Source organism: Schistocerca americana, chromosome 7 (assembly GCF_021461395.2).
Source record: "Schistocerca americana isolate TAMUIC-IGC-003095 chromosome 7, iqSchAmer2.1, whole genome shotgun sequence".
In the NCBI taxonomy this organism is placed as follows: Eukaryota; Metazoa; Arthropoda; class Insecta; order Orthoptera; family Acrididae; genus Schistocerca; species Schistocerca americana.
In genome coordinates this window covers 488,669,480-489,643,281 of record NC_060125.1, presented here as the reverse complement: position 1 = coordinate 489,643,281, position 973,802 = coordinate 488,669,480, and the positions used below count along the sequence as shown (strand labels likewise).

Sequence of the window (973,802 nt, the reverse complement as noted above, 5' to 3'; positions counted from 1 at the left end):
CATGCCCCTATTTTATCTGGTAGTAAGCGAGTCATTTGCCAAGTCCTCGGTGTGTGCAAAATGAGACAAGAAATCTGCTTCTAAGATCAGCTGTAAAATATCTGCCACTACAAAATTCCACTTGTAACTGGTAGTTAAACCAATATCTACCATGAGCTCTTTATAACTGTACATGTTTATTCTTGAATTGTTAACTGCTATCAATTTCAAAGGCTCCCACATGTCCTTCTTAAAAAAGCTTGGGGCTGGCAAGGTGCTCACTTCCAGTGGTGTCTATCAGGAAGTTGAGACCTGAGAGTCTATCTACCACTTGCAACCTGTGTGATGTTAGGTTATACACCCAGGGTGATGCAGAATGGCATAAAGGTGTAGCACACAGGAAGCCTTCAAGAGCCTTACCTTAACTGTGTGTGTTGCTGCCTATAACAATCACCTGGTTCATTGTTTGTATACGGTGCTGTTTGTGGGTGCCACAGCCCTTGATGCCTAGAGTGGGCTGTCCTTGCCATTTGGGTATTCACAAGGTTTTGTGCATCTCGTAGCTTGTGGCTCAAATCATCTGTGATACCAGCAAAAATTGTCAGTGTGAGCTTTATCCTGTTTGGAGTGTGACCTCTTCTTGCTACTGGTGGACCTGCTGGACATCTGCAGCTCCAAGTTATGTAGCCGAGTAGACATATTTTCCATCGTGTCTTGCAGTTTCCTGATCCCCACAGGGATGCCTCGTTTCTGCTGTAATCTGTGGCTGCACTGTTTAACTTTGATTCTTCGAACCATTCTGATGAGTCATCATTGGCTTCCATTGCAGAGGTGGCAGATGACGTTGCGACAGATGCTACAAGTGTCGACTGTAGAGTAGCGAAAATTTTGTCAGCTATTTGCAGTTGCTTGTCAAGACACTGTCCTTCATACACAATCAACGTCAGTTGAACTTGATGGGGAAGCTGCTGTTGCCAGACGTGCAGTAACAATTCATTGGATATCATGCTTGCGTCAACTATAGTGCGTAAATGCCTCCGAAATTCAGATGGGCTTCTGTCCCCGCATTTCTCCTATGTCACCTGGGAAAGTTGCTATTCAGGTAATTTCTTGCAGCGAGCAATCAATGCTGTTTTAAGTGTGGTATATGATTGATGGAGTGGTGGATGTATGATATCAGAGACAATCACTGTTGCCCTCTGATCCAGGTTGGTAATTGCGAGAGTGAATTTTTTATGGTCTTTGGTTATGAGTTGTTGCTTGAATATATCCTCTATTATCGCAAACCATACTTTTGGTTGCATAGATGTGAACAGAAGTGCTCTTAACTGCAACTGTGGCATGGTTGATAACAGTGCATTGATGCGTGAAAAATCTTCGGCATGAAAGTGTGCTTGTGGTGTGGCTGCTATTACTGGAGTTTGCAAATTCATGGATTCCGTTTTTCTATCATTTGGTGTTGCAAGCTCCAATAGCCCAATCTCTTGCTTTAGCCATCATATCTCATTATTTGTTGCTTGCAGAATTTTGTTAGCTTCTTCCACCTTTGACGAAACTGCTGCACAATATTATGTTGCGAAAGCTTTTCTTATTTTTCCCGGGGTCACCAATTATGTAGACAACAAATTAAACCCACATACAGCTTTGCGCAAAATACTTTATTTTTCCATCTCAGAAAAGAAAACTAACTCAACTAACAGTCAAAGAGTAAAAACTTACATCTAATGTCTGCTGCACTTGCATGGTGTTAACAAAGCATGCATCACTGGCTACTCCCATGTTCCCACAATTTATTATTACAAGAGTTTTCAAGAGTTTTGTCTATTTCTCCAAAGGTTCCTTTTATCTGTGTTAAAAATGCATTAAACACTTTCTTTACCATAAAAACCTCATTCCACGATGATTTACTCAGATTTTTATTACTTACTGCATCCACCTTCACCATAAAGTCATCATTCTGAACTAATTTGCCTGGTGACATATTTTCACTTTGTACGCTCAAAAATAATGAAAAGTATCAAGAAACACAGTGCTCACATGTTCAGGTTCTTGATGTCCAATCAAGGGGTTAATTATTGGTTGTCGTATTACCGTCCACCAATATTGATTGTTAAATGAGTATCACTCTGTCCATAATTTTTGCACTGATGTTGCTTTATGTCTAAATTTATATATATTTCTATAATAGAGGGAAACATTCCATGTGGGAAAAATATATCTAAAAAGAAAGATGATGAAACTTACCAAACAAAAGCGCTGGCAGGTCGATAGACACACAAACAAACACAAACATACACACAAAATTCTAGCTTTCGCAACCAATGGTTGCCTCGTCAGGAAAGAGGGAAGGAGAAGGAAAGACAAAAGGATCCTTTTGTCTTTCCTTCTCCTTCCCTCTTTCCTGACGAGGCAACCATTGGTTGCGAAAGCTAGAATTTTGTGTGTATGTTTGTGTTTGTTTGTGTGTCTATCGACCTGCCAGCGCTTTTGTTTGGTAAGTTTCATCATCTTTATATATATTTCATCTGTCTTGATCTGCAAAACATAAATTTACTGCTATTTTCAAATTTCTCTCTTTTAAATTTTCCCAGACAGGAGCACCCACAATATTACAAACTTCTCCTCCAGAACTTCAGAAAAAATCGTATTAATGTACACTTTTTTTGGGTATACTGATTCAACTGTAATGCAGCCATTTTAAGCAAGTGCGGAGATAAATAAAACAATTTACTCATGTGGTTCTTGTAGCTCCTTGTTGATAATCTGTCCCACTGAAAACAATAGTTTAATGTTTAGATGATAAGACCAAGTTTTACACTCTAAGAAAAAAATAAAAATAAAGAGTGATGCACCGTGAATCAGACAGAAATTGGTAGATGTGATGTACTTGTGCAGACAAACAAATGATTACAATTTCAGAAAAATTGAATGATTTAATCAAGAGAAAGAACTTCACAAATTGAGCTAGTCAGTAATGCGTTGCCCCCCCACTCCCCCCCCCCCCCCCCCACCCTCCCTCTCCTTGAGCCCCTTATTCAAGCAGTTATTAGTCTTGGCACTTAATGACAGAGTTGTTGCGTGTTCTCCTGAGAGATATAATGTCAAATTCAGTCAGATGGTGTATTAGGTCACCAAAATCCGAAGAGAGTTTCAGGGCCCTGTCCACAATGCTCCAAGCTTTCTTAGTTGGAGAGAGATACGGAAACCTCGCTATCTAAGGTGGGGTTTGTCAAGCACAAAGACAAGCTGTAGAAACTCTCATCAGGCGCAGGCAGGCATTATCTTGCTGAAACTTAAGCCCAGCATCGCTTACCATGAAGGGCAACAAAACAGGGCATAGAATATTGTCAACATACCCTGTGCTGTACGAGAGCCATGGTGATAACCAAAGGGTCCTGCTATGGATTGAGTTGGCACCACAGACCATCTGGTTGTCAAGTCTTATGTTGGGTGATAATCAGGTTTGCATCTCATTATTGTCTGGAGTGTCTCCAGACACGTCTTCGGCCGGGAATGTCATTGAATGGAGTAAAATTGTCTTCAGTGATGAGTACTGCTTCCAACCAAGCCCTGATGATTAGGAAAGACATGTATGGGGACATGCCAGACAGTGGTGGAATACCAAACTAACTGTCACCCATCATTTGCCCTGATGGCCTGATAACTGTGAGCGATGGTCTGGGGGTCCGTTTCATTTCATAGCAGGACCTCTGTGATTGTCATCTGCAGCATTCTTACAGCATAGTGGTACATCAACAACATTCTATGCCCTGATTTATTGTGCTTAATAGTAAGCCACCCTATACTTACATTTCAGTATTTTAATTGCCACTTGCACATCACAAGAGTTCTATCACTTGTCTTCGTGCTTGCCAAGCACTACCTTAGCCAGCGAGGTTGCTGGATGTCTACCCAATTTAGGATGTTTGGAGCATTATGGGCAGCCCCCCCCCCCCCAAGACATCTTGGGATTTTGGCAGTCTAATGCACCACTTGGGCAGAAGGCAGAATCTGTCATGATATCTGTCGGGAAAGGGGGGGGGGAACTGAAACACCCAGTGTATTTTTCACATCTAAATACTATGTGATTGAGTTTCTCCCATCAATTCATTCATTTTCTCCATCTCCTATTTCAACATAATATCACAAATCCGCCTCCGTGCCAGCTATCAATCCAATATGAGTCACTCAGTCCCATGTACAACTTACAGTTGGCTCCACTAGCCACTAGTCTATGGGCCACGCATAGGATTGATACTGCCAGGGTCTGAACAGATGCCATCTGGCTGGGGACTCCTGCAGGCTGACTGCAACTGATTCTGAGGAGTCTCTGGTTTACATTCCATATCTGGGTACCTCCAACACCTGATATACTGCCGGACCACTAACGTATCACTCTAAATTGATGTCTCATGTTCAGGGAACCATATGTCTTGACTCTATGCTGTTATAGGCCGTGTCTGCCAGTGCCTGTCACTAGCTGCCAGCATGTCCCATGAAGGATCAATTATGTCTCAGATTACAGCAAAAGACCACTGCACCACTGTGCTTTGTTGACTGGAGCAACTACCATTGCCATACACTGCTGGATGTTTATCAGGGTGTGCACTGCTGCCCAGGGTCAGTGACACTGCCATAACACCATCCACACCAGCTGTATGGCTTCTACTGAAAAAAATATGTTGTTGATACCGTTCTTCTTTCAATTCCATGAAAGCCCTGAGGCTGGTTCTTCTCACAACAGCCAAGCCAACTGTCCTTGCATGACTTCCCGACATTTTATGGTGTCAATAATGCTCACGCCACCCTGGCACTACAATGTCTGGTGTCAGAAGTGACCAGTGGATCTGCATTCATCATCATCCATGCAGCATGGTAATTACATTGTCTTTTTCAGCTGTGCTTCTTTCAAGCAGGGTTTTACTAAATGCAGGGTTTTACTAAATGGATTAAAGGATGACCATTTTAAAAATAAAACTGGGTTAAGACAAGGAGATGGTTTGTCCCTCCTTCTCTTCAATATAGCTTTAGAAACAATTGTGAGGAAACTCAAACTGGTACCTGCTGGGATCCTCCAAGAAAGCGAAATTAACGTGTTAGCATATGCAGATGACATAGTGCTCATTGGAAATAGTGAAGTAGACATTGGGCAATTATTTGTGGAGGTTGCAACAGAAGCATAAAGACCTGGCCTGAAAGAAAAAGATGAGAAAATGAAATACATGATGGTTCACAGATGTAGAGATCAATGGGATAACCAATCACATTAATAGTTGAACACAAATTCGAGCATGTTGAACAGTTCAAATTTCTGGGATCAGTGATAGATGAACAAAATCAGAGACAGATAGAAATAAAAGTGAGACTGCAAAATGCAATACAAGCCTATTATGCAATACAAAATCTCTTAGGGTCCAAACTACTGACTAGGAAAACTAAAATAAAGTTATATAATACAATCATCAGACCAATTCTAATCTATAAGCAGAAACTTGAAGCCTATTGAAAACAGAACACCACCATTTACAAGTATTTGATACTAAAGTTAATAGAAAAATCTTTGGTCCATACTATGACAATGAATCACAATGCTGGAAGAGAAGACACAACACAGAAATCCACGAGCTATCACAACAACCAATGATAGTAAACATAATAAATGCTATAAGACTGAAATGGGCTGGACATCTGATGAGAATGAAAGAAGATCAAATCATGTTAAGAATATTCAGGGAGAAGCCATAAGGCAAAAGACCAAGGGGGAGACCCAGGAGTACTTGGCACATTGAAATTGATTGCATATGTGAAATATTGGGAATAAATAACTGGCAAGAGGCAGCACAAGACAGGAGCATTAGGATGAATCATATGAGATTGGCACTGAAGCTTTGAGTCCCTAAGAAGCCTACTACTACTACTACTGCTACTACTACTACTTTCAAGTATTCATGATATCAGGTGAGTCAAATTGACAAACTGGGTTTAAAGTGAGACTCTCAAATTTTAGTTCAGCAGTAGATGAGTTGATGCATTGATGAATTCAAGGGTAATACAAAAGAGATATATGAGTATACTGGCGTGTTCCCTGTGAGCTGCATGCTGATATATAAGGAGTTTGTTCTAAATGTAGAGGCTATGGCCATTATACCAGGAAATGTTATGAGTGTGCACATGATTGGTCATCAGTTACAAAGAGTAAATGATACAGTTGTTATAGCATACAGAAGACGTTATGGCATTGTCCTATTGTGTTTTGTCCTGATGCGTTACATAGCTGATACTTTATACGGAATGAATCGGAGACACAAATAGTTACCACTCAGAAAGCAGGTCAGACATTATTAGATCAAGTAGCTCAAGCAATAGCAGATAATACAGCCAAACTGCTTGTTGACTTTGGCAATGCCATTCATTTGTGCTGACAAAACAGCAGAATAACATCTAACAAACATTGGTCATAAAACCTGAGACAGAAACCAACAGACAGTTTGTCAACAAGTGACCATCAAAGTTTCAATAATTTTGTAATTAACAGAGAGTTGCATAGGCTTAACTGCCCATTAACTATAGGAAGACAGATCCTCACTCAGTTGTTTGGCACCTATCCTAGGTGCTAGTACTGCTAGCCTAGTTGATCCTTTTTTGACCAAGGTAGGAGAGAATGATTTTGCATTTGTGGATAACATGTTGATAGCTGCAAAGCTGAGTTGTTGTGCACATGACCAGTTGTTGTAAATGGGCAAATTATGTTTAATGGGAGCTGCAAAGACATGTATAAGGTACCTTGAAAACCTGAGGAATGTGCAAACATTTAATGTACTGGAGGAAGGCTTAGTTTAATGGTATCGAAGACAGAATAGTTTAGGTACTATAAGTAGCAGTTAAACGGTGTGTCTTAGAAACAAGGCTAAACCATCAAAAGTTTTGTGGCTAGAATAAGAAAAGTAAATGTTAATACCTATGAGTTAATGGGCAATGAAGCAGGAATAAGGTTCTTCTGCAAGAAGCAGAGCAAAAGACATCTGATGCATTTTCATGAGGATTATTACCTACCATGTCTAGGAAAATATGAAGGGATTCCTGAAGAATTTAGCTAAAGCAATAGGCACAGCAATGGCTTTACAAAAAATAGATGCGGTAACTGAAGTTAATGCAGGAGAACTATTTTTTGCTACTGACATCAAGTCAAGTGTAACCATTGTGGATGTTCAGGCCACATATGGCAGGATTCTCATCAGTCATAAGGTAGGAAATGTGGGATAGCTGGAATCAAGGAGAGAGCTGTAGACAAAGTAAAGTGCATATTAAGAAGGTATGTAATGAGAATAACCAGCTATTAAATGGCAATGAAAGTCATAAGGCCACCAAACAGTGCTCACAGTGGATTTTAGCACAATGAAAACGCATTCAGAAGCAGAAACTTGCTTCAGTGGAAGGAACATAAGTTTTTACTAGACACAGGTGTGCTCATATCTGCAACATGTTTGGACCTCATGAGAAAGAGGTAGTTAAATCATCCACAGTATAAGTAATTTGGAGTTGGGGGTAATGATGTGCATTTAATATGTTCAGTGATATTAAGTTTTCAGGTGGAGGAAAGCAGTTCCAGGAATGTATGGAAGGTTTGCCTCATATAGGTGATGGTTACTGTGCAATCTAGGGCCTAGATTTCCTTTGTAATTACTCCATGATCTTGGGCTAAGATTTCCTTCATAAGCATCATGCTAAAACTGTCATTGACAATCTGTTTTAGGACTTGTTAGGGTATTGTTCCATCTGGGGAAAAGAGTTGTCAGTGATGTTTTGCCACAAGGCTTAACTCTCCTGAAAGCCAAACCAATTAAGCTGCATGCAAGAACACTAACAATCAATTAGTGTGATTACAGACAGTAGATCACATCATGGCAGAGTGGAAGAAAGCAAAGCAACTAATAAGGAGTGTAAACTATTTGCAACACAGCCACGGTTCATCATACATGATAGTGTATTATGTAAGATGATTACGTTTGGGTCATGTACTGTGCAGGATGAAGTTTTAAGACAGGCACATGATCATGTATTATATAAGTACATGGTAAAAGACCCCCAGGTTATTGTAAAATTAAGATTTATTAAAAAAAATTAAACACCAATTGATCATAAGCATTGGCAAGATGTTAATTATGAATGCGCGGTAAAAATTATATATATATAAACAAAGGTGATGTAACTTACCAAGCGAAAGCATTGGCATTTTGATAGACACACAAACAAACACAAACATACACACAAAATTCAAGCTTTCGCAACCAACGGTTGCTTCATCAGGAAAGAGGGAAGGAGAGGGAAAGACGAAAGAATGTGGGTTTTAAGGGAGAGGGTAAGGAGTCATTCCAATCCCGGTAGTGGAAAGACTTACCTTATGGGGAAAAAAGGACAGGTATACACTCGCACACACACACACACACACATATCCATCCACACATATACAGACACAAGCAGACATTTTTAAAGGCAAAGAGTTTGGGCAGAGGTGTCAGTCAAGGTGGAAGTACAGAACAAAGATGTTGCTGAATGACAGGTGAGGTATGAGCAGCGTCAACTTGAAATTAGCGGAGGTTGAGGCCTGGTGGGTAGCAGGAAGAGAGCATATACTGAAGGGCAAGTTCCCATCTCCGGAGTTCTGACAGGTTGGTGTTAGTGGGAAGTATCCAGATAACCCGGACGGTGTAACACTGTGCCAAGATGTGCTGGCTGTGCACCAAGGCATGTTGAGCCATAGGGTGATCCTCATTACCAACAAACACTGTCTGCCTGTGTCCATTCATGAGAATGGACAGTTTGTTGCTGGTCATTCCCACATAGCAAGCTTCACAGTGTAGGCAGGTCAGTTGGTAAATCACGTGGGTGCTTTCAAACATGGCGCTGCCTTTGATCGTGTACACCTTCCGGGTTACAGGACTGGATTAGGTGGTGGTGGGAGGGTGCATGGGACAGGTTTTACACCGGGGGCAGTTACAAGGGTAGGAGCCAGAGGGTAGGGATGGTGGTTTGGGGATTTCATAGGGATGAACCAAGAGGTTACGAAGGTTAGGTGGACGGCGGAAAGACACTCTTGGTGGAGTGGGGAGAATTTCATGAAGGATTGATCTCATTTCAGGGCAGGATTTGAGGAAGTTGTATCCCTGCTGGAGAGCCACATTCAGAGTCTGATCCAGTCCCGGAAAGTAGCCTGTCACAAGTGGGGCACTTTTGGGGTTCTTCTGTGGGAGGTTCTGGGTTTGAGGGGATGATGAAGTGGCTCTGGTAGTTTGCTTCTGTACCAGGTCGGGAGGGTAGTTGCGGGATGCGAAAGGTGTTTTCAGGTTGTTGGTGTAATGGTTCAGGGATTCCAGACTGGAGCAGATTCGTTTGCCACGAAGACCTAGGCTGTAGGGAAGGGACCGTTTGATGTGGAATGGGTGGCAGCTGTCATAATGGAGGTACTGTTGCTTGTTGGTGGGTTGGATGTGGACGGATGTGTGAAGCTGGCCATTGGACAGATGGAGATCAACGGCAAGGAAAGTGGCATGGGATTTGGAGTAGGACCAGGTGAATTTGATGGAACCAAAGGAGTTGAGGTTGGAGGGGAAATTCTGGAGTTCTTCTTCACTGTGAGACAGATCATGAAGATGTCATCAATAAATCTGTACCAAACTCTGGGTTGGCAGGCCTGGGTAACCAAGAAGGCTTCCTCTAAGCAACCCATAAATAGGTTGGCGTACGAGGGGGCCATCCTCGTACCCATGGCTGTTCCCTTCAATTGTTGGTATGTCTGGCCTTTGAAAGTGAAGAAGTTGTGAGTCAGGATGAAGCTGGCTAAGGTAATGAGGACAGAGGTTTTAGGTAGGGTGGCAGGTGATTGGCGTGAAAGGAAGTGCTCCATCGCAGCGAGGCCCTGGACATGCGGAATATTTGTGTATAAGGAAGTGGCATCAATGGTTACAAGGATGGTTTCCAGGGATAACAGATTGGGTAAGGATTCCAGGCATTCGTGAAAGTGGTTGGTGTCTTTGATGAAGGATGGGAGACTGCATGTAATGGGTTGAAGGTGTTCATCTACGTAGGCATACATTCTGTGGGGGCTTGGTAACCAGTTACAATGGGGCGGCCGGGATGATTGGGTTTGTGAATTTTAGGAAGTAGGTAGAAGGTAGTGGTGCGGGGTGTCAGTGGGGTCAGGAAGTTGATGGAGTCAGGTGAAAGGTTTTGTAGGGGTGGCAACACAACCACCTAACCTTTGTGCACATCGTTGTTTACCAACCCAAGTTCACCACAGGATCAACATAGCTCAGCTTTAACCAACACTTTTCGACTTTTTTCACACCAGATTTCCAGTTGCTTTCTAGTTCACCTTTATCTCTCCCCATATATTTTTATCTTTCATTTTCATTTCAGCCTCATGTTACACTTTCACCCTCACAACATCCCCACAACGACCCCAGTAAGTTTTATTTACATTCCCTCTGCAAACATGCCTTCACCCTAGCCAGATTACGCTCCCATATTTTATGTACTCAGGCTTGTCTGTCATTTGGCATTATCCCCAAAGGCCTCACACTTAAAGTTCCCATCTCTGGCTGTAACCCTTCTTTCCATCAGTCCCTATACCAGTTGCAAACTGAACAGTCCATTGCCCTCACCCACCTAATCCTTCACCTACACATCAACTCAGCCAATGAACACACCCGTCAACTCCTATCCTTAATAAAAGTCCTCCATCTTTCCTCTCCCACATCCACACCGGCTGTCCAGAGCATCCTCCTACAGGCCAACCGCAAATTAGAACAGCATGCCACACTCCATCTCAAAAATCTATCCAATCTCCTGGTTTCCCACCTCCAGAAAGGCAACTCACTCACCCTCCACAGCCTTTCCAGCAAACCTCAACCTCCTCTCATTGCACACAGACCCAGTCTCTCCCATCTACTCAATCTCCCACTTCCAGCTCCACTCCCCCCCAAACCTCAAAATTCTAATCAACACAATCTGGAACCACAACACCCTAATTCAGTAGTTAACCTTTCCTCCAAACCTCTCTCCCAATCCGAAACCTCTGTCCTATCCAAAGGCCTCACCTTCAGCCCTACTCCCAGATTCAACCAAACAGCCCTTGCCAAAGGGCACACTATCCAAATTGAACCCTGCCTGGAACAGTTCCGTCCTCCGTCACAGCGGGACCCACCCACTCTTCCTCAAAATCACCCTCTCCAAACCTTCCAGGAATTTCTGACTTCCAGCCTTGCTCTCAATCCTTCTTAAAAAACCTTAATCCTACTCCCAACATCACCACTGCTGAAGCCCAGGCTATCTATGATCTGAAGGCTGACCGATCCATCGTCATTCTTCCGGCGGACAAGGGTTCCACGACCGTGATACTTGATCGTCGGGAGTATGTGGCTGAGGGACTGAGTCAGCTTTCAGACAACAGCACATACAAAATTTGCCAAGGTAATCCCATTCCTGGTGTCCAGGCAGAGCTTCAAGGAATCCTCAGAACCTTAGGCCCCCTACAAAACCTTTCACCTGACTCCATCAACCTCCTGACCCCACTGACAACCCGCACCCCTACCTTCTACCTACTTCCTAAAATTCACAAACCCAATCATCACGGCCCCATTGTAGCTGGTTACCATGCCCCCACAGAACGTATCTCTGCCTATGGAGATCAACACCTTCAACCCATTACATGCAGTCTCCCATGCTTCAATGCTTCATCAAAGACACCAACCACTTTCACGAACGCCTGGAATCCTTACCCAATCTGTTACCCCCGGAAACCATCCTTGTAACCATTGATGCCACTTCCTTATACACAAATATTCCGCATGTCCAGGGCCTCGCTGCGATGGAGCACTTCCTTTCACACCGATCACCTGCCACCCTACCGAAAACCTCTGTCCTCATTACCTTAGCCAGCTTCATCCTGACTCACAACTTCTTCACTTTCAAAGGCCAGACATACCAACAATTGAAGGGAACAGCCATGGGTACGAGGATGGCCCCCTCGTATGCTAACCTATTTATGGGTTGCTTAGAGGAAGCCTTCTTGGTTACCCAGGCCTGCCAACCCAGAGTTTGGTACAGATTTATTGATGACATCTTCATGATCTGTCTCACAGTGAAGAAGAACTCCAGAATTTCCACTCCAACCTCAACTCCTTTGGTTCCATCAGATTCACCTGGTCCTACTCCAAATCCCATGCCACTTTTGTTGCCGTTGACCTCCATCTGTCCAACGGCCAGCTTCACACATCCGTCCACATCCAACCCACTAACAAGCAACAGTACCTCCATTATGACAGCTGCCACCCATTCCACATCAAACGGTCCCTTCCCTACAGCCTAGGTCTTCGTGGCAAACGAATCTGCTCCAGTCTGGAATCCCTGAACCATTACACCAACAACCTGAAAACACCTTTCGCATCCCGCAACTACCCTCCCGACCTGGTACAGAAGGAAATTACCAGAACCACTTCATCATCCCCTCAAACCCAGAACCTCCCACAGAAGAACCCCAAAAGTGCCCCACTTGTGACAGGATACTTTCCGGGACTGGATCAGACTCTGAGTGTGGTTCTCCAGCAGGGATACGACTTCCTCAAATCCTGCCCTGAAATGAGATCAATCCTTCATGAAACCTCCCCACTCCACCAAGAGTGTCTTTCCACCATCCATCTAACCTTCGTAACCTCTTGGTTCATCCCTATGAAATCCCCAAACCACCTTCCCTACCCTCTGGCTCCTACCCTTGTAACTGCCCCCAGTGTAAAACCTGTCCCATGCACCCTCCCACCACCACCTGCTCCAGTCCTGTAACCCGGAAGGTGTACACGATCAAAGGCAGAGCCATGTGGGAAAGCACCCACGTGATTTACCAACTGACCTGCCTACACTGTGAAGCTTTCTATGTGGGAATGACCAGCAACAAACTGTCCATTTGCATGAATGGACACAGGCAGACAGTGTTTGTTGGTAATGAGGATCACCCTGTGGCTAAACATGCCTTAGTGCACGGCCAGCACATCTTGGCGCAGTGTTACACCGTCCGGGTTATCTGGATACTTCCCACTAACACCAACCTATCCAAACTCTGGAGATGGGAACTTGCTCTTCAATATATCCTCTCTTCCCGTTATCCACCAGGCCTCAATCTCCGCTAATTTCAAGTTGCCGCTACTCATACCTCACCTGTCATTCAACAACATCTTTGCCTCTGCACTTCTGCCTCGACTGACATGTCTGCCCAAACTCTTTGTCTTTAAAAATGTCTGCTTGTGTCTGTATATGTGTGGATGGATATGTGTGTGTGTGCGCGAGTGTATACCTGTCCTTTTTTCCCCCTAAGGTAAGTCTTTCCGCTCCCGGGATTGGAATGACTCCTTACCCTCTCCCTTAAAACCCATATCCTTTCGTCTTTCCCCTCCTTCCCTCTTTCCTGATGAGGCAACAGTTTGTTGTGAAAGCTTGAATTTTGTGTGTATGTTTGTGTTTGTTTGTGTGTCTGTCGACCTGCCAGCACTTTCATTTGGTAAGTTACATCATCTTTGTTTTTTTTATATATATATATATATATATATATATATATATATATATATATATATATATATATATATGACGTTACAAAAAGGTATGGCCAAACTTTCAGGAAATATTCCTCATACACAAAGAAACAAAATATGTTATGTGGACATGTGTCCGGAAACGCTTACTTTCCATGTTAGAGCTCATTTTATTACTTCTCTTCAAATCACATTAATCATGGAATGGAAACACACAGCAACAGAATGTACCAGCGTGACTTCAAACACTTTGTTACAGGAAATGTTCAAAATGTCCTCCGTTAGCGAGGATACATGCATCCACCCTCCGTCGCATGGAATCCCTGATGCGCTGGTGCTGCCCTGGAAAATGGCGTATTGTATCACAGCTGTCCACAATATGAGCACAAAGAGTCTCTACATTTGGTACCGGGGTTGTGTAGACAAGAACTTTCAAATGCCCCCATAAATGAAAGTCAAGAGGGTTGAGGTCAGGAGAGCATGGAGGCCACAGAACTGGTCCGCGTCTACCAATCCATCGGTCACCGAATCTGTTGTTGAGAAGCGTATGAACACTTCGACTGAAATGTCCAGGAGCTCCATCGTGCATGAACCACATGTTGTGTCATAATTGTAAAGGCACATGTTCTAGCAGCACAGGTAGAGTATCCCGTATGAAATCATGACAACGTCCTCCATTGAGCGTAGGTGGAAGAACATGGGCCCAATCAAGACATCACCAACAATGACTGCCCAAACGTTCACAGAAAATCTGTGTTGATGACGTGATTGCACAATTGAGTGCGGATTCTTGTCAGCCCACACATGTTGATTGTGAAAATTTACAATTTGATCAAGTTGGAATGACGAAACTAAAATGAGCTCTAACAAGGAAATTAAGTGTTTCCGGACACATGTCCATGTAACATCTTTTCTTTATTTGTGTGTGAGGAATGTTTCCTGAAAGTTTGGCTGTACCTTTTAGTAACACCCTGTATATATAAAACCTTCATTCAATTTTTTGTACATGAATTTGTTTTCACACTCTATCTTGGATGTAGAAGTTCTGTTAAGTAGTGTCTGGTGGAGGATGATGGGCTACTAGTATTTTGTATCACACATGTTTGAAATAAGAAAGAAATTTGATACCAGTATTAAGTATTTCTTATTGAAGTGGAGTGAAACCAAGTAAGGAGAATTTTCTTAATTATGACGAGCACCGGTGTTCTTGGAATCTGCTGCCTCCAGCCACAATTGAAGAAGTAAGAAACTAAGTCCGGTAGCCTAAAAATTCATATAAGCACAGAATACTGTATTTCTAATAATGCAATTGCGTTATATCAATTTAAAAAGTGTTTTCCTGTGCATATTAATAATATTTAGTAATATTTATTTATTTTTTATCACAGCACAATTGTTGAGCTGTGTGCCAGGCTGTGAGTAGGGTTTGTTAATTATTGTTATAGTAAGAAATTTCTATGACATTCTTATTGGTCATAAAAACTAATTGTCTGTATTTTATGTTTGCATGAACCACGACGGGGAGCAAGTAATGCAAAAAGGCAAAACTGAGGAGAAAATTTTTGAAAGGAATATGAATTGGACCCAGGTCATGTAAAATTTTGCATAGTAAGCTGTTTTGTTTGACACAGCAAAGGTAAGATGGCTACGCAAGTTTGTTTGCATGGTTACACTTGGTAGTGCCTCTTTTGATGTATATAGAAACCTTTTCCTCATTATTCCCTTCCTTGAATTTTATTTGCAAGAAATTTACAGGAATTTTCGGTGTGATGCATATAGAGAGAAAAACATAAATAAAACAAACATAAATAAACAAACAATAGTTTGAATATCATAACATATGTAAAACAGGCTTAGACATTATGTAAATTACATTTATCAAGTGTAAAAACTAGCGTATGAAAATTTAACATTTTTGTGAAAATTTTATTTTTTGCATAGTCATATAACATGGATGAAAAATATATGCCCATTGTTGATAGTGATAGCAAAAACTCAATCAGTCAAGATGGCGTAGAATTGAGTGATCAAAAAATTGAAGTAAATGCACTATGCATGCCTACTGCAGAAAGTTTAAGCAGATCAGAGATGAGTGTCGCAGGTGTGTCAGATGATAGCGACGCTCCACAGCAGAATAGCCTTGATGACACAATGTTTACAATTGGTGAGACAATGTCACGAATCTCCCAGAGTGACATGCCGCTCATGAATGAAATATTGGAGAGTGATTCCAATATGATTTTTGACAACATGCTACAAACACCACTTGTTCACATCACAAATATTAAGTTAGAAAGTACAACTGATGGTAATCATAGTAGTACAAATGAAGCACTACTATGGCAGTTATTATCTAACACAAACATGAAATTCGATAATGTAAATACGAAATTTGATGATATGAAACACAATATGAACACCAATTTCTGTGATATGAAACAAGGTACGACTACCAAAATTGATAAGTTGATACAGAATCTGAACACTGTCACACAAGATATGAACACAGTAAAAAAGCAAAAAAACACTGTTACACAAGAGCTAAATACAATGAAGCAAGAACAGAAACAAGTATTCAAGGATTTACAAGACACAGTCTCACAGAAATTCGATGACTTAGCCAAATATCTTTGAATTGAAACTGACAAAAAATTGAATGATATGAAAAAACAGGTAAAGCATGAAGCACTTTCTGAAGTTAACAGTAACATTACAGAGCTAAAACAGAAGATAGATTCTTTTAACGACCATCATGATCAAGTAGAGCAACAGATAAAGAAAATCACAGATGCAAACACAAACATTGAAGCCACACAAAATCATTTGGTTTCAACAATAAAAAAAGTAATCACTGTTGTTAAGAAACTAAACAGAGACTATGAAGGGTTACCTCTAACTGTAGAAGAGCTTACTTTAAGGGTAGCAACATTAGAAGCTGATTCAGCATGTGCTAAGAAGGAGAGAGAGAAGATCAATGAAAATCTGAGTGATATTATTAGTCAAGCTGAAGCAGGTACATTAGATAATGGTAATACGATTGCAGAGAAATTTCTAATTGATTGCAAGTTATACACAGATGTAGTAGAAAAGGCTATTCAGAAAAAAGAAAATGAAATGGTGAACAAGGTAAACATCAATGAACAAGTTGCAGAAAATATGATCTGCAATCTTTTAGAAGAAAATATTACTGGATCTTGAAATATGTATGTAAATAACACATGGGCTAAAGTGAACAAACCACAACCTGTTGGTATTTATCCACAAATTGCCAAGAGTCCCACAGCAGGTACCAGTGACAGTTGTAGAATGCAAAATGTAAACGTACCCACAATTCCAATACCTGAGCAATTAACAAGCACAATTACAGGTAACTACAATAACCACATAAATATGACCAAAAATGGCATGTGTCTGTCAACTATTTTTGCAGATGAAGGTTTGCTGAGACATCGACAGTCTCCTACATTCACTACCAAGGGTAAAACAATGAATCCCATAGTGTTTGTGAGTTTTGTCATGTATTTCCACGCAACTGGATGGAAGCATGAAAAATCAGATTTGTCGTGGGATGTACGCAAGGTGCAGTTCTTTTATGGGCAACTGAAGTGGCCGAACATTGCAGCACTTATATCAAATTTGAACGAGCTTTCCTCGACAAATACTGGTCTGAGGTGGTGCAAGAAAGTCTCAGATGAGAGGTTTTCAACCCTGCGCTGTTCAGTGGCAAATATGGTAGCCTACATGGATACTTTGAAAAATACCTGAACAAGACTTGCTACTGGATGAACCAAATATCACAGGTAGACGTGTTAAAAATTTTGAAAAGTCATTTACCATCACACATTAGAGAAAAATTAGTCACAATGCCAGAGCATGACGCTGAATATTTTCTATCAGTGCTTGATTCTATTGACTTAATCTATGAAGAAAGACCCTTATCCAATATAGCAACAGAAAATCAGGCACAAAAACAACGTAGTTATGTAAATCAGTCAATAAAACATGATCTAAAAACAGAGCAAGGATGGTACACACAACAGCAAAGTTACATACCCAGAGGTAATGAGTACGGTAACAGGAACAGAAAAAACAAATGATTTAAAAGGAATTTTCAAAACAAAAGGGGTAATTTCATTGCACGAGTGAATTACAATTCACCATCACAAGGCCCTATGCCAAACATGAGACAGTCAGCTGCAGCAGTGGCTGACATGCGGCAACAATGCCATGTCTTACGCTGTACTGCAGCCGACCTTTGGGTAGCAAAATAGCTGCACAACAGCTAACGACACAAATTGGCGAGGTACACACAAAGTGCAACTAACTGAAATTACTCCAAGTAATGAATTAAGTTACACTGCACTGTCAGAAAACATCAACTGGTTGTAGTTAAGCACCAGGCTATTGACCTCTCAGGTAGTGGGGGCAAAGCAAAACTATGGTGTGACAAACAAGGTGACATCAAGGATGATTTGTATCAGCATGAGTTAAATACAATAGATAAAGTCCTGGAAGAATAAATACAAGCAATCATTAAGGTGAAAATATTTAATATTGACACACAGTTAATTTTAGATACAGGTTCAACTACCAACCTAATGTCAAATGCATTTTTTTGTGAATTGAAGAAGGGAGGCAAATTTCCAACATTTCTTATACAAAATTGCAAGGCACAAACTGCTGCTGACAGTAAGACTAAATTAGTTAAGCATCAGGCACTTATTGCATTAGAAATTGAACATTTTACAGTGAAGTGCAACTTTCTTATAATTGACAACTTATAGCTAATTGTCTTATTGACATGGGCATGTTTAGAACATACAAAACACAGACTGACATAGGTAATGGTAAATGCCACTTTTATGTAAAGGATCAGATTTTTTCTATTGATTTAGTCAAAACACCTGATGAAAGTAACAAAAAAAATAGAGTCAAAAGTAATAGTGCAATATTAATTTCCAGCTGTAGATTTCACAAACAAATCTGATACTGAACAAGAAACTAACACTGAGATTAGTTACAAAATGGTAGAGCAGGAACTAAGTGAATCACAGGTACTAAATGATATGCAATGACAAGAACTTTCTAACTTGTTATTTAAGTATTCAAATGTTTTCAGTAGGGAGCCAGGAGTAATCAAAGACTATGAATATAAATTTGAAGTCTATCCCATGAGACATTTTGTGCAATATCGTATCCTATTCCATGGGCAAAACGAGAGGCAGTAAGGGAAGATATCAATCATATGATTAAATGGGGAATTACACAACCTCCATTGTCACCCTATTGTAGACCAATATTACCAGTAAGTAAACCAAAGGGTTCTGTAAGATTAGTTCTCAATGCTAGAGGTATCTATAAGATTATAGTGCCAGTATGCATAAGACCAGACAACTTGGACAAACAGCTTCTGAAGTTTTGCAATACAAAATATTTCATTACACTCCATCTCAAGTGACCTACTGGAAAATAAAGCTCCAGGAAGAAAGTAAAAAATATACAGCATTTGTTTGTCGTGGCAGAAGTTACGATTTCCGTGTTCTACCTTTTGGACTGAACATTAGCGCAGGAGTGTTTAGATCTGCATTGGACAAGGTTTTGGGACCAGAATTGCTTAGCAAAGTCACTGTTTATGTAGACAACATGCTAATAGCCACATCCACTTGGTTAGAACATATTAGGCTCATTGAACAGGGGCTTCAATGATTTGCAGGTTACAGAGTAACAGCCAATTTTAAAAATGTCTAGTTTTGGAAAGGAGCAAGTCAAATTTTTTGGACATGATGCCGAGCAAGATGCACAAATCAAAACGTTATTAATGCAAGGTACAACACAATGGTCTGATTACCATAAGTTTTGTAAGCAAAGGAAAGTCATGCAAAACATTAAGCAGGATGAAGGTGGAAAGGTAAATAAATGGTATCTGGAGTACAAGGGCATTTTCTTTCATGGGAAACATGAAAATTCTGATCAGTGGTGTGTGTGCATTCCTGAAGATTATATTGACAAATTTATAAGACACACACATGAAGTATGGGGACATTATGGAGCAGGCAAATGTACTGAAAAAATTGCAACACTTTGTTATTTTCCAAATTTGAGAAGACGAGTCCTACAGGTATGAAGAAAGTGTGCAATATGTCAAAAGTCAAAACAGTCCATTGTGTCAAAGTATACTGAGCTATACCAAATACTCACAAAACACCCTCTGGATATAGTATCCCTGGACATAGCTGGTCCATATCCAAGAAGTAAAGGAGGAGTAAGATACGCATAGCACTATATGATATTTTCTCAAAAGATATCAAAATGTATGCCACTGAAAATGCAACAGCCACAAATATCAGAAAAAGAATTGAGGGAGACTATTTGAGAAGAGTAGGTAAACCAAAGGTACTAGTAACTGATAATGCTTCATATTTCATTGGGCCAAAGTGGAAACAATTTATGATCTCGCAGGGCATGAAGCATATATTAGTCAGCCTTTTTCACCCAGAAGCATGCCCAGTAGAATGAGTCTTTGCAGAATTTAACTGGTTTATTAGGACATACACCGCTCACAAACACACCCCATGGGTAGAGTATGTAACCCTCTTCATGCAAGTTGTCAATAGCATTCCACATTCTTCAACAGGTTTCACACCTAATGAATTGATGTTCTGGACAAAACAAACAAATTTGTGGGAGTTGCCCATACCAAGGGTACCCACTACAGAAATGACACTACAAGACAAAATCAAACAAGCCATGGTTACACTAGAAAACAGGGCCAAGTATATAAAGAAAATTTATAATAAGAAACTGAAATGTGTTACGCAATTTTTTGAAAGGCAACAAGTCCTCTCACAGATGCACCCTAAATTTACAAAAATTGACAAACTGAATAAGAAGTGGCAGTTACTCTATTCAGGACCATACATAATTTACAAAATACCATAGCCTGGGATCTACAGGTTAGTTTATGAGAAAACAGGAAGAGACAAGGGTCTCCACCCCCACAAAGACATAAAAGCTTTATAGAACGATGAAGCTAGGTAGCTTTTTTTTTTTTATACCACAAGATAATGTAGATAGTGTACATAACTCTAAGTCTAATTTTTCTTCTGGAGAGTATTTTAAGATAGAGTAGTGAGTATATGCGTAAGTAATTCTTCTGATTTGTACACGTACGCGTAAAATTAACAGCAAAGAGAAGTAACACACCACTTCATGCAAAGCGAAAGTATAAACAAAATTAGGTTATGGCTCAGCTGTCCACATCCAACAATAAGTGCTGACATCAGTAGTAGGAGATGAGACATTGACTGGCACGCATGCGCGACAGGCTGACAGAAGGTGCAACCAAATACGAATGCAGTATATACAAGTACTTAACTTAAATACAAAGTTAACGGAAATTCTACACAATTACATCTACTATCTAAGAACTAAGGATCCTATTGATATATGTACACAGAGTTTTAATTAAATGCTAAGCTATATTCAACCTATTCACTGGCAAAAGGAAGCATTATGAAAACCTATATGAGATGTGTAAGCTAAGGACTAATGACAAAATACTATGAGAAATGTCAAATAATTTTCTTTGCTGAGTAAATGATCATAATGGGTAACAGAATAAATGAATGTCTGTGAATTTAAACAAAGTATGGAAATATTGTGGACATGTGCAATGACCAAATGTATCAGTGGCCATCAAGCCTTGAAATGCAATTAATTTTAAGTTTTTTCTTTCAATGACCAGTGCACTGCCACGGCACAGAAGAAAGAGAATTACATCGAGAGTAGCAGGTATCAAATGAATAAACAGGCCACACCTCAAGTAAACAATTTAGTTATAAGGATAATTACACAAAGGTCATAAGGCAAATGAAAAATGAAATATGCATCATCACAGTGTATCTCTGTGACAATTATCAGTATCTATTCACTGCAGAGTACACATAAACATTTAAGCATGTGAGTTTACAAAAACCAATTAATTTTATCATGTCACACGAAGGCTTGAATAATGACATTTCCAGGTATTTGAGAAAAATAAGTCTACGATGGTTAAAACATCATGTTTCACACTGAGCTACACATGAATTGAGTAAACAGCACTAACACATGAAGAAACAACATGATACTACTTGAATGATTAGTCAGTAGACATTATTTCAATGAAACAAAAGTTCCTTGGCAACTAGTCCATCATTGTACGAGTAACATTTCCTCATAAATCCTTGAACCACTAGATAAGTATTTCCTTTCTTCCCTTCCAAACAAGGAGGGAATGCCAAGCATAGTTAGACCAGCAATGTGCAGTGTTTTAGTCCTATTTCCAATGTTTTTCTCTCTCCTGTACCTAAGTAAGGAATGTGCTCCAATAAATGATAAAAGCCCATCTATAAAATGAAGCATAAAAGTATCATATGCTTGTATTGTGTCATAATAATGTGATATGTAATTAATTTGAACATGCAATGTGAATGAAGAGAAGTTGAAACTAACAAACAAACTGTAGTAACAGAACCCAGTTAATGAACATTTTATGACTTTTAAAACTTAAGAAATTTATGTTCATAATATAAGCAATGGATAGAACGTCAGCCACAGGTATAAGCTATCATGTTATGTATATTGTTGTAACTCAATACTTGTATGAATTTTCATTGGAAACCAAACTCCATATGAAGAAATGAACTTTAAGTACAAGCAATTTATACTATGTTTTGGATGGCTATATGTGTCTTTCAACAAGTGGATGATGGTCAAGTGTGGTGATATGACCATGCATGTGCAACCAAATAATTTCTGAGTGTCATGGCTCTCAAAGCTTGACACCTTAACAAGTGAACTATAGTTGTTCAAGCAGGTACTTACCTCATCAACGGATGCTGTTGGTCGGGGTTATATCCTCTGAAAATGTGAATACGACAGGTAATAATGATGCCCAGGCCATAGAAATGGACTTCTCATGCAACAGCATCAGATTTTGAACAACAAGTGCACACCCACTGCGCCCAGAAAGAAGACAAGCGCCATGGAAATTCTTCGATATGTGACACTCAGGTAAAAGTGTGACACTCAATGTGAAATCAACACTAAGAAAGCAAGTGCATGTGTTAGCACCTAGCTCTTAGCTGCCAAATCAGCCAGCGTGAAACCCAGCAGCAAGAATGAAGCAAACTGAGCATTACTGTTAGCACACTAAATTCAGATATGTAATGGACTACCCTTTTATGTGTATAATCTTTTAATTTCTTGCAGAAATTTAACATAACATAGGATAAGCTGACATAGCCATTTGATTAAATAAAAGAGAGGCTGACAAATAAAGGGCATTGACCATTATCAGCAAATGTAAATATATACATAACAAAAAAAGCACTGTACATATCCATATCATGTCAATGTACAGTGTGGGGACAGTTGTATAACTACATGGTGAAAGACCCCCAGGATGTTGTAAAATTAAGATTTACTAAAAAACAAAAAATTGAAACACTTATCAGTCATAAGCATTGGCAAAGATGTTAATTATGAATGTGCAGTAAGGTGCAGAAAAAAAAAAAAAAAGTTCAGATTTTTTGTGCTAAGGTGCAGACAAATGAAAAAAAAATCATTCAGTTTTTTTGTACATGATTTTGTTTTCACACTCTCTCTTGGATGTAAATGTTCTGTTAAGTAGTGCCATGCAGAGGATGACAGGCTACGGGTATTTTGTATCACACATATTTGAAATAAGAAAGAAATTTGATACCAGTATTAAGTATTTCTTACTCAAGTGAAGAGAAACCCAGTAACGAGGATTTTCTTAATTATGACAAGCACCAGTGTACTTGGAGTCCGCTGCCTGCAGCTACAGTTGAAAAAGTAAGGAATGAAGTCCAATAGCCTAAAAATTCATATAAGCACAGAACATTTCTAATAATGCAATCATGTTATATCAATTTAAAAAGTATTTCATATACATATATAATAATATTAGTAATATTTATTTATTTATTTTATCACAACACAATATTATCTGGTCACGGGAGCTGTAGAGCCACTTAGGTTGAGTAGTCAAACATTTTTGGTGGCACGTGCATAAACAAGATGTGGAACAGTACGTTAAAATGTGCACAGCAGGCCGAGTTTGGCCATCAGTGTGCTTCACTAAACAGGTTAACAGAAGCTAGTAAATCTTTTGAAAATTTGGCATGGATTTTTTAGGTCCTTTTTTACCAACATCAGCAGGGAATTGCTATATTCTCATTAAAACAGATCATTTATTGTGATACATGGAGGTAGTAGCAAACCCGAGCTGACAAGTGGACAAGGCAGCACAGGAGATGGTGCATTATCGGTTACTGAATTTTGGTGTGCCAGAAAAACCAATTTGATGTCAGAATTAATCAACCATTTGTATCATCTATTGCATAATTGCAGGATAAAGCAAGTCTATTACATCCATAAGTGAACAACAGGAAAAATGCTAAGCCACTATGCAGATAGTCATCACAGTGAATGGGGTAATCTGCTGCCATATGTTGTCACAGATTATGATTCTAAGATCTATGAAAGCACAGGCCTATCTCTTATAAGATGGTATATGATTGGAAAATGCCCTCATCATCTGAAATGATCAAACCTAAAGTGGGGAGGAATCGAGGGAGGTGGGGGCAGTACGAAATTGTGCAAGGACATTACAAGAAGTGTGGAAGCAGGTACAGAAAGCCAATATGAAGACTCTCAAACATCAGGAATGAATGGGGCAGTGCAATGATAATCACTGGAATACTTTGTAGGCTATGGGTGATATTAACAAGTCCCTACATACCAAAAGTGAAAACAAAGAAATTTATTACTCGTTATCAAGGTCCATTTCAAGTGACTAAAATGACCTCGGCAGTGAATGTTAAGTTACAGTTGCTGATGCATACAATGGTTGTACGTGACAGACATATACCTCCTATAGCATGCACCAGATTCACTACTACTGTTTCCAGTGCCAGTCCTGAAAAAGGAGGAAGGTGATGATAAAAGGAAGGAAAGGCAAGTCGCACCCCACACACACTCCATTTGCGTTATTGTATGCATTAAAGTCACAGAAGTGATAGTGTACTAAGAATTGTGGTGTTTTGTCAGGTTTTTGTGTCCTGTAACCCAATAATGGTGATAAGTGGATTGAGTGTTGAACAAATGATGAAGGTGTTTGTTGTTTCCTTCTGCTCAAGACACTGAGCGGTGGATTACAATGTGTGGGTAAATTTTGTTTCCACAATATGTTGTTGACAATCTTAGGGTATATTTTATGTGTAGTTTACTTAAATTGATTTGTCAAGTTAGTAGTTATTTGTGGATTGTTGTGTTTTTCAAGGAATGACAGGAATAAAGTTCATTCATTTTTGTTGTGTGGAGACATTAGTAGGTAGCTGCATGTTCCATAGATCATTTGAATGATTCTTTTATCAAAATGACGTGGAACAAATCAGTTTGCTGGATGTGCATACATGATTATTATTAATATATGTTTTGAGCCCTTCTCATGCAGATAAAAAAATTGCTTTGCTGTCTGTCAGACATTTTATGTTACTACATCTAAGTCAGTACTCTGCAAACCACCATGATGTGCTTCACAGAGGGTATGCCCCACAGTACCAGTTATTAGGGTTTCTTCCCTTTCCATCCATGTGTGGAGTGCAGGAAGAATGATTGTTTGAATGCCTCTGTGATGCAGTAATTATTCTAATCTTACCCTCATGATCCCTGTGCGACCAATACTTTGGGGATTTTAGTATGTTTCTTGAGTCATCGCTTAAAACTGGGGCCTGAAACTTTGTTAGTAGACTTTCTTGGGATAATTTATGTCTATCTTCAAGAGACTACCAGTTCAGTTCCTTCAGTATCTCTATGACACACTCCCTCAGATTAAACAAACCTGTGACAAGTTGTTCTGCCCTTCTCTGTATGCATTCAATATCCTCTTTTAGTCCTGTCTGGAATGGGTCCCACACACTTGAGCAATATTCTACAACTGGTCATTTGAGTGATTTGCGAGCAATCTCCTTTGTAGACTGATAGTACTTCCAGAGCATTCTAATGACAAACAAAAGTCTACCACCTGTTTTACCAACAACTGAACCTACGTGATCATTCTGCTTCATATCCCTCCATATGTTACACCCAGGTATTTGTATGAGTTGGCTGATCCCAACAGTAACACACTGATATTGGAGTCATAGGATAATACATTTTTTTCATTTTGTGAAGTGCTCAGCTTTACATTTCTGAACATTTAAAGCAGGTTGCCAACCTTTGCACCACTTTGAAATCTTATTGAGATCTCACTGAATTTTTATGCAGGTTCAGATTTTTGTTGCTGTGTACTAAGCTCCTCTCTGAGCCACTAACAGCTTTAATGATGGGTAATGAAGGCAATTTTTGCCTCTAGTGTGCACAACACTGTGTGTGAACTTCACTGTTCTTCTTAAATTGTGATGGATTATTTATGACAAACTTCATTAGCAGATAGATGTACAGTATTGTGATGGTACAGTTAAAATTCTTAGCTCCTTGAAGAGGTGTCTACATGTCATCTGTGGGTGAACACCACATAGCATTCTTCCACTCAATTTTTTGCAATCAGTATTTTCTGTAAGTAGTGAGTAAACCCAGAAAATTTTTTCATGAGACATTATAGAGCAGAAATATGCAGAATATGTCAGGAGCTTAACTCATTTCTTTCTAAGATTAGCAATTATATGAAGCACAGCTTAACTGTTTGAACTTAATTGTTCGAGAAGCTCAGTAATGTGCTACTTAGAGTTCAAAATTTTATCAATATGTACATCCAAAAATTTGGAGCATTCTAGCCTGTTTACTGACTACTGCTCATGTGCTACACCAATTTTTGGTATGGCTCTATTTGTTCCACAGAACTGAATAAAGTTTGTTTCTTCAAAATTTAGGGAGAATACATTTTCTGAGAACCATTTAATAAATCTTTGGAAAACACAATTTATAATCTTTCTGTTGCTTTCTCTCTAACACAATTTGTTATAACACTACTGTCATCTCCTTGTCGTATGTTAAGGGGAAGATCATTCACATATAGAAGGTGAACCACCTAAAACTTGCACCTCAGATATTACGGAAATGGAAAATGCTGTTGATGTGCAGTTATCACAGAATAGATTGGTAGTCAGGGGCTTGTATTGTCAGCCAGTAAAAAGATCATAATAATATTTAGAAAGTGCATTTTTTGTGTAAACATACACTTTTTTAAATGGAACAATGCCGTTGATGAAAGAAGAGGGGGGAATTAATGTTCTTGCTGCTATTGCAGTTGATCTGCGTGTTAGCTCTCATGCAATCTCATGAGAAAGTGGCAGAGTTATGCAGTGCCCTATGAATTCTCCACTTACATAGGTTCCATCCATATCACATCTCTCTCCACCAAGAGCTGCATGGAAATTATTATGAGAATCATGTTAACTTCTGTACATGGGCATTAAGGTAGGATACTGCAGATGTATCATGTATCTTGTTTAGTGACAAAGCCACATTTACCAGCCATAGCCAAATAACTGCCAAAATATGCACTATTGGCCTGTTGACAACCCCCATTTGTTTAGTCAGTTGAAACATCATCATCAATGTATTGTAAACCTGAGGTGCAACTGTATGACTGTGTCAGATAATCTGCTTTTATTAATACCATAGCACACTTGAATTCATGTTGAACCAGAAAAAAAACAAAGCTCAGTGTTAAGGAAGATGTACAGTGTACATACAATTTCACAATACATTCACAATAAATGTTCAAAATATCTCCACCAAGTTCGATGCATTTAGCTGCAAGTGTATGAACACATTGTGTGGCTCATTTCAGCTTCACAGGGTTGTTCTTAATTTTTTCTGTTGCATTCATAATGCAAGCAAGTAATGCCTCATGTGTACTGACTTTGTCCTCATAAACTATGTCTTTCATCCATCCCCATATACAAAAATCCATTGGTGTTAAATTGGGTGATCCGGGTAGCCACAAACATGAAGCACCACAACCAATCAATTTCTGGGGAAAATGTTCATGTTCTGTAGCAGACCACCTCTAAGCATTCACATGTTCACCCAACAACATTGTCAGTTATGATTTTAGTGGGTATGGGACAATCAGGATTTGACTGTTGATCAATGGAAACATGTCAGCTCTTTGGGTGAATCACATGTTTAATAGACTATGTTGATAGTTGTTTTCACAAACGCCAATGTCGAGGCAAACTGTAGCTCAAAATATGTAGCGCACCACAGATGCAGGCTGTTGGAAGCAGTATTACACTATGGGAGACATCCTCTTGTGCTTGCATGGGACCTGTGGTAGCAATCAAAGACATGCCGACAGCTGCAAACCGTCTGCATCCCTTCTTGCTTGACATCTTCCCCAATGGTGGTGTCATCTTCCAGCAGTATAATTGTCCATGTCTCTGAGCCAGAACCATACTATAGTAGTTTGAGGAGCATTATAGTGAACTCAAATTGATGTCTCAGCAACCATATTCACCTGATGTAAATGTTACGGAAACCATCTGGCTTGCTATCATTCACCATCACCAGTTACACACATCAGCGGCCCATTATTTAAGCAATTTACAGAACTTGTGTGTAGACATCTAATGATACATACATCCACGAGCCTACCACAAACTGTTGGATCCCTGATACGTAGTATCTGCGACGTATTTCATTCCAGAGATGGACAAACAGGCTGTTAAAGAGGTGGTCATAATGTTTTGGCTCATCACTGTATAGCCAAGTTTGATTCTTGACACTCAATACTCCCTTTGATGGTCTTTTATTTGTTACAACTGGTACTGGTATTTCACGAAACACAAATTCTCTCAGCCTCTTCCAATGCTGGTGGATATGATTATGAGATTTTAATAAATTAGGTGCTGGACCCCAATGTCATTTAAATTGAAATCGTCATACCTGTTTATTAGGTTTCCTGACATCTTTATTTTCATAATCTCCTTAATCAAGCTGCCCCAGAAACTTGGTGTTTGCACTATATTACTCATCTCATCGCATTTTATTTCATGTTTATATTCGAGGTAGTGCTGATTTGGTTGGCTGTTTTACTTAGGTATGAAGCCATTGTTCTTTGCATCTCTACTCGCCTGTTCTGATAGTTTGACATGCCACATATGAGTGGAATGTGATATACACATGGATTTCAGAGACCTAGATTGCTTTAATTCTTTCAGACCCTCTGGCTAAAATTCTGTACATTAACTTATATTGTAGCTTAGTTGAACCAGAAGTATTTTTCCCCAAGAGAAACCTGAAGTACACATTTATAGATGTTCAGTCTTTTCATCAGTCACAAATGCTACCAACTGTTGGTCATCACTATGAAAATTTCTGCAAGTCAGGGTAGAAGTGCACAGAAGCTCGTGACCACCAGAATACATGAATATCGTTACTGCGCTATTCCACTGTATAACTGAATACTTTTATTAATAATATGAATATAATAGAGGGAAACATTCCATGTGGGAAAAATATATCTAAAAACAAAGATGATGTAACTTACCAAACGAAAGCGTTGGTGTGTTGATAGACACACAAACAAACACAAACACACACACAAAATTCAAGCTTTCGCAACCCATGGTTGCTTCATTAGGAAAGAGGGAAGGAGAGGGCAAGACGAAAGATGTGGGTTTTAAGGGAGAGGGTCTGATTGTGTCTGTATATGTGCGGATGGATATGTGTGTGTGTGTGTGTGTGTGTGCGAGTGTATACCTGTCCTTTTTTCCCCCTAAGGTAAGTCTTTCCGCTCCCGGGATGGGAATCACTCCTTACCCTCTCCCTTAAAACCCACATCCTTTCATCTTGCCCTCTCCTTCCCTCTTTCCTGATGAAGCAACCATGGGTTGCGAAAGCTTGAATTTTGTGTGTGTGTTTGTGTGTCTATCAACATACCAACACTTTCGTTTGGTAAGTTACATCATCTTTGTTTTTAGATATGAATACTTTTATTGTAATTTTGCATGGTAATTTTTGAATGATCATTTTACTATTCATTAGAATAGAGAATATTTTGTAATTAGTTATTTTAGTCAATAAAATGAAGCCAAGAGTACAAAGATTGTTTTGAAAATGGGTACAAATTTTTGTATAAGTCTTGCATCTAAAATCATTAAAAAAATCACCTAAGAACACTACCATATGAAGAAAAATTTTCTGTCCTCAGGTCTGAAAGGAATAATATTACAAAGAGTACTTTTATCTTAGGTGAAGGGAGTGAAATGCAATGGATGCCACCTTTTCATAAGAGTCTACCAATCTTTCCAGATATTGGGCCAGCATAAGATACAAACATGATTTTTGGCTTCTCTTCCTTAGTCTCAGTCTCAATCTCTTTCTCAGGCATTCTTGATTTTAAATGCATCTCCCATTCAGTTTGACGATCTGAGTAGCCATTTCTTTGAAACACTATCCATAGGTGCTGCAGTTCTTTGGTGAGGTTCTCTGAAAGTGTTTGAGCTCTACAGATCAGGGTCTTTAACAGTGAAGCACACCATTAATTATGAACTGAGAAAATCTGATAGCTCACAGTTTCATTTCCTTTTTTGAACTGACCAAAAGACTGTAAATTCATTTCAACTGCTGCTACATTGTTGGCTAACTACTTTCTCAACTTCATACATTAAGATGAAAAATATTCTGAAATTAATTAAAAAATCTTACCAAAATTAGTAATCCTTAAACATAGATAAGACAATTTTCACCAAATTCTGATGACTTAATATTTAAACACAATCTGATTCTTTCATCTAAAATACTAACAGTGTTTGCTGATATTAAAAAAGTCATTGAAATACTAGACTTTTACAAATATAGCGACTGAGCATGATAAAGGATGATTACATTTTCTTCTGCTGTAGGTTTAATAATGAATAAGAGAATAGGAATATTGTAAGCTTCTATTAACAGTGTTGTAAACACATTATTGTAGCCAAGATAGACACAAAGCAGATTCCCACCACAACAGTACAAGTTTATATGCTAACTAGTTCTTCAGATGATGAAGAAAATGTTCAAATGTGTGTGAAATCTTACGGGACTTCATTGCTAAGGTCATTAGTCCCTAAGCTTACACACTACTTAACCTAAATTATTCTTAAGACAAACACACACACACCCAAGCCCGAGGGAGGACTCAATGAAGAGATTGGAAGGATGTATGAAGAGACAAAAGAAATTATTCTGATAAATAAGGGAGAGGAAAATTTAACTGTGATGGGGGATGGAATTTGACATCAGAACAAGGAAGAGAAGGAAAAATAGTAGGAGAATATGGACTGAGGGAAATGAATGAAAAAGGAAGCCGTCTGGTAGAATTTTGCAGTGAGCGTAATAGAATCATCACTAGCACTTTGTTTAAGGACCATGTAAGAAACTTGTACTTATGGAAGACACCTGTAACATTGGAATGTTTCAGATTGATTACTTAATGGAAAGACAGTGATTCTTGACCCAGATTTTGAACTGGAAGACATTTCCAGGAGCAGATGTGGACTGTGGCCATAAATGATTGGTGCTGAACTGTAGATTAAAACCGAATAAATTGCAAAAATGTAGTCAATTAAGGAGCTGGGACTAGATAATTTGTAAGACCAGAGATTGTTGAAACTTCCTGAGGGAGCATTAGACAATGATTGACTGAAACAGGGCAAAGAAATACAGTAGAAGATGTATGGGTAGCTTTGAGTGATGAACTAATGAAGACATGATAGAATAAAATAGGTAAAAAAACAAGACATAGTTGGAATCCTTAGATATCACAGGAGATATTAGGCTTAATTGAGGAAAAGAGAAAATATAAAAATGCAGCAAATGAAGCTGACAAAACAGAACTCAGATATGTAAAAAATGGGAGTGAAAGACAATGCAAATGGCTAAGCAGAAATGGCTAGAGGACAAATGCAAATCTATAGAAGCACGTATAACTATGAGGCAGATACATATCATCTATTGGAAAATTAAATAGATACATGGAGAAAAGAAAAGTAACTGTATGAATATCAAAGACTCAGAAGAATAACCAGCGCCAAGCAAAACAGGGAAAGCTGAAAGATGGAAGGAGTGTATAGAGGGAAAATATACAAGGGAAATGAAGTTGACGGCAATATCGTAGAAAGAGAGAAGGAAGCAGATGAAGATGAGATGGGAGATGTGATACTGTGAGAAGAATTTGACAGAGCACTAAAAGACATAAATCGAAACAAGGCCCTTAGAGCAGACAACATTTCCTCAGAACTACTGATATCCTTGGGGGAGCCAGCCATGACAAAAGTATTCCATCTGGTGTGCAAGATATGGGAGATAAGGGAAATACCTTCAGACTAAAAGAAGAATGTAATAATTCCAATTCCAAAGAAATCAGGTGCTGACAGATGTGAACATTACAAAACTATCAATTTAATAGTGCCATGAATCATTCACAGAAAGATGTAAAAACTGGTAGAAGTCAACCTTGGGGTAGATCAGTTGGGGTTCTGGAGAAACTTGAAGAAACATGGAAGGCCATACTCAACTTATGACTTATCTTAGAAGATAGATTAGAAAAAAGTAAACATACATTTATAGCACGTTTATACTTAGAGAAAGCTTTTGACAGTGTTGACTGGAATACATTCTTTGACATTCTGAAGCTAGCATGTGTAAAATACAGGAAGCTAAAGGTTATTCACTTTTACAGAAACCATATGGCAGTTATACGAGCCAAGGGACATGAAAGGGAGGCAGTGGTTGAGAAGGGAGTGAGACAGGCTTGTAGCCAATACTCAGTGTTATTTAATCTATACATTCAGCAAGCAGTGAAAGAAACCATAGAGAAGTTTGTGGAGACAATTAGTTCAGAAAGAAGAAATAAAAACTTTGAGGTTTGCTGATGACATTGTAATTCTGTCAGAGACAGAAAGGACATGGCAGAGCAGTTGAACAGAATGAACAGAGTCTTGAAAGGAAGATATAAGATGAAAATCAACAAAAGCAAAACAAGAGTATTGAGTTTTGCTATTTGGGCAGTAATATAAATGATGATGGTAAAAGTAGGGAGGATATATAATGTGGACTGGCAATGGCACATGCATTCCTATAGAAGAGAAATTTGTCAAAAGTGATTATAAATTTAAGCATTAGAAAGTCTTCTCTGAGGGTAGTTGTCTGGAATGTAGCCTTATAATGAGTGAAATGTGGATGATAAACAGTTCCAACAAGAAGAGAATACAAGCCTTTGAAATGTGATGCTACAGAAGAATGCTAACAACTGGGTGAACAGATTGTGTAACTAATCAAGAAGTACTGATTGGAATTGAGAAGAAAATAAGTTTGCAGCATAACTTGACTAAAAAAGATATCAGTTGATATGACCCATTCCAAGATATCAAAAGGTCATCAGTTTAGTATTGGAGGGACATTTGTGTGTGCATAGTGGGGGAAGGGGGAGAGCAGATAAAATGATAGAGGTAGAGCAAGCTAGAGCACAGTGAACAGGTTCAAGTGGATGTAAGTTGCAGTACTTATATGGAGATGAAGAGGCTTGCACAGGAGAGTAGCATGGAGAGCTGCATCAAACCAGTCTTCAGACTGAAGACCACAATACCGTACCCTACAGAGAGGACATTTAGAGGAGAAGAGTGATCTGTGAAAGGAAGAACAGAATAACCACACTGGGGAGGAGTCACTCGCCATGTAACATATTAACTGAACACATTAACTACTCATGGGTTCACCATTACATTGACTCCCTGCCTTTGCATCTAGTTTTGCAAAATTTTGTGGAATTCCTCATCTACTTTTTAAAAAAATTTGCTGCTATGCCACAAAACACAACAAAATTTTGAACTTTGAGACACAATGAGCACAAATGCATTGAATATGATTTCTACTTTGAAAATTACCTTCTGCATATTTACAGCAAGAAATTCTTAAAAAAAAAAAAAAAATGGTTCAAATGGCTCTGAGCACTATGGGACTTAACTTCTGAGGTCATCAGACCCCTAGAACGTAGAACTACCTAAACCTAACTAACCTAAGGACATCCATGCCCGAGGCAGGATTCGAACCTGCGACCGTAGTGGTCGCGCAGTTCCAAACTGTACTGTCTAGAACCACTCGGCCACTCCGGCCGGCAAGAATTTCTTCCTTCAGATTGTTTACTTTACTGTCAACTTCTAATAATTTGTACATGACTATTGCTGGGAGCTTCACAGTAGGTTTCTTTACTTTGGTACCCTTTGCCTTTTCAATATTACCTCTTTTTCTCACAATATTACTTGCACAAATTTTACTGACTGCTTTCCACTTATCTTATTATTAATTACACAATACCTACTCTTATCTTCAGCATGATCATCAAGTTTGTTCACAGTTTCATTCATTACTTGCACACATTCAGGTTCAATACATTAATTACATCAATATTTACAGCAACATTCTCTGCAATTAGTCCACTTTCTCAATATCAGTGACTGCTTTTTGCTTTGCATCAGAAATTATATCATTAGAAGAATACTACTTCTCTTAATTCATCCTGACACGAATCAACAACATCAATTTCCATTTCCTCAAACTTTTTCAGTCTCCTCTCCACTATCCTGCAAATTCTGACTCCAAGAATCTAATGATGATCCTACATTTTCTGCAAAGACATCATATCTATTTTTTCTTCTATGCAGATTTGCACTGAATATATTTTCTTGTCCAAATTTTTGATACCTATACCCAAATTTAACTTTAAATCCCCTTTTAATGTCACTACTCTTTTGTCCAGTTTTAAGTTTTGTTGAGTTATTAATTTCAATAATAATTTAATATCTTCAGCTACCAAACATTCCTGTATACTTTGATTTTCTTCAAGCAATTCCTGTTTAAAATTAATTTGTTCCATCAATTTGGAACTATCTTCTGCCTCCTTCACATTATAGTAATCAATGGCTGAAGCCATTGACATTTTGTCTATTATTTGACTAGAAGTAGTTTCATCACAAAAGGTAGATTCTTCTAATTTTACCACAGCTAGGAGTGGTGGCTCAGGGAGCCATTTATTTTCATGGCAGGACCTCTTTGGTTGTCACCCTTAAAGCACAATGGTTTGTCAGCGATATTCTACATCCAGTTTTATTGCCCTTCATTTTAAGTCATCCTGGGCTTACATTTCAGCAAAATAATGCTTACCTGCACACGGCAACAGTTCCTATTGGTTGTCTTTGTGCTTGCCACACCCTACCTTCACCAGTGAGTTTACTCGATCGCCCTGCAACTGAGAATGTTTGGAGCAATAGGGGCTGGGCCCTCTAACCATCTCAGGATTTTGATGATATAACACACCAAAGGGACAGAATTTGCCACGCTATCCCCCTGGAGGAGATCCAGCAACTTTTGTCAATCAATTCCAAGCCAAATGACAGCTTCCATAAGTGCCAGAGGTGGACCAACATACCTGTGAAGTTCCTTATCTTGAACAAATCATTTCATTTTGTTGTAATTGTAATCATTTGTTTGTCTGTACACGTACATCACATGTACAGATTCCATCCCATCCATATATTCCATTTTCTTTTCCTTTTTTTGTATTTGTGGTGAATTTAAGATGAGCAAATTTAAGATGAACTGTGAAAGTCACGATCACAAATAATACTAGAAGTATAAATACTTTCCACAGTGCTCATAACATAGTTTTATATTATGATGCTAATGTCTGTAACAGACTGCCATCAAATATTGAGCAGAAAATCAGGAAACCTCAGTAATCTCAACATTAACAACTTACATTATTAATCACTTTCATAATTTATTGGAATATATGGACTCAGCGATGTAAATTTTTTAAACTTTTGACTATGATCACAAGTCAGTCTTCTGTATGAAATTACAGTGAATAGTGACTTATATTTCTCATAACATAGACTTATTAGTCATCAGAGACACAGATGTACAGGAGACACATCAAACATTAGTAATACAATTCACTTATATGTCAAATTATAGCTAATGAGAAGGAGCAGTATTCTAAAGTTAATGTTTTTTCTGAGAATAAAATCGTATTTACACTAGAGTGCTGAGGATCAATGACAACCTGCTTAAATTATCAACTTTCTCTTCATGAATTCATTCACCAATTAGAAACATGGTTGTATCAGAACATCATGAAACTCTATTTCCGTGGATCTAGTTTCATGTTCTAGCTTTAAGCTTACTGAAGATTTTCATTCCCATATATTGGGGAGCCTGAGGGCATAATTTTAATCAGTGAACTGGAAGCATAAAATTATCTTTACTCTTGTGTTGTATGATTGATTAAAATGATTTCCTATCAATAAGGGGAAGTTCCACATTTTCAACAACAGATGACCCGATTCATCTGTATATGCGGCAGATATAAGTCTGATGACTTTTTTCAGAAGCTTCAGTTTGAAATATAGCAGCTGACTACTTTAGGGGAACAACAGTGATGTTTCCAAGGCATTTGTTTTTCTGATGAACAATATAATTCAGAAGTAATTCCCATAATTATCAATGTGAACAGCAGTATCAGTTTAACAGGTTGTTAATGCACATTATAGAAATGGCTTGCAGTGACTGCATCTGGCAGTTAATACACAATTTTAATTTTTCAGGGTCCCTGAAGGTTGTCCTTCATGATGGATTTTCTGGAATTTACACAACACAATCTGTAGATGAATTAATTAATTTTTGAGGACAGCACTTGAGTTAAAATACTAGTTACTAGGAATCTGCCATTGCAAGACTTATGCATTCATTTTGTCTTTCCAGAAAACTACCCATAAAGAGGAGCTAAAAATATGGACTACAATGTACATAACCTCGTAAGAGTGGAGAGCGAGAATAGTTAATAATTCAATGAGACATTATTTGGCATATATCTTTATTACTGCCATTATGGCACAGTTAAACAATATGGTGAACAATACTGCACTGAAGAATACTGACAAAATTAATGATCTGCCAAATTACAAGCAATGTTCTTAATTTCTACATTTTAAATTGTACATATTTTACAAATATTTCAGTAATCACAAGTATACAAGAAATTAACAAAGTTTTACAACTTTATATAAATAAATTATTGTCATGAAATATATAATTACTATTGTAAAAGGGAAGTTTCAAGTTTTCCATCGTACAAAAATTATATACAAAAAAGGGGGTTCCAAATTCAGAAGTAGTGTTGAAAAGCGTGCCCCACTATCTATAAGATATTTGAAAATGAAATAAATGTGGTTCATGGAATCCATAACCTGTACAATACACTAAAATATTTCAGTCATGGGACTAGATGTTGTGTGGATGTTAAAAACATACACATTATAGGCAGTGTAATTTATCATTTGCCCAAAAGCTACAAAGCAAACATGAGGTATGTACATAAATATTTTAGGTGTCAGTACTACAGTTACAGCAGTACTTCTGATTGGAATAACTATGGTTATAATGAGCATATCCTCATTAGGAAAATATAATTTATTCATTCCACATAAAAATGAACATCCAATATTCAAACCATTTGCACTTATGCTTTAAAGCCTCTTAGCATTAATAGCACCAAGTTTTTCTGTTTTCCTTTTTTTTAAAAAAAGAATACCTTTTGTATCATGCAATAGCACGTAACTAAAATCTCATAGCCGATGATTCAGTATACAAAATATGAATATCAGACTCAGAGGAATCAAAAATTTGAAAATAAATAATAATAAGAATTGTCATTTAATAATTTTAAGAGCATCCACACTGAGTACTCAGATTCAGTTATATTCATGGTATACTTTTAATGTTCTGGTACCACAACATATTGTTTGCTGAGATACAACTGGTGTACAATTAAATAAATAAATAGCTGTACAAACTGGCAGTGATACATTATTTTTATTGGAATATAATTGTTGTTCTTTGAATACAGCAAAAATAAATTTGCTCCCTAGTAAAAAAAATACAACTGACAAAATACCTTACACTAGCCTTTAAAAGTATTTCCAAACAATGGCTCTGTTGTGAATGTACAAAAGATCTCTCATGATACATGGCGCTGAAGGAAGAAATATCTTGTATGAAGTACATGACTATATTTCTGTGTGCAAAATTAAATTCTCCACCACGAGCAGCAGAAATCAGTTAATTCATATTGCTTCCTATCTTTAATACATTCTGTCAGCAAAATTAGCACAAATGTTCATCCTTTTATAGTGTTGTTAATTAGACAATCCACAGCCATTTAGAAAACACAGACACGATTCCTAGAACAATTCATAGTTCCATGACAAATAATTATCTGCAAAGTATTAAAATCATATTAGTATGCAGTGAAGATGTGTAAAATTCATTCTCCACCTTATGCCTACGTATCAAAAGCCAGGAAACTTAACAGAAATAGCTATTTCCTACTTGATTTTCAGTTAAACAGTTCTTCAGTATCTTTTTTCTGATTGAGTAATGTTTTTCAGGAACATGTTGCCACTTAATTAGTCCTTTTATGAAGACCACCATCACGATCATATTTTCTTATTTGACAGATTTTGTGTGTGTGTCACTAATATGTCACTATTGTATAGTAACTTCACCCATGTAATGGTGGTGCTCCTGCATGGAAACTACTTAGTGTGGATGAGAAGCTGATTTGCAAGTTATGAACTGTTATAATAGATAATGGCGCATGTGTAACAAACCAATTTAATACTCCGTTCACTGTATACATCTTGTTGCTGTCTTAGGTTTCATCCCATCTAATATAAGACATCTCAAAAATACTATATGTAATACAGTTATACGAAAATATAGTTTCATTTGATGGCTGCGTGTCATATAAATTGAAACTGTAATTTGAACGGCTATGTTCCTTTATGGTGCAAGTATCGAAAAACATGAATATACTTCAGGGGATTAGATTCCTCCCCTGCAAAAATACTGAATATAATTTGAACAACACACATACACATGCAGTCCCCCTTCCAACATATTATATGTGATGGGAACAGGAAGAAGCTGTAGCAAATGCAGATTTTGTAATAGTGTTTGATAGCATTTTCCATCTCTTTTGACAAGTAAGTGGTAGAGACCTACTAGCCAAGAAAAACAGCACCCAAGCTGGAAATCTGTGTGCAAATAATTAGCTGTTATAAGGTGCATGCTAGGCTTACAAGACGATGGTATAAAAGACATTCACTTGGAAGGTATTAAGTTATTCAGAAGCATGTGGGAGATCTACTCATATGAATTTAGTAGTCAATTAACACTTGAACAGGATCCAATAGAAATACTATGTAATAATATTAGTGTTTCACTTCAGTGAAATGGCAACATGTAAGAATCTCACACATGAACACAGCCTGAGACAGTCAGTCTCCAGAGCTCAGGGGCTGTCACCACACAGTTGTATATTTTTGGAACCTTTTCACACTCATATATTATACAAGCATAAAAAAAGGAACTTAAGAGTCAGTATACTATATTGAAGTAGCTTTTAATGGCTGTTTTCTCCTTTTATACAAACTGGACTCTTTCCACGTATTTGAAAGCCCCCCTCCATGATGAGTTTTATAGAAATTGGTGTGTGAATGAATGAATTAATGAATGGATCCTGAGAAGTTAGCACACTGGCAAGTATTTGTTTGAACAACAGAATATGACAAAATTGAATAAGTTGTCAAGAATCCAAAGTGAGAGTGGATAGTTGCAAGATAATAGCACAATTACAAAGCCAAGTTCTAATTTCCAACAGAAAACAAAACATTTAAAAATGCTTTTGAGTCAAAGATCTGCATGATAGTAGACGTAATATATAGGCTTAAAAATAATAACTGTAAATATAAAGTTCTGTAATAATCAGAAAATAATGGTTGGAACATATGAAATAAAGTATACTAAGGGATGAACACTGAATGGTTTATGGCAAAGAAAAATGGCTATTGGTTTTTAATCAGAGTAGGGGAAGAACATGTATAGCAAACAATAATTTCAAGTGATGTCTGTCTGTGACAGTTTTTACAGAACAAGAATAAGATATGAGTTATTCTGTAACAGTTATTTTCATGAATATTTAACAGTCATGTTGGAATATTAACTAATTCACTACTATGTGGAATGGAATTGTCATAACAAAATCCAATATACATATGTAACAAAAAAAACATTGTAACAGTCATGGAATGAAAATAGATGACTTCTGCATGAAATCATAATACAAAACAGTAATAATAGGCAGCATACTGGGAGACACTGTTAAAAAACTTTTTTGAAATATTAGTGGCCAGGGAGATATATATGGCATTCGTCACACAGTCTGTACAGGAACATGGCTAGCATTTCACTGCTTTGAAGTATCATACATTCCAATATTCTGATGATTTCGTTTTATCACAATATTGTTAATGAAATAACAATTGTACACACACAGGAGGTGCTATCCAGTTTCAATATGAAATATTTATCATTTACATTTTTGATTTTAATCACTATGTACAATATTATGAGGTTTTTGGATGGCAGTTTCAATATAGATAACTTCACATTTTTTTGTGAAGTGGTCGTGAAAGAATATCTGACACAACACTGCATTGGCAAGTACTTATTTCTAAAGAATCACATCAGTTATCAGGGTACATTAGTTCTTTGTAACCTGTTTTCACTTGTCTTTCTCTCCATTCATAAATGCTCTTTTGAGTCTTGGAAATATCAGATCAAAATCTTTTTGGCAGCATAAAACACAAACACACGTACACATACACACACACACTTTCACAATAAATTAATGTCTGTGCTACCTGAGTGAACATGTGTAGCAACATTTTGTCTTAATTACCCAAAAACGATTACACTGCATCTTGTAGGCACTGCAGTGTTTTAAGGTGTCGACACAGGCATCACCTGAAACATTGTCATTGCAATTACATACTGATAATCACAAATAAATACTATTCAGTTATAAATATGGAGCAAATGCAATAATTTCAATTGATTTTACAGTGATACATTCTTTATTCAGTAATTAAACCCTTACAAGTGAATTTTGCTTAGGATTTTTGAGCTTAGTACACTTTTGTTAGTTTTCTTATATATGTGTTAACACTTAGTTCATTTACGACTCTCTAGTTAGTTTGACTCCTGCAGAATGATTAGTCAATAAGCAAGAATAATACGATACAGGATGCTGTATTTGTTTGTACAATACCTTAGAAACAAACTTAATTTATTGCAAGTGTTTGTGGAGAAACATTCACCACATTGTAATTGTTAGTAACAATGAAACATGGACTCATGTATATGATCAATTGGAAGGTTACTCAGCAAACAGCTATTGGAGGTAGCACCGCAATGATGGTGATGAGCCAATTTTGTTAGTGAACATACTGCAGTTTAAGAACTATCACTTCTTGAACACCACACCAAAGAAGCAACAAATGAAATGGTGGATGTTGCACTCCATAGCTATAAACAAACATAAAATACCACAATAACAAAAAGTCCAGGGTGGGGAAAAAAAAAATAATGAAGAAAGGCAATCCCTCACCTACAGATGTGTGTCATATAGACAAATATAACCAAACAAAGACTTTCAGCCATGAAGATGTTTTATATGAGGATGTAAACAAATATAATAGCTTAAAGAATTGACCGGGTTTTGAGGCACATTCTTTTGCCACTACATGTACACCACACAGGTATGTATGTTAGCTGAACATAATACATGAAAGAAAGGGAAGGTACTCACTCACCTATAATTGACAGATGTGAGGTGCATATAAACACTCAACAGAAAACCATATTTACTCTAGCTTTTGAGCTCTTACTCTTTCTCTACTAGAAGTTCCACATCACACACACACACACACACACACACACACACACACACACACACACGCAGCTGCAGCGAAACTGACTGTTGATTGTCAATAGCACCTGCCTGAGCAGATGTCTACTACTTAATAAATGCATATTGCACAAAAGCTTTGTGAGACATAGCAGTCATATTCAGCACTTGAAACAAACTCAATTTTGACTACAAGAATTTGTTCCATTTCTTTATTCCTAACAAGTTTCAGTATCAAGCCATATTTAAAGGTACTAAATGAAGAAGAAAAAGCTTACACTGGGAAACATGTGAGTAAGAGCAATTGAACAGAAAATGTACACAGCAAAACTTGCAATCAACAAAATCCTATTGATACAAAGTACAGCATCAGATTTAATTATATGAAGGATAAGTGCCAACTGGCTTACGTGTGGCCATGGAATCATAAGGAAAACAGCTCCGCCAGGTAGCACTAGTGTACAAACATCACATTGACTTACAGTGAATAGATAATTATTTTCTGCAGTTATAAAAATAATAAGAATATATTTAACAATCATATGAGAACACTAGAGTATAAGTGTGCACTCAAAGTCTACAGAAGAACAAAAGACATTGCATGAAGTAGACTTTTGTTATACAATTATTTTATGTGCAACTTACATAAAAAATATAAAGAACATGACAAATACAAAAACAGCTAGAGACGAGGCCTAAGCCAACATACATGAAATGTTACTTGAGAGGCACTAGCGGTAATTTTTATTGTATTATGTTGCAGTTCAGTATGTAGTGTCTTGTACCAACTGAACTCACATTGATTGTAATAACAGCATGAATGATCTGAATCAATGCCTAAAAATTAAGATGAGCAACAAAAAACAGAATCAGAGGCTAGCTGTTGCTATTTAAGGTCATGTTGTCATAGGATTACATTCTCAACAATCATATGGCTGCTGTCTCATCACCAATGTGAACCATTCAATGCATAAAATTATTTTTGTAAAGGCAGTTTGCTAAGCTGATGGCTGGTTCATCTCATCAGTGAGACAATGATAATGATTGCGAAAGTAATTCTATGACATCAAGAGCTTAAATAGTGACAGCTAGGCTTTGATTACATTTTTTAGGAGTTGCTTCAATCTGCTCAGGTAGTTATTAGGAACTATGTAGGTTCTGTTGGTGCAAGGCACTATGTATCAATATGCAACGTGATGTACTAAAAAATAACATTTCATACACATTTGCTTTGGCTTTGTTTACAGCTGTTTTTATATTTTTTCATGTTCTTTATATTTTTACAAAATTTGTACACAAGGTAGTTGTGTAACAAACTGACCACTTCGTGGCTGTGTTCTGTTCTTCTATACATATCAAGTGCACACATATAAGGTAGTGTGCCTATGTGATAGCAAAATGTACAATTATTATTTTTGTAAAGCAGAAAATGTGTATTCACTGTAATAAAATACCATCTTTGTATGTTAACACCATCTGGTGGAGATGTTTCCCTTGTCATTCCATGGTTATATGTGAGCCAGTTTACATTTATGCTTTGTACATTTAAATTTGATGTGGTACTTTGTATCAATACAATTTTGGTGGGTACAAGTTCTTCTGTATACATATTGGTATTGCTCATATGTTTCTCAATGTTTGACCTTTTTTTATTTAGATCCTTTGAAAATGGCATAATGCTGAAATGCTTAAGGATTAAAGAAACATAATAAATACTTGGGGTCAAGAGGTGAGTTTTATTATAAGTATGACTTAATACCTTCACCATACAGTGAATAATCTTCACGTACTTCACTGTTTAATTAATGTTTGAGAAGGAAAGTCGCTCCTCCCCATATAGTGGAGATGTTGAAATGTGATAGGCACAAGAAAAAGATTCATACAGTCATATCTTTTGGCCATTAAAGCCATTTTCTTGTGCCTAACGTGACTCAGCATCTCTGCTATATGGTGAGTAGCAACTTTCCTTCTCTAATATTGTTACATTTCATCCTGGATCTTCCATTGTTTGATTTAATTAATGTTTTTATGTATATAGTTTGCATATAACAACTGTCTACATAACAAGTTGAAATACAGTGTAAATAATTACTTTTGATTCAAGAAATTTGAAAAATATTTCAACATAACAGATGAAGCTGATCAGTTCAAAAATAAGACTGCTATATTATTTTCCATATGATTTAATTAATACCCTTTTCCCTTAACTTATAGCAAAGCGATATCAACCATTGTTAGAGTCCTGAAAAATTCACATTTGCAATAAATGCAAATTCTCCCTCAAAATGTGAAATTATCTAATAAATCCTAATTAATTGTGAATTTTATCTAAATAAACAGTTTTATCAGATATAGTTTGAAACATGTTTATTTTCTGCGTATTAATATCGAAAATGTAACCAAATTTTGGTACAGGTCTTACACATCACCTGGTAAATTCCAATTTGGAAAGATAATGTGCATAAGAATGTGTCTGCAAAATAAAAAATAAAAAAAATGCAGAAACACAACAATTTATCTGTGCACTAGATGCCGTACCAACTGCCAACAGTTGACTGGTTTGTACAAAATACACACCTCATAATGCAAAACAGAACTCAGCTGTGGGACCTAGCAAAAAATGGTTCAAATGGCTTTGAGCACTATGGGACTTAACAGCTGTGGTCATCAGTCCCCTAGAACTTAGAACTACTTAAATCTAACTAACCTAAGGACATCACACACATCCATGCCCGAGGCAGGATTCGAACCTGCGACTGTAGCAGTCATGTGGTTCCGGACTGTGCGCCTAGAACCGCGAGACCACCGCGGGACCTAGCATTTTTGAACAATAAATGTATATGTTTGCCTGCTAGTTAAACTTCAAAATTTGGTATAAAGTGGACACTTAAATGAGGTAGTTTTAAGTGGCAGGTGTTTTGAAATGTGATTGTGTCAAACACCAGTAGAGGTCAGAGACACACATACACTTTTGCTAATGAAGACTGCACTACCGCATTTTACGACATTGGCAACTCAGCAAGTAAATGTGTGGTAGCCATTACTGAATGTTTTGTGTTGTGTTTTGCTAATTGTTTCTTTTCTTATTTTCCAATGAGAAGCAATTAATTCTGGTCCATCACAGAGTTTGATTATGCCACTTGTAACCCTTGAAGGGATTGGCAATCCTTATCAGTGCCTGTCAAGTCTGCTTTCACAGAAAAACAGAACATGGTTACACGGAAGTTGGCTGGCTGCATCATGAGAGGAAGGCAGAACTTATTTACCTGCACTGCATCCCTTCTGTTGCTAATAATTCTGGTTGGTTTACACTTACATGCTGATTACCAGTTTATAGTGTTACACTCTGCACTATAGCGACCAAAAAACAAAACCTGTCAACTTGACCATGCTGAAAGCATTATTGTAACATGCAAACAGATTCTTACTTACCATAAAGAAGACACATCAAGTTGCAGACAGGCACAATTAAAAAAGACTTACATAAAGCTTTCGGCCACAGTCTTCATTAGCAAAAGTGTATGTGTGTCTCTTTTACTGATGAAGACTGTGGCCAAAAGCTTTATGCAATTGTCTTAATTATTCCTACACGAAGTTTCCATTGTTTGAACATGCAAACAGAGTTATGTTTGGTTCTATTTCTAATTCGGTTCTACTTCTACCCTAAGTACCTCCTCTTTTCTATATGTAGTATTGTCAAGTATGGTTTGCACAGCTGCGAATGCTCACTAATGATTAATATTTATATTCTGTAGATTTTGTAGTTAATGAATTTGGTGGGGAAAGAAAAATAATGTCAATAACCATATTAAATCAGAGAAGCACTTTGTTCACCAGCAAGAAAATGCTGCTGCTTCTCAGCAGAAACCAACATTTGGTGAAAGCTTAAATAGAGCCAAAAGAAAAAAGCAAAGACCATTTTGAAAAACAACACTGTCAAAGCTTTCGCAAGAGCAAACAGCTCCCCAATCACAACTTATTTTAAGTCAATTTCAAATCACAAAGAATTCATAATAGATGCAGATTTTGGCAAAAATAGATGCTACATTTTCAGGTCCCTAGCCCATTGCACAATGTTTAGACAGTATAACAGCCAGTGTCACTCCTGTACATGTGGGATAGCAGTGTGTTTCCTTTTGTGAAGAAGGCTCTGGCTGAAACTAGTGTGTAAGTATCTTTTTGTTGTGCCTGTCTGCGACTCAACGTTTCAACATAGCAGTCATGTTTGTAAGATCTGCATGCTTGTGTGAACATGTGTGTTTGTCTGTCTGTGTATGTGTGTGTGTGTGTGTGTGTGTGTGTGTGTGTGTGTGTGTTTTTCTGTATTTCCTTTTCTGAAAAATGCTTCAGCTGAAAGCTAATGTGCAAGTGTATTTTCACTGTGCCTGCCTGCAACTCAATGTGCCATCTTCACAGAGAACAGCAATCTATCTTTTCCTTACATTGCTATTCGAACCTGGAATTTCCATTGTTTAATTTTAATGTGATTAGCTTTATAAATGTGGTTGAATCAAATTTTTCTCTTAACTTCCAGTCAACTGCTTGTAAAGGTGAAGGTCAGTGGATATGTGTTCATACACAGCAGCTATGCAACATAACTGAGGTAGCACCAACTTGCTTCAGACTAGCATCATAATGGAATCTATGTACCACAATGAATGCTCATTTTTGCTAAATAGATTTGTTATTTACTTTGGCTGCTCTGCCCCCAAAGATAATGGGAGGTAGTTCCATTTTCTGGCTCTAGATGGGACAACCGGCCCGAGTAACTGCTGTGTCATCCTCTGCCAATGACATCATTGCCATGTGAGCAGCATACCACCCTCCTGGCCGTTTTTGGGTTCATTGAGCTTGGAAATGCTACAACTCGGTCAAGTAGCTCCTCAGTTGGCCTCACAAGGCTGAGTGCACATTATTTCAGTCCTCCAAACAAGGAAAAATTCCAGGCAGTACCAGGTCCCTCCCATGGCAATCAGCTGCACTGCCTACACAGGTACAGGCAGACAATGGGAGATAAGGTATTCAAAATAAATGGTATATTTGTTCTCAAGTCAATGCAATAGGACTTACTTTCAGGTTCAAAATATGGTGAACTGGGCCTCATGATTAATTTATTTACATGTTGATTCCAATCTAGGCTTTTGCCCAACTGTACTCAAAGAATTTTTACACATAGTACCATGTTTAATGTATGGCATGTGTAAATCTGTTTATTTTACCAAAATATTTTGTAAATGAGAATTACACACAGACACATTACTATTAGATAATGTCATATGATGCTTGTTATGCCTAGATAGTTTAATAAATGAAAACTAACTAGGAAAGATGACATTCATATTAATAGAAAGTGGTATTTGTTTGATATAAATATTTTGATTTATGTAGGTTACTGAGCAATAGGTAATGAGCATTGCTGCAAGAATGAGGTGTAGCTAATCATGACTGCTACACAAGTACATATCAGTCATAATAATCTGTCATATGAATCATATACAACCAACAATTTTGTGAACACTGAAATGACACAAATTAGCAATTATAGAAATATAATAATATGTTTTCAAACTAAAACTTAGCTTTTGGAGAATTCAGGAGTTGCAACAAAATGTTCCCACTAAATAAAATTTGTTTAAGTACAAGTAGGCTGATCTTTCTGTAGATGAAATACACTAAAATTTATACTTTTATAACTAAGAACTTACAAACAACAGGACAATATAGCAGTACTAATAATGAAATTATTTTTCAAGCACCTATAATTAAAAGCAGGAATTTTACTGTCCTGCAGGACTTTGATCAAAATGAAAATTATCAAATGAGGCACATAAATGAGTATGTTAATTATTAAGCAGAAAGCATCAGCTAGTATGTACAGCCAGAATAGTTACACTGAATCTCACTAACAGTGCTGTGATTGTAGTAAAATTAACATTGTTCTAACTTGTATCTCTGTGAGTACAAAGTGGATTATGCTGAATTATGATGTGTTTACTGTTCCAGCACAATGTGCAGTCTCCCAAGTTATTTAAATCTAACTGACTAGCTATTCCACACCTTTTTTACACTGGTTTCTGACTAGCGGCCTGCTGTATCTGCATATTGTATTTAGTTTATGTTAATATCCATGCACCTTCCATATAAAACGTTCTCTTATTTTACAAAAGTTACAGCATTAATATTGTCACTTTGCAAATGTATTAGGGACAGTTTTTTATTTCAGTTTTTGTTAATTACACAACAGCATCACATAAATACACATGCAAGCACAATTCAGTTTACTTCTTCACAAAATGTCGCATACAGCTTGTGTGAAATAATATTGAAGTTGGGATATTAATGAAAGCAATTTGTATTCCACAGGGAGGAACAAGGTAATAAAGAATCAGGCAGTTCAGCAATCAGCAAGCAATCATGCAGTGCAACCAAATTCTGAAATTTGTTAGTTGAGGTTATAAGAAACTTCCATAAAATTACTTTTAACATTCAGTTATAGGTATGAATAAATTTAGAAGTGACCATGATCAACTTGAACATATATTTAGATACCGTTTTAAAGAAGTAATGAAAATATACTGACACAGCTACTGAGTAGAAATACTGTCTTATTCGGAGCACATATCAGTAATGTGATTTACGTAATATGATCTATGGCATACGTAATTGTAGAATTTAATTCAGAAATTTTATATGGTTTGATACAGGCTTATTAAGTTGTTCACTACAGCAAAACATTGCAGGCAACTTGGAATCAAGTGAAGTGTAAGAATATTGTAAAAGAAACTCGCCTACAAACAGTGGCCATCAGGAGGCAACACAACCAAGTAGTTGGCATGAGTGGTGCCTCCAACAGAGCTGCATTAGCAGTACTGCTGTTGCTGTTGCTGCTGCTGTCTCTGCTTCACCGGCACATCACCACACTGTTGCCACATGGTGTCACAAGAGCCTCAAAGAGTCCTGCAGCGCCGCCGGCCCCGGTGCCGACTGCAGCGCCTCAACTTGCGATTTTTTTCTAGCACAACGCGATCACTTTTAGGTTTCATGCAGGGTAAGTTATAGTAGGCTTAATCATAGGGAATTAAGAAATGTAATAATGCAGCTCATAACTTTTATGTAAAGACTCAGACATGACATGTTCATTTTGAGATATTCAACTCATTGGTAAGATACAGTTTGTAGATATCTGAAGGAATATCAAATACACAGTTCAGTTAGTGAAAAATATGAGCATAGCCTTTCTGAAACAGAATTCTGGTCATACAAACAAATAATGAGCACAAAAAAAATTGAATACTGTTATGTCACTTTGCAGAGAATGTGGAGAATTGCACACAGTTCAATGACAGTCTGAAGTCAACAACACCCATAATTACATTCTTTGTGTTAAGGGTATTATTGATTCACACTATACAACACATAATATTCCAAAAAGGTACATTAACATCACACAGTACTTATTATGGAATAATTATAAAATGTCATAAAATGATATTAGCCACGGCAGAATATCACACAAAACATACTTATGTTAAAATTCTGTTAAAATGTTCTGTACAATTTGAGTTTGTACTTTTGGAATAATAAATTAAGGAACAGATGTCATGCCTTTCCTCAGGTGGTGTTATCGAACAAGAAAAGTTAATCATAAAATGGTAAGATGTTGCAACACAAAACTGTGATATCAGTATGGATATCAGGTTAATAGATGTACCTTATTTAAAAATTAATTCCACTTCTGTGTTGAAGTTGTACAAGTAATAGTTCCCAACACAATTCAACTTAACTAAATCCTGAACAGATAGAAATGAAAACAGCTATTAAATGTGCATGAAATGTTGATATAGAATTACAGATTTTGCATTAGCACCTAGTACAAGGGTGATTCAAATATAAATGGTAATTATGCCAGTGTACTGTGCAAGCAATTCCACGTGTGATGGATTAAGGGGCTGAAGGTCTGTGTATTAAGGAGGGGGAATCAGCTTGGTTTGTTGCTGCACCCTGTTCTGGCTTCACTACAGTCATTAGTATACAAGCAGTTCCTTCATCTGTTGCACAACATATTATGATAAAGTTTTTAAACCATGAAGGGGTCAAACCCTCAATAGATTTTAATTCGTATGAAGGCACAGTTGGGGTGCTGCACTGTTCCAGAGCTAATGTTTACTTGGGCCAGTCAATTTAAGGGTGACCAAGAAAGTATAGTAAATGAGGGTCATATTCAATGCCCAAGGCCATGTCTCACAGGTGGCAACAGCTGGCTGTTTATGAGCTTACTCAAGGTGATTGTCATGGGAATGTTGAAGATATCACAACAGAAGTGGGTATCAACACTGTAAGAGTTCATTAAGGTTATGACTTTTTAACTTTTTTCAAAATATTAACTTTCCTGATGTTCATTTGATGAATCATTGCCTATATGTTACTTTTTTAGTATTATTTTGGTCTGGTCATGTAAAAACCTCCCACACCCTATATAATTTCATTTATTTGGTATAGGAAAATTACACATTACATTTATTTGGAGCAGAGCTTCCACAGTTACCACTTCAATAGTGTTTATTTTATTGTATGGTTTAAACATGTTGTTCAAAACTAAATGTTGCAAATCAGTAGTAGAGTTGGCTGGAAAGATATAGACAAGAAATTTTACAACAACTAAAAAGTGCCATCTCAACATACTAGAAATGAAAAAGGACATGAATGAGATTCTGTGCAAAAGTTTTTGGACAGAGACATCATTGGTTGATTTTTGGGGTTGCATGAAAAACTCAGAGTGAGCTGACTGTATAAAGAAAATACCATAAGAAATAGTAAAACTCTGGAAAAAGATGAGCTTCCCTTTTCCTTCTACACAGCAAATGCATGCAAAGGCTGAGAAACTCATGAAAGTGTTCCAAAATCATAGAAAGTGGAGGAAAGAAGTGTTTGAAAATAATCTTACTCATATTTTTGGTATTATAAAATTGAGTGAAAACTGACTTTGCAGTGAAGGCAAAAAACTTTACAGAAGACAAATTGAAACAGGAGGCCAAGTGGGATATGTTGTTGTTGTTGTGGTCTTCAGTCCTGAGACTGGTTTGATGCAGCTCTCCATGCTACTCTATCCTGTGCAATCTTCTTCATCTCCCAGTACCTACTGCAGCCTATATCCTGGGATATACTACTGAGAAAGTGGCTTTTAGGACAATGATCCATCCTTTAAAACGTCAAAGGAACTCACAAGATCAGTCAACAAGTCAAGTGCAAGAGTTCAGTAATAGTAGCACTCTGGGTGACAAGGGTAGTGGAAGCAGCATTGATATTCGGAAAACAGTCCTACTATGAAACAAGAGTGTCAACCTACAAAATCAGCATCCCCATTCCTATCAAAAGTGTCTCCGTCAACAAGAAAAGCATCAAAAGTTTTTCAAAACTTGGCTGAAGATGAAACAGATGTACCTACACCATCACAATCAGGGATTTGGCACCAAGTGACACAAAATGTAGAAATCAAGAACTAGCTCAAAGAACTTATTGGTGAAAAGGAATTCTGCTTTCATTTTTATGGAAAGGAAACTAAAAACAGAGAATATCACATTGTCTGTCTGAGGAAATCTGTAAGAACTCTGCATCTAGAAATTTTGGCTTGTGAAAACAGGTCAACTGAGGATATCTTTACCAAACTGCAGGCCCTCTTAGATGAATACAATGTGTGGAAGAGAGTCAAAATGATTATTTTGGACATCACAGCAGTCAATACAGGGCAAATATGTGGTGTAGATGTTAGATTCCAGAGACAGTTCAGAAAAAAGGTCTACAAGAGTGTGAGTATATAGGTTGTAAACATCATATTCTTGTCCTGGCTCTACGGCACTTGATGGATTCCTTGGTCCCAACAAAATCACAGTCAACCAGCATCAACTACCAATTCACTGAAGATGTTTACACAGGATATGAAGACTTGCTACTGGCTCAGAAAACATACTGACACATTAAAATTCAGGATGGAGAGATGACTTCAGGTTTCTTTGTCAACTCTGTGAAGGATACAATTTCTATCAGGAGGAGAAAAAATGCCCTCCAATTAAACGGCAAAAGCACCATTCCCTTCAAGTGCCTGGTGGAGTTCATGGGCAACCTTTGCAATGATTGCATATTTTCTCCTTCCGAAATAGAGATCAGCTCAAAGATACTTGTAACTTCATCGCAAGTGCATGGGCAAAGATATGGTTTTTAAATCAGCATTATTTAGAGGACACATACAATGTGCTGCACACCACTGAATCCAAATTGAAGTGCAGTAAGGCTTTAAAATCTTTTTCCACTCACTGGGAAAAAGAACATGTGCTTGATTGTCTCAATCAAGTATGGTGGCCAAGTGACCTGGTAAAGCAGATGCAAGAGCTTCACAACATTTGTAAAAATGACAAATATCTTATCAGCAAGGTCATACACAGTAATTCACAAATTTAAAACCTTCTTGTAATTTACTATACACTATGTTTCATTCTTTTATTCTTGGATGAGTACCATGCATGGAGGAGTGTCAAAATGATTATTTTGGACAGCACAGCAGTCAATAAAGGGCACAAAAGTGGTATAGTTGCTAGACTCCAGAGACAGTTCACACAAAAAGGTCTAGAAGAGCCCACATTTATAAGGTGTCAACATCATATTCTTGACCTGGTTCCACAGCACTTGATGTGTTCCCTGTTCCCAACAAAATCACAGTCACCCAGCATCAACTACCAAGTCACTCAGAAAAACAGAAGGCTTCAGTTGTGTAAATGGTTATTCAGAAAATGCATAACACCAAATTACCATGTACATTTGAATCACCCTTATAAGTATATAACTTAAGAAGTGAAGATAACAATTCATCAAATAGTAGAGGTGCTCAGTCGTCAAAAGGTACCTACACAATTCTGAGACCTCTGTTAACTCTTTGTACAAATCACTTTTCTGAGTTAGAGAGTCCACATACTCTCTCTCTCTCTCTCTCTCTCTCTCTCTCTCTCTCTCTCTCTCTCTCTCTCGCTCTCACTCACACTCAACAGTTACACTGTTCCTGCTGACTACATTGTACCACAATGCTGCTCAACTGACGTGAGTGGTTGTGCCAGGTGGGAGAAAACAAGGGGCAAAAGAAGGCAGGGAGTGGACAGAATGGTTGAGAAAGGGTGGCTAATAGTCTGCAGAGAGAGACAGAAAATACACAAGGTAGGAACGTGCAACTGGTGAGCTTGTTATGGCCATAGGCAGGAGGTGTTTAGTGTTGTACATGATGAATTGGAGTGGGGGAGGGATAGAACAGAGGAATGGGAGACATTGAGGAAGAGAAAGTGGGTGCAAGATCAGTGAAGTTAGGATACAGGGACTCGAGTGGAGGTGGGTGTGGGGCAAGGACTAACAGACATTAAGGTCAGCCTTTGGCCCACACCTACTTTCACTGCTGCAGTCTCCCCTTCCTCTGTTGCATCCTTCCCTCCAAATCCATTCTTCCACATCACTGTGTGCTGCACACATCACCTCCTGTCTGTGGGCATAATGAGATCACCATTGCCATACTCTCATCCCATACTTCTGCTCCATCTCCTTGACAGTTATCTCCCTTTGATCACGCCACATGATGCAAACACCCCCCACCCCCTTTCTCAGTGGAGTTGCAGTGTTGGCAAAATGTAGTCAGATGAGACAACATAGCTGTAGAGCAAAGTGTGTGTGCGTATTCATGTTCATTTATGTGGATACTATAGCTCTGAAACAAAATTTATCTGAAAGCTAGCAAAGTTCTCAAGCTTGCTTATCTGTATCTTGATGACTCAGCACCTGCACTCCTTAAATTATTTACACTCACCATGACTTTCTATTTCCAGCTTAGCAAGTATTTTAATTTTGTTAGAAATAAAATAATAATAATAATAATAATAATAATAATAATAATAATGATATAACTAAAACTAATGTCAGCTCTAGTATCCCTTTAAACCAAAAGAGCTCAAGATCACTGAATACAGTTACAAATAGAATATGTTGCAATATTGTATCTCAGTTACAGAGAAATAATTGATGTCCAGTTGAAAATGGTGCAAATATAGAATCAGATCATTAGCTGAAGAGAATTACACACACACACACACACACACACACACACACACACACAGGGCTCAAAGGACGAATGGTACTGAATGACTGCTGTGTCAACCTCAGCCCTTAGGTATCACTGGAAGTAGATATGGAGGGGCATGTGGTCAGCACACTGCTCTCCTGGCAATTGTCAGTTTTCATGACAAGTGCCACAACTTCTCAATCAAGTAGCTCCTCAACTGCCCTTACAAGGTCTGAGTGCACCCTGTTTGCCAACAGCATTGGGAAGACTCTGAAGGTGACCCATCCAAATGCTAGCCGAGTCTGATAGCGCTTAACTTCGGTGATCTGACAGGAACTAGTGTTACCACTGCGGCAAGGCCACTGGCCCAAAGAGAATTACAGTGAAACTAAAACCACAGCCAGTAAAGGAACTACCAATCTACACAATAGCAAGATCTAACCATTATTCAAAGAAGTGGTGCCAAAAAAATGCAGGAAATTGGCAGTAACTAAAACTTACAAGAGCAGCATGGGAACTAATCTCATTGTGAAAACAGAGGGAATGCCCTCAGAGGATTGAGGAAAGTCAAGTGGCATTAAATCATGACACTAAACATGAGATCATTAGAATAGTAGAAACAAAATATGTTTGAAAATTTGGAAAGAGATTGTCACACTTATAAGACAGATTAAGGCTAAATATGAGAAGAAACAGTTACTAGACACTGTGGAAGATAAAAAATATCTCCAAGACCAAAAGTGTAGGATATTGACAAAGATGAAATAATCAATTAAAACAAAAGAATTAAAAAAATGATACCTGGGGAGATGTAGGCCTTAATTACTGCAGAAATTCTTAATTTATTGGGAGAAACTGAACTGCCGCACAAGTGCTTAATTCAGTTCGTCAAACATTGCAAAAGAAATCTTGGGAAAAAATGGCAACCATGACATATTCCACAAGACTTAAGAATACAATGAATGGACACCTTGATGGAAAAGGAGACAGAACTGCGATAACTAAAGAGAAATATTATTATTACTAGTAACATACAAACTTGTCTCACAATGTTTGTTTGACAGAGCTCAATGACAACTTCAGCCTATATTCACCAGGTACATTTTGTGGACAGCAATTATGAAATTGAAATTAATCTCAGGGCATAAAAAGATTTAAGGAAGAAATGGAGTGTGCACATTCATTGACCTCATAAGCACAGGATTAAGATGTTCATGACTCATTATTACAAATTTTGAATAAATGAGGTGTAGAAGATGTAGAACACGAAATTCTTGCAATCATAAAATAGATGTTCAGAATAAAATTCAGATTAAAATTCCTGACACTTTCACAATTAAAATAAGCCTTTCTTTGACTTCATAGTTGAGAAAAGTAATGAAAGAGTAAAAAAATCAAAAATTCTGGCTTTAAAACTAAACACTTAGTCACACTACAGAAAATAAGAGGAAAATCATAGACACACTGACTTGCAGATAATCCTATAGTCTTGACTCTTGACATTACAACAGTCCAAAAGCTGATTACACATTTCATTCCGGAAGAGAAAATAAATTATTTGCAAAAAGCAAGCATCAAATATATGGAAACAAAACAGAACAAAATTAAGTGGATTGAACAGTTTAAGTGCTTTAGTGCTATAATTCAGGAAAATGGAATGAGAAAGAAAACAAATGGAGTTAGATGAAAAAAGAAACAGTATATTGTCTCGCTTCTAAAACATTGTTGTGTCATAAAACCAGAATGGCTCTGGGCTTCAGAAACACTTGTTTTGAACAGGAAAGCAGCTATGACAAACACGGAGAAAAAAGAACAAAAATTACGGAATTCCTGAGACTAAAATGCATATGTGATCAGTTTCAGGTTAAGACATAATCAACATATCAAACGGTACACAAATGCCTGTAAGCTTCACAAAGAGTAATTGAAATAGGAAAACAGATGTCAGAAACCATGAGCAAGCATAAAGAAAATGCAGTATTTTTAAAATTTCTGGGACCGGGCTATGGCAGAATCAAGAGATCAAATGGCACACAGACATTAACAGTGACATTACAAAATACAGACTAAAATTTTACACCCAGGTAAACTCTTAAGACAATTAGATGAACTTTATGAAAACAGGAATAAAGCAACACCAGACACCATGAAAAGGATAGGATACACAAGCAAACATTTGGAAAAGGGAAATTTTTCAGTCAAAATTTCATCAAGTTGATCAGGAAGAAAACTAATCAAGAAGACTGGGGCAGCAGTGAACTGGTGATGAACTGTGCAACTCACAACCAGAATACTAGAAGTGAAATTAGTTTCCATATAAACTGTAATCTTACCTAGGGCTCAGAATGAAGTTTTGTATCCCAATACGAAATTCTATGACAGGTTGCTGGTAGACATTATGCAGGAAACTGACAATCCCCTAACATAAAATTAATCATAAATTGTTGTTAATATACTTACAAAAGTAGCCTACAGTGGCTGCTCTTCCTGATAATGTATAACTTGACTCATTACACATTCCTGAATGCTCTCCATCATCATGGGATTTACAGGATGTAGTGTGTGAATGAATGAATACAACTTGATCTGAACCAAGTAAACAAGCAGGCAGCAGAAGAATCAAAGCAATAGGGGCACAGAGAAAAGCCAGCTAATGTTTCTAAGTACTTCTCAAGGGGTTGTTTTCACAAAAAGTAAAGACCATCAAAAATAAGTAAAGTAGCTTAAAAACACCTTTTGTATGCTGCTTTTCAATTACTACAATTTATATAAAGCTGCTGTGAAAATGGTCACCACAAGAAACTTGTAATATCAAAAACTATTTTTAGATGAACAGTAGCATTATATATTTACTGATAACTGAAGTGGCAGCACATGGAACATAGGTTGTACACACACACATTTAAAAAAATGCTTACATCTTTAAATTTTGAAATCATTTAGAACTCTGTCTCCACAGAAAATTTAAATAAAATACTGAATAAGAAATAATGAGATAACGATAATGTGGAGTGTAAAACATATATATTAGAAAGAGGTACAGCTGTGGCTGCAAACAGAGGGATGCAGCAGAAAAAGCCTAATGCAAATAAAAAGTTGGGGAATGAATATGGAATGAACAAGTAGTTGTTTCGGGGTTAGTCACATCTTTCGCATTTGCAAGCACAGGTGTTGGGAAGGAGAATTCTGCTGAACGTGCAACACATACACTGATGAGCCAAAACATTATGACCTCCAGCTTAATAGCTTCTTTGTCCATCTTTGGAATAAAATACTTCACTAATTCTGTTTATAAGGGTCCGACAATTTGTTTCTAAGTTTGTAGAAGTATGTGGCATTAGATGTCTATGGACAGATCATGTAATTCACATAAATAATGGGCCGCCGATTTGCATATGTGGTGGTGATGACTGAGATGTATTCCAGAGAATTTACATCAAGCAAATTTGGTCACCAAGATATCAACATAAGTTCACTATAATGCTCCTCAAACCACTGTAGCACAGTTTCCACTCTGAGACATGGACATTCATACTGCTAAAAGATAATACCACCGTCGGAAAAGACATTAAGCTTGAAGCATTGCAGCTGGTTCACATCTGTCAGGTTCCATGCAAGCACAGAAGAATGTCTCCCATACCATAATCCTGCTCCCACCAGCTTGCACCCATGGTATGCTGCATGTTTTGAGTCACCATTCACCTCAATGACGGTGTTTGTGGAGACAACCACCAATCCAGCATAGCAAAAAAGTAATTCACCCACAGAGCTGACACATTTCCATTGAGTGACCGTTGAATCCCAATGATCCCATGCCCACTGCAATCATAACTGATGATGTCATTAGGTTAACATGTGAATACATGGGGGTTGTCTGCAGAAGAGCTCCATGTTCAACAATATAATATGGATGGTGTGCTCCAAATCACTTGTGCGTGCACCAGCATTGTGCTCTTTTGGTAGAGATGCCACAGATCACCATATATCCTACTTCATAGAGTCGATAACCTTCTGTGAAGAGTCATGCACTTCCAACCATTTGGCACCTAGTGGTAGTTGCACTGTCCTTGTACTTCTTTCTGTAGATGCTGAACATTTGATCAGCTTTTCTATTTTTGAGATATTTGATCACAGGCTCTGCAGAATAATAATCTGCTCTTTGTCAAAGTTGCATGTCTCTATGGATTTCATGATTTGCAGCCCATATCTTCACTGGGGTGATGCTCCGTCTGAGTCTGCTCTGCTTACATACTTTTGTTACCATGTCACATGCCCACAGCGCCACCAGGTGGCACAATATCAATCATTATATCAAAATGACCAATGACCCTACAGTTCCATGCTGTCCTAGGCATTTAGCCCCTGGCTATCTAGCTATCATAAAAGTAGAATATGACTCAATGCAAAGGGAAGGTATTATTTGTCCTCCTTGCAGTCTGTGATCATCACTTCTCCATCTAAAACTAAGAAATGTGGTGCATGGTGCCCAAGCAGTGATTATCATTTACTTAATGCAAGGACAATTCCAGATGGATACCCAGCGCTCCTGTTAAGAAGAGATTACTACTATGCTCTACATGGCATGACTGTATTTACTGTGCTGGACTATGCAACAGTCAACAGAAATTCCTCTGCCAGACAACCATATTTTGAAAACAATCATAATCATACCATTTGGCTTGTTTGAGAAACTCTTCATGACATTTATTTTATGCAATGGTGCTCAGTCTTGGTAAAGGTTCATTGACCCCATGTTGCACTGTCGTCATTCTGTTTTGCATGCCTAGATAGAACCTTGTTTTTTCCAGCCACTGCAAAAACAGCACCAGCGGCACTTGGCAGTAATTTGAAAATGGTTAGTATAGCACAGCATGGTGTTAAATACTGTCCAATGGGTTACTGGAAAAGCAGATTACCTTCTTAGGTCATCTAATTTCACCAGTAGGGTCATTGCCACTATGCAAGAAAGTAGATACCATCATGAAGATCCCATAGTCAGGAACCATTCAATAATTACACATTTCTTTGGAATGCTGAATTTTTTCTGGTGTCATCTGCCCCACTCAGCCAAGTTGGAAGAACCAAAGACTGCAGCACTTTCTAGACCTATAGCTATGTAAATTCACTGATCCAATGGACAGATGCAATGAGCTCTGCTTTTGAGGCAGTGAACAAAGCAAAGCATAGTAAACGCTGAGTGTCTGGCGCACCATACATTGGATGCAGCTCTTGAATTGGTGGTTGATGCTAGTCAGACTGCTGTCAGTGCAGCACTGTAACAGCAAGTCAATGGAGTTTGGCGACCACTCACCTTCTTCTCACATGGTCTCTCCCCTTAATTACAATAATGGAGCACTCATGATAGTGAGCTTCTGGCTGTCTATGAATCAATCAAGTACTTTCACTCCCCCTTGGAAACCAAAGGATTTGCAATATCTACAGATCACATGGTGCTTGTTAGTGCCTTATGACAGAATAGCAACAAATGTTCACCACAATAGTATGACCATCTGGAGTTCACTGCCCAGTTCAGTATTGACAACCGTCACATTTCAGTGGTCACCAACTATCTGTCTTGAGTTTGCACTTTAACAAATGTTACTGATTTTGTCCCAACTTGGAAAGGCAAAAGAATGTGACCAGGAACTGGAGAAATTACTGGCTGATGCATCAGCAACTCTTCCATTACAAATGGTCAACATTCCTGGTTCAGACATGAAACTATATTGCAACATTTCAAAAGGCCTCGCCCTTTTAGCCATCCACATTCTACAGATGTGCTTTTGACAGCCTTCATGGCCTATGCCACATTGGCATCAGATCATCAACTCGTCTGGTTTCAAAATGTTCTGTCTGGCCTGGTATGCAAAAGGATTATCACAAGTGAGTGGGTGTGTGCCTTCAGTATCATTGCAGTTCAATATTCCGTCATGTGCATGCACCAGCTGGAGATTTTCCAGGTACAACAACATGCTTCACACATGTGCACATGGAACAGTAGGGCCACTTTCCTGTCAAATAGTCCTGCTACTTATAAACTGCAATTGGTGTTTCACACATTGGCCAAGAGCTAAGCCAGCTGGCAATAGATCAGCAGAATCCTAGTCTTGCCTTTCTGTCAAACTGGGTTATGCACTTCAGCTAACTGCTGCACATCACCATGGGCCATGGCCAACAATTCCAGTAGGAGTTACTTACTCAAGTTAGTAAATTCTGTGGTGCTCTCCAACATTGGACAAGCAGCTACCACTCAGCAAGCAATGGGACGATCAAATGTTGGCACCAGTCTTTAAAGGCTGAACTGATGACACTAAAAGGACAACTGTGTTACCCATGAGCTTTCTTGGTCTTTGCACCACATACACCCTGGACTTCAGATTCATTGTCAGTAGAGCTTGTGTGTGGCAGAGCACTTCAACTGCCTGGTGAGTTCATCAACCATCTGGAGTTCACTGCCCAGTTCAGTATTGACAACCGTCACATTTCAGTGGTCACCAACTATCTGCCAGTAACAAATGTTACTGATTTTGTCCCAACTTGGAAAGGCAAAAGAATGTGATCAGGAACTGGAGAAATTACTGGCTGATGCATCAGCAAATCTTCCATTACAAATGGTCAACATTCCTGGTTCAGACATGAAACTATATTGCAAAATTTCAAAAGGTCTCGCCCTTTTAGCCATCCACATTCTACACATGTGTTTTTGACAGCCTTCATGGCCTATGCCACATTGGCATACAACTACCTGACCATGACCACACAGACTTCATTTATTGCTTGAGGAAACGTACTGCACTTTTTCACACCTGTCAAGTATCAAGACATGAAACAACACCTACATATGTGAATCATAACCTGCAAACACGTACGCATGTCAGACAGTATCAAATCATTGCTACAATCCCATACAAAGGCCTGTATTGGTTTATCAAAATATGAGCACAAACTATGGATATAATATTAAATGGTAAGGCTACTAAATTATCAACTGGCAAAGTGAAACCTGCATACACATTGCCAATGTTCGTGCTGCAAAACTACTCACAGCCTAAAGCACAAACGCAACCATCTGAAGCAGACTCACTGCCCGAACGAAGAACATGTTCTGGATGTTGAGTGCACTTTCATGTATGTAAGATTTTTGGATAAAGCTCTGCTTTAACCACGAAGGGGGCTGATGTAGCAGTCAAGATTGTTGACTGTTGTGTTTGTCGCAGTTGTGAGAGCCATGAGAGGCACTTTTCTTTGACACTGGCAGCTAATTTGCTCCCAGATCTTGACTACTGCTAATCTAAGCCAGAAAACTAGTCTCAATTTGCTTATAGAATATCTTCTGCTGTGTACTGTTTATGTTAATAAAAGTTTATAGTTTGTAATTCCTGGTACACGAGTGTTAATATTACCCCGAAATGTGAAATAATTATAACAGAGAATGGGCTGTAGTATGATATGGAAAACATACTGTAATTTTCTTATTCAAATACCTACAGAATTCACTGTGGAACCTGCAACAAGTTCCATGTAGCGTTGATAGGCAGAGCATTTAGGGAAATGTTTAGAGAACACATCCACAGCCAACAGTAATAACACATCTTTTGGCTCACATACCAAGCAAGAGAGCAAGGAGGCACTGATAATGGATAATGGTGTGCAAATCCTTTATAATAAAGGGAATTTATGGACATTTGGGCATTCAAAGCACATGGCTACTTCCATAAACATTCTTTGAGAACTCCCAGCAAACTCACTGAACTAAGACACAATAAGTTCCTTGACAAATTTAAAGTATAATCTGAATTAGTAAGCTGCTTCACAATGATATTGTATTTTTGCAATATTAACCTACCACTATGTGTCATGTTGCATACCTCAGACATCCATAGTCCTTTTGTTTTAACAGTTGTCCCTTGTCTTGCATCATATGTGAAATCACAATGTTTCAATACATTTATATATATTGATGCTCCCTCTCCTACAAATTTGAAGCAGTCAGTAAAAATGTACTATCTCCATTGTTACCTACTATTCGTTACGCAATACATGAGATGTCTGTTGCTCCCTGACAGGTCCCCGTGTTCTGTCTATCTTTGGCATTCTGGATCTAATAAAAGATTTTCCATTTTTTGTACAATTACAGTGGTTCCATTGCTTGAGTATCTAAGATGTACAAGTAATAGAAATGAATGGAATGTGAGCATATATGTTGGTTAAGTATGTACAAATAAGATGTCCAGGTCATTAAGGGCATAGCCTCCAGTTTTGTGTTTCTACATTTTTACATTTTTATAATTTCTAGGTTTTTATATCTTATACTTCTATCTTCATAGTTTTGATACTTTTATCCAGAGACTCTCTACTGACTGCTATATTAAAGAAATGTGATGAGCTTAAATGTAAACTTGACCTGTACTTATTCTTAGACACAATGTCCAACAAGACTGTCATGAAAATGGTGCCTCCTGTAATTGTACTGTTTACAGTTTTATTTTAATGTTGAAAATGCCTCTGTCTTTAAGAAAGAGCATGGTAATATGTACAGTATCTTATTTCATTTTAATGTTGCATTTTGCATATAATGATTGTTACATAAATGGTATTATTGGAACAACTTACATTTTGAGAGTATCAGTTACAAACCCGTATACACAATAAAGAGAAAATAATCCTCCTTTCCTTCTGTTCCTAACATTGACATTAACATATTGGATAAGAGAGACCACTCATAGTGTGCCTATCTACACAGTTTTATTTTTAAATTGTTTCTCATGATATGGCACTGCACACAGTTTGTTCCCTCAGTAGTACATTAAAAACTCGATTATCTGACCTTTGACTAACCGACTTTTCATATTATCCAGCCATGTGTCCAACCATTCATCTGTACTCCACACTGAAAGCATGTCATTGTTACTGCTCAATTTAACTCCTGTCACAACAGTTGCCCATCTGAGTCATGCTCCTCATGCATGCTCAGTTGTGATTAAGAAGTGTAAGGGATGCTGAAAGACTAAAACTGGTTACAAACTAGAAAGGAAACATGTTGTATACACAATTGAACAGAAACTAAGTGTTCTGCAAAGACTTGACAAAGATGAGCCAGTTACTAAATTAGCCTTTGAAATGGGTGCTGGAGTAACAACCATTAAAGACAGGAAAAGTACCAAAGTGATTTGAAGCTTTTTTGCTAACTGTAGATGGCGAAAATGCTTTAAAAACTAGAAAAGCACTGAAAAAATCATAATTTATGCTCTTGGGCGATCCTATATGGCTTTGGTTTTGTCAGGAAAGGTGTAACGAGACTCCACTATCAGGCTCTATAAAGAAAAAGCCATTCAGTTGCACCAAAAACTGGGTGGTGAAAAAGACATATCCCAAGCAAGTGAAGGTTAGATTCTCCGGAGGAAAAATCGCCACAGCATTAGGCAAGTTTCTATTTCAGGTGAAAAACTTTCGTGTGATGATCCAAGTAGGGAATTTGTTAAAAATTTTGAAAAAATAGTCTCAGAAAAGAAAATGGTAGCTGCTCAGCTATACAACATTAACAACACTGGGATAAACTATAAAATGCACCCTCAAAAACCCTTGCTGTGAAGAACAAAGCTGTTACAGGCATGAGACTAGTAAAGGACAGGCTGACCAGTGCAACATACAGCTATGTGAGTGGTGACCATAAATTTCCATTGTTTGTAATCGACAAATCTGAGAAAGCAAGAGCCTTCAGAAACCTGAACATGTTGGTACTCCTTGTCCATTACAAAGCTAAAAAAAGTGCTTGGATGAATCGTAATTTGTTTAAAGAATGATGTTATGATGTTTTGATGATTTTGTTTTGGCTGTTAAAAAATATTTGAAATCAAAAAACCTACCACCCCATGAATTTTTATTGCTAGACAGTGCCTCAAGTCACCCCTCAGAGTCTGAAGTTCAATAAAATGACAAGAAAGCTATGCTTTTGCTCCCCCACTGTTGTTGTTGTGGTCTTCAGTCCTGAGACTGGTTTGATGCAGCTCTCCATGCTACTCTATCCTGTGCAAGCTTCTTCATCTCCCAGTACCTACTGCAACCTACATCCTTCTGAATCTGCTTAGTGTATTCATCTCTTGGTCTCCCCCTATGATTTTTACCCTCCACGCTGCCCTCCAATACTAAATTGGTGATCCCTTGATGCCTCAGAACATGTCCTACCAACCGATCCCTTCTTCTGGTCAAGTTGTGCCACAAACTTCTCTTCTCCCCAATCCTATTCAATACTTCATCATTAGTTATGTGATCTACCCATCTAATCTTCAGCATTCTTCTGTAGCACCACATTTCAAAAGCTTCTATTCTCTTCTTGTCCAAACTATTTACCGTCCATGTTTCACTTCCATACATGGCTACACTCCATACAAATACCTTCAGAAATAACTTCCTGACACTTAAATCTATACTCGATGTTAACAAATTTCTCTTCTTCAGAAACGCTTTCCTTGCCATTGCCAGTCTACATTTTATATCCTCTCTACTTCGTCCATCATCAGTTATTTTGCTCCCCAAATAGCAAAACTCCTTTACTACTTTAAGTGTCTCATTTCCTGATCTAATACCCTCAGCATCACCCGACTTAACTCGACTACATTCCATTATCCTCATTTTGCTTTGGTTGATGTTCATCTTATATCCTCCCTTCAAGACACCATCCATTCCGTTCAACTGCTCTTCCAAGTCCTTTGCTGTCTCTGACAGAATTACAATGTCATCGGCGAACCTCAAAGTTTTTATTTCTTCTCCATGGATTTTAATACCTACTCCAAATTTTTCTTTTGTTTCCTTCACTGCTTGCTCAATATAGAGATTGAATAACATTGGGGAGAGGCTACAACCCTGTCTTACTCCCTTCCCAACCACGGCTTCCCTTTCATGTCCCTCAACTCTTATAACTGCCATCTGGTTTCTGTACAAATTGTAAATAGCCTTTCGCTCCCTGTATTTTACCCCTGCCACCTTTAGAATTTGAAAGAGAGTATTCCAGTCAACATTGTCAAAAGCTTTCTCTAAGTCTACAAATGCTAGAAACGTAGGTTTGCCTTTCCTTAAACTTTCTTCTAAGATAAGTCGTAAGGTCAGTATTGCCTCACGTGTTCCAGTATTTCTACGGAATCCAAACTGATCTTCCCCGAGGTCGGCTTCTACTAGTTTTTCCATTCGTCTGTAAATAATTCGTGTTAGTACTTTGCAGCTGTGGCTTATTAAACTGATGGTTCGGTAATTTTCACATCTGTCAACACCTGCTTTCTTTGGGATTGGAATTATTATATTCTTCTTGAAGTCTGAAGGTATTTCGCCTGTTTCGTACACCTTGCTCACCAGATGGTAGAGTTTTGTCAGGACTGGCTCTCCCAAGGCCGTCAGTAGTTCCAATGGAATTTTGTCTACTCCGGGGGCCTTGTTTCGACTCAGGTCCTTCAGTGCTCTGTCAAACTCTTCACGCAGTATCGTATCTCCCATTTCATCTGCATCTACATCCTCTTCCATTTCCATAATATTGTCCTCAAGTGCATCGCCCTTGTATAGACCCTCCCCCACATGACTTCAATAATCCAACCAATGGACCAGAGTGTTACAGGAGGAAATATGTCAGTGCTTTGTTAGAGAAAACATAAGAGTGTTGTGATCTTTTTGAAGCAATGAAAAGCCTCAACATAAAAGGCGTTATTTACACAGTCACTCAAGCTTGGGAAGAACTTAAGAAAACCAATCTACAAAAGTCATGGAACAAAGTTTTTCATAGACTAAACCAAGAGCAAGAACTTCCTGAATACAATGAGTCACATGCTGCAGCTTCAGCCACTGATGTTCAGACTCTTCAGAACAATACCCAGCATACTGATGTATTGGAATTGGTAGCAGGAAGTGATGTTGCCACTGTCACCAATGAAGAACTTGAAGATGATCAGATTTTGATATTGCTTCGCAACTGTATGGTGTTCAGCATGAGGAGCCAATGATGAAAAAACTGCAAGCAGATGAAAACATCAGCCACTCTGCAGCAAAGGACGCATTTGAGACTGTCCTCAAGTATTTGGAACAACAGTAAATCATGGCAGCTATGGACATATTGTGGCCAAAGAAGTGGCACGTGGAGCTGCAAAATCAAGGTTTAAGAAACTGAAAAACCTTTTTACACCTTTGAAAATAGATTTTCAGTTTCTAAAATTTTCTGTTTTTCTTTCTCTTTATTACAATCGTATTTATCAATATAATTTTGATTTATTATGTCATTTTGAGTTCTGTAAATTACTTGCTTCACTCTCCTACGATTATCCGACCTTTTTAACGTCCCAACCACTCCCTGGTCCCAAACATGATGGTTAATTGAGGTTCTTCCATAAATAGCTACTGCTTTCAAGCCCAGTAATGTGGTAAACCATTTCATCACATGAAGTTTTCAGCTACTACTTACTTACTATTTTTACCTCTAATTGCAAAGTGTTCAATTTTTGTTTTACTTTATGTCATATCAGGGCAGCTAGAGACTGCCCAGGAAAAAATTATCTGACTGTAACCCAAAACACATGTTGTTAGAGGGTTAAACATTGTAAGTGCTCTTTTTATTCTGTTTTTAGATTCAGTTTTAGTATGTTGATCATTGTATTTGCATGATAGTAATTTCTTCGTACACCAGGCTGTGCGGACAGCCCGCCCCCCCCCCCCCCCCAGCCCCTGGCAGAGTGTGCCTGTCGCAGCAAAGACAGCTGTTGAAAGGGTATTAGGGTACTATTTTGCTACATCAGGTAAATGCCCTTGCAGCATTAAGCGGATATCTCGGGCCAATCAAAGTGCTTGCCACATCCTTAGTTAATGTCAGACTGCCTTTTTCACAGTGTTTCAGTGAGCTTGCTCCTGAACAGAGACCAGACAGGGCATCCAGCTGGGGCCTCATTAAGTCAGGTTGTTTACAATGTTGTTGTCATACCAGGTGGTGCTCTGTGTCATGTTCTCAGAGTTTTAGGATAGCAGCACTGGCACTATCAGCTTGGCCCATGCCTGTCACACCACCAGATGCCACCTCCCTTGCCGTTGGCGTCAGTGCTGGCCCTGTTAGGGCTGGCCCTCCTCCTGGCGTAACTCTTGTCAGTGTCAGCCCTGTCACAGCCATCCCAAGTGTCATCACCAAGCCTGTCCACAACAATGTCAGTCCTGTTATCAGTCCAGACATTGCCAGCCCTCCTGTTGTCACCAAGTCTGTCTACAGCAATGAGGTCTTGTTGTCAATTCACCTGTCACCCGCCCTGTCCTGACCACCTCTCATGCTGTCTACCAGGATTGTAGACAGCTGTTGATGCCACTGCCAGCCATCTCACCTGTCCTGGCATTGACAGACCTGTCCTGGTGGGCCCTGCCACTGTCACCAAGTCTGTCTGTGATGACATTGGTCCTGTTGTTCAACAGTTCAGTGCAGGCCCATTAGTAGCCAAATCTTTGTTGTTGCTGGCCCTTTTTAGCCAGTCCCCAAGTCATCACCAGGGCTATCAGTGAAATCATGCCTCCAATCATCAGTCTTCTTACCATTACCTGTGTTTCGTTCAAACCTCCAGACATCACCAGCATTGTCGATGCTGATGCCAGTTGCCTTGTCAGTGTGTTAAATGCCAGCCCTGCCAAAGCTGCTCCTGTTGTTCTTATTGTCAGCCCAGCCACCAGTTTCACAGTTCGTGCTGGTGCCAGAGATCATGTTGTATGTTCTGTCAGACCCTTGGCTGCACTTTCTTGGAAGTTTCATTGCGAGCCCCTCTGATGCCCTTGCCTTCCCTGTTGCTGCTTGTGATGGAGGCCAGCTGCCTTTCCCCTACACGGACATGGCGTGCTTATTTTGCTGGGATCATTTTTTTGTGTTAGTTAATGGTTCACTTCTGTATTTTCATGTGCCTGGTACTGAGATTTTGTAAAGTTCCTGTACTATTCTTGTGTATCAAAAGACACTGGTCCTACACCCCACACCCAGCTGTTTTGTTACTTCTTCACTGGTTCTGTACTTTCCAATGTCTTATATGTGCATAGTGTTTTTGTTGAGTTCCATCTGCATGGAGTGCAAGGCTCTGGGTACTGTATTTTTCTGGTAAGCTCTTGGGTACATTTTCCTTTTGCTGACAGTGTTGTTTATCATTCCAGATCCCTGGACAGTCAGGGCTTGCACTGAGCTGCTTCCCCTGAGTTTGCAGGCTGTCTTTGAGATGGCAGTACCACCTTTTTTAAGGGGGGAGGGATGTTGTATCTGCCTGTTAGTCATTTCCCCCTGACACCAGGCAGGTCACACAGGCAGCTGCCCCACCAGAAGGACATCAAAACAGATAATTTCCTTGTATGGCCTGGGCTGTTTACCATAGTGTTACATGTCACCTCCACAGCATCTGGGGGTGCCAACCTCGCTGACAGGCACTGTGCCTGTTGCGGCAGAGTGCTGTCGGCACAGTACTATTTTGCTTCACCAGGTCATATGCCCTCACAATGTTATGTGGATGCCCATCTGCTCTGAGTAATTAGGCCACCACTGCAACAAGCAAAGTCAGTTACGCCCTGTGCCTCAAGTCGGCAGTATCAGCATTCCCATCCAGCTGCACCAGCTGTTCAGTTCCAGCACTACCAGTTGGCAGTGTCAGGAGTTTTGTCTCAGTGCTCTTCCCCAGTGGACCTGGCCCTGTTTGTGCTGGTCTGCACCAGCAGCATGTCAGCCATCACACAAGCAGCAATGGCACAGTAACATCCTAGGTCTTCAGGTCACTGCCTGTCATGAGTATAGGGTTTGTTGTGTAGGCCCATTGAAGAAGACATCATGGAAGAGACATTTCTATTCTATGCAGTTGTGTGAATATTCATCCAAGGATATTACACAAAGGTGTCAAAAGTCATGGGATAGCAGTATGCACATATACAGATGGCAGTGCACGAGGTATAAAAGGGCAGTGCATTGGCAGAGCTGTCATTTGTACTCCGGGGATTCACATGGAAAGATTTCTGATATGATTATGGGCACACAATGGGAATTAACAGACTCTGAATGCAAAATGGAAGTTGGAGCTAGATGAATGAGACATTCAATTTTGGAAATTGTTAGGGAATTCAGTGTTTTGAGTTCCACACTGTCAGGAGAGTGTTGAGAATACTAAATTTTAGGCATTACTTCTGCCAGGCAAAAGGAGGTCCAACTTGATTAGGAGGTGTCCAATGACTTTCGTCACCTCAGTGTACAACTGAGTTTTGGTTTCATTAATAAACTGTTATACTTTAAAGTGTCTTTGATCACTCCTCAGTATGAGGATATTTCAGTAGTTACAACCAGTGGTGGCTTTGTAATTTGTGTTCTAATTATGGATTTCCTTATAAGTATGTAGTAGCTTGAGTTTGGCTACACAGTTGAAATGTCATAGTACACAAAATAAAAATAAAGTGAAAATTAATAACAGCCAATGCAAGAAATTTACTTCTTCAAGAAACTCAGTGAGTTGGTAGACAATGGCACAACCCACAGTTGAGTATATATTTGTGAGTTTCACACTAATTCCACATAACTTTATCTTGGGGGAAAAGAAGAAAAAGAAGAAAAGAAGAAGAAGACAAAAAGAAAAACAAAGTACTCTATATACTGCAGCTGACCTTTTAGAAGATCTTACAGAGATTATTAAAGGAAGAAGCTAAGTTACCAAGTTACCATTGCTACAAACTTTTGCACCTGAGGACAAGTGAGCCACTTTGAGGGCTTTGTTGAAATACAACAGCATATGGAAGAGGATTTTTTTGTGATAAACTTGTCACTAGTGATAAAATAACTTTTTTTTTTCGTTCCTCTATGCCATAGGAACCCACTCAATTGTGCAGCACATTGTGAGTCACTAAAAGTTTGAAGTAGGCCTATATGGTTAAATTTCCACATGGTACTGATAATTATAGGACACACTTGACACACTTATTTGCACCTGATCAAGAATTTGCTCATGCCTCAATCAGAGACCCAAAGTGTGAACTTCATCACCCAACCTGATAATGCTCCAGCCTACTTCCATCTCAATGTTTCTAAATTCTTAAACATGTTTCCAGGATTGATTGACTGTGTGTGTGTGTGTGTGTGTGTGTGTGTGTGTGTGTGTGTGTGTGTGTGTGTGTGTGTGTTGGGGGGGGGGGGGGGGGTTATGATGTAAAGAAACTTCTATCCTATCCTCTACACTCACTATCTTAGCACCAAGTGAACTTTTAATATTTATTTTACATTGTTTATTTATTTGTGGATGACTCAAGTGTTTCTCCCACTTCTACTAGCAGACCTATGAGAAACTATGAGCTCGCATCAGTAGTGCTTTTATCCAGATTGATACGAATGTGAATGAAAGGACATGATTACAGAATCAGTATCTGGTGAATGAGCAATGGGGCACACTGAACACCCATACAAAAACTTTTGGAGTTTTAGAGTACGACCTGAAAACTCCACAACATTGAGACAAAAACACAGACATGATGTATTTTGAAACCATTTCCATTAATTGTAACAAATCTGTGGTTTGTTTCTTTCTTTTTGATCCATGAACCCTATTTTGCTGTCATCAGGATATGGAAAAGTTTGCAGATATGAAAAACAAGATCAGCATCAAAATTTGCATCTTTTTACAAGAAATTAAAATTTACAACATATATGACCCAACTTGCACACCACAAAATAGTATTAGATTTAAAGTACGCAGTACAAATAAAAAACATGCAGTTATTTCAAGTATGTACATTTCAAAACAGAAACACATTCACAAAAAAACTTGCAGTAATACAGAAAAGGAATGAAGAAGCTTAAAAAAACTAAAATAACATAAAGAGCCAAAGGAAGATTACCAAAGTGAACCTAACTATATGCAAATACAGTGGAGAAGAATGTTTAATGGGACATATTACGAAGATCAAGTTCCTGCAAGTGAAGTTCTAAAGTATTGGTAGGTACTAAGAGAGGAAATGTTTTGCACTGTGAAGACTACAACTGTAGTACAGCAGATCATGCATTATGGCTTGGTTTTGTGTGTCACCAATACAGACACTAGGTTTGTGTCCATTCATCCACTAGACAGTACAGAAGATACATCAGTAAAGAGGGCCTTAGGAACAGCTCAATGCCAATTTTCTGCTTTCAGCAGGATGCGCAGGGCACAGAATTTTTCTATGGGGTGGGAGATTTGTCAATGTGATAAGTAGTAGATGGAAAATCCTGTAAACATGTTAGATAAAGGTAAAAGAAAACTGTACATGGAAATAAAGAAAGGAGTACTGACTAGTAGAGAGTTTGATTAGAGCCATATACTAGCAGATTTAATTTTGTGCCCCTATGTACTTGTTATGAGGGTGTGTGTTAGAAAGAATGAAAGCATTTTAGCAAAAGAAATTAGTTATGGGACCCCCAATGAGAAGATCATAAAGGGCAGGTGAAATGTTTCTAATTTGATCCACCTGTTACGAAGTTTACAAAAAAGTAAATATGCTGGTCAAGGAATTAATCATTTTGTTTTTCTACACAGATGTCTAATTTCACAAAAACTGGCACATGAATTTTATTTAGTTTGTTGTTATAAAGTCTTGGTTTCTTTTTATTGAATATAGTCTCAGCAAGAATTACATACCACAATTTTATTATAGGAAGCTAAATTCTCTAGTATTTTTGTTACTACTATCACTGAGAGAAAATTACATAAAACTGCATAAGATGAAACATTTGTCCCTCACCCACAACCAATTTTAGAATATCATATGCACATTATCGCATTCAACACTATTTTTTTATATAAAATATGTAGGAAGTACAGTTATTTTTCCATCAAGTCACACAATTTATAATTATTATTGCTGCAGAAAATAATTTTTTTTAGCAAAATAGCTCAGTTACTATTTTCTTACATTTTATTATTCTCCTCACTCACTCTGCATATTTTCTTTTATGTATCATCAAATGCAACTGGATTCACATCTTCCTTGAGAATGCTTGTTAGTTTCCATCAGTTTCCCTCTTGTGATGTCTCACGCAATTTTTTATGTACACACTATTGATTTTTTAAATATTATATTCAACCATATTTCATAAGAAATGGTACTTCAGTAATTGTATGAAGTTATGGTCTGTTTGCCACCAGTAGTGAAACTCTGTGACACAAATTTGCAATCATGATGCACTGATAACCTGTAGTGAGTTCATCATCAACTGCAGATAGAATCTGAAGTTAGCTATAATTCCCTTGAGAGCATATGTGATGGGGAGTGCATGGAATGATTGTTTGGTATAAACAAAACTGTATTCATATGTATGTAATTTTCTATTTTATGTAAGAAATTGCAGCAGCATGTAATAACTGAGAAAGTTTAATTAGAAGCATCTTTTTGTACATATTGTATTAGATATCTTGGTCATTGGAAAACATTGTGACTGACTCAGGAATCCCTCCAACTACCCACACTAAAACAAACAGTACCATATCAACAAAGGTGCCATTATCCATACAAGTAGCACTCCAAATGAGCAACATGCTCATGTGACAGAGTACTGTAGCCTGAGCTGTGTGCTGCACTTTTGGCTGTTGATCAGTATGTAATGGAATACAGTGGCTGTCCCAGGCAGTTTATCATCTCTTGTCATGCCCACCACATGTCTCCTTGCCATGGCATAATGAACTGAAATTCTTTATTGTGTTTACCTCAACCTTTTAGGATTCTTTCGGGATGGACTGCTCACACGGATAATGACTTTAGGTGTGCTGTATGGAATTTCTACTAACATCTTTGGAATAGACCATATAGAATTGACAAAAACCTGGTGGGAAAAAAAGACCCCAACAGTGTCATTGTACTGTACTCACTGTTTGTTGAAATTGACTACCAAAAATTCACATTAATCAAGACACAATTTATGAATATATGGCTGGAGAAGATGCATGTCTACAATACTAAAGTGAGCTGTTGCTAAACTGTTTGACAGCACCTAGGGAAGAAGCAACTCTGTGGCAAGTGATCATGGCATCATCACTAATAACTCCACCATTTCACTCACCGACACCACCATTTCACTCATTCAATAATAATACAAAAGAATGGCCATAATATTGCTAATATCTCAACCATCACTTTGCAGCATTCAAGGTACCATCAGCAAACATTCTTTATCATGCAAGCCAAGCCTGAACTGATTTGTTTTCTTAATAAACAGTCTTCGGCACCTGATCCCCTAATCTTACTATTTACAGAATTACAAGGGTGTGCTAAAAAGTAAATGCCTCTGAATTTTTTATTCTGTTCTTAATTTCAGTTCAGGTATTACATGTCATGCATATTACTCAATCAACTTTTCTGCTTCACTGAAGCAAGTTGCAACCCTCTGACACTAGAGTGCTACGAACGGTACATTTAACAAGGCAGTATGTAGAATAACTATGTTGTTGCATGAGAAACAACTTGCTGCAATTGAGTTTCTCCTTTGCAAAAAATGAGCCCCAATTGAAATACACAGAAGAATGAAAGTTGTGTGTGGTGATGACTATATCAACATCATTAACGTGTGATGTTGGGTTGTTCATGCTTGTAATGAAGGAAATGGCCATGCTAAAATCAATGAGTGTGACAGAGCTCAGAGTGGATGACCACAAACAGCAAACAAAGTAACCCAGTTGATAACGTAGACACAGCTTGTGGTGTCACCGCCAGACACTACACTTGCTAGATGGTAGCCTTTAAATCGGCCGCGGTCCGTTAGTATATGTCAGACCCACATGTCGCCACTATCAGTGATTGCAGACCGAGCGCCGCCACACGGCAGGTCTAGTCTAGAGAGACTACCTAGCACTCATCCCAGTTGTACAGCCGACTTTGCTAGCGATGGTTCACTGTCTACATACGCTCTCATTTGCAGAGACGACAGTTTAACATAGCCTTTAGCTACATCATTTGCTACGACCTAGCAAGGTGCCGTACTCAGTTACTATTGATATTGATATTGTGAATCATGTACCGTCAAGAGCGACGTTCATCATTGATGGATTAAAATTAAATATCAAACTAATTACGTCCACTTTCTGAGTTCTAATTCCTTGTCATGTCCCAGACCTCACGTCAGTATAGTCCTTCCATCCTCACGCCAGCCTGCAAGAGCTAAAACGCATGCATTTCGGCCTCCTCTAGTAACACGGTGTTGGCTCTTCTGCCAACACAACACAGCTCTCAGGTGAGTGTGGCATATTTTAACAACATTTCAACAGAGGCACCACCATAAGCTCTGCAATGTACTGTGAGACCCTCGGAAAACAGAAAGCATAAATTTGAAGAGTTCGTCCACATATGGAACACCATCTCCTTCAGCATGACAATGCCACAACACATGAGTGCTGTGACATCTGCAACAATCGGACACTTCAGGTTCACTGTCACTGATTATCCTCCATACAGTTCCATTTGATTTTCATACGTCTGCAAAACCTAAGGAACACCTTCGAGGACCTCACTTTTATAGTGAAACAGTGCAAACAGAGGTGAAGTTGAGGCTCCATCAACAAAGACAAATGTTCTACAGTGACAGTATGAACAAACTGGTCTCTTGTTGTGAAAAATGTGTTCGTTACCAGGATGATTATCTTGAGATAAATAAAACAATAGAGTCCAGGTTGGAATATCAACAATTATGAAAAGGATAGACTTCTAATCACTGTAAAGAAGTCACGCTAAGTTGTAGAAAGGCACATTGAAAAGACTGTTACACACTAAACTTTTGGCCAAAGCCTTCTTCAAAAAGAAAGGAAAACCCACACTCATTCACATAAGCAGGGATACCTCATGCACACATGAACACTATCTCTAGCCGGACTAGCCAGACTACAGACTTTTCATTGTGCCTGTCTGCAACTCAACCCATCTCTTTACACTGAGTAGCAATCTATCCTTTTAATAATAGTTGAGAAATAAATATGTATATACAAAGAATAAAGATGTAAAATGTTAATAAAGTCTGTTTTATTATTAAAAATTTAAGAGTTTTCACATATGAAAGCCAGAGGCTTTACTTTTCAGCACACCCTTGTATAGTTATTCAGTGACCACTATGAGATGAAAATACCAGACTGTCTCTAAAAGACTCAAATACAAGCAGTGTCATACAAATCTCTGATGGCCTGATATGGTACAGACTGCAAATTTGAGAGGATTAATCAGAAAGTGCAAGCTTGTACGGTAAACTGGGTGCTGCAAAACTGTACGTAGACTCATCAATCAGGTGAAAAATTTGACCAAAAAGCATTGAAACTAGCAAAACCTTCACTAGGACAATTTGCTCAAGCTATCAAAATTTCATAGAGGTTAATCAGTGTATTGCAGCAACAATTTCAAATACCCCAAATGCAGTCCATAAGATTCAAACAATTAGCATCTTCTAGAATTTTTCATGCTTGCCGCACCCCACTTTCACTGGAGGAACAAGAACAAGAAAAATTGGGTTGTTTCTAAGAATAAGACACTCCAGAAATCTCAATAAACCACTCGGTTTTTTTTTCCAGTATCAACAATTATTATATGGCATTGTGCACATCTACCATCTGCCAATGCTCTCTATCAAATATCACATTGTCTATCCCACATTGCGGTTTCTGACAACATAATCTCAGGGAATAATAAGCAGCAACTTTTAGGCAACCCAAAAAAAGTTGTACTTTACACTGGGAAGAAGACCTGCAGAGAGAAGTGAAATATCTAGGCCAGGCACAGAACGTACAAGGAACAATACAAACATATCTAAAAACAAAGATTATGTGACTTACCAAATGAAAGCGCTGGCAGGTCGATAGACACACAAACAAACACAAACATACACACAAAATTCTAGCTTTCGCAACCAACGGCCGCATCGTCAGGAAAGAGGGAAGGAGAGGGAAAGACGAAAGGATGTGGGTTTTAAGGGAGAGGGTAAGGAGTCATTCCAATCCCGGGAAAGCGGAAAGACTTACCTTAGGGGGAAAAAGGACGGGTATACACTCGCACACACACACATATCCATCCACACTTATAGAGACACAAGCAGACATATCAGCAACAAAATTGTGGAAGCAACCAGGGTTGTTCAATAAACAATGCCCCACAATTTTTTTCTCAAATTTACTTATTATTAAGTTAGAATTTGGTGATAATATCAATCAACATGCTTGCCCTGTGCTTGTAGTCATATTTTCAGAGCATCCCATCATCATCAAAGTGTGTGGTACATAGAGATTCTTAAGTGTCCCAAAGGGATCTAGTTCTAGGGCACCACGTATGTGCTATGTAATGGATGAGGCTGTGACAGGACATCCCAATTGCGGCCAGTCATGGAGCTTAGTTTCTGCACTTCCAGATGCTCTCTCTCTCTCTCTCTCTCTCTCTCTCTCTCTCTCCCCTTTGACCAACAGTGCTCCTACAACTGCATCTTACCATACACTGCACACAAATGTTTATGAATGTTCACCATGGTTTCTTTTTCCGCAACCAACGATTCAATAACACCACTTTGCTTGTAATGAGTGTCTTGCATAGATACTATTTTGATGGTACACTGTGATACTGCTATAAGTCAGAATTGTTCGAAACTTCACACGAGCAGAAGAAACATCACATTTGAAATACCTAAGTTGGCATTTTTCTTATATATCTTAAAATGGCTGTGAGAAAAATTTGGAGCATTATTTATTGAAAGACCCTCATATTCAGAAATTCAAGAAACCAACAAAACAAATAAACTGTTTAGGTACTTTCAGCAAAGATTAACTGTTAGCAAAGTTTATTACATACACAGTTGCCAACATGCATCGAATGAATCAATTAAGGTGAGGAGGAGTGCTGGTGCCAATATGAAATAGGCACACTTTTGACAAGAGACTTGACTGAATCCCAGTAAAAGTGACAGAATAACAAGGATGCATGATGTACAATCTCGTACCAAATTGGGGCCTCTCATCAAACAGTAAAATCACTAAGCCTGTGACATCAAGAGTTGACAGCAAAAGAAGAATAACGATAGCTAATATGTGAATAAAAGCAGTGGTTCTTTTGATGCAAACTATGTCAGCAATAATTCTATTTACAGCAACAAGAACAATGAGTGTAATGACAACAGCAGCCATTGTGCCCATTCCTGGAAGAACAGGACATTGTATGCAGCCATGAGATTCACTCATCCACTACTTATAGTCTGTATGCAGAAGGCATATCCATGCCAATTGCTCCAAAACTGGGAACCTCCTTAACTGAGGAAGAAATTTCTTCCATTGCTAAAGAACCACAATTCCTGCTGCTCTAAGAAATTACACACAACTTTGAGATGGAGGAACCAACAGAGCACACTTTAACAGAAAATAGGATTCTTGATAAGTAAACTCTGATCCCCAGCACTTAATGCCTTTGGTCCCGACAAGGTCAATTTCATCTGTACTGTTCCTCTTTATCAGGGAATAATTTGGGATCTCTGTCACAGGATAACACTATAGCTGACTTGTGAATCCCTCCAGCTAGCAACATGGAAGTAGATAGCACAATATCAACACAGGTTGTACTCATGTTCATATTCATACCAGTACTTCTTCAAAGGAACAAGTACCTCATGTGATAGAGCATGGTAGCATCCTACCTCCTGTGCATGCTTTAGTCAAGAAATGGCTTGTAAGTTGATGTTATGGACTGCTCAGGCAGTTCATCATCTGGTGGGCTTGTCAATTTTCTCACTGCAGCACTATGATCAACTATAATGCTTCACTACATCTACAGGTACATGTTTTGATTCTCCCTAGATAGACTGCTAACATTGACTTTTGTAGTAAGCATTTTCTTTTACCTTCTTCAGCACTGCCAGTATCCTATTGATAACAAACTGACATGGACTTTGGTGTTCCCAGTTGTTATTGTGACTATGCTTGTGCAATATTTCCTGTTTATGGAAGAAAAGTGTTTATGGACATTCTCCATAGCAACTCCAGAGAAATAATGTGTTTTAAGACAACTCAATGAGTATTCTACTATGATGAAGCTCAAATGCAGTTAATCTTTCATAATCCGCAGAGGAGTAACATAATGTGGCACCCTTGAGTCAAGGTGGCTTTGGAAGTGGTTCTTGTAATTCACCTGAATGAATCAAAAATTTTAATGTAGGACGTAGCTACATTGTTTGGGGTGTATTTGATAAGGAGAAGTGCAATCAGTCCTACAGAGTGATGAAACAATGTAAATACAGAGTTCAGGAAGATCAGATAGTTCTGTATGTACTTTAATTTATTTAATTCTCTTAACATTTGTGAAAAATAATTGTTTTGGCTTTCCAACACAATGTCCCATTTGATGACACCTTATAATGTTGCATTTTTTTGCTAATTAACAAATGAGAAAAAAAAGAGTAGTCGCATATGTCATTATGAGGTAATCAATGGATCTCTGATGGCAATTTGACGAATTTTCCTTACTGTACAAAATTTGATAAAAAATTTTCAGGCAGTATTTATAAAGACCTAAAAGGCAGGAAATAGTGTTGCTTCAATTGCTCTAGTAACCATGTGCATAGGTTGATTGTAGGACCAACTTTAATGGATATACAGGGTGATTATAATTAAAGTTCCAGTTTCAAAATGTTGTAAAAAAAAACACTGCTTAAAATGACAAGAAATATAAAAGGGATATTATCAAATAAGGAGGAAATGTTATAGGGAAAAAAATAAAAAAAAAATAACAAAAATCCTACCACTAGATGACACTCTAAATGTCAGAATAAAAGACGTGGGGGCACACAGCTGTTCCTCAGTTTTCATATGACACACTCGTTGTGACTGTCTCAATGCAGGCTCACACACTGCTGGACAAGCTGTTTTACAAGAGTGGTGATGGTGTGCCAGTAGCTCTGCAGAAGTTCCAGACACTCAAGGGTATGAAAAAAGGCACTGGTCCGATGTCTGTAAAGGGTCTGGAGTAAATGATATGAAAATCAAAAAGACTACATATTTTGGAGTGCAGTGTGGTAGGAGGAGGAAGACAATTGATGCAACATCAGCAAGATATGGCCACTATATTACAGGAGGGGTTAAGCAGTGGTGTGCAAACATGCAGTGCATGGTGAACCGCCGTAACATGAGACATACCTCTGAGTATGGTGCATGCAATTCTACAATACATGCTGCATGGCCATCATACAAAATTAACCATGTTCAGGAGTTGCTACATGCTGACCAGCCAGTAACACAAATATTTGTTCTAGAACTTCTTGCTCACATGGACATGGACAATGAATGGTCATGGAACATTCTGAGGACAGTCAGAGCCCATTTCCACCTCCAAGAACATGTCAATCCTAAGAACTGCAGAATACTAGCAACTGAAAATCCACTCGCACATCAACTGGTACCACTTCATTCTGCAAAGGGAACTGTGTGTTTCAGGTTGATGGCATTGTTTATTGTATGGCCATATTTTTTAGGAGATGGGTCCTGCAAGTCCTGTTTCTTGCACTGTCACTGACAAATGCTATGAGAGCCTTTTGCACACCATCATCATTCCAACCATTCAACAGTGTGGATGTATGGGTAGAATCATTTTTATGTAAGGTGGGTCTCCTCCACACATTGTGCAGTCTGGGAAGCAGCTGCTGCAGAGGCATTTTAGAAATGCTAGAATTATCAGCCATAATTTCCCTAAGCCTAGTGGTCTAATCACCTCATCTTAATCTGTGTAATTTCTGGCTGTGTCCAGCATTCCTACTGCAAACATAGTTTAATTGAATACACACACTGTGCAACACATTCTGAACATGACTCCTGAAACACTCCGATTTATTGTTGCAAATGCTGTTTCTTGATTTCAACATGTGGCAGAAAACGGTGGTCAGTATACTGAACATGTCTTGCACCAGTCTCAAAAAATTGAAAAACTGATTTCACTATTTCTTTTTATATGGTTTTTGATCTCAGGTCAATTAAAAACCAATTTTTCTCTTCCGATGTGGCACTACCTAGACAGGGTTCTGTTCATATTTGACATCCTTTTGAGCAATTTTTTTTTTACAGAATTTTGAAACTGGACCTCTCATTATAATCACCCTGTACATCACCTGATATAAGTACTTCAGTTATGTACAGCAACAGAAACTGAGCAACTCCTAAGGTGCTTCAAGTGCTCTTCGCTGTGTTAGCTGCAGATGCTGTGTGCCTTTTCCAGCTCAATTATAGGTCTATGTGCATCCCTAGATAGTTCAGATTCTTATTAAACTTAAACTAAATACCACTCTTCTTTTCATCACATTCTTAAAATGTTCAGTGAATTGCAAAATTTTTTTGTGTCCTGAAAAATTGCTTCTTTCTTTTATAAAATTCCTTTGTTCTCAAGAAAAAGATTTATTCCATTATCTAGCATTATTCTTATTGTTTTAGCCACAATACTTGTCAATGAAATTTGATAGAGACTTTTCATGTCATGGGCAGATTATCTGGCTTTAAGTTTTAGAATAAAAAATATTATGGTAACGTCCAAGACTGATGGGATTTCTGTTTCTCGGAGTTGATAGAGAAATAATGAAATTATGAGAGCCAGAACTTTTCATCTTTACGCATTTTATTGTACTTAAGAGTTCAGATAACTAACCTTGTTCTTAAAGAGTTCTTGCAACATTCCCTTACCTATCTTGAGTAGAATGCTATAAACTAGGCTATCTGCATCTGTAACAGATATTGATGTTATCTCATTTGTAACTTCCTTCTTGTGACCTAAATCATCCAGGAACTGCAATAAACAATCTCTTTTAGTGTTTGTTACCTCTTTTTTCATGACAGAGTATTGTTCTCATGTCTATAACATCCATTATATCTTTTGTTCTCTCTGCTGGTCTTCTTGCATCATTTCTCTTGCGACCATACAGAATTTTTGTGTAGCTAAATTTGGGATTTTCAATCAATAGTCAGAGCTTGAAGTTTTCTGTATCCTTGTTGCTACAAATGAGTGAAGGGATTGTTTTTTAATGTTATGTTTGGGAATGTGCTTTAAATTATGTGTACAGCCACATTTTTGCATAAAATCTTGTGTGGTAGTACAAATAAATGTTTTGTGTTGGGCAGTGTGCAGTGTTTGGGGTTCACCAGCAGGCAACTTTATGTCATAGCAAGTTTGTCATGGAGCAACCAACATTGCAGGGCTGCTGAAGAAAAGTCTCAGGATAATTAATGTTAACTCTTCGATGAGGAATATTTTTCAACAACGCATATCACCAAAATGGTTTGTAAAATATCTGCAAAGCATTTTGTGTAATCTGATAGCCATACTGAAAGTTTGTATCATCACGTAATGAAAAGTCATGGTTATATAATACAGTGGATACAAGGAAAAAAATTTAAATAAGGAATATACTGAAAAAAGTAAATATTCTTCAACACTATTATACAATATTGCCAACCAGAACCCTCTCCCCTCAGCTTTACTGGTAAATAATGCCAAGAAGGAAAATAATCCCTGTACAAATATTTAGAAAAAGGTAACGTGGAGTACTGAACTTGTTTATATGTGAATAATACGTAGCTGGAAACACTTGCATGTGTATATTCAAAATCACATGACTCATCTAATTAGGAAACAATATTGTCATCAGATCATTACACTTTGTTTGGCAACTCTAACAATATACTCTTTAACCTTCCAAAACTACTACAAATTCTATTAATTAAAGACTGAAGTCTGTCATCGAACATTACAGCTCTCTAACCTTCATCTGTCTCAACTTTATGCGACTTCAATGCCACATTTACTTAGTGAGCCAATGTTCTTCTAAAAGTAACATGGGCTCAATACTGAGAGTCTTAAGCAGATGATCAGTACATTTATTTTACATAGTCAGTAGCAGTTTTATCATCCTTAAACGGGGGCATGTTTTCTGTCACTTCAAATATACTTAAACTATAAACGAGAAAAACTTGGAATAGGTATCAATTAAGTGTTTATCATGTGCCTGAAAGTTCTCTTACTGTTCCAATATAATGTTTTTCTAACTAGAAAATGAATATTAAAAGTAGCAGCTATTACTTACTTCTGTGCCTGCCAGGTGTTGTGTTTGGTGGATGAAGAGAGGTGGTTGGGCAAGGAGGCAATGGATGACAGACTTCCCTCCTAAGGGGCCTGTTGACTGGGAAACAACCTTCTGCTGGTCTGTTGGTGTTTTTATCCACACAGCGAACTTCTCTTCTCTTGTATGACGGTCCTCGTCCACATGTTTTGCTGCATTGACTCCAAGGGCCTTAAAAATAATAAAAATTGCTGGTGAGTCATATTTTAATATGAATAATTTAAATCTAGTTTCAAGTGGCTCATGTAACTGGAAGAATCTTAGCTATTACAGTTAATTACCTGTAATCCAGTGAAGGTGGCAGAAAGCATTCATATTGCACGACTTCGTTTCATAAGGTTTCTGTTTCGGGTCACATTTTCCCCTTGGATGGCCGCAGACAACTTTCCTTCGATGGATACCAATACCACAAGTTACAGAACACTCACTCCAGTCCCCGACAGCCCACCCTCTTCGTCGCATATCATTATTATTATTCCTTGGGCTGGGCACTGATGGCCGACGTCTGCCACCAACATAATACGGCCTCCGTCCCCTGGTACCATTTCGTTTTGGGCCGTTGTGCATACTGGAATTTTGTGATGATGTGATACTCTGCTGCACTTTTACGATGCAGGGTGGCATCTGTGGACAAGATTCCTGATTGTGTGGACGAGTCAGGTGTGCACAGTCAGAATCTGGCCTACGTTGATCTCGACTGTTTGCATCTCCTGGAATTTTCTCTTCTACACAGAAGACTAGCCGCTTACGAATTCCACCTTCACCACATGATACAGAGCAGACATGCCAAGGTCCAGTCCACCATCTGGTCAAGAAAATAATTGAAAGAAACTTTAAGTAGCACAAATAATGTTACACTTTTGTTTTATATACAGATATTTTACACATTTATCACTTTCACTTCATGTTTATTGTAGAACATGAAAATGAAAAACTTGTTTATCAAATTGTCATTATTATGAATATCTTATTTGTATGGAAGCCTAACTATATAGTAGAATTGAAAGAAGTAAAAACCTGGTACCATAAGGCAGTTAGGATATGCACCGCATGCTATGGGCCCTGCGCTGTTGGAGGACTCACAGTGTCACTGCCTAATTTTCTGGGCAGTTTTCAGCTGTTAATAATAATATTATTTAGGATTGTGTGAGTAGGATTATGTAGTATTTTTAAAGCTTTATCAAAGAAGATTTTAACAACAGCAAAAATGGAAATGTTTGTCTAATCAGAAATAAAGACAGTATGGTGCCCAAGAAAAACATGGTTGTATTGTCAATTCTGAATCAGAAGGGTGAGTGTATTGATTCTGAACTTTTCAAAGAGGTTAAAAGAGAAGAACAATACTGGTGAGAAGTACTACAGCATAAAGTAGAAGTTAAATTTTTGTCAGAATGCTGTCTTGCTTCACATGGAGGTGGTGAAGCTGTTGGTTTTCTGCAAAATTGTAATTATCTTTAACTTCTAGAATTATTTGTCAATTTTCGTCTTTTCTCCTCTGAACACAAGCATGTACTGTACATTCTTTGTATGAGGTGTGATAAAAAAGTAATGGGAATTTTTTAATTTCACAGGTCTCATACATCCAATTTTCAATTTTTTTTATCTTTTTGGTAAATATGTTCATGACGTATGTTTGCATTTTCCACTGTTTTCAATACTTAGTTTACTGTTGACAGTCAAAAATGTTACACGTTTTCAGTGCTCAGCAAATTTTTACTTTCTAAAAAGATGGATCAAAGAATTTGCATTAAATTTGCTTGAAAAATGGAATAAAGGGCAACACCACAGACATGTTAACTGTGGATTTTGGAAAATCTGTTGTGAGTAAGACAGGAGTTTACAAGTGGTATAACTGTTTAAAAGGGGGTCAAGAAGAAGGTAAACCAGGTGATGAAAAGTGAGTAGATAGGTATGACAATGAAAACAAAACCCAATTGTTACAAAGGAAGCTACCTGAGGAGCCGAGATAAAAAAAAAATTCGAAAAGTTTGATCACATGTGAAGGTTGTTCTCACTGTTTTCTGTGATTACAATGGGACAGTGCATCAAGAGTTCCTTCCTTCTGGTTGTATGGTCAACAAGGAATACTACATGGAAGTTATGCGCCACTTGAATGAAGCAATCCAAGGAAGATGACAAGAACTGTGGCAACCATGAAAGGACATGGTTTCGCCACCGTTCATGAGATAAACATAGAGTCGGTGAGGGAACTGAACATCATAATGTGAAGTGTGTTCCACAAGTGTTTCCAAGATTAGGAAAAAGTCCTGGGTAATACTCTGAAGGGGACAAAGTTGATGTTGATGAATAAATAAAGATTCTTTAAGAAAAAGAAAAATTCCTGTTTCTTTTTGATAATACCTTATATCTATCGAAAGATGTGAGTGAAGAATTATTGCTACTACTGGAGCCAATAAGTGTAATAAAATAAATGGTGGAATTAATCTCATTAAATTCATCGCTGGATTTAGCAAACCTTAATCAGCTGACTTTTAAAGTACAATTTTTTTTAGCTCCTGGACCTGTTGAAATATTTATCTCTTAGGCATCGAAGGACATAGTTTTTACCACTTAACCTCAGCAAGTCAGAATTTGTAAAAGAAAGTTGTCTCAACATAAAAGTCTTTAGAGGCCAAAGCTATGATAATGTCAGTAACATGAGTGGAAAATGTAACAAAATTCATTTACATACACAGTCTGCAAACCACTGTGATATGCATGGCATAGAGTACTTAGCATGTTACCACATTTTAGGGTTTATTCCCATTCCAATAATCTATGGATCATGGGAAGAATGACTGCTTAAATGCCTCTGTACATGTTATAATTACCAGTAGTCTAATTTTGTCTTCACTCTCCTTACAAAAGTCATACCTAGGGGGCTGCAGAACGTCTGTAGATTCTTCACTTAATAACCATTCTTGAAACTTTGTAAGAAGGTTTATGTGGAATAATTTGTGTCTATCTTCAAGAGTCTGCCAGTTCAGGTCCTTCAACATTTCAGTGACACTTTCCTCTGAAGGAAACAAACCTGTGACCATTTGTGCTGTTCTTCTTTGTATATGTTCAATATCATCTGTTAGTCCAGTTTCATATGCATCCCACACACTTTGGCAATATTCTAAGATGGGATACACAAGTGATTTATAAGTCACCTGTCTTCCCTAATACTGGGCATACTTGATTGTCCCATGTCATATCCCCACAAATGTTACACACAGGTATTTGCATGACTTTACTGATTCTAATTGTGAATCACTTATATTATAGTCGTAGGATGCTACCTGTTTTTGATTTTGAAGTGCATAATTTTACATTTATGTACATTTAAAGCAAGTTGCTAATCTTTAAACTACTTTGAAATCTTATCCAGACCATACTGATATTTGTGCAATTTCTTTTTGGACAGTATTTCATTACAGATAGCTTCATCATCTGCAAAATGTTTGAGGCCACTATTAATATGAGAAAAGTGCAAGCTGGTTTTTGCATGATAGATGTTTTCAGAATCTATGTTGATAGGTATGGAGAGGGTCATTCTGTCAAGCCACCTCATTATGTTTGAGCTCGGAATGCACTGATCAGCCAGAATACTATGACCCCCTACCTAATAGCCGGTATGTCTACCTTTGGCATGGAAAACAGTGGCAATATGTTATGCCATGGAAGCAATGATTCCTTGGTAGGTTGCTGGAGTGCTCACACAAGTCACCTAATTCCCATTAATTCCGGAGAACTCTGACATCATGTTCAATCACATCCCAAACATGTTCGGTCAGGTTCAGATCTGGTGAGTTGGGGGACCATCACATCAAATGGAACTTGCCATTGTGTTTCTCAAGGCACTCTATAGCACTTCTGGCCTTGCGATATGGCACATTCTCTTGCTGAAGAATGACAGTGCCGTCAGCAAACATGATTGTCATTAAGGGGTGTACATGGTCTGCAATCAGTGTACCATACTCCTTGGCCATCATGGTGCCTTGCATGAGCTTCACTGGACCCATGGATGCGCCCATGTGAATGTTCCACGGGGCATAATGGAGCCTCCACCAGCTTGTCTCCACCCCACAGGTGTCAAGGAGCTGTTCCCCTGGAAGATGACGGATCTGCATCCTCCCACTGGCATGAGGAAGAAAGCATTATTATTCATCAGACCATGCAATGCTCTGACACTGCACCGATGTCAAGTGCCAATGGCCATGTGCCCATTTCAGTCATAGTTGCTGATGTCATGTTAACACATGGGTCATCGGCTGCCCATTGTTAGGAGTGCTCGGTGCACTGTGTGTTGAGACACACTTGTACTCTGCTCAGCATTAAAGCTGATGTTAGTTCCACCATAGTGTGCCACCTGTCCTGTTTTAGCAGTCTGCCCAGCATACAACATTAGACATCTGTAATGAGTCATAGCCACCCAAATCTACAACGTATGGACTTGGTTTCACCTTGGCTTTGCCACATGTTCAAGACACTCACCACAGCACTCTTCAAACACCCAAAAAGTCCTACTGAGCCAACAGGCCATCACAATTTGCCCACGGTCAAACTCAGATAGATCTCACACCTTCTGAATTTGACACACAGACAGCACACACACTGATACTACAAGCAATGTGCATTTGTCTGACTAGCAGTCATTCCTCGGCAGGTGACGCTGCTATCGCTTGAACAGGTTTGTATCGACAGTGGGTCAGTAGTCATAATGTTCTGGTTGACCAGTGTTTGTTCTAGGGTCCTAAAATATATGAACATTAGTAAGATTGGATGGCAGTTTTGTGGATCACTTTTGTTACCCTATTACTTTTGTTAGAAGAGTGTCAGCCATGTTTTTTCCAATCAGTGGGCACTGATTTTGTTCAAAGGATATACGGTACATAATGTTTACAATGGGTGCTGCAAATTCTGCATAGAATCTGATAAGAATCTTATCAGGTCCTGGAGTCTTATTTAATTTTAATGATTTTAGCTGTTTCCCAATGCCACTGACACTAATATCTACATCTTTTGGTGTGAGAAGTAAACTGGAGCAGTACGTAAGTATCTTATTTAGTAAAGGAAAACTTCAAAAATGTGTTCACTATTTTTGTTATTGCCTTGATAACCCCCGTTTCAGTTCCTGTGTCATCCATGAGTGTCTAGAGACTAGCTCCAGTGCCACTGACAGCATTTACATACAACCAGAATTTCTTCGTGTTTTGCATGATATCTTTTGATAAGATTCTGCCACAGCAGTCATTGATGGCTTCACACATTTTCCTCTTGACAACCAAATGTTTTTCATTTGAAATCTGTCTATCTATGGGTGTATGCTTTGTTTTACACCTATTGCCATGTTCTTATCATGGAAAACATTCATCAGAATCAATTAATTCAGAGGTGGTGGATAAGCAGGTGTACTAAAGACATATTCTTATCCTCACCAGAAAATTTCATGTCAGGCCTGGCACAAAAGAAATGAGACTTGCACTACAAATCTGTGTTCTTATCAAATATATTCAGTAACTCATGATCACATTAAAAGTGGGACACAAATGAGTCCAGACATATCAACATTTGTTTTCACTTCTCCAAACATTTCTCTATGTTGAATTTTGTGAGGATGCATAAGAGCTCTTTTATTTTTGTTCCTGACAAACAGCAGAGCATAACTTTCAAAAAACTGTTCATTCACTGAAATTAAGCTGTTCAACTATGATGAAACTTCTAAATAGTAAGGAAGCAGTTCAAGGTTGATTGGTTGGTTGGTTGATATGGGGGAGATGACCAATCAGTGAGGTCATTGGTCCGATGGAAATGTCAAATGTCGTGTGGCTAGGGCCTCCCGCTGGGTAGATCGTTCGCCTGGTGCAGGTCTTTCGATTTGACGCCACTTCGGCGACCTGCGCATTGATGGGGATGAAATGATGATGATTAGGACAACACAACACCCAGTCCCTGAGCGGAGAAAATTTCCGACCCAGCCGGGAATCGAACCTGGGCCCTTAGGTTTTACAGTCTGCCACGCTGACCACTCAGCTACCGGGGCGGACATTGGTCCGATAAGATAATGGAAGGATGGGGAAGGTACTCAGCCATGCCATTTCAAGGGAACCATCCTGGCATTTTCCTGAAATGATTTAGGGAAATCAAAGAAAACCTAAAACAGGATGGTTGGACACAGGTTTGAACCATTGTCCTCCAGAATGCAAGTACAGTGTACTAACCACTATGCTGTCTTGCTCAGTAGCTCAAGGTAGAATAAACAGCCAGGCACAAAGATGTTATGACAGATGGATCCTTAATAATGTAAGCAGTCTCCTTTCCTTTGTGACACTGTAGAACTATCAAAATCATTGTTGCTTTTGTCACAGTCATAATCCATACTATTTCTTTCATTTTTACCGTACAGGGTAATAATAGTCTTACCAAATGATTAATGTGTGCGAGCTGTTGCCAGCCTCACACTCTTGTATAAATGCAGTGTAAAATTACTGGGCTTAAATCACCCTTAGAAATCAAACAATGAACAAACAGTTTTGCTGTTGGATTCTTCTAATCTTCAAATTAATTCATAATTAGATAGTTAAGTTCATTACATATCTACTCCCTGGTCTCTCACACACACCTCTCCCAAAAAAAATCTGTATCTTCTCCCTTCTTTTGTCTGAAATTCCCTAAGCTAAGGTACTGTCTTCCTTATCAATTAGTTAACTAACTGTATAATAACTTCTTACGAGTGGTTATGTGATCACTAGTTCAGTGCATGTGGCTGTATACTTACAGAACATCTAAATTCTGGAACACTTCTAGTATGTCAGAGATGTCAGCATGAATACCATCCTGACACTGTCAAAATTATACAACGAGTGGCAGCACAGATCACAATTTCCAGCTTCATCTCCTGATGCTTGAGGATAGATCTCAGATGCAAATTTCTTGACCTCCATGGAGAAATGTGCTGCACTGATAATAGGTCTGGCATGCACTACATTACTCAGGTATCAAAATACGTGAGGCAAGCACATGGAGGTTTCTGGGGTTAGAGGAACCCATTTGTAGACTGCAAGATGAATTATGTAAATCACTGGAGCAACAAAGCATTCCAAGTGTTTGTAACAACACACAGTTCTTTCTAATTTTCAAGAAGTGTCAATGGGCACATGCATATAACAAAATTCTAAGAGTCAAGCAACACATTTACTTCTTACCAAATATATGGCAACATATTACTTCCTACAAAATGTACCTCACAAAATGACCAGAACAGAAAAATCAGAGCAGTTTGAACTCACACAGAGGATTACCAACAGTAGTACTTCCCCAACAACATTTGTGAATGCAAAAGTAAGCAGGAGAAATGTTTCATAACATGAAATACCAAGAACCACAAGGTGGCAAGCAGATTATAGCTGAGAAGTAGAGTCCAGAAGCTAACCACAATGCCAATTTGTTCAGTTCACTGGATGGCTTTATGCAGCCCAGTATCATCATTAAGTGAGTAACCACTGAAAATATTCCTACTTAACTTAAGTCTTTAGGCTGCAAGCAATAAAGGAGCATAAAAAAATGATGTAAGTTGTGAATTTATGAAGTAATATACTTGACAGTTTTAACTACAGACGTGTGTTACCACATTTCAATCTTCCCTTTATGTTAAGCAATCATTTACCTCAAAATTAAATGTGGAATTAATTTACATTTACAAAAGGTAATTTTTAAATAGTGCACATGCAAGCATAATACCTACCTCGTTGGGCATAATTGGTCATTGCAAGATCTTGTTAAATTTGCTGGTTTATGCTCCTGAATGCACCTGGAGTCTTCAACTGGACCTTTAGATTTTTCACGACACTCTGGCACTGACGTTTGCGTTCCACCGCCACAACTTTTTGTACATTCTGACCATTCTGAGTATGCCCAGACATATTCCTTCACCATTGCTAACTTGTCCAATGGCACTGTGTATTCATATCGCAGCCCAAAGGTACTAGTTGAACGGGGCCGGTGTAATACCTGAAAATGTCGAAAGCTCTTTCAAAAAATGCATTATACTTGACAGAGTAATTTAACCCACAATACATTTTCTTGGCACCAGTTACACATATTAAGCAACTGGTATAGTCAGTAGCCAGTAACATCTACCGCAACATTCAGAATGCATTTTATCTAACAACGGAGATATGAATATACAATCAGTATTAAACTACACATGTTACGCTGTACATATATGAATATGCATCTTAAAATTCCATTCCTTTACAGTTCGGTAGTAATGAATGACATTGTTACTTATTCAGCAGGCCATAAATAAAAAATGGTGATTATTGCTAATCTGATGTTAAATTCTGTTCTTTTGTGGACTATACACTGAGTAGATCCTACGAGACAAGTTAAAGTTGTCAGCCAGACAGACCATTACTTGATGTTAGATACCTGCCATTTGTGGGCAGTGCACCAACAGTTGGATTACCCACATACACCTCACAGACTACCATAAAGAGTGCCGAGAAGTCTGTGACAGATTGAAGTTTTGAGTTTCTCTTTGAATGTGCTTGGGTAACACATTGCCCAAAAAGCGCATGTATTCACAATTGAGTCCTGGCTCACCAAACTGTCTAAACTTGTTTCATGCAGTCAGTACTGTTGCTCTGCTATTCTCAAAGCACATTTTCAGCTACCAGCAAGCTATGGCTGAATTGGTGTTAAAAAGACCCCAATTTTGTGTATTTCGAAGAGATTCTGTAAAGCCTTCACAGCTACCATAGTGGCTACAGACCCTGTTCAACCAAAAGAAAATTGTTTACAAAATATTACAGCTGTACCTCTCAAAGAAGTGTTTTGTACAACTTCTGTTTCATATAATTATGGGTCAAATAATACAATCTGTAAAGAAGACTGGCCACAAGTTAGACTGATTTTTTTTTTTATTCACAGAGGATAATAATGATATACTAGGAGAAAAAAAAGAAAGTAATCTTGATATTTGGCAAAATAGCTCAATAAACTTCACTTAAGTCTTAGGAAATAGAAAATGGCAGCATTTTTTTAAAGTTTGTGTCACAAGCATCAGAACACAAATTAAAAGAAAAACAAGGAATTATGAACAATGGGAATATTGTGCTTCTTCAATTAGGCTGCTTATACGTAAAACGCAAATTACAAAATAGCAAAAACTAGAGAAATTTTGCAAAAATTGGGCAACATGAACTGCACTGGGACTTGCTGACACAAGGTCCTTGAGCCTGCACTGGGTTGGTCAATCACCGCAGGAATACATGTGTTGTGTCATCTGGAGCTCATCATAATTTCACAGCTTAGACAATGCTTTGATCTGGTTTTCAGAACATTTACATTAGATCCTGAGTTCCTGTCTGTAATCTATAAGAGACTTCCAGACTTCCCAGTTTTGTGATAGTAGGGGGCTAGTTGTTCTGATAGTTCCCTCCAGATGTGATCTTCAGGCTGAGTTTAGTGTTCACAGTCATCAGTTGCTCTGAAGAAGCCATTTCTTAATTTCAACATCTGGATAGCCAGTAAAATGTCAAATAGTGGGCGTTGTTCATACAAGAAGAGCTTCATTTTCTCTCTGTAGACAGTTGTCTCCTGTTGAATTGTCAAAGGAACAGTTGCAGTTGGAGATTCTTTCTCATTGAGTGTTTGCAATTTGAGATTCTCCCTTCTTCCATGACTAGTTTTCTTAAGTTCAGTGAATTCAGACATGAATGAAAGTCTCTAGGGGATGAACCTCTACAGAAGAAAATGAAATTAATATTCAGCAAATGATTGAAGAAGATATCTGTTTCAGCACATTCGGTACATTCTGCCACTTACGTGTTATGGACAGTGTCATATTTCACAGATGAAAATGTCAAAATGTTGACTTATCTTCCCAATTTTCATTCATCAGTATCTTTAGTAATCATATTCTGGGTTAATCTGTCAGCGAACAAGAATGTGGTAAATCTGTCACCGTCTGCCTCACTTGAGATCAGTACGCTACACTTGTTGCATGAGCAACTTGTCGCACCAGCACGTGACAGACATTACTCCATGCAATGAGCTAAGGCTCACTAGCCACGGATGTGGTGACTGAAATCAGAGGCCCCACCAACAGCCTCCAATGTGAGTTTACAACAGCAGCTGCACACACCAACTCAAAACTAGCACTGCCAACACCAGTCATGTCCACACTTCTCTATGTCTAGGTTAAGATGAGTCTCTTTCTGAATCTACACCATGCTCTCAATGTTAACTATTGTGGAACCTTCAAGATTTGGACTTTTTTATGCTAACAATTTTGTATTGCCTCTGGGAAATTTCATGTTATTGTTTGAGGGCTATCCAGAAAGTAACAGATGTTTTGAAATAAAAAATTAACAAATTTCATTATATACATTTTAGTGATACCTTGGCTTTTTTTTACATAATCATCATTCAAACTGAGGTACTTATCACATGGAGGCACAAGTTTTTCAATGCAGTCTCTGTAGAAACCTGTCACCTGTGATTGAAACCACTGGTTTATACCAGTGTGAAGTTCGATGTCAGTACCAAAGTGTTGTGTAGTGAACCATGTACTCATTGTTGGGAAGAGGTGGTAGTAGCTTGGTGCCACACACCACACACATCCATGCCCAAGGCAAGATTCGAAGCTGTGAGTGTAGCAGCCGTGCGGTTCCGGGCTGAAGTGCCTAGAACCACTCAGCCACAGTGGCCAGCAATGTTTAGTTGTTGGTTGCATTAACCCCTTCTTTTTTGTTGTTGTTGACATGAGTTATTGACACGAGTTCTGCACCTCATGAATCACATGCTGATTTACTTCAGTATAGTGCAAAATGTGTTCACAGGAACAAGGCAGTTTTAACAATCCTAAGCTAGATCAAATTGTTAATCAGTGGATGGATGAAGATGACAGTGATATAGCTCAAGAAATAGACAAAAAAGATGATTTTACAATCGCCAGTAATCACAATCCTGCTAGCAAACAGGTAGGTAATTTAGAGGAAGAATTTTTATGTGCAAGTTTAAACACTGGAATTTAGTTTTATGTGAACATTTACTTGCTACAGAGACATTACCATGTTTCAGAATGTGAAATTCAGTTCTCTTACAATTTGTTTATGTGCATCTTCTAAAAAATGTGCAAAAGTATGTCATTTTATTTGATAAAATGTAAAATATTCAAGGCATTATTTATTGCAACAAAACAAGAAGTATTTAAACACCACTTAATTAATTTCACGGGTAAACTACACATTTCACTTTGGGCAGTTGGCTGGAAGACTTTCAGGGTGGCATGGGTTCTACCATAAGTCTCCTCAATTTTCAAACATATTTACAATTAGGGGTGCCCGCACTGACTCTACCAGTTATTGCAAGTAACCCAGTCCACAGTAAGGTCAATTTACCATGAAAACTATTACAAAATGTGACCAGGGACGTAACTTTCTTAATCATCAACAGTACTGATACTTAGAATGTCTTTGGCATGGACACATTTATGTGTTTTGGATTTTCCATCAATGAGTCAGTTTGGTCTCTGAGAATGTTCCTTATCAACTATTGGACATGCTCAGTACCGAATTCTCTGGTCATTATTTCTTCTAGCTGGGAAAAGCAAAAAATTTCAAGCCTCACATTTCATTGAAACCTATGGCATGGGCTCAATTTTTTTGTCCTAGAACAGTTCCACTGGAACTCCATAGCCAGTTCAAGGACAAATTAGGTAGGTTGCAGGAATTGAATGTGACACAACCTTTATCATAGATGTTCATTAGGAAACCATCCAGAAAACTCAGACTCTGCAAGGACTTTGTGGTCATGGTGAATGCTCATGCTGACTTGGACATGTACCCCATTCCAAAGCCTGAGGAATTATAGGCAAAGCTGGCAAATGGAGACTTCTCCAAAACTGACCTCACTGAAGTATACTTACAGCTCTCATTAGACCAATTTTCACATAAGATATTAACGATTAACATACAGCTGCACATTTTACACAAATATAAACAGTTGGCTTCTGGGGTTCCCTTGTCATGGCAATTTTCCAGAGGTTACTCGAACAGCTGCTTTGTATGTGTGCATTATCTATTTGGATGACATCACAATCACGAGACATTTAAAGAGCAGCAATTAATGAACCTGAAGCCACTCTTTTTTGTTCTGCAGGAGGCAGGATTAAAGTGGAATCTCAGCAAACATGAGTTTTCAGCCTTCAGTGGAGTATTTAGGCCATGTACTTTCTCATGAAGGTATCTTACCAATGCAGGAACATGTCAAAGCGATTGCATCCATGCCTCAGACAGTGAACCTCATGAAGTTCCAAGCATTTCTGATGAAAATTCCATACTATGGAAAATTCATTCCTGTGGCATCTCGGATAGCTCATCATTACACACTTGTGTAGGAAAGGAGTGGTTTTCACATTGTCATCTGTGTGTGAAAAGGCATTCACAGAGCTCAAACAAGGTCTACTCTCAACACCTCCTCTAACGCCTTTCCAACCTGGGAAGCAGGTAGTGATTACAACAGAAATGTCAGACTACAAGATGGGAGCTGTCCACGCTCAGCAAGAGACTGATGGTTCAGAGCACACCACTGCATACACTTCAAAAACCCTCGCCTCTGCTCAAATGAAAGACTCCCAAATTGAGGAAGAAGCACTGCAAATATGTTCACTTTGAAGAAATTTTATCTCTTTCTTTCTGGCATCAAGTTCCACCTGGTCAGAGACCATGAACCATTGATCTCACTGTTCAAACCAACAGTTCATGTCTCAGATTGTACTAGTCACTGGTTCCAGTGTTGGGCATTGTTCCTCTCAAAATATACCAATGAAACCCATTTCAGAAGCACTTCCCAGCATGCAAATGCAGATGTTCTTTCTCACCTACTGCTGAGGCTGGACCACAAGTTCAATCAAGAGGAAATTGTTTATTTCTTCCTGGATGATGATACTCAACTGGCTGTGGACAGCTTTCTAATTAGACGAACCCACATTGCCACTGCCAGAGGTGGATACCATTCTTACACAAGTTCACGCCTTCATCTTGAGGGGGTGACTGGAGCAATTGTCCAGGCAATGGTTTATTCCTCTTTGGCACTACTATGGCCTGTGACACCATTTACTTCTAGTCAACAGTGTTATCCTTTCACTCACAGATAACACTGCACTGTATCTAGTGATTCCACCAGTCTTACGACAACAGATCTTACAACTGTGCCTGAGGGCATTGGGACGTTTCCAGGACAAAGCTGTTCACTCAGTGTCCTGCTTACTGGCCAGGCATTGAGCAGGCCTAGTCCATTAGCAACAGATGTGTGGAACAGCAGGTGGGCACATGACAGGTTTTTTCACCTAGGCCAGCACCCACCAAGCCTTGGGAATAAGTGCATCTCAATCTTGCAGGCCCATTCCTGAATAACGCATGGCTCATCATCACTAATGCTTTTTTCAGGTTAACTTCAATATAACCATGGCAGAATACATGGTGATGGCACTGTTGAAGATTTTCACTACTGAAGGCCTGACATAGACATCAGTGACCGTAAAAGGTCCGTAATTTTGGCTGAAGGACTCTGAGAATTTCTGCACTAAAATGGAGTGTAGCACATCTACTAGCCTCCTTTCTAACCCAATTCAGATGGAGAGGTAGAGAGGTTCATTCAGATATTCAAATAACAGATAAAGAGGTATATCCAAGATGCTTCCACAGAAGATACCATGACATTTTATTTTAAGTTCACACAGGTTGACAAGAGCCCATCAGTGCTCTCACATTGCTGTCAACCCCATTCTCTCCCACATGTACTACTGCCAACACCCAACCCCCAGTTCCTCCCTCCTCTCTGAGATTCAGGCTGGCATGTGGGTTTGGGCCCAGGGGTTTGGTCGAAAAGATTGGTGGTTTCCAGTCACCATTCATCTGCAATGGGGCATTGAGTTTTGACACTTCATAGCAAAGACTGGACCATCACCCAGTACCAGAACCAGTTCCAACTGTTCAAATGTGCCTGCAGTCTTTTTCTCCTCAATCCTACCACCACATCTCATTCTCCTGCCTTCCAGCAGAAGAAGAACTCAACTTGAGCTCCCTGTCCCCCAACCTCCTCCACCCACCCTCCCCCAATCCCCAATTTCACTCTTAGTTGTTCCACGTCACCATAGCCAGAACGGGCGAATATTGCCTCACTGCTGGATTCCCCACTGAGGGACAGATCAATGCTCTGGATTGAGTTACAACAAGCAGGACGTCTCCTGAGGGTGCACCAGAGGAGTTGCTGCCATCCAGGATTGACATCATGCCACTGCCCCCGGTGCTCACAGCCTCATCTGCATTTCTCCCTTGCCCACCTGATGAAACCACAGCTGGTCGGGTCACTCTCAGCCTTACATTCAGGTGCCAGCACACTAGGAGCTCCTGTAACCAGAGCTATCAGGAACAATTGCAGAAGAGATGGAGGTCACCCACCTCACTCTCCATGTAGCACTGGACCGGTCTACCTTTCACTGTCTGCCTCGCTCCATAATAGTAGTCTCCACTGGTTGCACGAGCAACTTATTGTGCCAACACACCACAGATGTTACCCATGTACAGAGCTAATGCTTGCTAGCTAGGGATGTAGGGTTGACACCAGAGGCTAAACCATCAACATCCAAAGTGAGTCTACAACACCAGCTGTGTGTGCTGACTCAAAAATAACATTGCCAATGCCAGTGATGTCTATGCTTGTCTATTATCCAGGACAATGTGGGCCTCCCACTCAGTTTACACAGTGTTGACAACTATTAACTATTGTGAAGCCTTCAAGATTTGGATATTGTTATGCTGCTGACTTTGCATCACCTCTGGCCAGTTTCATTTTACTGTATGTTGTGCTGCTGTATGTTGTATCAAATAAAAAAGATTCAAAAATCAATGTTTGTTTGTGCTGTTTGTCACAACAAGGAAAGTGTTTGTTACAAAGAAGTAGGTAACAAGGATAATATGTGGTGTTCTTTCCAGAACCTCTTTAAATAACTGGGCATACTGACAACAATAGATTTAGACGTTTATGAAGTTTGTTGAGAACTGTTGATTACAAGTTCAGAAACATAAGTAATATCCATAACTGGAGGGATAAATGACTTACACTATCCTTCTCTCAGCCTTGATGTGGCACAGAAAGGAATGAGGCATTCAGCCATAAAAATCTTTGACCATCTACTCAGTAATGTAGAGAATTTAACAGATAACAAATTTATCTTTAAACAAAAACTGAAATCATATCTACACAATAACTGCTACTCCATGGTAGAGTTAATTTATTATGATTTGACTATAGAATTTAAATCTCAGTCACCAAGACTTGCAAACTTAACTTTAACAATGAAAAATCCAGGGGAATGTAATAATATTATGAGAAGGAAAATTGCTACTCACCATATAGCGGAGATGCTGAGTCGCAGGTAGGCACAACAAAAAGACTCACAATTAAAGCTTTGAAACTCACACACACGACTGTAGTCTCAAGCAACTGAAACCACACTGGTTTCAATTGCCTGAGACTGCAGTCGTGTGTGTGTGTGTGTGTGTGTGTGTGTGTGTGTGTGTGTGTGTGTGTGTGTGTACCTATTATTGATGAAGGCCCATGGCCAAAAGCTTTAATTGTGAGAGTCTTTTTGTTGTGCCTGTCTGCAACTCAGCATCTTCGCTATGTGGTGAGTAGCAACTTTCCTTCTCATAAACTTAACTTTAAAATTTGCAAATAAGACTTATATAATTATCAGTGCACACGCTTTCATCAACCAGATAAATAACAGCTTACAGGAGAGAGAAGAAACACAAAAATTATGGAAACTCCTGGAGCAAACCTGAATAAAAGCAAACATTAAAATTTTCCGTGGTGACTTCAGTGCACAACTGGGACAAGATAAAAGGTACTGTACTGAGTATCATTAGAAAATAACCTGGTCATAAGCAAACCAACCATCCACAAACTTATATCAAAATCAGTGCTTTAAAAGGAAACCTGATAACTGAAAAACTGGAAACATTTCAACTTCAGGATTTGGGAATGGCAGCTAGACCATGTCTGCATTCATAAATTTCGCCATCATGAAATCTACAACAACAAAGTCTGAAGTGCAATAAATACATGGTCTGCCACTATGTTGTGATGATAAAATTAAGTGGTTTAGGAAGAAACCTCCACAAAAAATTTGCGGAAGAGTCTATCAACATCAAATCACAAAAAGAATTGAGTGTCAAATTAAAATTTATAGCATAAGAATAACTCCAATAAATCCCGCGAAGAAACATGATTGGTGACATGAAGAATGCAACCAGGTAGTGGAGAAAAGACATCAAGCTTGGGTAAACCATCAAGCCCAAGAGTCAGAAGAATCAAATTTAAAACTAATAAAACAAAAGAAAACCACCCATGATATCATGAGACAAACAAAATCTAAACATCTTATGAACATCTTAGAAATCACAGAAGAAGATTTCAAGGCCAATCAAATAGAAGATCATTACAAAATTTCAAGAGATAGGTTAAAAAATAGGAACCTCAATATTAATGCTGAGAAATAAATCAGGAAAGTTTACACACAGTAACCAATAAGCTTTAGAGATCCTCACAGACACATTACACAAACTTCTAAACTGTGATGAGCCACTAGAAACATGTCAAGTAAATATGGAAACCATTCATTTTAACCACCCCTGATCTAACTGATCTACAGCCATCAATGAGGTAGGAAATCAGAGAACTAAAAAATTACAAAGCATCTACCAAAGATCTAATCCGTGCAGGAATCTGATGCACTCTGGAAGCACAACTTGGGAGGATACGAAGGAGGATTTCGCCCACAGAAGCTGCTCAGACCAAACTCTCTGTTTGAAACTAATAAGGGAATACAAGTACAGAAACAAACAACTCATTATTTGATTTATAGATTTCAAAAAGCATATGATAGTATCCATAGACCACATTTAAAAAAATCCTCAGATCAAATAGTCTCCATCCAAAGCTAATAAAAATTATCAGATTAACTTTAACCAACACAAATTCCAGGGCAAAGTTTGGGAAAGATATCTCAAAAGCTTTCATAATGAAAAATGGTCCCAGACAAGCTGATAAATGATCCCCACTGCTTTTAATGTAGCCCTCTATTGGCTCACAAAGATTTATTGGAAATCAAAATGGGATTAAACTCCCAATAAGAACAAACTGCTAGGGGTTTGTGGATGATTTATCTCTTTTAGCTCTTGATATGGAAGAAGGAGTTTATGACCATATCAACAGTCTCTGAAAAAATTGCTTCCTTCAAGAAAATTGAGCTCATACCTGCGAAACCCCTGTGCATACATAAAATCTTCACAAGCTATTACAAAATCAACATAGTTCTACAATTTAAGTATCTTGGAAAAAACCGCAAACATAACTTGTGATTGAAAGAAAAATGGACCAACAGAAACAACAAAATGAAAAAAAACCCTCAATTTCTAACCTAGTCAATAAATAACAGTTTCCAGCAGACACTAACATAAAACTGTGCCCAAACATTAGCCCAAATTTGAAAATGCAATGTCATCAATACTTTGCTGTTTTTAAATACTATTTTTACAGTTTTTGGGGTAACATAACTTTTGCAACACAAAGATGAAAACAACAGAGAAGTTACCACTTTTTATTAAAACAATAAAGACTAAAGGAGAAATTACTGTCAAAAAATTACACATGGTGAGTGGCAAGGAGTTCCATAATGAAGATGTATACAAGTTTCCTGACTCAGATGGACTGAAACACTCAGTTGCTGCACTATATACTCCTCAGCAGAATGTGGTTGGTGAAAGTGAAAATAGACTCCTATGGGAGATGGCACATCCTTGGATATGCTCTGCTCAATACCTATCAAAAGCATTAAGAGGCGAAGTAATTGTAGCTGCAACATACATTCTGAATTGAAATGACTCTACAAAAATTAAACGTAAAACTCCAATTGAGATATTTTTGAAGAAGGAACATTGTTTTGATAATTTTGTGATATTTGGAGTGGAATGCTGTGCCTTGATTCTCATGAAAAAATGGAAGAGTTTGATGCTAAATCTTCAAAAGGATGTGTGGTTGGTTATCATTAGTGTGGATTTCATGTTTATTTTCCTGGAAAAAGGTGTGTGTGTGTGTGTGTGCGCACGTGCGTGTGTGTGTGTGCCCAGACACGCCCGCTTGCGTGCACTTGCAGAGACGTAAAATTCAACTTCATACAATTATCACATACTCACAGGACTAAAAGGGTTGGTTGTTGATACATCAGATGTAGATTAAATTTGTTACTGAAACTGAATGCGAAAATGTTGACTTTGACAAGAGCAGATTATTACTCATTCAGGGGAGATGTTGAGTCACAGTCAGGCACAACAAAAAGGTTGCTGTACATGTGACCTTTCTGCCAAAAAGCCTTCCCTCTGTGGTCAGAGACAGTGATCATGTGTGTGTAAATTGTGCTAGTGTGAATGTGTGTTTTTTCTACTTGAGAGGAAGGCCTTTTGGCTGAAAGTTGAAATATATAGTAATTTTTTTACTGTGCCTGTCTATGACTCAACATCTCCTCTATGTGGCAAGTAGCAATGTATCCTTCTCACAATACTGTTATTATCCATCCTGAATTTTCCATTGTTTGATTTTGAAGAGTATAGTCAAGGGACTGTATGAACCAAGATGGATTTATGAGTGATGAAATGGTTAGTAACCGTTTGTATGGCACTGAGGGACAAGTTGAGAGCAACATGGAAGCAAGAAATGCAGACAGCACAATTCACATAAATCATGAAATTTGAAGAGACCATTATGTTACTGTGAAGATTCAGTCTATCAGATCAGAATTATGCTTCTTTGTGAGACACCAAGGAATTACAAAGAAGCAGTGCAGTCAATAAATTCTGAAGAATGGAAAAATGCAACAAAGGAAGAAGTGAATTCTCTGAATAAAAATAAAACATGGGAACTAGTTTACAGACCTAACAAATTAGATGATTGAAAATCGATGAGTGTTTTCTACAAAATTATATTCAAATAATTAAGTGTTTGATATAAGGTTTCACTGGTGGCAAAAGGATATATTCAGTTTTTAGAATAGATTATGATGAGACATTTAGCTCTGTAGCAAAATCTAAGATTATGAGAGCCCTGCTGAGTATTGCAAATCAACATGATTGGTGTAAAAAGCTATTTGATTTAAGGTCAGTATTTTGAAGGCGGGAATTTATACAAGGGCGGTTCAGAAAGTAACCTCCGATTGGTCACAGTGCGGGTTGTGGGGGGAGTAGCGACGCCATCTGTGCGTTCACGCACTCAACAGGTCAGTCGGCATCAAGCCGTGGTCGAGTGAACGTCGTACCTGCGCTAGTTTAGTTTTTGTGGCAGTTTGAAATGTGTGCTGCAATAGAAAACCCCGCCAAATGTGAAGTGCGTGCTGTCATAAGGTTTTTTACAGCCAAAGGATATTCTGCAGCAGCTATTCATCGTGAGCTTTGTGCCGTGTACGGACCAAGAGTTATGAGTGAAGGAGTTGTTGTCCGTGAATGGGTACGTTTATTTAAAAGTGGACGAGAAAACGTTCATGATGAAGAGAGGAGTGGTAGACCATCATTGGTGACTGACGAACTCGTTCAGAAAGTTGATGCAAAAGTTCGTGAAAATCGACGTTTCTCAATGTCGGAGTTGTCTACTGGTTTTCCACAGATTTCTAAGACTCTCTTGTACGAGATAGTGACAGCAAGATTGGGTTACCGTAAGTTCTGTGCACGATGGGTGCCCAAAATTCTTACCGACCACCACAAAACTCAAAGAATGGCCTCTGCATTAGACTTTCTGTCACGTTATGAGGACGAAGGAGAACCATTGTTAAACAGAATCGTGACCGGTGACGAAACCTGGATTAAGTACGTGAACCCTGAGACAAAAGAACAATCAAAGATGTGGGCACATTCAAATTCGCCTACCAAACCAAGAAAAGCCTCGCAAGATTTTTCTGCCAGAAAACTGATGGCAACGGTGTTTTGGGATGCCAAAGGGGTGTTGTTGGTTGAATTCATGGAACGTGGTACGACCATTAATCAAGACGTGTACTGTGAAACAATAAAAAAGTTACGACGGGCTATACAGAACAAACGCCGTGGTATGCTGACTTCCGGTATCGTTTTTTTGCACGATAACGCCCGTCCTCACTCAGCTCGCAGAACAACGGCCCTTCTTGAGTCCTTCAAGTGGGACGTTATCAACCATCCACCTTACAGCCCAGACCTGGCACCAAGTGATTATCACCTCTTCATGCATTTGAAGAAATGGCTCGGGTCACAGCGGTTTGATGACGACGAAGAGCTCAAAGATGCGGTCACAGGCTGGCTCCAGGCACAAGCGGGTGATTTTTATGCAGAAGGAATTTCAAAGCTTGTGAAGAGATACGGTAAGTGCCTCAATCGCTATGGAGACTATGTAGAAAAATAGTGCAAAGATGTAGTTGTAAGATGTATATATTAAAATATTTTTATTTAACTTGGTGTATTTTCTTAAATCAACCGGAGGTTACTTTCTGAACGGCCCTCGTATTTATCAACCAGAGGGCTTTGATGATGGCTCAGAAAGTGTACATAAATTGCTGGAGAGTCTGTACAATCTACAGCAGGCCTCAAAACCCTGATATGAGTGTCATGTTAAATTCCTTAGTATTTGTAATTTATGAGAGAGCTGTTCAGCAGCATGTATGTCCTGTAGTGAAAACCTGATGATGCGTTTTGTGTTAAGAACGGATCCACCATGGGCTCTACTGATGCAAGAAGTAAATTTATTGAACAGTTGGATAAACGATTCCAGATCACTGTAGTTGACTGGTTTCTAGGCTTAAGAACCAATAACTCTGACAATTGTATCCAAATAAATCAGTCTCCACACATGAAGAGAATTTTAGAGAAATACAATATGATGGGTGCAAAACCTTTACATTTACCAATTGAGCCAGGGTGGATACTATATAGAATTAAATTTGACAAGAATGAAGACTAATATGAAGCTTACAGTGATGCTTATCATGGTAAGCACACAGCCTAATAAAACTGGTAATGATGAGATAAATGTAATAACCAGTCTTGAATCATATGAAATGAACAATACCAGACTGCAAACATAAAAGCCAAAAATCCACTACTACATAGCTATGCAAAAATGTTTAAATACCAACTTTTATAAAGACCTAATGTAATTACAACAATAATTATGACTTTTCAAAAAAGTCAACAATTATTTGTATTTTATTTATAAAATGTATGTTCCAAGATTATTTTGCCTAAATAGATTGATACATGATAGTAATTTCTTTGCTGCACACTGTTAGAAGAAAATGTTTGTTTTCAGTGCAGTTGGTTGTACAAGTTTGGGGTGTGAGAATGGAGAGTGAGATAAGTGTGTTTTATTGATCTGTATTCTGAAGTGAGATGACTGAAAATATATGCGTAATTCTACAGAAAGTTCACCAGTTTTCGCATAATTCTTGAAGTAGTAACTCAATCATCATCTAGGCAATCATAAAAAGTTAAATTGTAGAAAGGAAATGGATATTGAGCCATCAACACACAATGAATAATAACAAAAAAGATGAGTATTATTATTAATAAAATTGGTTATTTAAATTCGACTGTTGCTGTCAGTCACTGCAGTGCATCAGTATCTCAGTGTGGCAAGTGCTGTGAAAACGAGACTAGCCACTGAAATTACTAACTTACTTCAAAAATTAATAAATCTGCTTTGGGCAAGAAGGGGGTGGGGACGGCCAGAATATGGTGGCATCGTCTGACTTTTTCTGAAAGTGAAGTGTGAATCCTGTGTTGGGCTATTTTTCTTGTGCAAATTAAAATATATTGTGAAAACTTTATGTGTACGATTGCCCGTATATGAACCACAGCTACAAAAGAACTATAATTGCAGCAGAAAGGAGTTCATAAAAAGAAGAAGGTGAAAAATAAAAAAAAGAACTATAATTGCAGCAGAAAGGAGTTCATAAAAAGAAGGTGAAAAATAAAAAGTGAGGTGAACAATTAACAACATTGACATCCCACAACAAAGCTAAGTACTCGAAATATTTTCTTTATTGTTTGTTTTTTCTTTTTGGTGAAGTGTTTTGTTATATAATTACTAACAATGAAAGCCACTGAAGAATCTGGAACAGTAGGGGTCAAAGAGACATGGGAGACTGAAGTAGCACTGTGAAACAAGAAGAAGAAAACAATAATGACAAACCTGTAAGACAGGAAAAACAAACTGATGAATTAAAACAAGATGATAATAATGACATAAGTACTGTGCTGTCATTGGTAATAAAAATGTATAATGATAATAAGGATCAGTTTGCAAAAATAAATGAGCAACTTGAAAATCATAAACAACAAAGTAAGGACCAGTGCACAAAACTCAGTCAGTCAATAGAAACATTATTTGATTGCTTCAGTAAAAATACACCTCAAATCTATAATATCAATCAAAAAATTTATAGATTAAATGTTTGAGTAGAGTCTGTGTAGTCTAAAATGAAAGAAACTGAACTTAAATTTAACACTGAAGTCAGAAGTCGAAAAGCCAAGCTGAGTCTGTGTTGTCTAAAATGAAAGAAACTGAACTTAAATTTAACACTGAAGTTGGAAAACCAAGCTGAGATCACTGAATACCAGGAGAAAAACAAAACTGCTTTTGAAAAAGTGCACGAGGAAATAATTATTGTGGACAAAAATGCAAATAATCAAATTTCAAAATTGAAAACTAATGTTGACACCAAACTGGCACTTGTTGAAAGCAGTTCTGTTGATCAGGTGAAAACAGTATACAGCAAATTTATAGAAAATGTAAAATTAAGCAACATCAAAACCAGCAGCCTAGAAAATAGTTCCTCTGTTTTGTATAACAAAGTTTAACAAATGTCTAATGAGGTAGTTAATAGAAAGCTTGTTAAGAATGTTTTTCAACATTCCAGTGAAATACTTTTCATGTGAAGGTAGGTTACACCCTGTAGATTTTCTGCAAAGATAATTTGTGCCTAATATGACTGCTGTTATAAAAATCAAGTCTGCTCAGAAGTTTCTGGAAGGTGAAGCATTAAGCTGGGCAAATCAGTATACTAACGATGACACAACCTATGCAGACTTTGAGAAAGGATTTTTAAGTAAACTTTGGTCAGAGTTGTAAAAAACTGTGAAATACAAGTGTAATAGACACACGCATTTTGAAAGAGGTAGTAATCAAAATTGGCACAGTAAGAATCACAACAGGAGGGAACACAGCAATCACAATGGTAACAATTATCATCAGAAGGAACATAATACAGTAAATGGTAACAATTTTCACTCTGGAAAGCAACATAGATGCAGCAAAAAGAGAAAGAAAAGAAAAAAAGTTATATGTAACTGTTACAAAAAAGTTGTAGAAACAAAATTTTTTCAACCGTACGTAAAGAACAAAGTGGTTACAGCATACGTTTTTTGTGCAAACAATTTAAATGTGGTAACTTATTATTTTTGTTTGTGCTGTGTTACTTTTCTACAGATGGTAAAGAAGTCATGATTGTATTTTATGAGTATTATGTTCTTTCATGAGAAGTAATTAGTTTTTATAGTGTTATTTGTCAATGTTTAGAGGAATGTTTCAAATAACTAACTATTTGAAAAGGTGGAGCTTTAAGTACAAGACTCAATCAATTCATGAGCATTTATTCTGTTCTCAGTATAACTTTTCCTTTTGCTGTCTGGAATTATTTGTATCCAATACAACTTTAACATTTCTTGTGTACTAGTTTTGGGGAGGGCGTTTGGATAGCACCACACTGTTTCTCACAAAATAACTGCAATGTCTTGTGCTGTATATAATTTACTTGTATTTACTATGGTAGATATTTTTTCTGAAGTTTAATATTATTTTGTATATCTCATCCTGTAACACAATACAGAAGACTTGAACAGTGATTTTTCATATGTTATTGTATAATCTATTAGGTGGCAAAAATGCAAAATATATGTAGCAATCAGAGACTAAAGGACAAAATGATTGATAAAATTGATACTTTTGCACACAGAATAGGTAGAGGGTCCACTAACTTTGGTAGGCACATAATGTGGCTAGTGGTGCCTTCCTTAGCAGTGTGTATCCATTCTTAATTTCTGGTGCATTCTATTCTAACTCTTTCCTATCCCACTACGCTCTCTATTCAGGATTTATCCCATTTATGACACCACAGCTTCTGTGGATGATCTTATCTGACAGTACTAACCTTCCAACATTTGTCATTTTGGGCATAAAAAATTCCTCCAAAGTAGGGCAAGAAATAATTTTTGTCATAGCGTATTTTTATATGCTGAGGGTAAGTTTGGAGGTAAGACATTCGAAAATGTTGTTACAAAAACATTTCATTGGTGTTATGAGAAAAAGGAATAAATTCCTAAATAGGTACACTAATTTTGTCCTGTGATCAAAAGTATTTTGCTATACATTCTTTAAAACACCTCAAATAACCGTATATGGACTAAGATGTTTACTTTGGTCATAGGGCATTACCAATCAATCACCTTTCTCCTATTAAAAACAGATTTATAAATGTTGGTATACAGATATTTTCATGAAATACAAGTTCTACTGTTGTGCTAATATGATAAAATCACTGTTCTGTGTGCCATCCTTTTGCTTATCCCATATACAACTGATATTTGGTACTAATTTGAGAGTTACAAAACAGGTAAAAGGTCAGACTTTGAAATTGTTTTGAAAATTTGTGAGAAAAGAACTTTGTAAAGTGAAATTTTGCTCCTGACCTCATTTGAATGAAGTAATAATACTAAGGTACCGGTAGTTAAAATGCTGTAAGTCATGTACTGAAGAATCGATGAATATTGATTTGTTACACTCCAAAATTTGTTGGCATAACCAGTTTTATTAATTTGTACAAAAACTTTTCTCAGATTTTAAACTTTCAAAATTTTTGGGGGGGCAGTTGAATAAAACTGGTTACGATGAGATAAATGTACTAAGCAATCTTGGATCATATGACATGAGTGATACCATACTGAAAACATAAAAGCCATAAAGCCACTTCTACGTAGCTAAGCAAAATTGTTTAAATACCAACTTTTATAAATACTTAATGTAATATTACTATGACGATTAAGGACTTTAAAAAAATAAAATAAAAAAAATAAAAAATAAAAAAATAAAAATGGAATTTTATTTATGACGTATATGTTCCAAAGATTATTTTGCATCAATAGATCAATATATGATAGTAATTTCTTTGCTGCATGTTGTTAGAAGTTGTTTTAGTGCAGTTGGTAGTATGAGTTTGAAGTGTGAGGATGGAGAGTGAGTTATGTGTGTTTTATTGATGTGTATTGTAATGTGAGATGATTGAAAATATATGTGTTATTCAGCAGAAAGCCCACTAGTTTTCACATAATTCTTGAAGTAGTAACTCAATCAACCTCTAGATGATCATAAAAAGTTAAATTATACAAAGGAAATGGATATCAAGCCATCAACACAAAACAAATAAGAACACCAAAAAAGATAAGTATTATTATTAATAAAACTGGTTATTTAAATTCGACCATTGCTGTCACTCGCTGCAGTGTGTCACTATCTCAGTGTAGCAAGTGCTGGGAAAATATGACCAGGCAGCCAAACTATTAACTTACTTCAAAAATTAATAAATTAACTTTGGGCAACTAGAAGGTGCGGATGGTCAGAATAGGCATAAGGTGATCAATAAGTGGCATTTTACATAAGTTTCACAGAGATCCAGTTATGTGGAAAAGTAGAGTGTAGCTCTTCTTCAATGGAGGCATAATACATAGCTGCAAATGAGATAAAATAGTGCAAGACGTCAGAGTAAAAGAATGCTGCACAATTTTTTCACTGCAAGATGTCACTATATCACACTTCAAGAAGATATGGAATCATGGACTGGTGTGTAGGAGGGTCTGCAGCTCGTGGTCTTGTGGTCACCTTCTCGCTTGCTGAGCAAGGGGTCCCGGGTTTGATTCCCGGTGGGGTCAGGGATTTTCACCTGCCTCGAGATGACTGGGTGTTTGTGTTGTCCTCATCATTCGTCATCATTCATGAAAGTGGCAATATTGGACTGAGCAAAGGTTGGGAAATTGTACGGGCACTGATAACCATGCAGTTGAGTGCCCCAAAAAACCAAACATCATCATCATCATGGTGTGTAGGGTGTACCTTCCTAAACAAGTGATGATAATTCAGAAGTGTGTGAAGGTGGTGTGAGTTCCTATACCCACAACAATGCTGCTTGTAAGAAAACCAAACCACAAGCATTATATGAAGATTATTGATTATAGACTCATCCACATTCATCCAGCAGTCCTTATATGATTCCTGCGAGGTTCTGCATTCTCTCAAAAGTGAAAGAAACCATCTGTGGGCAACACTGATGGATGCACGAAAGTGTGAACAGACGGCCAGGTATCTGTCTTAATGAACATGATTTAAGCTATTAAAAATTAAATGAATCAAACTGAAAAACTTGTATAAAGTAGGACTCTAAGTCTTTCTGAATGTTGTATACTTACATATATCTTTATGTCATCAGGTATTGGGCCTGGTATAGTGATATTTTCTCTTTCATTGTGGCGCTCGTAAAAACCAACAGTGCCATGGATTGAAAAAGATCCTGATCTCTCAATCTGACTGAAACAAATATATATTAGAATTAATAGGATAAAGGTGTTCCATAGTGGACAGAAAGATCATAATGAAATGAATCTCTGAGAACTTACTTATTTCCATTTAGGTAATATTTATATGTTGTAGCACTGGCAACAGCTACAAAATTTCTTGATGGCCCTTCCTCTACAGCACGAATGTTTCTGGAACCAGCAGGAATTATTACCACCTCCTTGTATCCTAAGGAGGTAAGAAATAATTAATAATTACTCAAAGTCTAATTTAAAGTGAAAGTAAAAAGGAACAATGACAGCATTAATTGCTGACAAAAGATTGGAACTGTTAATTGTAACAAGAAGTTGATTTCATGTGACAACCACAACCACAACCACATATTTCACAGCAGTTTGCTACCCAACACACCTCAACAACCATCCCAAAGTTTCAACTTGCCTTAGACTTCTGGCTGATCAGTGTTTATGCTGAAAAACAGTAGATGAATTCAATCTCAGCACTGAAAATCATTTTTGACAGAAATAATACTATGACTTTAACTTGTCTTGAAAAATGTATTTTCATATTTTCTCACAAGTGCACTTTAAGTACTGGTAGCTATTTAACGAATTCTTTTTACGCAGAATCTACGATCAAAAGAGACAGATAGTAAAAATGGTAAGTTTAAATGAAGGAATGGATTACGTTCTAAAATAAGCATTACTCAAGATTCTGACCTTCAATGAAGATGTAGAGTCTTACATTAAATATACCGAGCAAGGTGGCGCAGTGGTTAGGCCATTGGACTTGCATTCGGGAGGACAATGGTTCAATCCCGTTTCCGGCCATCTTGATTTAGGTTTTCCGTGATTTCCCTAAATTGGTTCAGGCAAATGCCGGGATGGTTGCTTTGAAAGGGCAAGGCCGACTTCCGTCCCCATCTTTCCCTAATCCGATGAGATCGAAGACCTCACTGTTTGGTCTCTTGCCCCAAACAACCCAACCCATTCTTATATTAAATAATTATGTCATAGTAAATTTTCATTTTGAAGATCAGAGATAGCATCACCTCAACGTCTCCTCCTACTCTGACCTATCAAAAAGAATAGTGGAATAATCTTTCATCATACTTTGGATGGCTTTATTCACTTCATCTGGAAATAAGAGTGACACAGCATGTGTAAGCACTGCTTTGGATATGTTTCATGGTTTCCTTTTATATGATCTGAAGAAGATGGCTTTAACAATCAAAACTTGTATCAAAAGTATAATCTGCTGTCAAGAGAGAAAAAATTTATATTCATTTACAATTTTATAATATGACCAGTCACAGCCACTGAAATTCATGGTAAATCGAACTGCACACATCTGTTAGTGATGAATAATTAACAATGAGTTTCATTGCATTCAAGCAGCATCTTTAGACTGTTGGTAGTGTCACACAGATAAGGACACAAAGAAGCCCCCAATGTTCATTGTCCCATACTCCAATTCCATGAAGAGGGGAAGTCATCAACAAGTAGTAAGTAGCACAGCATTGGGGTGAATAGTGCAGGGGATGACAAACCTGTAGTTGGTTACCGAAAGGGCAAAGCACTGGAGATTATCAGCTGTATACCCTATACAATTTACCTTTGTGATAACCAACTACAGGTGCCTCGTCCCCTGCACTAACTGTCCTAATGCTCTGCTGTTTATTATTTGTTGATGACTTCCCCTTTTAATTAGAATTCAAATTTATGATCAAGACACATAAAACTTGAATGTATTTACTTTATTCTTCGATAAAATATAATCATTTTCATTTTGATTCCCATTTGCTCCTTGTTAACTCATTTTTCTTGTTGAACAATGTGTTAAGGACAGCCACTCTGTCCTTGCAAATTCTACTAACATAACCTCTGTCACTTATGGCATGGCATGAGAAGTTTCCTGTTGAAGAGTATCTTTTTTTAGTTTTTGTCTTCATTTTGCCATAAAATTTTGCATTACCATCCTATAGTGGAATCTGCTGCATAGAGGTCTTCTGACTCTTCACCAGAGCATGAGATTGTTGGTGCTCAGACTTGAATACTTTGCATGGAATATATTTTCTTTCTTTTCAAAACAAATCTTGCCATACTTTCTCAGATTCCTTTAGTACGAGTAACATTTTTAATTCTGTTGTTTACAGTTAAGCCTATCTCTGAATTTCCTTCTTGCTCTGGTTCTCTGTAATAAAACATATGTTGTGATTTTAATTCTACATGGGCCAGTCACATTAATGTGACCACCTGCAATGTTCAACGTCAATGTGCAATAACTACTCACAGATGGCAAATTGCAGCACTAGCAGTGTCAGGGAGATGCGGAAAACAGTGCAGTTGTTGTTGTAATGCTGAAAAAGAGAGATTTATCTGACGTCCAAAAGGTCATGATCACTTGCTTTTGGGCCAAGGGTGGAAGCATTTCTGAAACATGTCAGTTTGTTAACTGTTCGTGTGCCGCCGTGGTTCAAGTACAAGTACAACGTGCACGGCAAATTGGTGCTATCCAAAACCGGCATTGAAAGGGAAGTGTGATGCATCATGGTCCACAGATGAGAAGGGTTAATTATAGCTGTGGAGATGTATATTGGCGAACTTATGTGCAACGGCTGAGCAGCAGACCACCCAGATGAACCAAGGGGCTATCAAATGTGCCTCCTCAGTGTCCATTCGGTGAACATTGCTGGGTTTGAGCCTCCTCAGCATGGTTCATGAACCCATGATGACTGATGTTCATCAGCAACAAAGACTTGAATTTGCATGTCAGCACCACAGCTGGATATCCATTGAGTGGTGACAGTGGCCTTTCCGGATGACTCCCATTTTATGCTCCATTGGACATGTGGCTGGCACCCTGCAGGCTGGAGGAGGGAGTGCCATGGTCTGGGAAATGTTTTTGTGGCATTACCTGGGTGATTGCATCATTCTGGAAGTCAGTATGGATCAATACAAGTATACATATCCATTCTTGGGGATCATGTCCATCCCTAAATGCAGCTTTTGCCTGGCAGGATGGCATCTACCAGCAGGGCAATGCAACAGGTCAGACAGCTCACAGTGTATGTGCATAGTTCAAAGAGCATCGAGCTGACTTTACTATAGTGCCCTGGTCACTAAACTCTCTGGATTTAAACAAAATCGAGAATCTGTCGGACCACCTTGATCAGGCTGTTCACATCATGAATCCTCAACCAAGTAACCTAGTGCAGCTGGACACAGCACTGCAGTTGGCATGGCTCCACATCCCTGCTGGTACCTTCCAGAACATCATTGACCCTCTTCCTGCACATCTTGCAGCGGTCTGTGCTGGAAAGGTGGATCTTCAGACTTTTGACAAGTGATCACATTAATGTGACTCGAGAGTCTATATGGCCTTTAGTTTTTTACTGTACTTCTGACAACCCTGCTGTATCATAATTGATCTTTATTTCATTTACATTCCAACAACAATAATCTATCTCACAAAACTTAAATGTTGCATAAGATAAATAAGTAAACAGAAACTGTTTGCATGTGACACTGAGAGCTCTAATTGAAGTAACTAAGCTAGAAGGCATGACGTGTCAACTAAAAAGGAATTTTAATCAGACAGTCTGCTAGAAACTATCAAGTTTGTAGAAACACATGATCACTGCCAAACTTCAGCAGAGCTATGCTTGCAAAAATCCAGACCAATATCTGAATGCTGCTGAATCTCAGAGTCTGAGATCGACACATGCAGGTCAAGAGCCACCAGAGCACTATTAGTCAGTCTCCTTGGTGTTTTACTGCATAATATCACTGCCAGGAATGTTCTTAGATACATCTAATTTCTATGCTACTCTTCTGATGACAAATAGCCTGAATTTGTGGATCTTTAAAATTGTGCCCATTCAGACTCACTCAGTTCACTCCACTGATATGAAACAAAAATATCTTTTGCTTGCTTGTGCATATGCACTTTCAGATGCATAGTGTGGTATTATCCAAACTGCATTTGGTGAAGTAACAGGATTTTGGCTACATAATGTATTTTAATCTGCTATAATTGCTGGAAATTACTTAGTGGCCTATCAGATCTTCTTTCTCAGCCAAATCTTACATCTCTTTGAAATAAAACTTATTAAAAGGTTTGGTGCTTATCAGATATAATTACAGTTCTCTACAAATCTGTTAACATCATATTACATTATTTGGCAAGAAATATATTTTTGCAGTTCTATTCAAAATAAATGGCTCTGAGCACTACGGGACTTAACTGCTGAGGTCATCAGTCTCAAAATAAATCTCATTATTATTTTAACAATGGAAAATTCAGAATGGAATAATGACAATACTATGAAAAGGATAGATTTATTTAACTGGATAGATAAAAAAATATACTCATCAAGCAGCGGCAGAACACACACATAAAAGACTGTTGTAATTGGCAAGGATAGATTGCTACTCACCATATAGTGCAGATGTTGAGTCTTGGATAGGCACAACAAAAAGACTGTCAATCAGACAAAACACACACACACACACACACACACACACACAAACTACTGTATCTAGCTGCCGAAGCCAGAGTCTGGCCTTTGCAGCCAGAGATAGTTGTCATGCATGTGTGTAAGTTGTGCCTATCTGAGACTCAACATCTCTGCATTATGGTGAGTAGCAATCTATCCTTTTCATAACACTGTCATTACTATTCTGTTACATAAACTTGTTGGCACTGTTCTTACCAAGTCATTACTCACCAGTGACATCCGCCCGTCTGTACATGCCATGAAAAGTCTTACATTGACTTCCATCACCAAGGCAAACACCACAGTGATCTTCTTTTGCATTTGAGTCAATGCCCCAGTCACAACCAACATGCTGCAATTAAAAGCAATATGATAAAGTTGCAATAAAGAGTTTGTATAGTTGGTTATGTTGAAAGACAGTTAGAGTAAATACAGTTAGGAAACATTAAGTCTGGGAAAACTAAGGCTTCTCTGAGGAACTAATTCTTTGTTTACAATCTGGCACTTTTTTAAGTTTTGAAGTTGCAACTAAGACACAAAAAATGGCTGCCATGTTCCAATTGAGCTGTATGGTAACCATTCTGTATAACAGTTTTATCACCAAATCAATTGTGCTTGCATTTTCTGTTGAGGTGACCACAGTAAAATGGATTTCCTATGTATTTTGTCTATTCAGTTTTGTAATGGCAGCAGTAGTCCCACATCTCTTACTGATCTAACCCTGTGCACTTTAGTTTCCTTGTCAGGAAAGGTGATCTAGCAAAACCAATATTTCCAGCTGTGTCTTTGGAACACAGCATGTGCACAAGTTGGTAGTGTAGTTGATGCATGTTACTTCATAAGAATAGCAAAAGCAGCAAGTCACAACTTTTGACATCGAAATTTCTACAGTTCCAGTACTACAACAGTGTTGATCTTTTATTGAGGAAATTTTTCCTCAGTTTAGTTTTCTCAAACCTAGATATAAATGTCAAAATAATTTGTACTGTACAACTACAGTAGTGATTTTTTTCCTTCTGCCATTTGTGAATGGAATAAGGGAATATCATCTCTCCTCAGAATACACTCTGATCTCTGTTGTCTTACTTTCATCATTTCTACATGCGATACATGAGGACATTGGTGTAAGTTTTGGGCAGTCTCCAATGAATGTGGGTCTTCTATATTGGCACAGCACACAGGTTTACTGAAACTTCACCTTTTCTCCAAAGATCATCATTTAAGTTCCCTGAGTATACTTACCTGAACTATACTTACCTAATATGATACTAGCAGTGCATTTCCGAATTTTTTCACTGTCATACCTACTTGATAAGAACTCAAAATGCTGGAACAGTATTCTAAAACTGGTCACACTTATGTCTTGCCTATGCTCTCTTTTGCAAATGCATCCTACTTCTTTAGAAGCCTCCCAACAAACTGGTATTCCATGTGCCTTTCCCAGTAATTATATTATTTACTGTGTTTGATTGCAATTTTTATTTTTTATTTTATTTATTTTGTAATTTAGCCTAAATATTTACACATTCTGACAGGCTCTATATGTTTGACATCTTAGCTTTCAATTGGATACTATTGGCTTCACACACATTCTACAAGTAATAATTTATGATGAACCAAAATTTTTTTGCAATGGCCAGTACCTTGATACCTCAGTGTAAAGAAAATCCACCTGCCCTGGCTGCATAAAACTAATTTTTCTTTTCAACATTTCACTATAAATCAAATTCACACTTATGTTGGCTGTAGTCATTAAACAGCACATCTCAACTCAGACAGCTGCCAGAGTGCAATAACAAAGAAAGGACTGGACATAGAACAAACCCATTGGTTGTGAAAGTGAGTGAGTACTGTGCTGAACTACTGTTTGAATGTTGTGCAAAAGTAGTGGAAACACAAATGGCAGTAGTACTGATAGTGTAAGGCCACCAGTGAGAAATATTTTCAGTTTCACTTCAAAATGGAAGTGGCTAGTAATGAGGTTATGCAGAGTTAACTGGGGAGTTTCATCTAGAAAGAGTACAGTTCATTTTATGTCACATAGCATTGATTGCAGACTTCTGTCTCACCTGGGACTATTTAATGCCATAGATTTGCATTGCAGGAAAAGAGGATAATACAACAGCCACTAATAAATTACACTAGGTACCATTACTGTGCAGTAAGTTATATATAAAAGACATACCAAATGACTGTGAAATGTTAAGAAGCAAACTACACCCCTTAGTGTTTGACAATAAAATAAAAACACTGTATATGAGGCATAAGTAATGAATTTGGCAGAATATTAAGGAGGAAAATAATATGAAAGATTTATGTAGCAGACATAGTAGGGGACTGAACAGCTGCTGTTTATTACTGCAGCATTTTGTGCCCACATAAGACAAATGGGAAGAAAATGTTACAGAAATAGGGAGAGAATTCAATCTATGCTGCAATAACATATGAATTAGATAATGGTGAAAGCAGCTGAACCTAGCCAAAATCACACTAAAGAATATTTTGTGACAAAGGAAAACTGGTGTCGGACTTTGAATTGTACCTTGATCCTCTTTACCAGCTGCAGCTGCCTTGTCCATTTGGCTACCATAGCATTTGGGTCAAACTCAAACTTTAAGTGTCACTGATGCTTTCTCCTGTTACTTTCTAACACTGAGTCAGTTCCATTCAATTCAATGAATCTAATTCAACTGATAAAATCATATTGATTAATAGTCTGCTTGTATAATTTCATTTATCTCGTTTATGTATGTGAAAGTCTAAAAAACATTATTCACATCATTTTATATTTAAATAATCTCAATCAAATCAAATCAAAGGGGGATAAATCGGATGTGAACAACTATAGAGGAATCTCCTTACTTGCCGTCACATACAAGATATTATCAGCTTGTCTTCTTGAAAGAACACAAAAACTGCTAGAACCCAAAATCTCAGATTTCCAAGCTGGTTTCAGACCAAACAGATCATGTCCAGAACAAATTTTAAACTTGAAATTGATTACAAGGATGAGACAAATGCGAAGGAAGCCTACAGTATATGTCTTTGTCGACTTTAAAAAGGCATATGATTCAATTCACAGACCCACACTATTTAAAATTCTTGAAGAACAAGGACTGGATAAGAAGACACGGACCATCATAGAGCAGACATTAACAAATACAAAATGCAAAGTGAAATTCATGGGAAAACTTTCAAAATCATTTGAGATAAAAACTGGGGTTAGACAAGGTGATGGATTATCACCTCTGTTATTTAACTTAGTTCTGGATAGAGTCATGGCAGAATGGGAAAAATAACTCAAAAAAGAAAAGTACTGGAAACCAATATCACTGGGAACCAAAAAAGATGACCTACAAATCCCCTACTTAGCCTACGCAGACGATCTTGCAATAATGGCAGATTCTAGTGAAATGGCAGTCAAACAGATAGAAACCTTAAAAGAGTGTGCAGGAAAAGTTGGCCTACAAATATCTTTTGAGAAAACGGTGTTTACAACAACAAATCTAGAAATTTCTAAGTTACAAACCAAATATGGAGAAATTAAGAGGGTACCATACTTTAAATATTTAGGAGAGATAATTTCTGAAAAATACTCACAACAAGAAAGAATATTAAAAGCTCGTAGGGGTCTAGGGCTGGTCCAAAACATTTACAATAAAAAATGTCTATCTATAAATACAAAAATTAAACATTATAAGTCGGTAATTAAACCAATAATGCTATATGCCAGCGAAACCTTGACACTTAAAAGGAAAACAGATATGGAAAACCTGAAGAAAGAGGAAAGGAAAATCATTAGGAAAATTCTGGGACCAAGATGGACCAAAGAGGGGTATAGATTACAGAAAAATTCTAAAATTGAAGAATATTCTAACATAGAGATAGACATGAGGAAGAGGCGTCTAAAATTCTATGGCCACATAATGAGACTTCCCGATCACAGACTTACAAAAAAAATAGTAAGATACGTAGCATCCCTTGTTAATGGAGGAGAATGGATCAAAAATGTAAAGAAAGATCTGGAATTAGCCAACATTACTACTGAAGACATGAACAAAAGAAACAATTTCAAACTTAAAGTTGACAAATGGGAGGTCAAACCAGAGACAAAAGCGCCGAGAACTGGAACAAAATGGAGCGAAGAAAGAAAAGCTGAATTCTCGCAAAGAATGAAGACCTGGTGGGCAAACAAGAAGAATAAGAAGCCCCAGAGGTGAACCATCTTTACTTAGCGTCTTCCATGTTGGGAGCTTTACGACTAATAATAATAATAATAATAATAATAATAATAATAATCTCAACTTATTTCAGGTTACTGGATTAGATTACGCATTATCAAAGTGTTTCTACATTGAAGCGCCAAAGAAACTGCTATAGGCATGCGTATTCAAATATAGAGATATGTAAACAGGCAGAATACGGTGCTGTGTTCGGCAATGCCTATATAAGACAACAAGTGTCTGGCACAGTTGTTAGAATGCTTACTACTGCTACAATGGTAGGTTATCAAGATGTAAGTGAGTTTGAATGTAGTGTTATAGTCAGCGCACGAACGATGGGACACAGCATCTCTGAAGTAGAGATGAAGTGGGGATTTTCCCGTGCGACCATTTCATGGGTGTACCATGAAAAGGAATCCAGTAAAACATCAAATCTCTGACATCGCCACAGCTGGAAAAAGATCCTGCAAGAACAGGACCAATGACAACTGAAGAGAATTGTTCAAAGTGACAGAAGTGCAACCCTTCCGCAAATTGCTGCAGATTTCAATGCTGGGCCATCAACAAGTGTCAGTGTGCAAAACATTCAACATAACATCATCTATAAGGGCTTTTGGAGCAAAGATCCACTCGTGTACCCTTGAAGGCTGCACAACATAAAGCTTTACACCTCGCCTGGGCCTGTCAACACTGACATTGGACTGTTGATGATTGCAAACATGTTGCCTGTTTGGACGAGTCTTGTTTCATATTGTATCAAGCGAATGGATGTGTATGGGCATGGAGACAACCTCATGAATCCGTGGACCCTGCATATCAGCAAGGGACTATTTAAGCTGGTGGGGGCTCCATAACGGTGCAGGATGTGTGCAGCTGGAGTGATATGGGACGTCTAGATACGTCTTGAGAATACGTAAGAATCCTGTCTGACCACCTGCATCCATTTGTGTCCATTGTGCATTCCAATAGATTTGGGCAATTCCAGCAGGACAATGTGACACAGCACACATCCAGAATTAATACAGTGGCTCCAGGGAAAACTCTTCCGAGTTTAAACACTTTTGAAGACCACCAAACTCCCCAGACATGAACATTATTGAGCATATCTGGGATGCCTTGCAATGTGCTGTTCAGAAGAGATCGCCACCCCTCATACTCTTATGGATTTATGGACAGCCCTGAAGGATTCATGATGTCAGTTCCCTAGAGAACTACTTCAGACATTAGTCCATGCCACGTTGTGTTGTGGTACTTCTGCATACTTCTGCGTGCTTGCGGCAGCCCTATTCTATATCAGGCAGGTGTACCAGTTTCTTTGGCTCTTTAGTGTTGTAATTTACACAAAATTAGTGCACAGACTGATTAAAATTAAAGCCTTAAAATAAGAAGGTTCAACTAAGGTACGTAAAACTTACCCGACAGGTTCCACTAATGCACACATCCCTTGATTCAGTGTCACAGTGTGTTCCATCTAGTACCCGTTCCCTCCAGAAAACAACATTTCTAGTGTCCCCTTCATCTGGTTTGCAGTACAGCACACAAGGTTCAGCTGGAGCAGATAATGTATTTATTTATTGATCTATTCTTACTCAGTAAATACTGTATGGGGTATCTTGTAAAACAAAAAGAAAACTTTATCTGTCAATCCGAAACATTTCCAATGTTGATGCTATAGCACATTATAAGAAATACTGCAAAATATTAAAGACTGTAATACGTATGTCAAAGCAAATATGTTAGAAGGAAAAGATAGTCATATCAGATAACAAAATAAAGACAATATGGGATATAGTGAAGGAGGAGACTGGTAGAACCAGACATGAAGAGGAACAAATAGCATTAAGAGTAAATGATACATTGGTGACAGATGTGTATAGTGTTGCAGAACTTTTTAACAAGCATTTTATAACTGTTACTGAAAAGATGGGGTTGTCAGGTTCGGTAGATGCTGCTATGGAATACCTCAGACCAGACATTTCAAGTAACTTCCATAATATGAATTTGACCCTCACTACCCCAACAGAAATAATGTCCATCATAAAATCTTTAAAATCAAAAACATCTAGTGGGTATGATGAAATATCAACAAAGTTAATTAAAGAATGTGATTCTAAGCTAAGTAACATATTAAGCTATCTGTGTAACCAGTCGTTTATCAGTGGAATATTTCCTGAATGGCTGAAATATGCTGAAGTTAAGCCACTGTTTAAGAAGGGAGATAAAGAAATAGCATCAAATTTCCATCCAATTTCACTGTTGCCAGCATTCTCAAAAATTTTCGAAAAAGTAATGTACAGTTGGCTTTATAACCATCTTATCTCAAATAACATACTGTCAAAGTCACAGTTTGGATTTCTAAAAGGTTCTGATATTGAGAAGGCTATCTACACTTACAATGAAAATGTGCTTAATTCATTAGGCAAAAAATTGCAGGCAACTGGTACAATTTGTGATCTGTCAAAGGCATTTGACTGTGTAAATCACAATATCCTTTTAAGTAAATTAGAATATTATAGTGTAACAGGAAATGCTGTAAAATGGTTCAAATCTTATACCTCTGGCAGGAAACAAAGGGTGTTATTAGGAAAGAGACATGTATCAAGCTATCAGGCATCATCTAACTGGGAACTAATTACATGTGGGGTCCCACAAGGTTCCATTTTGGGGCCTTACTTTTTCTTGTTTATATCAATGACCTTTCATCAGTAACATTACCAGATGCCAAGTTCGTTTTGTTTGCCGATGATACAAACATCGCAATAAATAGCAAATCAAGTGTAGTCTTAGAAAGATCAGCCAATAAAATATTTGTGGACATTAACCACTGGTTCCTAGCCAATTCTTTGTCATTAAACTTTGAAAAAAAAAAAAAACACTACATGCAGTTCAGAACTTGTAAGGGGTGTCCCACGAGTATATGTCTAACATACGATGACAAGAAGATAGAAGAAGTGGACAGTGTTAAATTCTTGGGATTACAGCTTGATAATAAATTCAACTGGGAGGAGCACACCACAGAACTGCTGAAGCGTCTTAATAAATCTCTGTTTGCAATGCGAATTTTATCAGACATAGGGGATATAAAAATGAAAAATCTGGCACACTATGCTTACTTTCATTCCATAATGTCATATGGGATTATTTTTTGGGGTATTCATCAAGCCAAGCTAAAGTTTTCCGGGCACAAAAACGTGCAGTAAGAGATATATGTGGTGTGAACTCAAGAACATCTTGCAGAAGCCTGTTTAGGGAACTAGGGATATTAACTACTGCTTCCCAATATATTTATTCCTTAATGAAATTTGTCATTAAAAATATATCACTTTTTCAAACCAACAGCTCAATTCATGGAATCAATACTAGAAATAAGAATAATCTTCACAAGGATTTAAAGTCACTTAGTCTTGTACAAAAAGGTGTGCATTAATCAGGAACACACATTTTCAATAACTTGCCAGCAGCCATAAAAAGCTTAACAACCAATGAAATTCAGTTTAAGAGAAGCCTAAAGGATTTATTGGTGGCCAACTCCTTCTACTCCATTGATGAATTTCTCAGTAAAAACCAACTGATTTGTATATAAGTACAATATAACTTCTGCACAATTTCAGTGCAGTAATGTGTTCATTGAATTTGTGTGTGTGTGTGTGTGTGTAAGTACAATCTAACTTCTGCACCATTTCAGTGCAGTAATGTGTTCATTGTAAATAAGTATTATAGTAGTTCTATTACATGTTTATTACCTTATAAATAAATAAAAAACTTTTTTATTTTAAATTCAGTGCATTAGTATTTGTAAAATGACTCTTTCATATAGTGTTCATTAAAAAATGACGATCATTCCACTTGGGACCTGTGGAATGGTACATTAGCTTATTTGTTTTAGTTCTAAATATTTGTCATGTATTGTTGTTTTTCTGACATGTTCCACATCCTGGAGGGCCTCCTCACTACAGAACAATTGGAATGAAAGTAAATCTAATCTAATATAATCTGGATGTTGTCCAAATGTATGCTGTATCCATAAAAGAATGTCCTGGTTATAAATTTTAGTAGTATCAATTGTACGCATTTTATTGTGTTTTTTATGGTCACAATTTAAAGAGTAACTCAAATAGAATCAGATAAGTGCACATGCAAATACTGTTTTGCTGTTTTTACACTTGCAGCACCACATTCCCAAATGGCGATTCCTGAGTGTAAAGTATTTTGTGTTCTGCAGTTTGCTAAGAGTGAATCTGTAACTTCAGAGCAACTTTTGTTTCATTTAAGGTTTAATTGTGATCCTCCATAAGTAGAAACATCCATGATGGTATAGTCAATTTGGTATCATTGGATGTATGCTTGAAATGGCTGAGGCATGAAGTGTCTGAAGAGGATGTTGTCAGAGCATCTTACCTTCAAAGTTCTACGAAGTTAGTTCAAAAAACAAGTCTTGAGCTTCAGTTGCCAAAGATGACAATATGGAAGGTTTTAACAAAATGTTTACACATGCATCCATACCAGTTACAGTTGGTATATATTTAAAATATAGATGAGTATGGTGTATCTTACAGTGCAAGTGAAGCATGAAGATGACCTTCTTGATCATGTGGTGTTCATTGATGAGGCAACTCACAAAGTTAAATGATTTCTGCACTTTGTCCTGATGTCAAGTGTATAGCAAGACTAGCTCTTTCCCCAGTTAGAGGTGTGAACCTGAAAACTTTGTTTGGCAACAAGATGCAACTCATCTGCTTCATATGAGAGTGGTTGAATGTCAAAGTCCCTGACTGATTGATTGGTTGTAATGGTCAATACAACAGCTCTTTTCTGCTGGTCTCCACATTCATCTAACCTCACACAATGCATTTTTATCCCATTGAGGCTTTATAAAAGATCATGGCTACATTCTGGTGCTAGCTAAACATGTCTACGTTCTGGTGCTAGCTAACAATCTGCCAGTATTGAGATACAGAACTGGAGAGGCTATTGCTTCCATTACTCCAAACTTGTTAGCAAAAGTGTGGAAAGAACTGGACTTAAGGTTGGATGTTTGCCATATAACTAAAGGTGCAAATTTTGAACATTTTTTAGAAAAACTAGGTTATAGGGTGTAGAAAAATATCCACTATCCACTATTGTGACTGGTAGCGGATATTTTTCTACACCCTATAAAGGAACAGTCACGGAGTTCGACAGCATCCACTATGGATAAAATTCATTTAAAACAATGTTAGTTTACCTTCAATTTGATGTATGATTTATTGAAACTAGTCTAATTTAGATTGTTATTTTATACAATCAAAACTGGGACATTCTGTTATGGATAAGTTGTACGTGTGAATGTTATGTGAAAACACTGCAAAAAGTGTAACATACAAATAAATACATAAAATAAAGCTGAGCTATGTTGATTCTGTGGTGAACTTAGGTTGGTAAACAACGATGTGCACAAAGGTTAGGTAGATGTGTTGCCTCCAAAACACATTAAAGGGTGGAGAAATTCCATTCTCGTTTTTCCCACATAACCGATCATTTTTTAGCAGTTTCCCACTAGTTTTAACGTTATTATTTCTTCGTCAGACAATTGTTAGCCTCATTTTCATAATCTGCAATCACATTACCAGTCCTTTTAATACATTTACACACAGTTTTTTTCGAAATTTTCCCGAATTTCTCCACCCTTTAACATGTTTTGGAGGCAACACAACTACCTAACCTTTGTGCACATCGTTGTTGTCCAATCTTAGTTCACCACAGAATACATAAAATAATACACACATAAGAATATAATGTGATACAACACACAGTAATACAGGGTGATTCAAAAAGAATACCACAACTTTAAAAATGTGTATTTAATGAAAGAAACATAATATAACCTTCTGTTATACATCATTACAAAGAGTATTTAAAAAGTTTTTTTTTCACTCAAAAACAAGTTCAGAGATGTTCAATATGGCCCCCTCCAGACACTCGAGCAATATCAACCCGATACTCCAACTCGTTCCACACTCTCTGTAGCATATCAGGCGTAACAGTTTGGATAGCTGCTGTTATTTCTCATTTCAAATCATCAATGGTGGCTGGGAGAGGTGGCCGAAACACCATATCCTTAACATACTCCCATAAGAAAAAATCGCAGGGGGTAAGATAAGGGCTTCTTGGAGGCCAGTGATGAAGTGCTCTGTCACGGGCTGCCTGGCGGCTGATCCATCGCCTTGGGTAGTTGACGTTCAGGTTTCATAACTAACCTTTTTCGTAGGACTCTCCATACAGTTGATTGTGGAATTTGCAGCTCTCTGCTAGCTCTGTGAGTCGATTTTCCTGGGCTGCGAACAAATGCTTGCTGGATGCGTGCTACATTTTCATCACTCGTTCTCGGCCGTCCAGAACTTTTCCCTTTGCACAAACACCCATTCTCTGTAAACTGTTTATACCAACGTTTAATACACCACCTATCAGGAGGTTTAACACCATACTTCGTTCGAAATGCATGCCGAACAACTGTCGTTGATTCACTTCTGCCGTACTCAATAACACGAAAAGCTTTCTGTTGAGCGGTCGCCATCTTAGCATCAACTGATGCTGACACCTAGTCAACAGCGCCTCAAGTGAACAAATGTACAACTAAATGAAACTTTATAGCTCCCTTAATTCGCTGACAGATAGTGCTTAGCTCTGCCTTTTGTCGTTGCAGAGTTTTAAATTCCTAAAGTTATGGTATTCTTTTTGAATCACCCTGTACAAATTTACACACATATATGCTTCTTTTATGAAAAAAAACAAATCCTTTTATACACAACAATGATTCAGCAGAGATTTTGCATCAGACAACAGCTGTCTTTTAAATACGTCAGTGTAAAAAATGTTATGGGGCAAAATGCAATCTTTAACAATAGAATGGCGGAACAGGTCAAAATGACCCCTGTTATTTTTTTACTTCATTCATGAAATCATATCACTTTTCCTAATGTTTTCTCATCTTCATGAAAACGTATTATCATTTAGAAAATATTTATATTTTCTAGGGTCATTTCATTTGATGTACCTAAAATGGTGGAAAGGGGCAATTTTACATTGTTGTAATATCTTTTCTGAATACATGTAAATAATACAATAATGAAGCAGTAACAACCAGGAATTGTGCAGAGTTGTTTCTGCTTATTGTTGAATCTTGGCATGTGCTCTTTCAATCTGCCAAAGTTGTATCGTGTCATTCAGGTAATATTCTTGGCCTATGAAAGAACGAAAAATTGGAAATTCACTTCACTGATGAAGATGACAATTCTGTGCTGGAGACAAGTGAAGATGAAGATGAAGACAAAGACATTTTGAAAGAGGAGGTATTAGTGAAGGAGGTTTCAAATGCTGATCTGCATCCATTCTCACATCAACCATTGTAGCAGGCCCAATTGAATGCCTCTACAAAGATGGTTGCCACGGATGAGAATGAGTGGGATATTGCGAATTTTTCATCTTCTGGAGAAAGGTCAGCTACAAATGTTCTAAGGGAGTGAGGAGCTCCAACTTCTTACACTTACCAATGCAAAGATGGTTGCCATGGATGGGAATGAGTGGGATATTGCGAATTTTTCATCTTCTGGAGAAAGGTCAGCTACAAATGTTCTAAGGGAGTGAGGAGCTCCAACTTCTTACACTTACCAATGAGTAGACGGTACTATCATCAGTGCTTTCTGTCTTATTTCTGATGAAATGATGCTAAAGAAACACACAGAATCAAATGCCTGAAAATACTAAAAAACAATTATTGGGTCATGTTACCTGAGGATCTGGAGAAATTGAAAGCTCAGGGTGTAATTTGTACAAAGTGCAGATGACCTTCGGTTGCATCCTTGAGGGCCTATTTTCATTAGATACCTTATGCCCAGGAACAGATTCAAAGAGGTTCTCAGATTTCTTCATCTTGATGAAAGATCAACCTGAGATGAATGTATGCCAGCCAACAAATTCGCTCTTGTATCCGAAATTTGGGGAAATTCAATGGAAAACAGTATCCATTCTTGTCACCCTGGAGAAGATATAACCACAGACGAACAACTATTATCATGCAAAACAATATACTGCTTCATTCAATTCAGGCTCAACAAACCCAACAAATATGTTCTCAATTTCTGGACTGCTGCTGATGTAGCGACAAAGTATATCTGTAATGCTTTCCCATACCTCGGAAAAGAGGATACGCATACAGAGAAACGACCACTCTGAGAGTATGTTGTTCTGTGTCTCACAGAGCAATTTCTAAATGAAGAAAGAAACATGATGACAGACAACTTCTTCCCATCCCCTCAACTTGCTAAGAAGCTCAAAGAAAAGAAAATTTCATTACAAACCAAATCTGAAATATACTCCACTACCATCCTGCAACAGACTGGCAAAAATACTGCACGATGACTGTATACCAAGGAAAAAAGAATAAAAATTACATTTTTCTCGGTACACTGCATACTGACATAGCAATAAGCAAAGAAGGAATAAAGAAACCAGGAATAACATACTACAATGCAACAAGACATGGGGTAGACATGTTTGATCAAATGACTATCCATATTACAAAGGTTGCATGTAGGAGATGGCAGATGCATGTCTTCTATGTCATCTTGGACAAGGCAGCAATAAATGCTTAGGCCATTTACAAAATAGTAATGAACAACAAAATGGAAAGGAAGAAGTTGACACTTCTGCTGGTGAATGAATTCACGGTATTGAAAGAGCAAGAAGAAGAATGGACAAAAGAACATGATACAGGACCAAAATCATCTAGAAAAAGGAAGAAGTGCCTAATCAACATTTGCATAGGCAACAAGACAAGCAACAACTATGCAGAGTGCTGCAAACCTGTCTGCAGAAAAATTGCCTACAGATCAGAAATCACCTGTGCAGAGCATGTCTAGCAGATTCCAATGACTTATGTAGAAATCACAACAAATCCATGTACAGGACACACATGAGTATGATATGGAGCACAAATACTAAATGTATCTGGAAGGTTCTAAAAATAGTTAGTTTATGAAATTACACTGTTTGGGAAATTTGTTAGGAGGAACAATAATGAACTGGTAAGACATTTCTTTGTTGAAATAAGTAAATGATGTACTAATTACATGTTAAAGAATTGTTGTTAGTACTCACAAAAATAGGGATTATAGTAGAATAATATAAAATACTTGTTTGGGTCAAGTGACTCTTTGTGCTGTTAAAGGAACGTCAGTAACTCTGCTGTTCTAGTGTTAAATTTATTTTTGTCATGCAATTTTCTGACGCCAATTGACAGCCTGTTGTAAAGTTGAACAACACTGACATGGCTCACATTCCTTTGTGTGTTAGTTCTTTTTGTTTGCTGTGTATGTATGAGGGTTATTCGGAAAGAAAGGAACGATCGGTCGCGAAATGGAAACCACAGTGAAAATCTGATGAAGTTTTGTACAGGTGTGTTGGGCAGCGTCTATAGTATGCCTGTTGATCACGTTTTGTCATTCTTTTTTAGTTCTGAGCACACAGGGAGCACATAAAGTTACCTAGTACAATAGTGTCTCTCACCAAGTTCGAGGGCCTGGTGAGAAATTTCGCCTGAAGTTATGCAGCCATCATTACATAACTGTCGTGCATTTTCTTCTTCAAGACAATTCTCAGCTGCATTCTGCAGGGGCAATGAAGATGCTCCTGCATTGTTTTCAACTGGAAATGTTTGATTACCCATTATACAGCCCATAATTGCCTCCCTCTGAGTTTCATCTCTGCTCACATGAACTGCTGGCTATGAAGACAACATTTTGGCACAGACAATGAGCTGTAGGCCAGAATAGAGAATTGATGGAAAGCACTGGCAGCTGCCTTCTATAACAAGGGTATTGGAAAGTTGGTACAATGCTATGACAAACATCTAAATTGGATTGGCGACTACAGAGATAAGTAGCTGGAAGTTGAAGCTAACTGTTGCAAATGAAATGTTTTGATTTTCACTGTGGTTTCCATTTCACAACCTATCATTCCTTACTTTCTGAATAGCCCTTGTAGGTCTATTTTATTCTTGATATTGTAACAATGAAGGTCAGAATTTGTTTAAAACTCTTCAAGGTGGGCCCTGATATATATAAGGCACATCTGTATGTATAAGGTGCAAATACTGTTAGTATTTTAAGCTTTCCAAATATGGATTTCAGCGTGTGTATGGTGGACTGTGGATATTTATTCAGATAGCCCTCTTCTGTAACAAAAAAATTGTTCTGGGCAGCAAGTGGTGGAACTGCACAATATTATTTTATATCTTGCAAGAGGCTGAAAATAGCCAAAGTATGCTATGTTGACATCTTCTAAGGTAAAAATATTTGAAGTAATTCTAAGAGCTAAACAGATGGAATTGAGTCTCTGTGCATAGATGTTACTCTGTCTATAACTTTGGCACCCTGCATCATATCTGGGTTTACGTTTTGACTATTTTCCCAGTTGCTTGTAATTTCTCTTATCTTATCTTCATGGTCTTAAGGCAAACTGTACATTGGTGGCAGTAGAGTAATTCTGCAGTCAGCCTCAAGTGTCAGTTCTCTAAATTTTCTCAATATGTCTCACAAAAAGAACATAGTCTTCCCTCCAGGGATTCCCATTTGAATTCACAAAGCATCTCCACAGTTCTCATGTGCCAACTGACTTCTCATTCTAAAGACAAGTTGAAGCCTTTTGACTTAAAAGTTAAATTCAGAAATTTACTAAGAGACAGTTGATTTCTTGTCAAGCCATTTATATAGGTAACAAATCTAGCTGTCTACCTTTTAAGTGCTTCAATGTCTTCCTCTTATCTGTCCCAGTGGGAATCTTGCACACATGAGCAGTATTCAAGAATGGGTGCACTAGTGTCCTGCACACTAGTTCCTTTATAGAAGAGCTGTATTTTCCTAAAATTTCTCCCAATGAACCAAAGTCAACTGCCCATCTTCTCTACTATCATCCTTATGTATTTGTGTCATTACACATCGATCTGCAATGTTAAGTGTAGACATTTAATCAAAGTGACAGTGTCAAGCAGCCCACTAGTAATGCTATAGGATTGTTTTTCCCACTCATCTGCATTAACTTACATTTTTCTACATTCAGTGCAAGCTGTCAGTCATCACACCAGCTAAAAATTTTGTCTAAGTCAACCTTAGTACTCTTACAGTCACTCAATGACAATACTTTCCTGTATATTACAGTGTCATCGGCAGACAGCTGCAGACTGCTGCCCAACTTGTCAGTCAGATATTTATGTATTCAGAGAATAAAGGTGGTCCTATCACACTTCTGAGTGGCACTCCTGATGATACCCTCGTCTCTGACAAATGATCACCATCGAGGATAACATACTTAAGAAGTCTTCAAACTGCCCACACATCTGGCAACTCTTTCTGTATGCTCGTACCTTTGTTAACAGTCTGTACCACTTTATGAAAATCTAGGAATGTCAAACCTACCTGTTGCCATTTACCCATGGTTTGCCAGATGTTATACCAGAAAAGAGGAAGCTGAGTTTTGTATGAGTGATGTTTTCTAAATCTGTGCTGATTCTTAGACAGAAGCTTTTCTGTCTCAAGGAAATTATTACATTCAAATGTAGAATATGTTCATGAATTTTGTAGCAAACCAGTGTTAATAATATTGGTCTGTAATTTTGCATGTCTGTTCTTTTACTCTTCTTACATACAGAACCTGGAAACTTCTTTCCTTTCAACTGTTTCAGTTGCTTGTCTATGCCAGGGATGTCTATTACTATGTCCTTCATACAGGAGTCTGTGTGATGGTCAAATGACAGTATGTTTGTACTATCCTTCTGCACAAATGATTGCTTAAATGCAAAATTTAAAACTTCAGCCTTCTTTTTGCTATCTTCTATTGCCACATCAGACTGGTCGACTTTACTGGATATATTTATTCAGTCCACTAAGCAATTTTACCTAGAATCAGAATTTTGTTGGGTTATTGCACTACAAATTACTTGATGGTTGTCACTTTGAGCTCCAGTGTTGCTACGTCGACTACCACTCAGTTAAAGGTGACACGCAAACATGGCAGATCATTTCACACGCTGAAATTGTGTCCATGTAATGCGGAGTGATGTAGGAATCTGCTGCCATCAGGTATGGTGTTAACATTAGATGATCTGTCCACAGCTGATTGTAAATGACCAATGACTGAACAATGGCAGGCAACACATTTTGAAGCCCTGAATTTACACTCATGTCCTAATCTAACCACAACCTCTTGATGTGGAATATATCCAAGAAAAAGGCGGTCAGCAGCCTACGACAGAACTATTAATTGCGCTGTCTCTGCTCACAGTGATTAAAGCTGACCTATACTAGTAAACTGAAGACAGAAAAAAATTCAAGTGTCAGTGCCAAAAGTGAGCTGTAACATCTTGCTTTTGCTATGTGAGCTGATGCGATACCAGCCGATGAGCAGTCCTGGGTGGAATTCATTTACATGTTATAGGCAACTCAGGCAGTTTCCAAATGAGAAAAGAATGATAGGGAGAAAGATAACAGAAAATAAAATGGTCAATATGATGATGAAAATGACACAACAAAAGATTACCACAATCTTTTGTGTCTCAATCTGTAACTTTACCACTGCACTACAGAAGACCTCTAGATTGTATTTTTATAATTATTTATCTACAGAACCAGTTGCAATGATTATTTGATGCCTTCAAAAAGTCTGGTTGCACACCATGTCATATGAAGTTTACCTACTGCAAGCCAATCTCTGTGATAATAATAATTGAATATGTGAAGCCAAATTGCATCTTGTGCAAAAGAATCTGGTAGTCTTTGGCTAGTGGTGTGCATGAAATCTGTCGTATTTTGTTGCCATTATTTTGTGTATGTTGTTTTGGATGTGTTTATCATATATGACTCATTATGTGATTGGAATAAGGTGCCACAGCCCTACATTGTGAGTTCAGTTTCACAGTTACCTGTCGTAAAGTCATGCTGATTACTGTTTAACAACTTACGGACACAGATATTTCTTAATTTGGTGTGTCATCAATTTTTCCAACATTTTGGAGTATGGCTGAAAGAATTATATTGGTCAATGGCTTTCTACCTAATATTTGTCACCATTTTTAAAAGTAATGGCTTCAGTATTGATATTTTCAACCTTTCAGGAAATGATAAGTTGGCAATGTATGCCAAGGGTCTTACAATTTGTGCAGCAGTCTCAATTTTTATTACAATTTTGATTTTGTGTGGGGCCACAGCCTCTGAAATTTTTTTAAGGAAAACTTGGTCCATAGTAGGCTGTAATATTCTTCATTAATTGTGCAATCAACCAATTTTGATGTTTTTGTCATTTTCAAGCACATGTGGGGTAAACATCACATGATGTATCTCACTAGACATAGTGCATAGTTCAAGTTACTGTTTAACACTTGGGGCCACACTTATCGGATATGGACTATGTAAAATGTGGCCTCAAGTGTGGAACAGTAATTTGAATTATGTGTAATATCTAATGTGATACATTATGTGATGTTTATTCACATGTGCATGAAAATGACATGAATGTTGAAATCGGCCGATTGCTCAACTGCCAAAGAATATTGCAGCCTATTGTGGACCATGTTTTCCTGTACAAAAAGTCTTGATTATGACAGATCAAAGCACCCTATCTTCTCCTCCCAACATTTAATGTTTCAGGCTCTCTATCATTTTGTGTTCATTTTTGGATCCACCCTCAAGCTACATTCCGGTTTTTCTAGGTTTTTGAATTTTGAGCTTAATGCAGTTGTTGCATAATGAAGCTAGCCATACATACACTCCTGGAAATTGAAATAAGAACACCGTGAATTCATTGTCCCAGGAAGGGGTAACTTTATTGACACATTCCTGGGGTCCGATACATCACATGATCACACTGACAGAACCACAGGCACATAGACACAGGCAACAGAGCATGCACAATGTCGGCACTAGTACAGTGTATATCCACCTTTCGCAGCAATGCAGGCTGCTATTCTCCCATGGAGACGATCGTAGAGATGCTGGATGTAGTCCTGTGGAACGGCTTGCCATGCCATTTCCACCTGGCGCCTCAGTTGGACCAGCGTTCGTGCTGGACGTGCAGACCGCGTGAGACGACGCTTCATCCAGTCCCAAACATGCTCAATGGGGGACAGATCCGGAGATCTTGCTGGCCAGGGTAGTTGACTAACACCTTCTAGAGCACGTTGGGTGACACGGGATACATGCGGACGTGCATTGTCCTGTTGGAACAGCAAGTTCCCTTGCCGGTCTAGGAATGGTAGAACGATGGGTTCGATGACGGTTTGGATGTACTGTGCACTATTCAGTGTCCCCTCGACGATCACCAGTGGTGTACGGCCAGTGTAGGAGATCGCTCCCCACACCATGATGCCGGGTGTTGGCCCTGTGTGCCTCGGTCGTATGCAGTCCTGATTGTGGCGCTCACCTGCACGGCGCCAAACATGCATACGACCATCATTGGCACCAAGGCAGAAGCGACTCTCATCGCTGAAGACGACACGTCTCCATTCGTCCCTCCATTCACGCCTGTCGCGACACCACTGGAGGCGGGCTGCACGATGTTGGGGCGTGAGCGGAAGACGGCCTAACGGTGTGCGGGACCGTAGCCCAGCTTCATGGAGACGGTTGCGAATAGTCCTCGCCGATACCCCAGGAGCAACAGTGTCCCTAATTTGCTGGGAAGTGGCGGTGCGGTCCCCTACGGCACTGCGTAGGATCCTACGGTCTTGGCGTGCATCCGTGCGTCGCTGCGGTCCGGTCCCAGGTCGACGGGCACATGCACCTTCTGCCGACCACTGGCAACAACATCGATGTACTACTGTGGAGACCTCACGCCCCACGTGTTGAGCAATTCGGCGGTACGTCCACCCGGCCTCCCGCATGCCCACTATACGCCCTCGCTCAAAGTCCGTCAACTGCACATACGGTTCACGTCCACGCTGTCGCGGCATGCTACCAGTGTTAAAGACTGCGATGGAGCTCCGTATGCCACGGCAAACTGGCTGACACTGACGGCGGCGGTGCACAAATGCTGCGCAGCTAGCGCCATTCGACGGCCAACACCGCGGTTCCTGGTGTGTCCGCTGTGCCGTGCGTGTGATCATTGCTTGTACAGCCCTCTCGCAGTGTCCGGAGCAAGTATGGTGGGTCTGACACACCGGTGTCAATGTGTTCTTTTTTCCATTTCCAGGAGTGTATTATAAAAATCTATTTGTGTATGTGTGTGTGTGTGTGTGTGTGTGTGTGTGTTTCACATCTCCTTTTAAAGCACCAGACCAATTTCAACCAATCTTGGCACATACATACCTTACTGTCAAGCAACAGTTGCTGTGGGGATAAGAACCACCTACCTATCACAGTTCAGGAGATACTTCATAAACAATAGGATGTCTGAAAAACTGCCGCACCTCTTCATATCTCTACAGATAGCTATTGTTTTCACTAACAACCATTTGAATTTCAGTTGAAAGATGTCAAAAGTGCTGCCAGATCACAGGGATTTCCTTAAGTTCATGATGTTTAAATGTATTGCTTCTGTGATATTACCTGTATTTGCAATAAATTTTGCAGGGAGTATCCGCATGTGCCGTTAAAAGCACCTACCACAGTATATCACGGTAGCATATATAGTGCGGGAGATACAACATCGTAAACACTGAGATGCACAACAACAGATGCATTCTGCATGATGTTTAAATTTATTACTTCTTTTCAACCAATTCTATTCACAACACATTGCAGGCAGTATCCACATATGCCACTGCACATACCGGAAAAATTATATCACCGTATGACACATAAATCAGGAGATATGTCATAAACATGTGAAAAACTGTCACACTGTGTATGTTGTTTAAATTTATTACTTCTTTACTACTAACTTTATTCACAGCATATTTTGCTAACAGAATGTATATGCTGTGGAATGTACCTACACAAATAGATCACTGTACAACACATTTCAAGAGATGTGAAGATGTGATCTCATAATCAATGAGATACATACAAAAATGCTGCTTCATGCATGAAGTTTTAATACATTTATTCTTTATTATTAAGACACTCCTACAGTCGAGTGAACTTAAGGAAATCCCTGTGATCTGGCAGCACTTTTGACATCTTTCAACTGAAATTCAAATGGTTGTAAGTGAAAACAATAGCTATCTGTAGAGATATGAAGAGGTGTTGCCATAGATTCATTTACAAAATTGCATTATACGCTTGTGAAGCAGTTGTACCCAGTTTACAGAAACTGTCTAGGATCATCTTTCTTAATTTGGATATTGTACATATGCATTTGTATGTTATGTACATTTCTTTCTATGATTTTTTCATAATTTCAGAGGTGTTTTCACAAAAACATGGAAATGAAATTTTTTTGATACTTCACTACAAATGTACTTCATTTTTTGTTTTCTTTTCTAATAGAAAATTGGCAACATGAATACCTGGGCAGTGCAGAGTTTGTCAGCTGGTTGTTTACATAATTTGACACATTTTTAAATGTTAACATTTTCTGCATTTTAAAAATTATATCCTGTTCTTCACATTTCTACCCTGTTTGAGTGTTCACAATTTCCAAAATAGCTTTCAATTGTTATTAGTCTGTCTTATTATGCTGTCACTAGTCACAAATTTTATCTCAGTGATTGCTTTTCAACATACTTTCTTGTAATTCTCAGTATGTTCTTTGAAATATGGCATTGGGGATGTTTTCATTTTAAAACTTAGTCTTTTTGGAGTACTACAAGAATTTTTATTGGCAGATGTAATTCAGAAAGTTGCATTTATTTTACCATTGTACCTGATTCTTGACAGCTTCTTTGGAAAGCACATTTCAATATACCCCATGAAATTTGAAGAGAAGGAATTATATACATCATTGGTATTTGTGTTGGGAATCACTTTCACACAGGACTCGTTGCTTAAGACATTTACAAAATTTATACAATTTCCTGTAGCAAATTTTTTTTTATATATATAAAGAATATTGTAAAAATGATAGATTACTACTCACCATATAGAGGAGATGTTGAGTGGCAGATAGGCACAACAAAAAGACTGCTATACATTTGAGATTTCGGCCAGAAGGCTTTCTTCTCAAGTAGAAAACATACACACATTCACACAAGCACAATTCACACACACATGACCGTTGTGTCGGTCTCTGCCTCTGCCTTCGAGGCTGGACTCCTGGTTACAATGGGAGTGTTTCCTTGTTCTAATGAAATCTCACATTTGGGTTGGAGTAGTGAAGCTTCAATGATGGCAGATTTTAGACTTGATTCTCTAGATAACATATACTTTCTTTCCATGAGAGGCATGCCTCTACAGCATCACTTTGCTCATTTGAGATTTTATTTATTTCTTCTAAAATCTTTGTAATTAAAGTTTTTTTTTCCTTAGTCTATTTATTTGAAAATACTGTGCAGTGTGGAATCTTTTCCCCAAATTCTTTATGTCCTCAAATGTTGCACTTTCAAACTGCCTGCAAATATTTCCTATCTTCATGTTTTTGCATATTCTGTTTTTTTTTTTTAATTTTATTTATTTTTTGACATAGGGTCATTACACCAAATTATAAGAAAGTGGCACTCATAAAAACAATGTATTTGTTATTCTCAGATCATACATTCCTCTTTTAAGCAAGATTAAAAAAGCTTTTCTTTCATTCCTTGCAGCATGATCTGATCCCATCGGAAAGGCACTAAACAAGGAAATCTTCTCCCAACGTATTCCTCTAGCTCCACTGAATATCATGGATGGCTCCATTATTAATTTAAAGTCTGACTGCTTTTACTCTGAAATTCAGTAACTATACTTTGTCCTTGGCTGTCTGCAGACAGTTCAATTTCCTTATTACTAGCTGTTCTAGATAATTGATTTTTGGTATACCTTTGCAGTGCGTGAAGTCTTGTTTTATGCTATCTGTCTTATCCTTTTTATTAACAAAAGTCGAAATAAGGCCTCAAGAGAACAGCTTAGCAGTTGCAAATTTTTAGAGACCATTTTCATGTCTGATTTCTTATTTAACTTTGGCGGTACTATTCCATCTTCTGCCTGAGTCACAAAGTTGTTTTGTTTTCCACATGGTTCAATTAATTAGTTTCATGTTCAATGGGTTTTTTGCACAATAAATAATGATGATATGGAATTAATAATTTTACATTCACATCACAGATTGATTTAGAAACATAGCTACATACTGATCATTTATAAGTTATTATTTTTATTGTTATTAAATATACAGATGTGAGTTAGTAGTTCCTACCCACTAACTTTTACACACTACAATAATAGATATTCTTCTGTAGAACAGAAGGAGTTGTCAAGGGGAAACTTTTTCAGTTTGTTTTCAAATTTTAAGACATTTTATATCACTCAGTATGTGATCAAAAATTTTAATTGCAGCACTGTGCACCCATTTTTGTGATAAAGACATCGTTAATGTGGACTAATGAAAGTCATTTTTTCCTGGTATTGTAATTATGTACATAATTGTTCCTTTTGAACTGCATTTGATTATTTACAACAAACTTATTGAGGGAATAAATATATTGGGAAGCAGTTGTCAGAATACACAACTCCTTAAACAGATGTCTACAACATGATTGTGGGTGAGCAGCAGATATTATTCTTACAGTCCTTTTTTAGAATTGAAGACTTTCTTTCTAAAAGATGAGATACACCAGAACATTATTCTATATAACATTAGAATGAATATGTGAACTTACTGATATGTCTCTCCCCAAGATTTGAATTATTCTAAGTGTGAAAGTGGCTGAACTAAGTTGTTCTTGTGGATATAAAATGTGTTTTTTTTTCCAGTTAAAATTCTCATTAATATTGAACTAAGAATTTTAAAGTTTCCATCTTATTTATTATTTCTTCACCTTATGTTATACTCATGATGGATGTAGTACCCCTGGGTTGGAGAACTGAACATTTTGTGTCTTTTTAAAACCGAGGGCAAGACCATTCTCAGAAAACGGGATAATATTCATATAATTAACACACTTTCAAATATTAAGTAAGCTAAAATCTGTGATTTATAAAACTGAATAAAATTTAATTTCAATGCTAGGTTATATTTCCCTGATGATTTATGAAACTCCCAAAATTCCCTGAGGTTTCCCTGACTTTTCCAGATAAAATGAATCCCCCGATAATTCCAGGTGTTCTAGAAGAATAGCCACCCTGTTTAAGAACCTTGTTTACCATCCTTCTGTTGCTGTGTGTATACTCAGATTGATTAAAATACTAGTGTCATGTGCAAAAAGATCTAATTCTGCTTGTTGTACAGTAGATGGAAGATATAAAAAAAACAAAGATGATGTGACTTACCAAACGAAAGCGCTGGCACGTCGATAGACACAGAAACAAACACAAACATACACACAAAATTCTAGCTTTCGCAACCAACGGTTGCTTAAAACCCAAATCCTTTCATCTTTCCCTCTCCTTCCCTCTTTCCTGACGAGGCAACCATTGGTTGCAAAAGCTAGAATTTTGTGTGTATGTTTGTGTTTGTTTGTGTGTCTATCGACGTGCCAGCGCTTTCGTTTGGTAAGTCACATCATCTTTGTTTTTAGATATATTTTTTCCCACGTGGAATGTTTCCTTCTATCTGCTTGTGTCTGTATATGTGTGGATGGATATGTGTGTGTGTGCGAGTGTATACCCTTCCTTTTTTCCCCCTAAGGTAAGTCTTTCCGCTCCCGGGATTGGAATGACTCCTTACCCTCTCCCTTAAAACCCACTTCCTTTCGTCTTCCCCTCTCCTTCCCTCTTTCCTGATGAGGCAACAGTTTGTTGCGAAAGCTTGAATTTTGTGTGTATGTTTGTGTTTGTTTGTGTGTCTATTGACCTGCCAGCGCTTTTGTTTGGTAAGTCACCTCATCTTTGTTTTTATATATGAGGAACAATAGCAGACCTAAGGTTGAGACTTGAGTGTATATATATATATATAGTCTGGGGACATTAATCTGACTGGGGTAGAAATAACATATCAGAGTCCTCAAGTCTCAACCTTAGGTCTGCTATTGTTCCTCATATATATATATATATATATATATATATATATATATATATATATATATATATATATATATATATATATATATATATATATAAGGAACAATAGCAGACCTAAGGTTGAGACTTGAGGACTCTGATATGTTATTTCTACCCCAGTCAGATTAATGTCCCCAGACTACATTGGTTGAATTACTAAGTACAACTTCCTTCATTCATTGGCTTCAACATCAATCACATGAATCTTGTAATCTAACAGAATATTGTGATTCATACAGTCAAATGCCTTAGATAAGTCATAGAAATGTAAATGGGTGCTACTTTGTTATTTAATACTTGTGAGATTTCGTGAGTGAGCAATTCTTCTGAAATACAAACTGTGATTTGCTGAACATATTACTGTTGATCAGGTGAGGTACTATTCTAGAATGCATCACCTTCTCAAAAATTTTGGAAAATGAAGTCTACTTCAAGTATACAAGTCATTATAGCATGAGTATAAGTTTCTAATAAATAAAAACAAAATAGTTTTATTTCATTAGCTTTGTTATTAATTAATTTACTTTTTCAAACACTTACATTTGTCATAATATGGCACCCACTTGTACACTTTGTTGTTGTATGTTCTGTTATTGAACTGGGAGCATTGTAAGTCTCTGGCATTTGGCTCTCCTTCAGGACAAGGCTGCAAAATATAACAGAACAGTATACAGAACTAAGAACTGATGAAATTTTGAGCAACTGATTTCATTCCAGTCAAACGTATTTTATAACTGATAGGTACTTATATTGTGATTTATGTATGGAATGTAAGCATTCACATAACTGTAAAGGTTTTTTTACACATGTAATAAAAGAGTTGGCTCTCCCTTTCCTAAACGATGCTACAAGACTGACCAGAAAGTTGTATACAATACATTAACATTTGTGTTATGGGCATTTTTAAGTAAATCTATGTATTCATGATATAATCATTGAATAGGTAGTAAATACAGTGAAAGGTTACAAACATTTGGATGTTCCAATTGATATTCAAGTCATTCATGGTTGAGGCTTACTTAAATATCCTCATTCTGATGTTCTTTAGAACATTTCATCAAGATAGAAAAGAAACAGTTGGGATAATAGAATTAATAAAGAAATGATGAAAATGTACAAATCGGAAAGTAAACAGCAACAACATTGGTCACATAGAAATTAAATTTTACAGAAATATAGAAAATTTAGAGAAGACTGGAAAGATCTTTATCTGGATATTGAACATGTTTTGCACTAGTCATAAGGAAATTAATAATCCACTTTGATTTGATTGATGTTTTTGTGGTTTTTGGCCTCAGGAAAATTAAAAACATATGTGATTGATGCTTTTTATGTGGTTTTTGGCCTCAGGACAATTAAAAACAAATGTGAATGATGCTTTTTATCCGGTATTTAGTGTCAGGACAGTTAAAAACCGATTTTTCCCATCCAATGTGATATGACCTTGCCGTGGTGGATAGGCTTACTTCACTAACAGTATCAGACCTGTACACCCTTGCACACTAAGCAGAACAGTTTGTTTAACATCAAATGTTCACCATAGGCATTGTTGTATGAGTCATTTGTCATTTGTAGATGACCACTATTAAATTATGATGCTTACAGTACCATCTATTGCGACATTTTGTAACTATTTATTTTTCTTCTCCCATATGCTTTCCCCCTTCTCCGATAATATTTCGTTGCAGTTTGACATCATTCTGAACAGTGGAGTTATTTCTACAGCAGTTTGGAAGTTTAATTATAATAACTCTCTATATAGGAGGACCAGCTGTAATAAGAGCTAGGATTTCCTTTCCTAGTGGAGCAATCTACACCCCAAGGAATTTAAGGTAAGTATTGCCTTTACCAGCAAAACATAAAACAACAGAGAACTGGCTTTATAAATACAGTTCTTTAAGCTTTGCCGGATTTTATGTTGGTGGAGGAGACAAATATTATGTGCCTATTTCTGTAAGTGTATAAATTACTGTTCAATGTAATCTTTAACATGTAATCCTCACATTGATAGTAACTGGAATGCTTTCCAAAGAAGTGGGAACATTTCACAGTGCCCCAGCAGTCTTTCAAAGGTTCCTCGAGCAACTGCTGCATGATTTTCAGGGCTGCATAAATTATTTAGAAGACACTGAGGTGGTGGGGACAACAATGGAAGAACACTTACAAAACCTGCGACAGCTGCTCCCCACCTACCAGTCCACAGACCTCAGAAGCAATCTTGAAAAATCTCTTTTTTCTTCAAACGTTCCACTATATCACATCACTCTCCAAAAGGTATTAAGCCCACATAGAAGATGGTCAAATAAGTCATCATACTTCCTGGACCCATAAATTTAAAGGAGCTCCAGTCCTTCCTGGGAAATTAATGTCCTAATGAAAATTTATCTCAGGTGTGGTGTCAGTTGTGCATCCGCTCATCATCTTAACATCCTGCAGTAGAAGGGCGTGCTTTGTGTATTGGTGGAGGCATATGCAAAGGTGTTCAAAACTAAAGCAGGCCTTCCTATCAGTACCACTTCTCACCACATTTCAACTGTGCAGACACCATGTCTTGGCACATTTCAACTGGGCCAACAGCTACTTGTTGTGGCAGGCAACTCTGAATAGGGTTGGTTCAAATGGCTCTGAGCACTATGGGACTTAACTCCTAAGGTCATCAGTCCCCTAGAACTTAGAACTAATTAAACCTAACTAACCTAAGGACATCACACACATCCATTCCCGAGGCAGGATTCGAACCTGTGACTGTAGCGGTCGCGCGGGTCCAGACTGTAGCGCCTAGAACCGCTCGGCCACTCCGGCCGGCTCTGAATACAGCCTGGAGGCTGTCCTGGGAGATAGACAAATAGATGGCTCTGAGCGTCTGATCATATTTGCATTGAAGATGCTCAGTGCCATGAACAAGAGGTATTCACAAATCATAGAAGGTCCTCACAATAATCTTTTTGCTGAAGAAATTTTATGTATTTCTCTATAGAACAAAGTTTCACCTCATTGTGGACCATAAGTCATTGATCTCCCTCTTCAGCCCTGTAGCAAAGCTACCCAAGAGGAAAGCCCACCAACCCAAGAGCTGGACACTCGTATGAAGTAGTTACAATTACAAAATTCACTTCCACTATACCACTCAACATGACAACGTGGATGCCCTGTCCCATCTCCCAATGGGCTTCAACATGGAATTCAACCAAGGCAAGACTTTTTGCTTTCAGCTGGATGAAGTGGCTCTATAGGCAGAGAATGCTTTTCCCATTGGGGGGGGGGGGGGGGGGAGGGGGGGGGAGGCTGTGTGTAACATGGTCAAGAAGTCCATCTTACAACAGGGCTGGTTGGACTACATTCTTGGTCAACTCCACTCCTGGCTAATCCTGGTGGACAGAGTTATGTTACTAACCGTGGATCAACTGCGTATCTGGGTGGTCCTGCCAGAACCTCCTCTGTACCCAGAAATCTTGTGGCTGCTGCACCAAGATCACTGGGGTGTCTTGTGAACTAAACAGTCCACCCAGCACCTTGTTCAATGACCATCAGGTCAAATGTCTTGTCTGCAACAGTTATCAGTGTGAACAACAGCAAGTCACTCCCTACCAAACATTCTCACTCTGGATGACACACTCTTGCCCATGGGAACAGTTTACGCTGAGTTTGTGGGCCCCTTCACAGGTACCATGTGGACGATTGTACTCAATATGTGCTCAAGCTTACCGTTCAAGGTCAACTGTCAGTCCACAATAGTGAGGAGGCTGGAGACGCGGTGCTCAACAAAATTTTCACTATAAAAGGACTTCCTCCCACAATGATCTCAGTGTGGAGGCTGGAGTCACAGTGCTCAACAAAATTTTCACTATAGAAAGACTTCCTCTCACAATGGTGTCCAACAGTAGACCACAATGAAACTTTCAACCTGCAGTGGAGTGTGTGTTGTTATGAAACTTCCTGACAGGTTAAAACTGTATGCCAGACTGAGACTCCAACTCAGGACCTTTGCCTTTTGCAGGCAAGTGTTCTACCAACTGAGGTACCCAAAAATGACTCACAACTTGTCCTCATAGCTTTATTCTACCATTGCCTCATCTCCCACCTTCCAAACTTCACAGTTCTCCTGCGTAACTTGTAGGGCTAGCACTCCAGGAAGAAAGGACTTTGCAGACACATGACTTAGCTGGGAAATTTTTCCAGAATGAGATTTTCACTCTGCAGCAGAGTGTGTGCTGATATGAAACTTCCTGGCAGATTAAAACTGTGTGCCGGAGTGAGATTCAAACGTGGAACCTTTGGCTTTCAGGGGTAAGTGCTCTACCAACTGAGCTACCCTGGTACAACTTATGACCTGTCCTCACAGCTTTACTTCTGCCAGTACCTCATCTCCTACATCACAAATGTCACTTTTTTCCTCCTGCAAAACTTGTACAGGACTAGCACTCCTAGAAGAAAGGATACTGTGGAGACATAGCTTATTCACATGCTGGGGGATGTTTCCAGAGTGATATTTTCACTCTACAGCAGTGTGTGCACTGATATGAAACTTTCTATCACATTAAATCTGTGTGCCAGACTGAGAATTGAATACAGGGAGTTTAGGAGGTGGGAAATGAGGGACTGGTGGAAGTAAAGCTGTGAAGACGGGCCTTGTGATGTGCTTGGGCAGCTCAGCTAGTAGACCACTTGCCCATGAAAGCCAAGGTCCCAAGTTTGAGTCTCGGTCTGATGCAAAGTTTTAATCTGCCAGGAAGTTTCATATCAGCACACATTCTACTGCAGAGCAAAAATCTCATTCTGTAAATATCCCCCAGGCTGTGGCTAATCCATGTGTCCACAATATCCTTTCTTCCACGAGTGCTAGCCCTGCAAGATTCGCAGAAGCACTTCTGTGAAGTTTGAAAGGTAGGAGATGAGGTACTGGTAGAAGTAAAGCTGTGAGGATGGGTTGTGAGTGGTGTTTGTGTAGCTCAGTTGGTAGAGCACTTTGCTCTGAAAGGGATGAGCCACTAACCCTTTTTCGAGTTCCTGTAGGTTGAAACTGACAGGGGAGAAGTGCCTAGGTAAACATTTCTTTGGCCATCAGCTCCAGACACTCCTAAATCTCATTTTGCCCATGCCTGTGAGACTGCCCACAGCACTGTCTCCACAATTCCGGCTAGGTACCTGTGTGTTGTGGCCTTCAGATGTCAGTACTAGTAGATTTCCATGATCGTTTGGCAGCAGCTGGGATGCCATGTGTTCACTCTGGCTATGGGTGACTAGGCAGTGACATGCCATCAAAATCAGCACCGCTTGCAGTGAGGGACCAACTTGCTGCCACCTCCAAGCCCTTTGGCAGACACACACCGTGGCAACACCAACTTTCATTCCTCTTCCGCTGGACCCTCTGCTATCTCCTCTCCTGCTCCTGAGCTCTTCCTGCCATATAGTTCTCAGTTCTGTTCACCAATTTCAGCCAATCCCTCATCTCCCTCTCTTTATAGGCTGCCTGAGAGGGACGAGATGTCAGAAGAAGATCAGACAAGGTATTGGCCTGCTGACGCTGAACTCACCACTGCAGCTCCTTTCTGTGCCAGATCCCAACTTGGACATGGAGTGACCTCAGCTACCAGCACTGAAGTCACTAAGACTCTGATTGTGCCACCAGGCAGTGATCTTCCAGCCATACACTCCTGTCTGTGCTGATTGGGAGCTGGTAAAACCAGAGGGGGCGTCCGAGGCTTCCACAGACATTGTCCTCATCCTGGTTCAGAGTGCTGCCTGGCTGCTTCGCCAGCTGGGGATCAACTAAACAAGATGTAGCTCACTGCTTCCCCATGGAAGAAGGAATGTAGTAACCCACTGGGCTTCCACCTAGATTTTGGGCACCAGCCAATATTTTCGACATTGGCCGTCATTGTACCTCTGGCACATACAACATACCAGTCACTCCACATCCATTATTGTGAACTTTGACCACCATGGAGAGACACCGCGGTTGAGGGACTGCCTGCTTTGCAGATACCGCTGAGTGCCACCTACGACATGCCATCTACATATGCTGTTGCCCTCAATCTACTCTTACTCATTGTGCTATTTACTACGATAGCTAGAACTGTACTGTATCTGTCTTGCAACATGACTATGTCATACACTGTATCTGTAGTCAACTATTGTCCTATGAGGTCATTAAGTATACTTGTTCTGGAGGGTTATTTGGTGTCTGGGCTTCTCTACTTATAAACTGGTTTATAAGAAGAGATTGTTTTTGCCTCAGGAGATTACAATTCCAAGTCTGACATCTTTCTAGGAAAGACCTAACCAGGAATTGGTAAGGAATGAAGTAGTGAAACGAAGAACGCATTTTGAAAGGAAATGTAAAGCATGAGTATGAAACAGAGTAACATGCAGTTGGTCAATAGCAAACTGCACTGTAGAATGTTTGGTATTTATACAATAATATAAGTTATGTTGCTTACCTGTGTGTTACAGAGTCTGTAGCGACGACGTTCTCCCAGGCAATACTTCCCGCCAAATTTAGGAATTGGGTTGTTGCACTCTCTTTCAATGGTGGAAATTCCAGCACCACATGTGCGTGTACATTCACTCCATGATCCCCATTCCCCCCACCCGCCATTTACTGGATCAGGTCGATCTCCAACTTCAACACACTTGCGATCTTGACACCACTATAGAACAAAAATTTATTTTAAATAACTTGGTTTGTAGCAGCTCTGAGATTGTTCTGTTACATAACAAAGTGAGTCACAATATTTTGGCAAACATGAAAACACTTATTTTAAAGTTACTTCTGATTGATTCGTTTGTTCAGTCCTTTTCTTGATGTAAAATAGTAAAAATAGATTAAAAATTTGGAAAGGAGAACTATTTCACAGAATATTCAACTCACAGATTAAGTATTACAATATTCACGCAACAAAAATAAATATGGAGGATCATATGAAACAAATACGGTAAGTTATTAATGCACTATTAGTTTATTAGTAATCATAATAACATTTATGATACCATGAACAACTGCAGTAGACCTAACTGTTAAACTGTACACGTGTCTAAGTGAGTGAAAAAACATATTTACGCTCTTGAGTTTACTTTCATACAAAATCTCAATAAAAATAAGCTACTCCACTAATTATTGCAGCTAACTGATACATCTATGTATGTTTCTACAACCACTGTCATCTAGGTAAAACTTATTACATAATTATAATATTTTTCACTCATCTTGGCAATATTTTGCTGTTGATCCGGGAGCTTCCTGTTCAGGCATTCTCACACACAATTGTGAAATTTTATTCTAGTATGTATTAGACTTGTTACTGGTACAATACTTTTTTAGGAATATGTAAAAAGAAAAAAGTTTTCTAGTGTCTTGTTAGAAAGTGTCAAAAGCTATTTTAGTGCTTATGTTATATAAGGAAATCTGTACCCACTTCTTAATGATACCAACAAATGAGTAGCCCCAAGATATCAGTGCAGCTCCTGACAGCAGTTCATGATCAACAGTCAATGAGTAACATTTCCACTATCATTTCTGGTTTAGCATTCAAAGCATGTAATATAAAGAATGGAATAGATGTTTATTGTCTCGTAACATACAATTTCAAGTCATTGGCTTTATGTACAAAATACTCATCAAATCACAAAAACTGGTTTAAAATTTTTCTTATGAGATTATTAATATCATAAACTGTATTGGATATGTAATTAATATGCAACTAATAATTTTTCTTAAAAAGTAACAAACTTTTAAAAATCAACAGTCCTAAGTACTTGCTCCCTCCTGCTCAAATTTTCAGGTTGTTCTTCATTTATTTACTTAGCATCCTTGTATCACATTATTATAAAAATGATATAGGATTTGTCATACATTGCCTTACATAGAAAACTGGACATGAAAAGATTTACAATTATATGTCCATCCTTGTATCTCATCATGAAAAAAATGATATAGGATTTGTCATACATTGCCTTACATAGAAAATAGGACATGAAGAGATTTACAATTATATGTCCATAAATAAAATATATAACATGAAACCATATGCGTAACAACATTCATAATATGCTAAATTAGAATAATAGGTGAATACAATTTAGTTTTCAATGAGCATTTTGGGTCATTATGACAAAGGAAATAAGCTACTGTATATTGAATGCTGGTGATTTAAGTATTCCTTGACACTATAAAAATTCTTGCTAATTAACACTTTTTTAAGTTCTTTTTTGAATATGTGGAATTTTGGTATACTTTTAATTTCCTTTGGCAGAGCACTAAATAAGATTTTTGGCTGAAAAAGAACACTTTTTTGACACATAGCTTTTGTGTGACTTTCTCTATGAAAGTCGTCTCTATTTCTCGTTTTGTAGTTATGAACTTGATTGTTTAACAAAGAATGTTCCTGGTGTGTCTTCATAAAACATGTTGTTGTTGTGGTATTCAGTCCAAAGACTGGTTTGATACAGCTCTCCATGCTACTCTGTCCCGTGCAAGCTTCTTCATCTCCCAGTACCTACTGCAACCTACATCCTTCTGAATCTGTTTAGTGTATTTATCTCTTGGTCTCCCTCTTCAATTTTTACCCTCTGCGCTGCCCTCCAATACTAAATTGGTGATCCCTTGATGCCTCAGAATATATCCTACCAACCAATCTTTTCTTCTAGTCAAGTTGTGCCACAAATTTATCTTCTCCCCAATTCTATTCAATACCTCCTCATTAGTTATGTGATCTACCCATTTAATCTTCAGCATTCTTCTGTAGCACCATATTTCGAAACCTTCCATTCTCTTTTTGTCTAAACTATTTATCGACCTCATTTCACTTCCATACTTTCAGAAAAGACTTCCTGACTCTTAAATCTATACTCGATGTTAACAAATTTCTCTTCTTCAGAAACGCTTTCCTTGCCATTGCCAGTCTACATTTTATATCCTCTCTACTTCTACCATCATCAGTTATTTTGCTCCCCAAATAGCAAAACTCATTTACTACTTTAAGCGCCTCATTTCCTAGTCTAATACCCGCAGCATCACCGGATTTAATTCAACTACATTCCATTATCCTCGTTTTGCTTTTGTTGATGTTCATCTTATATCCTTCTTTCAAGACACTGTCCATTCCATTCAGCTGCTCTTCCAAGTCCTTTGCTGTCTCTAACAGAATTACAATGTCATCGGTGAACCTCAAAGTTTTAATTTCTTCTCCATGGATTTTAATTCCTACTCAGAATTTTTCTTTTGTTTCCTTTACTGCTTGCTCAATATACAGATTGAATAACATCGAGGATAGACTACAACCCTGTCTCACTCCCTTCCCAACCAGTGCTTCCCTTTCATGCCCCTCTACTCCTATAATTGCCATCTGGTTTCTGTATAGATTGTAAATAGCCTTTTCCTCCTTGTATTTTACCCCTGCCACCTTCAGAATTTCAAAGAGAGTATTCCAGTCAACATTGTCAAAAGCTTTCTCTAAGTCTACAAATGCTATAAATGTAGGTTTGCCTTTCTTTAATCTATTTTCTAAGATAAGTCCTAGGGTCAATATTGCCTCATGTGTTCCAACATTTTTATGGAATCCAAACTGATCTTCCACGAGTTCAGCTTCTACCAGTTTTTCCATTCATCTGTAAAGAATTTGTGTTAGTATTTTGCAGCCGTGGCTTATTAAACTGATAGTTCAGCAATTTTCACGTCTGTCAACACCTGCTTTCTTTGGGATTACTTTCATAAATATAGATACATGGTGGTAGAGTCATGATTTGTAGTTCCTTGAAAACTTTTTTACATGATTCTCTGTGTGTCATACCTCTGATTATCCTTATTACCCTCTTTTGAAGCACAAATGAGTGTTTGGGCAAACTGGTATTCCCCCAAAAATGATACCATATCTTAGTGTGCTATGCATGAGTGCAAAGTATGAACATAACACTGCAACAACACTACAGGAATTTTTTAGTATTCTAAGAACATAACAATACTGACTTAATTTTTTGTTTAACATTTCTGTATGTTTCTCCCACATTAAATATTCATCTAGCCACAATCCTAAAAATTTGGTGTGGGGGGGGTTTGCTCTATCTTACACTGCCCAAGTTTTACAGTTAGGCCAGAATTTACTTTGTTTGTTATATGTCTGAAGTTCATCTAAACTGTTTTTTTTTTTTGTCATTAACAGTTAATTTGTTGTTTGTAAACCACATGTTTGCTTCTTCTGTGGCTACTGTGACTCTCTCCAGTAAGTCAGTTTCATTCGTAGCTTTGACAAATAGACTGGTGTCGTCAGCTAACAATACTGCATATGCTATTGATGGTTCAAATGGCTCTGAGCACTATGGGACTTAACATCTGAGGTCATCAGTCCCCTAGAACATAGAACTACTTATACCTAACTAACCTATGGACATCACAAACATCCATGCCCAAGGCAGGATTCGAACCTGCGACCGTAGAAGTAGCGCGGTTCCCGACTGAAGCGCCTAGAACCGCTCGGCCACCGTGGCCAGCTCTATTATTGATAAATGGCTTGGCAAATCATTTATAAATATTAAGATCAGCAATGGCCCCAGTACAGAGCCTTCCGGCACGCCACACCTGGTTCTTTGGTATGCCGATGAGTAGACTTTACCCACATGCTGTATCTCTGTCTTCAGATACCTATTAGAAAGATAGGATTTGAACCAATCATGTGCTACTCCACGAATTCCATAGCAATATAGTTTCGTGAGCAGTAAATTATGGTCAATGACGTCGAAAGCCTTAGACAGGTCCAAAAACAGGCCACAGTTTAATTCATTTTTGTCTACAGAATTTATGATCAGTTTTAAAAAGTTATAAATTGCTATGTCAGTTGACCTATTTTTCCTAAAACCGTTTTGCCCTTTAACTAGAATTTGATTTTTATTAAGAAAATGAGATAGTCTTTCATGCATTACCCTTTCAATTACTTTTGAAAATCCAGATAACAATGATATAGGCAGGTAATTGATTACATCAGACTAGTCACCCTTCTTGTAAATAGGCTTGACAATCGATTTCTTTAGTTTTTCTGGGAAGAGTCCTGTGGTAAATGACATGTTAATCATGTCAGCAAGGGGGGAATCTATGTATCTCGCACTGTTCTTTATTACTTTGTCTGGAATCCCATCACAGCCACATGTCATTTTATTTTTTAACTGATTTAAGGCATTTTGTCCCTCTAATGCAGTAACAGGGAGTAGAAACATGGTATCATCATTCATTGGTAGTTGCACCCTGGAGTTGAAATCACATATTTCTTGAATTAGTTTTGTTGCGATATTTTTGTAATGTGTGTTGAATATGTTGGCTATCTGTAGTGGGTCCTCAACTGCTTTCCCTTTACTTTTAATTACAAGAATGCTGTTTTTACTTTTTTGTTTACCTATGCTCCTATTTATTACCTCCCAGGTTGATTTTATTTTGTTAGTACCTTTCCTGATATATGAGTCATTATTTAGTTTCTTAGCTGCTATTATAACTTTTTTTTATGTACTTTCCTGTAAATTTTCACATATGGTTTTAATGCAACAGTATTTTTTGCAGATTTATTTAACTTTTATAGAGTGTCTGCAGATTTTTTCATTCCCTGTGTTACCCACGTCTTTGTTTTGATTTGAATTTTGATTCGTTTAATAGGAAATGTGATATCATAACAATACCAATAACTTGCTAGGAATGACTCAAATTTTTTATCTACATCACAGGTTGATTCTTTGTCCCAAGTTACATTTTTTAACATGTGATAAAAACCCTTACGCTGCCTTCATTTACAAATCATTTCTCTCTGTATTTTTCATATACCACTGGATCCTTAATAGATATATTTTATAATGTTAACGTGACTGCCTTATGATCCAAGAACCCTGTCTCTATTACTTCAGTGATATGTTCACATTTATTCTTATTGACAAATACTTGATCAATTATTGTTTCAGACACATTTAAACATCTAGTGTCTTCTGTTACTGTTGCTGTCATATTATAAGATAAGCACAGATTGGTCTGTTGTTGTTGTTGTTTACTGCAGTTAGTTTTAAAATTAACATTAAAATCTCCAAGGACAATTGTATTTGTTAATTGCTGTTTGAGTTGATTTACCAGCATTTCAAGGTCGTGGAGAAAACAAGTAAAATTCCCTGATGGTGATCTAAATATGCACACAATAAACATTTTCAGTTTTTTTAACTCACATACACAGTATTTAAAGTCTTTTTCTATGCATTTTACACTACTATATTTAACTTCTTTTGCATCAAGACCTGTCCTAACATATATGCACGTACCACCACCCATACTATTAACGCTACAAAACATACTTGTCATTTCAAATTCATGAATAACAGCAGTACATGACTGGGTCTCTTCCAGCCAATTCTCATTTGCACACAAGACTGCAGTTTCTTTTAAATAGTCATTTAGGAGGACTTCTATTTCACCTAGCTTGCTGCCTAAACCCTGTACATTCTGATAGAAAACTGTTAACTTATTTTAATTTTTTGATTTCAGTGCACCATTTACCTTATTATTTGTGTGATGCTGCCTGCCAATAAAAAATCCTGGAGATGTGTTGGTGGAGCTGTTTTTCTTCTGAGTCAAAGTTTAACGTTGCCTTCAGATATTTATTCAGCTGGTGGTGCTGTGGATGGTGTTTCATCTTCTAATGATGAATATTCTTGCAATGATTTTTGTCCAACTGTAGTAGATTCTGCTGCTGGTGTGGAAGAGGTACCCCCTTCTGCGAACTTCATTAGCATTGATAAAGGAGATGTAACTACATCTGTTAAATCTTCATTTTTATGTTGGAGAATTTCAGTTGCCATGATGGGTGGTGGTGGTGGTGGTAGTGGTATGGTAGGGCAATTCTTGTCTTCAACTGCTAACACTCAATTAAGTATTTCTCAACTAATGAATGCTCTTTCAAGTTTATTTCTGTGTAGCCCATGCCTGGTAAAATGACTTCTTTCTGAAGATGGTACATTCACATATGTGGCATTCAGGAAGCTTCAGCATATTTTTTCATATTTTATATTAGTAACAGTGATTTCTTTGTTGACACAAGATTTTTCCATGAGATCATGTCTTTGTGGTATACTTGCAACATAGAAGTTCACATTTGTAATTTTCTGTAGCGTGTTTCTTAACGATCTTGTGGCGAGTTTACCCTCATTCCTACAAACGTCATTAGCACCACTGATTATTAAACAGTTTCTTCCAGGCTCCAAATATTGTTCACAATTTTTTAGAATTTCACTCAAGGGAGTGCCTGGTTTCATTATTCCACTAACCTTAAACATAGTTTGCATGTTACACATGGTACCAGCTAAGCCCTTTCCATGACTGTCTGAGAGCATGGAGATATCTTCTTTGTTCTTATTGCTTGAGGTTGTCATGCTCTCAAGATATGTAGGTTCCCTGCTAATTATAGTACCGGTATATCCTTGCTTGTTATTACAAGACTTCGTACTTGACTGGTTTTTAATCTCTGTATTTGGTGAAAGTACTTCGTTTCTTTCGCTATTTTCACATCTTTTAGGCTCATCACAGGTTAAAATAATTCTTTTACTGAATGGTAACATTTCTGCATTAGTATTTTGTATAAGGTTTTTTTTCAGTGTTTCTAAATTTATACTGAGCAATTCTCTTCCTTTCACTTTGTTATAAATATTCATACTCACATATTGTGGAGTTTGAGCATAAAGTTTTAAATATTGGGTGGGCAGCATAAAATTATTTTGTTTTCTGCTGTTGTACTCATGTTGAAAATGATTTGCTAAAAATAAATCAGAGTCACTATGTGCAAAGATAATCAGCTCATAGATATGCAGTGAGGGAACACTTCACATACTCAGATTTTTTAAGAGTGGGCGACAAGATTCCGTACCTCGTCACTGATTCGAGGTAGCTGTGATATAGCATCTTTTTTACACTCATACTGGTAGCAATGTACAATATTCTCATTGTAAATGCTAGGCTACTTAATTTACTTGCAAGGTACTGTATATATGAGCCCCATGATAGAATTCTATCCCGTTGCATTCCTAGGAATTTCACACAATTTCCTGCAGATTCTGGGTCGTGTGATTGATTTGATCATCATTTAATTTTGCTTGTTTTGTTTTAAACTGCATTAACATAGCACATGTTTATCAAAGTTACTTCAAGTCAATCACCCAATAATTATGAACAGCTATTAGTTAAATTTTGTTAGACATCTTAAACTGTATGTCGTTTCCCAATCTGTCTTACTACAAGTATGAAGATTCATATACAAAGTTGATCATCATCAATAAATTAGACAGTGATGATAAATATGCATAAAATTGAATATCTGCTTCAATGATGGTATGTTAAGTTATCTGAAGTTCTCTCAAAACATCTAGCAGCCAACAACCAGAGAATGAAAGAAGAAGAAGACTTATGAACCACCTGACTGACAGGTCAATAAGCTCATATTTCACAGGAAAATATGATATGGAAGCACCAAACAAATATGTCATCTTGGAAATATACCAGATGCAGGTTACAGGAAATGTAGCAGATACAGTCAAAAGTGGTCAAGTGTAAGTATCGATAAAAGGAATATCGACTGAATGCAAGCAGTATAGTCTTTGAAGTTCCATAAGATCTGTGCAGTGCCTAACTAACTAGTCTGATATCTCCATTGACAGTGCCTGCAGGGCATTGCATAAGTGCTTTAGCTTTCTGTCAGTGGATCATTATATCAGTAATTCCAGATGAGGAAAAACTTGATGACTGGTTTTGGTATGACATAATGTGCTTCCATCTTGATCAATATGTGAATGCACAGAATTTGTGCATCTCGCAACAGAAAATCCACATCAGTTGCATGAATCCCCTCTGTATGCATGAAAATGTTGTTGTTTATGTGTAGTATCATGTATGCCAGTCTTCAACACATTCTTTCATGGCACGGTGAACGGTGAGCACTATGTATAGATAGTGCAACTATCTGTAAACACTGTGCTTGTACACTAGCTATGGAACTCGTAATTTCATGAGGCCAATGATACCACTTATACAGCCAAAAATGACATGACTTTCTTAGAGAAGTGTTTTCATGGAAAACTTTGATCAAAGGGGGTTGTGGCCCCTCAGTTTCCTGATTAATCTCCACCTTTTTTGCAGGGCTACTTTAAGGATGCTACTTACAAAACTCGCCCTCACACTATTACTGAAAGCTGAAATTGATCTACGTGTTGTTATAATACCAAAACCATTGTTACAACGTATGTTTAAGTGTATGCAACATCATATTCAGTTAAGTGAATCATATAATGGAGGCCACTTTCAACAACTTTTTGACCTAAATCATTTTCCTAAATCACTACATTACTTTTTGAACATAATATATTAATGAATTATTTATATAATTATTGACATACAGCTGTGGATGATTTTTCACAGTATTTTACTCCATGTTGTTCAGCAGAAAGGGTGATAAGAAATTTGATTAAGGTAGGTAACACACACTTTTCAGAGGCCCCTTCAATGATCTGGAATGCTTACACTCACTCTAGAGTACATTTATTCCTCAATGGTATTTGTTGCTAATGGGATAAAAAACTGCAATAGCTTATATTTACATCACTATCATACAAGACACAGTTGTCACTTTGTTTTAGTCTTAACCTACTTTTCTTGGATTCTGAGTGGGATTCTGTACTGTAACACAGATGTTTTCAATAAGTTACTGATCAAACATAAATCAAGATGTTGAGCACAAACTAGGAATTCAAAAGAAATTCAAAATATACCAAATTAGATACTCTTTCTATAAAGTATTTGATTACTTCTGGAAGATCTTGTTACCTGAGTGCCAAGTAACTATGGTCAACATTAACAGATTTCAACTCTTACAGCATATATGTAACTATTCTTCTGTGATAAATATTACAGTGGTCATTTGGTAATCAAAGAATCAGTATGAGATAAACAGTGGTTGTTCAATATAACAGAGGAGGCAGCAGAATTTCTCAAAATAACTGCTTTCCTAGCACATTTACTACATTAGGTTTAGCGTTTAAAACAGAGCTTTGTCTTCCTTTATCTTCAAAACAGATTGTTCCTTCTTAATGTGTGGTCTGCATGACCTGCTCCTCATTTCCAACCTTCTGTAAGCTATTCTTCTTTCCTCCTTGTGGTCGTTTCTTGTACTTTAATATGTTATTTATTGGTAGTACTGGAATTTCACTTCCTGTATGTAAGAACTTATACTGTAAACTGCATTACAGGATTAAAATGAAACTCATAACAGAGGAACATTGGCTTCAAACATATTCTTAACCTATATAGATGGAACTTTGAATAATACTGATGAACTGTTCAGAAACCATAGTGTTTGATGAACTTCTAATAATGAAGTCCAAACTCAACCAATAACAATGCACAGCTTGCACAGTCCCCTGCTGACATGCAGGTTCCATGGATTCATGAGGTTGTCTCCATACGCGTGCATATCCATCCACTCGATACAATTTGAAACAAGGCTTCTCTGACCAGGCAACATGTTTCCACTCATCAATAGTCCAATATCGGTGTTGACGGGCCCAGGCGAGGCATGATGCTTTGTGTTGTGCACTCATCAAAGGTAAACGAGCGGGCCTTCAGCTCCGAAAGCCCATCTCAATGATGTTTCATTGAATGGTTCACACGCTGACACTCGTTGATGGCCCAGCACTGAAATCTGCAGTAATTTGTGGAAGGGTTGCACTTCTGCAACACTGAATGATTCTCTTCAGTCGTCATTGGACCCATTCTTGCAGGATCTTTTTCTGGCTGCAGCAATGTAGGAGATTTGATGTTTTATCAGATTCCTGATATTCACGGTACACTAATGAAATGGTTGTATGAGAAAATCACTGATTCATCACTACCTCGGAGATGCTGAGTCCCATTGCTCATTTGTCGACTACAACACCACGTTCAAACCTACTTAAATCATGATAACATGCCATTGTAGCAGCAGCAACCAATCTAACAACTGCGCCAGACACTTGTTGTCTTATATAAGCTTTGCCGACTGCAGTGCTGTATTCTGTCTGTTTACATATCTCTGTATTTGTCTCTGTATTTGAATATGCAAGCCTATACCGGTTTCTTTGCCACTTCACTGTGTGTGTGTGATTTTTTTTATGCAGGCTTCTACCAGATACCATAAACGTTTTAAACTTTTCAGTTAAACTTAAACCAAAGTTTAAGTTTCATAGTAGATGCAACTTTTCACAATTAATGTTGTATTCAATATTTACAGATTCAGGATCATACTTACACATCAGTATCTCTTTAAATAGTATGTTGTGAGTAAAACTCAACAACTACTGAAATTTGTATTAAAAAAAGTGGTGGTCCTGAAGTAAGCACCCCCCACCCCTCAAAAAAAAATCCATGGTAGTATACATTTTTGAAAGTGTGTTGATAGTGCCAAAAATGTTCTAAAAGATATTTTCAGTTTCTGGACCCTACTTATACATCAGCACCTCTTTAATAATTATGTTGTAAATATAAGTCAATCACAATTAACTTTTATATAGCAGAAATGTGATGCAAGAATGATCTATAGAATTTCTAATCACACATGCTGGAAAGGTCTCTTCAAAGCAATTTAGATTCGAGGGCTGTCTATACAAAGTTCATATCTTTGGACAGAAAAAAAACTAGAAATCCTTGACCTTTGTGTGTTTATTAGTCTTTCTCTGTATAGGATTTTGTGAAATTTCATTTTCCGGTGATATTTTACCTCTCATATGCCATGACAGTGAAAGTGCTCAATTTGTCCTTGGAATATGTTTTCCACCACAATAATCACATCATCACCATCGACAAATTGGTTCTTTTAGCTTTAGATAGTGGGAAAAAAATTCTGGGTGGCACATCTGATAAATAAATATGGTAAGATTCTGTAGCCTCAGCATGAACAAAGAGGCACATGTCCTTGAGCAGTGTGAGTATGGGCACTGTTGTGCAAGAGTCACACTTCTTCTACAGTCATTCCTCTTCTTGTCTGCATAATCTCAGGTTCTTGGCTGGTCAGAAAATTTTGTTTACACTATGCAATATTGAGCAGCCTCCTTCTCATATAGTTGGTGAGGATGACTTCTTGACAAAAGACAGACTCTTCCTCGGAGAGGACAGTGTCTTTATCTTATTTGGTGGGAGGGAATCCATGTACTTCCATTATTCTCTTCTCCTCCTTCATTTTTATGGTGAAATGGTGAATCCATGGCAGGACAAATTGTCTTCCTTACTTCTTAATATTCTCATCATTTGCAATGTATGTCCCTTCCAATGGACATTAACAAACTACGGACTCTTCGGGCAACTATTTTGCCATGTGCAGTAGATCATGCAGGATCTTGAGCACTGATCCTACATTTCATACCAACCACTTGTATGGTAATGCATTTACCAGAAAAAACAAATCTTCCGCCTTCATGATGATCCTTAGTTTCTCCATCAGAGGCAGACAATTACTTTTTGGTGAATCTGAATGATTACAATGAAACACTCCTTTATCCTTTTTCATAGTCTTATATGTTGTTGCACTATTTTTGCTATACACAACCTCTATTTCCCCAAAGATTTCCTTTGCTGATTTCTCTTGTAAAAGAGTAAATGATAAATAACTGCACAAAGGACAATGTACCACTGCAACTACCTTGCTTCTTTTCTCTATAGCAATAACATAAAAAAAAAACACACTGCACTTCCACTGTATAAGTCCACCTAAATAGCTGAGAGGGTTAGCATGAAAGACTGCCCTGGATAGGACCCAGCTTCGATTCCCGGTACTGCCAGGGATTTTTCCTTGATGAGAGCACTGTAAGAGGATGCACTCAGCCTTGTGGTGCCAATTGAGAAGCTACTTAACTGAGTAGTAATGGCTCAAGGTCATGAAAACTGGCAATGGCTGTGATAGTGGTGTGTTGACCCCATGGCCCTCCATACTGCATCCAGTGATGCCATTGGTGGAGGATGACACAGCAGTCGGTCAGTACTGATGGGCCCACCATGGCCTGTGGATGGAGTTTACATTGATATTCCAGTACATAAGAGCACTAAATATGCACTGTATTTCCACTCAAGGGTTGAAACTTTATGATCCCTTCATATGCAACTCATAAAGGAAGTGTTGAAGTCACATCTGGGCACAATGGAAAGACTCCTAAACATTTAAGCTTTCGGCCAAGCATTTAAAGATCACTTTGGCAAAATCCCACCTTATCAAGAAACTCTGCTTGATTGGGAGAAACATTTTTCTTTTCAACAATTTCAAAGAGAGGATACATGAGAGGAAACATCCCACTGTCACTCAACTAGTCACAAATGAAATCCATTCACAAAAGGAAACTAAGCTTTAAGAACCATCGTCAACAATACTTGACCACCTTAAAAATTATTTGAAACTTGAACGATTTAGAATGATATTTGTGAATGAATAATTTGAAAATGAGATGGAGCAGTGAGCTGTCACATGCCAAGGTTTGTTGGCTGGCATCCACACTGTGGCAGTCTCATTAAGAAGGCATAGGACTTTCAAAAGTGGCCTCCATAACAAGACTGTCACATTGTGGACACAGAAGGTTGCTATTTGCTAGCAGTAACCAGCAGCCACCATCTGACGATGTCAAGCAACTGCCTCAAGCAAATATTGGAAATTTACAAAATGTAATCCATACAATGATCATGATATCTGTTTGGACCATATTATTTGGATGGGTATGCTAAAGAAAATTTTTATTTGGACACATACCAAATGTGGTTAGTACCTCCCATCAAAAACAAGGGAATTGTGGGTCATGCCCTGTTACAGCAGGACAAGAGTTCCAGAACATTTTTCATTCAGGTGCATGATTTCCTCCATGAACAATTTCGAGACCGCTAGATTAGGCATGGTTCAGCAATACCTTAAGCCCCACTGAAATGACGAGCAGGAATCACAGACCTTACCATGCGAGGCAATTAATTACTGGAAATAACAGAATTCCCTATGTCTCAACATCAGTACAAAACTTACCGGTACAAAGTATTGCACCGAAGTGTTAAGGAAGCCTTTGAAAGCATAACTCATGAGATCCTTTAAGAGTCTTGAAGGATGACCTGGAGACACATAAATATCTGTGTGCACAAACAGATCTGCTGTATTCATAGCTGTCATGAGGAAGTCATTTATTTTGATCTACGGGTACAGTAAATTCCAATACACATTGTACGATGATGTTATGCCTGTCACAATATAAGTATTTAACAAATTACTTTCAATAAGAAGCTGAAATTCAATAGTACTCAAAAAGAAATAAAAAATGCCTTCACTGAGTGTTTCTGTTATAGAGAACATGAATTTTTAAGAGTCATTAGCTAGAGCCTAACATTTACATCCTTTATGGTGCACTAAATGAACTCACCATGTTCCAGCCACAGGATGTGCCTGGAGCAGCTGGTCTCAAGATTGTAGAACACAAAGGACCCACTTGACACCACAGCCTCTCACATACCTGCAAGAATTAAATTACAGCTCTACCTTTCATTGCATTATACATAATTTATTTTCAAGGTTCATATTTTTAGTTAAATATAACCATTTGTTAGTTCGTATAACTAATATGACAACATTCTGAAAAGGATAGATTGCTACTCGCCACGTAGCGGATTGCTGAGTCACACGTAGTGGATTGCTGAGTCACAGAAAAAAAAAGGGAGAGAGAGAGAGAGAGAGACTGTCAAACAAGTAACCTTTCCGCCAAAAAGGCCTTCATCAGAATTAGACAATACACACACACACACACAAACATGCAAACGCAACTCACACACACATGACCACACTCTCTGGCTGCCGAGGCCAGACTACGAGCAGCAGTGGGTGAAAAGAGAAGGAGTCTGGGTGGTGGGCATAAGGAGGAGGATGGGTGGTGGGTGTAAGGAGGGAGGGACCACTTGGTAGAGATGGAGGATGGTAAAGTGTTGTTTGTGGGAGCATACAGAGACGAGATGGAGAGAGGGTAGGGCAGCTAGGTGCAGTCATGAGGTTAGATAGAGGAGGGAGCAGATCCTTCCTATCAACACCAGCTTTTCTGTATTATGCAGGTGGGAACTCTCCCTGCAATATGTCCTACGTTTGCGTAACCCTCCTGGCCTCAACCTTCTCTGGTCGTTGTCCTTTACACACCTATCCCATTCTCTGTTCCCATTCCACCACTACACAGAACTCTATTTCACCAATGCACCCACCGTCTTTTTACTCCTCTCTTTTTCCTTTCCCTCCTCCCCATCCTCGCTGTCTAACCTTCTGACTGCACCTAGATGCCCTACCCTCTCTCCACCTCATCCCTTTATGTCCCCTCAAGCAGCACTTCACTGTCCCCCATCCCCATCCTGCCACCCCTCCTCCTCCCAACCCCAGCCTCCTCCTTATCCCCACCACCCAGACTCTCCCATCGTGCACTGCTGCTCACAGTCTGGCCTTGGCAGCCACAGACTGTGGTCGTGTGTGTGTGTGTGTGTGTGTGTGTGTGTGTGTGTGTGTGTGTGTGTGTTTTAATTCTGATGAAGGCCTTTTTGTCCAAAAGGTTACTTGTTTGACAGTCTTTTTGTAGTGCCTCTCTGAAAATTAGCATCTCTGCTACATGATGAGTAGCAATCTACACTTTGCGTAATATTGCCATTGTTCCATCCTGGATATGTCATTGTTTAATATGACAATATTTTATCACAGTTTATATTAGTTTTAGATTTATATTATTTCTTCCCAAACTCTACAAACAATTTTGCAATTTGTTTGAGGCATACAATGATGTACTACTGTGAATGTAACGCTGTGTACTTTAAAACCTTATTCAGAGTCCTTAGATGATTTTGAACAATACAGTGTTGCTTCTGAATGAACAACAGAGAAAATGACTTGCTTCCACACACACACACACACACACACACACACACACACACACACACACACACACACACGAGGGGTGCACACCAGTGTGGGAGAAGTGACTTCCAGGTTGTCTCGAGTTTAACTGGTGTTTTTAGTTTTTGCACAATGGGAACCAAAGGAGGAAGCTGATTCTTATGGGTCAATGGTAAAGAATTTATCATCATATAGCAGTTAGCATTTACTTTTTGGCAGTGTGAGAGTGATTGGCAGTTGTATTACAGCAGTACTCATGTTTCAATCAATGCCAGCAGGGCAGCAAATCATATATTTTTTATTTACTTATTTTTAGTTTAATTCTCTTAAATTCCTTGTATGTTTTTGTATTTAAGAGGTGTAATCTTGCATTTTGGTTAACTAGAAAGTGTTGGTTTGTGCAGTCTGTACCGCAGTTCTCATTTGTTTGTTTTTAAGAGCCAGCAACTGAATTAGGCTAAAAAGTATAAAATCGTTTCTCCATGTCCCCTACAGATTCTCAGCCCAATATCGATAATATTTAATTTATGATACTGAATTTTTATTGGTTACGAAAATACTTGTAAGATTTCAAACGAAAAACATACGTAATCATCTCCCAGCTGCAACTTGTGGCTCACAAGCACAGCAGCAAGTTACATATTTAGCTCTTTCTGTGTTTTTGATGGTTTAATTCTTAAATTCCTTGTGTGTTTTTGTATTTGAGAGATGCAATATAATGTTTCAGTAACTGTAAAGTGTGGCTTTGAGCAGTCCATAGCACAGCTGTAACTTCTTTTTAATGGCCAGCTACACAACTAGATAAGGCATCAGCCTCCAACAGATCAGGAGGGTATCAAGTTATTTACAACAATGAAAACAATCAACTATTGATAAAATTATTTCACTGTATAGATAAAAAATTTACTCACCAAGGTGGCGGCAGAACACACACATAAAAGACTGTTGTGATTGGCAAGCTTTCAGAGCCAGTGGCTCCTTCTTCAGGCAGTAGGGTTGAAAAGGAGGGAAGAAGGGTGAAGGAAAAGGACTGGAGAGGTCCAGGAAAAAGGGTAATTTCAGGAAAGTCACCCAGAACCACAGGTTAAGGGGAGACTTACTGTATGGGATGAGAAGGAAACCTCAGGCTACTCATGAGGACTAACACCTCAATCCGTAGAACTTCCCACCCCACCCAAACCATGCACCCCCACCTTTTACCTTCTTCTTAAGATCCACAAACCCAATCATCCTGGCTGTCCTATAGTTGCTGGCTTCAAAGCACCCATAGAATGTATATCTGCCTTAGTGGATCAACACCTGCAACCCTTAGTACAAAGACTCCCCTCCTACATCAAAGATACCAACCATTTCCTCAATTGTCTGAAATCTGTGTCCGTCCACTCCAACCACACCCCTTGCTTGTCACCACTGATGTCACCTCCCTCTATACCAACATCCCCCATGTATATGGTCTGTCTCTTGCTGAACATTTCCTCAGTCAGCACCCACCTGATTCCAAACCTATGACATCCTTCCTACTCACCTTAAACAACTCTATACTTACCAACAACTACTTCACCTTTGAGGGGCAGACATACAAACAGATAAGGGGTATGGCCATGGGAAGCAGGATGGCTTCTTCCTATGACAACATTTTCATAGGTCGCTTGGAGGGGGCTTTCTTGAGATCCATAAGTCATCAGCCCCTGGTTTGGTTTCAATACATTGATGACATCTTTACAATATGGACTCATGGTGAGGCTGACCTGCTAAAATTCCTGGAATCTCTTAATACCTTCTCCCAATTAAATTTCACATGGTCCTATTCCAAATCCCATGCCACTTTCCTTGATGTTGATCTTGTCCTCACCAAAGGCCAGCAACACACTTCCATCCACATTAAACCTACCAACAAACAACAGTACTTACATTTTGACAACATGTCCATGTCAAACATTCCCTCCCATAGAGCCTTGGCATCCATGGCAAACGTATTTGTTAGGATGCAGACTCTTTACAGCAATACACCAGCACTTTCACTTCAGCCTTCACTGCACATAATTTCTCCACCAGCCTAGTTAACAAGTAGATTTCCCGGGCTATCACACCCAGACTTGGTACTGCTGATCCTTCCACAAAACAGCTTCGGAGCACACCATTGGTGACTCAGTATTATCCTGGTCTGGAATGTGTCAATCAGCTACTTTGACACGAGCATGACTTCCTATAATCATGCCCTTAAATGAGATCCATTCTGTCTGAAATTTTGCGCACTGCACCTAGAATAGCTTTCTGTTGCCCTCCCAATCTCCACAATATTCTTGTCAGACCCTACGCCCCTTCTGCATCCATCTCGCTATGCTATGGCTCCTACCCTTGTGACAATTCCTGCTGCAAGACTTGCCCTATGCATCCCCCTACCACCATCTATAATAGCCCTGTAACTGGCAAAACATACAGTATCAAAGGGAGAGCCACCTGTGAAACGACACGTCATGTACCAGTTATTATGTAAACACTGTTCAGCCTTCTGCATTGGCATGACTACCACCAAATTATCAATTAGGATGAACGGGCATGGGCAGAGGGTGTATACTGGCAAATCGCAGTACCCTGTTGCAGAGCATGCTCTACAACATGACATCCGTGACCTTGGTGCCTGTTTCAGCATAAGTGCCATCTGGATTCTTCCCCCAGGCACCAGTTTCTCAGAACTCTGCAGGTGGGAATCAGCACTACAATATGTCCTTGGTTCTTGCCACCTACCTGGCCTGTCTCAGCTTTTCTTCACTGTAACTACTCTTTACTTCACTCCATTTTAGTTTTCTATATCTTTCATAGTCTTTCCCGTCTATTTTTCACCATCTTCCTCCCACACCTGTAATGTACAATGCACTTAGCTTTTCACTCTTAACAACTCGTGCAGAATGTTTTAGTAGTACCTGGTCTTCGAAGAAAGGTCTTTCATTCTCATCCCGTACGGTAAGTCTCCCCTCACCTGGAGTTCTAGGTGACTTTCCAGAAATCTGCCCCTATTCCTAGACCTCTCCAGTCCTTTTCCTTCATCCTTCTTCCCGCCCCCTCAACTCTTGTGCCTGAAGAAGGAGCCACTGGCTCTGAAAGCTTGCAAATCACAACAGTCTTTTATGTGTGTGTTCTGCTGCTGCTTGGTGAGTAGATTTTTTATCTATATAATGAAGTTAATTATTTAGCCCTCTCTGTGAGCTTTTATAGCTAATTCTGGTTAGTACTAGTATGGGTAGGATGTGTGCATGCTCTGTTTGGACGCAGGAGGAGCTGGCCTAGGGGTGTAGAGGTGGCAGAGTATCTGATGGGTTACAAGGAACATCTCAGGTATTGATTGTTTTGCCTACCTTGCAGTGTACCCAATGTGGTAGATCCATCCTCACTGCAGGGTGAGTGGTAGGTCGTAACACATTCACGTTGCTCGAGGCAGTGTGTCTGGGCTCATCCATTCACCCTGTGAGTGGACAGGTGGCCACTCCTTCAGCAGGTTCTGAGCAGACACATAAAGGGATGGGTTTTCTAGTTATCAGGAGCTCCAATATGAGATGTATTATGGAGTCCCTTAGGGAAATAGTATTCAGGACCGGAAAGAAATTCAGTTTGCACTTGATATGTCTGCCAATTGGCCTCATCCAAGGTGTAGAAGAGGCTCTGACTGCAGCTATCGAGCATGCAGTGTGCAGTTCTCTGCAACGTGTGGCTCACTTTGGCACCAGTGATGTCTATCACTTGGATTCTGAGACCATCCTCATATTATGTGTGCAGCTGGCAGAAGTGTTAAAGACAGCTGGCTTCAAGTGCAGGATGTGAGCAGAGCTCACAATTTGCAGCATTATTCCCAGAATTGACTGGGCTCCTTTCGGTTTGAGTCAAGTGGAGGGGATCAACCAAAGGTTCCATCGATTCTGTGACGGCCTTGGCTGAGATTTGCAGACCAGTGTTATGGGATGGAGAATTGTAGGATTCCCATTGATAGGTCAGTGGTGCACTACACAAAGGAAGTACTTGTAGAGTGCTCATGGTTTTTCTTTTTAGGCTAGGTGGTAGTTTGAGGTCCTCTGATGAGTGCTCACCAGTTGATACACAGAGAGTGAAATCACATGAGGCACAAAGTAAAGACACACTGAATGTCAAAATTTTAACTGTAAATTGTTGAAGTATTTGTAACAAAATTCCAGATTTTACTACACACCCAAAGCAGAAAACAAGGCATCGAAAGGTATTGAAATACATGAAAAAGACAAATAAGTGATCATTGTTGGGTTGGGGGTCTTTACTGTAGTCAACAAAAATATTACTTCTGTCAAGATCGAAGTTAAACCTGTAAAGTCATCCAGATGTGTGTAACAGATCTAGGTGAACTCAAGTTAATTATTGGAGGTTTTTACTGGCCATGAAATCCACGGTGACAGTTTTAGTATCATTCAAAGAAAGTCTACATTCAGCAAATACCTAGATCACACAATGTTAGTTGGAGGTGGCTTTAATTACTGAGACTAGACTGGGATGTCAGGTGTCAGGTGATATGGACAGGTAATCTTGTCTAGTACTTATGAACACGTTTTTCAAATACTGTCTTGGGCAGCCAGTTCGACAGCACATGTAAAGTGGAAATATTTTAACCTTGTACCTAAAAACAGACTGACTTTAAGTTAATAAATCCATCACAAAGGCAAGGAGAGTATTTTTGCTAGAAACAGCAGATAAGCAGTTGTTAGCTTCTCTCACACACATACAATTACTATGACACAATATGATGGATATGGAGGAATTACAGGAAAAGTTTAAATGGATTGTGAATTGCACTGTGGAAACGTATGAACTGAGTAAGTGGATTAAGGAAGGGCAAGACCCACTGGGGTTTAACAATAAAACCTGTAAACACTTGGGAAGCACGGACAATCGCATTCTTGGTTCAAAAAAGATTGCACAAATGACGACAGGCAAAGTTAACAGAAATTCATGTGTCTGTAAAAAGCTCGATGAGCGATGCATACAGCAACTATCACTATCACATTTTACTAAAAGATATTGCCAAAAACCAAAGAAAATTCTGGTCCTACGTAAAATTGCTAATAGTGTCAAAGGCTTCTATATAGTTACTCATTGATCAGTCTGGTGTGGCAATAGAAGACAACAAAAGGAAAGCTGAAGTGTTACACTTCGTGTTTAAGAAATTATACATGAAGGAAGATCATACAAACATACCATCATTTAATCACTGCTCAGATTCCCATATGGAAGACATAGTAAGAGGCTACCCCTGGTGAAGCAACTGAAGGAGTTGAAAACAAATAAGCTGCCAGTCCAGATGGAATCTCAGTTCTGTTTTACAGACAGTACACTACTGCATCGGCCCCTCACTTAGCTTGCAATAGTCACAAATTTCTCACCCAGTGCAAAGTCCCAACCAAATAGAAAAATGTGCACATGACTCTTTTATATAAGAAGTGCAAAAGAATGGATATGCAAAATTATAGACTATATGCTCAACATCAGTTTGCTGCAGAATTCTCAAACATATTCTCAGTTCTCATACAACAAATTTCCTCAAAATGGAAAAGCTTCTGTCCATAAATCTTCATGGATTTAGAAAGTATGGGAAATTAGGGGTTTTTCTCTCTGTCTATTAGCGAGTGGAACTTGAAAGGAAATGACTGGTCGGGGTACAAGGTGCCCTCCTCTATGCTTGCAGAGTATGTATGTAGATGTAGATGCAGATATAGCAGATACAGTGAGTTTTCTGACAGCTAGGTTGTGAGTTCAGCAATTTGAAATGGAGTACAATTTTTTGTTAAAGTGCAGTTCTTCTTAAAAATACCATCCACAAACTGTAAGTTAGATAGTAGCAAACTCCAACAAGAACTCAGGATACTTGCATAAATCACAGGATACTTGCATCAATCAGATTTGGAGAACAATTCTCAACAAAACATATTACACACACTAAGCACAAATTATGAATGTGACATCACTTGTTCTAGAAACAACAACAACAACAATAATAATAATTGCAACATGCTTCATGCAGTACTTGAAGCATACATAACGCGTAAAAAATTGTAGTTTTGGATCTAATTAATTTCTATTCACTTCATGCTTAAGAACAAGGAATGTTACACTATACTGCTTAATATGATTTGTGCTTATGCTAGTGTAATTTAAACAAGGAAATTATGAAAAAAGCTGCTACCTTGAAACAGGCTGCTGCTTCCTCAGTTATATTAAACAGCTGCCATTTTATATTAAACAGCTGCTGTTTATTTGCTATTGGTAGCTTAATATTTACTTGACTGCAAAGCTATTTTTAATGAGAATAGTCAGCTACATTTGCAAATACAGAGCCCTGTATGTAACACATTACTAACTGTCACAGAGCTTTACAAGGTACACTGCTACTGTCCATACAACTAACAGTCATTGAATCTAAATAATCAGATAATTTGCAGGAGTGGATAATGAGTTATGCTTTTAATTTTCTTTTGAATTGGTTTGGGTTTCACATCTCTTCCTTTGTGTTAGAAAGGAGTGGACTGAACATTTTGTACCAGAGTAGATGACTCAAGTTTGAACCCTGGAAAAGGGGGCAAATGTACACGGAATTATTTTTGCATTTTATATAGCAGTTGTGAAGATAACAGTTCAGCTGAAACTGAGTTTTACCATCAGCAGAAAAATCCATTTAGGAGCAGAGAAAAATGCCAGGCTTCTAATTAGAGAATTGTGTGCCAGCTAAAGCAAAGTTGGATTATATGCATTTGCTGGAATAAAAAAAGTTAATTCACTGCAAAATGCCTTAAATTTAACAATTTGATCACTAAGGAAACTTATTTCCAGGAAACACACCAGCTCAGTAAAATAGTGCAACTGCAACGACACAAGTGGCCTCACCATGTTTTTAGTACAAGGTATTCATGACATTCATCCAGTCTAGTCCCTTCAGACAGCCATGTTTCATGTGTTTCAATGTTCTGTGAAATGCTTTGCATTCCAAGATTGTAGATATAAAAATATATGTTACCATTCTTTTAATCAATGACTGACAGATTATCAAACACTATAAAACACTGGCAGTCAGTGCACTGATGTGGTGAAGATGTTAGAGTCTTGGGCACATGAATGTTGTCTTGTTTTACTTGTTAACATTTTTTTTTTAATTGTAAATTCCTGGAAGAATGAATCAATTTTGCAGTAACAGATGTATCATAAATCATAAAAAATACATTTAGATTCTTAGAATTGTAAACAAAATGTAAGTGATACAGTAAGTATGGATATCTGTGATTATAGGTAATGACAACACCCAGTAAGTTGAACATACAGCATAGGCAACATTATGGTTAACAACCCTTTGAGAAAAATTGAACCTAGTATCTAAAACCATAAAAGACAGTAATATAAGAGCAAGGTGATACGTTCTTGGACTGCCAGTGAAAGAATTTAAGAATCTGCACTTAAGGCAAAAATAAAATAAAAAAAAATAAAAAATGTGCAACTACTGTTCAAGATAGTTTGTTTAAGTCAGTATATTTTGTTTCCAGTGAAAGATTCTGGTCCTGAAGTGCAATTGTGAATGGTATGTAAAATACCCATCTATTATTGTTGGCATAACCAAAGGGTTCAAAAAATTATTCACTCAGAAACCTGGTGAACAGGTCAAAAAGTTTTTTGATAGAGGGTCCAAGCACAACTACATCACACATAGCAAAGGAGAATAATGAAACAGGCTTACAACTGATTCACAGGCAACAGCTTCACCTTTAATCTTAAAAACAATAATATTATGCAACTGAAACACATACAGGTAACTTACAAGCAGCAAAAATAAAAAACAATGGACATGCACTAGAAGAGCTTCCATCTGTGATGTTCTTGGGCATCCAAATGGATAACAAACTGAGTTGGCACCAGCATGTTAATACTTTAACCAGAAAGCTCAGTTCTGTCTATTTTGTACTCAGAAATCTCATTCACTGTGTTGACCCACATACACAATTGCTAGCATGCTTTCATCAACTCTGACCTATGGTATAATCTTGGGGCAGTTAGACTATGGTCAACAGAGTATTTACTCTATAGAAGTAACACTGTGTGAAGTTGACAACTGTATGTCTTGTTCAACACTCTTCAGGGGCCCATGGACTATTGTACTTACATGTCAATACACACTCCCAAATTATATTTGTGTTTAACAATGAGAGTAAGTTTAAGATGAACGCAGTACTTCACAAACACTTTATTAGAAACAGATATAATTTCCATATAGACAACTCTCTCTAGGGCACAGAAGGGGGTTTTATTGAGTGAAACAACAAGTTCAGTGTTGCCAGTCACTGTTTATTTATTTCCAAAGTGTGTTTTGAATGTTTAAACCTCCATCATCAGGTAGATTTATGGGCATTAATATGGCATGTATAACATATATATCAAAACGCTGTTGTTCTTATTACAGAAGTTTATTCGCCCAGTTCTTACACAAAAATACACAATGATTACACAACTTACAGAGATGACATTCTATAGAAAACACAGCTTTACTTCTGCCAGTACCTCGTCTCCTACCTTCCAAACTTTACAGAAGCTCTCCTGCGAACATTGCAGAACTAGCACTCCTGAAAGAAAGGATATAGCGGAGACATGGCTTAGCCACAGCCTGGGGGATGTTTCCAGAATGAGATTTTCACTCTGCAGCGGAGTGTGACTACCGGACGTGAGTCGTGCTTCGGTAGCTCAGTTGGTAGAGCACTTGCCCACGAAAGGCAAAGGTCCCGAGTTCGAGTCTCGGTCGGGCACACAGTTTTAATCTGCCAGGAAGTTTCATATCAGCGCACACTCTGCTGCAGAGTGAAAATCTCATTCTGGAAACATCCCCCAGGCTGTGGCTAAGCCATGTCTCCGCTGTATCCTTTCTTTCAGGAGTGCCAGTTCTGCAAGGTTCGCAGGAGAGCTTCTGTAAAGTTTGGAAGGTAGGAGACGAGGTACTGGCAGAAGTAAAGCTGTGACTACCGGACGTGAGTCGTGCTTCGGTAGCTCAGTTGGTAGAGCACTTGCCCGCGAAAGGTAAAGGTCCCGAGTTCGAGTCTCGGTCGGGCACACAGTTTTAATCTGCCAGGAAGTTTCATATCAGCGCACACTCCGCTGCAGAGTGAAAATCTCATTCTGGAAACATCCCCCAGGCTGTGGCTAAGCCATGTCTCCGCTATATCCTTTCTTTCAGGAGTGCCAGTTCTGCAAGGTTCGCAGGAGAGCTTCTGTAAAGTTTGGAAGGTAGGAGACGAGGTACTGGCAGAAGTAAAGCTGTGACTACTGGACGTGAGTCGTGCTTCGGTAGCTCAGTTGGTAGAGCACTTGCCCGCGAAAGGCAAAGGTCCCGAGTTCGAGTCTCAGTCGGGCACACAGTTTTAATCTGCCAGGAAGTTTCACCTCTTATGTACTTTATTTGTCACCATTGTGCACTGTTCGCACAGCTATTCTCTTATTGTATGATGAGAGATGCTACTATGGAATGTTGTCTCTGTAAGTTGTGTCCAATTAATGTGAATAGTTGACAAAATGGTTTGGCCCTGCACAAATTTTTTTTCTATACAAATGATCTGATGATAGCGAATTAATTCCACTGAAAATGGTAATCATTAGATATTTTATGTGATCTGGGCAAATAAACTGCCGTCATAAGAAAAGCAACTTTGTTTGGTTTCTGAGAACACCTCCAATTTTCAGTAGATTAGTACTAGTCATAATTTGTTGTTAGTATGCTCGTGGTTCCTTATGTCTGTTAATGTGTAGCTTCATGTGTATCACACTTCTGAAGGCTCTCCTTAATGAATGGATATACAGAATATGATGTATGAATGAAATTTTTTACTTCATAGCATTCAATTTTCTTGTTGCCAAAGCATATTTGTGGACAGGCACATTGCCATGAAGACTTACAATTCTTTCCCTGATGAACACTTCTTGAGCTATTAACTGAATAATAGAATAATCTTCAAACAATGTCTTGACAAATTCCATTCTCATCATCTTTACTGGAAGCTGATACTGCCTCAAGATTATGATGCTACTCTACTATTTACTTCAGAAGAGTTCGTCAGTGAAATTTGACATAAAAGGCTGCATTCCCTTATGATTATTTTCTGTTGGAATCTAGGTCACATTTCAATAGTTAACCAGTCCACGAAATGTGTGGTATTAGACAGTAATTGGCTTATTATTTGCAAGGTAATCAATAGGAAATATCCGACTTAAAACCCAATATAATGTAAAATCATAAAAATTATATTCATTTTAGTTTTGATAGTAATATAATCTATCACATCCTCAATAACAGCGGAGATTACAGTTGAAAGTGTGACAGAAGATGAAAATACACATACTAATCGAAGTGTCACAGAGCTTTAAGTACTGTATTCACATTCAGAAAGAGCAGGTTTAATTCACCATATGGCTGTTCCAGATTTCGGTCTTTTCCCATCCATTCCTAGCTAAGATTTTAATTCATGTTTAATTTTGCTTCTTGAAGATAAGAACTGGCCATCCATTGTGCCTCAGTTTTATAGTTTTCTAAAATAAATTTTTCTTTTCACACAGTAAAATTAGTTCTAAATTCATTCGGAATAATGTTTTAAAACTGTATGTTGAACTGAGGCTCAACTTCAGAATTCAGGTTTTTAGTTTGTAATTTGTGTAACCAGGTCATTCACTAACAAATGCATAAAATGTAACGAATATATTTAAAATCAGCTTATAATAGAAACAGAAGCAACTTTAAAGAGTATATGACTCTAATAGTGAGAACATTTGCATTTTGTGATAAGTTTATTTCAAGAACGAGTCATAAGTTAGCACGTAGTCAGTCTGCTTTCTGCTCTTCCAGGAACAAATGATGCAAGCACTGTGAATAAACTTTTATTTGTCAGGAGAAGAGGTTACCAGCCGAACTTAGTGACATGGGCCTGTTGATGCTAAATGCCCATATGAGTGATGTCAAGATTATTTTAAGAAACTAAATATAATGACAGTGCCTGGCCTGTATATTTATAAGGTGTACAACTTTGCTTCTGCCATTTTTCCCCAACATTTGAGGCTTTAATCAAACAAATTGGTTACACCTATATCATTCAAAGTATTATCCATCACTGGCCACTACTTTCCCCCATCTTTTGGGCAGTGTACGAATCCTGCATCGGAAAACTTGTTCATCTTTTGAAGCGATCAATGAATCAATCCAATTTGTGACTTCTTCATGAGATCGGAAGTGTTGGTCAGCCAGGCCATGCACCATTGATCTAAACAGGTGATAGTCAGAGGGAACAACGTCTGGAGAATATGGCAGGTGGGGTAGGACTTCCCATTTTAACTTTTCCAAGTATGTTTTGACCTCTTTTGCAATGTGGGGTCGAGCGTTGTTGTGCTGCAAAATCACTTTATCGTGGCTCTCGCTGTATTGTGGCCATTTGTCTTTTAATGCTCTGCTCAAACGCATTAATTGATTTTGATAAGGAGCACCTGTGACTGTTTCACTTGATTTTAATGCCTCATAGCACATGATGCTGAGCTGTTCCCACCAAATGCACAGCATGATCTTGGAGCCGTGAATATTTGGTTTGGCCATCAACATGAAAGCATGGCCAGGATATCCCCATGATTTTTTGCATTTAGGGTTATCGTAATGAACCCATTTTTCGTCCCCAGTCACAATGCGATGCAGAAATCCCGTCCGTTTTTGCCTCTGAGGCACAAACTCCGTTCAACGTCTCATGGTTTCAGCTTACATGGGACCCAAGTTCCTTCTTTCTGAATCATGCCCGTAGCCTTGAGACGTTTTGAAATGGCTTCCTGTGTCACTCCCACTAATAGTGCCAATTCTTCTTGAGTTTGATGTGAGTCTTCGCTCAGAAATATCTCCAATCCTGCATCTTCAAAAACTTTCTCTCTTCCACCACTATGCCAGTCTACAACATTAAAATCACCATTCTTGAAGTGTTGAAACCACCCACGACACGTTCTTTCACTAACAGCATCCATACCATACGTACTTGAGAGCATTCGATCAGACTCAGTCGCTGCTTTCTTCATATTGAAACAAAACAGTAACACCTACTGCAAATAATGAGAATTAGGCTCATAAAATGACATTTGCAATCAAGAACAACTTTATGATGCAGGCACAAATCAACTAATGTTTGAATGAGGTTATGTTGACCAAGGTCCAGGCTAACTGCCTGATGTCTGTGATCTGTTTCTTTCAACCGCTACTTACCATTGTCGCCACCTATCAGCAATCTGTGGAAGCAAAGTTGTACACCTTGTATAACTGCACTGTCTCTGCTAAAGAGAATCTGAGCAAATTTGACTTAAAGAGGGCAGTGTATGACCATAACATAAGAAGTGGACATACAATTAATATGTCATATGCTAGGCTTGCAAAGACACATGACAGTTACAAATATCTTGGTCCTGTCACTTCAACAAATTACCTGAAAATGCCTACACAGTGCTACTAAATAAAGTTAAAACTAGTCCTTCAAGTTGGATGAAAAGTAAAGCAATTTACTCTGCTCAAGAGTTCCTTGAGTATCTGACAAGTGACCCACTTTCCTTATGAGAATGAACACTAAATTAACTGCAAACTATACATATGGCACAGTGTGAAACTATTTTATTATTGTTTCATGTACTTATTGTTAATTATCTGTCTGATTATTTATTTGTCATTCACTGAACTATGTAGTTAATTTACCTTGTAATTACGATCTGTTAGGAAACTTCTTGTTGTTATTGACATTTGCATAAATATGTATTGTACCCATCTTGGGTTATTATATTGTAGTTAATGACATCCGCCCTGTCGAAGTTTATATTATTATTATTAGTGTGTTAACACTGATGACACCAACTGCATGTAAATATGCTCAAAGGTAGAATAAAACATTTGTATTTGTATTTATGTAGCAAAAATACTTGCTACTCTGTTGTTATGTGAGCCAATGAAATGTTCAAACCTCTTGCATTTTCAGTGGATCTATGTTAATATTGCTTTTTCTGCAATATAAAATCATATTCAGCAATTTTGTGCATAAATATAATTTACCACTTATCTTGATTTTTATTTCACAGTCTGCCTACATTTGTAACATTTTCTGTGTTTCTAACTGTACCAAGAACACAACTATTCAGTCCCAAAATGCACGGCACCATCTTGTGTACTAATGTGTTTAAATGTGAAGTTATGTTTGTCAGAGATGAAATACAAACTCAGCTAGAGTGAAAGAAGTGTTTTCATCTCCTTGTCCTTTACATGCATAGTATAAATCTCCATCCTTGATCCTAGATGTCTGGTTCATTCTTAGTACAGAGTGGAGGAATTCTTCCTTCTCTCATTTGCATTCAGGCTTTCTGTAGCTTCTTCGTTAAATCTGCCTCACAGTTAGACATCACTATTGTTTACGATAAAGATAAAATATAAGTTGAAGTTAATTTGTTGTGAAGCTAAAATAAGAGTGGGAAAATAGAAACACAAAAAGTAGAGAAGTTGGCTTCAGTAGTTTATTTTTTGTTAATCTGCTTTTTTTAAAAAATTAACAAAAACTCCCCTAATATTACCTCCTCGAGAGTTGCTGAACACAGAGTAGCATTATGTGTGGAGAACATAAGATCGCACTGCTGCTCCACACTGTAGATAGCACCAGTTGGAACATCTGGATAGGTGTAATCCTGCTGTGTTGGTTCATCTTCAAGACAGCTGCCTAACCCTTTGCTGCACATATTAATGAACATTAAGCTGCACATATCTACTACAGAATGTGAACATTCATACAATTGTTTACTAATTAACTTTTTTAAGTTAGGAATACAATGAAATTAAAATCTCATGATATAAGTATAAACATGGAACTGTGTTAGGTACACATATATTATCAGGATTTAACATCTACTTTATGCTATCTAAAAAACAAAATGTTAAATCTCCCCGTTACTTCCAAGTACAAAAATATACTACATATAAACATAAATAAACTTAAAAGTTCTATGAATTTCATCCACATGTTTCAGTAACTGTCCTATATTAAAAATAACTAAACTACAGTAGAAACATTTTGAACAAGCTGGAAACAATGTAGAAATTGAAAAAAATATTAATAAATGAAAGTTAAAAATGTAAATTAATGGTGGTCACTCCAGACATTTCCAATTTTTATTTGATGTGTTTAACTTTTCCTACTGTAATGAGAAATTATAATATGGCCTGTTCTTCTCTTAGGTTCATATCTCCTGGAGGCTCCTGATCAATCTGTGCAGGCTTTGAACTATTCTGTTGGTTTTGATAAATTTCAGCTTCAGATACACTTGTCTAACAACCAAAGATTATGTGCAATGATTTTTGTTATAATGTACCCACTTGTGTTAAATAACTTTATGCAAGTCACTTGCCTTCAATTACTATCAAGCTACTGCTCTATATCAGTATTACTGGACACAAACTCACAATCTTTCTTTCTTTCTCTCTATTTTTCTTTTTCCCCCTCCTAGCCCAGAGAGCTTTGTGCGTGCACTATATCAGTTTTGAAACAAAGAAAGGTATGTACAGAAGGTAGCATATGTTGTTTCTTTCATTTGTGAGTTGTAAGTTTTGCACAAATACTATGATCAACCTTGAACATCTATAAAAATTGATTATGGACTTTTTACTGTTAATAACTTAATTTTATACATTCATGAGAAGAATTATAGTAATAGCTGGAATTTTATGTTACTCTGTAACGAGGATAATGGAATGTAGTCGAGTTAACTTGGGTGATGCTGAGGGAATTAGATTAGGGAATGAGACGCTTTAAGTAGTAAAGGAGTTTTTCTATTTGGGGAGCAAAATAATTGATGATGGTCAGAGTAGAGAGGATATAAAATGTAGACTGACAATGGCAAGGAAAGTGTTACTGAAGAAGAGAAATTTGTTAACATCGAGTATAGATTTAACTGTCAGGAAGTCGTTTCTGAGAGTATTTGTATGGAGTGTAGCCATGTATAGAAGTGAAACATGGACGATAAATAGTTCGGACAGGAAGAGAATAGAAGCTTTCGAAATGTGCTACAGAAGAATGCTGAATATTAGATGGGTAGATCATATAACTAATGAGGAGGTATTGAATAGAACTGGGTAGAAGAGGAGTTTGTGGCACAACTTGACTAGAAGAATGGATAGGTTGTTAAGACATGTTCTGATGCATCGAGGAATCACCAATTTAGTATTGGAGGGCAGCGTGGAGGGTAAAAATCGTAGAGGGAGACCAAGAGCTGAATACACTAAGCAGATTCAGAAGGATGTAGGTTGCAGTACATACTGGGAGATGAAGCAGCTTGCACAGGATAGAGCAGCATGGAGAGCTGGATCAAACCAGTATCATGACTGAAGACCACAACAACAACAACTGTAACCTCATAGGACAAATTACTTCTCTTACTAATTGTCTGGAAGTATGACTTGTTTGATTTTAGGAAGCATGGTGCTCATGGTAAACTTTTTCCCTATAGGCACTCACTTTTTCAAAAATCACAGTAGTTATTTCAATTTTTATGGAGCCTTTGATTATAATTTGTCTTAACCAGATAATTTTTCTTTTCTGTAACTTGGTAGATAACTGACAAACAGCTGTGGGTTATATTTCTCTTCACAGTTCCTTGCTGAGTAAATTAAAGATCATCTGGTGTGAGCCTAGTAGACTCAGAAGGGAGACTACAGTTATAGTTATTTAATTTGAAAGTTTTTCTTTATGAAACGTGAATGTTAAGTCTTGAGTGGACAAGTGTCTTATATGAGTTCAGAAGGCACTGGGAATAACTTGTACAACTATTAATGAGTTGTCAATATTTCATTTTCAGTGCTTCTCAAAGTTTTTGTGGAATGAACCACATTTGATGACACAGGGTTCTACATACCCCTTCTATTCCTGAACATAATCTAGATAAAAAATCAAATACGACACTGTAAATAATGAAACCTCATCACTGTTATTTACACAGTGCGATCACATGTCTGACATACCATGTGCATAGGTCAGAGAATGACAGTGTCAAGTCATCATAATGCTGTATTGTGTCCCACACTGTGGCTCAGTTTTCACTGAAGTCTTGATACTGCCATTTAAATTTATTAACAGTGTGGTTTCTGCAGAATATGCTTTGTGCTGCATTGCCAGAAACTTACTCAAGGAATGCAGTGATGTCTCTGCGGCTGCACTCCGACCACGAGACGTCGACGCTATCCGACTCGAAGCTGGGAGTCATCACGTGCATGGTGTGGCCATCGCCGCGTTCACAGCCCATGCTCTCGGAGTCGTGGTACATGCCAAAGCTGCGGACAGCAGGCACCTGATGTTACTGATCTGGAGAGGTCTTCCTGGGTGCGATAGTAGTTTACTGCTGGCCACAGGCCACAGTGGGCCAAGGCTTACTTGTGTCCGAGCTCATGTGCAATGGTGTGTGCGACAGTGAGACCGTTGTCCTCGTTGACACTGCAGCTGCGTTCAGGCTGGCACATGCCGGCGACGTGTGCCACTCCCAATGTACTGCATGCATTAACACGTGCACACAGGTCCTGCCTGCACAAGAAGTGTTAAAGGTATTTAAAATTGTAAAGCAACTATAACACGGTGGCCACACAAATGAAGAATTTACCAACAGTGCTTCATTAAAAATAGTGTCTGCTGCTGTTGCCTCCTGCACAATCATGAAGTTTGAGTGGCATGGCTGAAAAAAAAATTGCTGAGTAATCTTATTCTTGTTCTACGAAAGCCATATTCTATCTTCTATGGTCAGCTGCAGTCTTTTGGACGGAAGACACACTGTGAACTCACATTCCTATGGGCAAATAACCTAACTTTCCTCTATGAGGAAAACATAATGTGCAGGGTGCAGCTGTTAGAGGAATCAGGCAACTGCTATTCACAACTGCTGAGTTCTTTACCATTTTTAAAACCCTCTTGTCTTGAGACAAAGAGGTAATTCTTCACTTTGCTGTAGTTAAGTGCCTTAGTCAACCTTCTGCAGTGGATAAAATTTTAGGAAAGGCCAGTCACATCTTTGTGAGACATTAAATATGGCAAACAAAGAATGAACCTAATGCTAATGCTAACAGGCTGTTTTTGTCTTCATCCTTGTCATTGTCTGTATGAGAATGGGTAGACGCAGAAATGCCAGCCAAGTAGCATACCATTATGTGTAGGGTGACAGCTAAACTATGTAGCAATTTTGTATCTTAAACTCACAGTCAAGTAGTTTTGGAGATTGATAACGCTCACAGCATGGTGGAAAGTAAGGAATTGGATGATCGCTGTGGTTTTGTACTGATTAAAGGATTCAACTTCACTCCAACCGCATGACAGTGGTCAATATTAGATAGCATAAGTGTAATAGATGACGGGCTTCAGAAAGTAATGCAAGTGTCAATAAATTAATGTGGGTTTGTGAAGGGATGTGGCAGGATAGTTGCAAGCTTTGCTGTGTGCCAGCTGATGGAGAAATTCCACAAGAAATACGGTTACTACATATTGCCATTTTTAAGAATAAGAGGGCATTTGATCGAGTACATCAGATGACTTGGGATGCTCTTCACACTCTTCAAGTTCCTGACACTTATATACACTGGGCAAAACTGCAATACAAAAACACTACCAGACAGGTGTGATGCTCTGCACAGCTGACTGACACTGCTCTCTGTTACTGTTGTGGATACCCTAATGTGCAACTTACAGAAAATCTATTGCAGACAACGCTATATGCAAATAATGTGACACTTGCGGAAGACACCAGTGAAGATTTTGAAACACAAGTCAAAACATGGTATGATCATCTACAAAGATTTGGCGTCTGTTTAAAGATCCGAAAGACTAAGTACCTCAGAAAGGTTTCATCTCCTGGAACTATACAAATTAATGGAGCTCCTCTTGCCAAGGTGGATACATTCCAATAACTATGTTCTCAAATACAGAGTGATGGCTATGTGAATGAGGATGTGTGAGCAAGAATCAGAGTGACCTGGACATGATTCAGAGATGTCAAAGGTGTTCTTTGTTGATAAGAAGATGTCTATACACCTAAAAATCAAAGATATACCATACAATGGAGAGTCCAGGTGCATTCTATGGTGTCAAGTGTTGGCCCACACCTAGAAGAGCTGAGCACTCATGTGTCATAGAAATGTGGATATTGAGAAAATCGTTAGACGTTTCTCCAATTAACAAATCAACTGTAGAATGATTCGTCAACTAGCTACTGTGGCTGCAATCAATGATATGATGCAAGAATGGAGATTTTGTTGGTATGGACACAACACATTTCAGTTATCATCTCAGCCTATTGTCTCATTGTTGAAAGCCAGAGACAATGTGGAACACCTAAATTATGTTGGCTGCACACTACAAATGCAGCTTGAAGATAAAGAAGTGTAAATCCACAGGAAGCATTAGAAAAAAAAAAAAAAAAAAAAAAAAAAAAAAAAAAAAAAAAAAAAAAAATTAAGTGCACTGAACCAAAAACCGGAACCCGCTCCAGCAGGAAGGTGCTGGGAGAAGGAAGCAGAAGAAGAAAAAGAAGAAGAAGAAGAAGAGGAAGAAGAAGAAGACTAGAACAATTTCTAATGAATCTCTCCCAGGAAGAGAATGTATTATTATGCCTCATCCACATAAGAGAAAACCTAGACACCTACAGCAAGAGGCATAACATCCATAAACATAATACTCGTAGCAAAGAAGACATAAATCTACCAACCTGCTGAGTGTCCAAAACAAGAGGCAGTTTTCCGGTTACCACTGTGAGGATGTTCAACGAACTACCTGTTGAACTGCAGACCCTGAAGCTCGACAACTTCAAGAAACAAATTGCTGCAGACTTAAAACAATGCCCACTATACTCAGTCCAAGAATTCTTCGACTGTGAAGAAAGCGAATGGACACAATGAACATGACATAGTCTATATACATTTCCTGTATAAAGTTTAGATGTTATTCTGTAATTCATTATATTGTAAATCACTTGATTGTAACTTTCACGCAATCTGTCCAGCCATGGCTGGTGAATGACGAAGACCTGGTAATAAATGGTACACCTTTTGCTTGAGGAAGAATGTTTGGTTGGCTTCACAGTCAACAAGGAAGGGTAGGGCTTAATACTAAAGATAACTAACATGAATTGTCACTGCTGTTAGTAGATGAGATATACATCAAACTGCCAGACCATCCAGCCTATATGGTCTGCTCAAGATTCATAAGCAGGGTTCCTCTCAGACTCATTGTTAACCACCAGTGCGCACCATTGCTGTATTTCTTGATTTTCAAAAAGCATTTGACTCAGTAGCACACCTATGTTTATAGTCAAAAGTACAATCATATGGGGCATCAAGTGAAATTGTGACTGGACTGATGACTTTTCGTTACAGAGAATGCAACAGGTTATCTTGGATGGAGAGTCATCATCAGATGTAGAAGTAACTTTGGGTGTGCCGCAGGAAAGTGTAATGGGACCCCTGCTGTTCATGGTGTATATTAATGACCTTGCTGATAATGTTAATAGTAACCCCAGACTTCTTGCACATGATGCACTTATCTATAATGAAGTACTACCTGAAAGAACTGCATACATATTGCCAGATATTGATAAGATTTCAGGCTGGCGCTAAGATTGGCAACTTTCTTTAAATGTTCATAGATTTAGCACTTCAAAAAATGAAAAAAATACTATCCTATGACCATAACATCAATGAGTCACTGTTGGAATCAGCCAACTCATACAAATACCTAGGTGTAATGCTTTGTAGAGATATTAAATGGAATGATGACATAGGTTCACTCGTGGGTAAAGCAGGTGGTAGTTTCAGTTTTTTGGTAGAATACTGAGGAAGTGGCGTCAATCTACAAAGGAGACTGCTTATAGATCACTCATGCGACCAGGTCTGGAATATTACTCAAGTCTGTAAAAGTCATACCCAACCGGACCAACGGCAGGCATTGAACATATACAGAGAAGGGCAGTATGCATGGTCACAGGTTTGTTTAATCCATGGGAGAATGTCATAGATATACTGGAGGAACTGAATTGGAAGACTCTTGAAGATGGATATAAATTATCATGAGAAAGTCTATTAACAAAGTTTCAAGAACCACCTTTAAAAGATTGCTCCAGGAATATATTACAACACCCCTATGTACCGTTCACGTAGGGATTGTGAAGAGAAGATTAGAATAATTACTGCATGCACAGAGGCATTCAAAAACTCATTCTGCCCATGCTGCATATGTGAATGGAACAGGAAGAAACCCTAATAACTGTTACAATGGGACGTAACCTCTGCCATGCACCTCACGGTGGTTTGCAGAGTATAGATGTAGATTTAAATGTAGATCAGCTCATCTACTTTGTAAAATATCTGAAATGGTTTGTAGCTGAACTTCAAACAATGTAAGCATAGCTTCAAACACTGTAACCATCACATCAGGGTGTCTAAGCGGACAAAGAAAAAAAACTTCCGGATTTTTCCCATATCTCCCGATTAAAAATACACTTTCTCCCGGGTGAAAATAAAATTTTTCCGTTTTAAGTGAGATTATACTTTCCCTCGGAACTGTAAAACTTATCAATCCTTTGAATGGTTATGGTTTTATACAGTGGCCTAGAATTTCCCGACACTTTAGAAGACGAAACTCAGGGGGAAAAACCACGTTTTGGAAAGATCTTTGATGTGAAGCAACATGTACGCTGGATACTTTCGTATTACGAAAGTATAAATTCGAATTCCACCAAACAACGCATGCTTCTGAAACATTGAAATCGACATTGCGATGCGTTTTTGTAAACCTATCATAGCTTAAGTCACGTGATCTCGCCAGCGGATGACAGCGGATATTCAGAGCATAGGATCTTTGATGTGAAGCAACATGTACGCTGGATACTTTCGTATTACGAAAGTATAAATTCGAATTCCACCAAACTCCGCATGCTTCTGAAACATTGAAATCGACACTACGATGCGTTTTTGTCATGGTTTTTGTAAACCTATCATGACTTAAGTCACGTGATCTCGCCAACGGATGACAGCGGATATTCAGAGCATAGGACACGTGATGTAGTCAGCCGATAGCAACATCAAAGTTACGTAGCCCGAACACACAAGCAGGAAAAGTTAATGGTTTAAATTAATATACATAGTGTTGCTGCTAGAAAAGCAAAGCTTTCGCATATAATATTTGTATTGAAGATTAATAAGCTGCAAGAGAGCTAAGCTTTCACATATAAATATTGATAATTTTCGCGCGTTACATTGTAAGATACACCACACAAATATGCAAGTATAATTTTTAATACCGACATAAATCTCTGATCTTCTGGGCTCGAAATTCTTCATCAAAGAGTTAATTTTTAAACGAGAGTCAAACGTTCTGTGATTTAAGAATTCATCGTACATTCTCTCACATAATTCATCTTGCGTAAAAGGAAATTTACTTTGAAAATAACGCTTTTCAAACCACAATTCGCAACACTTTCCCGCGACCTGTTAAAAATAGATTCGGTTCAGCAGTTGCCAGATAAGAGGCGTCACCGCGCTTGCGCAGCTACGATGACGTAGGAAGCCCGTACGTTCGTAATTGTAAAATATTAAAAGATCTTGCATTATGTCATTAAAGAAACAAGACATCAGAGGATACTCCAAGAGCGTCCGAATTTCCAGAACATACTACAATTCATAATTCGCCTTAAAGTGCACATTCGTATGTCCAGATTCTCAATAATTAGGCCTCGACCTGATATTAAGCTTTTCATTGTGGTTTTCGGGATGTAAATTTTCTTGGAGTACCAGTACTTCAAAAATGGTTCAAATGGCTCTGAGCACTATGGGACTTAACATCTGAGGTCATCAGTCCCCTAGAACTTAGAACTACTTAAACCTAACTAACCTAAGAACATCACACACATCCATGCCCGAGGCAGGATTCGAACCTGCGACCGTAGCGGTCGTGCGGTTCCAGACTGAAGCGCCTAGAACCGCTCGGCCACACCTGCCGGCGGAGTACCAGTACTGTACTATCTTAATTTGGTTCTTTATTATGCCCTACGCGCTAGAAGATGAAAACGTGCACTTGAAATGGCGAACAGTTGAAGCTGTCCAATAGTGTGGAATTAAACACTTCACTTCAAATAAATTTACTGCCTAAGCGGAAAAGATTAATAAAAGCCAAATTTCTTTAGCAAACCGACAAAAACAGCTTCATTGTTCTTCATAATTAACAAGAAGCACTCGAAAACAGGAGACTGCTAATGTTTTGGGTTACTTAAAATGGTGCTCATTCTGGCTTCAAAACAACGTACAGCGTAAGTCTGTAATGCCACCTCCCGTCTTTTTTTACCTCAGTGGATAGTACCAATAAAAGTCACTAGATCACAGGCCGGTCAAAAGATCGAACAGAACCCGAGTTTTCCCGAACTGTGACGTATATTGTTCGAATAGATCGAGTCGTCTTCAAATACAGCCATAGTAATTACCATAGTCTATCACATACAGCCGCGACACTTACTGCTGTGAAAATTGTCACCGTCTGACAGTTGGTGCAACGGTAGGGCCCTAAAAGGTGAGAAAGCAGCCGTAAAATCATAATTTATTTATAATTATTTTTCTAATTAATTAGCGAAATAGTTATTACAATTTTTGCGTACTCTGCATTAGTAAGTTATAGAGAGACATGAATGATCATGAAATACATGTAAAAACAGCCGAATCTCCATGATTCAGCGAAATACGCTACTACTTAACCATGAAGAAATACTTTCGAATACTCAACGGAAAACAAGAAAATATAAACATATATTTTATGGGTGGGAAGAATATATTTCTTTTGTTGTCTGTTTTGATAATGACAAGCGTTTTCCTTGACGTGTAACTACTTTGTAGGGAGCCTAATGTTTTGCACAGTTTCACACTTCACCCGACTCCCTAACACATAAATATTTTGAAAATGTAACTAATTACTTTTGTTTCAAAAGCGAATGTGTTGAATATTCTTGCCGTTTGTGGCTCAAATGCAGTAACAGTTGTGGAATTGGTTTATTCTGTGTTTGGAAGCAGTTCTATTGCTTTTCAGTACTTTAAACATAGCTGCGCTACAGCAATGGTTCCACGTAAATCAGACCAAGAACAGCCGACCAGTTGCAAAGGATAAAGTAATCTTTACCTAGGTTTCAATAGATATAAATCTATCTTCTTCAGAAGACGGCAGTATTATAACAACATGAAGTGATATGTCCTTATCGTTTAGGCAAACATCTGCATAGTTACATTAATCATATAAAATATAGCCCTGACAACAGGGTTTGTCAAACAAATTTTATTTGTTTGCCTAAACGATAAGGACATATCACTTCATGTTGTTATAATACTGCCGTCTTCTGAAGAAGATAGATTTATATCTATTGAAACCTAGGTAAAGATTACTTTATCCTTTGCAACTGGTCGGCTGTTCTTAGTCTGATCTATTGCTTTTGTTCATTTATTATCACGTCTGCGTGGTTTTTCCTGCAGCTACAGTTGTGGTAGCTTATCTGCTACGATCAATAATGTAGGTATTGCATTCCTTACACGTTTCCCATGTTCCACGTTCACTGATTTGACTGGAAGTGTAGTGAAGAAATCGTAAATAAACTTTTGTAATGTAGCGGCTCACACCTCCTAGGATCATTAGTAAACCTAAAAAGTGACAAATTTGGTACCTTTTTCTTCTTGTTGCTGCAAATTATTGCACTGCAGATGCTCCCGTTTGTAAAAACGAGTCTATACTGTATATCAATATAAACGATTACAATTCGCTAACGCTCTCTTAAGGGCTCGCCAAACTTTCTGGCCACTTGGCGAGCTGCAGTTGCAGTGTGTAATAAAAATGAGGCGAGATTCGCGACTATTATGTCAGACTGCGATAATTAACACGATGATATATATTGAACGTGCAACTGTCAAGGTGGCAGATATCGATTTATGTACACATGCTAGCCGCTTAGCGGTTGCAACTTGTATTTCTCTTACATGGAGTAATTCCAAGACTAAACACTGTTCAAAATTATTTAAGTTCTGTTGGGAATACCATCTGCTGCCGGCTGATGACATTAAGAACTGCTTGGATTGTAGTGTGTGTCTAACTCGGTGCAAATACAAGCGACGTCGACTTCCCATTTCAGTGATATTATAAGAAATGTCGCGAAAGAGCTACACTAAGGAAAAACACGTGGCTCGACTCATGTAAATAACGATATAGTAAAGTATCATTCTGGTTTCTTGCTAGGTTAAAGAATATGAACAGGAAAACACTGCTTCAGAAACTAGATTATTCACTAACACTGTCTGCTAGCCGGCCGCGGTGACCAAGCGGTTCTAGGCGCTTCAGTTCGGAACCGCGCTGCTGCTACGGTCGCAGGTTCGAATCCTGCGTCGGCCATGGGTGTGTGTGTGATGTCCTTAGATTAGTTAGGTTTCAGTAGTTCTAGGGGACTGATGACCTCAGATGTTAAGTCCCATAGTGTTCAGAGCCATTTTTTTAGCTGTTTGCTATTGCTATTGTTTTTGTTGGCTCAAATGGCTCTGAGCACTATGGGACTTAACATCTGAGGTCATCAGTCCCCTAGAACTTAGAACTACTTAAACCTAAATAACCCAAGGACATCACACACATCCATGCCCGAGACAGGATTCGAACCTGCGACCGTAGCGGTCGTGCGGTTCCAGACTGAAGCGCCTAGAACCGCTCGGTCACACCGGCCGGCTCATGTTTTTGTCGTGGGATATGTTATATAATTGCGACTAATGGCTACTTATATAAACAAGGTCGCAGAAATAGATGAATCTCGAATCAGAACTAGAACATACTGTAAGGGTCGACTTATGAAGAACGAAACTGTGCAAATATCGTTTGGATGTATGGATGGTGAGTGTCGGAAGTGTTTCATAGTTTAAGTGGATTCGAGAGATAAACGAAATTTAATACTTATTATTAAGCACTTTATCTTGCCTGGAACCAAGGATATTACCGACGCCTGGGAGTCGTACAATAGTTTGAAGAAAGAAGGGTTTGAACACGAATTTTTGAACCATCCAGTGGAATACATGTCTTCTGAAGCTCTATCGGTTCACACACAGATCACGGAGTGTTCGTCGAAATCCTTGAATTCGTCTGTCAAAAGAGAAGGCCGACGAGATGATCGAGACGAACTATACATTTTTCAGTACCTGTACTTCCACAATTTGTGCATGCGTGGTAAAAATCTTCCTTGCGAGGCGACACTGCACGTGGAATTTTCTATGATGAAGATACCGATGTCGAGTGAGGTTAGTTAAATTACATTTAAAGCAGCACATTCATGTTTTGTTGTTGTTGTTGTCGCCAACACTGTAAAGAAAATCTATATCGTTCACCTTTTGTGGTTGTATTTATCGATGCCGTAAACAAAATCAACATCTGGTCTATATACATTGCTTGCTATAGAACTTAGAAACTAGCCAGTTTTTTACACGATACTCTAATAAACATTCTGGCTGACAAAGGCTATATATTTAAAAAATAATGTACAGGTTTTCTGTTAAAACCGACTGCAGAAAGAAAATGGTGTGCTGTGAAAATGTGCAGTTTAGTTGTCTGTTTCGAAGTCGGTTTTAACTACGATAGCAAGGTGTTTAAAGCATTAGCCAAATTGTTTCCCCCATATATATTAGTCCAGTCGATGACGAAAAGTTAGGGGAGAATAGTATAGTCGTAAATATTTGAACGGCAGTAGCTGGGAATGTCCTGAACAACATACTAAAAATTCCCCTCCGGTGTGTGTAAGCGTATAGGTGGGTGGGTGGGGGGTGGGGGGGCGTTTAAGGTGATTTTTTTATATTTTTCTTGAATAACACGAAAACTGTGGCGTCTATTGCAAATGTTCCTCACTAGATTTTCAAATGTCCTCGTACCAATGAGTGTCAGTCACGTGGAGAAAGTTGAAATAGTAAAAATTCAACAAAGGTCCACCACCCAATGGAACTCTAGCAGACTCCATAGGGAATTAGCCCTTGTTTCATTTATAATTCACCGTAGATTCGTCGAACAAAAGACCGTGCCCACTAGTTGCAAGGAAGCACAGGTCACACCCGTATACAAGAAGAGGAGCAAAAGTGATCCACAAAACTACAGATCAGTGCCCTTTGACATCCATTTGTTATAGAATCTTAGAACATATTCTGAGCTCAAACGTAATGAGGTATCTCGAAAAGAATGATCTCCTTCATGCCCGCCATCAAGGATTGCGAAAACATCGATCATATACTGATAGCTATGGATCAACGCAGTAAAGCATATAGTGTATCTCGATTTGCGAAAAGCCTTTGAATCGGTACCACTGCTATGCTTATTATAAAAAGCACAATCATATTGGGGGGGGGGGGGGGGTCATGCGAAATTTGGGTCTGGTTTGAGGATTTTTTTGTAAGGAGGACGCAGCAAGATATCTTGGAGAGTCATCGATAGATCTCACAGTAATTTCGGTAGTGCCCCAGGGAAGTGTATTGGGACACTTGCTGTTCGTGTTTATGTTAGTGAGTTTGCAGACAGTATCAATGAGAACCTCACACTCTTTTCAGATGATGCATTTATCTATAAAAAGGTATTGCCTGAAAGAAACTGCGCAAATGTTCAGTCTGATCTTTATAAGATTTTACTGATACGGAGGTTGGCAACTTGCTTTAAATTTTCAGAAATGTAAAATTCTGCACTTAAAAAACGAAAAAACGTAATATCCTATGACTATAACATCAACAAGTCACAGATGAAACCGGTCAATTCATACAAATACCAAGGTGTAAAAATTTGTCGGGATATGAAATAGAATGATCAGACAGGCTCAGTTGTAGGTAGAACAGGGGGCAGATTACGGTCCATTGGTAGAATACTAGGGAAAAACAATTCGTCTACAAAGAAGACTGCATACAAAATATTCGTGCGAGCCATTTTGGAACGCTCAATTATGTGGGTCCCGTATCAAATAGGTCTAACAGGGGATATTGAACGATAGAAAGGAAGGCAGCACGAATGGCGACGGGTTAGTTTGACTACTGGGAGAATGTCACAAATACGCGGAAAGAACTGAACTGACGGAAGCTTGAAGACCATCTCGTGAAAATCTATCTTGAAAGTTTATAGAACCAACGTAAACTGATGGATCTAGAAATACACACATCAAAAAAAGTTTTGCATCACCTCGGTTTCGAGAGTTCCGGAACCTGTACAGAAAACTGGAATAGAGATCAACATAAACATCATTTCCGCCCGTTTTACTGCTCATGAAAACCACACATGTTGTACCACCATACAGCGAGACCTTGAGAGATGCTGGTCCTGACTGCTGTATACACCGATACCTCTAATACCCAGTAGCAAGCCCTCTTGCACTGATGCATGCCTGTATTCGTCGTGGCATACTATCCACAAGTTCATCAAGGCACTGTTGGTCCAGATTGTCCCACTCCTCAACGGCGATTCGGCGTAGATCCCTCAGAGTGGTTGGTGGGTCAAATCGTCCATAAACTGCCCTTTTCAATCTATCCCACGCATGTTCGATAGGGTTCATGTCTGAAGAACATGCTGGCCACTCTAGTCGAGCTATGCAGTTATCCTGAAGGAAGTATTCACAAAGATGTGCACGACGGGGGCGCGGATTGTCGTCCATGAAGACGAATGCCTCTTCAATATGCTGCCGATATGGTTGCACTATCTATAGGAGGATGGCATTCACGTATCGTACAGCCGTTACGGAGCCTTCCATGACCACCAAGGCGTATGTCGGTCCATCTTAATGTCACCCCAAAACAGCAGAGAACTACCATTGCTGCACACACTGGACAGTGTGTCTAAGGCGTTCAGCCTGATCGGGTTGCCTCCAAACACGTCTCCGACGATGTCTGGTTGAAAGCATATGCGACACTCATCGGTGAAGAGAACCTGATGCCAATCCTGAGCGGTCCATTCGGCATGTCGTTGGGCCCATCTGTACCGCGCTGCGTGGTGCAGTGGTTGCGAAGATGGACGTCGGTAGTGAAGTTGCGCACCATACAGCCTATTGCGCTCGGTTTCAGTCGTAACACGACGTCCTGTGGCTGCACGAAAAGCATTATTCAACATGGTGGCGTTGTTGTCAGGGTTCCTCCGAGCCATAATCCGTAGGTAGCGGTCATCCACTGCAGTAGTAGCCCTCGGGCAGCCTGAGCGACGCATGTCGTCGACAGTTCCTCTGTATCTCCTCCATGTCCGAACAACATCGCTTTGGTTCACTCGGAGACGCCTGGACAGCTTCCCTTGTTGAGAGCACTTCCTGGCAGAAAGTAACAATGCGGACGCGATTGAACCGCGGTATTGACCGTCTAGGCATGGTTGAACTACAGACAAAACATGCCGTGTACCTCCTTCCTGGTGGAAGGAACTGATCGGCTGTCAGACCCCCTCCGTCTAATAGGTGCTGCTCATGCATGGTTGTTTACATCTTTGGACGGGTTTAGTGACATCTCTGAACAGTCAAAGGGACTGTGTCTGTATCCACAGTCAACGTCTATCTTCAGGAGTTCTGGGAACGGGTGATGCGAAACTTTTTTTGATGTGTGTAGATTATAACGCCCGACGTATCGCTCCCAAAGGGATCGCGAAAACCAAATGAAATTGATCACAGCGAGCACAGAGACACTTAAACATCCACCTTTCTAGCGCTGCGCATGTGAATGGAACGGGAGATTAACAACTACGTAGTACAATGGGACGTACCCTCTGTCACGCACTTCACATCGGTTTTCAGAGTATAGACACCGATATCAATGTAGATCTTCAGGTAAATGTGGGGACTGTATTCTTTTAAGTCGTTCGCAGACGATTTCCTGATTGTATGTTTACCTAGCACTTTCCCTAGAAGATATAGGTTTCCTGATCACTTGAATCCGACGGCAAGGGAGAATTATTCACGAATGAAAGTTTCGCTCTGAAGCGGAGTGTGCGCTGATATGAAACTTAAAACTATATGCCGTACCGAAACTCGAACTCGGGATCTTTGCCTTTCACCAGCAAGTGCTCTACCAACTGATCTACTCAAGCACGACTCACGACCCCTCCACAGTGCTTATTTCCGCCAGTGCCCGCGAGAGTCAAAGGTCGCGAGTTTGAGTCTCGTTTAGAGAATTATTCAGGTTTTCTTCTGAGATGATTCCCTTCACAGTTACATTTGCAATTAAAGCTGGCAGGCAATCTGGACCTACACAGCGTTAAGTGCTAGAAAACTTCATTGTACGCGAAGCTATATGGAGCACTACTTTTTTGTTCCAGCAGATGGGGCCAGACGTTTCTGTATCAGGTCCGCTGTTAATAGAGAAAGCAGAGGAGTTTCATGAAAACCATTAAGACTGAGGGAAAATTCAACGCTTTATCAAGATGGCTGATTCAATTTAAAAACATCGCTACAGAATTCGAGACACTGCAGTTAAGTGCGAGAAACTTAGTTTTAACAGAGACGCAACTGATGCTTTTCGCGATGGATTCTTCAGTTACCGGTACATCAGACAGAACAGTTTTCTTCCGCAGCGGATTTACAACGCTGGTTAAGTTGGGCTGGAAGGGACCCACATTAACTTTAGCCTCTCGAACTCAAGCTGCTGCTAATTTTGGATTATCCGTATTTTTCGTTATCCATGCTGTCTCAGGTCCGCATTAACCCGTATGATCGGAGCTTGCTATATAGGAAACGATTGCGATAGCAGAAATGTGTTCAAACGACTGTTCGCTAGGACCAACACTGTAAAACTATCTGTTCTACAGGAAGGGCTTTCAATTATTTTGACCGTCATCGGTATGTATGTCCGCAAGCGAAAGGGTGGGGGTGGGGGAGGGAGGGCACGGTGGGACATTCGCCCTCTGCTGGAATCTGGGTACAGGCAATTTACTCGATGCAGAATTCTCACTCATTTCTAGCAATAATTACACTATGCCACATTTTAAAACTTTTGGAGTGATATTTAATGCGTATAAGATGATATTTTAAGTATTTTTCTTTCTGATTTCGAATCAAATTTGTTTTTTTTTTTTTATCACGTCAGATTTTTGTACGAATCACCTCTGACGTTTTATTCGAAATCTCTTTTTTCTGACAGGGAATTTTTTAAATTGTATTAAAAATAAATAATTTTGTAACGTTCTAGAGAATCGCTACATATTGCATTGGGGTAGACTATAGTAAATGTTCACTTCAAATGCTACTAATTATTACAAAAACACAACACACGCATAACAATTTAGTTTCACTTTGCTGATTTCACTGTATTGAGTTCTTTCTGACACGGGGCGAGACAGGTAATGAGGGAAACAAATTTCCGTTATGTAAAAGTACACTTTTTAGGCTACATTTTGACGAGTCTATAAACAACCTTCACTGACTTGGAGCATAAGTGACTTTAAATAAATGCGATAAACCCTCAACATCGTGACGAAAAATGATACGGATTTCTTCCCTAAAAATTTTACCAAATCCTTTTTCCTTTCCTGTACCAAAAGAATGGTACTTTGTCTAGTAGAAGATGTTTTGCTTTCAATCTTGATCCAAGCTGTTGGGCAGCGTCTTTTGCCACATATCATTAATTTCGTTTTGACTTAATAATTCTGGTGCAGACTCTTCTTCCGGCTTGTAATCATCATCATCATCGCTTTTATTTTCTGAGCTGCTCTCCCGTTACAAATATTCAAGAATGATTGGTCAAATTGTAACAGCGAGAGATTCGTTAAGCGTATCTGGTCGCAAGGCCGAAGAAATGTTAGTATATTTTGTACTTTCTTACTTTTTGCGTTATGATCTTCAATATTAGCCATACAAAAATAGCACTAATATACATGATTTTGTGGCTCCCTGCAAATCATGGGAATTGCAATAGACATTGCATTCTTCTTCCTATTTTTTCCAATTTTTTTATAGTCTCAGTGCCTCAGAACATGCACGGCATACCTAGTGCGTGCTGAACTTTTGTCTTTGTCACCAAGCCTTATACCAAAGCTGCGGAGTAGACACTTTTTACGAAATTATTAATTTCTTAGCAATTATGTAGCTAGCAGAAACACAACAGAATACGTTTGGGCTATTCAGACAATTCTGGGAGCTCATTTCTAAGAAACTGCAAAAGTACGCGTCACAGCAAAAAATATATCCTCACAACGCTACAGCATGTCAACACCGCCAGATGGGCGTACTAAGTGTGGTCGTCTATTGCACCTCACTAAAATAGAATCAGCTTATTTGTAATAAAATTTCGCTCTGTGGAGCTTGGGTTCAAATGAAAATGACTTTACTTGATTTGTAAAGAAACTGTTCGTGATAGAAAAAAACCAATAACAGATCTAAAATCAGCACAAAAAGTATTTCAGGAACAGCAAAAATTTTACATACATCAAATATCATATTGCTCAGTGTTATCAAAAATGGCTCTGAGCACTATGGGACTCAACTGCTGTGGTCATAAGTCCCCTAGAACTTAGAACTACTTAAACCTAACTAACCTAAGGACAGCACACAACACCCAGCCATCAACTCAGTGTTATCAGCGACTCTACTGTTATGCAAGTTTAACAATGTTGAGCTCTAAGAGCAATACTATGACTTGAGCAGTCACTATGCACGTTGAATTTTTTTGGTTGTCACACTGCTCACCACAAATTATTTCCATTCGTAGGTGCGGTAGCAATATCGGCGCTGTCAAAACGGACTTGTAACTTTACAGAACCTTGCCGAAATAGTGTGTTTAATCTTTTCTCTCTCAATTCCTCATACAGCCTTTATCAAAAATGTTCAAATGTGTGTGAATTCCTAAGGGACCAAACTGCTTTGGTCATCGGTCCCTAGACTTACACACTACTTAAACTAACTTAAATTAGTTTATGCTAAGAACAACACACACACACACCCACGCCCGAGGGAGGACTTGAACCTCCGACGGGAGGGGCCGCTCAGCCCGTGACATGACGCTTCAAACCGCGCGGCCAGCCTTTGTCGAACTCGTAGATATTCTGGCACGCGGATTACAACGGCATCAATATACGCGCCCGTTATCTGTTCCCCAGTTGCCCTGAGAATACCTCCTCTCTTGGCTGCACAGTAGTACCAGAACAGTGGTTCAGCGTTTTCAGTGGACGAAGAAGACCCGTCGTGGTTTGACATGGCAGAGTTACTGTAATGTTCTCTGAAAAATACGGCCATGGTATACCGTAGGTGTGTACCCTGGAGGCTAAGTAAACGATCCGAAAAAAAGGTAATACCCTTTTCTGTGATACAAGAGAGGGAAAAAAGTGCAATATTTCAAGGTCTAAAAAAGGTTCTTTCCAGGGAGTGGGACCTTCTCAAACTGTATGAGGTGCAACATAGCTGTAAATGGCGTCATAGACCTACGAATACTGGCAGTCCATTTGCCCTGACTGCACAATAATGTGAGAAACTGAAGAGACGAGGACTGCATTGGAGCCAGTCATAGTCTGTTAAAAGGCAGTTCTGCTGGTCAATTTGAGGGTGGTTTGGGGAGTGTTCTTGCATTCATCCAGTCGAATGCTGGACCTGGGTTACCTTTTTCCAACCAACTCAAAAAATGTAGCTTTCGAAACACATTTTATTCGCCTAATCAACTTTAAAAATAGAAATCATCGAAATAATGTAATAATTCCATTAATGTGATCAAACACGAAGTTTCACAAGCAGAAGAACCGTAATAATGTCACGAAACTCGGGTAAGTATTTTTTGAACGTTTGTTCCCTGTAGCCCCACTTCGTGGAACATTAGACCGTAATTTTTTTATTAGTTATTTTCATTGATATCCAACAGGATTTTCTAAACCTTTCTGAATTCTTACATTTAAGATTTCTAATTTCAATTTCAGTCTAACATTATTGGAATATAACAAACTTTTCGTGACTAGTTTCCATCTATATTTCATAACTATTGGTTACTCTGGATGCGATCATAAGACTACATAACTTCAGATTTATTAAATTTAAAAAAAATATACAAAAAACTTTACTGGCTAGACCGCAATTTACATTAGACAATTAAAACATGATGTCTAATTTAAATCGTGTATAACAACCATCTTCAGATCTGTAAACACGCAGAAAAAGAAAGAGCCTGATAAAATTTTTTAACAACATAATATACAGTTTAAAAATATTAAAGCCGACACTACACATACCAGTATATACGGGGAGCCTGCTCCATTAATAAAATAAACATACATCACAATCGACTTCACAGCGTTGTATGGATAACATAATCTAAAAAAAAAAAAAAAAAGAAAAAGTACGCTCCTACAAGGAATTATGCGATTGTGACGTACATGTACGGACAAACAAATGCGTACAATTTCAAAAAAGTTGGTTGATTTATTCAAGAGGAAGAGCTTCACAAACTGAGCAAGTCAATAACGTTTTGGTCAATTTCTGGCCCTTATAGAGGCGGTTATCCTGCTTGGCATTTATGAGTCAACGAGCATTTCGCTCTCATTGAAGCATATGGCCAAAAGAGTCAGCCTTCAGGAATTGTGAAACGAACCCTGTCGTCCAGGACCGGGTGCCACAAAGGGCGCAGATTCACCACGAGATGGGGAAACTCATAGACGTCTATTGTCTATTGAGGTCTAAGAGCTGTAGTGTGCGAGTGAGACAGACGAGAACCTACGTCTTAGGGAAACCCAATAGAAGCCGTTTGTTGCGATCGACCATAAAGGGAAACATTTATGAAAACTATTTAATTCTGTAGTAATTCAGAGAACGAAGCCACGGTAATTTTAATCTACTATCCTTCATAAATTTTCATGCTAATCCCAATAAAACTTGAATATTGTTCATATCTGTAATAGTTTAGGATTTACTGTTAAAGTGTAATTAACAAGTTTTGTAACAAAGACTGAATGCTAAAATCTGATCGCTTAGGTCGATCATAACGATCGACATTTCATATAGAAGCGCATCCCTAAAAAAACAGAAGTTGTAAATATCAACTCTGTAACTTTATTTGTTTAAAAGATATAGTAAATTTAAATTATCGGTTTTTTCAGTTAAGCGTCAGATCATCATTTCCTCCACACAAAACATATTGAACGATGACAGCATGACACTTTATTGAATCGTTAGGTAATAGAATATTTGATGTAAAGTTTACCACATAATAGTTACTTTCGTTATTTATTTATATATTTATTTATTTATCAGAAAGCACATTGGTGCACGGCTACTGGCCGTGGCTTTCGAAGTTAAGAAAGTAATTGTAGTGGTTTTCTGTAAAAGAATTTAACAATGGATATTATTGTTACTTAATTTAGAACGCGAAAGTGGTCAAGCTTTGATTATTTAAATATGTTAAAATGTAAAATAATGTAGAATAAGCTGTAGCCAATCAGATGTACGGCTTCAGGATAGGGAACTGCACTGGTCAGTTCAGCGAAGATGTTCGGCGCGCGGGAAACGCGGCCGGAGACGGGCAGAAGGCAGTTCTGGTCGAGATAGCAAGACAGTTCGGATGGAGACGCGAAAAAGGGCAGTTCGGCTGGAGACACCATAGGGTACAGTGCTGGTGGAGACGCGAAAGCGTGCGGACGGTCTTTAGGTAGCCAGCAAATGAAAACGACTTAGAAAATTTCGCCTTATGTGGTATCGTGGGACTTAGTCTCTGAGCGGTGAGCAGCCGCGCACCTGGAGTGAACTCTTACCTCTTTGTGTATATATCGAGGTGGAGTATTGTGTTTCGCGATGAATTGTGAATGATCGAACTGTGTCAAATGGATATGCGCTAGAGTGTAATAGTAATTCTAAATACGACCACTTTCTCTATTGGTTTTCTATCTGAATAAACATTATTCTAACCAAATTGCAACTGTGTGGCCTACATCACTTATGGGTCGTTAATTTGGTTGCCGATGTTATATTACTGTTATTATATGTTATATAAACTTTGTATTTCGCAAACTTGCCACCAGCCAGACAATTTAACCAAAGGGTCACAAGTGTCTAATTTAGGGTGTGTAATGCGACACGTGCCGTTCAGCCCCTAGACGAGTTTGAGCCAAGACATTTCGATGAAGGGGAACCGCATGTGAGCCCGAACATCTTTGGGATGTTAGCTCGCACATTGATTGACAAAGTTGTTAGATGTCCTCCTGAAGATATCGTGCCAAATTCTGTCCAATTGGTGCGTTAGATTGTCAAAATCCCGAGCTGATTGTAGGTCGCTCTCCATAACGCTACACACGTCCTCAATTGGGGAGAGATCTGGCGAGCTTGCTGGTCAAGGCAGGATTTGGCAAACGCGAAGACAAGCAGCAGAAACTCTCGCCATATGTATGCGGGGATCAATTTGCTGAAATGTAAGCGCAGGATGGCTTGCCATGAAGGGCAACAAAACGGGGAGTAGAATATCGTCGATGTACCTCTATGCTCTAAGGATGTCGCGGATGACAAGCAAAGGGGCTCTGCTGTGAAATGAAAAAACAGTTAGTCTTGGGCCATATGGTGGGCGACTGTCAGGCTGGTATTCCACAACTTTCCAGGGCGTCTACTGACACGTCTTAGCTGGTCATCGGGAGCATTTCGAAGCGGGAGTCATTACTGAAGACAATTCCACTTCAGTCAATGAGAATGCACACAACAAAGTGCATCCATATTCATACTGATAATATGAAAAAAAAATTGCATGCACTGTTCAATCATGAATACAGTTTTGATGTCAAAGTATCTACATCTACAGCCATACTCCGCAAGCCACCTGACGGTGTGTGGCGGAGGGTACTTTGAGTACCTCTATCGGTTCTCCCTTCTATTCCAGTCTCGTATTATTCGTGAAAAGAAAGATTGTCGGTATGCCTCTGTGTGGGCTCTAATCTCTCTGATTTTATCCTCATGGTCTCTTCGCGAGATATAAGTAGGAGGGAGCAATATACTGCTTGACTCCTCGGTGAAGGTATGTTCTCGAAACTTCAACAAAAGCCCCTGCCGAGCTACTGAGCGTCTGTCTTGCGAAGTCTTCCACTGGAGTTTATCAATCATCTCCGTAACGCTTTTGCGATTACTAAATGATCCTGTAACGAACCGCGCTGCTCTCCGTTGGATCTTCTCTATCTCTTCTATCAACCCTTTCCGATACGGATCCCACACTGGTGAGCAGTATTCAAGCAATGGGCGAGCAAGCGTACTGTAACCTACTTCCTTTGTTTTCGGATTGCATTTCCTTAGGATTCTTCCAATGAATAATCTACTTTAAGAGTTATAAGTGGATAATTGTCAGTCGTTTGAGATATAATTATTTGTATACTCACAGCCAAATATTAGTGATTAGGGGACGACACGTTTTCAGTCTCACCGAATAAGGTAATTTTAGTATTTTCCCGCTATTGGATAAAATTCTGCGGAAGCTCAAGAACATCAGTACATTAGAAACAATTCAGTGACCCCTTTTAATGAGCGAAGTCTTCGCCAGAGAAGTGGAACTCATTCAGCATTCAGCCTGGAGAAAGCCGAGGAGTCAGAGCATCTGCCGGACCTCGCACAAACTTAGCGGCTACGCGACCCAGAAAGGCGTGGCGTGTTGCTGCTCGAGGAGTCAACGTTCCACGCCGCGGCCGAGGCTTCCGCATGCTGCTAAATATATGCGGCCCATGAGACTCCAGGCTTCTGCATTCGCCGTCGCAGGGGGCCGCAATCTCAGTGCTCCTTCACTGGCCTGCGCTCCCAGTCGCCACCGGTTGGCTACTAACGTAAGCAGTTGTTAAGCAGGGAAAGGTAGGTTAGGGCAGGCCCAGAGTCCCCCTCCCACCCCGCCCCCCTCTCCCCCCTTAAAAATAACTTGTCAGTAAAAGCATTTGTATTTTTACATCACTTTTAAAACTGCTCAGCTAACTTTCTGAGAGTAAAGTACGAGGGGCGTTTTAAAAGTCCGTGCAAAGTCCGAGAGTTGGTACAATCGGCGCGTATCAAGGTCATGTTTAGTTAGTAGCATCTTTGGAAAGAACGCACACCAAGTTTCAGCCATATTGGTCTATTTCTTTGTGTCTGGTATTGGTGTGAATCAAGAAAGTCGGGTGATTGTCAAAAAATGGACGAAAAAGAATTTCGTGTGGTGATTAAACATTACTTTATGAAAGACAAAACGCCTCAGGAGACTAAAGAGAAGTTTGATAAACATTAAGGTGACTCTGCACCTTCGATCAGGACAGTTTATAAGTGGTTTCAAAATTTTCGGAGTGGCCATATGGGCACAAGTCAGGCTGAACGTTCTGGACGCCCAGTGGAGGTTACGACTCCAGAAATCATTGATAAAATTCATAATATGGTGATGGATGGTAAAAGAGTTAAGGTGCGTGAGATTGCTAGTGCTGTGGGCATCTCGAATGAACGGGTACATAATATTTTTCGTAAACATTTGAACACGAGAAGGCTATCCGCAAGATGGGTTCCGCAATTGCTCACGCTTGACCAAAAACGGAATCGTGTGAAGTGTTGCAAGGATGGTTCGCAGCTGTTCAGGATGAATCCGCAGGACTTTAAGCGTCGTTTTGTCACTGTGGATGAAACATGGATACATTACTATACTCCTGAGACCAAACAACAATCTAAATAATGGGTTTTCTGCACCCAAAAAGGCGGGAAAGGTTATGGAGACTGTCTTTTGGGATTCGCAAGGGGTAATCCTCATCGACTGTCTGGAAACGGGTAAAACTATTACAGGTGCATATTATTCATCGTTATTGGACCGTGTGAAAACCGAGCTGCAAGAGAAACGCCGGCGATTGAACCGCAAAAAAGCCCTTTTCCTTCACAACAATGCACCAGCACACACCTCAGCAGTTGTGGTCGCAAAATTATTGGAAATAGGATTCCAACTCGTTTCACATCTCCCCTGTTATCCAGACTTGGCTCCCTCGGGCTACTATTTGTTCCCCAATTTGAAGAAATGGTTGCCGGGACAAAGATTTTATTCAGACGAGGAGGCGATTCAAGCAACTTATAGTTATTTTGCAGACTAGGACAATTCCTATTATTCGGAACGGATCAACAAATTAGAACAGCGTTGGACGAAGAGTTTAAGTCTATAGGGAGACTATGTCGAAAAATAAAAAAGGTTTACCCCAAACACGTAAGCAGTTTTTATTTTTGCACGGACTTTTCAAACGCCCCTTGTAGTACAAAACTCAGTCTCGAAGATGACAAAGAATTCAACAAATTACAAGCTATACGTAACAAACAATAGTTTTTACTACTAGTTCGATCTCAGGCTGTAGTATCCATCAATGTTTTGACATAAATTATTTAATTTTTGCTCGTTTAATTTATCTTTGCCATAATAACCATGAAAGTCATTTCAAAAGTACTGCACACTGCGCATTCGCGACCTACACGGCGGCATGATCAAGTTGAAATTCACGTCAGTTTGAGCGAGACTTCAGGCGCGACAGTCCTATATGTGTTTGCTGGTTCGCGTGGCTATATCGCGAGTAATTCAGTTTTGAAATGGTAACTGAAACCTAGTCAGGTGGGATTATTAAATACACGTAATGACCAACGTTCCTACATCAGAATCGAATTCCTACGTGGAAAGAGCCCAACGGAAGTTTACAGCACTTTGAGAGAGGTGTGTGGGAATAGTGTCGTGGATGGTAGCATAGTATCACGTGGTCTGCTCGTTTCCGGTCGGGTAAGCACTGAGGACAACCCAAGAAGTGGAAGGCCACCAACTGCATCGCACTACACCTCTTAGGTTATTGTTAATGACACTTTCAGAGAGGCTCGACGAAAAACATGTGAGAAATTTGCATATGAGCTCAGAATGTCTATCGCTTCAGTTTCCAGAATGATAACTGAAAAGTTCAAGACGAGAGAAGTGGCTGCTACATAGATTCCGCATGATCTGAATGAAGAACTGAAAGCAGGTCGCAAAAGAATAGCAGAAGAATTATTTCAACATTATCGAACAGGAGAACAGTTTCTGAAAAGCATTGTTGCACCTGATGAAATCTGGATACGAGATTTTGAGCCGGAGCTGAGGTCTCAGCCATGACAATCGAAAAGTTCCGATTCTCCAAGCCTGAAAAAAATTCTCCGCCAACGATCAAAGGCGGTGATGATGAAAAAAATGGTTCAGATGGCTCTGAGCACTATGGGACTTCTGAGGTCATCAGTCCCCTAGAACTTACAAGGGAACCTCCCTATCGCACCCCCCTCAGATTTACTTATAAGTTGGCACAGTGGATAGGACTTGAAAAATTGAACACAGATCAAAAAAATGGTTCAAATGGCTCTGAGCACTATGGGACTTAACATCTATGGTCATCAGTCCCCTAGAACTTAGAACTACTTAAACCTAACTAACATAAGGACATCACACACATCCATGCCCGAGGCAGGATTCGAACCTGCGACCGTAGCGGTCACGCGGTTCCAGACTGAAGCGCCTAGAACCGCACGGCCACACCGCCCGGCGAACACAGATCAATCGAGAAAACAGGAAGAAGTTGTGTGGAACTATGAAAAAAATAAGCAAAATATACAAACTAAGTAGTCCATGCGGAAGATAGGCAACATCAATGATTGTATGCGCTCAGGAGCGCCGTAGTCCCGTGGTTAGCGCGAGCAGCTGCGGAACGAGAGGTCCTTACTTCAAGTCTTCCCTCGAGTGAAAAGTTTACTTTCTTTATTTTCGCAAAGTTATGATCTGTCCGTTCGTTCATTGACGTCTCTGTTCACTATAATAAGTTTAGTGTCTGTGTTTTGCGACCGCACCGCAAAACCATGCGATTAGTAGACGAAAGGACGTGCCTCTCCAATGGGAACCGAAAACATTTGATCGCAAGGCCATAGGTCAACCGATTCCTCCACAGGAAAACACGTGTGATATATTCTGTACGACACTGGTAACAGCATGTACGTCACATGACAGGAATGTGTTGTCGACCCACCTAACTTGTACACTTGGGGAATAGGTAAAAAGATTCTTCTACCTGGCCCCATTTAAGTTTTCTTGTGGATGTGATAATCACTCCCAAAAAAGTGATGAAAACATAAGAGTTTGTCACATAAACTGCAACAAATGAATGCAACAGTTTCACAGTCGCAAAGTTTTCCTTGTGCTCTGTCAAAACATATGTTTTTTAAAGTTTTCAAATTTTTCCGTGTGTAGATCGTCAAATCCTGCATATGTCCAAGCAAATCTGAACATGTCCTGGAATTTTGGATAGCGAAGTTGATTATTGTGAGTGCCTGAACTTTGATAATTGTCTGTAAATAAAAAATTAAACTTTTCACTCGAGGGAAGACTTGAACCAGGAACCTCTCGGTCCGCAGCTGCTCACGCTAACCACGGGACAATTTTTTTTTTTTTTAATCTCATTTTGTTCGCTTTTGTTCGTTGCATCTGCTCGGGCGGAAGTCGTAAGACATCCGTTTATGTTCGTTGTTGATCGATTAACTCAGTTTTTTTGTTACAGAGGGTACGTAACCCTCTGACCGAACACGCTGAGCTACCGTGCCGGCAGGACCACGGCGCTCCTGAGCTCACACTCTCCTTGATGTTGCCTATGTTGCACATGGACTACTCAGTTTGTATGTTTTGTTTATTTTTTTCATAGTTCCACAGAACTTCTTCCTGTTTTCTCGATTGATCTGTGTTCAGTTTTTCAAGGCCTATCCACTGTGCCAACTTATAACTAAATCTGAGGGGGGTGCGATGGGGAGGTTCCCTTGTTAGAACTACTTAAACCTAACTACCCTAAGGACATCACACACATCTATGCCCGAGGCAGGATTCGAACCTGCTACCGTAGCGGTCGCGCGGTTCCAGACCCAGCGCCTAGAACCGCTCGGCCACAGCGGCCGTCAACTGATGATGACCTTCGCATGTGACACGAGTGGAATCATAACTACAAATAGAGTGCCCAAGGGGACGTCTGCAATAGCTGCGCGTTACAAGCTATTTCCGCAAAACGTTGTGCGCTCGAAAATTTGTCAAAAAAGGCGTGGAATGCTTGAAGCTGGTGTCCTCATTTTACACGATAATGCAAGACCGCATATTGCCCTACCAGTGAGAGAAACAAATGTGGATGGAAAATACCTCTCCACCCCCAAACAGTCCTGATATGAGTCCAACAGACTTTGATTTGTTTTCCAAGTCGAACGAACGACTCCGCGGAAAACGTTTTCATTCAACTAATGAACCTACCACTGGGATGACCCGAGTTATCAGACAGGTCAACATGAAGGTGCCCTATCAAGAATAGGTTGCCAAAACTTTGCGAAGCTGCCATAAGCAAGACTTGACATTATATTGAAGACCTGTAAAGGTATCTTGTGATATAAATTATTTTTCTTCAGCTGTATCTTACACAGTGTGCAGCACTTGTGAAATTACCCTCGTATAATCCTTGTCAAAGATGACGTTAAATAGTTGGTGTGACTCTGTCTTCCAGCGCTTATTTTATACGATTCGATTTTATCTCTCTTTCTTGTGGTCGCGCTCTTATCTGGATGTGTTAACGAACAGTCTGCAATTTTGGGTGCTCCCATAATCACACACATTAATACATGTAATTGGTTTGACTGCTGCTCAAGGATCAAATTTTACATCTATTGAACGACTATGAATGAATTTGAATAAATCTAACGTAATTCATAATCCGTTGCTTTTTTGTAGTGCACCATGGATCACCCATTGTTAATGAAATCCTTGTTAATCTTTTACAACAGTAAATATCTTATTGTGGCGTCCCACACTACTGAAGGCTTCTGTATTGTAGTGTTAGTTGTGTGGACTATCTGTTTAACATTAAGTTATCCGACCATGGCCTAAGAAGCCGAAAGCCGGTTCATAACGAACTAGTAAATAAATGTTATTATGGAACATTAATACGGTGTATTCAAGTTTTTAATAAGAATTGAATATTGTTATCCTAGTACGTCAGGACGATTAAGGTAAAAAGGTCGGACCTACAGTGGAGACTATTTAATCAAAATGAAATTTAGCTTAACTTAAATAATAATAATAATAATCTTTCTATAATATAACTTAATAATTGATAGACACATAATCTATACAGGGTGTTTCAGAAATACTTTTGCAAACTCTGGAGACATGTTCCTTACACCAAAACAAGAAAATGTATACTAAACATGGGCTCTAAAATGCGTAGGCCTGTCTTAACAGCTTTGGGCACTTGTTCGTCTTCCTTACTGTGAAACACATCTCTTCTACTGCGAGCTCTTCACGTTCCATATTTTGAGAGGAATCAGTATGAAACAAAACATGAAAAAATGTCCAGTAATCATGGTTTCTAAATCGCATGCCGTAAGAACTATGAGCACTTGCTCGTCATCGCTACCGTGAGACACATGCTCTTCTACTACACAAACGCTCATAGCTCTTAGCGAAAGCAGTTAAGAGCCCATGTTTACAGGACATTTGTTTTCCTTGTTTCGGTTTAAGGAACGGGTCCCCGAAGTTTGTAAAAGTATTTTTGAAACACCTAATATGTTTTATCGGACGTCACACTGCCCATTGATGGGCTTGCGACCTGGCTGCCTTGAGGAAGCACTCCAGGCAACAGCCCTATCCTTATCGTTCATACCGATCGGTGCAATAGGTTAGTCTCGGTAGTGACATCATTTTTTGTTCTTTATCCGAATTTCCTTCTGAGACCTGTTACCGAACGGTCCTACCGCTGATTTTTCGACAACAGTACCGAGAGGTTTTGGATTTCGGTATGGCCCTGTCGTTCAGCTAGCTGTGGTCTATTTACACCTATAATTTGTTATTTTAGACATATTGAGCGGCTTTAGCTTTGGATTTAGTGATTGTGTTACTAAAGAATCGCCACAGGACACATCTGGTTGGAAAGTTAGTTCATAATAGACAATTTTCCTTTGTTAGAAATATGGTTAAATTAGGTTGTTCAAAAAATGTTCAAATGTGTGTGAAATCTTATGGGACTTAACTGCTAAGGTCATCAGTCCCTAACCTTACATACTACTTAACCTAAATTATCCTAAGGACAAACACACATACCCATGCCCGAGGGAGGACTCGAACCTCTGCCGGGACCAGCCACACAGTCCATGACTGCAGCACCTTAGACCGCTTGGCTAATTAGTTTGTTACTGAGAATGATTACAACATAAAAAAGGGTTCTCGGTCAATATTCTCTCAAAGTACCTGTTATTTTTATGCAATTAAGAGTTTAAAGATCATTAAGTATCAAGACATTGGCTCTGCTTACGTATATTACATGAATGTTAGCTTAAATTACTAGTGACTTCAGATACCCTTTTTCGTAAATGGTTTACGTATTAATTATCGAAACGCGTTTAAAACTTTTGAGCAACAATTCAAAGGAATTTTATGAAGTCTGATAGAGGAAACCTTCCAAAATTTCATGCATTTACAGTTTCTTCATCGTGTTCGTAGTAATAGCGAAGTTGGTAAGGCGACAAATTGCCTTGGCAAAGAGAATAAAATGACATAATGTGACATTTACGTCAGTTTCCAGAACACAGACAATATTCTATCGTTGTCATGCATTCATGGAAGCCCTTGGTCAGCGAAATTTGAACAGTATTACGTGCTCTAACCATACTTTTCGGTACTGTGAAGAATGATATGCCTATGTTGGCTGCTAGCCGCTTCGAGTTCGTACCGCTGTGGCATTGCGCATGCACGGATCTAACGCAGATTGCTTTTCATTGGTCGGCGCGAGGAGAACTGTCAACAGCGTTTCAGTTCGCTAGGACCGTTCGGCATTGCTTTCGTAATGCTTTCTGAATAATGATAGGGCTCTATACCGAAAACAGGACCGTTCGGTGCGCTGGTGTACCGAACCGATCGGCAAAATGGAGGAAAGATACAGAATAGAGCCCCAGGAAAAGGCGCACATTCATGGACTGACTCGGTTGATGAGTGCACAGGTAGCATCTGTAAACCACAACAAGCCAAGTTAGGTACAAAAAAGGACATTTTTCCGAACGTAGGCAGAAACGGCTGGAGGAAATAGCGATGCTCTCGTTTACACGGTCACGTAGTAATAGTCTGCAAACCTGTGTATCCACTCGTGGTACAACGCGAAATGCCGATGCTGTTTAGTGATTACTTCGATTTTATATAGTGTAAATTATGACGTATTAAAAGTTGTAATAGTTCGTTTTGATGTAATTCTTAAATCAATTGCGTTATACATGTAATACTCAAATTTTTGGACAAATTTATCTCAACTGCTATTTCTCTGAACTATAATTTCTTGTAACTTACGGTAAAGCAATGTGCTAGGCACTGATACAAACGAAGTATTGTTATAATTGTATTCAAATTAACATACACTTTAGGCACCTTGTAATGGAATTGGTCAATCTTTCGCTACGTATGGTACTTGTCGATATATTAAAATGAATGGGTTACTCGATACATTCCACAAATTTACTATATGATACAGAAAGGTTCGAAATTGTTATTTCGCCTTGTATATAGTTCTGACGACGCTAAATAAATAGTTATTTACACTTATGCACAGAATATGTGTTCAAACATTGATCTAACATAAATAATATTAATTTTATTTTGTTTGAAAAAAATTAATTACAGTGAATTTATTTCGAAATTTGTTTAATTTCATTTCCATTTGAAGTCATCGACATTAACATTGTTAATCATGAACTTTTGAAATAACTTCAAAGAAAATATAATCGACAAGTAACTCATTTGTTATGCAAAAGAATTTCTTTGATACCTGTATGACCTTTGGCCACCTCAGTTAGTGGTTGTAAGTGGGAGTGAGATATAGGGTTGGCGCATAACGATAGATCAAGAAAGGCCAGGACTTGAACTCGGATCTCCTTGCTTACTAGGCAGGTGCGTTAGCCATTACACCACCCCAGCGATATAGCTAACACAGTTGCGCAGGCTATTTTGAAGAGAAAATATAGTTTTTTATTTGTGGAACCATTGTGTCTGGTTATAATGAAAAAGCTCTAAAATCTGAACACAAAGTGGAAAAATGAAAATTGCTGTATGTGAAGTGAAGGAAAAAAAAATTACAGATGAATGCTTTTTAACCACACGGTGTCCTTATCTGAATATCATAACGTGGTCATACAAACTAGACGTAAAACTTATTTCAGCGAACCACTTTTTCGCATTGCATTTAATTTAAACAACAATTAGACATTTATCAAGTTCATACATTTGATTATTTTATGTATTAATAGAGGGGAGGGTCATCACAACCTGCAACAATTTCATAAATCTTCATTTGTTTAGTATTCAATAACTGAAAATGCCTGATCGATAACATCACGTGGAAATACATCTCCGCCGAACACATGCAGCTGGTGTACTGGAATGGAACCTCTGTTTTATGTGCCAGGAGATCACCTCTGACTGCGTTCCTTCTTATCCATATTACTTTCCGACCCTAGGGCATGTATGTTTAGCGATGGCTTCTGGGCGCTGCAGAGCCAGACACCAGAACCGATATAGCACCAAGTAGAAAAAGAAGCCACGTTGCAGGCCTCTCCGAACGTTTAGGAGCACGGCGACTGCAGGTCGAGACGGAAAAAGCTGGTTCGAAAAGGCAACGGGTACATCAGCCGCCCTACTAAGACCGCAGACGTCAATATATCCACGCCCCGCTAGCGAAACAAGCTGATATTGTCAAACTAAATTAAGGCCGAAATGACGCGTGAAATGAAGTTCCTAAAAATTAATAGTCTAGCGTACATCACAGTGTTGAGGTCGTACACTATCAGCAAAGGATCTGGCAGCAGTTGCAGTCAACATATGGCGCCATATAGTCCAAAGATGTGATGCCAGAGTGACGAAGTACTCGTCAAAAACTTGTAATATCCTTTTTTGCATGTAACGAGAAAGAGCAGATTATTAATGTCTGCAGTGATGTGCCGGTTGACTTCATCTATTCCGCCGGTAGACAGCTGTTTTACAGTGCTTACAGAAGTATATGAGTGCCTTTAGGAGGATTTGTGGTATACATCCATAGACATCCATTGACTACAGATAAATGTGTTTGATTTATCAATAACGTCGGCTAAGTAAAAATATCGATTTGAGAAACAGTAAGGAGCAAACGCTTCAAAATAATCTTGTGAGGCAACTATCGACTGACAGAGCCTAAGTTCGTATTTTACTTCTAATGATACTTGTTCAGTTCAAAACATTAATGATTTACGACATAAACACGTACATTGCCCCAATTACGGTACAGAAAGATAAGACTGGCATGTTATTCCGGAGTACATCTTGACGGATTCACAAGACACTCCGTACAAGGTTATTGTTCAATTTAGGTACTACAGTTCTTGAACATTTATTTTAAAAACTACAAGAATAATAAATATTTGGCAGATATATGATTTTTTGACTCCGTCAACAGTAGCAAAAAGCAGGATTATGAAACAGAGTGGGGGACTGCTATTTTCTTGTTAATGTTTGGCGACCCATAAACAGCGACGGAAAACGAAGGCTACTTGAATCTGGATCTATGTCGTCAGTCACTATGAAGTATGCTAGGGGATACTTTTCATTACACTGTGGTAGTAAACATTTATCCACTTCCATTTGGGATTCGACCGCTCGAAGGTGGTTGCCTATGTGTTTCAGTGCGGTCTGTAACTAATCAAAACTTACTTTTATGATTTCCATGTAAAAAGCCTGCAACTGCTGCAGAATATTTCTAGTCGTGGCAGCATTTTCCGTTGTCGCTGGAAAAAGCCCAAGACCACACGTCTTTGCTTTCTCTGTACGAAGTCCTGTTGCTGTGGTCTTCAGCCCGAAGATTGGTTTGATGCAGCCCACCACCCAAGTCTATCCAGTGCAAGTCTCTTCTCCTCTGGATAACTATTGCAACTTACATCCATTTGAACCTGTTTTCTGTATTCAAGCCTCTGTCCCTCTCTACAGCTGTACCCCCCTTTGCTTCCCCCTCTGTTACCAAATTGACGATTCCTTGACGCCTCAAGTTGTGCTGTACCAATCGATCCCTTCTTTTAGGAAGGATGTGCCACAAATTTCTTTTTCGTCAATTCGTTTTAGTATCTCCTCGTTAGTAATGTGATATATCCATCTAATCTTCAGCATTCCTCTACAGCACTACACCTCAAAAACTTCTATTTATTCTTGTCTGAAATGTTTATTATTCACACAGGGCTACATTCCAGACGAATACATTCAGAAAATACTTCCTATCCCACTTATATTATATGTTAACAAATTTCTCTTCTTCAGAAACGCTTTTCTTGCCGTTGCCAACCTATATTTTAGATCCTCTCTATTTCGGCCACGAGCAGTTATTTTTCTACGCAGATACCAAAACTCATTGACTTCGTTGAGTTTCTCATTCATAATCTAATTCCCTCAGGAACCTGTGATTTAATGTGACCACATTCCGTTACCTTTGTTTTAATTTTGTTGATGTTCGTCTTATAATCGTTCTTCAGGACTGTCCATTCCGCTCATCTGCTCTTCCAAGTCTTTTGGCGTCTCCTTCAGAATTACAATGTCATCAGGATGACTAAAGTTTTTATTTCTTTCCGCTGAACTTTAATTCTTTTTCCACAGTTTTTCGCGATTGGTTTGAAGAATATTCTGGACAATTCGTGCGAATGATTAGGCTACCCAGATTGCCCGGCATGTATCCCATCGAACATTCATGGGACATAATCGAGAGGTCAGTTCGTGCATAAAATCCTGCACCGCAACACTTTCGCAGTTGTGGACGGCTGTAGAGGCAGCATGGCTCAGTGTTTCTACAACTGACTTCCAACGACTTGTTGAGTCCATGCCACGTCGAGTTGCTGCAAAAGCGGGTCCGACACGATATTAGGAGGTATCCCATAATTTTTGTCACCCCACTGTATACGAACAATACTCGGCTGAAATAACTTGCGAATTCAAAAGTATATGTGCCTGGTCTGGATGGCATCAAGAATGTAGCGTAATGACGACGTTAAACAAAAGGCGTATTTCAAAACAACATTTATAGAAACAAACACTATTCATAGGGCAATATATATCCCCTATTTGATTTATCCATTGCGTCTTTTTTTACTTGTATTTGCCAAACAAAGAAAAAAGGAGGTATTCTTCTCCGTCACCTGCGCTGACTGCTTCACTGTTAAAGCAGTTTTCGTTACAGTAACTCTTTTTTAGCCGTTCATGTGCTAATTCATACACAGCGTATTTTTTTAAAAGCCATGCATTGTGAAACCTAAATAATTTTTCGCTGTCCTCAAGAAGCCTTCGCAATATGCCACGAATAGCAGGCGATAAAATAAAAGTTAATAAGACACATAAGCAAAAATCCACTACTGTGACATAAGTGCGGCGAGAATATGTTAGCAGGCGACGTCCCCGTCTAATCATTTTTCCCCACAATCCTTGGCGGTGAAGTTTCATTTTGTTCCACAGAAGGTCTGTGTGAATAAGGCCATTTTAAATGCATTATGGAATGTTTTGGAGTTCCGTTCCACGAATTTCGGTATGAATCGACCTTTAATCAACAAAATCTGACTTCTCGTGCAAAGGCACTTCCTAACGCAATACGGAAAAGAACCAACCCCACCGCTTTTGATGCGCCAGTGGTGCAGCGATTTCAATAATGTACGTTTGCATGACTACTTAACTGTTCACACTTAAGAGTCTGGCAGAGAGTTCATAGAACCAATATCAGGCCATTTCTCGACCGCTGCACTTTCGAATAACACCTTGGGAAAAAGAACACCTAATTCGTTTTCTTATCTATTATGAAGATCATTTCTGCTTATGCAGGTGCAAGTGAACTAAACATTTTGGAATTTGGAGGAGACAGTTGGTGGTTTGTTTAAAGGATTACTACCTTAATTCGATTATCATATTCGTGACACTCTACCCCTCTCTCGCAGTACCACAGAACGAGCCGCCGTTCTTCGAACTTTTTAAATGTCCTCTGTCAGTCCTATCTGGCAAGGGTCCAACACCGCACAACAGTACTTCTTAGAGGAAGGACAAGCGTAATTTAGGCAGTCTTTATACTAAATCTTGCTTATTCTAAGTGTTCTGAGAATGAAACGCACTCATTTCGTCTACCCCAGAATGTAATCCCTAGGTATTTAGCTGAATCAACTGCTTTAAATTTTTATAGTCTCTCTTGTAAACGAAGTTTAAAAGAGTTGTTTAATACTAATGTGGAGGACCCTAAACGTTTTATTGTTTGGGGTCAAATGGCTCTTTTTCAGCGTGCATACATCTTGTCTAAATCATTTTGAAATGCGGCTGGATCTTCTGATGACTTTGGCAGTATCATCTGCAAACAATCGAGGAAGGCTGCTCAAATTGTCTCGTAAATCGTTTATATGAAGAACAACAAATGGCCTCTAAACCTCCTCGAGGAACCCAAATATCAGTTTTGTTTAGCTAGATGATTTGCCATTAATTACTACTAGGAATTATGACTAGGAAATGTCGAATTCAATCCCTCAACTGAGACGACACTCATTGGCCTCGTAATTTGACTTGAAGTCGCATGTGAGGATCGGTGCCAAGAGCCTTCTGGAAGTCTAGAAATTCAAAATCACCTTTGGGTCCCTATCGTAGCATTGATACTTCATGCAGAATAAAGAGAAGAGGTTTGTAGTTGAGAAGCATCAAGGTCAATAGAAGATAATACAAAACCTGTAGGAGCGATATTGCTGCGTCCATCACACTAGTCTCTTCCTGAGTATCAGAGGAGAACTAAACTCGCAGGGCAATAGTGCATCTAGTCTTTTGTAACGTTTGTAGTTGTGTTCATACGAATAGCAAATACATCAAAAATTGAAGATTGATATTACAAGAATTGAAACTCGATACAAGTCAAAACGAATGAAATCTGCTTCTGGAGTGCTGAAATGGATTAGACGGTTTCCAGAACAACGAGCTGACTTTCTCAGACAGCATGTTTCACATGTCCTGTACAGTTCGAAAAACAAATATGTTGCTCGTGTGTGGGGTATAAGCAACGCTCATACAGTACGAAGAGTATTAGGTGAGAGTCCTGAAGTGAATGTGTAGTTTTGTTTCATGGTTTTTTTTGTTGATGAACCGTTCTTTTTTTTTCGGAAGAAACGATTAATGCTATCAGATATCCTTAATTCTGCACCTGTCTGCCTTACGATAATTAGCGGACTGTGAAATTAGTACTCCGAGATCAGGCGTTGGACTGACAGGAGTGGTCAGGTTCCGAGGGTCTTCTAGATCACTCGACTTTTTATGCGCCGAAGGAAGTAAGTAAATTTACAGTTCAACATCTTTGGAGGTGGATTGTAAGCTCGGCTGGGAGAATGATAGGGAAGGAAATAGGTCGTGTCCTGTCAAAGGAACCACTCTTGTTATTCGGCTAAAGAGATTTAACGAAATCACCGTAATCTGAATTTCATTGTCTAGACGGGGATTTGAACGGCTGTCCTCCTCCTCCTCCCCCCCCCCCCCCCCCCCCCCGCAATACGAATGCCTTAAAACAGCGCCATCTCACCCTGTCTCTTTTTGTGTGGATTCAAGATAAACTTTTCCATTTTCCTGCTAACAATTTCGAAGATCTGAAGATCCGAATCAGTGATACCAGTACCTCATATTACAAGTGTGGACAGAACTAGAATACAGATTAGATGTTGTGTATGCTAGTAAAGGTGAACATATTTAAGGAGACTAGGAAACCTTTTTGAGCTTGTGAATCATTTGAACTAAAAACGTTAGTATTTGGTACTTAAATTTACTGAAGCTGCGAAGTATCTCTCGAGGCAACACGTATTGTTGAACGGCGTAGTTATATACTGTGAAACAAGTAAAGCTGTCCTTAACGCGGAGGTTGTTTTTATAACCGAAGTGCTTTACTAGGTATGGTCCCATTAGAGGTGACTTCTGTTGGATGCTTGTGACCCCCACCTGTTACAGGGGGGACCTACATTTTAGAGGGGACTCTGCATCACGGCATTTTTCACATTAACAAACACTGCCAGGGGTAATGACAAATAGTATTTATTAGAATTAAAATGAATTTTAATACCCTTTTTTAAATCGGACTAAAAAGCATAAAATAATTTCTCCTAAACTCACGCACATTACTAAACCCGTACAGATATTCCTGAAATTTTGTGATGTGAATTTTTAACAGCTATGAAAATACTTGTAAGATTTAACAAGAAAAACGTAGGGTGCATACAACAGTGAACAGATAATGAGGAGGTGAACTATTTATGCATCAGCTACGTATTGTATGCGCCCTCATTTTTCATTTTAAATCTTACAACTATTTGAATAGCTATCAAAAATTCCTAGTCACAAGCTTTCAGGACTATCTCTATAGGACTAGGAATCTATATGGGACTAAGAGAAGTTATTTTTAGTCCGATTTAAATACTTGGTATATTAAAAATTCATATTATCTAAATAATTATTTTCTGTTTTCTAGTATCGCGTGTGAAAAATTTTTCGGTCTACTTCAAACATTTTGATTATATTGCAACAGAGACATGTTGTAAATTTTGGGTTTCATACTTCACGTAGCCCAACCAATGTAGTGTTTCTTTCTATGCATATCTCGCAAAAAGACCATGAAGATAAAAATCAGAGAGATTCGAGCTCACATGAAGACTTACTAGCAGTGGTTCTTCCCGTGAACCATTCACGAGTGGAGAAGGAAAAGGGGGAAATGACAGTGGTACTGAAAGTACCCTCCGCCATGCGGCAGACAAGAAAGACAGAGAGAGAGAGAGAGAGAGAGAGTTAACATTGCATTGTCATCCAGTTCTCAGCTATGTTGAAAGTTTCAAGCGTCTAACTCATCGGGAACTGACAGTGATAAACAAGCATACCCTCCGCCACACGCCAGACAAGAAAGCGAGTTAACATTGCATTGGCACCCAATTCTGAACCATGTCTGAAATTTCAAGTATACAGCTTATCAGGAAGTTACTTTAAAATCAACTACAAAATTTGTACCGAACACACACACACACACACACACAGAGAGAGAGAGAGAGAGAAAGAGAGACACAAGAAAGTGATAAAGTGATATCCATTTCCATTTCCTCTCCGCCACCCCCCCCCCCCCCGCCCCCCCAACCCGTCGCCCCTTTCACTCTTAACGATGCCCGTCCGCTCCCAATTACCAAGACACTAAAATTGCCATTTTTGATATAAATGAGTTGGCCAGTTTCCAAACAAGAGCTAAATTTTATACGTAACAGAAAAAAAACATATTATAGCCCAGAGAATTGAGGTGTGCAAGAGAATTCTGCACAGAATAAAAACTGTGTATTCCAGATTCCAGGGTAGGTCGTTTTTCGACTCTCTTCGCGCTAATATGCACGACTTTTCCGGTATCTTCTTGCCGTTGTTTCACAAATGTAGATACGTTCAGAAACCCAGCGGTTGAAAACAGTGGGCCTTACTGATGAATGGGTGAAACCGCCCTGCACCTTCTATTATTTGTAGGCGTAGTTTGGCGAAGTCCTTTTCTATTCCACCCGAGGGCACGTGTACAGTCGTGCTGACAAAACGACTTTTAGCAGCGATAATGTAGACTCTTTATGCAGAAATCTACGCACTCGATTCCTATAAGATGATTAGCGAAGCAGACTAAATCAGGCACCCACATGCAAAATCTATATCTGTGATCTCGAAATCTGAAACACTCTGATACATCTCGCAAGAAAAATTGTTAACAAAACATGCTAAATGAGCTGTAAATCTGCACGTTATAGCTTTGTACTTTCCTAACTAAAATGAGCATAATGACAGGGATAGGATGGACTTCGGTTCGTGAACGGCATTGTGCGACATGAAAATTTCAGTTTACTGTGCGATTTCAAAGACAGCAAATGGTGCGAATATGAAATGGTAGACGCTTGTGGAATAAATCTGGAATTTTTTCCTTGTCAAGTTGTAGATTTACTGAGCCGGCAGAGGACAAAGAGCAACAAATGCCAAAACACTAATACATGCTTACGAAGTAGAATTGCAAGTCCACTGCTTTAAAACTGTCGAAGTGTTAGAGTGGCAACAAGTATTTGTGCGTCTATTTTCTACGTCATCGTTATCTGAACAGATGCTGTTTCTGCTCCAATAAAGATACTAAATTATTAGCTTCCTGTCACAATTACTGTCAGTTCCTCTTATCAGTTTTACACTTTATTTCCCTGTTCGCAACCTTTGCAAAAGTGATTTCTCTTATACTTAGTACCAGTATCAGCACAAATTTTGGTAAAGGATTTCTTTTGACTTAGTGAGTGCGATTTCATTTCGTGAGAATAACAGTAGACGGGAATTAAATTTTCTGCTGCCGGACAAGTTTGAGAAAACTCAATAACGACATTGATTAATCCCTTGAAATGGTGGTAATCTGAATATCATAGCAGTTATCTACCTGATCCATGTGTGCCCTAGGTGGGAATTTTTCCAACGTATTTATCCGCGTTTGTCTTGTCCCACGGATGAGAGAGAGATTGTTTACCAATCTTAAGGTTACTATCTGAGATAAAAAATGATCCTCATTGTCAGAAACAGACATTATTTCCACTTTTTACACGGTCCAGTCACATTAATGTAACCACCGCCTACGTTCGACATTACGTGCAACCACTCACACACGACAGTGGCAACACTAACAGTATACAGGGTGGTCCATTGATAGTGACTGGGTCAAATATCTCACGAAATAAGCATCAAACGAAAAAACTACAAAGCTTCAAGGGGGAAACCAGATCGCGCTATGGTTGGCCCGCTAAATGGCGCTGCCACAGGTCAAACGGATATCAGCTGCGTTTCTTTTGGATAGGAACCCCCATTTTTTATTACATATTCGTGTAGTACGTAAAGAAATATAGATGTTTTAGTTGGACCACTTTTTTCTGTGATAGATGGCGCTGTAATAGTTACAAACGTATAACTACGTGATATCAGGTAACATTCCGTCAGTGCGGACGGTATTTGCTTCGTGATACATTACCAGTGTTAAAATGGACCGTTTACCTATCGCGGAAAAGGTCGATATCGTGTTGATGTATAACTATGTGATCAAAATGCCCAACGGGCGTGTGTTATGTATGCTGCTCGGTATCCTGGACGACATCATCCAAGGGTCCGGACCGTTCGCCGGATAGTTAGGTTATTTACGGAAACAGGAAGTGTTCAGCCACATGTGAAACGTCAACCACGACCCGCAACAGGTGATGATGCCCAAGTAGGTGTTTTAGCTGCTGTCGCGGCTAATCCGCACACCAGTAGCAGACAAATTGCGCAAGAATCGGGAATCTCAAAAACTTCGGTGCTGAGAATGCTACATCAGCATCGATTGCACCCGTACCATATTTCTATGCACCACGAATTGCATGGTGACGACTTTGAACGTCGTGTACAGTTCTGCCACTAGGCACAAGAGAAATTACGGGACGATGACTGATTTTTTTGCACGCGCTCTATTTAGCGACGAAGCGTCATTCACCAATAGCGGTAACGTAAACCGGCATAATATGCACTATTGGGCAACGGGAAATCCACGATAGCTGCGACAAGTGGAACATCAGCGACCTTGGCGGGTTAACGTATGATGCGGCATTATGGGAGGAAGGATAATTGGCCCCCATTTTATCTATGGCAATCTAAATGGTGCAATGTATGCTGATTTCCTACGTAATGTTCTACCGATGTTACTACAAGATGTTTCACTGCATGACAGAATGGCGATGAACTTCCAACATAATGAATGTCCGGCACATAGCTTGCGTGCGGTTGAAGCGGTATTGAATAGCATATTCCATGACAGGTGGATTGGTCGTCGAAGCACCATACCATGGCCAGCACGTTCTCCGGATCTGACGTCCCCGGATTTCTTTCTGTGGGGAAAGTTGAAGGATATTTGCCATCGTGATCCACCGACAACGCCTGGCAAGATGTGTCAGCTCATTGTCAATGCATGTGCGAATATTACGGAAGGCGAACTACTCGCTGTTGAGAGGAATGTCATTACACGTGTTGCCAAATGCATTGAGGTGACGGACATCATTTTGAGCATTTATTGCATTAATGTGGTATTTATAGGTAATCATGCTGTAACAGTATGCGTTCTCAGAAATGATAAGTTCACAAAGGTACATATATCACATTGGAACAACCGAAATAAAATGTTCAAACGTACCTACGTTCTATATTTTAATTTAAAAAAAACCTACCTATTACCAAATGTTGGTCTAAAATTGTGAGCCATATGTTTGTGACTATTACAGCGCCATGTATCACAAATCGAAAAAAGTGGTCCAACTAAAACATTCATATTTCTTTACGCACTACACGAATATGTAATAAGAAATGGGGGTTCCTATTTAAAAAAACGCAGTTGATATCTGTTTGACCCATGGCAGCGCCATCTAGCGGGCCAACCATAGCGCCATCTGGTTTCCCCCTTCAAGCTAGACAAGTTTCGTCTTTGTAGTTTTTTCGTTTGACGCTTATTTCGTGAGATATTTGGCCCGGTCACGATCAATGGACCACCCTGTATGATGCGTGTTGGCGGTATGCGGGAACACTGCATTCGTTGTCGTAATGCGTAAACGGAACGATATATCTGACGTCCAGTGAGCAACTGACCGCCAAAATGAACCAAGGGGCTACCAATAGTGTCTGATCAAGGGTTGTTCGGCGATCGTTGCCGCGTATGGGCCTCCGCAGAAGGCGCCTGATTCATGCACCAATGCTGACTGCGGTTCATCGGCGGCAAAGGCTGGAATTTGGTCGCCAGTACCGCAGCTGGATATCCACTGAATGGTGACAGGTGGCCTTATCAGATGAATCATGTTTTGCGCTCAGTCGGACAAATGGCTGTTGGCGTGTACGGCGGGAAACGTCTGCAGGCAAACGCCCTGGAACCAGAAGACAACAATATCCTCTGGGAAATATTTCCGTGGCATTCCCTGTCTGATATTCTCATTATGGAAAGCACTATGGATCAAGACAAATATGGAAATATTATTGGGGACCATGCCCACCCCTACATGCAGTCTTTTTCTTCAGCACGGTGGAATACACCAGCAGGACAATGCAACGTGTCCCACAGCGCACAGGGTACATGTGTTGTAAGAAGAGCACCAGGCAGAGTTTACCGCGCTGCCCTGGTCACCAACCTCCCTTTACTTCATCTACCATGGAAAAAGAAATCAATACTATCAAAACTGTAGCTAAAAAAAGTGGCTATAAGCAGCAAACGATTGACCACCTGTATAACAAAATTAAAGATAGAAAATTACCTACAGTAAATATTTTTATGCATTCAATTCCTAGGCACAGTCTCTCACCAAATTGCAAATCTGTTCCTAAGGACAAGAGTTGAAATAAGTTCCCGCACCAGTAATACTTTGCAAGATAACATAGTCCACAGCACCAAAATCATCAGCCTAGGCCTTGAAAAATCAGTAATTTAGAAGTTTGTGACAGTTGCCCGAGCTTCTATCTTGGCCAGACTGGGAGAAGCTTTGTTATAAATACTGTAATAGCCACATACTTGGATCAACATGGACACTCTGTTTCCAGCATTAAAGATATTAGATACCACTAACAAAAACACGACAGTGGATCTCCTAGAAGAAGCAGAAGTATGCACTGATCAGCCAGAAGATTATGGCCACCGACCTACTATCGATAAAAACCCGTAAGGCCAGTGGTCCCCAACTTTTCTTAGACCATTAATCCAGGGTGCAGACAGACACCAGTTAATCCCCCGTCCTCCCCCCTTCCTATCTGCCGTCTGTTGCCCCCGCACCTCTGCCACCCTCCTCCACATTATCACCGACTTTAGCACCTAACTAAACTGTAAAATGAAAAGCCTTTCTTCGAACACGATTATTTTGAAAGTGATGAAAGATGAATGATATTTAGTTTGTATGTGTATGTGTAGGGCGGGGGGGAGGGGAAGGGTTAGAACGAATGACAAAGGTATTCGTGGTGCATCGCAAGTGCTACCCACAGCTCCGTCTCAGATAAGAAAGCTAGCTATCCAACCTCTCCTTTGCGGCACTTGCCTGGCCTCCACACTGCAGCCCCGTTTAAAATCAACCAAATTAAAATGTGTTCGCTACCCTTACTGTTCGTAAATCACTTTATTGCTGCACACCTTACTTCTGAACTGGCAGAGACAGGAAGACTTCAGGCTGTTAATGCTTTGTGTCTGACCACTAATAGTAAGAGTAATAATAATACTGTGTGCAGCAGTAAAGTAGCCCTTATATAGTTACTCATGTGTCATGCTGCCAATTGATCCATTTATCTATTTCGAAGCGAGTAATGAAGCAATTGATGGACTAGTGCAGGTACTATCTACAACTTGGAGAAGACATTTTCTTGAGGTCTTTTGCATTTGTGACGTATATGTCTCATTTTTATCATCAGAAATGTAAGGGACAAAGCATAACTGTGTGTGTAGTCTGTGAAATATGTGATCAACCCGTAACCTCCATCACATTTATGTTATTAACAGAGAAAAAGTATTTATTGATGCGTTATATGATCAGTATTAGAGTCTTACAAAATTGTGATAATACTAATGACCTTTTTAAAATAATTTAGTATCGTGACTGAAACAGAATCGAAGCGTTTGGTTTTTACCCGTCAAGGAGTAATTCCCCAAGGTTGGGAACCTTTGGTCCAGGCGATAGCAGCGCCACCTGGCGAGGAATGACTGCCAGTCAAGACACACGCACGGTGCACGTAGCATCAGCGAGCGTGCTGTCCTTATGTAGAACGGGGAAGTCGTGAGATCTATCTGAGTTTGACCGAAGGCAGATTGTGATGGCGGGAGGCTCGGCTCGAGCATTTCGGGAACTGTACGATTTGTCGGGCGTTCGAGAAGTGCTGTGGCGAGTGTCTTCAACGGGTGGCGAAATCAGGGTGAAATCACGTCCAGACGTCGTGGGGTTGGGCGGCCACCCCTCATTGCAGATGTCGGACGTCGTAGGCAGGGCAGACTGGTAAAACAGGACAGGCGGCGAACTGTGGCGGAACTAACATCAGACTTTAATGCTGTCCAGAGTACACGTGTGTCAGAACACACAGTGCGCCGAACACACCTAACGATGGGCCTCCGCAACCGACGATACATGCATGTGCCAATGAAATCACCATTTCATCGGCAAGTACACTGAAATGAGCACGTGACCATCAGCAGTGGATATTGGCGCAGTGACAGGGCGTTGCATATACTGATCAACCCCGATACCTTCTTCGTAATGGCAGTGAGAGGGTACATATCCGCCGCCTTCCAGGGGAATAGTTCCTCGAGACCTGTACTGCTGGACGGAGACAAGGTGGCGGCAGCTCCATTACGCTCTGTGGAACATTCATGTGGGCATCCAAGGACCAGCGGAGCTCGTACAAGGTACCATCACGCCCAAGGAGTATCGCACACTGGTTGCAGACCTCGCACGCTCCTTCGTGATGACCATGTTTCCCGAAGGCAGTGGCAGTTTTCAGCATAATAATGCGACATGTCACAAGGCCAGGAGTGCGCTGGAGTGGTTCGAGTAAAACAGTGGCGAGTTCCATCTAATGTACTGCTCCCCCAACTCGTCAGATCTGAACGCGTTCGAACACATCAGGGATGTGACTGAACTTGGCGTCAGAAGTCTTTGTCCCTCTTCCAGGAATTTACGGGAATTAGGTGACTTGTGTATCCAAATGCGGTGCCAACTCCCTCCGGCGACCGACCTTTCAGGAACTCATTGTCTCCAAGCCGCGACGTGTCGCTGCTGTTATGCAAGCCAAAGATGGACATACCAGCTATTAGGTAGGTGGTAATAATGTGCTAGCTGATAGGTATATACACACACTCTCAGTTCACCATAATATATTCCAAATGAGCAACTAGAGCTAGCTAATAAACAATTTTTATGTAAGCTCCTTGGACTCTTCACACAAATTAGACACAACTTGGACCTCCAACAGTCAGAAATTTGTACAAGAATATCCTCGCTTCAATAGAAAACATCTGCGCTACTATTATAGAAGACTAACAACTATTATAGAAGAAAAAAGAACAGACACCAAAATCAAAACAGAGTAGCCCTATCACAAATATTTTAAATTTTTAACACTTCCTAAAACGTGCTAGAATGTAAGGTGCTTATATTTATATTTTGAATAAACTGATGTCAGTACAAAGTTACTTAAATCTAAAATAGTTACGTAAATCTCTAATGTTGCGCAGATGTATTGCCCTCGTCGCACCCTTCACCTTTTTTAATCTTCTGTTGCCCTCAACTAATTTATAAACTGTAATGATCATCAGAAGTTCTGTATATATAAATGTATACATATACGTCTGATTTATAGTATGCAATCTGATGGCATGCAGTTACTGGAAGGAGAAACTAAGTGTAAAGTGCATGTGTGAAGCGACTTATTTACAGCATGTAAGCTGTTTGCAATGAAACAGTTTATAATCGTCCTGCTAAACCATAAGGACCACAACAAAGCATATCACCGTCCACTGCAACATACGTAAGTGTATATAGCAGTTTCACCTTATGTATAAATAAATCCAGGCACGTTAGCATGCTTTTATTAATGAAACAACATATTGTGTCTCTTAGCCATTAAAATGTTCTTGTGCAGTGTGGGAGCAGACTGCGTACTGCTGACCGAACATCAATGTAGCTGTAAATGTTAGTAGGACAAGGGATGGGCGCCAAAAACAGTTTGCCGATATTGTGTTGAGAAGTTAGGATTGTGCCGAGCGGTTCTAGGCGCTACAGTCTGGAACCGCGCGACCGCTACGGTCCTGCCTCGGGCATGGATGTGTGTGGTGTCCTTAGGTTAGTTAGGTTTAAGTAGTTCTAAGTTTTAGGGGACTGATGACCTCAGCAGTTAAGTCTCATAGTGCTCATAGCCATTTTTTGAAGTTAGAATTGTGTAAACAAGGAAAAAACATTCATGCCATTTGAGACTGCATTGGTATGGAGGGAACCCAAGAATCACCTTAATGACTGTGCCTTCTGTTTAATTGATGTTCAGGGGTGCAATTCGAAAAATAAGAAACAAATTATTTATTCAGACTCAGATTCAGCAATTAGACCTGATTGCTCCTCTTCCTCCAGCTGTTTTAGAGAACGTGCCAGAAGATGCAATTGCCGAAGATGATAGTGAGACTAAATGCGACTTCACGCCACAGCCGTTCTTTCAGAGTGAACTTAATGATCTCGTACGAGATTCGAATTTCCCTAAGGAGCCTGCGGAACTACTTTGCTCCCATTCAAAAAGGGAGAGTCTTCTTGAACCAGGATCACATTACTCTTGGATTCAGATATTGATAGGAAGAACTAGTTCCTTTATTCTCACGCACGAGTCCTTGGTTTACTGCAGTAACATACACGAGTTAATACATTTCTATGGCACTGAAAGTTACCTTCCTCAGTGATGAGTGTTTCTAGATTCATCAAAGAGGAGCCCGAAAGGCGTGCTTCTGAACAATTGGAAAATTTATGGGTCCACTTCTGTGGCACATTCCGTTAAAATGAAACAGACGTATGAAATCATGAAGATACTCCTAGCAAGTATTAACTATGAGAAACACAAATGGCTTATCTGCGCTGACTTCAAAATTATCGGAGCTAGATTTACAAAAATGCCTTGCCGTCTAAGCGACTGGGACAGTCGGCAAGAGAAAGATATTAGAGTGTGACAGGTTGTCCAGAGCGGAGAAATTTTGTGCGTGGAACTAAAAATATCCTGCGCGAACCGCTTGTACAACGAAAAAATTCTTACTTCCACCACTAGACACAAGACTGGGCTCGATGAAGCAGTTTTTAAAAGCTCTGCCAGGTACTTCAAGAGCCTTTCAAAGAAATTTCTCTTCACGACACGCGACAAACTGAAAGCTGGAATCGTTGTTGGTCCTCAAACAAAGAAATTGATGAAGGGTGGAGATGTTATAAGACAATGAAGAAAATAAAAAAAGTCACGTAGACCGCGTTCCGATCAGTTACTGAGAATTTTCTAGGGAGAAACAAAGACTGTAATTACAAGGCCATTGTTGAAAAAAAGGTACAAAAATTCAGGAATATGGGTTGTAACATGAGAGTGAAAGTGCACGTTCTACACTCACAAATCGACTGCTTTCCGGAATATTTGGGGCATTGTAGTGAAGAGCTCGGTGAACATTTTCACCAAGATACTAAGGAGATAGAGAGGAATATGGGAAATGGAATGTAACTGTGATGGCCGACTAATGTTGGATGTTAAAGAGGGACAACCGTCATATACTAGGATCTGCAAGGAAGTCAATTTTGGCCACTAATTATGAAAATCAAAAATGCCCATATCTGTATCATTTCAACAGTAAATCGGTTATTCTCATACAAAGATGCTATTAATTCTACGTATTCACTCAGTCGATAGATACGGGTGGTGTGCGAATCTTCCTCTTTATAACACCAAAATCGTCGTCACATGCCATGAAAAAACGCCGATGTATGGGAAAATAATTGTGTACGTGTGGTGTCACCGCCAGACACCACACTTGCTAGGTGGTAGCTTAAATCGGCCGCGGTCCATTTAGTACATGTCGGACCCGCGTGTCGCCACTGTGTGATCGCAGACCGAGCGCCACCACAAGGCAGGTCTCGAGATACGGAATAGAACTCGCCCCAGTTGTACGACGACTTTGCTAGCGACTACACTGACGAAGCCTTTCTCTCATTTGCCGAGAGACAGTTAGAATAGCCTTCAGCTAAGTCAATGGCTACGACCTAGCAAGGCGCCATTAACCATTTTAAGATAGAGTCTCACTTGTATCATCAAGGAATGCTGTATTCACATGAAGGATTAAAAGTTAAGTATTAAAGCAGCTACGTACTTTTCTTGCTACCATTCATTACGTATCCTGTTTCAGACCTCTATCTAGCCTACGTGAGATTACGCGTGCCTTTCGGCTACTTCAGTGTGGCGTAGCTGTCTTGTTACGCCACAACAGTACGTTTTGTAATATTCGAGTAGTAATGAGGGTTTAGAGAAATCTAACAAGAGTGCTATTTTTATTATGACTGGGACACCCATCAGAAACTATGTGTAGGTACTTGCTAGAATTTGGTAACTCACTGCTAATGTCGTCTAAGATAAAGGAGCCAACTGAATCCCTTAATCCGGAATTTTCTTGGCATTCCCTCACGATATACACTCCTGGAAATGGAAAAAAGAACACATTGACACCGGTGTGTCAGACCCACCATACTTGCTCCGGACACTGCGAGAGGGCTGTACAAGCAATGATCACACGCACGGCACAGCGGACACACCAGGAACCGCGGTGTTGGCCGTCGAATGGCGCTAGCTGCGCAGCATTTGTGCACCGCCGCCGACAGTGTCAGCCAGTTTGCCGTGGCATACGGAGCTCCATCGCAGTCTTTAACACTGGTAGCATGCCGCGACAGCGTGGACGTGAACCGTATGTGCAGTTGACGGACTTTGAGCGAGGGCGTATAGTGGGCGTGCGGGAGGCTGGGTGGACGTACCGCTGAACTGCTCAACACGTGGGGCGTGAGGTCGCCACAGTACATCAATGTTGTCGCCAGTGGTCGGCGGAAGGTGCACGTGCCCGTCGACCTGGGACCGGACCGCAGCGACGCACGGATGCACGCCAAGACAGTAGGATCCCACGCAGTGCCGTAGGGGACCGCACCGCCACTTCCCAGCAAATTAGGGACACTGTTGCTCCTGGGGTATCGGCAAGGACCATTCGCAACCGTCTCCATGAAGCTGGGCTACGGTCCCGCACACCGTTAGGCCGTCTTCCGCTCACGCCCCAACATCGTGCAGCCCGCCTCCAGTGGTGTCGCGACAGGCGTGAATGGAGGGACGAATGGAGACGTGTCGTCTTCAGCGATGAGAGTCGCTTCTGCCTTGGTGCCAATGATGGTCGTATGCGTGTTTGGCGCCGTGCAAGTGAGCGCCACAATCAGGACTGCATACGACCGAGGCACACAGGGCCAACACCCGGCATCATGGTGTGGGGAGCGATCTCCTACACTGGCCGTACACCACTGGTGATCGTCGAGGGGACACTGAATAGTGCACGGTACATCCAAACCGTCATCGAACCCATCGTTCTACCATTCCTAGATCGGCAAGGGAACTTGCTGTTCCAACAGGACAATGCACGTCCGCATGTATCCCGTGCCACCCAACGTGCTCTAGAAGGTGTAAGTCAACTACCCTGGCCAGCAAGATCTCTGGATCTGTCCCCCATTGAGCATGTTTGGGACTGGATGAAGCGTCGTCTCACGCGGTCTGCACGTCCAGCACGAACGCTGGTCCAACTGAGGCGCCAGGTGGAAATGGCATGGCAAGCCGTTCCACAGGACTACATCCAGCATCTCTACGATCGTCTCCATGGGAGAATAGCAGCCTGCATTGCTGCGAAAGGTGGATATACACTGTACTAGTGCCGACATTGTGCATGCTCTGTTGCCTGTGTCTATGTGCCTGTGGTTCTGTCAGTGTGATCATGTGATGTATCTGACCCCAGGAATGTGTCAATAAAGTTTCCCCTTCCTGGGACAATGAATTCACGGTGTTCTTATTTCAATTTCCAGGAGTGTATATGAAATTTTGTGGTACTGCACTCATGTTACGAATATTAACTGCATTAATGGTGAGCTCCCTGTAGTAGAACGCTTTCCGTACTGATATTCACGTACACATTTAGGCCAGAAACAACATGTCTCCAGCAGAAGTGTTGTTTCTGCACTAAACTGAACTTTTACGTGCTGTCTGTAGGCTAGGGATATATGGTAGATGTATTATTTCTACATAAAACTGTAGGTATTGTACCCATAATCACGAAAATTTGAATAACCTCCATAGCGTCAAAAGGTGGAGAAGTGTTGTTTCTGCAATAAACGATTGAATTGTAGTGTGCAGTTTTGTACACAATGGTAAGAGGAGGTAGGCTGCAGAGTAGTGGGAACTATCATTGTAGGAAAGCTGGACAGGATCAGAAACAATTAATGAAGAAGTAACAGCGAACAGAAGATTTACTTCACTTGTATCTCTCCAAATGTAAAAAGATTCATTACAAGTCATGCAACAAGAAATACACCACTGGCCATTAAAATTGCTACACCAAGAAGAAATGCAGATGATAAACGGGTATTCATTGGATAAATATATTATACTAGAACTGACATGTGATTACATTTTCACGCAGTTTGGGTGCATACATCCTGAGAAATCAGTACCCAGAACAACCACCTCTGGCCATAATAACGGCCTTGATACGCCTGGGCATTGAGTCAAACAGAGCTTCGATGGCGTGTACAGGTACAGCTACCCATGCAGCTTCAACACGATACTACAGTTCATCAAGAGTAGTGACTGGCGTATTGTGACGAGCCAGTTGCTCGGCCACCATTGACCAGACGTTTTCAGTTGGTGAGAGATCTGGAGAATGTGCTGGCCAGGGCAGCAGTCGAACATTTTCTGTATCCAGAAAGACCCGTACAGCATGAGGTCGTGCATTATCCTGCTGAGATGTAGGGTTTCGCTGGGATCGAATGAAGGTTAGAGCCACGGGTCGTACCACATCTGAAATGTAACGTCCACTGTTCAAAGTGCCGTCAATGCGAACGAGAGGTGACCAAGACATGTAACCAATGGCACCCCATACCATCACGCCGGTTGATACGCCAGTATGGCGATGACGAATTCACGCTTCCAATGTGAGTTCACCGCGATCTCACCAACCACGGATGCGACCACCATGATGCTGTAAACAGAACCTGGATTCATCCAAAAAAAATGACGTTTCGCGATTCGTGCACCCAGTTTCGTCGTTGAGTACACCATCGCAGGCGCTCCTGTCTGTGATGCAGCGTCAAGGGTAACCGCAGCCATGGTCTTCGAGCTGATAGTCCATGATGCTGCAAACGTCGTCGAACTGTTCGTGCAGATGGTTGTTGTCTTGCAAACGTCCCCAACTGTTGTCTCAGGGATCGAGACGTGGCTGCACGATCCGTTACAGCCATGTGGATAAGATGCCTGTCATCACGACTGCTAGTGATAAGAGTCCGTTGGGATCCAGCACGGCGTTCCGAATTACCCTCCTGAACCCACCGATTCCATATTCTGCTAACAGTCATTGGATGTCGACCAACGCGAGCAGCAATGTCGCGATACGATAAACCGCAATCGCGATAGGCTACAATCCGACCTTTATCAAAGTCGGAAAGGTGATGGTACGCATTTCTCCTCCTTACACGAGGCATCACAACAACGTTTCACCAGGCAACGCCGGTCAACTGGTGTTTGTGCATGAGAAATCGGTTGGAAACTTTCCTCACGTCAGCACGTTGTAGGTGTCGCCACTGGCGCCAACTTTGTGTGAATGCTCTGTAAAGGTAATCATTTGCATATCACAGCATGTTCTTCCTGTCTGTTAAATTTCACGTCTGTAGCACGTCATCTACGTGGTGTTCAAATGGCTCTGAGCACTATGGGACTCAACTGCTGAGGTCATTAGTCCCCTAGAACGTAGAACTAGTTAAACCTAACTAACCTAAGGACATCACAAACATCCATGCCCGAGGCAGGATTCGAACCTGCGACCGTAGCGGTCTTGCGGTTCCAGACTGCAGCGCCTTTAACCGCACGGCCACTTCGGCCGGCCTCTACGTGGTGTAGCGAATTTAATGGCCAGCAGTGTTATTTGTAGCAAAACAGATAATTGATTCGTAACACTCGCGGTAACAACTCTTAACCACTACACTCAGAGTAGAAAATGACAACGGGTGGTGGTCGGCTAGTCCCCTACTCTAGATCTCCGGGCGTAACGATAAGGAACGCAGTTGATAGTGACACAGCGTGCCGTCTGTGACAAAGTAAAGAACGGCCACTGGGGTAACTGCGGGTCAAATACAGAGAGACTTAGCGGCGCCGTGTGGGCAGAGCGGCCGCTAAGTGATTGTCCGCCCGTGCTGCGGCGCCAAGGCCGGCGGCGGCGGCGGAGGGTCAGTGGGCGCAACTGCGGCTGTCGGCGTAAGTCAGCGCGCTGGAGCGCCGCCAACCACGTGCAGCCGCGGCCGTGGCGCCAGCCATTCCCAGAAGCCCCGAACCGTCCCGCTGGACGCGACGCCCCGTGCACCGCTCGCACCAGACTTTCCCACGCACCTACCAACCAAGAACACCGTGCCAGTTCCAAAAAATACAAAAGCCTCACATTTTGCCCTACAAGCCGGACTACCTATTTTGAACAGAAATAAACTCATCTGGGTATTTTCAATCGTTTATTAATGTTGTATCACGTATCGGTGCTACCCCACCGGCGTGTCACAGATGGCAACGGAATTGCAAGTTTCTGTCCAATAGCGATTGAGGTCGTGCGCAATCCGGCGGATCCAATGGAGCACACCTGCTGTGCCACGCCTCCAGCAACGCCGGAACGTCCTCTGCCGACGCAATATAAAATGGCCGGCGGTAACTGCTCAGCCGTCTCGCGCACAGAGCCACTTCACCTCGTGTTGCTACATACACTGCTGGCCATTAAAATTGCTACACCACGAAGATGACGTGCTACAGACGTGAAATTTAACCGACAGGAAGAAGATGCTGTGATATGCAAATGATTAGCTTTTTAGATCATTCACACAAGTTTGGCGCTGGTGGCGCCACCTACAACGAGCTGACATGAGGAAAGTTTCCAACCGATTTCTCATACACAAACAGCAGTTGACCGGCTTTGCCTGGTGAAACGCTGTTGTGATGCCTCGTGTAACGAGGACAAATGCGTTCTATCAGGTTTCCGACTTTGATAAAGCTCGGATTGTAGCCTATCGCGATTGCGGTTCATCGTATCGCGACATTGCTGCTCGCGTTAGACGATGTCTAATGACTGTTAGCAGAATATGGAATCGGTGGGTTCAGAAGGGTAATACGGAATGCCGTGCTGGATCACAACGGCCTCGTATCACTAGCAGTCGAGCTGACAGGCATCTTATCCGCATGGCTGTAACGGATCGTGCAGCCACGTCTCGATCCCTGAGTCAACAGATGGGAAAGTTTGCAAGACAACAACCATCTGCACGGACTGTCAGCTCGGAGACCATGGCTGCGGTTACCCCTGACGCTGCATCACAGACAGGAGCGCCTGCGATGGTGTACTCAACGATGAACCTGGATGCACGAATCGCAAAACGTCATTGTTTCGGATGAATCCAGGTTCTGTTTACAGCATCATGGTGGTCGCATCCGTGTTTGGCGACATCGCGGTGAACTCACATTGGAAGCGTGAATTCGTCATCGCCATACTGGCGTATCAACCGGCGTGATGGTATGGGGTGCCATTGGTTACGCGTCTTGGTCACCTCTCGTTCGCATTGACGGCACTCTGAACAGTGGACGTAACATTTCAGATGTGGTACGACCCGTGGCTCTACCCTTAATTCGATCCCAGCGAAACCCTACATCTCAGCAGGATAATGCACGACCTCATGCTGCAGGTCCTGTACGGGTCTTTCTGGATGCAGAAAATGTCCGACTGCTGCCCCGGCCGGCACATTCTCCGGATCTCTCACCAACTGAAAACGTCTGGTCAATGGTGGCCGAGCAACTGGCTCGTCACAATACGCCAGTCACTACTCTTGATGAACTGTGGCATCGTGTTGAAGCTGCATGGGCAGCTGTACCTGCTCACGCCATCCAAGCTCTGTTTGAGTCAATGCCGAGGCGTATCAAGGCCGTTATTTCGGCCAGAGGTGGTTGTTCTGGGTACTGATTTCTCAGGATGTATGCATCCAAATTTCGTGAAAATGTAATCACATGTCAGTTCTAGTACAATATATTTGTCTAATGAATACCCGTTTATCATCTGCATTTCTTCTTGGTGTAGCAATTTTAATGGCCAGTAGTGTATCTTATGCGACAAATAAAGTTACATTTAATTTCTTAATTTAATGCATTGCTTTGCTCTTCGGCAGTAGTTTTTGTTCCGTGCATACGAAAACATAATCTACTGTAATAATCTAGTATTTAATTAGCATTTCTCAACCTTTCACTATTCGTGACCCAACTTTCAATCACAATTTTCATCGCTCCCCTCTAACCCTCCGACACGTTCGTCATGCGATAACAATACACTGAGGGGTCAAATGTCGTGAGATGCCTCCTAATATCATGTCGGACCTCCTTTCGCCTGGCATGGTACGGCAACTCCAATTGGAATGGACTCAACAAGTCGTTGGAAGTCCATTGCAGAAATATTGAGCTTTGCCGCCTCTACAGCTGACCATAATTACGAAACTGTTGCTTGTGCAGGATTACACGCACGAATTGACCTCTCGATTATGTCCCACCTCTCGATTATGTCCCATAAATATTCAACGGGATTTATGTCAGGCGATCTGGGTGGCGAAATCATTCTCTCGAACTGTCCAGAATGTTCTGACAATGAACATTGTCACTCGTAAAAATTCCATCGTTGTATAGGAACATGAAGTCCACAAATGGCTGCAAATGTTCTCCATGTAGCCGAACACAACCATTTCTAGTAAATAGTTGGTTCAATTGGACCAGAGTACACAGTCCATTCCGCGTAAACACAGCCCACACTATTATGGGGAAACCACCATTTTGCACAGTGCCTTGTTGACAACTTTGGGGCAAATGGCTCTGAGCACTATAGGACTTAACATCTGAGGTCATCAGTCCCCTAGAACTTAGAACTACTTAAACCTAACTAACCTAAGGACATCACACACATACATGCCCGAGGCCGGATTCGAACCTGCGACCGTAGCGGTCGCGCGGTTCCAGATTGAAGCGCCTAGAACCGCTCGGCCACAACCGGTCGTCGACAACTTTAGTCCACGGCTTCGTGGTATATGCGCCGCACTCGAACCCTAACATCAGTTCTTACCAAGTGAAATCGGGCTCCTCTGATCAGGCCATGGTTTTCCAGTCGTCAGCGGACCAAACGATATGATCACGATGTCGTGCTGATACCAAAGGCAATCGTGTCTGTCGTCTGCTACCATAGCCCATTGACGCCCAATTTCCCCGCACTGTCCTAATAGATACGTTTCTCGTACGTCCCACAATGATTTCTGCGATTATTTCACGCAGTGTCGCTTGTCTCTTAGCACTGACAACTCTACGCATACGCCGCCGCTCTGGGTCGTTAAGCGATGGCACTCGGCCACTGCGTAGTCCGTGGTGTGGGGTATGAGTGACGTTTGGTATTCTCGGCACATTCTTGACGCCGAGAATCTTAGAATATTGTATTCCCTAACGATTTCCGAAATGGAATGTCCCATGCGTCTAGCTCCAACTAAAATTCCGCGCTCCAATTCTGTTAATTCCCGTCCTACGGCCAGAATCAAGTCGGAATCCTTTTCACGTGTATCGCCTGAGCACCGCCCTTTTGTGCCTTGTGTCCGCGATGCTACCGCATCTGTCCTTGTGCTTATCGCTATCCCATGATTTTTTTCACATCGATGTATACAAAATGTATTTGTTAGTATTTTCACGCTAAGGCTACAAAGTCACAAGCCTTATAAACTGAAAAGAATAGGTAAATTTATTGGTATTTCGCAACACCGCTCCGCTACATTGACAAAACCAGAATATATGACCCTCTGTTGATGTCTGTTTTAAAGGTAGCGCGCGGAAAGCTGATAGATTATCACTTGCGAGTGCGGGGTGCAGAGGGAAAATAACGCGGACGTTGCGGAGTGCGAGGACGAGAGGGGGAAAGTTTTCTTGTTTGTCTTTCAGCGCTGATGACTCATTGGCGTGCGCGCCTCGTATTCATCAGCTGCAATGGAGAACTACTTTTGAATGCATTGTGGGAGAGAACAGTGATCAATGTGTTACAAATATTTACTGTCAAAAACAGTCTTTATCACAATTTATTTATAACGGTGATCGGTCTTCAGACCAAAGAGTAAGAACCTCCTTCTGGTGGTAAATCACCAGAAGGAGGTTCTTACTCATTGGTCTGAAGATGACCGCAGTAGTGGTCGAAACCGCTCACCGTAGTAAATAAATTGTGACCAAGACTGTTTTTGATAGTAAATATTTGCAATGGCGAAGATTAGACACTCAGGTACCATTAGTTCGTGAATGCACATTATACGTAGAGACAATTGTCTTCAAATGTGGCACTTATTTGTTGCTGTTTATACAACGCTGTTAGTAGACGCAACATGCAGGGGGGACAGAACTTCAACGTGATCCTAATGTCTCTCTGTCACTTCTGCTTTTGTGTAACCACAAATCTCGTGCATATGTTGGTCGCTTGCGCTGTGTACGATAGGTGGAACGTGTTCCCTCGAGGACGAACCAGTTCCCTCGAAACTGATTATGACCAAAAATTCGATTCTGCAACCTGTTGATAATCGAGGCTTTTTTCCGTTTAGGGGTTAGGAATTATCGTTAAAATATACAACTGTATTTGCATGCTGCCTGCTTTCAGAGTATTGCAATGCACATTCGTGTTTACTGTTTCAAACGAAATGTGACTGTTTCATTGAATGCAAGTCGTAACTAACCTCTTCTAGTCAGGAGCTTACTTAAATTAAATGCATTGTGCAGTACTGATACAGTGCTATTTATAATCGCATTATATCACTGCAAATGTGAATTTTCACTTTTTATTGTGTCAGAATGTAGTTGCTTACCATTCCTTGCAGTACACTAGTTTTCGAAGTAATATTTTTTTTTCTTTTCAATAAAGTCACTCCACGTCACCGTTCGGTGTTATCACGATCCCCTTGGGGAGGCATCCCCAGACTGAGAATTGATGCATTAGCTATTTAATAATTACAAACTAGACTCCTGGAAATGGAAAAAAGAACACATTGACACCGGTGTGTCAGACCCACCATACTTGCTCCGGACACTGCGAGAGGGTTGTACAAGCAATGATCACACGCACGGCACAGCGGACACACCAGGAACCGCGGTGTTGGCCGTCGAATGGCGCTAGCTGCGCAGCATTTGTGCACCGCCGTCATCAGTGTCAGCCAGTTTGCCGTGGCATACGGAGCTCCATCGCAGTCTTTAACACTGGTAGCATGCCGCGACAGCGTGGACGTGAACCGTATGTGCAGTTGACGGACTTCGAGCGAGGGCGTATAGTGGGCATGTGGGAGGCCGGGTGGACGTACCGCCGAATTGCTCAACACGTGGGGCGTGAGGTCTCCACAGTACATCGATGTCGTCGCCAGTGGTCGGCGGAAGGTGCACGTGCCCGTCGACCTGGGACCGGACCGCAGCGACGCACGGATGCACGCCAAGACCGTAGGATCCTACGCAGTGCCGCAGGGGACCGCACCGCCACTTCCCAGCAAATTAGGGACACAGTTGCTCCTGGGGTATCGGCGAGGACCATTCGCAACCGTCTCCATGAGGCTGGGCTACGGTCCCGCACACCGTTAGGCCGTCTTCCGCTCACGCCCCAACATCGTGCAGCCCGCCTCCAGTGGTGTCGCGACAGGCGTGAATGGAGGGACGAATGGAGACGTGTCGTCTTCAGCGATGAGAGTCGCTTCTGCCTTGGTGCCAATGATTGTCGTATGCGTGTTTGGCGCCGTGCAGGTGAGCGCCACAATCAGGACTGCATACGACCGAGGCACACAGGGCCAACACCCGGCATCATGGTGTGGGGAGCGATCTCCTACACTGGCCGTACACCACTGGTGATCGTCGAGGGGACACTGAATAGTGCACGGTACATCCAAACCGTCATCGAACCCATCGTTCTACCATTCATAGACCGGCAAGGGAACTTGCTGTTCCAACAGGACAATGCACGTCCGTCCGCATGTATCCCGTGCCATCCAACGTGCTCTAGAAGGTGTAAGTCAACTACCCTGGCCAGCAAGATCTCCGGATCTGTCCCCCATTGAGCCTGTTTGGGACTGGATGAAGCGTCGTCTCACGCGGTCTGCACGTCCAGCACGAACGCTGGTCCAACTGAGGCGCCAGGTGGAAATGGCATGGCAAGCCGTTCCACAGGACTACATCCAGCATCTCTACGATCGTCTCCATGGGAGAATAGCAGCCTGCATTGCTGCGAAAGGTGGATATACACTGTACTAGTGCCGACATTGTGCATGCTCTGTTGCCTGTGTCTATGTGCCTGTGGTTCTGTCAGTGTGATCATGTGATGTATCTGACCCCAGGAATGTGTCAATAAAGTTTCCCCTTCCTGGGACAATGAATTCACGGTGTTCTTATTTCAATTTCCAGGAGTGTACGTCCAGTATAATCTTGACGCAGTGGCGTCTTGTGAGGAAATGTGCGTGTGGGGAGGCGGAAGGGGGGGGGATGGAAGGGGGGGGGCGAGACTGGCATCCATTGTTTTTGTTGTTGTTGCCGATACTGTTGAGTTCCTGTTTGTTGATTGTGAAAATGGGACTTATGCCTTCCTCAACCGACGAGATACAGTTCAACATCAGAACAATAACAAAAATAGCGCATATTTCTTTCTCGCCCTCCTTCGCGGGCGCCCAGGGCTTATATTCTCACAAGAAGCGACTACCACACACAAACTTTTTCAGAAACCAATCGTCTTTAGTGATGGTTAAGTTTTTATTACGTAAGGGGAGGTAAAAAAGTTTCCGTTTGACGGCTTACTGCAGAATATATGCAAGGTAACACGACTCCGATGTCGGTATATTAGCACCGACACGTAGGAAAGCGATTAATGTGCCATTCGTGTTTTTCTGAGGTGCATTAGGTAAATGCGGACCGTGAACTATGGCGACATTATTACCAAACGTGCTGTTATTCTTTTCTTGGTAGCCGAAGAACAAGCACCGGTAGACATCCGCCGAAGAATGAAGAACTTGTATGATGCAGCATGTCTGTCGAGAACCACCGTTGTGGAATGGTGTGCCAGATTCCGTGTTGGTCGCGGTTCGACACAGGACGCAACCCGCCTTTTAGTCCTGATCTCTCCCCATGCGATTGTTACACCTTCGGTCCCTTAAAAAAGGCCTTGAAGAGTCGACTACTTCTGTTGGACGTGGATGTACAGCAGGCAGGTACGGAAAAAAACCAAACAAGTATGGACTGACTGAGGCGAGTTATCAGAAATTAATTACACCATGAAGTCGACTTGAAGGCGTTACTAGCATTATTACCACACATGAGTTTATTTATTACGCACATAGCACTCTGGAACATATATTTACTTCTGGCAGTTTTTTTAATTCCTGAGAACCATACAAACTTTGCCAGAGGCAGGTGTGACTAAAGTTACTGTTCACAGAATTTGCGTTGGAGCAGGGATTTTCTTCAGTCAATACCGGCATTTTCTAAAGTTGCACACTGATGACTGTAAATACATATACCCACTTAAATTACCTTCATTATTACGAAAGTATCCTGCATACATTATTGCAAAGTTAACATGAGCTATGAATCTAGAGTTCAGCACGACATTTTTTCTACTATTATCTTTTGGAAAAACTTCAGGTTCTATTTTTTTTTTTGAGTTCTTGATCGTTGATTTTACAGGGTAAACTATTTCTGATTCATGAGACGGATGTGTTGCTTCCTATTACAGGGTTTTCAGTGAGATTAAATTTCGACAAATATTTGTGAGAACTATTTTTATCGTAGCCATGTGCTCGCGCTGTACATCTCCGTGTTAAACGATTATTTTCCAAATTTTATCTATGTTGCATTTTCTTTGTTAGGAGTTAACAAAACATCAACAAAGGCTGTAGTGTATGGTGGACTTTTAAGTAGCGGCGGTTTATGTTGCTCGTAGTAAGTAGGATTCAAAATGGATGGATTGTAAAAGAAAGAAGGAAGTTATTGGTTTAACGTTTCGTCGACGGCGAGGTCATAGAGATGGATGATGAGCTCTAATTGGACAAAGATGTGGAAGGGAGTAGGCGAGATGGCCGCACGGGCATTCGAGCGCTGTCCCTCCCAGAGGCGAGCATTAATTACTGTGCCATTTCGCCCGCCGACAGAGCTGGAATCGAGAGTCGGTTTCTCTCATTAGGGGCGTAGCATCGTTGCTGGATTACGATATCATGACACTCATTGCGGATTTTTGCTCGATAATGTTGTTTCTCTTATCTGTGAGTGCTGCAATGTTTTGCAACGGCTTTTCTCGTCACTGTTGCCGCCAGATGTTTGATAGCTTTAGTAGTCGTATACTTCATAAATGATGTGACAAGTTCTAAGGTCTCCGGCTATTTACCACAAAGCATTACTTTGTTGCTGGCCGTTCTGCTGCGGCAAGTAAGTTTTTTCTTCTGTCTGATGCATGATGCCAGTAGCGAAATCATTCTCGTATACACTGACATCTTGCTTACTTTCTGCTTTTTTGTTCTGATTTATTTAAGTTGCTTGTAGTAATGTTACTAATAAACTGTGAAATACTTAAAAGCGTGACGCCGCACACATACGCAAGTAGATAAAACTTGGCGACGCGCAGTTAAATGACAGCTGTTTTGCAAACAGTCTTGAGAAACCGTAGAAGAAATCGAGGTTCTTTAAGTCCAGAGAATTCGGAAGTCGACAGTAGATAGCTAGCAAGCCGAAATTTTGCTGTGGAACAGAATACACATTTCACGTATTTTGTATTTTGGAATATACACTGACGGAAAAGAAATCGCATCACCAAAGAATAATTAATGCAGAATAACAAAATTTCGGGAATACGTTTGTCTAGGTAACGTATTTAAGTGATTAACATTGCAAGATCACAGCTTAACGCACACGTGAGATAAGCTATTGCAAATGTGCAATGCTGGTACCTGTGTAACCGCTAGAATGTTGAGTGCAAGCATGCATCGTGCATGAATTGTGTCGTACAGCTGCTGGATGTCAATTTGTGGGATAGAGTTCCATGCCCGTTGCACTTGGTCGGTCATTACAGGGACGTTTAATGCTGGTTGTAGGGGACGCTGGAGTTGTCGCCTGGTGATGTCCCGTATGTGCTCGACTGAAGACAAATCTGGTGATCGAGCATGTCAAGCCAACATGTCGACACTCTGTAGAGCACGTTGGATTACAACAGCGGTATTTGGGCGATCGTTATCGCGCTGGGAAGCACCTCCTGGAATGCTATTCTTGAATGGCAGCACAAAAGGTCGAATCGCCACATTGGCGTACAAATCTGCAGTCAAGAAGCGTGGAATAGCCACGAGGGTTCTCTTCATGTCACACGAAATCGCACCCTAGACCGTAACTCCAGGTGTAGGTCCAGTGTGTCTAACACGTTGACAGATTGGTTGTAGGCCCTCAACTGGCCTATTAACCAACACACGGACACCATTGCACTGAGGCAGAACCAGCTATGTTCGATATGCCTGCCACCCCCGATGTTGTGCCGCAGACGAATAGCGAAATTCTGCTTGACCTGATAAAGTATCGGAACGTCGATGCTGTAGATAGCCCCCTGAATGGCTGATTTCAGCTGAGCAATGGTTTTGGGGTTATTTCTGTACACCTAGTCTTTGATATACCCCAGAAAAAGGAGTCACATGTGTTCCGATCCGGAGAATTTGGCGGCCAATCGAGGCCCATGCCAGTGGTCTTTGGGTACCCCAGAGCCAGAAGGCGGTCCCCGAAGCGCTCCTCCAGGATATCGAACACTCTCTTGCCTCGATGCGATCGAGCTCCGTCTTGCATGAACCACATCTTGTCGAAATCAGGGTCACTTTGGATATTGGGGATGAAATCATATTCCAAAACCTCCATGTACCGTTCGGTAGTCACCATGCCATCAAGGAATAACGTACCGATTATTCCGTTGAGGGTGAAGAGAGTCCTAGATCGCATAATGCGGATTCTCAGTCCCCCAAACGCACTAATTTTGCATATTGGCGAACTAATCGAAATGAAAGTGGGCTTCGTCGTTAATCCAAACTATACTACGCATACCAATTCCCATCATGGCGCCGGCCGGTGTGGCCGAGCGGTTCTAGGTGCTTCGGTCTGGAACTGCGCGACCGTTACGGTCGCAGGTTCGAATTCTGCCTCTGGCATGGATGTGTGTGATGTCCTTAGGTTAGTTAGGTTTAATTAGTTCTAAGTTCTAGGGGACTGATGGCCTCACATGTTAAGTCTCATAGTGTTCAGAGCCATTTGAACCAATCATGACCCGCGATCAACCGTGCAGTTTGAACGTCCTAACGCAAACCGTTCAGAAGTTATGACGATTTTATTGCATGTATTTCAATAATTGTCGCCCTGTATGCGTGTATGGTATTTTCAGGGGTTGCAATCTTTCTAAATTTTGATATTCTTATATTTCATTCTTATATCGATTCTTATAATAATTCTGATATTTTATTCTTTTGTTTATTGTTCAGGAAGATTTGGTCCATTCTCTTGGATGATACAGATCGTAGAAACATTCGAAACATAGAAATTGAGAACACCACGAGCATCGAGCGAAGGTAGGTTTCTTCATATGTTCAAATGTGTGAGAATTCCTGAGGGACCAAACTGCTTAGGTCATCGTTGTTTAGTCTTACACACTACTTTAACTTAAACTAACTTATGTTAAGATGAACACACGCACCCATGCCCGAGGGAGGACTCGAACATCAGGTGGAAGGGGCCGCGCAGTCCGTGACATGGCGCCTCAAACCGCGCGGCCACTCCGCGCGGCAGGCAGGTTTGCCACAGTGACATTTGGTTCAAATGGCTCTGAGCACTATGGGACTTAACTTCAGAGCTTATCAGTGCCCTGGAACTTAGAACTACTTAAACCTAACTAAGGACATCACACACATCCATACATCCATGCCCGAGGCAGGATTCGAATCTGCGAGCGTAGCGTTTGCGTGGTTCCAGACTGAAGCGCCTAGAACCGCTCGGCCACATCGACCGGCACAGTGACATTTCTTCGTATGAATCTCACTTGGGAATGAAACATCGTTAACATTGCTGAACATTTGACATGTTGGCAATAATTTTGCGGTAAACCATGCATAACGGATCAATTTACTGAAAATTGGCGCTTGCAATAGATTATGAATCAAGGTGCACTGTAGGAATCTCACCGAAAACTATTTCAAATAATTTTCTCATTTTTTAATTCATTCACAAGACATGAAATTAGTAGATGAATAAGGACATCGTTATTTGAATGTAAACTGGAGAACATTTGTGTAGTAATCTTCTAAACACATGGATACATAAATTAAAAACAAAAATTAAAGTAACAATCGGGTTTCGAATACAGGATGCAACATTATGAAGTCGAACGCTAGTCGCTGCGCCACGGTTGCGGCTGAACGATTTACCTGCCAAAAGGCACATAAAAGAACTCGAACGGTCGAGTTATTACAGATAAGCTGAGATACGTATTCGCTTATTTTGACTCCTCTTCCACTGAGCCAAGTTTCTGCGAAATCGGGTTATGGCACTTGCCATGTGCTCCTCGTGAATACTGTAATAGTTCACGAAAGCCAGCATTCATAAAAAAAAATTAAAGATTTGGCTAAGTACATAGCTAACATATGTAGCACAATGCTTTAGGTTACTGCTAGATATTTCATCAAATCCGTGAGAATCCTTAGTACTCAGTGGTTTAATTAATAACTCAGTTTGCCGCACGGTCTCAGGCGGCTTGACAGGGTCCTGCGCGGCTTCCCCCCCCCCCCCCCCCCCCCCAGAGGTTCGAATCCTCCCTCGGGCATGGGTGTGTGTATTGTCCTTGGCCTAAGTTAGTTTAAAGACGGTCCGGTTGGCCGTGCGGTCTAACGCACGACTTACCGGGAGGGAAGGAGCGCTTGGTCACCGGCACGAATCCACCCGGCGGATTTGTGTCGAGGTCCGGTGAACCGGCCAGTCTGTGGATGGTTTTTAGGCGGTTTTCCATCTGCCTCGGCGAATGCGGGCTGGTTCCCCTTATTCCGCCTCAGTTACACTATGTCGGCGACTGCTGTGCAAACAAGTTCTCCACGTACGCGTACACCACCATGTGAGATGTTCCCTGGGGTGTCCACCGGGGGCCGAACCGCACAATAACCCTGGGTTCGGTGTCGGGCGGCGGAGGGGTGGACTGCGGTAGTCTTCGTGGGGTTGCGGACCACTGCGGCTACGGCGGGAACGGAGCCTCTCAGTCGTTTCTAGGTCCCCGGCTAACATACAATACAACACAATACAATACAAGTTAGTTTAAGTCGGATTAAGTAGTGTGTAAGCTTAGGGGCCGATGACCTCAGCAGTTTGGTCCCATAAGACCTTACCATAAATTTCCAATACTAACTCAGTTTCGGAAAGTGATTTTTTAAATAATGTACATATATCTGACGTATCAGTAACGAAAACATATTTACTACATACTGAATTTGTATCCTCGCCCTTATGCTGTTGGGCAGACAGTCCCTTCACGAATAAACAGAAAAAGAAGATAACTGATTTGAAGAACCCGATTCGCGATCGGAGACTGCAAATGGCATAGAGAAATAAGCACTTAGTGAGGTGAGACAGCGGTGTGGCGAGCTGAGTTTTGTCGCCTAGAACGCTTGCTATCGGCTACTTTAGACCGCAGTCCGAGCCGTGTGTCCAGCGGAGGCCCGCCGCTTCCGGCCACGTGGGTCCGCTAACCGCTCTATGCTGAGCAGACCCTCGGACGATAGACGAGAGACGGATGGGTACACACTGGCCGGAAGGAAAGCAAGCTTCAAAGCGGCGGCGCGTGCAGCTCCTACTCCGTAAACACGCCGGGTCATTAGTTCGTCCTTGCATTCTGCTTCGCGCGACGCGCGGCCGACGACCCGTGTGCGAGCAGCGGACGCGTTCCTCGCCTCATCGTAAAGTGCCGAGTGTTCCAAATGCTGATGGCGAAACGACAAAAGCCGACATAGTCACCCCGTATCTTCAGGAATTTTCTTCCCTACTAAGGATAAGTAGTTACTTTACCGCAGTCAATCTCTTCTCCATCCCCATAAAATCAAGTTTAAAACATACTACTTCCCCTCTCTCCTCTCTCACACTGAACACCTCCGGATTTTCTAATACTTCCCGCACAGTTACAACCAACCATCATGGTGTTTCATCCTTGACTATCAACTCTCGTACTCTGTCGCGGTTGTACCAACACATCCCCCAAATCTTACAGCTCCATTCTGTAATGCTTGCTACTGTACTCACCTATACGTTTGAAGTTCAGTTATAACTGCATATTACTCCAGATAATGAGTAATTTGGATTATTTGAGAACAGTAACTACACCATAATTTTATTGAAATTTCTCGTAATTAGAGAATGGATGGAGCAAACTGTATTTGCACTGAAGAAACTTTCAATAGCCAAGATTGCATTCAGTACTACTTATTCCTGATGATTAGTTCCAACAGTTAAGACTGCAATCTTCTGATCTTCAAAAACTTGTTGCTATACGTCCTGAGCAGTCGTAATGGAACAGGACGTCTAACCACAAGTTTTTGAAGATCAGAAGATTGCAGTCTTAACTGTTGGAACCGGTCTTCGAAACGTAATTTTACTTATATTTTGTACTGTTGGCCACCATCAAAGTTCAGTTTAGACAGGTGATTGATGTCTTCGTTGTACTCCCGGATTCATCTAGATTTTTGCATGACTCAAGCGGAACTGGTGACCTCTGAATTTCTCATAAATTAATTGCTTCTGTTTTTCTGTTATGTACCCTGATCAGTTTTTTCTACAGGTACATTGATTTACTTATTTTCAGTTACAAAATTTTACGTTCGGCCACAAAACTAAATTTAACAACCGACTCCGGCTTACTGCAACCTTGACCACTGCAGTTTATTGAGCCGTGTGTCGGCTTCTGTCGATACCTGATGAGATTCGTGCAAGACTTGCACCGTGGCCGTATGCTCTTTGCCGCAGCCCGATAGGACGAGCGCGAAGAGAAGTAGTACGGAATTAACATTGCACAGAGCGGAAAGAGAGAGAGAGAGAGAGAGAGAGAGAAAGAGAGAGAGAGAGAGCTTGCTCGCCAGGTCTTGCGCTAGAGCTGGAGTTCTAAAACTAGCGAAGGGTACTGTAGACTACCACAAGTTAGTGTAGACAACGCTTCGACCATAAATATAATAGACTGCCCTGACGTCATTTTCGTGGCTCCAACATCTCTGGGCTAAAGTCACGTGAATGTTGGCAAAACATGGTTGTTTCGTGTTGCGCTTATCGCTGTACTCAGCCTTTTGTCGGGGGAAATGGCATTACATTTCACGTGTAAGTGTTTCTATGATAGTGCAGTTGCATTTATTGAAATCTGCTGACGTGACTTTTATATGTTTTTTACACTTGAAATAGAGTATCACGTAAATTAAAGTGTTGAAAGTGATGCCTGTAAAGTCAGACCCATATTACATTTTGGAAAGTATCTGTGGAAATTCGGTTACAGAAGTAAGTATAACTGTTTCTCGTTCCTACTCATAGGTTCCCTATGGATGAAAACCGAAGGCAGCTTTGGATACAGGCCCTGAAACGGAAAAACTTTAAGCCATCTGCTCATACGCGCCTTTTTGCATATACAAGTGAAATTATAATAAGGCAAGAGCACCAATAGTCGACACATGAAGAGAATTTATTTATACCTTCTAATACTACGAATATTAAATAAAAGTAGGCTCCAAAGTTATTTTCTGAAACTTCAAATTCTCACCTTTCATCTAAAATATCATTTTCTTAACTGATAGTTTAATCTTTTGTAAAAGTAGTAGGAACTGAATCTTTGAAGTGCACCTAAAATTGATACTCCAAAATGGACCTGCTCCTAAAGTCGACAATTTTGGCACCTATAGTTGACATAATTCCCATATCCCATTTTCTTTTATAAGTGACTAGAGCTCAAAACGCGGCGAATCCAATGATTAAAGTTTTGACACGAGCCCACTCTTACTGTTTAAAAGAATTTTAACGACATTTTACTTTAATTGATAGTTTATAGTAATTTCGTCTCGCTGCCCACCAGAGGGGCGTTCGATGTATTTGTTAGGTTTTATAAATGGTACTGTGAACAAATCCAGGTCAAATGTAGTTCTGACATAATTTTTCGCAAATAAAAAAGTAATTTTTGTTGAAAGCGTTTGGTGGTCAACTGAGAAATGTGGGTAAAATACGATACAAACATAGGATGGCAGACCCCTGATTTGAAATCCCGCCACGTTTTGCCAACAGTCACGTGGTGTATGTTGGAGCCACACCAGCCCTATAGCTTCTGCACAGCAAGGCCAGTCTACTAGTATCTATGGTCGAAGAGACAACGGTAGTTTTGTAGTACCTTTGGTCATTTAAGATCATAACTGCGTTACCTGTACGTTAGCTGTGTTGCATATCTATCGGGCATTACCTCATTTCGATCGCTATGTTTACGTATGCGATCCGTGCAGTGAACTGTGTAGAAACTGAGTGAGGATATATAAAGGGCCGTGTAACCTACGGAACGTTTTTGTTCTGTGCACTTATTATCATGTCCGTTAGTTTAAAATAAACAGTATTTATAGCAAAATTGAAATTAAAGGTTTCAGGAATTACTAAAACCAATCGCCGTTTTTTCTTCAACTTTCATTTATTCGTGACCGGTTTCGAATCGCCTGGCGATTCATCATCAGATGATACTGTTTAGTTTGGAATGTTGTGGGGGTCGTGTATTGTTTTTATTCTTGTTGCAAGCACTGCTCTGGAAAACATAATGTATGAACTGCTGAGGTCATCAGTCCCCTAGAACTTAGAACTACTTAAACCTAACTAGCCTAAGGACATCACACACATCCATGCCCGAGACAGGACTCGAACCTGCGACCGTAGCGGTTTTCCAGTATCGTTAAAAATCAAGTGAAACAGGCACTTTTCCACCGATGGCGACTTCCACATACTTTACAAAATATTTTATAAAGTCTATCAGTTTTGCTACTAACCAAGTGTTTAAAGCTTAGCTCAGCTGTAACTTTAATGGTGAAGATCTTTAAAGTAATTTTTACTTATCTGCAGTTGATGGTTCGTTCAGATTGCTTCGTCTAATCTTTATTAAATTAATTGGAATATGCCATTTAAAAGATTTTGGAACATTTCCTTTGTGGACACCTCTGGAAAATAAAAGCAATTACTGTATTAAAAACCTTATTCTACTGGAGCCAATAACAAGCGCTCTCCTGCTCCTTGCAGTTGATACAATGGTAAATATCCTTTACCATGTACCTCCGACCTCCAAAGATGGTTTACTAATCAGCAACAGTTATACAGTTCAATGACAGACATCGCATGTTAAGATAAAATAATCTTTTTTAAGTAACTGATTTGCAGTCTGTATTTATTACGGCATGTGTATAGATATTTATAAGTAAAACAGAAATAACTTCTTGGAATATTATAATGTTACATTACTACCAGTAAAATAAAAATATTAACAGCTGGTTTGGTTGTGCCAGAAACAGATGCACGTAATTATTACTTCAAAAAGAAATCTGTAGTGGTAAAACTGAACCTTATAGTACGAAAATAACAGAATTAATTTATCGATATCGCATCCTGACAACTAATGAAGAGACGGATACTCAACGAAAAGAATTTTCGTACCCCTAAAAAGATAACACACCTCATATCCTTTTCCAACGAAAATGTATCCCTCTCTCTCCACCCTTGTTCGGTCCTGACTTCGAAATCGGACCGCTTTTAATACAATGCCGTTTTCCTCGCCATAACAGTCCTACTCATTTTCCTACTTACGTCCATCCCTTTCTAATGAGTTGGATCGTGATCCTCTTCCTCATCTTTTCCCTCTCACATCCGTTTAGGAATATTCTCCATAACAAACCTGTTCATCTAATGTTGTCTTCGTACAGATTAGTGTAGTGAAGTGAAGTCTTCCATTCTTAAATAAATACTATCGTATTTTAAAAGACACCAACCTTTTACTTAAAATCTTCAGTTTACATCCTTCTGTCCTAACAATTTTAACAATTTTTCAAATTTGTACATAACTGTAAATTAAAACTTCCTGTTTCTCATATCTTGTAAATGCTCTCGGCTGCAGTGTATTGTACCGCTGCCAGCCTTGACGGGCGAGGGAATGAAATAACTTTAAATGTTTTATTACTGTTGTTATTTTAGTTATCAACGTATAGCTCCGCTTTGCGTGGCAAGAATGTATGGTTATCCCACACAGTAGAACGACTGCCAAAGCATATAAATTTTCATTTCCAGTATGTTCCCGGAACAAAAATGGAATCAAAATTATATGTCAATCTGGAGCTGTGCGTGAGTCTGTGTGTGTGTGTGTGTGTGTGTGTGTGTGTGTGTGTGTGTGTAGCTGAGTAACGGATAGTATGCAGGAGACAAAAGAAAATGACAACTGGAAATTTTGAGCTTGCGGTACCACATTCCTACGGGGACCCAATGTTGTGTTATGTAGACCATAACGAAGCACTGCGTAAGTCAAATTGCTGAACATAGGCTGGATATAACGCCTCGCAGTTAAAGAACACATCCCAGAAAAAACACTAGAGTGCACCATATGTCGCTCAAGTCCCTTCTTGAATGATGCAAGGCGTCGAACACACTGAGGTGTTTAAGTGGCAATAAATGAAGGGTGTGACGTTTTAGGACTGTTTTTCTCACCATGGATTGACCCCTCTGATGCAGGTTATATGAAAAAGGATGTTTATTCCAACATTCTCTGTGACCAAGTGTTGTCCTTTCTTCTACATCTTTATGATGAGCGTGCTATACACACTCGCGTCTTCCAAGATGACAACAGTCGTGTTCACGCAACTGCACAGTTCATTCCTAGTTTGAAAACATTCAGGCACCCTATCTCACATCGAATGACCGACCAAATAGTCCGACCTCAATTACAAATAAAATAGTGGGACTACACTCCTGGAAATGGAAAAAAGAACACATTGACACCGGTGTGTCAGACCCACCATACTTGCTCCGGACACTGCGAGAGGGCTGTACAAGCAATGATCACACGCACGGCACAGCGGACACACCAGGAACCGCGGTGTTGGCCGTCGAATGGCGCTAGCTGCGCAGCATTTGTGCACCGCCGCCGTCAGTGTCAGCCAGTTTGCCGTGGCATACGGAGCTCCATCGCAGTCTTTAACACTGGTAGCATGCCGCGACAGCGTGGACGTGAACCGTATGTGCAGTTGACGGACTTTGAGCGAGGGCGTATAATGGGCATGCGGGAGGCCGGGTGGACGTACCGCCGAATTGCTCAACACGTGGGGCGTGAGGTCTCCACAGTACATCGATGTTGTCGCCAGTGGTCGGCGGAAGGTGCACGTGCCCGTCGACCTGGGACCGGACCGCAGCGACGCACGGATGCACGCCAAGACCGTAGGATCCTACGCAGTGCCGTAGGGGACCGCACCGCCACTTCCCAGCAAATTAGGGACACTGTTGCTCCTGGGGTATCGGCGAGGACCATTCGCAACCGTCTCCATGAAGCTGGGCTACGGTCCCGCACAACGTTAGGCCGTCTTCCGCTCACGCCCCAACACCGTGCAGCCCGCCTCCAGTGGTGTCGCGACAGGCGTGAATGGAGGGACGAATGGAGACGTGTCGTCTTCAGCGATGAGAGTCGCTTCTGCCTTGGTGCCAATGATGGTCGTATGCGTGTTTGGCGCCGTGCAGGTGAGCGCCACAATCAGGACTGCATACGACCGAGGCACACAGGGCCAACACCCGGCATCATGGTGTGGGGAGCGATCTCCTACACTGGCCGTACACCACTGGTGATCGTCGAGGGGACACTGAATAGTGCACGGTACATCCAAACCGTCATCGAACCCATCGTTCTACCATTCCTAGACCGGGAAGGGAACTTGCTGTTCCAACAGGACAATCCACGTCCGCATGTATCCCGTGCCACCCAACGTGCTCTAGAAGGTGTAACTCAACTACCCTGGCCAGCAAGATCTCCGGATCTGTCCCCCATTGAGCATGTTTGGGACTGGATGAAGCGTCGTCTCACGCGGTCTGCACGTCCAGCACGAACGCTGGTCCAACTGAGGCGCCAGGTGGAAATGGCATGGCAAGCCGTTCCACAGGACTACATCCAGCATCTCTACGATCGTCTCCATGGGAGAATAGCAGCCTGCATTGCTGCGAAAGGTGGATATACACTGTACTAGTGCCGACATTGTGCATGCTCTGTTGCCTGTGTCTATGTGCCTGTGGTTCTGTCAGTGTGATCATGTGATGTATCTGACCCCAGGAATGTGTCAATAAAGTTTCCCCTTCCTGGGACAATGAATTCACGGTGTTCTTATTTCAATTTCCAGGAGTGTATTTTGAGCAGCGTGTGAAACATATTGAACATCTCGTTCCCTATCACCCATGTGCGCTAGTCCTACGACATTGTAGTCTCCTGGGCCAGTATCCGACGGCAAGGGGAAGGAGATTTTGCTCGAGGCTGGAGGTGATTGGCTGCATTTTCCCTAATCCTCCTGAAAGGGTACTGGCCGCAGCCAGCAGTACTTGCTTACTGGGTGAGAACTTTCGCCATAATGGCCAATTTTTCCACCATCCGTTACAGAAAAGTGTTTTAAAGTCCTGCGATGAGACTGCACCTCGGAGAAGCGCTGTAAGTTGGACCAGATGGCCGCTAAGGAGATCTACATTTTACTCCTGTTTCTGATTGGCTGAAAGACCTATATGTTAAAAAATGTGTGTGTTTTGGGAGTTGGCGAAATCGATGAATCGCCCAGGCGTCCACCTGGGGAGGAGGTGGTGTTTCGGAGTGTATTTCAGAAGTAGGAAGTAGGTGATCGTCAGTGTCACTTTGTGCAGTGCGGAAGACAGAGAGAATCCGAAGTGCGTTAGCGGGTGCGGGGCGTGGGTTTGTGCTTAGTTATCTTCTTGTTTTTCTCCGCGGGTGCTGCGAGTTAGTGAGGGTGTACTTGCTCAGTATAAAGAAGACGGTGTCGAGCCATTAGCTGGCAAGAGTTAGTGTTGTATAAAAGTGACTGATTTGCTCAGGGTTAAATCGCGCCAATAAACGCATTTATTTCAGTGCAAATTTGAGAGTGATATTCGACTATGAATATTCTTGCTTTGTTGTTGTTGAAGTGAATATCGCCGACAGATGCTAGTAGCCACTTGGAGGTGGTGTATAGACATGATAGCGATGTACATATTCCAGTCCAGTGGTCGGATTTCGGAATCTTTCTTGAAACAACAAGGACGATCAAAGAGTTTTCGCTTGACGGCGTTGCAGCGTATATGGAAGTTAACAGGACTGCGTTGCGAGTATCCAAGCACCGACATGTAGGCAAGGGATAGTCCCTTGGCATTCGTCTCTCTCCGAGGTGCATGCGGTAAGTGCGGAATCGTCATATGCCCACGTTATTACCAAATACGGCCAACGTGCTGTCATTCTTTTCTTCGCTGCCGAAGGACAAACACCGACAGACATCCATCAGAGAATGATATAAGTGTATGGAACAGCATGTCTGACGAAAACCATCGTTGTGGAACCGTGCGCCAACGGGTGGTTGCTGCTGCTTCATGACAACGCACGTCGCCATATTGCAAATGTCGTAAAGCAGAATAATGTGTGTGTGAATTCATAAGGGACCAAACTGCTGAGGTCATTGGTTCCTAGACGTACACACTACTTAAACTAACTTTTGCTAAGAACGACACACACACACACACACACACACACACGCCCGAGGGAGGACTCGAACCTTCGACTACAGGTGCCGCGCAATCCGTGCATGACGCCTCTAACCGCGTGGCCACTCCATGCGCCGTAAAGCATAAGTTACACCAACTCGACTCGAGGGGGAGACACTCGTGCACCTGTCCTACAGCCTTGATCTCTCCTCATGCGATTATCACGCCTTCGGTCCCTTAAAAAAGTCCTCGAAGGGTAGGCGGTTTGCGTCGGACGAGGACGTGCAGCAGGAATTTACGGACTTCTTCAGGCAGCGGGACGGCCGGAGTGGCCGTGCGGTTCCAGGCGCTACAGTCTGGAGCCGGGCGACCGCTACGGTCGCAGGTTCGAATCCTGCCTCGGGCATGGATGTGTGTGATGTCCTTAGGTTAGTTAGGTTTAATTAGCTCTAAGTTGTAGGCGACTGATGACCTCAGAAGTTAAGTCGCATAGTGCTCAGAGCCATTTGAACCATTTTGAGACATAAGGCAGCGGAAATAGGTGTTTTACGAAACGGGTATCTTCAACCAGGTGCGCTTGCGGGATGGTTGCCTAAATTCTCAGGGGGATTTTGCCCGATTGGCCTAGCGGTTCTGGACTGTACGGCCCTAGAATGGAAACTTTTTGATTGCTCCTTAATAGAGAGCTACTGGGCTTCTAATTCTTGACTTTGGAGCTATAAAATTTTTCCTGTCTAACGGGTCAAACTGTGTCTAGCGACCCTCATTTATCCTGATTTTACATGTGTGGCAGCGCAGAGAATTACTGCGGATCCACCAATAAAAGTGTCCGTTTAAATCCGCGGAGCCATCAAGTCGTGTAATTTATATTAAGTGCCGTACCTCGCCAAATATGCGTGGTGTCTGGTCGCGGCTGCGAGTGACTTCGCGCAACGACGCGCGACGACATGGAAGCTTCGAGGCACAGACGAAAGGAACGTTTCAGCGGTACATCCCTGAAATTCGCTTCGTACATGGCGTCTAAACATCAATGCATGGGTTCAACTGGATATTGGATAACTGAAAAAATTTTAGACCCTCTACCTCACAGAATTGAGGCCATTATAAAGACTATAGGCAGTGTTATACAGTATTAGCGTGTGTTTTTCTGGAGATGACAATTTTTCTCCGGGTTAAGTATGAGACATGGCTAACCATTCATGCTAGCCACATCTATCCTGCGGGTGATAATTTTTTGCGTGGTGTAGAGTATGAGAGGTGGCTAACCATTTCGGCTAGCCACATCGCAACCATGCAAGTGCTGTGGAAAGGATTAGTATGGCCTTGTGACTTGGCATATTATCTTGTTAAAAAGTGTCACTGCATCGAGAAACATGATCATCACGGTCTGCGACCGTGCGCAATACTCCTTGCCCGTCATGGTGCCTTGCACGAGCTTTACTGAACACATGGATATCCACGTGAATGTTTTCCAGAGCATAATGGAGTCGCCGCCAGCTTGTTTTCGTCTCGCAGTACAGGCGTCAAGGAGCTGTTTCGCTGGAAGATGACAAATTCGCCCCGTCCAATCAGCGTGATTAAGAAGGTATCGGCATTCATCAGTCCACGCAACGCCCTGTCACTGCGGCAATGTCCATTGCTGATGGTCATGTGCCCATTCCAGTCGCATTTGCCAATGTCACGGTTCGTCGCCTGAGGAAGCCCATTGTTAGGAGTGTTCGGTGCTGTGTGTGTTCAGACACACTTGTACTCTGCCCAGCATTAATGTCTAATGTCAGGTCCGCCACGGTTCGCCGCCTGTCCTGTTCATCAGTCTGCCCAGGCTGCGATATCCGACATCTCTAATGAGTGGTGGCCGCCTCTCGACGCCTGGAGGTATTTTCACTTTGGTATTGTAAGTCGTGTATATTTCTATTGTCTATTGTCAAACCACAATTTATGAAGGATGTTTATATATTATTAATAGGATTAAGTAGGAATAATTAATATTTGTCATGTTGGAAATAATTGTGGTAGCAGTGAATGTCTGCACCAAAGTATTGTTGGCAGGAGAAAACGCACATTGATATAATTTTAAAAAGGGCGGGAGAGACCGCGTATGGATCAATTTTAAGAAAAGAGCGGAAAAGAGCGCGCATTGATACATTTTTTATTGGTAGCAGGGACTGTCTGCACCAGAAAGCATTGTTGGCGGGAGGGACAGCACTTTAGCGTTGGTAGGAAGTCAGTTGTAAGCGAGAAGTGAAGCGAGTCGGTAGCAGGTCTGAAGCGAGAGGTTGAGAGGAGCGGTGTGCCTGCCAGCCACCAGCTATGATTTACAAGAGATTATAAACGGATGTATAGATCAGCTATTATCATAAGAGGAACTAATATTATTGAATTATTTTTTTTGAGAAACTCAAGACTACTGAAGGTATGTTTGCGAAATGCTAGTTGTAAGATTATTGTAAAAAGTAAGTCCCATTTCAATGTTTGTAAAATCATTTCATTCAGAATATAATTAATTTTTGCCACCAATATTCCATTACTGATTATAATCCATCCCAAAAACCATCAACGTGAAACTTTGCAAAAATTTATTGTTGTCAAGAAAAAGTTTAACTATGAATTACGTAACTCCGGTCAAATTAATTAAAGAATAACGTCAGCCTTGCTATTAAAGAATAACGTCAGTTTTGGTAATAAATACAGCCACTTATTATGACAGTCCACCAGCAGCTAATAGAGTATAGCAAAACAGAGTGAGTATATTCATGTCGCAGTTCGATGTAGCAGTCAGATGGCGATCCAGTAACAGTAAAAAAGGTAAGGAACAGCTTTGGTTTATTGCAGGTAACGACTGAGGGCCACGACGACGACACATTCTATGTTTCGTCAAAATAATCAGAAAATCACTTTTAATAAGCAGCATTTAAATTTGTATGCGAAGATGGAGAAAGAGAATTAATTTCAAAGGGAAAATGTCATTTGTTATTATTAAGCAAGAGATAGAAATCGTAAGGGAAGGTTTCATAGGTTATTGTAGAAGGGAAGATTGCGTAACAAAAGAGATATAGAGGAGACGGAAAGGTTTCAGTATCACCACGTGGTGAAGATAATCATCACAGCACTTCTCGAACAGGCGATAAGTCGTGCATTTAAGAACTGCTCGACCGAGCCTGCGGTCCTTCCCCATTCTATTCGCGGACACCGTATTCAGCGATACCACATGTACCGTCCGTGTGTCTGTCTAGCTGTCATTCCTGGCCTGACGTTGCTGCTAGCGCGTAGACGGGTATATAACGATAGCAGGACGATGGTCATAATGTTGTGGCTGGTCAAGGTAAATTAAAATATTGGAGGATTTATACTCATTAAACTTTCTTTTGAAGAGACGGCTTTTGGATGTGTTGGCGGTCCACTACTGCATTTCGGCAAGACAATTAAATGCAATGCGACAGTCAAAGACAGCCAGGTCGCAAGTGAGAGAAGAGTCGGTCGAGGTGTGGCGCGTTGAGAGCCTGGCGTCGCCGTCGGCTGTCGTGCTGATAATGAAGACGTCGGCGCTGTGCGGTCCGGCTGCCTCCCACGTCAGAGCGGGCGGCGGGCGTCTGGCAGCTGGGGGCAGCAGACGGGCCGGAGGCGGCGGCTGCCGCCGTTATAATTAGCCGCGCACGAGTTACGGCGCCCGGCGTGCAGCGGCGCCGGCACGTGTCCCCTAACGGCGCACACGCGCGCCGCCCGCACTCGAACTCGTGACCCCGACGTCACGGACCCGTCTCGCCCGCTCGCCGACTCACAGCTTCCGCGGTGGAAGTTCGACGACACAATCCGGAACGGATGCCGTCTTTCTCACTCTTCCGTCAATGTGGCACGCTGCGGTAGGTCTTGTAAGCAAAAGTTGTACACAACTGGCCATGATCATTGCTACACCACGAAAATGATGTGCTACTGACGCGAAATTTAACCGACAGGAAGAAGATGCTGTGATATGCAAATGATTAGCTTTTCAGAGCATTCACACAAGGTTGACGCCGGTGGTGACACCTACAAAGTGCTGACATGAGGAAAGTTTCCAACCGATGTCTCATACACAAACAGCACTTGACCGGCGTTTCCTGGTGAAACGTTGTTGTGATGCCTCGTGTAACGAGGAGAAATGCGTACCATCACGTTTCCGACTTTGATAAAGGTCGGACTGTAGCCCATCGCGATTGCGGTTTATCGTATAGCGACATTGCTGCTCTCGTTGGTCGAGATCCAATGACTGTTAGCAGAATATGGAGTCGGTGGATTCAGGAGGGTAATACCGAACGCCTTGCTAGATCCCAACGGACTCGAATCGCTAGCAGTCGAGACAACAGGCATCTTATCCGCATGGCTCTAACGGATCGTGCAGCCACGTCTCGATCTATGACTCAACAGATGGGGACGTTTGCAAGACAACAACCATCTGCACGAACTGTTCGACGACGTTTGCAGCAACATGGACTATCAGCTCGGAGACCGTGGCTGCGGTTACCCTCGACGCTGCATCACAGACAGGAGCGCCGGCGATGGTGTAGTCAACGACGAAACTGGGTGCACGAATGGCAAAACGTCACTTTTTTTTGATGAATCCAGGATCTGTTTACAGCATCATGGTGGTCGCATCCGTGTTTGGTGACTTCGTGGTGAACGCACATTAGAAGCGTGTGTTCGTCATCGCCATACTGGCGGATCACGCGACGTCATGGTATGGGGTGCCATTGGTTACACGTCTCGGTCACCTCTTGTTCGCAATGACGGCACTTTGAACATTGGACGTTATATTTCAGATGTGTTACGACCCGTGGCTCTACCCTTAATTCGATTCCTGCGAAACCCTACATTTCAGCAGGATAATGCACGACCGCATGTTTCAGGTCCTGTACGGGCCTTTCTGGATACAGAAAATGTTCGACTGCTGTCCTGGACAGCACATTCTCCAGATCTCTCACCAATTGAAAACGTCCAGTCAATGGTGGCCGAGCAACTGGTTCAAAATGGTTCAAATGGCTCTGAGCACTATGGGACTTAACAGCTTAGGTCATCAGTCCCCTAGAACTTAGAACTACTTAAACCTAACTAACCTAAGGACATCACACAACACCCAGCCATCACGAGGCAGAGAAAATCCCTGAACTCGCCGGGAATCGAACCCGGGAACCCGGGCGTGGCAAGCGAGAACGCTACCGCACGACCACGAGATGCGGGCGCCGAGCAACTGGCTCGTCACAATACGCGAGTCACTACTCTTGATGAACTGTGGTATCGTGTTAAAGCTGCGTGGGCAGCTGTACCTGTACACGCCATCCAAGCTCTGTTTGACTCAATGCACTGGCTTATCAAGGCCGTTATTACGGCCAGAGGTGTTTGTTCTGGTTACTGATTTCTCAGGATCTATGCACCCAAACTGCGTGAAAATGTAATCATATGTCAGTTCTAGTATAATATATTTGTCCAATGAATACCCGTTTATCATCTGCATTTCTTCTTGGTGCAGCAATTTTAATGGCCAGTAGTCTATAATTTCCGGAGTACTCCAAGATGTGTGATAGAACCTTTATTGTTTACAAATATATAGATGATCTAATGGAAAGAGTAGGAAGCTTTTTAAGACTGTTCCTCTGATGACGCGTGTGTCTGTAAGAAAGTATTAACGCCAGAAATCAGTGTCGATTTGCAGAAGAACCTGCAGGGGAATCATGAAGAGTGATGCCTTTGGCTCTTGACCCTGAACGTAAATAACTGTAACATATTGCGCATGCATAGGAAAATAGTAAAGTGCTTAGAACATCTGTGGCACTCTGGATTTTTCATTAATTTAATGGCTCCATCATTATATTAAATAATACAGTTGTGGATATCTCAGGTGCAAAAGTCAGTTGCACTATCCACTACTGATGTGGAATTCATTGCTCCCAATGAAGGAGTCAAGGAAATGATATAACTTAATCGACTGTTGTATGAGATTAGTGGAAAAAGGGACACAACTGTTTTATTTAATATACTGATGGCGCCATTAAATTAATGAAAAATCCAGAGTGCCACAATCGTTCTAAGCACTTTATTATTTTGTTCTTGAACACTATCAAAATGGGAACATCAACGAGGAATGTGTGTGTTCTGAAAATTAAGTTGGGGAAATGTTTAAAAAGCCTTTAAACTCAAATTTAGTGTATTGTGTATTTAGAATACCCACCACTGGATATAGGGACACATATGAGATGTCATAGGTCTCTCTGCAAAGTAGGGCGGAAATCTATCACGGAAGGCGCATGCAGAGCGTAGTATGGGCAGACCTGCTGATCCAGGTGTTTACTTGCCAGACAAGTCAGTTCTTACGCTAAGACTGACTAAAACAAACCTGGCTACCACATCACGGCGTGCTTTTGGTTTTGCCTACTAACTGTTTCGGTCATTCATGGTAGTTGCATGTGTGGTTTCTGCGTACCAGTCTCTATGTAGTCTTCAGACTTGCTGCTCTCCATAAATCGACCCTGATATCGAGTTTTCCCTGCTCTGGGGTTCAGCTCCCTAGCTGCCTAGTAAAGCATCCACCACCGGCTAGAATTGTAACATTTCTGTCAACAGGCCGGTTTAGTGGTGCTGTCACATCTTTGCAGATACGCATGTGACGTTTTGATTTTTTCTCGTAGCTTTAATTTGTGGCCACCATAGACCAAACATTTATTCAATGCTGGCAAGAAAAACAGCTCAGCAGCAGCAGATGCAAGAGCTGCTCAAACAGAATATGGAATTGATCCGTCCTCATGCAGCACTAGTGGCACGGCAGGCACCTACAGAATAGACTTCTTTCAGAGTAACCTTCCCCCCCCCCCCCCCCCCCCCACACCATTCCTGATGCCATTTACCAGTTTTGAAGTGTTCCAAGAGAGATGGGAGAATTACGTGGCGGTTCTTGTTGCATTGCTAGGTGAGGCGCAAGTTGATTCAGCTGATAAGACCGCCTTGTTATTGTCCAGTAGTGCTGGTTGTACGAAATCATGCATAAGTTGAATCTCTCTACTAAGCCTGACAAAACTTAACTTGAGGAAATCTGACGATTGCTTGTTCAGTATTCTGGATATCAATCCCACGTGGAGGCGCTGCAGTTGCAGTCTAACCAGCGCCGCAAGTACTCCAAACAGTACACTATCGATGACGATTGAAACAGTATCTACAGTAAGATATCAAGGTGTAACTATTACAGAGCGACCTTAAGTGGAATGAGCACATAAAAATGGTAGGAAAAGCAGATGCCGGACTGTTATTGATGGGAAGAATCTTAAGGAAATACAGCTATCCACGAAGGAAGTTGCATACAAGTCGTTTGTGTGATCGATTCTTTAGTATTGTTCATCAACGTTGGATGCTTTAACACCTAGGACTGATAGAATACACAAAGAAGACCGAACGAAAAGTGATGAGTTTCGTTACGGGATCGTTTAGTCGGCGCGAGAGCGTTACAGACGTGCTCAACAAGCTCCAGTGCAGGTGTTACAAGAGAGGAAATGTGCGTCACGCAGAGGTCTACTGCTGAAATTTCAAGAGAAGACTTACCGGGAAGAGTCGGATAACATATTATTTTCTCCCACATACCTCGCAAACAGACCACGACGAGAAAAATCGAGAAATTAGAGCTAATACAGAGGCGTACGGAAAATCATTACACGCGCCACTCGCAAGTAGAACCGTGTACGGGAATCAGTTAGTAGTACCAGAAGTATCCTCCGCCACACGCCGTTAGGTGGGTTCCGGAGTATGATATAGCTGATGTAAATGAGCTTTGGTGGGATTAGAATCGTTCGCAGTCAGCCGCAAATGCTGATTCTTTAAATTTTCTCAAAGGTATTTTTGTACGCTCAACTTTTGGGATTTAATTCCCTTTACATTTATTTGTAGTTGCAATCCAGAGACGACTTCATCCTTGTCCATTTATGGCATGCACATGGGCATATTAGTAGCTATCTTTTATTTCTTTTTAATTCTTCCCTGTGAAAAACATGCCGCTTTCCCATGTCAAGCGTCCATACAATTTTTCTTTGTGTCTTTTCGGGTCAAGCACGTTTTATCATATCATATCATATCTACACTCCTGGAAATGGAAAAAAGAACACATTGACACCGGCGTGTCAGACCCACCATACTTGCTCCGGACACTGCGAGATGGCTGTACAAGCAATGATCACACGCACGGCACAGCGGACACACCAGAACCGCGGTGTTGGCCGTCGAATGGCGCTAGCTGCGCAGCATTTGTGCACCGCCGCCGTCAGTGTCAGCCAGTTTGCCGTGGCATACGGAGCTCCATCGCAGCCTTTAACACTGGTAGCATGCCGCGACAGCGTGGACGTGAACCGTATGTGCAGTTGACGGACTTTGAGCGAGGGCGTGTAGTGGGCATGCGGGAGGCCGGGTGGACGTACCGCCGAATTGCTCAACACGTGGGGCGTGAGGTCTCCACAGTACATCGATGTTGTCGCCAGTGGTCGGCGGAAGGTGCACGTGCCCGTCGACCTGGGACCGGACCGCAGCGACGCACGGATGCACGCCAAGACCGTAGGATCCTACGCAGTGCCGTAGGGGACCGCACCGCCACTTCCCAGCAAATTAGGGACACTGTTGCTCCTGGGGTATCGGCGAGGACCATTCGCAACCGTCTCCATGAAGCTGGGCTACGGTCCCGCACACCATTAGGCCGTCTTCCGCTCACGCCCCAACATCGTGCAGCCCGCCTCCAGTGGTGTCGCGACAGGCGTGAATGGAGGGACGAATGGAGACGTGTCGTCTTCAGCGATGAGAGTCGCTTCTGCCTTGGTGCCAATGATGGTCGTATGCGTGTTTGGCGCCGTGCAGGTGAGCGCCACAATCAGAACTGCATACGACCGAGGCACACAGGGCCAACACCCGGCATCATAGTGTGGGGAGCGATCTCCTACACTGGCCATACACCACTGGTGATCGTCGAGGGGACACTGAATAGTGCACGGTACATCCAAACCGTCATCGAACCCATCGTTCTACCATTCCTAGACCGGCAAGGGAACTTGCTGTTCCAACAGGACAATGCACGTCCGCATGTATCCCGTGCCACCCAACGTGCTCTAGAAGGTGTAAGTCAACTACCCTGGCCAGCAAGATCTCCGGATCTGTCCCCCATTGAGCATGTTTGGGACTGGATGAAGCGTCGTCTCATGCGGTCTGCACGTCCAGCACGAACGCTGGTCCAACTGAGGCGCCAGGTGGAAATGGCATGGCAAGCCGTTCCACAGGACTACATCCAGCATCTCTACGATCGTCTCCATGGGAGAATAGCAGCCTGCATTGCTGCGAAAGGTGGATATACACTGTACTAGTGCCGACATTGTGCATGCTCTGTTGCCTGTGTCTATGTGCCTGTGGTTCTGTCAGTGTGATCATGTGATGTATCTGACCCCAGGAATGTGTCAATAAAGTTTCCCCTTCCTGGGACAATTAATTCACGGTGTTCTTATTTCAATTTCCAGGAGTGTATTTAATTACAGCCTTTAATAACGGGTGTCGCACGTCCGTTCACGCATTTACCATATTTGTTACACGTAAAACATAATTTGACCTATGGTGGTCATTTGCTATAACATGGCGATGAAGTGACGTTGTTCGTTCACTCACGCGTTATTTCTAGTAATAAGATAAAAAATTAATCTTGATAATATTCTTCATTCAGTGAGTGTCACCAATAAGAAGTATATCTACATCAACTGATAAAAACACCTACACGACCATCTGTGAACAGTTTAACCGAGATTATTGCATTATGGCGTTTACATACTACAGTTTCGCTGTGTTATGTCCTATTTCATCTTTCATTAATAACGATGGGTGCGTTATGCAGTATTGGTTGTGAAAGGGCCGATATATTCTAATAGTGTAAGTCCGGGTAGTGTGTTCGAACTTATATAAATCCATGCATAGTTCGTCACATTTTAGTCATAACCTTGTGCAGAGGCTTTATGTTCAAGATTTTCAACCTTACTATAGTGCCGGCCGGAATGGCCGAGCGGTTAAAGGCGCTACAGTCTGGAACCGCACGACCGCTACGGTCGCAGGTTCGAATCCTGCCTCGGGCATGGATGGGTGTGATGTCCTTAGGTTAGTTAGGTTTAAGTAGTTCTAAGTTCTAGGGGACTTATGACCACAGCAGTTGAGTCCCATAGTGCTCAGAACCATTTGAACCTTTCTATAGTTATTTGTTTTAAGATATAACTGCGTTGGTCTTTTACCTTTGACAGTCATGGTCTCAGTTAGACACGCGCAATGTTCCCCGCCCTGTTGATATGCAGCGCGTTATCTAATCCTACTTAGTTTCACGTGAGCTCCCGAGGCCCACCGCACGGCGTCTATGGAGACGAGGCGCACCCCAGAGCTTAAGTATTGGTGTTGACTTAGTACTTATGTAACGTATTTTTAAAATGTGACTATGCCTTTTCAGGCTATTTTAGTTTCATTTTAGACCATGCTCTCTTAGACAAATTATAGATTCAGGTATATCTTCTGAAGAAGGCTCAATTATTTGGGCTGAAACTTAGGTAAAAGTTGGTTTCATTACCGCAATCGAGGCTGATAGTTTCTTATACATTTCTCAAAGGTGTTTCGCGAAAAGAATGTCGTCCTCCCTCCAGGAGGTTACCTGTCGGCAGCAAATCCAGCATTGAGAAGTGGTGTAATTGTCATCTCATTTATACACTTGTAAAACTTCCAGTTGTACGTGTTATGTTCCATAAATTACTTAGTTCCTCAGTATCTGTGAGGGGCGAAGTCGTAGTTGTGTGGTACCTGGCGTCGACACAGTGCGATCTCTGAGGTCTAAGTGAGGTCATAACGTGCCTGAGGTCTAGGTTATTTGGAACACCATGTGTAGATCATATGGTGCTTATGTTCTAGGTGACCAGTGTCCGAGGTCTGGGTTTGGCCTAGATTGTGTAGTGCGCATATATTTCGCGGTATTAGTGCAGTCCTCGTGTTTCTTGTGGAAGCCTTCAGGACGTCACTGAAGCAACAGCATACGGAGCAGAAGGCTACAGCGACAAAGCAGTATTTCCAGCACCGCGACCTCGCACGCCAATGTTGTTGAGCGGCGAGCAAGAGTCTGTGTACGGGGCTCGTAAAAGTCGGCCCTGGTTTACAGCTGCTAAGACAAGCGTCCTCGCTGGAGAAATGCTGAGTGGCCACGCAGTCTATCTTTCATCGACCCAAGTGCGTGAGAGATTAAAGGAGCCCACGCCGGGTCGACTTGTGCGCTAGTAGCCAATGAGTGCTTCCATTTCGGTGGCTCTGACTTTTACGATAGTCTAGTGAACGTCTTATTCATTGCCACAGAAAATAGTTAACAGCAGCAAATGCATTTTGAAAATTACTGTCGCACATTTATTTTGGGCTACCAGACAGTGGCCTTGTGCCCTTCTGCTATTTGCGAGAGCAACTGGCCAGCATTTTTTCTAGATCGACAAGTTTATGTCAGGATGTACAGGATGGATATAATTAAAGTTTCGCTACTTGGTGCGCCTCCGTGAGAAACGAGTAATTGTAGCGGATTGAAACTTTGCGGAAGCTTATGTAATCACATGTGGAGGAGAAATGACGAATAAACCAGTTAAGGGGGGTAGGACGTCAAACGGGCCGACTTGGAGCAGGAGAGGCATCTCAGGACATTTTAATTTCCAGTGTCTATACTTTTACAAATAAATTCATAAAACTTTGTCAGCATCACCAGGAAGAATTTAGGATTCACACCAATTGCAGTGGAATTTCGAAAACATAGCAAAATAAATTCTTTTACGTGCGAAATTTCATCATTTTTTCACTTACTAATGGCTGCATTTGTTGCTATAGGTACACTTTCCTTCATAAGTAAGAGAGATTCTTCGATGAATTTTGCACAGCATACATACCATACTCACAGGTGTATGAAACTCTAGAATTTAATTAATTTATGAAAAAACGAATGTCCTGTTATATTTTAAACATCATGTTTAAAAAAACACAAATTTTATAGTTAATTACCTCAATTTTTACCACAGTTTTTAATAGATTTGGAAAATCTAAGAGTACGAGGGGGTGGAGGTCTCGTCAGAATAGCATGTTGCAAGGCATATCAGACATGCTCAATAAGGTTCATGTGTGGGGAGTTTGGTGGCCAGCGGAATTGTTTAAACTCAGAAGTGTGTTCCTGGAGCCACTCTGCAGCAATTATGTACGTGTGGGGTGTCACAGTGTCCTGCTAAAATTGCCCAAATTCGTCGGAATGCACAATGGACAAGCATGGTTCAAATGGCTCTAAGCACTATAGGACATCACAGCTGAGGTCATCAGTCCCCTAGAACTTAGAACTACTTAAACCTAACTAACCTAAGAACATCAAATGCATCCATGCCCGAGGCAGGATTCGGACCTGCGACCGTAGCAGTAACGCGGTTCCGGACCAAAACGCCTAGAACCGCTCGGTCACAGCAGCCGGCAGGACAAAGGATGCAGGTGGTCAGACAGGATGCTTACGTACGTCGTATCTAAACATATCAACGGCCCCATATCAATCCAACTGCACACGCCCCACACCATTACAGAGCCTCAACCAGTTTGAACAGCCCCTTGCTGACGTGCAGGGTCATGGGTTCATGAGTTTTCTCCATACCCGTGCACGTCCATCCGCTCGATACAATTTGAAATGAGACTCGTCCGACCAGGCAACATGTTTGCAGTCACACCGAATGTCGCCCAGGCGAGGCGTAAAACTTTGTGTCGTGCAGTCATCAAGGGTACACGATTGGGTCTTCGACTCCGAAAGCCCATATAGATAATGTTTCGTTGAATGGTTCGCACGCTGACACTTGTTGATGGCCCAGTATTGAAACCTGCAACAATTTGTGGAAGGGTTGCACTTCTGTTACGTTGAGTGATTCTCTTAGTCGTCGTTGGTCCCGTTCTTGCAGGATCTTTTCCGGCCGCAGCGATGTCAGAGATTTGATGTTTTACTGGATTCCAGATATTCACGGTTCACTTGTGAGATGGTCGTACGGGAAAATCGCCATTTCAGCGCTACCTCGGAGATGCTGAGTCCCATCCTCATGCGCCGACTATAACGCGACGTTAAATCTCACTTAAATCTTGATAACCTGCCATCGTAGCAGCAGTAACCGATCTAACAACTGCGCCAGACACTGGTTGTCTTATATAGGCGTTGCCGACACAGCGCCGTATTATGCCTGATTACATATCTCTGTATTTGAATAAGCATGTCTTGGGTAATATATATGCTTGCAATGAAGTATGCTAAATACTTGACATACCCTTTTATTCCAAAAAAAAAAAAAAAAAAAAAAAAAAAAAAAAAAAAAAAACCATAAAGCAAGGCACATTACCTGGTCGAAAGTTTTCCCATGGGGCCTAGTTTACATAAGCAATATGTGTTACCATATTAAGCGCCCTCCTTTTCCTGTGCTTTGCCTTTTTCCGGTAATATTGTCTCTAGATCAACTGGCACGCACAAAAATCTAAAGCTCATGGACAGGAATAATAAATGCTTAAATACTAGAGGTAGAGTTGTAAAACTACTTTAGGCTACAGCAGAATATCATATATTACTATAGTTTTCTTAGTAGCTTTGGACAATTAAAGTCGTACCCACGTTACCGGTAAATTAGGTGTATCGGGAGTAACTTCATTTTGATCGCTTTGTCTGAGTAGGCGACCAGTGTTTATTAGATTACCCTAGAAACCGGAAGCGGTGGAGCGTCTAGAAACATAGTAAGGATGTATGAAAGGCCGTGCACTCTTACTTAAACATCAACACCATTTACCGTAAAACTGAAACTGTCACTGTTTAATTCAGGTTTTCTTCGAAAATTTTTGACTTGCAATGAGAAACAGAGGGATGTTTTAGTAATAATAAGAAAATAGTACAGATCTGTTATATAGCACTAGAAAACGCAATTTCCTTAACAAAAACTTGAAATAAAAAAATAAAAATAAAAAAAAAGCAATAGAAAGCTGTATCAAACATCGCTTCAATACTTCGTCGATCTTAAATAAAACATGTTTCTGTTATTTATAAAAAAAACTTTCGCACTTATTGATAACAACAAGAAACTCTTGCCTTTGACTATGATGAAGAGCATTCTATTGAGTGCAAAATAACAACAGTAATTGTATATATTCCTTTATTTTTGTCCGTGTACACTGTACTTGCATCAAAAGTAATTACTTTGGTTACATAAAAGCGCAGAAGTTATGTGATCAACTTATTTTATTAATTATAAAATGCAATTTATATTCTGTAATGATGTAAAATACACAACGGAATAACACTGAATGAAGTGCGGTTCTAATTATGTGAAAAAAAAGAGAAGTCGTCGGCTCCCAGTTTCTCTCTTACACATTCATTTGTGTTTCTTCCCTGCCAATTCTTCCAATACTACTGCTAATCCTACCATTTACTTCGTCACTTACGTTGTGTACTGTAATTTTGGCGGAGCGCAACTCTAACGAGAGATGATTACGTACGAAGCAAAGAAAGCTCCAATTTTGTAAGTGACATGTTTTTTGTTAGTAATTTTTTTAAAATTTATTCAAAACAAAGGGTTATTACTCTCTGGATGCCGTCACAGTTTCGAATACAGCCATTCAGAAGAGAGTGCGCGTTTTTCCTTTGAAGTTGCGATAACATCAATATTCACTTGTGCACGTCCCTTTTGGTCAGAAAAGAACTCCGTTTGATACAAAATGTCATGACTGGAATGTGCCTTCGTCCGCGCCTCAGAGCTTCCGTGGCACCGTGCGAAGTCGCAGTCGAAACTGCGTTCCGAATACACGCATTCTCGGCGATTCACTGCACTCGAGACAGCTTAAACGACGTATAGGTCCGCGGATTTAATTGGAAAAGTTATTGGCGGACCCGGATTAGTTCTCTGCTACACTAACAAATCAGTCTAAATAAGAGTTACTAGCGCCGCTCTGACGGGGTTAAATATCTCACTTCTCCAATGTCAGCGGTCGAAGCCTTGGCAATCAAACGACCTTCAGAAAGATTCCGAGATCTGACCTTTGGCTTGGAAAATGTACGTAGCTTATGGTTACGAAACTACTTCCACCTGGCTCCTAGCAGCTCCCGCCTATAATCTCCACATAACAAAACAGAAATGCAGTTCAATGTCAATAAAGGAAACAGTCTTACAAAAACATAGTGCTCAATTTTCACAGAAATGAATGGAGTTTATCTGCTTCAATTAAACCTCCCCAGGTCTGTTTCGTTCAGTGAAGCACCACTGTCCATCTAGCTACTGACTCCGAGATCCGATTAAAAAGCTGTGCTTACTAGAAAACCTGAAAGTGCCTACGCAGAATCCCACACTGGCTCAGGAACGCACTTTCAGTTCTTTTGACTTCAGAAACGCACTTCAGAGGGCTACCACCGCCCCATATGGCACACGATATTACCCAAACCCGCGAGAGCTGTCGGCTGTCCGGAAGTTGTCAGGACGACCGATCGCTTCGTAGACCGCAAGTGTGTGTGTAAATCGCAGCGATCGGTCGCGCGTCGCAGATCGCGTGGATATCCCAGGTAATCTGATGGATTACATGTGATTTGTGCTTGTAGCATGGCTGCCTGGCTAGTTAGTAGCGGTTTGTGGCAATATGGCTACGATCTCTGCTTATCAAGCTTGGTTGTGCAGTTTTGTTTCGCTGCACTCCCTCCACGTTGAGAAAGAACTTTACGTTAGAATTTATTGTTATTCACGGACCACGAACTACTCTGAGGAGCGAAGTTGAGGCTGAAGTCGCCATCTGTATTAAGTAGTAATACAGAATATACCCTCCAGTTTTGTAGTGGTTGGTACTTTGAGCCTTGTACTGTAGAAAACAGAACTGTCGGGAGGTTCATAATAATAGGCGCGATATATTTATGAAATAATTACAAGCATTATGAAAGTTTTAACTTCTAAGCGGAATGACGTACGTACTGAAGAGGACATTTTAATTTAAACGTTCTGGTCAAATGTATTATACCTAGACAGAAGTCCCTTGTTATTTCGTATACTGTAACTCGCCCTTATAAAATTAATTACCAGAGTTACGGTAGTCAGTAGTGCTGCTATTGACAATATCTCTATAGTCACATCTAGACTGAAAGCAAACTGTATAACTACTTGCAGTTAAACTATAAGAGTAATGAACAAAAAAGGAACCGAAGACTAGTAAAAGATACATGACTTGTATTAGCAGCCTGAAAATGCGTACACAACCCACTTGGCGTCAGTGAAAAATGTAATACACTACTGGCCATTAAAATTGCTACACCAAGAAGAAATGCAGATGATAAACGGGTATTCATTGGATAAATATATTATATTGGAACTGACGTGTGATTACATTTTCACCCAATTTGGGTGCATAGATCCTGAGATATCAGTACCCAGAACAACCACCATTGGCCGTAATAACGGCCTTGATACGCCTGGGCATTGACTCAGAGCTTGGATGGCGAGTACAGGTACAGCTGCCCATGCAGCTTCAACACGATACCACAGTTCATCAAGAGTAGTGACTGGCGTATTGTGACGAGCCAGTTGCTCGGCCACCATAGACTAGACGTTTTCAATTGGTGAGAGATCTGGAGAATGTGCTGTCCAGGGCAGCAGCCGAACATTTTCTGTATCCAGAAAGTCCTGTACAGGACCTGCAACATGCGGTCGTGCATTATCCTGCTGAAATGTAGGGTTTCGCAGGGATCGAATGAAGGGTAGAGCCACGGGTCGTAACACATCTGAAATGTAACGTCCACTGGTCAAAGTGCCGTCAATGCGAACAAAAGGTGTCAGAGACGTGTAACCAATGGCACCCCATACCATCGCGCCAGGTGATACGCCAGTATGGCGATGGCAACTACACGCTTCCAATGTGCGGTCACCGCGATGTCGCCAAACACGGATGCGACCATCATGATACTGTAAACAGAACCTGGATTCATCCGAAAAGATGACGTTTTCCCATTCGTGCACCCAGTTTCGTCGTTGAGTACACCATCGCAGGCGCTCCTGTCTGTGATGCAGCGTCAGGGGTAACCGCAGCCATGGTCTCCGAGCTGACAGTCCGTGCTGCTTCAAACGTCGACTAACTGTTCGTGCAGATGGTTGTTGTCTTGCAAACGTCCCCATCTGTTGACTCAGGGATCGAGACGTGGCTGCACGATCCGTTAGAGCCATGCGGATGCCTGTCATCGCGACTGCTAGTGATACGCGGCCGTTGGGATCCAGCACGGCATTCCGTATTACCCTCCTGAAGCCACCGATTCCATATTCTGCTAACAGTCATTGGATCTCGACCAATGCGAGCAGCAACGTCGCGATACGATAAACCGCAATCGCGATAGGCTACAATCCGATCTTTATGAAGTCGGAAACCTGATAAAACGCATTTCTCCTCCTTACACGAGGCGTCACAACAACGTTTCACCAGGCAACGCCGGTGAACTGCTATTTTTGTATGAGGAATCGTTTGTTCAAATGGTTCAAATGGCTCTGAGCACTATGGGACTCAACTGCTGTGGTCAGCCCGCATCTCGTGGTCGTGCGGTAGCGTTCTCGCTTCCCACGCCCGGGTTCCCGGGTTCGATTCCCGGCGGGGTCAGGGATTTTCTCTGCCTCGTGATGGCTGGGTGTTGTGTGATGTCCTTAGGTTAGTTAGGTTTAAGTAGTTCTAAGTTCTAGGGGACTGATGACCTTAGATGTTAAGTCCCATAGGCTCAGAGCCATTTGAACCATTTTGCTGTGGTCATCAGTCCCCTAGAACGTAGAACTACTTAAACCTAACTAACCTAAGGACATCACACACATCCATGCCCGAGGCAGGATTCGAACCTGCGACCGTAGCGGTCGTGCGGTTCCAGACTGTAGCGCCTTTAACCGCTCGGCCACTCCGGCCGGCCAGAAATCGTTTGGAAACTTTCCTCATGTCAGCACGTTATAGGTGTCGCCACCGGCGCCAACCTTGTGTGAATGCTCTGAAAAGCTAATCATTTGCATATCACAGCATCTTTTTCCTGTCGGTTAAATTTTGCGTCTGTAGCACGTCATCTTCGTGGTGTCGCAATTTTAATGGCCAGTAGTGTATATTCTGTAAAGTAATCTACAAGAAAAGCGTTTCAAAACAAGTGCAATAAATTAGAATTCAACTGCTGCTAAATACACCACTTCAGTTTCCATAGCAGAATTCTTGACACAGTCGCGTTCGTAATACTGGCTGAAACTGATTAGCAAATCGCCCGTGTGTGGGGTGTCGAGGCAAGTGACCAATTCCAGGCGATATCGCATGCGACGGATCCCTGCGATCCGTCGTCCGTGAGCTCGTGAGCCAGTCCACATTCGATGACCATTTCTTACCCCTGCTAATAGAGGTTCTGTAAGGTGCCGCTCCCTGGCAAGACTTTTGGAAGTGTCTCTGCGGCAGATGTCAGAAAACACTTGTCATCACGGGGCATTACAAACCTGTAGGTCATCCATGTAGACTCGGACCACACCCTATGTAGGATGATTGGAGAAATACCGGCCCATCATCTCCTGGCTGAAGACCATCACCTTCCCCCGGATACTGCCTCTGGCGGATACAGATGATATCTGACGAACACACAGGCGCGATCGGTAAATGATACGTTAAGTGACTTGTACCTGTTTGTAACAAGAAGAGTTGGTGCTGACATTTCTCCTCGTAGGTGATATTAAAAACAGAGCGCTATCTTTTCCTGAGGAGGATGGCGAATTGTCATAATTGTTTCAGAGTTACCGCCCCAGTATCCAGCAACTGCGTATAGCGGCTTGGGAAAACCACGTAACGGCGGGAGAGGCAAGTGAAGACGGGGCGAAGTAATTTACGTCGCGCGCTGCTGTGTGATCTGGCGGCGGCGGCGGCCACTTTTGCGAAGCGATTGGCCCTCGCGCTGGTAAATATCTGGACACGGCAGGCGGCTGCCGCTGGCAGCGTCCCAGGCAGCGAGGCAGCTGGGACAGTTCCAGACTCGCGACCACTTTGCGAGAGCGGAGCCTCTTGTAACGCTTAGGAGGGCGACGGTTTCCTATGAACAGCCAGCAGCCACTTAACTTAACGTCCATATATTGTATGCACGTGGTGCCCATACAGCTCGTAAGTATAGGGTGGAGCAAATAAAAACGGCCCGGGGAGCAGAGTTCCAGAGTGCAAAGAAACGCAGCAGAGGGAAGGAAATACAGTACTGACCTGAATATAGTAGCTATTGAAAGTGACCACCAGTCGTCTCTTAACACTTTTGGGCCTTGATCTGCATTGGTGAAGGCTGATCGAAACTGGAGAGCTGGAACTGATGCCGTCTCATACGAAATGTTCTGCTGCAATTCTTAACCCTTTCGTGAGCCGTGGGAAACATGCTCCCCACTACAATGAACTCGCTCCTAGTCCCGTGGGATTCACAGTTGCCACCTCTGTATGGTGCTACCACCTAGTGAACAGTATATGGTACTACTTCCAATCGGAAGTTCCCGCCGTTTTTGCTGTACCTTCGCGCAGAGGCACTGTATAGGTGAGTGTTGCTCTGTAGAAATGGGCTCTGAGCACTATGGGACTCAACATCTTAGGTCATAAGTCCCCTAGAACTTAGAACTACTTAAACCGAACTAACCTAAGGACATCACACACACCCATGCCTGAGGCAGGATTCGAACCTGCGACCGTAGCAGTCCCGCGTTTCCGGACTGCAGCGCCAGAAACGCTAGACCACCGCGGCCGGCGTTGCTCTGTAGAGGAGCCTCTCAGTGCTGTTTGCGTGACATTTTGTGATTTTTTCCTCAACGCAATAGCATAAGGTAAATACTTTTGATTTTTGCTATGGTGTCTTATTATTTGGTCTTCACTGTTTGTTGTAAAATGTGTTTTACTTACATTACTTGTGGACTTTACTTGTAGTATCTTTCCCACCTCCTCTTTGGTAGCCCATTGTTGTACGTCTCTAGAACGAATATTTCTATAGTTTACCACATTTATTTGATATTTTTGACGTAGTGGGTTTGAGAAATAATGCACAGATCATTATGTTACTAAAGAAGGTCAAGTTTATCATACCAAACCAAGTGCTTGCTTCCGTTGAATCTCTCATAGTATTTTTTACACTCTCCAGTTTTCTATTTCGTGGCATTGCTTTCCTTTCAGATGTCTCATTCCCTAGACCTCAGCAATTTCAAACATGTTGACGAAATTTACAATATATTATTTTCATCACCTGATGAATGTGATTCAGAAACTGAAGGAGATGAAGGTGCTGCAGATGAACTGAATGTTCTAGATAACACCGTCTCCAGTGCTTCAAGGCATGTTTCTGTGGAACAAGACATTTATGGTGATGAACATGACATTGAATCATTCGTGCTTCCGACTGTTGCCAGTTGTGATAAGTTGGACAGTGAAAGTGAAGAAGAATGGAACGGCGACTGTTCTTACTTCAACAATGTACAGAACAACTTTGAAACACGACTGGAAGGAAAACCAAAATTTCTCTGTAGTGCCAATGATCGGGAGATCACTTATTTTTCTAAGTTCTTTGATGATGATGTTTTCACTCTCATTGTAAGTGAAACAAACTTGTATGCAAAACAAAATCGTGGTAGTAGATATCCGTCAAAAACCTGGGTGGACACAACTACTCACGAAATGAGAGCTTATATAGGATGTCTTATTGTAATGAGAATACATAAACTTTCTGCTCTCTCTAACTTCTAGAGTTCAGATCCTATACTAAAAGTAGAGCCAATTGCTAATGTAATGACAAGTAAAAGATTTAAAAAGTTTGTAGAGAATGTTCACTGTAATAACAACGAAACTGCAAAGCCAAGAAATCATCCAGAATAAGATAAATGTAGAAATTATGGCCATTGATTGAAAAGCTTTTGCAGAGCTGTAAGAATAATTGTGAGCCCTCATCATTTATGTCAGTGGATGAATCGATGATTCCTTTCAAAGGACGATCATCTATGAAACAATATATGCCAATGAAGCCGATGAAACGAGGCTACAAAGCGTGGTGCTTGTCAGATTCACTCACTGGATACATAATGAACTTTGATGTTTACACAGGCAAGTATAGGCAGATAGTGACTTGACATTGGGCGAAAGGGTTGTAGTAGACCTAACAAAGGAAATAAAAATAATGTAGTTGCATTTGACAGATTCTTCACCACCATGAAATTGATGTCAACACTTTTGAAGCAGCCTGTGTATGGCTGTGCAACAGTGATGACCAACAGGAAAGATTTACCCAAATTTATGAAGGAAAACATAAAATTGCATAAAATTGGAACGAGGAGAATTCCAGTTTGAAACAAAAGGAGCCATTTCTGCAGTAAAATGGATGGATAACCGTCCAGTCACTTTCCTGTCCTCAATTCATGACCCAAGAGAAACAGCCACAGTGAAACGGAAAAACAAGGATGGTTCTAGTACAGAGATTTCTTGTCCTGAAGTTGTGGCAGAATACAACAAAATAATGGTTGGTGTCGATAAGCATGATCAATTAAGAGAAAGGTATGCTATTGGCAGACGTTCTGCAAAATGGTGGCACAGAATATATTATTTCCTGGTGGACGTTGCTGTAGTGAACAGTTTTATGCTGTGGAAAATAAGAAAAAGAGAAAGTGGACAGCATGATCAGCTCACATACAGGATCCATCTAGCCAGACAATTGATCGCTGGCTTCTTATCGCGAAAAAGGCATGGACAAAAACCTGTCTTTCTGGCGAAAAGGGGTAAAGTACCTGAAGATCAAATGGCTCTGAGCACTATGGGACTTAACATTTGTGGTCATCAGTCCCCTAGAACGTAGAACTAATTAAACCTAACTAACCTAAGGACATCACACACATCCATGCCCGAGGCAGGATTCGAACCTGCGACCGTAGCGGTCACGCAAAGTACCTGAAGATGTTCGTCATGTGGCTGTAGGGGAGCATCAACCCATTTTAGGAGAAACCTACTGGAGGTGCTGTCCTTGTAGTACCAAAGCTGCGGGAAAGTAATTGTGAACAATCATTGTAGCAAGAGAAGTAAATTTATCAAATAAATATGACATATATTGAAAAAGTTTTTTTGTCATTTAACTTCAAGGAAGGGCAGTGGGAAGAATACTTCCCAACTTGTTGTGTGACCTCACTTTCACAGTTGGAGCAAATTTGATATTGTGTATAATAAATATACCTATCTGTTAACTACTATCTGCTCTCCATTCATTAAAAAAAATTGCTCAATAATTTTGCCCGCGAAAGGGTTAAAGATTATGAGGGTTGTTTGCGATTCACATTAGACTGGGGGGCTCCCCTTACAAAGTAATCGCACATTGACCGATCAGGTGACCTGGGTGGCCAACTACGGCCTCGACCAGGCTGACCTCTACTAAAAACTCTGTCGGGCGTGAAGACTGAGTAAATGTAATTTAAGGTTCCGCCGGCTGTGTGGACATTTGCTCCATCCTGTTGGAAGTAGCTGTAGATCTTTTCCTCCTCCGTTAATGCTACTACAAACGATTTAAAATGTTGTCAATGTAAAGCGCCGAAGTCAGCGTCTAACGAAAGAAGATGGGACCAAAAATGGGCTTGCAAACACTACACACCAAACCCCAAGATTCTCATCATGCAACAGAGTTTCGTGGAAGTTATGCAGATTCTCCGCTGCCCAGAACCAGTGATTCTGTGAGTTGACATAACCACTCAGGTGAAACCATGCTTCATCAGATATAAAGAACAGATCCATGTCCAAGCCATTCACTGTTATCTCATTGAAGAGGCACTCACAAAACTGGAGGCTCTGTTGAGCATCTGCTGGTTTTAATGCAAGAACAACAGAAGGAACTACACATGCAGGTCCAAGTGGAGTACCCTTCAGCATGATCGACATGATATGCAGGTCTCTTGCGACAGGCATCGGGTTGATTTCGTAGGACTTTGAAGCATTTTATGGTAAACTTCAGCCACATTTTCTGGTGTGCAGGCACGTTTCGTAATGTTTTTCGACTTGCTCAAAACAGATCCTATTTGATACCGTTTTCAGACTAAGCATTGCATGGGGCTCGTTGTTGGCACTTCGACACCATTAAACTTCTCGCCAAACGACTGACCACACTGTTTCCACGACTTTGTTGTCGCGTAACTGTCCACAACGAACACCCTCCCTTCCACTGTGGGTATCTTCGTCTCCTTCGCACTGCTCCACTCACACTGACACAACCAACACTATGCTCTGAACCGGTGTGGATCAAGTGACCGGCGTGCACGTGGTTTGCGCGTCATTGGGTGTGGTTATATGCATTCACGTCCAGTCGTAGCCACTCGTTCGGGCCATTTTTATTTGTCTCACCCTGTATATTGGGCGATTAAAAAGTTTCCGCCTGAGGACGCTGCTGCAGCGTGCAAACAAATCCAGCGCGACTTCGATCTGGGTATGTACAAGCACCGACGTGTAGGCAAGGGGCTAGTGTAGCCTCCGAAAGGAAAATTTTTGATCACCCCGTATGTAGAAAAAACGTCACATTTCAATAGACAACAGCTGCTGATGAGAATTCACAATAGGTTTCGGTCTTCAGGTTATCGTGTTTTTTTTTCTTTTTAGTCCGAAGACTGTTTTAATGCAGCTCCCTACGCTAGCAAGACACAAAGGACATAAGACATTTCCTATTAGTGGGCATTGATTTATGTCAATGCAAATTGAAAATTGGTAATGGACTGAGATTCGAACCATTGTCTCCTGCCTGCTAGGTAGATACGCTGACCACTACGCCATCCGGACACAGTCACGACAACTGCACGCATTACCCTAGCACGCTTTCCGTCAAACCTCAACTCTCGAGCGGTTCTAGGCGCTTCAGTCTGGAACCACGCGGCTGCTACGGTCGCAGGTTGGAATCCTACCACGGGCATGGAAGTGTGTGATGTCCTTAGGTTAGTTAGGTTTAAATAGTTCTAAGTCTAGGGGACTGATGACCTCAGACGTTAAGTCGAATAGTGCTTAGAGTCATTTGAACCATTTTTGAAAAAATCTGAACCCAAATTCTCAACTTTTACCACATAGTACTGATGTAGTGCTCCTACTGTCGGGAGGCATGCTACAATAGCCCGTGCAGTTGTGGTGACCACTGTGTGTGCGTGGTGTAGTGGTCAGCCCATCCACCTAGTAAGCAGGACACCTAGGTTCGAATCTCAGTCCCGCACACATTTTCAATTTGCCTCATTGGTATAGATCGATGCTTATGTCTTTAAGTCTTTTACACGTCGATTCATAGGGGTTGAAGGATCAAAATGGTGTCTGTTCTTTCGACCATGTCCAAAAGAACAGACACCATTTACATTTGTCCTGAGAAAGCCTCTTAATCTTGGCGCGACTGCTGCAAATACACCGAAATGAACCTGCCGTCTAATCTTCAGCATTCTGTAGTACCACATTTCAAACGCTTAAATTCTCCTCTTGTCTGAACTGTTTATTTTTCACTCTTCACTTCTCTACAAGGCTTACTCCAGATGAATATCTTCAAAAATACTTCATAACACCAAAATTTGTATTTGCTGTTTACAGGTTTCTCATTTCCAGAAACTTTTTTCTTGCTATTGAAAGTCTGTATATAACAGCCTCTCTATTTCGGCCATCGTCAGTTATATTGCTGCGCCAATGGTAAAATTCACCTTCTGCTTACTGTGTCTCATTTCCTAATCTAATTCCCTCAGTGTCACCTAATTTAATTCGACTGCATTCCATTGCTCATTTTTTAAAATTGATGTTTATCTCATAACCTCGTTTCGAGACACAATCTACTCCACTCAACTACTCTTGCATATCCTTTGTCACCTCTGACACAATTACAATGTCATCGGCAAACCTCAAAGGTTTTATTTCTTCTCCATGGATTTTAATACCTACTCCTATCATATCATTTGATATGATAGGAGTGCGAGTGACTAGCAACTGCGTGGCGCGTTAGCAGTATTGTCTTTGAAGCCATTTCTTTGTGCAAAGAGAGCCAGTGATTACTGATAATGCGAGGGAGAGGACTACGTTTTGTCGGCCGGTTGTCACCGATCGATTGTTTTGCATCAGACATAGACATGAAATGTTAGAATTAATTATTAGGGTTGTTCTTGTCGTGATCTTCAGTCCTGAGACTGGTTTGATGCAGCTCTCCATGCTACTCTATCCTCTGCAAGCTTCTTCATCTCCCAGTACCTACTGCAACCTACATCCTTCTGAATTTGCTTAGTGTATTCATCTCTTAGTCTCCCTCTACGATTTTTACCCTCCACACTGCCCTCCAACACTAAATTGGTGATCCCTTGATGCCTCAGAATTTGCCCCACCAACCGATGCTTTCTTCTAGTCAAGTTGTGCCACAAACTCCTCTTCTCCCAAATCCTATTCAATACCTCCCCATTAGTTGTGTGCTCTACCTATCTAATCTTCAGCATTCTTCTGTAGCACCACATTTCGAAAGCTTCTATTCTCTTCTTGTCCAAACTATTTATTGTCCATGTTTCACTTCCGTACATGGCTACACTCCATACAAATACTTTCAGAAACGACTTCCTGACACTTAAATCTATACTCGATGTTAACAAATTTCTCTTGTTCAGAAACGCTTTCCTTGCCATTACCAGTCTACATTTTGTATCCCCTGTACTTCGACCATCATCAGTTATTTTGCTCCCCAAATAGCAAAACCCCTTTGCTACTTTAAGTGTCTCATTTCCTAATCTAATTCCCTCAGCATCACCCGACTTAATTCGACTACATTCCATTATCCTCGTTTTGCTTTTGTTGATGTTCATCTTATATCCTCCTTTCAAGACACTGTCCATTCCATTCAACTGCTCTTCCAAGTCCTTTGCTGTCTCTGCCAGAATTACAATGTCATCGGCGAACCTCAACGTTTTTATTTCTTCTCCATGGATTTTAATACCTACTCCGAATTTTTCTTTTGTTTCCGTCACTGCTTGCTCAATATACAGATTGAATAACATCGGGGACAGGCTACAACCCTGTCTCACTCCCTTCCCAACCACTGCTTCCCTTTCATGCCCCTCGACTCTTATAACTGCCATCTCGTTCCTGTACAAATTGTAAATAGCCTTTCGCTCCCTGTATTTTACCCCTGCCACCTTCAGAATTTGAAACAGCGTATTCCAGTCAACATTCTCAAAAGCTTTCTCTAAGTCTACAAATGCTAGAAACGTAGGTTTGCCTTTTCTTAATCTAGCTTCTAAGACAAGTCGTAGCGTCAGTATTGCCTCACGTGTTCCAACATTTCTACGGAATCCAAACTGATCTTCCCCGAGGTCGGCTTCTACTAGTTTTTCCATTCGTCTGTAAAGAATCCGCGTTAGTATTTTGCAGCCGTGACTTATTAAACTGATAGATGTATGCTAATTTCAGGAGTACTCGAAGGAAGAAGTGTGGTAGGACCGTTACTCTTTACAAACAATACAAATCATCTATTGGATAGCTTCGGAAGCTCCATGCGGCATTTCTCATGAGTCTGGAATCCTTACGAGGCTAGGTTAATAGAAGAGATGGACAAGATCCAACGAAGAGGGGCGCGTTTTGTCAAGGATCGTTTTGTTGGTGCGGGAGCATTACGGACTAGCTCAACAAGCACCGGTGACAGATGCATCACAGTCAAATTTACAGCTGAGATTCAGCGAGAGAACGTTTCGGGAAGAGTTGGGTAACATATTAACTTCATATATGGCTAAGAATGTTGGAGCACGTGAGGCAATACTGACCCTACGACTTATCTTAGAAAATAGATTAAGGAAAAGCAAACCTATGTTTCTAGCATTTGTAAACTTAGAGAAAGCTTTTGACAATGTGGACTGGAATACGCTCTTTCAAATTCTGAAGGTGGCAGGGGTAAAATACAGGGCGAGAAAGGCTATTTACAATTTCTACAGAAACCAGATGGCAGTTATAAGAGTCGAGGGGCATGAAAGGGAAGCAGTGGTTGGGAAGGGATTGAGACTGGGCTGTAGCCTATTCCCGATGTTATTCAATTTGTATGTTGAGCAAGCAGTAAAGGAAACGAAAGAAAAATTTGGATTAGGAATTAAAATCCATGGAAAAGAAATAAAAACTTTGAGGTTCGCCAATGACATTGAAATTCTGTCAGAGACAGCAAAGGACCTGGAAGAGCAACTGAACAGAATGGACAGTGTCTTGAAAGGAGGATATAAGATGAACATCAACAAAAGCAAAACGAGGATAATGGAATGTAGTCGAATTAAATCGGGTGATGCTGCGGGAATTATGTTAGTAATGAGTCGCTTAAAAAGTAAATGAGTTTTGCTATTTGGGGGGGGGGGCAAAATAACTGATGATTGTCGAAGTAGAGAGGATATAAAATTTAGACTGGCAATGGCAAGGAAAGCGTTTCTGAACAAGAGAAATTTGTTAACATCGAGTATAGATTTAAGTGTCAGGAAGTCGTTTCTGAAAGTATTTGTATGGAGTGTAGCCATGTATGGAAGTGAAACATGAACGATAAATAATTTGGACAAGAAGAGAATAGAAGCTTTCGAAATGTGGTGCTACAGAAGAATGCTGAAGATTATATGGATGGATCACATAACTTATAAGGAGATACTGAATAGAATTGGAGAGAAGAGAAATTTGTGGCACAACTTGACTAGAAGAAGGCATCGGTTGGTGGGGCAAATTCTGAGGCATCAAGGGATCACCAATTTAGTATTGTAGGGCAGTGTGGAGGGTAAAAATCGTAGAGGGAGACCAAGAGATGAATACAATAAACAGATTCAGGAGTATGTAGGTTGCAGTAGGTACTGGGAGATGAAGCAGCTTGCACAGGATAGAGTAGCATGGGGAGCTGCATGAAACTAGTCTCTGGACTGGCGACCACAACAACAACAACCACATATGGCTAAGAAGAGAAAATCACATAAATTGGAGGTGATAGGGAAGTTTAGCGATATTTAATCTTCCAACTCGCCATTCGCTTATGGAACAGGTAAGGGGGGATGAGACAGTGGTATCAGAAGCGCCATCTGCCGTAGACCGTAAGATGTTTCGTGGAGTATAGAGTAGATGTAGGTGGATACAGGATGGCTTTGATATTATTTGACGCCACAGTATTAATGTCGTTGAATCGGCTGTTTGAAATAGCTCTAAGTTACCTGAATACGTTCGAAAGATAGAATTCGCTTGTAAATAAAGAATTGCTAATCTGATGCTTTCGGTCACTTACGTTCATCTTTTCAGAAGCCACGATAAATTCTTGACTACAAAAATGGTTAAAATGGCTCTGAGCTCTATGGGACTTAACATCTGAGGTCATCAGTCCCCCAGAACTTAGAACTACTTAAACCTAACTAACTTAAGAGCGTCACACACTTCCATGCCCGAGGCAGAATTCGAACCTGCGACCGTAGCGGTCGCGCGGTTCCAGACTGAAGCGTCTAGAGCCGCTCGGCCACATCGGCCGACTCTTGACTACAGAACTATATGTTCCTTATACATACTATGCCTGTCAGTTCAACGATGTTTATAGCTCTCGGATAATAGTACAGTGGAGTAATGTGGACAGGTGAGCTTTGTTTATTGAGGGACGAGCAAAAGATATTGGAAGAAGAAAGAATAAACCCTGACGATACCGAATGCGAGACTAGCGTTTCATTCACTGCGCCAGCTCGTCTACGCTTTGTAGTTCAACTGCAATTTAAGGATCTTGTGAGGGAGTGTCTCCCTCTGTCTGAATATCAAACTAGTCTGTGAAGTTGAAGACAAAGCATGGTAGTAAAACACGGTAAACTGAAGCTTGCTTGCGTCTCTCAAGCGCATTAGCTTGGCTGTGTTTACAAACCAGTGTCAGCCTTAGATATTCGGTTAGGAGTCCTGCTCAGATACTTGATCGTAATCTGCCACAAAGAGTGTCGCTTGAAGAAGCAGTCAACAAGTTTTCTGATCAGGTTTGGAGTTTGAGATTCACAGAACGCGATAGTTGGTCATGCTCTACGAGGAAGCTGTAGCTACAATGACGCGAATGACTATAGTGCAAAGATACGATCTCGTCGCCGTACTTGGAAATGGATTAGTAGAAGGGCTGATCTGCTGACATATTTCATTAGGACCTTTCAAGCGTCAGTATGAGCCTCCACAGTGAACTTTCACTCTGTAGCGGAGTGTCTGTCGATCTGAAACTTCCTTGCAGGTTAATCGTTTTCTATATGAGGAACCCGACATTGGAACGACATCCTCAGAATATTAGAAACATTGAAATCCTTTCGAAGTTCAGACAGCTAAAGGCCCATCTTCTGCTATCTCTTCTTGCAATTCACTCTCTTCAACCCTCCCTTCCCAAGCACTTTTCGATCCCCTTGTCTTCAGAGTTCTCTACTGAAATACTCTTTTTTCTTAGCAGAAATTTTCGCTTTCATTTCAGGCTTCCCATACTTCACTATCCCTTCCACTTCTTCTAATAAACAACGCATCAAAAGTGCTAAACTAATCAATATCATTCTTAATGCATCCATTATTTTATTAATATTAGTATTGCTATTATTACTGTCGATTATTACTTTTTATTAATATATTATTATTGTCAATTATTTTTATTACTAAAGCAAATTATTGTTATTGTGATTGTTAAGATGTGAGAGAGAGCTTTAAGGCCCTAATCTGATCAGGCTAAATAAGCAAAAAACAAATAAATAATGCTGTGTACTGGACCGAGATTCGAACTTGTGACCTTTGCCCTTCGCGGGCAAGTGCTCTACCGACTGAACTATACAACCACGGCCAACGACCCCCCCCCCCCCCCCCCCCGACAGCTTCACTTCCGCCATTCCCTCCTGTCCAGTTGACAGAATTTCTTCTGTTTACCTTGGGAGACTAGCACTTCTGAAAGAAGGATATTGCGGAGACACTGCTTAATGACGAACTAGGGGGTTGTTTCCAGAATGATTTTTCACCTCGTAGTGCAGCCTTCGCTGGTTTGAATCCTCGTGGTAGTATGGAAGACAGAAGAGGTACTGACGGTGGTGAAACTGTGAGGGCGGGTCCGCGTCGCTAATCGTGCTTATAAAGTTCAGTCGGTACAGTACTTCCCCGCGAAAGGCAAAAGTTGCAGGCTCGAGTCTCGGGCTGACGCACAGTTTTAATCTGCCAGGAAGTTACAGATGAATGAGAGTTGGATATAGGCTGTGTATAACTAACTGTATCAGAAAAAATTCTAGTGTGGAGGCAGAAACCAGGATTAGATAAACTCATGTCCCATTTGTTCCTTCCTGAAACTAGATAATCCAGTCACACTACATCACTACAAGTGAAGGCTGGTTTAATAATCTTAACAATTCTAGTGCCAATCGTTTAATGTTTTGGCCTTTATTAACGTTTACAGTTCTCGTATATTAACTTTTATTTTCAAAAAAATGGTTCAAATGGCTCTAAGCACTATGGGACTTAACATATGAGGTCATCAATCCTCTAGACTTAGAACTACTTAAACCTAACTAACCTAAGGACATCACACACATCCATGCCCGATGCAGGTTTCGAACCTGCGACCGCAGCAGCAGCGCGGTTCCGGAGTAAAGCGCCTAGAACCGCTCGTCCACAGCAGCCGGCCCTTTTATTTTCATGTCTGTCCGTTACTGATTATGGACGAAGGCCACTATATTCAGTTATATACTTGCAGGATCATCACGGTCATCAAGATGTTCTGTTAGACGTGATAATAACCCTGGGCGGTTTGTGCCTGAGCGGTATACGGGTCCACTGAGAAACTAAAACCAAATGTGTGACGTAGGTGGGAGTTACTGTGACATTTCTAGTATGTTGCGCTATATCTGTGACTCCATAATGCAGTTATCATAAATATTCCTCGATATTTGATGCGAGGGACGGTATCTGAATGATACTAAATTGCTTTCAGGGCCATAACTTTACAGATTTGTTTCAAAACAGAAGCGCCGCCGCGCGTGTGGCGCTGGTCGTCTGATATGTAGGGGCCACCAGCGTAGCAGCCTCGACGGAATAAACTGAAGGCTATAAACGCTCACATTCAGGACGCAGACTAATCTTGGCTTGTGTCATTCTGATTCATACGTCCTGCTGGGGCATGGTTTCCTAAAGAAATCAACTATTCCTTCCCGCCTCCACTCTTTAATATCCAAACCAGTGCTGCAATTACAACGACGTTACTGTCGGTGAAATGTTACACTCCGACATACTCTGACAAACGAAGAAGGGAAAGCATTTACTCTGTACACGAAAGCGTTGTTCGTCTATCGAAATAAAATTATGCTGAGAAACTTCCGAGGGTACTTGTGAACAGACTAACATAATACGATTTTTTTTGTTTTTGTTTTTGTATAAGAGGCAATCAGAACATTTCCGTTCGAAGGCTACACTGACCCCTTGCCTACTTGTAGGTGCTTGTATACCTGCATCAGAGCCGAGCTGGCTTGCATAAACGCTGCAGCAACGCCCTCAAATGGTAACTTTTTGTTCTCCCCTTATACTTAAGACTGAGTTGCAATAGTATAGGTCTTGTAATCTTGTTCCTATATATGGTCTGTAGTTGCTATTTATGAATTTGTAATTTTCCTTTTTTTCAGATGTTGTGTAAGTACACATTTATTAACATTTAAATCATTTGTACGAATGTAATATAGAATTGTAATTTCGATTAAGATTTTGAATATTGCACTCTGTATAATGCTATGTGAGAGAAGTCGAGTTTTGAAAACGTATCGATAGGTGAAATGTTCACAGAGGTGTGTGGAAGCTAGTAAAAGACTGTTTGCTGTAGGGTGTACGAGCACCGAAGTGGTCTGTTTGTGGCAGCCGTTTAGACGCAATCGGTGTTGGGTGTGCCGTTTCGCTACATACTGGGGACGACGATGATGACGATGACAATAATTTGTTTGTAGGGGGCTCAACTGCGCGGTTATCAGCGCCCGTACAAATTTCCAACCATTGCTCAGTCCAAACACGCCACGTTCACGAATGATGACGAAATGATGAGGACAACACAAACACCCGGTCATCTCGAGGCAGGTGTAAATCCCTGACCCCTCCAGGAATCTAACCCGGGACCCCGTGCTCGGGAAGCGAGAAAACGAGCGGACGATGAAGCTACAAACTAAAACATATTTCAGTGCTTCAAATCGTGGACTTACATCTTGAAAAGTAAACTTGAATACGATGTAAACTCAGTGGAACCACGTGGTCATAGAGTGGGCGATCTTCGGTGTGCACAACAAAATGCGATGTGTATCGTGGACTGCAAATGTAAAATATAAACGTATCATGATATTCTCAGATCGTGGACGGTTGTCCCATGAAGTGAACTTGATAAGTACGATCTGTAGACAGTGCTATAGATAGATTGACGAGTGGACAGCCTTCGCTGAGCAGAGTGAAATTTGAACTTTTTGAACATGCAGATTGTAGTGTTTCCATTATAAGTTACTGTGTCGTAAAGTGGACTCTATAGATTGGAACAGTGAAGAGAAAGTTGTGCCTAATTGAATTCTTTTTATGAACAGTGTAAACTGTGACCTTGTGGCAACAGGTTGATTTCTTTTAATAAATGTCTTTCACAGCAGCTATTATATTTTCGAAAATATGTTTTGAGACTGCTTCTATTCTTGGAGCATTACGTGTGTTACGTGTTTATCTGCAATGATAAATTCTTTTTTAGGTTTCGTATCCTTCATCTTTAGCAATATTTTTAAGTGTTGCGCCTGCATTTTTCCAACGGCTTTGCCGCAGTAGTACCACCGATTCCCGTTAGATCACCGAAGCTAAGCGCTGTTGGGCTTGGCTAGCACTTGGATGTATCACCGTCTGGATCAAAAATGAAATGGCTCCAAGCACTATGGGACTTAACATCTGGGGTCATAAGTCCGCTAGACTTAGAACTACTTAAACCTAATTAACGTAAGGACATCACACACATCCATGCCCGAGGCAGGATTCGAACCGGCGACCGTAGAAGAGCGCGGTTCCGGATTGAAGCGTCTAGAACCGCTCGGCCGTCTGGATCTGCCGAGCGCTGTTGGCAAGTTGGATGCGCTCAGCCCTTGTGAGACCAATTCAGGAGCTACTTGACTGAGAAGTAGCGACTCCGATCACCAAAATTAACAACGGCAGTGTGCTGACGACATGACCCTCAGTAACCGCATCCACTGACGCCCATCGACAGAGGATGACACGGTGGTCGATCGGCACCGTTGGGTCTACCGAGGCCTGTTCGGACGGAGTTATTAGTTAGTTACTCCTCCATTTTGCATGTTTATCCAAACTGTAGATCAAGTACCGCGTTATTCAATGCAATGTCTTAGTGAAATACGCCCGTTATATAGCGTCCGCCATTAGGTCAGATGGCTACAGCTAATAGGAAAAGATTGTACTTGCACTGATGTAATAATTAGACCGTGAACTTTGAATCTTACGCCTTTTCATAAACTTATTAGCAGTCAGTAAAAAGCAAGTATCGGAACGGTAATAGCTGTGACGACAGACGATAATAGATTAACTTTTCATAACTGGGATTCACAATCATGTAAAATTTTTGGAAAGACATCATATTTACACCAGTGACTGTTAAACTTTTTATTTCCACTATAGCAATTTCGGCCTTAGGCCATTATCAAGTGCAGATGTTTTGGCTTTAAGCCATGTCTACTTTATACAAGCTGACACATTCACATGTCGTTGTCATTTGCTGTTATATACATTCGTAACGCTGCTAAGAAGTGCGAGCAGACATGTCCATATATCGTAAAACAGCACAGTCTGTACATACATATGTTCGTTCAACCATCACTAGTAACTTTTGCAATAAAAGTTACAGACTGTGCTGATTTACGATATATGGACATGTGTGCTCGCACTACTTACAAGGGAACCTCCCCATCGCACCCCCCTCAGATTTAGTTATAATTTGGCACAGCGGATAGGCCTAGAAAAACTGAACACAGATCAATCGAGAAAACAGGAAGAAGTTGTGTGGAACTATGAAAAAATAAGCAAAATATACAAACTGAGTAGTCCATCGGCAGCATAGGCAATATAAAGGAGGATGTGAGTGCACGGTCGCCGTGGTCCCGTGGTCAGCGTGAGCAGCTGCGGAGCGAGAAGTCCTTGGTTCAAGTCTTCACTCTAGCGAAAATTTTACTTTCTTTATTTTTGCAAACTTATGATCTGTCCGTTCGTTCATTGACGTCTCTGTTCACTGTAACAAGTTTAGTGTCTGTGTTTTGCGACCGCACCGCAAAACCGTGCGATTAGTAGACGAATGTACGTGCCTCTGCAGTGGGAACCGAAAACATTTGATCCAGTAAAACACGTCTTATATATTCCATACGACACTGGTGACGGCATGTGCGTCACATGACAGAAATACGTTGTGGACCCACCTAACTTGCACACTTGGCGAGTGGGTAAAAAGATTCTTCTACCTTGCCCGATTTAGGTTTTCTTGTGGATGTGATAATCACTCCCAAAAAAGTGATGAAAACATAAGAGTGTGTCACATAAACTGCAACAAATGAATGCAACAGTTTCACAGTCGCACAGTTTCCTCTGTGCTCTCTCAAAACATATGTTTTTAACGTTTTCAAATTTTTCCGTGTGTAGACCTGTATATGTCCAAGGAAATCTGAACATGTCCTGGAATTTTGGAGAGCGAAGTTGATTATGTTTGAGTGCCTGAACTCTGATAATTGCCTGAAAATAAAAATTTTCAGTTGATGAAAGACTTGAACCAAGGACCTCTCGATCTGCAGCTGCTCACGCTAACCACAGGACCACGGCGCTACTGAGCTCGCATCATTCAAAAAGTTGCCTATATCGCACATGGACTACTCAGTTTGTATATTTTGATTATTTTTTCATAGTTACACACAACTTCTTCCTGTTTTCTCGACTGATCTGTGTTCAGTTTTTCAAGGCCTATCCACTGTGCCAACTTATAACCAAATCTGAGGGGGGTGCGATGGGGAGGTTCCCTTGTTAGCAGCGTTACGAATGTATATAACAGGAAAGGACAACGACATATACATGTGTCAGCGAGTATAAAGCTGACATGGCTTAATAGCCAAAACATCTGCACTTGATAATGGCCTAAGGCCGAAATTGCAATAGTGGAAATAAAAAGTTTGACAGTCACTGGCGTAAACATGATGCTTTTCAAGAAAGATGATAACAGGGTGCAGTCAGCAATTATTATGATTTAACAATGGCAAAACGATAGGATGTGTCCACTGATAACTAAATGCGCAGGTCTTCATCGACTGTTTTCATTCGGTTGTTCCCACAGACTGGTTCCACTCAAAAGAGTGAATGAATAATTTAACTGGTACGTAAAACTACAATCGAATGAGGCGATTGTTATCCAACAAACAACTGAATCGATTGTCTTCATTGGTTTGTTCCAATCAACTGGTGTGAGACTCCAGTCAGTAGGAGCTGCGTCAAGTCGAGGACCACGAGAGAGAGAGAGAGAGAGAGAGAGAGGCAGGCTGTGGTGCCTACGTCACAGCACGTAACCCTTCAGGTCTTACAAGTGCCTACAGCCAGTCTGGCGGGCGACGAGTAATTATTTCAGGCGAGTCGAGTCAGTCAGTTCTTGACCGCGCGTTTAAATGCATGCAAGTTCTCGTTAGCACGCGACAAAGTTGAGCTCTTTAGTGGGTACCTTTTCAAATACATATTGATTTCGCTTGCGCCCTGCCCGAAGCCGAGAGTTCGGGAAGTGTGGTGGACAAGCCGACTCGGGACCAACGAAATATACGGGCCCTGCAACGAACTTGTAATGTGACACTAATCGATTTGTCCGCCACATTTCGTGAAAGCTCGGCTGCTTACAGCGCCCCACGGGAAATCGATATTAGTTCCCACTAAAGGTCTTAATTCAGTCGTGTGTTATCGAAAACTTGCAAGCATTTAAACACGCGGTCAAGAATTATTAAACTCGTCTGAAACAGTTACTCGCTCCCCGCCGTAGACGACTGCTGGCACTCGTAAGCCCTGCAGTGTCGCGTGTTGTGACGTACGCGACAGGGCCCGTCTTTTTGGTGGGCCTCGAGCCGACTCGAGGACCACGAGAAAGACAGGCAGCGGCGCATATGTCACGAAGGTAGACCTGAACTCGCTCGCTTGCTCAGCTCAGCAGAGAAAATGCGTTTCTAAAGCTATCACCTCGCAGCTGGGTGTGTACGTACTAACTAACCTGCCATTATGAAGTCTTACTGATTAATAGTACTACAACGAAGTTTAATTTAAGATCTATTCTCGATATACGAGGGTCACTCCAAAAGAAATGCACACTATATTTTTCAAGCTCCATCTTTTATTCTACATGTTTGAAAGTTTTACAGTGTGTAGATATGTCCTTTAGGAACAATATTTTCATTTCTCCACATAATTTCCATCCCTCTCAACTGCCTTACGCCATCTTGGAACCAGCGCCTGTATACCCGCACGGTAAAATTCTGGACCAATCTGTTGGAGCCACTGTTTGGCAGCGTGCACAAGCGAGTCATCATCTTCAAACCTTGCTCCACGAAGAGAGTCTTTCAGTTTCCCAAAGAGATGATAGTCACATGGAGCGAGGTCAGGAATGTAAGGCGGGTGTTTCAGTGTTGTCCATCCGAGTTTTGTGATCGCTTCCATGGTTTTTTGACTGACATGTGGCCGTGCATTGTCGTGCAACAGTAAAACATCCTGCTTTTGCCGATGTGGTTGAACACGACTCAGTCGAGCTTGAAGTTTCTTCAGTGTCGTCACATATGCATCAGAATTTATGGTGGTTCCACTTGGCATGATGTCCACAAGCAAGAGTCCTTCGGAATCGAAAATCACCGTAGCCATAACTTTTCCAACAGAAGGTGTGGTTTTGAATTTTTTCTTGGGTGAATTTGCATGATGCCACTCCATTGATTGCCTCTTTTGATTCGTCTCTGATGAAAAATTATGGAGCCGTGTTTCATCACCTGTCACAATTCTCCCAAGAAATTCATCTACACCATTCTCGTACTGTTCCAAAAGTTCGCTGCATAGCGTTTTTCTTGTTTCTTTGTGAGCCACTGTCAACATCCTCGGAACCCATCTGCCACAAACCTTTTTTAACGCCAACACTTTCAGTATTCTGCAAACACTTCCTTCCCCTATCCCAACGTAGCGTGACAATTCGTTCACTGTGATGCGTCTGTCAGCGGTCACCAATTCGTTAACTCCCTGCACATTGTCTGGACTGTGTGCAGTACGAGGCCTGCCGCTGCGAGGAAAATCCTCAATATTGCCGTGCCCGCTTTCATCACGTAACCTGCTTGCCCACCGACTAACTGTACTGCGATCGACAACAACATCTCCATACACCTTTTTCAACCTCTTGTGGATGTTTCCCACTGTCTCATTTACCTTCGTAAATGGTATAGCAGCTTGTTTATAGCATTTGGTCTCTTCTTGACAATCCTCACTTCATATAAGAAGTGGTGCCTTATGCAACTGATAATAATTTTGGCTCGATTTTAACTTCATTGTGCCACAGTGCAGCCGTATGAAATCAGGAGTATAAGTAGGCCCAAGGACTTCCAATCACTGTAGGGCTAATAACAGTAAGACTCCATAATAGCGAACTCCAATAGAAGATGCAGTTCTCGTTTGTACGTACACACCTAGTTACGCATTAACGGGTGTAGATACGTAGTTTATGTGCTGGGTAGAGCGAGCGGGCGAGCTCAGGCCTACCTTCGTGACGTACGCGCCGCTGCCTGCCTTTCTCGTAGGCCTCGAGCCGACTACTGTGACGTCACAAGTTCGTTGCTGGGCCCGTATCTCTCGTGGGCCCCGCGTTTTAAGTATGCCGAGGCTGCGCGTATGCGCTGCAGAGGCTGCGCGCCGAAAAGCTGCGGCCGCGCGACGCGAACTGAGCCGCTGTCCGCAGGGGCGGCGCTCACAAACAGCCGCGCTGACGGAGCCGCTCTCGGCCCTCGGCCGGCCTGTAAACAAACACCTCATCAATTAGCGGCCGTGATATGTGCTGCCCTGGAAAAGCACACACGCCCGCCGCCCGCCAATAAATATTGGCTTCACGTGTAGCTGGCGCGACGCGCCCTCTGTTTACAAGCTAGCTCCGAGGCACGCGTGTACTCTGCCCTTTTCGTTAGTGCATTTTTCTACACTCTGCTGCGGCTCGAATTCTTTTCCGCGCGCGCGCGCACACACACACACACACACACACACACACACACACACACACAAACGCGCGCCCGCGGATTGAGCTGTTCCAACAGCATGTCAAGGAACAAAAACATTCTCCGGAACACAGCAATCAGCGAAATAAAGCTACACTACTGATAATTTCCTCGGAGTATTTCGACATACACACTATCCAATCAAAAGTATCTGGACACTCATCAATGGACATTAATATCGGGTGCGACCAACATTCGCTTTTGTGACGACTACACCTCAACCAGGGACGCTTTCAATGAGGTGTTTGAGTGCCTGTGAAGTAATGGCTCTGCAGGCTAATGAATTTCTGGAATGTTATTGTCCGAATACTTTGTCATGGGTGCATAGTCATGCTGATAGAATCATCGTAGCCGAACTGTTCTTCTACTGTACGCAGTACACAAAGCTGTAACATATGTACTTGATCATTCTACATGCACTGTTTTCTAAAGCGCAATAACGGGACCACACCCTAACCACGGAAGACACCTTTATACCATAACATCGCCCCCTCCGTACTTCACTGGTGGCACCACACGTGGCGTCCGCCCCCGGAAGCTGAGTGGTCAGCGCGACGGATTGTCAATCCTACGGCCCGGGTTCGATTGCCGGCTGGGTCGGAGATTTTCTACGCTCCGAGACTGGGTGTTGTGTTGTCCTAATCATCATCATTTCATCCCCACCGACGCGCAAGTCGCCGAAGTGGCGTCACATCGAAAGACTTGCACCCGGCGAACGGTCTACCCGGCGGGAGGCCCTAGTCACACGACGTTATTATTACCACACGCGGCAGCCGGTAACGTTCTCTAGACATTCACCGTGCCCAAACCCTTCCATAGGATTGCCACAAGGTCTATCGTGACTCATCACGCCATGTAACTCGTTTCCGGTCATCCATTGTCCACTGGCTTCGCTCTTCACACGACCTCAAGCATTGCTTATCATTCACTACAGAAATGTGTAGGTTATGACGAACTGCTCGACCATCCTATCCCAGCCTTTTTAACTCCTTACGCACAGTCATCGTGCTACCTGGGCTGATTGTAGCACTTTTGACACTCACGAGTGATTCCTCCCGCCGATTTCATGATTTTTTTTTACAACCAACCTACGCAGCGTTCGATGGTCCCTGGCCGTCAGTACGTGAGTCTGACTGGTCTTGGTTTAGCTGTAATTATTCCTCCTCGTTTCTACTTATCAAGCTCATCATTAATAGTCAAATTCGGCAGCTTTAGAAGGGTTTAAATGTCCCTGATGGCTTTGTTATCAAGGTGACGTCTAATGACTAGTCCATGTTGGAAGTGACTGAGGCCCCCTGAGCCGCCCTTTCTCCTGTCACTGGTTTTCTATGGACAACACAATACTCCCCGACTCTTTGGGTCCTCCTCTCATGACGTCCAGTGATCAGTTTCGCATTAGACATGAGTGTCAAAATATTTATGATCAGGTAGATTACGCGGGCGAATCACATAAAACAGCCCTTTTCCTTCGTGATTGGTTGAAAATATCGAAAAGAGATTTTTGGTAAATAGCGTGTCAAACGAGATATTAAGCAAGTATGGTCTTTTTCCACTGAGCAACGCACTGTTGTTGACAGCATTCGAAAAACTTTGAAAAGAAGAATACAATGATATAAAGCTGGTTAATGTTGAAATTGTAATTTTTGGCATAATTGTTCGAGAAATGTGCTGAAGTTGAAAGGTAAGGCGCCCGAAATAGGTTATTACGGTCAAGTGGGGCTCTGACGCCAGGTTTCGTTGTAACACACACTGGTAAGATAGGCCTACGCTGCTTCTAAGGTAAAACGTATTTCCTCTTGGGCCTACTTCACGTGATGTAGATACAGGTTCAGCTACGACTGTTGTAACTGGACGACGACCAAATGCCAGTTTCCGATAAAACAAAATTCATGAAGGACGCGGAATACCGGTCCCCTTGGCCGTGTTCACTCCGCAATAGCCTACTCCGGTCACTTTGCCTTCCTAATTGAGGACATTTTTCGGATATTTCAACATCAGCATTAACGAGTGTTATAGTACTGCACTCACGATTTGAAGAGCTTTAGAGTGCCGTTACAAAAGTATTTCTTTAATATATCGGTTGATACAAGAGTTAAGAATATTAGCCATGCAACGAAATAGCTTGCTCCCGTGGCTGCTATCATTTACCGAAAACTTCTTTTCGGTATCTTGAACTGTTTGTGAAATAAAAGGGGGTGTAAAACAAAGGATATTGGTTTCGCTCCCCAGTGACAGTCCTAGTTTCTCTGCAGAACCCGCAGCTTCACTTCCAGCTTTACGCAACGTACAGAATATCAAGGTAATAAATATTTTGATTTAGAGGTATTACAGAATCTTGCTCCAAAATATGCAGACTCCAGCTCTTCTCAAGAAAAGTAATCCTTTAATAAGGCACACTATGAAAGCTACCGACGAAAACGAAAACCTCGGGAAAAAGATAAAATTTATGTGAATTAAGGGACAAGCAAACGTTAAATATGACGAAATAGCCAATGACTTAGCGAAGACCGCCGGTCAAAACGGAGCATCTAGAAACAATGAACAACAGTCATCAGACCTGAGGACTGCATTACATAGGGGCAGAAGACATCGATGCAAAGACGAACATCAATAATCAAAACGCAATAAAGGAAAATATTGTGAATAAATACAGCCGAACATTCTTTCTAAGTCCCACGACCTGCATATGATTGAATTATGGATCGTGCTCCAACCATCTTCACCGAATACACGAACGAAATAATCCTTACTGTGAACATGATGGAGTAACAGTTGGAAATATAAACAATATTTTCTTCGGATACAGGCTGCATATAAACCAACAAACGGATTTTTACAACAGTTAATGAGATATCATCAACTATCACGCACAAACAAAGCAGTTATCCTTCATCAAAATGATGTATTCTGAGGGGCGAATGGAAGAAAAGGTATGAAACAGTACTATGAGTATAATTGAAGTATGTATTCAAAAGTAATCACCATATGTCTGAGCACAACTATCTAATTGTTTCACGTGCCGAATGGTTCCTTGTTCTCAGTATTCCTGTGACTGTGAGAGGAGCCAGTCTTCCGCTGTGTCTTTCGGTTCGTCGTTCGAACTGAAGCGCTTCCTTTTGAGATGCTTTTTTAGTGGACAAATCACATGGAAGTCGCAGGACGTCATGCCCAGGTTGTAGGGCGGATTCTCAAACTGTTCCCACTACAACTTGGCCATTACACTATGTGTGACCTTGGATACATGTGGACGGGCGCTATCGTGAAACAGAATCACTCCCTTCGCAATCAACCCAGACCGTTTGCTCTTGATGGATTTGTTTAGGCTACGGAGTGTCTCACAGTTCACATCAACTTTAATGGTTTTCCGTGCTCGAGAAAATCGATGAGTATTGGACGTCGAAAATGGGGCATCATTTTGTCTGCTGAGGACAAGATGTGAATTTTTTATTGGGAGATGACGACGCTTGCCTTCATTGCATGCCGTCCCACTTTGCCTGTGGCTCGAAGTGATGTCTTAATACTTTACCCCAAAGCGACGTATACAAATCTCAACTGGTTTGGTTGTGAGGACGTTTCGCACATTTTAGTTTGAACACTATGTGAAGAGCTGTAAAATCCTAGAAAATTTCTAAATCACTGATAGATCGCTGCACTCGTATTTTGCCAAGTACCTTGGGAAGTATTATTCGATAAAAGCTGTAACATTGATTATTTCACAGACAGCATGCACAGTTCCATGACGAAAAAAATCGTGGAAGTTGCTTATACGAAAACTTGGCGACATTTTTTCTTCCCGCCGCACCATTTGCGTACCGAACAAGAAGGAGAGAGGGTCGGAGGAAGATGATAGCTGTACTCAAAGTTTCCTCCGTCACATTCTATATAGTGGCTTGTGGAATGTGGACGGATGTCTACAACTTTGGCGTCATACTCAAAGGAATAGATAGGCTGCTAAGAAAGCGCCCTGCCACTTCTCTTCTTTAAGCTTTCATTTTTCACCCCCACCAAGTCATGACGCACATTAAATAAGAGATACAACGTAGATTTAAAATATGTATTTTGTAGTACATAGGTCTTATAACTGAAATTTGCTGGTCTGTGGCACCTTCGCCTTAATATTCTTCACGTGCGATCAACCAAGCCAATGTTTCATCGTATTCGTTACACATCCAGCTAGATTAAAAATATGATCAGACCTGTTAGGATTAACACACAGGCAGAATTTTTCTCAGTTGTCTGCGGCGCAGAGCCTGCTTATTCGGCGGCAGAGCGTCGGCCCCCTACCTGGTGAGCAGGATGCCGACGTCGTGGTGGTTGGGGTGCTCGTCAGAGTCGTAGTTGAGTGAGTGCTGCCAGCGGCAGAACGTCTCCAGCATCTGGTCTGCGTTCACCGTGCCGTTAAGACCATTCTGAAACTGCACACGCCGCCTTTTAGGGACACAGATGCTACGGCTACATAGTTAGCAAACAATAGTTAGCTAATTCTCCATTGAACTGGCCACAGCTTTATGTGAGGAAAAGCGTTGGTAACATAAAAATATTAAATTGTATTAATCGCTCAAAAGCTTAGAAAGTAAAACAATTCGTTTGAAAACACTTCTCAGAACTCGGAAAACAAGAACTCATTTAATCATTTGAAATGGAAGGACGGACTGAATCCAGCAAATAGGTGGTATGAAAAAGAGCAGTGCATTGTCTCCTCTCCTCTTTATTGTGATTTTGGATTAGATAATGAGTAATGTGTCAGAAAAAACTGGAGAAGACAAGACGAAAGCAGCGGTGTTCGCGGATGACTTTATGAGCTGGGGAAACATGGGGACGAGTTTCGAGACAGGTGTATGTTGAAAGAGACTGTGAGACAGTATAGAACGATATTTAACGTAAAAGATGTGAAACACTGATTACAACAGGAAAGAAAAATAGACGAATTAGCGGAATAAGGATTGGAGGTGAACAACTGAAGAAGGTGAAAAGTGGTCAGGTACTTGGGAAGTATGATATAGGAAAATGGAATAAATGAGGATGAGATCAGTAAACATGACAGACAGGGTCAGAAGCATTCCTGTGAAGTGGTAAGGGCGTGGTTTGGAATAAAGACGTCACACAAAAAAGCAAAGAAGTGATATGTAGAAGTTACTACGTCCCAGTACTGGCCTACGCATCCTACACGCTGATGATGTACAAAGATGTGTAAGCAGATTACAGGCATGTGAAATGAAGTTCCTCAGAAGTAGCATAGGAGTAACGCGGAGAGGTAGGGTGATGAGTGAAAGGGTAACGGAAAAAGTGAAAGAGGAACCATCGCAGAACAGTCAGAAACATGAAGGCTAAAACTGTATGGGCACTTAAAGAGAATGGAAAATAAGAGGATTCCCAAGAAGAAGAAATGGAGATGCAAAGGAAAAGACCAAACGAAGACGATGGGATAGACAGCTGAATGGTATGGACGAGTGTGTTGAAAAAAGAGGCGAGGAATGGACCAGAGTGAACACAGAAAGATACTGGGAAAACAGGACTGGATGGCGAGGCTTATGTTTCAAACAGATCCGCCAGGGGATGGAAAATGTTCAAGATGATGGTGATGGTTTAATGATTTCCGTGAATAATATGCATAACTGTCTCAAAGGTGGAATTAGAATGGAGTAACAAGAGAAGAAAAAGCTGCAGTGCGCTTATAGAGACGGTGGCTCATTTGTATCGTTCTGCTGTTGTCAGTTCGTTATCACTTATCGTATCCAGTCGGATGGCAGTGTAGGCCTACAGTAGGCAATGAGAATCACTGAATCTAACGGAGGTGTAGGCTACACTGTGATGAACTGGGTGTGAGGTTCCGAACCCAACGAATGTGTACTCAAAAACACGATTGTGGTAATAGATTTATCTTTGGCAAAGCTCGAGGTCTAGGTTAGGTTGGAATGTGATAAACTGGTCGTGAACTGGTGAAAGCAACGAATATGAAACCCAAAGAATGACTGTGGTAACAGACTGATGTGTAGCACAGCCTGAGATCTACGGTCGTCATTGTAATCACCTCTTTGTATATTTTAGTTCCGAATTTGTCACAATTTTCGAGGATGTCGTTAATTCGGAATTCGAGGATGTGGTTAATTCGGGACCTAACAGTGCAGAATACTAGCTAACTTCATTTACTAAGCACAGAAAAACTGGCTGCCCACATCCGATCATTATACTTCCTCCATTCAACACGCTAACTGTTACAACAGCACGCGAAGGAAGAGCCGTGGCACCGTAAGTGCACTTCTACTGAGCTTTTGAAAATTCCGACTGAACGGCTTTCGAGATCAACATTAAATGCTTATTAACGAATTACAGAAAAGGTATATTTTCTATGATAAAAGACTTTCTTTATAAATAACTCTCCTGCAGCTAAGAGATAGTATGTGACTTATTTTTGACTTATTTCAAGAAATTTGATTTTTAATTGGTCGGAAACGTAATCAGAGATATAGTAGGGTGTATCATGAAGAACAAAAAAAGCTCTGTACAAAGTAGACTTATTGATTTGTAGATTCTTTTCCAGTTCAGTCTTAATTCCGAAAAAACCACTTACTCAGAATGCACGCCTTTTCTGAGAGGAAACATTGACCAATTAATAGGACATGTGTGAATCTTTTACGTTCTTTGATGCCTACTTTAGATTAGAATGTTATGAGCGGTTGCTGCCGTCGAACTTCATAAGGGAGTGCATGTTCAAACAGTTGTCTACAAGAGGCCTAAAGCTGAACATCACAGATTAATGTTATTTCAGTTTATGTGCAGCGAGTGTTTTGCGTCTCTCATATATTCCCAGGATATTATTTCGTATGGAAAAAATCAGTATTAACCTACAGAGTAAAAGCTGATGACCTTGAGCGTTTGAGGCAGATCATGCTGTATGATTTGTTTGCAAGTTTTTATTAACATAGGCAACGAAAAAAGTTAATCATTCTGCCTTTCGTGGTTTGCCCCTACACCCTCTGTTCATATGAAGAAAGTTACATCTAACATACCACTCCGTACAAAACTATATCACTTGTTTTCAGATGAAGCACTTACATTAGAAGCGATTCTACAGACTGTTCTGAAGAGGTGAAAATCATATAGGATCTCAATTGTTTTGTAGATCCAACTATTTGAAACTACCATAAATAGTAGATATACAAAATTAACAAAGTCTAGGAATATTTATGGTCTCTTGCAACTAATGTTGACAGGTCAGGTCCTGTATGGCTTAATTGGAAGTGAGTCATTAAATAGTTTTTAACGTGTCCATAAGCATTTGCGACGCAAACACGCTTTTCTCACCTTATTTGGCCTTTCTTCGTTCCAAATCCTTAGTAGAAGTACGTCGACAGACCTTCAGGGTCACTGAGAAACACGACACGACCAGTCAGGCGCCATGGACGGGATTACCGAAGCACTAGATATGAGGAATGTATAACAGCTTCAAGCTGTTGCAAGTACTTTCCAAGTCGTATTTGCATGGGATTATTCTTAAAGTTACCTGTGCATTCAAAAGGTCGCCGCGGAAAATGAAATTAGCTACAAACAGATTTATCTCGGTACGATTGAGACTGGAACATGTGAACTCAACATTCAAAGATCGATATCAAGCAGTCGAGTTATACCTGATCGACTGCTTGGATTAAAGGATCCTTGGTTTCCAGTGTAAACGTTCACATGTATAACATGTAACGTGCCATAATTTTTCGACTACAACTTAAGATTGCTTGAAAGTTTCTCTTGCCATACCAAACATTTTACAAGGAGGGTGTTTCAAAGTCTTTGAGTCAAACGTCTAACGATTGTAGATCACCTCATGCGGGACAACTTTTGTTAGAGACAAAAAACACGCTTATGCTTCCTTATAACGCTAGTCGTTCATCGATTATTATTCGCTGGCCCTGGGACGGCGAGATTTCAAAGAACCAGCAGGGTCTACTAACCAAGTGTGCAGCATACTACCTACTACAATTAACTGATAGAGTGCTTATAAACAGGAAAACCATTAGAATAAGTGCAGAAACTTTTAACTTGGCTGTGCCTACTCCCTTACACACGGAGCAGATGACTGGATTATAGGCAACACATAGGGCATGCGCATGCCGCAGCGTGCCTACGACGTGCCGTCTCTCAGGAGCATAACCAACACAAACGGACGCGTCGCGACGTCGAAAAGCGACAGTGAAAATTTTCTCTCTAACTAACGTTATTCCCCAAGACGTGATCTACCGCTCTAAACGTTTGATTTAAAGAGTTCAACTTGTAGACGTATGATTCAAGTATCCGCTTTCGGTTTGCTTTTCAAAAATTATGCCGAACTTTGCCAGAATTTATTGACAGCCTGAGCTACCTTTTATTCGCAGTGAGGTTACAGATATTATGGGAGATAAATTTCATCAGCTAATCCCACCATACTTGATGTGAAAGCACTGCACCTCTTGGTTTTAGACACTTTTTGAAAACAGATTTTAGAAATAACTTGGCTATCTCAGTCCAAGGAGGAGCTTAATATACCTCGATACTTTCATCAAATTCCCTACATAAGTCGATAATTTAATATGAATAAATAAAAACATCGACACAAACACAGATTACTTTTTACACACTTTGCTAAGGTAAAATACATTCTAGGACAAAAAACGACGCAACACGCACGACTCAGAATGGAACAGAGATCAGTAGATGTACACACAAACAAATGACTATAATTTCAGAAAAATTTGACGATTTATTGAAGAAAAACAGGTTCACAATTTGAGCAAGTTAATAACGCGTTGATCCACTTCTGACCCTTAAGCTAGCAGTTATTCGGCTTGGCACTGATTCAGAACGTTGTTAGACGTCCTCCTGAAGCATATCGTGCTAAATTCTGTCCAAACGACGCGTCAGATAGTCAGATTCCCGAATTGGGAGAGCCCGGCCCATAATGTTCTAAACGTTCTCCGATGGTGACCGTTCCGGCGACCTTGCTGGCAGATGTAGGTTTTGGCAAGTACGAAGACATCTACATCGACATCGACATCTACATGGTTACTCTGCAATTCACACTTAAGTGCCTGGCAGAGGGTTCATCGAACCATTTTCATACTACTTCTCTACCATTCCACTCTCAAATGGCGCGTGAGAAAAAGGACACCTAAATCTTTCCGTTCGAGTTCTGAATTCTCTTATTTTATTATGATCATTTCTCCCTACGTAGGTGGGTGTCAACAAAATATTTTAGCATTCGGAAGAGAAAGTTGGTGGTTGAAATTTCGTAAATAGATCTCGCGGCAAAGAAAGCCGCCTTGTGACTGCCACCCCAACTCGCGTACCATATCAGTGACACTTTCACCCCTACTGCGCGATAAGACGAAACGAGCTGCCCTTCTTTGCACTTTTTCGATGTCCACCGTCAATCCTACATGATAAGGATCCCGTACCGCGCAGCAATATTCCAGCCAAGGACAGGCAAGTGTAATGTAGGCTGTCTCTTAAGTGGGTTTGTCGCATCTTCTAATTGTTCTGCCAACTAAGCGCAGTCTTTGTTTTGCTTTCCCCACAATATTATCTACGTGGTCTTTCCAATTTAGGTTGCTCGTAATTGTAATTCCTCGGTATGTAGTCGAATTGATAGCCGTTAGATTAGTGCGATTTATCGTATACCAAAAATTTATCGGTTTTCTTTTAGTATCCGTGTGGATGACCTCCTACTTTTCTTTCTTTAGTGCCAACTGCCACTTTTCGCACCATACAGAAATTCTCTCTAGATCATTTTGTAATTTGAATCGATCGTCTGATGATTTTACTAGACGGTAAATTACAGCGTCGTCTTCAAATAATCTAAGGGGCCTGCTCAGATTATCACCTAGATCACTTATGTAATCAGAAACATCAGATGTCACTTCTACTCGATGATTTACCGTCTATCACTACGAACCGTGACTTCTCTGAGAGGAACCCACGAATCCAGTCAGACAACTCAAACGATACTCCACATGCTCGCAATTTGATTAATAGTCGCTTGTGAGGAACGGTATAAAAAGCCTTCTGGAAATCTAGGAATATGAAATCGATCTGAGATCCCTTGGCGACAGCACTCATTACTTCATTGCACAAGAACGATATTTTCTGAATCCGTGTTGGTTATGTATCAATATGTCATTTTCTTCAAGGTGATTCATAATGTTCGAGTACAGTATATGCTCCAAAATCCTACTGCAAATTGAGGTCAGTGATATGGGTCCGTAATTCAATGAGTTACTCCTATTTCCTTTCTTGAATATTGGTGTGACTTGTGCTACTTTCCAGTGTTTAGGAACAGACCTTTGGTCAAGTGAGCCGTTGTATATGATTGCTAAGAAAGGCGCTATTGTGTAGAAACTCTCGCCGGGCTTGCTGAAGTGTAAGCCGAAGGCGGCTTGCCACGAAGGTCAATAAAACAGGGCATAGAATAACGTCGACGTACCACTGTGTTGTAAGAGTGCAGCGGATGACAACGAAAGGGTTCCTGCTACGAAATGAAATGGCATCCCAGATCACTCCTGGTTGTGGGGCTGTATGCGGGCGGCAGTCAGTTTGGTATCCCGGGTCTACAGACACGTCTCTGCGCTGGAATCTCATTGATTGGAATAGAACTGTCCTCAGAGATGAGTCCAGCTTCGAATTGAGCCCCATTGACCAGCGAAGTCTGGAAGCGGCCGGGATAGCGGTGGGATACAAACGTGACTATCAACCGCCATACGGACCGACGAGCAGGAGTAATGGTCTGGGGTGCCATTTCATTTCGTAGCAGCACCCTATTCGTTGTCATCCACGGAACCGTTAGAGCACAGGGGTATCGATGATATTCTAGGCCCCGATGATGTTTCCAAATTCATATTTGTACGTCAAATCGTATAGACTGATACGCATGGCGCTAGCGTTCAGGTCAGCGATTATTTCTTATAATATTATGATAGATTTTGATTTTTAGAAGCATTATTTTCATGTATATAGAACACCTTTTAAGTTATGAATCACGGGAATGTGCAGTATAATATGTTCAAGTGTCATGTTGCCATTATGACGTACAGTTTGGTTGACGGTCTAAGAGTGGCGTAACGATACACAGGTTGAAAGAATATGTACGTGGTCAATGTGTGACAGTTAAAGATAGAAGATTTGTGTCACTGTTGTTGTTAGTATAGTTGTCAATGTTTTCGTATGATAACTATTTTTGTGTTTGCAACACTGGTTTCGACCATATTGAATCTTGTGATGGTGTCGGTTTTACCATCTACTATTGTTCAGAATTAGTAAATAAATAAATATATTGTCACAAAGTGAATTATTTAATTTTGAAGAGGATTGGATCTGCAGTCTTAATGTAATTACTGAATGTAGTTATTCGGTTTATGACTGTTAAAAATTTTATCATTTTCACGCATACTGGAAGGAAATAATATTATTATAAAATGAAATGCGATAGCATTAAACATGAAGGAACAAAACGTTAGAACTGAAAAGACACTTATGTGCATTTTTGAAGCCTATTCTACATCATTAAGAAGTGAAATGCTGGAACATAGTTTCAAACTGTCTGAGTGCAAATACGTGTGGTGATACATATATATATGATATACATCAGCAAGAGCCATACGGCGAGCATAAAAATAGCATTTCACTTTCGTAAAAATAAAACGTTCCATTCAGACTACTGAGAACTGTGTTCCAGCAATTCACGACTTGTTGTAGGGTGTAGAGAGCCCCACTAGGATTGAAAATGACAAATTGTTGAAACTGCAATCGCAATAAAGATTCTAATAATCATAAGGGAATTACAACATTAAATGATTATTTGATTGAATCCTTGGCCATAATAACACAAACAGTCGAAAAACAATCGTGGACCTATATCTCTATACGATTTGAACGAGTAAAAGGTAATTATGTTAACCACGAAAGTCTTGAGTATGTCAGATTGCAAATTAACATTCGTGAGGGCACGGAAAACTTGCTTTTAACCAGTTAACATTAGAGAGAGTGCATGCAAATATTTATATCACATTAGTCCAACAGAATGGCTCATATTATCACCTTATATACGTCAGTTTATGTTTGAAACATTCTTTGCGGGATATGGTTTGTCCAAGTATAGCCCATTTGCAGAGAGGAAGAGGAATACATAAAGGGCAGTCAAATGAAAACGAGACAGATGGATAAAAGTAAGAAACTGATTATTATTTCAAAAGTAATGATCATAACTGTTAACACATTTATCCTACTCCAAGAAAAGACGGTCAGTGCCTTCATGGCGGGCTTAAAAAAAATAGAAATCGCATGGGAAGAGATTGGGACTTTGTGCAAGATGTGTAAAGGTTTTCCAGCGATATTTCTGCAGCGTAGTCGAAGCAACCTCGGCTGCATGTGGGCGGACATTATCCTGCTACTCTGTTCTCGATCCTCTGTAGGCGGGCCTACAGGTTGCTAAGGATGTTTCGACTGCAGAAGTTCCGCTGGGAAGCCCTTACACACCTCCACCCAGACCCAATCTCTCCCATTGCAGTTTCCATGTTTTTGTAGCCCTGAGGAAAGACATCCGTGGCCGTCGCTTTACTTCGAAAAAGTGCACGCCTGGCCACAATCGTGGTTCAGCAGGTAACCACAAAAAATTTTCCAAGTGGGCGTTGACCGTCTTTTCTCACAATCGGATAAATGTATTACCAAATTTGGCCATTACTTTTGAAATATTTAAGAGTTTAATTGTTTTTCCGTTCTCTCATTTTCATGTGACTGTCTCTCATACAGTGTGTGGTTTTAACTTGAGGCAACGAAATACCTCGAAAAAAACGCATCGTACGTAGATAACGTTGTAGGTGAAAAAGTCACTATTAATAAAGGGGACATTCGGCAGAGCTACAACTGCCCACCTTCCTATCTATCCCATCCCCATGGGTGGTGTCAGCTTTGTATTTTCAAAATGAGAATTCCCCATTTTTATTGCGTATTTGCATTCTACCCCAAAAAATATGTACGGTTTACTCAAACTTCTGTTTTCCAATCGTAGCAGATGACACTGTAATCGACAAATATCAATAGTGGCAGTTTTTGCAATGAATAACCGACGCATTTGATTCTACATTTCATTATAATGTAAATGTAAGCCTTCGTGTTCTAACGATCGATAGTTATGTTAAAACGTTGCTTGAATGTTGCAGATGTTATTATATTGCACAAATAATATGGCTAGACATTGACATTTCTGGCAAATGAACTACTTTTACGGTAGTTTTCTGTTCCCTAAGTCGTTGATTGTAGTGAGTCCCCAAACCACCGGACTGTTTGATTACGGTGGCTGTCCCTCTCGAACTCCGTCATCAGGGTGACTGAATACGGTGTGCGTTACCATCCAACCACCGGCAACTCTCGCCATGGCCGCCAAACGGCTGCCAGCGGAATACAAACCACAAACATTGCAATAAGGTAAAGTGCCCGTGAGGTGCCAGTGACAGGCGGACAGGCCACGGATACTCACCGAAATCAAGCACCCCAGTGGTGAGAGGCAGAGGGACTCACCAAATTCAAGCACTCCAGTTATGAGAGGCAAGGAGACTCACCGATATCAAGCATCCCGATGGGAACATGAAACTATTACATCTACAGCATTTTTTTCTGGATCACCCTACATGTGGATTCTAAGCAGACATTTAAAGGGCTGACCGGTCAACTATACAGTCATATTTGCAACACTAAAGTTAATTTCGAACATCAACCGTTATAACACAAAGGTTTACATTTACATCATACAGGGTGTTTCAAAAATGACCGGTACATTTGAAACGGCAATAAAAACTAAACGAGCAGCGATAGAAATACACCGTTTGTTGCAATATGCTTGGGACAACAGTACATTTTCAGGCGGACAAACTTTCGAAATTACAGTAGTTACAATTTTCAACAACAGATGGCGCTGCAAGTGATGAGAAAGATATAGAAGACAACGCAGTCTGTGGGTGCGCCATTCTGTACGTCGTCTTTCTGCTGTAAGCGTGTGCTGTTCACAACGTGCAATTGTGCTGTAGACAACATGGTTTATTCCTTAGAACAGAGGATTTTTCTGGTGTTGGAATTCCACCGCCTAGAACACAGTGTTGTTGCAACAAGACGAAGTTTTCAACGGAGGTTTAATGTAACCAAAGGACCGAAAAGCGATACAATAAAGGATCTGTTTGAAAAATTTCAACGGACTGGGAACGTGACGGATGAACGTGCTGGAAAGGTAGGGCGACCGCGTATGGCAACCACAGAGGGCAACGCGCAGCTAGTGCAGCAGGTGATCCAACAGTGGCCTCGGGTTTCCGTTCGCCATGTTGCAGCTGCGGTCCAAATGACGCCAACGTCCACGTATCGTCTCATGCGCCAGAGTTTACACCTCTATCCATACAAAATTCAAACGCGGCAACCCCTCAGCGCCGCTACCATTGCTGCACGAGAGACATTCGCTAACGATATAGTGCACAGGATTGATGACGGCGATATGCATGTGGGCAGCATTTGGTTTACTGACGAAGCTTATTTTTACCTGGACGGCTTCGTCAATAAACAGAACTGGCGCATATGGGGAACCGAAAAGCCCCATGTTGCAGTCCCATCGTCCCTGCATCCTCAAAAAGTACTGGTCTGGGCCGCCATTTCTTCCAAAGGAATCATTGGCCCAATTTTCAGATCCGAAACGATTACTGCATCACGCTATCTGGACATTCTTCGTGAATTTGTGGCGGTACAAACCGCCTTAGACGACACTGCGAACACCTCGTGGTTTATGCAAGATGGTGCCCGGCCACATCGCACGGCCGACGTCTTTAATTTCCTGAATGAATATTTCGATGATCGTGTGATTGCTTTGGGCTATCCGAAACATACAGGAGGCACCGTGGATTGGCCTCCCTATTCGCCAGACATGAACCCCTGTGACTTCTTTCTGTGGGGACACTTGAAAGACCAGGTGTACCGCCAGAATCCAGAAACAATTGAACAGCTGAAGCAGTACATCTCATCTGCATGTGAAGCCATTCCGTCAGACACGTTGTCAAAGGTTTCGGGTAATTTCATTCAGAGACTACGCCATATTATTGCTACGCATGGTGGATATGTGGAAAATATCGTACTATAGAGTTTCCCAGACCGCAGCGCCATCTGTTGTTGAAAATTGTAACTACTGTAATTTCGAAAGTTTGTCTGCCTGAAAACGTACTGTTGTCCCAAGCATATTGCAACAAACGGTGTATTTCTATCGCTGCTCGTTTAGTTTTTATTGCCGTTTCAAATATACCGGTCATTTTTGAAACGCCCTGTAAATGAAACACACACTATGTGATCAAAAGTATACGGATACCCCAAAAAACGTACGCACTGCCACATACTGCCTGGTACTTCATACCAGCGACCTCAGTATTCATTAGTCATCGTGAGAGAGCTGAATGGAATGCTCCGCTGAACTCACGGACTTCGGTCGTGGTCAGGTGTTTGGGTGTCACTTGTCATTCGTCTGTACGTGAGATTTTCACACTCCTAAATATCCCTAGGTCCACTGTTTCCGATATGATAGTGAAGTGGAAACGTGAAGGGACACGTACAGCACAAAAGCGTACAGGCCGACCTCGTCTGTTGACTGACAGAGGCCGCCCATAGTTGAAGAGGGTCGTAATATGTAATAGGCAGACATCTATCCAGACCATCACACAGGAATTCCAAACTGCATCAGGATCCACTGCAAGTACTATGACAATTAAGCGGGGGTTGAGAAAACACGGATTTCATGGTCGAGCGGCTGCTCATAAGCTACGGGTCACGCCGGTAAATGCCAAACGACGCCTCGCTTGGTGTAAGGAGCGTGAACATCGGACGATTGAACAGTGAAAAAATGTTGTGTGGAGTGACGAGTCACGGTACACGATGTGGCTATCCGATGGCAGGGTGTGGGATTTGGCGAATGCCCGGTGAACATCATCTTCCAGCGTGTGTAGTGCCAACAGTAAAATTCGGGGGCGATGGTGTTATGGTGTGGTCGTCTTTTTCATCTAGGTGGCTTGCATCCCTTGTTGTTGCGCGTGGCACTGTCGCAGCACACGCCTACATTGATGTTTCAATAACCTGCTTGCTTCCCACTGTTGAAGAGCGATTCAGGGATGGTGATTGCATCTTTCAACATGATCGAGCACCTGTTCATAATGCACGGCCTGTGGCGGAGTGGTTACACGACAATAGCATTCCTGTCGTGGACTGGCCTGCACAGCGTGCTGACTTGAATCTTACAGAACACCTTTTGGATGTTTTGGAACGCCGACATCGTGCCAGGCTTCACCGACTGACATCGATACCTCTCCTCAGTGCAGCACTCCGTGAAGAATGGGCTGCCATTCCCCAAGAAACCTTCCAACACTTGATTGACCGTATGCTTACGAGAGTGGAAGCTGTCATCACGGCTAAGGGTGGGCCAGCACCATATTGAATTCCAGCATTACCGATGGAGGGGGCCACGAACCTGTAAGTCATTTTCAGCCAGGTGTCCGGATACGTTTGATCACATAGCGTAGAACCAAATGTGTCGGTTCTTAGTTGTAAAAACAGGCGCACTTGATATTTGTCGATTACAGCGCCAGATGCCACGAATGTGAAAAATGGTTTGCGGAAATCGTACGTATTTTTTTGCGTAGGATCAGAATATGCCATATAATGAACAATTCCCATCTTGAAAATACGAAGTTGACGCCTCCCATGCAAGAGAGGCGGTTCGAAGGTGGCCTGTTGTGGCACAGACAGATGTCTCCTTTACTAATATTAACATTTCACCTAGAACCTTTTTTCGTAAGATGTGTCGTTTCGAGATATTTAGATGTCACATGTTAAAATAAACACCCTGTGGTAAACAGACTGATGGCCAAAGAGAGATAAAGAAAAAATTTTGTACATTTGTTTGTCGGTAGGTTACAAGAAGAATTTTCGTGAGACAAAAGTGGGAGGCAGACAAACAGATAGGGGTGAGTTGCAGCAGCAGCAGTACCTCTCCGTCGCTGAGCAGCACGATGCGCACGACGACGATGTTGATGGGGTTGCCGATGGAGGGGTCGAGGTAGAGCGAGGCGACCATGTTCATGACGGTGAGGATGTAGGTCTCGACTGCGCTCGGCTCGCGGTGGTACTCGAGCATGGAGGCGTCGGCCACGAGCAGCGCCTCCACGTGGCTCTCGCGCGACGTGGAGCGGCGCCAGCGCGTCCTGCGTGGCCGAGCGCGACCGCCGCTCTCCGCCGCTAGCCGCGACACCGGCTCCGCGTCTGCAAGCACAGCCGGTCGGCCGCCGTCAGGGACAGTGCAGCGCGCTACTCCTAAATGAAACTACTGGCTATTAGAAAAAGAAAAATGTATTAAAATTGTTTTCATTTACAATCTGTACTTACAGGTTCAAATGACTTTGAGCACTACGGGACTTAACATCTGAAGTCGTCAGTCCTCTAGAACTTAGAACTATTTAAACCTAACTAACCTGAGGACACCACACACATCTATGCCCGAGGCAGGACTCGAACCTGTGACCGTAGCGGTCGCGCGGTTACGGACTGAAGCGCCTAGAACCGGTCTGCCTCAGCGGACGGCGTACTTACAGGTAAGGAGACTGGAAAGGAGTGTGGCAACTGAAGGTAAAGGAAGTCAAAGAATCAGAGGATGAGCCAAAAGCAGAAACAGAGGAATAGGGACGATTTAAAAGTGCTATGATAGAAGCTGCAGTAGCTGTATGCGGAAGGACAAATGGCAGAAAACAGTGGAAGGAGGCAACGAGGTGGAATGAAAGAGTCAAGGAGATAGTGGAAAGGAAGAAAGCACTGAATTAGCAAGAGAGGAGTATAAGAAAAAGAAGAAAGTGGCAAATAAGACAATGGCTGAGAAGAAAGTGGATAGAAAAAATAGGCAAAGATGACCGAGGAGGTTAATAGAGAAAGTGAGAAAGTTCAGTATAGAATGATATAATGCAAGAGGAGAGGTTTGAGATGGAATGCAACAATAATGGATAGAAATGAGAGAGAGTTTAATAACAAAGAGACAATGACGATAGTGTGGAAGGAATACTTTAAGTACTTGCTAAAACGGGATGGACTTGGAGATGAGGATTACAGACGAAAGGAGGTAGAAGTTAATACTGGAGGAGAGGAAAGGATCGGAGATCGAAGGAAATAGAAATGGCACTGGACAAGATGATAGGAGAAAAGGCACCAGGTATGGACGAAGTAAGTGGTGAAGGCAGCAGGGAAGGTGGGGAACAATGGCTGTATCGCGTGATGACGGTGGTGGGGAATGAGAAAAAGACTCCAGATGATTGAAAGAGGGCACTAATTGTCCCTACATTCAAGAAAGGAAGTAGAAAAGACTGTAGAAACTACAGGGGTCACACTGATACCACAATGTGCTAAGGTAATGAAAAGATCCTGGAGAGCAGAATCCGAACAAGAGTCGAGAACTGACTGAGAGAGGAACAAAATGGCTTCAATCTGGGAGGTCAACTACTGACCGCATCTTTGGAATAATGCAGCTCCGGGAGAACCAAAATGAATTTGAGGAGGAGGAGATTAGTGTTTAACGTCCCGTCGACAACGAGGTCATTAGAGACGGAGCACAAGCTCGGATTAGGGAAGGATGGGGAAGGAAATCGGCCGTGCCCTTTCGAAGGAACCATCCCGGCATTTGCCCGAAGTGATCTAGGGAAATCACGGAAAACCTAAATCAGGATGGCCGGACGCGGGATTGAACCGTCGTTCTCCCGAATGCGAGTCCAGTGTGCTAACCACTGCGCCACCTCGCTCGGTATGAATTTGAGGAAAACCGTTTGATGGCCCTTCTCGATAAAGAAAATGCGTTTGATAGCGTCAGTAGAAAAGAGGTCTTGGGGCTACTAGAAAGGAGTGGAAAAACAGATGTGGAGGAGATGTATTCTGGAAATCTGATTTGTGTTAAAGAAGAAAATGAAAAGCGGACTGGTTCCAGCAAATAAGTGGCGTGAAGCAGGGCAGTGCATTGTCACCTCTCCTCTTCATTGGGGTCTCGGATGGGATAATGACTAAAGTGGCAGAAATAACTACAGAAAACGAAATGAAAGCAGTGGTGTTCGCGGATGACTTGATCATCTGGGAAAACAGGGAGGGGGAGATTAAGGAACAACTGGATGCTTGGGGAGAAACTGTGGATGGGTATGCAATGAAATTTAATGTCAACAAGCGTGAGACTCTGGTTACAACTAGAAAGAAACGTAGACCAACTAGCGGAATAAGGATTGTATGTGAGCAACTGAAGTAGGTGGAAAGTGTGATAGACGAAAGTGATTAGTGAACGTTGCAGGCAGGGAGAAGCATTCCTGCGATGTATTGAGAGCCTCATTGGGAACAAAGATGTCCCACAAAAAAGCAAGGAAGTAATATACAAGGTGAACATTAATAAAAGCTACAAACTGTACGGACCTGAACATGTGTCCGTAAATGAACGGTGTGCATGCAATGACAACAAATCGTCCCGGAACACAGTACAGAGCTGCACCGCATCCGCGTCACAACAGATGTTCAAAGTGGCCTCACGCGATTGCAGCTGACAGAGAGAGTAGCGGCTGTCATTCAGGATATAAACAGTAGTACCTTGAATTACACTATGTTGGTGAGCCACTTGCCTGCAGCTTGTACTGTTTTCATCTCAGTAACCTGTAGAACCTGGTCTTCCAAATCTGGTGTACGCACAGTCCGTCGCTTTCCTGCATATTCGTCTGTCTGAAAGGACCCATGATCACACAGACGTCCAAAAATTGCTTGAAATGTTGTGTGATGCGGTTGGTGTCTGTGAGGGTACTTGTTTTGACTATAGCCGTACACAAACACCATCTGAGCCTGTTGCCGACACGAATACCGGACCATTCTGCTGCTTACAGTATGCTGCGTCAGGCACATAGCTTGCAATACATGAGGCGCGTGGTCATAGGAATTGTCATTCGTCAGCGCCATCTACCGTGGCAACGAAGCATTTCCGGACAGATGTTCATAGGACTGCTTTCCTCCATTTCCAGTCAGGGATCCGTCCCTGCAGTTTGTCGGTTTTATTACTGTTCATCCCACATAGAAGTTATTACATCCCATCTTGGCCTATGTCTCTGAAACACGGGTAGTAAAGAAAAGAGACATAATCAGATTGTAGGCATTTGAAATGAAATTCCTCAGAAGTAGGATACAAGTGACAAGGAGAGATACGATGAGAAATGAAAGGGTAAGGGAAATAGTGAAAGAGGAACTCTTGTAGACCAGGATAGAAACGTCAAGGTTAATATGGTACGGACACTTAAAGAGACTGGAAAACAAGACGATTCCCATGAAGGAAATGACCAAGAGGAAGACCAATGGATAGATGGCTGGAAGATGTAGAGGAGTGTGTTGAAAAATGAGGCGAGGACAGGACCAGAGTGAACACAGAAAGATGGCGCAAAAACAGGGCTAGATGGCCAGGCTTATGTTCCAGGTAGACCCAGCTTAAGGGCTGGAAACTGTAGAAAATCGACATTACTTCCCCACGTACTTGCCACCGGTATCTAAATATTTGTCATGCAGTGATAGCAGCTTATTTATTCCTTCATCAAAGAATGGTGCTGCCTGGTGCTTCAGCCAGTTGTTGACAGCATCTTTCGTAACGAATCATTTCCAGGCCCCGACAGTAGGCGAATGTCGGTCGCTTTCGTGGGCGACCACGTGTGTTTCCCAGCCTCCGGGGAACGGGAACTATTCTCACGTGAAGTACATCACATCAACCGATTTCCGTCCTATTCGGATAACTTCTTCGTTGTGCGTCATTTCTTAAGGTTCCGTGCCTCAGTTGGTAAAAACGGAACCCTTATAGGATAAAGTTTGATATCCGTCTGTCTGTCCGACTGATAGAAAACCATTTTTCTCAGGAACGGATGAACGTCTCAAGTTGAAATTTATGTCGCATACTAAGATCTACAGGGCCTTAGGGGTGTGATAAATGTAGGCTTCTAAGTCAATGCAATCAAAAGTAGGTCCTTTAGGTATTATATTTTGATACTACTCTCAAACTTAATCGTGAAAACCTTTAGAGTACTTCCCGTTGGCCTAGAATAATGAAATTTGGCAAGAACTAAGGTTTCACAGTGCAAATAAAGGAAAAAAAGCGAAAGCTGTTAAATTGTTAACATATCAAACGAAAAAATATTTCTTTTGTCATTTGTTATCCGGTGTGAAACTTGAAATTAAAACAATCAGTACTTTTGCATTCAGACTGACTGGATCGCAATGTTCTGAATCAAGCATCATGCGATTGTTTGTTTCACATACAACCTGAAATGCAGTATCCACGTGCATTAATGGCTCCTGGGTATATGATGGGTAAATTGTGAAACACGTCATATGAGCAATAAAGTCATTCCTTGACATAGTTGACTTTTACCATTGCGCCCAGTTAACTTCAAAGAAGACCTACTGACTGTTATAATAAGGGTCGCCCGCATCGTGCATGATACTACGTCGCGTTTATATTATTGAAATTAAAACATACTCGAAAATCTTGGAGTCCCTGGGACAAATATGTTGCCAGTATCACTGTAGATAACACGCAAGAATAGTCTAGTTTTTCGATTCCCACAATGTATGAAGCATCTGTATACAGATTTAGGTTTGTACGGGACCCTCAGTGCGCGAGTCCCACTAGCACTTGGACAGTTTTTTTATCTTACAGTGCACATCTACATCTACGCAGACCACTTCTGACGCTCCCGTTCCAGTCACTGACTGTGTAGTGGAAGCACCACTGCTGGTAAGCTTCTCTGATTTTACCGTCTTGGTCATTTAGCGAGAAGAATGTAAGAAGAAGTAAATCTTTTTCCGGTTCTTTGTGGCGTACCCTCTACTTGTTTAGGGACTATTTACTCGAAATTACTAAAACTGGTATATTAATTACATGGTAGAAAATGTTAATAGTACCGTCCGATTTTTCTAGATGATGTAGTTATTCTGCACTACTGGCCATTAAAATTGCTACATCACGAAGATGACGTGCTACAGACGCGAAATTTAACCGACAGGAAGAAGATGCTGTATTATGCAAATGATTAGCTTTTCTGAGCATTTACACAAGGTTGGCACCGGTGGCTACACCTACAACGTGCTGACGTGAGGAAAGTTTCCAACCGATTTCTCATACACAAACAGCAGTTGACCGGCGTTGCCTGGTGAAACGTTGTTGTGATGCCTCGTGTAAGGAGGAGAAATACGTACCATCACATTTACGACTGTGATAAAGGTCGGATTGTAGCCTATCGCGATTGCGGTTTATCGTATCGCGACATTGCTGCTCGTGTTGGTCGAGATCCAATGACTGTTAGCAGAATATGGAATCGGTGGTTCGCATTGACGGCACTTTGAACAGTGGACGTTACATTTCAGATGTGTTACGACCCGTGGCTCTACCCTTCATTCGATCCTTGCGAGCCGGCCAGTGTGGCCGAGCGGTTCTAGGCACTTCAGTCTGGGACTGAGCGACCGCTACGGTCGCAGGTTCGAATCCTGCCTCGGGCATGGATGTGTGTGATGTCGTTAGGTTAGTTAGGTTTAAGTAGTTCTAAGTTCTAGGGGACTGATGACCTCAGATGTTAAGTCTCATAGTGCTCAGAGCCATTTTTTGATCCCTGCGAAACCCTACGTTTCAGCAGGACAATGCACGACCGCATGTTGCAGGTCCTGTACGGGCCTTTCTGGATACAGAAAATGTTCGACTGCTGCCCTGGCCAGCACATTCTCCAGATCTCTCACCAATTGAAAACGTCTGGTTCAAATGGTTCAAATGGCTCTAAGCACTATGGGGCTTAACATCTGAGGTCATCAGTCCCCTAGACTTAGAACTACTTAAACCTAACTAACCTAAGGACATCACACACATCCATGCCCGAGGCAGGAACCTGCAGCCGTAGTGGTTGCGCGGTTCCAGTCTGTAGCGCCTAGAACCGCTCGGCCACTCCGGCCGGCGTGTAGCAATTTTAATCGCCAGTAGTGTAACTAAGTACTGCTTGAAAAAAAAGCTGCAAAATTATTGTGAGATCTTGCTAAGTGTTGCAAAGATTGAAAACCTTCTTTTAATATCCGGAACTGTAAACTTTTACACGTCACGAAACGATAAAATATTGTACCCTGTGTGTGCAGCATCAGTGAGTCACAAAATCAGTCAAGTCATACGAATACCTGGTTGCAGCTATTTATTGGGATATGAAGTGCAACGCTGAACTAGGATCAGTTGTAGGCACAGCAGGTGGCAGACTTCGGTTCATTGATAGGGTACTAGAGAAATTCAGTGAGTCTACAAAGGAGAGTGCTCAGAAAACACTTGTGGGAACCATCCTAGAATACCGCTCAAATTTGTGGGACACATACGAAATAGGACTAACAAGGGATACTGAACATATACAGAGAAGGGCAGCACGAATGATGACAGGTTTGTTTGACCCACAGGAGAGCGTCACGGAGATGCTGAAAGAACTGAACTCTCAGGCGCTTAGAAAGTCTGAAGGACCAGTATTAAGGATATACCTAGGATATACTATAGACCCGTTGGGACCGCGGACAGAGCGCACAGAAGCATCTAAACAATCTTTATCCCATGCCTCTTACGTGATGGAACGGGAAGAAACCTTAATCCGAGGTATGATAGGGATTATCCCCTGCCATATGCTTCACGGTGGTTTTGAGAGTATATATTTGTAGGTGCAGACAACGGGTGGGCAACTGGCGACACGCGAGTCGGTTCCGGCCGGCGATTGGTTCCAATCCGGCCCGCGGAAAAAATTCGTGCGAGAGAAGGAGGTGCTCGTATTGTACTCCACCAGTGCAACATTTTCTGATATTTCCGCCGACGCTTGGCTCGTCTCGAGTTTGCAGCTCATGATGGAGACAAGTGAAAGTTTTGCTGATTCCGCTCATGTCACCCTCATTCTGCCAACAGCCTTCTCAAAGAGGTTCGAGACACTCTCTTGCCCTGGGAGTGGGAAACTGCCCCTAAAGTCGGAAGAATCAACAGCGATCAACGGCATGAGGATGCAGAAGGCAATGGTAACCACTGCATTAAAGACATGTAATGTGTATCCATAGGACATGTGGCATGTAATTGAAAAAGTGTCGTGATAATCTCTCCATTGGCAAATAATTCCGGAATAGTCCCCCATTCGGATCTCTGAGAAGGGACTGTCAAAGGGGAGGTGACCATGAGAAAAGGATTGAACAGGCAACAAAAGGATAACGTTCTAAGAGTCGGGGCGTGAAATGTCAGAAGGTTGAACGTGGTAGGGAAGCTAGAAAAAATGAAAATGGAAATGCTAAAGCCCAATCTAGATACAGTTGGGGTCAGTGAACTGAAATGGAAAGAAGACAAGGATTTCTGGTCAGATGAGTATAGCGTAACATCAACAGCAGTAGCAAATAGTACAACGGGAGTAGGATTCGGTATGACTAGGAACGTAGGGCATAGATTTTGTTACTGTGAACAGATCAGTAAAAGGGTTGTTCTCATCAGAATCAACACCGAACTAACACCAACAGTGACAGTTCAGGTACACATGCTGACGTCGTAAGCTGAAGATGAAGAAATAGAGAAAGAATATGAGGATGCTGAACGGGTAACGCAGTACGTAAATGGAGATGAAAATCTAATAGTCATGGGGGACTGTAGGGGAAGGAATAGAAGAAATGGTTATGGGAGGATATGAGATTGATACTATGAATGACGGAGGAGAAAGACTACTTGAGTTCTGTAATAAATTTCAGCTAGTAATATCGAATACTCTGTTCAAGAATCACAAGAGGAGGAAGTATCCTTGGTAAAGGTCGGTAGATGTGGAAAGATTTCAGTTAGATTACATCATGGTCAGGTAGAGATTCCGAAATCGGATACTGGATTGTAAGGCGTACCCAGGAGCAGGTATGGGTTAAATGGCAATGTAGTAGTAATGAAGAAAAGGATAAAGTTTAAGAGATTAGTCAGAAAGAATCTTTAAGCAAAGAAGTGGGATAGGAAGTACTATGGAACGAAGAAATATTGTTGAAGTTCTCTAGGTCTGTAGAAACTGCGATAAGGAATAGCTCAGTAGGCAGTAGAAATGAAGAGGAATGTACGCCTATAAAAAGGGCCATCACAGAAGTTGGAAAGAAAAACACAGGTACAAATAAGGTAGCTGCAAAGAAACCATGGGTAACAGAGGAAATACTTCAGTTGATCGATGAAAGAGGGATGTGCAAAAATGTTCAGGGAAATGCAGGAATACACAAATACATGTCATTTAGGAATGAAATAAACAGGAAGTGCAGGGAAGCTAAGGCAAAGTGGCTGCATGAAAAATGTGCAGAAATTTAAAAAGAAGTGACTGTCGGAAGCACTGACTCAGCTTATAGCAAAATCGAAACAATCTTCCGTGAAATTAAGAGCAAGCTCGGTAACGTTAAGAGTGCAACTGGAATTCCACTGTTAAATGCAGAGGAAACAACGGATAGGTGGAAAAGTAATTTGAAGACTTCCATGAGGAGAAGACTTGTATGATAAAGTGATAGGAGAAATAACAGGCGCTGATATAGTAAAGATAAGCGATCCAGCATTAGAATTTAAAAGAGCTTTGGAAGACTTAAGACCAAATAAGGCAGAATGGATCGATAAAATTCCTTCAGAATTTCTGGTCATTGGGGTCAGTGGCAACAAAACGACTATTCACGTTTGTGATGTCTGGAGGTCCACCGTCTGACTTTAGCAAAAACATCATCCACACAGTTCCGAAGATAGCAAGAGCCAACAAATGCGAGAATTATCGAGAAATCAGTTTAACAACTCATGCAGCCACGTTACTGACAAGAATAATATACAGAAGAACGGAAAAGAAAACTGAGGATGTGTTAAATGACGATCAGTTTGGCTTTAGGAAAGGTACAGGCACCAGAGAGGCAATTCTGACGTTGGTATTGATAATGGGAGCAAGAATAAAGAAAAATAAAGATACATTCATAGGATTTGTCGACCTGGAAAAAGCACTTGACAACGTAGCAAGAGGCAAGATATTTTTAGAGTCAAGAGCGAACAATAAAAGCGGAAGACCAAGAACCAAGTGGTCTAATTAAAAAAGCTGTAAGACACGTATATAGTCTTATAGTCTTTCGATCCTGCTGTTCAATCTATGCATCGAAGAAGGAAAGACGGAAATAAAAGAAAGTTTCAAGAGTGGAATTAAAATTCAAGGTGAAAGGATAGCAATGATAAGATCCGCTGTTGACATTGCTATACTCACTGGAAGTGAAAAAGAATTACAGGATGCGTTGAATGGAATGAACAGTCTAATGAGTACAGAATATGGAGTAAGAGTAAATCGAAGAAAGACGGAAGTAATGCAAAGTAGTTGAGAACAGCGAGAAATTTAACATCACGATTAGTGCTCACGAAGCATTGAAGTTAAGGAGCTCTGCTACCTAGGAAGTAAAATGACGCGTGATGGACAGAGCAAGGAGGGCGTAAAAAGTGGACTCGCAATGCCAAAAAAGGCATTCCTTACGAAGGGAAGTTTACTAGTGTTGAACATAGGACTTAATTTGAGGAAGAAATTTCTGAGAATGTACGTTTAGAGCACAGCATTGTATGTAGTGAAACATGGACCGTGGGAAAACCATAAAAGATTCCAAACATTTGAGATGTGATGGTACAGAAGAATACTGAAAATTAGTTAACTAACGAGGTAAGGATAGAAGAGGTTCTCCGAAGAATCGGCGAGGACAGGAGTATATGGAAAACATTGACAATAAGAAGGGACAGAATCGCAGGACATTTGTTAAGACACCATGGAATAAGTTCCATGGTACTAAAGAGAGCTGCAGAGGGTAAAAACTGTACAGGAAGACAGAGATTGGAATACATCCTGCAAACAACTGAAGTCATAGTTTGCAAGTGCTACTCTGAGATGAAGAGCCTGGCGCAGGAGAGGAGTTCGTGGCGCGTTGTGTCAAAACAAACTGATGACTCAAAAAAAATCTGGCGAAAATATATTTGAAAAAAGTGAATAAGTCATCGAGACGTTCAATCGGCAGTGGAGCCAACTCGCAGGAACCTGTTCTGATGCAGTAGCTGCGATGATCGGAGCCATGCATGTCAGTGCATTATCCCATAGATATTAACGTCATCGACACCATAGCTTTGACCGTATGCGATAGGAGCAGTGCGGTAGTGTCAAGTGACGAGGCAGACCATGAAATTAAGTATGTAAATCAGGGTCACAGGTCACCGAAGGTTGCCCACGCCTGATGTAGATAATGGCATACTTACAAGAAAAAGCATGCCAAATTTAAAAGAACGCAAAATCCCCAAGATTGCAAAAGTTTTACAGATGTTCGAAATATGGTGCGTACTTCAATGCGAGATGCTTTTAATAATTTCCACAACGAAATTCTGTCTCGAAATCTGGCAGAAAACCCAAAGAGATTCTGGTTGTACATAAAGCACACCAGCGGCAAGACACAATCAATACCTTCACTGCGCCATAACAACGGTGAAGTCACTAATGACAGTGCCACTAAAGCAGAGTTATTAAACATGGTTTTCCGAAACTCATTCACCAAAGAAGACGAAGTAAATATTCCTGAATTCCAATCAAGAACAACTGCCAAGATGAGAAACATAAGAGTAGATATCCTCGGTGGAACAAAGCAGCTTAAATCACTTAATAAAGGCAAGACCTCTGGTCCAGATTGTATACCAGTCAGGTTCCTCTCAGAGTATGCTGATAAAATAGCTCCATATTTAGCAATTTTATACAACCACTCGCTCACAGAAAGATACGTACCTACAGACTGGAAAAGTGCTCAAGTCACACCAATACCCAAAAAGGGCAGTAGGAGTAATCCGCTGAATTACAGGCCGATATCACTAACGTCGATTTGCAGTAGGGTTTTAGAACATATACTGGATTCGAACATTATGAAGTACCTCGAAGAAAACGATTTATTGACATGTAGTCAGCACACATTCAGAAAATATCGTCCCTGTGAAACACAACTAGCTCTTTATACTCCTGAAGTAATAAGTGCTATCGACAGGGGATGTCAAATTGATTCCATATTTTTAGATTTCCAGAAGGCTTTCGACCCCGTTCCTCACAAGCGTCTTCTAATCAAACTGCGTGCCTACGGAGTATCGCCTCAGTTGTGCGACTGGATTCGTGATTTCCTGTCAGCAAGGTCCCTGTTCGTAGTAATAGACGGAAAGTCATCGAGTAAAACAGAGGTAATATCCGGCGTTCCCCAGGGAGGTGTTATAGGCCCTCTATTGTTCCTGATCTATATTAACGGCATAGGAGACAATCTGAGTAGCCGCCTTAGATTGTTTGCAGATGATGCTGTCATTTACCGTCTTGTAAAGACGTCAGATGATCCAAATGACTTGCAAAATGATTTAGATAAGATATCTGTATGGTGCGAAAAGTGGCAATTGACCCTGAATAAAGAAAAGTGCGAAGTTATTCACATGAGTACTAAAAGAAATCAGCTAAATTTCGATTACGCGATAAGTCACACAAATCTGAGGGTTGTAAATTCAACTAAATACTTAGGGATTACAATTACAAATAACCTAAACTGGAACGATCACATAGATAATATTGTGGGTAGAGCAAACCAAAGACTGCTATTCATTGGCAGAACACTTAGAAGGTGCAACAGGTCTACCAAAGAGACTGCTTACACTAGGCTTGTCCGCCCTATTCTGGAGTGCTGCTGTGCGGTGTGGGATCCGCATCAGGTGGGACTGATGGATGACATCGAAAATGTACAAAGAAGGGCAGCTCGTTTTGTATTATCACGAAATAGGGGAGATGGTGTCACAGACATGATACGTGAATTGGAGTGCAATCATTAAAACAAAGGCGTTTTCGTTGCGACGGGGTCTTGCCATGAAATTTCACTCACCAGTTTTCTCCTCCGATTGCGAAAACATTCTGTTGGCACCCACTTACATAGGGAGAAATGATCATAATTATAAAATAAGAGAAATCAGGGCTCGCACGGAAAAATTTAAGTGCTCGTTTTTCCCACTTGCCGTTCGAGAGTGGAACGGTAGAGAGGTGGTTCATTGAACCCTCTACCAGGCACTATTGTGAACAGCAGAGTAATCACGTAGATGTAGATGTAAATGTAGAGAATACAGTAATTCCGTAACGATTTTTAATATATAGGACAACAAACCTAAAGTTTCTGATAAATGGTTCAAGAAAGTAAGGAAGGACTGAGCACCACTGAAAGGAATCAGGACATCTCTAACGGATCAAAGTGCAGATCACTGATCAACTATTTTAGGGGCTTGCATGATGAGGAAAAGCAGAACAAACTGGACAGAAGGGAGAATGCAGGAGGTCTGAGAAAGAATGCAACGCTTCTAGGTTGCAGAAAAGGGCTTCCAGAAATGCCTTATATGACGGATGTTCAAAATAAAAGCTATGAAACAACACTGTGGGTATAATTGAAGTCTCTATTCAGAAGTAATCACCAGATGTCTGAACACAACTACCCCACTGTTTCACGAGCTGATGGGTTCCCTGTTCTCAGAATTCCTGTGGCTGTGACTGGAACCAGTTCTCCACTGCGTCCTCCAGATTGTAGGGGGGGATGCTCAAACTGCTCCCACGTGAACTTGCCATTAAACTTGTGCGACCTTGGAGATGTGTGGATGCGCATTATTGTGGAGCAGAATCACTCCATTCGTGAGCAGCCAAGGCCATTTGCTCTTGGTGGACTTGTTTAGGCTAGGGAGTGTCTCACAGTACATGTCACTGTTAATGGTTTATCCACACTCAAGGGATTCGATCAATTTCAGACCTCGGACGTCGAAAGAGACAGTGAGCGTCACCTTTCCTGCTGAGGACACACCTATGAATTTTTTAGAGGGGTACCGAACATTACATTCGTGTCCTTAGATGTCTCAGTAAATTATCCCAACCAGAATATGCAAATTACAATCGGTTTGCTCGTTACGACATTATGTACCATTTCATTTGGACACTCCTTGTAGTTATATGATGTGGTCTCCTACGGCCCTAAACGAGAGAAAAAGAAGTAAATCAGAAACTTATTGCTAGTATGGGAAATATTTGTTGTTGTATGAGCAGGTATTGCAACCTGCATACGGTCTTTGGGACGTCATCTAGATATGGTTTATTTTAATGAAGTATGTTGTGAAAAGCATATTTCACTAGGGGAAAGATAGATACCGCCTACAGGAAAATTAAAGAGGCCTTTGGACAAAAGAGAAGCAGCTGTATGAATAGCAAGAGCTGAGATGGAAAACCAGTCCTAAGCAAAGAAGGGAAAGTTGAAAGGTGGAAGGAGTATGTGGAGGGTCTATATAAGATAGATATACTTGAAGGCAATACTATCGAAAAGGAAATGGACGTAGATGAAGATGAGATGGGAGTTATGATTCTGCGAGAAAAATTTGACAGAGTTGTGAAACATCAAAGTCGAAACAAGGGCGCGGGAGTAGACGATATTCCGTCAGAACTACTGATAGAGCCAGCCATGACAAAACTCTACCATCTGTTGTTCAAGGTGTATGAGACAGCCGAAATACCCTCATACGTGAAGAAGAATGTAACTTTCCATTTCCAAAGAAAGCAATTGCTGACAGGTGTGAAAATTATCGAACCACTATTTTAATATGTCATGGTCGTAAAATACTAACACGAATTCTATACAGAAGAACGTAAAAACTAATAGATGCCGACCTCGGGGAAGACAGTTTGGATTCCGGAGAAATGTCGGACCACTAGGAACACGTGAGGCGGTTCTGACCCTACGACTTATCTTAGAAGACAGGTTACCGAAAGACAAACATACGTTTATCGTATTTGTAGACTTAGAGAAAACTTTTGACAGTGTCCACTGGAACACCCTCTTCGAAATTCTGGAGGTAGCAGGGATAAAATACAGGGAGCGAAAGGCTGTTTACTACTTGTAAAGAGACCAGACGGCAGTAATAAGAGTTGAGGGGCATGAAAGGGAAGCAGTTGTTGAGTATCGAGTGAGACAGGGTTGTAGCCTTTCCCCGACGTTATTCAGTCTGTGCACTGAACAAGCAGTAAAGGAAACTAAAGAAAAATTTGGAGTAGGAATTAAAGTTCAAAGAAAAGAAATAAAAACCTTGAGGTTCTCCAATGACATTGTAATTCTGTCAGAGGCAGCAAAGGAATTGGAAGAACAGTTGAACGGAATGGACAGTGTCTTCAGAGGAGGGTATAAGATGGACATCAACAAAAGCAAAACAAGGATAATGAAATGTAATCGAATTAAGTAAGGTGATGCTAAGGGAATTAGGTTAGGAAACGAGACACTTAAAGTAGTATAATAGTTTTGCTATTTGGGCAGCGAAATAACTTATGACGGCCGAAGTTGAGAGGATATAGAAGGTAGACTGGCAATGGCAAGATTAGGAAGTCTTTTTCTGAAAGTATTTGTCTGGAGTGTATCCATGGGTGGAAGTGAAAAAAATGGTTCAAATGGCTCTGAGCACTATGGGACTTAACATCTGAGGTCGTCAGTCACCTAGAACTTAGAACTACTTAAACCTAACTAACCTAAGGACATCACACACATCCCTGCTCGAGGCAGGATTCGAACCTGCGACCGTAGCGGTCGCGGTGGAAGTGAAACATGGGCGATAAACAGTTTAGGCAAGAAGAGAATAGACGGTATTAAAATGTAGTGCTGCAGAAGAATTTTGAAAATTAGATGGGTAGATCACGTAAATAATAGTGAGGTACTGAACAGAATTGGGAAGACAAGAAATTTGTGGTACAACTTGACCAAACTAAGGGGCCGGTTGACAGGACTTATTCTGAGACACCAAAGGGTCACCAATTTAGTATTGCATGGACGTGTAGGGAGTAAAAATCTTAGAGGGAGACCAAGAGATGAACACAGTAAGCAGATTCTTGTAGGATATAGGTTGTAGTAGTTATTCGGAGATGAAGGGTCTCACACAGGATAGAGTAGCATGGAGAGCTGCATCAGATCAGTCTTCGAATTGAAGACGACAACAACAACAACATTTTAGTTACGCCCTACAGCCAAGAGCACGTCCTGAGTATGTGCTTCGCTAGTAAGCAACAACACAAGATCTTGGCTTGACAGTGGGGGCCCCGAGCGGTTTTAGCTACTCACAAACACCACTAAATCACCAAATGTTTGTTAAACTAAGCATCCCTACTGAACAGATTCCGTTACCGAGCCTTCTGACACACTGGCATAAATCTGAAGACCGAAATGAAAGTTTAGTGCAGAGATGCCACAGTTTTGCAAACGGTTACCGCTCCAGAAAGCAGAAATACCGCGCAAGTTGAACGAGTACGCGCTTCCTTTGATCTGGACAGTAGAACTGTTTGTGGAGCATACTAAGCTCCCGGCAACAGCGTGGCTGGGATTCCTCCCCGGCGCCTCGCTGCAATTGATTGCTGACTCTGCAGCAGGGACACGTGGCGGCGGTAAACAAGAGAGCACGTCGTTTATGGAGAGCGGGCAGCGGCCGAGCAAATAAACACTCTCTGCAGTTGCTACATTGTACCAGTCGTCTAGAGCCTGCATGTTACATGCGCGCAAACAGAGGCGGGCGTTGACTGCATCTGCGGAACCTCGACTGGCTGGCGCGCTTGCGGTTTACCGTTTGCGCGTCCTCAATACTCGATGCGATTGAGCAGAACACTACTATCGTATTCAGTTATACAAAGAGTCACATACTCATAGGCAAAACTGTGATTCTGCTCTCTCTAATTTTTTTAAACGTTTAAGACAGGGCGGGGCTGTCGGAATTATGGGGTAGGATAGAAATAAGAAAATATTTTATTGCTCTTGAGACTTTATGGACAGAAATAAGAAAATATTTCATTGCTCAGCTTACGTCCGCAGCTCGGACGCCATTATATTACAGGACCGTTGCTAGACAAGTTAAGCACAGGCGGTAAATAGCTTTTCACAAACAAATTTAATACAGACACTAATCATCCAGAAGGACGTAGAAGAGTTAAGACGGTATAACAATCCATCACGCAATATTAAGTCTGTTTAAAATTTGGTCTATTTTGGAAATACGTGAGTGTTAATTATAAACCTCTACGCTACCAGTTGTATATCATCAACAAGGTCGGTCAACAGAACAGCTAACGACATCTGATTAAAAAATAATAAGGAAACGAGTGTATATGAATCCTTCGTGGTCATTTTGAATATGAATATAATATGTACTATTTTCTCTTTGTCAAAATACTTATGCAGCCTAATTATACACAACGACAGTCAGCCTTCATTATAAGATTTGTTTTTCGTAAAGTTTTCGATGTCGCCTGGAGACTTGGAACTAAGGTAGAAAATCTTTTGGAAGGGATTTGATTGCATTGGAATTTTGTCTTTCGATCCGAACAACATGCCATTACGCAAACTCCTTTCTTCGTCCAAATTCCAGAATGATGAGCTCCCCTCTGTTACCACAGAATCACAAGTAAATCCAGGCCCTGCAACTCCTCCTAATCCTCCTAGAAAAGTCAGAGCTCAGCACAATCAACATCACCATTCTCTTTTGCTTTGCCAACCTCAACGAAAAGCAACGGTACCACACGTGCGAGGAGGGAGAAAAATTCGGCTTGTCGTCTGACTTCACAAGATCATTTCAGGTTTATAGGAGTGAAGAGAAAATTGAATTTTGAGAACTCCCAAAGAAAGGTCAATGACTGAAGAAATGCGCTGGATGGTCAAGAGAAACCTTCAAGCTTAATAAATGATCCATCTTCTTCATCACGTGAACTGAGTCAGAGGTGTAAAACATACCTTGTGGTTTCTGCAGTATCAAATATTAAGACCCTAGATCTGTGAAGAAAGGGGAATGAAACATAGGTGATAAACGCAACGTGTGGTTTCACAAAATCTGTAATGGAGCTGCTGGTCGTAACCAATTCTGCTGTGGTAAATCCGTGTAACAACTACTGGCACGGTTAAAAAATGTAATATTCGATACTATTTATAACTGTATGACAGTTTTCAATTATTCGCGTAGCCCCGTTCAGGACTCAAATAGCCCCCATGTTTCAAGTTTTGTTATTTACATTGAAGAAGAATTGATCTTTTAGCAATGATCCTTTAGCATATAAAACTATTCACAATTACAATTTAATATGCGCATTAAAATATTCATTATCACTTTGGAGCCCAGGAAGTTGAAATGATTCATTCATCCCCACGTTACCACAAAGCCCATCGATGACGGACAATTGGCGAGTGTAAGTTCGCGGTGGAAGAAGATAGGGAATGGTGTCACCCGTCTTGTTATCAAACGAAGCATTTTGCCATTCGCTTTTAAAGGGGGAATTAACCTCGAAGTACTGTACAAAAATCGAATTTCACTTTTCTTCTGTAGTTTCTTAGTTACTACGTTTTGATGAAAACATTTCATGTCAAAGGTGTCTGGAGAATCCTTCCCAACGTATCTGTCTGTCGAGAGACTAATCCAGTCGCTAGCCAAGAAGAAGAAAAGAATCTCTTATTTTTTCCCATCTTGCGAGTACAAGAAGACGGCATTATACAAGTTGTGACGAGCAATCTTGCAATGAAAATAGGAGGGCAATGGATCCGAGAAATTTAGCAACATCTTAAAGCTGTTGGACCAGTGTAAAAAAATGGAGAGAACAAAGATAAAATTAAAGCTCTTGCTAAGAACCACAAAGTTTCAGCATTAATGACACATGGAAGGGCTGTAGCGAATTCAGACTAATTGAGAAAATTATGACTGAAAAAAATGAAGAACCTAACAGTAAAACCTTCAAAGAAAAACCGAACGTTGAACGACTCAGCTATTCTATTGTGGCCAGTAAAGTTAATAATAATTACGTTTTGAATTTTGACGTTCGAGTGGATATGATTAAAGAGATTCTATACATCCGTGTCTGGGTTCACAGAGTGAATAACGTTAAGTTTAGAAATCAGACACCTCCGATTCTCCTCGTATTTATCTGACTGCTAAGTGTGAGTTAAGTTCAGCTGTACTGGGTGATTCCGTGACGACCTTACGAACTTTCAGGGACGATGGAGGAGGGGCGACGCAGAGAACAGTGCAATCGTCTTTGTAACGCGGAAACGGAGCGTTTTATGTGACTTGGCTTTCGGGCCACGGGTGGAAGCATTTACGAAACCGCTAAGTTTGTAAACTGTTCACATGCCGCCGTGGTTATAGTGCACCGGGGCAACAATAGTGCCATAGATGACAGGGGTTGAAGGAAGGCTACGGAGAGGTGTGCGGGCGAATATAAGTGCAGCTGTTGGGCAACCGACCGCCTAGATGAACCAGGGCGGTGTCAACAGTGTCTCCTCAACGACCGTTCAGTGAACGTTACTGTTTACCAGCCTCCACAGTAGGCGCCTGGTTCATGCACCCATGCGGACTGCTGTCCATCGGCGACGAAGGCTGAGGTGGGAGTGTTATAGTCTGGTCGTGGCATTCTCTGGGTGATATAATGATACTAGAAGGTACAGTGCTTCAATACAGGTATGCATCTATCCTTGGGGACCATGCCCACCCGTATGTCCGATTTGTTTCCGTCTGCACAATGGCATCTACCAGCAGGACAATGCAACGTGTCACACAGCTCACAGTGTACGTGCGTGATTCGAAGAGCACCAAGATGAGTTTCCGTACTCACGTGGCCACTAAACTCACCAGATTGAAATGCAATCGAGTGAGCCGTGTGCGGCTCGCGTTCACGCCGTTTGTTCTTTGGCATTTTGTCACTTCGAGTGGCGTCTTGTTTCTTCGTTAGTTAGTGGCGTAACGAAGTTACTGGGTTGCCTCCTTGAGTGACAGCAGCAGCACTTATCAATACTAGTGCTGTCGTACTATCTTTGGTGTGACTGCTAGTATTTCCGGGTGGTGGAGGTGGTCAGTCGGCTGGGACGGAGCAGTGAGGAAGTCTCCGTGGCGAGGCCAGGCTGGGACCACTGGCGTCGTGCACGTGCTGTTGAATCGTGAGGCGCTAGCTGCGAGAGCGACAAAGTTCATTGCCCACCGAACCTGGACGCTGAAGTTGAGTGATCAGTTAACCTGTTATGAAACCTCAACTGCTGTGACATCTCTTCGTTCATTTGGGGGTTGTTTCTCCCAGGGCCGTTCGGGCTAGCAACAACGTATGATGTGTTGGAGTCGGCAAAATCTTGCAGCCGTCTTCCTTTACTGTGATTAATTATTAAATTGACTGTTACTTGCCAGTGAAGTGCACCATCGGTATTTTCTGCCCTGTGGCCATTAACGCCCCAGTTACCCGCCATGGTCGTTAGCGTAGTTTTCCAGCAGTGAGCCTTTCCTAGTCTGGCACGGCGTGTAGTTCGACCTCCTTTTAAGTTGTTTGGTTCACATTTTGCTTAGAATGGCTATTGTTCCCTTGGTTGTTTTTAGACGCCAATTTCTGAAGACGTAGTGCTGTTCCTGTCCTCGTCCTCGGCCGATATTTTCCATCGTTGTGCCGTTGGTCGGACGGAAGGGAATTGGTTAAATTGTTGGTCGGTCCTTGGGCCGTCCATAGTTTGGGTTGCCATCCGATTATTTAACTTCAACTCTTGGCTGCCTGTCTCACCTGACCTTACGTTTGAGCTACCATCTCAGGCCGACTCTTGGAGCACCACTTGTTCTGTTTGTTTTAGATTGTGATTTTTATTTTAGTTTGAAGTATTGTGAGAGGCCTTCGGCCATGTATTAATTCAGTTCTTTTTAAATTTTACATTAAGGTCACAGCCGCGTTAAATTAAAATTTTGAACATTGATTTTATTCGAAAAAAATATTTTTTCCTTAAAATTTGTTTTGTCTGAAAGCCGTTAGTTGTTCGATGTGTTATGGGGGGCCTTCAGCCGAGGATTTACGTGAACCCCTTTTAACAAGGCCTTCAGCCATGTGTATTCTTTAAAGAATTTTATTTTAAATTGTTTCTCAGACTTGTTGTTCAGGCCTTCAGCCGTTGTTTCAAATTTGTTTGTGGCCTTCAGCTTGCAATAAGTTAATATTTCTTTAATTAGGCTTTCGGCCATTCTATTGTAAGTTTAAAAAGAAATTTTTTGGTTGGAAAAATTTGTTTCTTAATGTGTTTTAATTATAGCTGTCCTTCAGACGTCTAGTGTAGGCCTTCAGCCGCTAATTGTTTTCAATTGCATGTTTTTTTAAAATTTTACCTTCTTTTTTTAATTGCTTTTGATTTCTAAGCAAGGCCGTCAGCCGTTTCTCTTTGGGGTGTGGTTTTGGGCCATTAGCCCAGAAAGCATCTCAAGTTTTCTTCAACTAGGCCTTCAGCCGTATTGTCTAATTGTGATCTTTTAAAGAAATGTGTAAATTAGTGGTTATTAGAAAAATAAAGTTGTGTTTTTGACTGTGCAACTCACAGTAACGGTTTACGGCCCCATCCACAATCGTAACCTTATCCTGTGCACTCTCTGAGTGCCTACCAACCAGTTTCATCGAGAATCTGTAGGACCACCTCGATCGGGCCGTACGCGCCATGGATCCTCAACCGAGAAACATAGAGCAACTGTCCACTGGAGCCGGCATGGCTCTACATCTCTGCTGGAGGCTGGAGGTCTACCTTACGACTCTCGCCAACTCCCTCCCTGAACACTTCGCAGCGTCTGCGCTACAGAAGGTGTATATTTGCGGGTCTGTCTCTTGTGACATGTGGTAGTCAGTTCTACTTTACTTAGGGGGTCCGGGGACTTTTAATCAGATACTGTATTTATTTTCGGTGTAGTGTTATCCACGCCAAGAAATACCCACGCCAAGAAAACCTGCAATGCAATAGGCGGCGCCCCCTTCATAGCTAGGCAGTAACGGCGTAGTGCGGAATACTGACGCTTGGTGCCGCAGTTGCGCTCCCGGTGGGCGCGCCGCTTGTTGCGCCTGCCGCGGCCGCCGCCCGCGTGGTCGTGATCGCTCCCCTGGTCGTGCTCGTGCTGGTGGTGGAGGAGGTGGTGAGAGGTCGACTCCCGGCGGGTGACCACGTGCGGCTGAGGCTGCGTCTCCGACGGCGTCGACCCCTGCGCTGGCTCCACCCAGAACTCACCGTGCTCCGTCCGCACCAGGCCCGCCTGCAACACATACACACCGTGTTGGTGAGTGGCGACGCGGTGTCTCGAACGGGAAGAGCGCAGTTTTGCTTGTAGCTAAGGCTATCTCATGGAAATATGTGAGCTGAACACCGAACAATTCAACGACTCTAAATACTGCAAAAGTTGACATACTGTCACCAGAGAAATTTAGCCATTACTTGTTATAAAACAGGTTTAGTTGGCTGTGTGGATTTTTTCTTGCTCCTTTTGCTAGCCTTTATCCTGTAACTTCACAAGGTAGTACAATGGTGCAACTAACTTCAAAACCTGGATAGCAAACAAACAGTAAAATGTGCGCATTCCGACTCATGTCCCACCAAAGTCGCGTAGATTGCACTGGTGCATGCTTTCCCAATGCTGCGGTGGCATCGCAGTCATAAGTCGATATGTGTTTAATATATGAGAGCAGTCCAGCCCAGTTGTTAGAATAAAATACGAGGGCTGTTCGGAGAGTAACGTTCGACAGATTGCAAAATCGAAACCACAGTGTAAAATCCAATGAACTTTTGCATAGATGTACATGAAATGTAGTCGCAGTTCTGAATACGGGCACCTGTAATCTGTATAATGCAATGACGACAGTGAAAATTATATATATAAGGCTCACCGGCCATTTGACCATCTTCTTGTGTGCGGATACACACACAGTGCCCGAACTCTTACGGGAATCGGCAGTAAAGCCGCGAGTAATGAGTATAATGGGCAGGGGCACTATGAATATAGTGCGGGAAAGTATGTTGCGAATGTGGGTCTCACGGGAGGCGTCCCCAGAGATAAATCCCTGCAGTCGTACTATCATTTGTATCCTCTGTGGCTCAGATGGATAGAGTGTCTGCCATGTAAGCAGGAGATCCCGGGTTCGAGTCCCGGTTGGAGCACACATTTTCAACTGTCCCCGTTGACTTATACCAACGCCTGAACGCAGCTAAGGGTATTCATTTCATTGTCATTTCACAGTGAAAATTTGTGCCAGACCGGGACTCGAACTCTGCTATCCTGCTTATCGCTAGCAATTGCCTGACAGTTAGGCTATCCCAGCACTACTCATGACAAGAACCAAACTTCTGTTTCTCGTCAACCGTGTGTCTACAACCTGTACTCGCTTATCCATTATGTATATTCACGTACAGGCGGACATATTACTTGAATGTCGCTTGCCCGGTGTCGGCGGATAAATACGATATTGCAATACATGGCTTATTCCGAATTACGATGCAGTGTTCCTTTGGACATGCATGCATGTTCAATAGCATCGTGATTGGGAATAACACTGGCACTGAAATATCATATTGCATAGACATGTTGGACAGAGTCTCCAGTATGTACTCCAATGGCGCCACGTTGCTCTTTCCAGTTCTGAGGGCGCAGTAAGCATGTAAAGATGCCTAGAAATTGTGTCCCCCGACAAATATGGGCACCTGTGAGAGATTTTGCCTTATTTGATGCAACCCACACAACGTAACTGTCACGCATCTCCTTCTTCTCGACAATTCTCGGCTGCACACTGCAGGGGCTCGGCACAGACAAGAAGCTGCAGATCAGCTTAGAGACATGGAGGAAAGCACAGGTGGATGCCTTGTATGACGAGGGTATTGGAAACTTGGTACAAGGCTACGACATGTGTATCAGTTGAAGTGGCGACGATGTAGACAAGTAGCTGGAAGGTGTAGCTAACTGTTGCGAATAAAACGTTTTTGATTGTCATTGTGTTTTCCATTTCGTGATCTAGGAGATCTCGATTTCTCAATAGCCCTCTTAAGATAGGCAGCACTCTAGAAGGTATGTTTATGGCATTTTTAACGTGTAAAACTAACATACAACCGAGATTATCCGAAATCATTGGTTATAAAATTTCCTCTGCTTGGCTCACATTTTGTAAATGGTTCACCTACTATCTTAATAATATAGATAATGAATTGCGTGAGCAATTTACTGGACGGTCATTTTTCCATGGTGCGGCAATGTCACCCGATAGAGAATTATTATGCATTAATGCGCTCTATTCTGCAATAACGTCCGATGCAGGCATCATTCCACATATTTTCGATGTACGGATGTACCATAATCGCAGCTGCTCCGTTGCCGATTGGTCGGCTAACTGAAGATGCGCAGAAAGCTCGGAACCAGAATATTCGTCATTATCAAGAAAATTTTACACGCAAATATTTCCGCTTGAAAACGATGTAAGACTTTTCCATCGGCTTTGGCATCTTCAGACTCACTTATCACGAGATTTTAGAAAATGACAGTCGAAGAAAGTAAACAGATGCCACCTAATGTAAAAGATCTGCTTTTCGGACCATCTCGCTATGGACAACCCGACAGCGACCCTTTTCATAGGGATAATGACGCAAGCGACGAATGTGACTACAATTTAGATTGACGAATATAAAATTCGAATAGAAAATTTCAATACGGCAATTTCGACTTCTCATTCGTTATCAGCGTCCTCAAAAAGCCTTGGACCCGAAGTTTTACTCGAATACGCTAAATTTATAATTTCAAATTGGTCCCACGATTTTGAATTTTGTAATTTCGACATCGGATTCGTAATCAGCGAACCCAAAAATATAGCAAATTTTGTTGCATTTTGTATCCTTTTTTCTATTACGTCCCAGTTTGAAGCGAGTTGGCCCACTGGGGTTGGGCATGATAATTTTCGGATTTGGCAATGTTAGTAGTTGAGGGTGGCCGTAGCCCTTCGTGTCCGCACCCCTTGCGCACCCCCCCCCCCCCTCCACTGCCCCCTTTTGGACACAAGTTCTCTAGTGTTACTCTACTTCAACGTGTACGAATGTTTTTCTAAATGTTTGCGAATCGTGCCACTGAGGCAGGTCGTGTCGTGGCTACCAGCCAGCAATTCACTTAGTCGGATGTGGGAAACCACCTAAAAACTACATCCAAGCTGGCTGGCACACCGACTGTCATCGTTACTCCAACGGGCGGATTCGATCTGGCGCTGGCGTCTCTCCTCAAATCCCGGAAGCGACGTACTATTATTGTTCGTGGTCTTCCGGGAAGGTCTGTCTATAAAGATTTGCTTTTTTTAAAAATGTTTTTACTAGGATAACCGGTTGCGTTTCATCTGAACCACGTCCACCACTGAGTGGTCACCGCGACAGAATGTCAATCCTAAGGGCCGGGGTTCGATTCCCGGGTGGGTCGGAGATTTTCTCCGCTCAAGGACTGTGTGTCGTGTTGTCCTAATTATCATCATTTTATCCCCATCGACGCGCAAGTCGCCGAAGTGGCGTAAAATCGAAAGACTTGCACCCGGCGAACGGTCTACCCGACGAGAGGCTCTAGTCACACGACCTACCACTACCTGAACCATTCTCAGATCTGTATAGATTACAGGAGTAACCCGTCCAATGTATCAGCTAAACTTTGTAAGGGTACAGATATCGACAAGGCCACAATGTATCTGGATACCACATCAGAGGTGGAATGGGGATGTCAACTTGCTTTGGGAGTTGAGTGACTTCTATGACTATTGTTTTGCAATATGAATTAGTACATTTTTAACAAGTTTGTATGCGTGGCCATCATCAATATTCGTTTTGTAAATAAAAACCACCCCTTTTTTGCTGCGATATATTTTATTTCTTCCACGCGCGTATCGCCTATTAATGTAATTCATCTTCAGTGTAATCTGGAACGATACAGTTCTGCTTCGATATGCGATATCTGCACATCATAAAACTGTTCACGTCTTGTTTCTTACTTATTTAAGTAAGTGATGAGTTACATTTCCTCACGTTTTTGGTTGGCATCTGGGTTTCCTCTCATCTAGTCACCTTCTAAAGCTCGCTGTCATTTCACTTACGAAATATAAGTACGTTTACACGTTAGGAACTTTCTTCTTCACGATTGTCGTATTGTCTGCCTTAATTACTATGGAACACTACTAGTCTTCTATCACTAGTTGTAGATATTTTACCGAAAACTGTAATTTAAAGACGTAACCATAGTGCGTTCACTTTATTTCTCATCCTGCTTGGTTTGTTTACGAACATTTGCCAATCTAACGAAGCACAATATATATGCTGAAAACTGACGTCCATTCATTTCTGTTCTGTTTGTATACGTATCTTTGTGTGTGTAAAAAAAATAAGAAAAAAATAAGCACCACAGTATCACGTGGCTAAAACATCAATGTCACAGATGGAATCGGTCAATTCATACAAACACCTGTGTGTAACAATATGTAAGGATACGAAACGGAACGATCACATACGCCCAGTCGCAAGTAAAGCAGGGGGCAGATTTTTGTTCATTGGTGGAATAGTAGGGTAATGTAGTCAGCCTGCAAAGGAGAAAGCGTAAAAAGGCCTCGTGCCACACACTCTAGTATATTACACAAGTATGTGGGACTCACAACACTTATGTTATTCTTTTCTTGGTTGGAAAACGACAAACACCGGTAAACATCCAACGAGGAATGAAGACCGTGTATGGAGCGACATACTTGTCGAAAACTAACGTTGCGGAAAGGAGCGCCAAGGTGTGCTGCTGCTTCATGACAACGCACAGCCCAACATCGCAAATTCAGTAACGCAGAAGTTACGGGAACTCAAGTGGGAGACATTGGAGCACCCGTTCTACAGCCGTGACATCTCCCCTTGCGATTATCGCGCCTTCGGTCACTTAAAAACGGCCTTGAAGGATCGACGATTCCTGTCTGATGAGAATAGGCAGCAGACAGTTACGGACTTCCTCACACAGCTGGACACGGTATTATACAAAATTGGTATTTTCAACCCGGTGCTTCGGCGGGACGATTGCCGCAATGCTCACGGCGATTTTGTCTGATTGGCATTTCGATTCTGCACCTTACGGCGTTCGAACGGAAATTTTTTGATCGCGCCTCGTAAAATAAAAATGGTTCAAATGGCTCTAAGCACTATGGGACTTACCAGCTGAGGTCGTCAGTCCCCTAAACTTAGAACTATTTAAGCCCAACTAACCTAAGGACATCACACACCTCCATGCCCGATGCAGGATTCGAACCTGCGACCGTAGCAGCCGCGTGGTTGCGGACTGCAGCGCCTAGAACCGCTCGGCCATCGCGGCCGCTTCGTAAAATAAGGCAGCACGAATGGCCACATGTTTGACTCATGGGAATGTGTCACAGAGATGCTGAAAAAACGTAATTGGCAGACGACTGAAGACAGGTGAAAACTGCATTTCTACGTTACGTAGCTGCTGCCAATATAACATTTTCTTGCAACACGATTTGATTTACGTGTCGACCTCTGAATAACTCTTTTGTTTGTGGATATTATCAACACTCGGCGACTGTCAAAACCTTTTCTTAGAACAGTTCTGGGTTCCCTTGCCAGCAGCCAGCGGATCCAGACATCCTTTCGTCGGGAGATTTCTCGCCGCTTGCCCGCAACGAATTCGCGGGCGCCGAGAGACAAGGCGTATTTCACTCCCCGGTTTGCGAGTGTGGAGGCATGCGTCATCGTGTTCCTACAGTGCAGGCCTGTGTTCCGCAGCAGCTTCCAGAATACTTCTCTACCACGTATTTTTAAAGAAAACTCCGTGAAAAATTTTGCAGCATTCCGAAACACGTAAATTTAGACCTCGTCAGGGACTGCCCATCAGTTTGAATTTCAGAGACGGGTAACGTCCCCTGAAATAATATCTGTCTTCTGTATTTACAATTAACGGAATACATGACGGTATCTAAGACGTAAACTGCCATGAAGAGAACATCTGCAAATTAATAAGAATATAACTTGTTACAACCCTCGCCCAATTAAGCGCAGGCTCCTATGGCTCGGTACATTTCTTGAAAAATATGCGTCACTTTCCCTACTCCTTTGGGTTGCAAGTATTAAATTAAATCTAATCTCGACAGACTAGCGAGTGACCCATTCCTGCATTGATATGTTTGTCTGCAATGCACCCCACGTTGTATCTTACAAGGCTCACCTGCCATTTGACCAGTTCTTCTGTGCGGATGCACAAACAGTGCCCAAACTCTCACGGGAATCGGCAAAAAGCCGCGAGTGATGAGTATAATGGGCAGGGGTACTATCAATATAGTGCGGGACAATAAGTTGGGAATGTTGGTCTCACAGGAGGCGTGCCAGAGATAAGTCCCTGCTGTCGCACTAACCACTGTGTCCTCGGTGGCTCAGATAGATAGAGCGTCTGCCGTGTAAGCAGCAGATCCCGAGTTCGAGGCCCAGTCGGGGCATACATCTTCAACTGTACCCGTTGACGTATATCAACGTTGGTATGCAGCTAGGGGTATTATTCACTTCATTGTAATTTCTAGAATCTAGATATATTCTGATACTGCATGTAGTTTTAAATAATATCTATAGGGACTTTGCTTGGAATGCAGCACCAACTGATTTTTGTATTCTTTTTATTCGCTTTGGGTTTATTGTACTACGCCGACAACGATTTGCAAGAAATGCAAAAACATCCACACTGGAATATGACGAGAAAGAGAATGTGCACAAGAATTTCATTTTGTTACAGTAATGGTTTTCAAACTTTTGGGGTCCTTTGCTCTCCTGACCTGAACATAAAACACCCACGTCTCCTTTCGCACATGACATTCGGCTCTAAATGTGGGCTAAATAAATTTAAGTTTTTAAAAAGTGAATGTGAGTAGTTACTTCTTATGAGCTAAATCCTTATCGTATGTCAAGAAATATTGTATGTACCTGCGTCTGGCTATATTTTTGGCCGTTGTGCTTATAAACCCAGCGGACTGTTGACGAACGTGTTGACAGGGGTGCGCAGTATTCCACGCAACACGTAACCGGGCCAGGCGAGCGCCAGTGTGTCTGAACCGGACGCGGCGAGGTGAGCCGGTGCGTTCCCGATTCTGTGCGGCCGTTGGCGTTAATTTGGTGGTCGCGCGCGCCGCGCCGTACAGCACCGCACCTGGTCTGACGTCACGCCGCACCTGAGCGAACGTTCCGTGGGAAACGCCAACAATGGAGACGGCCTATCTTAATTAAATCGAGCGGCCCGCGCGCCGCCTTTGTTACAGTGGAGCGTGAAAGCTGGCGTCTCGTCGGTCAGGGGAGCAGCCGGGGCAGTGCGTGTCTCCACGAGGAAGCCGCTCTATAACCCCTTCACTAAGGCACTTCGTCCGCAGTCAGCAGTAGTCCTTCCTCCTCACTCACCATCCACGCGGCTCCGTCCTACAAGGTAACCGCGCCTGCTCGTCGTTACAGACTTCGTCCAAATGTGTGGTATATGCATGAGGTTTCAGCCGGAAATTAAAGTGACAAAAGTGCAACTTTACGAAAAAAAAAGAAAAGAAATGTCTAGGTGCAAGTAGGCTCTCAGTGTTGCGTACAAACGTAGCTGTATATATGGACAGGTCATCCATCCTGGGACTCGGGATCTCGACGATTTTTGCCTGTTATCGATACTGACAAGATATCGGTTCCGGGAATGTTTTGCTTTTAAGTTTGAAGACAGATAACAATGACAATTTTTTCGTGTGATATAATTACAGATTAACATTTCCCGGATTTTTTACTTTACGTATACTCTTAATCCATCCTTCTTGCCCAATTTCATGATTCTATGTCAACGGGAAGTACCCTATAGGTTTTGATGAGTGAATTTGCGAGTATCAAAGTATGTGACATGCGTAAATGACCGTATCTTTTATCAACTTAGCTTCAGGTTTTTGCACCGCCACGGGAGCATAGACCTTAAAATGTGACGTAAATTTCATCTTGATACGTCTACCCGTTCCCGAGAAAAATGCGCCTTAACACACGGAGAGGCAGACAATCGGACAAAAAATGACAAAAGTTTTCATCTGATATAATTACAAATTTACACTTTTTATATTTTTTCCTTTACGTTTATTATTAAAACTTTATTCTTGCCAAATTTCGTGATTCTAGTTCAACGGGAAGTACCTTTTAGGTTTTGATAAGTGATTTTGTGAGTACCAAAATATGTGACATAAATCGTTGCGTCTTTCGATTTAATTGAGTTAGAAGCTTCACTTTTCTTACACCACCAGGGGACCGTATGTGACACAAATTTCAGCTTTATATGTCCATCCGTTCCTGAGTAAAAGGGTTTTTAAAAGACAGACAGATGGATAACAAAGTGATCCTTTAAGGGTTCCGTTTTTACCGATAGCATTCTTGGCGCAGGTTGCTCGTGGCATGAGCAATTTATGTTAACGTAGCTCCCATTCAATGGTTGCCGCAGCGGGAAAAGTAGAGGACGAAAACCCGAGGGTCATGTATTCGAGTCCCTAGGAGGAAATTTCAATTTTTTTGTTTCAGTTATTACGTCGCTTTCACTGCAAATAGAGGTAAATGTGCACAAAGTAATTCACTCGTATATAGCGCAACATGGTGCAACTCTTTCCTCAAAATTATTGCGAGGAGCCTACGTATGCCTACAAGAGCGAGGATTCCAAAAATGGTGGATGATTACACAGTAAAATATATAAATGTCGTCATTACTTCGTGAAAATCTGGGAACTTTCAACAGCCCTATAGCAAAAAATTACTGACTGTTGTCATGAAACCCTACGTGCAACAGTACAAATTTCTTCTCGTAAATGATTCGTCGTGAAGACAAAAAATGCATAACTATACGACTAGATTTTTCAAGATGATGGATTGTCGTCATGTAGTATTAAAGTGATTTCCCCCCAAACTTCACTCCGCTAATGCGACTCCGCGTTGTCTGTTTTTGTCGTTGCTTATAGAATTTGATCAAAAAGCTTCAAAACTGCTCTTATCTCGTCGAGAGACCAAAAGAATTCACATCAAAAGAAAACTGCATCAAAATACATACCACTGTACATCAGCAGCTATCCTTGTCAATATTTGACGAAATGGTGCGTTATACTTGATTTCTTGCCAAACTGGAAGCGAAACTTTTATGTATTTAATGCATGGACTGACTAGATTTCAAAGAGAAAAAATTGGGACATTTGTATTTACACCTAATTTCATTACTTAGGTTTACCTTTATTGTCAGTTATGGTGATATTTTGAAGTCGATAATAGGTCTATGACGATGCAGCAGCTGAAAAACCCATAGCAAAACTGTATCTTCATTTTGTGATTCGGAAAAGAACGAGTAGATACATTACACAAATAAAATTCTTTTCTTCAGAAGAAAAAGAAGCCGATGAACTTTTTTTATTGTAAAAGTCTGGATATATTTTATGCATAGTTTAGTTACTTACTAGGTGCTTAGGGACAATTTGTGAATCCTAAAAACTGTATGATATTACTAATCAGTAATCAGATACATTGCAAACAATATTCAATAACCCCTGCTAACAAACGCTGCACCGCTCACATCCTTCACAAAATTAACTTCCATATGGCTGCTGTCCTGTTAGAAGTAGTGGGCCGGCCGAAGCGGCCGTGCGGTTCTAGGCGCTGCAGTCTGGAACCGCGAGACCGCTACGGTCGCAGGTTCGAATCTTGCCTTGGGCATGGATGCGTGTGATGTCCTTAGGTTAGTTAGGTTTAACTAGTTCTAAGTTTTAGGGGACTAATGACCTCAGAAGTTGAGTCCCATAGTGCTCAGAGCCATTTGAACCATTTTACAAATAGTGGTTTAAGTTATGATCTTTTATACCTCCTTTGGTTTTGGTTTCACTTGTCTCGAGGGCCAATAAAGTGGAAGGACGACAAGTTAGAGGCGGGAGCAGGTAATACCTGCTTTTCTTTTCTACATATGTCTTACTCTTTCTTTAGGCGTAAGACGATTTAAACATAATGCCGTAGTACTTTAGGGGATGTTGTGAAAAAATATATATCTATAACGTTGTACTTGTATGAAATTTGTTTTTCACAAATATTTAATTAAATAAGAAATATTGTAATATTGTTACACGCATTTGGTTTCTCGATTAAAAACCGGGTCAATTAATTGTGAGTACCGAACGGTTTGCTCGGGGCCGCTGGACATTTATGTGAAAACCGGGACTGTCCCGACAAATCCGGATGTCTTGTCAGTCTAGTAATGCAAGTTTCTTTTCTATAGAAACTTTCAAGTATGCAATTGTAAAGATGCACCTTCATGACATGTGCAAGATGCTGAGAAAATTACTGGTTTCCCTGCATTTACGGTGAACATCACCGCCGGCCGCGGTGGTCTGGCGGTTCTAGGCGCTCAGTCCGGAACCGCGGGACTGCTACGGTCGCAGGTTCGAATCCTGCCTCGGGCATGGATGTGTGTGATGTCCTTAGGTTAGTTAGGTTTAAGTAGTTCTAAGTTCTAGGCGACTGATGACCTCAGAAGTTAAGTCGCATAGTGCTCAGAGCCATTTGAACCTAAATTTTCCTTTAGCTTTTCCTTTCACGATTTTTATGGAAATGTTAATAAATACAATAGACTTAACGGTATTTCGGTTTATTTGCAGTGTCTGTAACGTAAACATAGAAGAGCTAAAAAAACTTACAGCACAGGAAGTCGACCCCACAACTTTCGAATTTCCGTTCTGTACTCTTTTCGCTGCACCAACTACTGCATGGAACATACGCAAACAGAAATGGATGATGTCCACGCCCGACCCGTGAAAGAAATGCTGTTTTCTTCAGACGCTTAGCTCTCACTTCTGTCACTATTATTTATGGCCAATAATTGCATATATCATAAATTCGGATGAAATCCGAGGTGACTTCCAGGCGCGGTTCTGCAGTCAGACGCTTTCAAATGGGGCGAGCCTTCGACGATTACGACTCAACAGGTGCGTGGCTCCCTTCCACGCAGTTAAGGAAACATGGCTGTTAGCTACATTACAGCGCAGCATGAGGCGTAAAGGAAGAGCGTAGGTCTGCCCACACTGCATCTTCGGGACTTATACGCATACGCGTTAGTTCCGCGTGGCTGTGCAAGCCAAGCAGGCAGCTGTGTCATTAGGCGAGGCAGTGTCGGTCGTCTTCGGCAATGTCCCCCATGCTGTGCGAAGATCATTCCTCCTCGTCTTGCACACAACAGCCGAATGAACACTACGACGATTCGGCATGTGTCTGCAATAGAGAGACCAGGGCACATTTACGCGGAACTTTTGGTTAGATTTACCGTGTTAAAAATTATTTAGCGTTTTAACATGGTTATTAAAGTATAACTTGCTATATATACACCTCTTAATCAACATCACATTTAAGAGTGCAAAATACACTCTAAAGAAAAATAATAATAAAATTATACAACTTAAAAAACGACGCAGTCGTCTGAATAGGACAAAAATCGGTACATGTTATATACATGTACAGACAAACAAATGATTTAAATCCCAGAACAATTGGATGATTTAATCAAGTGTAAGGGCTTCACAAACTGAGCAAGTCAGTATCGAGTTTATTAACTTTTCGTATCTGGGAATCACAGTCATGTGAAATTTCTTGAAAGACATCATGTTTGCGCCTGTGACTGTTAAACTTTTTATTTCCGTTATTGCAGTTTCGGCCTTAGGCCACTATCAAGTGCACATGTTTTGGCTTTGAGCCATGTCTTATTTATACAAGCTGACACATTTATATGTCGTTGTCATTTGCTGTTATATACATTCGTAACGCTGCTAAGAAGTGCGAGCACACATGTCCATACATCGTAAAACAGCACAGTCTGTACATACATATGTTCGTTCAACCATCACTAGTAACTTTTGCAATAAAAGTTACAGACTGTGCTGATTTACGATATATGTGCATGTGTGCTCGCACTACCTAGCAGCGCTACGAATGTATATAACAGGAAATGACAACGACATATAAATGTGTCAGCGAGTATAAAGCTGACATGGCTTAATAGCCAAAACATCTGCACTTGATAATGGCCTGAGGCCGAAATTGCAATAGTGGAAATAAAAAGTTTAACAGTCACTGGCGTAAACATGATGTCTTTCAAGTATCGAGTTTGTTCACTTCTGGCCAATATGCAAGCAGTTATTCGGCTTGGCAATGATTGACTGAGTCAATGGATGTTCTCCTGAGGGATATTGTGCCAAATTCTGTCCAACGCCGCGTTAGATCATGAAAATCTCGAGCTATTGAGGGGCCATACCCATAATGCTCCAAATGTTCGCAGTTGGGGAAAGAAACGGCGACCTTCGTGACTAAACTATGGCTTGGCAAGCACGAAGACAAGCGGTAAAAACTCTCGCCGTGTGCGGGCCGGCAATATCTTGCTGAAATGCAAGCCTAGGATGAAACTTCCTGGCAGATTAAAACTGTGTGCCCGACCGAGACTCGAACTCGGGACCTTTGCCTTTCGCGGGCAAGTGCTATACCATCTGAGCTACCCACGTACGACTCACGCCCCGTCCTCACAACTTTACTTCTACCAGTATCTCGTCTCCTATCTTCCAAACTTTACAGAAGCTCTCCTGCGAACCTTGCAGAACTAGCCCTCCTGAAAGAAGGAATATGCGGAGACATGGCTTAGCCACAGCCTGGGGGATGTTTCCAGAATGATATTTTCACTCTGCAGCGGAGTGTGCGCTGATATGAAACTTCCTGGCAGATTAAAACTGTGTGCCGGACCGAGACTCGAACTCGGGACCTTTGCCTTTCGCGGGCAAGTGCTCTACCATCTGAGCTACCCAAGCACGACTCACGCCCCGTCCACACACCTTTACTTCTACCAGTATCTCGTCTCCTACCTTCCAAACTTTACAGAAGCTCTCCTGCGAACCTTGCAGAACTAGCCCTCCTGAAAGAAGGAATATGCGGAGACATGGCTTAGCCACAGCCTGGGGGATGTTTCCAGAATGATATTTTCACTCTGCAGCGGAGTGTGCGCTGATATGAAACTTCCTGGCAGATTAAAACTGTGTGCCGGACCGAGACTCGAACTCTGGACCTTGGTAGCTCAGTTGGTAGAGCACTTGCCCGCGAAAGGCAAAGTTCCCGAGTTCGAGTCTCGGTCCGACACACAGTTTTAATCTGCCAGGAAGTTTCATATCAGCGCACACTCCGCTGCAGAGTGAAAATCTCATTCTGGAAGCCTAGGATGGCTTGCCATGAAGGGCAACAAAACGGTCGTGGAATATCGTCGACGTACCTCTGTGCGGTAAGGCTGCCACAGGTGACAACCAAAGTGGTTCTGATGTAAGAAGAAAAGACTACCCAGACCATCACTCCTGCTTATCTGGCCGTATAATGGGCGTCAGCCAGGTTGGTATCCCACAGCTGTCCGGGGTGTCTCCAAACATGTCTTAGTTGGTCATCGGGGCTCAGTTCGAAGCGAGACTCATCACTGAAGACAATTCTACTCCAGTCAATGTCATTCCAAACCGAAGACGTGTCTGGTGACGCACCGGCCAGCGCTGGGACATCACCGTTACTGTCGCCTGCCATACCCTCAGACAACCATGAATGGTGGTCTGGAGTGCCGCTTCGTTTCATAACAGCACCATTCTGATTGTCATCCACGGCACCCTTACAGGACAGTGGTACGTTGAGGATACTTTTTGTCCCGTTTTGTTGCCCTTATGGTAAGCCATCCTCGGCTTACATTTCGGCAAGATAGTGCGCGCCCGCACAGGGCGAGAATTTCTACCTCTTGTCTTCGTGCTTGCCAAACCCTTCCTTGACCACAAAGGTCGCCGTTTCTTTCTCCAACACGTTAGTGACTTGCTCAATTTTCGAAGCTCTTTCTCCTGAATAAATCATCCAATGTTTCTGAAATTGTAATCATTTGTTTTTCTGTACTTGTACATCACATCTACCGATTTCCATCCAATTCGGACAATTTCTTCGTGATGAGTTTTCTTTGTCTTAGAGGACAATTTTATCTAGGCTCAAGTCGAGTGCGTAAATGTGCACCATATATGAGGCAAGTTTACGCATCTACGGGGGTTACGTTCATACATATCATAGAACACAATAACGAGTAAACACACTAGCAGAAGTGTCAGAATTTGTTTAACTAATAACTACAGGCTTACTTACACCATTTAATGTGATAATATACAAAACCTTTGCTAGCAGTAAACGCTTTTTCTAGCGATCTTCCACCTGATAACGTAATATGGCCTACATAGAAGTTGGAATCATAATTAAATACCTATTCATAACCATTGTCTCAGTAAGAATTTTCGATTCTGTACGCTTCAGTATGGAACCGCGCTGCTGCTACGGTCGCAGGCTCGAATCCTGTCTCGGCCACGGATGTATGTGATGTCCTTAGGTTAGTTAGGTTTAAGTAGTTCTAAGCCTAGGGGACCGATGGCCTCAGATGTTCAGTCCCATGGTGCTTAGAGCCATTTGAGCCATTTTTTTAGTAACAATTTTTGTAGACAAATAATGCGTCTCCTATGGCACAATCGTCATAACCCCACCGTTCATGTCTAAGGCATTGGACGAATTCTTGATGTCTTTTTGACTGGTTTTGTCGTTTCGAGTAGTACATCTAAAGACAATTTTCTACATCTTCGTCAGACTGCTGAAGGTTAAGAGAGAAAGGAGGAGCGACAGTGTGGGACATTCGTTGAGACAGGAGCGCTTGCTAACAGACGCTTTCGAACGACTAGCTTGTGATAGTAGATTGAGAGGAAGGAAGAGATACAAAACGATAGACGACATGAAGGGAAGCGGAAATTACGCAGATCCGAAGAGGATGCCGGAAAAACAGGAGAGGATGGTGAGTTCCATGTGAAAAAATGGTTCAAATTGCTCTGAGCACTATGGGACTTAGCTTCTCAGGTCATCAGTCCCCTAGAACTTAGAACAACTGAAACCTAACCAACCTAAGGACATCACGCACATCCATGCCCGAGGCAGGATTCGAACCTGCGACCGTAGCGGTCGCGCAGTTCCAGACTGTAGCGCCTAGAACCGCTCGGCCACCCTGGCCGGCTTCCATGTGAAAAACCTGCCTCTGGGCAGAACACTGGTGATGACATCAGAAGCAGGCTTATCCACATTTTATTTGTTTTTGCTTTCAGTAAATTGTTGCCCTTAATAGTCCTTGCTCTCATAGATTACAAAGTAGAATAATCTCCTGTAAGAGAACATGTATTTAGCTATTCTCATTTTGAATGTGCACTCCATCAGAGCTTCGATATATGACTAACAAAAGTTTCTCATCCTGCACAACAACATAGATATGTTCTTCGTGCTGAGATGTTCACTGAACTAGTGTCGTGAAGTTTATGAGAGCTGTCAGCAGATGGCAATACAAATCTTCCATTGTCGGTAGGGCTCTAGCAAGAATAGTTCCCGAGGAAAGTGCGCTGAGTAAACGTGCCCCATGCGTAAACTGCCTCTCTTATTCTGGCCTGCAGTCAGTGACCGCAGAGGAGCCAAGTTTTTCACTAAACTATACGTATCAGTGGTGATGCTTTCTGAAAGTTGACAAAGTAAATGTTGCATCATCGTCCCGAATTCTCCCCCTTTCCCGGCTCGCAGAGTGACAATAAATGCAGCAACTGGAATTAGAGAACCAGAGAAACGTAGTCAGAAGAACGTACGAAACGAGGAGCACTTCACTGAGTGAAAGTACCTTCCAGTATCGATCATAAAGAAGATGTACAACAATTAATAGCGAATACTGACAAGGAAGAAAGTACACGATAATAGAAGCAAAGGTGTTCGAGTTAACATGGGCCCGCAAATGAGCCGTTTGTGAAATAACTGTGAATGTGTGGTTGCGAGCTCTTTAACAAAGAAATACAACGACAAAGAATGCAAAGCTTTTTTTAAAAATTTCTTTTTGAGTCATCAGTCTTCTGACTGTTTAGATCCGGCCTGCCACAAATTCCTCTCCTGTGCCAATCTCTTCAATTATTTGTTGGATTTATTCAAATATCTGTCTTCCCCTGCAGTTTTTACCTTCTACAGCTCCGTCAAGCATCATCGAAGCTATACCCTGTTGTCTTAACACCTTTCCAATCATCCTGTCTCTTTTCTTGTCATCCTTTTCTCTGTGGTCGGCCGGAGTGGCCGAGCGGCTCTAGGCGCTACAGTCTGGAACCGCGCGACCGCTACGGTCGCAGGTTCGAATCCTGCCTCGGGCATGGATGTTTGTGATGTCCTTAGGTTAGTTAGGTTTAAGTAGTTCTAAGTTCTAGGGGACTGATGACCTCAGATGTTAAGTCCCATAGTGCTCAGAGCCATTTGAACCATTTTTTTTTCTCTGTGGTCCTTTCGTCGCATATTCTGCGCAGGATCTCCACATTCTTTACCTTATCAGTCCATCTAATTTTCAACAAACATCACATCTCAAATGCTTCGGTCCTGTCCTTTTCCGGTTTTCCCTCTGTGCATGTTTCACTGCCATACAATGCTATCTTACAAACGTTCATTGTCAGACATTTCTGCCTCAAATTCAGGCATGTGCCTGATACCAGTAGACTTCTCTTGGCTAGGAATGCGCTTTTTGCCACTGTTAGTATGTTTCTTTGTCCACATTCCTTATTTCATCATGGGCTACTTCGCTTCTTCCGTTGCAGAATCCATAATTAACAGTTTTGATGATAAGTTTCTCACTATTCGTATTTATGCTACGCCTCATAACTTTTTTTTTCAATGTATTCTTAAGCCTTATTCTGTACTCATTAGACTGTTCATTCCGTTGAAGAGAACCTGTAATTCCTCAAATTCACTGAGGATAGAAATGTCATCAGGGAATGGTATCATTGATATCCCTCCATTCTGAATTTTAATCACACTCTTGAACTTCTCTCTTAGTTCTATCAGTGCCTCTTCGATGTATAGATGGAAGACTAGGGACAAAAGACTACATCCCTGTCTTACACCGTTTTTAGTCCGAGCACTTCATTCTTAGTCTCCCAGTCTTATTGTTCCCTCTAGGTTCGAGGCGACTAAAAGGAGTCTCACATGTTTCGGCCTTATGTGATGGTCCCCTCTCGGGTTTGACCTCCATCTTTCTAAATTATTCCGAAGAGCGAGCCAATTGGGGAAGGGCGCCTTACATGGTGCACTGCATCCGTCGTGCATTGAGACCTTTAGCGGGCTTTTTCGTCGTTGCAATGGTGTCCCGCTCGTTTTCCATCTCTTGGGCGAGGATACGTCCCTGGGTGCGATTACCACGCTGCACTCTGCAGTGTTGCTTTTAACTGCGACGACGACCTTGGACTTTTTTGCACCTAAGATCCAGCACGGTAGCCAGTCCACTGTGGTGGGGCCGCCATGTACCTTGTTAGTTGTAGCCCCCTGGCAACACAGGGATCGCTCTACTGATGCCTGCGCCGTTAACTCCCCATGTATGCCAAGGAGTAGCTGCCTATCCTCCTGGGGTATCGGGACTCCCGGCAACGGCCATCCTGCCAGGTGGCCTTTGCTGTGGCTGGGTGGGGCCCGTGGGGAGGGCCCTTGGTCGGAGTAGGTGGCATCAGGGCGGATGACCCGCAATGAAGCGTGGTACATCGCCTCTCGCTGGTGGCCAGCCGCCAGCAGTCTCTAAGCGTTCTCGGGCTCACTTTAACGCTCAGAAGTACGATCCGAAAACGTTCCCCTCCCTGGCCTCACCGTGGGAGGAACGTAAATCTCATGATGGCGGTAGCAGTTATTCGCCACGATTCTTAGTTTGTACGAAAGCTGATGGGGAGTCTTTTCTCTCCACAAATCCTCAGTTCTTCGTCGAGCATTTAGAGGACAAGTTTGGGGAGGTGGAGGGCTTGTCCAAAATGCGCTCTGGATTGGTCCTGATACAAACGGCATCCTCTGCCCAGTCACGACGGTTACTTGCTTGTGACAAGTTGGGGGATGTTGCTGTTACGATCACACCGCGTAAGAGTTTAAATATGGTCCAGGGAGTTATTTACCATAAGGACCTTCTTTTGCAGTCTGATGACGAGCTGCGCGCCAACTTAGAGCGCAGAGGTGTACATTTCGTCCGGCGCGTTGATCGGGGTCCGAAGGAAAATCAGATAGCTACCGGTGCCTTCATCTTGGCCTTCGAGGGTGATACGTTACCGGAAAAGGTCAAGGTGATGGTCTACCGATGTGACGTCAGGCCCTATAATCCTCCCCCGATGCGGTGCTTCAAGTGCTCGAAGTTCGGCCATACGTCTTCCCGCTGCACTTCCAGCCTCACATGTCGCGATTGCGGACGCCCATCTCATCCCGATACTCCATGTGCCCCGCCTCCCATCTGTGTCAACTGCGGGGAGCACCGTTCACCTTGCTCGCCAGACTGCAGAATCTTCCAGAAAGAACGCAAAATCATGGAATATAAGACCCTGGACCGACTGACGTATACTGAGGCCAAAAGGAAATACGACCGATTACATCCCGTGAGAATGACATCTTCCTACGCCGCTGCTACAACACCTGTGCTCGCCCCATCAGTTTCGCGACTTCCAGCCGGATCGATGAGTGGTACAACTCCTCCTGCCCCCTTGCCAGTGGGGGGCTCTACCCACCGGGTTGCTCTTGCGCCACCTACCTCAGGAGCAACACCATCCCCCCCATCAGGGACGTCCGTCCCTGCTTGTAAGCCGGAGAAGTGTCCAACTTCTTCGGCTTTTCACGCTCGTAAGGGGTCCCTTGGGTCCCTCCCTTCCCAGGTTTCCACCAGTGGGAAGGCTGACGACCGACAGTGGCGTAAGTGCCCGCAATCAGCTGGTCGAAGGGCTTCACGATCCTCCTCAGTCCCGGAGACTGAATCGGTGAAGCCCTCCCAGCCAGTTAAACCCAAGGAGCAGCGTGAGAAATCCAAGAAGAAGAGCTCTAAGCCCAAGGAACTCGCGGTGGCAGCCACCCCACCGCAACCTTCCAGCTCTGCATCTGAGGACGAGGTGGAGATTCTGGCGTCCGCTGAGGACCTCGATCTCGCCGGTCCCTCAGACGCCATGGATAGCACCAGCACAGGTGCTCAATCGGAGGCAGTAGGTGACCCAGCGGCGTAATCTGCCTTCCCAGTCCCGTCATGCCTTTCACACACATGGAAAATACCATCCTCCAACGGAACTGCAGCGGTTTCTTCCACCATCTCGCTGAGCTCCGGCAGCTTATCAGCCTTCACCCTTTCTTCTGCATTGCTTTTCAGGAAACTTGGTTTCCAGCGATGTGAACCCCCGCCCTCCGAGGCTATCGGGGTTATTATAAGAACCGAGCAGCTTATGAAAGGGTGTCTGGTGGCGTCTGCATCTATGTCCTTAACTCTCTTCACAGCGAGTCTGTCTCTCTACAAACAGCTTTAGAGGCTGTCGCTGTTAGGGTGTGGACGCCACAGGCTATTACCGTTTGCAGTCTTTACCTTCCACCGGATGGTGATGTCGCGCAGCATGAGCTGGCTGCACTGCTAGCCCAATTGCCGTCACCTTCTTACTGGGCGACTCAAAGCCAATAACCCTCTGTGGGATGGGTCAGTGGCAACAGGTCGAGGCGCCACCTTTGAGCATTTATTGGCACAGCTCGATCTTTCACTGTTAAATGATGGTTCCTTCACACACTTCAGTGTGGCGCATGGCACGTACTCCGCCATTGACCTTTCGATCTGCAGCTCTAGCCTCTTACCGTCTGTCCAGTGGAGAGTGCATGACGACCTGTGTGGTAGTGACCACTTTGCGATCTTTCTGTCACTGCCACAGGCGTCAGTCTTCTGGGCGCCCTTGCAGGTGGGCAATGAATAAGGCTGACTGGGACTTATTCTTCTCCATTGCCGCTATTGGGCCTCTCTCTAATGATGACATTGATGCGGTGGTTCAATCGGTCTCCACCGGCATCGTTACTGCCGCCGAATCTGCCATTCTCCGTTCTTCTGGGTCCCCTCGGCGGCGGACTGTGCCTTGGTGGTCGCCTGAGATCGCTGAAGCGATTAAAGATCGCCGGCGGGCGCTACAGCGTCACAAGCGACATCCATCCAGCCGGCCGCGGTGGTCTCGCGGTTCTAGGCGCGCAGTCCGGAACCGTGCGACTGCTACGGTCGCAGGTTCGAATCCTGCCTCGGGCATGGATGTGTGTGATGTCCTTAGGTTAGTTAGGTTTAAGTAGTTCTAAGTTCTAGGGGACTGATGACCACAGCTGTTAAGTCCCATAGTGCTCAGAGCCTTTTGAACCATTTGACATCCATCCATAGACCACCTTATCGCCTTCAAACGGCTGCGTGCGCGAGCCCGCCTCCTTATCCGCCAAGGCAAGCAGGAGTGCTGGGAGCGGTATGTGTCCACCATTGGCCTCCATGTCACTCCATCGCAGGTCTGGGCCAAGATTCGACGCGTCTACGGCTATCGGACCCCTGTCAGCGTCCCTGCGCTCTCACTGAATGGAGCAGCTTGTACTGACTCCGGCGTCATTGCAAACTGCTTGGCAGAACATTTTGCTATGATTTCCGCTTCTGCGAATTACCCCCTGGCCTTCCGCTCCATTAAAGAACGGATGGAGCGTCGGAGCCTTTCATTTCGCACTCACCATCCAGAATCTTACAATGTTCCATTCAGTGAGTGGGAATTTCGCAGTGCCCTAGCCGCTTGCCCTGATACCGCTCCTGGGCCAGATGGCATCCACTGTCAGATGCTGAAACACCTTTCAGTGGACTGCCAGCGATGGCTCCTCGACCTTTACAACCGTATTTGGGTCGAGGGTGAGTTTCCGTCGCAATGGCGGGAAAGTATTGTTATCCCCATTCTGAAACCGGACAAGAACCCTTTGGAGGTGGACAGCTAGCGTCCCATTAGCCTCACCAACGTTCTTTGCAAGTTGCTTGAACGGATGGTGAGCCGGCGCTTGAATTGGGTACTGGAGTCACGGGGCCTTGTGGCTCCATCTCAAGGTGGGTTCCGTAAAGGCCGCTCCGCCACCGACAATCTGGTGAGCCTGGAGTCGGCCATCCGTACTGCTTTTGCCCGCCGTCAGCACCTGGTCGCTGTCTTTTTCGACATGCAGAAGGCGTACGATACGACATGGCGTCATCACATCCTTTCTACGCTTCATGGATGGGGTCTTCGGGGGCCTCTGCCGATCTTTATCCGCAATTTTCTGTCGTATCGCACCTTCCGCGTGCAAGTCGCAGCCTCATATAGTTCCTCCCACGTCCAGAGAACGGCGTGCCACAGGATTCTGTTTTAAGTATCTGCCTGTTTTTAATAGCCATTAACGGGCTTGCTGCGGCGGTGGGAAATTCTGTCTCCGCTTCCCTGTATGCTGACAACTTCTGCCTTTACTACAGCTCTACTGGCATTGCAGCTGTTGAACGTCAGCTCCAGGGCGCTATCGGCAAGGCGCAGTCTTGGGCTGTAGCGCACGGTTTTCAGTTTTCGGCTGCCAAGACCCGTGTTATGCATTTCTGCCGGCGCCGGACAGTCCATCCTGAGCCGCGGCTTTATCTTGCCGACGAACTCCTTGCTGTGGTGGAGACCCACAGGTTTTTGGGTGTAGTTTTTGATGCCCAGCTGACTTGGCTGCCTCATATTCGGCAGCTTAAACAGATGTGTTGGCGGCATTTGAATGCTCTGCGTTGCCTGAGCCACACCAGGTGGGGAGCCGACCGATCTACTCTCCTACGGCTCTACCAGGCGATAATCCAGTCTCGTTTGGATTATGGGAGCCTGGCTTATGGCTCAGCATCCCCATCTGCGTTGCGGGTGCTGGACCCAATACTACACAGCGGGATCCGACTTGCCACTGGTGCCTTCCGCACCAGCCCTGTGGACAGCATACTTGTGGAGGCAGGTGTCCCTCCACTGCGTCTACGACGCCAACAATTACTGGCTGCTTATGCTGCCCATGTTTTTAGCTTGCCCGGGCATCCAAATTACCGTGTCCTGTTCCCGCAGTCAGTCGTCCATCTGCCTGTTCGTCGGCCCCGACCGGGTTGTCCGATCGCCGTACGCGTCAAGGAGCTTCTCTACGGGCTTGGGTTTTTCCCTGTTCCACCTCCTTTCCGGGCACCTCTGCGTACACCCCCGTGGTGTGTGCCTCGCTCTTGCCTTCGGCTCGACTTGACACAGGGCCCGAAGGACTCAGTCCCTCCAGAGGCCTTCCGCCGCCGCTTTTCTTCCATCCTCGCAACGTATCAGGGCTCTGGCACTGTTTACACTGACGGCTCGATGGTTGCTGGTCGAGTCAGTTATGCGCTAACTCTAGGGGACCATTCCGAACAACGTCCCTTGCCGGCTGGCTGCAGCGTTTACACTGCTAAGCTGGTCGCCATCTTTCGAGCCTTAGAGTATATCCGCTCCTGCTCAGGTGAGTCCTTCATTATCTGTAGCGATTCCCTGAGCGGTTTACGAGCTCTCGACCAGTGTTTTCCTCGTTCTCGTCTGGTGCTGGCTATCCATGAGTCCCTGCATACCCTTGCACGTCGCGGCCGCTCTGTGGTCTTCGTGTGGACCCCAGGCCATGTTGGGATACCCGGCAATGAGAATGTTGACCGCCTGGCGAAAGAGGCCACCAGTCAACCACCTCTGGAGATTGGCCTCCCGGCGACTGATTTGCGGGCACTATTACGCCGCAAAGTTTTCGATTTCTGGGATACTGAATGGCGCAACCTGCCCGTGCCAAACAAACTCCGTCGTATCAAGGAGTCGACGACTGTTTGGCGGTCATCCATGCGAGCCACCCGCAGGGACTCAGTCGTCCTTTGTCGGCTCCGCATTGGCCACACCCGACACCCGACTGACGCACAGTTATTTACTGTGTCGTGAGGATCCACCTCTTTGTCGTTGTGGGGCGTCCTTGACGGTGGTCCATATTCTGTTGGAGTGCGCCCTTTTAACTGTGGTCAGGCAGATATTTGCGATGCCTGATACGCTCCCTGCCCTTTTATCTGATGACCTTGTTATGGCTGGCTTAGTTTTACGTTTTATTCGGGCAGGGGTTTTTTATCGTTTACTATGAGTGTTTGTTATGTTCTTTTGTGTTGATTCTGGCCATTGGCCTACGATTTTAATCTGAGTTTTTAATGTGTTTCTCGGTGGTTGGCTTTTCCTTTTTTGTTTCTATGGTCGGCCAACCACCGTCACACTCTGAGTGATTTTAGTTCGTCTTGTCTGGTCTTTGTCTCAGTCTCTCTTGTTCTGTGTTGTCTGTGATCTATTCTGTTACTCGTTTTTACTCTCCATGGGTGTTTTTAGTATTTGGAACAGGGGACCGATGACCATCGGAGTCTGGTCCCTTTAATCCCACAAACCAACCAACCAACCTCTAGGTTCTTGTACATACTGTATGTCACTCGTTTTTCCCTGTATCTTATCCCTGCTTCTCTCATAATTTTGAACTTCTTTCACCGTCGTACGTTGTAGAGCGCATTTTCTAGATCGACAAATCCTATGAGCGTGTCTTGATTTTCTTTCAGCGTTGGAACTGCCTCCCTGATGCATTTACATTTCCTAGACTCAAACTGATTATCTAACTGACCATCAACTTTCTTTTCTCTTCTTCTGTATATTATTCTTGTTAGCAGCTTGGATGCATGAGCTGTTAAGCTGATTGTACCATAGTTTTTGCACTCATGCCCTTGCTATCTTCAGAATTGTGTGAATGATGTTTTCCCGAAAGTCGTATGGCACGTCGCCAGTTTAATTGATTCTACACACTATCTTGAATAGTCGTTTTGTTGTCAGTTCCCTCAATGATTTTAGAAATTCCGATGGAATATTATCTATCACTTCTGCCTTTCAGAATCTCATGTATTCCAAATGGCTTTGAAATTCTGACTCTAATACCAGATCCCCTATGTCATCCATATCGACTACAATTTCTTCCTTTTTCAACATAGTTCTTGTTCCATAGCTTACAGGACGATAACATCATGTGCTAAATTACAAAGGCCATGAGTAGGCTTTTACTTACAAAATTAGGTAGAAACATTGACGTGCTGTGTCCTCCAGAACTTATGGGGCACATCCTACAAAGAAGAGCGCCGAGCGGCCTACAACTAAGGCGCAACATAAGTAACACACACTAAAACCGTCGGCACACGGGCCGTGCATCCGAACGCTGAGCTTTGAGCGTACCGAGTTTCTGATATTATAGCGTGGAAAAAACACGTTGGGGAATCTTTCCGAGCAATATCTAGCATATCAAATATTTCGAACTTGCGTTTGAACGTGACCAGTGCGATGAAAGAACGGTACCCACATCACATGCACACCATCTCTCTTCAGTACAGGGTCGCAAGACGCCATATTGTCTTTCAATTGAAGCCCGTATGTATATATACCTTTTCTAAGCGTCAGAAAATTGAGAATCTCTCGAAAACTCGTCGTTAATTGTATCATTTGCTGTAACAGAATGATGGGAAACGTTATATTGGTGGTTAAAGAATTATTGTATAGTATGAAAGTATGGCATTCCAAGGCGATGACACATAGGATCCATAAGAAATGCTATGTTCTTAGTACAATTTCTTATAATTAAATGTAAATTAATAACATATCTACGACTGAAGCTTTCAGATAATATAACTACAATTAAAGCTTTCAGGAGATAGTAAGATGCAAAGTATAGTCGCATAAAAGTCATGGCCGATGTAGTGCAATGAGTATAGTCGTAGAACTGTAAGGTATCAGCTAATGAGTTGCTGGTTCGTCTTCCTGCATTCAATTTTTTTTTAATAGGGTCTGAAACTTTCTTATTAGTTCAATGACAATAACGTCTACCTTTTGTTACTTTCTTATTAATTTAATGGAAATATAGTCTATAATATTGGATGTTATATAAATATAAGTGTGCTCTTTCTGAGGGGTGAGTTTGTACGATTGGCTTGATGTACAAGACAGCTTGAACTACTTCCAGTAAAATATTTTGCATCTTGTTTTAAATTCTGTATTTTACATGTTGTAAGCATTCTGCTGATGAATAGGAACATTGATCAAGTAAGAACGACCTTAGGATTTTACTAAAAAGTAAGAGTGATGAAACAATTTTTATCTTATTTGGAGAGCTATTGTTAATTTGTACAACACTATTTGTCATTGAACTTTTATAAGATGTCCTTATTGACTGGACATTATACTTTACTTTTTGCCTTATAACATGTCCATGGATATTGAAGCTTTTATTTATCTACACTACAGACAGAACAACATGACTAGCATATGGAAAATTAAAGAAATTTGCGTTTTAATAGAGGTAACGTAGGAATTTTACGTCCGAACATTTCGTAAACAGTGTGATTTGCAAGTGAGGTACAGCTGACACCTGCCTCTGGAGTGCCCTGCGATCGCGTGTACCACGTTAAGGCCTTCGACCATAAATATAATAGACTGGCCCTGACGTCATTTTCGTGGCTCCAACATCTCTGGGCTAAAGTCATGTGAAAGTTGGCAAAACATGGTTGTTTCGTGTTGCGCTTATGGCTGTACTCAGCGGTTTATCGGGGGAAATGGCATTACATTTCACGTGTGCTTCTATGATAGTGCAGATGCGTTTATTGAAATCTGCTGAAGTGACTTTTATATGTTTTTTACACTTGAAATAGAGTATCACATAAATTAAAGTGTTGAAAGTGATGCCTGTAAAGTCAGACTCAGATTACATTTTGGAAAATATCTGTGATAATTCGGTTGCAGACGTAAGTATAACTGTTTCTCGTTCCTACTCATAGGTTCCCTATGGATGAAAACCGAAGGCAGCTTTGGATACAGGCCCTGAAACGGAAAAACTTTAAGCCATCTGCACATACCCCCTTTTTGTATATACAAGTGAGATTATAATAAGGTAAGAGCACCTACAGTCGACACATGAAGAGAATTTTTTTCTACCTTCTAATACTATTAAATAAATGTAGGCTCCAAAATTATTTTCTGAAACTTCAAAGTCTCACCTTTTATCTAAAATATCTATTTTTTTTAAACTGATAGTTTAAACTTTTGTAAAAATAGCAGGAACCGAACCTTTGAAGTGCACCTAAAATTGATACTTTAAAATGGACCTGCTCCTAAAGTCAACAATTTTGGCACCTATACTTGACATAATTCCCATATCCCACTTCCTTTTATAAGTGAATAGAGCTCAAAACGCGGCGAATCCAATGTTTAAAGCTTTGACACGAGCCCACTCTTACTGTTTAAAAGAATTTTAACGAAATTTTGCTTTAATTGATAGAGTATAGTAATTTCATCCCGCTGTCCACCAGAGGGGCGTTCGATGTATTTGTTGGATTTTATAAATGGTACTGTGAACAAATCCAGGTCAAATGTAGTTCTGACATAATTTTTCGCAAATAAAAAAGTAATTTTTGTTGGAAGCGTTTGGCACTCAATTGAGAATTGTGGGTAAAATACGATACAAACCTAGGATGGCAGACCGCTGATTTGAAATCCCACCACGTTTTGCCAACAGTCACGTGGTTTATGTTGGAGCCACATCAGCCCTATAGCTTCTGCACAGCAAGGCCAGTCTACTAGTATCTATGGTCGAAGGTTAAGGCACACTACTGCAAGCACAAGTCGTATCGTTCCTGAGCGTTCACCAGCATGTCGAACTCTGCACGGTTAACTTTGAAATTCGACAGCACGGTCTTTGTGCCGACGGCTTAAGGAGTATGCTACGCTTCCGCCTTACGTGGTGTCAAACAAGTATTCCATATTTTTAAAGAATTTACTATGGACTAAAACAGGGAAAACAGTCCAGTAAAGATGTGCTTTAAATCCCTACCTTAAGAGTTATAAACACTTGTTCATCTTTGCTACAATGAGACACAGCTCTTCTACTGCAAGCTCTTTGGTATTTCTAATGACCTACAGAATGCAGTAAACAAATGAGGATTCATTGCTTCGTTCTTGTTTATGGATACAGTATGCAGTAAATACACTCCTGGAAATTGAAATAAGAACACCGTGAATTCATTGTCCCAGGAAGGGGAAACTTTATTGACACATTCCTGGGGTCAGATACATCACATGATCACACTGACAGAACCACAGGCACATAGACACAGGCAACAGAGCATGCACAATGTCGGCACTAGTACAGTGTATATCCACCTTTCGCAGCAATGCAGGCTGCTATTCTCCCATGGAGACGATCGTAGAGATGCTGGATGTAGTCCTGTGGAACGGCTTGCCATGCCATTTCCACCTGGCGCCTCAGTTGGACCAGCGTTCGTGCTGGACGTGCAGACCGCGTGAGACGACGCTTCATCCAGTCCCAAACATGCTCAATGGGGGACAGATCCGGAGATCTTGCTGGCCAGGGTAGTTGACTTACACCTTCTAGAGCACGTTGGGTGGCACGGGATACATGCGGACGTGCATTGTCCTGTTGGAACAGCAAGTTCCCTTGCTGGTCTAGGAATGGTAGAACGATGGGTTCGATGACGGTTTGGATGTACCGTGCACTATTCAGTGTCCCCTCGACGATCACCAGTGGTGTACGGCCAGTGTAGGAGATCGCTCCCCACACCATGATGCCAGGTGTTGGCCCTGTGTGCCTCGGTCGTATGCAGTCCTTATTGTGGCGCTCACCTGCATGGCGCCAAACACGCATACGACCATCATTGGCACCAAGGCAGAAGCGACTCTCATCGCTGAAGACGACACGTCTCCATGCGTCCCTCCATTCACGCCTGTCGCGACACCACTGGAGGCGGGCTGCACGATGTTGGGGCGTGAGTGGAAGACGGCCTAACGGTGTGCGGGACCGTAGCCCAGCTTCATGGAGACGGTTGCGAATGGTCCTCGCCGATACCCCAGGAGCAACAGTGTCCCTAATTTGCTGGGAAGTGGCGGTGCGGTCCCCTACGGCACTGCGTAGGATCCTACGGTCTTGGCGTGCATCCGTGCGTCGCTGCGGTCCGGTCCCAGGTCGACGGGCACGTGCACCTTCCGCCGACCACTGGCGACTACATCGATGTACTGTGGAGACCTCACGCCCCACGTGTTGAGCAATTCGGCGGTACGTCCACCCGGCCTCTCGCATGCCCACTATACGCCCTCGCTCAAAGTCCGTCAACTGCACATACGGTTCACGTCCACGCTGTCGCGGCATGCTACCAGTGTTAAAGACTGCGATGGAGCTCCGTATGCCACGGCAAACTGGCTGACACTGACGGCGGCGGTGCACAAATGCTGCGCAGCTGGCGCCATTCGACGGCCAACACCGCGGTTCCTGGTGTGTCCGCTGTGCCGTGCGTGTGATCATTGCTTGTACAGCCCTCTCGCAGTGTCCGGAGCAAGTATGGTGGGTCTGACACACCGGTGTCAATGTGTTCTTTTTTCCATTTCCAGGAGTGTATCTGTTGGTGTGGTTAGTGTAGGTGATAACTGCACTCTGGACCAGCAAAATTACAGACCAATATCCTTAACATTAGTTTGCTGCTGAATTCCAGAACATATTCTGAGTTCGAATATAACAAAATTCCCAGACACCAAAAAACTTCACGAATCAGCACGTTGCGGAACTCAGCTTTCCCTTTCCTCACATGGATGAAAGGCAAGAGGCAGATTCCATACTTCTAGATTTCCGGAAAGCATTTGACACGGTAACCAACTCAAGACTGTTAACGAATGTACGAGCACACGGAATAGGTTCCCAGGTATATGAGTGCCTGGAAGATTCCTTAAGTAATAGATCCCAGTATGTTGCCCTCGACGGCAAGTGTTCATCAGAGGCAAAGGTATCGTCAAGAGTGCCTCAGGGAAGTGACAGGATCGCTATTATTTTCAATGTACTGAACATAATTGATCTGGCAGACAGGGTGGGCAACAATCTGCAGTTGTTTTCTTATGATGCTGTGGTGTCCGGGAAGGTGTTGAAGATGAATGTCTGCAGGAGACACGAGATGGCGTAGACATAGTTTCTAGTTGGTGTGGTGAATGGCAGCCGGCTCTAACTGTAGAAAAATGCTGATGAGTAGGAAAACCAAACCCGTATTGTTCGGATACAGCACTGGCAGGGCTCTGCTTGACAAAATCATGTCATTTAAATATCTGGGCGTAACGTTGTATAGCGATATGAAACGGAATGAGCATTTTAGGATTGTCGTAGGAAAGGCTAATGGTCGAATTCAGTTTATGGGAGAATTTAAGAAAAGTGTGGTTCATCTTTAAAGGATGGCTCTGAGCACTATGGGACTTAACATCTATGGTCAACAGCCCCCTAGAACTTAGAACTACTTAAATCTAACTAACCTAAGGACATCACACAACACCCAGTCACCACGAGGCAGAGAAAATCCCTGACCCCGCCGGGAATCGAACCCGGGAACCCGGGCGTGGGAAGCGAGAACGCTTCCGCACGACCACGAGCTGCGGACATCATCTTTAAAGGAGTGTACACTAGTGTGACCCGTCTTGAGTACTGCTTGAGTGTTTGGGACCCACACCTGCTCGGATTACAGGAAGCATTGAAACTTAGAGGCGAACTGCTAGATTTGTTACCAATAGATTCGAAGAACACGCAAGGTAATATCCGGAGCACCACAGGGAAGTGTGATGAGACCGTTGCTGTTCACAATACATATATAAATGATGTAGCAGAAGGCGTCGGATGCTCTTTAAGGCTATTCGCAGATGAGGCAGTTGTTTATACCAAAGTGGCAACGTCAGAAGATAGTAAGAATTTTCAGAACGACTTGCAGAGAATTGATGAATGGTGCAGACTCTGGCAACTGACCTTGAACGTAAGTAAATGTAACATTGCGCATACATACGAAAAGAAATCCACTACTGTACAGCTACACTGTTTCTGAAAATCAGCTGGAGACAGCGTCTGCCGTAAAATATCTAGGCGTAACTATCCAGAGGGACTTTAAGTGGAATGACCGTATAAAATAGGTAGTGGGAAAAGCAGACACAATACTCACATTCATCGGAAGAATCTTAAGGAAATGTAAGTCATCCACGAAAGAAGTGCCTTATAAGGCGCTTGTTCGCCCGATTCTTGAGTATTGTTCATCTCTCTGGGATCCCTATCAGGTAGGACTGATAGAGGAGATAGAGAAGATCCAATGAAGAGCGGCGCGTATCGTCACAGGATCATTTAGCTGGCGAGAGAGCGTTACGGAGATGCAAAACAAACTGTACTGACAGACGTTACAAGAGAGGAGTTGTGCATCACGGAGAGATGTACTATTGAAATTTCGGGACAGCACTTTTCAGGAGGAGTCGGGCAGAATATTACTCCCCCCCCCCCCCCCGTCCCCCCCCTAAACACACATACATACCTCGGTATTGAGCACGAGGAGAAAATTCGAAAAATTAGAGCCAATACAGAGGCTAACCGACAATCATTCTTCCACGCACTATTCGCGAGTGGAACAGGGTTGGAGGGATCAGATAATGGTACCGAAAGTACCCTCTGCCACACACCAATAGGTGGCTTACGGATTATGATGTAGATGTAGATGTCATGGTGATGCTTCAAGAATTTTAATGGAACGACGTTCTTTTGGAGGAAAACAATCGTGAAAATTTAGAGAAGTGGCATTTGAAGCTGACTGCAGAACAATTATACTGCTGCTAATATATTTCGCAGGACCATGAATATTAGGTAAAGTAATGAGAACACGTACGCAGGCACATAGACAGTCGTTTTTCCCTCTTTTTCTGCGAATGGAACAGGAAACGACTAGTAGTTGTGCAGGGTTCCCTCCGCCACGCACCGTACGGTGGCTTTCGGACTATGTATATTGATGTAAATTTACAGGACACGGACTCTATAGTTGCTTGCATTTGTCACACCATAATAGAAGAACATGTCTGTCATTTTCCACGAGAAATAATGGCTTCCATTGTGCTGGTAAGTACAAAGATAAAACTACAATCTAAAAGAATTTCACAAACTTACCAACATACGAATCCGTGCCGTTAGGTCTAATGTTTGCGCTGCGCTAGCCAAGATTTGAGAGCAATGTGATTCATGGTGTTAGAGTATTGAGCTGCTGGACCTCAGTTCCAAGCACCAACACGTCGACAGCGTAACTAGTTCACGAAAAGCTTAACTTTATGGAAGTGATGGAAAGAACAGCAAACAGTTTTCAGTTCAGATTGGTTTTTCTCTTCGTCAGAAGCGAGACAATACTAAAAAGCGCGCTTTCTGATGGCCTTACACCTTTAGTGTTGGCAACCTCTAAAAATAGCTTTAGGACTAGCTGGTGCTAACGGTGGCCAGCGGCAGACATTTTACGAGGGCTCCAGGTAATATCCAGAATTCATTATGTTTTTCCTCTGCTTAAGGAGATCGCGGTCCACAGCTCCGAGCCTCCAAAGCCGCTCGTGGCTGATAGCTCGGCTTGATCCTGCCTTGACCGTTTGCTAGTTGGCAACAGGATAAGTGATTTTTAATTTAAAAAATAAATTTATAATGTAGTTGTTCGCGGCCATCAATTTAAGGTGTCTTTCATCAATGTTAGGGTGTTAGCGACTGTATAGTGATCAGAAACGATTCGTTACGTGTCAGATAGCGGCATATTATCGAAGAAGATGGGTGAATGTGATCTCCCTGGCATTTGCCTAACGGCTGCGTACAGTCACTGGAGAACCGTAATCGCTCCATTTCAACCGGCTTTCTGTGCAGTGAAAGCCGAGTATCCCTGTGGTCACTGCCGGCTACCGCAAGGAAAACGGATTCCCGATGGCTTCTGATTTGCATCTTCCCACATAACCACGGATGTCAGAAAGCTCGATCACCTGATTTTACATCTATTCCTCTGTCCTCAGATTCACTGTCCAAGCTGAAATCATTGTGAGAATGTCTGCAATAAGGTTGATACAGAATGACCGTTCACTTGAATCCCCTCGAGCTAATTTCTTGTAAAAGCAGGTTACACTCGAATAAGTGATTATTAGAAAAATAATGTGGGTAACTGTTCTATTATTTTGAACAAATCTAAAATTACTATTTTTCATAAAAAGTCATCTAGATTACTTAACATACAGGGCTACTACAAACGGGTCACTCGTTTCCTAAGATCTATATTTTTCTGTGTATTAGATATGTAAATACGACTGATGCATGAAGGGAACTGTAAACTCACCGAATTTGCATCGTGCCCTTCTGTTGGCTTTATGAGTGCAGTGCCTTGACAAAACGGCGAAAAAAAGAGTTTTTGTGTGTTGGAATATGGGTCACGTTTATCTGTTAGAACAGTGCAGCGTGTATTCAGAAGGAATTATGGAAAAGAACCGCCATGTAAACAGAGCATGGTGCATTGGTGTCGACAGTTTAGGGCACTGTTTGTCTCTGTGAACAGAAAAATACCTGTCGACGAAGTGTGCCAGAAGCAAGAGTGGAGAGTGTGACGGAAAGTTTCGTACGCAGTAGATAAAAAGAAAAAACAACGGTCCGCGCAAGCCACGAAGGCTGAATACAGCAGCAAAATGTGTGGAAGATCTTGAGACGGTGGTTGCATTTCAAACCGTACCGTCTGCAGCTCGTGCAACAATTAAAACCGGCAGATTATGGCCAGCGCCTGCAATTTTGGATAACGATGCAGGAAAGACTTGAAGATGAACATTTTGCCTCCAAGGTGATATTCACCTCCCGCTTATCTGCAAATGTTAATCGCTACAAAGTGAAGGTGTCGAGCACTGAACATCATCATTAAATTGAGGCGCGTTAACGAAATTTGCCGTAGGTTAATGTTCCATGCACAATGTCACAGACGAAGCATTACGACTGTTTTTGTCCTGTGCGTAGACTGTGATGGTTATCTCCTACCTTGACATGTTGCAGTTTGGATGTTTCCACAATTGATTGCTGATTCCGATAAATCCGTTTCCCAACAAGACGGGGCACCCCCTCGTTGGAGCACCGGTGCTCGTCGCTGCGTAAACGGCGAACTTCCGCATCCCTGAATGCCTGCCCCCCCCCGGTCGCCTGAGCTTGCGACGTTTGACGTTTTCCTTTAGGGGTTTCTTTAAGGACCTTGTTTACGTATGCCCACTACCAAGGACACAGGTAAAGCTGGGAGAACGTATCAATGCTGTTGTCATAAGCATCGGCAGAATGTTGCTATATAATTTGACTACGGCTTGTACGTGTGTCGTGTGACCAGAGTGGCTCTTACAAAACATTTGTAGAGCGCAAAATGCAAACTTGATGAGTTAACGGTACTATTCATGTATCAATCATATTTGTACATCTAATACTTCGGAAAGCTTAAAAATGAATTTGTTTTAGCGCTTTATACTGATTTTTTACGACGTTTCCGCCGCTGCAGGCGTCAGATCAAAAATGAGAACTTGTGAAACAAAGCTCACTGACAATAACGGTCGCGAAACATATGTCCAAACGGTGCGTAAATTGCCAACTCGGCTCCAGGGTTTGCAAATGAGAACATAAACAAAACATGTGGTAAGTTGTTGTCACAGTCACAACTTTCAGAACTGCACCTGCTTAAGCGTATGTTAAACCGCAGACATTCCGCAACGATGTTTCCGTACCGAGAAATCGATCTCTGAAAGCATCACTGCCATTGACGAACTCAATAGGGAAATATCAGGAGGAACACTTCGGTGTCCTGTCAGGAGAGGAAGCGCTGCGTATTCCTCTGGGAATTGGCAGTTTCAACAGGACCCCAAGGGAGTTCTATTCGGTCTGTCTTGAGGTCATGGCGTCTGCAAGGAAGGGTGGGGGGGAGCGGCAAAGAGTGGATTCATACGCTCCTGAAATAAAGTGGCATCAAGAAGTTCTCATTCATTTCCAGCAATAATTTTTTTTCCACTTTCACTATTAATGCGGCATTTTTCGGTGATTGTATTGGTTGCTATTAAAAAGAATTTTCTCAATCCTTCTGACCTTCCTCCTGTTTTAAATTTTCTTATTTATTTAAATTCGTAAGCTTCAACGGCTAGCGTCAATTTGAATAAAAACATTTTGGGCATTAGCCTGCTTAATTATGACAGAATAGAACCGACGTTTACCTGAAGAGAAAATTTCTCAGGAAATTTAAGGTAGTTAAATTTTGTACTGGGATACGTTCTCGCTAGAGGCCGTAGTCTTCGAATTATTCAAGAAAAAACGTATAAAAGAGATCTTCAAACGTGTTTTTCTTGAATAGCGCGAGTACTGTGGGCTCCAGCGAAAACGTATCCCGACACAAAAATTTAACTACATTAAATTTCCTACAAAAAGGCCCGTTTATTTTTTCTGTAGGATTAATAGTTTGAGTGTAGCGAGTGAGAATATATAAAAATCTCACACGAAGTTGCTGAAGGTGGTGCGGGTTGCGTAAAACAGATTGGTAGGGACAGCTGAATCACTTTGCAGAGTCCAATAGATGAATCAGAAACACAGACAGTTACTAATGAAAAATTGACGTGCCAATAATAATGCAAGCTAATTATACAAGGCGTCAGGCGATGTCTGTGTTTCAACAGTTACGAACAGAAAAATTTACAATCATTGTGCGTTGCCAGTTTTAACTGAGGGCTGTGAGACAGATTTTTAATGTGAAAACCGTTCAAAAACACAGAGTTTTCAACAAGCAATGGATAATGCATTTTTGTACTAGCAGAGTCGGGTATCAAATAAACGGATCAGGGAGCAGATTAACATGGAAGAGTTCACTACGACTGTGATGAATATGAAATTTGGATAGGTGGACCAAGAAAGTTTTTTTCTTGATCGCTTCAAGGAGGGAATGACTTACGTGACGACTTGTGGAAGGTGGGTTGTTGACATTAGAAATATCACAGCATGGATGCGTATACCTGAATATTCAGTATTGTTCCAGCAGTGGATGTCGAAAGGCTTATGATTATTGTCGTAGTGATTGTTGTGCCGGATAAAAATACACTCTTTGCTACAATGGCTCCAGATGGAGACTGAGTGGACGTATAACACATAAAATGTTAGTTCACTTTATTACAATATAGGTGTGAAGACTTACTTAGCTTCGTACAATCTGTTTCCACAGGAACGTTCTCAGTATTTACAACTTTTTTATGGATATTAACAGACAAATTTACAAGACTAATCACTTGAAGAATATTTGACATAATGTCCGCCTAATTGTCTGCTAAGACATAAAATACACTGGCGGCCTATCTAAGACAATGCTTCGACTTGATCAGTGATTGCGAACTGGCGTTACCGTTCCTCCGCTGAGCATTAACTAGACAATCGATTGCGGTGGCGTAGCGAAGCTCTAGGAGGCGTCGCTAAGTCGGCATTTCTCATTCATCGATGCGGCATGCAGCGACTATACTCTACTGTGGTTTTGTTGAGAGGTGCCAGTGCTGCTTTGGCACCTCCTTCTTCAGACAATATCACAATGATAATGAATGTTGTTGGTGATGGTACAAATTTATTTTAATGCAGTACTGAAAATTAATAAGTCACAGCTGCAAAATACTAACACGAATTCTTTACAGACGAATGGAAAAACTAGTAGAAGCCAACCTCGGGGAAGATCAGTTTGGATTCCGTAGAAACACTGGAACACGTGAGGCAATACTGACCTTACGACTTATCTTAGAAGAAAGATTAAGGAAAGGCAAACCTACGTTTCTAGCATTTGTAGACTTAGAGAAAGCTTTTGACAATGTTGACTGGAATACTCTCTTTCAAATTCTAAAGGTGGCAGGGGTAAAACACAGGGAGCGAAAGGCTATTTACAATTTGTACAGAAACCAGATGGCAGTTATAAGAGTCGAGGGACATGAAAGGGAAGCAGTGGTTGGGAAGGGAGTAAGACAGGGTTGTAGCCTGTCCCCGATGTTATTCAATCTGTATATTGAGCAAACAGTAAAGGAAACAAAAGAAAAATTCGGAGTAGGTATTAAAATCCATGGAGAAGAAATAGAAACGTTGAGGTTCGCCGATGACATTGTAATTCTGTCAGAGACAGCAAAGGACTTGGAAGAGCAGTTGAATGGAATGGACTGTGTCTTGAAAGGAGGATATAAGATGAACATCAACAAAAGCAAAACAAGGATAATGGAATGTAGTCTAATTAAGTCGGGTGATGCTGAGGAATTAGATTAGGAAATGAGGCACTTAAAGTAGTAAAGGAGTTTTGCTATTTGGGGAGCAAAATAACTGATGATGGTCGAAGTAGAGAGGATATAAAATGTAGGCTGGCAATGGCAAGGAAAGCGCTTCTGAAGAAGAGAAATTTGTTGTCATCCAGTATTGATTTAAGTGTCAGGAAGTCATTTCTGAAAGTATTCGTATGGAGTGTAGCCATGTATGGAAGTGAAACATGGATGATAAATAGTTTGGACAAGAAGAGAATAGAAGCTTTCGAAATGTGGTGTTACAGAAGAATGCTGAATATTAGATGGGTAGATCACATAACTAATGAGGAAGTATTGAATAGGATTGGGGAGAAGAGAAGTTTGTGGCACAACTTGACCAGAAGAAGGGATCGGTTGGTAGGACATGTTCTGAGGCATCAAGGGATCACCAATTTAGTATTGGAGGGCAGCGTGGAGGGTAAAAATCGTAGGGGGAGACCAAGAGATGAATACACTAAGCAGATTCAGAAGGATGTAGGTTGCAGTAGGTACTGGGAGATGAAAAAGCTTGCACAGGATAGAGTAGCATGGAGAGCTGCATCAAACCAGTCTCAGGACTGAAGACCACAACAACAACTGAAAATGTCAGATTAAAACTGTGTGCCCGACCGAGACTCGAACTCGGGACCTTTGCCTTTCGCGGGCAAGTGCTCAACCATCTGAGCTACCGCAGCACGACTCACGCCCGGTCCTCACAGCTTTACTTCTGCGAGAATCTCGTCTCCTACCTTCCAAACTTTACAGAAGCTCTCCTACGAACCTTGCAGAACTAGCACTCCTGAAAGAAAGGATACTGCGGAGACATGGCTTAGCCACAGCCTGGGGGACGTTTCCAGAATGAAATTTTCACTCTGCAGCGGAGTGTGCGTTTCATATCAGCGCACACTCCGCTGCAGAGTGAAAATCTCATACTGAAAATGTTACTTGCTGCTCCACTCGCCGTTTCAGGTAGTACATCTACAGCTATTGCAACTGTGTAGAATTTAAGGAATAAGTTTCCGAAAACTTAAGAAACTTTTTTGTTTTGTTTTGTTTCTGTTTCCACGCCACGCTTTGTATAGATCTCTGAATGTTTCAGCGAAATTCTTTTAGCGAATATTCATAAATTTTTCAAGAACCTCACTCGAAGCATTACTCATACCTCATTTACGACATATTAAGCCATTCAGCGATTTCAAATGCTGTGGTATCGATAGGCACTGAATTAGCACTTTATTGAATTAGCACTTTAACAGTGAAGCACTAAAGTGACATAATGCATCTGACAACAGTGTTGCATCGATATGTCTTTTTTGCAGAAAATGAAGAGTACAATGCCCACATTTTTCTTCTTTTTAATCTCAAATTCTGACGTATTCCAGAGATATCACGAATCTCAGTAAGTGATTTCTCACTCTAAAGTAATTCGGAATTTGAGCACCCAGGAAAAAAAATTGCGTATTTTTTTCTGGGGAATAATCAAAGCACAGATTTCATGCTTCCCTGAGCACAACAGTATGATGCAATTCAATCCCAGTACAGTGTACAAATGCTTCTGATCAGACTCTGCCTTAGGTATCAGTGGCTCGGTGAAGGGATTCTAACGGGGCTGTACTAGAAATTACTTTTGATGAGTTCGTCGTGCAGATCATATAAAGTTACTGATGCAGCGCTTTCTCAACTTCCAATATAGACAGAGCTGATACCATCTCTATCGGCTTGCCTCAGATGTGTTCCAGTCGCAAATTGAATGACGCATTGTTCCTGTCCCAATGTTCCGAACAACTCTGCTTAACTGTAGACAGCGGTGCCTTTTGCAAACACTTGTGCAAATTGGCAATCGGATTACCAGCGATCTTAATATGACAAGTTAGCCGAGTTATTTATTTATTTATTTATTTATGCATTTATTTTACCTGGCAAGATTAGGGCCTTCAGGCCCTCTCTTACACCTAACCAGGCATACTCAGATTCAACAAATTTCAGTGTCTACAGAAAATTAGGACATATAACATGTTATACAGTATTAATGTTAAAGAAAAAAAATAGAGATTATAAAAGCAGTACAATGATAATTATAACAATCAAAAAATAATTATAACAATCAAGAATAATAAAAATAATAATAATAATCATAATAATAATAATAATAATGACTATGTATATGAAAGTAAACATATTTTTCTTTTATGAGTGTCAGTCCTATTGCTAGTTGGGAATTTACTCGTTGTATTCTTGCAGCTTGTGAGTTATTCTCATCAAGCAGAGACATAAGACGATGGAATGGGGTGAAAGAGATATAGAAGAGGTAGATAGGTTAGAGGAAGAGAAATAGAATGGTAAAATTCGAAGCTATGATGGAGAGGAGAAAGAAAAAGATGAGGGGGGGCACAACAATGGTGGCTATACCGTCCCTAATATGTAAGTCTTAAGTTCCCTCTTGAATGTTGAGTGGTTTTGGATAAGACGCAGATCACAGGGGAGCGCGTTCCATAGTCGTATGGCTGAGATGGAGAATGACACGGAGAAAGATTTTGTGTTATGTAAAGGTACAGCCAAGATGCTAGACGTATCCGATCTGGTATTGCGGTTGTGGAATGATGATAGGTGTTTAATGTGAGGAGATAAGTATTGGGGGCACCAGTGGCTAAGAAATCGATGAAGTAAGCACATCGTGTGGAGATCGCGTGCCTTATGTGGGTGTATCCAACCTAGCTGGGAGTATGGAGGACTGATATGATCATACAACCGTATGTTGCATACGTATCTAACACAAGCATTCATCACTAGCTCGAGGCATCTCGAATTCTCTTTCTGTTTTTTAACTTATTCATTATTAGATACTGAATAGTCAGAAATTCGTTAAAAACAAGCGCAAACTAAGAAAAAAAATTTAGTGACATAAGCTACAGTAGTTCCCAGCAACGTTGTTTCATTATTTACAATTCTTCGTTAGATCTGTAAGATTTTAGATTAATGCAACTGTTTAGAAATACGTACTTGAAAGAAATAAAATTATACAGAATTAACATTATTTGTTCAGGCCAATTGATAAAATACTTGGTTTCATGCCTACACAAGTGAACGCTTATTATGTTTCATTATGTAGCAGTAGTCTCTGTGTTAGCAAAATAAATACTACACGGACGATTAACTTTTGGTTCTTGGTGTATGAATGTTATATGTTTTGCAATTTGAAACTTTTATTTCTTACATGGAGTCTATCTTCGACTACACTGTCATTTATAAATGTAAACGCCTTATGAACGGTAGATGCACGCACTTAACATAATTGTTGTTTTATTAAGGTTTCAGGTCTCAGTTTTACAGCTCAGCTTTTACTTCGTGAACGTTTAAATTCATTTTAGCCACATTAAACAAGTTGGTGGTACTTAACTGTATTTCACGCGTGGTTTCTGCAACATTCCTGTATTAATAAATGAACATGGATGCTATATCCTAACCTTACACTTACCTTCTGTACGTGTACCTCACCAACCCTCTACGAAGGCGAAATTATATACTAATACCTCTCTCATTTATTCCGCGAACGGTAAGCTTAGCAAAAAAAGAAGTAACACTTCCTTGATGCATTAATTGTTCTTTGTGCACTTGTCGCGTTAATTATCTTTGACAATTCACAGTATCCACCACTGTCTTCGCCGTGAAAGAAACTAACTGTCGAAAAAGTAACTTAATAATGTATATTGAACACACAGATTCCGAAAACATCGATCATGAGAATCTCAGCTTGCACTTTCCCCACATGAAATCCTGGAATCCATGGATCAAGACAGCTAGGCGGATGCAGTATTTCTCGACTTCCGAAAAGCTTTTGATTCGGAACCAAACCAACAAGTTTCCTGACCAAAAGTATTGTTATATGGGTTATAAGACTAAATTAGTGACCGTATTGAGGATTTCCTAGTAGAGACAACGCAGCGTGTTATGTTGGATAGAGAGTCATCGACAGATATAGGAGTAACTGCGGAGATGCCCCGGGCAACTGTGTTGTGGCTCTTGTTGTTCATGTTGCATATTAAAGATATGTCAGACATGGTTAAAACTAACTTCAGACTACGTAAAAGAAACTGCAGGAATATTCGTCACATCTTGATAAGACACCAAAGTAGTACAAGTATTGGCAATAGGGAAACACCACCGAGTCACAGATCCGTGTTTCATTGGGTATCACATTTCAGATACGGCAAGGTGCTGCATAACGCTGAAGCACTTGGGGTTCAGCGATTGCACACAAAACAAACAACGCCCATGGGGCAAAGGTGAATCACATTTGATGAACTGGAACAGACAATCGGTCACGCGGTATCCTCCACACCATCTGTGAGGTTTCAAGAAGAAGATGTGAACGCAATGGCTTTCCCATTTCCTCACCACAGCGCACATACAGAACCCTGTGGAGATAAGCCAAGAGTTGGTGCAACAGAACAGTGCAGACTTAGTGGGATTCTTTAACCGTCTGGTTACCGTGGACGAGTCACGGTTCTTCCAAGAGATTCCAGAGAAGATATGGCAATCTCCGTAGGAAGCAAAATGGGAATATTCGTGCTGGGAATATTCGTGCAGAAACTAATGGTGATTGTGTTCTAGGATGAGGATGGAGTACTGCTTGTGGATTGGCTCCCTCCTAATATGACCCTCAGCAGTGATCGGTACTGCAGTTAACTTCGCCAACAACGCCGCCACGGAAAATGGGACTGTGGTGCGGTCCCATGCCAATCCTCAGGCCATTGCCTCTATGCCTGAACTAGGATTTACTGTGCTACCACATCCTCCTTATTCGGCCGGCCGCTGTGGCCGAGCTGTTCTAGGCGTTTCAGTCTGGAACCGCGCGATCGCTACGATCGCAGGTTCGAATCCTGCCTCGGGCATGGATATGTGTGATGTCCTTAGGTTAGTTAGGTTTAAGTAGTTCTAAGTTCTAGGGGACTGATGACCTCAGATGTTAAGTCCCATAGTGTTCAGAGCCATTTGAACCATTTGATCCTCCATATTCGCCGGATCTGGCTCATAGCGCTTAAGCGCTATTTGACGCACTGAAAGAGGTCATGAGGGGCAAGAAGTTCACCATCGATGACGAACGTCGTGGAGTTGTCCAGTTTGCTGCCGGGAGACACGCAAAGAAATACAGGTATGGAAGCTACCAGGACAATGGCAAAAGTCTACAGTCATTGGCGGGGAATACCTGTTATATAATTTGTATTTGTTTATTCAGTAAATTGTTTCTGTGAACTCAAGAAAATTGTAGTCCCAATCATTCTTGAACGACCCAAGAATATTTCGAAGCAGTAGTATCCACTGCAGTCGGAAGTTACATTTGCGCCAATGATTAATTGATGCTTGCAGCACCTTTGGGGTTGGGTTTGGTCGTTTGGGGGAAGAGACCAAACAGCGAGGTCACCGGTCTCATCGGATTAGGGAAGGATGGGGAAGGAGGTCGGCCGTGCCCTTTTCAAAGGAACCATCCCGGCACTTGCCTGGAGTGATTTAGGGAAATCACGGGAAACCTAAATCAGGATGGCTGGACGCGGGATTGAACCGTCGTCCTCCCGAATGCGAGTCCAGTGTGCTAACCACTTGCAGCACCTTTGTTCCCATCACGATGTATAGTGCCGTACCTACTCCAATACAGACTGAATACACATCAGAGACTTCTCATGAGCTCTATATTAGACTTAGAAAAGGCGTTTGACGTAGTGTGGCAGCTAGGACATAAAAGTTGTACAAGAAGCAAAAAGCAAACACTATAATACGTAAAGTTACAGTTATTAGGACAAGAAGTGATATCAAAACTAAAGCTATATATCTATGGACATTATATTTTCTTGGAAAGCTCACGTGGGGCACATAATACAAAAAGCTAGACGAAGACACGGACTTTTAAAAAAGATTATCGGATGTACTAACAGCGCTTCAGCGAAACATTAATTCATAAGTAAAAAAACTCCTTTAAACTAATTATCGAATATGCAGGGCTTGTAAGCTTGGCTAACAACTCCCACCACCCCTCCCCCAAAAAAAAAAAAAAAAATCGTTCAGCACAATAAGGAAAATCCTAATAACAGGTATAAGATCCAGTACACAGAGGCGCCAAATATTAACTCATCGAGCTTACTAATGAAATAAGTCTGCGCAGGTTAACTACCTATACATGGACGGCGGTCCCATTTAAAGATAAAAATCATGATTTTCACTTTTCCAAATTGTCAATACAGTTACCTGTCTCATGCAATAGTCCATTGCGTAGAGAAAATAAACGAAGACTAAAACGAATTAGAACCGAAAATGGTCTGCCCAGCACCATCAACAACCCATACGTGTGTGTGTGTGTATGTATGTGTGTTTGTGTGTGTGTGTGTGTGTGTGTGTGTGTGTGTGTGTGTGTGTGTGTGTGTGTGTGTGTATTCCACATATCCTCCTAAACTACTGGACCGATTTCAACCAAACATAGTACACATATCCGCTACTGTCAGGCAACAATCACTGGGGGATCGGGGGGGGGGGGGGGGTACTAGCTCTATTCGCAACACATTTTTCAGAAAGTATCCACATTTGCCGCTGAATGTATCTACGTAATTATATCTCTGTATTACACAAAGATGTGGTGATATTACGTCATAAGCACTGAGATTCGTGAAAAACTTCTTTGCTACGAACTCTATTCGTAACATACTTCGCAGAGAGTACCCACGTATGCCGGTGAATGTACCTATTCAAATATAACAGTGTACGATACAGGGTCCAAGAGATATTACGTCATAGACATTGAAATGCGTGGAAAAATACCGCATCGTGTATGAAGTTTTAATGCATGTATTCTTTACTACTAACAGACTCCTCCAGTCGAGTCAACTAAAGGAAATCCTCGACACCTGGCAGCGCATTTAACAGCTGCGAAGCCCAAGCGGCTGTAGGCGAAAATAATAGCCGTCTGTACAGCTATCAGCTATAGGGAAGTTTACAAAATCGAGTTGCTGCACGCGAAGCAGTTTTACTTATTCATTTGTAAATTACGCAAATTTCTTTGCACAACTGATTCATAATTTCAAAGATGTTTTCACGAACGCTTGGAAATGAAATGTTTTCGTTACTACACTACAAACACAGTTTATTTTTTGTTTCCGTTTCTCATAAAGAATTGAAACAATGACTACCTGGCAATTCCGGGCTTGCCAGCTAGTATCTTATAAGAAAGGCGAGAAAGAAGAACTAGGAAAATAACTTAGTACGTAATACATAATCTCCGGTAAGGCTTTAGAGTGGTCCCCTGATCTGTAAGGCAAAAGTCATTGATAGAATTTACCTCTCAAAACCAAAAATAAATTCAATAAATTCAAACTCCTCATTTCTTCTCATCTATAAATAACTGGTCCAGAAGAAGAATGATCAAAGCTATGGCTGAAAGAAGCTCCCTCATCAGCCCAATCCCTTCCTTCAACAGTGAGGATGAAGGGCTGGAAAAAGCTTTTTCAATTGTCCGTGCCATCTACATTTACATTTATACTCCGCAAGCCACCCACCGGTGTGTGGTGGAGGGCCCTTTACGTGCCACTGTCATTGCCTCCCTTTTCTGTTCCAGTCGCGTATGGTTCGCGGGAAGAACGACTGCCGAAAAGACTCCGTGCGCGCTCGAATCTCTCTAATTTTACATTCGTGATCTCCTCGGGAGGTATAAGTAGGGGGTAGCAATATATTCGATATCTCATCCAAAAACTCACCCTCTCGAAACCTGGACAGCAAGCTACACCGCAATGCAGAGCGCCTCTCTTGCAGAATCTGCCACTTGAGTTTGCTAAACATCTCCGTAACGTTATCACGCTTACCAAATAACCCTGTGACGAAACGTGCCGCTCTTCTTTGGATTTTCTCTATCTCCTCTGTCAACCCGACCTGGTACGGATCCCACACTGATGAGAATACTCAAGTGTAGGTCGAACGAGTGTTTTGTGAGCCACCTCCTTTGTTGACAGACTACATTTTCTAAGGACTCTCCCAATGAATCTCAACCTGGCACCCGCCTTACCAACAATTAATTTTATATGATCATTCCACTTCAAATCGTTCCGTACGCATACTCCCAGATATTATACAGAAGTAACTGCTACCAGTGTTTGTTCCGCTGTCATATAATCATGCAATAAAGGATCCTTGTTTCGATGTATTCGCAATACATTACATTTGTCTATGTTAAGAACGAATCCTGTGTCTCAATTAAAGTGTATTGCGTTTTTTCTTTGTTGTTGTTACTGTCAAGTTCTTGTGGGCACCAAAGGAGAATTCAGTGTCGAAAAGCTTACCGATCATGGGTTTCCCTTCGGACTAAAACTGCTGCTTGGCAGCTGTGATGAGAAAGTGCTGACAAGTCCTTCGTGCGTTTGTTTCGGAGAACTCGGGTTCTCGCTCGACCTTACACCGGCAATTTTTCGTGTGCGCGAGGTAACGCAAGCGGGCGGGTATCGAGGCGTTATCGTCGACTGGAAGGCCGGCTCCGGAGCTCAATGTGCCGTTACGGGGCCTTGGCTCTCGCCCGCTCTGTCAAAGGAGGGAGGGGGGCCGTCTCATCTCATCTCACGGAGGAACTTGAGCGCCGACAAGCAAAGCGGGTCACGGTGAAGGCGGCCGGCGGCAGCCGCTTCGCGCGCGCGAAATATTGCCGTGAAAAAAGGCAGCGTGGCGCGCTATAAGTGTAGCGCGCTGGCAGCGAGCCGACGAGCGCCGGCTGGCCCCGCGCCAGCGCTGCAGACACTGACCTCCAGGCCGGGCGCGCCACGCCACCGGGGGATCCAGCGCTGCACTACGTCCTGCAGTTCCCTTATCGCTGTGTCCACCAAAACAAGTCTGGTGCGCAACATCCTGGGTGGTTACAATTACACTGACGGTGTTCCGAATGCTGCAGTGCGGGTTGTATACACTATAAGAACATCGTAAGTTCGCGGAGTGTGCTGAAAAAATACACTACTGGCCATTAAAAAGCTACCTCACGAAGATGACGTGCTACAGACGCGAAATTTAACCGACAGGAAGAACATGCTGCGATAAGCAAATGATTAGCTTTTCTGAGCATTCACACAAGGCTGGCGCCGGTGGCGACACCTACAACGTGCTGACACGAGGAACGTTTCCAATAAAATTTCTCATACACAAACAGCGGTTGACCGGCGTTGTCTGGTGAAACGTTGTTGTGATGCCACGTGTAAGGAGAAGAAATGCGTACCATCACGTTTCCGACTTTGATAAAGGTCGGATTGTAGCTTATCGCGATTGCGGTTTATCGTATCGCAACATTGCTGCTCGCGTTGGTCGAGATCCAATGACTGTTAGCAGAATATGGAATCGGTGGGTTCAGGAGGGTAATACGGAACGCCGTGCTGGATCCCAACGGCCTCGTATCACTAGCAGTCGAGATGACAGGCATCTAATCCGCACGGCTGTAACGGATCGTGCAGCCACGTCTCGATCCCTGAGTCAACAGTTGGGGACATTTGCAAGACAACAACCATCTGCACGAACAGTTCGACCACGCTTGCAGCAGCATGATGGACTATCAGCTCGGAGACCATGGCTGCGGTTACCCTTGACGCTGCATCAGAGACAGGAGTGCCTGCGATGGTGTACTCAACGACGAACCTGGCTGCACGAATGGCAAAACGTCATTTTTTCGGATGAATCCAGGTTCTGTTGACAGCATCATGATGGTCGCATCTGTTTGGGGACATCGCAGTGAATGCACATTGGAAGCGTGTATTCGCCATCGCCATACTGGCGTATCACCCGGCGTGATGGTATGGGGTGTCATTGATTACACGTCTCGGTCACCTCTTGTTCGCATTGATGGCACTCTGAACAGTGGACGTTACATTTCAGATGTGTTACGACCCGTGGCTCTACCCTTCATTCGATCCCTGCGAAACCCTACATTTCAGCAGGATAATGCACGACCGCATGTTGCAGGTCCTGTACGAGCCTTTCTGGATACAGAAAATGTACGACTGCTGCCCTCGGCAGTACGTTCTCCAGATCTCTCACCAATTGAAAGCGTCTGGTCAAAGGTGGCCGAGCAACTGGCTCGTCACAATACGCCAGTCACTACTCTTTATGAACTGTGGTATCGTGTTGAAGCTGCATGGGCAGCTGACTGGTACACGCCATCCAAGCTCTGTTTGACTCAATGCCCAGGAGTATGAAGGCCATTATTACGGCCAGAGGTGGTTGTTCTGAGTACTGATTTCTCAGGATCTATGCACCCAAATTGCGTGAAAATGTAATCACATGTCAGTTCTAGTATAATATATTTGTCCAATGAATACCCGTTTATCTTCTACATTTCTTCTTGGTGTAGCAATTTTAATGGCCAGTAGTGTAATACATCCACTTTTTGCCACCAGTTGAAAATATGGCGCTGTAAGCAGTCAGAATGTGATGCGTGCCAGGAAAAGGAGTGGAACGATTGAATACATGATAACGGCAGTTCTGGTACGTTTGTTAAGATACGGGTCAGAAAGTGCAGCATATGTTCACTATGGTCTACCGAATCAGCAACTGCTGCAACCGTAACACGGCATGGTTGTCAGTTGCTCGCAGCACATCCGATGTAATCGGAGAGATATATCTTTGTATACTATCCTTCAGATCAGGATGAGTCCCGATTCATCACTGATAGACACGACCTTTCAGGTATCCCCAAAACCAGAAGTCGCAAGGATTTAGGCAGGGAGATCTCCAAGGCCACACATATCGAAACTGGCTAGGGATGATGTGGTCTTTGCCGATGAGGACAACACAACACCTAGTCCCCACACGGAGAAAATCTCCGACCCGACTGGGAATCGTACCAGGGCCCGCTGCGTGACAGTCAAATGCACTGACCACTCGGATAAAGGGACGGACACTTCCCTGGAGTTCACAACCGATAAGTCGGAAGAAAATAAATGTAAATAATTTCATAAAATGATCTTTGTATCAAGACTTCATGGATCTGCTTCATCTAAGCGATGCACGTCTCGCAGAAAGTGCGAAAAGTCAGTAGTGAACCATATCGAGTCGGTCGTAACTTAAGAAACATCGCCGGCCTGATTGGCCGTGGCCGAGCGGTTCTAGGCGCGACAGTCTGGAACCGCGCGACCGCTACGGTCGCAGGTTCGAATCCTGCCTCGGGTATGGATGTGTGTGATGTCCGTAAGTTAGTTAGGTTTAAGTAGTTCTAAGTTCTAGGGGACTGATGACCTCAGAAGTTAAGTCCCATAGTGCTCAGAGCCATTTGAACCATTTAGAAACATCGTATGCCGAAAGCTATACTTTGCAAATGTCGTCCATCGAATGTGGCCCACATTTCCGTGTTCTTATCCGCCGTTTATTGTCAATACCACCCGAGAAGTTCCACGCGCGATTGTACTGCCAGACATCTGCACATCGCTACATTCTGCGAACACAGGAAGCTAACGAAGGTCGTTCCTATTATCAAAAAAACTTTGATCAAACAAAAACTAAAAGAGTAATTTCAGTACGCAAATTACTTGCACCTTCTGCCGCCGTCGTTTTGATACACACTGAAAAGTCACCCAGGCATAGTTCTTTCACATTAGAAATTCAAAGAAATCTGTTACGAAACCTTGATTCGTGCGTATTTTCGGTCATGAATGTAAGTCAAACGGTGGTGTCGTGGTGGCACTGTAACGGCGTTCATGATAACTACCTTCATCACCGCCGAGTTAGTTTAATGATTTTGGTTGGCAAATTTGAAGTGTATGATCCGGTTCTGGGCTTACATAGATTTTAATTAATTAATTTAACTGACGAGCAAAGAGGCATTCTATTTCATCTTACCAGAGGTGTGGTTCCAACTTGATGGTGCACCGGCCCGTTTTAAGTGGAATTTGTGAATTTAGCGGGACCATCCGACCGCCGTGTCATCCTCAGAGGAGGATGCGGATAGGAGAACGTTCTGAAGGAGAGAGAAATCTACATACACGTAATCAAAAATCAATTTTAAATGAACAAACAGAAAACCGAAATAAGAAGTATGTTGACAATTTTCATTAAATTCATCTCAGTGCATAAATGCTTTACAACAGGAGTGCCCAACCTTTTAGCTTAAGTAGGCCACATTGGAAACGGAGTATTTTTGACCCGCATACAATGTAATTAACACTAATATCTATAATCACACAGCGCAAAGAAAAAAGAAGGCAGGGCGGATCAAAGAGAGAATAGTATCGGTTGGCGAATGTTTCGGACTGAAAGTATTCGATTTATTGTAATGTTACGTAAACGTAATTTTATATAAAGATTACGCTTGAAAATGAGCAGTGAGCGAAACTAGTAACGAAAAAAATGAAATAACACAAAAAAGAATAATCTGAAACTCTGATGGATACACATATAAAAACGCATTTAATTCACTTTACGTATTGAAGCTGCAGAATAGCATGCACAGAAAACAACGAAATTAGTACTTAATTTAGCACTTCTGAGCTGTTCGAGATATATCTCATTTCACGTTCACAAATTGATGTGACTACATCATCCTAAGACAGTGGTTCCGACCTTTGAGTGATTAACTCCTGATGGGTAAAACGTAATTTTTTGAGGAGTAAAAACAGAAAGGTCCAGTTCTGTTTCGGTCACAAAACTAAATTATTATGCGAGACACAATGTGGTGGAGATTACAACTAGTGGAACAAAGGTATGAAGAACATTTTCTTACATAGTCAACTCATTACATACATCCTTTGTACCATGCTTCTGTGATAATAGAACTAAGAAATATTCACGGAATGTTCTCAAATATCTCATGAAAATGCTAGTTCTCGCAATAGACAAGAAATTACTTCATTATTCTGCTAGGACAGTGGTCAGACAAGGCATTGAAGACTTGAAGTCTTCAAATTGGTGCCTGTTCAGGAGTATGGAGTTCCGTAATCAAGAGATTTACAAACATTAGGTGGGAGGGTTGCACAGGAGGTATCTTTCGTCATTTTAAAAATGAAAGTGCTCAAAGAAAATTCTTTTTCATTCTAAAGTTTTGTTAGGAGCTAATGTAGTTGATGGTTGGTGTGTGAGAGGGGCGGGGGAGAGGGGGAAAGGAGACGGGGAGTACTATTTTATATTTGATAGCACTGAGAGGTAATGGTTTCAGAACGGTTGTGAACCACTGTCCTAGTATGTATATATAAAATGTCACCTTTACAAATGACATGGTTGCCAGCGGACGTAGCCTCCTGTCAAACAGCAAGAAACTAGTCCAGGTCCGACAGCGTAACCGAGTGTACTTCAAACAAGGACAGCGTAGCCGATTGTAGGTGAAACGATAAATGAATGCGTGCAGGTAAGTAGAAGTTATTGTGCAAAAAATACCCTCAGAACACCACAAAACACCAACCAAGAGCTACAGCCTCCTCCCGCCGCGAGTTCTACATCTCACTGGGCCGTCGGTTCACTTGGCACCTTTTGTCATTTGAAAGAGACAAAATCAGACCACTCTACACGTCTCCAGTCAGTTTCTCTATTTTTTGGCCTACTGAATACGGGCAGCTTTATGCTCCCGTGCAAGCAATCGTCTTTTGCAAGATACTAGTCTTCAAATGTCCACTGCATGCACTTTCCTTCGCAACGTTCGCTCGAAAACCGGTTGAGATGGACCTGCAGCCACTGACACCAGAAATATCTGCTGGGCTTGAAAGCGACTGTCAATGACAAGGCGTGACATTCGTCTCTGGGCACGGTTAGGATTTTTTACTATCACCGTACTTATGCACTATTACACTGAAGAGCCAAAGAAACTACTACACGTACCTAATATCGTGTAGGGCCCGCGCGAGCACCTAGAAGTGCCGCAACACGACGTGGCATGGACTCGACTAATGTCTGTGGTAGTGCTGGAGGGAAATGAAACCATGAATCCTGGAGGGCTGTTCATAAATCAGTAAGAGTACGACGAGGTGGAGATCTCTTCTGATTGCCAGACATGCTCAATAATGTTCATGTGTGGGGAGTTTGGTGCCCAGCGGAATTGTTTAAAGTCAGAAGAGTGTTCCTGGAGCCACTCTGCAGCAATTCTGGACGTGTGGGGTGTCGCATTGTCCTACTGGAATTGCCCAAGTCCGACGGAATGCACAATGGGCATGAATGGATGCGGGTGATCAGATAGGATGTGTCACCTGTGAGAGTCGTATCTAGACGTATCAGGGTGCCCATATCACTCCAACTGCACACACCCCACACCCTTACAGAGTCTCCACCAACTTGAATAGTCCCCTGCTGACATGCAGATACATGGATCCACGAGATTGTCTCCATATCCGTGCAAGTCCATCCCCTCGATGCAATTTGAAACGACACTCGTCCGACCAGGCAAAAAGTTTGCAGTCATCAACAGTCCAATGTCGGAGCTGACGGTCCCAGGCGAAGCGTATAGCTTTGTGTCGTGCAGTCATCAAGGGTATACGAGTGAACCTTCGACTCCGAAAGCGTATATCGATGATGTTTCGTTTAATGGTTCGCACGCTCACACTTGTTGATGGCCCAGCGCTGTAATTTGCAGCAGTTTGCGGAAGGGTGTCACTTCTGTCGTGTTGAACGATTCTCTTCAGTCGTCGTTGGTCCTGTTCTTGCAGGATCTTTATCCTGCTGCAGCGATGTTGGAGATTTGATGTTTCACCGGATTCCTGATATTCACGATACACTCGTGAAATGGTCGTACGGGAAAATCCCCACTTCATCGCTCCCTAGTAGATGCTGTGTTCCATACCTCGTGCGCCGACTACAACATCAAGTTTAAACTCACTTAAATCTTGATAACCTATAATTGTAGCAGCAGTAACCGATCTAACAACTGCGCCAGACACTTGTCTTATATAGGCGAAGCCGACCGCAACGCCGTATTCTGGTTTACATATTCTGTATTTGAATACGCATGTCTATACCAGTTTCTTTTGCGCTTCAGTGTATGTGCCTGCTTTTGGTACACCATTTCTTGTAGACATATTGGAGAGTCCCCAATGAATCGGGCAAACTCATCCACGGTGTTTTACTGGGCACGTGCCACACAACAACCATTGTGTCACGTTCCATGTCGACCAGTCTTCCTGCACTGACTTCATACAACCGACTGCATACAACCGAGTGCAAACAGCTAGAGTTGCCAGCTCCAAAAACAAAAAAGCCAGACGCGACGTTATGATTAGGCAGACATTTTGCCCTCAAATCCAGATTAAATATTTTAAATAGAAATAGAGTCAGCTAGATGTTTTCAATCGTTTATTAATAATGTCTGAGTCAGCTTTTTGCAAGACCAACCATAAATTTATTCATACTAAAATAAAAAAACCTGTAAACAGCATTGTAATTTGGCAGTTATGATAGCAACTAAATGTTCAGTCTTCTTAACTGCGTGTCTCAACACAGACAGGAGCGGCGAGCGATCGTGGCGGATTGGCATCGGCTGATCGCCACATTCTACTCCGCCTCGGTTGCTCTACCCATAGGGCGGTTGTGTCATTGTGTGTTAAGGTGCTATCGGCCTAAGAAGAAAAACATTGGACACAGGCATAAGGATAGCGCTGGTTGGTGTTTCTGTATATCCGTATGGCAAATCTCCTTATTCCTCCTAATATTCTTCGCGTTTGCGTTATTAACTTGTAATGGATCATATTAGTACGTTATCGCTAAAAAGCCTAACAAAATCCGGACAGGATGGACTTGTCTAGATTTGTAGGGCGGCAAAATTTTTTCACCACACGTTTAATATTCTGTTAGTTTATTTCGGGTTATATTTATATTTGATCACTGTTTAAGATGCCAATCGGATTATTAATCATTTCATTGGCTGATAATGGCTAGCACCAGGAACTAACAATTTCTGTAGTAATGCATGTCTGGAAGTTAATTAGAGCTGAACATTGACGGAAACGGCGACGTGATCAACACGTTCCTATCCCCAGTACCGGCTAAAGAGGAACTGGGAACATACCTGTCGTGTTTGCACAGGTGTACATCTACTGCCCTGAGACAGAGAGAGAGCAGAGCGAGAAGGCGGTGGTTTACAACACCGAACGGTTCACAACCCATGGAGCGTGGACAGTGTTAGTTGGAGGTTACACTCTGGTGAGCCTTTTAAGAGATGGGGGGGGGGGGGGGGTTGGAACAAGGTGAAAAGACATCTAGTGGAAAGGAGTGCGTGGGAACACTACCCTCTGAGCAACACTCACATAGCACACTGGACTCGCATTCGGGAGGACGACGGTTCAATCTCGCGTCCGGCCATCCAGATTTAGGTTTTCCGTGGTTTCCCTAAATCGCTCCAGGCAAATACTGGGATGGTTCCTTTGAAAGGGCACGGCCGCCTTCCTTCCCCATCCTTCCCTAATCCGATGAGACCGGTAACCTCGCTGTTTGGTCTCTTCCCCCAAACGACCAAACCCAACCCCAAAGGTGCTGCAAGCATCAATTAATCATTGGCGCAAATGTAATTTCCGACTGCAGTGGATACTACTGCTTCGAAATATTCTTGGGTCGTTCAAGAATGATTGGGACTACAATTTTCTTGAGTTCACAGAAACAATTTACTGAATAAACAAATACAAATTATATAACAGGTATTCCCGCCAATGACTGTAGACTTTTGCCATTGTCCTGGTAGCTTCCATACCTGTATTTCTTTGCGACCGATGACCTCGCTGTTTGGTCTCTTCCCCCCCCCCCCCCCCCCCCAAATAATCCAATCCAATACTCACACGGGATGCCCTGGGGCGTGCTTCCCACCAAAAAGCAGAATGCATATTTGATTAGCGGAGTGCTAAAATGAAGCAGGGGTAATAGAATGTTCCAGAAAATCTTCTGAAAGTAGTATGAGCTTCAGGGGATTGTCTGGCACATTCATGATCCATGTAGTGGGAGGTAATGTTTTTATAACGGCCGCTGAGACTCGCGACCCGAGCACAAACGAAGACGCTTCGTGTCCAAGAGGGGGTGAATATATGGCGTGGAGACACTGCTCTGTGGGAATCGATCGAAGACGCTTCCCTCCAGGGATCGACCTAGAGACTTTGCTGGCGAAAACCGCTGCAGGGATTCTGGTGGTTAGATTTCCGAAGTGTTGATTTCGCCGCAAGGAGCGTATGAAATCGTTTCTCTGTGAACAGAGTTGTTATTCTGTACACTTGAGCGACGATTCTTTACCTCTCTACGGAGTCTGCCACACATTTAAATGCTTCTTAACTAAATAAAATTTGCGTCGAGTTTCTATTCCGCTGGTGAGCAAACAGAAATCTTGATTCGTGTTCTGTCTAGTACCCTGTTCTATGGAAATCCATAAGTGAAGGTTGTCAATGGCACTGTCGTTTTAATTATTTGTAGGCGAGCAAATTCCACTGCAGGGACAACATTCGGCAACGGCTCATAAACACTCTATGTGCTACACACAACATGGTGGGTTGTAGACTTTCCCGAACACCTCGCAACCCATTGGTACAACCGACTGGCGCGCACACACATAGCACTTCACTGCCATGAGTTCCATCACTATTGCAGAGTACCAGTTCTGTACCATCTAGAGCGCTCCAAAGCGACAATATAGTCTTTTAAGTAATAAGCCAGTTTAATAAGTCACGGCTGCAAAATACTAACACGAATTCTTTACAGACGAATGGAAAAACTGGAAGAAGCCGATCTCGAGGAAGATCAGTTTGGATTCCGTAGAAATGTTGGAACACGTGAGGCAATACTCACCCTACGACTTATCTTAGAAAATAGATTAAGGAAAGCCAAACCTACGTTTCTACCACTTGTAGACTTAGAGAAAGCTTTTGACAATGTTTACTGGAATACTCTCTTTCAAATTCTGGAGGTGGCAGGGGTAAATTACAGGGAGCGAAAGGCTATTTACAGTTTGTACAGAAACCAGATGGCAGTTATAAGAGTCGAGGGGTATGAAAGGGAAACAGTGGTTGGGAAGGGAGTGAGACAGGGGTGTAGCCTCTCCCTGATGTTATTCAATTTGTATATTGAGCAAGCAGTAAAGGAAACAAAAGAAAAATTCGGAGTAGGCATTAAAATCCATGGACAAGAAATTAAAACTTTGAGGTTCGCCGATGACAATGTAATTCTGTCAGAGACTGCAAAAGACCTGGAAGAGCAGCTGAAAGGAATGGACAGTGTCTTGAAAGGAGGATATAAGATGAACATCAACAAAAGCAAAACGAGGATAATGGGATGTAGTCGAATTAAATCGGGTGATGCTGAGGGAATTAGATTAGGAAATGAGACGCTTAAAGTAGTAAATGAGTTCTGCTATTTGGGAGCAAAATAACTGATGATTGTCGAAGTAGAGAGGATATAAAATGTAGACTAGCAATGGCAAGGAAAGCGTTTCTGGAGAAGAGAAATTTGTTAACATCAAGTATAGATTTAAGTGTCAGGAAGTCGTTTCTGAAAGTATTTGTATGGAGTGTAGCCATGTATGGAAGTGAAACATGTACGATAAATAGTTTGGACAAGAAGGGAATAGAAGCTTTCGAAATGTGATGCTACAGAAGAATGCTGAAGATCAGATGGGTAGATCACACAACTAATGAGGAGGTAATAAATAGAATTGGGGAGAAGAGGAGTTTGTGGCATAACTTGACTAGAAGAAGGGATCGGTTGGTAGGACATTTTCTGAGGCATCAAGGGATCACCAATTTAGCATTGGAGGGCAGCGTGGAGGGTAAAAATCGTAGAGGGAGACCAAGCGATGAATACACTAAGCAGATTCAGAAGGATGTGGGTTGCAGTAGGTACTGTGAGATGAAGAAGCTTGCACAGGATAGAGTAGCATGGAGAGCTGCATCAAACCAGTCTCTGGACTGAAGACCACAACAACAACAACTCTTTTAAGGAGGTGACTAAAATTTTGTTCTGTGTGCCTAGATGCTTGGTAACGAGATTAGTTGTTTGTTTCTCGATGTGCTAAAGTTTTTTCTGCCATCGAGTCAGACGGCCGACAGCGGCCGCCGTGGCTGCTAGAAACCGCCTGTGGATGCGTCTTGTGGCGAGCCGGGCGTCGAACCTCATGGCTGTGGCTGTGGAGGGGGAAGGGGGGGGGGTGCAGACAGCAGCCAGCCGGCGGCGCAGACGCGGCGGCGCCCGCTTTTGCACCTGCAAGGTGGATGAGGCGGGGGGGGGGGGGGGGGGGGGAAGGAGAAGGAGAAGAGTGTAGAGGAGGAACAGAGAGGCCGCATTCCGTGGATGACTCACCGGCGTCCGCGCCGCGCCCAGATTCTGCCACGCCACCTGTCAGAGTTGGCGCCGCACCGTGGGAACACTGTCGAAAATGGTACACAAAGTACCCTCCACCACCCACCAAAAGACGGCTAGCAGGGTGCAAATTTAGACAGGTGCATATGTAGATGATTCCGTCACCTGTGCACAGAACTCAATAGCAAACTGAAGAGACTAAACGTGGACGATAGTGACTCACGGTTTGACAGGGAAAGAGGGCGATATCGCTGAAGCTACAGCTACGCAGTGCAGCACTGACTTCTTACGTTTTCCGTTGACTTGCAGAGCTGGATTCGAGTAGAATGACGAGAGAAGCCGCAGTTCCGAACGGCGTTAGACAGGGCTGTAGATTATCCCCGATGTTATTCAGTTTGAAATGATAATTAAATGGACACCCTATCTGCAAACAGGCGTTGATGTACTTCATTGGGGACATGTTGAAAATGTGTGCCCCGACCGGGACTCGAACCCGGGATCTCCTGCTTACATGGCAGACGGTCTGTCCATCTGAGCCAACGAGGGCAGAGAAGATAGTGCGCCTGTAGGGAACTTATCCTCTGCACGCTCCCCGTGAGACCCACATTCCCAACATGTCCGCACCACTACATTCGTAGTGCGCCTAACAGATGTTTGTCCTTCATACTCATTACTCAGGGCAGATTAATCTACCACGTCCCGTACGAGTTTGGGCATAGCATGTGCGTTCACACAAGAAGGTCAATGACCGGGAAGCCATATTTTAACTATACAGGGCTATTACAAATGATTGAAGCGATTTCATAAATTCACTGTAGCTCCATTCATTGACATATGGTCACGACACACTACAGATACGTAGAAAAACTCAAAAAGTTTTGTTCGGCTGTAGTCGCACTTCAGGTTTCTGCCGCCAGAGCGCTCGAGAGCGCAGTGAGACAAAATGGCGACACGAGCCGAGAAAGCTTATGTCGTGCTTGAAATGCACTCACACCAGTCAGTCATAACAGAGCAACGACACTTCAGGACGAAGTTCAACAAAGATCCACCAACTGCTAACTCCATTCGGCGATGGTATGCGCAGTTTAAAACTTCTGGATGCCTCTGTATGGGGAAATCAATGCGTCGGCCTGCAGTGAGCGAAGAAACGGTTGAACGCGTGCGGGCAAGTTTCACGCGTGGCCCGCGGAAGTCGACGAATAAAGCAAGCAGGGAGCTAAACGTACCATAGCCGACGGTTTGGAAAATCTTACGGAAAAGGCTAAAGCAGAAGCCTTACCGTTTACAATTGCTACAAGCCCTGACACCCGATGACAAAGTCAAACGCTTTGAATTTTCGGCGCGGTTGCAACAGCTCATGGAAGAGGATGCGTTCAGTGCGAAACTCGTTTTCAGTGATGAAGCAACATTTTTTCTTAATGGTGAAGTGAACAGACACAATGTGCGAATCTGGGCGGTAGAGAATCCTCACGCATTCGTGCAGCAAATTCGCAATTCACCAAAAGTTAACGTGTTTTGTGCAATCTCACAGTTTAAAGTTTACGGCCCCTTTTTCTTCTGTGAAAAAAACGTTACAGGACACGTGTATCTGGACATGCTGGAAAATTGGCTCATGCCACAACTGGAGACCGACAGCGCCGACTTCATCTTTCAACAGGATGGTGCTCCACCGCACTTCCATCATGATGTTCGGCATTTCTTAAACAGGAGATTGGAAAACCGATGGATCGGTCGTGGTGGAGATCATGATCAGCAATTCATGTCATGGCCTCCACGCTCTCCCGACTTAACCCCATGCGATTTCTTTCTGTGGGGTTATGTGAAAGATTCAGTGTTTAAACCTCCTCTACCAAGAAACGTGCCAGAACTGCGAGCTCGCATCGACGATGCTTTCGAACTCATTGGTGGGGACATGCTGCGCCGAGTGTGGGAGGAACTTGATTATCGGCTTGATGTCTGCCGAATCACTAAAAGGGCACATATCGAACATTTGTGAATGCCTAAAAAAACTTTTTGAGTTTTTGTATGTGTGTGCAAGGCATTGTGAAAATATCTCAAATAATAAAGTTATTGTAGAGCTGTGAAATCGCTTCAATCATTTGTAATAACCCTGTATATGACGGTAGTGTCTGTTCCCGAAAGAACAGTTACCGTAGATGACCATGCAGATTTGCTGGAAATGAAATAATTAAATGGACACCCTAGCTGCAAACAGGCATTGATGTACTTCATTGGGACATGAGGACATGTAAGCAGGCGATGCCGGGTTCGAGTCCCGGTCGGGTACACATTTTCAACATGTCCCCAATGAAGTACATCAACGCCTGTTTGCTGCTAGGGTGTCCATTTTATTATCATTTCATTTCCAGCAAACGTGGAAAAGGCAGTTTACCGGGTAAATCTATATTAGATGTAATGAAATAATAAGCCACCAGCTCCAAAAAAGGTACTTTCGGGCACTTAAGAGTCCTTCAGAAGGTTATGCCTATCGCATTATTTGCGAGTGTGCACTTGCAAATAATGCAATAGGGATAATCTTCTGAAGAAGGGCACTAAGTAGCCGAAACTGGTAAATAAATTAGATTTCTTTTATGCTTGTTATTTCATTATACAGGGTGTAAATTTTGAGTTGACGATCCACAATAACTCGAAAAATAAGCTTCAGGCGAAAAAATATGTGGAATCCAAAGTTGATTATTTTCAAGGAGGACATCTGCTGTGCTCTAATAAGCCCGCCACCCCAGCCCCCTGGGGGTGGGGCGGGAAGCAACTTTAAAATTTCAAATGGGAACCCCCATTTCTCATTGCAGAATCAGAGTCTACATAAAAAACTACGTACATGTTGTCTTAAACACTTGTTTTTATTCTTGGTAGTTGGCTCTGTAATTCAAAAGAAAATCCATGTTCTCATTTTTGCGTGCAAAATGGTTACGTATAAATAAAAACTGAGTTCACTCTTTAGTAAGTAGGATGTTTGGTTAGTTAGTTAGCTATTCAGATGATTTGTTTGATAATTAAAAGTTGTGTGGCCTCATGACCACGAAACAAACAAAACTAAAACTTATCCGAATCTGCAGAAAAAATTAATACACTATTTGGGTCAACATTTGTAAAACTCTAGTTCCTATCTCTCAAACCTCACCCAATGGGGAGAGAGGGAGAGTTTTAGTTTCAGCGAATCTAAGTTTACGAAGTAAATGAGTATTTTTTATTTATCCGTAACCATTTTACACGCAAAAATGAGAACATGGATTTTCTTATATTACAGCGCCAACTACCAAGAATCAAAACAAATGTTTAAGACAAAATGTGCGTAGTTTTTTTATGTAGACTCTGATTCTGCAATAAAAAATGGGGGTTCCCATTTGAAATTTTAAAGTTGCCTCCCGCCTCACCCTCAAGGGGCTGGGGTGGCGGGCTAATTTTAGCACCAGCAGATGTCCCCCTCGAAAATAGTCAACTTTAGATTCTACACATTTTATCGTGTGAAGCTCATTGTTAGAGTTATTCTGGTTTGTCAACTTAAAATTTACACCCTGTATACTACAGTTGCTAAAGATGGATAAAATACGGAGAAAAGTGATAGTAAATATAAGGCAATAGACAAATAATTTAGGTGGTATAAGGAAATGTTTTCATGTCTGTATTTCAATAAAACTTTTGATTGTGTTGAAAAATTATTTTTTTATTCCAGTTATATTTGTTTCCTAATTTTCTAGTTTATAACTTGACGTGCCAGCAGACAATCGAAGAAAAAAGATCAAGGCACTCTCAAAGGATTTATCGTGTTCTACATAGTAAAATTATACAAGATGTTCGAAATTATCACACAAATTAGCGTGAGGAACCGTCTGGCGTAAGCCGTAGGGAAAGACGGGTAATGTACTGCAGAGTTAACACAAGAACCAATAGGAAACTACGTATGGAAGACCAAGAATGAAGTTCTCGGATTAAAATCCTTGCGCAACAGAGGGTAAAAAAACTATTCTTTGGGCTGAAGAGAACAAAAAAAAAAAAAAAAACAAGAAACAAAACAAGAACAACAACAGAGAAGTCACATTCTGATAAAACTATACGTGAAAAGAAACAAACTGAGGAGACATATGGATTCAAAAAGGAAGGAGAAATTTTGTTGGTCTGTGTAACTGATTCGGGTTCGCTCATGAATGTTACCTTGCGTATCGGTGGTGCCATATGTCACACATGCTGGAGCGTAACTAGGCTGGGGCATTGCCCTGGGGCCCCTTGAGGGCATGTGACACCTGACACCCAAAGCAAAGAAAGAAAGATAGGAGAAAAGAAAAATGAAAGGGTAAGTGGAAAATAGACTGTAGGTGATGCGACGGTGTATGTTGAGATAATATATTCATAGTCAACAGCAGTGTTGAGCAACCTGGCCTTTCGAAATGGATTTAAGATCTTTCAGATTGTTCCAATGTCTCACAGACAATTGGCTGTGTTCCTGATGAGGTCAGTGGCATCCTGGGAAAGAACACTAAAACAGCGATACGTGGGCAGTAAGAACTAGTTTTACGTTGTAACACCCCACCCATCACTTATCTGGTTTTGGCGTGTGTTCACCCCAGCTAATTGACTAACAGATCAACAGAGAGTGCAAGACTGCCGCAATATCGGATAACGCAAAGAAAGTAATAAGGCCCTGTGACTCCTGATTGAACTGCGGTGACAGTGTTGACATTCATTGATTCAGAATTGATCACTCTTAATTAAAAAGGGGTGCAAATTGATGTTATATTCAGCTATTGAACACCAGATGCAAATGTTTAACATAAAATTAATTAAGAAAATGACTTGGGATTTCAACTACTTGATTGAAAACAGATGCAGTCGATTAGCACAAATTTATTTTAACTCCCGACCTTCCATCATCACATTACATGACTCTCCTATCAGGCAGTGGTAATAAATTGCGTTTACGTGGAGTAAAGCGCGATAAATCAAAAGTAATTCCTATCGACTGACCCAGGCGTAATGCGAAGTGCGAGAAGAATTCCCCAATACATGGCCCACGAAATCCTCGTGGAAACTTTGCCTACATGATCCAACAAATTAATGTGACCTAATTCAAGCCGGAGCGGGTGCAATATCACCGAATTCAGCATGGTGGAGAGGCGTCGTTATGAGGACGTCGGCCGGCCTCGTGGTGCTGCAAACCTGCACTCGTCTATTCACTCCTAGCTATCTTGCTCAGTACATAGCTGAACCAAAACTTCCTATCTCCAAGCTCAATCGTTCCATTTGCTAAGTCCTAAAGCGCAGAGATGCTCACTCTTTCTCAGGCAAGCTGAGTAAAGAACGCCACGTCCGCACTCTAGGCAAGCTGGGAACGGAAGACCTCTACGGGGACTTCTCCAGTCCACTCTTCGCCTCGGTTTCCCCTCCAGCAAAATCACTTACGTCAATTGCAGCGCAAGTCGCGTTAATTATGCGTTGCTTCCCAGCGCTGACCAATGCCTGCTCTGGGAAGTGAACAAATTCCCACAAAATTTCCCTTCCTCTCAACTTCTGCTATTTAGCTCCTCCCAGGCCACCCATCAAGGTTAGCGTCTGCACAGAACACTGATTTTTCCGGAATTCTGACTCCCTGGAGAGTACTTCAAATTCCTTGGTCCTGTGTACCCATCGGAGGCCGGCGTATTTCATGCTGTCGCTCTTTACTTGATTTACTTCAGACTCTGTGGACCGTGAATACAGCATGAAGTTGCTATAGTCATGAACATGCATATTTTGGTCTCTGTTGACCGCTCCACCATAGCTTTGCACGGCTTACTCGCATGTTTCACTGAAAACGGGATGATGGACATTTATCAACAGGCGTACAAGTTCTCCGTCTGCTTCCTGGTACACCAGCATAGGGTCAACCACCCACTCACTGTCACTCATCTTAAGGCAGCTGGAGGCCGCGCCCCGTTACCGCTTTCTCAGAGCTTGAGCCGCCCTAAGCTGCCCATTGCTGCTTCCCTTCGCTGCTACCCAGCCGGCCACGGTCAACTCTGTATACTTCCCTGGGATAAACTAGCCTCCAGTAAATCGATGCATTTCCACAAAGTTTTCATGTCGTGTAAATTACTTTAAAACCATCACCCAACATTAATTATTCCAATATGTCCATGCTATACCCTCTACAAGATGCATTGTGCCTTGTCAGTCATTTTTGTTCAGCCCTACTGTTCGCTCAACGTGAGTTAGGTGATCTTTAATGACTTCATGTAAGGGGCATAGTTCTTGCCATCTTACAACATCTAGCAGTTTAATCCAGTGGAGTGTGACGTACGTATTCTGTTCGTGAAAATTCCTCGTGTCAATTATGTTAGTTACAAGCATCAGTACAATTTTTATAATTTTAGTGTGTTACTTAAAGAATCAGTTGGTTATTTCCTCAATACTTTTGGTAGGAAACCCGTCGTTACATTCAGTTGTAATATTCGGACATTAACCAAATGCTGAAAAATCGAGTTATGTGCAATGAAGTGAGGAGACGAATTATTGTTTCATGTACTGATACATCACAAAAATGAAGTTAAGATTATATTACGCTTTACTGAAGTATTCAAAGAATTAACAAACGACAGTCAAATGTTTTGCGAAATGACCTTTCTAAAAGAAAGAAATAAAATACGTCAGAGAAACATTTGATATGTCATTGAATGATACACGAAATCATGCATAGTAAATGAGACTACACGGTCTGCACAAACCACCAGACAAATATCCTCTAGCAGACTGTTTAAAATTCGAAGATTACAAATAAAACATCGAACTTTAAATTCACAATCGGCACCTCATTTGCTGTATACGATTGCGAGCATGAAAGGCGCGTCGAATGTTTCTCTCATCTGTTTTATTTCTTACTTGTAGACAAACCATTTCACAAAATATTTGGTCGCCCCTTTTCAGTTTTTTTATTTCTGAATTTCTTTTAACTGACAGTTAAATGTAACATAAATGCAACTTGTTATGCCCAAAATAGCGAGGCCTTGTAGAGGTGGACTTTTTGACACTTCATTTACGCTAGCAGCAGCTGTTTGTGAAATAATTCAATGTTCCCTTAAATCACTAATTCAGCCTTTCCTTACTTGACCCTATTACTTTAAAGCAATTAAACCTTTTTTTGCAAAACTAGATACCGCATTTGTCCATTTCCCACTCTTCGTTATGAATATTCAGGAAATAATTCGTTGTGTAAATTCCCGTCAAAGCACTAATTAAGTTTTTACTAATTAACCTGATCACTTTAAGCTGTTAAATATTTTTGCGAAACTAGAACTCACGCTGGTCTATTCGACACTCCATCTGAGTATTTACCACGATTTGTTTAGCTATGAAATTTGAGAAAAGAATTTTCCCCCATTAGTATTTAAAATGTTTTAATTACCTGATGACTTGCAAGCAGTTAAAACGCGTTTTTGCAAAACTACACCTCACGGTGATCTATTTGACACCGCATTTGTCCATTTTCCACTGACTGTGAAAATTCTGGAGAAAAATCGATTGTGCCATTTCCACAGAGTCTCGTTTTCGCTCCGCTCAAAGATTTGACCAAAAAATAAAGTGGATTATTGTTTGAAAAATTGTTGCTTACTTGTTTTACTTGCTGCCTTAAATGGATTAGACTGGCAAGAGCAACCGTTGGTGGCCTACGGGCCTGATTCTCATACTTACTTAAGCTCGCGGGCCGCATTGTCATGTGACATGACAGTAGCGCTCCTAGCGCATAAAGTTGTTGCCTCAGAACTCAAGTGTTTGAGAGTACATTCAGTTTATGTTCAACCCATCTTCAGATGTTTATTTAGGCGTCGTGAACGTTATGTCTTTACTTACGACGTTTTACAGTAGCTGTCTCAAAAACACCCGTCGTAAAATTCTTAGTAAAGAAACCATGTTCCTGACAAACAAGTAAACGTAAACCTCTGAAGACGGGTTGCCAGCTTCTTGAAAAAACAAACGCCTTTAAAAGCAGCTGGTTGTAGCCGATCTATACCACCTTATAAAGACAGACTGTGGTTTAACGTTGTTACAAAAAATCTCGAAAAGTACTTGACCGATTACCTTCAAATTTTTCAACGATTCTCTAAGGAACATTTGGACGGACACAGACTATATATTGTGTAATACATGCTCTATATAAATATATAGGTGACATATGAAAGAGAAGCGTTGTTACCAAAAATCTCTAAGAGTTCTTGACCGAACTACTTCAAATTTTTACGCGATACAGTAATAAGCTTTTTTAAAGGACGTTGTACAAGTTTTCTGTTAAAACTGAGTTCGTGAGAGAAAATTCTGTTTCATAAACATACTAACTCCGTCCACAGGCCCTGGCGGGCCCATCGGTACCGACTGACCACCGTGTCTTTACATTTCATTAAATGTGAATTATAGGATTGTCACGTACAATAGTCACGTACAATCAGACATACTAACTCCGTCCACAGGTCCTGGCGGGTTCATCGGTACCGACCGACCACCATGTATTCCTTTGGTTGTTGCGTCTTTGTATGGAGGGCGTGGGCAGTTGTCAGTTTTCGTGACCTGGAGCCGCTACTATTCGGTCAAGTAGCTCCCCAGTTGGCCTGACAGAACTAAGTATTCCCCGGTCCTGTCAACCCACCAACGAAAAATCCTTGGCAGTACCGGGTATCGAACCCGGATCGTCCGCACGGCAGTCAGCCGCGCTGAAAAGTCAGCTACTGATGCGGATGAAGTAGCTATGATACGCTTGACATGAGTGCCAATAATAAAGAACAAGTTCAATTTGATGATCAACCAGAAATTATTACAGTGTAAACGCGTAACTAGTACAACACCGTAAGGCAAGTAGGCGACGTGCTACTTTCAACTGCAGCGGCGGTTTAGCAGCAGCTGGTTCGGTAAAAAGCGTGGCAGACCGAGTGCTGCAGCGGCGCCCCGCTTGGACAGAGTGCAGACGGCGGGCAGACGGCTGCGGCGGGTGACTGGCCTGGCGGCAGATTTGGGCGCGCCTCGCTGCCCCCCTCCGTACAGCTGGGGCCCGCTCTGGGGAAGATGCGAAGCCAGCGCCAGGCGCGCGGCGACTTGCCGAGGCGCCCCGCTGTCTGAGCGGACATCCTCACGGCGGCAGGCTGCCTCGTGACCACCACCTGCCCGCCTCCCGGACATCTGCACCGCTGCTCGTGTTTCGGCCGTCGCACCGTTCCGAGTACCAGCTGAGACGCTGCTACGTCTCTTTTGCGCAGGTGCCGAGGCGTTCCACCAAGTCTTGCTCGTGGCCGCGACCTGAATCCACGCGCTCTTACGAGGAGAACAAGACGAGTGCCATAACCCAATTTCCCAGAAATTTCTCTCGGTGGAAGAAGAGTCAAAATAAACGAGCACGTGTTTCGGCTTATCCGTAGATATTCGACCGTTTCTGACAAAACGACCGCAAGGGTTTTCGAGGTAATTTAGATGTCTTTTAGTAATCGATAAGCTCGACTTCTCACTTATGAAACGAAACGAGGCAGTGCAATGTAAGCACCCAGAACATAACAACTCTTTCGTTTCGCAAACTTTTCATTACCGGAAAATAAATTTCCATTATTTTCACCATCATCACCATAACATGGTCCAGGTAAAGTTCCTGTAGCACTTCCATCTGATGATGATCCTGCAGTGTCTCGTAAACTAATTACGCTATGGAAAATAAATCTTATAAAAATTCAGAAAAGCGACTACTTGAATATTATATCCAAATAAATAGGCAATCACATTTCACTACTTTGCAGAAAGCTCATAGACCCACTTTCAGACCATTTCTAGGCCGTTTTATTCTCGAATACGACGTCTGAAAAATAAACACCTACATCTTTCCGTGCTAGCTCTGATTTCTTTTATTTTATTACGATGGTCATTTCTGCCATTGGAGGTGGCTGCAGCAAAACGTTTTACCGCTCGGAGGAGAAAGCTGAGCACTGAAATTTCATGAAAAGATCTATCCCCAACGTACACCGTTTTTAATGTAATTGTTGCCATCCCAACTCACTTATCTTTGACACTCTCTCCCCAGTTTCGCGATGATACGTGACGAGCTACGCCTCTTTGAACCTATACCGGGCAGCAATACTCTTTAAGAGGACGGACGAGCGCTGTACAGGCGGTCTCTTCTACGTGTTCTGCCAATAAAATTCAGTTTTCGGTTCGCCTTCGCCACATTTTATGTGTGATGGTTCCAGTTCAAGTTGTCCTTAATTGTAATTCGAAAATATTTAGCTGAATTGACAGCCTTTCAATTTGTATCATTTATTTTCTAAGCGAAAAATAACGTATTTTTTTAGTACTGATGTGAATGACGTCAGACTTTTTATTGTTTATTATGCGCTTTGCGCTCCATATAGTTGTCGCTGTAGAGAGCTATGTTCGCAAATCCAAATGAGGAGCACGTTCCTTGTGGTTTACCATCTCGTTTCTGATGGAAACCGCGTTTGACGTACTATGACAAGCACGTCTCGCATGGGAACAACCTTACCTGACCACAAATTGGCAAGTTGCGGCGCTGCATAACACCTGGTGTCTCAAAGAGATACATGCTACATGCCATTTTACAAGAATGTATTGCCTGCATGAGTGAACATACAAACTTGGGCCGATAACTTAGCAAAGAAACATTTTTTTTAATGGTTTGCTTTTGGGTGTTTAGCGAGTTATTGGCTCCACTTTTAGGCAGAATATTTCGACTCCCGACGGAGTCTCATCTTCAGGTGCCCTAGTTCTGTTATTAGGCGTACTCGCTGCTAGGACTTCCCACTTAACTAACACTGGTGCCACTGGGTTACTTAAAGCAGAGTTAGACTACCGCCGTATGCTGCACCTCATATAAAACACTGAGTGCCGGATCCCAAACTTCTTTTGAATTGAAACCTCCGTCTCTGTTTATTAGATTTTCACGCAATCAGAACTTTAATTGCAAAACTAGACCTCAAGTTGACGAGTTTTATACCCCACTGGTCCATTTCTCACACTTAGTTTGTCCATGAAAATTCGGTCGAAAATCCATTGTGCAATTTCTACGGCGTATTGCTTTTTCCTCTGGTCAAACATTTGAGCAAAAATTAAGTGGGCTCAACAGGTAAAAATCGAGGAAGTTCTCCGCAGAACCGGCGAGGAGAGGAACATGTGGAAAACACTAAATAGTACAAGGGAAAGGCTGACAGGGCACATGTTAAGACTCCAGGGAATAACTTCCATGTTAGTAACCATGCTACTAGCTGAAGCCGCAGAGAGCGAAAAGTAGGATAAGACAGAGACTGCGGTATATCTAGCAAATAATCGGTGATGTCCGGTTTAAGAACTTCTCTTAGCTGAAGGAGTTTGTATTGGGGAACAAATCTTAGCTGCCTTCATAAGAGTGAAAGTGCGATGAAAGTAGCAAACTTATAGGGAACATTTGTATTGATAGGTATGGCGTTCCGTCTGCATGCAGCCGCCTCACTCACACACCGTCCTACAGTGGCTCACACCCAAACCTCCAGAGGTCAGACACTCAGATCGCACACCTATCTATACAAATGTACTCTATAGATTTGTTATTTTCAAATAACGAAGCGAACGCAGACTGCCAAAACAACATTGCTACAAACTCCAAAAAGTACTTTTACTTGTCAAGTGAATGTTCCCCCTTCTAATCATTTCGCACGTAAAGAATGAAAACAAAAAGCAACGTTGTCATCAAGGAGGTTTGAACACAGGATCTTCGGTACGACAACCTCCTGCTCTACCAATTCACCCAGGCGAGATCTTAGAAACAATAACTCACAGATACGCTTTTGCTATATTCCGTAGTTCTGGTTTCAGTTTTTATTACCATTTAGTATGTTCTACTGGGTGACAGCACATAGCACGAACTAAATTGGTGTTTTCGTCGATATTCTATCGACGTACAACGTTTGGTACCATGTGGTTGTCTGAAATCTGATGGTTTGGGTGTGACTGCCCCCCGTACCGATTCTCTCAACAGGGAAAAATCTCTGGCAGTAGCGGTAATCATACCCGAGTCCGTCGCACGGCATTCAGCCGCACTGCCACCCCAGCTACGAAGGCGGACGCATCAGAAGACATATGAAAAAAATACGCAGATGATATACAATAACTTGTGTTAACGCTCATTGCGTTCTAGTATACTCCTCAAGTGTCACGATGGGCCATGAGGGCATTGGCAAAAACATCGGGACATTGCCCACGTCTACCGAACGAAGTGGACAACAATTAAAAAAAGGAAGCTAGATCCATGGTCATAAGAAATGGGAAGCGTTGTGCGCTTTTCGGTTTCCGTAATTTTTCAAAATAGTTTACCAATTCCTGTTAGCTGCAACTAAATGTTCCCCGACAACGACACGAAAGGCCTATCGATTTCAGTCCAAGCACAACAAAGAACTTAAAAATTATAAAATTCACAGATAAAAAGAAATTCAAACTACCTCAATATTTTAGCAAGATCCTCCAGTAAAAATAGCTGTGCTATACATAACTATTGACGAGATTGTGGAGCGCAGTCAACAGATATTTTTAACCCTATATAATTTGCTGTTGCACGAAGAAAACAAATACCTGTATGACGAGTAAATGACTCTGAACAGATGCCAATTTTTTTGGGCAATCTATCTCGCAGTAAAGAGGCCTGTCAGGAAGACCATGTGTGATTAATGTTCTCTGAACTACTATCGTCATATCGTTTTCTAGAGCATGGAAATAATCAACAGTGTGATATTGCAAGTCTTTGAATCATATATATTAGAAGTTTTGCAGTGGAATGTCATCCATACACCTTATTACAGTTCCGTATTTGTATTTTTTTAAAGAATAAGTACTGTAACGCATCTTTCTGGCAAACAACAGAGATTGTTCTTCTGTTGGCAGTAATTATCTATTCGCAGCTTTGGAACTTTTACGAGTGCACAACATCGCTGAGATGGGCCTTGCGTTGAGGAGCACTGCAAAACCGGTTAGGTAGAGCTTGTTCCAGCTACTGTTCCCTGCGGAATAAAAATGAGTGGATATTAACCCATATAAGGAAACACGAGGGCAACCAGGTATTCCAGTTCGGTTGGATTATATTTACAAATACGTTTTGTGCTTACATTTTAACTACCACGCCGCTCGACGACAAAAGCCAACAATCGGTATAAGAATCAAGAATATAGACACGATTTCCATTCAATCGTACTCGGTATATTTTGTTTGCTTTCCTTTACTTCGAGACGCACCTCTGCCAGGCAACCAATGTGACACGTTTGTAAGGCGGGTTGCGTGCCCGCTGTACCCAGGCGCGTGTATCTAACAACGGTAAGGAGTAAGACGGCGCATCAGGGAATACGGTACATAAACTTTGGTTCAAAAAGTTGTTTGTGATGAATTGAAATAATCGACTCTTCACTAAATGCTAAATCTATCATCTATGGGGGTTAGTCAGAAAATTTTAATTATCACATCGACTAAGGAGAAAAACGAATTGCAATCATACACTTACTCCTTACCCACACATTCATCCTTCAAGGCGATACATTTTTCCCAACAACGAATGACTTAGCGAGGACCTTGGTGGTAGAAATCTGCACTTTGGACGTTCAAGGAGCGTTCCACCTCGATAATCATTTCGTCGTCATTCTAGAAATGCCTGTCATGCAGTGATCTCTTCATCCGAGGAAAGAGGAAGAAGTTACTGGGAGCCATTTCAGGGGAATACTGAGCGTGAGGCAAAATTTGACAGCTCAGAGTAGCAGCATGTGTGTCTGTGGAATGAGCTGGAGCGTTGCCGTGAAACAAAAGCAACCCCTCGGACACTATATCTACGAGATTACTCTGCAATTCACAATTAAATTTCTGGCGGATGGTAGATCGGACCACTTTCAACCTATTTCTCTACTCTTCCACTCTCGAACATCGGGCGGGAAAAAGGAAGACTTAAATCTTTCAGTGCGATCTCTAATTTCTCTTATTTTATTACGACAGTCATTTCTCCCTATGTAGACGGGCGCCAACAGTACATTTTCACAGTATGAGGAGAAACTTTGTGACTGGAATTTCATGAGAATATCCACCTGCAACGAAAAACGCCTTTGTTTTAATGATCTCTTATCGTATCTGTGACACTATCTACCCTATTTCGTCGTAATACCGAATATTTATAATTAAAGTACAACTGTTAGTGCAACTGTTTATGTGACCGGCAGGAATTACAGAGATGCATTGAGAGAGAGTATCGACGATTGAAAGTCTGAGGAGAGGCGCGATGTAATTAAATGGTTTAAAGAACACGATAATGAAATTCGAAAACAGGGCTACGCTTGGTGTGGCACCTAGAAGAGGAAGGAGTCCTATAGAGGTGGACGTTATTGACGAGGTTCTTGTTGCTGCAACTGACCATGTAGAACGTGCCCCGGAGTAGCGCTAGTGCTCGTCTAGTCTTATGAGAATTGTTCACACCATGGCCAACAATTTTGGAAAGTTTTGCGACCTATTTTATACTGGTATCCGTAAAAGACGCAGACGGTGAAACAACTGAAACCTCGTTTTGAATTTGCTCTTCGGTTTCTGGCGCTGATCGAAGAGTTTATGACATGTGGCCTGGGCAATCTTCTATGAAGGCACATTTTACACCATAGGGCGCAGTGAATACACAGAATTGCCGAATTTTGGGTGCTTTTAACGCTCGTGTTGTGCACGAAGTGTCACTGCACTCACCGTATGTGACTGTGTGGTGTGGATTCTCAAGCACGTTTATTCTCGGTCCGTTCTTCTTTGAAGAAAATGTACCCAGGTATACCATGACGTCTGCAGGTTATCGAGACCTAGAACACGTGATTCCTGCTATGGAATAGCGGCACTGTTTGGAAACCATTGTTTCCATGCAAGATGGGTAGCACCTCTTGTTGTTCGCCTGATGAAAGATCTGCTTAACGCGACATTCCACGTACGTGTATCTCCAGACATCTTCCAGAGGCATGGCCTCCATGAATCCCTGTGACGTTTAGCTCTGGGGATATCTAAAAGTACGCGTTTACCGGGGTCACTTACGGCCTATATCTGGCATTAAGGCCAGTATACAGGAACACGTTGCTCAGAGACCACCAGACTTGCTGCGAGCAACTGTTGATCACGTCACCTTACCAAAGCAGCATCTCGTCTACATCACTGATGTTAATATACAGTTAATAATAAAACAAACATTATGGCTTTCTCATTTATTTGAACTCTTCTGCCAGCGTCCCATTTCTAATCGATTACATACGGAAACATTTCTATGCGTTTTAGTTGGATTCACAGCGCCAAATTTGCACCTGATGGCAAAAATTTGAACTATTTTTTTTTCCAATGTGGATCGGTACAGCATTAACGCATTAGAATATTTGCCAAGTTTCGCTACCACACGATAATTACAGCCCACACTGTATCTCTGTAAGTAGCTGCACATTAATTATGACCACTCGGTACAGAACGAGCTGCCCTTCTTTGTCGATGTCCTCCATCAATCCTATTTAATGCAGATCCCAGACCCCATTGCAATAGCCCATAAAAGGGCGGACGTACTGTAAGCAGTCTCTTCAGCAGGCCTATTGCATTTTCTAAGTGTTCTGCCAATAAATCGGAGTCTTTGATTTGCTTTCGCCACAACATTATCTATATGATCCGTAAGCATTTAGCTGAATATACACCATTTAGACTTACAATCGAAGAGGCCTGCTCAGATTGTCTCCTAAATCCATTATATGGATTAGGAACGGCAGAGAGTCTATAATACTTCCCTGGGGAACGCCAGATATTACTTCCGTTTTACTCGCTGAATTTCCGTCAGTTACTACGAACTGTGACCTACTTGACAGGAAATCATGAAACTAGTCGCACAACTGAGATGATGGTCCATCGGCAAGCAATGTGATTAGAGGTCGCTTTTTGAACAATGGTGTCAAAAGCCCTCTGGAAATCTAAAAATGTGGAATCAATTTAACATCCTCTGTAGGCAGCATTCATTACTGCTTGAGAATAAAGGGCTGGTAGTGTTTCACAACTACGATATTTTCTGACTGCGTGTTAGGTTTCTATGTGACTTCCCGCGACCCTTTGTCTTGACAGATTTTCGTAACCTAGTCCGGTGATTTCGGAAGTATGTTCCCGTGACGATTCGCTCTTACGTGCATAATCTGTTGGCACCATACCACAGCAGTCGCTCCGCTCCTCCCAATAAATAAATAAGTAAAATAAAAAATACCTTTCCCGGCTATGGTTCCGTTTTCGCCCTTTACAGCGATAGTGAATACACATGTTTCCATTGCTACGTCTCGGAGTCACAGTGGTACATCCAGCAATGGCCTATGCCGAACTGACACATCTTGGTAATAGATCCGAAGTTTGTACCTGGCGGGCCCTGAGTAGACACGATGTAACTCGATGTCTTGTGCCAAATTCATTTCAACCAGGATATATTTGAGGCAATCCGTTTGTCTCTGCTTTTCGGCTTTAGATATCTGCCGCAAAGTGACTGTTCTTTAGCAACACCACCCGCTAAAGAAGTCATCTGGGTTGTTCTGCTTCAACTGTAATATTTCCGCTGCTACTTCGATTCGGCGGGCATTTTGAAAGGTTGTGAGCAGTCGCGGAACCCAGCGGGCGGTGGCCTTTGCCTTGATCAGAATTGTGCAAGACTTTGAAAACTGATCCATCAGTGATTTTCACTTTTTTCACTATCACCTCGATCATGATACTCCGGTCTTCGAGCACCAGCGTGTCCAATTCTCTTGTGATGCCTTGTTCTACAAAGCGAGATCTGCCACTTTGTGCTCCATCATGCAGACTTGTCTGACCCCATTGGAGGCGTCTTCGCCAGATACACACTCTATCATATGATTTGCATTCTTGCCGCGCACTGCCACCAAATCGACATGGAACGTGGTAACGTTGTTTCCCTGTAAACGCGGAAAACGAATTACTGCGCGGAGCTCCAATTTATCAACTGGTTGTATTATTTTGTTTTGGTTCTCTAGCAGCGTACTCCGGCGCTGTGGACGGGGCAGGGGGATTTCAATGTGTATTCGACAGACGTGCAACTGAAAAATAAAAATTACCTACCTTTTTTTTCGAGGTGATAATTAAAATATTATGATTGTTACATCGTTTTAATGAAGCAATTGATTCGTACGTTGAAAACGGGATACTAACCTTCTGTGTATTCACGGATCCTAATAAGAGCGAATTGGAGACAATCATATTGTGACGAAAACTGCGTATCGTATGATTTGTACGAATCAGCGAGTGCAGTGTTTCTGAAAATATAGCTTTCCTACGGAAATACTTTCTGCAACCACAACATCCTTTTCCTTTCTGATACCCCATTAGCCGTCACTGCTATACCTTTTCCAAATTTTTATCGCGATTTAACAGTTCATAAATAACAGAATGTCCTAATATGTCTCTCATATCGCGAATTCTAGGTTTTTCTAGAAATCATAGGGCGCTTTATTTCCGAAATTCGAGTTTCAAGTGCTAAAACTAAAGCCTTCTCTCTCTTTGAAAATAGGACACTTTCGCTTTCTCATGCCGGAATTGGCCAAGCTACTTGCACTACTACACGCTATTGGTACATTTCCAGTGCAGTGCTTAGTTACGTGAGAGTAAAACACTGTTTCGCTCATTCAGAGATAGGTATCCCACACTAGAACGATGCTTAGCTGAAAACGGCAAAATTTATCATAACTGAGTTAGTGAAAGACTATAGCTACCCATTTTTCCGAAACTCAGAGTGCGGGCACAAAATACCTGCGGCACTGTTGGATGTTACGATTCTTGTTCTCGTGGTGATGAGGGCTTTATTCTTTCGTTTGTTAAATGTAACATGTCGTTGTAGATCTCTAGAAGCTAAATTTAAGCTCTGCATTGAAGATATCGGTGGGGAAAAGCTTTCGATATAATTCAGAAGGTCAGTGAGATAAGTACAGCCATGAGAGTTCGGTCATGGCGATAAGGGAAGTCACTGCGATGTGTTTTTTTGTTTGTCATCAGTCTTCCGACTGGTTTGATGCGGTCCGCCAAGAAATTTCTCTCCTGTGCTAACATCTTCGAGTAGCACTTGCAACCTACGTCCTCAATTATTTGCTGGATGTATTCCAATCTCTGTCTTCCTCTACAGTTTTTGCCCTCTACAGCTCCCTCTAGTACCATGGAAGTCATTCCCTCGTGTCTTAACAGATGTCCTATCATCCTGTCCCTTCTCCTTATCAGTGTTTTCCACATATTCCTTTCCTCTCCGATTCTGCACAGAACCTCCTCGTTCCTTACCTTATCAGTCCATCTAATTTTCAACATTCGTCAGTAGCACCACATCTCAAATGCTTAGATTCTCTTCTGTTCTGGTTTTCCCACAGTCCATGTTTCACTACCACACAATGCTGTACTTCAGACGTACATTCTCAGAAATTTCTTCCTCAAATTAAGGCCGATATTTGGTATTAGTAAACTTCTCTTGGGCAGGAATGCCTTTTCTGTCATAGCTAGTCTGCTTTTGATGTCCTCCTTGCTCCGCCCGTCATTGTTATTTTACTGCCTAGGTAGCAGAATTCCTTCATCTACTTCGTGACCATCAGTCATGGTGTTAAGTTTCTCGCTGTTATCATTTCTACTACTTCTCATTACCTTCGTCTTTCTCCGATTTAAACCATACTGTGTACTCATTAGACTGTTCATTCCGTTCAGCAGATCATTTAATTCTTCTTCACTTTCACTCAGGATAGCAATGTCATCAGCGAATCGTATCGTGATATCCTTTACCTAGAATTTTAATTTCACTCCTGAACCCTTCTTTTAATTCCATCATTGCTTCATCGATGTACAGATTGAACAGTTGGGCCGAAAGTCTACATCCTTGTCTTACACCCTTTTTAATGCGAGCTCTTCGTTCTTGGTCGTCCACTTTTGTTATTCCCGCTTGGCTGCTGTACATATTGTATATTATCCGTCTCTCCCTATATCTTAACCCTACTTTTTCAGAATTTTGAACATCTTGCACCATTTTACATTGTCGAACGTATCTTCCAGGTCGACAAATCCTATGAACGTGTCTTGATTTTTCGTTAGTCGTGCTTCCATTATCAACCGCAACGTCAGAATTGCCTCTATCATGCCTTTACTTTTACTAAAGCAAACTGATCGTCATCTAGCGCATCCTCAGTTTTCTTTTCCATTTTTCTGTATATTATTCTAATGTTACGCGGAGTGGCCGCGCTGTTTGAGGCGGCATGTCACGGATTGAGCGGCCCCTCCCGCCGGAGGTTCGAGTCCTCCCTCCTTATCATAAGTTAGCTTAAGTTACTTTAAGTAGTGTGTAAGTCTAGGGACCGATGACCTCAGCAGTTTGGTCCCTTAGGAATTCACACACAGCTGAACAGTTTTAAAGTCACCGAACGTTGTTCCGACTTTCCTCCATGCTGAGTCTGTCCTTCCGACAATCATTTCTTTTTGATGTCTTCACATTTTTTCTGCAGCCATTTCGTATTAGCTTCCCTGCACTTCCTATTTATTTCGTTCCTCAGCGACATGTATTTCTGTATTCCTGAGTTTCCCGGAACATTTTTGTACTTCCTCCTTTCATCAATCAACTGAAGTATTTCTTCTGTTACCAATGGTTTCTTCGCAGTTACCTTCTTTGTACCTATGTTTTCCTTCCCACCTTCCATGGTGGCCCTTTTTAGAGATGCCCATTCGTCTTCAACTGTATTGTCTACTGAGCTATTCCTTATTTCTGTATCTACAGCCTTAGAGAACTTCAAGCGTATCTCGTCATTCGTTAGTATTTCCGTATCCTACTTCTTTGCGAATTGATTCTTCCTGACTAATGTCTTCAACTTCAGCCTACTCTTCATCACTACTATATTGTGATCGGAGCCTATATCTGCTCCTGCGTACGCCTTACCATCCAGTATCTGATTTCGGAATCTCTGTCTGACCATGATATAATCTAACTGAAATCTTCCCGTATCACCCGGTCTTTTCCAAGTATACCTCCTCCGCTTGTGGTTCTTGAACAGGGTATTCGCTATTATTACCTAAAACTTGTTACAGAACTCAATTAGTCTTTCTCCTCTCTCATTCCTTGTCCCAAGTCCATATTCTCCTGTAACCTTTTCTTCTACTCCCTCCCCTACAACTGCATTCCAGTCGCCCATGACTATTAGACTTTCACCTCCCTTTACATACTGTATTACCCTTTCAATATACTCAGACACTTTCTCTGTCGCTTCATCTTCAGGCTGCGACGTCGGAATGTATACCTGAACTATCGTTGTCGGTGTTGGCTTGCTGTCGAGTCTGATAAGAACAATCCTGTCTCTGAACTGTTCGCAGTAACACACTCTCTGCCCTACCTTCCTGTTCATTGCGAATCCTACTTCTATTATACCATTTTCTGCTGCTGTTGATATTACCCTATGCTCATCTAACTAGATATCCTTGCCTTCCTTCCACTTCACTTCACTGAGTCTTACTGTATCTAGATTGAGCCTCTGCATTTCCCTTTTCAGATTTTCTGGTTTCCCTACCACGTTCAAGCTTCTGACATTCCACGCCCCGACTCGTAGAACGTCATCCTCCCGTTGATTATTCAATCTTTTTCTCATGGTAACCTCCCCCTTGGCTGTCCCTCCCGGAGATGCGAATGGGGGACTATTCCGGAATCTTTTGCCACTGGAGAGATCATTATGACACTTCTCCAGTTACAGGCCTCATGTCCTGTGGATACACGTTACGTGTCTTTAATGCAGTGGTTTCCATTGCCTTCTGCATCCTCATGCCGTTGATCATTGCTGATTCTTCCGCCTTTAGGGGCAGTTTCCCACCCCTAGGACAAGATGGTGCCCAGAACCTCTGTCCGCTCCTCCGCCCTCTTTTACAAGGCCGTTGGCAGAATGAGGGTGACTTCTTATGCCGGAAGAGTTCGGCCGCCAATGCTTCTTACAACATAGCGATGTAGAAAGCGGCTTGCAGCATCCCGCCGGGTTTACAATGCTTTTGTTCGAATCAGATGATTGCGCCACGTTAGAACGGTGGAACTTTATCGCGGATGTTATTGCGCTTCTCTGTGCAAGGCGCCTCTTTAAACAGAAAGTGCTGTTTTAAATTTTCAGCAGATGCTAACGGTTTTTCCCATTTTGGAGAAACTGCTAAGTTCTCTCCTGATAGTCGTGTCGTAGACCAGTTTCTGGGGTACTGTTCTACAGTACGTAAGTACTTATGTTATAACGTCTTTAACTTGTTTTGTCCGTCATCCTCAGTTGCATGTAATATGATACTGATAATTATTACTTGGTATCCATCTAATTACATCTGAATAAAATGACTGTTTCGTACTACATGCGTTCCGCATTTATTATTTGGGGAGAACCTCCAGTAGTCTGAAATTTATACTAATAATAGAATTGTAAAACCGTCATGTTTGTCTCTCTCCAAAACCGCTAAACGAATTTTTATGCAGTTTTCACAGTAACTTGAGCGTAGCTTGGGGCAACGTATAAGCTTTATTTCATCAAACGTGTATCACGGAACTGAAACATGCCGTGATTTAAAGTTTTATTTAAAACCGTCGGGTCTGTCTGTTTGATCACATTAATCTTCAAAACTACAAGATGAATTTTCATAGGATTTTCACAGGCAGCTTGAGCAAGGCTTAGGTCAACATAAAGGCTTTATTTCATCCAAATCTGATCATGGAAAAAAGATATCTTTGTTTATAGTTTTATTTAAAACCATCATGTCTGTTTGCACACGCTAATCTCGAAAATATACATGAATTTTCACACGGTTCCTACAGAAACGTGAGCATAGCCTGGGGCAATGTATAAGCTTTATTTCATCAAAATAGAATAACAGAACTAAAGGGTGGGTGATTTAAAGTTTTATCTAGGGCCTTCGTGTCTGTCTCCAAAACTACTAGACGAATTCTCGTGGGTTTTTACAGGCAGCTTGAGCGTAGCTTGGGGGATCATAAAGCCTTTACAATATCAAAATCTGTTCACGAAAAAAAGTACAATGTAATTTAAATTTTTATTTAAAATCGTCACTCAGCTTAGTAGTTCGGCTTTTTAACCATCATGACGTATTATAACCAAAGATAAAAACTAAACTCTGCCCGAAGAGGCCATGAAGGCTCAACGGTACCGACCGGCCTCCGTGTCTTCCTCAGCCCACAGGCGTCACTGGGCGCGAATATGGAGGGGCATGTGGTCAGCACATGCTCTCCCGGTCGTATGTCAGTTTATGAGACCGAAAAAGAACCAATAGATGACGCTGTTAATTTCGTAGTAGGTTACATCAAGGAACCCATAGCTTTTTAAGCACGATAGGAGCTCTATTTTCGGAAGTTTACATCAGTGACGGAATTAAGCACCATAATCTTACCTTTATGAACATAAACTAACAGTGAATTAACTTGGCTGAGATATTCGGATTTACTCATTTCGGAAAACTTAACGACATTGCATTGCTTCTGTCTTTAGGTTTTATATATATGCTTTGCTAGGAAAAACGAATTTATTCCGCGTATCCCACAAGGATCCTTCACCACTTTATCACATTCCCTCCTCTCCTCAGTCCCATAGAACACCTCCAGGTAATCTACACCATCCACAAACTCGAGTCAACAATCCTATTGTGTCCTCTCTCCTCTCCAGTCCTAGAGCGCTACCGCGCCCCTACCTACACATCCCCCAAACGCTCCACCTCGACACGCTTCATACCCTCTCCCAGAGAAATTTCAGTCCCCTCCCTCTCCCAGATCATGACCCAGAAAACACCCCTTCTACCAACTCTGATTCCAGACCAACCCCCCCCTCACCCCCCCAGGGGCTCCCTTCCCCTCCTTTCCACCCCGCCCATCTCCTTCTTCCCCCCCTCCCAGTCACTCCCCACTTCCTTTCCCTTTAAAATTCACAGATCCAAATGCCAGCTACCTTCTCTCCCTGAACCTCAACAGCCATCCCTACCTCACTGTCATTGTCACCTCTTGCTAGCCCTCAGTTCCCATCCCCATTTCTGTCCTCTCTCCCTCTATAGCTACTTTTCTGCCATCCCACGGCAGGCCGTTTCGAGTGTTAGTGAAAGTGTGCAATGCTCGGTTTTTAATTGCCAGTGTCTCTTCGGTGTTGTTACAGTGTTCTTCGTGTGTTTTTTGGACTGTGCTGTCTGACCATATTTTTACCACTGCTTTTAAACTTTTCAGCCAGCCTTATTTACGTTAGTATTTCATAATCCTAACATTTCACTACTGTGTCAATATCATTCTCATTAGGTCCTGCTATTTTATGTTTGCGCCTAAGTGTATATAGTCCCCTGGCTGAAGAGCGCGTTGAGTGTACCTTTGCCAGCCTACCCACTTGCTTACATGGGACGAGAGGGGATGAAATCACCTAAAGAAGAAGAAAACTAATGTATTAAGTTTTTTTGTAATTTGGATGCCTACTCACCACATTTGATTTCTTTTGTTCAAAAATAAAAATTCCTATAAAACCGTCGAGTTTTTCTGAATACACGGCTGAAAGAGTCTAATAAGGATCATGAGGTGAGACTTGCTGCTGCTTGGAAAAATCAGTCTTTAATTCGCTCTTTGGAAACTTCTTCCGAAAGCGAGAACACCATAGCCCTGACGAGAGCGTCATGCGCTATTTGGTTCCTCAGAACCCTGCACTCACAGAGGCTTAAAGTTACTTCTCTCCAACGTAATTTTCGCCGGCCGGTGTGGCCGAGTGGTTCTAGGCGCTTCAGTGTGGAACCGCGTGACCGCTACGATCGCAGTTTCGAATCGTGCCTCGGGTATGGATGTCTGTGATGTCCTTAGGTTAGTTAGGTTTAAGTAGTTCTATTTCTAGAGGACTGATGACCTCAGATGTTAAGTCTCATAGTGCTCAGAGCCATTTGAACCATCCAACGTAATTTTGACGTGTGTAGTTCCCGGTGAACGTATGTTAGGCAGTAACCATAAACAAAGCACAAGGCCAGACGCTGTTGCTTGCGTGTCAGTTGCTTTTCGTACAGGCTGTTCTATGTGGTCTTCTCCCGTGTTAGTGAACCAAATAAGATCTTCGTTCATAATACTGCTTCAAACATTGTAAATAAATACGCTTTATTTGTAAAAACTAAATTCCAAACTTACGAAGTCTCAAGGACAATGCTACTATTTACATATTTATGTTTATACTACTTTTCTTTATATATTGCACATTATGCGGAAGTATTTACAAACTGAATTTCTAACATGCAATATGTAAAACAAAATAATATAAACACAGATAAGTATTTTAATGCCTATAACTTTTTGTGCCAAACATGTTGCGTTTCTTATTGTGTATTTTCTTTTATAGGTATAGAATTTTGTTATCAGGTTGTTCAGTTTTCTACTAACTAGATATGTAGGGCTATCTATGCCTTCTACCACTGGGTGGCTCAGAGCTAGTGGTTTGTGTATTTTTGGTTGTCTACGTAGCCTAGGTGTTCTAGGATTCATCACCACACATGCCCATGTTTTGTAGTCTGTTAGGATGGTGTTACGTTATTTAACAATTTCCTTTGTTTGTGCCATATACCTTTTTGTACCGTCTATGTTCATCTGTGTGTTTGCTGCAAAGAAGTCGTTATCTTTCGTATATAGTAAATTTGTTTTAAAATGATTAAACTATTGTCTTTGTCTGCCTTTGTTGATATAGCATTATTGGTTGTCAGTTTATGCTTGATTTATTTTACCTTCACGTGGCCAGTATTTGTTTATTGTATTTTTTGTGTTTCATGTTATTTCTTTTTCTATTGCATTGACTGCTCTAATGGATATTTTATTCTTTTGTTCTACTGGTTTTTTGCTAGATCTGTTGCTACGTTTATTATTGCTATACAGTGCTCACTAGCTTTAGTGCTAAATTTAGGTTCAGTAATATATTTCTGTCCTTCATCTAGTAAATTTTGTTTGTGCTCTCTGAACACAATATGAACTAAATTTTCGGTTCTCATATAAAATTGGACTGAGGAAGTTTGGTTTTTTATCGGATTTCTCGTGGGGTATAGACAACGCAGTGGGTCCAAACAGCTACAAATAACTATATTTTTCATGCCCCTAACGATGTCCTGCAAATAGCAAAGACGTAACGTGTATGGAACGAAAAATTCATTTTATTCAGTTATAAATAGATCGAGAACAATAATTGTCAATGTTAAAGTCTAGCTCTAACCGTTTACTCTTCATATATTCTTCGAAGGATTGAGTGGTACATACCTCGAAATAAAATTAAGAAATGAAAAACACCACAGTGTTTGTTACAACATAGGAACACAAAATACACACATCAAAAAAATTTTGCATCACCTCGGTTCCGAGAGCTCTGGAACATGCACATAAAATTGGAATAGAGGTCAACATAAACATAATTTCCGCCCTTTTTATTGCTCATGAAAACCACACATTCCATGTTGTTCCACAATACAGCGAGACCTTCAGAGGTGGTGGTTCATATTGCGTTACACACCGCTACCTCTAATACCCAGTAGCACGTCCTCTAGCATTGATGTATGCCTGTATTCGTCGTAGCATACTATCAACATGTTCAGCAAAGCACTGTTGGTCCTGATTGTCCCACGCTTCAAAGCCGATTCGGCGTACATCCCTCAGAGTGGTTGGTGGGTCACATCGTCCATAAACTGCTCCTTTTGATCTATCTCAGGCATGTTCTATAGGGTTCATGTCTGGAGAACATGCTGGCCACTCTAATCGAGCGATGTCGTTGTTCTGAAGGAAGTCATTCACAAGATGTGCACTATGGGGGCGCGAATGAAGACTAATGCCTCCCCAATGTGCTGCCGATATGGTTACACTATCGGTGGAAGGATGGCATTCATGTATCGTATAGCCGTTACGGCGCCTTCCATCACCTCTAGGGGCGTACGTCGGCCCCACATAATGTTTTGTTTCCCTCCTGGAAGGCGGCGCGTCGGTCTGATCCTGTAAACTGAAGGGTAGGCCAAATATAGGAAGTGAGTAGCAGCAGGAAAAGATGACATTCTCTCTGTACTGCTATTAGAAATGGTTTTACTATATCACAATATTAACTGAATACATAACTTTGCACTGAGGTGCGAAACCTTAGACTCGTCGTAAGTAGAGCAAAGTCTCTTGCTGAAGCAAAGTGTCCCGGCCGCCTGCTCTTGATCAAATGGGCTGAACCTGCAGTGGAGCTCGTAGAGCTCTCCCGCGCCGGCTAGGCGCTGTCGTCGGTGTCGGTCGTAGTGCCAACCTAGCAGAGCGCACCTACGTTGTGGCATCGTAGCTATCGATACCACATAATGCTATCCCAAAACAGCAGGGAACCTCCACCTTGCTGCACTCGGCGGACAGCTACGGCGTTCAGTCTGACCAGGTTGTCTCCAAACACGTCTCTGACGATTGTCTGGTTGAAAGCATATGCGACACTCATCGGGGAAGAGAATGTGATGCCAATCCTGAATCCTGAGCGGTCCATCTGGCATGTTGTTGAGCCCATCTGTACCGCGCTGCATGCTGTCATGGTTGCAAAGATGCACCTCGCCATGGACGTCGGTAGTGAAGTTGTGCATCATGCAGACTATTGAGCACAGTTTGAGTCGTAACACGACGTCCTGTGGCTGCACGAAAAGCATTATTCAACATGGTGGCGTTGCTGTCAGGGTTCCTCCGAGCCATAATCCGTAGGTAGTGGTCATCGACTGCAGCAGTAGGTCTTGGGCGGCCTGAGCGAGGCATGTCATCGATAGTTCCTCTTTTTCCGTATCTCCTCCATGTCCGAACAACATCGCTTTGGTTCACTCCGAGACGCCTAGACACTTTCTTTGTTGAGAGCCCTTCCTGGCACAAAGTAACAATGCTTGCGCGATCGAAGCACGGTATAGACCTTCTAGGCATGGTTGAACTACCTCCTTCTTGGTGGAATGACTGGAACTGATCGACTGTCGGACCCGCTCCGTCTAATAGGCGCTGCTCAAGCATGATTGTTTACATCCTTGGACGGGTTTAGTGGCATCTCTGAACAGTCAATTAGACAAAGGACATCCACGAGAATCATCTAATTTTTTGGGTCTACGGAACGAAAACTGAATCTAATCTAATCTAACCTAAACTGTCTCTGTGATATCATGTCCACAGTCAAGATCTATCTTCAGGGGTTCTGGGAGCCGGGGTGATGCCAAATTTTTTTTGTGTGTGTATATGAATTTAATTGAATGAAACTATATGGCTACAAAACTTTTTTTGATGTATGTATATGAAGTTAACTAAATGAAACTATATGGTTACGAAGACCTTTTCAAGTCTCAAACATCTGTCATGTACTTATGGAGACTTTAGTGTCGAATGAAAATTCGTGTCAAGGCCGGAATTTGAACCCGGGTCTCCGGCTCGCTAGACAGATGCGCTAAGTGCCCAAGTAAGCTGAAGCGTGAACGGGAATATGAGTTGAGGAGGGAGGCTTGCTAGGGTAGTCCGTAAGATTGTAAAAAGCCACTGTGTCACGGTTACGTAGTGGTCTGTTCATCTGCCTAGAGAGCAGGAGATCGAGGTTCGAATTCTGCCCTTGGTACACATTTTGATTCGTCGCTTCAGTCTGCATATATACATCACGAATTTAATTAACTGTGGTTTCTGTCTTTATTATTTGATCTCGCATGAATGCTCATTACGCATCTCGGTAGCCGGAGAGACTGAGGTGTAGCCTCACAACTACTTTGGGGGTAAGACAGTAAGCACGGTTTCACGCCACTTGCAAATTAGTGATAGAGAACAAGACGAGGAGCCTCTCGCAGACGGCCATAAGGCCGCCGCAGCGGGTAAGCAGAGCGAGGTCCGGTTCGACGCCGGGCAGGCAGCGGGGCCGGCCTCGCCGGCGCAGCGGGGGCCGTGAATCAGCGGCGGCGGCGGCGGCAGACGGGCGAGGTGAGCGCTCCCGTGCCGGCACTGTTTACGCCTTACGTAACGGCTGCCCCGCCCTGACGTCACGAGCGGCCGCCCTGCCAGCCGCCAGACGATCGGGCGCGCCGCCGCCGGCGGGCCCCGCGCCAGTTAATGACCCGCTTTGGCCAGTTCATTAACGTCACGCGGACCGCGCACTGCCACAACACGTGCGTCCGCAGGGAAGCTGCAAGTGCTTCCAGCAGTAGAACATCTGCCATCTACGAGGGTCGTACAAAAACTAATGCAACACATTTTTTTCTCGGCCCATTTCGGCTGAAAAAAGTGCGGAATTTGTTGTGGGACATCGTAGAATATTCCCGTTTCAGCCTCTGTAGTTCCGACAGCTGCTATACACCTTCAAAATTGCGTGTGCACCGGGTGCTGATTCCAAGTAGACAGCTGTTTTTCAGTTTCTTTTTGCGGAAAACCAAGCAACGCAGATATTTATAGGCGCTTGCAGAATATCTATGGTTGCCTGGCAGTGAAAAAAAGAACGCTGAGTCATTGGGCGAGGCGTCTGTCATCAACGCAACAAGCCCTCGCAAACCCGTCCGGTCTTCCGCGTGCCGGCCGGCCGCACACAGCCGTGACTCCTGCAGTGTTGGAACGTGCGGACACTCTCATTCGAGGTAATCGACGCATCAAACATTTTTCTGTACAGCTGGATGTCTCTGTTGAAAGTGGTGATACACTCGGCCATCAGTTGGAGTACTCAAAGATGAGTGCCCACTGGATTCAAAAAAATGGTTCAAATGGCTCTGAGCACTATGGGACTTAACATCTGTGGTCATCAGTCCCCTAGAACTTAGAACTAATTAAACCTAACTAACCTAAGGACATCACACTTACCCATTCCCGAGGCAGGATTCGAACCTGCGACCGTAGCGGTCGCGCGGTTCCAGACTGTAGCGCCTAACGGATGTCCATAAAGGGCAACGAAGGACCATCTGTGCAAAATGGTTCTTAGCACTATGGAACTTAACATCTGAGGTCATCAGTCCCCTAGAACTTAGAACTACTTAAACCTAACTAACCTACGGACATCACACACATCCATGCCCGAGGCAGGATTCGAACCTGCGACCGTAGCGGTCGCGGGGTTCCAGACTGAAGCGCCAAGAACATCTCGGCCACACCGGCCGCCCCATGTGTGCAGAATTGGTTGCGTGTTACGAGGCCGAGTGTGACACCTTTTTACTGAACACTGCCACAGGCGATGAAACAGGAGTTCTTCACTTCGAAACGAAACAAAGCGGCAGTCTATGGAGTAGCGCCACACCATCTCTCCTCCGTAGAAAAAGTTCAAAGCCGCAACCTCAGCCGGGAAAGCCATGATAACGGTCTCCTGATACTCTGAAGGGTTATTCTGCTTGATGGCCTCCCTCACGGTGCGACGATCAACTCTGCAGTGTATTGTGATGCACTCAGGAAAAAAAAAAACGACTTCAGCGTGTTTTTCGCAACAAAAATGTAAACGAAGTTCTCCTTCTCTGTGACAACGCAAGGCCTCGAGCAAGTCTGCGCCCCCGAGAGCAGCTCATGAAACTTCGTTGGGCTGGTCTTCTTCTCTCACCCTACAGTCGGGATCTCGCACATTTCGGTTTTCATCTGTTTGGTTCAATGAAGGATGCACTCCGCGGAAAGCAGTTCAAAAATGGTTTAAATGGCTCCGAGCACTGTGTGACTTAACATCTGAGGTCATCAGTCCCCTAGAACTTAGAACTACTTAAACCTAACTAACCTAAGGACGTCACACACAACCATGCCCGAGGCAGGATTCGAACCTGCGACCGTAGCACCCGCGCGGTTCCGGACTAAAGCGCCTAGAACCGCTCCCCCACTGCGGCCGTCTGCGGAAAGCAGTACGGAGGTGTTTGGGACGTTACTGATGCATCAAGTTGTTGGCTCCTGCGTCGACTAGCAGAGTGTTAACTTCCGGGCATACGGGCCCTCCCAGAAGGCTAGCGTAAGAGCGTCGCGCTGAACGGAGAGTGTGTTTTGTAGCCAAAAGAGTGAGAAATAATGTGATGTAGTGGAATCCTGAATACACCCAACCTGCTCTCAGAAAAATAAAATGTGTTGCATGACTTATTGAACACCCTTTGTACCACGGATATGATTCCAACCGTATCTCGGATTACTGGGACAGGAAAAAGCCTTTTCCATAGTCTCATATTTCGTTACATTTTATTCTGTCGGTAAAGATGCGGTTAAACTGGTCATATTTTACGGCATTATTTGGCAGCAATAACGTTTTGTTAAAAGTGGTACAATGCGGCTAAATACAAGGCAGTTTTGCGGTATGGCAAATACTTCCGATGTTGCGAGCTGTTGCAGGTAGTTGTCGATGTGCTGCCGTAGCGTCGCCGGTGTTGTCGACCAAGGGTGGAGACTATTTCATGTTACAGGCCAGTATCTAATCCCTATCCTTTTTTGTGAATGCTCGCTTCTCGCTCTCACCTTTGTTTACTACTTCTCTCACCGATAACGCTGCAGTCAAGGTTCTGAGCGAAAACAGTTTCGTTTCATTTGAAGAACTGTGAGTTTGCCATTAGCTTTACAAATTTATTATTTATTTTCCATTGATTTCGGTCGTAGTGACCATCTTCGCAGGAAGGAAAAAAGCTATTTTTTTTCCTCGCTGTGAAGATGGTCGCTATGACCGAAAGCGGTAGGAAATAAATAATAAATTTGTGCAAATGATGGGGAATATGTAGTTGCTCGAATTCATGGTATCTGTATCGGGTCACGTCATTAAACTGTAAATATCGTTTCACTTTTTTTGGAAGCTAACGTGTGTACATATTGTCACGTGTTTCTTTAGTTGTTCGTTGCTGTGTACAGTAATGGAGAAGTCGACAAACGAGAGAACTATGAATTTCATAAATGCTATGGGATATGGGACGTCGACAGTAATGAATACAAAGATCGCATTGTGGAAAAGGACAGTTGGCAAGTCATTGCCGGTGACGTCGAAATTACGCTTGATTTTGTTTGAGGTTTATCAGGCGTGTTTCGGTGTGCTGAGGAAGAAAAAGAAAAAGTAAAGAAAAATTTTATTTTTATTTCAAATTTACCTTAATGAAATCGCTTAGTGCTCCCGCCAAAGCACTGCATGCTGCTGGTACTAGAGGCAAATTGATGAAAGATCCACTATAAAGAGGTACATTAAATTTCTGTATGATTCACTGGTAGCGAAAAGCTGAATGGTGATCACCAGCTGGGTTCTAACTGGTGTACACTGTTTGAGATATGTATCACTTAGCGATTTTCTGATCGATTGCTTGTACGAGATATTCGAAATCGTGTTGCGATATTTTGGTAAAATTCCTCGTTCAAATGGTTCAAATGGTTCTGAGCACTATGGGACTTAACATCTGAGGTCAGCAGCCCCCTAGAACTTAGAACTACTTAAACTTAACGAACCTAAGGACAACACACACAGCCATGCCCGAGGCAGAATTCGAACCTGCGACCGTAGTGGTCGCGCGGTTTCAGACTGAAGCGTCTTGAACCGTTTGGCCACAGCGGACGGCAATTCCTAGTCCACGAGTCGAATTATCTGAGGCATTCCACTTACTTAAAAAAGAACGCATTCGCAAAGCCCGATTTCTTTGCTTCTAACTTGATTCTCCGTGTGATATAAAAGCAGTAGACCGCCACTTACTTCCACTAACTTGCTTTCGTCCATTTTGGGCGATGGCATGTGTCTTCCCGCTTTTTAAATGGCTATGAGCACTATGGGACTTAACTACTGAGGTCATCAGTCGCCTAGAACTGAGAACTACTTAAACCTAACTAACCTAAGGACATCACACACATCCATGCCCGAGGCAGGATTCGAACCTGCGACCGTAGCGGTGACGCGGTTCCAAACTGACGCGCTTAGAACCGCACGGCCACACCGGCCGGCCCCCGCTTTTTAACTTTAGACTGTTTCGTTTATGGTGAATATCAGGGTTTGCAAACTTACTCGGTCGCAACACTGACAAGGGAACCTCCCCATCGCACCCCCCTCAGATTTAGTTATAAGTTGGCACAGTGGATAGGCCTTGAAAAACTGAACACAGATCAATTGAGAAAACAGGAAGAAGTTGTGTGGAACTGTGAAAAAATAAGCAAAATATACGAACTGAGTAGTTTATGGGAAGATAGGCAACATCAAGGACATTGGGAATGCAGGAGCGCCGTGGTCTCATAGTAACGCGAGCAGCTGCGGAACGAAAGGTCCTTGGTTCAAATCTTCCATCGAGTGAAAAGTTTAATTTTTTATTTTCAGTTTATGTGACAAACTCTTATGTTTTCATCACTTTTTTGGGAGTGATTATCACATCCACAAGAAAACCTAAATCGGGCAAGGTAGAAGAATCTTTTTACCCGTTCGCCAAGTGTACAAATTAGGTGGGTCGACAACATATTCCTGTCATGTGACGCACATGCCGTCACCAGTGTCGTATAGAATATATCAGATGTGTTTTCCTGTGGAGGAATCGGTTGACCTATGACCTTGCGATCAAATGTTTTCGGTTCCCATTGGAGAGGCACGTCCTTTCGTCTACTAATCGCGCGGTTTTGCGATGCGGTCGCAAAACACAGACACTAAACTTATTGCAGTGAACAGATACGTCAATGAACGAACGGACAGATAATAACTATGCAAAAATAAAGAAAGTAAAATTTTCACTCGAGGGAAGAATTGAGCCAAGGACCTCTCGTTCTGCAGCTGCTCACGCTACCACGGGACCACGGCGCTCCTGAACTGAAATTGTCCATGATGTTGCCTATGTGACCCATGGACTACTCAGTTTGTATATTTTGCTTATTTTTTCACAGTTCCACACAACTTCTTCCTGTTTTCTCAATTTATCTGTGTTCAGTTTATCAAGGCCTATCCACTGTGCCAACTTATAACTAAATCTGAGGGGGGTGCGATGGGGAGGTTCCCCTGTGAGTATGCTGATACTTTGGAGAACACCTTTATTTTGAAGGGTAATAAAATAATAATAAAAAAAACTTTTTGCATTCAGTGACTATTTCAATTTTAAAGCTTTTTAATAGGGCTAACGTAGGAATTTTACACGCATGTACATTTTCGTAAACAACTTGGGTGGTTTGCGAGCCATATACAGCCGACGGCTATCGCTGGGGTGCGCTACAGTCGCAGACCACGTCAACTAGCACGTCCCATATGGTGTGGACGCCGTGTCTAGTGAGGACTGATTTCCTTCCGCGTCCATGTCAACGGTAGCTGCTTCGTCTCTGTAAGGGCAATGTAAGACTGCGTGAACTCCTCTGGTGGGGGCTGCGAGTGAGTCTTCGGCCGACGCTGCAGAAGCTCCGCGGATCGACGAGAAGGTACGACCGCTCGTTATGAAGTCGAATGTCTCAAATTTTACCTTTGTGCTCTTTTTCCACTATATGCACAGGAGCAAACAATATATTCTGGTCGTATATAAAGTATACCAGCAGCATGACGCAATCAATATCTTCACTGGTGAGAACAATGGTGATGTCACTGATGGCGAAGCCACTAAAGCAGATTTATTAAACACGGTTTTCCGAAGTTCCTTCACAAAATAATAATAAGAAAATATTCCAAAGATTGTATCAACAAGAACAGGCAACATGAGTAACTTAGAACTAGATATATTTGGTGTAGCGAAGCAGCTTAAGACTCTTAATAAAGGCAAGGCCTTTGGTCCAAATTGTATACCAGACAGGTTCCTTTCAGGGTATGCTGATACAATAACTCCGTACGTAGCAATCATATACAACCGCTCGATCGTCGAAATATCCGTACCTAAAGACCAGAAAATTGCAGAGTCACAAAGGAAACAGCAGTACTCCGCTTCATTACAGATCCATATCACTAACGTCGATTTGCAGACACTGTGCTCGAACATTATGAGTTACCTCGAAAAAAGAAATAAAACGATTTATTGACGAATGGCCAACATGGATTCAGAAAATTACGTTCTTCTGAAACACAACTAGCTCTTTATTCTCTCAAAGTAATGAGTGCTATCGACAGGGGACGTCAGATTGATTCAGTATTTTCAGGTTTCCAGAAGGTTTTTGACACTGTTTCTCAAAGGCGACTTATAATAACACTGCGTACCTACGGAGTATCATCTCAGTTGTGAGACTGGATTAGTTATTTTCCGTCAGAAAGGGCACAATTTGCTGCAATTTACAGAACATCATAAAGAGAAGTAATACCTGGCGTCCCTCGAGGACGTGTTACAGGCCCTCTGCTGTTCCTGATCCATATAAGCGATTTAGGAGACAATTTCAGCAACCTTCTTAGACGGTTTGCAGATGATGTTGTCATTTATCGTCTTGTAAAGAAATCAGGTGATCCAAATGGATTGCAACACGATCGAGACAAGATATCCGTATGGTGAAAAAAGTGCCAATTAACTCCTAATAATCAAAATAGTGAAGTTATCCACATGAGTACTAAAAATAATCCACTAAGTTTCGATTACACAATAAATCACACAAAGCAAAAGTTGTAAACTCAACTAATTTCTTGTGGGTTACAGTTACCAATAACTTAAATTGGAACGATCACATGGAGAATGTTGTGGGGAAAGCAGCCCGAAGATCGCGATTTATTGGCAGAACACTTAGAAAATGCAACAAGTCTACCGAAAAAATTGCTTGCGCTAGATTTGTTCACACTCTTCTGGATTACTGCTGTGCGGCGTGGGATACGCATCAGATAGAATTAACGGAGTATATCGAAAAAGTTCAAAGAGAAGGGCAGCTCGTTTTGTACTATCGAGAAACAGGGGGGAGAATGCCTCGCGTATGATACACGCATTGAGATTGTAGTCATTAAAATGAAGGTGTTTTCGTTGCTTCAGTACCTTCTCATGAAATTACAATCACCAACTTTCTGCATAGAGTGCGAAAATATTTTGTTGACGCCTTCTTAAACAAGGGGAAATGAACACCATAATAAAATAAGAAAAATCAGAGCTTATATGGAAATATTTAAATATTGATTTTTCCCGCGCGCTTTTCGAGGTAGAGAAGTATCTTGAAGGTAGTTCGGTGAATTCTCTGAATACACTTAATTGTGAGTTGCAGGGTAATCGTATAGATCTAGTCCTCGGAATTTTAACAGTGAAGCGCTCTTTGAAGCGCAATACCTCTTCTGTAGCGTCTGCCACCAGTTTTTTGAACATCTGCGTGACGATTTTCACGATTACTAAACGAATCCACGACGAAACGCGTCCCTCTTATTTCTGTCCTCTCTTCTTCCCTACTTCCTCTAGTCCTTCTTGGTAAGAGTCTCAGATTGAGGAACAATATTCAAATATCTATCGAAGGAGTGTTTTGCACGCTAAGTTCTTCGTGAGCATTCTTCCAATGAACCGAGTCTGGCATCTGTTTTACATATGATTAGTTTATTGTGGTAGTTTCTCTTTAGGCCACAACGTACGCATTCACGGATGTTTAATGGATGTGACTGTTGACAGTGATTATTCCAAAATAGCTTAATCAAACAATAGTTGGTCTTCCACCTATTAATGAGTAATACGTTACACTTGTTTATGTTGATCAGCAGTTTCAAGTTTCTGCACGAAGCGTCGATTCTCTGCAGATGCTCCTGCATTTCACTACAGTTTTGTAACGTTGTAACTTCACTACAAACAATACTTCATTCAGATGTAGCTTATTTGAATCCAACTGGTTTCATCAAACAAAAACAGTCGGTAGGAAAAGAGAGAAGAGGTTATGGCGCTATGTTACTGATTACCGTATCTTCCCACAGGGACTCATTCAGAAACTACATGTAAGAATGTTTACTTTTAACCACCTGTTAAACTTTGCAGATTCCTCTGTGCTATTTTATTACCTCATCCGTTTTCATAAACATAATTATTCCATCATAAATATAAATGCAAAAACATTTCACATCTGCTAGGTACGAGTAAATTCTCGTCTGAGAGAAGAAAAGTACCCACAAATCAATATTTTGTCATGTAGTCCATGACACGTTCGGACTCAATCAAATAACTGGGTTACATTTTTTAAAATTTTTAAATTTTCTGCACCAAGTGTCGGAACGTCTTGAGTGACATTGATTTTGAACATGTTTGAGGTCTTTCAGTTCCCAGTCGGTAACTAGGGTTTATTTTAGTTCAAAAATGGTTCAAATGGCTCTGTGCACTACGGGACTTAACTTCTGTGGGCATCAGTCCCCTAGAACTTAGAACTACTTAAACCTAACTAACCTAAGGACATCACACACATCCATGCCCGCGGCAGGATTCGAACCTGCGACCGGAGCGATCGCGCGGTTCCAGACTGTAGCCCCTAGAACCGCTCGGCCACTAGGGACGGCATTATTTTAGTGCTTTATGTAATGCCAACCTCAGCGAATGCTTGGTCTTTGTGAAAAATAACCAATTACTTTGTGACTCTAGGAGTCCGTTTGAAACAACGGGTGACCCGACAACTGCCTTCTTGAGTGGCTCAAAATGTATAGGAAAACAAATGGGAAATAACTGATCAGCATAAGCACGATTTTAACTGACAAAGCATTTTTCTCTTGAAATCAAACTATGGTTCGTCGCTCGATGAGCACATTAGTTTAGTTCATTTCCTTGGTTTTTTTGATAAAATTAATGCTGTACCTAATAAAGACTTGTTTTCGTGTTCAAACACTTCTGGTTTACCAAGTAGGACCATCTTAAACATACGAGTAATTCAATTATTAGGTTTAAAATATGAGTAAGAGTGAAGCGGAATGGTGTTGAGTCCAGCGGGTCGTCTTTAACCATGGAGCACCCCTGTCAGATGTTCCAGTGAGTGTACAAGAACAGGTTTGTAGTTTGAATGCAATAAGAACAGAAAGACAAAACAGCAAAGCGGACAGTCAGGTGTGTCCCACCGTGGAAATAAAGCACCATACGTGACACAAACAAACTATAAAAAGTTTCAGTTACGAGTATGATGGGAGACGACGTAACGGAGCGACTGGTGACGTTTCACCACTTGAATTGTGGTTATTGTGCACATCATTCCCTTCTGCCGCTCGCTTCAAGGCTCACCGTGCGTAACTCGTACAAGAGGGGGAACGTAACAAAGGCGCAAAGTGACATCCGCTTTCGTTTTATTTGACGTGTGGGAAAATTTTATGACAATAAAGAGAAGAGCGTACCTGCAGTTACCAATAATATTCTACTTGGGTGGAACAAATGACGACGACGACGACTGGGAGGAGGAGGATTTATGATGATGTAGGTAACCACTCTAAACAAGAGACTTACTGGATCCATGGACACTGCGTGTTAGATGTAGGGCCTCTTTCAACGAGCGTACGAGAATGAATTTAATGTAAAATACGAAAAATGTCTGGTCAGATGTCGGAGACGGTCTGATAGCTCTAATCCTGCCGTCATGAACAAATAGGAAAATACATGACGTCGATCAGTAACACTGAAAGAACTAGACCAGCATGTGTCGTATGACAACCAAAGTGTGAAAAAAGTTTTTAGCACAAAATAGCTCAGTTTTGAATGAACTTTGCGCGACCAGCATAATCTATAGCCAGGTCGCACGGATCTACGGTCTAGGCGCCCTGCTGTAGAGGTAAAGTGGTGGGCAAAATAAATTCTGCCAAGACCAGCCTCAGGTAAGGATTTCAGTTGGGTTGCCTGTGTTAAGCAACATAAAATATTTTCTGACCCAATTTTATTTGCGGGGAGCTAAAGCCTCAGAAGAATAAGAAAAGCAGTTAATTCGAAGAGCAATTATTTTGCAGTTGTTACACGTGAGTCGGCATACCATATGTGCTAAATTAATGATGGCAGTATCAATGAATGGTTACCGTCAATCCTCGAATTCACCAACACTGCCAGAATGCTCTATTGCCGCTGAACTATTAGCTGCCAATATATCTCAGCCCCCCCCCCCCCCCTCCCTCTCCAACCCCCATTTCCGTCTCTCGCTCCCTCCATGATTTAATCCTTCTTGTTACTAGGGAAATCCAATTGGTCGGTTTTCGAGTAGAGCTTTCCAGGGTGGTTTTTGTATTCGTGTTTGCGGGCTTGTGCACTTATTGTCATATTTTGAGGGATATTAGTATTCACTCAAAGTATTTTAATTGTTTGTACCTTTGAAGACTGTAATATATATTCTAACATACCAATTTATGATTTTTGGTCCCCCACGCCTATCAGCTGAACCAGTACCAATCTAGTGTTGTAGAATTTTAATAGTAACACACTGGAATATTCTTCTCAAAAATTGCACTACTGAATTTGCTTTCATATCTGTAATAGGTACTGTGCTTTCGTGACAGCCAGCTTTTCCTGAAATTTATATGCTACGTCTGCATTTTCGCGTATTGAGGTCAACTGACAGGCTTTTGAATAAGCGTTGATTTTCTTATCTCTTTATGGGCTATCTTACTCATGAACAAATCCACATCGTCCATGAAAGGTGTCAGGTACCTACCAACGCCACGTGCTTAGTTGTTTTGTTCTTATACGCATCCAAGAAATGGAGTACTATCACGTTTCCCTGAACAACGCCCAGCTTTGCTTTTTTGGTAGCATCTCTCCTTTCAGAACAAATTATTCCTATCTGAAGTAAATTTTGGCTTCAGCGACTGATTCGTATGATCAAATACAATTTCACATTACAGAACTACATCGAACGCCTTTCAAGAGTCAAGACAGATCGGAAAACTAAAAGTCAGACTGACACCGAGATCCTTAAAAAGATGCACTAGATTGGCCGTTGAACAGGATAGTTTCGATATGATCACGTTAGAGGAACCATTCCAACATTTGCATCAAGTGATTACGGGAAACTGCAGAAAACCTACTTGTGGAAGAACTGGAGTAGGATATAGTCCACGGTTTTCTGAGGATACAGTCTAAGCATAGCCTCGATGTGCGCTCAAGTTGTTGGATTTCGTGACAGGGCAGGTAGATATCAGATCTCAGGATTATACTTACGGTACTCACAGAGGGTCAAGGGAAATATCAGGAGACACAAACAAGACATACGTTCGCAGTAGCTATTGTACGCTCATAGATAGCGCTGTTGTTATGAGGAGTTATCCAGAAGTTTCTCCTACTAAGTGGAATCAAGAGCTCCCGCGTCCTAACATGACGGTACTCATTCGTTGCAGCGTTTGTCACGAACTTCTGCTTAAGTGTTAAAGATTTTCTGCCGCTGCGATAACGACCAGACCATCAATGTTGAGAGAACGAGTTGTTATGTCATGTACGTGGGGCGGTCAAAAGGTTTGCGTTCGAGAAGCGTATGGTCCAGAATCGCGAAGAAAGTATGGTCCAGAATCGGTATGCCAATTAGGCAACACCACCGTGTGCATAGAGGCAATCATGCCAGGATCGCAACAGAATGAAGGTACGCGTTTGGTAAAACACCTTGTCTGCTGCTTGAAGAGATTCGTAACAGTCTGCTACGGATCCTCGTCCAACAAGAATTGTCGACCTTTTAAAGGGACTGAAGGGTTGATAATCGCATTGGCAGACATCAGGACTACAGGACGGGTTATCGAGTGTCCCGTAACGGAAGAGGCTAGCGTCCAGATCGACTGGCGTCTTATGTCGAATCGCGTCCTGCATGGAACTTGGAGCACCATTCCATAACGGTGGTTAACGAAAGATATGCCACCTCTTACACATTCCTCATTCTGCAATGGATGTCTGCCAGCGTTTGTCCTTCAGCAGCCAAGAAAAGATAACTGTATGTTGGTCCCGTTTGGACGCATTTGGTAGTAATGCCACCATAGTTCACTTTTCCACATTTACCGCACTCACGTCGGAAAGACACGAATGCTACATTCATTTGCCTACATGTAGGTGCTTATATACCTCCATCAGAATCGCGCTACGTTGCATATTCGCTGCAGTAACGCCCTTAAACGGAAAATTTTTGATCGTTCCTTATATTACTATTGGATGCGAATACACGCGGTTGTTGCAGCGTAACCAGTCAAAAGAGTTGAAATTCGGGATAGAAGTGGTAATGCAAGAGGTTTTCACTTGTGAATAAAGTGTCACATACCAAAATCAGCCGGCCGGAGTAGCCGAGCGGTTCTAGGCGCTACAGTCTGGAACCGCGCGACCGCTACGGGTGCAGATTCGAATCTTGCCTCAGGCATGGATGTGTGTGATGTCCTTAGGTTAGTTAGGTTTACGTAGTTCTAAGTTCTAGGGGACTGATGACCTCAGAAGTTAAGTCCCATAGTGCTCAGAGCCATTTGAGCCACCAAAATCAAGATTTCAACCCAACGGAATTCCACAACAGCCTTATAGTTTTAAAAGAAGGTCACAGACGAATCAAGCTCAAAACACCTTTTCTGGAGTCATTCAGTTGAGGTATTATTAGCTCTTTATTGAAGAGGCAGTCAAAAACATTGCTTCTCAAGTAATTGACCTGTTTGTGTTAAAAATTGTCCTGTACATTTGGTACAGAATTTTATGCAACACAAATATAATAATAGCTGCTGACTCATATCCCATAGATGTTGACGTTCATTTAAGACAGACATAGCATAATTAAATGTTAACTATACTAACTATTCAATTCTAGAGACCTTTTCAAGTCTCAAACATCTGTGATGGTTATATGCAGACTGAGGCGACAAATAAAAATGTTTACAAAGTCTGGGATTTGAACTGGATGCTCTGTTCTATAGGCAGATGCGTGAATCTCTACACCATCCTGGCACAACTGCACAGGCTACCCTAGCACACTTCCATCCTCAATACGAATCCCCATTTACGCCTGAGCCCACATGGTATTCCCCCTAAACTCGAACAGCATTGCAGAGGCTCTCCAAATTGTACTGGAATAGTACGTTAGCATCATACAAATTGGTGGATCCTGCCTGAAATCCAGGCATAGGTGCTCTAATCAAATGAAATTATATGGACCCAGGGATCTTTTCAAGTCCCAAACATCTGTAATGTGTGTGTGTGTGTGTGTGTGTGTGTGTGTGTGTGTGTGTGTGTGTGTGTGTGTGTGTGTTGGGGCTTATGGGCGCTCAACGTCGAGGTCATCAGCGCCCTGACACACATTAAAGGGAACGAATGTGGACAGACCTAAAAAACTGAAACACAAACGCAAAGAAAGCAGGAAAAGAAGGAAAATGCTACATAAGAAAGTAGAACGTAAGGAAAGTTAAAACGTAGCAACAAGAATGCCACAGTAAATTGTCATTGGCTGGCCACTTACATAAAATATGGGGGAGCTTGTCACACAGTGAGCAAACTAAGATCCTCTTCCTAAAATCTTTGTAAAAACATTTGACATGGCACAGAGCTTTAAAACTTTAACCACATTCGTCCGAGTGTTGCCTAAAAGAGATGGCAGGTCCGCTGGCAAGTCAGCCAGGGCCCGCTGGTCAGAAAATAAAACACAATCCAATAAAACGTGGCGCACAGTGACCTGGACGCCACAAGCATCACACATTGGAGGGTCCTCCCGCCGGAGTGGGAAGCCATGCGTCATAGGGCTGTGGTCTATCCGAAGCCGAGTGAGGAGAACCTCGTCCTGTCGACGGGACTGAAAGGAAGTAGACCACACACGCGTTGTGAGCTTGACTATACAGAGCTTATTGTCAGTCACTTCCAGCCACTCATCCTCCCACCGACACTTGACTCGTGAGCTCATCAGAGAGGTGAGTGCGTGCAGGGTTACAGCACACTGAACCCAGCAGAAAGCAACCACCTTCCCCAATCGCTGTAGGTGGAGGAGGGGATCCTGAATGGTCTGGACTATTTTATCTGTTGGATACAAACGTTGCAAAGAGTGAAGGGCACTTAGTGAATCGGAACAGAGAAGAAATTTAGGACAGGAAGAATGTCTCATCTGCTCCAGTGCCCGCAAGATCGCAGACAATTCTGCATCAAAAACAGTACAAGTCTGAGGGAGTCGGACCTTGAGAACACGATCCGGAAAAACAACAGAGCAACCAACGGAATCCCCTTGTTTCGACCCATCCGTAAAAACAGCTACATAGTCGTGGTGCTCAGATAAAATGGAAGAGAATGCTGCATTAAAAACGGTGGCAGGGGTGCAATCTCTCTTGTACTGCAATAAATCTAAAATTACTCCGGGCCTCTTCAGTAACCAGGCGGTTAAAACCCAGGATTTGAGGTTGTACAGACTCCACACCGAGGGACTCTAGCACACGTTGCACACGGATCCCAAACGGCAACGTAACCCGGGGATTGCGGGAAGAAAGGCGGTCCAAAGGTGGGTGAGCAACAAGATGGTGAGCAGGCGTGCTGGGAGCTGCAAGAAACTTACAAGCCTGGCTCACCAGAAGGAGCTGCCGCCGGATGGTAAGTGGCGGTTCGCCGGCCTCAGCACAGAGGCTGGGTACGGGACTGGTCCGGTAAGCACCCGTGGCCAGTCGAATCCCAGCATGGTGGACAGCGTCAAGGATCTGCAAATAAGACGGCCTCGCTGACCCATACACCACTGTGCACCCGTAGTCCAGCCGTGAACGCACAAAAGCTCGATAAAACTGTAGGAGACGCGCCCTGTCCGCTCCCCAAGACCTGTGGCTGAGGCACTTGAGGATGTTCAATGCCTTCAGGGTTCTGGCTTTCAAGTCGCGTAGGTGTGGCAGCCATGACAACCTTGTAATGTGCATATGTACATATGAAGCGACGAATGGAACTCTGTACCAAGGTCGGTAATCGAACCCTGGTCTCCTACTAACTAGGCAGAAGCGCTAACCACTATGTCACCCTGGCACAATGGCCTTACACATCTGCATGGACTATCAGAGCACGCCTCCCTCCTCAATCGAAATTCTCATTCACGCATAAGCCCACATGTTATTCAGCAGAATCATCTGTTCATTCGATGCTGATGCCAGTCGAGTTGGAAAGCTTGTGCAATGCGGTTTGAGTTTAAGGGGAACAGTAGATAGACTGACGCGTGAATGGGAATTTGGACTGAGGAGGGAGTCGTGCTAGGGCAGTCAGTGCAGCTGTAGAAAGCCACTGTGCCAGGGTGGCGTTGTGGTCAGCGCATCTGCCTAGTAACCAGGAGGCATGGTTTCGAATTCCAGCCTTGTTAAAATTTTCATTCGTCGCTTCAGTTTGCATATACACATAAGAGACCCAACATAACTTTCCTTTAATAGAAGCTAAAATATATATCTGGGCATCCTAAGGCTGCCCTCTTAATCATCAGAGCCATTGCCTACTTCATGGAAGGTCGAATTCTTGCTACGCCCATTCGATATTGCATTTGCCCTCATCAATGACGATTTCATAGAGATTATCTGTTAAAAACCATGCAGGACGACGAAAATATTGAAGTCCTAGTACCTAACATAAGGAAAGCGCTAACAACGTCACGCTGATAAACTGCTGACCTTGTTATCCAGGCGCCGCACTTCCTATTTCGAAAGAGTAAAAGGACAGTTATCACACCCGCCCTTGGATGATACTTACGACTGCTGTCTGTACTCGGAGGCAATTTGGAAACCTATAAGTCAGCCCCCAAGCTGACGCTCAGATAATTAAAATTAATTAGCTGTAACAACATAATGGCACCGATATCAAAAAAGAGATGACAAACGAGGTGACAGAATTTCTGATATACTGCGCTCTTTGTACTTTGGCGTCCTATTCGTTACCGACAGCCATTTGTAAGATGGTAGAGGCCCTCGAATATACGTTCAGTGCTGCTCCTTGATACCTCTGTATGTATCTTTGGTACTGACTTTAATTTGACTACGTTGTGCATCTGTCACGTCGAACGTCATGATTGACTTTGGCATAGCGAAGAAGTTTAAAACAATAAAGGCAAGTCTTCCGATCCAGACAGTATAATAAATTGGTTCCTTTCAGAGCATGGTGACCAATAGTCCCATACTTAGCAGTCGTATGCAACCGCTCGCTCGGCGGAAGATCAGCAACTAAAGATTGTAAAATTGCATGGGGTCTCACCAACACTCAAGAAAGGAAACAGGAATAATCCACTGAATTGCAGACAAATATCACTAACTTTGATTTGCAGCAGGATTTTGGAAAACATGCTGCGTTCGAACATTATGAATTACCTCGAAGAAAGCGGTCTCTAGACACACAGTGAGCATGGATGAGAAAATATCGTTCTCATAAAACATAACTAGCTCTTTATTCGCACGAAGTAATCTAGCCGGCCGCTGGTGGCCGAGAGGTTCGAGGCGCTTCAGCCTGGAACTGAGCGACCGCTACGGTCGCAGGTTCGAATCCTGCCTCGGCCATGGATGTGTGTCATTCCGTAGAAATGTTGGAACACGTGAGGCAATGCTGACCTTACGACTTATCTTAGAAGAAAGATTAAGAAAAGGCAAACCTACGTTTCTAGCATTTGTAGACTTAGAGAAAGCTTTTGACAATGTTGACTGGAATACTCTCTTTCAAATTCTGAAGGTGGCAGGGGTAAAATACAGGGAGCGAAAGGCTATTTACAATTTGTACAGAAACCAGATGGCAGTTATATGAGTCGAGGGGCATGAAAGGGAAGCAGTGGTTGGGAAAGGAGTGAGACAGGGTTGTAGCCTCTCCCCGATGTTATTCAATCTGTATGTTGAGCAAGCAGTAAAGGAAACAAAAGAAAAATTCGGAGTAGGTATTAAAATTCATGGAGAAGATGTAAAAACTTTGAGGTTCGCCGATGACATTGTAATTCTGTCAGAGACATCAAAGGACTTGGAAGAGCAGTTGAACAGAATGGACAGTGTCTTGAAAGGAGGATATAAGATGAACATCAACAAAAGCAAAACGAGGATAATGGAATGTAGTCAAATTAAGTCGGGTGATGCTGAGGGAATTAGATTAGGAAATGAGACACTTAAAGTAGTAAAGGAGTTTTGCTATTTAGGGAGTAAAATAACTGATGATGGTCGAAGTAGAGAGGGTATAAAAAGTAGACTGGCAATGGCAAGGAAAGCGTTTCTCAAGAAGAGAAATTTGTTAACATCGAGTATAGATTTAAGTGTCAGGAAGTCGTTTCTGAAAGTATTTGTATGGAGTGTAGCCATGCATGGAAGTGAAACATGGACGATAACTAGTTTGGACAAGAAGAGAATAGAAGCTTTCGAAATGTGGTGCTACAGAAGAATGCTGAAGATAAGGTGGGTAGATCACGTAACTAATGAGAAGGTATTGAATAGGATTGGGGAGAAGAGAAGTTTGTGGCACAACTTGACTAGAAGAAGGGATCGGTTGGTAGGACATGCTTTGAGGCATCAAGGGATCACAAATTTAGCATTGGAGGGCAGTGTGGAGGGTAAAAATCGTAGAGGGAGACCAAGAGATGAATACACTAAGCAGATTCAGAAGGATGTAGGTTGCAGTAGGTACTGGGAGATGAAGAAGCTTGCACAGGATAGAGTAGCATGGAGAGCTGCATCAAACCAGTCTCAGGACTGAAGACCACAACAACAACAAAAAGTTCTAGGGGACTGATGACCTGAGATGTTAAGTCCCATAGTGCTCAGAGCCATTTTTTTGAAGTAATCTACATCGACACTACATGAATATTTTGAAATTCACACTTAAGTGCCTGGCAGAGTAATGAGTGCTATCGACAGGAGATCTCAAACTGATACCATATATCAAGACTTCCTGGACGCTTTCGGGACCCTTCCTCAAAAGAGACTTCTAATCATATTGCGTACTATGGAGTATCGCGTCAGTTTTGCTACCGGACTCGTGATTTTCTTCAGAAAGGTCACAGTTCGTGGTAAGCGACGAAAAGTCATAGAGTAAAACAGAAATGGTGTCTGGACTTCCCGAAGGAGGTGTTTCTAATTTATATAAACGATCTGGGAGACAGTCTGACCGGCCCTCTTAGATTGTTTGCAGATGATGCTGTCATTTATGGTCTAGTAAATTCATCGGGAGATCAAATGCAGATTGATTTAGACAAGACATCTGTACGGTGTGAAAAACGGTAGTTGACTCTGAATAATGAAACGTATGAGCTCATCCACATGAGAAAGAAAATAAATTCCTTGATAAATCACACAAATATAAATACCTAGGAATTACAGCCACGAACAACCTAAAACGATAGCACAGAAAAGATGTCGGGAAGGCAAACCAAAAACTGCGTTTTACGGCTTTTATCACAACACTTGGAGATGCAACAGGTCTACTAAAGAGACTGCCGCAACTACGCTTGTCCATCCTCTGCTACAGTGGTGCTGTGCGGTTTGTGATCCTTCCCAGATAATATTGACGGAGGGCTTCGAAAAAGTCCAAAGAAGGGCAGCTCGTTTCGTATTATTGCGAAACAGCGGAGAGAATGTCATGGATATAATAAGTAATTTGGAGTGGGAATCATTGAAACAAAGGCTTTTTGCATTGCAGCGAGATATTTTCACGAAATTTCGATCATCAATTTTCTCCTCTGAATGCGAAAATATTTTATTGATTGCAGCCTATATAGGGAGAAGTGATCGTTGTGATAAAATAAGAGATGTCAGAGTTCGTACAAAAAACATGAAAGCTTTCATTTGCACCAAGTGCTGTTAGAGAGTGGAACGGGAGAGAAATAGTCTGCCATGCACAAAATCGAGAGTGACTGGTGATGTGGAGGTAGATGTAGAACGTGGAAGATAGAATGTTGGTGTGGAAATTATCTGAGGACACTAGGTATTTAAGGAAGCCACAGACAACCTAAACGAATTTCCGACGTAATGGCAGATTAAAACTGTACGCTGTGCAGTGACTCGAACACTGGGATCTTTGCCTTTTGCGGGCAACTGCTCTACCGATTGAGTTGTGAAAAATGATTCTCGACACTGCCCCATAGCTTTATTTCCACCTGCACATCTTCTCCTATCGTCCAAACAACATAAAGTTCTCCTGCAAGCTCTGTGGGATTACCATTTTCGGAAGAAAGAGTGTTGCGGAGCGCGCTAGGTTCGCAAGGTATGCACGAACTGTGTAGTTTGGAAGGTAGGAAAAGCGCTGGCGGAAAAAGTTCTCTGGCGGCGGATCGTGAGTCACGCTTGGACAGCTCAGTCGTAGAGCACTTGCAAGCGAAAAGCAAAGGTCCCACCTTCTAGTCACCGTACGGCACACAATCTTAATCTGCAAGGTAATTCTGACCTTCCCATGCGAATACGAATGTAGTACGTACTTCACCCGGTGTGAAAAGCGAGTTTCAACGTTGCGAGATAGGCAGTCAAGTGTAACAGAAGCGGCAGCTGCGACGGCTGAAACGCTTATAACATCAGACGTTGACGAGGAACATGCCAGCTGCCGATTTGCCATCTTCGGCAGCACTGCAGGTAGGATAATGAGGCGGGGCGGACGAGCGCCGGCTAGGCACGCCGGAGGTGCCCGGCGGCCGCGATTAACCAACTGGGCCTGGCCGGCGCGCCGGCCGCCAATCGGCGCGTAAATCACGCGGCTAACGAGCGCTCGGGTCGGCTCTGCGCCGCCATATTGGGAGCCGGGCGCGCGGCGACATTCTGCGGCGTCTCCGCTGCCAAACAATAAGCGCCGCCTATTTGCAACAGGAATTTGCAGGCAGCCGCGCGCCTACGACGGCAGCACGTAACGAGGCAGAACAAGGTATCCCAGTACATTTATCTTTCTCGATCTAAGTTCCTCTGCCTTCGGCCCACGTCGTCATCGGTAATATAATCTGGGACAATGCAAATTAATTACGAAGATCTAGTAGGTCGTCCTATAGACAACAAAAGAATCAGAGATATGTAAAACCTGAGCTTTTTTCGGTCTACCGAAAGCTCTAATTTAGTGGTCAGGCAGTTGTAATCATATGCTGAGTGTGTATATTTTAGTGAGCATTCTTGATAACTTTATTAATTCTGACTACAAGGTCGCATAAAATTTCAGCTTGCGAGCTAAAGACCTTACCTGTGCCATTTTTGGGTGAGCGAAGTCATTATACACTCCTGGAAATGGAAAAAAGAACACATTGACACCGGTGTGTCAGACCCACCATACTTGCTCCGGACACTGCGAGAGGGCTGTACAAGCAATGATTACACGCACGGCACAGCGGACACACCAGGAACCGCGGTGTTGGCCGTCGAATGGCGCTAGCTGCGCAGCATTTGTGCACCGCCGCCGTCAGTGTCAGCCAGTTTGCCGTGGCATACGGAGCTCCATCGCAGTCTTTAACACTGGTAGCATGCCGCGACAGCGTGGACGTGAACCGTATGTGCAGTTGACGGACTTTGAGCGAGGGCGTATAGTGGGCATGCGGGAGGCCGGGTGGACGTACCGCCGAATTGCTCAACACGTGGGGCGTGAGGTCTCCATAGTACATCGATGTTGTCGCCAGTGGTCGGCGGAAGGTGCACGTGCCCGTCGACCTGGGACCGGACCGCAGCGACGCACGGATGCACGCCAAGACCGTAGGATCCTACGCAGTGCCGTAGGGGACCGCACCGCCACTTCCCAGCAAATGAGGGACACTGTTGCTCCTGGGGTATCGGCGAGGACCATTCGCAACCGTCTCCATGAAGCTGGGCTACGGTCCCGCACACCGTTAGGCCGTCTTCCGCTCACGCCCCAACATCGTGCAGCCCGCCTCCAGTGGTGTCGCGACAGGCGTGAATGGAGGGACGAATGGAGACGTGTCGTCTTCAGCGATGTGAGTCGCTTCTGCCTTGGTGCCAATGATGGTCGTATGCGTGTTTGGCGCTGTGCAGGTGAGCGCCACAATCAGGACTGCATACGACCGAGGCACACAGGGCCAACACCCGGCATCATGGTGTGGGGAGCGATCTCCTACACTGGCCGTACACCACTGGTGATCGTCGAGGGGACACTGAATAGTGCACGGTACATCCAAACCGTCATCGAACCCATCGTTCTACCATTCCTAGACCGGCAAGGGAACTTGCTGTTCCAACAGGACAATGCACGTCCGCATGTATCCCGTGCCACCCAACGTGCTCTAGAAGGTGTAAGTCAACTACCCTGGCCAGCAAGATCTCCGGATCTGTTCCCCATTGAGCATGTTTGGGACTGGATGAAGCGTCGTCTCACGCGGTCTGCACGTCCAGCACGAACGCTGGTCCAACTGAGGCGCCAGGTGGAAATGGCATGGCAAGCCGTTCCACAGGACTACATCCAGCATCTCTACGATCGTCTCCATGGGAGAATAGCAGCCTGCATTGCTGCGAAAGGTGGATATACACTGTACTAGTGCCGACATTGTGCATGCTCTGTTGCCTGTGTCTATTTGCCTGTGGTTCTGTCAGTGTGATCATGTGATGTATCTGACCCCAGGAATGTGTCAATAAAGTTTCCCCTTCCTGGGACAATGAATTCACGGTGTTCTTATTTCAATTTGCAGGAGTGTAGAAACATATGGTCTCTGCAGGCTCCTAGGGTTCCCTTCTGCAACCATTGCTTTTCTCGCAGTAAGTTATTCTACTTTTTTTGTGTCTTTGTCCCGCATTTGCATAGGGTCGGCGTCATTATTAACGGATTTAGCGCAGTTGATTTAAGAGGTGGCCTGATAACCTCCCTCTCACCACACAGTAACTCTCCCCCCTTTCCCCCGCATGAAAAATACACTGACGGAAATAATTAATGTAGAGCAATGAAATATTGGGAATGCATTTGCCTAAGTAACATATTTAAATTATTGACATTGCAAGATCACAGGTTAATGTAAGCGCGATATAAGCCATCGCAAATGTGAAATACTGGTATATTAATAACCGGTGTAACTACCAAAAATGTAGGAATGCAAGCATGCAGGCGTGCATGCATTGTACACTCATGCTCATAAATTAAGTATAATTGCAGAATATGGTGCCACACAACGTGGCACTACACAAAACTGGCACTAATAGCATAGGCACATAGGGAGCACATACGACACAGATCTGTAAGTCCACGGTATTAGCGATGAGTTAAGAAAACCGTCCGAAACACATGTGCTACAAAACGCCACTGTTTCCTGCGCATGTACCCCGACATCAATATGGGACATGATCACCATGCATACGTACACAGGCCGCACAACGGATTGGCATACTCTGGGTCAGGTGGTCGAGCAGCTGCTGGGGTATAGCCTCCCATTCTTGCACCAGTGCCTGTCGGGGCTCCCGAAGTGTCCTAGGGGTTTGAAGACGTGCAGCGATACGTCGACCGACAGCATCCCAGATGTGCTCGATGGGGTTGAGGTCTGGAGAACAGGCAGGCCACTCCATTCGCCTGATATCTTCTGTTTCAAGGTACTCCTCCACGATGGCAGCTCGGTGGGGCTGTGCGTTATCATCCATCAGGAGGAAGGTGGGACCCACTGAACCCCTGAAACGGCGGACATACCGATGCAAAATGATGTCCCGATACACCTGACCTGTTACAGTTCCTCTGTCAAAGACATGCAAGGGTGTACGTGCACCAATCATAATCCCACCCCACACCATCAAACCACGACCTCCATACAGTTCCCTTTCAAGGACATTAATGGGTTGGTATGTGGTTTCTGGTTCTCGCCAGATGAAAACTCGGCGAGAATCACTGTTCAGACTATACCAGGACTCGTCCGTGAACATAACCTGGAACCACTGTTCCACTGACCATGTACTGTGTTCTTGACACCTGGCTTTACGGACTCTCCTGTGACCAGGGGTCAGTGGAATACATCCTGCAGGTCTCCAGGCGAATAAACCATGTCTGTTCATTCATCTGTAGACCGAGTATCTGGAGACAACTGTTCCAGTGGCTGCGGTAAGGTCCCGAGCAAGGCTACCTGCAATACTCCGTGGCCACCTGAGAGCAGTGATGGTGAGATATCGGTCTTCTTGTGACGTTGTACACTGTGGACGCACCGTACTGTAGCTCCTGGACACCTTTCCTGCCTGCTGGATTCGTTGTCATTATCTTGAGATCACACTTTGTGGCACACTGAGGGCCTGTGCTACGACCTGCTGTGTTTGACCAGCCTCCAGTCGCCCTAGTATTCTACCCCTCATAACGTCATCAATGTGTGTTCTTTGAGCCATTTTCAACACACAGTCACCATTAGCACGTCTGAAAACGTCTTCACACTTACTCGCTGCACCATACTCTGACATGCACCAACACACCTCTGCGTTTGTGGATTGCTGCCAGCGCCACCGTGCGACGACTGCATGTCAAATGCACCGCATGGTCATACCCCGAGGTGATTTAAACCCGCAAACCGCCCACCACAGCGGTGTTTCACCATGTAGCAGCATTATCCTTAATTTGTGAGCATGAGTGTATTATACAGATGCCGGATGTCAGTTTGTGGGATGGAGTTCCATGCTTGTCCTTCAATACAAGGACAGTTTATGCTGTTTTTATATGACGCTGGACTTGTCGTCTGATGATGTCCCGAAGGTGCTCGCTAGAAGACAGATCTGGCGATTGAGCAGGTCAAGGGAATATGTCGACACTCTGTGGAGTACCGGGTGATCAAAAAGTCAGTAATAAACCACGGAATAATATAGACAGAGAGGTAAAAATTGACACACATGCTTGGAATGACATGGGGTTTTATTAGAACCATATGGCGCTCCACCCCATATTGCTAGACGCGTGAAAGATCTCTTACGCGCTTCGTTTGGTGACGATCGTGTGCTCAGCCGCCACTTTCTTCATGCTTGGCCTCCCAGGTCCGCAGACCTCAGTCCGTACGATTATTGGCTTTGGGGTTACCTGAAGTCGCAAGTGTATCATGATCGACCGACATCTCTAGGGATGCTGAAAGACAACATCCGACGCCAATGCCTCACCATGACTCCGGACATGTTTTACAGTGCTGTTCACAACATTATCCCTCGACTACAGCTATTGTTGAGGAATGATGGTGGACATATTGAGCATTTCCTGTAAAGAACATCATCTTTGTTTTATCTTACTTTGTTATGCTAATTATTGCTATTCTGATCAGATGAAGCGCCATCTGTCGGACATTTTTTGAACGTTTGTATTTTTTTGGTTATAATAAAACCCCATGTCATTCCAAGCATGTGTGTCAATTTGTACCTCTCTATCTACATTATTCCGTGGTTTATTAAGTTTCCAAATTTATACTGACTTTTTGATCACCCGGTATGTTGGATTGCAATAGGGGTATGTAAGCGAGCGTTGTCCTGTTGTAAAACACCCCTGGAATGCTGTTCATCAGCGGCAGTACAACAGCTCGAATCACCAGATTGACGCATAAATTCGCAGTCAGGGTGCGTGGGATTACCACGAGAGCGCTCATGTTTGTCATACGAAATCGCACCCCAGACCATAACTCCAGGAGTATTTCCAGTGCGTTTAGCACGCAGTCATGTTGGTTGCAGGCCATCAACTGGCCTCCTCCTAGCCAACAGACGGCCATCACTGGCGACGAAGCAGAAGCAGCTTTCATCAGAAAACACAACAGACCTCCACCCTGCCCTCTCGCTCTCGCTTGACACCACTGAAGTCCAAACGGCGGTGGTTTGGGGTTAGTGAAATGCACCCTCCAGGACGTCTGGTTAGGAGCTGTCCTTTAACAGTTCGCTGTATCACTGTGGTGCCAACTGCTGCTCAAATTGCTGCTGCGGATGCAGTGCGATGCGCAAGAGCCATACGCCGAAATCGAAAGTTTTTCCTCTCGGCAGTGGCGCTTGGCTGTCCGGAGACCGGTATTCTTGTGACCGTACATTCTCGTCACCACCGCTGCCAGCAGACGTACAGTGGCTACATTGGTGCCAAGTCTTTCTGCAGTCTCGCAAAAGGAACATCCACCTTCTCGTAGCCTTTAGGCGTTCTTGGCTAACATCGACTCAACACGTCCAGTCTCAAAGGCAACTAACGCTCTTGACCATTACAGCGTGCATTTAAAGCAAACCTGATTTGCATCCTAGTAGCGCCACTATTATGGGACTGACGCGAAGTTTGAATTGACTTCATTTATCAGATGCAGAAACAACTCCTTCTTGGTATTGCGATTTTTTTCCTGTCAGTGTATGTACCTGTCTGCGTGTGAAGTGAGCGAAAGTTTTCTAAATGTTTTCGAACCATGTAACTGAGGCGGCGCTCGCGTACCAGCAGGATAACCACCTGCTGGGATGCGGGAAATCACTTAAAACCACATCCAGGCTGGCCAGTACACCGACTCTCCTCGTTAATCCACTGGACGGATTCTACCTGGAAATGACCCACCTCCCTTTCCCTGAAGCTGCGCTTTAACACACATGGCTAAACCAGCGGATCTTTTCTCGTATGTGTGCCAACAGAAAGCCATTAATGCTTGTTTTCCCCTGGGAAGCAGGTCAGATGTTGAAGAGTGGACGCATTGACACAGTACGTTTCGTCTATACTGACAGGCGTAGCCCACTTAGCGCTGCAGTTACAAAAATGAAAAAAAAAAAAAAAATATCGCATCGTAAAGCTTGTGACATGTTTGTGAGGAGACTGCTCGACGTAGAGAAAAAACCAGCACACTGAAGTGTGTACATATTACAATACCACATACAAAAATATCTGCGCTTATAGTCCTTATACACTGTATACTGAAGATATCTGGTTGTATCTAAGTGCCAGCCCTAAGAAAGTTGCTGGTGATATATCAGGTATGTATGACGATCTTTGTTCAGCATCACAGAGGGCACCAAACCTGGATATTAATCTTGTAATCCTCATATCACACCGAAAGTTGATCAGCGGACATTTTCGTAAACCGATTCCTCAAATCCAAATACGCTAAAAAACCTTGAGATAATCTTGGATGGGAATCTAAACTGGGAAGAGCAGGCTGTTGCAGCTTGCATGTTTCAAAAATTAAGAAAAAATATTTCCACTTGCAATTAAAAAGAAAAAAGTTCAATCTTTGGTCCTGCCAAATCTTTCCGGCTGTACCTCGTATTGTAGCTCAATACGATGCAAATAGTGAAAACTCCAGATGAGCTGAGCTAGCTATGAATGCTTGCGTGAAATAATTGCAACTCTGGTTGTTCGATCACATGAGTCATTCCTATATTCAGGATGGATGTGACCAGACAAGCAGCGTGATGCTCACACTCTGTTTCCTCCATCAGTGTTTTACAAGGAACCCCTGAGTGCGAGGTCGCAAGTTCAGTCTATAGCGAGGCTCCTTTGAAAGTATTGTGTTAACAACTATGACAGGAAAAATGTTAGCTGCTATGACTGACCATGTGCATCAGCAGGACAACAGAAAATGAGTGTCTTGGAGGTAGAGAGATCAACGTTCTATTGGATGTGTGTATTGAAAACTAAACTTCGTCCGAACAGGCCTTGGAAGGCACAACGGTACCGACCGGCCGCCATGTCATCCTCAGACCTCAGGCGTCACTGGATGCGGATATAGATGGGCATGTGGTCAGCACACCGCTCTCCCGGCCGTGTGTCAGTATACGAGAGCGGAGCCGCTACTTCTCAGTCAAGCAGCTCCTCAGTTTGCACCATGAACTGACTGAAAATGGCGCACCACAGTGATCAAAAAGGTTCACAGCATCAAGATCGAAGGCGCAAACCGTGCAGGACGTTCAGATACGTATCCAATCTTAAAGAATGCATATAAAATCATTTTGGTTTAACAGGGTGATGAGAACTGATGAAATGTAATGACATGCAACCGAGTGGGAAACAGTCGGTCGTGGAACTTATGTGAAACTGGGTATCGTTTAAGGTATAGCTGCAGGTTGTGAGATAATATGTTTTATAGACACGGAGAAAACAAACATCCAGAGGCTGAATTTGTCCAGGTTTCCAAGTAGTATGAATTGCAATGTCACACACTTTTCAGGAGAGATAGTTTGCTCCAAAGCAATATGATTTTATACGCAGACCAGGAATCAAGCAAAAGCAAGTTACTTTGACTAGTTATTGGTCATATAATAGTTGTATTTTCTTACGCCCATTTTCACACTCTTGCTTGCTATGACATAAATATTCCCCACTGTCCTCGCACGATCGCGCACACAATAAAGAATCGTTGGAGATAGAGCACGTACAAATTCTCCCAGTACAATAAACAACTTTCCAGATAATTTACAATCCACATTAATAGCCGGCATAATTGTAAATGTATGCGTTAAGGTATTGATATTAGTTGATCTTGATACATCTCTTTTGGTACCTCTTATTTCCAGGGTTCCTTTCGTATGCATTTCCTCTTCAAATCCCGACTGGTCGGAGTTGAAAATAAATTCCTTAGTGAAAGATGAGATAAATTTTTTTATTTCATCTACCAAAATGGTTCAAATGGCTCTAAGCACTATGGAACTTAACATCTGAGGTCATCAGTCCCTTAGATTTAGGACTACTTAAACCTAACATAACCTAAGAACAGCACACACATTCGTGCCCGAGGCAGGATTCGAACCTGCTACCGTAGCAGCAGCGCGGTTCCAGACTGAAGCGCCTAGAACTGCTCGGCCACAGCGGCAGGCTTCATCTATCAAATTTCGGTCCAATTCCGTAGTTTGCTATGCATCGTCATGTTGACACATTGTTTGAAATGTCGTTACCTATGTCCACCAATTCTGTAGCACTGTTTGAATCTGTAACCATCTACTCCTTCCTTTGAAATCACTGTACCTATGTCGCGCAGTCTAATGTGCATAACGTAGTACGCCACTATCATGCTCATCCTGGAAATTATATTGAGCATCGTTAAAACCCACAGTTTTTGTAACAAGTGCGCCTTGTCCTTGTATATCCATAGTTTTTCTTATTCGCTGCACGGTCATATTGCTGCGGATGTTTTTGTAATATGCTGCGGATGACCTTCCTCGTAGGTAATTATGTTTAGTACCCACTCCTTGGACAAGATCGTTCTTGACTACGTTTCCCTGGAGACAGGATTTGTGGCTCCCTGTCCGACAACATGGCTCGACATCTGTTCCAGTATCACTTTCACTTGTTAAGCAAGTATTGTCATCATTTTACTCCTCATGTTCATTGTCCACAAAGCCGAGCGTATATGGTGCGACGCCACACATTTCACTGACTGATCTCGCAGAAACGATAATATTTCATCTGCCACATCTTTCCCTCTCTGTAATATTCCTTGTGTTTCGTTTCTGACGAAATGTCAAGTTCGGCAACTGCTGTTGTAGATATATTGAGATGTCTGCTTTTCTTACCGTGTCACTGCTCTGCTTTGTATCAACACCACTAGGACTGTAGCACTGTTGCGAGTTAGTCGTCGACTTAGCAGTTTAAATGCGCTCCGTAGTCTCATGCTGTGCTCACTACTGGACACCTCCAGTCCCGCCAGCTGTTACCGTTAGCAGCCAACATTGTGATTGCATGGTAGACAATATGTGGGGCGTCGAACGCCGTTAATATGATTGGTCTATTGCAACATCGTGCTCAATTGTTTTCTTCATAGACACTGGCGTCCTCAGTACGTCTTCTCAGATATGAAATACCTGGTGTATCATCATTCTGAAGCTGCAGAACCAGGTCGGATATGTCCTGTATCTTGGCACTACCTTTGCATTACACCAAAATTTTCTGCGTGTCTTACATTTCACCCATATGACTGTGGGACAAATTACCCTGTGACTTGCGCCTTATCCAAAAACACTCTGCAATCAGGAAGCGATTAAATCTTGATCTGTTATTAATTAATGAGGAGCCGCTCCAGTCGCTTAATTAGAACGTTATTAAGCCCACAGGACGGGTTTCGGCCTTGGTGCTAGGCCATTATAGAGTGTATCTGAAAGTTATGCTGAAGAGAAGCCACGTCTAATGGTCATTTGATGTCGCTTATCTACAGCATAACTTTCAGATACACTTGATAAGGACCTAATATAAAGGCCGGAACCGGTCGTGTGAAATTAATAGAGTTCTAATTAAGCAACTGGAGCGACTATCCATTTATTGAACAACAGTTGCGAAATCAGCATGATCCAAACATGGAGAAACTATTAATTTGTCTGTTATTACTGGCGTAGCTTCCCTCCAGGTACATCGCAGCTATTTGCCTTCTGTCCAGCAGTGAAACAGTATTTCTGCCACACTGTAAGCTGTCCATGCTTTTCTCGACCCATTCTAATTCTATTTTGTCCTTGCATCTCATCCACTAATCTTACCCTATTATTTCTCTTTCTTTGTCTGACCTGTCCAACTGAACTCTACATTGATTGCTTCTGTACTGTTGTTGTACGTTCCTTTTCACATTCTACAAGAACGCAGTGAGGAAATTACTTAATGCTAGCAGCACTGACATTTCTTGAATTCCACATATACGTTACTGTTCGCATTATTATTGTTATTGCTATTATTACACACGTTGCAGGCCTTTTATCAGACCACGCGAAACGTTCATGAGCACTTGTTCTTCCTGTTCTTCCAGTACTCCTTCATTCGTTCACTAAAGGCTCTCTTCCTTTCGACGAACGTTCAGCGAACGTTGCTGCATATGGCCCTCCGTAGCAGGCAACTAGTTCATACACCAATACTGACTGGCCGGCCGGTGTGACCAAGCGGTTCTAGGCGCTTCAGTCTGGAACCGCGTGACCGCTACGGTCGCAGATTCGAATCCTGCCTCGGGTATGGATGTGTGTGATGTCCTTAGGTTAGTTAGGTTTAAGTAGTTCTAAGTTCTAGGGGACTGATGACCTCAGATGTTAAGTCCCATAGCGCTCAGAGCCATTTGAACCATTTTGAACCATGCTGACAGTTGTTCATGGGCTGGAATTTGCACGTTAGTACCATAAATGGACGTCCAGTCAGTGGCGACAGGTGATCTTTTCAGATGAATCACGTTTTATGATTCATCGTGCAGATGGCGTGTTATCGTGTACGGCGTGAAACGTGTGAAAGCAAATACCCTGCAACCAGGAGGACGCGTTATGGTCTGGAGAGGTTTCTCACAGCATTCCCTGGGTGATCTCGTCATTCTGGAAGGCACAGTGGACCGACCTAAGTATGCGACTATCCTTGGGACTACGTCCAACCCTGAATTTGTGGGACCACTTCGATAGGGCTGTTCGTGGGATTCTCAGTCCAGATACCTAACGCAGCTGGCCACGGCAGTGTAATCGGTATGGCTTCAAATCCCTGTCCGTACCTTGCAGAACCTCGCTGATTCTCTTCATGCACGTCTCGTAGCGGGGTTTTGACAGGTAGTCACATTAATGTGACTCGACAGTGTATTTCTTCAACTGGAGTTGCTATGCTAGAGGAATTTCAACTGCGGGAGTGGGTATTGCATTGCCGTGAGGCAATCAGCACCTCATCTAAGACATAAAAATTATTCTGCCTTTAACTTCTGAGAGGTACAGACGCTGTTTTTCTGTTCCCTTCTGGACGCTGCGTTTATATCAGGTTATGCCTATGTTTTAAACTGGGCTGTTCTGTGACGCTATTAATCAGGGCAGCTGATGCCTAAAACCTTAAAGTGGTGTAAGCGTATTGTCATATCGCTAGCTGAGTTGTGGAGTATCTTTGCGGGCAGCCGCGTCTGTGGAGAGTCGAGCACGGGATACGAAAATGTTATGTTGTGTTGTGGGTAGCTCTGCATGTGAGAGGCATTGTGAGTATATAAGTTGAAGTGTTGCTACAGGTGCTATTACAGTAAAGTGATAAAATACGCAAATGATTCAGAGGAAAGTCCGTCAAGAAGTAATTTAAAAATGAGCAGTGCCGCTGATAACCTATTTGTGTATGCTCCCGTTGCGTGTCGTACCGCACAGTATCAATCATCCGCGCCGTGTTCGGTCTCCCAGAATGAACTAATGTAATCTGAAAAAAATTAGTTACCACAAAAGTTCCATGCGGGTTTTCGCGGATGATGCTGCAGTAAACAGAGAAGTTGCAGCATTAGAAAATTGTAGCGAAATGCAGGAAGATCTGCAGCGGATAGGCACTTGGTGCATGGAGTGGCAACTGTCCCTTAACATAGACAAATGTAATGTATTGCGAATACATAGAAAGAAGGATCCTTAATTGTATGATTATATGATAGCGGAACAAACACTGGTAGCAGTTACTTCTGAAAAATATCCGGGAGTATGCGTGCAGAACGATTTGAAGTGGAATGATCATATAAAATTAATTGTTGGTGAGGCGGGTACCAGGTTGAGATTCATTGGGAGAGTCCTTAGAAAATGTAGTCCATCAACAAAGGAGGTGGCTTACAAAACACTGGTTCGACCTATACTTGCTCATCAGTGTGGGATCCGTACCAGATCGGGTTGACGGAGGAGGATCCAAAGAAGAGCGGCGCGTTTCGTCACAGGGTTATTTGGTAATCGTGATAGCGTTATGGAGATGTTTAGCAAACTCAAGTGGTAGACTATGCAAGAGAGGCGCTCTGCACCGCGGTGTAGCTTGCTGTCCAGGTTTCGAGAAGGTGTGTTTCTGGATGAGGTATCGAATATATTGCTTCGCCCTACTTATACCTCCAGAGGAGATCACGAATGTAAAATTAGAGAGATTCGAGCGCGCACGGAGGCTTTCCGGCAGTCGTTCTTCCCGCGAACCATACGCGAATGGAACAGAAAAGGGAGGTAATGACAGCGGCACGTAAAGTGCCCTCCACCACACACCGTTGGGTGGCTTACGGAGTATAAATGTAGATGTAGATGTAGAAAAGAGTGCAGTCAAGTGCCAGTGTCTTGTAGCGAGCGTGAGAACGTGCGTTCGATCATCGCGTTTCCGCATTATCAACAATCAGCCGCGCCGCGACGGTTACGCGCACGCTCGTACAAGTGAGAACTGAGAACTGAAAACTTAACTTTACGAACAGTGTTATAACATTACTAGTGTCGAGGAGGACTGGTACCAAAAGAAATCTGTGTATGTGTGGCGAGCGTATGAACTTTCGTCCGATTATTCGGCTTTCGCATCATCAACAATCATCCGCGCCGTGTTCGGTTACGCTACGCTCGTCCAAGTGATTTGGTGGACGGACAATCTGTGGTGTCACCGCCAGACACCATACTTGCTAGGTGGTAGCTTTTAAATCGGCCGCGGTCCGTTAGTATACGTCGGACCCGCGTGTCGCCACTGTCAGTGATTGCAGACCGAGCGCCGCCACACGGCAGGTCTAGAGAGACGTACTAGCACTCACCCCAGTTGTACAGCCGACTTTGCAAGGAAAGGTTCACTGACAAATACGCTCTCATTTGCCGAGACGATAGTTAGCATAGCCTTCAGCTACGTCATTTGCTACGACCTAGCAAGGCGCCATTATCAATAGATATTTAACTTGTGATGCCTGTACCATCAGACCGATGTTCTCCAATTATGGATTAAAGTTAAGTATTCTACCAGTTACCTGTTTTGCTAGTCTTATTTCTCTGATCTGTTCCAGACCTCACGCCAGCCTGCGTGAGCTTAAACGCGTGCCTTTCGGCTTCCTCTCATAGTGACTTGGCTGTCTTGCCAAGTCACAACACAATCACCTAGAAGTTGACGTCAAAACTTATGACTTAGAATGTAAACAGTCCAACCTCTGATTTCTTATAGTCTCAGAATATAGATGTTCATACTAGACGTAGGTCAGTGTTGTGCTTGACGTTGAGTGGCTCCCCTAAACCCGCTTGCATTTTTCGATAGATAATTTCAGGCAAGCCAGCAGCAGTGTGGAGCAGAACAATACGACCGCCGCGGGATTATCAGGTGCGTGGTGTGGGTAGGGCGCACGGTGAGAAAGTGAGATAAACAGTTTAAAGATACCCCCTGCCATTTGTACCCCCGGGCGTGTTACAGTGGTTCAAAAAAATTGTTCAAATGGCTCTGAGCTCTATGGGACTCAACTGCTGAGGTCATTAGTCCCCTAGAACTTAGAACTAGTTAAACCAAACTAACCTAAGGACATCACAAACATCCATGCCCGAGGCAGGATTCGAACCTGCGACCGTAGCGGTCTTGCGGTGTTACAGTGGTGCTCTGATTTAAACGTACGGCGAGATGTGTAATTTGAGTAATTTTACAGCAAAGGACAGAGCATGGTTTCTTTTCGGTATTTTATCGCTCCTTTACAAGCAAAGCGAAACAAACGTCGTCTTTGGCTTCTTCAAAGCAGAGGTAATCTGAACTGGAGTCTTGGGCGTCCGTGCGCCGTGCGGGAAATGGTAATGGACAACGTTTTGGGAAAGCAGCGGGCATCCAGCTAGGTAAGGATATCGACAGCCAACTTGGTATTCAGGAACGCCTCTGGGCGTGCACAAGACCTCAAAGGCGCCGCCGCAGCCGCTGGAGAAGCGAGATAGGGCGCGGCCGAAACGCGCTGCGAGGCGCACCGTCGCCGGGGTGGCCGTGCATCTCAAGCGCGGCCGGCTCTCAGCGTGTGTGGGGTCCATATTGTCTCTGACCTCAGTCTTAACAAGTTATCATTCGGTCCCTATTACCAGGGTGCGAATTATCTGGTTTGCGGATTCTCGTGCACAGTTCTGTGATTTTTGGAAGCCTGTAGTATTACGAGATCTAAGTTTTTTGCAGCTACATCCTCTAATAAAACATCAGGAACAACTGAGGGTCGCGGCTGTTAACGCAACAGAAGTCACGACAGACAGTTATCCTAATGAAGTCGGTGGAAGTTTTCGTCGAAAGTTCGAAATTGTTCCCAGGTTTGAAACGACAACTAAACGGAGAATGTTTTATATCTGTTATTTTGTAGAGAAAGAGAACGAAGACGAGGTGATAGATGAACTCTTTATTACAATTAGTAATCTGTGTGAGTCTGATAATATCTCTAAGTTTCTTTTATTTTCATTCAAACAGCCCAAATCAATAACTACAGAAATCTGACTAGATACCTATGACAACTTTTGACTGGAAGTGATCTGAACTATTTAATCTTCCTTTGCAAATAGTAAATATAAAATGGATTACACCGAGGAGAGCTTTTCAAATACTTGTCTTTCTAAACTAAATAGGTAACCACAGTGACCAAAGAGGGTAGAGTGAAATGGTGGGCTCCTTATTTTCATAAATTTACGAATTTAGTTTTACATTTTTGTTGGTAATCAAGAATGTGTACACTAATTATTTATTCCTAGTACTTATAAACATTACTAAGAATACAGTACTACAAAAATGCCAATACTACAACTACTTTCTGCCACAATAAAAGTCCTATAAACCCCTTAACTAATTACCCAAATACAAATGCTACTGTCGATACCACTGATTCTGTTCCGTTTATGTTCGTTTATTAGGGTGTATCTGAACTGTAGATGGTTATTTCCGCTACTGGATGCGCCCTCATACTATTTGTTGATTCCTTCAGCATAGGGCAGCAGGTCAGCAGTGTTTCAAATATAATAAGCGATTCCACGACTCGGTGTAAAGTCTTACAATCCACACTTCTTTGGTCACTTCCACCAAGGCGATGAAAAGTCTTGAAAGCCGTTTCATACAGTGATCGCCGACCTCAGTTGCCTTCTCTCCATATGTAAAGTGTATTCTCAAGGCGGGTTGGCAGGTTGCTGACTTGTAGTTGAAAGCCTCGTGAAGTCATCTTCGGCCTACCTGAATACTGCGGCTGCAGTATCGTCCAAGATGTACCAATTAACTCGCTCCTCAGTGCTACTTTGGGATCCAGCATCCTGAATGCTTGACGACCAAAACTCGCCTCACCTTTGTAGAGTGCATAGTCCCAAAACGTGTGCTCCAGAGTACTCACCAATATTGCAGGAGCGACTATCATTCATCAGAGTATAATCACATTAGGCAACTTATAAAATTCAATGTCTTATTCACATGCTACTTTATTAAAATAGATAACCGGTTTCGACTTTGCGGCCATCACCATACAGAAAAATTGCAGCAGCTATATGTAGGCGCGAAGTCAGTACATGTACTGACGTGGCTGTTGTAATTTTTCGATCTGATGATGGCTGCAAAGTCGAAACCGATCATCAGTTTTAACAGTGTAGCATGTTAACAAGCCACTGGTTTTTTACGAACTAATGAGATACAATGGTCATCGATCTTTTCAGCTGGTCCAAATGGCCTCATAACGCGACGTTAGAAACAATCATCCAGTTAAAGAGGTAAATTAATAAAAAGGCGATTCTTTCTCGTTTGCAGAGTCGTTACAAATCAGTTTTATATATTTTCCAAGAATTCTATCTGATTTATGTAGCCTACTTCTCATTTCTCACTACTAAACGTAAGGTGGATTGTTCAAGTATTGTAAAGTCCTCCAATCAAATTCGTCAAGTTGGTATTGGGAATGAGGGAGAGTCATAACTGAGAGTATTTGGGGAGATTTGCGTTTGCGGCGTTTTCGTTACAAACAAGGAAAAACCTCCCGAACACGTTGGCCACTTTCGGTGGGTGGGATATATTTGTAATTTAATTATGGTATAAAATGGGTCAGACAAAAGGTATGACAGCATGGTCTTTGTGTAAGTGCATTTGTTCCTGTTTTTCATTCAGAGTAAAATCTATACTTGGCCCACACGTGAATTGTACCTACAGCGCGCCTACGTCGCATTGCAAGTGATGAGGCGAAGGCAACTCCTTCTGGGTTCCTTCTTCGATGAACAGGCGCCAAGTCACGTTTTGATAGTAAACAGAAGATTTCGATGCGATAATAATGATACAAACACGATACAGCTGATAATATAACTGGGAAACCTGCTTGTCACAGAAAAAAACGCTGTATCAAGAAAATTAACATTGCTAATAAGAAAATAAGCAGTTTAGCTTTCATATTGTTTCTCGTGCAGTTGTAACCTGCGTGTTCATCAATAACCAAGAGTAATTAGTGAAACAAACTATTTGTTCAAAGTGCTCCATTTGTAAACGTCGAGCGCTACGTCAGGTTGCCGATGTCTTTGCCCTGTGACAGTGAAAAATGATTACGTCGTTGGGAAAAACAAAAGGACAGAGGAAGAAGAGGATGATATATGGATCCAAATATAACTGTAACAGTGGAGAAGTGCTCCGTTCTCATAACTTGCCAACTACACACTTCATTTCAGCAGAAATGCTGTATCCTTCACCAACAATCTGTCCATTCATATGTAGAATTACCCGCTGTAGTTCTTTCTTTCCACCATCCGTTCAACTACACTATTTGATCAAGAACATTCGGACACCGATTAGTGGACATTCATACGGGATGTGTCCACTTCGTGCCATTTTGACGACTTGAACTCTGCTTGGCACACTTTCAACGAGGTGTCTGAATGTCTGAGGAGGAATGGCGGCCCATTATTCCTCAAAAGGCGAAACTAGAGGAGGAAATAATACTGGACGCTGAGGTCTAGAGAGGAGTCGACTTTCTAACTCACCCAAATGTGTTCCATCGGGTTCAAGTCGGGTCTCTAGGGAGATCAGTCCATTTCGGGAATATTATTCTCCACCACCCATTACCTCACAGGTACTGCTTTATGCAGAATACACTGTCGTGCTGACACAGTCATCGCCTCTGAACTGTCCCTCTACTGAACGCAGTGTTGTAAAACGTGTTCATATGTTCATATCCTTCCACATTTAGCGTTTTCTTAGCGCAATAAGTCTCCCACACACTAACAACAACAAAAAAACACCCCCATACCGTAACACCACTTCTCCGTACTTCACTGTCGGCGCTAAACATGATGGCAGATAACGTTCTCCATCACTCACTTATCCAGACCCTTGCAATAGATTGCTATAGGGTGTACCGTGATTCATCACTCCGAATCACTCATTTCCACTCATCTACTGTAGAGTGGCGTCGCTTTTTACACCTCGCTCATAATACTGATTATGGAAACGTGTGGCTGATGAGAAGTTGCTCGAGCGTTGTAGCTCATTCGTTTCTCTCCCTACGCACAATCATTGTGCTAGCTTAGTTACTGGTGGCGCTTTGAAGCTCACGAGTGCTACCCTCGGTTGATTTCATGCAATTTTTCACAACCGTTCTCCGCAATTTTGCGACGGTCCTGTTCGTCAGTGCATCTGATCAGCTTGATCACGGTTCAGTTGTGGCTATTCTTTGGCGTTTCCAGTCACATCGCCAAAAGCCGACTAGCGCAGCTTTAGAAGGGCTCAAATGTCTCTGATCGGTATGTTACTTAGGTGACATCTAATTCCTAGTCTACGTTCGAAATCACTGACTTCTCCTGACTGACTCATGCTGCTGTTATTGCTTCTTTACCGACAACACAAAACTTCCTGCCTCCTCTTATACTGGCGGGTCCAGCTCTCGTTACATCTAGTGGTCAATTCTGCATTAGATAGTGGTAACGGAATACGTTTAATCAGATAGAACGTCTGGTGCCTGCTGCAGGTATACCGTGACTTCGTCGTGTTTCATTGTAAGGCGTCACGTATACCGTTTGTATATGTATACGTGTATGTCGTCGTTGTCGTCTCTTCTTTCCCTCGTCGATATCAGAGCATGAGAAATGTTTATGTTTGTGTTTACCTATTTGTTGTTGACAACACACAACTACACGGCCACGGTACCACCTGATTCCAGAATAGCTCAAAAAATGGCTCTGAGCACTATGGGACTTAACATCTGTGGTCATCAGTCCCCTAGAACTTAGAACTACTTAAACCTAACTAACCTAAGGACATCACACACATCCATGCCCGAGGCAGGATTGGAACCTGCGACCGTAGCGGTCACGCGGTTCCAAACTGAAGCGCTTAGAACCGCACGGCCACACCGGCCGGCTCCAGAATAGCTGGCTTAATATAGTATAAAGATAGTGGGTTTCGATGCAGCGTTATTTAAGTGTGATTTTATTCTTCACTTAGTCTTTGAGACTCTAAGAACCAGCTACTTTTAATCAGGCCCAAAACCCGACTTGTAACGAGAGCACTTACGATCAGTCTATCACAATATTATTAATACGTAAGGCTTTACACCACTATAAGAAAATATCACTGTTCATCAAATAACAAAATATACGAATAAACTTATTTATATCTTACCTTTTATTTAATGAGATGCTTTAAAAAGTTTATTTCCCACCCACAAATCATTCACACCTCGATGTAGACTGTAAACGTGTGCATGAAAAATAGTACACTGTTTTTGCTGACAACCACGTACGAGCTGTTGCGTTGCTAGGCTACTTCGATCAACAGGATTTATATTGCATTTTGAAATTGATCTTTCTATCCAAACTTACGTCCTCCACAATGGCTCATCAACAGTGGGATAACCATCAAATATTCTCCCCTTTCGTGATAATTAAGAATTCACGTATATTATATTTTCGCGAGTTTAAAGCAAACCATCGGCGGCGTGAAAGCAGTCTTGATACCGCGACACACTCGCGACGCTTACTAGCCTATCACGAAATTGACCTGCATACATCTACAATCAATTCCAAGATCATAATTCGCCCGACACGATTGTGTGCAATCGAACTTCGTCAAATCAATTATTTCTCGATTCGTAATCACTGATCCCGACGCTGACCTTCATAAACGCACAATTAACACTTTTTTTTAAGAGTAAAAGAATGACGTCACGTCATCTACATAGTTATTAAAATATTATTCCAAATGACTTCAAACATTTATCGTCATTATATTTTAACGGTAATCAGAAAAAATATGATTTATTATCGGAAAATAAAACGTATCAGATCGCAAGTCACACGTAACTAAATAACAGCTTTGCATAGTGTCGGGACTTAATCACGCAAAACTATATAAATAAATGCCCGAAATCTCAATTTCTGCATACCATCTGACAGATACAAATAAGATATTCAAGGCCTCATAGATCAATCCCGACCTGTAATGTTATACAGGGACTGGCAGTTGACTCTCAACATAAATGTAATTGCGTATTAATAAGCAGAAATACCCGTTACTCAATGATTAAATGATTCCAGGACAATCACTGCAAGCCGTCACATCTGTTAAATATCTAAGAGCAAGTGTGAGGAGCAATTTAAAGTGGAACGACCACATACAACTAATCGCAGGTGAAGCAGATACAAGACAAATTGTTTGGAATGATCCTCAGGAAGTGTAGTCCACTGGTTCGAACCAAAACTTGAAAACTGCTCGTCAGTCTGGGATACGGTACCAGAAAGGACCGGTAAAGGAAATTGCGAAGACCCAAAGAACAGCAGCACGTTTCGTTACATGTTGATTCAGCACGTACGAAAGTGTCAAGGAGATGCTCACCCAACCCGCTACAAGAGAGGTGTTCTGCATCGCGGTGTAGTTTACTGTTAAAATACCAAGAGCGTAGTTCTTAAAAGAGCCAGGCAGTGCAATGCTTACTCCTATGTACACTAATGGAAAAAAATTTACAACAAACAATGGTTAATGGAGAGTAATAAAATGTCGAGAATACATTTGTCTAGGTAACATATTTAAGTGATTAACATTGCAAGATCACAGCGAGATAAGCCATTGCAAATGCGAAATCTACTACATTAGCAAAGGGTGTAACCACCAAAATGTTGAATGCAAACATGCTTACATTGTGTTGCAAAGGTGCCGGATGTCACTTTGTGGGATGGAATTCCACATCTGTTGCACTTGGTCTGTCAACAAAAGGACGGTTAATGCTGTTCATGAATGACACAGGAATTGCCGTCCGATGATGTGCTCGTCTGGAGACAGATCTGATGGCCAAGGGAACATATCGACAGTCCGTAGAGCATGTTGGGTTGTAACAGTGGTATGTAGGCGAGCGTTACCCTGGAAAGTCACCGTTTAATACTGCTCCTGATGGCGGCACAACAAGTCCAATCACAAGATTGGTGTACAGATTAATTGTAAGCGAATATTAAGGCGTCTACAATGTATTAAAGTATTGTTTACACACTACTGAGACATGCCTCCATCCCATGTACGTGTCTGCCTTCGAAGCTAGCAGAAAGTGTAGTGTTGGCAGAAGAGCCAACACTGTGTTTCTAGAGGAGGCCGAAATGCACGCGTTTAATTACACGCTGACTGGCGTGAGGTCTGGAACAGGACAATATCTTGAGAATTGAAAATAAAGTACGTAGATGATGTAATACTTAACTTTAATCCATAATTGGAGTACATCGCTCTTGATGATACAGAAGTATAATAAGCTCAATATAACTGGTAATGGCGCCTTGCTAGGTCGTAGCAAATGACGTAGCTGAAGGCTATGCTAACTATCGTCTCGGCAAATGAGAGCGTATTTGACAGTGTAGCGTCGCTAGCAAAGTCGGCTGTATAACTGGGGCGAGTGCCAGGACGTCTCTATAGACCTGCCGTGTGGTGGCGCTCGGTCTGCTATCACTGACAGTGGCGACACACGGGTCCGACGTATACTAACGGACCGCGGCCGATTTAAAGGCTACCATCTAGCAAGTGTGGTGTCTGGCGGTGACACCACAGAAAGAAAGGTTACTGTCAATTTAGAGTACTCACAATTGTGCGTGCATGAACTGTGTGTGTACACTTAAGTCTGCCACTTTACTACATTCTCAGGGGGTGTTAGGCCGCATGCACAATAAAATTGTAGAGTTGATTTGTTTGTGTGTGTGCATACCATTTATTTGAATTGTGTCTGCACTTTGGGTAGGTTGAGAGCACTTAAAACAGCCCTCTCTGGAATTCCTCTCTCTTTGCAGTTCTTCATTTTTGAAATTTGTGACAAATGTCTCACTGAACACTTTCTGCAAGTTCAACTCCTCTTATTTGTTCTTAAAACCAAAAATATCTTGCTACAGTGTGAAAGACATTGCTTCCCGGTCACCCTATGTGGAATGTTCTCATTTTTAACTTTTCAGTCATGTTTTGTTTTTGTGCTGTTTTCGCCTTCTGCTGCTTGATATTTTATTTCATAATTCATTGTAATCTTAGATAAGTGTAGTGGCTTTTACCATGTGGTTGACTCATTAGTCACCATTCCGTTTTTCTCATTTAGTTCATGTTAAGAATCTTCGGAAAAAAACTATTTTCTATTCTGGATTTGCAGATTTTCTTTTGCGTGTTGCTAGGGACCTGAAAAATTTGCATTTGTGATAAATACAGATAAAGATGCAAATTCTGTCTCATAATGCAAATCCATGATTAAATGCTATTTCATAGAGGATTGTGTCCAGATAAGCTATTTTATCTGAGATAAATCTGGATGTACTGGGAAATATTGAAAAAGTAACATATTTTTGGTTACTGGTATTTCACATATGCCGAAACTCAATTTGGAAAGAGAGTATGTAAGAATGCCTTTAGAAAATAGAGTGCATAAATGCAACTAATCAGTGCACTTGTAAGTTATACTCTGGTCCCGTATCAACTTTAGGAAGCTGAATGGTCACTGTAAGGTACATGCTGCATATAGCCCCATAGGTTTCACCCCGTAGGACCTAGCATTTTAGAACAAAGCAACGCATTTTTATGGGGTATTTTGAACCACAGTTGTGTAAGATTCTAGTAGAGTTTGGGCCTAAACCACCTCATTAGCGATGTTGCCAACCTTGTCAAGGAATAGTGCTGTAGCTGTTACTGAATGCTTTGTCCTGTGTATGAATCATTGTTTTCATTTCATATTTTAATGTGAGTGAAGACTCTAACACTCACAACACCAGAAAGGATTCTTGTGACAATGTGTCAGTTCTGCTATCACAGAAACACACAACATGACCGTCCTGCAAGAATGAGGCGCGGCTTCTACACCTGCACAATTTCTTTCCCCTCAGGTGATCAGTGTTTTCATTTGTTAACATTTGTGGGAGACTGCCAGCTTTGTATTATCCGCACTATAGCAATTGGAAAAAAACTCGGTCAATGTATTTTGCCTGCATTGAAAGTCTTCCTGTAAAGCCAGCTAAGACTTCGTTGGTTCTGTGTGTAGCATTGTCAAGTACAGGCCACACAGCTGAGAATGCCCACAAAATGTTTCTGAAATAAGCTAATCAGGTCTCATGCTATAGAAGAGCGGCGCGTTTCGTCACAGGGTTATTTGGTAACCCTGATAGCGTTACGGAGATGTTTAGCAAACTCAAGCGGCAGACTCTGCAAGAGAGGCGCTCTGCATCGCGGTGTAGCTTGCTCGCCAGGTTTCGAGAGGGTGCGTTTCTTGATGAGGTATCGAATATATTGCTTCCCCCTACTTATACCTACCGAGGAGACCACGAATGTAAAATCAGAGAGATTCGAGCGCGTACGGAGGCTTTCAGACAGTCGTTCTTCCCGTGAACCACACGCGACTGGAGCAGAAAAGGGAGGTAATGACCGTGGCACGTAAAGTGCCCTCCGCCACACACCGTTGGGTGGCTTGCGGAGTATAAATGTAGATGTAGATGTAGTTTACTAGGTCAGTGGGCCTGAGATAATCATGAGAGTGCTGTTGCTGTCATACGGAATCGCACCACAGATCATACCTCCAGATTTAGGTCCAGTCTGACTAGCACGCAGACACGTTGGTTGTGTGCCCTCAGCTGACCCACTTCTAACTAATACACGGCCATCACTGCACCGAGGCAGAACCAGCTTTCATCAGAAAACACAACAGCCCTCCACCCTGCCCTCTTGCTCTCGCTTGACAGCACTGAAGTCGCAAATGGCGGTGATATGGTGTCAGTGGAATGCATGCTACAGGTTGTCAGCTCGGAGCTATGAGCACCTAGTTTGTAAGGGCCCTCTTTATGGGCCTCAGTTTATTCGGCTGGTCAGGTCGTGAAATATCCAGATTGATGGAGCACTCGGATGTGACAGTCACCCGATGTTGGATTGCATGGCGAAATGTACCCAGTTCCTACAACCATATTATTGAGAACAACTACTTAATAAAGGCATTTTAGAACAAATAGCTTTTGTTTTGCACAAAGAATTAATTTGGAGAGAAGTACATTCAAAAAATGTTCAGATGTGTGTGAAATCTAATGGGACTTAATTGCTAAGGTCATCAGTCCCTAAGCTTACACACTACTTAACCTAAATTATTCTAAAGACAAACACACACGCCCATGCCCGAGAGAGGACTCTAACCTCCGCCGGGCCCAGCCGCACAGTCCATGACTGCAGCGCCTGAGACCGCTCGGCCAATCCCGCGCGGCTAAGTACATTCAATTAATGATTGCAGGTACTTAATTTTTGCAGCATTGTCTCAAGAATGATTTATGTTGACCTGGTGTTAATAATGGCTCGGGTTTTTATCACTTGTCTGAATAAAATGCAAGCTTCGATTTTGTCTGTCTATTTAATTCAAGAAGAATATTTTCCTCAGAAGTCACCGCCTGGATATCCGCTTCACTCTAGAGCTGCATGCCCTCCCGAATAGTAACGGCTGTGGTTCCCTATTGCTTTCAGCCGTTCGCAGTACCAGCTTAGCATTGTCATGTTGTCTGATATTACAAAGAAGACCAGTCAGTCATCCTGACTGTTGCCCCAGCAGCTATTGAAAACGCTACAACCTCTCTTCAGGAGCCACATGTTTGTGTGTCCTTTCCGCATAAACCCTCTTTTGTCTTTGCACCTTTGTTACAGGTAACTGTACCACGGATGCACGCAGACCATCCCATCCTGGCAAGATCCGAAGTTGTTGCGGAACCATGACTTTAATCTTTTCCAAAACAGACGACGAATGAATATGAAATATCATTACGCTCTGAAAAGCCAACCAGTATCGTATCTGAGATGTATACCTGACAGACGCAATTCATAATTGAGACGCAACGTTTTCCATCTGCTAAGTTTAACACGATCTTTTCTACGGAGAATAAATAGTTTTTAGTAATATCGAACAAAATTATGCAGAAGATTAAGGGCTACTTTCGGATATTTTCCCATTTTGTATCTACATTGTACACCGAAAATGAAATAAAAATAAAAATAGAAGAGCCTAAGGGAAGAAGCAATATTACTCATTGCTTGTGTCTTACCTCTACTGTTTAACCGTGGATCGATAGGGAATGTTGTACATCGGACTTACCTGCAAAAAAAGAAGAAAAAGTATTAGCAAGCAGAACAAGAAATGTCGCAACAAATAGCAAATAGCTTTAAAATCATGCACAGTTTGAAATGTGCACCAAGTGAAGCAATTGTTTCGCACTCTATTCCCCACTTCCTTTTAGACTACATACTTTATTATAGTATTTATTATTAATTTATTTTATCCTTCTTAAGACATTACGTATTTTACATTAAATATATTACGATAAACATGTAATTCCCTTAGAAATTAAAAATCAGAATAGTATAGATAAAAAAATCACACAGACACATACACACACACACACATAGTTTATATTCCCGGCGGAGGTTCGAGTCCTCCCTCGGGCATGGGTGTGTGTGTTTATCCTTAGGATAATTTAGGTTAAGCTGTGTGTAAACTTAGGGACTGATGACCTTAGCAGTCAAGTCCCATAAGATTTCACACACATTTGACCATTTTTTTTTTCGACATGGGTCGAGTATTGTCATGCTGTAAAATCACGTTTTCATGTCTATCGCTGTATTGTGGCTGCTTGTCTTTCAGCGTTCGGCACAAAGGGATCAATTGCTTTCGATAATGATCTTCTGTGATTTTTTCCGTCGATTTCAGCAGCTTCGAAAAACCTTCTCCGTTCCACCGCCATGAGGCTATTCGACATGAAAACGCCGTTCTTGAAGCGTTGAAACCGTTGTCTGCTCGTTATTTCACTAACAGCTGCCTCATATAGGTCTTACGCTGCGTTTTATGAGCTGCCTGAGAATTACCACTTCCCGCAAATGACGAAAATTGGGCTCGTAAGTTGACAAATTCAGTCGTCAATAACTTTATGAAGCAATCACAAACCGACCAATATTTTCATGGCGTTATGATTACAAATGCCGAAGCTTGTTGCATGACACTTTCGATCTACTACCTGCGCCACCACTTGCCAATTCTGCCATGCATTGTGAAACAGCGAAAGCAAAGTTGTACAGCTAATAGTTATACAGTATGTAACCACACAGTGTGTAAGGTGGCTATAATTTCGCATCTTATAAGCACTCATCCACATACTTTGCCGTGAACTACAACCACATTTAGGTATTATTTGTTAGGCGGTACATCGTATATATTAATGTATAAAAGACACTGTCGTTGTCACGTACGCCTTGTGAATAACTGTTAACGCTTATTGCATGAAAGGTGACGGATTGTCTTTATTATCAGAACGGCGTAATGACTGATTGCCTATACTAGTAGAGGTTGGAACGACGGTGGAAATGAAACGGCAGGCGGAACTAAAGCCCTGGGTGGAAGGCCCACACAGGTGTGTTGGTCCTGTTTAAACACAGGAAGTAGCAAGACGGACGTTGGGACACCTTAGCGCTGGGGCACAATTGAGTCGCAACTGGCCGGTATGGTAGCTGGACTGGAAGGATTATACTTCGGAAACTGCTAAAAACTTGTACACAGCTGATAGGAACGAGGAATCATCACCTTGGAAATTATGCAGGTTGGGTTATTTCCGCGGATTTTTACTCAGAAGCACACCAATGTACTAGTATAGGTTTCTCCTCGCAAACTTTCCGCGCTTGACGACAAAAGACTAAAATATGGTTGGCCGGCGTTCGGAAGTATCTGTAGAGAGGGAGAATATTCCGTGGTTTCGAGAATATGATTCGTTTTCGGAATTACGAAGGTGGGAGGCCAGCGGTGGAGAGACGTGGTCTTCCGTTGTGAGCGCCCGTGTGTGACGGTCACTAGATATCAGCGTTTGTTGGTACAGACGGACTTACTGTCTTTGCTCTCATTAGAGTTTATAGTCAGAACAGTTAGGAACTGTACTGTTCCGAACCTATACGACTCTGGACTTCACCTCCGGGTTGGAAGTCGTCGTTGAGTACGCAGCGTTCAGTAATTGAGAGCACTTCCTCTGCCTATACTTACGCTGAGACGTTATCTGGACTCCGTCCTTGTGGTTGGGAGTTCGCGTTTCTCGTCTGTAGATCACAGAGAGGAGAATTCAGTATTAGAGTGTATTAGTTAGAGGACCGCCTTCTGCCGTCCTAGTCTTTGAAAGAGTTTATTTGTGGCTGGAGTTCTTCCATCGTCTCAGACGAGTACGAGAACCATCACTTCGACACATCGGATGCAGTACATACGGTGATATCGCAAATTTCTTCGGCTTATTAGGGCTATCAAAGCTAAACAGCTGTGATCATGTTAGTTTATTTCCACTGATGTTCCACACCACCGTAGATCATCTTTGAAGGTAGTGTCTTCTAGTGTTTGGTTCGTAGATGATGTCAGTCATTTCGCGCTATTGATATTAGACCGCGCAGTCATAATAAGGGGCAGGGTTGGGCAATTTATTAGTAATTTTACTTAGGAAATGTAAACTTTGTAATATAAAGGTTTTTTTAATCTACAATAAATATATAAGCAGGAACAACGTTTATCATTTAGTAGTATTAGTTGCCTTCATCATCCATTTATGTTTAGATTGTAATTTATAGAAGTAAGAGATGATAAGATTTGCTTCAGGGGGTAGTCAGACAGGGCCAAATCATCATTTAGCGTTTATTAGTTTCCGCTGCGCACATTCATTTTACACCCGCCTGGAGTAGCATCACTGAAGTGAAGTCTCCAGTGCAACTCGCACACTTCGCGTGCTAATGAAACGCAGAAAACTTGTTTATGTAATAGTTACTACCCTTGTCATCCTAGAATAACTTCCGTAGCAAAGAGCAAAACACAAGTGGTAAAGGAAGACAATCACCATGTAAAGAAGTAGGTGAATGAGTGGCAGGTGGTTGACACATCGCGAATTGCACGAAGTCTAACGCCTCTTGCAGTGTAGCACTTCAGTTAAAATTACGACGGACACGATACGTTGCATGTGAGGTACGTAAAGAACTGAAAATTTCCGCAACCGCTGTGATACTGATAATACAAGTAGCAGATGCGTACTGGCTCCAGCCACCTCACGGTTGTGGAATGCGACGCAGACAGGGCAATTGAGTCGCCGGCCGGACAAGAAGTGACAGCAAAAGCGACGTGGCGACTTACTGGAAACTCGCCGAGGCCGTCAACTGGCGCCGGGGCATCGCGGCCGGCCTGATTAAGGATTCCAGCGGCGTCCGCCCGACGGGTATTCCAGGCCAATATGACTGGCGTAACAGGGAGAAAGTCAAAGTGTGGCGGTCGCGAGAGCCCGCTAAGGGAACACGAGCTCGCTCTCAGTTTCACCGGCGACTAAAAACCGGCGATTTCTTTCGCGAAATCCAATTGCGCCAGTTTAATGACAGCAAGCATAAATATGTCCTGTTCTTTCATTTAGTGCAACTGGCAAGTGATCTGTAGCTCCGGCGAACGATAAATAACAGCGATCGTTTCTTTGAAAAACAAGGAAAAGTTGACAGAATTGTGTGCAGCATTTGAAATTAGTGCACAAGGAGGTCTCTGCACCAATGCAGTTCGTCCGTAAGTTATTCTCTGACAAAATTCGAGGAAAGCTATGACAGTGGTTGGAGGTCTTCCCAGACTTGTCATAAATAACGAAATAATAGTGGCAAGCCGGAAATTATTTGCGAGCTGGCGTCGCAATCATAAGTAAAAGTGTGGTGTGTTGCTAAATAAAATGTATTGGTAGAATAATTTATCACGCGACAAGTTAGTAAGGAAACGAGAGAGCAAACTTTTCTAAGTTCGAACAGCCGGCGCTACTCAACCACGCGGAAGTATCAACAGCCGCCAACTGGGAAGCGTAAACATTTCAGCACCGTTACTCGGTCAGGAAGACAGCAACATCGACACTCTTGTGCGCGGTTTCGAGCGAGATCAGAAGGGTACAGATCGCACTGCCTTCGTTACACTCGTAATGTAAAAGTCACTAGGCAGGACAAACATCTCCTAGCAGGAGTGTGATTTAGCAGTAAAGACGCTGCAACATATTCGTTAAGCATGTGTAGCGGAACTGAATACCGTTGACAAAACTAGAAGAGCAGAACCGATTCGGCCATTACGAATGACGTTTTGGAGCGGAGCCTCTCTCGACGACATGAAAACTCCACCCTCACTGACGTAAAGCACTCGATCCTTAGGATCGATAGCTTTCGTATCGTTCACACTCGATTCTCTTGTTATGGTATAGTAACACGTTGTGTATGAGAGTTTCCTAGTGTCGGAGTTACTGTCTCAAGAGATTAGCTATCCGTAGCCTGGGATGATGAAGGCCAGCATCCAGTACTGATATCAGCTCAACAACCAGCACTGGTGGGAAGTCCTGGGGTGTACCAGCACTGCACCGGTCAAGGGCAGAAGCTTCCTTAAAACTCTAGCGTCGCGGACGGCCTACCGTATCCGCTGGCCAGGTTCAGAATTCAGCACGACATCACGCTATCCGACACTGCGAGTCACCTTATGGGACAACAAGGGCAGACGCCTAAGAGGGATTGAGTACTCCCCAAAAGTGCGTGTGAATCAAACACACACGTCTCGGTCACCGCCATCTCCAAGCAGGGCTTGTGACAGGCCGTGCTACCTCGCAAGCGATATCATAGACTTCCGTTCAGAGCTGATATGGCGTACTCAGCAGCCGTGACTCCGCTGTTGGATTCAGCGGATTTCTCCCCGGATTACGTAGACACCATCCGTCTCAAAAGACAAAGCAACGCATGTATTCTGAGTAATGAACGGAATAATTTTGAATAGTGTTATACTGCGTCTAACGACGGCACACAGGTCCTCAGTCTGTAACCTTACAGACCAGTAGCGGACGACCCTCGAACAATCATAACCAAATGAAGTTGACTAGTGCCCTCGGACAATCATAACCAAATGAAAACAGGAGGACGCAGAAATTGAAACAAGTGTCCTCAGAAAGTCGACGGAAGTGGATTACGGCCAGAATAATGACAGTGAGAATCGTAGCAGGAATACCGGCCTATTGATTGGAATACCGGCCTATCGATTGTTTTATGACTTGTTGGAACGGTAACAAGTAGGAAGAATGGAAGATTACGGTTTAGCGTGCCGCCTATAAAGGTGTCTTTTGAAATGCAGCACAAGCTCGGAGTTAACAAGGACGTGGGAGGAAATCAGTTGTTGCAAAGAAATGGGTGGACGAAGAAAAAGTTTGGATACATTGCTGCTCAGAATCGAGAGGAAATGGCCCCAGGATGTGTCATAAACAGCGCGAACGAAACTACCCATTCCCTTGGGGCGTTCATTTTCACACATACCGCGGTCGAAGACGACCGTTTGCATTGTGATGTGCAACAGGATAAAATTCGACAACCTTTGACTCTGCTGACACTACCCAAACGATTCAGCGCTTTGCTACGGACATTGCAGGGCTGCAACACTATCGATCATTTTGAGAGTAGTGTGGTGTCAGTTTTTTCTGTGGTATAAAGGGTGGAACCATTATGAACTGCTTAAAACAATATGACGAAGTTTGAACGTGATCCGAAGCAAAAAAGGGTGTCCGCGAGGGGGAGAGGACGTTCGACATTGGCACGCACAAGACTAAAACGACAATGGGTCTCCATAAGACGGCTAAGTTTGGAAACACCCTCGGCGTCACCTGTGCACCTTAGTTGGGCACTTTCAAAATGTCTCTGAACAGAGACTCTCATCCACCGTTTCCTAGCCACCAGCGGGGTAGACAACCCTTTCGACACCCCTCTGATTTCACACGCGACCAGCGTGCGGTAGTGTCGAGTGGGTTGCTGTCCCACCTGCGTGTAGGGGTCGGTGGATGGGTGTGCCTGTACAGAGACATTTCGCGCCCTTTGCACCTATCCCAGGAGGGCGCGAAAAAGGGAGGGTGAAAAAGTATGAACACTCTTTCCTGCTTCTGAACACGTTCATATTTCGCCGAATGGTTCTGAACAGTCTCTAATGGTTCCATCTTGCACAGCAGAGCAACAGCTGTAGTCACGCCATACTCCAAAGGGGCGAGATCATGATCAGTGCAGTTGCAGTCCCACGAAATCCACAGCGAAGGGCTGAATCGTCCAGGTCGAGTCAGCAGTGTCGAAGGTTGTCAAGAATGTCGTCCTGTTGCACACTGCACTGCAAACTCTCGTCTTCGAACGCGAAATGAAAATGTACGCTCCAAGGGAAGGGGTGGTATCATTCGCGCCATTTATGACATCTCCTGAGGCCTTTTCGTGCCGATTCTGAGCAGCGGTTCTCCTTCATGTTTTCCTCGGCAGAATTGTGAAATTTGTTGCCAGTGTTACCTTACACCCCACATGGATTTCTCAGGGAGAGCCCTCGTTTCTTTTTGCATGTGTTGAACGTTGCTGTTGAAGCGTTACCTTGGCCGAGGATGATATCTCAGGGTGCAAAGCTTTTGCACCACCTTATAGCCAAATGGGAGAAAATGATGGCACTACTAAAAGGTAGAACTTTAATTCCGATCGTACAGCGTGTAATTTAAATACCTCCTCCTTTGCCATCAAATCTGAAGCAGGTTCCCGAAGTTGTTGTTGTGGTCTTCAGTCCTGAGACTGGTTTGATGCAGCTCTCCATGCTACTCTATCCTGTGCAAGCTTCTTCATCTCCCGGTACCTACTGCAACCTACATCCTTTTGAATCTGCTTAGTGTATTCATCTCTTGGTCTCCCTCTACGATTTTTACCCTCCACGCTGCCCTCCAATACTAAATTGGTGATCCCTACCAACCGATCCCTTCTTCTAGTCAAGTTGTGCCACAAACTTCTCTTCTCCTCAATCCTATTCAATACCTCCACATTAGTTATGTGATCTACCCATCTAATCTTCAGCATTCTTCTGTAGCACCACATTTCAAAAGTTTCTATTCTCTTCTTGCCCAAACTATTTATCGTCCATGTTTCACTTCCATACATGGCTACACTCCATACAAACACATTCAGAAATGACTTCCTGACACTTAAATCTATACTCGATGTTAACAAATTTCTCTTCTTCAGAAAAGGTTTCCTTGCCATTGCCAGCCTACCTTTTATATCCTCTCTACTTCGACCATCATCAGTTATTTTGCCCCCCAAATAGCAAAACTCCTGTACTACTTTAAGTGTCTCATTTCCTAATCTAATTCCCTCAGCATCACCCGACTTAAATCGACTACATTCCATTATCCTCGTTTTGCTTTTGTTGATGTTCATCTTATATCCTCCTTTCAAGACACTGTCCTTTCCGTTCAACTGCTCTTCCAAGTCCTTTGCTGTCTCTGACAGAATTACAATGTCATCGGCGAACCTCAAAGTTTTTATTTCTTCTCCATGGATTTTAATACCTACTGCGAATTTTTCTTTTGTTTCCTTCACTGCTTGCTCAATATACAGATTGAATAACATCGGGGAGAGGCTACGACCCTGTCTCACTCCCTTCCCAACCACTGCTTCCCTTTCATGCCCCTCGACTCTTGTAACTGCCATCTGGTTTCTGTACAAGTTGGTTCCCGAAGTAGGCATATTAAATTGCACACAGCGGGGTCTGGTGTTGGCCCGCAGCGCTTTACGAACGCATAGGTTCAGCACAGAGCCATCTCACTTGGTGACCCTGAACTTGCCAGGCTGGTGAGCAAAAAGGACGGAGGCCCGGCAGCGGTCAGTGTGCGGCAGCGGTTGCGCACGGAGCACGGTGGCGCGGTTTCCAGAGGCACGCTGGCTGCATTCCCGGACACGCCGACGAATAAGGCAGTCCGCTTGGGAGTAAGAGCGGTGGGGTAGAGTGGTGATGGAGGGGGGGTGGGCCGGGGGGGGGGGGGGGGGGGCTCGCGACCGCTCACACCGGCCCTGGTCAGCGTCTCGTCTCGCTGCAGGTCGCAAGCCTCCCATCTGACAGCAGAGCACGCTCCGTGATTACGGCACGAGCGAAATACAGGATGCTTTAAACAGCATAATCAGATTTCATAAAAATATATCTCCTGTAAGGACGGAAACTTGGGGTGAATTCTAACTTACGCGCAGGACTGACTACATCTACATCTACATACATACTCCGCAATCCACCATACGGTGCGTGGCGGAGAGTACCTCGTACCACAACTAGCATCTTCTCTCCCTGTTCCACTCCCAAACACAACGAGGGAAAAATGACTGCCTATATGCCTCTGTACGAGCCCTAATCTCTCTTATCTTATCTTTGTGGTCTTTCCGCGAAATGTAAGTTGGCGGCAGTAAAATTGTACTGCAGTCAGCCTCAAATGCTGGTTCCCTAAATTTCCTCAGTAGTCATTCACGAAAAGAACGCCTCCTTTCCTCCAGAGACTCCCACCCGAGTTCCTGAAGCATTTCCGTAACACTCGCGTGATGAGCAAACCTACCAGTAACAAATCTAGCAGCCCGCCCCTGAATTGCATCTACGTCCTCCCTCAATCCGACCTGATAGGGATCCCAAACGCTCGAGTAGTACTCAACAGTAGGTCGTATTAGTGTTTTATTAGCGGTCTCCTTTACAGATGAACCACATCTTCCCAAAATTCTACCAATGAACCGAAGACGACTATCCGCCTTCCCCACAACTGCCATTACATGCTTGTCCCACTTCATATCGCTCTGCAATGCTACGCCCAAATATTTAATCGACGTGACTGTGTCAAGCGCTACACTACTAATGGAGTATTCAAACATCACGGGATTCTTTTTCCTATTCATCTGCATTAATTTACATTTATATATATTTAGACTTAGCTGCCATTCTTTACTCCAATCACAAATCCTGTCCAAGTCATCTTGTATCCTCCTACAAGTCACTCAACGACGACACCTTCCCGTACACCACAGCATCATCAACAAACAGCCGCGCATTGCTATCCACCCTATCCAAAAGATCATTTATGTAGATAGAAAACAACAGCAGACCTACCAAACTTCCCTGGGGCACTCCAGATAATACCCTCACCTCCGATGAACACTCACTATCGAGGACAATGTACTGGGTTCTATTACTTAAGAAGTAAAGGCTTATGCGCTCCAAAAACCATCCCATTTTCCAACGGCTATATCTTTTACATGCATGCACCTCAAAATATCATTGATAGGCTGCGCGCGTGCTCTTCCCGTGGCTATCGTCTTCGCCAGAGGCGGTACCTAGCGGCAGGAAGTTTCGCCAAACTGGAGATGACAGACCGCTCTTTCTTTACAGTCCAAAAAAAGGCTGCGCTCGCCAACAAATATGGACAAGCTGAAAATAATTTTAATCGACGTTAGGCAGCCCAAATAAGAGTTAATCGAATTTGAGACGGTTTCTGGCTTGCGCTAAACTTTTGATGGCCGAAAAACCACCAAGTTTTTGGATATCTTCCAGTTTTTCGCTTGTAACTCCAAAACGATACATCGTACAGAACTTTCAAAACACCACACTGAAAGAGCATAAAGTTTCACGTAGAATGACCTAGTTAAAAGTTGAAATTGGATCATCCATTTGGCTACAGTCGATCGTCAAAGATCGGTAATTGTTATCAACGTGGCGGAAAAGTGAGTTATGCTCGTGACCTAACGCAGTAGCTCAAAGCAGCTTCTGAAAGTGGCATTCGTCAAAGTTGTGGAGCATCAAATTGTGGGAAAAAAGATATCCTAAATTTTAAAACTAATTCACTCCTTTGCAAAGCTACAAATAAAAACTTTAAAATATTTGTACCGCTACATACCTGCTAAGATTTTTTTATGAAGTCAGGTTACTTTTGAAGGTTAAATCGTCCACATTCGTCAGCATATTCAAATTTAAAGAAAATTCTGTTAGGTACCTACCTAGATAGATACCTCTATGCATTAATGTTAATGAATTACTATGTCAGCCAAGACGATAGTAAATGGGTTAAAAATGAAAAAAAAAACATATTAAATGGAACGTTTTATTAATGGAAAAATTCTTCAATTACAATATAAAATTAACGAAATATAATTTTTAGAAATATTCTTTAGGTAATTATTGATTTGTACTGACATTCATTTACAATTGGTTTCTTGGCGTTGGATGATGGAACGCCCTACGACAAAAACTCTTTAACAACTTTCGGCCAGCATGGTAGCATGTCGCAGCCCATGCATTCCCGGACGTGGTGGCCAGACACGCTATTAAGAACCATGTTCAGCTTTTTGTTACGTCCAGGGGACCATAATCAATCGTGGTGACTTCAATCTTTCAATAAAACTGTCATTTCTGTTCGTCTCAATGCGTTTTCTTTTAAATTGTCTTCTGTGCTGCAGTGTGGCAGTTATTTCTATGTATGTGACACGTGGTGTTTAGGGAAAGCAGGAAAAGATGTGGACGGGGCCTAATCAGTTACCGTTGGTTGCACTGTAAACACGTACACTTTATTTAAGGAAATAATTTTTTTTAAACAATCATTAAAAAAAACTGACTGTAACACAAGCTACACTAACGGGGAAAGGCCTTATTACGAAAGAATTCAAAATTATTTGTGTCGGCTGAAGGCCACGAGCAATACTTCAGAACAATTAACGGCTGAAGGGTTGAATTACGAATGAGAAACACAATTATAGGTTAAAAATACCAAAATAATTTTTAAAACAATCATTTAAAAAATTGACTGTAACACAAGATACACTGACGGCTGAAGGTCTTGTTAAGAAGAATTCAAATGATTTGTCGGCTGAAGGCCACAAGCAATAGGAATGATTTAAACAAAATATTATTTTTAAACATTTGACATAATCAGACCAAATAAAGAAGGGAGTGATCCACAGACAGTGCTCCAAGGATCGACCTGAGAAAAAGTCCCTACAGCTGCGTAAGCGGTGAGACGGGCAGCTCACTTAACAGGATGGCAACTCAAACTAGGGACAGCTTAAACGCCGACCAGCACACTCGCAAAATCCACCTAAGATGCGATAATAAATACCACGATAGAATAACAGTTAACATCGTCAAATAACAAGCATTTACTTACACAAGTTGGCTCCACCAAATCCTAGAACGCAGACAGGGTTAAGACCAAACTGCCTATTCAAAATCTGACTAGATGACATGGAACCACAAAAGACAATTTCACAAACAACTCAAACAATGTTAAAAGAGTCACTATACAGTAACAAGACGATTTGCACGTAGACATGAACGCAGAGACCGCCGGCCGGAATGTCCGAGCGGTTCTAGGCGCTACAGTCTGGAACCGCACGACCTCTACGGTCGCAGGTTCGAATCCTGCCTTGGGCATGGATGTGTGTGATGTCCTTAGGTTAGTTAGGTTTAAGTAGTTCTAAGTTCTAGGGGACTGATGACCTCAGATGTTAAGTCCCATAGAGCTCAGAGCCATTTCAACCATTTGAACACAAAAACGGTCGAAAAACCAGAAACACGTCGTCCACTAAGACGACCGACCGAACAACCAACCATCGGTCGTTGCCAATGAAGTCAGGCAAGAGAAACGTCGGAGTATAAAACCGCCAACTGACAGCCTGATGGCTTGCGGTCACTTCGACGGACGGACACACACGCAAGTGAAAGTTGCACTACTCGAATATAACGATCCATTCAACTTAAACTCGCAGAATCCGGACCTCGACGTGATCGTGCACTCTCGCGATCACATCCTTCCATCGGGCAGTGCAAATATCGCCAGACCCCTCGGCGAGTACTGGTGCTGTTGGACCGCACTGCAGCTCCGTCCCCACTGAACTTCGACACACGACGACCCGTAAATACTAGAGGTGACTCCAAAGATAGTACCCTAAAACTCGATAAACGCTGCTGCTGCCACTCACAGACAGACGAAGCGAGCAAACGTAGCGGCGCCAGTGAACGCACTAAGAAAACGAATACACGACGCCAACCTGTCAACGGCACAAACGCGAGCCGGAGCACGGCTCAGTATGGTCCAAGTTTCATCTAGCAGTGTTACGAGGGCGTGCTCAAAAGTAATATCTCCGAATTATTTATGTGATAACTCTTAAAGCTTTTTAAATAAAACAAACGTTATTAATATTGTTCACCTTTATTCTTCATATACACTTGTCTACTGCTCATCATAGTCACCCCGGTGATGAACACGTTTCTCTTAACGAGAGACCAGCTTGTTTATACCATCACTGCAGAATGTTTGACTTTGTTGACGGAGCCACAAATTCCTATTTGCTTGCACCACATCGCCACTATCAAGAATAAGTTCTTTAAGTTTTGGAAACAGATGAAAATCGCATCTAGTCAAGTCGGGACTGTATGGACGACGGTCAGCGATAATTAATCCAAAGCGTCTGATTGTTGTACACTACTGGCCATTAAAATTGCTACACCACGAAGATGACGTGCTACAGACGCGAAATTTAACCGACAGGAAGAAGATGCTGTGATATGCAAATGATTAGCTTTTCAGAGCATTCACACAAGGTTGGCGCCGGTGGAGACACCTACAACGTGCTGACATGAGGAAAGTTTCCAACCTATTTCTCATACACAAACAGCAGTTGACCGGCGTTGCCTGGTGAAACGTTATTGTGATGCCACGTGTAAGGAGGAGAAATGTGTACCATCACGTTTCCAACTTTGATAAAGGTCGGATTGTAGCCTATCGCGATTGCGGTTTATCGTGTCGCGACACTGCTGCTCGCGTTGGTCGAGATCCAATGACTGTTAGCAGAATATGGAATCGGTGGGTTCAGGAGGGTAATACGGAACGCCGTGCTGGATCCCAACGGCCTCGTTGGGGACGTTTGCAAGACAACAACCATCTGCACAAACAGTTCGTCGACGTTTGCAGCAGCATGGACTATCAGCTCGGAGATGTTGGCTGCAGTTACCCTTGACGCTGCATCACAGACAGGAGCGCCTGTGATGGTGTACTCAACGACGAACCTGGGTGCACGAATTGCAAAATGTCAATATTTCGGATGAATCCAGGTTCTGTTTACAGCATCATGATGGTCGCATCCGTGTTTGGCGACATAGCGGTGAATGCACATTGGAAGCGTGTATTCGTCATCGCCATACTGGTGTAACGCCCGGCGTGATGGTATGGGTGCCACTGGTTACAGGTTTCGGTCACCTCTTGTTCGCATTGACGGCACTTTGAACAGTGGACGTTACATTTCAGATGTGTTACGACCCGTGGCTCTACCATTCAGTCGATCCCTGCGAAATCCTACATTTCAGCAGGATAATGCACGACCGCATGTTGCAGGTCCTGTACGGGCCTTTCTGGATACAGAAAATGTTCGGCTGCTGCCCTGGCCGGTAGAGTCTCTAGATCTCTCACCAATTGAAAACGTCTGGTCAATGGTGGCCGAGCAACTAGCTCGTCACTATACGCAGTCACTACTCTTGATGATCTGTGGTATAGTGTTGAATCTGCATGAGCAGCTGTATCTGTACACGCCATCCAAGCTCTGTTTGACTCAATGCCCAGGCGTATCAAGGCCGTTATTACGACCAGAGGTGGTTGTTCTGGGTACTGATTTCTCAGGATCTATGCAGCCAAACTGCGTGAAAATGTAATCACATGTCAGTTCTAGTATAATATATTTGTCCAATGAATACCCGTATATCATCTGCATTTCTTCATGGTGTAGCAATTTTAATGGCCAGTAGTGTAGTTGTCGTAGCGCTCGTGCGTGACCTCGCATTGTCATGCTGAAGGAGAGGGTGCTCTGTGTGCGAACGCACTCTTCAAATTCGAAGCTTGATTACAGCACACTGTTTCTCAAGCACCAACTTAGTTGCGTTACACACCGTCATGTTATTCGCTACAATGCGGAGCCCTCTAGCGGCAGAGGATAGCAAAGATGTAGACATGAAGAATATAGACTGTTAAAGCAAATTAATTTACATGGTTCCAGAGACCTTTTAAAGTCTCTAACATCTAAGATGTACGGGTTGGTTGTAATTAAACATTTCCAACTCTACACGTTATAACACGGAAACTAATTACTGTACGAGTATCAAACATTGTAGCATTAATGTCAAAGGACATGGGGAAGACAAATTACGCAGAATCATTTCAACTGAAACACTTATAACGTGCTGCTGTGGTACATCATACCATTCCATACTGGTACCATTACTACTACAAAAGAGGCTCACAAGGGAACCTCCCCATCGCACCCCCCTCAGATTTAGTTATAAGTTGGCACAGTGGATATGCCTTGAAAAACTGACCACAGATCAATCGAGAAAACAGGAAGAAGTTGTGTGGAACTATGAAAAAAATAAGAAAAATATACAAACTGAGTAGTCTATCCGCAAAATAAGCAACATCAAGTAATTGTGAACTGAGGAGCGCCGTGGTCTCGTGGTTAGCGTGAGCAGCTGCGGAACGAGGGGTCCTTGGTTCAAGTCTTCCCTCGAGCGAAAAGTTTAATTTTTTATTTTCAGACAATTATCAAAGTTCAGGCACTCACACATAATTATCTTCGCTCTCCAAAATTCCAGGACATGTTCAGATTTGCTTGGGCATATGCAGGATTTGACGGTCTACACACGGAAAAATTTGAAAACGTTAAAAACATATGTTTTGACAGAGCACAGGGAAAACTGTACGGCTGGGAAACCGTTGCATTCATTTGTTGCAGTTTATGTGACAAACTCTTATGTTTTCATCACTTTTTTGGGAGTGATTATCACATCCACAAGAAAACCTAAATCGGGCAAGGTAGAAGAATCTTTTTACCCATTCGCCAAGTGTACAAGTTAGGTGGGTCGACAACATATTCCCGTCATGTGACGCACATGCCGTCACCAGTGTCGTATAGAACATAGCAGACGTGTTTTCCTGTGAAGGAATCGGTTGACCTATTACCTTGCGATCAAATGTTTTCGGTTCCCATTGGAGAGGCACGTCCTTTCGTCTACTAATCGCACGGTTTTGCGGTGCGGTCGCAAAACACAGACACTAAACTTATTACAGTGAACAGAGACGTCAATGAACGAACGGACAGATCATAACTTTGCGAAAGTAAAGAAAGTTAAATATTTACTCAAGGGAAGACTTGAACCAAGGACCTCTCGTTTCTCAACTGCTCACGCGAACCACGAGACCACGGCGCTCATGAGCCCTCTTGATGTTGCTTATCTTGCGCATGGACTACTCAGTTTGTATATTTTGCTTATTTTTTCATAGTTCCACACAACTTCTTCCTGTTTTCTCGATTGCTCTGTGTTCAGCTTTTCAAGGCCTATCCACTGTGCCAACTTATAACTAAATCTGAGGGGGGTGCGATGGGGAGGTTCCCTTGCGAGTATGGCGCCCATCAGTATCCAGAAGAATCTGAAAGGGCAGGATTGCATTTTGCACAACAGAACGAAGCATTTCCGTAGGTATGCTGTCTACCTCTCCAGATACGCTGCGCTCCAGATCAGCACATGTGTGAATGAACTGCTGGCAAACCCTGTCTTTCAGGTAGCCCTACAACCAGAAATCACAGGGAGTGAGATGAGGTGATCGAGCCGGCCAAGCATTTGGAAACGATCGGCTGATAATTAGATAGTTTCCAAACATGTTTCGGAGAAGCAGGTGAACTTCACGAGCGATGTGCGGTGGGGTCCCATCTTGCATGAAAACAGTTGAGTTCAATGCGTCTCTCTCCTGTAGGGCGGGTATGGCATGAAGACGAAGCATATCGCTGTAATCCTGGCCAATAACACTGCACGTCTTTGGACCTTGAGCGCCAACCTGTTCAAAAAAGAATGGACCAATGATGAACGTAACCTTGAATCCACGCCGTACGGTGACACTTTCACATAGTGAGGAACTTCATGTGCAGTGACTGTAGGTGAAGATCCCCACACTCGTCAGAGAAAAATGATCTTCGTCTGTCCATAGGATGGTCCATGGCCAGACTTCGTCAACTTCAATCCTTGCAAGAAAGTGGAGAGCGAAGTTAATAAGTCGTTGTACGTCCTGTGGTGCAATCTGCTGTACGACATGAATCTTGTACGAATACCATTTGAGAATGGTTCGAGGCACTTTCCGTACAGTGGACCACGGGATGTTCAACTGTCGTGACACAGCATTTGCACTGCCTGAGGATAGGAAACTGCGAAAAACGTTGTCTGCCATAGCAACAGCGATTTCGTCAACGACCTGTGGTACAACCGGTCGTTGGTCTCTCCCCAGAGTGACACCCAGTACTCCAATTGATTCGAGCTTCTTCATCATGCTCCGCACAGCAGGTGGAGAAAGCGAACCCTTCCGTAATCCATTCAGCCGGCGATATTGTCGAGGTGCAGCTGCAGCATTGGTGTTGTTTTGATAATAGGGTGTCACCAATAGTGCCCTGCTCCTTTTGTTCAAGTTCATATTGACAAATTAACACGTGCACTGCGACTGGTCACGTGTGTGAGACTGTGCATCGCGATGACTGATCACGGCACCTCCTGGCCATAGTTAGAACTGGACGGTGGCGCTGTGACGCATGGAAATCATGCACCCCATACTCTAAACATTAATGGTACCAAGTTTGATAATTAGTTTCCGTGTTATAACATGTTAAATAGGGAAAGTTTAATTATAACCACTCTGTATTATGCAGACTAAAGCGACGAATGAAAATTTATACCAAGGCCTGGATTCGAACCCAGGTCTCCTGCTCATTATACAGATGCGCCAACCACTACGCCACTATGGCACAGATTCTTTCCACAACTGCACAACTGCATGCAGTCAGTAGGAGACCTGATTTCGAACTCGGGCCTTGATGTAAATTTTTATTCGTCGCTTCAGTCTGCTAATACAAATCAATGTTAGTAGCGTTTGTTTCATTTAAAAAGCCTTGACAGTTTTCACATAAGAAATGCGGAGGCATTACTTTTCAGTAAGCCTCGTGCTTGGCAGTGACACAATACGCAAAAATTACTTTCGGCCTTAAGTGTTGCACACCAGTGTATTATGTGTTATGTATATAATATTAATTATATATTTTTTGTTTATGTTACGTATTCTACACCCTCGAGGATCCTATCAGTGTGGATCTATCGAATGAAGAGTGCCTCTGTCAAGTGAATGTTTGTGGCGGCTACAGTGCTACTTAGTTGGGCAGATAGGAGCTTACTTTGGGCTCGCCGGGTGGTCTGGTTTTTTGTGGAACACGGGATTCGTGTAGCCGGCCTTTGTCAGTGCCGGCCCCGCCGTCGCGCCGGACAATAAGCGCGGAGGCCAGAGGGGGCGGCGAGTAATGGTCCGCCGAGTGGTCCAGCGGAACCGGCTGGCCGCCGCCAAATATAGGCAAGCGCGGCAGACGCCGACGTCTGTCCAGGAAATACCTGCTGCCGCGCTGCCAACGCTGGATCTGCGCAAAACCTTAAGGCGGGCGCTGCACAGGTAGACGAGCTCAGCAGGCATTTGACGGCCGATGTAGTCTGCCGCGGTTCCAGCCTCATCTGCGTCACTAACAAGCTGATACCCAAGAAAGGAAGTTATCGTTCAGAGTTTCCCTCGCCGGACGGTAACGAGCCTCTTCACCCGGCATCGCTAACGCACAGCAACACGGTGGCTATCGAGTGCTAGTGGTGGAAAAAAAATTTATAGCTTCAGTTTGCTGATCAACGGGATTTGGACAAAAATGCGGGAACGCCGCGAGATAAATGCAGATGTTAACCACTCCTGCAGATTGCGCTGTTGTACGAGGGCTACTCGGAAAATAAGGAACGATCGGTCGCGTAATGGAAACCACAGTGAAAATCGAAAATGTTTTATTTCCAACAGTTAGCTACATCTACCGGCCACTTTTCTATGTAGTAGCCGTTCAGACTCAGACATATATCGTAGCGTTGTATCAACTTCTCAAAACCCTCTTCACAGAAGTCAGCTTCCTGTGTGAGCCGTGGTAAAAATTGCTGTTTTGTAGAGCGCGCCGCAGCGCGTATTGTGAAGCAGTCGCCCTCCGTTTCTGGCGGTGGCGCCGCTGTGGCAATCGCAGCTTTGGCGTCTCTCTCTGATGGGAAAGGGGAAAGGTTGCCTGTTCACGTGCATTTAAGGGGCACTATGAGCTCGCCAGTCGATCAGTCTGTGCCAGTCGCTCGGCCCCAGCTTACTAGTCGGTCTCTCGTCCGCATTTGTTAGGTAGTTAGTGTCTGTCTGTCGTTCGGAGTGCTAGTATGTCTGTCGTTCGGATCAACCCTTAAAGCCGGAAAAATGAGAGTCTTTCCACTCCGCCAGTAAGAGAACTCAGCGAGTGGTGGCCCGGTCGGGGCTTAGTTTCTGCATCTGTGTCTGCGCGTTAGGCCGCCAGTCTGCTCGAGTTTGCTCGGGCAATAGTCATTGGCGGTTGGATCGATCGGTTGGTCGGTCGCGGACTGAGACACAAGATGACTTACTTGTCCGTCTTGGGCGTCGGCGCATGTGAGGTCGCCACGTGAGTCCAGTGGGCCGCGTCGTATAGCGAGGGTTAGTGACTTCGCGGTCGACACGAGAGCAACAGGAGTCAACCCACGACATCAGTCTGGCCGGTGCGAGCTGCGACGCCGTGAGACGGGAGATCGGCGCGCCTTCCTGCGTCCGTTGAAGCGGCTGGCAGCGGACGGTTCGGGAGAGCGATTTGGGGGTGCTGCGCCAGGTCTTCTCGAGAAATCACAGTTTATTAGAAGTTAAGTGATTGGTGATATGTTGTTTGATTTACTCTTGTTAAATTCTACTTGTTTTCTTGGTGAGGTCACCAGCCGTTTTGCTTTGGGGTCGTCCCACCATTCTTCTCCGTTTGCCCACCAGCGGGAAGGTGGTTGATTATAAATTGGATGGTCCGTTTTTCCCTTGTGGAGTAGGGGCGGGTAAGAGCAATATGCGGTTCGGGTTGTTCGGTAATCTCCCTATCAATCTACCGTACGTTAGTAGCTGCCTCTGTCATGTTTGTCGGATTTGGTGTGTTAACGAATTTATTGCTTGGAGTGTAACGGCCTAATACCTGAAATATGTTTTGATCTTTGGAAACTTTGATATTATTGCCCATGATCTTGAGAGGCGGTATCTATGTACTGTAGAGCATCTTAACTATTGTTTGGCCAACCTTGTAGAATTTTATATAAGATTGCATTTCAAGGGCTTTTATTTAAACGATCATTTTAGTATATAAAGTTACCACCCTTTCACCGTAAGACTTTTCTTAGAAGTTAAAATAACGTTGCACCTTCGGTGGCAAGGTTAATACTTCAATTGTTAGTGTTTTGTACCATTTCCATCCCTCCTACGGGGATGCATAGTTTGAGTGCTTGTGTAAATTGTTAAAACTCTTATTTTAAGGTAATCTGGTGTGTTGCAGATTTGCACCAGTGTAGTGTTTCAGAGGCTGTTGTGAGCGGTCGTAACTACGGCCGTGTCAAAAGGGAGTGCCAAGGTTCTCTGCCCGAAAGCTCATGCAGTCACAACTTGTTTCTTTCTGCCTCTGAATAAATTGTAACTTTTATATTTAGAGGGTGCTTTCTGATTATAATTTTAAATCTGTTTCTTTTAAAAAAATGCTTTAGGCACTATTAAAGTGAATAAAATTCCCATTTGTTAAAAGGAATTTGGTTATGATTTCATCAGTTACTCCCTGGCAACTTCTTCCATGCTTACATAGTGTGATTAAATGTGTTAATATTATTGATGAATCGCTAGTAAATAAAATAAATTCTTAAGAATATTCTTTGAAAATAAATCACCGTTCACTGTGTTTTCCGACAATTTTCTACGGTGGACTGCAGTTTGTTGTCTGCGTCACAGTGTTGTCTTCGAGCAGAGATGAAAATCAGAGGGAACCAATTGTGGTCTGTATGGTGGGTAATCAAATGCTTTCCATCGAAGAGGTGGCAAGGCGTCCTCATTACCTGTGCAGTGTGCGGCTGAGAAGTGTCACGAAGAAGGAAATCCATGACAGTTATGTTATGTGGGGTTGCGTGAAATCAGGCGAAATCTCCCGGCAGGCATCCATACGTGGCGGGAGATACTATTTTTTGATTAATCTTTAGGCGCTTACTGTGTGCACAGACCTGAGAACAGCGACGCGATGCTGTCTATGGGCATACTACAGACACTCACACCACATCTGTACAACGCTTCATCGGATTTTCACTGCGGTTTCCATTTAGCAGCCGATCGTTCCTTACTTTCCGAAATGACCTCGTATTTGACGACGAACGGCACCTGTGCAATATCCCGAATACGTTGCAAGTATCTGTCGTGGTGAGAAAAGTATTCTGTGTGGGAGTGAATGCCTTATGTTGGAGCTAAATGAATTGGAACATGGGCGAATTGTTGGTGCTCTTATGTTGGGTGGTTCCGTATTCTAGAGAGTTTGGAGTTTCCAAGTACACCGTGTCGAAGATTTATACCGCATACAGGCAAAGCAGAAAAATATCATCCTCTAAGCCACAACGCCTACGACAGTGTGTGTTGAGTGATTGCGGCACACAATTATTGAAGACGATTGTGACAAAAAATAAGAGGATGGCAGGTGCAAAAGTCACTGCAGAACTGAAGTCGCTCTGTCGATCTCTGTCAGCACCAAAACAACACAAAGGGAACTACATAAACTAGAAACTGCAGGGCAAGCTGCAATTCCAAAACCACTCACCCGTGATGCAAATCCCCGCAACAGGAAAACATGATGACGAAGCCATAAAACCTAAACAATGGTAAATTGAAGAATGTCATTTGGTTGGATGAGTCTTGTTTCACACTATTTCCAACTTCTGGCCTAGTCCACGTTGCAGAAGTGGAACATGGCAGGGGTGAGGTGATAATTCGGGCAGCCATATTGTGGTGTTTTGTGGGTCCAAGAGTGGCTCTGCAACGGGGTGTTACTGCCAAGGATTACGTGGCTATTTTGGCTGATGAGTTCCATAGTATCGTTCAATGTTTGTTCCGTGAAGATGATGCTGTATTCCAAGATGACTTAACCCCTGTTCACACACCTCGCATCGTCCAAGACTGGTTCTACCCTGGCCACCACATTCACAAGATCTTAATACTACTGAGTCTTGGCGGCGTATTTTGGAGAGAAGGGTGCGTGATCGCTGTCCACCGCTATCATCGTTGCTTAACTTGCCGGTATTTTGCTCTTAGGAGACGAAGGCTTATTGCATTATGCTGCTTCAGGTGTATGTCGATTGCAGTGGTTACAGAGAGATGAACAGGCTTATACAGAATATGATGTACGGAGAGTGAAGCGATGAATGAAAATTTGTACCAAGGTGGGGATTCGAACCTCGGTCTCCTTCTCACTAAGCAGATGCGCTAATCACTACGCCACCCTGGCACAGTGACTTTTACAACTGCACAGACTACTGTAGCAAGCTTTCCTCCTCAGCACAAAGTCCCATTCACGCCTCAGCCAACTTGGTGGTATTGCTCCTATGGGTTTGAGGAGGAAGGCGTGCTAGGTTAGACCGTGCAGCTGTGCAAAGCCACCGTGCAAGGGTGGCATAATGATTAGCGCGTATTGAGCCGTGCTGCAGCTCGTGTTGGTGCTGTTTGTAGGTTTTCGTCCTCTGTTCGAGGCCAGACCGTATCATTCAGTTGACTTGGTAGCGGTTGTTGGTCTTCTTCTCGTGTTGACTGGTGTCACTTAGTTTCACAAGCGTTGCCTGTCCGCTAGTGGCAGCAGCGGTGGTTATCGATATGTAGTAACTGTGGCCCTATCTTTGGGGCGACGTCGTTCTTCTTCTGGGTCGTGTCAGTGTGTTGGTCGGTTGGGGATTCAGGAGGAGCCAGGTCCACGCCATGACCGCTGGCGGCGCGCATGGACTGCCGGATCGAAGGCCTTTCGTCACGAGTGTGAACGACTTTGTAGTAAACCGGATCCTGCCTGCTTTAAGTTGAGTGCATTAGGATTCAAGTAGAGAAACCTCCACCATTGTGAGATCTTGCGATTCTCCAGTGACTTGGGTTCGTGTTGCTGCTCATAGTGCTGCAGAGGAAAAGAGCAGCGAGTGGAGCACTTGGGGAAGCCGGATATGATTAGGTTTCCTGGACTTCTAATTAGTGTTTTTTGCGTTCAGTTTGTTACTGTTTATTAAGTTCAACCAGCGGTATTTTTTCCCTGCCTCGTGGCCGCTAACGCCCCAGTTACCTGCCGTGGGGGTTAGTGTATGTAACCGCAGTCTATGTTTCCTCGCCTTGCCGCTGCTGTCCGGTGAGGCGTGTAGTTTAACAGCTTTCTTGATTGTAGGTTGGTTGGCGATTCTTCTACTCTGATGGTAGTGATTCCTTTCTCGTCCGGGCACCCTAAGCACAGTATTCTGCAGGCGGAGTCCAGACCGCCGGTTCAAGCTTTGGTGTATTTTTACATCTTTGCATTTGGTTCATTGGATGTCAGGTAGTCTCATCAAGATTATCATTAGTCATTCGTTGGACTGCCACTAGTCTGAGTTACCATCTTGTGAAGTGAATGCAACTCTTGGCTGCCTATCTCATCGCTCGCGAAAGTGTTTGTTGCCGGACCTACTCAGAGGCCGATTTCTGGTGCACCGTCTGTGACTGGTCCTTGTGTTTTATTGTTGTATTTGCTGTTTTATTGTATGTTTCTAAATTTTTTATATAATTGCCGTTCTTGGTGTAACGACAGGTTTAAATGATTGTGCTACCAAGTTACCATCATTTTGTCTCACCTGCATGGTGATCAGTTGCTTGTACTTTTAAATTAACCTTTGCTGTTGTATTTGCTGTTTCACTGTATGTTTTTAAATTTTTTATATAATTGCCTTTCTTGGCGTTACAGCAGGTTTAAACTATTGTGCTACTAAGGCACCATAATTTGTCTCACCTGTTTGGTGATCAGTTGCTTGCCCTTTTATATTAACCTTTGCTGTTATATTTGCTGTTTTACTGTATGTTTGTTAGATGTGTTATAATTACCGTTCTTGGCGTTAAAAGCCTTCAGCCGTGACTGTGCTTACTTGCCTTAAAATTCGAATTAGGAACACATTGTCTTGTTTTTAAAACATTATTTGCTGTGTCTGTATTTTATGCTCATTTGGTAAATTGTATCGCACTGAAAGCATTATTAATTACAGAGTTGTTCATTCCTTCGTTAATAACGTGTGATATCTTTATTTATTGCTGAGACTGGAATTATCGTTTTAAAATGTGTGTAACTGCAAAGGGAACCAATAGTACCTGATTACGGCGCCATCCACAATCGTAACCGAATCCTGCCTTCCTTGACTACCGGGTTCCACATATTTCTAGTGAGTAGGAGACTCAATCTGCTTATGTATAAATATATCATGAATGTTTGAGACTTGAAAATGTCTGTAGAACCGTATAGTTTCATTTGAACAAAATAAACTAGCGTGCAGAGCTGCAGCGAACCTGTTTCTGAAGAACACAGCAACAATAGCTCCAATGAGAAATCCGACTTTTGTCATGCGCCAGGTTCCGAGCGTCGCCTGAAGATGGCAGACCATTAGTAATCTAGCCCGTCGAAGGTTGGGAGTATGTGACAACGCGCCACGAGCACTTGGGCAGTGTGTCGAACACGTATCTAGGGAGTGAGAACGGCGGCACGTGCAGCCAGCGGCACCTATTTTCGAGCAAGAGATAAGCATTCCGCGCGGAAGAACGTGCCTCTCCGCGATCGCAGAGTGTGGCTGGCGGGTGACGCGTCGGCTCTCCGCGCGGCTGGTGTCTGCGGAGCACATATCTGGAGAGGGTGGCGCGTGAGCGCTGCGTAAACGGCAGTCCGCGGGCAGGAGCACGTCCCGGCCCCTAACGCTGGCGCTACTGACTCAACAGTGGCTCGAGAATGAAGGTTCTAACAGCGAAGGCGCGGTTTCTCGTTCCACACGACGTGGCCCCTCAACGTCCTGGAAAACCACTGCAGTCGACATAGTCGTCTTAAGAGATTCAGCACTGTTTAGACAGTTAACATAATTCCCATTTATTGTTTCGTCAGTTGCACATCTTCAGATCCAAGCAGTTGCGTCAGCAACCCGTCTTTTCTACTCAGAACCACGTATCGGAGTACTGTATGATATGTGGTTCTGAGCAAACAAAAGAGGTTACTGACGCAACTACTTACAGCTGAAAAGATGATCCGGTGAGATCGAAACGTGTAAGCTAAGTAAAAATGTGTAACTGTAACTGAGACGAGACATTAAAGGAGAATTATCTCAGACCTTCAATAAAAAAAGCACTCCGTCCTCAGGCAACGAGTGGCCTACCGGGACCATCCGACCGCCGTGTCATCCTCAGGGGAGGATGCGGGTAGGAGGAGCGTGGGATCAGCACACTGCTCTCCCGGTCGTTATGATGGTATTCTTGACCGAAGCCGCTACTATTCGGTCGAGTAGATCCCCAATTGGCATCACGAGGCTGAGTGCACCCAGAAAAATGGCAACAGCGCATGGCGGCTGGATGGTCACCCATCCAAGTACCGGCCACGCCCAACAGCGCTTAACTGCAGTGATCTCACGGGAACCGGTGTATCCTTCAATGACCTGATTAATATGCCGGCGTCCCTTTTAAACCTCCCACATGTCAAAGACACAGGGAAAAAAGCTACAGTAGATATGAGATATGCTGTATGCTACAGCATCTCAAAGAATACCCACCTATTACAAAAGTGGATGTATAAATATACTGCACCTTTGTTCCACTTCTCCTTGTGAACCACTGGACCGATTTCAATCAAACTTACTGTCACTTACTGACTGGAAAGAAATACTGTGTGGGAAAAACCGTCGACCTATCAAAGAGGTGGGGGTAGAGGTGCAAATGTATCGTAATTCACGACGCACAAGTAGCCAGATTATATTCATTCAGTACTTGAGAACGAGAGCACAGATTTTGCACATGATTTCAGACCATTACGAAACTTCATCTCGCTGACAAAGCCCACAAAATGATGGAAAGAAAAAAAAACTTTATCGCTTAGTACATTTTCGCTGGTCATGCACTGAAACTGCCGCATCAGACATTACGTTTAAATTTATTACTTCTTTGCTACTGACTCTATTTGTGACATTTTTCGCCTACAGTATCTACACATGCCTCTGAATGCAACTACGTAATTGTATTACTCTAAGAGATATGACGTCATAAACATAGAGCTGCGTTGAAACGAAACTCCACAGCGAAATTCGCAACAGGTCAAATACGAACAGAAATATGTGTAAAATATGTTAATTATATGTGAAATGTATGTGACATGTGCGTAATCGGTTAAAGCCACGGGTAAAAAGCTCCACCTAAAGCCGTTAATCGATTTCAGTCAAACTTGGTACACATATTACTAATTATCTGGAAAGAAACACTGCGGGCATAAGAACCAGCAAACTCCTATTTAGGGGGGCCGCGGAGATGGACAGGAGGGAAGGATCAGTGGGAGAAGAAGGAAATGGATAGAGGAAGAAGAAGCAGTTCGACAGGGGGGGATGGTGCAGATGGTCAGAGGGGGGCTGCAGGGGATCGATAGAGTGGGAGGGAGGGGAGAGGGGATGCTCATAGAAAGTGGTGGAAGAGGAGATGGACTAATAGAAGACTAGAATAAATACGTACTCGGGCAACGCCAGGTACTCAAATAGTTTATCTAACGATCATCGGTACCCTCTACATGTAGCACGAAGAATATAGCCTGTATTCAGTTTCTTGCCATGTTTATCGTAACGTGTCCTCTAATACTGTTGCAATCGCATCAGTGATACGTCTTAACGTGGGACCGAGCGAGGTGGTTCAGTGGTTAGCACACTGGACTCGCATTCGGGAGGACACGGTTCAATCTCGCGTCCGGCCATCCTGATTCACTTTTTCCGTGATTTGCCCAGATCACTTCAGGCAAATCCCGTGATGGTTCCTTTGAAAGGGCAGGGCCGATTTCCTTCCCAATCCTTCCCTAATTCGAGCTTGTGTTCTGTCTCTAATGACCTCGATGTTGACGGGACGTTAAACACTAATCTCCTCCCCCTCTTAACGGGGGAATACAGTGCATTTTGGTCACCTTCACGAAGTCCTTCATGAAACCCCACAAGAATAAATCGAGAGGTGGCGGAGGGGGGAGGGGTGTGAACGTGGTGACCAGGCAATGGGACCTCACCCCCGATGCAAAAAAAATGGTTCAAATTGCTCTGAGCACTATGGGACTTAACTTCTGAGGTCATCAGTCCCCTAGAACTTAGAACTACTTAAACCTAACTGACCTAAGGACATCACACAGATCCATGCCCAAGGCAGGATTCGAACCTGCGTCCGTAGCGGTTGCGTGGTTCCAGACTGTAGCGCCTAGAACCGCTCGGCCACTATGGCCGGCCCCCCGATGCAGCGATTTGTAAATTTCGTATATGGGTACTTGCGAACAGCCGCTGATCAATGTGGTGGAGCTGCATCTTGTTGAAAGATGATGCTGGATTGCAAGTTTTATGTCAGAGGATATAAAAACTGAACCAATTTGTCCAGATACACTAATTCATTCATTGTGTTTTCTGCAAATAAACAATCCTGTTCGGTTGGGGCTATCACGAACGTGTTCAGTGACAGTATGCTGATGTTTCGAGGCCCAGATCGACACATTATGTCAATTAACAACTTCTTGTTGTGTCTAGACAAGACAGCCTAGACACAATGAGAGGAAGCCGAAAGGCACGCGCTAAGCCAAAGCAGGGTGCGTGAGGTCTGAAACAGGATACGTTATGAGTGCTATAAAGAAAAGTACTTTAATCCATCCTTTTGGTACATCTGGAGATTGTGGCGATACAAGTGAGACTCTTTAGATACATGCAATGTTACTAATGGCGCCTTGCTAGGTCGTAGCCATGGACTTAGCTGAAGGCTATTCTAACTATTGGCTCGGCTAATGAGCAATGCTTCATCCATGTAGTCGCTAGCAAAGTCGTCCGTACAACTGGGGCGAGTGCTAGTCAGTCTCTCGAGACCTGCCTTGTGGTGGCGCTCGGTCTGCGATCACACAGTGGCGACACGCGGGTCCGACATGTACTAATGGACCGCGGCCGATTTAAAACTACCACCTAGCAAGTGTGGTGTCTGGCGGTGACACCACACTTCTGATACATGGAAGGTTGCTCCATCCAATACTAAACATCTTACCAGGAAGCTGGCATTCATGTCAGTATGATGCAGCATATCAGTAGGAAATTGTTGTCAGCATGGTTTATCGTTCGGCATCAGACATTGCACAATTTGCACTTTGTAAGCATACAAAGGAAGGCGCTGATGTTCTACACGATGCAGTGTTGCTCGGGTTACATCAGGTTGTCCAGATACCTGTCGAATTGACTGACGGGGCTTCTGAGAAAGGCTTGTCTGATGGCCGCAATTGTCTCTTCCGAAACACTAAGACGTGCACCGCCAGAATGTTTCAGATCACTTTCAGTTCCCACTTATGATATTGTTGTCGTTGTTGTTGTTGTTGTCTTCAGTCCTGAGACTGGTTTGATGCAGCTCTCCATGCTACTCTATCCTGTGCAAGCTTCTTCATCTCCCAGTACTTACTGCAACCTACATCCTTCTGAATCTGCTTAGTGTATTCATCTCTGGGTCTCCCTCTACGATTTTTACCCTCCACGCTGCCCTCCAATGCCAAATTTGTGATCCATTGATGCCTCAAAACATGTCCTACCAACCGGTCCTTCTTTTTGTCAAGTTGTCTTCTCCCCAATTCTATTCAATACCTCCTCGTTAGTTATGTGATCTACCCACCTAATCTTCAGCATTCTTCTGTAGCACCACATTTCGAAAGCTTCTATTCTCTTCCTGTCCAAACTACTTATCGTCCACGTTTCACTTCCATACATGGCTACACTCCATACAAATACTTTCAGAAACGACTTCCTGACACTTATATCTATACTCGATGTTAACAAATTTCTCTTCTTCAAAAATGCTTTCCTTGCCATTGCCAGTCTGCATTTTATATCCTCTCTACTTCGACCATCATCAGTTATTTTGCTCCCCAAATAGCAAAACTCCTTTACTACTTGAAGTGTCTCATTTCCTAATCTAATTCCCTCAGCATCATCCGACTTAATTCGACTACATTCCATTATCCTCGATTTGCTTTTGTTGATGTTCATCTTATATCCTACTTTCAAGACACTGTCCATTCCGTTCAACTGCTCTTCCAGGTCCTTTGCTGTCTCTGACAGAATTACAATGTCATCGGCGAACCTCAACGTTTTTATTTCTTCTCCATGGACTGTAATACCTACTCCGAATTTTTCATTTGTTTCCTTTACTGCTTCCTCAATATACAGATTGAATAACATTGGGACTAGGCTACAACCCTGTCTCACTCCCTTCCCAACCACTGCTTCCCTTTCATGCCCCTCGACTCTTGTAACTGCCATCTGGTTTCTGTACAAATTGTAAATAGTCTTTCGCTCCTTGTATTTTACCCCTGCCACCTTTAGAATTTGAAAGAGAGTATTCCAGTCAACATTGTCAAAAGCTTTCTGTAAGTCTACAAATGCTAGAAATGTAGGTTTGCCTTTCCTTAATCTTTTTTCTAAGATAAGTCGTAGGGTCAGTATTACCTCACGTGTTCCAACATTTCTGCGGAATCCAAACTAATCTACGCCGAAGTCGGCTTCTACCAGTTTTTCCATTCTTCTGTAAAGATTCGCGTTAGTATTTTGCAGCTGTGACTTATTAAACTGATAGTTCGGTAATTTTCACATCTGCCACTTACGATACCGATCCTTAATTGTCTCCGCATCAGGTGAATCACATCCATACAACCTATGGATGGCGATTTTATTTCTGCAAACCACGTTACTGTTTTTGCAGTCGCCATTTTCACTTCACACGATCTTGCTGAAATCTGGCGACGATAGATGGCACGTATGACACGGGATGTAAATTCTTCTGAGATTCTCTAGCATATGTTGTAATTTCCTTATCATATCTACGGTAGTTTTTATTTTCTGGGTTTTCTAAATGTGGGAGGTTTGAAATTCCAAATGTTTGATTGTGAGCAGACTAATTACTTGATGAAGAGGAACAATTAACCTTTTTTTTAAAATAGCTTTATTCATGCCAAGAAGCGTTTCTTGTTTTCACTCATCTTCAACTGAACCCGCCCGGACAGCCGCACATTAGTGCGCCGCTTCGGTGTCCTTGGAGGGCCGTTCATGGATCGAATCCGCCTGGCTGACTGACGAGGACAGGCGTGCCGGCGGGTCTGGTGTGGTTTTTAGGCAATTTCCCACTGCCGACTAGTTGAATTCTTCACTGATACCCACGTACCGCCTCAGTTACAATATTAAACATTTATAAATTGTTCGCATGCTTTCGCTCTTTTCTTTGGGGCATTGATTTTCAGACATTTCGCAGTCTAAGACGATAATTCGCAGCGCGATGAGCAGTTGGACAACGTTCTTGACAAGGTTCGGCACTGCTGCCAACCCTTGCGCCTTTCAACTCTACTCTAAGGACATCCCATGGCTGCAGCCCCATCGAACGTAATATGACCCCTATGGAGTGTAGTACGATCGCAATTTTTCCTCTGATATGAAGGGGAGAACCACTGCGGACGGTGGAAAATCGAAATGTGACCCGGAGCAGAAAAGGGTGGTAATGTTTTTTCAGCCCTTCTGCTTCGCTCCCTCCTGTTGCATGATCACGGTAGGATCGGGCGGGGGGGGGGGGGATGGGGAAATGGGGAAGGTGCAACATTAGCATGGGAGTGAATAAAACGGCAAACACTTCTAAGATCCTCTAGTTCGGTGACATCCTTGGTGCCACCCACGCACTTCTGCTGAGCACATTATAAATGAACCTGTCAGAAACTTCGATACCCATTCTACCTCATTGCCGCTCTAGCGCCTAAGGGTTATAAAAGCCCTTCGACACCTCTTAGGTGGGGTTTGCTTGTACTCAGCCACTAGAGCAGCCGAGAAGCTCAATGCGTGTGGAAGTTTCTGACTGGTACATTGTAACATGCTCAATAAAGGTGATAAAGGTGCGTAACTGCGAACAGTGGAGTTGCCGACCTGAGGGAGCTTTTGCCGTTTTATTCACGCATATGTTAATGTTGCATCCTATTCTCTCCCCCTGTGATCATGCCACGGGAGGGACAGAAACAGGAGGGCTGAAAAAGCAAAGAAATCCATTGCTGCTTCAGATCATGTTCAAGTTTCGTGTAATGGTTTTGAACGGTCCCTAGTGATTCTACCCTTTATAACAGAGCGAAAATTGCTGTCGCACGACACTCCAAAGCAGAGGCGTTGAAAGAACTCATGAAATGTGGGTAACAGGTCCATGGTAGCGTTGGGCAGAATTTTGGTAAAATTTGGTACGAATTTGAAATAATTAACCCATCTTACAACTCACATGAACTTCTGAGCTGTCTCTCTCTCTCTCTCTTTGCTCTTCTCCTTATTTTTTTCATGGGTCGAGAGATTGCTGTCTGAAACGTCGCCGATCCCAAAGGTGACGTCACAGGGCGCCAAGATTTTGCACCCCAATAGAGAAAGGTTGTAGGCATATTTGAGTAAAATTTAAAAATTATGTGTCAGAAGTGGAGACAATTACGTGGTTTCGAAAAAGTGATTCTAAAATTTTGTTGCACATTGTAAATTATTGGTTTTCTGTCTTAAGCTTTTTACAGTTAGTTTACGAGAATTTTGTACCAGACGCGTTTCTCTTTTATTTATAACGCATCTTCTATGGAGTTTCTGGAAAAAAATGGATACCTATGTTTTTACATTTTGGTTGTTAGAAATTAAAAGCAATTTTTCTTTATAAAGTTGGTGCACAATTTACATACTATGTTTATGCCTCTCGTTTACATAATCCGTAAAGAAGTGCTTTTTCCTTCTTTGTTAAAGGAGGGCGAGGTCTAAATAAATTTTGTTGTACATACACAGATGGCAGTTTTAGCCTTTCTCCACTTTCTTTTGCGCTGCATTGGTGATACTTGCATTTCACCTCACTTTAGGCATAGAACTGCAGTTACTTATGTTCGCACTCGGCACAGTATTACAGTGTTTATGTTTGTTCATTTGTTTTTGTGTAGGTTGTGTGCGTTGCCAAATACGACATCTTTCAAAAATGGCATATAATTTGTGTGTGTGTATGAGTATGTGTAAGGAAGAGAGAGAGAGAGAGAGAGAGAGTGAGAGTGATTGTGATTGTGGAACTCACACATTCACACAGAGAGAGAGAGAGAGAGAGAGAGAGAGAGAGAGAGAGAGAGAGAGGGAGGGGGAGGGGGGGGGGGAGGGTAGAGGAAGAATGTGTGCGTGTGTGTGTGTGTGTGTGTGTGTGTGTGTGTGTGTGTGAATTAGTTAACGATTACAAGTGAGTTAGTTATAGGTTACAAGAAATGCTACGATAGTGTCTACAGCAAAAGAATATGAACATTAATGGAGAATCAGTGATACCTTTGAAACTGATTAGGTAAACCAGAATGTACACTGGAAAAACTAAGTGTAAAGTGTGGATTGGAGGCAGGGACTCTGAATGTCTTGCAGTGGACACAGCCGGCAAACGGGAGGACTGCAGCTCCCTCAGCCTATTTAACTTTATAAAGGAAACGTGTAATACCGATGGCACGGTCGCTATAGCGGAGGAGCAAGATGAGCCAGAGAGAACAGATAAAGTGCTAATACGGGAGGCACAAGAAGTGGATATGAAGACAAATCAAAACAAAACTGAGCCCGTGATTGTAACAAGAAACAGTGAAGAGGAAACGGAGGGATCATTCACAACAGAACACAAGGAGTTTAGGAAGACTGGGTCCTTCGAATATCTAGGAAATACTTTAATTGTGTTCGAGAACATGGAAGAGGAGATGATGAACCAGGTAAAATCCGCAGAGAAGTGTCTATTCTCAGTGGCAAAACCATTCAGCAGCAAACTGCTAGCAAGAACAACAAAACTCTGCATGTACAAGACAACCGTACAGCGAGCATTAATTTACGGAACTGAAACATAGGCACTGAGCAAGAAAAATTATGACATTTTTAAGACAAGGCGTTGAGAAATGCTTCGGATCCGTGTCAGAAAATGGAATATTTAGAGATCCACACGATATTTAATGAACTAGATGTGACATTTGTAATGAAGAGCAGAAAAACTGGATTTCTGGAAAATGTACAGAGACGAGAGTCAAGGATGGCGAAGACTCTGCTAGAATCGATGCCGGAAATGGCGAGACCGCTTGGTAGACCAAAACTGAGGCGGATGGATGGAGTCAAGAAAGGCCTGAAGATTCTGGCAGCCCACGAGAGCATGGCCAACGACCGGAACCAATGGAAGGGGTGCAGGTACTAGCCGCGTGTAAAGTATCGATATTTTTCGTCCGGTGGAGCAACTGAGAGTGAGGATGGCATCATTCGAAAAGCCGGTTGCTAAACCAGTCGTAGCATAGCGGCCAGCCGTGTCTCGTAGTAAGCCGGCTTCGCGTCTTGCGGCTTGTCAGCGTTGGGCAGGCGCGCTGCCGCGGGCCAGCTATCGGCGAGCAGTGTCTGGGGAGGGAACAGCTCGGCTGGAAGGTCAGGCCCAACACGTGCTTCGCTCCCTGTGGACCGCCCACCACGTGCTGGCCAACACTCGCCTCACTTCGCTTTCTCTCTCTCTCTCTCTCTCTCCATATCGCCTTCCGCAATATCTGTCCAATGCTATCCGTCACTGGCGCCATCACTTCTTACAATAATGTACAGAGCTACTGTCAGAGTAGATATAATTAAACTTTTGGAAGGAGAAACAGCGTTGGTCGTATTTTTTTTGTTTTATTATCCGCAAAATCGATTTTCGGTCACTTAGTGACCATCCTCAGTCCTAGAAGTTAAAAATTTCACGTAACGATCAGAGAGTATAAAACAGAAAATCACAACTACACCTGCGTATGAACATAACAGTTGGTAGGAACATACCTGTAATTTTTACGTACATTTTAAATTTGAATTACTTCATGATTCACAAATGCACAAGAGTTATTTTGTGTTAATACCTCGCAAAACCAATACTATTAAGTCTTCACGTGACATATGTCACATAGAGGGCGTTGCAAGCCCTGTCACACCGAGGTCTGCTGAACAGGTGCATGTAAATAGCGGCCTCAGTTTATGTGATCGATCTAAGCTTGTTGATACCAGTGCCTACCAATTTTAATTGTATGTTACAGGTATGTTCCTACCAACTGTTATGTTCATACGCAGGTGTAGTTGTGATTTTCTGTTTTATACTCTCTGATCGTTACGTGAAATTGTTAACTTCTAGCACTGAGGATGGTCACTAAGTGACCGAAAATCGATTTTGCGGATAATAAAACAAAAAAAATACGACCAATGCTGTTTCTCTATCCAACTATATCCATTATCTGGTCGTGGTGCACAGAACACCCCATGGAGTCGCCAATCAATTAAACTTTTGGTACAAGAGCCAGTGTAGAAGGAGAACTAGTTACTACATGGGTACCCAGCTTTGTAGAAATTATTTTCAGACACAAAAACCTTTGTAGCTAAGCAGCTGAATCTGACCTTTGGAGCCTCCTAGCCAACAGTACCACATAACTTTCTTTTTAAATTTCATTTAATTTATTATTATTATTATCATTATTATATGTTACGAGCTACGAAATGTAGATTGCCGCATGGATTTTCACTGTAGAAATTTTATTCTGGTTTCAACTTTTTGCATTCATCACTTAATCGCTGTGTTATTGTGCCTTTATTTGTTATATTGTGTGCTGTGAGTTCAACATACACAAAGCAAACGCAAATACCGCTATCGCAGCAAAAGAAAGACAAGTTTGCCAATATCCAAGTGCAAGTGCAACCAAGTTTTTCGACTACAGCTTGTGTGAACAACGACGAAAAAGCCTGCCGACTTCACTACGTGTGAAATTAATAAACACCAACCACCACTGAGGGTGCTTCGTAAACAGTGAAACGCGTCTGGCGCAACACTCTCTTAAATTGCCCTACGAAGTCAGAGAAGATAAGTAGTTCGCTTTGCAATAAGTTTCCCGTGCAGGCAGCCAGGGACTTTTTAATCTTTCGACATGCACTTCGGGATGGGGTGCTGGACGCCATGGATTACTTGTTGAGACTGGACGCCTCGCCCAGTGACTAGCGACAAGAGTGCCGGAGCAGCTGGTACCGTCTGCAGAACTCCAGAGTAGCGGCCTCAGCCGGCTCGCCGCAGGCCGGCGCGTGGCTGCTTTACGGGCAGCACAGCGCATCCTCTGTGCAGCCCGCTGCGTGCAAACTGACGCACGGCTCACACAGGTTTTTTGCTCTCGCGAGTCCCGTGCAGCTGAAGACGCACCCCACGTAGCTGCAGCCGCAGCTGCCGCGAGCTTTCGACCAGAAGATGCCGCGTCACGTAATACGGGACGCAGCCCAATCACACTGCTGATATACACGTAGGTTGGTAAGAAACAGTCTTGAAAAGCTCGTAAGGATATTGCAGCGTAAGTTGTGTTCAGAAATAATTCTGAGGAAAAATATTCGATAGGCTGCGCCATTTTCGAATTCATTAGCACGGAAATTAGTCAGTGAGGCCTTTGCATGCGCAAATTCAAACGATCCGTCAGGTACAGTTAGTGTCAGTTGTTCTCACACGAGACTCCTCAGGCTTTGGCTCGGGTTAGGTTCCTAATTTCTGTACTGCTCTCTTGTTCGGTGTATTATTGGTATAAGTGCAGATATTTCTATTGGTGACTGAGGGTATTGTACTGAACAACGTTGCATCAGTATTTACCACATTTACAGACTAATTACTATAGCTATTACGAGTAGTTCGTTTTTAGGTTGCTTAATACCTCCAAAGTATGCGCGGCAAGAGCAAGCCATTAATCCTTACCTTCCTTTGCACAGCAAGTCATGTGCTGAAGTGTGAAAACGGTTGATCTACACTTACCCTACTGGCCATTAAAATTGCTACACCAAGAAGAAATGCATATGATAGACCGGTATTCATTGGACAAATATATTATACTTGAACTGACATGTGATTACATTTTCACGCAATTTTGGTGCATAGATACTGAGAAATCAGTACCCAGAACAACAACCTCTTCCCGTAATAACGGCCTTGATACGCCTGGGCATTGAGTCAAACAGAGCTTGGATGGCGTGTACAGGTACAGCTGCCCATGCAGCTTCAACACGATACCTCAGTTCATCAAGAGTAGTGACTGGCGTATTGTGACGAGCAAGTTGCTCGGCCACCATTGACCACACGTCTCCAATTGGTGAGAGATCTGGAGAATGTGCTGGCCAGGGCAGCAGTCGAACATTTTCTGTGTCCAGAAAGGCACGTACAAGACCTGCGACATTGCATTATCCTGGTGAAATGTAGGGTTTCGCAGGGATCGAATGAAGGGTAGAGCCACGGGTCGTAACACATCTGAATTGTAACGTCCACTGTTCAAAATGCCGTCAATGCGAACAAGAGGTGACTGGGACGTGTAACCAATGGCACCCCATACCATCACGCCGGGTGATACGCCAGTATGGCGATGAAGAATACACGCTTCCAATGTGCGTACACCGCGATGTCGCCAAACACGGATGCGACCATCATGATGCTGTAAACAGAACCTGGATTCATCCGAAAAAATGACGTTTTGCCATTCGTGCACCCAGGTTCGTCGTTGAGTACACCATCGCAGGCGCTCCTGTCTGTGATGCAGCGTCAAGGGTAACAGCTGCCACGGTCTTCGAGCTGATACATGCTGCTGCAAACGTGGTCGAACTGTTCGTGCAGATGGTTGTTGTCTTGCAAACGTCCCCATCTGTTGACTCATGGATCGAGACGTGGCTGCACGATCCGTTACAGCCATGCGGATAAGATGCCTGTCATCTCGATTGCTAGTGATACGAGGCCGTTGGGATCGAGCACGGCGTTCCGTATTACCCTCCTGAACGCACCGATTGCATATTCAGCAGACAGTCATTGGATCTCGACTAACGCGAGCAGCAATGTCGCGATAAGATAAACAGCAATCGCGATAGGCTACAATCCGACCTTCATCAAAGTCGGAAACGTGATGGTACGCATTTCTCCTCCTTACACGAGGCATCAAAACAACGTTTTACCAGGCAACGCCGGTCAACTGTTGTTTGTGTATGAGAAATCGGCTGGAAACTTTCCTCATGTCAGCACGTTGTAGGTGTCGCCACCGGCGCCAACCTTGTGTGAATGTTCTGAAAAGCTAATCATTTGCATATCACAGCATCTTGTTCCTGTCGGTTAAATTTCGCGTCTGTAGCACGTCATCTTCGTGGTGTAGCAGTTTTAATGGCCAGTAGTGTATATATGCTCCAGTTATGACCACGCAGAAGACATCAAGTCGTGAAGTTCGTGACACGTTTCTGGGGAGACTGTTCGATGCAGAGAAAAAAACAGCCAACACATTGATGTGTGTACATATAAAGTACCACATACAACAATATCTGCATTTATACCTGTAACACCCTGTATATATACGGTATTCCAGGAGATATGGTCAATATTTAGGGATATGACAGCAACAATCATTCTAAGGAAGAAAGTGCAGTAAATATGGGTTCTAAAATTTATACCGAAATATTTACGACAACTTTTTCAGTAGAATACATGTGTTTTTTAAGAGTAGGGAAGCCGAACAAGTGCTCACAGCTTTTAAGGTATGCATTTTAGAGACCTCATTTGCTAGAATTTTTTTCTCTGAATGATCGTTCTTCTCATTTTCCTGAATATTGACCATTCCCCTAGGACGCCTACCGTGTAGAGGGTGAACCAGAAATCCACTGACAAAATTCAGAGCTTGTTAATGGATACCTTCTGAATATTTTGGCATGAGAGAACTATGGTATGCGGTGACGTGTTGCTGTTATTGCATTTCTTTTGCATTCTCGCCCCAGTTATTTCCATCTCGCTTTTTTCCCATCAGTGTTGGATACGTTAACAGTGATTCACTATGGATAGGTTTATTGCTGGAGAATTGTCAATAGGCGTCTCTTACAGGAGCTGATTGTATGCAATGGAAGGGCGGAGCTGATCCAGCAGCGATGGAAACCATATCACATAATTTTTGCTTCCGTACATAGACGCCGAGTGAGGTGGTGCAGTGGTTAGCACACTGGACTTGCATTTAGAGGGGCGGCCGTTCAAATCTGCATCTGGCCATCCACATTTAGGTCTTCCATGATTTCTGTAAATGGCTCCAGGAAAAAGCCAGAATCTTTCCTTCGAAAGAGCTTGCTGATTTCCTTACCATCCTTGGAACAGCCTGAGCACGTTTTCGTTCTCTAATGGCCTCAATGTCGACAGAACGTTAAACCCTAATTTTCCTTCCTTACGTGTACTTAAGCACCTTTGAGAAATTGGACCCTTTCTTATTTTGTGTTGTGCGTTTTGGTGATTGGATATTACAGGCATCTTCTCTGTTGTGAAAGTATTTTCATAGAAACAAGGGTGATTTAGGTAGCAAACTGAATGAATCATAATTATGGTATCACTCTGTAATGAGCCACAAGAGACTGTGGTTCCCTCATACCAAAATATGAAGAAGAAAAGGTTCAAATGGCTCTGAGCACTATGGGACTTAACAGCTGAGGTCATCAGTCCCCTAGAACTTAGAGCTACTTAAACCTAACTAACCTAAGGACATCACACACATCCATGCCCGAGGCAGGATTCGAACCTGCGACCGTAGCGGTCGCGCGGCTCCAGACTGAAGCATCTAGAACCGCTCGGCCACTCCGGCCGGCAAAATATGAAGAAGGTTTCCCTGAACAACCTCGGTGCAGTTCTGGGTTACCCTATGTGTGTGTGTGTGTGTGTAATCGGTATAAGTGCGTATATTTCTCTCAGTGACTGACGATGATGTACTGAACAACTTACATCATTATTTATGTCATTTGCACGCTAATAATTGTAGCTACTACAAGCCATATGTTTTTATATTCGATAGTACCTCCAGGTACATGTGACAAGAGCAAGCCATTAATGCTTATTCCACCCTAGGCAGCTTGTCAGTCGCTTTAAGTACAGACAAATCAAATGGATGTAATACCGTTACTCTATACTGACAGGGGTAGTCCACTTACTCATGCAGTCACAGCCATGCAGAAAACATCAGGTTGTAAAATTTGTGATGTGTTTCTGGGAAGACTGTCGTGTCATATTAATGTACCACATATCTGCACTTATACCAATTACATCTTGTATACACATTTCAAATTCCTTGTAACAAACTTCTAGGTGTTGGAGATGAAATGTTCACTGACCCATCCCAGCGAAGCTAGGCATCTTTTATAACTTATCATGTCTCTGATGTGGCCGGCCGTAGCCATTCTGTGGCGTTCGTATTCAGTATGTGTTGTATGTAAGTCAGTCACATGCTCTACATGAAACGCAATAGAGTAAGCTTCTAAAATATCTTCCTCCTCTCAAAGATAATCATTCTTAAAGTTTTGTTGTTGAAAATCACTCTGTTAGTCTACTGGAATAGGTAACATGCAGATGGAGCATACCTGGTAAGTAGACACAACTAGTTCAGTGAAATCTCATGGCCGGCGAATTCAATAAAAAGACGTTTAGCGTCCGCGGAAAGCGTCAGCGAACATTTTACCTAATAAAAGTTATTCCCTGTGACATGCTGTTATCCCCATATATTACTCAGGTGACTTCTCATTAAGACATCGAGTTTGAATGTCATTTGCTTGTAGAGAAAATCGTGTTATACCTATCGTAATGAGACGGAACATTTACCAGTTCGTGTCGGAATTCGACAGCGGTAAGATCGAGATCTTTCGAGGCTACACACTTTATCCTCCTGAGCTGCTAGTGTCGGTTGGGATGTCATGTAAATATGGAATCAGTGGGTTCAGGAGGGCCATATGCAACGCCATGAAAAGTCTCAATAGCCCGCGCGACTAGCGCCTGAGAAGACAGACATTAGTCTTTCATGCACACATTAACACAAATAAAACGGTGCACCACAAAGGAATTATCCGAATAGGAAGGAAATCGGTACATATGATGTACATGTACATACGAAACAATGACTACAACTTCACAAAAAATTGATGTATTCCAGAGAAAGAGCTTCACAAATTGAGCAAATCAGTAACGCACTGGTCCACCTCTGGTCTTCATGCTTTGCATTGACTGACACAATTGTTGGATGTCCTCCTGAGGGATATCGTGTCAAATTCTACCCAACTGACGTGTTACATAGTCATAACACCGAGATGGTTGGAGGCCCTGAACATACTGCTCAGTTGGGAAGCCAAGGCAGGGTTTGACAAGCACGAAGACAATCATTAGAAACTCCCGCGGTGTGCCGGCGGCCGTTATCTTGTTGAAATGTAAGGCCAGGATGGCTTGCCATGAAGGGCAACAAAATTGGCCATAGAATATCGTCGACGTACCGCTGTGCTGTATGGGTATGAGATCCAAAGGGGTCCTGCTACGAGAAGGAATGGCATCCCAGACTATCACTCCTAGTTGTCGGGACTCATGGCCATGGCGTCTCCAGACATATGTTTGCTGGTCATTAGTGAAGGGACTCATCACCTACGACAATACTACGCCAGTTAATCAGATTCCAGGCCGAATGTGCGCAGCACAGCTACAAACTGGCTTGGTGGTCGGTATAAGGAGGGCCGAGAGCTCAGCCTCCTTCCTGTGAGACCGGTCCTTTTGGTCACTGAAGCACCATTTGCAAGTCGAATCTATGCCAATGATGAATCCGGGGCTCTGAGAGCCTCTCTGACGATTCCTTGGTCCTTACGTCCTGTCGTTTCTCTTGGTTGACCTCTTCCGTCGTGACGCTATGTTCGGCCGCGATTCACCCATTCCTGCAAACATCATCAAATAGTGGCATCGCTCCTTTTCAAATGTCGAGCAATTCGCCGATCACTCCGACTGTCTTCTTCGAGCCCAACTAAATGTCCTCTCTCAAACGCTGAAATATGCGTATATTGAAATGATAATTAAATCAAGACTTTACACTGTCGACAGGCGTTGATAAACATCAACGGGGACAGTCGAAAATGTGCGCCCCGACCGGGACTCGAATCCGGGATCTCCTGCTTACATGGCAGACGCTCTATCCATCTGAGCCACAGAGGGCAAAGAGGATAGTGCGACTGCAGGGACTCATCCCCTGCACGCTCCTCGTGAGACCAACATTCCCAACTTAATGTCCACACACTACATTCGTAGTGCCCCTTCCCATTACACTCATTACTCGCGGCAGACAATCTTACCGAGTTCCGTAAGAGTTCGGGCAATACGCGTGCATCCGCACAGAAGAAGAAGGTTAATGGCCGGCTAGCCTCAGCAATATGAAGACGGTATCTGTTCTTTAGTACATGTCTGATAGAACAGATACCATCTTCTTATATGCGTATATTGTCCATGCGCCTAACAGTGAGTCATAGTTACTGAGTACACGGAATAAAATTCGCAAAGATTTTACGCCCTTGTATCGAAATATTCCCTGTGTACTATCCTTGCCAACTGTGTGGTAAAACTGCGCTGCAGCGTTACGCATCCATCAGTTAGATGCTAAAGTTTACAATTTTACCTGTGTCAATATCAGTTTTCCACCAATTTGCATAACTCCTTCTTGGTGTGTCATTTTTTTTTTTTGTCTTACAGTGTATTACGAATAACACCGTCATCTATATTTACTGGTATTATCCATACCTAACTGGTTTCGGTTTTACGGGACAGAATCGCGAGATCCCACCAAGACTCTGAGTGATTACGTTGATACAGGGAATTATTATTGTACTTTCTGTAAAAGGTGCAAAACATTGGCGTCCGCTGAACGGAAGCTTCTTATCGCCTATTGTGTGTACGGTGGCAGTACATCAACTCAACTATTTAGTATTGGGGATACAGGACCTGCTCATGGGTCAAGGATTCGCTAGGAGAAGACTCGTATAAGTAACTCGTAGAAAAAATGTTCAAATGCGTGTGAAATCTTATGGGACTTAACTGCTAAGGTCATCAGTCCCCAAGCTTATACACTACTTTACCTAAATTATCCTAAGGGCAAACACACAAACACATACACACACCTATGCCCGATGGAGGACTCAAACCTCCGCCGGGACCAGCCACACAGTCCATGACTGCAGCGCCTCGGACAGCTCGGCTAATACCGCGCGGCCAACTCGTAGAAAAACAGCCAGCAAGAACCAACAGCGACGATAAGGAAGTAAGCAATAAAGGACGTAAAAGAGTCAACAGTAGTCGGCAACAGAAATCGCACCAAGTAGATACAGACGACTCATCGCCCACGATCCCTTATTTAGTATTTTAACAGGAGCTGCGAACGTACAATGCTATGGCTTCTACAGTGCAGCTAGAACGGTACATTTGATTGTATTCCCGCTGACAACACCTTGTATTTGTTCAGTTAACAAGTGTCAGACGTAAATTACTCCTACTCCCAGAGAGTGAATTGTCAAGGCTAGCTCTCCGAGGCAGCGACAGCGCAGTCTGTGTTCCGTGACAAGATGCACTGTGTAGACGGCTACAGGCAAAGTGAAAGCACGGCGTAGTAAAGCGAGTCGTTGCAAAACGCGCGGCTGCCATCTGCCGGACCTTGAGGTATCTAGCCTAGGCTTCGTGCCTTGGCGATCGCCCGACGCTTCAGCGCGGCGTCGCCGAAGGAAATAACGGTCTAGACGCTACGTAGTCTAAGAGCCCCGTCGTCAGTGAAGCCGTTATGGGCTGAACATGACCAGTCAGTTGTAAACGGTCTTAATCGTGGATACCGGAGTCATTTGCGACAAAACACTAGGGCAGTCTCAGGCGGGGGCGTAGCCGCGGCGTCGTTTGGTGGAAGGCCCGGTGACCGCCTGTCTGTTTTAGGGAGGCAAGAACCTTTTAAATTATGGAAACCCCACGGTGGTGCGATATCGGATCCTAGAGCACGATCTCCTCCATCTTGTTCAGCCAAAATATGTTTACTGAACCTTGCGCAATCGCTAGGTTGCGTCATGATCTCTAGTAGAACATCTTTGCCTTAGCAGAGCGTGGTTACCGCGGGAACACGTGGGCAGTGACAGTGAGACCGGGAAGATGAAACAGTTTGCTCGAGGTGAGGCGGCCGAGTTTTGAGTTTTGAGGTCTTGACTGTTTTTTTCTTATTGATGCCTATAGGTCTGTTGCAATCATTGCGATTTCTTAGCTGATCTGTTTTACAATCAGTTGATTCCTTGAATTGTGGCTGTCGTTTGCTTTTCCTGAGTCGATACTGGCCTTGGTTGTTTTCTAAAAGGATGTCTTAGACTGCGTGAGCCGTTGGTGTTTGCTGAGCCGGAGCGATGACATGTTCCTTCCATGCTGTGACCAGACCCCCCTGTCGTGACGTAGTGCCTAGATGTTTGGGTTTCAGCCGGCCTCCCTGCCAAACGTCTTCGAACACGGGGTAAGTACCTTTATCTTGTAAAACGGTCGGGTGCCGGTTTCGAGATATGTTCGGGCATTGCACACGTCATCGCTCTGCTAATTATATTGGCTTAGGAGGTGCCTGGGTCTCAAAATTTGGAGTTGCTGAGGCTATGTAATTGGGTTTGGCAGCCTCGTTTTCTTTCGGGTGTTTCGCCGTCGTTGTAGAGGCGTTGTCTTGCAGTGATGCGGGTATACCGTTTGGCTAGTTATTGTTGCTTTCTCGTAATTAACCTTAGTGTGTTATTTCTTTTGCCGGACTGTACCCAACGAAAAGGACCGTGGGAGGCCGCCCCTTCCCCTTTCGTTGTAACCTTTCTTGGCCTTCCTATTTAGTGTAGTCTTGTGCTCTTTGCGTATAGTTCTTCAGCTCCATCCCTTGTGAGGTGGCAATTCAAACTCTTGGTTACTTAACTGAATCAGTTATTCATGAAGGCCTACCTGTTTTCTGTTTGGTGGTCTTACTTAACCGAAGCTGTTATTAAAGAAAGCCAACCTTTTTTCTATTTGGTGATTTTACTTGACTGAAACTGTTATTATTGAAGGCCTGCCTGTTTTGCATTTCATAATTTTGCTTAACTGAAGCTGTTATCATCGAAGGCCTGGCTGTTTTCTATTAGGTAATTTTACTTAACTAAAGCTGCTATTAAAGAAGGCCTGGCTGTTTTCTATTAGGTAATTTTGCGTAACTAAAGCTGTTATTAAAGAAGGCCTCCCTGTTTTCTATTTGCCAATTCTACTTAACTGAAGCTGTTGTCATTGAAGATCTACCGGTTTTCCATTTGGTAATTTTACTTAACTGAACTATTGTTATTGAAGGCCTGCCTGTTCCCTTTTAATTAAATTAAGAGCTATTTCTTAATATGGGTTAGCTGAAACTCTTTTAATCAAGGCGTACCTGTTTTCATTGCCCTATTATTAAGATCTGATATCTTACTCCGTCTGTGTCGTAATTAACTGAAATTGTGGTTGTCAAAGGCCTACCTGTTTCAGAGGCATTTATGCCAAATGGTAGTAATCGGGCCGGCCCGAGTGGCCGAGCGGTTCTAGGCGCTACAGTCTGGAACCGCGCGACCGCTACGATCGCAGGTTCGAATCCTGCCTCGGGCAGGGATGTGTGTGATGTCCTTAGGTTAGTTAGGTTTAAGTAGTTATAAGTTCTAGAGGACTGATGACCTCAGAAGTTAAGTCCCATAGTGCTCAGAGCCAGTTCAACAATTTTGTAGTAATAGGAAATGACGAATGATGGTATACGGGCCCTAACCGTTCGCCTTACATCCCTTTATCCATAAATTTAGGTTTCAACTGGAGGTAGAGCGTAGTTGCGTTTGCATTCTGTTTACGGGGGGCGGGGGGGGGGGGGGGGGAGGGAGGGACAGAATTGTCTATACTTTTCTCTGGTCATTCGTTTTTTCTGTGATAATTTCGTAGTGCATAAGAATCCCTTACTATCTGTCGAGCATTGTATTAATTTATTCCGATTTTCGTAGGGACCTAACTTGCTACGGATTCAAGGGGCTGTCCCGGAATCTGACCTCTAAAGAAGGAGCACTTGCAGTATGAGCTTAGTACCGAAGTTAGTGTTCCAGAGACGTTGCGCGCGGCGTTGGGCACCCCGCTTTGCGTTTCGGCGAACACCAATGGGGATGCAGGTGTTCCTCTCGATATTTCCGCGACGTTGGATGAGGTGCAGCGGAACTTGTCCTTTCTGCAGGACAGTCAACCTACTGTTACGCAAACTGCTTCATTTCAGCCCACATAGCACCTCCTTGGAACTTAGCCACACTGAATCTATTAGGGTGGCCAGTTGAGTGATGGAGCAAGGAATCTGCAGGTCCAAGCAGAGTCCTCAAGCTTGGAAAGTCAGGAAGTGAAGGTACGTCCAGCAGCTAGCCCCACCAATCAATTCTTTGACGAGGCGCCCGGGTCCCAAGGTTTAGGTAACCCTCCGGCTAATCATTTCGCTAGACTACCCGACCCAATTATGTACCTACTCAGCGGTATTTCAGAGCTTTTAACTCGATACCTGGGGCCGTGTCCAGCAGTTTTTGTGGCTGTTGGTGCGGTTTTAATTTCATGCGGATACCTCGGGGACGCCTCACCATGTGACATTAGCATTACTCCTCTACCTCTGGGCGAAAGGTGCTCTCAGTGATTTTATATCTGAAGTCCTGAAGCGGGAGGGCTCAATAGGACAACTAAAGCGACTGACTGTCGATAGGGATCTCTCGCTGCGGATGTGCAATGAGTTTGAACGCAAATATTACTGGAGGGCGAAGGCATCATTTGAACCGCAGAGCCAGTATGTCGAGTGAGTGTGCATAGTTTATTGGTAGAATCCTGAAGGGATGCAGTCCTTCAACAAAGAAAATAGCTTACAATACGTTAGTTCGTCCAGTCTTGGAGTATTGTTCGTCTGTATGGGACCCTTACCAGTTGGGTCTGATTCAGAAGATTGAGAAGGTCCAAAGAAGAGCGGTAAGATTCGTGACTGGTACATTTAGCCATCGCGAGAGCGTTGCAAATCTCATAGAAAGTTTGAAGTGGGACACTCTTGCAGATAGACGGCGCGCTAAACGGAAGGGGCTACTCACTAAATTCCGAAATCCGATCTTCACCGAGGATTTAGAGCATATATTATAACCACCATCTTTCAAATCGCACAATGATGACCATTCAAAGATAAGGGAAATAAGAGCTCGTAGTGAGGCGTTTAGACGGTCGTTTTTCCCTTGCACGATCCGGGAGTGGAACAGACGGGGAGGGGGGGAATATGACTTTGGCGCGAATTGCACCCTCCGCCACACACCGCTTCATGGCTAGCTGTAAATGTAGATAGTCACCTTGGCCCTTGGTACGTCGGTTTCGGAGCTCAATACTGTATCAAACATTCTGGAGGGCATTCGTCCGGAGGATAGCTCACGCTTGGCCTTTTCTTCCCCTCCTTACAATAGGTGCACCAGTAGGGGTGCCTGTGGCATACCTTCCTGCCTGTACTCGTAGTTTCACCTACATCACTAGCAAAAATTTTTCACAGAAATCTAAAAAAGAGAAAAATGGATGATTTTTCTATCTAATATACCGGGTGGTCAAAAAGTCAGTATAAATTTGGAAACTTAATAAACCACGGAATAATTTAGATAGAGAGGTAAAAATTGACACAAATGCTTGGAATGACATGGGGTTTTATTAGAATCACCCCATATTGCTAAACGCGTGAAAGATCTATTGCGCGCGTCGTTTGGTGATGATCGTGGGCTCAGCCGCCACTTTCGTCATGCTTGGCCTCCCAGGTCCCCAGACCTCAGTCCGTGCGGTTATTGGCTTTGGGGTTACCTGAAGTCGCAAGTGTATCGTGATCGACCAACATCTCTACGGATGCTGAAAGACAACATCCGACGCCAATGCCTCACCATAAATTCGGACATGCTTTACAGTGCTGTTTACAACATTATTCCTCGACTACAGCTATTGTTGACGAATGATGGTGGACATATTGAGGATTTCCTGTAAAGAACATCATCATTCTACACAGAGTACGCGAAAGAACTTGCCCCCCTTCTAACAGCCGTGTACCGCAAGTCTCCAGAGGAACGGAGGGTTCCAAATGATTGGAAAAGAGCACAGGTAGTCCCAGTCTTCAAGAAGGGTCGTCGAGCAGATGGGCAAAACTATAGACCTATATCTCTGACGTCGATCTGTTGTAGAATTTTAGAACATGTTTTTTGCTCGAGTATCATGTCGTTTTCGGAAACCCAGAATCTACTATGTAGGAATCAACATGGATTCCGGAAACAGCGATCGTGTGAGACCCAACTCGCTTTATTTGTTCATGAGACCCAGAAAATATTAGATACAGGCTCCCAGGTAGATGCTATTTTTCTTGACTTCCGGAAGGCGTTCGATACAGTTCCGCACTGTCGCCTGATAAACAAAGTAAGAGCCTGCGGAATATCAGACCAGCTGTGTGGCTGGATTGAAGAGTTTTTAGCAAACAGAACACAGCATGTTGTTATCAATGGAGAGACGTCTACAGACGTTAAAGTAACCTCTGGCGTGCCACAGGGGAGTGTTATGGGACCATTGCTTTTCACAATATATATAAATGACCTAGTAGATAGTGTCGGAAGTTCCATGCGGCTTTTCGCGGATGATGCTGTAGTATACAGAGAAGTTGCAGCATTGGAAAATTGTAGTGAAATGCAGGAAGATCTGCAGCGGATAGGCACTTGGTGCAGGGAGTGGCAACTGTCCCTTAACATAGACAAATGTAATGTATTGCGAATACATAGAAAGAAGGACCCTTTATTGTAAGATTATATGATAGCGGAACAAACACTGGTAGCAGTTACTTCTGTAAAATATCTGGGAGTATGCGTGCGGAACGATTTGAAGTGGAATGATCATATAAAATTCATTGTTGGTAAGGCGGGTACCAGGTTGAGATTCATTGGGAGAGAGCTTAGAAAATGTAGTCCATCAACAAAGGAGGTGGCTTACAAAACACTCGTTCGACCTATACTTGAGTATTGCTCATCAGTGTGGGATCCGTACCAGATCGGTTTGACGGAGGAGATAGAGAAGATCCAAAGAAGAGCGGCGCGTTTCGTCACAGGGTTATTTGGTAACCGTGATAGCGTTACGGAGATGTTTAATAAACTCAAGTGGCAGACTCTGCAAGAGAGGCGCTCTGCATCGCGGTGTAGCTTGCTCGCCAGGTTTCGAGAGGGTGCGTTTCTGGATGAGGTATCGAATATATTGCTTCCCCCTACTTATACCTCCCGAGGAGATCACGAATGTAAAATTAGAGAGATTAGAGTGCGCACGGAGGCTTTCAGACAGTCGTTCTTCCCGCGAACCATACGCGACTGGAACAGGAAAGGGAGGTAATGACATTGGCACGTAAAGTGCCCTCCGCCACACACCGTTGGGTGGCTTGCGGAGTATAAATGTAGATGTAGATGTAGATCTTTGCTTTGTCTTACTTTGTTATGCTAATTATTGCTATTCTGATCAGATGAAGCGCCATCCGCCGGACATTTTTTGAACTTTTGTATTGTTTTGGTTCTAATAAAACCCCATGTCATTCCAAGCATGTGTGTCAATTTGTACCTCTCTATCTACATTATTCCGTGATTTATTCTGTTTTCAAGTTTATACCGACTTTTTGATCACTCGGTACATTTCAAATCGAGGTTAGAGACGACTCTAAAGCTTGTGGGAATTAGTGTGAGCCTGCATTCTAGCTAGCTGGAGACTTACAGGGCTGCCAGTCCGGAACGAAGTGCCGATGCGGCCTTCACCCTTGGACGCCTATGTAATGAGATCCTATTGCGCCTGAGAGTTTCTCGTTTCTCGTCCGTGTGCTTTTTCTAGATGTGAGATAGAGCAGCGAGCATTTCCGCGTGCTGGCGCCCTGAGGCGGCGGCAGCGGCAGCAGCAGCAGCTGGCGCGTTACAATCGTGCGGCGGTGCAGGTCGTGACAGCGGCAAGGACGCCGCGACGCGCCAAGGACGCTTCCGGGCTTCACAGCTGGAGCTGCAGCTGGAGGCTCCAGCCCACGGACGTCTTCACGGCCCGCGCTCCATTCCAGTCTCTTCCGAGAAGAGCTGTTACGTTCGGCACGATCCGTCACCGACACTCTCCTCGACATGCCGAAACGTTCCTTCCGTGCGTGCCGCGGATCTGTCGCGGCGTCGAGCGAAGTGGTGCTGGCAGCCGTGACCAAGTTTTTTTTTCCTACCTTTAACTTAAGCCCAGTCATTCACGTCACCATGAACATGAACCAGGATACGAGTAATATGGGAGTTATTCCGTCTTTTGCGACTGTAATAGTGTCTCATTTACACCAGAAAATTTTGTTTTATTTAAAGCGTATTCAGTGGTCTTTTGTGTGTTCCTGGATCATTTCGTTCCTTTACGCACAGGCTTTCGAGTTTTAGCAAACTGCACTCCACTAATGTACAATACTTTCTACTTTTGTGTATGTTTGTATGTGAGGAAATTCAGCCGCCAAATAATTATTAAAATTCATGGTAAAACCTTCGGCTGTCCTTTATTTTGCGGAAATTTAAAAAAAAAAGTTCAAATGTGTGTGAAATCTTATGGGACTTAATTGCTAAGGTCATCAGTCCCTAAGCTTACACACTACTTAACCTAAATTATCCTAAGGACAAACACACACATCCATGCCCGAGAGAGGTCTCGAACCTCCGCCGGGACCAGCCGCACAGTCCATGACTGCAGCGCCTGAGACCGCTCCGCTAATCCCGCGCGGCTGCGCAAATTCGCTACTAGTTTAGGTCAAATGACCGTTATCAAGCTAAGCTGGCATAAGCGGCAGGGTAGTTATACCATAATTTGAATAAAAGTAATTTGCTCTTTTTTCAATAATAAATGTGTACAATAGTTTTTCTCAACAAGCAAAGTCCATATCAACAGCTAGTAACACGCAAAAACTATTGCACACAATTATTATAATAAAAATTTTTACGTACTATGGTGAGCTCAAGAGAGCAAAATTACTTTTGTTCAAATTACGGTATAACTTTCCTGGCGTTTGTGGCAGCTTAATTGATAATGGTCATTTGAGCGAAACCAGTAACAAATTGTGCAAAATATAGGACAGCCAATAGTTTTAACATGAATTTTGACAATTTTCTACTTTGCAAGTTTTTATACGTTCATATTACCCTCGTGTGCTTTGATTCGGTAACACGAAATGAATCGTGAGATGAATGTGTATGCATAAGGAGAGATGAAAAAGTTTCCGTTTGAGGGCGTTGCTGCAGTGTATACAGGGTGTTACAAAAAGGTACGGCCAAACTTTCAGGGAACATTCCTCACACACAAATAAAGAAAAGATGTTATGTGGACAAGAGTCCGGAAACGCTTAATTTCCATGTTAGAGCTGATTTTAGTTTCGTCAGTATGTACTGTACTTCCTCGACTCACCGCCAGTTGGCCCAATTGAAGGAAGGTAATGTTGACTTCGGTGCTTGTGTTGACATGCGACTCATTGCTCTACAGTACTAGCATCAAGCACATCAGTACGTAGCATCAGCAGGTTAGTGTTCATCACGAACGTGGTTTTGCAGTCAGTGCAATGTTTACAAATGCGGAGTTGGCAGATGCCCATTTGATGTATGGATTAGCACGAGGCAATAGCCGTGGCGCGGTACGTTTGTATCGAGACAGATTTCCAGAACGAAGGTCTCCCGACAGGAAGACGTTCGAAGCAATTGATCGGCGTATTAGGGAGCACGGAACATTCCAGCCTATGACTCGCGACTGGGGAAGACCTAGAACTACGAGGACACCTGCAATGGACGAGGCAATTCTTCGTGCAGTTGACGATAATCCTAATGTCAGCGTCAGAGAAGTTGCTGCTGTACAAGGTAACGTTGACCACGTCACTGTATGGAGAGTGCTACGGGAGAACCAGTTGTTTCCGTACCATGTACAGCGTGTGCAGCCACTATCAGCAGCTGATTGGCCTCCACGGGTACGCTTCACGAATGGTTCATCCAACAATGTGTCAATCCTCATTTCAGTGCAAATGTTCTCTTTGCGGATGAGGCTTCATTCCAACGTGATCAATTTGTAAATTTTCACGATCAACATGTGTGGGCTGACGAGAAACCGGACGCAATTGTGCAATCACGTCATCAACACAGATTTTCTGTGAATGTTTGGGCAGGCATTGTTGGTGATGTCTTCATTGGGCCCCATGTTCTTCCACCTACGCTCAATGGAGCACGTTATCATGATTTCATACGGGATATTCTACCTGTGCTGCTAGAACATGTGCCTTTACAAGTAAGACACAACATGTGGTTCATGTACGATGGAGCTCCTGCATATTTCAGTCGAAGTGTTCGTACGCTTCTCAACAACAGATTCGGTGACCGATGGATTGGTAGAGGCGGACCAATTCCATGGCCTCCAAGCTCTCCTGGCCTCAGCCCTCTTGACTTTCATTTATGGGGGCATTTGAAAGCTCTTGTCTACGCAACCCCGGTACCAAATGTAGAGACTCCTCGTGCTCGTATTGTGGACGGCTGTGATACAATACGCCATTCTCCAGGGCTGCATCAGTGCATCAGGGATTCCATGCGACGGAGGGTGGATGCATGTATCCTCGCCAACGGAGGACATTTTGAACATTTCCTGTAACAAGGTGATGGTGCGTTCTGTTGCTGTGTGTTTCCATTCCATGATTAATGTGAAGAGAAGTAATAAAATGAGCTCTAACATGGAAAGTAAGCGTTTCCGGACACATGTCCACATAACATATTTTCTTTCTTTGTGTGTGAGGAATGTTTCCTGAAAGTTTGGCCGTACCTTTTTGTAACACCCTCTATGCAACTTAGCGCGACTCCGACACAGATGTATAAACACCGGCATTTGGGATTAGTGTGGCAGTCGTGCCTTTACCACGCGTTCAATCAAAGCGGAAGCGTGAACTATGGTGACTTTATTAGCGAATGCTTCCAAACAAGACCAACGTACTGTTATTCTTTTCTGGGTTTACGATGAATAAACATCGTCCGACTTATATCGGAGAATAAAGAGTGTTTATGCGGCAGCATGTCTGTCCAAAACTATCGTTGTGGAACGGTGCTTCATGATAACGCATTTTCCCATACCTAAAATGTCATAACAGAGAAGTTACGCCAACTCAAATGGGAGCCCCTCTACACACGCCCTATAGTTCGGACCTCTCCACATGCGATTGTCACGCCTTCGCTCCCTTCAAAAATGCCTTGAAGGATCGACGACTCCTGGCGGACGAGGCTGTGCAGCAGGCACTTATGGGCTTCTTCACGCAGCAGGACACGGTGGTTTACTAGACGAGTATCTTCAACCTGTTGCGTGGGTGGGATGACTGCCTCAATGCTCACGGTGATTTTGTCTAACTGGCATACCGATTCTGGACTGCGCGGCCTTCTAAACTTTTTGATCCCCTCTTATATAAAAACACATAAAGAGAAAATATTGTGTCAGTGCAGTACAGTGTACTAAAACTCGAATGATTTTGTATAAGAACGCATGGAAACACAGTAGCCTAAAAATTGACTACTGAAACAAAGCGAAATGCGTCTTTGGTACAGTCGCAAAAGACACAATAGCTCCTATAGGTAAAGTAAAGGTAAAGCCTGTGATGCAAGCCCGTGGCCGGGCCATTGGCCTGACTATGTGGCACTAGGAGCGGGAGGGTGGCGGGTTCATCGCCCCCCTATACTTTTTACCCCCCCCCCCCCAACCCTCCCCCCCCCCCCAGGGAAAGAATACGGGTACCCATTTGATAACATGCTGAGTGGACCCAGACCCGTCTTCGAGAGACTGGAACGTGGAAAAGTCTCCAGTTTTTTCTGGGATTGAACCGGAGACCTCCAACACCGAAGTCTAGTGCTCTACCCGTTAGACCACCATGTCCACGAATAAGTCGTATATAACTTGGAAAACGGCGATTGCAGACAGGAAATCAGGAAAACAAAAACACAACTTGTATATGAACCTGCGTCGTTATGTCATTCTCCGTGACAAGTGTTCCTATTTCTTCTGCACATCACGAGTAGTAGTATGCTGTGGACACTTCCCTCTTCCAAGATAACAACAACCATGTTCACTGGGAGGCAAGTATTCATGGTTTGACGAATACGAAGGCGCTTCATCACACCTCGACGCGTCCGCTAAAATGGTTGAAGTTATCATCTTCGAAATCTGGTAACTTAACGGGCTCTAATCAGGGAGTTTGTTCAGCTGGATATAACATGGGCACGAAGGAATTTCTTACATTTTCGCTGATTTGAGTTCACTGACAAGGCTCCAAGCTGTGTTATAAGGTATCAGACGATGCGCTTTTGTGGTTGACTAAGGAAATGAAACAAATGGAGAAAACTAACCTCGTTCAGGCACATAACATTAGGCCATTTAAATATATATATATATATATATATATATATATTTTTTTTTTTTCCTTGAGCTACCCTCCAGTTTGGCGAAGGACTCGCCATCCTCCCCCACCTAGTGCCACACAGTTAGGCCAATAGCTCGGTCACGTGCTTGTATCACAGACTTTACCTATACTTCACCTATAGGAGTTATTCTGTCTTTTGCGACTGTAATAAAGACGCGTTTCGCTTTATTTAGGCATCTCCAGTAGTAAATGTAAAAACAACGTCTGCGAAATTTTGGTACTATAGCAGGTAATCCACCATATCATAGCAGGTACTAAAATGCATTAATTTAAGTATACTTCTAATCGGTAACACAGCGGAAGGTAGAATTGATAAAAGTGATGAACAAAAGTCAGCTGCGAGTCAATAAACACATGGTTTAAGAAGGAAGAACGATAGTGGTCGTGCTAGCCGCAGAATCTGTAGGTTTAGAAAATGTTCTAGACAATGTTGAAAAGAGTATGGTCTTGAAATTCTGAAGTTATCATAGTGTAAAACTAGACTGCATTTGCAAGAGTCAATGGACATGAAAGGGAAGTAGTAGCTGAAAAGGGAGTGAGATAGCCGTGTAATTTAACCACCGATATTGTAAATCTATCACAGATTGCAAAGGACTTGAAAGATCTGTTAAAACGAATGCACACTGTCTTGAAAAGAGGTTATATGGCGAATATCAACAGAAACATAACGAGGGTAATGGATAATACTGGAATTAAGTCGTATGAAATCGGTGAATCAGAGTACGAAATGAGGCTCTTGAGAGTATGAAATGAAATGAATTTTACCATTTTGACAGAAAAATAACTGACTCAGCAAAAAAGAGGGTATGTGTGAAACAGATTGATAATTGAAAGAAAATCTTTTCTGAAAATGTGAAACATAAGAACGAGAATAAACTCAAGTGTTAATAAGTCAAACAACGGAGGATACTTATGGTACCACTAACTGATTCTCCCCACCCTATTCCACTGGCGAATGACACGTGGGAAGGATGATCGTCGGTAAAGATCAGTATCAGCACTAATTTCTCGAATTTTCTCGTCGTGATCGTCTCACGAGATGTATGTTGCCGGCCGATGTGGCCGAGCGGTTCTAGGCGCTTCAGTCTGGAACCGCGCGACCGCTACGATCGCAGGTTCGAATCCTGGCCCGGGCACTGATGTTTGTGGTGTCCTTAGGTTAGTTAGGTTTAAGTAGTTCGAGGGGACTGATGACATCAGATGTTAAGTCCCATAGTGCTCAGAGCCATTTGTACCATTTGAGCTGTATGTTGCAAGAGTAGTATGTTGTCCGACTCTTCCCGGAAAGTCCTCTCTCGAAATTTCAACAGTAAACCTCTACGTGGTACACGAAGCCGCACTTGTAAAGTGTGCCAGTAGATCTTGTTGAGCATCTCTGTATCCCTCCCGCGCCAACTAAACGATCCTGTGACGAAACGCCCCGCTCTTCGTTGGATCTCCTCTAGCTGTTCTGTAAGTCGTACCTGGTTAGGATACCAGATTGATAAACAGTACTCAAGAATCGGTCGAACAGGCACCTTGTAAGCCACTTTCGTAACTGAGTCACAAATTTCTTAACATTCTTGCTATGAATCTCGGTCTGGAATCTGCTTTTCCTACTATTTGTTTTACGTGGTCATTCCATTTAAGGTCTGTCTGGATTGTTAGTCCTACATATTTTACGGTCCACACGGTTTCCAGCAGTTTCTCATCAATAGTATAGTTGTACAGTAGTGGATTTCTTTTGCTATGTATTGCGCAATATGCTACCTTCACTGAGATTCAAAGTCAAGTGCCAGAGCCTGCACCATTCATCAGTTCTCTGTAGGTCATTGTGCAAATTGATACTGTCTTCTGGCGTTGTTACTTTTTGATAGACAACCGCATCATCTGCGAACACTCCAAAAGAGCTTTCGATTCTTCCTGCGACATCATTTATATACACTGTACACAGCAACGGTCTTCTTAGATTTCCAGAAGGCTTTCGACACCGTTCCTCACAAGCGTCTTCTAACGAATTTGTGTGCCTACGGAGTATCGCCTCAGATGTGCGACTGGACTCGTGATTTCCTGTCAGAAAGGTCACATTTCGTAGTAATAGAAAGTCATTGAGTAAAACAGAAGTAATATCCGGCGTTCCCCAAGGAAGTGTTATAGGCCCTCTATTGTTCCTGATCTATATTAATGACATAGGAGACAACTGAGTAGCCGTCCTAAAATGTTTGCAGATGATGCTGTCATTTACCGTCTTGTAAAGTCATCAGATCATCAAAACAACTTGCAAAATAATTTAGATAAGATATCTGTATGGTGCGAAAAGTGGCAATTGACCCTGAATAAGGAAAAGTGTGAAGTTATTCACATGAGTACTAAAAGAAATCAGCTAAATTTCGATTACGCGATAAGTCACACTAATCTGAAGGCTGTAAATTCAAGTAAATACTTAGGGATTACAATTACAAATAACCTAAATTGGAACGATCACATAGGTAATACTGTGGGCAGAGCAAACCAAAGACTGCGATTCATTGGCAGAACACTTAGAAGGTGCATCAGGTCTACTAAAGAGACTGCTTACACCATGCTTGTCCGCCCTATTCTGGAGTATTGCTGTGCGGTGTGGGATCCGCATCAGGTGGGACTGATGGATGACATCGAAAAAGTACAAAGAAGAGCAGCTCGTTCTGTATTATCACGAAATAGGGGAGATAGTGTCACAGACATGATACGTGAATTGGAGTGGCAATCATTAAAGCAAGGGCGTTTTTCGTTGTGACGGGATCTTCTCATGAAATTTCAATCACCTCCGATTGCGAAATCAATCCGTTGGCACCCACCTATATAGGGAGAAATGGTCATCACGATAAAATAAGAGAAATCAGGGCTCGCACTGAAAAATTTAAGTGCTCATTTTTTCCGCGTACCGTTCGAGAGTGGAACGGTAGAGAGACAGCATGAAGGTGGTTCATTGAACCCTCTGCCAGGTACTTTATTCTGAATAGCAGAGTAATCACGTAGATGTAGATCACACTTCATTCGAGTTCTCCGGAAATTACATTTACATCTGTCGATTATTCCGATGAGAACGACGTCTTGAGTTCTGTCTGCAGGGAAGGCTTGAATCCAAATGCAAATCTCGTCCACTACTCGGTAAGCTGGAATGGGGGTCGGTGTCAAATGCTTTCCTGAAGTCAAGTAATGCGGTATCACCGACCCGAGCGCCGTTGTTTACAGCTCTATAGATCTCAGGGAGGAACAGGGAGAACTGAGTTTCGCAGGCTCTCCTGTTTTCAGAATCCATGTTGATTTTTATAGAGGAGATTTTCATTCTCCAAAAACCTCATAATTATTGAGCATAAAACATGTTCCATAATTCCACAATATATTAACTTCAACGATACAGGCCTTTGATCATGTGCGTCTGACCTAACGAAAAGCGGGAATGACTTGTGCTTTTTTTCTGTCGCTAGGTACAAACAAGAAGAGAACAGGCAGCTACGGTGGAGAATAATACAGAAGACTCGAAGGGTAAATGGGATACCTAAGAAGCACGTACTGAACTGAATCGTGGAGAGAAGAGCTTTATGACTCAAACAGGTCAAACAAAGATACAAATTGATAAGGATTAATTTATGATTAATTTGGTAACACAGGATAGTGTATGTGTGAATGAATGTGTGGGTGATGTGGGGTGGCAGGAGGAAATTATATATTGTAGAGGCATCCAATCCTTGAAAACACTAAAGATATTCAAATGGCTGTAGCTTGCAGTACTTAAGCAAAGATGAAGACTTTTGGTTGGTTCAAATGGCTCTTAACTTCTGGGACTTAACTTCTGAGGTCATCAGTCCCCTAGAACTTAGAAATACTTAAACCTAATTAACCTAAGGACATCACACACATCCATGCCCGAGGCAGGATTCGAACCTGCGACCGTAGCGGTCGCGCGGTTCCAGACTGTAGCGCCTAGAACCGCTCGGCCACCCGGGCCGGAAAGACATTTGGATTTGGTAAACTAGTGTAGAGAGCTGTCTGAAGCTAATATTCGGTCTGAAGACTACCGTGACAACAACAAGAACAGTAATACGTTTTACCAGTCATGCGAGGTAATTTTGAGGAATAAAAGCTGAGTCCCCCGTAACAGAGTTCAGATTATTTTCCAGTTCAGATTATTTTCCTTCGACTACTATATAGACTAACCGAATTAAGGGAATTGCAATCAATGAGAAGCTTACTTCAATAAGCCTGATGACGCCAAGTTTCAGCTTACTCTGACTAACCAGAAACATGCATTACGAACAGTTATGAAGCATGAATTTTTTTTTCGATATGATTATGGTCTGGATTGGAAAGGATCTGTTTTATGAGGATGGGGTGTTGGTCATACTCGTCTGTTACTTCAGATTTTGCGCCTCTACGAACGAATTTGGATGCCTCACCCATCACCCGGACTTTCAGAGACGTGGTAAATGCTACTATCTGACTTCAGTATACAGAAACATAAACATGTTTGATTGCTTTCTTCCGTGACTTCTTAAAATTATAAATTAAAATCGTAAATACCTTGTTAAATGGTTTTTTAATTACAGAATATCTCGAAACATGTGTAAACAAATACCGGCAGTAAGCAGCAAAAACAGGTTGGAAATTTTAACTGATTATTCGTGTGGAGTTAAAACTAATGGGCTGTCAGGTGAGCCGCCCCACGACTTTCAAAATCAGGCGTACGAGCATCCTTGTTGAAGCGTGATAATTAGAACCTACTCCGCCGCCACACTGGTTTCTTGACCATATACAGTAGCGCGTTACATCAAGGTTATTTCTGCGCAGAACTCTGCGGAACAGCAAGGTGATTGAGCACGTTTCTTGCCGCCGTACTACGTCATATTTAAAATGAATTTGATGTAATCGGAGTAGCCGGAGAGCTTGAAGGCTTACGGTATATATAGGGATTAACGCACGCGCCACCGAAAGTTTTCCTGCACAAAGAGCGGCGGCAATTTCGTTATAAATATTTTTCAAAAACAAGAAGAAGGTTATTAACACGTGATGAATCCGTTGATCGGCTTATACGGCAGACTGTAGTAGAAATATTGTTCATTATGTATTTTAAGTGCTTTGCACAATTCACATTTTGAAAAAATGCGACTTTGATAACGACTTTCTTCAACATGACTAGTTTTTCGAAGACGATGGTTGCACGAGGGGCAACGCTCTAGACGGCACCGGTACGGTTTTTCGACGAAAATTTGGAACGATGAAATACTACCTAAAACATATTTAATCGAGCGCAGTGCCTGTATTTGATGGTGTCTGTAGAGTTCGATGAAATGTTTCCTTTTGAAATGGATGCATATCCAATGGAAGAGATTTGGCTTGGTTCTGGAAACCGGACAGCGAAGTTATTAAGGCGGCAGCTTGCGTCATGCTGGAAATCTGGGTTCCAGTCGCACTCCGAACCAATTTTCGCACGTTTCCAGTAAGCTGCGTACGAGGGGTGTTTGAAAAGCCCGTGCTAAGTCCGAGAGATGGCACCGCCGGTGGGTATCGAGGTCATGTTTAGTTAGTAGCGTCTTTGGAAAGAACGCACATCAAGTTTCAGCCATATTGGTCTATTTCTTTGTGTTTGGCGTTCGTGTGAATTAAGGAAGTCGAGTGATCGTCAAAAAATGGACGAAAAAGAATATCGTGTGGTGATTAAACATTACTTTATGAAAGCCAAAACGCCTCAGGAGGCTAAAGAGAAGCTTGATAAACATTACGGTGACTCTGCACCTTCGATCAGAACAGTTTATAAGTGGTTTCAAATTTTCGGAGTGGCCATATCGATACAAGTGATGCTGAACGTTCTGGACCCCCTGTGGAGGCTACGACTCCAGAAATCATCCATAAAATCCATGATATGGTGGTGGATGACAAAAGAGTTAAGGTGCGTGAGATTGCTCGTGCTGTGGGCATCTCTAATGAATGGGTACATAATATTTTGCGTCAACATCTGTACATGAGAAAGCTATCCGCAAGATGGGTTCCGCGAATGCTCACGCTTGACCAAAAACGGAATCGTGTGAAGTGTTGCAAGGATGGTTTGCAGCTGTTCAGGAAGAATCCGAAGGACTTTAAGCGTCGTTTCATCACTGTGGACGAAACATGGATACATTACTATTCTCCTGAGACCAAACAGTAATCTAAACAATGGGTTACCAAGGGAGAATCTGCACCAAAAAAGGCGAAGACCATTCCTTCAGCCGGATAGGTTATGGTGACTGTCTTTTGGGATTCGCAAGGGATAATCCTCATCGACTCTCTGGAAAAGGGTAAAACTATTTCAGTTGCATATTATTCATCGTTATTGGACCGTTTGAAAATCGAGCTGCATTAAAAACGCCGGCGATTGGACCGCAAAAAAGTCCTTTTCCATCACGACAGTGTACCAGCATACACTTCAGCAGGATTCCAACTCGTTTCACATCCCCCCTATTCTCCAGACTTGGCTCCCTCGGACTACTATTTGTTCCCCAATTCGAAGAAATGGCTGCCGGGAGAAAGATTTTATTCAAACAAGGAGGTGATTGCAGCAACTTGTAGCTATTTTACAGACTTGGACAATTCCTATTATTCGGAAGGGATCAACAAATTAAAACAGTATTTGACGAAGTGTATAAGTCTGAAAGGAGACTATGTCGAAAAATAAAAAAAAGTTTACCTCAAACACGTAAGTAGTTTTTATTTTTGTACGGTCCTTTCAAATGCCCCTCGTAGCTGTTGTGGTATCGTATTCGCAGTCTGCGGATACATTTCATCATTTACAGTAACACAGCTATCGATCGTCAATAGCGTCTGTTCCTTCAGGCATGCATGCAGGTCCAAAGGAACAATGCATCGAGCTGTACAGACACTGCACACGTGTAAGTCATATCAGAGCCAAGGAAAACAATCGAGAAAAATAAATAAGTTTCCCCTATGCGGGAATCACATAATTGTGCGAGCACTGTGGGAGGCAGACACTGGGGCATACAGAGGGTAGGGTCGGTCCTGGAAGCGTGATCGGATAGCCGAAGTTATTGAGGTGACCACTCACGATAAGTGGGGAATCTGGGTTCGAGTCGCGGTCCGGCACAAATTTTCACGTTTCCAGTTAAGTGTATACATATTTGTTCAAAATGTTCAAATGTGTGTGAAATCTTATGGGACTTACCTGCTAAGGTCATCAGTCCCTAAGCTTACACACTGCTTAACCTAAATTATCGTAAGGACAAACACACACACCCATGCCCGATGGAGGACTCGAACCTCCGCCGGGATCAGCCGCACACATATTTGTTCCTGGGGGCAATTTTCATTAATTTAATATTGATGAATGTTGAGGAAGGAGGCAGACCGAGGTGGCCGAGCGGTTCTAGGAGCTACAGTCTGGAACCGCACGACCGCTACGGTCGCAGATTCGAATCCTGCCTCGGGCACGGCTGTGTGTGATGTCCTTAGGTTAGTTAGGTTTAAGTAGTTCTAAGTCCTAGGGGAAAAACCTCAGCAGTTGAGTCCCATAGTGCTCAGGGCCATTTGAACCATTCGAGGAAGGAGCTTCATCTACGAAAAGGGTTTCTCACAAATCATTTGCCTGAAACAGTTGACGACAATGAGGCAGCCAGCAAACTGATGCAGGTAATTATGTTACGAAGTGTCTGACTGTGTGTGCAGTGGTACACAGTTACGATACGAGATTCACGCATTTTTCTTATTTGACGACACATGGTACATTAAAGGCTACATTCGTTTATTTTCACTCGCAACAGAGCAGACTCCTTTGATCCCAACCACTTCTCGTAAGCCTGAGGAACTGTCATACTGCCACTCACATTGCAAGACACAAATGTTTCAGCTTTCCGTACTGTTCTTTTGAACTTCGTCGTTGCAGACGTTTGCCAGTGTAGAGAGTGAGAAGAAGAAAGAAATGAATGCCGGTGAGCGGTCTGCAGCGCAGGGTTCATCCGATTTCCCAACGCTCCATCTGCCGCATGGATGAAGACAAAAACTAGGGACGAATGTCAAAACTAAAAGATTGCTTTAACGCCGGTTCTGAATGGTTCACGTGGTTGCCCTAGTTCAGCTAGCTCGATCTCGATCTTTCATTATCCTGCGTGAGTCGGCTATAACACAGCAGCAAATGGCGCTCTGCCCTATCCGTTTCAACAGATGCGGCTGAGTTATGACTGCGTGGTGCAATTTTCGTCGAGAATACGATATTGCAACTACTTCAGCGTAAGGGGCGTAACTATTTCGCGTTGCAGCTTTGCCCTTCAAGGTCGCATAATGTAGCGGTATGTAATTTTCTCTAGTGGAGCTTTTTGAATGACTCCATCTCTATGCCCCACCTTAAAGAAACTTTGGGTTATCAGCGACATCGCAGAACAACAGTTGTGAACGCACGTAACTCCAGATAAATTACTGAGTTTTCCGCCTAGGGCAGTGGTTCCGACCCTGAGGATAATTTACCCCTGAGGAGTAAAAACAAAAGCTTTCGATTAAATGTCTGTCATGAAACTAAATTATTTTTTGAAGATCATTAATATTATTACTATTTTATAATACTGTAATAATGATTACATAAGTTAACAATAATTATATTTTTCAATTTCTGGCATTAATGAATAACGAAATGTGCTGGAGGTTAAACCGTATGAAATGAATGTATGAACATAATTTTCCTCACAATCGACGTACCACACTCATGCTTAGCATAATGCATCTATGACAGTAAAACGACATGTTCTTAAATATCTCAGGAAAACGTCTTTTAAGAGTTATAGATAGTTCTCACAGTGGACCAGAAATTGCTTCATTATTCAGTTCGTCACTTCACAACAGATAAACAAACTAATTGGCAGCACAGCTCAACAGTAACTAGGTAACGGCTGCTACCGTCCTGCAGCACCTACATATTATTATTATTATTATTATTAATGGCAGTTATAATAAGCAAAGAACTGACAGCCACAAGTCTTCCAGTTTCTTACAGTTCAAAAGTAAGGAGACCAGGAATCAAATGATATACGAACGATGAGCACAGTACACACACATAAGCTTGCTTGATTTCAGATGGGGGTGCAGGGCGTGGGTGAAGTTAGAGCCGCTAGCGAGAGTAGTGATTCAGAGGAAGCATGTTTCGTAACACGTGTCTACCGTCAGTGTGGGTAGTTAGGTTTCTTTTCTGAGAAGGAGTTGTTAGGGATCTAAGAGTTGCTTGCTTCATCGTTCTATAAGACGACGTTAGAAATAAGCAGTAAGAATTATCTCATTGACCCACTAATTAAATAGCCACAGAAAGTTAATATCAGTTATCTTTAGTCATTTTAAATATAAAATTGTTCAAAGAAATTCTTTTCCATTCTAAACTTTAGTTACATTTTTATTTTGATGATGATGGGGGGGGGGGGGGCAGTGGATGGGTACTGTCTATTATGTGATTGAAATCTGTGGTAGAGGTCTCAAAAATGTGGGAGGCACTGGGCTAGAGCTTTGTTTCTTGCTGGGCTGCACATTGAACGTTTGTAAAAGGTATGTGGAAACGTAGTTGTTGAAAGTATCCATGTACATGTGAAACATATAGCCTAGTAAAATCGGATGGTTATTTTTAAAATAAATACTTTCCAGTCCAATATGTACTTAAGGTGGATTAAATTCAAGTTTCTATCTTCATTCGTGTGTCTTTTGGAATGGGATGTAGCTTTTCGAAACGCTCTGTATTTATTTCTGGTTTAAATGAGGTGCATGATTTATGTTCGCTAACATTTCACTCACATACTCTCTGTGGTAGGTATACACTGAGTGACATAAGTCATGGCATATCTCCTAATAGTAATGACGGTCCTTCTTTTGTCCGGCGTAATGCAACAAGTCTATGTGGCATGGACTCAACAAGTCTTTGAGAGTTCCCTGCAGAGATATTGAGCCATGCTGCATCTATAGCCGTCCACAAATGCGAAAGTGTTGCCGGTGCAGGATTTTGTGCATGAACTTTCTCCATTAGGTCACATAAATGTTCTTAGGGGTCTATTTCCGGCAATTTGGGTGGCCAAATCATTGACTCGTATTGCCCAGAATGTTCTTCAAATCAATCACGAACAATTGCGACCTGGTACCTGTCTGGGAACTCCAAGTCTATGAATGGTTGAAAATGGTCTGCAAGTAACCGAATGTAATCATTTCCACTTAATGATCAGTTCAGTTGGACCATAGGACCCAGTCCATTCCCTGTAAACACAGCCACACCATTACGGAGCCAACTACAGTTTGAACAGTGTTTTATTGACAATTTGGGTCCATGGCTTCGTGGGGTCTGCACCACACTCGAACCCTACCATCAGCTTCTACCAACTGAAATCGGGACTCCTACCACCAGGACACGGTTTTCCGGTCGTCTAGGGTCCAACCGATGTGGTCACGGGCCTAGGAAAGACGTTACAGGCGATGCCGTGCTGTTAGCAAGGTATTCGACCCGGTCATCTGCTGGCAACGGACTGTCCCAACGGATACGTTCGTCATACGTCCCACATTGATTTCTGCGCTTATTTCACACTCTGTTTCGTGTCTGTTAGTACTGACAACTCTACACAAACGCCGCTGCTGTCGGTCGTTAAGTGAAGACCGTCGGCCGCTGCTTTGCCCGTGGTGAGAGGCAATGTCCGAAATGTGGTATTCTCGGCAGGCTCTTGACACTGTGGATCTCGGAATATCGAAACGGAATGTTCCATGCGTCTAGCTCCAACTTCCATTCCGCGTTCAAAGTCTGTTATTTCCCGTCGAGCGGCCATAATCGCTGCGGAAACGTTTTCACACAAATCATGTGTACAAATGACAACTCCGTCAATGCACTTATCTTCTATACCTCGTGTACGCAATACTACCGTCATTGGTGTACTTAAACATAGCTATCTCTTGACTTTTGTCACCTCCGTGTAGTCTTATGGAATGGGCTGTATCTTTACGAAACGCCCTGTATTTATTTCACCTTTACAACAGATGCTTTATGAATATTATCTAACACTTAATTCACATGCTATTTGTGGTAGGTATTAATCATTCTTAATACCCCTTTGCCACCGCGTTCATTGGTTTGTCTGTATGCACCTAAAATAATGACGGTTTGAGATACCATCAGCTAATCCAGTTCGATGACGTTCGCATTAGAGCTGGCCAAGGGTCGTGTCGACCGTTGCACTTCAGTTCTGCTGTTTCCACGCTGCTCGCTGCTCCACGGCGCTCTCCCCTCCAAGCTCTGTGTTGTCGATGGTTTTCAGCTAACTCTCTCCCATCTCTGGCACGCCACCTCACACTGACCAGAGCAGCGCTCGCAGCGGTCCTCACGCTCTGCTAGCGACCTCTAGCGTAGCGCGCTACCCCAACATGCCCGGAAAAGTCGCGTTCAGCGGCAGGACGTTCAAATGTCCCGAAGTACACGCTACGTGATGTAGTGAAACCACAAAAAAGCTAAATGAGAGTGGCCAGAGAGGAACTGTATGTCCTGTCTTTTGAAATGGGAATGCCGTACCCTAAGTACACTCAGTAACGTAAAGTCGTGAGAAGGTGCTGAGACACGAATTGGCTATTGGCTACTGACACCTACGCAGTGCACCTGTTTCCATACAATCCTGGCAGAAATGGGATCCTCATTGCCACACTCAACTCGGCAGTTATATAACTCACAGCAGACAGTCGATCGGGCCATATGGCTGTGCGGAGGTAAATGTCTGTTCGTCCACGTCTGTGTTAGGAAGTTAGCCCGTGTGGAAACATTGTCTGCGATACTGAAAATCTACTCTGGACTTTGATTCCTTGGAAACTCGAATTGTTGTGTAATGTCCGATATGATGTGTCTCTTGCGTCTTGAACCGATTACCATCTTCTTCGTTTTCGCGGCCTTGTCTCGCAACTTCACAGGGTCGGCATTTTAATCTGGATTTGGCGGTGTTAGCGGTGCCCTTTCTGTAACCACACTTCCCCTCTCGGCACAGAAATTTTGTACCCCATCTGTCCACGGCGAGTGTTATCCACGTTCAAGCCTGAGAACGTTTTGCGAAATATTTGTGGCTCTTATAACTGAGGTGGTACGTTGATACCAACGCGGTATTCACCTAGTCGGATTTGGGAAACCTCCCGAAAAGCACATCCAGGCTGATCAGCACGTCGACCCTCGTCGTTAATTCAAGTGGTTCAAATGGCTCTAAGCACTATAGGACTTAACATCTGAGGTCATCAGTCCCCTAGAGTTAGAAAAACTTAAACCTAACTAACCTAAGGACATCACACACATCCATGATCGAGGCAGGATTCGAACGTGCGAGCGTAGCAGCAGCTCGGTTCCGGACTGAAGCGCCCCCGGCTCGTCGTTAATCCGCGGGTGAATTTGATCCGGGGCCAGGGCCTCTCCCCGAATCCCAGGAGCCGCGTCCTAAAGCACGCGGCTATCCGGGAGGATTTTTGCATCAGTTATCATACCACGTTCAAAGTCGGTTAACTCGAGACGTACTGTCGCGTTCGCTGCACGCCTTCCGGAAATGGACAGCTCAGATACCGTGTTCATATTCACACAATGCATAGCATCTAGCCACAAATTCGGGAGTCGTACACGGGACATTTTCAAATGGGACTTTCGGCCACTTAGTTCACATGACTGTATTCCGCAAGAAGACGACAGCTCTTAGTCAGAGAGGAAGTACGGTGTAAATAGAGCAGAGTGTAAAGTGGAATGTGCTTCTGTGTGCCATATTTGCTGTTGCCAGACATTAGTAGTTGTCGGAGTTTTACTGACTACATTAGTGTGCGGCAGTGTGCACGGTGATAGGTAAAGTTGGTCTGTTTCAGTGGGTGTTGTACGGAAGTGCGGCGAGGATGTGAGGAATTTGATTGTGCTAAAACTTTTGTTAAGTATATTCGCATAGCGTGGCCATGTTGTCGTACGGTACAACAGCCCTGATCTCGTACAGTACACCATTTTCATCATGTAACTGAAAACATGGCGAGGCCATTGTACGGTGATTATATATTAACTGTAAATGAATGTATTTTTCTTCAGAGTTTCTCGCGTGTACTGCCGAATTCACTAGTCGAAGGTCCACGATATTTCGGCAGTCAGCCGTTCTGCCATCGCCATGTGGTGCTGATGCAGGAAATACAAATCCGTAATGCTCGAATGCAGCATTAGTAGGATTCTACTTAACACAGCTACGTCGATTAAATATCTAGACGTGATGTTGCTAAGAGATAGCGATATGAGATCGAACGAGTATGTAAGGACTGTAGTAGGAAAGGCGAGTGGTCGACTTCGGTTTATTGGGGGAACTTTAGGAAAGTGTGGTTCATTTGTGAATGAGACCGCACGCTGGGCACTAGTGCGACCCATTGCTGAGTACTTTTCGAGTGTTTGGGACCCGCGTCAGGTCGCACCAAGATGCTGCTAGATTTGTGACCGGCAGGTTCGAGCAACACACAACCATTACGGTTATGCTTCGGAAAATCAAATGGGATTCACTGGAAGCCAAGCGGCGTGCTTTTCGAGGAAAACTGTTGAGAAAATTGAGAGGCGGACCGCAGAGCGATTATACTGCCGCCAAGGTACATTTCACGTAAGGATAACGAAAATAAGGGAAATTAGGGCTCGTACGGAGGCATACATACAATCGGGTTTCCCACGCTCCATTTGCGAGTTGAACAGGAAAGAAAATGACTAGTAGTGGTATAGGGTACCCTCCGCCACGCATCATATGGTGGCTTGCGGAGTATGTATGTAGATGTAGATATAATTTTACACTACTGGCCATTAAAACTGCTACATCAAGAAGAAATGCAGATGATAAACTGGTATTCATTGGAGAAATATATTATACTTGAACTGACATGTGATTACCTTTTCACGCAATTTGGGTGCATAGATCCTGAGAACTCAGTACTCAGAACAACCACCTCTGGTCGTAATAACGGCCTTGATACGCCTCTGCATTAGGTCAAACAGAGCTTGGATGGCGTGTACAGGTACAGATGCCCATGCAGCTTCAACACAATACTACAGTTCATCAAGAGTAGTGACTGGCGTATTGTGACGAGCCAGTTGCTCGGCCACAATTGACCACACGTTTTCAATTGGTGAGAGATCTGGAGAATCTGTATCCAGAAAGGCCCATACAGGACCTGCAACATGCGGTCGTGCATTATCCTGGTGAAATGTAGGGTTTAGCAAGCATCGAACGAACGGTAAAGCCACGGGTCGTAACACATCTGAAATTTAACGTCTACTGTTCAAAGTACCGTCAATGCGAACAAGAGGTGACCGAGACGTGTAACCAATGGCACCCCATACCATCACGCCGGGTGATACGGCAGTATGACGATGACGAATACACGCTTCCAATGTGCGTTCACCACGATGTCGCCAAACACGGATGCGACCATCATGATGCTGTAAACAGAACCTGGATTCATCCAAAAAAATGACGTTTTGCCATTCGTGCACCCAGGTTCGTCATTGAGTATACCATCGCACGCGCTCCTGTATGTGATGCAGCGTCAAAGGTAACCGCAGCCATGGTCTCCGAGCTGATAGTCCATGCTGCTGCTAACGTCGTCGAACTGTTGTGTACAGATGGTTGTTGTCTTGCAAACGTCCCCATCTGTTGTTGACTCAGGGACGGAGACGTGGCTGCACGATCCGTTACAGCCATGTGGATAAGATGCCTGTGATAGGAGGCCGTTGGGATCCAGCACAGCGTTCCGTATTACCCTCCTGAACCCACCGATTCAATATTCTGCCAACTGTCATTGGATCTCGACCAACGCAAGCAGCAATGTCGCGATACGATAAACAGCAATCGCCATAGGTTACAATCCAACCATTATCAAAGTCGGAAACGTGATGGTACGCATTTCTCCTCCTTACACGAGGCATCACAACAATGTTTCACCAGGCAACGCCGGTGAACTGCTGTTTGTGTATGAGAAATCCGTTGGAAACTTTCCTCATGTCAGCACGTTGTAGGTGTCGCCACCGGCGCCAACCTTGTGTGAATGCTCTGAAAAGCTAATCATTTGCATATCACAGCGTCTTGTTCCTGTCGGTTAAATTTCGCGTCTGTAGCACGTCATCTTCGTGGTGTAACAAATTTAATGGCCAGTAGTGTACTTGTTTGCATTTTCCTTGTTGCCGATACGGCAGTACAGTTCCATGTGGTTGTGTTGTTTTGTCGTGGTTTGTCTGGAATACAGATATGGTTGGTAGTAGAGGACTGAAGTTAAGTAGAGTGAGTCATTCTGCTGATCCTATTTTATTTTAGTGTCCAATTGATATTAAAGTCAGAAGCAAGATGCTATTTGAATTTGCTGCCATAGTGTAACGTCTTTGTGGGGAGAGGCAATTTTCTTTTCTTTTACCTATCTGATTGGCTGTATGCATGTAGTTTAGGTTTATCTCCGTGACATATTATTTTTGCCAAATTTTGAGATCAGATTATTGTATTGCTTTTGAGGAAATCTTGTTGTGAAGTCGTCAGATTATGGAATGGATTATTCTGTGTGGCTCAGCACAAAGACTTTGGTATTCGTATACACTCTGGTGCTGCAATTTAGTATTTAATGAAGTACAGATAAAGTATAAGATCACGCTTGGACAATTCCCAGCCAATCTCCACTCTCATCCAAAATTTGCATCACAATCACGATAGTCGGGGTGGTCCTTTGAAGAGACCGCGTACGAGTCTCGAAGAGTCCTTGCACGACTCAGCTGGTGTTCCGGCTCTAATGACCTCTCTGCCGACTTCCTGGTCGCAAGAGCAGACTTTCCGGACTTGGATACGCACGCCTGTCTGCTTGCGTTGTTGTGCGCACTCGTGTTTCGACGACAGCCTGCCTTGCAGAACAAGCGTCATTGGGAATTAGCGTAGCCGCAGAGCTCCGCACGGTAGTGCCCTGAGCAGCTGGGACACTTGCTCGGGACCAGTCAACCGCTCAGCGAGCAGTAAATCAACCGTGCGAGGGCGGCTTGTCCATACGGCCATACTTTATCGCCTGAGACTTGTCAGAACTGATGGTCGTCGCTCGTAATTTTACTTGGCCGCGGTAGTAATTCAGTAAATGGAGCAGCAAACTGCTAGTCAAGAAAATAAAGACAGACTTTTAACAAGGCCTGAATGAAGTTGCTGGTATGTCCCGTCATGTAGATATTCTCAGGACCGACACTCGTGTACGATCAAGCACTTTTTAAGGATGAATTACTTTTTAAGATGTATGTATACAGACTGAAGCGATGAATGAAAATTTGCACCAAGGCCAGGATTCAAACCCAGCTCTCCTGCTCACTAGGCAGATACAGTAACCACTACCCCATACATACATACATTAATCCTTGTTCCATAGATAAAGAATACGACATTTCGTAATAATGTGGAACGTGTCACTTTAACATAAGTTTTCTTTACACAAATTAATTAATTAATTAATTTTTTTTATAGTTACTACTTCATATATAAGAATTCATCTATTGAGTAGAAGGAATTGTCATTCAGAAATTCTTTTAATTTGCTTTTAAATATTGATTGGCTATCTGTCAGACTTTTAATACTATTTGTCAAATGACCAAAGGTTTTTGTGGCAGCATAATTCATCCCTTTCTGTGCCAAAGTGAGATTTAATCCAGAATAGTGAATACCATTCTTTCTTCTAGTGTTGTAGCTATGTACTTCGCTGTTATTTTTGAATTGGGATGGGTTATGAATGACAAATTTCATAAGTGAATATATGTATTGCGAAGGTACTGTGAATATCCCGAGTTCCTTAAATAAATGTCTGCAAGGTGATCTTGGGTGGGCTCCAGCTATTATTCTGATTACACGCTTTTGTGCAACGAACACTTTCTCTCTTTATGGCGAATTGCCCCAAAATATGATGCCATATGAAAGCAGTGAATGAAAATAGGCATAGTAGGCTAATTTACTGATATGTTTATCACCAAAATTTGCAATAACCCTAATAGCGTAAGTAGGTGAACCTAACCGTTTCAGCAGATCATCGATGTGTTTCTTCCAATTCAATATCTCATCAACGCACACACCCAGAAATTTTGAGTATTCTACCTTAGCAACAGACTTCCGTTCATAGTCTATATTTAACAATGGTGTTATGCCATTTACTGTACAGAATTGTATAAACTGTGTTTTCTCGAAATTTAGTGAGAGTCCATTTGCAGAGAACCACTTAATAATTTTCTAAAAGACCTTATTTGCAATTTCCTCAGCTGATTCTTGCTTCTTGGGTGTGATTACTATACTTGTATCATCAGCAAAAAGAACTAACTTTGCATCTTCATGAATAAAGAGTGGCAAGTTGTTAATATATATGAAGAACAATAAGGGACCCAAGACTGAACGCTGTGGGACAACATTCTTAATACTTCCCCAGTTAGAGGACTCTGCTGGTTTTTGTAGACTATCTGTACTGTTGATTTCTACCTTCTGCATTCTGCCAGTTAAGTATGAATTAAACCATTTGTGCACTGTCCCACTCATACCACAATACTTAAGCTTATCTAGAACAATTTCATGATTCACACAATCAAAAGCCTTTGAGAGATCACAAAATATCCCAATGGGTGATGTTCAGTTATTCATTGCATTTAATATTTGATCAGTGAAAGCATATATAGCATTTTCTGTTGAAAAGCCTTTCTGAAGACCAAATTGACATTTTGTTAGTACTTCATTTTTACAGATATGTGATGCTACTCTTGAATACATTACTTTTTCAAGAATTTTGGATAAAGCTGTCAGAAGTGAGATTGGGCGGTAGTTATTAGCATCAGACCTATCCCCCCTTTTACGCAATGGTTTAACAATAGCATATTTCAGTCTGTCTGGAAAAATTCCCTGTTTCAATGGGCTACTACAAATGTGGCTGAGAATCCTACTTATTTGTTGAGAACAAGCTTTTAGTACTCTGTTGGAAATGCCATCAATCCCCACCCTGGCACAGTGGTTTTGCACAACTGCACGGACTGCCATAGCACTCCTACCTCCTCTATCCAAATTCCCTTTCACCCCTCAGCCCACTTTAAATTTTTATTCGCCGCTTGTCTGCGTATATGTCTGAGACTAGAAAAGGTCTTTGTAACGATATAGTTTCATTTGATTGAAGCACCTATGCATGGGTCTCAGGCAGGATCCCTCGTATCTTTCGATGCTGAGGTGCTAGTTGTAGAGGCTGTGCAATGGCGTCCGAGTTTAGGGGAAATACCAAGTGGGCTGAGACGAGAATGGGAATTTGGACTGAAGAGAGGCGCATGCTAGGGTAGTTCATGCAGTTGTGCAAAGCCACTGTGCCAGGGTGGTGTACTGGGTAGCGCATCTGCCTAGTAAGGAGACGAGCTGGGTTCGAAACCCAGCCTTGGCACAAATTTTCCTTTTCCACTTCAGTCTGCGTATATAAATCACAGATGTTTGATACTTGAACAGGTCTCTGGATCATTATAGTTTCGTTTGACTTTTTTAAAACCTGACATCTTGTGAAGTGGACGCATTTATTATGTACAGCTCGTGTAATTACTACAAATAATCACATTACCTGAACCAGTATACGATTACGACCGTCGGATGCGATAATTAAACCACAAACATTTACGTTATCTACTAGTATTACAAATTAAAGTCACTGTCGTGTTTTTCTGTCTGTATGTCAAGATTAATTGAGGAACTACGATAGCGATTGTGTTGCGGTTTTCACTAATAGACAGAACTATGCACGAGGGAAGTTTGTGTATGTATACAGGGTGATTCAAAAAGAATACCACAACTTTAAAAATGTGTATTTAATGAAAGAAACATAATATAACCTTCTGTTATACATCATTACAAAGAGTATTTAAAAAGGTTTTTTTTTCACTCAAAAACAAGTTCAGAGATGTTCAATATGGCCCCCTCCAGGCACTCGAGCAATATCAACCCGATACTCCAACTCGTTCCACACTCCCTGTAGCATATCAGGCGTAACAGTTTGGATAGCTGCTGTTATTTCTCGTTTCAAATCATCAATGGTGGCTGGGAGAGGTGGCCGAACCACCATATCCTTAACATACCCTCATAAGAAAAAATCGCAGGGGGTAAGATCAGGGCTTCTTGGAGGCCAGTGATGAAGTGCTCTGTCACGGGCTGCCTGGCGGCCGATCCATCGCCTCGGGTAGTTGACGTTCAGGTTTCATAACTAACCTTTTTCGTAGGACTCTCCATATAGTTGATTGTGGAATTTGCAGCTCTCTGCTAGCTCTGCGAGTCGATTTTCCTGCGCTGCGAACAAATGCTTGCTGGATGCGTGCTACATTTTCATCACTCGTTCTCGGCCGTCCAGAACTTTTCCCTTTGCACAAACACCCATTCTCTGTAAACTGTTTATACCAACGTTTAATACACCACCTATCAGGAGGTTTAACACCATACTTCGTTCGAAATGCACGCTGAACAACTGTCGTCGATTCACTTCTGCCGTACTCAATAACACAAAAAGCTTTCTGTTGAGCGGTCGCCATCTTAGCATGAACTGACGCTGACGCCTAGTCAACAGCGCCTCAAGCGAACAAATGTACATCTAAATGAAACTTTATAGCTCCCTTAATTCGCCGACAGATAGTGCTTAGCTCTGCCTTTTGTCGTTGCAGAGTTTTAAATTCCTAAAGTTGTGGTATTCTTTTTGAATCACCCTGTATTATTGTCACTGCCACAGAGAAGTCATCGGCCGCAGGTACTTAATGGTACCCGTGTGATGCAGGGGCAGGTCGTTATTGATGTATAAATTCTAGTTACATGCATAAGGAACATGATGAAGTAAAGTATATCGATAAAATATGCATCATGGCGTCACATGATAAAACACACTATCTTTCACCATATTTTCCTGTCATGTATAGTGGAGCAGGAAGGTATGGCTAAACTTTCAGGAAACGTTCTTCATGCAAAGAGGAAGAAAATATGTTGTATGACATGGGTTTGCATACATTTTATTTCCTTGCTACACCTACCAGTTTCTACAACTCTTCAACACATTAATCATGGGAAACACGTAGGTAAAGAGCATATCAGCACAGTATGAAACCATTTCGATGTTCGAAATGTCCGCCATTAGCAAGAATACATGCATCAACTAGCCATCGTATCGAATCCCTGATTCGCTGATGTATATCTGAAGAATTGCATATTGTTTCACAGCCTTTTACAGTAGGGACCCGAAGACTCTGTACGTCTTGTAACGGGGTTCGATACGCAAAAGCTTTCAATTGCCCCCACAAATAAAAGTCCAGTGGGTTTAGGTTCAGAGGGTGTGGAGGCCAAGGAGTTGGTCTACTTCTACTTATCCCTCTGTCACAGAATCTTTTTGTCGCACTCGTACAGACACACGATGAAGATGAGGCCCTAACAAGCAGTAACCAACAATGCCAGCCCAGACGTTGACAGAAAGCTTTGTTAATAACATTGTTGCACAACTGCGTGAAGATTTCCGACAGCTAATAATAAGGGATAGGAATGGATCCAGAACTGATCCTTGTGAGTGAGTCTCCCTACGTGACTTCTCCCTCGTCACTAAAATATTATCTCCTTCCAACATTGCTTGAATTATTCAGCACAACATTTTGCATTCTGTTTGTTAAGAATGATTCAAACGAATTGGTTTTCCCGTGATAAATGTGATTATGAAGAGAATTGGAAAGCAGGCCGCTGTGGCCGAGCGGTTGTAGGAGGAGCAGTTCGGATCCGCACTGCTGCTACGGTCGCAGGTTCGACTCCTGCCTCGGGCATGGATGTGTGTGATGTCCTTAGGTTAGTTAGGTTTAAGTAGTTCTACGTCTAGGGGGCCGATGACTTCAGATGTTTAGTCCCATAGTGCTTAGAGCCATTTGAACCATTTAGAAATGGAAAATGAGATCTAACATGGAAATAAACCGTTTCCTAACCCACGTCCATTTAATATGAGGAAGTATTTTTGCAAGTTTGGCCACAGCTTTGTGTTACACCCTGTATTTTACACGATTTTCATAACGTTCAGTATGCATATAACTAGAGTTGATACATCATCAATGAAGTGTTTACTGTTAATTATCATATCTGAGGATAACACTGGGTAACTCTCCTAGGCTGGTACACCGGTTTTTGGGCGGTTTCCCACGCTCGTTTAGGTAAATGCTGGATTAGTCCTGAAATTCCGCCTCAGTGGATACGATACACAAACAATTAATAAACGATAACAAGCAGAACGAAGTTTACACGATTTACAGACAGATGGCGAACACCATTCTCTCCGTTCAGTTACCTTGACGATTGTGATGTTAGGAAGAGCAGCTGGCCACAAAACTAAATAATGAAATAAAATTTGCCAAATCTGAAAAGCAGACCCCTTACTACACGGGATAAGAGAAGAAAGAAAGAGATGATGGCAATAATCTTCTGAAACTTGTTACGTGAATATTTTCAGTAATTAGGCGATCTTGACATAATAAATTACTATAGGAGCAAGTACGTTTACTTACAATTAGTTCTACCAGTATGGTTTAAGGCCACTGCCGTTAAATACATGAAAAAATGCCAGTTCATTTTTTGATGTCTCATTTAAAGTAATTTGTATAAAATTTGCTTCAAAAAGATTAATCCGAGTGCAAAAGACTATATTTTTCCACAAAAAATATAGAAACTTGGGGTGTTTTTTCTTGGCCATTGAAACTGAACATTTACCTCGGCGCCAGTTGTAAGTTCGCGTACAAGTGACTAGCACTAACGGTCTCCCTCTTTTAGACAGATCGCTCTTCCGAACGTTATCTACTGCAAAAGCGTGACAAAAGTTTCATTTTTCAGCAGGTCGCAGCCTCCCTACACTAGCACAACCTGTAAGAGCATCTCCGAATAATGAACAGTCTGAAAGATGGTTTGATCATAAAGGTACAGATTTCACACTGTACCTCCTGCCTCCAAGGTCGCCGTATTTAACGGTACAGTTTTTTTCTGTGGTGGTGTGTGCCTTCTCTTACAACAGTTCTGGGTGAAATGCGACACTGCATAAGAGCATCACAGAAAACAAGTACATTCAGACCTGCCAGCATGGAAAGTAAATGAAAAAGTAATAGTAAAAAGTACCCGAAGGCTGCGTGTCCAAGCCCGTAAATGATATGCCCTAGTAAAATCTCATGGTTGTACTGAAAATAAAAAAAAACGTAGTACTATAAGCAAGCTGAAATTCTCCCCAAACTTCTATCTTGTTTCATGTGGGAAGTACACTCTTATGAAATCTTAAATCTTGTTTCTAACACCATGTATTAGAAGACCCATCTGAAATCTCGAAAGTAAAGACTGCAGGATCATAATCTACTGACTCCATACCACATATTGATATATTGTGACATCATTACCGTCTATACTCTATCACGTGACCACCATCAACGTTTCAATTCGACAGCAAGGGGTTATTGAATTTCTTGTTAAAGCAGGAAAGTGAACTGCTGAAATCCACAACAGACTTCTGCGTTCCTATGGAGATTGTTGAGGAGGGGTCACCAGTGTTAAGAGACCGGTAAAACATTTCAAAGATGGAAACATGGGTATCCACGATAAGCCTGTTAGCGGAAAGCAATAACGAAATATTATCATTATCTTGAACCTGGACGGGTCATAAATGCTGCCCATGAAACAAGACAATTCGGAGCCTCCGTCGTGCATTGTGCGATAAAAGCTCTTGGAAGAAGATCATCCAACAGGATAATGCGCGTCCTCACGCCGCACATGTCACTATGGAGAAAATTAGTAAATTCGGGTGGGAAACTCTTCAACATCCTTCCTACAGTACCGAATTGGCACCATCCGACTACCATCTTTTCGCTTCTGTTAAGGAACACAAGCGAGCCAATGCTACGAAACGACGGAGGACGTTTGGCAAGCAGTGCGTTATTGGCTTCTGAAAGATGGAACGGAGTTCTAGGGTAAGGGTAGCTTCAAACTTGCAGAACGATGGGAAGAAAGTATACAATGGCATGGAGACTACACTGAGGTGACTTGTATATGCTCGTATAGAGATGGTGTTGGTATTGCATACACAAGGTACAAAAGGGCAATATATTGGCGGAGCTGTCATTTGTACCCAGGTGATTCGAATAAAAATGTTTCCGGCGTGATTATGGCCGCACGACAAGAATTAACAGACTTAGAAAGTGGAGTGGTTGTTGGAGCTAGACGCATGCGATATTCCATTTCGTAAATCGTTAGGGAGCTCAATATTCCGAAATCCACAGTGTCAAGAGTGTGTCGAGAATACCAAATTTCAGGCATTATACGAGGGTTCGAACTTTAATAGTGAAAACTATTTATTTACAGCTCGTACAAAACAGATACGTGTCTCAAAGTTTTACTGACCTTCAAAGTAGTCTAGAAACCGTTGCCTGCGATGTGGAAGTCGTAGGATACTCTTAGCAGTGCCAACTGCGTTCACAATTCGAGCGGTGCGGTCTATTTCCAGCAGTTTTGAAGCTAATGCCGTGAAGTGTTTCCTTCAGTTTAGAAATCTACACTCCTGGAAATTGAAATAAGAACACCGTGAATTCATTGTCCCAGGAAGGGGAAACTTTATTGACACATTCCTGGGGTCAGATACATCACATGATCACACTGACAGAACCACAGGCACATAGACACAGGCAACAGAGCATGCACAATGTCGGCACTAGTACAGTGTATATCCACCTTTCGCAGCAATGCAGGCTGCTATTCTCCCATGGAGACGATCGTAGAGATGCTGGATGTAGTCCTGTGGAACGGCTTGCCATGCCATTTCCACCTGGCGCCTCAGTTGGACCAGCGGTCGTGCTGGACGTGCAGACCGCGTGAGACGACGCTTCATCCAGTCCCAAGCATGCTCAATGGGGGACAGATCCGGAGATCTTGCTGGCCAGGGTAGTTGACTTACACCTTCTAGAGCACGTTGGGTGGCACGGGATACATGCGGACGTGCATTGTCCTGTTGGAACAGCAAGTTCCCTTGCCGGTCTAGGAATGGTAGAACGATGGGTTCGATGACGGTTTGGATGTACCGTGCACTATTCAGTGTCCCCTCGACGATCACCAGTGGTGTACGGCCAGTGTAGGAGATCGCTCCCCACACCATGATTCCGGGTGTTGGCCCTGTGTGCCTCGGTCGTATGCAGTCCTGATAGTGGCGCTCACCTGCACGGCGCCAAACACGCATACGACCATCATTGGCACCAAGGCAGAAGCGACTCTCATCGCTGAAGACGACACGTCTCCATTCGTCCCTCGATTCACGCCTGTCGCGACACCACTGGAGGCGGGCTGCACGATGTTGGGGCGTGAGCGGAAGACGGCCTAACGGTGTGCGGGACCGTAGCCCAGCTTCATGGAGACGGTTGCGAATGGTCCTCGCCGATACCCCAGGAGCAACAGTGTCCCTAATTTGCTGGGAAGTGGCGGTGCGGTCCCCTACGGCACTGCGTAGGATCCTACGGTCTTGGCGTGCATCCGTGCGTCGCTGCGGTCCGGTCCCAGGTCGACGGGCACGTGCACCTTCCGCCGACCACTGGCGACAACATCGATGTACTGTGGAGACCTCACGCCCCACGTGTTGAGCAATTCGGCGGTACGTCCACCCGGCCTCCCGCATGCCCACTATACGCCCTCGCTCAAAGTCCGTCAACTGCACATACGGTTCACGTCCACGCTGTCGCGGCATGCTACCAGTGTTAAAGACTGCGATGGAGCTCCGTATGCCACGGCAAACTGGCTGACACTGACGGCGGCGGTGCACAAATGCAGTGTCCGGAGCAAGTATGGTGGGTCTGACACACCGGTGTCAATGTGTTCTTTTTTCCATTTCCAGGAGTGTAGTTGAACTCACGAGGGCTTAAGTCAGGGGAGTGCAGTAGGTGGTATAGCACTTAGCAGCCCCATCAGTCAAACAAATCAGTAACAGCTTGCACTGTACATGCTTGAGCATTGCCCTGCAAAGTGATGGTCAGGTCCTGCAGAAAGTGTAATCACTTCCGTCTCTAAGCTGGTCGTAGGTTGTGTTCCAAAAACGAACATCACAGGGACAGAAGTGATGACACTTTCTGCAGGACCTGACCATCATGTTGCAGGACAACGCTGAAGCAAGTACAATGCAATCTGTTACTGATTTGTTTAACTGATGGGGCTGCTAAGTGCTATACCACCTGCTGCACTCCCATGACTGAAGCCCTGGTGAGTTCAGCTCGATTTCTAAACTGAAGGAAACACTTCACGGCATTCGCTTCAGAACTGCTACACATTCGTCGGGCAATAGACCGCGCCGCTCGAACTGTCAACATAACTGTCACTGCTAAGAGTATCCCACACGTTCCACATCACTGTCAACGGGTAATAGACAATGCTGGTGACTACTTTGAAGGCCAGTAAAACTTTGAAACACGTATCTATTTTATACGAGCTGTGAATAAATAGTTGCCACTATTAAAGTTCCAACCCTCGTATCTCACCACGGGAAAAGCAGTGGTCGACGGCCTTCACTTAATGACCGAGAGCAGTAGCGGTCGCACGGTGTAATCTGTGTGAACAGACAAGCAACACTGCGTGAAACAACTGCAGAAAACAATGTGGGACTACGACGAAAGTATCGGTTAGGACAGTGCGACGAAATTGGGCGATAACGGGCTATGCCTTTGCTAACGGCACGACATCGCCTGCAGAGCCTTACTCGGACTCGTGACCAGCTCGGTTGGACCCTAGACGACTGGAAAACCGTGGCCTGATCGGACGAGCCCCTATTTCAGTTGGTAAGAGCTGATGATATGGTTCGAGTGAGGCGCAGACTCCACGAAACCTTGGACCTAAGTTGTCAACAAGGCAATAAGCAAGCGTGGGGTGAAACTTCCTGGCAGATTAAAACTGTGTGCCCGACCGAGACTCGAACTCGGGGCCTTTGCCTTTCGCGGGCAAGTGCTCTACCATCTGAGCTACCGAAGCACGACTCACGTCCCGTACTCACAGCTTTACTTCTGCCAGTACCTCGTCTCCTACCTTCCAAACTTTGCAGAAGCTCTCCTGCGAACCTTGCAGAGCTAGCACTCCTGAAAGAAAGGATATAGCGGAGACATGGCTTAGCCACAGCCTGGGGGATGTTTCCAGAATGAGATTTTCACTCTGCAGCGGAGTGTGCGCTGATATGAAACTTCCTGGCAGATTAAAACTGTGTGCCCGACCGAGACTCGAACTCGGGACCTTTGCCTTTCGCGGGCAAGTGCTCTACCATCTGAGCTACCGAAGCACGACTCACGTCCGGTACTCACAGCTTTACTTCTGCCAGTACCTCGTCTGCCAGGAAGTTTCATATCAGCGCACACTCCACTGCAGAGTGAAAATCTCATTCTGGAAACATACCCCAGGCTGTGGCTAAGCCATGTCTCCGCAATATCCTTTCTTTCAGGAGTGCTAGTTCTGCAAGGTTCGCAGGAGAGCTTCTGTAAAGTTTGGAAGGTAGGAGACGAGGTACTGGCAGAAGTAAAGCTGTGAGTACCGGACGTGAGTCGTGCTTCGGTAGCTCAGATAGTAGAGCACTTGCCCGCGAAAGGCAAAGGTCCCGAGTTCGAGTCTCGGTCGGGCACACAGTTTTAATCTGCCAGGAAGTTTCATATCAGCGCACACTCCGCTGCAGTGTGAAAATCTCATTCTGGAAGCTTGGGGTGGTTCATAGTGCTGTCGATTGTGTTTACATGGAATGGACAGCGTCCTCTGGTTCAAATGAACCGATAATTGACTCAGGATGGCTTCTTGGCGACAATTTACAGCCATTTATGGACTTCATGATTCTAAACAACTGCGGAATCATCATGGATGACAAAGCGCTATGTTCTGGGTCACAACTGTTCGCGATTTGGTCTGAAGAACATTCTGGAGCGTTCGATTGGATGATTTGGCCACCCAGATTGGCCGACATGAATCCCATCGAATATTTACGGACATAGAATGAAATTTTCACTCTACAGCGGAGTGTGCGCTGATATGAAACTTCCTGGCAGATTAAAACTGTGTAGGAGACGAGGTACTGGCGGAATTAAAGCTGTGAGGACGGGGCGTGAGTCGTGCTTGGGTAGCTCAGTGGTAGAGCACTTGCCCGCGAAAAGCAAAGGCCCCGAGTTCGAGTCTCGATCCGGCACACAGTTTTAATCTGCCAGGAAGTTTCATTTACGGACATAATTGGGAGGACAGTTCGTGTACAAAATCCTGCACCGTCAACACTTTCGCAATTATGGACGGCTATAGAGGCAGTATAGCTCAATATTTCTTCCGGGGACTTCCAGCGACTCGCTGAATCGATGCCACATCGAATTGCTGCGCTACGCCGAACAAAAGTAGGTCCAACACGATATTGGGAGGTATCCCTTGACTTCTGTCATCTCAGTGCGCAGAATAATATGATGCTCTTGGCCTGACTGAAAGAAGAAGATTAAACATTTTAAAAGTTGTTGCTCATTATTTTCATTATGACCTTTGATCTTGTGCAGTTGTGGTACAATGCTAATCATCTGCATACTCAAGCACGTATACATCACAGTTTGACTTTTGTCGCATGTTGCAGTTTTAATGGACAGTCGTGTACTCCAGGGCAGAGGAAGCCGCTGTTTCAAGCAGTGTCCGGGTGCCTCGTGCGACGACAGGCGTTCATTCTGGCGACAGGCCCGCTCTCCGGCAGAGGACAAAGTGTTTAGGGAGCGCGGCTGCGTGTTTGTGGTCGCACGCCGTGGCCGCGGTCCAACGCTAACATCCCCGCAGCGAGCGACTAACTGACGCATTACGGTTTCTCTCGGATGGAGAGTCGGCGCGCCCTAAATACAGGGCCGCTCAACTTCGGCGGCCTCGTCTGCGAATCATTTGCAGCTCATTTGCTCCGGGAAGCCCGCCGCGGCTCTTGACCTCGATGCCTCAGTGGTCCGTCACCGCCGAGCGATTGTTCTACAGAGACTGCACCGCTGGGGCCTCTCAAACGTGTCACTGTTAGTCATTTCCCTTGCTGGCGTGAATGGAAGTAGAGACCACGTTTAAGGTTTTAGACTTTCCTACCATCGATGCTGTGAGCTGTGAGTTGCAGAGAGCCTCAAACACATTAAACATAAGCAGACCGACAAAAAGTTATTCACACCCAGAAGACGTCACGCTCTTTACGACTTTAGCCTTGATAATTGAATCAGTTCGACTAGAAAGAGAGTTCGCAAGTTTCCCCGTTTTCAAAAAAAAAAAAAAAAAAAAAAAAAAAAAAAAAAAAAAAAAAAAAAAATAAGGCTCTGAGCACAATGGGACTTAACTTCTGAGGTCATCAGTCCCCTAGAACTTAGAACTACTTAAACGTAACTAACCTAAGGACATCACACACATCCATGCCCGAGGCAGGATTCGAACCTGCGACCGTTGCGGTCGCGCGGTTCCAGACTGTAGCGCCTAGAACTGCTCGGCCACCACGGCCGGCTTCCGTTTTCCAAGATAACAACATTCGTGTCCGCAGTTCTGCTCGCACGTGTTCCTAGTTCTTCAGACATACTATACCCATATGAATCCAATCACTGATAATACGCCCCCTAGAGCTACCAAACTACGGGAATGTTGTAACTTTCTGGTAGGCTGAAACTGTGTGCCGGACCGGGCTAGAACACTGGACTCGCATTCGGGAGGACGGCGGTTCATTCCCGCGTCCGGCCATCCTGATTTAGGTTTTTCGTGATTTCCCTAAATCGCTTCAGGCAAATGCCGGGATGGTTGCTTTGAAAGGGCACGGCCGACTTCCTTCCCTGTCCTTCCCTAATCCGATAAGACCAATGACCTCGCTGTCTGGTCTCCTCCCCCAAACAATCCAACCCAACCCAACCCGCACCGGGACTCGAACCCGTGACTTTTGCCTTCCACTGAAAAAGCTGCAGGGATCTTCTGTGACTTATCCAAAGCGTTTGACTGCGTGAGCCACTCACCAATTTTATATAAAATGCAAAAATAAGGAATTACGGGCAGTGCCATACAGTGGTGTAAGTCATAACTGACAAAGAGACAGCAAAGAATAGTCATAAAATCAGACAAAGGAAAACACTCCTCGAAATCGAGAACTACCTCACAGGGAGTACCACAGGGATCAATTCTAGGCCCAATACTTGTTCTGTCTTACACAAATGACTTACCCATAAATATACATCATCATTCAGTTCTATTCGCAGATAGCACATTAGTACTGATACAAAATAAAAATGCAGAAGAAATTCCCGAAAATGTCGTAAAAACTGTAGGAAATCTATATGTGTGGTTCCATCTAAATGGCCCAAAACTAAATATTTGAAAAGCACAGTTTATGCAGTTTAAGACAAAACTGTCTGAATTAAATGATATTCAAATTATGCACGGAAGTCTAGAACTAAACGAAGCAGATTGTGTTAAATTCTCAGGAATGCAGTTGGTCACAAATCTGTCATGGTCCTCATACAGACTATTTAAAAAACAAAGTGAACAGCTTGACATTTAATGTGTCAGTCTTAGCCAATGTCACTTCCACAGACACGAAAAAGGTAGTTTACCAAAGCTACTTTGAGGCAGTAGTGAGACACAGCATTGTCGTTTGGGGAAATGCTAGAAATTTGACAAGAATATTATCTTTAAGGAACGTGTGTAATGCAAAGCCAAGAGAATCTTGTCGGCCACCATAAGAGACCTGCACATACTAAGTGTTCCCTCACTCCACGTATACGAAATAATTCTTTTCACAAATAATAATTCAGAATTGATTGCTGCAAATAACTTCCGACACGGATATGAAACTAGAAACAAAGAAGGTTTCGTGCTTCCTACTCACAGACTCAATCTTTTCGCCCATATCCCGCAATATACAATAAGTTAAAAAAGACACATTTTCAAAAGATTGAAACTGATTCAGTAAAAAGAAAATTATATAGAACTCTGGTTCAAAAATGCTATTACACTACAGACGAATATTTTAATGACGATCTGACAATTTGAGCGGGTAAAAATAAATAGTATACATATACAGTCTACTATAGTTATAAGCTTGACGAGTCTCCTGTACGTTAAATCAATGATTTAATATTTATGTTATGGGCAATAAAATTCCGATTGTGATTGCTCTATTTATTGAGCACTGAGCACTGGGGCAATTCCCCTCGAAAGGCAAAGGTTATGGGTTCGAGTGTCAATCTGGCATATTATTTTAATCTGCCAGGAAGTTTCATATTCTCCAATATTCTGTTGCAGAGTGAAAAAATCACTCTGGGAACTTCCCCCAGGCTGTGTATAAACCCTGTCTCCGCATTATCCTTTTTTCTCGATGCACTAGTCCTGCAAGTTTCGCAGGAGAATTTCCGTGATGTCTGGAGTTTGAAGTACTGACGGAAGTACAGCTACGAGGACGGCTCGTGAGTCGTACTTGGGTAGCCCAACCGATACAGCATTTGCCTGCGAAAGGCAAAAGGCCCGGGTTTCGATTCCCGACTCGGCGCATTGTTTTAATCTGCCAGGAAGTTTCATATCAGTGCACATTCCGTTGCAGAATGAAATATTCATTCTGGATGTAGGTATATTGTTTGCCACGTTTCAGTCGGTATTCGAAATACTCCCTGATGTTTTCTCGAAACTGAGATCGGACGATTTAACGGGGCAGTCGAAGTACAAAAGGATACTTGAGTGTTTGTCAAAATCACGAAAGTAAAGTCGACTGGTAATTACTAACGTATAGAAGAAGAGTTTGATGGGGATCACTACTTTTCATATTCGAGACAAGTCATACATGTCCGAAAGTAAAGACACTGCACAAATAAATATATGCGCCACGACGGCAACTTATGATTAAGTGGGGAAGCAATCTTCGTTCTCCCTCTTGCGGGAATCAGGTGAGGCTTCGAGCAATGAGGATAATGGAGAGGAGACACTGCGTACGTTGTGTGGGACACATGGGAATTTGTGTGCTCCGATAGCCGAAGTGGGAAATCCGGATTACAGTCCCCAGCTGGCACAAATTTTTGACTTGTCGCCAATCGGTTTATTTCAATGCTAGATTTCAGCTGTTTTCGGAATTTCTCTTTCGTCATTAAGTGCTGTTGAGAAACATATACGAGGGTAGTCAGACACGGTATGTGGAAGATATTTTCCAGCCATTGCAGTTGGTGTCATTGCATGTTACACGTTATTATGAACGAAGTAAATGAATTTGTTACCTCGCATATACGCCCGCATTCTCAGTGCGCAGTTTCTATTCTCTAATAGGTTAGTGGCCTTTACTGCTGAGTACCGGAATTTCGCTATGTAAGAACAACCGACAACGAAGCACAAATTCGGCACGGTTCTACAGTAATTACATCCCCTATGCTGCATCTACTAAACAGTTTCACTTCCATGCAAATGTGAAATGTTTTAGTTTATTCATGTTGTTATCGGCCGACTCTGAGTTACTACTAAGCAAAAATTCTGAAATCAGTACAGATTGTAATGATGTTGTTAGTGAAAAAACCGTTGCACTTGCTGGGCTGCAGTAAACGTTCACACTGCAGTCTGGCGAGAAGAATAAGTACGAATTTACAAAAAAAAAAAAAAAAAAAAAAAAAAAAAAGTGCGTGTGAAATCTTGTGGGACTTAACTGCTAAGGTCATCAGTCCCTAAGCTTAGACACTACTTAACCTAAATTATTCTAAGGACAAACACACACACCCATGCCCGAGGGAGGACTCGAACCTCCGCCGGGACCAGCCTCACAGTCCATGACGAATTTATATGTGAAGACTTGTTCTTCAGAAGATAGTAGGGTCGCGGTGAAGCACACTGGTCGAAAAATTTATTCACCTCTTCCCATCGATGCCAACGGCCTTGCCGCTGTGGTAACACCGGCTCCCGTCAGATTACCGAAGTTAAGCGCTGTCGGGCTTGGCTGACACTTGGATGAGTATTCGTTCGGCTTGTAAGTAGGCCGTTTAGGTTTTTACGGTGGTAACGCCACATAGTGCCGTTTATGAAAATTGCTGACTGTGCTGTGTGCAGTCTGTGGCTGGTTGGACTCATTCTTGGAATATTCGCTTGTGTAGCGTTGGGCAGTTGGAGGTGAGCCGCCAGCAGTGGTGGATGTGGGGGGAGAGATGCGAGAGGTTACTATGAGCGGACGATCTGGTCGTGTGTCCGTCAGAAAAAGGATATCGCTGTATTGCAGTAGTTCGATTAACAAAGATTTTTGTGAGGTAAGTGATTCATGAAAGGTATAGGTTATTGTTAGTTAGGGCCATTCTTTTGTAGGGATTATTGAAAGTCAGATTGCGTTGCGCTAAAAATATTCTGTCAGTTTAGTGGCGATCAGAATAAGTGAAGAGAGAACTGTCTGAGTACGTTCAGTTTTGCTCAGCTGTTTGAAAATCAAATAACATAAGAGTTTTTGCAGTACTGTCATTCTTTACATACAAAGAGGAAGTTTTAGGGTCTGCCGAGCGCTGCTGGCAAGCGGGGTGCTCTCAGCTTTTGTGAGACCCAGTGAGGAGCTACTTGACTGAGAAGTAACGGCTCCGGTCGCGACAACTGACAACAGCCGGGAGAGCAGTGTGACCACATGCCCCTCCGTAGCCGCATCCAATGGTGCCTGTTGTCTGAGGATGACTCAGACGTCGGTCAGTAATGTGCGGCCTTAGCAGACCTGTTCGGATGGAGTGTTTGTTCCCATCGATACACATGATAGGGCCGTAGAACAGGAGGGAGGAAGTAATCCCTGTGCACTGAGTGTTTCTTGGAACACGAATTGTACGACACGATTTTCAATACTGAATGCACCAGTAGGCTATAAGGGGGACCAAAACCGTTTACGTTTGGAGGCCGTACAGCCCAGAATAGGTATGACAGTCAGGCAAAATCGCCCTGAGCATAAAGTCAATCGTCCCACCGACGCACCACATTGAAGATGCCCGTTTGATAAAACACGGTGTCCTGCTGCGTGAAAAGTCCATAAGTACCTGCCGCAGATCGTCGTCCGACAGGAATCATCGACCCTTCAAGGTCTTTTTTGTAACTTCCACGTGTTGAATGCTATTGACAAGGGATTTCAGATCGATTCCGTATTTCTGGATTTCCGGAAGGCTTTTGGCACTGTACCACACAAGCGGCTTGCAGTGAAATTGCGTGCTTATGGAATGTCGTCTCAGTTATTTAACTGGATATGTGATTTTGTGTCAGAGAGGTCACAAATCGTAGTAACTGACGGAAAGTCATCGAGTAAAACAGAAGTGATTTCTGGCGCACCCGAAGGTAGTGTTATAGGCCATTTCCTTATCTATATAAACGATTTGGGAGACAATCTGAGCAGCCGTCTTAGGTTGTTTGCAGATGACGCTGTCGTTTATTGACTAATAAAGTCATCAGAAGATCAAAACATACTGCAAAACGATTTAGAAGAACTATCGGAATGGTGCGAAAAGTGCCAGTTGACGCCTAAATAGCGAAAAGTGTGAGGTCATCCACATGAATGCTACAAGGAACTCGTTTAACTTCGGTTACTCGATAAATTAGTCTAATCTAAAAGCCGTAAATTCAACTAAATACCTAGGTATTACAGTTACGAACAACTTAAATTGGAAGGAACACATAGAAAATGTTGTGCGGAAGGCTAACCAAAGACTGCGTTTTATTGGCAGGACACGTAGAAAATGTAACAGGTCTACTAAGGAGACTGCCTACACTACGCTTGTCCGTTCTCTTTTAGAATACTGCTGCGCTGTGTGGGATCCTTACCAGGTAGGACTGACGGAGTACATCGAAAAAGTTCAAAGAAAGGCAGCACGTTTTGTATTGTCTCGAAATATGGGAGAGAGTGTCACAGAAATGATACAGGATTTGGGCTGGACATCATTAAAAGAAAGGCGTTTTTCGTTGTGACGGAATCTTCTCACGAAATTCCAATCACCAACTTTCTCCTCCGAATGCGAAAATATTTTGTTGACACCGACCTACATAGAGAGGAATGATCACCACGATAAAATTAGGGAAATAAGAGCTCTTACGGAAAGATATAGGTGTTCATTCTTTCCGCGCGCTATACGACATCGGAATAATAGAGAATTGCGAAGGTAGTTCGATGAACCCTCTGCCAGGCACTTAAATGTGATTTGCAGAGTATCCATGTAGATGTTATGACATTAACAAAGTGGGGACGTGCGTTATCATAAAGGAGCAGCACGCCTTGTCACAGTAATTTCTCCAGCGTTGCACAGTACCGTTACCAATTGATGGAGACACCAGGTTCCTTGAAATCAATAAGTTAAAGGCCCCAATAATCAAAGAATAGCGTGTTCGTCGCATCAGCTTTCCAGCAGATGGCTGGCTGTGTTTGGGCGTATTTGATAATAACATCGCCAGAGTTGAGGCTTCAGCATTTAGCACACGTACGTCAGAAAGACACTAGTGCCACACTAATCACTTGCCTAAATGTCAGTGCTTATACACCTGCATCGGAGTCACGCTGCGTTGACTATATGCTGCAGCAACGCTCTCAAACTGAAACTTTTTTGGTCGACCCTTATAGAACGTGTCAGGAATTCTACAAGACCCTGTGCATACTACTGGTCTTTGGACAAGCTGCAAGGAAACCGCTAAAATGATTGAAGGCAGGACGGTAATGAATAAGGGAAGAGACGTGCCGCATTTAGAGAATTCACTGGCACGAATAAACAAGGAAACGCGACAGAAACACAGTGAGCTAGCAACATTACACAAGAGCCCGCATGGACAGAAGAATATTCCAGATTGACCGTCAACTTGGTTGCGAACCCAAGTGGCGCTTATCCTGCGAATACTGAGCAACATCGCAATGTGGCTACGAACTGTGAGTGGACCGAAAATGAGTTTGCCTACGCAGTGTGAGCTGAGAGTTGAACTGCGACCAGCTTATTGTGCTTAACACAATAACGTGGCACGTTAAGCTTTTCCTCCTCGCGGCGGTCTGCCCTTGAAATATGAAAGTGGCGGCCGCCCCCGGCGGTTTTTATTGGCTAAGAAGTGTGGCTCTTCCGGCAACGCTTAGGTCAGCAGCGTCAGAGCTAGCACCGCCGCGTCACTTTCGTCTAAGAAACTAGTTGCGTAACTGGAGGAACGGGGCTCGTCTGGCAAGGCTGAAAGTCTCTAGCGCAGACACACTGGGTGGACCGTGGAAAAATGGTAAGCCAAAAATCGCAGTTGCAGCCAGGTCGTCGAAGGAAGCACTTTAGAATTCACGACATCCAGAAACATATGGCCCAAAATGCCAAAATAGATTATTTTTTAGGGATGCACATGGGGCCTGAAGGTGGCATAATGAATTGCCGATACCGGTGGCGAAAATAAAAACTTCTCAATTTGCGCGGCTGTTTGACGAATTTCTTTGTAACAATCCGCTAGAATCTTTTTGAAATTACTGGTTTATATTAAACTTCCTGGGAGACGAAAACTGTGTGCCGGACTCCGACTCTATCCTGGGACCTCTGGCTTTTGTGAGCCAGTGCTCTACCAACTGAAACGCCGAACATCTACATCTACAAGGTTACTCTGCGGTTCACACTTAAGTGCCTGGCAGAGGATTCATCGAACCATTTTCATACAACTTCTCTACCATTACACTCTCGAATGGCGCGTGGGAAAAAGGAACACACAAATCTTTCCGTTTGAGCTCTGATTCATCTTATTTTATTATTATGATCATTTCTCCCTACGTAGGTGGATGTCAACAAAACGTTTTCGCAATAGGAAGAGAAAGTTGGTGACTGGAATTTCGTAAATTCGCGTTCATATCAGTGACACTCTCACCCCTTGTGCGCTATAACACGAAACGAGTTGCCCTTCTTTGCGCTTTTTCGATGTCCTCCGTCAGTCCTACCTGGTAAGGATCCCACACCGCTCAGCAATATTCCAGCAGAGGACGGTTAAGTGTCATGTAGGCTGTCTCTTTAGTGGGTTTGTCGCATCTTCTAAGTGTTCTGCCAACAAAGCGCAGTCTTTGTTTCGCCTTCCCTACAATATCATCCACGTGGTCTTTCCTAGTTAAGTTGCTCGTAATTGTAATTCCTAGGTATTTAGTCGAATGGACAGCCCTTAGATTTGTGCCATTTATCGTAGACCCAAAATTTATCGGATGTCTTTTAGTACCCATGTGGATGACCTCGCAGTTTTCTTTGTTTAGTGCTAACTGCCACTTTTCGCACCATACTGATGATTTTACTTGACGGTAAATTGCAGCGTCATCTGAAAACATTCTAAGGGGGCTGCTCAGATTATCACCTAGATCATTTATCTAAATCAGGAACAGCAGAGGGTCTATGAACGCCAGATATCACTTTTATTCTACTCGATGATTTACCGCCTATCACTACGAAATGTGACTTCGCTGAGAGGAAATCACGAATCCAGTCACACAACTAATACGATACTCCATACGCACGCATTTTGATTAATAGTCGCTTGTGAGGAAAGGTATCAAAAGCCTTCTGGAAATCTAGGAATATGGAATCGAAGCACGACTCACGACCCGCTCTTTTAACTTTTACTACCGCCAGCATATATCCTGCATCCCAAACTTCAAAGAAGTTCTTCTGCTTACGTTGTGGGACTAACACTTCTGAAAGAAATAGCAGTCAACCGTTACCAAGGCTCATTTCGCATAAGAAACGAGAAACAAGATAAGACTAATCAGGTCTCCTACGGAGGTGTATAGAGCCTTTTTTTCTTCGCTCCGTTTGCGAGTGGAACGAGGAACGTCAGTGGTACAAGATATCCTCCTCCTTGTCGCTTATAGTCGCTTGCGGAAAACGTATGTATGTGAAGAAGTAGATGCTCGGAAGTGAGACAGGTGTGCGGTCTCGTTAAGTACTATGATTCTCCCTCAATGAATATCTTCAGGTGACACCCAAAATTCACCAACGATCTTCGTCACTAATTTTCACAAAGTGGCACTAATCTGACAGTATCGTTATTCAAAAATGTCTAATCTACACAAATGACGCCAAAAGTAACATTCTGGAACACGACGAACACGTTCAGTCAGTTTGCCGATATCTTGCGAAAAGCACAGCCAGCATTAAGCGCAGGGAACATAACAACTTGCCGAGATATTCTGAATTGTTGTTAATCTAATGTAGTATGTTTGCATATTGGTAAAGGATTCATACATGCGACCACATGACTTTTTTGGGTCATCATTGATGCGACCTGTAACGACTCCCTCACCCGTTCCCGTGCCCAAATAGAAAAGCTCTTCTACTAGTTTTAGTGTCTCATTTCGTTATCCAATTTCCTCAGTATTGCCTGATTTGATTTGATGATAACATTCCATTGACTTTGTTTTATTTTTGTTGATGTTCAGCCTATACTCTGGACAGTTTCCGTTTCGTACAACTGCCCTTCCAAATCCTTTGCGGCCGCGGTAGCCATGCGGTTCTAGGCGCTTCAGTCTGGAACCGCGCGACTGCTACGGTCGCAGGTTCGAATCCTGCCTCGGGCACGGATGTGTGTGATGTCCTTATGTTAGTTCGGTTTAAGTAGTTCTAAGTTCTAAGTTCTAGGGGACTGATGACCTTAGATGTTAAGTCCCATAGTGCTCAGAGCCATTTGAACCTTTTGAACCAAATCCTTTCGGTCTCTGACAGAATTGCAACGTTATTCGTAAACCTCGAAGTTTTTACTTACGGTATTTTCCATGAACTTCAATTGTCCTTCCAAATTTCTCCTTGGTTTTCTTTACTGCTTACTCACTGTGCAGATTGAATAATAAGTCTGTCTTACTCCCTTCTATATCATCGCTTCTCTTCCATCTCCTTCGATTTTTATAACTGTAGTTTTGTTTGTGCACAAGTTATAAATAACCCGTCGCTTCCTGTATTTTATCCCTGCTATCATCCGAATTTCAAAAAGTGTAGTCACTCAACAATACCACCCTGACACACACACGAGAATAGAGGAACTTACAAATGCCGGTGTCCGCATACGTCCCCGGCCTATAAGAGTAATGTGGATGGACTACTGTGTGACTCTCACTAGGAGTAGACTGAAATCGCAAGTGACACGGGCACACTTATATCAGCATGGGCTCTGGCAATGTTTTACTGACGTCGCGGTTAATAAATATTCTCCTTACAAGGATACAAATATGATCTCAAGATCGGAGGCAGTTGCATGTTATAGTAATATGGATCATCTTAATGGTCGCAACTCGTCACATGAGGCATCTCCCTATTTGTAAACTATAATCTGCGGCAGGGGAACGCGGGGGAGGAAACAGCGAAGGTTAAAGAGCTGTTCCCAGCCATATATAGCATCTATGGACTTATTGGGCCATATACTGCTTGCACTGTAAAATAGCGTACTTTATAGTGCTGGTACGTAACGAGTTGCTAAGCGGAAAAAATAGCAAAACGAGATCCTTGTTGGGCAACACCCATGAACAGAGGGCGGGGCGTGTGGCTATGAACTCAAAAGTAGTCCGGCCGTGGCTTCGCCAAGTTACTGTAGCGCCAACTGGATATTTACAACCTCCGTCTGACGACTGGTGTACTTTTACTGAGGCTAGGAATGAGTAGTTGAGAGCGCGCATGCTGTGTTCAGTTGCGTAGCGTCGATGAACAAAGGATGAAAGGGCGGATCAGGAAAATTACAGACCAGTGTCTTTCAGCCACCATCTGTTGTTGAATCCTAGAGTATATCCTTCTCTCGAACATAATGAAAATCCCCGTAAAAAATAAATAAGAACGCTCGTGTGAAAAGTAACCCACTTATTTCCCTCACATCTTCCGAACATGAAGATTATAATTACATATATTTTCCAAACGTATTTAGACCGCAATTTCGAATGGTAATCCAGATACAGTTTTAGTGATCTTTCAAGATATACGATTGGCTCAAAAAAAATTTTGTTGATCTCAGCAAGATGTAAAAAAAGAAATTTACGTTGAATACGAAATAGGACCGAAAACGCTGTAAGCCTGCATAAACGATTAATGCGCTACAGTCCGAAAAACCTTCAGGTTGTTCATCAAATATGCTGTTTTCTATAGGAAAGTTCCACGGTCGTAAGGAAATTGAAAATGCTTCGAAAGTATCTCCAGTTGGTGTATCGAATGGTAGCTCACTTTACATATAAGACCAGTTCCTACAAACAACAGAATGAATCAGTTATTATTCGATTACAATATTAGTAGCAAGGTCTTTCAGTCTGTAATATCGAATGAATAACATCGAGTTACACTATGAAATGATATCAAATGTATCGGACACGTGAAGCCAATAGTAGGGTCAATAAAAAAGATTGAGAAAGGTTAAGATATTGGTTTTAATTCTTTAGATATTCTACGGTCTCTCTCCCTACTTGACTCTACGGCGCAGAATGTTCATACAACCGTGAGAAATGGTCCGAAAAGTTCTTCTTATGAGATATTGAACAACTCGCGCGTCACATTGCCTTGAATGTAAGTTATGCGACAAAGCATTGACCCTTTACATGAATTTCTGTACTTTGCTGTTTTGCGATATGGTCGTATTGATATCCCACATATAATCACCGGTGATGATTTTTATCCCATATATAATCACCGGTGATGATTTTTTACAGAAAAGAATTGTCTGCGTTTTGGATCTTATGTAAATCGCGGCAGGCGTCTATGCACCGTTGTTTCTGATCTGCATTCAGAGTGTACGGGACAGGCTCTCCACACACCTTTCTCTTCTTCAGAACATTCTGGAGAATATCGGGAACACTTGATTTTGAGATGTTGCTCCATTGCGATTTGTGACAAAACAACGTTAACAAACTACTCTCGCACATCCATTACCTAACATTATATTCTCACAGTTAGCTAGCCGAACGCACATGTGTTTAAGGTTCTCAGTTCAATTTCCACCGTAGTTACATCTCTGAAGTCACTTATGCGACAGGAATAAAATCAGTCTCGGAACTTTTTCTCGACTGATGGGGTACCTTCCTTTTAGTGCTCATCTAGCTTACCAGCATCAGTTATTAAGCAATGTTTTATTAGTTTTCACTTTGAGAAACCTTTCTGTCACAATTAATCTTGCTTTGTGCAATAATTAATTTAATATTGTCGATGTAAAAGTTACCAATTATATATGCATACGTGGTTTCATGTCCAACAAACAGACTACAGTTGTGTCTACATAGTGGGCGACTCTCCGGACCTCTTGATGAGTAACTGTGTAACGTGTTAAAGTGCGTCTTCGAATTTTAATTTTAATACCCCATCTTTCTTTTTAAGCACATTATCTGATGATGACTTTGTAATAAATCGAAACCAGTAATGGTGTGACCTGAGGTTGAAATATATAACAATATTAAAAATATATAATAATTTTGTTAGAGCGTTAGAAGTAGAAAGGAACCAACAAAATAAAGGGATCAAATTTTCAAGTCACTGACTTCGTGCTACTTGTTACTAATTCAGTTTACATGATGCTGCGTCTTACTCACTCGCAGATGCAGGAGGAAGTTAGTGATTCTGTGAAGCCAAGCAAATTATCTGACGTTCACGGCAGTTAACGTATTAAACCATGACAGGTTCTCAAGGGTTTTTTGGGGGAAGGCAAGTAATATCTGAAGTCAAAACTTTTTAAAAAGCATGCGCTTCTTCCAACATATTTCATTCGGTGCTTCGAATGTTTCCAGCGTCTAGATATCCACTCCTGGGCATGGACCTCTTCCAAAGAATTCAATGTCGATCTTTGCTGCTTTGCTGGGCGGTCTGTATGCAGTTTTCTTCCCACATGTCGTTGGATGTCGTCTTCCCATCTCACCAGACGACGTCCTTGACTCCCTTGGACGCTGCATCGGAGTTTTGGTCCATTTGAAATTGTTTTTTTGCCAAGAGTCCTGCCCAGTGCCAATTCAGTCTCTGTATCCACTCGACAAGTCATAGATCCCGTTCTTCTTATTTCTTCGTTTTGGATCCTGTCTCTCAGGCTCACTCCAAGCATTGCTCTCTCTATTGCCCTTAAACAGACCTGTGGTCGATTCGCGCTGTTTCTTGCGAGTGTCATTGTTTCAAGTCTGTCTGTCGTTACTGGCAACATGCATTTCTCACAAACTTTCTTTTAAAATGTATAGGGATAGCCGGTCTGCGGAGAATGGAAACAAGTTTCCAGACTGCCACCCAGTGAACACCAGTTTGCCAGATAATCCCTGATGTTTGGTTATATTTTCCAAATTGGATTCTGTGGCCCAGATAAATGTATTTATTTACTATTTCCAGAGCATGGCTTACGATGGAGATCGTTATTGGTAGATTTATGACTTTGGTCTTTTGAAGGTTAATTTTGAGGCTTACAGTTTGAGAAGCATCTTTGAGTTCTGGAATCATTGAAAGTTCGTTTGTGAAGCTGCTAAAGATGATGGTCCCATCTGCAAAGCGAGGATGACTGACACGTTTTCCATCAATGTTGATTCCCTTTGTCCCCACAATAGACACGTGAATACATCATCTAGAGCCAAGGTGAATAACTTAGGTGTGATTGTGTCTCCTTGTCACAGGAACCTTTGTGGAGATCCAGTCAGCTTTTATTTTCACATTTTGAGTGGCATTCTCGTAAATGTAGAGGATTATATTGGTGTATCTGTAGACCGCGAGGGTTCTGTTCATCACTCTCATTAATGTCCTCATTAATGCTCCACGAACAACTCCAACGTTGCCTGTTTTCGCCTCAAAACAACAGCTGACCATCGTTTCCTTGGTCTTCTCGGATACCTTTTTTTTTTTTTTTTTTTTTTTTTTTAAATAAAGTGTGTGAAATCTTATGGGACTTAACTGCTAAGGTCATCAGTCCCTAAGCTTACACACTACTTAACCTAAATTATCTTAAGGACAAACAGACACACCCATGTCCGAGGGAGGACTCGAGCCTCCGCCGGGACCAGCCGCACAGTCCATGACTACAGCGCCTGAGACCGCTCGGCTAATCCCGCGCGGCGATACAGTTTTTCCTTAGGTCTACGGTACATCACTCTCCTTTGAATTCTCTCCATCGCATTATGTAAAGACGTTGTCTGGAATCATTTGTATAGTTTAAATTTTTTCCGAAGAATTTATTGCTAGTTCTTGCCTTACATTTGAAATGTTATTTCTTCAAGTACTTTTTACCTTCGGAATAACAACGATGAAATATTGAGAACAGGAGAAGTAATCTTTTGTTCTGTGGTGTGTGCAATTCTTGCCCTTGTGACGGAGCCACCTCAGCGCATTTACCTCACCAGAGAAGTTTCTGGATTCGATCCACGGAGAAAGCCGTCGACCATAAAAATCTGAAGAGCTTTTGCTTCGTGTGCTTTCGGAGACTGGCACGAGTCGCCCATTGGTGATTCCTGGAAGACTGCAGGCGGACACATCGGTTGGCACTCATCAGCGAGGACGTCAGAGCTGCAGCTGCGGGTAGCTCCCCACATGTACCGGTCCGACTCGCAGTTACTGTAGGAAGTCACGACGTGGCAGCTGACCAAGTGGTCTTGCTTCAAAAGCCGGCCCTTACCGAAAGGATGCAATCTGCATCGCAGGAGGCGGCGCTGCATGCAGAGGAGCGGGGGCCCGCGAGCCACCGGCCGGATGGATTCTGCACGACCTCGCCGCTATTGCCTGCGGAACGTGACCTGCACAAATGTGGCAGCAAACGAGCCACCGCTACCCAGAACTGCGGCAGGCGCCGCGTTGTCAATGAACCCGCGAGGGCGAGCAGTCACCGCTGTCTAGCCTCCCGCAGGCCTTTAAACCTTAGCGTGGAACTTGTAAACGTACGTCATTGGTAGTCAGAAGGACATTAGGTTTGCATTCTGTAAGAGGCAATCAACAAGTTTCCGTCTGAGGGCGTTACCGCAGCATATATGAAACGTAGCTTCACTTCGATGCGACTACATAAGCAGCGGCATATAAGCGTCGAAGTGAGTATATAAGCACCGACGTATAGGAAAGCGATTAGTGTGGTAGTCGTGTCTTTTCGATGTGCGTGCGGTAAATGCGAAAACATGAACTTTGACGACATCAGCATCAAATGTACCCAAACAGGACCAATGTGTTGTTATTCTATTCCTGGCTGCCGAAGGACCATCATCGGTAGACATCCATCAGAGAATGAAGAATGTATGTCATCCACCGTCCCCTCATCCCAAGAAGATCAAGAGTCAACTACACTACTGGCCATTAAAATTGTTACAGCACGAAGAAGACGTGCTACAGACGCGAAATTTAACCGACAGGCAAAAGATGCTGTGATATGCAAATGATTAGCTTTTCAGAGCATTCACACAAGGTTGGCGCCGGTGGAGACATCTACAACGTGCTGACATGAGGAAATTTCCAACCGATTTCTCATACACAAACAGCAGTTGACCGGCGTTGCCTGGTGAAACGTTGTTGTGATGCCACGTGTAAGGAGGAGAAATGTGTACCATCACTTTTACAACTTTGATAAAGATCGGATTGTAGCCTATCGCGATTGCGGTTTATCGAATCGCGACACTGCTGCACGCGTTGGTCGAGATCCAGTGACTGTTAGCAGAATATGGAATCGGTGGGTTCAGGAGGGTAGTACGGAACGCCGTGCTGGATCCCAACGGCCTCGTATCACTAGCAGTCGAGATGACAGGCACCTTATCTGGATGGCTGTAACGGTTCGTGCAGCCACGTCTAGATCCCTGAGTCAACAGATGGGGACTTTTGCAAGACAACAACCATTTGCACGAACAGATCGACGACGTTTGCAGCAGCATGGACTATCAGCTCGGAGACCATGGCTGCAGTTACCCCTGACCCTGCATCACAGACAGGAGCGCCTGTAATGGTGTACTCAACGACGAACCTGGGTGCACGAATGACAAAACGTCATTTTTTCGGATGAATCCAGATTCTGTTTACAGCATCATGATGGTTGCATCCGTGTTTGGCGACATCGCGGTGAATGCACATTGGAAGCGTGGGTATGGGGTGCCATTGGTTACACATCTCGGTCACCTCTTGTTCGCATTGACGACACTTTGAACAGTGGACGTTACATTTCAGATGTGTTATGAATCGTGGCTTTACCCTTCATTTGATCAATGCGAAACCTTACATTTCAGCAGGATAATGCACGACCGCATGTTGCAGGTCCTGTACTGGCCTTTCTGGATACAGAAAATGTTCGACTGCTGCCCTGGCCAGCACATTCTCCAGATCTCTCACCAACTGAAAAAAATCTGGTCAATGGTCGCCGAGCAACTGGCTCGTCACAATACGCCAGTCACTACTCTTGATGAACTGTGGTATCGTGTTGAAGCTGCATGGGCAGCTGTACCTGTACACACCATCCAAGTTCTGTTTGACTCAATGCCCAGGCGTATCAAGGCCGTTATTACGGCCAGAGGTGGTTGTTCTGGGTACTGATTTCTCAGGATCTATGCACCTAAATTGCGTGAAAATGTAATCACATGTCAGTTCTAGTATATTTCTCCAATGAGTACCCGTTTATCATCTGCATTTTTTCTTGGTGTAGCAATTTTAATGGCCAGTAGTGTATCTTCTGGAAAGGTGATGCGACGCTCAGTCCTGACGCTCACTCTGTTCTTGGATTACCGGTGACCATTGCTTATTGATTTCAAGGAATCAGGTGTTCCTGTTTCCCTGTTACTGAGGAAACTCTCGACGCTGGAGAAATTACGGGGTGCAATTAAAGCGAAACGTTCGGGAAAACTGTGATAAGCTGTGCTGCTGCTTCATGATAACGCAGGTCCCCGTATTGCAGGTTTCGTTTCGCAGAAGCAACGCCAAATCAAGTGGGAGGCACTCGAGCACCTCACCTGTAGTCCAGTTCTCTCCCGATTGATTATCACCCCTCCGGTCGCTTAGAAAAGGTCTTTGAGGGTTTGATGATTCATGTCGAACGAGGACGTACAGTAGGCAGTTAAGATCTTCTTCTCGTAGCAGGTGTTTTATCAAACGGGATATTCAACCCGATGCGTCGATGGTTCCTTCAGTGTACTCGGTGATTTTGCCTGTTTGGCATACCGATATTGGATTGTCTTCGAACGGAAACTATCTGACCGCCCCTTATACGAGGGCTATTCGGAAAGTAAGGAACGGTAGGTCGCGGAATGGAAACCACAGTGAAAATCAAAACTGTTTTATTTGCAACAGTTAGCTACAGCTTCCAGCTACTTATCTCCATAGTCGCCGATCCCACTTAGACGTTTGTCATAGCGTTGCACCAACTTTCCAGTACCCTCGTTATAGAAGGCAGGCGCCAGTGCTTACGGCCAATTCTCTACGCTGGCCTACAGCTCGTTGTCTGTGCCGAAATGTTGTCTTCATAGCCAGCGGTTCATGTGAGCAGAGATGAAATTCAGATAGAGACAATTACGGGCTGTATTGTGGATAATAAAACATTTCCAATTGAAATGAGCATCTTCATTGCCCCTGCAGAGTGCTGTTGAGAATTGTGTTGAAGAAGAAAACGCACGAAAGTTATGTAATGTTGGCTGCATAGCTTCAGGCGAAGTATCTCAAATGGTTCAAGTGGCTCTGTGCACTATGAGACTTAACTTCTGAGGTCATCAGTCGCCTAGAACTTAGAACTAATAAAACCTAACTAACCTAAGGACATCACACACATCCATGCCCGAGGCAGGATTCGAACCTGCGACCGTAGCGGTCGCTCGGCTCTAGACTGTAGCGCCTAGAACCGCACGGCCACTCCGGCCGGCCGAAATTTCTCACCAGGCCCTCGTACTTGGCGGAAGACACTATTGTTCTAGGTATCTTTATGTGCTCTCTGTGTGCTCAGAACTAAAAAGAAGGACGTAACGGGATCGACCGGCATACTAGAAACACTGTTCACCACACCTGTGCAAAACTTCATCGGGTTTTAACTGTGGTTTCCATTTCGCGACCGATCGTTCCTTACTTTCCGAATAACCCTCGTAGTTTTGACATTGCGGATTTTCGTTAGAGCGGTCTTGAGTTTTATCGGGAGTCAGTCAATCTGATGATGATACTGGTTGTAGAGCAGTCAACGACACGCTTATCACCGCACGTGCAGAATCTATAGCAGGGCCGGCCAGAAATTCTACACACGTGAAGAGCTGCTGCCCATGTGTACCTTCCTGGTCACAGTGTGCACACTTACCAGACGTGTAAACTAGGGAATGGAATCGTCATCGCTCATTTACTTTCTCTCCAAGCACAGGCGTCGAAAGAGCAACCTTCCTTTCAAAAGCATTTACTTTTTCCAACAGATCAGAAATTAAATTATTTTCACCTTACAACCTGACGTTCAGGCTGTTCATGTGAGACGTAATGGCCACGAGAAATGCAAGATCTGATATCTCGCAAGGGCTTTTAATTTTGGTTCATTCTTTCCCTTATCATGTAAGAAATGTGCTACGGCCAACAGTAAGTCAAAAAATCTTTTAAGCATTTTGCCTCGGCTGAGCCAGCTTACTTTGGTATAGTAAGGTACGTCGCCATATTCCTCTCCTAATTCCTCCAAGAACCGCCGAAATTGGTGATGCGTAAGCCCGTGCGTTTTCAGATAGTTTACATTACGCGCAACAATTTGCATGACGTTTTCTAACGTTACTAATTTTGCACAAAGCGTCTCTCGATGTAGAATGCAGTGAACTCCATACAACGTCTGTTCTGTGCGTCCTAGCTTTTTGCGCATCACTGCTATGAGTATCCTCTGTTGACCTCGCATTGCCGGCGCACCATCCATGGTCACTGAGATTAATCGAGTCCAATCCATACCGACACCATCAATCGCTTTCTCGAGAGCTTGGAGTAAGTCTACACCTGTTACAGTCTCTTTCAAAGGCAATAAGTCCAAAGAGTCCTCTGTTACACGCAGAGCGTTGTCGGCACATCGTATGTACTCGTACGAAGGTTGCCCAGAAGGTAATGCACCGCATTTTCTTCAGCAATTCTTTACTGAAAATAATGAGAATTACACACACCAAAGAATGGTGTTTTATGTACACTCCATTTTTACATGTAACCTCCATCTCGTTTTATGGCCTTCCTCCAGCGCGAATCAAGGGCGTGTATGCACTGTCCGTACCAATCCTTGTCCTGGTGGCGGAACCAGTGCTTCACTGTGTGAATCACCTCCTTATCGTGCTCAAAATGTGTTCCACGAATGGCATCCTTTAATGGCCCCAACTAGTGGAAGTCCAAAGGGCTAGGTCAGGTGTGTCAGCCTTGGATAGTCTCGCCGATCGGTGCAAATCGCGGAGATCCTTTCTGATGACCTCATCCTTCTGTGCCCAGCGACTAACTGTACGCCGACAGTAGATGCTCCATAGACTTTGCACAAGTGTTTGTGAATATTCCCGACTGTTTCTTTCTCTGCAGTTAGAAATTCAATGACGCCATTTTGAAACTGTACTGCAGGTACGCTATCTGTCGGAAATGACGGAAACTTGGCGCGCTCACTCAGGAGACTTCAGATAATGGATGCGTAAAGTTTCGCATTCGTAGCATCGTTTTCGGCTGAGAAAAAAAAATGCGGTGCATTACTCTCTGGGCAACCCTCGTATATCACTACCTGAGCTGGATCTGTAAGATGTGTTGCCTTCTCCAACGCAACAAAGAAAGCAACGAAGTCTTCAGCGTTATTTATTAACTGCCTGTGCACATCGCCGGCCGTAACACTTATATGTCGTGTCACTGTTTCTTTCGAAAGGCCGATTTCTTGAAACCTGCTAACGTTCATGGGACACAGAAGTTCTGCAGCATCAAAGAGACAATCTTTTACAAACATTCCTTAGGAAGACGGTTTTCGAGATCTTGCTATTCTTAATGCAATTTTGAAACTCGCTCGCAGTGCAGATGCACTGCTATTGCCATTCTGGAAAATTGAAAACAGAAGGTTGTACAGTAAAATAGATACGAATGTGGCACAAGAAACGAAGAGTTCTAGAGGTATCAATTATTATGATTTACATTAAAAACCTGTCGAAGTGCCTCAGCTATTTTCTTAAGCGCATTTAATTTGGGTTGCCGTTATTCACTGTTCAGTTCGCTACTCTCGTCTCTATGAAATGGGTAATAGTGTCTTTGAATCGTGAACTTGCACTGGTCGCCTATTATTCGGAGACTTAGCAAACACTGAGGTTTCACCTACTGTTGCAAAAAACAATTGTTCCCAGTCGTGAGTGTGGGTAAGGCAGTGATATAAAGAGGAAAGGGGTTGGGATGGATGAAGGAGAACAAAGAGCCCTGATGACGAGTGGTATAGGTGGGGAACAGTTTAAGTTGGCAGGGGTAACAAATATCGGGACGGATGTCTTTTCTGGGAGAGGGAGTTGGTAGAAATTTCTTTGGAAGGGTATGTGGAGAGTGTTAGCTATAAGGGTGGAAGGATGTGTCTGCAGCGGTGCGCAGCATACGAGTACTGGAAAGGAGAGGGCAAACTATAGGATTATTGGAGTCGAGTTTGCGGATGGCGTAGGTTGTTGCGTGCGCAAATTCAAGCGGCTTGCCAGATAAAATTATTGTCAGTTGTTCTCAGCATGGAGATTTCTCCAAGTAAAGAAGTCAAATGTAAATGAAACCTGTAATTTTTCCTCCTATCTATGTAATTATGTAATTATATAGTTCTCAATTCGTTCGAGCAATCAATCATTCATAATAGGAAACACAGTCATAGCTCAGTCACTCAAAATTATTCAGAAATTTTACTTGTTAGAATGAAATCAGGCGATGATTCTTCTTCTCTGCAGGCTCATGCTTTGCGGCAGTCTGCTAATCTGTACAAATAAAATGCCTCGTAATTTTGGGAGCGTTGTATAATCAGTCGGGAAACCTCAGATCAAGCGGATATTTGGCTTTGATGAAGTTTAACCTTCCGAATAAGTAATGGAGCTCTTGGATTATTAAATGCGGGTTCGTATCCAGTCTTTCGGAAGTTCCCTTCTGATTAACAACTACGCAGTATATCGATGAATATCATTGATTCTCAAATGCCAAATGCACACCTTTTGTATGAAGGACCAATATATGTATATATTTCCATTTTAATAGTACAATTTCGTATCAGTTATCTTTTGTTATAAATCTCAATATTCAGATTACAATTCTTCAAACAAAGCTCAGGCTAATCGGCACGAAGACAATCTCGGAAGCTTTTTTCTAACAACCACCAGAGAGAGTACTACAAAGAATAATTATGCGCTCATGGCATAGCTATTGTATGAAACTACTTTGCGCATGGATTCTGCGAGTATGAAGATAGAAAATTAGTAAACGTCATCAAGAGTAGAATTACATCAGAATAATTCATCGAATATAAAGAGATATTAGAAACCTATCGAAAGAAGCATAGCCATTTCGTTACACTTTTAATACACAAAGCGAAATCAGCAGAGACGCGTATCCTAAGCAAGTAAATTCAACATTAGCGTATATTCGTAAAGATAATTTTGCAGCCCTTAACTCTGTCACTGACATAAACTTCCGAAAATACCTCCGTCACTGAGATTTAAAATAAATAAGTAAATAAATAAAAACTAACAGCGCCATATATTTGCTCTCAGATACGCTACGCGTCACTAAGTAATTAGTACACCGAGCCGACTCCTAAAACTCCAAATTACATATTTTTTTATCAGATTTTCACGAAATAAATGGTATATGTTGTCCCAAGCCTTCACTTAAGTTACCTGTGGAAATTCCATGTTAATTTTTCTACTAGTTGTGGAGATTAGCTTGTTCAGACAGACAAACACGACGGGTTCACAGTTTTATTATTAACACAGAAAATAGGCCATGATCCTGCCGCTGTCGAATTCACACACATGGTGGTTCACGTTATCGCTCCTTACATGAGTCGTAACAGGACCTTCCGATAAAGGTACACTAAAAGGAGATATCTGAATGAGAAATCTGCTGAAAATCATTGGTTGCAGAAAGAAATTAGATGAGGCTGAACGTACCCGCTTTCTGCGGTTGCACAGAAATGGTAATCATTTGCGTATCAAAGCAAGTTGTGTACTCAGTGACAGTTTGACTTCTATTACATTCCGACTTGATGATGTCGTGTTTTTGATTACCAGCAGTGTGGTGGAAGCGACAACAGATATCGGTTGGTTACATTTAAAGTGCAGCTGCTCACAGACGTGTGGTGTGGGTTGTAATTATCGATTAGCAGCGAAACTTATTAGATACTCTAATGCCTTAATGCGAAACCGATTAACGCTGAAAAAAGAAAAAAACAGTTCCAAATTTGGCCACCAGTCGCAAATCTGGCGCTGTGGATGCAAAGAGATGTATAGATACACAGGGTGATCAAACAGTCAGTATAAATTTGAAAAATGAATAAATCACGGAATAATGTAGATAGAGAGGTACAAATTGACACACATGCTTGGAATGCCATGGGGTTTTATTAGAACCAAAAAAAATACAAAAGTTCAAAAAGTGTTCGACAGATGGCGCTTCATCTGATCAGAATAGCAATATTAAGGCATAACAAAGTAAGACAAAGCAAAGATGCGTTCTTTACAGGAAATGCTCAATATGTCCACCATCATTCCTCAACAATAGCTGTAGCCGAGGAATAATGTTGTGAACAGCACTGTAAAGCATGTCCGGAGTTATGGTGTGGCACTGGCGTCGGATGTTGTCTTTCAGCATTCCTAGAGATGTCGGTCGATCACGATACACTTGCGACTTCAGGTAACTCCAAAGCCAATAATCGCACGGACTGAGATCTGGGAACCTTGGAGACCAAGCATGACGAAAGTGGCGGCTGAGGACATGATCATCACCAAAGACCTACGCAAGAGATCTTTCACGTGTCTAACAATATGGGGTGGTTCTAATAAAACCCCATATCATTCCAAGCATGTATGTCAATTTTTACCTCTCTATCTACATTATTCCGTGGTTTATTAAGTTTTCAAATTTATACTGACTTTTTGATCACCCGGTATCTCCATACCTAATGGATTAGCAATAGGATGTGGGGAGAAAAGGTGTAACAAGTGAGAAATGCGTTGTGTTGATTTTATTATTAACCGCATCTTACACAATTCGTTCAGTACGAGCACCAGAGACGTCGACGAGATGCTGTACAGCGCCTGATTTGCTCCTGGCGGCCAGAATTGGAACTAATTTTTTTCCAGCGTAAATTGTTTCCACATTAATGCATTAGAATCTCGATCGCGTTTCGCTGCTACACGATAACTGCGGCCCACACTGGACCTCCGCGAGTGTCTGTACTTCATACCAGCCGGTACGACCAGAGAGAGTGCGGCGGAGACAGCGCCGCCCGCGGGTGGTTGACCGCAGGCGCTGCAGCGCCGCGTCGCGCCCACCGCCCACACACAGCTCGCGCCTTTGTGCGTGAGGGCGAGCCCTCGCGAGCCGCGCCGCCCACGTGGGGCCGCTTTGTCTGAGGGCCGCGGCTGCCAGCACCAAGGACGGCCGCCGCCGCCGCCGCCTCTGCGCGCACTCTGCGCTCTGCACCGCGGAAGCATCGCCAACACGCCTGCCGCCTCAGCGGCGCGCCATCGCCGTACTACACTTACTGAGCATTTTTCTTTTGTTTGTAGTCCACTGCCTAAACGGGTTAAATACCACGTGGTAATTCATTGCACAATACTACACAATCCAGTCACATCAATGCGACCATCAGCTGTTTTCGACGTCAACGTGCAATGACCACTCACACTCGGCAGGTGGCAGAACTAGCAGTGGAGGATATGTAAAGCGTGTCGGGGGCACGCGCAAAACAGTGCAGTCATTGTCATAATCCGGAAACGGAGCGATTTATCTGACGTCCGAAAGGGCATACCATTAGCTTTCTGGCCAAGGGTGGAACCATTTCCAAACTGTTCGGTGGCGCAGTGGTTAGACACTGGGCTCGCATTAGCGAGGACGACAGTTCAATCCCGTGTCCGGCCATCCTGATTTAGATTTTCCTTGATTTCCCTAAATCGCTCCAGGTAAATGCCGGAATGGTTCCTTTCAAAGATAACGGCCGACTTCCTTTCCAATCCTTCCCTAATCCGATGAGACCAATGACCTCGCTGTCTGGTCTCCTGCCCCAAACAACCCATCCCAAACTGTTCAGTGCCACCGTAGTTGAAGTACATCGGGCGTGGCAAAATGACGCTATCCAAAACTGGCGCACAGGCAACTGCGGTGTTCCACGGGTCATGGACGACACCCCTGTCGGCTGTGGAGATTTGTATGCGCGAGTAGACGTGCAAATGTTGAGCTGCTGTGAACCAAGGGGCTACCAAAAGGATTTCCTCAACGACGGTTCAGCGAATTTTGCTGCCTATGGGCCTCCGTAACAGGTGCCTGGTACATGCATCTGTACTGACTGCTGCTCATCACCGACGAAGGTTGGAATTTGCACGGTAATACCGCAACTGGACGGCCACTGAGTGGCGACTGGTGGTCTTTTCAGGTGAATCACGTATTATGCTCCATCGGACAGCTGGTTGTTAGCTTGTACGGGGTGAAACGTCTAAAAGCAAACACTCTGCAACAATCGTCGGAGAGGTCCAGGCAAGATTTGGATTGGATTATTTTGGGGAAGAGACCAAACAGCGAGGTCACCGGTCTCATCGGATTAGGGAAGGATGGGAAAGGAAGTCGGCCGTGCCCTTTGAAAGGAACCATCCCGGCATTTACCTGGAGCGATTTAGGGAAATCACGGAAAACCTAAATCAGGATGGCCGGACGCGGGATTGAACCGTCGTCCTCCCAAATGCGAGTCCAGTGTGCTAGCCACTGCGCCACCTCGCTCGGTCAAGGCCAGAGGAAGGAGCGTTATCATCAGATGTGATCACGTCGTTCTCGAAGGCACAATGGATCAACAGAAGTATGCATTTATCTTTCGGCACCATGTCCACCCTTATGCAGTTTGTTGTTTACTTGGCAAGATGGCATCTACCAGCAGGATAATGCAATGTGTTACACAGTCATAGCGTATGTGCGAGGTCCGAAGAGCACCTGGATGAGTTTACCACACTCCCCTGGTCACCACACACCCCACATTGTAACCAAATCACCAATCTGTGGGACCACCTTGATTGGGCTGTTCGTGCTACGGATCCTCAACCGAGAAACCTAGTGCAGCTGGCCACGCCACTGGAGTCGGCACAGCTCCACATTCCTGTCAGTACCTTCCAGAACCTAACAACTCTCTTCCTGTGCTTTGCAATGGTCCGCGCTGCAAGACGTGGGCCGGCCACGGTGGCCGAGCGGTTCTAGGCGCTACAGTCTGGAACCGCGCGACTGCTACGGTCGCAGATTCAAATCCTGCCTCGGGCATGGATGTGTGTGATGTCCTTAGGTTAGTTAGGTTTAAGTAGTTCTAAGTTCTAGGGGACTGATGTCCTCAGATGTTAAGTCCCATAGTGCTCAGAGCCATTTGAACCATTTTTTACAAGACGTGGTTCTTCAGGTTTTTGACAGGTGGTAATATTAATGCGACTGGACAATCTATTTCTCTATACAGGGTGATTCTGTGATGATGTTTCCAACATTCAGGGACGATGGAGAACGGTACATATATCTGTTTGAAGTAACATACTCCGGAAACGGACGAGTCGGAAGTTGTAAGCGAAAGTCTACTCAAGTTCCGCCTTAGGCTGACGCAGAACTTAAATTAAGGGCCCCAAGTTCCGAACACTGATGTACAGAATTCCCGCTGATTTCTCCCCAATACCCTCAGATAATTTTCCCTGTTGATGGAGTAGTAGCAGTGTACGTAACTTCATGTCAAAGAACCTAAAATTATAAATACATGTACAGTAATAACGATTCCATTCAGCCGCATAAGTTCCACGAAGTGCTACATTTACAGCAGTTGTTCAAAATGGTGTCCTCCAGCGTCAATGCAGGTGTGCCATGTCATCTGAACAGAGTCACCGGCAGCGAGAATTCTCGCCAGGTGATGTTCTTCAGTCTCTACAGGTGTCTCCTACTTCACATGGCGCCACAGGAAGACATGGTGTGAAATCAGGTGAACGTTCTGGTCGCGAAACGGGACCGCCTCTGCCTCTTCGCTTTTCAGGGAATGTCTGATCCAGGTGTTCACGAAGTCTCAGTTCAAGATGAGGTGGGGCTACATCCGTTGACGAATAGAAGTGCGATGTCTGCCAGGAAATTGGGCAGTAGGTCTCTGATGAACACCGGGTACACTACTGGCGCATTTAAACGGGAAGGAAGAAAAATCAGGCCTATTGCGTAGCCAATGACTTGTCTGCCTTGTGTTGACTGATAATCTGTGTCGACGGCTCTTCACAACTGTAGCGTGCGGATTCTCATTGGCCAGACATGACTACTGCGACTATTTATCATTCCATCTCGATGAAAGAGGTTTCACCTGTGAAAAGCACATAAGCAGGAGAGTGAAGATCGACCGTAAGGCGCTGCAAAAGCTATTGGTCAAACACAACCGACGTCCGAAGTCAGCATGAGTCAAAGAATGCATTTTTTTGTGGCTGGTATGGGGGTAGTTTCATTTTCCATAATACTCGTCACGCAATTGCGTAACATCGTTTCACGTCCAACTGATCGAGTGCTGATTGCAGACGCTCTAGGAAGTACGACAGCTTTTAAGCCGGGAATCCAAGTACGAGTTCATGGGCCTCCTCGGGTGTTGTACTGCGGTACCAATTGCCTTGTTTCACTTAATAGTTGGAGCGTACTTGAAAACACGGTGTGAGCCGAATGTCTTATTCGTGGATATTTAATCCCGTAAAACCTTTCCACTTCTCTACTGCTGCATTTGCTTGCCCTATACACGTAAACACGTCTGCAAGTTCCGTCACTGGGTACAACTCCGTCTGGTTAGAGCTGATCGACGTTAGTGTTTGTAAACACAGACTGCAGTCTACTACTCCAGGATTGCCCATGTCAGTACGCAGTACGGCCCCGCAATGGATTAGATGATTTATTATCCCAACCTCCACAGTATCGTACAATCTTAGCAACAATAGTACCAGTACATGTATTGCACTGTCAGAGGCATCAGAACGATTTTCGCCTATAACTTTCGACTCTGCCGTTTCCAGATAAGGGTCCATTACTGCAAATTGGTACATTTACCCTACATTTACCCTTCTCCACCATTCCTGTAAGTTTGTGACATCATCACAGAATCTTCCTTTATATTACTAGCTACTGACACTGATCTTTCAGCATCCAGCTGCGTAACCGAAGTCGCTCATGGGCACTTGTGCGGTGGCGCTGGACTCGCGGGTAAGCCGGTTCGAATTATAGAGGTGGATGAAATTTTCACTGCAAGTATCTAGCGGGCAATGGGATGAGAGGTGGTGGCTTTGAGTCCATGTGACACTGATGATAGTGATCGGTCCCTCGGACGGGGACATTAAGCTCGGCGGTCCCTTTGTGGCTATTCAAAACGAGTGGGCTATGTCCCCGTACGGGGTTTAATCCGGCCGCTCCTTGCATCATCATCATCATCATACAAAGAAACAACACTTCACTGTACACACACACATTATAATCATCTGCAGTCCACAAATACACATACGATACAACTCCCATATATCTGCAAGGAAAGGCGCCGAAGTGTGCGGAGGATGAACTCTCATTCTCTTAGGCGGCTGAACCCAAACCGTGGGACATCCCAGCCAGGAATGCCATATGACAATTCATGTTTGAAAATCTTTCAATTACAGCGTGCTCCCTGTTATTCAGGTACGATTTATCCATATTGAGGATTAATCGAACATAGTTGGACGATTTTTGAAAACAAAAACGGACAGAGAAAAATAGAAAAACCAAAGCATAAGTATTGTTAGGACGCAAATTTTTGTTTAGAACACACTACTACGTACGTAACAGTTTTACCGCCGGAGGACGATGAGGGATCAGTCTCACCGTCGGAGTCCCTGAAACATTTTTGTATTGCTTCGCATATCATCTTTAGGTAAATTTGAGGACTCTATCCTTGTAACGTGTTCGTGTCCAATTTGCTGTCTGTCTATTTGGCTATCGCTTTCTCTAGGCGTTGAAGTTCGCCAATTCTCAACTCTCTCAAAGCCGACAGCAAAAGAAAATTGTTCTTGTGTTGACAAGAAATGAAAGTTTACTGTTAGAATATCGCTGGAAATAATGTATTATCGATTGTACTTTACGAGGCGCCAACATATCTCGATCGTAGTGTTCATTTTTGGAACGCAGCCTACGACCAGCTTAGAGAAAGAAGCTGCGACACTTTCTGCAGGAACCGCCCATCATTTGGGAGAATAATGCTCGGGCGCATGTGGGATAAGATGTTATAGATTTGTCCGACACATGGGGCTGCGAAGTGTTGTACCAACCATTACACTCCCCGCACTTAAGTTGCTGTGATTCCAACCCAACTCCTAAACTGAAGGAAGCAGTTCATGACATTGGCTTCAGAACTGCTTCCGAGATTCGTCTGGCAACAGATAGCTCCTCTGGAACCATCAGCACAACAGGAGCAGGTAAAGGTATCCTAAGGCTTCCACATGGTTGAAAACTGTCTGTGCATTATACTGATGACTTCTTCGAAGGATAGGACTACTTTGACACTTGGATCTATTTTGTGCAAGTCGTAAATAAATAGTTGCCTCTGTTAACGTTCCACCCCTCGTTTTAGAGAAACTACTCCGACTTGGTTAAAACTTCCACATGGCGTAATGAAGGGCATCACTTATTAAATACGCGTAAATGAAGAGTAAGGTGTCTAAATATGAGGGAAAATCTCCAGCGTATTAGAGTGATATGTTTAATGTAAGTGTCTGACCAATGCTCATTTGTATAAATGCAAGCTATATTATAGTACATAAAATTAGTTGCAAACTATTTTGTGATCAGGGAAGCCTCAGCTGTGGAAGGACTTGTGGAATGGAAACCGAAAACGCTTGTAAATAAGATCAAATGGTTCAAATGGCTCTGAGCACTATGGGACTTAACTGCTGTGGTCATCAGTCCCCTATAACGTAGAACTACTAAAACCTAACTAACCTAAGGACATCACACACATCCATGCCTGAGGCAGGATTCGAACCTGCGACCGTAGCGGTCGCGAGGTTCCAGACTGTAGCGCCTAGAACCGCTCGGCCACTCCGGCCAGCTGTAAATAATATCTTTTATTTGGGACTGTAAAATCGTGTTGTAAACTTGTGTAATGTATTTCATTGTATATACACTATTGGATCAAAAGTAACCCAACGTAATGCGGTCTTAAATAAAGGAACCTACGTACAGCCTCTTTTGGTTTCCATTCCACACGACGAAATTAGTCACAGAAAGAATGGGAAAGTTAGCTATGTTAGAAAGTGCAGATCGTCAGAAAAGAAACAGCCTATAAGAATTTCATTAGGCCTATTCCTGAGCACTGATCGATCTGATAGAATCCTCATCAGTTACGCCAGAACCAAACTTTTAAGGAAGTTACAAGAATTGGTGACTTGACTTTACATGGCTGAATCCATACAAATTTCGTAAGAAGCCAATCGGACAACTGAAATGGGATTCATTGGGAGAACGGTGACTCTATTCTCACGCTAAAGCCAACAAAACAGAATACCGTATAGAGTATGAAACAATTCTTGTCTCAATCTTATGATTCACTACGGACAATAAGGATAAAACGAGAGACTTTACGACGTGTACGCAGATGCAGGGACGTATGTGCGCAGATATAAGCCTTGTTTTATGAACCTGACTTCCCCGTAGCGCTCAATGGCACTGTCTACGCTACGTCGTCCAACAGGTTTCTGTGTGTCGGGCTGCCACGCATGTTCTTCGTAATAGCGCATCGTAATCGATTTCTCTCTCGAGGCAGCGTATGTGCCCTTGAAGCGTATGGCTCTTCGAAGTTAGCAGTCACTGATGAGTTAATCTGCAGTATCTGCCAATGCATGTCATTAGGCGTGTCCGGCGGACACTCTGCTTCACAATGGTTGACGCCTACAGAAAGCAAGCTTACGTCGATAGCTTAAAGTAAAGCTCTTAGTTCCGTGGACTTTAGGTGTTCTGGTGACTTTGTTTTGATACGCAGATAACTTTAAGTTCGCATTAACTGATGGACTGTAATATTTGTGGAACATTAAACAAATTGGGTGATAACCTTTGTCGTTTCATGAAGATTCATCAAAGAAAAGCTTAAGTATGATATCTTACAATTATGGACTTTCTAATAATGCAGTACACCTCCGTAGCCCTCAAGCAGGGGATCCGGTTTAGTTTCCCGGTACTGCAGGGATTTTTCTGAGGAGCTGTCTAATTGCGGGGTAGCGAGTTCCTACGTCGAAAAGTCGACAACTGCCGGGAGTGCGGTGTGCTGACGGTATGCCTCTCCAGACTGCATCTGATGATGAATGACGGAGAATAACGCGGCGGTTGGTCTTCAGGGCCTGATTGCAGTATTCCTTTTCTTTTCTAATAATACAGCAATTGTGGCAACATTTTCCGCTTGATAAAGGGCAGAAGATAATTTGGTGATAGTCTATGCTCGTCTGCAGAATTTTTTGTATAGATACCCTGATAATTAAATATGTCTATAATTAATTATGTCTATGTCTGATGCAAAACAATCGATGGGTGACAACTGGGCAACAAAACGTAGTCCTCTCCCTCGCATTATCAGTAATCACTGGCTCTCTTTGCACAAAGAAATGGCTTCAAAGACAATAATGCTAACGCGCCACGCAGTTGCTAGTCACACGCATTCCTATCGTACGAGATGAAAGTAATTTCGATTATGTTTGAATGGGAATTCTTGGAAAGCACTGGAAGTACATACTGGGTAGATAATATGACAGATAATGGTCTTTTTGAGGACACAGGTCTTAACTTTCCCAAGAGTTTACACGCGAAACAGAAAAACATGATTGCATTTGCTTTTCTTTAGCATGATTCGAGCAGCCATTCGTCTGTACGATGGCGTATCCGGACACAAATATAGACCAGGTGTAACAAAAAAATAAAAATAAATTCCATCCGACCAGGAGACACATTTTCAATATTTCACGACCAATCTCAATGATCCTATACCCACTGAAATCTTAATTTACAATATAAAATTGATTTGTGTAGATGTTGAATGATCTGACGTTGATTGGCTGCGTGGTCAGCGGGCATAATGAAACTGACTGACGGAGCTGCTTCCTGAGCCTCCAGGTTGGTTGTTGGTTGTGTTGGGGAAGGAGACCAGACAGCGAGGTCATCGGTCTCATCGGATTAGGGAAGGACAGGGAAGGAAGTCGGCCGTGCCCTTTGAAAGGAACCATCCCGGCATTTGCCTGGAGCGATTTAGGGAAATCACGGAAAACCTAAATCAGGATGGCCGGACGCGGGATTGAACCGTCGTCCTCCCGAATGCGAGTCCAGTGTCTAACCACTGCGCCACCTCGCTCGGTGTTGAGCCTCCAGCACAGCCATAAATACGCTGACGGTGAATTCAAATTTATTTATTAATTTTGCGTCATCACTCTTCTAACTGGTTTGGTACGGGCCGGCACGAATTCTTCTACAGCGCCATACTTTTCAACTCAGAGTAGTACTTACAACCTAGTCCTCAATTATTTGCTAGATGTATTCCAATCTCTGTCTCCCTGCACAGTTTTTGCCCTCTGCGGCTCCTTGTAGTACTAAGGAAGTCGTTCCCTCAAGTCTTGGCAGAGGTCATACCATCTTGTCCTCCTTCTTTTTGGTGTTTCCCATTTATTCCTTTCTTCGCCGATTCTGCGAAGAAAATCCTCTTTTCTTTCCTTGTCAGTCCGAGATAGCCCGAAAAAACGACTGTGTAAAAAAATATTTGAAAATAATTTTCTATACTTCAGTGTATATACACTGTCTGATAAAAAGTACCCGGATACTCCTATGTAATGCAGCATTGACCACTACACGTCACGAGACTCGCCAGTATAAAACGAGGTCAGCAGTATTGTATTATCAAGCAGAGAGGGAGGAACAGCAGAATGCGTCGCTCAGGGGTGCTCAGTGACATCAAACCTGGATTGGTCATGGGATGTTACGTGAGTCACAAATTCATAAGGGACATGTGGCCTTCTGAAGCTGCCCAAACAGAGTGTGGGTGATGTAATCGTGAAGTGGAATTATGAAGGAACAGCTGGAAGGACATTTTCATGAGAAATATTTCCCATCATTCGTTAATTTTCTTTGAATTTCTTTAATATGATTTCATAAAATGAATCATCCTTGCAGATACGCCACACCACATTTAATTTAGCTTGAGCATCGCTTTCTGTCCAGTCATATGATGTGTTACATTCCCGTGCCACTGACCATTTCGGCAATCGATTCAGACAGAAAGCTCACTATTAAGAAAATGCCTATTCATAGAGATATGATGTCCGCCCCCGGTAGCTGAGTGGTCAGCTCGACGGATTGTCAATCCTAAGCGCCCGGGTTCGATTCCCGGCTGGGTCAGAGATTGTCTCCGCTCAGGGACTGGGTGTCGTGTTGTCCTAATCATCATCATTTCATCCCCATCGACACGCAAGTCGCCGAAGTGGCTTCAAATCGAAAGACTTGCACCAGGCGAACGGTGCACCCGACGGGAGGCCCTCGTCACACGCCATTATTATTATTATAGAGATATGATAACTAATCGAAACCCAGGGCTGCCAACAGATGTTGATATCCCTCAATGGGGACAGCTGTAAATGTGTGCCCCAACCGGGGCTCCAACCCGGGATCTCCTGCTTACATGGCAGACGCTCTATCTATCTGAGCCACCGAGGGCACAGAAGAAGGTCAAAGGCCGGGTAGCCTTTAACTACATGAAGATAGTAACTGTTCCGAAAGAACCGATACCAATGATGACCATGCAGCTTCTCTAGAAAGAAATGATAATTAATCGAATGCGCACACTTTGCCCGAACTCTTGCGGGAATCGTCACCTTAGTTGGCGCGAGTAAAGAGTGAATGGGCAAATATCCTTTAGGGAAATTACGAATGTAGGTTGTGGACAGTTTTGAAAGTGGGTCTCACGGGAAGCGGTATCCTCTGTGCCCTCGGTGGCTCAGATGGATAGAGCGTCTGCCATGTAAGCAGGAAATCCCGGGTTCGAGTTCAGCTGTCCCCATTGAGGTATATCAACAACACCTGTTGGTAGCTGAGGGTTTCGATTAATTATTATTTCTTTCCAGAGAAGCTGCATGGTCATCATTGGTATCTGTTCTTTCGGAACGGTTACTATCTTCAGCTATTCGTAAATATCGTAGGTACGAAAAACTGAACCAAAAGCCATTTTTTGGTACTCAGTATAAGGTAATTGTTTGCACGGCAACAACAACGACAACATGCTATAACAGAATGCAGTGAACAGTAATGATTTAAAAACGACAGAACCATCGAATGTTTCGGCTCACAAATGAATGCGCTAGATTACATCGACTGTTTTCATTGGGCTGATCCCACAGGCAAGTCTCACATGAAAGAATGAATGAATGGTCCAACTGATACGTGAAACTACGAGGGCCGTCCAATAAGTAAACATATCTTTTCCTACACTGCCAATTTCGGTTCGAAAAACGCTGAATTTGTTGTGGGACATCGTGGAGTATTCCCGCTTCAGCCCCTGTAGTTTACCGAGAGAGGTCGCGCAGTGGTTAGCACACTGAACCCGCATTTGGGAGGACGACGGTTCAGACTAATTTGGGTTTTCCGTGATTTTCCTAAATCTCTTGAGACAAATGCTGGGATGATTCCTTTGAAAGGGCACGGTCGACTTCCTTCCCCATCCGTCCCTATGTCGATGGGACCGATGACCTCGCTGTTTGGTCCCCTCTCCCAAAATAACCAACCAACCCCCGTAGTTTCATGAAGTTCCGATAGATGGCGGCGCTATAGTAGCCTTTAAAATGGCGTCTGTAACGGAGGTGCGTTCCAGGAAGAGAGCTGTCACTGAGTGCGGGAAACCAGAGAATCGCAGATATTCATAGGCGCTTGCAGAATGTCTACGGCGAACTGCCAGTGAACAAAAGAACGATTAGTTCTTGGGTCAAACGTCTCTCACCGTCGCAACAAGTTCGCGCAAACCAGTCGGATCTTCCGCGTGCTGCCCAGCCTCATACAGCTATGACTATTGCCGTGTTGGCAACTGAAGAATGACTTCACCGTGTTCGTCTCTTTCTCCATTACAACGCAAGGCCTTACACTTTTCTGCGCACCGAAAGGAGCTCATCATACTTCACTGAACCTTTCTTCCTCATCCACCCTACAGCCGGGATCTCGCACCTTCCAAATTCCATCTGTTTGCACCAGTGAAGGATGCAATCCGCGAAAAGCAATACGTGGATGATGACGAGGTTATTGACGCAGTAAGACATTTGCTTCGACGTCGACCAGTATTGTGGTACCATGCGGGCATACAGGCCCTCCCAATAAGGTGGCGTAAGGCCATAACATTGAACGGAGATTATGTTGAAAAATACCGTTTGGCAGTCAAAAGACTGGGCAATCATGTGGTATATTGGAATCCTGAATAGAACCGACTTTCTTTCGGAAAAAACCTAGTGAACACCCCTCGTAGAAACGACTGAATCGATTGCTTTCATTCGCTTTTTCGCATCAACACCTCTTAGGCTTGTTCCGCAAACCTTTTAGGGGTTATGGTCCAACGCCACATGCTGGAGAAATCTGTTTTAGCTGGAGTACACAAGAAATGATAGAAAATGAGGCGCTTATGGCGTTAGAGAAAGGCAAGTGCCATCAGAGTTGTATCACGCATAGTGTACCACGATAGCTCTAAGCCTAGATTGCGAGTACTGAAGGCTTCACTACGCTTAGCCAGGGTGTTGAAGAGTGCTTGCTGCGCGCGCGGCCTTGGTGAGTCGGCAGCACCTGTGGGAGTCGCTCTCGCGGCCCTCGCGGCTGGGCTGAGGACTCACCGGTGGCGAGAGGTTAAGGCCGGCAGGAAGTCGCTCGCTGCCAGTGGCCGCCGACTCCGCGGCCGGCGATCGTGTTTTACGACCCCAGCCAGACTCTTCTCCGCCAGGGTCCTCTCACGGTGCCAGGCACGCGCCCAATTTAAATATTCATATACGCGAGAGTCGGAACAAGCTGCCTTGAGAAATTATTTCTGTACGTTCTATTAGAAAGTCGACACACGCCCGTGCGCGGGCCGTTTAAAATACCTGCCCATCGGAGAGCGTGAATTTCCCGGGAATCGCTTAACGCGGCGTGATAAATACTGCGCCGGCCTATGCGGGCGGCCGGCAGGTGGCAGCAGCGGCGGCCGCCCTGAACTTTGACATCTGACAGTCGCGGCCGCGACGCGCGCGTCATCTGTCCCGACCGCTCCCCCTCCCGCGCCTGCTGCTTCGGACAGATTTCACAGTCGGTATTAAATGTCAGAGACGGAGCTGCTACAATTGTGATGAAGAGCGGGCGCGATGTAACGGTTTTACGATCTGTCTCCTCTGTCGGAGAGACGCGCCGCCTCGCCGAGGGCCTGTAAACAACGCTCGCCGCAGCGGGTGATCGCGGCGCGTGCAGCGCTGCTACTGCTACAGCTTGTAGGCTGGAGTGCAGAGCGAGGCAGAAAAGTGGCTACGTGCATCTGTGTGGCTAACTGCGCACAGCTTCTCGCCTGCAAATGGCTGTTTCTCTGCTAATCAGTTATCACAGAACGTAGTTTAAACAATAAACATGCATTTCTGTACTGCTCAAGGCCTGACAGCACCATTAGAATTAAGCAGTAAACTCCATCCGTGATTATGAAAAGAATCGAACTCTCATATATAAAACGTCATCTCTTCCGAACTGTGTGTTGTGCAAAGATATAATTTGCAGATAAGTTCAGTGGTATATGTAGTTCCTGTCGTCAAGATGTGTAGCCGGCATAGTTAGTAGCGAAAAAGCAATAAATTAAAGCGTGCCTGACGCTGAAGTTATATTGCAAGAGCAAAGGAAATGCAGTAAGCAATAAACTCCTTTGCTTTCATCATTTTCTGGGGGCGGGGCGTATCAGCGAGAAGAGTTTCGTAAAGGTTTGAAATTGTGGCCGGCCGCGGTGGTCGTGCGGTTCTAGGCGCTCCAGTCCGGAGCCGCGCTGCTGCTACGGTCGCAGGTTCGAATCCTGCCTCGGGCATGGATGTGTGTGATGTCCTTAGGTTAGTTAGGTTTAATTAGTTCTAAGTTCTAGGGGACTGATGACCACAGCAGTTGAGTCCCATAGTGCTCAGAGCCATTTTTTTTTTTTTTTTTTGAAATTGTGTCAGGTTTGTTTAAAGTCACTTTAGGCGTCCACTGGATGCGACTAACCATTATGCGTTGTTGTGCCTCACATTGTCGTGCGTCAGCTGTGCGTTCTTGCGGGATTCAGCCAAAATCTGTGAGCAAAGGGGTTAATGGACAGTGACGCTATTTGCGCGTGACAGACTGAGAATTTGGGTCGGAAAGAGGCGTGTCCGGATAGCCGAGACGGTTAAGTCAACTTCTCGCCTATATAGGGGTGACACGAGTCATGGGATACCTGTTAAAATCGTGTTGGACCTCCTTTTGCCTGACGTAGTGCAGCATCTCAACTCGACATGGCATGGACTCAACAAGTAAGCTGCAGAAATATTGAGCCGTGTTGCCTCTACAGCCTTTCATTATTGCGACAGTGTTGCCGGTGCAGGATCTTCTGCACGAATGGACCTCTCGATTACGTCCCATAAATGTTCGATGGGAATCATGTCGGGCGATCTGGGTGTCCAAATCATTCGCTCTAATTGTTCATAAGGTTCTTTAAAGCAATCGCGAACATTTGATTCCCCATAAAAATCGGGAAATTAAGTCCATGAATGGTTGCAAACGCTCTCCAAGTAGACGAACATAACCAATTCCAGTCAACGATCAATTCAGTTGGACCTTAGGACCCAGTGCACTCCACGTGAACACAGTCCACACCATTATGGAGCAACCACCATTTTGCACAATGCCTTATTGAGAACTTGGGTCGATGGCTCCGTGGGGTCAGCGCCACACTCGAACACTACCATTAGCTCTTACCGACTGAAATAGTGATTCGCCTGACCAGCACACAGTGTTCCCGTAGTCTAACATCCAATCGATGTGGTCACGAGCCCAAGAGAAGCGTTATAGGGAATGGCACTCGCTTCGTCTGCTGCCATAGCCCACTGACGCCAAATTTCGCCGCACTGACTGGACGCATATGTTCGTCATACGTCTCACATTGATTTCTGAGGTTATTCACGTAGTGTTGTATATCTGTTAGCACTGACAACTCTACGCAGAAGCCGTTGTTCTCGGTCGTTAAGTGAAAGCCGTCGGCCACTGTGTTGTCCATAGTGTGAGGGCAAATGGGAGCTCCGCCAATGCACTGCCCTACTGCCGTTTCATACCTTGTGTACGCGATACTACCGCCATCTGTATATGTTCATATCGGTATCCCATGACTTTTGTCATCTCAGTATATGCCCGACACAATTTCAGTAGCCGCGCGGGATTAGCCGAGAGGTCTGGGGCGCTGCAGTCATGGATTGTACGGCTGGTCCCGGCGGAAGTTCGAGTCCTCCCTCAGGCATGGGTGTGTGTGTTTGTACTTAGGATAATTTAGGTTAAGTAGTGTGTAAGCTTAGGGACTGATGACTTTAGCAGTTAAGTCCCATAAGATTTCACACACATTTTTTGAACAATATCAGTATTACCCGATCTAGAGGCGGCCAGAGACAACAAAAATTTGTCAATATTTCACATAATTACTGACCGAATTTAAAAATTTAGACTGCAGTCATGAACTACACTCTAAAAGAGTTAATCTTTTGTAAAGGCTTAATACATTAAGGTAATTATTGCACGTAGAAACGGTGTATCTTTCTTGAAGAAGCGGCGGAAGTTTATCGCTTACTACATTTTCGCTGTTTATGCAGTAAAACTTCACCATCAACCACGACGTTTTAATTTATTACTTCTCTCAAATGGATCTGAGGAGTATGGGACTTAACTTCTGAGGTCATCAGTCCTCTAGAACTTAGAACTACTTAAACCTAACTAACCTAAGGACATCACGCACATCCATGCCCGAGGCAGGATTCGAACCTGCGACCGTAGCGGTCACGCGGTTCCGGACTGTAGCGCCTAGAACCGCTCGGCCACTTCGGCCGGCTGTCTGAGGAGGATATGACCACTGAGCAAGGTACGCTATTTCTCCGAATTCCCGTACCAAGCGAGATGGCACCACGGATGAGGCACTGGACCTGCATTCCAGTTGGTTCCTTTGAAGAGAACCGTTCCGAGTTAGTGTTCCATCTCTAATTACCTAGTCGTTGACGGGGTAACAGACACCATCACCCTAGTTTATTCCATTGTCTCCGGTAGCCAGCCGGGCAGGCGTGGGAAGGATTACAGTCAGCATGGTTCCAGATGCCTCAAATGCGACAGTATCGGCTCTTCCAGATGCCGTGTGTGACGAGAAGGCAAGTATTCTGATACTACGAGCAGCTGCTGGTCGTAGTAATGTGAGTGTGCAATGTATGACTATATAGCACAGTGTATGATTATACTTAATACGTGCCTGTCAGATCAAAAGCTTGACGATGCGACCCTGGGCAGGCGAGTGTTTTTTGGGGTCCGAGACCGCACAGTGCAGCAGGTGGTGGCCAGCCTTGGCGGCGCCGCGAGGCCTCTGATTGATCAACGCGAGAGCCAGCCGGCGGCCGTCTCCTCCCGGCCTCCACACCTGCGCACCACCTCTGCCTCGAGCTTCGTTTCCCGGAAACGCCAGTTCCGTTTACGATTTTCGCAACTTTTTCTCCTACTAAGTGACAGTCGTTCCGTTTCAACGTGAAGGCTGTGGGTGCTCGCCTCGCAGCCAGTCTACAAGTCTGACAAATGAGTTATCTCATCGTTTTACGTACCAGACTCATATCCTAGAGGAGTGGGAGGAGCACATTTCCTGGACGCTCATGTCAGCTAGCCGTTTTCGCCATTCTAGTCACATCAGCCGTTTCCGGATGCAGGTGTAAGGGCTTTTTTCGGCCTGGACAAGATGGACTAGTCTTTTTTTAACCGTCATAAACGGGTAGTTGTCGGAGTCGACCAGGCTGATGTAATGGGCAAGTAATTTCCCGAGAACACCACACAATTATATGGGATTGGTAGTGCTCCCTCTCGTTGGAAGACTTTACTGGTATAGAGAGAAAGAAGTCACAAGCACAAAAAGAGCAAGCAGGGTTCCGAGCAGGAAGGTCGGTAATGGGCAACATCTTCACAATGAAACTAATATGTGAAAAAGTTTGGACTGGAGCCGCATGTTGCACTGACTGACATGAAGAAAGCATATGATAATGTACCCACCAACAAACTGTGGGAAAAGCTGAAATGAATAGAGTTGGATCGAAGACATCTAAAGCCTGTAATGAAATTATTTCAAAATAATGCAGCGGGAGTAGGGATAGGGAATAGTTAGACAGAAGAATTCAAGGCGAATAAATCTCTGCGGCAGGGATGTGGGCTGTCGCTGACGCTCTTTAAGATGTATCTATGAGCAATCCAGCAGACTTGTCATAGAAAATGCCAGGTTATGGGAGTGACAGTAGAAGACAGTAATATATTTAGCCTGCATTTTGCAGAAGCCCAGGCTGCTCTAACAGAAGATGAAGATGATCTGAGCTTAAAGAGGAATACAGTAAGACTGGTCTGAATATGAACATGAAGACGTGTGAGTATTTGGCTGTTGGAACGAAAAAAGTAAGTAATTTGAGATTGAATGGATAATTAATTGCAAGTACGGAAAAGACAAAATATCTTGGAGTACTGTGCAATTAACAGGGCACAAGCAATAATGAAATCACTAGTAGGATTAAAAACGGACGAGCTGTAAAAAGGGCAAGGAACTCTGATTTGTGGAAAAAAATGAGGAGAAAAAGTATGAAGAGAAAGTGTAAGGCTATAATCCACAATGTAGTTTTGTACAGAGAAGAAGCCAGGGACATTAGGGAAAAAAAGAAAAAAAAACTGCTTGCCACTGAGATGGATTACTTAAGGCGAAGCTCAAGTTGTACTAGGATGGATAGGATAAGAAATGACGTAGTCGGACAAATGATGATAATAGATAGGGATATTTGTGACGACATCCAACAAAAACAGCTGATGTGATTTGAGCAAGAATGAAGACACGATAACAAATAGGATACTACTATGGATACCGTTCCAGCGAAAGAAAAGGGGTCGCCTACGACGCAACTGGCAAAATAATGTGGAGGAGGCAATGGGAGCAATGAATATGAACGTTGAGAAAAGTCAAGACAGAGGAGACGGCGACTTGGAGAAGCGGCATCAGCCGTAGATAATGTGCAAGAAGAAGAAGAAGAAGAAGAAAAAGAAGAAGAGGGAACAAAAACGTTCTTCCTGTTATTTTGTCGAAAACTGACATTTTCGAGACTGTGGCTGAATACAAAATACTAATTGATTCGTGCAAAGAAGAAAACAGTAACCATCCACTGTGAGTAATGCTATTTATTTACATAAATAGCGCCATTACAGGTTTCGAACCGACAGTTTCATCTTGACACGGCTGCTCGCGTTTATATTACATTTGTTGTTTGGAGAAAAACAGGAAAAGACTAATTTCAACAACACCAAATGTAATGTAAACGGCCGTCTGAAGATGAACCTGTTGGGTCGAAACAAACAACGGCGCTATTTGCGCAAACAAATAGTATTAGAAACCGTTTCTGGTTGCAGTTTACTTTTTTGTAAAAATCAGCTTGTAAAAACTTTAATATTTGCATTTAGAACGGGCAACTTTCCTGGTTTGGCACTTCGAACGAGTTTATTTTTTATAATTTTTCTCGTTGTTCTTTTGCGTGATGCCGTGCGCAGCATATTTCTGCGGTATGAAAATAAGTTCTCAATTCACTGTATACAAACATCTATGTTATTGTGTTTTCATTCCACTGACATCTGTCACATTTGGTACTTAGAATATTTTCCATTTCCACTCTTCATCTGAATATTTAGCGGCAAAACTGAAGAGAGATATAAAAATGTACGAGCATGTACAATCTGAGGTACGGAAGTTGGATGGAGAACTTAGACTTGGAAGGATTTTGAGTTAGTACAGTGAATAGTACAGGAAAGCGCATACAAGACATTAGTGTGACCAATTCTAGAGCACTGCTCCAGTGTTTGAAGTTCTTATTAAATACACTTGAAAGCAGACATCAAACGAATTTAGAGACGTGCACGTAGGATCCTAAGAGTTCAGGGTAGGCCACGCGAAAGTACAATAGAGATCCTCGGTGAACATAAGTGGAGAACTATAGAAGAAAGAGAAGTTATCGCGAAACTCTTCTGAATATTTTCAGAGAATTAGTATGCGACATTTTGTTGCTACCACGCGTAGAAGTTAACAGAATTAGAGATATTAGGCCGCACACGGAGACATATAACAATAATATTTCTGTCCCTGAATAGGAGGATGAAACAGGACAGAAAACCTCCAATACTGGTACGAAGAATCCTGAACCATCCTTTTACAGTGGCCTTCGAAGTTTGTATGTATATAAATAGCTCGGCGTCAATACAGAGCCGCGCCTCTAAAAACATCATGGCTGGTTTCCTTCGCCATCCCTCTGTCTCCGATCTCAATAGGAGCCTGACATTTGAAAATGAACCACTATTCAAAACAAGTCGTGGCATCGAATAAAAAAATAAGACGTTAAAGAAAATTTATTTTCAGCCATAAGATTCTTATTCCATGTGCCCTATTTTGAGAAGCCGAATCATGGACCGACTTTTGCCATGCTGTCAATGTTTATTATCGCAAACATTTTCACTCTTTGTCACACAAGGAGAAAGCAACAAAAGCGAGAAATCTTTGGCTAGTGCCCAGTGTTACTACACAAGCACAAGCTGATCACTGCATGTGGTCATATTTTCTGACCAATCGGACCTTGCTTCAGAGACGTGACTCGTAAGTGAAGCCAGCTGCCAGGAGCGCCGATGTATAGATTTTCAGATGCCGATATTATACCGTAGCGAAGGAGCAGACCACCAGCGTAGCACAACGAAATGTCGGGTTTATAAGAGAGCCGATCAGAAACGTCGCTAGTTCCAGAGTTTATTTTAATTCAAATCTTGGACCCGTTCGTCACTGTCCAGTGACTGGGAACTAATTTAAAAAAATACTTATCTCTCAAAATCAGACTGAACTAACAGACCCAACCCTAATCACCTCTTGAAACTAATATTTTGTTTGAATACTCCAGATCAAGGGCCCAAAAGTTTGTCTCTAATGGAACACTTTGAGAATACTGGTACTTTGATGGAAGACTTTTTTTGAAAGTTAATAAAATGAATATTTTTTTAAAAAGTGTGTAAAACCTGTTTCATTCGGCGAGTACTTCAATTTTAAATCATACCTAATAACACAGAAATCATACGAAGATTTTTAAAAAATACGAAAAATGTCGAAAAAATACCACCATGTTATTAATAGTTTTTAGCGGAGCACTTATTCTATTCCCCTTGTTCTGCGGATTGCAGTTTATATGTATCCTGCTCCACATAATTGTAGCAAGCCAGTTTCAGAAGAATTTGTTCATTTCTGTCAATCGTAGCCACCCTGCTCCACCAAATCATTCAAATAAAAGACAACTAAATCCAAACGCATTATAATACCATAATATTAATAAGTGACCATCGAAAACTGAAATACCGGTACCTATTTTTAATATTAATTATACAAGGAGGTCAATGGAACTTATACAATTTGAAAAGTACTTTGTCACAGATACGCACAAAAAATTCGTATGTATACGTAGCCGTTAAGAGATGTAGAAGGAAGTAGACATACATGAGAAAAGTTTTCCTCTCCACATTGCTACCAATTTCTACCCCGCGCACCGACAGGTGCTATGGTAAGAATGACACACAAAAGTAAAAACGATTCGAAATCGCATTTTAGGGACATTTGTGTTTAAATGTAGCAGATGATTCATCTGCAGTGACACACGCGTAGCTGGCTGCTACAGCTGTCATCGATATTGTTAGCAGTGAAAACAAAGCATCATAGCAACACAGACTGTACGTACCCACAACTTCGGGAGCAACACAGACTATACGTTAAGATTGTTTTTTGGCGTCATTTTTTCGCTTACTCTTGTCTAAGAGTCAAAGGAACTAACTTTTTCTTCATCTGCCGCCGTTACCACAAAATATGAAGTAAGATCCTAATTTTCAATTTCTTGATCTTGAATAGCAACGACTTTCCTCATTATGTGGAATCCATATTTGTTTTAGGCTATCCCTCGAACAGGAACAATAACCGGTCGGGCCGAAAGACAAGAAGATGGAGAGACACAAGTGTTGCATACACAAAGTAATAAGAACAATGTGGACATTGATAATTATAATTCTATTGTTGTAATGTGCACTGAACATAATAACTAGTAACTTTGAGAAATATAGCTGCTGTTTGATTAATTTCGATTGCTTATTCATAATTTAAAACATTTCGTGCTACTATGTGTTATACAACGGCATTCACATTATATCGTCATAATGGAGAAGTTAATTTGCAGCAGTTAAAATTTATCTTTCAACGCACTGTATCAAGCACTAATTTCAAATGATAGAATAATTAAAGACAAATCAAAGAAATATTATTCCTAGCTAAAATGCAGCTTTTGCTATGTCAGTTCTGGGTCTAAACTTTCAGATAGAGTATATATATATATATATATATATATATATATATATATATATATATATATATATATGACAGCGACACAATTGATCGGTCGGTTCCGACCACAGGCGATACTAGTTTATATTAATCCAAACACTCTGGGTGAAAGGAAGGAAGTTATTTGCGTTACTAATGAATACTGCGGCTTACAAGCTTATGTGGTGCTCCATTGCTGCTGTAAAGTTAGAATTCTCGCAGAACAGTTCTTTTTTTGTGCTTTCATGTAAACAAAATACGATTATTTTTATACGCTTTCCGCTCTGTTCACGTGTGTGCTATGGTGAAGAGGGGGCAGGCCAAATAAATTTTGCCGAACAGTCGATCTGTTAGTATCAAGAGATGTCGCACTGGAGAAGAGGAGGACTGACGAGTATTTCTGCAGTACGGATTTCCTTCGCGGCCTGGAATGAATATTTCACGAAAGTGACCCCAGATATTGGAGGACGCTGTTCATATCGCTCTTACGTGTTCAGATTGTTCACCGTTTGTGAGGAGTAACTATAGATGACCTTCCGTATTCAGTGCGATGAGTTTATCCGTTTCGTAAGGTAATGAAGGAAAAGAGGCGTGCGTGGCGGCACCAGAGAGAAAAAAAAAGTTGTGTCGTTCTACAACAGAAACTACACCATTCCTCAACCGCAAATTACAGTGACGAAACTGTGAAATCATTTGAAAAAGTAGCAGATAATACATCGTGTAGTGTGGTATTACATACAATCAAAAAATCGTATGTGTTACAGTCTGCTGCGTCAATAAGATTATTAAAATAGTTAGTGTTAACGGGCGCAAAGTCGCAGAAGTTGTTTTTCCAAGACGAGGAGGCTCTGTACAGCATCATACGCTACGGTCGCCTCAGCTCACTCACGTACTTACAACAACACTTCCAAGAACAAGAACTGACACTCCAATCACTCACAGCGACGTCGCTCCTGCGAGAAATATGTAATGACTATTTTCTCCGAGTGGTTGAAGAAATTCCTACAGCCGTGAGTGATTCATAAATAAAGACTCGACTGAAAAGTAAATTTCTACGAATGATTAGCTTCTGCAGATGTGCCAGATGGTTGAGTGATTGTGCATCTGAAGCGTAAATTATTTAGTATAAAATTTAAAAAAAAAAGAGGGCGGTGGGGGGGAAAATGCATTTACTGTGATTTACGACTAAAATTTCCGAAATGCGAGTATTTCGTTATTAAAAGTACTTCTCTCAGTGTATTTAAGAGACTTTTTTACTATCTGTTATGGGTTTGTGAGAGGATTGGACAATTTCTGAAAGTTGTAGGACCTTTAACCTGTTAGTTTTTTCTTCAGACACGGGGAAGGCCAAATTCAATGGGCGATCGACCCTTCAAGGTCTTTTATTAAGAGGCCGAAGGCATGCTAATCGCATGGGAAGAGACCAGGAGTACAGGGCGTGTGTTCCAGTGTCTCCCACGTGATTTGGCATAGCTACTGCGTTACGACATTTCCGATGTGGGGAAGTGCGTAATCATGAAGTATCATTCCTCAACGATGGTTTAGGCAGACAAGCTGCCCCATGAACTTTCTTTATTTCCCGATGGAAGTCTAACGATGTTTGTCCTTCGGCAACCAAGAAAAGAATAACAGCATGTTGGCGTTGTTTGGACGCATATGATGATAAGTCGTCATAGCGCACGCTTCCACATTTACCGCACGTACGTCGGAAAGACACAAATGCCATACTAACCCCTTCCCTAAATACTGGTGCTTTATATGCCCATGTCGGAGTCGCGCGGCGTTGCGTATACACTGCAGAAACGCTATCAAACGGAAATTTTTTAATCACTCTTCACATTTGAAATTAGTCTCATTTGCTGTATTAAATCAGCTTAAAAGTTGACCGTTTAGCACGTAATAACTCCACTATGACAGAATTTTCTCATTATGAGAGAACTGAAAGGCGATCTGTTGTAATTGTTAAAAACTATTCAAAAGTCAAGATCGCACAAAATATTTTTTATTCAAGACATCCGGTTTCAACAGTCTTAGCTGTCATCTTCAGGTCTTAAACATTTTTTTGTAGTAAAACACATTTATCTTACGCTGAACCTCATGCACAAGATGTCAAATGGATAAAACTCAACACATTATAAACGTTTGTCGTCGCTAAAATATTCAAAAATACGCAGCACCTTGTGAAAAAGGCCATGTACATAATCATATTGCTCACAGATGCTTGCAAGCATCTGTGAGCAATATATAGATTGACGTGGCCTTTTGCACAAAGTGCTGTGTGTTTTTAAATATTTTAGCAATGACAAACGTTTATAATGTGTTGAGTCTTATCCATCTGACATCTTGTGCATGAGGTTCAGCGTAAGATAAATGTGTTTTACTACAAAAAAATGTTTAAGACCGGAAGATGACAGCTAAGACTGTTGAAACCGGATGTCTTGAGTAAAAATGTTTTGTACGATCTTGGGTTTCGAATCGTTTCTAACAGCTCCACTATGACAGTAGTTTTAATCTGCCAGAAAGTTTCATATCAGTGCTAACTCTGTTGCAGAGTGACAATCTCATTCTAGGAACAGTAGTAACATGTTCAAGTATTACTACCGAAATGCATAGCTCCCGTCAAAAGCGACTCGCTCTAGGATATCGGTCAGTTGAGAAATGCTGTAACACGGAGATGAAGAATATGCGATTGATGACTGTTGGTGTGGATTCCACTTTCACGTTTCCTTAAAATTTATACGTCGACATTTAAAGAGCTGCAGCTTCATTACGCAGTTTGATATTCTTGCAATATTCAGATGGAACGACGGTTTTCTAGCAGCGCATTGCTCAAATTCGCTTCGAACACATGGAATATTGTATGAATCATACTTTTAAGATGTGAACCACCGTTTCCATGTCAGTTAACGAGTTATCGAGAATGCTTTAATGAGAGTTAGCGCTTCTTGGTTGTGATAAGCTACCAGATTGCCGCGAAGCAACCACACCCTCTATTGCCAGAACACAGTGACAACGATTTGATATTTATTTCAAATTCAAGAAAATAAATAGCAGATATGAGTCCTTCGCGCTTCTTAGGTGTGTCTCAAAGACAGACATGATAATGAAATTCTCCTTCTGCTAATAAGAAACTGTAAAAATCGCTTTCGGCAGCATGAAGTTAAAGACTTCACTTTGACATCCGTTAATTAGTACTCAGTACAATAGACTCGAATATTGATGTGTGAGAGTCTGTAGGTTTGTTACTTCACATACTAGTGGCAAATACTGAAGACGTGATTGGATGGTACGTGTTTTATGTGCCTGTATGGCTCGCTCCTTGTCGACAAGCAGCTGTAAAACGCACTTACGAGCTGGTCGTAAGGTACTAGCACATTCGTCAGCGTATTCTTTGTTCCTTCACAAGCCTAACGAGCATAGCATAAAGATGGGTAAGGGAGTTAAGCGCGAAGGAGTGAAGGAATGTTTAACGGCTGGCTCTAGCTCAAAATCAATCTACAGCACGTTGTAACGTCCACCGTAAAACACGGTCATAACTAAGTTAGGTGAATGAAGTGACGGTGCAGTTTGAGAATCGTAAGCGCCATTAATTAAGCGGCTCCATGTCAAGTTCTGTCAGACCTGTTTGTGTGGAGAAAACGTGCAGAAAAATGTAAAGAAACAGCGTCCACACCCATCAAACGGTTCATCCTTAACCTTGCTGCAAGCCGTTCTGCGTTCTGTACTTCCTTCCTGTGCCATGACGGTGACTCCGCCGGAATGTTTTCGCAATGAGGACGGAATCAAAGTTGGTACAGTATGGTCTGCGAAAGAGAAAGAAGCGTGCTCTACTGACAGTCCGGTATTCAGTGTCGACATAACTGGGCTGCCAATGTCGGCCGACTCCCTGCTGGGGAATGGAAATCTGAACACGTAACCACTCCTTAACTCCACTGCTGATTAGGTAGGTGCCCATCTCACGTCGTTGCCTTGGAAGAAATTGCGTTATGGAACCTGTGTACAATATTTACCGAGTTGTCGCGCTCGTATGGTTACGACGCTACAATGTTTGCTTTGTCGAGTGGTCCCTTCTGATAATACATGAGACCGTTGCCCACAGGAAAAAGGTTTTCGATTATGCTTCACAGGGAAGAGGTAAACCTCACCTGCCAAGGCAAAAATTCTGCTTCCGCCTTGTAAATTTACTAATTTTACATACAATTATTCTCAAATAAAAGAAGAGTTTTAAGTTTTGGCATTGCTAACTTTGGGGACGTCTTTTCGAGTCTGGAAGAACTAGGAACTCATTTGTTCTCAAATGATTCTCAAACTGCACCGTCACTTCTACGTCTACATACACAATCCGTAAGCCACCTATCGATCGTATACGAGAACGTATGACTTGGCAGTAAAATTGTCTGGAACACAAAAAGAGAAGAACCCGACAAGTTTCTATTGTGAAGGCACTTGATTCTTTTCAACGCGCTTATTCATTTTAATGACTGAAGTGTGCTGTAGTGTAGCTGATCGTACAATGAAGGAGTTCACAACCAGTTGTTTTAGTTGCACGTGAAATTTGCGAGTTGTATAGCCGTGGTCCATGAAACTTTTTGATCCAGAAGTTTCGATCAGAACTGTGTTGGGCATCTGCAGAATTGCTCCTGGTTCTGCTGAAAGTTACTCCAAGAGACGGCGGAATCTGAAGAGCATCTGGAGATGTTCACCGCAGTTCTGGACGAAACGTCAGGAACAAAAAGCTTACAAAGACCGCTGCAAAACAACCTGCGATTTACAGCTGAAGTAGTTGCGTATAAGATGTTAATCCTTTGATTTGATCAGTTTAGTCTATTAAGGTGCACGCTAAAAGCATTAAAAGTCGCATTTCTACATCTACATACAGAATCAGTAAGCGACCGGACCGTGCGTGGCGGGGGGCGTGGGGGTTACGTTGTACCACTACCAGCCATTTCTCGTACTCTTCCACTCGCAGATACAGTGAAGGTAAAACGACTGCCTATATGCCTCTGTACGAGCCCTAATTTCTCTTACCTTCGTAGTCCCTAGGCAAAACGTGCGTTGGTAGTAGTAGGATCATTCTGCAGTCAGCCTCAAATGCTGGTTCTCTAACTTTTCTCGATGACTTTCCTCAAAAAGAACGTCGTCCTCCCTCTTGGGATTTGAGTTCCAGAGGTATCTGTGACTTGCGTGTTGATCGAACCTATTGCTAGCAGCCTGCCTTTGAATTGCTTCGATGTCTTCCGACGTGATGATCATCCGAGACACTCGACCCAAAATCAAAGAATGAGTCGCACTAGTGTTCTATATGTGGTCTCCTTTACAGATGAACCGCACTTCCCTATAACTCTACAAATAAACCGAAGCTGACCATTCACCTCCCCCATTACAATCTTTACATGCTCGCTCTGTTTCGTATCGCTTTGCAACGTTACACCTAGATATTTAATCGACCGGAATGTGCCACAGAGCACACTACTAATCCTGTATGCGAACATCACGGGATTTTTTTTTCTACTCATCTGTATTAACTTAGATTTTTCTACATTTAGAGCTAGTTACCGTTCATCACACCAGCTAGAAATTTTGTCCGAGTCTCGCTGTATCGTCCCACAATCACTCATCGATGACACATTCCCGTACAGCACAGCATCATCAGCAAACAACTACAGATTGCTGCTCGCCCTGTCCGTCAGACCATCTATACAAACAGAAAATAACACTTCCAAGGGATACTCCTGTTATATCCTTGTCTATGCTCTGGCGAACACCTCCGTCGAGGACAAAGTACGGGGTCTTATTATTTAAGAAGTCTTCGAGACACTCAAATATCTGGGGACCTATTGCGTATGCCTGTACGTTCCGTAATAGTCTGCAACGGGGACCGTGTCAAACGACTTTAGCAAAACTAGGAATGCGGAATCCACTTGTTGCCCTTCTTCCATAGTTCGCAGGATGTCATGCGAAAAAGTGCACGCTGAATTTCGCACGAACGATGCTTCCTAAAACCGTGCTGATATGTGATGGAAGATCTTCGGTCTCAAGGAACTTCATAATATTAGAACTGAGAATATGCTCAAGAATTCTACAGCAAACCAACGTTAAGGTTATTGGTGTGTAATTTTACGGGTCACTTCATTCAAGTTATTCATTTTTACATGAGTTGTGAAGCGCTATATTATTGCAAATACTTTTTGTGCGCGGGTTCTCGAAAGCTAAGCATCCTACGATCGTTTGCTGACAAAGATTTTTTGCACGCGGGTTCTCGAAAGCTAAGCATCCTACGGTCTTTTGCTGACAAAGTGAAGGTATATCTGTAGTTAATATTTTGGTAGTATCGTTGGCTGACCAGTGAGGTGCCCACGCTGCAGAGGTCGGTCGAAGAATGCCGCTTTGAACGCTAAACAAAGACATTCTGTTTTCTGCTTTCTGCATTCTGTTATGAAGCTACACAGTTGTCGGGGCTGGCTTTTGGACGCTGTATACTGAGTTGAGGTTACATTCCGAAGGTCATACCCATGTTGTAAACAACAAGAATTATGGTGAGATCGTGGCGGTGCTAGAACGGCTTGGCGTAATATTTTGTTTGTAACGCTTTCATGGGTATATATGTACCTCCAGTCGTGTCCAGACCAAGCAGCCGTTGTGCAAAGAGAGAGCCGTCGTTCCGTGCCCACGGAACACAATCTATATTCAGTTTTCCATCCGTGAGATTAGAGTATGGCATTCGTTTCCTTCCCACTGTTTTACTATCACCCTAAGATTTCTAGGCTCTATGTAGTTTTCTTTTGTTCCGATTCTCAAGTATCACCGAACTGTACATTGCGTGATCCGTCATAGGACAAATATAATGTTACTGTTGTCATTACTTACTGAATGTCTCATTAAGAATCAAGAATTTCTCTAAAGGGTTTTGGATGTATTTCTATATCACAGTCATTTGCGAAGTTTGAACGACTTTTGAACTGTTCGCACTGCTCTCACATTTTTACTGGAAATAGTATTTGATCTGAGAACAAGTTATTACGTGCATATGACTTCAGCGGAACTATTAGTGAAAAAAGAACTGCCATCAGCAGAAATATTTTGAACTGTTGCAGTCAGCAAGGTAAGTCAGTGTTTTCCACATTTCGTGCAGCTCCAGACTACGTTCAGCGACTGTTATTTTTGTTTTTGTTGATAGATGTTAAGCTTCCAGAGCGATACTGCACATCCTCTTTGCACGTGATCTGCCTATAAGGGTGACCACACTTATGAATCATACCAACAAGTTACAAAGTGCAATCATCATTTGGATTCAAAAAAATTGTTCAAATGGCTCTGAGCACTATGGGACTCAACTGCTGAGGTCATAAGTCCCCTAGATCTTAGAACTACTTAAACCTAACTAACCTAAGGACAATACACACATCCATGCCCGAGGCAAGATTCGAACCTGCGACCGTAGCGGTCGCGCGGTTCCAGACTGTAGCGCCAGAACCGCTCGGCCACCAGCGGCCGGCATTTGGATTCATTCAGATATGTGTTCAAACTCCGTCTTTTCTTTGCCGTTGCGCAATGAAAGCACTTCCCAATGCTTTAATCAGACGTGGTCAGATAACATTAATAATTATTCTTACGTCAACATATTGTCCAAAAGGGGAACAAGTTCAGAGCGTTCTACGGAAGTCACATGTCCTACGCTTTCAGATAGTTCAAGAAAAAGAGTAGGAGTCTTTCAGGGTTATTGGTATTAAGCAGATCTGTAAGTATTTTAATCCTTAAGACTATGGGTGGTGCGATCCTGTTTATGAATCCATTTGGTAAAGACTTCCCATAAAATACGAGACAGCGGGCAGTACACGGATGTGTATCTGAAATTCACGTCGCTGGACGGTGTCTCTTTAAAGAAATTCCTAAACTTAACACAAATACTAAAATGCATATTTGCATATCCTCCAGTTCATGGTGAAATGTGTTGTTGAAAACAAGGTTACTGCTACTGGTTTCTTTTGTAACTTCCCTCTGCGCAGGTCATAATCTCTAGGTAATTTTTGGGAAATAGTACAGTGTTTCGAGGGCATATCATATGGGACAGAAAAGAAATTCAAAACAGAGGCAAGTCGTGTAGAGACTAGACGGTTGCTCTTTCTGTACGCTGAGTGTACCTAACAAATCATGCGCACTTTTTCGAAATAACTGGTGTTGTCAAGTGCTGTGGTAAATTGGAGACTGACCTCCAAGCACCTGTAGATATCAATAACTCGGGGACTCCACTACCAGTGTGGACTAAGGCAGTTCATTACGGTCCAGACAGTACTGACGATAAGCCCAAAGTAATCGCTGCGCAGAGGGACGCGGACGTAGCCTTCGCGGATGTTTACGGCAACGACGAGAAACCACAGAATTTCACTGTGACGGCTACCTTGTCCTTAATCGCCTTTTGAAGGGGTGTCTCTCACAGATACACAGATCTCTCTGATATCAAAAGAGCCGTGTAAATCTGCTCAGGCTTCATTTATGCGAGGCGGTGGGAAGGACTCTCCGCTTAACACACAGTAGGTGTCACAAATTTTTAGTAGCGTGAAGAGTACCTTGTAAGGCCAACACCACATGAATTTATTGTCCGTTATCTCGAAAACTTTGCGAGTGCCTCATGGTCGAATCTCATGTAACGTTGCAACTTAGAATACACACACATTTTTACTCAGACAGGCGTTGTACCGCTGCGTGTTCAAAACTTCCTCATTTCAGACTCAGTACCCCGCTGCAGATGTAAATAGCAGAGTCGCGATAAACATGCAACTACATCCTTGTCGTTAGTTACTGCAACGAATTCGTACAATCATCTGCCCAGCTTAAGGCTATTTTTAATTCTGAGCACTTATACACCGAGGTGACAAAAGTCATGGGATAGCGATAGTAACATATACAGCTGGCGGTAGTATCGCGTGCAAAAGGTATGAAAGGGCAATACGCTAGCAGAGATGTCATTTGTACTCAGGTGATTCAAGTGAAAAGGTTTCCGATGTTACTATGCCCGAACGACGGAAATTATCAGAATAGTACAACTAGACGCATGGGGCATTCCATTTCGGAAATCGGTGGGGAATTCAGTATTCCGAGATCCAGTGTCAAGAGTGTGCCGAGATTATCACATTTCGGGCATTACCTCTCACCATGGACAACGCAGTGGTCGACGGCCTGCACTTACCGACCGTGAGCAGCGGCTTTTGCGTAGAGTTATCTGTGGTAACAACCAAGCAGCGCTGCATCAAATAACCGCAGAAATCTTTGTGGGACCTACGACGAACGTATTGATTAGGACATTACCGTGCAATTTTGCGTTAATGGGCTATAGCAACAGACAACAGACGGGAGTGTCTTTGCTACTAGCACAATGTCACGTGCAGCACCTCCTGCTCCCGTGGCCATATCGATTGTACCCTAGACGACTGGAAAACCGTAGCCTGGTCAGATGAGTCCCGATTTCAGTTGGTAAGAGCTGATGGTACGGTTCGATTATGGCGCAGACCCTACGAAGTCACGCACCCAAGTTGTCAACAAAGCACTGTGCAACCTGGTGGTGGATCCATAATCTTGTGGCCTGTTTTACATCGAATGGACTGTGTCCTCCAGTCCAATTGAACAGACCATTGACTGGAATTGGTTGTGTTCGGTGACTTGGAGACCATTTGCAACGAAAGAACTGTGAAATTTTTATGAATGACAATGCGCCATGTCCCCGGGGCACAACTGTTCGCAATTGGTTTGAAGAACATTCCGGACAGATCGAGAGAATGATTTGACTGCCCAGATCGCCCGACATGAATCCCAACGGACATCCATTCTGTTGATCCATTGTGGCTTCCGGAACGACGAGATCGCACCGGACCATAACCCTCCTTCCTCTGGCCTGGACCTTCCAAGATGCTACTCCAGGCGGGTGTAAAATGAATTTTTGCAACGGAGAATAATAAACGCTAAAATGAAGATTTGACCCTGTCTGACTATCCCTTGAAGCAGATATTAGGGTCTCTTAATTTACTAAATGATAAACTTTGTTCCTGCGTATATATATTTTTTGTAGATTAAAACAACTTTGTAATATAAAGTTTTCATTTCATAAGTAAAATTAATAATCAATTGCCCAACTCTGCCCCTTATTATGACTGCGCGGTCAAATATCAATAACGCGAAATGACTCACATCATCTACGTACTAAACACGAGAAGACACTACTTTCAAAGACGATCTACGGTGGTGTGGAACTTCAGTGGAAATAAACTTAAGTGATCACAGCTCTTTAGCTTTTATAGCCTTAATAATCCGAAGCAATTTGCGATATCACCATATATACTGCGTCCTATGCGTCGAAGTGATGATTCTCGTACTCGTCTGCGACGATGGAAGGACTCCACCCACAAATAAACTCTTTTCAAGCACTAGGACGGCACAAGGCGGTCCTCTGACTAAAATATTCTAATACTGTCTTCTCCTCTCTGTGTTCTACAGACGAGAAACGCGAACTCCCAGCTACAAGGACGGAGTTCAGATAACGTCTCAACGTAAGTATAGGCAGAGGAAGTGCTGTAAATTACTGAACGCTGCGTACTCAACGACGACTTCCAACCCCTGAGGTGAAGTCCAGAATCGTATAGGTTCGCGACAGTACAGTGCTTAACTGTTCTAACTATAAACTCTGCGCCGGTCGGAGTGGCCGAGCGGTTCTAGGCGCTACAGTCTGGAACCGCGCGACCGCTACCTGCCTCTGGCATGGAGGTGTGTGATGTCCTTAGGTTAGTTAGATTTAAGTAGTTATAAATTCTAGAGGACTGATGATCTCAGAAGTTAAGTCCCATAGTGCTCAGAGTCATTTTATAAACTCTCCTGAGAGGCCGTCTGTACAAACAAAGCTGATATCAAGCGACCGTCACACACAGGCACTCACAACGAAGACCTCATCTCTCCTCCGCTGGCCTCCCAGCAAGGCTCGGCTCCCCACCCTCGTAATTCCAAAAACGAATCATATTCTCGAAACCACGGAATATTCCCCCTCTCTACAGATGCTTCCGAACGCCGACCAACCATATTTTAGTCTTTTGTCGTCAAGCGTGGAAAGTTTGCGAGGAGAAACCTATACTAGTACATTGGTGTGCTTCTGACTAAAAATCCGCGGAAATAACCCAGCCTGCATAATTTCCAAGGTGATGATTCCTCGTTCCTATCAGCTGTGTACAAGTTTATAGTAGTCAAAATATCCACGGGTGTGCTGCCGGTGTATAGTGTCCAACGGGCACAATATTTCGGCGATCATACATGTCGCCAACATCAGGTGAAAGTTTTTAGTGGTTTCCGAAGTATAATCCTTCCAGTCCAGCTACCATACCGGCCGGGCGCGACTCTACTGTGCTCCAGCACTCAGGTGTCCCAACGTCCGTCTTGCTACTTCCTGTGTTTAAACAGCACCAACACACCTGTGTGGGCCTTCCACCCAGGGCCTGAGTGCCGCCTGCCGTTTCATTTCCACTGTCGTTCCAACCTCTACTAGTATGATAATAAAGACACTCCGTCACCTTTCATGCAATAAGCGGTAACAGTTATTTGCAAGGCGTACTTGACAATGTCAGTCATCTTTATATATGCATATCTACGATGTACAACCTATCACATGATACCGAATTGTGTTTGTAGGTCACGGCAAAGTATGTGGATGAGTGCGTGTAAGGCGCGAAATTATAGCCACCTTACAACCTTTCTGATGATTGTTACAGGGTATTTGCTTTCTGACGTTTTACGCAGTACATGCCAAGAGCCATCCGTCCGCTGGAGTATAATACGTGATTAATTTTAAAAGGCCACTCAGTGCTGTACTAGCGTCCATTTCCAGCCTTCATCGCCGATGAATAGCAGTCAGCGTGTGACCATGAACCAGGCACCTGTCTCCGAGGCCTGTGCGCAAAACATTTCTGTCAACGGTCGTTGAGGAGACGCTGTTGGCGGTCCCTTGGTTTATGTTGGCGATAACTTGCTACACAGATGCACGTCTGTTCCCCCATACACATCTCCGCAGCTGTCGTTGACCGCTGTCATCTGTGGCCCGTACTGCACCACAGTTTCGTCGGCGCCGCTACTGGTTAGCGCCATTTTGCAGTGCACGGTATACTTCAACCACGGCGGCAAACAAACAGTTTACAAACATACCCATTTCGGAAATGCTTCCACCCTTCACCCAAAAGGCAATGCTGATGCCTTTTTCGACGTCAGATGAATCGCTCCGCTCCCGCATTACGACAGCGACTGCACTATTTTACATGTCCCCCTGACAACTTTATATACTCTCTAATGGCAATGCTGCCATTCGCTGTCAGTGAGTGGTTATTGCAGCTTGACATCGAAAATAGGCAGTGGTCACATTAAAGTGACTCGACCTTGTAATTATGACTGTAATAAAAACGAAATGAGAACAGGGAAATGTAGTCAGATCAGTAGACAGTAAATAAAAGTTATTTGTTGTATTCCTCGAGATGTATCGTGACGATGCGTAACATCATGTATGTTTTCCGCTTTCCATCTTGTGTATAAATTGTACCGTATTATTTTTAAATAAAACAGTAAGAACTAATTCAATGAAAAACCTCGAAGTAAGACAAGGTACAGTCAGAGGTAAGGAGCAAATGTACATCTCTGCCTACCTTCTCATATTTTTTTCCTTTCCCAGAAAAAACTATATGTTTCATTTTTTGTAGATAGAGTTGGATACCGCCATTAGAGAGAAGCACACATATGTAGCCTAGCTTTGCCATCGTACTTAACTGCAACACTACGTTTACATAATTTGTTTTAATACAGACTAATTAAGTTCTGAAGTGTTAAAACATTAGGCATCGCCTACTCAAACGTTATTGTGAGACTCTTGGAATATAAACAAAAATGCATAGAAAGGACTGTAATATTATTATTACGAGGGTCGTCCACAAAGTAAGTTCCGTTTCTGTTTCTATCCGCGGCGGCGCTACGACCGCAGTACCGAGGATACGCGGCAGTTTCTCTGACTCAAGGAGAAGACATTTATGCCATTTTCAAATCCCTGAAGCCGAAGTGTGCTTCGTAGTACTTCTTTATAATGTCAGCCGTAATTGAAAATGCCACCGCGTGTGAAATCAGAACTGTGATTCGTTTGTTTAAATGCAAAGAAAGTTAAACCAAAGGAAATTCAACGGCAAATCTGCGAGGTTTACGGACAAACTGCTAAGAGTATTTCAATGGTTAGAAGTTGGGTCAGACTGTTCAATGAAGGACGTGATCAAGTGCACGATGAAGAACACGTTGGACGCCCGTCTGTGGTTACTGATGTACTGGTTCACACATTTGAAGAGAAGATCAAGCACAACCGTAAGTTTACACTTAGTACCCTTGCTATGGAAGTTCCGCAAATCTCACGATCAGTAATTCATGGAATTGTTACTGAAAAACTCAATTTTCGAAAACTTTGCGCACGCGAATGTCACCAAACAACTCTTACGGGAATTTCACTGGGACGCGTTTGATCATCCTCCGGACAGCCTGTACCTCATCTCTTCTTACACCTAAAATCTGTCCTTGGTGGTCAACACTCCAACGATGATGAAGAGCTGAAAGAACATATTACCACATGGTTGAATACACAGGCGGCAACTTTCTATGAAGAAGGCATACAAAAACTTGTGCCACGCCATAATAAGTGCCTGCAAAAATTCGGAAGCTATGTAGGAAAGTAGTTTAACAGTTGTAGATTTTTGTACAATAAATATTTTTTCTGTATCCGTACACGTTTGTTTTATATAACCAAACGGAACTTACTTTGTGGGCATACCCCGTATTATTATTTTGCAAACGATATTAATACCATTAATGGTTGTATTTCCAAATCTTCTCTAATCTCCATTGTCCAAATTATTTTTTTTTTTTTTGTAACTTCTGCTTTCCTGGGGCGTACGGCTCGTAAAGTATAAAAACAAGGGTCTATTTTGTAGACGGCCTGATGGAAGATGAGCAGTTGACAGGAAAACCAGAGGATCTGGCATGGATAGGTATCTCTGAAGATCGTAATACAAGGGAAACTATTAAGGAGGCAGTGGATGGCAAACGTCTACCGATGATGTGAGAATGAAATAGCTTTTTACGTACATCTATTACTCCAGAAGTTGCACGTCAGCTGTAGTACATACATGAACCGATTCAAAGAAGCGACACACTTCCCTGGTAACATATGCAAACGTTAATTTAGAAACAGAGCAGAAACAAGCAGTGTTTCTCTTTTGCAACGCAATGCACCTCCTTGTGAAACGTTTGCTCAGTGGGATATTTCCGGCTCTTGAGGCTAAGATGCAGTTTTTGTCGTGGAAGCCGCTACAGTAACGTCGCGGCGCGAACAGCTGCATGCTAAATCAAAGCCGCATCATAGATCAATGAGGCGTCCTGCGTGAAACCGACACTATTTACTAGTCAGCTCCGTTGCAAATGCATAAGACTTCGTTTGTAAGCGGTCCCTGCGCCTGGCACGCTATTTTCGCTGTCGTACGTCATGTGTTTGGGACGAAGAGTTCGAGTGTGCATTTTTATATTAGTGAATAGACTTTAAACTATGTTACACTGGGTATCAATAAATGTCTCTAATATATTCCTAGTCTTCTTACTGCCCTATCCATGTCGCTGAATTAATTAAATATTTCCGGTGCATAATCCACTGTTCAGTCTTCAGTTGGTTATCATATGCGTAAATACATTGGGGTGAAGAAAGTTGTGGGATAGCGATACGCATATATGAAGAGCTTATTTCAACAGTGGTAAAAGTCCGTTTTTGTTCATTTTGAGATACAGAGTCCTAAAGTTAAATGAGCGGTGCAAAATCTGCAGTTGAGATACCAGAAGTATTCAAGCATATGGCTTCTTACTAGAGATGAACCTTTCTTTCTGTTTGTTTGGATCATTAATTTCAGAAGCATTATAGGCAGAAAAGTGGAGGTAATGGACTTGTACCACTATTGAAATAAGCCCTTCATATACAGATGGTGGTAGATCGCGTACACGAGGTATAAAAGGGCGGTGCTTTGCCAGAGCTGTTATTTGTACTCAGGCAATTCATGTGAAAATGTATTCGACATAATTATGGCCGCACGACGGAAAGTAACAGACTTTGAAAGCGCTGGGCTGGGTGGAGCTAAATGCATGGGACATGCCATTTCGGAAATCGCTACGGAATTCAGTATTACGAGATCCACAGTGTCAAGAGTGTGCCGAGAAGATCAAATTTCCTGCATTACCTCTCACCACGAACAACGCACTGGCCGACGGCCGCACTTAACGGCCGAAAGCATCGGCGTTTGCGTAGAGTTGTCATTGCTAACAGGAAAGCAACAGTGTGTGATATAAGCACAGAAATAAATGTGGAACGTACGACGAACGTATCCGTTAGAACAGGGCGGCGAAATTTGGCTTTAATGAGCTATGCCAGCAGACGGACGACGCGAGTGTTTTTGCTAACAACACGATATCGCCTACAACGCCTGTCCTGGGCTAGTGCCCGTATCGGTTGGACCCTAGGTGACTGGGAAACCATGGTCTGGCCAGACGAGTCAAGATTTCAGTTGGTAAGAACTGATGGTAAGGTTCGAGTGCGGCACAAACCCTACGAAGCCGTGGACCCAAGTTGTCAACAAGGCACCATCCAAGCTGGTGGTAGCTCCATAATAGTGTGGGCCATTTTCACAAGGAATGGACTGTGGCCTCTGTTCCAGCTGAACCGCTCATTGACTGGAAGTGGTAATGTTCGGCTACTTGGAGACCATTTGCAATAATTGATGGACTTTATCTTTCTAAACAACGATGAAGATTTTACGGAGGACAATGTGCCATGTCATCGGACCACGATTGTTCACGACTGGTTTGAAGAAGATTCTGGACAAATCGAGCGAATGATTTGGCCACCCAGATCGCACGACATGAATCCCATCGAAAACTTATGAGAAATAATTTAGAGATCACTTCGTGCAAAAAAAATCCTGCACCGATAACATTTTCGTAATTATAGACGGCTACACAGGCAGCATGGTACAGTATTTCTGCAGGGGACTTTGAACGACTTCTTGAGTTCATGCCACGTCGATTTTCTGCACTGCGCTGGGCAAAAGGAGGCTCGACACGATATTAGGAGCTGTCCCATGACCTCAGGATTACAAATGCTTCTTTTCCTTCGGGTAAAAATAAAAAAGGTCTTGGTTATAGTTTTACGACGGCGCTAGTGTTACTTCCTTAGTCTGCCCCACGTGAAGTGAAGCATCGAGAAGGGTAAGAGGAAACGAAATGTCGCGTGATGAGAGGGTATATGATGGTATTTCAGTGACTCCAGACTCTAGTCAAATTTGCAAAGAACCTGGCAGTACCATCCCATATCAGCATGACGTCGCACCCCATCTGGCCTAGACATGTGCACTGATACGATTGGGAAGGGCGTTAGGATACCGTTGTATCCCATCCTGAGGCAAGCGAGCCCTGGTCCTCGATATCCTGGATCTCTAAAAATTGATTTTCGAACTATAAAGGAAGCAGATCAAAGTTGTCCACTGAAATTAACTTCACTGTATTTACACTACTGGCCATTAAAATTGCTACAACATGAAATTTAACCGACAGGAAGATGATGCTGTGATATGCAAATGATTAGCTTTACAGAGCATTCACACAAGGTTGGAGCCGGTGGCGACACCTACAATGTGCTGACATAAGGAAAGTTTCCAACCGATTTCGCATACACAAACAGCATTTGACCTGCGTTGCCTGCTGAAACGTTGTTGTGATGCCTCGTGTAAGGAGGAGAAATGCGTACCATCAGTTTCCGACTTTGATGAAGGTGGAATCGTAGCCTATCGCGATTGCGGTTAATCGTATCGCGACATTGCTGCTCGGGTTGGTCGAGATCCAGTGACTGTTAGCTGAATATGGAATCGGTGGGTTCAGGAGGGTAATACGGAACGCCGTGCTGGATCCCAACGGCCTCGTATCACTAGTAGTCGAGATGACAGGCATCTTATCCGCATGGCTGTAACAGATCGTGCAGCCACGTCTCGATCCCTGAGTCAACAGATGGGGACGTTTGCAAGACAACACCATCTGCACGAACAGTTCGACGACCTTTGCAGCAGCATGGACTACCAACTCGGAGACCATGGCTGCGGTTACCCTTGACGCTGCATCACAGACAGGAGCGCCTGCGATGGTGAACTCAACGACGAACCTGGGTGCACGAATGGCAAAACGACATTTTTTCGAATGAATCCAGGTTCTGTTTACAGCATCATGATGGTCGCATCCGTGTTTGGCGACATCGCGGTGAACGCACATTGGAAGCGTGTATTCGTCATCGCCATACTGGCGTATCACCTGGCGTGACGGTATGGGGTGCCATTGGTTACACGTCTCCGTCACCTCTTGTTCGCATTGACGGCACTTTGAACTGTGGACATTACATTTCAGATGTGTTACGACCCGTGGCTCTACCCTTCATTCAATCCCTGCGAAACCCTTCATTTCAGCAGGATAATGCACGACGGCATGTTGCAGGTCCTGTACGGGCCTTTCTGGATACAGAAAATGTTTGAGCGCTGCCCTGGCCAGCACATTCTCCAGATCTCTCACCAATTGAAAACGACTGGTCAATGGTGGCTGAGAAACTGGCTCGTCACAATACGCCAGTCACTACTCTTGATGAACTGTGGTATCGTGTTGAAGCTGCATGGGCAGCTGTACCTGTACACGCCATCCAAGCTCTGTTTGATTCAATGTCCAGCCGTTATTACGGCTAGAGGTGGTTGTTCTGGGTACTGATTTCTCAGGATCTATGCACCCAAATTGCATGAAAATGTAATCATGTGTCAGTTCTAGTATAATATATACCCGTTTATCATCTGCATTTCTTCTTGGTGTACCAATTTTAATGGCGAGTAGTGTATAAGAGTCACCATGCCGCAGTCAAAGTAAACAGAGTGCATCAGTGACAAACCACGCTTGTGTATTTGAAGGCGCATTCGCAAGAAGACATTGGACCGCTAGTAAAACTGAGAACCCGTTGACACGGGAGTCGACAAACAAAACGGGTGCCCGATGACATCAGTCTCGACATCCAGGTGCGCGGAACCCGTGCTCCATGAGAAGCATCGTCTCGTCAGCCTTCCTCGAACACACACACACACACACACACACACACACACACACCGGTACGAGCCATTCAGCACAAATAGTCTTGAAAGTACCACTCACATGAGCGCTATGAATTACTTCGCTTGGTAGTTTCGCATCAACATTTGTGCTCCATAAAACAGTGTTTATCCTCTGTGCGGCGGTAGCGCAGTTAACTGCAAGTTCCGCGTGAAGAAACGAGAGTCAAATGGTTGTTGACTTAAGCTACGACATAAACATGAAAAGCACTTACTCCCAACATATTCTATTATGCGAATTAAATGTTGTTAATTTTAGGTTAATACAAAAAGTATCACCCTTTTTTTTTATCTCAGTCTCCTTTTATATCATTTATCGCGGTAAAGGTCGGAAAACACGAGTGCATTCTCATAAAATTAAGGAAGTAAAACTTCCCCTTATTTCGGTTACCTTAAGCGCTAGAACACAGATCTGTAAACTTAGTGTTACTGTTGAGCGTCAGTGTCAAGGAAAGCACAAATATTAATAGAAAAGTCTTTTATCTAGCAATAAATCAGGCATTCCCGAGCTAACAGGTACCAACCACTATTTATTCTCACAGCTAATAAGTTTTATTAGTATTACGTTGCAAGAATGTGCTGTGGAAAGCAAAGTAACAAATTTAGTAGTTAACAGATGTGGCAGCGACCTGCTTTCGATGTAGAAGACGAAAACTCCCTTCGGAATAACACCCACGTTACCCGATACATTGCAATCTTCGTTGCCAGGGAAGTGCAAAATAATCGTATACACTCGTCTCCCTACTGTTGCTTGACCAATTCGTGAGGTGCGGCATAGCTATTTCGTCAAACACATGAAGTGGAAAACAAATACTTATGTTGAGCGTTGCTGTCGGGATTAGATCTCTTTTATTCATCCCGAATGCAGTTTACCCTAACAAGTCATATTATCGAATAAAGCATCCAGTGACGGAATTTTCCTGGAGTGTTTATTTATATACATTTTTTCTTTCTTTTTCTTTAATTAATAATATTTATGTAACTTAAGATGTTTATGTTTGTATGTATGTAAATGTTGCACTTGCATATTTTCTGTTGTGTGAAGCTGTGTCCAGAGAGATTAGTATCTGTGTAAAATCCACAGACGTATAATAAGTGAAATGGCGCTAGAGACTTACACTGTTCGCTGCTTTGAAGCCGGCACTGCCATACTGGATGCCTCAAAACATTAGCAGACTACTATTAAGGATTAATTCTTGTTCTCAGTTTCTATCGTGGGTACGCAGCAGTTGTTTTAATAGTAAATGTTACAGCACATTCATAATTAACACGGTGTCACTAAGGCATTTTCAGATGTTTTTCTGCTCTTCAATGCATATCTGATCCAATAATACGAACCACTTAACCTCGGCAATGTAACTTTGTTTTTGTTCTACTTTTCGAACAAACAAGAAGAGAAGTATGTACAGTGAGAAGGGTGCTTTCATAATTCAGCATTTTCCTTAGTAAGGAATGACGAAACTGATGTTCGGTTAATGTCCTCTTCCCGAAAATACTGAGAATATATTTCATTATCTTTGGTTTATGTACAGTCTTCCATTCTCACAGCGTTCACTCAAGGAAGCTTTCACGCTTTCAGAGTTGGACTGACAGGAAATCTAAATTCAAATGATGGAACTGAAACCTCTACAGCAGAAGTTATTAGCGCTGGCAAAATTCATGTATATGAATGAAAATAACGCTTGAACGAGACCAGTTATGAATGAAATGTGATTCCTTTACCCTTTATGCTATGATCGGAATAATCAGTACATATGTAAATGGTGCAAGTTAGCAGTTTTGACCGAAACACGTCCGTCATAAGCTACTGTTTGGGGCAACTAACATAGCTGGCGTCGGCTTCAAGTTTGTAGCGTCATGACAACTCCCATTATTATACCTCCATGGTAAATTCAAAAGATGGGACATGGCGAGAAAAGGGGGAGGGAAAGGGAGAGAAACAGAGTGAATTTTTCTTGACATCGAACGTACAATAGTAATGATTTGAGCAAATAGAAGGCTAACTGTTAGTGGAATAAAGACCGTGTGATTCCAAGTGATTAAATTCATTGAGCTCCTGCAAGCTATTTATGAACATAGAGGAGCTGATTTGTGAGCTATAAATGATGAAAGGATGCGTGCTACTGAATTACGCCGAAGAATGGTTTATTACTTAACAGTACTTTTGTCAAGGCGTAGCACATGTAGTTGCCTTAAGCGCATTTTCTGTTTACTTAAGGAGCGCGCCCCTACAACTATACATCGAGCGTTGCAATCTAATACGACTGGAAAAAGACGACAGCGAATAAATCGGAAATATTTGTGCCACCTGGACATTCCTTAACATATTGATCCGAGTTCATTTATACTTTTCAGAAAATCTGTTTCATTCAGCGATCATTTTAGTGTATAATCGCGTAAAATCGAGGAAGACACCACGTCATCTCACGAGTTTCAGCGAAGGCATAATTACAGCACCACCTGCCGTCATCATACGCCACGAGGTGTGAGAGACTTCTTTGCATACATCTTTTGGCATCGAGAACATTGTCAGCAAAAGTGAGCAAAATAAACAGTCGTGTGTCGAAAACAAGAAATGAAAAACTTCCTTCTCTTATGTAGCGAAAATAAAGTTACTTATCTAGAATCAAATTTTCAGGTCAAATTAGCTACAGGACTCACATTTATTGGTTTGTGCAGAAGCACAGTCATTTTGAGAACGGCCTGTCTTAATTCAGAAGTCCCTGACTTTCCAATGAGTCATTACTCTACGTAGAGGAGCAGGAAATAACTAATTAAAAAAAAATTTAAAATTTGTAACACACACGATACCTTGTAATGAGATATGTAAAAAATAAAATTTTTGGAACCAGTATTACGAGAACTAATTCTAGGCATACAAAATAAATATTTTAATTAGTAGAAACTATCGTATTTTATAAACTATAGAGGCGTCATACGTTTATTGTGTTCGTGAGACTTACAAGTATGTAATGAAAGCTGTTTTTCTGCCGAGTAAAGTAACGGGAGAAAGTTAGTAAGGAAGTAATAAAAAGTAAAAATACTAATACAGTTATAGACTCCCTGGGTGCTGGATATTTCACCCGAGGATTATGGGCTGGATTTCAGGTGCCCACATTAAATATCACTGTTATGGAAGATCAGCAGTGGAGTCTAGTCACACCAGCGATGTCAACTCGCAATAAGACGTTGCAGCAATAAACCGGCAGCACTGCTGGGACGCGAACAGCCTAGCTGATGGAAGTTCTGTGTCTGTGGGCTTCCCCAGGCTGCGAGTCATAAAACACGCTACATTCAAATAATGGAAATCGCCTTCGAATTTGTGCTTTAGTACATGTTGTTTAGTTCACATTTACTATAAAAGGACTGTGAGCCAGTACTGAAGCTGAAAGTTTTCGATCTCTGTCTTAACGTTCGTAAGCCGTAGTACCAAGAAAAAGCACAAAACAAAATCTTTAATCAGGGGGAAATCGAAACCACTCTCTCTTGGCAGTGAACAAAGCTATAATCACACAAGTCGAACGAGTGCAATGCTATTTTCCCTTCTCTGAATTTTCAAGTAACTGATCGTCGAGTCTGGCTGCTGCGCACAACGAAAAGTCCTACGCAGGGAAATGGACAGCTTAGCAATTCAATAGGTATACTTGGTATTTGTGGGTCGCCTGACCGTCGGGAAAATTATGGGACAGTAAGTGATTATGAAAACTAAGTCAAGACGGAGTAACAGATATTTATTTGCTCTTAATGACTGACGTAATTCGTATAAAAATAACATAGAAGACAGTCCTCTAAAAGCTCAAATAGAATTACAAAATGACATGAATCAAATGGAAAATTTCATCTGGACAGTTCACGAATTCAAAATTAAAGAGACAACACGTGGCCACGAGCTATATCGAATGAAGCAACACAAACTGCCTGGCATAGTAAGAAGTGAGTTTCCCAAGATAAGGATCGTGCTAATGCAACTGCGACACCTACACTTCCCCAAAAATCAACTACCGTGCACTGATCAGCACCAGATGGTAGTCGGGAGACGAACCGCGGAATCTTAGTTCTGAACTATTAATTGCCGACTTAAAGTAAATAAGAACTCTCCATGGAGAGGACGACTCACTGTTGTTACCAATGTGATAAACGAGAAGATCGCTTACTTTATGAAAAGACAGGGGAGCGCAGCAGAAACTTTAGGGGAACAAAACGCACGATGATGAAGATGAGGTAAATACTCCTCTGGAGCAATGTCGCCTCTACTGATCAGTTTGGTTCAAATGGCTCTGAGCACTATGGGACTTAACATCTGAGGTCATCAGTCCCCTAGAACCTAGAACTACTTAAACCTAACTAACCTAAGGACATGACATCAATCCATGCCCGAAGCAGGATTCGAACCTGCGACCGTAGCGGTCGCCCAGTTCCAGACTGAGGCGCCTAGAACCGCCCGGCCACAGCGGCCGGCTACTGGTCAGCCTTTCCGTGCCAAGTACAGTGGTGGGGGAATTCCTCCGATTTGCTACTCGAAAATTTTGGAGTGAAGGGACTTTCCCGTGCTGGTTTGATGGCGCCAAACGTCCCATGCTTTCATGCAAACAGAAAAAGCAAAAATGTCATGCTCAATTACTCTCTGTGTGAGGTGTCGCATTGTCCTGCTGGAATTGCCCAAGTCCGTCGGAATGCACTATGGACATGAATGGATCCAGGTGATCAGGCAGGATGCTTAGCTACGTGTTACATGTCAGAGTCGTATCGAGACATATCAGGGGTCCCATATCACTCCAATTGCACACGCCCCACACCATTACAGAGCTTCCACCAGCTTGAAGAGTTCCCTGCTGACTTGCAGGGTCCATGGATTCATGAGGTTGTCTCCATACCCGTACGCGTCCATCCGCTCAGTACAATTTAAAACGCGACTCATCCGACCAGGCAGCATGTTTCCAGTCGTCAACAGTCCAGTGTCGGTGTTGACGGGCCCAGGCGAGGCGTGTGGTCATCAAGGGTACACGAGTGGACCTACGGCTCCGGAAGCCCATATCGATGGTATTTCGTTGAATTGTTCCCACGCTGACATTTGTTGGTGGCCCAGCATTGAAATGTGTAGCAATTTGCGGAAGGGCTGCACTTCTGTCACGTTGAACGATTCTCTTCAGTCGTCTTTGGTCCCTTTCTTCCAGGATATTTTAAAGGGATTGCAGATATTCACGGTAAGCACGTGAGATTAAGAAATTACAATGAAATGAAAACCCTTAGCTGCTTACAGGCGTTGACATACGTCAACGGGGGCAGATGAAAATGTGTGCCCCGACCGGGACTCGAACCCGAGGTCTCCTGCTTTTATGGCAGACGCTCTACCCATCTGAGGCACCGAGGACACAGATTCTGTTCTTTCGGACATGTCCAAAAGAACAGATACCATCTACCATCTTAGTATATATATATATATATATATATATATATATATATATATATATATATAGCTAGCGCTCACCGGCCACTTGACCATCTTCTTCTTCTTCTGCGCGGATGCACAAACAGTGCCCGAACACTTTCGGGAATCGGCAACGCACGGCGAGTGATGAGTATAATGAGCGGGGGCGCTACGGATGTAGTGTTGGACAATACGTTGACAATGTGGGTTTCGCGGGAGGCGTGCCAGAGATAAATCCCTGCAGTCGCACTATCCTCTGTGTCCTCGGTGGCTCAGATGTTTTTTTTCCATTTTGTTCGGTATTATTCGTTGTGTTTGGTCTGGGCGGAGGGCACAAGACAACCGTTCAAGTTGATCGTTGAGTCCTTGACTCAGTTTTTTTTTTTTTTATTACAGAGAGCAAGCAGCCCTCTGACCGAACACGCTGAGCTACCGTGCCGGCTAAAAACAAAAAAAAAAAACAAAAAAAAAATAAAAAAAAAATAAACAATGGTTAGAGCGTCTGCCATGTAAGCAGGAGATCCCGGCTTCGAGTCCCGGTCGGAGCACACATTTTCATCTGTCCCCGTTGACGTATGTCAACGCCTGTAAGCAGCTAAGGGTTTTCATTTCATTGTAATTTCATTCTAACGAGCTGCATGGTCACAGATGGTATCTGTTCTTTCGGCCATGTCCCATTGCTCGTGCAGCGACTATAGCTCCACGTTGTAACTCACTTAAATCTTAATAACCTGCCGTTGTAGCAGGAGTAACCGATCTAACAACTGCGCCAGACGCTTGTCTTATATGGACGTTACCGGCCGCAGTGTCTGTTTACATATCGCTATATTTGAATACGCATGCCTGTACCAGTTTCTTTGGCGCTTCAGTGTATAGGCACAATAATAAAAGTTACGTTATTTGCAAGCCATCCTGGTAATGCCATTTTAATGGCCAGTTATATAACTGACCTCTAGCGTTTCGTTTACAGCCTTGACGCTACAGACGCCACGTTGGGAGCATGATTACACTAATGGGACTCGTGATTCACAAGAATATGACGCAGAAGAAGGACGGAAATGTTGTGCCGGGGCGATACGTGGGCCCTCGGACACCGGCGCTAGTGGTAGCGGGACGAGCGTCTCGAGTGCCACACGGCCCGGACGGTAATGGAGGCGGAGAGGTTTTAAATTCTGTGCGCCTATCTGAGCTGGCCAACACGCCAGTAAATTGGCTGCGGGCCCTTTCATTGTGGGACAGATGCAAGAGCAAAAGGAAGCTGCCGGGAAGGGCCTGGGAGCCGGCACCGCGTGTTGAGGGGGGCGGCGGTGTTTTGTAAACACGCGGCGAGTCCCGCCGTGGGGACACGGCCGGCCCGGCGCGGGGTCGCTGCTCCCATCTGAATACGCTGCGGGGCGCGGGGCGCTGGCCGCGGGCGTCGATAGGCATCTCGCCTTAATTGGGGCAGCATTAGCATACTAAATGCGCGCCGCCCGCCGGTGGTCCCCGCAAAACAAAGACACCTGCGACAGTGGCCGCTGGCCGCGGCACGCTAGGAATGCCGGCCACTAAAGCGGGCCGCTCCCGGAGCCTCGCTCCCACAGGACTCTGGCGCCGCACCTCGGCGGGGACGCCTTACCCCCCAAAGCTGAGCCGCTGGTGAAAGTCGTGACATGTTGGTGAACGCTAAAAGTGGGTACGAGATATGCACGTGTACAGCACTTCCTCTGTGTCTGAATTTACCCTTGCGAATTTATTTGTCTACTCAATTTACTTTAATTACACTGCCGAGAAAAAAATAGTACACCTGGGAAGACAACATCAATGTTCTTACGATAACGGCATATGGCACATGGGAAATAGTACACTACTGGCCATTAAAATTGTTACACCACGAAGATGACGTGCTACAGACGCGAAATTTAATCCACAGGAAGAAGATGCTGTGATATGCAAATGGTTAGCTTTTCAGAGCATTCACACAAGGTTGGCGAAGATGGCGACACCTACAACGTGCTGACATGAGGAAACTTTCCAACCGATTTCTCATACACAAACAGCAGTTGACCGGCGTTGCCTGGCGAAACGTTGTTGTGATGCCTCGTGTAAGGAGGAGAAATGCGTACCATCACGTTTCCGACTTTCATACAGGTCGAATTGTAGCCTATCGCGATTGCGGTTTATCGTATCGCGACATTGCTGCTCGCGTTGGTCGAGATCCAATGACTGTTAGCAGAATATGGAATCGGTGGGTTCAGGAGGGTAATACGAAACGCCGTGCTGGATCCCAACGGCCTCGTATCACTAGCAGTCGAGATGACAGGCATCTTATCCGCATGGCTGTAACGGATCGTGCAGTAACGTCTCGATCCCTGAGTCAACAGGTGGGGACGTTTGCAAGACAACAACCATATGCACGAACAGTGCGACGACGTTTGCAGCAGCATGTACGATCAGCTCGGAGACCATGGCTGCGGTTACCCTTGACGCTGCATCACAGACAGGAGCGCCTGCGATGGTGTACTCAACGACGAACCTGGGTGCACGAATGGCAAAACGTCATTTTTTCGGATGAATCCAGGTTCTGTTTACAGCATCATGATGGTCGCATCCGTGTTTGGCGACATCGCGGTGAACGCACATTGGAAGCGTGTATTCGTCATCGCCATACTGGCCTTAATACCCGCCGTGATGGTATGGGGTGCCGCTGGTTACACGTCTCGGTCACCTCTTGTTCGCATTGACGGCATTCTGAACAGTGGACGCTACATTTCAGATGTGTTACGACCCGTGGCTCTACCCTTCATAAGATCTCTGCGAAACCCTACATTTCAGCAGGATAATGCACGACCGCATGTTGCAGGTCCCGTACGAGCCTTTCTGGATACAGAAAATGTACGACTGCTGCCCTCGGCAGTGCATTCTCCAGATCTCTCACCAATTGAAAGCGTCTGGTCAATGGTAACGGAGCAACTGGCTCGTCACAGTACGCCAGTCACTGCTCTTGATGAACTGTGGCATCGTGTTGAAGCTACATAGGCAGCTGTACCTGTACACGCCATCCAAGCTCTGTTTGGCTCAATGCCCAGGCGTATCAAGGCCGTTATTACGGCCAGAGGTGATTGTTCTGGGTACTGATTTCTCAGGATCTATGCACCCAAATTGCGTGAAAATGCAATCACATGTCAGTTCTAGTATAATATATTAGTCCAATGAATACCCGTTTATCATCTGCATTTCTTCTTGGCGTAGCAATTTTATTGGCCTGTAGTGTAGATATATATATGTAATAGTTTCAACGCCATCCGCCAACAGATAGCGTAGTGGCATAACTACCAGAGCGCCATCTGTGTTTATTCTTTAATAGGGAATGCTCAAAGCCAGAAGGGTCATTGCGCTGAAAATGTGTGAAGCAAGGGGTCAAATTGTGGCCTTCCGAGTGGCGAACGGTCCTTTCGGAGAATTGCCACACAAGTTGGACGTGCTGCGTCAGATGTGCAACCAGTGGTCACGTGAACATTCTCACACTGAAGACGAGGTTCTGGATGTCCACGCAGCAAAGATGTCAGCCAGGATCATCGTATTGTAAGGGCAGCAGTGGCACATCGCACAGCTACCTCAGCACACATAAGAGAACCTGTGAGACACCAACTGTTGCGAACCAGTTATTAGCGGTGTGACTACGGACATGCACACGTCTGGCCCATTTTCCATTCAAGCCGTTTTCCATTCGACCGGTGCCGCTAAGAGGATCGCTTGGAAGATGGAATGGCGCTCCCCGATCTTCAGCGATGAAAGCGAAGTCTGCATGCACACAAGTGATGTCTGTTTGCGAGTACGATGTAAACATCGTGAGCGCTGTCTCGTAGAGTGCATTTCTCCAAGATACACTGGCCCAACCCCTGGCCTTAAAGTGGACAGGCTACAATTCCTGTTCACCTTCAATGTTTCTGGAGGGGACGCTGACACCGCTCGATACGTGCAGAACGTCGTTAGGCCTGTTCTTTTGCTGTCAAAACCACCCGTTGCCTGTGGCACTCAACGTCCTCTGCAAGATGTGCAGCAAACTTCCTGGCTAGCACGAGATTTATCTCCAATCGAGTACATGTGGGATACAATGAGACTCGTCAGCCAACAGCTCTTACAGAAATACATGAATAGGTCGAGCATGCATGGCATAATGTATAACAGGATAGTATTTGCATCTGTACGACTGGATGCCAGATTCAGTGGCTGCATTGCAGACCGTGGTAGGTACATCACAAACTAACATGGGCGTCTCTGCCTGTTTTAGATGACCCACTGATTGTCACCTGTGGGGAGTGAAATGAGACGACAGGACGGCTGTGGATTTGTTCAGTTAACTTCTTTATTCCGGCCCCTAGCTGGTGCAGGCGCAGGTGTCAAGTTGCCTTTCATGTGAAACAATAGATGTCCAGCATTGCTGACATTACAGAGAGTGGCACCGAGCGTGCCATCACTGAAATGTTGCTGTCAGCGACATCTCTGTCTGCGCGACCATGAAAACAGCACTGCGGCACAGCTGAAAATGGCCGTGACCTCCCTCCAGCACGTGTGTGTGTGTGTGGGGGGGGGGGGGGGGGAGCTCCCTGCTCTGGTGCTCTGGCGGCTACTCAAAGCAGGCTGTCGTGTCCCATAGTGAAACAGTGGACCCCATACAGCATGTCGGTGTCACAGGCTTGTGGCTTAGGCTGTGATACTGGGACGAGAATATTTTATTACACGAATGGCTGAGTACTTATATGCTCCAGACTATGGTGGTTTGGGTTAAGGCATGTACTCTACAGGCATCCATCCTTCCGCTAGCGTATTGCTGTATCGACTGTTGGTATCATCATCATCATCAGCAGCAGCAGCAGCAGCAGCAGCAGCAGCAGCCAGTTCAATCATTAAATAATGAGGCCTCTTCGAGTCGTGGATTCAGGTAGGCTTTCAGCAGTCTTCTGCCAGGTGCTACCAGCGATCTTCTTGATGTCTTTGTCTCATCTGTCTGGTGGTCTTCCTCCGGTGTTCTCTCGGACTCCACTGCAGTACTAGCTTCGTCCATCTATTGTCATTTCTTCTTGCGGCGTGGCCAGCCCACTGCCATTTCAAGGAACCTACTGTCTCTAAGATGTCATTAACCTTCGTCACAGACCGGATGTCATCTGCCCTTTTCCTATCCTTTCTTGTATAGCCCAGCATTGACCTCTCCATGGGTCTCTGTGCTGTCCTAAGTTTCCCTTTTGTAAATGAGTTCAGTGTCCATGTCTTGCACCCATACGTCATCACAGGAAGAGTGCATTGATCAAATGCCGGCCGGGATGGACGAGCGGTTCTAGGCGCTACAGTCTGGAGCGGCGCGACCACTACGGTCGCAGGTTCGAATTCTGCCTCGGGCATGGATGTGTGTGATGTCCTTAGGTTAGTTAGGTTTAAGTAATTCTGAGTTCTAGGGGACTGATGACCTTAGAAGTTAAGTCCCATAGTGCTCAGAGCCATTTGAACCATTGATCAAATATTGCTTTCTTCAGATTTACTGGCATTTTTTATCTTAATACTGTTGAATTCTTCCCAAATGCTTGCCAGCCAAGCTTGATACGTCGATAGATTTCTGGTCTTTTGTCTCCATATTTATAATCTGGCCAAGGTAGACATATTCACTGACCTCTTCTAATAGACTGTCCTTGACTTTCACATCTCCAGCTGGGACCCATTTGTTGGACATTACTTTTGTTTTGGAAAGGTTCATGTTCAAGCCAACCAGCTGACATTCCGATGCAAGATCTGTAACTAAGTTTTGGAGCTCTGTTGGCCAGTAAGGCAATATCATCAGCAAATCTCAAGTTGGTAAGCCCTCTTCCATTAATTCTAATTCCCTTACCTTCACAGCTCAGCTTTGACACAGCTTTGTTGGTATACTGTGCCCAAATGGCTCTGCTTAACAATGCTTTTTATAATGACCTGGGGACGATCATAAATCGTGTTAATGTCAGTGTAACTACTGTCTTTCAATAAAAGTGTCATTTTTGTTCGTCTCACTGCGTGTTTCTTTCAGTTACCTTCTGTACTATACTGTTGCAGTTCTTTCTATGATTGGGTCAAGTTTCATCGAGCTACATTACTTGGCAGTGACAGATAATGCGAACGTTACTGTTGTATAGGATATAAGATGAACATCAACAATAGCAAAACGAGTATAATGGAATGTAGTCGAAATAAGTTGGGTGATGCTGTGGGAATTAGATTGGGAAATGAGACACTTAAAGTAGTCAAAGAGTTTTGATATTTGGGGAGCAAAATAACTGATGATGGTCGAAGAAGAGAAGATATAAAATGTAGACTGGCAATGGCAAGGAAAGCGTTTCTGAAGAAGAGAAATTTGTTAACATCGAGTATAGATTTAAGTGTCAGGAAGTCGATTCTGAAAGTATTTGTATGGAGTGTAGCCATGTATGGAAGTGAAACATAGACGATAAATAGACTGGACAAGAAGAGAATAGAAGCTTTCGAAATGTGGTGCTACAGAAGAATGCTGAAGATTAGATTTGTAGATCACATAGCTAATAAGGAGGTATTCAATAGAATTGGAGATGAGTTTGTGGCACAACTTGACTCGAAGAAGGGATCGGTTGGTAGGACATATTCTGAGGCATCAAGGGATCACCAATTTAGTATTGGAGGGCAGCGTGGAGGGTAAAAATCGTAGAGGGAGACCAAAAGATGAATACACCAAGCAGATTCAGAAGGATGTAGGCTGCAGTACGTACTGGGAGATGAAGCAACTTGCACAGGATAGAGTAGTATGGAGAGCTGCATCAAACCAGTCTCAGGACTGAAAAACCACAAAAACAACAAGGTTGTCTTAAGGTTTTGCACAACAGTACCTATAATTGGAGCAGAGACGAAACAGGAATCAGCGCTCAATATGTGCAAATCGCCCAATTCGCAAATGATACGGCGTTTTGTCACGACCGCATGGGGACGCGAGACAAACATTCGTCGTCTCTAACGCTAATTAGATCTTTCTAGCGAGTGGTGTCGAAGGAACAAAGTCGAAGGCAGAGGACTGCTGTCTACTGGAGCAGGGTAACACCTGTATTACGTGACGTGTTACAGTTACGAGACAGGAGCCCTGCTGTCAGGTACTTGGGGGTCAAACTTGAACAACCTCCGTTTTTCCACAAGCATATGGGAGACCTCCGAACTAAAAGGATTGCGATGAAAAAGAAACGCATCCCTCTTTTCCGAGTAGGGAGCTGGAAGTCCCTACAAACTTTGACTGTGCTGTCAGAGATACTCTACGGCAGTGCTGTATGGGGCTTGGCGAATAGTCTCCATGAAATGCAAATAGTAAAAATTAAATGTATTAGTTAGATTCTGAGAGGTTACAGGTATCCGAGAGTCACAGACCTGCACTACGACTCCCATATGGATGTTTAAGAGTAGCAATTCAGAAACGATTAACGAACTTTTATTGTACGATTGACCATGTTCTTCACGGGACCGCCAGACAGCTGGGACACACAGGCACAAAAAGTACACATCCCTGGCACCGATTCAAAGTTCCTGAGATACTTGTCCATATGACGGAAAAAAGTAGTTTCAGAACAATTTTGTTGCAGGTAGGCTTATAGAACGTGTTATTTTCAAAACCCTTCTTCAAAGTGAAACAAAATTAAGATAACCCTCTTCTGAAACACATTGCGCGGGGGGATTAACCATCCTAGTGACGATTCGGTCCATTGAGGGAAAACACATAAGCGACTTTAACAAAGGGCAAATTCTTGTGACTGGGCGCCTGTGAACGAGCATCTCAGAAATGAAGAAGCTGGTCGGCTATTGGCGTGTTACTGTCGCGAGCATCAGTGAAAAGTCATTGAGGCTGGTGAATGCACACGTAGGCGACAGAGTGTTGTACGCCCACGCCTTGACGTAGAATGTGGAGGCCGAAGAGCTGCCTGCTCTGTAAGGCAGGAGTGGTGGTAATCTGTGCCAGAGCTAACGACAGGTTACAACGCTGGTTCTGCACCAGAATGACCCAAAAACATCGAAATTAAGATTTAACAAGACTTGACACGATCTTAATTTTCTATGTAAAATTTATTTTTCTAGATCTCATCATTTGTACAATGATATGACTGGTTTCGAACGCTCAAGCAATCATCTTCAAATCATTAAAACATCGTTACAGTCACAAACTCTCACATGTAGTATCATCACGTACTGACTCATTAAACCTCGGTATTTTATTGTACTACATGTGAAGAGTTATTCACTCTAACGATATTTTAATGATCTGAATATAACTGCTTGAGCAACCGAAACCGGTCATATCAATTTTTTAAAAGTGCAATCGCCGGGTGGTGTGGCCGAGCGGTTCTAGGCGCTTTAGTCTAGAACCGCGTGACTGCTACGGTCGCAGGTTCGAATCCTGCCTCGGGCATGGATGTGTGTGATGTCCTTAGGTTAGTTAGGTTTAAGTACTTCTAAGTTCTAGGGGACTGATGACCTCAGATGCTAAGTCGCATAGTGCTCAGAGCCATTTTAACCATTTGAAAAAGTGCAATCTGGCATGTCGCGACTATGCCTCGTCGCCACACTGACGAAATAGCGTGGCGGGTGGCCTATCACTTGACACCTGCAGTGGGTCAGCGGCTGCAGGCGATCGTTTGGTAAAGTTCAACGGACGGCGCCAGAAGGCCCCTTCGGCGCGGAAGAGTCACGAGGCTAGGACGCGCGCACACCACTGGCTTCATTGGTGGAGAATTCTGCACTACATTATACTTCCGCAAACACATCGCGCCGCCAGTGGCAATCCTGTATGCATCCGCCACCAACGCATTTAGGGCCGCGCTGGCGACTCCGCAAGCAGCTTCGTCGCAGTCAGCTTCCCGGTGATCGCCGAACACGGTATTGATCATCGCCAGACGTCTCACCACCCGCTCTTCTTTAGCCCGCTCCACAAGGTGCTGTTCTGTTGGAAGTGCGGTAACCCACCGGTGTTTGTTTTCGGCCGAACTGATCGGCGGACTTGGCTCAGGCTGTCGTAGCAAACTTCAGTTTTTGCCAATCACACTTCACCTTATAAGACGAGGAAGGCTATATTTTTATTCAACAGATTTTTTTTTACTTGATTTCCTTACTAATAGACTGCTCACTGGACAGTCATCTGTATTCAAAGGAGTGATCTAAGGCCGCGCGGGATTAGCCGAGCGGTCTCACGCGCTGCAGTCATGGACTGTGCGGCTGGTCCCGGCGGAGATTCGAGTCCTCCCTCGGGCATGGGTGTGGGTGTTTGTCCTTAGGATAATTTAGGTTAAGTAGTGTGTAAGCTTAGGGACTGCTGACCTTAGCAGTTAAGTCCCATAAGATTTCACACACATTTGAGCATTTTTGAGTGATCTAAGAATTAATTCATTGCTATAATTGGAAAAGACGATTTTGTTTCGTTTACAAATTTCCAGCCGAGGAACTTTTGTTAACTCTACTTTCAACTTGTTTTTGATGCATTGACAAACCTACACTTACCCATTTGTGCCTCAAACATTCAGAACCGGAATTTATGAATAAAATCTGTTTTATTTCGAATAAACATGAGTTCTCGCTGACGTTTCCCCACCGCGGGACACGTCAGTTGGCGTCGGGGAACTGAAAAGAACCTTGTGCAAATGTTATAGGTAGAGAAGTTGTGCGTTAACTTTTACACCCATGACTACTGGCTCCGATCCAGTGGACATGACTATTATTCTCCAAAGGATGCAACGAACATATGAGCTTTCGGTCGAACGGTTGGCAGTTATCACGCTGTCGGCACTGGAGTTTGCTGCACATCTCGCCCAATTACACATATCCGTCCACAACATCCGGCCGACGCTGCCACCCTTCCAACAGTTCGAGAAAAAAGTAGAGTCACGGTCCTGCTACAGCGCAAGGATGGAACAACATTTACTGTTGCACGATTTCTCAGGTGAAACGTAACACTGCACTTTCCTCTTTGGAAAGGCCCGTCAGTGTGTAACGCCGGAAATGCATATACTCCTATTTCCATCTATTGTACTATTATTTTTTTCCTTGTTTTGTTACCTCAAGATATGACATTTCTGTCTCTTTATATATTGTAATTGTTTTACTGTTTGTATATATATATTTATGCACTTATGTCGATGTATAATTGGTTTGTTGTGTAAAGAGTATTTGTATTTTTACGCTGGGTCTTGCCTAGGGAAAACTGCTATCGAACGATTACATCGATAGGTCGTGTGAAGACTCAAAGTGTGTAGGATCTTTGGTAGTGTTAACTCTGCCGCGTGGAGCGCGGGCGGAGCAGTCGGAGTCTGGCTGGTGTAGCGAGTGGAGCAGGTGTGTTGTGTGACGCTCCCGCGAGTTGCCGCGCTTTCGGGGTTTGGCAGCATGTAATTGCGCTCGACTCGCGATGATAGTTTCTGACATGGTGTCGCGGACGGGAAGCATTAGCTGGCGCACATCAAGAGCCCGTTTCGCCTGGTGACCGTGTCGAGAAGAAGGCGCGCCAACATCCAGCTTCTGCAACAGCGACGGCCGACAATGAGTGACTGTCGCTACCTCCTCGATCGACGGCTTCAAACCTTCAATCAACCAACAAGGAAGACTAAAAGCACGTAAAGTTTCAGAACTGTATGGCAGACCTAAGCTTTTCAAATTGTTCCATTTGTCTCGCAAAATTACAGCAACTTAGCATGAACCTTTGTTGCTCATTGTCCCAATTTCATTGCCAAGCAGGGTCCCTTCCTTTTCCGAAATGAACCCGAGTGTCGTTGAAATTCAAACGCCAGCATAATTCCATTTCACTGCTTTAATTTCAAAGTTCAGTTAAAGTCTCAGAGCTGGCTACAATATTCAGATTACACAAGCACGAATTAAGAGTGCGAGCTTTGTTACCGTATTTTAGCTTACCTGTGACTGCAGCTCAGCTTGGTACGTACTACATTTTACTATTGTTAATTGTTCAGAATCATTTAATTCAAGATCAAAGTTAAATCTCTTATTTCTAAATTGCGTAGATTCAAGTAGCTTTTGAAACGATTGTTGAGGTAGTCCAAGACTAACTGTATTTTACTGAATTTCGATGTGCTTCAGAAAGAAAGCTCACTATTAACTTAAGTCACTAAATTAACTTTCGATTTTCCGGTTTTATTAATTCTTTTGCTAAATTAAGTCAGGGTGTAGCGAAATTTATTACTTCTGACAAACTTTCAGTTTTCACACTACACGTGTCAACCTTCAGTTGCCACGCTTCTAGTGCTAATTATATGTGTAATAATCTTTCTTTTTCAGTTACTATAGTAATTGTCCTTAGGACTGGCGACCGTGATTTCCCCAAATCTCAAATACCTAATTACCGCTAGTTAATTGTTAATGTAACGGCTGCACATTTACTTTCTTTATTAACTTTACCCCTTTTCAAAATTAATTTCCACCAGTTTCATTAGTACATTTCCTTTCATAAAGATGTAACCCTTTCCTCCCTCTTTACCGACAGGTTAACTTCGGTGACGATTGCTTTTCCCAAATTTCCATTAGGTACACGCGGTTTAATTTTTCACTGTCATTAAGGTCGATAAGTGAGGGGGAGGTTACACGTGGCGACCTGGTGACAGGACAATCTTCAATTTTGAGGTTGTTCTGGACACGAAGTTTGCATTGTGCAAATATCGTAACAAAGTACTGGTTACGTACAGGCCGTTACGTCAGCGAGAATAAGTAGTGGGAGTAATCCTAATTATATTTGAGGTTTGGCATTTATATTGAAAATTATTAAAATGAGTGAAGGCAACAATTACCAAAATTTGGTAGACTTGGATACGGAACAATCGGTCGAACAGTGGGAAACGCGCACCGCGGTACCCATTGTTCAGGGGCAGGCGGCTAGCATGAAAGACGCGACCGCCGAAACGCAACAAAGGGCAGAAATGGAATTCCAAACTTTAGAAAATGTTTCGGAATCGGAAGTGAAAATCAAATCTGTACCCCTTGATGATGAATACGGGGGAACATGTATAGAGGAACCAGCTACGGAAGTAAAACCGGTAGTCTCCGGGAATTTAACTGATTTATTGAATGTTTTGATTAATGAAATCAAGAGTCAATCGGCAGAAATTATAGCTCTGTCTGCCAAGCAAGAAGCTCAGTCTGAAAAGATTGAACGAAAGCTAGACAATCAGAACAAAGCTATTAATGTTGTTAACAACAATGTTGGAGTTGTTAATACAAAAGTTGATAAAATCAAAGAAGATATTGTTGTAATTAATACCGAAATCGGTAATCTTAAACAGGAAATGATAGGCGTTCAGGCGGAAATTGCGAGCATAAATACTCGTTTTGATTCCGAAATTAGCAGAATCGAGAAAAGTGTAGGAGAAGCAGTTGCTCCGATCATCGAGAATAAGGTGACGGAACAAATTCAATTAGTGAAAAAAGAGGATCAACAGAAGGTGGAAACTTTAAAGGCTTTAGTGTCCGAAGTAGACACTAAAGTGAGGGAGCAGGCTAATACCTGCGAAGAGAAAAAGAGGGAAGTGGAAACGCTTGCGACAACCACTTGCCAAGTAATTACGAGAGTGTCGGAATTAGAAAAGAAACTTGACGAAAAACAGAGCTATGTGCCAGTCTGTGCACATAGTTCGGAATGGTTGACGAAAGAGGAGCGGTTCGACCCCTTGAAAAAAGGCGGTATACACGCGACGGATTTCATTAAAAATTGTGAAAGAGTTTTACCCGTATCATGGACTAATGAGAGAAAAATTAATGCGGTTATTGATGTGCTGGCTGGTGATGCCAAGCGTTGGGGCTTAAACCTCAACATTACGAACCTGACTTTTGACGAGTTTAAAAAATTGTTTCTGGCTGAATACTGGTCAGAGCAAAAACAGCAAAGTGTCTGGCGCGAATTTGTCGTATCGAGGCCTTTCGATGCGAATTCGCGCGGCTCGATGAGGGAGTTTTGTGAGGGCTGGATCCGCAAGTTGGAATATTTGCGTGATCGCCGCACGGAATCCGAAATAGTCTGGGAACTCTACAAGAAGCTTCCAGATGATACAAAACGCTACGTAGGAAGCAATTACAGGACAATCAATGATTTCCTGGAAAGAGTTGAGGACGAGGACTATTGGCGCAATAATCGCGACAGTGGTAGAGGCCGTGGTAACAACAACGGGTACCACCCCAACCATAACAACGATAACCATGGGAATAATGCATACCGCAGCAATAACAATAATGGTTCGGACCGTAATAACAATCGGTACAATGCAAATAATAACAGGAATGACAGAAACCAGTATCATACTAACGTGATACGGGCTTCACAGAATAGTAATAACGCCAGAGGGTGTGATCAGCCGCCTCAGCAGCATCCAGGGAGCGGATCTGCTGGGACGAGACAGGGAAACCATTAGCCGCGCCGGTGAGGGGCCGACCAGGCGTGGAGAAATTTTGGCGGCCCAATAACAGGAGAAAACCCAGGGGTCGTCGTTATGAAAATTCCGTGTGGAATAATCAACGGCGGGAGAGTGTGCCAGTGTTAGGAGAAAGGAGTGCGCCCACAAGTAGTAGATCAACTGTATACACGGCAGTAGGTAGTACATTCACTGTCAGTGAGAACAATTTAAGTAGTGTTCCGGAAATCGATTATAAAGTGGCAGCTGTAATACCCACAGCGGAACTGGAGATTGAGTTTAAGAATGATTCGCAAGTGTTGAAAGAAGATCAGATGTCGGATAAAACGTCCGTCATCGAGCGAGGGGATGCAGAGAGGGATGAGGTCTGGTTAAGGCAGTTCGGTCGCTTATACGACGAACTAAGAGATTATAGGGGCCTGTACGGGAGGAGTGTTTATAGGGAGCGCGGGCAGGATTTGCCGCGTCTCGTCCCACAGGAAGATAGTATTTGTGAAGTGATGGAAAGTTCTGGCCCTAACCGGCAGACTTTACCAGAAATAGTTGATGTTAAAGGGGAGCACGAGCAAGATGCGTCGTGTTTCGTCCCGCAGGAATTGAATGTTGAAGTAATAACGGAAAGTTCTGGCCCTAACCGGCAGACTTTACCGAAAGTTGTAGTGGTAGAAGTAGCCGACCCATCCGACGCAAACCTCCAGTTTAAACATTGCGAGAGTATTAAGGAGAAAGATTACGAAAATTTTAGTGATAGCCGGACACGATTGGTAGAAAAGCACATAGATTACAGCGTGTATGAGGTTAGAGTTGACATTATACAGTCAGACGATAGCAGTGTGGGTTGCGCAGATCCAGAGGAAGTAATTGCAGATACTACTGGGCACATTTCTCCAGGTAGATTGGCAGATGAGATCAATCTGACCAAAGAGGAATCAACGAAGGTGACAATTAGTGAATCGATAGCAAAGCAACACTCACTAGTTGACGAGTTACAGGAAAAGGTTTCGGTATTGGAGGCGAAGCTACAGACTAAGCCTCAGGACAAACGTGTTGAAATTAAAACTGTATGTGAACAGAGGCTGAAAAAGCCGCCAGACAAGCCGGTTTTAGGATCAAAGCCGGATGGTTTTTTCTGGAATGACCTGGATATAGACGAGGATTTACTGTGGGAAAATAATGAAACAGTCGAGGACAAGTGTAGACAGATAGTAGTGTCTGTTAATATGCACGACCTACAACTAAACGTGTTGATTGACACCGGTGCAGAACTGAGTGCTGTATCTGGGAAAATATTTGAGTTACTGAAAGACAGACCTGGCATCGTAGTTATGCCAGTAACAGGAGTGAAAATTATCGGTGCTACTGGGAAGGCCAGTAAACCGGTCACAAAACAGATTTTTGTCCACTTCGAGATATGTGGGGCACGATTTGAACAAGAGTTTGTAGTCGTGCCAGACTTAACTACGGAAGTAATTATCGGGTTAGATTGGCTATTAAAGTACCGTGCAGTGATTAACCGTGAAAGCAAAACTTTGACATGTATGTCACTAGATAAAACAATGGTAGTTGGTTTTGACGAGGCAGGAGACGGTGTGCATAGGCAATACCAGCCTATACACATTGTTAACTGGCCGGATGACATTGACGTAGGAATGAGTTTGAACTGCCATAACATGAGGAATTTCGGCATTGACAAAAGTGTAGAAAGTGAATTGGAAGAGATAATCAAATTCCCTCCACGGATTAACATTAGTATTGGTGTGAAAAAAGATCGTTTGCGAGAAGTAATGAAGCTAAAAGCCGATGCTCGCATACGTCGTAATGACGCTAAAGTGCGTTTTGCTAAGTTTGCAATCGGAGACTTAGTACTTGTAAAAGCTCATGAGAAATCGAGCGAGATAGACAATGAAATCTCTAAATTTAAGTTTGTTTATAATGGACCATATAAAGTCGTTGGTATACCTCACACAAATGCTTATTGCTTAGAGTATCCAAGCTCTGGAAAAAGGTTAGCTATACGGAATATAGTAAACTTGAAATTGTACCAACCTAGGATCGATTAATACCACACAATGGGTAATTTGTACAATATGTAAATATAGAGTGTAAGATTTAAGGTTTGCTAGATTGCCATGCTTTTGACTGACCAAGGTCATTAAAGAAGTTGTAATTAATAAGTAATTAATTTTGATTAATCAATTTAATTTTAATCAATTTAATCATGATCTAATCAACTGAAAAATCCAAGCTGCTAGTTTAAGTTTTCAGCTGAGTCACAGTAGATTAAGCAATGTAAATATGATTTTGTAACTAGCTGTAAGATTTCATGAATATGTGTTTTACTAGTCATTGCCGATGTACTTAGACGCTGTTTTAAGTTTCAGGCTTGTACATGTGTGATGATGGACAGTGTTGAGTTATCCACTGTGATAGTGTTTATAGACTCCTTGAGATTACTCGGGAGTGAGTTTTTCCGAAAGAATTCAGTGGAACGGACGTTCTGGAAACGCCGTCACAAGGGCGAGTGAGATCAAGCGTGCCGCACACGCGGGCGCAACAATACTGGCGAGGCGAGCCGCTGTCGGCTCTTGTGCCGCTGTTGGCTCTTGGGCCGCTGTCGGCATTCTTTGTACTTGCGAGTACGGAAGGCGGAATTGTTTTTCTTCCTGGACAGCTGAAAGAATTCTACTGTCAATATTTATGTTTTTTTCGATCTGATGTATATTATTTTCTTGTTTAGCGTTAATTGGACATGACGAGAAAATTAATTATGAAAAGGTTACATAAAAATGTGTATTCTATGTAATTAATTATTAGTTTGCGTATTTTGATATACCTGTTTTTTATGACCATGCACTCTGATCAATTTTGCAAATAGTATTCCATTTCTTATAGTGTTACGAATTTTAATGATTTTAGAATAGCTAAACCATTTTCTATGTTTTCTATGAATTTTAATATGTTGTCAACCTGTTTTATTTTGTGCAAGATGACAGAGTGGAATAAGATTAGGAGTGTCTCCACTCAATTATTATGGTCTCAAAAAAAATTTATTTATGCTTAATTAGACGAATGCTAAATTTTGTTGATGTTTTGAGCATATGCATTTCCGCTGTTTCTTTTTTGGGACATTTTCTGAGTCTGTTTACGTTACACGAACATCCTCAGACAATGTGGGGCACGTGTAACGCCGGAAATGCATATACTCCTATTTCCATCTATTGTACTATTATTTTTTTTCCTTGTTTTGTTACCTCAAGATATGACATTTCTGTCTCTTTATATATTGTAATTGTTTTACTGTTTGTATATATATATTTATGCACTTATGTCGATGTATAATTGGTTTGTTGTGTAAAGAGTATTTGTATTTTTACGCTGGGTCTTGCCTAGGGAAAACTGCTATCGAACGATTACATCGATAGGTCGTGTGAAGACTCAAAGTGTGTAGGATCTTTGGTAGTGTTAACTCTGCCGCGTGGAGCGCGGGCGGAGCAGTCGGAGTCTGGCTGGTGTAGCGAGTGGAGCAGGTGTGTTGTGTGACGCTCCCGCGAGTTGCCGCGCTTTCGGGGTTTGGCAGCATGTAATTGCGCTCGACTCGCGATGATAGTTTCTGACATGGTGTCGCGGACGGGAAGCATTAGCTGGCGCACATCAAGAGCCCGTTTCGCCTGGTGACCGTGTCGAGAAGAAGGCGCGCCAACATCCAGCTTCTGCAACAGCGACGGCCGACAATGAGTGACTGTCGCTACCTCCTCGATCGACGGCTTCAAACCTTCAATCAACCAACAAGGAAGACTAAAAGCACGTAAAGTTTCAGAACTGTATGGCAGACCTAAGCTTTTCAAATTGTTCCATTTGTCTCGCAAAATTACAGCAACTTAGCATGAACCTTTGTTGCTCATTGTCCCAATTTCATTGCCAAGCAGGGTCCCTTCCTTTTCCGAAATGAACCCGAGTGTCGTTGAAATTCAAACGCCAGCATAATTCCATTTCACTGCTTTAATTTCAAAGTTCAGTTAAAGTCTCAGAGCTGGCTACAATATTCAGATTACACAAGCACGAATTAAGAGTGCGAGCTTTGTTACCGTATTTTAGCTTACCTGTGACTGCAGCTCAGCTTGGTACGTACTACATTTTACTATTGTTAATTGTTCAGAATCATTTAATTCAAGATCAAAGTTAAATCTCTTATTTCTAAATTGCGTAGATTCAAGTAGCTTTTGAAACGATTGTTGAGGTAGTCCAAGACTAACTGTATTTTACTGAATTTCGATGTGCTTCAGAAAGAAAGCTCACTATTAACTTAAGTCACTAAATTAACTTTCGATTTTCCGGTTTTATTAATTCTTTTGCTAAATTAAGTCAGGGTGTAGCGAAATTTATTACTTCTGACAAACTTTCAGTTTTCACACTACACGTGTCAACCTTCAGTTGCCACGCTTCTAGTGCTAATTATATGTGTAATAATCTTTCTTTTTCAGTTACTATAGTAATTGTCCTTAGGACTGGCGACCGTGATTTCCCCAAATCTCAAATACCTAATTACCGCTAGTTAATTGTTAATGTAACGGCTGCACATTTACTTTCTTTATTAACTTTACCCCTTTTCAAAATTAATTTCCACCAGTTTCATTAGTACATTTCCTTTCATAAAGATGTAACCCTTTCCTCCCTCTTTACCGACAGGTTAACTTCGGTGACGATTGCTTTTCCCAAATTTCCATTAGGTACACGCGGTTTAATTTTTCACTGTCATTAAGGTCGATAAGTGAGGGGGAGGTTACAAGTGTATCACCCATTCAACAACTACACCCTGAGGCGGAGCCTCATGATCTCCCTCACACTACGTTGAAATCTAGTTTGCTTCACTATTTTGATGCACAAGTCCACATGACGGCAGCACACCACAGATTTTTCTAGCTGTCACAAACTTTCCTCTGAACTCTGAAACCAGCAGGTTTTCCCATCTCTTAATCATCTCTTTTTCACAGAATATAGATGTCGTTACTGACATTTTGTGCAGTTGCGTTAAAACTCTGATCAGCAGTATATTCGGCAGAGCAGTACCCTCGATGCGAATTTGAGATTTGTTGCACGTCGCCTTTTATAGTGCTGCAATTTTAAAAACCATCAGTGCAGATGAGCACAGGTGAAATGATCGACGCAAGATAGAAAGATCTGGAGGAAGGCATCAAGCAATTCGAAAGCCAAAAGTAAAAGGATGGATACGGCTGGTATGAAAAAAAATTCCGGTTATTCCCAGCTCATTAGAAGAACCAAAGGTAACCGGATCACGAGATGTGAGTGTTGCATACATTTCCAGATATGGTGCCAGTCTGGCGGGAACAATTTCCAGCCGAAACCAGAGCAGTGCGTTCGAGTGGTGTTCTCCTCGAAAATGCCATTGCTGGATGGGCGGGCAATCTCTCCCACCGACTGTCCCTCGAGAGGAGAGATATTCCGAAACGGACAACGTAATCGTGGGAGCAGACCATGACGCTATAGCGTGATTCCTAATACTACAAGTAATTATCAGTGAGTGATTTGGTTTAATAAATAAAAAAGGGAAGATGTGGACTTCTATTAAAGCGGGATAGGTGTGTGGAGTTAAAAATAATAAACTATTATTGATTTGCAACAAAGCGAAGCGGCCTGGCTTAAGATGGGGGATTTACGTTCACCTATTGGCTCAGTTCGGAATCGAGAAGTTGGTTTCAGTACGGATGCTATACCGCTGAAAACCCGGAGGCTGCACAATAATGGCTGAGTAATATGTTCCATGGCAATGCGGTAGCACACATGGATGACTTACTAGGCTTCCATACAGGGTGTATCATAATTAATGGCGTAAACGCATACAGGTTGAAGTACACGATACTAGAAGCAAAAAAGTCTCAGTGAACATAGGGTCGAAAATGCATACTGTAAGAGCTACGAGCAGTTTTCATTTTCGATACTGTGAAACAAATCTCTTCTACTGCATGTTCTTCGCTTTCCATATTTTTGGAACTGGTAGTGTGGACCAAAATAAGAAAAAATTTCCAGCAAACAAGTGCTCTAAAACGCATACCCTAAAAGTTACGAGCATTTGATCATTAGAAGAGTTGTGTTTCAAAGTAGCAAAGATGAACAAGTACTTATAGCTCTTAAGGAATGTATTTTAGAGCACATGTTTACTGGACTTTTTTTGTTTTGGTTCATAATACCAGTTCCAAAAATATGGAAAGCAAAGAATTAGCAGTAGAAGAGATTTGTTTCGCAGTATCGAAGATGAAAAATGCTCGTATCTCTTAAAGTATGCTTTTTCGACCCTATGTTCACTGAGACTTTTTTGCTTCTAGTATCGTGTACTTTCAACTGTATGCATTTACGCCATTAATTATGATACACCCTGTATACAAGACGTATCGATAACTTTGCGACATATTATTAGTGGTGATAGGTCACATCATGTGGAACAACTTTTGTTAGAGGCAAAATATTCCCTGACGCTTCCCGGTGACGCCAACCATCTTCTTACTGCATTCGCCAGCGCTGGGACGACGAGATTTCACCGAAGTAAAGTGCGGTCTACTAACGAGGTATGCTGCATATGCATATTCCCTGCACACGTAAATTAAGAGAACAATTTTCAACAAGAAAATATTGAGTTGGCGTGTCTAAGCAGAGAAAGATATGTTAGCACAGCCTAAACCGGAGAAGACGACTGGCTTATGCGCACCACACATTGCATACGAATGCCGTAGAGTGCCCACGCCCTGGCGCCTCTCAGGGACATAACGAATGATAGACGCCTAACCTCACTGACAAGCACCGGCGACAATTTTGTCCTAAAAAAAGTTGTTCCCCATTACATGATCTATCTCTGATGCAAAAGACTGTATTAATCTATACATATAGTTGTTAGCATGTGAATTATACTGATCTACAGTTCTGTTTTTCAGGTACAAGAGCAAATCACGCTATTTCTGGAAGATAATTCGCCCTTGAATCGGCTTTAGTTTCCATGTGATACTGGTTTCTGCAAATTATTTCGTCAGCCAATGTGTTACAGCATTATCCGTGTCCGGGAAAAGGAGAATATATGCTTGTTTTGTCACTGTTCATGGTTAAACTTGACTTTATTATACGCATATGTTTAAGCTTGAGATGGTTTATATGCTGTTTCGGAATATTCTGTTTGATCTATCTGGAAGATTTTAAATTATGTTCAGGTAACACAAAACTAGCCATTATTTAATAAAAAGCGAATCTTGCATGTTTAGCTGTTTCTGTAACATAAATATGTGTCAGAAAACAAATTAATCAACGAAATGAGCAACGTAAGAGTAAAGAAAAGTGAATAACCATACCTAATAATATTTGCTTCCCGATTTTCTACGATATTTTGCTTCAGAAACGTCTCTTTTCTAAGTAGCTGCTCAATGTCACATTCTCAGGAAGCACTGGTACCGACAACTCTCGACAGTGACATCTAGGTCTTAAAGCAGCTGGTAAACTAAATTATTGCATAGTTACCTTAGTTTTAGAGGCGATTTCAGCTATTTATGTCACACAGATTTAATAGTCTTTTGCGATCCTTTAGTCCCTTTTCAACCAGCCTGTCAGTGAAACAGTATATGTAGAAGCCGTTTTTTTTTGCCTTGGTCGCCAAGCTTGCATCGAAAATAAAATGCACACCATTACTTACAAGATGAATAAATTTTCGTTTTTCCATTTCACAGATATAAGGCATTTCTTCCTCTGAATTTCCACTTAAGACAAACCTTCACCAACCTAGAATGAAATTTTCGCTTACAGCGGAGTGTGCGCTGATATGAAACTTCCTGGCAGATTAAAACTGTGTGCCGGACTGAGACTCGAACTCGGGACCTTTGCCTTTCGCGGGCATGTGCTCTACCAACTGAGCTACCCAATCACGACTCACGCCCCGTCCTCACAGCTTTAATTCCGCCAGTGCCTCGTCTCCCACCTTCCAAGCTTCACAGAAGCTCTCCTGCGAACCTTGCAGAACTAGCACTCCTGGAAGAAAGGATACTGCGGAGACATGGCTTAGCCACAGTCTGGGGGTTGTTGGTAGAGCACTTGCCCGCGAAAGGCAAAGGTCCCGAGTTCGAGTCTCGGTCCGGCACACAGTTTTAATCTGCCAGGAAGTTTCCTTCACCAACCTACAGTAACTGACTTCACGACGTCAGGCTGAGAAGGATGTCACAAATACAATGTGATGCGATGCGACGTGAGCATGTCTGATCGGTCTCCTTCATACTCTGGAGGTGAATGTCGGAACTGAGGATCATATATGGAATTCCTTATATATATTTTGACTGTTTACCAACAATTGCATGAGCAAAAAAAATATAAAAGTAAATTAATTAAGTAGTACCAAAGCAAAGAATATGCAGCATTTTCGAGTTATTTTATACAGGGTCCCGTACCACAAAACCTGCTCCTGGCAGGAAAAAACATATTTCATTTTCTCATTCAGTAACCAGGACTTAGCTAAGAATGCCGTTCACATTGTTTGTGACAAAAATACGGCTTACCAGTATCATTTATAGGACGTTTGTACCAGTACAGATTTTTAGTTGCTGGAGCAGCAGGTGAATAAGTGTAAATGTATGGGATAATCGTATCAGGAAACTGTTTAGTGTTTTTGCTCTTAAAGTAATAAAAAATCGTTTTGTTCACTACTGTCTCACGGTGGTACTATCATCATAACACGTTAGTAAATGTGCCGCTCCACTGCCCGGACATTTTTTTTTATAGGCCATGTGGCCTACTGGTGTCCCTGTTGTTTATGTTACATTTTAGAATCATCAGTTGCCTTCTAACAGTGCCATTATTCCAAATGAAATTTTCACACAGTATCGGAGTGTATACTGATATGAAACGTTGTAGCAGATTAAAACTGTGTGCCGGACGGAGATTCGAACTCAAGACCTTTGTCTTTTGCGGGCAAGTGCTCTACGAACTGAGCTGCCCAAGCACGACTCACGAACTTTACTTCCGTCAGTAGGAGACGAGGTAGTACAGCTTTTGGGACAGGTCGTGAGTCGTGCTTGGGTAGCTCAGTCGGCAGAGCACTTGCACCCAAAAGACAAAGATCCTGAGTTCGAACCTCGGACCGGAACACAGTTTTGATCAGTCAGGAAATTTCAGGGTCATGATTAATTCTGACAAGCTGTGGAGTAGTGTGCGAGGGAAATAAAGGCGCTCACACTATGGAGCAGGATACCTGTCACAACCTCGCAGGAAATCCGTGTAACCCCACAGCATGTGTTAGGGCTCTGTAAGAAGTATGTGTTAGGGCTCCGTACGAGGTATCAGTCTAGTACGCTGAGACTTTTGGCAGACAGTTATTTCAACACGGGCCTTCATTCCTCGGCTGGCACGCCGGGCCGCGCGCCTGCAGCTGAGTGCAGAGCGTGCGTGGGAGGAGACGGTTGCAGGGCAGGGTAGGAAAGGGTAGGGGCGTGGTCGGCCGCACGCGACGCGCTTGGCGAGCCGCGGCGGATCGCTCGCCACGCAGCTCACGACCGCTGCGTGTCCCGTACGTTCCTGCAGTGGCAGCCGGACGGCATCCCAATGTAGGAGGCTGCGTACCCCTCCCGGGAGCAGTGCGAGGCTTAGCTCGGTACGTGGCGCGTCTCTTACACACGTCTCTCTCCGCAGGAGAACTGGCCACCGGACTACTTTCGAATCAAAAGCGCCCATGTCGCATCGTTCCACGCTACTTGCTCATTTTTATGGGGAAACTAAAAACCGTATCCCCCAAATCGTTTCAGTTACTCTGCGTTCACTATAAGGTATCCTACCCCGTCACTCCTGAACCGAACCTAAAAAAAGTAAATGGCCACTTTGGCTGAGCGTCGTAGATGGATCGACGTGACATACACTACTGGCCATTAAAATTGCTACACCAAGAAGAAATGCGGATGATAAACGGGTATTCATAGGACAAACATATTATACTAGAACTGACATGTGATTACATTTTCACGCAATGTGGGTGCATAGATCCCGAGAAATCAGTACCTAGAACAACCACCTCCGGCCGTAATAACGGCCTTGATACGCCTGGGCCTTGAGTCAAACAGAGGTTGGATGGGGTGTACACGTACAGCTGCCCATGCAGCTTCAACACGATACCACAGTTCATCAACAGTAGTGACGGGCGTATTGTGACGAGCCAGTTGCTCGGCCACCATTGACGAGACGTTTTCAGTTGGTGAGAGATCTGGAGAAAGTGCTGGCCAGGGCAGCAGTCGAACATTCTCTGTGTCCAGAAAGGCCCGTACAGGACCTGCAACATGCGGTCGTGAATTATCCTGCTGAAATGTAGGGTTTCGCAGGGATCGAATGAAGGGTAAAGCCACGGGTCGTAACACATCTGAAATGTAACGTCCACTGTTCAAAGTGCCGTCAATGCGAACAAGAGGTGACCGAGACGTATAACCAATGGCACCCCATACCATCACACCGGGTGATACGCCAGTATGGCGATGACGAATAGACGCTTCCAATGTGCGTTCACCGCGATGTCGCCAAACACGGATGCTACCATGATGACGCTGTAAAGAGAACCTGGATTCACGCAAAAACAATGACGTTTTGCCATTCGTGCACCCAGGTTCGTCGTTGAGTACACCATCGCAGGCGCTCCTCTCTGTGATGCCGCGTCAAGGGTAACCGCAGCGATGGTCTCCGAGCTGATAGTCCATGCTGCTGCAAACGTCGTCGAGCTGTTCGTGCAGATGGTTGTTGTCCTGCAAACGTCCCCATCTGTTGACTCAGGGATCGAGACGTGGCTGCACGATCCGTTACAGCCATGCGGATAAGACGCCTGTCATCTCGACTGCTAGTGATACGAGGCCGTTGGGATCCAGGACGGCGTTCCGTATTACCTCCTGAACCCACCGATTCCATATTCTGATAACAGTCATTGGATCTCGACCAACGCGAGCAGCAATGTTGCGATACGATAAACCGCAATCGCGATAGGCTACAATCCGACCTTTATCAAAGTCGGAAACGTGATGGTACGCATTTCTTCTCCTTACACGTGGCATCACAACAACGTTTTACCAGGCAACGCCGGTCAACCGCTGTTTGTGTATGAGAAATCAGTTGGAAACTTTCCTCATGTCAGCCCGTTGTAGGTGTCGCAACCGGTGCCAACCTTGTGTGAATGCTCTGAATCATGTACGAGTCGTAGCGCGGCCCCGTTGGTACGAATAGTATCGAGAAACATTTATTGTTAAGTAATTTTATGCCATACCAATCAGTACATTTTTCTTGACGGCAACCGAAGAAGTTAGGTTAGGTTAAGTCAGAAAAAAGAGATCAAAATAATGGAAATATATGGAGGATGAATAATCACAAAATAACTAAACAAATCTATGACACACTAAACAATTACAAATCCAAAACCACCTGTTTGAAAGAATTAGGGAGAGATATCGAATATGTGAGTGTCGACATGGATGCAATTACAAACAAAACAGTTTGTAAAAAAGCAATAGAAAAGGAGACTTTTGGAACATGAAAAAATTAAGAACTTAAAAATTGGAAACAAGAAGAGAAGGAACACCTTTCCCGAAGAATGAAAGAATTGTGGGCCAAAGGAAACTACAGTTGCAAACAAAGGAGCAGAAACCATGTTGATTTGTAGTTATTGATAATAAAAAACGCATTGTTAATAATAAACTGTTTAATTCCAAGATCGTTATCCATGACACTACGTTTGTTTGACTCATGTAGAAGTGTGGCAGTAGCAGATTGAGAAGACACGTGTCATATGGGCACACGTGTAATGAATGTATTACAGTGATAGGTGGAAGTAGTAAGTAAGTTGTCCGGAAATGCTATCAATAAATAGTCTCACGCCGAATCAACAAACAACTGTCCAGATAAATGAACCTTAAACCGAAACTTCTAAACGACAGCACAAGTTACACAGTAAAATATTTTTAAGTGTCATAAGGCTATTTCTTTCACTCCCTGCACCTCTCGCATCTACGTCCATACACGTTCGCAGATATGGTGCTGCATAACAACTGTGAGCAGTTTATTTTTAAATTACTATTTCATAAAATTGTTTTTCGTTCTTGCTGGTTGTCGGTGGAGTGTTTCAAAAATGGTTCAAATGGTTCTGAGCACTATGGGACTTAACATCTGAGGTCATCAGTCCCCTAAAACTTAGAACTACTTAAACCTAACTAACCTAAGGACATCAGACACATCCATGCCCGAGGCAGGATTCGAACCTGCGACCGTAGCGGTCGTGCGGTTCCAGACTGTAGCGCCTAGAACCGCTCGGCCACCCCGACCGGCGGTGGAGCGTTTATTACATCCTAAATGATATGACTGTAGCGACAGTTTCTACGAGTTCAGTAGCTTAATCTGAAAGATTTTCTTCCTACACGCTCAGTGATCCCTTCCCTTGTGGAGCGTGAGAGTTATATGAAAGTTTAACAGTATAGATGGCTGTTATAGAGGTTTGTATAATGTGGTATCATAAAGCGAGAACGGAGAGGGTGACACACGATGCTGGTACATAGACTACTCTTCTCACATCGCATCAATTCGGCCGCCGGGCTTAATATATTCATCCGACGGGTGTATCATCACAAAAAGAATAACATGTCTTCACTCCAAGTGATACTGTGGAGAAGTTTGGAATTTAATGCACGACACTGGCACGACCAAATAATAGCGGTGGAATTTTCTTCCACGGGCAGTACTCGAAGCGGCTGCCTCACAATCGAGCGAAACCGTACAGGCGTGTGTTATCGAGCTCGGCTACGCAGGCGGGTACCTCATACCAGAGTTCCGACTACAGTGAGATGAAAGCTTGTACATCAATATTATATAGACATGCAGCGCCAGGGGGAGGGGGTTCAATGTCCGTGCGCAGAAAGGAGATTCTTCTCCAATCTGCACATTAGGTCGTTGTCGAGAGGCTCTGCTCAGTTCGCACGCGCTCTTCCGTGTTGAAGCGGGTAAATTTTGGGTTGTTGCTCTTTGTTTTTCTCCTAGCGGGGACTCAGTGGCAATCACATCCACAAACTATTCGCTGTTCTGCAATGGCACTGTGCTTTTCTACTGCTGAATATGCTTCTCCAGTCTGGTACAGGTCATCTCATCCCACACAAGTAGACATTGCTCTAGACGAAACCTGCAGGTTGATCACAGGTTGCTTAAGACCCATCCCAACTGATAAGCTCTACTGTCTGGCTGGAATAGCGCCACCACGGGTACGCAGAACAGTGGCTTCCAACAAGGAGAGACTGAAAGTGGAACAGGACAGTGCCCATCCACTGCACGGACATAATCCACCACAGCAACGGCTGAGATCGCGAAAGAGCTTCCCGAGAACATCCGAGAAGCTCACCATTTCACCAGAGAAGGCAAGGCTGGAGTTATGGAAGAAGTCGACGCCTCACTTGCAGACGCCAGAAGCTGAAGAACTACCACCTGGACACAACGAGAGCTGGCTGGTGTGGAAATCTTTAAACAGATTACGATCAGGAGTTGGACGATCCAGAGACAACCTGAAGAGATGGGGCTTCATAACAGAAGATACGTCCTGTGATTTTGGACAAGAACAAACCACAAGCCACATGCTCCAGTGCCTTTTGTGCCCTACATCCTGCACGAAGATTGATCTCCTGCAAGCCACTCCAAGCGCCTTGGAGGTTGCAAAGTACTGGGCACATGTAATATAAATACAATATATATATATATATATATATATATATATATATATATATATATATTCTACATCTACATCTACATCTACATCGATACTCCGCAAGCCACCCAACGGTGTGTGGCGGAGGGCACTTTACGTGCCACTGTCATTACCTCCCTTTCCTGTTCCAGTCGCGTATGGTTCGCGGGAAGAACGACTGTCTGAAAGCCTCCGTGCGCGCTCTAATCTCTCTAATTTTACATTCGTGATCTCCTCGGGAAGTATAAGTAGGGGGAAGCAATATATTCGATACCTCATCCAGAAACGCACCCTCTCGAAACCTGGCGAGCAAGCTACACCGCGATGCAGAGCGCCTCTCTTGCAGAGTCTGCCACTTGAGTTCATTAAACATCTCCGTAACGCTATCACGGTTACCAAATAACCCAGTGACGAATCGCGCCGCTCTTCTTTGGATCTTCTCTATCTCCTCCGTCAACCCGACCTGGTACGGATCCCACACTGATGAGCAATACTCAAGTATAGGTCGAACGAGTGTTTTGTAAGCCACCTCCTTTGTTGATGGACTACATTTTCTAAGCACTCTCCCAATGAATCTCAACCTGGTACCCGCCTTACCAACAATTAGTTTTATATGATCATTCCACTTCAAATCGTTCCGTACGCATACTCCCAGATATTTTACATAAGTAACTGCTACCAGTGTTTGTTCCGCTATCATATAATCATACAATAAGGGATCCTTCTTTCTATGTATTCGCAATACATTACATTTGTCTATGTTAAGGGTCAGTTGCCACACCCTGCACCAAGTGCCTATCCGCTGCAGATCTTCCTGTATTTCGCTACAATTTTCTAATGCAGCAACTTCTCTGTATACTACAGCATCATCCGCGAAAAGCCGCATGGAACTTCCGACACTATCTACTAAGTCATTTATATATATTGTGAAAAGCAATGGTCCCATAACACTCCCCTGTGGCACGCCAGAGGTTACTTTAACGTCTGTAGACGTCTCTCCATTGATAACAACATGCTGTGTTCTGTTTGCTAAAAACTCTTCAATCCAGCCACACAGCTGGTCTGATATTCCGTAGGCTCTTACTTTGTTTATCAGGCGACAGTGCGGAACTGTATCGAACGCCTTCCGGAAGTCAAGAAAAATAGCATCTACCTGGGACCCTGTATCTAATATTTTCTGGGTCTCATGAACAAATAAGGCGAGTTGGGTCTCACACGATCGCTGTTTCCGGAATCCATGTTGATTCCTACATAGTAGATTCTGGGTTTCCAGAAATGACATGATACGCGAGCAAAAAACATGTTCTAAAATTCTACAAGAGATCGACGTAAGAGATATAGGTCTATAGTTTTGCGCATCTGCTCGACGACCCTTCTTGAAGACTGGGACTATCTGTGCTCTTTTCCAATCATTTGGAACTCTCCGTTCCTCTAGAGACTTGCGGTACACGGCTGTTAGAAGGGGGGCAAGTTCTTTCGCGTACTCTGTGTAGAATCGAATTGGTATCCCGTCAGGTCCAGTGGACTTTCCTCTATTGAGTGATTCCAGTTGCTTTTCTATTCCTTGGACACTTATTTCGACGTCAGCCATTTTTTCGTTTGTGCGAGGATTTAGAGAAGGAACTGCAGTGCGGTCTTCCTCTGTGAAACAGCTTTGGAAAAAGGTGTTTAGTATTTCAGCTTTACGCGTGTCATCCTCTGTTTCAATGCCATCATCATCCCGTAGTGTCTGGATATGCTGTTTCGAGCCACTTACTGATTTAACGTAAGACCAGAACTTCCTAGGATTTTCTGTCAAGTCGGTACATAGAATTTTACTTTCGAATTCAATGAACGCTTCACGCATAGCCCTCCTTACGCTAACTTTGACATCGTTTAGCTGCTGTTGGTGTGTATTGTATGTTTCTGACTCGAGAATAATAATAATTCTGCTGGATACTGACAATGCCGAATTGGACTGTGCTTTATGTGGAAGATATATACTCTTTTCATTGTACGTAAAGGATGTGTCGTCAGTTTTGTCCTACTTCAAATTCTACGTGTATACGTGTACACTGATGACCTCCAGCTGTATCTAAGTGAAATAAACCTGAGGACAGCTGTCGAGGATCTCAATATCAAAATGGGCGAAGGATATAGGGTGTTAAAGTTCAGCCCACCCAAAACCCAAGCGGTACTGGTTGGTCATTCTACGCTTATTCGTCCGAAATGTCGGGAATCCCTACCATCTTTAACCCTTAACGGGACAAGCATATTTCTCTCCTTCAGCAAAGTATCTAAGAGTAATAGTAGATGAAAATCTAAGTTGGAATGAGGACGTAACTGGAATGTGCAAGAACGCATCAGCTTCTCTCCATGCCCTAAAAAGCTATTCCCTCTTGAGCTGAAAAAGAAGTACAAACACTTATACTTCCAGTTATTGATTACAACGATGTTATCTTGCAAGGCCTTTTTCAGGAAAGCTCACGGCGCGTGGAACTGCTTATGAATGCATGTGCTCATTATATCTGTGATGTGCAACTCTTTGATTATATTTCACCATCATATGTGCAGCTATCCTGGCTACGTGCAGACTAGCACAGAGATTTCCATACCCTCCCTCTTCTCTACAGTATTATCAACGTGAATTGTCTCTTATATCTCTCCTCAACCCTAACGCTCTCATCTGAACATGACAGAAACATCCGCTCCCATCACATCAAAATCCTTTCTGTCCCACTACATCGTTCAGCCAGTTTCTTGAAGTCCTTTTAGTATCAAGAACCCGTCTCTGAAATAACCTCCCACATCGTATTAGAGAATTAAATAACTTTTCCACCTTCACAAGACAGTTAATGACATATCACTAACCCAAAAACAATGATTACCATTGTCCCTGTACGCACAGGTTGCCCTTGTGCGTCCTTTCCAACCAGACCTTCCTCCGTACTCAGTTTTCTTATCTGGCGCAGTCTCCTTAAATTTCCTTTCCCCAGGACTCGCTGTATCAGAAATCATCTGTCTTGTACAGCTATAAATTCTTTTTATATCTGCCACTATCATTATTGTTTTTATTACTGTCATCATTATTATACTATCGATATTAGTGGCAGCGGCTGCTGTGGTACAAGTACCGCCAGCATTTTTATTAGCTCATAGTCAGTATTATTTACACACATTGCCACTTCAGACTTTGAAATCATTTTAACACTATTTGTTATATTAAAATTGTTGTTTCTCAGGAAACTATGATGTAAGAAACGTACTGTTTGTATGAAATCCTGATCCAACGTAAGAAAGGGGCCTGATGGCCCTAGTCAGATAAGGTTAAATAATCATGTAAATAAATAAAATATTCAGAAAACTAATCATAATTTTCCCAGAGATCCAGAAACGTGTTATTAATAGGTTTAGCTCTGCAAAAGAAGTCAAAGCATTAACATTAAATATGTTACTAACCGTAGCAGGAGTTTAAAGAAAACGCTTATTTACGAGATTTCCAGGAGGAATTATTGAAATTTCCACAAGAGAAGATCTTTAAATAAACTGCGTGCCTATGTAGCACATAATTAAAGTCACTTCTGCTGCTATTCCATCCTTTAACGATCAGACACCATAAACAATGATAGAAAGGAAACTCGGGAAACTTGTAAATGCACGATTATCACATGAACTTAAAAAACATGAGGAAGAACGAACAGTAGAGAAAAGTGTAAGAATTCAATAATAGAAAACAGTACACTGAGAACGAAAAACAAATTACTGACTCATGATTTATATAGACAGAAGAAACAATGCCATAGCTTTCGGTTCAGACACAGTGCCAAACTAGTGACTGAAGTACATCAAATCTAAAAAAAGTCTTTACAGACACGCAAATTAAATATCTCCTCAGATGCAAAAAGAGGACTCGTTGGAGTCGGGAAGACAAAAGCAAAACCTTAGATTCACGCTCTTTGTGCAAGAAAACGTATTTATGTAAATAATAGGTTGGGTAAACCATTACCGGGGTCTTTTAAAAGATGGCTGTTTAATTCTTTTCGGTGACGTACTGACAGTTTGATTAGTGTGCCGATTAATCTGAGGTTCCTGTATAATTATGCGTGTGGCAACTAATTAAAATTGTGACGTTGTCTTGTTGATTCATACCTGCATGCAAAGATGTTAAAGACTGTCACCGATTGTGACGCATGTTTACTGCACTGAAAACTGTTATGATTATTGCTTAAGATTTACTATTGAAAATGAAGGACGAAAGATTCGAAGTAATCTGATAGAAATAATTGGTTAATAAACATACAGGGTGAGTCGCATAAGAGGTAACACCCATTTTATTTCTTGCATGGTTACACATATCGAGAAGCAGTTTTCGGCAAATATTAGAGCTTCGAGGGTCAGTGTTTTCAGCGATGGTATCAATCGAAATATTGAGGTAAGTTCGTTTTTGTTTTAAATGGGATCGTATACTTTTTATAACCGCATTCGATAGCTCTTGAGAAGACAGTTGCAGTGATATTGCGTTTGTTAATGTTGACGTTGAAACCTGTCGTAAAAAATTCGAGAAATGTCCTAGAAGGTGAGAGCACGGTGAGCGGAAACTGCATTTGCGGTGCAAAAGTTGCCAAGCGGGCGTTACGGACCAGGCTGCCTAGTTGTATACCGCAGGATAGGCCTGCGCTATGAGAATAAAGCTTTATTTCCGCTTCACGTTGGTGTCTAAAAAGTCTGGCGATATTCCCTCTAACTTTCGGAAAAACATCATCCGCATTATTCCGAAGACTGCAAGAGCTGACAAGTGTGAGAATTATCGCACTATCAGCTTGACAGCTTATGCATCCAAGTTGCTTACAAGAATAATAATCTGAAGAATGGAAAAGAAAATTGAGGATGTGTTAGATGACGATCAGTTTTGCTTTAGGAAAAGTAAAGGCACCAGAGAGGCAATTCTGATGTTGCGGTTGATAATGAAGCAAGAATGAAGAAAAATCAAGACACGTTCATAGAATGTGTCGATCTGGAGAAAGCGTTCGACAATGTAAAATGGTGCAAGATGTTTGAAATTCTGAGGGGTAAGCTATAGGGAGAGACGGGTAATGTACAATATGTACAAGAGCCAAGAGAAGATGGTAAGAGTGGACGACCAAGAAAGAAGTGGTCTGATTAAAAAGAGTGTACGACAGGGATGTTGTCTTTGCCCCTACTATTCAATCTGTACATCGAAGAAGCAATAAAAGAAAGGCTCCAGGAATGGAAGTAAAATTCAAGGTGAAAGGGTATTAATGATACGATTCGCTGATGACATTGCTATCCTGAGTGAAAGTGAAGAAGAATTGCATGATCTGCTGAAAATGGAATTAACGGTCTAATGAGAACAGAATATGAATTGAGAGTAAATCGAAGAAACACGAAAGTAATGAGAAGTAGCAGAAATGAGAGCAGCGAGAAACTTAACATCAGGATTGATGGTGAAGAAATAGATAAAGTTGAGAAATTCTACTATCTAGGCAACAGAATAACACATGACGAACGGAGCCAGGAGGACATCAAAAGCAGGCTAGCGCTGGCAAAAAGGGCATTCCTGGCCAAGAGAAGTCTACTAATATAGGAAGAAATTTCTGAGAATGTACGTTTGGAGCACAGCATTGTATGGTGGTGAAACATGGACTGTGGGAAAACCAGAACAGAAGAAAATTAAAGCATTTGAGAAGTGGTGTTACAACCGAATGTTGAAAATTAGGCGGAATGGTAAGGTAAGAAATGAGGAGGTTCTGCGCAAAATCGGATAGGAAAGGAGAAGGGACAGGATGATCAGACATCTCTTAAGACATGAGGGAATGACTTCCATGGTACTAGATGGAACTGTAGAAGAAGACAGAGATTGGAATATATCCATTAACTAATTGAGGGCGTAGGTTACAAATGCTACTGTGAAATGAAGAGGTTGGCACAGGAGAGGAATTCGTGGTGGGCCGCATTGCTTCAATATCTCAGTTGATACCAGCGCTAAAAACATTAATCAAGCAAAAAAAGAAAAAGAAGCAGGTGCCCCTCGACGCTCTAACTTTTGAGAAAACCGCGTTTCGATGTGTATAACAGTTCAAAACATAAACGGGGTATTACGTCTTACTGACTCACACCTATAGTTTCACTCCTGCCATTACAAGGATAGCAACATGTGAGCTTCGTGTTCGTAGATAGGAGCTATATTCAGTCACAGTATACATGTGTTTCTATCGTAAGTGTAATTCATTACATTGCCCTTCAGTTTTCGCAAATGAATGTGAGTTTAAGCGGAACAGTGTCACACCAGAATGCGAACACACTTCAGGCATTACTACCGCCTCACAGCAGTGACATCACCTGGAAATGCTCGATCGCCCCGAACGCATTGGTCCAACAACCTACACTGCTGGCCATTAAAATTGCTACACCACGAAAATGACGTGCTACAGACGAGAAATTTACCCGACAGGAAGAAGATGCTGTGATATGCAAATGATTAGCTTTTCAGAGCATTCACACAAGGCTGGCGCCGGTGGCGACACATATAACGTGCTGAGATGAGGAAAGTTTCCAACCGATTTCTCATACACAAACAGCAGTTGACCGGCGTCGCCTGGAAAAACGTTGTTTTGATGCCTCGTATAAGGAGGAGAAATGCGTACCATCACGTTTCCGACTTTGATAAAAGTCGGATTGTAGTGTATCGCGATTGCGGTTTATCGTATCGCGACATTACTGCTCGCGTTGGTCGAGATCCAATGACTGTTAGCAGAATATGGAATCCGTGGGTTCAGGAGGGTAATACGGAACGCCGTGCTGGATCCCAACGGCCATAGTATCACTAGCAGTGGAGATGACAGGCATTTTATCCGCATGGTTGTAAGGGATTGTGCAGCCACGTCTCGAACCCTGAGTCAACAGATGGACTATCAGCTCGGAGACCGTGGCTGCGGTTACCCTTGACGATGCATCACAGATATGAACGCCTCCGATGGTGTACTCAACGACGAACCTGGGTGCAGGAATGGCAAAACGTCATTTTTTCGGATGAATTCAGGTTCTGTTTACAGTCGCATCCGTGTTTGGCGATATCGCGGTGAACGCACATTGGAAGCGTGTATTCGTCATCGCCACACTGGCGTATCACCCGGCGTGATGGTATCGGGTGCCATTGGTTACACGTCTCGGTCACCTCTTGTTCGCATTGACGGCACTTTGAACAGTGGACGTTACATTTTAGATGTGTTACGAGCCGTGGCTCTACCCTTCATTCGATCCCTGCGGAACCCTACATCTCAGCACGATAGTGCACGACCGCATGTTGCATGTCCTGTGCAGGCCATTCTGGATACAGAAAATGTTCGACTGCTGCCCTGGCCAGCACATTCTCCAGATCTCTCACCAACTGAAAACGTCTGGTCAATGGTGGCCGAGCAACTGGCTCGTCACAATACGCCTGTCACTACTCTTGATGAACTGTGGCATCCCGTTGAAGCTCCACGCGCAGCTGTACCTGTACACGCCATCCAAGCTCTGTTTGACTCAATGCCCAGGCGTATCAAGGCCGTTATTACGGCCAGAGGTGGTTGTTTTGGGTACTGATTTCTCAGGATCTATACACCCAAATTGCGTGAAAATGTAATCACATGTCAGTTCTAGTATAATATATTTGTCCAATGAATACCCGTTTATCATCTGCGTTTCTTGTTGGTGTAGCAATTTTAATGGCCAGTAGTGTATGTAGCAATCTTGATGCAGTGCTAGATTTCGAAAATTTAAATTCCGGAATGTCGTCTGTGGTTAATTATATACTATCGAGTTTCTTCTGTAATCTAGATGGTGATGACGAAACCACTAAAGGAACAAGCAGTGTAACTTGTAACAACGGGCGAGCAGTGGACGACAAAGTCGGCCTCCAGTGTAGATCCAAATCTGATTGTCAACGAACGGCCGACCATGCGTTACTCAGCCAGGTGTGTTCATGGAAAAGAGGCCCGTGTACGCCTTACTTAACTACACGTGACGCGACAATGTCGCGATCAGACGGCCGTGGAGGTCACGGGTCGTCTTCTGAAATGCGCGCCTCACAGAAACTTTCACTGCTCGCACACCCGGCACTCCGTGGAGGCGGCGTGTTATTTATACCACGATTCCCCAATGAATATGGTAATGCTATGGAAATGTTTGTTTCGGTAATAAAGACCTTCTCAAACATAAAAGGAAAAAGCAGAACGAAAATAGACACCGACAATCTTATCCCTCTGATCTCTTCGTTGGCGCTCAAAGCTGATAACTTACACAGCTATAATGGCTGCTGCGAAAAAAATGAGAAAGACGGACACACACACACGCACACACATACACACACAAGGATATCGCGTAGGAGAGGGACGACAGCCTAATAACGCCAAAAATTAATAGGCGTCGTCTCGGAGAAAGCAGAGTTCGTGACGCGAGCTTTGAAACGACACGCTGCGTAACGCATTCGCTGTGGCACGCACAACGCAACATGATTGCGTCGGCCGCATGCTAGTGGAGTTTGGATTTACGAGTCTGCGTGTAAGCTCGCATCCACGATAATGCTGGTTCTGTAGCCACGCCACGAGTTCCCGACGACGAGCGCTTCGCGCACAATGATTTGTAACCTCAGTGGAACTTTGATTAGAAGCGCCACATGGGAGCTGTGCTAGTGAAAAGGCAAATCCCTGTTTGCTGTTGTATTTGATACAGTTCTGCAGTATCACTTAACGAAGTACGCTGTATTGAAGTTCTTATCAGACTTTCCCATGAACCGAAAAGTTTAATTGTTTAATTGGGTAGAAATATACTGTGTAGTCCTGGACTCCTCCACCACTCACGTTTAAGAGGATCTACATTTCTCGCATACGAACAGAAATATTGCAAGTAATTGCACGTCCTGTATTGTTCAGTTTGGACTGTGGACGCTCTCAAATCTGTCCCTCATCCAAGGCTCAAGGATCTTCTTGCAGCATCAGTCTCAAAAAAGCGTATTTCAGCCTACTGAAAATCGAAAATAGGACAGAAAAACGAATAGCCAAGTACTGTAAATTGTACGATAGTCATTGCAAAATGAACGGAAAGGTATGGGAACCTCTTTTCAGCGGGCCCGGCTCGTATACCATTGCTTTACAATGTCAAGGTCAATCAATTGGCGAAGGACGCCAGTATTTCTGGCACTGCAACATACGTCAGTGTACTGACCAGGGATGAATGGGTGAAAAACTGGCGCGTTTTAACTTGCCATAAATGTCAGTATTGTACTGCAATCCTCCTAGTATTTATAAAGTCCTCCATGTCCTGAAAATTTCAGGAGGACCGAAAGCTGATAACTACCCTGGTAAGAATGCGTAGAGTCATGATTCAACTCCTTCCGATTTAGTCCGCCTCGGTAGCTGCGGAGTCAGAACGGTAGATTGCTACCCGAAGGGGCCCGGGTTCGATTCCTTGCCAGATCGGATATTTTCTCCGGTCAGAGTGCACGTTGTGTTGTCCTTATCTTTGTATCGTTATAACTGACACAAAAGTCACTACATGGCATCCGATGACAGGTCTAAACCTACGTAACTTCGTACCAGCGAACCGGTTGACCATACTGAATTTTCTGAGTTGTCGAAACACACTGCCGTATCCTCTTTGCAAAGTTAAAATGGGTCTACAGGTACATACCGAAAGCCAATAAATTTTTAAATAATAAAAAAATAATTCTGATTTACTATGGATAGGCATCAAGGATGTCCTTTCGACGAATGTCAGAAGGAAGAAGAAGGTGGTGAAAACCACTTGCTGTTTCCCTGCAGTTTTTTTCGAGGCGCATGAGTTTTTATCCGTACTGCATACACGAAAAAGCGAACTGATAAGGACAAAATAATTAAATTTATCGTTCACGTTACTGTCGTTTACCGAGTGGTGATTTCTGATAGAAACTTTCTGTTATGGAAGATTTGAATGTCCGTTTTTGATGTGGCGACCGACAGCTCTCTTACTGGCGTTAATACCAACCGTAAGAAGTCGAGCAAAGCGAGTTCTTGTGCACATTCATTTATATATTTCTATTTCTTGATCGTTCTCATGATCCGTATTCGAAGTAAAATTGGGCACAGAAGCACTTTTTTTCTCAATGCCTACCTTTTATTGGTGTAAAGTAGTCCTAGCTTCAATTAATCTTTTCATCTCTACATACACTCAATACTGCAGATAATATGTTTCACTTACTCTAATCTTTGTGTTGGCTAACTACTTCTCAGCTACTACGTGCACATTTCATCATTAAATTAATTACTCTTGGATACCTTAGCAGATTGCGCACTAACTTTTCCATCTTCTAAAAACTGTTTTCCTAAACATCTTTCCTCGCCAATTTCTTCTAGTAGCTATTTTTTTTTACAGATCTACTTTATATGTTAGTTACATTTCAAACATACCTTATCGAACCTAACGTTCCCGAATATGTTTGTGAAATAGGCGTAAGGGTAGACTCCACCTCAAAAAATTAGCTTTATTTTTAAAAAAATTAATGGCTATTTCACATCTTTTGAGTGTTTTCTCTTAGATCTGAAAACGACTTGGCTTTATTACAAGACGTCTAAGGAAGATGAACTGTGAGAAGAACCAGAGCATACTGAAATCTACCAATGTGGTAAGATACTACCTGTCTGCCAGAGACTTGCATCTGATGCACCACTGGTAAAATGGAATGATGAGAAGACACAAAATGCAAATAAAAACTTGCATAGTTTCATTTGGTCCAAAGCCCCCCCTCACCCAAAAAAAGAAAAAAAGATACTTTTGGGTCTTGTACATGCTGTTATCAGGTCAATATGGAGTGTCTGAAGCCTTAAGTAAATACCAGAACTGCTTTATCATCCTCCCAAAAGAAGATTTGCTTGTCCTGAGATCAACGACGGATGAAGCAGTCCACAAGATGATGCCTTGAGAAGGTAAAATTCAAGAAAAAGGCTACTCTGAACTTGCAAGCAGAAGAAGACTTGCAGGAGCACGAAGGGAATACGTATTGTGCTAGCATTCACTTTTAATAAAATTATCATATCCATTATCTCGTAAGTTTGTTTTTCCAAGCTTAGTACAAACTTTTTTATCTAAAACATTAACCAATCTCAACGAAATTTTTGCAGGAAGTATTCCTGAGACACTTGCACACATTTATGTACTAATATTATCGAAAATATTGTTCTTCTACTTCATTATCATATTTATGTACCAATAATTAAGGAAAATTTAAGTTTGAAACTAGAAAAAAAAACTGAAAATAAATTACTAACATTTCTCATAAAATAAATAGATAGAACTGGTGAACTGCGTTTGGTGGATGCACCTAAAAAATCTGGAGTGCGAAAATTGAGATCTGAGTCGCAAAGGTTGGTTTTCAAAAATGCCATTAAGATCATATTGAAAATTCAAAACACAAAAACCAACTACGGTCTGGGCTGCGGTTGAAATCGGAAAAGAAGAAAAAAAGTAAAATTTTTGAATGGAGTCTGCCCTTAAAGATCACATTCAGGCTGTGCGTAGGGCAAAACACCGACCGATAACACAACGAACGGATTAGCTTATTTTAACTGGCTCGCCATCTACATACGAGTACACATCATTTATCAGATCCACGACGGGCGTTGTATGTTGTTCCAGTAGATAATCCACTTACTATTTCCATACCAATTACATTCCTTTTTCCCAACCAGTTGGCATTAGGGTGATAACATGACAACACTGAAGAGTCCTTTTCGCACTGACACACCCATTTAACCCACCGAGTGAACGAGCACAGTGATCACATACTGAACTAATATTCTGGCGGACGGCGGTTCAGATCCCAGTGCAGGTCAAGATTGTCCTTGATTTCCCAGAGTCGCTGGATGTATATCTACATCTACACATTACTCTGTAATCTACAATTAAGTGCCAGGCAGAGGGTTCATCGAACCATCTTCAAGCTGTTTCCACTCTCGAGCTGCGCGCGGGAAAAACGAACACTTAAATATTCTGTGCGATCTCTGTATTCTATTATTTTATTAGTCTTCCCTGTGTAGGTGAGCGCCAACAAAATATTTTCACACTCTGAGGAGAAAGGTGGTGTTCGAAATTTTGTGAGAAGACCCTGCCGCAATGAAAAACGTCTTTGTTTTAAGGACTGCCACCTCAGTTTGCATATTATATTCGTGGCGCTCTCTCCCCTATTTGGCGATACAACAAAACAAGCTTAAGGTGAATGCAGGGATGTTACCTTTCAAATGGACACAGTCGATTTTTTCCCACATTCTTCCTTAACTCTAGCTGATGGCCCACCCTCAGTAGGACCTTAAATGCTAATCTTCCTTCCTTCGTTTTGCCAAGAAGAGTATGGACCACGGGAAAATTCCAGTATGGCTGGATTTGAAAGTCGTTCTTCCCAACTACGTTTACACTAACTTAACCACTGGACCATCATGTGTAAATCTTTTCTTTAGAAGCATATGTTCCAAATTGTGCACATATATGACTTAATAATTGTTTTAACTGAGAAATGAATCACCCAAGACGAATCTATCATCTGTAGGCCAAAAAAAAATTGTTGTAAACTACCTTCGATGTACCAGGGTGAGTCAAATGAAAACCTTAAATTTGTAATGACAAATCGAAATTTCGCGCCGTTATCCTGTAAGTTGGTAAGCGTGCTACAAACAGGGTGCAGAATGGCCTGTAGGTGGCAGCGTAGTGCAGATGCACACATACCGTCGCAGTATCAGTATAAAGATGGCCGCCCCACTTGCGACTTACACCAGGGAAGAACAGCATTCTGTTATTCGGTTTTTGCGTAGTGAAGGTGTTAAACCTATTGAAATTCATCGACGAATGAAGGTTTAGTACGGTGATGCATGTTTGTCACAATAGAAAGTCTACGATTGGAGTAGGAAGTTCGCAAATGGTGTGACTTGAGCCGGTCTGGGTGGCCGAGAGGTTCTAGGCGCTACAGTCTGGAACCGCGCGACCGCTACGGTCGCAGGTTCGAATCCTGCCTCGGGCATGGATGTGTGTGATGTCCTTAGGTTAGTTAGGTTTAAGTAGTTGTAAGTTCTATGGGACTGATGACCTCAGAAATTAAGTCCCATAGTGCTCAGAGCCATTTGAACCATTTTTTGTGACTTCAGTGGAAGATGCTCCTCGTCCAGGTCAGGCACAACGAGTTGTGACTCCACAGAACATTGCAACAGTAGAAGCCATAGTGAAGGAAAACCGCCGAGTGACACTGAATGACATTTGCAACATGCATACAGGTTAATCATGGGTCAGCACACCACACTGTGCATGATGTGCTCCAGTTTCACAAAGTGTCTGCAAGATGGGTGCCACAGCAGCTAACTCCTGAAATGAGAGATACGACGTGTTGATGCTTGTGAAGAACTTCGTCGGCGCTTTGATGGCTTCCTTGCAACATGACAATGCAAGGCCCCACACTGCCCGTACAACAGTTGCAACAATCACAGACCTGCCTTTTGATTGTTTTCCTCATCCACCACACTCACCAGGCTTTGCCCCAAGTGATTTCCATATGTTTGGACCACTCAAAGACGCAATGGGAGGAAAGAAGTTCCGTTTTCATGAAGAGGTACGCCACGCAGTGCACGAATGGTTGTGAGGACTACCTTGTAAGCGCCGGAGGACTTGCATTGAGCGTGGGGGAGATTATGTTCAAATGTGATACAGCTTTGTACCACTTCCGCACAATAAATAATATTTAAAAAAATATTTAAGGTTTTCATTTGACTCACCCTCGTATACAAAGTGAGTATCTCGGAGAAGAGAACGACTGATGAGAGAATACCGCCTACATAACGACAAATACACAAAACTGACGGTGTAACTAATGAGCAGAAATAGTGAAAGCACGGTACTCCTATTCAAGAGCGATTTTTAGTACCAGTTTCTAATAAAACAACCTCAGTTTTCAAAGAAATGCTGCAATGGTTCTTTCTTTCTCTGTACTTGCCCAGCTGGCTGGTAATCACTTTACAATACTAAAAGCGAGACGGTAAGGCCTGTTAAAAAAAATCGTGCTAACGGAGTATACTTCTTGGAACGACTTAGGTACCTAGCCTGTCGCAAGTATGGATAACGAATTGTTCAGAGCCTAGGTGAAACGAGAGCGTGGACCCCGTCCTGGCTCGGACGACCGACAGAGCAGCACTTTAGACTCGACGTGGCTTTCGTGAGCCTTCCCTGGGCCTGGGTGCTCGGCTTATACCCGAACGCCGGCTGGGCTCTGGGTGCGGGTGGAACCAGTTCCAGGCTATTCGTGGCCGGTGATGGTGCATCGCATCCTGCTGGCTCGCTGGACGCTCCTCTCCACACACGCTGCTGACACGGCTCCGACGTGTGTAGCGAGCAGTTTCTCTCCCCAGGGAACTGATAGGACAGTGTAACTGTTATCCATCCCCCAATTGTAGCGATGTCACAGTCAGTTACTTGTCCCCATATCGTTTCAGATGTGCGACTAGATTAGTGCTTTCATACCAGTAAGGTCACAATAATGAGAAGAATGTTGTGTACTGAAACCGAAGTTATTTATTAAGTCCCCTAAGGAAGCGTTATAGATCTTCTATTATTCTTATTTTACGCGTATATAAACGATTTAGGAGGCAGTCTCAGAATCTCTCTTAGACTATTTGCACGTGATGTCATAGTTCACCGTTCAGCATATATGCTAATAAATTCATCATAAGATAGAAATAATTACATAATGGGCTAGAAAAGGTCTGGATGATGCAAAAAATGGCTGTTAACCCTGAAAACTAAGTAATATGACGTCATCTACATTACTAAAAAAATACCTTTAAATTTCAGTTACAAGATAAATCGCACAAATTTGAAGGTTATCGAACCAAGTAAATATCTAAGGATTCAATATAAATTCATACCATCACATAGAAAATGTTGTGGGGGAACGTGAACCAAGGACTCCGTTTTATTGGCAGAACGCTTAGAAGTTTGAACAAACCTGTTAGCTTGGTAGTTGACTTCTGGAGTATAGCTTCACCGTATAGGATCCGTAACAGTTAGGATCAGTGGAGCACACCGGAAAAGTTCAAAAGGAAACAGCTTCTTTTGTTTCCAGACGAATGTTCACTCTGCAGCGGAGTGTGCGCTGATATGAAACTACCTGGCGTGTCGGACCGAGAATCGAACCTTGGACCTATGCTTTTCACGGGCAACTGCTCAGCTCCTTTTGCATTACCGCGAAATATGGGAGAGAATTCGCGGATAAGAGAGTTGGTGTGGCAATCATTAAAAACAGGCATTTTGGTTGCTGCGAGATATTTTCTCTATATTTTAATCCCCTGTTTTTGCTTCCGAATGCCAAAATAGTTTGTTGACACTCCTGAGACTGGTTTGATGCAGCTCTCCATGCTACTCTATCCTGTGCATGACTCTTCACCTCCCAGTTCCTACTGCAGCCTACATCCCTCTGAATCTGCTTAGTGTATTCATCTCTTGGTCTCCCTCTACGATTTTTACCCTCCACGCTGCCCTCCAGTACTAAAATGGTGATCTCTTGATGCCTCCGAACATGTCCTGCCAACCGATCCCGTCTTCTAGCCAAGTTGTGTCACAAACTCCTCTTCTCCCCAATTTTATATCCTCTCTACTTCGACCATCATCAGTTATTTTGCTCCCCAGATAGCAAAACTCCATTACTACTTTAAGTGTCTCATTTCCTAATCTAATTCCCGCAGCATCACCCGACTTAATTCGACTACATTCCATTATCCTCATTTTGCTTTTGTTGATGTTCATCTTATACACTCCTTTCAAGACACTGTCCATACCGTTGAACTGCTTTTCCAAGTCCTTTGCTGTCTCTGACAGAATTATAATGTCATCGGCGAATCTCAAAGTTTTTATTTCTTCTCCATGGATTTTAATACCTACTCCGAGTTTGTCTTTCGTTTCCTTTACTGCCTGCTCAATATACAGATTGAATAACATCGCGGAGAGGCTACAACCCTGTCTCACTCCCTTCCCAACCACTGCTTCCCTTTCATGTCCCTCGACTCTTATAACTGCCATCTGCTTTATGTACAAATTGTAAATAGCCTTTCGCTCCCTGTATTTTACCCCTGCCACCTTCAGAATTTGAAAGAGAGTATTCAAGTCAACATTGTCAAAAGCTTTCTCTAAGTCTACAAATGCTAGAAACGTAGGTTTGCCTTTCCTTAATCTTTCTTCTAAGATAAGTCGTAAGGTCAGTATTGCCTCACGTGTTCCAATATTTCTACAGAATCCAAACTGATCTTCCCCGAGGTCGGCTTCTACCAGTTTTTCCATTCGTCTGTAAAGAATTAGCGTTAGTATTTTGCAGCTGTGACTTATTAAACTGATCGTTCGGTAATTTTCACATCTGTCAACACTTGATTTCTTTGGGGTTGGAATTATTATATTCTTCTTATAGACATTCTTCTACTATTTTGGAGTTTATCGATATAAGCCTCATAAATCCCACATCTTGAATCACTCCTGGAAGAGAAGTAACCTCGACAGAATAAGATAAATTCTAAAGAAGTGTAAATACTCTTGAAATTAAAAGGCCGATTTATATATCTGGAAACCCCGATTATAGTATGTTAAAGCGATAGTGGCACCCCTTGTACACAGAGTAGGACATGTGGATTCGCAATACGTAATGTCTAAAGTCTAAACATCTTCAGCGTCGCCGAATCTACTTTCTTTTAGGGAATGGCCCACACCCTGCTAACATCCTCTTGGTTAGCAGACAGGCTGCAAGCTCTTGATGCCACATGAGCACGTAATGGGTGAATGTGCTACGTGTACACAAAACGGTAGAGTTTTCCTACAATTTTTTCGCATGTAATATGTAGCAAAGTTCATTGCAAGTCAGTGACCAAATATCCCAGAACATTTTCTTTAAAACTTCAAAGGATGACCCTCTATTTGCGAGCCACTAAACAACTGTAGAGTCAATACACTGTCCATTCAGAAAGTTCCGAGACTTGTTTTGTTCCTGGCGTAGAAGTGACATCAGTAACTACGGCGGGAACTTGTACTAACAACTGTAAACAACAGATATACACTCGACCAGTCCTTCGTGAGCGGGCAGTGTTAAATAGTGGACGAGTGGCAGTAGTGTGTCAACGTTGATGTGTCAAAAATCGCACTGGAACAACATCTCTAAATTAAGTATTCAAGACATTTTCGAAACTGTTTTGAAGAAATGAAAAGTGTGCGATGTTTGAGCTGCACACCTTGACTCTTGAACAAAAGCACCGACGCGTGGACGCCTGCCGGGATTTGATTGAAATGCAAAACGCGTCCAATCCTTTTCTGGAAAAAAATCACGAGTGAGCAGGCCTGATGTTACCAATACGAACCTTCCACTAAACGACGACGTGCAGAAATTCACATGAGCTGGGGTTAACGATTTCATGACGTAACAGATATTCAAGCCATTATGACGCGCGGAGTGATTTTTTATTAATCCAGTCTCTAAACGGTTTGTGCCGACAGGGTATTCAGGTCGACAAGGCCTCAATCCAACTGCAGCGTTAAGAACCGAATATAGATTAGTGATGAACTAAAGATTAAAAAAATATGCTGACTGAATACTGCAGGGGTTATGAACCATTAACACACTGGTAGGCTTACGAGTTGTAAATACTTTAATGAATTAAGACATCAAGAACACCAAATAACACGTAAAAAATAAAATTAAAAGAGAAGTTAATTTAGTATGTGAGTGATGGAAACGATAGTGTAGAAGGTAGCTGTACCGTAACTGTATTTTCAATTATTTACGAAAAAGCAAGGTCACGTTCTCGTAGAGAGCAACGAATAGAAATTGCCAAAAGCTGCGGCTGCAGTGTTCCGATAACCAACCTCTGCCTTCTCTCAGTAGGTATCACTGTTGAATGACGCGATAGATGTGCACAGGAGAAAACTACCACTTATGCTTCACGACGTACCGACCGTGAGAAATGCCTCGCTGACCTATTATGCAGTCAGATAGGTATTTCCCGTACCGTAATGCTAACGCTGACAACACATTACTTCGCAGAATGCGAAGCATGAACGGCTGTTTCAGAGCGCGTTTGTCCTGTCAATCTCTAACACAGAACTATGGGTCTGAGTTATGCAAAAGCAACATGGTGGAAACATCCTCTCCCTCCCCACTCCCAAAAGAAAAGTATTACTTAAAAGAAGCTGTATGTCAAATATTCCGAGGGGCAGGGTGACATATTCAAAAATGGCATTTAATAAATGCAGAGTCGTGATTTAGAGTCTAGCTTGTGAAACTTAAAATAGGATAAGGATAAATTCGATAGAAATTGCAAATACTTTTTTAATGAAAGCAAGGGCATAGTGAGTATAATCCAAAAATTCACCGCAAAAACAGTTCCGTTATGTACAATAAATTATTTTGTTCTATGTGCATGTAAATTGTCTACGCCCTCCTTTCTTTCATCCTTCTGACTGGAAATGTGAAGTTAAGAAAGACGTCCTGCAGTGTCTTTCCAAGCAGACCATCAGCATGTTTCTAGAAGTCTGAGAGTTTGATTGTAAGTGTTCTGTGCTCGCTGAAAAAGTTCTATCTTAACAATTTCAGTGGTTTGCTCTGTTCTGATTGTTCAGTTTCTCCGAGAGTAATTAATGAGCAATAAATACACGGATGTGCGGCCAGATCTCATTGTCCAGTTCTTCAACGCACATGACGATGGCAACGTTGTTGCTTTTTTTTCTTCGAAATATTGTGCCTGTTGGACAGCCATCCTGTCAGTTCAAATTTTTTCAAGACTGGATTTACAAAAAAAAAAAAAAAAAAAAAAAAAAAATCGTAGTCAAGTTAAAATGGTGGTTTTAATGCTTCATGATTTCTACGTAGTCTGCCCACAGCACTAAATGTGCATCTAACCACGTGAAACTGTCAGAAAAGTCCTTCTTTGAAATTTTTGTTCAACTCGCGCGTCACGTTGGCTTGAATGTCTGTTGTGTCATCGAAGCGTTTACCCTTTGTATCGCCTTCTGTACTCAGTGTTTCCAGTACGAGTCTACCACAATACGATGAAATTCCATTACCCGTGATGATTTTTTTCCAGAAAAGACATATCCGAGTTCTGCATTTTAGCGATGCTGTAGCAGGCGTCCACACGTGTTCGAGAGTCAAAGTGTGTGGGACAAATACTGCACACTCTTTCCTGTCCTTTAAAACATTCTGGATAATGTCATGAAATCTTAAATATAGAGATTTATGAAATAAAAAATTTTTAGTTAATTTTATTTTTATTTTTTAATGCGTGGACCGCAAATTTCTTTTTTACTTACACGACAATTAGTTTCGGTTGCTTTTTTTAATACCATCTTCAGATCGTCCAGACCGTAAAAATTGGTGAATATGCAGTAATATTATAGTCATTAGCTGTAATCATGCAAAGATATGCACCCGTATTGTGGTTCAAAATGGTTCAAATGGCTCTGAGCACTATTGGACTTAACATCTGAGGTCATCAGTCCCCTAGAACTTAGAACTACTTAACCCCAACTAACCTAAGGACGTCACACACCCCCATGCCCGAGGCAGGATTGGAACCTGCAACCGTAGCGGTCGCGCGGTTCCAGACTGAAGCGCCTAGAACCGCTTGGCCAACTGCGGCTGTCCCGTATTGTGGCCCAACAAAAGTACGAGAGTATGTAATTCAAAAATTCATCGTGAGTGAGCCAGGTTGTATACCATAATTTCGAAAAATGACGGTAATAAAGAAGGCGAATGGGTAGTTGCATTTAGAGATGATGCTCCATTGCGATTTGCGACAGAATAACGTTGAGACACTACAGCTGCAGTCGGGCGTGTGGCCGTGCGGTTCTAGGCGCTTCAGTCTGGAACCGCGTGACTGCTACGGTCGCAGGTTCGAATCCTGCATCTGGCATGGATGTGTGTGATGTCCTTAGGTTAGTTAGGGGACTGATTACCACAGATGTTAAGTCCCATAGGGCTCAGAGCCATTTGAACCATTTTTGAACACTACAGCTGCACGCCGACTACTTAACACTGTCTACGCAGAGCTGACTGGTCGAATGCACACTTGCTGTTTGCAGTTGTTAGTTCAAGCTACCAATGTAGTTACTGCGCTGGAGTCGTTTATACGTCAGGAATAAAACCAGTCTCGAAGCTTTTAGGACGGACGGTGTATAATTCTGTGCTACAAATGTACATTTCCTCGATGACGGTATTACATGTTATTTTTGACAATAGGATTTAGTGAGATTATACAGAACTGTCCAGCTTGAGTTTTTACACATATCTGTGTGAGTAGGTGATGCTGGAACCCCAGAATGAGATGCTAAATTGCACAACAACGGTTTTCTTGGAGTTCTTTCCAAGGTCGCTCCTATCTCGTCTGGTTTGTGGCAAGTATTTTATATTCTGGGCATCCGCAGCTGTTGAAAGGCGTGAAGTTAAGACGAAATCCGCTGCCAACTGCTAAAATTGTTGTTTTATTGATACACAACCGGTTTCTCGTCATAAAACCGCATCATCTGACGCAACAGTGTTAAAAAGTGATAAGTGCACCCATCAGTCCTAGTGGATTTTTTTCCAACGTGTACAAATTCTGGGGACTGATCGATGAGAGGACGCGGAACAAAAAAAGGTCTAATGAACTTATGTCCGTAAATGCGCGCTACAGACCATTTGTACAATCATACTTTGTTACAGAAGCTGCGGTCTAATACGAATTGTACCGTGAACCCATAATTACAGTATGCATAGTTTCCTTTTAGAGCCTGGTACTGTTTCTCATGAGCCATGCCCTAGCGCCTTCTCCTGCCATATTAATTGGTAAAGTTGTGCCCGATTCACTTCTCTCGCTTACTCACCTTGTGGATCTAGCCGGGCGGTTTGAGGCGTCATGTCACGGACTGCGCGGCCTCTTCCGCCGGTGGTTCCAGTCGACACCCCCGGGATAACAAGGCCGTCCAGCAGTGTTAGTGACGTCACACTAAGCGGCCCATAGCCGACGCAGCAGTCCACGGACACCTCCGTACAGACGCGCCTGATGCTAACGATCTTCTGTCCGTCATACAGAAAGGAGCGAACTATAATTCCAACCAAAGACCAAATTATATATATTCTTGTAAACAGCGTAAAGGTTCATAACGAAATACCGATTGCATATACGGGCTTGTTTATCTTCAGTACCAGAATGAACATCAAATTGTCAAGTTTTCTAAATAGAAAAGCACATTGTTAGTAACAGACAGCAATAATGAGACTTGCAGTTGGTGATTTCTACGTGGAAAAGCTGTAGAGAGATTGAAAATGGCAAGTAAAGAGAGCCTCAGCCTTTTGCTCACATTCTTACATGTAATGCACTTGGTTGTTTTTCATTTCCTTACCTTTCATAACATTTTTAATATTGTTTCAAGAAGTGTATCTTCAATAGCAGAGTGAACTTCAAATTGTCAGGCTTTTCTTAAAGGAAAGAGCAGTCCCTTAGTATCACAGTGCAAGATAGAATCTTGTGTTCAGTGATGTCTATGTTAAAAGGAGAATATTTGATATCTATCTTTTGTTTCCATTCTTTATTACTGGGGATACACTTGTAAAAATTCTTGAAAAGAGCTGTCACCATGAACATATGAGTAAATTCACAATAGTCATGTTTTTTATGAGATAAAGCGAACTCTTGTTACCTTATTGTAAACGAAAGTTGTGAGGGTTTTGCTATGTATTACAGTGTTTAAGATAATTTACTTTGAGTGTAATAGCTTGAAAATGTTAAGTACTGCTGTCAGTTGGCATTTGTCACCACCTGTATGCGAGTTTTAAAGCTAAATAGTGTTCTGACAATTATAAAATAGTGGCAAAGTTCCTCAATCGATTAAACTTATTCCTGCCCGTATATGTAATCGGTATTTCGTTATGAACCTTTATGCTATTTACAAGAATATATATAATTTGGTCTTTGGTTGGAATTATAGTTCCCTCCTTTCTGTATGACGGACAGAAGATCGTTAGCATCAGGCGCGTCTGTACGGAGGTGTCCGTGGACTGCTGCGTCGGCTATGGGCCGCTTAGTGTGACGTCACTAACACTGTTGGACGGCCTTGTTATCCCGGGGGTGTCGTTCCAGTCATCCCTAAAGCATGGGTGTTCGTGTTGTTCTTAGCACAAGTTAGTTTAAGCAGTGTGTAAGCCTGGGGACCAATGACCTAAGCAGTTTGGTCCCTTAGGAATGCACACACATTTGAATGTACACAATGGATCCGAACTCGAATCGAGTCGGCAAGAGCCGACATGATGTTTGCTTACGGAAAGGCAAATGGCAACGAGCGGCGGGTAGGAAGGCTGTATCAGGAGACCTATCCCCACCGACAACAACTACAGCATTCAGCATTCAGTGTTTCACCGATTGTCTGCAACAGAGTCGTTTCAGGAAGCAGGAAATCATGAAGGACGTACACGAAATGTTTCGGACACCAGACTTGGAGGAAAATGTAATTAACACTGTGGAGGGCGACCGCCTGGTCAGTACCAGGCAGTTGACCCACCAGTACAGAGTAAGCTAGACAACCGTGTGGAACACTTTCCGACACAATTATTACTACCCTTATGCAGGGATTACTAGCGACAGACTTTCCACTTCGGGAACAGTTTTGTCACTGGTCTCTTCAACAGGCAGTCACGATTCCGGGATTCGTATCATTCACAAATGAAGCCACCTTTACGTGGAGTGGTACTTTCTACTTTCATAACAGTCATCTGTGAATCTGTATGCAGAACGTCCATGGTATAGTGACAGCGAATCATCAGCATCGGTGAAGCCAGAATGTGTGGGCCGAGATAACTGGCCAGCGTATTTTGGGACCAGTCTTCCTTCCAAGTCGCCTGACAGGCCGGAACTAACGGCGTTTCTTGCGGATGACTTTGTCTCCCCCGCTGCAAGAAGTGCCATTGATGATTCGAAGTGTTATGTGGCTGCTACATGATGGTGCTCCAGCCCACTTCGCCGTTAACGACAGTCCGCATGTCAATCGTGTCTCCCCTGGTCGATGGATTGGGGGAGGGGTCCAATTTCATGGCCTGCATGTTCGCCGGATCCCAGTCCGTGCGATTTCTGGTTAGGGGGCCATCTGAAAAGTATCGAGTGTGCAGAGCCCATTCCAGATGTGGAGACACTGGAGCAAGTATTCAAGCTGCCTTTGACAGTTTTCAGACGCAGCCTTGCCGATGTGAACATGTGAGACAGAACATGCTAAGGTGAGTACACGCATGCGTTGAGGCATAACGACAGTCCCCATGTCAATCGTGTCTTCCCTGGTCGATGAATCGCGGGAGGGGTCCAATTTCATGGCCTGCATGTTCGCCGGATCCCAGTCCGTGCGATTTCTGGTTAGGATGCCATCTGAAAAGTATCGAGTGTGCAGAGCCCATTCCAGATGTGGAGACGCTGGAGCATAGTATTCAAGCTGCCTTTGACAGTTTTCAGACGCAGCCTTGCCGATGTGAACATGTGAGACAGAACATGCTAAGGTGAGTACACGCATGCGTTGAGGCATAATGACAGTCCGCATGTCAATCGTGTCTTCCCTGGTCGATGGATCGGGGGAGGGGTCCAATTTCATGGCCTGCATGTTCGCCGGATCCCAGTCCGTGCGATTTATGGTTAGGGGACCATCTGAAAAGTATCGAGTGTGCAGAGCCCATTCCAGATGTGGAGACACTGGAGCATAGTATTCAAGCTGCCTTTGACAGTTTTCAGACGCAGCCTTGCCGATGTGAACATGTGAGACAGAACATGCTAAGGTGAGTACACGCATGCGTTGAGGCATAACGACAGTCCGCATGTCAATCGTGTCTTCCCTGGTCGATGGATCGGGGGAGGGGTCCAATTTCATGGCCTGCATGTTCGCCGGATCCCAGTCCGTGCGATTTCTGGTTAGGGGGCCATCTGAAAAGTATCGAGTGTGCAGAGCCCATTCCAGATGTGGAGACACTGGAGCATAGTATTCAAGCTGCCTTTGACAGTTTTCAGACGCAGCCTTGCCGATGTGAACATGTGAGACAGAACATGCTAAGGTGAGTACACGCATGCGTTGAGGCATAACAACAGTCCGCATGTCAATCGTGTCTTCCCTGGTCGATGGATCGGGGGAGGGGTCCAATTTCATGGCCTGCATGTTCGCCGGATCCCAGTCCGTGCGATTTCTGGTTAGGGGGCCATCTGAAAAGTATCGAGTGTGCAGAGCCCATTCCAGATGTGGAGACACTGGAGCATAGTATTCAAGCTGCCTTTGACAGTTTTCAGACGCAGCCTTGCCGATGTGAACATGTGAGACAGAACATGCTAAGGTGAGTACACGCATGCGCTCAGGCATAACGACAGCCCGCATGTCAATCGTGTCTTCCCTGGTCGATGGATCGGGGGAGGGGTCCAATTTCATGGCCTGTATGTTCGCCGGATCCCAATCCGTGCGATTTCTGGTTAGGGGGCAATCCGAAAAGTATCGAGTGTGCAGAGCCCATTCCAGATGTGGAGACACTGGTGCATAGTATTCAAGCTGCCTTTGACAGTTTTCAGACGCAGCCTTGCCGATGTGAACATGTGAGACAGAACATGCTAAGGTGAGTACACGCATGCGTTGAGGCATAACGACAGTCCGCATGTCAATCGTGTCTTCCCTGGTCGATGGATCGGGGGAGGGGTCCAATTTCATGGCCTGCATGTTCGCCGGATCCCAGTCCGTGCGATTTCTGGTTAGGGGGCCATCTGAAAAGTATCGAGTGTGCAGAGCCCATTCCAGATGTGGAGACACTGGAGCATAGTATTCAAGCTGCCTTTGACAGTTTTCAGACGCAGCCTTGCCGATGTGAACATGTGAGACAGAACATGCTAAGGTGAGTACACGCATGCGTTGAGGCATAACGACAGTCCGCATGTCAATCGTGTCTTCCCTGGTCGATGGATCGGGGGAGGGGTCCAATTTCATGGCCTGCATGTTCGCCGGATCCCAGTCCGTGCGATTTCTGGTTAGGGGGCCATCTGAAAAGTATCGAGTGTGCAGAGCCCATTCCAGATGTGGAGACACTGGAGCATAGTATTCAAGCTGCCTTTGACAGTTTTCAGACGCAGCCTTGCCGATATGAACATGTGAGACAGAACATGCTAAGGTGAGTACACGCATGCGTTGAGGCATAACGACAGTCCCCATGTCAATCGTGTCTTCCCTGGTCGATGGATCGGGGGAGGGGTCCAATTTCATGGCCTGCATGTTCGCCGGATCCCAGTCCGTGCGATTTCTGGTTAGGGGGCCATCTGAAAAGTATCGAGTGTGCAGAGCCCATTCCAGATGTGGAGACACTGGAGCATAGTATTCAAGCTGCCTTTGACAATTTTCAGACGCAGCCTTGCCGATGTGAACATGTGAGACAGAACATGCTAAGGTGAGTACACGCATGCGTTGAGGCATAACGACAGTCCCCATGTCAATCGTGTCTTCCCTGGTCGATGGATCGGGGGAGGGGTCCAATTTCATGGCCGGCATGTTCGCCGGATCCCAGTCCGTGCGATTTCTGGTTAGGGGGCCATCTGAAAAGTATCGAGTGTGCCGAGCCCATTCCAGATGTGGAGACACTTTAGCATAGTATTCAAGCTGCCTTTGACAGTTTTCAGACGCAGCCTTGCCGATGTGAACATGTGAGACAGAACATGCTAAGGTGAGTACACGCATGCGCTCAGGCATAACTACAGTCCGCATGTAAATCGTGTCTTCCCTGGTCGATGGATCGGGGGAGGGGTCCAATTTCATGGCCTGTATGTTCGCTGGATCCCAGTCCATGCGATTTCTGGTTAGGGGGCCATCTGAAAAGTATCGAGTGTGCAGAGCCCATTCCAGATGTGGAGACACTGGAGCATAGTATTCAAGCTGCCTTTGACAGTTTTCAGACGCAGCCTTGCCGATGTAAACATCTGAGGCAGAACATGCTAAGGTGAGTACACGCATGCGTTGAGGCATAACGACAGTCCGCATGTCAATCGTGTCTTCCCTGGTCGATGGATCGGGGGAGGGGTCCAATTTCATGGCCTGCATGTTCGCCGGATCCCAGTCCGTGCGATTTCTGGTTAGGGGGCCATCTGAAAAGTATCGAGTGTGCAGAGCCCATTCCAGATGTGGAGACACTGGAGCATAGTATTCAAGCTGCCTTTGACAGTTTTCAGACGCAGCCTTGCCGATGTGAACATGTGAGACAGAACATGCTAAGGTGAGTACACGCATGCGTTGAGGCATGACAGAACATGCTAAGGTGAGTACACGCATGCGTTGAGGCATAACGACAGTCCGCATGTCAATTGTGTCTTCCCTGGTCGATGGATAGGGGGAGGGGTCCAATTTCATGGCCTACATGTTCGCCGGATCCCAGTCCGTGCGATTTCTGGTTAGGGGGCCATCTGAAAAGTATCGAGTGTGCAGAGCCCATTCCAGATGTGGAGACACTGGAGCATAGTATTCAAGCTGCCTTTGACAGTTTTCAGACGCAGCCTTGCCGATGTGAACATGTGAGACAGAACATGCTAAGGTGAGTACACGCATGCGTTGAGGCATAACGACAGTCCGCATGTCAATCGTGTCTTCCCTGGTCGATGGATCGGGGGAGGGGTCCAATTTCATCGCCTGCATGTTCGCCGGATCCCAGTCCGTGCGATTTCTGGTTAGGGGGCCATCTGAAAAGTATCGAGTGTGCAGAGCCCATTCCAGATGTGGAGACACTGGAGCATAGTATTCAAGCTGCCTTTGACAGTTTTCAGACGCAGCCTTGCTGATGTGAACATGTGAGACAGAACATGCTAAGGTGAGTACACGCATGCGTTGAGGCAAAACGACAGTCCGCATGTCAATCGTGTCTTCAATGGTCGATGGATCGGGGGAGGGGTCCAATTCCATGGCCTGCATGTTCGCCGGATCCCAGTCCGTGCGATTTCTGGTTAGGGGGCCATCTGAAAAGTATCGAGTGTGCAGAGCCCATTCCAGATGTGGAGACACTGGAGCATAGTATTCAAGCTGCCTTTGACAGTTTTCAGACGCAGCCTTGCCGATGTGAACATGTGAGACAGAACATGCTAAGGTGAGTACACGCATGCGTTGAGGCATAACGACAGTCCGCATGTCAATTGTGTCTTCCCTGGTCGATGGATCGGGGGAAGGGGTCCAATTTCATGGCCTGCATGTTCGCCGGATCCCAGTCCGTGCGATTTTTGGTAAGGGGGCCATCTGAAAAGTATCGAGTGTGCAGAGCCCATTCCAGATGTGGAGACACTGGAGCATAGTATTCAAGCTGCCTTTGACAGTTTTCAGACGCAGCCTTGCCGATGTGAACATGTGAGACAGAACATGCTAAGGTGAGTACACGCATGCGTTGAGGCATAACGACAGTCCGCATGTCAATCGTGTCTTCCCTGGTCGATGGATCGGGGGAGGGGTCCAATTTCATGGCCTGCATGTTCGCCGGATCCCAGTCCGTGCGATTTCTGGTTAGGGGGCCATCTGAAAAGTATCGAGTGTGCAGAGCCCATCCCAGGTGTGGAGACACTTGGAGCATAGTATTCAAGCTGCCTTTGACAGTTTTCAGACGCAGCCTTGCCGATGTGAACATGTGAGACAGAACATGCTAAGGTGAGTACACGCATGCGTTGAGGCATAACGACAGTCCGCATGTCAATCGTGTCTTCCCTGGTCGATGAATCGGGGGAGGGGTAGAATTTCATGGCCTGCATGTTCGCCGGATCCCAGTCCGTGCGATTTCTGGTTAGGGGGCCATCTGAAAAGTATCGAGTGTGCAGAGCCCATTCCAGATGTGGAGACACTGGAGCATAGTATTCAAGCTGCCTTTGACAGTTTTCAGACGCAGCCTTGCCGATGTGAACATGTGAGACAGAACATGCTAAGGTGAGTACACACATGCGTTGAGGCATAACGACAGTCCCCATGTCAATCGTGTCTTCCCTGGTCGATGGATCGGGGGATTGGTCCAATTTCATGGCCTGCATGTTCGCCGGATCCCAGTCCGTGCGATTTCTGGTTAGGGGGCCATCTGAAAAGTATCGAGTGTGCAGAGCCCATTCCAGATGTGGAGACACTGGAGCATAGTATTCAAGCTGCCTTTGACAGTTTTCAGACGCAGCCTTGCCGATGTGAACATGTGAGACAGAACATCCTAAGGTGAGTACACGCATGCGTTGAGGCATAACGACAGTCCGCATGTCAATCGTGTCTTCCCTGGTCGATGGATCGGGGGAAGGGGTCCAATTTCATGGCCTGCATGTTCGCCGGATCCCAGTCCGTGCGATTTCTGGTTAGGGGGCCATCTGAAAAGTATCGAGTGTGCAGAGCCCATTCCAGATGTGGAGACACTGGAGCATAGTATTCAAGCTGCCTTTGACAGTTTTCAGACGCAGCCTTGCCGATGTGAACATGTGAGACAGAACATGCTAAGGTGAGTACACGCATGCGTTGAGGCATAACAAAAGTCCGCATGTCAATCGTGTCTTCCCTGGTCGATGGATAGGGGGAGGGGTCCAATTTCATGGCCTGCATGTTCGCCGGATCCCAGTCCGTGCGATTTCTGGTTAGGGGGCCATCTGAAAAGTATCGAGTGTGCAGAGCCCATTCCAGATGTGGAGACACTGGAGCATAGTATTCAAGCTGCCTTTGACAGTTTTCAGACGCAGCCTTGCCGATGTGAACATGTGAGACAGAACATGCATGCGTTGAGGCATAACGACAGTCCGCATGTCAATCGTGTCTTCCCTGGTCGATGGATCGGGGGAGGGGTCCAATTTCATGGCCTGCATGTTCGCCGGATCCCAGTCCGTGCGATTTCTGGTTAGGGGGCCATCTGAAAAGTATCGAGTGTGCAGAGCCCATTCCAGATGTGTAGACACTGGAGCATAGTATGCAAGCTGCCTTTGACAGTTTTCAGACGCAGCCTTGCTGATGTGAACATGTGAGACAGAACATGCTAAGGTGAGTACACGCATGCGTTGAGGCAAAACGACAGTCCGCATGTGAATCGTGTCTTCAATGGTTGATGGATCGGGGGAGGGGTCCAATTCCATGGCCTGCATGTTCGCCGGATGCCAGTCCGTGCGATTTCTCGTTAGGGGGCCATCTGAAAAGTATCGAGTGTGCAGAGCCCATTCCAGATGTGGAGACACTGGAGCATAGTATTCAAGCTGCCTTTGACAGTTTTCAGACGCAGCCTTGCCGATGTGAACATGTGAGACAGAACATGCTAAGGTGAGTACACGCATGCGTTGAGGCATAACGACAGTCCGCATGTCAATCGTGTCTTCCCTGGTCGATGGATCGGGGGAAGGGGTCCAATTTCATGGCCTGCATGTTCGCCGGATCCCAGTCCGTGCGATTTCTGGTTAGGGGGCCATCTGAAAAGTATCGAGTGTGCAGAGCCCATTCCAGATGTGGAGACACTGGAGCATAGTATTCAAGCTGCCTTTGACAGTTTTCAGACGCAGCCTTGCCGATGTGAACATGTGAGACAGAACATGCTAAGGTGAGTACACGCATGCGTTGAGGCATAACGACAGTCCGCATGTCAATCGTGTCTTCCCTGGTCGATGGATCGGGGGAGGGGTCCAATTTCATGGCCTGCATGTTCGCCGGATCCCAGTCCGTGCGATTTCTGGTTAGGGGGCCATCTGAAAAGTATCGAGTGTGCAGAGCCCATTCCAGATGTGGAGACACTTGGAGCATAGTATTCAAGCTGCCTTTGACAGTTTTCAGACGCAGCCTTGCCGATGTGAACATGTGAGACAGAACATGCTAAGGTGAGTACACGCATGCGTTGAGGCATAACGACAGTCCGCATGTCAATCGTGTCTTCCCTGGTCGATGGATCGGGGGAGGGGTAGAATTTCATGGCCTGCATGTTCGCCGGATCCCAGTCCGTGCGATTTCTGGTTAGGGGGCCATCTGAAAAGTATCGAGTGTGCAGAGCCCATTCCAGATGTGGAGACACTGGAGCATAGTATTCAAGCTGCCTTTGACAGTTTTCAGACGCAGCCTTGCCGATGTGAACATGTGAGACAGAACATGCTAAGGTGAGTACACGCATGCGTTGAGGCATAACGACAGTCCGCATGTCAATCGTGTCTTCCCTGGTCGATGGATCGGGGGAGGGGTCCAATTTCATGGCCTGCATGTTCGCCGGATCCCAGTCCGTGCGATTTCTGGTTAGGGGGCCATCTGAAAAGTATCGAGTGTGCAGAGCCCATTCCAGATGTGGAGACACTGGAGCATAGTATTCAAGCTGCCTTTGACAGTTTTCAGACGCAGCCTTGCCGATGTGAACATGTGAGACAGAACATGCTAAGGTGAGTACACGCATGCGTTGAGGCATAACGACAGTCCGCATGTCAATCGTGTCTTCCCTGGTCGATGGATCGGGGGAGGGGTAGAATTTCATGGCCTGCATGTTCGCCGGATCCCAGTCCGTGCGATTTCTGGTTAGGGGGCCATCTGAAAAGTATCGAGTGTGCAGAGCCCATTCCAGATGTGGAGACACTGGAGCATAGTATTCAAGCTGCCTTTGACAGTTTTCAGACGCAGCCTTGCCGATGTGAACATGTGAGACAGATCATGCTAAGGTGAGTACACGCATGCGTTGAGGCATAACGACAGTCCGCATGTCAATCGTGTCTTCCCTGGTCGATGGATCGGGAGAGGGGTCCAATTTCATGGCCTGCATGTTCGCCGGATCCCAGTCCGTGCGATTTCTGGTTAGGGGGCCATCTGAAAAGTATCGAGTGTGCAGAGCCCATTCCAGATGTGGAGACACTGGAGCATAGTATTCAAGCTGCCTTTGACAGTTTTCAGACGCAGCCTTGCCGATGTGAACATGTGAGACAGAACATGCTAAGGTGAGTACACGCATGCGCTCACGCATAACGACAGTCCGCATGTAAATTGTGTCTTCCCTGGTCGATGGATCGGGGGAGGGGTCCAATTTCATGGCCTGTATGTTCGCCGGATCCCAGTCCGTGCGATTTCTGGTTAGGGGGCCATCTGAAAAGTATCGAGTGTGCAGAGCCCATTCCAGATGTGGAGACACTGGAGCATAGTATTCAAGCTGCCTTTGACAGTTTTCAGACGCAGCCTTGCCGATGTGAACATGTGAGGCATAACATGCTAAGGTGAGTACACGCATGCGTTGAGGCATAACGGCAGTCCCCATGTCAATCGTGTCTTCCCTGGTCGATGGATCGGGGGAGGGGTCCAATTTCATGGACTGCATGTTCGCCGGATCCCAGTCCGTGCGATTTCTGGTTAGGGGGCCATCTGAAAAGTATCGAGTGTGCAGAGCCCATTCCAGATGTGGAGACACTGGAGCATAGTATTCAAGCTGCCTTTGACAGTTTTCAGACGCAGCCTTGCCGATGTGAACATGTGAGACAGAACATGCTAAGGTGAGTACACGCATGCGTTGAGGCATAACGACAGTCCGCATGTCAATCGTGTCTTCCCTGGTCGATGGATCGGGGGAGGGGTCCAATTTCATGGCCTGCATGTTCGCCGGATCCCAGTCCGTGCGATTTCTGGTTAGGGGGCCATCTGAAAAGTATAGAGTGTGCAGAGCCCATTCCAGATGTGGAGACACTGGAGCATAGTATTCAAGCTGCCTTTGACAGTTTTCAGACGCAGCCTTGCCGATGTGAACATGTGAGACAGAACATGCTAAGGTGAGTACACGCATGCGTTGAGGCATAACGACAGTCCGCATGTCAATCGTGTCTTCCCTGGTCGATGGATCGGGGGAGGGGTCCAATTTCATGGCCTGCATGTTCGCCGGATCCCAGTCCGTGCGATTTCTGGTTAGGGGGCCATCTGAAAAGTATCGAGTGTGCAGAGCCCATTCCAGATGTGGAGGCACTGGAGCATAGTATTCAAGCTGCCTTTGACAGTTTTCAGACGCAGCCTTGCCGATGTGAACGTGTGAGACAGAACATGCTAAGGTGAGTAAACGCATGCGTTGAGGCATAACGACAGTCCGCATGTCAATCGTGTCTTCCCTGGTCGATGGATCGGGGGAGGGGTCCAATTTCATGGCCTGCATGTTCGCCGGATCCCAGTCCGTGCGATTTCTGGTTAGGGGGCCATCTGAAAAGTATCGAGTGTGCAGAGCCCATTCCAGATGTGGAGACACTGGAGCATAGTATTCAAGCTGCCTTTGACAGTTTTCAGACGCAGCCTTGCCGATGTGAACATGTGAGACAGAACATGCTAAGGTGAGTACACGCATGCGTTGAGGCATAACGACAATCCCCATGTCAATCGTGTCTTCCCTGGTCGATGGATCGGGGGAGGGGTCCAATTTCATGGCCTGCATGTTCGCCGGATCCCAGTCCGTGCGATTTCTGGTTAGGGGGCCATCTGAAATGTATCGAGTGTGCAGAGCCCATTCCAGATGTGGAGACACTGGAGCATAGTATTCAAGCTGCCTTTGACAGTTTTCAGACGCAGCCTTGCCGATGTGAACATGTGAGACAGAACATGCTAAGGTGAGTACACGCATGCGTTGAGGCATAACGACAGTCCGCATGTCAATCGTGTCTTCCCTGGTCGATGGATCGGGGGAGGGGTCCAATTTCATGGCCTGCATGTTCGCCGGATCCCAGTCCGTGCGATTTCTGGTTAGGGGGCCATCTGAAAAGTATCGAGTGTGCAGAGCCCATTCCAGATGTGGAGACACTGGAGCATAGTATTCAAGCTGCCTTTGACAGTTTTCAGACGCAGCCTTGCCGATGTGAACATGTGAGACAGAACATGCTAAGGTGAGTACACGCATGCGTTGAGGCATAACGACAGTCCCCGTGTCAATCGTGTCTTCCCTGGTCGATGGATCAGGGGAGGGGTCCAATTTCATGGCCTGCATGTTCGCCGGATCCCAGTCCGTGCGATTTCTGGTTAGGGGGCCATCTGAAAAGTATCGAGTGTGCAGAGTCCATTCCAGATGTGGAGACACTGGAGCATAGTATTCAAGCTGCCTTTGACAGTTTTCAGACGCAGCCTTGCCGATGTGAACATGTGAGACAGAACATGCTAAGGTGAGTACACGCATGCGTTGAGGCATAACGACAGTCCGCATGTCAATCGTGTCTTCCCTGGTCGATGGATCGGGGGAGGGGTCCAATTTCATGGCCTGTGTGTTCGCCGGATCCCAGTCCGTGCGATTTCTGGTTAGGGGGCCATCTGAGAAGTATCGAGTGTGCAGAGCCCATTCCAGATGTGGAGACACTGGAGCATAGTATTCAAGCTGCCTTTGACAGTTTTCAGACGCAGCCTTGCCAATGTGAACATGTGAGACAGAACATGCTAAGGTGAGTACACGCATGCGTTGAGGCATAACGACAGTCCGCATGTCAATCGTGTCTTCCCTGGTCGATGGATCGGGGGAGGGGTCCAATTTCATGGCCTGCATGTTCGCCGGATCCCAGTCCGTGCGATTTCTGGTTAGGGGGCCATCTGAAAAGTATCGAGTGTGCAGAGCCCATTCCAGATGTGGAGACACTGGAGCATAGTATTCAAGCTGCCTGTGACAGTTTTCAGACGCAGCCTTGCCGATGTGAACATGTGAGACAGAACATGCTAAGGTGAGTACACGCATGCGTTGAGGCATATGGCAGCCTTTTTAAACACGTACCGTAACTGTGGCTGTATATTAAATCGTAGTCTCTGTAACAATGAATGATTGTTTAAATGGTTTCTAGCATAGAAACCATGCATTTCTGGACATGAGTTCATTAGACCTTTTTTGTTCCGTATCCTCTCACTGATCGGTCCATAGAGTTTGTACACTGTGTATAAAATCACCTTGTGTTATTGAGTGTTATCTACATCACATTTGGGAACAAAGAGTTAAAATTGCTGGTTTGTGAATGATGTAGTTAGACACTTGTTTTAAGATATGGTTGTATCGGTGTGAAGCGGCTCTCATAAGCAACTAGGACGTTGTCAGTCGCTTGTGAGCGCCAACCCATTCTTCGCAACACCGGGTTGCCCTGCCGTCGCACCGATGCAGGCAAATCTTAAAACAAGGGTCTATAACTACACGGCCCACAAACCAGCTATTTTAACGAAATTAATGGATCACGTCTTTGTGACCCTTCGTTCGAAAATGTAATGTAGATATTAATCACTGAATAATTCGAGGGCTTTTGGAGAATATGGTCCAAAATGGAAACCACGGTGAAAATAAAAATAGTTTTTAGAAAGAGATTTTCACTCTACAGCGGAGTGTGCGCTGATATGAAACTTCCTGGCAGATTAAAACTGTGTGCTCGACCGAGACTCGAACTCGCAGGAGAGCTTCTGTAAAGTTTGGAAGGTAGGAGACGAGGTATCGGCGGAATTACGGCTGTGAGGACGGGGCGTGAGTCGTGCTTGGGTAGCTCAGTTGGCAGAGCACTTGCCCGCGAAAGGCAAAGGTCCCGAGTTCGAGTCTCGGTTCGGCACACAGTTTTAATCTGCCAGAAAGTTTCAAAAATAGTTTTATTTGCAACAATTAGCTACACCTTCCAACTACTGCTCTACACAGTAGATGCTCCCACTGAGATTTCTGTCATAACGTTGAACCAACCTTCCAACACCATCGTCACGGAAGGTAGCCGCCTATGGTTTCAGACAGTTATCTGCGCCGGCCGGAGTGGCCATGCGGTTCTAGGTGCTACAGTCTGGAGCCGAGCGACCGCTACGGTCGCAGGTTCGAATCCTGCCTCGGTCATGGACGTGTGTTATGTCCTTAGGTTAGTTAGGTTTAAGTACTTGTATGTTCTAGGGGACTGATGACCTCGGAAGTTAAGTCCCATAGTGCTCAGAGCCATTTGAACCAGTTATCTGCGCTGGTATGGAGCTTCTTGTCCATGCCAAAATGTTGTCTTCATGGCCAGCAGTTGATCTGAATAGAGATGAAAATCGGAGGGAGCCAGGTCCGGGATGTACGGTCGGTGATCACACATCTCCCATCGAAAACATTGCAGGACTGTCCTCATTGCCACTGTAGCGCGAGGCCGAGAATTGTCATGAAGAAGGAAATGCAAGACAGTTCCGTTGTGTGGGCTGCATGAAATCAGGCGAAATCTATCACAGGCTCTCATACATGGTGGTAGACACTATTTTCTAAGCGTCTTTACTTGCTCACTGCGTTCAGAACTGGAAAGAGCGATGTGGAGCGATGGAGAACCATACTAGAGAGACTGTCCAACACATCTATGCAAAGCTTCATCGGATTTTCACTGAGGTTTCCATTTCGTGATCGATTGTATCATACTTTCCGAATATCCCTGGTATATTTTGACTAGAAGCGATACATGCATCCATGAACTTTTAACATTGTTGCACCTGGTGACGCGGCTTTAGGCCGCGAAACCGTTTCTGTATGAATAAAACAATGATTTTACCAGCTGTCAGGGGAATTTTTCCTAACATCTTCGTCTAGTTAGCTGTCGCTTCAGACGGATACGCCGTCTGATGCAAAATCCGTGTAACGAACCGCTGTCTCATGCGATGTTCACAACCCGTATAAAGAGCTACATCTACATCTACATTTATACTCCGCAAGCGACCCCACGGTGTGTGACGGAAGGGACTTTACGCGCGACTCTCATTACCTCCGCCTGCCGCGGTGGCCGTGCGGTTCTAGGCGCTGCAGTCCGGAACCGCAGGACTGCTGCGGTCGCAGGTTCGAATCCTGCCTCTGGCATGGATGTGTGTGATGTCCTTAGGTTAGTTAGGTTTAAGTAGTTCTAAGTTCTAGGGGACTGATGACCACAGATGTTGAGTCCCATAGTGCTCAGAGCCATTTGAACCATTTATTGTCATTACCTCCCTTTCCTGTTCCAGTCGCGTATGGTTCGCGGGGAGAACGACTGCCAGAAAGCCTCCGTGCGCGCTCGAATCTCTCTAATTTTTCATTCGTGATCTCCTCGGGAGGTATAAGTAGGGGGAAGCAATATATTAGATACCTCATCCAGAAATGCACCCTCTCGAAACCTGGACAGCAAGCTACACCGCGATGCAGAGCGCCTCTCTTGCAGAGTCTGGCACTGGAGTTTGCTAAACATCTCCGTAACGCTTTCACGCTTACCAAATAACCCTGCTACGAAACGCGCCGCTCTTCTTTGGATCTTCTCTGTCTCCTCTGTCAACCCGACCTGGTACGATCCCACACTGATGAGCAATACTCAAGTACCGGTTCCCGTTCAGTGCTGGAGGCAGCACTTGCGTCTTACTGTATTTATGCTTCAGATCGTCTCCGCTGCTTTGATACGCTGCTAGGACTCGGCGTCAGTGTTTTAGCAGGAGCACGCGTGGGGCTGGCAGACGCGAGTGATGCGGCCACGTGTGCTTTTGTTATCGTCTGGCGGGCGGAGCAAAGTGTGTCAGCGTGCTGGCGCGGGGGCACAGCTGAGCCGGGGAGCGCCGCTAATTGGTTTACACAGGCGGCGGGTCAACACTCGCACGGTTTACGCGAGCGCCTCTGCTGGGCGCGCGGGCGGCGGCTCTGGCCTTGTCTCGGCCCGCGGGTCGCCGGCAGCGCCCGGCGCTGCCGCAGATCCGCCACACGCAGACAGCACCCACCATCGAACACAATCCAGACATCAGACTGGTCAGTCTGATATTGTACCTAGCAAGGCTCACCTGCCAAAGGCTCGAACGTGTTTAATTTTAATTTTTGACTTGAGCACATCTGGTCTAAGCTCTGACCACTGCCTTCTCGCAGTGTATATTCACGATTTCTTAAAATTTCATTTTGATGAAGACATCCTTAGAGGTGCCGAAAACCTAGGTCAGTGTACCACACAGTTACACTACTGGCCATTAAAATTGCTACACCACGAAGATGAAGTGCTACAGACGCGAAATTTAACCGACAAGAAGAAGATGTTGTGATATGCAAGTGATTAGCTTTTCAGAGCATTCACACAAGGTTGGCGCCGGTGGCGACACCTACAACGTGCTGACATGAGGAAAGTTTCCAACCGATTTCTCATACACATACAGCAGTTGACCGGCGTTACCTGGTGAAATGTTGTTGCGATGCCTCCTGTAAGGAGGAGAAATACGTTTTCGACTCTGATGGAGGTCGGATTGTAGCCTATCGCGATTGCGGTTTATCGTATCGCGACATTGCTGCTCGCGTTGGTCGAGATCCAATGACTGTTAGCAGAATATGGAATCGGTGGGTTCTCGAGGGTAATACGGAACGCCGTGCTGGATCCCAACGGCCTCGTATCACTAGCAGTCGAGATGACAGGCGTCTTATCCGCATGGCTGTAACGGATCGTGCTGCCATGTCTCGATCGTTGAGTCAACAGATGGGGACATTTGCAAGACAACAACCATATGCACGAACAGTTCGACGACGTTTGCAGCAGCATGCACTATCAGCTCGGAGACCATGACTGCGGCTACCCTTGACGCTACATCACAGGGAGGAGCGCCTGCGATGGTGTACCCAACGACGAACCTGGGTGCACGAATGGCAAAACGTCATTTTTTCGGATGAATCCAGGTTCTGTTTACAGCGTCACGATGTCGCATCCGTGTTTGGCGACATCGCGGAGAACGCACATTGGAAGCGTGTATTCGTAATCGCCATATTGGCGTGTCATCCGGCGTGATGGTATGGGGTGCCATTGGTTACACGTCTCGGCCACCTCTTGTTCGCATTGATGACAATTTGAACAGTGGACGTTACATTTCAGATGTATTACGACCCGTGGCTCTACCCTTCATTCGATCCCAGCGAAACCCTACATTTCAGCAGGATAATGCACGACCGCATGTTGCAGGTCCTGTACGGGCCTTTCTGGATATAGAAAATGATCGACTGCTGCCCTGGCCAGCGCATTCTCCAGATCTCTCACCAATTGAAAACGTCTGGTCAACGGTAGCCGAGCAACTGGCTCGTCACAATGCGCCAGTCACTACTCTTGATGAACTGTGGTATGGTGTTGAAGCTGCATAGACAGCTGTACCTGTACACGCCATCCAAGCTCTGTTTGGCTCAATACGCAGGCGTATCAAGGCCGTTATTACGGCCAGAGGTGGTTGTTTTGGGTACTGATTTCTCAGGATCTATGCACCCAAATTGCGTGAAAATGTTATCACATGTCAGTTCTAGTATAATAAATGTGTCAAATGAATACCCGTTTATCATCTGCGTTTCTTCTTGGTGTAGCAATTTTAATGGCTATTAGTGTATTTGCAACGCGTTGGCTGTGTGATGCCTCTGTTGAAACTTATATACGGTTGCTGAGAGACAGCCAGGTTTAAAACTGTAAATATGCAGTTGGCTAGAAGAATTATCCATTAATAGAATCCAATACTTTGTAATAGACGTCAAATTTACTGGATGGTTATAATGAAACTGACGTTACTCCGAGAGTTGCAGTGCGGGTTGTATAATCGCAGGACGCTGGAACAACGTAGTACAAGCCCAGAACACAGAAAACAACAAGAAAGAACAGACAATGATATATCTGCCGTATGCCGGAAAAGTATCGAACAAAATCGGCAGAATCCCGGATGGGCGTGACATTAAATGCGTTTTCCATCCACGTCCGAAAACGCGTGCCCCATTAGGTACGGTGAAACATGGCTTGGTGATCCGTAAACGCCGGCCGGGGTGGCCGAGCGGTTCTAGGCGCTACAGTTTGGAACCGCGCGACCGCTACGGTCGCTGGTTCGAATCCTGCCTCGGGCATGGGTGTGTGTGATGTCCTTAGGTTAGTTAGGTTTAAGTAGTTCTAAGTTCTAGGGGACTGATGACCTCAGAAGTTAAGTCCCATAGTGCTCAGAGCCCTTTTGATCCGTAAACCAGGTGTTTACCGTATTCCATGTATTTCGGGGAGACTGTGCGAACAATCCAAAAAAGGTGCAATTAACAGAGAAGACACACCGAACTTAAGCAACCAACATAATCTGTAGTTGCAGAACACGACATGGCTTCAGAAGACCCCGTGAAGAAAGACAGACTTCGTCCTTTGGGAATGTATCCAGAAGGCGTCTACTGAACTGCGAATGGCTGACAGGCTGATCAACAGAGACACTGGACTGAGTCTCAGCAAAATCTGGCATCCAGCACTCACTCAGCTAGAATCACAGCGTTGACGGACAGCGACTTCTGTGCCTGACGCACGCCACAGGGACCAGGCTGAGGGACCAGAGCTCAAGCCCAGACATCAACATATCAACACGTGTCGCCAACTGATAAACAGCACACTGATGCCGAAACACTAAACAATTGACATTCTAACTTTTTACAGTGCCATATTTTCCCCTAGTGGCAGAAAGTGAATGCATTATGTTTTTCAGACTACTCAGCGAGCACATCAATTGCTTAACTTCCTTGCGATGCTTCAGCGTCCTGCAAAGTATACAGATCGCACATGTACAAAAACTTGGAAAATATTCATCCAGTATTTGAGACAGAGTACTTAGTGACTTGTAGCAAGTTTTATACGTAATTTCAAACGCTTACGAAACTTTTTCTCATAGACGTCTTCGACAAAATTATGCGAGGAAGAAAGTTAATCGCTCGCTACATTTTTGCTGTTCATGTAAGTCTGCTACATCAGGCATGATGTCTTAATTTATTACTTCACTTCTAACTGTATTCGCAACAGAATTGGCAAACAGTATCCATACATACCATTGAATATACCTGCTAAATTATATCATTGTACAACACGTAGTTGAGGAGATATGACGTCATAAACATTGAGATGCGTGAAAAATTAGTTTTTGCTTAAAACAAAGCGCAAATTGCTTATGTTCGACAATGAGAGCGCTTGGCGACTTGTAACAAACTTTAAAAATCTAATCATTAGAAAGGTGTGAAACACGTTAATTCATTTCTAAAGTAATCAGAAGTTTAAAGCTGTTTTATACATAGAGATCAATTCTTTAATGAATCGGGATTTAAATACTGTTCCGCATAAACCAAAATAATATCTGATGTCCCCCAAGGAAGTAGCAGGATCTGTACAGTTTTCGAGCTACATAAATGACGTTGTCTCCAAGAAGGATTTGCGGAAGGGGCCTCGTTTAGTGCGATGAGTTATAGAATATTATTCCAGTGTTTGCAGTCCTTATCAGGTAATTTTGACAACAGACATTGATCGAATTCAGAGCCAGAGGTCGTAACAGGTAGTGTTAGCCCACACAAAAGTGTAACACAGATGCCCACGGAACTTAAATGGGAAACGTAGGAAGAAGGACGACGTACTTCTCGCGAAACCCTTAGGAGTAAGTTTAGAGAACCTGTAATCGAAGAAGACTGCGTGGCCATTACGTAGCCACCATCGCGTATCTCGAGCAACAATAATGAAAATACAATAAGAGAGATCAACGAACGTACACAGGTGCATAGATACTCACTTTTTCCTTGATCACTATGCTAAAGGAATAGGGAAAAAAATATTGACACGATGTACCCTCCACTAGTGACTTGTGAAATATATAGGATGTTTCACAATTCCTGTTACAGGCTTCTAGGGGTTGCGGAAGGAGATTTATCTACAAGTTTTTGGTAAGGGACTCATGTCAGGAGATGTAGTGTTTGGATAAAAAATAAATTTTAAAATCGAATCACTTTCAGATTTCCCGCTTCACGGTACGTATCCTATCCTACTCCGCACAGGCAGAGCACAGTTCATGATACTCACACGGGTGGCAACGTGGAGGCCGAAGGAACGAAACAGGCGGTTTCGGAGGAAAATGACAGAGGAGATCACGACTTGAACGAATAACCAAAACGAGTCCAGAGTGCAGCAAAATCTTCTTAAGCGTATACAACATTGCACAGATCAATCGAAATCACAAACGTAAAACAGTCGAGGTCAAAACTCTACTATTCAATGGCGTGTAACTTAAAGGTTTCAATGACTGGCAAGAGACTGGCTCGAAATAGCCGGGGTGCGGTATTTAGTGGAGAACACTGGTCAGAGGGAGGCGCCACGTCACGCGCTTGCAGCGGTTGCTTCACTTCACGCGGGCGCCAAGCCGCAGCTGCCGCAGCTGCAGCCTGGAGTCCGAGTACTTCTAAGGTGTTCTCTCTAGCGATACTCGGGCTAGGTGGGGTATCACCGTCAGATACTAAAGTATGCACACGAACGGAAAAGAGGGCGCCGTCGTCTGTCCCTGTTGTAGCTATATCACTCACCACTTTCGTCCGAAAGCAGTAACGGTTGCCTGAATCTCGTACGTTGGCGACTAAGAGGGTTGACTGCGGTGCTCCACGAAAGCAGAGCACTATCGACTATGAAGAGGACGATCTTCGTCACGTCAAAGAGATGTAACAAGTACTCAAAACATTGCCCATGCCATTGGCTCCTGTAGAGTACACAGGTCAGCGATCATTGCCGCCGCTGTGTGCGTGCAGTGAAACAGAACATTTGACAGTGATCGGGTCTCCAAACTTATTTTACATCCAAGCAGTACATATCCGGACATCAAAGCTATATCTACAAAGTCCCTTGTACAGCCCATATAATTGTGAAACATCCTGCTCATGTACAAGGCTATTACAAATGATTGAAGCGATTTCATAAATTCACTGTAGCTACATTCATTGACATGTGGTCACGACACACTACAGATACGTAGAAAAACTCATAAAGTTTTGTTCTGCTGAAGCCGGACTTCAGGTTTCTGCCGTCAGAGCGCTCGAGAGCGCAGTGAGACAAAATGGCGACAGGAGCCGAGAAAGCGTATGTCGCGCTTGAAATGCACTCACATCAGTCAGTCATAACAGAGCAACGACACTTCAGGACGAAGTTCAACGAAGATCCACCAACTGCTAACTCCATTCGGCGATGGTATGCGCAGTTTAAAGCTTCTGGATGCCCCTGTAAGGGGAAATCAACGGGTCGGCCTGCAGTGAGTGAAGAAACGGTTGAACGCGTGCGGGCAAGTTTCACGCGTAGCCCGTGGAAAATTGGCTCATGCCAGAACTGGAGACCGACAGCGCCGACTTCATCTTTCAACAGGATGGTGCTCCACCGCACTTCCATCATGATGTTCGACATTTCTTAAACAGGAGATTGGAAAACTGATGGATCGGTCGTGGTGGAGATCATGATCAGCAATTCATGTCATGGCCTCCACGCTCTCCGGACTTAACCCCATGCGATTTCTTTCTGTGGGGTTATGTGAAAGATTCAGTGTTTAAACCTCCTCTACCAAGAAACGTGCGAGAACTGCGAGCTCGCATCAACGATGCTTTCGAACTCATTGATGGGGACATGCTGCGCCGAGTGTGGGAGGAACTTGATTATCGGCTTGATGTCTGCCGAATCACTAAAGGGGCACATACGAACATTTGTGAATGCCTAAAAAAACTTTTTGAGTTTTTGTATGTGTGTGCAAAGCATTGTGAAAATATCTCAAATAATAAAGTTATCGTAGAGCTGTGAAATCGCTTCAATCATTGGTAATAACCCTGTAGGTGTAAGCTCTGCCTTGCTGACAACACGCGGAGGCATGGAGCAGAACCATCACCGGTAGCTAGCTGCAGTCTATCGTAGATCGCTGGAGGAACAAGTCGATCCAAGTGATTGGAAAAATACACATGTCATTCCAGCTTTTCGGTGGGTTCATCGAACGGATGAACAGAACTATCTGTTGTAGAACTTCGTAATGTGTTTTATGAGCTCGTATTATGACCTTCCTGCAGCCCAAAATCTCCTTTATAGGAACAAGGACTCCCCAAACAAGTATCTTTGGAAAGACAGCTCGCTCTGATCGTCCTAGAGACGCAGAACTCAGTAGACAACAGTGCCCTTTTTTTATATTCGTGGCGCGGTTCCAAGGGATGGTACGTCTGCAATTGTTCAGTACTGAGGAAATAGGGCAAGTTTTTTTTTCATTCGTCCGTCTCAAATGCATTAATATAAATTTTTTGCTGCTGTGGTTATCGGTTTCGGGCTGACACGCGCTTTCTCATACCACACACTTTGTTATTAACCGTAACTAGTCATATAATATGGTGGCAAAAGGAACTCGCTCAATACAGTTCCGCGCTGCCGCCTAATGAACAAACCACGAGCGCACTGAATATCAGCTTAGTTTGTTGTTGGACTGAAGAGTTCTTAGCAAACAGAACACAAAACGTCGTTCTTAACGGAAAGAAACCATAGGGCGTCAAAATAGCTTCAAGAGAATGTTACAAGTCCATTACTGTTCACAGTGTATATAAACAACCTAGTAGATAACATTGAAAGTCCCTAGGACTACTGGTGTAGCCGGCCGGTGTGACCGAGCGGCTCTAGGCGCTTCAGTCTGGAACCGCGCGACCGCTACGGTCGCAGGTTCGAATCCTGCCTCGGGCATGGATGTGTGTGATGTCCTTAGGTTAGTTAGATTTAAGTAGTTCTAAGTTCTAGGGGACTGATGACCTCAGAAGTTATGTCCCATAGTGCTCAGAGCCATTTGAACTACTGGTGTATAATGGTGTTTCATAAGTAGAGGTATCAAAGCTGAAAATTTGTGGCGAAATAAGGAAAATCTGCAGAAGATCAACGCTTCGTGCAGGGACTGTACCTGACTATCAAGACATGCAAGTGAACAGTACTGCGCATTAACAGACGAAATAAGTCGTTATTGTACGATTACACAGCTGCTGAACACAATCATTGAAAGCAGTCACATCCAATTAACATCCGGTAGAATACGTACAGAGTATTTTAAAGTAGATCAAGTACAAAAAAGGTAATCGAACTAGCTGCCAGACTGAGATTCATTGGAAGAATCCCCAGGAAGCTTAGTCCACTTACAATGGAGATCGCTTACAAATCGATCTTTCGACCGACTCTTGAGTATTTTTCCTTGATCTGCGACGCTTGCTATGTGTAGTTGATAGGCTAAATAGGCCAGATTCGATAAAGAGCAGCTCATTTTATCACAGAGATGCTTATCCAGCTTTAGTGGTACACGCAATAAGGGAGGGATTAAACATCACGGAGGCGGTTACTGCTAAAATTCTGACGGCGCATATTGTTGCAAGGTTCAACCGACGCCTCAGGCTGCAGTGGGCACGTCAACGCCGTTATTGGAGCGCTTTGTAAAAATGTAGTGTTTGCAGAAGTCCCTTTCCAACTTGTCTCACAGTGACGGCCGCACACGTGTTATGCGGTGCCGCCGTAAACGCAGTCAGTCAGTTTGCACTGTTGAGGCTACAGTGGACAAACGCAGAGTGGTTTGGGACTCCATTAGCTGCATCGTGCGATCTCGCCTCCTGCGTACTGTGCACAATCTGAACAGTAACGATACATCATGGCAGGTTTAGAGTCCAAGGCATTGCCCCTTTTGAAGGCAGCTCCTTACGCCATATTTCAGCAGGACAATGACCGGCCACGTGCGACGAAAAATGTGCAGGACTTCTTCGCAGAACCACTGGTAGCAATGCTTCCCAGTCGCGCAGGTCGCCTGACATGTCACCCGTCGAACACGCCTGGGATATGATCGGTCGGCAGCTTTTCTTTTCTGGTCATCCTGAAACCAATGCCGATACTCTGTGGGTGCGCATACAAAGCTAGTGGCAGTGTGTGGTCCAGCCGCATATCCAGGCCCTCTTTGATTCTATGACACGAAGTTTAGAAGCTCTTATTGAAGCACCTGCCGGCTTCACACTGTACTGAATTCTCAAGGTCAAACTGCATGTTAATTACTGTATCTCTAATCGTTCGTGTTCTGTCAGGTTCCTCATACATGGATGGAAAAAAATAGCGACACAAAAATTTATTACTTCAGAGTAATGAAATTTTGGGAATACATTTGTCTAGGTAACATATTTAAGTAACACTGCAAGACCACAGGGTAATGTAAGCGCGACATAAGCCATTGCAAATGTGAAATGCTAGTACATTAATAATCTATGTAACCGCCAGACAGTTGAATGCAAGCACATAAAAGTCCATTTATTTCGTTGTACGGGATCTGGATGTCCGTTTGTGGGATGAAAATGGAAATGAGCGTTTGGCGTCATTGGCCGGGAGGCCCCTTGCGGGGCAGGTCAGGCCGCCTTGGTGCAGGTCTTCTTACATTCGACGCCACATTGGGCGACCTGCGCGCCGGATGGGGATAAAATAATGATGAAGACAACACAACACCCAGTCCTTGATCGGGTAAAATCTCCGACCTGACCCGGAATCGAACCCGGGCCCGTAGGACGACAATCCACGATGCTGAACACTCAGCTACCAGGGCGGACTCGTGTGTGGGATGGAGATCCATCCCTTTTGCACTTGGTCGGTCAGTACAGGTATGGTTAATGCTGTTTGTGGCTGACGCTGGAGTTCTCGTCCGATGGTGTCCCATACGTGCTCGGTTGGACAAAGATCTGGTGATTGAGCAGGCCAACATTCTGTAGGGTTTTTACGAGCTTCATCATATTGGAAAACACCTCCTGAAATAATGTTCATGAATGGCAGCACATTGGTTCGAATCATCAGATTGAAGTACAGATTTGCAATGAGGGTGCGTGAGATACACACGAGTGTACTCCTGCTGCCATACGAAATCACACTTCCAGACCATAAATCCAGGTGTAGGTTAAAAAAAAATAGATCTGAGCACTATGGGACATAACTGCTGAATCATCAGTCCCCTAGAACTTAGAACTACTTAAACCTAACAAACCTAATGACATCACACACATCCATGCCCGAGGCAGGATTCGAACCTGCGAACGTAGCTGTCGTGCGGTTCCAGACTGTAGCCCCTAGAACCGCTCAGCCACCCTGGCCTGCAGTAATTACTCAAAATTAGAGATGTGGCACCTACAAGCAGAAGCACAACGGTTTCATAAATATTTCAGGACGAAACGGCAAACAATGGAAACGTTCTCATCTCCCATAAAGAACGCGCCCTGAAGACCTTCTTTAGTGACAAGTCTTTTAGTCATTGGCTAAAAGCGCACTAAATATTCCATTTGAAGTCATTCCATGTGCAGATCTTTTAACTACAAACAAAACTGATGAATAATGAGAGAGTCGCGGCGGTTCCTGTCTGTAGCAGTCCAGCAGCTACCGCGGCGAGCAGTTTTGTTGACGTATCATTTACGTCGCCGGACGTAACTCCAATTCTAACACGACAGTGATGGCAGCAGATCATGCCGTGATAACTGTGAGGCAGCTAATTGCAGAGTATCGCGTGTACACGTCGGAAAAGCATTCAGAATGAGCATGAAACACGGACCAGCGCCGCGTATGTATAATTCAACAGGCTGGCATGCCCGACGGCTGTCTTCCGTTGTGCTGCTTCTCACTGCTGGCGCTAACGACCCACTGACATTGTGCCTCGAAGCTATGGAGACATTTTCACATTAGGAGTGATGCGTGTCTTAAATTACAATGATGTTGCTTTGCATTCTGTCCGCTTGAAAGGGCGGTAGTTATCTGTGAGAAACGAATCATCCTCCTCTCGTAACAGAATGCCTGAGTAGATATAACCTGATCAGAAAACATCGACAACGCAGACGCCAGGGACGGGCATAGCAAATTGTCGCTGGAGGAGCAACAAGAGCAACTAATGGCAACATTCTCTCTACATAATTCAGCAGCATTTTTTTTCAGCCTGCGATTAGCGGATAGTTTCTCCGCTTCAGTATTCACATTTTTGCCGCATTGGTCTCATCTTTCTTTTCTCTTTGGCTAATTTCTGCTATAATTTATTCGTGATCCGCTCGAATGTGAAACAGAACTTTTTGCATTTTGAATGAAAACGCACTTAACTATGATTCAACGGTGGAAAATGCTGCTAAACGTAAGCTAAGTCAGTTAAGTATAACATTTAATGGAGAGCACTATTTTATTGTATTTTCAAGGTTTCTCATGTACAATCGCCATATAATCTTTTTATCATTCAGCGACTTCTACAGCTAACAGCACGTCAATTATGTCAGAGGACTGCAAATAAATGCCACTTGGATCGAGGTTTTTCCAGGATTACGAGAATAAGAAAGCATAAAGATAAGAAAACATAACATGGGTTGATAGCATTAAAAAATGTGAAAGAGCAATACGATGCAGGGCGTAAGCCATGAAGAACCTGGAAGTGGCTTTTATACGACGTCGATTCGAATTGCTGATGATGGTGATGATTACTGCATCTTCATAATACGATAAGACAAGTACTAGCCTAATTGATGGAAACAATGGGGCTCGCGTTTTGTCTTTGAAATTTCCTATGTTCAAATTTACCTCTCTAGTAAGAAGAAAGAAAGCGTAAAAGGTCGTTCATAAATGAACACTCAGCTACCGTTCCGTGGAGGATGGGATGTGATATAAAGCAGTTCAAAAGTTAATGATAACCAGAATAGCATCTTACCTAAGAGGAATGATGTGGACATTAAAGGAGTGAACTCGACATCATTAGTTAGCACACCAAGGTTAATGCTTGACAAAAGGTCCATATCTAACGACAGGGAAGTCACAAGGGATTTCACCAGTTCACACGAAAGGAAACAGAAGTAATCCGCTGAATTATATACCCATATCATTGACAGTGATTTGCAGTAGGACTTTGTAACATACGCTATATTCAAATGTTGCGAAATACCTCGATGAAAACCAACTATTGCACATAACCATCACGAATTAAAAAAATATCGTTCTTGGGAAACACCACTGAATCTTTATTCAGACAAAGTAATGAGAGCTATCGACAGGGGATCTCGAGTTGATTTCAAGTGTGTAGATTTTCAGAAGGCTTTTGACACCGTTCGCCACAAGCGACTTCTAATCGAATTACATGCCTACGGAATATCGTCACAGATTGAATTAGTGGTTTCCTTTCAGAAATCTCACGGCTCACAGTAATAACTGATTGTAAGTAAATAAATACAAAAATTCTGATAAACTCTAATACAAAAGGTACAACAAGTAAAATTTACTTTAACAAATTTAAATTAATATTTCATAAACCGGAGTAATAGCTGGGGTTCTCCAAGGAAGTGTCATAGTCCCGTCTAGAGAAGTCATCAGAAGATCAAAATAACTGCAAAATCATTTAGCGAAAATACCTGTTTCTAAACAATATAAGCAGTAAAAAATGTGAGGTCCTCCACATGAGTACTTAAAAAAAAATCGAGTTACATCACAAATCACACAAATCTGAAGGTTGTCGATGCACCTAAATATCTAAAGATTACAATCACGAATAGTTTAAACTGGAACCATAACAAAGAATTGTAGGGAAGGTGAATCAAACACGGCATTTTGTTGACAAAACAGAAGACACAAAACTACTAAAGAGATTACCTACACGATTCTTGTCTGTCCTCTTTTGGAGTATTGCTGCGGGGTACAGGGTATGTACCACATATGATCGATCGAGAACATCAAAAAGTTCAAAGAAGATCACTTCGTTCTGTGTTATCGTGAAACAGGGGAGGCACTGACACGGGTTTGATACACGTGTTAGTGGTTTCAGTCATTAACATAAAGGCGTTTATGGTAGTGGCGATTTCTGTCCACGAAATTCCAATCACCACCTTTTTCCTCTGAATGCGAAAATACTTTATTGACTCCCAACTACACAGGGAGAAATGACCATATGATTCCTCCTGTTTTATTGCAACAGGAGAAATCAGAGCTCTTATAGAAAGATTTAGGTAGTCATTTTATCCTCGTGCTATTCGAGAGTGGAACTGTCGAGAAATAGTCTGAAAGTAGCTCTATGGACACTCTGGCAAATACGCCATTGTGGATTGCAGAGTAATGATGTAGATGATGTGTATGTAAATGTAAATGTAACATTGGAAATGGATGCAACCATGAAATAAACAATATAATTCACTTTACGAGGGATGAGTTACTACAAAGAAGCTTTGTTTTACATTCTGTATCAGTTGCATCCAAGTCCACAGTTATTTGTTGAACACATTCCTATCTTTTTCCCTATACTTTTTCCGCTTTACAGTTTTCCCTATCGCTGTGGAGATTATTCCCCAATATCTTAATATTTTTATGCATTCCTTTCATCGCCGATTGTACTTTTTTTTTTTACTTTTTTTTTTATCACTTCACATAGTGTCAATTATTACCTGTAAGCCGGCCGAAGTGGCCGTGCGGTTAAAGGCGCTGCAGTCTGGAACCGCAAGACCGCTACGGTCGCAGGTTCGAATCCTGCCTCGGGCATGGATGTTTGTGATGTCCTTAGGTTAGTTAGGTTTAACCAGTTCTAAGTTTTAGGGGACTAATGACCTCAGCAGTTGAGTCCCATAGCGCTCAGAGCCATTTTTTTATTATCTGTAAAACTACTACTTAAAATCTTCCGCTATGTTCTTTTGAGCTTTCGTCACAATCCAAAGTCGCTTCAATAAAATGCTGTGTCCCAGACACACATTTCCAGAAAATTCTTAAATTAAAGCCTATGCTCGGTAGCAATAGAGTATTCATTGCATTCAAACGGTCCTGCAGTTCTTCTTCACTTTCACAGACGATAGCAGCGAATGTTACCACTGGTAGCTTTACACCTTGTAATTTAACACATGGTTAAGTATTTTATTTTTATTTTCTTAATTGCTTTTCGACAGGCAGAGTGAAGAGTAGGGAGGAGTGACTGCGTGCTTACCTTACGTCCTATTCAGTCCAATGCCTTTGCTGCCGGTCTTCCATTCACGCTGTTTCCTCCTGATTTTTGTACATCTTGTATATTACCGCTGTTTCCCTATGTCAACTACCTATTTTTCTGAGGATCGATTGTGGCCTTAGTGGGTAAGTTTTGGTATCTAGACAGTAGTGAATAACTTAGTGCTTTCTTCCGCTATTAGTCTACCTTTATAATGTAATTCATTGCTACGCGTTTCGGGCATGTTTTGCTCATCATGAGGTATTTTTATTGCATGGATATCAAGCAGCAGTTACTGAAATAATCTTATATTAAGTATTTGATAATTTGGGAACCAGTCACTTTCCATTTTCTCACCCTGGTGTGGATCCAAGAGGGGCTTGTGGGGAGGGGTCATGGCGGTCATGAACATCTGCTCCCCCCCCCCCCCCCCCAAAAAAAAGAATTACTAAAAGCGTTTATATTTTTACGTATATCAATTTCCAAATTTCTCAGATAATTTTCGGAAAATAAGGTAGCAAGAAAACAGTTTGAACGTGGAAGGAACTCCTCAAAGTTGCTAGCTATGTATAAGACTGGCCACTTCCCAGTTGTTTGCTTGGGGCTTGGCCCACATGGTTGAATTTTCAGTGTGACCAGCTAATGAGAGTGTTCCAGCTAGGTAAAGGAGCGTCCGTTCATAGGCTGGGCATACCTGCTGTATAACATAAATCCGACACGGTTTTTGGATCTACGGCAAACAACACGAAGCGGAAAAGGCAAGACAGGAAGGAAAAGGGACAAAATAATAATAGGAACACTGACTATCGTGACCGTAGGCGGACATGACTAAAAGAAACAACAAAAGGCTCCCATAGCCACATTGTACAGACCTTTTTAGTGCTAAGTGAAATACTGACAAGAGTGAATGAACACTTCTATTTTATATCTTTTAAATTATTATCCTTGTATGTTACGCTAAAGCGAAAAATCAACTCAATTTTGAAATATTTAATTTTTTTAATGTCGTTTGTTGTTAACAATACGAGATTACTCCCAAGAATTAGGATCTTTCATTCAGATAGTACTAGGCAGAAATACAGTCTGCACTTGGATCGCACCTCCTTGACTCAAATGCGGAAAGGCGTCCTGTATTCTGCTGCGTCCATTTTCAATAATCTACCACAAGAATTAAAAAAACTCTTAGTAGTAATCCTCACACATTCAAGTCTAACCTGAAGAACTTCCTCATGAATCACTCCTTCTATTATATCGAGGAGTTTCTGAAAAAAAAAAAGAGCTCATTCGTTTGTGATATTGTTGATTACACTAAAATAAACTCACAGCTCGTCATCTGCATGAAATCCATTTACATTTTATTTTTTCCATGTTAATTTCATGTACTGACACTTTGCATAAGCATGGAGATTTGCTCCTCAACGTTGTCCCGTGCAGGTTAGTGTCAAACCGAACCATGTGCCGTTTCTGGCATATCTTCACATCAGGTGAAGACTAGCGTAACGGCAGACCGAAAAATTCCGGTGTCCGACCGCGATAGAATCCCGAAACTTTACGATTTAAAGTCTCGCACTTTACCACTGGGCCACCAAGCTCCACGCGAAAGCCATGTACTAAGTATTAATGTAACTAATTTATTATTACACTAAAACATTTTATATATGTTTTTATTATTACCAAATAGAGGGCAACTGTGATATGTTGAATTTGAAGGTGATAGCAAATTACATTTGATGGGGAGGTAGGAGGAGGGGGTGAGAAAAAAGTGAGAAACTCTGGACCAGCCCCTCCCAGAACCCAATCCTGGATCTGTGCTGTTTCACACACGAAGCGACTGCATCAAGATTACACTGTCAACAGTTTGTAAATTATCACATAATTGATTATTTTAGATCACTTCTGTAGTTTTTCTTTCATGTACATGAAATGAAACACGTCTGATTATGCAACATATGCTCAAAACACATACAATTGTACTACTACTGGCATTCAATAACCAAAAAGACAAACTGATGTAGAAGAATAAGATGTGTATTTTTACAAAATGAGACTCTCACTGCTTCTCACAATACAGGGATAGGCAAAATAATGTGAACAGTGGTACTAATGGATGGTCGTGTTTGTCGTTCAACAACGCAAGTAAGGCGCGTGTCGCGCTGGACTGTGTGTGTTCAGTACGGACTAGGCATCAGTGCAAGTTGTTTACGAGTAGTGCACACTTCGTATTTGCATTCAGAGGCTGTTGGAGTGAAAGACCTAAAAGAGTTCCAAAGAGGTCAGATTGTGGAGGCCCGATCAGTTGTAGCATCAATAACCAACTCAGCCAACGTATTGAATGTTTCAAGAGAAACTGTTTCAACAGTCATGACAGCCTACACTAAACATGGAAACGTAATAGTGGGCGGAAATCAAAATTAAATGACAGAGATCTTCGTACGCTAATACGAATAGTGTCAAAACAACACAAAACCACGGCGACCCGTATCTATTGACTCTGTATGCCGAGAAATCAATAAAGCGAATATTCGTTAGTGACGACAACCAACGCAAAGAAGCGTAACACACAGTGGCAGGAGCATAAATCCTGGACGGCTGATGAGTGAAAACACGTCTTGTGGTCCGACAACTCAGTGATTTCGTTATTTCAAACATAGGGGCGGGTTTACGTCTGGAGGACGCCAAAAGAAGCGTACAGTCCTGATAGCTTGATTCCAACGGTTAAGCATAGAGGGGGAAGTGTGATGGTGTGAGCAGCCATATCATGGTATTCTGTTGGTCCCATCTTTACTCTCAAAGACCATGTTACAGCCAACGATTATGTGAACAGTTTAGGTGATCAGGTGCACTCTCTGATTCAAATGTTATTCGCCAACAATGATGCCACATTTCAGGACAGTAATGTACCCATTCACAAAGCCAGGACAGTACAATTGGGGTATGAGGAGCATGTAACTGAACTGCAGCATATTCCCTGGCCAGTGCAGTCCCCGACCTTGAACATTATCGAACCCTTGTCGGCGGTATTGGAGCGCAGACTCCGGAGCAGATTTCCAGCTCCCTCGTCACTACAGGAATTAGAAGAGGTTCTGATTGAAGATTGGCATAATATTCCACTGGATACCATACAATCATTATATGCCAGTATTCGAAGAAGAAGCGAAGCTGTATGGCGGGCAAAAGGGGATCCAACCCATTATTAATAAATCATTCAAAAGTTAAATACAGATGTGCACATTATTTTGCCTATTCCCTGTAACTATCACCAATATTAATATACGTATTCCAACGACGAACGAGTTTTTTTGGTACGTGATGCAAAGACGTCTCTGTCATGCTCAAAATGGCTCCGAGCACTATGGGACTTACCTTCTGAGGTCATCAGTCCCCTAGAACTTAGAACTACTTAAACCTAACTAACCTAAGGACATCACACACATCCGTGCCCGAGGCAGGATTCGAACCTGCGACCGTAGCAGTAGCGAGACCACCACGGCCGGCTCTCTGTCATGTTGTTTGACCCATTTTCCCACAAATTCTTTAACCTTCTTACTGTTGTTGAACTTTTTCCACTCCTCGAGAGGACCAAACAAATGAACATTTTGTTTAGAAAAAGGTCTCCTTCCCTATCAGAGTGTTCTTGCAAATCTGGTCACACTTTGAACCCTGTCTCCGTATCTTTTTGTGTTAACGCTTTCGGATCCACCTTCCACTTGTTTTGCTGTTCTTGAGTTCGTTCCTGATGACGTTATGAACTGCACCAACACATACTGCAACTGTTTTAGCTATATGTTCAACTTTAATATGTCGGTCTCCACGAGAAACATCAGTGTGGGTTTCAAGCGAAGGAGTTGATACCTCAGCTGGCCAGTCATGGAGGTTCGATCGTTTTTGAAATAATCCACCCACTTATAAAAATTTTTACCGTCCATACAACTTTCACCATAGTGTAAAATTATTCGCGAAAACATTTAAGCCGGATTTTCACTTTCATAAAGCAAACAGCTGATCACTGAACGTTGTTTAACTATTGTGGAAACTTGGGGCGGACACGACATACTTGAGTGTAATATTGATGTTATAAACAAAACAATTTTTATTAGTCAGCTGTTCTCAGCAGTGATACCAACCTAGAGTCATGAAAGTGTAGAACTACTTCAAACTGTTTTATTTCTTCATCAGTTTGTCTCTTTAATTACTGAATGTCCTAAATGGCTCAAAATGGCTCTGAGCACTATGGGACTTAACATCTGTGGTCATCAGTCCCCTAGAACTTAGAACTACTTAAACCTAACTAACCTAAGGACATCACACTCATCCATGCCCGAGGCAGGATTCGAACCTGCGACCGTAGCAGTCCCGCGGTTCCGGACTGAGCGCCTAGAACTACGAGACTGAATGTCCTACCTAAATACAAAAAAAAAGAAGCGACTACTAGCGGAACAAAACAGATAATTTTTCTGAGGACGCTGAAAGTCTGGTACCATTTTACGCTGTCGAGCCGTTTTTCTAGGCCATCGAAGTCCACTTCGTATGATGGGCCAGCAAGCTTTCGCACCTGTCGAACAGCCTGCGGCCAGGTTGGTAGGCTACCCGCAGCGCTCGGCCGCTCTGGGAAGCGCTATCGCGGCTGGCCGGGTCTGGTCTCAGCGTCACCAGACACTGGCGCTGCCGCCGCCGCGGCCCCGGGTCACTGGCCCGGCCGGCATCCGCCAGCTCAGGACCGCTTCGCCGTGCACCGCGCCACCCTCGTGTCACGGGATGCGTCACCCGGGCTTCCGCAGCCGACTGCGCGCTCGACTTGGGGTGATGACACCAAATGTAAACCCATGTAACTTATAGTCACTCCGGATCGAGGATTTAGATGGTAGAACGGATGCACGATTTTAACGTGGATAAAGGAAAGTCGGCAGACGTAGAGGCAACTTCATATGCGCCTCAAGGAAGCGTGTTGGGACCCATGCTGTACGTTAATGACATTCCAGCCATTATTAATAGTAAGACTTTTCGCAGATGATGCAGTTTCAAGGGATGAACAAAAATATGGAAACACTAAAAACCGAGCACATTATCATGCCTAATACGGGGCACGAAACCTGTTAGCATTCGAAACACCTTCCAGGACCTGCATGATTTTCAAGCTAATTTTCTACCATTCTTCCTGCGAAATAGTGGCAAATTCAGGTAACGACGATAAGGGTGGATAGCGACCACGCATCCTTATCTCCAAAGTAAGGCAAAAATCTTCACATTATCGAGACCTGCGGATGTGTTGGCAAGGGTTAATGCGACAATTCATCCAGGTGCTCACAAAATCAGACCTGGACGGTACGAGCTGTGTGAATAGGGGCCGTGTCGTCTTGGTACACAGCATCACCACTGGGGAACAGACATTGTGCCACGGGATTTACATAATCAGCCAAAATGGTCACAGTAACACGACCTTGCGGAGTTACCGTTTTCGCAGCGGAGCTCCACGCGATCCTGAAGGCACTGCAGCGGATGAATCGTGTTCGGGGCAATTGATTTCTCCTCTGCTCCGATTCTCTTAGTGCCTTACAATCATTGCAGAATCTGTACCCAACTGAGGAGATGGTCCAGCTGATATATGACCAACTGTACTTGCTCCAACGGCGGGGTAAGGAGGTGTCCTTTTGCTGGGTGCCTGGTCATGTAGGAATATGGGGCAATGAACAGGCCGATCGGGCTGCCAAGGAGGCCTGCAGAGAGCAGGATGTAGTCCAGTATCCTATTCCTTTGCAGTCTGTCATTTCTGCTTTCCACAAGAAGTGCATGGAGTTGTGGGAGGAAGAATGGCTGGCGGTGACGGCCAATAAACTGCGGTTGGTGAAGTCAACAACTCGGCCGTGGCGCACCTCCTGCTGGGTGCTCAGGCGGGAAGAAGTGACCCTCACGCGTCTTCGGATTGGGCGCTGTCCTCTCACCCATAGCTTTCTATTACGGCGGGAGGATGCCCCCTTTTGTGATGCTTGTGGTGTGCACATATCTGTCCGGCACAATTTAACAGACTGCATTTTATACCGTGATGCAAGGGCAGAAGCACAAGTTGCTGGGGATCTGCCCTGTGTTTTAGCTGATGAGACGTGTGTGTCTAGGGTTTTAAAGCTTTGTGATGTGTCTGGACTCTGGCCTGAACTTTTAGGCTGGAGGTTTTAGTGTATTGAAGAGTGGCTGGCTCCTCCCTTTTTTTCCTTGCGGTCATCCAGCCACTTACATCTGCTATATTGTTTTAGCTCCCTCTACCACTTTCTTCCTGGGTTGTCCATGTTTTACTGCTGGCGGCATGCTTCGTCCCACGCTTCAGCGTGGGTAGGCAAATATTTTTCCAAGGTAGTTTCCTGTGTCTTACGTTCTGTTTTATCTTATCGTTCTGAGTCTTTTCTTGACAACGGTCTCAATCTGTTACTGAGCGGGCGGTGAAGACCTTGCCGTCGTGCGCCCATAAAACCCTCTCCATCCATCCATCGTAAGTTGGATACTGTGTGAAACAAGACTCATCCTACGAAACGACTCTCCCCCATTGCTCCACAATCCGTGCTTTATGGCTTCGGCACCGCGTTTTCATATTATTGGCATTTGAATCACGGATGAGTGATTTTGGAATTCCAGCTCGCCCTGCAATTTCCAGCTTTTGGAATTCCCTTCGTGTTGTTTTGGTGCTGGCAGGGTTCGCGAGTGCGACATTCTGTTCTGCAGTGACTTCTGCAGCTGCGGTCTTCGAATTTCTAATCAAAATCCTCTTGAATGCTCTTCAGTCACAGTCACAGAACACGTATCTTTGTCCGCGTTGTGACCTAGCGGGAGACTTTTTCCGCTTTCCCTGTATGCGATGTAAATCTTCGAAACGGTGCTTCTCGAAACACCAAATACTTCGGCTATCTTGATTACGAAAGCACCAACCACACGAGCACCAACATCTTCCCCAGGTTTAAATTCACTCAGCTGCGACGTAATGCACTCACGACTACGGAAAACACTCCTCTGGCCACGACATAAACTTGTATCGTATTGACAACATTGCACAGGTGCCATCCCTGGCCAGGTACAACAGTGCAACTTGCAGGCTTAGCTGGCATCTGAATTTACATTAAAGCTTGCATTTTTCGCGATGTGGCCATAATCTGTACAATCAAAATGGCTCTGAGCACTATGGGACTCAACTGCTGTGGTCATAAGTCCCCCAGAACTTAGAACTACTTAAACCTAACTAACCTAAGGACATCACATACATCCATGCCCGAGGCAGGATTCGAACCTGCTACCGTAGCGGTCGTGCGGTTCCAGACTGTAGCGCCTTCAACCGCTCGGCCACTCCGGCCGGCTCTGTACAATCCCTGTACAAAAAACTACTCCACTCTGCTCTACTTCGCACAGGTGACGTAAAGTACTTACGATCGGAAAACTTATTTGTCGTAGCTATAACTCGTTAATCAGTTTTTCTTCTAATCAAAATCCATATAAAAATCTTTGCAGTGGTTCATGAAATTAGCATTCACATACAGACAGAAAAAAGTAGCGGGGAACTCACCTATGTATCTGAAGTACTGTTCCCGTACATTCATTTTCTGATTGGAATTGGGACAGCAGCTGCATATTTATGGCAATTTATAATACTTTCATCTAATTGTAATAGTTTTTACTTATTTGTGCACGTTTCGGTGGTAGAATCAATCATCTTTAGGCCTCTCTACAATTGATGGTGACCATGTTATGAACGAGAAAACACCATCATACTTCTACTAGAATGTCCAGAACCATCGGTGTCTGAGAAACTGAAGCTTTCTTCTTGGGTGTGTACGGTTGTACCACATCAAGCTTTTGTATTACAGCCGTTATTACTCCAAGATCGAATGACCACTAACGGGCAATAGTTGCAAGTTCAGCGCCGTTTTCATTAAGCAGTCCAAAAAAAAAAAAAAAAATCCAGATATCCTTTTGCTGATCCCTTTTTAGATTAGATGCAAGCCATGTCCTGCTTTAAGCAAACATTCTTTCCCCTCAGGCTCTTTGAACGAGTATCCTTCTTCTGAGCTATCCAAACTCGTAGTCAACATCATCACCAGGTGGTATAATAACATTACTTTCTAATTTTTAAATTATTTCAATGTCTGCTCACCTGTGCGTATCTCATACCAAATACAACTAACAGGGGACATTAAACTTCTAGGAGAAGACAAGACTGATGGTCATAGGTTTGATTGACCCATGGGAAAGGTTATGAGATAAGCTGAACCCGCAGACACTTCAACGTTCTAATTGGAGGGCTCTGCCTCTGTCCATCAAGCATTCTAGCAGAGTACAGGCGAACCACAGCGCAACAAATTATTCGGAAATTCAGTGTTGGACAGTGACAATCAATAAGCAGTCATACCATCCAGAACCATCCTCTCACCATGATGTGCACAAGACACCACCCTTCACCTTTACCTCAGCGCACGGCAAGTAACCTACAACAGATTGACTTGGGTTAGAGGAACACCGGAACTGGACATTCTAAGCACGGAAAAAGGTTGCAAGGACTGATACACATTTGTACACGCGGATTCGAGTACGTAAAATTATACATTCAATGTATTCAGTACACATCTTTATGAACAGATGCGTATACTTAAACATTAATTGGTGAACACTTCTTACACTATATTGTAGAAGCCTTCATTTTATTTCTTTCTAATCTAAGCAAATGGGCTGTGCAATCTACTATACAGGAGTGAGGCCTTCATTTTATTTATTTCTAATCTAAGCAAATGGGCTGCGCAATCTACTATACAGGAGTCAGGCATCGATACTGTTCGAATGTGTGACTGTGTCGTTAAGTAGAGAACCGAATAGTGGTGTAGACGTAACAGAAAGAGTCAGTGTGAATGTCTCATTGTAGCAGCACATTTCAAAAGCTTCTATTCTCTTCTTGTGTGAACTGTTTATCGTTGATATTTTATTTCTGCACTAGGCTACAGTTCAGGTAAATACCTTCACAAAAGACTTCCTAACACTTAAACTTGTTTACATCAAATATAGATTTATCTTCTTCAGAAATGCTTTTCTTGCTGTTACCAGTCTGCATTTTGTATTCTCTCTATTTTGGCCACCATCAGTTATTTTGCTGCCCAAATTTCAGAACTCATCTACTACTTTTAGTGCCTCATTTCCTTATTTCATTGACTCAGCATCGCCTGATTTAATTCACTACCTCTAATTAACCTTGTTTTAATTTTGTTGATGGTCATCTTGTAAATCTTCGTAACACTTTTCATTGTTTTTATTTAAGAGCATGTAGTATATTTTCCGTATGCAAATAAGTATTTCTTTTGCCTAGAATATTTTTCTATTATTCTGAAAATCAACCGTAATCTTTTTGTATTCGTTTTATAAAAGTGAACTGCTTGAAATCTTCCTTCATTTCAGATAACATAATTACAGAAGTAAAAAGAAATAAAGGCATTAACAGCTCTCCTGTAGTCCGCCGCATATGTACCATCTCGTAACGAAGTGTCACAAAGGTAGATGCTGCTCGTTGTGCCCAGCGAATGGATGGGTGAGAGCGAAACTGCCCGTCAGACCCATTAAAAGACTGATATTGCTAAAGGGTTGAAGGAGGGAGGCCGCATGTCACCTGAGGGGTATCAAAGGCCAACTCCGAATTAAAAGCTACTGCTTATAGTCACTGGGTTATTAGTTGTTGGTGGTGTGATTTCTGACAGCTGAGCTGAGTTAACCTCTAGCCAGTGGGCCAATTACAGTGCATGTATACACATCAGTCTATTCTGCATGCAATCGGGACTTTCACAGGAAGCAATCATCCACTGATGGACATAAATACAAGCAGTGAGACACTGACTTACGGTAATTAGGTGCCAACTGAGTTTCTATGACATTTGTTGTAGGGTTTTATGCTGTAAAAAGTTAATCCAGAACATTTCGAAAATAAAGGTCCAGACGACATGCAATAAGTTTAACATTGAGCTATATCGTCATTCTCAAGTAATCTGTGAATACAACATAGGTGAGATTATCTACATAAGTGGTGGTTGGCCCTGTGAATAATTCTGCGTTGTAATTTTACGTTGGTACTTCGTCTAGTTTGATTTGACGTCCATATTGCATCTATAGTAAACAGCCACTGTCTAATTCGTAGTGATTACGTGGCAAGAACACATACTCAGACCAAAGGTATAATTGACAACAAAATCCAGTCAGTGAACTATGACATTCATTGCTAAACTAATCATAGTTTGTAAACATAGGGCACCTAAGGAAACGACTGTCAAATTTATCTCAAATAATACTTTATAGTAAACTAAATGTCAAATATGTGTCGGGACGTATTCCATACGTTTCTAATTACGGTATGTCAAGTAATCACCGTGAATTACACAGTCACTGATCACTACAGATGCAATATGGATGTCAAATCAAACTAGACGTAAGTACCAACGAAAAATTACAAAGTATAATTATTCACATGGACAACCATCCCATATGTAGATATGTAGCTGCCTGCTACTAGTCGACATGTAGATACTAACACGGGCTAACAATTGTTTGAAAATCCAGGATGGAATGTAACAATATTGCGTGATGGAAAGTTGGCACTCGCCATATAGCGGAGATGCTGAGTCGCAGATAGTCACAATAAAAAGACTGTCACAATATATACTTTCGCCAATAAGGCCTTTGTCGAAAATAGGCGACACACACACACACACACACACACACACACACACACACACACAAACGCAACTCGCACACACATGACTGTAGCCTCATGACTCATGACTCACACATGACTCGCACTCATGGCTTCAGCTGCTAGTGCGTGTGCGTGTGTGTGTGAGAGAGAGTTGCGTTTGTTTGTGTGCGTGTGTGTCGTCTATTTTCGACAAAGGCCCTATTGGCCGAAAACATACATTGTGAAAGTCTTTTTGTTGTGCCTATCTGCGACTCAGCATCTCTGCTTTATGATAAATGGCAACCTTCCTTTACGTAATATTGTCAGGAACATAGTTTGTTATTCTAAGTGATTTTTTTACTAATGTGATAAGCCCTTGATTCTAGGGGCCTTAATTTTTACATATGGACTTACAGACCGTTGCTTTTACTGAGAGAATTGCTAATGTGAAATTGCCTGTCGTTCTGAAGAACCGAGCGAGGTGGCGCACTGGTTAGCACACTGGACTCGCATTCGGTACGACGACGGTTCAATCCCGCGTCCGGCCATACTGATCTAGGTTTTCCGTGATTTCCCTCAATCGCCCCAGGCAAATGCTGGGATGGTTCCTTCGAAAGGGCACGGCTAACTTACTTCCCCGTCCTTCCCTAATCCAACGAGACCGATGACCTCGCTGTTTGGTCTCTACCCCCAAACAATCCAATCTAATCTGAAGAAGACGGGTTTAGATCAGTCGAAACAGTAGTCGAGGGTTTTAGAGAACCACCATCTACGCTACTTGTTGGCTGTCTTTTATCCCTACTGTTTTTTAACCGTTGCACTGGTGCAGCCATGTTCACACGCACAAAAACACAACTTCCACACACATGACTGTAGCCTCTAGCAGCTGAAGGCACTGAGTGTGGCTTCAGCTGATAGTCATATGTGTGTGTGTGTGTGAAAGGCCTTATTGGCCGAAAACTTATACTGTGGCAGTCTTTTTGTTGTGCCAATCTGCGACTCAGCATCTCCGTTATATGGTGTATGGCAACTTTCCTTTACGTAATATTGTCACTAGCATAGTCTGTTATTCTAAGTGATTTTTTACTGATGTCATAAGGCCTTGATTCTAGGGGCCTTGATTTTTAAATGTGGACTTACAGGCCGTTGCTTTTACAGAGTGAATTGTTAATGTGAAATTGTCTGTCCTTCTGAAGAAGACGGGTTTAGATGCGTCGAAACCGTGGTCGACGTTATTAGAGAACCACCATTTACGCAACTTGTTGGCTGTCTTTTATTCCTACTGTTCTGTAACAGGCCTAACATCTGGTGAGCAAGATGTATGAGACAGGCGAAATTCCCTCAGTCTTCAGGAAGAATATAGTAATTCCAATCCTAAAGAAAGCAATTGTTGACAGATGTGAAAATTACCGAACTATCAGTTTAATAAGTCACACCTGCAAAATACTAACGCGAATTCTTTACAGACGAATGGAAAAACTGGTAGAAGCCGACCTCGGGGAAGATCAGTTTGGATTCCGTAGAAATGTTGGAACACGTGAGGCAATACTGACCCTACGACTTATCTTAGAAGAAAGATTAAGGAAAGGCAAACCTACGTTTCTAGCATTTGTAGACTTAGAGAAAGCTTTTGACAATGTTGACTGGAATACTCTCTTTCAAATTCTGAAGGTGGCAGGGGTAAAATACAGGGAGCGAAAGGCTATTTACAATTTGTACAGGAACTAGATGGCAGCTATAAGAGTCGAGGGGTATGAATGGGAAGCAGTGGTTGGGAAGGGAGTGAGACAGGGTTGTAGCCTCTCCCCGATGTTATTCAATCTGTATATTGAGCAAGCAGTAAAGGAAACAAAAGAAAAATTCGGAGTTGGAATTAAAATCCATGAAGAAGAAATTAAACCTTAGAGGTTCACCGATGACATTGTAATTCTGTCAGAGACAGCAAAGGACTTGGAAGAGCAGTTGAACGGAATGGACAGTGTCTTGAAAGAAGGATATAAGATGAACGTCAACAAAAGCAAAACGAGGATAATGGAATGTATTCGAATTAAATCGGGTGATACTGAGGGAATTAGATTAGGAAATGACACTTAAAGTAGTAAAGGAGTTTTGCTATTTGGGGAGCAAAAAACTGATGATGGTCGGGTGATACTGAGGGAATTAGATTAGGAAATGACACTTAAAGTAGTAAAGGAGTTTTGCTATTTGGGGAGCAAAAAACTGATGATGGTCGAAGTAGAGAGGATATAAAATGTTGACTGGCAATGGCAAGAAAAGCGTTTCTAAAGAAGAAAAATTTGTTAACATCGAGTATAGATTTAAGTGTCAGGAAGTCATTTCTGAAAGTATTTGTATGGAGTGTAGCCATGTATGGAAGTGAAACATGGACGATTAACAGTTTCGGCAAGAAGAGAATAGAAGCTTTCGAAAAGTGGTGCTACAGAAGATTGCTGAAGATTAGATGGGTAGATCACATAACTAATGAGGGGGTATTGAATAGAATTAGGGAGAAGAGGAGTTTGTGGCACAGCTTGACCAGAAGAAGGGACCGTTTGGTAGGACATGTTCTGAGGCAGCAAGGGATCACAAATTTTGCATTGGAGCGCAGCGTGGAGGGTAAAAAATCGTAGAGGGAGGCCAGTACACTAAGCAGATCCATAAGGATGTAAGTTGCAGTAAGTATTGGGAGATGAAGAAGCTTGCACAGGATAGAGTAGCATGGAGAGCTGCATCAAACCAGTCTCAGGACTGAAGACCACAACAATAACAACGTTCTGTAACCGTTGCTGTGGTGCAGCCATGTTCAAAATATTGACACCTGCGTGTGAAGATGTGGACAGGAATAATGCTTCCGGTATACGGCAGTGTTTAGTCTAGCTTTGAGTGTGTGTGGCGGGCCAGCAGCGTTAGTGGCGGCTGCGCTGCGGTACTGACCAGGCCTCGGCAGGTGGAGACGGCGACGACGGAGCCGGGCTGCCCCCGCACGGCGCCGCGGTAGTGGCAGTCGGCGGAGCGGCGCAGCGCGGCGCCCACGAAGCGCCGGCTCGGCCGCAGCTCGAGCAGCAGGCCGCGCCCGCCCGCCGGCAGCCACACGTGCAGCACGCCGGAGCCCGGGGCCTGGCCGTGGCCGTGGCGCACGTCGTGCGACAGGTGCGCGCCGCTGCTGTCCACGCGCCTCGGGAGCACCACCTCGCCTCGCCGGCCCGAGTACGCCCCTGCTGACACAGCACAACACATCCATCAGCTGGGACCACTCTCCGGGCGTAAACGACAGTTGTACAGGGTCTTCGATAAGGATAGTTGCGGAAGTACACAACTGCCCATTAAAATTGCTACACCAAGAAGAAATGCAGATGAGAAACGAGTATTCATTGGACAAATATATTATATTACAACTGACATGTGATTACATTTTCACGCAGTTTGGGTGCATAGATCTTGAGAAATCGATACTCTGGTCAACCACCTCTGGCCGTAATGACGGCCTCGATACGCCTGGGCATTGACTCAAACAGAGCTTCGATAGCGTGTACAGGTACAGCTGCCCATGCAGCTTCAACACGATACCACAGTTCATCAAGAGTAATGACTGGCAAATTGTGACGAGCCAGTTGCTCGGCCACCATTGACGAGACGTTTTCAATTGGTGAGAGATCTGGAGAATGTGCTGGCCAGCGTAGCAGTCGAACATTTTCTGTATCCAGAAAGGCCCGTACAGGACCTGCAACATGGAGTCGTGCATTATCCTGCTGAAATGTAGGATTTTTGCAGGGATCGTACGAAGGGTAGAGCCACGGGTCGTAACACATCTGAAATGTAACGTTCACTGTTCAAAGTGCCGTCAATGCGATCAAGAGGTGACCGAGACGTGTAACCAATGGCACCCCATACCATCACGCCGGATGATACGCCAGTATGGCAATGTCGAATACAACCTTCCAATATGCGTTCACCGCGATGTCGCCAAACACGGATGCGACCATCATGATGCTGTAAACAGAACCTGGATTCATCTGAAAAAATGACGTTTACCATCGCAGGCGCCCCTGTCTGTGATGCAGCGTCAAGGGTAACCGCAGCCATGGTCACCAAGGCTGATACTCCATGCAGTTACAAACGTGGTCGAACTGTTCGTGCAGATGGTTGTTGTCTTGCAAACGTCCCCATCTGTTGACTCAGGGATCGAGACGTGGCTGCACAATCCGTTACAGTCATGCGGATAAGACGCCTGTCATCTGGACTGCTAGTGATACGAGGCCGTTGGGATCCAGCACGGCGTACCGTATTACCCTCCTGAACCCACCGATTACATATTCTGCTAACAGTCATTGGATCTCGACCAACGCGAGCAGCAATGTCGCCATACGATAAACCGCAATCGCGATAGGCTACAATCCGATCTTTATCAAAGTCGGAAACGTGATGGTACGCATTTCTCATCCTTACACGAGGCATCACAACAACGCTTCACCAGGCAACGCCGGTCAACTGCTGTTTGTGTATGAGAAATTGGTTGGAAACTTTCAAAAAAATGGTTCAAATGGCTCTGAGCACTATGGGACTCAACTGCTGAGGTCATTAGTCCCCTAGAACTTAGAACTAGTTAAACCTAACTAACCTAAGGACACCACAAACATCCATGCCCGAGGCAGGATTCGAACCTGCGACTGTAGCGGTCTTGCGGTTCCAGACTGCAGCGCCTTTAACCGCACGGCCACTTCGGCCGGCTGGAAACTTTCCTCATATCAGCACATTGTAGGTGTTGCCACTGGCGCCAACCTTGTGTGAATGCTCTGAAAAGTTAATCATTTGCATATCACAGCATCTTCTTCCTGTCGGTTAAATTTCGCGTATGTAGCACGTCATCTTCGTGGTGTAGCAATTTTAATGGCCACTAGTGTATTAAATTAAAATTTGTGCTGTGGCTAGGACTTGAATCCGAGTCTTCTGCTTACCAGGCAGATGTGCTAATCGTTGTGGTTAGCACAGCTGCATGGAAAACGCTAAGGCAATATCACCCCAGCTTTGTATGTTCCAATATCGGAGAGCCTCACCAATACTGAAGATTTAAGAAGAGCAACATCGAGATCAGCTGAGGCGTGAACTGAGATTTGTGTTAGGGAGGGCCTTGGACTAGGGTATCCTGTGATAGTCACAAAGGCAGGGTAGTGTAGTGACTAGCACAGCTGCCTAATAAACAAAAGACCTGTTGTTCAAGTCCCGGCCATGACGCAAATTTTAATTCATTACCCTAGCTTTTACCCTTACCACAGACAAAATTGAAACTCAGTATATCTCCAGCAAAATGTAATTACATCAGATGTGCAGGTTCTATTATAATTAATAGTGAAAAACGAAACGAATGAAACTTAACGATATTACAATGTGGCGCTTATTGCATCTACCTACTTCAAGTGATAATAGAAACATGGAGAGTTAATTTTATTTACCATAATCGACTATTTTTGGAAAACCTGCAACTATGTCATTCGTGATTTAAATAATGAAACTTTGCACCAGTTACATTTTTTGCCGTACCCACCATAAGGGATTTCCACAACGGATTCTGATTGTCAAGTGCAAACATTTACCTGAGTATTAGGTGTGATCTCAGAATGAATTTTCCACTTGACAGGCGACAATCGATACTTAAGTTTCATTTCTGACAAAGATTTTCTCTGCTGATCACGTGTAAACTCAACCACGATCACTTTACAGAATATTTATGTTGTTCTCTGACGTCAGAATTGTGAGTATGCAAGACTCACCGTCGTCAGGTGCACATCCGAAGATGTACAACACAGCTCTGGATGAAACGTTACGAACTGAAGAGTTTCTTCGACCGCGGCCACATAGACCGGAAGACTCATAAGTAAGTAGCGCATCCACTCCTCAAAGTCTAACCAAAAACAGCTCGTATCACGGAAAACCGGAAATTTGTGGAAAAGTCTTATGGGTCCAAACTGCTGAGGTCGTCGGTCCCTAAGTCTACACACTACTTAACCTAATTTAAATTAACTTACGCTAAGGACAACACAAACACCCATGCCCGGGGGAGGACTCAAACCTCCGATGGAGGCAGTCGGGCTGTATCACGCTTGCGCAATAATTTTATGAAGAAATTTCTGAGAATGTATGTTTGGAGCGGATTACTGTGTGGCAGTGATTCATGGACTGTGACAAAGCTGGAAAGGAGGAGAATCAAAGCATTTGGGATGTGGTGCCACAGAAGGGTGTTGTAAATTAAGTGCCCTGGTAACATAAGAAAATAAGAACATTATCCACGGAATACGCGAAGAAAGGGATTATGGAAGACACTGACAAGAAGATGGAACAGAATCGTAGGACATGTGTAGAGGGCAGAAAGTCTAGGGGAAGACAAAAATGGTTCAAATGGCTCTAAGCACTATGAGACTTATCTTCTGAGGTCATCAGTCCCCTAGAACTTAAACCTAACTAACCTTAGGCAGGATTCGAACCTGCGACCGTAGCGGTCGCGCGGGTCCAGACTGTAGCGCCTAAAACCGCCCGGCCACTCCGGCCGGCGGGGAAGGCAGATACTGTAATATATCTAACACGTAATTGAGTACGTAGCATGCAAGTAGTATTCTGAGGTGAAATGTTTGACACAGGAGAGGAATTCGGGGCGGGCCGCGTCAAACCAGCCAGAAAACTGTTGGAAAAAAGACAAAAAAAGAGCTCCGTAAAATGTAAAGATCTTGCCTGGATAGTACGATTGCAGGATTGCATAATATTAAATTTGTTTACAATTCAACGCGATCCTTCTCAAAGTACTAAACGCACTGCACCTAACGAAATTCATCTTATGAGAAACATTCAGTAGTGATCTCCTTGCGAAAGTCGCACTTGTTCGGTAAAATTAGTGCTGATGAGCAAAACTCTCGGGTGACTTCGTGCGCAGTAAGCGATACGTCGTCGCCATTCAGCCAACTCCAGCCGACAGAGTGAACCGATTTTGCTTCAGCTGAGCACGCACCTCAGCACAATAACAGGGAGTCGGTTGGCTGCCGCTGCGTAAGTGCAACAGATCAGCTTCCCTCTACTCCGCTACGTCAGAACTACACTGGCAGCACTTTTACTTAACGGAGTGAATCCACTGTTACGCTCTACTGGCCTTACGGCCTCCTTTGCGTTACACTGTTTTGACACGTAACGACTCTGTTCTTCGCGATGACGCGTCCACAAACGCCGGCCGACAAGCGAATAGCCATGTATGTTACGTAACAACTAGGAGGACTCTACAGCTCTATTAGGCTAAGTGTAAAATCAGTATACTAACTACTTAACTCAATGTAGTCGTTAAAGTCATTACAGCCAACATTTTAGATAAGTACCTTACAACGAAGCAGCCGTGGTCTTATTGCAGAATTATCGTGGTAATGAACTAAAGAGAAGTGGAATTAGGAAATGCCGTAAGACCTAACGTCGCTACTCTCTTGTCCTTAATATATTCCAGTAAAAATCACAACCCTACCTTGTTAGATTGTTGTGTACAATATGTGATTTAGTGTCTTAACTGACAACATGTTTCCTCCTCGAGACAAAGGAGATAACAGCAAAGCGTAATGTCAGACACTTCAGTGCCAGAGTGTACAGTTATATCCGGAGCCCATTCCAACATTCCTGTGTTCGAGAGAAGACCTTCCTTGCGGCACAATAAGAAAAATATAAGATATACACGCACACAGGGAATATTGTTGGATTGACAACGAGACAGGTGTTGCGTTAAGAATGCATAAACACATGAGACTGGCCTCAATGGTGGTGATACAAAATTTCTCTCTGCAACTGTAGTTGTTTACTCAATTGTAGAAGAGAATCAATGGGGGGAAAAACAGGCAAAAGTGAGAGGACGCATCAGCTGCGCAACATTAACTTCGCGTTAAAATGTTCTGCATCTAACGTGTGAGAAACAAGAGTTAATTCATTTAAATATTTGTTGCTGCAACACAAAACTGAGACGACAGTGAGTATTGGACGAAGTATGCTGAAAACCGGTTTGCCCCGAGAACGAGAAATATCAGCTCTGAACTAGAATGAATCCGTTCAGAAGTGTTGTAGCTAAATTTCAGATCCAGAACGAACTACCATTTATGGTTTAATGTCTTTTCTGCCATAACATACGTATTCAGATCCAGGGCTTAAAGACTTTAAGAAATTTTCTAATGTTTTTACATGAAAAAGTAAAAGTTAGGGGCGTTCTTAGGGTTGTTTTCAGTGCTGTGTAGTGTTGGGCCGTTTTCTTAGGCTATACGTGCCGATCAGTCACAAACAGATCATTTTGTAACTGACCCATTACTAATTCGACCATAACAACTCACATCTACAACAATAATTACAGATTCTTGTTAACATTTAATGCGAGCAAAAGCAAAATAATTACAAGCAACTTTTTTCTTGGTAGTGGACTGTATAAGTCCGTGACTATCTGGATTAGGTGATACATTAATAATAGGAGACAGTAAGTTATTGGTTACTTTATTTCGCCAAGATGAGTTCTGCTCCTATGCCTAATAGTGTTAAAAAACGCAACGAGCCAGTTTAAAAGGCGTTTGTTGGCGATTGTCGTCATTGAAGCGTTACCTAATTGAATAGTAAACTAATTTTACTGGCTCAGGAGTGCACATGTCTGAGACAAATGCCGCTGTGGAAAGGCAAAAAATGAGTGGAGAACAAGTTATAGGTAGTGATTACAGCCATCACAGAAAATTCGTCGGAACACTGTGTGTATGACAGTCACCTTTCAAAAACAAATTTGGAAGATATCGGTTGATGCCGACAACTGGAAATAGTTCGAAAAATAATTATACGTACAATATTGCTGTGCTTATGTTACTCTAAATTAAGACGCAAAGGGTCTCGAAACCCGATCGCAAGCGATCGCCTTACCATTTGGTCAGCCATACACGACTAAAACAGTCAGACCCAAACTTTCAGCCGGCCGTGCGGTTCTAGCCGCTACAGTCTGGAGCCGAGCGAACGCTACGGTCGCAGGTTCGAATCCTGCATCGGGCATGGATGTTTGTGATGTCCTTAGGTTAGTTAGGTTTAATTAGTTCTAAGTTCTAGGCGTCTGATGACCTCAGATGTCTCATAGTGCTCAGAGCCATTTGAACTGTGAACCAAACTTTCATATGTCGTCAACCATGTGTCTACAACCTAAACTCGTACATACATTATGTACATTCCCGCACAGGTAAGACAGTTCACTTGAAAGTCGCTTTGCCCGGTGTCGATGAATAAATACGATATTGCAAGACCCGTGTTATCCTGAATTACTATGCAAAGTCCTTTTGGACATGCATGCATGTCCGAAGGAGCGTTGCATCGTAATTCAGAATAATGCTTGTCCTAAGGAACTTTGCATCATAATTCAGAATAACACAGGCACTGCAGTATCGTCGGGTTGTAGACGCATGGTTGACGACAGATGGAAATTTTGGCCGGGCTCTGAGTCGTGCACAGATAGCCAAACGGAAAGGCGACCGCTCGCGATAAGCAGGAAATCCGGGTTCGAGTGCCGGTCCCGCACAAAATGTCGTCATTTCATTCAACACCTGACAGTCGTTCGTATTCACAATTGTGAATACATTTCATGTAATAATTATAGGGGTGAATCAGTTCCAAGGAGTGCATTAAAGCACATATAGCAATTCCCCTCTCATGCTCACGCCAAACACTGTACCAAGTCGGAATTTGTACTACTCCACTAATGATATCGTCCGTCGGGTGTCAAATCATAACAAAAAAGAGAAAGTTTTTTATGGATCGGTCGTAGAGATGAAAGGGAGCAGTAACTTTACAGAACAATCTCAGTAACGACATTCTCATGCTACAATGATAATTTTAGCACTCACAATCCCACCTTTCTGCTTCGAAGCATTGATAGTGCCTTCTCGAGAAATTTTTTACATAGCTGCATACACATTTTTCGTCTATGTTGGACAGTGTAAATGGAAACGGAGCCCACCAGGAAAACGAACACTAAAATTGAACGCAGGGATAGGAATTTACAGACTACTGATACTATCTTCAACCTGACTCTGATTCGCTCATTGTTAAAATTCATATTTTTATCGCACGCTGTACTTCGCCTTGATATTCCTCCTTTTTATTCCCGACAATGGTGAGCAGATTGAGTCCTGGCGTAGAGCGCTCCCTTCGATTAACCTGCAGCCGTGAGCGGCTCGCCCCTGGACGCTGTATGCTCCACGCGCTCGTGAACGCGCGCACCCTTGTCATGTAAAGCAGGCTGCTATAGCACGGCCATTGTGCGCCCGCAGCCCCGCTGACAAGCAATCGCGCGGGACTCCCGTATCGCCACGGCATCTACGGCCGCCTGCGGCAGGGACGCGCCCTCTGTCTGTCACCACAACGCTTCTGAAACCAACACGACGTTCCAAAAATGCTACAATGGTCGCCATGAAACTAGGCGGGTCTAGGTCATTTCATTCCTTGCAACATTCCAAGTTACTGATAGTTACAAATGTTAGCGAACATTTCGAAAAAAACAAAACAAAAAAACATTCACTGGTGTGAAAAAAGCTATGGGACATCTCCCAATATCGTTTTGGACCTCCTTTTGCACGGCATAGTGCAGCAACTCGACATGGATGGACTCAAAAAGTCGTTGGGAGCCCTTGCAAAAACAGTTAGCCATGCTGCCTCTATAGCCGTCCATAATTGCGAAAGTATTTTCAGTTCACTATGCTGTGCACGGGCCGACTTCTCGATTATGTCCCAGAAGTGTTCGATCGGATTCATGTCGGGCGATCTAGGTGGCCAAATCATTCACTCGAATTATACAGAGTGTTCTTCAGACCAAACAACTGTGACTCGGTGATATGGCCCACTGTCATACATACTAATTTCATCGTTGTTTGGGAATGTGAAGTCCATGAATGGCTGGAAATGGTCTCCAAGTAAAACTAAACTACGCTAAACTCCTCCTGAACAGGCCACGAAGGCCCAAAGGTACCGACCGGTCGCCGTTTCATCCTCAGCCCACAGGTGTCACTGGATGCGGATATGGAGGGGCATGTGGTCAGCACACCGCTCTCCCGGCCGTATGTCAGTTTCCGAGACCGGAGCCGCTACTTCTCAATCAAGTACCTCCCCAGTTTCCGTCACAAGGGCTGGGTGCACCCCGCTTGCCAACAGCTTTCGGCAGACCGGATGGTCGCCCATCCAAGTGCTAGCCTAGCCCGACAGCGCTTCGGTGATCTGACGGGAACCGGTGTTACCACTGCGGCAAGGCCGTTGGCATGGTCTCCAAGCAGCCGAACATAACCATTTCCAGTCAATGGTCGGTTCATGTGGACCAGACCAGACAGTCCATTCCATGCAAACACAGCTCACATCATTATGGAGCTACCACCACCTTGCACCGTGCCTTTTAGACAACTTGGGTCCACGCTTTCGTGGGGCCGGTGCAGCACACGAACCCTGCCATCAGCTCTTACCAACTGAGACCGGGACTCATCTGACCAGGCCACAGTTTTCCCGTAGTCTAGGGTTCAATCGATATGGCTGCGGGTCCAGGAGAGGTACTGCAGGCGATGTCGTGCTGTTTAGCAAAGGCACTCGCGTTGGTTGTTCCGGCGCACTGTCCTAATGGACACGTTTATCGTACGTCCCATATTGATTTCTGCGAGTGTGTCAAGCAATGTTGCTTGTCTATTATCACTGACAACTCTACGTAAAAGCCGCTGCTCTCGGTCGTTAAGTGGAGGTCTGGATTCTGCTATTATTTGCTAGAAGCATATTATTATAAGATACAGCTTAGAATGGCAGGCTGCATCAATATTTGAAGAGAGCCATATAGTATGATGTCCACATTTAGAGACGGACGAAAACGGTATGTGATGTCAGTACTAGACGCTAAAGACGTAAGGGCGGCAGTAGGAAAGGCGAATTGTCGACTTCAGTTTAGCGGAAGAATTTTACGAAAGTGTGGTTCATCTCTAAAGGTTACCGCATATAGAAAGCTACTGTGACCAATCTTCGGCTACTGCTCGAGTATTTGGAGACCCCACAAGTTGGGATTAAAGGAAGACATGGAACCGATTCAGAGGCGGATCGCTAGACTTGTTACCGGTGCGTTCGAACAACAGGCGAGTGTTACGGAGATGCACCACACAGCTCTTATCAACTGAAATCGGGACTCATCTGACCAGGCCACGGTTTTCCTGTTGTCCAGGGTCCAACCGATATGGTCAGTAGCCCAGGAGACTCCCTGCAGGCAATGTCATGCTGTTAGCAAAGGGATTCGTGTCGGTCGTGTGCTGCCACAGCCCTTTGACCCCAAATTTTGCCTAGCTGTCCAGCCGCATACATTCGTCGTACATCCCACATTGGTTTCTGCGATTATTTCAAGCAGTGTTGCTTGTCTGTTAGCATCCACAACTCTACGCAAACGCCGCTGCTCTCAGTCATTAAAATGAAGAGCATCGATCACTGCGTTACCCGTGTTGAGGCGTAATGCCTGAAATCTGATATTCTCGGCACGCACTTGACACTGTGAATCTCGCAATATTGAATTCCCTAACAATTTCTGAAATGGATGAAAGAAGGAAAGAAGGGAGATTCGGCTTATCGTCCAGTCGATATCGATGCCATTAGAGACGGCAAAATGGTATACCCCATGAGTTTCCAACTACCATACCGCGTTCAAATTCTTTTAATCCACGTCTTGCGGACATAATCACGTGGGAAACCTTTTCACATCAATCACCTGAGTACAAATTATAGCTCCACCAATACCCTCCCCTTTTATACAGATGTAGCCGATGATACCGCCATCTGTATATGTGCATATCGTTGTCCTATGACTTTTGTCGCCTCAGTGTATTATTTCGACGAAACGAGTAATACATCCTTATTTATGAATTTTCTCACAGTCGTAAGATGTCAGATGCAGATGAAGTAATAATTCAAAACGAAAACTACTCTGAATACACAAACAGATGCAAATCGTATGTGAAATTATGAATACTACGCGATTGCTCAGATTTTTGGAAATTAAGAGAGTGAAAGGGAAACTTTACTACGTAATAGTACGAGGCGAAAGAAAACCATTGTGAAACATTTTTGAAGACATTTACTCGTAAGATATCAGCAAAGAAAGGAAGAAGAAGGCAAACATAAAAGAGAAAAGGAAAAAAAGTTTTATTTGAAAACACAAATTTTCTGGTCGGAAATAATTGTTTAAAAATAAGAAAAAAAAAACATGGAAGAAGAGCAGTCAGTGAAAACAGGAGAGTAGGAATGATTTAGCACCCAGATGAAGTGAGACGTTCAGAGATACTTTTCGGAGCAGACGATGAAATGTGTTTCTCTGGTCACAAAGGACAGATTAATTGGAATTGGGCGGAGACTTCTAGGGCTTCCTACTTTGTCAAGGGAGCACGCGATAGACAATCTTAAGAGGAACGGAAGCTGAACTTTGGAAGATATAGCAAGTTTATTGCTCTCAGATACATCTAGTATATAGAACTGAAGAGCCCTCTAAAACATGAAAATAAATGGGGAATATCATCAAAGTATCTGAAATAGTTGGGGAATTAAGGAGGAAAATTTATGGAAAAAGAGTAGAATGTTTTTTTAATTGCGGATTGGGTGATATGTAACACTAATGAAATACTCGGAAACTGGAATCATTAAACAATCCTGACACAGCTTCACCTTTTCCTCAGGCAAAATTACTACACATACATGTTTAATCCTATATCTCTAGAATTTTATGGACTTTCGATGAATGGAGCTCTTGTCATTCGATTAAAATATGGACTACTTAAGCTTCTCGGCTAGCTGATTTGCATAAGATATTTACTTTTGCAGATGTGATGGCGCTGTGCCATCAAAAGCAATAAATTATTCCAAGGCTGTACCCAAATCACTTTCATTTTTAATGTTAGTGAACCGTTCTTGTAGCGATCAGCTAACTGTTTCTCAATCGCACATCTAGCCTTACAGATAGCAAAGGTAATAAAAGCATGGATATAGACAGCCACTGCTGAGAAAGTGTACAACTCTAGAGAAGTACCGTTGAAAATAAATTTATTCGTTAAGGAATGCAGAACACGTAAGAGACCTGGCTTAACGAACGCGCGAAGAAAGATAAACACGACAATAAAATGAACAAGTACTGGAGAAAGATCAGACAACCGCAGAAGCTGTACTTGCCTATGGTTATTGGACTCCTGAGGAAACAGAAGACAAAGAAACGTAGAAAATCGCTATTCAACGAAAAGGTTGTTGAATCAATATTAAATACTACGCAGTATGAAGTGTTTCTGTTACTGGAGCGTATGGCAAATGCAACGATCAATATTGCTGAAGTTGATTCACTAGAACTCTTTTATAAGTAAGACGTTCGATAAAAATTTAAAATGCATGTTATCTACATAAAATTCTGTGCACGGTGCACCGGATAGTATGCGGAAAGCATGGTAACTTCTACGGCATTCCATTTAAGCCCGAATCAGTCTACTTTGGAAGTCGTGGTGAATAAGTGAGCTGAATGTGCGGAGAAAAGTCTGTTGTACCGATGCTACAGAAAGTGAGTTTCCGTAGAATCATCTGGAAGTATGTTACACCGACAGTGAGTTTGGTGTAACATGTTTCCTGAATACTAGAGAACATGAGTTGAAGACAGAAAACAGAATCAAAACACGACTCGTTACAGAGTTTAGATGGAAAGCACTTGCACGTTCCTGTTACAGTTCTGACTTCTCCCATCCTTAATTCCCTCTCTCTTTGTTCGTGTAAGCTTTCCTTGTTTGTAAGACAGTCCACGTTGTCGATATATCATTTCAAAGGAAATCATTCTTCGTCAAGGCGACAAAAATGTGGTGTCTTATGGCAGTAAGTGTCTCAACACGTATGGCTGTTATGTTGAAACATAATAAAAAGCCTGCGCTTCAGTTTACAATACAGCATTCTGTTCTGTTATTCTCTGTGACCTTATGATAAGCCTAAAGAACTTACTCTATCTGATGAGAAGTATCGGAAGACCTACTGCTGGACATCAATATGGAATCTGTCCACCCTTCGCCTTTATGACGACTTGAACACTTCCGGGAACACTTTCAATATGTTTGAAAGTCTGCAGAGGAATGGCAACCCAGTTTTCCTCAAGAGCCGAAGCCAGAGATAGTAGTCATGTTGGACGCTAGATTGGAGCTAAGTTGAAGTTCTAACTGCTCTCTAAAGTATTTCACTGGGTTCAGTTGGGGGCTCTGGGCAGACCAGTCTGTTTCAGGAGTGTTGTTGTCCACAATCATTCACCTCACAGATGTTGCTATATGACAGTGTGCATCGACATGGTGATACAAATGATGATCGCCTCCGGCCTGTTTCTGTGCTGTAAGCAGTACATGCAGCTGTAAAATGTGTTCGTATAGTTACACATTTAGCGTTTTCTTGAGAGCAATAAGGGGACCACATCCTAACCACGAAAAACACCCGCATAGTGTAACGTACTTCGTTGTTGGCAGTACAACGATCCCTGGTAACGGTCTCCTGGATTCGCTAAACCCAAACACTTCTATCGATTGCCACAGAGTATAGCGTGAGTCAACACTCTAAACAGGTTTCAGTCATCCACTGTCCGTGGCGTCTCTCTTTACAGCATAACTAGCAATTATGCTTCAAAGGCTTACCCAACACTCTCGCACAATTCTTCATTAGTATTGTACCGACGACGTTGATGCATATGGAATTTAATTATTCCTCTTAATGAGTTTTTTGGTAAGGTTATAGTTTCATCCTGCCTATTTCAGTGAGGTCAAAGATGTTGTCGAACAATGCCCAGTCCATCCTGCTCTAACCACGTACTATCCGTCATTCCCTAGACTTCGAATTGACGTCTTATGCACGTTTGCAGTATTTCCAAATAAGAATTTCTATCATTCACATATCCTTCAAAATATAGGGTCGGAACAGATATCGCGATGGTATCCCAGGCTCATAATATAACAAGAAGCGGTACTGTTGCAGATAACGGAAATTTCCTTAGACGAAAGATTAAAATCTCCTGTGTGACCTGAGATTGTCGCACATTCATTGAGCCACTCACAGCATTTGCAAATCGTGTCAACAAAGCGCGGCAGGCAGAAACGCGCTGCTCCATGCCTTTGTCAGATAATTAATTCAAATGCATCGCCCTAAATCACTTCAATTTCAAATCGTTTTTACTGTGCTCATGCTCTGGTGACCATGGTGCCTGTAGTGCAGCTGCTCTGTTGCGAATGGGTATCATTGGCTACAGCTCAACTGATTGAGAGCTGTTGACATACGTTTCGCCTCGCTTTTTTTACTTCCACTACCAGACCTGTCTTTGACACTGCCTGAAACAAAAGAACGTTTCTCCCAATCAAGCAAGGTTGCTTGCCCTTTCTATGGACGTTTATGCATCCACATCCATGCCACTAATCACTTGAAACTGTGTCCGTTCACATCAGACATAGCTTTACAAGTGGAGCAATGTAACAAAACAATACAACACAAAAATAGGGTGTAGAAAAATATCCGTTATCAGTCACAATAAAAGGTTATTTATTTGTCACACGTAAGGTTTCAGGCTTGCGCCCATCCTCAGTTTTTTATGCATTCATGTACATGTTTATACTGTTGGATATCACTGTATAAATACAAAAAAATTATCTGCTGGTGACTACACTGATACAAGATGGACAATTGTAAGTGGCAAGGCAGCATTTGACGAAAATATATCTGTAGTTACAGAAAGATGAAGCACCATTATTACAGTTACGCTGTGGTGACAGTTTTGCCACTTGGTTACACACTTATTATCACTTTCACGTCCATATTTCAGTTTTACCAAGTATAGCTTCATATTTCACTATTACGATGTGCACTCGTGAAATACAAACATGTGGGCTGTGGTCAAAGAACTTAAACTTAGCAGATATAAAGGTGTTGCTCAAACTGAAACATGTAGGTTATGGTCAAAGAATTTAGCCACAGGAAGTGCAAGGGTGTTGCATATATAAAAACTTAAAGCTATTTTTTGATTCACATTTTGTCTGAAAACTTAAATCAAGGAAGTACAATGATGTTATATATATGAAATTACTAAAAGCCATTACAAATTAAAAAACGACAGCTAGAACTGTTTTGAGCCACACTGTTGTCAGAGAACTTAGATCTAGGAGGTACAATAATGTTACACACATGAAATTTTGAAATCTATTACAAATTATACAATGACAGTTACAGCTTGTGTTTACAATATGACTATTACATATTATGAGAATGACACTTGGACTGTTGTATGACTGCTACATCGAATGTCCATAGAATGTTACTTTGTTATTATATCAGAGGATAATTAGTTTCTGTTTTTGAATATTTCATGAAATATGTGAAGATAGGATTTGTTAGCAAGCTCCACTTGTTCGACGAACAGTGACCTCCAACAGTAAAAACACGTACATGAATGTATAAACAACTGAGGATGGGAGCAAGCCCGAAACCGGTTGTGTGACAAATAAATAACCTTTTATTGTGACTGGTAGCGGATATTTTTCTACACCCTATAAAGGAACAGTCACAGAGTTCGACAGCATCCATTATGGATAAAATCCACAACACAATAAATAATGCTTTTTTCAGCTTTCGAGCATGGAATCGTACGAAGTCAAGAGGGGCACGTGAACTTCTCGGACACTCCGTAGGGTGTGACTGGTCGAGACAATGTTATTTGCAGTGTCTATCTGAAAAACACACTCTCCGATCAAAAGCATCCGGAATCCTCTGTATAGAGACGAACTGACCACTAAATGTCTGAGACATATCCGCCAGCATGAAAGGAGGCGGGAAGTATTGTGTTTTCAGCAGAACTGAGCTCAGGCACTTCGAAGGTGGACTGGTCATTGAATGTCACCTGGGTAATAGAGCCATCAGAGATATTTCAACTCTTCAAAATCTGCACAAATCAACTGCTGGTGATGTTACAGCGAAGTGGAACCACGAAGAAACAACCACAGTTAAATCAAGCCAAGGCGGACAGGTACTGTGGAACACTGCAGAGGGTGGCTGTAAGAACTCGCTTTAAATCAGCTCGTGAGTTCAAAAGTGCTACCAGCAGTCAGCTAGCGCAATGACTGTGGGTAGGGAGTTTAAAAGAATGAGATTCACTCTTCGAGTAGCTCCTCATGAACCATACATTTCTGTCTTCGTACATCCATATTTAAATTGGATGATGGTGGGACATCAGCTGGTATAATTTTTATTAAAAATGAAACTCCTCCAGCTGTTCTTAAGATTTAATATTTATTTGGCTACTAGTTTCGACGTTGCGTCAACGCCATCTTGAAGCCCTTGCTCTTTCATGATATCAATTGCGTGTGGCTGAGTACTAGAAGTCCGCGGTGAGACCAATACGTACTCCACATGGATGGCGGGCAGTAACTAATGTGAAGTTTAAACCAGTGGGTCAAAGATCGTAAACTGATAACTTCATAGACCAAAATAATGGTCGATGAAGTTGTTTAATGTCACTGACTGAACAGGCAACAAATGGTTTGCAGTGATGAATGACGATGCACCACGTGGCAGTCCGACGCAAGAGTTTGAGTTGGGTAACTTCTAGGAGAACGCTAGCTGCCATCATGGTGTTACCGCATGGTGGTGTTTTTCGTGGTTAGGATGTGGTAACCCCTTATTGTGATTAAGAAACCGGTAAATTTGGAAGAGTACGAACTCATTTTAAAGCACTGTATATTGCGTTTATTGGAGAAAAAGTCCAGAGATGATGATTGTATCAGCATGATAATGCATCCTGTCCTAAAACAGCATGTATGAGGCAATGGTTTGGAGACAATAACGTTCCTGAACTGGAGTGGCTTGTCTAGCGACCGACCTGAATCCAGTGCAATATCTTCGGGATGAGTCATAACGTCTATTTCGCTGCAAATCCCAGAGTTCTATAACACTGTCTTCTCTAGTCTTGGCTCTTGAGGAAGAATGGGCTGTCGTTCCTTCACAAGCATTCAGAAATCTCACTGAAAGTGTCCCAAGCAGATGTCAAGCCGGCCGCTGTGGCCGAGTGGTTCTAGGCGCTTCAGTTCGGAACCGCGCTGCTGCTACGGTCGCAGGATCGAATCCTGCCTCGGGCATGGATGTGTGTGATGTCCTTAGGTTAGCTAGGTTTAAGTAGGTCTAAGTCTAGGGGACTGATGACCTCAGATGTTAAGTCCTATAGTGCTTAGAGCAAATTGAACCATTTGAGCAGATGTCAAGCTACATATAAGCTCGTGGTGGACACGCCTGGTATCCGTGTCCAACAACAAGCTGCCCATGCACCTTTGATCAGGTAGTGTAGTCTTTTGACTTATGGGCACGAGGACTTCTCGGACACAGTAGATGAAGGTCTCCGAGAATCGGTTTCACGTGTATCAGTGCTCAGCAGACGGTTTCTTTGGGACTCGTGACACGGACGTCGACACGTTAGCCATTTAACATAGGCGAGAGCCGTGAGAAGCGTGGAAATGTCGACATAAACTAATGCACGTGCCGCGCAGACTACCAACAGGCCAGCTACAATCCGCTACACGTGCCGCACGCTCGACATCCGCTGGCGCCATACCTGTCTCTGGCGATAAACAGCGCTGAATTCTGCTGGAGGAGTTTATGGTAAGTGCCGTCGTCCCTGTCCAGCATACAAGCGCGCTCGTCTCGCTTTCCTACTGACCTTCGTTTTAAATGCTATTCCTGTGCTATAGTCTGATGCAAGCAATCACCGTGGAATACAACACTCCAGGTGCACCAATCATTTCTCAATCTACTTTCACGTTATGTGCTGTGGTTGGTTGGTTGGTTGGTTTGAAGAAGGAGACCAGACAGCGAGGTCATCGGTCTCATCGGATTAGGGAAGGGCGGGGAAGGAAGTCGGCCGTGCCTTTTGAAAGGAACCATCCCGGCATTTGCCTGGAGCGATTTAGGGAAATCACGGAAAACCTAAATCAGGATGGCCGGACGCGGGATTGAACCATCGTCCTCCCGAATGCGAGTCCAGTGTCTAACCACTGCGCCACCTCGCTCGGTCTATGTGCTGTGGTGACCAGAGACTTCCTCAAAGTGGAACAGAATAATGAGAGGGAGACTGAATCTCAGGCAGGTTCCCTTACTTATTAAGGCATATTAACTTATTTAGTAAGTAAAAGCAGCAGCCGGCCGAAGTGGCCGTGCGGTTAAAGGCGCTGCAGTCTGGAACCGCAAGGCCGCTACGGTCGCAGGTTCGAATCCTGCCTCGGGCATGGATGTTTGTGATGTCCTTAGGTTAGTTAGGTTTAACTAGTTTTAAGTTCTAGGGGACTAATGACCTCAGCAGTTGAGTCCCATAGTGCTCAGAGCCATTTCAACCATTTTTGAAGTAAAAGCAGAACCGACCCAAGCTGCCCGTACAGACACGCTATACACTGATGGAAAAAAATTCAAACGTCAAGGAAGAGATGTGCGAGATAAATGAAACTTTGTGTGTTTCTACATCTGAAAGATGACGTCTATTCAAATTTAGTGCCGTCGCATAAGAGTGGAGCTAGTAGCGCTACTACGAGGATGCATCTACATCTACATCTACATCTACATTTATACTCCGCAAGTCACCCAACGGTGCGTGGCGGAGGGCACTTTACGTGCCACTGTCATTACCTCCCTTTCCTGTTCCAGTCGCGTATGGTTCGCAGGAATAACGAGTGCCGGAAAGCCTCCGTGCGCGCTCGAATCTCTCTAATTTTACATTCGAGATCTCCTCGGGAAGTATAAGCAGGGGGAAGCAATATATTCGATACCTCATCCAGAAACGCACCCTCTCGAAACCTGGCGAGCAAGCTACACCGCGATGCAGAGCGCCTCTCGTGCTAAGTCTGCCACCTGAGTTTGCTAAACATCTCCGTAACGGTATCACGCTTACCAAATAACCCTGTGACGAAACGCGCCGCTCTTCTTTGGATCTTCTCTATCTCCTCTGTCGACCCAGCCTGGTACGGATCCCACACTGATGAGCAGTACTCAAGTATATGTCGAACGAGTGTTTTGTAAGGCACCTTCTTTGTTGATGGACTACATTTTCTAAGGACTCTCCCAATGAATCTCAACCTGGCACCCGCCTTACCAACAATTAATTTTATATGATCATTCCACTTCAAATCGTTCCGTACGCATACTCCCACATATTTTACAGAAGTAACTGCTACCAGTGTTTGTTCCGCTATCATATAATCATACAATAAAGGATCCTTCTTTCTATGTATTCGCAATACATTACATTTGTCTATGTTAAGGGTCACTTTCCACTCCCTGCACCAAGTGCCTATCCGCTGCAGATCTTCCTGCATTTCGCTGCATTGCAAGTCATGTTTACTTTAAAAAAAGCGCTGTAACTGTCTTAAGCATTAGTTCCTTTTGAGATTGGACGTGGTGAGTTGATGTTAGTTAAGAATGGCCTTAAGGCGACAAAGACGTCTTTATCAACACCTCACAGAGTTGGAACGAGGTCGTGTACCAGTACTACGAGTAGCTGGATGTTCCTTCTGGGATTTGCAAAATTACTTGGCGATAATGTAGCCACTGTGCATTATTGTTGGCATCGGTGGTCACGGGTAGGTTGGTCGCAAGAAGACATGGTTTCGGACGACCATGTAGCACTACCGAGAGGGGAGACCGTCGTGTTTGGCGTATGACTGTGGCGCATTGTACTGCGTCTGCAGCAGCAATTTGAGCAGGAATTGGCATCAGAGTGACACAACGAACTGTTACAAATCGGTTACTTCCAGGGCATCTCCGAGCCAAATGTCCTGTAGTGTGCATTGCACTGACCCAAACAACCACCACTTGCGACTTATGTGGTGTCAAGAGAGAGCTTGTTGGAGTGGACGTCTGTTGTGTTTTCTGACGAAAGCCGGTTCTGCCTCTGTGCCGGTGACGGCCGTGTGTTGTTTAGAAAAAAAGCTAGGTAACCGTTCGCAACCAACCTGTCTGCGGCCTAGACACATTGGACCTACATCTGGAGTTATGGACTGGAGTGCGATTTCGTATAACAGCAGCAGCACTCTCGTGCTTATCCCACGTACCCTTACTGCAAATTTGTACGTCAGTGTGATGATTCGAACCATTGCGCTGCCATTCATGAACATTATTCCAGGGGGTGTTTTCCAGTATAATAAAGCCCGCACACATACCGCTGCTGTAACCCAACATGCCCCGCAGAATGTTGGCCTGCACGATCTCCAGGGCTGCCTCCAACCGAGCACGTATGGGACGTCATCGGATGACAACTCCAGCGTCATCCACGAACGGCATTAACCGTTCCTGTGTTGACCGACCAAGGGCAACAGGCGTGGAACTCCATCCCACAAATTGATATTTGGCACCTGTACGACGCAGTCCGTGCATGATTGCATGCTTGTATTCAACATTATGGCGGTTGTTAATATACAAGCATTTCACATTTGCAATGGATTTTCTCGCTCTTACATTAACCTGTGATCTTACAACGTTAATCACTTCTGTATGGCACAGAGTCAAATCTATTTCCGAAATTTCATTACCCTACAATAATTACTTCTTGGTGTCAATATTTTTTTCCGTCAGTGTATCTCTGATAAATATGTCGTTCTAAAACTTGCAATAGGTGCTGAAGTATTACTTTTCTTTCATGTACTTTCTTACAAAGTAACAAAAACTGGTCACCTTGTCAAAGGATGTCTTTTTTTATATATACAAATACAGAAAAGATCAGTTCTTGGCATATGTTTGAGATCTTACAAGGGAACCTCCCCATCGCACTCCCCTCAGATTTAGTTATAAGTTGGCATAGTGGATAGGCCTTGAAAAACAGGAAGAAGTTGTGTGGAACTATGAAAAAAATAAGCAAAATATACAAACTGAGTAGTCCATGCGCAAGTTAGGCAACATCAAGGATAGTGTGAGCTCCGGAGCGCCATGGTCCCGCGATTAGCGTGAGCAGTTGCGGAACGAAACGTCCTTGGTTCAAGTCCTCCCTCGAGTAAAAAATTTACATTCTTTATTTTCGCAAAGTTATGATCTGTCCGTTCGTTCATTGACGTCTCTGTTCACTGTAATAAGTTTAGTGTCTCTGTTTTGCGACCGCACCGCAAAACCGTGCGATTAGTAGACGAAAGGATGTGCCTATCCAATGGGAACCGAAAACATTTGATCGCAAGGTAATAGGTCAACAGATTCCTCCACAGGAAAACACGTCTGATATATTCTATACGACACTGGTGACGGCATGTGCGTCACATGACAGGAATATGTGTGTTTCGATGTTTGTTTAGGTGTAGCGTCCCCATACTACACAGTTACCTCGCATCGGACGGACAGATAATAATTGTCTGAAAATAAAAAAGTAAAATTTTTACTCGAGAGAAGACTTGAACCAACGACCTCTCGTTCCGCAGCTGCTCACGCTAATCACGCGACCACGGCGCTCCTCTTTTCATGTTATCTTTTATGTTGCCTATCTTGCGCATGGACTACTCAGTTTGTATATTTTGCTTATTTTTTTCATAGTTCCACACAACTTCTTCCTGTTTCCTCGATTGATCTGTGTTCAGTTCTTCAAGGCCTATCCACTGTGCCAACTTCTAACTAAATCTGACAGGGGTGCGATGGGGAGGTTCCCTTGTTAGGAGAGTTTAGTTGTGCTCTTATAATTAGTAATCAGATACAAGTTAAAAAATAATTCGACGACCAAAATGCTCAAGGTAATCGTCAATATGGAACACTCAACGTTGTATGAAAACCTCATATTTCGTTTGTTCTTCGAGTATTTCATATTTCATGTGCCATAATGTTTGTATTCGATGTTATGATCACTGACACCATACATACCAGTACTTGGCGATTAAAAAGTAGCTCGTAGCCGAAATTATAATGTTAGCTCAGTTACCGCAGCGTATATTTCACTTTAGTGGGTCAATGCTGGTGTATCACCTTACTACTCAGACTGACAGAGAGAAAGAAAAACCATTTATGTGACAAAAATGTTGTTTACAATAGTGTGAAATTACAAGGACCTTCAAAATTTTCTTCGTGAGTATAGATTAATGGTTGATTGGCGCAAAATCAATCGCTTAGAGCTATCACTGCTAAGTGCCGTATATTCAAAGCTAGTTTGAAACATTTAGTACTTGATAAATGTTAAAATAGTCTTCTTCATGCAACTATACTTAATAACAGTTTTTCCTTAATTCCCACTATTTTCACAAGACTGTTTCCTCTCTCTCTCTCTCTCTCTCTCTCTCTCTCTCTCTCTCGCTCTCTCTCTCGCTCTCTTTCTCCCCCACCCACTCTCTCTCTCTCTCCCTCCGGAAAACTTGTGAAGCTGCTTCTGCGTCCACCGTTTGTTTCGCAACGGGTATTATAGATGCAGCGTGTAACGTAAAAGCTGACAGCTTTAAGCAATTCTTCCCTGCCTTTCCAACACATTTTACCTTGGTAAGACGTGATGTGCGATGATAAAACAACTGCAGCCTGGCTACTGAGGTAGCAGGCAGTACTACCATCGTGTATATTGCGTTATAGGGAGTAACCACTTCGTGTAATTTGGATAACTTCTTCACCTACCGATTGTGGAAGTAACCAAGGATATTTATCGAAATGACGAGTATAATAATAACTATGCTTCAAATGATAAAAACAAAACTTAGGCTACCTTCCATGGGTGCACTCAGCGAATGTGACCTGGTTTATATATGATAGATCACAGCAATCAGTCGTCCTTCTTAACAAGTTTTATTTGGCAAATCCAGATGTCGGCTAGTGGCTAGCCATTATCAATGAACTATTTTCTAGTCTCAATGCCTGTCAGTTCCCTGTTGTTCGGACGTCAGTCACAGTTTCTTGTATACAAGGATTTGCCAAATAAAACCTGCAAAGAAGGGCGACTAATTGCTGTGCTCTATCATTTATAAAATTTAGGCTGCTAATTTGAATATATGGGACGTGAAAATTATGATACCTTCTCATGTTGCTGCACATGGAACCCACATTCTTGAACAGTGGGACGGAGATGATCCATGTCTGAGGCTTCGTATAAGACCAGAAGATTTGCCACGAGCCTCGACGGTTGCGGTCTGGAGCCATATACATGGTCCCTATGAATATAAGCATCGGATTTGATTAACATAACTTTCCAGACTTACTTTTTATTTCCTCTGGGTTTGTCGAAACTTGGATGGAACGAGATGTATCACATAATTAGCACAGACAATGGTAGAAGAATTTATATATCATACTATTCGTCACGTCAAGATTGTAGACAGTCAAGAGTGATTACTTTGGGAAGAAGTAACACAAAGAAGAAAAGATGATTTGTCGATACTGAGGACATAAGAGAGGGCGCATCAATTGTGGAGGAATCCATTTTGGTTTTCATCTGTCACGGGAAGCACTGAGTGTTTCAAGAAGATTCATCGAATTTCGCAGTTTACCTCGACGCCATTTGTAAGCTACTAGTTTATGTGGTTGCCAGTAGGTGACTGCCTGGTGCAGTCAGCTTGCTTGCTCGTTGATCACCCAGTGTACCTTGAGTCGAAGTAGAGACAACGCAGCAACAAAAGGCGTCTTGAGTCATCCGTTTCAACAGGTATAACTCACTTACAGCTGAACTGCGTGATTTACGCCGAGAGTAGGGCACTGCATCTCCTACAGACCTGCGATGATATCAACAGTTTGTGACAGGCGAAATCCACATGCCGCACCCTGAGCACGTTGAAGATGTGGAGCGTATTAACATGTAATCCAGATAAGTCTTTACGTCGTGCCAGCAGAGAGTTAGCCATTCCTCGTGTGTCACTATGGAGTGTTATCAGCGGCGTTTGAATTTTATATGCTGGAGGATTCAGTCGCTGTAAGTGCCTTCTGGGCGTGGAGTAGCTGCATGAAGAAGATACACGCCTGACAAAAAAAGTGAAACAGCCAGGTGACACGGTTGGATTTCAGTCTAACTTTGCACTCGTACGCACTATCGACGGGTGTGTGATTAGGGTTGTAATTCTAAGACGGATACCACAGTGCATTAGTATTGTTTGTGGCCGGCCGGGGTGGCCGAGCGCTTCTAGGAACTACAGTCTGGAACTGCGCGACCGCTACGGTCGCAGGTTCGAATCCTGTCTCGGGCATGGAAGTGTGTGATGACCTTAGATTAGTTAGGTTTAAGTAGTTCTAAGTTCTAGGGGACTGATGACCTCAGAAGTTAAGTCCCATAGTGCTCAGAGCTATTTGTTGTTTGTGGCTAGTGTTGCTACAATGTCTGATAGGGTGTATAGGAGTCGAGCATTGTAAGGGACACGGGAGATGTCGCGTACTAATATGAGACAGCAGTACCAGCACCTGGCAGAGTTCGAAAAGGGGGCCGTTGTGGGTCACTGGTCGAATCATGCAGTATCCACATTTTGGGTGGTTCAGAATGACATTTAGAATGATAATGACCCGATGTTGGACTGCATGGAAACGCGATGGCAAGCGTACTATTCATCAATGTTCCGGTCGATATTATCTGACGATCACAAAGGAGGATCGCTCTATTGTGCACCAAGCAAATCGTAACCCCTTTGCCTGCCATTCGAGATGTAGTGGATTCCCTATAACATTTTGTGTCGTCCCGCAGCATTGGCCGGAAACTACCGGCAGTCGGACTGGAGAACTACTGTCCCAATTGTAGGCTGTCGTGAACACCACAACACCAACGACTGTTTTTGGAGTGGTGACATGACTGAAAAGCATTGACTGCTGGTGTAGGCCAATGTATTGTGCTCAACGATGAACTGCAATTCTGCACTACTCCGGATGACCATCGTCGGTGAGTATGGCGTCGACCTGGAAAGATGTCCCGTTTGTCCAGTGTTTTAGAGAGGCACAGCGGTGTTACTCCTGGAGTCAGGTTGTGGAGCGCCATCTCGTATGACTTCAGGTCACGGATGGTAGAGATTCAGATAGCTCTGTCAATACAGTACCTCCGGACATCCAGCTCCCGCATGTGTTACCTCTCATGCGACATTGTCGTGGTGCCATTTTCAACATAAATGGCACATGTCTCTATGGACTGTCACTTAGATGTTGATGTATACCTGTGACCAGGAGAGCCCCAGATCTGTCCGTAAAAGAAGATGTTTAGGACTCGCTCGGACGTTCCAGTATCTGCGATATCGAAGACCAGTTACAACAGTTGGGGTACAGCATGTCTCAGGAGCGGATACTGTGACTTTATGACACCCTTCCCAACAGAACTTGTGCATGCCTCCAGGCCACAGTGAGTGCAACTTCATACTGACAAGTGGACTCGTATGTATGTATGTCGGAGAGGCTCTGTCCCCGCCGCAGCCGCAGTGGTCCACAACCCCACGACGACTACCGTAGTCCACTTTACCCCTCCGCCGCCCCACACCGAACACAGGGTTATTGGGCGGTTCGGCCCCCGGTGGACCCCCAAGGGAACGTCTCACACCAGACGAGTGTAATCCCTATGTTTGCGTGGGAGAGTAAAGGTGGTGTAGGCGTACGTGGAGAACTTGTTCGCGCAGCAATCGCCGACATAGTGTAACTGAGGCGGAATTATGGGAACCAGCCCGCATTCGCCGAGGCAGATGGAAAACCGCCTAAAAACCATCCACAGACTTGCCGGTTCACCGGATCTCGACACAAATTCGCCGGGCGGATTCGTGCCGGGGACCAGGCGCTCCTTCCCGCCCATAAAGCCGTGCGTTAGACCGCGCGGCCAACCGGGCAGGCTTAAGTGGACTCGTACTTCAGGTTCTTTGTAAATTTGACTCGATTTTGCAATCACTGAAATAACATCACACACCCTCTTAACCCACAAAGTTACATTTCGTTTCCTCGTCCCCTTCTGGCTGCCTCACTCTTTTGTCAGGCAGTGCGAATTCTTATAAAAGCGAATGGTTTTCTGGAAAAAATAAAAATATTTTAAGAAAATGAAACACCTACAGCCGTCCTTATGATGACATTTATTTTATGGCCACCAGTTTCGGTGCTTCAATGTACCATTTTCAGGCACGAGCTGAGGCTGATGGGGTAACACCATCAGTGTACACGATGCATCAGTGGCCGACATCTATAACCGGTTTTACAGGCTACCTATAAACGTCATGTTGTCTCTACAACCATCAGTTATCAATAATTTTCGCAAACTACCTGTAACCGTGATGTTGTCTCCCCAATCATCAACTATCAACAGTTGATAGTTGGAGAGACAACATCACTGTTATAGGAAGTCTGCAAAAATAAGTTATAGGTGTTGGCCACTGATGCATCGTGTGTACGGATGGTGTTAACCCCCTCAGCATCAGCTACCACCTGAAAATCGTACACGGAAACTAGTAGCCATACAATAAATGACATCATAAGGACGGCTGTAGGTGTTCCATTTCCTTACACAAGTGAAGGGCCGAAGCCCCCCAGACCTCCAATCATAGGGATAGACATACAAAAAACAAATTGCAGTCCTATGAGTAAGTTAAAACCAGCCTTAAGTTTTCAACTTCACTCATGTAGAAGATGTAATTTTGTGAAACGTCATTACTCTTTTTGAAACACCCTGTACAATTCTCAATGATGAGGTTCGCACCACACTCATCTCGGCTGCGATCTTTGGCTTTACGGTTCAACATGCTGGTCGAAGTAGTGTCGCATGACTAGCTATTAATCGAAATTTACGACAGGTTCAGAAGAAACGATGTTTTACGGCTGCAGTCTAGAATACCGTGGCGAACAGGTTGGATTACGGGAAGATGTTCCCCTCTAGCCGCGCGTTAAGACTATTATAGCTAGCGAAGTAACTTTAGCTACGCTTTACGACCGAAACCCTCTGGCGGAAATAGTACACTGATCTCAAACTATGCGACTAACAGGTAGGAATAACTGCAGGAAATCCTCAAGAGAGACTGGTGACGGCTGACCAAACGACCCGAATGAAATTTTATGTTGAACCATGGAAGGCTGCGCTATCGTTTACATAATTCTGCAGTAAATTCTCTGCGCTCCGACACCGTGCAAGCGGAAAAAGAAGAGTTCGCTACGGTCTTAAACTTGCAATCTCGACAGATGACAATTGCATCTACTTCACGCAGTCTCTAAAAGATCCACGGATATTAACTCTGCTCCCCGCAGTAAACGTTAGTGAATGTGGCTGTGGCAACAGCAGCCAGTTTAGCGCGGTTACCAGCCTACTACAGGAGAATTTTCGCGATCCTCGGATGAACTTAATGACGTCAGTAGCCCGTTACTAACGTTTCTGTCCGTAATTTTACAATTTAGTATCGATGGCTCTTCATATTATTTCACTGATTTCCGAAATGCACGTCAGGAAGCAGTCATGAAGGAAAAATAAAAAAAAAAGCTTAATATCGCGGCAGATTTGTTGCAGAGTACATTGTTCTAATAAGGTGTAAATCTCAACTGACATACTAGAATGAAACGACTCGAGGTTGATGCCCTGTAATATTTATCGTATCCAGCAAAACCTGTTTTCTCAACGGAAATTTCCGGTACCGTTTTATGTTAACTCAGGGGCGCTCGATGTACGCATATTGTTTTCAGTTATCATTCAGTTGTCCTATTCGAAGCTTATTTGAGTGTTTTGTATATAATCAGAATACATGATTACGGTAACTCCGGAAAGGTTAATCATGCACGGATTCTTATGTTCACTTAAAACGGAATTGGTTAAAATAATAATTACAAATAACACAAATCATATTCTGCAATAGCGCAACAATTTCTGATTTTTAACTGTCCACACTTTACATTATCACAGTTTACGTCTTAGTATCAATCCAACATCTCTGATATTTAATTTTTATATATTATTGTATCTGATAATATGTTGGCGCCAAATGTGGCGGGAGAGAGTTGTTTTGAGTTGTGTTCATTTAAAGCAGAAGTGCTTAAAATAATTATTATAAATAATAATATTAATCACATTCCGCAACAGCGCATCAGTTTCTAATTTTTAGTTGGCCAAAAAATTATTATCACAATTTACGTTTTAATATGAATCTAACAGCTCTGAGATTTTATCTGAAATATTATTGTATTTGGCACTATACTAGAGCCAAGTGTGGCAGAGAGAGTTGTTCTGAGTTGTGGTTAAGTTACGAACTTATTACGAGCAGTGTTATCTGCTAATGAAACTATTTCAACGTTTTGAAAAGCTCTTTGAAAAGAATTGTCTTCATGAATGAGACTGTAATGAAATATGGGGAGTTCTGAGAAAAGTGTTTCAGTCATTTCGCAGCAAGTTCATAGTTCATTTTTGGAGTATCTGAATGGAATTTAGCTGCCCTTGGACACTGACGCCGCAACAAAGACCCATCAAGGACGAGGCTATTGCACAGAACACACAAGCTCTTATTGCACAAGGACAAAAGAAGAAATGAATTTACAATGAAATCCAGACCATTGGCTGCTTACAGGCGTTGATGAATGTGTACCCCGACCGGTACTCGAAACCAACATCTCCTGCTTACATGGCAGACGCTCTATCTGACTGAAGCATCGAGAACACAGAGGATAGTGCGACTGTAGGGACTTATCTCTGGCACGCTCCCGGTGAGACCCAAATTTCCAACTTACTGTCCACACACTACATATGTAGTGCCCCTGCCCAACACCGTTACTGCGTACAAGAAACCGTACCGGTATTCACCTCAGGTCATTTAAGAAGATCACAGAAGAGCTAAATATAGAGGGCTGGACAAGGCTGTGAGCTATATTCGTTCTTTATTCGAATACAGCTGAAACTCTGAAACTTCCCTTTCGTTAACGCTGCAAGGACAGCCATACCTCTTTCCGGTCTTAACTTTCGTCCTCGGAGCTTCGGGATTCGTTGCGCAAAGTAGCACTTGTGACCACGACCAGAACGACTGAGGTGTTCACTATGGTCTGAAACTTCCAATCTTGACAGACGACAGTTACATCCACTTCACGCAGCCTCCAAAGACACACGGATATGAACTCTGATCCCCGCACTAAACATCAGTGAATGTGGTTAGCAACCCTGCATTGGTGGAGAGTGTAGAAGCCTAACTGAAACGACTTACCTGGGACGACAGCGATACAACACCGATACGATTCTGTGTCGTATCGCCAGGGACAACGAAGACTGCTGATTGCCCCACACAGCTGTATTGTACAATACAAGGGGAGACAAATTTCAAGTCATCTGATGCGCTCCAAAAAAGACTGTTTTATGTTAATGAAGCAATGGTAAATTCGACTCTGTATCTAATGTCCCAGTACTTTTCGTGTAAAAAATTAAAAACCACTGTTTTTGTATTCATGCGTGTTCTCCACCATGCTACGTTTCACATTCGATCCTGAGGAAACTATTAGAAAAAACATTGCGTTTTATTCACATATTGAATACAACTTGATAACGAACTAGTTTTCTTTCCGCTGTTGTCCATAGTTATTGCGCTACTTCAAAGTTAAAAAAAAACATAGTGCATATTTCGAAAAGTTTGGTATATAAATATTTATGTATGGTGCATTTTAGGTCAAATGATGCTGTGTACCAAAAATACCTAACATATAGAAATTGTTTTGAACGTTGGGAGGAAAGCCATACCTCTTTCCATTCTCGATTAAATACATGACATATGTGGAAGTTGCCAGCGATAAGACTGGCAAGTACATGCCACATGCGAGATATCTCTGCCTGCTGTGTCTTGTTGTTTTCGTATCAGTCTTAGGAGTGTCGCATGGATAAATGTCGTGCTTATGGCATTTCCTATCGCTTCAGTGAGACTAGCTCCTTAATAATGTGAAATGCGCCATACAAATTACCTGACCAATTGCTCCACAGATTTAATCAGGAACGGTTGTTGATGGAATCGCATTGATGCTTTGCTATGCAACACATATAAAATTAATCTAAGCAAGGGTCGCCAGCATCGCATTGCTCAGACTCCAGAGTCAGTAATTAACGCCCTGCAGCCATTTAACTATTTTCCTGAAAATTCCGAGATCCGACAACTAGACTGCAAAATCTGCACCATTACGAGCTCATATTCTGCCCCCAGCTGGATCCTTGGAACTTCCAGCGATATTTCCACAAAGGTAAAATAGGATAACCGTTTAAACAAAACAGGGAAAACGTCACACCAAAACACCACACTCAAATTTCCACGGAAACAAATGAAATTAAACTTCTCCATGTCCAGCGCTTCTATCGAACGCCACCCCCAGCTAGCTATTGTCTCCAATACGAGTCCTGTCTTTCTACCGATATCGTTTCATTCATTAAACCGCAACAATCCCCGAGGAAGAAGCGGCAGATGACCAACGGAATTCCACGTCTGTGCAGAGGTACACCCGTGAGAGCTCCTTCGAGGCTTTACGTACTGACAGTACAAGCATGAGCATGAGTGTAGATGTCGATGAAGAATAAACAGTTAGCGTTAGCGAGATGATGAATGCTGCTTAAGATCTGCCAGGTGACTCATGGTCTAGCGGTAGCAATGAAAGCAGGCGGTGGACGGCTGCACCAGAATGTTGAGGACGCTGATGGGGCGTTTGCTAAGACAAAAAAAGAAATTTCGCGTTACAGGGAAGTCTGCGATGAAATGAACTCACCCGACCAGTTACGTCTTGGAAATACGTTTAATTGCCGAGCATTTGTGGTTTGAAGTGTACTCGGTCGGTAAGCCCCAATAACCCTTGCGCCGACATTCCGGCGACTCTGTAATGAGCGGGTAGCCACAGCTGGTGGGCATGTGCTCGCCGGACGCCGATGGCACGGCCAGTCGTTAACGCAGAGAACCTGCCGTAACACGCCGCGCCGGCGGCCGATGCGGCCGGCCATCGTAAAATGCCTGGCCCAGCCGCTTGCCCTGGCACGCAGGATACCTTGACGAGCCCGCCACGGTCACAGTCTAGCCCGAGTGACCGGTACCGTGCCACACACTAGGAATCACAGGTCTGTTGTGCTAGTGATTATCTCGACTTTTTGGTCGCTTTCAGAGAGAGTCCGGATCGAGAAGGTAAGAGATCGCCAGCTAGCCAAGGGTAGCAGTGCTTTTTGGGGGGAAGAGTGATGGTGCGCACTGCCACAGCACATTTTTAGAGATTTAGGAAGGCTGTCTGTCAAATTTTTGAGAGCATCAGCATCCTTAAATTTTTAGACAACATAGTTGCGTGGAGATAGCAACGATTGGTTTACTTATAATCAATCAATCAAAATGACAGTCACAGTCGCGTTATTTATTTTGTCGCCAACCGGTCTCAACCCGCGATGGTTACCAACCGTGCACAAGCAAGGTGACAACTCCAGCGAGCGACCAAATGGTGTAAATTGCTCTGAAGATGACCACATCGCGGGTTGAAACCGGTTGGCGACAAAATAAATAACAGGATTGTTTCTGTCGTTTTGATTGATTGACCAGCATCCTTGATAAAATATTTTGAGAGGGATGTGTTTAACTACTAGAGGATCAGCTAGGCATTCGCGTCTTTCCGAAGTGCAGGAGGTAAATGCCGAAACGCGAACTATGACGACGTAATTACCAGATGCATCCAAAGAGTATCAATGAACTCTTTACTCTTTTCTTGACTGGCGAAAGACGAACACCGGGAAAACTGCGACAAGGATTGTTGCTGCTTCATGCTAACGCCCGTCCCCATATCGCAAATGACGTCACGCAGAATTCGCGACACTGTAGTACCCGCCCTGTAGTCCTCATCTCTCCCCATGCGATTACCACGCCTTCGGTTCCTCGAAAAAGGGCTTGAAAGGTCAACGATTTCTGTCGGACAGCAGGCAGTTACGGCCTTTTTCAAGCAGCAGGACAAGATATTTGAGGAAAGGGATATCTTCAACCTAGTGCATCGGTGTAGATTGCCTCAACGCTCATAGCGGCTTTGCTTGATTGCCATACTGTAATGTACGACCTTCGAACGGAAACTTTCTTATCGTCTCTTGTATAACTGTTGACCAACATAACTGACAATGGTCGAAGTAGAGAGGATGTGCTACGCGGAGCCACAATCTTGCTAGATAGCATATTCTGAAAAAGAGAAATTCGCCAGCATTTATTATACATTTAAGTGTTAGGAAGTCTTTTCTAGGGCTATATTCCTGAAATATAGATTTGTACAACAGGGAAGCTTGGATGATACAGAGTTCCGACAAGAAGAGAATAGAAGCCTTTGAAAACTGGTGCTACAGGAGAATTCTGAACCTTAGATGGGTTAAGTATGTAAGTGTGAGGAGATACTATAGAGATGGCACACTTGACTAAAAGAATAGGTCATATCTTGAGGCATCGTCAACTGGTAATGGAGGGAGATGTGGAGGGCGAAACTTGTAGAGGGAGATTAAGGCTTGCGCGCAGTGAGGAGTTTCAAATAGAGTGGAAACTTAACACGTTCCAAATTCCATTTACTCATAAATCACGTTTCCAGGCCAGCTGTTTTCTTGTTAATCTACAGCATGTCCATAGACTTGGTTGAAGTGTGAAGTCATGGAGGAAATGTTTCAAATAATTAATAAATTAACGGGAATCGGCAACTACTAAATTGCGGATGGTCTTTGCTCCAGACAGCGCTTGCCCCTGGATTTACAAGTACCGTACGTCAGGTTTCCTCCATTTAACCTCGGACGGTTTGAACACATAATACACAACATTTTGATGACTAGATACAGTTGCGACACAGATTTTGGAATTATAGAAAAACGAAGAAAGGTAATCAAGGCCTTCGTTCCGCAAGATTTATACAAAATGCTGAATCAGCTAAATATATGAACCCATTTCATGTAATTCCTATTTTAAATATGCTGTTGAAAGATTGGTGTTAATATTGGAGTAAAAGATCCCCAAATGCACTACGATCTAAGTGCCTCATAGCCACGCAACTACAATAGCTATTAAAAATTCTTTCTCTGAAACAGAAGAAGGGAAAAATATCAATATATTAAAAAGATAAAGACGAAGACTGATTTATATCGTGCCATACTTCATCTGAAAGATAAGCCACCTTCATCGGTTGAAAAATGGAAATATCTGTTGACAACGTTACGATTCCTTTCTCATCTGCGCATGGATTCCTACAGTAAACTTCGTAACATCTGATCCCAAGCATGGAGCTGTGTAAGAAACAGAATTCAATACCGAGAGATTTTTTCTTCAGTTACTTTTGCTATTCTCTTACAAGAAATTTATAAGATATGGGAAATTAATTTTGGCGTCTTCAACTGTACTAGTTACAGCATTAGTGGTGTATTTCTGTGTTTGTTTTATTACAAATGGCACGTAGGGTCTAAGTGTTAATGGCACTTAAAGCTTTCTTATCAGCACTTACAACCAGTCAGTTCCATAGTAGGGCACTTAGACTGTTCTTAAATAAATTATTCTTTTGCCAATATATGTCATTATTTTTTTGCAGTGGTGAGGTTGTAAGGTGGGTTAATTATTCATGTAGCGCTAATCTACATATTTTTTATTCGTAATTATATGCTCTCACAGTACTACCCAGCTCTATTAACATTATGATTGGGTAACTGAGACGTTCTTTTCATAATTCGCAGTACCACTTGCAAAATGCATATGTAACTCTACATATGCCAACAGTCATGCCAGCAGCTGTTCACTGCTGTTTGTCGGAAGCTGTATTTTTCCATTTATTCAGTTCAACCCTTAGCAGAGAGAGTGAGCAGAGGGAAGCAAGTGTCTGACCTCCGCCACAACCACAAATGTCTTGCTCAAAATGGTATTTAGGTCAGTTGCTGTCCCCCTCCCCCCCCCCCCCCTACCAAACCCCGGTGATGACTACGTGAAGGAATGTCTCATTAAAAAAGTGACGGTTGCAATCTTCCATGGGAATTGAAAGACACAGCATCTCAACGGCTACTTTGGAACGTGGCTGGAAAGACGATTAGCTTCTGGCCTTATCTAAGACTCCCTCTTGCAGACGCTGTGTCAAAATCTTGAAATTTCATTGAGATGGTGGTTCCAATCTCGACAAAACTTGGCATGAGATTGGACGGCGCTCGAACTCATTACCGTCATTGGTGTATGACTTGAGCTTTTCCAAAACTAGAGCGAAGTTAGAATTTTAGTAAGGGGCACTCTACCTTCTGCCTCCAAGGACGACAGTCTAGCTGCAACCTCTCGGGCCGCGCACATGAAGATGGGTCCCGAACTCTGTTAACTGCCACACAATCACGAGTGTGGGAAGCTATCTGAAGATATTCGTCGTCGGGCGTGGCCGAGCGGTTCTAGGCACTACAGTCTGGAACCGCACGACCGCTACGGTCGCTGGTTCGAATCCTGCCCCGGGCATGGATGTGTGTGCTGACCTTAGGTTAGTCTGGTTTAAGTAGTTTTAAGTTCTAGGGGACTGATGACCTCAGAAGTTAAGTTCCATAGTGCTCAGAGCCATTTGAACCATTTTTTTGAAGATATTCGGGCCGCAATGCTTTTCCGAGGTATAATTCAGGAGGTGCAGTATTTGTTAACTTTGAGGAGTTAACCGTTTCGGTAATTGATCACTGCAGTTAGCTGTTTGATTTGCAGGATGTCCTTTGCATCTTTGAACGGTGTTGCTCTTCGGGATTACTTATCATTAGCGCTTTCTGATATGCTTTTCTCTTGGCCGTTGACAATATTCATACGCGATCCCAAAATTGGAACTAAGGTCGGTGTAAAACATTATAGATTCTGTAAGTTTGCATTCATTATCATGTTGTTGAAGGCTTTTTCAATTGAATGCGCATTAAGGGAAATAAATAGCTCTTTCATAAGTGTCCATTCTCATTCAATAGTTATATGCCTCCCTTAACTAATATGTGGTGGCGTATGGTGATTAAACTATGTATTTGATGCAAGGCTATTAACTTTTAAAGGTGGATCAACCTCCTTCAAATTGAGATTTAAAAGACGGTATCCATTGTGCGACTAGTTTCATTATCTTTTAGCAGTAAGATCGCATCGTTGCATACGGAGCTGCGCTGTTTTCTGATCACAGGGACTTTAATTTTTCTATCTCAGGCGTATGCACTACTATGGCCGCAACCACCCCACGTCACAAGGCGCAGCGTATTTAGTGGTATCAGAAGACCTTCCCAAGTTTTTGGACACAAATAATGTATTACAAAAAGAGATGTGGGACCTGGTAGTCAAGGGAAGGCAAGATTTAGTTACAATTGTGGAGGGGGCCGCAATCAGTTACTACTGGTTGCCTTTCACAGTTACATACAGTTTATTTCAAACCAGTAATTCCAGACTCAACAATAAATAAAAATACGACACGTTATTAATGAAGGAAATAACGACTGTGTAAATAATAGTGTTTTCAGTGAGTTACAATTTAGCAAATCACCATTAAATACAGATACAGCAGATAATGTTTTAAAAGCAAGCCACTGTGATCTGGGCAGAAGGCCTTACACGCCAGGAATGGCAGTAAATTAAGAATTGTTTAAGAGCTCGCTACAACTTACAAATTACAGGTATTAAAATATTAAAGGTAAGACGCCACAAACACAGCAGAAGGCATCAGACGCCAGGAATAGCAATAATTAAGGTTTTAAAGGCTTACTGCGTAAATACAAATACCAAATTAGAATTTTAAGGCAAATGAACACAATCACGGCTGAAGGCCTTACACGCCAGGAACGGCAATAATATAAAAATTTAGAAGCCTGCTGTAAAACGGCAAATACAATAGCAAAGATTAATTAAAAAACAAGCAAGTGATTACCAAACGGGCGAAATAAGATGATGGTAAACTTTGTAACACAACCCTTAACATCCACTGAACATTATACTGCTGGATTTATTCCAGAAGGCGACCAGAACTATTAACTAGACATATATAACCTCCAATGTAGGCATTACAAGGAATTGCAATAAATAATACAATAATAAGACACAAGGACAAGTACATAAGTTCCTTAAAGGGTACTGGGGCAGGTTATACACGCAGAAGGCGTGGGCTGAAGGAGCGTTACACTGAACTACTGGCCATCAGACCTCCTTTTAGAACACACATGTCTTACAAGAACCAAGGAGCCACAGATGGTGCTCCAGGAATCGACCTCTGAGAAGGTCCGGCAACAAACACTTTCGCGAGCGATGAGACAGGCAGCCAAGGGTTGCATTCACTTCACAAGATGGTAACTCAGACTAGTGGCAGTCTAACGAATGACTAATGATAATCTTGCTGAAGCTACCTGACGTCCGATAAATCAAATGCAACGATGGAACAATACGCCAAAGCCGGAACCGGCGGTCTGCACTAACTCACCAGAATACTGTGTTTAGAGTGCCCGGAAGGAGAAAGGAATCACTATCACCAGAGTAGAAGAATCACCAACCGGCCTACAATGAAGAAAGCTGTCAAAACTGCACGCCTTACCAGACAGCAGCGGCAGCGAGAAAACGTACACTGCCGTTACATACACTTACCCCCAGGGCAGGTAACTAGGGTGTTAGCGGCCACCAGGCAAGAAAAATTACTGCTGGTTGAACTTAAAAAACTGTAACAAGTTGAATGCAGTAAATAGTAATAAGAAGTCGAGGAAAGCTGATCAGATCCGCCTTTCCCCCAGCACTCCACTCGCTGCTCTTCGCCTCGGCGACACAACGAGCACACGAACCCAAGTCACTGGAGAATCGCGAGATATCACAATGGTGGATGTTTCTCTACTTCGATTGAAATGCACTCACCTTAAAGCTTGCAGAATCTGGTTTACGACGAGGTCGTGCACCCTCGTGACCACAGCCCTTGCATCCGGCAGTCCATGCGTGCCGCCAGCGGTTCCGGCGTGTTCTGGCACTGCGCGGACCTGGCTCCTCCTGAGTCCCCAAACGAACTGGCCCACTCACACGACCCGGAAAAACAACGATGTCGCCCCAAAGATAGGGCAACAGTTACTACATATCTAAAACCGCCGCTGCTGCTACTAGCTGACAGGCAGCGGTTGCGAAACCAAGTGGCGGCAGTCAACACGAGGAGAAGACAAACAACCGCAACGATGCCAACTAAACGATACCGTCTGGCCTCCAACAGAGGGCAGAAACCTACAAACAGCACCAACGCGAGCCGCAGCACGGTTCAAGATTCACTGTCTGTTTTTTTTTTTTTTTTTTTTCTCGTGGAAAGTGTGAGATCTGGGACTTAAACCGACTGACGTATTCACTATTCAGAAGAATGTCGGTTGCAGTAGTTACCCAGAGATGAAGAGGCTTCCAAGGAGTAGAGTAATGTGGAGAGTTGCAGCAAACCAGCTGACTGAAGGTCACAACGACGACAAGAACGCATCGATTTACACAGTTGAGTCGGTCAAAGAAGTCGACAGACAGCAGGCAGCTTCGCAAGCGGATCGAGGCGCAGCATTGGGCTGCGAAAGGCGAGCAGCTGGCGGTGCGCCAGCAGCGCGGGCGGGGCAGGTATGAATGAGAGGCGGCGCGGCGCGGCGAGGCGGTGTCTGTCCCTCAGCTGCCGCCACCGCAGACGGGGCTGTCTGGCCTACTTGTTGCCACCGGCTGCCTGACTCAGACCGCGATGCGGCCCAGCAGCCGGCTTCATGCTGCGCCCGCAGATTGCCCTTTCCGCTGGCTGACTGGCCAGTCGGGCCCTTCCACTCGCTCAACAGAGCTCACGCGTGCACAGCTACTCAATCACCAGTTACGCGCTGCTGGTACTGAGCAGGTGCGGGGTGACCCTCGTCAAGGTTACTTTGTGAAAGGCCGAGAGTGTCCAGGTTCGTGATATGTATCAGTTTCTGAGACAAATCAATAGCCAATACGGCCTTCAGGGGCTACGTTTAATAATTACTAGAGTAGTTTCAAGTCGGCGGCAACTGCAATTGATGACGACACAATCTGTGCAATTTCTCGCTTTAAAATTCACACATTGCTTGTCATACGCAACAGAAACTAGCTTGCATTCTTCTAACAAATTGTGCCACCACGCACAATTCCATTAAGAGCTGCGCTTAAGTCTGTTTTTCCAAGTGGTCTCTCCTTTGATATCGGTACATACACTACTGGCCATTAAAATTGCTACACCACGAAGATGAAGTGCTACAGACGCGAAATTTAACCGACAGGAAGAAGATGCTGTGATATGCAAATGATTAGCTTTTCAGAGCGTTCTCAAATGGTTAGCCCCGGTAGCGACACCTACAACATGCTGAGAAGAGGAAAGTTTCCAACCGATTTCTCATACACAAACAGCAGTTGACCGGCGTTGCCTGGTGAAACGTTGTTATGATGCCTCGTGTACGGAGGAGAAATGCGTACCATCACTTTGATAAAGGTCGGATTGTAGCCTATCGCGATTGCGGTTTATCGTATCGCGAGATTGCTGCTCGCGTTTGTCGAGACCAATGACTTAGCAGAATATGGAATCGGTGGGTTCAGGAGGGTAATACGGAACGCCGTGTTGGATCTCAACGGCCTCGTATCACTAGCAGTCGAGACACAGGCATCTTATCTGCATGGTTGTAACGGATCATGCAGCCACGTCTCGATCCCTGAGTCAACAGATGGGGACGTTTGCAAGACAACAACCATCTGCACGAACAGTTCGACGACGTTTGCAGTAGCGTGGACTATCAGCTCTGAGACCATGGCTGCGTTTACCCTTGACGCTGCATCACAGACAGGAGTGCCTGCGATGGTATACTCAACGACGAACATGTCTGCACGAATAGCTAAACGTCATTTTTTCGGATGAATCCAGGTTCTGTTTACAGCATCATGATGGTCGCACCCGTGTTTGGCGACATCGCGGTGAACGCACATTGGAAGGTTGTATTCGACATTGCCATACTGGCGTATCACCCGGCGTGATGGTATGGGGTGCCATTGGTTACACGTCTCGGTCACCTCTTGTTGGCACTGACGGCACTTTGAACAGTGGACGTTACATTTCAGATGTGTTACGACCCGTGGCTCTACCCTTCATTCGATGCCTGCGAAACCCTACATTTCAGCAGGATAATGCACGACCGCATGTTGCAGGTCCTGTATGGGCCTTTCTGGATACAGAAAATGTTCGTCTGCTGCCCTGGCCAGCACACTCTCCAGATCTCTCACCAATTGAAAACGTGTGGTCAATGGTGGCCGAGCAACTGGCTCGTCACAATACGCCAGTCACTACTCTTGATAAACTGTGGTATCGTATTGAAGCTGCATGGGCAGCTGTACCTGTACACGCCATCCACGCTCTGTTTGACTCAATGCCCAGGAGTATCAAGGCCGTTATTACGGCCAGAGGTGGTTGTTCTGAGTACTGATTTCTCAGGATCTATGTATCCAAATAACGTGAAAATGTAATCACATGTCAGTTGTAATATAATATATTAGTCCAACGAATACCCGTTTATCATCTGCATTTCTTCTTGGTGTAGCAATTTTAATGACCAGTAGTGTATTTAGACACGCGTTTCGTTGAAGTGACAACTCATACCGTCCACAAATTTCCGTTATTTTAAGTAGATTTTACACCACGTTCTGATGCATTATCTAGTGCTTTTCTTTGTGTGCAATAAACCACCTGCATCCTTTGCTGTATATGAGTGCGTTACTGGTTTAGATTTACATATAAAATGTACAAGGAAAACATCTCCAGGAAACATTATCCAAAGACTAAATAATTATCAAGGGCCTCTCCTTAAAGCACAACACCTCTCTTGTAACGTCTGCCGGTGGAGCTTGTTGAGCATCCCTGAAACGCTTTCGCGGCTACTGAACGATCTTCTGCTTCTTTGGTTTCGCTAAAGTCGTTGGTGAAGCTTGACTACTTCAACGATTTTCCTTCACGTTTGACGGTTGTTTGGTGCTCTTTCCCACCCCCGTCTCCCATGATGGTGAGATCGTCTATCCATCTTCTAGGTCTCCTTTTTCGCCTAGCTGAATGGGTTACACCTTTCATCATTTTCTTTGGAATTCTCTCCCTCTTACATTCTTTCCACGTGTCACAAATTTTACTATGTCCCTATCTGGTATTAATACTTGTCATTCGGCGTTTTAACGTATTCTCCAGCCTTCTTCCTCTATTATTGGACTATAGATTTTGCGTAGTATTTACCGCTCAAAGCCTCTTAGTGCATTTTTGTCATGTTCTGTCAACGTACATACCTCTGACCCGTATGTGATAACTGAGCGGACAAAGGCGTTATATTTTAGTAGTCTTGTTTTTTTTTTTTTTTGTAATAAGGCTGAATGTTTGTAAAGTAAGCTCTTTTTCCCTTATAGTCTTTCCAATACTGTTCTCATTTGTTATTGGAGCTCCCAAGTAGTTAAAAGAGGAACTCCATCGAATTATTTCTCATTGATGTTTAGATCTTTAGGGGTTCTTCTGGCCTCAGATCGCGACATTACCATACATTTTGTTTTATTTTTGTATACTATGAGGCCAATTTTAATGCTTCTGTTTTCATTTGCCGGCATGCTGCTTGAAGTGCATTGATATTTCTTCCTCCTATAGCAGTGTCATAATCGCATGCACGTATCTGGATGGTTTTCATAAGTATGGTGCCTCTTATGTCGATTTTATTTATTACTCTAGGCAGGACTGTATCGAATAGGACGGTGGAGAAACAATCACCCTGGTTCACGCCTTTATTAATGTCAAAGCTTTCATGTGTTCTGCTAAAGACCTTTACTTATGCTTTCTGTTATTGTCATTCTGATTAGTGTTATTAGTTTAGCACCAGTATCCTGTATGCTGTATGCTTCTTGCCTGTTTATGCTGTCAAAGGCTTGTATCAAGTCGATGGATAGGAAATACATATCTACATCACATTCATAGACGTTTTCCATCATTTGTCTTATCAGAAATATTTTATCAGTTGTTCCTCTGTCTACTCGAAAGCCACTAGCATGTCTTCTGCGTACTTCTGTATCTTTTCGTTTAATATATTTATGAACATCTTATAAACTGCTTGTGAGTATTATACCTCTATAGTTTTCACGTGCTGTTCTATCCACTTTCTTATAACTGGGGATTATTATTCCAGTTTTCCAATTATCTGGTTTTGTTTCTGTTTCCTATATACAGGATGTTAGTATGTGCAGTTCCTTTATTACAGCCTCTCCACCAGTTTTAATTAATTCAGGGATTATGCTATCTTGCCCAGGGGTTCGATTGTTATTCGTCTTGTGCTCAGCTTGGGAGACCTCTTGTAGTGTTGACTTTCTTGGCTCATTGGCATCACTGTCTACTTCCAGCTCTACTCTTTCCTCTTGTGCACCTGCCTCTTCATCTTGTAGGCTGGTATTTAGTATATCTTTGAAATACCCTCCATAACTTCCCACTATCTGTTCTCTCCCCAATATCATTTTCCCATCTATACTGGAGCATGCCATTATTTTTGGCTGAAATTTGCTTTTTATTTCGCCAACAGCATGATAGAACTTTCTTATTTCACTCTGTTCCTTTAACTCAACTCTTCTAGTTCTTGAACTTTCTTCTTAGTCCACTCCCTTTTTTTCTTGCACTATCTGTTAGCTCTTCTTCTTAATTTTTTTATTGTTCCACATTTTTTCTGGTTTCTCCATGCAGCAATTTTATTCCTACCCTGTTCTTTTCCTTTATTGCTGACCAGCAATCTTCGTTAACCATTCTTGGGTTCTTCTGTTCCTTCTTATGCCTGTTACTTCTTCTGCAGCATCTTTAATGGCTTTTTCAGTCCTGCTCCACTTTTCGTCCACTCCTACTGCAGTCTCTTCATTTCTGCTTAGAGTTACTTTTTATTTTTGTTACTTGATCAGGGATTTTCAGTTTGTCAGTACTCCAGTTCATCTCCTTTTCTATTCTCTTGCCATTTGTTAATGACTGTTTCTCTCTCAAGACTGATTTTGCCACGAAGTGCTCCGAGTCAAAGTTTGGTCCTCTGCAGCTCCGTACATCTATAAGTGACCTGGAGGGGCGTGCAGTCATTAAAATATGGTCAGTCTACTCCATTAACTGCAGACTTTCAAGTACCCAGATGGATTCTTTCATGGGGGAAGCAGCTACTTTTAATAATCGTATTACTCCTTGCTGTGAATTAGCGTAATAAGTCTCCATTCTGGTTGTTTTCATCATGTAGTGAATACTTTCCAGAAACTCCATATTCACGTTCCTTCCTCCCTATTTTTGCATTAAAATCTCCCGTTACTAGATCTCACGGTGACTAAACGATCCTGTGACGAAAAGCGCCGCTTTTGGTTGAATCTTCTGTACCTCTTGTATCAGTTCTACCTGGTAAGGATCTCAGACAATGAACAATACTCAAGAATCCCTCGAACAAGCTCCTTGTACACCACTTCCTTCGTAGATGAGTTACAATTCCTTAAAATTTTTCCTGTGGATCTCAGTCTGGTATCTGCTTTTCCTACTTGCTTTACGTAGTTATTCCTAGATATTTTACGGTAGGTTCTGTTTCCTGCAGTTTGTCATCAGTAGTGTAACTGTGCAACTGCGGATTTTTTCCCCTGTTTATGGATAATACGTTGCATTTATTTACGTTCAGGGCAAACTGCCAGAGCCTGCACCGTTAATTAACCCTCTGCAGGTCATTCTGCAAATCGAAACTCTCTTCTGGCGTTGCCGCTTTCTTATAGACAACCGCATCGTCTGAGAGCAACCTAAAATAGCTTCCGACGCTTCCTACTAGACGATTTATATATACATTATAACCAGTAAGAGTCCTATTCCTTGGGGTACTCAGGAAATTACCTTTATGTATTATGTAGATTTTGTTCCGTTAAGAGAGACGTGTTGAGTCCTATCTGCAAGGAAGTTTTGAATACAATTGAATATCTGCCCCAGTACTCGGTACGTTCGTATTTTTTTCACTAAACTGCTGTGCGGGATATTATCAAATGCCTTCCTGAAGTCAAGGCACACGGCATCAATTTGAAAGCATAATCTGCAGCCCTACAGAACCGCCATATATCAAGTGTCTATTGAGACAAATGTAATTTATTTGCTTCAATTGGATCTCACCAAGGCTGTATCGTCGACAGTGTATAGCTGCAGGATCTGATAAGGTGCCTTTGCTTACCAGGCACAAGCACTCTCATTAAAACGAAAATTCCTCTCCTAGAAAACTGCAAAATGGCTGATCAGAATTTCACGCCCACACACTGAATTGTTGGTCAGTAACTACCTACATCAGACGTGGTAAACACTTACGAACCCAGCCCCGCCCGAGAAGACAACCAAATTGTGTCCTACATCCAGGAGAGTTGCCGGTCGACTATTCCTTCTTGCGAGCTGCCGACAACTCCGGAAATTATTTAAAACGTTCCAGTGTTTCAGCTAGTCGGCCCCTGGAGAAGACGGCGGGCATTTCCACTGGTCATTACTTTCTACTGCTAATAGAATCCTCTGGAAACTGCTGCTCAGGTGGTGGAAAAAACTCGTTGTCATGGGGAAGTCTCTTGGTCTTAAGCCAACCTAGTAGGGTCCAACCGCAACCCACTTTAGACGGAGCAGGGAAAGACCAACTCCTCGTCTCCGGGCTGGACAAAGGATGTTGGATGTCAAGTGCTGGCTGGCTCTTGAGACACAGCCAAAAGTGGCATTTCACACTACGAAGCGAGTTATTTACGAACAGAAAGCGTCAAAAGATTTGTTTTACTGGGAACATCATTCATCCGCGACACTTATGAAACAGATTGCTGTAAACACAAACAACTCCTCCCGTGATATGTTGTAGGGGGAAGTGCCCTAGAATGACATAGTCTAGTAAATTGACATATCTCGTGTTTTTTGTTAATACCACAATAGGCAGCACTTTATGGAACAAGGTTATGTTCGTGTGTTGGCGACACTGTTACAACAGAAATGGCGAGGCAGTTTGGTTACATGCTTCGGTGTTATATGAAGAATCTGTACACACTGGATTTCGGAAGTGGCATACTACCCCTGCAACATTTCACTTATGACTTTTTTTTTACACACAGAAGTTGAGTAAACACTTCTTCTGCGAACATTGTAAAAATATTTCTGCGTAGGTCAACGTCTCTATGAGTAGTGTCCTTGTAAACGGAATGCTGTAACTGCGGGTAAAATGACATAGGTATGTAATTTTACGCACAAGCATAGTTTATGCTTCCTGTCTTTTCATTCGAGTCGGGTTTATGGTTATGTAACATGTAGTTCATTATTATTATTATTCTTTCTTTTTTCTTTTCTCAGACGTTATGTCTGGTCAAAAATGGAAAGTGACGCGGACCTTGATCAAGCGTGACTTCCTTTTAACTGTACGGTATATGTTATATTGCAAAAATGGCTCTGAGCACTATGGGACTCAACTGCTGAGGTCATTAGTCCCCTAGAACTTAGAGCTAGTTAAACCTAACTAACCTAAGGACATCACAAACATCCATGCCCGAGGCAGGATTCGAACCTGCGACCGTAGCGGTCTTGCGGTTCCAGACTGCAGCGCCTTTAACCGCACGGCCACTTCGGCCGGCCTGTTATATTGCATTTAGGAACTTTCGGGTAATTGAACATGTATCAATAATTACGGATTTCTGTAGTTGTATATATATAAGTTTGGATGTAGCTGTATTGCATTGATGTACTGGTGGATATTGTGTGGTATGACTCCTGTAGTTGATAGTATAATTGGTATAATGTCAATTTTATCCTGATGCCACATGTCCTTGACTTCCTCAGCCAGTTGGATGTATTTTTCAATTTTTTCTCCTGTTTTCTTCTGTATATTTGCTGTACTGGGTATGGATATTCCAATTAGTTGTGTTAATTTCTTCTTTTTATTGGTGAGTATGATGTCAGGTTTGTTATGTGGTGTTGTTTTATCTGTCATAATGGTTCTGTTCCAGTATAATTTGTATTATTATTATTATTATTATTATTATTATTATTTCAGTAATAATAGTTGGAAATTATAAGAGACTCAATAACTGGCAGTCAGGGGATTCAGAGAGCATGCAGAAGGCTAATGATGCCGTTAATAACAAGCGAATGGGTTGTTTGGCAACGCGTCTCAAAGACTTCGGTGTCCCTCAAGTTATTTTAAGAAGGAGATTACAAGGCAAGAATAAGCAAATCGCAGGAGGAAGACAGAGACTAGACTAGGCCTAGGAATTAATTGAGAACGTAGTTTGCAATTGCTAATCTGAGATTAAAAGGTTGGCATAGGAGAGGAATTAGTGGCGGGCCGAATAAAACCAGTTACAAGAAAGACGACTTAAAAAAAAAAAGGTTAATGTTGGTTCTAGCAAACGCTTTCAACATAACTAGAAATCGAGCTACTACAACATTAAAGACCTTGAATCCAGGCTATCGGGACTTACTATGGATGATGATGATAGGAAACTGACATTGTAATTAGGCGGCATGAATGACATTGGCAATCGATTCACAAAGTAGACATTGATGGCAGGTAAATAACTATTTAATATAATGAAACAAACAATAAGCAGTTCGGCAAACCATACTTTTGTGATATTTACGTGTGACATTTACAAATAAAACTGAATATCTACTGAAGATATAAGAGCGTGTCATTTTGCCTAACGACTGTCATGACATGACGTTGGGTAAGATTTCTGATAATACACTGCAATAATCATGTAAGGTACAATATAGTACTCTTTCATGAATCACTGTATAGGTATACATTTTAAAGTTAAATCACAAAATATAAAGCTCATAATTCAAAAACTGCATCCGCAGTAAAATTTTCCCTTTATTCTATGTCATTCAAGGACACCTTCCCGTAAGTAATTCATCGCTTACTGTTTTTTTTTTATCTATAATAATCTAGACTAAAACTAAAATTAAATATCAGTATAGGACTTTTATACATGTTACACTTCGGCAAATATAAACTGTTTCTAAAATGCTTGATAGATAGCTGAATGATAATATAGTGTCTCAACACACTAATCTGTAGCACGTCTGTCAGTTGCTTCCAACCGAACCTAACGAGTATGTAGAGTAGCGTCCTAGCGCGATGGAACAACATGCAAAAAGTGGTTTCTTTGTAAAAATACTACAGAGGCAACGGAAGTAGAGGCAACATTTGTGCGAGTGTGTGTCGTATACAACATCAAAAATGTTTATACAACTCGACGAAAGATTTATGAGATAATGCAAAAACATTGGATAATGTACTACATTTGGGCCGACGTCTAAAATGGGCTACGTCAGATTGCTTGGGTAGAATTAGAGGACGACCTAATCTGCCACTGATTCTGATGCTGCTGTGGGAGGAATTGCGGATTACCAGTGATAATGTTAACGTTGATATTCTACATCCACATCCAAGCTACTTGACGGTGTGTGGTAGAGGGTAATTCTGGTATCACAAACTGACCCCCCCCCCTCCCCCTTCCCTGTTCCACTGGCTAACGGCGAGCTGGATGAATGATAGGTGGTAAATCTCTGCATAGCACTAATTTCTTCAATTTCCTGGTCGTGGTCATTTTGCGAGACGTATGAGGGAAGACGTTATATATTGTCCGACTCTTCCTAGAAAGTACTCTCTCGAAAATTCGATGGTAAACCTCTTCGTGACGCACAATGCCTCTCTTGTAGCGTCTGCCACAGGAATTTGTTGAGCAACTGCGTAATGCTCTCTCACCGACTAAACGGTCCCATGACGAAACGCACCGGTCTTCGTTGGATCTTCTCCGTCTCTTCTGTCAGTCTTTCCTGGTAAGCGTCCCAGGTCGATGAACAACACTCAACGGTTGGTCGAACAACTGCATGGTAAGTCACTTCTTTCGTCGATGAGTTACGTTTCCTTAAGATTCTTCCTATGAATTTTAGTCTGACGTCTGCTTTACCTATTATTTTTTTTATGTAGCCATTCCACTTAAGGTAGATCTGGATAGATAATTTACAGCGTATGCTGTATCCAGCAATTTGTCTTCAATAGTGTAGTTGCACAGTAGTTTATTTCTTTTCCTAGGTATGCGCAATATGTTACTTTTGTTTACGTTCAGGGTCTATTGGCAGAGACTGCACCATTAATCAGTCCTCTGTAAGTAATTTTGCAGATCGATACTGTCTTCTGGCGTTGCTACATTGCTGCAGGCAGTCAGATCATCTACGGACAGTTGTAAACATCTTCCGGCGCTTTTTACTGGATCATTTATATACATTGTATGCAGTAACGGTCCCACCACCCCTCTTTGGGGTAGTCCGGAAATTACCTTTACATCTGTCGATTTTGTTCCGTTAAGAGCGACGTGTTGAGTTCTTTCTGCAAGGAAGCCCTGGATCCAGTCGCAAAACTTTGAGTTAGTGACAGAAAGTAGCTCAAGGGCAGAAAGCAACACTAGTGGAAATTGATGGAAATTTAACAGACACTCGTATGTGTAACGAAGTCTCGTCTTGTCTACAAACCATCATCACAGCGATGTCTACGCTTCTAGGTAGTCAACCATCAGTGTTGCAGCTTACAGCTGTTTCTAGGAGCTTTACACGCATCTACAGACATGTAACTTTAACATTATAACTCTGCCAGAGACGGCAAAGGACTTGAAAGATCAGTTCAATGGATTGGAAGGGAAAGAAGTTATAAGATGAACATCAACAAAAGTAAACCAAGAGCAATGCAATGTAGTCGAATTAAATCAGGAGATGCTGAGGAAATTAGATTAGAAAAATGGACACTAAAAGTAGGAGATGAGTTCTGCTACTTGGGCAGTAAAATAACTGATGCTAGCCAAAGTAGAGAGAGGACATCAAATTAAGGCTGGCAATAGCACAAAAGACATTCCTGAAAAAGAGAAATCTGTTAATATAGAATATAAATTTAAGTGTTAGGAAGTCTTTTCTGAAGATATTTGTCTAGGATGAATCCTTGTACGGAAGCTAAACGTGGACACTAAATGGTTCAGAGAAGGAGAGGACAGAAGCTTTTGAAATACAGTGTTACAGAAAATTATTGAAGATTATACGGTGGGTCAAATAATGGCGAAAAAAGACATTTATGACACATCAAAACGAAAGCACCAATTGAAAGAATCTATGCTGAGGGATCTAGGAATTGTCAGTGGGGGAAAGTGTGGACTGTAAAAACTGAACAGAGAGTCAGGCTTGCATACGGTAAACAGTTTCGAATGGCAGTAGGTTTCAGCAGTTATGCGGAGATGAAGAGGCTTGCACAGGATAATTTAGCACGGAGAGCTGCATAAAACCAGTCTTTGGACCGAAAACAACAACGGCAACGAAGACAGTAACAACAACATTGTGTTCCATGGAGATTAATTTTTGGCAAATGAAATTATTTCCGACAGTCTCCGTAGCCGAAAAGCATCGTTGTCTTCAATACAAAAGGCCACGGGTTCGATTCTCGGTACCTTCTTAGACTTTTTATGAGGTAGGGAGGCTGAAACCGGGTCCACCTAGTCTCGTGAGGTCAAACGAGTCTGCTAGAGAAAATAAGCATCTGCATCACCAGGATTCGTCTAGTGGTACTAATGTACTGATGGCTGGAGGTATTGACGTCATAATGGTCACATGTCTTACGATGATACATCGCTCCTTGCATTTTCTGGTAGTCAGGAATCAGTCCTCGGAACGTGCCTTAGACCTAATCTATGACTGGTGCTTACGTTTATGCAGATATTTTTGTGTGTGCTTTTCTTTGTTACATGGCAGTAGTCACTAAAATTTGAGACGTACCTTTTATCAGCACTCACAGGCAGTGATGGATGACAACGCGAATGGCCAGCATATTTCATTAGGGTCCTAATAATGGGTGACTTTTACGGTATAGTCTCGAGAAATTGCCTAGCAACAGTAATCTCTATATACTGCTTAGTCTGCAGACTTGATGGCGAAAACCATACCTCCTATCCAGAGGAAATTTCTTCTCTTTCTGTGTGTCTACCAATGGAAATGTCTATATTCTCCTGGATATTTTAAAAACTTTGCCCGCCTATATAATTCTGTCCTCTTATTACTACTACTGCTAGCATCTAATAAAGCCGGCCGGAGTGGCCGAGCGGTTCTAGGTGCCACAGTCCGGAGCCGCGCGACCGCTACGGACGCAGGTTCGAATCCTGCCTCGAGCATGGATGTGTGTGATGTCCTTAGGTTAGTTAGGTTTAAGTAGTTCTAAGTTCTAGGGGATTGATGACCTTAGCAGTTAAGTCCCATAGTGCTCAGACCCATTTGAACCATCTAATAAAGTGTTAGTACAGGATGAGACGACTGGACGTTTTCCCGGAAAATCTACACCTACATCTGCATCACTGCTCTGCAAATCACACTTAAGTGTCTGGAAGGGGGTTCATCGAAGCATCTTCACACTAGTTCTCCATTATTCCACTCTCGAACAGCGCATGGCAAAAATGGAACAATTAATCTTTCAGTGCTATCTCTGATTTCTCTTATTTTATTTCAACGATCATTTCTCTCCATGTATGTTGGCGACAGTAAAATAGTTTCACATTCAGAGGAGAAAGTTGGTGACTGAAATTCCATGAACAGTACCGTCGCAACGAAGCACGCCTTTCTTATAATGATTGCTACGCCAATTCGCTTATTCGTGACACTCTCTCCTTATTTCGCGATAATACAAAACGAGCTGCCTTTCTTTGGACTTTTTCGATGTCCTCCGTCAGTCCTGTCTGTTTTGCCAATAAAACGCAGTCTCTGCTTTGTGTTCACTACAACATTATCGAGCCGGCCGAAGTGGCCGTGCGGTTAAAGGCGCTGCAGTCTGGAACCGCAAGACCGCTACGGTCGCAGGTTCGAATCCTGCCTCGGGCATGGATGTTTGTGATGTCCTTAGGTTAGTTAGGTTTAACTAGTTCTAAGTTCTAGGGGACTAATGACCTCAGCAGTTGAGTCCCATAGTGCTCAGAGCCATTTGAACCAACATTATCGAAGCGATCGTTCCAATGTAAGTTATTGGTAGATGTTTAGTCGCATTTGTGTGACTTATCGCGTAATCAAAATTTAACCGATTTCTTTTCGTAATCTTGTGAGTGACCTCACACTTTTCCTTATTGTGAGTCAACTGCCACTATTCGCATCAAAGAGATATTATGTCTAAGTCATTTTGCAATTGGTTTTGATCTTTTGATGACTTTACTAGACGGTAAATGACAACATCATCTGCAGACAATCTAAGAGAAATGCTCAGATTGTCTGCTAAACCGTTTATGTAGATCAAGAACAGCAGAAGGCCTACGATACCTTCGGGATGGAGTTCTTGCTTTGCCTACATATTCTAGTACGTGTTTATTTCTCCCTTTATTTGACCACTTAATTTCAGAGATTCTTCTACAGCTCTCAAAAGGATGAAATTTTAACCAATAAATCCAACAGGTATGTAAATACTGGAGTATCAATGGGCTTCTTTGAGATCGGGCCTGCAGCTGTGATGAACTGTTCAAACGATTTAGTGCCACCTGCAGTTGCCATCTTTCCTTTATTAGTTGCACGATTGTACAGTTTCAAGCATTTTACAAAAAAATCAACGATTGTACATAACAACACACAATTCTCTGAGTCTGTGTATTCGTATATTAAAGTAGCGTCAACCGTTATTGTGTCTGTGGGTGCTAGTGTTGATGATGTTTGGTTTATAGGGGCGCTCAACTGCGCGGTTATCAGCGCCCGTACAAATTCCCAACCTTTGCTCAGTCGAATCTCGCCACTTTCATGAATGATGATGAAACGATGAGGACAACACAAACACCCAGTCATCTCTAGGTAGGTGAAAGTCCCTGACCCCGCCGGGAATCGAACCCGGGACCCCGTGGTGGGTGCAGGTGCCGTAACTGTCAGCAAACCAGAAACACTCTCCCAGTTAGTGCAAGTTCGCATTCAGTGAATAATTTGGAATGATATTTCATACACCTTCTGATTGTAAAATCACATATATGAGTTTCGTAAGCCGAGACGGGGCACACAACGATAAAAACGGTCTCGGTTCCTTGTGGTGCGTCATCCTCCCTCAGTGGGAATCAAGTAATGTTGCTAGCTTAAAGGGGGACAGCCGTAAGTCTATGATAAAGGACATGGTCTGTGACACACGGAAGTTTAGATCTGGGCGAGAAGCGTGCACGGGTGGCCAAAGTGGTTAAGACGACTGCTCGCTGTAAGCGGGAAATCCAGGGTCTAGTCGCGGTTCGGCACAAATTCGCACTCGACATGACTGGGTAATACATCTATACCCATTGCAAACGAGGTCAAGAAACTCACGTTCAGTGGAGTAATATTTCATACACCTGCTGATTGCCAAATCATACGTAAATAAAAGCAACTGCACATTTGTAATATTATAGGAAGTCTAAATAATAATTCTAATTCAATTTAAAATTTTATTTTTGTGAGGGTCCACAGCCTCAACGTGTCTTGTGAATGAAAACATTGTCCAGGCAGGATCTATTTTTTTAAATTATCTATGCGATTGGCCAATTTCGACCTTTGACGTTTTCAAGCTGGAAGCTTAAGATACGTGCTTGAAAATGACCATAGGTCGAAGTTGGCCAATCGCATAGATAGTTAAAAAAATAATGCACCTTATCTGGGCCATGTTTTCAAACACAAAAATTTCTAATTCAGTTGACTTCAACTAAGATTGGAAAAGGCCAAGTCGCCGAGTTAGTCGATGCTGTGTAGAAAACATGCAGAAGCAACCTCGACATATATGGATTAAAATTATATGAATACCTTCAGCTGCTGACGGGCGTGGATATATATCAACGGCGACGGGTGAAAAACTGCGCCCCGACCGGGACCCGAACCCGGGATCTCCTGCTTACATGGCAGACGCTCTCTCTATCTGAGCCACCGAGGGCACGCAGAATAGCGCGACTGCAGGTACTATCTCGCGCACGCCTCCCGCGAGACCCACATTCTCACCTTGTATGTCCACACATTAGTTTCGTAGTGTCCCACCCCAACACACTCACTACTCGTGGAAGACATTCTTACTAAGTCCCTTACGAGATTGGGGAATGTGTGTCCATCCACACAGATGAAGAAGGTCATGGCCGGTATTTCCAGAACTATATGTTTTTTCGGACATGTCCGAAAGAACAGACACCATATCCATATAAGTATATAGTTCTGGCAATACCGGCCATGACCTTCGGACATGTCCGAAAGAACAGACACCATATCCATATAAGTATATAGTTCTGGCAATATCGGCCATGACCTTCTTCTTCTCTGTGGATGGTCACATATTCCCCAAACTCTTACGGGAATTGGTAAGAATGTCTTCCACGAGTAATGAGTGTGTTGGAGTGGGACACTACGAATGTAGTGTGTGGACATACAAGGTGATAATGTGGGTCTCGCGTGAGGCGTGCGCGAGGTAGTACCTACAGTCGCGCTATTCTGAGTGCCCTCGGTGGCTCAGATGGAGAGAGCGTCTGCCATGTAAGCAGGAGATCCCGGGTTCGAGTCTCGGTCGGGGCACACATTTTCACCTGTCCCTGTTGATATATATCCACGCCCGACAGCAGCTGAAGGTAATAATATAATTCTCATTTCGTTCTAGACGGATGCAGGTCATCAATGGTGTCTGTTCTTTCGGACATGTCCGAAAGAACAGACACCATATCCATATAAGTATATATATGGATTAAGATCGTAATGCATTGATCACTGCAGGAGACCATTATTCAGCTGCGGATGTTAAACGGCTGAAGCTGATAATGATGAATGTTTTAATACTGACTAGCAATTCAGGAAGTCAGCGATAAGCTAAATCTAGATAACTGGACCGGGGATTAAAATGGCTCTCCTCCTTGGTCTCTGCGAATCTTCTTAATGCTCAATGGCACTGCCCTGTTCTCTAGTGCTGGCGTATCTAAACGTAAGTGCGTGCTCTGTACAGCTTCCAGTTAACAGCTGTTGCAGCGGTCCCTGTGTAACGTTAGAGTACAGACAGGCGTCCCGAGTAGAGACTTGATGTCATGTCAGCAAATACCTGCGTTCCGGAGGTAACTGACCTACGGGTTCTCGACTGAGTGTCTGTTCACGGTCGAGGTCGCCAGATGGCAATGACGAGGCGTTTGAGTAAGTAACACGTGAGACGCTCTTGACGGAAAGTAAATAGATGACAAGTCCAGCTCTAGCACCTGAAAGCTCTCGCTATAAGGTTTCAGTGACTCGTTACCTTCCAGTAACGGCCTCTCCCTCAGCTTTTTATTTCATTTTTGTAGGTGATACTCCGCTAAGCGCATCTGTTTGATCAGCAGAGGTGCTTTAAGAAACTTATATGTAGATCCTTAACTGTGCGAACATGACGCTCGGCCGTAGTTTTTCCTGATTTTACCTTACAGTGAATGCGTGTATTTAGTTTGGATTCCGTAGAAATGTTGGAACACGTGAGGCAATACTGACCTTACGACTTATCTTAGAAGAAAGATTAAGAAAAGGCAAACCTACGTTTCTAGCATTTGTAGACTTAGAGAAAGCTTTTGACAATGTTAACTGGAATACTCTCTTTCAAATTCTGAAGGTGGCAGGGGTAAAATACAGGGAGCGAAAGGCTATTTACAATTTCTACAGAAACCAGATGGCAGTTATAAGAGTCTAGGGGCATGAAAGGGAAGCAGTGGTTGGGAAAGGAGTGAGACAGGGTTGTAGCCTCTCCCCGATGTTATTCAATCTGTATATTGAGCAAGCAGTAAAGGAAACAAAAGAAAAATTCGGAGTAGGTATTAAAATTCATGGAGAAGAAGTAAAAACTTTGAGGTTCGCCGATGACATTGTAATTCTGTCAGAGACAGCAAAGGACTTGGAAGAGCAGTTGAACGGAATGGACAGTGTCTTGAAAGGAGGATATAAGATGAACATCAACAAAAGCAAAACGAGGATAATGGAATGTAGTCAAATTAAGTCGGGTGATGCTGAAGGAATTAGATTAGGAAATGAGACACATAAAGTAGTATAGGAGTTTTGCTATTTGGGGAGCAAAATAACTGATGATGGTCGAAGTAGAGAGGATATAAAATGTAGACTGGCAATGGCAAGGAAAGCGTTTCTGAAGAAGAGAAATTTGTTAACATCGAGTATAGATTTAAGTGTCAGGAAGTCATTTCTGAAAGTATTTGTATGGAGTGTAGCCATGTATGGAAGTGAAACATGGGCAATAAATAGTTTGGACAAGAAGAGAATAAAAGCTTTCGAAATGTGGTGCTACAGAAGAATGCTGAAGATTAGATGGGTAGATCACATAACTAATGAGGAGGTATTGAATAGGATTGGGGAAAAGAGGAGTTTGTGGCACAACTTGACTAGAAGAAGGGATCGGTTGGTAGGACATGTTTTGAGGCATCAAGGGATCACAAATTTAGCATTGGAGGGCACCGTGGAGGGTAAAAATCGTAGAGGGAGACCAAGAGATGAATACACTAAGCAGATTCAGAAGGATGTAGGTTGCAGTAGGTACTGGGAGATGAAGAAGCTTGCACAGGATAGAGTAGCATGGAGAGCTGCATCAAACCAGTCTCAGGACTGAAGACCACAACAAATGAGTAGCTCAGACACAATACGGGGTGTCTAAGGAATGGGATCTTCAAATCGCAAGAAGCTTAGCACCCGCTGCTTCGCTCGCTTAGTCTGTTTGGCTTGCAGAGATTTATATTTTGTTTTCATTTAATCGAATTTTTACGTTGTTTACAAATTTCAACACCTTCTCAGCTTTTCACACTAATTAAGGCTATATAAGAATCGTCTACTACGAATGTGCTTCCGACGAAAAAGCGATTCTTGTAGTTTTTGTTGATTATGCCTTTTACACTCTTGTGGAGATATTTCCGTAGCAACCATTAACAAATATTTCTTCATATCTATCCGAGAAGTGAAATACAGATTTTTATAGATGTAGCCTTAAAAATCCTTTAGCAGTTCTTCAGTAATTATTTATTTTCAAAAAAATTTTCACCCATTACCTCACACCCATAGTGACTGAATTTCAAAAATACTGAAACACGTATTTTTTATTTTCTGACAGAGAAACCAAACAAGAAGCCCTTTATACCCTATTTCACACCCTTAGAAGTGGAATTTCGGACAGTATAAAATTCACACCCTCTCCTAATTTCAAGTTTCTATCCCTAGTGGTTTAGGCTGGGCGATTATGAGTCAGTGAATCAGTGTGACACTTAGGGCTTGAATTTCCAAAAACAGTTGAACAGGTATTTTTTCATCTCCAACGATGAAGCCAAACATCAATTTTGAAATAATTTGCTTTAAAAATGATTTCGCAAAGAAATATTTTCATAAAACGTTTCACCCCCTATTTCACCCCCATACGGATTAAAATTCCAAAACAGTGACACGTGTATATTTTGTTTGTAACAGAGGAGCCAAATACAAATTTTCAAATATTTAGCTTCAGAAATGCTTGCACAATGAAATACTACCATAAGCGTTTTCATCCCCCGTTTCACCTACATAGGGGATCAATTTCCAAAAACACTCAAACACGTATTTTTAATTTGTAACCGAAAAGTCAAACACCATATAGATGTAGCTTTAAAAACACTTTAGTACTTCTTTAGTAATGATATATTACCAAAAAAAGCTTTCACCCACTATTTCACCACCTTAGGATTAAATTACCAAAAGTGCTAAAACACATATTCCTTTATTTCTGACCGAGAAACCACATATCAATTTTCTCAGGTCTGGTTCCAAAATTGCCTTAATAGCAACTTTAAAAAAAAATACCCTCCATCTGCTATTGGAAATTCGAGAAGTCCCTTCTTAAACGACGCCTATAGATCCATATCTTCTTTAAATTTCAAGTTTCTGTCCCTAGTGGTTTTGGGCTGGATTATCAGTCAGTCAGTCAGTCAGTCATTCAGGACATCGCCTTTTATATACAGATATTTCATTGATAACTGATTTCAATAGCAGATCGTCAGACATTGTATTACCAAGATAACGCCAGACGTACAAGTAATATCAAGGAACCGCCTTTCAACGCTGTATTTACAATACTATGTCGACTTGAAGATTTCTGTGCATGGTTGAAAGTATTCTTTAAATAAAAATTGTTGATGTAGCACCTTTGGGGAACTGAAAATGCTATTCCTGGATCACTTGAGAGGTGTGGAACAGTAGCTACAAAACGTATTTTAAAAATTCATGTGTCATGTCTTTTCTTTCTCCTTACGTGAAACAACAGGGGGGCGGGGCGGGTAACTACGGGAATACAGCATTTTCTTATTTTCGTTTTCTCACTCACAAATATTTATGTTGACAGTCTGCTTTTTTGTAGCTTTCCCACTTCTTATGAGTGATATCCATTCAAAGCCATTTAAAAAAAACAGTATCTGTTATCACTCTGTGTTGAAATCACTACCGCTGTCAGAGGATTCTATGCAGGAAAGCAGATATAAACAGATATTCGAATGTGGGAACAGTCGACATGATTAATATATTTTTCTTTTTTTTTTCTTTCAGATTGTCTGGTGACACCCCAGAAGGGCGAAACGCATCAATAAAAGTATTGTTTTCCGTGCAACAAAGACTGTTTTTTTTTTTTTTTTTTTTTTTTTTTTTTTTTTTTTTGGAAATACTACCTAAGGTTGTTTTACCAGATACGCCCCGGAGAGGGAAGAACTGTAGATTCGTATACTGTATCGTGCTTGTGCTGATCACGTACGAATTTATGTCGCTTTTTGGGGGGTGATCGATTATTGGTTTCTTTCAGAAATATTCTGGTAATCGTTTGATTGAGCACATCGAATAAACTTCCTGTGGTCATTCGTTGTGGCTTGGTGAAATACATTGTCTTTTGAGAAGCACTAGATGTCTTCGAACTCATGAAGACGTTTTTCAGTGATCTGGCAAACGAAGATTGTATTAATGATAAACATAATAAATTGTAATGATAAGATATTATTCAGTAAGAGAACTGCTTTTTATCATTTTACAGCATGTTGAAATTCATAGTGTTAAGAATTATAACGGACACAAAAAACTGAATTTTTGGTGCTATGGTGTGAGCTTGCTACACGTATTGAAGCCATTATCAGTATGAAACTTTCGGGCTATTAGCACTCTCACTGATATACATAAACTTGTGAATGGAAAAACAATAACAGGCACAGTTTTCACCTAAACTATAAAAAGAAAACTTAGTATCTAATGCCGATCCAACAACTGTCATTTGCATAAAGCTGTCAGTTCAGGTGTGCCCTGTATTTGATTCACTGACTTTGCAGCCAACCATTGCACAACAGCTCATTAGCTCATATGCTCTGTCACCCCAGAAACTCGTGACTGAAGCCTTTTTAGATACTTTCATTTTATATATTTTTCTGTTAATATTGTAGACGATACTCCAAACAAATAACCCATCTCATAAAAGGCTTACTCCCTCTTTCCTACACTGATATTCATTTTTGCAAGATGACCTAACGCTCCCACCTTATTTGAGACGGGTGATATCAAGGAAAGAGCTGGTCTCGAGAATCTGCCATGTTCATCCCACGCGTCTGGACGCCTGACATCACGCTTCGCTACTGTATTCCTCTCAAAAGGTCTCCGTTACAGGATAAAATACAACAAGTAACGTGGAGAGCTATGTCAACTTACTTCGATTGTAACACGTAGACTACCTCTGGAAAAACCATTGACGTGCTAAACAGGATAAAGTATGAGCAAATACTTCTGGAAAGTTTTCCGGGGTACGTCACGTGTGAATATACAACATTAAAAGCGGACTTCATTTTGATCCTGAGACAAGAGTAACAGGACGATGTATAAGACAGGAAAAAATCCGAAACTGAATTCTAGCGTTTTTCCATACCTTGGAACTAGTGTAAGGTGTGAAATACAAGATTAAGAAGTTAGAGACTATTGACAAACATAACGTCACACTAGGAAAATTTTCATGCAAGTGCACCATGTCCTGACGACGACTGTGGCTCTTCTTGTGCAGGTTAAATAACATGTGAAATGGCTGCCATATTGTATGGCAGATTGATACCTTATCCATACAGTACATGTTATTCAGAATTACTGACACGAGTGATACTTTACGCAAACACTGAATGATTGTGGCGAAAATTAAGACTTACGAGGCTCTTAAACCAAATGGGTATCGGTCTGACACAGTTTTAGTTGAAAGTAATGACGCTCTACAAAAAGCGCAATAAAGAGCTGGTAAACATCGAGGTTGAGAAAGACGAAAGAGAAGAAGTGAAGACAGTTTCTGTTACTTAGGAAGCACGATTACGTAAATGACTGGAGGCGGGGAGACGTCTGGAGAAAACGAGCGAAGTAAGGAAAGCTTTTAAGAAAAAGATGTCTACTTGTAGTAAATACTGAAGCTGAACTGAAGTAGTTTCTATGACAGTACATCTGGAGCACCACAGTGCGCGGAAACGAAACATACTGTGCGAAAAACGGAGAGGAGGAAACGAAAACTTTCTGAAACAACTATAAAAGAATATTAAATATTAAATGCATACAAAAATAAAAGATACGCCACTGGACAGCGGAGGACTATGAACTACTGATTTGAATTGATGAATCACGCTATAGCCTGTGACAATGCGATGGAAGGGTTTGCGTTTGGCGAATGCCTTGAAAAACGTTACGTGCCATCATGTACAATACGAACAATGAAGTACGAAGGTGGAGGTGTTTTTCGTGATTGGGGTGTGGTCAGTCTAAAGGCGCTTAAGAAAACTCTAAACGGGAAAGGATATGAACACATTTTACATACTCTGCAGCACGCTTCTTTCACTCCGTGAATTCATAAACTCGACACGCTCAATGTTCACGTTCGAATGCACGGTTCGTGTGACGATGGTATAAGGCCACTGTGTAGTCAAGAGTATCTAGTGTCGACGCAAACTAGGCAACACGATTAAATTTTTCGAAACCCCGTAGTTGTCTCCAACTGCAAAGCAGGAGTTTGAAATATGGTTCAAAGATGCCCATAATCATCCTCTACAATGGCGCAAAAGAGTGAGGCCCTGCACCCTGGCCCTTAGGTTCACCAACGTTTCAAACAGCAACACACAGGAAAAAGGCCAAAGCTCAGAAATTCACGTGAGTTTTCAGATGGGTTAACGATGTCAAATTTTCATCAAATTTCGCAAAAAGTACGCCCACCGTCACCGCGGTCTTATTGCAGGATGGTAAGGGCGTCACGCCGGCCGGAGTGGCCGAGCGGTTCTAGGCGCTTCAGTCTGGAACCGCGCGACCGCTACGGTCGCAGGTTCGAATCCTGCCTCGGGCATGGATGTGTGTTATGTCCTTAGGTTAGTTAGGTTTAAGTGGTTCTAAGTTTTAGGGGACTGATGACCTCAGATGTTAAGTCCCATAGTGCTAAGAGCCATTTTTTATGGGCGTCACATCCACTCTTAACCACATTTCAGTCCTTGTTTTAGCATCTCTGCGATGAAGATCAGAACCAGGACATCCAGAGTTGAAATCATGCCGTTTTCTTAAAAGCACCCGACGAAAGCATTTCAAGCGCACCGCTCCGCTGAGAATCGAAACGAAACGCTCTTAGGAGGTGACATAAATGGCGTCAACAGAACCCCCACTTCCCCTGGGGCTTTGATGCCCACACATTTCCTGGTCGAAAACGACAGCTCCCAGCGCAATGAGAAAGTGCTAACACTCCCCCTGCTTCCCAGACGATTCAACCCTTCTCCAAGAAACTGTTGAACCAGCATCCATGCTCAACATGAATGCATCTCTTTGGAGAGTGCAGCGACCACAATTTTTGTTCTGGGGTAAAGGGCAGAATAATTAGAGACCTTTAAAAACAATTCGACGTAATTTGACCCTCATCCGACAGATTCTCCCTCGAACCGATGACTGTATCAGCATGGTTCAAATGGCTCTGAGCACTATGGGACTAACTTCTGAGGTCATCAGTCCCGTAGAACTTAGAACCACTTAAACCTAACTAACCTAAGGACATCACACAGATCCACGCCCGAGGCAGGATTCGAACCTGCGACCGTAGCGGTCGCGCGGTTTCAGACTGGAGCGCCTAGAACCGCTCGGCCACCCCGGCCGGCGACTGTATCAGCATGTCAATGCACCCTGTCATACAGCAGTATCTGTAAAGGAAAGGTTTGTGCAGAATTGCATTCCTCAAACGGACTGGCCTGTCCAGAGTACCGACCTGAAATCAGTGGAGCATCTTTGGCATGGCTTAGAAAGTCGACTTCCCTCCAGACCACAGAGTGCAGCAGCACTACCTTCTCTGGTTTCGGCTCTTGACGAAGAACGGGGCTCATTCCTTCGCAGAGATTCAGACACCTCATCGGAAATGTCCACAGCGCAGTTCAAGCCGTCGTAAACGCGAGGGGTCCACACACCCTATGTTAATGACCAGCTTGCTAGATTCGTATAGGTGTGTTCTCCATACACTTAGCGAGAAATGCTGGTAGTTCTAAAATGAAATCCTTATATGAAACGAAAAATTTCGCGACAATTCTGTAAGAATTCGCACCGACGAACGACTGTTTCCATTGTACGAGAGACGTTCACCGCGCGGGATTAGCCGAGGGTCTCAGGCGCTGCAGTCATGGACTGTGCGGCTGGTCCCGGCGGAGGTTCGAGTCCTCCCTCGGGCATGGGTGTGTGTGATTGTCCTTAGGATAATTTAGGTTAAGTAGTGTGTAAGCTTAGGGACTGATGACCTTAGCAGTTAAGTCCAATAACATTTGAGACACATTTGAACATTTTTTTGAGGGACGTTCAGTAAGTAATGCAACACCTTTTTTCTCTGACAATTTCGGGTGAAAAAAGTGTGGAATGTTTGGCTACATCGTGGAATATTCCCGATTCAGTCCCTACAATTTCGTGTGGTTGCAATAGGTGGCGGTGCTGTACGTAGTCTTCAAAGTGGTGCCTGTACTGGAGGTGCAGTCCAAGCAAAAATCATTCATCGAATTTCTTTTTGTGGAAAAACAGAGCGTTGCAGATATTCATGGGCGCTTGCAAAATGTCCATGGAAATCTGACAGTGAACAAAAGTACGGTGAGTCGTTGAGCAGGTCGTCTGTTCTCATCGCAACACGGTCACGATAACCAGTCTGATATCCCACGTGCCGGTTGGTGGCTCACAGCTGTGATTCCTGCAGTGCTGGAACGTGCTGACACTCTCATTCGAGATGATTAACTATAAAACACCTCTCTGCTCAACTGGGCGTCTGCATTGGTACTGTGACATCCTCACCCACCAGTTAGGGTACTCAAAGGTGTGTGCCTGCTGCGTTCCTACGCTTGTCCGTCTTCTTTTAGAGTACTGCTGCGCGTTGTGGGATCCTTACCAGATAGGGCCGACGGTGTGCATCAAAAAAGTTCAAAGGAGGGCAGCACGTTTTGTATTATCGTGAAACAGGGGAGAGAGTGTTACTGAAATGATACGGTATTTAGGGTGGACGTCATTAAAACAAAGGTGTTTTTCGTTGCAGTGGAAAAAAATGGCTCTGAGCACTATGGGACTTAACATCAGAGTTCATCAGTGCCCTACAACTTAGAACTAGTTAAACCTAACTAACCTAAGGACATCACGCACATCTATGCCCGAGGCAGGATCCGAACCTGCGACCGTACCGGTCGTGCGGTTCCATACTGAAGTACCTAGAACCGCTCGGCCACAACGGCCAGCGAAGATATAGGTGTTCGTTCTTACCGCGTGCTATTCGAGATTGGAATAAGAGAGAATTCGATGAACCCTATTCCAGGGACTTGAATTTGATTTGCAGAGTATCCATGCAGATGTATATGTAGACGGCCGCCTGACAGAAGACCGTTAATAGCAATGAAGGAGCAGTTACGAGACTCATCGTGAAATTGTTTTTTTTTTTTTTTTCACAGCTGATGAAACATGGGTTCATCACTTCGAACCGAAAAAAACAGCAATCAATGTATAGAGGCCACAGATCCTCTCCTCCGAAGAAAAAGTTTAAAGTTACTCCCTCAGCCAGTAAAGTCATGGCCATCGTCTCTGGGACTCCAAAGGGTTTATTCTGTTCGATGTCCTCCATCATGCTGCAACGATGAATTCTGAAGTGTTTTGTAATACGCTCAGGAAACTGAGAAACGCCTCAGCGCGGTTCAAATGGCTCTGAGCACTATGGGACTTAACTTCTGAGGTCATCAGTCCCCTAGAACTTAGAACTACTTAAACCTAACTAACCTAAGGGCATCACAAACATCCATGCCCGAGGCAGGATTCGAACCTGCGACCGTAGCGGTCGCGCGGTTCCAGACTAAAGCGCCTAGAACCGCTCGGTCACTCAGGCCGGCACCTCAGCGCGTTCGTTGCCATAAAAATGTATACGAACTACACTCCTGGAAATGGAAAAAAGAACACATTGACACCGGTGTGTCAGACCCACCATACTTGCTCCGGACACTGCGAGAGGGCTGTACAAGCAATGATCACACGCACGGCACAGCGGACACACCAGGAACCGCGGTGTTGGCCGTCGAATGGCGCTAGCTGCGCAGCATTTGTGCACCGCCGCCGTCAGTGTCAGCCAGTTTCCCGTGGCATACGGAGCTCCACCGCAGTCTTTAACACTGGTAGCATGCCGCGACAGTGTGGTCGTGAACCGTATGTGCAGTTGACGGACTTTGAGCGAGGGCGTATAGTGGGCATGCGGGAGGCCGGGTGGACGTACCGCCGAATTGCTCAACACGTGGGGCGTGAGGTCTCCACAGTACATCGATATTGTCGCCAGTGGTCGGCGGAAGGTGCACGTGCCCGTCGACCAGGGACCGGACCGCAGCGACGCACGGATGCACGCCAAGACCGTAGGATCCTACGCAGTGCCGTAGGGGACCGCACCGCCACTTCCCAGCAAATTAGGGACACTGTTGCTCCTGGGGTATCGGCGAGGACCATTCGCAACCGTCTCCATGAAGCTGGGCTACGGTCCCGCACACCGTTAGGCCGTCTTCCGCTCACGCCCCAACATCGTGCAGCCCGCCTCCAGTGGTGTCGCGACAGGCGTGAATGGAGGGACGAATGGAGACGTGTCGTCTTCAGCGATGAGAGTCGCTTCTGCCTTGGTGCCAATGATGGTCGTATGCGTGTTTGGCGCCGTGTAGGTGAGCGCCACAATCAGGACTGCATACGACCGAGGCACACAGGGCCAACACCCGGCATCATGATGTGGGGAGCGATCTCCTACACTGGCCGTACATCACTGGTGATCGTCGAGGGGACACTGAATAGTGCACGGTACATCCAAACCGTCATCGAACCTATCGTTCTACCATTCCTAGACCGGCAAGGGAACTTGCTGTTCCAACAGGACAATGCACGTCCGCACGTATCCCGTGCCACCCAACGTGCTCTAGAAGGTGTAAGTCAACTACCCTGGCCAGCAAGATCTCCGGATCTGTCCCCCATTGAGCATGTTTGGGACTGGATGAAGCGTCGTCTCACGCAGTCTGCACGTCCAGCACGAACGCTGGTCCAACTGAGGCGCCAGGTGGAAATGGCATGGCAAGCCGTTCCACAGGACTACATCCAGCATCTCTACGATCGTCTCCATGGGAGAATAGCAGCCTGCATTGCTGCGAAAGGTGGATATACACTGTACTAGTGCCGACATTGTGCATGCTCTGTTGCCTGTGTCTATGTGCCTGTGGTTCTGTCAGTGTGATCATGTGATGTATCTGACCCCAGGAATGTGCCAATCAAGTTTCCCCTTCCTGGGACAATGAATTCACGGTGTTCTTATTTCAATTTCCAGGAGCGTACTTCTTCTTCATCACAACACAAGGTCTCACCACACGTCTGCACGTCGGAGCGGAGCTCGCAAAACTTCAGTGGTCTGTTCTTCCTCATGCGCCGTACGGCACAGATCTCGCACCTTCCGACTTCCACGTGCTTGGCCCAATGGAGAATGCACTCCGCGGGAAGCAGTACATGGACCATGGGTAGGCTACCGAGGCAGCAAGACGTTGGCCGCGACGTCCACCAGTAGAGTGGTACAATTCGGGCACACGTTCTGTGCCAGTAAGGTAGTTAAGGCCGTCGCATTGAACGAAGATGATGTTGAAAATAGTGTTTTGTAGTAATAAGAATGGGCTATAATATGGTGTATTGGAATCCTGAATAAAATCAACCAGCTTTCAGGGGGAAAAAAAAGTTGGATTACTCCTTGTACAGTGATACAATAGCTTGGAACAGTTTCTTTTCTTTTTTTTTTTTAATTAGTGAGGGGCTAGCATGGAACATTGCGAAGAAGGTGCGAGCGCACTGGAGGTGGGTGCGGAAGTAGCGGCGGGCGGCGTCGACGGCCGAACCGGTTGACGGGGCAGACTGTGAGCGCGGCCTTGGGAGGCGTGCCGCGGCGAGGCGAGCAGAGGCGAGGTGAAAGCGCCGACCGGCGACCGCCGCAGACTGCGGGCCCAGCCTGCGCGGCGCCTGTCTAGCCCGGCCACGAGCTCCGCCACCGCCCCGTTGCTGCCGACGCTCTGCTTTCACCGGGCGCACCCGCGAAAACACTCCCGCTACCTGATTGTTGCCGGCCGCCTCCGCACGCCACATGCTGACGCTGGTTTTCTGTGACCACCCGCAGAGTGGGCGTTCAATAAGTAATGCAATACTTTTTTTTTCTTTTTTTTTTTTTGAAAGCATGTTGGTTGTATTCAAGATCCCAATGCACCACTACTGTTTTGGCTAAAAAACCCTATTTTTCAGCATAATCTCCGTTCAATGCGACCGCCTTACACCTTACTGGGAGGGCCGGTATGGCCGCATGGGACCACTCTACTGGGCGACGTGGGAGACAACGTCTTGCTGCATCAGTAACATCATCATCCACGTACCAATTCCCGCGGAGTGCATCCTCCATTGGGCCGAACAGATAGAAGTCGGAAGGCGAGGAATCTAGTGGACACACATCTTTGAGTACCCCAACCCGTGGACGAGTGTTTCAGCACTGCCAATATGGGCATCCAGTTATGCAGCGAGGAGTTTGATTGTGATCCGTCTATCACCTTGAATGAGAGTGTCCGCACGTTCCAACACTGCAGGAGACAGCTGTCCGCGGCCGGCCAGCATTCGGAAGATCGGACAGATATGCGCCACCTAGTTTAGATGATGACAGACGCCTCGCCCAACGGCTCGCCGTGGATTTGTTCACTGCCAGGTGTTCGTAGACATTCTGCAAGAGCCTATGAATATAAGCGATTGTTAGGTTTCCCGTCAAAAGAAATTCAATGACAGCTTTCTGTTTGGAGCGCATCTCCATTACAAATGGCATTTTGAAGGATACGTATAGAGCCGCCACCTATGAGAGCTTCACGAACCTATGGGGGGTCAAGGGAGAAAATTCCACGACATCTCACAGAAAATTCTGAATTTTTTCAGACCGAAATCGGCCGAGAAAAAAAAATGTGTTCCATTACTTGCTGGGTGATTTTGCTGAAAGGTGACAAATGCAGAAAACGAATCGCTGAGAGGATAAGGAGAAAAAAGGTCATACCGACATATGGCCGGCATTTGCATTTCAAGGGGCGTAGACTCATTTGAAGGTGGAGATGATAGGTCTTTGGCAGGGCATTTTTCAGGATACATAAGGAAACAGGGAACGTTCTGTTTGTACTAGTATTTTAGCTCCATACTCAAGAGGACAGTGAGCCGCAGCACCATCATGTTGAGGATGGCTGGGTGGCCAGACTAAGAAAAAAATGTGTGTGAAATCTTATGGGACTTAACTGCTGAAGTCATCAGTCCCTAAGCTTGCAAACTACTTAACCTAAATTATCCTAAGGACAAACACACACACCCATGCCCGAGGGAGGACCCGAACCTCCGCGGGGACCAGCCGCGCCAGACTAAGACATCCCCGTTTTTTTTAAGCTTAGCACCAATAGAAGAAAATGCATAGAAACGAGTGACTATAGTTTACAGATACTGAAGTATACTATCGAATAGATTAATTACCTTAGGATCAAATTAAGTAGTTTAAAGAACTCAATTTTTGCCCGGCGTGAGCGGGCAAAGTGGCTATCTAGTTTTAAACTAAAAAAAGAGAGATATAAACTGTTTTAAAAAGAACGTAAATATATATTATCGTGAAACATTATTCGAATTAATTTATTTACAATTTTCTCAAATAAAAGTCGAACTGTATTCCTGACCTCCCGTACAGAGTCCGTCGGCCCAGAGCGAGCACATTTGAATTTGAAAATTTCTCTTCGCAGCACAGGTATTATGTGTCTCCTCGCTGTTGTCAAAAGAGCTGTTCTAGGCTTGAGTTTCTTGCTCTTTGCAGTCTTCTCTTTACTGTCTTTCTTCTATTCGGCTGCTTTCCGTTTTTCTTTCTTCTTCATTCTCTTTTCTTTTTTTATTTGGACCTTCTTCGTCACACTTACAAGGATTGGCTGTAAGTATCACCACGGAGACCTTCTTTCGGCAACTAATTTTACGTTTTCACCCTATAAAAAATGACCAGAAGCCACCACCGAAATGGACATTTTGCCCGCTTTGACTCCATTACTTAAAAACTGTATACCCTCTAATACCATGGCGGGACTTTCAATAAGTAAAGTAAGTTTATGGATTCAAGATATGACTTTTCAATGCAGTTTCATTAAAAAGACATACGTCAAATTTTCTCTTTACAACAAATACAAAACTGACCACTTACCCTAAACCAGGATAAATAAAATTCACAAAATCCCTGAGGACCGGCGCAGCAGACACGTTACGCTTCATTGGGTGACTGGGCCCTCCAGGAAGAAAAACTTAAGGCATTTCACGCGTGATGCTTGCAGCTCGTAGACCCCGCGATCGCAGTAGCCACTTTATCCACCATGGCCACTTCCCAGCTTTCCCCTACTAGCTACATTACCCTTCTTCGTACAACCAAAGGCGCCAGGGGAAGCAGTGTCACCCGCAGGAAGTACAGAGATGCCTCGCCTGCGAGGCTCTGTGGGAGGATGGTGGACCCACGAGGCGGGGTGACGAACCAGCTGACAAATCCCTAGACCTGTATGTGTTATAAGTGATACTGGTACTCGTGGTGAATGTTCAACCCGGTCGTCTAGCTTACCCCATGGCGCTCCCTTGAAACACATTTCCGCCGTATGTTCATATTATCATATCTTCACAGGGATCGTTTCCTGCGGTTCGTCCCCATTTAGAAAAATCACCCTACATAATAAAAACCTTACATTAATTCAAAGAGGCGATGTTTTACAGCTTTAAAACACGATTTGTCACAAAAGCTGTATGTCTCTTTCGCAAAATGATTTTATTGATAAAGGAACTGAATTTCCTGTGAGAATCCTCGATCATTGTGACTATTTTGTGAATAGGGTTACCTACATCGCTTACGAAAATTTCTTTATTATGACGCTTTGGATACTGCCATCACTAGATATCAAAAAGCTTAGAACTTAAAGAGAAGGATCTGTGTCAGTACCAAAACCTACGCCAAAGCTTTTTGATATCTGTTAATGGCATTCTTAATTCGACTCTGTATTCTGCAAAAGTTTACTTACATGAATTTTCACCGTCTTTGTTGGGCAAATGCTTACGAAAGTGGGTGTTAAATGATCTTCCTGTTTGTCCTATATAAAATCTAGGACACCCATTACACTCAATTTTATGTTCCAGATTTGTAAAGTTTGTCAGTCCTAGGCCTCTCATTATATATAAAAAGCAGCTTGGTGACATTATTAGTGGTAAAATTAATTCAGCAGTAACACTAAGAAAATAAAAGTTTGGATTGTACCTTGTGTTTTCACTCTCACCTCAAGAAAATGAATTATTTAATAGCGAGTTTTCTCTTGGCCATGGCGGAGGTAAAGCTGCAATCGTTTTAGTGTTTATCTCGAAGACACGCATAAGCCATCACGATGTCATGCTGGGATGTCACGACCCTGCGGAGTGAAAGGCAGCCCAAAGACTCAGTGTTAAATTAATTACGGCTGTACGGCCACGTGCGGCTTATCCCACCAGCTGATTAGCCGCGTCGTGTGGAGAGCTCGACTCTTCGCCGGACGGCTGCCGTCGGCCTCTCCCCTATGCTCTGCCAACCAATAGCGTTTGATTTACCGTCCGTGGCTGCTCGCTGACGCGGTAAGTGCCTATCCAGTCGGCACGCTCCTTCCCGCCGAGGATAATTTTGTACAGTTAGCCCAAGGACGGGACCAGCAGCGGCCAGCTGCAAATCTGCGGAAGACCGTCGCGGCCCACTCCCCAGGCAAACCCACGCTGGGAAAACACTGCCATGACGGTCGTTGTGATCCACCTGTTCGTCCTCCGCAGGAATTCTGCCTGCGATGAAGTAACTGCAATACTGAGAATAATAAACACGAGCTGGGTCGGAAATAACCGTGAGGTCTGCCCATTTCGAATGCCCAACGAGCAGCGAAGTGTGTTTTCTTTTACATCTAGCCACCAAGCGGTGTGTGGCGGAGGGCACAATTCGCGCCAAAGTTAAATTTCCCCTCCTCTGTTCCACTCGCAGATCGCGTGAGGAAAAAACGACTGTCTGAACGCCTCAGTACGAGATCTAATTTCCCTTATCTTTGAGTGGTGATCATTGCACGATTTGAAAGTTGGTGGTAATAATATATGCAAAAAAATGGTTCAAATGGCTCTGAGCACTGTGGGACTTAACAGCGGAGATCATCAGTCCCCTAGATTTAGAACTACTTAAACCTAACTAACTTAAGGACAACACACACATCCATGCCCGAGGCAGGAGTCGAACCTGCGACCGTAGCGGTCGCGGGGTTCCAGACTGAAACGCCTAGAACCGCTCGGCCACTCCGGCCGGCAATAATATATGCTCTACATCCTCGGCGAAGATCGGATTTCGGAATTCAGTGAGCAGCCCCCTCCGTTTAGCGCGTCGTCTATCTGCAAGTGTGTCCCACTTCAAACTTTCTGTGAGATTTGTAACGTTCTCGTGACGGCTAAATGTACCAGTTACGAATCTTGCCGCTCTTCTTCGGACCTTCTCAATCTCTTGAGTCAGACCCAACTGGTAAGGGTCCCATACAGACGAACAATATTCTAAGACTGGACGAACTAACGTACTGTAAGCAATTTCCCTGCCCGTTACTTGTGTAATCTGATCATTCCATTTGAGACCATTTCGAATAGTCACACCCAGATACTTGACGGATATTACCGTTTCCAAAGACTGGTCATTTATTTTGTACTCGTACATTAATGGGGATTTCCGCCTTTTTATACGCAGTAGGTTACACTTTTTAATATTGAGTTATAACTGCGAGTCATTACACGAAGCATTTATTTTCTGCAAATCCTCACTGATTTGTTCACAACATTCGTGTGGTATTACTTTCCTGTAGACTGCACCATCATCGGCAAACAGTTTAATGCCGCTGTCAATACCATCAACCAGATCGTTTATGTAAATCGTAGCCGGCTGGAGAAGCCGAGTGGTTCTAGGCGCTCAGTCTGGAACCGCGCGACCGCTACGGTAGCAGGTTCGAATCCTGCCTCGGGCATGGATGTGTGTGATGTCCTTAGGTTAGTTAGGTTCAAGTAGTTCTGAGTTCTCTGTCTGAGTTCTCTGTCTGTTAGAAAACTTTCTATCCGACCGCATATGCCATCGGATAGACCGTAAGCGGGCACTTTTTGGAGGAAGCGACAGTGCGGAACTGAGTCGAACGCCTTTTGAAAGTCGAGAAATGTGGCATCAACCTAGGAGTCGGTATCTAGTGCCTGTTGTATATCATATACAAAGAGGGCCAGCTGTGACTCGCATGATCGCTGCTTCCTAAAACCGTCCTGGTTTCTGCAGACGAGCTTGTCAGAGTCTACAAAGGTCATTATGTCTGAACACAAAATATGTTCCATGATTCTACAACAAATCGATGTCAGTGAAATTGGCCGGTAATTATGTCCATCCAATTTTCTCCCCTTTTTATAGATTGCTGTGACCTGGGCCTTCTTCCAGCCCCATGGAACTTTCCGCTGCTCAAATGATCTATGATAGATGATGGATAAGAATGGTGCTATACTTGCAGCATAGTCAACATATAATCTTACGGGGATACCGTCTAGGCCAGATGCCTTCCTGGCTTCTAAGGATCTTAACTGTTTTACAATCCCAGATACATTAAACACTAGGTCAGCCATCCTTGCGTTTCTTCGTTAATCGAAAGGGGGATTGGTGCTGCAGTCCTCTACCGTAAACGAGTCTCGTGAGACAATACAGCACACTTCAGAAGACAAGCTGACTACACTAGTATAACGCCATATGCAACACACGCGTATCAGACGTTACTACACTGCTCAAAAGAAGTAGGGGAACAACTTTCGGTATTTCAAATATATTTTGATGCAAGGAATACCTGTCGTGCATGGATTGAGATCTTCACTTTCAACATAGGCAACAATTAAAATCAGTCGCCGACTATTGGTTGTTTAATGCATAACGATATTAGGTTACCAGTCAGAAGGAAGTGAGTACCCCTGTCCCAGTGTTTCTAGTAAGGCACACAGTTATCATTTGTCACTTTTGGACGTTATATTCAACCAAGCACATGCAATGCGGTATCTTAATGCGTTTCAAGTTGCAAGAGCAGTCTGTTTGATCCAAAAAGGATGTACCCCTGGTCGTGTTGTTGCAGATCGAATGCTTCTGCATGTGTCACCCATAGGTTGTGGACACGATACAGGGAGATACGCAAGGCGAACTGGACAAGGTTGCCGACGCATTATACGATACGACACGACAAGACAAGACCGATATCTGGCCACCTGTGCGTTGCGGCGTCGTACTGGTACCGCCAAAGCAACGCAAGACGATCTCAGAAGGGTCACTGGAGCCCGTGTGTCCGATCAGACTGTAATGAACAGGTTACGAGAAAGGACGTTACGAGCGAGTGGTCCTGTTCGAGTTCGACGTTCGACACCGTAATATCTCAAAAATGGCTCTGAGCAGTATGTGACTTAACTTCTGAGGTCATCAGTCGCCTAGAACGTAGAACTAATTAAACCTAACTAACCTAAGGACATCACACACATCCACGCCCGAGGCAGGATTCTAACCTGCGACCGGAGCGATCGCTCGGTTCCAGACTGTAGCGCCTAGAACTGCACGGCCACTACGGCTGGCCCGCAGTATCTTGCAGCTCGCTTTCAGTTATGCAGTTCCTATGCTAATATGCAACTTCGTCACTGGCGAAACGTGTTATTCCCAGATGAGTCCAGATATCCTCTGACGCAAGGCGATGGCCGTGTGAGCGGTATCTTCCAAATGTTGTCCGGGAAATCGACAGATTTCCAGCGTTTGAGGTGTTGTGTGGAGGTTTTAGTATTGACAACCGTACGGGCCTTGCCGCCTTACCACCATCGGACAGATCCCGTTGGACCATGTGGAGGCCGCTTCTTATAGCGGTGGCCTGGAGTTCCTTCTAAGGCCAGGGACGTTGAAGTAATGGAATGGCCGGCGGTGAGTCCCGACCTAAACTCCATCGTGCCTATGTGGAACATGCTTAACACACGTGTTCGTGGTCGTCCTATTCCACCACTGACTCTACAAGAACTCTCATGGGCTCTCGTAGAAGAATGGGAACAGATACCACAGCGTGACTACCGTAGACTCACACAGAGCATGCCACGTAGGTGTCAGACAGTGGTAGACGCTCACAGAGGTCACATAAGTTACTGAAGCTCTGAAGCTCTGAAAGTACTAAGAAAAGCAATCAGGATGACCGGATGAATGATTCTTTCCACTTTGTTTCGACACCTGTCGGACATTTCAATTCTCTTCATGTAAAAGATCGAGGACGTAACGATATTTTCTAGTGCACTTAATTCCTGACAGTGAAGGTTTAATTTGGTGACATACTCAGTCACCATTTATTGCTCTATGGAGTATGGCAGATGGGCATTGTCATGTTCGCCCAATTCTTCTGAGTAATGTATTTTTCAGGCACAACCTTCTGCTTTTCACATATGCTGGAAACGAAGGTTATCCTTATTTACAGAGAACCCCACGAATGGTCAACACAATATTCCCCTTTTCAGTGGCTGTATTGTATCTGTACATGCTGCGCAACAAGTACAGAGACATAAGTACAAGACTATACTGTAACAGTGAATTATTTGAAATTATAACAAGCAGATTTTCTAACCTTGAAATGGTATTTTCGAAATGCTTTGCCTCATAATATAATTTTATTTTTTCTGACTAAAACTGGTAAACAGCACTATGCTCGTTTCATTATAATACTCTGAATCAAATAAGTAATGTTCTCTCACATTAAGTGACAGTCATGAAATTCTATCACTTCCGCATTTCCGGCCGCTGTGGCCGAGTGGTTCTAGGCGCTTCAGTCCGGAACCGCGCGACTGCTACGGGTCGCAGGTTCAAACTCTTCCTCGGGCATGGATGTGTGTGATGTCCTTCGGTTATTTAAGTTTAAGTAGTTCTAAGTTCCAGTGGACTGATGACCTAAGATGTTAAGTCCCATAGTGCTCAGAGCCATTTTGAACTTCCGCATAAAGAAGGCTCGCAGAATTCTACTTTCGGAAGTGCTCTGGCCTCAAAGCATAATTTAATTTTTTTCTGACTAAAACTGGTAAACAGCACTATGCTCTTTCCATTATAATACTCTGAATCCAACAAGTAATGTTCAGTTAACAGTTCTCTCTAATCATAAGTGACGGACATGAAATTCTATCACTTCCGCATCACGAAGGCTCCCAGAATTTCTTTCGTTAAATTCGAGCCCTTGATTGATTACTGTTATCTTGAGAATTCTGCATTCATCAGCACTGCACATGTACGCTGCATGAAGGCTGAAATTGCGCTAAAACTGTTTATTAACTAAGCGCTTATCTTTGGATTCAACTGCTGCGCCTCGGTAAAGAAACAGGGAGTCCGCACATCTGTCCCTGTACAGAGCACTGCGTGGAGCGTGAACGGTTTTTAACCACGCTGTACTATAACTCGCAATTACGTTAATTAGAATATCACGCAAAATTGCAAGGACCGTGAACATAATTCGACTAATCCGTCACCCTTCATACAGCCCTGTAATTTGCGTTGCCAAAGTTCGCTATACATGAAATATGAGGTCAAGGAAGTATAAGAAAAATTCGTTAGACATACCTTGAATATTATAAGATGTACAGACAAACAAACGATTACAATTTCAGAAAAACTGGATGTATTGAACAGCTGAGTCCTGCAAACGATTCTGTAAAGGAGGACATACAGAGATTCCATAATAGGTCTGTATTTTGTCAATTACACAGTCAGTTAACCTTCCCTTCCCATCCAACCTTTTATCATTACTGAGTTTTTGTTTTTTGTACGAATCTCTCAGTCACCGAGGTCTTGATCCCACTCGTTTCCATACATGTTCAATTTCTGCACTACAACATCATCAGCATAGGAATTCCGTTCTTGAATATGTCTGAAACTTTTAGAATCACCGTCATCAAGGTAATTCACATTTAGCACTTTATCTAACGCAACAGAACGTTGAAATATACTAGCAACACCAGTCACTTCCATTCCTCTACTACTGCCACTATAGTTAGCTGTGAAATTATTTTCATGTGTACCTTTATTTTTTGTGAATACCTACAATATTTATATATTACTGCTACCTCTAAAACTTTCCCTCTGTGAATACTGGTGGCACATGCTACACCTTGAAGAGATGTGTGTCCCCGTTTATGCCAGGTACCATCGAATGCTTCAGTCAAGTCTCTATTACTGCCTCTTCCACAGCTTTCTTCGTAGATTCTATATAGACATCTTCAATTTAGACCCTATAAATCTATTATAGTTCGTTAACTTGGCTGTAGATTTGGAAGATTCATCATGCCATAGAAAACTGCTCCTACGGTAGCACCTTTACCAAATGTACGCAAGGCATAAACAAATCTAATGTTGTGTTCATAGATTTTGCCACCATTTTCTTCATTTGGAGTTACTGCAACACTGTTCCAAAAAGTGGTCACGTACGAACACTTACCACACTTAGGTTCCATTTCACTGGCAAGTCCTACGTGATTTTTATAGAGAGTTCCAGAGCGATTTCACTTCACTGAATAATCTTACACAGTTTGCAAAAATTCCGTTGAGAACTAACATATCAAATATTCATTCACATCCGATTCGCCCATTAAACATTCATACTTTTCACTAATTGAACCAGGTTTCCTCTGCGAAGCACTTTCTCTCTCACTTTCAGTGCAATAGCCAGGTTTACCAGCAAGATTAGGTTCACAAACTTGGTTATCGGCTTTATTGTTTGCGTTAACAACACCTACCTTAGCCTTTCCAACTTTTCTCCTTTTGTTCAAAGCCTGCAGAAGGTTTCTAGTCACTTTACGTTCATCCTTCAATAAAACGGCTATTTAAATGAACAGAATTCACTACGAATATTTTCAGGTTTACGAAAGAAGAAAAAACATGAAACACACGACAATCGAGCGAGCGATGTATATCGAACTATCACGGGTTAGCTACAACACTTATTTTGTAACATTTACTCTCACATCACTAAAATGTACATATTGAGCATGTATATCCAAGAGTACAACATTTGACAGCAGTTTAACAGCGCCACAGTGTGTCACGCCCAAGCAGAACAGTTGTAGTCCTCAGAACTCAATAAATTAGATATCCATTGAAAGGGGAAAAGCCTGCAGATTTTTAAAATGTAAAAAAAGTAAAAATGGAACATTTCATGATTTTTAACCTTTCCGGAGACGCTTAAGTGTGTCTCAAATGCTAACCCGCTCCCCTATATCGTGAGCCACGCTACGCGCATAAAGGTACAATCAATTGAAAATACGTTCAAGTTTCTTGGAGTACTGGTGACTATTTAAAGAAAAAGCTGTTAGCATGTGTTCAGAGTATGTTACCCAGTGATGTCTTCGCATATTTGATGCTTACCGTTGCTTACCTGCTCGTATTACTTGTTTTACACATACTTCTACCAGTTACTGCTGCTCTGATTATAGTTAATAGTGCAACTGTTCAGTTTGTACCGGGGTATAAATTAACTTACACTAGATAGCGATACAAATCGTGACTTTTACCCACTAAATCCAATCATTTAATATATCTTCGGTTGTACGACATTAAATATCTTGAATAGCTTAATCATTCTTTTAGATCAATTGTAACCTCATACAGCATATGTTAAAAATTGTTTTCTTTTGTGTTATTACTTGGCTTTGTGTGATTACGGTATGTTGGAGGTATAAGATGCGTGCTCCAGCTAAACACCAAACCTGTAAGAACCGCAGTACGCCCATAATGTTACATGAATCATGTGGGATTGCGTTATAGCTGGTACACAGACATGAACCAGTTAATAATGTACTAAGGAGGAAAGTTTTTCTTGCGACGTTTATCTTGACAGGTCACTGTGTTATTCGACTTTACAAAGTAACTATAAAGAGGTGCTCTGGGGGAACGTCTTTAATTAGTAATCAAAACGTCCTCAGTCCCGGGTTCGAACCCCGCCACCGCTTATAATTTGAATAAAAATCATCAGCTTTGAGGGCCTAAGAGTTCAAATGGCTCTGAGCACTATGCGACTTAACTTCTGAGGTCATCAGTCGCCTAGAACTTAGAACTAATTAAACCTAACTAACCTAAGGACATCACACACATCCATGCCCGAGGCAGGATTCGAACCTGCGACTATAGCGGTCGCTCGGTTCCAGACTGTAGCGCCTAGAACCGCACGGCCACTCCGGCCGGCGCCTAAGAGTTCTGGCATAAGAAGTCACCCTCATTCTGTCAATGCCCTTGTCCATGAGTATGGAGGAGCGAAAAGAGGTTCAGGGCGCTCTTTTGCCCTTGTGGTGGGAAACGGCACCTAAAGGTGGAAGAATCAGCAGTAATCAATAGCATGAGGATGCAATGGAAACCGCTGCACTGAAGAGACATAGTGTGTATCCATAGTACATGTAGCCTGTAATTCAAAAATTGTCATAATGATCTCTCCATTGGCAAAAGGTTCCGGAATAGTCCGCCATTCGGGTTTCCTGGAGGGGACTGCTAAGGGGCAGGTGACCGTGAAAAGAAGATTAAATAACCAACGAAATGATAACGTTCTACGAGTTGGGGAGTGGAAAGTCAGAAGTTTGAACGAGGTAGGAATTTGAAAAGGGACATAGACTGTGATAAAACCGGAACAGAAGAGAATCGGAAAATCTGAGGTTAAGTGCTACAGACGAATGTTGAAAATTAGGTGGACACACAAGGTAAAGAATAAGGTGGTTATTCGCAGAATCGGAAAGGAATATATGAAAAACACTGAGGAGAAAAAGGGACAGGATTACATCTGTTAAGACATCACGAAAAAACTTCCATGGTGTTAGAGCGAACTGTAGGGGGTCAAAACTATAGAAGAAGACAGAGATTGCAAATACATCCAGCAGATAGTTGAGGACGTAGGTTGCAAGTGCTAGACTAAGATGTAGAGGTTGTCACAGAAGAGGAACTAGAGGAGGGCCGCATCAAACCAGTCAGAAGACTGATGACTCAGATAAAATGAAATAAAAGAAGGAGGATTCCCTTTTGCCAGGAACCTACATATTTACATTAAAGTTGGAATTTAATCTCTTCGTAATATCGCTTCTTGGAACACTCTTCTGAGGAAGCAAATATGCTGCATTTGCTAATTACTAAACTGTGTTGTGTGTCGTATCTGCAGGTGAGAGGTATTCGATCGTGTTTCATTTAAAATTGTTTCCAAATATTTTATTCAAGTGGTTCAAATGGCTCTAAGCACTATGGGACATAACATCTGAGGTCATCAGTCCCCTAGACTTAGAAACTACTTAAACCTAACTAACCTAAGGACATCACACACATCCATGCCCGAGGCAGGATTCGAACCTGCGACTGTAGCAGGCGCGCGGTTCCGGACTGAAGCGCCTAGAAGCTCTCGGTCTTATTTCAGGTGACGGCATATTGGGTGATTTGCGCGCCGGTGATAATGAATGATGAGGAGGACTACACAACAGCCAGCCCAGGAACGGAGAAAATCTCCAACCCGGCCGGGAATCGAACCCGGACCTGCTGCATTGTAGGCAGGCGGGCGGACGAAGTTGTAAGTGATTCCTCTCGATAACTGGACAGTAAATATTCTAAGTGCGTTCCTAATAGATTTCTGCAGCTAACTGTACTACCAAAAGAATTTTTAGAACCTTAGTTACTATGAATCTCTAGTCTGTAACGCTGCAGTCAGAATATATTTTCGTAGAAAAGCTGCAATTCCAGCCTCGTGTCCTTCTTCAAGAAAAAAAAATAGTAAGCCGTATACGAAGAACAAACAACAGAAATCGTAGATGCAGTGCCAATAATAACAGAGTCCGACCGTAACAGCGACAAGGACAGTAAATATTCTAAGTGCGTTCCTCATAGATTTCTACAGCTAACTGTACTACCAAAAGAATTTTTAGAAGCTAAGTTATTGTGAACCTCTAGTCAGTAACGCAGCATTTTCGTAGAAAAGCTGCAATTCCTGCCTCGTGCGCTCTTCAAGGAAAAAAAAAGAGTAAGCCGTATGTGAAGAATAAACAACAGAAGTCGTAGATGCAGTGCCAATAATAACAGAGTCTGATCGTAACAGCGCTATTCACGCACTGTTTATACTGTGTATAGCGGAATATTTCCGCCAGCGCAATGTAAGTTGTTAAACAGCTAGAAAATGCTGAGCCAAAGAATAGTGATTTTCCTGACACTGATGCGATCCTAAGCTATTTTTTCAACAGGAGCTCAGTCATTTCCTGTAAAGTGACAATGTCTGATTGTTAAGAACGTTAAACGCTCTTGGGTGGGTAGTTCAGCGTCGTCTTCATATTTTAACATGGACGCCCAACGTTACAAACGGCAACTTTCATATTATATGTGACTCATATGTGGTAGCATACGCCGATTAAAAATGAAAATAATGAAACTGAATGAGAACTTAAAACTGTGTGTCGTATGTGCAATAAACCCGGACATTTTCCACTCTCGCGTAACGCTCTAATAAACTGATTACAACATTGGCAGTCGAGGACAAATACACATGCTGTGAAATCACACATGGCAAAAGAGTAAGACGCAAAATAGTCAATTTTCCTCTGTCAAAACTAAACCAATGTGTCAGGAAATCTGAATAAAGTTACGCAGTTTCAAACAGTGGCTACTTTGCATCGACTCGCGATGCCCTCACGATCATAATAGGTTTCCTTCCTCACTGTGTAATGTAATTCCAGAGGAATACCGTTTAATTTTTCCATTTTCGGAAGTCTGTCTATTAATTTAAAATAAAGCCCTTTCGGCGAATTTTCATCAATTTGAGATGTAGTCCATTCGATTCAAACAAACCGCACGGTGGATTAAGAAAAGATGCAACTCTCGAAGAGAACGTCCAAGTCTTTTCTTCATTGCTCCCTTTAGATAAATATATGGTCGCCGATTCCTGTCACAGAACTGTTTCGAAGTCCTCAAGTGAACAGAAAGTCTTGATATACAGCGAACCCCTGTTCACATGGTTTTTAAATAGTGACGTATTTCATGTAATTTCTGTTGCTGGGAGCTGAGGAACATATTTAAAAGAAGCATTAAATCTGTTTTGTGTTGTTTTCGAAAACTAAAATATCAAATTAATGTCGGGGCTCCATAAACAGTGATGCATATAGCAAATTTTAAATGTATTTTGCATGAAATTGTAACAGAAGTATAATACAACATCGTCACAAAGGCTGTGTTTGAACTCTTTAGTATTTTCCTATTACGGTCCCATTGCCTGTGTCTATTGCTTTGTCAATTACTGGGAGACCAAAAGTTTGATCTGGGCATCCGCAATAGTCTCAACTTGATATTTTCCGCATAAACAAATTGTTACTGGAACTGAAAGTCATCAAGGAAAATATAATAGTGTCAACTGGGATCTACTCAGTCAATTTTATAGGTTGACACTATTTCGACAAACTTATTTATGAACAAGTATCATTACTTGAAAATTAAGTTCGTCGTAGATACGTCTAAATAAGAAACCAAATTGTAACTTACACCCATGATATAATTTTCATAGTTTGATCGAGGAGGATGCAGGTATCGTCGTCTGTTACGGACGTCTTCCACGTAATGTATCAGTGCGCAATATGCAAATCACTCGCATGACTCAAAGACTCTGTAATCAATGTTTTCGTCTGCTAGAGAAGTGTTATCTTTGGTTGAGTAGTGAGAATCATGTCTTCAAGCTGACTTTCAGTGTAGAGCCTTGATGCCTTTCCAAGCAGCTTGGCGCAGAGATTCCTTTTTAAATTTATTGACTTTCGGGAGGCACCCAATCAGCCAACTCAAAAGTGGAGTGTCAGTTGAGATGGCATGAACGTACGGTCAACACAACACCTAGTCCCCGAGGGGAGAAAATCTCCGACCAGGTCGGGAATCGAACTCGGGTCCCTTTGATTAACAAATCGCTGCATTGACCGAGTAGCCACCGAGCAGACGAGTTCGATACGGCCATGTGGACTTGCGGACACACTTCATCTGGCCACCGTCTGAAGCTGTGAACATCGTACTGCGCGCAGATGATTTGTAAAATTCATACGTTTGTCTTGTGTATTATTGAGATGGGCATTTCCAATCTGTAGCACTCGGAGATTATTAGTAAAATCGTTGCTTACGTGTGTTTTATTGGTAAAATGCAATATTAAATGATTTTTCATGTACATCTAGGGATATGCTTTTGCGACTGTGTAAGTATTTAAGCAAGGTAACGTCTTTATTCGGATCGCGTCTTTGTTCGAGTACACGTATTTTTCATTGAGTCATACGATGATGCAGGCCGTCTACCACGTTCCTTTCCCACTCTCTACGTAACATTAAGGGGGGGGGGGGGGGGGAGTTATAAAGCATGTGGGGTTATTTTGCTGCTATTTGTTAATGTGCGGTATTGTACATCTGAATCTCCCGTTAGAGAATATCTGTATATATTGTTTACTCATTTTCGTGTATATTTTCTGTGTAATAACTGAAATTAATTTAAAATCCTTCACCATTTATTTTCCTCCCGAAGACATTTTTCAATATTACGAACTTTCATGCTCATGTGCAAGTGGTCTTATTTATCCTTTGTTCATACCAATAACATTTGACAGAACAACATATTTAAGATGAACTGCCTTCAGAAGAAATAACATTCAGATAAATTGCCTTGAGCAGACACAATATTTTCTTATTTTATGTAAAATGTTCACTTAAATAAGGTAAGTGCGGGTTACAGGGAATTTCAAGACGAATGCTGCGGCAAAGAAAGTTTCGAGACTTCGCATTTCAATGGATCACTTTCTTTTCGTTAGGTATTGGGACATACAATGTGCAGTTACGTTTGCATGGTACCATCGTTTGTGCATGGTGTTATAAAATTACACTGACAGACAGTATTAAAACGATTTAGGATATTGGTTGCAAATCTGTCAATTTATGTTAATAACCCCTTTGTACGTTCCGTTGTGCCATAACAGCTTGCTTACTACCTCATACTTCATAACAGCAGTCAAATCGTGTTGTTGTTAATCACGGGGTCATACAAAGGGAAATATTTTTAGGGTATTAAGAGCAGAGTCGAAAAAATAAAGTAGCGGATAGGTTTCAGTATTTACTCCAACTGAGGTCAAGATGGTTGATAACAACATAAACTATCGCTGCCGTTCAGTTTAAGACAAATTGCAACATAGTAACAGAGTTCCCCCACTCCAGACCGGGGTCTTTATTAAATAAATACTACACACAGAGAGAGAAAGTTATATTTGACGTCGTAATGTCAGCACAGGCTTCCTACATTTAACAGTTTACCGTTACACAAACTGGATGTTCCCGTGCCTGAAAAATATTGTAACCTTTACTGGAATTTGAGTTAAATCGTTTTTCACAAATATATGGCGTTTTGCTCAGATTATGTTAGTATCGAACATGTTTGCTAATAAAACAGTTAGTTTAAAGTATTTAAATATGGCTGCTGGGAAGGAAAACAGCTCACATATTATCGCACACAACTGTTAATTCTTCATTTGTAAAAAATTCAGAAATTTTAAGACTGACATTGAACATATAAAAGTGAAGTGCGAGAATCTTAGACTCCACAAGCACACAGGACAAGCGCCAAAGTTATTAGGACAATGCATTCATTTTCGGAAGTTGTGAGGTTGAAAATATCGTCCAGTCATTTTCGATTACGTTTTGTGTAGTTCCATAAAAATTATTTCACGTGAATGCCGAAAAATTATTTAAATAAAAATAAATGTTAATGTAAAACACATTAAATTGGCCTAAAAAATATAAAATAATTTCTCCTAGCCCCATATCCTAGACCCATACAGCGAGTCTGAAAATTTATGCTTGTAAATTTTTAAGAGCTATGACAGTACTTGTAATACACTCCTGGAAATTGAAATAAGAACACCGTGAATTCATTGTCCCAGGAAGGGGAAACTTTATTGACACATTCCTGGGGTCAGATACATCACATGATCACACTGACAGAACCACAGGCACATAGACACAGGCAACAGAGCATGCACAATGTCGGCACTAGTACAGTGTATATCCACCTTTCGCAGCAATGCAGGCTGCTATTCTCCCATGGAGACGATCGTAGAGATGCTGGATGTAGTCCTGTGGAACGGCTTGCCATGCCATTTCCACCTGGCGCCTCAGTTGGACCAGCGTTCGTGCTGGACGTGCAGACCGCGTGAGACGACGCTTCATCCAGTCCCAAACATGCTCAATGGGGGACAGATCCGGAGATCTTGCTGGCCAGGGTAGTTGACTTACACCTTCTAGAGCACGTTGGGTGGCACGGGATACATGCGGACGTGCATTGTCCTGTTGGAACAGCAAGTTCCCTTGCCGGTCTAGGAATGGTAGAACGATGGGTTCGATGACGGTTTGGATGTACCGTGCACTATTCAGTGTCCCCTCGACGATCACCAGTGGTGTACGGCCAGTGTAGGAGATCGCTCCCCACACCATGATGCCGGGTATTGGCCCTGTGTGCCTCGGTCGTATGCAGTCCTGATTGTGGCGCTCACCTGCACGGCGCCAAACACGCATACGACCATCATTGGCACCAAGGCAGAAGCGACTCTCATCGCTGAAGACGACACATCTCCATTCGTCCCTCCATTCACGCCTGTTGCGACACCACTGGAGGCGGGCTGCATGATGTTGGGGCGTGAGCGGAAGACGGCCTAACGGTGTGCGGGACCGTAGCCCAGCTTCATGGAGACGGTTGCGAATGGTCCTCGCCGATACCCCAGGAGCAACAGTGTCCCTAATTTGCTGGGAAGTGGCGGTGCGGTCCCCTACGGCACTGCGTAGGATCCTACGGTCTTGGCGTGCATCCGTGCGTCGCTGCGGTCCGGTCCCAGGTCGACGGGCACGTGCACCTTCTGCCGACCACTGGCGACAACATCGATGTACTGTGGAGACCTCACGCCCCACGTGTTGAGCAATTCGGCGGTACGTCCACCCGGCCTCCCGCATGTCCACTATACGCCCTCGCTCAAAGTCCGTCAACTGCACATACGGTTCACGTCCACGCTGTCGCGGCATGCTACCAGTGTTAAAGACTGCGATGGAGCTCCGTATGCCACGGCAAACTGGCTGACACTGACGGCGGCGGTGCACAAATGCTGCGCAGCTAGCGCCATTCGACGGCCAACACCACGGTTCCTGCTGTGTCCGCTGTGCCGTGCGTGTGATCATTGCTTGTACAGCCCTCTCGCAGTGTCCGGAGCAAGTATGGTGGGTCTGACACACCGGTGTCAATGTGTTCTTTTTCCATTTCCAGGAGTGTATTTACAACGAAAAAGCATGGTTTGATTAGTACATAAATGATGCATGAATGGCTCACCTCCTAACTACTACCTATTGCATCAATCCCAAGATTTTAGTTATAAAACTTACACCTATTGGCATTGCTGTTTAAAATTCACAAGCATACATTTTCAGGACTATCTGTATGGGATTAGAAATCTGTTGGGTTAGGAGAAATTATTTTATACTAAAAAAAATGGTTCAAATGGCTCTGAGCACTATGGGACTTAACATCTATGGTCATCAGTCCCCTAGAACTTAGAACTATTTAAACCTAACTAACCTAATGACATCACACAACATCCAGCCATCACGAGGCAGAGAAAATCCCTGACCCCGCCGGGAATCGAACCCGGGAACCCGGGCGTGGGATGCGAGAACGCTACCGCACGACCACGAGATGCGGGCTATTTTATACTTTTCAGTCCATTTCATAAAAGTGTTATTTTAATAATTTACATTTAATTAATTTTTTTCTGCTTTTTAGTGATGTGAGTGTGAAATTCCTCAATGGATTTTAAGAATTTTGATGAGATTATACTTTTTATTGCGATACATATAGTTTTTACCTGCAGCGTCAACAGTGTACGTATATGTACACATATCGCACATATCTCCTCCTCTTCCTCTCTCTGTTCATCTCCTCTTCCTCACTCTTTCTGCTCAGTCGTGCTGACCGACTCGTATGCCGCTTAGAACGCACAACACACCAGTCCTGCAGGGCAGCCAAAATGTCAGGCTTTACAAACTATTTCCACTCCACCCCCTCGCCCCTACTGAACAGACCGAAAAGAAAACGAGTTGACATTGTATTTTCATCGAGTTCTGAGTTATATTTAAAATGTCAAGTCTCTGTCTCCTTAGTAAGTTTGTTTAAAACTGATTACAAAATTAGTAACGAACGCACACACAGACAAGAAACGACCTAAAGAAATCTGTTAAGAAAGACTATGGCTTTCCTTTAGAATATCTCTATTTCGGATATTGCCAACGTCGAGTAGACGTTTAAACTCCAACATTCAACCAACCAACACGTGATTACTACCGAAGCAACGATTCCTAGTAATTTGTACGAGTCTGGAGCCGGCATTCAGTTTGTACGCGACATCGGCGGTAATGGCCGTACACCGGCGGGTCTTTCACGGACAATGGAGGGCAATTAACGTGGAGGCCTGTGAATAATAAACGAAGCGCAGTACGCTTCTAACAAGAAGAGGACACAAAATTCAGTTCTAAGTTCATCTCAGAAATAATAGCCACTCCAGCATGAACGGACGAAACTACTGCAATGATCTAAATTACGTACAAACAGTATTTTGAAGCTTCTTTGAGACCGATAGAGAATATACTACCGCGAAATGTAATAAACAGTATAAATTTATCGTATTCACTCGTTTGTACAGTACACAAGACTAATGACAGAAAGTAAGAGTTACATGTTGTTAGCAATCGTGCAGAGCCCGGAAAACGAAAGGCCGGCACATGAGCTTACTGCATTCGTCTATCAGTTTCATTGAATGGTATCTTTAATATTATATTTATTTTTCTCCAAATTGAATCATGCGAGATCTACGTTGCATCTGATGTCACCGCAGGGATATGAGAATTCACCATACAACAGTGAAGCACCCATTGGTTCAACACGACAGGATTCCCAAATCAGTGGGCTGCAGTTTCTGCTGTATCTGCGTTATTACCAACACAGTACCCATTTCGTAAGGAATTCATCGAGTACTGACTGAAAGCTGGTGATCTCCGCGATTATTCGCTGCTTCTTTCTTGCTGAGCGACCGTAAAGTTCTATGTAGTTCTCAGTCTTCGTATTTTGGTGGCATTTAAAGTGTTTCCTGTAACTGTAGGTGTACTGAAACGTAACAGCGTACACTGGACGTTTCCTGCTTGAGAATTAAGCTTGTTGGGACCTGTCGTTTGGTTATCCGTGCACGAAAATGATGTCTGGTTATTCCGTACCCAGGCACAATGCCAACTCACATGTGTAATCGACCGTAATCTATAACTTACAAATAAAGATTGCAGTCTTACATCCCTTTACGTCAGGACTAACTGTGTCGGAATACACATCACTGCCGACCGGAGTGGCCGAGCGGTTCTAGGCGCTACAGTCGGGAACCGCGCGACCACTACGTCGCAGGTTCGAATCCTGCCTCGGGCATGGATGTGTGTGATGTTCTTAGGTTAATTAGGTTTAAGTAGTTCTAAGTTCTAGGGGACTGATGACCTCAGAAGTTAAGTCCCGTAGTGCTCAGAGCCATTTGAACCATTTACACATCACGCCATCTAAATTGTATTAATGGAATATCTTTTCAACATCCCTCATGATATAAGGCAGTGTATTAGCATCTACAAGCCCGAAATATCAGTGTCACATGTCAACATGTTCTGGTATTCTAGTAGCAAAGTTATCCAGCTTTTCCTCCTTTCGGCTCAGCTGTTTCTGTACCAGAGTTACTAATCTCAGGCTAAAACATTTGCCATCCTCAATTATTAAATTTCTATCATAACAGAAGCTGTCTGTAGAAATCAGAGAAACGTTAAAATTATATTAGTAAGTAGGAAGGCCAACCTTCCTACTTACTAATATAATTTTAACATTTACAGTGCCGAAGTACTGAAATGTCGAAAAACAAGTTCAACTAAAACACTGTGCTTAGGCTGGAAAACTTGGAGCGTCGGCGCCGATCTACATCGTAAGCAAAATAGAGGCAGACAGTTTCCATTCAGCCAGAAGCATTCGGCCGTCCGCTGCTTATAGCTCTGCGGCCTGCGAGCTAACGGAGTGGCGTCAGACGCAGCAATCCCGATAAGGAAAGACTCTGTGTAAATCATTGCTTACACAAACACCCCGACGGCATGCAAATGCGAAAGTGTTCAGATTAATGTGTACACAGGCGGCGGGCACGACGGCGGACGGCGGAGGACTAAACGCCGCGTACGCCGGTGTTAATCCTACGCAGACATCTCACTCACCGCAAGTTTCGGTTCCTCTGTTAGGCAAGGCACGTCGTATTTGCGAGTACCAAGGACGTGCTTTAATCGTCTTACTCACGGCGAGCGTTGGCTGCACTGTCAACGGACGCCGCATTTGCTTAGGCTGTTTTTTAAAGGTCGTGGTTCTTGAAAAAATTTTCCCACGGCTGGGATTCGTCCGCCCGCGTTACAAGTTTCACTGTAGAGGCTTACTGCTACAAGACACGGAAGGAGCTTAGCCTTCTACCCACTCCAAAGGAAAGGACGGTTAGATTTCGACATTGTGTCGACTTCGATATCGTTGGAGAACGACTGTTAGCTCGGTGAGTCATAGACAGGGACAGGAACGATGACGAAAAACTTGTGTGTAACGTCCTGTCAACGACGGAGCGCAAGCTAGTATTTCGGAAGGACGGAGAAGGGAACTCGCTGTGTCTTTGGAACGTTTCTTTCGTCCGTTCGTCGGAGCTCCTGTCGCACAGCACTAAGTCCCACTTGAGGTCGCAGATGTCACGCACTCTTAAGCCATCCTCACATGGGACGAGAAAGCGTTTGTGCACGAGGAGGTGGTCGAATTATATGACATTTAAAATTGGAATTTTAAGTTCTATAGCAGTCCTCAGCGTGTAAAGTCAGATTTTTACTTCGTGACGAGTAACATGGCCAATGAGATGCAAGATCGCTTTCTACGTCACAAGCCCAATTTGGGAGACGTCATATTCGATCTCGTCGTTTTTAGTTAAAGCTCATATTTGACGGATTCTGTATTGTCCTATGAATATATCCTGTTTCAAAGCACCAGCACATTAAAGATCTCTCCAAAACGTGCGATTTGTTGTAAAAAATGACGACAAACGTCACTGACTGGTGGTTAAAATTTTTCGTAATTGTTGTTTTGGTTTAACTTAGGTGCCACGAGTGTATGCCGTTTCAATGTAAAGGCGCATTGAAAGTTTATCACAAATATAGTTAAATGTCCTTTAATGACATATCGACGGTTAAAGTCTTCAGGACACGCTAAGATGAAAGACGTTGTCGCTAGTTACGTAAGTTTACTGTAGTGTACTGAACAGATGCGTAGAGCTACGAAGTCTGAAAGATTATTTCAGTCAAATCAAAAATTTACTTAAAGAAAGAAGCTGGTTCGCGTCTTGTTGCAACCAAATATTTTTTGTATTCACCTTCAAGTTTCTAAAAGAGTCTGGAACCTTGTTATTAATTTAACAGAAATTTGTTTTGCAACCAGCAGAAAAATGCTCCTATCGGAGAACGTAAAAGGTGAATATGCTCCTGTTTATTAAAAGACCAACTGAAGAGTGGGATACCATCTGCTTCGTTCTATGTTATTTAGCACCTTTAAAAATTTTCCCAAAAATTTTGGCATGCGAACATATTCATGCTCTTTTTAACTTGCAGCTCACCTCTCGCTCCCACGAGCACCCCTAACTGTAACTCGCTTACTCCCACTTGTGCGTCGCTGTCAATTGGTCATATCCATCACCTCCCACTTGCCCATTCTCACTCGTTCATGCAGCTTAACTGATTGTCAATACCTCTTCGCGTCTATCTGTCATAGTCTCCCGTGTCGCAGCCACAGTCTCCTTCCTTCTGTCCTACTACTACTGCCTCCTCTCACTGTCACTGTCTAGTTCTTGGTCTCTTTTTCAGCTACTGTCTCATTAATTCCTTCCCACTGCTGTTGTCTCTTCTCGCTGTCACTGTCTCATTCTCATTGTCAGTGTCATATACTCTGCCTCTTATTATCACTGGCGGTCACCCACTTGCACTTTCTCCTTCTCTTTATTGCTCTCCCACTGGCACCGTCTCCTTCATTCTTTTCCAAGCACTGTTCTGTCGCTGTCAGTTATGTTCCAGTGCCAATTTGTCCCTCTCTTTCTCACACTGCCACTATCTCGTTCGCTCTTTCTGTACCACAACAGGTTATGTCACTCATACGAAATGAACCTTATGGGTCAGTAAAATTTTGATAATTTACTTATGTGAAAATGGAATAATGCAAACTATGTAATTTTAAACTTCAGTCCGGAGATTTTATGTGCACAAAAATTGTGCATGTGCTTCAGTGCTACAACAACGTGGGGTTCGCAAAAACCTTCTTATGATAACGGAGAAACCTTACAGAATTTTTTTTCCAAGCTACGTCACTTTATAAACTACATTTTCGCCCCGCTTCGGATATTACGTACGTATTTTACGTGTAAAAGTAGGGTAAATTTGAACGTCTGTATCTCGGAAACAGATGAAGTTATCAAGAAAATTTTCAAAGCTGTTCGAAATTGGAATGTTAGTAACATACTGTAAAAGTTACAGTCATTTGCTGTACATAGCAGTCTTGGAATCCGCGACTTGGTTTTCGAACCCAAAAGCATGCTTTGTTTACTCAGGAACCGCAATTAACTAAATGGTGCCTCCATAAGTCCATTAAGACGCATTGAAGACCAATACACCACTTCTAATGGAAAAGAACCAATTGATTTGCTCCATTTGCCTAATGCAGAGGAAGTGTGTAATATTCACACTTCGACTCTGTACAGTAAGATAGTTACAGTCAGACGATTATTCAGTTGGGTCATAAGGGCTATGCAAAATACTTGACCCTATATTGCTAACATCAACAGAGCCCGAGGTATAAACCCGGGAAAATCCCGTTTTCGTGTGTAGTGTTTTGGAACATATTAGGTAGCTTACCGATATTCGAGCGCATTTCTCAAGTTTGTCTGAGTTTTGTGAATATTCCAAGGAACATAGACTAACAAACTGCAAGCTAGCCTTCTACATCATTGCCTGATTCGATCACGATTGTGTATTTATTTATTCGTCTACAGAATTGCGAAGTTATTGGACACAAAATTCCTTTATAAATGTTATGTAACAGTAAACAAACGGTTTTCTGGCTTTTCGTACTTGAAGTAGGATATTTTGCGCTTTCTTGCTTGAAGCCTTAATTTACACATGTTATAAAAACTGTGCTACTGAAAAGAATCAGTGTTATAGTGAGAGTGACCTTACACTTTTACTAAAAAGTGAGAATGATCAAATAAAATGTATCTTATGCGGAACACAATTCTAATTTTGTATCGCATTGGGTGTAATTGAAATTTTAAGAGCTATTATCCGAACTGACTGGACAGGAAACTTTCCTCTTTGCCATAGGCTAATGAAGTTCTTATCTACCCATAGCAAGAACCGAACAAAGCTGATAGACTACTGACAAGGGAGGAAATGTGCGTTTTGACAGAGCTAACGTATTAGTTTTACGCGGGTCCATTTTCGTAAACAAACTGTACGGTTTGTGAGTCAAATAAAGCGGACGACTGCCGCTGGAGAACGTCGCGGTCGCACGCTATGATGAAGAACACACTCCGTGTGATGCACCACGATGTAAAACGCGTCTGGAATGCTGCAAGATATGGCTTTAGCAGCGTGCGGCGCGCAAGACAAATTGCACGACATCCTGCTCCGCAAAATAAAGCAGAAGCGTTCATTGGCGTGCGTAGTTTACTACTTTACAATGTCACACTATCCAAGCAGTTTAAACAAGGGTCTCAAGAGACAGAGTTAAGCTTCTCACTACTCCAAGGTAAATAACTGATAGTCCTGCAGCTATCTAGCTACTTTCAGAAAAAATGGCTCTGAGCACTATGGGACTTAACATCTATGGTCATCAGTCCCCTAGAACTTAGAACTACTTAAACCTAATTAACCTAAGGACATCACACAACACCCAGTCATCACTACTTTCAGAAAGATCCGACCTATGGACTGGAATATGAACACCGCTCACAATTCATACAGTACCTCCAGTTGGCTCGTAGCAACTTTCGCTGATAATCTTCACAAAAGCAAAACGAGAATATATTTCAGACTACATAGGGAAAAAGTGACAAAAAAGTGCCATTGGAATTTCTAAGGAAACGAATATAATTTGTCTTCAACCAAAACGTTACCAAGTGCTTCGCATTCACTTAAAACCAACCGACCAACTAGCTTCTTGGCTTCACAATCTAGTTTGAGAATTCTGTCCATTGAATGTGCCCATACTCGCTAAATTACATTCTCCTACCAGGCTGTAAACCCGATGAGCACTCCACATCCATGAATGGGGAACGCCCTTACCAAGTCTCTCAGCTTTCTGTACTCGAAGCAATACTTGGTGTATCACTAAATCTTCGATTACAAAAATCAATAACACTCTCCGCTTCGCAAAGTCTACGACTCCAATATCCAGGAGGCTGACGCGCGAGTTCCATACAATTACAAGAAATTATTTAACATTCAGGCCTTTGGATCATCTACACGCAGTAGCCGCTTTCAGGCAATTTCATTCTCCCTGTCCGGCTCGTGGCGACCACTCCACTGAAAAATGTTGTTTACTGCCAAGACTTTTAAAACTTTTATTTTCCAGCAGGTGCCTGGAAACAAACGTCTTCCTACGAAAATCAGTTGCCCTTGAACCAACCTCTTACATTTCCTCCACAGCCGGCTTTGAGGATTAGAGAAACCGGCCCATGACTTCCAGGCTGGAGAAACGTCCTTCCACCAGATACCGACTCCGGCGTAGTATACAGTCACAAGCGCGGTCGGGAAATGATATGGCTGGACGGGGATCTGAAACGATGGCCTCACAAATGCGAGCTGAGCTTCTTACCACAGCACCATCTCGCTTGATTCATACACTGGGAATTATCCGTGGTCCCTTCGTCGACGAGACCCAAAAAGCAGTAGAGAGCCAGGCGCCCGAGTTGATGTCATGTTCCTTGACTTCCGAAAGGTTCAAATTGTTCAAATGGCTCTAAGCGCTATGGGACTTAATATCTGAGGTCATCAGTTCCCTAGATTTAGAACTACTTAAACCTAAGTAACCTAAGGACATCACATACATCCATGCCCGACACAGGATTTGAACCAGCGGCCGTAGCAGCACTTCCGGAAGGCATTGGATACATTTCCGCACCAGCGAACCCAATAAGCGCTTGAGCTGTGTGACTGGATTGAAGAGTTTCTATCAAGCAGAACACAGCATATCATTCTCAATGCAGAGAAACCTTCAGACCCTTAAGTAAATTTAGGTGTACCCTAAGTGAGGGTTATAGGTCCATTAATTTTGACAACATATATAAATGACCCTCACATAAACAGGTGTCGGCATAAAGACCCATTATTGTATATTTACACGATTTCAGAACAAACACCGGAAGGAAGTCACGTCCGTAAAATATCTTGGAGTGTGCGTAAGGGGTGATTTAAAATGCGATGACCACATAAAAATAATCGCAGAAAGGCAGATGCCAGACTGAGATTCGTTGGAACAATCCGCAGGAAATGTAGTCCCCCAACATTACCATGGAAACGAATTTAATTTGTCTCCAACCGAAACATCACCAAGTGCATCACATTCACTTAAAACCAACCGACCAACTAGCTTCTTGGCCCCACAATCTAGTTTGAGAATTCTGTCTATTGAATGTGCGCATACTCGCTAAATCACATTCTCCTACCACATTGTAAACCCGTTGAGCACTCCACACAGAAAAATGCGAAACGTCCTTACCAGGTCTCTCAGCTTTCTGTGCTCGAAGAAATACTTGGTGTATCATTAAACCTCCTTACAAAGCCCTAGTTCGACTAATACTTGAATACAGATCGTCAGTCTGGGATCCCGAAGAGATGGGACTCATAATGGAAATAAAGAAGATCCAAAGAAGAGCAATTTGTTTCATCATAGGCTCATTTATTCTCAGTAAGCCCAAAAGCGTCATGGAGATCCTCAGCCAATTCCAGTGGCAGATGTTGCAAAAAAGACATTCTTTATCACTGTGCGCTTTACTGTTAAAGATCCGTGAATGCACGTTCCTAGAAGAGTGAACCAACATACTGCTGTCTCCTGCGTATATCTTGAGAGATTCGAGCCCACACAGAAGGTTACCAGAAATCGTTCTTCCAGCGAGCCATTCGCGACTGAAACAGAAATGTACCCTTCGCCGCACCACGCCATAAGGTGGCTTGGGGAGTACAGGTGCACGTGTCGACTAAACAGTTTTAACATTCACCTTAAATTATTTAGAGAAACTTCACTCATAGCAGCAAAGCTCTGCCTTCTGACCCAGATCCAATCGGTACCGACCAACCCCTGCGCCATCTACTACCAATGGCGTCATTTGGATGCGAAGGGCAAGTGGTCAGCACACCCCTCTCCCGACCGTTGTCGGCTTTCTTGACCTGGGAGACGATATTTCGTAATCAAGCAGCCCCTCGGTTAGCACCAGGATGCCTTGTTCGCCCGTTTTCAGTCCATCCACCAAGGAAAAATCTACGGCTGTGCCGGCAATCTAACTTGAGTCCCATCCGTAGACACACTGACAACGGAACTAATGACGGTACTGAATCAGAATAACAGGCCAGGGAAACCTAGGTCTTCAAGAATAGGAGAGGGGTCAGTGCCCTCACCACTACAACAGTTACTTTGGCTCATCGCACACCGACTTTCGGGAAGAATGATTAGAGGCTTGCTGGCAACTCTGCAGCATTCGCCCTGTTCTACAGGAGAGTGCAACTAGAGGTCCCAGTCAGCGGATCTGCCAAGAAATGAGGCGTAGGCAGTTTTAGCCCCCTGCGGTTGCAATTCATGTTCCATCTCAACTGCAGTGAACGATAGAAAGGGTTTCCTCGTATCGTCAGATATCCTCTGAAACTCTTACTAAGAGAGGATTTAATGAGAAAACTGCGTAATGTTTATATACGTATGTGAGCATAGCATGAAATATAAGGGGCGATAAAAAATTTTCCGTTTGAGGGCTTTGCTGCAGCGTATATGCAACTTCGCGCGATTCAGATGCAGGTATATCAGCACCGACATGTAGGCAAGGGATTAGTGTGGAATTCGTGTCTTGCCGACGTGCGAGCGGTAAATACGCAAACATGAAATATGGCGGGGTTATTACCAAATGCTTCCAAACAGGAACGACATGCTGATATTCTTTCGTCGGCTGCCGAAGGACAAACACCGGTAGACATCCATCGGAGAATGAAGAATGCGTATGGAGCAGCATGTCTGTGGAAAGCCAACGTTGTGGAAGGTGCACCAAGGGATGCTGCCACTTGGTAACTCAAGTCCCCATATTTCAATACCGTAACATAGATGTTACTCCAGCTCAAATGGGGAACACTCGAGTACTCGCCCTGTAGACCTGATTTCTCGCCATGCGATTATCCGTTTGAAGTCAAGCATTGAAGATTAGATTTCGAAGTGCTACAAACAGCAGTCATGCTGATTGACGGACTTCTTCCGTTTGTTTAGCAGATGAATTAAACGCCAGTTGATTTGCGTTCAGATGCAACGATGTTCGTGAAACGAGAAACATATGTGTGCGTGAGTTCGCCTATTGTAATCGTATAACACAGGAGCGTCCACAGCAAGCTCGCCATGAAGTAGAAGAAAAGGCAAGACTTAGTCACAGAGAACGTTGAAATAAACATCCTGCTTCACGTTAACGGCGACCTAAATGAGTGGACCCAAGTCATTGTATGACAAACACTCCCAGAGCATCACAAAACTACTTCTGGCCTGAACTACATCGCCCACAGTCGACGCCTTGCGTCATTTGAAAAGAGGCAAAAACACGACTCCGCGAATGACCGTGCACACCTCCAGTCGGCTTCTGTGTAGTTTCTACATCTACATCTACATCCATACTCCGCAAGCCACCTGACAGTGTGTGGCGGAGGGTACTTTGAGTACCTTTATCGGTTCTTCCTTCTATTCCTGTCTCGTATTGTTCGTGGAAAGAAGGATTGTCGGTATGCCTCTGTGTGGGCTCTAATCTCTCTGATTTTATCCTCATGGTCTCTTCGCGAGATATACGTAGGAGGAAGCAATATACTGCTTGACTCCTCGGTGACGGTATGTTCTCGAAACTTCAACAAAAGCCCGTACCGAGTTACTGAGCGTCTCTCCTGCAGAGTCTTCCACTGGAGTTTTCGATCATCTCCGTAACGCTTTCGCGATTACTAAATGATCCTATAACGAAGCGCGCTGCTTTCCGCTGGATCTTCTCTATCTCTTCTATCAACCGTATCTGATACGGATCCCACACTGGTGAACAATATTCAAGCAGTGGGTGAACAAGTGTACTGTAACCTACTTCCTTTGCTTTCGGATTGCATTTGGATTCTTCCAATGAATCTCAGTCTGGCATCTGCTTTACCGACGATCAACTTTATATGATAATTCCATTTCTGTGTGGTTTGGTCGATTCCAAACGTGCAACTTTATTCACTACTGTAAGAAATGGCCTTTTACAAGCCATCCGTCTCCTAATGTCCTTTGCGCGTAGTTCCCTAAGCAGTTTTCGATCGGAAACTGACTGAGAAATCAACAGCAGCAGATGCTGTCGGGTTTGGAAGGGCTTGCAATGAAAAATCGTGAGACTTCTCTGAGCGCTGTCGTAAGGATCATTTTACGACCACTGACATGCACTTGTTACAGGGCTACGAATAATGTGCCATTGCTTGTGTGTGTAATCCGCATTGATACACTAGCAGATAGGGCAACTTCAGTCATGGTGTGATCATGGGCACCACAAAACACGATACCTCCTTTCTGCCTTTCTGTCACACTTCGAGACAGTTACCGAGCGAGGTGGCTGTGTTTAGCACACAGGGCTCGCATTCGAGTGGACGACAGTTCAAATCCGCATCCACCAGATTTACCGCGATTGCCCTAATCACTCCTTTTGAAAGGGCACGAACGATTTTGTTGCCCATCCTTGAAACATTCCGAGCTTGTGCTCCGTCTCTAACGACCCTAATCTTTCTTTCATTTCGAAACTGACCCATCCAACAGAGGAGGTTTCATACAAGCCAGTGGTAGATATAGTCCAAGGCCCTCAGAATACTAAAACTGTTTCGTTAAAGAATCCGTCGAGACACGAGTAAAGGACCTATCGGGTTAGCGAAGGATGGAGAAGGATGTCGACCATCCCGGCATTTGCCTGAAGCAATTTACGGAAAGCACTGTGACTTCAGCTACAACTTAGTAAGGCACAGAAATTTGCACTTTCATAGAAAAGAGGAAGGACACGCCCTGCAAAAAGAACGAACTGACGTCGGCGGTAGGCAGGCGAGGACCACGTGAAAGACAGGCAGCTGGGCGTACGTCACACCACGTGACACTGCAGGGCTTACAAGTGCCAGAAGCAGTCTCCGGCCGGCAGCGGGTAACGGTTTCAGACGAGTTTAATAGTCTTTAACTGTGCTTTTAAATGCATACAAGCACCCGATAGCACACAATAAGAACCTTAGTGGGTACCTTTACACCGACATGTTTATTTCCCGTGGTCCCTGCAAGAGGCGGTTGGTTGGTTGATTTGAGGGAGGGGACCAAACAGATAGGTCATCGGTCCTATCAGGTTAGGGAAGGATGGAGAAGGAAATCGGCCGTGGCTTTTCTAAGGAACCATCCCGGAATTTGCCCGAAACGATTTAGGGAAAGCACGGCAAACCTAAATCAGAATGGCCGGACGCGGGTTTGAATCGTCGTCCTCCCGAATGGGAGTCCAGTGCGTTAAACACTGCGCCACCTCGCTTGCTAAAGAACTGCAGACAAAGTGACTAGTGTGACATAAAAATTCGTTGTGGGCCTCGTATTTATCGTGTGCCCTGTGAGCAGAACAGCAGCTGGCAAACCTCCAGCCGGTGTCTCTGGGCGCAAGCAAGTCGTAGGCGGTGGGGAGCGCAGGTATTATACCGCGCGTCCGCCACCTGACGATGATAACGTCCTCGTTTGCTGAAACACTGTAGAGTCAAAGTTGAAGCAAAGATCCGATTGTAAGTCTGTGGACTATTTCTTCGCAAATAGGACGAGTAATTTGAGCATGGAAATTTGCTTCCTAAACAGCAATTCTGTCAGGAAATTCTGCAACAGCATATGTGCGCAGCATTTATTTCTCCAAATACTTCTATTTCCTGTCTCACTGCTTACGTATGACTCAAAACCGCCCTAGTCAACAACTGTGTAGGATGCCGGTGAACCTGAACCAAATTCAAAATGGTTCAAATGGCTCTGAACACTATGGGACTTAACATGTGAGGTCATCAGTCCCCTAGAACTTAGAACTACTTAAACCTAACTAACCTAAGGACATAACACACATCCATGCCCGAGGTCGGATTCGATTCTGCGACCGTAGCGGTCGCGCGGTTCCAGAGTGAAGCGCCGAACCGCTCGGTCACAACGGCCGGCGAACCTGAACCCTTGTACTCTCTACGTGTTCTGCTTGGGGAAGCAGGTGTAAATAGCTGTTTCTTCTTAAATGTAGCGTCATCTCTTAGGTTCATATGGTTCATATGGCTCTGAGCACTATGGGACTTAACATCTGAGGTCATCAGTCCCCTAGAACTTAGAACTACTTAAACCTAACTAGCCTAAGGACATCACACACATCCATGCCCGAGGCAGGATTCGAACCTGCGACCGTAGCAGTCGCACGGTTCCGGATTGCAGCGCCTAAACCGCGCGGCCACCGCGGTCGGCCATCTCTTAGGTTTTCACAGCAATATTGATTAATGGTGTGTTTCCGGGTATTATGCCGTGTTGTTGTCCCCATTTTGTGCAGAATCTTTCGACGATCCACCCAACCGTCTTCCTCAGGTGCCGTGAGTTTTGCTGTTGTGTGTATTTGTCTCCTGGATTCCAGCCCTGTTGAGAGTTTCCCCGCTGTGTGCAATCGCTGTCTGGATTCCAGCCCTGTTGAGAATCTGGTTGAAGTGAAAGGCAGCGAATGCACACAGCGGGACAACCCGCAGCACCTGAAAAAGACGCCTGGGTCGATCGTCGAAATATTCTGCTTAAACGCCAAGGGGCCCAGATTCGATTCCAGGCTGGGGCAGGAGATTTTCTCCGCTCAGGGACTGGGTGTTGTGTTGTCCTCATCATCATTTCATCCCCATCTCCAACGCGTAAGTCGCCCAATGTGGCGTCGAATGCAATAAATACTTGCACTCGGTGGCCGAACTTTCCCGAATGGGGGACAATGCCTTACGCTCATTTCCATTTCTGCTTAAAACGAAACAGCAACACGGCAGAGCACCCGTAGGCACACTATTAATAAATGCAGTGTGCTTAAAGAAGATTCATCCGATTTCGCAGCACTGTTTCTACACGGAAGGAGTCAGAAACTTGGCGTGAATTTTAAAATACGCATCAGCTGACAGGACGGAACATCGCCACACGAGCACCTGCATCAAAGAGCAGTTTTTAGCAATGAACTGCCACGACGATGGACCGCGCAGTAGAAGTACGGGACGAGTTTGTCTACCGTCGTACTTCTGGTGGAGGACGCGTTGGACATTTGCATGAGATAAGTGAAAAATTTGTTCCTAAACGTAATCGTTAACAGTGCCGCAAGAATTTATGTTGTTGTTGTTGTGGTCTTCAGTTCGAGACTGGTTCGATACCGCTCTCCACGACACTGTAACCTGTGCAAGCCTCTTCATCTCCGAATAACTATTTACATGCAAGTAAATTTTAAGGGGCGATCAATTCCTTTCGGAGGCCGTACAGTCCAGAATCGGTGTGCCAATCCGGCGAAATCGCCGTGAACACTGAGGCAATCATCCCACCGAAGCATCAGTTTGAAGAAGTCTTGCTGCCTGAAGAAGTCTCTAACTGTCTACTGCACGTCCTTACCGTCGACTATTCAAGGCCTTTCTAAGGGATCGAAGGCGTTATAATTCATGGATAGATATCAGGACCATACAGTGGCTACTCGAGTGCCTCCCAATTGAGGTCGCGCAACTTCTGCGTCACGACATTTGGGATACGGGGACGTGAAGCAGCAGCAGTCCTTGGCGCACCATTCCACAACGGTACTTTTCGACAGACACTCTGCCCCGTACGCATTCTTCACTCTCCGATGGATTCTACTGGCAGCCAGGAAAGAATAACACCACGTTGGTACTGTTTCTACGCCATAGGGTACATTGCCACATTTACAGCACATTTGTCAAATTGACACAAATGCTACAATAGTCCCTTGTCTGAATGTCGGTGCTGATGTACCCGCAGTGAAGTCGCGCTGCGTTCCATTTACGCTGCAGAAACACACGCAAAGGGAAACCTTTTGATTGACCGTAAGTTTTCAGCTTTATTCATTAAATGGCATTGTCCTGTGAAATTGGAGGATTTTTTTAAATACCCTCTGTTTCTTGTATTACGTTGTACCAGTTGGCGAATATTCTCGTGATTTTGCGCGCGCATTGAAATAGAATACGACATGTTTATTAAACCAAAAAATTGGTGCATATGTACGACCAATCATAATTAAATTAACATTTCCTTGTTGTCAACAGATACCGGAGAATGTGGGAAGCTATGGGGCGCACAGCTATGAAGAAGAGCAGATACGAAATAGGGTCCACACAAGCGTTACGTCAAAACCCTGTTTACACAGCTGCAGAGTCTTGTAACTGCTTGCGCAATAGTAGCGAGCGAGCCCAGGCCAGACTGTATGGCCTTCTCGCCACGAATTTGTCACCACCACTATCAGTACCTCCGACACCCTAATATGTACTCTGGCGGGCACAAGTATCTTTGCGGTACTGATATTCCCATAGTTGTGTACGCCATGACGATCCTGACGTATAAGAGGTCTGCTCAAAAAATCCCCGAACTTTATCCACAAAATATTTCTACGCTTAACTTCTACTTATTGTGCACGATCGTCCGGGCACAGTGGTCACCACAGCCTCTCGGACTACCCTAGCACGCCTCCCATCAGACCCAAATTCTCAACTTGTACCACACACTACTGATGTAGTACCAATGCTCATTAGCCCCGTTACTCACGGCATCTCGTCAATTCCCTGAAGACTTCGAGCTTAGCGCGCATCTGCATTAAAGGTATCATTGGCCGTCATCTCCCTAATTACATATATGTGGTGTCTGTTCTTGCAGACATGTGCGAAAGAACAGACGCCCCATACATATTTTTACTGTCTAGTTTCTGTGTTATTTGGCCAAGTGAAGATGTCCAGCTTCATGTACCGCTGTGAGCAATGGCCGTTTACTAGATACGCGACTAGCCGGCCGCTGTGGACGAGCGGTTCTAGGCGCTTCAGTCCGGAACCGCGCTGCTGCTGCGGTCACAGGTTCGAATCCTGCCTCGGGAATGGATGTATGTGATGTCCTTAGGTTAGTCAGGTTTAAGTAGTTCTAAGTCTAGGGGACTGATGACCTCTGATGTTAAGTCCCATAGTGCTTCCAGCCATTTGAACCGTTTGAAGATACGCGACTATAATTGGCTATTGCACGCTGTTCGCTCCGCAGTGTTCGCTCGGAAACTGGTTGAGACGGACCAGCGTACACAGACAGCAGCAATTCTTGTCGGGTTGGAAAATGATTATCGTTGACAGCGGGTGACAGACATGTCTCCGGTCCCCTTCGGTTAGGATATTTTTACGACCATGGCTGCGAATGCTACACACTTCCCTTTAGTCACGTTGGACAACCCGCGTCTGGCATCTTCTTCCACGGTGTGGTCATAGGCAGGTCCAAACATGGTAGCTCCTTTCTGCCATTCCGTCACGTCTCCAAGTCGACCTACTTTACTCCTCTGATTCCATACGGTGGACTGGCCCATGTACAACACTCGACTGTCACGACTTACGCCAGCGGTGGAGGGTCAAGTGACCACCAGGCACCAGACCTATACCATCAACGGCGCTCCAAAGCTGCCAGTATGCTCTTTTAGGTGAGTGACAAAATTTTGTCTCGTGAGCATACTTTCCAGACTTGACTTGGCGTTCACCTCTGTCCACGTCGTGTTACAGACCGATACCGACAAGCTTCGAGCTAGGGGTGAGAAAAGTCGACCGGCTAAAACCGATACCGGTATCTTAGTTCTGAATAACCAGTATTTTTCAGCATTTGTTTGGTCTCAGCTATAACAGCGTCTTTTTTATTTTTTACTAACAACCTGGTAAAAAACCGATATATGGTATAAATTAGCCATAGCAGCAGTGCTAATTTTTTTCCGTTTTTAAATAAACTTTTTTTTAAAAAAACGAGTAATTTTTATTCGTAAAATTTCCATTGTTTTGAAATATTGATTTTTAAACAGACAATGAGAAGAGCGATCAGTGCTATTTCAATAGCAGTGCCGAGAGAAACGAGCAACAAGCACAAGAACATAAGAACTGGTACAGCATTACTTAGACAATAATGTACCTGTTACCACGTGGGCGTGGCCTGTTAGATGCTACGCATATACACGCAGTGTGCAAGACTTATCCCGTCTGGTCTGCACGGTAGTTTCTCGCTGTTGTCGTCACACATCAGTTGTATTACAGAATGGCACCATCTCTAGACTGAAACTATATCAATAAAGTAAAACGCTCTATTTCCTTTAGAAGATTAAAAACGGGAGATCAGCAACAGACTTGCGACCTCTCATAAGGAGAAAACTTAAAACCTTACAGTTCATTCATAGTTTGCAATAAAAATAGGAAGTAGCTGATCTTCTGCCTGTGCCTATATAATATGCCTTTATCTGCATGTAGTCCTTGAAAAGGGGCAGATTAACAGAAAAAATGGATTACTTCAGCCTCAGTTTTCACCCTTAAGCACTGACTACTCGTAATACCCAAATAGAGGTATGATTCTCTACTACAGCATTATTCTTGAGCAGAATTTCAAAAAATTAAAATCAGTAGCTAAATTCTGGCGACCTTTTGTTGTAATCCACCACTTACCACTATTCGATAAAACGTAGACGGACTGTTTTCTTTCTTTTATTTGCCTATTTAATTTCATATTTTGATTCTATGTATCTTGAAACTGAAGTGCCAAAATTTTTCAACCTTTGTTCGATTTCTACGTTTATTTGCAACAAATAACAGGAATGAAAAACCGAAAATCTGTTATTTCAGAAACCGGTAATTTTGAGCCACTTTAACAATCAGGATAAACTGGTGCTGAAAAAATCGATATGACCGCAAATCGATTGTTTCAGTGATAACCACTGTCGCTACTTCGAGGGATTGTAGAGGGTGACGTGAGCAACAAATCGAGGATAGAAAACAACGCTACAGAGAGTCCAAGTTGTAGGCGTCAACACTAGCAGCTAGGCCACCCCTTCGGTAGCAAACGTCACTTTCTACATTGATGGACCGTAGGCGTAACATCTCGCGATGTTGCTTGTTATTCAGTGATCACCAGTGGAGAGGCCTTGTGTCCTATGAATACAATGCCCTTTTGCCTCGGTGGATGGTGCTTTCAGACACGGTGTCCATCCGCAGCTTATTTTTCTCCTATATACCGAAAAACACTGGAGATTTCAGAGGCTTTTAGGAGAAAAATAAGCTGCGGATGGAAACTTTGTATCCAAAATCGTCGTAATCAAGTTTCGATTTCTAAGAGTTTGTCCACACATGTATCACCCTTTCACACAGAATAGAGCACACTGGAACGCAGCAACTGTCTGAAGCCTTAGTTCGTTGTCATCGATCATCCTCCAGTCCCAACTTGGCCCCATCCAAACTTTATTTGTTTCCAAAACGTAGGGCATTCTTTCTAGGATTTCATTTTGATAGTGCTGAAGCGGTGCAAGCAAAGGTGAGGTTGTCGCCCCGTCAACGAAATCAAACATTCTTCAGCATTGTGAGAAATGTGTTCGTTATCAGGGTAACTAAGTTGAGAAATAAATACGTAAGTACGAAGAATAAAGACGTAGATTACTACTAATGTTTCTTTCATTTATAAAGCTTTAAAAAGCACTCCGTCTTCAGGCCACAAGTGGCCCATCGGGACCATTCGACCGTCGTGTCATCCTCAGTCGAGGATGCGGATAGGATGGGCGTGTGGTCAGCACACCGCTCTCCCAGTCGTTATGATGGTTTTATGTGACCGGAGGCGCTACTATTCGGTCGAGTAGCTCCTCAATTGGCATCACGAGGCTGAGTGCACCCCTGAAAATGGCAACAGCGCATGGCGGCCTGGATGGTTACCCATCCAAGTGGTGGCCACGCCCGACAGCGCTTAACTTCGGTGACCTCACGAGAACCGGTGTATCCACTGAGGCAAGGCCGTTTTCATAAAACTTTAAGACTTTCCAATAAAAAATCTGGAGGGGTTACTTTTCAACATGCCCTCGTACATAGTTCAAGATTGTTGAAGCCGTTCCGAATATCGTTGTGTTCATTATATTTCGGAATTCCTTAAGGAATTCAATGTTCCGAGATCCACGGTGTCAAGAGTGTGCAGAGAATACCAAATTTCAGGCATTGCCTCTCACCACGGACAACGCAGTGGCCGACGGTCTTCGCTTAACGACCGAGAGCACCGGAGTTTGTGTAGAGTTGTCAGTGCTAACAGACAAGCAACAATGCGTGAAATAACTGCGAAAATTAATGTGGGACGAACAACAAACGTTATCAGTTGGGTCGGTGCGGCGGCATATGACGTTAATGCGCCATGGCAGCAGACAACCGTCGCGAGTGCCTTTGCTAAAAGTACGAGGTGCATTAAAGTTCTAAGGCCTCCGATTTTTTTTCTAATTAACTACTCACCCGAAATCGATGAAACTGGCGTTACTTCTCGACGTAATCGCCCTGCAGACGTACACGTTTTTCACAACGCTGACGCCATGATTCCATGGCAGCGGCGAAGGCTTCTTTAGGAGTCTGTTTTGACCACTGGAAAATCGCTGAGGCAATAGCAGCACGGCTGGTGAATGTGCGGTCACGGAGAGTGTCTTTCATTGTTGGAAAAAGCCAAAAGTCACTAGGAGCCAGGTCAGGTGAGTAGGGAGCATGAGGAATCACTTCAAAGTTGTTATCACGAAGAAACTGTTGCGTAACGCTAGCTCGATGTGCGGGTGCGTTGTCTTGGTGAAACAGCACACGCGCAGCCTTTCCCGGACGTTTTTGTTGCAGTTCAGGAAGGAATTAGTTCTTCAAAACATTTTCGTAGGATGCACCTGTTACCGTAGTGCCCTTTCGAACGCAATGGGTAAGGATTACGCCCTCGCTGTCCCAGAACATGGACACCATCATTTTTTCAGCACTGGCGGTTACCCGAAATTTTTTTGGTGGCGGTGAATCTGTGTGCTTCCATTGAGCTGACTGGCGCTTTGTTTCTGGATTGAAAAATGGCATCCACGTCTCATCCATTGTCACAACCGACGAAAAGAAAGTCCCATTCATGCTTTCGTTGCGCGTCAATATTGCTTGGCAACATGCAACACGGGCAGCCATGTGGTCGTCCGTCAGCATTCGTGGCACCAACCTGGATGACACTTTTCGCATTTTCAGGTCGTCATGCAGGATTGTGTGAACAGAACCCACATAAATGCCAACTCTGGAGACGATCTGTTCAACAGTCATTCGGCGATCCCCCAAAACAATTCTCTCCACTTTCTCGATCATGTCGTCAGACCGGCTTGTGCTAGCCCGAGGTTGTTTCGGTTTGTTGTCACACGATATTCTGCCTGCATTAAACTGTCGCACCCACGAACGCACTTTCGACACATCCCTAACTCCATCACCACATGTCTCCTTCAACTGTCGATGAATTTCAATTGGTTTGACACCACGCAAATTCAGAAAACGAATGATTGCACGCTGTTCAAGTAAGGAAAACGTCGCCATTTTAAGTATTTAAAACAGTTCTCATTCTCGCCGCTGGCGGTAAAATTCCATCTGCCGTACGGTGCTGCCATCTCTGGGACGTATTGACAATGAACGCGGCCTCATTTTAAAACAATGCGCATGTTTCTATCTCTTTCCAGTCCGGAGAAAAAAAATCGGAGGCCTTAGAACTTGAATGCACCTCGTATATCGCCTGCAGCACCTCTCTTAGGCTCGTGACCATATCGGTTGGGCCCTAAAATGGAAAACTGTGGCACGGTAAAGTGAGTCCCGATTTGAGCTGGTAAGAACTGATGGTAGGGTTCGAGTGTGGCGCAGACCCCACGAAGCCATGGACCCATGTAGACAGTAAGATACTGCGCAAGCTGGTGGTGGTTCCACAATGGTGTGGGTTGTATTAACATGCAATAGACTGCGTCCTGTGGTCCAATGAACCGATTATTGATTGTAAATGTTTATGTTCGGTTACTTGGAGACCATTTCCAGCCAATAATGCACTTAACTAACGACGGAATTTTTATGGATGACAATGCGCCATGTCATCGTGCCACAAATGTTTGCATTCTGAACAATCTGAGCGAATGGTTTGGCCACCCATATCGCTGGACACGAATCCCATGGAACATTTGTGGCATACAATCGAGAAAATGTTTGTGTGAATTCCTAAGGGACCAAACTGCTTAGGTTATCGGTCGTTAGACTTACACACTACTTAAACCAACTTATGCTAAGAACAACACACACACCCGTGCCCGAGGGAGGACTCGAACCTCCGGCAGGAGGGGGCGCGCAATTAGTGAGACGGTACCTCAAAACCGCGCGGCCACTCAGCGCAGAGGTCAGTCTTACACAAAATCCGGCACCTGCAACACTTTCGCAATGATGGGCGACTATAGAGGCAGCAAGGTTCAGTATTTCTGCGGGGGCTTCTAACGATTTGTTGAGTCCATGCCACGTCGTGTTTCTGCACTATCCCGTGGAGAAGGAGGTTCGACACAATGTATCTCATGATTTCTGTCGTCTCTGTGTATTATCAATCGCGCCCCCCCCCCCCCTCGCCCCCCTCCAAAATAAGCCGGTTACATTAAATTTCTGGAACCGTTTAGGAGAAAAGAGAAGAGGTGGTAAACAACGAGGGTATAATGCCAGGGGCGTTATAATTGGGGCCTCTTATTGCGACCTTCCTGTCCTGATGCTTGACGTGTGTAGGGAACATTAATTAACAGCTCTACAGGAAGTTCTCATGTATTGGAGAGTTATATAGAAATATACGTTCTGGTGGACTTGTATGAGAGAGTGATAAGCTGTGCCTTTTTAAGGAAATGACTAATAATTTGTCCAATGACCTTACGATAAATGCTTAAATCTTATGTAGAGAAGTAGTACAGTGGTGAAGTTTTACTTTAACGAATTTTCTTTAACTGTTCGAAAAGAAAGATACTTTACTGACGGCCTTATCACCTGACTTACCACATAGGGTGTATAAAAAGGTGTCAGAAGCTTTAGGGATTTATTCTTGACATGAAAACATTAAAAAACAGTTAGTATGAACATGGGTCCGAAAATTCTTCGTTACGGAGGTATTAAAGGAATTTCCCGTGGTGAATCCTCGTTGTGTAATACACCCCAAATGTGCATTTTTACTCATTTTCTTATTTACGGTTGGTATGGCGTGTGTTTCGTCTGGTTTTGCTGTGTTCTGTATCGAGTAACTTCCGTCTCAATAAATCACAACAGAGTCTCAAATGACGATATGCACTAAATGCACGGCTTAGCGGATGGGAATGCGGACACAGCGCGGCTACGTTATGCTGAACATTAGCCTGGGAAGTAGTTACCTCGTCCAAGAACGTCTGTACGACTCCACCAACGCTTGCGAGAGACAGGCGCATTTGAGAAGATGGTGGGCGATGGACAAACTCCTGTTTCTAATCCATGTTCGTATCAACTTTTGTAATAAATAAATAAATGTCGTGGGACTAGGGCCTCCCATCCGGTAGAACCGTTCGCCGGGTGTAAGTCTTCCGATTTGACGCCACTTCGGCGACTTGCGCGTCAATGGGGATGAAACGACGATGATTAGGACAACACAACACCCAGTCCCTGAGCGGAGAAAATCTCCCACCCAGCCGGGAATCGAACCCGGGCCCTGAGGATTGACATTCTGTCGTGCTGACCACTCAGCTACCGGGGATGGACAACTTTTGTAATGTTAAGATGCCAAAAACAAGCCCCTAAAGTTTCTGACACATGTTTTCGTACACCGTGTAGGTAGGCCTATAGTTGTCGCATGGTAAGCAATTCATGAAAGACAGGCAATACTGTCTCCAAAGTTGGCGATTGCAGCTAGGAGACCGTCTAACGGTGCCTTGCGGACGTAGCTTACGAAGTGTGGTTTGCCGCGTCGCATGTCCACTGGGGCGGCCGGTTAGTGAGGCGGTGCGTCCTTTGTGCGGCCGGGCCGCCGTGCGTGGGAGGACAGTCACAGAGAGAGACAGGGACGGCGGCAGGCAGGGGCCGCTGGCTGCGCTGCCCACGCTGCGGCCCGCGAAAAGCCGACGCGTAACACCGCCGCCTCCACAGGTGTGGGTCGTATCAACAAGTGTTTGCTTTACGGGCCCCGACAAACGGCGCAAACAGAGGCGGTTACAAACGACAGCTGGCGAACTCAAAGACACCATTGAGACGAGTGCTGCCCGAGCAGTCTCAGCGCAACTGTTGTAAGAGCACTGACCGCCGGAGCTGAGTGTCCAGTTTCAAGTCAAGGTCTGGAACACAGTTTATACTTTCAGAAAGTCCTAGAGTTTAGCAGTGCTGAGAGGCAGAAACTGGTCTCGCTGGATATAATTTTTCTTAGCCCTGCTGATTTTAATTGTTGTCTTCGGGGGATTTTCTCTGCCTCGTGATGACTGGATGTTGTGTGATGTCCTTAGGTTAGTTAGGTTTAGGTAGTTCTAAGTTCTAGGGGACTGATGACCATAGCTGTTAAGTCCCATAGTGCTCAGAGCCATTTTGTTGTCTTCGGACTTGAGAATGGATTGATGCAGATCCGCACTTTAATGTATCCTGTGCAAGTCTTTTCACATCGCTGCTTAAGAAGAGCAACCTACATCCATTTGAACCTGATTACTGCAGTCAAACCTAGAATCCCTCTCCAGACAGAGAGATATAGAGAGACACAGAGGGAGACAGAGAGAGAGAGAGAGAGAGAGAGAGAGAGAGAGAGAGAGAGAGAGAGAGAGAGAGAGAGAGAGGGAGAGAGAAAGAGTAAGATGGGAGAGAGAGACGGGAAGAGAGGGGGAGGGGAAGAGGGAGGGAGGAGAGAGAGAGAGAATGAGTTTCATAGTGTTTCCCTCCATTCTACGTCTCTTCACGACAAGAACGTATGTATGAGAGGTGTCATAAAGTTTCAGTCATCACCTCGCAAAAAATCACATTGAAATTAATTAAATGTTTACACACCGGTGTTCGAAACTTAATGACAAAAGTGTGGACGGATCCTTATATGGCGAGAGGTTGGAACACGTAATGCATCCAGGAACATTGTCGAACATGATAGTTTTGAGGGGGAGATCAGTGTTTAACGTCCCATCGACAGTGAGGTCATTAGAGGCAGAGCACAAGCTCAGATTGGGGAAACATGGGGAAGGAACTAGGCTGTGCCCTTTCAAAGGGACCATCCCAGCATTTGCCGAAAGTGATTTAGAGAAATCACAGAAAACCTGAATGAGGATGGCCGGACGCAGGTTTGAACCGTCGTCCCCTTGCATGTAAGTTCAGTGTACGCTCGTTTCGGTGACCCAGGTGTTATGCCGTGGGGAGGCATAGTGTTGCAAGGGTGTACCGAGAATAAATCTTTCAACACGGTACATATTCCGGTCAGTATTACTGTGACACTATACTCTTTCTCCAAGTGCATCTTTTCAGGAGTGCATTCGTCTGTGGCTTTACTTTTGCGGATGACAATGCGCGACCGCAGCGTATTGCGCAGGTGGAGGACCACTTGGAACGAGAGGATATTCAGCGAGTGGACTGGCTTGCTCGTTCCCCAGACTTACGAGGGCTATTCGGAAATTAAGGTCCAATAGTGTGAGAAATGGAAACGACAGTGAAAATCTGATGGAGCTTGGCACAGATGTGTTGGGAAGTGTCTCTGGTGTGCTTGTCTATCGTGTCACTTCGCTCTTTTTAGTTCTGAGCATACAGTGAGCACGTAAAGATGCCTAGAACAGCATCTCCCGCGAAGTATGAGTGCCTGCTGAGAGGTGTCGCCTGATTTCATTCAACCCCACATAAAATACCTGGCATGCATTTTGGCAAAGATCACAATCCGCAGACCAGCGTAGAGAACTGGCGGAACGCACAGGGGATTGCCTTCTATGACGAGGGTATTGGTAACTCTTTTTTTTTTTTTTTTAATCTGTTTGCGTTCGAGCCGTGCCTGTTCAGCCACCTCAATAATAATGTCAATTATAACGATACGATAGTAAGGACAAGACAATACCCAGTTCCTGAGCGGAGATATTGGAAAGTTAGAACAACGCAACGACTGATGTCTAGGTCGGAACAGCGACTAAATAGAGAAGTAGCTGGAAGTTGTACCAAACTGAGGCAACTGAAACATTTTTGTTTCTTAATTTTTCGCGACCAATTGGACCTTACTTTCCGAATATCCCCCGTAAATCCCATGAAGCAGGTGTGCGATGCGTTGGGGAGACGTATTTCAATAAATCCATATATGCCAACGACCACCGAGTGAGGTGGCGCAGTGGTTAGCACACTGGACTCGCATTCGGGAGGACAACGGTTCAATCCCGCGTCCGGCCATCCTGATTTAGGTTTGCCGTGATTTCCCTAAATCCCTCAAGGCAAGTGCCGGGATGGTTCCTTTGAAAGGGCACGGTCGACTTCCTTCCCCGAGGAGACCGATGACCTCACTGTCTGGTCTCCTCCCTCCCCCCCCCCCAAAAAAAAACAACCCAACCCAAACCCAACGACCATCCAGCAGTTGTGAAGAACGCTGGTGGAGGAATGGAACGCCCTACCACAATAACTCCCTGCCAACCTCGTTGCCAGCATGGCAGCACGTTGCGGAGTACGCAATGTCGCCCGAGGTGAACACAAAACCTATCGTAAAGTACAGGCGGCCTCAACATAATTACTGTTTTTCAATAAAAGTTTCATCACTGTTCGTCTCACTGCGGATATCTTTCATCACCTTTTGTACTGTACTGTACCAGTTCTTTCTATGTACAGTTCAATTTTCATCGAGCTATGTCATTGGCAGTGACCAATTACTCGAATGTTACTTTCCTTCTTAACGTCTGCAAACCAGTGTAATTAATTTTTCCTTTAAAAATCGATAGAGGTCACGGTGAGGAGTTGTTAATTTTTTCTTGTAGTCAACAAGTATTTATCCTCAGCTCTTGGCGGTGAACTATGACGTTTTGAAACACATGCGGGCCGTGGGCCACCACATTCACAAAATATACTGTTCTCTTTGTTTGCAAGTATATGTGTGCAGTTCAGATACAGAGTGAAATCGCCGCTCCACACCACCGTAACGCTTCGCAGCAACATAAAAAAGGACTCAGATGACAGGTAAATTGTACTATGGTACGTTAATTGGTTTTCTGCATCTGAAGGGAACGAACACTGAGCAGTCCATGCCGAGCTGGTGGAAGTGCAGGCCATTTCTATGCGCCTTCACATGACAGAGTGGTTAGGAGGCGCCAGCGCTTCCATTGTCGTCAAACAGGTCTGAATAACGAAGAAATCAGTGGCAGACTGTCTCTCTGTACGGGAAAAAAAGAACAGAGAACTGCTAGAGAAATGGAACCACTGGTGCTCGAAGATCAGCGTATGACAACAGAGGCGATAGTGAAAAAAGTGAAAATCAGTTAAGGATCAGATTTCAACAACTTGCACGATGTTTTGAACGTGACAGAGCTCCTCGTACGTTGCGTCACGCGACTGCTCATACCGATTCAAAAAGTCCGCCAAATCGACAAAGCAGGGGAAGTGTTGCAGCTGTGTCAGACCAGTTCATATTTTTTCAGGTGCTGAATCATCATGCGTGACTTCTGGGTGCACCACTGACACCGGTACAAAGGTGTGAAGCAAGCATTAGGGACATGTGGATTCACTATCGCCGATGAAGTCCAAGAACCATCCATTATCGGCTAAGGAGATGCTAATTCTTTCTTTAAGTATGAAGGTACAACCATTGTCTGGTGCTGGGAGATTTCCAAGTGACAAACTGTCACAGGAGCACGAGACAGAAATCTGACAAGACGAAGCGTAGCCGGAAGCTGTCCAAGGGTGGTGTTTTTGCTCCACGGCAACGCTTCAGCTTATTCCGCAAAGGAAACAGTCAAATTTTGCGGGATTCATCGTATTCTCCTGACATGCCACGGTGATGTCTTCCTCTATCCTCGGATGAAGAAACCATTGCGTGGCAAGCACTTGTAGAATGACAACAAAGTAATTCTTTAGCTGCAGTATTCCGTGAGCAACCATCTCCACCAAGTCATCGACAGAAGGAGAAAAGGATTCACAATGAAAGGTTAATAGAAAAGAAATAACAGCATCATGAAGTTTAATGACCGAAACTGGTTTTTCGAGGTAATAATTAATATCTGGAACGGGATTGAGTTATTTAATCTCTACATTGAGCAAGCAGTAAAGAAAACCAAAGAAAAACTGGCAGGAGAAATTAAAGTTCAGGGAGCAAAACCATAACTCCACAGTTAGACGATGACATTGTAATTTTGTCACACACAGCAAAGGACTTGGAAAAGCAGTCAAACAGAATTGATAGTGTCTTGAAAAAGATGAGATGAATATCGACAAATATAAAACAAGGATCATGGAATGTAATCGAATTAAAAGAGGCAATGCTGAAGGAATTAGGTTGAGAAATGAGGCGTAAAAGTTGTCGATGGGATTTGCTATTTCGACAACAAATTAAATACGAAATAACAGTGTCTTTGTTGTTAAAAAGTACGATGCAATGTTCCTTAGGACATGCATGCATGCGTGCAAGCAGAAACGGCAGGTGATAGCACTGTATATAAAGGGCGTCAGGGGACGCAGTAGTTGTCGTAATGCTGAAACGGAGCGATTTATCTGACATCCAAAAAGGCATGAACATTGAGTTTTGGGCTAAGGGTGGAAGCATTTCCGAAACGAGTAAGTTTGTAAATCGTTCGTGTGCCGCCGTGGTTAAGGTATACGGTGCGTGGCAAAATGGTGCTATTCAAAAGCGGCGCCGAGTCAATTGTGGTGTCCCACGGGCGTAGATTACAGGAGTGAATGTCGGCTGCGGCTGTGTACGAGCGAAAATACGTGCAACAGTTAAGCAACTGACTGCCTAGATGAACCAAGGGGCTACGAACAGAGTCTTCTCAACGAACGTTGCTACGTATGTGCCTCCGCAGCAGGTGCCTTGTTCGTACATTCACGGTGAGTACCATTCATCGGCGACGAAGGCAACTGGACGTGCACTGAGTGGCAACAGGTGGCAATTTCAAATGTCTCATTGCCGCTAGCTTGTACGGCTTGAAAGGTCTGAAAGCAAACACCTGCAACAGCCACCGGGGGGTCCAGACCGGATGAGGGAGCGTTATCGTCTGGGCAATGTTTTCGTGACTTTCCCTGAATGAGCCCATCATTATAGAAGGCATAATGGATCAACAAGGTATGCATCTACCCTTGGAGACCGTGTCGACTCGTACAAGCAGGTTGTCTTCTTCTTGGCATGGCGACTTCTACCAGCAGCAAATGAAACATGTAATACAACTGGGAGTGTTCGTGCATGGTTCGAAGAGCACCAGGACGGGTTTACCGCATTGCCCTGTTCACCAGATTCCTCGTATTCAAACACAATCGGGAATCTGTCGGACCACCTCGATGGGACTGTTCTCGCCATGAATTCTCAACCGAGGCACCAAGCGCAGGTCGCCACGGCACTGTAGTCGGTATCATCTAGAACCTTATTGGCACTCTTCTTGTATGTCTAGAAGAGATCCACGCTGCGAAAGGTGGTTGTTAGGCTTTTGACAGGTGGTCACTTTAATGTGAGTGGACAATGTACACTTTTATGTGTTAGACAGTATTTTCAGAAGATTTTTGTCTGGAGCTTAGCCTTAAACGCAAATGAAAAGTAGTCGATAAGCAGTTCAGACAAAAAGAGAACAGAATCTTTTCAAATTTGGTGCTACAGAAAATGTTGTAGATTAGATGGGTAGATCGCGTAACTACTGAGGATATGCTGAACAGAACTGGAGAGAAAAGAAATTTAAGGTACGACTTGACTAAAAGAAGGCATTGATAGACAAGATACATTCTGAGACATCGAGGATTTGTCAGCTTGGTACTAAAGGGAAAAGTAGGGGACAAAAATTGTAGTAGTAGACCAAGGGATGAATACAGTAAGCAGTTTGAAATGGATGTACGTCGCAGTAGTTATTCGGAGATGAGGAGCCTTGCAGACCCATAAGCGTCGAGAACTGCATCGAACCAGTCTTCGGATTAAAGACCACAACATCAACTACATTTTTTAGGACTGCCCCTCGAATTCTTCAGTACACTGAGAACAACTGAAAAATTCATCTATCGAAGCACAAAAAAGGCGAATATCCTGCTGATTTTTAAAAGAGTACAACTGAAAAGTGGGGTACCAGGTGTCTCATTGCACCTTCCTCAACATCTGTAAAATTTTCCCAAAAATTTTGCAGCTGAACATATTCGCGCTATTTTTAACATGAAACTAACCTTTTACTCCCGCATAACTGTAACTCACACCCACTAATCCGACGCTATAAGTCGCTCGTACCCATCCATTTCCAGTTGCCTGTTCTCACTCAGGCATCCAGCCGAAGTCATTATCTCCTTGTATCTCTCTGTCACTGTCTTCTGTCGGCTACAGTCTCCTTCGTTTTGTCCTACTATTGTTCTCACTACCACTATCTCCCTCTGGCTCTCTCTTACTGCTACTATCTGATTCATTCCTTCCAACTGCTGCTGTCTCTTCTCACCGTCACAATCTCTCTCATCCTCGTTCTCTGTCCCTCATTATCAAAATTGGTTCAAATGGCTCTGAGCACTATGGAATTTAACATCTGAGTTCATCAGTCTCCTAGAACTTAGAACTACTTAAACCTAACTAACCTAAAGACATCACAAACATCCACGCCCGAGGTAGGATTCGAACCTGCGACCGCAGCACTCGCGCGGTTCCGGACTGAAGCGACTAGAGCCGCTTGGCCACAACATTCAATAATTTCTCTAAATTTTTCTCCAAGGACTATTTCGCTTCACAAGACAACGACGAAGCAATAAACAGAAATAGCACTATTTATGGACACAGAGCGACCTGGATCAACGCAGGGGTATGGGTATATGAATGATCACTAGCGCAAGAACTATCCCCACATCTAATGCAAAGAGAACCAACTGATTTGCTCCAGATGCCTAAGCTGGAGGAAGTTGGTAATGTTTAATAATTGAAAAATGGTTCAGATGGCTCTGAGCACTATGGGACTTAACATCTGAGGTCATCAGTCCCCTAGACTTTGAACTACTTAAACCCAACTAACCTAAGGACATCACACACGTCCATGCCCGTAGCAACAGCGCGGTTCCGACCTGAAGCGCCTAGAACAGCTCGGCCACTACGGCCGGCTTAATAATTGAACTGTACCATAAGACAATTACAGTAAGACGACCCTTGTGTTGGGTACACGAATGGTCCCTAACCCAATAACTGTCTAAAACAGTTGAATCGGCCTTTCTGTCACCAACTGAGCCCGAGGTATGAGTTCCGCGAAAATCCAGATTTTATGCGCCGTGTTTTGGCACATACATACGGACGCCCAAAAAAAAACTAGAATTATTTTTTAAAAGCTATATATTTTCAAATTGGTTAAAAAACAATCTTACCCTCTGAAAATACTCTCGATTACAACTAATAAATTTGTCCCACCGGTGCTTGCACTGTTCGAAACAGTTTTTTGTAGTCATTTTTAGAAATGGCTGACAGCTCCTCCCTCATTTCTTTCTTGACATCTTCAATGTTGTCAAACCGGTGTCGTTTCACGCCCCTTTTTATGCGTGGAAATAAGAAAAAGTCGCACGGAGCTAGGTCAGCGCGAGTAAGGTGCGTGGGCAGCGGAACCTTGCCGTCTTTAGCCTTATTAGGTAACGCATTTTGTCGCGTGTGTACTGATAGCTGAATCTATGCCATGTTTGTCATGTGCGTATATCGATATTAAATTCTTCGGCTCCTTCCGCAGTGGCAGCTTGCGTGTTTAGGAGCCTGCAGTGTGGGTGACCGGAACAGACGGACAGAGTAGTCCAAACAAAAGGGCGCCGGAAGTGCGAGCGGCCGCCTGCGTAGCCGGCAGCCGTGAATGGCCCGGCCGCCGCTCGCCGGCTCTCTGCGCGGCCTTCGGCCTCGGCGCTGACGCGGCCGGGCGTACGCGCGGACTCGGGTGGCGCTGTCTCAGGCCGAGAGCGGCGCTGCGCGGCGCGGCGCGGCGCGGCGCACACGTGCTTCCAGTTTCCACTGACTGCGCCGGCCGCACGCGGCGAACGACACCCGACACTGCCGCGAGGCGTCAGCACGCCGCGGCGCCGTGTGCGGTGGGCCGGTGCGGTTCTCCAACTGCTGCCTGTCTCACTGTCCAGTCAATAAGTGCTTCCTGGGACAAGCCTGCACGTTACTGCCTCATTAGTTACGTCCCAGTGTTTAATCACACAGTTAATACATTTACTGGTCAAATGTTTGAGCGAAAACAAGACTCTCTAGAAATTTTCATAGCCAAACGAAGAGTGGAAATTGGACAAATGACGCACCAAATTGACCACCTTGAGGTCTAGTTTGGCAAAAAAATGTTTTTTGTCTGAAAGTAGCCGGCCGCTGTGGTCGAGCAGTTCTAGGCGCTTCAGTCCGGAACCGCGCTGCTGCTACGGTCGCAGGTTCGAATCCTGCCTCGGGCATGGATGTGTGTGATGATCTTAGGTTAGTTAGGTTTAAGTAGTTCTAAGTCTAGGGGACTGATCACCTCAGATGTTAAGTCCCATAGTGCTTACAGCCATTTGAACCACTTGTCTGAAAGTAGCCTAGTTTATTAAGAAAAAATTAGTAATTTGAGGGGAAACTGTAGAACGAATTTTTGTCCGGATTTTCATAGGTAAACCAAGAAAGGGAAATGGGCAAATGGGCAAATGGTTTGTCAAACTGATCAGAATGAGGTCTAATTCTGCAACAGCATTATTTAATTGCTTGAAAGTAATCAAAATAATTAAGAATAATGTAATTAGTTATATGAGGGAAAATTGAAGCACTTCACCAACAGATGCTAATAACTAAGTATATACAGTGTCAAAAAGTTCATCTGTTCAAGGTTTTTTTTAAGAAGGTGTGGGAGGGCGCGGAAGGCAGAGCGATCAGGGGTCGTAACCCGAGGCCTGGTCGCAGTGTCCCCCTCGTCCGTCAAGGAATCAGGGATGGGAAGGGGAAATCTTTTGTGGGAATTATTGTTTATTTATTTATTTTTATTTACTGTTTTAATACATTCTTAATGTGGTTTTACTTTATACCACAACAAAAATAAATGTATCTAGCACCGCATCATGCTCTGAGAAAAATAAAACAATATCTCGGCACGTTCCTACACCGAGGTAATGTATATGGGGAAAACGAAAAAAAAGTGCTTCATACAGGATACAGAAGGGTGTGTCGCTACTCTCCTTACGCTTCATCATCCAGGTACGTCTTCACGTATATCATGTTGTTCCACCGAGAAATCGAACTTAGTCATGTCAGCTCACTCAATGGGTATCTTCTCCTACCTGTTGATGATCCAGCTGCGTGGAGGGTCGCGTAGGGCACTCCCTAAGTAATTAGAAAAATACTGTCTGTATTTTGGGTTCCGTACGATCTTGCAATGACGTTCTTGTAGGTAGTTCCAAAAGTCTAATACATCTTTAGGTCCATCGTGAAATAAGTAGTGTACCGCATGCGCACGGATCCACGTGACAGCGTTGGTCTTGGCGCGCGGGAAATACTGTTGATCCGGAAATAGTAGAAACCGAGGTGTAATGTGTTCCGGAGTCACTCGTAGAAAATACGACAAAATTTGTCGCACCAAGCGCCATACGTCTTCTGCCGCGCCACATGTGAGACGGTGTTCGTCCGTGTCTGGTATCCCGCAGTCTACGCACAGAGGCGATTCCGCCATGTTTATCTTGTGGAGGCGTGATCGGGTGATCTGTTTACCATTGACTGTGATGTACCATGTGTATCGGACGGCTGTGTCCAGTGGAATTGCGTGAATCGTCTTCCACACCACCTTCCAATTAACCTGAGGGCTTTTCGTCTCCACGATGTTTGGTGGGCGCCTCTGCTGTAGGACATGATATATATCCCGCGCCGACGCTTGTTTCGTCGGTGGTACTGCGATACGGAAATAGCTGTGTTCAATGTAAAAGTTCCCGAAGTAGTAGAAGGGTGGGGGTATGTCTTGCGTCGTCAGTGGGGGCATAATGGACGGCGGAGCTAAGGACTCCAACAGCAAACCTGTCAAACTTTCCGGGTGGTGGCGCCACAGCTTGATGTGTGAGCTGACATACAGGGACACAGCTCTGTCGTGGACATGGACTAGGCCAAGACCTCCCCTTTCTGGGGGAAGGGTCAGTGACTCATAACTGACTTTGAAGAGCATGCCTGTACTGACGTAGGCTCCGAATGCCGCTAATAGACGTCGAGCCATCAGTAACGGTATTGGGAGAACACGCGCTATGTGTGGAAGGCGCGATGCGAGGTAAACATTAACGAAGTGTGTCCTTTGGAGAATGTCGAGGGTCCGCAGACGAAGGTTGAAGATCTGGACCCGAATTTGTTGTAATAAGCGGCGGTAGTTAAGAGCCGCGGTGCGCCGTATGTCGTCGTGAAACTCTATTCCGAGACATTTGATAGTGCCACGAGGCTGCAGGGGTTCGACACACGCTGGGGTCAACCCGTCTCCTATGGCCATGGCGACCGATTTGGCGACGTTGAGACAGCTGCCGGAAGCCACACCGTACGTGGTAATCCATTCTAGTGCTCTGTTGACATCATCGCGATTGCGGAACACGAGAACCAGGTCGTCTGCATATGCTGTACAGCGAAATGTGACGTCACGTAGGGTAAGACCGGTGAGGCGTCGACGGAGACCACAGAGGAGCGGTTCCAGTGCCAGAGCATATAGTATCGTCGACAAGGGGCAGCCTTGACGGACGGAGCGGAAAATCGGGAGGGACTGCGAGAGACGCCCGTTAACGAGCACTTTGGAAGTCGCTCCTCGGAGTAGGCGCATCACGACGGCTGTGAATTGCTGTGGGTACTGCATGTGCTGGAGAACGGACGTTAGATATGCGTGATCCACTCGATCAAACGCTTGGCTAAAATCTAGTGACGCCAGCGCTCCCGGGACGCGGCGTGCCCTGGCTAGGGCTATTAAGTCACGCTATCGACACAGTGCTGTGTGGATGTTGTTGATACCCCCTAGGGAAGTCTGATCTGGCGAGATGACGTAAGGTAGGGTCGGTCGTAGACGGTTTGCTAATAGTCTGGTGAATATCTTCATGTCGCAGTTGACGAGTGTTAGCGGGCGGTAATCTTGTATTCGAGCCCCACCTTTAGGCTTGTGAACCGGTATAATTATTCCTTCTACGAAGGTCGCAGGGAGCGGCACCGCGGGGGACATAAGCTCCCGACAGATGTCTGTTAACTTGGGAGCCAGTAAATACTGAAAAGTTCTACAAAACTCCACAGGGAGTCCGTCGAGGCCAGGAGACTTATTCGCCGCTCCTTTACCGATGGCGTCGATAACTTCGTCTTCCGTAATGTCGTTCAATAATTCAGTTTGTAAATCCTGTGGGACAATGCCGTAAACTAGTTGTGAGACTGCTGTCACTGTCATCGGGTCGGAACATTGAGCAGAATAAAGTCGTGCGTAATGGTCGAAGAAGGCTGCAGCAATATCGCGTTGTGTGCTGTGATGAAGGCCGTCCTCAGTGGTGATGGCATGTATCAGCGCCCGTCTTCGCAGTGTACGTTCTCGGATGACGTGGTACATGGTGGGTCGTTCCGTTGCGAGTCTGTCTTGTGTCCGCGCTCGGACGATCGTCCCTTCGAGGTGTCGGCGCATATGGGCTACGATCTGTGCTTTCGCACGCTGAACTGTCAGCTGTCGTTCCGGTGTGGGTGGCAAGGAGGCGCATTCGCGAAGGACGGTGAAATAAAAATCAAGGGTCTGTCGCCTCCAAGCAGCAGTCTCACGACCATACGTAATAAAGGTTCGCCGTAGGGCCGGCTTGGCGCAGGTTAACCACCAACTAATCGACGTAGGATACGTTGGGAGGCGGCGGACGCACAAACTCCACGTGTCTTCGATGGCGCGTCGACAATCCGGAGAAGCGAGATGAGCAAGGTTTAATTTCCAGGGATGTCGGCTGCGCCACACCCGTTGGCGACGAAGGGTGACGGCACATATATAGGCCTCGTGATCAGAGAAGGCTACTGGCCACACCTCCGCGTCACTCACCGTTGCCGCGAGAGAACGGGAGACGTAAATCCTATCGATGCGACTAGACGAGTGACTCGTGAAATGGGTGTATCCCGGTCTATTTCCTCGGACATGTTCCCATGTATCTACTAGCTGGAGATCGCCGATGAGTGTCCCGAGTTCGGGGCACGGTGAATGGCGTGGCAGCTGATCTTTAGGTGCTTGGGTGCAATTGAAATCGCCCCCTAATATCAAGTCATCGTGCCTGCCCTGAAAAAGCGGTACTATTCCTTCTGCGAAGAAGAGCGATCGGTCACGACGGCGATTCGTTCCGGAAGGGGCGTACACATTGATAAACCGGGCGCCTTGCACCGTTACGGCCATTCCTCTAGCGTCGGGGAGATATCGGACTTCGTCCGCCTCGAGGCCCTCTCTGAGGAGAATGGCGACTCCACTGCTAGTTGGCGAGGCGTGGGACACATGAGCCGTATAACCATACATACCCGGGAAATCTTCGACGAAGACTTCTTGGAGAAAGACAATGTCAACGTCTGCTGCACTGAGCATGTCTTGGAGCAGCGACAACTTCGTACGTGTCCGAGTGGTGTTAATGTTGATGGTCGTTAAGCGATAGGTTTGTAGATCGTCTCCTGCGGTGGGGGCTGCCGTCAGTGTCGCCGTAAAGGGTGGGGCCTGTGATCTGCTGGCCGCGTCCGCGCCGTCATCTGTTGCTACTCGGGAGGGGCCGAGGTGTGGGAGGAGAGACCCCTCTCCTCATCCACCACAGCGGCCGTAGAATCGTCTTCAATGTCATCCGCCCAAGGTCCGCAAGTTAACGGTGGCTGCGGCAGAACACTTGTGGGCTGAGTGACTAAGGGTGAATCCGCAGTTGTTTCCGGTTGTGTACCAACGGCGGGCGCTGTGCTGGCCATCCGTTTGTCCGAGGGAGCGGAAACGGATTTGTCAAAATCAGACAAAGTGACAGGTGAGGGCGATCTCGTGTCATCCATTCTCCTCGTCGTTTCGTCGGACGTCCGGTCAACTGGAGAAGACGTCCGCTGGAGGCAATCGTCTGAGGGTGTGCGACGTCGCTTTTTATGTTTTCTCGGTGACCTTTGTTTGCGGACGTGGGTTTCTGAGTCCGAAAGAGTTTGTGGTTCCCGTATAGCATCCCCCTCAGGGAGAAAGGCAGAGGTCGGTACAACCCTAGCGTCGAGTTCCATTCTCTCGTCCGAATCTTCTTGTGGAGTCGATGGGCGGCGTTCTTCAACCCCTGCAGACACCGTAATGGTGTTGGTCAATCCAGGACCGGCGACAGGTGCGCATTCTAACGCTTCCTGTCTTCCGGGGGGGTTGTCGTCTGTCATGACGGTGGATCGTGTCACCTCTGCGTAATTTAGGGGGAGGGCCGTGAGCGTAGGAGGTGGTGTCGTGTCATGCAATGGAAGTTGTGTAATCCGACGTTGAATACACGCCGAGCGGACATGACCCTCCTGGCCGCAACCAGAACAAGTACGAGGTTGGCCGTCGTACATTATTATTGCTCGACAGCCACCTATGACTAAGTAGGAGGGCACATGTTTCTTTAATTCAATTTTCACTTGTCGGACGCCGTTGAGGACTTGGTACGTCTCGAAGGTGTTCCATTTTTCAGCCACGTGGCTAATTACCGTCCCATAAGGGTAACGACGTCCGGTGGTACTTCGAAAGGGAGTTCGAAGACTCTTAGTGTGCGTAATCCTAGTCCAGCATGGTCAACAGTAACCTCTCCGATGTGACCATCGGAGTGTTTGAACTTGAGAGTGTTCGCGCATCTGTTCACAACTGCGTGACATAACTCGTCATCGACCATCTTGACGTAAACGATGCTGCTTGTGATGGATAGGTGGATACCGATGATGTGCTGTGTTGGTATTTGAACTTCGTCACGGATAAATCGTTCGACTTCAAAGGCTCGTGGTCGTGCGTAGTCGGGCTGGAAGCTGATCTTGATGGTAGCTTTTCTGTACGAATGAGCCATGGCGACTCAGTGTTAACGGACGCGAGTATTAGCTGCGGCGAGGAAGTAAACAAACTACGCGGGCTCGCGACTCTGCCGACGGGACCGCGATACTGCGGACGGGACGTAAACAAGACGTCCTCGCCGCTCACCGGCCGAAAGCAGACTGAGACTCGAACTCGGGACCTTGCCTTTCGCGGACAAGTGCTCTACCAACTGAGCTACCCAATCACGACTCATACCCTGTCCTCACAGCTTTACTTCTGGCAGTACCTCGTCTCCTACCTTCCAAACTTAACAGAAGCTCTCCTACGAACCTTGCAGAACTAGCACTCCTGAAAGAAAGGACGGGGTGTGAGTCGTGCTTGGGTAGCTCAGTTGGTAGAGCACTTGCCCGCGAAAGGCATAGGTCCCGAGCTCGAGTCTCGGTCCGGCACATAATTTTAATCTTCCAGGAAGTTTCATATCAGCGCACACTCCGCTGCAGACTGAAAATCTCATTCTAATATTTAACTGTCAACAGAACTTTCTGGAAAGAAATCCTCGAAATAAAAATAAATAGAAAAAAGGCTAAATGTTTTGCGAAATGATTTGTCTAAACGCAATAAATAAAATAGATTAGAGAAACATTTGATTCCCCTTGGATGCTCGAAATCATGTACAGCAAATGAGGTGCTACAATGTAGCGAACTGCACGATCTACATAAACCACCAGACAAATATTCTCTAGCAATCTTCAAAATTTTTAATTATACATTGAACTTTAAATTTTCTGTCGCCACCTCAATTGCTGTGCATGATTTCGAGAATCATTCAAAGGCGCGTCAAATGTTTCTCTGGTCTTAAATTTCTTACTCATAGACAAGCCATGTCACAAATGATTTGATCATTAGTTTCTTTAAAAAAAGGTTTGAGTACATTATTACAACAGGAGGGCTATTGTAAACTTTTATTAGTATCATCGTGAAGAGAATCATTTTACGGGGAGAAGTGGAGACCATGCCTGTGTTAAATAACCCTCTTTCATTGCTGGTGTGACAATACATGCCGAGTAAACAAAGGCTAAAGAATACCACTTTGAAATTTACCGTCCTCGAGTCTTTCTGAGAAACCCCCTACCCCCCCCCCCCCCCCCCAACCCTCCAGGAGGAAGAAATACATACTGAAGAAAAAACGGGATGATAGTTTCTCTATCAGGACACTCCCTGCGTTGATCCAGGTCGCTCTGTGTCCATAAATAGTGCTATTTCTGTTTATTGCTTCGTCGTCTTGTAAAGCGAAATAGTCCTTGGAGTGTGTAAGATCACCTCCACTAGGAGAAAAATTTAAAGAAATTATTGAATGTTGAAAAATACGACATAGAAACAAATATGAAATGTAAATCAGACTAAGAACAGCCGACCAGTTGCAAAGGATAAAGTAATCTTTACCTAGGTTTCAATAGATATAAATCTATCTTCTTCAGAAGACGGCAGTATTATAACATGAAGTGATATGTCCTTATCGTTTAGGCAAACATCCGCATAGTTACATTAATCATATAAAATATAGCCCTGAAAACAGGGTTTGTCAAACAAATAAAATAGGTACATAGAAGTTGCAGAGCCTAAGGCTATGCGGATGTTTGCCTAAACGATAAGGACATATCACTTCATGTTATAATACTGCCGTCTTCTGAAGAAGATAGATTTATATCTATTGAAACCTAGGTAAAGATTACTTTATCCTTTGCAACTGGTCGGCTGTTCTTAGTCTGATTTACGTGGAACCGTTGCTGTAGCGCAGCTATGTTTAAAGTACTGAAATATGAAATGTAAAGGAAACAAAGACTCAAGCTGACTGTATAATCCCCCTCACCCAAGCACATTGCTGTTCAACAGTGCTGGAGGTATCTTCAAATGGCGAAAGGTGGCAGCACATAGTGCGCCAGAAACACATGAGTGCTTTGGTGGTCCAGAGCTGTGGTGTGGGGAGGACACTAGTAATGTTGCGTGACCGTACTGACCGTCAGCGTTATTGTGGTGCTGTATTTCTTCCCCATGTGCGTCTTTGAGGGGTGAATTCGGCCCTGAATTCATTCTTATGAATGACAGTGAGCGACCTCATCGAAGAACGCAGATGCAGGAGCTCTAGGGTGAGAGGTTATTTAGTTATTTAGCGAATCGACTGGCCTGCTGTTTTTCCCGAATTAAGCCCCACCGGGCACGTGTGGGATGCGTTGGGAAGACTTACTGCAGTACCAAGGACCATCCAGCAACTGTCAATCGCGCTGTGGGAGGAATGAAACGCTCTAGCACAAGATATCGTTACCAACCTTGTGGCTACCACTGGAGCACGCCACGGAGGACTTGTTGCCGTCCGTGGACACCATAAGCCCTATTAAGAACCACGACCCGCCGCGATTGGTAATGTTGTAGGGGACTTCAGTGTATTTATTGTTGTTGAATAAACGTGTCATTTCTGTTCGCCTCAATGCGTATTTCTTTCGGTAATCATCTGTGTATATACTCTAGCAGTTCTTTGTACGTATGGGCCAAATTCCATCGAGCTATGTTGCTTGACAGTGACCATCATGCTAAAGTTAATTTCGTCCTTCAATTTTGCACAACAACGTAGTGTTGTGTATCGCCCAGGTATTGATTGACACAACACGAGTCATACAAGTACATAGAGGTAATCAGAGAATCCGCAAACGGGCGAATACGTTGCTGTTCGCGCGCTATTGAAACACTGTTGCAATTTACGTGACAACGAATGCCATTCTAAACGATTCAGAGGTATAATTTAAAATTTTAGCCTCAATTCCCCGTCGTTTCCGTTATATGAAACACGTAACGTATTGTTTCCGAACTTGTACTTGTTGATATATTTGCTGAATGTCTTTAGTTGAGTCTGGATTGACAGTACTCTTGGGTGAAATAGGAGAGATGTGGATCCTCTGGAGCGGCGGTGAGGTTTGGAAGTGTTATATATTTCTGTTGTAGGACGTTAAGCGATCGACAGTGTTGATCTTTCAATACGCAAAGTGTACAATATGAACCCTGCCTAAAAACAGAAAAAAAGAAATGGAAGGAGGAATCGACGTAAAACTTCACGCGTAGAGATAGTATGTCGTGTTATTTCAGTGATTACAAAATCGAGTCAGATTTACAAAGAGCTTGGCAGTACGTGCCCACTTGTCAGTATGACGTTGACCCCCTCTGGCGTCGATGCTTGTATTAATTGTCTTGGAGAGAGTGTCATAGTAACGTTGTTTTCTCTCTTGAGGTAAGCTGGTCGACAACTGTTGTAACTGATCCTCGATATCTAGCATAGTGGTATAGGGACGCAGTTGACGCCCGAACTGGTCCCACATATATTCCAGCAGGGAGAGGTATAGGGATGTTTGTGGTCACAGGAGTATCTCAACATCACGCAGACAATTCGTAGAGACACAAGCCATTTGTGGACGAGCATTGCCCTGTTGACAAATGGCACCACGAGACTGTCGCATGAGAGGTAACTCACGGAGGATTTCCGTGAAATGTAGTTGTTCCGTCAGAGTTGTTTTATTCATTATCAGCCGTGATCTGAAGTTATATCGGATGGCTCCTCACACCTTAACGTCATTAGTGACACCCTGTGCCTCTTCAAGATATTTAAAAAAATGGACGCTATACTCGCCGAAGATGGTCACCTGAGGTAATGCAGATACCGCCATTCATGGCCAAAAAAGTGCGACGCCATTCATTTGCAGCCATGCTTGCCGGCCGCGGCACCACCACAAATGCACCGCTAATGTGAATGAAAGTAGCGATCATCAATCAAAGATGCGATCTAACACAGTCTGTTACAGTGAGCGCATCACTTGTTCTCGGATGACAGATGCAGATGTGAAACAGTTAAAATGCGCTCTGTGCAAAATGTGGCTATCCTCACTGATGGTGAAACTTGGACGACCGGAACCTTAACGAGTATACGCACCCTGACAAGAACATAAATGGCGAACAAAACTAATGCACACTTTTGTCATCTGTCACAGAGAATGACAGCTTTGATCATTTACACCGGTGATGTATACAAGTATGAAGCTATGCTGACGTCCAGCTATGCTTTCTAGACGCTTCACATGCTTTGGCAGGCAGTGTAGATTGGTGAACCCTCCGGTAAGGCGGCTACATATGTATAGACACTGCGAGTGCAGTGATGTCTCTCTCTCATAGTGATTCAAATCAACTACTGAGCGGGTGGCACAGTGGTTAGCACACTGGACTCGCATTCGGAGGACGGCGGTTCAGATTCGCTTCCGACCATCCTGATTCAGGTTTTCCGTGATTCCTCTAAATCGGTCCATCCAAATGTAGGGATGGTTCCTTCGAAAGGACACGGCCGATTTCCTTCCTCGCCCTTGAATTTTTCGACCGTGTGCTCCGTCTCTAATGACCTCATTGTCGACGGGACGTTAAACCTTGCTCTTCCTTTCTTCAAATCGACTCCGAGCACAGCGAAACCGTATTACCCGCCAACGCGGTGCTAGCGCCGGCGTCGGCAGGCAGGTGGCTGGTCCGGCGGACGGCCTTGCCTCGCTGCAGCGCCTCGGCTGTGCTGCGCCCTCTGCTGCGTTCCCAGAAGTGGGCCATAAAGTTCAGCCGCGGCAGCCACCAGGAGGCGGCGCCGCGCACGTGCCGAGTCATTGTCCGCTGCGCGCTGCACGTGGGAACACAACACACGCCCACACCTGCACGCAGCGACCACCCCCTCCCCCTCCCCCGACCCACTCCCACGCTCCATTCAGTCGGGCGGAGCGTAACTAGCCCCCTCTGCTTGCTGTTCAACGTGGCTGGCTTTTGTCAGAAACCGGAGTTACAAGGATTCTGTGAGTGACGTCTTGTATGCCGTACCCCATTCAGAGTGTTTATACGCTACAAGAACTTTTCCCACCTGTCAAGGGAGAGAGGGTCTGGAGACAGTGTAATGAGTATGTTCTTATCTCTGCCTCACAAATGCACACACTAATCCTGTCCCGTATTTCTGTCTCCCACATTTCTCCTGTTGCGCTCCACTGCCAGCCGACAGGATCTCCTGCGTTACGTATTCTCTAGACGCATTTCTCCATTTCTTCCACTTGCTCATGCACGAAAACAGAACTTATAAATCACCAAAACTCAGACGTCATTCCTGTAACCACATCATACTTTGCACTGTCAGTACTCATTATCATATTACTCACTGACCGTGCTATCTACAGTTCAATCTAGAGTCCGAATCGTTTTGTTGTGGAATACTGTTAGCCCAGCGCAATCAATTTTCACGTCTAATTTACACCGACAACACTGACGAAATACTCTGTACCAGTCTGTTTCATGACATAACTTGTAACTGTTAATGTTCTTTACAGTTTCTTTCTGTATTTTACTACCTTTTGTACACTTCTGTGGAGATGGTCTATGGCCAGTTCCTTTATATATTTCGCTTTACACTTACTTTATGTTTTGTTAACAAGTATGAAAAGATTTTATTTCCTGCCTTTCTGAAGCTAATGATTGCTAATATGTTTACACGTACGGGTTGTGAATCATGCTCAGGTGACTCAACTGGTAGACTACTTGCAGCAAAAGACAGAGTTGCACTGTTCGATCCCTGGTCCCTCGCACTGTTTTAATATGCCAGCAAGTTTCATATTTACCCATGTTTCTCTGGTACTTTGTCATCTTTGTACAGTCTTTTGAACATGGCTTGCATCCAAAGACGCCAAACAATTAATAAAATAATTTTGGTCAAGACAAACATATAATTAAGTTACACAAATTACTACTACTTGCCGCAAACGTTTGCTACAAAAGAACGAAAGGAAATGATCACTTGGGAGAGACTATTACGGGAGCTTCCCTCCGTGGCAGCAACTGATATTTAGGCATTCAATTCCTAACTTCCGATGCGGTATCCGTCGTGTACTCAATATTAATTTCTTGCGGTACCTGAACATTGATGCAACATTACTGTTTGCTTTGTTATCGAGACTGACTCTCTACTCCTCCTAGATCTTCTTTCCCCTCCATTATCCATTACAAAACTAGAGAATGAAAGCGACACAAAGATCCACCTACCGAGCTGAGTACAGCGATAATCTTTCGGAAGCTGGTACTGAACGTTGCCTAGAGACTGGTCAAAATCATCGATAGGTGTTAGTAACTGATTGTTGTAAGCTATACCAAAAGCGTGTGGATGGCATTTTACCTAAAGTTCTACGATTGTCACCAGCCTCATAATAACCTTTGGTTGCACTTTCTCACTGATTTTACGAACGCCAGAGGAATCTCTCTAATCTTTTCCGTCTGCCTTATTTACAGTGAGGCCTACACCACTATTAAGCTCTGAATGTACTAACAGATCCAGTATGTCTACCATATCGACTCTCATTTCCCCGAAAATTATTCCATTCCATTGTGATAGGGTGTTACTGCAACCAAAAGCCACATAAAATGGAAAATGGACGAAACAGTAACTGGATTGGTAATCCATCCATCATAAAAACGTATAAAATGAAAGGCGGATCTTGAGCACACCATCTGATTCCGCCATAGCAGTACAAAATAGGGCCACGCTTACAAAATAAAAGCGGTACGAGGCGCACGCACCGCAATCTCCGCTTGGCATGCACACTAATATTTCTTCTACCACGTTATCAGACCAGACAGTTCCTCCCCTCGTAGAGACCTTCAACGGACCTTTCCAGCTACCTGCTGTCTCCTCCGCTTTTAACGAAGAAATCCCTCTTGCAGTCTTAATGTTGTCGCCTTTGCTTTTAATTTCACCGAAGATTATTATGATCTTTCTTTAATGCTGAATCTGTCCTTGAGATGTCAATTTCTTTTTCGATTCCTCAGTTTTTTCCTGCAGCCATTTAGCTTTAGTTTTCTTGGATTTCCTGTTTATTTCATTCATAAGTGACTTTCTGACGAGCCAAAACATTATGACTACTGCCCACAACCTGGTGGCGATGCGAGCACGTGACATGATAAGCGGAGCAGAGAAAACGGGGAATTGCTTTAGTGACGATATGGGCAGCAGATGCGTAAATATACTGATATAAGTAGCTCTGACAAAGGGCACGCTATTATGACCCGACCAACGGGAACAAACATGTCGGAAACGGCAAAGCTGGTCAGTTGTTCGCGTGCTACTGTCGTGAACATTTCTGAAAAGTGACTGAAAGATGATGAAACCTTGAACAGGAGCTAGTGTGCTGGACATCCACGCCTCATCACAAATACGTGCATGTCGGGGGCTTGTCCGATCAGTAAAGCAGGCCAGGTAGCGATCTGTGGCAGATCTAATGACAGAGTACAATGCTGGAACAGGCACAAGTGATTCCATTGCCGAGCCGAGGACATCGCCAATTAAGATTTCAGTGGGCATGGATTCGTGCAGATTAGATCGTGGATCAACGGAAATGTGTCACCTTGTCGGAGGGATCAGGTTTCTTGTTACACCAGGTCAACAACCATTGTCCGGATACGGCGTCGCCCAGGAGAGCGGTTGCTCGAAAAGTGGACCGCCCCACGGACGCAGGCAGGTAGGAGCTATGTTATGCTATGGGACCTGTGGTAGTAATATAAGACACCACGACACCTGTGAATTGCGCGAGCATTACTGCGAAACAACTGCCTGATGTCTTGCTCAATGACGGTGGCATTTTCAGTTTCACATGGCCAGTATCGTGGTACAATGGTTTGAGGGCCGTGATAGTGATCTCACGTTAATATGTTACAATTTTCCTGATCTGAGACCGATGGAATACATCTGGGAGGCTATCGGGTGGCAAGTTTGCGCCCAAAAACCGCCGGCCTATTGTTTACGAGACTGCTTGACCTGTGGGTACGCATGGAGCCACGTACCTCTCGAAACCTACAAAGGTCCTGTCGAATCCATGTAATGCAAAAAATCTGTTGTATTGTGCTCCAAAAGTGGGCCAACACGCCGTTAAGCAGGTGTTCATACTGTTCTGGCCCCTCGGTGAACTTGTCTGTATTCCTATCTTTTCACGGACATCTTTCTGGCTGTCTCTTCGATCAGTTGAAGTATTTCTACAATTACTCGGTTACCTTATTTGCATGAATATTTGTCCATCCAACATCTCTGATCATCGTTTTCAGAGCTGTGCGTTCCTCTTCCGCTGAACTATTTCTTTTTCGTTTTGGCCATCTGAGGACCACGTTAATTCGCGTCAGCTTCTTTTCTTCTTGTGTTTCTTCTTGTCCAATATTCATTCATCCTCATACTTCGTTTTTCTGTACATGATCATTTTGTTCTGGGTCTGTGAAAGTCTTAATTTTTCATTTAAAACCCATTTTGTTGTATAACTCTGGTATCTGTATACCCATTTCTTCCAGATCCTTTTGTAGCTCTTGTCTCCAGCGTGCTTTGGTTCACTTGTTCGCCTGGAACTGTATTATTTGCTGTGTTAACCTACCTTGGACATTCTATAGATGTGTCGGAAGAACACGCTCCTTCTTTTCCAGATGATGTCAGAGATTCTCTCTATCTTGGTATAACTTCTTAGTTTACTCGTCTTCTAAACTGATCATCTTCTGTTCTTCGAGGTCCCAGTATTCTCCTGGGAATCTTTCGTTCCACCAGTTATTCGAGGTCCCAATATACTCCTGGGAATCTTTCGTTCCACCAGTTATAGTCTCTTAAGTATTCCTGTTATCACTAGGTTAAGAGTTTCTGCTGTATATAAAGCTTCAGGGCGGATCACAGTCTGGTAAAGTCTTAGTTTTTCATGTATCCTAACATTATTCTTATTGTAGATGTTCACGACTAGTTTGTATGCTAAATTCGTTTGTTTATTCGTGCTCCCACTGCTACCTTTTCTGTCAGCCCAGTTTCTATCCATTCTCCCATATGTTTAAATCTCTCCACCTTCTGAATTTTCCCTATTTCATCTGTCTTCCATCTAGGGGCTGCCTTGATGTATGTTTCTCATATACTACGTTTTCTCAACAGGATCTGTAGGTCAGCTTTAGTCGCTTGTCCCTATAGTTGCATGGTTTGGTTAATCGCCTCTTAGAATGATTCCTTCTTCTTCTTTTTTTCCTTCTTCTCTTTTTCCTTCTTCTTTTTTTTTTTAACCCCAGTCGTATTTTACGCAATTCTTTCGTACCTCGTCGCCACCCACTGCTAGCCTTCAAGAGTCCATCCCCCGGTCTCTCTCGGATTTTAATCTTCAAGGCCTCTGAATGCATTCCTCCGAACTTCACCTTGGATGTTGTGTTGATTAACGTCTGTCTAGTTTACTGTACTGTGTGTCTACTGTGGTGTCCATTATTGCAGATCAACAACCATAAAAACACATAATAACTCCTGTTCTTCAGTACCCCACATCCTCGTAAGTCTATCCTTTGCAAGATCCTCTTAAACGACAACTTACTCTTCATTATTACTAAATTGTGATCCGGTTACGCCTTATAATAGGTGATTTCGTAATATCTGCCTGACCGTGGTGTAATCCAGCTGGTATCTTCCTATATCTTTACATTTTTTTCAAGTATACCGTCTCCGCTTGTGATTTCGTAGCACTGATTTGCTCTTGAGAGCTAAAGTTTCTTTTTGTAGAGCACAAAGTCTTTCCCCTATCTCATTCCTACTATCTAATATTTGTTGTGTCGTAACTCTGGCTTCTACTCCTTTTTCGCTACAGTGTTAAAATTTTCCTTGATTATCACAAGGGGCTTTCAATAAGTAAAGCATCACATTTCTTTCTCGGCCAGTTTCGGTTGAAAAAATACAGAAATTGTTGTATCCTCGCTTTAGCGCCTATAGCTTCATGAAGCTTTCATAGGTAGCAGAGTTATGCGTAGCCATCAAAATGCCGTCTGTAACGGAAGCGCGTTCAAACCAGAGCTGTCATTGAGTTACTTTTGGTGGAAAACCATAGCATCACAGATATTCAAAGGTGCTTGCAGAATGTTTACGCAGGCATAGCAGTGAACAAAAGCACGGTGATTCGATGGGCGAGACGACTGTCCTTATTGCAACAAGGTCGCTCAAACCCGTCCCGTCTCCTGTATGCCAGCCGGTCGCACAACAGCTGTGACTCTTGCAATGTTGGAAAGTGTGGACACTCTCACTCTAGGTGATCGACGGATCACAATAAAACACCTAGCTACACAACTGAATGTCTGTGCTGGTAGTGCTGACACACTCGTCCATCACTTGGGTTCAAAATGGCTCTAACCACTTAGAACTACTTAAACCTAACTAACCTAAGGACATCACACACATCCATGCCCGAGGCAGGATTCGAACCTGCGACCGTAGCAGCAGCGCAGTTCCGGACTGAAGCGCCTAGAACCGCTCGGCCACAGTGGCCGGCCATCACTTGGGGTACTCAAAGATGTGTGCCCTTTGCGATCTTCGCCGTGTAACAGAAAATCATAAAGATGTACGAAGGACCGGCTGTGCGGAATTCTTGCTCGTTACGAGACTGATCGTGACAGTTTTGAGCCGAAAATCGTCACAGCCGATGAAACATGGGTTCACTATTTCGAACCGGAAACAAAATACCAGCCGGCCGGTGTGGGCGAGCGGTTCTAGGCACTACCATGCTGGCATACAGATCCTCTCAGTAAGGTGGCGTAAGGACTTCGATTTAACGGAGATTATGTTCAAAAAGATAATTTTGTAGCTGAAAGAGTGGGCAAGAATATGGTGTAACGGAATCCTGAATGAAACCACCCTGTTTTCAGAAAAAAATATTTATGCACTGCTTATTGAACGCTCCTCGTAGATTTTCGTATCAATCAGAAACTCAAGCACGAAACTGAGTTATATCAAGCGTCATGCACGTCAGTGCCGCCATTGAGGTAACATAAGTAGAGTTTAAACGTGTGTAGCCATACCGTGGTCTAGTGTTTAGTATCTTCAAGTATCTGGAGTGCTTATTCGACCCCTAGTACTGTTTGAACTACAGCATCTAGATTTATTACTAAACTACTGGCCATTGAAATTGCTACACCACGAAGATATCGTGCTACAGATGAGAAATTTAACCGACGGGAGGAAGATGCTGTGATATGCAAATGATTAGCTTTTCAGAGCATTCACACAAGGTTGGCGCCGGTGGCCACACCTACAACGCGCTGACATGAGGAAAGCTTCCAACCGATTTCTCATACACAAATAGCAGTTGACCGGCTTTACCTGGTGAAACGTTGTTGTGATGCCTCGTGTAAGGAGGAGAAATGTGTACCATCACGTTTCCGACTCTGATAAAGGTCGGATTGTAGCCTATCGCGATTGTGGTTTATCCTATCGCGACACTGCTGCCCGCGTTTGTCGAGATCCAATGGCTGTTAGCAGAATATGGAATCGGTGGGTTTAGGAGGGTAATACGGAACGCCGTGCTGGATGCCAACGGTCTCGTATCACTAGCAGTCGAGATTACAGGCATCTTATCCGCATGGCTGTATCGGATCGTGCAGCCACGTCCCGATCCCTGAGTCAACAGATGGGGACGTTCGCAAGACAACCACCATCTGCACGAACAGTTCGACGACGTTTCCAGCAGCATGGACTATCAGCTCGGAGACCATGGCTGCGGTTACCCTTGACGCTGCATCACAGACAGGAGCGCCTGCGATGGTGTACTCAACGACGAACCTGGGAGCACGAATGGCAAAACGTCATTTTTTCGGATGAATCCAGGTTCTGTTTACAGCATCATGATGGTCGCACCCATGTTTGGCGACATCCCGGTGAACGCACATTGGAAGGTTGTATTCGACATTGCCATACTGGTGTATCATCCGGCGTGATGGTATGGGGTACCATTGGTTACACCTCTTGTTCGCATTGACGGCACTTTGAGCAGTGAACGTTACATTTCAGATGTGTTACGACCCGTGGCTCTATCCTTCATTCGATCCCTGCGAAACCGTACATTTCAGCAGGATAATGCACGATCGCATTTTGCAGGTCCTGTACGGGCCTTTCTGGATACAGAAAATGTTCGACTACTGCCCTGGCCAGCACATTCTCCAGATCTCTCACCAATTGAAAACGTGTGGTCAATGGTGGCCGAGCAACTGGCTCGTCACAATACGCGAATCACTACTCTTGATGAACTGTGGTATCGTGTTGAAGCTGCATGGGCAGCTGTACCTGTACACGGCATCCAAGCTCTGTTTGACTCAATGCCCAGGCGTATCAAGGCCGTTATTACGGCCAGAGGTGGTTGTTCTGAGTACTGATTTCTCAGGATCTATGCACCCAAATTGCCTGAAAATGTAATCGCATGTGAGTTGTAGCATAATATATTTGTCCAATGAATACCCGTTTATCATCTGTATTTCTTCTTGGTGTAGCAATTTTAATAGCCAGTAGTGTATTTATGCATTATTTATTGAAGGCCCCTCGTAGGTTTTCGTATCAATCAGAAACTCAAGGACGAAAGTGATTTATATCAAGCGTCATGCATGTCAGTAGAGCCTAAATGTGTGTAACGATACCGTGGTCTAACGTTTAGTATCTTCGAGTTGCTGGATTGCTGGTTCGACCCCTGGTACTGTTTGAACTACATCATCTAGATTTATTACAGTTAGGAACGGAGGAGATCAGGCAGCTTTTGGTGTAGCTCAGCACCCGCCAGAGCCAGCAGCGTCCTCGAGAAACGCGCCAGACTGATAAGGAGCGGCCTCTGGAGTCGTCTTTCGCACCTCGTCACACGAAGCCGCCGTGTATCCCCTGGCTTTGCCGGAGACGCTCCGTGGCGTAGCAACCTCGGGAAACCTGTGGAGGTCGCTCTCATAAACACAGACACGTACAGATGCGCTACTGCGTCAACCAGCATTGCGTTCTCACGAACATCCCGACACCGTTCTCGCATCGCCATCTTTCACTTCAGTATTCGCTTTAGGCTCGCTGCTCCTCTTTAACATAAACGAGTATGGGATATCTGCGGAGTGCAGGTCCTATTCCCATCTACATGGATACTGCGGAGGCAACCTTGTAGTGTGTGGCAGAGTGAATTTTGAACCACTCTGTCTTCTATTTCCTGTTCCAGTGGCGAATGGTGGGCGGGACATTGGTAAGCTTCCTTAAGAGCTCGAATATACACTCCTGGAAATTGAAATAAGAACACCGTGAATTCATTGTCCCAGGAAGGGGAAACTTTATTGACACATTCCTGGGGTCAGATACATCACATGATCACACTGACAGAACCACAGGCACATAGACACAGGCAACAGAGCATGCACAATGTCGGCACTAGTACAGTGTATATCCACCTTTCGCAGCAATGCAGGCTGCTATTCTCCCATGGAGACGATCGTAGAGATGCTGGATGTAGTCCTGTGGAACGGCTTGCCATGCCATTGCCACCTGGCGCCTCAGTTGGACCAGCGTTCGTGCTGGACGTGCAGACCGCGTGAGACGACGCTTCATCCAGTCCCAAACATGCTGAATGGGGGACAGATCCGGAGATCTTGCTGGCCAGGGTAGTTGACTTACACCTTCTAGAGCATGTTGGGTGGCACGGGATACATGCGGACGTGCATTGTCCTGTTGGAACAGCAAGTTCCCTTGCCGGTCTAGGAATGGTAGAACGATGGGTTCGATGACGGTTTGGATGTACCGTGCACTATTCAGTGTCCCCTCGACGATCACCAGTGGTGTACGGCCAGCGTAGGAGAGCGCTCCCCACACCATGATGCCGGGTGTTGGCCCTGTGTGCCTCGGTCGTATGCAGTCCTGATTGTGGCGCTCACCTGCACGGCGCCAAACACGCATACGACCATCATTGGCACCAAGGCAGAAGCGACTCTCATCGCTGAAGACGACACGTCTCCATTCGTCCCTCCATTCACGCCTGTCGCGACACCACTGGAGGCGGGCTGCACGATGTTGGGGCGTGAGCGGAAGACGGCCTAACGGTGTGCGGGACCGTAGCCCAGCTTCATGGAGACGGTTGCGAATGGTCCTCGCCGATACCCCAGGAGCAACAGTGTCCCTAATTTGCTGGGAAGTGGCGGTGCGGTCCCCTACGGCACTGCGTAGGATCCTACGGTCTTGGCGTGCGTCCGTGCGTCGCTGCGGTCCGGTCCCAGGTCGACGGGCACGTGCACCTTCCGCCGACCACTGGCGACAACATCGATGTACTGTGGAGACCTCACGCCTCACGTGTTGAGCAATTCGGCGGTACGTCCACCCGGCCTCCCGCATGCCCACTATACGCCCTCGCTCAAAGTCCGTCAACTGCACATACGGTTCACGTCCACGCTGTCGCGGCATGCTACCAGTGTTAAAGACTGCGATGGAGCTCCGTATGCCACGGAAAACTGGCTGACACTGACGGCGGCGGTGCACAAATGCTGCGCAGCTAGCGCCATTCGACGGCCAACACCGCGGTTCCTGGTGTGTCCGCTGTGCCGTGCGTGTGATGATTGCTTGTACAGCCCTCTCGCAGTGTCCGGAGCAAGTATGGTGGGTCTGACACACCGGTGTCAATGTGTTCTTTTTTCCATTTCCAGGAGTGTATTTTTACCATCATGCTCTTTTCGTAAGACGTACGTAAGAAGAAGCAGTATACAAGGGTTGGAACTTCAATAGTGGCAACTATCTATTTACAACTTACACAAAATATAAACACTTTCGAAAGTTTTACTGTCCTTCAGAGTAGTCACTGGCATTGCGCATAACCCGCTGCCAGCGATATGGAAGTCGTCGGGTACCCTTGGCAGTGGCAGTTGTGTCGATAGTTCGAGTGGAACTGTGCTCAGGCGACGAATTTCTGTAAAAGTTCTGAAACGAATGCCATGAATTGCTTCCTTCAATTCAGGAATTAAGTGGAAGCCATGAAGGCTTAAGACCCGTGGGTGTCGTGGGAGTAACAATATTTCCGAGCCCCATCGATTGAACACATCTGTCACAACTTGCACCATAAGCGCCCGAGCGTTGTCCTGAGAAATGTTGGGCGAGTCCTGCAGAAAGTGTCGCCACTTCTTCATATAAGCTGGTCGCAAGGTGTGTTTCAAAAAATGAACAGCTGAGAGAGAGAAGGGACGACACTTTCTGCAGCACCCACCGATCATTCTTCACAACAATGCTTGGGCCCATGCAACGTAATCTGTTGCAGTAGCGCATCTGTATTCAATGGGGCTGGGAAGTTCTGCACCACCCACCACATTCGCCTGAAATTTGCCCTTGTGACTTCAACTTGACTCCCAAATTGAAGGAAGGACTTTATGGCATTCGCTGCAGAACTGTTACAGAGATACAACAGGCAACAGACCACTCAACACTACTGGCGCTGCTAAAGGTATGGTACGACTTTCACATCACTGGAAACGGATTTTACACAATGCTGGTCACAACGTTGAAAGACAGTAAAACTTTGAAACAGGTGTCTTCAATATCGGTAAAAAGACAGCAGCATCAAAAAATAATTAATATAGAGTGATTAAATTTCTGTAATACATTTGTCTAGGTAACATATTTAAGTGATTAACACTGCAAGCTCATAGCATAATGAAATCGCTAGATAATCGGTTGCAAATAAAAAATGCTGGTACATCAATAACCGGTGAAACTGCCAGAAAGTTGAATTCAAGCACGTAAATTTGCATGCATTGCGTTGTGCAGGTACTAGATGGGATGGAGTTCCAAGTATCTTCCACTTTGTTGGCCAATACAGGGACGATTAATGCTGTTTGCGGATGACGCTGGAGTTGTAAGATGATATGCTATACATGCTCGATGGAAGACAGATCTGGTGATCGAGCAGGCCAATGCAAAATGTCGACACTATGTAGAGCATATTAGGTTACAACTGCCGCAAGTGAACGAGAGTTCACCCTAGGATGCTGTTCGTGAATGGCAAGACAACAGGAGGAATGACGAGACTCACATGCAGATCTGCAGTCAGGGTCCGTGCGGTAACCCCGAGAGCTCTCCTGCTGTCGTAAGAAATCGGATTACAGACCCCATCTTCAGTTGTACCGGGTGATCAAAAAGTCAGTATAAATTTGAAAACTGAATAAATCACGGAATAATGTAGATAGAGAGGTATAAATTGACACACGTGCTTGGAATGACATGGGGTTCTATTAGAAGCAAAAAAATACAAAACTTCAAAAAATGTCCGACAGAAGGCGCTTCATCTGATCAGAATAGCAATAATTAGCATAACAAACTAAGACAAAGCAAAGATGATGTTCTTTACGGGAAATGCTCAATCTGTCCCCCATCATTCCTCAACAATAGCTGTAGTCGAGAAATAATGTTGTGAACAGCACTGTAAAGCATGTCCGGAATTATGGTGAGGCATTGGCGTCGGGTGTTGTCTTTCAACATCCCTAGAGATGTCGGTCGATCACGATACACTTGCGACTTCAGGTAACCCTAAAGCCAATAATCGCACGGACTGAGGTCTGGGGACCTGGGAGGCCAAGCATGACGAAAGTGGCGGCTGAGCACACGATCATCACCTAAGCGACGCGCGCAAGAGATCTTTCACGCGTCTAGCAATACTTTGTTGTTTTTTTTAGTTCTAATAAAACCCCATGTAATTCCAAGCATGTGTGTCAATTTTTACCTCTCTATCTACATTATTCCGTGGTTTATTAAGTTTTCAAATTTATACTGACTTTTTAATCACCCGGTACATCCAGTATGACTAGCGCACAGACAAGTTGGTTGCAGGCCCTCAGCAGGCCTCCTCCTAACAACACACGGTCATCACTGGCACCGAGGCAGAACCAGCTTTCATCAGAAAACACAACAGACCTCCATCCTTCCCTCCAACGAGCTCTCGCTTGACACCACTGAAGAACTAAAGGCGGTGGTTTGGGGTCGAATGCACGCTATAGGGCGTCTGGCTCGGAGCTGTTCTTGAAGAAAGTGATTTGTAACAGTTCGTTGTGTCACTGCGGTGCCAAGAGACGCTCAAATTGCTGCTGCAGGTTTAGTACGACGCGCCACAATCATACGCCGTACACGATTGTCTCCTCTCTCGATAGTGCTACGTGGCCGTCCGAAGCCCCGTCTTCTTCCGACCGTACATTCTCGTGATCACCGCTGCCAGCAATCATGTACAGTGACTACATTCCTGTCAATTCTTTCTGCAGTAGCGCAGAAGGAACAATATCGTGCACGGAACATCCAGCTTCTTGTAGCCCTTTCACATGACCTCGTTCACACTCAGTGAGGTGTTGATAATGGCGTCTTTGTCGCCTTAAAGGCATTCTCGATTAACAACAACTCACGACGCCCAGTCTCATGGGTAACTAACACTCACTACTGTTACTGCGTAAATTTAAAGCAAACCTGATTTGCTTCCTCATAATGGCGCTACTAGTGCCACTCTTATGCGAATGGCGCGAAATTTGAACAGACATCATCTATCAGATGTAGAAACACGCCTACCAACTTTCGTTTCAGTGCATTTTGTAGAAGTTGTAAAATAAATACTTCTCTGTATTAAAGTTTCAACCCTCGTATTAGTTGATTCTTCTAGGAACGAACGCTCTCCCAATATTAACGGTGATGCACAACGCCTCTCTTGTACCATTCTGCCACTGGAGGTGGGTGAGTATCTTCGTGACGCTGTCGTGTTTACTAATGCAACCTGTGACGAAACGCGCCTCTCTTCTTTGTCTCTCCTCCGTACCGTCTGGTAGTGGTTCGAGAGCGACGAACATTGCTAAAGTATCGGTCAAGCGAAGATTATGGAAATATAAGCATACTCCCAAACGAAATTTTTTTGTTCGACAATCGTGTAATCATACACTAACGGATTTTCCAGCCTACTAATGCGCAATATGTTACATCTATTTACGTTAAGAGTCAGTTCCCAATACCTGCACGAAGCATCTACCCTCTGCATGTCTTTTGAATTTCTTTTGTTTATGTTTGCTGCTGAGGATATTCAGCCGCTACATAATTATTGAAATTCATGGTGAAGCCCTCAGCTCGATTTATTTTCGCTCAATGACAGTTCCTGGATTTTGCTACAATTCTCTAGAGTTGCAACTTTTCTGTATACAGCCGTGTCATCAGCGAATAATCTCATGTTGCTTCCGACTTTATACATCAGATAATTTGATTTATTTGAAAATAAGTTTTACAGACTTTGATTGTCGCTTTATACATCCTACACATGTAGGACTTTAGGTGTTTGTTTCGCTACTGAAGGTGTTACGTTGAGATTTTCACCAGTTACATTCTTGTTTATGTTTTCACCTGCAATAAAACCCCGATGCTTGAAAATATTCATCCGTTTACGATCAACTTTCATGTATTTCCGCTTCTAATAAATTTCAATTGACAACGACGTGAATTATTTTTCAGTTTCAGAAATGTCATCACAAGATATAGCAGATCTCCATTTATTAGGACACTTTACTTTCAAATAACATCCACTGATTCGAATGCCGGTCTGGTTTTCATTCTAAATAGGCAGGATGTTTGTGGTTCAAATGGCTCCGAGCACTATGCGACTTAACTTCTGAGGCCATCAGTCACCTAGAACTTAGAACTAATTAAACCTAACCAACCTGAAGACATCTCACACATTCATGCCCGTGGCAGGATTCGAACCTGCGACCGTAGCGGTCGTTCGGTTCCAGATTGTAGCGCCTAGAACTGCAAGGCCACTCCAGCCCTCGATGTTTGTGGCAAAAACATCTATTATATTTGCTACCGCTCACAACTCTTACCTGTAATATAATTTCTTGTCTTAGCGCTTGACACCGATGTGACTATAAGTGATAATTTTTTTATTGCGAAACTGTTACTAATTATTACAGCAGTAAATCACCCGTAAGGTATTATACAGCGTGGTCAGAAAATGTGTGAAAAGCTTGTAAGGATGTTTTAGGGTAGGTTGTGCTGAGAAGAAATTGTTTAGAAATTAATTCGACACATTATGCCGTTTCCGAATTAATTAGCATTGAAGTTAGCCAATCAGGCCCCTTGCGAGCGCAAATTGAAGCGGGCCGCCAGAGATGCTGTCTCGAGCACGTCAGGTCATATAAGTATTTAAGGGCGATGCTAAGTTGTGACATCATATATCATGACAAAAGACATCGAACAAATCAGACATTTTTCTCTAGCTAAATACGTGAATGGAATACGAAAGAAGATCAATAATGTTGCGATGTACCCTCCGCCATGAACTGTACAGCCGCTTGCGGAGTACAAATGTAGCAGTCGATATAGATGTAGTTTTAATTTGCCAGAGTTTCTTAAAACCGTTCACTCCGCTTCGGAGTTAGTAATTCATTACGATACGAAAAATTATTTACGCAGTGAAATTACCAGTAGCTCACAACCTCCTACGGAACCCACTGAGTAGTAGCTGAAGAATTTCATAACGTCTGCTACGTAGCAGAATGACCCTGAGTGTGCTGAGTCTGTGTACAGGCAGAGTTGTAGCAGAATCCACGCCAAGGCGACGCGTGCCTTCTATCTGCTCGACCTTGGCACCACTGTTTCCGCTATTCCATTCATATCTTTCACGCCCATTGCGTACCAGTACTTAGAGCGACCGTTAAAATAGTTCCAGCTCAGTAACGCTGTAGCGCCCATCCACGATGATTCAGGAAGAGGGATTTGTTGTTAGGCACTGGATTAAAAAAATTTCCGGATATATCATCGCTTGGAAATATTCGTGTCCTTTAAACTCATATGTCAATTTAAACCGAGGAGGAAAGCAGCTACCGACAACACACGACGGAATGATACATGTTTTATTTACTATTTTTATATCATTAATTGAGTCACCAGTCTTCTGACTGGTTTCATACAGCCCGCCATGAATTCCTCTCTTGCCCTATCCTCTTCATTTCAGAGCAGCACTTGTACCCCACATCCTCAACTATTTGTTGTATGCATTCCAATCTCTGTCCTTTCCTACAGTTTTTACTCTCTACGTCTCCCTCTTGTACCATGGACGTTACTCCCTGATGTTTTAACACATGTCCTATCCTGCCCTCCTTGTTAGTAGTTTCCATATATTCCCTTCTTCGCCGATTCTAACGAGAACCTCTGCAGTCCCTACCATATCAGTCCACCTAATTTTCAACACTCTTCTGTAGTACCACATCTGAAACGCTTCGATTATATTCTTTTACTATTTTTCCACTGTTTGTGTTTCACTGTCACACAGTGATGTGCTTCAAATGTACGTTCTCCGAAATTTCTTCTTCAAAATAAGGCTTGTTTGACACTAGTAGATTTCTGTTCGCCAAAAAATAGTAGATTTCTCTTCGCCAGGAATGGCATCTTCCCTTGTGCTAGACTGCTTTTTATTTCCTTCTTGCTTCGTCCGTCATTGGTTATATTGCTTCCAAGGAAGCAGAGTTTCTTAACTTCCTCTGCTTCGTGGTTTCCATTTCTTATGTTAAGTTTATCGGTAATGTCATTTCTGCTATTCCTCATTACTTTCGTCTTTCTTGGGTTTGCTCATTAGATTGCTCGTTTCATTTAATTGCTTCTGTAATTCTTAGTCACATTTACTGAGGGCAACGATGACATCACCGAATCTTATTGCTGATATCCTTCCATCCTCAATTTTAATCCCATCCTTGAACACTTCTTTTATTTCTGCCATTGCTTCTTCGATGTGTAGACTAAGCAGTAGGCGTGAAATACTACATCTGTTCTATCCATGCGCGTACTGAGCGATGGAAAGGTGACTATGGGTACGCCTCAGTCCGTATCCTAATCCCTCTCATCTTACTATCATGATCCTTACACGACATGTACAATGGTGCAATGGTCGCAGTCTTTCAGAATAATGATCGGGTGTAATATAAAGGATGTCCAGAATAATACTTATAACTTCAGACTTAAATAACTTTAAAATTAAACAACTAAACTAACCCGAACAGGTCACGAAGGTCCAACGGTAATCGACCGGTCGCCGTGTCATCCTCAGCCCACAGGCGTCACTGGATGCGGATACGGAGGGGCATGTGGTCAGCACACTGCACTCCCGGCCGACCTTTAAAACTGTATTAGATAATAACAACTTGTTTTAAACAGGTGACAAGACAATTAAAAGTTTTTTTTATTTTCCAGGTGCTGCAAATCTGATAAAAAGTGTGGATCCGACAATGAGAGCTTAGTTTGTAGCCCGGTTCATGGAGATATAGCCCGATACCGAAATGCAACGAGCCTTCCGGACACAGTAAGGTAGGGAATTGCTATCTGGACTGAGTGTGCGGCCGTACCATGTGTCATTTATGGAAACGGATAGCGTTTTCGATTATCAGACGGAGGGTTGCCTATATGTTTCAGGTGGCAATATGGAGAAGGAATGGCTGGTGCCCAACAGAATCAGGGCGTACGGCGGCCAGAGAGTGGAAAATGCCCCAACCTTGGAAAAGAGGTTATCTCTTTATGGCTATGAGCACTATGGGACTTAACATCTGCGGTCATCAGTCCCCTAGAACTTAGAACTACTTAAACCTAACTAACCTAAGGACATCACACACATCCATGCCCGAGGCAGGATTCCAACCTGCCACCGTAGCAGCAGCGCGGTTCCGGACTAAAGCGCCTAGAACCACTCGGCCACAGCGGCCGGCTTACCTCTTTATGGCTACAAGGTGCAACTGCTTCAGACCATAAATTCGACGGGCAGACCCCAGCCTGAACAGCTTGCACTGGGTACACTAAAAGAGAATGACGCAAACAATGACTTCTTGGAAAAAGATTTGCTTCTCCCAGGAGCCAACTTTTCAAGTATCTGGCAAACTGAACCGTTATAAAGTAAATATTTGGGGATCGGAGTGTTCTCGTATTACACGCAAGATGAAAAGGAACTGTCCGAAGTTCAGTTTATGGTAGGACCTTATACACAATTGTATCACTGTTCCATTTATTTTCAAAAACTCTAATGTCAACTGTGATGTTTACCTCGAGATATTACAGGAGTTTTCTGTGGCACAATTGGAACACTCGCAAGCTGACGTCATATTGTAGCAGGATGGGGCACCACCTCACTGGTCCCTATTTCTGGATGAAAACTTTCCAGATAGGTCAGATGGACGAAATGAGCGCCATCATCACCCGTACTCGCGCCACTAGAATTCTTCCTACGGGGCTTTCGTAAAGGTAAGGACCTATGCGGTTTTATGACTGGCACTCACAATGCATTTAAACATTAGACTCCAATGTTGCAAAAATAATTTCCTTGCTTACGATCAGAAACGGCCGATTTAAGCCGTTACCAAACGTTTCCGTTTTCTGTTGTACCGAGACAGAAACTAAATGGCAACCATTCCGTCTCACTGCCTGCGGTACGCCTTTCGGGACCACCCATGCTGCCGGTCTGGTACAGTAGAGGTGCCCAAAATGGGAGGAATATTGACGCAATGGGAGGCTGATAGGTTTGGAGATAATTGCTTCCACAGCCGCCGTTGCGACAGCCTTCCGCTCCACCTCGGGCGTCGGCGTGCACGGCACGTAACAAATGACGGGCTTGACGTCTGTCGCACGCAGTTTGGAAACCGCAGTCCCGGGCCAAAGTAAGGTTTCATGAGAGCCTTAAACACTGAGGCAGCCAGTAGGAAGCAAAACAATAATTTGATGTCACGACATGGCGCGATCTTGTTGACAGCTAACACGTGTCAACAGGTCTTTGTGTGCTCCGAGCCATCTTGTCACCAAGTAAGTGAACATTCAACACCAAACAAACGAAGCGAGGCGAAATTTATCATACTGCCGCTCACTGGTCTAGTGGATGTCTGACTACAAGTCTACAAGGTTTAGTCGTTGTCCTGTAATGTTTCTCTAATTTTCGCTTCTATCAAGTGTGATAGTCATTGGTAAACGTGGAAAGTTCCATGTAGCAACGTAGTCTTTTTTAAGTTGAAAAGATCAGAGGAAGACAAGGACATACTACATCTAATAGGATCATGCCCAATAAAGCAATGCGATGTTCAAACTAGACATTGGTTGGAGAGTAGCTTTGCCCTCTAGGTCTAGACAATCTCAGACTCTAAGAGGAAACTCCTGTCGTTTATTGTTTTTAACTCGTTTCCTTGCCATTAACACATGTTATCAATGGACTTTTTTACTTGAGCTATCAATCTTATGACTGGGTGGATGCGACCGATCTTCTTTGCGAACCTCTTCATCTCAGAGCAGCACTTGCAATCCACGTCCTAGTTATTTGCTGGAGGTATTCCAGTTTCTGTCTTCCTTTCCAGTTTTTATCCTACGCATATCCCTCTAGTACCATCAAAGTTATTCCCTGATGCCCTAATACATGCCCTATCTTCCTGTACGTTCTTCTTGTCAGTGTTTTCCATATGTTGCTCTCTCGACCTTTAGGAGAACCGCTTCATCCATTACCTAATCAGCCCACCTAATTTTCATCATGCTTCTGTGGCACCACATCTCAAACATTTTCTTCTCTTCCGGTTTTCCTACTACAGTCCATCATTCACTACCATAAAATCCCTTGATGCAAAAGTTCATTCTCAGTCATTTCTTCCTCAAATTAAGGCCTATGTTTGATACCAGTGGGTTTCTTTTGGTCAGGAACACCCTCTTTCGCAGTGCTAGTCTGCTTTTCATGTCGTTCTTGCTTCGTCCGTCATGCACAACGTATCAGAATTCCTTAATTTCAACTACTTTGTAATCACCAATTTTGATTCTATGTATCTCTCCACTTGTAACTTCTTCATCTTTCCTCGGTTTACTTACATCCTATATTCTGTACTCATTAGACGGTTCATTCAATTCTTGTAATTCTTTTTAGCCTTCACATGATAGCAATGTCATCAGCGAATCTATCAGTGATGTCCTTTAACCTTGAATTTTAATCTTACTTTTGCCTCAGTCATTGCTTCTTCAATGTATAGCTTGAACAGTAGGGGCGAAATAATGCAGCCCTGTCGTACACCCTTTTTAATCCAAGCACTTCCTTCCAGGTTTTCCAGTCTCATTGTTCCCTCTTTTTCTTGTACACATTGTGTATTATTCGTCTTTCCCTACAGCTCGCCCCTGTTTTCACAGAATTTCGAACATTTTGCAGTCTTTTACATCGTCGAACGCATTTTTCAAATGATAAAGCCTATGAACGTGTCTGGATATATAACTTTGTAGAATGCAACAAAAGTATTACATTTACATGTCCGAAAGAACAAACCCATGCGGAATCCGCAGCTGTGATATATATTGTGTATTAATTAACATGATAAGACAACTACAATTTTTGTTTGAAGAGACTATAATCCCAACTGTTTTTCAATATTACGTTAAGCGAACGTCGGATTTGCCGTAGTTTTCCATGCTACCCATTTCTTTTTCTCTGTTAATGCACAACTAATTTACTTAATTTGTTCATGTAAATGATGCAAAATCATTGGCTAAGTCAGATAGAGTTGACATTTAAGGTAACATAGCGAGAGGAAAATAAAACTGGGCAAATTTGCGGTACTGGAGACCACGGCACATCAACAACGCTTTTGGTGACTCAGTTAATGAACAAATTTCGTACAGCTGCCATGAATGCTTTGCAGTGTAAAATGTCCACCACCAACCTGGAACAAAGCATTGTGAAGCTGTACAGCTCTGTCTAACGAAAGAGGCAAAACTACAAAATATCGATCGAAATGATACGGTTTGCCACTGTTCCCTATTTTCGTAAGGTTAAGTCGACATTTGTGCTTCTCTTACCATTACTCAGCCATTTTGGAACTTTCTGAAGGACGTCGTGAACTGCATATTGGTTCGATGACTGAAATATTATGCACAAAGAGGACGGCATAACATTAATTAATCATACCAAGAAAACCTTATCCAGAATTTCACTCTCCTTGTTTATGCTTGGCTTCATCTATTTGCTTGTGTATTTAAAAATTTAAATACACTGAGAACTAAAGAAGACTTGCCCAGTGCAAACTGACTGCTGTTGCTAGCTTACGACGTGACTACTGAGGTCTCTGTAAGTCTCGACACTGCGCAGACTACCGGAATATCCTGCTCGTCTTTTCTGTTGATCTTTAGAGCCGATCCAGTCTGTTCAGAGTTAGTAATAGATATGTTTATCGGCTGTTTCGAGGCTATCCGACCGAGACGGCCTTACTGGAAAGATCGTAGGGGGTTTGCCTACGCCTTTTTTAAGATGAAAGAACGGTGTTGCCGTTGTGAATGCTCCAGGGTTGCTAAACAGCGATGTTGTCTGTGGCATTCGTTCCCTAGTCCGGACAGACTTTCCTGTACAACCACGGGACTGTGATTTAAAAGCATGGGACAGAAATAATTATCAAGTAATTCGTTATTGAGCTTGGAGGAGACAGGCAAACTAAGTCGATGTATTCTCTTAAGGAACTATCATTATTCTTTTATTAGAATTGTTTTTGTCCAACAGCCTTGACTGTACCATAGTTAAACAATAGATTCTGAAAAGTTTCAGGAACGGTTATAAACCGTGCACCACTATTGTTAATCTCAACCAATAGACATGCTGGTGTGAGGTTATGCGGATCTCCTGCCTTGTTATGACAGCTGATCACCGCCGCAGTGTGACATCATTTACTCCCTTAGCGCCTCTGCTTCCTTTCCATGTTGCCCTACAGTTTGTACATAGCATTTTTTAATTAAGGCAACTGACAAGTCTGTAACGTGATAGAAATAAATTAAGCATCGAGTAACACGGTTGCCACTGCCTTTAACATCTAGAAAAGAAATAAGGAAGATCTGTTCCTGTTCTATGTGAGAGCAGCGGTTCAATTTAAAAAGTTATGACGACAGTTCCGTACCAAGAGGCACAGTAAACAGTCAGCGACATTTAATTTAAATAAATTTATTAACATGAACTGACAAAGAAGAAATTCTTAGAAATAATACAACAAGTAACACGAACATAAATAGCAAACTGCCTCCAGGGCTAACTCTAGAGACTCATGGAACTTATACCCAGCCAATCCCACGGAGGACATAGGGGGCATCCCTCTATCAGATCACAACCGTGAGTGAGCTCCTGCTCAGCGATGTTTTGGTGGGCTGGCATCCGCCGCGCACTTAACCTCACGATTTTGAAATGAGCTAATCGCCTTTCGCCAAATCCCCCCCCACCCCCCACGGTGCTGCAAATACTGGCTAATTATGTAATATTTATAAAATAAGGCTCTCCCTTCAACGGAGTCTTTTTACACTCCTGGAAATTGAAATAAGAACACCGTGAATTCATTGTCCCAGGAAGGGGAAACTTTATTGACACATTCCTGGGGTCAGATACATCACATGATCACACTGACAGAACCACAGGCACATAGGCACAGGCAACAGAGCATGCACAATGTCGGCACTAGTACAGTGTATATCCACCTTTCGCAGCAATGCAGACTGCTATTCTCCCATGGAGACGATCGTAGAGATGCTGGATGTAGTCCTGTGGAACGGCTTGCCATGCCATTTCCACCTGGCGCCTCAGTTGGACCAGCGTTCGTGCTGGGCGTGCAGACCGCGTGAGACGACGCTTCATCCAGTCCCAAACATGCTCAATGGGGGACAGATCCGGAGATCTTGCTGGCCGGGGTAGTTGACTTACACCTTCTAGAGCACGTTGGGTGGCACGGGATACATGCGGACGTGCATTGTCCTGTTGGAACAGCAAGTTCCCTTGCCGGTCTAGGAATGGTAGAACGATGGGTTCGATGACGGTTTGGATGTACCGTGCACTATTCAGTGTCCCCTCGACGATCACCAGTGGTGTACGGCCAGTGTAGGAGATCGCTCCCCACACCATGATGCCGGGTGTTGGCCCTGTGTGCCTCGGTCGTATGCAGTCCTGATTGTGGCGCTCACCTGCACGGCGCCAAACACGCATACGACCATCATTGGCACCAAGGCAGAAGCGACTCTCATCGCTGAAGACGACACGTCTCCATTCGTCCCTCCATTCACGCCTGTCGCGACACCACTGGAGGCGGGCTGCACGATGTTGGGGCGTGAGCGGAAGACGGCCTAACGGTGTGCGGGACCGTAGCCCAGCTTCATGGAGACGGTTGCGAATGGTCCTCGCCCATACCCCAGGAGCAACAGTGTCCCTAATTTGCTGGGAAGTGGCGGTGCGGTCCCCTACGGCACTGCGTAGGATCCTACGGTCTTGGCGTGCATCCGTGCGTCGCTGCGGTCCGGTCCCAGGTCGACGGGCACGTGCACCGTCCGCCGACCACTGGCGACAACATCGATGTACTGTGGAGACCTCACGCCCCACGTGTTGAGCAATTCGGCGGTACGTCCACCCGGCCTCCCGCATGCCCACTATACGCCCTCGCTCAAAGTCCGTCACATACGGTTCACGTCCACGCTGTCGCGGCATGCTACCAGTGTTGAAGACTGCGATGGAGCTCCGTATGCCACGGCAAACTAGCTGACACTGACGGCGGCGGTGCACAAATGCTGCGCAGCTAGCGCCATTCGACGGCCAACACCGCGGTTCCTGGTGTGTCCGCTGTGCCGTGCGTGTGATCATTGCTTGTACAGCCCTCTCGCAGTGTCCGGAGCAAGTATGGTGGGTCTGACACACCGGTGTCAATGTGTTCTTTTTTCCATTTCCAGGAGTGTATATTTTAAAATTTTTGTTACTTTAGGTCGCTAACAGTTCTAATAATTCGTACTTTAGTATTCGTCCTTTCGTGCCATGGACTCTTACCACAGTTTTTCTGTTCATTCGAAAACCTCTCTAGGATGGGGAAGGGCCGAGGAATGAGAAGACAGACGCCCTCTCTGGAACCGTAACTTCGCAAAATAATCCTCGTCGGTATAATGTGTTGACCACAGCTTACAGTTTTCTCCAGGAAAACGGACGCCCTGTGTGTGTTGGACTGGAAGTCGAACCTGGGACCTCCCATTTCGCGGTAAAGTGGCCTACCGAGTGCGCTACCCAGACGCGACTTAAAGCTCGCCAGTACCTCATCTTCGACTTCCCAAATTTAACAGAAGTTCTCCTGCTACCCAGCGAGACTAGCACTGCTGAAAGTGAATTTTCTCTCTCCTGCGCAGAGGGCACTGATTTGACACGTGCTGGCCGATTGAAACTGATTTCTGGAGAGCGACTGGAACTCAGAAAAATTTGCCTTTCGCGTCAAATAAACTGCCACCTGATCCATCCACGCACACTCCATTGCAAAGTGAAAATTCATTCGCAAAGCGATCCTCAACGCTGTGCCCAAGTTATTTTTCAAATCTTCTTTCTTAATCCTGCAAGGTATGCAGGATAGCTTGTGTGAAGTTTAGAAGATAGGAGGAAGGTTTTCGCTATGAGGGCGAGTCGTGAGTCGTGCTTGGATAGCACAGTCAGAAGAACATTTGCCGGTGAAAGGAAAAGGAACCAAGCCGGTCGGAGTGGCCGAGCAGTTCTAGGCGCTGCAGTCTCGAACCGCGCGACCGCTACGGTCGCACGTTCGAATCCTGCTTCGGCCATGGATGTGTGTGTGTGATGTCCTTAGGACTGATAACCTCAGCAGTTAAGTCCCACAGTACTCAGAGCCATTTGAACCGTTTGAAAAGGTCCCAGGTTCCAGCCCTAGTCCAGCACACAATTTTAATCTGCACTGAAGTTACAATCTGCACACACTCCTCTGCAGCGTGAAAATTCATTCCAGATTTGATATGGCTGTCAAAAAACATGCATAAAAACGCTAAGCGTTCAAGTGGAGCACATGTCCCTAGGTGTTACCCACCGTTACAACTTAATTTATAAAAAATTTCCGGATATGTTTTTATTCCAATTTTTATTAGTCCATCTCCTCCTGCACCCACTTTTAGCTGAGGTCGTGTGACTAGGGCCTCCCGTCGGGTAGACCGTTCTCCGGGTGCAAGTCTTTCGATTTGACGCCACTTCGGAGACTTGCGCGTCGATAGGAATGAAATGATGGTGATTAGGACAAAACAACACCCAGTCCCTGAGCGGAGTAAATCTCCGACCCAACCGGGAATCGAACCCGGGCCCTTAACATTGACATTCTGCCGCGCTGACCACTGTTTTTTTTATTTTTATACAAATGGATAAAGGAAAGCCGTTCCTCTTCGGCTACATAAACAGAATAATAGGAAGTCGTCCCGTTACGACATAAGGATGCTCCATTCTATAGCCCGCTGCGAATTTTTCGATGACTGTCGTCTCGATGCTGTGTTGTTTCCGTTGTTTGTTCAATCTCATAAAAAAAGGGAACTGGAAAGAGGTGCTATGGTTATCTTCTCGTGTCATCGATAATCCAGCTGCGAGGTGGGTTATGAAATGCGCTCCAAAGAAAATTACAAAACTATTTTCGGTATTTAGGGTTCTTGATGATCGCACAATGTCGTTCGTTAAGGTAATACCAAAAATCGGGTACTGTCTTTTTGCCATTAACGAATAGGAAGTGAACAGCGTGGCCGCTTATCCACGACACATAGTTCGTTTTTGCTCTTGGGAAATACATCTCATCGAGGAAAGGAAGTGATCAGGTAGTTATACTGTCGGGAGTCGTGCATGTGAGAAAAGCCAATATCTGGCGCACCAAATAGCAAACGTCCTTTGCCGACCCGCATTCAGGTCAATCACTTGGCGTGTGGCACACAAGCGTTAATCGATGAGGTGGATGTGATGTAGGCGGGACTAGCACAACTGTTTCCTATTAACAGTTACGTACCATGCAGATTGCACGTCAGTATCAAGGGTGGTGGCATTCACTGCCTGCCACACAGCACGATCACTCAGCTACTGGGGGCGGACAGCTGAAACTCCTTCCATCTCTCTCCATCTCCATCCATCTCCTCCTTCCTCTCTCTCTCTCTCTCTCTCTCTCTCTCTCTCTCTCTCTCTCTCTCTCTGCCCATCTCCTCCTCTACCTCTGTTTCCTGTTCTCCTCTTCCTCTCCACGCTAGCACCCACATCCCAATAGGAGACTGGTGGTTCCCATCCCCACAGCATTTCTTTCGAGACTGTAATTAATATGTCTACCAAATTTGGTTAAAATCGTCCCAGGGGTTTAAGATGAGGATTTTGCCCATGACTTTGTCCGCATACGCACATCTCAAATATATTTCACAACCATTTAACATATTTCACTTGTGTATCTAACGAAAAATGCCCTGCAGTCATTTTCACGCTACTCAATGTTTATGACATCGTATCTCCCTAAAACTATCTATAGCACAATGATATAATTTTTTCAGGTACCTCCAGGCGTATATGTGGCTCCTGTGTTGTGAACGGAGTTAGTAGTAAATAAATAATAAATTAATGTTCACAGATGGTGGAGCAATTTTTTACGCATCCTCAGTATTAGATGTCATATCTCTTGAACTATGTGTCGTACAGACATATTTTTGTAGGTACATTCAGCGACATATATGGATACTGTCTGCGGAATGTGTTACAAATAGACTTAGTTGCAAAGAAATAAGAAATTTGAACGTCAGACATGATGCGACATTTTTTCACGCATCTTATTGTTTATGAAGTCGTATCTTCTTAACTATGTCTAGTACAACGATAAAATTTTGCTTGTACCTTCAATGGTGTAACTGAACACTATCTGCAAAATCGTCGCGAATAGACTTATTAGTAAAGAAGTAATAAGTTAAAACTTCAAATGTTCAGATGTGTGAGAAATCTTATGGGACTTAACTGCTAAGGTCATCAGTCCCTAAGCTTACGCACTACTTAACCTAAATTATCCTAAGGACAAACACACACACCCATGCCCGAGGGAGGACTTGAACCTCTGCCGGGACCGACCGCACAGAAGCAATAAAATGAGCCCTAACATGGAAAGTAAGAGTTTCCGGACACATGTCCACATAACATATTTTCTTTCTTTGTGTGTTGAGGAACGTTTCCTGAAAGTTTGACCGTACCTTTTCGTAACACCCTGTATAAGGCAGCCTATAGGTTAAATAAGGGTGTAGGCTATGTCCATTACAAATTTCCAAATGTCATCCAAATCCATCCTGCCGTTTCCATACACAGACACACACACACACATACACACACACACACACACACACACACACACACACGCATCATGCGACAGCATTTGCTTAAACGAGCGTGGGAAATCGCCTCAAAATCACACTCTGAATGACCGGTCTATCAGCCGACAGTCGTCGATCCGTCGTGCGGATTCGATGCGAATTTGGCTTACTTCCCCGACCCAAAAGTTAGCGCCTTGCGCCCTGCGTTATAGGAACTAGTCTTCGCGGCTATTGTAGATACTGTATTCATTGAAGCAGCTCGATGTAAAAAAGTTCTGGCGGGCTGAAAGGACACACCGGAGAATTGGCGCATACCCATCGCGCGTTTTGTTTACGACGGTAGCTTGCCAGTCGCAGCGCAGACCGTGACGCGCGCGAGTAGTGACGTAGGGCGCTGGCGGGTCGGGGCGTGTGCCACCGGAACTGGGCCTGCGACTGAAGGGCGTTGAATCGGCGAAGCGGCTTACGTAAGGGCACAAGGCTAGGCCCCGGCCACGGGCCTTGGCACGCTACCAGCCAGCTGCGGCGGCCGACAGCGTCAGCCTCCAAACTCCAGTCTCTCTCTCTCTCTCTCTCTCTCTCCCCCTCTACTTGCGCCCCTGCTCCACTAATTTTGCTTACCGGCCGCATCCCGTTCCGCACCTTCCCCCAGGTCATCCTAACCCACACCTGAGTCTCCGTCTACATATGGAGCACGGCGAAGGGTACCTCGTACCACTGCTTATCTTTCCCTTTCATGTTCCACTCGCAAATGGAGAGGTGGACAAACCACTGTCTATATGCTTCTCTTTGCAGCCACTAGGCTAGTCCATTCGTGGTCCATTGATAGTGACCGGGCCAAAAATCTCACCAAATAAGCATCAAACGAAAAACTACAAAGAACGAAACTGTCTAGCTTGAAGGGGGAAACCAGATGGCGCTATGGTTGGCCCGCTAGACGGTGCTGCCATAGGTCAAACGAGTATCCTTAGGTTAGTGTCCTTAGATTAGTTACGTTTAAGTAGTTCTAAGTGCTAGGAGACTGATGACCTTAGATGTTAAGTCCCATAGTACTTAGAGCCATTCGTTACAGTTTCTCTGTCAAAGACAAGCAGAGGTGTACGAACACCAATCATAATCCCACCCCACACCACCAAACCACGACCTCCATACAGATCCCTTTCATGCACATTAAGGGGTGGGTATCTGGTTCCTGCCTGGTTCACGCCGGATGAAAACCCGGCAAGAATCTCTGTTCAGACTATACCTGGACTCGTTCGTGAACATAAACTGGGACCGCTGTTCCAATGACCATGCACTGTGTTCTTGACACCTGGCTTTACGGGCTCTCCTGTGACCAGGGTCAGTGGAATGCACCTTGCAGGTCTCTGAGCGAATAAACCATGTCTGTTCAGTTGTCTGTAGACTGTGTGTCTGGAGACAACTGTGAACTGCGGTAAGGTCCCGAGCAAGTCTACCTGCAGTACTCCGTGGCCGTCTGCAGGCACTGATGGTGAGATATCGGTCTTCTTGTGGTGTAGTACACTGTGGATGTCCTGTACTGTAAGGCCTGGACACGTTTCCTGTCTGCTGGAATCGTTGCCATAATCTTGGCACACGGAGAGCCCGTGCTACGACCTGCTGTGTTTGACCAGCCTCCAGTCGCCCTAGTATTGTACCTCTCACAACGTCATCAATATGTGCTTCTTGAGCCATTTCCAGAGTCACCATTAGCACGTCTGAAAACGTCTGCACACGTGCTCGCTGCACCGTACTCTGACATGCACCAACCCAACACACCTCTGCGTATGTGGACTGCTGCCAGCGCCACCGTGCGACGACCGCAGGTCAAATGCACTGCATGGTCATACCTCGAGGTGATTTAAGCCCGCAAACCGCCCACCAGAGCGTTGTTTCACTATGTATCAGCGTTATCCTTAATTTATGAGCATGAGTGTATAAAGGGTATTACAAAAAGGTACTGCCAAACTTTCAGGAAACATTCCTCACACACAAAGAAGGAAAATGTGTTATGTGGACATGTGTCCGGAAACGCTTACTTTCCATGTTAGAGCTCATTGTATTATTTCTCTTCAAATCACATTAATCATGGAATGGAAACACACAGCAACAGAACGTACAAGCGTGACTTCAAACACTTTTTTACAGGGAATGTTCAAAATGTCCTCCGCTAGCGAGGATACATGCATCCGCCCTCCGTCGCATGGAATCCCTGATGCGCTGATGCAGCCCTGGAGAATGGCGCATTGTATCACAGCCGTCCACAATACGAGCACGAAGAGTCTCTACATTTGGTACCGGGGTTGCGTAGACAAGAGCTTTCAAATGCCCCCATAAATGAAAGTCAAGAGGGTTGAGGTCAGGAGAGCGCGGAGGCCATGGAATTGGTCCGCCTCTACCAATCCATCGGTCACCGAATCTGTTGTTGAGAAGCGTACGAACACTTCGACTGAAATGTGCAAGAGCTCCATCGTGCATGAACCACATGTTGTGTCGTACTTGTAAAGGCACATGTTCTAGCAGCACAGGTAGAGTATCCCGTATGAAATCCTGATAACGTGCTCCATTGAGCGTAGGTGGAAGAACATGGGGCCCAATCGAGACATCACCAACAATGCCTGCCCAAACGTTCTCAGAAAATCCGTGTTGATGACGTGATTGCACAATTGCGTGCGGATTCTCGTCAGCCCACACATGTTGATTGTGAAAATTTACATATTGATCACGTTGGAGTGAAGCCTCATCCCTAAAGAGAACGTTTGCACTGAAATGAGGATTGACACATTGTTGGATGAACCATTAGCAGGAGTGTACCCGTGGAGGCCAATCAGCTGCTGATAGTGCCTGCACACGCTGTACATGGTACGGAAACAACTGGTTGTCCCGTAGCACTCTCCGTACAGTGACGTGGTCAACGTTACCTTGTACAGCAGCAACTTCTCTGACGCTGACATTAGGGTTATCGTCAACTGCACGAAGAATTGCCTCGGCCATTGCAGGTGTCCTCGTCGTTCTAGGTCTTCCCCAGTCGCGATTCATAGGCTGGAATGTTCCGTGCTCCCTAAGACGCCGATCAATTGCTTCGAACGTCTTCCTGTCGGGACACCTTCGTTCTGGAAATCTGCTTCGATACAAACGTACCGCGCCACGGCTATTGCCCCGTGCTAATCCATACATCAAATGGGCCTCTGCCAACTCCGCATTTGTAAACATTGCACTGATTGCAAAACCACGTTCGTGATGGACACTAACCTGTTGATGCTACGTACTGATGTGCTTGATGCTAGTACTGTAGAGCAATGAGTCGTATATCAACACAAGCCGTACCTTTTTGTAACAGCCTGTATATTAAACAATAGGACGACCCTGCAATAAATAAACAGATGCCGTATATCATGATTTCCCCCTTTAGAATGGGATTAATAACAGTAATTCAGCACACCTTAACCTGTACAGTTCACTGTTAGCACAGGCTAAATAAAGTAAGCAGTTCAGTAAATCTGTCTGCAGAGCAGTATGCACGAGTACGACGAGAGAGAGAGAGAGAGAGAGAGAGCGAGAAGGGGGGGGGGGGGGGGTACGACCTACTCCTTACAGTTATAAGCAAAGGCGATTAACAATACAACAAGCGCAAAGTGTATAGGGATGAGTGCCAAGATGAGGACTCGTCGGTAGCTGTTCAGCCAACCTGTCACCAGGGCTACGGAGCTAAGAGACGGGACGCCGGGAGCGCCGTGATAACCCGAGCTGGGCGCTGGGTCGGCTCGCGGAGTTTCCGCCCACAACGGAGAGGTTGACGGCCCGTGACGGCGCCTTATCTGGCGTGGCGTGGCGTGGCGAGGCCCAGACGCCGGCTGGTACAGACCCACTTGAGGGGCCGAACCGAGCTGCACTGCACTGCTCTGCCCTGCCAGCCGGCCGGAGAACGCACCGACCGTACGCTCTCGATGGACCTTTCCAGGGCACTCCCGTGGGGGACAGGAGCGAGCCGAGGCACACCGCAGCTCTGTGGGAAAGTGTTCCTGATTTCTGGACTCATACTGAGCTCAGATTTCTTACAGTAACGGGTTTTTACACTGATTTGATAGCGTTCTCTATCCCATCCTTCCTTAACTTAATCATTTCATACGCCTTACATCACACAATATCTTTAATGATATACACGTCCTGATCTTCCTAACACTGTAATTATTTCTCTGCGACTCGTTCCCGAGCACCTGTTCCTGGATGTCTTAACTCTTATCTCTCTAGCACGTTTCTTCTTCTGATAAGTGTTTTCAGAGACTCATGTATTTGCATTTTCATTCTAGAACCTCATACATTCAATCTTGAACTGTCCGTCTGAAATTTAAAATTTTTCTGTAATATCATATTTGAAATGCTTACGGTTTATTCTTCTCCCGCCTTTCCCTGGTCCATATTTCCCTTCTAGGCAGTTCTACATTTCTTGCGAGCTATTCATGAACTTATTTCCCATTTTATGTCAACATTTGTTGCTACTAGAATGCTTTTGTCGAATACGACTTTATTCTTAAGTGCCATTCTAGTCGTTATCTTACTTTTTAATATTTCTTTGCAGATAGGGGAATCCTTTCACTTACACTAGGATATATAATCCAATTTTGACAATACGTTGCCCCTCTACCTTCTACTAGTTTTCGTTGGCTTCGTGTTATATCGACTTCTTGTTATCCTGAATTCTGTGGATAATTATTCCGCCCGTTTCATCCATCAGTATTTCTTTCTTTACTTTGCATATTTATTTATGGTTTGAAAAACCAAATGGTTCACATGGCTCTAAGCACTATGGGACTTAGCATCTGAGTTCATCAGTCCCCTAGAACTTAGAACTACTTAAACCTAACTAACCTAAGGATATCACACACACCCATGCCCGAGGCAGGATTCGAACCTGCGACCGTAGCAGCAGCGCGGTTCCGGACTGAAGCGCCTAGAACCGCTCGGCCACAGCGGCCGGCTATGGTTTGAAAATTTTCTTTCATATCATCATTTCATCATCGACATGAAAGTTGACAAACTGCCTATTGGCTTCTGTCTCGGGTTCTTCGGCCGACGTTCATCTAATGATTTTTCTGAAGTTTCGCCAGCACGAGTGGCTGGCATTGTCATAGCTTCACCCTCCATTGCCGGTGGTGAACTGGAGCCGAGCTCGCGGGCGCAGACTATATGTACCTGGCGCGCCAACGTCCGAGGGCTTCTCCGCGGTCATTTCCGGTGCGGTTCTCCTCTTGCTACCTGCGACGGTCGTTCGCTGCAGTACGGGAAGCCAGGATCCGTTTACCTTAAGGCTTTCCTCTTTCTTGTTCAAACTGTTCGCGAACAGTGAACGTCGGCCGAAGAACCCGAGACAGAAGCCAATAGGCAGTTTGTCAACAAGTGGCCACGAAAGCCTCAACAATTTTGGACATGAAAGTTCATTAGACGTTTCGATAATCCATATTTCTGCGGAACATTCTTCTTGCAACTAACTCGTGTTCATTAATCACTCACTTTAATACACAGTACAGAAAGGACTATTCAGTGAATGCCGTTCCAGCGTGAAGTTTCCGAAGACTGTTGAAACATGTGCTACAGAATTCCAGCACATCAACGAACATGCGGGATATTGATGGAGAGTGGGAACGATGCCTTATTACATTACGTAATCTGGTTCAGAAGAGACAGTTTATGTAAGCATGGCTATAATTTATTCAGAAGACAGTAAGCTGTCGAAAAGCAGCACGTCTTCTGCCTCTGAAATATTTTACCAAAGAGTATGTCATCACAATTAAATCATACCGAAGAAATGAGTGTCCTTTAAAGAAAAAGGCTACAGCCGTTAGCAACACCAACATAGGAATGTCAAGTTGGCTAGTGTTATAGGGCCATATCAACAAATCACCAAGACTGTCGCCCCTGTAAGTACTGAGAAGCTTCCTGCCCCTCTTCAAGAACCATGTTAGTCTGACGTCTCCGTAGATACATCTCCGTTGTGATTGCACCTGTATGTAAGAGACACGTAGCCAAAATTTGGTGAACCGAAAGTAAGTGACACTCGAAAAACTTCACAGAGAGGTCGCCGGCACGGTAGCTCAGCGTATTCGGTCAGAGTGCTGGTTGGCCTCTGTAATAAAAAATAAAAATAAAAAAAAACTGAGTGGAACGATCAACAAAACGAACCTTAACGGATGTCATGTGACGTCCGCAACGACCAAACACACCGATCAACAACGAACAAAATGGAGAGAAAAAAAAGGACTACGTCCTAATCACAGTCTGTTGAGCAGAGCTTGCTTGCATCGGTGCTGTTGTCGTCCGCCGGGCCTGTGCGGTGGATCTGACTGACCGCAGTTTGTTTTCCGCAACCTACAACCGTTCAGTTTTCCGCTGATGCTTGATTCGTTTGTCAGATAATAAGATGACGGCATTCAAGGGGACGGCACATCGACTACACATGCTTCTTTGACTGCTTTGTCGGCTATGTCGTTTCCCTGTATCACAATGTGTCCACGATCCAGCCAAAGATCACTTCCTTACCACGGCTTTGGAGCTGCTGTAAGGAGCCACTGATATGCTGTATCAGTCTATGGGACACATTAGTCGGTATATCGTTAGTATAAGCATGAATTAATATGAGACATGAGTTAAAACCAGCAATGTATTAGAACCGTTGTTATGTACAATGCTATGCTGATGCTTTTCTAAACGCGTTAGTAATGCGACTGTAATAAGCTTTAATTTATGTAATCAGGTTTCTTGTTGGATTGTTCACACTCCTTCCGATCTGGTCATGACACGAATTTGGATTTAACCCTCACATTTTCTCACCGAAGCCACACCCGTTTATATGATCCACGCGAAGAACGTCCACAGAACTGTAAACAGATGGAGTAATTTAGAAAGCGTATTGGACTATCGGTGACTATTGTTGCATGGAATAGTGAAAAGCGTCAAGGAGTTGCCCAGCCAACTCTTGTGGCTGACGCTGCAATAAAGGCGTTCCGCATCGCGGTGTGCTTTACCGTTAAAGTTCCTAGAACGGTCATTCCTAAAAAGAGTCAACCAGTATTTTGCTTTCTCATACGCATATCTCCGGAGGAGACCATGAAGGTAAAATTAGGGAGATTAGAGCTCTTACGGAGGCTTACCAACAGTCGTTCTTCCCGAGAACAATTCGTGGCTGGGATAGAAAAAGTGGGGACTGGCAGTGGTACACAAAGTACTTCTTGCGGAGTATAGATGTAGATGTAGTAGATAACGAACTGGTGTCTCCCAACTATTCCATACAGTTTCAATCACCGATCATCCCTGCTAAATACGACCTCTGTGCTGATACTCATGAGGGAATACAGCACCTTCTTGGCCAGCACCTCTTTCCTTCAGTGACGCCGTTCGGTGCTTGGTTTGTGGTAAGGATTTCTGATATACGACGTATATAATTTCACATCAGGAAACGTCGTTAAGCTATATCGGGTCAGAATACACACATCCAAAAAAAAAAAAAATTTGCTTCACCTCGGTTCGGAGAGTTCTGGAACCTGTACAGAAAACTGGAATAGAGATCAACACAAACATAACTTCCCTCTTTTCATTCCTCATGACACCCACTCATGTTGTACCACCCTATAGCGAGACCTTCAGAGGTGGTGGTCCAGATTGCTGTACACACCGGTACCTCTAATACCCAGTAGCACGTCTTCTTGCATTGATGCACGCTTGTATTCGTCGTGGCATACTATCCACAAGTTCATCAAGGCACTCTTGCTCCAGATTGTCCCACTCCTCAACGACGATTCGACGTAGATCCCTCAGAGTGGTTGGTGGGTCATGTTGTCCATAAACAGCCCTTTCAATCTATCCCAGGCATGTTCGATAGGGTTCATATCTGGAGAACATGCTGGCCTCTCTAGTCGAGCGATGTCTTTATCCTGAAGGAAGTAATTCACAACATGTGCACGATGGGGGCGCGAATTATCGTCCATGAAGACGAATGCCTTCCAATATGCTTGCACTATCGGTCGGAGGATGGCATTGTATCGTACAGCCGTCACAGCGCCTTCCATGACCACCAGCGGCGTACGTCGGCCCCACATAATGCCACCTCAAAACAGCAGGAAACCTCCACCTTGTTGCACTCGTTGGATAGTGTGTCTAAGGAATTCAGTCTGACCGGGTTGCCTCCAAACACGTCTCAGACGATTGTCTGCTTGAAAGGATATGCGACGCTCATCGGTGAAGAGAACATGATGCCAATCCTGAGCCATGTTGTTGGGCCCATCTGTACCGCGCTGCATGGTGTCGTGGTTGCAAAGAAGGACCTCGGCATCGACGTCGGGAGTGAAGTTTCCCATCATGCAGTCTATTGCACACAGTTTGAGTCGTAGCACGACACCCTGTGGCTGCACTAAAATCATTATCCAACATGGTAGCGTTATTGTCATGGTTCCTCCGAGCCATAATACGTAGGTATCGGTCATTCATTGACGCAGTAGCCTTTGGGCGGCCTGAGTGAGGCAAGTCTTCGACTGTTCCTGTCTCTCTGTATCTCCTCCATGTCCGAACAACATCGCTTAGGAACCAGACGCCTGGACACTTCCCTTGTTGAGAGCCCTTCGTGGCAAAAAGTAACAATGCGCAGACGATCGAACGGCGGTATTGACCATCTAGACATGGTTGAACTAGAGACAACACGAGCCGTGTAGCTCCTTCGTGGTGGAATGCCTGGAACTGATCGGCTGTCGGACTCCGTCCGTGCAATAGGCGCTGGTCATGCATGGTTGGTCTTTGGGCGGCTCTAGTGACATCTCTGAACAGTCGAAGGGGCTGTGTCTGTGATAAAATATCCACAGCCTACGTCTTTTTCAGGTGTTCTTGGAACGGAGGGTGATGCAAAGCTTTTTTTGATGTGTGTATAAAAAATGAGTACATTTGTGACAGATATAGTTTTATGCTAAAAACATTGTGCACTGTGCGTAGTCGTTCCTTTCTGTTACATGGGTTCGAGGACATTGGAGCGACGGCGGTGGACTTGTTGCAACAAGGTGCGGCGTCGTTGAAAGCTGGTCTCCAAACAACGAAGCTGACAGCCGTGTCAAGCTGAAAGACGTGGTCGTTGGGCCAGCGGCTTTTGATTATTATTGAAAGAGATATTGTATCATAGAAAGGAAAAAAAAAAGAGGAAATGTTTTGCATGAGATTAAGCCATTTATAAGCTGTAGCGTGGTTGTCTTCACAGCATTAAGTTGCACTCCTATGTATGAGCAACCAGAGCTCCTGTTATAGCATTGACGATAGAAATGCATTATGAAGAAGGAATAAAAACTGAACAGAATATGTAATTAATGGAAACTTAAAACACAGGTTGAGAAGTCGTTTGTTGCAGCAGTGTTTGAGCTAGATGCTCTTCGTGTTAAGTCTTATCTAGATCATGTTACTGAACACAAGCCGATTCATTAAATGATTGAGGCTGAGAAAATGGAAGTGGACTATTCTCGAGAGTGATCATTTTCGGTGAAATGGTTTGCTGTTTAAGACCATGTTACCATCAACGATCAATTTTGAAGGCTATCACATGCTCTTTAAGAGATTTACAGTTTACAAAAGTGAAAATGTGCCATAATTTTTGATAATGACGTAACGATAGCTCAGAGATATGAGTTACATAGCTGCGCTCATGACTGATTTCTTGCAAGTGCTAATATCGTTGGTTGCCTTAGCAACGGACGACAACAGTTCAATTATGAGCTGCGAAAAGTCCGTTATTACTTGTAGTTATGAGTTACGTAGTTACTGCCCGCTAGTCCTATTAAACAAGAAACTGCTAGGCTAAAGTATTTCTTCGGAAGAGGTGACGGTGATACCGGCCCAGACCGTGTTGATGGAACAGTTTCCAACTTTTACATAAAGTGATGGCCTCCGCAGGATAATCTTATTAACCAGTGTGAGGACTAGTAAACTGCTAAGAGCACTGTAACACCGAACAGGTCAAGATACAGCATCAGAGTTACTAATATCATTGGAAACGAATTCTTACTAACGAATTACACTGTCAGATCGATTGACAGACACGGTGAAGAAATATAATATGCACGTCGACCCTCTGCACCGTACTCCCTCATCTCTTTGGCCAAATTTTGCATTACAATGGTACCTGCTGTAACGCCGGCAGACCTATGCGGCAGCTGTGAGGTGTTAGCCAACCAGCAGGCAACAAGTAGCGAGGCATGTGCGTGGGTGGGACCGTTTGGCAGCCAGCGCCGTCGCCGGCGCCGGCGCCCGGCTCGCCCCTCTAACGCCTACGCAAACACGGTCCGTGTACCGGCCTAATGGGGTGAGCTGAGCTGAGCTGGGGTGGGGTGGCAGGCGCTGCCGCACCGCCGTGCCCCGCATTCCTTGCCGCATTCCTCCACTGCCCTTTCTCCCGCAGTCACCGCTCTGTCAACAGGCTACTACGACGTCGCGGTTCTCTGTTTTTCGCTGAGGACTGAGCCTTCAGCAATGAAATAAAGTTGTTCGGTGTTAGTATTCTCGCCGCCTCCACGACAGAGACTTTCAAGAACACATAAAAAATCCATCTTTTTGTTAACGAGCTGTCCCGGGTCGAATAGCCTCACTGCATTGTTTCATATTGGCTCACATTTTGCAAACCGATGATGATGTTGGGGGTCACCTGAAATGGGCAACTTGACCTTGACGTCGAGGTCCCCTGAGGGGAGACAGTAGTTCGAACTCCACAGTGACATGAAAGAAATCGGAAGATGTCTTTATTTATGGGAATACTAGCTGAGTACCCGCCGCTGCCCAGATATCTATACAGGGTGTTACAAAAAGGTACGGCCAAACTTTCAGCAAACATTCCACAGACACAAATAAAAAAAAGATATTATGTGGACATTTGTCCGGAAACGCTTAATTTCCATGTTAGAGCTCATTTTAGTTTCGTCAGTGCGTACTGTACTTCCTCGATTCAAATTGTAAATTTTCACAATCAACATGTGTGGGCCGACGAGAATCCGCACGCAATTGTGCAATCACGTCATCAACACGGATTTTCTGTGAACGTTTGGGCAGGCATTGTTGGTGATGTCTTGATTGGGCCCCACGTTGTTCCACCTACACTCAATGGAGCACGTTATCATGATTTCATACAGGATACTCTACCTGTGCTGCTAGAACATGTGCCTTTACAAGTACGACACAACATGTGGTTCATGCACGATGCAGCTCCTGCACATTTCAGTCGAAGTGTTCGTACGCTTCTCAACAACAGATTCGGTGACCGACGGATTGGTAGAGGCGGACCAATTCCATGGCCTCCACGCTCTCCTGACTTCAACCCTCTTGACTTTCATTTATGGGGGCATTTGAAAGCTTTTCTCTACGCAATCCCGGTACCAAATAAAGAGACTCTTCGTGCTCGTATTGTGGACGGCTGTGATACAATACGCCATTCTCCAGGGCTGCATCAGCGCATCAGGGATTCCATGCCACGGAGGGTGGATGCATGTATCCTCGCTAACGGTGGACATTTTGAACATTTCCTGTAACAAAGTGTTTGAAGTCACGCTGGTACGTTCTGTTGCTGTGTGTTTCCATTCCATGATTAACGTGATTTGAAGAGCAATAACAAAATGAGCTCTAACACGGAAAGTAAGCGTTTCCGGACACATGTCCACATATCATATTTTCTTTCTTTGTGTGTGAGGAGTGTTTCCTGAAAGTTTGGCCGTACCTTTTTGTAACACCCTGTATATTCCAATATTCCATTACTTCGTCCTCCTACCACGTCTCCCTACCTATCTCTTTCCTCCTCTCTCCCCATCCCGTCCTCCCTCTTCTCCCCATACATCTCCTCTTCGCCCCTCTCCCAGTACATCATCTCCTCCACCTCTCTCTGCCCCTCTCCTGCTTCCTCCTCTCTTTATCCATCTGCTCCTCCCCCTCTCTCTGTCCACCCCTTCTCCATTGTCTCCCTGTCTTTCTCCTCCTCTTCCTTCTCCCTGTTCTTCTGCTCTCCACTCTCCATCTCTTCCACCTCTCTCTGTCTCTTCCTCTGTTCATCTCGTCTGCCCTCCTCCCTTTGTCCATGTCCTCCTCTTCCCTTTCTCTGTCCATTTCCTATCCCCCACTCTCTGTCTATCTTTTCCTTCCTACTGTCCGCGTCGATATCCCTCTACTCCCTCTATCTGTCCATCTCTTCCTCCCAATTCCCTCTTCACATGATGACCCACAAATTAATAAGAGAATGCTGGTTCTCACTCCCACAGTACTTCTTTCTTGACAAAAATATGTACACCAAGTTTTGTTGAAGTCGATCCAGAGGCTTAGGAGGAGATTTTTTCCTTACGTCTTTTCCCGTGCACGCACTTATCCCATGTGTTTCTCGTATCTCTGGCGAATTTCCCCCTCCTGTTTCGTTTTCACGCAGCTAAATGTTTATGACGCCATTTTTCCTGAACTATGCGTCGTAAAATGATGTAATTGTGCAGGGACATCAATTAGTATATGTGGATACTGTCTACGAAGTGTGTTGCGAATAGTGCTAACAGTGAAGAAGTAATAAATTTAAACGTCATGCAATATGCAGCAGTTTTTCACGCATCTCAGTGTTTATGACGTCATATCTCCTGAACCAGGTCTCGTAAAGTGATGTAATTTTGCATGTGCATTCAGTGATGTATATGAATATTGTCTACAAAACGTGTCGTAAACACTGTCTACATTCGGGAGGACGACGGTTCAATCCCGTCTCCAGCCATCCTGATTTAGGTTTTCCGTGATTTCCCTAAATCGTTTCAGGCAAATGCCGGGATGGTTCCTTTGAAAGGGCACGGCCGATTTCCTTCCCAATCCTTCCCTAACCCGAGCTTGCGCTCCGTCTCTAATGACCTCGTTGTCGACGGGACGTTAAACACTAACCACCACCACCACCGTAAACACTGTCTGTAGTATGGAAGTAGTAATAAATTAAAGCGTTGTGCCTGATGCTGCTCTTCTACTGGAAGACCGGCGAAACTTAGCAGATGACAAACGTTTTACCTTTCACAATTTTCTGGTGGTTGTCAGAGAGAAAAAGCTTCGTAAATGTGTGAAATTATATGTAAATGGGATGAGAAATTCCGCCTTATGCAAGGCACCTTTTTTTTGTTTTCTTTCACCCATACATGTTTCAGCACTTTTGTGTGTCTTCAGTGGGTCTAATTTTTATTTTAACTGTAAAATTGTTGTTACATATTAACATTTGTGTTGTTTATAACATTATGTCAAAGTTCCATTTATAGCTTAATTGGCGAAAAGTGGATGTATGCATTAGTTAACATACCTTACATGATGCTACTGTCCATTTATTTTGGTAGCTATTCTGCTACACAATATATAACATGTCATCTGCAAACAGCAAAACGTAATTTATTTTTCAGTTTGTTATGCATTTACGAACAGAAATGAGTCTGTATCACGTTTTTCTGTGTAACTTACTGTTTTGAAATTGAGGTGCGTTCTCCTGTGTTGTTCTAAGTAAGCCTATTGACTTCGCCAACTGGCTGAAGATAGCACACAAGTGCTGAAACATGTATGGGTGAAACAAAACAGAAAAAAAGGTGCTTTGCAAAAGGCGGAATTTCTCATCCCATTTTCGTAGCAAGCACTGACGTAACAAGAAGAACTGCACCACAAGATGACCAGTTTGTTGGAAGTCGCTAAGTGCTTTCATTCTCAAATACTGCAAGACTAAAGTCAGCGAATTCACCCATCGTGAGCTACAACACTTTTTCATCCTCACCCCAGCTCCTTTGCTAGGCAAGTGGTTGTTAGATCTTCAGCGATTGTCTCGAAGCAGTAAGTGATATGCGTTCCATGTTGGGTTAAGATCGGTCCAGCGGTTCAGAAGAGGAAGTGGAATGAATACATATACGGAGTGTAACGAGGCTAAGTGCACATATTTCTGTTGGTGACTCAGGACGGTGTTTTGAACAACATTAAATCAGCATTTACGTCATTTTCAGAGTAATAACTGCAGCTATTACAAATCGTATGTCTTTTAGTTGGTTAGTGCCTCCAAGTATCTGTGGCAAGAGTAAGCCGTTAATGCTTATTTCTCCTGGGCAATGTTGAAGTGTGGACGCTTGGATGCAAAATGGTTAGTCTATGGTGACAGGTTTAAGTCTACTTACTGATGCAGTTGTGACCGTGCAGGAAACATCAGGTCGTAAAGTTTTTGACGTTTTTTGTAGGAATACTGTTCGACGCAGAGAAGAAACAACCGACCTACTGATGTGAGTACATATTAAGGTACTACATATAAAGATATCTGCGTTTACACCCTGTATATGTTAACCCATTTTTGTAACATGAATGGATTTACCATTGTCACAAATAAAACTGGTGTGGATTGCACTGTCGTCTTGTTTTGTAGGGTTAACGCCGAGCACAGAAGAAGATGGCGTACAGTTGACGCTGCACAGTGTTGCAGCAGCCCGGTGCTGGGAAGGGATGCGTCAGACAGAGGCAGCGGCGGTTGAGCGTGCTATGCTAATTGTAGAGAGTTATTTCTGCACAGCCTCCCCCCAGCGCCATCTGCAGGCCGTAATTGACCCCTGAAGTCGGCGACGCGAGGTTACTTTTTGTGGCGACTCTGCGTTCTGGGACGATGACTAACAACTCATTTAAGGGGTTGTCAAGAATCGGCCGAGCGTCTCCCGGAGCACAAATTACCCAGTCGTCCGGCTCTGTATTTATGTACGCGGCGTAGCTTCTGGTGATTAAACAGGGAGAACACTGGCCGGGATTCCGCTCGTAATGAAGTCGTTCGTACGGCACGCGTATTCCCGTCTCGCTCGCTCTCGCCTTCCCCACACAATCACTCGGATTCCTCCGCTACACGGCCCTCCATCGTGTTTTTGTCCGGACTGCTCGTAACAATCACGCGAGAACTGATGTTGCCTGACGAGTCGCAGACGCAGCGCTTTCATTTTAAATTGGCTGTCATTTGTTTACTGGTACGATAATTGCACGAGTAACTACAATGTTACCCTTCCAGCTTCTTTTCCCTCTGCTATAAGCTTTCAGACGTTCACTTTCTGGTGATGAAGGAAAAAATATTAAACCTTTGCCGATTATCTTTTAACAGAAAACCACTCAGATGATGTAGAATGTCGAGCTTCCATTTTGTTAAGGAAACGATAAAGATCACTGTGCTGGAAACACTGTAAATCAAAAATCGTTAGTATTAAATGACCAAACTCTATTTCCATTTCCCCTCTGTTAAATCAAGTTTTAGTTACGAACATTATACTAAACTGAACTTCGTTTATCATCACTAGCTGTGTCTTCAAACAAAATACATTGTGCAAGTACGACGCTGATATCTGGCAGAACACCCGACAACCCAAGATGTCATTAGATCGCCGGGAAAGCCTGAAGAGTTACACATTGTTTCCTTTTTAGTTAATTTCTGACTGTCATAAAAAATGAAATACTTTAATACATTACATGTCATTACTTTTGTATCTTTTGCACGAATACGAATGTATTTTTCTGTAATAGTTTACCACTTACCTACAAGTCTAATTCTTAGTTCAGAGAAAGATCCCCTCAATAATTACTCAAAAATATGTGAGAAGATACAATGATGGATCCAAGAGAACCTTAAAGAACGATGTAGGATGCACCTTTTACTGCTCACAGTCACAAGAGTATAAAAAAATATCAGTTATAATTCCAAACAAATTTTGATACTCACTGGTCCTATGTCTGTGTTAAATTCAATGGCGACAAGAAATTGGAGAGCATTTTGGCTCAAATGGCTCTGAGCACTATGGGACTTAACTACTGTGGTCATCAGTCCCTTAGAACTTAGAACTACTTAAACCTAACTAACCTAAGGACATCACACACATCCATGCCCGAGGCAGGATTCGAAACTGCGACCGTAGTGGTCACGCGATTCCAGACTTTAGCGCCTATAACCACACGGCCACTCCGGCCGGCGGAGAGCATTTTCTTAATAACTATACCATCAACGTAACAGCACAATGCATTCAACGTAACAGAAAAAGGGAAACTCATAGAAATGACATGGACAAGAACACACTGCTTTGTGAGATACAAGGAAAAGATGGATGAACTTGTGAAGGAAGCAATGACAACAGGGTTACATTTAAATATAAAATTACCACATACAGATTTTTCATGACGCTGTCAAATCAAATATTAATCTCCTTTGACAAGGAGACTGGAAATCATCAAGTCAACAAAGGGCAGTCACTACGTAGCAGTGCAAGACAAGATAACATTGAAATCTTCGTTCCACAAAACCAATTATAACAGAAGAGGTATCTCCAGTTTAATAAGGATGGTGGTAAACCACTGGAATCTTGCAAGTCATTTGTATCCACTCGGTCTTCGTGGGACACTCTGTTGTGCGTACGGAAATGAAGCACTTGCTATTTGCTTGCTCGCTATTAATGGTTCAGCAAGAACAACTAACGAAAAATTTATGATAGAAAAATGTACCTCTCCTAGTTTCTAGTAGAATTGTCTTGGGATCAAGAGTAGTTGCCATGTGCGAACTGCTGATAAAATATCTAAACAAAATTAATTTACTCATAGTGCATATTCACGGTAAGGAAAGTAGCAGTATACGGTCATGAAGAAAATCTAACATCAATGAATGAAAATTATGACTACACTGTTTATGAACTGTTGACAGCAATTATTATGTTACTATCGTAAAACTTGAATCGACACACTCATTACTATTATTATACCTATGTGACCTGTTTAGCACATCAATTAATTTTCTAGGTTTGTATTTTACGTAAATGTGTATGTGGAAAATGCTCGTATGATGAAAAAGCCGAAAACCAATAAACAATAAACCAAACAATAACCAATAATAATAATAATGATATGTGTAAGCCGCACGTCATTTTTTTCTGTATTTGCGACTTTCATTTGTCACGTGACGATGACCTAACGAGCCGAAAGTCGGTTCTGGAACAAATAAATATAATTTTGCCAAGATTAGGAAGTGTTCCCTGTTTCAAATTACTGTTTCTAAAAATCATTTGAGGAATACTACGAGGGTCGGAACTTTAATAAAGGCAACTATTTTTTTACAGGTCGTACAAAATAGATACGTGTTTCAAAGTTTTACTGACCTTCAGAGTAGTCACTGGCATTGTGTATAACGTGTTGGTAGCGATGTGGCGGTTGTAGGATATTCTTAGCAGTGCCAGTTGTGTTGACAGTTCGAGCGGCGCTGTCTATTGCCCGACGAATTTGTAGCGAATGCCGTGAAGCGTTTCTTCAGTTTAGAAACCGAGTTGAACTCACGAGAGCTTACGTCAGGGGAGTGCAGTAGGTGTTACAGCACTTAGCAGCCCCATCAGTCAAACAAATCAGTAAGAGCTTGCACTGTACGTGCTTGAGCATTGTCCTACAAAATGATGGTCAGGTCCTGCAGAAAGTGTCAACACATGTCTCTATGCTGTTCATTTTAGGAACACAACCTACGACCAGCTTAGAGACAGAAGTGATGACACTTTCTGCAGGACCTGACCATCACTTTCTTGCGAGCTGGAGGGCCATCACATCACCTGTAACTTTGCTCCTCGAACCATTTCATCGTAACCTTACACTTGTGACATGGCGCATTGCTGGAGAATGCCTCTGACGTCAGGAAACGTGATCATCATGAAAGGGTGTACGTCAGTGTGCGATTTGCAGAGGAGGATGGGGGTGGGATTCCCCCCCCCCCCCCCTGTGCATCAGACCATCCCCTCCTCTGGTTTTAGTTTATGCATCCCAACCTGGGATGTTTATTTCCCACGCACTGGAGTAAAACTTTACATACAATTTAAATTTGTGGAGCCGAACACTGAAAGTTGTTAATACAGTCTTACTATTAATACTGTTAATATGTTTGGTTATTAATTTTGGAAAAGTGTTATGTAGTAGGTAAGCATTCAAATCGATAAACGTATTTTCTGGTTAAATAAAAAAAACTCGTAAAACGTTGGGAAAACTGCATTGAAGTCCAGGGAGGTTACGTAGAAAAATAACGCATATTTCAGTTTTCTATCATCAGAATAAGTACAGCTTTTCACAAATGTGCCTTTACTTTTTGAATTCCCCTCGTATACCTGTATGTAGATGATTTTGTAAATAAGCTTTACCTATAATGTACTTTTAAAGTTTTAACAAGGGATGGTTTTTCTGATAGCGCTTACGCGTGAATAGTGAGTTTCGGCGCTAACATCTATTTATAAATAACTGTTTAACCATGGGTAACGCCACGGTCCAAGCTAGTAACATATAAAATTATACTAACCCCCTAAGACTCTCCCCCCCCCCCCCCCCCCCCCACTGGTAAAAGCACAAATCGAACACTGGTCAACGTGGACCCATGGATGACCACGAGAATGTTCCGCAGAGCATAATTGAGCCGCGCCCTCTTGTCTCCGTCTCGCAGTACAGGCGTGAGGGAGCTGTGTGTGTGTGCAATGTTAGGGGACTTAACTGCTAAGGTCATCAGCCCCTAACCTTCCACGCTACTTAACCTAAATTATCCTAAGTACAAACACACACACCCATGCCCGTGGGAGGACTCGAACCTCCGCCGGGATCAGTCGGTGAGGGAGCTGCTCCCCTGGTAGACGACGGATTTGTGCCCTCCTATCGGCGTGATGAAGAAGGCATCGGCATTCATCAGACCATGCAATGCTCCTCCACTGCGCCAACGTCCAGTGCCGATGGTCACGTGCTCATTCCAGTCCTAGGTGACGATGTCGTGGCAAATGCACGAGCCGTCGGCTGCGGAGCCCCATCCTTAGGAGTGTTCAGTGCACCGTGTATTCAGGCACATTTGTACTCTGCCCGGCAGTGAAGTCTGATGTTAGTTCGCCCACAGGTCGCCGTCTGTCCTATTTTACCAGTCTGCCCAGCCTACAACGTTCGAAATCCGTAAGATGGGTGGCTGCCCCACCCTACGACGTCCGGACGTGGTTTCACCTTGGTTTCGCCACGTTCTGAAGACACCACAGCACTCCTCGAATACCCGAGACTTCGTGCAGTTTCTGAAATGTTCATGTCGAGCGTATGGGCCTTCACAATATGCCCTCGGTCAGACAGGCCGACCCCCTTCTCCATCCTACACACTATCAGCACGCTCACTGATACTACACGCACCGTGCGTGTGTCTGACTAGCTGTCATTCCTTGCCAGGTGACGCTGCTGTCGCCTGAACGGGCTTATATCGATAGGTCGGTGATCGTAATCTTCTGGCTGATCAGTGTAAATTAGTATGTTATTAGCCCCCAATAGAGTGGTAAGGCAGCGATAAGTCGGCCGCCGGGTGCTAAGTACTGATCGTTAAAAGTCGGCTCATTTGCAGCACATCGTGCTGACTGTTTTCCATTCCACCCTCAGCAACCACGGAGATCAGACTCCGTAACTGCCTGACGAAGTGTTGTGTGAGAGGATTAGTAATTTATTAACAATAGTAATTGTACTTATATTTAAATGCATTAAGCAATATGCGAAATATCGCAAATGTTTAGATGGCTGTCTCCGTAACGCGCATTCACGGATCCATGTTACCTCTGTGTTAAAATTTATACAATAGCAGCCGATCAGCACAAGTCGCGCACGCCCATGGGCAGTCAGCAGTGGAAGACGAACAGCAAAACAGTTCCCCTCTCACATACTCTAACCCTGCAGTGCTCGCGCTACTTACTACTCTGTCTCTCAGGTAGGTGACCAACATTATATAACTCACGGCCGAATTCACCAACCTTAATTAAAATTACGTACGTCTTAAAATGTTGCTGTCTCCGTAAGAATTTTTGTTCGTTACTGAGCAGGAAAACTACAGTCTTAAGAGCTCGTAGCGATAGTTGATTTTTTTGGACTCAGCTGTTATTTGCTAGATGTATATTATTATTATAAAATACGGCTCGGAACTGCGGGCCGCATTCTGACGACTATTGCTCTAGACTGTCCCTCCCTTCGCAGAACTGCTGCCCCTCCAGTACCACAGCCTCTGAGATATGAGAGCCCGCATCTCGTGGTCGTGCGGTAGCGTTCTCGCTTCCCACGCCCGGGTTCCCGGGTTCGATTCCCGGCGGGGTCAGGGATTTTCTCTGCCTTGTGATGGCTGGGTGTTGTGTGATGTCCTTAGGTTAGTTAGGTTTAAGTAGTTCTAAGTTCTAGGGGACTGATGACCATTGATGTTAAGTCCCATAGTGCTCAGAGCCATTTTCTGAGATATGAGGCTTGGCTTCACTGTCCAGAACAAATCGTAACTGCCAACCTGCTTAGGTCGGCCACGGGGTTCTCTTTCTGCTGTTGGCGCATACTGTGGTGTGGTGTCCGCGTTAACAAAAGTGTCGAGACAGGATATCGCCGTCCCAGTCGGTCGCAGTTCTTGGTTGGAGCAGGTCGTTATCATCATAGCACGCTTCCTGTTCTTCTTAGCAGCCATGGACAGAATGGCCTGTTTTAGTGCAGCTCTGATCAGTAATAGCCCTCCGAGTATTTCGGCTGCGATTTCATAGTGATGCAACCTTTAGCATCCCGACTGGTAGACGTGATAAAGTTAAGTTTGCTTTCGCTATATGTCATTTGTGCTGTGCCTCCCTGGGCTTTCGTCATCTCAGTTCTCTTGCCTACTTATCATCTTAACGCAACTCTCAGTGCACACTCTCTCTAAACAGGGACTGGACGACTTACCCAGACGCTCGTTTACGTTCCAGTTACTTATTTTACCTTCAGCGTCACATTTTCATGCCAGGTTTGATTTAATAATGTATGGAGTAACCATTTTCGTATTCTAAGAGAGTAAATCGCATTTCAGTGTGCTTTTGGAACAATACGTTTACTTTTTTACTGAGTCTATCTGTCTTCTGATCTGACTCCCCAGTTGTGTTCTATAAATGTTTCTTCTAGCTATTAGAAACCCCTGCTACCCTAAAAGGAGACCTTCCGGGTTAGGCCAAGAAAACAGCAGCAAATTAGCAGTGATACCAAGTTTTCCAACTAATTGGGAATCAGGAGGCCGACAGCTTCGATAATTCATTAATCTTATCGCTACGTTCGTACAATAATATGTACACGTTTAATGATTAGATTGTGACAGTGTTTTACATTCCAAAATTTGATCAATAACTATATGAAATACTGAAAAACAAATTTTAGTTGGCCCTGCAAGCCGTTACATAAGTGACCTAAAACTGTGACTGTGTGACTGATTCACGCTTTTAGTAATGTATACTGACTGACAGCTGCCAAGAAAGAGATAGACAGGAATAATCAGAGACAATGATGGACGACATGAAACGCAGTCCACAGCTTGTACAGTCCATATATAATGAAGGTGAAATAGTATGTTTATAACGGAAAATAATTCAGATGTCACAAATAATGTTCATTTTTGACACATGTCAGACTCCCAACATAAAGGTCGATATCGGACTCTCAATAAGGAATATCCCCTCCTCGGGCACTAAAGCACATTTTGCACCCGTTATTCTTGATGGCTACCATATTGTTGAGGACTTCTTGAGGATATTGTCCCACATTTCTGTCAAGGCAGTTTTCTGTTCTCGCACAGTTCGAGGATGGGGTGTTGGTTGAGAAAAACATCTCTGAAGAGCATCCCAGGCATCATCTATAGGGTTTATGTCTGGGGAGTACGCAGGATATTCCGTAAGTTCATTATTTTCAGCTTCCCCTGTGTTCGACACCTTAGCGATACGTTGACCTCCATAAACAGAAAGGCGAGGCCTGCCGAATCCCTTAACGTACGGACATGATCAATAATAATCTCGCTGCCTGCGATACTGCTATGCTGTAACGGTACCTCGCACGAGGATATGCTGCGGGGTTCGGCCATTGTACTTAATGCCTGCCCATACCATAACGCCCAGGCCATACCGATGACGTTGATGAACACTCTGTGGTGTGTAACGTGTTCCCCTCTCTCTCTCCGTGCTAACTGGCGGACAGAATCACTTGTCACAATGAAGCGGTTTTCGTCGGAGAACATCTCTCTGGACCACTTTTGCTGTCCCCAACCAACGTGCTACCTACACCAATGAGGACTTTCTCTATGTTGGCGTGGACAAACTGGAATGCATTTAACATGTTTCCGACCATACAAACCAGCCTGATTTAATCGACGCGAAAGGTCTGCAGCGATCTGCCTAGGTTCAAATGGCTCTGAGCACTATGGGACTTAACATCTATGGTCATCAGCCCCCTAGAACTTAGAACTACTTAAACCTAACTAACCTAAGGACGTCACACAACACCCAGTCATCACGAGGCAGAGAAAATCCCTGACCCCGCCGGGAATCGAACCCGGGAACCCGGGCGTGGGAAGCGAGGATCTGCCTAGGAGTGAGATGTCTGTTCCTTTTCGTCACTGGGGCTTCGTATCGATCCTCTCACGGTTTGGTGATCAGTCTACGTCTGCCAGCATACTTTCGCATAGAATTCAGCGGCCTTTTTTAATCGCAGGATGACACTTTTGTTCCCACCAATGACAGTGATCACAGCAGTGATAGTTTGACCAGCTTTGAGCCGTGCAGCTGCTCGTCCATGATCGTAAACATTCAAATGACGTCTTACAGACATGTTGTTATACAACCGCGGAATGTCGCACTAATCGGTTCCACAACTTTCGCCAGACACAGTGCTGCATAAATTGTCGAATGTATAAAGAACGTTCGTGCATAGGCTTCGCTGCAGTTAACTTGTGCCCTCCACTTTTCCTTTCACTATCATTGGTTGGGTGTTTCACGGCAATTGTTGGCTATTCCGTAGCGACTGGTAGTCGTTCCTCGGAAAGAGTCAGTTGTTCCTTAACTAATGTCAAGCACTGCAGATGTGCAATCAGCCTTTCCTCACTCGCTGATGAAACGTCAGCCAGAGAATAGGTGTTGAGGTAGATGCACTCAAGCTACTCCAGGAAGAGTTTGGAATGCTTTACTAATGAGTCAAGGCCGGTACAGTAAAAAGTTAACTCAGGGAGTGTAGAGCGAACTGAGAAAGCTGCAGAAAGCGCGCAATTTAGCGGCACGCTCGTATGAGGCGCGCCTTGTTTTATTGTGACCTAAAGTTAGAGACGTTGCCAATTAGTGGTTGCTCACTCGGCTTCTGCAGAACAATGGAGGGTAGAGTGATTCACGGCGGTTGACCTCCGGAGCAGCCGCCTCATGTGCTGTCTTCACGGAAGGCCCCGCGCCCAGCCACTCGGCCGGGCTGTTACCGCCAGGGACGGTTTACTTAAAGGGACGGAGCGCTCCACCGGGTCTCCGTAGAGGCCGAACCGCGACCTCACTCATTAATTAATAAAAATTGGTGATAGGGACCACTTGAAGGAAGTGTTCCAAAAAGAGCAGCTCGTGGCCTCCACCTCCGTTGCCACCAAACTGAGCAAAGTCTCAACCAGAATAACTACTGAGCAGTTGCAGCGTCTCTATCATCGCCTGGACGATTCTAAAGCTATAGCCTCGTTGAGAGATCAACGTTACGAAAAATAAACCAATGAGTAATAGTTGCAGCTGGTAAGGAGTTATTTCAAAACTTAACATTAATTCTTAGTAAAATTTTAGATCACCATATACACTACTGGCCATTAAAATTGCTACACCACGAAGATGACGTGCTACAGACGCGAAATTTAACCGACAGAAAGAAGATTCTGTGATATGCAGATGATTAGCTTTTCAGAGCATTCACACAAGGTTGCCGCCGGTGGCGACACCTACAACGTGCTGACATGAGGAAAGTTTTCAACCGATTTCTTATACACATACAGCAGTTGACCGGCATTGCCTGGTGAAACGTTATTGTGATGCCTCGTGTAAGGAGGAGAAATGCGTACCATCAAGTTTCCGACTTTGACAAAGGTCGGATTGTAGCCCATCGCGATTGCGGTTTATCGTATCGCGACATTGCTGCTCGCGTTGGTCGAGATCCAATGACTGTTAGCAAAATATGGAATCGATGGGTTCAGGAGGGTAATACGGAACGCTGTGCTGGATACCAACGGCCTCGTATCACTAGCAGTCGAGATGACAGGCATCTTATCCACATGGCTGTAACGGATCGTGCAGCCACGTTTCGATCCCTGAGTCAACAGATGAGGGACGTTTGCAAGACAACAACCATCTGCACGAACAGTTCGACGACGTTTGCAGCAGCATGGACTATCAGCTCGGAGACCATGGCTGCGGTTACCCTTGACGCTGCATCACAGACAGGAGCGCCTGCGATGGTGTACTCAACGACGAACCTGGGTGCACGAATGGCAAAACGTCATTGTTTCGGATGAATCCAGGTTCTGTTTACAGCATCGTCATGGTCGCGTCCGTGTTTGGCGACATCCCGGCGAACACACATTGGAAGCGTGTATTCGTCATCGCCATACTGGCGTAGCACCCGGCGTGATGGTATGGGGTGCCGTTGGTTACACGTCTCGGTCACCTCTTGTTCGCATTGACGGTACTTGAACAGTGGACGTTACATTTCAGATGTTTTACGACCCCTGGCTCTACCCTTCATTCGATCCCTGTAAAACCCTACATTTCAGCAGGATAATGCACGATCGCATTTTGCAGGTCCTGTACGGGCCTTTCTGGATACAGAAAATGTTCGATGCTGCCCTGGCCAGCACACTGTCCAGATCTCTCACCAACTGAAAACGTCTGGTCAATAGTGGCCGAGCAACTGGCTCGTCACATTACGCCTGTCACCACTCTTGATGAACTGTGGTATCGGCGTGAAGCTGCATGGGCAGCTGTACCTGTACACGCCATCCAAGCTCTGTTTGACTCAATGCCCAGGCGTATGAAGGCCGTTATTACGGCCAGAGGTGGTTGTTCTGGGTACTGATTTCTCAGGATCTATGCACCCAAATTGCGTGAAAATGTAATCACATGTCAGTTATAATATATTTGTCCAATGAATACCCGTTTATCATCTGCATGTCTTTTTGTAGTATCTATTTTAATGGCCAGTAGTGTACCATTCTGTCGGTTTTCTCTACGACGATTTAGAAAATTTTATAATTTTTAAAGTAGGTGTAATAAAAATGAAGTGGATGTATCCATTGCTTAGCTAAGCCGTTTTCGACTGCCTCGCGAGGCAAAATGGGCATTTTTTTTCAATTCCAAATTTGAGCAAAGTACTAATAGCTGTTAGAGCTAATATTCAATAAAACATGGTCTGTATAAGGAAACAGGCATACGAACTGTATTAAGCATATGTTCAATGCACTTTTGGATAAGCCTGTGCATTACTTACTTCGCACGATGTATCCTGGTTTGTTATATTGGATAAAAGCCAAAGTGAATAGTGAAATCCTTTTAGCGTAGCCAGAAACAGTCTGAGAAGCTTGTAAGGGTGTTGCAGGGTAGGTTCTGTTGATAAACAATTGTTAAGAAAAAGATTCGGTACGTTGTGTCATTTCGAATATTTTGCTGATGATACAAGTATAGTAACCACACCCAAGAAGCAAGAATCAGCTGAGTAATTTGCAAATAATGTCTTTAGAAAATTATTAAGTGGGTTTCTGCAAATGGACTCTCGCTAAATTGTGAGAAAACACTGTTTATTTAATTCTGTACAGTAAATGGTATAACACCATTGATAAATATAGACTATGAACGGCAGTCTGCTGCTAAGGTAGAATACTCAAAATTTCTGGTTGTGTGCATTGATGAGAAATTGAATTGGAAGAAACACATCGATGATCTGTTGAAACGGTTAGGTTCAGCTACTTACGCTATTAGGGTTATTGCAAATTTTGGAGATAAACATACCAGTAAATTAGCCTAGTAAGCCTATTTTCATTCACTGCTTTCATATGGAATCATTTTTTGGATCAATTCGTCATTAAGAGAGAAAGTATTCATTGCACTAAAGCGTGTAATCAGAATAATAGCTGGAGCCCTCCCAAGATCACCTTGCAGACATTTATTTAAGGAACTCGGGATATTCACAGTACCTTCGCAATACATATACTCACTTATGAAATCTGTCATTAATAACCCACCTCCAATCAAAAAATAATAGCGAAGTGCATAGTTACAACACTAGAAGGAAGGATGATATTCACTATTCTGGATTAAATCTCACTTTGGCACATAAAGGGGTGAATTATGTGCCACAAAATTCTTTGGTCATTTGCCAAATAGTATTAAAAGTCTGACAGGTAGCCAACCAACATTTAAAAGCAAATTAAAAGACTTTCTGAATGACAACTCCTTCTACTCAATAGATGAATTCTGAGATATGAAGTAGTAACTGTAAAAAAAAATTAATTAATTAATTATTTTGTGTAAAGAAAAACTTATGTTAAAGTGACACGTTCCACATCATTACGAAATGTCGTATTCATGATCTATGGAACAAGGATTAACGTATGTATGAATGTAGCACTGAAGTTAGGCAATCAGGCGGTTGCATGCGCAAATGCAAGCGGGCCGCCAGATACCATTAGTGTCAGTCATTCTCATACAATAGATATTACTGCGCGAGACTGCTCAGCCTTTGTCTCGGGTTCGACCCTAACTACCGTCTCTTTTCCAATTTTTGTGTCGCTCTCTTGTTTAGGTTTCGGAAACCAAAGAAACAATACATTTGACGACAACGTATCTGACAGGCTGATTAAATTTGCTCGCTCAGCGGCCTAATCGGCTAACTTCACAGCTAATGAAGTCGTAAATGGCGCAAGGTATAGAATTTTTTCTTAACAATTATTTATCTGCACAACTTACCCCTCCCCCCCCCCCCCCCCAACCACTCCATTACAGATTTTTCCAGCTGTTTCTGACCACCCTGTAGAGCACACTTAGCCCTCACAAAAACTGTCAATAGTGAACAGGTCGATTGGGTGCAAGAACCATTTTTCACGTAACAGCACGTCTAAAACAAAGCTTGACATATGTGCATAATAAGAAAATCGATGTGCTATGTATCAACAAACAGCACGTATCCATACCAGAATTGTAAAACTACCGTAGGTTAACATGAGTAAGTGTAGACTATAGTAGTACTTCTGCTTGTAGCGCCGGCCGGAGTGGCCGAGCGGTTCTAGGCACTTCAGTCTGGAACCGCCTTGACCGCTACGGTCGCAGGTTCGAATCCTGTCTCGGGCATGGATGTGTGTGATGTCCATAGGTTAGTTAGGTTTAAGTAGTTCTAAATCTAGGGGACTGATGACCTCCGATGTTATGTCCCATAGTGCTTAGAGCCATTTAAACCATTTTTGCTTGTAGCCTTGGTCAGTAACCGCATTACACGTGCGTTAGGTGTGCTGCATACCTATCGCTTGTTACCTCATAACGATCACTTTGTTTGCGCGTGCGATAAGTGTGTTACTAGATTTTCCTAAAAACCGCAAGCGGTGAATCGTCTAGAAACTCAGTGAGGGTATATAAAGGGCTGTGTAACCCACAGGAAATTTTTGCTCTACACAGTTATTCTCCTGTTACGTAAAAGTGAACAGTATTTATAGAAAAACTGGAATTCTCGATGTTTAATTCAGGTTTTATTCGAAGTTTGTTGATCTGTGTCGTGAAACAGAGGGATACTGTGACAAAAATGAAGAAAACGTCTTTGATCATGATGAAGAGCTGCCATTCAGCAGAAAATAACAATTTATATATATATACTAATAACGAAGTGACTACCGCTAATCAAGCCTCGCTAATAATTGTGGGAATTATTTCTAGATAAATTTATAACAGATGTAGTCATCCGTAGTCTGCATCTTAAGGTGTAACATGATCTTTTTCAGGTCCGTAAAGTCAATCATTCAGTGTGGAATGTCCGGAACACTGCATGACTGAACGAATGAATGGATGAGTACCGAAAGCTATTACTCAGTATGCTGCGCTGTTGGAATATGTAAAATACATTCATCAAAAAAGTTTTGCATCACCTCGGTTCCCAGAACTCCTGAAGACAAACGTTGACTGTGGATATTGTATCACAGACACACCCCCTGTGACTGTTCATAGATGTCACTAAACCCGCCCAAAGACGTAAACAATCATGCACCGCCTTTTACACGGAGGGGGCCCGACAGCCGATCAGTTCCAGGCATCCCACAAGGTTGTCTGCAGTTCAGTACCACAGTTGGATCGCGTCCCCATTGTTACATTGTGCCAGGAAGGGCTCTCAACAAGGGAAGTGTCCAGGCGCCTCGGAGTGAACCAAAGCGATGTTGTTCGGACACGGAGGAGATAAGAAAGACAGGAACTGTCGATGACATGCCTCACTCCGACCAAGGGCTACTACTGCAGTGGATGACCGCTACCTACGTATTATGGCTCGGAGGAACCCTGACAGCAAACCCACCATGTGTTACGCCTGCAACTGTGCGCAATGAGCTGCATGATGCGCAACTTCACTCCCGACGCCCATGGTGAGGTCCATCTTTGCAACCGCGACACCATGCAGCGCGGTACAAATGGGCCCAGCCACATGCCGAATGGACCGCTCAGGATTAGCATCACGTTCTCTTCAGCGATGTGTGTCACGTATGCCTTCAACCAGACAATCGTTGGAGACGAGTTTGGAGGCGACCCAGTCAGGCTGAACGGCTTAGACACACTGGCCAGAGAGTGCAGCAAGGTGGAGGTTTCCTGCTGTTTTCGGGCGGCATTATGTGGCGCCGACGTACGCCGCTAGTGGTCATGGAAGCCATAACGTCTGTACGATACGTGAACACCATCCTCCGAACGATAGTGCAACCACATCGGCAACATATTGGCGAGGCATTCGTCTTCATGGACGACAATTCGCGCCCCGATCGTGCACATCTTCTGAATGACTTCCTTCAGTGTAACGACATCGTTCGACTAGAGTGGCCAGCATATTCTCCAGACATGAACCCTGTCGAATATGCCTGGGACATATTGAAAAGGGCTGTTCATGGACGATGTGACCCACCAAGCACTCTGGGGATCTACGCCGAATCGCCGTTAAGGAGTGGTACAATCTGGACCAACAGTGTCTTAATGAACTTGTGGATAGTATGCCACGACGAATACGTCAATGCCGCAGAACGTGCTACGGCGTATTGGAGGTGCCGGTGTGTGCAGCAGTCTGGACCACCACCTCTGAAGGTCTCGCTGTATGGTGGGCCGACATGCAATGTGGGGTTTTCATGAGCAATAAAAAGGGCGGAAATGATGTTTATGTTGATCTCTATTCCAATTTTATGTACAGGCTCCAGAACCCTCGGGACCAGGGTGATGCAAAACGTTTTTTGATGTGTGTATATGATATGAAAATAGTGGAAACAGAAATTTAACGAAGCACCCTGAGAGAACGGAAAACACCAGCTGTGAACGAACATAATAATAGACAATCTCGCGTTGAATATTAAATTAGTCGACAACACCCAATGAGCTAAATAAACAATAAGTTGCTGTGCGTCGCGTTTGGAATGAATGAATAAATGCTGTACCGCTCTCAGTGTGCTGCAAGCATGTCGATTTGACGCCACTTTGGCGGCTTGTTTGCCAGTTTGATAAGGCGCATCACTTTGGTCCCAGAAAGCTGTGTGGTCCAACATGTGATGTTAAAATAGGAACAAGAATAAGTGGGACATTATAGACAGGGTATAAAGGAAGAGTAATTTAGAAAGTGGCTTACGAAAATAAAGACTTGGAATGTGTACTCAGTGGTTTCCACAAACTCCATCATTACGCCCTGCTGCTTTTGATCGAGCAGGGCATCCCCACCACGGCAATATGGTTGCGTAAGTCACTGTCAATGACAGTTTGCTGTGTTGAAAGGCGATTTTCTACAGTATGAAATGAATGTTTATTTACAATAACCTTATTTTCGTAAATTACATGTAGAGTGGGGAATCACTATTGTGTAAATGTGTCTTGAATATGTCCCACTAGCGAGTACTTTGCTTTTTCAGAATACAAATAAGAAGGCTTCTATTACTGTGTTACTTAAATGACAAATATTTGGTTCTTTCCTCACCTGCATACGATGAAAATGTATTATACCAATGCACGAACTTTAAAATTAAATAGCATTAAATAGACCGCAAGGTTTAACGGGTTTTCATACTGCAGGAGGCTATCCCGACTTCAGGTGACACATGTTTTACCGCCTATCATTACGGGGAAATATAGTGGTTGGAACAAAGGCCACATTTCTATCCTACGCCACTTAATCATCAAGCAGCCGCTACCCCCCACAAAAGCGCGCTCGAGGCACAGTTTATCAGCAGCTGGTCACGACGCCTAGTCTATTGTTGTATTATTATAGCCAGTCGTCGGTGCTTTAACTGCAGGATTTTCTTTACGCAACCAAAGGCTCTCTCGAACAATAGCTCGTCGCTTTCATAAGCAGTCATTCGTGCGTGGGAGCTGTATGACCTATTCCACAAGAGCATTCTTCACGCACAAATTCCATTTATCGTAAAAGTTTTAATAGCTGAATGTTTCTCGTCAGTTCCTCGCACTTCTATCTTGATGATCAATGAGCATAAATACAAACGTACCGGCATCGTTTTCTTTTTCTCGTAAGTAAATGTCCGCCGAGAGGCAGGCAAGCATTAGTAACAAACGGGTTGCCTTTTTGAAGGGATGATGCATTATATCTCAACTACAGTACGTAGAGGAGAAACAGAAAACCCAAACCACGATGGAGTCGAAGATGAAAGTTTAACACCCTATCGACGCTGTGTGAATTATAGACTGAGCAATTGCACACTGGCCTATTCGGTGGAACCATCGCGGAATTCATCGAAAGTAATTTGCGAAAAACGCGAGAAATCTACTGTTGGGAAGCAAGAGGATGATTTGGATAAGAGCTCAGTTTTTTGACTCCTGTACTAGCTTTCTCGTTAAATGAGAGTAGGGGTACCGCGATATAGTGCCAGTTTCACCTTAAGTAAGTTAAAGTCGATTTAAAATCGCTCAAGTAAAACTAAGAAGATGGGGTAAAACTGGGATTAACATCCTTTCCATAATGAATCCGTTAGAAAAGGAGCACAAACTGGAGTTTTTCAATTGGTGAGAGATCTGGAGAATGTGCTGGCCAGGGCAGCAGTCGAACATTTTCTGTATCCAGAAAGGCCCGTACAGGACATGCAACATGCGGTCGTGCATTAACCTGCTGACATGTAGGGTTTCGCAGGGATCAAATGAAGGGTAGAGCCACGGGTCGTAACACATCTGAAATCTAACGTCCACCGTTCAAAGTGTCGTCAATGCGAACAAGAGGTGACCGAGATGTGTAACCAATGGCACCCCATACCATCACGCTGGGTGATACGCCAGTATGGCGATGACGAATACGCGGTTCCAATGTGCGTTCACCGCGATGTCGCCAAACGCGGATGCCACCATCATCCGAAAAAACGACGTTTCCCATTCGTGCACCCAGGTTCGTCGTTGAGTACACCATCGCAGGCGCTCCGGTATGTGGTGCAGCGTCAAGGGTAACCGCAGCCATGGTCTCCGAACTGATAGTCCATGCTGCTGCAAACGCCGTCCAACTGTTCGTGCAGATGGTTGTTGTCTTGCAAACGTCCCGATCTCAGGGATCGAGACGTGGCTGCAAGATCCGTACGGATAAGATACCTGTCATACGGATAAGATACCTGTCACCTCGAGTGCTAGTGATACGAGGCCGTTGGGATCCAGCACGGCGTTCCTTATTACCCTCCTGACTCACCGATTCCATATTCTGCTAACAGTCATTAGATGTCGACCAACGCGAGCAGCAATGTCTCGATACGATAAACCGCAATCGCGATAGGCTACAATCCCACCTTTATGAAAGTCGGAAACGTGATGGTACGCGTTTCTTCTCCTTACACGAGGCATCACAACAACGCTTCACCAAGCAACGCCGGTCAAGTGCTGTTTGTGTATGAGGAATCGGTTGGGAACTTTCCTCGTGTCAGCACATTGTAGGTGTCGCCACCGGCGCCAACCTTGTGTGAATGCTCTGAAAAGCTAATCATTTGCATATCACAGCATCTTCTTCCTGTCGGTTAAATTTCGCGTCTGTAGCACGTCATCTTCGTGGTGTAGCAATTTTAATGGCTAGTAGTGTAAGTTTACTGGGGGAGTTGGCGGAGGTGGGAACGCAACTTTGGCAGTTGTGCCAGGGGCGCAGGATCACCTCAGTATGGCTGTACTGGCAGGGAACAGCACAGGCGATGGCAGCAGTGCCCTGACGAGTCGGCACTTGTCAGAGGGAGATGTAGGCCGCGAAACAAGGACGCTGGCGGCGGGCGTGTCCGCCCCACGGATGCGGCGTCGCAGTCAGTCTGCGGCTGTCTCCTGCGGTCGCTGCCGCTGCCGGCGTGACGTGCCCGGAGATGGGAACTCGGCGCGGTGCGCTCCCGTATTGGTCACCGCCCTGCAGGAGGCCTGGTGCGGCCGGAACGTGACTGGACTGGCATCCCGTGGCAGCCGGTACGTCAGGCGCCCGTCTCACGTCGGTGTGAACACGGGTGTCTGACCCGCGTGGTCGCCGGTCAAGACGCAACCTGTCCGCCGCCGATTTCCCTCGTTCCATTTGCACCAGTGTCAAGTAACACTACCCCAGTTCCGCGGCAGCCTGTGCGCTATACGTCACGACTCCCGGATTCGGTTTTCAATAAACCGATAGATTTCCAAATACCGCCCCTGGTAAGTCGTGCAATCTCGCCAGTATCGATTCTGGAGGTACGAGCTTAGCTACGAGATTTCAACATCAACAACAGGTTTTCGCTGAGTCCGAGAGCGATAATTCTTCTTCTTCCTCCCCCTTTTTTTTCCTTTTTTAGTCGTCAGTCTCCCGACTGGTTTGATGAAGAGTAGCACTTACAACCTATGTCCTCAGTTATTTGCCAGATGTATTGCAATGTCTGTCTTCCAGTACAGTTTTTACCCTCTATAGCTCCATCTAGTACCCTGATGTCTGAAGAGATGTTGTCTCATTCGGTTCTTGTCAGCAGGAATCGAGCCTGGGTGTCCTGCTTTCAAGGCAGGTGCGTTAGCCACCAAACCACCTTGGTGCAGCGGTTCACACAACAGCACAGATAACACTGGCACGCCTTCTCGCACGATCCAGTTTCTCACTGCCGCACCGGTCTACTTTAAATTCCCCGTAACCTCCCGCCACCCAGATACTGCTTCCCGCGGAGTGCATCCTTAAGTTGGAAAGTGCGAGATACGGACTGTAGGGTGGATGAGAAAGTACGCACTAATGAAGTTTTTTTCTCAGCTCCTCTCGGTTGCGTGAGGGCTTGCGGCATTTTGGAGAAGAAGTTTGCATTTTTTTTTTTTTTTTTTTTTTTTTTAGTCGTCAGTCTTCTGACTGGTTTGATGAAGCCCTCGCCACGTATTACCTTTTGAACTCAGAGTAGCACTTACAACCTACGTCCTCAGTTATTTGCCAAATGTATTGCAATGTCTGTCTTCCTTTACAGTTTTTACCCTCTATAGCTCCCTCTAGTACCATGGAAGTCATTCATTCCCTGATGTCTGAAGAGATGTTGTCTCACTCGGTTCTTGTCAGCAGGAATCGAGACCGTGTGTCCTGCTTACTAGGCAAGTGCGTTAGCCACCAAACCACTTTGGTGCAGCGGTTCACACAACTGCAAAGATTGCACTGGCACGCCTTCCCACTCGATCCAAATTCTCACTGCCGTACCAGTCTACTTTAAATTGCCCCTTACACACAAACTGGAGACCCATGTTAGATTCCCAGCCTTGGTACAAATTTTCACTTGCCGCTTCAGTCTACAAACATAAAATAATATCCGTATGAGACCAGTAGAGTCTCTGAAATTGTGTCATTTCATTTGTATAAATACCTGCACCTAGGTTTAAGGCTGGATCTCCCGTTTACGTTCGATGCCTTGGTGCTATTCCAGAACATGGAGAGTCTCGGCAATTCTGTTTGTGTGGAAAGGGGAATTTAAAGTGGACTTGTGGCGGCAGTGAGAATTTGGATCGAGGGAGGAAACATGCCAGGGTAAACAGAGCAGTTGTATGAACCGCTTTTGCCAAGGTGGCTTAGTGGCTAACATACCTGACTAATGAGCAGGAGACCCAGGTTCGATTCCGGCCTTGATAGAAATTTTCACTAGCACTTCAGCCCATGTACATATTTCACACTATTGTTGCATAAGAAATTTATCTAGGCTTGTTTCAAGTCAAATTATAAAACATGACGAAGTAGAATTTATTTGTGATGCGCGTTTGCTCCGTTCTAAGCTACCTAAGCAAGACTCAAGACCCGTCCTCAGATGTAGAGCACTTTCCCGCGAAAGGCAAAGGTCCCGATTTCGAGTCTCGGTCCGGCACACAGTTTTGATCTGCAGGAAGTTTCATATCAGCACAGACTCCGCCGCAGAGTGAAAATTTCATTCTGGTAACATCCCCCAGGCTGTGGCAAAGCCATGACCCCTCAATATCCTTTCTTCCAGGAGTGCTAGTTCTGCAAAGTTCGCAGGAGAGTTTCTGTGAAGTTTGGAAGGTAGGAGACGAGGACGGGTCATGAGGCGTGCTTGGATACCTCAGATGTAGGGCACTTGCCCGCGAAAGGCAGAGGTCCCGAGCTCGAGTCTCGGTCCGGCACACAGCTTTAATCTGCCTGGAAGTTTCAACAAATAGACTGACTGATGAGAAAGGTTTGTGTATGTAATTTATTACCGGTACGTCAGGCACCCGTTCAGCCATAGGTACTTGTAGGGCGTTTAAAATTAATTGCGACTTTTGACAGTTCAGTACGGAACGAGTGGTCAACAGAGCAGTTGCCAGCGTGTGCTGAACGCGGACCTATCAAGCTCACTTTACCGCGTGAACAGCAAGCAAATAATAATAATAATAATAATAAACTCTGATTCTCGTACGTCTTGTAGCTTCATTCGTCAGCCTCGTGATGAACTCCCTATAATTTCGTTAACGGTCATTGTTATTGTGATATTCCGGTATTAAGTACTGCAGGAAATTCTTAAGCTTTGCAGTGATAAATATAGCTCACTATGAATTTGTGTTTGGTGCGTGTTAGACTATTATTGCTTGCCCTCAGTTGCTCGTTTAATAATACACTGTTTTAGGATACTGTCACAATTTCAACTGCACTAGAATTTAGTGAGATGCATAATTGTAAACAGTGCTGTGTTTAGGTGAAAGAAGCAGATTTTAACATGGCACAAGAGAAGTTACGTATTCTCAAAATTTGTCAGTGCTACATGAATCCGTGTCTTCTTAACTACCTACTTTGGTATGGCTGACAACTCGAGACCAGTCCTGTGGTGTAATATTGTCAGCATTTCAACTTCACTGAGCGTCAATTTCTGCCGTTTTACTTTTCACCTAGACTCATATATTCTAAGTCGGATTTAAATGGTCGTGGTACGGAGGGAGCATGATTAATCTAGCACCTTCAGTGGTAGCCAGTTCCATTAACTACGCCTTACACAAGCTAGGTTCGGCTTATCCAGTGTAACAAAAAATTGTTCAAATGCCTCTGAGCACTATGGGACTTAACATCTGAGGTCATCAGTCCCCTAGAACTTAGAACTACTTACACCTAACTAACCTAAGGACATCACACAATTCCCTGCCCGAGGCAGGATTCGAACCTGCGACCGTAGCGGTCGCGCGGTTCCAGACTGAAGCGCCTAGAACCGCTCGTCCAGAACGGCTGGCTCCAATGTAACATTTCTTTGCATAGTTGGAGCTTTACTCATCACAGCGGAGTGGTATGGAGCATTGTCATTATTATCGTCGGATTCGGAGGAATATTTTGCAGCAGAACATTGTCTTTACATGTGATGAACGTGTTCTTGGGCGACCACTTTTATTGCGAATCTGATGGTCAGACTTACTGTACTGTTATTATTAATGCAACGCAAACTCGGAACACTTATTCACAATACTTGACTACTGCAGAACATTTCAACGCGAGAAAATACCACTTTATAGGGAGAGGTAATGAAAGGAGGTGCATCTAACAAGCGACGCCTTGTGATGCTGTTTATCCACGGCGTGGCAACAGGGGCGCTTTACCGTTCGAACCGCTTGCGGCGTGGTGGGAAAAGCCGACTCGCCATTGGTGTTACCTGGGCAACGGCGTCAAGTCCCCTACTCCGGGCCAAATGTCAAAAGTCGCAACTATTTTCAAACACACTGTAATGCTATACGTGGCTGGGGCAGGTCGCTAGTATACCTTTTAATAATAAAAAGTGGAACGTCCCCTTAGAAAAATTAATGAATTACTGTGCTGATAAACCTCTACGTTATTTGATTTTCAAACAGCTGAGCAAAACTGAACGTACTCAGACATTACTCTGTTTACGTATTCTGATTAACACTAAACTGACGCACAATATTTCTAGCGCAACGCAATCTGACTTTCAAAAATCCCTAGAAAGGATGGCCCTGACTAACAACAACCTATACCTTTCATGAACCACTTACCTCACAAAAATCTTCGTTACTCGAACTACTGCAATACAGCGAGCGCCACTACTGACAGCTAAATAAAAAATTGTAACTACTGAAGGCACTAACCACTGATAGGCATAGTTAGCAATTGGAAGATTTTGATAGAGAACAAACAATGTATTTACCTTAATAATGTTGAAAACTCATTAACAAAATGGTTCAAATGGCTCTGAGCACTATGGGACTTAACTTTGGAGGACATCAGTCCCCTAGAACCGGACACACGTCCAGATCGTCCGCTCTTAAAATTCTGCCATCTCTCTCCCCACATCCACCACTGCTGGCGGCTCACCTCCAACTGCACAACGCTACGCGCTGTTCACATCCAACTGCCCAACACTACAATAGCGAATATTTCAACAATGCCAACCAGCCACAGACTGCACACAGCACAGTCAGTGATTTTCATACAGAGCGCTACGAGGTGTTACCAACATAAAAACCTAAACAGCACGATTCGTCAGGTGTGTGCTTAGACAGCATGAGATGTGTCTCAATAAACTGCTGTGCGAGACGTAACAGTAGTGAGGTTTTGCACCACCGATAACTTTACTCACAAAAATAGAAAATAAATTAGAAGGGACTGGTACAGCAAATATTGTCCGTCCCACAACGTTTTATGGCTTCCGCACAACAGATACAGACATAATGCTTCTGAACGGGCAGCAGATAATGCTTCCCCTTCTCACCCTGCTGCCGAGCTAGTGTTCCAGTGTCGTTGACCTCAGTGGGACGTTAAATGGTAACTTTTCTTAAAGGCACTTAACATGCTCACAACACCCGCTTGTAGTCGTATCTTTACGGCCAAGTTTCAACATCCTAACTTCTCTAGCAATCCCGTAATGCAGGGGGTCGGAGGGACTTTACGACTCGTTAAAGCGCCTTTGTCGCTGCCCGGATCACAGTCGCCACGCCTGAGGGGAAACTCAAGTGTCGATGTTAATGGACCGCAGGGTCAACGCACGTTTTCTTGAGGAATAAAAAGCGGGGGAGTCTGGCTGCCGCAGCTGGTTAGCAAACGTTATTTGGCTACGACGACAGGCGGGGTCGGCTGCGCGCTGGCCGTAAATCAGGGGCACTCTTCCGCCAATCCTGTCGTCGCTCCCGCAACCCCGCCGGTGGCGACGGACGCCCGGAAGGCGCGAGGCGGTAACAGGCCACGTGTGCCCCCGACACCCAGCGCGCTCCCTGAGGGCTGCCCTCACACGAGACGACGCAGCCAACGTTGGCGTGGACGCAAGGAGGATATGCGGCCGTCGGCACACGGGGCTAGCTGGTTAACGTGACTTGCGCTCTCGGCGCACTTCGAGGGCCGTTGCCGGCTTTATTTGGCTCGCAGACCACACAGTTTCCTTACAAAAACCGACGAGCGTAAAACAAATGCGGTAGCTCTACTAGCGATTGTCGAAGAAGAGCGGAGAAAATCGCGAAGAAGGTTCTGGACTCTTTGACGGCTTTAATAGCAAACTGCTGATAGAGGAGTACGACACTACGATCTGATATACATTTTAGTAGAAATTATTTGTTAACTCAACTGCCTCTTCATCCCATTTTCGGTTTTAAATTGAGTATAGGTAAGGTTTAAGCAGTAAAGAAAACAAAAGAAAAATTCGGAGTAGGTATTTAAATCCATGAAGAAGAAATAAAAACTTTGAGGATCGCCGATGACATTCTAATTCTGTCAGAGACAGCAAAGGACCTGGAAGAGCAGCTGAACGGAATGGACAGTCTCTTGAAAGGAGGATATAAGATGAACATCAACACAAGCAAAACGAGGATAATGGAATGTAGTCGAATTAAATCGGGTGATGCTGCGGGAATTAGATTAGGAAATGAAGAGGCTTAGAGTAAAAAAATGGTTCAAATGGCTCTGAGCACTATGGGACTTAACATCTATGGTCATCAGTCCCCTAGAACTTAGAACTACTTAAACCTAACTAACCTAAGGACAGCACACAACACCCAGCCATCACGAGGCAGAGAAAATCCCTGACCCCGCCGGGAATCGAACCCGGGAACCCGGGCGTGGGAAGCGAGAACGCTACCGCACGACCACGAGATGCGGGCTGGGCTTAGAATAGTAAATGAGTTTTGCTATTGGGGGAGCAAAATAACTGATGATGGTCGAAGTAGAGAGGATATAAAGTGTAGACTGGTAATGGCAAGGAAAGCGTTTCTGAAGAAGAGAAATTTGTTAACATCGAGTATAGATTTAAGTGTCAGGAAGTCGTTTCTGAAAGTATTTGTATGGAGTGTAGCCATGTATGGAAGTGAAACATGGACGATAAATAGTTTAGACAAGAAGAGAATAGAAGCTTTCGAAATGTGGTGCTACAGAAGAATGCTGAAGATTAGATGGGTAGATCACATAACTAATGAGGAAGTATTGAATAGAATTGGAGAGAAGAGAAATTTGTGGCACAACTTGACTAGGAGAAGGGATCGGTTGGTGGGGCATATTCTGAGGCATCAAGGGATCACCAATTTAGTATTGGAGAGTAGCGTGGAGGGTAAAAATTGCAGAGGGAGACCAAGAGATGAATACACTAAACAGATTCAGAAGGATGTAGGTTGCAGTAAGTACTGGGAGATGAAGAAGTTTGCACAGGATAGAGTAGGATGGAGAGCTGCATTACACCAGTCTCAGGACTGAAGACCACAACAACAACAAGGTATAGTTTCTGATATGTTTGCGAATGCATAATATACATGTACTCGATGTTCCATTGGCTACCAATACTCTGAAATAACATAATCCATCACATAGATTTTAAGATCGAGATTCGCTCCGTAATTTCATTCGAATGGAAGAGAAGATTTTTCGGAGCTGCCCACCAGCCTTACAAAAGACATTTACCAACGAGACACAAACATGAGCCAGTCCATAAACTCCGATATATGTAAGCTACATTTCACAGAAAATTTCGTAGTAGCAAAAACGTCCGGTGCGTAGCTTATGTTTACTGTCAGGCATAGACTGTCAGTCACGGTAAGAGTTACGGCCACCGAAAAGCATTTCAGTCATTGGCCTTTGCAACAGGAATTGCAGCATATATATTATTTATAATAAATAACACCGATTTTTGAGAGAATACTTCTGTTAAATTAACAAGAAAGACACATAATCTTTTAGAAAACAAAAGGTGAAACCAAAATGTTGGGAGAAGCCACCTCTTGCCAACTTTCTCATCGTCACTCCAGGCCTCACCATCCTGCCACCTGCGCTACAATTTGGACCCATCGACGAGGCCCTCCGTATACAACATACACTGTCTAACGACTGTGTCTACAAATGTCATTGTTTTATATTTAATACACAAACTGTAACAAAAATAGGCACTTTTGATAGCTCGTCATTGTGCCGTAGCACTGAAAAGGCACACTTTCGTAGCGTACAAATGAAAATACTAAAAATATAAACTACGGAAAACCTTCACCTACCGATATGTAGTTTACTATTATTTTATTATAACAAATCGTAGTTAAAACTACGTAGAATCATTCTGCAATCAGCGACAAATGCCGGTTATCGAAATTTTCTCTATAGCGTTTCGCTAAAGAATATCGTCACCCCTCCAGAAGTTCCCATCTCAGTATCACTCGCGTGCCAATCGGAATTACTGGCAATAAATACACCAGCACGTAGCTGAATTGCTTTGGTCTATCTACAATCCGACCCAAAGGGGATATCAAACACTGTAGCACTACCCTTTAGGAAGGTGTCACACTGGCGTTCAACACGCTGTCTGCTTTATACCAGATGAGCTATACTTCCGTACAATTCTCTCAATAAAGCGAAGTGTATCATTCGCTATTCCCACAACTGACTTTAAGATCTCGTTCCATCTCATATTTAACTGATGTGACCAGCGTCGTAGTGCCCCTGGAACGACTTTCATTTTTCACCTCCCCCCTCTCGACTCATTTTCTAGGAAGAGAAACAACACAACAACTTTTGAACGTGCAGCGCACAGAGAGTTGCGACCCTGACTGCTGTCCACCTGTCGAACCCCTGATTACGACGCTGGGCGTGGCTGTGTCAAGCAGATAGTGTAGGAGAATATTACCTACGCTTGCGCCCGCCCTGTAAGCCTCAGCTACACTATGTCGGCGTTTGCTGCGCAAACAAGTTCTCCACGTACGCGTACACCACCATTACTCTACCACGCAAACATAGAGGATACACTCGTCTGGTTTGAGACGTTCCCTGGGGGGTCCACCGGGGGCCGGACCGCGCAATAGCCCTGAAAGAGTGGTTCGGTGTGGGGCGGCAGAGGAGTAAAGTAGACTGCGGTAGTCGTCGTGGGGTTGTGGACGACTGCAGCTGCGGCGGGGACGGAGCCTCTGCGCCGTTAGCGGGCCGGAGTGGCTGAGCGGTTCTAGGCGCTACAGTCTGGAACCGCGCGACCGCTACGGTTGCAGGTTCGAATCCTGCCACGGGCATGGATGGGTGTGCTGTCCTTAGGTTAGTTAGGTTTAAGTAGTTCTAAGTTCTAGGGAACTGATGACCTCAGAAGTTAAGTCCCATAGTGCTCAGAGCCAACCAACCTCTGCGCCGTTAACATACAATACAATAGCTACACTCGCAAGCTGCCATTCATCACACCAAAATCACTCTAAGGGGAAACAACGACGAACGATGAAGGAATTATCCGAATGGGAAGGACGCGGTAGATGTGATGTACGTTTACAAACAAATAATAACAATTTCAGAAAATTTGGTTGATTCAGGAGAAGTAGCTTCACAAATTGATTAAGTCATTAACGTGTTGGTCCTCATCTGGCCCTTATGCAAGTAGTTATTGGGCTTGGAATTGATTGACAGTGTTGTTGGGTGTCCTCCTGAGGGATATCGTGCAAAATTCTGCCCAATTGGCGCGTTAAATGGTCGAAATCCCGAGTTGGTGGGAAGGCTTTGCCCATAATGCTCCGAACGTTCTCAATTGGGAAGAGACGCCGTGACCTTGGTGGCCAAGGTAGAATGTGGCAAGCACGATGACAAGAAATAGGAGCGGGCGAGTATTATAGTGGTGTAATGCAAGCCCAAGATGGCTTGCCATGAAGGGCAACAAAAGGGGATGTAGAATATCGTCGACGTACCGCTGTGCTGTAAGGGTACCGCGGATGATAACCAAAGGGGTCCTGTTATGCAAGGAAATGGTAACCCAGATCATCACTCCTGGCTTCGGGTCTTATGGCTGACGACAGTCGGGTTGGTATCCCGCCTCTTTCAGGGACGTCTCCAGACACGTCTTTGCTGGTCAAGTTCGAAGCGAGACACATCACTGAAAAGAATTCTACTCCGGTCAGTGATTTCCCAAAAATGGCTCAAATGGCTCTGAGCACTATGAGACTTAAAATCTGAGGTATCAGTCTCCTAGAACTTAGAACTACTTAAACCTAACTAACCTAAAGACATCACACACATCCATGCCCGAGGCAGGATTCGAACCTGCGACCATAGCGGTCACGCGGTTCCAGACTGAAGCGCCTAGAACCGCTCGGTCACTCCGGCCGGCGTGATTTTCCAGGCCGAAGACATGCCTGGAGACGCTTCGGACAGCGGTAGCATACCAACCTGAGTGTCGCCCACCATACAGCCAGAGATAAATAAAAAATGTCGTGTGTCTAGAGCCTCCCGTCGGGTAGATCGTTCGCCGGGTGCAAGTCTTTCGATGTGACGCCACTTCGGGGACTTGCGTGTCGATGGGGATGAAATGATGCTGATTAGGACAACACGACACCCAGTCCCTGAGCGGAGAAAATCTGCGACCCAGTCGGGAATCGAACCCGGACCCTTAGGATTGACAGTTCATCGCGCTGACCATTCAGCTACCGGGGGCGGACACAGCCAGAGATAACGTGCAGTAATTGTCTTGGGTGCCATCCATTTTCGTAGTAGGATCCCTTTGGTTGTCACCTGTGCCACTCTTACAGCACAGCGATATGTCGACGATATTCTATGCCCAATTTTGCCGCCCTTCATTTCAAGCCACCCTGGGCAATCAGCCGGCCGTTGTGGACGAGCGGTTCTAGGTGCTTCAGTCCGGAACTACGCGGCTGCTACGGTCGCAGGTTCGAATCTTGCCCCCTGCATGGATGCGTGTGGTGTGCTTAGGTTAGTGAGGTTTAAGTAGTTCCCAGTCTAGGGGACTGCTGACGTCAGATGTTAGGTGGTTAGAGCCATTTCTGAATGTGGGCAAGCAAGACAACGCTCGCCCGTACACGGCGAGAGTTTCAGATGCTTGCCTTCGTGCTTGCCAAACCCTAGCTAGGCCATCACCGTCGCCAGATCTCTCGTCGATTGAGAATGTTCGGAGCATTAGCGACAGGGCCCTCCAGCCATCTCGGGTTTTGACGATCTGACTCCTCAAGTGGACAGAATTTTGCACGATAACCCTCAGTACATCCAACAACACTGTCGATAAATTCCAAGCTAAATAACTGCTTGCTTATGAGCCAGAGATGGATAAACGCGTTACTGACATGCTCAATTTTTGTACCTTTTCCTCTTTAATGAATTGTCCAATTTATCAAAATTGTAATCATTTTTTTGTTTGTAAATGTACATATCATTTACTAATTCCATGTGAACAATTCCTTCGTGTTGTTTCGTTTTCTTATTTTTGTTTTTTATTTTTTGTGTTAGAGTGTAGAAATCCTAAGTCATCCTGTATCGCCGTACAGCCACTTAACGACGACACTTTCTCGTACTTCACAGCGCCATCCGCAAACATTCACAGATTGCTGGTCATCCTATCCATCGATTATTCATGTATGTAGAGAGGAAGAGTGGCCCTACCACGCTTCCTTGGGGCACTCTTGACGATACCTTTCTCTCTGATGAAGAGTTGTCATCCAGGGCAACGAACTGGGTTCCATTACCAGGGCAACGAACTGGGTTCCATTACTTAAGAAGTCTTCAAGCTACTACCACACCTGGGAACCTATTCCATTTGCTGGGACCTTCTACCCTCGTGCCGGTCACCCTCCCCCCGCTACCACTGATCCGCGACTGGTTAAGCAGTGCGTTTTCTGCATCTACATCTACATCCATACTCCGCAAGCCACCTTACGGTGTGTGGCGGAGAGTACTTTCAGTACCTCTATCGGTTCTCCCTTCTATTCCAGTCTCACGTTGCTCGTGGAAAGAAAGAGTGTCGGTATGACTCTGTGTGGGCTCTAATCTCTCTGATTTTATCCTCATGGTCTCTTCGCGAGATGTACGTAGGAGGGAGCAATATACTGCTTGACTCCTCGGTGAAGGTATGTTCTCGAAACTTCAACAAAAGCCCGTACTGAGCTACTGAGCGTCTCTCCTGCAGAGTCTTCCACTGGAGTTTATCTATCATCTTCGCAACGCTTTCACGATTACTAAATGATCCTATAACAAAGCGCGCTGCTCTCCGTCGGATCTTCTCTACCTCTTTTATCAACCCTATCTGGTACGGATCCCACACCATTGAGCAGTATTCAAGCAGTGGGTGAACAAGTGTACTGTAACCTACTTCCTTTGTTTTCGGATAGCATTTCCGTTGGATTCTTCCAATGAATCTCAGTCTGGCATCTGCTTTACCGACGACTAATTTTATATGGTCATTCCATTTTAAATCACTCCTAATGCCTACTCCCAGATAATTTATGGAATTAACTGCTTGCAGTTGCTGACATGCTATATTGAAGCTAAATGATAAGGGATCATTCTTTCTATGTATTCCCTATTACACTTGCCTACATTGAGATTCAATTGCCATTCCCTGCACCATGCGTCAATTCGTTGCAGGTCCTCCTGCATTTCAGTACAATTTTCCATTGTTAGAACCTCTCGATATACTACAGCATCATCCGCAAAAAGCCTCAGTGAACTTCCGATGTTATCCACAATATATATAAATGACCTAGTAGATAGTGTCGGAAGTTCCATGCGGCTTTTCGCGGATGATGTTGTAGTACACAGAGAAGTTGCAGCATTAGAAAATTGCAGCGAAATGCAGGAAGATCTGCAGCGGAGAGGCACTTGGTGCAGGGAGTGGCAACTGACCCTTAACATAGACAAATGTAATGTATTGCGAATACATAGAAAGAAGGATCCTTTATTGTATGATTATATGATAGCGGAACAAACACTGGTAGCAGTTACTTCTGTAAAATATCTGGGAGTATGCTTACGGAACGATTTGAAGTGGAATGATCATATAAAATTAATTGTTGGCAAGGCGGGTGCCAGGTTGAGATTCATTGGGAGAGTCCTTAGAAAATGTAGTCCATCAACAAAGGAGGTGGCTTACAAAACACTGGTTCGACCTATACTTGAATATTGCTCATCAGTGTGGGATCCGTAACAGATCGGGTTGACGGAGGAGATAGAGAAGATCCAAAGGAGAGCGGCGTGTTTCGTCACAGGGTTATTTGGTAACCGTGATAGCGTTACGGAGATGTTTAGCAAACTCAAGTGGCAGACTCTGCAAGAGAGGCGCTCTGCATCGCGGTGTAGCTTGCTGTCAAGGTTCGAGAGGGTGCGTTTCTGGATGAGGTATCGAATATATTGCTTCCCCCTACTTATACCTGCCAAGGAGATCACGAATTTAAAATTAGAGATTCGAGCGCGCACGGAGGCTTTCCGGCAGTCGTTCTACCCGCGAACCACACGCGACTGGAACAGGAAAGGGAGGTAATGACATTGGCACGTAAAGTGCCCTCCGCCACACGCCGTTGGGTGGCTTGCGAAGTATAAATGTAGATATAGATGTCATTTATGTATATTGTGAATAGCAACGCTCCTACAACACTCCCCTGCGGCACACCTGAAATCACTCTTACTTCGGAAGACTTCTCTCAATTGAGAATGACATGCTGCGTTCTGTTGTCTAGGAACTCTTCAATCCAATCACACAATTCGTCTGATAGTCCATATGCTCTTACTTTGTTCATTAAAGGACTGTGGGGAACTGTATCAAGCGCCTTGCGGAAGTCAAGAAACACGACACCTGCGGTTTTCGCGGCAGCCCGCTACAGCTGGGGCGGCCGGCGCCTCTGGTGCCGGGCCGTGGCTTGGCGCGCGGTCGAGGACAAAGGGCGCGTTCTGCGGCGGATCGCGCGCTGCCCCGCACCGCCGGGCGGGCGCGAAAATAAACGGCGAAGCGGCGGCGGTGGCGAGGCGCCGCCCGGAATAACCGCGGCCGCTACACGCTTTTAACGGCACGGAGCGGCCGCTGCCGGGGCCGGCCGGCCGTCCGGCGGGGTGACGAGGGCGCGCGTCGCCGCCTCGTAGCTCACTGGCCGCCGCTGCGGGGGCGGCTGCTCCAGTAAACACACGACTCACAGGCCGACGTGGTCCACTCCTGACGTACCTCTCATACAGGCCCCCAGCGGACATCACGTTAATATCGCCTCTAACCTTGATAATACCATCATTCCACAAGGAACAGAGTCTGTAAGTTTGTTTCTGTGTGCTACACCCAGATGTAGTCACCAATTTACCACAGAGCAGGGACGGCCACGGTGTGCCATACCGGACGCAAGCCCCGGGCGGGTGGAGGCTTGGGCCGTCTCGGCTTCAGCACTAGCTGACAAATCTTCCATTGCTCGCGTACCGTATTTACTCTAATCTAACGCGACCTTTTTCTCCGGTCTTTCTAATCCAAAAAACCGCCTGCGGCTTAGAATCGAGTGCACAGTAAGCGGAATTTCTGAAAAATGTTGGTAGGTGCCGCCACAACTACTTCTGCCGTCGAATATACACTACTCGCCATTAAAATTGCTACACCAAGAAGAAATGCAGATGATAAATGGGTATTCAGTGGACAAATATATTATACTAGAACTGACATGTGATTACATTTTCACGCAATTTGGGTGCATACATCCTGAGAAATCAGTACCCAGAACAACCACCTATGGTCGTAATAATGGCCTTGATACCCTTGGGCAGTGAGTCAAATAGAGCTTGGATGGCGTGTACAGGTACAGCTGCCCTTGAAGATTCAACACGATACCACAGTTCATCAAGAGTAATGACTGGCGTATTGTGACGAGCCAGTTGCTCGGCCACCATTGACCAGACGTTTTCAATTGGTGAGAGATCTGGAGAATGTGCTGGCCACAGCAGCAATCGAACACTTTCTGTATCCACAAAGGCCCTGTACAGGGCCTGCAACATGCGGTCGTGAATTATCCTGCTGAAATGTAGGGTTTCGCACGGATCGAATGAAGGGTAGAGCCACGGGTGGTAACACATCTGAAATGTAACGTCCACTGTTCAAAGTGCCGTCAATGCGAACAAGAGGTGATCGAGACGTGTAACCAATGGCATCCTATACCACCAAGCCGGGTGATACGCCACTATGGCGATGACGAATACACGCTTCCAAGGTGCGTTCACCGCGATGTCGCCAAACACGGATGCGAGCATCATGATGCTGAAAACAGAACCTGGATTCATCCGAAACAATGACGTTTTGCCATTCGTGCACCCAGGTTCGTCGTTGAGTACACCATCGCAGGCGCTCCTGTCTCTGATGCAGCGTCAAGGGCAGCCATGGTCTCCGAGGTGATAGTCCATGCTGCTGCAAACGCCGTCGAACTGTTCGTGCAGATGGTTGTTGTCTTGCAAACGTCCCCATCTGTTGACTCAGGGATCGAGACGTGGCTGCACGTTCCGTTACAGCCATGCGGATAAGATGCCTGTCATCTCGACTGCTAGTGATACGAGGCCGTTGGGATCCAGCACGGCGTTCCGTATTACCCTCCTGAACCCACCGATTCCATATTCTACTAACAGTCATCGGATCTCGACCAACGCGAGCAGCAATGTCGCAATACGATAAACTGCAATCGCGATAGGCTACAATCCCACCTTTATCAAAGTCGGAAACGTGATGGTACGCATTTCTCCTCCTTGCACGAGGCATCACAACAACGTTTCACCAGGCTACGCCGGTCAACTGCTGTTTGTGTATGAGAAATCGGCTGGAAACTTTCCTCATCTCAGCACGTTGTAGGTGTCGCCACCGGCGCCAACCGTGTGTGAATACTCTGGAAAGCTAGTCATTTGCATATCACAGCATCTTCTTCCTGTCGATTAAATTTCTCGTCTGTAGCACGTCATCTTCGTGGTGTAGCTATTTTAATGGCCAGTAGTGTATTTACCGCTATACAGGCATGCTTTGGAGGCACAAAGATAAATACTGGCGCCAAAACCTCTGCGGCAGTAAATAAATTAAAAGAAAAGGTAGAAGAATGTAAACATTATGCCATGTACTCTTTCGTGTTTGCTGCTATCTCATTTAAATCCTGTCTCCCGAGTAAACTACGAAACTAGAGTGAGACAACAGCAAACGCGGAAGGATATACTTATCATGTCATGTTTATATTCGTATTATTCTTATGCTGAATAGTGATACAGTCAAAAATGAAGCAAAGCAACTGGCTAGATTTTTAAATCTAAGATGACTCTAATTTCTGTGCAGAATGTAATGTACTTAAGAGGTGTCTGCAAAGATTTTCAAACGGAGAAAAATTTTCGCTAAACTCTCGTTCAGAACATCATCAATCATACTCAGTCTATTATTTGGTTCTTGTTGATCATTGTCAAAGAAAGCAGCAGTGTAACTAACAACAAATAACAGTCTCTTGCCATTGTTTTGCTTATGAGAATTTTTCTCGTTTTTTTTTTTTTTTTTTTTTTTTGCAAGCGTCGGTAGCGCGCTCAAAAGCAAGTCATGCCGCGAGCGGCGACAGGCTGTAAACACTCATTATCAGAATGCGACACACAATGCGTGACACCGCACAATAATACATTTTCAGCTTAGAGTGACGTACGGACGGAGCATCTGAGACATAGCAATGGCTACTTGGTAAAGCTTAACAGTTAAGATTATGACTCGAACCAAACTACTGTAGCTGTATCTTCATCCATTCGACCTAAATTTTGTCTCATGTTACAATGGACCATATTTGTTTCGATTTGGAGATGCGTCTAAAACTTTTCTCTCCCCTTGAATTTCGAGTCTCAAATTTCAGGTGTGGCTTAGATTCGCGAAATTTTTTTTCCTTGATTTCGAGTCTCATTTTTCAGGTGCGGCTTAGATTTGAGTGCGGCTTAGATTCGAGTAAATACGGTATTCATTTTGACAATTTTCTATTAGAAACGAAAACAAACAATCCTGTTGGAGGAACACCCGAAACTAAGCATTATACCAGAGGTTGAAAATACCGCTACAGTTGTAAGGTTCTTTTATTTAGAACACATCTACATCTACATTTATACTCCGCAAGCCACCCAACGGTGTGTGGCGGAGGGCACTTTACGTGCCACTGTCATTACCTCCCTTTCCTGTTCCAGTCGCGTATGGTTCACGGGAAGAACGACTGTCTGAAAGCCTCCATGCGCGCTCGAATCTCTCTAATTTTACATTCGTGATCTTCTCGGGAGGTATAAGTAGGGGGAAGCAATATATTCGATACCTCATCCAGAAACGCACCCTCTCGTAACCTCGACAGCAAGCTACACCGCGATGCAGAGCGCCTCTCTTGCAGAGCCTGCCACTTGAGTTTGCTAAACATCTCCGTAACGCTATCACGGTTACCAAATAACCCTGTGACGAAACGCGCCGTTCTTCTTTGGACCTTCTCTATCTCCTTTGTCAACCTGACCTGGTACGGATCTCACACTGATGACCAATACTCAAGTATAGGTCAACGAGTGTTTTGTAAGCCACCCCCTTTGTTGATGGACTACATTTTCTAAGGACTCTCCCAATGAATCTCAACCTGGCACCCGCCTTGCCAACAATTAATTTTATATGATCATTCCACTTCAAATCGTTCCGTAAGCATACTCCCAGATATTTTACAGAAGTAACTGCTACCAGTGTTTGTTCCGCTGTCATATAATCATACAATAAAGGATCCTTCTTTCTATGTATTCGCAATATATTACATTTGTCTATGTTAAGGGTCAGTTGCCACTCCCTGCACCAAGTGCCTATCCGCTGCAGATCTTCCTGCATTTCGCTACAATTTTCTAATGCTGCAACTTCTCTGTATACTACAGCATCATCCGCGAAAAGCCGCATGGGACTTCCGACACTATCTACTAGGTCATTTATATACACTCCTGGAAATGGAAAAAAGAACACATTGACACCGGTGTGTCAGACCCACCATACTTGCTCCGGACACTGCGAGAGGGCTGTACAAGCAATGATCACACGCACGGCACAGCGGACACACCAGGAACCGCGGTGTTGGCCGTCGAGTGGCGCTAGCTGCGCAGCATTTGTGCACCGCCGCCGTCAGTGTCAGCCAGTTTCCCGTGGCATACGGAGCTCCATCGCAGTCTTTAACAACTGGTAGCATGCCGCGACAGCGTGGACGTGAACCGTATGTGCAGTTGACGGACTTTGAGCGAGGGCGTATAGCGGGCATGCGGGAGGCCGGGTGGACGTACCGCCGAATTGCTCAACACGTGGGGCGTGAGGTCTCCACAGTACATCGATGTTGTCGCCAGTGGTCGGCGGAAGGTGCACGTGCCTGTCGACCTGGGACCGGACCGCAGCGACGCACGGATGCACGCCAAGACCGTAGGATCCTACGGAGTGCCGTAGGGGACCGCACCGCCACTTCCCAGCAAATTAGGGACACTGTTGCTCCTGGGGTATGGGCGAGGACCATTCGCAACCGTCTCCATGAAGCTGGGCTACGGTCCCGCACACCGTTAGGCCGTCTTCCGCTCACGCCCCAACATCGTGCAGCCCGCCTCCAGTGGTGTCGCGACAGGCGTGAATGGAGGGACGAATGGAGACGTGTCGTCTTCAGCGATGAGAGTCGCTTCTGCCTTGGTGCCAATGATGGTCGTATGCGTGTTTGGCGCCGTGCAGGTGAGCGCCACAATCAGGACTGCATACGACCGAGGCACACAGGGCCAACACCCGGCATCATGGTGTGGGGAGCGATCTCCTACACTGGCCGTACACCACTGGTGATCGTCGAGGGGACACTGAATAGTGCACGGTACATCCAAACCGTCATCGAACCCATCGTTCTACCATTCCTAGACCGGCAAGGGAACTTGCTGTTCCAACAGGACAATGCACGTCCGCATGTATCCCGTGCCACCCAACGTGCTCTAGAAGGTGTAAGTCAACTACCCTGGCCAGCAAGATCTTCGGATCTGTCCCCCATTGAGCATGTTTGGGACTGGATGAAGCGTCGTCTCACGCGGTCTGCACGTCCAGCACGAACGCTGGTCCAACTGAGGCGCCAGGTGGAAATGGCATGGCAAGCCGTTCCACAGGACTACATCCAGCATCTCTACGATCGTCTCCATGGGAGAATAGCAGCCTGCATTGCTGCGAAAGGTGGATATACACTGTACTAGTGCCGACATTGTGCATGCTCTGTTGCCTGTGTCTATGTGCCTGTGGTTCTGTCAGTGTGATCATGTGATGTATCTGACCCCAGGAATGTGTCAATAAAGTTTCCCCTTCCTGGGACAATGAATTCACGGTGTTCTTATTTCAATTTCCAGGAGTGTATATTGTGAAAAGCAATGGTCCCATAACACTCCCCTGTGGCACGCCAGAGGTTACTTTAACGTCTGTAGACGTCTCTCCATTGATAACTACATGCCGTGTTCTGTTAACACGACCGGTTTCGGGCTCTTATACGCCCATCTTCAGGTGTCGTAAGTTGGTAGTGTGACCCTGAACGCCGCGGTGGACGAGTACAAGAAGCGGTGTGCTGCCAGCGAGTGGAGAGCACGGAGTCTCAGACTCGCTGGTACCACACCGCTTCTTGTACTCGGCCACCGCGGCGTTCAGGGTCACACTACCAACTTACGACACCTGAAGATGGGCGTATAAGAGCCCGAAACCGGTCGTGTTATATATAAAAGAACCTTGCAACTGTAGCTGTTTTTTCAGCTTCTGACGAAACGAAAACAAAAAATTAACTGTGTTGAAGTGAAGCATAGAAAAATTTCCTTTCGTTGTATTCGTGAAAACACCATTGAAATTATGAAACACTCGTGCAAAGAAATAAGCATAATATATAGATTTACAAATACAATATCCAAAATAAAGATCATGAACCCATACAATTTCTATACGCTGGGCGCAGCTGATTCGCGTGTATATAAAGCGACTTTGTAAACGTATCTTTGGCAATGCCTCTTTATCGCTCTATAGGCGTCTACTGTTTTCGCCTATAGCCTGCGCATTGCAGTTGAGAGTTGTATTAAGCGCTGTCAGGTGTCCGGGATTTCCTTAATTTGATTCAACTGTGCCCGTGTCCTAGCAGTAATAAAAAACTGTATTAAATGTTAATGCGTGATGGCGCAGGTTATCACCCATTTCAGTGTTTATGACGTCGTATATCTTAAACTATGTGCCTTGTGTAGGTACATTCAGCTAAATATATGGATAGTGTCTGCTGAATATGTTGCGAATAGAGTTTGTAGCAAAACAGTAATGAATTTAAACGTCAAGTATCTTGCGGCCGTCGTTGGCTCATCTCACTTTTTATGAAATCACATCTCCTGATCTTTGTCTCATACAAAAATACAGTTTTGTAGGTACATTCAGAGGCATATGTAGACTGTCTACAAAAAGTATTGACAAAAGAGTTTATGGAAAAAGTGTAATAAATTTCAATGTCCTGCACAATGCGGCAGTTCCACACGCATCTCACTGTTTATGATGTCATGTCTCCTGAACTACCATAGGTAGGTGGTTCTTACCGTCACAGAGATTGTTGTCTGACAGTAAAGAATATATGTGCCAAGTTTAGTTGAAATCGCTTCAGCGGTTTAGGAGGAGATGTTTAACAGACACACCTGAACACATACATACATAGACAGGCGCATGCTCTCTCTCTCTCTCTCTATCTTCTATCTCTCTCTCTCACTCACACTCACTCACTCACTCACTCACTCACACACACACACACACACACACACACACACACACACACACAAAACACAGACACACACACACACACACACACACACACACACACACACACGCACGCATCCATTTTAATAATATGCTTGGATTGCGGTCACAGGTTTCGGTCCGCACAACTCTCTTCACTTCGGCGGAATCGTGGTGTCAGCGCCTTTTACCCTTCGCTATTTGTTCGTGGTATGAAGGCGGTTCACAAGTCCAGTGGCTGTTTGCGTAAAAAAGAGGCCGTCTGGCGATATATCCTTACAAGCCTTTAGAGCTGAATGGGAATGACAGACGAGAGGGACGAGAATTCTTAGCAACCGCTATGCAGTCGCATAATCGACGGCTACCACAAATTTGCGATGAAATTACATTACAATACCACGAAGAAAGAATGTGAGCTTTTTGTTGACAATGAGAGAACAAAAAATTACAACGATCCACGGACGGGAATCACCGTTCTAGTTCTATACACCAAGGAGCACTCTGTTCTAAATTTTCAGGCATGGAGTTCGTAAAGAAATTGGTGGTACGAATAGCAAAATTTCTGAAATAGCGCGCATTATTCCACTGTCAGCTGCAATAGTTTTCGATGGAACTGAATCAGGAGTATGGAGACCTTATACACACATTAAAAAAAGCTTTGCATCACCCCGGTTCCCAGAACTCCTGAAGATGGACGTTGACTGTGGATATTGTATCACAGACACAGTCCCTTTAACTGTTCAGAGATGTCACTAAACCCGCCCAGAGATGTAAACAATCATGCATGAGCAGCGCCTATTAGACGGAGGGGGTTCGACAGCCAATCAGTTCCAGTCATTCAGTCAGGAAGGAGGTATACGGCTCGTGTTGTCTGTAGTTCAACAATGCCTAGACGGTCAATAGGCGGTTCGATCGTATGCGCATTGTTACTTTGTGCCAGGAAGGGCTCTCAACATGGGAAGTGTCCAGGCGTCTCGGAGTGAACCAAAGCAATGTTGTTCGGACATGGAGGAGATACAGAGAGACAGGAACTGTCGATGACATGCCTCGCTCAGGTCGCTCAAGGGCTACTACTTGAGTGCGTACAGATGGGCCCAACAACATGCCGAATGGACCGCTCAGGATTGGCATCACGTTCTCTTCACCGATGAATGTCGCATATGTCTTCGATCAGACCATCGTCGGATACGTGTTTGGAGGCAACCCGGTCAGGCTGAACGCCTTAGACACACTATCCAGCGGGTGCAGCAAGGTGGAGGTTCCCTGGTGTTTTGGGGTGGCATTATGTGGGACCGACGTACGCCGCTGGAGGTCATGGAAGGCGCCGTAACGGCTGTACGATACGTAGGTGCCATCCTCTGACCGATAGTGCAAGCATATTGACGACGCATTTGTCTTCATGGACGACATTCCGCGCCCCCATCGTGCACATATTGTGAATGACTTCCTTCAGGATAACGACCGCACGACTAGAGTGGTCAGCATGCTCTCCAGACATGAACCCTATCGAAGACGCCTGGGATAGATTGGAAAGGGCTGTTTATAGACTACGTGATCCACCAACCACTCTGAGGAATCTACGCCGAATCGCCGTTGAGTAGTGGGTCAATCTGGATCAACAGTGCCGTGATGAGCTCGTGGATAGTTTGCCACGACTAATACAGGCATGCATCAATGCAAGAGGACGTTCTACTGGACATTAGGGGTACCGGTGTGTACAGTAAATTGGACCACCACCTTTGAAGGCCTCGCTTTATGGTGGTATAACATGCAATGTGTGGTTTTCATGAGCAATAAAGAGGGCGGAAATGATGTTTATGTTGATCTCTATTCCAATTTTCTGTACAGGTTCCGAAACTATCTGAACTGAGGTGATGCAAAACTTTTTTTTGATGTGTGCATATTATTGCAAAGTTCGTTGAGTTAAGGGACTTACCTAGAACGATTTTTTTCTTTTAAACCCGCTACTGTTGAATTTATGAAAGACAAAACAGTGCAGAAACGAAAATTACAACATCCGGAATGGATTGCAGGCCTCGCATTTCGAGTTTATTTGGCTGCAAACTAACCACACTAAGAGACTGCAGGGTGAAAAACAACTTATTTCTGATTTGGTGAGGATGTATTCAAAAAGAAAATCGATTGTAGGAGAGACAAATACTGACAACAAATACAATCAGTTTCCCTCGGCTCACTGGCACTAAAGAAAAACGCGAGGTTTGAAAAATTCACTGTGGCCTTGAAAGAATTACAAAGGATGGTTTTCTAAATGTTTTGAGGACACAGCCAATCCAACATCGGATACCGTTTGCCGTTTTAACTGAAAGCGCCCTTGCGCATGTGCAGATGTAACTGACATGTTTGCATGTAATTCCCATTTTGAATACAAATCTTTTTACGTTAAAACTATCCAGGACGTCTAATTGCTTCCCTCAGGCAGAGTTTCCACATCTCCGTGATGAGATCGCAGAAGTGCTACATTATTTCGATCGACATATGTGCATAAAAGACACTTTTTCGATTATGAAACTAATTAAGTCACTATTTCATGGCAACCTGAGTGTAAAAAGCTGTGAATCTGTGTGTGTATGTCCATATGCTGACAGTTCGTATGAGATAAAAATTATAATTACTATGTCTTCCACGCGCCAAAAATATTTAAATAATACTGAAAATTTTATTTGTGTTCTGTGTTGTTGAGAAATGTGAAACACAAAACCAAGTCATAGTGTGACAGCAGTGCAGTTTAAGTACAGCGTCTTCCCCTCCTCACGCTCAGACACCTCAACACGCTGTGGCAGTGGGGGAAGTGTGCTGTCAGGCTAAACTGCATGGCACTCGCGCCAGGGCACGGCCTGCGAGCCGAAATCTTGACCACCTCCGCCATAGAGTAGCACAACTGCTGGGGTGTTCATTCCTGCGTATCACATGCTGCTCCATGTAATCCCAGACCTTTTCTATGAATTAAGATTGGATGATTTAGTGGGTCAGGCGAAGTGCGATGGGATGCCTGACCGTTCGCCAAACTAGGAACTTCTTCCAGCAATAATTTGAACACGGTTGTCTAGTGTGGAACCGAGAGGGAGGTAGGCGCCATGACTACACCGAAAAATGGCTACAAGCGTTTATATTGTTATATGCAGGCTAATTCAGTACTACTACAGGCTTCTAGGTATTGTAGAGGGGACTCACTAGATAATTTTTTGATAGGGAGTACATATTGAGATGCGTACAATTTTGGTATAAAATAAGTTTAAAGATCTGATCACTTTCAAATCACCTGCTTCACTTCATGCCCGAACTGAGAAGTCGGAGCTGTCGCCAGTCCTCAATGTAATTGCGACGGAATCAGTTGCCATTTCTGTTCTTCTACAACAACGCCTGCGAGAAACTGAAAGCCACACTCTCGACTTTTAAGATGATGTCCTTCGTCACGTTGAAGAAAAGCCGACAACGAATTCTCGTAACACTTCCCGTACCGTGGGCTACTGTAGAAAACACAGGTCAGAATTCGTCTCCGCTGTGTGAGCACCGTGAAGGCAGAGATTTGAAAATGATCCGATTTAATGGTTATGTTCCGAGGAGACAAATCTTACGTCCTCGCTACTAATGATAAATGGCAGGAAGGCAGCGAAAGCATGTCGCAGGAGGAATCTGGACAGGCAAGCAAATGATTGTTGACACAAATACACCTTAAATAAATATGTTGTATTCAACTTGTGGGTGAAGAAATGCTACACTGTTGACAACCTATGGTAGTTATGGCAAGCTATAAGCAGAAGCCCGACACGGGCTTACGTCTACGTGCACTGATTGTTTCCCTTAGAGCTATCAACAACTCGACACCAGCTAGCGGTACATAAGTACTTTCGTCCAGAAGAAATCTTGAACTAGAAGACTGGTGCCCATGTGGCTAACCCTTGTCGGCGGCCTGGAGGTTCTCCATTGGTGGCGACGTCCAGAACGCCGAACGCTGGGCCCACACGAATCTTCGAGGCACCGGCTCCGGCCGTATCGATAGGCTACGATACTTTAGGTTCCTTATCAAATTTTCATTTATTAATTAAAACTTTAGAGTTGCCCCAAGTCGCAAGTAACTTTTTCTTTATTTTACATGTTTCCCTCGACCAATGCAAGCATCTTCAGAAATTATCTAGCCAGGAGCTACACGTTGTAAGAATCGGCCTGTGTGCAGCGCCGCCTTCATACATAAAATTTTATTAATGACGTCGGCGCTATACACAGCCCGATATTTCGTGTGGCCCTCGGCTACGTAATTTCTGCAGACGCTTACATGCGACTTGTAGCAGCTCTACAATTTTGATTTCTAACTGTCGGTGTTCCCCTAAAGGCAAATGCCTGCGCTCGCTTTGTCTATTAACCTCCCTCAATAACCCGTAGCAGCCGGTAGTAGGAATTCTGACACCCTTTACATAAATTTCCAATGCGAGCATCTTCAGAAATTATCTAGCCAGGAGCTACACGTTGTAAGAATCGGCCTGTGTGCAGCGCCGCCTTCATACATAAAATTTTATTAATGACGTCGGCGCTATACACAGCCCGATATTTCGTGTGGCCCTCGGCTACGTAATTTCTGCAGACGCTTACATGCGACTTGTAGCAGCTCTACAATTTTGATTTCTAACTGTCGGTGTTCCCCTAAAGGCAAATGCCTGCGCTCGCTTTGTCTATTAACCTCCTTCAATAACCCGTAGCAGCCGGTGGTAGGAATTCTGACACCCTTTACATAAATTTCCGATGCGAGCATCTTCAGAAATTATCTAGCCAGGAGCTACACGTTATAGGAATCGGCCTGTGTGCAGCGCCGCCTTCATACATAAAATTTTATTAATGACGTCGGCGCTATACACAGCCCGATATTTCGTGTGGCCCTCGGCTACGTAATTTCTGCAGACGCTTACATGCGACTTGTAGCAGCTCTACAATTTTGAGCCTGCATATAACACGCCCACACGGGAGTGGCGCCAGTTAACTGGCTGACTGTGCGTACTGTCAACAACGAATCCGATACAAACTGTGAGTCCACAAAAACGGAAGGTACAAATCACAGGAAGATGAATGAGGAGAAAGGAAGAAAAAGACCCTAACCAAGGAAAAAAAAAACAACAACAGAGATACTGGATTCCCGACACGTAAGCGGAAACGACTGAAAGAGCCATACTCCGCACACCTATGTGACTCATAATGGTCAATCCATACTAGGATTTTGTGTGAATCAATAAGCTGTCAATCTTTGTACACTTTGAAACGTCCCCTTATAAAAATTTTATAAATGACAGAGCTGGAAAACCTCTACGTTATTTGATTTTCGAACAGCTGAGCAGAACTGAACGTACTCAGACATTTCGCTCTTTATACCTATTCTGATCAACACTAAACTGACCCACAATATTTTTAGCGCAACGCAATCTGACATTCAATAACAACAGAATGGCCCTGATTAACAATAACCTATACCTTTCATGAATCACTTACCTCACAAAAATCTTCGTTACTCGAACTACTGCAACACAGCGAGCGCCAATACTGCCAGCTAAATAAAGGATTCTAACTACTGAAGGCACTAACTACTGATAGGCATGCTTAGCAAATGAACGATTTTGAAAGAGAACAAACAATGTATTTACCTCATCCACTCTCAAAACTCCATCATCTCTCTCCCCACATCCACCACTGCTGGCGGCTCACCTCCAACGCCACCCGCTGTTAACAGCTAATTGCCCAACACTACAATAGCAAATTCCAACAATGCAAACCAGCCACAGACTGCACGCAGCACAGTCAGTGATTTTCATACAGAGCGCTACGTGACGTTACCAACATAAAAACCTAAACAGCCTACTTACAACTTTGTTGCCACTACACACTCTAAGATGAAAAATACGATGCATCAAAAAATGGCTCTGAGCACTATGGGACTTGACTGCTGAGGTCATCAGTCCCCTAGAACTTAGAACTAATTAAACCTAACTAACCTAAGGACATCACACACATCAATGCTCGAGGCAGGATTCGAACCTGCAACCGTAGCGGTCGCTCAGTTCCAGACTGTAGCACCTAGAACCGCACGGCCACTCGAGCCGGCCCAGACTGTAGCGCCTAGAACCGCCCGGCCACCCCGGCTGGCCTATGATGCATCACCAAGGAATTACACGAACGGGACGGTAATCGGCGTATGCGATGTACATATGCAAAAAAAAAAGGATTAAAATTTCAGAAAAACTGGGTGATTTACTCAAGAGAAAGTGCTTCACAAATTGAGCAAGTCAATAATGCATTGGTTCACCTCACGGTCCTTATCCAAGCAGTTATTCGGCTTGGCATTCGTTGATAAAGTTGTTGGATGTCCTGCTGAAGAGTATCGTGCCACATTCTGTCCAATTGGCGTGTTAGATCGTCAAAATCCCGAGCTGGTTGGAGGGCCCTGCCGATAATGCTCCAAACGTTTTCAATTGGAGAGAGATCTGGCAACCTTGCTGGCCAAGGTGGGCTGAGCGGGTAGGCATTATCTTGCTACCATGTAAGCCCAGTATGCTGAATCCTCCCTAGTCGTAGAATATGGAGTGTCTAGGAAACCTGCTTTGTCGGATCGCTAGACAACAATTCAAGCAAATCGTATTAATGAGCTATATTATGAAAAGTAAATGACAGTACTTAACTTTGAGAATTACATAGATGTGTCGTAAGCAAAGGGCGACATTTCAAATAAACAAGTTTCTTCAGTATAACAATTCTAGCACATTCGAAGCTTCTATTCAAGTCGCTAGTCTTGATGCTTCTCTTCGACTGGGCCGCGAGCAGTCGGCCTCTGCGCTAATGTCCTCTCCGCATAGAGGCCACTGCTACCGCGTTGTCGTCCTGCAGAGGGTCGGTCAGCGTGCAATTGGCTGACGTCTTGTCACAGCCGTCTCCGCTCTATCGTTCCCGACTGGGGTGCTGGCGCTTGACTTTACGCCGTAACACAGTACGGCTTGCCATAGAGGCAACAAACGGGGCGTAGAAAATCGTCGACGTTCTGCTGTGTTGGAGGGGCGCTAATGTCGGTACTGGTGGGGCAGGGGCTACGGTGAAGAGGGTGAGCAGAATGTAGCAATTCTCAAAGGCCATCTCCTGCTGCTGCTTACAGCGCATCTAGCTCTTGCTGCAGCGAGTCTGGAAACATCTGTCGTCATAGGGAAATTAGTCTCCCTATAAGAAAGCTGGGCGGCTCCGATTGCTACCTATTTAGGATGACTAGGCAAAATGCGACTCATCTTTTCAGGTTAAACAGAAAAAGCCTCTTCCACTGCAGCTGGAAACGGCTGAAGGAGAATACACTACTGGCCATTAAAACTGCTACACCAAGAAGAAATGCAGATGATAAACGGGTATTCATTGGACAAATATTTTATACTAGACCTGACATGTGATTACATTTTCACCCAATTTGGGTGCATAGATCCTGAGAAATCAGTACCCAGAACAACTACCTCTGGCCGTAATAACGGCCTTGATACGCCTGGGCATTGAGTCAAACAGAGCTTGGATGGCGTGTACAGGTACAGCTGCCCTTGAAGATTCAACACGATACCACAGTTCATCAAGAGTAGTGACTGCGTAGTGTGACGAGCTAGTTGCTCGGCCACCATTGACCAGACGTTTTCAATTGGTGAGAGATCTGAAGACTCTGCCGGCCAGGGCAGCAGTCGCACATTTTCTGTATCCAGAAAGGCCCGTACAGGACCTGCAACTTGCGGTCGTGAATTATCCTGCTGAAAAGTAGGGTTTTGCTGGGCTCGAATGAAGGGTAGAGCCACGGGTCGTAACAAATTTGAAATGTAACGTCCACTATTCAAACTGCCGTCAATGCGAACAAGAGGTGACCGAAACGTGTAACCAATGGCACCCCATATTATCAGGTCGGGTGACACGCCAGTACGGCGACGACGAATACACGCTTCCAATGTGCGTTCACCGCGATGTCGCCAAACACGGATGCGACCATCATTACACCGTAAACAGAACCTGCAATCATCCGAAAAAATGACGTTTTGCCATTCGTGCACCCAAGTCCGTCGTTGAGTGCACCATCGCAGCCTCTCCTGTCTGTGATGCAGCGTCAAGGGTAACAGCAGCCATGGTCTCCGAGCTGATAGTCCATGCTGCTGCAAACGTCGTCGAACTTTTCGTGCAGATGGTTGTTGTCTTGCAAACATCCCCACCTGCTGACTCAGGGTTCGAGACGTGACTGCACGATCCGTTACAGCCGTGCGGATAAGATGCCTGTCATCTCGACTGCTAGTGATACGAGGGCGTTGCGATCCAGCACGACGTTCCGTATTACCCTCCTGAACCCAGTGATTCCATATTCTGCTAATAGTCGTTGGATCTCGACCAACGTGAGCAGCTATGTCGCGATATGATAAACCGCAATCGCGATAGGCTACAATCCGACCTTTATCAAGTGGGAAACGTGATGGTACACATTTCTCCTCCTTACACGAGGCATCACAACAACGTTTCACCAGGCAACGCCGGCCAACTGCTGTTTGTGTATGAGAAATCGGTTGGAAACTTTCCTCATCTCAGCATGTTGTAGGTGTCGCCACCGGCGTCACTCTTGTGTGAATGCTCTGAAGAACTAATCATTTGCAATATCACAGCATCTTCTTCCTGTCGGTTAAATTTCGCGTCTGTAGCAAGTCATCTTCGTTGTGCAGCAATTTTAATGGCCAGTAGTGTACAATAATTAGCCCACGTGGAAGGCTAGGAAATGATACGTTGCATGTCGTATGCTGAGAGAACTGCGCCGTGGCGCCAGTTTGGCTGACGGCGACGTCACCTCCCGGTGTGACGAGCGGCTGGGCGGAGGCGGCGGCGGCGGCGGCGTCGGCGAGCGGGATCCGTCAGTCGGCGCGCCCTGCCGACGACCCGGCCCGGGCCGCCTCCCGAATTAACGACGCATTGTCCCGCGGCCGGCGCACATCACAGCGCCGCGCACTGCACACACGCACAGCCGCCCACCTCTCACAGCGCTCCCACGAGAGGAGAGCATCCGAGCCTCCGCCACATCGAGCGACTGTAACTGCGCAGATTACGACTGTCGGACTTTCTGTTGTGCAAACGAGGATCTGATAAACATCCTCCACAATTCGTACATCTACGTCTATGCTCTGTAAAACACTCTAGAGTGCAAGGCAGACGGTAATCCTCATTGCATCAGTTGTCCCTGTAGTGTCCCTTTTGCGATGTTTAAGAATAATATGTGTGAAGTGTGTATAAAAATATTGAATAAGGCCAAACAGACCAGACTGAAAGTCAATTGTCAAAAAATATAAAATTATTTACAAAAAATGTAACGTCGATACTAAGGTAGGGAAAGACAATAACGTTGAAAAACAATATCGCAGTAAATAATAGTGCGAAATGAAGGACTTATAGCTTTGTATAACTATAGAAGATGGGAAGGATTAGTTATTACTCGCTCTTCTGCTGCTTCTGATTCTGATGTTACTATTGTTAGATAGAGATTGTGTGTAGCGTTGAACGCTAGCCGGTGTTCTTTCGACTAGACGATAAAAAAGGTGTGTATCAGGTTATTGATGGAAATGTATGTGTAAAAGTGAGTTCATTGTATTATTTGAAGAACATGCCAGCCACTGATCGTAACGTTTTAATTGAAAAGAGAGAATAATTTATATTTTTTAGCTATCAGGAAGACGAAAGCAGAGATCGCTGACTGGCAACAATCGGCCGCCATTAAGCGGCGGACTTAATATTTACTGTCATTACAGCTTTCCACAGGAGCAGAAGTGATAAAATCATTTTAAAACATTATTTAATTTAAATATGAATAGTTCCATGAGTTAATTTTGTGAGAGTTCGAATACTTTCAGAGATACCATTTGTCGTAGATCTGTGAACTTTGGCCTTGACTATATTTACATAAAAACCAATTAAGATGATCTTGTAAGGAGCCTGGTGCTCATTTAAATAGAAAACAAACATTTATTTTGGCCTCCTATAAGACACTCTGCTTCTAACGGTCTCACCTACGTAAAGAAAATAATTAATGCTAACCTCTTATCTCACGTAGTATCAAAAATCATAAAACCAATGTACAATATTAGTAGAGAACCGTTAGATCCGCCCCCGGTAGCTGAGTGGTCAGCGCGACAGAATGTCAAACTTAAGGGCCCGGGTTCGATTCCCGGCTGGGTCGGAGATTTTCTCCGCTCAGGGACTGGGTGTTGTGTTGTCCTAGTCGTCATCATTTCATCCCCATCGAAGCGCAAGTCGCCGAAGTGGCGTCAAATCTAAAGACTTGCACCCGGCGTACGATCTACCCGATGGGAGACCCCAGTCACACGACATTTTTATTGCATCAGTTAATAGGGATATTTCCCGTTCTGTTCACGTATAGAGCGCAGGAAGAGCTACTGCTTAAACATCTCCGTGCATGCTGTATTTAGTCTAATCTTGTCTTTACGACTCCTACGGCAGCGGTACGGGGGTGGGGGTTGTAGTATATCCCACGTGAGCTAGTTATTGTAGTCGCAAATCAACCAGTTTCCCGCTGCTGTGGATGGGGTTCTCTGTTTGGCATGAAAAAAAGGGCCACATTTTCCCTAGTCCTCCTAAATGGGTAGCACCTGGAGCCAACTATGCTGGCTTGCCGGGAGACTGACTTCCCCACAACGACAGGTGTTTCTAGACATCTGTTGCAACAAAAGCTAGAAGTGCTGAGGGCAGCAGCAGTGTCAAGTGATGAACGTTGGTTGTTCAAACTTATTATGTAGGCATTCACGGGATGCTTTGCGTGTTTTTCAAAAGTCTGCAGTTCAGTTCGTTCAGCATATTTTATTTCTTGTTTATTTATCTATTGCAAATTAAAAACTTGTCACATGATGTTTAAAAACAGGGCGTACATCTTACAGCTTTCGTTTGTCATCTTTTTGTTTTGATTTTATCTGCAACATTGACAAGGAATAATTCTTTTTAGAACAACAATAATTTGAGGTTCAAATACAAATATTACTTTTGTTTTAAGATGAACGTAAAAATACAATAGGATAGAGGAGAGATTTGTTAGTGCCATCGCCGATTGAGGCTGACGGTGAACACCTTGGAATAGTTTCTTCGAGATGTTAACCGGCAGTCACTACAAAAAAAGTAGTAGAGAAACAGAACTGCTAATTCTAGCATTAACATTAGGTACTCATCCGTGTACAATATTGGGTGCTTTCCTGGCTAGATCCTCAGCACCTTACACTACATTTACTCTAGCATTCCCTGTCCTTAAAAATTATTTGACTGATGCATACAGTTTGTCGGTGCGTTTTGGCAAGTTTTGTCCACTTCATAATTCTGTATGTCTTTGTTTACTGTTGCAGCTCGTCATCCTCTTAATCATCCTCCTGTTCTTCTTCGCTGTCCACCTTCTGGAGATTGTTGTTACTGACATGTACTCGACTAATGTCTGAAGTAGCGCTGGAGGGAACTGACACCATGAATCCTGCAGGGCTGTCCATAAATTCGTAATAGTACAATGCGGTGGAGGTCTCTTCTGAACAGCACGTCACAAGGCATCCCAGATATGCTCAATAATGTTCATGTCGAGAAGTTTGGTGGCCAGCGGAAGTGTTTAAACTCAGAGAACTGTTCCTGCTGGAATTGCCCAAGTCCGTCAAAATGCACAATGGACATGAATGGATGCAGGTGATCAGACAGGATGCTTACGTACGTGTCACCTGTCAGAATCGTATCGAGTCGTACCAGGGGTCCCATATCATTCCCACTGCACACGCCCCACACCATTACAGAGCTTCCACCAACTTGAACAATCTCCTGCTGACATGCAGGGCCCATGGATTCGTGAGGTTGTCTCCATACCCGTACACGTCAATCTGCTCAAAACAATTTGAAACAAGCCTCGCCCAACCAGGCACCATTTTCCAGCCATCAACAGTCCAATGTCGGTGTTGACGGACCGAGGCGAGGCGTGAAGCTTTGTTTCGTGCAGTCATCAAGGGTACACGAGTGGGCCTTCGGCTCCGAAAGCCCATATCGATGATGTTTTGTTGAATGGTTCGCACGCTGACACCTGTTGATGGCTCAGCATTGAAATCTGCAGCAATTTGCGGAAGGGTTGCACTTCTCTCACGTTGAACGATTCTCTTCAGTCGTTGTTGGTCCCATTCTTGCAGGATCTTTTTGTGGCCGCTGTAATGTCGGAGATTTGATGTTTTGCCGGGTTCCTGATATTCAAGGTACATTCGTGAAACGGTCGTACGGTAAAATCCCCACTTCATCGCCATCTCCCAGATGCTGTGTCCCATCACTCGTGCACCGACTATAACACAACGTTCAAACTCACTTAAATCTTGATAACCTGCCATTGTAGCAGCAATAGCCAATGTAACAACCGCGAGCCAGGCACTTGGCTTACGTAGGCGTTGCCGACCGCGGCGCCTTATTCTGCCTATTTACATATCTCTCTATTTGAATACGCATGCCTATACGAGTTTCTTTGACGCTTCAGTGTAGATATGTCTGTTATGTCGTGTCCGCAGATACTCTTCATGTGTTGTTTTTGAAATACTGTTTGTTAATACATTTAGTTGTGCCCATTCTTCTTCGTCTCTTATTGGTGTGTGTATACAGGGTGTTACAAAAAGCTACGGCCAAACTTTCAGGAAACATTCCTCACACACAAAGAAAGAAAATATGTTATGTGGACATGTGTCCGGAAACGCTTACTTTCCATGTTAGAGCTCATTTTATTACTTATCTTCAAATCACATTAATTCATGGAATGGAAACACACAGCAACAGAACGTACCAGCGTGACTTCAAACACTTTGTTACAGGAAATGTTCAAAATGTCCTCCGCTAGCAAGGATACATGCATCCATCTTCCGTCGCATGGAATCCCTGATGCGCTGATGCAGCCCTGGAGAATGGCGTATTGTATCACAGCCGTCCACAACACGAGCAAGAAGAGTCTCTACATTTGATACCGGGGTTGCGTAGACAAGAGCTTTCAAATGCCCCCATAAATGAAAGTTAAGAGGGCTGAGGACAGGAGAGCGTGGAGGCCATGGAATTGGTCCGCCTTTACCAATCCATCGGTCACCGAATCTGTTGTTGAGAAGCGTACGAACACTTCGACTGAAATGTGCAGGAGCTCCATCGTGCATGAACCACATGTTGTGTCGTCCTTGTAAAGGCACATGTTCTAACAGCACAGGTAGAGTATCCCGTATGAAATCATGATAACGTGCTCCATTGAGCGTAGGTGGAAGAACATGGGGCCCACTCAAGACATCACCAACAATGCCTGCCCAAACGTTCACAAAAAATCTGTGTTGATGACGTGATTGCACAATTGCGTGCGGTTTCTCGTCAGCCCACACATGTTGATTGTGAAAATTTACAAATTGATCACGTTGGAATGAAACCTCATCCGTAAAGAGAACATTTGCACTGAAATGAGGATTGACACATTGTTGGATGAACCATTCCCAGAAGTGTACCCGTGGAGGCCAATCAGCTGCTGATAGTGCCTGCACACGCTGTACATGGTACGCAAACAACTGGTTCTCCCGTAGCACTCTCCATACAGTGACGTGGTCAACGTTACCTTGTACAGCAGCAACTTCTCTGACGCTGACATTAGGGTTATCGTCTACTGCACGAAGAATTGCCTCGTCCATTGCAGGTGTCCTCGTCGTTCTAGGTCTTCCCCAGTCGCGATTCATAGGCTGGAATGTTCCGTGCTCCCTAAGACGCCGATCAATTGCTTCGAACGTCTTCCTGTCTGGACACCTTCGTTCTGAATACAAACGTACCGCGCCACGGCTATTGCCCCGTGCTAATCCATACATAAAATGGGCATCTGCCAACTCCGCATTTGTAAACATTGCACTGACTGCAAAACCACGTTCGTGATGAACACTAACCTGTTGATGCTACGTACTGATGTGCTTGATGCTAGTACTGTAGAGCAATGAGTCGCATGTCGACACAAGCACGGAAGGCAACATTACCTTTCTTCAATTGGGCCAACTGGCGGTGAATCGAGGAAGTACAGTACATACTGACGAAACTAAAATGAGCTCTAACATGGAAATTAGGCGTTTCCGGACACATGTCCACAAACACCTTTTCTTTATTTGTGTGTGAGGAATGTTTCCTGAAAGTTTGGCCGTACCTTTTTGTAACACCCTGTATATGTTTGTTTGGTTCTGTATAGTCTAAGTGTCGTGTGTGTCTATTGTTCGAGTGTTGCTCGCAGAAGAAGTGTGTTCTGGGGAGCCTTTTTCCCCCACGTGCATGTAGGTGTTTGTCTCAGACTCAACGCGATTTAAGTGCGAAGGATTCTTCCAGCATCTCCGTGAGTCTTTTACATGGGTTAAATCAAGCATGTGCAGTTTTTGGTGACCCGCGTGGGTGATTCACATACTTAAGCTCGCGGGCTGCCTCGTCATGTGACGCGACAGCAGCGCTCCTAGAGCATAAAATCGAAACCGTAGCGTCCGCGACGTTAACGTCCATCGGGCAAACGCACTGATATGATGGCATGTCTTTCCCGACACGCCAAGCCAACAAATTATGCCCAAAAACAAGCGTTTTTGGGAGTACATCTATTTTATATTCACCCCGGCTCCAGATGTTTACCGTTATTTCTGCATCTTACTTTACTCTCTGTACTTACGACTTATAACAATAGCTGTCCAAAAAACTACCGTTGCAAAATTCTGGAACGCTGATAATGAAGAAACAATGTTCACGACACTAAACAAATTTGAACACCTGAAGATAAGCCGCCAGGCATCTTGAAATATCATCGTAGAGAAATAAACGGACCCAAATTACTTCCACTTTCAACAATAAGACCACAACGTCAAACAGTTGTTTACTAATATTACTCCGAGAAAGAACAGAAAAACAAAATACAGCAATGAGGTGGGCAGTCCAAGTCGACAAGCAACTAGCAGTAACTTTGCAATCTTAGCAAACGGGCAGGTCATTCGAGTGTTTGAAATTTAATGTTTTAATACCCACAAATACCATTCACAGACATTTTTAAAATATTTGTCCAAAAATAATTTTCATTAGGCATGGTTTGTTGTCAACACTAATCCGGAGGTGAAATAACTTCTCCCTGCAATCCTTCAAGGTAGTGAGCTGTTTCTCCCACTCTCCGCACATAGGCCGTAACTTCACGCTCAGACTGGAAACATGTTTCTTTTCTTTTTTCTTTTTTTTTATTCAAATCTAGCGGCAGCCAAATGGCATTGCGCATCCTTTGACTAAGAAAAACTTTCACTGGTCAGCGTCATGAGCCACAAAGCGGACGCGAGCCGATCGTCGGCAGAAATATCTGAAAATCTGCCCCGGGCAAAGAACAATGGCAGCGCCTCGCGGTCTTCCCCACGAATTTCTTCCGCAGGCCGACTGAAACCAATCGCGGGCCAGATCCGGTTGCCCGACCGCGAGTTAAACAAGCATCTCATCAATCGTGTTGCCCTTCTCTGTATGTGATCTATTACCTCTGCTAGTTCTATCTGGTATGGGTCCCACACAACTGAGCAATATTCTAGGATGGGCCGCACATGTGTTTTGTAATTCATCTCCTGTGACGACTCATTGCATTTTCCTAGAAGTCTAGCAACGAACCGAAGTCTGTCACCTGTTTCACCTATAACTGAGCTTACGTGATCGTTCCAGTTCGTATCCCAATAAATTGTTACACCTATATATTTGTATCAGTTGACCGATTTCAAATGTGGCACTGATTTTGTAGAAGTAGCGCACTGAAGTTTTTCGTTTTATGAAATATAAACTTTAATTGTCCTGAATATTTAAAGCAAGTTTTCAATCTCTGTACCCTTTTAAAGTCTTATCAAGATCTGAGTGGACACCTGTGCAGCTTTTTATCATATAATACTTTACTGCAGGCAGCTGTATCCTCTGAAAAATGTCTGAGGTTACTGTCAGTGTTATCTGCCAGCTCATTCAAAACAACATGAACAGCAAGAGTTCTACCACGCGTTCATGTACACATCCGGGGTTACTTCTACATCCGTCGGTCGAATGAAGAGGGAAGAAACTAACATATAGTACCACCCTAATTACTCTCTGCTGCACTTCACATAGATTATCAGAGTATGTACATAGATGTAGGTGTACAGTGGATACAGTTGAAGGGCAACGCCTCTTGATGGGATTTATTTTGAAGACACAAGGAAATTAAAGACGTTATCTGCCAGTGGGCATTGATTTAAATCAATGAGGGAAGTTGAAAATTTTTGTCGGACTGCATTCCAATCCAGGTCATCGGCTTACCAGGCAGGTGCACTGACTACTACATTATCCGGACACAGTGGTTGTCGCAACTGCACGGACTACCCTAGCACGCCTCCCGTCAGACCCAAGTCCTCAGGTCATTCACCCACTACAGATGTACTGCCCCCTGCCCATTATCGTCATTACACGCGGCATTTCGCCGATTTTCCTAAGACTTTGGATTTGGTGTGCATCTGCACTAACTGGCTCATTGGGAGCCCTCGCCCTAAATATATGTGATGTCTGTTCTTTCGGACATGGCGCATGTAAGATTCTTACATTAAAGGAAGAGTTCCTTAGTTTTCACGAGCCGTTAGTGATTCACAAAACAGGTAGACTAGTGTGCTATACATCACGATATCTGTGAAAACGTTCTGTAACAGCCTACCATCCTAGACCCTTGAAGTACGTTCACTGTCTTCGCCCACCTCGTCTTATTGAAGTATGACACACACTGTTACATCAGGTGTCACAGTTGTCCTCTCGTCGACAAAGAAACGAACAAACAGACAACTTCAAATCTTCATCGTTTTCTACTACATTCATCGAACCGTTCTAATAAGGGTAAAAAAAAAATGGTTCAAATGGCTCTGAGCACTATGGGGCTTAACATCTATGGTCATTAGTCCCCTAGAAGTTAGAACTACTTAAACCTAACTATCCTAAGGACATCACACAACACCCAGTCATCACGAGGCAGACAAAATCTCTGACCCCGCCGGGAATCGAACCCGGGAACCCAAGAACCCGGGCGTGGGAAGCGAGAACGCTACCGCACGACCACGAGCTGCGGACTAATAAGGGTCCCCAGACTCATTTCGACTCGTAAGACACGAATCGCTGCTATCTACTTCTGGATTTCCGATTTTAGTTCCATTACTATCTGCTAACGAAACTCCCTATGCGACAACTGGTAGGTCGCCTTCATTTAACTGATGCTTCCAATTGAGAAATAAACCCAAGTCCGTTCCCTAGAACAAATCGTTTTACATCTTACATTTACCTATACCACAAAAAATACTAGAAAGCGATAAATTATTTTATAAATCTGATTTTTGCAATTTGAAATTTAAAAAATCGAACTATCGATATGCTACCACTTCCTCGCCTCGCCCAGTACGAGGCAAACTTGTTCAGTAGTCCCTGACAGAAAGCAAAAATTGCATTCAGTCAGTCATCCATGTAGTTACAACTTTATTGGCTATTGCCTCCTTTTCCAGTAATTACACTTGTCTACTAGCCTGCATGGGAAGACCCCATTTTACTATTATTTACATTTTAACATCGTCATAAATATCTATTGAAGTCAGGGGAAACCATCTGACATTTAGTCTAGCTGTGGAAGAGTGATCTATGGTAACTGACTCCCAGGGCAAACTTCTACTTTGCACTCCCCACTCCTCCCGCCCCTCCCCCCCCCCCCCCCCCCCTCTACTGACAACTATACATCTTTTATTTGATCCTCATCGCTACTTAGTCCGCATATTCGTTTATTGCGATCAACAAGTTTTTATAATGAAATAGAAAGGTACAAATTTCAAAAAGTTTTCTGTGTGTTATATAAGTTCGAACGTTAGAAAACGTACATTCCAAAGTGGCATTGCTTACAATAACAACATGATTCCTAACTTGATTCTTCCATTGCTGGTCAACGCAACGCCGTAACAAAACCAACACAAAAAAAACCTTTACACCCACTAGGTATAACGAGAGGGGTTGAGGAAAACCAAAACAAAAAACGTTTTCGTAGCGAGGTAAGGTAGATCTTCTGAAACTGTTGCTCTACGCAATCCAGTCAGAATTTCCACGTGATTTAGTTTCACACATCTACGCCCCTTTCCATTTTAGTACCCTCCAATCCACTACTTTCTTCTTCTGCTTCTTCTTCTGCTTCTTCTTCTTCTTCTTCTTCTTCTTCTTCGTCTTCCCCCTCCAGTTTCGAACTCCCTCTACTTTTCTTTTGTCCTTCCTCATTTCTTCACCTGTGACAAAAATGCACCCCAAGCAAATACAGCCAGGACACGTGCCCGGCTGCCATAGCCTGTTTACGCAACAAGTCCTGCAAAAACACTTTGCAATCGCTGGAGCCCAGCCATAATTCAGTTATATTAGGCGTAGGAGAATAACTCGGCAAATAAAAATTGCCGACGGATTGCGGCCCACTCCTTAGAGAAAACCGGACGTATTTCTCACCGACTGGACTCCATAGTCAGCGGCATTATCAATGACTCGCCAAGTTGGCCACTCACACCGCAATGAGTGTGTAATCCGGATCGATGTGTATTCGTAAAGAAAGCCCACCGCCTACAGTTACAAACAGTAGATTAAGATTTCTTATCCCGGAAATTAGTTGAAGTTTTTACATAGCGGTTAGTTGTCTGCCATGACCTTGCTTTCGCGAGACTTCTTAGGCGTTACGGACGTGTGTCTGGCCTAGTGACACGTTTCTCAGATCGCTACTACGCGTTTGCCAAGGCCAAACTCACAACCAGTGTCCCGAATGTGTTTAGTGTGAATGCGCCAAGAGCAGCAGATTTAAACTTGGCACCGGGACAACTAATTTGTCAAGCTAAGTCCTGCTCTCTCTGAGAATCAAGCAAAAAGTTGAGAAGGCTGCAACTAATATCCTGTTGACATGCAAATAATTGGAAACGATGTATTTTTAATCGGAGATGAAGACCACGATGTTTAAAAAAAAAGTGAAAACCAATGGTAAAGACCGAGCGAATAGATCAAACCAGGTTACCCGACGCCTGTGTGCATTGATTCTGGCGTATAGGCTGACCAACAGCGTGCTGTCCTAGAAATGTCAATGTAATGGCCACGTTAACATCTGGTATGTGATCTGCCTAAATGTGCTCTTTACAATCGTCCGTACGTCCGTTCTGTATGTAACCTACACTCGGGGCGGGGGGGGGGGGGGGGGGGGGGGGAGGGGGGGGGGACGAGATGATGGCGCTCAACGGTATTATCAGCATCACGTCGCCGCAACAGGGATTTACGCATGGCAGAACTCCTGGTGTGTTCAGAGAGAATCGTAGTAAGGTGGAAAGCGACGAAAGGACAACTAGGACTTTTTTATTGGCTAAAAAAATATAATGGGGAGCTTGAAATATGAAATGAAGGATGTTACCCAGAATAGATGCTCTGTATAAGCAACTAGCTGAGTACGCGGCATTGCCCGGATATGTGCTTATGTGCTTATTCCAATATTCTTTCAGTCCATCTCCTCGTTGCACCTCTGAAAATATCCTTCTTCCTCTCACCCCTCCCCCCATTCTCTGTCCAACACTTACTGTCTTTCTTCTGTCCATCTGCTCCTTCTCTGTCTCTCTGTCCATCTGCTTTTCACCGCTCTCTGTCCATCACCTACTTCCCCTCTTCAAATCTATCTCCTCTTCCGCCTCTAAGTTCATCTCCTCACCTCGTTAAGTCAATCTCCTCCCCTTCACTGTCCATCTCCTCCTTCCTCATAACCGACAGTATTTTCATCCCACCAATCAATCCCTGTTCATCTCCTCTCTCCCCTCTCTCTGCCCATCTCTTCCCCTTCCCTCTCTCTTTCCATCTCATCCTCATCCCTTTCTCTCTCCCCCCACTCTTTGCCCATCTCTTCCTCGACCTATCAATATCCATCTCCTCCTCCCCAATCACAAGTTTATCACCCCCCCCCCCCCCCCCCACTCCACTAGCAGGCTGGTGGTTCTTACTTCCAATTATTTCTTTCGAGGTAGTAAGTAAAATGTGTACAAAATTTGGCTGAAATCGATCCAGGGGTATAGGAAGACCTTTTTACCCCCGGGTTTTCCACAATACGCTCATGTGATATACATTTAACATACTTCACACATATCTGAACACACATTTCATCTGCATCTATAGCGAATTTCGCCTTGCAGTTCCGTTTACACGCAGCTCAATTTTTATAATATCCTATCTCCTGAACAATGAGTCGTACAATAATATAATTTTGCAGGCATATTAAGTGATATATTTGGATACTGTCTGCAAAATTTGTGCGAACAGAGTTGGTAGCAAATAAGTAATAAATTTAAACGTCATTTTGTGGGGGTTGTCAGCGAGAAAAAATTTCGGAAACGTTTGAAATTATGTCTGAAGTCTGTTGCAAGTCACTAATGTTCTCATTCTCACATACTGGATAATTAAAATACGGTATTCGCTCGTCGTGTGCTTCACTGCTATTTCACTCCAACACCTCACCTTTTTGATAGGTAGATGGTTCTTTACCCCCACAGCGATGATTTCCAGACAGTATGTGATATATGTATTAAGTTCCGTTGAAATCGTTCCAGTGATTTAGGAGAAACCGCGGAAGATAGATATATATAGATATACAATTTTTTTAAAATATATGGATTCGCTAAAATAAGTAGATTAGTTCAACACTCGTTATAGAAACCACGAACATCTGTGTTGCGTATCGTGTCAGAGAGTTGTGTGCTTAGCACTTCTGAGTAACTGGTGACATTTTTCTTCCTCCTTCAATATAGATCATTGTGACAGCTGCCCATGCATCAATGTTGATGTTTCTCTTCGCATCTGAACTGTGAATTGCGTGCCAACTATAGAAGCATGAAAACAAAAATGAAATTCAATAATAATTTAGTAAGAACCGCAAACAATTGGCTTTTTGGAACTGGTTATTCCAGTCGAGTTGCATTGCGGTGACCACAACGCGATCGTGACAAACATTGTGCAACAGCTCTTCTGTGTTTTAGAAATACTGGTTTATGCTGCATATATTCACCACGACGTCTATTTCCTTTGGCTGGATTTGAAACATATTTCGGATACTACATCTAAATTATACTTTCGAAAATTTGGCAGGCATGGCCTATAATAAGGACAGCAGGATTAGTTTTCACAAAGTCTGAAGTAACTGCCAAGCTAGAAGCTGCTGGGCCTAGTGTATAAGTCAGCAGTAATGTTGCTCGCCGCAATTAGCCGCAGACTGAAGACCACGGCAGCTGAGCAAATCCCAACTGTTTGCTCGAGGTGTGAGTCCACACGCTATCTCGCGTGTGACACCAACGCTAAATTCTACTTCCCCAGTGTGTTTTTGGCCGCTTTGTACGAGGACACATTATTGTCTGACGAGTACAAGTGAGGTGTGTGCAGGGTATTCCGTAGTCGTGTAGAGAGCAACGACAGTCTAATAACAAATCCTTCGGGATGCGCGAGAGGCACTTAATATGAAATGCAACACATACTTTTTTGAAGGCAAGTTGGTTTTATTTAGGATTCCTATGCACCATATTATTCCCCAGTCTTTTGGCTACAAAACTCTTTTTTTCAACATTAATTTTTCGATATTATCTCCGTTCAAAGCTTCCACTTTGGTGGAAGGGCGCGTATGCCCGCATTGTACCACTCTACTCGTCGGCGTCGGAGGCAGCGGCTTTCTGCATCAATAATTCATGAACTGCTTCCCACGGAGTGCATTCTTCATTGGCCAAACACATGGTCCTTCGTTGCTCTTTAGGTTCTTCTGTTGAACGACGAGAAACGCAGCAGGCACACACTTTTTAGTTCCACAACTGGTGGACGAGTGTTTCAGTGCTACCAACGGAAAGGTCCAGTTTGACAATGAGGTGTTTGATTGTGATCCTTCGATCACCTACAGCACGATTCTGCCCTTGTAATACGGACAGGTGCTCGCTGGAAAATGCCATCGCTATCGATAAAGACTTGAGGCATGAAAAGATGCAGGTGGTATACAACAGTGTCCAGGTAACCCATAGCTGTCACGGTGTCCTCAATTACTACCAAGTGTTCAACGGAAGGCCTCTGTGATTGCCACCCCCCCCCTCTCCCCCCCACCATCAAATAGGCCAAAACTGTCCCAACCATCATATATCCGTGGTGTGTTGAATGATTCCAGCAGCAGTTCGCCTGGATGACAGTGTATCGAGACACGACCATAGACGAAATGTAACAAGAAACGTCACGCGTCCTTCCAGGCGACAGGTTTTCGTTGATCCCAGGTGCAATCTCGATGACACTGTGCCCACTGCAATCATAACTGACGATGTTGTTTGGTGGACACGGGAAGACGCAGATGTCGCCTGCTGCGGAGTGCGACGTTCAGCCGTTCAACAATGTGCGCTGAACGGTGCGCTCCGGAATACTTGTGTGTGCGTTAGCACTATGCTCAGTCGGCAGACCTACCACATATCGTCGCTTTTCCAGCGTTACAGAGCGGACAAGCCATCGACCTCCGTTTTCTGAGAAGCGTCATGGACGTCCAACGTCTTTCATTCCATCTCGTGGTGGGCAGTGAACACAATGTTTTAACTCATCAACGGATATTTCACTGCAAGAACGTGGATTTCTGGTAATCTTTGAGCTGTCTGGGCTTTAACTCACTTCTTACGTAAGCTACTGTCACGTAGATTTTCGTCCACGACGACAAGCTCACAGATCCTGAAGCTGACAGTTCTTCTTTTCCCGTTTCAAGTGGTTTTACGTGAATTTCCAGTACAACGAGGAACTGATAACAAAGATGTTTAGTCCCTTTAAGCCGATAAATTTCATCACAGAGCCACGAGATACCCGCTACCCCACTGCCGAGAGGCTGCCAAAGTGAAGACTAACGAGAGCGCGATACGCCTGCTGGCCGCCCTTGGGTGTCTGTTATCAGTGCAGATTGTTCGGGTGAGGGAGTTGGGCAATGAGATATTACTTATATGTTCTCTGTCCAGTGATTACAAGGCTCGGGTGGAACAGAAGGCTGAAAGAGTGTAAAAGTGAAGCCCCCTTTACACCGAGGCGACCACGGGCGTCGACGAGCGAATTCGTATTCGTGCGAACATTACGCACAGATTTGCTAGTGTGCACCATCCATACTTGTATCTGCGAACAGGCATTAACAGTGGGACGAATTGAAGGGAACACGAGATAAAAGAGCAGTCGATAAGTTGATTTCAGTACGTGCAAAGCTAATATTCCCTACTTCGTGGTTTTCGTGTACATAATTAGATATAAAATGTAGACTAGCAATGGCAAGGAAAGCGTTTCTGAAGAAGAGAAATTTGTTAACATCGAGTATAGATTTAAGTGTCAGGAAGCCGTTTCTGAAAGTATTTGTATGGATTGTAGCCATGAATGGAAGTGAAACGTGGACGATAAATAGTTTAGATAAGAGGAGAACAGAAGCTTTCGAAATGTGCTGCTACAGAAGAATGCTGGAGATTAGATGGGTAGATCACATAATTAATCAGGAGGTACTGAATAGAATTGGAGAGAAGAGAAATTTGTGGCACAACTTGACCAGAAGAAGGGATCGGTTGGTAGGGAATATTCTGAGGCATCAAGGGATCACCAGTTTAGTATTGTAGGGCAGCGTGGAGGGTAAAATTGTAGAGGGAGACCAAGAGATGAATGCACTAAACAGATTCAGAAGGATGTAGGTTGCAGTAGGCACTGGGAGATGAAGAAGCTTGCACAGGATAGAGTAGCATGGAGAGCTGCATCAAACCAGTCTCTGGACTGAAGACCACAACAACACTTGCATATTGAGAAAATAGTCGGCCTCCATAGCTGAGTTCCTAGCGCGGCTGGCCGCCCTACGAGGGAACTGGGTTCGATTCCCGGTAGCCGGCCGCGGTTCTAGGCGCTTCAGTCTGGAACCTCGCGACCACTGCGGTACCAGTTTCGAATCCTGCCTCGGGCATATGTGTGTGATGTCCTTAGGTTAGTTAGGTTTAAGTAGTTCTAAGTTCTAGTGGACTCAGCAGTTAAGTCCCATAGTGCTCAGAGCCATTTGAACCATTTTGAACCATTGTGACTGCCTGCTTAATAGCTTGTTTATCCCGCCTCTGGAGCGAGGTGCATCACTGATTCTGCGTACCAGGGATCTGACAGTTTGTTGGTAGCTTTGTGAAGGCATGTGGCATTGGATGTCTGCGCACATGTCATGTTATTCGCGTAAATAACGGGCCTCTCATTTGCAGACGCGTTGATGGAGCTCGAAAGCGACCCAGGTGGGTGCCACAGGATTTACATTGGGCGAAGCTGCTCGCCAAGACTTCGACATGAGTTCACTTCAATGCTCCTCAAATCACTGTAGCTCGGGTCTGGATCCGAGACACGGACAGTTATACTGCTGAAAGATGGCATCGCAGTCGCAGGAGACATGAGGTGTGAAGAGATGCAGGTAGTTCACAGCTATCAGCTTGTCTTCGATTAGTACCACAGCTCCCATGCAAGCCCAGGAGAATATCTCCCATATCATAAAACTAATTCCAATAGCTGCGTCCGTGGAGCGCTGCACGTTTCGAGACGCGGTTCACCTTGATGACGGCGTTTGTGGAGATGACCAGCGACCTACTGCAGCAAAAAACGTGATTCATCCGAAGTCACTATACGTTTCTGTTGATTGCCGGCCGAATCCCGATGGCCCATTGCCCACTGCAGTCGTAACTGATGATGTTGTTGCGACAACATAAGAACAGGTAGGGGTGGTCTGCTGCAGAGCTCTATGTTCGACAACGTACGATGAAGGGTGTGCTCCGAAACAATTGTGCATGCACCAGCATTGTGATCTTTCGGCAGAGATGCCACAAATCACCATCTCTCATAGTTTACAGAGCAGAAAAGCCGCCGAACCCCACTTTCTGTGAACAGTCGTGGACGTCCAACGATTTAGCGCATAGAGGTAGTTTCACTGTCCTTCCTCTTTCGGAGATGCTCACGATAGTAGCATGTGAACATACGACCAGCTTCGTTTTTTAGCGATACTCGTTCACAGGCTCTGCGTAATAACAATCTGCCTTTGTCAAAGTCGCTTACCTCAATGAATTTCCCCATCTGCAGCCCGTATCTTCGCTAGGGTGATCCCCCGTCCGCGTCTGCTTCGATTACATACGAGTACTTCTATTAGAGCGTCGCGTGCTCGCAACAACACCGGGCGGCATCCATCGTCGCGGTGGGCAGTAAGGTGACACTTTCTGCTGGCGTCTCATTACAGCTGAGGAGGAAATTTAAAAACAGAACACTGACGATCAACATAACCAGTAGAAAGGCTAACATTAACAATCTGGTTATTAGCAACAGGAAACCTTTGCGTTGATGGTTGTTCCGCTTTTCACTATCTGTTGTATATCAGATAGTTTCTGATGTCTGTAGTGACATACGCGAGGCAATGCAAGAATTTTATTAGGTCGTACATACAAGGCACATAATGTCAGTAAAATATGATCAGTGAAACATGAAATAAGTATATGACGTGTCATGGGTTTCTTGAGGTAAAGCCGGCCGGTGTGACCGAGCGGTTCTAGGCGCTTCTGTTTGGAACCTTGCGACCGCTACGGACGCAGGTTCGAATCCTGCCTCGGGCATGGATGTGTGTGATGTCCTTAGGTTAGTTAGGTTTAAGTAGTTCTAAGTTCTAGGGGACTGATGACCTCTGATGTTAAGTTCCATAGTGCCCAGAGCCATTTGAGCCATTTTTCAGTCTTGAGGTAATTTGCTATACAGTTTGTTGGAAGGCAGTGCGCACGATCCCGTGTCAACCATTTTTATTTATCATCAAAAATCACTAACAGTAATAAATCAGCCATCAGCTACCGTGAACATAAGCGTCTTCAAGTCTTTGGTCTTTTAATTCATATATATATATATATATATATATATATATATATATATATATATATATATATATATATTAACACTTGTTTACTTTAACGAAATTTTTTTTTGTTTCCTTTTTTAATAAAAATAATTACGGAGCTTTCGCTCACTCACTCACTCCGCTCCCGCCTGATACAAGCATCTAAATGAATTTATTGTCTTTCTCACATTCCCAAGGGCCCTTTGAGTGCTTTAGCAATTTTTTGCCAATCACACCAGGAGGTGCTGAAAAGTAATGCCTCCGAATTTTTTATGTGAATGTTCTTATAGTTTTTTTAAATAAGACAGATGTCATCAACACTCAACATCTATATTCCTCATGTCTACATACACTCCTGGAAATTGAAATAAGAACACCGTGAATTCATTGTCCCAGGAAGGGGAAACTTTATTGACACATTCCTGGGGTCAGATACATCACATGATCACACTGACAGAACCACAGGCACATAGACACAGGCAACAGAGCATGCACAATGTCGGTACTAGTACAGTGTATATCCACCTTTCGCAGCAATGCACACTGCTATTCTCCCATGGAGACGATCGTAGAGATGCTGGATGCAGTGCTGTGGAACGGCTTGCCATGCCATTTCCACCTGGCGCCTCAGGTGGATCAGCGTTCGTGCTGGACGTGCAGACCGCGTGAGACGACGCTTCATCCAGTCCCAAACATGCTCAATGGGGGACAGATCCGGAGATCTTGCTGGCCAGGGTAGTTGACTTACACCTTCTAGAGCACGTTGGGTGGCACGGGATACATGCGGACGTGCATTGTCCTGTTGGAACAGCAAGTTCCCTTGCCGGTCTAGGAATGGTAGAACGATGGGTTCGATGACGGTTTGGATGTACCGTGCACTATTCAGTGTCCCCTCGACGATCACCAGTGGTGTACGGCCAGTGTAGGAGATCGCTCCCCACACCATGATGCCGGGTGTTGGCCCTGTGTGCCTCGGTCGTATGCAGTCCTGATTGTGGCGCTCACCTGCACGGCGCCAAACACCCATACGACCATCATTGGCACCAAGGCAGAAGCGACTCTCATCGCTGAAGATGACACGTCTCCATTCGTCCCTCCATTCACGCCTGTCGCGACACCACTGGAGGCGGGCTGCACGATGTTGGGGCGTGAGCGGAAGACGGCCTAACGGTGTGCGCGACCGTAGCCCAGCTTCATGGAGACGGTTGCGAATGGTCCTCGCCGATACCCCAGGAGCAACAGTGTCCCTAATTTGCTGGGAAGTGGCGATGCGGTCCCCTACGGCACTGCGTATGATCCTACGGTCTTGGCGTGCATCCGTGCGTCGCTGCGGTCCGGTCCCAGGTCGACGGGCACGTGCACCTTCCGCCGACCACTGGCGACAATATCAATGTACTGTGGAGACCTCACGCCCCACGTGTTGAGCAATTCGGCGGTACGTCCACCCGGCCTCCCGCATGCCCACTATACGCCCTCGCTCAAAGTCCGTCAACTGCACATACGGTTCACGTCCACACTGTCGCGGCATGCTACCAGTGTTAAAGACTGCGATGGAGCTCCGTATGCCACGGCAAACTGGCTGACACTGACGGCGGCGGTGCACAAATGCTGCGCAGCTAGCGCCATTCGACGGCCAACACCGCGGTTCCTGGTGTGTCCGCTGTGCCGTGCGTGTGATCATTACTTGTACAGCCCTCTCGCAGTGTCCGGAGCAAGTATGGTGGGTCTGACACACCGGTGTCAATGTGTTCTTTTTTCCATTTCCAGGAGTGTATTTGTTTCTCAACAGGGCCACCGCGGCGATGAACACATTTCTCCCAACGAGTGACTAGTTTATTGATACAGCGCCCTGTACTCTTCACATAAAAAGTGATGTTCTTGAAGGTGTTCCTTAAGCTGGGGGCCGAGTCGGGATTGATTGGAGGATGATCGAAGACAGTGAACCCAAGGTGTCGAATTGTTGAAGATGTCGCTGCGCTCGTTTGTGTTCTAACATTGTCACGCTGAAGTAGAGGGTGCTTTATGTGTGGACGAACTCTTCAAATTCTAATCTCAATTATGCCAAGTTGTTTCTCACGCACCGACATAGTTGCGTTACATATCGCCATGTTACATGCTACAATTCGGAACCCTGTAGCGGCAGAGGGTTGCAAATGTGTAGAGATAGACAATAAAGATGTAGAATGTTAACAATGTTCGTCTTATTTAAAAAGCATTAAGAGTTTCCACATGAAAAATTTGGAGGCATTACTTTTCACCACTCTGACATGTTTCTTTTCCTTCGGCATTTGCTCTGTGTATCTCTTCATATGATGTACACTGAACCGTCACGCTAATTTCCAATGTGACTACACGTCAAAAGTCTGAGTAACCACCTTTGGCAACTCATCTCAATACGAGAAGTGCAGGAAGAGAGTCAAGGGGTTCTGGAAGGTACCGATGGAGATATGGCGAAGTGCCGACTCCAATGCCGTGGCCATCAGCGCTTGGTTTTCGCGAACAGCCCGGCCGAGGTGGTCCCACGTATACTTGATTGGATTGAAATCTGGGGAATCTGGTGACCAGGGGAGTACGGCAAACCCACCCTGAAGCTGTTCGAACTACGCACTTGCACTACGGGCTGTGTGACATATTGCATTGTCCTGCTCGTAGCCGCCATAATGCCGAGGAGAAAGAAACTGGATGTAAGGGTGGTCGTGGTCCCCAAGGGTATACGAGTAATTCTGTAGATCCAATGCGCCTTCAGAATTACGAAATCACCGAGGAAATGCCAAGAAATCATACTCAGACCATGACGCATGGAGGCATTTCACGCTGTATATGCAAAGAGCCGTCTGACCGATGGAGCATAAAACGTGGTTCTTCTGACAACGCCACGTGGCGACGCTCACTGGAAGTTCACTTACGTAATGGCGTGCAAATTCCAGACTTGGTCGTCATTGAATAACAGTCAGCTGCTGCGGAGGCCCTTACGCAGAATGTTCACTGAACAGTCGTTGAAGAGACACTGCTGCTAGTCCCTCTGTTCATCTGGGCGACCAGTAGCTCAATAATTGCACGGCTGTTCCCCGGTACACATCTCCGCAATTGTCTTTGACACCTATCATCTATGGTCCCCGTGGTGCAGCACAGTTCCCTTGGCGCTGATTTCGGATAGCACCATTTATGCACGATACAGTATAACTAAATACACGCCCAAACAGGTTACAAACTTATCCATTTCGAAATGCTTCCATCTTTGGCCTAACAGCCAATGCTCATGCTCTTTCGGACGTCAGATAAATCGCTGTTTCCACGTCGTGACAACGACTGCAATGTTTCTCGCGTCCCCCAGACACGTTTTATATACCCTCCGCTGCCGGGGTGGTGAGTGGTTATTGCCCGTTGACGTCGACAATGGGAGGTCGTCGCATTACTGTGACTTGATCATATACAGTACCGGCCCTTAAAATTACCACACTACGAAGATGACATGCTATAGATGCGAAATTTAACCGACAGGAAGAAGATGCTGTGATATGCAAATGATTAGCTTTTCAGAGCACTCACACAAGGTGGGCGCCCGTGGCGACACCTACAACGTGCTGACATGGGGAAAGTTTCCAACCGATTTCTCATACACAAACAGCAGTTGACCGGCGTTGCCTGGTGACACGTTGTTGTGATGCCTCGTGTAAGGAGGAGAAATGCGTACCATCACGTTTCCGACTTTGATAAAGGTCGAATTGTAGCCTATCGCAATTGCGGTTTACCGTATCGCGACATTGCTGCTCGCGTTGGTCGAGATCCAATGACTGTTAGCACAATATGGAATCGGTTGGTTCAGGAGGGTAATACGGAAGGCCGTGCTGGATCCCAACGGCCTCGTATTACTAGCAGTCGAAATGACAGGCATCTTATCCGCACGGCTGTAGCGGACCATGCAGCCACGTCTAGATTCCTGAGTCAACAGATGGGGACGTTTGCAAGACAACAACCATCTGCAAAAACAGTTCGACGACGTTTGCAGCAGCAATCTAAAACGTCCGGTCAATGGTGGCCGAGCAACTGGCACGTCACAATACGCCAGTGACTAATCTTGATGAACTGTGGTATCGTGTTGAAGCTGTTTGGGCGGCTGTACCTGTGTACGCCATCGAAGCTCTGTTTGACTCAATGCCCAGGCGTATCAAGGCCGTTATTACGGCCAGGGGTGGTTGTTCTAGGTACTGATTTCTCAGGATCTATGCACCCAAATTGCGTGAAAATGTAATCACATGTCAGTTCTAGTATAATATATTTGTCCAATGAATACCCGTTTATCATCTGCATTTCTTCTTGGTGTAGCAATTTTAATGGCCAATAGTGTATTATTCTATCAGCAACATTACATTCTGTTCAGCCGGCCCCATCGCTCACACAATTCTTGACAGCAGCAGCCAGCGAAAGTAGAGAAGATAGGGGAGGAAAGCTTCCTGTACTACTCGAGCCAAAGCGTAGGGGACACGAGCTACTTTTGATGGTTCGCTCAAAAACCGACAACCAGCGGATCACAAACGAGCACCTGCGAACGTGACCCGCGCACGATCGGATGCCGCTTGCGCACGAGCGCCTAGCGCTTGCACCAGAGAGAGTTCTCGTTCGCTTGTGTCGGCTTCGTCGAAAAGGGGTCTGGATAGTGTGTCAGTGGAGCCGCTCGGCCGGCAGACAGCCGCCGCCTCGGCAGACAGCGGCGCTGCGGGCGCGGGTCAGCCGCTGACCGCTGCCAAGGCCGCCGCTGCCGCCGCCCATGCCGCGCGCTCCGCCGGCCTATCCCTACCGCCGCGCCGCCCATCTATCACGGCCGCCGGCCATTCACAGCCGCTAACTGTGCCGCGTCCGCCGCCCACCAGCTGGCGACGCGCGCGCGGCCACTCCTGCGCGCCTGCACCCGACTGTTCGCCGATTCCTCGCAGAATGCTAATTTCCTCGTTTTCATTCGTGACGTCGTGGCGGCGGGTGTAGTCTGCCTCGTCCGCCTCTCGTCGCTGGGAACGCGTGGATTCGTGCCACGGACACGTGTAAATGGCTGCGACGTACAGAATCGCTAACTAGCGAAGATACTTATCGACAGACCCAGATGAAATCTCCTCACTGTTACTACACATTTATTTTTATTTCTTTCATCTGTATATTGAGCAAGCAGTAAAGGAAGCAAAAGAAAAATTGGGAGTAGGAATTAAAATCCATAGAGAAGAAATTAAAACTTTGTGGTTCGCCGATGACATTGTAATTCTGTCAGAGACAGCAAAGGTCCTGGAAGAGCAGCTGAACGAAATGGACAGTGTCTTGAAAGAAGGCTATAAGATGAACATCAACAAAAGCAAAACGAGGATAATGGAATGTAGTAGAATTAAGTCGGGTGATGCTGAGGGAATTAGATTAGGAAATGAGACACTTAAAGTAGTAAAGGAGTTTTGCTATTTGGGGAGCAAAATAACAGATGATGGTCGAAGTAGAGAGGACATAAAATGTAGACTGGCAATGGCAAGGAAAGCGTTTCTGAAGAAGAGAAATTTCTTAACATCGAGTATAAATTTGTCAGGAAGTCGTTTCTGAAAGTATTTGTATGGATTGTAGCCATGTATGGAAGTGAAATATGGACGATAAATAGTCTGGACAAGAAGAGAATAGAAGCTTTTGAAATGTGATGCTACCGAAGAATGCTGAAGATTAGATGGGTAGATCACATAACTAATGAGGAGGTATTGAACAGAATTGGGGAGAAGAGAAATTTGTGGCACAACTTGACTAGAAGAAGAGATCGTTTGGTACGACATATTCTGAGGCATCAAGGGATCACAAATTCAGTATTGGAGGGCAGCGCGGAGGGCAAAAATCGAAGAGGGAGACCAAGAGATGAATACACTAAACAGATTCAGAAGGATGTTGTAAGAGGTATGTGCTGCCTGCGATATGTAAGCTATAAGAGAATCTGAGACCAAAGAGCAGTGTTGACTGCAGTACGAACTGTGTAGCAGTAGCAGTAAGTTGTTGCTAGCGAGCAGTCGCCTGTCTGCGCTTGTCAGTCCTGTCTGGTGTATCATGTTGGCTGGCCCGGTCGCGGTGCAGCGATGCCGGAGCCTGAGTATTATTGTATAAGGTAAAAAAGCAGCCTCGCGCATATCTAGTAATGTATGTGAACTCCCATGTAGATCTTTTCAAAATGTCCTAATAATAATCTTCGTGATATAAAGTAATTTCTAAAAAAAATTCATTTCAATTTAAAGAATTTACTAATTTCTTCAATCCATGATCATTCCTATTGTTGCGAAAGAAAAATCAGTTGCTTCCTTTCATAAATGACAAATCTATCGGCCAGCATTGCACAGAGCTGTCCCGGAAAAATTTTATATAAGAGCAGATATATTCGCCGTTTTTATTGAGGTAAGAATTTTTCCTTTTTTATTCAGAATGATCTTACAGGGCCATGACGCAGCGCTGCTGTCGTCCAAATTCTACCAGGATACTGAATTTATATTTTACTGAATTTATATTTTACGGTTTAGGAATTTTTCTGTTTTGAGCTTCCATTAAATGGGAAACAAATTTTGTGTGGAGGTTAAATGTGAATGAATTTCTGTAGGGAGGTTATAAATGGGAACCAATTTTGTTCTGATCTTACACTAAAATTAGAATCATTAACCAAATAATATTCATTTATATTTTTTTGTGGGGAGGTTACACTTGGCGACAACCGGCCAGGATCGTATTTCTTTGTGAATCTCTGAGAAGTAGTCGTATATCTGCTCTTATTTACTTAAATGTAGTTTGCATCTGGCGCAACGCATATATTAGTTTGTCACTCTTTCTTTCACAGATCATCGGCAATTTGTTGCTCTTTGTTGTAATTGTATTTGTTCCATTTTTGCTTTGTCTTTGTTTCATTTTTGTGCTTAATTTTGATTTGTGAAAAATGCCGCGAAAAACTGTCAACAGTACATCGCGATGTGCAATGAGCGAAATAGCCGACTCGAATAGTTTGACCGATAATATTTGCGACACTCAGTGTAATAGTGATAATCTCCTAATTACAGATAATCAGTGCCTACCGATCACTAATAATGATTTTAATGCTAATGATGAGCAAACAAATTCAATGATATCCACAGTAAATGTAACAATTGATGACGCGGCACGTTCCGTTACAATGAACGCTGCCCAGTTTGACACACCCGGTTTGCAAAATTTACGTAATGAACAGATAATTGTTTCTAACGAAGGTGAACAATGTACTCAAAGTACTTCAGATTTATTTGATTCCGAGGTAGTGACCCATAGTGCACATCCGATTGGCAAACCTTTTCAAGAATTACAGAATGACCAAATGGTTACAGAGAACGTGACAAATGCAGATACACCAACACACAGCATAGAAAATAGAGTCGCTAATTTTGGCTGGGATCAAGTTATGGCAGTATTGCTACAACTTAATAAAAAAATAGACAACAATTCCAAACAGTCGAAGAAAGAACAAGACGACAATTACAAACGACTCAATGAATCGAACAAACAGTTGAATGAAAATCTCAAACAATAAGTTAATGAAAGTCTCAAACAGTCGAATGATAAGCAAGACAACAATTACAAACAACTTAATGAAAAACTAGATAATAATTCCAAACAGCTTAGTGAACAGATTACAGCCGTTGCCGTGCAATGTCATGATACTAAGGAACAATTACGTGAGGAAATTAAGGCTTGTGCTGGGAACAGTAGTGAAGAAATTAGATCTGTGGCACAAGAATTAAGTAATACGCATGCAGCCACAACTAAATTACTTAGAGATGAAATTAGTGCAGTCGCTAAACAATGTTCCGAAAGCGCAACACAGTTACGCGACGAGTTTAAATTAATGTCAGCAGAACTTTCGCGCACACTGGATGCAAAAGTAGATACGAAATTTGAACAACAGAACAGCCAAATTGACGAACGTTTTAATCACCACCTACAAAATAGTGAAATGCGTTACCGTAAATTTATACAGGAACAGAATAAAGTAAAGCGACAGGTCATGGAAACAATTACTGCACAGAGACAGGAAGATAAGCGTAAATTGTTTACGAAAGCAAAAACCTACGTAGACAACAATATTGCTACAGTATCAGACGAAATTAATACTATCAAACAGTTGAACACCGAATTGCATGATGAAATCTCCGATCTTAAAACAAAAACAGACACACACACATTAGACTTTCAGACAATGACCAACAGACTTGAAAAGTTGGAACTAATACAGGATCCCGATGCCATCAAAGCAGACGTTAAAAAATTGAACGAAACTACACGTATAATACAAAAACAAATTAATGCTTGTGATAATAAAAGCGATGAGCAGGTAAAAGCACTGACTGAAAAATGTGATGAATTGGCCAGTCGTATTGACGTTATCGAAAGTAATAATGACAGCAAATCAGACGATACTTCACCGATTTCGTTTAATCAAACACCTGAATTCCAAAATTTACAGCAGACAATCAGTGAGATAGGTTCGTACAATAATACATTACGTAGAAAATTGTCAACTTTACAGCAAGAGGTAACAGAGATGAAAAATGTTTCAGCCTTTAACACATCACAGCATACGCCACTTAGCGAACATTTGTCAGACTCACACAGCCAGTATAATTTAGGTAATTTACAGAGAGTACGTGAGTTAGATTCCGAACAGTCACAGACAAATAGATTCTCATACAATCCTGAACCTGTTCAGACATACAGAGACGATAATTTTGATTACAAGCATTTTCTATCCGTGAGAAAGTTTAAAGTATTTAAAAATGACAGAACACAGATCCACCCCTTGGATTGGATACAACAATTTAGCTTTGCTTTTCCACCGACTTGGCCCGTAACACATAAACTTGAATTTATTTGCAGTTTTATGGAAGGCGAACCGGCGACTCGTATGAGACCGATCGCGAGACAATGCTATTCGGTAGAAGAATTTCAGAATGCTTTTCTGTCAGCGTATTGGTCGGAGACGACACAGCGCGGAATTAAGGATCAACTAATTAGTTTACCGAATTATGAGAACTCAAATTTTTCCACTGTCACGCAATTTTTTGAACACATGGTCCAACAAAACCAATACTTAAGTGAGCCATACAGTGAATCTGCACTTATCCAATTATGTATTTCTAAATTACCACGATCATTAAGAGTATCACTTTTAACAGATCTGTTACAGCTTTTGGAAGTTCAGCAATCAGATTATTCCTTCATTAACAAAAATTTTTCACATCATAACCAAGGACAACCAACATACAGTAATTACGATCAGTCACGCTATTTCAATAGCAAAGGTAATAGATGGTCCAGAAACGACAACCACCAGAACTTTAATAACAGCCAAAATTTTAATTATCAGTATCGTCAAAATTATCAGCAACAGGAACCACATTTTGGTAACAATAGAGGTTTTTCCCAACAACAGCAACAAAACCAGCCGGTTAGCATAGCTAACCAACAATGTAATGTACAAGGTCAACCAAGCTTTAATGTTTCGCCGCCTACACGCATAGCGTCGGCTCCACCAAACAGTAACGCACCGCAACAAGGAAACCAGTACGTACAGAAAACACATCATTTCAATTCCTATCGCAACGCGCCGTATAGCAATGATTATTATGACAGACGTGAAAATAATGAGCACAATTTTCAGCGTACGTTTAGTAACAGTCGGTCTTATCAGCAGCAAAATCATCCGCAACAACATATTATCATGAATGAACCAGACTCTAGATATCATCCCGAACGTAATACGTCAGGAAGAAATAACAGAACAGTACAAATAGTGGAAATGCCACAGCATCCTCCCGAAAATAATAGCACGTCAGATAGAATTTGACTAGATGCAGTACAGGTTGCATCTTCCAGCAACGCAAGCAATACTTCAGATACGCAGAATCTTGTTCACGAAAATGTTATTACTTTTGACGACATCCGAGACACACTTTTGCAGGAAAAACCAGTTATTCAAAAAACCATTTCACACCCTGTCATTGAAGTAAAGATTGGATCATCTAAATTTTCAGCAGTAATCGATTCTGGATCACCTATGTCAGTTACAAATGAGGAAACTTTCAACGAATGTAACAAAGAGAATACCTATCCTACGTTACCATTAGGCAAAACTAAAGTAAAAGGAGCAGTATCTGGTAAAGGAGTAGATGTAAAATTACAGACACATTTATCATTTTGTATTGCAGGTCATACATTTCACTCAAATTTTTGGATTGTTCCCTTATTGACAACAGACGTTATTTTAGGTACGAATTTTCTGGTACAACACGACGCAATTATTGACTTTCAAAACTCCTATTTAATGTTAAAGGCTGAAAATGTACAACTGGCTTTAGAATTTCAGCACTCTTAATCTGCTGAAGAACAAACAATTAATTGTACGGAGGTTATTTCCGCATCACCTATGTAGGTCGGTGTCAATAAAATATATTCGCATTCGAAGGACAAAGTTGGTGACTGGACTTTCGTGACAAGATTCCGTCGCAACGAAAAACGCATTTCTTTTAATGATGTCCAGCCAAATCCTGCATCATTTCAGTGACTCTCTCACATTTCGCGGCAATACAAAACGTGCTACGCTTCTTTGAACTTTTTCGATGCCTTGCCTATATGCCGATGCTTATATACCAGCATCGGAGTCACGCTAAGTTGCAGCAACGACCGGAAAAGGGAAATTAGTGTCCGCCCCTTGTATTTACTTCTGTATTTTTAATTCTCTCCTCTAACGAGGAAACATCACCAACTTGACTGAATATGTAAGGAGAAAAAAGCACAAATTCAAGATGTCAGTCCCGGCAATCGATTCCGAGCAAAAATTTGGGCCATAATTCTGATAGTACGTAGTTATGACCGTCTAAGAGTACAGCATTTTAATTTTCGCCGTCATCGTTTGACTGTCGCTCCCTCCAGCCCACTTCAGCCGCCTAATGCCCGATTTACTGTATATTGGGGTGACAATCAGAGCTCTCCTATTCGACGGATGTTGAAGGCGTGGACAGAGGAGGTCACTGTGGAGACATCTGCCCATCGTGTTTCGAAATCTTGTTCGAGAACGCAAGTCGTTTTATGGGGAAAATACTAAGTAATTTGAGCACATAATATTGCAACCTTAAACAAAGATACGTTCAGTATCATTTTAACAATATTCTCATATTCATATTCTGCAGGTATACATAAGCCTAAAAATCAAAATGAATAAGCCTATTGTGTATTGAACCGGAGACCTGGAAACGAGGGAGAGACTTCGTCCCACCGTAGCCCTCAGTGGTTCACAACCCCACAACAGGACACAGCAGTCCGCCCACCTCACCGCCGCCCCATTCCGAATCCAGGATTATTGTGCGGTTCGACCCCCAGTGCCCCCCCCCCCCCTCCACCCGGAGAACGTCTCATACCGGACGAGCCTAACCCCAATGCAATGTTTGCGTGGTAGAGTAATTAAGGTGTAGGCGTAGGTGGAGACAGTGTTTGCGCAAGAATCGCCGGCATAGAGTAACTGAGGTGGAATAAGGGGAACCAGCCGTCATTAAATGAACCTAACAAACAGGAGAATTATTAAAAATTAAAGTTAATGATTTTAGATTTACGGTTCAATCCCACCTGTCACGTTGAAGAACAGTGCAGCTCCTGCAAATGTACTGTACTCCAACAGTGCCAGCATTGAAATCCAAACAAGATAACGTAATACAGCGACGTTAGTAATTAAATATCGCACACTCATTCGCAACATAAAGATGTTCAAGCAAAGAAATCTCTGGCAATAGCTACAGGTAGGAAACCGCGCACTGTGACATAACGAACAGAACACGTTATCAATGAGAAAACATTATTTCACAAATCTGTTACTAAGTCCACTCTACAGTTCTTCGGGCACTGGTATTAAGCTGCTGTAGTGAGACAGAGCGAGTGACAAACAAGCAGTGCGCGCGAAAGTTTAAAAGCTGTTCTTTCAAAATGTCATAACTGTGTACTATCGAATTAATTATGGTCCAAGTTTTCGCGCTAGAATGATTGCTAGGGGTGACTTTTTTTCCTTAAAATATGTGATCAAGTTGGTTAGTTAACAGCTCCGAAATCTAACATGAGGCTTGCAGCATTCAGTCACGTGCTTGTACATTGTACTCGGGAGACTTACTAGCGTATTCTTGTACTGTTTTCTCTACTGGAAGAATGACTTCGATGTCACTTTGGATCTCTAGCTTCCGACTTCAGCAACATATAACAATGTGCAAAATAACTTCCACCGAAAAGCGCGTACGACTGCTGTCTTACAAATAAGAGGACTGGTCACCAACACCAAGATTTTACGAAACAACTGCCAAAATTGCTTAAACATTCAAGGCTTTCAACCAGTCAGGCTTGAGTTGCAGAGTGGTTCGCGTTTGATTGAAATTTTATGCCCAACCCGCTGTATTTACTGTTTTTTCATCATTGCAATCGTTTTTAACTGCAAAAGCTTCACCCCACAAGACACAATATGGTGAACAATATATCACGTAATCAAAAGCAAGTATCCACTCATCAACGAAAATGGTTTAATCACAACTAATTTTTGTGTACTTAAACTTGCCACATATACCTGTGGATCGTGAAACAGTAATAAGTTTTGACAGCTTTTTGTACACTTTCGTATTATTGTTTGCCAGCCTTTTCCTCGTGGCTTCAAGTGCATACACATTTGACACACACAGTGCGCGCATCTCGCCATCCCCCTTCTCTGCGTCCACATTTTCCTTCTCCCATCTCTCTGCCTGCCTAATCATCCCATCTGTATCTGTCCACCTCCTCCTCCCCCTCTCTTTCTCTATTCCCTCTGCCCCTTTCTCAAATTGTATCTTATTCTCCTCTCTCTGTCCATATCTTACTCCACTCTCTCTGTCCATCTACCTCCTCTCATCTCTTTCTTCTTCAGTTGTCCACTATCCCTCTACTCTTCCACATGCCTCTTGCATCCCTGTCTCATGCATCTCTCCCTCTCCCTCTGTCTGGCCCCTCTTCACACCTCTCTGTGTCACTCCTCCTGCCCCCTCTCTCTCTGTCCATCTCCTCCTGCCTAATCTTTCTCTATCCATCTCTTCCTGCACCTCTCTGTCCCTACTCTTTGTTTATCCCCTACTCAGACCATCTCAACATTCTTCCAGCCATATGCATTCTCATGTGTGTCCCCTGCACAACAAGTCAATGAAGCACGCTGATACTAATCCAACAAGCTTGTTGTGCAAGGCAGCTTACATGTGAGGAGCGTTAAAATCTCTTTTTGCCCCTGACAAGTAGACTGGCATGATAAATGGTTCAGTAAGGCAGACCAATATTGCTCTAACACAACATGTATGTCATGCAGGGCAGCCTACATGTCTGGGGCTTAAAAACTGTTTCTTGCCCCTGACGTGTGGGCTGACCTTCAAAGCAGATCGAGAAGCCAAGGTAACACTATTCCTACACAATCTGACTGTCACGCAGGCCCGCCTATATGTCAGGGACTCAAAAAAAGACTTTCTGCTCATATCTACACTTCTATTGGAGCTGGGAGGCTATAAACCCCACAGTGCTGATACTCATGAGGCCTCCTGTTCTGAGCAGGATTTGACAGAAATCGATACAGAGGTTTGGAGAAGATCCCAGATATACAATATATATATATATATATATATATATATATATATATATATATATGATCTAATTTAAAGACATATACATTGTTTGCAGCATGGCGAGGGCTTGAGGGCTTTGTACAATGACTAAAGAAACTGGTGAGAAAGCTCATACTCTTCATTAAATATTTTATCTTTCTTTTGCTAATTCAACTCAACACTGATTGATTAAGAATACTCAAAAAATGACCAAATGAAGATTTTGAAAATGAGCAGTTCATGACTTTCATCACATTAAAGTCACTGTGGGATGACTACCTGATGATACACAACTCATCAAACAAAATATTAGTGACACCCTTAAAAAGGTACACTGGTTGCTTAAGAGTGATGTAGATGATATAGAACTGATACCGTCCTCTCATGTAAACCTTCACCACTTAGCAAAGTCATGGCCGTGAAATGGTGTGTCTGTGCCAGTCAGCACAGTAAGTTGGGTCGTAGAGAGATGACAGAATGACAGAAATAATCTATCGTTAATTATCCGATTTGTTGGTGTATGCATGGGAACTCTCGTAGCCACGTAATGTGGCGTAACAAAGATCCTTACCAACAGAGAATGGAAACTAGTATCACGCCTTGTCAATGACATTCGATTTTAGACACAACAGGAACTGCTGCTGTCAGTGAATAAATGCTCATCTCAGCCAGTTGTGAGGCCACACTACGAAGGCAACTGCATCCAATGGACTTTTGGAGTCGTGTACTTAGCGAAAGGACGTGGCTCACAACAATATTTCAAACTGCAGATCTTCAGTGGGCAAAATAACACACAATCCGAACAGAATTTGAAAGAAGGTCCAACCAGTAGCGAATTTTCCTCTTTTGAAATGGAACAAGCGGTAGAATCCACCAACGGTCCACTGAGGGGTTTAACCTGCTGTGCGTGTAAGGTGTAATTGAGGTTCTATGACGTGTCTGGGGAGGGAAATGGTTCGTACTATGACTTGGATCCACTCATTCATTCAGGTTAGTGTGTATATTTTAACATTCTTGGTGACCAGACGTTTAATATTCTTCTGCATCTTCAATGACGAATAAGCTGTGAAACCTTCCCGTCTCCTCTATACCTCTTTTGTTATTACGCAGTAACCATCTCCTCTATATCTCTTTTGTTACGCAACCTTGCCTTTTACAATAACCTATGTAACCTTCCCTTAGGATTTCTATCTCTTGCTTCATAATAACAAATGAAATCTTCCCTTTGAAATTTATTCTCTTTCTCAATCTGCGCATATAAATTTAATTGCTGCTTATTAAAAGTGATTTTCTGATTATTTCGAAGAAACATAGAATGTGTCGTCGTCGTGTGGCCCTCAGTCGTTATCTGCAATAACCCAAAACTGTTCCTTACCTGTTTTACTGTTGCTGGATCGCCATCTGACTGCTACATCGAACTGCGACATGAATATACTTACTCTGTTTTACTATACTCTATTAGCTGCTGGTGGGCTTTCATAATAAGTGGCTGTATTTATTACCAAAGCTGACGTTATTCTTTAACAGCAAAGCTGACGTTACTCTTTAATTAATTTGACTGAAGTTACGTAATTCATAGTTAAACTTTTTCTTGACAACAATAAAATTTTGCGAAGTTTTACGTTGGTGGTTTTTGGGATGGATTACAATTAGAAATGCAATATTGCTGGCAAACGTTAATTATATTCTGATTGAAATGATTTTACAAACGTTCAAATGGGATTTACTTTTTACAATAATCTTACAACTAGCATTGCGCAAACATACCTTCAGTAGAGTTGACTTTCGCAAAGAGAATAATTCAATAATGTTAGTAAAGAGAAAAAATACAGGAAAATCACCGGAATCCACACAGCTCACAAGAGAACTAACAAGAATGGGGAAGACTGATAAGCTTTTGCGAAAATTTCGGCCTCGTAATTATGTCAACACAATTCAAAAAACCCAACAAGAAACTGTATACTTGGAAGTCACCCAACACAATGTTGGGTGAATTCCAGATAGACCACGTGGCCATCTCCAAGAGTAACACAGTAGAAATTCTGAATGTGAAAACGAGAAGAGGATTTTTTGACTCAGACCACCATCTTCTACAGATAAAGACCAGATTACAGCCCAATAGAAAAAAGCCAAAACTAAACAAAGTGCTGAGACCAGACCCCGAATACATAAAACTCAACAAGGAAAACATCTTATAGGAAATTAGTCAGACAAACACCACAAACTGGACAGAACTTGTGGACGTCCTCAAATCCACGATGAAATTGGGTCAACCCCCGAGAAGGAGAAAACACAGGTGGTGGAATATAATATGCGACCAAGCAATAGAAGAAAGGACCAATGCCTGGAAAAACTTCAATAGTCACAAAACATCAGAAAAATGGCAACAATTTCTAGTAATCCGAAAACAAACATGGAAAACTATTCGAAGGGAAAAAAGAAATTATGACAAACGGCGACTAGATGAGATAGAACAAGACTTTAAGAAGAACAACACCAGGAATTTTTATAAGACGTTTAAAGAACTTATTGCAGGATACCAGCCACCCAATCTTTGCTTCAAGAAACCGGATGGTTCACTAGAAACTAACACGAAGAATAACTGTCAAATCCTCGCAGACTATTTCAACAAACTTCTCAACTGCGAAAGACCTACAGAGGATATTCACTACGAGACGTCTACACCAAATCCTGACGCTAAACCGCCAACCATCAACGAAATAGTAGAAATTAGCAAGACACTGAAAAACAATAGAGCCCCAGGAGAAGATGGAATTATTGCAGAACTATGGAAACTAAATGATGAAAGATTAACAGGAAAAATTCACAAAATCATATTAAATATTTGGGAAACAGAACAGATCCCTTCTGAATGGAAATGCGCACTCATCCATCCACTCCACAAAAAAGGGGACAAAACTGAACCAAATAATTACAGGGGTATCTCACTCGTACCGGTCACATATAGAATCCTATCAAAAGTTCTCATGAATAGATTAGAAGAACAAGCTGACCCACAAATAGGGAACAGATCCCTTCTGAATGGAAATGCGCACTCATCCATCCACTCCACAAAAAAGGGGACAAAACTGAACCAAATAATTACAGGGGTATCTCACTCGTACCGGTCACATATAGAATCCTATCAAAAGTTCTCATGAATAGATTAGAAGAACAAGCTGACCCACAAATAGGAGAATACCAGGCTGGTTTTCGCAAGGGACGATCATGCATAGAGCAGATCTGGAATCTGAAAATGATTCTCCAGATGAGAAACACCCGAAACACAGTGGTTACTTTTATAGGTTTTAAAAAGGCCTACGACTCAATAGACAGAGTAGCGCTCTGCAAGACGCTGGAAGAATTCAGCATTGACAGAAAGACAAGAGCAATCATTCGGGAAACATTAACTGACACAGTCTCCAAGGTTAAATTTATGGGGGATATCTCGGAACCATTTGAAATCCAAACTGGAGTGCGACAGGGTGACGGACTTTCACCATTACTCTTTAATATCATTCTTGAAAAAATTATCAGGACATGGGAAAAAGAAGTCAAAGGAATCAAAATTGGCATTAGAAAAGATAATAGATTCAATTTGAAGTGTTTAGCTTTTGCGGATGACCTTGCAATCCTCACAAATAATAGAAAAGAAGCCACTAACGCCATAGAGAAGTTACACGAAATTGCACAAAGAACTGGCCTGAAAATCTCATATGAGAAAACCCAGTACATAGAAAGAGTGCCACAAGACAAATTGCCTATTGTGACAACCTATTGGAAAATCGTACAAGTACCACATTTTAAGTACCTGGGAGAAATCATCCAGCCATCAGGGATCAACCTAAAGGCCAATGAGGAAAGAATAAAAAAACTACAGAAAGCATATAAACTCACGTGGAACTATTATAACAAAAAGTCCATATCCATTAACGCAAAATTGAGGCACTACAACAGTGTCGTACTTCCGGAGGCACTGTATGCATCTGAAACAACACAAATAGGTGGGCAAACTAAAATCAAAGAAATAGAGAAACAAGAAAGGAAAGTTCTCAGGAAAATTTTTGGCCCGATACAAGAGCAAGGAACCTGGATGAAGAGACCAACATCAGAATTATACAAATACACAGACAAGATTACGGATACAATAAGGAAAAGAAGAATGCAGTTCTACGGACATATCCACAGGATGAATGAAAACAGAATTTCAAAGCGAATTCTTAAAGTCATCAACTCAGGCAGGGGAAAAACAAAATGGATAAAAGAAGTTGAAGAGGACCTCAGACAAGCACACATAACAGTAAACGATGCAGAAAATAGAACTGAATTCAGGAACATCATCAAAAAACATAAATTTGACACCACAACACAGAAGAGACCAGGATGCAAATGGACAGCGGAGCGAAAGAAACAACACAGTGAACACATGAAGAAAATTTGGGCTCAGAAAAAACATAAACAATCATCATAAAGGAATTCAAGTTCAAACGCTCTCTTAAATGGAAATAATCGAAAATAATAATAATAATTAGTTCCTCTTATGATAATAGTTGATGTCTCTGTACATCCTTTTATAACCTCTTGTAAATCATAGCTGGTGGCTGGCAGGCACACTGCTCCTCTCAACCTCTCGCTTCAGACTTGCTACCAACTCGCTTCACATCTCGCTTACTACTGACATCCTACGAACGCTAAAGTGCGGTCTCTCCTGCCAACAATGCTTTCTGGTGCAGACAATCTCTGCTACCATTACAAAATGTATCAATGCGCGGTCTTTCCCGCTCTTTTCTTAAAATGTATCCGTACGCGGTTTCTCCTGGCCTTTTTAAAATTATATCAACAATACTTTGGTGCAGATATTCCCTGCTACCACAGTTATTTCCAACATAACAAATATTAATTATTCCTACTTAATCCTATTAATAAAATATAAAAATCTTTCATAAATTGTGGTTTGAGAATAGACAATAGAGATAAACACGCCTTACAGCTGTAGAACCGTCTTCTTCCAAGATGACAATACAGCTGCCTACACACTTCCCTGGTCTGATGAGCACTCAAGTATACCATTGCATCTTGACTGATCCGTCGTGTCACGTGATCTTAAAGATATAGCAAAAGTCTGAGACTACTTGAGAAAATGGGTGAAAAGTAGCAACGCGCTATTTGGTGGCTGTCTAGCATGTAATCATGAATGAGTTGCTTGAGCTGGATCTGGCATACCTGAAGAAACTTGTGGAGCCTCTTCGTCCCCTAATTGAGGCCATGCATCATCGAGGCAAGAGGTGGCGTTAACACTGAATTAGCGCCATGTCTCCTGGGGATGATTAATTTTTTTGCGTGGAGTACTAATTTTCACACCCCTAAGGATGAAGCACAGTCGGGCGGGAGACTGCCCACTGGGGCGACTCCTGTTCGTCAGCTGACCGCAGGGCTCGAGGCTCAGCGATATCCGGGCGTGATCGGCGGAGCGGCGTGACTCACGCGGACACTTCGCCGATGCAAAAAGCGACTGCAGCGCGGGCACATTTTTTCGTGCGACCCTGTGCGCAGCAGCAGAGAAATAGTTCCCAGTTCGAATTTATGTGCGGCTGCCTCGGTAAGCGGCCGTAAATTACGGAGCAGCCGCATCAGGCGGCGGCCAGAAAAACATCCGCCCAAGGTATGACGTACGAGCGGCATTTGTCGAAACTGAGAGGGTATTTCACTTACACCAAACAGAATAGAGAAAAAAGAGGAGAAGGCCAAATGGAAAGATATGTATCTGGAGATGAAGTCTGCCGCGCTAACTGCACTGCTATAAATACTGTCTCATCCACTCGGGTATATCGAGCACGCTGTCATTTGGAGCGGCGACCCGCAGGCTGACCAACAAAAAACCTTTCCATTTAAACATGTACGGCGTCCCACTGCGATGTGCCCGTGCTCGGTACTTTGATCAAATTTTTGCAACACAACACGTTCCTCAGAATCTCTCATTTTGGAATAGACCCTTCGCAGAAAAAAATTACAGGGAATCTGTTTCCACACATGTCACGCAAGCTGTGCACGCGCTCGGGCTGAAAACACAAACAGTTGCAGTTGGACAAACTGAAAAGTGTCATAATCACCAGGTTTTCAAAACTGGAAGGTATAAGGAGGACAATTAAGCACCCCGTGAAAGTTTCTTTCACGACGATCTAGGGAACCGTCAAACTCGTGCCGTGGCTGGAAGTGGTTCACCAACACTGAATTCAATGCGAAGCTCTCTGAGGTAAGACTGGCTTGCAATTTCACGCTCACAAGGAAATGCCGATTATCGAAGGGTTTCTTACAAATAATCTGTAAGGAGCAACCGGCAGGTTTATCAGAAAAGTCATCGCAGTACGAAGAGTCACGCTGGACCATCCCACAAAGTGGCTTTTCGCTTTGATGTACGTACTGACTGAGGTAATGCTTATTTCTGAGTCAGTTTCCTTAAATTTAGAATGTCAAACAGTAGGTAGCCCTGACAACACTCGAACTGCCGAGAAGATACGATACAAGGCCACTAACACAAGTTCATGTGATTTTTTCGCCCGGAATGTATCCTATTCTTTGACAATGCTATATACCAACTATGAACCACAGATTTTCGAAGAAACACATCTTTATTTCTATCTTCAGCTTTTCATATGACTGTTGATGGACCTTCAATGAGGTGTCTGTGTGATGGAAACGCATTTCTTGATATGCTTTAGTGAATTTTTCACTAGCAATACTGTGCCATGTTATTTTTAAGAGGACTTAACAACTTTGAAAATTTATACAGATTTATTAATAACACTTACAGATCTGGATTTGTTGTCTTTTTGGCGAGGTACATCAGCGTTTTTAACATAGCTAAACAGGTCGAATGTGACTCCCACTGGTTATTTGACATACAACCCGTCTGAAATCATGTACTTATCAGCCTCGTTGCAGTACGTCAAGCGTAACTTGTTCGGTTGCGGATTACATTCTTATTGTGACCTCTGCTAGGAAAGCCAATAAGGGTTATACAAACACGGTACCCTTGATGAATAGCCACTAGAAAAATGGGAAAAAAAAGCAAGAGGTGTAAGTTGTTGTGTACGTGGGGCCATGCAGTTGGCTTGACCAACCCGTTTGCAGCTATTGACGAAACCACTGACATCTGCTACGTAGTGCATCGGTCGGTGCGTCATCTTGATTGAAGTGTACCCTGCGTTCTTGATCAGTGACGTCAAAAAGTGGAATTAAAAGGTTTCCCAGAGCATCTGAGTATACTATTCCGTTTACTGACTTCTCTTCCAGTTCTCTTCGGCAAGACCCTCGGTGCCACCCACGCACCTTCGTAGAACACGTTAAAAATGAACCTGTCAGAGTTTTCAGTACGCATTCAGCTGAGTGGTGGCTCATAGCTGTGACGGCCTTCCCATCGTGTGACGCGTCAAAGATGGTTTGGGCAGAATTGTGCTGAAATCTGGTCTCAATGTGATATCATTAGCCCACCTTACAGCTCTCGTGAACCTCTGAGCTCTGGCCTTTATTTCGCATGTGTCGGCACCTTACTGTTCGAAGCTTAGTCTAGCCCGAGGGTGATGTTACAGAGCGGCGCCATGCTATTACACCAGTATAGAGGAAGGTTGTAGGAATCTTTGAGCCAAATTACGAACTTACGCGTCGCAATGGGAGACAATTACGGAGCTTCAAAAAAGTGAACATTTTCTTGTGTAGTGTATTAATGATAGTTCGTCCAGCCTTTCGAGAAAGATATACGCAGTGATGATAGAGAACCAAACCAGGGGAGACAGACATACAAGCATTAAGTCTTGAAAGAAATCTTCACGAGGAAACGAGAGCGCGAGCGCGTCAGGGCGTTGCTTACGACCAGTGCATTGTAGAGTAGTCGCTAGAAACACGCAAGGCTTCAAAGTAATGGATTACCGATCATGCTGCGACTAAGATGGCTGCTGATTTGAATGCCAATCTTAACTGTATATGAACACTAGGTGCTACTTAAAAGTGGCGATTCGGAGCTAGCTATGGCAATAGGTGCACTCGATGCATTAGAAAATGGGATAAAGCAGACATCATTCATAGGAAGAGAAAACAACGTCCCAAACCAGAATGTAGATTCCACTGATTGAGGCCATAGTCCACTAGGTCCACAAGGGAATAATACTGAAATAGTCACATATACACCATATCGGGCACCGAGTTCAAGTCAAGTAGGTACGTTCTCCTCATCCTACGGGCCACACAGACGCACAAATACTACTGTAGGAACAGTACGTCGTCTCGAAGCGTTAGGAAATGGGCTTAAGCAGACAACATCCACGAGAAGAGATGCACATGCCCGAAACCAGACGGTAGGTTTCCCTGATGCAAACGAAAATACACTAGGTCCAGGAGGGAGTAACATTCACACAGTCCCACATACACTAGGTGCAACTTAAGTATCAATGTCTTCCTCATCTGACTTGTCTCACAGACCCACGAACCCTCTGCAGTGACAAGAGGTCCCCTCGAAGCAGTAGAGCATGAGCTGAAGCAAACACTAACCACAGCAAAAGAAACAGTTGCACTAAATCAAGCTGTAGGTTCCATTGATGGAGGCAGAAAGTATACAAGGGAGTAATACTGAAATAGTCACATATACACCATATGTGGCACCAATTTCTACTCAAGTAGCTACACATTCATCATCCGAAGGGTCACACAGACCCACAAACACTCAGACAGTGACAGTAGTTCCTCTCAAAGCAATACAAAATTACCAAATGCAGGCAGCATCCACAAGAAGAGAACCACATGCACCAAACCAGTCTATAGGATTCATTTCTGCAGGCAGAACTGCGCTAATTCCACAAGGTAGCAACGCTGAAACAATCATATTCACACTGTATCCGGCCACAGGTTAAATTCAAACAACTATGCATTTCTCATACCCAGGGCCACACGAATCCACATGCGTTCTGGCAGTGACAATAGGTCCTCTCGAAGTATTAGGAAACGGGCTAAAGCAGACAGCATCCACAGGAAGAGAAACAAACGCACCAGACCATACTGTAGTTTCTACTGACGCAGGCAAAAATGATATAAGGAAACAGATGAGTGACACAGAAACAGTCACATACAAACCGTTTCTCCCATCAAGTACTGCTGAAGTAGCTATGCACTCCTTATCCCACAGGCCAAACAAACCCCCAAAAATTATGGATTGACTACAGGTCATATAGACACATTAGTAGACAGGCTAAAGCAGGTCAGATCCATAGGAATGGAAAGAAATGTACCAAACCAGACTGTAGGTTCCATTCATGCAGGCAGGAGTGCACTAAGTCCACCAGGGAGTAACAGCGAAACAGTCACATACACGCTGTATCTGACACCAAGTTCGACTCAAGTAGCTATGCCTTTCTCATCCAAATGGTCACTCTCGATGCAAGCAGGTGCAATAGCACCAGCCAGAGTAGAGAGTTCGGGAAAACTATTGACAAACAGACTAGAATATGCTATAAATGTTGGCACGCAGCAACAAAAGTGCCATACACGTCACTCAGGTCCACCAATGCAAATACATATGTGCGAGACTCCGACATGGGTGCTGCTGGGACAGGCGTGTATGTTCCAACCTCGACAGAAAGTTTTAATTAAACAGCCACAAATGTTACAGCCCATGCAACAATGTATTTAGAAGGACCAATAAAGTAGCAAATAACAGGAAAAAGTTTCAATGTAATAATTACAAATACAGCAGTCCTCCTGGTTTCAGCACCTCGTGGACGACACATAGGTCTTGCTGCACTGGAAAAAAATAGTCCTTCACTGCCAACCGGATTAGGGAGGTGGCGCTGTCCCTCCTTTGGCGTGGGTGACCCCTAGAAATTTTACATTGGTCATCGTGAAGAAGCGCCGAACGGGCACTCTTGCGAAAAACAGCGCCTCCCTCCGCCATACTGTTTCTGGGAACCGAGTTTGCATGTAGCGTCTAAGGCTACCTTTTCAAGAGCTTCACCATCTTGGGATTATGTTACTAATCTGGCTTCTAGAAAGCTGAAACTGATGTATATTGCCTCCGCTAAATATTTATCAGAGTGAAAATTGCCTACCAAATTGTATCACCTCATTAATTATGCATGCTGTACTCTCGTGGTTACCGTCATCTACCTTAAAATTCTAGCCTGTACTTGGATTTTGAATTGCTCAAATGTTTGACTTGTCTCTTGGTAAGCTGCACCAGATACTCGTTGGGACTTCCCAAGTGGGTGCAAGTGGGTGCCGCAAAAGTCTTGTTTTCAGCCTTGCAATGCAAGTTTACACTCAACGTATTATGACTTTACTAAAAACCAAGACTCGTCACTTGGGCTATCATAAGTGAGTATTCAATGAAAATTGTTGTAGATAGAGTGTGAGTACGTTTGTTTTGACTGCAATAAATTGCCTTCTATCCTCTTATACGACATCTGACAGCAATACAAAAAATGATAGCGCAGTTTCTACCACTAGAAAGAGCAACAGCAAAAACGTTGGATGTTGGCCTGCATGGATTCGCCTGAGGGTCGTGTCCAGAGCCGCTTCTGCCTCAGAACTGCTAGGAAAACTACGCGCCCGTGGCCCCTGAACAGGACCCCAGTGGCTGACATCACGAGCCAGAATACGGCTCGAAATTCGTCTGTTCGCTTACGTCACGGTCTCAGGTCTCTCGCAAACATTAACGGGTGCGCCTTCTGAAGCCTCTAGGAGCGCTACTTGCCCAATCTGGAGACAGCACTAATGTCCTTTGTGCATGACAAACTACAGCACGTAATTCTAACTCATGATTTCCTAAGGATGGTTGCGAATACGGCTTAGTTTAGGCAACAACTCACTGTTCCGAGCTGATTTCCTCTGCTGTCTTAAGATTTTTCTACCGCAATTCAGCTCGTTCTTGGTGTATACGAGCGAGAGAATGTGCTTTGGAGTACAATACTACGCTCCAAACATACATTCTCAGAAATCTGTTCCTCAAATTAAAGTCAGTGTATAATACTACTAGACTTCTGTCGGCCAGAAACGCCTTCTTATCCCCTTCTAGTTTACTTTCTATGTCGTCCATGCTCCGTCCGTAATTTGTAATTGCGTTTCGCAAGCAGCAGAATTCCCGAACTTCATCTTCTTCGAGGGCACCAATTCTGACGTTAAGTTTCTCGCTAATCTTTTTACTGCTCCTCCTCATTATTTCGTCTTTCTGCGGGTTATCACATAGCCTGTTTTGGTACCTGTTTAATCTGTTTCCCAGCGCCACTAAATTGTTCGGAAACAATCGGTTCACTACTGTTTTTAAACTACACTGAAGCACCAACGAAACTGGTATAGGCATGCGTATTCAAATACCGAGGTAAGTAAACAGGCAAAATACGGCGCTCCGGTCGGCAACGCCTATATAAAACAACAACTGTCTGGCGCAGTTGTTAGATCGCTTACTGCTGCTACAATGGCAGATTATCAAGATTTAAGTGAGTTTGAACATGGTGTTATAATCGGCGCACGAGTGATGGGACACAGCATCTCCGAGGCAGCAATGAAGTGGGGACTTTCCTGTACGATCATTTCAGTGTACCGTGAATATCAGGAATCCTGTAAAAAATCAAATCTCCGACATCGCTGCGGCCAGAAAAAGATCCTGGAAGAATGGGATCAACTACCACTGAAGAGAATCGTTCCACGTGCAAATTGCTGCAGACTTCAATGCTGGGCCATCAACAAGTATCAGCGTGCTAACCATTCAACGAAACATCATCGATATGGGCTTTCGCAGCCGAAGGCCAACTCATGTACCCTTCCTGACTGCACTAAACAAAGCTTTACGCCTCGCCTGGGCTATCAACACCGACATTGTACTCCTGATGGCTGGAAACTTGTTGCTTGGTCGGACGAGTCTCGTTTCAAATTGTATTGAGCGGGTGAACGTTTCGGGTATGGAGACAACCTCATGAATCCATGGACCCTGCATGTCAGCAGGAAACTGTTCAAGCTGGTGGAGGATCTGTAATGGACGTGTGCAAAAATGGTTCAAATGGCTCTAAGCACTATGGAACTTCTGATGTTATCAGTCCCCTAGAACTTAGAACTGCTTAAACCTAACTAACCTAAGGACATCACACACATCCATGCCCGAGGCAGGATTCGAACCTGCGACCGTAGTGGTAGCGCGGTTTCAGACTGTTGCGCCTAACACCGCTAGGCCACTCCGGCCGGCGGACGTGTGCAGTTGGAGTGAAATGAGACAACTGATACGTCTAGATACAACTCTGACAGGTGACACGCACGTAAGCGTCCAGTCTGATTACATGCATTCATTCATGTCCATTGTGCATTCCGACAAGCTTGGGCAATTACAGCAGGACAATGAGATATGCCACATGTCCAGAATTGCTACAGAGTGGCTCCAGGAACACTCTTCTGAGTTTAAAAACTTCCGCATGGCCACCAAACTCCCCAGACATGAACGTTATTGAGCATATCTGTGATGCCTTGCAACATGCTCTTCAGAAGAGATCTCCACCCCCTTGTTCCCGGATTTATGGACAGCGCTGCAGGATTCAGGGTTTCAGATACCTCCGGCACTACTTCAGATATTGGTCGAGTCGTTGCCACTTCTTGTTCTCTTACGGATTTATGGACAGCGCTGGAGGATTCAGGGTTTCACATACCTCCGCCACTACTTCCGATATTGGTCGAGTCCTTGCCACTTCGTGTTCTGGCACGTTTTCGTGCTCACGGGGGCGCTGCCCGATATTAGGCAGGTGTTCAAGTTTCTTTGGCTCTTCAGTGTGTTAAGTTTCCTGTTTTGTACTTCGATATCGTAATACAATATCTTGCAGTGTAATGTATCACTCTGTGATACCCAAAGTCTGCCTAATCGATGAATGATGATTGTAACAGTTAAAAATATTGTTAATTGTTGAATAATGAAGGATCATAAACTGTTTGAAGTTTTCGTAATTGTTTGTGCATGTAAACTGAGCCAATGGCCTTGCCACAGTGGCGATACCGTTTCCCGTCAGATCACCGAAGTTAAGCGCTGTCGGATTTGGCTAGCACTTGGACAGGTCACGGTCCGGGCCTGTCCAGTGCTGTTGGCAAGTGGGGTGCACTCGGCCCTTGCGAGGCCAATTGATGAGCTACTTGTCGAGGAGTAGTGGCACCGGTCATGAAAACTGACAACGGCCGGGAGACCAGGTACTGACCACATGCCCCTCTCTGTCTGCATCCGGTGATGCCTAAAGGCTGAGAACGACACGGCGGCCGGTCGGTACCGATCAGCCTTCAAAGTCTATTTCGGACGACGTTTGTTTGTTTCTTCGTTTGTTCTTTTTTTATGCATGTAAACTGGTATGAATATGTGCAATGCACCTTCAAGGTGGGACAATGATGGCTTCTGTACTACAAGTTGAAACACTTGCTGGCTTCGCAGTTATTATGCGCTACAGCGGCTCGGTTTCGAGAAGCGGAAGGCGTCATCGAATAAACAGCACCGTGACAGAGAGGAGGGCGTCACGAATAAAGAATAAATTTTAATATCGATCGGATATATAGCTGTTCATTCTGCTGTAATATCTCGAAATGTCAGAGTGTGAGATCAAGAGATTTGTTTTGTGTACCTGATAAAGAAATATTAATAGTAAAAGTTACTGTGACTGACCTCAAGAGCCGGTGTTGTACTCGTTTGCGAAATAACTTGTTATGACAAGTGGTACACTTCCAACTACTGCAGAATTTTGGTAACGAAATCCGTGCATTTTTGAAGATTTCAAGGAGTGAATAAATAACAAAGTTAGCGAGTTAATATTCTTCAATATATCACGAACGAAAGAGCCAGCTACAACAAACGGGAACACGCAGTCTATTATATATAAATTCGAACCTGACTTCTAACATGTAGTTTGCTCGTAGTTTCATACGTCTATGATCTGCAGTAGTCGATTATGTTTGTTCTACGTCATTCGTTCTTTTCTGTTTTATCGAAGCAACAAACTGTCAAGAGAGAACATTAATTCATTATGTAATATACCCCACATAATGAACATCTGTAGATAACAACGCTGTGATAAGAAACTTTGCGCGTGGAGGTAGAAACGCCAAGAATAATGACTTAGTTATCAAATTATATCTAATAATTTAATCACGTAAGCAGCGAAGTTGAATATGTCGATCACTTAGCTTTCAAAAATAATCTTTGAATGTTGCGAGATTCAAACACTGTAAAGGAAAAATAATTTATGTGCTTCACATTTTAAGTGCAAATTAAGTCATCATATTTGTAGATAATGTTAGCGCAAGTAAAATGAAAAATATAATGGTATTAAGACACATATTTAAATATGATTGCACCTACCATACGACGAAAAATGAATCAGGCATGCTTCGAAACACAGAATGTAGATACACGAACTTTGATAGTTATGATTTATGGACATCGTTCAGTACCTGTGGAAAGAAAAGAAATATTATTGGTTTAATTTTTTTTACAACTTTATGAGACAAAATCTAAGAGCTATATGTGTTAGAGATTTATCTCTTACTGTACTTCTTAATACGCTACTGAAGAAATGAGAATCAGTAAGAAACTTACTGGGAAAACCAAAGAGAGAGCTACAGTTTTTTCAAAGGAAAAAAGTAAAAATTAATGTACAAGTTGAATATTTCACTTTTACTTCTCATTCTTCATTGTTCTCCAATTCTGTTATTACAAACAATATAAATTCTTCACATTTATTTATTTATTTATCCTAACAGTGGAGATATTCATCATGGAATATCTGTAAACTAATTCATATAAAATGCTACGAGCTGATGGAATGACATCCAAAATATTGTGCATCACTATCAAGACATAAGTTTTTGCCTGTCAAAATTACTGAAGAATGGTATTAATTTTCAATTGTATTAAGCCATATTTATTCATTCCTTCCTTGATGTAAATCAAAATAAAATCCATTATGAATTTGTTAATCAAAAAATAGTACATCAGAATGAAAAATAGCACTCTGGCGCAACCAAAGATATGCTTTCTTTCTTGTACAGGTGTTTGTAAAATACCGATCCTGAAACACTAAAACAGTCCGAGACTATGGCTCTCTGAATTAAGAAGTCCCGATATAACACACCAGGCAAAAGCATAGTTACAAATAATGGTCTGTCACACCGGCGGGCGGGGGGGCGGGTTCATGTCTGCAGAGGACCTTGACTTACTCTGTAACAAGGAATATATGACGTTTATTTCGTTCCAGTGAAATGAAAGGGATAGATCAGAGGAGATGCAATCACATGAATGATACCTGTGCAAGTCACTCATATAGGCTGAAATTGCAGGGTAATGAATACATGGAGTCAATTGAAAATTTGTTCCAGACGAGGGACTGAACCTGGAGCTCCTGTTTTTCACGAAGCAGTTACATCAAATATTAGATTAGCAGAGCACACACAACTTCATATCATTGCATCTTCATTGATTTCATCCTCATAGATGTTCTGATTTGATTTCTTAGCCCTGGAAACAGCGGTGAGGCAGATATGAATTATCACTCCGTTAACATGCTGTAGGGCGTTGTTCAGTACTCACTCTATCAGTTCCATATTCTATTAATCATCTGACCGATTTTTTATCGAAATGATGTGGAACGAGTTGGTTTACAGGACATGTATACATGATAAGATTCAGTGAATGGCTATGTGCTCGGCATTCACAAGTTACAAAATGACGTATCGGCCTAAAATAATATTATGAACATATTATGGCTAGCCCCACTCATGCAGCTACACTCAAATTAGTTTTTTATATTCTTTTCTTCAGACTGCCACTTTTTGAATAAAAATTTGTCTGTAGACTAGAAGGATTTGTCCGGAAGAAATGATTTTACATTTGGTTTAAAATTTGCTATACCATATGTCAGAAATTTTACATTACTAGGCGAGTGAGCTATCCGAAGTCAACGTGCTGCTGAACGCTCAGAAATGATGCGACTTGTGCGTAGGGTACGTATTCTCAACGTGGTACACTCGGTCGCAGCGCGTTCCAGCGACATTTGTCAGCTGTGGGTGGCCCGCAAGTCACGCTGTTTACTAAATGTACGGGCGTAAACGTCCTGCGTTGGCTTTCTCCCTTATCCATATGCTGGTCACGTTATTCTGTCTGTAGTATGCATAAATAAAAACTTCAATATCCATGAACATTTCATTAAGCAAAAAGGAAAGTACGATGTCCAGTCAATATGGACATCGGTTTATAAAAGTTCGATTACAAATATTGCGATACAAATTTACAGCAGTTCTAGACGTAAAATAAAAATTATTTTTTCATTCTTACTTTTTAGAAAAATCCTAAGGTAAATCTTGTTCACTATTCCTACTCAGTAGCAGAATCTTTACAACATGTGAAATAGAAAACTTGAAACAACAGAGTGCAAAGTATCTTATTGCACATAGTGCAAGCTGTTTTGCAGATAAAGTCAATCGACCAAAAATACACTCCTCAGAAAGAGCGCACTTATAGTTACATAACACCGGATATTATGGAATATTCTTTTAGTAAACTAATAAGAAAGAATCAGAACAAATTAGGAAACGCGAAGGTTAGTAAAAAAATATTGTGATCCAGTGGGACGTGAAGCAGCGACAAAGTACCTAAATGAGTTTTCATATCTGCTTCTCTACTCATTACGCTAAGCCGATCATGAATGATGCATGACCATTCTTTGCATCTTACCATGTCCTGAAAGCTTTAATCGAAAATATGTATTATTACCTGACATTTAATTATAACATATTGTACCAAGAACAATGCATTTTTTTATGCAACCTTAGTGTGCCGTTGCCCTGAAATTGCCTACTTCCACAATACCTACATAAATACAACAATTCTTAAACCACCAATATGTTACCGGTAATTTTATTACAACAAATCGTACAATTAACGACGGGTTTTCAAGATATCCTCAATTTGCTGGGGCTTATAAACAGTATACGCAACATATATACATATGGTCCTCAAATTAAAGCGAATATGGCGTCACAGGTCTGTACATGAAGAGAAATGTCGTCATGAGAAGCGTATGTCGTTCAAACGCCCGTTCAGAATATCTGATATGCTAGATATTGGTCTGCAAGGTCGGAAAGTCTTCCCAACATGCGCTTTCCTCTCTATGACGTCAGAAACTCAGCACACTCAACGTTCTAATGTATACGGTTCTTGTGCCAACGGTTTTATGCCACGCTCCTTACAATCCTCATCGGAGTTCCTCGTGGTAGTTGAGGACTTTTCCCTGTAAAGTATTTTTTCGTAAGCTCTCTAAACACTCTTTTTGTGTTTTATTAATATCTTGGTTTCTTGTGGTCTTAAGTTTGTTAATCAGCGTTCTGTGAACTATGTACCGATTTGATGCATGACCAGTCAGGTTCCGGGAGAGCATAGGAGCCAAAACATATATATATATATATATATATATATATATATATATATATATATATATATATATATATATACAGGCGGAATGGTAAATATTTTCGCAGGCGGCAGTATGGACTAATTCGAATACAACATTCTATATAACATATATCGCATTTTTATTGGTTACGGAGATAAGTATTTATTTTACGTGTCTAGTATTCCAGTTGCTATGGATTTATTTATCAATACTGATTTTTGTTTAGAATTTCCAGTTGTGAAGTTGTGCTTACGTTTACATAATTAAATTTTTCAAGTATCATTCGTGGACCATTTCTACTGTGTCGTTCACGCGTACCGCAGGTAAAGGCTTAGGACAACAATAAGGAAACCCCGCGAGAAATACATGCTTTAACATAAATACAGATGGTAGCCAAGTCTGCAGTTTACGCTGTTGTATTTGAAGACGAACAGCACCAGTGCAGCGTCCTCAATAAGTTGCATGTGTCAGCCGCTGTCAGAACAGTGCTCTGTGTAGTTGTGAAAGCTTTATGTCGGAGCTAAGTGAATTCGAACGTGGGAAAATTGTTGGTGCTCGTACGGTGTGGGCTTCTGTCAGCATGGTAGCTAAAGTGTTTGGTAACCAAGATTTACACCGCATACAGCTAGAGCGAAAAATCGTCAACCAGTAAGTCACAACGCAGACGAAAGTGTTTGTTGAGTGATCGTGACAGACGATCATTGAACTGGATTCTGACGAAAAATAGGAGCACGATAGCTGCAAAAGTCACTGCAGGCGTGAATGTGGCACTCGCGAACTCTGTCAGCCCTAAAACAACGCGAAGGGACCTCCATAAATAGGAAATAGCACAGTGATCTGGAATTATAAAAACCTGAACTACGAAGCAATAGAAGAATGCCATTTTGTCGGATGAGTCCTTTTCCACACTTTTTCCATCGTCTGGTAGAGTTTACATCCCAAGAGTGAAACATGGCGGGGAAACGGTGACGAATTCGGTAACCACATCGTCGTACCCCATGGGGCCCATGGTTACTCTGCGATGTCGCATTACCTCCGAGGATTCATTGACTGTTGTGGGTGATAAGGTCCAACCCACGGACAGAGTTCCCCAATGGTGATGCTGTGTTCCAAGACGTCAGAGCCCCTGTTCAGAGAGATCGCTTAGTCCAGGACTGGTTTTGTGAACAGGAGGATCAATTTTCGCATCTCCCCTTGTAACGCCGGAAATGCATATCCTCCTATTTCCATCTATTGTACTATTATTTTTTTTCCTTGTTTTGTTACCTCAAGATATGACATTTCTGTCTCTTTATATATTGTAATTGCTTTACTGTTTGTATATATATTTATGCATTTATGTCGATGTATAATTGGTTTGTTTCGTAAATATTATTTGTATTTTTACGCTGGGTCTTGCCTAGGGAAAACTGCTATCGAACGATTACATCGATAGGTCGTGTGAAGACTCAAAGTGTGTAGGATCTTTGGTAGTGTTAACTCTGCCGCGTGGAGCGCGGGCAGAGCAGTCGGAGTCTGGCTGGAGTAGCGAGTGGAGCAGGTGTGTTGTGAGAAGCTCCCGCGAGTCGCCGCGCTTTCGGGGTTTGGCAGCATGTAATTGCGCTCGACTCGCGATGATAGTTTCTGACATGGTGTCGCGGACGGGAAGCATTAGCTGGCGCACATCAAGAGCCCGTTTCGCCTGGTGACCGTGTCGAGAAGAAGGCGCGCCAACATCCAGCTTCTGCAACAGCGACGGCCGACAATGAGTGACTGTCGCCACCTCCTCGATCGACGGCTTCGAACCTTCAATCAACCAACAAGGAAGACTGGAAGCACGTAAAGTTTTAGAACTGTATGGCAGACCTCAGCTTTTAATCTTGTTCCATTTGCCTCGCAAAATTACAGCAACTTAGCATGAACCTTTGTTGCTCATTGTCCCAATTGCATTACCAAGCAAGGTCCCTTCCTTTTCCGGAATGAACCCGAGTGTCGTTGAAATTCAGACGCCAGCATTAAAGTAACATCATTTCACTGCTTTAATCTCAAAGGTATTCATAGCTGGCTTCAATATTCAGATTACACAAGCACAAATTAAGAGTGCGAGTTTTGTTATCGTATTTTAGCTTACCTGTGACTGCAGCTCAGCTTGGTACGTACTAAATTTTACTATTGTTAATTGTTCAGGATCATTTAATTCAAGTTCAAAGTTAAATCTCTTATTTCTAAATTGCGTAGATTCAAGTAGTTTTTGAAATGATTGTTGAGGTAGTCCAAGACTAACCGTATTTTACTGAATTTCGATGTGCTTCAGAAAGAAAGCTCACTATTCACTTCAGTCACTAAATTAACTTTCGATTTTCCGGTTATTAATTCTTTTGCTAAATTAAGTCAGGGTGTAGCGAAATTTATTACTTCTGACAAACTTTCAGTTTTCACACTACACGTGTCAACCTTCAGTTGCCACGCTTCTAGTGCTAATTATATGTGTAATAACCTTTCTTTTTCAGTTACTATAGTAATTGTCCTTAGGACTGGCGACCGTGATTTCCCCAAATCTCAAATACCTAATTACCGCTAGTTAATTGTTAATGTAACGGCTGCACATTTACTTTCTTTATTAACTTTACCCCTTTTCAAAATTAATTTCCACCAGTTTCATTAGCACATTTCCTTTCATTTAGATGTAACCCTTTCCTCCCTCTTTACCGACAGGTTAACTTCGGTGACGATTGCTTTTCCAAAACTCCCATTAGGTACACGCGGTTTCATTTTTCACTGTCATTAAGGTCGGTAAGTGAGGGGGAGGTTACACCCTGGCCAACACAGTCACCAGATCTCAAAGTTATTGAGCCTCTGTGTTCTACTTTGAAGGCAAGAGTGTGTGATCGCTGTCCACCTTCATAATCGTTACCATAACTTGCCACTACTTTGCAGAAAAGCTGGCATAATTTTCCCTTGAAAACCGTAGTGATCTGTATTTATCCAATCCGAGACGTCTGGAAAGTAACTTGAACGCCAACGGTTTTCCTACACCACATTGGTCATGATAATATGTCGTGTTTGTGGTATTTGCATATTTTTTCTCTCTCCTGTATTTATTGTGTACGGGTTTTGTAATGGAATCGCAGATAATGCTTGTAGATAGCACGGCAGAATGTTTCCTAATGACAGGCTAACAGATGCAAATGTTTAATAGTGTTTTCACTAAACTGCATCTAACAGGTGTACTGCCTATCAGCAATATCTTACGGCCATCGAGGTCCCGCTACTTAACCTCTTTTGATCTTTGGCTGTTGGAGTGGGGTGGCTGAAAGGACAAGTCAATAAAGGAAAAGTTAGCACAAAAGACGAATTATGGATGGTTTCGCTTATGAAAAGTGCTGGCCTCATAAAAGAACGGAACGATGACAGAAGAGCTCCACGTGGTGTTCTCAAGTCAGTTCGAAAGGGTATTGAAGTCAAAGGTGAAACATATGACAGTTTTGTTTTTAATCATTTTCTTTGCTCAACAACTTCATGATAATTGGCTTGTGTCACGTATTAAGAGCCATATATCTGTTGGTTGGTTGATTTGGGGGGAGGAGACCGAACAGCGAGGTCATCGTTCCCATCGGATTAGGGAAGAATGGGGGAGGAAGTCGGTCACGCCCTTTCAAAGGAGCCATCCGGCATTTGCCTGAAGCGATCGATTTAGAGAAATCACGGGAAACCTAAATCAGGATGGCCGGACGCGGGTTTGAATCGTCGTCCTCCCGAATGCCAGTCCAGTGTGCTAACCATTGCGCCACCTCGCTCGGTATATATACCTGTAATCAATGCAAAATTGGACACGGGTTATATGGTACATTTTATTCCGATTAAATGAATGTATGTGGTATCTTTTCAAGTATCAGACATTTATGACGTATATGTGCAGACTTAAAGGGCGAATGGAAATTTGTACTACGGCCGGTATTCGAACCCAGGTCTTCTGCTCACTAGGCAGATGCGCTAACCCTGGCACAGAGGCTGTGCGCAACTGCACACCTCCCTCCTCAGTCCAAATTCCCATTCACATCTCAGCCCACTTGTTATCCCTCCTAAACTAGAACAGCATTCCTGAGGCTCTCCAACTGTATTTGAGCAGCACCTCAGCACCAAAGAAATGGAGGATCCTGCCTCAAACCCAGGCATAGGTGCTTCTAGTCAAATGAAACTGTATGGTTCCAGAACTCGTTTCTGGTCACAAACATCTATGAGACGTGAATGCGAATTTAGATTGAGGAGGGAGGCGTAGCAGGTTAGTCATGCAGTCGCGCAAAGCCTATGCTCCAGGGTGGCGTAGCGGTTAGCGCATCTGCCTAGCGAGCAGGAGACCCAGGTTCGAATTCCCACCTTGGTTCAAATTTTCGTTGTTCCAATTAATCTGCACCATCCCCTCCTAAAGTGTAAGAGGACGACAAATTAAAACGAGACATGTGGGAAGAAAGTATTCACCATAACTGTCAATATATTTGGGGCCACGCGGTTTGAGGTGCCATGTCACGGATTGCGCTGCCCCTCCCGCCGGAGATTCGAGTCCTCTCTCGGACGTGGACGTGTGTGTCGTTCTTAGCATAAGTTAGTTTAAGTAGTGTGCAAGTCTAGGGACCGATGACCTCAGCAGTTTGGTCACTTAGGAATTCACAAACACAATATATTTATCCCACTGTGAGACAAACAGTCAACTCCTTTATGGAAAAATGTTTGCGGTTGCCTACGGAACTATTGTTGTACTCGCACTGTAGAAATCCAAAGCAAATCGAAGGCCATGAAAATCTTTCTTCCGTGCAGCAAAACATGTGGATCTCATGGGATGATAACGACTGTATTGAGGATGTATAAGGTATTTCCAGCGAAACTTCTGCGACGCAATTTAAACAACTTTGTCCAGATTTGGGCCTGCCCACTTGTTGCCGAAATTTCTTCTATACTGTAGAAATTTCGCTGGGAAGCCCTTACACACCCAGCCCTTGAAATTATCACATTTCTGGAGCCTTGTAGAAAGACATTGCGGCCGCCGATGTACTTCGGACGAAAAGGTGCACGACTGGGTCCAATAATGGTTCCGTAGGCAACTGCAGACATTTTTCCGTAGAGGCACTCACCACCTTGTCTCGCATTGGGATAAATGTACTAAGAGTTTTGAAATAATAAACAGTTTTATTTGACTCCCTATTATATTTACTGTTACTCCTGAAATATGAATGAACCTAATTAAATTGAGCCAGTCCTGACGAAACTCTACCATCTGGTGAGCAAGATGTATGAGTCAGGCGAAATACCCTCAGACTTCAAGAAGAATATCATAATTCCAATCCCAAAGAAACCAGGTGTTGACAGATGTGAGAATTACGGAAATATCAGTTTAATAAATCACAGGTGCAAAATACTAAAGCGAATTCTTTACAGACGAATGGAAAATCTGGTAGAAGCCAACCTCGAGTAAGATCAGTTTGGATTCCGTAGAAATATTGGAAGTGAGGCAACACTGACCCTACGACTTATCTTAGAAAATACATTAAGGAAAGGCAAACCTACGTTTCTAGCTTTTGTAGACTTAGAGAAAACTTTTGACAATGTTGACTGGAATACTCTCTTTCAAATTCTGAAGATGGCAGGGGTAAAATACAGGCAGCGAAGGGCTATTTACAATTTGTACAGAAGCCAGATGGCAGTTATAAGAGTAGAGGGACATGAAAGGGAAGCAGTGGTTGGGAAGGGAGTGAGACAGGGTTGTAGCCTCACCCCGATGTTATTCAATCTGTATATTGAGCAAGCAGTGAAGGAAATAAAAGAAAAATTCGGAGTAGGTATTAAAATCCATGGAGAAGAAATAAAAACTTTGAGGTTCGCCGATGACATTGTAATTCTGTCAGAGACAGCAAAAGACTTGGAAGAGCAGTTGAACGGAATGGACAGTATCTTGAAAGGAGGATATAAGATTAACATCAACAAAAGAAAAACGAGGATAATGGAATGTAGTCGAATTAAGTCGGGTGATGCTGAGGGAATTAGATTAGGTTCAAATGGTTCAAATGGCTCTGAGCACTATGGGACTTATCATCTATGGTCATCAGTCCCCTAGAACTTAGAACTACTTAAACCTAACTAACCTAAGGAAATCACACAACACCCAGTCATCAATTAGACTAGGAAATGAGTTTTGCTATTTGGGGAGCAAAATAACTGATGATGGTCGAAGTAGAGAGGATACAAAATGTAGACTGGCAATGGCAAGGAAAGCGTTTCTGAAGAAGAAAAATTTGTTAACATCGAGTATAGATTTAAGTGTCAGGAACTCGTTTGTAAAAGTATCTGTATGTAGTGTAGCCATGTATGAAAGTGAAACATGGACGATAAATAGTTTGGACAAGAAGAGAATAGTAGCTTTCGAAATGTGGTGCTACAGAAGAATGCTGTATATTAGATGAGTAGATCACATAACAAATGAGGAGGTATTGAATAGAATTAGGGAGAAGAGGAGTTTGTGGCACAACTTGGCTAGATGAAGGGATCGGTTTGTAGGACATGTTCTGAGGCATCAAGGGATCACCAATTTAGTATTGGAGGACAGCGTGGAGGGTAAAAATCGTAGAGGGAGACCAAGAGATGAAGACACTTAGCAGATTCAGAAGGATGTAGGTTGCGGTAGGTACTGGGAGATGAAGAAGCTTACACGGGATAGATTAGCTTGGAGAGGTGCATCAAACCAGTCTCAGGACTGAATACCACAACAACAGCATACTACACTGGCTGGTTACCTATTATATGATTATGTTTTCCAAGAAAATGACATTTTGCGCGTGATACCTAGGCTTCCACCAAGACGGGAGCTGCGTGGGGTCACGCAGAGCTGGCTGCTGTGGCACGTCGACTTGCATAACCACGTGAGGAGCTGTTGGGTCATCGCACCTGCGTTGAGCACCGCCCCTCCACCCGGTCACACACGCATTAGCGTCAATTTTGTCTGCGAGCCCTTCAATAACTGTCTTCACGTCGGCGTTAGCATAGCGGCGCGGACATTATCGCCCCTGCGTTTAGGCCTTATGTGGGACGGAGGCTCGTATTCCTTTGTTTTCCAGCTGCGTGGTCCAGACGCCGCGCATAACAAACCTGGAACCGTACTGCGCGAGAGTACTGCAGACGTGTCATTTGTAAACACTCAAGGAGCCGAACAAACACTGCGCATTATGTAGCACCTCTTTCAACTCTCTTGGGGTCGTTGTTCCGAGTGTGCATGCCAATAGACGTTATAATAATAGAAAGTTAATCAGGAAACAGAACTCACGCTCAGGTAAACAAAGTAAACAGATTGGAACTACGCAAGAATGTTCATTATCACAATAGTAATTCAAACTCTTTATTGAAAATGCAATATAAATTGCAAATATCAGGAATAATGGTAAATGGTAACATCATACAGTACGAAGAGGTTAGTTACATCACAAATAACAAGCCGATAATGTGACTAATTTCTCAAATATTTTTGTAGACGTTCATTACGGATTAATGTAGGTAACACTAGAACATGGCAGTTAATAAAGATAAACAAAAAGTAACAGCAAATATAACAACTAGACGTAACAAAATACACAAGTTTTATTGTGCAGTTCAGTCATTAGAGATAATGATCCTTAGAGTTCCTTAGAGACTAGAAAAGAACCGCTTTAGTTACAAGAGCATTTGAAGACAGGAAACAGCTTTTGACAAACAAATATTAAAGCAACGCGCTGCTTCCCGAGCGGGAAGGCGTGCCGGTCCGTGGCACGAATCCGCCCGGATGATTAGTGTCGAGGTCCGGTGTGCCGGCCAGCCTATGGGTGGTTTTTATGGAGGTTTTCCATCTGTCTTGGCGAATGCGGGCTGGTTCCCCTTATTCCGTCTCAGTTACACTATGTCGGCGACCATAATTACTCTACCATGCAAACATTTGCATTTGGGGCTCACTCGCCTGGTATGAGACGTTCCTGAGAGGGGTGAGGGGGGGGGGGGGTGAGGAGGCGTCCTTTGAAAGAACCAGATCACCTGCTTGTATGCCCTCTACTGGAAGAAACGTACCCAACGCAGGATTCGATGGGAGTTGTTAGGTTCTGTAAATGGCATTTATGTCTTACGTTCCACGTTATTACGAAAACAACGAAAGAAAAGCATTTCTCGCGACCAATCTTCTCATTGTTTCTCAATGTATTTTCTATAAAATACATACTCTTCTGCTTGATTTTCAAACAATCATGATAACATTTTTCCACTCTGAAGCTGAAATCTCAAAAACATGTTTTCTATTTGGAAAAAGCAACAGTTCATTGAGGCATTGAAACCAGGTGCCCAGACATTTTTTTTCTTTTTTGAGATAAGGGGAAAATAATCTAAGCAATAAATCAGACAAATACAGGCAATGAGACATTAATTCCACGTTTGTCTCTGTTAAATAATAAATTTTTTGACATGCTGTGTGAAAGCTGGCGCGCTGTCGTCGTGGAGAATGATGCGATGTTTTCGGTTCTTTTTGAGACTTCATCGATGGTTTGAGGCTAACAAGTTGTTGTACACATTGAGCATTAACTGTTCTTCTATCCCCTAACACAATGCTCGCGACATTTTCAGTGTACATCCATATACCGCTCTGCAGTTTGCACTTAGGTGTCTGGCAAAGAGTTGTTCGAACTGCCTTTACACTATTTCTCTAACATTCCACTCCCCAGCAGCGAGTGGCAAAAATGAACAGCTAAATATATCTGTACGAGCTCTGATTTCTCATATTTTATTATGATAACCATTTCTCCCTAAGTACGTTGCTGCCAGTAAAATATTTTTGCATTCAGAGCAGGAAATTTGTGACTGAAATTTCGTGAAAAGGCACCGCCGCAACGAAAACTGAAGCTGCTCTTGTTTGGAGTTTTTCGATTTGCTCCGCTAACCACATCTGATATCCTATAGCACACAGCAATATTCTAGCAGAGGGCGAACAAGCGAATTGTAGGTAGTCTCTTTAGAGTAACCAAAGAAGGAAAGCAAACCGATTGTTTTCATGGCAGAGTTTAGAATGAACTACTATCGTTGATTAACCTTCATCTTGGAACACCCAAACAGTTGACTGTAGCTTCATTTCCTTCTAGTACAAATGTATCCAAATTTCTCCTCCTTTTCACGATTCAGTCACCTATTTGACATTTCCTCAATCGAACTGACTGAGGATTTCCTTACACCATTTGATACAAACATGCTTTTGATCTTTCGTCGATTATGCGCAGTCTATCAGGAACAGAGCTTTTCTAAAGTTAACGTTAATGGAAAATTTAATGTGCCGCAGTCCTTTTTTCTTTGGATCATCAGTTTCAATCTTCTGACTGCTTTGGTGTTGCCCTTCAAGAATTCCTTTCCCTGTGCCAAATTCTTCAGGTCAGAGTGGAACGTGGATCCATCGTCCTCAATTATTTGTTGTTTACAGTCCATTCTGTGTCTTCTCGTATAGCTTTTAACCTCTACAGCTCCATCCAGTATCACAGAGATGTCGCAAAACGTGTCCTTTCAATGTGTGAGCTTTTCCATGTCCCTTCTTCTTGTCAATGTTTTCCAAGTGCTACTATCCAAGGATTCTGCGGAGCACTACTACATTTCTTAGCGTAGCGGTCCGCACAGTTTCCAAATCCTTCCACAGCAATACACATCAAACGCTTCTGTTCTTTCCTTTTCCGGTTTTTCCGAAATCCGCGATTCTGTTCCATAATTTTTGTGCTCCAAACCTATATTCTCAGAAAGTTCAGTCTCAGATGTACCTAATGATGATCCATCTCACGGTAAGCCACATGGCGAACGCCTTCAATAACAACGCACGTGGTATCAAAAATGGTTCAAATGGCTCTGAGCACTATGGGACTATCTGTGGTCATCAGTCCCCTAGAACTTAGAACTACTTAAACCTAACTAACCTAAGGACATCACACATATCCATGCCCGAGGCAGGATTCGAACCTGCGACCGTAGCAGTTGCACGGTTCCGGACTGCACGTGGTATCGGTGTCCCCTAGAGCTACAATCAGTTTTTGTTTGCCGGCACGAAATTCATCGCTGACCAACGCACGACCTCGACGTAATTCTGCAAACCAGTTCCAGCTTTTTCTAAGAGTGACTGATTACCAAAAATTGAACCAATCGATTCGAGGCGTTCTTGTCCAGTTAGGCCTTTACGAATATTTTGACAACACTGTTTTCTTCAACACTGAATATAAATATTTCTGAGCTTCAATTTTTTCAAACAAAGGAAAAGAATGACAAATTTTAAAACAATAGTTATGTCAGATCTTAATAGTGCCACTGAGCGGCCGATTGTGAACACTTGAAAAGGTGAGTCTCGCACTAAATGAAGTTCCACACCTACATCAACATCTATACTCCGCAAGCCACATTACGGTGTGTGGTGGAGGTTGCTTTGTCTGCCAGTGTCACTTCCCTCTTTTCCTGTTACAGTCGCGTATGGTTCGCGGGGCGAGCGATTGCTGGTAAGCTTCCGTGTGGGCTCGTATCTCTCTTATCTTGAAAGCCTTTTCGCGAGATATACGTCGGAGGAAGCAATATATTTGTTGACTCTTCTAGGAATGTACGCTCTCGGAACTCTAGGAGTAGACCACAACGTGATGCATAACGCCTCTCTTGCAGCGACTGCTCAAAAAAAAAAAAAAAAAAGTTCAAATGTGTGTGAAATCTTATGGGACTTAACTGCTAAGGTCATCAGTCCCTAAGCTTACACACTACTTAACCTAATTTATCCTAAGGACAAACACACACACTCCGATGCCCGAGGGAGGACTCGAACCTCCGCCGGGACCAGCCGCACAGTTCATGACTGCAGCGCCTGAGACCGCTAGGCTAATCCCACGCGGTGTCTGCCACTGGGTAAGCTGAGCATCTCCGTGACACTTTCACGCTTACGAAGTGAACGTGTAACGATACGTGTTGCTCGTCTTTGGAAAGGCCTGGGTAGCGTACAGTCTACTATACAACTATATCATACGTACATCGTACTATAAAATCTGGAGTAGGCTTCATCCGTTAATGGAAGTTAATCGGCTGGTGATGAAAGTTTAGAGTTTCACGTCCCGTCGACATCAGTGTCATTAGAGACGAGGCTGGCGATCACTGTCATGTGATAATTAAAATGATAAACGTCAAAATTTGAATCGCTACCGTTTTATTAAACAGCGGAGTACCGAGTGTAGGCCGACACTCTGCCCGGTAGATATACCGAGCGCCTGTTGCAGATCGGCAGGGGGCGGGGGGGCGGGGGGACGCCAGCGAAGTGTGTTGTTGTCCTTTTAAAGGAAGACAGGTGCTCGGCGGACGGGGGCGGTGACCCGGCCGCCCACGCAAGACCTTAGCACAGTGCCCCGCCCCACGGTGGTTACGCAACAGCAGCAGCGGCAGCCGCGGCGCCGCACCGTTTCCGTGTATCCGCCCACTGCGCCGGGTCATCTCGCGCGACTGGCGGGCGAGGCGGACCCACGCGGCCTGCACGTGCGCGGCCGCCGGCCCGGCCCGGCCCACGTGTGGCGCGCCTGCGCGTAAACACGCACCACGCACGCTGACATCGCGGCCCGGTCCGCACTCTTCTACACTACTCATATCGTTAAAAGGGCACTTACCTCGTCCGCGACTCTTCCGTTGCGCGCTGGTGTGAGTAACGGTTCCAATGGGAATTAAACATGGCGAATCAGTCACATTACACTTACATCTTCGTATACTGCGGCAATTTCGGAAGTAAGACACACAATAAGATCACTTTATTGACGTACGCAGATCTCGGTCTACGCTACAGACCAATCATGTTTTGACTTCCACATTCGTTGTCTTCGCCACTTCACAACCAATTTATGAAATTCCAACATAACCTAAACTGAACTTCGGGCTAAGCTACAGATCAATCTAGTTTAAGAGATGTGTTATTAACTACACAGCTGTTTTAATATATTTTATTAAAGACGATCGACTTCAGAAGAAAAAACACGTATAACAAGTGTGTAACATTACGAAACGTAGGTATTACGTGAATAGACATTAACTATACAATGTCACATAATACATGACGTATCAGAAAGAATCATCTGATTCGACACGTCTATATTTCTGAAATCCTTTCCATAGGTATTCAATATGCTCCCATTGAGATGCACAGCATATGTGAACGCAGTATTCAAATTGTTCCCACTCTGCAGCGAGCATGTCCCTTACAGCTTCCACAGCTGCTGATAAGCGATTTCTCAAGTCATTCATTGTTGTTGGTAACGGAGCCACATAGACAGTCTTTTATATATCCCCACAAACATTAATCACATACATCCAGGTCTGGTGACCTTGAGGGCCAGCAAAGTGGGGCTGAATCATTTTGACCAGTGAGGCGCATCCACCATTCAGTAATTCTTTGACATAAAGAAATGCCGCACTCTTTGATGCCAGTGTCCAATTCTGTTGGTAAATATAGCTGTTTGAATCAGTATCCCACTGCGAGAAAAGAAAGTTCTCAAGCATATTGAGATATGTGTTTCTTGTAACAGTGTTCTCGGCGAAGAAAAATGAACCATACACCCTTTCCCGTGAAACTGCACAAAACACATTAAAATTTGGAGAGTTCCCCTCATGTTGTACAACTTCATGTGGTTGTTGCGCACTCCATATTCTCGCATTACGATGGTTCATCTTTCCATTTAAATGGAGCCTTAGCTCTTCACTACACACTATGCGTGCAAGAAAACCGTCATCCTCCATCTTGCCAAGAAACGAAATTACAGAACTCCACACGTTGTTGTTAGTACCTTAACGAAGAGCTTGCAGTACCTGAATTTTGTATGGTTCCATGTGCAAACGTCGACACAACACATGCCAGACTGTCATCGGGCGCATGTTGAGCTGTCCAGCTGTACGGCGAACGGATTTCTGCGAACTCCTTGTGAAACTCTGGCCGATGCGTTCGACGTCTGTGTCAGACACTCGGGGACGGCCCGGCGATTTGCCTTTACACAAATAACCTGTTTCTTGGAATTTGTTCATGCCATCGTCTAATGCTCTGTGCTGTGGGGAGGATCCACACCATACCTAGTACGAAAGTTACGCCGAACAGTTATTACTGACCCGCACTGTGCGAAACGTAGAACACAAAACGCTTTGTGTCGTTTTTCGTAATTTAATTTAACTTCAGTATTCTCGTAACGTGATGCAGGACGTAACATACATTAAGTTGATAAGAACAGATATTTTCTTCTATTTTACCAGATGATGGAATACTTAGAGGAAATATGTAGCCTGTGACATTCTGCTGTATAGGATTTCCGCGACACTTGAATGATGTGAAGACGTGTGTTTGCTGAGTCGGCACGAAAACGAGATAGTGATATATATTTGGAAAGGGTTTCGGTTTGCAGAAAGCATTTCACCTCAGTGAGTCTAGCGGTTCTAGGCGCTCAGTCAGGAACCACGCGACTGCTACGGTCGCAGGTTCGAATCCTGCCTCGGGCATGGATGTGTGTGATGTCTTTACGATAGTTAGGTTTAAGTAGTTCTAAGTTCTAGGGGACTGATGACCTCAGATGTTAAGTCCCATAGTGCTCAGAGCCATTTGAACCATTTGAACCTCAGTGAGTACTCAGAAATGCCTTTGCTGCTAGAACGCTTAACGGTTCGTGGGACAGTCTAGATAGCAATTTGTCCCGACACCTTTTTTACTAGAACTGAAGTGGGGGCACACTGCTGCTTCGTAGCGGGAACCATGTAAAACTCGAGAGTTTGCTCTTTCCAACAGTACGTTGTTCACGCACATATCTCAAATAACATAATATGTATGATACGTTTAAATCGGATAAATCTTTTTCATACACCCTGTAGTACAAAAGAGTAGTTACCAAAACATCTTAGCTAGGCATTTACACAATAGACATAACAGTTATCAATTATTGACTTTTTCGTCATTAACAGCCGTATGTACATAACATACATGTTCCATTAACTTCAGAGACGCTTGCGTGTGCTTAGTATCATGCACTAAACAGAGTAGGTCAAAGACCATCCGATGTAGATCTTAAGAGAAAGATGTGATAACTGCTGATTATTTCGACACTCGGTACAATACAGCTACCAACATAGCACACAGTGCAAGTACGAAATACACACACTAGATTTACAGCATTACCAATGCAATTGTAGACTATTTGTATTTTATGTTCATTGTATAACATCAATGAAAACATTTTGAGATATACCCAAGCCAAAAAAATTCTATGAAAGTAAAAAGGTATTAATCATAAAGCTAACATCATCATACTATGCCATCCCATCTAAAATAGTATATAACAGATCTTAATAATTTGAGATAGTGGAAAATTTGGAAATTTGTGGTGAGACCTACGGGACCGCACTGCAGAGATCATCGGTCCGTAGGCTTACGCACTACTTAACCTAACTGAAACTAACTTACTCTAAGGACAACACATACACCCATGCCCGTGGGAGGACTCGAACCTCCGAGGGGTGAGGGGGGGGGGGGGGGGGGGGGGAGCCACGCGAACCGTGACAAGACGCCCAAGAACGCACGGCTATCCCGCGCGGCTTGAGATAGTGTGTGGGTTATAATTTCAGCTATAAACTTTCAAGAAAATTAACATTGTGGCATCAACTACTGAAATGCATTGGCACTACGGAAGCTTAATATTAATTGAGAAAAGTTAAAAATAATCTATAAAACTGTTTATATGTTACTACTCAGACAATCGTTATGGATATATATGATAGGCGGGTGCTGGCAGTATCCCAAACTAACGACAATCTCGGAAATCACGATATATTTGGAAAAAACTTGATTGTGAATATCATCGAATTAATATGAAAATGAGCAACCAGGCTTAAAATTCATAATAGACGCATGAATAACAAATTAATATTGAATTTTCCGTTGCGAAAACAAACCCAATCAATTGGTATGTTTCGCCTAAAAAACCATTCAGTCACTGATTGTCACTGGCTACCATTTGCTACCATCTATTTGGTCACGACAAACAATAAATAATTATCGACAGCAACATGCAATCTAAGAGCTGCGTACACCGTAAGTGCACTTTAGCTTCATATTTCTTCTACTTATTTATTTATTTATTTTTCTTTTAACTGAACACGCTTTGTATTACTCATTGTGATGCGAAAAATGGTTATGTTGTAGCGCCTAAGTTTTTCGCTATGTACTTTGGAGTAGTGGTCAGGAAAACATTGCAACAGGCGTCAGTTGGCGTCTCTATGTGTTTCCCCATCTATGGGAACCTTACAACGTAGCTCGACTTACGGCTAATATCATGTTAACATCACAGAGATACGCCGACTGACCTCTGCTTTGTGTTCTCGGAAATGTCAGTTCACAACTACTCCCGGACGTCTGGAGAAGCGTCAACTACACACTCTTGTATTCCACACCAGATCTGTAGGACGCGGCCTGGTATGCTGTAAGCTGTGAAATGGGACAGCTACTGACAGAAGTGGGCGATTTTACTGTACGTTGAGAACCCACAGACCAAGGTGATTATATTCTATTTCATTTTATGAACGCCACAAATGTGTTGTAGACTCTTTAGTGTTTTAACCTCAGGAGCTAACATTCATTTTTAATCTCAGGAGCTAAGATTCATAAGCTGGCGATGAGTACTTTGTCGAGCTACAGGAAATAGTTGAATAATTCCAAATTATTACTGTTTTAAAGTCCTTTTGTTGTGGCTGGTGGTTAAGCGGCGATAAATTAAAAGCCGGCCGTAGTGGCCGTGCTGTTCTAGGCGCTACAGTCTGGAGCCGCGCGACTGCTACGGTCGCAGGTTCGAATCCTGCCATGGGATGAATGTGTGTGATGTCCTTAGGTTAGTTAGGTTTAAGTAGTTATAAGTTCTAGGGGACTGATGACCTCAGAAGTTAAGTCCCATAGTGCTCAGAACCATTTGAATAAATTAAAATGACTCCCCAGCGCTTTATGTGCATAGTGAACTCCATGCAATGGCGCATCTACGCCGTCATTAGGGTAAAATAAGTTGATGCACACTATTAGATTGGCGTACGTAATTAAACTGCTTATGACTGTATTAGTAGCTAATGTAAAGCGTGGAGCTTCTTCATGAGCCTTGATTAGGGGTGGGGGGGGGGGGGGTTATATTCACTGTGACTTGAAGTGAACCTGCTTCAGGATGTACAGATCAGGGGGGACAGTCGCTGGTGTCAGGACCAACATGGCGTGGATGCTCGTCCTGAAGTTTGAGGCATTGTTTGAAACATTCCACGGTGTTTCAAACACGGGAGCTTTTTGGACCAGTTTAATTGTTCGAATTCTATCGAATGCTTCCTGTTCCAGTAGTTTTACGTTTGAGACGAGGAATATCAGCTTTCCCGCCATTTTAACGAAGACCCTAGCAGCCCATTCTTGCAAGCTCTCTTCCAGTTCGATATAACCGTTTTATCCCAAAGGCACCCTTCACCTCACGCAAAGGAACCAGTCCCGCACCTGCTGAAGACCACCTGACGTCTATGACTAACACGACGTTGTACATCATTCATTGTCAAGCCGGAATATTATTCGGCCGGCCAATTAACACGTACCAGTAGTACTGAGGGTGCTATCTATAGCTTAGGGCGACCATATATGCTCAATTCGTTTTGAAATTTGATGAGGGGATTCGTTGGCAACAGGCGCGCTAAGTCTTCATGATGAACGAGGAATGCTGAAAAGTACTGCCTGCTATTTTTTACGTGAAACTCTTAAAGCTTTTTAAATAAAAAACATTTTTAACATTCTACATCTTCATTCATCTTGTCTACATATTTGTTTCTCAATATAATCGCCTTTGCGACGAACACATTTCTCCCAACGAGAGATCAGTTGTTTGATACCGACACCGTCGATTGTTTTACTTTTTTGACGGGGCCACAAATTCACCTCTGCTGGCACCGTTTCATTACTGTCAAAGTGAAGTGCCCGCAAGTTGAAACAGATGAAAATCGGATGGGGCAAGTTAAGACTGTATGGAGAATGATCTATGACAGTAAACGCAAGGAGTCGGATTGTTGCAGATGTCTCAGTGTTTGTATACGGCCTGGTATTGTCATTCTGAAGGAGAGGGTGCTCGATTAAGTCGCCGGTTATTCCTTTATCGCGATACCACACAGTCTACATTTATTCCATTTCTATCCACCATACCTATTGGCAACTGGTGCTCCTATCAGCTTCGATAAACCAGGTTCGTCCATTAAAGTTACGTTCGCAGTTGTCATACGTACTCTCTTAAAGCAATGTTCCCAGGCTGAGGTGTGAGGTAGTAGAGCTTTGCTTCTGCGGAATGTCTTGGACCAAAAACCATTAGCGTATTCGTCTGTAATCGACCAGCAAATTCTGGCTGGTCCCTACTGCGGCCAGCTCGAGCCCCAGTGGAGCCGCGGGAAGTGGCAGAGGGGCCAATGCCCCCTGCAGACGTCCACACCCCACCTGCCAGCGTGGTGCGCTTGTTTGCTGCCTGGCGGCGGGGCGGCGGTATCTATCAGAGCGCCGTACCTGGAAGGTGCTATCGCGCCAGCGGCTGACCGTGGCGCCTATCTCAGGGTTCTCCAGAGCGCAGGACGCAGCGTCAAACACGACCCGAAGCGGGCTCTCGCAGCATACCCCCAGTTCCGTATAAGCCTGTCGAGGCAGCCCGGCACAGCAATGAATATGTGAATTGGACCATCTCAAACTGGTATTGAGAATTTGATAGAGGGCCCAAAAGAAATCAAGGGCAGGAACGGCATCCGGCTACCCTCTAGCACTTTTTTTTGGGGGGGGGGGGGGGGCATCAATCTTCTGACGTTTGATGCGGCCCGCCAAGAATTCCACTCCTGAGCCAACCTCTTTACCTCAGAATATCACTTGCAACCTCAATTAGTTGTTGTAATGTATACAAATCTCTGTCTTCCTCTACAGTTTTTGCCCTCTGCTACACCTTCTGGTACCATGGAAGTCATTCCCTCATGTCTTAAAAGATGTTCTATCAACATGTCTTCTCCGTATCAGTGTTTTCCACGTGTTATTTTCCCTTCCGATTCTGTGCAGAACTTTCTCATTCCTTACCTTTTCAGTCCACCTAATTTTCAACATTCATCTCTAGCACACCTCAAATGCTTCGATTCTCTTTTGTTCTGGTTTTCCCACAGCTCATGTTTCATTACAATACAATGCTGTACTCCAGACGTACATTCTCGGAGATTTATTCCTCAAATTAAGGCCTTCGTCTGGTACCAGTAAACTTCTCTTTGCCAGGAATGCCCTTTTTGCCATTGCTAGTCTGCTTTTGATGTCCTCCTTGCTCCGTACGCCACACAAAAAAAAAAAAAAAAAAAAAAAAAAACGGGATTCTGCGTGTGGTCTTTTCAGACATACAAATGGCTCTGAGCACTATGGGACTTAACTGGTGTGGTCATCAGTCCCCTAGAACTTAGAACTACTTAAACCTAACTAACCTAAGGACATCACACACATCCATGCCTGAGGCAGGATTCGAACCTGCGACCGTAGCGGTCACGCGGTTCCAGACTGTAGCGCCTAGAACCGCTCGGCCACTCCGGCCGGCCGCTGGAATCCCCTGCAGAAATACTGCGCAAAGCTGTCTCTATAGCCGTCCGTAAATGCTTATCTGTTGCTGATACTGAAGTTTGTGCACCAATCGACATCTCAATTAAGTCCCATAAATGCTCGTTGGAGGTTCACGTCGAGCGATCTGGGTGGCCAAATCAATCGCTCGAATTGTCTAGAATGTTCTTCAAACCAGTCGCGAACAATTGTGGTCCGGTGACATGTTGCATCGTCATCTTGGAAATTCCATCTCTTCCCTCTCGAAGGGCTGCCAGTCCAACGTCTGTTTTCCCGAAAGCAGAAGTGATATAACGATCAGGGCGATGGCTGATTCCTTTCGTTGTGATGAGAGTAGCATTCGAATCCCTTTATGCATCAGGATTAGTCTCTTCACTCATTTCAAAATAAGAAAAAAAGAAAGCAAACTACAACACAAAGCAAACTGGAGTACACAAAGTATTTGGTAATGGCTGTAGCGAAATTGTTTGCTGCGTTTGGCAGAGGCAGTTCAGGGCCGATCCCTAGTTGTGTCCTACGCAACCATAGTACAAAACACTCCCCACCTAAAACTGCCACGATGTAATGTCCGCATAATACCGCCCGCTTGCACAGTGCCGTGTTGACAACTTGGGTCCAAGGCTTCGTGGGGCCTGCGCTACACTCGAACCCTTCCATCAGCTCTTACCAGGTCAAATAGGGGCTCATCTGACGTGATGTCCATATTTCAGTTGTCTAAGTTCCAACCGATATGATCATGAGCCCAGGAGAGAGGCTGAAGGCGATGCCGTGCTATAAGCAAAGGCAGTCGTCTGCTGTCGTAGCTCATTAATGTCAGATTTCGTCGCAATGTCCTAACGGATACGTTCGTCGTACTTCGCACACTGATGCCTGTGGTTCTTTCACGAAGTGTTGCTTGTCAGTTCACTGACAATTCTACGCAAACGCCGCTGCTCTCGGTCGTGAAGTGAAGACATCGGCCACTGCGTTACCCGTGTTGAGAGGCAATGACCGAAACGTGATATTCGCGGCGCACTCTTGACACTGTGAATCTCTTAATATTGAATGCCCGCACGATTTCCGAAATGGAAAGTCCCCTTTGTCTAGCTCCAACTACCATTCCGTGTTCAAAGTCCGTCAATTCTAATGTGCGGCCATAATCAGATAGGAAATTTTCACATGGACCACCATAGTACAAATGACAGCTCCGCCAATTGACTGGCCTTTTAAACATTGTGTACAAAATACTATCGCCATTGTATATGTGCATATCGCGATCACACGACTTTCGTCGCTTCAGTGTATTTATTACACAGCTTCCACGCTATACCAATTAAGTCACTTTACTTACACTGCTGACCATTAAAATTGCTACACCACGAAGATGACGTGCTACAGACGCGAAATTTAACCGACAGGAAAAAGATGCTGTGATATGCAAATGATTAGCTTTTCAGAGCATTCACACAAGGTTGGCGCCGGTGGCAACACCTACAACGTGCTGACATGAGGAAAGTATCCAACCGATATCGCATACGCAAACAGCAGTTGACCGGCGTTGCCTGGTGAAACGTTGTTGAGATGCCTCGTGTAAGGAGGAGAAATGCGTACCATCACGTTTCCGACTTTAATAAAAGTCGGATTATAGCCTATCACGATTGCGGTTTATCGTATCGCGACATTTCTGCTTGCGTTGGTCGAGATTCAATGACTTTTCGCAGAATATGGAATCGGTGGGTTCAGGAGGGCAATACGGAACGCCGTGCTGGATCCCAACGGCCTCGTATCACTGGCAGTCGAGATGACAGGCGTCTTATCCGCATGGCTGTAACGAATCGTGCAGCCACGTCTCGATCCCTGAGTCAACAGATGGGGACGTTTGCAAGACAACAACCATCTGCACGAACAGTTCGACGACGTTTCCAGCAGCATGGACTATCAGCTCGGAGACCATGGTTGCGGTTACCCTTCACGCTGCATCACAGACAAGAACTCCTGCGATGGTGTACTCAACGACGAACCTGGGTGCACGAATGGCAAAACGTCATTGTTTCGGATGAATCCAGGTTCTGTTTACAGCTCATGATGGTCGCATCCGTGTTTGGCGACATAGCAGTGAATGCACATTGGAAGCGTGTATTCGTCATCGCCATACTGGCGTATAACCCGGCGTGATGGTATGGGGTTACACAAGCTCTGTTACACGTCTCGGTCACCTCTTGTTCACATTGACGGCACTTTGAACAGTGGACGTTACATTTCAGATGTGCTACGACCCGTGGCTCTACCCTTCATTCGATCCCTGCGAAACCCTACATTTAAGCAGGATAATGCGCGACCGCATGTTGCAGTTCCTGTACATGCCTTTCTGAATACAAAAAATGTTCGACTGCTGCCCTGGCCAGTACATTCTCCAGATCTCTCACCAATTGAAAACGTCTGGTCAATGGTAGCCGAGCAACTGGCTCGTGACAATACGCCAGTCACTACTTCTGATGTACTGTGGTATCGTGTTGAAGCTGCATGGGCAGCTGTACCTGTACACGCGATCCAAGCTCTGTTTAACTCAATGCCCAGGCGTATCAATGCCGTTATTACGGCCACAGGTGGTTGTTGTGGGTACTGATTTCTCAGGATCTATGCACCCAAATTGCGTGAAAATGTCAATTCTAGTATAATATATTTGTCCAATGAATACCCGTTTAGCATCTGCATTTTTTATTGGTGTAGAAATTTAAATGGCCAGTAGTGTATATTCCTCGTTCGGAAACGTGTAGCCCAATGAAATCTTTCTCTTTGGAATGGTATTTCGTATTTGTCTGGGTAGCGTGCGCCGGTGGTGAAGCGTTGGACTGGAGTCGTGGAGGGGAAAGTTTCTTCCCGCCATGTGGTCTGGTCTGTATTGCTACGATGCTTTACCCCACTGTCGCGTCCCTCGGGGACGCAGAAGAGACATGAGAGCACGTGCAGTGACTGCCCTCCGTAGTTGTTCCCTGGAGACGCCGCAAAAAATATGAAGCGGAAAAAGAGTCTCTTTCGTAACGCCGCGGCGTCCTAATTAGCGAGTCCAGCGCCGGCACGAGCCCGCAGAGTCAGCCTGCCACAGTGTGAGGCTGCTGCTGCTGCTGCCGCGGTGCCTTGCTCGCCGACGCTCGGTCCGCTGTCCACGTCTCATCGCCTTATCGGCGGCGGCGGCGGCGACCGTGACACCAGCCGTGGACGTGCCGGCCGCCCGGACACGCCGCCCCCGCTCAGTCGCCCGTCCTCTGACAACACGCCGTCTCTCCAGCTCCGTACTGGCTCGCTTCTGCATCTTGCGAGCTCTCACTTCCCTTTTGTTATTCTAGTAAGTAGCGTTTTTAAACACGGCCGCCGCAGCTCTGGTTTCGGCGGTCCACACATGTGTGTATAGCACCCGCGTGTATTCGTTACCTCAGAACGCTATAACAAAAACATTTGTCAGTGTTTATGTTTTTCTCCTTTATTGTTATTGCACTCCCCCTCGCCTCATATTGGTGGAGACGGTGGGGAAGGGGTGGTGGTGCTATCTGGGGTACAATCAAGACGCTCTTTAGCCAGCTGGACTACGGAAACTAAATAAGATGAGAAATGCACTAACAAATATGTGAGATATTTACGTGGAATGAGGAATGAAAGTATTTTTTGTACATGAATCGCGTCATTCTACACGTTTAAATTACACTCACAAGCCAAAGAGACTGGTAAATCTGCCTAATAACGTGTATAGCCCCCGCGAGCACGCAGAACTGCCGCAACATGACGAGTCATGGACTCGGCTAATGACTCAAGTAGTGCTGGAGGGAACTAGCACCTTCAATACTGCAGGGCTGTCCATAAATCTGTAAGAGCACGAGGGGATGGAGATCTCTTCTTAACAACACGCTGAAAGCCGTCCCAGATATGCTCAATAATGTTCATGAATGAGATTTTCACTCTGCAGCGGAGTGTGCGCTGATATGAAACTTCCTAGCAGATTAAAACTGTGTGCCGGACCGAGACTCGAACTCGGTTCGCAGAAGAGCTTCTGTGAAGTTCGGAAGGCAAGAGACGAGGTACTGCCAGAACTGAAGCTGTGAGGCCGGGTCGTGAGTCATGCTTGGGTAGCTCAGATGGTAGAGCACTTGCCCGCGAAAGGCAAAGGTCCCGAGGTCGAGTCTCGGTCCGGCACACAGTTTTAATCTGCTAGGAAGTTTCATAACAGCGCACACTCCACTGCAGAGTGAAAATCTCATTCTGGAAACATCTCCCAGGCTGTGGTTAAGCCATGTCTCTCTTCCAGGAGTGCTAGTTCTGCAAGGTTCGCAGAAGAGCTTCTGTGAAGTTTAGAAAGAAGGAGAAGAGGTACTAATAATGTTCATGTCTGCGGAGTTTAGTGGCCAGCGGAAGAGTTTAAACTCAGAAGGGTGTTGCTCGAACCACTCTGTAGCAATTTTGGACGTTTGGTGTGTCGCACTGTCCTGCTGCAACTGCCCAAGTCCGTCGGAATGCACAATGGATATGAATGGATGCGGTGATCAGAGAGAATGCTTACGTACGTGTCACCTGTCAAAGTCGTATCTAGACGTATCAGAGGTCTCATATCACTCCAACTACACACGACAGCCGGACGTTGCGGCCGAGTGGTTCTAGGTGCTTCAGTCTGGAGCCGCGCGACCACTACGGTCGCAGGTTCGGATCCTGCCTCGGGCATGGATGTGTGTGATGTCCGCAGGTTAGTTCGGTTTAAGCAGTTCTAAGTTCCAGGGGACTGATGACCTCAGATGTTAAGTTCCATAGTGCTCAGAGCCATTTGAACCATTTTTGCACACGACCCCCATCGTTACAAAACCTCCACCAGCTTGAACAGTCCCCTGTTGACATGTATGGTCCAGGGGTTCATGAGGTTGTCTCCATACCCGTACACTACCATCCACTCGATACAATTTGAAACGAGACTTGTCCGACCAGGCAACATGTTTCCAGTCATCAACAGTCCAATGTCGGTGTTAACGGGCCCAGGCGAGGCGTAAAGCTTTGTGTATTGCGGTCATCAAGGCTACACGAGAGGGCCTTCGGCTCCGAAAGCCCATATCGATGACGTTTCGTTGAATGGTTCGCACGCTGACACCTGTTGATGGCCCAGCACTGAAATCTGCAGCAATTTGCGGAAGGGTTGCACTTACGTCACTTTGAACGATTCTCTTCAGTCGTCGTCCTGTGTTTGCGGTATCTTCTCCGGCCTCAGCGACATCGGAGATTTGATGTTTTACTGGATTCCTGATATTCATGGTACACTTGTGTTACAATTTCGTTTTATATCGGAAATAGACGTTAGCGTTCAGTAAATTGTAAATTTTGTGGTGGAGAGACTATGGACGATGGAATGACAACAAAATGGTTTAGAAATATTGTAATGTGTCGTTGTTAAGATGAGTGCTCAACCACCGTCGACAATCGAAAAGACAAAAATTGTGGCGTTTCGAAGTATCAAATCCTCGTCATTAGATTTATTCAAAAAGTATCTTACAAAGACGATAATGATCTTCATAGATTTTGAATATTTGTGTTGCTTTCGTAAGATTTTTACAGAATAATTCTGATGATGAAGATTAGCTCCTTCGAAACGAATCGATTTTAATGCTGTTTAATTGTGGAAATTGGCTGTGCCTGCAAATCGACAAATACGACTTTGTATCGATCATGTGACGGAGGCGACATGCGACAGAGGACAGCGGGCTGCAGTACTTGGTGCCCCAGACTCCACACAAGGACCGATTATAAGAGGACCCAGTGTGTATTCTTGTCATTCCTCATGTTTTTTGGAAAACGCTGAAAATAGGACATCCTGGAGTATGTTAGCCCACTAAGTACAGCTTCATGGTGACACGTATGGAATAATAAGCTCAAAAAATCATAAGAAGAACCAAATAGTAAAGTAATCTTATGAAGCATGAGGCCAAGGTAACATGTTGACATTCTGTAGAGTGTGCTGGGTTACAACAGCGGTACGTGGGCCAACCTTATCCCAATGGAAAACACACCCTGGAAATCTGTTCACGAATGGTAGCACAACAGGTCGAATTACCAGACTGAGGTACAAATTTGCAGTCAAGGTGTGTGGGATAACCACGAGAGAGTTACTGCTGTCATACGAAATCGCACTCCAGATCATAGTTCCAGGTGCAGGTCCAGTGTGTCTAGCACGCAGGCAGGTTGGTTCCGGGTCCTCAACCGGCCTCCTTCGAATTAAGACCAGGACATCACTAGCACCAAGGCAAATCAATCTTTCACCAGAAAACACAACGGACCTCCACCGTCTCCTCCAACGAGCTCTCGCTTGACACCACTGAAGTCGTAAATGGCGGTGGTTTGGGGTCAGTGGAATGCACGCTGCGGGGCGTCTGGCTCGGAGCTGTCCTTGGAGTAACCCATTTTTAACATTTCGTTGTGTCACTCTGCTACCAACTATACGATGGTCTTCCCTCTCGGTAGTTCGACGTGGCCGTCCGGAGCACGGTCTTCCAATGACCGTACATTCTCGTGACCACCGCTGCCAGCGACCATATACAGTGCTACATTCCCGCCAAGTCTTTCTGCAAGATCTCAGAAGGAACACTCAGCTTCTCATAGGCTTTCACGCGGCTTCGCACAAACACAGTGAGCTGTAGACAATAGCGTCTTTGTCGCCTCAAAGGCATTCTTGACTAACATCAACTCATCCCCTCCAATCTCAGAGGTAACTAACACTCACGACCGTTACACCGTGTATTTAAATCAAACCTGATGTGCATCCTTACAATGGCGCCACTAGCGCCACTCTGAACGGAGTGGCGCGAAATTTGAACAGACATCATCTCTGAGATGCGGGAACACGCCTACTAACTTTCATTTACGGCGCATAACTCCTTGTTGGTGTTACGCTTTTTTTTTTCCCATCAGTGCAATAGTGATTGGCAGAGCGTAATTAAAGCTAACAGCCGTAGTCCAAAACACTTTTGTCGGTGAAAACTGTATGTAACGTAATGTACTTACATCCATGCAGCTGTCGAGTGTAATCCCTTTGCAAATAATTCACAGTTGATTCTGTGCTCGTGAGTGCCATTGTCACTTTTTTTCAGTATTATTTACTCTTTGCTACAGAAGCGAAAGTAGTTACGAGCTCTACATCATTATTTTAAGTTAAATAACTGTGATTTCTCACCGAGAAGAAACGGGACCAGCCTACGAACTTCGACGACAAGTTCGAGCTTTACTGCAGACGATATGTATGGTCTTTGTTTTACTTTCTCACAGCATATATTATCCTTATTTAGAAACTGAGAAGATGAAAAGGAGACAAGGTAGTGCAGCTATCTCTCGTTACTTTTCTTGGAGACTCTCCTATTTACTTATCGTAGTAGGTCTTCACAGGGCGTCGTATGGTATTTATCATAGAGGCACAGAAAGCGGAGAAACCCTTTGCGATAACCACGCCGAATGAAAGGTATTCTGCATGCATCTCTCTCCCGTTCGACATGCAGTGGAAAGCAAACTTGGTTCACAGTAACAGCGACACATAACTGACCTTCCGGGCAGCTGTAGCAACGACTTCAATGAATTATACATACATATTGACGTTCTAACCCCATTGCACTTGCAGTGTGATTTAAAAAGTAAAAAAAAAATTGGACAGATGCTCTATTCACTAATGTGTATCTGTTTTCTCTATGCCTTGGAGCTTTCACGAAGTCGTCTTCTGAAACCCTAGAGATATTTATAAATTAGCGTGAATATTTTCACCCGATCAAATCAGTAATTCTTCAGTTCATGAGGAATTAGTAGCGTGTAGGCTTTTCCAACGATTCCACCTATACTGAAACGGTTACACCGTCTTGACCTTTGACCTTATTTTATTTCAAAATAGAAACGTGATGTCATAAACCCTTACACACGAGGTACTTTGAATGATCCTAAGACGGAATTATTCTCCGTATGTTAGGTAATTTTTAAAAAATGTTTTTTACTTTATGTGAAATATATAAAGTCCATAAGTTTTGTACACGTATATATTTACGTAATTTAATTGTTATTCCCACATAAATTAATATCGGTGTAAAAATCAGGGTAACAAGAAGATGAATTCAGTTCAAGGACAGTGGAGTCCAGAGAGGAGCATATAATAGCCGTTGGTGTACTGGTGGATAACAGAAGACGTTAAAAATTAATCGTATATGTTTAAGGTAATTTCACGTTGTTCGTAATTGGTAAAACCGTTGTCTCTTGATATTTTAATACTCATTCTGACTAAAAATCTTGCTCTTAAGTGTTCTACATAGATTTGATTTCCAGAAGATGCTGTATTACAGCGAACCATAGTCTATTTAGTGTCATCAGTCATTTTAGCATCGAATTCAGTGATACTCAAAACGAAGAGTCGCATACTGAACGCAGCGGCGCAGAAACAGAAATAGCGTGACCGAACATCTCAACATCCCTGGCGATGTAGGCTACA

At 43.3% G+C, this 973,802-nt stretch overlaps 2 protein-coding genes and 1 non-coding gene across 3 annotated transcripts; 1 reads left to right on the top strand and 2 right to left on the bottom strand.

Annotated features, from left to right (window-relative positions):
• Positions 1–36,508: 36,508 nt before the first annotated feature.
• LOC124623036 (A disintegrin and metalloproteinase with thrombospondin motifs 7-like) lies at positions 36,509–316,683 on the bottom strand. Its single transcript, XM_047148829.1, has 17 exons — positions 316,431–316,683; positions 301,064–301,335; positions 288,322–288,452; positions 175,497–175,643; positions 175,250–175,396; positions 172,651–172,804; positions 157,538–157,627; positions 143,557–143,766; positions 137,657–137,762; positions 118,436–118,569; positions 113,029–113,149; positions 108,401–108,527; positions 108,194–108,311; positions 89,338–89,603; positions 81,890–82,413; positions 81,573–81,779; positions 36,509–40,478 (listed from the first exon to the last, which is right to left on the bottom strand). Exons 1-17 carry the CDS (start codon positions 316,681–316,683, stop codon positions 40,372–40,374), a joined length of 3,114 nt encoding a protein of 1,037 aa, XP_047004785.1. The 3' UTR covers positions 36,509–40,371.
• Positions 316,684–321,838: 5,155 nt separating this feature from the next.
• Positions 321,839–687,407, bottom strand: LOC124623035 (A disintegrin and metalloproteinase with thrombospondin motifs 18-like). Its single transcript, XM_047148827.1, has 2 exons — positions 687,105–687,407; positions 321,839–322,207 (listed from the first exon to the last, which is right to left on the bottom strand). The coding sequence occupies exons 1-2, from the start codon at positions 687,405–687,407 to the stop codon at positions 321,839–321,841; spliced, it is 672 nt and encodes a 223-aa protein (XP_047004783.1).
• A 51,135-nt stretch (positions 687,408–738,542) lies between these two features.
• On the top strand, positions 738,543–738,617 carry Trnat-ugu. Its single transcript has one exon. It is a non-coding gene; the product is annotated as a tRNA-Thr (tRNA).
• The last annotated feature ends 235,185 nt before the right edge of the window (positions 738,618–973,802 follow it).

Coding starts and splice junctions, on each gene's coding strand:
- LOC124623036 (XM_047148829.1), bottom strand. CDS start 316,683: ATGCAGGCTCTAGACGACTGGTACAATGTAGCAACTGCAGAGAGTGTT. Junction 175,644..288,321: donor GTCGGCATCCTGCTCACCAG/GTAGGGGGCCGA, acceptor CTTCTTGTGCAG/GCAGGACCTGTGTGCACGTG. Junction 118,570..137,656: donor GGTGCCATATTATGACAAAT/GTAAGTGTTTGA, acceptor TATCTGCTCCAG/CTGAACCTTGTGTGCTGTAC.
- LOC124623035 (XM_047148827.1), bottom strand. CDS start 687,407: ATGTGTTGTGCTGTGTCAGCAGGGGCGTACTCGGGCCGGCGAGGCGAG. Junction 322,208..687,104: donor TCTCCACCTGCCGAGGCCTG/GTCAGTACCGCA, acceptor TATGTGTTGCAG/GCGGGCCTGGTGCGGACGGA.